The sequence below is a fragment of the Ochlerotatus camptorhynchus genome, unplaced genomic scaffold (genome assembly GCF_037179485.1).
Source record: "Ochlerotatus camptorhynchus isolate MF236.1 unplaced genomic scaffold, CSIRO-AGI_Acam_v1.1 ptg000177l, whole genome shotgun sequence".
Classification (NCBI taxonomy): Eukaryota; Metazoa; Arthropoda; class Insecta; order Diptera; family Culicidae; genus Ochlerotatus; species Ochlerotatus camptorhynchus.
In genome coordinates this window covers 1-1,087,500 of record NW_027040667.1, presented here as the reverse complement: position 1 = coordinate 1,087,500, position 1,087,500 = coordinate 1, and the positions used below count along the sequence as shown (strand labels likewise).

Below are 1,087,500 nucleotides of genomic sequence, written 5' to 3'. Positions count from 1 at the left end.
TGTGACACATTTCAACCGGCATCGTTGGGCCTCTGATCTTCGCCATCGCAACTCGGTATGCGTTGCCCCAGGGGTTGGCATCGGCATCGCGGCACAACTCCTTGAAACTATTTGACTTGCTCAGCTTTATCTTTCGTTTCAGTGCAGCCCTGGCCTCTCGGAACACCACCCTGCGCTCCTCTCTGTCTGCTTCTGTTCTTGCTCTCTGAGCACGCCTTCTGGCTAGAAGACAAGTAGCACGGAGGGTGCTAATTTCCTCGTTCCACCAGTAGGCTGGACGCCGCCTGTTCGTTGGCTCCAGTTTTCTCGGCATAGTTGTGTCACATGCCCTTGCTAATAATTCGGTCAACTCATTCGCACTTAGGCCCGGGACGCTGTTGTCTACCCTTAGAGCTTCGATGAAGAGATCCTTATTGAATGCCTTCGTCTTCCACTTCCGCTCGCTTACTTTCGTCCTCCGCATTTCCACCGGTGTTCGTTCGCCGATACTGTACCGGATCGCCTGATGGTCACTATGGGTGTACTCCTCGCACACTGTCCAGTTCATATTTGCCATTAGCGACGTACTGCAGAAAGTAACGTCGATAATGGATTCCCTACCATCTTTGCGGAAGGTGCTGATGGTTCCTTCGTTGGCCAGACTGACGTTCAACTTTGCCAGAGCTTCCAGCAGGCTATACCCTCTTGCGTTGGTACATCTGCTCCCCCAATCCACTGCCCAAGCATTGAAGTCTCCTGCGATGACGACTTGTCTCCGTCCAATGAGCTCTTCGGTGAGCCCATCTAGCATCTGGTGGAACTGCTCAATTGTCCATCTCGGGGGTGCGTAGCAACTACATACAAAGATTCCATTGATTTTGGCGATCACGAAACCTTCATATGAGCTTGCCACCACTTGTTGTATGGGATACCTGCCCATGACTTGTATGGCCGCCATTCCTGCTCTATCCGCCACCCAGTTACCATTATCGAGAGGGACTCGGTATGGCTCTGCAATGATTGCAACGTCGCACTTTGTTTCCGTTGTTGACTGCCACAACAGTTGCTGTGCTGTGTTACAATGATTGAGATTTATTTGGGTTACCTTCATTATTGCTGGCCCACCATCGCCTTCTTGAACTCAGGGCACCTGAAACTTCCCGTCACATGGCCATTTCCGTCCTCCTTTTTGCAGAGCATGCACCTCGGTTGCTTTGTACAGTCTTTTGCAACGTGCCCCTTCTCTCCGCATTTCCTGCACAGATCAGATCTGTCAGGGCCTTTGCAGTGTCTCGCCTGGTGACCGAAGCCCATGCATTTGTAGCATCTCTCCATTTTCTTAGATACCCGAGGAATAGCTTTCAACGGGCACACTGACCACCCAACCTTGATTCGGCCAGTCTTCAGCAGCTCGTTAGCTGCGTCCGAAGAAAGTCGTATCAACGCCGTCTGCGTGCCACCATACGCCTTTCTCAACCGAATTGCCATCGGTACGTCTCCCAGGTTGCATTGCACCTTCAGCGCACTTTTTAACTCGTCTTCTGTTGTGATCTCGTCCAGATCCCTGCACTCGACCACTGACTCCTGGGATAAGGCTCTTACGTTCGCCGTCTCGCCAAGAGATTTTTCGACGAGCTCCTTAAAAGCTGAGCTCTTAACCGTAGGGTCCCTTTTCAGCTCGAATAGCATCTCGCCTTTCTGGGTTCGCCTGGTTTTCACCACATTCTCGCCTAGTTGTTTCAACTCCGGATCGTCTCTCACTTTCCGGAGGAGTGCTGCGTAGGACGTTTTGTCCTTCGCCTCAACAACCAGAGCGTCACCCTTGCTTCTCTCCCTACGAGGCCTAGGCTTCTCCTTATTCTTCCTGTCTTCCTTCTTCTTCTCTTCCTTCTTCCTCGCCTCTTCTTCCTTCCTCCTCGCTTCCTCTTCCTTCTTCCTCACTTCATCTTCCTTCTGTTTTTTCTTCCTCTCCTTCTGGTTCTCGACTTTACGCCACGCACCATTTTCTCCCATCTCCTTGATGCCTTCCTCGTCGTCCCTGCGTTTTTTGGGCTCCTCCTCATCTCCTGGCGTGTCCCTATCTCTCTTTTCAGGACGTGGATTTGTGGGTCCCTTCGGAGTCTCATGTGCTTGAGCCAGTCTTATGCTCTCCTTGGCCTCCAGCAGAGCCTTTTCGGCATTTTCGGCCCTTTTTCTCCACTCTTGACATTCCCGATCTGCCACTGTTATGCCGGATTTGATACCGGTCACAAGTTGCTTGATCTCTTTGTGTACGTTGTTTTTATCCTTCACGAACACATAGAGATCATCGATCTTCCTCCTGACCTCCGTCATTTTGGTTCTCCCGAGCTGCAGTTCTTGGGATTTGCTACTACTGGATATTGGTGTGAATATCTGGCTTAGCCCAACGCCTGGCTGCTCTTCTTGAAACTTACTGCTGCTGCTGGAACTCGCAGTGACCCCCAGGTTCGACACTGGTGATCTCTGCAATATCCCACTCCTTGCGAACACGTTTGCTCCTCCGTTTTCACTGTCTGGCGTATTGCCGTCGTTCTTCATATTTTTTTTGGTTTTTTCATTTTCTTCATTTTTATTTTTTTCTCCAATTTTATCCATTCTGATGGGTCCCCCCTTCGGGCCGCTATCTCCACTCGTTGTATGTAGTCTCCTATCGTGATCCCATGGTTATCTATGCAAGCAGGGAGGCCATGCTAGGGTTGACACGGTCCTTCATGGGGGCCGTGTTCAGAGCCAGATCGGCGTAAGTCAGGAATGTTACATCTGAGCCTACTACTCACCAATCACCAATTGGTGACGAGTTTTGAACGTATCCGGAGGCCTGCCAAGGTTTTACCGGGACGGGGGCAGCCGCACTATTAGCCCACTCGCCATTTCAAGAAGGTGTCACCCTTCTTTACTTAGGGAGCAGAATAGCACGACTGTCAGCCCTGTAGCGTGATATCCAATCCATTGTACCGTGTCGTGTCCATAGTTCCATGCCGTATCCAGTATGCCGTAATAAGGATCTTACTGGCGTCGATCCTAATGTGCCGGTTGGCACTCCTGCGGGTTGACGAAGCATTTCCTCTATCGCCGTGTTATGGTTACCGCGCCAGTGTTCGCGTCGCACCCCCTCACTTTGCTATTGTCAGAAGGACAACATTGCCCAGGCTACACCACGGGGAGGCGTGAGGTAGGAACTTGTGAGAACCAGAGCTAGGTTGTCAACTCACCATTTGTAGCCCTGTGTGTGTGTGTGTGTGTGTGTGTGTGTGTGTGTGTGTGTGTGTGTGTGTGTGTGTGTGTGTGCGTGTGTGTGCTTGATTATATCGTACGCGTGTTTATGAATACTGGCGAGTGTGTACCAATGTCTAGCAGTTAAATAACTACTTAGGACGTTGTCACCCAGATGCTGGTTTCCGGGAAATCCAACAACAAGAAGACAAAAATGTGAGTAAATGTGTGTGGTTAAGTTTTGTGTTTAAATGTGTATGTAAAACTAAACAACAACAAAAAACTGTCGATCAACTACACAATTGTACACACATATTATGAGAAAGCTATCCTAACGTGAAACGAGTTAAGTAAGATGAAACAAAAAAAAACATAAGAACAACTAAGCGAAACATACACCTAGATTAGCGCATTCCGTTAGTTACACACGTAATTTGCCAACGCAAGTTGAGAAAGAGCTTTTTACGCTAAGGTAACATAAGCTTTACAAACGTCGGAGATAGAAGAAGCACAACGTTTTGATTTGATACCTACTTAACTGACTTCGTTTGAAATTTGTTCATTTCCAGATCCTGTGCACTGGTGAGAACGTTTATTGGTTGATGTTCTTTAAGGTTATTTTTTAATTCTAACTGTTATGGTAGCGACAGAATGAAACGATGATACGGTGGCAATCAGTGGGAGAGCATTGTCCGCGCACTCAGGGGTTGAAATCATGAGCGAGCTTACTGAGGTAGAGCTTTTCGGGATCGCAGTAATTGCTCATGCTCGCTTCGCTTCATTTGCACTGAAATACTCGTATTATCCATGATTTGATTACTGAGAAATTTAATGTAAGTAGTACTGGCGATTTACGTCAGCTTCACGTATGAATTCTGCTCCTTGCCTGCCCTGGTGAATAAAGCTCAGACCAAGGGGTAATCAACTCTGCACATTGTGCCAAACGATGGCAAGTATGACACAAAATATAACAATAAACGGCATCACTGTTTTGTGTTGACATTTTGCCAATCGTTGCTAAGGTTTACTTCTTCGTTTACTTCAAAGTAAGGGGGAAAGGGATTTTTAGTCAGTGCCATTTTCCAGCGAAATTTTCCCCAATCATAATGAGACATTGTTTAATTGACGAGACTCTCTTTGTCCTTATGCCTTATGGGGGATGAACCTCTACAGCAGTCCACACGGCTTTTGAAAGGCATCCATAGTTTCAGAGAAGTCCAAACGAAATAGTCAGAGTCATCACGCCCCGCAAAATAGGCCAGAATTAGCTAGAATTAAGAATTAACTAGATGGCCATAGGAACCGGACCGAGGTTCAATTGTATGGATAAAGGACCATTGGAGCGATAATGTACTAGCCAACAACAGTCCGAACGATCCTACCATTCTTCAGATGTATCTGCAATCGCAGCTGTTTCTCTCGCAGAACCACCCGGTACGATTAATGGTTCACTAATCAGTCAGCCGTACAGCTCATTCTATGGACTGAACTCGGATTCGATTGACTGTGGAGGCTGGAGGAGTCAGTGGATCCCGTATTACCGGTTTGCAGTCTTTCGACGCTTTTCGAAACTGTTCGTATCACCGACGGCAACAGCAACATTAAGAAAGATGCTGCTAACAGAATTGTGAAGGTAACCACACCGGAGAAAAAAGAGCCATTTTGAATCGCGGTATTATTAATGTACGCAATCGGAACCGACAGCAGTTTCAGGGAGATTATTAAGCCTTAACCAAGCCAGACCAAGGATACAAAATATGAAGGAACGACAAGCAGCATACAAGGAGGAGGTAGTCATCAAACGACTGCAACCAGTATCGACATCCTGAACCGAGATTTATTTGGACAAACCGTGAACGAAGTAGTTTGACCCCTCCTCTCTATAAAATGGGGGGGGGGTCAGTTAAACGAATTTAGTACCTAACCAAGACTGCTGACACTGGGAAACTACTGCAGGTCTATTGCTACTAATACTACTACCGTCGGTGGGCAATTTAGGTCGAGTCCTTATTGTTTTTCAGGTTGTAGCATTGCCCGTGTAATATGATGATAATGCAGACAAGATTCATCTTCCATTTGCCGGTTGGGTACTTCGTTTCGGCAAACGGCTGCCAGAATGACGCACGGTACAGAAGTATATTCTCGCGGAGGGGCTAAACTTCGAGTGCGGAATGAAGCGGTTAACCGGCAACCTTAAATATTATATTGGAATGAAGTTTTACTAATTTTTTCCGTACTTGACTTGAAAATGTAAACACACAATCTCAACAGTCATAGGTGCAGGGTTACCAAACTCATGGGTTACTGAGACTGATATCTTGATTGCCACACTTCGGCACGTTCGGTACAACGCTTGACCTAGCTTTCGGCACAGATAAAGTACTCGATACAGATTGAAATGTGCAGAGTTGAACACCCCTTGGCTCAGACTCATGCTCAATGTTTGCACCGAGCATGGTCGCGCTCATCAGTGTTGCAAAGTGTCCATTTCAATACCAATAAAATACTGAATTTCACTAGCCACCTAATGTCAGCATCAGTTCCCTTATACCCCGTTCACATTACAGCCTATATCACGTGATATAGGCTGTCTTGCAATGAGCACTCATACATAGGATTTCCAGTGAAAACTAGATGTATGAGTGCTCATTGCAAGACAGCGTATATCACGTGATATACGCTGTAATGTGAACGAGGTATTAGTGTCAATGTCAATGTCACTCGCCTCAATGACGCAATGACAAGTGCGGAAATTACATTGATACCGTAGTGGAGCCTACTTAAATTTAAAGTTTTGTTGCAAATTTTTCACACTTGCGCCAGCAAATCGGTTTTTTTTTCTTCCTCTGCTCGGGACATAAAACCACTGCGAGCAGTAACTTGATGTATTGTAGTACATCCCGTGTCCTTATTTAAGTACATTTCGTATTGCTCCATAACTATTTAGAAATGATAAATTATTGAGTTTTGATACAGTTGTCATTGAATCCTGATGAATATGGGCGTCTTAGTGGAATACCTGTAGAATGAAAGAGAGAAGGATTAGTAATTTCCAAACTGACTGATACGCGTATTTCGTCTACAAGCCAACCAAAACTGTATTAAATTGAACGTTAGTTGTATCTTCCGCTGCGAATGATAGACGTATTTCGTGTTCTGTCTACACTTTCGACTATACCAGCAAGCAGTGGAGAAAGCACAGGTCAGATAATCGCAACGTATGTGGGTCGACTCCAGTCGGCAACATTTTCTCTATTTTATTTTACATGATTCATTTCACTCACTATTTAATACAGTCCACATTTTTCTTGCTCTATTTTCTCGGTATATCGCAACTTCCATTCATGCGGTCTCCACTAACATCCTGTGATGATGAATCCATCATTATTTTAAGAAAATCTTACTTCCCCTGGTTGGGTGCGTAACGTACCAGTGCGGTGTTACCCCCGTCTCCAAGCCTTAGGGTCGGCACACGCTCGTGACAATTCCGCGAACCAAGAAAACACTTAATGTTCACTCAAGACAAACTCCCACTTTATTCGCTTTTGTTAACACTCACATCCTTCCCACTTCACGGACGGTTAAGAACCTGACGTATCTCAGTTCCTTAATTGTTTACTCTTACCTTGTGCTGGCACTACTCTTCGTTTTGTCTTCGGGGACCCTTCACCTGCCACTGCAGTCGTTGTCGTTCCTGTCCTTCCTCTGGTACCTCATCACCTTCTTGGGCCAGGGGTGGACGCCTCTACCTATCCCGTACGCCCCTCGAGTTTGGTGATGGACTCGAGGCTTCAACTTACCACAAAGGTAAGCTGGCTTGCCTGGATTGGTGGCACACACTGTAGCTGTAGGATCAGTTTCACGAACTGCGATTCGGACACACTACCGGCGATTGGCGTGGTTGACTCCGGAAAAAATATGTTAATATCCGTAAACGTTACGGTTAAACCGCGAGGTCCTGGATGTCCAATAGTACGTGGCAACTTCCTCTACAACTCCTTTAAACTTTCAACTTATCTCACTTTAGCTTTAGTTTTCACATTCAAACTAATTAATTAATTTAGCTTTATTTAGGAGGCTTTCAGCCTTAGGCTGGTTCGCCTCCGATTCACATTCAAACTATTAATTTTTAGCTTTGACTTTCACTATGTGACCGTAGACTCTAATGATCACCAGGCTTATCAATGTGCCACTTGGTGAACAATGACCCCGAGCCGTGACCGTTGAACCGTCGTACGTGCCACGAATTATCCACGCAATGGCCATCATCCATTCATGACTGCACATAGCGTCTTCTGGCGGGGGCTAGTGGCATTGTTCTACAATTTATAGGGAAGTGTCTACTACTGGCTGCCTTCGTGGGGATTCTGACACGTTTTACCTTTTACAAACTTTACTTGGATTAATCTCACCAATCTTGAACGCAACACTTACACTCGTTACAGTGCAGACTTCTTCGTCGAGTCGAGTATTAGTACAAGACACTGAAGAAGTCTGCACATCATAATAGAAATACGCGTATCTGCCAAGGATAAGCTAATAAGGTAGTGAAATTAAATGTAAATTACTAATCCTTCTCCCTTTCTTTATTCAGTTGTCACTCTTGCAAGGAACCGATTCTAATTGAATGGACCCGTTATTTATACCCTTCGGAAAGTTAGAGCACCATCCAAAGGTGCGGCCTTTTGTTAGTCAAAATCAGATTCCTTAGCAACAAAATCAAGAAATGACACCGATGCTGACCAAACTAAAAAACAACAAATAGAAGATTCGGAATCACAGAAGATCATTCTCGGTGGAACAACCTGAGTCTTGTCACTGAGAAGTTCCAAGCCAAATAACATGAAAATTTTCTTAATTGTACTTTTTTTATGAGCAATCATTCACATGTTTGCAAAAAATCGACCATTTTGGGCCTTAATATAATTGATAATTGACATTTTTCAATAAATTGTAGCACGAAAACTTCACTTCTGATTGAAATGACGGTTGTTGAGAAAAAAAATTAAGTCTTTCTGGGAACATACACGGTAATTTGTTTTTAGTCCTTTTCAGAAAAAAAAATCCAAAAAACTGTTAAAAACTTAAATGTCTCATGAAGTATATTTTAATTTTTTATTATTTTTTATAATGTGTTTATTTTTCCAGGCTCATTTGCTGTAGCTTTGCGGAGCCGATATTCATTGTATAGGGGTAGTAGTTAGGGGTAACAAATTGTAACAAATGGATGGCAGGGTAGGGATTGAGAACACAAGGTTTGGAGCGCAATGTGCTCTTTATCTCGAACTAAGCGACATACTGATGTGATTGGGAGAACACAAGATGACACCTCAGGACTATCCGTTTTAAAAACACATAAATTAAATTCAAATAGTCAAGATATCGGCTAGCCAAGACATCTCTAACGGGTATCGCGGGTTGTTTTCCACGGACCTATGGAGACGGAGGGATGTGGATAACTCAGATCTGGCAACACGGTGTAGGGTACATGACCAAACAACATGCTCGATATCGTGATAACCACTGCCACACGCACATAAATTACTGCCGGAGAGCCCAATTCGATAGAAGTGCGAGTTTAACGAACTGTGATTGGACATTAGCCTTGACATAACGCGTATAAAGTCGCGGTCCATGTCCAACCTTTTGAACCATGGGTTATTCGACACCTGTGGGAGAATAGAATGTAACCATCTTCCCAAATCACCATCATTCCATTTTTGTTGCCAAATGATGAAGACTTGCTGACGAGCAATGGAGAAAATTCGTTGAAGGCTCAAAAATATCGCCTTCCATAGCGCCCACCTTAGCCAGCGAGTCCGCTTTCTCGTTACCCGGAATTGAGCAATGAGATGGGACCCAAGCTAAGGTGATGGAATAGGAGTAGTTGGATAAAGCACTCAGTTTAGATCGTATTTCAGGCCGACAAAACGAGGAGTGCCTCCAATGAGCTAAGACTATCCGTAAAAATTAAATAATGGTCAGAAGGTACCCGAGCAAAGTCGGTTAACAAAATGAAAGCAAATCGATATTAAAGTTTGCAGCTCCTATCATAATGAACTCATTTTGATTTCAATTGTCGTGACATAAGTCTGATATCATATTGTGCTTTTATTACGCAGTCAAAACTTTTTAAATTAAAGCAACTTAACTTGATGTTCTGCTGTTAACACTTTGTTTAAAATTTCATTTAAGTTCATCTGTTCTAGAACTAATGATTATTGCTTATTTGTTTTGTTTAAAACATTTTAGGTCATTCGTGACTTGCCCGGGGTAAGATTTGACTCTTTCAGCCTTTCAGTCATTCAGCGTGAGAAGCATGGATGCTAACCATTTACGACAGGCCCGTATTCAATTAAACATTATGAATGCAAAATGAGTAATCAAATTGATTTCATTAAAAGCAGGAATAGTTTTCCGTTTGATTCAACAGTGTAAAAGTTTGCTCTCATTTTTGCTGTGTTAACCGTTACGTCAACTAAAAGGAGATCAACTGGAGTATTCAAAATAAGTTACACCATAACAGCAAATTTTGATTTCAATTTTATCTCCAGCTTTGCTCGGGTAGTGAGGCAATTCGCTCTACTGCGTAAAATATGGCAACGTATACGGAGCATGTTTTTTTGCAGTTTATAGGAGGCGCTATGAAATTGATTAAATACACCAAATCCAGTGAAAGCATTTATGGTTGACCCATCTGTGAAAAAACTTTTATCGTTACTTATATGGTGGTACTTGATTGCAAAAAATGGAGGAAACAACCATTAACCGATGGTGATCTGGTATTCCATGAATTTCTTGCATCATGGTCAGATTAAAATTTACAGAGGAACTATAGAAGGCTTGAAAGCAATCACGATTGGAGATTAATGAAGAAGGATCAACCTCCAGCGTCATGTACTCATAGTACAAACTCATGAATCTTGTTTGAGGATTTCGGTCGAGCAGCTTCTCAAAGTGTTCTATTACCAAAGGATTCATTACTTCACAACGGATGAGAAACCGGAAAGACAGCTCTGAGAAACGATCTGTCAGTGGGAGAACACCCGTGAGTACTTCGAAGCTCATCGTATGAGTCGAGTGCATACAGCCTAGCACAATACGAAGGCAACGGTATTCAATCCGTTGCAGCTTAAGGATGTATGTTTTTGCTGCGGATTGGAAGCAAAAGCTTCCGTACTCTAAAACCGAAAGGATGGTTGTTCGGTACAACCTGATCAGATCTTCCGGGTGGGCTCCCCACCAAGTTCCGGTAATTGTACGAAGAAAATTAATCCTTTGCTGGCATTTTTGTTTCAAATAGGCAATATGTTTTCCCCATGTGCATTTGGAATCGAACCAGACACCTAAATACTTAAAAGATATATCTATATCTTCAGTTGTTATAATTATATTAACAATTTGAGCACAATGCACCGAAAAACATATACCTGCCAGTTTGCAAAGACATAGCCTAGCCTTTTTTTTATGTACTTCAAAACTTGTGGTAGGGTAAATAATGGCAGAATTTAAACGCTATTTTTGCTGTGTATTCTCGCCTAAACACTTCGCTGGATGTATTCACACGATTCCTTAGTCTTTCAGCTTCAATCTGATTACATTTTAAAGACTGAGCAAACCTGTTTACCAGGTTTTCCATCAAATGAAATATACGCACTATAAAATACGCTTGACTTCGAATAAGGCTGCCCACGAGGCAGTTGCGATCAGCTGACTTTTTTGTTTACAAAGAACTTTTGACAGATCACAGTAGAACTGAAAGTTCACTCTCACATTGTTATGGCACTAGTGCTCCAGTGTTTTACCCTAGGGGCAACTGTATTACCTGTCTTTTAACGAATATACTTTGCATCCGGAGGAACATGAACTCGTTTTATTTTGCATTACAAGTGCCATGTTTAGTTAAAAGAAGCATACGCTGGAACTACGTATATTCGTTAACACAGTAACTCAAATTTGAAATAAGATTTAATAATTATATTTGCGTAGATATATGGCAAAATCAAATACATTGAAATAAATTTGGTAAAGAATGAAAAACTAATGAAATTTAGGATAAGGCCAATAAGAGGACCACTAGGATCAAAAATTGGCACGCTTATCCCAGAGTAAATGCCGAGATCGGAGAAGACTACACGATTGGGAATATTTCTTGAAGGGCTGACATCCTGTGTTAAATATAGGTAGTACAAAGTCATAAAACATGTTTGTGGATTTAGCTCCAGAAGCTTCTCAAAGTTTTCGATCACCAGTGGGTTCATTACTTCGCAACGGGTGAGGAGCCTCAGAGATAACTCTGAAAAACGGACGGATAGTGGTAACATGCCCGCCAGCACTTCGAGACTCATAGTATGAGTCGAGTGCATGCATCCTAACGCGATACGAAGACAACGATACTGGATCCGTTCCGGCTTGATGATGTGCGTTTTAGCTGTAGACTGGAAACAAAAACTACCATATTCTAGAAACGATAAAATCGTTGTCCGGTACAACGTCAGAAGATCTTGTGGATGGGCTACCCACCACGTTCCGGTAATTGATCGAAGGAAATTGATCCTTAGTTGGCATTTTCATCTCAGATACTCAATGTGGGATTTCCAGGTGCATTTGGAATCGAACCAGACCCCAAGATATTTAAAAGACATGGAATGAGTGATCGGCTTACCCAAAAGTTGAAGCTTCGGTTGTGCAGAGCTATGCTTCCTAGAAAAAAAACGATCAACTCAGTTTTTCCGTGGAGAATTCGATACCTAGCTGAATAGCCCAAGTAGACAAATTGTCCAAGGTATCCTGTAAGGGTCAACCTCTTTTGGCCCTGTGATAGACACTACGCCGTCATCTGGAAGTTGTCTCAACGTGCAATTGTCACTAAGACAGTCATCAATTTCTCTAACGTAGAAATTGTACAAAAGGGGGCTTAAACATGAGCCTTGGGGGAGACCCATGTAGCTAAATCGAAAAGCTGTAGAGTTTCCATGAGAAAAGCTCATATGTTTTTCTGACAGCAAATTGTACAAAAAATTATTCATCAATGGAGACAATCCACAAGCGTGGAGTTTCTCTGAAAAAACTTCAACGGATACTGAATCAAAAGCCCCCTTGATATCCAAGAACACAGAAGCCATTTGCTCTTTCTTAGCAAAAGCCAACTGAATTTCCGAGGAAAGCAACGCGAGACAGTCGTTCGTTCCCTTACCCCTACGGAAACCAAATTGAGTATCTTGAAAGAAGGTGGTTCGTCTCAACCCATTTGTCGAGGCGAAAAAGGATCATTTTCTCCATCAATTTCCGAATACACGACAGCATCGCGATGGGCCGATACGAATTGTGATCCGACGCGGGTTTATCAGGCTTTTTAATGGCTATCACCCTTACTCGTCTCCAATCGTCGGGAACAATATTGAGCTCCAAGAACTGATTGTACAAGTTCAACATGCGCCTCTTAGCGACGTCTGGGAGGTTTTTCAGCAAGTTGAACTTGATTCTATCAGATCCCGGGGCAGAATTTTTGACTAATTTCGTCTACCGAATTCGCGGTTTCGCGAGGAATCAACTGCGACGGCACGGAATCCGGACACACTTTTCGCGCGAATTTAAGAATCCATTGATCCGAGCATTCCTCGCTTTCGTTGTTAGTAGACCGGTTACGCATTCTTCGCGCCGTACTCCAAAGCGTATTCATAGACGTTTCACGCGACAATCCGTCTACAAACTGCCGCCAGTAACCCCGTTTTGCCTTGATGAGGCTCTTGAGTTTGCGTTCAAGAGATGTGTATGCGTCGAAATGCTCGCGTGTTCCGCGTTTCCGAAAAAGTTTAAACCCGTCGGACATTTTACGGTAAACCTCCGTGCATTGTTGATCCCACCAGAGCAGGGTGTCACAGTATCAGCTTCAATCGACCAAATCGATGCGACGAAGAGACTGCTGGCTTTCTTTTTCTGTTAAAGTCGAACAGCTTCGCAGCATTCTAGAACCTCAGTCGGCGTGCACAAACAAATGTTCAATCGCTTGTCTCTCTTTCTCCCGTCGCTCCATTGGTCTTCCTTTTAAGCTTCGGTGAAACGGATGAGCGAAAGAACGCTCGACTTTGATAGTTTTTTTCTTTCATGAAACACATCAACAGAGGTTTCATGACGTATAAGACGGAAAATGAAATTACACATTTAAAGTATTTCTCAAGTAAAAACACTTGAAGATTACACGTAATATGTTTAATTTATCTTCCATTCACATATTTATCTAAAAAAAATAACGAAAACCGGACATAACGCATTTTAAACAAATTGAAAGAGCGGTGATAGAGTGTTCGTGAAAGGGGATTGAAAGCCATAATGAGGTTTCGTTTAACTAGAAAATCGACATTACTTACATTGAAAGCGATGAGCAAAGCAACGACGAGAAGATCCACAGCCAGCGTTTCCTTCTAAGCGTGCTTCTTTTTCATTATCATTTCTTGCTGAAAGTCTAGCTAGGCGTTATAAAAATGAAGCGTTGAACACGTTTGTATGAGAGAAACAAAACTCGAGTTCATTTTAGAGCTTCGAAAATGTAGAGCCCTGATGGTGTTTTCTTACGTATTGACGATCGCGGCACCGGTCGTGTTTGAGCTTGAAGTGCGCTGTCGACGATGAGATTAGAGAGGAAATTATATTCCTCCAACGGCGGAAGCTCTTCCACTGACGATACTGAATCGCCAATCGCGGATTGGAACTTAGTCCAATCGATGTTACGGGTTAGATCATACGCGACGTTAACGGATTCTGACGAGTTGAACCCACTGACAATCGAAATTTTGATCGGCAGATGATCACTACCGTGCGGATCCTGGATTACATGCCAAGTGCAATCCAACGATAGTGAATTGGAGCAAAAGGTGAGGTCTAATCTGCTACCATTCGAGGATGGACCAGCCAAACGTGTTACTTCTCCATTGTTAAGTATTGTCATGTTGAAGTTGTCGCAGAGATCATAAATCAAAGTAGAACGGTTATCATCGTACAGCTCCCCCTAGCCTGTACCGTGGGAGTTAAAATCTCCCATGATCAACCATGGAGCGGGAAGTACCGCACATATGTCGAAAAGTTGTTTGCGATTAACAGAGACTCTAGGAGCAATATATACAGAAGCAATACAAAGGCTCTTACCTTTAATGGTAGCCTGACATGCGACAACTTCAATACCGGGGAATTCGGGAAGATTCACTCTATAGAAGGAATGGCACTTTTTGATCCCCAAAAGTACCCCTCCTCCACGTGAATCCTCACGATCCAATCGAATAATGTTAAAATCGTAAAAAGGGAGATCAATTTCTGAAGAGAGCCATGTTTCACAGAGGGCAAATGCATCGCAATTATTGTTATGGACTAAATACTTGAACGAATCTAATTTCGGAATAAGACTTCGACAATTCCACTGTAGAACAGTGATCAAATCCCCGACCTCGTTTGGAAAATTATCCATCGAAGGAGATGATAGCTGCAAGAAGGGGCCATTTTGAAGTCAATTGCTTCAAGAAGGATTTCACAGTGGGAAGCAATGTGAGGACAATGCTTTTCAGAGGATCAGAAATGTTGAGGTGTTTGAGAATACCATCCACAATGTTATCAAATGAGAACAACCCAGATGAAGAAGGGGTTTCTGTTCTTAAAATTGGGGCATCAGGGGTTTTGGATGTCCCCGGAAGAGGTGGAAAATCCTGGGTATAGTCAGTTCTGCGGAATCCAGGAGGAGTAGCAGTCTCCTTTTTTCCACCACTCCTTGATTTAGGCAAGCTGATTTGGGGTTCTTGATTGTCAACTTTCCGCGAACGGATGCGTTTTCGTTTCCGTGCAGAAAAACGGAAAGAAGTTCCTTCCTCAGCCAAGTCAGAGTCAGTCTCGTCATCTGACAAAAGAGAAAAGAGATTTTTGTCATTGGTCGATGGCGTGGCTGTCTTCAGCATTTCTGCAAAAGACTGCCTGGAACGTTCCTTAAGGGAGCGTTTCATTTTGTCCCCGAGCTGTTTGTACGCCGGGCACGACGAGAGAGCATGAGGAGGAGTTCCGTTGCAGTACACGCATTTTGGTGCAGTAGCTGCGCAGGCGCCATCCTCATGCTTCTCGCCGCATGTGGAGCAGCGTGCCTTGTTGCCGCAGTGGGAGGCCGTATGTCCCAACCGCTTACAATTCTGGCAGTTCATGACCCGAGGTAAAAACAACCGCACAGGAAGACGAAGTTTTCCCAGCTCGATGTATTGAGGAAGGGCAGATCCAGTAAAGGTCACCCGAAACGAGTCTGTGGGGGTAAAACTCTTTTTACCCTCGCTGAGCGATACTGATTTCATTCTATGAACGGCCAGTATCTTTACCGGAGGAAGCAAGGGGTTCTTGAATCGGCCAACCGCTTGCTTCTCAAGTATCTCGGGGTTCAGGCTCACCTCAGTGACCACGCCTTCGATCTCCACATCAGAGGCTGGAATGTACACCCTATATTCCAGTGTGAAAAAACTGGGAAACAGCAATTTCATTGGCCTGTTTCAGGTTAGCGACGACCACACGAAGTTTGTTGTGCCTAACCTTCGTTATTTCGGTCACGGCAGAGAATCGCTTTGTCAGATCATCAGATATCTGAACAACATTCAAGGGTTTGTTTTTGGGCTGAAAATAGACAACCCATAGGCCAGTCGAGTCATTCGGGTAGGCCCGCAATCTGGTGCTTTTCTCATCCTGCCCATTGACAGACTGAGACGACGAACCAGGGATGACATCATCATTATTCTGAGATGAATGGTCATCCATGTCGTCTTCTGACAAAACATCCATTTTGTTCAACTAGTGGGAGCGCAAAACGCTCTCCCACTGAACGCACAGACACAATACACAGAAAACACTACAAATACAGAAATACAAAATGAAAATTTAACTAATGGGAGAGGAAAAGAAACAAAAAAAAACAAAAACTTATCTGATAATTCTATACTACTACCACCGAGCGTTATATGTGTAGGCGTTTACACAGATGGCTGGAAGGGACGCGCAGCGTGGATGACCTTCGTTATGGTGCACTTGATCGAGGCTCGGTACTCAGCGCACACAGGCGCACGATGATTGATGAACGATGTAGATGTAGAAACGGGTGCACACTCGATGATGATGATACGTGAGCGGGTACGCGTGACCACGCAACGATGATGCCCAAATTGGTTTGCGAATTACCAATAGCACGGATTAATCTTTTCGAAATGACACTTTCTACTAAAAAAAAACTCACTTTTCGATCAATTTACCGGGAACTATGCCAGGAGTCACTTAGTGAGAAAAAAAAACTGATAATTTATATCAAGCGAATACCGAGAAAACTTCCAAAACAACGGAGCGCGAAACAAGTCGACCGTACTTCTTGCTAGGACGCAGTGGGTGTGCTTTATCTGTTTATCGGTATTTATTTTTAAAAATCGGTCTAAATACCGACAAATCGGTGCATCAGGAAACGCTGGTCAGGAGATTTAGAACGGTGAATTAAAAATGCCGGGTTGGATTTTTTTAAATGTTTTGATTGACTCTAACGGAAAAGTGACATTTGCAGCCGAAAAATATCGACCAGCTCTATCGTGGCCTGGTTCCCAGTCATTGCTTTTCAGGTTTTTATGAAGTACAGAACATGATATGAGCTATATCAAGAACTATGCATGATATAGATTTACAGATGGTTTGCATGGGATAACACATAATATAGAACGCGATATAGCATGGTATTATCATTCCGAGGAATTTTAGTTCAAGCAGTTTGCTGATCTGACCTACCATTCCCCCGCTAAGACTGGGGAAATGTACGAACAGATTGACCAAGTGGTTCCGGATTTATTGTGAGTTTCCGCAAAGGTATCCGGAGAGCCCACCATCAGGAAGCTAGCTCCACCTGTGCTTATGACATAAATACAACTCTGGGGGTGCGACACATCCAAATCGCAATTTTATATGATCAGTAAATCTCACATTAGCGGAACAAGATACGGTAAATCTTTTTTCATCTCTTGCATCTAAATCCATATACTCGCATCGCTCTCCAACTTTTTGCAGGGAATCTTCAAAATGTTCATCAATCTTCTTTCTATCTTCTAAGCCTGCCCGCATCTCACAGTAAAGTGAAATTTTGCCTCCATCTTAGATAGAGTCGCCCTCCTCGATATGACTGCAAGTCAATGTTGACAATGCTCTCCTACTGTCTGCGAACCGATGAGAATATGTGTGGACAGGAATGCACGGACAAATATGATATTTCTTATTGGATAAGTCTTTCCTCGGTTTGTTGTTCACTACGGTACAAGAAAGAGTTGTTAAGTGTTGTGACAAAAGTTCGTCTAATTCGATATAAATTAAGCGTTAATCGAATAAGTATAAATAAGTTTAACCAGTTTATCTGCGTACGCTGTTGAACATTCCTTCGTTTGATAGTTATGTGTTAATCATCGGTAACGTTCAAGTTTAGTTCTATTGGATGTTGGAAATAAAAAAAACGAAATCATGATATGACTGTTTAATTGTTAAAAAAAAATCGATTCACGATTAGGTTTTCGAAAAATATATCCATATTATTGAAGGAGTAGAATCGGCAGCACAACCGAAGGTAAACTATTTTAGGCAGTAAGCTATGGAATCTACATCAAAATAATAATCACCTATAAATGCTAACCTGAAGTAAAACCCGACGAATGAATGCGTTTACAAAGATGTCGAATAAATACATAAGTAAACATAGTTTTATCTGTACCACGAACATATGAGTGTTCTAAATATTGAGGAAACCACGAAAAGAAAATATATATCTATGGAAATTGATGTTTGTTTTATCCCAACTTATGGACCATTGTTAGATACTTTGTTGTTAAAAACACGAAGCAAAAGAAAAACGATAACGTTGGAATAGGAAAATTTAAAACCAAAAGTGAAAATCATGTTTATTAGACCAATCAATGGAAAACGAGAGATCTTCATCATACAAATCAAACGAAAACGAAAGTAATATTTAAGATAACGCACACTATGCACAAAAAATCCCTTCAAGAGAGAGAATGAAATCAGATAACAATATCTTTATAAAAGATTGAAAGGCAAGGAAATGACAAAAAGAGGACAGTATATTTTTATATAAGAAATAAATATCTAACGAGAAGATTTTAAGTAAAACCCTTTCACAATAGAAAAAGAAAGAAATTAAATTTATTATTTCAAGAGAAAAAACTAGTTGTATTGAAACAAATGAAACGAGCAACTCATAATTGTGATAAGAATAGGCCATTATAAGAATTAAAAAGAAATATTTTATCAAAAATATATTCTTGACATTGCGAATTAAAAAAAAAACAAAAAACCATGAAAATACACACTGTTAGCGAACCATTCAAACACTGAAACAAAAAGAAAAAGAAACAAAAATTTTAAAACGCATAATCTGGTAAAATAAATGAATTTTAACAAATAAAATTATACACACTACTTAAATGAAAATGACGATGGAAGAAATAAATAAAATAAACCATATTTTATACTTGGTAACTATATTATTATCGATACCTTATTATATATACAGAAGAAGAAGAAAAAAAAGTCAACAGAAACTGATATTTATGAACGTATAAAACAAATCACAACTTTTAATATTTAATCGCTTGTGAATCCCTGACATGAGCAAAAAAGAACATCGAACAACAAAAACCGATGTGAACACACTTTTTGAGCTATTCCCAACATTCAAAAGCAACCGAAAAAATTGAAACCGCATCAGAAAAGGCGATGATCATAATTTGATTGAACCACATTTTGTCAACGAAATCGCTGCCAAGATGATAATACCATCGGAAGGTTAGAAACCTAGAAGAACCCAATTGCATTACCATCAAATAATCATATTCAAACATGATTGGAAACATTTGGAACGAATAGAGTACACCCTTTTATCGATTTTTGAAGGGTTGAAAAAAAACACACACACACACACACACACATACACTTAACTGGCACATTCATCTGGCATAGCAATTGATTTCAAAAAGGTGATTATTTTAAGGATTTTAGAAATAAATAAAATAGTAGACGACAAAGAATGTAAAACACGCAGCCACACATACACATTCATTGCCGAAGTAGCAATATTAGCAACAGAACGAAAACAACCGAAACAACAAATAGGAACACTAACCATCATCGTCTAAAACCGATAGTTGTGAGCTTTTACTTTGAATGTTCTCGATTAGGTGAAACAAATATACAAACACCCACACGCATTCACCCACACAACATATAGATGAAAGCAATAACAAAGTGTTATACATACAGAAAAGAAACCATTTTGAGCCCAACCAAATGATAAACTGTTGATCAGTTTAGGCCGTTTTTAGAGACAGGGGGTTTTTAGTATCATTTACTGTTTGTAGAATTTAAATAGGTTTTAACGAATGAAGCAGAAAACTGCACCATGTTACTAAATACTTATTAGCCAGATCTCAGTTGGGTTGTTTACGGCGAGTTCACGCGGTTCAAGCCAATAGCTTGCTAGGTGAAATGGAAGATAGAATATTGTTTCCCACATTTACGACACCCCTGACTGCTTCGGTAGCTTTCAAGATTTCTTCTTTCATCAGCGATGGTTACTCTAAAAGGGTGAAGTTGGAAGATGCTTTTGTTAGATGATTGTACAGTGGTAACAGACTCGGAACAACATAACACTCGTAAGACCTCCGCATATCAGTTTGATCCACGCTACCGTGAGCCTCTGCAAGTGGAACTTATAAATAACATTTGATTGGACAATTTGACCGTCATGCCAAAAAAAGTTGTGTTCTCCTCTTTCAAGGTAATTCTGAAAAGAATTCAATGGGTTGAATCGGGAAATTCACGTGAGTACTTTCGAGGGTGCTATGAGTAAAAGCACGTGGAGGGAAATTCCATTGGGATTTCAAGGAGTAGCCCAGTAGTATTTGAACGTTGGGCCGTATGAATAAAAATAGTTTACTTTACTTTCCCGTGATTTTCTTACGCAAAATCAGAACTCTGGAGACAACTCCTAATGGTTTCTGGCCAAAATTATGACAAGAGCTACAAAGAACCTTGACATGAATTCCAAAAGAATTGCGATAATATTTCCAAGGAAATCTTAACCTGTAAACAGTCTGAATGGAATAATGTTTTGACAACACGCATAAGAAGGGCTCCATAAAAACGGGTGGCCAAAATTTCCAAAATGCAATGTTCGATTTTAATAGGTATATGAATGTATTTTTTAAGTTTATTGTTCATATTTTCATGACCCATGAAGAAAATTTCAACAGGAAGCATAATGAAAAGTTGACCATTTTAAACGCTTAATTTTTTCTACCGAGCTCGACTGTGCAAATCTCGGCAAAATAAGTTTCACTGAGATCTCAGCAAAAGTGACATTTGATTGCTGAGTCTCGGATAATGCTTAGCTGAATCTCAGCAAACAAATGAAATGTTTGCTGAGATCTCAGTAACACTTTTTTTTTTGGCGAGATTTGCACAGCCGAGCTCGGTAGAAAAAACTAAGTGTGTAGGAATGCAAATTAGAGGCTGTTCCTAAACTACGTATACAGTTTAAGGGGGGGGGGGGGGATTGGCAATTATTCACGGACTATACAATTTTTACAAATTTTTTAAGGACAATTGTCTACGCAGGAGGAGGGGGGTCAAGAATTCCAAAAAACTGTCTACGTAGTTAATGAAGCCGTTCAAAAAAGAGAATTAATGAAACAATAAAAATGTGTGTTTATATTATAAGTATATGCCATTTTAACGCTCATTTTTCTGAAACTGCAGGAGTAATCATGAATAAACTTTGTTATAGGCCACAGTTGCTTCCACTTACTTGCTAAAAACTGTTTTTCGGAATTATAAAATCGTTAGATGTTATTATGATGTTTAGTGCTTGTAAAGGGTGATACGGTCAAAATTTGGTCAAGGGAAAACGCGTGTAAATCGGTGAAATCGTTTATTTAAAAAATCAAATTAAATTTCTTTTTCAAGTTCAATTAGTATAAAATTCAGGAAAAATATTCAGTTAGGCTTCCGCTTTTCCAAATCCGAATTGCCGGGCCTTACGCTTGACCCCTGCCATCAGATTTTGTACAGCTACCTTGTCCACCTTCTTCGCCGCAGAAAGCCAGTTTGCCTTGAACTGCTGCTCGCCCTTAGCAGTTTTTTTGGTCTTCTTTAGGTTCCGCTTGACAATAGCCCAGTATTTCTCAATTGGGCGGAGCTCTGGCGTGTTGGGAGGGTTCTTGTCCTTGGGAACCACCTGCACGTTGTTGGCGGCGTACCACTCTATGGCCTTTTTACCGTAATGGCAAGATGCCAAATCCGGCCAAAACAGTACGGAACAACCGTGTTTCTTCAGGAAAGGCAGCAGACGTTTATTCAAACACTCTTTCACGTAAATTTCTTGGTTGACAGTCCCGGAAGCTATGAAAATGCTGCTTTTCAAGCCACAGGTACAGATGGCTTGCCAAACCAGATATTTCTTTGCGAACTTTGACAGTTTCATGTGCTTGAAAACATCTGCTACCTTTCCCCTTCCTTTTGCCGTATAAAACTCCTGTCCCGGAAGCTGCTTGTAGTCGGCTTTGACGTAGGTTTCGTCGTCCATTACCACGCAGTCAAACTTCGTCAGCATCGTCGTGTACAGCCTCCGGGATCGGGCTTTGGCCGTCGTATTTTGTTTATCATCGCGATTTGGAGTCACTACCTTCTTGTAAGTCGATAGTCCGGCTCGTTTTTTGGCTCGATGCACGGTTGTAGACGATACACCCAGCTTATTTGCGGCATCTCGGAGAGAGAGGTTAGGGTTTCGCTTGAAACTACCGGCAACTCTCTTTGTCGTCTCAGCGGCTTCCGGTTTTCGATTTCCCCCCGATCCAGACTTCCTGGCTGTCGACAAACGTTCCCCAAACACTTTAATTACATTTGTAACGGTTGATTTGGCAACTTTTAGCGATTTTGCCAACTTTGCGTGCGAGTAGCTCGGATTTTCGCGATGCGCAAGCAAAATTTTGATACGCTGCTCTTCTTGCTTGGACGGCATTTTGACAACTGAAGAGTGAATTCCAAAATCAAAATAGGAGCAACATTCTACACACACACACCTTCAAAATGAGGGGTGTTCAGGTTTTTTAAATGCAAAATTGAAAGAAATACGTCAAGTTGATATTGACCAAATTTTGACCGTATCACCCTTTAAGTTAAAAGATGATGCTGTAAAGTTTATGTTTGACACATGAAACCTGTCAATTTCGCTTTCAGAGTGTCAAAATCAGCGATTTTATGATTCGTGAGCGTTCACTCAGAGTGAAAGCGAATTTGACAGGTTGTATGTGTCAAACACTAATGATTCCAAATTCATTTTTTTATAGTGAGTGAGTGGAAAATCATTTTTTTTTAACAGGAAGTGAGTGGAAGCAAGCCTGAGCCACATATACACTAATAAGTATTCAATGATTATTTTTATATGTCCCACACATGAATTTTTGCAATGTGATAAACAACTGATATATATATGTTAAATTGCATGTATACTTCTGAGTGGATTCTGTTTATGTGTGGATACATGAAAATCATGTGCAATTTTACATGGAAATTCTCCAATAAAAAATTGTCGAATTTTATGAGTGTAGTATAAAGGTAATTATCATAGCATTGACATATAAAAACAACTATTGTTGTCTCTTGCCGCAACAGTTTTAAAATAGTGTGCTTAAAATCCATCATTGTGATCTTACATAATATGCGTCAAAAGTTGTTAATTCTCGAAAATAATCTGCCAGAAAATTGGTGATTAAATGCTAAGTTTTAAATTTATTTAAAATTCATTTCAAACAAAATACTGTTCAGTTCACTTAATACAAGAGAAAATCAAAATTTATTCAATCCTAGAAATTGAATAAATCATTGCATCGTTTTATTCGTTTTATATTATTTTTATCGATAAATTCGACAACATTCAGGTGCAAACTTTTTCCAGTGTATATGAAAAATTAGCGAAAATCTCATACAAAATACTACATTTTTCACCTGCGTAAAAACGCAATTGGCAAATATTGCACTTCGTTTTGAACTGTTAACAGATACGATCTAGCAAAATCGAATTTTGTGGATCGCATCTTTTTCGCTTACGTTTACTTTTTTCACGCATGCATCGCTCGCGAAAAGAACAGCAGCTAAGCAAAAAGTTGACGTTTCAAGAAAGAGCGAATCTGTCAGATTTTCACTTCACCGGAGGTGTAAACTGATCGATTTCGTTTCACGTGAACTGTAAACTGGCGAAAAGAGGAAACTGAAAAATGTTCCACACACATTTTTTCACTAGCTCTTTCGCTAGCGAAATTTCACGATTTTGATCTGTATACACTCAGGTCTTTTTTTACACGGGGGATACGTACCGTGTGAAAAAAAACCTACGAGATATGGATTTTTCACATGCTTAAATGTTTTTTTTTTAAATCGGATTTTGATGCCATTTGTAATTATAGCATGCTATGGTCCATATAGACATATTTTCAAAATTTCTGTATTTACATAACAAATTGTGATTTTTTTTTTTAAGTATGCCATTCGATTACCTATAGCTTGAAACGAATAATGTGATTGGAATCAAGTCGATAGGTTGTATCGTTGTCGAGAAATCGTTAAAAACGTACCGTGTAAATCGCGAAAAACCGTGTAAAAAAACCGCGTAAAAAAAGACTGTGTAAAAAAAGACTTCAGTGTACTAGGCTTTACTCAAAACTTTTGATTTTTGCTGCTCCATATTGAGATTTTCACGTCCGGTTGTATTGATGTGATATATGAGAGCGTGTTAGTAAAATCCGAGGAAAATACATAACAAATCGCTGTCAAACTCATTTTGATAAATCTAATTTCATACATTTAGCAGAGGAAAATAGTAAACAACTTAACACGGCGATACACCCGCTAGTAAGCGTGCGTTAAACGTCACTAATCTCCATAGCCTACACTGAAAAAAAAGTTTTCACTTAGTTTCTATTAGGAACCTACATAGTATTTTTCCAAAAACAAAAACAATGATTTTTACCTGAATATCACATAGCATTAAAAATGCTATATGAGAAATCATATAGATTTCATTGGACACATAACGTTCATGTGATTTAGTGGTGCAATTTCCAACTATGGGATCACATGAAAGTTATGTGAAATTCATATGGATATTTTCCACAGGTTATGTGATTTATTTTATGAGTGTAGTTCTAGTATACAAATCAAAGCGAAGTGAAATTTGAAGCACGAGAAAAATCATGAAATTTAGCTCGCGAAAAAGTTTGTGCAACATTTATAGTAAAATCCAACCAACCACCCGTGGCGCTGTTGTCGTAGTGGTGATCAAAATGTAAACATCTGTCAAACGTGACTCACATCAGAACTTTCACTTTTTAAATTGAAAATGTGTCTTGTTTTGTACGTTTTTGGTGATCATAAAGCTTGTAAAATTGTAGGAAAAGTGACCTTCTTCAAAATGACAAATAACTTCAATTATATTACTGCTTGCAATCAGGAAAATTATTGATTTTTAGACTACGTAAGCACAAGCTCCACCACTTAAAATTTTCATGGTTGTTGCAGGATCGTTACATAATCCCGGGATGCAACGAGAACAAATTTAAACTTTTTCAGGTTCCAAATTCAGGGAGCAACAAATTTGGAGAAAGGTTGCCACTGTTTACGGCGAGGTTAAAGGAACAGGGACAGAGCGGATATGCTCTCATAATTTTGTTGAAGCAGACTTTTTAAAATATAAGTCCCAGTCGTGGGGTTATTTGCACCACAAACTCATTCCCCTCAATTTTTGCTTTGCTGCTGATCTACTGGTGTAGCCCAGGCCTCGGCCCAGCCAACAATATGCTTGGTCTCTATATCCGCTAGTACGGAGTCCCCAACATAATCCAGTATATCCAGCAGACTGACTTGGACGTCGATTTCGGGATGGGAATCTGCAATCATACAAAACATAAACTAAATAATATCGGTGCATTTTCATTATCTTTCAATGGCATTGCAATGAAAATTAACATTACAGTACATTATTCGACAAATTTCCTACATGTATCATCCATAATAATGATCGTATCTCACTATTTTGAACTTTTTTTTCTCAATAATTTATCATTCAAACTCTGAAATTTGAACCAGCTGTCATAAATTTATCACCATCGACTAGTACTATTTCCCACCACTAGTGACGTATAAATTTCACTTGGATTCTACTATCAATTTTCCCTTTTCGTGAAGTGGAATCGACCAGTTTACACCTCCGGTGAAATGAAAATTTGATAAGTTTCACTCTTTCTCGAAACGTCAACTTTTCGCTTAGCTGCTTTGCTTTTCACGAGCAGCTGCCCTGAAGTAAAATGTTTTTAAAGTTTTGTGACACATATTTCGGAGAACAGTAGCCACCTGGAAAAACTAGATGTTTTATAAGATTTTCCAATTCTTTGGTACAAACAACGTAAGTATTTACCTTTTTTGACAAAACCCAGGGAATCATGATGTGTGATTATTGAAAACAATATGAGCGAAGAAAGAGACCAACTGCTGTCATGATTACCTGAGATTTGTCAAATAATGTAAATATTTACATCGATTGTATCGAAGAATAACGCAATTTGATATAAAAATCAATGGTTTTGACGTATCATTTTCGGTCTGTGCGCATCCGTGAAAAAAGAAATCACAAGCGAAAATGATGCGAGCCACAATATCCGATTTAACCTCGGATTTCACTGGATCGTACCGGTTTACAGATCCAAGCGAAGTGAAATATTTTCGAATTGTGTTTTTCACGCAGGTGAAAAATTTAGTATTTTTATGAGATTTGCACTTCGCTTCGATCTTTATATAGTACAGGATTTAAGACCCAAACGCAATATGGGCGGAAACGGAACGAAAACGGCAAGTTTGACAGTTGTCACAAATGACATGAAGATGCCTAACCGAAGTCAATTTGATTCTAACAAGTTTTCAATCCTATAAGTAGGCTTACTCAAACCGGGCTTTTCAGTTGGCTCTGCCGTTCCGCTTCCGCTGTCATTGCACTTGGGCCTTTATGCTCCATATTAAATAATTCATCTGAAACCAAGCGGTGGTCACTCTACTCACTCATTTTGCGCCAACTTGTTTCTCAGTGTGCCTTCTGTGTGCCGCACACGCTTTTCTGGATCTACCCAGTGACTGACTGGCAGATGGCACCCATTCTTGTATCCAGTAAGGAGTTGTCAAAATCTGGGTAAACTACTTTTATTCTGATGAGTAGAATCTACCCAGATTCTGTATAAATAGTTCTAATCAAAATTTTCTCAAAGTTAAAAATGTCGCAGGTATGAAAGGGAGATTGTTGCGCTGCCAGTGAAAGTTTTAATGCTCAAAATATATAAATTTGATGCTAAAAATTTACAGATATGGAACCGTTTTCATAGCGAATACGTCCAGCAGCTAAAGTAAGGGGCTGTTCATAAACTACGTAGACAGTTGGGGGGGGGGTGGACAATTATCCACGCCACATACAATTTTTAAAAATTTTGTATGAACAATTGTCTACGTATGGGGGGGGGGTCAAGAATCCCAAAAAACAGTCTACGAAGTTTATGAACAGCCTCTTAGTAAGTATATTGTTAGTTTCTGGACTTTGAATATTCTACTAACTCTAGGTTATCGAGATATTCTGTGAGCTTTTATTGTATATTATATACGCTATATATCGAGTATGAATTCATAAGATACCTATGAAATTGCATGAAGTTCGTATTTTCATGTTTCATAGCTTATGAAAATCGAAGGGACAGTTTCCTAAGTGAATATATGAATATTATACTGATGCAAAATTTGAAAAGTGCGCTACACAGTGCTCAATCGGTTCCAAATCGGGTCCTGATTAACCTCCCAAAATATAAACTCCTTTCGTTAGAAACTGACTTGGCACAAACTATTTGAAGTATTTATATGGAAATCACTAGGGGAAAACCAAAATTTTTGTTCATTGTATTCTTGCATTTTCAATATTGCGCCGTTAAAAAGTTCATTGCAGATAATCGTTTTTCAGACAAAAGTCAAATTAAATAGTTATTAATTGTTTAAGACATTGATTATCTTATGGCATGATCAATAGACTGATGCAAAATTAGAAATTTTCCCTCCACAGTGCTCAAACGGTTCCAAATTAGGTCCTGATTATCCTCCCAAAATTTGAACTCATTTAGTAAGCCCATCCACGGTTCATATCTATCTGAAAATTCACCAGTTCACTCTACTTTAGAAAATTAAAACTGCGCTTGTTGAAAATTTTCTCAGCTACAAGTTTTTTGAAGACCACTTTTTGATCAAATGTAAGATGATGATGATGATAGTGGTTTACCACCCATTGTAGCACGGAAACTGACAGCAGGGTCTCTTATCTGTTTGTCTTGATCAAGCTTAATAACCTCTGATTGTCCTCAACATGTCGCTATATGAAGAGCCAAACAAGGATTGGGTAGATCGATAGGCAAAGTCGCCTATACGCGTCTACGGAACAATAAAGAATCTCCTTCCAGCAACTTGATCAGCCAATTGGTCAAATAGACAAGCCCCCAAACTGAAAGATGCCCCAATGAGTGGGGAGAAGAGCCCGCCCTTTATCCACGAAATGTTATCAACAGGGAGTTGGCATTCCCACTCTCTCCGTCCAAATCGCTTCAATCGGGTGCCCTGCTGGACCATCCCTTCTCTTTTATATATGAATTTCAATGTATATACGAGTTGATTGTTATGATTATTGTCAATAATACTTACATTTTGATGAAGATTGTGATACTTAACATTACAGAAACCAATCTTGAATCGCAGACCAGGTCCATCAACAATACACTCGTTCCGAGAAAGGGTTCATGGTCGTCTTCTTCTTCTTCAGGTTCGCTCATCACCCGGAATGAAGGCTCGGTGCGGTTAGTAATATCCAACAGTGTTACATGCAAACGAAAAAGAGATACAACCAGGATTAGTTTTTTTTTTAAGTAATAGTCATCTGAATACCCAACTAACTAGTGACATTTTTTCACTCTGAACCTACATTAAAAGTAATTTTATGATTATATGGTTACTTTGGTACTCTTATGAAATGTTACATGTTCAACAACGCCCAACTATGGACAGCTCAATGTTAATACCATTTACTCTTTAAATCCGCGTACACCAACATGATAATCTTCTAAGAAACACCTAAGAATGTATAGAGATAAAGCTCAAAATACAGTTTTAACTGCTGGTACTTTATAAACACCAAACTGTCCAATATTGGACCCTGCCAACACACGGCGCCTGCACGGTAATGTGGGCCGTCAGAATGGTTCATCGGTTGCGAAGTAAAGTTCCTCTCAAACTGAAGCGAAACATTTCTAATTTTTTCAACGTTATCCTAACGTAAACTTAATATTATCACCCATATGCCCGTCCACGCCCGAAACCCATCCCCCACACAAAATCAAATAAAAATGTTTCTGTATGACAAACACGTCCAGACATAAACGAGAATATGGATGTATATCTTCACTGTAACAATTACGGGTAATCATCGAAAATACTTGCATTTTACCGAAGACAACAAATCAAGAAGACTGGCAACTTTGCCAGAATCCAAGCGACAGGTACAATGGCGCTGCACTTGAGTGAAAGTGGAAGCAACGCATAGAAAAATGAGCAAATACACAAACCCTTCTTCTGAGGATGTAATCTTTGCTATTACTCTCTCATACTCGAAATGTGCCACGACGAAAATTGGCACAACGACGCCCTATACGCTATCTGCCCAAAGCGCAGGGCACTTTTCGATCAAATGTAAGGAACACAAATTATTAATGATTCAAGTTACTGATGTCTTATGATTATGCTCAATCAACTGTTCAACAGGCAACATTGGAGTTTATGGCGCGTACACGGTAAGAAAAAAGTACCCAACGGAAATTTCACTTTTACCTACTTTTGACTAGTTTGTGTTCTTTTCTCCTTCTAATGTTGTCAAAAACGGAGGAGCAAAACCACCCAACAGGGGTAGTAAAATGTGGGAACTCAACGTTGAGTACAATCATATTTACCTACTGTTGGGTACAACTAACTTACTTTTGGTTAAAAAGCCAGTGGAAAATTTCATACGAACTGCACACAAGTAAATGAAAATTTATTTATTTATTTATTTGTCGTCAATCAGATGTAGACCATTTTTTACAAGTTACAAGTCATGTGTTAAAATTACGAATAGAATTAAAGTACTGCTTTAATCTGGTTTTTGTCATTATAAAATCAATAGCTTCACTATGTTTATTGTAAGCAGTCATAATTTGATTAAGTGGACCAAATTTGGCATAATTTGTGCGATAGTGATTTGTAGTAAATATATTTCGAGTTCGCAGTTGCCGAGAAGGTATGTAAAAATTAAGCTTTGATAACAGTTCTACTGAGTCAATTCGATGCGATACTATATCGTTCACAAACGAAACAATTGCAAATTCACGACGCGCTTTCAATGTTTGAATGTTGATGAGCATGCAGCGTGCTTCATAAGATGGAAGAGAAAATCTTGTCCAACCTAATTTACGAAGAGCAAATAGTAAGAATTGCTTTTGCACTGGTTCTAATCGTTCCTCATGCGAGTCATGCGTGAATGAAAAAGGTGACCAAACTATGCTGCAATATTCAAATATTGATCGTACATATGAAATGTACAGTGATTTTATTGTATACGGGTCATGAAAATTGTAACTGAATCGTTTGATAAAGCCAAGCATATTATTTGCTTTGTTGATAATTGTATTATAATGATCAGTAAATGCTAGTTTTGAATCAACTATAACTCCTAAATCCTTAACTCGTTCACACTTTTCTACTGCCTGATTTCCTAATACAATTGTATTTTCTGGTTTGTTTCTTTTTCTACTAATAGCTATTGATTTACATTTTTGAACGTTTAGTTGCAGGAGGCTTTTGTTACACCAAACATTACTTTGACCCGCTTTACCTACTTTTGGGTTCCTGCACTATAGTGCCGAGATGAGTGATAAGCACTTAATTTTGGGTACTTTTTTCTAACCGTGTAGAATACAGGCTACATGGCTACTATGTCACACTGCAGAATACAGTGTTGCCCTCAATACAGTTGCTTGATCAGGTCATAAGATTATCAATCTCTTAAACAATTAATAACTATTTAATTTGACGTTTGGCTGAAAAACGATTTTCTACAAAGTTGTATCTGATAAAAATTCCCATGAGAATGGCTATAGAACTTGTTAACAGTACAATATGGAGAAAGGCTAGAAGACAATGAACAAAAAGTTCGGTTTCCCTTAGTAATTGCCATATAAACTTCAAATGGTTTGTGCCAAGTCAGGTTCTTACCAAATGAGTTCAAACTTTCGGAGGTCCGATTTGAAACTGTTTGAACACTGTGGAGCGAAAATTTCAAATTTTGCATCAGTCTAATGATCAAGCAGCTGTTTTGTGGGCAAACCTGTATTGTACAGTGTAATACCCCGGACAGACTATGGCTTATATCATGTAATATAGACTGTCTTGCAATGAGCACTCATACATAGGATTTCCAGTGAAAACTAGATGTATGAGTGCTCATTGCAAGACAGCCTATATTACATGAAATAATCCATAGTCTGTCCAGGGTATAACATAGTAGCACAGAACAGAAGTGGAAGTGTGAACGAATCAGTGTATCAAAAAGTGGGACAACATTTTTGATCACCAAGCGATGCTTGTGGATGGGCTTCACACGGGTTTTCTATGGGTACGCACACCATCAAAGTATGCTGCCCATGTAAACTGCAGGTAAAGCTTGCCTTCTAGTGTTCACAAAAAGAAATGGAGCCCCGTTTAGATCCGAGGTTCCATTCTGTTCAATGCAGCCCAGTGGCAGGCGCGTAGGCAACATGTTATACAGTGACAGCTGGCCCAGCACAGCAAAATAAATGATTTGAGCCCGGGACATGATGCCTACTGTCAAACGCTGCTGTTGGTACACACAGAGTTTAGATTACCGAAGTCGGTAAAATTTTACTGGGTTTTTAAACAGCTGAGTTTTCAGTAATCGACCTAGTAGTTTTTGCTTTTGCTGAAAACTCCGTAAATCGCAGAATCTCTGAACTGTCAAAAATTACCGTGTTAGTCAGTACTAGTATTGCTGTCTTATTCAGTAATTAATTTGTTTACATAGTGAAGTAATGAAATTGGGTTGTTAGCGGAATGCTTTAATAAAACAGCAAAAAAAGGTTATCTTCCATTTAATTCCACTTAATTAATTTTGGTATCCATGACAGATACGTATTTCGACTACAATGTGCAGTCTTCATCAGTGTCATTCCCACTAAAGAACTTATCAAAATCTAACCCCCTTAAGTACTCATCCCCTAGGTATAAAAGTCAAGATCACAGGTATATAAATGAAACTACAATGTGTTGAATCGGAACCTACCTAACTAATTAAAACCAAAGATTTAAGTAAGCTAAAGGAGAAAAATCTATTCAACTCTCTAATAAGGAAAATCCCAAAGGCTTGGTAGCCATCATAATGAAGTAATGAAATTGGGTTGTTAGCGGAATGCTTTAATAAAACAGCAAAAAAAGGTTATCTTCCATTTAATTCCACTTAATTAATTTTGGTATCCATGACAGATACGTATTTCGACTACAATGTGCAGTCTTCATCAGTGTCATTCCCTCTAAAGAACTTATCAAAATCTAACCCCCTTAAGTACTCATCCCCTAGGTATAAAAGTCAAGATCACAGGTATATAAATGAAACTACAATGTGTTGAATCGGAACCTACCTAACTAATTAAAACCAAAGATTTAAGTAAGCTAAAGGAGAAAAATCTATTCAACTCTCTAATAAGGAAAATCCCAAAGGCTTGGTAGCCATCATAATGAAGTAATGAAATTGGGTTGTTAGCGGAATGCTTTAATAAAACAGCAAAAAATTATTGTTTACATAGTTTTTTGCGGAGTTTTTCAGTATTTTTATTTTATTTTTTTAATGAATAAGTCAGTAAATTCATCAACACATTGTTTTATTTCATTATTTGTTTGGGTTCATTCGATTAAAACATTTCGAATTTATAGCGATTTGTATTTGGGGACGGAGTTTAGTGGCGGATTAGCAGTAATGCTGTTTTAATTAGTCCAGGTTGAGCGGTCAGAGTTTCCCGGTGGTTTAATCGGGTGGTGGCTCTTTCGATGTGCCGGATTGGGTACCTAAGTCTGAAGCTCTATAATAGGAAATTTTAGTGAAATTTCTTTCTTCAAACTTACTTGAACATCTGAAAGTCAATGCAGGAGTGCAGAAACTGATAAATTTCGGGGTAGTTTATGCAATCCTGTGTTGACTTCCAGATGTTTCACTGATTTTCACAATGGTTTCTTGTTTTTACGAGAAGATTTCCGACGTCAAGTGTGAGGTTGAATCGAGGAGGATGACATAAGAAATTTGCTTTACTGTCAGTATCAGCAAAGTTGGAATTTCGTTTGATGACTGCTCCAGTAAAACATAACGGATACAAAAAACTCGGTACTCTTTTTTGCTGAGTTTTAGTCATTATCCGCAAAGCTGTTATTTTACGATAAGTTCAGTACTTACTCTTACCGTATTCAGTAGTTTGTCGCAAGAGCTACTGATCGTCAGTTGTTTTATTGAGATTAGCTGTATGTTCGGTAATTTTTGTGACTTACAGTTCGAAAACTGTAAAAAAAATTACCGAACACGGAAGCCGTGATTAAGTGTGTATACACACAGAGATTATTTTACTGGGGTCAGTAATTTTTTACTGGGTTTTCAAACAGCTGAAAAAGTCAGTAAACTGAAAATAACGGTCACACGTAATGCAACGAACAATTTTAACATATTTTATTTTTATCATCAAATAAATGTAATAAGAACACAGTCTGTATAAATTTCAAGAAAAAATCACTTTTATACCATTTTTTACAATTTTTTTAAGTTTACTGACTTTTTCAGCTGTTCAAAAACCCAGTAAAAAATTACCGAACAGGGAGGCCGTGATTTTGTGTGTAGGCTTTGTCACTGGCCTGGTTCAATGCTAGTAGCCATAATTGTTGTGCTCTATTCTACGCGCCAGAAACACCACTGTTGCCTGCTGAACAGTTGATTGAGCATAATTATGAGATATTACTGACTTGAATCATTAATAACTTTTGTTCCTTACAATTAACCGAAAAGTGGGCTTCAACAATGCTGCCGCTGAAAAAAATTCCAACAAGTAATCATATCATCAGTGTGAGTGCAGAATGATGTGGTGAATTTTGAGATAGATATGAATTAGAAATTTTGTTTTCCCATAGTAATTTTCATATAAACGTTATAATGTTTGTGACAAGTCAGATTCTCGATAAATGAGTTTAAATTTTGGGAGGCTAAACCATGGCGCATAAATTTCAAAATTTTCACAGGCTAATGAATATGCTTGTGATAGGCCATTTTTTAAATGTTAAATATTTTTTCATCCAAATTATTTTCATTAGTTATTTTTAATTATGTACCTAAAGCTATTCATTGTCCATCGAATAAAGCTATAAAACAATTTGTTTACATTCCAGGCTTAAGCCCTTTTCAATTGTTGGTCTTGAGTTGTTTATTTTCAATTCTGGATCAACAATAGAAAAGGGCCCATCATAATTTGTAAACAAATCGTTCCAAAGCCCATTCCTCACAAATCGAAGGTTGCCCACACAAACCAACACCATCATCGTGTAGATAGAAGTTTCCCCTATCCGGTGATGGTGTTGGTTTGCGTGGGTGGCCTTCGCTTTGTGAGTAAAGGGCTTTGGAACGGTTTGTTTACAAAAGCTGATGGACCCTTTTCTATAGAGTTCTCCAGATGTACAAAAGTGTGCGTGAGACCGCGCGCTACCTTTTTAAGTAGTTGTGATATCGCGATACCTTTTTTGTTCTTCTTCTTCATTTTTATATATGGATGTTGAATTTGAGTGTTCGTGAGATTGCGCTTGGAGATCTCTATTGTTGATCCAGAAATTTTACATTTCGATTTTCATCTATAATCACACTGTAACTGGAACTGCTGAAGATCTCTATCCCTTTCAACCACATATAGATGCGCTATAGCTCACGTGATTTTGCCATTTTTGGGCAATCTGACACTTTTGGGCAAACTGACAACGGTAAAACTGATGGAGGTATGTCGGAACAAAACAGCTTACTCTTTCACACCTGCACAGTGCTGAATGCGAAAAAGAGTAGTTTGTCATCCTAACCCCTTTATTCATCACACTGATGCGAGCTACGATGAAATGCTTGATTGTTACCCTCAAGTCGAGCCTCAAGTCTATTAACAACCGGTGGAAACTAACGATTTAAAATTGGCTCACTACTTGACTAGCCTATTGGTCCCAAGCTAATCGATTAACGTACCTCATTCTAGTCAAAATTCTTGTACTACACAATGTTTGTTTTGATCCACTATAGACCTTTTTGACGTTTAATAATCTTTCTCTATCTAGCACACATGGATGAATGGACGGTTTTTTTTCCCACTAATCTGTTTCCCTCTTGCTCGCACTCGTTCGCTTTAAATTGTACAGTAGTGTGCGCCGATTAAACGTCAAAAAGCTCTATGAAAGTTTGACAAATAAATTGAGGGGTTCGTGGATTTTCCTATGTTTCGAGGGGTGCATCGATTGCTTGGGACCGAAAATAGTACCAGAGCTGAGCCAAAAAGTTGAGTACGTTTCTTCGGGACCTGCTGGTCTTAAGCTGGGTTTAGATAGGGCAAGTCAATTGATCAAGTCAGTTGAATTCAACTGACTTGAACGCAAATTGAACGTGTAAACCATGTCATTCAACTGACTTGATCAACTCACTTGAATTGAAAAAAGTTGAACCAGGCTCAACTTTTCAAGTCAATTGAATTCAACTGAGTTGATCATTTGACTTGCCTAATCTAAGCCCAGCTTTAGAGTTACCTCTGTGCTACTAGTCTTAGACTTACCTCTATGCTTTTACTGAGCAAGCGCTCGCTCGCTATGGCTATCGAGAGAACAGAGAGACAAGGCGGTACCACTCAATTTTATTTTTTAGCTTTGCTATTTTCTATTCATTGACCTACAAAATACAGCAAAAACAGAAAAGTGGTGGAGCTTAGAATGCTAATGTAAATGCTTAAATAAGGAAAACGTCGAAAACTTGACTGCAGTCATCGCTGACTACCGAGTGCTATAAAGGGGTGTTCGTTGCGTTGTAATATAAACCTTAGCATGCCCTATGTTAGCCGTGTATCAGCCTTATATTGCAAAAAGACGAATTAGTGCCGGTTACTTGGGTACGCTTTTTGAAATTTCTAAATACGAATGTGTAAAAGTGCCTCACTCGCTAAGTTAGTGAGCTACCGCATACGCCAAACCGACGATTAAATGCATTGTTTACAATACCTGATACGTCCCTTCGGAAAAGTAATCGAGATTTAGTGTTCATAATTAGTAAACATTGTCCGCAGTTTGTGCAGCTTTTTCTCGAGTGAGTGAACTAAAATCTATCCTTGCACTCGTCTATGTAGAACGAAATGAGACCCCGCTAATAGGGTAGATCCTAAGACAAACAGACGTAACGCATTGAGTATTTTTCACTGTAAAACATCGTCACTAAAACGCTACCGCCATCGGGTGACTACATTATCACGCTCAACAGATGGCGGTGTGTGTGAACGTCAAACGTAAGACTATGCTCGACGGAGGCACTACCAACTAAGAAAAAATAAATGTATCGTTAAATGCGTGTTCGATGAAAAACATGCAATGGTATGTCTGTTTGTCTGTGGTAGATCCTTGGGTAGATCAGGACAATTTACTAAACCCATAATGTAGTAGGGTATGTATGTTGTGGGGTATTGCAGTTTGGAGTTTTCAAAACGATACGTTTTAAATTAGGGTATAATCTAAAACTTATCATTTTGAGTCTGCAATAGCCGAACTGCCCATAAAAGCATAACTGCCCCTTATGAATAGGAAATCAAGCAAAGATGGGACAATTATGCTTTTATGGGCAGCGAACAGCACCAATAAAGGCAAAACCATTCCAGTCGACACTCCCCTCTATAATGTAAACAATTAGAAACATTTCTAAATTCGCATCCTTAAGATGTTCTGAAGAACCACGCACAATGCATCCGGATCTGAGCCATTGCAGCTTAGTCACAGCTAAGTCTGTCAGATTTGCCGCAACGGATCAAATCCGGATGAATTGTGCGTGGCTTTTAAGATTCAGATTTTTAAAAACAAATTAATGCCGGGTCTGAAAAATGATTATGAGCTCGAGATTCTCAAAATTTGAATGTCCTAAAGACCTTCCAAGTCACCAAGTCTGAAAAAAATAATCCTAAGATTGATCGAAATTGGAAATCCAAAATCGTGATATTATCTTTATGAAATTATGTATCATGTTTTATGCATTGGCATGTCCTCAAATTTGAAGTCCTTTAAGCTACTTCAATGCGAGACCAGAATTCTATCAAATCATGTAATCATAAGCACTGGATTTATTTCTAAAACCTTATTTTTAAGGGTTTAAAATTTTCATAAATGTGTTGATGCAAACACACATTAGCTTAGTTAAGTCATTAGTTAAGAGTCATCCATTAAATCGCATCTTCCAAGCCACTCTTGAGAGTAAACATTCAACAAAACCTATACGTGGTTCACAAAAAAATCTTGCGAATAATTTGTTTCAATCAATGAAACGGAAAAGAATAAAAACAATAAAATCGATTAATTAAGCAAACATTAACTGATAACAAAAAAAAAGTTAAAAAAATATTACAACAAATAGCCGGTGTAACACAAAGCGCAAAAAATAATAGATTTTAGTAATCGAAAAAAAAATCAGGCATTTAGCAGCTCTACAATGCGAACACATAACCATACTACTGAAAACAGCTAAGTACTGGAAACACACAACTTGCATGTACCACAATATGCCTCGCATCAGATTCGACACCAAAGTTTCTCAGCAGAGCGAAATGATGACGAAATCTGACCGAGGCAGATAAGTAATCCGTTATAATCTGTGTTTATGTTTAGATGTAATCAACCAGCCAAGCAAAATGAATTATTAAAAAAAAGCTGAAACAAGGCGCACTGAAATAGGGCTTAATTGCTGAAAGCAAGACAGAGACCACTAACAGCAAACCGTTTACATATTGGAGAGGGGCACAACCGGTCAAAGGGTTCAATGCTGGTTACTTCGACTAGGTACTGCAGTGCGGAACCACCTCACATGGAAAGGTTGCTCGTTAGAAACCCGCCGATGCTGACGCGTGACCTTGATCGGATCACGCCGTCTGTTATTACCGGCCGATACTCTCTGGCGCGGCGGGGTGTCTCTTTCCTCTATACAATAACAACACCTTATATACATATTATCATCAGAAATGTATGCGATATAAGCAACTAAAAAAATAAACAAGCAAGAAAACAGGTTTTAAGTTTAGGTTAAATGTTAAGGAACAAATTGAAGAATCAATGCTTACATGTACGGAGCATAAGCATAAAACAGACGTGCGTGCATACCAAACCAGCATCCATCAACACCACCATCGCCGTCATCATACAGCAAGGGTATTTGGGCGAAGCATAATCGCAAATTGTGCAACCAATTGTAATCGAGAGAATGAAAGTAAATTTGGTAATCATCCTTCTCAACGGCATTCGAGGACTAGAAGGGTCATCTAATTTAGAAAAACTGGTCCCAAATTGATGAAATCTGCAAAATTGATAGTAGAAAAAAATAAACGAAAAGTGAGTTAGAAACGGACAAGGGGAAATCGAGACACGGGGGGGTTAGTGAATTGCTTAAGTAGAGCGCAACAAGTCGCTTAAGGAGAATTGAAATTTTTCTTCGTATAATTCGTATACTTATTGAACGAAATGTGAAACAAAACACAAAATATCCTGAAAAGTAAAACGGTGTACAAAACAACCAAATTTTAATACTATCAGAAAAAATCCAGTAGAGACGAACGAATCTTGCTAGCAAGAGGAACGGAGTAGCGATTGTCGAATAATATGAACAAAATCTTTCCTTCAGATTTTTAAAATGAGATTACTTACAAAGAAACAAACAAACAAATGTCACAAGATATCAAATGAATAATATTGCTACGAAAATTAAATTTATCCAGCCGTTTTATGTGAAATCAGAAATTAAATTTCTTACCTAGTATTACAACAAAAGACAAAACAACCACAAAATAATCAGAAATTTTTCTAGACTGAGAGTAGCGAGCAAGAAAGAGCGAGAAAGAGATTACCATAACATACGGAGAAGATCAACACCCGCCACACGACGACACAGATAAAAAATAAAAAAAAGAAGCACAGGAAACATGAAGTGACTTGAAAGTGAAGAAGCATGCGAGAACGATTTGAACGGCAAGCAAGCGAGTGCACCAACCCTGAACGAATAAGGCATAGAACAAAACCAAAAACAAAGCGAAAACAAACAGAAAACTGTTGAAAACAAACATAATCCTGAGTGAGTGGGAATAGTGAACAAACAAACAGAACAAGCAGACATAACAAAACAGAGCATTGTTTTTAAGTGTAATGAAACAAATAAAATGAACAATAAATCATGAAACCAATGAGGGGTGTTGTTTTCCATACTGCACCAGTGAATGCCTGCCCAAATCCATTGTGTCAAAGGGAATAGTTCATCCACTAAGTATGACAAGCTAAATAATAGCATATTTAGCCAACTTTACTATACTTTTGATGGACCTACGTCGTATTCGATTAGACCTACACGGTTAGAAAAAAGTACCAAAAATTAAGTTCTTTTCACTCATCTCGGCACTATAGTGCAGGAACCCAAAAGTAGGTAAAGCGGGTCAAAGAAATCTTCATTTACTTGTGTGCAGTTCGTATGGAATTTTCCACTGGCTTTTTAACCAAAAGTAAGTTAGTTGTACCCAACAGTAGGTAAATATGATTATATTCAACGTTGGGTTCCCACACTATACTACCTCTGTTGGGTGGTTTTGCTCCTTCGTTTTTGACAACATTAGTAGGAGAAAAGGAGACAAACTAGTCAAAAGTAGGTAAAAGTGAACTGGCCGTTGGGTACTTTTTTCTTACCGTGTACTGTACAATGTTATTATTATTCTTTGGTTTTATTACGTCCCTACTAGGACCAGAGGTGGTAAATATCACGGCCGTCATGTGACAATGAGAAAACATCTTCTCTCTCTATCACGAGACGAAACTACCTATCATGAGCTTTCTTGTCATTCTCCAATGTTCATGCACTCATGAGAATAATTTCCATACGGTTTTGGCATCTAAATTTCAAGCTAATTTAGATGAATTTAAGCAAGCAACATGTAATCTGTTGAGTTAATATATTCTTAAGCTTTTTGCGGTGCATATAACTGTAATATTAATAAATGAGAAAGTTTTTTTTAACTCTTTATTTGTTCCAAATTCAAAATAAATTACATTTCATTTTAACCTAGGTGCTCCAGTTACTACAGTACAGTACCAGCCTTAATTGTTATGATATACAGTCAAGATTCCTATAGCACGGTTAATACGGACCGCACTATAGGAACCGGCATTAACGAATACACGTAGCATATGGGATTAGAGCTAATTGGGGACAAACTCTTATTGTAGGGTAATTTGAAGAGATAACTTCCTGGTGTCTTCTGAAAAGTTATTAAACAGAATATTTGCCACCTTTTGGGAACATTTAGCATCCGGAACGTCAAGAGCCTGATCCTCCGGAAGACCCGGAACATCCGTAAAAATGGTCAATTCATGAATCTGGTCCTAGAGCTCAGCAGATTTTTCGAAATCACTCCTAGACGTCTTATCAGAATGAATTCGAAATTGTGAGTGGAATATCGACACTGGAGACCACGGGATGGTCTACCGGAAGATCCGGAACATCCGTAAAAGTGGTCAATTCATGAATCTGATCCTAGAGCTCAGCGGATTTTTCGAAACCACTCCTAGACATCTTATCAGAATGAATTCGAAATTGTGACTGGAATATGGATACTGGAGACCACGGGATGGTTCACCGGAAGATCCGGAACATCCGTAAAAGTGGTCAATTCATGAATCTGATCCTAGAGCTCCGCGGTTTTTTCGAAACCACTCCTAGACATCTTATCAGAATGAATTCGGAGTTGTGACTGGAATATGGACACTGGAGACCACGGGATGGTCCACCGGAAGATCCGGAACATTCGTAAAAGTGGTCAATTCATGAATCTGATCCTAGAGCTCAGTGAATTTTTCGAAACCACTCCTAGACATCTTATCAGAATGAATTCGAAATTGTGACTGGAATATGGATACTGGAGACCACGGGATGGTCCACCGGAAGATCCGGAACATCCGTAAAAGTGGTCAATTCATGAATCTGATCCTAGAGCTCCACGGTTTTTTCGAAACCACTCCTAGACATCTTATCAGAATGAATTCGGAGTTGTGACTGGAATATGGACACTGGAGACCACGGGATGGTCCACCGGAAGATCCGGAACATCCGTAAAAGTGGTCAATTCATGAATCTGATCCTAGAGCTCAGTGAATTTTTCGAAATCAGTATTAGACATGTTATCAGAATGAATTTGAAATTGTGAGTGGAATATGGACACTGGAGACCACGGGATGGTCTACCGGAAGATCCGGAACATCCGTAAAAGTGGTCAATTCATGAATCTGATCCAAGAGCTCAGCGGATTTTTCGAAACCACTCCTAGACATCTTATCAGAATGAATTCGAAATTGTGACTGGAATATGGATACTGGAGACCACGGGATGGTCCACCGGAAGATCCGGAACATCCGTAAAAGTGGTCAATTCATGAATCTGATCCTAGAGCTCAGTGAATTTTTCGAAACCACTCCTAGACATCTTATCAGAATGAATTCGAAATTGTGACTGGGATATGGATACTGGAGACCACGGGATGGTCCACCGGAAGATCCGGAACATCCGTAAAAGTGGTCAATTCATGAATCTGATCCTAGAGCTCCACGGTTTTTTCGAAACCACTCCTAGACATCTTATCAGAATGAATTCGGAGTTGTGACTGGTATATGGACACTGGAGACCACGGGATGGTCCACCGGAAGATCCGGAACATCCGTAAAAGTGGTCAATTCATGAATCTGATCCTAGAGCTCAGTGAATTTTTCGAAATCAGTATTAGACATGTTATCAGAATGAATTTGAAATTGTGAGTGGAATATGGACACTGGAGACCACGGGATGGTCTACCGGAAGATCCGGAACATCCGTAAAAGTGGTCATTTCATGAATCTGATCCAAGAGCTCAGCGGATTTTTCGAAACCACTCCTAGACATCTTATCAGAATGAATTCGAAATTGTGACTGGAATATGGATACTGGAGACCACGGGATGGTCCACCGGAAGATCCGGAACATCCGTAAAAGTGGTCAATTCATGAATCTGATCCTAGAGCTCCGCGGTTTTTTCGAAACCACTCCTAGACATCTTATCAGAATGAATTCGGAGTTGGGACTGGAATATGGACACTGGAGACCACGGGATGGTCCACCGGAAGATCCGGAACATCCGTAAAAGTGGTCAATTCATGAATCTGATCCTAGAGCTCAGTGAATTTTTCGAAACCACTCCTAGACATCTTATCAGAATGAATTCGAAATTGTGACTGGGATATGGATACTGGAGACCACGGGATGGTACACCGGAAGATCCGGAACATCCGTAAAAGTGGTCAATTCATGAATCTGATCCTAGAGCTCCACGGTTTTTTCGAAACCACTCCTAGACATCTTATCAGAATGAATTCGGAGTTGTGACTGGAATATGGACACTGGAGACCACGGGATGGTCCACCGGAAGATCCGGAACATCCGTAAAAGTGGTCAATTCATGAATCTGATCCTAGAGCTCAGTGAATTTTTCGAAATCAGTATTAGACATGTCATCAGAATGAATTTGAAATTGTGAGTGGAATATGGACACTGGAGACCACGGGATGGTCTACCGGAAGATCCGGAACATCCGTAAAAGTGGTCAATTCATGAATCTGATCCAAGAGCTCAGCGGATTTTTCGAAACCACTCCTAGACATCTTATCAGAATGAATTCGAAATTGTGACTGGAATATGGATACTGGAGACCACGGGATGGTCCACCGGAAGATCCGGAACATCCGTAAAAGTGGTCAATTCATGAATCTGGTCCTAGAGCTCAGCAGATTTTTCAAAATCACTCCTAGACGTCTTATCAGAATGAATTCGAAATTGTGAGTGGAATATGGACCCAGGGGACCACGGGATGGTCCACCGGAAGATCTGAAACATCCGTAAAAGTGGTCAATTCATGAATCTGATCCTAGAGCTCAGCGGATTTTTCGAAATCACTCTTAGACATGTTATCAGAATGAATTTGAAATTGTGAGTGGAATATGGACACTGGATACCACGGATTCGGAGCATCCCTAAAAGTGGTAAATCCATGAAACTGATCCTAGAGCTCCGCGGTTTTTTCGAAATCTCTTAAAGACGTCCTATTAGAATGTTATGAGTTGTGACCGGAATATTAATCGTAGAAAACACGGATTGGTTCACCGGAAGATCCGGAACATTCGTAAAAGTGTTCAATTCATGAAACTGATCCAATTTTTTTCAAAACAGCTTATTCACGTCTTATCATTATGAATTGGGAGTTGTGTTCGGAAAATTGACCATAGGGACCACGGAATGGCCTTCCAAAGGATCCGGATCATCCGTTAAAATGGTTCATTCATAAAACTGATCCTAGAGCTTTTTCGATTTTTAGAAACCCCTCATAGATGTCGTATCAGAACAAAATGGGAGTTGTGACCGGAAAAAGAACCCTTGGTTCCACGAGATGGTCTACCAGGAAGATCCGGAACTGCCGTAAAAGTGTTTAATTCATGAAAGTGAGCCTAGAGCTCCACATTTTTTTTATCAAAACTATGCATTGGCGTCTAATTAATTCATTTGTAGTCATTGCCAGAAAATTAACCCTGGAGACCAGCGGACCCTCCGAAAGATCCGAAACATCCGTAAAAGTTAACAATTCGTGAAACTGATCCTAGGGCTCGGTGTTTTTTTATTCGAAAACACTCATAGACGTCTTATAAATATGAATTCGTAGTTGTGATCGGAAAATAGACCCTTGAGACCATGGAATCATAGACGTCTCATCAGAATAAATTTGGAGTTGTTACTGGAAAATGGGTCCATGGGATGGTGATCCGGAATATCCAGAACGTCCGTTAAAATGTTTTATTCATGGAACTGATCTCAGCACTGTGTGGTTTTCTTAGAACCGCTCATTGGTATGATTTTTCTATATATTTTCATGGATGATTTCTAGGTGGTATTTAAGCATTTTAGTAGCATCTAGGCACTTTTAACTGATTTTTTGAAGATTATTCTTTGGATTTCTTGGACTTCTTTCTTTTGACTTCTTGTAGATTTTTCTTTGGAGTTACAAGTTAACAAGAGACTATCTTTTATGTTGTTATAGTTGTCATACGTTTTATTTATCACATCAAAATGTCGAGCTCTAGAATCTGTTTCATGAATTGACCACTTTTACGGATGTTCCGAATCTTTCGGAGGACCATCATGTAGTTCTCAGAGTCTGTATTCTGGTTACAACTCCAAATTCATTCTGATAAGACGTCTACGAGAGGTTTTGAAAAAATCACGGAGCTCTAGGATCAGTTGCATGAATTGACCACTTTTACGGATGTTCCGGATCTTCCGGTGAGACATCCCGTATTCCTCGGAGTGTATATTCCAGTAACAATTCCAAATTCATTCTGATAAGACGTCTACGAGCGGTTTTGAAAAAACCGTGGAGTTCTAGGATCAATTTAATAAATTGACCACTTTTACGGATGTTTCGGATGTTCCGGAGGACCATCCCGTAGTCCGCGGAGTGTATATTCCAGTAACAACTCCAAATTCATTCTGATAAGACGTCTACGAGCGGTCCACAGGCCTGGAGACATACTTCAAGTCCCCGCGTACATCGTACGGGTTAGGCAAAAATGTGCGTCTATCTTGAAAAACTGTCGCATTAATGGCCCTTCGCTCATTTTCAACTTCTATTCAATTTTCATACTGCCGTACTCTAACGGAACTATCCACCTACCCTCTTCTAAAGATCATTCTCTAGCTAATAAATCATCACACTAAAGCTTCATGTTAGCATTTCCAACCAACTCTGAAAATCGTTAACTTCGCGTATGAAGTAACATTTTTTTTTTTTTTTTTATTAATTACTTTATTTGTACAGGCTCAATCGAATAAACTTTACAGAGCCGAGTTATCATTTTTGTTATACATATGAAGTAACATAAAAACACTTTGAATATGACAATATTGTTTGCAAATTTTACTCCAGTTTGAATAGCATCAAACATTGAGTTAGATTTAAGCATATCATAAATCACGTCAATTAATGATTTCTGTAAATATTCCATTTTAGGGGCAGTAATGCTTCCTAAGTCAAAATTGTCAAAATTTCCGTTAGAATTACTTTGGTTAGTATTTTGATTTCTACCCGTACAATATCAGGATAGGTAGCTCCAATAACTCGTTGAATATTGTTAGCAGCGAGGGGAGGTACAGATGAAAAATTTGAAGCAGGGGTGATATTTGTACCTACCGGTACAAATGTAGAATTTGTTCCTCGCTTACCGTTGTTAACAGCAGAGTAATTTATACCTGGTCGGAAACGTGGAGCGTTTCCTACCTGGTGCTTAGAACGAGATTGTAGGATCGTTTTGCGAGTCTTACATTCCCAAAAATTGGATTTGTGGTTTTCACCACAATTTCAGGGTGGCCAGTGACATTTCATTTTGAAATTCCCGGCTTTCCCGGTTCAAATCTAAAAAATTTCCCGGTTGTTGATATTCAACAAAAACGAAATTGAACGCATTTTTTAAAGCGTGCCCAACAGTAAATTTTCAGTGGTTATTTGTGGGAAAAATGAAGGCCAAATTACAGAAAGTGTTTTCTAAAGCTATAGGCAAAATTCAACTCTATGAGTCACTAAATGTATTCAAAACAAGTTATTGATCTTTCGAGATACTTTGATAAATCAAATTCTACCACTTTTTTTGATCGATACATCTTATGATTTTAAAGCCCTAGAATTTATTGAGTGACAGAGATTAAGGTCACTGGACCAAATGCTATCGGGATGAATAGATTATACAATAGGTGAATTGTGACGAATAAGAGATTTAATTAAAAAATACAAATAAAGTGAAGTATTGAAATTGGGTTGTTTTTTTTTTCCTCTGTTCGGGACCTAACACTACTGCGACCAGTAAATTGATCTATTGTAGTATATCCCGTGTCCTTAGTTTAGTGCATGTCGTATTATTTTTTACAGTTGCCACTCTTGCATTTATCGCAAGGATCCGACTCTAATTGAAAGGTCCCGCTATTTATACCCTTCGGAGTGTTGAAACACCCTCCAAAGGCGCGCCCCTTTGTCAGTAAAAATTGGATTCCTTAGCAACAAAATTAGGGTATGACACCGATAATGACCATGCATCAGAACCCTAGTCCTTAACCACTTCAAACTAGGGAACAACGAAGAGAAGATTAGGAATCACATAGATGAAGACAACTAACTCATTTTTTTTGCCTTGTTTCAAGATCATCCTCGGTAGACAAAGCCGAGTCTTGTCACTATCAACAAGGCATAAAAAGTAACAAGGACTAAGTGTGTTCCTTGGATTACTGAAAAATCCTGTTCCCCTAGTTTGAAGTAGTTAGGACTAGGAATCGGTGGTAGATCTTACATCCCGTAACGTACCACGAAAAGGTGATCTACCCACGTTATGGGGCAAATTGGGTTGTTGGCGGAATGCTTAAATAAAACAGCAAAAAAAGGTTATCTTCCATTTAATTAATTTTGGTATCCATGACAGATGCGTATTTCGACTACAATGTGCAGTCTTCATCAGTGTCATTCCCACTAAAGAACTTATCAAAATCTAACCCCCTTAAGTACTCATCCTCTAGATAAAAAAGGATGAGTACTTAAGGGGGTTAGATTTTGATCTAGTTTAAAAATTATTTAAAATAAAAACAATTTTTTATGCTCATAATAGGTATAAGCCGTAAAGAAAAGTATTCACTTTAAAATTATGTTTGAATGAAGCGAATCGGATAAATAGAACAAGACTTATCATTGACAAGAGTTCTCAAAACATGGTTCCGAGAAAAACGCGTTTAAAGTTTTTGGCGTGACATGGGTCCGTTCGAGACGCTCTAACTTGAAAAATACATAAAGGGTGATACGGTCAAAATTTGGTCAAGGGAAAACGCGTGTAAATCGGTGAAATCGTTTATTTAAAAAATCAAATTAAATTTCTTTTTCAAGTTCAATTAGTATAAAATTCAGGAAAAATATTCAGTTAGGCTTCCGCTTTTCCAAATCCGAATTGCCAGGCCTTACGCTTGACCCCTGCCATCAGATTTTGTACAGCCACCTTGTCCACCTTCTTCGCCGCAGAAAGCCAGTTTGCCTTGAACTGCTGCTCGCCCTTAGCAGTTTTTTTGGTCTTCTTTAGGTTCCGCTTGACAATAGCCCAGTATTTCTCAATTGGGCGGAGCTCTGGCGTGTTGGGAGGGTTCTTGTCCTTGGGAACCACCTGCACGTTGTTGGCGGCGTACCACTCCATGGCCTTTTTATCGTAATGGCAAGATGCCAAATCCGGCCAAAACAGTACGGAACAACCGTGTTTCTTCAGGAAAGGCAGCAGACGTTTATTCAAACACTCTTTCACGTAAATTTCTTGGTTGACAGTCCCGGAAGCTATGAAAATGCTGCTTTTCAAGCCACAGGTACAGATGGCTTGCCAAACCAGATATTTCTTTGCGAACTTTGACAGTTTCATGTGCTTGAAAACATCTGCTACCTTTCCCCTTCCTTTTGCCGTATAAAACTCCTGTCCCGGAAGCTGCTTGTAGTCGGCTTTGACGTAGGTTTCGTCGTCCATTACCACGCAGTCAAACTTCGTCAGCATCGTCGTGTACAGCCTCCGGGATCGCGCTTTGGCCGTCGTATTTTGTTTATCATCGCGATTTGGAGTCACTACCTTCTTGTAAGTCGATAGTCCGGCTCGTTTTTTGGCTCGATGCACGGTTGTAGACGATACACCCAGCTTATTTGCGGCATCTCGGAGAGAGAGAGGTTAGGGTTTCGCTTGAAACTACCGGCAACTCTCTTTGTCGTCTCAGCGGCTTCCGGTTTTCGATTTCCCCCCGATCCAGACTTCCTGGCTGTCGACAAACGTTCCCCAAACACTTTAATTACATTTGTAACGGTTGATTTGGCAACTTTTAGCGATTTTGCCAACTTTGCGTGCGAGTAGCTCGGATTTTCGCGATGCGCGAGCAAAATTTTGATACGCTGCTCTTCTTGCTTGGACGGCATTTTGACAACTGAAGAGTGAATTCCAAAATCAAAATAGGAGCAACATTCTACACACACACACCTTCAAAATGAGGGGTGTGCAGGTTTTTTAAATGCAAAATTGAAAGAAATACGTCAAGTTGATATTGACCAAATTTTGACCGTATCACCCTTTATTGTATCGGAATATCCTTTGACACATATACTCTACACATGTGTTGTTTTCATTTTATGTATAAAAAAAATCGATTTTTTCGACAAAATCTAAATGAACCTCATCTTAAGAAACGTTTCGAGAAACTGAACGAAACACTTCTTTTGAATTACGAATGACGTGATAATTGGAGAATTCCCTGAGCGAAACCAAAATTCCCTGAATATTCCAGGTTTTTCCAGAAAAAAATAAAATTCCCTGTAAATTCCCGGTTTTCCAGTTTTTTTCAGGTAGGAGACACCCTGTATGAAATAAAACATTATTATGAGATTTTTTCTTCTAGAACAACGAGAAAAGTAGCCAACATTTGTGCGTTTCATAAAAAAATAGAATTTAGTTGGTCCAGTTTTGTGAAATCGCTGGTAGAAAGTCACACCAAAACTGCTTGACAAAGTGGTCAGTCCGATAGGAACATTGAAATGGAGAATTATTTCTGAACCGTGCATTAAAATCTTAGGGACCGTTGCGGGCAAGTAACACCAAGGGTAGAGGGATACTAACAACTGAGCTGTTTCTAGACAATAGTTCTTGAACTTAGATGCATTGATTTCTCGTCCGAAAGACAAGACCTGCAAAATAGTTGAGCAACGTTCAATCACCTGCAGGTCGACACCCAAAATCTCTGCAGGAACAGCTGCATTCTCAAAGAAACGTCACGCAGTATTCCCATCGTTCGACGAGCCGGCTCCATTGCCGCGTGGCATGTCAACTAGAAGTCCCAATTCTTTTTTGAAGCGTTGTTGGATAAGCTGCTTGCGGACTTTAACTTTTTGGGCATCAGGTCCAGTACATCTCCATTTTTTGACTTCTATTTTGTAGCCCAGGTGTAGAAATTATTCGAAAAATCTGTAACAATTCGTCAAATTTTGAATGAATTGAACAACGTTATATTACATTTTTATTACCTGATTTTTGCATGGAGAACTGATAATCCAAACTGAAATACTTCTTTATCGATTGGTCACAAAAGAACATTTTGAATATTATTCATTTGAGTGGGTGTAGCCTTGCAGATATTACATCGCTGTGCTGATTTGGTGGTCGTAACAGCATTAACAACTTTGCCATCAATCATGGTGATATGTAGCCTATATTAGACTCGGATCCGACGACCATTGATTTCGAATTCCGTTGGCCGCGGATTTTGGATCTTATTCGGCAGTATCTTGTTGAGGATGGTCGGCAGTATCTTGTTGAGGATGGTATAGGGTTTTGCACCACCGCTTTAATTTCACTCTTTCTAACCAAACTATATATTGACAACTGGAGTAAACTAAGAACACAAAGTGTCTTAAAAAATGTTTTGTTTAAATTAATCATTTTTTTTAATGCATACATACAGAAAATTTCCTTGTTGTTCACGGATGAGTTTGACAATATCCGTAATTTACCGTTCATAAATGAGGAGACAGGGTTATGTCTATATAAAAAAGGCCAAACACGTTCACATTCAACGTGACCCTTATGACAGATTTATGAATTGGCGCTAACCAAACCTTCACTACTTTGTAATACAGACTCTAAGCTTTTAAAAAGAGTACTTGGAGCTGTGTCCCGGTTTGCCACCTTCTCCCCTATATGCAGCTGAAATTAAGGAAAAATAAATGTAAAAAGTACTATAAATTTGAAAGGGATGATTTCAGCCACATACTGTCTTGAGCAAAAACATGTATTTGTATGTTGTTTACATTTTTTTAGAACATTGTACACTTAAAAAACTGTTCTTAAAAAAACTGAATTTAAGGGAGTTTCCATCAAACACGCTGCATATCTTCACAAGTATTCGAGCTTGAGCTTGAGCTTGATTGACCGCCCACGGTTGCTACTCTGTTATTGCCAGATCAGCTGTAATTACACAGAGAACCAATAGACGATGCTTGGGACTAGCAATCATCCTCAATGTGTAAAAACTGGTGATCTTAAATTAGGCAATACCACCGCCGGCCGCGCCCGAACACAGATCAAGAAAGGAATGGGAAGGATTGTGTTAACATGACACTCGCTTTGATGGAAGCCGAGAACACCTCTGCACTTCCACGAGGAATCACTGGGATGTTGGATAAGAGGGTTGGGTTTGCAGCAGGGTTCATTTTGGTAAACGATAAGCTGAATTGATGTCCTAACGATCATATAACGCGAAGGAACTTGGGACTAAACCCACGGTCTTCTGCTCAGTAAGCAAAAACGTTTGCCACTAGGCAGACGAGCACCTTTTTAATCACCGAGTTGCTGTTATTACCATGTAGTCATATTAACAAATAAAACGATTGACGAATCTTGAATGTGGATGGGCCTGAGATTAGACTCATGATGTTCTGCTCAGTAAGCAAAAACGGTTGCTCTAAGGCCACCGAGCCCCTCATATCACATAATACCGTTGCTCAAATTTGTGTATCCATTCAAACCCGGAACCAACGACAACAACGAGTTTCGCAAAATACACGATACACAAGCGATTTTACCATAAATCTCTTTGATATGTAAGGACCTGGGACCGTGTTTTTCTGCTCAGAAAGCAGGTCACTGTAACCGACGATCTTTCAAGTCCGAAAACTAATAACTACGAAAAAGTACTTACACAGCAAAAAATATATTTTAATATTACACCCAAGAGGATGCACTTCAATCATGTCGAAAATCTCATGTAATTTTTATGGCCACAAAAATAAACAAATGCAGTAAAAGAAGCGTAATGTCAGTTCATGTACTGTTTTAATGATAATTTTGTCCTTTTTTGCTAGTTATATTACATCATATTTTTGACACGATTGAAGTGCATCCACTTTGATGTGATATCAAAATTAATTTTTTGCTGTGTAGGCCTTCATTAAGTTCCACTTTCACGCGACGTTCAATGACAGGGTCCTATCCAGGATTACATCTGAAAAATCCAAATCTGGCCAACGCCCACCTAAACCTGTTCTAATCCACCTGAAATGACTAACGAATGGAAGACTTTGACTACCCAGCCATGCAATAGCCTCATTCCGTGCCTTATGGCAACTTGATGATTCTATTGCGCTCATCTTTTGGCACCACCCAGGGGAGACTTGGTCCTGTACCCAATGCTTAACTTATCTCCATTCCACTCAGCTACTCGCAATTTCTTGTGATATAGTGGGCGGAATATTATTATATGATACAATTCAATGCAGACGTCTTTCCAAATTTGGCAGATCGACAGGTAATCGGTGAGTTACCACGATAGTTGCTATTCAACAACTCGACAACATCCTATCGTCAACGCCTGCTATGAGAATTTCCCATTGCAGACGCCAACGAAATGACGTCAAAATGGTTATCGCCTGGTACCTTATAGCACGATGCTAGGAGGCGAACCGGAAGTATCGATGAGCTACCTCCCCCGCTGCATATCTTCACAAGTATTCGTCATACAAATTTGATGTCTTTAGCAAAGTTTCATATTTGTGTGAGTACTACAACTTTGCTGAAGAAACTGCCCTATTATCTCTTTTGAAAAAAAAAAAAAAATTAATTTTTTTCATAGTATGCCATGGCAAATATTGGTAATTGTCATAATATGCGCAATGTTTTTGTGAACAATTCTTCTGAAGACAGTTTTTGGAATAAGTCAATGGTTTGACCACAAAATAATTAAGTTCACCAAATTGGCATCTCCGACCACTGTGCAGTGTAGGTGTAGTTAACAATTGATTACTACCCTCTTTTGATTACATTTCCATTACTGAGCGTACTTTCTTGAATCGCCAAATGAAATTAATGTTTGTTGTTTTTCTTCGCAAGTAAACCTCGCGTTTTTATTAACTCATGTTAAGATGAGTGACTTTTATTTAGTGAAGATAACCTTTCAGCGGTGCGTCAAAAAAAGTTACACGACCCGGTCAGTGAGTTTCAACAGTTTTATTTGGAATTGACTCACTAGTGGCGCCAGAGTACAAATAAAGTTATTCCCATTTGTGTAGCTAACGGAGGTGCCAGGGGGGGGGGGGGGGGATTCCTCCAGAATTACCTAGCCCCCCAACCCCACCCCCCGGTATTTTGTCAAGCAGTTTCGATGTTACTTTTTAAGTTTATTGATTTTTATTAATGTCTACTTTTCTTAATGTTCTAAACTATAAGAAACAATGTCGAGAATTCATATTATATCGAAATTTAATCGAGAACATCGTAGAAATTAACGAAACTTAGTTGAAATTCTGGGTACTTCAGTGAAAAAGCTCAGAAAACTGCGTAGAAATGGGAACTCTACTTAAATTATGGGATCTCCGTAGCAGTTAAACATTATTTAATTTCAGGAGAGCCCTTTATTGTTTAAGGATCTTCTTATAATTTCAGGATACTTTTTTGAAGCCTCATGAACTTGGAATAGTTCAGGGAATACGTACAAGTTCAAGAAATTCCATGCGTGGAACTTCGCGGAAAATCAACGAGAAACGTAGAAGTGCAGCAAACTTTGTAGAAGTTTTGGGAATGACGAAGCATTTTGAGAAGCTGCATAAAAAGAAGAACTAAAAATAGTTCAACTAACTTCTAAGATCTTCAGGGATCCTCGCTTTAGTTTAGGGAAAGTTGCAGTTTGTCAGAGATTTTACGTCAAAAAAGATCAATGAACTTCTTGGAAGTTTTGGAAACTTCGTTAAATTTAAAATTCGAAGAAGTTGAGGAAATTTTCTAGGGGCTCACGCAATACAAAGAACTTAGAAGTTAAAATGTAATCAAAAGTACTTAAAGTAATTCATGCGTTTTGAAGTAGTACCAAAGAAGAATACTAAAATGAAACTGTCGGAAGAAAAACTTTCTATTTTGACCTCTTTCACGGTCCCTTTTATCCAAGGAATACCCTCCGTATGCAAGGTAATTTTGTGGATTGCTGCCCCTTCGGTAGAGATGAAATTTTGCGCTCTTTTTTATCAAAACAATCACACCAAAATCAGAGATTTCCCATTGTTTAATTACTCGATTAACAACTAATCGATTATTTTTTGTTCGCTGTCCTGTAATTTTTCCTACAATGAGAGTGCACCACATGTTTGAAACGATGGGTGATGAATAGACTGATGCAAAATTTTAAATTTTCGCTCCACAGTGCTCAAACGGTTCCAAATTGGGCCCTGATTAGCCTCCCAAAATTTGAACTCATTTAGTGAGAAACTGGCTTGGCACAAACCATTTGAAGTTTACATGAGAATTACTATGGAGAAACCATAATTTCGGTTCATATCTATCTCAAAATTCACCAGTTCACTCTACTTTAGAAAATGATAGCTGAGCTTGTTGATAATTTTATCAGCAACAACTTTGTTCAAGACCACTTTTCGATCAAATGTAAGGAACACAAATTATTAATAATTCAAGTCACTGATATCTTATGATTATGCTCAATCAACTGTTCAGCAGGCAACATTGGTGTTTATGGCGCGTAAACTCATAAAATAAATCACATAACCAGTGGAAAATATCCATGTGAATTTCACATAACTTTCATGTGATCCCATAATTGGAACTTGCACCACTAAATCACATGAACGTTATGTGTCCAATGAAATCTATATGATTAGTCACATAGAATTTCTGATGTTATGTGATATTCAGATAATAATCATTATTTTTTGTTTTTGGAAAAATATTATGTGCTTTCCTAATAGAAGCTAAGTCAAAACTTTTTTCAGTGTAGAATAGAGGACAACAATCATGACTACTATGTCACACTGCAGAATACAGTGTTGCCCACAATACAGTTGCTTAATCTTGCCATAATATTATCAATCTCTTAAACAATTAATGACTATTTAATTTGACGTTTGGCTGAAAACGATCTTCTGCAAAGTTTGTTAACAGTACAATATGTAAAAAGGCTAGAAGACAATGAACAAATAGTTTTGTTTTTCCATAGTAATTTCCATATAAATTTCAAATGATTTGTGCCAAGTCAGTTTCTTATCAAATGAGTTCAAACTTTCGGAGGCTAATCAGGACCAGATTTAGAACCGTTTGAACACTGTGGAGCGAAAATTTAAAATTTTGCATCAGTCTAGTGATGATCCTCTGGAGAAGTTAATGCTTATGTCGGCATGATATAACCGATTACAAATATTTTATTTTTCGGTTCGTTAATCGATTACTCGAATGAAAATCTGCTATCACTAGATGAATGTGAAACGTCATTTCAAATATAAGGACCGTACATAAATAATGATACAATTTGAAAGGGACCGGGGCTAATCACAAATTATGTCCCACGGTAACTGAAATAAACACGAGTGGTCACCGCCCGCATAAATCACAACCATACGATTACCACATTAAAAATGGTTTATCTTCCTCTGAAAACCATAATGAGAAAGGTTCAGTCAACTTTAATCAAACCATACCTAGATAAAGTTTTGACCATATTGATTAAGGTTTTCGAAGACCCAACCATATGAACAATGGGTGGTTAAGAACGTTCACCATACGAAATCTCGCTTTTTCTCATACATTTTTAGCAAAACAACTATAGCCTTACCACATCAGAAAAGGTTCTAGTTGGATATGTGAAACTATTTCCATTAACTTTCGAATAAGGTAGTACGGTTTAGAACCAACCATTGTTGTTAACTTCATGATATACTATGAAATGGTATAAATTACTATACTTATTGACGTTATAATAAATACTGTCGTAGCTTATCCGGAATACAGCCATCATTGGTTGTTCTTTAATTTTAATGTGATTTACAAGATTTCTTTTTGTGGACACCTCCCTTGCTCTTGGTAACATGTTTATTGATCTAATATAAAATGAATATGAATTATGCTTTAAGCTAATATTACCAAGGGTTTTAAAAATAAAATAACGAACAAAACAACACAATGAACTCACGAGCACCGTTTCAATCAAAAGCGTTTTCTTCTGTTTGTACAAATTGTAAAAACATAAAGCAACCATAATCGAAACACGTAAGCGTTGTACAAGTTGTTTACAACTTTTATTCGTAATGTTTTGTAACAGTTCAGTATAGTTGATCAACCGTAACAAAATTTAGCTGAAACATACCAGAAACTGTAACAGTTGAAAGTAGTGTTTCTTTAATGTTTATTACATTCCATAAACCATAACAAAACTATTTTGTGAAAAGTTAACATAGCTAGTAAGGTGTCAGTGAAGTTTGAACTGTTCTAGAAATGGTATTTTTCTATGCGGGCGGTTGGTAGTACTGACGGAAATTGAAATTATCTATCCGTATTTAATGTAATTAAATTGTATTGAAAATGTAATTAATGTACTTTAATTACGAAATTTCGACTGCAATTAATGGAGTTAAAAAGTAGTTGATGTTCTACATTGTGTAATTAATGTAATTAAAGCAGTAGTTAATGGAATTAATTTAATTACAGCCGTTGCCTGCGTTGGAGTTAAAGGTTATTACGTGCTACTAGGAAATTTTGTAAAACATAAGGGAGTTTTCTTCTTTTAGACATAATTTATAACATAACAACAGATAATATTCAAAAAAATCTCCAGATTGGCGAAGATATTAGTAAAGTTCTTTGGATATATTTTCAAGACTTCTGGTTAATCAAGTTCTAAAGATCTCCAACTGATAGAACATACAAATGAAGTATCTCATATATTCTTTCAAAATTGCAGATTGATCAGAAAGTATTCAAAAGTACTCCAGATAATTGAAACTGATGGAATATTGAATGATGAATCTAGAATCTAGACATGTTTTTATATTTTCTATAGGGAAGACTGGTGATTTAGCTATTTTGTCAAGAATTAACGCACCAATAAACACACTCGTTTAGAACATTCAATAGAATTTCCATTCATTTATATATGTGTTTTTAAATAAAATTTAAAAAAATATGCAACAAGATCGTATTCGTATAAAGTACGAGTAAATAATAAATTGGCACCAAATAGCTTCAATCAAAACTAACTCCATTTCAAATTAAAAATTAAGTATATACAATAAGCTTTTGTAGAAAGAAAGTATCAGGGTTTAGACAGGGGAACAATCATGAAAGTTTGGAGTGCATTCCTTTCGATTAGAATTAATGTTAAATTTAATTTTTTTTTTTTGTAGTGATCACAGTGGCAGCATATACTTGCCTAAACTCTACACTGAACCCCTTTTATTGATAAATTTTACTTCTAGGAGCATCTATTTTAAATCAACACACAGACGTTCCTAGACTATGGTGCCCGTTTGGTCACTGTTGTTTTTGTGTTGATCCAAATAGTTTTGATAATATAATTGCGCATTCTTGTTTTTTTTTTCCAAGGTTGATTTTTGTCCCAGTCTTGTCTTCTATCGTCACTTATTTTGTCATTTTGTCTTGTGTATTAACCCCAACTTGTCTTGTGTATTGTGTTAGCTTGTGTCTATTGTCCTTCCCCATCTGTTTTTAAACTCTTTCTGTTACTCTGTTATGACTAATTTAATTGATATATAAAAATAGTAATATCAATTACAGGATAATATGGTTATTTCTACTAATTAATGAATTATTGACAATTACCTCTCATGATCCTTGGCTCCACTATGATTTTAATTAACCACTTTTTGATTATTTATCCAATACCTCTTCGAGTATATAACTCACAGCATAGATAAATTAGTTGGAAAATAAAACTAATATATAACTAAAAGTGCGATGGCTGAGTGTTAGTTCCGAGATCATTTTAGTGTTAAGAGTTATGTTAGTTTTAATCCGTATTCAGCCCTGCCGGCCCATCCAGCACTATTTGCAGCAATTGTGATTAGATTATGCAAATTTTCGTTAGAGAAGAATACTGTTTTCTAACGCAACGCAATGTTTCAATGAAGGTGTTTTTCAATAAATCGCTCAATCAATTTGATTTTTGAAAATTGGCTCAAAAGGGTTTAGTTAACACATCATACCTTACCGAAAACTAAAGCACAAAAATCCTAATTCGTATTTCAAACCTATCAACATGTTTAACACACCTATTCTAAAACTTCACTTATTCGTAAGCGCCTAATTGAAGATATGACTTTCGCTATTGGCATTCCCTAATAAAAATTGTATGGTTAATTTGCTTAACGACGTGTTCTGGGTATCATCCAAACCATTTATGGAATAGTTCAATGATTTGGGTTATCGTTCGTTTATGGTTATTTTTTATTAGGGTTGCCTGTAACTAACAAATATACTAAATAGGAAGATTTATTATACAACTCTAAAGGCCAGTTGCCTCCCTAAGCGGACCCCCGCGCCCTATCTGTTAATTGACTTTTTGAATTCTCTTATTGAAGTTCATTTGATGATTATGTATTTAGTCTTATTTAATAAATAACTGAAATCTCTAATCTACCTACACAATCATAACCCATGCTTTTAAACTAAAATTTAACGTGTTTCAAGTACTTCTGGCTTTGACATATATTAATTAGGTATATCTTTATTCGTCCCAGGTGACACCTTCAAGTAACTAAAATGCTTCACTTTGAAGTTAGTTTCCTAGCTAATTTTAAATTTTATATTGTATAGGATAAATGTTCCAATTACGCTCTCACGTTTCCACTATGTCGCACCACAAAAATACATATGGATATGTCACTATATAGCATCTCACTGCGTCCTAGCAAGAAGTACGGTCGACTTGTTTCGCGCTCCGTTATTTTGGAAGTTTTCTCGGTATTCGCTTGATATAAATTATCAGTTTTTTTTCTAACTAAGTGACTCCTGGCATAGTTCCCGGTAAATTCTTCGAAAAGTGAGTTTTTTTTTGTAGTAGAAAGTATCATTTTCGGAACGATTAATCCGTGCTATTGGTAATTCGCAAACCAATTTGGACATCATCGTTGCGTGGTCACGCATACGCGCTCACGCATACCCGCTCACGTATCATCATCATCGAGTGTGAGCACCCGTTTCTACATCTTCATCGTTCATCAATCATCGTGCGCCTATGTGCGCTAAGTGTCGCGACTCGATCAAGTGCACCACAGCGAAGGTCATCCACGCTGCGCGTCGCTTCCCAGCCATCTGTGTAAACGCCTACACATATAACGCTCGGTGGTAGTAGTATAGGATTATCAGATAAGTTTTTGTTTTTTTTTTTGTTTCTTTTACTCCCCCATTAGTTAAATTTTCATTTTGTATTTCTGTGTTTGTAGTGTTTTCTGTGTATTGTGTCTGTGCGTTCAGTGGGAGAGCGTTTTGCGCTCCCACTAGTTGAACAAAATGGATGTTTTGTCAGAAGACGACATGGATGACCATTCATCTCAGAAGAATGGTGATGTCATCCCTGGTTCGTCGTCTCAGTCTGTCAATGGGCAGGCTGAGAAAAGCTCCAGATTGCGGGCCTACCCAAATGACTCGACTGGCCCATGGGTTGTCTATTTTCAGCCCAAAAACAAACCCTTGAATGTTGTTCAGATATCTGATGATCTCACAAAGCGATTCTCTGCCGTGACCGAAATAACGAAGGTTAGGCACAACAAACTTCGTGTGGTCGTCGCTAACCTGAAACAGGCCAATGAAATTGCTGTTTCCCAGTTTTTTCACACTGGAATATAGGGTGTACATTCCAGCCTCTGATGTGGATATCGAAGGCGTGGTCACTGAGGTGAGCCTGAACACCGAGATACTGGAGAAGCAAGCGGTTGGCCGATTCAAGAACCCCTTGCTTCCTCCGGTAAAGATACTGGCCGTTCATAGAATGAAGTCAGTATCGCTCAGCGAGGGTAAAAAGAGTTTTACCCCCACAGACTCGTTTCGGGTGACCTTTTCTGAATCTGCCCTTCCTCAATACATCGAGCTGGGAAAACTTCTTCTTCCTGTGCGGTTGTTTGTACCTCGGGTCATGAACTGCCAGAATTGTAAGCGGTTGGGACATACGGCCTTCCACTGCGGCAACAAGGCACGCTGCTCCACATGCGGCGAGAAGCATGAGGATGGCGCCTGCGCAGCTACTGCACCAAAATGCGTGTACTGCAACGGAACTCCTCCTCATGCTCTCTTGTCGTGCCCGGCGTACAAACAGCTCGGGGACAAAATGAAACGCTCCCTTAAGGAACGTTCCAGGCGGTCTTTTGCAGAAATGCTTAAGACAGCCACGCCATCGACCACTGACAAAAATCCCTTTTCTCTTTTGTCAGATGACGAGACTGACTCTGACTTGGCTGAGGAGGGAACTTCTTTCAGTTTTCCGGAAGGTTCTGCACGGAAACGAAAGCGCATCCGTTCGCGGATTGTTGCAAATAAAGAACCCCAAATCAGCTTGCCCAAATCAAGGAGTGGTGGAAAAAAGGAGACTTCTACTCCTCCTGGATTCCGCAGAACTGACTATACTCAGGATTTTCCACCTCTTCCGGGGACATCCAAAACCCCTGATGCCCCAATTTTAAGAACAGAAACCCCTTCTTCATCTGGGTTGTTCTCATTTGATGACATTGTAGACGGTATTCTCAAATACCTCAACATTTCTGATCCTCTGAAAAGCATTGTCCTCACATTGCTTCCCACTGTGAAATCCTTCTTGAAGCAATTTACTTCAAAATGGCCCCTTCTTGCAGCTATCATCTCCTTCGATGGATAATTTTCCAAACGAGGTCGGGGATTTGATCACTGTTCTACAGTGGAATTGTCGAAGTCTTATTCCGAAATTAGATTCGTTCAAGTATTTAGTCCATAACAATAATTGCGATGCATTTGCCCTCTGTGAAACATGGCTCTCTTCAGAAATTGATCTCCCTTTTTTTGATTTTAACATTATTCGATTGGATCGTGAGGATTCACGTGGAGGAGGGGTACTTTTGGGGATCAAAAAGTGCCATTCCTTATATAGAGTGAATCTTCCCGAATTCCCCGGTATTGAAGTTGTCGCATGTCAGGCTACCATTAAAGGTAAGAGCCTTTGTATTGCTTCTGTATATATTGCTCCTAGAGTCTCTGTTAATCGCAAACAAATTTTCAACATATGTGCGGTACTTCCCGCTCCATGGTTGATCATTGGAGATTTTAACTCCCACGGTACAGGCTGGGGGGAGCTGTACGATGATAACCGTTCTACTTTGATTTATGATCTCTGCGACAACTTCAACACGACAATACTTAACAATGGAGAAGTAACACGTTTGGCTGGTCCATCCTCGAATGGTAGCAGATTAGACCTCACCTTTTGCTCCAATTCACTATCGTTGGATTGCACTTGGCATGTAATCCAGGATCCGCACGGTAGTGATCATCTGCCGATCAAAATTTCGATTGTCAGTGGGTTCAACTCGTCAGAATCCGTTAACGTCGCGTATGATCTTACCCGTAACATCGATTGGACTAAGTTCCAATCCGCGATTGGCGATTCAGTATCGTCAGTGGAAGAGCTTCCGCCGTTGGAGGAATATAATTTCCTCTCTAATCTCATCGTCGACAGCGCACTTCAAGCTCAAACACGACCGGTGCCGCGATTCGTCAATTCGTAAGAAAACACCATCAGGGCTCTACATTTTCGAAGCCCTAAAATGAACTCGAGTTTTGTTTCTCTCAAGTGAACCCTACACGACAGTTTGTATTGACAATAATCGTATTGTCAATACATTTTATATTGACGTCAATACATCGGTATTGACAATATTTCTGTATTCACATCATCAATATTATTGTCAATACTTGTAAGTATTGACAATATTTCTTACCGGGTGGTGTTCGCTTCATACAAACGTGTTCAACGCTTCATTTTTATAACGCCTAGCTAGACTATCAGCAAGAAATGATAATGAAAAAGAAGCACGCTTAGAAGGAAACGCTGGCTGTGGATCTTCTCGTCGTTGCTTTGCTCATCGCTTTCAATGTAAGTAATGTCGATTTTCTAGTTAAACGAAACCTCATTATGGCTTTCAATCCCCTTTCACGAACACTCTATCACCGCTCTTTCAATTTGTTTAAAATGCGTTATGTCCAGTTTTCGTTAATTTTTTTAGATAAATATGTGGATGGAAGATAAATTAAACATATTACGTGTAATCTTCAAGTGTTTTTACGTGAGAAATACTTTAAATGTGTAATTTCATTTTCCGTCATATACGTCATGAAACCTCTGTTGATGTGTTTCATGAAAGAAAAAAACTATCAAAGTCGAGCGCTCTTTCGCTCATCCGTTTCACCGAAGCTTAAAAGGAAGACCAACCCAACAAACAATTTTAGCTGCAGCTTAGCTTATACAGGCAAAAATTAGCTGTATAAGGCAAATTTTAGCTGTATAAGCTAATCTGCAGCTAAAATTGTTTGTTGGGAATGGAGCGACGGGAGAAAGAGAGACAAGCGATTGAACATTTGTTTGTGCACGCCGACTGAGGTTCTAGAATGCTGCGAAGCTGTTCGACTTTAACAGAAAAAGAAAGCCAGCAGTCTTTTCGTCGCATCGATTTGGTCGATTGAAGCTGATATTGTGACACCCTGCTCTGGTGGGATCAACAATGCACGGAGGTTTACCGTAAAAAGTCCGACGGGTTTAAACTTTTTCGGAAACGCGGAACACGCGAGCATTTCGACGCATACACATGTCTTGAACGCGAACTCAAGAGCCTCATCAAGGCCAAAAAACGGGGTTACTGGCGGCAGTTTGTAGACGGATTGTCGCGCGAAACGTCTATGAATACGCTTTGGAGTACGGCGCAAGAATGCGTAACTGGTCTACTAACAACTAAAGCGAGGAATACTCGGATCAATGGATTTTTAAATTCGCGCGAAAAGTGTGTCCGGATTCCGTGCCGTCGCAGTTGATTCCTCGCGAAACCGCGAATTCGGTAGACGAAATCAGTCAGCCTTTTTCAATGGTCGAACTTTCACTCGCTCTCCTTTCGTGTGGCAATTCTGCCCCGGGATCTGATAGAATCAAGTTCAACTTGCTGAAAAACCTCCCAGACGTCGCTAAGAGGCGCATGTTGAACTTGTACAATCAGTTCTTGGAGCTCAATATTGTTCCCGACGATTGGAGACGAGTAAGGGTGATAGCCATTAAAAAGCCTGATAAACCCGCGTCGGATCACAATTCGTATCGGCCCATCGCGATGCTGTCGTGTATTCGGAAATTGATGGAAAAATGATCCTTTGAGACGAGGGTTGAGACGAACCACCTTCTTTCAGATACTCAATTTGGTTTCCGTAGGGGTAAGGGAACGAACGACTGTCTCGCGTTGCTTTCCTCGGAAATTCAGTTAGCTTTTGCTAAGAAAGAGCAAATGGCTTCTGTGTTCTTGGATATTAAGGGGGCTTTTGATTCAGTATCCGTTGAAGTTCTTTCAGAGAAACTCCACGTTTGTGGATTGTCTCCATTAATTAAAAATTTTTTGTACAATTTGCTGTCAGAGAAACATATGAGCTTTTCTCATGGAAACTCTACAGCTTTTCGATTTAGCTACATGGGTCTCCCCCAAGGCTCATGTTTAAGCCCCCTTTTGTACAATTTCTACGTTAGAGAAATTGACAATTGTCTTAGTGACAATTGCACGTTGAGACAACTTGCAGATGATGGCGGAGTGTCTATCACAGGGCCAAAAGAGGTTGACCTGCAAGGACCCTTACAGGATACCTTGGACAATTTGTCTACTTGGGCTATTCAGCTAGGTATCGAATTCTCCACGGAGAAAACTGAGTTGGTCGTTTTTTTCTAGGAAGCATAGCCCAGCACAACCGAAGCTTCAACTTTTGGGTAAAGCGATCACTCATTCCATGTCTTTTAAATATCTCGGGGTCTGGTTCGATTCCAAATGCACCTGGAGATCCCGCATTGAGTATCTGAGACGAAAATGCCAACTAAGGATCAATTTCCTTCGATCAATTACCGGAACGTGGTGGGGAGCCCATCCACAAGATCTTCTGACGTTGTACCGGACAACGATTTTATCGGTTTTAGAGTACGGTAGTTTTTGCTTCCAGTCGGCAGCTAAAACGCACATCATCAAGGTGGAACGGATCCAGTATCGTTGTCTTCGTATCGCGTTAGGATGCATGCACTCGACTCATACTATGAGTCTCGAAGTGCTGGCGGGCATGTTGCCACTATCCGTCCGTTTTTCAGAGTTATCTCTGAGGCTCCTCACCCATTGCGAAGTAATGAACCCACTGGTGATCGAAAACTTTGAGAAGCTTCTGGAGCTAAATCCTCAAACATGTTTTATGACTTTGTACTACCTATATTTAACACAGGATGTCAGCCCTTGAAGAAATATTCCTAATCGTGTAGTCTTCTATGATTTCGGCAATTCAGTGAATTTTGATTTATCTATGACGCAGGAAATCCGCGGAATTCCAGAGCATCATCGTCCTATGATTGCTCCGTCATTATACGCTGCAAAGTTTGGCCATGTTGATTCTGCAAGAACGTTTTTCACAGATGGATCTCTAATAGAGGAGTCCGCTGGTTTTGGTGTATTTAATGAATTTCATAGCGCCTCTCGAAAACTTGAAGCTCCTTGTTCTGTGTATGTGGCTGAACTGGCAGCAATTCACTACACTGTGGAAACTATTGCTTCACTTCTTCCAGACCACTACTTTATTTTTACGGATAGTCTCAGTTCTGTCGAGGCTATCCGTTCCATTAGGCCGGTAAGGCACTTCTCGTATTTTCTCTTGAAAATACGAGAGCTGCTTAGTGCTTTATCCGTGCGCTCTTTCATCATCACCTTCGCGTGGGTCCCTTCGCATTGCTCAATTTTGGGCAATGAGAAGGCGGATTCACTTGCGAAGGTGGCGCTATGGAAGGCGACATTTATGATCGACAAATCGCCTATAGTGAATTTTTCTCTATTTATCGTCAGCAGTCGCTGACGTGAAGGGAGCTTGGGACGATGGCTACATTCAATTATCCCTAAGGTGTCGAAGTTTGCATGGTTCAAAGGGTTGGACTTGAGTCGAGACTTCATACGCGTGATGTCTCGTCTCATTTACAATCACTATTGTCTAAACGCTCACTTGTTCCATGTGGGGTTCGGAGACAGCAATCTCTGTGAATGTGGACAAGGTTACCAGGACGCTGATCACATCCTTTGGTCTTGTGCGGAGTATCGTGGAGTCAAATCACATTTTTATGATTCCCTTCGGGCTCGAGGTAGACAACCTAATGTTCCAGTTCGGGATATTTTGGCTAGACGCGATCTGGAGTTTATGAAACTCATATATGTTTACTTTAAGGATATTAACCTTAGATTGTAAGTTTGATTAACCTTGTGTTAAGTTTGTGTTTTGTACGTCTGGGGTTTTTTTTTCTCAATGTTTGTTTTCAAGATGAATAGAAATAATTTCATGCTTTAGGATTAATTAAATAGTTGTATCGTAAACCACATTTAAAACCTCCTTCTTCCCTTTTCCCATCCAAAAAATTGTAAATCTCCACTAACCTCGAGACGACCGCGAGTACTCGGTCCAGTTCCTTTAACTTTAAATATAAGACAGTAATAATGTATAACGCAAAGGATAACTCGGCTCTGTAAAGTTTATTCGATTGAGCCTGTACAAATAAAGTAATTACGAAAAAAAAATGTGCTTTTAAAATTGATTTTTCGCTCAATTTTGAGATATGCACACTAAGATTATTTTACCGAAATCTGTGAAATTTTACCGAAATCTCAACAGCTGAACGTTTTTCACAGATATTCGGTGAAAAATTACAGGAAATCTGTGAAAAATCACCGAACTGTTTACCGAACGTTCAGCTATTGAGATTTCGGTAAAATTTAACAGATTTCGGTGAAATAATCTTAGTGTGTACTGTATATGTGATCAAAAATAAATATGGAATTTTGGAGAATCTATAGAAAACTTTTGGAAAATCTCAGCATTAAATTTCCGAAGCACTCTAAGGAGGATTCTAGCGAACTTCCAAAGTATTTCTGGAAAATCATAAATCAAATCTACAAAATAACAGAAAATCGGATTTACACGACATGTAAATATTCGTATACACTGGAGTCGCTTTTTACGCGGTTTTTTTTTACACGGTTTTTTTTTACGCGGTTTTTTTTTACGCGGATTTCGGAATTTACGCGGTTTTTTTTTACGCGGATTCCGGAATTTACGCGGTTTTTTTTTACGCGGATTTTGGTTTTTTTTTACGCGGATTTCAGAATTTACGCGGTATATCGCTTTTTACGCGGTTTTTTCTTCCACGGTTTTTTTTTTACTCGGTTTTTTTTTACGCGGATTTCGGAATTTACGCGGTTTTTTTTTACGCGGATTCCGGAATTTACGCGGTTTTTTTTTACGCGGTTTTTTTTTACGCGGGACGTATCACCCGCGTAAAAAGCGACTCCAGTGTAATCCCAACAGAATTTTCAGATATTCCCAAATTGAACGGAAATGGAAACGTCATTTTAAGATGCTCTAATTGTGTGATTTGATCATATGAATAAAAGGGTTTACTTTACTGCCGTTCTACGCATAACCGTCCCATGTTCTATGCAATCCTTATGCACCGTGGGACTCTTATGCGTATAATGGCAGTTTACTCGCTCCGTAAGAAAAGCAGGGGAAAGTATATTAGTTATTTTATTCATGCGGCCTATTGATTGAAGAATTGATCATCTTGCATAGAAATTACACACTTAAACAGAGACCCTGAGTTCGGTAAAAAAAAATACCGTCTTAGATCGGTAATGCTAAAAATTACAGATGTTTCTGTATTTTCTCGCTTTATTGCTGAAAACTGTAAATGAAATGGCCAAATTTCGGAAAACGGTAAACATTTTTACCGGTAGGTCTTCGGTGAAATATTTTACTGAAGTTTCGGTAAACAAAGCGTTCCATTACTGAGTTCGGTAACGGTCTTGGTAAACGTCAAATCCACCATATTGTGATTTTCGATCAACTTTGAAAACGTTCGTGTTTGTGAAAAATAAAAAAGTGAATTATGAAAGCTGTTATGCAACACCAAGATGAGCGAATCGTAGATATTTTCCGTAAGTAATTAATTTTCGTTATCTAAATAAATACCGATAACAGATGGCCGATGTTGTTGCTTGTTTTTTTTCTGTCGGTCCAAGTTCCATTCCCGTTGGCGACGATCTGAAAACTGCATTTGGAATCTTCATCTAATGATTCCCTGTTTTCAGTGTAGCATCGAATCCTTCCGACAAAAACTTGTTTTTGTTCATTGGTGGAGCAATTTGCAACACTAACACATTGATCACGATTGCAGCCAAATTTTTGCATGGGTTGCAGTGACCGCCACCTTGAAACAATATTAAAGCAAATTACAGTTGAGTCGGTTAGGTTTTTAAAAAATTACAGACCTCTCAGTAATTTTCGATTTGCATATCGTCCTCAAAATTACAGTTCCCCGGTAAAGTCGACTACAAATTCGACAACTAATTTTGCTGATCCTGTTTACAGATTTTTCGGTAATGTTCTCGATTACCGATACCATCACCGACCGTTCAGCTGTTGAGAATTCGGTAAATGAATTACCGAAGTCGGTGATTTTTTCTAAGTGTGTAGGAGTTATACTGCCCATAATCGCATATCAGTCCCACCTTTGCTTGATTTCCTATCCATATGGGACTGATATGCGATTATGGGTAGTATATATGTATTGAAATAACTTTTCCCATTAAGCATGATTGCAATTTGAACTATTTTTAGTTTGCACGGCGTACAGATTAACGGGGTTTAAATTAAAAGGTGTTCAGATTAACCACCCTAATTTTTTTTTTTATTCATATAATTATAACCTCTCTGCCTATCACATGTGATGTGCAATATTTCATACAATTCGGAGACCCTTCGACCCAAAAAAAATGTCCGATTATCAGGATAGCGGCCATTCGTTTGCTATAAACATTTGTTTTTCAGTATCTGAAATCATTTGTTGTTATGTATACTGAGTTACTGAGTGAGTTTCAAGAAGGGTATAATGTATGTGTTTGATACATAAAATCTGCCAATTTTGCTTTTAGAGAGTCACAATCAGCAATTTAATAATCTGTCACTATTCACTCTTCATGAAAACTGAATATTCATTGACGAGGCTTGGTAACTCAATTATCTTCCTTGCAATTTTTCACTTTGCCTTATTCCACTAGATTTAAATGAAAATGAATTCTGCTTTAACCAACCGATCGCGCACCACTTACCACAGTTAAATATTGATCTAAAATCACTAACGCAACTATCTTTCCCGTGAAAGCCGTAGAGATATGCAGAGGTGTATTCGGTCTCTAGTAACAATGGACGTCGAACTAATCATCCATCCCTCCCAAAAAGACCGTGAGGACGTTACCGGCGCTGTGATTGATCTATAAATAGTGTGAATTAGCGTGCTTGTACATTAAAGATGGAAAGCTAATCCCATGCACCATCTACGTGGTTCTCTGTGCAAGTGCAATAGTTCTGATCAATCACGGAGGAGCGAGCAACTACGAAATGCACGGTCTTTTCTAAAAAAATAATTAAAAATATTTATTGATTATCAAGTTATGGCTCTCTGAAAGCAAGATTGTGAGATTGTGACCATCACTACTGAGAAAAAAAAGAAATTACTTCTTTTCGTTCGTTCCGTTCCATAGGTTCATTATTTATTGCCGCTAGGCACAACGAAAACAACACACAATCATATCTCACACACGCACTCTCGCACCTAGTATCGCATCAAACAAAATGATAACTAATTTCCGCTCTTAAAATTAATCGAATACGAACCGGTCGACGGATCCTGTTGCATCGCAAAGTTCTGCGTCGACAGACCGAACGGGCGTAGTATCATGTTGCCCAGGTCCTTTAGCTTACCCATCATTTCCTCTTTGAGTCGCTCGTTGCGTTCCTCAATCTTCGGCGGCAGTCGGGTTTGGGCCGCTTTCGCTTCCACGTTGGCCGGATCCAGCTCCAGAATCTTTTTGAAATCTTCCAAACTCTCGTCCAGCTTGTCCGCCTCCTCGTACAGGGTCGCACGCCTGGAAGTGGATTCAATAATACTTGAAGGAAACGATGTACCACCGGTAGCATGAGTGAATTAACAGTAGTGGTGCAATCGTAAAGGAAGTATATTTATACCATAGACAAACAGACATCACGCATTTAACGACCAATTTAAAGTTTTAATTGGTAGTACCGCAGCCTGTGGCGCGCATAGTCAATTCCCTTGCCTTTGATGTTTACACTCTTTCGCCAGTACACTGATAAATTGAAATATTCCCATTTTGCTTGAAATTTAATCAATTTGACATTAACTCAGTTTAATCATATCGAATGATTAAAAATGAATCCTCTTTCTAAAAAATAAGTATCTGATATTAATCCCAGTTAAATCATGGTTGATTAGATTGAAGATTATCTTTTTTTGAATAAATTTCAATCATTTTAGATTCTATTTTAATAATTTTTGATTGAATTTTAATCTTTTCTAATTTGATATAAGTATTGAAAAAGAATAAAATTTAATACTAGAAAGATTATTTCGATTTTAATCATGCATGACTACTGCCGAAGTAATCATGGCTCGGACTCAATAAGGTGAAGCGGGAATCTGCATATTTTTTAAGCTTTTTTTATTTAATTTATCTTTGAGTGTACGCTCAACAGCTGCCCGTCACAGTGTACTCAACAGATGGCAGTAGTGTTTTAGCGGCGATGTAAATAATATTCAATGAGTTATGCCTGTTTGTCTGTGCTTATACCGCATGCAGATAATTTGTAATAAGAATGAGTAATAAAAATAGTGTGCATTGAACAGTTCTTACCTCAGCAACGCCTTCAGGTACATGGGATTGTGCTCTATCGCTTTGGTGCAGTCATCGATGGCCGAGGGTTTAAAGTTAAGTTTGGTTTTTGCTGCCGCTCGATTGGCGTAAAGAATCGACCTTTCCGCCGAGTATTCCACCGGGCAAACCCGAAGAGCTTCCGTATACACTTTTGCGGACTTTTCAAATTCGCCCTGCTTGAACAGGTCGTTTCCTTGAGCTTTGAGCTCATCCGCTTTCGCCTTGTTGGCTAGCTTCTCTTCTTCAGTTAATCCTTTCTCCCAGTCCCGCTGCGATTCGTCATCTATAAAATCATCATCGTCTCTGCTTTCCGACTTGCTCCCGTTCTTTTCCTCGTCACTTTCGGCATCGCTTTTACAATCCACAAATTTATCCGCTTGTTCCGAAGAGGCAGATGTGTTTGTGTTCAGCGAATTACCAATGTGCACTCCCGCCACCTGCTCGATGACTTCGTCTACGGCCTTTTCGTTGAATTCCTTACTCGAAGCATCCTCGAATCGTTCCTCGTCACTAGCGGATGTGTCTGCTTGCTTCGGAATTGAATCCATTACGGAAGGTGGTTCACCAAAATCAACGAATAATTCGCACACACAATGATTATCTTTAATTCCACCACTCAGTAAATGGATCGTACACTAAACTCACTAGATTTTGTTAACGATTTCGAATTCAATCACTATTTAAGAAGTTATAAGAAATTTTCTTTTTTATCACTGAAAACTCCTGCTCACAGCTGTTTATTTCCTTCTCAGACTCTCGCCCTCTTGCCTTTTTGTTTGACATTTCCATCATGATTCATGATGCACAGTCATTCAAACTTCCCCAGTGAATGAGTAAATTTATATTTCTATCTCTTTTACTCTCAATTCCGGTGCTCAACAACTCACCATATACACTCAAAAATATTACTAATTTTAGAATGATTCAAATTTATATTTACATTTTATGATTAATCAATATATCAAGAGCAAATTTTCATTACGTCGAATGTAACAAAGGTAAACAAAGTCGAGCTATCAGTGTCAATCGATTCTCCTGCTATTACACTATATACTGTCCGAATATAGGATCAAAGCACATTTTTAAATTTATTTACCAGTCAAATTGCTTTTTGACGTAATCACCTTCCGATCAAAATAGTTTTCGATGTTACTTAAGTCACCCAATTTCTATGGAGATGCCGTTTGACTTAAGTAACAGCGCTGAGAAACCCGTGAAAAGTGTACACACCAAATTTCTTAAATTCCATTCGGTACTTTTTTTTGCTGAATTCGTTCTGTAAAATATAATTTTTACCGAAAGCTTTGTAAAATATATTGTTATACCAACTTTCAGCAATAAATAATACTGAATTTCCGTACTTTCCGAAAATTACCGAAAACTGTAAATAAAAATTACTGATCTAAACTGTAAATTACTGCAATTCTACAATACTGTGGCGAACGTACTGTAAAAATAGTCTTTTACAAAAACATACGGTAGTAAAGTACCAGATTCTTGTAAAAAATTACGGAACAGATTTGTAAATGTCAAACTGTCAAAAACATCCTTTGCCGCTATTTCCAGGTTGAGTGTTCTTTGGTTCTCCTGTGTGAAAAGTAAGTACTTTAATATTTTTCTTTAGTCCGCTGAATCGACGGAGTGGATAATTATTTTACTTTCAATTCAATTCTAGGCCATCGCTGCCAGTCATCTTGGACTTAAGGCGACCTTATGTTACCCTCAGCTGCAAAAAGCCAATGTCATGTGTGCGCACGTTGCCCTTGCTGGACCTGGACCTGGATAACCCTTTTCTAGGCGTCGCAAATATTTAAATTAATTGATTTTTTGGTGTTAAATAAAACGTTTGCTGTGTTGTAATCATTTAATTTGATGAAAACACAATAAGACATATCGATGGAACAAAACGTTCGGTAATTATTGCTGGTTAAATTGTAACTTATATAACCACAAAGGAAAATAATTTGCAGATATTTCGGTAAAAACATTACTGAACGTTATTGTAAGCTTTACCAATCATTCAGCATTATTTACAGTCCAGGTTAGTAATTTTTGACAGCTCAAGAGTGAAGAGAAATTAACCGAACGAATTGTAATTAAAAAAAAAATACCGAATCGATTACCGAATGTTCAGCTGTTCCATATTCGGTAAAAAATTACAGTATACTGTAAAAAAATATTAGTGTGTACGTTCGTCGTTTCGCTTTCTCATTATTAAAGTGAATAAATCGAACTGTTTGTAACTAAGATGATTTCGGTGGTCCTAAAATGATGAATGGGCTGCACGTAAGGAGACGTAATTGATAATTCTCCCGAATATCCTGGTAAATACACTTTGACTTAAGTAACAATAGCACAAACGAAGTGACATACGGCTAACTGGCGAAGAAATCCATTAAAATAATGTGGTTCACTGTAATAGAATTTTCTTGGAAGCTTGTGCCATCATCCACCAGATGGGTTAGTTTTGACGTAGGACTACGTCTTTCGGGAAGATGGGGGTACAATTTATGAAAAGCGAAAAATGAAATTATGAAAGATTTTGAACGTTAATAACTTAGCTGCCCCTGGACCAATTTCAATTATTTTATCACCAATCGATCAGAAACATTTCTACGCATCGATAACAATGCTCTTGACTGTTGATTTTCAAATTGAAACTATTGAAAAAGTGGTATATGTCAAACATTGTCCAAAAGCGTCGAAATAACTAACAAATCCACCATTTACGTACATGCATGTGCTGCTTCCCCAACACAGTCATCAGAGAATGGTTCCTGTGGTATCCCAACTACCCAACCGAAAGGAATAAGTAATCGTCCAGTTAATTATTACCGAGAAATCACTTGACACGGGAATCCAATTGACTCGATAAAACGTGACTTACCTAACCAAATACTTACGACTCGATGAATGCCGATACTAGGGTTGCCGCACACGGCATCCGCTGTACAGTGGTGCCATCATCACACACTAAACTATGAGGGGTAGGGTAATGCGGAGGTTAAGTCCTATGTACACCTCACAGTTCCTAGGTGAAAAAAGTCGAAGTGACATTCGCCTCCGATCTTCGGGTGTGTACGAATAGGGAGGATACAATTGCGGAACATTTTGTTGCCAATTCAGCACAGCCCGCAACGACCACACAAAATGCTGTTTTTTCCTAGGATTTGTTTTCCGTGCTGAGCACCAATGCTACCCACACCCATGCTTGGCATACACAGTTTTGGTCACGAACTGCTCATTTGCTATAATAACTTTGCACACAGTTGACGGAACATAGTTCTTTTTGAAGCAGTAGATAGAATAGAGTGTAAGCTTGTTAAAGATATGTAAAATAAAGTAGATTTTAATGCTAGTAGTAAACTGTATTTGTTTTTGCGTTGTAAAAATGACGTGAGAAATGCTTACTACACATCTCGGAATTTAAGTGTTAAATTGATTAGTGTTGATTGGCTTTAATGTTTAATCTTCGCATATCTATAGTAAACTATGAGCCTAATCTATCAATTACTTTAAAGAAAAATAAATTTCAACATTTGAGTGAAAAGTTATTACCAAATGAGCAGTTGGGAGTGTTCAACTGTGCATACCCACACCTGGACCCTACTTATCGACCCATCAACTCATGAACCGGGAACCCCGAAGGAAGGCGTGATCAGAGATGTTATGCCTCAGAACTTCCCGGCAGCGTTGACTGGGATTGAACCCATGCCTGCTGGGACGCTTGCCACTACACCACGGGCGCCGCTGCTCTCAGAGTTGTCATCTTGTAACCAAACATGGAAGCAGGGGATAGTCAATATAAATTCTATTCTCTTTTCTGAAATGTACTTGGTGGCCCTGAAGAGGGCCGTTTTGTTGCATTGGTGATAAGTTTTCTCCTCCGAAACCGTACAGAAAACGTCCCTGTCGCTTCATAGCGTAGACGACATCCATGGCCGTGACGGTTTTGTGCTTGGCGTGTTCTGTATAGGTGACGGCATCGCGCATATTGTCAGCACATCTCGGGTTTCCTCGAAGATCAGACCGGAGACACTTGACATAACCACGTCGAGCCAGACGACGAATGACAGGCTTGGCAGTACCCTTGATTTTTCACCTAGAACCTTCCGATGACGCTTGGCGCCTCCTTTTCCGAACACTTAACACTTGTTTCTCGTTGAACGGGTGAATCGAAACTGAGCCTAAAGCGAGACTTTTTTGAGAGAGACTTTAAATTATCTATATTTCTTGAATTTGTGTGGTTTACATGTATAACTTATCAAGTGACACAGATGCGTCTTTTCAACTTTAGTTCCTGTGAAATTTCAATTATTATTAATTACAGTTCCTAGTCCTATCAGGCCTGTTTTAGAGAATGACCACCTTGGTGGGATTGGTTTGCTTGAAAATTTGAAAAAGAAGACTACTTATAACTACTATTTACAACTACAACTAACCTACAACTACTATATACACCTAATCTACTATATACAAATTGCTTATCAAAGCATGTTCTGGTAAATTACATTTTTGTGCAAATTTAGTCTTAATTTCGTTAATTCTGGAATCTATTTTGGCAATGCCTGCCTCTTCGTGTAAATTTGTTATTCTAGTGTCAAAAGGACGATCAAGTACCATCCTCAGCACTCTATTCTGAGCGACCTGGATTTTGTTCCTGTGAGTCTGTGCACATAATTCCCACACCGGAGCTGCGTAGAGGATCGCAGGTGCTATGATTTGTTTGTAGACGGCCAGTTTGTTCACCCTTGAGAGGCGAGATCTGCGGCAAATCAGCGGAAACAGACACCTAACCAAGGCAGAACACTGACACCTAACCAAGGCAGAACACTTGACTACTGTTTTCTCTACATGCGAACGGAAGAGGAGCTTTTCATCGAACAACATCCCGAGATAGGTTACTTCGGCGGACCACTCAACCCTTGTGCCATCCATGATTACAGTACAAGATGGAGCCGGTTTCAGTTTGGGCGATTGCCGATGGAGGAACATGATCGCTTGTGTTTTGGTGGCATTGATTTTGATTTTCCACGTGGTGGCATAATCAGCAAAGGCGTTAAGGCATCGTTGAAGTTTGTTCGTTATTTCGCGAGGCATCCTTCCTTTGACGGCTATTGCGGTATCATCTGCGAACAGGAAAAACACGCAACCGTCACCGAGGGGAGGAATGTCGGAAGTGTAAATGCTGTAAAGCAAGGGGCCCAGCAGACTGCCTTGCGGGACTCCTGCTGGGATGGAAAACGTGTCTGAAAGACAACCATTCAACGATACCTTAAACGACCTTTGCTGAAGGTAGTTTCGGGTGATTTTAACCAGATGTAATGGGAAGTTGAAGTTACAAAGCTTGTACACAAGTCCGTCATGCCAAACATTGTCAAACGCCTTTTCAACGTCTAACAAGGCCATGGCTGTGGACTTGGATACAGCTTTGTTACTTCGGATGTTATTCATCACCCGTACTAGCTGATGATTGGTGGAGTGCCCCTTTCTGAATCCAAACTGTTCCGGAAGGAGAATGTTATTTTCCTCGACAAACTTGAGCAAACGATTGAGAATGAGTTTCTCGAACAATTTGCTCAGCGCTGAAAGGAGGCTGATTGGTCTGTAGCTTGAAGGCAATGTTGGATCCTTACCGGGCTTGCGGATTGGTATGATTTTTGCTACTTTCCAGATGCTTGGAAAGTAGTGCAGTTCCAAGCATCTGTTGAAGATAGCGGTTAGAAGAGACTGCACTTTCATGCTGAGTCTCTTCAAGATCAAGTTGAATATACCGTCAAACCCGGGAGCCTTCATGTTCTTGGTGCATTTCAGCGCTGAGCAAATTTGTTGTACTGTAATCATATCCGCCGGAGGCACGACACAAGGGGAGGCATCTAGGTTTTGAACGCATTGCGCAACCTGATCATCGAGCGGACTTTGGATATTCGAGCCAAGCAAATGCGATGAAGCGACATGTTTGCCGATCGCATTTGCTTTCTCCTGTGGGGTAATTAAAAGCCGATCGTCATCATTTTCGACTTTGAGAGGTGGAACGGGTTTGGGATGATTTTTCAGGACCTTGGCTACCTTCCAGAATGGTCTGGAGCGGTCGTCCAGATTCTGGACAACACGCCCGAAACTTTCATTTCGGAGTGAGTCCATTCTGGAAGCAATCTGCCTGTTCAGATCGGCCATTTCACGTTTTTTGCCCAGGTCTCCAGTCCTCTGAAACTGGCGTCTACGCACATTTCTCAATCGAATCAATAATTGGGTGTGGGAATCAATAGCAACAAACTTACCCCTCACAGGAACTTGTCGAACGCATGTCTCGTCAGCCTCGGATATGGCCTGTTGGAGTCCTTCCAACGCCCGGTCGATGTCATCTACGGTGTCGAGTAGTGGATTTTCATCGATGTTGCTGTCCACCATTCGACCGTACTGCACCCAGTTGACATGGTGGTAGTCTTTACGCAGGCAGCCTCTAGCAGGAACCACGTTGACACCGACTTCAGTCACCACCGGTTGGTGGTCGGAGCTGAGATCGTTGTGCGCCTCCGGCTTGGATAGTCCGATGTTTGACAGGAAAAAGTCTAGCGTGGAGGGATTTCCCGCTGGAGAGATGAAAGTTGGCTCGTCCGGAAATTGCACTGTGTACAGTCCATCCCGCATAAAAGCGAACCATAAATTGACCTTACCTAAAATGGTTAAAAATTGTTTATAATCCCTGCTAAACTTTAACTGAAATGGTTATGGAACTTTACATGAACGTTTAATGATAAAGTTTCAACCTTATGTATTATGGTTTTTTGGAACTGAACCTTACAAATAATGGGTTGTTAAGAACCATTACCATTCCAAATTCTTATTTTCTCCATACATTTTCAGAAAGAGAACTATATAAGAACGTTTTTACTTATGATTTGAGAACATTAATGGTAATGGTTATGGTAATCAGTAAGGTCCATTAATGGTTTTGTATTATCACTCAACTTTACGTGGAATATATCGTGAATTGGTAATCAGTAAATTACAGGCAACCAATTCGCGATATATTCCACATAAAGTTGATCGATGTTACAAAACCATTCGTGGACCTTACTGACTACCATAACCATTACCATTAAAGTTCTCAAATCATAAGTTAAAAGGTTCTAATATAGTTCTCTTTCCGAATATGTATGGAGAAAACAAGAATTTGGAACGGTAATGGTTCTTAACAACCCATTATTTGTAAGGTCCAGTTCCAAAAAACCATAATACATAAGGTTGAAACTTTATCATTAAACGTTCATGTAAAGTTCCATAACCATTTCAGTTAAAGTTTAGCAGGGATTATAAACAATTTTTAACCATTTTAGGTAAGGTCAATTTATGGTTCGCGTTTATGCGGGATGTTGTGCGTGGTCGAACAATAGACATCCGTTTCGATTCCTCTGGTAGTTCCGCCAAGCTTCATGGCGGGCGTTCAGGTCGCCCCCAACGATGAATCGGGAGCTAGTACGGGTGATGGCGGTCAGGTCCTTCTTGAATTGGATTCCTAATCCGTTGCTTGCGGTACACTGGCGTGGGCAGTAAACAGCGATGAACCGGACGTTTCCAGTTGGTGATTCCACCTCCACACTAATGGCCTCGATGATAGAAGTGCGGATGTGGGGCAGAGTGCAAAACTTGATTCCCTTTCTGACGATGACCGCTACACCACCCCCCCTGGAGCTGGTGCGATCAAGCCGGATAATGTTGTGGTCAGGCAACCAGAAGCTGTCACCGAACTTTAGGTGGGTTTCGGTTAGAAGACCCACGTCGATGCTATGCTTGCGGAGGAAGTCGGCAAGCTCAATCTGTTTAGCTCTTACAGAGCAAGCGTTCCAGGTAGCGATGGTTAGCAGTTTAGACACCATATTGTGAACTTACCGAGCACTTGGATCTGTTCGGGCTTATTGCGGCACTTACGTAGAGCACCGGTCATGTTGATAAAAATCTCCATCAGTTCGTCTGCTGAGAACAGATCGGGATTGTTTGTTTGAGCTGTTGGTTGCCTCCATAATCCAGGGGGGGATGGAGAGCTTTGTCCAGCAGAAGATCCAGACGTTTCTTGAGGGGGCGCGGATCGCACCCTGGGATTCGCTTGTCCACGAAGAGGTGGAAAGTCCTCCGTCCTGAAAGCCGGGGCCTTATCCTTCCTTCGTGCTGGTTGATTGTTGGTGGACGCTTGATTTCGGATGCGCTTGAAATCCTCGCGTTTAGGGCACTGCTTGTTGGATCCTTGGTGAGCACCACCACAGTTGGCGCATTTGGACGCCACAGCTTCATCCGCAGCACATTCGGAGGTGGCATGGTCTTGTGCGCAATTTCCGCAGCGTGGCTTAATGTTGCAGTTGCGGGTACCGTGTCCGAAGTTCAGACACCGCTGGCACTGAGTCACATCGCGATGGCCGCCACGGTATGGCTCCCAGCGAACGATGATGGAATTGATGGACCGGATGGCTTTCAGTGCGTTGAGCGTCACCGTTCCCTTCTGGAAGTGTACCAGGAAAAGGCTATCCGGATACGCCTTCACATTCTCGTCTCTTCTTGTCATTCGATACACGGCACTTGGGGCCAGCTTGTACCGGTCCCTGATTTCTGATTCGATAAACTTCGGGTCGAAGTTTGGTAGGCCCCTGATGACGACCTTGAACGGCTTCTCACCGGGAATGTCGTGGGTAAAGAATTCCACCTTGGAAGTCCTCAGGTGGGCGACGACCACGTCAAACTCCGTTTTGGTACGGAGCATCACTTTAGTGCCGACTCTGCCCAACTTGTATTCGGCTTTAACACCCAGCGTCGCTAGATCCGCAATGAGCACATTAAGATGGGCATTTTTCACTACCAATGGAGGTAGCTTCACTTTTGCCGTGCTCATTTCGGCAGTATTCACGGTTTCGGCAGCGTCACCGAAATCTCCAACATCGCTGTTGTTCGTCGCAGTGACATCGGACTGGCCTCGATTCTTCTTCCTCTTCTTACTGCGTTTTTCCAACACAGCTGGCTGGATATTCCCATCCATGGGGAGAACAGCAAACCTGTTCGAGGTAGGCACACCGGAGCTTCCTTCTCCGGGGTTCTGGACCTTCGCGACCGATGCTTCCCCATTACGGGGCACACACACACGCACGACAAACCGCGAAAGAGAGAACACGAACACTATCGCAATGAACTTTTCAAACAACTCGAGAGAGCGAGCTAACACCGAACTGAACTGCTTGACGATCAAGCAGTCTATCAATCTGAGCCTAAAGCGTAGATAGCAACCTCTTTTATAGACAACCAGCTCTGCCGGTACCATATATTCTCACTTCCGATTGGCTATATTATATAGCCAATTGGAAGCGAGAAAATATGGTACCAGCAGAGCTGGTTGTCTATATAACAGGTTGCTATCTTTGCTTTAGGCTCAGTTTCGATTCACCCGTTCAACGAGAAACAAGAGTGAAGTGCTCGGTAAAGGAGGCACCAAGCGTCAACGATTAAAACTTATCACCAACGTAACAAAACGGCCCTTTTCAGGGCCACCAAGTTCATTTCAGTAAAGAGTTAGAATATAATATATAGAGTAAGTCATAATTCACCCATTCAATTGGGTTCTTTAAGGGTATTGAGGAAATGCATATTCGTAATCTGCATTAAAATCATCATTTCATCAATTTTGGTACACTGTAACTATTTTAAATAAGTACGATTACATTTGCAAAATTCACCTTATAAGCGCCCCTTTGTGTCACTTTGTATGGGAGCGAGCTGTCAGTTTCAAACAGTGAAGTTATTATTTTGCTTTAAATCTCGATTTAAAAATCGAGATGAAAGTGTGGGGGTTCGAACAAATATCGCTGTGCTCAGAAAACGGAGCTTTTTCAGATGATACATAAAAACCGATAAATTTTTCAAAATTTAAGAACCCAATTGTCACTAAATACATCAAAATGATTCAAAAATCAAATAATTTGTTCGGGAAATAAATTATGTTCATACGTCTTATCGGTGTATTAAATTTTTTTTCGTTTCACTTTCATCAACTGAGAAATTCTCATGGTATGCATTTTCCTGCTGCGCGACATCTTCGAAAACGTCTGAACCGTAAATAACTACAGATTACAGTGAGTACAAAATAGGATTGGGCGATCTTCAGAGAAAGATCGATCTTGACGGATCGATCTTATATTTGACTCTAGAATCGATCCACTGATTAAATCAGTACCAAAGAATCCGATCCGAAAAATCGGAAATCGGGATGAAAAAGATCGATCTTCCAAAGATCGATCCAAGATAGCCCAATCCTAGTACAAAAGGAGAGGAGCCAGTGTCGCTAATTGATAGCAAACTACTCATGATGGGAGGAGTCTGTGTACTTTACCGGCGTGTTCAAAAAGAAAGGCAACCAAAATTTCATTTTTTGATTGTTTCCCAAACACAGACATCATAATCAAAGAGCATCTTGATTATTTACCGCTGTATCATCGATGCCATCCACCATGCCTAAGGTGAATCATTAATCCAACATCGTGTCATGTTCTCGACAGTATTGCAGGGCCTCCATGTTGCCCAAGGCCTAACACTCCGAGGACAACATCAATCTCGGAAGGCACTTCATCAACCATCAACTGGTTATACAAACCACCCAAAAACAATCGGCCCTTTTCAGGGCCACCACAACCTTCTACAAAAGAGTTGAGTTATGAAATTCTCTTAATTCCAAAACAATCTCCGAAGCAACAAACTAGAAAATCGAACAAAAATTTCGTAGTCCTACGTCAACAATGCGGTTGTGTCATGTACACCACCCTCCAACTTTTTTTTGTTTTGATTTGAACAAAGTTGATTTTGTGTATAATGATTCTTTGACAGTGTGCAAAGCACAAACGAAGTGACAGACGACTAACTGGCGAAGAAATCAATTAAAATAATGTGGTTCGCTGTAATAGAATTTTCTTAGAAGCTTCTGCCATCATCCACCAGATGGGATAGTATTTTTGTTTTGGTTTTGCACAAAGTTGATTTTGTGTACAATGATTCTTTGACAGTGTGCAAAGAGTGCGTATCATTTTGTCATTTTTTTATGCATTTCAGTTTTGAGTAGAGTGAAAGAGATAGAACCAAAACATTCTAGTACATTTGGTGAAAATGCTAGTTCAATCCAGTAGTAGTGTTGCCATGTGGTACAATCCAGTAGTAGTGGTGTAGCCATGTGGTACACTGAAAAATTGCAATAGCAGGTTAGTCACCAAAGTTTTCGAGCCGCTCCGTCTGTCACTTCGTTTGTGGTTGGAACTGGTTCCAACCCCGATAATAAACAAATTAGCTATAACCTGCTATAGCAATTTTTCAGTGTACCACATGGCAACATTACTACCATAGAGGTAACTCTAAGACCACTGGGTCCCGAAGAAAATCATTATTATTTTTGGCTCACTCAGTACCAGAACAACGGTCCCAAGCAGTCCCAAGCTATTTCACTCACCCCTGAATGTTCTGCATGAATCCACACACCCCTGATGTTATCTGTCAAACTTTCATAGCGAATCAAAACAAACATAGTGTAGTAATAGAATTTCAACTAGAATAGGGTACGTTAATCGTTTGCTTGGGACCAATAGGCTACTTAAGTGGTGAGCCAATTTAAAATCGTTAGTTTCGTATTGATTGTTGTTACTACTGGATTATACCATAGAGGTAACTCTAATGGCGGTAAGCTCCAACTCGGATTAACTTTTAATACCGTCCCTATTTGTATGATCTGAAAAATGTTTGCTCAGAGTTCTGTTGATTAACTCTGATGTCGACATCAAACCAGCCGGACATTCTTAATCGGGATTTAATCCGAGGATAATACCGGTTGGAGCTTACCACCATAAGACAAGAAGGTCCCGAAATAACGTGATCAACTTTTTGGCTCAGCTCTGGTACTATCTTCGGTCCCAAGCTAATCGATTCACCCCTCGAAACATAGGAAAAACCAATAACCCCTCATTTTATCTGCCAAACTTTCATAGCGAATCAAAACAAACATTGAGTAGTAATAGAATTTCGACTAGAATGGGGTACGTTAATCGTTTGCTTGGGACCAATAGGCTAGTCAAGTAGTGAGCCAATTTAAAATCGTTAGTTTCGTATTGATTGTTGATTATACCACATGGCAACACTAAATGTACTAGAATGTTTTGGTTCTATCTCTTTTACTCTACTCAAAACTGAAATGCATTAAAAAAAAAATGACAAAATGGTCATTGCATACAAAATCAACTTTGTTAAAATCAAAACAAAAATACTAGTCCATCTGGTGGCTGATGGCACAAGCTTCTAAGAAAATTCTATTACAACGAACCACATTATTTTAATTGATTTCTCCGCCAGTTAGTCGTCTGTCACTTCGTTTGAGGTTCCAACCCAGTGCGAAACCGAACTTTTTGTCAGTGCGAACCTCAACCTGAGGTAGGTTTTAAAAACAAACGATCAAAGTGACGTTTGTCAGAAAACAAGCAGAGCCGATCTTGATACCCGATCCAGGTTGGAACTGAATAATAAACAAATTCGCTATTAGTCACCAAAGTTTTCGAGCCGCTCCGTCTGTCACTTCGTTTGTGGTTCGGTGTTGGAGGAGGGGGGGTCAGCCGAAAAGAAACCTAACCTTTCGTGATGTGAACGCATCGGTCAATCAGCGGCCGAAAAGAGTTGGAACCGGTGGGGAACATTGTTGGAAACCAACTATAGTGGATGATGAATAGACTTCTGTAATTTGTTTTGTGTGAGTTGCAGCTTTATTTGAATTAAGGGTATTAATGGGGTCTGACGAGGGGTCTGATTAACTGCCTCTTTCTCTTAAGCCCCACACACCTCGCCACACACCTACATTTCATATTTAGATCTGTGAACTGCTGGTCTGAGTTCCTCTGGTATATTCAATTAGAGGATGTTCCTGAATATACAATCAAACAACATTACGTGAACAACTTCAATGACAGTTGTCCAGCAGTGCTCCCATTTTATTTACAACAATCCAATGCATACGAGATTGTGCCTAAAGCTGGGTTTAGACAGGGCAAGTCAATTGATCAAGTCAGTTGAATTCAATTGACTTGAACGTGAATTGAACGTGTAAACCATGCCATTCAACTGACTTGATCAACTCATTTGAATTGAAAAAAGTTGGACCAGACTCAAATTTTCAAGCCAATTGAATTCAACTGAGTTGATCAATTGACTTGAATCATCTAAACCCAGCTTAAGGGTTTGCCGATGGATGTACCCAAGCTGTGCCCAAAATAATTTCGGCACAATGTGCTGAGTGACTTACCCCTTGGATTAAGCCCTCTTATCAACGTCCAGAGATATTTCTCGAGGAACATTTCAAATGGAGGAATCTGCTTATTTTCAACATTTCCAAAAGTCCTATCTGCATTGATCGATTCTCTTCATCGACTTTCTCTTTCGTCAATAACTCAGCTGCAAAACCTTTCGCTGTTGTATTTGACGTATAGGGCGTCGTTGTGCCAATTTCGTCGTGGCACATTTCGAGTATGAGAGAGTGATTGCAGTTAGATCAAAAGTGCCTGAGAAAAATGCAAGCACTTTCGCGGATTACCCGGAGTTGCGGTAGTGAAGGCATGATCACAGACAAGCAGACATAACATGCTTAAGATGTTCATCGAAATCGCTTTTAACGGTCAATTTGCATGTTGCTTAGTTGGTACTACCGCCACTTGTGGTGTGCATAATCAATTCCCTTGAGTTTTACATTTACATGCTACAGTCATCTGTTGAGTGTAAACAACAGATGACGGTAGTATTTACAATGATAAATGTTCAATGCGCTGTGTCTGTTTGTCTGTGATATAACATTAAGGTAACGTAAGGATAAAATCAAAACATTGAGAAATATAATGCATCACTTTGAGGAATACTTCACTTCGCAACCGATGAACCATTATGAGTACCGTAAAACGGGGTATCTTTGATAATGCGGGTAACTTTAGGGTAAAGAATAAATTTACTCGCTGTGCTTTTTCCAAATAAGAAACATTGGTTCCATATTGTAGCTTAGGGTATTTCTGTTGATATGGTATATAGTTTTTATATAGTATGTGTTACATATTTTATAAAAATATAAAAAAAAACATTTTCAACCATTTCGCCTCTTTGAAAAAGCACTCAAACCATCACTTATGAAATGTATTTCCGATACAGTCATCACAAATTCAATGTTGTATTCTTATTGCTTATGAAGTTTTCTGATAATATAGTCATTCAAAGTTGATTATTTAAAGAACTAAATTGTTTGAGTTTTAGTCATTTTTTCTACATTCATCGAGCATTATTAAAGTAACCCCAATTCAAAATACTGAAATTCGGTCACAAAGCTAAAAAAAATAGTGCAAATGCTTTAATTTTCGTTCAACATATTACTAACGAATTAACTCTTGGATCCTCAGTACTTGTTTTAAAAATATAAAATTTGAAAAACAGTCATTGCTGTAAAAAATATTTAAAATATACTTTAAAAAACTATCAATGTTACCCCGTTTTACGGTACCCAAGTAATCATTTAGTCGCAATATAGCTTGTATTTACTTACTTTGCTTCAGTATGGTTAGTTGGGGAATCTGATGAAACTATCATTTCTTGAAACTAATCCCTTTCGAATTCCATTCATTCTCTTTTCGTACTTTGCATATAACACTATCTCATGCTATACTCTACATTGATTCAATTACTCATTCCGAGTGCTCGGTGGACCAGCGATTTAAGACGCGAGCCTTATGGCAGATGAAATGGAAATTAGTGCGGATTTATCTCTCTCGGAAAACAAGAAAAACCTGGAAAAGGCGGAAGGAAATTGCCGGTGAAGTGCGGAATGAAATACTGAAAAATTGTTTTATTTTGGTGTAGTGGTAAGCGTGACTGCTTTCTAACACCCCGATGGGTCTGGGTTCAATCCCAGCCGAGGTCGGTGGGATTTTTCTGAGGCATAAAAATCTCTGGTCACGTCTTCCTTCCTTCGGAAGGGAAGTAAAGCCGTTGGTCCCGGCCCATGTGTGTTGAATGGGTGCGATATCCTACGCATGTGTGGAAGCTGCCTTCCTGCACATTCGATTGCCGTCAATGAATGGCAATCGATGTCCGTCGGTGATTGGCACTAGATTGCGGAACAGAGACCGACGAAAAAAATAAAATAAATAAATACGCGCTAGGTTTGAAAAGAATATTTCCAGTATGTAATACTAATATCCAATTGATATAGATTAAATTTGAGAGTATTGCAATCGAACAGAAATTCAATCACCTTTATGTTTCGTGTGCTTCTCAAATTCAACTATGTTTTTGGAATCAAAAGCAATATTCTAGCTCTATTGATTAATTGATCTTAGTGGTTAATTAATGGAACCAAACAATGTGCAAAATATTGCGATGCAATCAATTATTAATTTACGCGTAAATCGAATCAAAAGTAAAAGTCATGCGAAATGCTAAGTTTTAGCAAGGGTTGCAAGATAATTTAGATACAAATCCCTGCTGCCGAATTGTATTTTGTTTTCTCCGCCCATCTCTCCTTCTAGTATTTCTAATTGATAGAGGTAATACATACATGCGGGGCTTATTGTAAGTGAAAGTAACCTCGGAATGGGCGTGACTCTCCAGACATTCTGAAATGGGTTGCTGGATCTGCAATAGAGTTATCACCTTCTAACTCCCGGACTAAAGCTGTCTACAATGACCGTAAATGCGGCATTGAAGAGAGAGTTCTTCCATAAAAACACTGCCGCCCAGTGGGGGTTAGAAGGAATACACACACACAAAGGCTTTCGAAACGATCATCAGTCCTTATTGATACAAAATTGCACTTCGTGCTATATTACCAAATAACTTGTCTTGAAAGAGTATTAACAACTATTCACAATTAATGCAACCTCCATTTAAGGTGTGATGAACGTACTAGAACTAAAATAATACTTCGACTATTCAATCTATTGCTCCGAATCATAAGCACACGTTCACTGGTTTAAGCATTTTTGCTGTTTTCTTCGTTTACTCTTTGGGGATGTCATAAAGCCCACATTCACGGTTGGCAGGCACGGCTTGATCTGTAAGTACAGGATAATTTAAGCAATATATTTCTATGTAAGTCGGAACACATGTTCAATAATCATTACCAATCATCGTCGGGTAGGGCAAGTTCAAGTTCTCCATAATCTCGACAAAGGCGTCGATGTCCTTTGTTAGACGGGGATTGTACAGTTTCTCTTCGGCCACGGTGGTCTCCATGTTACCCCTGTTTAAAAAAAGCATCTCAATGAGCTAAAACTGCTAAACGTTGTATTGCCGTGTGACCAAACTTACTTATAGTCGTGGGCTGGGAAGAGTCGGAAATTATCAGGAAGGGTGAAAATCTTTTCGTGCACCGATTTGTACAGAGAACGCGAGTTACCTTCCTGGAAATCGGTACGCCCACAGCCACGAATCAACAAAGTGTCTCCAGTGAAGGCGATGCCCTAAAATGATACGGTAGGGTTAAGTCTATTGCGTGCGGCAGACGGTAGAGCACATGTTTTGGTTTCACATACCTGTTCTTCGACGACAAATGTCATGCACCCGTTGGTGTGACCTGGAGTACACAAAGCTCGCACCTCGAACCGTCCAAACTGGACGACCTCGTTGTCTTTCAGATGTTTATCAGCTTTGGCTCCGCTGGCTTCGGAAATTGCGCTAACCGTTCCGGGGAGTAGCTGCTTGAGGTATCCGGTGCCAGTGATGTGGTCCGCATGCATATGAGTATTCACTGCGAACAAAAGGGAGGGTTGTTCGTCACCATTGGTTACATGATTTGAAAGTAAGAAATAATTACAAGCATAGGTGAGCTTCAAACCCAACTCTTGCATAAGCTGGGCATCTCGCTTGGCTTGCTGCAAAACCGGGTCGATGAGAATCGCCTCTTTAGAGTTGATATCGGCCAACAGGTAGGTGTAGGTCCATGACTTCTCGTCAAATAGCTAGAATGGCAAAACAAATGTTGAATACAAAGTTGAAATACTAGGAAAAAGCACTGAGTGGGCCATTCCGCACTCATGGCTCATATATCGCTCACTTTTGTGAAAAAAAGAGAGAAGCAAGTCACTCAATACATTTCCTAGTTAATGTTCAGTGTTAACAACGTTTCATTTCTTTCGCTTATCTTATTGTCAAAAATGTATGACGATAAAATGATAAATCCTTTTCTACATTTTATGCAGCTATTCCTATCGAATGTTATCAAGATAATTAGCATTAAATTCCATCGTTCATCGGTGCACTTGTTTGTGAACTTAAAAGTAGGATGGTAATAGCAAAGAAGAATACTAAGATAAAAGCAAAGAAGAATACTGAGGTTAAAAAGTAGGAAGATAAAATATTCTATTTTATAGCGTCCCTTTTATCCAATGAATACCCCCGTATGCAAGGTGTTTTTGTGGTTATGCTGCCCCCTCGATAGAGTTGAAATTCTGCGCTTTTTTATCAAAACAATCACACCAAAATCGGTGATGTCCCATTTTTAATTACTCCATAGACGAGTGCACGGGTGAACTTTTGTTCATCTACTGAAAAAAAAATTGACACAACAGCGGGGCCCTGTTTACTAAAAATGAACACATGAATAATGCGCGCGTTACATTTGAAAATGGCCTATCAACTTTTAAAAACAATTTGCTAGGTCCATTTCACGAGAACCGAAGTACGCCCCTGCAAACCAAGAGCACAATCGGGAAGGGGAAAATTTACCCTCCGATTGTGTTGTTAATTTGCGTGGACGTATTCGGTTCGCGCAAAAAGGGCTTAACAAGTTTTGTGCACAAAAGTTGATAGGCCCGTTTGAAATGTTATGCGAGTATCATGTGTTCATTTTTAGTAAACAGGGCCCCGCTGTTGTGTCACTTTTTGTCGAGTGAGTGAACTCAAATCCATCCGTGCACTTGTCTATTAACAACTAATCGATTATTGTTTGTTCGCTGTGCTGTCTTTTTTCCACTAATGACAGTACAGAACATGTTTGGGACGAATGGGTGATTCTGAAGAAGTTAATGCTTAAATCGGCATGGTACACTAAAAGAATTCCACACATTTTTATTGACGAATTTCCATGTAAAATTCCACATGATTTTCATGTGACCACACATAAACAGAATCCATTAAGAAGTACACATGAAAGTTATAAGTCAAATGAATAGTATGTGCTTTTATGTGTACACATACTAATGTCGTTTTCGTTTTTGCGGTGTAGCTACACCGGTGCTACACCGCCGAACACCGAAAAATTTCAGGGTGTAGCTATCGGTTGCACCTTTGTTTACAAACAAATTATGATGAGCTGTCAATGACTCGCGCTTATTGCTGCTTACACTACACCGGTGTAGTGTAGTAAAAACGAAAACGACATAAGTATGTATCCGACACATAGATATCATTTGTTGATCACATTGCAAAAATTCATGTGTGGGACACATAAAAACAATCTTTGAAATTTTATCAGTGTATAAACGAATACAAATATTTTTATTAATCGGTTATTCTAATAAAAATTGAACATCACTAGGTGAATGTGTAACGTCATTTCAATTTGAAAGAGACCGGGGCTAATCACAAATAACGTCCTCACGGTAACTGAAATAAACACGAGTGCTGACCGGTTGGTTATTCTATTAGATCGCTCAAGGTCTTTCATCAAATTCATGTGCATCACGCTTAAATTTGGCATGTCTAGTACAACATATTCATATACAACACATTTCATGATAATAAATCAAGTTCATGACTTTGACATTTAAATCACATGAAATTCATGTGTGCTGTAAGTGAATGGAGCATGGGTAAGGTATGGCTGATTTCATAAGGTAAATAATTCATAAAACAGTATTTTTAATTACCTTTCAAATGGTATTTTGATCTTTGAAATCGGTCAAGTGGTTCAAAAGTTATGAATTTTTGAAAAAAAAAGTCATTAAAAGAAATCGATACATGGAAATGGTCACACTAATGACAAAATAAAAATTACGGGTCTAATATTTTGCGATAAGGAGCAAAACTACCATTTTTTACGACATTCTGAAAACCACTGTATAGTTTTGCCACAGACAAACAGGCATAACACTCACAATAATATTCTTCGAAAATAAGGATTTTAGTTGGGAAAGTGCTCGCATTTGTCATGGTGGCGCCACTGAAACGTTAAGCAAGCCACTACATTTCGAACTTATCAGTGATGCCAGTTCTTTTTCAGGTCAAGGTTTTAGTAGATGTTAGTTCTTGAGAATGATAAGGGAACCAAGACATCCCACTGGAGACATATACAGTAATGACCCGATTTTTTTTTCTTGATTTGTTTTTCGTCGATCTTGTTTTCCGTGCCGAGCACCAATGCTACCGACGCCAAGAAGGCAACTCCCACACCTGGACCCTACCTATCGGCCCATCAAATGACCCGATTTTGTCAACCCCCTTTTTGAAAATCTTTTCCAATGTTCTACGAAACCGATGCGCTTTTTCAGTTGTCTTATTGCACCAAAGTATACCTTAAACACCCATCTTCAAGATGCATGGGAATGATTTGGAATAACGATTTTATGAAATTATTTAATGATAAAAGTCTGCTGCGCGGAGGGAACGACAAAATCGGGTTATTACTGTAGCATATACACAGCAAAAAAAGTTGTTGAATATTACATCGAAACTGCTGCAACCAGGTCAATCCATCGGTTGTGTAGTATCACATTGTACGATGTACATCGATTTTGCGAACAAAATTACATCCATTGATGTAATATTGTATCTGCTTTTTGCTATTACATCATTATTTCATACATCAGCTTGAATTACGTTGATCGATATTACATTTTCTTTTGCTGTGTACTAATCTGACGAATAAAGTTGTTGAATACGAGGGGGGCGACACATCTAAATCTCAATAGGGCCTGTTCATAAACTACGTAGACAGTTTTTTTTTTGATTTTTGACCCCCCCCCCTTGCGTAGACAATTGTCCATACAGAATTTTGAAAATTTGTATGGGCCGTGGATAATTGTCAACCCCCCCCCCCCCCTAAACTGTCTACGTAGTTTATGGACAGCCCCATACTAGATGCTCAAAAAATTTCACACTAGCGAATCAATCTTCGAAAACTCTCCTTTCAATTCTCGCATCTACTTGCATCTTTTTGCAGAAAATCTTCAGAATCGTCATTAATCTTCTTACTATCTATTCATCGTGTACGCAGCTAGCCACAGCAAAACACAATCTTTCCTGCAACGTAAATAGAGTCGTCCCCCTCGGTTGAATATTACTCCCAAACAGTTGATTGCTCATTTCGCTTGTTGTGTAAATTACGCTGTACGATGTACACAGAATTTGTGAACATAGGAATTTTGTTGGTGTAATATTGTATCGACTTTTAATAAATGGTGTTAAATAGGGGTAGGCGGGGCATAGTGAACAGGTGGGGCATAATGAGCACCCTGTATTTTAGCCATAAATTTCTATTTATTCAAAATAGAAAATAAAGTAAATTAATTCAATGCCGTCACTGCAATTAATTTCTAGAGAATTATTGTATTAAACGCATTTAAACTTTGAAAAATGTCGTAAAATGTGTAAGTTGGGCATATCTTGTCTACGCAATATAAAAATCAGATGATCCTAAATAAGGTTTTAAGAACTCAGAATACCGCGTCGTAGGTATTTATTTAGCTTAAACATGTTTTCAAAGCATACGCAGACTGTTTGCATCATATTACACATAATATGTATTCAATTTGATATCAAAACAACCAGTTAACTTTTTTTAATAGGGTGGGACATAGTGAGCAACCGTCGGATGGGTAGAGTGAGCAGAGAAAAGAAAGTAACCTCACTAATTTAGCAGTGGTTTGTTTTTGTTTTGATGCGTATCGCAAGTGTCGGTAATATCAACAATCAATACGAAACTAACGATTTTAAATTGGCTCACTACTTGACTAGCCTATTGGTCCCAAGCAAACGATTAACGTACCCCATTCTAGTCGAAATTCTAGTACTACGCAATGTTTGTTTTGATTCACTATGAAAGTTTGACAGATAAAATAAGGGGTTATTGGTTGTTCCTCTGTTTCGAGGGGTGAATCGATTAGCTTGGGACCGACGAGAGTACCAGAGCTGAGCCAAAAAGTTGAGCACGTTATTTCGGGACCTTCTAGTCTTAGAGTTACCTCTATGGTAATATGGTCCGCAATTACAAGAAGAGTATGTCGCATATCCTAAAGCTGGAAGTTTCCTGTTACGGAATAACTGTTCGAGACATCCGCACCTTGACTTTTCAGGTGGCGGTTCGGAATAAAATACAGCACCCGTTAAACGTCGAGAGTCAACTAGCTGGCAAAGACTGGGTCAGGGGTTTCCGGAATGTATTCTACCCCTCAATCTACTAATACCTCGTAAACTGTTGGACAAAGGTTTAACCTTTCAAGAGTATACATTTTTTTTTTTTTACTTTGGTTTGTTATTTCCGTCGATCTTGTTTTCCATGCTGAGCACCAATGCTACCGACGTGCCAGGAAGGCAGCTCCCACACCTGGACCCTACCTATCAACCCATCAACTCATGAACCGGGGACCAACGGCTTTACTTCCCTTCCGTGATCAGAGATGTTATGCCTCAGAACATCCCGGCGGCGCCGACTGGGATTGAACCCAGGCCTGCTGGGGTGAGAGGTAATCACGCTTACCACTACACCACCGGCGCCGTTAGTCAAGAGTATACATGAAACAATCAATTTGTACAAAACGTGGCTTGCTGGTATCTTAGATTCACAATTTCACACGTTCCAAAAACATGTGGTTTTCATCTCGTTCATTTTTTTTTTCACATTTCAACGGTCAGTTTATGATAATAAGATACCTTTCCAAGATTTAACGCTGCAAATGTACAATAATATTACTTACTTTATTAGATGTATGGTGAAATGCTTAACATGCCCACTATGCCCCGCCTACCCCTACATAATGAATAACATTGATTGATATATATTGTTTGCTATGTACACATTAAAGTGATGAGCGGTAGTAGAAAAGGCACGCATTAGTGATTTATTACCACGTTTATAAACTTGTTTCCAGCAAACGAAAAATCACCCTAAACAAACAAATCCCTAATCTGTACACGGTTAGAAAAAAGTACCCAAAATTAAGTTCTTTTCACTCATCTCGGCACTATAGTGCAGGAACCCAAAAGTAGGTAAAGCGGGTCAAAGTAATTTTCATTTACTTGTGTGCAGTCTGTATGGAATTTTCCACTAGCTTTGTAACCAAATGTAAGTTAGTTGTACCCAACAGTAGGTAAATATGATTATACCCAACGTTGGGTTCCCACACTTTACTACCCCTGTTGGGTGGTTTTGCTCCTTCTTTTTTGACAACATTAGAAGGAGAAAATGAGACAAACTAGTCAAAAGTAGGTAAAAGTGAACTGGCCGTTGGGTACTTTTTTCTTACCGTGTAGATCTACGAAAAATCACTGACTTGCATCCTTTTTTGTTTTTATTCAACACAGCTGACGCGTTGACAGAACGAGAGAAAAGCAACTAGTGGAAAAATTGCATGAACGAGGGATGCTCCGGTTGCAAAACAATGCTTAGGAATGTGCATGATAAAGGGTGCTAGTGTGCCTGCAAAATACGCTTTTTGTTTTTTTTTTTAAAGAATTTCTTATAAGAGGTATGTCTGTTTGCCTGTGGTTTTGCTATGGAATGGCTGTATTATGATGACAGCAATGGCATTATTATCTGATCTGATCTGATCTTTTGAATATAATCTGCTATTTCGGAAGGATGTCTTAAAAAATATCCTGTAACTTATGCAACATCCCTCAACATCTACAAAACTCCCTTAAGTTTTTCAAAATTTTCTCAACTTCTACGAAGTTCCCTGAATATATTACAAATTCCATATTTTTCTATCGCTCGATTACGATTACGATTACTTCTGGAAAGACCCCCATCATCTACAAATATTCTTGAACATCTGGAAAGTTCACGATATTTAACAAAATATCAAATACTTCCAAGAAGTTCATTGAACTTTTTTGAAGTAAGATCTCTGACAAACTGCAACGAAGTTCCCTAAACTGAAGCGAGGATCCATTAAGATCTAAGAAGTTTGCTGAGCTATTTATAGATCTTCTACAAAATTCCCTGCTCTTATATTAAGTTTTAAAAATGTTACGAAATTCCCAAAACTTCTACAAAGGTTGCTGCACTTCTACGTTTCTCGTTGATTTTCCGCGAAGTTCCATGTATGGAATATCTTGGAATTGTACATACGTAATTCTCTGAACTATGCCAAGCTCATGAGGCTTCAAAAAAGTATCCTGAAATTATATGAAGATCCCCGAACAATAATGAGGTATCCGGAAATTAAATAATGTTTAACTTCTACGAAGATTCCAAAACTTGAATAGAGTTCCCAGTTCTCCGCAGATTTCTGAACTTTTCCAAAAGATCCCTAAGTTTCTACGAATTTGTCTGAAGCTCTATGAAGTTTTCAGTATTTCTACTAAGTTTCGTTAATTTCTACGATGTTCCCTGAACTTCTTAGAAGTCCTTGAAGTTCTTCGAAGTACTCTGAGATTAAAGAAAAATCCTTGAACTCTTGGAAAATGTTTAGAGTCTGAAGACGTCTTAATATGCTATCGATTAATTGTCGATATAATATAAATTCACGACATTGTTTCTTCTTGTCTAGAATATTAAGCAAAGTAGACATTCATAAAAACCAATAAAAATAAAAAGTAACATCGAAACTGATTGACAAAATACCGGTGTATAACAAAACATCCAAAATGTCTGGTGGAGGCTAGATAACTCTTATAACTCTGGAGTGGGCTTGGCACCCTCCAATGTGAACCAATATGAATACTAATCATGTTTTTATAAGCATTGATTTTGTTTATTATTGCACCAATTTGAAAGATAGAATATGAATGTTTTAACATTGCTATTTCTTTGACTGTATCACTTCACCTTATATTAAAACGCCTTGCAGTGTCATGTGATTCGGTTCGCTGAGTAGAAAGAAGAAGCTCAGGAAGAAGAGAGAGTAAAGTAAACCACGATACAAACTCCATCATTATTATAATTAATAAACACAATTAAATACCCGTTAACTGTTGTGTAATTAATTCTCCTAAGCCTAATAATACGAATGCTCAATCATCATGAGTCATTTATTTTGAAAATTATTAAGGCAAGATAATTTTTTCACAAACATAATCAATTTTAATAAATTAGAAGTGAACTCCACAAACAATGCCGGATTTATCAAAATATGTCGAAAATTTTGCATAACTTATTCTTTTACAAAAGATTATTTCATGATTTTTTTAATGTATATGAGAACACACATACGCCCTTATTCTTAAGTCAAAATGGTCTCATGACCTGCAAAAAATATATGCCCTCATACTGCAAACATGTGAAAATATTCATACAGATCGGTGTGGAATAAACTAGATTATTTGATCAATTAAAAAAAAATACTAAAAAAATAAAAATAAATTCAGAAATCAATTCATTAAAATGTATATATCTCGGCCTAGTAAGCAGATAGCCATATTCTTCCTTAAGCAAAAATAATCTACATAAAAACTTCAGAAGCGATAACAGAAAAAAAAAATTAAAGTCCATTTTGGTTCATTTTGGTTATAGAAAAATGTTCTGATTTTGTTTTCAGAATATCAAAGCATGACACATCTACCAGTCTAGGAGAGATAACAAGTCAGCTTTTCGAAAAACAGACTTTTTGGTACACCCTAATCTACATTCTAGTTGGGGCACATAATAGCCAAGAAAAGACAAAAAAAATACAATGCAGCCGGCAACTAAATCTGTAAACCACTACACACTAGATAATACTCTTCATGGTTAATAGAAGGTCGCCGCATACTTAATCAGAATGTATGCACTCTTCTTCCACTGGTTGGGAATAAAAGCATTGCTGATAATTAATTGAGCACAAAGTTAACAGCTAAACACAAGGCTCTCCCTATTTAATTAACATAATTTAGAGGATAAAAATGAAACATTTCGAATATAGACTATATCATCTAAATCTCTACTTGTATTGCAAATAATTCAGTTTATGTATTTCAAATTAGCTACTAAACATCATAGCAAACGAAGTTTTCTTAAATCTACACACCTATTTTTTTTTATGTAGACGCAGAATCACCATGACTCGGCATTTTTTTAGGAAGGTCAACGGAGCGTAATAATAAACTCACGGATCATGATTTCTCAGCAAAGTGAAATATTTAACGACCAAGCATAAAAAAAATCTGTTGCTGAAGTACATTGCCAACATAAGCCAACGTTAGAAGTTTTTGAACTAAATAGATTATCACACATCATAGCCCTTAGGTTTTCTCAACCTGTTGCTTCGATAACGCCAAAGTTGCAGCAATAGCGGAGAATGTAACTTTCACTTTGGGGGGAGAGAGGGGGGGGGGGTCACGTAGCTCACTTGACTTACATACCTGACGGAAGAAGAAATCCGGCGAAAAAGGCTTGCGTTCTGTCAGCATGGTCACGTTCCGGAGGCTACTGGTACTTTGAGCTATCTTGACGAATGCACCGGGCTTTATGAACATTGCCTGTGTTGTGGCAAGACTTCGCGATGGCAACCGGAGAACCTTGCGAGAGGCGGTCAAAATGCGATTGACGATTGTCATGATCTGGGCGGAGATAGAGGCAGAGAGTACGTGAGAGAGTTTGGCTCTAGTAGTTTTATTGTAAATACATATACAGCACAGAATGGGTTCGATTCAACGCAGTTAATGCTTCAAGCCCTACTTTATGATAAAAGCTGACTTATCTACACCGAACCGCTAAGGAACATGATGCGAACACTGATAAGCGATCCTCGAATAATGTCGATTTTAAGGTGTTATAGCTAAAAACAAATTGTGAAAATACCGAAGCTTACTTGCTGAGGTAGATGTGTTACTGTCGAAATCTTAACACTTACTAATAAACGTTCGTTTCCGAAGGCATCAACAATTCAATCAGCTTAACAGTTGCAATATAGCACTCAAATCTTGACTGACGCGTAGGTGTGGCGGTTTCTTTAGAGATAATGTTATTGCACTTTAGGGCCCTATTTATCATCCTCAAATGTATTTATCAAGTACCTGAAGGGGATTGAGTTATCACATAACGAGCATGAACCTTATCGTTATCAATAGCCAAAAATAAAAATAGCAATGCATAACAGTTGCTGATGACCGCTGATGACAGCTGTTGGCATGTCACGTACGCTCAAGCGATGAGAAAGCCGAATTTTATGTATACTTGTTTGTGTTGAAGGTGTGCAACATAGATAATGTGCCTGTGTTGATGTTCGAAAAATATGCCTAAAGGCTCACGCACATTGCATCTGCCAGTGATACGTTGCGACAAAATGACAGCTTAATCTATTGTCTAACTGTCAGATTTTCAGCTCAATTGATCATAAGATAACAAAGTTACATCATGTCAAAGTTGACCATTTTGTATCAAAATTGGCATGTGCTGCTATTTTATCGAACACAACTGTATTATATATTACATCCAAACAGCTGCAAAGGGCTAATTCCGCTGGTTGTGTACTATTACGTTGTACGATGTACATCGATTTTGCGAACAAAATTACATCCATTGATATAATATGGTATCTACTTTTTGCTATTACCTCATTATTTCATACTTCAGCTTGAATTACGTTGATCGATATTACTTTTTTTTTTGCTGTGTTGGCGACATAACACTTATGATTGATGAACATGGAATAAATGGAATGTGTGATTCTACTGCATTACTCGTAAAACAAAACACCGGAAATTAATTTAACGATAGATTTTTTTTTTGTTTTTTTTTCCTATACCTAGGTATTTTTATTTAAGAGATTTTAGGCATAGGCTAGTTCATCTCTATTTAGCGTTAGAGCATTTCCCGGAAACTATCTATCTATCTATCTATCTATCTATCTATCTATCTATCTATCTATCTATCTATCTATCTATCTATCTATCTATCTATCTATCTATCTATCTATCTATCTATCTATCTATCTATCTATCTATCTATCTATCTATCTATCTATCTATCTATCTATCTATCTATCTATCTATCTATCTATCTATCTATCTATCTATCTATCTATCTATCTATCTATCTATCTATCTATCTATCTATCTATCTATCTATCTATCTATCTATCTATCTATCTATCTATCTATCTATCTATCTATCTATCTATCTATCTATCTATCTATCTATCTATCTATCTATCTATCTATCTATCTATCTATCTATCTATCTATCTATCTATCTATCTATCTATCTATCTATCTATCTATCTATCTATCTATCTATCTATCTATCTATCTATCTATCTATCTATCTATCTATCTATCTATCTATCTATCTATCTATCTATCTATCTATCTATCTATCTATCTATCTATCTATCTATCTATCTATCTATCTATCTATCTATCTATCTATCTATCTATCTATCTATCTATCTATCTATCTATCTATCTATCTATCTATCTATCTATCTATCTATCTATCTATCTATCTATCTATCTATCTATCTATCTATCTATCTATCTATCTATCTATCTATCTATCTATCTATCTATCTATCTATCTATCTATCTATCTATCTATCTATCTATCTATCTATCTATCTATCTATCTATCTATCTATCTATCTATCTATCTATCTATCTATCTATCTATCTATCTATCTATCTATCTATCTATCTATCTATCTATCTATCTATCTATCTATCTATCTATCTATCTATCTATCTATCTATCTATCTATCTATCTATCTATCTATCTATCTATCTATCTATCTATCTATCTATCTATCTATCTATCTATCTATCTATCTATCTATCTATCTATCTATCTATCTATCTATCTATCTATCTATCTATCTATCTATCTATCTATCTATCAATCTTGATTGATTGATTGATTGATTGATTGATTGATTGATTGATTGATTGATTGATTGATTGATTGATTGATTGATTGATTGATTGATTGATTGATTGATTGATTGATTGATTGATTGATTGATTGATTGATTGATTGATTGATTGATTGATTGATTGATTGATTGATTGATTGATTGATTGATTGGTTGATTGATTGATTGATTGATTGATTGATTGATTGATTGATTGATTGATTGATTGATTGATTGATTTATTTATTTATTTATTTATTTATTTATTTATTTATTTATTTATTCATTTATTTATTTATTTATTCATCCAAGGGTGTTGAGGTCAATGCATATTCAATGCATACAATGGAACCAAAATCCAAAATTTAATCAATTTTGGTGCACTGGAATTATTTTAAATAAGTGCGATTACATTTTCAAAACCATCTTAGCGCCCCTAGGTGGGACTTTTTTGGTAGCGAGCTGTCAATTCGTTAGTTTAGTGTCAAAAAGTGAAGTTATTATTTTGCTTTAAATCTTCATTTGAAAATCGTGATTTAAGTCTATGGGTTCGAAAAAAAAATATCGTTGTGCTCAGAAAACAAAGCTCTTTCAGATGGTGTATAAAAACCGCAAAATTAATGAACCCAATTGTAAAGCCAATTTAATTTAAAAGCCAAAACGATTTTTATAGAAATTAATACCTGTCAGCTGACATTTTGTCGATATATGTACACGTTTTCCGTGCATCATCGGTTCATTTGCTTTACCCGAGACTGTACCATTTACAACTACAGATGCAGGTAAAACCAAAACAGAAGAGTTATCAAAGTTCGAAAACGTCTTACTCGAATGCGCCACCCTGCGGTGGCTGAAAGAATCACTGCTGACATGTAGAAAGGATGACATATTATGAAATGTCAAAACATTGCAGAAATAAATATCAAAACTCCATGTAATCTTGTAGTTGGTGTAAAATTTTGATGGTGTATTAATTTCTTCGCTTATTGTAGACTATTAGACTATTATTAGGAAACTATCATCTATGTAAGTACGAAACAATGTAAGTTGCAAAAAAAAAATGATTTGCTGTAGCCGACCAAGGGCAGCGTGTTTTCAAAGTGCATCAGTTCGAGTGCAGTTGCATTGGTTGTCTCCACAAAAGTGATTCAGAACAAATAATTCGATTTACATAACATATGATGACATCTGCAAGTTAAATCGATCGATGATCTAAAGTTTCTCTCCATTTCAGAACGATATTAGAATGCTGCGTATGATTCGGAATCCAGTCCTAGGTCAACGCTTTATTAGGAAAACGTTTTCATTCTCAGCCGTCGCCAATAAACAATACGTCATAAAAGATCACTACGAGTTCGATCAGAAGGTACGTATACGGGTGTCACGAGCGAAACCGGTAGTGTATTTTGATTTTTGCTTATGTTTTTGACTGTTTATAAACACGCAATGATATTTAGTGACGATTAAAATTAGCTTTTGCGTGAAACTTGTTTGCGTACGTGATGTTATTTGATATTTTCCAAAACAACATGCGTCATCCAATGTGATTGATAATTTTTGCGATTATCTTCTATGGATGGCTTTGAGAAATCATAAGAAGAATTGTTGATGGCATTGTGCTGCATTATTAGACAATCGTTTAAAATTTAGATAAGAATGGTACTTGTCCTTTTGATAATAGGGAACAGAGTTACCGCAGTAATACTTTTGGACATAATTTCAATAAACATGGAAGGTGCTTCATTCGATTTTGAATTACAATATAAAAAGACTATGTAAAAATGGTTAAAGATTGATTAATATTTAGAGGTCGCATAAAAGACTTATGTCTGGGCTTATATTTGAATGAAGATTTTATTGAACCACTATGACCTACACACTTAATTTTGTTTGCCGATTGCCGGCAATTTTACAACAGTAACAGTAGTGGCAAGCTATACACTAATGAATTCGAGCTCTAGACATTTGTAAAAATCTTAATATGTAAACTATACGACCTGGTGGTGACCTCCTTTAGCTCAGTCCATAAACGCGCAGTTAAAAATGAAAACCATGCTGGAGGCGGCTGGGTTCGATTCCCGGTCCGGTCTACAAATTTTTCAGGTTGAAAAATGTCCCGACTTCCCTTGAGCATAGGGTATGATTGTACTTGCCACAAAATTCTCGGATAATATTTAACAATGACGTATCAACTTTTGTAATCAAAACATGTATTGTATTTTTTGCGCCTGCACATGTTCGTTATTAACTGCATTGTTACTGAATATTGAGATGGTATCATTTTTGTTCGAGTGAATGACGATAGCTGTTTTGTCAATATTGGTCCGGTCGAGATTTTGCAGCACTGAACGCATGTAGTTGTTGTTTGATTTTTTCGCTTTTGGAAACCATTGAAATGCGGTGCTATGCAAATGTTTGGTTGATCCCCAATTTGTTTTTTTTTTATCGGATCATAATCACTGCACACATTGATCTTTTGTGATATGTCTGTGTACTTTGATTAGTCAGGGTGTCTACTACTTTTTTTTTTTTTTTTTTTTTATATAAAAGTTTAGTTTTTATTGTCAGTGTTTTTACAATTAGTTTTCTATATCTAGATGAAAATTCAACTCAGCTACATCAATTCTACCGTTACTTCCATTAACAAAGCAGATGTAATTAATAAAAAGTTTAAGAATTTCCACACGTTTCGTATTTCCTATTCCTATTAAGGCAGGTCTCACCAGGTCTTCAAATGTGAGTCGTCTCCATCCATCCAAAATGCCTGTTATCCTCTGCTGCAGGACCGTCCAAGCCGGGCCAACACGAGTGCAGGTGCAGAATTTATGGAGGAGAGTTTCCGCCGTTTGGTTGTCACAATGTGTGCAGTTCTCGTCCGCCACACGCTGCATCACAAAAAATAGCTTGCGATGCTCGATCTTCTCATTGACCAGGAGGTACAGTCTCGTCCGCTGCGCTGAAGTGAGCTGCTTCGCCGCAATGTTGCGCCACGTGCGCGGCCAGTTGGTTGTCGGGCTATTACGTTCCACCCTTGGCAGGTCGGTTTGGAGAACGAAATGTTGGTGGATTTGATCGGCGGAGGGGTTTTGTTGGATTTGGTGAGGAATTTGGGATAAACTAGATAGGATTATTTTGAGGTCAGGAAGATCTATAGAGATTGCTGGGCGGGGATTTACGTGGAGCAGAAGGGATCTATAATAAGGAAGGGAATCGATCTCACGAAGGTGCCGGTTAATGGCCAACGACTTACATTTTAGTGCTGGTAGATGCAACTTCAGTCCTCCGTCTTCTCTGCTCCGTGCTAGCTGCATCATTGGGACGTGGGCCACCATTCCTCTCCACAGGAAGGTACCCATCGTTGATGTAATTTTCGCCGTGTGCTTGGCAAGGGGCGGCAGTATCGACGACAGGTACCATATCCTGGAGGTGCCGAACGTGTTCAGCATGATGACTCTTTGGTGCAACGTTAGTGTCCGTAGAGAGTGCAACCACATTTGCTGCGCGAACTTCCCTACCTGTGCATCCCAGTTCAACGTCGTCATCAAGCGGATTGAGTTTGCGAAGACAACACCCAGAATTTTGACTACATTCGCTGTTTGCAGCCATGGGGTGATGATCGCGTTGCCTTCGCAAAACCCAACGTCAATGGCAATAGTCTTCCGCAAGTTCAGTTTGGCGCCGGCGGCTAGCTCGAAGCGAGTGAACAGACCATTCATCGCCTCGATTTGCCCGACCGATGTGACGATGACGCTGATATCATCCGCGTAGGCCACTAGCAAATCATTTCCGCACGCTTGCTCGAGTCCGACCACCAGTGGGTGGAGGTACAGCACGAAGAGGTGCATGGACAACGGGTCCCCTTGCCGTACGGAGCGTTGGATTTCGAAAGAGCGAGAGAGATGCCCATTGATGAGCAGCCGTGAGGTTGAGCGATTGGCAATCTGCGCCAGCAGAGCGATGAGATTCTCGTTGAATCCGAGGGAGCGCATGGTCGAGAAGAGAAATGAGTGCCGGACCCGATCGAACGCATGATCGAGATCGTAGCTTATGAGCTTCCCGGCACGGCGATGGTGACGGAGACTGGCGATCCGATCTTTCAGAGCAAGGGTGGCTTGGAAGATGTTTCGCTCGGAGTTAGAGCATTTCTGTCCATCGCTCAGCACGTGGTGGGCTCTCATCACCCGCTCTAGCCTGGTCTTGATAATGCGGGAGAACAGTTTGTAATCGCTGTTGAGCAGCGAGATCGGACGGTAGGATCGTGCCGTGTTGTCTCCTCCTCTCTTTTTAACCAGCACGATAATGCCTTCCACAAATGCGGCGGGAAGATTGCCGTTGAGCGCTTCGTTGAGCAGCAGGTTCAGCTCTCGGTGGATAACGTCGAACATGCGGTAATAAAACTCTCGCGGGATGCCGTCGCAGCCGGGAGACTTTCTGGGAGCACTTGTTGTTATTGCCGACAGAATTTCTGCCGTGGTGATTTCACTCGTGCAGGCTTCATTCAGTGGGTCGTTCGGCGGAACGGCTCTCTCACAAACGAAGCTGTTGTCGTCTCCACCGTTTGCTTCTTCCGAGTAGAGCTCGGAGAAATAGCCCAGCAAGTGCGCCTCGATCGCTTGCGGTTCCTCGATGTTTGCATTTTGCTCCGTGGCCAGTTGTGTGATGACGGTTCTCTTTCTCCGCCTCTCCCCCAACTGGAATATCGACAGTGGTTCCCCCGCCACGTGCGTTTCGTTGATCCGCATGAACGTATGGGAGAAATTACGCTGCAGTGCCAACATTTCCCCTTTCAATCGATTGATCGTGGTTATCAGTTCTGGGTGCTGGTAATACCCGTCGTACGCTAACCGTAGCTCCGCATAGAGGCGCTGGTGTGCGCTGTAGAATTCGTCGAAAACTTCTCGAGATTTCCACTTGAAGAACGATTTTATTTTAGGCTTAGCGTACGAGAGCCACCATTCCATCCATGACCCGTAGTTCCTGCGTTGGCGGGTCCAATATTGCCACTTATATTGGAACTCCCCAACGTTTTCGTCAGTTAGAAGGTGGGGCCGAAGTGACCAGAATCCACGGCCGTGTTCGTGTCCAAGTTGGGGGAGGCATATTCGGAGTGTCAGCGCTTTGTGGTCGGTGAACGAGCAGACATGCGTGTGTGCTGCTCGCAGATTATCGCGCAAAACGCTGCTGACATAAATGCGGTCGAGGCGCGATTGAGCATTTCTGCTGACGTAGGTGAAGCCTGTATCGCGTGGACAAAGCTTTTCCCACACATCGTGCAGCTGGAGCTGCTGCACAGCTGTTTTGAGTGAGGGGCTTGTGTTGGGGCTACTTGAATCGCATGCTCGCAGCACACAATTAAAGTCACCAGCCAGAATCACATGCTGTGTCCGATGACGGAGATAGTAGGCAAGCGTCCCATTAAAGAAATCCTCCCGAGCTGCGCGCTGCGAAGAGCCGGAGGGAGCGTAAACGTTGCAGATAGTTGTATCTTGCACTCTCAGCGCAAGCAGTCTGCCGTCCAGACTTCGTTCGACGTGAGTGGCATGGATGTGGTCCTTCAGAGCAATAGCTGTACCTCTTCTCATGTGGTCTACATTGGCGAAAACGACGAAGCCAGGCAAGGAGAGCTGCTCGTTTTCAACCTCTTGCAGACACACAATATCGAGGTTTTGGCTACTGATGAAGGTTCGGAGCGCATTTAGTTTTGTAGGGTTCGTGATGGTGCCGATGTTGATGGAAGCAACGTTGTAGGATGTGAGAGCCATTTATGGGAGCTTCTCTCCACCCCGCTCTTCGTCCTCGCTGGTCCGGCGCGGTTTCTTTGCTCGGCGGTCGGCCCTGTCCCGCCTGCTACTCGTGGATGTTGAAGATTCGTCGGTTTCGTTGCCATTCCCGCTCTTGCTCTGCGATCGCAGCGCGTGTGGGGGCTTCTTGAACAGGTCAACCGTAGCCGTGCTGGTGTTGGCTAGTTGGGCAGTTACCGATGGCACTCGTTGCGACGACGACATTTGCGCTAGTAGTGGCTGCGGACACAGGGACGCTACAGCTGTTGCGGCCTGGCTACTACTCTGCGCATTCGTGTCCGTCTGCTTCGGCAATTCGGGAAATGCACCCAACGTTGCCGTTGGTGGTGCGGTAGGTTTCGGCTTGACTGGTTTCGGACCAGCTGGTTTTGGTTGCGGTCGTGGACCCGTTTGCTTCGTCACGTTAGCGTAGCTCTTCTGGACCAGAAGCTTTTTGTTCTGGACACATGATATGCCAGTGTGCGCTTGCTCGTGACAGTGGCGACAGGATTGAAGCTGTCCCTTGTAAACGACAAGCGCTCGTTCGCCGTCGATGGTGACCCACGAGTCAATATTTTTCTTCACGAGCATTCGAGCAGACCATATGCCGAGCGAAATACCACCGAAATCGTAGCCTTCACCCCACATTAGCTCGCGAATCGATAGCACCTCACCGAACGCGCTCAGGAACTCTACCACTTTCTCTTCGGACACGTCTTCGGGCAGGTCATGCACCTTCACTTCCACACTACCATCCTCCATGGTAATACGAAGCTTGTGCTTCTTTCCGTCCAGTTCAACTTCGTGCTTCTCGTCATGATTGTCAACGATTTTTTGTGCTAACGCCAGGTCATTGACCTTGACGAAAGCACATGCTCCACCGCGGTGGCACTGTAGTCTCTGCACGTCTTCTTTCTTCAGGCCGAGCACTGAACGGCAGAAGCCGTGCACTTTCTCGAACGACGGCTTCACTGGGAAACTCGAATAGTCAATCTTGAAAGTGTTTTCACGCCTCATCGCGGACACTGCACACGCGACGCGGCACGATACGGATAGCAAAGCTAAAAAATATCTTCAACGGCTTGACTATTGAAATAGCGCTAAAACGACAAGAAAAACACGTCCGCGCGTCTCAGAAGCTGAGCGATAACTGCTCGAAAAACCCCAGAAAACTAGGAATCGCCAGAGAATTTTATTTTAACTAGGAAAACCAGGAATTCTCCGAGGGGAGTGACTCTATCTACGATGCAGGAAAAATTGTGTTTTGCTGTGGCTAGCTGCGCGCACGCTGAGTAGATAGAAAGAAGTAAATTTCCAACAAAGTTTTGAGGTAAATTTCAAAGAAATACTATGAAGAGGTTTTTTTAAGTTTTTATTAAGGTTATTCCTATAATCGTCTTTAGAGAACTCAAAGAAGGGTTCTTAGGGGCCATTTCAAGGAATTCAGAAGAATACTTAGTGAATACTGAGGTGAGATATGTTCAGGAGAATTCTTTGAGGAATTCCTAGGTACAACGAGAATTGTTAAGAATTTTATAATCAGGGTGAATCATTTTCATTTTATGATGTACAAGGGGGTCAGGGGCCATGTCACCGATGTGAATATTCACACCATCCATAATACACCAGGGAAGGGGAGAGGAGTGAGCAACACAGCATCTTTACCCATGGGGGTTAAAAAAGTTCTGCGACGTACACTTATGGTGAACCAGCTGCTCAGGGATTGTAGAAAGGAAAAGGGTTGGGTAGGTTTAAAATGCAGAATTAGGTGCCGTTGCGATTGAATGCGCATGTTTAAATAACGTTGATCCAGGTACCTATCATATAAATTTGCATATCATCTAGTTATGATTATTGTCAATAATACTTACATTTCGATAAAGATAATGCTACCTATTTTACCTTTCATGTGATATCGATCATCACAGAATCCAACCTTGAATCGCATCACTAATTTTGACCTCGTTCCGAGAAGGGGCTCATGGTTATCTTCTTCTTCTTCAGGTTCGCTCACCACCCGGAATGAAGGCTCGGTGCCGTTAGTAATATCAAACAGTGTTACATACAAACGAAAAAGAGATACAACCAGGATTAGTTTTTTAAAATAATAGTTTTATCTGAATACCCAACTAACCATATCTCAGTGACATTGTCCCACTCTGAACCCACACCTAAAGCTATTTTGTGATTATATGGTTACTTTGATACTCACATGAAATGTTGTGCAAGTACCACAAGTTCAACAACGCCCAACTATGGACAGCTCAATGTTAATACCATTTACTCTTTAAATCCGCGTACACCAACATGATAATCTTCTAAGAAACACCTAAGAATGTATAGAGATAAAGCTCAAAAATACAGTTTTAACTAATGGTACTTTATAAACATCAAACTGTCCAATATTGGACCCTGCCAACACACGGCGCCTGCACGGTAATGTGGGCTGTCAGAACGGTTCATCTGTTGCGAAGTGAAGTCAGGCATAACATTTGATAAGGGCACAAAAGCATTTGTAAACAAACTTTCTACGGCCCTTTACACGCGAACCAAAGTACGCCCATGCAAACCAATACCACTTTCGGAAAGGTGATAGTTGGCCCTATCCGATGATGTTGTTGGTTTGCGTGAGCGTAATTTGGTTCGCGTGTAAAGGGCCTTAAAAAGTTTGTTTACAAATCGAAAGTGAGCTTGCATAAGGGCGAATACGCGATGATCGATTCTCTTCATCGATTTTCTCTTTGCATTGCTACAGCTAAGCGAAACAATTTTCTAGAATTTGTTCAATGCAGATTTGTAACAGGTTGTATTGGCTATCAAAAGCATCAGCCAACGCACCGAGAAACGTTAAATCTAGCGAGTTATTAACAAAAGAGAAAATCGACGAAGAGAATCGATCATCGCGTATAGGCCCTTATGAATGCTCACTGTCGAAATGCTTTTGTGCCGTTATCAAATGTTATGCCTGAAGTGCTTCTCGAACTGAAGCGATACATTTCTCAATTTTTCAACGTTATCCTAACGTAAACTTAATATTATCACCTATATATTCTGTGTGGCAAACACGCCCAGACATAAACGATAATATGGGTGTATATCTTCACTACGGTCATCGAAAGCACTTGCATTCCACTCAGGCACTTTTGAGCAAACTGCAATCACTCTCTCATACTCGAAATGTGCCACGACCAAATTGGCACAACGACGCCCGCCCTAAACGCTATCTGACCAAAGCGCAGGGAATTTTATAATCAGGGTGAATCAAAAGAGTATTATAGAGCAAATGATAAGGGAATACCTAAGCTGAACTCTGAGGTAATTTTTATTTGTTCCTAAGGAAATTCTTGAGACAATTCTAAAAAAAAACCTGTATAAAGTTGCAAGTTGATTCAAACACAGAAATTTTTCCGAGATCACAATGCAATGCCTTTAAATGTTTTAAACAAATGTTAAATTTTAACTTTTATTAGTTTTGACTATAAACGAAGACATCATATCAAGCGAAGCGACATCATAGCGACAGATACAGTAGCGCTGCACTTGAGCGAAGGGGGAAGCAACGCATAGAAAAATGAGCAAATACACAAACCTTTTTTCTGAGGATGTAATCTTTGCTATCAAATTCGTTCGAATCATTTACCTTTGAGCGGCAGATGACGGGATTGTACCAACAATCAATACGAAACTAACGATTTTAAATTGGCTCACCACTTTAGTAGCCTATTGGTCCCAAGCAAACGATTAACGTACCCTATTCTAGTTGAAATTCTATTACTACACTATGTTTGTTTTGATTCGCTATGAAAGTTTGACAGATAACATCAGGGGTGTGTGGATTCATGCAGAACATGCAGGGGTGAGTGAAATAGCTTGGAACTGCTTGGGACCGTTGTTCTGGTACTGAGTGAGCCAAAAATAATAATGATTTTCTTCGGGACCCAGTGGTCTTAGAGTTACCTCTATTAGCGAATTCGTTTATTATCGGGGTTGGAACCAGTTCCAACCCAGTGCGAAACCGAACTTTTTGTCAGTGCGAACCTCAACCTGAGCTAGGTTTTAAAAACAAACGAGCAAACTGACGTTTGTCAGAAAACAAGCAGAACCAATCTTGATACCCGATCCAGGTTGGAACTGAATAATAAACGAATTCGCTATATGATTGTACCTGTCTCATAGCGGTCATACGAGAAAATGGAAGAGTTGCCAGTCTTTTTGATAAGTTGTCTTCGCTAAAAATCTGTTATCTTACAACTGTTTGTAACATTTATATTAGCGTCGCGACTCCACTAATGTTTGCAAGAAGCGTGGATCCGGAAGATAGAAGGTGACAGCTGTACCAAACCTTTACCATTAAAAAGAGGGAACTATTCCCGACATGTTGACACTATCGGTTATAACTATATCGCATATTGAAAACCATTAAATTAATGATCGAATAACAGTAAAACGTTATGGGAAATGATAAATAAGTATCCGAGCTGGTTAACTGGAGTACCAACTAACCATCTGATTTTTTGCCGCCCGCAGGTTATCAACAGTGACAACCCGGTGATCGTCAACTTCCACGCCGAATGGTGCGATCCGTGCAAAATATTGACCCCTCAAATGACAAAGATGCTGGGCCCATCGGAAGAGATCGACCTGGCGATAGTAAACGTAGACGACAATGCCGAACTGGTGCAAACGTTCGAGGTGAAAGCAGTACCAGCAGTTTTAGCCTTCCGGAACGGAGTCGTGGTAGACAAATTCATCGGTCTCGTAGACGCCAATATGATCGAAAACCTTATAGGGAAACTGTCCAAGAAGAAGGTACAGTAGCACAAGTGCTTGAGGTCGCCGCAAGGGGTTCGTGACTAGAATCGTGCGCTCGCGACAAGACAACCCGAGACCGCAGAACGGTTGTGGGAACTGTGCTAGACGGGGAACAAAACAACAACAACAAGAAAGACACCATGTGTGATGCTATTTATGTACAATAACGATGGCAATACAGACCGTTACGCTATATACTTTAATTCGTTACCATTACGCCAATAAATTTAGGATATTACGATGATTTTAGAGAGATTTATTGCAGTTATGGAACGTTTCCGAAAAATAATGCTTGTTTTATTGTGCTATGTTTTATTGCTCATACTCCATATCCCGAGCAAAGTCGGTTAGCAAAATGAAAGCAAATCGATATTCAAGTTTGCAGTTCCTATCATAATGAAAACTCATTTTGATTTCAATTGTCGCGACAGAAGTCTGATATCATATTGTGCTTTCATTATGCAGTCAAGACTTTTTAAATCAAAGCAACTTAACCTGAAGTTCTGCTGTTAATTTCTTGTTTAAAATTTGATTTAAGTGCATCTGTCGTTGAAGTAATGATTATTGTTTAACACATTTTAGGTCATTCGTGACTAGCCCGAGGTGACATTTGAGCTCAAGTCTTTCAGCGTGAGAAGCATGGATGCTAACCATTTACGCCAGGCCCGTATTCAGTTAACATTATGAATGCAAAATCCGTGATCAAATTGATTTCATTGAAAGCAGGATTAGTTTTCCGTTTGATTCAACAGTGTAAAATGTTGTTATGTTAACCGTTAAGTCAACCAAAATGGAGTACTCAAAATAAGTTACATCATAACAGCAAATTTTGATTTCAATTTGATCTCTGAACTTTGCTCGGGATACCACTCACTTTTGTACTATTTTTCAGATCAATTGCAATAGGTGTGTACACTCCCGATCGATTCTGAGAATATCAGACATGAATATTTAATGTGAATTTTGATAAATAGTGTACCTTTAAGAGAAGTTTCAGTATAAAAAATTAAAAGATATATTAATTTTAGTGGGAATGACCCCGATGAAAACTGCACATTGTTGTCCGAATACGTATCTGTCATCTTTTTCAGGTTTTTTAATCATATTTAACCAGTTACTAGATTTCATTCAATACCTTTCAAATGACCTATAAAGATCGAAAATCGTCGTTCGTAAAATGGCAGAGATATGATCAAACAGCAATTTATGCAACAAGTTACAAAAAGAATACTTTTTCAGCCCTAGTCGTAGTTTATCCAACTAGGCTTACCGAGCCCATGTGTGCGATATCCTACGCAGGTGTGGAAGCTGCCTTCCAGCACATTCGTTTACCGTCAATGGATGGCAATCGATGTCTGTCGGTGATTAGCACTAGATTGCGGACCAGAGACCGACGTTAAATAAAGGAATGAAGAAGAAGAAGGCTTTTCGAGTTTGATAATAACGAGTACTGAATTTTCCAAAGATTTGCAAACAACATTTTTTGCACTCAAGAGAGTGTCGAAAAGTAGAGCTTATCGGCACTGGGTGCTGAAAAGTAGTACTTTTCGACATTGTTATTATAGCTAGATAAAGTAGGCCATTATGTTATTGAAAAGAGTGTCGAAAAGTAGCACTTTTCTGTACTGAGTGTCAAAAAACATCCTTAGCACTCATTACTGGAAAGTGTCGCTTTTCGACACTGTTTTAAATAACATAATGGCCTACATTTTACTAAAATAACAATGTCGGAAAATACCACTTTTTAGCACCCAGTGCCGAAAAGCCCTAAATCCTGTTTTTTTTATCATTTTCCGTACATATCTCCCGGACCAGTTGACCGATTCCAAAAAAAATCAAAAACGTTCTATGGGACGATGAAACTTTTAACTTGGTGGTTTTTGCGTCCGTTGAGTGGTTACCGAGAAACACGTCTTAGAAAAGTGTGTGTTACCTACACACACACATACACATATACACGCACATATGGCTTTTCAGGTTTCTACCTGTACAACATCAGTGATCAGTGATCAGCAGTGATAATGAAATAATCATTTGTATTTGTATAATGCAAGACCAGGATATAAAGTTTTTGTATGACACATAAAACCTATCAATTTCGTTTTCAGAGGGTCACAATTATCGATTTTATCGCGAGCGCTCAGCGATCATAAAATCGCTTCTGAAAACGAGATTGACAAACATTGACAAGCTTAAAAATGGCAGGGCTGGTAGCGCGATATAATAGTAGTGACTTTAGTGACTAAAATTACGGAAATAGTGACCAAATATTGACTTTTAAATAATAAATAAGTAGCCAATAGTTACATTTATATGATAACTCAGAAACTCAAACAAGGTTTAATACTGAAATAAACTGTTTTTGTCATGGAACTTAAAATCACATTTCATGAATTTCTCTAATTATATATAGAAACTCTCAACAGAATCTCCTATTAAGAGCATTTGAAGTGATTTGAATAATTTCCTTTTGATTACGTTATTCATGATGGCCAGCAAATAGCAATTTCCGGATTTTTCCAACGATTTTTTTTTAATGTTACTGGTTGAGCAATATACGTTAAAATTTATGTTCAAACCAATAAACCATAATAAACCAGCTTAAATATGGTTAAATAGATCATTACATCGACAGCAATTTTTTTTTTCGAAGATTTGAAATTGATTCTGTTTTTGAAATCTTTAAAATTTTGATATAACTTTGATAATTCACTAAGAATATTTCATATATTTTTTCAGAATGATCTCAAGAACCTTTTTAGAATTATTCCGCTCCTATTAAACTTGCTTCTAAAACAAGCTTAACAAAAATACTATTGCATTCTTGAAATTCTTTGCAGAACAATGGACAACATTCTTGGAAATAGATTATTTTCGTAGTTGGAGATGCTGAACGTATAATATCAGACTTAAAGTGGACATTTTAATAAACTATAGAGTTGATAGTTCCATTGTACTACGGCAGTGTGAAAATTGTATATATATAATAAAAATCTTAAAACAATTTTGAGTAAGGTACGAATCGGGTAGAGCATCCCTTTTACCAAACTCATCCATTGATGAGGGATAGTGAGGGGTGTTTCACCTCGCCACACTTGCAAAAGGGATGACCGCCGATGTGCGGAAACAGTTTTATCAATTGTTTCACACTCAAATCACCATCTGACGTAAGCATCTACCTGATTGCTCTACCTTATTTGTACCTTCCTAAAAAATGCCCTTTACTCGCTTTCTACTCCCTAATAAAAATAACCATAAAAGAGAGCTTAACCACGTTTTTGGGGTATCATCCAAACCATTTGTAGGATAGTTTACCCATCCGGGACACAGTTCGTTTATGGTATTTGTTTATTAGGGCTTCTACTTTCTATATACAATTTTCACACTACCGTACTACAACGGAACTATCAACTCTTTACTTTCATCTCCTCATCTATCGCATAAAATGTTCACTTTAAGTCTGATATTTGACTTTAAGCATATCCAAATATAAAAATCGATAACTTCACGCATGAATTAATAAAACATAATTCGTTAAAGTAGATTATATTCGAATTTTTAATTATTCTTCCAGGATTTCCATGAAAGTTCTTCCCATAAATCTATTTTAAATTTACTGGAATTCTCCTTAAACTGAGAAAAAGTCAATGATTGTTTCTATGTGTTCCACACATAGATTTTTGCAATTAAATTTATTTTTTTAACTAGTTCGTTTATTTGGGAGGCTTAATCGCGTTAGCTTTACGGAGCCGGTAGTGCGGTTCTAGTTACGTCTGGATTTCGACCGGCTATGGTGACCAGTGGGCGACGATGAGACTCATCGAGACGGGGGGATAAGACAAACAAAAACTATTAAAGTGAGACAAAAGACAAAGGAATTAAATTCTAATACTAGACATTTGAAGAAACACATAAACCGACTGCATATAGCAACATAGGGTTGTCTTCCTTGGGCCTCAAGGGTATTCAAAAGTCGCTCTCTGGCGGCGTCATTATCCGTACATTGCCAAACTGCGTGATCGATGTCATCGTAACCGTTTCCACACCGACAGATGTTGCTGTCTACGAGGTTTATTCTATTGAGATGAGCATCTAGCGAGTAGTGGTTGGACATAAGTCTATTCATCACGCGAATGAAGTCACGACTTAAGTCCAAGTCTTTAAACCACGCTCTCGAAGAAACATTAGGAATAATTGAATGTAACCACCGTCCAAGATTTCCATTGTCCCAATCGGTTTGCCAACTCGAAAGGGTACTCTGACGCACTAAATGGTAAAATTCATCGTGTGAAATTTGCCTGTCATAAAATTCGCCTTCCTGCGCGCCCACCTTTGCGAGAGAGTCCGCCTTCTCATTGCCTGGGATTGAGAAATGTGAGGGGACCCATACAAAGGTAATCATATATGATCTTTCGACCAGTACACTCATCTGCTCCCTTACCTTTGAAAGGAAATAAGATGAGTGCCTACATGGTTTCATCGACCGAATAGCCTCAATCGAACTGAGACTATCCGAGAAGATGAAGTAATGGTCTGTGGGCATATTGGAAATCATCCCCAATGCGAAGTTGATTGCTGCCAGCTCAGCAACAAAAACGGAACAAGGTTCCTGGAGTTTGCGGAAGGCGCTAGAGTTTTCATTGAAGACACCGAAGCCAGTGGATCCACTGAGACGAGACCCGTCTGTAAAATATCTGTTTACGCAATTGACGTGTTGGTACTTTTCAGTAAAAATACGCGGGATAATAATAGTTCGAAGTTGATCTGGAATCCCGTTAATCACTTGTTTCATGGACAGATCATATTCAATTGAGGAACTACAATTGGTGAAGTGAGCACGGTCTGGAGTATAACAAGGAAGACACATATCCGACGATATGTAGTGGTGGTAGATTCTCATAAATCGAGATTGTGTGTTCAGCCCAAGAATTTCTTCAAAATTTGCAATTATAAGTGTGTTCGTCACTCCGCATTTGATTAGTATTCTGAGAGAGAGCTCCCAGAAACGGTTCTGGAGGGGTGTTAATCCTGCCAGAACCTCGAGACTCATGTTATGCGTTGAGTGCATACGCAGACAACGATATTGAATTCGTTCCAATTTTATTAGGTGACATTTTCTTGCCGAGAGAAAGCAGAAAGAGCCGTACTCTAGAACAGAGAGAATAGTTGTTTTATAAAGCGTTATGAGGTCTCCCGGATGAGCACCCCACCATGTGCCGCAAATTGAACGGAGAAAGTTGATCCTCTGCTGACATTTTTGCTTCAAATACGTAATATGGGCATTCCAAGTGCACTTTGAATCAAACCAGACCCCAAGGTACTTGAAAGACAATGACTGGGTAATGTTTCTGCCCAAAAGATTAAGATGCATTTGGGCTGGGTACCGCTTTCGAGTAAACACTACCAGTTCAGTTTTCTGCGGCGAGAATTCGATCCCTAGATTCCTAGCCCAAGAAGACAAGTTATCTAAGGAATTTCGCAATGGTCTTTGCAAGTCCACGGCTTGTGGACCTCTTACGGAAACCACACCGTCATCTGCAAGTTGTCTTAGCGTGCATTGTTCTGCCAAACAGTTGTCGATATCTTTGACATAAAAGTTATAAAGAAGAGGGATGAGACATGAGCCTTGGAGCAGGCCCATGTAGCTAATTGTGGAAGTTGTCAGTTGTCCAAGGGAAAAGTTCATTTGCTTTTCTGACAACAAATTGTACAAGAAATTATTTAAAATTCCGGAAAGTCCACATCTGTGCAGATTGTCTGACAGAATTTCAATGGAAACTGAATCAAAAGCCCCCTTAATGTCCAAGAATACTGAAGCCAATTGCTCCTTATGCGCAAAGGCCAGTTGAATATCTGTGGAAAGCAGCGCTAGACAATCGTTTGTTCCTTTGCTCTTGCGGAACCCAAACTGTGTATTTGATAGCAAGTTATTTGTTTCGACCCACTGATCGAGTCTCCGAAGGATCATTTTCTCCAACAATTTCCTAATGCACGAAAGCATCGCAATCGGACGGTATGAGTTATGGTCAGACGCTGGTTTGCCAGGTTTTCGAATGGCAATTACTTTGACCTGTCTCCATTCAGGCGGTATAATGTTGTTTTCTAGTAAGGAATTGAATAAGTCTAGCAAGCGTCTTTTAGCGATATCTGGGAGATTTTTCAGAAGATTGAATTTAATCATATTGCTTCCCGGTGAGGAGTTGTTCGATGAAAGAAGAGCCATAGAGAATTCCAGCATTGTGAATGGTCTATCCAGAGAGCTGCCGCTCGGAGACGCTTCTCGAAGAATGTGTTGTGCTGGAGCTGAGTCCGGACAGACCTTTTTAGCGAAATCGAATATCCATCGGTTGGAGTATTCTTCACTCTCATTAGAAGATGAGCGGTTACGCATGTTGCGAGCCACCCTCCACAAGGTGGTCATTGAGGTTTCTCGTGAGAGTCCCTCGACGAAATTGCGCCAATAACCGCGTTTTTTTGCTTTGATTAATTGTTTCAGCTTTGTTTCAAGCTTTGAATATTCGCCGAAGTATGTGGAGGTTTTGTGTCTACGAAAAGCTTTGAAAGCATCAGATTTTTCTACATACAATTTTGTGCATTCTTCGTCCCATCCAGGTGTGGGTGGTCTCCTTTTGAAGGGCGCACTTGGAACTTTTCTTTTTTGTGCTTCCAGTGAACTTTTGTAAATCAAATCGGCGAGGAATCGATGTTCTTCCAATGGTGGAAGCGTATCTATTGATTCGGCACCGATTGTCACCGCCGTTGCATATTTATGCCAATCTATGTTCCTTGTAAGATCAAATGGAACTCGAGATGGTTCTGCAGAGTGAGGGGCACACTTAATTGAAATGATGATTGGCAAATGATCGCTACCATGGGGATCATTGATAACCTGCCACAGACAATCCAATGATAGCGATCTTGAACACAAAGATATGTCGAGTCGGCTTTCTCGAGCCGGAGGTTTTGCTATACGTGTCGCTTCACCAGTGTTCAAAATAGTCAAGTTGAAATCGTCGCATAAATCGTAAAAAATAGCCGCTCTATTCATATAGATCGCCCCACCCAGTACCATGGGAGTTCATATCACCCAGAATTAATACTGGGGATGGAAGAATCGAAACTAAATTCCAGAGTTGACTACGGCTAATGGAGGTTCTTGGTGGAACATAAACTGAAGCTATGCAAAGGTCTTTGTTCTTCACATTTATTTGGCAAGCGACGATTTCGACGCCTGATAGAGCAGGAAGGAAAGTTTTGTAGAAAGGGTAGCACTTTTTGATCCCTAAGAGTACTCCTCCATAAGAATCGTCTCTATCCAGGCGTATAATGTTAAAATCGTGGAAGTTGAGTTCTTTATCGGAAGAAAGCCATGTTTCACAGAGAGCAAATATATCACAATCAGAATTGTGAAGTAAAAATTTGAACGAGTCTAGTTTAGGCACTAGACTACGGCAGTTCCACTGTAGCACAGTGATCATATCTTCAACCTCGTTCGACGAATTATCCATCGAAAGATATGATTGATGCAAGGAGGGGCCATGAAACAGTCAATTGCTTAAGATATGATTCTAATGTTGGAAGCAAGGCAGAAACTAAGCTTCTAAGAGGGTCTTGTATGTTGAACATATTTAATATGAATTCCACAATGTCCGAAAAAGCTAGCAAACCTCGTTCGGATTTGGATTTCTATTGAGAAGTTTGAGGAGCAGCTTTATTATTTTTTTTTATCTTTTTTGGGCAATGATGGAAAATTCCTGCTGCATCCAGGGATTGGTTCAGCAGGAGCCTTCGGTTTCGTTTTTTCATCCCCATTACCCTGGGAATTTGCCAATCTTCTGGAGGTGACTTTTGTTTTCTTACGGCGCATTTTCGGGGAGGGGCATTTTCTTTTTGAGGATCCGTCCATTTTTGAAGGTGCGTGTACCACCGTAGAATCACCTTCATCGGATGAGTCTTCAGCTGACAAAATCGAAAATTGGTTTGCACCAGCCTTCACCATTTGAGCATATGTCTGCTTGGAGCGTCCAGAGATTGAACGCTGCACTTTATCGGAGTGCTGCTTGTACATTGGGCACTCCTGCAAGGGGTGAGGATTCTCGCCACAATAAGCGCATTTTACTGATTCTTTGTGGCAAGAATCCTCTTTGTGGTTTTCACCACATTTGCCACAACGAGTTTTGTTGCCGCAATGGCTGGCCGAGTGTCCCAGCCTTTTGCAGTTGGTACAATTGTATACCCTCTGTACAAACAGCCGCACCGGAAAAAAAGCACCATCAATTTTAACAAAGTTTGGGAGAACCGAACCTGCGAAAGTCACGCGAAACGAGTCTGAATGCCGATAAACTTTTTTATCGTCTACCAAAGATGCTGAATGCAGTTGCCTTACATCGCTACTAGCGCGGTAGCGAATGTGGAGTTTTTTAAACTTCCCGAGGCACGTTTCAAGTCCTCAACAGTCAGACTCGCGTCGGAGACCACGCCTTCTATCTCCACATCTCGAGAAGGGATGTAGATGTTATACTCAACACTAAAAAGCTCGTGTTCAGCTATTTTATTTGCCACATCATAAGTCGGTGCTTCTACCCGCAGTTTGTTGAATCTTTCCTTGTGTACCAAGATTCCCGGATACTTCCGCAGCAAATCTCTCGTAATGTCGAGAGTTTATTTTTGGGCCGAAAAAAGACAACCCATGGTCCTTTCGAAGACGGTTGGTAGTATCTGGTTCGCGCATCGTGTTGCGCAGAAGCGGTGCACAACCGCTTAAAAATGAAAAAAAAAACTTAAGAATAACTTTCACCTTTTAATTTACTTAACTACTAGTTGTTAATATTTCGTTGCCCGGTGTGCAAGCAACCATACAAAAAAAATAATCAAAAAAAAAATTATATACAAAAAAAAATTAACTTTTTACTAATTGCAAAAATGCCCCACCCTATTAGGGAGAGCACACTGCCACAAGGCAACTTTGCTATACAATAGCAAGGCACATAAATCTCACTTGCACATATCATCTCTATATGTGATCACACATACTGTTTATATGACACATAATCTGTATGTGTTTTGTTCCATGATATCTAATTATGTGTGGCCAAATGAATATTATGCTTAATATTTTATAGAAATTTTCTATTAGTTATGTGTGGATTTTTACTAGTGTAGAATTTCCATGTAATTAACCTCAGAAATATCATAAATTTCTGCTTAGAATAATCTTGGAATTCTCCCCTGAATTATATCGGAAATTCAATTCGTATTCTCCTCAGATTTCCCATGGCATTCTCAGAATTCTCAAAACAAAAATCCATCTCAGAAACTCCCCCCCCCCTTGAAACTCTTCGAATAATTCCTTTGAGATTGAACCCTCAAAAGCCGATTCCATAGGAATTCTTCTCTTTTTATTTCGAACTCTTTAGAGTTCTCCTGGAAGTATCCTCAGAAATCATCCCAGAATTCTTTTATAACTTCCTTATACCCCGTTCACATTACAGCCTATATCACGTAATATAGGCTGTCTTGCAATGAGCACTCATACATCTAGTTTTCACTGGAAATCCCATGTATGAGTGCTCATTGCAAGACAGCCTATATTACATGATATAAGCCGTAGTCTGTCCGGGGTATAAGCCGATAAGAACGCATAATATGAATATTAACATCCATTATTCTCAGAAACAAAAGAAGCGCTCCTAGCGAATCCATTTTGTCTGCCTTCATCCGTATGCCGAAGTGAATCCAATGACGTTTCAATGAGGCCTATTCTGCGCTCCGAATGAGGTGATGTGACTCGCTGTCACTAGTAAGGTGACAATAGTCACCGCGAGTTAGGTGACTCTCCATTTGATTTGCACGCAGAGTCACCTCACTAGCGGTGCCTTTTGTCAGCTCACTAGTGACAGCGAGTCACCTCACCTCATTCGCGGCACCGAATAAGGGAGAATGTGTTTTGAAATTCGTATAACGGAATTGGAATCAAGAAACAGTGTTAGATTTCTAATATCTCAAAAATTTGGAAATCTTTATTAAATCCAACGGTACGTATGAAAAGGTAAATAAATTAAGAAGTCATCTCTGATAGAAACAATCAATTTTCCATCCAAACCCGTTCAAAAAGAAAGATAAGTGCGGGCTGTGCTCAGTATGACGGAAATCAGATCTAAACCCTACCTAGATATAATAGTACGTTCAGACTACAGAGTTATAACATGTTATAGCGCTATCTTGATGGTGGTTTCTGTGTTGCAATTAGTTGACAACCGTTATAACATGTTATAACTCTCCAGTCTGGCCAGCATTTAAGATCAGGTATTGATAAAAAATAAGATGTAAAAGAAACGAATGTTTATTTTTCAGTCGAGTATTACTACAAGACACTGAAGAAATCTATACATTGTAGTTATCTTTTTCTTTATGTTGATTTACTTGATAAAGGTATTTACGCAGTCCAACAATTTAAAATTTCAATTAAAATTAGAGTTTGCGCACAAGATTTGTTCATAAACGCAGAGAAACGGTGAATATGGCAACAATGATGGAATACGCAAACGGCGCGTAGGAATCCGGAAAAGCATGGGTTACCAAGGGAATGGCTTCTGTTTTGTTGATACAAACTGCTTTCCAACACTTTCGATTTCAAGTTCATCGATTTCATTCTTTCAATATAATTTAAAAAAGCATTATCTAATTTATTTAAACAATTGACAATTTATTGTATCCACTACACACCGATAACCAGAAAACATGCTACGTTGTTCGGGACTTCCATTTCTCCCAGGAAACACCTTTCCCGATGTAAGTGATGCACCGTGCACAGTTCAAAACAAAGCCCATACAATTTGATTTAATAAAAACTTCCGCTTGTAGATTGGCCAAACAAAATTTAACAAATCGCACCATTTCGATCGATGGAGCAACATCTGCATGCTGGCCGATCGGAAACGTCCCGGAATCGGTGGAAAGCTTTACTCCCCAACCGACGGACCGGAGTATTGTTTGCCTTCGCTATATCCACCGCGGCAGGGACCCCTTCTGCCTTCTTGGCTGACATACGATCGGAAAGTCCTGTGCTTCCATGGTTTCTTCCAGGAAACGATGAGCGAAGTCGATCGCATTCCGTATCAGATTAGGAAGGTAAAAATCCTCTACTACCTGGAGGATCACACCATGCAGGTGAGCGAGCCCCGTACGATGAATTCCGGCATTCCGCAAGGTTGCCTGGTAACGCGGCAACGCATTCCCCGCCCTGCGCCGTACGATGGAGAATTCACCTCGCTACTGGATCTAAACATAAACCACACGGTACAGCTGTTTGATCGCGTGTACACCATTACCGGATGCGATGACTTTACCCGAAAGTTTCTGAATCGACTGGGTATATCGGTTCAGGAATCCAGGGAGCCCCCCATGTGAGTATGAAACTATGTTGATATACGCTGTCTTGCAATGAGCACTCATACATCTAGTTTTCCCTGGAAATCCTATGTATGAGTGCTCATTGCAAAACAGCCTATATTACGTGATATAGGCTATAATGTGAATACCCCGTTTTTAGATGATCCGTGTTGGATCTATTGATCATTGTGATCTTTGTTTTTATCCACTATGATCGTAATTTTCACTTCAATTTAAATTGCATATGGGAGGAATATTAATTTAGACAGTAATACCAACAATTATTACGAAACTTGGGACCTTCTGGTCTTAGAGTTACCTCTATGGTTATACCATAGAGGTAACTCTAAGACCAGAAGGTCCCTAATAGCCCGGACAGACTATGGCTTATATCATGTAATATAGGCTGTCTTGCAATGAGCACTCATACATAGGATTTCCAGTGAAAACTAGATGTATGAGTGCTCATTGCAAGACAGCCTATACTGCCGTTATACGCATAAGAGTCCCACGGTGCATAAGGATTGTATAGAACATGGGACAGTTATGCGTAGAACGGCAGTATATTACATGATATAAGCCATAGTCTGCCAAGGGTATAATAAACGAGCTCAACATTTTGGCTCAGCTCTGGTACTATCTTCGGTCCCAAGCTAATCGATTCACCCCTCGAAACATAGGAAAATCCACGAACCCCTCATTTTTTCTGTCAAACTTTCATAGCGAATCCAAACAAACAGTGTAGTACTGGGATTTCGACTAGAATGAGGTACGTTAGTCGATTTGCTAGGGACCAATACTGCCGTTATACGCATAACTGTCCCATGTTCTATGCAATATTTATGCCCAGTGGGACTTTTATGCGTATAACGGCAGAATAGGCTAGTCAAGTAGTGAGCCAATTTAAAATCGTTAGTTTCGTATTGATTGTTGGTTATACCCCGTACATACTATGGCTTATATCATGTAATATAGGCTGTCTTGCAATGAGCACTCATACAAAGGATTTCCAGTGAAAACTAGGTGTATGAGTGCTCATTGCAAGACAGGCTATATTACATGATATAAGCCATAGTCTGTACGGGGTATTCGCTGTATTGCTGAGATTACATTCAAGAAACTGTTCAATACAGCGGTTCAAAAACTTTTGTTCATGGCAACTCACTATTCGAAATTCCATCAAATTGCGACCCCCTAGCGACTTGACTAAGAGCAGGTGCAACATTTCAGTTGGGAAGTAAATGCAGGGCTGTTACAAGAGCTTCAAAATTTGATCCGCGAAATCCGCGACTCCTCAAAATAAATCCGCGACTTCAAATATTAATCAACGACAAACAAAAAACTGTTTGCATTGATTAAAAATACCATTTGTATTACTACTACATGGCATTTCAAGCTTATTGCTTATAGCATATAAGCTTTTTGGCTGCTCTCAACTCAGTGTTCACTTCCACATTTTAAGTGAGCTGAGAGCTTTCTATGCCTGTACCATCCTATGCCCAAGGAAGTCGACACAGAGATTTTCATTTTTAAGAAAAATAATATTGAAAATAATTCTTCTTAAGAGTATTTCAAAACAGTTTTAAGGACAATTTTAAGGTAATTCCATCATCATTTTATTCAAAAATTCCAAGAAGATTGAATGTTGAATTGCAAGGATAGTTCTAACAAAATGTTGACGAAAATTTCTAAGGAATTCTGAGGAGCATTTCAAGTGATAATTTTTAGAAAATTTAAGAGATTTCCAAGGAAACTATGAGGAGTATAAGAATTATTGAGTAATATGACCAGAACTAAAAATAAATTCATACGGTAATTCCATGGGAATTTCAAGACAACACCAAGTGCATGCTGAGGAGAACTACAAGTGATCTTGTTCATTTTTCTACGCATTGCTACCAACTTCGCTCGAGCGCAGCGCTACTGTATCTGACGTTTGGATTCTGGCAAAGTTGCCAGTCTTCTTGATATGTTATATTCGATTTTACGATTAGGTGGGTGTGATTTAGAATGTATTATTATTTATTATTGTTATTGTGCCATGCTGGAGGGGGCATTGAGCATGGTGGCCAGTGTAACTTTGGTGACCATTTTTACACCTTCCATGCAGCAATCAGATAGATATAGACACTTAATTTTGAACTATGGACGATTGAATTTCAGTATGGGACTGATATGCGATTATTTTGCATGATGAGACAAACTGACGTGATGTTGTTTTCACAATTTTAATGATCATAGTCCGTAGTTTTATCACATAATATTAAAGTAGATGCCAATTGACAATCTATTAGACCTCTGGATCTCCTTACTATCTGTCATGGTATGACAATTTTCTCATCCCATTTACAGCGACCCAAGCACCGAGTTACGCAAGCAACAAGACGCAGCCAAATTAGCCAAAAGGCCGGCCTACAAGATCGATACACTGGGTAAATTCCTAGAGTACGATCGCAAGGTGCTACGCTTCCAAGGATTCTGGGATGATCGATCAAGCCTGTTTGGCGATGTACACGAGCTGGAAGTGCTTTACCATCTGAGTGATGAAACGTTCGAAATCAAGGAGAAACTTCCGCTGAATTCAGGACGTGATTCGAACGGAATGTTCCTGCGGAGAGGACGATTACCGAAACAATTCGAGCGACTACCGATAATGGGTGAAAGTACCCCGGTCATGGTTCTGAACGTTATCGGAGGAGGGCTGAAAGGAGGCCGCTATCTAACCGATTCCGTCGGGATCGGTAGGGTCAACGATAACTACTACAAAGATTCTGAGCTCGCGATAGGCAAGTCGATAAATGTTTACGGGAGAAGCGTTTTGCTAACGGGATGCGATCAGTTTACTAGTGATTATTATAGAGTTAAGGTAATTGGTCAATAGACTATAATAGGACATGTTAGAATTGAAATGGGTTTTATTCCAGTACGGCATTGAAGACTTCACACCCATACCGGGATACAGTGTAACTAAGAATGAATTTGAGCGTCGCTATCGCAGGGAACGACTGCTGCCACCCTACAATGGATGGGGTTCCCACGAGGATTCAGAAGGAAATTGCATTACAGTTGAACCGAAGCCACCGAAGATTGACTTCCGCAAGTTTGTTGTCTACGATCGGTGCAACCTTCGCTTCGGAGCCCGCATGATATCGAACATTAAGGAAAATAACGATCGATTCTTTGTCATCACATACTACTTGAGTGACGATACGGTTTCCGTATACGAGCTGATGATAAGAAACTCCGGATTCCAGGTATTTAGAATTCTTCTTTTGGTCAAACTGAATTTGGCAGTGATATATCATTTTCTAGGGAGGGGAGTTCATCAAGCGATCGCGAATGCTCTTACCGAAGCAAGATATATTTACGCCATCCAGACCACAGTACTTCACGGCTCAGGACTTCTATCTCGGAGCGACAACCATTCTGCAGGACCACAAATTCAACATTACCAATGCCGACATCTATGCTCTTTCGTTCATGGAAGCTCACTGTGATGAGTTCTCTCTGTCGAACGTATCGACAATTATTCAGAAAATACGCAACGCTCTGCAACCGATCTATAAGGAATACATTGCAAAGCACATGGCCAAGGTGGAGCACAAAAAAATCGACGATAAAACGATAGCTACGGTTACGTACGAAGTGCTCCGGGACATGCTACTCGAACTTTTGGACGACCAAATCGTAGAACAGGAGATCGTTACACTCTGCCGACAATTTTCAGCGGAATCCAAAAAGAGTTTCAATTGCGATAAGGAACTGGTACGAGCCGCCATACATGGGGAACTCACCAGACAACTTTGGAACGATCTGGAACGGACCAGGGAGCACATGTACCACTTGGATCCATCGAACGACCGATGGATGAGCCCGAAGAATATCGTGGTAACAGTTAAGGCATGCAGGATTCCACTGGATAATGCTCTGATTGATGCGATGTTGGAAGTGTAAGTATCGTTTGGCACGTTAATATGCGTGCGTTGAACCCAAATAAAAAAAAATCTTTTATGTAAACAGATTGAATCGAAACGAACGCGGTGATATCGAAGTGGAGGACTTTTTGAACATACTGAATTCCATGCAGACGCCCTGTAAACCACTGCAACCACTCAACATCAAGCACGACGTTTGCTTCTTTACGCCGTATCGAGTTACTGGAAACCTTATTGACTGGGATATGCTACTTAGCAGTATCAATTTGGAAAGCAGTCTCACTGATCAAACTTCATAATAATAATTTATTTTTGGATAAGGTGGAATACTTCAAAATTTATGTGTGATATATTCAAAATAAATAATTCACTTAGCCATGCACATCGTTATTAAGTATCATTTATTTATTCCCTTCAGATAGCAGATTAGCATTCACGTTCAAAAAACAAACCACAACACAGTTGTACCTACCTATCCGGAACAAAACCACCTATCAGTGTAAAATCTTAACCATACAATTCACAAATGTCTGCTACAGAAAAGACAAACGAACCTTCACATTCCATTTGTGCTTGATAAAACAAGTAAACCTACATTTCAACTAGGTACGATTGAGCGAGTTTTCAAAAATACTCGCAACCGTTGCATGGAGGAGTAAAAGTTATTGCTGTTTATTTTCCGTTCTTTGCTTATGCAAATCCTACAGGATTGATATTCTATTTTTCTCGGAAAAAAAGTATGAGGCTTTTTGTTGGCAGTGTCCATATTTCCTCTGATCAGTGGACGGTTGATTGTCGTTACAACCTTCGGTTCTACTGTGAACAGTGGCATTAAAAAGAGAGCTGCTTCTCCGTGACTTCGTCGTCGTCATCTCCGTCGTCTTCTTCAACGCCATTAATGATGGGAATGTCTCCATTTGCTGCCACTGGAATTTGCTGCTCGCTGGACCGCTGCAGGTCACCTATTCCATCCATCGTTTGTAACGATAGGATGCTAATACTGTCGTCCAACCCGGCACTGCCCAAAATTGCGGCCGTGCTACCATTCTGCTGTAAACGGAAGATATCACAGGTACGCTCGTAGGAAGTAATACTAACATCGTTGGTTGAGGTAACCGACGTTCCGGTTAGCGAAGTTTTCGTTATGCTACCATCGTCGTAGTCTGCAAAAGTGTGCATAGGTGGATTATTACGAGTGGTCTGAAGAGTTACCCCAGGAGCATCTCCGGCTGCGGTCGCTGGTCGTTTTTTTTATTATGTTTCTCTAATTGCAGATATCTAGGTTTATATCAGTACACCGTGGATAGTTTATCGATTTCATGGGGAAAAAAAGTTGAGAAGGGTTTTTTGCAATTCTGGTCAACGATATTAGGGGAAATGGAACCACATTCACGCAGAAAAAACACTCAGGCGTAAATTAACAAAATATTTTGTTATTTTTAATATGAAATTTATGTTTGATTCAATTCATAAAAATGGTTTAAATAAATGCAGCACTCCATTTAAATCAAAATAATAAAATTGTTTGAACTGCATGTGTCAAACTGTCAGTCTGTGTCGGCATGCATTTCACATCTTTTCAACTATGTTAATATTTCTAATTTATTTCATGTTATTTCTTTAAAAAGAAGATCCAAGAGTTTGTTTCGACAATTCCAAGCATACCGAAAACTACTATTCCGCAATCAATGGCAAACGTGTTTCGACCAGGAGAACCAGGTAGGTGGAAGGTGAACCTTTCAAAATAAGCACCTACGAATCTTCTATTATTTCACATTTCCAGATGTGGATATGCTCAGTGGACACAAACCATAACAACAAGCCGAGTTGTAGCAATCCAGATGTTGACGCCACGTCCTCCAATTCAGCAAGAGAACCTTCAAAAGTAATGTAACATCATCGAAATTTAGGAAAAGCCCAACTTCCTTCAAGCAATAGGAGCTGAGACAAACAACGGCTACCGATGCCGATTAAAATTCCTCCACCTCCTCCTAGTGACCCTCACTATTCCTCCAAAATATGGTTCCACCAAACTTCCAGGCGCATAATCATCAAATTTCCAACCACAACGTCTGGCTCAGAAGATTTAAGAGAACCATCTCTTGTTGAACCATCATCGTCATCATCAGCCACCATCGCTGCACTTACAGCAGATCCAGCAACACAAATAGTCAACATTAACACCAACAACATCAGAATCAACACCAGAATGGTTCTGGCTCTGGCGAATATGACGAGTATGCCAACTTAATTAAGCGAACGTGACAAACAGTGACTGCTCAATTGTCTAAATCGATCAAAGACTTCTCGTATTTCTTACTACTTTTACATGTTATTTGCAATATTTTTTTCAATAAAGACAACCTGGGCATTGAAAAAAAAAAACGATTCTTAAATAATTAAAATGATGTTTCAAGCCAACAAAAACGTACATTGATTCAAAAATTGCTTCAATTTGATCCAAGCAAACATTTTGTTTGAATCAATAATTACCGATGATCAATTTAATAAAGTTAATATAATTATTTCAACTCAATGTTTTTGTTGAATTACTCTATCAATTTTATTGATCCATATTCTATTCAAAATTTTGTTTAAAGTGAAACGAACTTTATTTGATTCACCTATGTTTTTTTCTGCGTGTTGAAATCAATACGTGGAATATTTCTGTACCTTTGTACACGGAGAAGAAATTCTCAATATGCTTAAATTCAAATAATTATTTATTGTACGAATAGGGGAAGTGGATGTAATGTCGGCTTAAATGCCCCAAATTTGGACCCATACATAAATTCAGCAATCGTCTTTAGAGGGAATACACATGTGCACACATACATAAATTCTCGAGTAACATTTGAAATGGGCCATGTCCAAAACTTTAAACAAATCGGGGTTTGACACCATTCTTTAGCACCGCTTGATAGCTACTACTCGTATGGGAAAGTTCCGCATAATCGAGAAAAATCATTAAGAATAACTCGATTTTCGAAACGGTCGATCAACGAAACTTTTCGATTCATTAATAGGTCCGCACGCTAAAATGGCCAACCATTCATTTATTTCATTTCATTGATAAGCCTAGTGACGTAGAAGGGCCGACGAAACGACGCGTCGCGACGAGACAGCTCATAGAAGCTGCATTCAAATTTTTGCCCAAGACGCCATATTTAAAATACGCCATCTACTCATCCGATCGTGTCATATCGTGAGCAAGGACACGAACACACGTGAAATTTATGATTCTGTGACACTACCCTGAATGTCACTACCCCGAACGCCATAACCCCGAACGCCGTTACCCCGGACTGTACACTACCCCGAACGCCGTTACCCCGAATAGTACACTACCCCGAATGACCATTACCCCGAATGGCCATTACCCCGAATGGCCACTACCCCGAATTTATTTCCAAAAGCTGTAAATAATAAATTCTTTGGATATACGATAAAGAAGGGAATATTCCCTTCTTTGAATATATAAAAGAGAACATCATTAATTCGTTAAATATATGATAAACAAGGGAATATTCCCTTCTTTGAAAATATAACAAAAGGAAATAATTAATTCTTTGAATAAACGATAAAGAAGGGAATATTCCCTTCTTTAATATATTAAAGAGAAAATAATTAATTCGTTAAATATATGATAAAGAAGGGAATATAGGGAGTGCCATTGTGAAAAATACAAAATACAGCTTTGGAAGGGTTCGCGAATTTTCACGATGTTCACCTAGGAAAAAGCTCGCGAATCATAGTGAACTTTTGCATCACTGATTTACATAAATCAATTTTAAATTTTTATTTTTATCATTTGTATTCAGTTTAAACTACAAAAGAAAATTTTCTTCTTAAAAATTTACCCTTCTTTTGATCACATGCTGTTCTTCTATTCGTCTTAATTTCGGGGTTATGGCCATTCGGGGTAGTAGGGTATTCGGGGTAACGGCCATTCGTGGAAGTAGGAAATTCGGGGTAGTGGCATTCGGGGTAACGGCGTTCGGGGTTATGGCGTTCGGGGTAGCGACATTCGGGGTAGTGTCACAGAATCGAAATTTATATTGTCTTGGTTTGCGTCTCACCTCGTTTGACATATCTGATCGCCCGTTTGACAGATCGAATCGCTCATTTGACAAATCTAACTGCGGACAAACGAAACGCTCCACTGGCATGTCGGTTCGTCGGTGGTAGAAGGGTCGATGATTGAAAATTTTCAAACCAAAGCTAGGCCCTACTGCTTGAGGCAGGGCCGATGATTTGTTTTGAATTTATTTGACGTTCCGAAAAGGCTTATCAAAGGGCGTACCATTTCTGGTGACAAGCACAACGGCTTAACAAAAAGGGCCTATCAATTGAAAGATTCACAAAAAGGCTTATTAATTTATGAAATTAGATTGTTATCGATTTTCATATATTTTTGAAAGCTTTTCGCATATTTTGGATGTTGTATACTGGATATAGTTACTTTTGTTATTGTGAACATAATAAATGCCTAGGGGTAAGACAACTGTACTCAGAGTTAATATATTTGCAGTGAGTAAATTTGAGTTACTCAATATTTACTCAAAAACAAACATAGTAGTCTAATATTTTTCATCAAATAATGTTCAAACAAACCCCGTCTGACAGAATGTTTTGATTTCAAGATTTAGTTTTCATTCATTAAAAGATCCAAGTTAGATGGCTCTTGTCCAAGCCAAGGGATGTTTAGGTCTCTTTTGCTTTCTAGGATGGATGGCTAAAGTGTAATGTCTTTGAAGTTTTTGGTGATGTGGTGGTGTTAGTGTTTCCATATCCCAGCCATTTATAATTACCCGGGAATCTTAAAATAGCTGAAGACTCTTCCCGGAGATCGGGAAATATTTTCGGTAGTTACTTATTAAAACTTGAACTTCGTCAGGATTCCTCCCGGAAGATTTTTCCGGCAATTTCTGGAAGTTTCTTCCAACTTCCCCTTGAAGATTTCGACCAGCTTCTTCGGAAGGATTCTTATGATTTCTCTGGGAGGTTTCGTCTGACTTTGCACGAAAGTTTCTTGCAACATCTCCTGGAAGTTTTTGTTTTTTAACTTGCCCTGGAAGAATCTTCCACCTTCGTCCATTGTTCAACGGAAGTTTTATCATCTTTTCATTCCAAGAGTATCAGATTACAATCAGAAGTCCTACCGCTGGAAGTGGAAACTATTTCCTATTTCATCCGGACTTCCCACGGAAAACTTTTCTGAATTATTCTGAAAGTTTCATCCGGCTGGATATACTTGCATGGAAGTCTCTTTTAACTTCACCCGGGAGTTTCTCACAGTTTGTGTCAGAAGCGTCTACCTGTTTCGTTTGAAAGATTCTTCGCCAGGAAGCTTTCCTGACTTCGCACTAAAGATTCGTCAAACTTTCTCCGGAAATTTCTATCAATTTTCCCGAAAAGTTGAGTGGTCATTTTTAATATAATATATGTTTAACATGGTTTTCGTACAAAAAAACTGCTTCTCGGGAAGTCAAACTAGTTTTCTGGGAATTGGGAAATGATAATTCTTGTAAATTGCCCGGAAAGGAAACACTAGATGGTGTGATTTCAAGACTAAGGAAGTAAGAATTTGGCCAAATGTTTTCAGAAGATTAATTTAGCTCATGAAAATTAAAACTCAATCTCACAAAATCGGTCAAAGAGGTTTCATATTTTGTTGCACTACATGCCTGAAATGAGGAAACTCTTTCGTGATAAGCAACATTTTATTTACCAGCATTCATTAAGGAAGAGGGGTTTAAATCTCTGAGAATATTTAGCTAGAAAATGTAAGAGTTAGGGTCAACTCTCTCCAGAAGCGTTCGTTGTTTTCCCTGATACTCCTGCAAAAAGACATCAATAGACACGAGTTAAAAAAGGTTGAACAGGAACAGGTTGAATTTTCATCGTCTGGTGGTGTTGTGTTGATCGATATTTAACACAAAAGGAGCATTGTTGAATGCAGTCTTTTATTTAATTGTTCATCCCAGGTCCAAATAGGTTAGTTCTGGCCAACTTCATAGTTGATTCTATTCTGAAACTTATATTAAGTTTGTCGATGAGCGATCGTTGAAAGGATGTAGGAACCATCACATACCATTTTTTAATACTGGGATTGTACAGAATCTACATTTGGATTGACTGGATTATATGGAATCCCCCCTGGACAGTCATGAATCCCCGTCAATATTGAGTGCAATTCTTCCTGTGATTGTCCGGAATCCTCCCTGGGATAGTATTCCTTCTTTGGATTTTCCGAAGTTATTGTTGGGAAACCGAATTGGGATTGTCTGAAATTCCCCGTAGGCTTGTTCGGAATCTCTACTGAGACTGTCATAAATCCTCTTTGCGATTGACTCGAACCCTCCTAGAGATTGTACAAAATACCCCTAATAAAACGTCATCGGCATGGCAGTAAATCAAGACAGCTCTGACTGTTCCGTAAGGTCACCATTTAAATCTTCCATTGATTTTGAGGGGACAGCTTGTAGTTCCTTTCATACACGTACAATTGCCTTTTAATTGCTGAAAGATGTTCCCAGTAAAGCATTGCAAGCGCACCGTTTAAAATGTTGTTGCTTGGCTTTGCTTGACAGTATCGGTTGCTATGTGTACGCGAGTTACTCAGAGTTACTCAAAATTAACTCCGGTTCTACTCATGATCAAAAGCTGTCTTGCCCCAAGATAAATGCCTAGAATACTTCAATTTTTTTAAATATGAATTGAATAGCGGCAGAAAAATTTAAAATTCATTTTCTGGTTTGTTTACGTTTTGGACATAGGCCCATTTAAAATGTTACTCTGGCATTCAGCAATCGTCTAAATCAAGGCCAACAATTGAAATGGCCTTAACTCCATTGTGTAAACAAAACTTGTAAGGCCATTTTCTCGCGAACCAAAACATTCATTCGCAAACCTAAACCACAATCGGGTAGAGGAGAATTTCCCCTACCTGTTCATTATGTTGGTTTGCCTTTGCGGACTTCGGTTCGCGAGAAAATGGCTTTACAAGGTTTGTTTACAAAATTGAGTTAAGGCCATTTCAATTGTTGGTCTTGAAATTTTCAATACCGACCAAAATATCCATTAGTACCGTCCCAATGACGCGTTCAGCTAGATAAAATTGATAAATAGAAGATTTTTAGCGATGGGCCCAATCTTAGATCCATCGACCAACATTGGAGCCATTTCCCCTACATATCGAATGTTAACGAGATTATGGGCGATATCCTACCAATCAATAAATACCGTATAAACGACAGCGACCGCAGCGAAGATGCTCTAGAACCTAATAAAGGAGAAAATACACTTACCTCTGTTGTGTTCAACAACAGCTAAAAACATTTCATGCCACGTGCAAGTTTAAGGAACAAGAATAAAATAGAAGCGATACAATGCAAAAATTTAACATCTCTAAGGAACTTTCGGAAATAAAACGATACAAAAAAAACATCAACTAACAAAACAATCATGCATTATACCGAATTTGTATTGTCTCAAAAATGCAACATTCCAAGTTTGTTCTGCTATTTGTACATTACAAAAAATATCCTTAAAAATATTTACTAATCCTTCGCACAATCTTCAACTCAAACCTCATTACTACAAACTACTATTCGGGGAACTTTGATAAGGTGGTTTTGATACTGAAACGGAAAAAGAAATTTTCGTTCTGGAATGGCTGGAAGAACAAACATAACGTGCAAGTGTCTAAAGGAATAATATCAAAAGAAGATTACCGATTCGTTTAAGGAAAATGGTTTTCTTTTATTTCAGACCAAAAAAAAAATATCATCTTGGCAGCCATTCTGCTCGGGGGAAAAAATACTAGCAAATTTTAGGTGTCGTCAGGCAGTTGCACTCCGAACGAGGTTGCGACGGGAATGGGTTCTTGTAGCAGTCGGCAAAGGACGGCATCGGTGGATTCAGTTTGATACAATCGCGAACCACTTTCTTCGGATCGCAGCGGGGTGGAATTTTCGCCTTTGCGCAGCCGGGAACCGATGTTCGTGGGCAAAGTTCTTTCTTAATTTTGACACATTCTGGCGCTTCCAAGCTGGGAGCTGGCTTGGAACAGGACGGTCTGGACGTGACCTGTCGCTTCTTACGCCGTGAAACCTTCTGCTGGAGGGTGTCGTCGCAGGAGAACTCTTTTGGCTTCGGTGGTTCCGGGCAGGTACGCCAAGTTTTCGGGCTTACCGGTTTGTCGCAACTGGATCGGGGTTCCTCCTTCGGTGGCATCTGGGTAGATCGTTCCGTACAGGCCTTCTGCTGGCAGTCTTTCTTGTTACTGAAATCGGTCAATCCATGGCCCTTGCTCGATGATGACGACGAAAACGGACGAGTCTTTGCCAGCTTCCCAGCCGCTTCCAGATTTTTCACTGCCGAGATTCCTTTAGCTGCTTCACTGAGAATTCTGAACATCTTGGAACGGTTGCTTCCTGACTTCGAAAAAAAGCGAACTGGTCTGAATGATGGATCGAAAGGGAATGAGAAAAACTACGCCGTTTCCAGTCAACAAAGGCTACTTCGATTCTTTAGATTATTGTTTTCTGTGGTTTAACCACGTGATTTTTGCCTTCTGGAAGGGCTACCCGAGCAGAATACGTGCAGAATATCCTTCGAGAAAGTACATGTACCTAGCCCTCATCGTGTATGTGCTATGTATCTAACTAGTTTCGTATACTTAGAACCTACAACTTAAAACCACTCTTACACATCAATCTACTATAGTCTAGTAATTTCCTCAATCATATTATCACAATTCTCATCGAACGAATCGATTATTACGAGTGAGTTAAGGCTGGTCGCTAATGACGTGCTGGTGTCGAGCGTGGTAAAGCTCTGAATCGTTCTAAGCGATGACATGCTAACACCTTTTTCGTTTCGGTAATTTATTGGCCAAAACATCGAACCACAAGTGTCGGGTGTCGGTGGAGATTGGATTGTGTAATGGGTGTTGTCGAGCACGATGAACGCATATAGATGCCGCATCCCAACCACATGATGGAAACAGAAGTCGAGAGTCGAAAGAAAAGAAAAAATGGAAAATATAAATTGTACCTATATAGGGACTACGAACTGATAAAACTGTAAACTGTAAACTAAGTGTGCGCATAATTTTCGGAGCAGTACCTTTAGTCAGGGGATGAAGTCTTCGAAACCGAGGTGTTAGAGGGACTACTGGAAACCGTAAGCAAACCATCAGAAGAAAAACCATGCAAAAATGGAAGAAAAATGTTATTAGAAAAAAAATCTTGTGCACCACTTTGGCATAGTTATATGACGAGCAGTGTTGAAGGTTAGTTGCATGCGTTGGATTGCGATTGATGCTTGTTTTAGCTATGAATGATAGTATGGATGTAGGCAATTGGCAATGTAATTTGTCGAAATGTGTTATGTACATGTGTGTTAAAGAAATAAATAATCAAGCTAGCGAGCATTTTGAATGTGAATTGTCCACATTAATTGTAACAACTTAAATCTTTCCGTCACTCTCTCCGTTGCAGCAGTTTGTTGTGAACAACACATCGATTGTGTGATAAAACTTTGCAAATATAATGTTTGTAGGGGAACTAGGGGCAAGAAAGTCACCCGGGGCAAGAGTGCCATCCTCACTATATTTTGAAAATGAAAACATTTCAATCCTATTATCTCTCAATGAATCTATGCACGCTATTCCTATGAAGCATTCTAAAAAGTTCTGTCCGAATCGAAGTCGTAAAAAAATGCTAAAAATCATTTTGTGTTGATGTATTGAAAAGCTAGTTTTTTATAAGAATAAGGCATCATAAAATAAGGTTTTCGAAATTTCCAATTTATTTTTCACAATTTCTGCAATGAGACGTCACTATTGATGGTTGATTTAAACATTAATAACAATAAATTATTAAATATTTTTTCTTAATTTCATCAAAAATTATATTCCTAAAAATAAACTTTATACGGGGCAAGAGTGCCACCCCTACATTTATATATAAAATTGTACAAAAATGTTCTGAAATTAGCACAATTGGGCATTTATGTTTCTAATATACATTGTTTTCATTAAATTTTGGAAAACAAACTGTTTAAAATAGTATCAAAAATAGTTTCCATTTGAATTCTTTGACGCACATGGTTTATATGTTTTCGATAAAAAAAATATCGTTAAGTCAATATTTTAGTGCAATAAACAATAAAAGCAGTTGCTGTCATACCTAAGAATAATAATTTGTTCTCGTCACACGGCATAGCTTTGAAAGTGTTTTTATTTTCACAGCGAAACGTTTTTTCCGCAAATAGTGTTTGTGCCTCAGGATCTTGGCGAAGCCTACGGTCGGACTGTCCACCTTAAAACCCGCTTCGACGATACCGGAATTCATCTTGCCAGCCTTAGCCATAGCCAGCAGCAAGAGCCGTGCAATATACCATACAGCAAAACACACGGACGGTGACTGGCATAAATAACCAGCAGAAAGAAGTGAGCCAGCACAGTACGACCGGCATCTATTGTTGCAAAACAGCAACAATATAAGCAGTAGAAACAGCAAAGGGCAAAGTAGCACGTAGGGTTTTTGATCTAATTTCCGTCGTTCTAAGCACAACCCACGCTTTATCTCTCTTTTCTGAACGAGTTTAAACAAAAACTGGAATATTTCTGTCACATTTGACTTCTAAATTTATTCACCTTTCCATACGTACCATTGGATTTGATAAAGAGTCACAAATTATTGAGACATTGCTTAAAATCTAATACTGCTTCTTGATTCTAAATTCGTTCTACGAGTTTCAATTCCGCCCTATTGCATTGAAGTGCCATTAGATTCTCTTCGTCCTACGGATAAACGTAGAAAAAGGGGATTCGCTAGGACTTAGGAGCGCTTCTTTTGTTTTGAGAACAATGAGCGTAAATATTCATACAATGCGCTATAAAAGGATTTATGTTGTAGCTAATGCACTAACGCATCGGCACATACCTATTATTGATTTGTGCACGGTGAGATCATTGATATTATGATCTTTTCTGATCGATAGAACGGAAATGGGCGATTACGACGAAGTAGCGCTCTACCCTATCTGTTTTGTTTTATATTCTCACTCCTCTGACTGTTTGCCTGTAAAGGGCCACCCACATTAGATCCGTTTGCGTTGCGTTGACGTAAATTTGACAGTTAGACAATAGATTTAGCTGTCACTTTGCCGCAACGCGTCCGATCCGGATCTAATGTGCGTGGGCCTTAAGCCTCCCAATTATAAAGTTAGAAAACGTCATTACCAGGCGTCCTCTGCCTCGCCTTGGGTTGTCTACTTTCGGCAGAAAGAGAAAGCCCTAAACTTCTTAGGGATTAAAAGAACGTTGACGCGTCGTTTCCCGGGACCGAATTTCATCAGGTCAATCGGAACAAACTGCGTATAACTGCGCCTACATATTAGTGCTGTGACGATATCGATAAATATCGGGCCTAAATTATCGATACGATAACCGATATTTAAAAATCCAATATCAACGATAATCAAAATTCGATATCGGTCAGGTGTTTTATTCATCGACATGTAGCCTCGAAGTGTGGACAGAATATGTTTGTTAGTGTAATGTCGATGTTTTTGATTTTCCAAATGCATTATGATGTTGGAAGAGAATTAAATATGTTTAATGTATTTTCCATTGAAAATTGGATATCGGACCTGATATCGATACTCATAATCCGGTATCGAAATGATATCGATATTTTCAGAGACCGATATCGATATAATCGATAAATACGTCCTCGTCACAGCACTACTACATATAATATCGCAAATGATATTGCTGACGACGAGGGTTATAACGAAGAGTATTACGACTACATCCCATCTCGAGATGTGGAGATAGACGCCGTGGTCTTGCAGTGAGCCTGACGTGTGATGACGTCATGGAAGATATGAAGCGCCTTCAAAATGCTGCTACATCTACCGTGGACGTCTTCCAGGATATTGAATTCAGCGACCACGGTAGATGGTAAAAAGACTTATTCCCCATCAGGCTCGCTACAGATGTCATTCGCTGGATCGGTTCTCCCAAAGTTTTTAGAAATTGAAAATGTTTTTTTCCCGATGCGACTTTTTGTGCCAAGGGTATATAATTGTACCAACTGCAAAAACTTGGGACACACAGCTGCTTTTGGTGATAACAAGCCCCGTTGTGGCAAATGTAGCCAAGACCACTTGGAGGGTGCTTGCAAACAGGAAGCAACTAAATGTGCTTACTGTGGCAAAGAACCTCTTCATGCTTTGCAGGATTGCACCGCGTACAAGAAGCGTACCAACCATGTGAAGCGTTCCATAAAAGAACGCTCCAAGCTGACGTATGAAAAAATGGTTAAGTTGAAAAATGGAACCTCTGCTTCGTTGACATCAGCCGCACAAAATGGAATACTTATGAGAATTTGTCTTCCGATGAACTGGACTCTGATATAGCAGACGAGAGGAGTCTCCGGAGGTACACTCCCCCGGTAAAAGGAAGCCGACTAGCTCCCCGGAAGTGCGCCGGAAGAAGATTAAACCCACTCTCAAAAGCTTGCAAAAATCTGCAGGTAGCAGGGATTCATTGAAAAAGCCAAACAAATCGGTAATTGCAGCTCCATCTGATCCTTGCTGCAGCTATTCCACCCGCGCTACCTAATAAAGGTAATCGTAAGAGGTTACCAAAAATAAACACGTCTACTTTCAATTCAAAGAAAACTCTCCCGTCAAAGCGAGGAAAGATTAAATTTATGGACATTATGGATAATATTGTGAATGCCCTCGGCTTTCCCAACGAATCGCCACTTCGAGGGCTTATTGGCCTGCTTGTTTCTATAGTCGCAATCGCAAACTACTTCAAGCAAATGACTGTATCATGGCCCCTCATTGGTGAATTCATATCTTTCGATGGATAATTCGTCGAGTGAGGATCAAGATATGGTCACTTTATTACAATGGAACTGTCGTAGTTTAATACCTAAATTAGACTCGTTCAAGTATTTGATTCACAATTCTGATTGTGATATATTTGCACTCGGTGAAGCTTTCTTCTGAAGATGAACTAAACTTCCACGATTTTAACATTATCCACCTAGACCGGCGTTCTTTTGGGAATCAAAAATTGCTACTTCATCTATAAAATCTCAATCCCAATAACTTCACGCATTGAAATTGTCGCTTGCCAATGTAAATGTAAAGACCAAAGATATTTGCATAGCTTCTGCATATGTCCCTCCAATGACTTCCATAAACCGCCGTCCGCTTTGGAGTTCAGTTAATATCCTTCCATCTCCAGTTCTAATACTGGGTGATATGAACCCACACTGTACTGGCTGGGGCGAATCATACGATGACAATAGAGCAGGTATTTTCTATGATTTGTGCGACGATTTCAACTTGACTATCTTGAACACTGCTGAAGCAACACGTATAACAAAACCTCCTGCTCGAGAGAGCCGTCTTGACATATCTTTGTGCTCTAACTAACTAACATTAGATCGTCTGTGGAAGGTTATCAATGATCCCCATGGTAGTGATCACTTACCAATTATTAAAGTGGTCGTCTAAAAACAGATCAGTCAATTCAAGTTCCTTTTGACCTCACGAGGAACATGGATTGGCAAAAATTGGTATCGGCGGTAACTCTTGGTATTGATTCTACCGATCCTCTACCACCACTGGAAGAGTATCGTTTCTTTACCGAACTTATCTACAAAAGCGCATTAGAAGCTCAGAAACGACATGTTCCAATTGCATCTTTCAAAAGAAGACCCGCTGCCCCTGGATGGGATGACGAACGCACAATGTTGTATCTTGAGAAATCCGATGCCTTTAAAGATTATCGTAGACATGAAAGATCTGAGCTTTTGGAAAAGTATCTAAAGCTTGAAAAAAAGCTTAAAAACCTACTAAAAGCAAAGAAACGAAATTACTGCCGTACTTTTAAAGAGGGACTTTCTAGAGAAACCTCGATGACAACGCTTTGGAAAAAGGCTCGCTATATGGGTTGATGCATATATTATGTCACGCTCTTCTGGGGGGGGGGGGGGGGTGTTCTTAGATTTTGTGACCTTGTGATCTTGTGATCTTCCAATGAGAGTGAAGAATACTCCTCCCAATGGATATTCGACTTCGCTAAAAAGGTTTGTCCAGACTCTGTACCAGCACAACCAACTTTACGGGATACAGCCCAAAGTAACGGTTCCCTGGATGAACCATTCACAATGCTGGACTTTTCAATGGCACTTCTTTCATAGAAAAACTCTGCTCCGGGAAGCGATATGATCAAATTCGACCTTCTAAAAAACCTCCCCGATATCGCTAAAAGTATAATTCATTTATGGAACTCAATATAGTTCTACCAGCATGGAGACAGGTTAAAGTAATAGCTATTCAAAAGCCTGGAAAACCAGCGTCTGATCACAATTCTTACCGTCCGATCTCTATGTTATGATGCCTGAGGGAATTATTAGAAAAAATTATCCTATCAAGACTTGACCATTCGGTTGAATCAAACAATCTACTTTTAAATACGCAATTTGCTTTCCGAAAGAGTAAACGAACAAACGATTGTCTAGCGATGCTTTCATCTGATATTCAACTGGCCGATGCACACTTAGGCAGGTTGCAGACGATGCCGTGGTTTTCCTGAGAGGTCCACGTGCGGAAATCTTGCAAAGACCATCCCTAGATAATCTGTCCTTTTGGGCCAGAAATTTGGGAATCGAGTTTCTACGATCAATTTCCGGGACATGGTGGGGTGCTCACCCGGAAGACCTAATTAAACTGTATAAAATGACTATTCTTTCAGTTCTTGAGTATGCCTCTTTTTGCTTCCTCTCAACAAGAAAAAGCCACCCAATTAAATTGGAGCGCATTCAATATCGTTGTTTACGTATTGCCCTTGGCTGTATGTATTCAACACAAAATATGAGCCTAGAGGTTCTAGCGGGAATAAAACCCCTGGGAGCTCTCATTAAGAATATTGATTAAATGTAGACTACTCTAAGTGTCAGTAACAACCTTGTGATTGAAAACTTCGAAGAAATGCTCGAATGCTCGTGCGAATCTATCTTAATTATATGACATCCGATATTAGCCTTCCGTGCTATAACCCCCCTCGGGTATGCTTTACTAACTACAGTTCCCCCATTGACTATGATCTCTCCATGAAACAGGCTATTCAAGGAGTTCCAGATCAACTTCGACCTATCTCAATACCCCGTATTTTTGCTGAAACGTACCAACAAGTCAATTGCAATAGAAGATTTTTCACTGATGGATCACGCATTGATGGATCCACTGGCTTCGGCGTCTTCAATGAATACTCAACCATCTTTCGGAAACTTCAGGAACCTAGTTCCGTTTATGTTGCTGAGCTAGCAGCAATCAACTTCGCACTGGGGATGATTTCCGACATGCCCATAGACCATTACTTCATCTTCTCGGAAAGTCTCAGTTCTAAGAAGTTTGCAGAACTTCTACGAAATTCCATAACCGTTGTTCGGGTATTTTGGGAACTCCCTGGAAGTATTGGGAACTTTGTTTCCCCAAAATATTCAGGAAAATTCATAGAAAGGTTACGGGTCTTCCTAGAAGTTTAGAAATGGTCTTGTTCTGAGATCTTGGTGAAATTAGGAGAGCTAGGAAAAAATAATTATGTATCTTGGAAAAAAATCATGCAACATTGTAGATGATCATGAGCTATAGAAAATACGTAAAAGGCCAGAAATCTTGGGAGAAATTCAGTTCATAGAAGTATACGGAACTTTTCATAACTTCAGGAAACTTCATAGAGGCTCAGGGAGCTTCGTTTGAGTTCATGGAACTAAGTTTAAGATCTTGAAACTTCCTGGAAGCACAGGAACCATCGTAGAAGTTCAGAAAACTTCGCAAATTTTTAGAGAACTTCATTGATATTCACGGATTTTCAAAAATATATCAATAAGCTCCTGTATATGGATTTCAAGACTTTAAATTCATCAAGTGTTATTCTGAAGACATGCAACTGTTTAAAAATTCAAATGTCATCAGATATTCTACCAAGACGGCAGGTTGATCAGGAACTAGTTCTAGCGTTTAAGAGGTCCTCACTGCAATGATCGATTTTCTCTTTTGATAATAACTCGGTGCGCTTGCTGTTGCTGTTGTTTAACATTCCACGGTATTTTTTTCAAGACTTCAGGTTGATCTAGTTGAAGATATTAACCTGTTCTCAATATTTTTTCAAGTCATCAGGTTGATGAAGTTCATTCTTAAGATCTTAAACTTTCCAAAAATTCAAATGATGTCCTCTGATATGCTCCAAAGACGGCCGGATAATTAGGAAGTATCTACAGCTGATCGAAGATAACAATTAAGTCCTCTGGATATTTTTAAAGGTTTCATTGATCAGGTATTGTTGTGAAGATCTTAAGCTGTTCAAACAACTTCATTACTCAGATATTCTTAGAAAAACGGCACGTTGATCAGAAGGTATTCATATGAGCTCCAACAAATAAGTTTTTTTTAAAGTCCTGCGAATATTCAGATCAACCGAAGGCAACCCTTCCTATTCTGCGGGTCTACCCCGTTTAGTATGATTGCCCCAGATTTAAAGATATTTGAAATTTTGTGAAGACTTTTTTTTCCGCAGTTATTTCATGTTTTGTTTGAAGACATGCTGAAGACTTCCGAAGGCTTTTTGATTTAAGTTGACATGAGTCAGTGTAGAGTCACGCAAAGAGAAAAATAGTAGAATCCAGAGCAAAGTTTTCGAAAGATACCCCACCCCTTCGCTTGACAACAGAGCAATTCTGCGTTAACTTCAAATGACTTCCAACGAATTATGAAGATTCGAGGCCATAAAAAAAATTACAATCTCAACGAATTTCTGAATAATCATAACCATAGGCGTAGCCAGAGGGGGCAGGAGAGGGGGCAAATGCCCCCCGCCATAAACTTAGCAACACAAAGGCTTTCGGTGAAATGGCATTCGGCTTAATTTTCCAAAGTAAATTTTGTTTCGCCTCTCCCTAGCTCGAAACCCAGCTACGCCCTTGATCATAACCCAAAATAATTCAAATCTTCATAATTGACCTTTGTCATGCGTATCGTATAAAAATTCAAGGCTTACGTTACAATTACATCGTTGTAAATATTATTTATTTTATTGTAATACAACAGACAAACAGACATAACACTATCAAGTTATGAAGAGCTTTGAGTGGATTGGTTTATTTCCTTTAAATTCCGTTATAATTGCTTATCTTTTGACAGATACGCGTATTTCGTCTACTACTTGCAGACTTCATCAGAGCTAAGTACTCAACACCACTAAAGGAAATAAACCAACCCACTCAAAGCTCTTCATAAAGGGATTCCGTTAAGAGGTTCGACAAATTTAAAGGAACTATCAAGTTGTTCATCGAACAAGCATTTAACGGTAAATTTTTTTTTAGTTGGTAGTACTGCCACCTGTGGCGCGCATAGTCAATTCCTTTGCGTTTGACGTTTACACACTACCGCCATCTGTTCAGCGTACTACACATCACAGTATACTCAACAGATGGCGGTAGTGTTTAAGCGAAGTTATGTCTGTTTGTCTGTGGTAATACCTTCCTCTGAGCATGCCAAGAATCACAGTTGGATGGGTACACTGAAAAATAAATCACATAAAGGCCCATGCATTAATTACGTCACGCTAAATCGAGGAAACATTTAGCCTGAGAGCGTGACATAATATATGCATCACTCCTAGCCAATGAAAAACATCCATGTGAATTTCATTCACATAACATTCATGTGATCTCATAATTGGAAATTGCACCACAAAATCACATACAATGGGCACATCTTGGTTGATTTTGGTTTGAAAATGAGTCTAGTTTCTTGAGTGAAATTAAAATAAATACTTTTTAGCGAAATATTAAAAATTATAGGTAAATCCTTCCAGAAACCCAGAATATCTTTTCAAAACAGACAATATTTGACGAAATTAACGGCACACCAAAGTTGACCGAAAATCCTACTATTTAATGTTGTACAACCTAGTGTTTCCTACCCGGAATATCTCATTTTTGATTCAATTTTCCGAAAACATTTTTTTTTTAGTAAATGCATGCTAAATATAAATTTCACCAAAAATAATGGAAACTATTTCCAGGAAATTTGTTTCATAATTTCCTAGGAAAGTCGAAAAAACTTACTGGGAAGTCGGAAAATAGTTCCGGGGGAAGTCAGAAGGACCTTGGAGAACATTTCTAGTAGATATTGGGGAAGTCTACCCAGAGGAAGTTGAAAAGAACTTCTGAGAAAACTCGAACGAAACTTTCAATGGAAGCAACTCTAAGGAAAAGTTAGAAGAAACTTTCAGCGAAACCACTTCTGGGGAAAGTTGGAAGAAACGGTCCAACTAAAAATATACTTTCGATGGAAATCGGAATAATCTTCTAAGAGTCAGAAGAAACTTCCGTTAAACGGACGAGCAGACCAACTCGACTCAATTTTGTCAAAAGTGGATTAACTTAAAAGTGATGCCCTTATATTCGAGAAATTTTTCCTGGAAAAGTTAATCCACTTTAACGAAACTGGGTTGACTCGATTAAATTTTGAGACTGTTTGAACGTCCGTGTACGGGTAGGAAAATCAAGGGTTTCCTTCGTAGCTCACTCTAAAATTAAAATTAACATAGATATTACGACCAATGTTTCATTACGAAGACGAATTTTTAATCAAAATTTAATACCTAAATAACTAACAAATCATAAAATGCGTTAAATGGCCAGAAAAATAGAAACATCAAAGTCAAAATGTCCACCCCGACATGAGCGGTGCATGGAATAACCACAGACAAACAGACGTAACACTTCATTGTGTATCTTCGTTCACGAATTTAACGGTTGATTTGAATATTATCAGTTCCGCGATCAGCTACTCGCCACAGCGCTGGCATCGGATCACTTTGACGTTTCTATACATTCTATAGAACTTTTATGCAATATTTTTTGAGAGTTAAATGTTTTCTGCGAGAAGCCCGAGAGATGTCGTTACTGAGGTCCTATGTTTTGAGATACTAAGTTTTCAAGAAATTTTTTTTTCAAAGAGTTTCGTCTGTTTTTCTGAGGAATAACTATGCCTCGCAATAAATTTTAAAATAATTGTTTTTGATGTTTTACATTTTTTACACATTCTTATGAAAATAACCTTTAAGCTACTGCAAACATATGCAATATATCAATTAAACATAATTTACTAACGATGTGTACTTGATTTTACTCGAAAGTGAGCGGTTAACCGGCACCACACGGTACTACGCTGGCCTATAAATTCTCAGCAGTAGGGCTGCCGTTTCCACAGAAAATTCCGTAGATGTACGGAATTAATCAGTTTTTCCCGTTTTTCCGGACTGAAACAGCAACTATTCGTAATTTTGCATTCATTCCATATTTAATTATCTTTTAATATTGTGTTCCTTTTAATTATTTTTATGAAAAGTTATTCAGTGCAGAAGTCAATAAAACCCCTGATCTACACGGCCAACTACAACAACTTAGCGACTGAAATCGATTGACTCAGAGCATATTCTTTCCATACGAAATTTACTCACATTTGAAAAAAAAAACTGCAGTTACTCATAGCTAATGTGTAACTGTAGTTTTTTCTCCAAATATGAGTAAATTTCGTATATGTGTTGTTGTACAAAAAAAAAACTTCGAGCGATTGCGAAGCTATTAACAGTCATAAATGTTGATCAACTTTTGGCACGTTATGCAACGCACAAAATTTATATTGTTGTAGGATATCATCTTTAATGTTTAATGGTGATTTGAAAAACAAAACGAACGAAAGGTTAGTTAGTAAAAATTATTCACAAAATGGGATGGCAATGTCTGTTTGGTTAGGTATGAACTGTTATGAAGGTATTTAGAGATGTAGCCACAGGTGCAAGCTTTGACCAATAATACGTCTCATGAAGGAAAGGTCCACCGGGAACAATTTGCACATTACGAAACAGATGTTTAGAACGAATGTGCACGCCATTACCAACCTTATTTACAACAAATTTCACTGTGCAAAGGAACATTAACAGTTATCGCTTAGAAAGGCTTAGCACACGATTAGACGGTACAAAATAAAGTCGTAAAATAATAGCACTGAATAGAAAAAGGAATGTAACACGCGTTGCCTTGAACTAGTAGTCGAAAATTACACTAATGAAATTACACGCATGCCGCAAAAAAAGCTACACACCACATAAGGCTAGAAGTGACTTTCTAAATAGCTACCTCCAGGTGTAGAAAGCGTCCGCAGAGAAGTGACTGACGTACCTGTATTGAGATTACTGTATGCATCGTCCTCCTCGGTGATATCATCACAATCACGCTCGGTTCGGTCATCGTCGTCACCGTTTTCATCACGATGGCCATTTTCTCCGGCATTATCATCGTCCTCGTCATTTTTCGACTCGCTTCGATACAGCACCGTTTCCTTCAATTCCGTTTCCCTCTCGGTGAACTTTTCGTTCCGGTGGCCGATCTGGGAAGAAAAATTAAGAATTCACATGTTGTTCTATGCCGCATGCAATCGTATGTCATATTACTTACCTTTGCTTCCAGGCTGGGCTCGATAAACTGCCCGAATGGAACCTTTGGAAATTCGCTCACAGGAGGAGGCGGTAGCTTGTCCAGATTTAGTTTCTTCAGATCGAACATTGCCAGCTGCAGGGTCTTTATCACAGTATCGTCGTCGTAGCCGAAATTTTTGTACAGAGTTGTCTGCAGGAACTCGGTTATCTGATCCATGTCCTTCATTCGAAGTATTTTTACTTTGTGGATTTTCAGGATGGTGAAGGCCATCGCCGTCAGCACACGCTCGCCGTACAGCATGTAGATGTCCCATACTCGCAAACATAGGCTAAACGGTATCTGCAATGAAGGTGAAGGAACGTCGCCAATTAGTAACTTGTAAATCTTATATCCAATACACCGATAGTTTTCGAAAAACCACAAACGTTCACTTACCCTCTCTATGAAGATAACGAAGAACCACTTCAGCGAGTACAGCACGGAATCTACTCCATGTTTGTCCAAATGCTTCTTCACTTTTGGCATACATTTCGTCAAGATTTTGTCATGGTGTTGCAAGAATCGCATCAACTTGGGAAAACCTTCGACGTACAACCCATGCATGGCATACCGTTCATTCGATAGCAATGCATTCAACGCCCAAAACGTATCCTCCTCATCAAAATACATCAACAGCACACCGGCTACCGTCGACATACCCTGGCAGTAACCGACCTCCATATTGTACATACTATACGCAGCCAGTACTCTAAATAAGCTCTGCTGTTTCACACTGTACCGGTCGCGATAGTTGATATGATTACGAAACTGTCGATTCACGTCGAAATCTATCTGCCGAATGTCGGGACTGTACTGTCGGGCAAATTTCAGCATCTTATCATAAACCCCGGCATTTTCCTCCAACGTTTTGTCTAGATTCAGGAACAGTTTCCAAATGGCGGCCCGCAATCGGTCTGGAATGCCTTTCATCACCCTTCGCTGGAGCCTTTCCTTTGTATCAGCACTAGTCCAGTTCTTCCTCATCTTGAGCCATTTTTTCGTACGTTCCACTTCGATCTGTTTCCGGCGAATTGCCTCCAGATCGTCTCGATATGTTTGCTCCTTTTCCGGATGCAGGAACCCATACCGATCGGCTTGGGTGTAGATTTCGAAGGCTGGATCATCCCAAGCATCGATGTCTATATTCTTTCTCCCTCCGTCGTAGCGTTTGAAAATCGCTTCCCGTTCAACATTTGCACGCTCCACTAGGATCCTCTTTTCAGTCAACTCTTCTTCAGTCATCATTTTTGTTCGTTTACGTTTGCGAGGGGCCTACCTCCAGCTGCCCTCAGGTGAAACCGATTTAACTGATTTGTGCACGATTCCCAACAGTATCACCGCTCCATTGAACATCTTTCCATTTGTCGTCGTCGTCGTCTTCGTTCGTTGTTCCCGGCACCGAACCGTGCTAATTATCGGAAACGCTTTTCCAGTTCATTCCTCTTGCCGCTCTCTTGATCCACAAAGAAATCAACTGTAACAAGAAGAGAAACAAAAATCAGATAAATATTTATTTGCATTTAACATTCCAGCAGCCAGCCAGCATTTGTTTATCGCTTAATAAATGTATAACATCCAATTCTCAAGTTGCGCCAACGGAAATCTATAGATAGCCAAGCGGTCAAGTCAACAATGTGTGTAATGTAAGCATAATCCGTTGGTGATGGTGAGCCGGGCTTCCCCGGTGAAATGAATTCAATTCCAGCAGCACGGCCTCTATGTACAACCAAACCGCGCACCGGAATGGTATGCCAGCCCATTAAAACTCAAACGACGCGACGCAGCGGAGACGACCTTGACGTGATCGCGCGTTTACAGCTGTGCGTTCGCTGGTTGGTGCTTCACCGTGATAAATGATGGGCTAAATGTTTTGAAACATGATAGATAGCGGTTTGTTACGAAGGCGAGCGCGAAGCAAATCGCGACTGTGATCAGCTGGACAAATGGTTCAAATTGGCTAACGGTGCTGCAACCGTGAGAGAGCTGCGAAATTTTCGGTCCACTTTTCTACGTTTCACGATCAAGTCACGTGGGAGTTTTTGGTGGTAGCGGGGCGAATGTAATAAGAATAATATAAAAAAAACGTATTTTTCACTACACTACCTGCTTTGTGGGTACACTTTGTGAAAACCGAAAATGGAACATGTAACATAATAATGAAAGATTTTGAACATTAATAACTCAGCTTCCCCTGAGCCAATTTCAATAATTTTATCACCAATCGATCAGAAATATTCCTATGCATCTGTTAAAATTAAGACGTTATCATTTTTCAGAATGTCACTATTGAAAATTGAACGAATGTGCAGCTGTTGCTATGATAATAAAAATTATCACCGATTGCCTGCGAAAAGCGATTTCACTAACACAGATTTCAAAGTTGATTTCAATCCGGTCTCACCATACGGTGTTTATTCAATCACCGCGTGGTGAGTGGTGGTGTTCTCCAGTACACCACGAAAGGCTGCCTGCAAGTAGCGAGCTGCAGCCCACATGATCAACCATAGAAGCAGGAAGAAGCCGGAATCAGTAGCTCTTCGTGAGTCGCTGTGGGCCATCTTTGTCAAGCGCATCTACTAAAGAGGATAAACAGAGAGAACCCCGCTCAAATTCCTATTCCTACACACTACTAAAAAGTCGTGTAAATTTCGGTTCCCTGAAACCGACACATGTAAGCGGGCCTTTTGACATAAGAATCAGTTGAAAGAAACCGTGAAAATCAATTCATTCAAACGTTCTCTTCGTCGACTAGCTGATGTTTCGGTTTGAGAACACTTAATTTTACATGAAATGTTTGTTTACATTCTATGATTTACGTCCAATATGGATTACGTCTCGTGTAAAAGTAGTTATTTCTAAGTGTGTACACAAAACGCAAGCTCCGGCAAATGAGATTTATTATAGTTATTTAGTTTAAATACAGCATTTAAAAGTACAAAACATTCTAGTCGAAGTATGAATGAGGTCAACAACAACAAAGCAGGCGACTGAGAAGAGTGGAGTGAATGCGTTTCACGAAGCACTGGAAGTCGTAAAATTAGACTAAGCGAATGAGATGGGAATACACAAAATATTGTGAAAGGCGTTTGCGTCACAATCTGAATTAAAACAAACCAGTCTTCTCCAGAAATTGCGTTTTGATGACGCATCAGTGCCAAATTGGGACTGCGGAAAACTGCCGGCAGGATACTTCAAAAGCTTTCAGTCAGCTGGAAATTGGCTGCCTTCTGAACCATAGCAGTGATTTCGATTGACCTTTCCGGACCAACTAGACAGATTCTAATCTTAATGTGTGGTGGATGTAAAAATGGCAAAGCTGTCTTGACCAGGGATTTATGAAGGTTGTTTTGTAGTAGCCTTGTAGTACTTCATAAAACGTAAAATGTTACTTGGGAGGGCCAGGTCTCCAATGAAAAATGACTGTCCGTGCTGCACCATGATAGAGTTAAAGATTTGACATCACAGAGAAATTACCACAGGGGTCAAATGAATCTGAAAATGCCGATAGTAAGGCAAGTTTTTGAATATAGGGGATAGCAGTGATAGCAGGTTTTTTTTATTGGGTATCAAGCTGGAGCTGCGTCACTTAGTTTTCAAGACTTGACCCATTTGAATAAATGTTGCTTCTATCTTTGACAATACAGCAGAAGGACTAGCCTATGTTGGCAGCTTGAACACTGGATTCCGTGTATATTGTTTCAAGATAGTTATGGAAAAAATGCTGTGACGTGTGCGCGTAGATACATCGCGTAGTAAACCGATTGAATAAGTAAATCCGAAATATCTCAACTATGTAAGTTACGAAAACCGCGCGAATTTCAAAAGCCGTGCGAGACAACCGAAACGAGAAAAAAAGGCTTATTATTATTTAAAGAGTGCCACCAAAATAAATGTGATAGCCTATGTTGGCAAATTGATTAATTTTGGTTTTCTCCTTAGATATTCTACTCATTTACTACTGAGCTTTGTATCAAATAGAAATAACGGACGTATCAATCATTTCAAGATTTCGCGACCGTATCGAACAAAGTCTAAACTACATAAGCTAAACAAAACTTTTGGCAAGCTCTACCGAATTGCGAATCATTTCTGCGTAAGCTCCATAGTCGTAGGTGCGTTGAATCCGACAGACGCGAAAAATTAAACATGCAACAATACCACATAAGGAAAGATCGATTTTACAGTAACATAGGGTTTAGTTCATAGATTAACATTTACTGCTGTTTACAAATGTAAGTACTTGAACAAAAAGAAATAAGTTAACTCAAATGCTGTAACCGCATATATCAGAGATTAATAACTCATATAATAATAACATAACTCAGGGGAAAACAATACCTATAAAAGATTAAATTATCACATACCTATAATTTTACTGAATAGTGAATAATGAAATACGGATCAGAACAATCGGCACAGACCTACGCGACGAAATAAGGACTACGATTAGAAACTCGGAACATGCACACTAAGATTATTTTACAGATTTCTGTAAAATTTTACCGAAATCTCAACAGCTGAACGTTCGGTAATCAATTTTACAGTTTTCCTGTAATTATTTACATATATCTGTGAAAAATTCACTGTAAAATTGTTAACCGAACGTTCAGCTGTTGAGATTTTGGTAAAATTTTACAGAAATCTGTAAAACATTCTAAGTGTGTGGAACTGCAAATCACTCGGCTTCCCGGGCTGCGATAGGTTAATCTATGACGAACTTCAACCACGCAGCTTCGAAATCGTAGCACTGCAGGAACTTTGCTGGACGGGACAAAAGGTATGGAAAAGCGGGCATTGAGCGGCTACTTTCTACCAGAGCTGTGGCACTACCAACGAGCTGGGAACCGGCTTTGTAGTGCTGGGTAAGATGCGCCAACGAGTGATTGGTTGGCAGCCGATCAACGCGAGGATGTGCAAGTTGAGGATTAAGGGCTGTTTCTTAAGCAGCATCATCAACGTACACTGCCCACAAGAAATGAAGACCCAACGACGAGAAAGAAGCGTTCTATGCGCAGCTGCAGCAGGTGTACGACGGCAGTTCGCAACGGGACGTCAAAATCGTCATCGGCGACATGAACGCTCAGGTAGGACGGGAGGCAATGTATAGACCGGCAATCGGGTCAAACAGCCTGCATGCCGTATCGAACGACAACGGTCAACGATGCGTGAACTTAGCCGCTTCTCGGGGTATGGTAGTTCGAAGTACCTTTTCCCCCCTCAAGAATATCCACAAAGCCACCTGGAGATCACCTGACCAACACACAGAAAACCAAATCGATCACGTTCTAATCGACGGGAAATTCTTCTCCGACATTATCAACGTCCGCACGTACCGCAGTGCGAACATAGATTCTACCTAGTTGCAGTATGCATGCGCTCAAAACTCTCGACGGTGCATAACACCCGTTGAAGTCGAACGCCGCGATCCAACATTGAGCAACTACGGGACGCCGGAGTTGCCAGGACCTACGCGCAGCAGCTAGGAGTTGCACTACCCACGGAAGAGCAGCTTCTCTTGAAGATGGCTGGAGGGACATCCGTTCCGCCATAGGTAGTACTGCTGCAGCGGCACTAGGTACTGCAATCCAGGACCGAAGAAATGACTGGTTTGACGGCGAATGCAAACTGTTAGTAGAGGAGAAGAATGCAGCACGGGCGAGAATGCTGCAAAACCGCACGAGATTGAATGTGGAGCGATACAGACAAGCGCGGAACAGACAAAACACGGTTTTCCGAAGGAAGAAGCGTCAGCAGGAAGACCGAGATCGCGAGGCGATGGAAAATCTGTACCGCGTGAACGACACACGGAAGTTCTACGAGAAGCTAAATAGTTCGCGCAAAGGCTACGTGCCGCAAGCCGATATGTGCAAGGACTTGAACGGTAACCTTCTCACGAACGAGTGTGAGGTGATTGAGAGGTGGAAGCAGTACTATGACGAGCACCTCAACGGTGAAGCAGCAGAAAACGAAGGTGGCACGGCAACCGACCTTGGAGCACGCGCAGAAGACGACAGGCTACCGCCCCCCGATCTTCAAGAAGTTGAGGATTGGTTGGCTGAAGAACAACAAAGCAACTGGTGTAGATCAACTACCAAGTGAGCTATTAAAATACGGTGGTGAAGCACTGACTAGAGCGCTGCACTGGGTAATTTCCAAGATTTGGGAGGAGGAGATATTACCGGAGGATTGGATGGAAGTTGTCGTATGCCCAATCTACAAAAAGGGCGACAAGTTGGATTGCTGCAACTACCGCGCGATCACACTGCTGAGCGCCGCCTACAAGGTACTCTGCAAAATTATATGCCGCCGCCTGTAACCATTTGCAAGAGAGTTCGTGGGGCAATACCAGGCGGGATTCATGGGTGCCCGCGCTACCACGGACCAAATTTTCGCGATTCAGCAGAAGTGCCGCGAATACAACGTGCCCACACATCATTTGTTCATCGATTTCAAATCCGCATACGACACAATCGATCGAGATCAGCTATGGCAGATTATGCACGAGTACGGATTTCCGGATAAGCTGACGCGATTGGTCAAGGCGACGATGGATCGAGTGATCTGCGTTGTTCGAGACCCTCGAAACCCTTTGAATCTCGAAGGGGGTTACGGCAAGGTGATGGACTTTCGTGTCTGCTATTCAACATCGCGTTAGGAGGTGTGGTCAGAAGAGCTGGGATAGACACGAGTGGCACGATCTGCAGGAGGTCCATCCAGCTTCTTGGCTTCGCCGATGACATTGACATCATGGCACAGAACTTTGAGACGATGGCGGAAACGTACATCAGACTGAAGGCTGAAGCTAGGCGAATTGGACTTGTCATCAACGCATCAAAGACAAAATACATGAAAGGAAGAGATTCTCATGGCACGTCGTAAGAATGCCGCACGACGACCCAGTGAAAATGGTTCTACAGAGCGACACAACAGGAACAAGAAGAGGCGCGCAGCGAGCAAGGTGGATCGACCAAGTAGAAGGTGACTTGCGGACCCTTCGAAGACTACGAGGCTGGCGAAGTGTGGCCATGGATCGAGTAGAGTGGTAAGGTAAGTAACCTCTAATTTTACTCATTTCCCAAAACTATTCCTCTCCTTGTTAATCTGATTAATGCTATTGGTCTGCTTGCGTATTCTTATTGAAGTTCAAGACTAAATAGGACGATTTATTCTAGAACTTTAAAGGTTCGTTGCCTCCCTAAGCGGACCCCCGTATTATAATTCTATTTTTTAATCTACTTAATGTTATTAGACTTTCTGAATTTCCTTATTTAAGTTCATTTGATGATTATGATATCTAATCAGTGTTGGAAAAGTTCGCGATATTTCACGAAGTTCACCAAGGGAAAGTTCGCGAGTCATAGTGAGCTTACGCGAACTTTTCCATCACTGTATCTAATTGAAATAGTTGAAATCTCTTATTCACCTAATCAATCATAGCCCATGCACTTGTGCTTGTAATCTAAAATTTAACGTTAAAACACGTACTTTTGACTTTTATCTATATTTATTATATCTTAGTTCGTCTCAAATCTTAAACAACACGTAGGTATTTGTCTCATAATCATGAATTTATTCCCGAAAAAATAACGGTTGACTTTTCACTCAGATTTCTACTATCTACTCTCATCTGTTTCCTTCTTAAAATAACAGTAAAAACTGGGGATGCTAATTTCAAATAACAGACTGTAGTGGTAATTTTTATACGATAGATGGAGTAGATGAAAGCATAGAGTTGATAGTTCCGTTAGAGTACGGTAGTGTGAAGATTGTATATAGATATTAGAATAGCGAACTAGGACAACTTTTAAGGAAGGTACAAATCGGTTTTTTCATCTCTCTTTACCAAACTCCCCCTTTGGAGAGGGATGGTGAGGGGTGTCCCCCCCCGCCACCACTGGCAAAAAGAGATGAAAACCGACCCGTTCAAGTACCAACTGTGTGTTTGAAACAGTTCTACCGATTTTTACCGCACTTCAATTGTTATTTGAAGGAAGGCATCCAGTCGTAGGTTTGGAAATTGCAACTATTGTTTACCCCTACCACGATATGTGCTCCTGTCATCGTCGACTTGACGATCTCGAGGGGACACGGGTGGGGTAGGTGTTGGACATATCGTGGTAGGGGTAAACAATAGTTGCAATTTCCAAACCTACGACTGGATGCCTTCCTTCAAATAACAATTGAAGTGCGGTAAAAATCGGTAGAACTGTTTCAAACACACAGTTGGTACTTGAACGGGTCGGTTTTCATCTCTTTTTGCCAGTGGTGGCGGGGGGGGACACCCCTCACCATCCCTCTCCAAAGGGGGAGTTTGGTAAAGAGAGATGAAAAAACCGATTTGTACCTTCCTTAAAAGTTGTCCTAGTTCGCTATTCTAATATCTATATACAATCTTCACACTGCCGTACTCTAACGGAACTATCAACTCTATGCTTTCATCTACTCCATCTATCGTATAAAAATTACCACTACAGTCTGTTATTTGAAATTAGCATCTTCAACTATGTAAATCGTTGACTTCACGTAGAAGTAATACTAAAAACATATAGTCAAAGTAGTAAAAACTGGTTCAATTTGACAGTTCAAATTGGTTCGAAAATCATTACGTCTTCGCCAGACCTAGCTCAGGCCAGGTTTGTCTACAGTTTACTCCACTGTGCGCCTTAGTGAAGCAAAGATAAACCCAATGATACTTGCGAAAGTCATGACTGGGCAGTTACTTACCGAGCCATTTAACCAGGTTCGATCAACTTCATCATGTTTCGACGACTAACTAGCCGTCAACATCTCGACATGATCCGCCATCCAAGAGTACGGGCGCATCCCTCGCGTCAACTCTGAGGCTCCCCCACTGCTGGAGATTTTTTTTCCTCGATTTGTTTTCCGTCGATCTTGTTTTCCGTGCTGCACACCAATGCTAACGACGCCAGGAAGGCAACTCCCACACCTGGACCCTACCTATCGACCCATCAACTCATAAACCGGGAAACCAACGGCTTTACTTCCCTGAATCCAGGCCTGCTGGGGTGAGAGGTAATCACGCTTACCACTACACCACCGGCGCCGCTACCACTGCCGGAGATAGAAGCAGCTATTCGAAGCATAAAATCCAACAAGGCATCGCATATAATCAGAAATGCCAAAGCTGACACCTTGCTATCCGCATAAATGTTGCATCGTTTATTCTGAAACAACGGACATCGTAACTATTCCGGTCGACTGGATGCAGCGACTAACGTGAAAGGGATTACATTTGTCTCCATTTATCCTCATAAAATAGCTTCAAGTTAATGTGACGTAACCTTTTTGACAACAATCGAATTGCATGGTGTACAAAGTTCCACTAGTTGCCGATTCGTAGATGAAACCGTCCATGATCCGTATGCTCTGTTTGTCTTCAAGGACAACTTCTTTCCGGCCCAGTCCGGTCAAGTGTGGCGTAATAAACCAACCAAGACCTAAAACGCAAAAATTACCCATAAAATATATAAAGCAACACACCACGGGCCAACAGACAGCGACAGACGCTCGAAGCTCAATCGGTTGGTGGGTGGATGAAGCTTGTTTTCTTCTTCTGCTTTTGCTACACCTCAGATCATCACTGCACAGGAAATGATGATAGACTCACGCTGTTTGCCGTGGTTTGTTATGGTGCGATCGAATATCGACCTCTGTGTATGAGGATCAATCATGTGCCTCTGCATGTACAGACCACGCTGAAAAAAAAAGTTCCAAACAATTGGCGCAAGTCACGCGTGGAAAGTAATAAGCGAAGTAAATAACAGTTTAATTCGAAATGCGAAATTTCTACTTTTATTTTTTGTTTCCCCCCAAGTATGCTGCCTGCTAGCACGCATGCAAATGTATTAACAAAATTTCATTTGATGCGATGGCAAGAGTTGTTAATAACAGTAGAAAACATGATCACATTCGATACTTTTTGTTTGCCCCTCATATCAATGGAAAGTGCTCTAGAAAATCGAACAAAAGGTTTTTGTGGAGAAAGAAATTAGCTGCTATTAAATCCATTTTCACCGTAGTAGCGTCACGAAATCATGTTAAGTGTTAAAAGACTATAATTTTGGGCCATTTATGGATGGATTTACAATGTTAATGTGCCATTTGAATACGATTTGATGTAAGATTCGTTTGGCATTAAACTTATAACGGATAATCAATAGTAAACTATTGAAAATTTCACAAAGTAGTAGTTAATTTACATTGTTTGTACATTCCAATTTATTAGCCTGGAGAGCTCTTTATCTTTGTTTATTTTGCTATTCTAATTTACGTGTTTACGTTTTGCTTGAATTAAAAAAAAAAAAGAATTTGGCAGTGGCGTTTCCTTAACCTCAATCTACCTGTGCACCAACTCTCTAGTTCTAGTAAACTTTCCCGGCTTAATGCCAAGAAGGAAAAGATTCCCCCTATTGTGATAACCACTACCGATTTCCATGCTCTTCGCATGGAACTTTTGAATTTCGTGAAAGTTAAGTTTTCACTACAAATTGGACGTCGGGGTGAATGCCGTGTATTGGCTGAAACCTTGGACGGATTTAAATGTCTTCTCAAGTATCTTACTGAGAAGAAGCACACATTTTTTACTTACGACACCAAAACTGAACGTGTGTTCAAGGTTGTCATGAAAGGACTGCCCAGTGGTGAATCCCTGGATCAGATCAAAGATGAACTGGCAAAATTACTTGGAGTTGTGCCACTCCAAGTAATCAAAATGAAAATGAAATCCCGTCCTGGCGATTCGCGCAACGGGATTTCTAATGATTTTTATTTAGTTCACTTCAAGTCTAGTGAACTAAACAACCTTAAGGCCTTAGAAAAAGCTAGCCTTATGCTCCATGTCCGAGTGAAGTGGGAACACTTCAGGAAGACTGGAGGAAATTTCCAAAACCTCACTCAGTGCCGTAAGTGCCAGGGATGGGGTCACGGAACTAAAAATTGCTACATGCCAGCTAAATGCATGAATTGTGGTGATTCCTCTCACGCAAAGGACGACTGTCCTGTGAAGGAAGATCCTAAGAAATTTAAATGTTCAAATTGTGGCGAAAACCACAAATCCAATTTTTGGGAATGTAAGACTCGCAAAGCGATCCTACAATCTCGTTCTAACCGACAGGTAGGAAACGCTCCACGTTTCCGACCAGGTACAAATTCCTCTGCTGTTAACAACGGTCAGCGAGGAACAAATTCTACATTCGTACCCATAGGTACAAATATCACCCCTGCTTCAAATGTTTCATCTGTACCTACTCCCCTCGCTGCTAACAATGTTCAGCGAGTTAATGGAGCTACCTATGCTGCTATTGCACCGGGTAGAAATCAAAATACTAACCAACGTTCTAACGGAAATTTTGACAATTTTGACTTAGGAAGCATTACTGCTCCTAAAATGGAATTTTTACAGAATTCATTAATTGACATGATTTCTGATATGCTTAAATCTAACTCCATGTTTGATGCTATTCAAACTGGAGTAAAATTAGCTAATAATATTGTCATGACTTTAAAATTCAGTAATGGATTTTAAAGCATTAAACTTTAAATTGGAATGCTCGATCTCTTAAAGATAATGAAGACGAGCTATTTAACTTTTTGAGAGTTCATAACGTGCATATTGCCGTTATAACTGAAACGTTCCTTAAACCTGGCCATTAGGTTAAGAAGGACTCAAATTATTTAATTTATAGAAATGATCGTCTTGATGGACCCTGTGGTGGCGCGTTGCCATCATTATTCATAGACGAATCAAACACAAAATACTTTCTTCATTTGAAACCAAAGTTTTTGAAACTTTGGGAGTTTCTGTTGAAACAAAATTTGGACAACTTACGTTTATAGTTGCCTATTTGCCATTCCAATGCGTAGGCCAGCAAAATAATTTTCTCAATGGTGACCTTCAGAAACTTACCCGTCATAGGTCTAAATTCTTCATTATTGGTGATTTTAATGCAAAACACCGCTCATGGAATAATGCTCAAAGCAATTCCAATGGTAATATTCTGTTTGATGATTGTTCTGCAGGTTATTACACTATTCAATATCCAAACAGCCCAACATGCTTTTCTTCTGCAAGAAATCCCTCAACTATTGATTTGGTCTTAACTGATCCATGTCATCTTTGTAGCCAATTGGTTACCCATGCTGACTTCGGTTCTGATCACCTTCCAGTAACTTTTGAAATATCCCAAGAAATAATTTCTAATCCCAACAGCTCTACTTTCAATTACCATAGGGCTGATTGGGAGCAATATCGAACATTTATGGAATATAACTTCGATCCAAACATTCCTTTGCAAACCAAAGATGAAATTAATTATGCTCTTGAATCTCTGACTACTTCTATAGTTGAAGCAAGAGCTGCCTCAGTACCAAAATGCGAGGTTAAATTCGATTCAATTATAATAGACGATGATCTTCAGCTCTTGATCCGTCTTAAAAATGTCCGTAGGAGACAATTTCAAAGAACACGCGATCCTGCCATGAAAGTTATCTGGCGGGATTTGCAAAAACAAATTAAAAAGCGATTCTCTGCCCTGAGGAACAAAACTTTTGAAAATAATATTTCTAAATTAGACCCGAGTTCCAAACCCTTTTGGAAACTCACAAAAATTTTGAAAAAAACCTCAAAAGCCTATTCCAGCGCTTATGAAGGTGGTAAAATTTTGATCACAAATTTGGAAAAAGCTCAGAAACTTGCTAAGCAATTCGAGAGTTCCCATAATTTCAGTTTGGGTCTTACTAGTCCTATTGAGAATCAGGTTGCTCGGGATTATCTGAATATTTTCTCTCGGGAAAATATTTTTGATGATTCCTGGGGGACTGATTTGGACGAAGTAAGGTCTATAACTAAAAAAATTCAAAATATGAAAGCTCCAGGTGATGATGGAATTTTCTATATCCTCATCAAAAAACTTCCAGAGAGTACCTTGTCTTTCTTGGTAAAATTATTCAACAGATGTTTCCATTTGGCATACTTTCCTGATAAATGGAAAAATGCAAAAGTTGTTCCAATTTTGAAGCCGGATAAAAATCCAGCTGAAGCTTCTAGCTACCGTCCAATAAGTTTGCTTTCTTCAATAAGTAAACTTTTTGAAAAAATAATTTTAAATAGAATGATGCTTCACATCAATACGAACTCAATTTTTGCAGATGAGCTTTGGATTTCGCCATGGGCATTCAACTACTCATCAACTCTTAAGAGTTACCAATTTAATTCGTTCAAACAAATCTGAAGGCCACTCAACTGGAGTTGCTCTTCTAGACATAGAAAAAGCATTCGACAGTGTTTGGCATGAAGGTTTGCTTGCTAAATTGAAAAAGTTTAATTTTCCACTTTACATTATGAAATTAGTTCAAAATTATTTAACTGACAGAACTCTGCAGGTAAATTATCAAATTTCCAAATCTAATCGACTACCTGTTAGAGCAGGAGTTCCTCAGGGTAGCATTCTCGGGCCTATATTGTATAACATTTTCACTTCGGACCTCCCTGATTTGCCTCAGGGTTGCCACAAATCTTTGTTCGCTGATGACACAGGCATTTCCGCTAAAGGAAGAAGTCTTCGTGTTATTTGCAGCAGACGTCAGAAAAGTTTAGATATTTTCTCTTCTTATTTACAAAAATGGAAGATTTCTCCCAACGCTTCCAAAACTCAACTTATAATATTTCCACATAAGCCCAGAGCTTCCTTTTTGAAACCTAGTAGTAGTCACATAGTCACTATGAACGGAGTTCCAATTTCCTGGGCAAACCAAGTGAAATATCTTGGATTAGTTCTTGACCAAAAATTAACTTTTAAAGATCACATTGAGGGCATTCAAGCCAAATGTAACAAATGTATAAAATGTTTGTATCCTGACGAATAAACTTCTAATATTTAAACAAGTTTTTAGACCGGCCATGCTTTACGCTGTGCCAATATGGTTTTGTTGTTGCACTACCAGGAAAAAAGCACTTCAAAGGATTCAGAACAAAATTCTGAAGATGATTTTGAAGTTGCCTCCCTGGTACAGTACTACCGAAGTACATAGAATTTCGAATGTTGAGACTTTAGCACAAATGTCCAACAAAATAATTAATAATTTCCGACAAAAATCGTTACAATCCTCAATTGCAACGATTAATTCCCTTTATACTTAGATAAGATTTAGTTTTAGTTGTTTAGTTTTAAGCTATCAATTGTTATACTGACATGCAAGGTTTAAAAAACCTGTTTAAAATACTGAATTGCCAAGACAGGAACAATGTAAAAACACTTAGATATATATCATAACAATTAAGGCTGGTAAGTTACTGTAGTAACTGGAGCACCTAGGTTAAAAATTAAATGTAATTTATTTTGAATTTGGAACAAATAAAGAGTTAAAAAAAAAAAAGTGTATTTTTCAACCGATTCATACTCGAGAATATGGCATTAAATCTGGTTTTGAGAGTTGGTGCACAGGTAAAAAGTGAGGTTATGGGACGCCACTGTAATTTGATATATTACCTAATTACTAATTAGCAAGATCGCGTATGATCTGGTGATTTGATCTCAGACAGGCGTCTCTGAACCTTTCGAGGCTGAGTGTACTCCGCTTCTCTAGTGTCTGAAGACCAACCAGGCGGTGGATTTCAGAATTTCGACACCGTGAGGGACTGTTGAGGATCATCCTTAGGATCTCGATCTGGATTCTTTGAAGCATAAGGTAATGGCACTTAGCACAGCTCTCCCAGATTTGCGTTCCGTACTCAATGGCGGGGAGGATGATTTGCCAGCTTGTTTTTAAGGGAAAGCATGGACTTCTGTTGATAAGTGGGTAGAGCGACCTATTCAAGGTAGGTTGGTTGTCTTTATTAAGGAGATTTTCAGCCAGACGCTGGTTCATCTCCGGGACCTAATCAAGATGTTACACTTGGTGGATGTTTTGTCCACATGGGAACGGAACAGCAACTTGCTATCAAGGGTGAGACCAAGGTAGACGACTTCGCTCCACAATTCAATGGGAGTATTATCAAGGTGGATTTTCAAGTTACCAGGCGGGACAAACCGAGTATGGAAATAGTATGGTCTGAGTTTTAGCTGTATTGATACAAATCTTCCAGCTTATGAATCGACCCTTATAGATGATGGCAGTGTCATCCGCAAACATACCACCCGGAAGGGGAGGAACATCTGACGTGAAGATGTTGAGGAGGATAGGACCAAAGAGGCTACCCTGGGGAACCCCAGCATCAACGTTGAACGTATTAGAAGGAGAATTGTTCAAGAAGACCTGGAATGACCTGCCCGACAAATAGATTTTGATGATCTTAACAAGAAAGATCGGGAAGTTGTATCGATGCAGCTTGAACACGAGGCCATCATGCCAGACATTGTCGAACGCCTTATCAACGTCCAACAATGCCATAGCAGATGTCTGGAAACGGACTTGTTCCGCTTGATGATGTTAGTAATCTGTGCGGGTTGGTGGATGGTACAATGGCCATTCCAAAACCCGAATTGCTCTACAGGTCCATTTGTTTGCTGGACACCACTGGGAAACTGCTTGAGAGGGTCATCCTCAACAGGTTGTCGGCCTACACCGAAGGTGTAGACGGCCTGTCAAGCAGCCAGTACGGGTTCCGTAAGGGCAGATCCACGGTGGATGCCATCCGCGACGTCATCCAGACGGCAGAGGTGGTCCACCGGAAACGAAGGGGCATTCGTTACTGCGCGGTGCTAACCTAAGATGTGAAGAACGCGTTCAACAGCGCGTTCTGGGGAGCGATAGCCCGCTCGCTACACCAGCTACAAATTCCCGGAGGGCTGTATAAGATTCTGGAAAGCTACTTCCACAATCGTGTGTTGACGTACGACACAGAAGATGGCGAAAAATGCGTTAGAGTCACCGCAGGAGTGCCACAAGGCTCCATCCTGGGCCCGGTGTTATGGAACGTCATGTACGATGGACTGTTGAGGTCCACGTGTGCTGTTGTTGAGGAGACCGCCGAACACGTTGTGTTCGCCTGTCCACGTTTCGAGCCAGTATCGAGCGCTATGCTAGCAATATGCGGAGCGGATACCAGTCCGGATAACATCGTTCCTAGGATGTGTGGTACCACCGAGAACTGGAGTGCGGTGGTGACTGCCATGCTTGGCATACACAGTTTTGGTCACGAACTGCTCATTTGCTAATAACTTTGCACACAGTTGACGGAACATAGTTCTTTTTGAAGCAGTAGATAGAATAGAGTGTAAGCTTGTTATAGATATGTAAAAGAAAGTAAATTGTAATGCTAGTAGTAAACTGTATTTGTTTTTGCGGTGTAAAAATGAGCTGAGAAATGCTCACTACACATCTCGGAATGTATGTGTTAAATTGATTAGTGTTGATTCAAATGTTAAGCTTTACCCAATCTTCGCATATCTATAGTAAACTATGAGCCTAATCTATAAATTACTTTTAAGAAAAATAAATTTCAACATCTGAGTGAAAAGTTATTACCAAATGAGCAGTTGGTGTGTACAACTGTGCATGCCAAGCATGGTGACTGCGGTCACCCACATAGTTTCGGAATTACAACGACAGTGCCGTGCCGAGCAGCAGTTGCCTACTGCCCGACTAGCGCTACAGCGGCCTCTCCCACGAAGTAATGCCTTCGGGCGGTTCCGGAGAGGTCAAGGGCCAAGCGCACAGGGTAAGGTTTAGTGGGTCGGGAGTGAAATTCTACAATCTCCACACCCTGAGTTCTTTCTCAGGTGTCTGTGAGCAGATTCACCCCTGTATAAAAAAAAATAGATTCGAGATAGCTTTTGGCACTGGCAGGGTTTTTGCCAGGCTTGTGGTTTGGAATGACTTTGGCTAACTTTCAGGATGCATGGAAGTTGCCAAGCACCAAACACTTATTGAAGACCGCTGCAAGGTGTTGTTTTCAACTCGAGGTTGACCACTCCATCGACACCAGCGGCCTTCATGTTCTTGGTTGATTTAATAGCTGCTATCACCTCATCAGGGACAACTACGGCGGTGGCAGCGACTCTAGACATTGCCGCCAATACTGCAGGCTCGTGAGGACCCACCATGACCAAGGTTATGTGAATTCACAAAGTGTTGACCAAGAGCATTGGCCTTTTCAACTGGGGTTATGAGTAAGCATGGATCCGAATTCTGATTAAGAGGGGCCACGGCTTATTTTTTTTAATCTTTGCCATTTTCCAGAACGACTTAGCACAATCTGCGAGAGAGCGAATATTGTTTGCAAAATCGTTATTTCTGCGATCCACCAGGCGTACTGCCGGTACTGCCTACGAATGGTGTTGCGGAGTCTAATGAGGTCCTTAGTGGGCCTGTCAAGATTCAGAGTATTACTCACCTGTCTGGATACTGGCACATGTTGCTCTCTGGCTCGGGAAATTGCTTCATCGAAGGAGCGCAGACACCCGTCGATGTCGTCGGTCGTTTCTGGCTGGACTTCAAAGTCGATACTGGTGTCAAAGCAGCGTTGAAACTGCGCCAAGTTGCTGATGTAGATGGTGGCGTGAGCACCGGACCTACTCAACCAGGTGGGAATGTCCGGACTGCAGATCAATGTACAGGATGGTGCCATTTTGGTTGCGCCGACTGTTGCCCTAAGCTTGATGTTTGGCGTTCACGGTGCCAGCAATGATGAAGTTTTCCCGTCGTCGTGTTAGCTTGACAATATCTCGCCGCAAATCTGCTGCCGACTTGTTCGGAGCAGTAAGCTGCAATGATGGTGATGAGACCGACAGGAATAGAAACTTCCACGCCTACGGCTTCGATGATCTTCAACTGGAAGCTCGGCAGCAGCCGACAGTAGATGTTCCTCCTTAGAGCGATGGCCGGAGCTGGTTCGTTCCAGCCTCGCAAACCGGAAATCGGGAAGGAAGACGTTAATCTCGGGCTTCAGGTGCGTTTCGGTGATGATGGTGATATCGATGTTTCGTTCTTGCTCTTGAGCGAGCAAGCGTTCCAATTGGAAATTTCAATGGCTTCACGGTCCATACTTATTGATGAAGCTGTTCAGTTCGAGTCCTGCAGGTGCGCTGGATCATAATGACTTCTGTCACGAGTGTAATAAGTTCCGCCGTTGTAAGCAGAGTGTCTGCGTTCTCAATCGTTGGTAAAGAGAGAGCACCTTCATGCTGCCACGATAGCCCCGGAGGTGGAGAAGTGCTTCGAGATGCAGCAGTTGCCGCCTATGAGTGCCGACTAGAGTTAGCGGAGTGTTAGGTACCCCAGATGTTGGAGAAATCGATGCAGCAGCAGAAGCAAAACGGTTGTTGAGTGGAAGTGGCAGTAGCACCGGAATTTGGCGCCGTTGAGAGATGGCAGGAAATGTTTGCTCGTTGTTTTCAGTCACCCTTCTTCGGCCAGGTTGATTCTACGTAGAGGCTTTTTTTTCGCTCATTCGGGCATGTCTTGCTAGTTGCCCGATGTGCTGCACCACAATTGGTACATTTGAGATCCGGTCCTTCAAGCATGTTATATTCCTTTCCAGGTGGACCAGATACAGCTGGTCGCGGTACTTACGTGAAGCGTCATGACGATTCTTCTTGAAGATTTGGATCGGCTTGAGTCCATGTTGCTTCAATTCATCCGACAGTGTGACTGTTTCCATGTCGGGAAGGCCACGCAAGACTACCTTGAGTGACTTGGTTGCCTCAATATCGTGAGAAAAATACACCACGTATTTCTACTGCAACAACGCCTCGACGGAATTGTAGTGGTTCATCGCTGGAACCATCAACTTGATACCTTCAGTGCACATGCGCATGGTGCACTTGAAACCTTTACTGATTTAAAAGTCAATTTCCCCCCGCAAGACTTCCGGGAATCCTTTCACGAAGAAGGGTGGAACTTTCTCCTTCTTTTTCACCTTCGCTTCATCGCCATTTTCCAGAATGGCGTAACGATTGTTCACCAACAGCTTCTTCGATGCCAATTGAGCATTGGCGGTGTCTGATCTGGATCGTTTCCCGGTCGGAATAGCAGTCGCGTCAACACGCGGCGGTTTCCCCATGCTGGGGTCGTGCGATGCTTCATCAAACACCGCGAAAATAAGAGCGTGAACACTATCACAACGAACTAGTAAGAGATGAACTAGCCTATGGCTAAAAATCTCTATAATAAGGTAAAAAAAAAAAAAAAAAAAAACAACGAACTAGCGAACAACTTGAGAGAGCGAGTAAAAACCGAACTGTACTGCTTGACGGTCAAACAGAGAATGTGTAAATTTAACAAACTTGAATGCTTGCCATTAGAATGGAATATCAATCGACTTAGCCCATAGTGAATCCCTAACACGGACTTCAATTACAGATACCAAAACATTAACACTACCGCTATTTCAGCCATCGGCCAAATTTCAAATGTGCATACAATAGCAAATAGGTCGAGCATTATACAATAATTTCTGCCTATAAATTGAGAGGTACTGAAAATTTTCTTTAGTCTATCTCAGATCAACAGCTGGCATAGGCGTAGCCAGAGGGGGTAGGGGGGGGGGGGTCGATCGACTCATCAACACAAAGGCTTTCGGTGAAATGACATTCGGCCAAATTTTACATACAAATTTTTTTTTCGCCCCTCCCTAGCTCGAAACCTGGCTACGCCCTTGACAGCTGGTAGTGTTAATTGACGAGATAGAATAATGCTATTTCTAACAAAGTTGTTCAGATGTTCAAGACCAATCGGATGGTGGACAGTTATGTTAAGAATTCCACCATCACGTGACGCTAGTGTAACATTTTACTTCAAGTTGCTTACTTGACTCGAATAGATATAATAAGGTCGCTGTCTACAGTAAACTTGTTCAGATAAAGGTTGATTTTATCTCCGGACACATTAAAAACGCTGCCATTAAAAACTTTTTTTTTTGATTTTTTTTTTTCAAAATTTCACTGAATCAAGAGTGTGTTGAATCACAGTGGGTATTGGTTGCAAAGATAAGTTTAGTTGCTTACATCATGCAATCAATCCAGGTCTACCCGCTACTGGCAATTTTTAATCCAATTTCTGGGCAGGTATTATACACCTCGGTTGACCGGAGGAGTGTCCCGGAAGAATGTAAAATGAAAAATAAGTCAAAATTCCCACAAAAATTTCCTTGTCTGGCAAGCTATCTACAGTTGTGGACTGAAAAGTGAAACATTCGTTACTTCTGGGACCATGAACCAGCAAATTTACCATTGGGAGTGGATACGGAAGAGACTACTTCCTGTTATGGAGCAGCATGAGGTGGTTTGCCTATTCTGGCCGGACTTGGCAAGCTGCCACTACCAGGCCGGTGACAAGGCCTATACTAACAGCTATGTTTGACAGTAGGCAGCATGTCCGGGGCCAAAATCGTTTGTTTTGCTGTACTGGGCCCGCTGTCACCGTTACAATGTTGCCTACGAGCCTGCCACCGGGCTGGCCTCTGCTCAAATTCCACCAAACAGTGGTACAGCGAAAATGGCGTCACAGTTGTTCCGATGAATCCGGACAATACTTCCGAACTAAGGCCAATTGTGAAGCACATACTGTCAAACAAGTGGAAACAGGGCTCATGCTTCTTCCGGATTGTTTCCAAAATTATGAGAACAATAAAATCCCCGGTGGAATTTGTAGACATTTGTCGATAAGCTATTTACATTATTTGCTTAATGAAGAAGACACCAGAAGAATTGTTTATTCAAATTACATTATATAGGTAGTTTTCAGTCAATTTATGCTATGAATTCTTAGAAATGATAGCTCACGGAATATGAGTTAACTACGCAAATCTATAGCAGCACATGATGGAAGAAGTTTACTGTATCAGATAATAATGTTAGTTCAGGTGTATTGTTTTGATTCGTGATGTACAAACAATGACTTCTGATTATTTTTGTCCATTTTTTATGTAATTTGTAATTTATTGCTAACATAACGAAAATTGAAATTTGAACACCATCTTTATTTTTGTTGTTATAAATATTAAAAAGGAAACAACTTTTGAAAGAAAAAAGAATTTTGAAATTTTCATGTCACGATATTTTGAAAACAAATTTTGCAAATCATATTCGATGCTCTCTATGCAAAAAAGCAAAACTGTTTTGGAAGCCAAACCGATGAACTCATCACCCAAAAACAAAGAAACATGAGTCGATAATTTATGGAAATAATCATGAGTGTGTTTGGTTAAACTCACCTGCTCAACTTCGATTGCTCATGTAAAATATCCAGGCATGCAGTTGTATATAGTCGAAATGCCAAAAACGCCTCACATCATCAGCAGCAGGTGCGCCCGTCGATCTGAATAAGTGTACCAAAGAACAGTGCAGACACAAGAAGAAACTACTCTCGTCACTTCCTGGTTCTCTTTGGTCGGCAGTGGTCACTGAACTCGTTGCTATCTTTTGAATACACCACTATTTTTGATTCACTGCCAAGTTTGACCCGTGTAATTTCGATAGATCAGGAACCACAGCACAAAAATGCGACATTTGCTTATCTTATCTTCATTTGACTGCTAAGAAAGACACATTCTTCAATTAGATATTTCTCAAAAACGATAAACCGTTCACTACTGTTGCAATAATTTTGCGTAATTTTTTTTTTTTTCACATTAATTCCAAGCACAACCCGATAGGAAACACGTACAGCCGAAAATATAGCACGCGATGAAATCGAAAGCTACACAATCTCTGAACAATAGTCCACCCAACTCCAAGCAAGATATGACCAACACAGCAGCCAACTGCCCCAACGACTAGACCAGACACTCAGACAGATACTACAACTTAGCTTCTGGTTTCCTGTGCCTATGTGCTCGTACCGAACGTCAATACGTGATATTTATGTATGCAATAATCGCTAATAGACTGATGCAACGTAGGTAATCCATTTCACTTCTTATACCTAGTTTTGATACTTTTTTTTTTAATTTGATGTAACTGAAGTTTATTTCTACTTGAAGACTTCTTTAACATTGAAAAACAAAATGTAATGTAAAGAATACTCATATAAAAAGATCTGATGAACTAATAGCTAAACAGCTAGTACTACGCATTCGCATAACTAATTTAGAGGGTATTAAATATACTTCTTTAATAAATCAATTTCATTTATGACTAGTACCTAACTGTAACTATTTTCATTCCTTGAAATAATATAGAGGTGTACCGTACTGGACTCCAGGGATGTAGCAGTCTAGTGTTTGGCAATATAACAATACATACATAGGCGCAACATAACATTCCATACCGCATATCGTATTGGTACTGTGTTTACTATAAGTCACTAACACACAACTATCAGTATAGTAGGCGACACGGTGAGATGCTGGCTTCATTATTCAAGAATCTAATGGGGGATTGATTGCACAAAGTTATCCTCTGGTAGGTCTTTATAACGATACAAGCTATTCATAATTTAGCAAGGTATTTCCAACTAACCTAACGAAAACAGGATGATAAGAACAGTTACTATTCTTTAACAATGCTCCAATCGGGAGGGGCAGTAGGTTTGCAGAATCATTCACGCACCAAATCACCACAACAATGGTCAGAACTTAACGAAACGTTGTAACCTAATAATGACAAAAAACTTTAACAATCACTTGTTTATCTGCCCCGGAATGATATCAATTCAAATTTGATGCACTATCAATACAGGGAAATAGAATTCCGTAGAAACGCGCTCCACTAAACTTTTGAGCAAAGAACGCGATAACCTCCGATCCGGGCAAGACGAAGAAACGAACAGAACTGGACGTTTTTTGCGATGAAAGAAATATTGACCACGGTAACACACATAGAGGCTATTATTCCGGCAAATGACAAGGTGACGTCATTCCTATCTATTTCGTAAACAAACATAAATATGAATGTCAATTTTTTTTATTTAGTCTTTCATGCATTATTTTAAGCCTTTTACTGAACAAAATGAACTGATTTTATGCGTTTGCAACGTACATATTTACATCATACAATTCGCGTTATTCCACTTCACACTATTTAGAGGTAGAAATGACGTCATTTGTTGATACCAAGAGTTTATACCTTGTTTATGTATGAGTATAGAGATTGCTGACGTTTATCGTACGCACACTATGTCACGTATACGTATACGCAAAATGTTTCATCGGAAAAAAACAAATCACTGACACTGCCATACTTTAGCAATATCTATACCCAGTCCGAACAAGACGTCAACGAACTGTCATTTGACGGACTCAGCCTGCCACGCTATTGGCGTTGACGGCGACTCTGTAGCTCTTTACTCCTATGAGAAAATCCATTAGCAAACGTCAGACTGTGCGTGAAACATGGCGGACTTTGTACTATTCTCTCACTCCACAGAAAATTCCCATAAGAAACTGTCTATATTTGCTGAAAGAGCAAATTTTTCGACGGTGCCGTCAACGCCAATTTTGAGGCTATGTGCTTTACTTACACTGCAAATAAAATTCACGTAATATTACCTGAAAAGGTACGTAGATAATTTCCATCGCAATTTTCAGGTGAATATTACGTTTTTTTTTAATATTTTTTTTTTTCAAATGTGTCATATGAAAATCAAGTGATTTTCACGTAAATTTTATCGAACCGATGGACGTCAAATCGGCTTCACTTAAAAGTTACGTGATTTTCTAGTACATTTCACTGGATTTTACAGTAATGTTTATGTGAATTTATGGTAGATTTCTTTGGTTAATTTTTTTATTAAATGTATCTTAAATAATAATCAGGCCTATTCTGCGCCGTGAGTGAGGTGAGGTGACTCGCTGTCACTAGTGAAGTCAGTTTATGAGAGGTGATTCTTTAGTTGATGTAGTCGGAGAGCCACCTCACATGAGGTGACTATTGTTACCTCACCTCACTCGTGGCACAGAATAGGCCTCAATGCATTCTAGTAAAATGTTCTTTTTGACCAAAGGCAAGCCAGAAAAGAACAATTCACGTAGATTGCATTATTTCGTTCTCTTGTTTTATTTGAATAAAAGTAAACTTCATTAGTTGGATTTTTGCTTCATTTAACTACACAGCAAAAAAATAATTTTGATATCACGTCAAAGTGGATGCACTACAATCATGTCGAAAATATGGTGTAATATTACTTGCTAAAAAGGACAAAATTATCATTAATACAATGCATGAACTGACATTACGCTGCTTTTACTGCATTTGTTTATTTATGTGGTCATAAAAATTACATGAAATTTTCGACATGATTGTAGTGCATCCACTTTGATGTGATATCAAAATTATTTTTTTGCTGTGTAGCGTAATAAGCTTAGTTTATTTCTTAGTTACTACAATCTGTATCAAACCTATTCTTAATTCTATACATATAAAGACCGTTAATATGGTGCACGGTGTTCAACTCCGGGAACGACTTCTAGGGTGTCACAAAGAGATTCACTTCCGGGAATACTCTCAAGGCTTGGAATTTTGGGTGATATTATTGTTGCTCGATGTGCCTCCGTTGCTCACCAAGGCACTTATAGTCGCTGCTTTCTGCATAAAAAACGGAAATTTGCAATGGGTTATTTATTGGTTTATTGTAAAATCATAAAATTTAAACACTTACATTTCTGTTACTCCAGGAAATGATAAGCTCGAAGAGGACATCATAATTCCAATTTACGTTCGCTTGTTGTAAGCACTCCTGTAGGTCTTTGTATGAGCTTGTGAGGAGCTCAAATAATCCGATTCCACACTCTACAATTCATACTACAATGAATTACAGAATATTCAATTATAAATTAATTACACTTACGCTCAAAAACTTCAAAAAGACCGTCTGGGAATCCCAAATCACCTAACAACAACAACGAACTCACACTTCTTTCTGTCGCCATTTTGAACTTACAAATATTGAACGATAATTTTCACACCAAGAGATCACGTACAATTTACGTGAATTTCAAATAAAATTCACCAGTATGACACTTGACTTCGACCAGTCAATCCAATGGAATTTATTACCATGTCATTGAATTTCATATGCATTAGGTGCTTCTTATTGGATTGCTATTTTTGAGAAAGTTACCTGAATTTTCAGGTGAAATTTACGTTCCTAATTGGTTCAGTGTATAGGTGAGGCAGTGCCTCTTACGAATGTCCGGAGTGATTTGAGATTTGGGCGTAATTGTTTTTGTAAACAAAGACGTCAATTCTCGCGTCACTTTTCAAATAGACCAATGTAACATATCCACCATTTTGAGAAAATCGAAGTTGAAGTTCGACAGATTATTTTTTAAACTGTTTATAAACAATACATTTTGCAATACTATTTGTAATGAACAATAAAATCACAATTTAACTTTGAATTTCATGCTACAACCGAGGCTACAACATAGAAAAAACACATAGGACGTTTTGACAAGTCGCGTTGTACATAGGACATGTTACCAACAATCAATACGAAACTAACGATTTTAAATTGGCTCACCACTTTAGTAGCCTATTGGTCCCAAGCAAACGATTAACGTACCCTATTCTAGTTGAAATTCTATTACTACACCATGTTTGTTTTGATTCGCTATGAAATTTTGACAGATAACATCAGGGGTGTGTGGATTCATGCAGAACATGCAGGGGTGAGTGAAATAGCTTGGGACTGCTTGGGACCGTTGTTCTGGTACTGAGTGAGCCAAAAATAATAATGATTTTCTTCGGGACCCAGTGGTCTTAGAGTTACCTCTATGATGTTACATTGGACGATTTTTCTCACTGACATAATCAATGAGTGTTACATTGGACGTTTTGATCTACATGATACTAGATTCCCTTTCACAGATTTAATATAGTAGAATACCCGAGAATACCTAACTTTAGATTGGCGCCGCCTTTAGAAAACGAGCACCAATCATGTTAGGCAGTCCGAATGACCGAAGTAACAATAATGTACCCTTCATTTCAAACTTTACATTGGACAATTTTGGAGCTAAGATTTTCTTAAATAAATGAAAGTAGATTTGGATGGGTGTTTTTGTATCAGATACAATGATAGAAGATCAATAGTTTGTATCGCATAACTCGATTTGTTTACATTTGTTACATTGGTCTATTTGAAAAGTGACGCGAGAATTCCCAATTTCTCTTGAATAAAAGCTCAATCTCATAAATAAACTATACCAAATGATCATAGGCGTAGCCAGATAGGGGCAGGGGGGGGGGGCGACTGCCCCCCCCTAAACTCGGCAACACAAATGCTTTCGAGGAAATGGCGTTCGGTGAAATGGCATTCGGCCAAATTTTCCATGGTAATTTTTTTTTCGCCCCTCCCTAGCTCGAAACCTGGCTACGCCCTTGATGATAGAGGAATCATTCCTCTACTTCATAGCGTTATTAGTTTTCGAGATTGAGCTTTAATTCGTGAGAAATCAGTGATTGACGTGTTTGTTTACAAATGCAATTACGCCCAAATCTCAAATCACTCCAGATGTATTAGTAAGCGGGGCAAACTTTATGGGTGCACGTGTGGTCCCGTGTACCCGAAGCTTCAGGCACCGGAGACAATAAAGTTGCAAGTTGCGACATCACAATCACTATTTTTGTTCGGAGAGTTGGTTCTTGTTTTTTTTTTTTTTATTAATTACTTTATTTGTACAGGCTCAATCGAATAAACTTTACAGAGCCGAATTATCATTTTCGTTATACATTATTGATGTCTTATATTATATATAAGTTAAAGGAGCTGGACCGGATACTCGCGGTTGTCTCGAGGTTAGTGGAGATTTACAATTTTTTTTTGGATGGGAAAAGGGAGAGGGAGGTTTGAAATGTGGTTTTCGATACAAATATTTAATTAATCCTAAAACATGAACTAATTTCTATTCATCTTGAAAACAAACATTAAAAAAACTACACGCACAATACACAAACTAAACACAAGGTTAATAAAACTTACAATCTAAGGTTAGTATTCTTAAAGTAAACATATATGAGTTTCATAAACTCCAGATCACGTCTAGCCAAAATATCCCGAACTGGAACATTAGGTTGTCTACCTCGAGCCCGAAGGGAATCGCACAGCTCAGATCTGACTCCACGATGCTCAGCACAAGACCAAAGGATGTGATCGGCGTCTTGGTAACCTTGTCCACATTCACAGAGATTGCTGTCTCCCAGCCCAACACGGAACAAGTGAGCGTTTAACGAATAGTGATTGGACATGAGGCGAGACATCATACGAATGAAGTCTCGACCCACATCCAATCCCTTGAACCAAGGACTCTTCGACACCTTAGGGATGATCGAATATAGCCATCGTCCCAAACTCCCTTCACTCCACTTATTCTGCCAGCTGACGAGTGACTGTTGACGATAAATGAAGAAAAATTCGTTGTAGGCGATTTGTCGATCGTAAATATCGCCTTCCATAGCGCCCACCTTAGCAAGTGAGTCCGCCATCTCATTGCCCGGAATCGAGCAATGAGATGGGACCCATGCAAAGGTGATGACAAAAGATCTTAAAGATAAAGCACTTAAAAGCTCTCGTATTTTCATGAGAAAATACGAGGAGTGCTTTACCGGCCTCATGGATCGAATAGCCTCGACAGAACTGAGACTATCCGTAAAAATAAAATAGTGATCTGGTGCAAGTGAGGCGATCGTTTCTAGCGTATAGTGTATTGCCGCCAGTTCAGCAACATATACGGAACAAGGAGCTTGAAGCATTCGAGAGGCGCTATGAATTTCGTTAAAAATACCAAAACCAGCGGACGCCTCTATTAGTGATCTATCTGTGAAGAACGATCTTGCGGAATCAACTTGGCCAAACTTTGCAGCGTAAATTGACGGAACAATCATGGAACGATGATGTTCTGGGATCCCACGAATCTCCCGCGTCATAGATAAATCAAAACTAACTGAATTGCCGAAGTCAGAGAAGCATACACGATGAGGATTATGCTGTGAAGGGCTGACATCCTGTGTTATGTACACGTAGTACAGTGTCATAAAACGAGTTTGGGGGTTTAGCTCAAGAAGCTTCTCAAAGTTTGCAATCACCAGTGGGTTCATAATTTCACAACGGGTGAGGAGCCTGAGGGATAATTCCGAAAACCGATCAGATAGTGGCAACATGCCCGCTAACACTTCGAGACTCATCGTATGAGTCGAGTGCATGCATCCTAACGCGATACGAAGACAGCGATACTGGATCCGTTCCAGTTTGATGATGTGCGTTTTAGCCGCCGACTGGAAGCAAAAACTACCGTACTCTAAAACCGATAAAATCGTTGTCCGGTACAACGTCAGAAGATCTTGTGGATGGGCTCCCCACCACGTTCCGGTAATTGATCGAAGGAAATTGATCCATAGTTGGCATTTTCGTCTCAGATACTCAATGTGGGATCTCCAGGTGCATTTGGAATCGAACCAGACCCCGAGATATTTAAAACACATGGAATGAGTGATCGGTTTACCCAAAAGTTGAAGCTTCGGTTGTGCTGGGCTATGCTTCCTAGAAAAAACGACCAACTCAGTTTTCTCCGTGGAGAATTCGATACCTAGCTGAATAGCCCAAGTAGACAAATTGTCTAAGGTATCCTGTAAGGGTCCTTGCAGGTCGGCCTCTCTGGGCCCTGTCATAGACACAACTCCGTCATCTGCAAGTTGTCTCAGCGTGCAGTTGTCACTTAGACAATTGTCAATTTCTCTGACGTAGAAATTATACAAAAGGGGGCTTAAACATGAGCCCTGGGGGAGGCCCATGTAACTAAATCGAGAAGCTGTAGAGTTTCCATGAGAAAAGCTCATATGTTTCTCTGACAGCAAATTGTACAAAAAGTTATTAATTAATGGAGAAAGGCCACATGCGTGAAGTTTGTCTGAAAGGACCTCAACCGATACTGAATCAAAAGCCCCCTTAATATCCAAGAACACAGAAGCCATTTGCTCTTTTTTAGCAAAAGCCAACTGAATTTCGGTGGAAAGCAACGCGAGACAGTCGTTCGTTCCCTTGCCCCTACGGAAACCAAATTGAGTATCTGAGAGTAGGTGGTTCGTCTCAACCCATTTGTCCAAGCGAAAAAGGATCATTTTCTCCAACAATTTTCGAATGCACGATAACATCGCGATGGGACGATACGAGTTATGATCTGAAGCCGGTTTTCCAGGCTCTTTAATGGCTATAACTCTCACTTGCCTCCAATCATCCGGAACAATATTGAGCTCTAGGAACTGACAAAACAAGTTCAACATGCGCCTCTTAGCGACGTCTGGGAGGTTCTTCAACAAGTTGAACTTGATTCTATCAGCCCCCGGAGCCGAATTGCCACACGAAAGGAGCGCGAGTGAGAGCTCCAGCATTGAAAAAGGCTGGCTGATCTCGTCTACCGAATTCGTCGTTTCACGAGGAATCATCCGTGCCGGCACGGAATCAGGACATACTTTTCGTGCGAACTTAAGAATCCAACGATCTGAGTACTCCTCGCTCTCGTTGTTTGAAGACCGGTTACGCATCCTTCGCGCCGCATTCCACAGCGTATTCATCGACGTTTCGCGCGATAATCCGTCCACGAATTGCCGCCAGTATCCGCGTTTCTTGGCTTTGATGAGGCTTTTGAGTTCGCGTTCAAGAGTCGAGTACGCTTCGAAATACACGGGTGTTCCACGTTTCCGGAAAAGCTTAAACGCGTCGGACTTTTTACGATAAACCTCTGTGCATTGGTGGTCCCACCAAGGGGAAGGAGGTTTCCTACGCAAAGACGTTCCAGGAAACGACCGAGTTTGAGCTCGAAGCGCGCTGTCCAAGATCAGATTGGAGAGGAAGTTATATTCCTCCAACGGTGGAAGCCCTTCTACCGACGACACGGCTTCCTCTATCGCGGTCTTGAACGTTGTCCAATCGATATTACGGGTGAGGTCGTACGCGACGTTAACGGATTCCGACGGATTGAACCCACTGGCAATCGAAATTTTGATCGGCAAGTGATCACTACCGTGGGGATCTTGGATCACATTCCACGTGCAATCCAACGATAATGAGTTAGAGCAAAGTGTGAGGTCTAATTTACTTCCATTCGAGGATGGTCCAGCCAAACGTGTTACTTCTCCATTGTTAAGTATTGTCATATTGAAGTTATCACAGAGGTCATATATAAAAGTAGAACGGTTGTCATCATACAGTTCCCCCCAGCCTGTACCGTGGGAATTGAAATCTCCCATGATCAACCGTGGAGCAGGAAGTACCGAACATATATCTGAAAGTTGTTTTCGATTAACAACGGCTCTAGGAGGAATATAAACAGAAGCAATACAAAGGCTCTTACCTTTAATAATAGCCTGACATGCAACAACTTCAATACCTGGAAATTGTGGAAGATTCACTCTATAGAAGGAATGGCACTTTTTGATCCCCAAAAGTACCCCTCCTCCACGCGAATCCTCACGATCCAGTCGAATAATGTTAAAATCATAAAAAGGAAGATCAATACTTATGCCAGGATGATTCTTGGCATGATAAAAAAAATTTATTTTTTATCTTCTTACAGGTAATTACATTTAACTTTTAACACTAAGTCTGAACAACAACTCTTCTCAACTAGAACCTAACAAAAACTACGCTCGCTCCTGCCTCTGCAACTGGTTTTGTTTGTTGTTCCTGCAGTCTCAGCAAAACTCCTCTGGGTGGTAACCTATCGTCAACTGCTATGTTGACAATTGCTGGTCATCGAATTCTTCGGTGTCCAAAGTGCATTGTCGAGTAAGCGTTGGCCTGTTTCCATCCATGTGGTGTGATATGCTGATTCTTGTCGCCAGGTGCCTCGTGCATGGAGTCGAATACGGGGATGTTGTCGAGTCAGCGTCTAGGCCACGTTCGGTTGGTTAGTGGACGTGGGTAGAGCATCGGTATGTCCATAACTTCCCCCGCCTTAGTTTGAACCGTCTCGGTTCAATTCTGCTTGCGAAGTTTCCGCCATGTTCACTATCGGGGCCTGTATCGTCAATTTCAGCTTAAGTCGGTGAACTTCCTTCAAAATGAAAGCGGAGAAAACTGCAACGATACATGCTACCATAATTATGACTCCAAAGCTTAAAGATTTATTCCTTTGGTTTGAGTGTAATAGGTATTCCAACTTATGACGGTTGTGAATGTGCAGCTGTTCCAGATTACTGATGGAGTTTGTGTCTTCTTCTATTTCTTCTACCTTTACTGAATGGAGTGGGAGGATAGTTAGCTTGATGTCTCCTTTAAATGTTCTGCTTTTGAACTTGTTTCCATTCAAGGTAATTGAACAGTCTTTGAATGAAACGAGGAATGTTCCTGTCAAGTTTCTTGGACCATACCCGCAGTTGTTTTGTAGTAGACTGGGTTCGATGGAGTTTTTGACTAACACTCCGAGGTCTTTGATTGACTTTACCTCCGTTTTATTTGAAGACTTCGTAAAGGTGCAGTTGCCAATGTTTCCACGTAATATCTGATGTAGGCAATTGTCGTTGGAAACGTTGAAAAGATTTTCGATATCGCAAATGTTGCTTTTCTCGACGTTTATGCATGGATGAATGATCAAAAATGTTTCATCGTTGCCGATAATGGCTTTTGTTGCATTTATCGGGATTATTTTTCCTCGAATGGGGATGGTTTCTATATGGAGTTGCACATATTCACCTTGTCTAAGTTTTGGAATTTTTATGAGGAATATTATTTTGGAGCCATTGTGGAAAGCTACGGGTTCCAAAAATTCGTAAGTTTGATCGTAGCTTTCAATCGTTATGCCTTGTGATTCCAAAAGTTGTGTAGCAAAATCCAATTCGGAAGGTTGTAATAAGGCTTTCGATATGACACCCAGTCTCGACAATTGTATGGATTCGAAAATTGTTGTCAGCTGATGTTGAACCATGTCGATGTTGAATATGATGTTGTGTACATGCAGTACGTGTTTCCAATCTACTGCCCTATCTAACCCTAAAATATTTTGTTTTATGATACTCTCTATTTCCCTAGTCTGTCTATAAGCCATTTTAGTTAGATTATTCATTCTACTCTCAAATAGTTCATTTATCTTAACCTGTTCGTTGTTTTCAGTAATAAGTACATTATTAGAATTTTTCAATGTTTCCAATTGATTTTCAATTTGCAACAAATCTTCGTTGTCTAAGTTTCCAGTAATCATTTTTATGGTAGATCCTAAAAAGTTAAGCGATCTTTTTGTTCTTTTTGATTTTGTTGTCAAGTTTTCAAGAATGGAATGAGTTTGAATCTGCTTTTGTTTAAGAATGGTAACTAATTCTATAATATTGAGGTTCTCTTCTAATTGTGCAATAATTGATTCGTATTGTTTTAATATAATTTTGAATGAATCTAAGTTGAATTCATGGATCAAAGTGTGGAAACCTTCTTTTATAAAAACTGAATTTGTTTTGAATACAACGATGCCTGGGTTTTTATTTAGTTCAAGTATCTCCATATGGGAGGAATGAATAGGATATGGTTGGATGAGGATGATGGAATAAGGTATTAGGAATTTATGGAATAAATTCATTTTTTTTTTTTTTATATGTTTTTTTTCTGAAATGATATAAGAAAAAATAGAAAGTTGATGTTAGTTTAACTCGAAGTCAAGTTTTTCGTTTTCGTTTTAGTTTGGTTTTATGTATTCTCCTTCCATTCTCGTCGATGATATTAGTCTGTGTGTTATCTACAACTGTCAACTCTCTGTATCTCTCTTGATGTTTTAAATTATTCCTTTTCCTTTCGAAAACCGTGTCGTTTGGTGAAAAATTTTCAGGTTCCTCTCTATTTTGATTGAGCTTTTCTAGGTCTCTTAATTTTTTCTCTTTCTGTCTTTTAGAGAAGATCCTGTAAAGTTTCTCTTTCTGTCTGATTCTTTCGTCCAGATCCTCAGGGACTTGGTCTTCATTTCGAAATCCGAAGAACAATTCTTTAGGAGTCAACTTTGTTTGTGAGTGAATTGAGTCGTTGTAAATAGCCACAGCCAAATTTATTTTTGTGGTTTCTGATAAATCTCTTGTTGATTCTTTATTGGTTAGAATGTTGTGCAATTCTCTAATCGTTCTGTGAACTATTTCCACAGGTCCGTTAGAAGAGGACTGTCCAACACTTGTATAATGGTATTCTATACCATTCTCTTCAAGAAATTCCTTTATAGTTGTGGAAGTAAACGAAGCCTCTTGGTCCATGACGAGAAGGGAAGGTTTTCCAGTATTTGAAAGAAAATGAGTTAGTGCTTTTAGTATGTGAATAGCGTTACGTGTTTGTATAGGAATAGCCATGGTTAGTCGGGAGAACTTATCACAAAGTGTTAGATAATTTTTGTTATTTATAATAAAGATATCCATATGTACAATTTGCAACGGCTTTGTTGGGGTTGCTGTTAATTGGTACTTTTGCTTATATGGATTCCTTTCATACTTAGCCTTTTGACACAACTTGCAGAGATTGATGAATTTTGTTATTTTACTCTTCATCCTTGGAAAAAAATAGTTCCGCGAGATGTGACATTTTGTTTCATTTATTCCTCTATGATTGGCATTGTGTTGTCGTTGGATAATTTGGTCTTGTTCCAAATCATCGGTAACGTCAACTAGCATCTTTTGCGTCCAATAAATTTTGAATGACTTTGCTCTCGAAAAATAGTTCTTGTAAACGGTTTGCAGGTTGCTTAATATTTTTTCGCTACAATATAATGCTGTTGTGAATTTCGTGGAAGCATAGTCCTTCAAAATGTTTATTAGAATTGCGGGACTAAAATGTGGTTTTTTAATTGTGATTCTGTGATAATTTTGAAAGATGGTTGATGCTTCGCGGCTATCCTCGTTGCTTTCCTCAAGAACAATCTGGTTCCTGAATTCGTTGAGTGGTCTTTCCGTTGCTGGAATAAAATCATTGTCATCGGTATCGGCAGAGTGTTGTGTCATGCTGTCATCGTTATCGTTATCGTTATCAGCTGGATGTGCGTTGATTTCCATGTTTTGACCAGATTCCGGGTTTATACGGGAGAGTGCGTCTGCGTTTGCATTTAGTAGGCCCTTTTTGTATTTAATTTCGAATTCAAGCTCCTCAAGGGCAAGTTTCCAATGAAGAAGCCTTCTATTCAAATCGTTCTTCTGTCGAAGCCACACTAGAGGTTTGTGGTCAGTTCGAATTTCAAAGACAGTTCCATATATGTATGGTCTGAAGTGTTTTGTGGCCCATACAATTGCAAGGAGTTCCTTTTCGGTTGCCGAGTAATTGCACTCTGCTTCGTTCAAGGTTCTAGACGCATATGCAATAGGATGTTCTTTGCCATCTTCAAATTTTTGGGACAAAACAGCTCCCAGAGCGAAATCGCTGGCATCAGTTTCTAGGATGAATTTCTTATTGAAATCTGGGTACTTTAATATAGGATCAGATGTCAATAAGTGTTTGCAATCGTTAAAACAATCTATAAATTCTGGAGTGTGAACGATTTTTGCATCTTTCTTCAAACATTTCGTTAAGGGTTTCGTCAGCTTTGCAAAATCGCGGATGAATTTCCTATAATAGCCCAACAACCCAAGGAATCCTTTAATATGAGTTGCTGTTTTAGGAAGGGGCCAATTTAGAATTTTGTCAATCTTGTTAGGATTGGGCTTTATTTCGTTTTGTGTAACAATGTGCCCTAAAAATTCACATTGTTTCTGTAAAAATTCGCATTTGTCAAATTGCACTTTAAGATTAGCTTGAATCAGTCTTTGAAGAACTTTATTCAAGTTATCCAAGTGTTGCTGCAAAGAGTTGCCGAAAATAATAATGTCGTCTAGGTAGACTAGGCAACATTTTCCAATTAAATCACCTAGGATGTGATTCATTACGCGCTGAAATGTCGCAGGCGCATTTTTTAATCCGAAGGGCATACGGATAAACTCGAAATGCCCTTTGTCGGTGCTGAAAGCGGTTTTAGGCCTATCCTTGGGGTGCACCTCGATTTGGTGAAACCCGGATTTTAAGTCTAATGTAGTAAAATAAGTACTACGACCAAGCCTATCGAGAATTTCTTCAATAAGGGGGATGGGAAATTTATCATCCACCGTTTTCTCGTTTAGCTTGCGATAGTCAATGACAACGCGCCATTTTTTCTTACCGCTTGCATCGAGCTTTTTCGGGACAATCCAAATTGGAGAGGTCCACGGGGAGATTGAATTTTGAATAATACCGTCTGCTAGCATTTCACTGATCTGTTTTTCAACTTCAGCTTTATGCACGTGAGGGTATCTGTAGGTTTTAGTGTGGACTGGAATGTCGTCCACGGTTTTGATGCGATGTTGGATTGCAGTAGTGCAAGATAATTTGTCGGATTCCTTGTGAACGATTTGAATATTCTTGGAAAGGATTTTTAATAGTGCGGATTTTTCTTCGAAATTAAGATGTTGGAGTCTGAGAAGTTTTTCTAGATCGGGAAGGGACATGGTAGCTGTTTGATTAACTGGTCTACAATTCATGTTATTTATTTCAATGCTGCTATCTACTTGTAAGGTAACGGCTGGTTTTGTCCATTTAAAGGTAACCGAGTCACCAAAATTTCTCGCAAAAACGTTAACGAATCCATTTTCAGCATGGTAAAGTCCTGAATGAATTACTGCATTATTAATTTTTATGTCTTTAGGAAGGAAAACATCACCATTTTTCTGTGAGACAGGTAATTTAATTTTAGTTACTGTGTTTGCATTCAGAGTAATGTTGGAAGGTCCTAATTTTCGAATTTCCATTTTGACGGTTTCTTTTGGTAAAATTATTTTAGCGTTGTTAACATCGATTATTGCTTCTAATTCAGATAGTGTCTCGTATCCAAGTATTCCGTCAAAAAATGTGTGAAATTTAAATAAGTAAAATGGGACTTTTTTCAAATTAAATAATGTTGTAATAAATTTTTGATTAGATTGATGTTTTCCAGCCTGATTTATAATGTTTATGGGTTTACATTTAATTCTTGAGGATATTGGAACTAAATTTGGTGAGATAAAGTTTTTGTTCGACCCACTGTCGATTAAAATTTTGGCTTCCCTACCATTTTTCAATTGCATTCGGATGAATGGGAGGCCGTTTATAGCATTCATTTCGATGGTTTGTTGTGAATATCTATTTGAAAATTTGTCTCGTACTCAGATTCAGAGTCCGAATTTTCCTGCTCTTGATTATCTAGATTTTCTTCTACGGGTTCTGAGTCGTGATTAAACAGTTTTCCTTGCCTTGACCTTAGAGATGGGTCAACGTCCATGGGGGTTATTTTGGATCGGTCTGATTTTTGTTGTGGGTTGCCAAACGGTTTATTTTGCCTGAAATTGTGATTTTTATTTGTGTATTGGGGGTGTGTTGAATTCGGCAATTGGTTTGTCTGTTTCTTAGTTTGTTCAGCGCACTGAAACCGGCAGAGGAAGGCGTACGCTGCTTCCAAGTTTTCTGGTTGTGCGGTTTGTGCATAACCAAAATAAGGTTTATGTAAGCCATTAATAAATGCAGCTAAACATTCCTGTTCTATGAACTCGTTTATTGCATCCCATTTGGTTCTGTAAATTTCGTTTTCCTTAGCCAAGGATTTTATATTTACCATAATTTCTTTTGATTTTCGATAGTAATTATGAAGAGAATCTGTCATCTTCATATTCCATATTTGAGTTTGGTAGGTGGCGATAGTATTTCTGTCGCCGAAGCTACCAAGCAGTATTGATGCTGCTTCTTCAAATGTTTGAGGGTTGCCATTTGAGCATAATGTGTCTCTGGCATCGCCTTCAACCTTATTTATGATGCATTGTTCATACATCGAAAGTGTTTCGGCTGGAACACGATTTCTAAACATTTCGAGGGTTCGCCTTACGGTCTGGACCCATGCCGAAGCTTGTTTTTTCTTGCCGTCAAAGCTGGGCAATGATTTGATCGGATCTGGGATCCGAAAAATGTCAGATGCTTGTTGTGGAGCATTCTGTTGCATGTTTTGATTTGCACGCAAATTATTGTTTTCTATTTGCAGAGCATTTAGCCTCTGTTCCATGCTAAGCATGTTGTTGTACACTGTTTGCAGGTCAATCACTTGATTTTCCATTTTGATAAATTTCCGAGCTTTTACCTTTGGTAGCGGATTAAATTTTTTCATAAAAGCAAAAAATAAAAATTTGAAATTACTTACGGTTCACAACCTTGAAGGCTTGAAAGCCACCGACGCAGCGCTCTGAACGGGCGGCGCAAATCTCCTACGTGGTGAGGGATGGCTGCTTAGATCCGGGTCACGTATGCACTAATTGTTGAAGAAAATCACTCGTGTCCGTCTTAACCACTGTTTGATTACACTTTCACAGAGTTTTTTTTTTCCTGCGTCACTAGGCAATAATACGGCCTTTTCTAATTCACCGGCACGTCCGTCGTCGATAGTCCGACACTAGTTAAGATTTTCAGTCAGTTTCGATCTTTTCGCCACGGGTCGGGCTTTCACTCCACGAACTGTTCTTTTTAACTAGTCAGGGGTTAACACTACGTCGTAGGGTGTTCCGTACGACTGCGCCACTTATGCCAGGATGATTCTTGGCATGATAAAAAAAATTTATTTTTTATCTTCTTACAGGTAATTACATTTAACTTTTAACACTAAGTCTGAACAACAACTCTTCTCAACTAGAACCTAACAAAAACTACGCTCGCCCCTGCCTCTGCAACTGGTTTTGTTTGTTGTTCCTGCAGTCTCAGCAAAACTCCTCTGGGTGGTAACCTATCGTCAACTGCTATGTTGACAATTGCTGGTCATCGAATTCTTCGGTGTCCAAAGTGCATTGTCGAGTAAGCGTTGGCCTGTTTCCATCCATGTGGTGTGATATGCTGATTCTTGTCGCCAGGTGCCTCGTGCATGGAGTCGAATACGGGGATGTTGTCGAGTCAGCGTCTAGGCCACGTTCGGTTGGTTAGTGGACGTGGGTAGAGCATCGGTATGTCCATAACTCAATATCTGAAGAGAGCCAAGTTTCACAAAGAGCAAATGCATCACAATCATTATTGTGAACTAAAAACTTAAAAGAGTCTAAAGTTGGTTCTTGTGTCGTCACCACTTTTCATCTCCGAAAATGTTTCGTAGTATTGCTCTCAAACACAAACAAACACTATCATGTGGCGCTCCTGTATGTATTTCTCATTGATTTTAAGGCTACTCAGTCAATGATGTTTATATAAGGTCCGGGCCAACAGGCAGCTTGCTGGTGTTAGAAGCAAAAATATTGTAAACATTGCTGAGCACTCAAGTGACGACGTCACTCTACCATAACATTCCATACTGCGAACAGTGAGATCTACGTCACTGCCAACAGCTGTTTCGTGAAAAAAGATAAACATAGCAATGAAATACGAACACCACTAAACATTTGCACATTATTTCACTACCACTAATAAGCCTGTTGGCCCGGACCTTATATAAATAACATTGCTACTCAGTGACTTGGTGTATGATTCACTCAAAAATATTATTAAACGAAGATACCTAGATTAAAATTTATTCATTGAATGGTTAAACCCAGAGACGATGCTTAATAAGAGACGCGCGAATACTGAAGCCAAAAGTTCCAATCGAATCTTCAAACGCGGTTCCAATCAAGCACACAGCAAAAAAGTTGTTGAATATTACATCGAAACTTCTGCAACCAGGTCAATCCATCGGTTGTGTAATATCCAAGGGGGGGAGGTGGCTGTCAAATACGAACAATCGTCGCCTACCTCTCATGCCTCGCATAACTGGTTCCAAAGGTAAACAAGCCATAAGAAACCTACAGCGATTGTTTACGTTTGGAGCCAGTTTCATACAAGAATGATCAGAAGGCTGATTTGACAGCACGTCCCCCCCCCCAGGTAATATCACATTGTACGATGAACATCGATTTTGCGAACAAAATTACATCCATTGATGTAATATTGTATCTGCTTTTTGCTATTACATCATTATTTCATACATCAGCTTGAATTACGTTGATCGATATTACATTTTTTTTGCTGTGCAATGTAAATAAACACGAGCGCTTCACGAGGAAAAGCTTAAGGAGTATTGAGATGGCGGCTGAAATTTAATTTTTAAGTTTTAAATAATTATAATTATGTTTTCCCAATAAAAAATACCATAAACGAATGACAATCCAAATTATTGAAATTATTGTTTGAATGATACCCGAAACACGTCGTTAGGCAACATAGGCATAACAATTTCATTATGGTTGCGTATGAAAAAAACAATTGGATACTATTTGACTATTGGAATACAAATAAAACACAAGCAAAATATTTTGAGATTTTTACATTAATGCCAAAAAGCAATTTTTGACGTAGGACTACGTCTTTGATTTCTATATGGGGGTACACTTTGTGAAAACCGAAAATGGAACATGTAACAAATTAAGAAAGATTTTGAACGTTAATAACTCAGCTGCCTCTGGTCCAATTTCAATAATTTTATCGCCAATCGATCAGAAATATGGCTACGCATCGATATCAATGCTTTCGAATGTTGGTTTTCAACAAAAAAAAACTATTGAAAAACTGGTAATTGTCCAGCATTGTCCAAAAGCGTCGAATTAACTAACAAAACCACCAATTACCTACATGCATATGCTGCTTCCCCAGCACAGTCGTCATAGAGTAGTAAGTAGACGAAACAAGTTAAAGTGGCATTCGCCTTCGATCCTCGGGTGCGTGCGAATTGGCAAATCAAAGTTGGCACTCGTGGAGAATAGAAGAACCATGAAAGTGATGATGGTTTCAAAATTTTCCACGGGGAAGTATACGAGTGCAATCTTAAAATGCTTTTATTTTGCAAATGGAACATTTTATTTAAATCTGGTTGCTGCTACAGTGGTAGAAAAGCTCAAATCTATGTGTACACCTAAAAATCTGAAAAGAAATTAATTTTTCTATATTATTTGTCTATTGAGTAGTCCTTAAGTTTTCTACTAACATAGCACCAACCAGATTTAAATAAAATGCTCCATTTGCAAAATAAAAGCATTTTAAGATTGCACTCGTATACCTCACGGTGTAAAATTTTGAAACCATCATCACTCTCATAGTTCTTCTATTCTCCACGAGTACCAACTTTGATTTGCCAATAGGAAGGATGGAATTGCGCAATACATGGTAATACTTTGCACACTCATCACCATATACTGGTGCATCGCCACTAATGCGAACGCGCAGTTAGCTACCTGTTATACAGACAACCAGTTCTGCCGGTACCATATTTTCTCACTTCTCATTGGTTACTGTGTATAGCTAATAGGAAGCGAGAAAATATGGTACCGGCAGAGCTGGTTGTCTATATAACAGGTAGCTAACTGCGCCTTCGCATTAGTTGCGATTCATCCGTTCAATTGTAAACATCGGTCTCGGTGTCATTATGTGATAACATCCAGGGCCTGCCATTGGTCGTCTGGCTCGACGTGGTGGTGTCAAGCTCATCTCCGGTCTGATGTACGAGGAAACCCGAGGTGTGCCGAGAAAATGTGATCCGTGATGCCGTCACTGAATACGCAGCTTGCCTACACGTCATCATCATCTTCCAAAGGCTTTTAGGGGCCACCAACATTTTCCAAAAGAGTTAATTTTCTGAACATGTCCCAACTAAAATTCATATCAAAAGGTTCTTTTCAGGGCAGCCATACTCATACTAAAGAGTATAAACAGAGAGAACCACGCTAAAATTCCTATTCCTACACAAAATACAAGCTCCTGCTGCAGTTAACAAAAATATTTATTATATCATACCACGTAGTCCTACGTCATCATTGCGTACAACCGTACAACCCCATTGGGCTGTCCCTTGTAGTTTTTTTTTTTTTAAATTACCAAGCCGCTGATCGACTGTCAAGTTTTTAATCATAAGTGAATTTGGTGAAAGACTGAGGGACTTCTCGATTACTTTTTAAATGGACGAATCTGCTTTAGTAAACAATGCATTTGATCGTCGGTCGGCGTAACTGGTAGCTCACCCATACTAACACCACTATCAGGTAGTGATGGTAGTGTTAGCATGCGTGGGCGAGCTACCAGTTAAGCCAAATCGACGAGCAAATGCATTGTTTACAAAAGCAGATACGTCTCTTCGAAAAATAATCGAGATTTCATTCATACAGGGTGGGAAGCATGAACCGCAGATTGCATAATTTTGAGCAACGCTCTGTAAAATATCCGGTGCAATATGATTCTTTTGACTTCACTGTGTTGTCAAAAATTGATTATTCAAATACTTCGTTTGAATATCGATACTACCGAAAGAATCAAAAAAGTATTCGCTCAAATTAAGAGTCACTCGAAGTAGACACAAAATTGTGGGCTGCCAAACCTGGCAGACAAAATAACTTAGATAGCCGTGCAACCAGATTTACTTTTATTCTCTCCGCGCGTCTCTTATAAAACATCGTCTCTGGATGTATCATGTTTTCTTTCTCGATTCTAAAACTTCTCGGAAAGCGAGAAAACCACCACAAGTATAACCGTCCGGGAGGCAGAGTGCCAGCGCTAATCCGGAAAATGCAGCCGAAAACTATGAAAGCAAACGCACCCACAAAACAGAGAGCAAACTTTAAACACCACCGTATCCGAAGGGGTTCGAAACTGCACTAAATTGGATCTCATTTGGACTCTTTAGAAACTAACAGAATCAGTGAATTATTATTCTTGCTGAAAAATAATTCCATATTTTATGGCTATGCAATAATTAGATACCAAGTGTGCACCTGAAAAAAAATATACGGACCGTGAACTAAAAATCACGACCAACTATCACGAATATGGGAACTCTTTTTTTTTTCAAGTGCAATATTAGAATGTTAAGGCAAATGATGCGTGCAACAATTGGGATTTGAGGAACATTCAAATGATTCTTGAGGATTTCCTACTTCAAAAACAATTGACCACTTTGTCAAGCAGTTTTGGCGTGACTTTCTACCACCGATTTCACAAAACTGGACCAACTAATTTCTATTTTTTTTATGAAACGCACAAATTATGGCTACTTTTCTCGAGGTTCAAGAAGAAAAAATCTCAAAATAATGTTTTATTTCAAGGTCGAGTGGTAGTAAACGTCATTTCAACAGCTCGAATAAAGTGGTTAATTGGCAAATTACCCTAATGCTTATTTATATCTATATTTTTTCACTCTTGTGAATCACTGATTTCACTGCTTCAAAACATGATTTCATATGATACAATCATATTGATAAAAGTAAAAATGCAAAATTGCAGTGTTTAAGTAGAAAATGTTTCAAATATGTGGTGCTCATGTTGCCTCGAAAGCACTTACGTAATATTTTGTTGAGAAAAACTTTAATGTTTATTGAAAACTAGAAGAACAAAAAAAAAACATTGTGTCATATAAGAAACCAATGACCATTTATTTAGCTGCTAAAGGAGTAGTTGTTTATTTGTTATGTTTGCACCAACAGACTAGAAATAGTCAAAATGATGTGTTGTAAAAAAACCATAAGTGATTAGAAACTACTTTTCCTTTATTTAACGTCGGTCTCTGTTCCGCAATCTAGTGCCAATCACCGACGAACATCGATTGCCATCCATTGATGGCAATCGAATGTGCAGGAAGGCAGCTTCCACACCTGCGTAGGATATCGCACCCATTCAACACACATGGGCCGGGACCAACGGCTTTACTTCCCTTCCGAAGGAAGACGTGACCAGAGATTTTTATGCCTCAGAAAAATCCCACCGACCTCGGCTGGGATTGAACCCAGACCCATCGGGGTGTTAGAAAGCAGTCACGCTTACCACTACACCACCGGCGCCGGCTTAATTAGAAACTACTGATAGACCTTATTTTATGATTCATAAATTTTATAACATTACTGACATTAAGAGCTAGTGTGATATTTTTAGAATATTCGCACTAGAGAACAGTATTTTTAGACTAAAATTAAATGGATAGGTCAAGTAGACTGCAAGCAATAAAATAAGTTGATTTTTAAACGGGTTACCCTATGGGCGAATTTGCCCCCCTTTCCCCTATATATTTATTCGTATAGATTCTACAGCAGAATTCTAGAAGTAGGTACAACCTTTTTACAACGCGTATGCTGCTATGGTTTCTTGGTTTTAATACAACTTTTAAACATAGTATGTACTCGTGAACACAATAATGCACTACAATCTCGTATACACAATATTTACCATTACAATGCTTTCTTTCGAATGAATTCACGATTACTTTCTTAAACTTTATTTTCAATTTCAACGATCCCACAGCTTCCAGATGAAGTGTTTCACAAACATGTTTTTTTTTTCTTTGACTTAACCCCCATAGCCGTGTTTTAACAGCTATGTTTCCATTTATTTTGCATCTTAAATGTTAACACATCGTTTTACTTATATAATCATATGTATTAGCCCTACTAACTAGCACAGGAGATAAGGTGCAGCAAAAGATTGATGGGCAGATTGGGCTCTATCCATATATATTCTCCACTGTGCCGTTGCGATTTAGGTTGAAAAATTATTTGAAAAAAAAAACACGAGAAAATAATCAAACTGGAATCACAATAAGTAGGTAGTTTCAAATAATTTAGAATTGTTTGAAAATTAGAGTAGATATTTGAATTTCGTAACAGTAGATTATCACTCATATTCTCGTTTTCGTTCGAACTGTAATTTTGTTGTTTTGTATGGGATGTACCTACGGTTCGAACGTAAACGAGAATAAGGGTGTATAGCACATTGATCAAGGAATTTAAACCTAGCAGTGATGTAACTAAACTTGCCTGTTCTTGCATGGTGTTCAAAAGTATGGTTTAAGTAATATTATTAATGTAGTTTGTGTATAATAGTGTATAGAGGTGCCAGCGGTGCATAAAATATGCAAATATTTGATTTCACGCTGCTCTTAGTTGCTGTTGCTTTCTTATAAAGAAAATCTCTATTTTCAAAAAGGTATTCGGCTACATCCCGGCTTAAAAAAGGCTCCGTTTAAGGTTTGGTTTTGTTTCCAAAGTGTCGTGGAAAAATGTTCCAAAATTTCGAACCAGCGTGGAACCAATGCCATTCGCGAAAAAAAAAATAACATATACGGTGGTTGTGGGATACTTTGCAAAGGGGCATCATGAGGGACCCTCACCCCTTTCAAGAAATGCGCATAGGTATCTGTGCTGCAGTCAAAGATCCTTAAGATATTGTTTTATTTTCGTTTTTAATGGAAATGTAGGTTTCCTTCCAGTGAAGAAGATGACATAAGACCTAGACAGTATGTTTTAGTTAAATCCTTAATGATGTGTAGAATTTGTCTTCATTAATGTATATTTATTCCCTAAATTATATAGATGCGACCATATGTCGCACTCATTTTGTCTTTCTGTTTGACCGTTCTTGAAATAGTGCATTTTTTCTGCTCAGTATATTTTACGGTTCATGGATGTTGTATAGACTATTTATTAATAGTAGTAAAAGGTTTCTTATACTTCTAGGTTTCTAAAAATTTCCATGGATTTTGTTTTTAGCGAATGCTACGGTATTTGTAGACGTATGAATTGAACTTAGTTTATAGTTGACAAAAACATATGGACCATGTTCGTTGGCATCGTATCTTACTTTTTTTCTACAATGCCATTCTCTTTTACGACGTTCGTTTTCCGTTGGGAAAACTGATGAAGCTAATGAGAATGTCTAAAGACCAAAAAATTTCTTGAATAGTTGCAGCCCTCTTAAAACCTTTTAAAGCGAAAATACCATTGGAAAAATCTTCCAAAATGAACAAAATTTGATAGTGTTTTTCAGAGTTTGAATAGTTTTCTATGAGAATTGTGGAGTGCTGAAATGTAGTTTCAAAACATACTAGCTGTTTATCAACTTTTTAGAAGAATCAGTTTTCCCAAGCTTTCAATTCCTCCCTGATCGCCATATTATCCATTCAAAAGACGTTTAAAAAAGACACCATTGATCTAGTTTTTTTTGCATTATGTTCTTGTCTAAAATTCTTTTACCACAATAATGTTAGACTACAAATTTTTCACTTCTGCCAAACTTGATGCTGCAAGTATTACAATATTATATTTAGTAGAAGTATAGTAAACCATATCATTTCAATCTTAATTGTAGTAAAAAAGATCACTTATATCAAATATATTGAGTTTGTTATTGTATAATTATAATGTGCCTCACTGAAAGAAAAAGTTCGCGAAATCTTGTTATAACTGTCATATCACCTCCACAATGTACGCATGCAGCTTGGATTCAAATATCGTGTATGTGTGTCGAGATGGTTGAAGATGTTGCTCAGTCCAGCTCAGACTCGGTCGTCGAGACTGAGAGCAAAGAAGACGGCTGCTGCAGCTGCTGCTGGGCTTGATCCTCCTCCTCCTCCAACACAACAGCTGCCACCGTGCTCTCCGTTAGTTAGCTGGAATGCCCATTCCCGTTAGCAATTTCTGCACAATTTTTCGCTAAAATTTTCTGTAGTTTAATACTGCTATCGTTTGCATTGTTTGTACCATTAGTTATCCCATTCGACTGATCATCCTCGTCGTCTTCATCATCGATTGCTAGCTTTTTCAGACCTAAGCTCTCAGATCCAGATAAAATCTGCGACACCTCCTTGTCATTCGAGGAAGCCTTTGCGTTGGACTTTTCCAAATTGTATAAATTTACTTCGGCCATTTGGATTGGCTTGAACGTATGCTCACTTCTATCGTTTTGTCCGCTCAGATTATCCGGCGAAGAGGACGTCGACGATGATCCAGCTCTTCCGTTGAGGCCGTTACGCAACGACGTCTGCAACAGGTTATCAATGTTCGGGTTACTCTGCTGCACAAAAGTGGTCCACTCATTAGAGGTTGCGTCCAGGTATTCGATGGTATTCAGGAAGGTTTTTCCCGAAAAGCCTCCGATTGCGTAGAGCCGATTCTGAACCACGGCAACCGAGACGTTCGATCGCGGTGAAGTCAGGTTAGGTCCCGCTACCCACCACTTGTTGACTTCATCGTAACACTCGGTACTGTTCAACGAATGGGAACCGTCACTACCACCGACGGCGTACAGCTTACCGTTGAACTCGGCCAAACCGCACCCACGTCTGGAAGGGAAAAGAATGTTTATCATGTATAGTAAGAACCGATTTTGATACTTTGCAATGGATTACATAGGGAGCGAAATATTGCTAGAACTGTCTCTGCATATTGACGATACATGAGCAAATCAGCTTCAGGCTTACCACATGATAGATACATGATCTAATAGTACGTACATACAGACTATGGCTTATATCATGTAAAAGGCTGTCTTACAATGAATACTCATACATAGGATATCCAGTGAAAACAAGATGTATGAGTGTCTTTTGCATGATATATGCCATAATCCCATTACATCCTATCCCATCCCATCCCATACATGATATATGTCATAATCCCAATCATGGTTTACCGTCCAAATTAAGTTTGTACGTGTTTGTACCGTTGTACTGAGTAGCCTGTGCAGTGCAGCGTGAGTAATTTTTTTTCTCGATAATAAGCTGTTGATCTGATAAAAATCTATAGTGAAAAACCCGCCAGGTTGCAATTACCCGAATATGAATCGTTATAACCGGATTTTCACCAAATGCTGGAACTACAACAGCAGATCAAGTACTTAGGCTGTGTTTCATTTGGTGAATATTCACTTAAATTTTACACTTCGAAAATCGCTCTGTTGTTGGTCGTCCGATTTTCAAGAAGGTGTTTTCAAAATTTATTCCTGGTCTGTCAGAAATAAGTCTGGTACAATAGCAGGTTTATTTGAAAATTTTCCATCTGTCGAATCTGTCGAAAATTCATCAAGTGGAACACAGCCAAGAACTCTGTCCAAGTTTGAATTTGTAGCAACTGCCTCGTTTGGCCCAATCGTAAAAAGATGGAAGTAGGCCGCGCTGCGAAAATAACACTTTTTTTTGCTGTGTCGTTTTAGTTCTTTTATAAATCCAGAACAACATGTGAAAAGGGCATACAAGCTTTTTGTAAACAAACCTTTGTAGGCCCTTTTCTCACCAACCGAGGGTCGCCCACGCAAACCAGCAATATCATCGGGAAGGGGAAAGTGTCCCCTACCCGGTGATGTTAAAGGTTTGCGTTGGTGTCATATGCAGGGTTACCAAATCAAAAACTTGAAAAGGAGGACAAATCAGTCCTTTTCTTAACATTAAATTAGGACAATGAGTTTTTATCAAACGTTTTAATAATATGTGCGCTATCACAAAATTCATGATTTGTTGAGATTTTTCATAACTTGTAGTCGTTACCAATTCAATTCATCTTCTCGTTATTCTTTTGAAAAATGCATAAAACTAGCTTCCATAATTCATTTTTGATAGGGAAAATGTCGGCTTTGGCATTACCTTAACCTATTATCGTCAGGGGGTAAAGAAAGTCCTAGAGGAATTGATTCCTGGTTTGTCTGAAATAAGTCTGGTAGAATTTCAGGCGAGATTTCAGGTTTATTTGAAAATTTTCCATCTGTCAAATATAAGTTAAAATTCACCAAATGAACCGCAGCCTAAATGTAATGAGGTTGACAGCAGTAGTATAATCCTAGTCCCACTATCGAATGGCATTTGCTAGATAAGATGAGGTTGCGACATAATTAAACAAATAAGCTCTGCAAACAACTCTCTTTGAAAACAATTTTATGAATATGTTGCTGGACAAAAATGCAAGGTTTAAAAAGGAGGACATTTTCGGGCAAAAGGGGGATGTAGAAAAAATATTGAAAAAGGAGGACATGTCCTCCTTTAGGATACCATATGGTAACCCTAGTCATATGGGTGCCTAGAAAAGGGCATAAGAAGGTTTGTTTACAAAAAGCTTGTATGCCCTTTTCACATGTTGTTCTGGAAATGTTAATAAGTTACAATTTCGGGTTTAAAAAGATTTAAATAAAAGTACTGATGTGGCGTTGAAAAGTTGAAAATTTACCAAATGGAACACACCCTAAATAAAGGCAATCATTTTAAAACATACTAAATACTAAATTGTCAATGGTGTATCAATAATAAATTGGAGTGGGGCATATCGTGTGTGAAAATAGCTTCGGAATGCTTCTTACTCCCAGGTTCAATCTTCTTGTATTCATAAGCGCTTATTGCATGCAGATTTTATCCATAATGCCACCCTCAGACAGTGGGAGTTAGATTGTAAAGACGCACACACGCATCCAGTGAAGGCATAATCATTAGCAAATTGATATTTTTCCGCTCTAATACGCTCTCAATATCAAGCGTGATATTGGAGCAAAATAGCATGCTTGATATCAGGGTTACTTCCACTCACTTGCTATAAAAAGTAGAAGGGTCTGTGCCTAGGGGCACGAACGGAAGCTTGACGTAGGACCGCTAGTGGACGGAATTAATGTGAAGAGCATTAAGTTCTTTTAATTGATCAATTATCGATTATCTCAACTCTTTCCGTTTTTGAATTGTAGGCGTACCAAATTTGTAGTAATCTTTTTCAAAGAGAAAGTTGATTAAGAGAATCAATCAAAACACTTGCACCCCTGCCTCCAAGTTTGGTTACAAGATTACAACTCTGGAGAGCATTTTGTGTGGTCGTTGGGGGCTTGTGGTTCTGCATATGGACAAACAAGCACAGATAAATTCTATTCCAACTCTTTACTGTTGTAAGCTTGATGGCCCTGAAAAGGGCCGTTTTATTGAAGAGTACATCCATGGCCACTTACGCTTGGCGTGTTTAGTGTAGGTGACAGCATCACGGACCTCATTTTCCAGAAACACCTTCAGCACACTTCGTAGATCAGACCGGAGATACGTTTGACACCACCACGGCGAGCCAGACGACCGATTGCGGTTATCTCGAAGAACTTTGCGATGACGCTTGGCGCCTCCTTTACTAGACTTTTTCCTCCTTTGCCACAACCAGTCAATTGTTGCTTGTTAGGTGTGAATGAGTGGACTAGCCACCACCTTCCTACTGCTGCTATTGCTGTTCTTCACGCCGTCCGAAGCGAAAATAAGCTAATGCCATTTTTTGCCATTTAAATGATCTTTATTTCTTGTGATTGTGTGGTTTACATGTATGAATTTGTTAAGTGACACAGATGCGTCTTTTCAACTTTGGTACATTTGAGATTTTAATTATTATTTACAGTTCCTAGTCCTATCAGGCCTATTTTAAAGTATGACCACCTTGGTGGGATTGGTTTGATTTGAATTGGAAAAAGGAGACTACTTATAACTACTATTTACAACTACAACTAACCTACAACTACTATATACACCTAACCTACTATATACAAATTGCTTATCAAAGCATGTTCTGATAAATTACATTTTTGTGTAAATTTAGTCTTAATTTCGTTAATTTTGGAATCTATTTTGGCAATGCCTGCCTCTTCATGTAAATTTGTTATTCTAGTGTCGAAAGGACGATCAAGAACCATCCTCAGCACTCTATTCTGAGCTACCTGAATTTTGTTCCTGTGAGTCTGTGCACATGATTCCCACACCGGAGCTGCGTAGAGGATCGCAGGTGCTACGATTTGTTTGTAGACGGCCAGTTTGTTCACCCTTGAGAGGCGGGATCTGCGGCAAATCAGTGGATACAGACTCCTAACCAAGGCGGAACACTTGACTACGGTTTTCTCCACATGCGAGCGGAATAGGAGCTTTTCGTCAAACAACATCCCGAGATAGGTTACTTCGGCGGACCACTCAACCCTTGAGCCATCCATGATTACAATACAAGAGGGAGTCGGTTTTAGTTTGGGTGATTGCCGATCGAGGAACATGATTGTTTGTGTTTTGGAAGCATTGCAGCGCTCTTTTATATCTTTTCAGGTTAAAGCAGAATGATGTGCAACCAAGTGGTATAAAAGCTACAAAGACTCCTCCCATTATGAGTAGTTTGCTATCAAGTAGCGACACTGGCTCTTTTGCTTTTGCGTACACGGCCAATGAGAACGACCCAAATTTGAGTTTAGTTCGCTCAAAATCGCCAAAAGTGCAGGAACTCAGTGATGAGTAAATTTGTCTCATGGTTTCCTGTGGAAAACATAAAAATCTGCCAGAAAATGAGGAAATTGACGAAAATTTTATTCAGTCTCGGAGTAGTACCAATAGATTGAGTGAATCCAATCTTTACTTTTCTTAAATTCTGGAATTTTCCCCTGGAAAATCCTGGAAAAACCTGGGAAAACATGAGGCTAATTAACTCATCGCTGAGTTCCTGCACTTTATTTCTTATTTCTGAGATAACTAAACTCAAATTTGGGTCGATCTCATTCGCCGTGAAATCACCTTGAAAGATATCGGCGCCGGTGGTTAGCGTGATTACCTCTCACCCCAGCAGACCTGAGTCCAATCTCAGTCGGTGCCACCGGCATGTTCTAAGGCATAACATCTCTGATCACGCCTTCCTTCGGGAAGTAAAGCCGTTGGTCCCCGGTTGAGTTGATGGGTCGATTGGTAGGGTCCAGGCGTGGGAGCTGCCTCCCTGGTGTTTCGGTAGCATTGGTGCTCAGCACGGAAAATAAATCTCGCGTCACTTTTCAATATGTCCTATCTACATTGATTGATTCTCTTCATCGACACTCACTTTCGTAAATAACTCGGCTTCACAAATGTTTCCTGCCGTCTTCGTCGAATTAGATGCTAGATTGTTGCTTCTTCCATTGAAAATATCCGGCCGTGGCGATTCAAAGTTGATCAAAATAATTTGTACCCCTGCTTCCAGTTTGATTACATGAGCATTTTGTGTGATCGTTGGTTCTGAATATGGACAAACAGGCAGATGAATTCTATTCCTACTCTTTACTGTAATAAGCTTGGTGGCCCTGAAAAGAGCCGTTTTGCTGCCGAAGTTGGTGATGATTTAACCTTCGAAACCAAACAGAGTGCGTCTCTGTCACTTCAAAACGTAGATGACATCCATGGCCGCTTACGCTTGGCGTGTTTAGTGAAGGTGACAGCATCACGGATCTCATTTTTCAGGAACACCTTCAGCACACCTCGTAAATCAGACCGGAGATACGTCAGACACCGCTACAGTGAGCCAGACGACGGATGGTGGTTATCTCGAAGAATTAACGTTTGGTTATGAATATGGCGATGAGTGTGCAAAATATTACGCAATTCCAAACTCCCTATTCGCACGCGCGCGAATGCCACTTCGACTTGTTTCGTCTACTTACTACTCTCTGACGACTGTGCTGGGGAAGCAGCATATGCATGTAGGTAATTGGTGGATTTGTTAGTTAATTCGACGCTTTTGGACAATGCTGGACATTTACCAGTTTTTCAATAGTTTCTTGTTGAAAATCAACATTCGGAAGCATTGTTATCGATGCGTTGCCATATTTCTGATCGATTGGTGATAAAATTATTGAAATTGGACCAGGGGCAGCTGAGTTAATAACGTTTAAAATCTTTCTAAATTTGTTACATGTTTCATTTTTGGTTTTCACAAAGTGTACCCCCATATAGAAATCAAAGACGTAGTCCTACGTCAAAACTTGTTTTTCGGAATTATGTAATCATGAAATATTATAATGCTAATTAGTATAATAAGTTGTAAGTTACAAGAAGAGGTAATGAAGAATATGTTCGACACATAAAATCTGTCAATATTGCTTTCAGTGCGTTACAATCAGCAAATTTTACGACTCGTGAGCGCTCACTCTGAGTGAACGCTCACGAATCATAAGATCGCTGATTGTGACGCGCTCAAAGCGAAATTGGCAAGTTTTATGAGTCAAACACATACTTTACACCCTCTTCCTGTTACTTACAAGTTCAACACTGCATTATAACATCTAATGATTGCATAATTCCGAAAAATATTTATTTATAGCAAGTGAGTGGAAGCAACCCTGCTTGATATTGACTTTACAAGCTCCATTGATATTGTGAGTATATGCACAACGTGTAAAGTTGAAGGTGAGAGTTGAATCGACACAAAAATAATTCCGATGCGCCTCGTTTTGATTAGTTTATCCACCGCAGGTGCTTGAAATCGTCATCCAATTCATGATTTTACAGTGATCCGACTGGTGCTTCCATATATTTTAATGGGAAAAATTAAAATTTATAAAAAATTCCCAGCGGTTATGATCTTCCGGAATTTTAATGTGTGGTTATTTCAGCTGTAAATTAGTTCAGATCTGTAGATAATCGAAAAATAAGACCACTCCCAATGGAAATTAGCAAGTTGTGCAATGAAATGTATACCTATTATTTTTAGTTTTGATCATTACGTCATTATGTCAATATGATGTAAACAAAAGGATTGCCTATCAACATCGGCTAGCATTGATAGTGCATGAAAAGAGCCTATTGAAAAATCTATCAAAATATCAAAAATCTTGCAGAATCGTACGCTTGTCCTTTTGTCTGAAACTGTTAAGTGCCAGAATAATCTTATAATATGACATACCTCATAACACAACATTTCTTCATAAACAGAATGTTTCGAACAGAACTTGAATAATTTTAATAATAATAGATTGCATGACCAACTTTTTCTCGTTTCCCCATACCGAGAGCAAAAAAAAAGTCATCCGATTTGACATCTACGATTTCGGATACCCGGATCACCCAGGTTAATGGCGTTTACAATGTTTAACTGATCATTTTCAACCTTAACTCAACATTTACCCTCAACGTATTCACTGACACATTTATTTCAAATGGCCATAGATCGTAAAGTCATTGTTAAAACGTTCATATTCTTCTTCTTCATAGCAACTTCATTTGTATCCTTTGTAGAAGGATAGTATGTTAGTATCGTGTTAAGGATGATTTTTGATTGCTACTATACCACATCGCTACAAGCGATATCAAGTAAACGTGTACATCTGTATAAATGGAGCCCCTATCATTTTTTTTCCTTCTGTTGACTCGTTGAATCCAGAACTCCCATCGCAACTCCATTTTAATAAGAGCCACAGTTTTGTTTGGCCTGCGTGTTCCAAATGTTACCCGAAAATACCCAAAAATCCATAAAAAATCATAAGGAGCTTCCCTTGTAATTACCTCCGGATTTCCCGTCGAAATGTATCAAACAAACAAAAAACGCTACTTAAACTCACCTTGGCGTCAACAGCGACGGTGCGTAGATCCACTGTTCACTGCCTAGATCGTATCGTTCTACCGATCCCAGGCAATTCCATGCATCGCTACCGCCCGCTACCCACAGCGATCCACGGTACGAAGCCACCCCGGCCTGGTAGCGGCCGGTATTTAGCGGTGCCATCGAGTACCACTTGTTCTCCTCCGGCTTCAGCAAGTCACACTGCCGTATACCGCTTTGACCGTTCCAACCGCCGACGCAGTAGATCTTTCCATCCAAAGCGCAAACACCGGCATTGCTCCGTGCTAGTGGCAATTTGCAAATCTTTTTCCACTTCTTGTCTCGCTTGGACAGGCATTCCACCGTATCCAGTTCAGTTGTTCCTGAAAGAGAAAACAGGTTTTAGAAATCAACCATATCCGAAGTTTCTACCATTATACCATTACAACCACCAACGGCGAACACCGTTCCTTCAATGACTGCAATCTGCACCCGTCCACGGGCTTCACCCATGTTAGATTCCTGAGTCCAGCTGTTCGTGTCTGGAGAGTAGGACTCAACGGAACGCAAACACTCCGCTCGATCGTAGCCCCCACAAACGAATAGTTTACCTTCCAGTTCTGCCACGCCCAAACCACATTTGGGTCCAGACATGGTAGCGACTTCGAGGAACAGCTCCGGTTTTACCGATTCATCCAAGTCCAAGTCATCCTTGCTAGCGCTGGAACTGATCGTGTCCGGTGTGTTGACCGGTGATGGCGTTGTTGAAACATTCAGACGCAGCTGAATCGAGAGGCGCGCAAGGTTCCCGTCCAAGGTAATCAACGAGATGAATGTATGATCGGCCAGCTTAGAGCTAGCGATGAGAGTCCATTCGCAATCTTTGCTCGTATCTTCGTTGCACTCACCAATGTCCCGATTGTAGAGGATAACACGGGGCCGTCCCGCTGTTTTCAATCCTTTGCGGTGCTTCTTATTGTTGGGACATTTCAGGACCAAGCGCTTGTAATCCTGAACCAGATCACTTTGCGACTCCTGGCCAGGAGGCAGATCGGAGCAATCTTGCAAGGAGTTATCCAACGCCAAGTACAGCATATGAGAACGCTCCATCAGGTTCGGGACCTGTTAGGGATTCAGTGGAGATTTCGGTTTGGTCTAAAGAAAGCAAGCATATCTTACCGTATTTCCCTCCTCACTCATTTGACGACGGATCCAATCGACCACTAACCGACACAGAGACGGTTCCGTGACCAAGGACATTTCCAGCTTCGTTTGATAAAGCACCTCAATGAGGATGCATGGAAGCTGCAGGAAGCTCGGTTGCAGTGAAATCTCCGTAAAGTTCTTCGCTATGTAGGCATCAACATCCTGCACAAAGGCCTTGTTACGGTTGATGCCCGGTAAGGAGCGAGTATCGATGCACGTTTCCGGTTCCAGATCGTTCACCATGTGACGCGCACATTCCTTGACTACGGTGTCAATCTTCAGCTGCCAGGCTGCCAGATACACATCGCGTATCTAGAAAATTGTTATCGGTAACTGTTCCAGTTCGGAACACATACACACAACAAGAGATACTGGCGCCGAGTGTCTAGGAAAAGAAACGCCCTCGGTTCTCTCACTATTGCTCAAAACTCACCATATCATTGGGTAACTCCAGCGAGCCGGTATAAGCGTACTCAACCAGATACTTTAACCCAGGAGTGGTGATGTGACCGTTCAGCCTGTAGCAGGGAATCTTCCCTTCGTTTGCGGCACCGTTCTGGTTGCCCTGGAAAGGAGAAATCGACAGAAAAGAGAAAAACGGCTCATGAACATTAGATGGACAGGGTTGGCACTTGGCGAACGAATTGTTCCGCTTGAGGGAGACGAACCGATAAGCCAGGATCTGAAATCCTAAGAGAGTAAAGCGCAGAATATTAATTCAGGGGGCCAGTTAGGGAACGATACTTACAACATCCGAGCTGAACAGTTCCATCAGAGTGGGCGAGACACAGGCCAGCACGTTGCGGTGGGCATGGATTTCCGTGCTGCCGACCTGGTGAAGAAACATGTATCATTGTTTAAGTGTTGAAAATCTGAGATTTGTGTATATTTTTAAAGCTTTAGTAAATCTCGGACGACTTATGGTAGGATAAAAGGGGAAAAGTAAGCTAATCGAACTGTCGAATATTCTTGGTCCTCTAAAGTTTTCCAAATCTCGGATGTTCATCTGTAAATCTAAACGTCAAACATCAGACTTAAAGTGGTCATTTTATACGATAGATGAGGAGATGAAGTATAGAGTTGATAGTTCCGTTAGACTACGGCAGTGTGAAAATTGTATATAGAGAGTAGAAAGCGAGCAAAGGTAAATTATGAGGAAGGCACGAATCGGGTTGATCATCTCCTTTACAAAACTGCCCTGTTTGGGAGGGATGGTGAGGGGTATCTCCTCCGCCACCACTGGAAAAATTGGCGATCATCTCTTATGACAGTGGTGGCGGGATAAAATACCCCTCACCATCCCTCCCCAACAGGGGAGTTTGGTAAAGGAGATGATCAACTGCGATTCTTGCCTTGCTCAAAATTGAGCTTTGTTTGCTTTCTGCTCTCTATTTACAATTTTCACCCTGCCGTACTCTAACGGAACTATCAATTCTATACTTTCATCTCCTCATCTATCGTATAAAAAATACCAATTTAAGTCTATTATTGGACGTTAAGCATCTCCAACTATGTAAATCGTTACCTTCACGCACGAAGTAATACAAATATGATTAGTTCAGGTTGAAATTATAGTTTTTTTTTCAAAAATTTCCATGACATTGTTGGCTGCCGAGACACCGTTGACAGTCGACGAATGACCCATTTGGAAAATCACTACGTCTCACAAATAACAATAATTAAATCCTAATGACAGCTGGCTTTCGCCGTTGCTATCTTGAAGTCGTTTTTAGCAACACACAGCGTGATACGGATGTGTTAGGGGCGATTCAAACATATCGTCAGGCCATTTTCTATAGAGATGGCTATGTTTTGCTGGTAGGAAGTAATTAAAATCCCCATATAGAAATTGAGAGACGTGAGAATTCATTGCTTACGATGCATATTCAGGTCAAACTAGTGGACGACAATCTAAAGAAATCAGTGAGGGACTTTGTCGTTATTTTTTCCTCGGATATCATTGTTAAACAAGTAAAAAGTAGTATTTTCCCATACATGTTTTAACCATTTTACTACCAGTCCCAAGAGAGTCAACAAATTTAAATCCAAGACCGAAAATTTTCTCTCACGAGCTTAATCTCTCAACATGCCATGTATATTGATGCCACACAATATGTGATTTCCCTTTCAAATCTTCCTAGTCTAGTACCTAGCCCTGAAGAAATGTAGGGACCCTTATTTATGCAATTAGATTTCTCATCCAGAGGCGGAGCTTTGCAAGTATTTTTGCCATAGAATATGTAAAAAAAGGAGGGACTTCGGATGTTAATCTAACTGCATATATAGAGGTACCATACACGTTTTGACCGCACTGCCCGCTGTTAACAATTGACGTAACTAACTGTAAGCATAGAGGTAAGTCTAAGACCAGAAGTTCCTGAAGAAACGTGCTCAACTTTTTGGCTCAGCTCTGGTACTATCTTCGGTCCCAAGCTTATCGATGCATCCCTCGAAACATAGGAAAATCCATGAACCCCTCATTTTACCTGTCAAACTTTCACATCGAATCAAACATAATGTAGTACTAGAGTTTCGACTAGAATGGGGTACGTTAATTGATTTTCGTGGGACCAATAGGCTAGTCAAGTAGTGAGCCAATTTTAAATCGTTAGTTTCCACCTGAAAGGAAAGTAGTGCAGAATTCTTAATTTAGCAAAAATTATATAGCAAAAAAAAATGCGAAATTTTAAGCTAGTTGGAAGATAGTTTCGAGAGAATTCCTATAAAAGTTATAAGAATTTTTAAGAAACATCGAATAGTTTGGGATGATATGGCTAGAAATTTTGAGTATACTCTGAGTAGTGCTCCAGGAGATTCTGAAGAAATTTCCAAAGATTTTCAAGAGAATTCCGAGAGATCCTCCTCAAGAACATTTTATGAAGCATTTCAAACAAATTATGAGGAACATTTATAGAAATCTTTCTTTAATTCTAAAAATTTGGGATAACACTTTTCTAAATTGTAAATAGCATGCCAAGAGATTTTCAGGAATATTCCAAGCGAATTGTAAAGAATATATTCTTCATAAAATTACGGCCTCGATGGAGAAAATGTTTAGGGAATACTGGCCAGAATCATAAGATTATTGAGGTGAATCCAGATAAACCATGCCCCACTTAGTAAAGGAACAAACTCTTTTGCCTATTACAGCGCTCCTAGTGGACGTTTACGGAAGCATTTGTCGTCTATTTGTTGACAACAACAATAACAATAAGTGTATTTTTTTCAGTTCATAAAACGCTCTTGTTTTGGAGACAGTCACCATGCAAGAGGAGCGTAGAAAAAAACTCGTGCTCAGTCACCTGGAAAATCCATCGTGGTCCGCGTTCAAGCTGGCTAAAGTATTGAATTTTCCTAGAAACACCGTATGGCGCGTGCTCAAAACGTACAGTGAAACTTTGACGACGAATCGGAAGTCTCAAAGTAAACGGAGTGGGGTGGAACCGCCAACCGTCAGCTCGATGGAAAGGTCGTGATGTCCATCAGAAGCAACCTAGGTATATCCGATCCGGTATATATTGAGTAAAAACTAAGACGCTGCCCATAGTACAGTGCAGCGAAGACTTACAGGCTACCGCGCCCGTAGGCAAACAAATCGATCACTCACGGCAACCACTCGATCGATACATACTTATGGATGATGAAACCTATGTAAAGGCCGACTTCAGACAGCTTCCAGGATCAAAATGTTACAAGGCGAAGGCTCGAGGTGGTGTCCTTTGCAGATTCGAATTTGTTTTTGCGCCTAAATCCTCACGCAAATATATGATCAGGCAGGGAATTAGCAGCTGCGGCCAGAAGACAAAGGTTTTCGTCACTGAGAAAATGATGAACTCGGAGGTTTACAAAAATGAATGTCTTCAGAAGCGAATTCTATCCTTCATCCAGTCACATGATGGTCCGGTGACATTTTGGCCGGATCATGCGAGTTGACACTACAGCGGAGAAGTACAACAATGGTTCAATGACAACGGAGCCCAGTTTGTTCCGAAAACCCTCAATCCACCCAATTTTCCCCAGTTCAGACCCATTGAAAACTTCTGGGCAATTATGAAGAGGAAATTGGAGATAAAATGTACAGTCATCAAAACGGCAGCTCAGATGCAAAATTGGTGGGATCAAATCGTCAAAACAGTGGACGAGACCATTGTGCGCCGCTTGATGGGTCGTATTGAGGGAAAAGTTCGAGAATTCCTTCGAAACCGCGACGAATAATTTTCATCGCGTTTCGTATTTTTTTTTTCATAAAAATAAAGAATTAGTATGCACTTGAGCGAAACCCGTTTTCATATCCTTCAATTCAAATACAAAATAGATCCAAATGATGTTGATCTATTACTAAGTGGATCATACTTTAGTTAACGTAATTCTCAAGACATTTTGAAATAATCCTAAGTAAATTCTTGAGAAATGTGCAAAAATATCCAGTTTCAAAAAAAATTATTTGAATAAATTTAAGATTCCATACACAGAAATTTAAGATCCAGGTTTGTGAAGATTCTGAGACTTGGGGCTAGATTCAAAATTATAAAGGGTCACCCACATTCGATTCGGATCTGACCAGGAGGCTGGCAACCCCATATCAATACTATACGTTTGACAGTACGCAACATCACGGGCCTTATTTAAATTGGCGTTGACGGCACCATCGAAAAATTGTCTCTTCTAGAAAAGTTGACAGTTTCTTATGGGATTTTTCGGTGGAGTGAAAGGATAGTACAAAGTCCGCCATGTTTCACGCACAGTCTGACGTTTGCTTACGGATTTTACCATAGGAGTAAAGAGCTACAGCGTCGCCGTCAACGCCAATACGGTCTGCCTGACGTATATATGGTAGCATGGGACGGAAAATCGTGTTATAAGCAAGAGCAGATGATAGCATCAAAAACATGGCCCCTGGACCTAACGCGTTGCTGCAAAGTGAAAACCAAATCTATTGTATAACTGTCATGTTTATATCAACGCAACGCAAACGGGTCTAATGTGGGTAATCCATAAAAGAATTATTCGAAACATCGGACTTTGAATATTTATTAACAACAATTATTTGAGAAAGTTCCAATCAAATTCTCTGTTATTCCCCTTTTTTAAGTAGGATTACGTCTTTCGCCAACATATTGGGGGTGTAATTAAAAAAATAAAATAAAATTGATCGCGTTACGAAAAGTGGTCAGGTTTTGTCCGCTCTGTCAATAGCGGATGGATATTAATTCTAAACAAGCCAATTGATTGGAATGTCATCTGCGAATCTGCTAAAATGAACACTTTATCAATTTTCAAAAGGTCATTATTAAAAATTGCACGAATGGAACTACATATTGATATAATAATGAAAATTATCACCGATTGACTGCGAAAAGCGCTTTCCCTAACGCAGATTTAAAAATCCAATTCACTCCGGTCTCACCGAACGGTGTTTATTCAATCACCGCTTGTGGTGACAGGTGGTGTCCATGCTTGGCATACACAGTTTTGGTCACGAACTGCTCATTTGCTAATAACTTTGCACACAGTTGACGGAACATAGTTCTTTTTGAAGCAGTAGACAGAATAGAGTGTAAGCTTGTTATAGATATGTAAAAAAAAGTAGATTTTAATGCTAGTAGTAATACTCACTACATATCTCGGAATTTAAGTGTTAAATTGATTAGTGTTGATTCAAATGTTAAGCTTTACCTAATTTTCGCATATCTATAGTAAACTATGAGCCTAATCTATCAATTACTTTAAAGAAAAATAAATTTCAACATCTGAGTGAAAAGTTATTACTTAATGAGCAGTTGGTGTGTACAACTGTGCATGCCAAGCATGGTGGTGTCTAGTGGTCATTATCAGTGCTTTCGGTTCGGCACGTGGCGTTGTAGATTGTTCTCCAGTACACGACGAAAGGCTGCCCGCAAGCAGCGAGCTGCAGCCCACATGAGCATCCATCCATTGACCGAAGAAGGAGGAAGAAGCCACACCCCTACTGATCGGATTTCAGTTGCTCGTTGTGAGCCGCTGTGGACCATCTATGCCAAGCGCGTCACCCACGTTCCAAACAACATACAGCTCGCCAGCCTCATCACGACAAAACGGTCCTTTTCAGGACCATCATAAATTTGTTAAAGAATATTTGTTGGACATTTATCAAGATTATCAATCGGATGTCAGTTCCCATGTGTTTAAATCTAACATACCATGTATTTTAAGACAAAATTCAATCAATCGCCAATCGATAGGATGTGGTGTATGGTAATAGTTCACAAAATGACTAGTGTTCCTTCAATAATTTGACAGAATCTCAATCATCTGTATGCAACGGATGAACACCGTTTCCACCTTCTCCAAGAACATCATTTGAGGACTACTATGCCATCGCCCTTCACCAAACTGTTCACCAATGGATCCAGGTACAAGGCATGAGCACCGCTATCATCTCCAAGAACTCGATGAAAGAATTCCACAGCATTGTTCTAAGCTGGATTCCAAGCTTTCAACCCATCGGCCCTTTTTAGGACCACAAATGACTGATAAAAGAGTTAACTAAAGACTTCAAGTAAGTAGCTTGTATGCAAGACACATCGTCCAGGATTGGCTACATGGACACCGACAGAGCACCGGAAAAACAGAACTCTCAAACTGCTTCCGAATTTCAACCTATCGAACTTTTTCACTGATAAAGATAAATCAATTTAATATTTACTATACTTTTGCTGTGACATCAAAACTACCTTTCGTAATCCTACGTCAAATCTACGGTCGTTTCTTGGATACAACCTCTTATTTTTTTTTCTTTTTCGATTGCCGGTTCTCTTGGTTTTCTCGGTTCAGTGGCAACCCTGTGATTAGTCTATGACAATTGCGACATCACAGGCAATGAAGAAAAAAAATATTTATAATCTGAACAAATTTTGCAGATAACGGACTTGCATGTCTCGATCACGAAGATAAAAAAAAAATCAACATAGGGTAAGGTAGGGCAAATGGGTCACGGGGGAAGAAGTGTCATTTACTTGATATATCTTTATTATTGCTTGTCAAAATTAACAGTCTTAATGTAGCCCCAATGCTGGTTTGAAAAAGCAAACTATCATTGGGGTTGCATTGAACCTGTTGATATTGACAAAATTATTAAATGTACTAGCTGACTCGTCTTCCCCCACCTTACCCTATTAGTGACTCCATCAACACAAATTAGGCAGTTAAGGGCCACCGGACCTTGAGTGACCCTTCAAAGTTCCCGTCTGTTCGCAACTTTTCTTATCAGACTTTACACGCTGATTTTTAATAAATCTTTCACACAAATTTGTTACCACATCAAGCCATGATTTTATGTGATTTTTAAAGGTAAATTCTTTACTCTCAACATAGATCGTAAAAAGTGACGGTAGTGACTAAATTTTAAGAAATAATGACTATTTATTGAAAAAAGTGATTTTTTAGTGACTGACCTAGCCACTAAAAGTGACCTGCTACCAGCCCTGCATGCATGAATGTTTATATTCACCAGTAAAATTCAGAAATGGGAATGAGTCTTGTCACTATCTACAAGGGTTAAAATGTAACTAGTATTAAGCATGTGTTCCTTTGATGACTAGAATTCGTCCATCATCCTAATTTGAATAAATTAGAATTAGCGTGTTATGGTAGATCTCCTATTGTAACACATCACATCACACGTGATCTACCCGGATTAAGAGACTAATTCGCCTAATATATTCATAAATCGGAGTATGCAACAATTGTGACTCAAAGTGTTACCTCGCGAGAGAAATCTACGAACCTTCGCAACGGTTTCACCACCTCATGAAAAAGCATACATCCATCACCATTTTCATCATCATCGCCGTCATCGCATGTTCACACACGCGACACCAAAACTAGTTTGAAATCGGCAATTTAACTTCTCTTTTCTGCAGCAAACCGGCCGGTTCACGTTATAACAAAAAAAAATCGAGAAGGTGAACGACCCAGGCACACTCACGAACAGCCCAAACATCTCAGACACTGCACCCATTTGTGCATATGATTATAGGCCAACGGCCAACGGCCTAACGCGTTTCGACGAGCGATGGTGGTGTGCTGAGCCAAAAACGAACCAGATAAAAAAGAAAGTTTATTTTTTGATTCTTCACAAATTTCAGCAAACTATCGTATAGCCTGTTCCTAAATAGGATCTTATGTACAATCGTTGCAGAGGGAACTTACCAAAAGTATTACATCACAAAACAACCGGTGGCGACGCATGGTGCTTAAGCTCTGCAGGAAGTTGGACTTCATGCTTTCGTCGGTGAACCGGAGGTAACCGCAGCTCTCCATGGCATCGTCTGTGAAAAGAAACAGAAAGCAGATACAGCCGGATTAGAACCATGATCGTAGAACGTTTTCACTGCATGAAGCTAAAAATACATAATTACATGAATACAGCCGAGAGATAGTTATAGTTAGCCCGATTGCTCGGTGGTATTTTGCTACTTAGATCTGAGATCAATGCGGAAATTGTCAGAACAACAAACCGTAAGGCACGCACGAAATCGTTGAGCAGTTGCACCGGGAACTTTCTAAAACTGGTTTAGCTCACTCAGAATAAATGGAGCACAAGGAAACAGGTTGTTTTCCAATGGGGTGGAGAGATTTTTGGCGGCTAACCTTGAGAAGTTCGGTGTAGAAAATTCAACGTTTCATTGATTGGTCGAATAGCGGAAGCCAACCCTTGTAAAAGGAGAAACGTTATTTTTCACAGCAACAACGGTTTTCAATTTCCAATGCAAAGCGCAAGAGACGCGCAATAGCCCGCGTTTTCAGATATTGAAAATTCAACTGTTTGATCGATAATGTTGTTATTAGATTGGCTGCCACGAGCGTGACAGTGAGCGGTCCCACTAATTTTGCAGAAGCATGCAGATTTGATTGCTCGGGCAGGTTCCGACGTATGATTCTGCTGTTGACGTCATTGTTTCAATATAGATATCAATTGTTGACGTTCCTCAACTTAGCATATCATTTGGGAAATGGTTCGGTTCACGGTTCGCTTTAAATAACCTTATATCAGCCATATACGACCAAAAGACGAATTGGTTGAACTTGTTGATTACTTGGGTTAGTTTTACTCTAATTGAAGGGATAAGTTTTCAATTTTGATTCTAATTCAAATGAAAATTTCACATAAATTTTCATATTATTCTATATGGAAAATATTGAGCATTTCCAGGCCAAACAGCAAAAAAAGATAAAATCAGACTCGACCTACTCCGAATTGCATGAAACTTTGCGTAACTGTTTCTTATGTTCTTATTTTTCCTTAAAAGGAATTATTTTTTCTACTACATTGCCTTAGACGTCATTCCGATTGGAAGTGACATTTTCGAGCTGGGGGCGACCCCAGCGTAGTGGTTAACATCCATACCTCTCACGTCAAAGTCACGAGTACAAATCTCACCCCCGGACAAGTCACGATGACCCAAGAGTGTTAAAGAGACTAAGAAAAAAAAATTAAGCTATCTAATACGTTATTTTCAATTATTTTTGCAAGATTCATGGCGAATTTTAACAAAAATGTTGATGACTGCTCTTAACAAACAATTGTGCACAATTTCATGCAAATCGGTTAATATTGCGTCTGACCGATTCGTCATTTGGCGTGGAACTGCACTATTTTCCACAATTATGATAAAGATACTCCTATTTACGCAAATAAATAACAAGCACCCCGAAGCAAAAATACCGTTCCAGAAAAGTCGCTAATTCGCCGTTTGGTTATACTTGTTCGTTATAGCAAAAAGGCGAAATAGTCAGGCGTTACAGGCAAGGCAGGCTTAATCGTAAGGTATTGGGTACAAGCACAACAACCTCAAAGATCAGACTCTTATTGATCTATTTCGATGATGTAGTGCCGATATTTCGAGGACTTCTAGAGGGTCAAGTCAAACGAAACTGGGGGAGTTTGATAGATCTCAATTGTCGTTCTGAGAGCTTAAAGGACAGTTCGGTAGTCTAGTATGTAGGTAAATTTCCAATACAGGTTCTGCGGGCTAGTGGCCTTAAAGCAACTCTAATAAGCTTCAAGACAACATGCACTTCCATAATAAAAATAACCATAAAAGAGTGCTTAACGACGTGTTCGGGGTATCATCCAAACCATTTGTTGGAAAATTTACCCATCCGGGATAGAGTTCGTTTATGGTATTTGTGTATTAGGGTTGGCTTGAGAATAAATCCAAATATGATGGGTAAATCTAGACCACCAGAATTGGAAAACAAAAGATTTCAATGGCAGAGTCTTGAAGACCTCGGATTGTTGACTTCCCTGGAATTCCCAGGGAGAGGGATATATTTTACTTCAGAATCTAGAAAAGTATTTAATTGAATGGATCACATCATTCGAACAGTTTAAAATGACGTTTCCTATAGGTATACCGCTCGAACTTTGCGGTTGAACAATATTAGAAGGTCGTTGCAAAACTACTCGACAACATGATTAATTCATGACAGTTATTTATCAGAATGCTTATTTTTTGACTTCTTCTTCTGAGACTCAACATTTCAAATCCTACGTTGATGTATAATCCAAACTTCCTACCCTTGCTTCTATGCTTAGCTCCTGAGCCACATTGGTTCGGTGATAAATTCCGGAAAACATCACATAGTGTCGCCACAAGCCGCTAATCAACCGCAGTTAAGCACATTAGCCGCAAGATTCGCCAGTTTGTAGAGGAAGACGAGGTAAGACCGCCATCGCACTCATCATCTGCCGTTATTCACGCTTAACCCGCGTGCTTAGTCGCACTTTGTGCTCGTGTTTGAAAGATAAACAGAAAAGTGCCGACATTTTTTGGAAGTAGACGATTGCTTGCTCACATACACATATGTATCTACCGACCTACATGTGATCAAAAGGCAGTACTGCAACAGTTGATAATGGTGTAGGTGAGGTTTGATAAACTGTTTGACAAAGATAGAGTCTCTCGCGTAACATTTGAAAAGGGCCTATCCTCGTTGATCGATTCTCTTCATCGACTTTCTCTTTGGTTTACCACGGCAACATAAACGAATTTCTCGCTAAACTCGCAGCACAGTTCGACAGAAGATGATGTTAGCTAGCGCCTGAATCAACCAGAATCAACACACTAAATGGGAAATTCATTTGCAGTCGGATTATTCGCAAAAGAGAATCGATAGGCCCTTTTCTTGTGTTGCGCGAGAGATAGCGATTTCGACATCACCACATCACCGACAAGAATGAGTCTCTTTGTGTTTACAAACAATGATTGGTCAGTGAGTCGAACATATCACTGCCATGGTAGTCGTGAGTCAGACAAATAGCTGACAAGATTTAATTCGAAGGATGGACGGTAGTCTTATCAGAGTGAGATAAGTAAATCATTTTCGGATAACATGCGGGAGATACTAAAAATTAGCTTTGTTACTTGGGTCAGATTTCCGAAAATGATGCAAGAAATAGATGACAAATTTTCATAGCAGGATAACCTGCAGTTTTCTGATAATTCAGGTGGAATATAATTTGACTATCCAAACAATTACTGCGTAAAAAGTCAGAATCAAATCAGATAAAAGGCAGTATTATTGTTGCGTGATAATTTTACTGCCGCATTTCAACAATCCGTTATCACACCTTTATTGACAATTTGTGCAAAGACAAGAGAATGCCAAATAATCAATTAAAACGGACATAGGCGATTGACGTACTACGAACCGGTTTTCTCCAACAAGCTCAACCTGCCAAGTAATGAAACAATTTAACAATTTTCATCAGAAAGTCACACCCTTCCTTTAGGGAATTTTGTAAACGAACTTAAGGTGAAAGTTCTTTTTTTTTTGCCTTGCCATTTTCATTTTTTGATGGCACGAATCTCAGAAACTATAAAGATTTCGTGCAGGAAATTGTAATCACATGTGTGCTGCAGGGCAGCAAAAGAGTGATTATAGTTTCGCACACTAAATCTTAACCGCTTCTAAGATTCGTGCCGTCGGAAATTCAAAGTGGTTGGGCGAAATAACCAAAATAGCGGCCATTTGTGGATTCCATCAACAATCACCTAAGAGTCTTCAAACCCTAATGATTCGAACACTTAAATTTTCGAGTACCATCATGATCAAACACGTGATTCAATATTAAACGATGACAATCAACCGAGTGAGCGGTAATCATAGTATGGTACTATAAATCCATCATCATCATCATCGACAAGTGCACAAGTGAAACCAATAAAATAGACACCCGCTCCAGCACGCTACTCTGGGAATTGCATGACGCAGCAGGCTACGCGCGGGACTCGGAGCACGTGTATCTACGACAACAACGGCAATTATCCAAACGGGTTGCTGTTCAGTTGTTACCATTTGACATGCATCTGATACACTCATTGTTGTAGTGTGGTTGGTGTAATTTTTGTATTTGTTAGTGTAGTTAAATCCACCTCCATGCACATTGAAGGTCATTTCCCCGTTGGAAAACGATTGCTGAGCATTGAACACATTCAGCGGAGCGAAGAAATGTATGGTCAAATTTAAGTTCGACCGCCCAAAATCAACGGCGCGAATCGACCCACGATGGAATTTTGCAAACATTTTACGACACCACCGCAACCCGTCAGGAGACGGACATAAACATAAGGGAAAAAAATGCTTGATAGAACAGATGGTAGGCTAATTAAAAATCAGATATGTAGAAATGGAAATGATGAAGTAAATTAAAATTTCTCCCGTACATTAATTTGCTTGTTTACCTAAAAGTCATATTGGACATCGGGGTGAACAGAAAATTATGGACACCAAGGTTCATGACACTCTGATGAAGACAAATTGGACAATCGTGATCCTACCGTGAGTCGTTATCAAAGTCGATATGGTTTCTGCCTATCTTACACAATACACAAATGTAAAATGGCATAAACTTAGAAAGAACTTCAACTATGAAAGCGCTCAAGAAACACTGCAAAGGTAAAAAATATGAATTCTAGAGAAACATGCGAAAAGGGCATATGTGCCAAATGTTCAACAATGCCTTTAAACGTCGATTTCTCGCGAGTTAAGACTCATTCAGGTAACCGTAACAACAGCATCTGGTTGAAGAAGATTGCTTTATCAGATGGTATAGTTAGTATGCGTGGGTGTGTTGTGATTTGCGATTAATCGACGTTTGAAGTCATTGTTTACATCTGGCTCATTTAAACATGGTTGTTTTTTTAGAAGAACAAATACATAGTTCAAAAAAGAATATTCGTAAACATTGTTCTTTTGTTAAACACAATTCAATGCACGGGCAGTAAGGTGGGTCAACTTAACAAGCCTCTGCTCTTCACTACTTTTTCGATCTGTATTGAGTTTTTTTTATACTTTATTTAGAAGATTGTTAGGCTAGAGACATAGATTGAATGTTTTGAGGTACTCATCAACTGTGCCCACAGAACTTTAAAGTTTGTGTGGGTAGATGTATGTGTAACGAAACGAAACTATCAAACTCGGGGAAAATATTGGCGTAGTTTTGCAGAACAACTTTGTCGAAGATCTCGACTTCTGTGCCAAAAGTAAATATTTTTTACTTCAGACCAAGTGGTCCGTGCATACCTACAAGATCATAAAAAATAATATTAGAAATCAAATTGATTTTCGGTCTTCAAAAAATCTGGTTTGCATTATTCTCCCAAACTGAAAGTCCCTTCAATAATGATAAGCAAACAACAAACAGTTTATGAGTTCTCAAACTGAAAAGTTTCGTTTCGTTCAAATTTGGCACAGTTGTTGGGGACCTCAATAAAGATGGAAAGAGCATTGGAAAGTAGAGGGTTGTGATCCATCATACAAACTTGCCGCAATGGGCAGTTGATATAAGTGACCAATACAGGCTGGTAGCGATCAATGCTGTCAAAAATAGTGGATTTAGTGACCATGTTGAAGAAATAATTGATCACTTAGAGACTTATAGTTGTAAAAAGTGACTAAAGTGACATAAGAGTAAAAAAGTAGTCGTTCTGATGGTACTTCAAATAAATGTTTGATGTTTTTGACTTATTCGTAAACACTAATGTACGATATGGACCTTTAAAGCAAAAGATTCAATAGAAAGTTTATGACCAAACCCACGGTATGTAAAATCCTGGAAAACCTGAAAAACTCAGGGAATTTTAATTTTCCTGAAAATACCTGGAAGAATCAGGGAATCCCATCATCAGGGAATTTAAATATGTTCTTACTAAGATTATTTTAAAGAAAAGAAGGCATTTCAAAATACAAACATTTAATTTTCCTCGTTATTTTCATTTACACATGGAACTTTATAAATTAGTGGATTAGTGGATTTATCTTCAGTAACAAATAAATTTAAAAAAAATCAGTGACTTGAAGGGTTTTTTTTTGTCTGGAATATTCATATTTCCCACAAATTAAAATTTGAACAGGTATTTAAAATTCTGGATTACTTCAAGAAATTTTCAAGAATCCGGAGCCACATTCCTTGCACAGTTTTAAAGGCTCATGGAATTTTATTTCTAAGGACCTCATTCCAAGAGAGTAAAAAAAAACCGTCGAGAAAACATTAACTGCAATCTGCTTTCAAGGTATTCCTGAGGAATTTTAGATTTCATGTGAAGCCTGAGATTTTTTTTTTATATCTTTATTAAGGAAACTTTCAGCCCTGGGCTGCTGGCCTGAGATAGTTTTGAGTAGAATTTCAAGAAAACCCTGATTTGAATTCATTGTAAATTTTAATGAAAACTCATAGGAATTTCTGAACAGCCGAACTTCCAGGGGAAAATTTCAAGGGAATTCCGAGAATAATTTCATGAAGTTTGTGGGAGAAAACATGTTTAGAGAATACTTAGGGGGTGAGGGGGTGCTAAGGGGGGGATTGCAATTAAATCTTAGAATAATTCCTAGAGATCTTCAAAGAAATTACAATGAATTCTTCTTCAATGTGGGTAGAATTCCAAGGGAAGGAGTGAGATTCAATAGGAAATTCGTAATGAAAATTCTGAGAATCTTTCTAAAGGGTTTATTACTGAGGAGAATTTCATGGTAATTCCGAGTAAAATCCAAGGAATATTGAATTTAGACGATAGTTCCAATGAAATTTTGAAGAATATTTTGATAGAATTGTGAGAAGTATTCTAAGTATATTCTGGTGATATTTTTTTAGAAAATTCAGAGAAGCGTTTCAAGTGAATCTCTGGAATAATTTCATGAGAGTTTTGGGAGCATATAAAGCAAATGCTGAGGAGAACTCCAAGTAAATTGTCACGAGAAATCTCCGTTGACTATGGAATGGACTATTATGAGGTCTTTAGAACTACTTGAAAGTTCCCAAAACTTTTGTATAATGAAGTTAATGAAACTGCCTTGAAACTATTTTGTAGTTTGAGAAACTATCAGGCTCACAATATCTCTTATCAAATTTTTAAACTTCCCTAAAGTTTCCTCATTTTCCCAACGATCATGGCTCTTCTCAATTCGCAACATTTCTTGAACATCTTTCTTCTTTCTTTATCTAATTTATCTAATGTTAACGGAACTGTTCTGAGGATCTTTGTTCTTTTCTGAAGTTCTCTAAAGTTCGTGCAGTTCTGATGAAGCTTTTCACACTGCCCTGATTTGAATTGAACTGTGAGCTGTTAATTGAAAAAATGTTTAAGCTTCCGTGAACTTCTGAACTTATGTGAAGACCTCAATAATTTTCTTAACATCTCTGAAGTTCTCTCAAAATCTGGAAACCTATTAAAAAATTTCGCTAGTTTTCTGAAACAAATCGAACTATTTTTTAGGCTTATTAAACTTCTTTGATATGGTCCCACATTTTGCTAATAATCATGAAAGCTCCTGAAGTTCTTTGATCTTTCCTTAAGTTTCAAAGAAGTTTTCGAAATGTTGCTGAAGATCTCTGCTCTTCTGTGAAGTTTTCGAAATTTTTCTGGAATTTCTGGATCTTCTGGAACTTCTTTTAGCTCCCTGAATTTTCTTGGAATCATAATGAAATAATTAATATAGTTCTATAATTTTCACTGAAGTTCTCAAGCTTTTTCTGAATTTCATGGAACGGTACTTAAATCACCGACACTAATTCAAAACTGCTTCAATAGTCTAGATTTTCCCAATGTTATTACAACTGCCCAAAAGATTTCTGAATTTCCTTAAAGTTCTCTAGACTGCCTTGAATTTCACAGTATTTTTAATAAGAACCTGCAATTTTCCTGAAATAAATTGAATTACCTTCAAGTTTCCAAAATTTTCCTCAAGTTTTCAATACTTTATAATCGCTCACGGAACTTTGCCTTAAATCACTAATTTTCCATGAAACTATCTGCAGTTCTCCGGCAAGTTCAGATATATTTTTTCATAATTCCCTGACACTTCTGAAGTTTTCGGATCAATCATATGATTCTCTGGATATCCCATAATTTCAAAGGACTCCTTGCAAGTCGCTTTCCTTGAGCTAATGGGAACTCGGAACATTGCTGAATACCATGAAACAATCTAAAAATATCGAAATTTCTTAGACGTTCTCTGGAATTGAAGATGTCATTTCGAATTGTTTTAATTATTAGAACTTCGTTGATGTTCTGTAATCCACTTGGCTAAATTTTCGCATTTTTTTATGTTCTTTGAATTTACATACTATTACATTTTCCGGATGTTCATATAATTTTTATTGCATTTCAGAAATTCTCTCGGTGCTTTGCTGAAGTTTTCGGAAATTCCCAGAGTTTCTCGAAACTTCTTCAATTTTCTCGGAATTATTTGAACTACCTTTTTTTTCTCTGATCTGTTTTGATGTTCTTTGAGCTTCTCTGAAGCTCTCAATTATATTGAAAGTCTCGGTTCTGCTCTGAATGTAATAGAATTCTCACAAATATCATTAAACTTCCCTGAAATTGTCTGGACTTCTGTTAAGTTCCTGAAATATGTCTGAAGTTTTCGTTAATTCTCTGAACGTTTCTGTACTTCCCTGATTTTTCCTAGCATCTTAAAGGTGCTCGATTATGATTTTTTTTTTTCTAAGCTCACGCTCAGTAATGGCATAAACATTAGCAAATTGATATTTTTCCGCTCTCATACAATTTCAATATCACGCGTGTGAAGCAACATATCATGCTTGATATTGATTTTACAAGCTCATTTGATATTGTGAGACTATTCACAACGTGTAAAGTTGAGGTTGTGAGTTGAATCGTCGCAAAAGTGATTCCGTTGCACCTCGTTTTCTTAGAAAGAGAAGGTATAATAATGCCATATCTTTTTTCTCTTCACCGATGGGCAGACACGAAGCGACTGCTCCCAGTCGTTATTGAAGTTTCGGATGCGTTCGGGTGTAAAGTAAAAATCATGAAACTCAATCTCACCACAGTTTGGTGAGATTTGCAGCTGGTGAGTTTTGTTAGCTTGATTTTCCGAGTTGCGATATCACAACTTGCAATATCGACCGCAAGTTGTTTGCTTGTTGATTTTTGTCTACGGAAATCAAGCGTGACCTTGTTCTATAGTGAGATTTGACACTGCTCACGCTTATAAACCTTTAAACTGCTCCAAAAATTTTGACTAAAGCTACGGGAACAGCCCTTAAGATCTCTGAAATGCCCCAAAGATCTCTAGTTCTACCTTTTCTGATGTAGGTACTTAGAACTTCTTACAAGTTTTCACAATTTTGCTCAAGCTCTCTATATTTTGGAAGTTTTCTTGACACTGGCGATGTTCTTTAAAATTCTAGGAGATTCCTAAAAGTTCCTGTAGTTTATTGGAAGCTAATTGAACCGCATTGAGGTTCTTAAAGCTTCCAGTAAATTCCCCAGATTTTCAGTATGTTAACTTTCCTTATGTACGTGCAGTTTGTTTATGAAGCTTCACTGAAATTATAATCATTTCTTTTCATTCCTCAGAACTTAAGTCTAGTTTTTACAATTGTTGTGAAGTTAATGATGATATCTAATCTTTCATAGAGTTAATTACAAACTTAATATAAATCATTTTTTACTCTTAATGCTTACACTTTGACAATTTTCAAAATAGCTTTCTGGAAAAAAAAACCAAGAAAACACAAGGAATTTTATTTAGCCAAATGAGTGGACACCCTATAGATAGTGAAAGACAATTAAACGTCAATAAGCTCTATAAAAGCACAACACCTTCGAAAATTGTTCGAAAATTAGAACAGTGTTGGCATCGATTGGACTATCACATCCTACACACTGCAAGTAGAATGATCAATCTTGAAATAAATACACGCTAAAAAAGTAGTGACTGGTTACAAGAAAAAGTGACTTAAGTGGCCTTAAAAAAGTTACCCAGCCCCTACAAAAGGTAACTCGTTTCCAGCCCTGCCAATAGGTTGGTTCAAAACATCGATTTTGTGCAAGCCCTCTCAATTGATTCCAAATCAGGTCCTGATCATTTTCGTAAGCCTAGCTCATTTGGTTTCGAACTCGCACTCGCCCTGCACTGGTCCTTTGAAGTTTTTATCGGATTACTATGGGAAAAGTTAGCTTTTTGTACTCATCATCCTTGCCCTTCGCCATAATAATACATGGAAAAGTTTGCTATCAATACTTATGAGAAATTTTCCCAGCTACAATTTTGGCCAAGATTTTTTATTGGTTGAACGTTAGATTATTTTTTTCCTTGATTTGTTTTCCGTCGATCTTTTTTTCCGTGCTGAGCAACAATGCTACTGACGCATGTGAGGCAGCTCCCACACCTGGACCGTACCTCATGAACCGGGGACCAACGGTTTTACTTCCCTTCCGAAGGAAGGCGTGATCAGAGATGTCCCGGCGGCGCCGACTGGAATTGCACCCAGGCCTGCTGGGATGAGATGTAATCACGCTTACCACTACACCACCGGCGCCGTTAACAAGAATAATTAGTTATTAATTAATTAGGAAGATTATGTTCTTGTGACATGCTCTATCCAACGATCAGCAGGCAACATTGCTGTGCCTGACACGAAAAATAGGGCAACAAACTCCAGGCTACACTATAACCACAGACAAACCGACATGAATGACCATAGCAAAACAATAAAATTTCTGACCAAAGCACACTACTGACATCTGACTCCGTGTTCGTAGGAAATATTTAACTAATCCATGAACCCGCATGAAAAATTTATTAATTGGTTCGTGTCTGATCTATTCTGGATAAATTATTTTTATCTAGATCAAAAAATCCTATGGTTTTGATAGTTCGGATCACTGTACATTTAAATCAGCCGTTTACGATTTTCGGGCATAAGTTAGAATTAAGTGTCATGTTGGATTGTCGGTGCTATAACTTCAGCTTACTCACCGGGTGAGTTGATCGTACTCACTTTCGTCCGATAAATCTAGTTGTCAAAAACTGGGTAAACGAGTAATGTCAATCTGAGTAAAAGCCACTCAGTCAGCAAAATCCTGGACCTAGAAAAAATGCCAGCCATGTCGGAGGAAACATCCTAGAAAACGGGAGAATATTTTACTCAAAACCGGCGGAAATACCTTCAGGTAAGTAGGAATTGCTTAGGGAAACGGTGTTGAACCATTTTCTGCTCCGGTAGAATGAATCCGCAGCAGACAATTTTAATTTCCTTGAATAAAAATCAAATCAATAATACCCCCACAGCTGAAAATATCGCTGAGTGGATTTGAACCATTCTACGTGAGAATGTCCTTCACTCAAAAGTGAGTAAACATAAGGATACTCAATTTCGAGTAGCCGTACTTGCCGCTGAGAGGAGTACATTTTGAGTTGACCAGAATAAGCGTGTACTATGTCATAGTACTATATGCAGTGCTGCCCTGAAAGCAGTCGATTGAGTTATCGACTAGGTTAACAATTAATAACTAAATTTCTTGAAGTTCAATCAAAAAGTCGTTTTAAGCAAAATTGTACAGATAACAAGCTTTTCTGTACATGATCATGGCGAAGGCCTAGGACAATGAGTACAAAAAGTAAAAGCGCCAATGCAGTACGAGTTCGCATCCAAATGAGCAAACATTTACGAGAATGATCAGGACCTGATTAGAAATCGATTGAGGGGGTGAAGCAAAAGCGATATTTTGATCCACCTTAGTGACCAAACTGCTTTGGGGCTGTTCATATCGTTTTTGAGAGGCTTTAGACCCCTCTTCCCCTTTTTGAAATTAGTATGGACCGTATATATTTACCAGCACCCATTCCACGTTAAATGGTTTCGTGGTTTATCAACAGCCCCTTTTAATAATCTGCCTGATAACTTTGAGCAAAGCCGTCTGCTTTCATTTCACGACTAAATAGCTGATGAATTAAATTTATTGAGTATACCGATATCATACCAATATTCCACCTACACTCGATTAGGCTGTCATTTCCAATTGAAATTGATAATTACATAACCTTCCATCTATCTAAACAGCCTCGGTTCAATTACACACGCACAGGACGGAATAGATAATACGAAGTAGTAGGTACCTACGTCGATACGGCGACATTAACCCGACCCCCCCTCCATAGCCAAAAACGCTTGACTCTGAAGTGGCAATCCCTATTCCATCACGCAACGAACAGAAGGTCATCGTTCAAGTTTTCCCTCCATATTGCCAGATCGGGAAATATTAACGACAATCTTCTGCACGGATAACGGCGGTAGGTATAAAAGGTAAACGATACTGGATTAATTGCTGCGAATCATCACCTAGCGATTACAGCTCATTAGTCCACCGACCTGTATAGATAAGTAACAGGCTGATTTCCCGTCAACGATGTGAATGGTTCATCTAATTGCCTGCCTGGATGCGGTTTCCCGAAAGCAAAGTGCATTTGAATAGATATTTCCTCATATTTCCAGCTTACCGGCCGACCAGAGGACCGAGACACGCGAATCCGTGTGTATTTTGATTTACACACCTTCAGCTGTCCGCCATCGACGTCGGTCGGCGGTACAAATCTCTCACAAGCCATATAACAGTCAGCAGCCGTAAATCTCAAAATAAACAGTTCGGAGTCTGCACTTGTAGGGGAAATCCGCACCGGTAAGAAAAATATGTATGAATGAATATTGTTTCCCCTCCTCCGTTGCGATATTCTTCGAAAATAGATTCACTAAATTGGGGATGAAAATACTGCATTTGGCCTAATTGTTTTACTTTGCATCGTTACGTGTCAAACATTAACAATTCGCTCTAAATGGCCGGATGGGAAATTTTCTCGAAGAAAAATTGGTCAGTTGATAATTTTTGACTGACAGCTTGGCTTGGTTTTCTTTTTTTAAGTTGCGAGGAGTGAGGATGATGTTTGCATCTGCTAAGAAAATTCACGCCCGTACAATAAACTCAATGGTAGATGACATGATCTATCACCAGCTCGTATTAATGTTAAACAGATACAGTGCGGCATACTGCAAAAGGCCAATTTTCATAACTATAGCTCCGAAGAGTAAGTGACGGTTGAGGTACTAAAAAGTGTGGAGCATAGTGTTGTGTTGAGAATTTATGCAACGAAATAATTATAAAATAGGTCAATAAGCTCCAAGCACTTCCACCGTTGTTAATTGAGAGCTTTCTATGCGAACCAAAGCATGAATTTGTAAATGGTGTGGTAAAATATGCATAATGATGCTCTATGTCCAAGAAAGTCGAGAAAATTTCCAACCCAAAAGATTTCCTTGAAAGGACCGGGAATCGAAACCTCCGCCTCTAGCTTAATAAAGTATGTCTCCGTTAAACTTCTTTCAGTGTAGTTTTTGAACTATTTCACGAACCACTCAAACGTTTCACTTATATGACAGCTGAAGCTCTCCACTTTATTTCGTGGTACAACATGTTTACATTCTTTTTCAGTTTGGTAAAACGACGTCCAATCAAGTGGAAATACGCAAACGCATTTAGTGCGAACGGTAGCAAAATGTCGGTACACGATCTAGCAAAAAAGCAAAAACTGCCGAAGAGTACTGTGTTTAGTGTATGCAAATCGTTTGACCAGCGCTTAACTGTGGATCGGAAGGTTGGAAGCGGAACAAATCGAAAAGTATATGCTCTCAACAAATGGACCAGAAGGTGGTACAACTCGATTCAAAGTAAATCTGGACGCACGGTTCAATACACCACCGCGCCCCTGGTGGTTGAAACAAAAAACGTTTGACAGGCATTTGTTGATGTTTCATTGACGAAGAAATTGGTGAAAAGTTTTTCTCGATTGATCGACGCATTTCGAAATTACGGATCGCGGAACTTGAGAAAAGAAAATTAATTGTGCACAAACATCTAGAGAACCCTTCGTGGTCTGCCTCAAAAATAGCAAAAGTGTTAAAATTCCTAAAGTCAATGGTGAGTCTTGTAATCAAACGTTACAAGGATACTCTGAGTGTGGATAGAGCACAGCGAATCTTTCATAAAAGTGGCACTAGGGACAAAGAGCTGAGGAGAAAGGTGTTGAGGTACGTGAAAAGCAACCCAGGTGTCTCCATACGTGATTTGGCAAAGAAATGCGATTCCAACTTTTCCACCGTGCGTAACATCCTTTCAAGAGAAGGATATAAGTCTTTTTGTGTCAGTAAACATCCGAATCGCTCCCTGAAACAAAATTTAGTGGTCAAAAAGCGAGCACGATTACTATACGAACGAGTTTTGACGAAATTTGATGGCTGTATTTTAATGGCTCGGAAACTAATGATTTGGCAAGGAATCTGCAGTTTGTGGTCTTGAAACCAAGGTTTTCATCACATCTCACACAATGACGTCGAATGTTTACATTAAAGAGTGTCTGAAAAAGCGGATTTAACCCTTCATTCGGTAACACAAAACCAACGTTATGTTTTGGCCGGATCTAGCCAGCTGCCACTACTCTAAGGAGGTACTAGAATGGTATGCTGCAAACAATGTTAGTTTCGTCACCAAAGAGATTAATCCTCCGAATTGCCCTGAGTTCAGACCGATCGAAAAATATTGGGCACGAGATTGGGCAATTGTCAAGCGAAAACTTCAAGGATGCGGTAAAGAAGTGACAAACGCAAAACAAATGCGTTTAAAGTGGAATAAGCTCGCTGGTACAGTGTCTGTGCAGATCATGATGGCGTCGATCACAAGTAATGTGCGACAGTTCGTTCGAAACGGTGAAATGTAATAACTTGATATATGTATATCGTTTGAAAGCTGAATAAATACCCTTTTGTTTGATGTTTTGATCAACCGTGTATGTTGTTTAATTCTTGAGTTATCATCACTTGAATGCGTCCAAATTTACTTTGAATCGGGCCTTAGCCATTATTGAGAAACATCCAAACCTTTCAGTTCGTAATGTGGCTCGCAAAGTTGGAAAATCAAAATCATATGTACAAAAAGTGAAGCAGAGGCATGGGCTGAAGGCGTACACGGTGGATAACGTGCCCAATCGTAATGATAAGCAAAATTTCACCGCAAAAAGTCGTGCTAAGGAGCTTTTCACTCAGTTTTTGTATCACAATGAACGATGAAACATACGTGCTCGAAGACTTTCAACAGCTTCCGGGTTTGGCTTTTTATACCTCAATGCAAAGTAATACCGTTGCCGAGTGCTTTCGAAATTCCCCAAAAAGTATTTGGTTTGGCAGGCCATATGAAGTTGCATCCGGAAATCCACCTATCTACCTATTGACCCATCAACTCATGGACCGGGGACCAACGGCTTTACTTCCCTTCCGAAGAAAGACGTGATAAGAGATGTTATGCCTCAGAAAACCCCGGCGGCACCGACTGGAATGTGTAAAGAGAGATAGTAAACTATACATTCTCTTTCTAAGTAAACGATGTGCAACGGAATCATTTTTATATAAACTCAGCTCTCAGCATAATTTTTGCATGTTTTAAATAGTCTCGCAATACAAAATGAGCTTGTAAAATTTTGATATTGATTATACAAGCTCATTTTGTATTACGAGACTATTTAAAGATATTTTGTTCCAATATCACGTGTGATATTGAGAGCGTATGAGAGCGGAAAAATATCATTTGGTTGATGATTCTGCCAACACTGCTCAGTTCAATTTCTCCACCCAACCGAGGAATGTAAGGTTCTCATACAGTTTACGACATGAACAGAATCTGTAATGTAGTGGTCGTCGAAGGACTTTTTAAATAATTGAAAATTATTCTTATTAGCTAAAAATTCAAAGTTCATAAACGGCAATTCGGACATTTGACAGGACTCCTGCAATCTATAAAACCTCATGAGCATTCTAAAACAAGAGCATCATCTGCCACATGGAACTTTCACGGCCTACGTCTGAAAATGGTTTGAACCATTGTTGGAATGTTAATATGTAAGAAGCATCAGATCTCACCATATAGGTGAATAAAACAAGGTTTGCTTTTAGAATTGCTTAGAAAATTACGCATTTCAAAAACAGACGTAGTAGATATTTTCAATAGTAAAATTCATTTTCCACCATCATCAATCTCGATCAGAAGCTTCAGCTATATGATTCATGTCTATCGATCTCACAAGGTCAACTTAAGAGATTTTGTTTGTGTACAGATACACTACACGTCCTTCAAATTGGGGCACCAGCTTGGCACCTAAGTGTAAAATTTGACACTTTGGTTCGCGTTTCTACAACCAGTAAATTCCATGCGTACTGTTAAATGAAATCAAACGTTAAATATACAGAAAATCAAGCAAATTATCTACCTAATTCTGATGTACCCAATATAGAAGGGACCATCTAGTTTTTGAAAATTTCAAGAAATGCAGTGTCAGCCATTCAGAAATTTAAGGAAAATCAAATACGGAATCCTGTGTATAGTGACAACTTCAAGAGTCGATGTGCAGTGAATCGATAAAGAATTATAGTATCATCAAAAGTATACCCTGTAAACGGTGCAGTTCTACTTCAATACCGACTAATGACGCTTTCACTATAGTCTAAATTGAACAGTAATGCTATTTAAGACACTTACCACTGTCGTACGATACATTGTATCCGTTTTTACGGGTCATCTTGACTAGAAAACTAAAGACTTAACTATCACAGAATATCGACGTTTGACGTCAAGCTAGTTCGACAGCACACAATAAATATAATTCCACAATTTATTTAATTTTTCTATTTTTCTACTATCACTCAAAGCCTTATCCCGGCAAAACGGTAACAACTGCAAGCCATGTGTACACACACAACAACAACACTTTGGAAGATCGATCACAATAGGTTTCAGTAAACGGCACACTCCGTCCAGCGGAATCAGCACGTCCACTATATTCTTAGGCAACACTATCCCGCCCGCAGACGACGAATACGGTTGGTAATGCACGCGATATCAATAATTGCACCACTTTCGGAATAACTTTTTCTCCTCGGCGAGGATAATGATACTAGGATATGTCGTTGTCGCACACGTTCCATAGCGCGTCTCGATATCGACTGGCGTTGACCATTGGTGGATAATGGATGATAAACGCGTTCTAGCCTGTGGCTTCCACTTTCTTCGCCTTGACAAAAATTTCAAGAACCTATCTGGAGCTGGTGTCCCCCAACAAATCGTGACGATCGCCACCGGACGACTAACTTTTGGCAAGTTGGGCTTGGTTACCTGAACCAACCCTTGCTCAGCTCCGTCGTAGTCGGTGACGGTGACGGTGGTGGTGACGATGGAGGCGGCGCCATGTGATACCATAATGTGCACAAAGAAGCGGTTGGAGGTGCTGAACGGCGGCCCAACACTCTCCACCATTTTCATCGCAACGTGGTCGATGCGCGCGCGGGAGGTCAAGAGCACGAGGTGCTCTCCGCCCGATAAACAGCACGGAAGATTTGCAAATTTTTCTTGTAAACACTGAAAAGTAGGGTTTCGACATCGTTCATTGGTAGTATTGGAAACGCCCGCGATATAGCTACAGTGCCGTAGTGAGGGGGTGGTAGCTACAGCTATAGAATACAGCATTCGAAGCATAGACCGTTCATCGTATGACTACGGAAGGCAGCCACCAATGCAAACAAACAGGACTATAAGCTATCGATTTTTCTTATAACCGTTTTGCTATTTTGCCATTGGTATTGAAATAATGTACCTTTCATCCAGAACCAATACTCCTGCTATATGTACAGTTATCTATTCTGTAATAGAATAACCCGCAAAGGAATATACACAGCGACAAGTTCAGGAATACAGACGAGTGCTGTTCGCATGGATAGGCATCAAAGGAAGAAAACAAAATCATACACAAATTAGATTATGAGATAATGGTCAGTACCTACCCTGCACACATACGTGCACATACGTGTGCCGTGTGCCTGTCAACTGCTGTTTTGTCTTTCGTCACCACAGGGATGGCAATTGGTCACGTTCCCGTCACATTGATCGATTTGGTTGAATACCGATATAAATCAAAACTCGTTTTTCATGGAAACAGTCATGCTTTATGCCTCATGTCTGCTATCTATAACTAGTAATATCCTACCTTAATTAGAATGCGCCGGAAAACATGCGAAAATACGCGGAAAATGTGCGTCGCCACGGGTGATAATTGATTTAAGCACAATCAAACTGGTAACCGAGATGCATAGCATATTCAAAAGAAGTTGACGCGGAAGTAATCTATACTACACCTACACCCAACTGAGAAATGTAAGATTCTATTACAGATTTGCATGAAAACTACATGAACAGATTCTGTAATGTGGTCGCCGGAAGTTTTTTTTTATAATTTTGAAATTTGTACTAATTTTTGAACAAAGTTTGTTTCTCCAAACGTCTACAAAATCATCTCGTGAAGGTTTTATACAAAAATATGCATTCTGGAAAAACTTGCTTTTACGCTGCAGTCCATTGTCACATTTGATGTAAGAATGATATGAAGAGGATGTAATAAATCCAACCTTACATTGGATGTTTTGTGTGTACCTAAAGCTTGGTCCAGTTAGAATCTGAACACAGAATTTATTTTATAGCAACGCCCCTAGTGGTTGATTCTGGAATGATTTGACGGCAGTTTGTTTGAAAGAGCTCCTCTTGCAGTGCTGAAAGGTTTAGCACAATTCGTGCTTATTAAAAAACGTTAAGCCAGATAGAAGAAGAGAAGAATACTCGATTCATGTTTGAATAGGTTCTATGTCCATTTGTCAATCAAACAATCGATTAACTTGATTCGGTTTCTAAAGTGACCAGTGCGGTTTTATTTCGCGATAATGTGTACAATATTTAATTTAAACTTTGAACTTTTGATTGTATGCATCAATATTACAAATTCATTGCTCAGTTCGCGTTAGAAAACGAATCAAGTAAATCGATTTTTTGATCGACAACTGGACCTATCCAATAGGGATTCACAAATATTCATTTTGCACAATATCGTCGAAAATCCGACGTGGTCAACTTCAAGATATTTCTTATAAAGGTTTTCTAGATCGTGTAAGCGGAATGTTCGGCTATTTTGAATTTCTGCTTGTTCCTAAGCGATTTGTTTACTCACATTTCTTGGAAATCAATGAAATCCCTATTTTCGAGGTGCTTTCTTCATTCAAAATTTACGGTAACACTTGACTTTCAATATGATTGTTCTTTTCCGCATGAATTGCATTAATTTCCCTTCAATTCATTAAAAAATCTCGTGTGAAACTTTTACCACGTGGTAATGTTTGTAAACAAATCGCTTAGCCCAACGAGGTCCACGAATTATTCAGCCCTCGTAGCTATCAGTTCTATCGGTCGTCTCATCTTCAAACTGGCAAGCTATTACACCAAGGAAGGTCAGCTCCAACCATTTGACGTAGATATGCACGCCCGTCGAAAGTAGTCACTCTGAGTAACTTTCGACGGGCTTGTGCAGTTGATGCCGCAAATACTTAGATTTCTTAGATTTTCGCTACAAAGAAGACAATGGATTGGAAGGAAAAACGCATTCTACCGTTTATTAACCCACACAAAGGAACCTGCACGACCAATAAGATCAATCCAAATTTGAGTTCATTTTACTCATAATCGCAAAAAGTGCATCAACTCAGCGACGAGTAAATTTGTCTCATGTTTTCTTGTGGAAAACCTCAAAAATCTGCCAGAAAATGAGTAAATTGACAGAAATTTTACTCACATTATGAGAAGTACCAAAGGACTGAGAGAATCCAATCTTTACTATTCTCATGTTTGGGATTTTTTCCTAGAAAAACCTGGAAAAACATGAGGCAAATTCACTTATCACTGAGTTCCCTACGCTTTTGCGATTTACTGAACAATTTGGGTTGATTTTATTGGCCGTGTTTGAAGCTTTGGAGCAGTTCCACGCCAAATGACGAATCGATCTGATGTGACCTCCGATTTGCATGAAGCTTTGCGTAATTGTTAGTTATGGTGAATCATTCACATTTTTGCTGAAATTCTGCCATTTTGTATCTCGCAAAAAAACTTCAAAATGGCGCATTCTTGATTTTTCAACGAATCATAACTCGGAAACGTCACTTCCAATAGAAATGACGTCTGGGATAAAGTAGTAAGAAAACAAATAATTTCCATTAAAAAATGCAGGGTTGAATTTTTTAATTAATGTTGGGTAAGAAATTAAAAAAAAAATAGCACCTCAATAGATTTTTTTTTAAACATTTTTCATTAAAAAAGCATACAAAAAAAGCTACCTTTTGTGAAAATTTGGACACTTAATAATTAACACAAATCTTAAAAAAACATAGTTTTGAATTTTTTGTATAAATAATTGTTTGGATAATTTTGCAAAAAAAAAAACGTTTTCAAGACTTCCAAAATCATTTTCCATGTAAAATTTCACAAAACAAAAATGTACATAAAAAGTTTAAAAATGTCATAAATTTCCAAGAGTCCAACTTGAAATTTTCACAAAAAAGCAGAGCTCGTCATAAACTTTCAAATGAAAAATATGGATAAAATATTGAAGAGGGTAATTTTTTTTAATATTTATTCAAACTCCTTTTTTGATTTTTTACCTAAAATTGCTAGCTTTTCTTTACCATATTGAAGAATCAAAATGACGATTGACTCACAGATGGCGAGTGGGTAAAAATGGTAATGACGTTTTGATATCTGTCAAATTGCATGACATTTTTTTAGTATATCATCATTTTTGAAATTGTGGATCTTAAAACTAGGTGTCGCATGACCAGTTGTGGCTTTGCTTTGATTTGATTGCATTCTCTTAGACATCATTTCGATTGAAAGTGACGTTATTTAGTTATGATTTGTTGAAAAATCTCGAGTTTTTTTTATAAAAAATCATAACTTTTTTGTCCATCATTTCTTCATCTTGAACTATCAGTTCGCGTTTGGCTTTCAACGTTAGCAGTTCAGCTCGTGCCGTGTTCTGTGAGTGCATTTTTTCTTCCCTTTGTTTGTGCGTGCTGGCGTTCCGCATTCCGGACGAATGTTGTCATCGTCGTGTTTGTGCGTTGAGGTTGTGTTTCAGAAATGCAATCGAAGTGTGCCGTGGCCGTTGTTAGACGCGTGGGTTTTCGGTCGCTGGAGATTTTGGTTCTGATTTCGGCGTTGGTCGCGAGTGATTGGTGATGGAAAGTGGATGCAGTCCTTTCTTCCTTTGCTGAGATCCCTCTAGTTGGAGCAGCTAGAGTGTATTTCGTGGTTGATGGGGTTTGCGCTGCTGTGTGAGAACCGAAAGGCGAGAGTGCTGTTTTTAACACCGGTTGAAGAAGTAGCGGCAGCATAACTATTGGAGCTCTTCGAAATCATCGTGATGTCATGGATTCCTTTGCAACATATCGGGTGAGATCTTTTCTTTATTTTTCTCGTAATCCCATTTTATTGTTAGTTATGTTAGTTATACATCACACTTTACACTTTACATTTACCTCCTTACATTATTAGTAATTGGAGATAAAATATATATTTGCTTAATATAACCTTGAAATTTCAGTGTTACATCCACTTGATATTGTGAGCTGAAGAAACATAGAGCTGCATCTTATTATATGTAAAATAATTATTATTTTCATTGCAGAATATCAACTATTTCAACTATAGATAAATTTATATTCATTATTTCATATTTAATGTTCTGATATATTTCATTTCTCTATGACATATATTTTCATTATATAAATAAATACTGGGTTGGGAGGGAGCATCAGAGTATCATTTGACCTGGAACTGGACGATTGGAGTGGTATGATAACCGGAGTCTAGGAGGGAATAAACAGTAACACTCTCATTTTCTATATCCTACCGATTCGATTGTGGTGGTGTAAATTCTACTTCAACAGTTTCAGTGAGATTGACGCGCCCTTCTTTACAAACCATCCTGTAGAAAGCTTACTAAGTATTGCGAATTGTGTTATCCGATTTTTTGGATCGTATCGTTGGAAGGAGATTCTTAAATTCCCGTGGATTTCGCGTAAGTGTCTCTGCTTACGGGTCCGCACCTCCGTTTTTGGCCCTTCTTACAGCGATATTGTGAATTCAGATCGGTAGCTCAAATTGATCTTCCTATTAAGTTGAGCTGCATACAAGACAAGATCTTTGAAGGGATGGTGGCTACCTTACATATATACATACATCATTTCTCCATCTTGAACTATAGTGCAATAGATGGCATTTTTGTCCCCTAAAACATATCAACAAATAAAAAATACAAAAAATCCTTTTTTGAAAAATGGTTTTAAGATTTTATTTGAAATTAAAAAAAAAAGTTGGGTATTTTACTGCATATTTTTTTCAAATAGTCTCATCCATTATCTGTAATATTTCGGAATACACCAAACCGATCGGGCAAACATGTGGGCCATTTTCAAAAATAAGGCTGGATTCAAATTGGCGATATGAAAATGCAAAATGGCATAGTCGGTCATAAGGAACGTTTCTGCAAATTTTGCTCTATATTAGATAATTTTTCATTATTTTTATTCACTTCAGGCGTCCTGAGATTTTCCGGAAAACATAATTTGTATTTCCCAATTCCCAGGATGGGGAGAAAAACTACCGGGTGATAGAAGCTACAAATGGAACCTTCTGCCACAGACAAACCGACGTGCCACTTCATTGTGTATCTTCGTTCACGCATTTAACGGTTGATTTGAATATTATCAGTTCCGCGAACTACTCGCCGCAGCGCTGGCATCGAATCACTTTGACGTTTCTATACATTCTATAGAACTTTTGTGCAATATAGTTAGCGAGGAAGCTTATTTTCCGCGAGAAGCCCAAGAGATGTCGTTACTGAGGTCCTATGTTTTGAGATACTATGTTTTCAAGAAAAACTTTTTCAAAGAGTTACGTCTGTTTGTCTGTGCATCTACTAGATAAGCAATGTATAGAGACCATATAATTGAGATGACATTTCAAGGTACAAAATTTTAAACTTTAATCGTCGCGTATAAAACCTTTTTTTTTTCTTCATTTGTTTTCCGTCGATCTTGTTTCCGTACAGAGTACCAATGCTACCGACGCTAGGGAGGCAACTCCCACACCTGGACCCTACCTATCGACCCATCAACTCATAGACCTGGGACCAAAAAAAATCTCGTGCTTCTATACGTTCGCCCGACCAATCAGGCGCTGGTTCGCGTTTGACAGAAAATTGGTTCATAAAATTCGCCCTATTGTTTCCTCTTCCTCTTAGGATTAGATTAGGATGGTTAAGCCATGCTATCAGTCTAGTGGTGAAATCAAAACTGACAGCATACATTGATCCATTAAACCTGAATCCAATGACATAGGCTTGTTGGTCTACCTCAGTAGAACAACTTTGTCGAGAACAGTATAGCTATATTGAAACAAATGAGATAATCTACCACAGCCCCCCAAGCTGTGGGTATTCGCGGTTCCTTATTCACGCCCCCGTTATCCCGGCAATAAGGATTCCTGACTGTACAATGTTTTTATCGTATGCGGATCGTGAAAGTTATAGCATTATAACGTTATATATGAAATCAAGCATGTTGTTAGCTCTGTTAATAATTGTGTTATAATGATCGATGAAAGTAAGATTTGAGTCTAAGATAACGCCTAGATCCCTGACTCTATAACATTTTTCTACGTTCTGGTTTCCTAAAGGAAATAAGGGCGTAACAGCTTTTGTAAACAATGACTTCTCTCGATGATTTGTAGGAGTTCAAGGCACGGTCACGCAAACCAACATTACCGTCGGGTTGAGGAAGACTTACCTTACCTGATGGTGGTGTTGATTTGCGTGGGCGAGCTTTGACTTTCAAGACATCATCGAAAGAAACCATTATTTACAAAAGCTGTTACGCCCTAATTCCAGCTCTATCTTAGAATAATCTACAGAATATATAGTAAAAAATAACGCCAGGTCAAGCGTTAACTATCACAAATTTACACGAGTTTATCGAATGGCGAAATAAAAGTTATTGAATATAGAAAAACTAATTCTTCTTCTTCTTCTTCACATTTCAAGCTTATTGCTTATCGTCGAGGCCTCAAATAAAGAAAAAGTTATAACCTCTTATTAAGATATGACATTAAGCATTGGAAACCTGAACCACAATGGGTTTTTAATTTCATACGTGTAAAAGTTAAATCACCACATTTTCTCGCGAAAACAAACGAACTACAGACAGACTTCACTTCTTCATTAATTTCTTTTTGTGAATGGTTCACAAATAGCATCCATCGCGCCCCTGTGACGTAGATATGTCACGGTAAGATTTTTTTATTCGCGAATCATTCACGGCGCATTCGTAAAAAGACCAAATTATACTACGTGTAGACATGTCTGAACAGCCAACGAGAAGAGAAATATGCTCGAGTGGTCAAAGAGGGGTCACGTATTGTGTCGCAAAAATCACAACCGAAATGTGCTAGCCAATTTTTTCACTTTCTCTATAGGGTAATTGTACAGTGCAATGCCTTGAAAAGCTGTACTAATTATGATGTGTTCTATAGAGATCTCCAAGCGCAATCTCACGAACACTAAAATCCAACATCCATACGTAAAAACGAAGAAGAAGAAGAAACAAAAAGGTATCGCGATATCACAACTACTTAAAAAGGTAGCGCGCGGTCTCACGCACACTTTTGTGCATCTGGAGAACTCTATGGCACAATGGATTCCTTAACATCTCATAATTGAGACAGTTTATAAATGCAACCATAACTGGTACACTTACCCTAGCCGAGTAATCTGTTTCGGTATAATGTTTCCACCTCTCAAGTCGGTACCCGAGTGTGTGACAGGAGCTAATTTATGAAAACATTTTGTCTACTTAGTCAGCGGGTTAACGAAAAAACTGAATGATGTTCGACGGGGGGAAACGAATCGAGTGGGCAATCAATTTGGTTTGTAGAAAGAAGAACACATTTGATCTTTCTCACGCGCCATTGTTAAGTGTCCCTCTGTTACCGGGTGGCCTCTAGAAACAAGCCGGTTTGACCACAATGATACGAAGCCGAGGTTGTAACGTTACACAGCGTAGGAACGCGTGGTGTGTCCGCCATGCCTATATGAATACGGTTTAAGTCCACGCGAGTGATTGTGTAAAACGGTGGAATTTTCCACGATATCATGCTGCATCGACTGAAACCTTACGCGGTGAAGGGACCCGGAGGAGACGCCTAAGCTTGTTAGAAGTGGATTGACAAACAAATAAACCTTAAGTAGGTACGTCAATAAATGGGTGTTCCGTAGCATGAACCGGAAAGAATTTCCTCCTCGTGGGTGGTGGTGGAGGGTGTCACTTGGTACTATTCAGGTATTGCTTTGCTATACAATTAGCGATGGTGTACCATCCGTCTCCACGAGATGTCTTCGAGCGATGGATTTGTTTTATGGATCCTAGTACAAGATATCTGCCGCTTTTTCAAGCATTATTTCAAGTATACTGTCTGTGTACGTGTAGACTAGATTAGACTAGACAAAAACAAGATTTCTATTGCTATATTGTATTTGTATTAACCTAATCGGTTTCCAAAGCGTGTGCTAGGATGCTGATTAAAATACAGCAATCCCCCGACGAGTGCGGTTGAAAATAAATAAAATCTACACGCAAAAGAAACATGCACGCACCGTGCAACACGACATTATTTCGTAATGGATCGTAGCTAACAGTAAAAATACATGGAGGCAAATTTACAATAAATTGACGTCTAAATATTTCAACCTTATATCAAAGTTTAGGCTAGTTTGAGAAAAGTGCATATTTTTAAGGTGAAAAAGAAACAGTGAGTAATTAAACATTTCAAAAATGGTCTTCAGATTGGAAAAATCTCTCGCCGTTTTGTGCGAAATAATAAAAGGAAAACATCGACGAGAGCTTTTTGCAATCTAAAATTATGTCTCGAAGAAAACCATTTTTGAAACTTTTATTTACTCACTAGGACACTTTCACCTTAAGTGGTAGCAACGGTAAGTCACACTTAAGTAGTCGATCTACAGAACAGATATCGCATGAACAAAGTCAATTTTTAAAATTTTTGATCACAGTGCGAAAATATTACTGTGTATGTACTTATATTTAGCGCAGATGGTCTAAACAAGGTGTGAAATTCGTAAGTACACGCAGTTCGAAAAAGTAGTGTAAATTTCTGTTAAATATTATGCACATAAATGGAACGTCACATATCATACAAGTTTACATTATAAATCGTGTAAAGTTCTGATACAATTAACGAATAGTTGCAAATGTTGCCCATCTTTATAAACAACATTGCCTACAAGCAGGCTTGCTTCCTCACACTTGTTATAAAAAAATGATTTTCGAAATTTTAAAATTATTAGATATTATAGTGATATTTTATACTTGCTAGATACAAGAAAAGGTTTCGCTTCCAGATAGTCACAATCAGCGACTTTGCGACTCGCGAGCGCCCAACTAACATTTTTTGCTTTATAAGCCAACTTTTCCAGCGTTATGCTGTAAAGTAGCTGAAAAACAGCTGCAGATACAGCTACAAGCAGAAGCTAGCAAAATAGTTTTGGAGAGCTTTACTCAACTTTTTCACAACCATTATTTTATTTGTCAGTCGCACTGAATAACAACAGCCAATAAACGCTAATGTCACTTTTACACAAGCTAATCAACATTCAACTTGTAGCTGCAAAACAAAGCTAATAAAGTGAAAATGTTACTAATTTGATGACTTCTACACAGCCAACCACTCTTGCTGAATAACCTAAACATCAAAAGTGTTTTTTCAACAACTAAACAACCTGTACTCAGCCAATAAACTGTGTTAGCGCTACTTTGGAAGCATTTTTATAGTCAGCTAAGTTTATTTTTAGACGTGTGCAGTTTTACAGCTTTTACTCTGCTCCTTTACAAAGCTGAAGTAACTAGTTGAGAAAAGTGATTCATGTGCACTATTATAAAGCCTCTACTCAGCGATTGTGTTGTAGAAGGTAATATTGATTTTTTACATCAGTTCAAAGTGTTGGTAGTGTCGAAGTTTGCCAATGTCTTGAGTTCGATTCCAGGTTCCGGTGCACGGTAAATAATTTGATGCTTTGCTTGTAACTAATTTCTATTGATTTTTTCAATAGCAAAATAAACTCAGTAAATTCCTTCATAAAAAATAGCGTAAACAACATTTAACCTGGCTTCAAGAGAAAACTGTGTAGTGATTATTGGATAACCGAGATATATTGTTGAATAAGCGCCTTTCAAGTTCACACACAGCAGGATAACAGCTGTATAGAAGCGTTAGTGGATATGCAATAAGAGCTTGTCCCAGCCGTCCCAACAGCCATAAAGTAGCTGACTAAATTCGCCAGATTTGCTTGTATAGAGGTTGAGTAAAGGTTTCCTCATATCGTATAACGTTTGAATACAGCTTGAGGCTGTATAAATGAAATGTGTAAAGCGTTTACATTGTGAAAATTGTTAGTTGGGCGCTCACGAATCATAAAATCGCTGATTGTGACACTCTGAAAACGAAATTTACAAATTGCATGTATCAAACACATACTTTACAACCTATTCTTTCAACTGACAAGTACAACAGGTTCTAATAGCATCTAATGATTTCATTTCATTCAGAAAAACATTTTTTTAATAGCAAGTGAGTGGATCCACTTTTTGATAAATCGAAATTCTATCCGCCAGACTATGAATTTAGCGACTATAGTTAAACGCTGAAATATCAGAGTTGGTTGCTATCTAAAATGAAGCTTTAGTGTGATAATTTAATAGCTAAAGCTTCATGTTCATTTATCACACTAAAGCTTCCAATCAACTCTGAAAATCATAAACGTAACGTCGTTCACGTATGAAGTAACTACAAACCACGTTGAATGTGGAAATATTGTCAAAACTACAAGTTGTGCAGCCATGGTAAAGGGTGCTACGATCGAAATTTGGTTGACTTAAACTTGACAGATGTCTTGTAATCAAGCATTTAAAAAACCTTACCATCCCTCATTTCGTAGGTGTGTGCGTGCAGCATGATGCCTCTATTTTGATTTTGACATTTGCTCTTCAGTTATCAAAATGGCGTCCAACTATTAACTAACTAACTAACTACTCGCACGCCGAGTTAGTGAAATCGTTTAAAGTGGCCAAATCAAAGAAAGGGGAAAGGTGGCAGACATTTTGAAGCATATAGAAAGTTCAAGTCCGCTAAGAAATATCTGGTTTGGCAGGCTATCTGTACCTGTGGCTTGAAAAGCGACATTTTTATTGCAACCAGGACCTTCAAACAGGAAATTTACGTAAACGAGTGTCTGGAAAAACGTCTGCTGCTTTCTTGAAGTAATACGATTGTTCCGTGCTGTTTTGGCCGGATTTGGCATCCTGCCAATACGGGAAAAACGACATGGAGTGGTATGCCGCTAACAATGTGCAGGTGGTACCCAAGAACAAGAACCCTCTCAACACGTCAGAAATCGAAAAACATTTGGCCATCGTCAAGCGGAACCTGAAGAAGAACCAAAAACTGTTGGAAGCGAGAAGCAGTTTAAGGCAAACTGGCGTTCTGTGGCGAACAAAGTGAGCGAGATGGCTGTACAATATTTAATGGAAGGAGGTAAATGAAAGGCTCGGCAACTCAAATTCGGTCAACCGGAAGCTTAGCTGAATATTTGTTTTCTGTACTTTATACTAATTGAACTTGAAGAAGGAAAATAATTTAATTTTTAAATTAAAAAATAAATATCGATTTAAACGCATCCTTGTTAGACCAAATGTTGATTGTAACAGCCTTTATGTTCGCACGTAAGTTGAATTTAATTGTCCCCTAATTTGCAGTGAGGGTAGTTTTGTTGTAAAAAAAATATCTGTGTAGAAGTTAGGTATGTTCCTTGTATAATTGTGGAGGTATCTCCATAGTGGTATAGTTACCGACTTCTATGTATTTTCAACGGCCATTGTATACAATCTGTATACATCTAAATTCTTAGCAGGCAAGAATATGCCAAAACATCGTACGCTTAACACCCTCAATGGATTATCGTAAGTTGTTAGTTTTCATCTCACAACTACTGACAGCATGACACCCCCCTTCCTAGGGGGAAAAAGTGATTTAAAAAATATGAAGATTTCAACATTTTTGCAAAAATAAATATTAAAAAATAATTTTTTTAATATCTACATTTTGCAGTTTTATGCAAACAAAATCGCCGTAACTTTTTTTTTACTAGCGACATCTGTTGCGAAAATCAACCATGCTGGTAATCCATTGAAAAATTCTATCATCATCTGCTCGTCTTGTTAACATTGTTCGGGTATTGTCAATCGGGGTAATGCAGTACACATATTATAAAGAGTTTTTTTATAACTGTTCAGCTTTCACTAATTAATTAATTTATCTTTATTAGGGAGGCTTTCAGCCTGGGGCTGGTTCGCCTCCAATTCAGCTTTAACTAGTACATTCAATCAAAGTGTATGTTACTTCATACGTGAAGTATTCGAGCACAGAGTATGGAGAAAATGCTATACTAATATCAACATGAAGCTTTATTGCGATAATATATTAGCTACAGAAAGTTTAACAGAGGATAGATTCATAGTTCCGTTAGAGTGCGGCAGTTTGAAAAATGAATAATAGTTGAAATTGAGCGCATGGCTATTCCCAAACAACACACATGCTCCATATTGTGTTACTGGGGTTGATGCGACAATGCTAATCAAATGCGCACTCCTTTGCCTAACTAACTTGATGGGTGAGGGGAGTTGTGGTAGTTCTTCCTTACGACATTACCTTTTTTTACAGATATTATATGAACACAGCAACGTAGAAAAAATTTGAGCAATCGATCTAAAATACTAAAAAGTAATTTATTTCTCCTAAAGTTTACCATTTCTTTAAAACATGAGCAGTTCTTGGTAGATGAAAGCAATTTAACGATCGATCTGAAACTGAAAAGTTATTAAATTTTCTTGGAGCAGGCTCCTTTTTTATATCATGATCTGTTTTGAACCCTTCTTAACAACATGAGTTATTCTTTGAGAGATACAATAGTTCGAACAATTCATCTGAGATGCACAACCCAAGTAGTATTTCTTGTTTTATTGCACTCTATTAGTGGTTTTGAGATCAATTTTATAAAACCATCAATAAAATTAATAGCTCCAGCACAACCTTTTAATAACCGCTACAAGATCGTCTTGCAGCTTAGTGGACCACTCTTGATAATGTTTATAAAGCATGTTTGAGAATCACAATAAGGCTCTCTTAAAACCTTTTGTAATAAAGCCCCATACTCTACAAAAGGTTCTCATAGCCTCTTTAAGAGTAATATTGTATTCAAGCAGTTTTATTACGCTTTGGTGAAAATCAGTTATAAATCCAATTTAATTTGTATTGGCTTCAAAGCAACCGCCATAAATTAGCTTGTTGTTGTTCTGTTCTGCTGAAACTTTTTTTTAATCCATATAGAAATCTTTAGCTGTAAAAATAGGTTTGAGTGTTGGTGTCAAGATCACCATGCAATCAATTTTGTTTCATGGCGACATTAGTGAAAATCCTAGAGAAAATTTATGACTTTTTAGAAGTTCCAAAACATATGCGCTTGAAATTTTATCGTGTATATTGGGATAATATGAGCGATAAATAAATGCGCCTACAAAATAATTCAAGTTAACAAAAAAGATTGTTTCAGAAATCAAATGAATTTGATGGATCATCTTAATTTTACAGAAAATAGGTCTCAATAAATAAATTCATACCAATGCACACTGGAAATCATTTCGGATCTCTAATTTTGCCATTATTTTATTGAAATTTCTTGGATTTTATTCGAAGGCTAATGGCATTTTCATAATGACAATATGGCGACAGAGGACAGCAGGGAAGAAAAACACCAAGCGCAATGCTTACATTGCACACTGGGTCAGGAATGCAACCTAATTAATAACTCCGAAACGAAACATTTCCGCGACTTGGTGTCTTGGGTAAAATTTCTCATCATAATATGGACCATCTATTGACATGAACAAATAGTTCAAAACACTTCCGCAAAGATGGCGCCACAATATAACTTCTTTCTCTGATGTTTTGGAGACTTGATGTCTTCGGTAAAGTTGTTTATCTTGACAAAATAAACAGCTCTTTCAAAGACGTAAGATTTCCACAGTCTACTGGTTCCAAGTTATATGGAGTTAAAGAAAAAAATGTCGAAAATATGGGTTTTTCTTTTTGTTTCGGTTTTTTTTTTTGCTTACAACCATATAATGTTATACCTTTCTCTTATGCAAATGCATTAAATAAATAGCTTTTGTGAAGAAACATACTAGATTAAGCTTCAAATTTCAAAGATATGGTTGAAAAAATCATCAGAGAGTTCTGATGAGAATGCCTAGAGAATAGTAGCAGTCGTTTCGAGTAGAATTCTAAGACTCAGAACTTCTGAGATTCCATGGGGGTTCTCAGATCACGGTCATTGGTGCGTTTTTGGATACCAGAATTCTAAAGAGAATACCAACAGAAAATTCTAACGGAATTATGAGAAAATGATGAGAAAAATTTAAAGAGAAGTTTGGAAATAATTCAGAAGATAATATAAAAAAAAAATCTATTGATAACTTCAAAAACTTCAAAGTCATCCTGCTGACAAGAATTACAAACAAATTATGATTGGAAATCAAAGGTAATCTGCATCTGAGGATAATTGAAAGGGAACATGAGGAAGATTCCAAGGGAATTTATGCAAAAAAAAGTATTTATTAATATCAAAGAACATCTGGAAGCATTTCCAGGTAATTTTGAGGAGAATCCCGATGAAATGTCGAAAGAATGCTTAAGGAATGCTAAAAATAATTACTCGAAAAATTTCAAGAGATTCTCAATGAATATTTGGGAGCTCAAGGACACTTTGTGAAAAATTTCAAGCAAATTGTTTAAGAATGCTTTGGGTACAGAATTTTTAATTTACTACATTGCCGCTAAATAAATAAATACCTATAAAAAGGTATATAGGTGGAAATTTAATATACTAAACCATGACATGTAAGACTCTATTACAGATGTGCATAAAAAGCAAACATAATTTGTAATGTATCATCACATGAGCAGATTCTGAAATGTGATCGTCGGAAGGTTTTTAAATAATTTTGTATTTTTTATGATATAAACTTTTTCAAACAAAGTTTGTTTCCCCAAATGCACTGTGGCTAGAAAATCATCTCGTAAAGGTTTTGTACGAAAATATTCATTCTGCAAAAGCTTGCTTGTACGCTACTGTCCATTGCAAGAACTGCCATTACATTTGTTGTATAAAACATATGTAATAAATTCAACCTTACATTGGATGTAAGATACATTAGTTTTGCGTGTAGGTGTAGATTTAAGTGCCTCCCTAGCTGCACACTTGTTCCAGAGTGCTTGTTGATTTATCTCACTATCGCGTCTCGGTCAGTTTTTGGTGCGGAAGTGAACAAATTAAAAACACAAATTTAAATCAAAAACACGTAACATGTAAAATCCATCAAAGACATGTAACATGGAAAGCTGTTCATGCTTGGGTGTAGTTTGGAAGCACAATGAACATTCTTTCATTCAGGGTTTCATACAAACAAGCATTAGGTCCCATCAACAGATCACCCGACTCACAACGTATCCCAATATATTTCGCACGAGACTACCGAACTTTCACCACTTTGCCAAAACCATATGTTTGCCAACAGAATGTTTTGTTCAGCTTCCGACTTCGACTGTTTACGTTTCGGGTTCGATCTTTGCCCCCTCTCCGCCCTGATGGTTTGTAATCAAATAAACACCGTGGTGAAGCGAAGTCCAGACGCTCTACTATTCCCAATTCACGGTTGCTGGGGAGACATGCCATCAAAACTTTTCGAGAGTGTTGTAAATCAAATTCGTTGACTGTCCACAATTGACCGCATGGACGGTTATTTGGCAAGCATTTTTGCGACTATACCACGCTTCAACAGACTTCTGCACAAAACTAAATAACACCCACGCCGGATAATGATAAAATTTAGTGATTTAATCATAGAGGGAAATGGTGTAAAACGCTCCACCATGATATTTCGCATTAGGATCAACTTTTCATTGCAGGGGCTTCTCAATTTAAAATTTTTCATTTTTGACCCCAACAAATAAAATTTAAAGTTTGTTTCGGTGCTTTTCGATGTAAGATTTGTTCGATGGTTTGTTAGAGTTTTCATATTGAAAAAAGAGCATCCCCAACTCATGATATGAATGCAGCATTACTAGCTTCTTGATCTATGAGAAAACAAAAAGGTTTTTCGATCACAAAGAAGCGTTTTTAATGTATAAAGTTCTGAGCTGAGAGTGGGTGAGTATGCGCCGCATTGTCTGGTAACTCCTAAAAAACCGTTGACATTTAAATTGCAGTTATGAGTTACGTAAAACTGGAGTTATGGAAAATGGAAACCTTATAGAGCAGCCTAAATGTATACTTCCTGCAATAAACTCCAACATGTATGTAACCTACATAGCATCAAGCTTAACGCATAGCATCTACGTGGTGGAACACATTACCCAGTAAAAATTAAAAATGTTGAGAAGATTTTCAGTAAAATCATTTCCTCGGAGATAAATGCATATTGTATCATCAAGATGGTTCGTCAGGTTAATGAATGCACTGAAACAGAATATATATTTGTCATCAATAGGTAGTGAAAATTATTCATTTCCGTAAAGGGCGCGTATTATCCCATGTTTCCCAAGCAGTGATGACGATCCGCAGCACCAAAAAAACCGGTCTTCTCAAGTTACCGGTCGTTTTGCTGGATTCCAGTCGAATCTACGCAGTTTCAACTGACATCCGTTGCGATGGATTTCAGCTTTTCAACAAATAAGTACCCAAGTGCGACACTTTTGCCGGATAATTTTAGCTCAACTACCGAGTTTCAAGTCGGCCAAAAAAGAGCTCTTCTATAGCCATCTCAAGTGGTTTAACATAGACCTTCCGTTTACAGTCAAGTGTTGAGGACTAAAAATAGCTCGCCGAATCGTGGACTACTATTAGTATCTACTGTTGGTGCGAAATACTCATTCCCGAGCTGAAGAGATCGAGTAAACAGAAGTGTAGCTTAGAATACTTTTTTCGGTGAACTATCTACTACGCCAGATTGAATCATTGGAAATGCATTACAACCGCCAAAATAAACCAGCAGCTGCAGTTTAAAAAATATTACTTACCGCCAATTGAGCAACTCTCGATACGGGGACGCATTTTCCTTGTTGGTTGAATCTTGGCGGTATCAAATAAAACGATTTAGAACAAAAACAGCAACCGATGGTGGTATCTGCAAAATAAATAGAAATGGAAGTTTGTTAGTTTTATTTTTGCAAACCAATTCGAAGGTCAAAACTCGATGCTCATAGTACACGAGTTTGGATTGATCAATAACAGTGACGCGCTGTGCTTTGAGGTTGAAATTAGAAATTTGCAGCAACGAAATGAGTCCTTCTGCTATCATCCTCGTTTTCAACCATTCACTGTCTTTTACCGGGTGGTTGTTGTTGTACGGTGTAGGTACGTAGTTGGAGTTTATTTATCAGCGATGCCCTTGAATGTTTCAAAATAAACAAAACAGGCGTAATCGTGCAAACCGAAAGACAAGGGCATTCACCTGTTTACGTTTTCGGAATGTTTCAAACTTCTTTTAACTGGAGTGGAGCAGTATGGTAAACACTCCTATAGTTAAGGAGACTCCATAAGCAACTATTGAAAACTAACGCGTCTAACGTACCGCAATTATGGGAGCCTTAAGCTATGATCTATTCATTCGGAAAGAGAAGGGATTTTGTTTGGCATAGGGATTTCAAATGGGCTAAGTGTAAATTGAAAATTTGTGAAATAAATATAAAGATAGGCCTCGAAAAACGGCCATCTTGAAAAAAGGCTTTTTTTTTCCTTTGGTTTGTTTTTTTCCGTCGATTTTGTTTTCCGTGCTGAGCACCAATGCTACCGACGTGCCAGGAAGGCAGCTCCCACACCTGGACCCTACCTATCGATCCATCAACTCATGAACCGGGGACCAACGGCTTTACTTCCCTTCCGAAGGAAGGCGTGATCAGAGATGTTATGCCTTAGAACATCCCGGCGGCGCCGACTGGGATTGAACCCAGGCCTGCTGGGGTGAGAGGTAATCACGCTTACCACTACACCACCGGCGCCGTTATGAAAAAAGGCTTGATGATGCAGATTTCAAAATTTTGATGTCCTTGATTTGTTTTCAGTCGATCTTGTTTTCCGTACTGAGTACCAATACTACCGACGCCAGGGAGTCAGCTCCCACACCTGGACCCTAGCTATCGCCCCATCAATTCATGGCCTGAGGACCAACGGCTTTACTTCCCTTCAGAAGGAAGGCGTGATAAGATATTTAATACCTTAGAAAATCCCAGCGGCACCGACTGGGATTGAACCCAGGCCCTCTGGGGTTAGAGAATGGGAGAGGAGTTGTAAAACACTGTTGATAAAAAAGTAAGAGGCAAATTAATGTAAATGAATGCAAACGATTTCGCAGGCCTGCATGACTCATAACGAACAGACGTTGTATTCGCGGTATCGTATTCCTCATCTTATTTTACGTTCATTATGCTGTGTTAAATTAGATGACATATACGATCCCGTGCATATAACGTATATTCGTTAGGAGTCAGGTAATTCAGTAGGCCGATTGCCATTAGGTCGAACGCTATTAGGATGAATGTTTTATAGTTGTTTCGTCATACGACATCTGCGTTGTTCTAATTTGAGGACATACATGATGGAGTCCAAATATGGCCGACATGATGACGGACTTGCACTATCAATTCAAATTTTCTAGTGTACAAATTTTAGACACTACAACAACTTTACGCTTTGCAAACGAATCTCCATGTTTGCTGCACTATAGCATACGTTGGTACCCATTTTCATATTGTTATTGTTGGAACTGATATGTGTGCTCTTAATTTTTCTAAGTAAAAAGGGTTTCATCATCACAAGATTATAAAGAAAGCAAAATTATGGTGATTGTTCATGAGTATGCTTAGTTTTGAAATAAAAAGTAAACAAAAGGAATCTTATAAGCTACCGGTCGGTTTGATTCATAACCCTGAAATATTAGCCAGTGCAAAAAATGTAACAAAATTATGAAGGGTTTAGATGTCACACAAATGGTTTGATGATATTTTGGAGAATTACTAAGGGAAATTTTTGAATTTCACTAATAAGGCTCTATCTTCAGTTCAAGTTGTCCGAATACTGTCAAAATCGTATAGTGATAGACCTTCTGAGTAAGATTCGTTTACAGTGTAGACTCAAAATAGAAACCAACAGAAGTTACCAGTGGGATAATACACGAAACGGAAATCAATTATTTTATTCATGTGATTCCACTTATACATTTTTGCCAAAACATCAGCCTTATACTTTCCATAAGACAAACCACATAGGTCCTATAAGAATGCATAAAAGGTATGTGTGACCGCTTATACATTTCATTTGACACATGATCTTCATTAATTTTTTGCAAGGCGTCTGCTTATTAGTTGACTTATACATTTTATGAATAATCAGCAATAGAAATTTGCCAAAAGGTATAAGGAGATTTCTATCCGTGTAGGGTGCTAAGTTAAAATAGCGACCTAGGTGGAGCAACATTCATGGGGTGCTCTAAAATCAACTTTTTTTTTTTCTTAAAACGCCAAAGTGTCTTATAAGCGGCCTTAAACATCAATACGCCATATAAAACCTGTCCACGTTAAATTTCGAACGCTGATACGTTTCACTTATATGACAGCTGAAGCTCTCCACTTTATTTCATGGTACAACTACATTCATGTTTAGTTTGTTAAAATGGCGTCGAATCAAGTGGACGCAAACGCATTTTGTACGAACGTTGTCGGTACGCGATCAGTTTTTACAAAACAAAAATTCTCGTATCATAATGGATGATGAAACATACGTGCTCGAATTTATACTGCAATACAAAGGAATGCCTTTGCCGAGTGTTTCCAGACAAAGAAGCTTTCGAAATTCTCCAAAAAGTATTTGGTTTGGCAGGCCATATGTAGTTGCGGCCGGATATCCAAAAGTTTCATCTCTAACGGCACTATCAACAAAGATGTGTACGAGAAAGAATGTTTGCAAATGCGGTTTCTACCCTTCATCAGAAGCCACAACACTCCAGCTCTGTTTTGGTCTCTGGTCACTATGCAAAATCCGTCTTGGAATGGTATAATGCACAAGAGGTCAAATAAGTGCCAAAAACAGCCAATCCGCAAAACTGTCCAGAAGCTCACCCAATAGAAAGGTACTGGACTCTGGTTATGCGGAAACTATTTGAAACAAAAAGGAAAGCAAATGGCATGAATGATTTCAAGAGGAGATCGAGGCAGGCCGCCACTAAGGTATTTGAGGATACTGTACGGAACCTGATGGCGGGTATCCCACAGAAAGTTCGATAATTTTACAGACAACAAGAATAAGCTACGTTTGCTATCGATACAAGTCTACTTTTCTGAAATAAACAATCGGTTTTGTTGTATTATGTGTAGATTTGTTTTCTCGACATTATCTTAGTGTCCAAAATTTAACGTGGACAGGCTTTAAAAAGACGGAATCGCATTGATATGGGTAATAGCCTGAATTCATCCACCTATGGTGATATCTGACCCTTCTTACTAAGTTAAATTTTGAGCCACTTCCAAGACGGTATCCGGAAAGTGTCCAGGTGTTGGCCAACGTGTCCCTGGGTTCTTAACCCATTAACGCCCAAATTGATTTTGACATCCGGACAATGCGCCATTTTCCAGGAGTAACCCAAGGATTTTTCTCACATTATTTGAAAACAAGATGTTAAGGATATTCCAAGGATCTTTCTAGTGATATTGAAAACATAATTTACGTTTTCCATTTCTGTTAAGACATGATAAAAGAATAAAAAAATGTAGATCTATAAATAGATCACTGAGCGTTAATCGGTTAATGTGACTAGCAATGAGCTTTTTTTAAAGCTCTCATGAAATTACTGTTAACTTGCCTTTTCACAAAATTGAAGGGACCATCGAGATAGGGAGAGCTCAACATTCAGAACAATAATGTATTAGCCTACTAGTACGATTTTAGTAGCACTTCTCCAATGCACAACGTGTAAATATTTACATCATTGACAAATATCAGGTAATCATGACATTTTGGTCTTGACGCGAATGAAAAAAAGAGACCTACTGCACCAGAATCTGTCATGATTACCTGTTTTTTTTTTTTTTTTTTCAAAAAACGAAAATATTTACGCAGTGTGCAGCGAAGAATATGGAGAGTAATTTGTCCCCGAATATTGTCCTGGGACCATCGACACAAAGCACGATCGAGATAGCGATAATTTATAATAACTTCCATATTTTTTTATTCACTTCCCGGAATCCCGGGATTTCCCAGTATTGAATTATTTCCCAAATCCCGGATGGTGAAAACCCCTGGAAAATGGAAGCTCTAGTTTTATATGATGTTTTTGTCAGTGCTGAAATTTATCAATGTCATTTACAGACTTTCGCGCGATATTGACAAAATTGCTTATCACTTGCTTGACAAAATTGCTTACCGATGATAAGTTTAAGGACACCCCAAAAAACCATGCAAATATGTTGTGTTCAATTTTCGATCTCCAAAGGTTATTTGAATGGTTTGAATGGTATAACATAAGTGTTCTACTGCTACTTTTATTTCAAAATTTGGCCAACCCAATCCTGAGAAAATCAGTCACGATTCTTGAGAGTAAATTTTGAAAAATATTGTAATTTTGAGTGAACTTCTAACACACAAAATTTGAAAATTATATTGAACAATTTGCCTACGAGGAAAGTTCCATTCAATACCTTTCAAATGATCTAAAGAGAACGAAAATTGGATGTAACATGACAGAGATATGAACATAACAAATTTGTCATGTTTTTTTTGGGGGTGTTCTTAAACTTATGCTCGGGAGTGTAGTCACTGATATATTTGATCCTTCAAAAAACCTTTGCCATTCATTTTTCGTCAATGACAAGGATTCACCTGGTAACAAAACGTAATTTCGTGCATTCTGTCTGTCAAATTATTGCAGCAGTTCAGAACATAGATGCTTGTTCACTTTAACGAGCCCATGTAATTGTTTTGCTCAAGTCATATCATGTCGTTACAAATTTAGCTAATAAAAAAATTGCACATGTTCGTCACTGACAATTGACATGGTTTGCCTTGACGGTGACTGCTCAAATGAGTGACCAAAGCATTTTTTAAATTTTGAATATCGCCGTGTATTGTCGAAATTTTGCAGCACTAATTGTTGTACCTTAGGTTCTCATTTCATGAATAAAAAATATTTTCTTCGAATAAACTTTACAGAGCCGAGTTATCATTTTCGTTAAAGGAGCTGGACCGGATACTCGCGGTTGTCTCGAGGTTAGTGGAGATTTACAATTTTTTTATGGATAGGAAAAGGGAGAAGGAGGTTTGAAATGTGGTTTACGATACAAATGTTTAATCAATCCTAAAACAAACATAAAAAATCCACACGTACAAAATACAAACTACACAAGGTTAATCAAACTTACAGTCTAAGGTTAATATTCTTAAAGTAAACATATATGAGTTTCATAAACTCCAGATCACGTCTAGCCAAAATATCCCGAACTGGAACATTAGGTTGTCTACCTCGAGCCCATTTTTTTTTATAGTAGGACTATAGTAGGACAAACGCAAAAAATAAAAAAAAAATGTGTTCATGTTGTAGCACCACATGTTGACTTCTAAACGCAAACGATATAAAATTTCACGGTTCTTGACATCGGAAGTACCGGGTTTTGTAGAGTATCCTTATATGGGAACAAGGGAAGATCACCCGCAGTAAGAGTGCCACCCTCAATATATTTTGAAAATGAAGACATTTTAATACTAACTCATCATGAATCTATGCATGGTATTCTTATGAAGTATTCTAGAAAGTTCTGTCCAAAGCGAAGTCTTTAAAAAATGCAAAAAATTATGTTATGTTGATGTATTGAAAGTTTTTTTATAACAATAAAGCATCATAAAATAAGGATTTCTATATTTCTAATTTTCTAATTCTAATGTTTTAACAATTTCTATATTGATACGTCATCTATAGTGAATTATTAAATATTTTCTTTAATTGATCAAAAAATATATTCCTAAAACTAAACTTTATACGGGGCAAGACTGCCACCACTACATGTATGTAGAAAATTGTACAAAAATGTTGAGCACAATTGGGCATTTATGTTTCCTATATGCATTGTTTTCGTGAAATATTACAAAACAAACTGTAGTTTTGGAGTACCGTAAAAAAGGGTTACCTTTGGTATTTTTTTGAAGAATATTTTAAGTATCTTTTACAAAAATTCATGTTTTTTAAGTATTAATTTTATAAAACAAGTTCTGAAGATCGTAGAGTTAATTTGTTAGTAATATTTTTATTGGAAATTAATGCATTTGCACTATTGTTTTGAGGTTACTAATTCTGGGTGAATGTAGAAAAGCATGCGTAAATCTCAAACAATTTTGTTCAATAAATTTGAAACTTTGAATGAGTATATAATCAGAAACGTCATAAGCAATAAGAAGACAACACTGAATTTGTAATGGCTGTATCGGGAATATATGATTGTTTAAGAGCCTTTTCAATCGGGCGAAAAACTAAAAAAATTGATTTTTAGATTTGAAAAATAAAAAAAAAATAAAAAATACTGAACTCTAATAAAGTAAAAAAAAAAGGGAAAATATGTAAAACATATTATATAAAAACTCAATACGATATCAATGGTAATACTAAAGCTACCCGCATTATCAAAGATAACCCGTTTTACGGTATCAACAATAGTTTCCAAATATCGTTAAGTAAATATTTTAATGAAATAGACAATAAAAGCTGCTACTGGCATGCTTAAGAATAGTAAATTGTTGTTTATAAATAAACATGAATCTGTTTCACTTCATTTTAGAGGTATGGCCTTTTTGGCCCCATAATAGTGGCACTAGCATACATAAGATTTCCAGTGAAAACTAGATGTATGAGTGCTAATTGCAAGACAGCGTATATCACGTGATATACGCTGTAATGTGAACGGGGTATAACATTGGGGTTTTATTTTAATTTCAATTATGATACACTAAGACAATGTTACCGTGCCGATTCAAATTTCGGACACTTAAACTCGAATTTCGGACACTTTTAAAAGTTGATTATCTCGGTCGAATATGATCCACATGTCTTGTAAATTTTAAATTTTTTTGACTAGTGCCCTCCACGATCATCTAACATTATTACTTTGTTTCTAACTGGATGTAATATTTAATTAAAAATGAAAGTGTCCGAAATTTGAATCGTCCGAAATTTGAATCGGAACGGTATAAACTTACAATTCGGTGCACAAACTCCTATAAATATTCACGGAATCGCTATCCACTAGGGTGACCTTCTTTCCCCTAGTTCCCCTACCTATTTCCAGGAGTGTTTATTCTGATATGTACGAATTGTTAAAGCATTAATCTTGTATCTAGTTCATATATATGTATGTTCTATTCATGGAATAATGCAAACAAAACTCTATTCAGATTAATGCAAACAAAACTTTCCCTTTCAACCTGTGTGGGGCTTCTTTTTCTCTGCAGAAATTTCAATCGAAACACAGGAAAACCCCATCCCATCCCCCAGACCAGCATCGCAGCACTCAAAACTTACGTTAAATCTCTCCATACATGCAGTCAGTGTTCCAAATACGAAAACTGCTACTCGTTTATGCAGCAACACTTCTACCGAACTGATGCTGCAGATTTTCAGACCGTTTTAAATTTCACTTTCAACACTCTTTTTTTTCTACCACCCTGACGAACAGTCTACTATAACATACATATGTGTATTGTACAAAAATTGCAGCTACGCCACACCACAAAAGTCTAGACGAAATGACGTTAACAAAGGACTCACTTCTCCTTTCAACGGGAGAGAAATTGTGCAGCAAATCTTCACTCTGGACCATATAAGTACTCCTCTTCCTCTAAACTGCTCCTATTGTTTTCCTATCACACCAGTACCGATCTCAGTCACGTTCAACCGATATTGCACAAGCTTAACTCCGCATTGCACAATTTTGTTAACCTATTTAGCACAACCCGGTTAAACTGAAAATTGCAACACACATCGACCGACACAATTTACGGTGTCACATGCGTTCCGTTTTCACAAATCACATGAAAAAATTCACCGAAAGAATCACGCGAACGATGTTTTCCGCACGACAGATGGGTACCGAATGGCGAGTAATGCGTGCGATGGATCGTCGTGATGAAAAGCATCTCACCAGCAAGCCAGCAGCCGGCACAGTCCGATTATCGGTTGTGTTCACGACATTTGTCATCCGGTTGTGTGTATGTGATCTCGCGGACGGACTTGTGTCACGTTGATGGGGAAATTCGAGGGATTCACGATTCGTACCGTAATGCGGCGGAGAGTTGATTAGGTGACTCTATTACACTTTTGTTCAAGAGATTATGAGCAGTTCCACGCCAAATGACGATTCGGAAAAACTCGATTATTGCTAAAATTCGACCATTTACATCTTGTAAAATTATCAAAATAGCGTTTCCATGCTTAATTTGTTTAAAATTTAATTCTAAAAAATTTAGCGCCGAAACGACATTTCTGACCGAAAAGTCGCCTGAGACAAAATTGTAGAGAAAAACTATGTTTTTTTTTCAGAAAAAAACGATACATTTCGTATTTATTTATTATAAAAAAAATCTAAGTTTGTCAAAATGTCCTTGTCCGATTTTTGAAATTTTTATTTCAAAAAAGCTCATGAAAAATGCAAACTTTTGAAATGTTTAAAATTATAGACACTTAAAAATTTACAAAATCGTGGATCAAATTTTGGTCCAATAGTTTAGCTTTTTTTTTGTTTTCACGTAACTTGTACTCATAAAATAATGTTTTAAACCTACAAAACATTATAATTTAATATATCCTTGACATTTCAGTGTTACATCCATTGCACAGTGGTCCAGGATTGGAATTTAGCAAGACAAAAGTCCACAGTACTTTTGTTTTAGGATTTAAGCGTTTGGTGTCTTCAGTGAAGTTTTTCTTCTTAAAATTATCCTTCTTTTGGTGCCTTCAAACATTAGGGTGATCCTTTAATTTTTTGAAATCCAAAAACTAACTTTCTTATTTAAAAAAATAAAGACACATTGTTCAAAGAAGTTGTTGGTGAATTAATTTCAAACAACTTTGCTGAAAAAAGTTTTTTTGTATCTCTTACCGTTTTCATTTTAGAGATTTTTTTTTGAACTGCGTTAGGATGCACCCAAAAACTCTAATTTTTTGATTTCAAGTTTTTCGTAAAAACTGTTTTCAAAGAACTTTTAGAACTCGTCAAAATACACAACTTTGCTTAAAAAATTAAATCTGTTTCTCTTTTTGTTTTATTTGATAAGGCTCAAACGAATTAACTTCACAGAGCCGAGGATTCTTGGTCACTATACAATACATCTTAAAAATGTAGTCAAAAGATACAAAACAATAAACACTTTATCTTCCGCTATATAAAAAGCCTCCTCCATAAGAACTGGAGCCGCTTCCAGTGGTTTCATTGTATGGCAGTTACGCCAACGGGGGTCAGAGTGCTTCCATTGCAGCAATGGACGCATAACGTGGTCAGCACTCACACACTCATCACTAAACGGTTGCTTTCCAAAGTCGACGACGCATCGACCGTAAGAACTGCTGATGAAGAACAATGACGAGGACCACACAATGGTTGCTGCCGAGAAAACAGACGATCGCGTGGCACACATCGAGAGTGGTCTGCTTTTATCGAATTGTTTGTGGTGGTGTGAATTCTATCTACTACAACAGTTTCAGTTAGATTGACGCGCCCTTCTTAACACCAATCATCCTGTAGGAAGCTTAATAAGTATTGCGAATTGCGTTATTCGATTTGTTGGATTGTATCGTTGGTAGGAGATTCTTAAATTCCCGTGGATTTCGCGTAAGTGTCTCTGCTTACGGGTCCACCCCTCCGTTTTTGGCCCTTCATACAGCGATATTGTGAGCTCAGATCGGTAGCTCAAATTGATCTTGCTATTAAATGGAGCTGCATACACACTTAGATTTTTTCGCCGAGATGGGCACCACCGAGCAGCTCGGCATTTTATTTTGCTGGATCTCAGTGAAAAACTTGCCGAGATTCAGCTAACAAACGGGATTTTTGCCGAGATCTCAGCTAACAAACATATTTTTTGCTGAATTTCCAGCAAAATAAAATGCCGAGCTGCTCGGTGGTGCCCATCTCGGCAAAAAAATCTTAGTGTGTACAAGACAAGATCTTCGAGGGGATGGTGGCTACCTTACATACATACTTCTTGTATGAACTTATGTTAGCAATAATTTTATCCTATCTACTTGAATTTTCTTATAGAATCTTCTTTTAGTATGAAGCAATGAAATTTGATTGTTAGCGTAATGGTTAAATAAAACACCAAAAAAGATTATCTCCCATTTAATTCCGCTTAATTCATTTTGAATTCATACGTATTTCGACTACAATGTGCAGTCTTCATCAGTGTCGTTCCTACTTAAGACTAATGAAAATCTAACCTAAGATCAAAGGTATAAATATGAAACTACCTAGCTACCCAACTAACAATGTTAGCTGCAAACTAGCTTATACAGCCAAAATTTGTCTTATGCAGCTAGTTTTTGACTGTACAAGCTGAGCTGCAGCTAAAATTGTTTGTTGGGTAATAACCAAAGATTTAAGTAAAGTAAAGGAGAAAACTCTATTCAAATCTCTAATAAATAAATTCCCCAAAGGCTTGGTAGCCATAATAATGATGTAACGAAATTGGGTTGTTAACGGAATGCTTAAATAAAACAGCACTTAGTAGTTTCTTCTACAAGCATTTAGAAGTTTCGTCTGGAAGCTTCTTATAAAACTTTTTTCTAGAAGCTTCTTGTAGAACTACCTTCTAGAAGCTTCTCTTACAAGTTTATTCTAGAAGCTTCTTTTAGAAGTTGCTTCTAGTAGCTTATTTTAGAATTTTGTTCCGGAAGTTTCTTTTAAAAGTTTGATCCAGAAGCTTCTTTTAGAAGCTTCTTCTAGAAAATTCTTATAAATGTATCTTAAAGAAGTTTCTTTACGATGCTGCTTCTTTAAGCAGCTTCTTTTAAAAACTTCTTCAAGAAGCTTATTTTTAAAACTTAACCTAGAAGTTTCTTATCGAATTTTTTGATTTATAAATCTCCTATAGAAGCTTCTTTTGGAAGTTTTTCTATAAGCGTTTTTTAGAAGTTTTTTTTTCTAGAAGCTTCGTTTAGAAGTCTGAATGCCTTTTTTTAGGTTTTTTTTTCCTAGATGATTCTTTAAGAAGCTTCTTTTAGAAACTCTTTCTATGATTTTTTTTTAGAAGTAATTTTATTCAAGATGCTTCGACTAGAAACTTTTTTAAAGACATTTCTAAAAAAACGTGTATAAGGAGCTTTTCAAGATGCTTCTTTAGTAAGTTGTTTCTAAAACATTATTTCAGAAGTTTCTTCTAAAAGATTCTATTAGATGCCTTTTTTAAGAAGCTTGACCCTCACTACGCTCTTCTATCTAAACATAGCACGAGTAGGTTAGCAAACATGAGTTGCTACTTAAAGCAATAAACAGGAATGGAGTTCTACGGATCCGCAGCCGAGTATTAAACAGGAATGGTGAACGCAGCTGAAGAATTTTGATCATACTGATGGTGTTTGTCACTTGGGAACATGTACATATTCGCCTACGAGCGGTTCTCTAAAATATTCAATTAATTATTAATTTATTAATTTATTTTTATTGCTTTTTTATGCGCAAAACATATGTTTAGTCCAGAAAATCATTTTCTTTGCACGAATCACTTATATATTGCGTGAAAAAAAGTTCAAAAAATTTACTAAAAGTTGGTGTTTTACGATTTTGGTCAATTTTGAAGTGTCCGTTGCATCAATTTCAGAAAAGTTAACATTTGTGATAAGCTTTCAAATGAACATAAATTTAAAAATCTTAAAACTGTGCTTATTATGTTATTGAAGTATTTACAAGTTGTTTTCATTTTTTGACAAAAAATTGGGATTTTTTTTTTCAGTGTGTATTTTTTTTCTGGAAAGGCATTTCAGTTTCTTACTACCAACAATCAATACGAAACTAACGATTTTAAATTGGCTCACTACTTGACTAGCCTATTGGTCCCAAGCAAACGATTAACGTACCCCATTCTAGTCGAAATTCTAGTACTACGCAATGTTTGTTTTGATTCGCTATGAAAATGTGACAGATAAAATGAGGGGTTATTGGTTTTTCCTATGTTTCGAGGGGTGAATCGATTAGCTTGGGACCGAAGAGAGTACCAGAGCTGAGCCAAAAAGTTGAGCACGTTATTTCGACACCTTCTAGTCTTAGAGTTACCTCTATGTTACTACTTTGTTTCAGATATCATTTTGTTTGGATGAGCCGTTTTCGTGTTATGTTTGATTGAAACATATCAAATACGCCAATTTGAAAAATTAGAAGGAGGTCAAGATGGTCGACTTCCTGCACAAACTTTGTTAGCTGCCCCTAGTAAACAATTATGTGAAGTTTCATGAAATTCAGAGAAGAAAAAATAAAATCGATGCACCAGTTGACGTTCTCACACGCCAAATTGGCAAAATTGCTGGATGTGGCCAAATCGACCGTGACAAACGCTTTAAAAGTGTTCGGGGAACGTCTGTCGACCGCCAGGAAGCCTGGAAGCGGTGGCAATCGTAATCCGGACGCGACAGCGACGACGAAGAAGGTGGCGGTGAAATGTAAGCGGAATCCTAACCCCTCCATCCTTTACGTCGCTGGCAAGCTCAATGTCTCCCATACTACTGTGCAGTGGGCAAAGAAACGGGTTGTCGACGTTTAAGAAGGTGAAGGTGGCGAACCGAGATTACAAACAAAACACGTCGGCAAAGCAGTGGTCCTGAAAGCTGTATACGAATCTGCTCACAAAGTTCGACTGTGTCGTCATGGACGATGAAACTTATGTGAAGGCGGATTTCAAGCAGCTTCCGGGACAGGAGTATTATACCGCATGGTGGTGAAATTACACGGAAACAAATCCGATTTCATTTTCATGAATAAAAAATCATGAAATGAAAAAACTTGCCATCCCATGAAATCGTAACAATGATTCATGATTTCGTCTTGGAAATTCATGATTTCATAATGCAGTGGAATCAAGACCACTACAAGCGTTACACGTACTTGGCAAACCGTGTTCATAAACCACACTACATAGGTATCTATTATACGCGTTTTTTCTTCCATCTTATACAAGTAGTGATAGTCCAGTGGTCAAAGTATTGGTTTAATGATCTCAAGGTTCTTGGTTCGCATCCAGCTTGACGCTTTATTTTATTCTTTTTACATTTTTTGGTTAAAAGTTAAACCCATGAATTTAGCTCATGATTTCAACTCGGATGATTCATGATTTTGGGAATGTTTGCTGCGTTACGGAAAAGTTGCTCATGATATCATGAATATTATTCATGGTGTATTTTCATAACATGAAAACACACTGTGTGCATGAAATCATGAGTCATTTTTCTCATTTCGGAGATCGGATTTTTTCCCGTGTAGCAGGGACGCAGGGAAGGTGGCTGAAATTTTCAAAACCACCAAAATATCGAAGTTCCCGAAAACAATATCTTGTCTGGCAGGCCATATGCACGTGTGGTCTAAAAAGCGGCATTTTCTTTACTACGGGAACCATCAATCAAGAGATCTACGTCCAGGAGTGCCTGGAAAAGCGGCTACTACCATTCCTAAAGCAACATAATAGACCTGTGCTGTTCTGGCCGGACCTAGCTTGCTGCCATTATGGGAAAAAGGCAATCGAGTGGTACGATACGAACAACGTGGTTGTGGTACCCAAAGCCCAGCACTCCGCCTTATCGAACGGTATTGGGCCTTGGTCGGAAGGAATCCGAAAACAAAAACTAATAAATCCATGGAAAACGAGCAGCAGTTTAAATCTAACTGGCGTTCGGTGGCGAATAAGGCCGATGAGACCACTGTGCAAAATTTAACGGAAGAGGTTAAGCGGAAGGCACGGCAGTTCGGATTTGGCAAACCAAAAAAATGAACGAACATTTTTTCCTTTAAATGTATGGATTGAACTACCAAAAGAAAAATAAGAATTTTTTTGTGATATGAATTTTGACTGAAAGAAACGATTTTTTTTGTCGAACAATTTTTGCGCGTTCCAGTCTTTATGTCTCGTGTAGTGTTGGCTGATATTTTTCCGCTCTCATTCGATCTCAATATCACGCGTGATATTGGATTAAAATATCAGGCTTGATATTGGTTTTACAAGCTCCTTTGATATTGCGAGACTATTAACAACGAACAAAGATCAAGCTGAGAGTTGACTAGACCCAAAGAAGATTCCGTTGCACATCGTTTTCTTTGAAAGAGAAAGGATAGTTTGCTATAGGGGAAACGCTCCTATAGTTGCGGTACGTTAGAAACGTTAGGTTCCTATAGTTGGGCATGGATATACTCAATAAATAACTATAGGAACCTAACGCTTCTAACGTACCGCAACTATATGAGCGTTTCCCTATCTCTTTTTACTCTTCACCGATGGCAGACACGAAGCTACTGCTGCCAGCCGTTATGAAAGTTTCGGTTGCGTTCGGGTGTAAAGCAAAAATCATGAAACTCAATCTCACCACAGTTTGTTGAGATAGCTTACAAAATCACAGTTGTTTGCTTGTTGATTTTTGCCTACGAAAATCAAGCGTGATCGTGGGCTTTGGTGAGATTTTATTTCGGTAATTTCAACAGATGCTGAGCACTCGGCAGTCAAGACCCTTGCGAGCTGGTAAAAATAACCGAATACACTGCATTAGCGTGCCGACAACTCAGTAATCAATAGGTGGGAAGTAATTTTGTATACGAAGTTCGGTAATTACGGAATGTTTTTTGTGTGGAATCGGAACCTACCTTACTAATAAAAACCAAAGATTTAAGTAAAGTAAAGGAGAAAAATCTAGTACTTAGTACTTAGGTTAAGTCTTTAATCGAAATGACACTGATGAAGACTGCACATTGTAGTCAAAATACGTATCTGTCATGGATACCAAAATTATTAAGTTATTAAATTACACTCAGGTCTTTTTTTACACGGGGGATACGTACCGTGTAAAAAAAAACCGTGTAAAAAAAACCTACGGGATTTTGATTTTTCGCATGCTTAAATGTTTTTAAAAAATCGGATTTTGATGCCATTTGTAATTAAGCATGATATGGTCCAAATAGACATATTTTAAAAATTTCTGTATTTACACCAAAAATTGTGATTTTTTTTTAAGTATGCCATTCGATTACCTATAGATTGAAACGAATAATGTGATTGGAACCAAGTCGATAGTTGAAATAGCGTGTAGGGTAAAAAATACAAGCTTTTGTATCACTTTTCGATCCTCTCAAAAATTCCACCCACTTTCACTGACTTTCGTCTAAACTTTTAATAAAATTCACTTTTCACTGCGTACGGCAAAATTATAAATATAAAATGACGCGCTTTTGATATTTCTGACAGATGTTCCACGTGTGATAAAGAATAACAGTTTGTTCAGCAAATTTTTAACAAATGTTCGGTAATGAAGTGACGACCATTTAGAAAAAGCAGCATGATTACCGACAAGTCTGTAAGAGTAATTACCGAAATAATTGACCACAGGAGAGTTTATAGGACATATCAGTAATGAAAATAACAAAACACAGTAAAAGATTTTAGAAAATACTGGTCTTCAGTAACTCACGTTACTGTTTTAGGTATAAACATCGAAAAACAGCCGAATGTGCAGCAATTTAATAGTTTTGCCGAGTAGGGACAACTACTCAATTTTCGGCCTATTAAGCACAACCCGCACTTAGTCCTTCTTTATCTAGCGTAGTTTAGCACAAAACGGAATGTTATTATTACTGACGCTTGTACCGTAAGATTTGATAAAGAGAAACCAATCGTTGAGATATTGTCAAAAGTCTAACACTGCTTCTTGACGCCAAACTCGGCCTACGGATTCTAAACTCAGCCTAGCGCATTGAAACGCCATTGAAACGCAAATGAATTCACTTCGGCTTATCGGATGAAGATGAAAATTGATTCGGTCGGAGCGCTTCTTTTGTTTTTGGAAATAATGCGTGCAAGCCTTCATATCACGCGTGCTCATTGACTTCGTTCGGTAGCTTATTAACTAAATTATCTTGCCAAACGCATAATTGACTTGTTAACTCTGAAATAATGGATTTATTTGATGATTTCTACTCGATAGGCCCAAAACGGGCGATTAGGCCGAAGTAATTCTCTACCCTATTAATAGTCCGCTAAAAAAAATACACACATAGAATTTTTTACAGAAATCTGTAAAATTTTACCGAAATCTCAACAGCTGAACATTCGGTAAACAGTTTCACAGATTTCCTGTACTTTTTCACAAATATCTGTGATTTTTTCACAGATATCTGTAAAAAATTACAGGAAAACTGTAAAACTGTTTACCGAACGTTCAGCTGTTGAGATTTCGGTAAAATTTTACAGAAATCTGTGAATCAATCAATATCAATAATCTGAAAATTTATTCGATCAAGGAAATGAAGTGAATTTAGCTGTTACCGGTAAAAAAAAATTAATGAGGGAGGTCCATATAGACACTGTCTCAAATATAAATATGTTTGTTGAAATAAAAAAAAACAGGAGTAATATGAAGTTGATCCTTTTCTGCTGAATGCGCAAAGGAACTAAACTAGGACAAGGGTCAATCCATTAAGTATGTCGTGCTCTAATGGACGAGAGGACGCTTGGGATTTGTGACAAGCAATGCATAAGGTATAGGAAAAACGTGACGAATGGGGGGAGGGTTGACTTTTGCAGAATTTCATGTAACGTAACATGCTCCCTAAAAAACAAAACTTCTTTGGCAATCAGCTCAGTTTGAAAAAGTAAGGCTGAATAGAAATGAACTAAAGACCAATTAGTAGCTCATTATCGAACTGTACTGAATTATTGAAACATTCCGATCAACAACTCAATTAGGCCCATTCAGGGTCATATGAATATTGAATACATGAATGTTGTTTACGGGTTGCTTAGTGTATAAATTAAGGTTTCCATCAATATCTTGCCTCATTGTTACCTCGCAACCGAAATGGAACTCAAAAATCTGTTCCACCTTTACATCTTCTTTTGCCTGAGGTCGATTCAAGCGATTGATTGGAAACAGTTCTCCGAATTATCGATTTCGTACTTCAAAGCACGACACGTAACGTCCATTACGGTGGTTAACTGCTTCCGTGCCGAGGATAATTTCCAACTTATGAAAACCTACATGGATACTGGATTCTACGTGCAGGTTATCGGAACATTCGAACACTTTAATGTGTCCTCAAAAGATCAAAGTGGAGTTGCAGTCGACGGCACATGTGGTGGTGAAATGCGAGACTTGCTGAAGCTTTCAAGTATCAACGAATTTATGAAAACGAATATTTTCTGGGTGTTCTTGGAAGAAGTGCCTGATTCGTTAGAATTAACACAAGTAATACCTGATACGGTAAAAGCTCAGTATAATGAACGATTTAGATCCATTGAAGTTCTACCGGGAAGCCGTGTTGTGGTTGGAGTTTTTCAATTCCGTTTCTGGAAGCTCTTTGACGTGCACAAAAAGCATGCTAAGGGAGCTTTAGTGTTCGTTGAAATATGCTTCCGGGGACAAAGTATAACCATGTTAACTAATATGGAACGAGCTCTATGGCGTCTGGATAAGAACTCTAGGGAAAGAAGGAACTTGCGAGGATATTCAATGCCCACGGGAATAGCGGTAAGACATCAGGACTTGCTACTTGCTTCTTACTATTTGTACAGATCTTGATTATTTCAAAGATTACCCATCCCGAGACCTATACCGGTGTCAGCGACGTTTCGGACACGATTCACGACCACTTTCTCAAGGCCACCTTTCCGATGATCAAAGAGCTAATGTATGACTTGAACTTCACCCTTGACATGACCCAGGTCGATCAAGGTGGCTGGAAAACCAACGGTACATTCAATGGATTGATGAGATTGTTTCAGAACCGTACCATTGAGCTTGTGGCCATGGGTATCCTGATGCGATCCGAAAGGATGGAAGTGGCAGATTTTACCATAATTACACTACTGCTGAAGACTTGTGTTATCTTCAAACAGCCTCCATTATCATTGGTATCCAATATCTTTGAATTGCCATTCAGTGGTGAGGTATGGCTGAGCTGTTTGGGTTTTATATTTGTCTGTTGGATCACTATGATAAGCTTTAGATTAATATCTAGAATGGCAATCCTAACTCCTGCGGATTCGTTGACATTCATCATTGGGACAATGTGTCAACAAAGTATCGAACTATTTTCCTACTTCGATTCTCCAAGATTCCTGTTCTTTACAGCTAAGTTGGCTAGTTTCTTCATTTTCACGGCTTATTCGGCGACGATCGTGGCCTTGCTCCAAAGTCCGAGCCGAGCCATCAATTCGGTGACAGATTTGACGGCATCTCCACTCAAGGTAGGAGCTATGGATACAATCTACATGTGGCTCTACCTCAGTGAAAGCAAAGACCCCGAGGTGCAAAAGCTGTTTCGTAAGAAGATCAAACCCTACGGAAAGAAAGCCTTGATTGAAGCGGAAGTTGGCATGAAACGAGTAAAAGACGAGTTGTATGCTTTTCAGGTACGTATTCTGTATTATCAATGTTGCGAATGAACAACTGACAGCTTTCGTTCCGAAAGATAGGTAGAAGCAAATGCGGCTTATCATCTGATAAAGGAAACGTTCACTCCCCAGGACACGTGTAAGACTCATGAGCTGGAGGCTATCAAGGTAGCTCCATTTGCGATTCCCATGAAGAAAGGTAGCAAGTACCGGGAGCTATTTCGCCAGCGGCTGATATGGCAGCTTGAGGTTGGCATAATAAACCGGGCTCATCGAATTTGGGTCGCTCGGAAGCCCAATTGTGAAGCGGGAGCTAACGCATTTAACTCGGTAGGTTATAAAGAGGTGAGGTTCTTGTACATCTTGCTGGCGGTTGGACTTTCAATAGCCGTAGCCATTATGATGGTAGAGCTAACGTGGATGAAGTGGCTTCGCCGATATGAACGGAGAACCTGCATTCCTCTAAACGGGAAGCCAGCTATAGCAAGCTCGGAGAACGCTTACGGTGGGTTTTTAAATTGATCGATAATTTGACGGTGGGAATTTATGTGAGTTCAATTAATATTTGTTCAGTTTAGTTTAGTTAAGTTTATTCATACATAATAGCATAAGACTTACAACATTTTCCGTTGCATTCGATGATAATAGTATGCACGAAGAGTGTCACATATGTTTGACAATCCACTTGATAAATTAACAATAACTAACTAAAAAAACAGATAACATTTAAAAAACAAACTAGTAAATTTCACGTCACAGTTTAGTGAACGCTGCCCTCGTGTGTGAAAATAGCTTCGGAATGCGTTCTTGAAATGAGCTGTTGTAGCTACCGTAGAGCTTCTAACCGCCGGAGTCAAATTTCCTGCAGTCATAAACAAATGTTCATTAGTTGTTCATTAGTCAAAAATATAAAACTCTTTCAAAGACGTCAAAATCATAGCGCTCTCCCTTGGCGCAGTCGGTAAAGGCACAGCTACAAAACAGGACCATACTGGAGATGGCTGGGTTCGATCCCAGTCCGTCCTAGGAATTTTTCAGATTGGAAAATTTTTCGACTTCCCTGGGCAAAGAGTATGATTGCCACACAATTATACTTATGCAAAAATGGTACAGGCATCGAAAGCTCTCAATTAATAACTGTGGAAGTGCATATAGAACACTAAGTTGAAGGCACCCAATAAGCTAATATGCGATAAACAATAAGCTTGCAATGCGAAGAAGAAGAATACAAAGAAGCGAATAAAAAGGAGATGATCTTTACAACGGATTTTCAAAACAGGGGTCTTCGGCAAAGCTTCAAGTTTTGTTGCATTACGCTTGCAAAAATTATAAAAACTACTTCTTTAACTATAGTAAAGCGTAAAAACCCGGTTTTTTAATTGTTGAACTAAAAAAAAAAATATCTTGAAAACCAAGGCCGCTAATGATTTTGACGTCTTCGAAAGAGTTATGTATTTTTGACTAATGAAGAACTTTGTTTGAAACAACAACTCTTCAAAATGAATTAGTTAAAAAATACATTTTTAATAGCAGTTTAGTACAAGTTTAGTAAAATTCGTATTTTATCAAAAGATGACGCTTTTTATTCCAAAAAACATTACCGAATACACAAAGTTTATCAAATGACCATCTTGAAGTTCTTAATTTTGTTCATCTAGGCTGCATTCCTGATCCACTGTGAAATGGTTCACGGCAAATGAATTTAACTCATATTTGAGTCCAGTTCACTTGAATTCGCAAATGCTGATGACGTTTTTCTTGTCAACAATTAATATAACATGTTATAAGTCTGTAGTCTTAACGTGGTATAAGGGGCGATACATATATTATGTAACGCTCTAAGGGGAAGACGGGGTGTACAATTTTGTAACAAGCAATGCATTAGGTATAGGAATAACGTGACGAATTAAATTTTGTCCACAACTTAGCGTGACCTGATTGATGCATGGCCCCTAATATCCGTTCCTTAATTGAATACCGTTCCAGCGTGCACACCCATTTTGCAAGAGTCATTTTCACGCTTGTTTGTGCCTCGTGTCTCACTGGCAATCTTACGATACTGTTCCTAGTAAACATTCAACCTATGCCAATTTCGCTCATCTGTGTCTATAAGAGCTATTAAGGACAGTGAAAACTCAATTCCTGACCCAGCCCCCATCGAGGAGAGTCGTCAACAATTGGACACCAAAGTTGTATATTGTATAAATAAGGTTCATATTTGCTCACTGGTGGGCAGTGCGATAACTGACTCAATTGAGTTGTAAATATTTAAAATCTACTCTAAGAATTTTGATGACATGAAACTATTTTGAATTAGCATTGACAAAATTCAACAGCTTAGCACACCTTAGCGATTTTCAGTAGAAGATGCTATATGGCATTGATCAATCTCGTATTTAAAATCTTATGTTCAGTCTATGAGTTGACACACATATCGCTATGCTTGAAAAAATAAGCCCTCTCAGAAATAGCACACGTTGATATTCTCGACAAAATATTTGAAACATGTCCCATAATAGGACACTTTCCTTTACACATGATATCGTTGGTGGAAGCACAATTGGCTGACTGTAGAGCAGACGGTACGATTACGGCCCATGTTCTCCAGTTCAGTTCAATTCGCTGAGCCGGTGAAAGACCGACACGCAGGAAGAAAAATGAAGCCGGCACGTGTGCGAATCACCATATGAAAATAAACATCTCTGAAATTAAAGCTTAGACTTGTTGGTTTTGAGGATCGCTGAATTCAAGAATCAATAATAATAATAATAATAATAATAATAATAATAATAATAATAATAATAATAATAATAATAATAATAATAATAATAATAATAATAATAAAAATAATAACACGAGCTGAGAAGAGAATGGCCGACTATATATTCAAACAAAGCATGATCATCATGGACTTTTCAAAATAATGCTCGGGTTGTAGGGTAGAGAACTAATTCGGCATAAGCGCTCATCTCGATGATATCGAGTAGAAACATCAAATAGGGGAAATGGCTCTAATGTTAGCCTACACAGCAAAAAAAAAGTTGTTGAATATTACATCGAAACTGCTGCAACCAGGTCAATCCATCGGTTGTGTAATATCACATTGTACGATGTACATCGATTTTGCGAACAAAATTACATCCATTGATGTAATATTGTATCTGCTTTTTGCTATTACATCATTATTTCATACATCAGTTTGAATTACGTTGATCGATATTACATTTTTTTTGCTGTGTATGGGTCTAAGATTGGGCCCATCGCTATTTATCAATTTAATAAAACTTACTTTCCATTCAGTTTATTGTCAAATGTTCTAAACAAATATCGAAATAGAACAAATTGTAAATATTGTTTTTACATTTTAATAAGTTGTTAAGTAGGGTTTACACATAATTTACGACCTATGTACTAAGCACAACCCACACGTTACCTCTCTTTTTCTTACGGATTTGAGCAAAAAAAGTGGAATATTTCTACTAAAGAGTGCTCCAGAAAGTATGGACGCACCCAGTTTTCTGTGAAAATAAAGGCCCAAGCGCAATAACAGCGGAAGCGGAACGGCAGCGGCAACGGAAAAGCCCGATCTGAGTAAGCCTACTTGTCGGATTGAAAACTAGTTAGAATCAAATCGACTTCGGTTAGGCATCTTGATGCCATTTGTGACAACTATCAAACTTTCCGTTTCCGTTCCGCTTCCGCCCACATTGCGCTTGGGCCTTAAGTATTGGAAATTTTATTTTTATTACATACACGCGCAAAAGTTCAGACTTATCAATATTTGCTATCATCTATCGATTGTATGCTAGGTGGCGCATCTTCTTGCGAACGATCTTCATTAGGTTCAGCACAGATTTCTTGGCAACAAGTTTGGACACTTTTTCCCAATCCGTTTCAAACTGTTGAATGGTTTCTGCTGCGGAGACATGTTCCTGAGATATGCCTTGGTCAATACCAAAAAATTTCCAATTTGTCGAATTTGTGGGCTATTAGGAGGATTCATGAGAGAGAGGCAAGGATTAGTTATTTCCATTTAATTCCACTACCCTATTTACTTATTTGCTTATCCTTGACAGATACACGTATTTCGTCTACAATGTGCAGACTTCTTCAGTGTCTTGTACAAATATTCAACTCAGTATAAGTACAAAACTCGAGTACTGTACAATACACTGAAGAGGTCTGCACATTGTAGACGAAATACGCGTATCTGTCAAGGATAAGCAAATAAGGTAATGGAATTAAATGGAAATTACTAATCCTTATCTCTCTCTATCTCTTTATTCTAAGACGCCCACATTAATCAGGAGGATTCATGTCTTTTGGAATGAATGTTACACTATTGTAGGTATATCATTCTACCGTTGATTTTGCGTAATGGCACGCAAGATCTGTCCAGAAGACAAAAGAATCCTTGTGGCTTTGCATCATGGGTATAAGTCGGTTTTGTAAACACTCCTTGATGTATATTTTCGAGTATATTTTGCTGTTCATCGAAGCAGTTGTGATGAAGGGTTGACTGGTTCAATACTTGCCTTTCTCGCACCATATAATATTGTGGCTCCGGCAAGGATTTGTAGTCTAATTTCACGTAGGTTTCATCATCCATGATTATACCAACCGGTGGAAACTAACGATTTTTAATTGGCTTACTACTTGACTAGCCTATTGGTCCCAAGCAAATCGATTAACGTACCCCATTCTAGTACTACACTATGTTTGTTTTGATTCGCTATGAAAGTTTGACAGATCAAATGAGGGGCTTGTGGATTTTCCTATGTTTCGAGGGGTGCAACGTTTAGCTTGGGACAGGAGATAGTACCAGAGCTGAGCCAAAAAGTTGAGCACGTTTCTTAAGACCTTCTAGTCTTAGAGTTACCTCTATGATTATACAGTTCGAATTCCCAGTAAGCAGCGTACACTGTTAACTCGCAACAACTCAAAATTGAGTTGAACATGCCCATTTCAGCGGGAAGTATGCACACTTAGAAATAACTAATTTTGCACGAGACGGAAATCGTCTTTGACAAAAAAGATGAGAAGTGCTCCGAAAGTGAAATGTTCGTTGCTGGATGAAAAGTACGTTTGATTGAGCTATATATCGCGTGTGTGTCTACTTAAAAGTGAATAGGCGCACTTTTACTAACTTTGAGTCAAAACTACTCTGTGATATTTTCAGCCGGGAAGCTTGCTTTTAATTTGTTTTGATAAAAAAAATGGAAATTACCTGCTCCATATTCATTTAACTGAAGCTGAAGACGACTGAACAACGAATAAAAGATTAGGAATCAAATAGATGAAGACTAACTCATTTTTTGCTTGTTTCAAGATCATCCTCGGTGGACAAAGCAGTGTCTTGCCACTATCAACAAGGCATAAAAAGTAACAAGGACTAAAAAGTAACAAGGACTAAGATTACTGAAAAATCATGTTCCCCTAGTTTGAAGTAGTCAGGACTAGGAATAGGTGGTAGATTTTACATCCCGTAACGTAACACGAAAAGGTGATCTACCCACGTTACGCATGCAATTCCTACTTACCTTAATACATTTCGGCCGGTGTTGTACAATATTTTCGCCGTTACTTAGAGCGTTCGCTCCAACACGGCTGGCATTTTTTTTCTAACTCCCGGATTTGGCTGACTGAGTGGCTTTTATTAAGTTTGACATTTCTCGTTTACTCATATTTTTACAACCTAATGCATCAGACGAAATTGAGTACGATCGACTCACCCGGTGAGTTAGCTGAAGTATACGTGTATCGTACAGCTTTCGCACTCTGGTTTGGCCGATGCTTCTTGTTTTGGACTCCATTTCGGCTGCTTCTGCTTCCTATAGGTTCGAAGATTCAAACGTTCTTTAGCACGATGAACGCTTGAGTTCGACGTGCCATCTTGTTTGGCTACATTCCGCTCTGAAAGCTCCTTTTTTTGCTCGGACGCCTTCAGTATACGTTTGTCCAAGCGATGGTTAGCAGGACTTTTTTTTTCGACCTGTTTTCGGTTTATCCACAAACGAATCATCCTCACTGAACTTTGTGAGCTATGTTCCAACTTTCAACTGTTTGGCACAATATTTCGACGATGTTCTGATGAAAGTCCACGCATTTCGAAACACACTGTTGGAAACAGTTGAACCATTACACAGGTACTGAGAGATAAGGGTAAACAACAGGATGCAGCCATAAAAATTAACCATAGAGATTGCTGACGTTTGTCGTACGTAGTGTGCGTCAAGTATACGTATACGCAAAATGTTTTCATCGGGAAAAAAAACTTCATAGCGGAAAATTTTCCCGATGAAAACAAATCACTTACACAATCATACTTTAGCAATCTCTATTATTGAATGGCAGCGGTTTCTGACTGCGTCCATACGTTCTTGAGCTTCTAAATTTATTATCCTTGATATATGTGCCGGTTAATTTGATAATGAGTAACTTTATTAAAGAGACTTTCAGTTTTTTAGGCTAGTTCGTCTCTAACATATTTTGTTAAAAATACAACACTGCTTTTCGATTCCTAATTTAACCTACGGATTTCAATATTGTACCAATCTCAACTCAACTTTGCCTAAATGCTTATTTTAATATTCTAAGAAAAAACCGGTTTTTGAATTTTGCTCTGATGTGCTACAATTCTGGATTTTTCTTTTAACGGAGGATTGCAGGGTTTTCAATGTAGAATATGTAGTTTCATCAAAATTTGATTTATGTTAAACGAATACAGTAAAGGGTTCGATTATTGGAAGGTATCCAAATTATCAAGGGTCGTTTTTCATACCGCTCAGATTTTGGTATTTTTTAAGATTTAGTTTTGAAATTTCCTCCACATGTCTTCAGAATTCCCCTGAACAATTTTATGATATTTTTTAGTAAATATTTCCTTGACATTTTCTTCGTACGGTCTCAAAATTCTCTGGATATCACTTGAGCAATTCGTATTTTCAATAATGAGTAGCGAGAATCTGCTTAAATTTCACTCCAGGATTATTTTTAAAATGCGCTTGGAGTTCACTGAATCGTCTTCAAATTTTTACCAGAATTATGTAAGAATAATTTACCGAATGTTCATGAAAATAGCCTTCAAATCTGAAGTGCATTCCCCAAGGTTCTCTTAAAGTTCACCTCAGCATTCCCTTGGATTTTTTCCCAAAATCTCCTTGACAGCCTAGCCTGGACTCTTAAAAGTTGAGAACCAAAATTAGAGCGATGAACCAGATCTGTAGAAAATCGTAAAATAAGACCACTCCCGATGGGAATTTGCAATATTTACAAATAAATATGTATTATTTTGAGTTTCTAAAATCGTCATTTTGATGAAAAAAAAAGGGTTTGGATGATATTTCCTCTCAAAAACGCCTAATGCACTCTAATTTGATGGTGCATAAAAAAAGCCTATATTTAATAATATTAAAATTTAACGTTAAATGCGTGAACGATTATCCTGAATGAAGTGCTACATCTATTTGTCTGTGCTACTGCTAAAAATTGTCATCAGAAAATCTTGAACAGAAAATTATTTTATTTTCAATATTTTCCATACCAAAAGATTGAAAGATAAGTAACCCATAGACACGAACGATCAACTTTACCCACAGTTTGTCTGAAATGCCCCCAATGAAACATTACATTAGTAGGTAGTCTCAAAATTAAAGGAAAAGTCTCCTCTATCAAATAGTCAACTTTTCGGTAACGCCAAATTTGTTGGTTTCAATGTTTTTCTATAAACATACCACGGCTCTTTCTAAAACTGTCTAAGACTGTACCAATAAGTGAAAATAGATAAGCAGCATTCGAGATAGCATTCTATTCGTTCTACGGATAACGTGTGGACAACGGCTAGTCTAAAATCGGTTCATCAAAAGTTTTGACATCCATGGCTTGGTTTGCCCCACCTTTGTCGAAAGCTAAAAATATTCTACGAAAGTTGACAACGCTAGGTCGTCCGGCGACACGATACATGGCCCACGATACAGTGGGATTACTCAGTGAGTGAGTAAAATTTTCCATGCAAAACTTTGAATATGTGGAAAACTGAGAGATATTCCACGCAGTCTATTAGTATACTCCTAGACTGAGTAAAATTTTCGTTTATTTTCCTCATATTCAAGCAGTTTTTCCTGGAAAAGCGAGGAAAATTTTACTCATTCACTGAGTGTTTACCCTAATTTTGCAATTTTGAGTAGAATTCGACTCATCTACTGAGTTACTCTCATTGGCCGTGTATAGAACGCATTAAATCCACTAGGGTGGGACACGCGGCTGTGCGGGAAAGCCAAGCTTATTGGATCAGTGTCGAAGCCATGAACAACTGTGCCATGCTTGAAGGAAACATGGTTGTAATAGAAAATTGCAAAAGTACTCTACAGTTCATACGAAAAAATGTAAAATCAAAATATTGGCAAAATATAGCTTGCCGCAACGGAACAAACTAAAATCATAGACACTTAGAAATTACTTCCGTGTACGTTAATTTTCTTACTAAACTTTCAGCAGCTGAACGGTCGGTAAAACTTTCATCAACCTATTTAAAACCTATTTTCTTCAAAAATAATGTTAGAGGTAGAAGGGGCATAATGAGCACCTTAAGCAATGCACAGTGGTACAGAATGCAGATTTAGCTGGAATGATATGTTCTGAGCCTGAAATTGAAACTTTAGACTAAAAGTCCCTTCTACAAAGTTGTTCCTTGTAGTTAGGCCCTCATTTTTATGACAATGAATTCTAGGGTGGTTCTTATTATCATTTAAATCAAATATCTAACTTTTTTGTTTGAATAAATTAAGGTATACATTCTTCGGCAAAGTTATAGCTGAGCTAATTTCAAGCAACTTCGTTGAAAACAATTTTTTTGTATCTCTTAAATTGGCCGATTTAGAGCTATTTTCTTGAATTGAGTTAGGGTGGCTCTTAAAAAAACAGGTTTTTTGCTCTATTTTTCTTATTTCGAATTTCTCAGCAGAGGTGTCTTTAGATAACTTTTAGATCTTAAGAAGGCGCAATTATATAACTTTTTTATTTGAAATTTATCATGAAAGTCATCTTCTAGAGACTTTTAAAACTCTTTAAGACGAATGTTTTATAGCTAAATTTGTTGCCTGTATCTCTTCTAATAAAAAAGATATACTCAAATATAGTAAAAAATATGAATAAATTCAAATTGATTTTATACGAGTTTGAAAAATAACATACCTCCAATTTTTTCATATTATGAAGAATAACATACGCCCTTTCAAATGCTGCAAAAAAACTTTTTTTTTTGTTTGCCCCAACCAGAGATATTAACATTTGAAAAGTGTATATTTTTAGTATACAAACGTCAATAACTCTTGATCGGCGAAAGATATTGACAAGCTTTGTGCAGCAAAATATTGCGCCTTCTTAAGATCTAAAAGTTATCTGAAAACACCTTTGCTGAGAAATTCGAAATAAGAAAAATAGAGCAAAAAAACTGTTTTTTTAAGAGTCACCCTAACTCAATTCAAGAAAATAGCTCTAAATCGGCCAATTTAAGAGATACAAAAAAGTTGTTTTCAACAAAGTTGCTTGAAATTAGCTCAGCTATAACTTTGCCAAAGAATGTATACCTTAATTTATTCAAACAAAAAAGTTAGATATTTGATTTTAATGATAATAGGAACCACCCTAGAATTCATTGTCATAAAAATGAGGGCCTGTGATGCCGAGTATGTACGTCCAATGTAGCGAAGTCCGTACAATGGAATGACGAGTGGCCCATTGGATGGTAGCTATATTCTCCCCATAGAGAGTGACGACACTCACACTAGTATAATGCGTGCAGTATATATAAAGACTCAGATTATAGATCACCACATCCCCTTTCCTTTCTAAGACTGTTAGTAAATGTTTGGTGTTTAGAAACATATGGTTTATTGTCAAATTTGTCTTACCTTCCTCGTAAGGCTCACCAACTTAACTTACATCATGTATACATTACCTAAGGGTTGTATCGAGTTGGTAGTTTGCGAACACGGTTAGAGTAACGACGTTTTTCGATGTCAGGGGTCGGCAGGGGAACGGCCTGTTGATCAGTTTCTTCATCAGTGTCATTCTTATCAGAATGACCAGAGAACTTCTTCAAATGAGTTACGTTTCTCTCGTAGCATTTACCACTATCCATGGAACGAACTCTTACCTTTGAACCATTACGCTCTTCAACTACGAATTTCTCTGCAAGGAAGTTGGTAGACAGCTTGTTCGTCGGGTGGAGATTTTTCATGAGAACCAAATCGCCTTTGCCGATATTATTGATTCTTGCTTTTCTTTTAGCATCTTCTCCTTCCTTTCCTTTCATTTTGTGAACTGCATCCTTGTCCGAATGTTCAGATGACGAAATGGCAGTGCTTAGATCATCTGCGTCTGGAAATTTTAATCTCAACTTCCGGTTTTGTAGAAGCTCACTTGGAGCTTTGCCCGTTGTTGAATGTGATGTGTTATTGTACATTTCTAGGTATTGACTCATTTCAGCTTTCCAGTCTCCGTATAGGGCATTTGCTATTTTTAAGCGTTTCAATAGAGACCGATTTTGTCGCTCCACTTCGCCATTGGCCTGTGGCCAGTATGGCGAGGTATGGTTTAAATGAATTCTCTTTGTAGAACAAAAATCCTCAAACTCAGTAGACACAAACTGTTTTGCGTTGTCGAGCGTTATAGTGCGAGGTACTCCCCAAGTGCTAAATATTCTGGCCAGCCGTTTGATGGTTTCTTTAGCAGTGATGCTAGACATAATCTCCAAACATAAGTATCTGCTGTAGTAGTCAATAACCACTAAAATATGCTCACCAGAGGGTAGGGGTCCCAAGAAATCGATAGCGATATCCACCCATGGCTTGTCAGGCAACGATCGTCGTTGCATTGGTTCTGGTGGGTCCGAAACTTGCACCAAGCGACATCCCTCACAGCTATCGCAAGTTTTTGCAGCTTCCTGATCCATTTTTGGCCACCAGCAACGATCCCTTAGTCTTCTTTTCATTATCGTTTGACCTGGGTGGCCCTCATGTGCTAATACAAGCATTCTGTTGCGCAAAGAGGAAGGAATCACCAACTTTGATCCTCGCATAATTAGTCCGTTCACGAATGAGAGTTCATGGCGAAATGCTGCATACGGCTTCACCAGTTCTGATGCCCAATTGTCATCCATGACTGCTCTTTTAACCGCTTGCAGTTCTTCGTCCTTTGCACTTGCTTCTACAACTTCCGCAATATCCATAGCAGCCGTCTCTTGAATAGTCCGTATGAAAATTTCCGTGTCTTCATCAAAATCCCCATTCGTCGAGTCATCCAAAAGCGTAGCCAATGTTGAAGCTACCATACGACGAATGTAAATCTCTGACTCTTCCAGCCAATTATCTTCAACGTGAGATGATAGTCGTGACAGCGAATCTGCAATGTTCGACGAGCCTTTCCTGTAGACGACAGTAAAGTTGAACGACTGCAACCGCAGCATCCATCGTTCTATTCTTGCAGTTGGACGAGATTTTACTGTGAATAGAACTTCCAATGGACGGTGATCTGTCTCCAGAGTAAATGAAATTCCGAGTAGATAAACTTTAAACCTCTCTACAGCCCATACTATTCCCAGAGCTTCTTTCTCAATAGGTGGATAGCGTTGTTCAGTCATTGAGAGACTTCGAGAAGCATAGCTTATCACGCGAGGCTTGCTATTCTTCACCTGTATCAAATTTCAAAATTCGAGGATAAAAATCCTTTTACTGAAGTAATAATAATAATTAAATAAAAATACCTGTATCAATACTGCTCCAAGACCAACACCCGATGCATCAGTAACAAGAATTGTCTGGTCCTTAGGGTCATAATACCCCAAATTTTGCAAATTTCCCATGTTTTGCTTTATTGCGTCAAACGAACGTTGGTGAAGAGAATTCCATTCTAACGGTGTCGAATTCTTGAGCAATTCTCTTAGAGGATGGTTTTCCGTTGCCAGGTTTGGGATGAAGCGGGAAACGTAAGTAACGAGTCCAAGAAAACTTCTCAATTCTTCTTTACTCCGTGGTGCTCGACATTGAAGAATAGACCGAACTTTGGAATCGGTTGGAAGAACGCCTTTTTCTGAGAGCTTGTGTCCAAGAAATGTAATTTCTTTTTGCTTGAACCTACATTTCTGCATGTTGAGCAACATCCCATGTTCTTTCAGGACTGAAAGAGTTTTCCTTACAGCGTCGTCGTGGTCTTCTTCGGAGGTTCCCCAGATCAGAATGTCATCAATGAAGACAACTGTATTCGGGCAGTTCGACAATATGCTTTCCATTAAATTTTGAAAGAATTCTGGAGCATAGTTGACTCCAAATAGTAGTCTTGTATATCGGTAAAGTCCCCAATTAGTCACAAACGTTGTTATCTCTCGACTTTCTTCTGCCAGCTCGACTTGATGGAATGCTTGCTTGATATCTAACGTAGTGAAAATGGTGGCACCATTGAACTTTGGAAGGATATTTTCGAACACCGGGAGCGGATGATTTAGTCGCTGAATTGCTTGATTGGCGCGTCTCATGTCAACGCATAGACGTAATTCCCCATTGTCTTTGAGAATGGGAACCAGTGGTGACACCCAAGATGACGGTTTCGTTACACGTTCGATTATACCCATCGCTAGTAGTTCATCCAGTTTGCTTTTTACTTGGTCCAGTAGGGGAATTGGACAACGTCTTAGAGGCTGAATAACTGGTGTCACATGTCGATTAATAGGCAGGATTAGTTGAAAATCTCTGATTTTAGGGAATAATTCTACCGGTTTTACTTGGTTAACGTCATCTTTAAAGGAACTAGGTAGACCAACACGCAAAAGACCAAGTTCTCGAGCTGTTATCTTACCCAGCAACGCTTGTTGGCCTCCCTGAATCACATAGAAGGTTGTATTGGTGGAAATGGTTTTATTTCCATCACGTACTTCGATAACTGCATCAAAGACAGTTAACAGGTCCAAAGGTACTCTGCCATAGGCCAAGAACTTTTTGGAACTATCAAACCTTTCAGAATAATAGTTAGCCTTACTTAGCTTCATGAGCTCCCATGTTCTGTCGTCTATCAAATTGAACGTAGATCCAGAATCAATAAGCATTTCTATGCTGACTCCTCCGACGCGACATTTCAGGAGTTCATCATTTTCGTTGTCAATTTTGTAAACGGAAAATTCTTCTGGTTCACCTGTTTCATCTGCCAGCTCTACATTCATAACGCTCTTAAATCGTTTGCTCTGAGCCGCCTGCCCAGAATGCATGGGCGAAAATCTTCGCTTATGTGTCTCTGATGACTATACAATATAAAATATTTAAGGAAATTACAATAAATCATTATGATCTAACTCTACAAAACTGAATAGTATTCTTACATTCCTCGCATTCTGTTTGCACATCGATTGAAAGTGACCTACATTTCCACATCGATGACACTTCCTGTCAATGGCAGGACACTTCTTTGGTGTCACATGCCTGAACCGTCCACAACGATAACACCTATCTTTATATGCGGGTAGCCCGGAGTCTTCTGGCTTCCGTACAAACAAACGATTGATTTCTGCCGGATGGTTGAACTTAGGTTTCATTTGATCAGCTTGGTAGATGACAGACTGATAAGCATTGACGATTTTTGAACAGACGTCCAAAGTTAAATTGTCTTTTTCCAGCAACTTACGACGCAATTCATCAGAAGCATTTTGAATAATTTTATCAATTATGGCTGTTTGACGACATTCATGCTCCGTTTTGCCAAACGAGCATTTCTCTGCTTTTTGCTGTACTCTGAGCAGAAACTTCTCTATGGGCTCATCCTTTTCTGGTTTCATAGTCCAGAATTGGAACCGCTCAAAACTATCATGGTGCTTTGGTGCGAAATGCTCTGAAAGCTTATCTTTAGCTGTCACATACGGGTCACTTCCATCCAAGCCATCAACGTCTGCTCCAGGAATTCCATAAAACACTGACTGAAGCTCAATGCCACCCATGGCCAGCATTTGAGCCTTACGACTGTGGCCATCCAAAATGTTTGTGGCCGTCATGACATTTTCAAACCACCTTATCCATGATGTCCAAGCACTCCTCACTTCAGTTGCCGGTAAGTGGGAGTACTTAAACTGTGGTAAATTATATGACGCTGGGCTGAAGAAAGACATTGTCTGAATAATCGGTTCGTCGTTTTCCATGATGGCCTAGTACAAAAAAATTATTTATTTATTTATTGTTCACCGCCTTCGACCACATGGTCGCACAAACTGATTGATTGGCAAAATGATTGTTTTTTTTTCTTTCATAACTTAATTTTTTTTCAGAAATTTATTTCAAATCACGTTGCTTCAAACACACCGTAGTCCTTAAAATTTCACAGGCCTTGTCCAGTACATAACAATAAAAATACCCATCACCAATAAACACAACATTAACTACAATAACTTAATCACGCAAACGTCTATCACAGATTGTAATCAGTGATTTCACCATCGATTTCAATAGTGAATGTAATCATAGCGTTGATAACGCTCTCCGTGAATTTAATCACAGTGCCTGATGCACTCTCGTGAATTTAATCACAGTGCCGATGCACTCTCGTGAATTTAATCACAGTGCCTAATGCACTCTCATGAATTTAATCACAGTGCCTGATGCACTCTCGTGAATTTAATCACATGCCAAGTCAGATCCATGCTCTAACCGCAGCTACCATCACATATGAGTCAGTTTATTCGAGCATTATTTTTTCAAATTATCAACCAAAACCGTTGACTACACAATCTAACTAGAGTTTCCAACAGAAACAAGGCTATGATTCAGTGTTTGATATCGAAAGAAAAACTATGATTTTTTTCCCCACTGCTTACCATTCTTTTATCGGTGTTTGTTGTAGTCAGTGTATGCAAGTTTTCAAAATCTGCTCAAATTCGGCTCATTTCCAAAGTAATTCTTTTTTTTCTGCATGACCAACAAATTCGAGTACATTCCAACCAATACTATTCAGCTATTCCAGCACTAACACAAGTTTGGCAATGGAAATGAATCATTGACAATTATAAAGTCTCACACATCCATCGCTCAGCTGTTCAACATGAATGGTGTGAATGGAACAAGACCATCTCTAATTGGACATTATTAAATAAAATTCTAATAAGACTACACGAGATAGTCATATCATTTCTTTTTATTTCACTGTTGAATAGTAATGAGAACTGGTCGTTGAGAAAATTAAAGTTACATACCTTAGTTGTCCGTTAGCATCAGTTAAAATACCTTACCCCTCTCCTAACGCATCAAAATTTGCAGTCAAGACATCCTTTGCGGGCTTACTCCAATTTCAACGCAACGCCAGATGGAAGAATTCCAGCTAGTAGTCTTCTCTACATTAACACTAACACACATGAATAACATTTCTCTAATCACACGTATGGGTACATCTTTTGCATTTCTTCCGACACTGGGGTATCGGGGTCTATCTCTCACTTTCTCTAGTTTCTTCTATCAACACCACCACTGTTTACCACCATTTTATTATGGCGTGTTCTTTCCACGCAAGCAGCAAGATGACCTTGAACCATTCTTATACAGATTCACATTTAATAAATTTTGCCTCATGCAAAACACTTATTTTTTTTTTTTTACCGTTGCATTAAAGATCACGAAATTAACATAAACGTAGTACATTCATTAATTAATTTTTTCCATCACCATTTTTTTTCTGACCGATTCCAAGATGGCGGACTACGGCGTATTTGATTGCGATTTGAAGCGAATCACTTTTCTAAGCTATATCACACATTTCATATTCCACTGAAATAATCACCTGCTATTCTTGAAATAATTACCACTTTAGAACATTGAAATTTAAATTCACAAAATTATATCCGCAAAACTTCCACTTTTTTTTTTTTTCCTCGTCGCCACGTGTGATGCCGAGTATGTACGTCCAATGTAGCAAAGTCCGTACAATGGAATGACGAGTGGCCCATTGGATGGTAGCTATATTCTCCCCATAGAGAGTGACGACACTCACACTAGTATAATGCGTGCAGTATATATAAAGACTCAGATTATAGATCACCACAGGGCCTAACTATAAGGAACAACTTTGTAGAAGGGACTTTTAGTCTAAAGTTTCAATTTCAGGCTCAAAACATATCATTCCACCTAAATCTGCATTCTGGACCACTGTGCAATGTACCCATTTTTTGGTGACAAAATTTAAAATTTGATGCTTCTACACTTCAATATAATCCTTTTCGTTTATGACCTGACGAGATAGTGTGATATTAGTTGATTTGGGTCTTTAAAAATACAGTTTTCAGATTGGTGGACAACGATACCAGAGCGAGTTGAGCATATTGGGGCGTAATGAGCATATCTAGTAAAACGGGTAATGATGGTAATAATATTAAACGTGATTTAACGATTAGTAAGCAATTAATAAACCTATGAGGAAGGATGTATCAACAATCAATACGAAACTAACGATTTTAAATTGGCTCACCACTTTAGTAGCCTATTGGTCCCAAGCAAACGATTAACGTACCCTATTCTAGTTGAAATTCTATTACTACACTATGTTTGTTTTGATTCGCTATGAAAGTTTGACAGATAACATCAGGGGTGTGTGGATTCATGCAGAACATGCAGGGGTGAGTGAAATAGCTTGGGACTGCTTGGGACCGTTGTTCTGGTACTGAGTGAGCCAAAAATAATAATGATTTTCTTCGGGACCCAGTGGTCTTAGAGTTACCTCTATGGATGTATCGTTTTAGTTTTGACTACAAAAAAGAAAATGATTATAGTCTTTTGAATTCAATTAGGGCAATCAACACCGCTAAAATCAAGAAAAAAAAAACAGGTCGAAATTGTACTGGTTCCTGCAACCCTTTCTTTCATTGGAGTAGATGGAACAACTACCGGAGGAATGCAAAGTGGATCTTGCAACAAATGTGTACCATTTTTTGTATGTGCCCATTTCGCCCCGTCTAGAACAATTATTCTTAACTCTTAACATAATTCGCAACAGGTTTGTTGGTCAGATATTTGAAAAATAAGTAAACATTGGAAGCCAGAAATTATTTAGTAGTTGTCAAATATTATAATATTTCATAGTCACACGAACAGCGGAAAACAATTAAACTTTTGAGGTTTAAAAGCGACGAGAATTCTCATATTTTGAAAATTGTTTTGTTGAATCATACATTAGCTAGCGGTGTAATATTTTTCTCAAATAATGTATAATATTGGAGAAAAATATCTGCTCAAATCACCCTGTAAGCTCATTATGCCTCATTATTGTTTCTAGCGATATTCGGTTGGAAAACAAGCACTTTAAAGAAATCATATACACCGCCGGGATCGAGACCTAGTAACAACAAGTTGAACGGTTTCTTAATCGTAATTGTTTAGTGAAATAAGGAGTTCGGTGGCCTAGTAGCGACCGATTTTCCTTATTGAGCAGAAGACCGTGTGTTCAAACCCAAGCTCCTTCGCGATATTGAATCGTTAGGATATCAATTCAGCATATCGTTTACCAAAACTAATCCTGCTGCAATTCCTCAAGAAGACTGGCAACTTTGCCAGAATCCGACAGATACAAAAAAGCTACGTATGAGTGAAAGTGGAAGCAACGCATAGAAAAATGGGCAAATACACAAACCTTTCTTCTGAGGATGTAATCTTTGCTATCAAATTCGTTCGAAGCATTCCCTAATAAACGAGCACCATACATGAACGATACCACAAATCGTGCCACCGTACCGCATATTGTTGGGATGATAACCCGAATAGGTTGTTAGGCACTCCTTATGGTTATCGTTTATGCGGGTTTACTTTTGAGCGGCAGATGATGCGATTGTACCTGTCTCATAGCGTTCGTATGAGAAAATGGAAGAGTTGCCAGTCTTCTTGATTTGTTGTCTTCGCTTTTATCCAACATCCCAGTGATTTCTCGTGAAAGTGCAGAGGTTGGCTTTTATTAAAGCGAGTATTACATTATTTCAAATATTTACATGGAAATTTCACTTCGGTGGCCATTTTCTCAATGCCTACTTTTTTCCATATGGAACTAATATGCAATTATAGGCATTATACATCATGCATCAGAAGTTTGGGAGTATTTATAAAAATATTCGTATCGGCATCCTCTGCTAGCACAGACAACCAGACATATCTCTTTGAACAAGTATTCTATCAAAACATTAAATCGTTAAATACATGAACGATGATCCATCATGAAGAGCTACGTCTATTTGTCTGTGCTGCTATTTTTATTTTATTTTTCCTTGATTTGTTTCCCGTTGATCTTGTTTTCTGTACTGAGTACCAATGCCAGGAAGGCAGCTCCCACATCCGGACCCTACCTATCGACCCATTAACTCATGGACTGGGGATCAACGGCTTTACTTCCCTGCGTGATCAGAGATGTTATGCTTCAGAAAATCTCGGTGGCGCCGACTGGGATTGAACCCAGGCCTTTTGGAGTGAGATGCAATCACGCTTACCACTACACCATCGGCGCCGCTATGTGCTGCTATTATACCAAACAGCACTATATTGTTATCGTTTGGGTAGTTTACCCTATATCACCAGCACTGAGCAATGAGAGTGAGTGTAGGTATCGGCAATCCATACTGCTATTAAGTATGAACCTGGGAGGGAGAAACAGACTCGGAAAATGTGAATGTCAAGTGAAGCCAGAAATGAGCTGTCACAAACTGTCAGTGGGAGCCAGCAGTACAAAACATCAATCAATGGGAAGTATTGATATCGAATACAAAATATTTTCTTGCTTGAAAACAATTTGCACTGCAAAATTTTCGGTTCTTCAGTTCAGGAATCGATATGTAATTTAGCTTAAAGAACGTTCAGACTATAGAGTTATTACATGTTATAGCGCTATCTTGAAGATGGTTTCTGTGTTGCAATTATTTGACAACCGTTATAACATGTTATAACTGCTCAGTCTGGACAGCGTTTAAATTGTAGTGTATCAAGCATGTTATATCGTAAATTTGATAGTTTTTCTCAAAATGGAGGGGGTTGTAGAGATATTCAGGTACGGTTACTCTAAACTTTCGGGTTCGTGTCGGGTACGAGTATACGAAGAAAATATTTTTGAGTTCGGGTAAGGGGTATATTTGGGTACGGGTAGCATCGAGGGGCACGCAAAAACTTCAACTCCGGCACAGGAAGCAGCCGTAATTAAATTAATTCCATTCATTACAGGGGTCAGGTCGGGTTCGGGTTCTTGAAATTTTTATGAATTGGTTACGGGTTTGGTTCGGGTATTCAAATGTCTATATCCGACCATCTTTATGGGATTGTTTGTTAATGTGCTCAGACGTGGTCAAAACATCATATTCTGGCTCTGGGATTCCCACATCATTCCGGAACATGATATTACCTACGCGTTTATTATTATACCTGAGCAACTTGAATGAATTTTCATTCTCACTAGCTCTAATCCTTGAGCTCGAAGGAGTTTCTTCGTTACACGCTGTACCACAGACCGGTTCACCTTGTGGTTCGAACTTTTCCTCCAAATCTAGATCGTTCCTGGCGACTTCCGGGTCTGAATCCTCTTCAGTGTTCTGTTCATCTTTTTCATCTCCAATAGCAACCCATTCAGGCACCACAGCAGCAAAGTTCGCGTAGTTATGATCCAGAAGAGCCGGCGAAGAGTAGAGGGGACGGGATTTATAAAAGTTCAACAACCGATCGCTCTCTTCCGGTTCGTCTTCAGGAGGTAGCAAGAAAGCTTCAATCGACGGAACGGCATCTTTATTTTCGTTTTCTTCCCATTTTTATCGACGCGGAAGCAGTCCTCTAAGAGATGGGCCTGCAAATAATTAAAAAAGATCATAGCAACATTGATAAAATGCAAAACACTTGTACCGTCAACACTTACGCTACAGACTCGCGAGCTTGGTTTAATTTCGCCGGTTCCGGAATCCATCCGACAGAACTTAATCCATTGGGATCTTGTGATATAATCAGTAGGAAAGCGCAAAACACCCAATCCAGGATAATTCCTGCTGTTCCGGCCGCAGTATTTCACCTGACACTTCATTTTGGCTGATTCACTACGAGTCTCTACAAGTGATTTTTCAACTCCAACTTTCCACAAGCATTAAGTCATCCGACGGTAACACGTAAACAGCAGAGACACGAAAAACCGAAACCCCTCATTATGGGAACAAATTACTTGATAATTTTTATTTGCCAAGAATTATCTTGCGCAATATTGTGATTGATTTATTAGATTTTGTGTGTAGTATTTGCTTCTCCCTCCCAGGTATGAACGAGCAAGGCCGACTGTTGCTAGCAATATGTATTGAGTTATCTATAATATTAATCTATTTATTTAACGGTTATGCCGAAAATTATTGTTTGTTTATTTAATGTTCTATGTTATAAAACTTAATTTATTAAAAACAAATGAAAATATATAAAGAAATAGCAGAACAGATTAAAAATACCACTCCAAAGAAACGGTCAAATTAAAATTATCAGAACACAATTTGTTAAACATAAAGTACACTTCCCATACAGACACCACAACCAGGATCGGTTCACAGAAGAGGGAAATAAATGAAAAGTATGACGGGTGGAAACAGGTAGTATGGTCAAATAGGAGGTTACTACTGGGTCAGATCGAATGGGCAAGTTCTTTTCCACTTCAGCTCTTCTCGAAGGAGGTTTGGATCATAGTTCACAGACTAGTATCGATATATTTACAGACAAAGTCCAAGTGTTCAAACATTTCAAGTCGAAGTGACTTTCCAGTTAAATAAAGTGGAAATAAAAACCTCAGGAACGCGTTAATCAAAGAATCAGGACCCATTGTCCTTAGTTTGAGTCTCCGCTGTCTAAACTAGCAGATCATCCACCGGGTCATCCGCCCAGCGATCCACGATCCAGCACGCCGGCCGGCCATTCACACACCCACACACACACACACACACACACCCTATTATACGTAAGTAACGTGATATCCTAAATAAAAAGTGCCTAAAAGAAGACCGAGTAGAAGGTTATTTGCGCCCTGATCAGCCTCACCATCTCACTCTTTGTCGAGATACGACCGGGGGAAGAGTCGTGAGCTAAGCCAACAAAAGAGGCTGGTGGAAAGCCCACCCCGTTGGTCCCCGTGGCTCTAGACCAGGGACCTGGGGGATTGCCATAATAGAGAGCTCTGCTCCCACAGAAGTAACAATATGTAGATCGAATGAGCCTGTGACCTGTGACCATACATGACTGTATTTACTAACGTTGTACTCCTTTATGCTAGTACGTCGTTGGTGGTACTAGATTAAAGAAGTTACATGTTAGTGCAATCATGTCTGTAACAGGTAATACGTCTTCTTCTTCTTATTCGCATCTCAAGCTTATTTGTAAATTAATTGTATATTAGCTTATTGCGTGCTCTCAACTTAGTGTTCTAGATGTACTTCCACAGTTATTAATTGAGAGCCGAAAAATTCCTAAGCCGGACCGAGAATCGAACCCAGCCACCTCCAGCATTGTCTTGCTTTGTAGCAGCGCCTTTACTGACTGAGCTAAGGGAGGCCCCCCACAGGTAGTAGGTAGTCAGTATTCAAAAGTTGACCCACCCTAATAAACACTCCGTGACCGTGACGGATAGCTGAACAGTACTTAACGTGTCATAATACACTGACTGTCACATCGTGTGCCTCTCACGTTGCACGTAGCTACAGTTTTATGATGATTAGGCAGTTTGAGTGACACGTTTAAAAACCGTATATTTTTTTTCTTTTCCTAATGGGCACAATTTCAAGGAACGTCTCGCAACATTATCTATACTGTGAACGACACCGAATGTTGCTATTATTTTAGACACTTTTAAACGCGTAAAACTAATCACAGTTTGTTTTATATTTACAATAATATAACGAGGAATAAAAGTTCTAATTTTGGTTCCAATCACGATTGAGGTAACCAGAGTTACCCTTTATTTAGGTTTAGCATAGTTTTAGCATAGTGTGTAGTTTTAGTGCCAACCAGTGCTATTTGTCATTGTATTTAAATACTTCACAAAAGTGTTTTTGCAGTCACTGGAAGAATTGATTCTCAAAAAAACCTTCGATAAAATCTCATTCATTTTTCGTTAATGACAAAGATTCACCTGATAACAATAAGTGTAATTTCATGCATTCTCCTTCACATTATTGCCCAGACAACCAGAATGCACGTATATTCAAAGTCGTTTTCGTGATATACAAACATATATACAAACAAATAAGTCGTATAGAATGCAAAGAAATGGCTTATACGTACAAAAGTGGAGGCCATATAGGTGCATATTTTCGTTTAATTTTAAACGAGTTGATTTAACATCATATACGATTTAATCTGCAATAACAAATTAATTTTGAAAAGTCTTACGATGTAATACGATTTAATTTGTGATACAGTACGGCGGAAAAATGAGTCATCGCATATAAGTCGGAAATTTGCATTCTATACGATTCAACACAAACATAATGCGAGGTATGCCATTCTTATATGCGATTTTGACTTAAACTGCAAACACGACGTAGATGCTTGTTCACTCTAACGGCTCCATGGAATTGTTTTGCTTAATTTATATGATTTCGTTACAAATTTAACTAATAACAAAAACTGCACATGTTTATCACTGACAGCATTTTCTCTGAAAATTGACATGATTTCCTCTGAAGATCAATCAATACTTGAAGTTAATCAATACTTTAACTAATCATGTTTGTACTACTTCTTGCGTGAAGTTAACGATATAAAACAATATTATAAATAAAAAGCTTGCTGGTATACACACTTAGAAATTAGCGCCGACTTCGGTAATTTTTACCGAAATCTGAACAACTGAACTGTTCGGTAAAATTTATGCAATTTAATTCAATTGCTTTTCAGTTACTTTGAAACTAAATCTACACTAAAATGACAAGATTTGATCGTTTAAACAAGGTTGAACATGTTTTGAAATTATTTTTTTTAATTCAATGGACTTAAAAATGAAGGTCAAAGTTTTACCGAACGTTCAGCTGTTCTGATTTCGGTAAAATTTACCGAACACGAAAACAAAATCTTAGTGTGTAGTCGAAGGCGTAGACAGAACACGAAAGATGATAGGAAATGCAACTAACATTGAATGTAATGAATTTTTGGTTTGCGTGCACTTACAGTGTATCTCAAAATTGATCGTACAGATGACATTACATTTTAGAAAAAAAACAGCTGCAAAAGCCCGATTTAAAGAGATACGTTTCTGAATTTTTAGGTGCTGACTCATCATACATTTATCAATTATTGGTACAGTATTGGGCTTATTTGGTTGCGTTTATTAAAAGTAAGAGCTATATGAGAAAAACGCACGGATATTTCTTGAGGTCTGTCCAATGGTGAGACATGATATTTTTATTCTATTCCTCTATGGTACAACCATAGTGGTAACTCTAATACCAGAATGCCCAAAAAAAACATGCGCAACTTTTTGGCTCAGCTCTGGTACTCTCTTCGATCCGAAGCTAATCGATGCACCCCTCAAAACATACGAAAATCCAGACTAGAATGGAGTACGTTAATCGATTTGCTTGGGACTAATAGCAACAATCAATACGAAACTAACGATTTTAAATTTGCTCACCACTTTAGTAGCCTATTGGTCCCAAGCAAACGATTAACGTACCCTATTCTAGTTGAAATTCTATCACTGCACTATGTTTGTTTTGATTCGCTATGAAAGTTTGACAGATAACATCAGGGGTGTGTGGATTCATGCAGAACATGCAGGGGTGAGTGAAATAGCTTGGGACTGCTTGGGACCGTTGTTCTGGTACTGAGTGAGCCAAAAATAATAATGATTTTCTTCGGGACCCAGTGGTCTTAGAGTTACCTCTATGCTAATAGGCTAGTCAAGTAGTGAGCCAATTTAAAATCGTTAGTTTCCACCGGTTGGTAGAACGGTACTACAATCATTTTGTATTAAGAACAGCTGTGTATTGCGTAGTATAGGTACTGTTGCTGGCTTCGGCAAAACTTTTACATATTATCGTCAGGTTATAAATAAATTCCTTTGAGTGCTGAGTTTTGGCCAAACGATGCACATATCGAGTCTGGTACATTTGACATAAGGACGTTTGGCATAATTTGGGATAATCGTTCCAAATTGCAGGACTAAAAGTTAATTTGCTATCACAGATTACTCCTTATCGTTCTTTTGCAAGGAATTGATGTTTTAATGACTTGTGAAAATATATTTCCTTCTTCGAATGTTTTATAAAGAAGGGAGTATTCCCTTCTTTGAATATTTCAATAAATCAATATTTCATAAAGAAGATAATGTTCCGTACTCCGAATATGTAAGAAGTAGCTTTGGCTAATTGTTGCAGCAGATGTTTCCTTCTTTCAAACATGAGCAGTTCGTCCTTAAACTTCCCATAAAAAGCATAACTGTCTCATATTAAACAAACAGTTTTGATTTTGCAAAAATAGTTTTGATTTTGTGAAAGAACGAGCAGCTGTTAAAAGAAGGAATAATCATAGATTGTAAAGAAACTCTGTGCTTCAAAAATATGTGGAATCATAGCGATTCTGCCAAGTACAGGGTTGTTACAAGATTTTCTAAATTTGATCCACGAAATCCGCGATTTCTCAAAAGAAATTCGTGACTTCAAATACAGGGTGGCAAGTGAATTTCCATTTTGAAATTCCTGGTTTTTTTCCTGGGTTTTCTGGTCAATGATTTAAAATTTCCTGGTATTAAAAACCATGTATTTAAAAAACAATAGTTAATAAAAAAATAAAGTGAATCCTTGTACCATCATTCTTCGCGCAATGCGGAATTTCACAAACCAAAATAGGTATTAAGGTTCTTGTGAATGCCCGTGAAATCTTCATCTGATTGTTTGCTGTTAAGAAGCTAGTATGGAGCCGCGCTACTTTGTCGTATCATGGCGCCTATTTCCGTTCTATGTGTTAAAATTATAATAGCAAAGCGTTTTCACTCATGTTTTTGCAAAAGTTTATCGCAAGGTGAAATTGCGAAGTGTGATATGAATGAGGACTCTTTGCTTCCAACAATTTTACAGATTTCCAGTTTGTTTAAATTTTCCGCAAATTGTCAACGATTAAGGATCTTATTTAGCGGAATTTTGATTACAACATGATTTCAAAATCATATGATTAAAAGATTTCATAAACAACGCTGGTTTAATAACTCTTATTATTAAAAAGACTGACTGCTGAAGTTCATAGAAACTCCCGAAAGTTCGTAGAACTTCCCTGAAGCGTTAAGGTCTTTCCTAAAGGGTTCATTGAAGTTTGTATTGCCTGAATTTCATGGGACTTCCCCGAAGTTCGAAGGACTTTTTTAAGATCTTAGGACTTCCCTGAAGTTCAGAGTTTTTTGAAATTCATAGGAATTTCTTAAATACCGTAGAAGTACCACGAAGTTCGTAGAAATTCTCAGAAGATCGTAAGACTTCCTTCAAGTTCGAAGAACTTTCTCGAAGATCTGAGGACTTCCCTGAAGTTTGAAGGACTTAACTGAATATATGAGGACCCTAAATTTAGAAGAGCTTCCCTGAAGGCTTTAAATATCGAAGGGTTTTCCAAAAGTTTGTGGGTCTTTCCTTAATTTCTTGGAAATTCCCTGAAGTTTGGAGAGCTCCCATGAATTTCGTAGGACTACCTGTAGTTCAATCGACTTCTCGAAAGAACTAGGAACTTTTTTGAGCTTGGAGAACTATGTTAAGTTCAGAGGACTTACCAAGAGTATTGAAGACTTCTCTGAAGCTCGGAAAAAATCCATGAGTGTCATAGGATTATCCTTAAGTTTTAAGCAATGCCTAAATGTCGTAGAAGTTACATTAAATCTGTAGAAAATTCTGTAAAATTCGTAGTTATTCCCCAAAGATTACAGGACTTCCCTGAAGTTCGTAAGACTTCTCTGAAATTTGTAGAACTTCTCTGAAGGTTCGGAGAGATTTCCTGACCGTCGTAGTTCACAGGATTTTCCTGAAACTTGTAAGACTTTTCAGAATTTTGTAGAACTTGCATGTAGTTCGAATAAAACTTAAAACCTATTTAAATTATACAAACAAGATTATTTTCCTGGTGGACTTATGTAATTCCTGGTTTTTTCCCGGTTTTTCCTGGTGAAAATAAATTCCCGACTTTTTCCCGGTTTTCCTGGTTTTCCTGCTTCACTTGCCACCCTGCAAATATTAATCCGCGACAAAAAAAAAACTGTTTTCATTACCTAAAAATACCATTTGTAAACTATTACATGGCATTTCAAGCTTATTGCTTATAGTATATTAGATTTTTGCCAGCTCTCAACTTAGTGTCCTTTGAAGTACTTTCACATTTTAATTGAGAGCTTTCTATACCTGTACCATCCTATGCCAAAGAAAGTAGAGAAATGTTCCAACCCGAAATAGACCGGACGGGAAACGAACTCAGTCGCCTCCAGCATGGACTTGCTTTGCAGCTGCGCCTCTACCGACTGAGCTAAAGGAGTATCGTTTGTAACCTTTGAAAAAATAAAATTAAAAATAACAATGTATAACATCTTCAGTTATTTATATATAGTATACATTCTGAGTAATTAGTGAACATAATAAAACACCCTTACATTATGAGATTCTTTAATACCGGCCTAGATTTGATGAAACATTATTAAAATGTGTGCATTTTCATTTTAAATGCAAATTTTCTTGAAAATTAACCTGACGTATTTTGCTGTCCTAAATGTTGTAGTTGATTTGGCTCTAGTTTTCTCAATTTTTTACCGATTCAGACCAAACACCCTGCACATAATCGAGAAATTACCAGAGTTTCATAAATCATACTTGTAGGTCACGTCGCGGTTCTGTATTTACACGGATATTCCTTGGGGTCTGTCCAATAGTGAGACATTTTCATGATTTTTTTTTATTCTAGCACTTTTTCGTTATCAAATCATAATTGGATCATGCACGACTTATTACAGTACTTGTTCGCTAACTGGGCTAAAAGCACAGGCCAGTTAGCGAATTCCACTCGCTACACAGAAAAACAAAGTTGTTGAATATTACATCCAAACTGCTGCAACCAGGTCAATCCATCGGTTGTGTAATATAACGTTGTACGATGTACATCGATTTTGCGAACAAAATTACATCCATTGATGTAATATTGTACCTGCTTTTTGCTATTACATCATTATTTCATACATCAGCTTGAATTACATTGATCGATATTACATTTTATTTTGCTGTGTAACTGGGCTGGCTTGTCAAACGTCAAAAAACACAGAGGGGAGCTTCAATGGATTGTTTGATCAACGCTTAAAACAATTGATACAGTGTACAGTTTGTTATTGTTATGAAATTGCTGTGAAACATTCCATCTTACTAGTTTAGAAAGGTTCAATAATTTTGCTCATAACGCTTTTAAGGCTTGATTTCAGTGTGAAATGAAAATAATTTCAAATTTATTTATATTATCACTTAATATTCCATTCGAATGCCCCTCAGCAATTATGACAACTAAATGTCAAACTAAATGTGACGTCTATTTTTGACGTATAACTGCTTTTTAACTGTACTGTACTATGTATACCGGAAATTATAGGTTTCCAAATCATCCAGGACATCAGTTGATTTGTTCTACTAGATCAACCAAGACTGCAATAATGTCTGTAGTATCGAAAAATATCCAATCAGATTCAAAGTGTCTATGTGGATTATGCATGATCTATTTACGAGTAATCTAGATGTTCAAGGTTCTTCAAATAATTTGATCTACTAGATCAACTGAGATTGGGACAATCACCCCTATTCTGTATTTCGTTTCGAACGAAATTCTCATACAAAAAAAATATTTTTTTGTATGAGAATTTCGTTTGAAACGAAATACAGAATAGGGGTGAATGTCTTTAGTATCGAAATATTTCCAGACAGATGCACAGTGTCTATGTGGATCATGTATGAGCTATTGTCATGTATTCCAGATATTTTAAGATCTCCAAATCGTTCTGGAGTTCAGATGATTTATTCTACTAGATCAACCATGACTGGGATAAAGTATGTAGTATCGAAACATATCCAAACAGATTCATAGTGTCTATATGGATAATGTTTAATTATTTCCACGTATACCAGACGATCTAGGTTCTCCAAATCGTCCTGCAGTTCAGATTATCTGTTTTACTAGATCAACACAGACTGGGATAATATTGGTAGTATCGAAATATCGATTTGGAAATCCTAGAACATTTGGCATACACGGAAATAGGTTGGCATGATCCACATAGACACTGCAAATTTGTTTGAGCATATTTCGATACTACAGACTTTGAATTAGTCTTGGATGATCTAGTAGAAAAATAATCTGATCTCCAGAATGATTTCAGAACCTATAACATCTTGTATACGTAGCAATAGCTCGGACACGATTCACATAGACACTTTGAATCTGTTTGGACATATTTCGTAGTGTCTAAGACATTATTGCAGTCCTGGTTAATATTGTAGAACAAATCAACTGAACTCCATGACGATTTAAAGAACCTAAAATATCCGGTATACATGGCAAATATTCGCATATATACGATTCGTTTATGATTTGATAACGAAAAATATTATGTTCATATTAGAAATATGAAAAAAAAATGAAAATGTCTCACATTGGACAGACCCCAGGAATTGAGATCATTTCTCGATTATTTGCAGGGTGTTTGGTTTGAACCGGTAAAAAATTAAGAGCTAAATGAACAACAAAATGTATGACAGCAAAATAATCCGGGACGGAAAGATTACAAAGAATTCCACAATTTTTGTGACAGCACATCAGTCCCTTCGCGATTTTCACGGCATCATTTAATGTTTCCGCGATTTTCGCGACTGAAAGTTCAAATCCGCGACAAATCCACAAAAATCGCGAAATCCGCGCCTGTTGTAACAGCTCTGCAAGTAGTGTCCATTATGCCAAACGTGCCAAACCAGCACCTACCAATGGCGCATCTTCTTCCAAAAAAATAGCGATCAATGATTTCATTTACCCCTTGACGACACAGCATCTTCTCCTCTTATATTGACTTTCATTGCGTTTGCCACACCCGGCATATCAATTTGTCCTACGTATCTACAATTTAAATATTTAAAAAAAAAACATGATTGAAGCTTCAATGAGGTCAACAATCTACCGACTGACGATATGGCAACAAGGATCATTAAAATACTAACATAGGTACATGTTGATCATCACAAACACATCATCCATCATATACCATCAGATGTTGGTACAATTTAGTGGTGTGAGTTCTTTGCAACTTCACATCATCTCTTTGCCTTGCCTGCTATGGAAGGTAATTGCGAGATATGTTATCATGGGATAATGCATGGTCAAACCATTTATATTGAGGGGCCTGTTATCATATATGGAACATAACTACGATGCGAAAATACAACCAGAAGTTGATGTATGAACATGAGATAGACATAATGCAACAAGCATTTCTCTTGCTGGTCGTAGATGTAGTTGGTTTCAAACTTTGACTAACTAGGTAGATGATTGATGGTAACTTACCCTTGAATGTCAATTAGCTGGTCGATGGAAGAACCAAATAATCTAACGGGTCTGAAGGCCGAAATTAAATCGCAAAACGACGACACTCGATCGAAGTTGGACCACGTTTTTCAAAGCGGTCTCCACACTCACTTATTCATACTTTCACTTGGTGAGCAATCGACAATGCTGCCCACAGGGAATCGACTACGAGAAAACCGGAACACGCCGCTTTATGTCTGACTCGAACTCGACAGAGATACTGCACACAATGATTTTTCGCCTGCCTGCTGTGTACTCCAAATGGCGACCTCAACCGAAAACGGATAGAAACGAAAAAATAACACGAAACAAAAAACGTATCACACCTTGTGAAAACGCGACATGGAAACCATCGTCACACTGACGGTCGATTAATCGATCGGAGGAACTGACTAGGTGGATCCAGCTTGGGTCAACACTAGAGGTGGGATGTCACAGAGACGGATCGAAATACGACGGATCGTTTCTTTTACGTACCGGAAAACGGTTCGAGCGATATATTGAACGCGAAATTCAACTCACAAAAAATAAAACATGTACAGAAAAACTATATCAAAAATCACCAGAAACACGATTGGTACTCCCGAGTCGTACAACAACGAATCGATGAATGAAATCTGCTGCCAGATAGAGTGTTTGGGACGTGAGCGCGAGCGACGAGAGACTCTCCTTCTCCGTTGGTAGGCTGCTGCCGTGCCATGATGCCGGACGTCGTAAAGATAGCACAACCACACGTTTACTGTAGTATAAATACAAAATCCATTTTTACTGTTATCACCACACTCGTTCGACAGGAATGGATGGATAATAAATCCACCCAAGGATCCTCCTAACGCATCTATACCAAGCATAATCAGAAGAAAAATCAGAAAGCATCACAGTGAGCTTGTTCGAGGTCTTCCATAGAAATTTGAAAATTGGTAGGATTTTTTAGATATACAATAATGTCAGCCCCACTTTTGAAAATCGTTTCTAATGTTCTACTAAACCCATGCGCTTTTTCTAAGCTCTTATTGCACTAAAGTATAGCTTAAATATACATCTTGAAGACGAATGAGAACGATTTGGAATAACGGTTAAGTAAAATTATTGAAACATAAAAATCTGATACGCGGAGGGGCTGACAAAATCGAGTCATTACTGTAATCGTATTTTCTTTTTAATTTTCTCCCTAATACTTTGTTTTGCCTTGTTCAGACTAGAGAGTTATAACATGTTATAGCGCTATCTTGATGGTGGTTTCTGTGTTGCAATTATTTGACAACCGTTATAAAATGTTATAACTCTGTATTGTGAACGTATTATAAAGCGCTGTCCAGACTGAGCAGTTATAACATGTTATAACGGTTGTCAAATAAATGCAACACAGAAACCACCGCTATCTTGAACGCTATAACATTTTATAACTCTGTAGCCTACCCGAGAAAAGTCGGTTAACAAAATGAAAGCAAATCGATATTAAAGTGTGCAGTTCCTATCATAATGAAAACTCATTTTGATTTCAAATGTTGCGACATAAGTCTGATATCATATTGTGCTTTCATTATGCAGTCAAGACTTTTTATATGAAAGCAACTTAACTTGAAGTTCTGCTGTTTACTTCTTGTTTAAAATTTAATTAATATTTATCTGTCGTTGAACTATTGATTATTGTTTATTTGATTTGTTTAACACATTTTAGGTCATTCGTGACTTGCCCGGGGTAAGATTGGAGCCGAAGTATTTCAGCTTGAGAAACATGAATGGTAACCATTTACTCCAGGCCCGTATTCAGTTAAACATTATGAATGCAAAATCAGTAATCAAATTGATTTCATTGAAAGCAGGATTAGTTTTCCGTTTGCTTCAACAGTGTAAAATTTTGCTCTCATTTTTGCTGTGTTAACCGTTAAGTCAACCAAACTGAGATCAACTGGAGTATTCAAAATAAGTTACATCACAACAGCAAATTTTGATTTCAATTTGATCTTCAGCTTTGCTCGGGTATACGTACTATAATAGTACATTCAGACTACAGAGTTATAACATGTTATAGCGCTATCTTGATGGTGAATTATGTGTTGCAACTATTTGACAACCGTTATAACATGTTATAACTATCCAGTCTGACCAGCAATTAAAACGCTATCCAGACTGGAGAGTTATAACATGTTATAACGGTTGTCAAATAAATGCATCACAGAAACCACCGCTATCTTGAACGCTATAACATTTTATAACTATGTAGCCTTTTTAAAACGCTATCCAGACTGGAGAGTTATAACATGTTATAACGGTTGTCAAATAATTGCAACACAGAAACCACCACCAAGATAGTGCTATAACATGTTATAACTCTGCAGTCTGAACGTACTATAATAGTACGTTCAGACTACAGAGTTATAACATGTTTTAGCGCTATCTTGATGGTGGTTTCTGTGTTGCAATTATTTGACAACCGTTATAACATGTTATAACTGCTCAGTTTGGCCAGCGTTTAAGACAATCCAGTCAAAAACATTATGTTGTTTAAAATCTGTTGATATGAAATTATTATTTTTTTAAATTAGTGCAGTTTGTATATTTTGCTGATGATTTTCAGCGAACATTATTTCTAAATACCTATTTGTTTTGTAATGATTTTTGCCAATTTCAGGGCTGGTAGTGCTGATGCGATATAATAGTTGTGACTTTAGTGACTAAAATTACGGAAATAGTGACCAAATAGTGACTTGTAAATACTAAATAAGAAACTATTTATATGGTTACTTAGAAATTAAAATACGGTTTGATGTTGAAATAAACTTTTTATGTCATGGAACTTAAAATCAAATTTCATAAATTCCTCTAATTTAATCCAATCCTACAAAGGAATCTCCTGTGAAGAGCATTTTAAGTGATTTGTTTAATTTACTTTTGCTTACGTTACAAATAGTAATTTCCATTTTTTATGATCTTGAATTTGATTCTGCGTTCGAAATCTTTAAAATTATGATATATCTAGGTAGATAACTTTGATAATTCACTAACAACTTTTCACAGAATTTCTTCAGAAATAGATGGAAATAGATTATTTTCGTTGTTGGAATTGCTTAACATCAAATATTAGGATTAAAGTGGACATTTTATATAATAGATGAGAAGATGAAAGTAAAGAGTTGATAGTACCGTTATAGTGTGAAATTTGTACATAGAAAGTAGAAAGCGAACAAAGGACAATTTCGTGGAAGGTACGAATCGGGTAGAGCATCTCCTTTACCAAGCTCATCCGTTAATGATGGATGGTGAGGGGTCTTTCCCCCTGCCACCGGCAAAAAGAATGATCGCCGATTTGCTCATGTACCTCCGATGTGCGGAAACAGTTCTGTCGATTGTTTCACACTCATGTTCCATCTGACGTAAACCTGATTCGTACCTCCCTCAAAGTTGTCCTTGCTCGCTTTCTACTCTCTATATACAATTTTCACACTGCCGTACTATCCGGAACTATCAACTCTATGATTTAATTTCCTCATCTATCGTATAAAATCTCCACTTTAAGCATCTCCGACTATGTAAATCGTTAAATGCACGCATGAAATAATAACACATGATTAGTTGGAGTAGATTATTTAAGATTTTTTATTGATTCTTCTAGGAGCTTCCTGAAGGCTCCTTCCATAAATCCATTTTAAATTTATCAGAATTCTCCTTAACCTCAGAAATTTCAAAAATTTCTGCTTAGAATAATCTTGGACTTCTCCCCTGCATGCAATTGGAAATTCAATTCGTATTGTCCTTAGAATTCTCAAAACAAAAATCCATCACAGAATAACTTTGAAAATCTACTCAGAACTCCTTTATGATTAAACCCTCAAAATTCGATGCTATTAGAATTCTTCTCGGGATTTATTTCGAACTCTTTAGAATTCTCTTGGAAATATCTTCAGAAATCACCCCAGAATTCTTTTAGAACTATCCGCAGAGACCATTTTTGGAGTTCACGGGATTTTCATTATTTCATATAGATTTCTTATTAGAATTGGCCCTAGAATCCTCATGCAATCGTCATAGAATTCTTCTCAGAACTCTCGTTAAAATGCACTCTCAAATATATTGGAATTATTTCCAAAATTTTGCGTCTTTAATAATTTAAACAACAATCAAAAGCGAGACTCGTATGTGTTATGGCATAAGATTTAAACGGAGATGAAGAAATCGGCCCTCAGAGCACTTAATTTTACATAAGACTTTCGCAGTCTGTACTTTGGTATTCTTCTCTAATATATCTTGGTGTCATGCCTAGAATAAATTAAAATTCTCTTAAATCTACTTTGGATTTTTTAAAGTTTGTAATCATCATGAAAGACTTTTGAAAATCTATCACAGACAAATACCCTTGGAAAGTATACAAGATTTACAATTTATTTTCTGAGAAAGGAGGTATATTTTCCCGATTTTTATCGAAATTGAAGGCATTTCCCAATAGTTTTCCTGGTCTTTTAATGTTTTGTGGTTCAATGGTCAGGGTGAAAAAAACAGGGTGGTTAAACTTTTCAATTTTTTAACAGATATGTAAATTTTGTTAAAACTACTGTAGACTTTCTTAATGCCAAGTACTCAATTTAAACATTTTGTTGATATTTTTCAATTTCAATCTATTTTAGTAGTGAAAAAGTGACTTTAGTGACTATTTTTAGTGAAATAGTGACTTTAGTGACTTTTGGGTGTAAAAAGTGACTTTTTAGTGACTGGCTTCAAAATAGTGACCAAGTCACTAAAAACACAACACAGAAACCACCGCTATCTTGAACGCTATAACATTTTATAACTCTATACGTACTATAATAGTACATTCAGACTACAGAGTTATAACATGTTATAGCGCTATCTTGATGGTGAATTATGTGTTGCAATTATTTGACAACCGTTATAACATGTTATAACTATCCAGTCTGACCAGCAATTAAAACGCTATCCAGACTGGAGAGTTATAACATGTTATAACGGTTGTCAAATAAATGCATCACAGAAACCACCGCTATCTTGAACGCTATAACATTTTATAACTCTGTAGCCTTTTTAAAACGCTATCCAGACTGGAGAGTTATAACATGTTATAACGGTTGTCAAATAATTGCAACACAGAAACCACCACCAAGATAGTGCTATAACATGTTATAACTCTGCAGTCTGAACGTACTATAAGACAATCCAGTCAAAAACATTATGTTGTTTAAAATCTGTTGATATGAAATTATTATTTTTTTAAATTAGTGCAGTTTGTATATTTTGCTGATGATTTTCAGCGAACATTATTTCTAAATACCTATTTGTTTTGTAATGATTTTTACCAATTTCAGGGCTGGTAGTGCTGATGCGAAATAATAGTTGTGACTTTAGTGACTAAAATTACGGAAATAGTGACCAAATAGTGACTTGTAAATACTAAATAAGAAACTATTTATATGATTACTTAGAAATTAAAATACGGTTTGATGTTGAAATAAACTTTTTATGTCATGGAACTTAAAATCAAATTTCATAAATTCCTCTAATTTAATCCAATCCAATTTAAACATTTTGTTGATATTTTTCAATTTCAATCTATTTTAGTAGTGAAAAAGTGACTTTAGTGACTATTTTTAGTGAAATAGTGACTTTAGTGACTTTTTGGTGTAAAAAGTGACTTTTTAGTGACTGGCTTCAAAATAGTGACCAAGTCACTAAAAAGTGACCTGCTACCAGCCCTGCAATTTATTTCGATCGTGGAAATTGAATGAAAATTTTAAAAATAGTAAATGACGGGAGCTTTGTAAAATCTAAAATAATGCGTCAAAAAAAAACTGAGTTTAAAATTATTGAAAGTTCATTTGACAACCGTTGCTCAGTCTGGCCAGCGCTTTAACCAGTAGTAGTTAGTACTTAACTAGTACAAGACACTGAAGAAGTCTGCACATTGTAGACGCGTATCTGTCAAAGATAAGCAATTTAAGGTACTTCTATCTTTCTTTATACAGGTATTCCACTAAAGACGTCAACATCCATCAAGATTCTTAATCCATTATTCAGCTTGATCATCATTTCTATTCTTCAATAAACGTTAGCTGAAAGATTAAATGCAAACAGAAAACAAAAACAATCAATTTTTTTTTAGAATTTAATACTATCTTCGTATAAAGAAAGTAAAAATTGCACAGTATGCGTGCCGAATCATCCGCATGTGCATATTACAGCAGAGAGAACCAATGGAAAGCACGAGAGAAAATTGGAGAGTGAGAGAAGAGAGATGCTCGCCATAGACGCAACACGCACACACATCCCTATTCATTAGCAAATCACAAAAGAAACACAAAAACAACACCAGATCCAGCAATGCTCACTTACTTCTGTTGCGTTTTTGATGATTGGTTTGAAACGTCTGAAAGGAATACAACTCAATTTGAAATGTTTCAAGTAAAGAAAAGGTACAGTTCTGGATACAGTTATCATTCGCTCGTTGGCATTGGCGTTGCTAATGGAGGGGCCTAGTTGTTGATTCTAATACCGAAAATTTAAATTACATTAATCATCGAAAAATCCTGGACGGGGCCTGGCCACCTATTTCAATACATACCACATCTATGAAACGCTCCATTTCATAAACAACACATAAACATCATGTGCTTTACATATCCAAGTATGTGTATTAGAGTGTTTCACCGTTATATGGAAAAACGCAAACATGGCATCATCAAGCGAGAATAACCCTTTTTTGGTTCCATTCGGGGTCCCACAAAACTTCGCAAAGTTTGAGGAAGATTGGTTGTAACCCAGCTTTCCGCATTGCGTTTAAAATTTATATTTTCTTGCATTTTCATACCTAGAGACCACAATTTTTCTTGAACCATGCAACTAACGATGAACAAATATAGTCCAAGGAGTACCTAACAACTTTGCCGAAGGGAGTACCATAGAGGTAACTCTAAGACCAGAAGCTCCCGAAGAAACGAGCTCAACTATTTGGCTCAGCTCTGGTACTCTCTTCTGTCCCAAGCTAATCGATGCACCCCTCGAAACATAGGAAAATCCACTAACCCCTCATTTTATCTGTCATACTTTCATAGCAAATCAAAACAAACATAGTGTAGTACTGGAATTTATACTAGAATGGGGTACGTTAATCGGTTTGCTTGGGACCAATAGGCTAGTCAAGTAGTGAGACAATTTAAAATCGTTAGTTTCGTATTGATTGTTGGAAGTACAGTGCTAGATTGCCTCTAAAAAAAGTTAAAACTTTTCAAATATTTATGGTTTTCCTAGCAAGAACCGATAATATATAAATATCTTAATTAGGTATCCTTTAAGTCAGTTATCTAAATATTTGGTAAAATATCAAATAAATACCAAAATAGCAAAACATGATCGTTCAGTTTTGAGACAATAACACCTAAAAGAGTTATTATATTAACTTTAAAAGACCTGTTAAATAATACATTATAGTATATCACTTTTAAATGTGGGCGTCTTAGTGGAATACCTGTATAAAGAAATTGAGAAGGATTAGTTATTTCAATTTAATTCCACAACCTTATTTGCTAATCCTTGACAGATATGCGTATTTCGTCTACAATGTGCAGACATATTCAATGTCTTGTACTAATATTCGACTGTCGACAATTAGTACAAGACACTGAAGAAGTCAGCACATTGTAGACAAAATACGCGTATCTGTCAAGGATAAGCAAATAAGGCAGTGGAATTAAATGGAAATAACTAATCCTTCTCTCTTTTTATTCATAAATTCTGGTATTCTGGCATAAAACAAAACGTATGCGATCCGTCAGTTATTAAAATAACTAAATTATATCAGGCATAACATTTGATAACGGCACAAAAGTATGTGTAAACAAACATTTTAAGGCCCTTTACACGCGAACCAAAGTACGCCCACGCAAACCAATACCACTTTCGGAAAGGTGATAGTTGCCCCTATCAGATGATGTTGTTGGTTTGCTTTGGCGTACTTTGGTTTATGTGTAAAGGGCCTTAGAAAGTTTGTTTACAAATGCTTTTGTGCCGTTATCAAATGTTATGCCTGATATATTAGGCCATTATGCGTAGAACTTTTTTGGGGTATTATTTTTGGTATTTTACCTCTTATGAAAGGCTTGTCAATACCATATTTAGGTTGCCAGTTATGCTATTTTCATACCTGAATTTGGTATTAATAAGTTATTTTTTCCTGCTCGGGTTGAATTAAATGTCAAAAATCACTTTTCCTGCCAACACTGCTGGTGATAATAATTTCGGAGTGTCTTATCTTATCGATTTGGTATGTTCAGATGAATTATTCAAAAAAAACTCTATCTCATATGCGTACTTCGTGGGGAGGGAGGGCTTACTATACACCCCGCCCCCTCACTCATATCAATGGAAGTGAAGCATCAAACTGAAATAACTTCGGTGTTTCTCATCTTGTCGAGTTGGTATGTACAAATGTGTTATTCAAAAAGGGTGGAGGCTTACTGTATTTCCTCCGCCCCTTACTTACATCAATGAAAGTAATGTTACAGACTGAAATAATTTCGGAGTTTCTCATGTTTTCGAGTTGGTATGTTCGGATAGGTTGTTCAAAACATTTACTCTATCTCATAGGAGCAGGGCTTTTGTCTGTCCTTTTTTTCATGAGCAGTCAACATACATAACCATTCATTCAATTTCAAGCTGTCCTTTGTGTGCGGTACTTCGTATACCATCCGTTGCTCCACGCTACTTTTCGCATTCATAATTCCAAATGCACAGCGTAACGAATAGGTAGAAAAATCAGTATTTGCTCCCTCTCGTAAAAAATCCTCTCTCGTTTAGTCACTCTGTTTCGTTTTGATTTTTTTCCACATTTTCATTTCGGTCAAGTTCCCTTTGTCGTTTGCTGTAGTGAATGACTGCAAAAAAAAATCAGTTCTACGGCAGTCACCTCTACCGCAGGTAGTGTTTGCAAACTTTTGTTTTACCCTTCTTACAAAGAAGGGTATAGATATCACTTGAAAAACCGACTATCGATCCGAGGCCCGGAGGGCCGAGTGTCATATACCATTCGACTCAGCTCGACGAGATCGGAACATGTCTGTGTGTGTGTGTGTACGTGTGTATGTGTGTATGTGTGTGTGTATGTAACGAAATGAGTGCGCTCACGTTTCTCAGCAACCGCTCAACCGATTTGGACAAACTCGGCGCCAAATGATAGGTCTTGGGGTCCCAAGTTTTGGAATCGGTGAACTGGTTCCGGAGATATGGCCGGAATAAGATCCGGTGAATATGGGTATTCACGGTGGATTTAACGGAAAACGTATCAAACCCATCATATACCATTCGACTCAGCTCGACGAGATCGGAACATGTCTGTGTGTGTGTGTGTGTGTGTGTGTGTGTGTGTGTGTGTGTGTGTGTGTGTGTGTGTGTGTGTGTGTGTGTGTGTGTGTGCGTGTGTGTGTGTGTGTGTGTGTGTGTGCGCGCGTGTGTGTGTCTGTGTGTGTGTGTGTGTGTGTGTGTGTGTGTGTGTGTGTGTGTGTGTGCGTGTGTGTGTGTGTGTGTGTGTGTGTGTGTGTGTGTGTGTGTGTGTGTGTGTGTGTGTGTGTGTGTGTGTGTGTGTGTGTGTACGTGTGTATGTGCATATGTGTGTATGTGTGTGTGTATGTAACGAAATGAATGCGCTCACGTTTCTCAGCAATCGCTCAACCGATTTGGACAAACTCGGCGCCAAATGATAGGTCTTGGGGTCCCATTGAACGGTTTTGGAATCGGTGGACCGGTTCCGGAGATATGGCCGGAATAAGATCCGGTGAATATGGGCCTTCACGCTGGATTTAACGGAAAACGTATTAAAACCATCATGCGACACATCAAATTACTACAGAATTCAAAAATAAGATCAATGCAAGTCGTGTTAAGTGTTCCAGACCACATTGGACACACTTGGACATGTTCCGGGTACCCCGGGGAAGTTGCTTGAATATGAATTGATAAGGTGATTGGTAGCCTCACCAAATAGACTACACCCGGATATATTCCGGGTACCCCCAGGCAGTGGCGTAGCGTCACTGGATGACACGGGGGTGGGGGGCTTGGTCACTGATAATGACAATAAAATAAATAAACTTGAATAAGTAAGAAGGGTCTGTTCACACCATAGGTGGATAAATTCGGGTTTTTTTTTCCTTTGGTTTGTTTTTTCCTTCGATCTTGTTTTCCGTGCTGAGCACCAATGCTACCGACGTGCCAGGAAGGCAGCTCCCACACCTGGACCCTACACCTATCGACCCATCAACTCATGAACCGGGGACCAACGGCTTTACTTCCCATCCGAAGGAAGGCGTGATCAGAGATGTTATGCTTCAGAACATCCCGGCGGCGCCGACTGGGATTGAACCCAGGCCTGCTGGGGTGAGAGGTAATTACGCTTACCACTACACCACCGGCGCCGTTATTTGCAAACTTAGCAGTGTGGTTTTTAATAAGAAACTGGTTGAAATTGGAAAGAAAATCGCAGGCAAGAGGAAGTTTCGTGATTTGGCGAAGGATTTCGTTGTGCAAAATTACGTGGGTGTGTGGTGTAGGTTGAGTGGTGATGAAAGTTGTAAATATTTCCAGAAGAATTTTGATGCGGGAAATTTTGTGCGTAATTTTCGCAGTACACATTTCGCGTAGGCCAAGGAAAGAGTTTTTTTTAAGGAGGGTGAGGAAGTGGAAGCAAAATCGAAGAAAATGAAAAAAAAACGTCCGTGGCTATTAATGAACAAATCATTGTCGATTCGTGCGTGAAGCTTGTGGCTGTGAGGAATATGCCTTTGTCTTCGATTGACTGGCCCAAAATGCGTGCGATTCTTGACGCGCTAGCTAGTGCGTTAGGTACCAGTTTTTCATCGGGGAAAACCAAGAAATACATTAACATCGATGCTGATAGAATTCAGAGATGAGAGGAAAGTTAATTTCACTGAAGATCGACTCTGCATCGCGACATGCTCGTCATATTTTGGGGATTAACGTGCAATTTGAGAATGAAGACCAAATCGTCATAAGAACCCTTGGTAAGAAATATATTTTTGTTCAACCGTAGTCCCTCAACAAATTGGATGGTGTTGTGCTAGTGGTCACCACTATTTCATTGCTGTTTTTCCTGTCTCCGCTGTTTTCCAATTGATTGAAGGAAAGCGCAGAAAAAGCGGTGAGCAGATAGTATCACTCTTAATTATAAATATAAGGTGCGGTTCCATTGCAGCATACCTCACTTCAGCTTTTTTAATTAAACTTGTGATGCGTATAACAGAAATTTTTCCAATATTCCGAAGTAGTGCTTCACCCTACAACCTTGTTTCTAAGATCATTCGTTCTCAAGCTATGTACTCTTATAGCATGTGATGTTCTGAAAACCTCGAAAAGTTGAACTGAAATTCGCTGAGATAAACTCTATTTTTTCCTTCCATCTAATATAAACTCTACCCAAGGGCAACATTTTATTAAATTTTGATACTCTGATACCCTTTAGCCCACTCGCAAAGGAAATAAACGTAACATTTCACTAACCACCCTTTATTAGCACAAACCTGTAAGATAATAAAGAAATGACCCCAGTTCGAATTCTTTACCGTTTTTTCCCTCAAATTCGATACATTTTTTACGCTAGAGATTGCTGGTTTGCCTAAACAACAGACAGAAAATGTTCATAAATTATATTTAGCAAATCCACGACTAACCATACAAGGGTGTTTAAAAATATAGATTTTGCTCTACCCTGCTCAATTGATTACACTTTTTGAGTATTCTCCAGAAATTTGAACCCATTTGGTTGCGATCTCATACTGCTCTTTAATTTTTATAAGGAAATTATTACGAGAAAATTTGAGAAAGTTCTATCAAAAAGTAGTCTCCAAATTTTACATAAGAAAAGATAGTAGGCATACCCGTATATCATTTTGGAAAAAGGCTAAAACGAAGAAAATAAATCAAAATCTTTTTTTTTTTTCCTTGTAATTGCCATATAAACCTCGAAGAGCTATTGTAGTATGAAATTACAAAATCATTGCAGGGGTTTCTTTCCAAACACTTCTATGGCCACTAGAGGCCCTACGGGCACCAACTCCGGGACAATCCATCGGATGATCACAAAATTATGATAAACAGTCTCCTGCTGTAAATTCATGAATTTTGATACCCATATTGTAGCGGTTTCTTCCCAAACACTTCTATGGCCACTAGAGGCCCTACGGGAACCTGCGCCGGAATGGCCGTTCCGGGGAGAAACCTTAAACTGGTCCTCAAGTAAGCTGAAATTGTTTCTTGAAGGAGATTCTACTTTGATATCGATTCCTTCAAAATTCTAGCAAAAGGCAAGAAAATGCTTAGTTCTGAAACAATCCGGATTTCTTAGAACCAGACTATTCCAAATGGACATTGTTGGCAATGTCCAGAAAGAACACAAATTTCTGAATCCTATGGTGCCAAAAGATTCAAAATCGGTCAAATTTGGCCGTAATAGCAACCAGAGACTTTAAATATTAAAAATTAGATCGATTTGTTTGAAAACAGCCGAGTTATAGCGGTGAATATAAAATATTTCCTACCGCGTCTATCGAGAGACTCGTACAGCATAGCTCACCATTGGAAAAGAGAAATGAAAACAAAATACGCAGCATACTCCCGGTCATTCTGCAGCTTCAACTTTCAACATGCACGATAAGCGGGAGAACGAATGAATTGAAAAATCGGCTTCCACCGAGCTGCTGCAGCAAACAGCACACAAGCAATCGACAAAAGGCAGAACGACTGCGCCATTTTGCCAGTCAAACCAACGTGCTTGCTTTGCACATTGAATGCAGAAAACGTACGCGATCACGCAGTCACAGTCGATATGCGATCCCCTTTCAAGCCCTGCATAGGAGTAGTTTGAAAGTGAGTTCCCCCTTCCCCATTCCCTACTATTTTTGTGTAATATACATTGTCAGACGTCTTCACACAAATGTCATAGAATTGTAATGATTATATTTCAGTTTAATATATTCTACGATTTCTTGAGGGCCAAGCGCAATGACAGCGGAAGCGGAACGACAGCCGTTCTGAATAAAGGCCGGCGCACAATGCATTTTAAAACTTCAACTTATGGCGCTTTATGCTCTCGATACCCGGCGATGGCAATGTATTCTGTTGTGGAAGAGCTTGGGATTTAAACCATGGTTTTCTGCTCTACCTATGCGTATCAATTAAAGTCTACCGAAAACAAATTAGGGTCAAGATGAATATTAACATCGAAGCGTAGATGTTAGGTTTAGGATAAGAGAAAATATAGGCAAAGATTTTATTTTAAGCTTTATTAATTAGCAAAGATGTTAAAATAAGAATTAGAAGTCGTAGAGATTGAATGTGCATGTTTCAATATCGTTAATACAGGTACCTATCATTTCAATGTGCATATGTTCCTTCTAGTTATGATAGTTATAAATAATACTTACATTTTGATAAGGATAGTAGTACCTGTAGTCATTCTTGCATAGTTACCAATTTTGTGATATTATTATCACAGAAAAAATGTACAGTCCATGTCCTTTGACAATTCATACGGAACCGCTCTTCATGTATAATCTTCTAAATCATCAGCTCCACTAGCAGCAAACGAAAAAAAAGAGGCAACCGGGATTAGTTTTCTGAAGTGATCATTTCAACGGAATACTCAACTGTCATCCAAGGCACTTTTGAGCAAATTGTTATCACTCTCTCATACGCGAAATGTGCCACGACCAAATTGGCACAACGACGCCCTATACACACTCTGACCAAAGCCAGGGTGCTACCATGGGAAGGAAAGAGTTAATTGTGATTGTGTAGTATATAGAAGGGGGTCAAGCGCCAGGACTCCGATACTTTTATGCACCGTACATGCTATACCAGTAGACAGAGGGTGGCATCACAGCATCTTTACCAGCAGTTTAAATAAGTTCTGTGTAATCCACGAATGTGAAACAGGGCGAGCCATGTTAACATCACCGGTAGGGTAACGTATCGGCAAGACCCCATCTCAACTTAAATGTATTGTCGCGCTTATGTTAAATTCTCATTTGGTGACGTTCGAAGCGCGCCGCTCATAATTGCGCGCCGCTCATAACTTTGATAGTATTTTATGGCAGCGGCTTGAGGAGCGAATCCTGGGTAAAGAACCGCCGTGTGTTAAATCAATGGGCGCAGTCGTACGGCCATAAACATAGCACAGATGGTACGCAGACCTGGACCCTACCTATCGACTCATCAACGCATGAACCGGGGACCAACGGCTTTACTTCCCGTGATCAGAGATGTTATGCCTCAGAACATCCCGGCGGCGCCGACTGGGAAAAAACCCAGGTCTTCTGGGGTGAGAGGTAATCACGCTTACCACTACATCACCGGCGCCGCTATTTCAAAAATCTTTTTTTTTTTTCTATTTAAAAAAAAACAATTCATTGTTAAAATCGTAATTCTAAACTACACAATTATTTAATTTTGGTTTGTAGTTAAATTCCAACAAACTTTTGGTCCGCTACATCACAACTGGCATCACTAGTGTGCATCTTTCAAAATGTGACCGCCCGAAAAAAAAAATTACAGTGAAATTTTCAGTGGAAACAATGCTCTAACATTAATATTTATTGTCGACAATAAAAATGATTGTTATAATGTTGTACCCTTCCGAAAACGGCAAAACTGCTACCTATATGTACAATGAATGTGCATAATAAAATGTTGTTACAATGAATTTTATTGTATTTTTCATTTATTTTATTGTTAACATGATTCGATCACGAACAATAATGAACAACTCTATTACAATAAAAATTGTTGTTACATTAAATATTGGTGTGTTTTCATTGTGGGTTACTTCACGAACAATAAAAATAAATCTGATTGAAGCATGCAGACTATGAGAGGGTCAGCAACACTGCCAATGTAATCAAGATAGGCGCTGCTCGTATGGCTCTTGCTTTGACAGTTCGTTTGGCTCTATTCGTTGCCAAGTCAGTTGAACGCCTACGACCAGATCGGTTTGAGTTGAATTCAACTCACCCGCCTTATCTAAATCCCGCTTAATGCAGACCTTTCCCGTGCAGTCAATAATCATACAATAATAATAAAAAATTCCACCGCTAAGATGTCAGGAAGGAACTCTCAGGTGGAAGCATATTTCATGGGCGATTCTCTCCAGTCGAATGCATTAGATTATCAACGACTCTCAACCACCAAAGAGACGTGACCTAGGGAGATCGAGTGCAGGGATGTTGGCCTCCAATTCTCACAAGTTCCGGATCGAATCTCAATCCATAACCAGTAAAAAAGGACTCACCCGTAACAGACATATACCACCCACCCCCCTCCCTTCCCGGGGCGATGTTTTATTTTTTCGATTTATTTTTAAAGTCGATAAAGTAGATCTGTCAAGCCAACACATACACTCTAAAGTACACTGTTATTTTTTTTAATCAAGAAATTCGCCAACCAACAGTAAAATAACAATAATATATAATGTTATTGTAAAAAAAATATATGGGGAAATCACGAAAATTTCATTGTTAAGATACTTAACAACCCCCCTTATTTATTGTAAATTTTCCATTTACCATGAAATTTACTGTTTTGTACAACATAAATCAAGGTAAATTTATTGTAGACGTAACAATGTAAATCATTGTTAAGACAATAATTTTCGTCTTATTGTTACATTGTTTTTTATTGTATTTTTGTTGTTATTTTTTTTCGGGCGGGCGCCCACCGATATGGCAAGTGGTACACGTCTACATGATGTTTTGACATGCTAGCGGTTTTCTCACCTCCGCCACATCAGTCACATTAGTCTGAACGCAAACATGTCCCATTCCAAATCGTCAAGTAAAAACACATTTAGGGTCAGGTGGGGCAATAGTGCCATCCCCAATAATTTTGAAAACAAATGCTAGCTAACCCCTGAAGCTATGAATAGTGTTCCTATGCAGCAATATAGAAAGTTCTGTCCAAAATGAAGTCTTAGAAAAATTGCGAAAAATCGTATTATGCTGATGTGTCGAAAATCGAAATTATTTATAAAAATTAGACATAATAAAATAAGGATTTTCAAATTTCCAAGTACTGTTTCCTACAATTCCTCACTCAATGATTAATTGAAACATCAATAACAAAGAATAGGTAAATCGACAGTGAGCATGCATAAGGGCCTATACGCGATGATCGATTCTCTTCGTCGATTTTCTCTTTTGTTAATAACTCGCTAGATTTAACGTTTCTCGGTGCGTTTGTTGCTGCTTTAGATAGCCAATACAACCTGTTAGTACTCTGCATTGAACAAATTCTAGAAAATTGTTTCGCTTAACTGTAGCAATGCAAAGAGAAAGTCGATGAAAACAATCGACCATCGCTTATTCGCCGTTATGCATGCTCACTGTCGAAATAATCCTTATAATTGGTCAAAAATCATCATCTTAAAAATGAACCTCACACTGGGCAAAAGTGCCACCCCTACATTTATGAATAAAATTACACAAAAACGTCAAAGAAATTGCTTCATTGTGCATTTAAGCCTTCAATAAGCTTGTTTTACCTAATTTGGCAAAACCAGGTACATAAAATATCATCAAAAAAGTTTTTATTTGATTTTATTGGTCAGCATAGGTCATTTGTTATGTATGGAATAATATTGTAAAATTGTAAAGTTAAATTAAATAATTGCTAGCATGATTAATAATTAAAAGACTATGTTTATAAACAAGCATTAATCGATTTCTCTCAATATAAAACGCATGTCCCTTTTGCCCCATAGGGGCTAACAATCTTGCCCCATTGCAGTTTCAAAAAAGGATTTGAGATGACATTTTGAAAAAATCGTACATATATAACTTTTTACTATATTTAATTTTCATTACATTGCTGATGTATGAAGACAATAACATGAACCTGCAATCTATTCTGATTGCATATATTCTGCATGATTCTATTATATCTATTAACTATTTAGCATATATAGAAAGAACTTTTGCCCCATAATAAAAAAGAATTCAATCTAAGTGGTTAAATTTGTAAATACGTCAACATGCGCTATATTGGCCATAAAAATGTCATCACCCACCCACACCACGTTGGCTCGACCGGCAGCACCTGGTGTATCCTTGAATCCTACATTCGTTTTCATTCAAACTCCGTATCTATTCCCACCTTTCTTCACGAACATTTTAAAATCAATTTTTAATTTTTAAACTTGAAAAAAGCATATTTTGAACTTGAACTTTTTTGAACAAACTTGGTTCATTGCCCCTAGTAAACAATAATGCAAAGTTTCATGAAATTCAGAGAGGTAAAATTTAAAATCTGTTTATTTTTTCGCTATTTGGCCTGGAACTGCTCTACTCAGTTCAGCTTCGAACCTGTTCGGATACGGTTGTGTATAAGTTTATTTCTGTTTTGTGCGTGCGTTCGCTGATTTTGCCAGATTAGCGCTGGCACTCTGCCTCCCGGACGGTTATACGTGTGTGATTGGTGGTTTTCTCGCTTTCCGAGAAGTTTTGGAATCGAAAAAGAAAACGTGATGCATCATGTTTGCAGGCATCAGAAGAAGTGTCGCTATCTGCGTTGTTTGTTTTTTTCTTCGCTTGTGCTCCCGGTACAGAAATTTGTGGCGTCGCGTGTGATAGTTTTTGATTTCAGTTTGTTTACGCGTTGTATGATTTTGTGAGCGGTCGCTTCGTGTTCGCGTCATGGAGCAATCGACTGCATTCGACCAGAGGATTGATTCCCGTAGGGCGGGTCTATGATAGGAGCTACTACACCAAGCGTTACATAGCTGCTTGCAAGGGATTCAGTTGGACTGATTTGGTGAGATTGTTCCATTTTTCTACTTTTGTCTATTTAAACTTAATTTCTATGAATGCGTATCGTTTGGAATCATTTGATTCGGATGAGACTCTTAACTTTTATTTGTTTACATTGTGTTTCAATTGGTATTCTTAACAACTTCACAAAATAAGGTTTCAATATTTAAATTGAGCAGATCGACTAGCCTGGTGGCTGCCGCTTTTGCTTACTGAGTCGGGGATCCACATTGTAAAGATTCCCTATTTTCAGCTTTTTTACAGGCTGGAGTTGTTGTTTGAACCATTTAGTTTATCAATTTAATTTATCTGTATAACAATTATTCACAAGCATTCTTGCAGGTCAATTCAAGAATAGTTTGATGATGATAAATCTTCCTAATATTCACATTACAGTTATGACCCGATCCTGTCAATCTCTCCGCGCATCAGACTGTTATTTTTCAATAATTCCACATAATTGTAATTTCATACCTTCCTCCTTCAAGATGAATGTTTAAGATACACATACTTTGCTAGCTGACAAAATGGGGTCATTGCTGTATAATTATTCTCTTTTTGCAGCCTTCATTCAGACTGGATCTATTGATTTAAATTATTTCAGTTTTCTTCCAGCTCTTTGATGACGGAACATCACTAGATTTATACTGTAATGATTCACTCTTACAGTTTTCACCCTGGTTTTGTCTGTTGATTTGATTTGTTTGAATTGGTTTTCAGCTCTTTGGTGTTGGCAGTCGCGGGCGATCAATTTTGCTCATGCTCATGCTCTAAGTTCATTTTCAACATTTCGATGATGGAACGTCTTCAGATTTATATTATAATGGGGCTTATTACGGATGTCACATCACGGTGAAAAGTTGTCACTTGTCGTCACGGAGAAGTGATTCCCATTTGATTTGTACGGTAATCACGGCTCTTATTCTGAGTATCACTTTCTTATCACCGTGTAGTGACACCCGTAATAAGGCCCAATGATACACCATTTGGTTCTGGCTTCGGGCAAATCCAAGTATAATGCATGATAACACTGATTCATTTAAAACCATGGTCGCATCACTTATCAAGGTGAATCCTGATCCAACGAACCCAACTTACTAACAAAATCTCCTTTTCTGTGTCTTTTGTTGGGGTGCAGAGGTAAACACGGCCCACAAACAACAAAGGTCACTCTAATATTCCTTCCCTACTCCCACCTGATTGCAAGAACGTGGCCGGCGCCGTTATTGATCTACAACATATAGAGTCACTGAAACTTGTACAATGAGAATGGACGGTTACTCCCAGCCCCATTCAGTTGATTCATTGTACAGTTTCACTGATTCTGATCAATCACGGAGTGCAGTCAATCTAAGCTAAGCTAGCTATTGGTTATCCTATTTGTATAGTGTTTATAGTACTACATATCTTTCATTATTGACTTTACATCATTTAATATTATTGTAAATTACATTTTATTATACTTAATTCTTAATGTTAGCTATTATGAGCGGCTCCAGGAAAGCATAGTGTCAGCTTGAAAAGAAATCTGAATCGTTCATTATCTGTTTTGGAAAAATCTTGTGTTTATTGTATCTTGTTACATGGCATTATAACGCATTTTCAATATTACATTACATTTAAATAAGTATTAACCCGGTTACACACATTTCAGGTCATCCAGGTCTTAAATAAGATGGGATCCGTTCCTTTTATCAACAGTTGTGATATTGCATCATATGCTGAAAATATATGAATTATCGCGTATTTCTGTTGTTCATTACATACCAGGTGAGGGCTTAATCATGTTTTGCCATCTAGTGTTTTGGTTTTGAGATGCTCGATAACCTTAGAGGGATCGGTTTTGCTTAATGAGCAGAACATCATGGGTTTAATCCCAAGCTCTCCCACAACATAACACAACACAAACATATCAAGTATCATTCTAGCTAAAAATATTTATTTGCATAATATAACCTGGAAATTTCAGGGTTACATCTTCCTTATTGGGAGCTGAGGAGACATAGAGCTGCATCATATTGTATGTAAAATAATTATTATTTTCATTGCGGAATACCAGTTTTAAATGTATTTTCATTATTACGTATTTTAATGTTCTGATATATTTCATTTCTCCATTACATATGTTTACTATATATATATAAATAAATACTGGGTTGGGAGGGAGCATCAGGGTATCATTTGACCTGGAACTGGACGATTGGAGTGGTATGACAACCGGAGTCTAGGAGGGAATAAACACTATCATTTTCTTTATCCTACCGATTCGATTGTGATGGTGTGAATTCTACTCCAACAGTTTCATGGAGATTGACGCGCCCTTCTTAACAAACCATCCTGTAGGAAGCTTAATAAGTATTGCGAATTGCGTTATTCGATTTGTTGGATCGTATCGTTGGAAGGAGATTCTTAAATTCCCGTGGATTTCGCGTAAGTGCCTCTGCTTACGGGTCCACCCCACCGTTTTTGGCCCTTCATACAGCGATATTGTGAATTCAGATCGGTAGCTCAAATTGATCTTGCTATTAAGTGGAGCTGCATACAAGACAAGATCTTCGAAGGGATGGTGGCTACCTTACATACATACATACATACATTTGGCCTGGAACTGCTCTACTCAGAATTCAATACCCTCGAAATTACCTTGACAATCTCATCAGAACTCTTTGAAAATTCTTCTTACAACTTATCTAGAAAATTTATTAGAAAAGGATCTAGATTCCTCATCACAATCAGCATGGATTTTACCCCAGAACTACCTAAAACATCTACCATGAAATCACAGAATTTCATTTTATTTTCATTTTATGATGTACAAGGGGGTCAGGGGCCATGTCACCGATGTGAATATTCACACCATCCATAATACACCAGGGAAGGGGAGAGGAGTGAGCAACACAGCATCTTTACCCATGGGGGTTAAAAAAGTTCTGCGAGGTATACTTATGGTAAACCAGCTGCTCAGGGATTGTAGAAAGGAAAGGGTTGGGTAGGTTTTGTGTGAAAAGCGCATAAGTTATTATCGTATCGTTGAAAAATGGCCTCGTTTGGTTTGCGCTCTCGTCACAGAGCGCATTGATTACATCACACCGTCAATGAAAAAGAAATTAAAAGAGATTGAAAGAGATTATTAGTGAGTTTTAAACTGTGATTTACCTATTAGAAATACATTTGTAAAATTGTCTCCGTGTACTGAACAACCATCCCTCTCGCCCTCCCACCGCCTAAACGTCTGAAGGAGTGTGACGTCAAACTCCGTCATCCATTCAATCAGCCGGAGAACGAAAGAGCGTGCAATGAGCGTCAGCGACCCTAATAAAGGGTGGGGAGCACCATACATGAACGATACCACAAATCGTGCCACCGTACCACATATTGTTGGGATGATAACCCGAATAGGTTGTTAGGCACTCCTTATGGTTATCGTTTATGCGGGTGTTTCAAAGGATACATCTAATCAACCCTCTGTGCGACCCAACCCGTGCAATGTATTTAATGTTGAGAGCCTTGTGTGCCTTATCATGAGTGGTCACGGATCTGGCAATCTTCACATGACTATGCTTCCCGGTGACGACGACTACTATCTAGCCGGTTTCAATAGGTTTTATACAAGAGTACTAGAATAGATCGGAGTATACTTACAGTTTTCGACGTTCCCATGTACTCCTTGTTTACCTTCAATACTACTTCCTTCTCTTGTTGTATTGTGTTTCTGGATAATGGATCCTCGCTCCGGAATGTCTTCAAAACTGGGGGGATTTAAATCGCTCCTCGTGCACAATCCTTCCAGATGACCGAAAGAGCGCTCAGTCCGATTGGTCTCACCCGATATTCTTGAAATATTTGACATTTTGAATAAAACATTGCCATTTCGAGACTTCGTGTTGTTAGTTTTGTGGTCTTGTGCTTAATGCTTGATTTGTCTTTCGCTTCGTATTTCTAAGAATTGACTCTATAAATAGATAAAAAAAAAAAAACAAAAACAACGCTTCCCGCCGAGTGCAGAATCTTTGTGATGATACTTTCCAAACGTGCATATCCATAGAAATAAATCTAATTCAATAAAGGATTGATTTCTACTGCGACTAAATTCAGCATTCCTACTAAAATATCAAACGCTGTACTTAATCATTTATTATTAGTACAGAGCAATAAACAATGTACGATGATGATTAGTCTGTTGATATGCTTTTATAAGCGGGTTCAAATGCACTTTTGGTAAGTATCAACACTGATCTGGCAACACTAGTGTGCATCTTTCCAATGTGGTAAAGATCCAGATCAGCCCTGGGACCTGGTAGCCTAATTAAACTACCTCAAGGTTTTGCCAAAGCCCAGGGATCTACCATGAAATCACAGAATTGAATTGAAATTCTAATCCAAACTCTCTTTGAACTTTTCGCTGAAATAACTGCTTGTTTTCCCTAGAATTCAATCTTAAAATTAATAGTTCATCAGAGTGACTGCAACCTGAAAATCAACTCCTATCCAAGGGTCTTGACATTTTTGCAAGGTCCAGAATCTTATTCTTCCCGATTTGTTATCAAAATTCACGGCTTTTCCCGGTGATTTCAAATTCCCAGCGTTTCCCCGGTTTTCTCGATTTCCCGGTTTACTAGTCACAGCTGGAATTTAATCTTTTTATTGTAGAAAGAACTATTTTCTGGTCAAAATTGTAGAATTTTGTTCGAGTTTCGCTAGGTTGGCCATCTTGTCCCAGTTTCGCCTATGCGGTTTCTCAATCAAATTATTCACTTGTGATATATGTGCCTATATATGCAGCTATTGCCTATGTGTCGTATCGGCATAGCACACACAGAACCACTTTACTCTGCCACGATAGAGGGACAATTTCTCACAGAACATAATACTTTGACACGATCGGTTTTTAAATTTATTTTAAGGTCGAGAAAATGTTATCATCATGCAATCTTATGCCTCGGATACACTTGTATGACAAACTATGAACATGACCATTATTTGTATAATAAATTATGAGCACATCCATGCTCACACTTGTATAGCTTTTGTATAGTTGTTGTAATAGTGCTCATAATTATTATACAAATAATGCTCATGCTCATAGTTTGTCATCCGCGGCATTACTTTCATGTTTTCAGTTCAACACAATGCGAAATCTATCTGCAAAGCAAAACTTGGTGCGAATAGTCGAAAAAGTGCCATTGTTGGTGTTGCACTACGATTTCATTGTGTTCTAATTTGAATTGATACCGATGATGGTGGTCAAAAATTTATTTCGTTTTTTTTCCAAAGTGAGCAAAACTTTAATACCTTTTCACTTATTCAATTAGTCGATGGTTTGGAAAAGAATTCAATGAACATCTTACTACGCTATTGATGTAATGTATACCATTTTAAATAGTAATCCAATTTGGAAATTTCGCTTCTTTCACCTATGAATTGCTTTTCGAACATACCGAATACATCGTTTCACAATTTTCTTCAAAATAAAAAAAAAAACAGCCAGCATTAAAACAAGTGATGAAATAACATTAAAACGGAACTGCATTCTTTTAATCCCTATGGCGTGAAATATCTTTATAACTTAAAGGAAAAATACCCCTCCGAGAAAAAGAAGTAGAGGATAACCCTTGCGCACGAAAAATAACAACTGAAAATGCCAGGCATAAATGTACGATATTATTTACACGTATCTTGAACAAACCTATCCCAAAAGCGATAACAGACTATCAAGAGAATGGCAGAAAACGGAAACGACGAAGCGGTTGCTTTACTCATTTCTCGCTATCACTGGCATTTGCTCCGGTGGAAATTTGTCCATTGGCACCGTCAAGCACGAGCCCAGCTTTCGCTGCCTTGCTCTTCATGTATTTGGACTTAAGCTTCTTCCTACTGAACGACATCATTCCGCGTTCGCTTTGGCCATTCTCTGCTTCCGGCTGCTGTTGGCTAATTCGGTGTCCATGGCCTTTGCTGCGGCCAGAACTATGCAAGCGATCTTTTGCCACCGTCACTGGTCCTTCGTTGCTATCGCTCTCGTCGGCGACCGAGGCATCCTCGTCGACCGACGCGCTGTGGTGGCTACTACTGTTGATGCTCGTTTGATTCAGCAGAGGCATAATTTCATCAACCGACTTGGAAGCATTTCCACCGGTGGTAGGTTCTATGGTGTTGGCACTGTGGGAGTCATCCACTGAGTTTGAGAACGCCGTAGCGGACGAAGAGCCGCTCAGGTTGCTGTAATTGACTTTGGTTCCATTCGATATAGGCTGAGAAAACGACTCAGCCCGAGGCATGGTACCGTTACCGGAGTCGGTGCTTGCGGTTTGATATTTTCCTAAAACGACAAAAAAAAACACATTACGGTTATTTATTTATTTATTATTCTCTTCATCGGACTTTTGTTGTCTAAATTAAACGTTTAGTACCGTTATGCACCGAACGTTGGACGGTTTGTTAGTCAGGACATTTAATGTTTCTATTAAATAATAATTGGTTTGTGGATGCCGTGGCGCCCATTGGTTAGTTCGCTTTTATCTGTTCCACAAAGCGAATAATAGCACAGATCCTTGATGTATGGAGTAAACCGTTTAATAACAAAAAATGTGTGTGGGTTCTCTGGGAGTCGCATTATGGATAACATTTGTCTGAATCATTTCCTATGATTCTGTACAGTAAAGAGCAACAGTATGTTCCGGTACTTCCTGCAGCATATTATTTTCTTATAGCAATTTGCAGAAAGCTGCAGCAACCTACAACAAAAGCAAAAAAGCAAGTACGGGAACATACCTAGGCTATATCCGAAGACAACAAATCAAGAAGACTTGCAACTTTGCCAGAATCCAAGCGACAGATAAGGCCCACGCACATTAGATCCGGATCGGACGCGTTGCGGCAAAGTGACAGCTAAATCTATTGTCTAACTGTCAAATTTACGTCAACGCAACGCAAACGGATCTAATGTGGGTGGCCCTATACAGTGGCGCTGCGCTTGAGTGAAGGTGGAAGCAACGCATAGAAAAATGAGCAAATACACAAACCCTTCTTCTGAGGATGTAATCTTTGCTATCAAATTCGTTCGAAGCATTTACCTTTGAGCGGCAGATGACGCGATTGTACCTGTCTCATAGCGTTCGTATGAGAAAATGGAAGAGTGGCCAGTCTTTTTGATTTGTTGTCTTCGCTATATCCCAAGTGCCTAGTTAAATTTAACTCGTAGTTAAAAGTACACTGAGGCAAATGGACGTAAGAATTCCTTAAGATCCACTTATGAATTTTAGCCACAAGATATCAGTATGAATTTCACTGATTTGCCTTATTAAAAATAATGATGACAACAAAATAATAAAACGGAACAGACTAGAACCGAACCATGGACGTTGAGATTACGAAGTATGTGTGTTGACCACTTGTCTTTCAACGCTTGGAAAAATTAAATGGTTATAGGCGTATAAGAGCTACCACATGTTACATGTTCATATGTGTCGTTCATAAGTTGAGCCTTATGAAAGTCTTAAGTTTATTTGCCTCAGTGTAAGTTCGTAAGTTAATTTCAATGTTCGAAAATCCCTGTGCTGACGATCGAGCGGATAGCAGGGTTATTCGATAACATTCTGTTACTTTCAGCTACTAGTTAAATTTAACCCGGCAAATGGGACACGCCCTAATATCTTCAAATGCCTTCACCACCACTTCTTGGGTGAGTAGGGGTTGGGATCCAAATGTGGCAAAGAGGGGCAAGTACCCCTCCACTAATATTCAGGATTTTGAAATTTTCACGAAATCCTGAACCTTGACTAAGGGACTGTTCATAAACTACTTTGACAGCTTAGGAGGCGGCGGAGGGGGTCTGGCAAATTTTGAATTTTTATTTGCTTGAACGACTATCTATTCAGCTTATCGTTTACCAAAACAAACACTGCTGCAAAAAAAAAAAACTTAAGAACATTAAAATTTTTCAAGATACTCCATACTGAGCAAAAATTAAATATTGCAGGCTTAATTTTTTTCCAAGATTCATAGCCTATGAAATAAGTCTTATAGGCTATGAATCTTTGAAGTTTGATCACTTCCTTCTATATTTTTCCCAGTATTTTCATAAACCCGGCTGCGCTTTTGTTCGCTTACCATTTTCAAGAAGCTGTTTGAAATATGAAGTCAAAATGTTATCTTTTAAGAAAAAACATCAATAATTGATGCTACGATTACTCAAAGGGACGTATCAGCTTTTGTAAACAATGCATTTGATCGTCGATTTGGCGTAACTGGAAGCTCGCCCACGCATACTAATACCACTATCAGGTAGGGAAAAATGTACCCTATCTGATAATAGTGTTAGTATGCGTGGGCGAGCTACCTGTTACGCCAAATCGACGATCAAATGCATTGTTTACAAAAGCTTATACGCCGGCGTCGGTGGTGTAGTGGTAAGCGTGACTGCTTTCTAACACCCCGATGGGTCTGGGTTCAATCCCCAGCCGAGGTCGGTGGGATTTTTCTGAGGCATAAAAATCTCTGGTCACGTCTTCCTTCGGAAGGGAAGTAAAGCCGTTGGTCCCGGCCCATGTGTGTTGTGAATGGGTGCGATATCCTACGCAGGTGTGGAAATGGATGCCAATCGATGTCCGTCGGTGATTGGCACTAGATTGCGGAACAGAGACCGACGTTAAATAAAAAAAGGAAAAAACTTATACGTCCCTTTGGAAGAGTAATCGTGCATTGTGTACACCAACAAATACTTTAATATTCAAATATCTTAATATAGATTCAAAAGTCTTCACAAAAGATAAAAAGTATTCGAAAAAAAAATGTCTTCGATAAAAAAATGTTTACTCAGATATTCAGATCTCTTCAAAATAAAGACATGTCTTTAAATCTGGCGTCCTTGCCCGGGAGTTAGAATGTGATTGCTCACCGTAGCTCCAATAGCCCATTTCAAGAACGCAAGCACTCCAAAGTTATTTTCACACGCCACAACCCTGCTCCAATGCATTATCGAAACTAATATACTATACATCATTGATAATGAACTGAAACTTTCAATCAAGCATCAATCAATCAATGGATAAAACCTATATAGACTTCTCTGACGTTTGTGAATTGCACAAGTATTAGTGCAGAACTTTGGGTAAATTCAAAGATTTTCTTGCACTAATACTTATAATATACTTATAAGTTATAATTTACCAAAAACAACGTATCAAGAAGACTGGCAACACTTCTATTTTCTCATACAACCGGTATGAGACAGACACAATCGTGTCATCTGCCGCTCAAAGGTAAAAGCTACGAACGAATTGGAAAGCAAAGGTTCCATCCTCAGAAGAAAGGTTTGTGTATTTGATCATTTTTCTATACGTTGCTTCCACCTTCACTCGAGTCTGCACCGCTACTGTGTCTGTCGCTTGAATTCAGGCAAAGTTGCCAGTCTTCTTGATATGTTATCTTTGAATTCACCCAAAGTTCTGCACTAATACTTGTGCAATTCACAAACGTCAGAGAAGTCTATAGAGGAACCAAAAGGTAAATACATTTAGCTGAGAGTTGCAACAAACGGCACCTGATGCAACTTAAACGGAAGGATTTGATCATTGTCACTTAATGAACTTTTCAACACCACTTCAATACTTTCAATTAACACTTTTTAAAACGGAAATTTTAAAGGTTTAATTTCACAAGAACGAAAACGACGCAATAAAACAAAAACACCATAATACGGTTCCGATTCCCTGATAGTAAAAACTAGTCGAAAAGGAGATACGCTATTATTTTTTTTGCAAGAGAATGCATTGTGCTTCAGGATACCATTTAGCCAAAATTAAGCACCAGTCCGCCGAAATTGGCATGACTTACCCTCCGCTCCGAAGAATCCATTAGACTTCATCCCCGTTCGATGTCGCCTGTCCTTTCTGCTGCCAATCTCCAAAGAGTCCGAATTACTATCACCGCCTGCCCCCTGGTTAGCAGCCGCCACGTGCTGTTGATGCTTGAGTTGTTTTCGCCGCAGGTAGGTCACCAACCCGTCGGCGCTATCCGATTCGGATTTTTTCGATTCCTTTGACTGTTCCTTCTGTTGCTTCATTTGCTTCCGCTTCAGTTGAACCGACCGCGAAGATTCGTTAAAATCTCCATCGTTTTCGTGATACCCCTCGTTGTCCTCAAAGGATACACTTTTTTGCGGTTTCGTCGACTGCGTATTGAATGTACTGGAAGGAACTTCAGCGGGTACCTCGACAGCTGGATCCTGCTGCTGTTGCTGTTTTCCACTGGTCGTGGTGGTGGATTTCGCCGGCGGAGCTGGTTCCCCTACATCCATTGGTTCAATTTCGCGCTCCTGAAAATCGGGAGAGTGCTTATTAAGTCAATCTCAAATGAACAGATAAAGCACAAACCTTGGCCTGTTTCGACATCTTTGGCTCCGGTGGTGGCACTGGGTTTCCCCGGAGTACGATTTCCGGTCCTCCACCGTAGATCCCGTGGAAAAAGTGCCACAAAGTGGAATTTATCTGAGCATAGTCCGATCCTTGCCGTACACTTCGAAGCGGAACGCTCGTGTCGCCCGGAATGGCAATGGTTTTGTTATCGATCGGTCCAGGCTCGTCAGTGGTGACACCCCGCGCGAACAGTTGCCACTGACGGAACCATGCCATCGAAATTGCATAAATGGTGGTCGGGGTTTCGTTGTACTAAATCAGTAAGAAAGCGTTATATTCATGTTAGCCAGGGATGGATCACTCTTTTGGGATTTTTTCGTTACTTTTTAATATAGTAGAATGCTTACGTCAAATCCAATTGAATTTTCTTTTAACCCATCTTAAAATAGATAGTTTAGTGTTTTTAATATCCCCATCAAAATAGAAAATTTCCGCACCGCAGAGCCACACTCTGTTTTCACTGGAGGCACATAGAACAGACGTTGAGGCTTGAACAAAATTTATCTAAAAACTACACGGCGAATGAGAACGACTGAAATTTGAGTTTAGTTCACTCATAATCGCCAAAAGTGCAGGAACTCAGCGATGAATAAAATTTGTCCCATGGTTTCCTGTGGAAAACCTAAAAAATCTGCCGGAAAATGAGGAAATTGACGAAAATTTTATTCAGTCTCGGAATAGTACCAATAGACTAAGTGAATCCAATCTTTACTTTTCTCAAATTCAGGAATTTTTCCCTGGAAAATCCTGGGAAAACATGAGGCAAATTAACTCATCGCTGAGTTCCTGCACTTTTGGCGATTATGAGTGAACTAAACTCAAATTTGAGTCGTTCTCATTCGCCGTGTAGTGTTAAGATTGATGAATTTACGTTACGGTCGACCAGCAGATGGAACTGATGAGAAAATGATAATGACGTTTTGCTACCTGTCAAATCGTATGGAATATTTTTAGTACATAATCACTTTTGTGGTTTTGGATTTCAAACCTAGGTGTCGCATGCACTGGCAGTTTCGCCACAGAGAACAGACATGAAGGCTCGAACAAAATTTCTCTAAAAACTTGTGTAAAGATTCCTATTCGACTTATGCGCCACTAAAGGCGACTTCCCCACTCAAAAACTCTCTTTGACAACCTCATGGCGCTGGTGTTGTACAACTTACACTAGACACTAAGTGGCAATTTTCAACAGAAAATTTATCGATACTAGCGCCAAATTGTTCGAAAGTGGAAAATTTACAGAGGAAATCAGGAGATGCTAGCGCCACGTAATGACCACTTATCTTTTCATTACAAATTGATATGTTTTTGCTCTCATACGCTCTCAATATCACGCGTAATATTTGAGCAAAATATTGGCGTCTTGCAGTGAAACTTTTCCATGCTTTCGCCACCTACATTTCGAAGTGAGAACTACTAGAAGGAGGATAGTTTTCAAATTCTCCAAGTAAATAAAACAGACGATTTTTGGGGCAAATCGGTACATAAAGAAAAACTAATAATTTCCCGTGGAAACTTTTGCTTGAATCGTGTAAGAAAATGTGTTTGCAAACTAACTGTTATTATTTCGGTATGGATCGGAGATGTTTTCATGGAAAATTATGCATAACAAGTTTGCACCCACAGGGAGAGGTTACCTCCTGCGCAGCGGCATTTTTCGGATAATGGTGAATATGTGCGATTTCCACTAGGATGAAAGTGGAAATTAAGTGAATTTACTTAGGAAAGGTTGTATCATGCTGGTGGTAATAGAGATTGGTTGTATAGGACGCCAATATTCAATAAATGTTCATTTTGGCCTTTTGTTAGCAAACACACAATTTTCGACGGAAAACGCAACGGAACTTGCTTTACTGAACACGCACCATACTATAAAATGGTGCTAGATGGTCTTCAAAGCGATAGCAAGATGACAAATCATCTCTATTTTGAGTAATTGAGCAATTTACTTCTGTTTACATCATATTTACGATGCAGCATTGTTGGAGCCGCGAAATGAAATGAATATATCTTATGAAAGTTCAACTGGAAAAGTCAAAGTTGCACATCAGTCTGATCGTAAAAACGTTTTCTTCTTCAATTCGAATGTTATATTGGAAAGATTTCACGCAGGCTTGATGAAAATTATGATTTAATGCTAATTTTCACGAATTTTATATGCAGTCTGTCAACATTATCATCATCACGCAGTGGCGACATCTGCGTTGAGCTTTTGCGGCAATCTTCCAATCATGCTTTATATTGATTTTACAAGCTCCTTTGATGTTGCGAGACTATTTACAACGTGTAAAGTTGAAGCAGAGAGTTGAATCGACGCAAAAATCAGTGCCAAAATTTCAAAGGGGCGTAATTGCTTTTTGTAAACAATGGCTTTGGCCGTCGATTTCTCGCGAATAAAAGCTCACTCATAAAAGTTAATGACATCAGCAGATGAATGTTTCCTCTACCAGCTAGCATTGTTAATTTGTAGGGATGGGCTTTTATTTGCAAGAAATCGACGGCTAAAACGAACCCCACACGTATCAATATATTGACGCGAAGGGGAATTATTGATAATAATATTGATGATGTGAATACAGAAATATTGTCAATACCGATGTATTGACGTCAATATAGAATGTATTGACAATACGATTATTGTCAATAAAAGCAATCGTGTAGGGTCCACTTAAGGTCATTGTTTACAAAAGCAATTACGCCCCTTTAAAATGTTGGCACTGAAATGATTCCGTTGCACCTCGTTTTCTTAGAAAGAGAAGGGGCAACAATGCTATCTCTTTTTATCTTCATTGATGGCAGACACGAAGCGACTGCTGCCATTCGTCATGCAAGTTTCGGTTGTGTTCGGGTGTAAAGCAAACATCACGAAACTCAACCTCACCAGTTTGATGAGATCTAGGGGCACGCAATAACCTTTAACTCCAACGCAGGCAACGACTGTAATTAAATTAATTCCATTAACTACTTACTACTTACTTACAATAATTACACAATGTGAACATTAAGTACTTTTGAATTCCATTAATTACAGTCGAAATTTCGTAATTAAAGTACATAAATTACATTTTCAATACTTTTAATTACAGTCATTATTATTTCAAAACGCATTAATTACTAAGTTCTTTTGATTGCATTTTAACTTCAACGTACCGGTTCTTTGTATTGCGTGCCCCTCGGGTGAGATTTGTATCTCGTGAGTTTTGTCTACGAAAATCAAGCATGATCTATTTCTTTGGTAAGATTTGATGTTTTAATATTTTCTGATTTAGAGCACTATTGAATTCAACTTCAGTGTGGCTCTACGGTGCGGAAATTTTGCATTTTGATAAAACTACATTTATGTTTACTGAAAATTCAACTGGACTTGACCTAGCATTCTATAATAAAAAGTAATGAAAAATACCCAAAAGAGCGATCCATCACTGATGTTAGCAAAGAAAATCTGAGGCACCATCATTACCTGATACTCGTCATTGCAAGCGGTAAATGCTTCCAGCTCGGCTCGTTGCCTTCGGGACAACGATTCGGCCGCTTTCTTACAAATATGACAAGGAAATATATGATTGCAGACCGGTCCTCCACCGAATTTTTTGTACAGAAAGTCCCACAACGTTTGCGGAATTGGCACTACCAATTTGGAAAAATATGGAGCTTTATGCGGTGGGAACGCTCCATGCGGACAAAGCAACGTCCAGTTATCGATGGGTCCGGGTTCAGCAAATGTGTTGAATCTAAGGACAAAAGTTTGGTAAAATTATTATCGATTTCTCGAAAAATAAAAATAAACATACCTATGCAGCCAGTTCCGGGACACGTAGAACCTTATGTCGGATGCATGTTCCTGAACGCTAATCAAATCACTAGCCTGAGCTCTAATCGTTGTCATTTTGGAGTTATTCTTACGATAGAAAAGCACATAAGCCTCACAGTTCTGCACATCCTCCGGACTGACCTGCGTTACCAGCTGGTCATCGAACTCGAACCACTTCCCAGTGGGATCATGTTTGGCAAAGCTGGTGTAGTGGCCCCCTCCGACCGTACCATGGTGGCAGATGACCGCACAAAGATCGTACGTAGATACTTCCGATTTGCAGTCTTTGTGTAAATACGGCCTCATGTCCAATCCATTCAGTGGGAAATGAACCGGACTGGAAATTTTCGAACTATACGACAAATCGTGGCGGAATCGTTTCAAGTGGACACACAACATCTCCGGTAGCGCAAGTACTCGGGAAAATTTCACCCCATTGCGAAGTTTGTTACACTTTTCACAGCTGTACATATTATCCCCTTTCAGTTCATCCGCACTGAAAAAAGCTGCCATACAATCGTGCAGGGAAACGGCTGGTCCCCAGAACCAGGATCGAATCCAGCTCCAGAAAGGCCAATTCCAAAACCACCACATCCAGCTGTCACTAGTTACCGGGTAGACCGCATCGGAACATGTTATTCCGCTGCTACTTCCACTCACCGGTGGCGAAGGATGAGCGGAGTTCGGCATTCCAGGGTGGTTTTGGTGCAACACTGCAAGATGATCCTTGCCTGGAATGGGAAGCGATAGATCTTGGAATGTTTCTTCGCGGGTTGAGATGCGATCGCACGTCAAGCACTGCACCGATGACAATAACTTTCCGTCAAATATATCACTGATAATGGACCGTTCCGGCATTTTGTCCTTTGAAGATTTCTGTTGGTGCTGCTCGTTTGAGCCAGATTGTTGTTGTTGTTGTTGTTGTTGTTGTTGTTGTTGCTGGTGCTGCTGCTGCTGCTGATGTTGCATTGAAGACATGCTTCCACTACTGCTGGAATTACTTCTATTGCTGCCGATCGGTGATTGCTGCCGGCTGTTTGACGTAGGGTTTCTTTGGTTTGTACTGGGACTAGGAGATCTTGATACCATCCTAGTCCGTTTGTTAATGACCGAAATGTCATCCGACAGACTTGATTGCTCAGAAACTCCGCTATCGCATGTTTCGTATTCCGCTTCCGACTGTGATGGCGATGGCGAAGGGCATGGCGATTGGTCATCGCCATCGCCATCATTTCTACCCTGCAGTGAGAGTCGCTCCGGTGGTGGTTGAATAACTTCTTTCAGCTCTTCATGCAACTGGTCCATGAAGCAGCGAAGAAACTCCTGCGTATCATGCTGCTGGTAGCCTCGAAACATGGGATGAACAATGCGTATCCCGTACAGAATTCCACTCGGTACAACATACCGCCGATTTTTACACCACATTTCCTTTATCAGTTTATGGTAATGTTTAGCCAATCCCGGCTTCGAGACGGTTTGATTGCCTAGTAAATCCGTTTCAATGATCGACCCACAATCCAAAAAATATCCCGTCAACGGGGGACTGTTGCTAAGCGCTTGAATGGCCGAGTTCATGTAACAAGTGTTCGCTATGTTCTGTAACCCGACCAATCCATTCCATTTGCCGTGTCTTTCAAATTCATCTTCCTCGCAGCTGCTGTCGCACGATTCACCACCCCCAATCCCGCTGGTCCGATCACCATACATTAGCAGCTTCTCGTTGTTGTTGTTAACCGAGTACCGGCTGGCGTCGCTCGAGTCATTACTAACCACCGAAGTTCGTCTCAGCTGCTGCTGCTGTTGCTGTTGCTGCATCAGGAACACCTCGAACTCGCACATGTAGCACCATATTCGCTGAGAGGACAGGTTCATGTGGATGCAATGAGAGCGATTCGTCTGGAAATGGGTCGTGCTGTGGTCGTTGTACTGTTCCGAGCAACCGATGTGGAGACAATTTTTCTGCAGGCAGATCCATAGATTCGGGCCATTCGCGTCGCACTCCGTACATGGCTCTCCCTGGTGAGAAAAGGAATTTTGGATTAGAACTGGATTTAATCGACCTGACAGTCTGTGCTGACCGATAAGCTTTATCTACTATACGGAGAAAAATAAGCAAAATTTATCTATCGCAAGGTCAAAGTAGATGAGCAGGATTTGTTGCAAACATTTAAGACCATGCACAAGATAACCAGCTGGGGGTTGGTGTAAAGTAAAATGGCTTACGATTATAAATCATGCGGAAATTACAAATATTTAAAAAAAAAAAAAACATCAGTGGGGCTTATTACGGATGTCACTTCACGGTGAAAAGTTGTCACTTGTCGTCACGGTGAAGTGATTCCCATTTGATTTGTACGGTAATCACGGCTCTTATTCTGAGTATCACTTGCTTATCATCGTGTAGTGACACCCTTAATAAGGCCCAGTATTAACCGTTTCAGAAGTTCTACGAGAAGTTGAATAGGTCGGGGAAAGGCAACGTGCCGAGTGTTGTATTGTGATTGTTATTAAATTTTTCTGAAGTTCACGAAGTTCTTTGACATTTGCAGGACTTTGCTAAAGTTTGTATTTATTTCCTAAATTTCTAAGATCGTCTTTTGAAGTGTACAGAAATGATAAAATAATGTATTATTGAATTATAAGAGAAGGTGAGTGGCCCGTGCTCCCCCTTGCTCATTCGTAAAACTGGTTCTTACGACATAAGAGTCGCGGATGCTAGCATAGTAGCATGTAGAAGTAGCTAAGCTGCGCACTCCTCCATCCAATGAAATAAAAGGGATATCGACTTATTACCACTACCTACTTTTCTCCCTTCCGCTCTCAGGATTCGCCGATTCGGTGTCTTTTGTTGGGTGTTCTACACTCAAAAAATAAATCACATTTTCGATGGAAAATATCCATTAGAATTACGCATAACTTTCATGTGATCTCATAATTGGGAATCGCACCACAAAATCACATAAACCTTATGTGTCCAATGAAGTTTATGTGATTTATCACATATAATTCATGTGATCATATGAATGTTATGTGAATTTCAGATAAAAATAATTAATTTTGTTATTGGAAAAATATCATGTGCGTTCCCAATGGAAACTATATGAAAACTATTTTCAGTGTACTAAAATAACGCCTATATCAGTGCCAACATTTCAAAGGGGCGTAATTGCTTTTGTAAACAATGACTTTAGCCGTCAATTTCTCGCGAATGAAATCTTACCTCTCCAAAATTACATTGCTAGCTGATAGAGGAAACATTCCTCTACCTGCTGGTGTCATTATTTTTCATGAGTGAGCTTTTATTCGCGAGAAATCGACAGCTAAATCCATTGTTTACAATTGCAATTACGCCCCTTTGAAATGTTGGCACTGATATCACGAATCACTCCGGCAGTCATGCAGTACCTACCTATTTTTTATGTTGTCAATTCTCGTTCTCTTCGGCCGAGATAGTGAGAGCAAGAATTTCCGCCAAGCGGAGCTAGAAAAATATCGTCGGGAACGTATTTTTTGCAGCCCGCTGTGGCGTGGTAGCAATCAAGCCATCTTCAGAGAGTCGAGCGCACCCGAATACCCGAAGTCCGCTCCGCTACTCTCGCTCTCGCTCAAGTCTGAATACACCTTTAAGCTGGGTTTAGACTAGGCAAGTCACTTGATCAACTCAGTTGAATTCAATTGGCTTGAAAAGTTGAGCCTGGTCCATCTTTTTTCAATTCAAGTGAGTTGATCAAGTCAATTGAATGGCATGGTTTACACGTTCAATTCGCGTTCAAGTCAGTTGAATTCAACTGACTTGATCAAATGACTTGCCTAGTCTAAACCCACACGGTAAGAAAAAATACTCAAAATTAAGTTAAAAAAAACTCAACGTTGGGTTCTATCATTTGAGGTCCGCCGTTGAGTGAATCAGAAAAGCGGCGTTGGTTACAATTTACTCAACTATTGAGTAATAATAAATGAACTCAAATATAAGTTTATTCTCATTGAGGTTGCTTTTATGCATGGTTAAACCATTTCATTTTCACAAGCGTTGATAGACGAGTCGTCAACACACGGGCCCCGTAATCTCATCGTCCATGGTTCGGTTCCAGTCTGCTCCGTTTTATTATTTTTTTTTTGTCAACTTGGTCAACGCCAGGATTACTCAAAATTGAGTTTTCTTCTTTAACTTAATTTTACCTAGCCCCACGGAAGCCACGTGATGAGTGAAAGGAACTCAATTTTGGGTACTTTTTTCTTACCGTGCAGCATTATGCATTTCAGTTTTGCCTAGCCTATAGTCGCTATATTCATAGTCTGGCGGATAGAATTTCGATCTATCAAAAAGCGGAACCATTTCAATATAGTGTAGACCAACAATTGAAAAGGTACAATCAACTTTTATAAACAAAACGTTGATTATTCTTTCCTCGCCAATTGAAGGTAAATTACCAGCATCATTGGATGGGGGAAACTTTCCACAACCTAAATATGGCGTTAGTTTGTGTAGGTGAGCCTTTAGTCACGAGAAAACGGTTTCCGAAATTTTGTTCGCAATAGCTGATGTGCTCTTTTCTGTTGTTGGTCGTGATTTGCTCGATTGGTTCCGCTATTTGACAGCTCAATTGGTTCTCGAGATTCCATCCGCCAGACTATGAATATAGCGACTATATACTAGCCTATTGGTCCCTAGTAAATCTATAAGCACAAACGAATTGACAGACGGAGCGGCTTGCGCTCCCGTTTGCGGTGCCTCGTGGTCGTCGTTTCAAGGTAAGGTTATGACCAAGATCTAGACGCAGGGTTGGAAGCAGTATCTGGTTAGACATCCTCTTGACCATACGATTCTACCCCCTCTTGCTCGGATCTTCTAGTGTTTGGTAGATTTGCTGCATCACCAGCATCCGCTTCTTCTGCGAAATCGTACACTGAACGAATTTGACATATTCCTGTTATGTGGAAGTCTAATAAATTTGCGCTATAAGATAATCCATTGAAAATGATATGATTGAAAATGTGTCAGGTAAATTCTATATGAATATCTGATACATTTACAATGCTGATAATTTGGTAACGATCATATCATATGATAAATGAAAATCGATTAAATTATAATAATTAACTGAAATGGATTTGAAACCCATAAGCATAAGCTATACTTTTCACCACAATATAATATATGTGTCATAAATCAATCGAAGTAAAGTTTATGTGAAAATAACATGAAATTTACTTCTTCTTTTGACACATATATTTAATCGATTTCTAAAAATAAATTCGAAAAATAAACATCAGGCAGTGGGAGCTTTTACAGTTGTGCCTTTTTTATTGTAGCTGATTTGGGATTCGATCAAGATCTGTTGAGGTGTGATGCTTTCGGTGTCTGTGCTCGATTCCACTGGGCCACGGCTGACTTCAAGATTGAGCTCGTTCAAATAGCATGAAGTAAGAACAGCTCTCCCGACATGGAATGCAGTGCAACGTTATGCTCGTTTTGCTAGAGTGAAGACAAATAGCACTGACAAATTTATGTTCCGTTTCGGTGGTGTGGTTTGTTCAAATCTTTCTTAATGCACCTGTGTGCAATAAATCAACGACTAAATTATATGATTTGATAGAACTGGCTCATGAAGTTCGAGTACTACTTAGGGCTGGAATCTGAATTAGCCGTGTAGAAGGCTTACATTAGAATCATAGCAAAGTAAATATTACAGTAGAATCATTTTTTTTTTCAATCTCAATACATTCTTTTCTGGAACCAATTATCATATGAATGAGTGTACGTTAACATCGTTGAAAATTGTTTCAATAATTTATAAAGAACAATCATGTAAGATGTATTTTATTGGGAGCGATATTCATCCCAGAAAAACATGCAAAAACAAATGCTTGCTGTTGGATTTCTTAAAAGGCATTTCCATATGACTATTTAATGATTGGGATAGATCTGTTTACAATCTTTAAACGTCAAAAATCAAAGCAAGCTATTACAATGAGATATACATGTTTTCCTATACTGCAAAGTTAAATGACAGTCCAATAGTTTCTACATGTCTATTTACACGCGACATATCAACAAACGTCAAAAATCAGTAAAAGCAACTCCAATAAAATATACATGATTATCTTATAAGATATATATTTTAGCGAGCAATATTCATCATGAAAACAGGTATATTTTACTGAATTTTCTCATAGTGCAAACTTATATGATTTTCCATTAGTTTCTAGATGTCTGTTCCCACCCATGACATATCAACAGTTTTTCACCATGAAATATATCAGACAATATTCATATACTTCTTACCTTCGCTAACCACGTTCGAAGCAAAGTATTATCAAGTACTAAGTATGTGAAATTACTATAGAAATCATTCCATATCGCAGTCATAGTTTTTAAGTGATAATCCAATGGAATCTATCAATCATCACATAGAATGAATAAATCTGCTGACATTGCTATGTTATAAGATGGATCCAATAAACGGTACATGTCGATTTGTTTCAGTGTAAGGAGCCACAAACAAGGTGGGGTCGGGCTCTGCGTTCATCTTGGACATAAACGGAAAATTATCGGGGTTTTCATATTCCACAGCCTGTACCCATTAGGTGCGTAACCGACCATTACTGACAACTGACTCTTCGAATCAAGCTTTTTTCCGGTGCTGAGTGGGAACCCATGCGTATGCCTTGCAGCTAAACACTCTGAGCCTCGTCATATCAGGCTTCTGATTCGTTCACATTTCGATAGGCGTTTTGCTTTCCGAAACAGCATTGGTCGGTGATTTCGAGATTTACAAGGTAGAAGGCGATTTGTATTCGGCGATTTCAAGACCAACAATTGATATGGCCTAACTCCATTTTGTAAACAAACCTTGTAAGACGATTTCTAGACTAAAATTTGAAAAGGGCGGAACTCCAAAATAACCATAGAACTCCAATTTTCATAGATATAATACTAGAAACGCGGATGAAATAAGAACACCACATTTCTTGACTTGCGCTTCACAGAATTCATTGTATTTTAAAGGAGTAAATGTTTTCAATTCGATGCCTAGACATATTAAACGTGCAACAACATTAGCAGAATTCAAGAGACATTGTATTTCACACGTTAAAACTGTCTTTTGAACAGTTATCCAGTGATTTTTATTTTTTTTTTTTTTTTTTTTTTATGAATGGACGAAGTATGTATCTTGACGAAGTTATTTATAACGGATTATTTTGTATGGATAGCTGTCATAACGACTTTTTAATAATTATTGTAGCACTGCAAAAACTATTTTGTTCGCCACGATGGTGATGATGGATTTTTTTTTTATATTTGAATTAAAGTAGTAGTTAAAAAAAAAAAAAGTAGTAGTCTACAAAGGTTTGAGCCTCGCGCGCGTATTACGGATATAGAGGACTGAATTTAACATTTGATAAAAAAAAATGCAACTTTGAAGCTTATTTGGAAGATACTTTGAGTTAGTATTAAGTTTTCTGGCTGAATGTCGGGGGTTCGTGAGCATTCCTGACATTGCTGAAAATTATAATAGCATCATTGCGGGGTTGCTAGTGTATAGGATGCTTTGTTGATTGTTCATTAACTCTTGATTGCTTGTAATACTTATGAATATTCTAGGTGGACAAAAAGGCGAACTAAGAGGTGGACGCCTAAGCTTTTTCACATTTATGTATATTGCTGTGAAGCAACTGTAAAGTCTAGAGGGAATTTATATCTGTAACTGTAACCAGCTCGTTTTTGTTTGCTAACCTGGTTAAAATGTTTATATTTAATTATCTTAAAGATAAATCGTCCAGCTCAAACCTTTGTAGGGGTAAGAGGTGGGACCATCATCATCATCATCATCATCACCATATCGAGAAAATCGCTTCCGAATTTTGATGACCTAAAAATTAATCCTATTTCACGACTTTCTATTTTCTGGATGATTTTATAAGCTTGACATATAGTGAATAGTGTAATCTATCATCATGCATCACTAAAAACTCAAAAAAAGGTTTCTTTGTCGAGAAATTGAGAAGAAAACATCATACGCCCTGATAATTTGTTACATGTTGTTACCCCCCAGATCTTCCATCCTTTGAACTGCCAACACTGGTGATACGCCGTGGAAGTACACCATCGGGATTTTTTGTTTGTTGTTCCGCCTTGGTTCTTCGTTCGCAAATTTTGTGAGAGTGGAATTACGCCCGGAGATTTTTTTGGTCTTCTTTTTGTTCGTTGTTTACACGTGAAATATCAATCGGATGCGTTTCAAATGAATCGGGCGTGACTAGATACTACAGAATCAATACGTTTGGCATATTAAAACAATATAATTCGTTGTTCTGGTGCAAGGCGTAACAACCAGTTGCATCATCGAGTTGAAAGTTGGAAATACGCCATGTAAGAAACGTTTTTGATGATATGAAGTGATATTTTCTTCTACTTTTTCGTGTTTATCGAGTAGTTTGTGAACTGTTCTCTCTATGTGCCAAAATATGGTTTGTTTACATTTTGGCTCTTCCGCCCCTTTCAAATGTTAGTCTAGATTTTCTCGCGAACCGAAGGCAAATCAACATAATGAACAGGTAGGAAAAATTCTCCTCTACCCGATTGTGGTTTAGGTTTGCGAATGAAGGTTTCGGTTCGCGAGAAAATGGCCTTACAAGGTTTGTCTAAAAAATGGAGTTAAGGCCATTTCAATTGTTGGTCTTGATTTCATCGATAGGTTGGTTGCTGTTGAATATACTGTTGGTAATGAAATTCTTCACATTTCATTCCGAGTAAATCCCGAATAACTTTATAAAGCATTAAAGAAAGGGCTGAGTTGTCTTTGGCATAGTTTTTCTCCATTAAATTTCCAATCTCTCTTTCGCCAATAGAAGGTTCGCTCGCAAATCTGCATCATAGAGAACGTTGTACACTGAACAACGCCATGTGCCATGCTGTGTTTAGTCTTCTTTGATTCGTCATCCTTTCAAGAGATTCGAAATATCCCTTCTGGTTCACAAGGTGGTCACTAGCTCCTGAGTCCAGCTTAAAGGTAACTTTTCTTCGATCGCCGCTATCAGATGATTGAATTTATAACAGTGGTTTGAATTAAGGAAGAACTATATTTTGAGTCTGTACAGGACGAGAGTTAAGGGACCCCATAGCCTAGTCAGTAAAGGCACGGTATTACCAAGCCGGTGGCGGCGGTTTTATTTCTCGGTCCGGTCGAGAGAATCTATCGGGTTGGAAATTTTCTCGACTTCCCTGGGCACAGAAAATCATTGTGCATGCCACACAATATACAAATTCATGCATTGGTATTGGCATCGAAAGCTCTCAATCAATAACTGTGGAAGTGCATTTAGAACACTAAGTTGAGAGCGCAAGTCAATCTAAGCCCGATAGTGAAGGAGAGGTCATGGCTGACTCGCCATATGCAGGCATGTAGGGGATGGGAAGGCATGATGATTAGATTGAAGTGAGTGGTTCGATTTTTTTGGATTGAGTTGGCCACGATGCTACGAAATTATATGGAATTTGAATGAGATTAAATAATTATATATCTGCAGATCAAATTTGAGAATTGTATAATGATGCTTTCATATCGTTAGCATTGTTACGGTATTCTTACGTCGTAGATTGGATTCACTGTTTGTGCATTTTAAAGTTTATGGTTTATTGAACAACATTGAAAACTGAATAAGAGCATATTCAGACAAAAATATGCTTTATCAGCTAAAACATAGCTTATTCAACTAATAATCAGCTCAAATTGTGTGTTGGGATATGTAGTACCACAGCGATAACGATTTAAACATTTCAACTTTTGGTTATTACGGCGCATTATGCTCTCGAAACCCGGCGATGAGGGTTTATTCTGTTATGGGAGAGCTTGGATTAATCCCATGATGCTCGATGACCCTGAAGGGATCGTTTTTGCTTACTTTTCTGCTCAGTAAGCAAAAACGATCCCTCCAGGGTCATCGAGCATCTCAAAACCACAACACTCCACGACAAAATATGATTAATTCGTTTGGTATGTAATGAACAACAGAGACACGCGATAATTCATATAGTTTCTGCAGTTCATAGTTAACAAGCTAATACCAGTGAAAAGCTACAATATCCCCTACCAGATACAGACAATTTCATAACAATCCGAACTCCCACTACAAACAATCAACAAATGCCTGACCAGCCTCATCCTATCATTACTCGTTGAATTTTTTTTCTTCCCTAAAATTCACTTGTTAGCAAACATATGACCGAAGATCTGATAACTATTTGTATTATTTGAAATAACATCTTCCACTAGGTAATAACTACAAATAAATAAAATGGGGAAATTTATTCTACATATTTAAGGCCTAGATGCCTTCCTATGCGGATCCCCCACATCCTATTCTTCCCACGAGATCAGCCTAAAAGTAATATTTCACTCTATCTGTTTATTATGCTACCTTTCTACATTGATCCGCAAAATTTATCTTGTCTTTAGTTTTCTTGAGATTAGTTTCCTATCTAAAGTATATTTTGTTTAGGGTCAGTACTTCCATCGCGGCCACCTGACTCCATCCCAACGCACCCTGTCATGGTAAATGGTATTCCCAAATGCTACAACCGAACACATAACAGAACACACAGCCATTACGGAAGTATTCACCCTTTTCGAAAATGAAGCAATACATAAATTATGTACGATACCAACTGCAATATAGGTATTGTTGGTTATTCATTCAATGATAATTATTGAATGAAAAACAATTAAAGCACGTCACGCAATTGGAAAGTGCACTTTTTATTCGTTTTCCCTCAAATGTTTCGAATAGATAGAATGTACATTATTTAATCTAACTAGCATCGTCCAATTTAAGAACGAATTGCGGCAAAACCCGCTGGTATCACACATGCTGTCAGTGCCTTTATATAAACGTTTACGACGTGGCTAAACAATTAATGAAAATAATGTGTGATGCCATCACTTCGGGCCACTGTCCTGTCTACACAGGTCTACAGCATGAAATTAAGCTCTCCCACCTTTGGCAAGGCGCTTAAGAAAGCCCTACGGGTGGGCACACTAAGTTGAGAGCACGCATGCGAATAAGAAGAAGACGACAGGACGAGAGTTTGATAACGGATGAATAAAGTTTGCACTTGTTGATATCTTCAAACAAACAGGTTACTAGGGTAGTGTCTCCTGATTACTTTGATCTTCAACAAAAACCAGCAAACCATCCAGTACGTGTGGAAAGGTAAATAAATGTAGATGTCATCTTTGATAGAAACATTCAAAGTTTTTTGGTCAAACCCGTTCGAAAAAGAGAAATTAAAACCAAACCCTATTTGTGGACATTTTGACCAATTAGCTTCTAATTTTGGACATTATTTCCCATCCACATCACATTGAGCGATCCGGTCAGGGCTGCCCTTTGCTCAGTCCGTTAAGTATCATCTACGCAGCAAGACTATGTTGAGGCCAGTAACGCCTGGTAGATTACCTTTTTGTGGTGCGTTACTGCCATTAACATCTATCACCGAAGCCTGAACTACTTCAAACTAGGGTAATAGGATTGTTTTGCAATCAAGAAACTCATCATAGTCCTTTTTACTTTTTATGCCTTGTTGATAGTGACAACCCAAGTTACAATTCTGCAATCATTTGGCATTCACTCTGATTTATGATGGTTTTATAATGGCAATGAATAATCAATTTAGTTTAAATACAGCTTTTCACAGTGTAACACGTTCCTGGCTTAAAGGGTGTCCACGATGAAATTGCCACACTATGAAATTGCTCTAACTTTTTAACCGTTGGGTAGAATTTAATGAAAATTTGGGTGGATTTAGTTCATAGTGCATTATTTACATCCTGCAAGTTTTAAAGTCCTGTGATCAAAACTCGCGGAAATGGAGTCGAAAGAACAGCTCGTGCGTGATAAAATCTTGCGCATTCATCACGAGAACAAGGATCTCTCGCATCGTTCCATCGCTAAAACGTTGGGAATCGCGAATTCCACGGTGTCGCGAGTGATTAAGCGGTTCGAGGAACGGTTGACCACCGATCGGAAGCCCAGAAGTGAAGGAAAAAGTATTCCGTACAACACCAAAAATCACAACCGCGTAGTTGGGGCCTTCAACCGAAATCCGAACGCCTCCGTTAGGGATGTGGCTAAGAAGCTGCACCTAAGCCGAAGTTTTGTCCAGAAGGCCAAAACTAAGGCTGGGCTTCGAACGTTCAAGGTACAAAAGGCCCCTAATCGCGACGAGAAGCAGAACAAGTCCGCCAAAACCCGTGCCAGGAAGTTGTACCTCAACATGCTGACGAAAGTTGAATGCTGCATCATTGACGACGAAACATATGTGAAGGCCGACTTCAAACAGATCCCCGGCAACCTGTTTTTCACGGCCAAGGATAAGTTCAGCGTTCCGGAGCATGTCCGCACTCAGAAGATGTCCAAATTTGCGAAGAAATTCCTGGTTTGGCAAGGCATCTGCACGTGTGGGAAGCGGAGTGCACCTTTCGTGACCCAGGACACGATGAACGGACAGGTGTACATAAAAGAGTGCCTCCAGAAGCGGCTGCTTCCTCTCCTGAAGGCCCACAACGTCCCAACAATCTTCTGGCCGGATTTGGCCTCATGCCACTACTCCAAGGACGTGCTGAAGTGGTATGCGGACAATAAGGTCAATTTCGCCCAGTACAACACTCCGGAGCTCCGCCCCATCGAGAAGTACTGGGCGATTATGAAGCAGCACCTTCTTAAACGACCTAAGGTAGTGAAGACAGTCGAGGAACTGAAGAAAGTATGGGTTTACATGCAAAAAACGGTTGATTCACAGGTTGTGCAGAATCTTATGGCCGGGGTTAAGGCCAAGGTGCGGGCATTTGCGTATGGACTGTAAATAAAATACGAGTAAAATGGTAAAATGAAGTTTAATAGTTATTTCTCAATCCCTGAAAATTTGATGGCAATCGGATCAAAACTCGAATTTTGCGAATCAATTTTGTGTGTGGCAATTTCATCGTGGACACCCTTTAGTAGTTCCGTTTTCGCTGTTTTAAAAACCTTTTACAGTCTGGCGAGAAGTCAAAAACTGTCTTGTTTTAAAATTGAATTCAAAGTAGTTCTCAATCCCACCATAAAACTGTTCTATAAATCAATCATAAACTTCATTAGCAATTTTTTTTTTATTGCTGTCTTGATAAAATACTCTATAAACCTGTTATATCATTATAAAAGCAATCATAAAACCATTAAGTTTTAAATGAGAGCAAATGGCATATATTGTTGTTTTTTAGGTTTTTAAAAGTTTATCATAAAATCTTCTCTGTTTACAAATTGAATTTTAAGGATGGATCCTCACAGTGAATAAAAACCAAATTTATGACAAGGATATCTCGAAAGATAATCGAAGTTGGAAGATGCTAACGACCGAAGGGAGGTCGATTTCAGTAAAATGTAGTTCTTTAGAAGAACCAGCACGTCCGGCGGAACGGGTACCATCAACGACTGAGCATCTGGTGGAAAGAGAGAAGTGAGCGTGGTCCTCAAATTCAGAAAACATTGTCAAAACAGCCTGAGAACAGATCAGCCTTCTCCAGACCTTGCGAATAGATGAAGATCGAAATAACTTTTGTCAGTACCGACAGCAAACATTGCATTCTGTCAGTTAGCGGACACTAGTTGGATTCCGATCCATAGCTGCGATTTTATTCGGCGAAAGGGTCATCACTTGGAAAAAATTAATTCAACTATACATTCCTGCATCGTTTGATGGTGCACTTCCAGAACCATCAAGAAGAAGGGGATCTTTTCGGGAATTATCGAGGTTACAGCTGTGCCAAATGCGAAATGTTGTGAAAACTTTCTTAGTAACTGCTTCCAAGCCATCGGGAGATAATCGCCTGGAAGAACGCTGAATCTCACAGCACAACTATCGAAAGATAAACAAACTTTGACGTTTAACTTTTGCAGGCAACTTTGCCTCCATAAATGCTGCCATAAATCTGAACGAATTAAGATCAAGCAAAATGGCTTTAGATAAATACAATTCAGCCTGCAAGTTTTCTTCATAAAACCCATGTTAAAACCTAAGGATTTTGTTGAGGATTTCTTAAAAGCAAAACAACTTTTTCACAAATGTCCCATGAAAATCAACTTTTATGCCACCGCCATGTTACAATTAGTTTGCTTGTTTTTTTACAATCTTCGATTTTCTATCTATATTTCCTTGGATATAACTATATTTTAGTAAATTTAGCAATGAGCAAACATAAATGCGAAAATCATAAAAAATAATCTCAGCCTAGCTCAATCTGAAAAATAATTTATTTTATTCAATGTAAAATAATTAGTCAAATCGACGTTTTACGAGAGCGGACCTATTTTTTTCGATGTTTTCACGTACATTTCACATAACATTTAATAAGGCACTTAAAACTAGGCCACATAATGAGAACTATTGTAATAGATTTGGATATTCAACACGATTTTTATACTATCAGTTTCTATTTTAATTATTTTGATAAGATCGGATTAATAAATCCTTTTCTATCTTGATTGATGCTTTCCTAGTGGATTTAGCAAGCGACTAGGGGAAATGGCTCGGAAAGGGTTTTTATTGTTGCTAAATAGCTTTTGTTGTAGTTTTCAAATGGTTCTCAATGCGTTCGTCATACAACCTTTTGCAGTAAATCAATCTTGAAGAGCTTCGAGAATACACCCTTCAGAACTTTCTTCAGGGTGGGCCAACTAGACATATTCTAGTCTTAATGAGGTTTTGGTGGATGCATTAATGACAAAATAACCTTGACCAGGGTTTTATGAATGTTGTTTTATAGTTGCTTTGTAGTATTTCATAAAACTTAAAATGTTACTTGGGAATACTCGCCTTTGTCCACTGAGGATGATCTTGAAACAAGGAAAAAAATAGTTAGGGGAAATGACTCTAATGTTGGCCTATGCATCTAAGATTGAGCCTATCGCTAAAAATCTGTTATTTATCAATTGTATCTAGACGGTATTGGGACGGTACTAATGGATGTTTTTGGTCGCTATTGAAAATTTAATCGATTGCTGAATTTATGTATGGGCCCAAATTAAGGGCATTTAGGCCGACATTACATCCATTTACCTTATGTGGTTCCTAATCGCTGTTTTCTAGTTTGAAGTGGTTATGACTAGGATTCTGATGCATGGTCATTATCAGTGTTATGTTTGAGTTTGTTGAGAAGGAATCCGTTTTTCACTGACAAATATGGGCACCTTTTTAGGGTGTTCCAACACTCCGAAGGGTATAAAGAGCGGGACCTTTCAATTAGAGTCGAATCCTTGCGAAAAAGGTAAGAATGACAACTGTATCAAAACTGAATACTTCATCATTTCTCAATAGTGTTGGCGTTATACGACATGCTCTAAACTAACGACACGGGGTATTCCACAATAGATCAAATAACTTGTCGCAGTGGATTATGTCCCGGACATTTTTTTTTTTTTTTTTTTGTCTTTATTTTAGAGATTTTTAGCCTGAGGCTAGTTCATCTCTTTATGTCCCGGACAGAGGAAAACAAAGAGACTTTGTTGTTCAATTCATGGTCCGATCTAGGAAATTTTCGGAATGAAAATTATATCGACTTCGTAAATAGCTTCACTAGCTTCAAATCTACACTGTAACTCAGACGGAATGATTTTGTTTCTCCTGTCCAAACTGAGCAAGGCTTGAACACATGCAAAAAGCACAAGTGAGGAAAATTTACTCTTTACTGACACAAAAATCTAGGTAAATGATTGGGAAATTTCTGCTTATACGGCTATGCAAACCAGTATTATGATGGCTGTATATTTTACTTTCAATGTTTCCAAGCAGGTTCTTAATTGCTCATAATTACTCTTACTCTGAGAGCCGTACTAATCGTTCTAATCTATTTTCACTCATTAAGCAAGCAATTGAATTAAATCATTAAAGTTCTCACAGTGCAAAAATCAAAGATAATGTTTATAAAATGTTTCTTCATTTGCTTCGGGTATAATTACCAACTAACAAAAGGTGTAATGTTAAAAAAACTACGTCATGTACCAACTCAGAGTAAACGCACGAGACGAAAGAAAGAAGAGATATTTAAGGGATTTAAATGTTTTTTAAGCACAACTGGACAAACGTATAGACGATAAATCGCGACGCAAACAAAGAATTGCCTGATCATGCTGTACAACAAGAACAGCAGATGCAAAGCATTAATATTGACTAGCAGTACTACCTTATTCTTCACTGATATATGGATAAAGCAAAAGCCAGCATCAATCGTCAGAACGGGAAACAAAAATAAAACTGTATGACTCAGTTACCTTTTTTAGTTTGCACAGCTCCACCAACGAGAGATGGACGACATTATCCAGATGAGGACATTTGGTACCTCCACTGCGGGCCATTGTTGCGTTTCGTTGCGTTCTGTAGCCGTGCTGAGATGATTCTTATTTGCTCCTCGCCAAAACACTTGTTCACCACACGAACACGGGTCCGCTCAGAGCCAGTGCCAGCCAAGGAAAAACATCAACAAAAAATTATGTAATCTTGTTATTACTAGCTGCTGCAGTTGTGCCATCGAATCGATCAGTCGGAAGGGTTGCGGCTGTTATTACTACGAGTACTACATGTCATCGATTATTATGTGTTCTTGCGGGGTAGATTATCTACCACCAGGCTTCTCTTCGTTCACTGGCTTCGCGTTCTCGAAAGTCCTTCAGATGGATCAATAATTTGTTGATGGTGTTATTACACTATTCCACCGAGCTACTCCACTATTGGTTGTGCAATTAACAGCCAATGATTTGGATGACCTAGTTTATGTGTTGTTCTTTCGTAAAAATCACTATTGAGTTCGATTAATGTGGCAACATTGGATCATCTCCAAGCTCATGAAAATCCCACTAAATCTTTGTAAAAACGCACAAAGAGTGTGGATTCCCTACACAGAAAAAAAACTGCCTAATTCCTGCATACGCAAAAACAGCACTGTATCTCCTTGACCCATCGGATTCGACACCTTGCCCCACACACTCCACGGAACTCGTTTTCAACACTGCGACCGCCTGCCTAATCGGACGAGACAGGTGCACCACATTGAAGAACCTTTTCGGCACGGATTTCCTCAATCAATGTAGTTGATAAATCATCAACGTTTCGAAATCACAAACGTCATTTACTGACTGGTTATTAATATTCGATAAAACACCACTATATTTTCTATCAAAGATTTTTCTGCTTTTGCGAGAATGACGAATAAACTGGCTTCGTGTCTTTGGAATGACTGCTGCTGGCCTGGCTGATCGTGCGAATTTCCTTCTTTGCGCTGGCCGCTGAGGAGCTGTCAAGCTTCGGGTTCTGACACACGACGTGTCTTTGTTGACAACAAAAGTCATTCCATGGAAATTCATGCAATGAATCAAGCTAAATAGACATGATAGGAAAAAATCATACACGGAAAACTTGTGATAACAAAACCACAGAGAACAGACATGGAGGCTCGAACAAAATTTCTCTAAAAACTTGTGTAAAGATTCCTATTCGACTTAAGCGCCACTAACGGCGACTTCCCCATTTAAAAACCCTCTTTGACAACATGATGGCGCTGGCGTTGCACAAATTACACTAGACACTAAGTGCTAGTAGCGCCAAGTGGCAATTTTCAACAGAAAATTTATCGATACTAGCGCCATATTGGTCGAAAGTGGAAAATTTGTAGAGAAAATCAGGAGATGCTAACACCACGTAACGGCGACGTTCCCACTTATTTTACACAAGTTTCTGACCGAACTTGAACGTCTGTTCTCTATGACAAAACTCCGAAATCAAACAACACAGAAACAAAATCCATTGGTGAAAACACTACACTAATAAAATTCCACACATTTTTATTGACGAATTTCCATGTGAAATTCCACATGATTTTCATGTGACCACAAATAAACAGAATTCACCCAGCAGCACACATGCAATTTATGAGTCAAATTAATAGTAGGTGTGGTTGCACATGGCTTTTATGTGTACACATATTAAAGGCCCAAGCGCAATGACAGCGGAAGCGGAACGGCAGCGGCAGCGGAAAAGCCCGATCTGAGTAAGCCTACTTGTCAGATTGAAAGCTACTTAGTTAAAACAAATCGACTTCGGCTAGGCATCTTTATGTCATTAGTGACAACTGTCAAACTTTCCGTTTCCGTTCCGCTTCCGCCCACACTGCCTTTGGGCTTTAAGAGTGTGTCCGACACATAAATATCATTTGTTGATCACATTGCAAAAATTCATGTGTGGGACACATAAAAACAATCCTTCAAATTTTATCAATGTATATTGTTGGTTTAAATTAAATACTCCCATCAAAAGATTTTTGCAGAAACGAAATTCATTTAATTTTACTATTTTTCTATCAAAACTACTGCCGTTTGAGTAAGCATAATAGTTTTGACAGAATTAGTAAATTTGAAATTATGGTAGATTAAACGGTATTAAGGCCGTTCGCAATGCTGAGTTTCAAAATTGTTTTAAACGACTCGACAATTCTATAATTTGAAACTGTCAAAAATGAAACTGCAACACGATCAGCGCAACGCACAGTTCTAAAACATGTTTGTAATAATCAAGTTCCATAAACTTTACTGTTCCCTATGAAGTTCATAGAGTTTTTTTTTTGAAGTTCTTCGAAACATCTTTAAATACATACCGAAATTTGAAACACAGTTCCATTCGTGTTTCAAACTCGCTCAGAAATAAAACACAATAGTCGAGCTGTTACAAATCTGGTGCAAAAAAGTGCTCGAATAATGAAACTGCAACTCAGCATTGCGAGAGGTGCGTTTTTGTTCTAGTTTCAAATTGAAACAGTCCTTATAAAATACAACAGCATTGCGAACGGCCTAAGCGTACACACTAATCCAGCATTTAGTTGTTCGGTTTTTTTTTGTACTGGGCTTACACGGTAAAACGAAAGATTTACTGAACATTCAGTTTAAATCAGGTGAATAACCGACGTTCTGCAAAACACAAACTGAACTTCGGTATCGTTTGATGCAAAATACTGAACACAGAATATTTATTTACTGAGAATGTCGTTAATTTCCAAATTTTCGTGATTTCACGAAAAGTCAGCAAAAATAATTACTGTACCCAAATTAGTCTTTATTTTTTTACCGACTGGTCAGCAAAATAGCCACCTTGTTTTACCGACCACGAATTGTAAAACTCTAACCAGTCAATTTTATTCCCGCCGCCATTTTAGCTTCAGTAAAATCCGGGAGCAAGTGTTTAATCGCGCGGTTTTGTTAAAATTTGAATTATATCATGACGGAACTGAGAAAGCTCGACAGCGAAATTGAAGTACTATTTCGTTAGAGCAACCGTAACGGTACGCTGCTAAACTCATTTTAGCAGCCCTCATCATAGCGCAGCTACCGTATCGGGGGTTGCCATACGAGTAACTAAAATAGCAGTCGGCTTCTCGGTGAGAAGCGCGTTACCAAATTTAGCAGCGCGATAGCAGCGCGATAGCAGCGCTGCAGAAAGGTTGCTATTCGTAGAAATGTAAAAATGCTCACTACCGGTACGGACTACGGCGAGTAAATTGATAACCGCGATAGCAGTGACCGGTGTAGGGAAGAGTGACTAAACTAAAATGAGAGCGCTGTGCGCTGTTAAAATAGTCGCGCAAATAACAACGACCGTTACGGTTGCTCTTAGTACCAACAATTATTATTTACTCTTTTTGCAGTTCCTTGATCTCCAACAAATTTTGATTAACAAAATGGATGTTTGCATTGTTTGCTTTCACTGTCGACGCGCTATTCCGGGGTACGTCAAGGGATTAAGTCGTCATATTAATTGGCATATTATAAACGGTGAATTGCACCAGGATTCATGCTTTTATGACTGCAAATTCACTACTTTTAATATAACTGGGTAACACGGTATAATAATGAACCAAATAACTGTCTTTTCAGTTAAATTGCAGCAAAATAAACAAAAAGAAAATACTGGGTATTCCAGTATACGCAACTCGAACCAATTACTGAATGAACAGTTATTTTTGACAGATTTACTTTACGGACAGTTCGGTAATGCAAATTATTTCTGTGATGACTACTGGGCGATCCGCAATTCAAAAACCCAGTAAAATTTTACTGACTCCAGTAATCTAAAGTTATTGTGTAGTTACACTAGAAATACTCAGAGGGAGAGATAGGCGGAGAAAACAAAATACAATTCGGCAGCAGGGATTTGTTCCTAATTAACCACTTCATTCGAGCAGATAAAATGACGTTTACTACCACTCGAACTTTGAAATGAAACATTATATTTTGAGATTTTTTCTTCTAGAACCTCTAGAAATGTAGCCAACATTTGTGCGTTTCATAAAAAAATAGAAATTAGTTGCTCCAGTTTTGTGAAAACGCTGGTAGAAAGTCACGCCAAAACTGCTTGACAAAGTGGTCAATTGATTGCATCGCAATATTTTGCACATTTCTTGTTGCCATGCATTAACCAACGAAGATCAATTAATCAATAGAGTTAGAATATTGTTTTCGGTTCCAAAAGCTACACAGAAAAAAAAAGTTGTTGAATATTACATCCAAACTGCTGCAACCAGGTCAATCAATCGGTTGTGTAATATAACGTTGTACGATGTACATCGATTTTGCGAACAAAATAACATCCATAGATGTAATATTGTATCTGCTTTTTGCTATTTCATCATTATTTCACACATCAGCTTGAATTACATTAATCGATATTACATTTTTTTTGCTGCACAGCAAAAAAAAATGTAATATCGATCAATGTAATTCAAGCTGATGTATGAAATAATGATGTAATAGCAAAAAGCAGATACAATATTACATCAATGGATGTAATTTTGTTCGCAAAATCGATGTACATCGTACACACTAAGATTTTTTTGCCGAGATGGGCACCACCGAGCAGCTCGGCATTTTATTTTGCTGGAAATTCAGCAAAAAATATGTTTGTTAGCTGAGATCTTGGCAAAATTCCCGTTTGTTAGCTGAATCTTGGCAAGTTTTTCACTGAGATCCAGCAAAATAAAATGCCGAGCTGCTCGGTGGTGCCCATCTCGGCGAAAAAATCTAAGTGCGTACAACGTTATATTGATGAATCTACGCGAAACTGCACCAGTGCATGCGACACCTAGGTTTGAAATCCAAAACCACAAAAGTGATGATGTACTAAAAAATATTCCATACGATTTGACAGGTAGTAAAACGTCACTATCATTTAACATCATTTCCATCTGCTGGACGACCGTAGCGTAGATTCACCAATTACACAACCGATGGATTGACCTGGTTGCAGCAGTTTGGATGTAATCCCGCATAAACGTGAACCATCACATGACCTTACCGATAATGGTTATAAATTGTTTATAATCCCTGCTAAACTTCAACTGAAATGGTTATGGAACTTTACATGAACGTTTGTGTGATAAAGTTTTAACCTTATGTATTATGGTTTTTTGGAAGCGGACCTTACAAATAATGGTTTGTTAAGAACCATTACCATTCCAAATTCTTATTTTCTCCATACATTTTCGGAAAGAGAACTATATTAGAAAGTTTTTACTTATGGTTTGATAACATTAATGGTTATGGTTATGGTAGTCAGTAAGGTCCATTAATGGTTTTGTATTATCGCTCAACTTTACGTGCAATATATCGTGAATTGGTAATCAGTAATTTACAGGCAACCAATTCGCCACAGACAAACAGACATAACACATTGAATATTTCTCACTGTAAAACATCGTCACTAAAACATTACCGCCATCTATTGAGTACACAGTGGTGGGCACTACGTTGAACAGATGGCGGTAGTGTGTAAACGTCAAACGCAAGGGAATTGACTATGCGCGCCACAGGTGGCGGTACTACCAACTACGATACTTTTAAATTGTTCGTTAAATGCTTGTTCGATGAACAACTTACGAGTGTTATGTCTGTTTGTCTGTGAATTCGCGATATATTCCACATAAAGTTGATCGATGTTACAAAACCATTCATGGACCTTACTGGTTACCATAACCATTACCATTAATGTTCTCAAACCATAAGTTAAAAGGTTTTAGTATAGTTTTCTTTCCGAAAATGTATGGAGAAAACAAGAATTTTGAATGGTAATGGTTCTTAACAACCCATTATTTGTAAGGTCCACTTCCAAAAAACTATAATACTTAAGGTTAAAAAATTTAACATTAAACGTTCATGTAAAGTTCCATAACCATTTCAGTTGAAGTTTAGCATGGATTATAAACAATTTTAACCATTTTAGGTAAGGTCAATTTATGGTTCGCGCTTATGCGGGATATTCAAGAACTTTTTTTTCTGTGTGTGTAGTTGAATTTGAGAAGCACACAAAACATAAAGCATAAAGGTGACTGAATTTCTGTTCGATTGCAATACTCTCAAATTTATTCTAGTGAGAATAAGAAATCCTCGGAAAAATTCTAATTGGAATGTTCGATTGGCTCAGATTTTGACAGTTCATTTGGCTCAAAACATTATCTCCGCCCATCTCTCCCTCTGAGTATTTCTAGTCAACATCACATTTTTTAACCGCGCCGGAATCTAGAGTAGACTGTTGTGGCAGGTTGTCCTATCCAATCGCTCCATCAAAGGGCCAGAAACCACCCAAATGGATACTAACATTAATAGAGCACCTTCTCCGATTAAACGACTGTTAAATCGCATGAAGCTGCTTCCGTTGATCGAAAGCTGCGAAACAGTGTGGCCGTCCAAGTTGGACATGCAGCTGATACTTCCAACCTACGAAGCGGACCTTCGGAATCTACGTTCCGCCTTAGAAAATGATTCATTCCAGCTGTTGCAAGAAACCGATAACGAGGACGTGCTGAAAGTAAGGTTTTTGCGCTTTTGTACGATGAAATTGGCTATTAATTTGTATGTGTTTCTACTGTTTTAAAGTTCCAGGTATCATTCATGTCCTGCTGTTACGAATCAACGGCTTTCCTTTTATCCGAGGAATTGGCTACTGAGCAGCAGTCCTTGCGGGAAGGATTCATTTGGAGTAAGCTAATGCATTTTTCGACCCGAAAAGCAATGGTTTCCCACCTGTTTAAACAGTACCGTAAAACGCTTCTCGACGAAGATTGGTTCTATCATTTTGGAAGCCTATCCAGCTTTTGGGGTTTCGTGTGGGACTTGTTGGATTTTGATCGGGACCTGAATCTGATTGATCGTAATGTTGTAGAATTGATTGAGCAGGTTTCCTTTCGATTAATGCAATCCAAGAGCGTTCAGCTGTTTGTCAAGGGTGTAACGGTGCTGGAGGAATGTATTCACAAAACTCGTGGACATTCTCTGGTGGACTATGAGACAATTTACAGGGAACTGTCGAAGCATACTTGGCGTTTGTCGTCGGAAGACGAGAGAAATCAGCATGCATCGATCATTATGCTGGCTGCTATGTTGGAGTGCGTTCGGGTATTGGAAGTCGAAAGGAATCAACTGATGACGCTTATTCAGAACTTTGCTCAACCGAGCAGAGCGGATAGCTTGATGGACATCGTACTGAAGGGGCTGAAGGAATCATGCGCAGTAAGCAAATCGATTGAATTGATGGAGAACCTTCTGCAAATGCTAGCAATAGATCACGATTGCATTCGAGTCATATCGGAGGAGCTTTTGGATGATTCGAACAACAATCGATCCACTGATACGGATGGTAACGCTAACTTCTCGCTGGCAGTGATGAAAGGTACAGGTAAAATCGATCTCAGGTCAGCTGATTGGTGGAAGGATATAATAGTCCCAAATAGAGGTCGCTTTCATCGGTGGACCAGGAAGCTACTAAGATTGCTGATTTCCGAAATAGAAAAGTTTGAGAATTTTCACGCAATTCACTATCAGGTAAATTGAGCATAATTTAGCATTATTTTATCTCTAATAGCAGCTTTCAATTTTCAGTATCTCTGCTGTGCAATGTTCTTCTTAGTGGACTCAAAAAGCTCAGATACGGCGGATCCAGTTGGAGGCATTTTTCAACTGCTGGTTGCATTCGTCAAGAAGATGGTGAATCGTGTAGAGCCTGTGATTGCTGCTGCGGGTGAAACTTCCTATTCCAACTTGCAAACCTGTAAGCTACTTGTAGAAGCCAATGTAGCATGCGTTAGAGATTATGCAACATTTGTGCCTGAAGCTCGCCCAAGTGGAATGAAAGGGAATGGTGTAGAAGGAAGCATCGCATCTCGCCAGTTACAGCATCTGAATAAACTGCAGCAAAAGATTTCGCGATGGTAAGATATAGGTACTAACTTCAACTAGTATTAGGTATTATTTGATTTGTTGGTTCAATCTGAATTTTGAACAAAAAGAACGGCACAGACCGAAAGAATAAAACTTCAAATCGATGTTGGGATCGAATTTAATTTAACAGTATGTGTTTCTTTGTATGCTCTTGCCACAAAAATATAGATAACTCTTCTTCTCTTTAGTGAATAACAAGTGGCGACTGCAATAGGTGAATGAGTGGGATGCTTAAACTAAGAACTAGTTCAATGACAAAATCAGTAAAGGTACCCGGAAATAACGAAATGGTCAATTTCAATCTCAAAACCAATTATTTCCAGCATAATCAACAGAGATCGTTCCAGTTCAGCGAATATTCTAAAAGAAATCAAATCCCGTTCCACTATCTTTATCTGTAAATGCGAAACAGTCCTGATCTTTCCTACCGCCACTCTGTGATCCAGGCGGGGCAGCCGATGTTGGTGGACTTGCAAGAAAATTGAAATCCGACGTATTTCCGTCGCTTCCACTTCCTTCTCCGTGCTCATCTCGTCGATTGTTCGTACTTGGTCCGACGGGGGACAAATCGAACCCTAGATCGCTGCTATTCTCACGATCCACCATATTTAACGACGAGATGCTGCCCGTATCGAAGAAGGATCCGCCGTCATCTTTGGACTGGTGAGAATCCAACGAAGGGGAAGCACTGCCGAACGAAAAGTTGTCGTCTTCAACGGTTTGCTGTTGTTCTTGCGACTTAAAATCCATCGGGTCTGCCGGCGGTTGTTGTTTCATTTGCTGTGGTGGTGGAGAGGGTGAACGATGTTGCGCCTGTTCGACGGGTTGCTGCTTGGATCTTGGTTGCATTTTGCGAACCGATTTTTCTGGAGACAATGAAAAGCTATCGCATTCGATTTCAAATGCCTCCGGTTGCGGCTTGAATGCGACCTTTTTCGGCTTTGATTTGCGGCTTTGCTTTTCGGGAGAATACTCCTGCATTAGTTGAGGTTTCTTGAACTCACGGTGGTCTTGCACATGAGAGGGAGTCGAGGCTGATATCGGCGTTTCTAGGGAGGGACGCTTTCTCGGTGGTTCCGATTTGGCATTGTCACGAGTTACAGTTGGAAGTTCCGGTTGCGACACAGACTGAGCTGGTCGTTGCTTGATTCGCTGGCCTTGGACGTTGCATATTGGCCTGTGCTGATCCTCAGTAGATTCGTCAGACGCTTTCCGCTTATTGGCCACAGGAGGATCCTTCGTTGGAATGTTTTCGTTGGTAGACGGTAATGGTTGCGATTTAGACAGATCTTTATCTGACTGAGACGCACACTTAGTAGTGTGACGCTCGACCTGAACGCTAGGCTTGTCTAGCTTTGTGTCTGGAGGATTCGATGGTAATTCTTTCGCAACTGATACTTCTGTACGCTGATACTTCTTCGGATGTGTCGCAACATCATCGGTGGTTACCGGTTTCGTTGCAGTCTCCGCTGTTACCGAGGGGTGAAGTTGAGTTTTTCGAGTTTTACCCTTACGCTTCGGACCACCGAACAGCATATTAAAATGGACGGTACATTTCGACCGACCTTTCTTGTTCGTTTTTCTCAACTGGCGCTTGAAGATCTGCTCGTAGGACTTGCGAGTACTATCGATCTTATCAATGAGGGCTGGAAAATCGTTGGGATTCTTGAACATAGTATTCTCAATGGTCATAGGAGTAATCTTTATCGGAATCAGTATACGTTCACTAAGCTCAATTTCGCGACGCTTTGCTTCTTCTTCCTGCTCAATCTTGACCTGTTTGATTTCCTCGTGGAGCTGAATGATTTTGACTTTTTTAATCTGATTATTCTGTAAGTCAGCTTCCTTTTCCAAGTCCATCATATTGCTTTCTGTGCATAATTGACTAAACTCTACAATCATCAGTTTCATTTCACTCCACTCTTTGTTGGCTTGTTCGTGACTTTTCTTCCACAGGTCGTCGATTGTCTTCTGAGACTCTTCAATCTTCACCTCCTCTTCTCGTACCTTACGAGCGGACTCCTGAACTATCTGGTGACTTTTCGATTCTCGAACATTTTCGAAAACCTCCCAGTAACGCGTTGCTTGCAGGTTCATGTGATCAATCCTCGATCGAAGTTTGTTGATTTCTGATTGATAATCATTCTCTGCCCCATCATCATCTTTGATCCATTGTTCAAGTCCTTGGTCAATCACAATTTTAAGTCTCGGCTTATTGAGTTTGTAAACCCGATTTCTCAGCTTAAACACTTGCTTCAGCTCGTGACGGTCTTCCCAGAGGCATTGCTCGCGGAATCGTTCTGTTTCTGGAATAGAAGAGGTGATTGATACAATGAGAAACATTTAAATGCCAAGGCAGCTTAGATAAACTTCACATTGATTTATCTAAAAGGTATAAGTACTAACTTAAAACAAACCTTTTTTTTATCGAAAATTTTCAATATCTTGAACTTGTACATGGAATACGAAACTTCACGACATTGATTTTTTTAGATATAACACAATTGTTTTGCCGAGAAAAAAATTGTAAAATAATTGCCGAGACTCAGCATAAAAAATAGATTTTTGCTGAAATATCAGCATACATTTTGCAGAGATATCTGCAAAAGTAAACGCCGAGGTAATCGGCTGTTGGAGATTTTACCGAACTTGATTGATTTTTTAGACTTACTAAAATTAAGTGTTAAACTTTAATATTTAATACATTTGATTGTAAAGCTGTTTCTTCAAAACTGATTGTCATGCCTTGAAAACTTATGCGTTAATTGTTGTTGTTTTACCAAACAAAAAGCATATTTTTAAAACATTATAAACTTGGTAATTAGTTCTGAAGAAAACTGGAAAAGTCAGGGAATTTTATTTAGCCAAATGAGTAGACACCCTGTAGATAGAGAAAGACGATGAATCGTCAAAAAGCTCTATAGAAGTACAGCATATTCGAATTGTTCGAAAATTAGAACAAAATGTAGGCATCGATTGGACTATCTTTTTTTTAAATACTTTATTAGTGTGATTTTTAGCCACTTCTGGGCTAATTCATCATCAAATTGGACTTTCAGATCCTACATACTGCAAGAAGAATGATCAATCTTGAAATAATTTCACGCTAAAAAAGTGGAAAATAGTGACTGATTACAAGAAGAAGTATTACAGTGGACCATTTCTTATGCGAATATCTCCAGTACTACGGGCCCCGTTCCCTATACGTGATCTCAGGTAGCATCAGGGATACGCTGACGGATGACCCATCCAGCATCGCTGCGCTTTTCTGCTTCCTTCAGGAGGCAGGTCTCATTAACCAAATTTGATCTATGAACACCCAAGCAACGACAACGGACAATGATTCGGACCAATATATGGACTGACAAATACTGACTCGGACACGGATGAACGAAGATATCGAACCAAACAAACCACGTACAAGGACACGGAAATGGACGAATGACGGCAACTAAATTCAAACACAGCGACTACAAAGGAACAGGAAACGGAACTTGACCACAGGACCACGATTATTCAAAAGGACAGTAACATCGGTAGCATTAACACTCCGAACACGATGCCTCCGGTAAAATGTGTAACGGTAAATTGGCAATGTTTGAAATATTATTGATCAGCAATTTATCAACACATTTAAATCTATTGATACCAAATAAATCTTTAAATGTCTGTAGTTTCAAATGGCGAAAATAGATTTAAAATTGATCAATAAATAGCTGAGCTATGATTTTTCAAACATGACAACTTTGTCGTTACACATTTTACCGTAGGCATCGTGTTCGGAGTGTTAAAGGAAAAATCATAACTGTGAAATATTAAAACTCTGTTATTATGGGGACTCCCTTCCGGAACTACCACCCATCCCATCTCTAACTTCGATTCTCCTAGAGATGAACTAGCCTAAAGCTAAAAATCTCTTAAATAAAGAATTTAAAAAAAAAAAAAAAAAACTTCGATTCTCGGGGTTCTCTTCTGGAACCTCACCTCCTCTTCCTAATAGCTCTGTAATTAGGGGGACTCCCGTCCTAAGTCCCCACCCCTCGTTTTTAAGAGATGAACCAGCCCAAGGCTGAAAATCTCTCTAATAAAGCAAAAAAGAAAAAGTAACTTTAGTGACTGACTTGAACAAAATGACTCGCAACCAGCCATGTAATTATCGACAAGGAAAATACCATCAAGAATCAAGATAGACTTATAACAATGTTGCTGTACCTGTTCTGCTTAGCTAACGATTAATGCTATCCCTAATGAAAATAACCATAAGAAAGAGCTCAACTACGTGTTCGAGATACCATCCAAACCATTTGTAGAATAGTTGTACTATCCGGGTTACCGTTCGTTTATGGTAATTACTATAACACCCTTGTAACTTGTAACATCTTATAACACTGTAATCTGTAATTGATAGTATTTCAATATAAATATGATATTGAATCTACTACCAATTAATTTGGTTTGAATAATTAGAAATTCAAGGCTAAAGCCTACAGGATGTTCATTATGTTCTTCCTACCACTACTACGACATGACAAAGAAATAAAAGGTCTCAATATGTGATACTTGCACTACTGGTCAAATTCTTGAACTCACATACAAGCATACAGCATGAGATACACCTTCCGCAAGTTGTCAAAAGTGACCTATGTGGAGCTATTTCGATGTAACATTCAACTTTTTTTTTCTTGTGACGGCTCTACATACTTTGCGCAATAATTGTGCAAGAAACAGCATGAATTTTGTATCAGTGTTGTAACATGGCTAAAGGAAAGTAGCCCCCTCTTCCAACGCCAATGATGTTGCTATTTGATAAATTTCTATCTTTGGTCATTACGATATCTCAATTAAAAAAAAAAAAAACTCACTTACCGTAAACTAGTCGCTTCCAATGTTCCACTTCCTTTTGGGCAAGCAGCAGTATCTTCTGCCGTTCCAGATGTTTTTCATATGAAATATCCCTCTGGGATTGCTCCTGTGAATTACGGCAATAAAGTTTTATTTCTTTCCCGTTACATTCTCAATTCCAGTGCACTTACCAATAAGAAATTCATCAAATCTTTCTCCTTTGAGTCCATTTTGCAAAATTTCCAGGAAAAGTAGGAGAATTCGCAAAGGAATATTTTTCTGGCCAATTTTACAAACGACTTTTACGCAACGCAACGGTCTGCGAGCTGCGACTCACATACACGCTTAGTTCAGTTCACCGAAATATGGGTGAAGAATACCCATAATCACGAAAAAGTGCACATACCAATTTTATAGGTAAAATCAGTTTACCCATTTACCTACACGGATAGAAAATCCCCTTATTGACTTCTCGACGCAAGATCTCACTAATCCAACCTACACTGTAACTGGAAAGTACCCATTAATGGGTGAAAAAGTGCCCATTTCGAAGTAAAGTAGGTAAACTCATTTAATGGGTAAAACGTCTTTACCCATTAATGGGTAAAGATCTTGTACGTCAAATCATGGGGTACTTTTTTACCCATTTTTAAATAATAATTGGCTTTATAAAATGGGTACAAAGTACCCAATTTTGAAATCCTTAAACCAGGATTTTTCTTTTAGAATTTGTATGATTTATGGATCATTGAAAGAGCCACAATGAATAGTTAAGAATACAAAACGTTATTTATATTTATATCTTTATTTCACCATTTTCCATCCAGTGGTCTTTCCATCGTTCGTGCAAGAAATGGTGCTCCCAAAGCTCTCCTGGGATCTCCTTGCTGATCCGGCTAGTTCTGTCCCTGCAAGTTTCAGATTGATGTTTAGATGTGGGCAGAAAGAAATAAAATAAGAAATACCTACTTTTCAAACGAGCAATTTCCATTCGACATCGTTAAGACACTTTGCGACTGAAGCGAGGACTGGAAGATGTTATCTAAGTTGCTTTTCACCCATTAATGAGTAAAAAAGTACTCATTATTCTCGCCCGAAGCGCTCTGAGAAATGGGTAAAAGAGTACCCATTATTTGAAATTGAACTTCACCCATTATTTGACAGCCTCATATAGTCATCAAAAATGGGTCCTTTTTTACCCATTAATGGGTACATGGCAGTTGCAGTGTAGCGAGCGTAGCCGTGTAAAATCGATTTGTTTATTATTTTCAACCACGAAATCAGCTGTCAAAGTGTTCGACTTGACAGCTGTTTGTTTTTTATTTTCAACCAGTAAAATGCATGTATTAGTGAAACTTCTCACTAATACCAACAATCAATACGAAACTAACGATTTTAAATTGGCTCACCACTTTAGTAGCCTATTGGTCCCAAGCAAACGATTAACGTACCCTATTCTAGTTGAAATTCTATTACTACACTATGTTTGTTTTGATTCGCTATGAAAGTTTGACAGATAACATCAGGGGATAATGCAGGGGTGAGTGAAATAGCTTGGGACTGCTTGGGACCGTTGTTCTGGTACTGAGTGAGCCAAAAATAATAATGATTTTCTTCGGGACCCAGTGGTCTTAGAGTTACCTCTATGCTACTACCAACAATCAATACGAAACTAACGATTTTAAATTGGCTCACCACTTTAGTAGCCTATTGGTCCCAAGCAAACGATTAACGTACCCTATTGAAGTTGAAATTCTATTACTACACTATGTTTCTTTTGATTCGCTATGAAAGTTTGACAGATAACATCAGGGGTGTGTGGATTCATGCAGAACATGCAGGGGTGAGTGAAATAGCTTGGGACTGCTTGGGACCGTTGTTCTGGTACTGAGTGAGCCAAAAATAATTGATTTTCTTCGGACCCAGTGGTCTTAAGGCCGGCGCACAATAGATACGTTTTCGGGTTTTTTGACAGATAATGCATGGGCTAACTGTCAAAAAACCCGAAAACGTATCTATTGTGCGCCGACCTTTAGAGTTACCTCTATGCTACTACTGGATTGTACTAGCATTTTCACCAAATGTATTAGAATGTTTTGGTTCTATCTCTTTCACTCTACTCAAAACTGAAATGCATAAAAAAATGACAAAATGATACACTCTTTGCACACTGTCAAATAATCATTGTACACAAAATCAACTTTGTTCAAATCAAAACAAAAAAAACTAACCCAGCTGATGGATAATGGCACAAGCCTAAAAGAAAATTCTCGAGGGGCACGCAATAGCCTTTTTGACTGCGTTGGATTTAAAGTACAAGGTGTTCAACTATGTAATTAAGTAATTAAAAATGAAAATTAAGTATTTCATGTAATTAAATTTAATTTCGCGTAATGAAAGCAGTGCCAGTGTAATTACTGTAATTAAAACACGTACTTCAATTTGATTACGTAATTAATGTAATTAAAAATTTATTTTCTGTAATTAATGTAATTAAATTTACACAAATGTAATTAAAAACGTACCCAAACCCTTATTCTTAAACTATTAAAAAAAATTGAAGAAAACCCTTGACACATACTCGAATGAATCAATTTATTCAAAAACTCTTCTTACACCCCGAAATACGCCCATTAATGTTTTACTAGACTACAAACATGACCAATTCTGCGTATACTTATAATACATTTCTTGAAGCACCATGCTAGAGCTCGTGCTAGAGTTGGAAACTGAAATATTCCACTCGCGACAATCGATTTCACTCTCGTTTTGTACGTTCAACATAATGTCGTATCTAGTGCACTGTATTCGTTGAATAATGCGCTTTAATGCAGAACTAGAATAAAATCGATTGTCACGAGTGGGTTATATCGGTTTACAACTCTAGCGACAATACATATACAGTGAAAAGGAAGTGATACTCATAATGAGGGCCGTGATTGCCGTAAAAATGAAATGGTAATCACTTAGTTGTGACGACAAGTCTTCAAATTTTACATTTCCTTAAATTCAAGCAATTCCTCGAGCAAATTTCCTCCCGATCAAAAAATGTTCGAATTTTAAGCCATACTCGCAGCACAGTTCGACAGATGATGATATTAGCTTGTGCCTGAATTAACAGGTTCAATGGAAGATGTATTTGCATTTGCATTAATTTTCTGATGTTATGCGTGAATTCTTCGATTATTTCAATATTTCTTTCAAACTTAATGTTATTATACTAATAATAATAAGGTTTTGGTTGCAGACACTAAGATTATTTAAACCAATTGTGTGCTTTTATTTGTATTATCGCAATCATATGATCACATCCGTATTCAGAATTGACGCGATAGCACTTATGAAATTCGCCTCCCCATTATTCGTCTTTCCATGGGTCAACTAAACAATACTATGGGCAGAACTCCAAAACGATAGGAAACGATGAGTCCCATGTGCACAGGACACGAAATGATCGTTACCGATCAACTTGACACACTCAAGTGCTGGGAAGGCAATTGCATACTAGCTGCGATTTTTTTCCCGGAAGTAGCGCACATTCACACGTCCAAAGTATTACCAGCTCCAGTGTCCGTTCAGCTCTTTCTCTTAGGGGCTGTTCATAAACTACGTAGACATGTTAGGAGGGGGGGAGGGGGGTTGGGTTGACAATTATGCACGGCCCATACAAATTTTAAAAAATTTGTATGGACAATTGGCTACGCAGGGGATGGGGGGGTCAATAATCCAAAAAAAAAATGTCTACGTAGTTTATAAACAGCCCCTTATCGGCCTCAAAAAAAAACTTCTGATCCTGCGAAATGACCAGTGAAAGAACTACCGCCTTCTGCGCCTTTGTCACCGTTCCCGCTTGATCAGGTACCAAGTACCCCTAATAAAAAATAACCATAAACGAACGATAACCCAAATCATTGAATTATTCCACAAATGGTTTGGATGATACCCAGAACACGTCGTTAAGCAAATTAACCATACAATTTTTATTAGGGACAGAAATCGATCATCGCCAGTCAAATACAGACACATCGGTGAGTGATGCTTTCAAATACAATTGATTTCTATATTGCTGAAAAAACATGCTTTTGAATTTAATTCAAAATACATATTTTAGTAATAAACATGTTTTCAATTTACGTTGAATCATTCATACGTTTAGAGTATAAACAGATTTATTTTTAATTTGAATGAACAAAATTCGTATGCGTGGAGAAATAAATAATATTTTTACATGTAAATTTTGTTAACAATCTAAGAAAAAAACTAATCGAATTATTGATAATTTTTGCCACGAAAACCGTTTCGAAAAAACTATATATTCGGGGTGGTAAACTTCCCCTTAACCATACATTTTGGGGTTAAATACAAAGAGGCAAAACGTGCTTAACATAATTTTCTATTGTAATTCTGTTTTCGTTCAAATCCACCAAATTAAATTCGTTATTTCTTAGGTTAGCACAAACAAACATTCCTTTTACTGTCGCATTCTCCGGTGCTTTGACAGAGGCGTGATCCAGGGTATAGGTTTTTGCCCTGCCAACACCTCGGTAGTATTGAAATCCGACTACATTTTCAATCACGAACCGATCGTTGCTTGTGAATCGCCACCAATCATCAACGTAGATTTCCTCGTATGTCCCGGGAGATGTATGTTTATAGGGTCTATGCTAAAGTCATAATAGCGGTAGCGATACAATCTATCAGAGCTGACATTATCCTTAACGTAGCAAAAGGGCCTGTGAAATTTTTGTTTCACGGGCCAATAACGAAAGGGTCTAACGGTACGCTGGGGGTAATTTAAGTACATTTCTCGCTGTACATTAATGGAGTTAATGTACTTAATTTATGCGACTTGTAATTAAAGCTAAAATTTGTACTTAAAAGTAATTAAATCAAAAAAATTCTGACGCTCGTAATTAAAGTAATTAATCATGTAGTTAACTGTAATTATTGTACTTAAAAAAGGCTTGCGTAGGAGTTAAAGGTTATTGCATGCCCCTCGAAAATTCTATCACAGTGAACCACATTTTTTTAATGGATTTCTTCGCCAGTTAGTCGTCTGTCACTTCGTTTGTGGCACAAGCTTCCAAGAAAATTCTGTTACAGTGAACCACATTATTTTAATGGATTTCTTCACCAGTTAGTCGTCTGTCACTTTGTTTGTGATATTAGCACAAACGAAGTGACTGACGGAGCGGCTCGAAAACTTTGGTGACTAACCTGCTATTGCAATTTTACTACTACTGGATTGTACCACATGGCAACACTACTACCATAGAGGTAACTCTAAGACCACTGGGTCCCGAAGAAAATCATTATTATTTTTGGCTCACTCAGTACCAGAACAACGGTCCCAAGCAGTCCCAAGCTATTTCACTCACCCCTGCATGTTCTGCATGAATCCACACACCCCTGATGTTATCTGTCAAACTTTCATAGCGAATCAAAACAAACATAGCGTAGTAATAGAATTTCAACTAGAATAGGGTACGTTAATCGTTTGCTTGGGACCAATAGGCTACTAAAGTGGTGAGCCAATTTAAAATCGTTAGTTTCGTATTGATTGTTGCTACTACTAGATTGAACTAGCATTTTCACCAAATGTACTAGAATGTTTTGGTTCTATCTCTTTCACTCTACTCAAAACTGAAATGCATAAAAAATGACAAAATGATACGCACTCTTTGCACACTGTCAAAGAATCATTGTACACAAAATCAACTTTGTTCAAATCAAAACAAAAAAACTAACCCATCTGGTGGATGATGGCACAAGCTTCCAAGAAAATTCTATTACAGTGAACCACATTATTTAAATGGATTTCTTCGCCAGTTAGTCGTCTGTCACTTCGTTTGTGGTATTAGAGTGTTTAGTAAAAGTTGAAGCAATTTGTTTTGTTTTGTTTTATTTTAGTCCGGTAAGATTAAAAAAATAAATTGAAAACAGTCGTCTGTCACTTCGTTTGTGGTAAAACCATAGAGGTAACTCTAAGACTAGAAGTTCCCGAAATAACGTGCTCAACTTTTTGGCCCAGCTCTGGTACTCTCTTCGGTCCCAAGCTAATCGATTCACCCCTCGAAACATAGAAAAATCCACTAACCCCTCATTTTATCTGTCAAACTTTCATAGCGAATCAAAACAAACATAGCGTAGTAATAGAATTTCAACTAGAATAGGGTACGTTAATCGTTTGCTTGGGACCAATAGGCTACTAAAGTGGTGAGCCAATTTAAAATCGTTAGTTTCCTATTGATTGTTGGTGTCAGCCCGTAGCGGAAATGGGTATTTTTATACCCATAAATGGGTTTTCGTGAAACACCGTGCACACTGTACATTTAACTCAAATTAGGGTAGTTTTGAAATAGCGTGAAAAACATCGCATCGCGTTTTACCAACTGTCAAACTACACCCAAACAAAACAAACGAAACTTCGCGAAATTAATTGCATCAATTTCGTGGTTTGCGCTTTAACAAAAGAGACTAAAAGTACTTTAGTGGTTTACTATTATTCCTGTTATTAAATCATTGTCAACAAATTATTCAGTGAAACAACTGTTAAACAACCAAAATGAGCGAGGAAGATGAACGTACCTTGTGGTGCGGAAATCTTGCGGAAAAAGTAACGGAAGAACTGCTGTACGAATTGTTCTTGCAGGTAAATAAGTTCTCTGCTGGTGTTGATTGATTGAGTCGTAAATACTTATCTTTTAAACAAAAAATATCAGGCAGGGCCGGTGGAGATGGTGAAGATTCCCCGGGACACTGATAAACGGCAACGATCGTACGCATTCATAACATACACCCACGCTGTTTCGGTCAATTATGCCATCAAAATCTACGACGGAACAAGGCTGTTCAATCGGCAGCTGACGATACATAAAAAGAGCCGAAACGGTCCGAATTCAGGTTCACCGAAGGTTAACAATAACAGTCCTCAGCAGAATCGTGGTCAACAGCAGCAGCAGCATCAGGGTAATGAGGGAAACATGCCTAACATTGGACAGCTTTCATTCGCAGGCATGAGTCCAGGGGCGATGAACCAGATGATGCAGGGAATGATTAGCCAACTGAGCCAACAAGCTTTGGCTGGTATGGGCCAGGGGCACATGCAGCAAAATGCCTTGCAGAATAAGATGAATCGCAATGATCGTCAACAACAGCAGCAGCAGCAGCATCAACAGAAGCCATATTCGAGGGATAGGGACAGAGGCGACAGGGACCGCGGTGATAACCATTCGAGAGACCGAAACGAGGGCCAGATGTATTCCAGAGATAGAGGAAATAGTCGCGGCAAAAACGATGGAGGTGGCAATCAAAGAAGGAATGACTATCGTGGCAGAAGATAGTCGGAGAATTTCAATTAGTTGAATGCTTTCCGTTTGACCTGCGTTTTATACCTAGATTTATTCGAGATGTGTATGATAAAATGTAATAAAATCGTCCTACATAATCTTTGGAGAATAGTTACAGATGTTTCAATTACACTTAATGACAACGTTCCGTTCGGATTAAAAAAAAACTGTTGAAATAAAATTATCAAATGAGGCAACATTTAATTCAATCGCAAGAGACAACACTGTCGTCGGCGTCTCCGTCACATAGCGGCACAACGAAGTACTCGACAAAAATGTTTGAATTGTCGGAATTTTCAATCATCACCTGTAGTCCCAGCAGGCCTTCCTTGTTGGTTCGGAGGGCTATTTTTGAAGCCAGTGCAAGAGTTTTCATGACCAGCTTAAAATGGGCGAACTGATATCGATGGCTGGTTGTTTCCGTACTGTGAAACGAGATCAACATGTCGCTACTGTTGGTGATTTCGAAACTCGACTCGGAGCCTAGCTCATCATATGTGGAGAACTTGAAGTGGGGGCTGTCCGGTGATAGGAACACTTCAATCTCCCTGCTATTCCTATCCATCTCGGACAGTAAAGCGAAAAAGTCTTGACCCTTAATGCTTACTTTACTGCAAACCTTTTCCTCTTCGGAATCGAAATCTAAAATCTCCAGCGCTTCCATCGTTTTGACCGAACACTCCGTTATTAAATTATCTTCACAGCGCCGATCCAGGATCACAACCAACGGGGCACCTTCCCCTTTGTGAAGCATTTTCATACTGGAATCGTAATCTCCGTCCATGAACATACTCAGACAATCGGTAAAGACCTTCAAGTTGAGCCCGAACGAGGTCAACACTTCATTATCGTCAGCTTCCTCGTTAACGCCCAGCTTGCGCTTCGGTTGGGCTATTTTGTACTCCGAGAAGCAGGCTTTCGTAATGTAGGCCGTAGCTTGAACGCTTTTCGAATCCTCGACGACCAACTTCACACCATCGGTGCTGAGTTGAACCGTGGCATTCTGGAAAATAGAAATTAAAGCTTATACATATAAAATAACACTCAGTTCCCAACTTACATCGACAAAGTTGACTGCCTTGGCCACGTTGTAGAACATGGTATAGTTGTTCAACACCGCAGAGAACTGAATCTGCGAGAATTGCGACTGGGTCAGCATCTTCCGATTCAGTACGACACCTTTCGCGAACAGAGGTTTGGTATTGAGCATCTAACTGGGCCACCGACCTTACTTGGATGGTCCTTCACCGGCAGGGTTTGGTGGACGACTAGGGCTGGTGTTGTTGATACGTTCCTTGATCAGGTCGGCCGATACTTCCAGGTAAATTTTCTCCGACAGTGTTTCCTCAACTACCAGATCGAGTGGTTGAGCTAGCTTCGTCGCTAGGACGTGCTTACAGGTAGCTTGGTGGCGCTGCTGCAGGACCCAGTAACGAAACGACTCACACGTACAGAAATTGATACCAAGAAATACTTTGTACACTACGGTGAGCTTGGAACCGGGCACTTCGTACAGTCGGCCGGCACCGTTTGGAGTGCGGTACAATTTGATGGGCTTCTTACCGTGTATTAAGGTTAGCACTCGACTGAGCAAGGCACGGCCGAATAGTGATTCTAGCTCCAGAAGATGTTCCTTCGTAACTGAAACGTAAATAAAGAAGAAGGCTCAGTGTAAACAAACAACAATATCCCACTCTTTTTTTCATATAGGTTGTTCCAATAGGAATTCAAACCATGCATTAAATTTTAGCAATATAGGTATGCTACAGGAAGCGAAAATGCGAGCGAAAATGTATAGGAATCCCCTGAATAGCGCGGTGGGTGATACCGTGTACCTATCGCTATTTTTCGGCTGTTCTTCAACCAATTGAGCAATTGTCTGTGATTAGTTTTAACAATATACTCACCTACCTTACCAGTTACGCTGGTAGATCACCGTGGTGCATTACTGGTATAAGATCTACCACATCGAACTCTGGCTCTAAGCTCTTCCTGTTGACGGTTATGAGCCTCGGTTTTGAGATTGGAAACAAGAAAAGGTTCGGGCCAGGGTTCTGCTGCATGGTTGAATATCAGTATCATTGCTTGTTATTGTTGCTAAGACCTATTTTGTATGGTGGAAGGCGCGTATTGGGAGAGGTCCCCGAATGTTTCAAATCAGGCATAACATTTGATAACGGCACAAAAGCATTTGTAAACAAACTTTCTAAGGCCTTTCACACGCGAACCAAAGTACGCCCACGCAAACCAATACCACTTTCGGAAAGGTGATAGTTGCCCCTATCCGATCCGTTTTTGGTTTGCATGGGCGTACTTTGGTTCGCGTGTGAAGGGCCTTATAAAGTTTGTTTACAAATGCTTTTGTGTCGTTATCAAATGTTATGCCTGAAATGATGCGAAACAACACAATTGAATGAGAATTTATGTGAGACCTATTTTCATTGATGAGAGCGATGAGAGGGTGCGTCTTTAAGCCGACTTCCCTGCACTCTAAGCTACGATTACCTAAAGTTATAGGTAAAAATTTATCGGTATTTTTTACCGATAAAAATCGTTACTTTTTACTTTAAATAGGATATTTTTTACCATAAATTAGGTTATTTTTAACGTTAATTATAGGTAATCCATGATTACCGATAATTTAGGTATGTGCACTTTCTTCGATTAACGGTAATTTTTACCGATATCTAGGTATTCTTTACCGACTTTTAGGTATGTGCATCTTAGCGTGTGCGTTGCTCATTTACGAAGATCCAGAAAGATTTCAAGGTTAACAATTGAATGAGGATTCTTGTATGATTTAACTGTACACTCAAAACATTTCACACGTTTGATCGAAGTGCTTAAACACTTGATTTTTTAAATGCAGAATCACATTTACTTTAAGTGTATTTCACCTTGGTTCGATGTGTTATATACGTTAATTTAGAGTGTTTCAAACTTTGAAATGTTGAAAAATTTTCACTTTCTATTCAAGTGTATTGCACATTGAATCACGCTACTGTTCAAAACAGATGGATTTAAAGTGTTTTGCATTTCAATACGATGTGAATTGCTTGCTCAGGAAGGTAAACATCGAAAACAAGAGTTGTGATTAACCCGCCTCATATATGAGAAGAACCCTGGCACAGTGAGATAGAACGAAGACTCCGGCAGTAGCACACCCCAATAGTCCATGATCGAATCCCAAATCAGATGGGAAAGATCTGGCCTCTGGCAGTTTTGATTATATATTTGTCGTTTCAATTTTTAGAGTCGGTAAAGTAGAAGTCGATAAAGTAGAATATTGTAGAATATTGAACTATGGTGTGCAAAGCTATTGATATCACCATATGAGACACATAGAATCCAAGTGTGTCACAATTCAAATCCATAGTGTTCAGGCATGGTTCATAGCATAAGATTCACACATGAAATGGATGTGTTTTCACAATAAGCGCAAAATTAAGTGTGAGACACATGATGATGACGTGTGGAATTTTTTGAGTGTATCAAAAACGAATAGGGTAGAGAACTACTTCGGCCTAAGCGCCCGTTTTGGGCCTATCGAGCAGAAACTTACTTACTTACTTAAGTGTCCTGAGCGCCATCCCTGGCGCAAAGGGCCAACGTGAAAGATCTCCATCCTGGGCGATTGTTTGCTTTCGCCTTGACCTGGGCCCAGGTCAAATTCCGGTCGACTTGCTTAATCTCCTTGTTTAGGCTTCGCCGCCATGAGCCCCTGGGTCTGCCTCTGCTGCGATGTCCGGCTGGATTCCAATCCAGCGCTTGTTTGCAGATTTCATTTCCGCTCTTCCGTAGAGTGTGGCCAACCCACCTCCACTTACGTTCCCGAATTTCTGTCGATATCGGCTTCTGGTGACACCGTCGATGGAGCTCGGCATTCGAAATCCAGTTGTGAGGCCACCAAGCACGAATTATATACCGCAGGCATCGGTTGATGAACACCTGCAGCTTCTGTGTGATCTCCGCTGATACGCACCATGTTTCGCTAGCGTACAGCAGTACAGATTTCACGTTAGAGTTGAAAATTCGGATCTTCGTGCGGAGACTAATCTGATTTGACTTCCAGATGTTTCGTAAACTCGCAAAAGCAGCCCTTGCCTTCTTGATCCGTGCACCTATGTCACTCTTGGTTCCGCCGTCCGACGCTATCTGGCTGCCAAGATATTGGAAACTTTCAACCTTCTCCACTTCCTGACCAGCTACCGTAAAATTGGATGGATTTCCCGTGTTGATATCCAACGATTTAGTCTTGCTGACGTTGATGTTGAGACCTGCCGCTGAGGAGCGTTCGGCGAGATCGTCGAGCTTACTCTGCATGTCAGAACGCCGTTGTGATACTAAAGCAACGTCATCCGCCAAATCTAGGTCGTTTAGATGCTCCATTGTAATAGGCTGCCAGAGCAACCCACGGTTCGGCACACGGTCGATCGCACCAACCATTATCTCGTCGATTACGATGAGGAACAGTAGCGGTGATAGAATACATCCTTGCCTCACTCCAGCGACTACCCGAATAGGGTCAGATAGGGCTCCGTTGTGCAGCACCCTGCACGTGAAAGCCTCATACTGAGCTTCGATGAGGTTGACGATTTTATCCGGAACTCCCTTGCGCCTTAGGGCGCCCCACAGGTTTTCGTGGTTGAGTCGGTCGAAAGCTTTTTCGTAGTCAATGAAAACCAAGTAAAGGGACTCTTGGAATTCGTTGACCTGCTCCAAGATTATGCGGAGCGAGACAATATGGTCCACACAGGATCTTCCAGCACGGAATCCCGCCTGCTGCCGTCGGAGAGTCGCGTCGATCTTCTCCTGTATCCGGTTGAGGATAACTTTGCATAGAACTTTGAGAACACAACACAGTAACATAATGCCACGCCAGTTATCGCATACAGTTGGGTCCCCCTTCTTTGGGACCTTCACTAAGACGCCCTGCATCCAGTCAGCCGGAAAAGTCGCGGTGTCCCAGATATTGCAGAATAGTTGATGCAACATTTGTGCAGATAGCATGGGGTCAGCTTTGAGCATCTCTGCTGATATGCGATCGACCCCGGGAGCCTTGTTGGATTTCATGGTTCGGATAGCAGCTTCGATCTCCGGTAGGGATGGCGCCTCAGAATTGACGCGAGTGATGCGTCGCACTCTTGGCGGTTCATGCCGAGATGTTGATGGCTGGTTGACCGACGAAACTTGTAGAAGCTGTTCGAAGTGTTCAAACCAGCGTTTCAGCTGATCAGTGGGGTCGGTGAGCAACTGACCAGTCGCGTCCTTCACTGGCATCCTAGGATTCATCCTTGCTCCACTCAGGCGTCGTGAGATCGAGCAGAAAACATGAAATAAATCCATGATTTCGGCGTTATCAAGTCGATTATGCATTTGGTACGATTCTTTAGTTTAAAAGCTACCGAACGAAGTCAATAAAACCGCGTGATATGAATGTTGGCACCCATTACATATTCTCAAAAAGAAAAGAAGCGCTCCGAACGAATCAATTTCTATCGTCTTCCGATAGGCCGAAGTAAATTCAATGGCGATTAAATGGCTTTTTAATACGTTAGGTGGAGTTTGGAGTCAAGAAGCAGGGTTAGATTTTTAACATTATTGCAACAATTAGTTACTTTTCATCAAATCTTACGATACGTACGGAAAGGTAAATACATTTAGAAGTCACCTGCAGCGAAAACATTCCATTTTGTGAAAAAAATTCGCTTGAAAAATAGAGGTAAAGCGCGGGTTGTGCTTAGTAGGCCCAACATTAGATATACTTTTCCATAGTTATGAGGTACTACGACATGCATTAAAAAAAGTATACGGACATATCACAAAAGATCAAAGCACAGACAAACAGACATCACACTCGAACAAGCATTTACGGGCAATTTAAAAGTATCTTAGTTGGTAGTACCGCCACCTGTGGCACGCATAGTCAATTCCCACGCATTTGACGTTTTCACACTACCGCCATCTGTTCAGCATACTGCCCCTCACAGTATACTCAACAGATGGCGGTAATGTAAAGTGAGAAATATCCAACATTCGAACATAACAAAATTCACCTACAAAAAATCAGTTCAATTGGTTCGAGGACAGCCGACAAATAGCGGTGGGTGGACTGCACAACCAACTGCGTTATTAAGGGGATTCCGGTAAATATTTGAAAATGAATGAATTGGTGCGCCTGATAGTTTGTTTCTAGCTTCGGTGGAGACGCACAACATAGGTAGTTTATCTAGTCGCTAGTACGTAAATATGCTGCGGCTGGAGACTTACGTAATAAGTGACGAACCTTCCCGAACCGAGTAGCAAAACAGTCCAATTTGAATAGGAAATCAAGCAAAGATGTTACCACGGACAAACAGACATAACTCATTGCACATTTCTCATCTTAATAATTTCTAAATCATCGTCGATTAATCACTATCGCCATCTGTTGAGTTCACTGTGACTGGCAGTAACTTTTAAACAGAATTGTGGAGATTTATTAAAGGGAATTCTCACGAGAATTATTTAGAATACTAAGATAATAGTAGTGTGAATTCGAAGAGCGATATCTAGAGTAGCATGCAGCAAATTTCTAAGGCTGTTATGAGAAAAAAAAAATTCAAGGGAATGCTAGAGAGAATCATAATCATTATTCAGGGGAATCCTGAAAGCAACTCTGAATACATCTAGAGATGATTCTAAGGAAATTATTGAGAAAAATGCATACATATCCTATGAAGAGTAATCTTGCGGAAATCTAGAAATAATTGACATAGTTAATTCAGAAATTGATAATTTGATGATGAGGTTTAGATGATTAAAATATGTATAAGTTTCTTTATTTGTAGAAACTCAAGATCCAAAATCTTGTCATTTAATAAAAAAAAATAAGTCCGCGATCTTCAAAATTTTTCTAACTACGTAACCTTGAAACAGAAATACGTCACAGAACCTTGAAGAAATTGTGCATGTATTGATCATTGAAAATATTTCTAGTCTGAGAAATTTTCCCTGGATTTTAATTGTTCAAGTCTTCTAAAAAAACTTTTTTGTTTTTATTTCCGGGTGGTTGGTTTTTAAATTATACATAGTTGAAGTTTTCGGATTTTCACGTACTTTGATAATTCATAATTCATGAACCAAGCATCGTATAAAGAACGTTGTGTTCCGATACCTACGTTACGCGAACCAGATACTATCAACCGTCTTCGAAAGGACCATGGGTTGTCTTTTTTCGGCCCAAAAATAAACCTTTGAAAACTCTCGACATAACGAGAGACTTGCTGCGTAAGTATCCGGGAATCTTGGTACACAAAGAAAGATTCAACAAACTGCGTGTAGAAGCACCGACTTATGATGTGGCAAATAAAATTGCTGAACACGAGCTTTTTAGTGTTGAGTATAACATCTACATCCCTTCTCGAGATGTGGAGATAGAAGTCGTGGTTTCCGACGCGAGTCTGACTGTCGAGGACTTGAAACATGCCTCGGGAACTTTTAAAAACTCGACATTCGCTACCGCGCTAGTGAAGATACTGGATGTAAGGCAACTGCATTCAACATCTTTGCTAGACGGTAAAAAAGTTTATAAACATTCAGACTCGTTCCGGGTGACTTTCACAGGTTCAGTTCTCCCAAACTTTGTTAAAATTGATGGTGCTTTTTTTCCGGTGCGACTGTTTGTACAGAGGGTATATAATTGTACCAACTGCAAAAGGCTGGGACACTCGGCCAGCCATTGCGGCAACAAAACTCGTTGTGGCAAATGTGGTGAAAACCACAAAGAGGATTCTTGCCACAAAGAATCAGTAAAATGCGCTTACTGTGGCGAGAATCCTCACCCCTTGCAGGAGTGCCCGATGTACAAACAGCACTCCGATAAAGTGCAGCGTTCAACCTCTGGACGCTCCAAGCAGACATATGCTCAAATGTTGAAGGCTGCATCAGGCGTCCAAGATGCAAACCAATTTTCGGTTTTGTCAGCTGAAGAATCGGACTCTGACTCATCCGATGAAGGTGATTCTACGGTGGTAAACGCACCTTCAAAAATGGACGGTTCCTCAAAAAGAAAATGCCCCTCCCCGAAAGTGCGCCGTAAGAAAACTAAAGTCACCTCCAGACGATTGCCAAATTCCCAGGGTAATGGGGATGAAAAAACAAAACCGAAGGCTCCTGTTGATCCAATCCCTGGATGCAGCAAAAATTTTCCGCCATTGCCCAACAAAGATAAAAAAATAAAAAAGCTGCTCCTCAAACTTCTCAAAAGAAATCCAAGTCCGAACGAGGTTTGCTAGCTTTTTCGGACATTATGGAATTCATATTAAACATGTTCAACATACAAGACCCTCTAGGAAGCTTAGTTTCTGCCTTGCTTCCAACGTTAGAATCATATCTTAAGCAATTGACTGTTTCATGGCCCCTCCTTGCATCAATCATATCTTTCGATGGATAATTCGTCGAACGAGGTTGAAGATATGATCACGGTGCTACAGTGGAACTGCCGTAGTCTAGTGCCTAAACTAGACTGGTTCAAATTTTTACTTCACAATTCTGATTGTGATATATTTGCTCTCTGTGAAACATGGCTTTCTTCCGATAAAGAACTCAACTTCTACGATTTTAACATTATACGCCTGGATAGAGACGATTCTTATGGAGGAGTACTTTTAGGGATCAAAAAGTGCTACCCTTTCTACAAAACTTCCCTTCCTGCTCTATCCGGCGTCGAAATCGTTGCTTGCCAAATAAATGTGAAGAACAAAGATCTTTGCATAGCTTCAGTATACGTTCCACCAAGAACCTCCATTAGCCGTAGTCAACTCTGGAATCTACACAGCAAAAAATTCTGAATTTTAATTGTGATGTAAAATTCATTCATGTAAACTTGTATTTCATTTCACGCAAAGAAGCAACTTGTAAGCAATGTTGTTTACAAAGATGGGCTTTTGTATACAATATTTGCAACTTTTCATGAATTGTATCACAACTTTACACGATTTATAATGTAAACATCTATGATATGTGACGCTCCATTTATGTGCATCATATTGAACAGAAATTTACGCTGCTTTTTCGAACTGTGTAGTTTCGATTCTTCCATCCCCAGTATTAATTCTGTGTGATATGAACTCCCATGGTACTGGGTGGGGCGATCTATATGACGACAATAGAGCGGCTATTTTTTACGATTTATGTGACGATTTCAATTTGACTATTTTGAACACTGGTGAAGCGACACGTATAGCAAAACCTCCGGCTCGAGAAAGCCGACTCGACATATCTTTGTGTTCAAGATCGCTATCATTGGATTGTCAGTGGAAGGTTATCAATGATCCCCATGGTAGCGATCATTTGCCAATCATCATTTCAATAAAGTGTGGCCCTCACTCTGCAGAACCATCTCGGGTTCCATTTGATCTTGCAAGGAACATCGACTGGCAGAAATATGCAACGACGGTGACAATCGTTGTCGAATCAATAGATGCGCTTCCACCATTGGAAGAATATCGATTCCTAGCCGATTTGATTTACAAAAGCTCACTGGAAGCACAAAAAAGAAAAGTTCCAAGTGCACCCTTAAAAGGAGACCAGCCACACCTGGTTGCGACGAAGAATGCATAAAATTGTATGTAGAAAAATCTGATGCTTTCAAAGCTTTTCGTAGACACAAAACCTCCACTTACTTCGAGGAATATTCAAAGCTTGAGACAAAGCTGAAACAATTAATCAAAGCAAAAAAAACGCGGTTATTGGCGCAATTTCGTCGAGGGACTCTCACGAGAAACCTCAATGAACACCTGGGTGGCTCGCAACATGCGTAACCGCTCATCTTTCAATGAGAGTGAAGAATACTCCAACCGATGGATATTCGATTTCGCTAAAAAGGTCTGTCCGGACTCAGTTCCAGCACAAAATATTCTTCGAGAAGCGTCTCCTAGCGGCGGCTCTCTGGATAGACCATTCTCAATGCTGGATTTCTCTATGGCTCTTCTTTCATCGAACAACTCCTCACCGGGAAGCGATATGATTAAATTCACTCTTCTGAAAAATCTCCCAGATATCGCTAAAAGACGCTTGCTAGATTTATTCAATTCCTTGCTAGAAAACAAAATTGTACCGCCTGAATGGAGACAGGTCAAAGTAATAGCCATTAAAAAACCTGGCAAACTAGCGTCTGACCATAACTCATACCGTCCGATTGCTATGCTTTCGTGCATTAGGAAATTGTTGGAGAAAATGATCCTTCGGCAACTCAATCAGTGGGTCGAATCAAATAGCTTGCTATCAAATACACAGTTTGGGTTCCGCAAGAGCAAAGGAACAAACGATTGTCTAGCGCTGCTTTCCATAGATATTCAACTGGTCTTTGCGCACAAGGAGCAATTGGCTTCAGTATTCTTGGACATTAAGGGGGCTTTTGATTCAGTTTCCATTGAAATTCTGTCAGACAATCTGCACAGATGTGGACTTTCTGGAATTTTAAATAATTTCTTGTACAATTTGTTGTCAGAAAAGCAAATGAACTTTTCCCTTGGACAACTGACAACTTCCAGAATTAGCTACATGGGCCTGCCCCAAGGCTCATGTCTCAGCCCTCTTCTTTATAACTTTTATGTCAAAGATATCGACAACTGTTTGGCAGAACAATGCACGCTAAGACAACTTGCAGATGACGGTGTGGTTTCCGTAAGAGGTCCACATGCCGTGAACTTGCAAGGACCATTGCAAAATTCCTTAGGTAACTTGTCTTCTTGGGCTATGAATCTAGGGATCGAATTCTCGCCGCAGAAAACTGAACTGGTAGTGTTTACTCGAAAGCGGTACCCAGCCTAAATGCAGCTTAATCTTTTGGGCAGAAACATTACCCAGTCATTGTCTTTCAAGTACCTTGGGGTCTGGTTTGATTCAAAGTGCACTTGGAATGCCCATATTACGTATTTGAAGCAAAAATGTCAGCAGAGGATCAACTTTCTCCGTTCAATTTGCGGCACATGGTGGGGTGCTCATCCGGGAGACCTCATAACGCTTTATAAAACAACTATTCTCTCTGTTCTAGAGTACGGCTCTTTCTGCTCTCTCTCGGCAAGAAAATGTCACCTAATAAAATTGGAACGAATTCAATATCGTTGTCTGCGTATTGCTCTTGGCTGTATGCACTCAACGCATAACATGAGTCTCGAGGTTCTGGCAGGAGTAACACCCCTCCAGAACCGTTTCTGGGAGCTCTCTCTCAGAATATTAATCAAATGCGGAGTGACGAACACACTTATAATTGCAAATTTTGAAGAAATTCTTGGGCTGAACACACAATCTTGATTTATGAGAATCTACCACCACTACATATCATCAGATATGTGTCTTCCTTGTTACACTCCAGACCGTGTTCACTTCACCAATCGCAGTTCCTCAATTGAATATGATCTGACCATGAAACAAGCAACTCATGGGATTCCCGATCAGCTTCGACCTATTATTATTCCGCGTATTTTTATTGAAAAGTACCAACAAGTCAATTGCATGAAAAGATATTTTACAGACGGGTCCCGTCTCAATGGATCCACTGGCTTCGGTGTCTTCAATAAAAACTCTAGCGCCTTCCGCAAACTTGTTGCTGGCAGCAATCAACTTCGCATTGGGGATGATTTCCAACATGCAGTCCGTTTATGTTTTTCTTCAAATGTCTAGTATAAGAATTTAATTCCTTTTGCCTTTTGTCTCTCTTTATTAGTTTTTGTTTGTCTTGTCCCCCCGTCTCGATGAGTCTCATCGTCGCCCACTGGTCACCCACCATAGCCGGTCGAACTCCAGACGAAGCTAGAACAGCACTACCGTTCATACTGGCGACAACGCTCTGATGAGACAACGAAACCCTACCCCAAGCTCCTCCCCTGATCCTATTATTCGAAAATGTACCCTTCTAACCTCGAGTAAGCCGCGAGTAATCGGCCCAACTCCTACTAGACATAGAATTAAGTGAATTTTGTTACACACAGTGAACAATGAATTATCGGCTCCGTAAAGCTAACGCGATTAAGCCTTCCAAATAAACGAACTAGATTTAAAAAAAAAACATATTTCTTACATTCCTTGTTCAATTTATTAACGGCTTATTAATCTTTAAAGTTTAAAAAGTGTGATAGAAAATACTGCTTTTGATTGACGTAAAAGTATTTATTTTTCATTTGTCAAAACGAGCGAAATTTTAAAGGGTAATTTTTGACCAACTGCAAAATATTTGGATAGGGAAATGGCTCTAATGTTGGCCTATGGATCTAAGATTGGGCCCATCGCAAAAAATCAGCTATATATCAATTTTATCTAGATGAACGTATCATTGGGACGGTACTAGTGGATATTTTTGGTAGCAATTGAAAATTTAGTCGATTGCTGAATTTATGCATGGCCCCAAATTAGGGACATTTAGGCCGACATTACATCCATTTCCCCTATATAATATTTGGTAATTTTGTTTGTTTGATTCTGTGTTTCTCTCACTTCTGGGGATTGGCCACAGGTAATCCGGAATTGTTGCTGAATTATATTATACAGAATTCCACACTACTGTTTACTCTCGAATACTGAACTAAACTACTGACAACAATGTGAATTTCCACCTGGTTCAAAGGGGAATCCCCCAACGCTGTAGCTTGCAGCTAAATTATTACTTACCTCTTGGAGCTCCTGGGAATGAAAAGCCACGAGTTCTGGGTTTTCAAATATACGAAGCATAGCCTACTTTGATCAAATCGACATAGAGTGTACGTCGACTTTAGTTCCGTATACATTTCTACCGAATTATTAATACAGCTAATTTTTTCACACATTTTTTAAGCTCATGACTGTATACCGCACAAACGACAACAACAATAACACGTCAAACCGCAATACACCAATCATCACTAGTATATACCCCAGTGTGTTTACTTTGCATTCGAACTTATTTACCAAGGCATATCGATACTAAGTTGCCTAGCAAGGCACCACCGGTTTCATGAATCAATTGCAACAATGATGAAAGAATTTCCTTGCATAACTGCTGATTACAAAAATAGAGACCCTTGGACTGCCCGCATAAACAATAACCATAAGAAGCGCCTAACCACCAATTCGGGATATCATCCCAATTTTATGTGGTATGGACGAACCATCTATGATATCGTTAGTGTATGGTACCAGTTTATTAGGGTGGATGTTGAGGATAAATCACTTTAAAGAAATTTTAAGAGAACTTTTTTGAAACTTCCATAGGAACTTGAGAAGATTTCAGTTTGAATTTAAGAGGTAGTTCAGAGAAAGTTTTCAAGGGAGCATTGGAAAGAGAGTTTTAACTAGAACTCGAAAGCAATTGTGTGAGTTCAGAGTAGAATTGTTAAGAAGCTCTGTGTAAAATTCCATGACAATTGTAAAGAGGATTTAAAGGGTGTCCACGATGAAATTGCCACACTATGAAATTGCTCTAACTTTTTAACCGTTGGGTAGAATTTAATGAAAATTTGGGTGGATTTAGTTCATAGTGCATTATTTACATCCTGCAAGTTTTAAAGTCCTGTGATCAAAACTCGCGGAAATGGAGTCGAAAGAACAGCTCGTGCGTGATAAAATCTTGCGCATTCATCACGAGAACAATGATCTCTCGCATCGTTCCATCGCTAAAACGTTAGGAATCGCGAATTCCACGGTGTCGCGAGTGATTAAGCGGTTCGAGGAACGGTTGACCACCGATCGGAAGCCCAGAAGTGAAGGAAAAAGTATTCCGTACAACACCAAAAATCACAACCGCGTAGTTGGAGCCTTCAACCGAAATCCGAACGCCTCCGTTAGGGATGTGGCTAAGAAGCTGCACCTAAGCCGAAGTTTTGTCCAGAAGGCCAAAACTAAGGCTGGGCTTCGAACGTTCAAGGTACAAAAGGCCCCTAATCGCGACGAGAAGCAGAACAAGTCCGCCAAAACCCGTGCCAGGAAGTTGTACCTCAACATGCTGACGAAACCTCAACATGCTGACATTTTGAAAGGAGTTCCCATAATAGTTTTAAGTAAATTAATCGCATAGTTGAGCAGCTTTAGGACGACCTTGTACCAGAGATTATTAAAACATTAGGCAGCTTATAACTCATATTTTAGAGAGGAGAGCATACATAAGACCCAATTTTATCGAGGGTCTAGAAGACAAAATCTTAAAATAATGTTGCAAGGCAAAGTTAGAGTGGTAAGATACGTCATTTTAAACTACTCGAATGATGTGATCCATTCCAAGGGCATCCCAAGAATAAATTCTGGACAATTCTAAGGAGAATTTCAAGTGAATTTTATGGATAATTTAGAGGAGAAATTTTTTAAGGTGGCTAATGAATTTCCAAATTTGAAGTTAAATGGCTCGTTTGATATCTTCAAAAACGAAAACCATTGATCTTTACGATATATATGATCCATTATATATACGCCTCCCGTAGCTCAGTCGATAACAGCGCAGTTACAAAGCAAGACTATGCTAGAGGTGGCTGGGTTCGATTCTCGGTTCAGTCTAGGAATTTTTTGGGTTGCAACATTTCTCCACTTCCCTGGGCATAGAGTTGCGATTGTAATTGCCACACAATTATACTAATGCATAAATGGCACAGCCATCGAAAGCTCTCAATTGAGGGGGTTAGAAATAAAGGGGTGTAAGTGACTTTGATTGATTCTCTTCATCAACTTTTTCTTGTGATAGCCACAGCTTTATAAACAGATTTTGCGCTATTTCTGCCACATAGTTTGATAAAAGAGGTTCTCATCTAGCATCCAGAATGGCACAAGAATCAAGGAATGTGTTTACAGCTGAATAATTAACGAAAGAGAGAGTCGATGAAGAGAATCGATCAAAGTCACTTACACCCCTTTTCTTCTAACCCTCTCAATTAATAACTGTGGAAGTGCATCTAGAACACTATGTTGAGAGCTCGCAATAAGCTAATATGAGCTAAGCTATGCAATAAGCTTGGAATGAGAAGAATAAGAATAAGAAAATGAAGAAGAAGAAGAATAAAGATATATGTTTTATAGCCATCAAGCACTTATGGGACAGCTAATAATAATTATGAATCTTTCAGTCCAGCATGTTAGTCAACTGATCCTGAAACGTGTTTTTTTTTTAACTTTATTTAAGAGATGTTTAGCCTTAGGCCTAAAACGTGGTGTGATTGTTTAAAATATACAACAAGTAAATTATATTATCGAGATACCTTAAAAAATTGCATTACTTTTCTAAGCTCGAGACCTCTGAAGTTTGCAAAGCCCCAAACTTACTAAGCAGCTTAATCATGGAATATGTTTATGGTCACTAGGCCGAACGCCGATGGAATTGTAAAGAGTGGGAGATTTAATCAAGTAATTGTTTAAGAAATATGAGATCTATAGAAAATTATTGAAAATCTCGGAGTAATTAAATGTTTGAATACTCCGTAGTTTGTACTAACAGAAATCTTAAAAAATCGGTTTAAGGAAATTTCCAAGATTGTGAGGTTTTGGCAATATTTAAGAAGCATTAGGCTATGATTTTTCGAGACTTATAAAAATCTTCAAGATAATATATTTAGATTTTTTTTAAATATGGGATTGAGAATAATACTCACGTTTCCTTAACCTCAATCTACCTATGCACCAACTCTCAAAACATAACCAATTATCAAAATATTGCTTGCAATGGATAAATATCGAGTAATTTAGAAGATTAAGTATATTTTTCAACCGATTCGAGTATGAATATGGCATTAAATTTGGTTTTGAAAGTTGGTGCACAGGTAAAAAGTGAGGTTACGGGACGCCACTGATAAAGAGAATTTAAAAAGTGTTCTAAGGATAATTTTAAAATAAATCGACTCAGGTGGATTCCTGAAGAAAGTTCTCTAGTCCAGCCTAGTCTAGCCTATACATACTAAAATTTATGCCAAGAGTTTTGATTTAAATTTTGAGATAACTGTCTAAGGGATTGAATTCTCAGGGTAGTACTATAAAAAAATAAATAGAGGATTCTGAGGAAATTCATAGAGAAGGGAGTTCTCAAGAGGATTCCAAGACATAAGAAGAGTTCCAAGGGTATTTTCTTGTGAGTTTAAGGAGAATCCCATGATTATTTTGAACAGAATACCAAGTAAATGAGGAAACAAAAATTGTTTATGATTTAAAATAGGTTAATATACAAGTATTTGGAAATGCAACGCATAAGTTGATAAAGTTGAAATATTCTTGACTCAGAGAACAATCAATGGGTACCGAAGCCGACATTAGCCCTATATAATCTATTGAGAAGAATTCAAAAGAAATAGCTTATATACTTTTATCCGCAGAGTGAAAACCCAGATCGACCAAAAGCCTTTAACCTTGTTATTTTTTTCAGACGGCGAAAAAAAAATAAAACAGGTAAAACTTTTTTTTTGTACTGAACGGATTTTAGTAAAATTTAATCCATATGAAAGAACTGTGTCTTGATTATCAATAAGCAAAATTTCAGCATATTTGGTTCATTTTACATCAGGAAATTCAATTTTCATATAGACGAGTGCTCGGATGGATTTGAGTTCACTCACTCGACAAAAAGTGACACAACAGCGGGGCCCTGTTTACTAAAAATGAACACATGAATAATACTCGCGTAACATTCGAAAAGTGCCTATCAACTTTTGTAAATAATTTGCTAGGTCCTTTTGACGAGAACCGAAGTACGCCCACGCAAACCAAGAGCACTATCGGGAAGGGGAGAGTTTCCTCTGCCCGAGGGTGTTGTTAGTTTGCGTGAGCGTACTCGGTTCGCGCGAAAAAGGCTTAACAAGTTTTGTGTACATAAGTTGATAGACCCGTTTCAAATATTACGTGAGTATTATTCATGTGTTCATTTTTAGTAAACAGGGCCCCGCTGTTGTGTCACTTTTTGTCGAGTGAGTGAACTCAAATCCATCCGTGCACTCGTCTATAGGTTACTTAAAAATCAATCACGCTCAAAACTGTACCGACAACTCTCAAGTACTTAACCAATAAACTGTACATCGCACTACCGGGAATGCTCCCAAAATTCCGGGAAAAAAAACCGGAAAAATTGGGAAATTGCTAATCGGGATATGCTGAAATTCCACTTATAAAAACCTATATTCATAATTTAAAGCCAGTTTTTCTCAGTCCATTAACATAAGGAGAGACCAAAATATGTAGAAGTGAGACGAATGACTGAAGCAAAAGTTGAAATTCCTTTATAGAAATTGAGGTGATACGGAGATTTGCCTGTAGTCGCATTAACCAATTTTATAGTCCTTTGCCAATTGTGCAGGGATAATATTCAAACCCAAGACTTCGAGAGCGTGATGTCATTGATGCATTGATGTCGACCAGGGGCCTGGCTGGCGGCCATGTTTTTGATGCTTTCATCTGCTCTTGTCTTTCTGCTTACAACACGATTTTGCGTCCCTTTCCTTCATGTATACGTCAGGCGGGCCGTATTTAAATAAGGCCCGTGATCTTGCCTACTGTCAAACGTATAGGATTGATATGGGGTTGCCAGTCCCCTGCTGTCGACCCTATCATAATTTGATATTTCATAAAGCAGGTTTACTAACATCAAAATATTTTTCTCTGATTTGATATACTTGTCCAAAATGTACAAAAAAATGTAAATAAATCAAATCAACATAGGGTTAACTACCCCATGTACGGCCTATTAAACACAACCCGCACTTAGTTTTTCTTAATCTAGCGCAGTTTAGCACCAAATGGAATGTTATTATTACTGACGGCTTTCAAATTTATTTACCTTTCCGTACGCACCGTAAGATTTGATAAAGAAAAACCAATCGTTGTGATATTGTCAAAAGTCTAACACTGCTTCTTGACGCCAAACTCGGCCTACAGATTCTAAACTCAGCCTAACGCATTGAAACGCCAATGAATTCACTTCGGCCTATCGGATGAAGATAAAAATTGATTCGGTCGGAGTGCTTCTTTTGTGTTTGGGAATAATGGGTGCAAACCTCCACATCACGCGTTCTCATTGACTTCGTTCGGTAGCTTATTAACTGAAGTATCGTACCAAACGCATAATTGACTTATTAACTCTGAAATCATGGATTTATTTGAAGTTTTCTGCTCGATAGGCCCAAAATGGGCGATTAGGCCGAAGTAGTTCTCTACCCTACCATACTCTTCAAGAAAAAAAAAATTATAACACTTGAATTCAAAGTTGTACTTTAAAATATGATGGAAAATGTTTGTGTTCCTGAATGAGAAATATTGTTTTATCCGATTTCGTTGAAGAAAACAAATTTTTCGTTATATATTTGTTGCAACGTAAGCAAATGAGATTTCACATTTGAGCTTAGCACCCTCCGCCATATGTCACAAATCAAAATAACGTAATTTATGGATGGCCCCTAATTTCACTTACATTAAAAAAATTAATACAATAAAATTATGTTAAAAATTTTCCGAAAACACCATTTATTTAAAATTAATGACTTAGGCACAAATAGGCACAACTTTACGGCTTTGGAATCACTGAACACGCACTGTTTAAAACTATGGCTAGGGGAAACACTCCTATTGTTGCGGTACATTAGAAACGTTTCTAACGTACTGCAGCAATAGAAGTGTTTCCCCTATAGGTAAGTCTAACGCAATTTTAAAAATTCTAATTGCAGGAATTCACCGTCCACTAACCGCAATTGCTCGACTGTCTTCCAGCTAATTGAGTTGATTTTCTGAATGTGACAAGTTTATGGTTGACCCTAATCACAAACAGCACAATTGGATGGATACCGCGCTCTTCGGCGGATTCCTGTGCTACTACACACTAAGATTATTTTACAGATTTCTGTAAAATTTTACCGAAATCTCAACAGCTGAACGTTCGGTAATTTTTTTACAATTTTCCTGTAATTATTTACAGATATCTGTGAAAAATTCACAGATATTTGTGAAAAATTACAGGAAATCTGCGAAACTGTTTACCGAACGTTCAGCTGTTGAGATTTCAGTAAAAAATTTACAGATTTCTGTAAAAATTTCTAAGTGTGTACTGCAGTAGCAGTGGGTGGGTCAATGTTCAGTCTCATCTCCTTAGTTTATACCTATGAGGGCGATAAAGGCCAACCTAGATATTTTATCGCATTTAGCCTGATATCTAGTGACGCTATCAAATACAGTAGGCCGCCAGTTTGAATGCCAACACCCTTTCATTCCGTTTTCCCATCATTAGTCCTTGTGCAAACGGGTGCTTATGCTTCGCGTGGCGTATACATTTGGGCGGGTAACATATTTTATGCGCTCTTTTGCAGTTTCTCTTTCCACATATCCAGTCGCCAACATACCTACACATAGTCATAGTATTTTGACGTTTTCCTTTGCATTCCCTATTATAGACGCTTTGCAGCATTCCCTTCATATCTGCGGTGGGTGGTACCGACCACCCAACGCTATTTCTCAGTTTTCCTTCAACCAATTACGTTGATTTGTAGTTTGTGATTAGTGTCAACCATAAACTAGTTATCTACAGAAAATCAGCTCAATTAGTTGAATGACAGCCGAGAAATAGCGGTAGGTGGACGGTACCACCCACCGCATACACGCAGGCAATGCTGTATTATGTTGTTGGGTAGATATATGTAGGCATGTTGTACATACACTCCCAGCATTTCGACAATCATGTGGTCGTCATCGTTGCCGTCGGTTGCCGTATCTCTACTGCTCGCGAGTGACGCTTGGTGTGTGTAGTTGAGACAGATACCTACGAACCAGAGCAGCGTACCGAACGAAACTTGCTTCCACTTGGTACACAGTCCGTCAGTTGAGATTCGACACAGAGCAAGACTAGAAGACTGACGACTGGGACGTGACGCGACCGTGTATATATCTCAGCGCATAGATATATCACTAACCATTAGTATACTAATAATCTAGAACGTAGAGAGCTTCGCTGTTATCAACCCGCGCGATGAAACCGGATCGTGATTGGGAAAAGTACTGAACAGAATCCCGAAAACCAAAGTGAATCAAGCGCTGTTATCAAAACCAACGACGAGAGGCTTTGATTGAGACGACCGAGTGAGTGTGTGCTATGTGCTAGTGATTAGTTTTAGATGGTGCAACGAGGCTAAGATCGTCAAGGTAGATAAGTACACAGTGGCGATTCCGATCAGTGCAAGCGACTAAAATCGTCTCGGATCGCCAGTACCGAGATCTCCGGGTGTGATTCGAAGGAAATTTGAGTTTTGTGGAACATCTGTGTTCGCCCTGTTCTCCTGAACTTGGCTTCATCGGTCAATTTGGATCAAAGACAGCGCTGAGGTTCCTGCTCGTATTGTAGTAGTGGTTAATACGTGCCGTCTATAACAGCCAAAAAAAAAGTATCACCACCCGTGGCTGCCGTCGTTGTCGTCGTCTTTCTCGTAGTCGTCATAATTGGCAAAAGTTGAATAAAAATTCTTATAGATTTATGACTGTGTAGAACTCGAGTAAGCTAATATATAGACTACTCCGGGCCAAACGTCACTCTAAATTGCTTTGAATTTGAACTGCGTGCAGGCACACTGCGGCTCTGGACGTGTAGGTGCACTCGTTCCACCTAAAATTTCGAATCACCTCTGAACACCCACGCAAAAACAGGCGGTTCTGTCCTTGGAAACGGCCAGAAATTTTTTCGTTAATCTCGCATCTAAAATTCTGCATCTGCATACTACACGCGCACATTGCAGAATAAGTTTTGCCTTCCATCCGCCGTACTTGTGTAAGTGAAGCTCGAAAAGAAAGGAAAATAATTTCATTTTCTGGTGCAAAATATACACATAGTCGAGAACGCAAAACGCCAACCATACTGCAATAAATAAAAAGGTGCCTAGCAGAAGCGTAAGCCGCGGCATTGAAGAAGAGTACAAGCAAAAACAATAAATATATTCAAGCGAAAGTAAACAAGACATACTCTTCGATGCGTTTAATGAAACCGATGACGATTGTGTGAAGCTTCGCCTAGTTAGTGCTTCAGCCCGCCCAGTACGTAGCACGTTTTACCTTTCAGCCGAATAGATTTTATTCATTCCGTCACGCCGATCAAAACTACTAACTAGCGGACTATTCGCATAATCGACCTTACTGGAGGCAAACAACACACGCTCGTAGAAGGCTGTAAAAGGGTAACTACACACCTTATAGCAAGAGCACAAGAAAACACTTAACAACTACGACGAGAATGGCTGATCTCAACGAGGACGAGATGAAGCACTGCTACGAGAATCTGATCGTGGTAGACGTTGGCGCCAACCTGACCAACAAAAAGTACATCCGTGACCTGGACTCGGTGATACAACGCGCGAAAGATTCTGGTGAGTGTGGTTTGAGATTTGCAATCTTCAATGATACTGTATAGGCCCATCCATAAATTAAACTGAGCAAAGATGCCTGGCGATGTTTAGTCAGTGCACAAAGAGAAAAATCTCAACTCAATCAAATCAAATGTTTTCGACTTGGGGTTTGGCGTAGCTGGAGGGAAGGAGGCTTTTGAACTATAAACTGTAAATTGTACAAGGTTGGTACACAAATGTCAGGGCCAGGCATGGAAAATCATTTACATTCATTTCATGCAATCCTTTACATTCATTTGCCTCTAACTTTTTTTATCATCAGCAATCTGCAAAATGATGTATAGAGCTTTAGTAGTTTTTTTGTTATTAGCTACAACTTTTTCCCATAACTCAAATCTGTGTCTCTTATGCATCACGAATTAGAGCGGGCAGAACTTGTTACTGGTGTTTCAGTGAATGTAAAATACATTCACTGAAAAACAGTAGTGGATTCTGTTCGCTCTGGTTTGTCATACATAAGAGATACGAATTTGAGTTGTTAACAAAAGTTGTAGCTAATAACAAAACCTACTAAGGCTCCATACACCATTCAAAGCTACCGAACGAAGTGAATTACATGGCGTTTCAATGCATTAGGCCTAATTTAGAATCCGTAGGCCGAGTTTGGGGTCAAGAAGCAGTGTTGGATTCTTAACAATATATCCACAATTTGTTTCTCTTTTGCAAATCTTACAGAAAGGTAAATAAATTTAGAAGTCACCTGCAGTGAAAACATTCCATTTTCTGCAAATATACAGAAAAATAGATGCAAAGGGCGGGTTGTGCTTAGTAGGTCCAAAATTAGATCTACACTGCCGCTCAGTCGGTCCCATTTGGGTTTTTGTCGAAACTGAGTTTTTCAATGGAAACGGTAGCTAATCACCCATATTTCCATGATACTGGATGTACTTAACAGCTTTGTTTTAAAAAAGTTTGGTAAAACAGCAAACAGTGGTACAAAGTAAACTTAAAACGTGTTTTTCTCGGCTTGCTGATTTGTGCTATGGGACGGACTTGCCATGAGGGGCAGTACAATAGTTTTGTGTTTTCACTTTTTGCTACCTAACGGTTATGGTGGACCATTTTTCAAACATTAATCATTAGGTTTAGCACAGACCTTTTACCGAGAATAGGACATGATCCAAAGTGTTACATTGCAACAGATGGCATTTTTTAAGTGTTACTTAAAACGAATTTTCGGAGTAAACAAAGCATTCCGACTAGACATTTATTCATATATATGAATATTTTAAACATTTCCTCTCCATTAATTTATTATATACATTGCATTTTCAACAAGCAAACAACACATTTTCATATATTACCACCGACAAACCGACATGAATGACCATACAAAATACCATCAAATTTCTGATCAAAGCAAAAAACTGACATCTGCCGCCGTGTTCGCGAAAAATGTGTATCCTAGTCACGAACACGTATACAAAATATATGAACTGGTTCGTGTCTAATCTATTCCGGGCAAATTATTTTTATCTTGATAACAAATTTCTATGGTTTTGAGAGATGGGATCGCTGCACATTTGAATCCGCCGTTATGGATTCTCGATCAAGAGTTAAGTTTAAGTTTCATATCGGTTTGTCGGTGATATTACTACCATTCTTCCGTGAGCTCGGCAAGTAGAAAGTATAAAAGAGTGATGTGCATGATGGAATGAATACAAACGAATTTGCTGCCGCGTAGTGTAGGATAGCACAAACTCGGTGTTTTACCTCTTTTGCGCTACTAGCACCTCTCCAGGAAAATAATTGCAGTGAGTAGAGTCAACGTCCTATTACTAGTTACTAAGTAGTATTTTGAAATTTTTCGAAAGCGTCTGGTGGATTGACGTTTATAAGAACTTCGGCAGCCTTAGACAGCCGTTTATGCTTATTTAGCAAAAAATCGTGGGATCAATCACAGGCCCCTTCATATTAAGGAGTTTTAGAGTCACATCGTCACATGCTAATCGTGTTTTGTGAAACTCGTCGTCGTCGTCGGTGCCGAGTTTGAATGATTACAACAACAACTCGATCATAAGTGGTGTGATGTGATATGAGGGGCTCGGTGACCTTAGAGCGACCGTTTTAAATCTCATGCCTCTTCACATTCAAAATTCGTTAGCCGTTTTTTTTTTCGTAACTCGAATACATAAGTTTGATTTAGCGTACCGTATACAAAAATAAACCTAACTGTAAACTCAACCGTTTCATTCAACATCCCAGTGATTTCACGGTTTTTGTTTGCGTTCATACTTCTGGACAGAATCAAACACCCATTAATGGGTCAAATTTGACCCATTTCGCGAAAAAGTACTACTGTACTGTTCTCATGCAGCATCGTTTTTTGGTGGATAATACGAGGGGCCTTCTCATAAATGGATAATTAATCTTACCCATTAATGAATAACTGTTACCCCACAGACAAACAGACGTAACACTTCATTGTGCATCTTCGTTCATGCATTTAACGGTTGATTTGAATATTATCAGTTCCGCGAACTACTCGCCGAAGCGCTGGCATCGGATCACTTTGACGTTTCTATACATTCTATAGAACTTTTATGCAATATTGTTTGCGAGCTAACGAGCAAGCTTGTTTTCCGCGAGAAGCCCGAGAGATGTCGTTACTGAGGTCATATGTTTTGAGATACTATTTTTTCAAGAAAAACTTTTTCAAAGAGTTACGTCTGTTTGTCTGTGGTTACCCATTAATGAGTAACTGATACCCATTAATGGGTAAAATATTTTACCCATTAATGAGTACAATACACACTTAGACTTTTTGCCGAGATTGGCACCATCGAGCAGCTCGGCATTTTATTTTGCTGGATCTCAGTGAAAAACTTGCCAAGATTCAGCAAAGAAACGGGAACTTTGCCGAGATCTCAGCTAACAAACAAAATTGTTGCTAAGATTTCAGTAAACATAAATACCGAGCTGCTCGGTAGTACCAATCTCGTCAAAAAAATCTGTGTGTATATTTCACTTCTACTCAGTGACTGAGCAAAATTGTATACCCCTCTCTTTTTATCTCACGGGAATTTTACTCAATTGCAGTTCAAAAGGGAGTTTACTCAGTGACTGATTAAGTTCCCTTTTGAACTGAAACTCAGTAAAATTTCTGTGAGAGAAAAAGAGAGGGCAATACCATTCAACCTGAGACTGAGTAGAAATGAAATAGAATGTAGGCCCCTTTTCTTCACGAATGCGTCAAATTTGACTCATAAATGGGTATTTGATTCTTACCGTATTAGGAAATGTTGTTTACATATATAAGCTAAAGACCAGTTGTCTCAATTTAGGAGTTCAGCGGTAGCCCTAAATAAAGAGCATATGTCTCATTCCACGGTGAATCTATCATACAAATTCGAAGGACAAAAGGTCGAATTGACACAAGATCGAATGGACTGAAAGTTCATAGGCACAAAAGATCGAATGGACATAAGGTCAAAATGGACAAAAGGTCGAATGGAATTAAGGCAAAGGGTCGAATGGAATTAAGGCAAAAGGTCGAATGAACAAGATTACGAAATGGACAAATAGTCAAAGCGACAAAAGGTTGAAAAAACTTTCGAGCACTTTAAGTTGGAGTTTTCAATGGCTTTTATCTGTCAAAGAAACTAGTCATGGTCGATCGAACTCCAGACGAAGTTGAACCTAGAACCACACTACTGGTCGTATACTGGCGAGAACGCTCTGATGAGACAACGAAACCCCACTCCCAAGCTCCTTCTTTGATCATATCCTTCGACAATGTGTCGCTCTAACCTCGAGTAAGCCGCGAGTATTCGGCCCAACCCCTACTAGACCTAGAATTGAGTAAAATTTGTTTACAAAAAAAAAATGAAATATTCCTCCGTAAAGCTAACGCGATTGAGCATTTCAAATAAATAAACTAGATTTAAAAATGCTCATGTTATACTGAAGCCGGCAACTTCAAGATTGAGACATAACTTTCGTGCATTTTCACCTGTATTGTTCAATAGCTTTAGCTGCCAAAGAACTGCGGGAGGGGGGGAGAGATCAGCCATGGTTAGCGAATCCAAACATATAAACGCCAAAGAACGTAAGAATTCCATAAGAAACACCTATGAATGTTAGCCATAAGAAATGAGCATGAATTTCATTGATTTGCCTTATGAAAAATAATGTTGACAAAAAATAATAAATCCGCTCAGACTGGAACCGGAAAATTTGACGTTGAGATTAGGGGACCCGTGTGTTGACCACTCGTCTTTGAACGCTTGGGAAAATGAAATGGTTAAAGGCGTATAAAAACTACCTCGTGTTACCCGAAAATCATTCTTAAGTCAGGCTTATTAAATTGATATATGTTATTCTATTCAGAAGTCCAGCCTTATGGAATTCTTAAGTCTATTTGCCTTAAGCTGGGTTTAGATCAGGCAAGTCAAAAAATCAACTCAGTTGAATTCAATTGGCTTGAAAAGTTGAGCCTGGTTCAACTTTTTTCAATTGAAGTGAGTTGATCAAGTCAGTTGAATGGCATGGTTTACACGTTCAATTCACGTTCAAGTTAGTTGAATTCAACTGACTTGATCAATTCCCTTTCAAAGGGTCCTAAGTAACAAATGTAAACAAATCGAGTTAAGCGATACAAACTATTGCTCTTATATCATTGTATGTGATACAAAAACATCCATCCAAATTTACTTTCATTTATTTAAGATAATCATAGGTCAAAAATTGTCCAATGTACAGTTTGAAATGATGGGTACATGATTGTTACTTCGGTCATTCGGATTGCCTAACATGATTGGTGCTCATTTTCTAAACGCGGGGCCAATCTAAAGTTAGGTACTCTACTCTGAAATCTGTGAAAGGGAATCTAGTATCATGTAGACAAAACGTCCAATATAAAACTCATTGATTATGTCATTGTGAAAAATCGTCCAATGTAACATGTCCGATGTACAACTTGACTAGTCAAAACGTCCAATGTGGCTTTTTTTATATTGTAGCATGAAATTCAAAGTAAAATTGTGATTTTATCGTTTCTAATGAATTTTCAACGTTATTATTCACTGCCTATACTAAAAATCGTATTGCAAAATGTATTGTTTCTAAACAGTTAAATAATAATCTAGCTAACTTCGATTTTCTCATTGGTCTATTTGAAAAGTGACGCGAGAATTGACTTGCCCTGTCTAAACCCAGCTTTAGTGTAAAGCAACCAACGATACAGACAAAACGCTTGCTGCGACTACCATGACAAACTCAATCTGATACATAGCTCAATCGCAGTGGTAGAAGGATTGCACCACCGAACACCGAAGCCGAGTGTTTCTAACTTCGGCAAATACCGCACCCGAAATTTTCGGAAAACACGTTTGCTGCTCGATACGGAGCCGCTAGATGGTAGAATGCGAACCTTCTTGAGTGCGTTGTTTTTATTTAAGGGAAAACAACTCAAAATGCACTCCGGGACAAAACGACCGTTGCGAATTGTCATTGCATTCCCGTTTTTAATTTATAAAATCCCAGAATTAAGAGTGGAATAGCTATGAAAAATCAAATCGGGCGTTTTGCCCATTCACCCACCGCTATTGGGGTTTTTACATCTGTGCTGGTGTTAGTAAACTAATGCAGTACTTATAAATAGTCAGAATAATATAAACAGGGCGTCAGCATCTACCAGGATGAGATTTCAAGAGCAACTGAAATTCGTGCTAGTTGATTGAGCTGGTTGAGCTAGTGATGCAGCATATATGTAAACACCCCGTATATCTCGACTATGATTCAATCAGTTGAGCTGTTTTGTTGTTGTTGGAGATAAATCATCATTATTAGATTGCCTGTAATCGCATTAAACCAATCAGCTGAATTAGTTAATATAAAGACAATACATACCAGCTCATGAGATTGCGTTATGCCTTTTAGCAAAAAGATATCGATTATGAAAAATAATGAAGGGGAGTGGGGGGTCACAGACTGGTATCGAACCATGGACGTTGGCATTATGAGATCAACGCTCGTTTATCAGCGCTTGTAAAGTGGAAGATCCCAAAGGAGTATAAGAGCTACCTCGTGTAAGACATTTCATAAGTCACCCAAAGAAAATTCCTGCGAGTAGCAAACGTGTTTTCCAACATCAAACGCTCGGCTCCAGTGTATACCGAATGTCAGAAACACTCGGCTTTGGTGTATGCCGAAGCATAATACAACCATAGAGGTAACTCTAAGACTAGTAGGTCCCGACTCAACGTGCTCAAATTTTTGGCTCAGCTCTGGTACTATCTTCGGTCCCAAGCTAGTCGATTCACCCCTCGCAACGTAGAAAAATCCAATAACCCCTTATTTTATCTGTCAAAATTTCATAGCTAATCAGAACAAACATTGCGTAGTACTAGAATTTCGACTAGAATGGGGTACGTTAATCGTTTGCTTGGGACCAATAAGCTAGTCAAGTAGTGAGCCAATTTAAAATCGTTAGTTTCGTATTGATTGTTGATACAACGGTGCAAACAAATATACACGGGCACCGGCACCTTGATCGCTACGTTCGGTGTTTGCTATCGAGCACTGGTACGGAGTGTAAAAATGCTCTGGTGCCTGGTGGTGTGTAAAAAAGGTAGTATGCAGTGTAGTGTTGTGTTTAGACATGCCTGGGAGCTACTCAGATGTACTATCCTGCCAATGTTTTGTTTTTATTCAGAGGACCGGAGGGACGGGCAAGCGTCTAGAATAAGCTACTAACAAAAGATTATATAGAAACACTTTTAAAAGAAGTTTCTAAAATAAGCTTCCAGAAGAAGATTCTTAAAGAAGTTTCTTTTAGAAGCTTATTCTAGAGGGTTGCACATCGCTCCGATCCTCTAACTAAAAAACACGAGTAGAACAGTAAATCTGAGTTGCTATGGAGTAAAAGAGCATTTTTCCATAGCTGCCAATCCTAAACAGGGTAACAGAGGACCTCGTGCTCAAACCATGTAAAACATTGTTTACACTATACCACGATTCCTGCTTATATGGGAGATATTTAGGTTGTAATGTTTGTAAACACCCTATTTTTGAACCAACCTAGCACACATTCCAAACCACTTAGCGATCTAGAACAAAATATAAAATTCAGCTAGAAGTATAAGCTATCCGCTGAGCAGCTCACAAATATCAACTAAATCTGTAATATATGTGTCATATTTTTTGAGACATTTTTAAGCATAATTTTTGACATCAGATTGAAAAACATAACAAAATATGCGTTGGCATGAAGTACAGCTATTAGGCTACTACCAAATGTTAAGTAGCATTTGTTGCAATCTGCCAACCCCAACAAGTTATGATCCAAAGTGCTTGAAAATAAGCAGTTCAGTTCGATTTTCTTGGGTGAAAGGATTTTCATGATATTCAGAAATTTCAATAGGGTAAAAATTTACTTCAGCCTAATCGCCTATTTTCCTCCTATCGAGCAGAAAACATCAAATCGGGGAAATGGCTCTTATGTTGGCCTATGGATCTAAGGTTGGGCCCATCGCTAAAAATCTGCTATTTATCAATTTTATCCGAGGGGGGCGACACATCTAAATCTCAATTCTAGATGCTCAAAAAATCTCACACTACCATTGCCTTTCACTGAAGGCTGATAAATAATAATAGCTCATTGTACCTTTGTCTGCAATAAAATGGTGCACCAAATGAATCTCTAACCCGAAGCCAAGTTGGTCACGTTAGCTAATGAAGGGGCTTGCATGTAATTTTCATTATTTTTTGGTTATTGCTCCAGAGTTTTTAACGATATATAGTTAATGATCAGTACGCCAGTAATGCACCCTCAGAGTTCTTTGAAAATGGCCTCGGTATGGACATTTGATCAAAATTACTTAAGCTTTAGTACGTATACGAGTAATTAACCCGACCTAATCCAGAAACTCATCGGAATAAGTTTGACCACACGGATAAAACAACCATTCCGATATTTCTCTATGAAGTTAGACGAAATTCTCCATTTGCGCTGAAAACGTCATAACAATATCTCAGAAATTAAGGACATGACGATTTTTTGAAGTTCAAACGGGTTAACAGCTGTATAATAGCTCTTGAATATCACACACGCAGTAAACAGCAGAATTAAACTTTCAGTTAGGTCATAATAGCCAAGCAGAAGAAGATTCATTCCCTGCTCTAATTATATTGACGGTTTAGTTACCAGTGCTAAAACGTTCATTACTCACCCAGATTAGCAATAATACAACAACGTTACATAACATACATTTTGTACAAAGAAGCATGACATCGCACTAATCTAAAACCATCGGCAACATCCATTGTAAATGTTGTAAAATGCAACCACGCATGAAGTTTCTACCTTGATCAAGAAGGTAATCACTTCATTTACATCTCCAGGCACATCGCAGTGCTTGTCTCAGTTCACTACGAGAAATTTGATAGCTTGTTTTCTTTGAGGAGGATTTTCATAAACTCATAATGCACTGATCCAAAGACTTGATCATGCTCAGTCAGAGCATCGTCCTGGGGGTTGGGGCTCTGTGTATTACATGTTGCCAATCCGGTTAGTTGATCAAGCGAGGAAAAAGGTGTCTGGGTATAGTATTTGAGCAACCGACAACCATTTCCCATAAGGTGAGCCCTATTTTTGCAAGATGCTCTCTTTCTCTCGCACTCAAGTCGATCGGTAAGCATACCAACCAACTTCGTCTGTACGGCTCCATGTTCGCGGGAGTGGGTAAATATCAGTTTTCTACGTTTGTTGAAGCGTAAAATGATAACGTTAATACAATGCAGCGAATATGGAAGCAAGCACTCGGAAACTGGTGTGAGTGTGTATAGTGAGTCACAATCGGAAAAATGGGTTCAGTAAGTGATCTTGCTTGTGGCATTCGTCTGCAGCACACCAAGCATACCAGCGCGGAAGGTGGATAATTGCTTTATAGAGAGCATTGTTGGCGGTTATCTCCTAACATACTTGCTAGAAATAGTGATAACATGGATTATATGGGGATCATGAGATGATACACGGAGGAAAAGTATCAAATGATACCGACAATACATGATTAGTTAAAATATTCACCGCATTTACCTGTCAGTGTTCCATTATCACAGAATCAGCTTTAATATACCATAATGCACCGAATACCGGACGGTTTGTTAATCTCGGTTTCATTGGAGTTGAAACACACCAAAATCGTCGCCATAGTAATTCCTGTGCAGATCCTGAAGTATGCTATAAGACCATGATAATATTTTCGTGCTATTTTGAGCATAGCAGGCAGTGATTACCAACTTTTAAAAGTGTTCGGATTTGTGAACTAAGCGTCTGCATTCCGAGCTTTTATGGTAAAGTGTATCAAAATATTGCACGTGCTACTGAATGAAAAACTTTTTTTAAACACTGTGAATTGATGGATTTTTGCAATAATTTCTTGGTTGATCAACTACTATTTAATGATTAATCGTTATATTTTTATACTTGATTGGCAGAGCCTGTGTTATTGAGAAGCTTTAGTAAAACACCCAATTTTTAACTTTGTTTCGTAGTGGACAGATTTTACTAAAATTAGCGTGATGTAAAAGATCCTTATTATGAGTACACATTAGCAACAGTGATTGTGATTTTTCATTCATCAAATACCGGATGGACTACAAGTAAGTCGATTATGCACTCTAGCGCTCATTTTTGATATGAGGGTACATCATGATAATCATCAGTTCAACGTTTCAACTTTTGGCTATATAAAATGCTATGGCACACATCAATGGTAACAAAAAAATAGTTTTAAAGACCGACATATTTTTGGCCACCTATTTGTATGGGACCTTCCCATAGTGCGATGGGGTACCCGGATACCCATGCATGCTCAAACAATAAGATAGAACCAAACAATCTTCAGCAAAGTTGTAGGTTTAGAAAAGAACTGAAATATTGTGTTTACAAATTTCAGAATCAACCATCCATTGTCCCAGGAACAGGTTCCGGAAGTCCCGGAGGAAGTGGCCAATCATTAAATTTAACTAAAACTAGTCATGAGCCATATAAAAATATTCAGATAAGCATAGACAATTCATTTGACACCCTGTCAAATGAAAATAGTGACAATGGTCACCAAATATGGCATATCAAAATTTTCAGAATTGTATGAACATGTCTTTAGTGACCATACCAAATGAGTAGAGTGACAGTGGCCACCCCATGTCCCTGATACAGGTTCCGAAAGTCCCAAAGGAGGTGGCCAAATTCCGATTTCTACAAAAGATAGTCATGCGGTATATTCAAATTTTCAGAAGTTCATGGACATGTCAGGAGAGGCCATATCAATTCAACAGAGTGACAATGATCACCCAAGTCTCTAATATAGGTGGGGGGACGTGGTCGGGACCAACGGCTTTACTTCCCTTCCGAAGGAAGACGTGACCAGAGATTTTTATGCCTCAGAAAAATCCCACCGACCTCGGCTGGGATTGAACCAGGACCGATTGGGGTGAGAAAGTAGTCACTACAACACCGGCGCCGGCCCATGCGGTATTTGAACATTTTCAGAAATTTGTTCAATCATCCAATTGAGCAGAGTGACAATTTCCACCCAATGTCCCTGGAACAGGTTTCAGAAGCCCGAATGGGAGATTGGCCACCTCCTCCGGAACATCCGGGAACATAGGGTGGCCACGTAACTCTGCTCAATTGGCATGGCCACTAATGACTAGTTTTTTATGTCACTTCCTCCAGGGCATCCGGAACCTATTCCAGGAACATAGGGTAGCAATTGTCATAATATCCGAGGGGGGCGAGACATCTAAATCTCAATTTTAGATGCTCAATAAATCTCACACTAGTGAATAAATCTTCAAAAAATGTTCTATCATTTCTCGCATCTACTTGCATCGCGCATCATCTTTTTGCAGGAAATCTTCAAAATCGTGATAAATCTTCTTTCTATCTACTCAGCGTACGCGCAGCTAGCCTCAGCAAAACACAATATTTCCTGCATCGTAGATAGAGTCGTCCCCCTCGATAATATCCAAAGTCCGATACATCGAATCTTTCTCTTGAAATCTTGAATATTTCATCAAGCGAGGATTTTTTACTTTTCCATAGTAGGAAACCTTAATTACAGTAGAAAACCAAAAATAAAGTTTGAGATCTGAAAAAAAGAATAAAAATGTCCCAGAGTCTTGAAGTTTGTAGTCTTGAGTTTTGAATATATTTTTTCAAACTTTTTATGTCTCAAGTTTTTGAAAATGTCTTCATTTCTGGGATATTGAATGCATTGATTTTTCCAAGATTGAGATCTCACATACCTCGCTGTTACACTTTTCTGAAATTTCTAATCCCCATAATCTTGAACATTTTTCAAAGGCCTGAATCTTGAAGTTTGTTTCATATCAAAGTTTCAGAATAAAAACACTTTTTGTTAGTTGATCTTGAGTTTCTGTGCATGGACTCTTGAAAAATGGTCAATGTTTGAACTTACTTAATTATTTCCTGAGATGAGTTCCTAAAAAATTTGTCAAGGATTTGCTTGGGATCATTCCAAAAGTCTTCAAAATTACTTTAACTTTCCCCTCAATAATCTTATGAATCTGTTCGGTGTTCTCTAGAAATTTTCCACCACAACAGTCCCGGAATTCTGCGCAGAACACTTTAGGAATTCCTTCCAGTAAACTTTTGAAATTCACTTTTTATGCATCTTCGAATTCTTAATAAGTGTAGCGAGACACCGCTCGAAATATTCCTCGGAAATCTATTGAAATGCTATTTGAAATTTAAAAAATTCCCTCAAAATTCTAATGAATTTTATTAGGATTTATGTTTAAACTAGCATATAATTTTGCTAAGCATTTTTTGAGCTATATTTCCTGGCAGCTTTCGTCATAAATTCCTTTTGATTGATTGATTATTCAACATTTGAGAGATTTTCAGTCCGTGATTATTTGGCGTAGTTCCAGTAGTGTAGTCATGATGACAAGTTTGCCGGTTAATTACAAATAGGTGGTACCCCTACTTCTACTAATTCTATGATGCACGGGACGAAAATATTTACATTATTTGAAAAATCCCAGGTTATCATGACATCTGAATATTGCAAACAAAATGAATAAAGAAAGGAAACCTACCACTGCCTAATAACCTGAGATTGGTCAAATAATGTATATATTATTGTTTCGTGCACCGAAGAATAACAATTAATCATAACGAGCATAGCCGCGGGCCCTTGTTGATTGATATGTGTTCACGTTTTTATGCTGCCTACGAAACGATGGTGGCCTGTCAGGCCCTTGGGTAATTGTCTTAGAAGAAAGGGAACTGCCTCTCACCCCAAAAGTCCTGGGTTCAATCCCAGTCAGCGCAACCGGGATGTTCTGAGGCATATCATCTCTGATCACGTCTTACTTCGGAAGGGAAGTGAAGCCGTTGGTCCCCGGTCCATGAGTTGATGGGTGCAGGTGTGGGAGCTGCCTCCCTGATGTCGGTTCCGTACTCAGTACGAAAAACAAACCAAGGAAAAAAGGAAGGAGGCTCTGAATTCCCTTGGAATGCTCCTTGAAATTCCATCCTGTTTGCTTTAGAGATCCCTGGATTTCAACCTAGATTTCAACTCATAATTCCCATAATAGTCTCTACAGAACTGCCTGTACTTCTCCTTACAATTTTCATGAGATACTTTTCAAAATTATCTGAAATGGCTAGTCAAATTCCATTGGAATTCTCCCTCATAATTCCTTCCAAATTATCCCTGGAATTCCTTCACAATTATCTTGAACACTCATTATACATTCTTATCATAATTCTCATTGGAAGCGGACTAAAAGCTTATTGAAGCAAAAATATGCTTCTTCAGCTTAAATATTTTGTTGAGCCAATACTTCATAATGCCAGAATCTTGATGTGTTGTCCAAGTTCAAGAGCCATGCTTTTTTAATCTGAGATCTTTTAAAATACGCAATAATTGAAGTCAATAATCTCGCAAAGTTCAAGAATGTGAAAAACTAGCCTAGTCTTAAAATCTTGATGATTTTGTAATGCAATCTTAACAAATATTTTAAGAACGATTATTCAAATGTTCGTAGATCTCATTGTTCTCTACAAGAATATCTAAGCTCAACCTGTCAACTCAGCCTAGTGCCCTTCGAATAATTTGTATTAGTTTAAATACAATTTCAAAACACAAATTTTGGACTTCAAAAAATGATCCAAATTATGGAACACGGCGAGATGCGAAAGTGTCTGTAATGAGTGTACTTAAATTAAGTCATGTTTCGCGGCTCACAAATACAGTCACCACTCAACTGAATTGGACGCAACAACTGCCAAATAAAAGGCATCATGGTCCCATAGGAGGCTATTTAATAGTTTTGGAATCGGTCACTCGGTTCCGGTGAATACGTGTTTCTCGGCAACCATTGAGTCGAATTGGACACAATAACCACCAAATAAACGGTACTATGTACGAACGGTAATGAATATTTGTGGAATCGGTCAACTGGTTTTGGAGATATAGCCGGAACATGTTCCGATGAATATGGGTTACGAGGGTGGATGATGACGGAACTACCACTCACTGTAGCAAGATAAATGTCGGTAGACTGTGGACTATCCTCGTTGTTAGACTTGATCTAGTGTGGTAACCTCTAATTCTACTCAACTTTATGGTTGAATTCGTCATCAGCTGATGAGTATCCATATGACTGTCATGTAAATAAAGGATGATATTTATTGGAAAATTGGCTGTAAAACATACAGCACTTAGAGGAAAACAATCTAAGAATAAAATGACTAGCAAATGCTTTAAAGTATACTTATAATTTGATTGTATGCATTTCCATATTGAACAGCCATGAACAGTCATTCCAGCATGGATACAAAAATCGTTTGTTGGTAGAGGAAACTTCCTCCACCATGAAATAGACAATCTTCGGTTTCCACGCTTTACCAATGTTCGTAGCACCTCTGATAGCGATGATTATGTTTCCACTAGAAATACTCAGAGGGAGAGATGGGCGGAGAAAATAAAAAAAACACAATTTGGCAGCAGGGATTATCTTGCAACCCTTGCTAGTAGCTAGCATTTCACATGACTTTTATTTTTGATTCGATTTACGTGAAATATAATAATTGATTGCGTCGCAATATTTTGCACATTTCTTGGTGCCATTAATTAACCAACTAAGATCAATTAATCGATACAGTAAGAAGATTGTTTTTAATTCCAAAAACTAGTTGAATTTGACAAGCACACGAAACATGAAGCTAATTGAATTTCTGTTCGATTGCAATACTCTAAAATTTAACCTAGTAAGAATAAGAAATCCTCGGAAGAATACTAATGGGAATGTTCGATTGGCTCAGATTTTGACTGTTCATTTGGCTCAACACATTCTCTCCGCCCATCTCCCCCTCTGAGTATTTCTAGTTTTCACCTCGCTTATCAGCTCAGATCAGTAAATGACGTTCGATGGAATTATTTACATCATCGTTTTGGATGATTTGCGTTATGGGGCTGAACCAATACCATATGCCTTTCAATTTGGGGTGACACTCATTCAACAGAGAGCATTACGTATTTTAACTGATGTCCGTTTGCTTCCCGTATCAATGTTCATCTTGTATTCGAGAGGAGCATTATCTGATTACAAAACAACCGTCATCCGATAGCAGGTATCATTCGAATAAGCGATTTGGATGTTTCGGTTTCATTCGAACAGAGGATGATGTTTTGGTACAGTGTAAAAGCGGCCACGGCACACTTCGATTGCATTTCTGAAACACAACCTCAACGCACAAACACGACGGCGACAACATTTGATAAGGACCTTTTAACCGGGAGGCGGAACGCTAGCACGCAGCAAGCGGGGTTCCGAGAGTGGAGGTTACCTAAAACGTGCGACAACTAAAATCACATAAGAACAACAACAAGTTATTGATGGTCATACCGAGTGCCCAGAGCCATATTGGTCACATCCGGACATGTTCCGCGTACCCCCAGGGAGTTGATCAGTTTCTGACTTACTCAAACCCAATCAATGTCCTTTGTATAAGGGCCGACCCGGGTTGACCCAACAGGCTTATTGGTGTTAGTGCATGTGCAAATGTTTAATGGTGTTCGTATTTCATTGCAATGTTTATCTTTTTACACGAAACAGCTGTTGGAAGTGACGTAAATCTCACTGGTCGTAGTATGGAATGTTATGGTAGAGTGACGTCGTCACTTGAGTGCTCAACAATGTTTACAACATACATACCTAGTGCCATAGGTCACATCACGACATATTCCGGGAACCTAAACTACAACCCATCAGATTACATCAGAATTCAAAAACAAGATCAATGCCATCCAATCTTATTGCTTGTCACATTAAGAACCCAAGACCACATTGGCCAACACGATGTTTCGGATACCCCCTGGGAAGTAGCTCAAATTGTGATTAAGTAAGAAAGGTCAGAAAACGGGAATTTAACTCCTTAAATTCAGTAGTCACCCTGCAAAATACTACGTGCAATTAAATGGAAAATAATCACCCTTGTGTGCTCTTGTGAGCAAACAACCCAATTTCTAACTTTCGTAATTGATATTGTTTTGATATTGTGTCAATATTTTATTAGAGTTCCAGCTGCTACCGGTTGCAATTTTATTTACGCTTCACCATACATAAACTTTAATGTAAATCCTCACCTCACACTCTTTTTACAACCTCACTTTTTCTAAATCTATTGATCGCTTAAAAAAAAGTTGAGATTAAATTTGAATCTGGATGGAGTCATTGGAGCGAATTTTGGGTAGTGATAAATTGGACATAGAAATTGATAAAAAAAATTTTGAACATCGAACAATTTGACCATCCAAAAGTTTACATAATTGTGTTTCGTAGAAAGAGCAGAAATGCATATAGCGGAAAAAATCGAGAGAAAAAATATGATCACGGGTGTAAACCAAGAATCAATGAGCAAAATAAAAAAAAATAGAAACAGATTAAACTTGATTTTTAAAATTCCCTGATTGATATTCATGACAGTGATATTCCATGATATTTCAAGGATTTCTCCAGGCCTTTGGAATTACTTGATAATTCCAGGTTTACCAAGATTTTTCAAGTAGGTGCCATCCTGCGTAAGCTTATGCGAGAAATGTTAGTTATGCTATGTTATGTTAGATAAATCGACGGTTGAAGTAATTGTTTGACAATTCAATGTATTAAAGTGACTTTAAATAAATAAGTGCTGCATTTACTATTAATTCTTTCTGAACAACTGGTTGATCAGAAATATTAGGGTGATTAATACCTCACCAACTAACCCTTTCATAAATTCTCTTGTTTGATTCAAATTTTTACTCTTTTGTGTATACATCAGCAGAGTAGAAATTAAGCATTAAATCATGAAAACAGCCTGATAAGCTATAGGCCAATAACCTGTTAATATCTATAAATAAGCCTGCTAATGTGTAAACAACATGTCTGTTACCTTACAATGATACCATTTTTTTTTCAATGTTAGCATTAGTCTGTGCAAGTAATTTTCTATTTGCCTCAAAGCTGCCTACAATCCCTATACGTCTGACCATAATGCGATGGGCAATCGAGAGCGTAGCGGCTTACTTTGATTATTCAACGTTTTCTCTAACGCTAAACATATGCAGATGAAGTTCGTCTCAAGATATAGGTACGTTTGCCTTGTTTTTCGTGAATTTTCATTTTCGCTGTTAATTTGTTTTCCTTCCTGGCGATATGCCCCCCAATCGAGCATATGATCGCATTTCTAAAATTAAACACGTCCAATCATCGACGCGTAAAAGTTACGCGCGCACACAGACGTGCCGCAGCCACATGTTGTTGCTCTCCACGATATGCGGACGTTATCTCTGGCTCGTGTGCGGCGTTTTCCATTGTAATTTCTTTCCATTTTCGGGGGTTTGACTCAGTAACGCATGGAAATTCACTTTCTGTTGGTGGGTAATGTGCAGAAAATTGCAGCATTTGCGTTAACATAATGTTATTGTTGTTGGATGTCACGCTGTTTGTGGTATATCCGCGTGTCTGCGCAAAATTCAGTGGCAATAAGCTGGTGCGAAATCGAATAGAGCAAACTACGCGGTCTGTTCTAATTTTAGACCCGTTGTAAATAAGTTCTCATAAATTAGTGAACTACTTTTGCGTTTGCTTTCGTTGTTTCGAATTAGAAAACCTAAAGCGAATGAGGTGGCGAGAAGAAGCTTGAGAATTCGCTAAATTAAACGCAATCAAGATCGTGACATTCGACCAAAGGAATGCATAAGCGCGTCGCTTCGGGCAGCCAGCAGAGAATGCCAGCTTGATCAACGATGCGAAGCTGCCGGCTACCGAGTACAACACTTGGAAGTAGTTATAATAAAAGAACGAGCGTTTATTACTGCTTCAGTATTAAGTTCTCTGACAAAAGAAAACGAAAGGAGAATGTTTTCTCTGGTGCAGCTGTAATAGGTCATTTCCGTTTTTTTGTTTGTTTTGTTGTTCTTTGTTGATCCGTCCACAGTCAAGGAATACCCACAAATTAGTATCATAATGATTGCATTCTTCGTAGTTTGTGCTGCAGAATAGCGCATACCACTACTGTTTCATTGCATATTTTATTGACACGATATTGTTGAAATTACTCTGCTGTCATCGTAGGCCAACAAATATGGAAGCTGGAGCCTGTGAAATTGACTTCCTTACTTAAGAAAATTACGAAAATCCTGCCAATCAACATTGGAAGATTGCATTTGGCATTGGCGTAGCTAATGGGGAGGGATCCCCTCTGGAATTTGAGAAACGAGTTATTAACGAAAGAGAAAGTTGATAAAATTAATTGATCAATACAGATTGAAATGTAAATGATTTCCCATAACAAACAATCATACAAAGAGTCATGCTAGTTGGAGAAGGTCATGTCTGATCGATTTGTCATTTGGTGAGGAACTGCTCATTTCAGCAATAGTTGTCGCTAGTAACAAAGGTACTTACGACATTTTATGTTATATGCAGAATGCAGAAGACCAGGGAGAGCACTCCACAGAAAAATATTGACTGTTTATTCAGCTCCACGATAGCAAAAAATTGTCAAAATTACATAGTTTTAATATTCATTTGAAGTCTAAAATTTGAATTTTTGTGTAAGTTTCACAATTTTGAAATTTTGCTAAATTAAATAAATATTCCGAAGGTCACTAGGCTGCACTGGGTAATAAGTAATGAGTAATAAAACCGAATGTAGGAAAGTTAAAAAATAAACCCCATTCTAGTCAAAATTCTAGTAACTATCACACAATGTTTGTTTTGATTCGCTATGAAAGTTTGACAGATAAAATGAGGGGTTCGTGGATTTTCCTATGTTTCGAGGGGTGCATCGATTAGCTTGGGACCGAATATAGTACCAGAGCTGAGCCAAAAAGCTGAGCACGTTTCTTCGGGACCTACTAGTCTTAGTGTTACTTAGAGTAATCACGCTTACCACTACACCACCGGCGCCGCTAAATCTAAATGTAGTCACTCAATAAAAATTAAAAATTGGCCGACAGCAAACGATGACGAAATCTGGAGGCATTGATGTCAAAGTCAAATGTGTCAGATACTTCGTTGAATTGATGAACCATGGCGACAAAGGAACTGTTTGCACCAAGGCTCTTGGAATGAGTTTTCGAGCAGGAGCATACATATTTGACCAGGAACTCAGAAACATCATATTCTGCGAGCGAGAATTTAACAACGAAGACGACCTGCGATACGTTTCGTCGCTCAGCAAGAGTATCCAAACCCAGTAAACGACAGCGGTCAGCATTCTGTGGTAAATTCTGCGGGTAACTCCAAAGAAGATAGCGCAGTGCGTATCTGACGAATTTGCGTTGAACAGCTTCGAATCGTGCATTCCATACTGCTTGGTAGGGATTCCAGACAACACACGCGAATTCCAGTAGTGAGCTTACCAATGAACAGTAAAGGGCTTTAACCCAGAGGATCACGGAATTCCTTAGAGATCTTGAACATGAATCCAAGCTGACGATTTGCTTTGTCGTTCGTGGTTGAGAAGTGGCGAGTGTATGTGAGCTTTTCATCCAACATTACACCAAGGTCTTTAATGTGATCGACACGTTGAACTGCAGTCCCAGCAACGTTATAATCAAACAAAACGGTCCTAGTTCGACGGAAACTAATTACGCAGCAATTTGAGACGCACAGGACCATAAAATTACGCTTACCCCAATCATTAAAGATTTCAAGAAGGGTTTGTAGTTCTAAACAGTCAGCATAGCCTTGAACTACTAGGTAAATCTTCAAGTCATCGGCAAAAAACGTAGTAGAATAAACGTTACATCGTTCACAAATAAAGAGAAGAGCAGTGGTCCCAAAGTGCTACCCAGTGGAACTCCTGATCTGTTTGAGAAACAGTACGATGAGTAGTTTCCAATGCATACAGTAATTTCACGATGCACGAGGTAGGATCTAAGCCAGCTGCAGAAGGAAGCAGAACATCCAATTTTTTCAAGCTTTGCTAGCAGAACGTCGTGCACAACTCTATCAACCGCAGCTTTAAGATCAGTGTAGATGGCAGTTTCTTGCATATATTTTCCATACAAAATGACGTGAAGCTGACGAGATTCGTTTCCACTGAGCGAAAGAAAGAAACCATGTTGACATGTACTTATGTAATGCTTGCAGGAAGCAAACAATCTCTCATTTGTCAGCGATTCAAACACCTTAGATTAAACCCCGAGCGAGGAAATCCCACGGTAGTTTTCCACATTGCGTTTTTCTCCTTTCTTGAAAACAGGGAACATAGTGGAGCCATAGAGTGTTTCCATAGTGCAAGGACAACGAAGCAGCTAAGATATCGGAACATTTTTTTAGGACACCAGATGGAATAACGCTCGGACCTGGTGAAAATGATGATTTGGTTTTACTCATCACAGAGAGAACCATTTGTACATCTACGGCAAAACGGCTCAATTTCTGCTTACGTTGGGGAGTCATTCGAGAAGACGCTTAAGGTGATACGGCACGTCACGCAACAATGGCTGTCCCCACAATCATTAAATAATCGTGTTTTGGTATGCGTACGAAAGAGATCTTCCTACAAAATAGTAAATTACTAATTACATACCTTAAAAAATGGACCAAAATTGTATGAATAAGATCTGGATACATATTTGTACACCTTCCCACCAAAATATTGCCAATTCATTCACGCATTCGCAATATTTGCATTAAAAGGTACGATCAGTCGTTTTTGTTCTGCTCTGGGCATGTAATTTAATTAACTGTTTTCACTAGCTTTCACTTCTCAGAACCACACTATTGCAATTGTACACGTGCTTCTTCAAGAACTTTCAAGTTAATTCACTTTTAAAGATCATATTTACTTAAATAATATCATTTACATCGTTAAAAAAGTTACGATTTGAATACAAGTATATGAAAACTACTTTGACTAACCCGAGTAGCACACTTTCATCACAATAAGTTACAGCAACTTGTTTATGACTGAAATAAGTCGTATATAAGTTTCTACAATTGATTTGTGACAAGCGTGTTACTAGGGAACTTTACCTACTTTTGGCTTCCTGCAATAAAGTGGCGAGATGTGTGAAAATAACTTACTTTTGGTACTTTTTTCTTACCATCTACCTGAAGGTTTGAGTGCTGGAATCATTTTTGGACCGGTCGTGTGTAACCAAGTGTGGCTTTGAATTAATCAACTACTATGATTACTTGACTTGGTTGGCCTTGGTGGCTAGACGTATGATATTTTTCTGTATAGAAAGGGATGTACTTGGGAGGTGGTAGATCGTTGATTTTGGCAACTTGAATAGAAATGTAGTAATGGTGTCAATATTGGATGATAAATAGATAATCTTTAAAAGATGATTAAGGTTGAAATTTACAGTAACTTTCTATTTGTTTTATTAACTGTTACACATTCGACCTTTTAATAACGAACTCTAGCAGCTATGTTTACGGTAGTTGCGACAGTGCATGATGCACACTCACACCCCTACAGCATCAATGATAATCATTTCACTGACACATAGAAACTAGAAAAAAAAGCAAAAAAAGCGTGACGTATCGTATCACCTTAAGAAATGCCTAGCAAATAGGTTGCATTTCTTGACAGATCTGGAATTAGGGCGTAACAGCTTTTGTAAACAATGACTTCTCACGATGATTTCTCGAAACTCAAGGCACGCCCACGCAAACCAACATAACCAACGGGAAGGGATGTCTTCCCCTACCCGATGGTGACATTGCTTTGAGTGAGTGAGTCTTGGCTTTCTAGAAATCATCGAGAGAAGTCATTGTTTACAAAAGCTGTTACGCCCTAATTCCAGCTCTATCTAGATTTGTCCTCAGGTGTCAATGCTACGTCATTGCTGAGAAACATTTTTGACAGCAGCCCAGTTTTCTTCCTCTTCATATTCACAAACGACTAAAATCCCTTGGGGTGGCTTTGCAGATTATGTTGAGAACGAATTACATACCTCTTGTAAAGAAGCTTGTTGTAGTGGCGATAATCATTGCTGGCAATAAGGTGTTCCAAGAGTGGAACCGACAGCTAGAAATCTAGAATGTGTGAGTGATCTGGTGTTGATGGTGCTGAATGTAAACAAACAAAGTAGAAATTAATATGAGAATAAATTGCCAGTTCTACTGTGATCTGTCAACAGTTCTTGGTAAACAAAAAAGTCAGCTGATCGCAATTGTCTCGTGGACAGCCTTATTGAAAAATTTCGTTTGGTAAGGGTACATCGTCAATCAAAATTTGAACGTTAATTTCGCTATACTTTCTCACCAAAACACTTCGCTGAATGTATTTAAACAACGCCTTAGTCTTTCAGCTTCAATCTGATTTCATTTTTACAACTCAGCAAACGTGTTATAGGGTTAACTACCCCATTTCCGGCCTATTAAGCACAATCCACACTTAGTCTTTCTTAATGTAGCGCAGCTTATCACCGAACGGAATGTTATTATTACTGACGGCTTCCAAATTTATTTACCTTTCTGCACTTACGGTAAGATTTGATAAAGAGAAACCAATCGTTGAGATATTGTCAAAAGTCTAACACTGATTTTTGATGCCAAACTCGGCCTACGGATTCTAAACTCGGCCTAACGCATTGAAACGCCAATGAATTCACTTCGGCCTATCGGATGAAGATTAAAATTGATTCGGTCGGAGCGCTTCTTTTTTTTGTAAATTATGGGTGCAAAACTTCATATAACGCGTTCTCATTGACTTCGCTCCCATAATTGACTTGCTAGCTCTGAAATCATGGATTTATTTGATGTTTTCTGCTCGATAGGCCCAAAATGGGCGATTAGGCCGAAGTAGTTCTCTACCCTACCAGCTTTTTCTTCAAATTAAATATACACACTACAAAATACGGCTGATTTCGAGTTGCCGATAATAGAACAGCTGGTTAACAAGCAGTTCAAATGGAAAGGTTGCCGAAGAAAAATAGGCTGCCGACAATAATCGCACTCACCAGAGAAGTTTGAAGCGTTGTAAAAACGTCTTCAAACCGTTTTGGACAATTCTGTCGATTGGAATGGATAGAATAGTAAGCAGCAGATAAATGTAAACAAACAAACCCGTCATATGTGTGCGTGATGCTGAGAAATTGCTGATAGAAATGCGGACGCTGCTTAGATTGACGACAATACGTAAATTCCCCGACTCAATAAGTGCGCAAAAGCAGCGCGTGGAGGAAGAAGGCAGCAAAACTCGTATAAGTCATTTTTAACTTGACTTAGTGCATCAATTTTATATTGGTATAAATTGGAAAGGATCCTTTTCTAAAGGGACAAGGTACTTGGAAACTGATTACACTAAGGTCAGTTTTAAATCGCGTAATGTAAGGCCTAACTCATGTTAAAAACTACAAGGGACAGCCCTATGGGGTTGTACGCAATGGTGACGTAGGACTACGTGGTCTTATACAATAAATCTTTTTTATTAACTGCAGCAGGAGCTTGTGTTTAGTATAGAAATAGGAATTTGAGCAGGGTTCTCTCTGTTTATACTGGGCCCATGCATTAATAATGTCACGCTAAATCGAGCAAAAAATCAGCCCCCTCCCCCCTATCGTGAAGTTTTTCCTATACCTAATACATAGCTTGTCACAAAATCTTAGACCCCCCTTCCCCCCTTAGAGCGTGACATAATATATGCATCAACCCTATGACGCGCTTAACATAGATGGCCCAAAGCAACTAACGATGAGCTACTGATTCCGATCAGTGCGGCTTCTTCCTCCTTCTATGGATGCTCAAGAGGGCTGCAGCTTGCTACTTACAGACAGTCTTTCGTTGTGTACTGGAGAACAATTTTCAACACCACGCGCTGAAAGCACTGCTGCTGCTGTAGCTGATGCTGACGACTGGACACCACCACACACGGTGATTTAACCTGAATCCACCTTGGTAACTAGCTGCTTGCGGGCAGCCTTTCGTTGTGTACTGGAGAACACCACCACTCACCACGCGGTGATTGAATAAACACCGTTTGGTGAGACCGGATCGAATTCAACTTTGAAATCTGTGTTAGGAAAATCGCTCTTCGCAGGCAATCGGTGATAATTTTAATTATCAAAGCAATTTTCAACAATGACATATTGAAAAATGATAAAGCCTTAAATTTAGCAGATGCGTAGAAATATATCTGATCAATTGGTGAAAATATTAATGAAATCGGTCCAGGGGCAGCGAAGTTATTAACGTTTAAAATCTTTCATAATTTTGTTACATGTTGCATTTTCGGTTTTCACAAATTTGTACCCCATATAGAAATCACAGACGTAGTCCTACGTCAAAATAAGATTCCACTATTTTTCAACGTAGGCCAACAGAACAGCGTGGAGACTGAACTCATGTGTATTAAACTTTGATTTATATGAAAAATTCCTGGTTTTAGGCCGTTTGGCTAATTTGAGGATCGCTAGTTCCAGAACTGGTACATTTTCCCTATAATAATATAATATTTAACCTAAAAAAATCTCGCATTCAGTTGGAAGGACAGGCTCGGTAATTTGCAATAATTCAAACACGACTTGAAAAGCTATGTGGGGATCTTCTATATGAATATGATATCGAATACAATATAATTTTTGAAATTAGTATAATGATTTTTTTTTGTCGAACTTACAAGAAAGTGCCAAAAAACACCCATTTCATATTCTCAAAACCAAAACATTACTTGCTAACCACTTATTCCAACCATCATTCAATAAACCCGTGCAACATCCATCCACGCCAAACACGGCAGGCAATGCGGTGGCCCACCGAAGGCTTTGCACGATGAATCGCGTTCCTTCATTCATTTCCCATTGCTGGGTATCATTTTTCTGGCACGCTCTTAATCGCAAACATTTTTACCATGCCTTTATCCATTAAATCCATTATCACTTCCTCCTATCATCCATCGGCTTTATATGTATGCATTTCCCACCCGACGCGTCGCGGCGCAACCAATTCTCACGTAATCAGCCAAATTGAGGTGCCGTGCTGTTTTCTTCCTATTTGGCAGATCCTCTATTTTATCATTACCATTATCAATTGGGTAGCTAGGAATATTTCGCTTTTTCGTCAGCGTGTTATGAACACTGTGCGACGGATTCATGAAGGAGGATGTTATGGTCATCGATTTCGGTAACCAAATTGATGATTGGCTATTATTTGTCAGCGTCTTGGAGTTAATTAATAGGTTCAATTACCCCCGGAACCGAAAACGGGTTTGAGCTTCTAACAGTACATGGAGAAGAATCTTCATTCACATTTGAAGCCTGGTACGCAGCTGAAAAGAAAACGGAAAAGTAATTTTTGAGGAATATTCCCAAAAGTAAATTTGACAGCTATAGGGAGGTGTCTTTTGCTAAATTTTGAGATCATAGGTAGGTGTCGTCTAATTTTAAAATCAACAATTATCAATTTTTATGTTGTTAAAATGCATCCAAAACATCATTTTTACAACAAACGTTAAAATTACCAAACGGAATAATTGGTCAGACCATTATTCCGCAAGGAAAATGAAATTGCATTCAGAATGCGCCACCTTCATGTCGATCACGATACTAATGTAATCGATCTTTCCTTTACCGATTTCTTTTGAACTGCGTACTGGGTCAAGAAATGCTAAAGGAAAGTAATTTCTTTAGCATTCCGTGTCCTATCCCGTAGCACGTAAAAACGTCATTACTTTTCAGCTGCGTACCAGGCTTGAAAAGGATTTATTGTTGATGCATCGTGAACTAATAGATAGTCTTGATAGTCTATCTCATCGTAGATACAACGATTAAAACCCGCACAAATTCCGAAATTCACGTAAAAAAACGCCTAAATTTCAGAATCCGCGTAAATTCCGGAATCCGCGTAAAAAACGCATTAATTCCAAAATCCGCGTAAAAAGAGACTCCAGTGTATAAGCAAGTAACTAACCCCAAACAAGTAACACATTCCTGATTTTATATCTAACGATTAACATTAATATATTGTTCATGTATACAAACTATACTATGTATAGTATCCACCACATCTGCTATTTTCAAATTCACAAAACAAATATATATTCAATTTGAAGCCAATGAATGCAAACTAACAGCGGAGCCACGCATGAATAATCAAACGATCGTGTTGGTTTCGGTCAAGCAGCAATAACATACCCGTTTTCTGTTTATTCTCTACTCCACTAGATAGGCTGATCATAAGTGCGATATGGATTGCTTCAATCCACTTACTGACTGGAATTTAAGACAAGGATTTACTGACTACATAATGTAATGAAACCGTAACTCGCTTGACTTGCGCTCTTTGACCAGGTTGTTCTGCATAGTTTTCCCAATCTAAGTAGGGGAATTTACGTACTCTCGTCAATCTAAGCAGCGTCCGCGCTTTAATTAGCATTTTCTCAGCGTCACGCATACATATGACGTGTTTGTTTGTTTACATTGATCTGCTGTTTACTTCTCTATCCATTCCAATCCTCGTTCCAATCGACAGAACTGTTCGAAAGCGTTTTTATAACGCTCCTAACTTCTCTGGTGAGTGTGACTATTGTCGGCAGCCTCTTTTTCTTTGGCAACCTTTCCATTTGAACTGCGTGTTAATCAGCTGTTCTATTATCGGCAACTCGAAATTAGCCGCATTTTGTAGTGCGGATACTTCATTTAAAGAAAAATATGGCATAACAGGATGGCTCAATCGTAAATATGTAATCACATTAAAGCTGAAAGACTATGGAATCGTGTAAATACATTCAGCGAAGTATTGTGATGGGAAAACACAGTGAAAATAACGTTTAAATTTACATAGTTGAAGATGCTAAGTTTCAAATGACAGACTTCAAGTGGTCATTTTATACAATAGATGAGGAGATGAAAATATAGAGTTGATAGTTCCGTTAGAGTACGGTAGTGTGAAAATTGTATAAATCTAGAGAGTAGAAAGCGAGCAAGGCCAATTTGAGGAAGGTACGAATCGAGTTGATCACCTCTCTTTACCAAACTACCCAGTTGGAGAGGGATGGTGAGGGGTATTCCCCCCGCCAACACTGGCAAAAAGAGATGAGTTTAAACAAATCCGAGAGGTCGATTTTTGCGGTTTTTTGATTAACTTTGTTTTGTTTCGATTTGCTCGAAGCACCATCGCCGCTGAGTGATTAAGATTAATCTCACTAATAGTGAGAGGTGAATTCCCAGTAGGGCCCAAGTTGGTGGCCGAAGCAGAGGCACTAGTAGCAGTGTTTTATTTTTTATATGATGATGCAGATCTGCTGCTGTAGGTGATGATTTTAAGAATGGCGACAGCAAATAACTGAAGGCGCTTAGGAGCCGATAAAGGCGTCTTATCAAAGCTTTCTTCCATTCAAAGTGTTTTTATGTTACTTCATACGCGAAGTTTGCGATTTTCAGAGTCGGTTGGAAATACTATCTAACATGAAGCTTTAGTGTGATAATTTATTAACTAGAGAATGGTCTTAGAAGAGGGTATGTAGATAGGTCCGTTAGAGTACGACAGTATGAAAATGGAATAGAAGTTGAAAATGAGCGAAGGGCCATGCCTGTCGCATTAATTGCCCTTCGCTCATTTTCAACTTCTATTCAATTTTCATAATGCCGTACTCTAACGGAACTATCTACCTACCCTCTTCTAAGACCATTCTCTAGCTAATAAATAATCACACTAAAGCTTCATGTTAGATAGCATTTTCAACCGGCTCTGAAAGCTTTTTTGTTCACGACCCTGCTAAGGGTTAGCCCGGAGGAGCTTAAACAGCGCGCGAGATTGATAAGTTTCTCGAAAAGGATAAACATGCTTTTACACACCAAATTTAAATTTTCACTATCAGTAAAATGGATTGCTGGAACAGCAAACGATATTTTTACTGAAAAAATCAGCTAACATAAACTAATACCCAGTCAATGAGCTGTGAAACTGTTAGCATCACAGTCGCAAGTATTTTTGCATTCGTACACACTTACAAAAATAAGTTTCACTGAGATCTCAGCAAAAGTGACATTTGATTACTGAGTCTCGGCAAACAAATGAAATGTGCTGAGATCTCAGTAAAAAAAAATTGCCGAGATTTGCACAGCCGAGCTCGGTAGAAAAAAAAACTAAGTTTGTAGGATTATTCACCGGGCCCTAGTAACCAAAGGGAGGCATTTTGGACCTTGTTATTTTGTGTGCCTTATTAGTAGCGGAAAGACACGGGTAGTGACCGCTCCAGTTATGTATTTTTATATTGTGTATTTCAAATCGAAAATAACGTCACGTGAAAGTGGAACTTACACACTTAAATAATCTAGCTCGGTAAAATCTCCTACTACCGATTACCTCGGCATTTACTTTAGTCGATATCTATGCAAAATATCTGTTTGTAAGCTGATATCTCAGCAAAATGTTATTTGTTAACTGAGTCTCGGCAATTGTTTTACTGAATCTCAGTAAAATAAATTGCAGAATTACTCGGCTGTTGGAATCTCGGCGAAAAAATTTAAGTGTGTAATGAAGGCCTAAGTGCTTTTAGTTTTTGTGTTTGAAAAAATCGTCGCTTGCAGTTGCTTGCTTACTGAGCAGAAAAACACGATCCCAGGAATTTTCATATTAAAGAGAATTATGGTCAAATCGCTTGTTTATTGTGTATTTTGCGAAACTTATCGTCGTCGTCGGTGCCGGGTTTGAATGATTATAACAACTCGAATAGCGGTATAATGTGATATGAAGGGCTCGGTGGCCTTAGAGCGACCATTTTTGCTTACTGAGCAGAACATCGTGAGTCTAATCTCAAACCCATCCATATTCAAGATTTGTCAATCGTTTTATTTGTTAATAACAGCAACTCGATGATTCAAAGGAGTTCGTTTGCCTAGTGGCAAACGTTTTTGCTTACTGAGCAGAAAACCGTGGGTTCAATCCCAAGCTCGTTCGCGTTATATGATCGTTCGGACATCAATTCAGCTTATCGTTTATCAAAACGAACCCGGCTGCAAACCCAACCCTCTTATCCAACATCCCAGTGATTCCTCGTGGAAGTGCAGAGGTGTTCTCGGCCTTCATCAAAGCAAGTGTCACGTCAACATATTCCTACCCATTCCTTTCTTGACCTGTGTTCGGGCGCAACCGGGGCACCAGTTTTTACACATTGAGGATGATTTCTAGTCCCAAGCATCGTCTATTGGTTCTTTGTGTAATTACAGCTGATCTGGTAATAACAGAAGAGCAATCGTGAGCGGTCAATCATGCTCATAGCACAGATAACAGACATGGAGGCTCGAACAAAATTTCTCTAAAAACTTGTGTAACGATTCCTATTCGACTTAAGCGCCACTAACGACGACTTCCCCACTTAAAAACCCTCTTTGACAACATGATGGCGCTGGCGTTGCACAAATTACACTAGACACCAAGCGCTAGTAGCGCCAAGTGGCAATTTTCAACAGAAAATTTATCGATACTAGCGCCAAATTGGTCGAAAGTGGAAAATTTATAGAGAAAATCAGGAGATGCTAACACCACGTAAAGGCGACGTTTCCACTTATTTTACACAAGTTTCTGACCGAACTTGAACGTCTGTTCTCTGTGCTCATAGTCATGCTCATGGTGACATAGAAAAAAAAATTTAAGCGGCGCCGGTGGTGTAGTGGTATGCGTGATTACCTCTTACCCCAGTAGGCCTGGGTTCAATGCCAGTCGGCGCCGCCGGGATGTTCTGAGGTATAACATCTTTAATCACGGGAAATAAAGCCGTAGGTCCCCGGTTCATGAGTTGATGGGTCGATAGGTAGGGTCCAGGTGTGGGAGCTGCCTCCCTGGTGTTCAGCACGGAAAACAAAATCGACGGAAAACAAATCAAGAAAAAAAGATGTTTTTAGACTTTTCATATCTTTTAAAACAAATCCAAACGTAATTTTTTTTCAGGGCGGTAAGCTTTTCCTTAAATCTAATGATCTGATACCTAAATCAAGGAAAAAAGGCCAACCTGAGCAACACATTTATCTTTTCCTCTTCTCGAGCGTCAGATCTCAATCAGTCAGTGCCATAGTGCATGTGCGGTTACGGCAAGAAGCAGATGCAGATGATAGCAAAATCATCCGGACTGCGGCGAATTTTTGATAATGACATAGACGCCCGGAATAAACCACACCGTACTTTCACCAATTATCGGCTGGCTCTGGTCGCAGCAGAAGCGAAAGTTTTTTTTTTTGGCAATAATGGATATTTTCGCTCCACACAGCAACGGCAGCAAGGAAAATCAAACATAATTGAGCGTTACGACCGGGGCGCGCGCAGCAGCAATTCGGTTCAAATTTCAAATGGTTTTGTTGATTCGATCTTGCTCTTGGATGCCAGTGGTATTTTTTCCGGAGCACTGTGTTTTGACTGCGTCTCTGTTGCTCTCTCGGTGCACTAACGTATTGTACAACGGGTCGTTGGTTTTTGGTACAGACCGGTACTGGTTTGGCCTCACTTAGTTACGTGATGGTCAGTGCAAGTTTGTGTTAATTGCGATTAAATTAGTAACGGATGATTCGATGCGACAGTGAACGGCTAAAAAAAGTTCGAGTAAATTTCCCTTTCTAAACAATGAGAAAGTAAAACAAATCACAAGCTGAACTAAAGATTTGAAAGATATGATAGATGTTTTTGCGTGTTCTCTAGAAGTGGATTGGACATGATGGGAACCATAAGAGCAAATTTTATGGGATACTAAAAACCGAGGGGTTTCTACCTGAGTTAATTACCGGTCAGTGCCAGTCAGATTACCGAAAATTACTCTGATTACTTTTCAATTAATTTAATTACTTTATTACTTTTATTACTCTCGATTACCGAAATTACTACGATTACTTGAAGAATTTAAAGAATTACTTTGTAATTACTCAGTTATTCAATGATTAACAATGTTCACAACGATGGAATTGTTAGAGAAATACGACGACATTCAAGCTCGATTAATAAAAATGAGCTGCACAGCAAAAAACATATTTCAAACTGAGTTTAAAAAAAGTTTCATTGAAAAATCGGAATTTGAAAGTTTTACTGCAAATACTGTATTTCAATACAGCGAGACTCATCTGTAGCTTTTGTTTCGATTTGGATTTGGACATTTCAGTGAGTTTTTTTTTTATAGAAATTGACAGCAAGTGATCCAATACTATGAACAATTTCATAAAATTTCACAAAAAAAAAACATGTTTTGTCACTCTAAGTTAACATCTACAAAAAGGCGTAACCAACTTTTGTAGTTTAGTATAGTGAAGTTAATTTCGCCCTTCAGCGAGGGCGAAACTGCATCCAGGTTTGAATTTGGGCCTAATTTTTGATTTCCGTATTTTTTATGGTTTTCATGCGAATATTGCAGTATTTTTTTATGTATAACATAGTCTCGTAGCCATAGCGTTTACAACGGTCTCCCAGGGTATTGCACCTACGTATTTCTAGTTGTAGTTGCTAAAATGCATTATTCTCAAATGAATATTACAAGATTGCCCACAACTTAAATTACCTTAAGATTGGAAACCCTAGAACCCGATTCGGTTATGTTGTTTTCGCGGTTCCAAATTAAAGATCATGAATCGTGTCCATCAATCGTCGCAGACGGAAAACCAGCTGCTGGGTCAATTCGCTGCTATCGACGTACAATAGGTCCAGCAGATTTCTCATGGATGAAACAAACATAAAACCAACGCAATCAGCATCATTTTCTTGATCCCTTGTATGGCACCACTTAGAAGCAATTTCTTACTGAAAAGTACCCGTACACAAGTGGCCTCCGTTTGATCTAGCATGTTCAGTTTCTATGATTTTTGCGCGTTCATTACCGCTGGGAGATAAAATTAAAACTTCCATCAGAGTGGTGATGTCTTTTTTGTTTGTTTTCACAACCATTCAATTTTTGAATTTAATTAAATTAAAGAAAACGAAAGAAATCCAAGATATAAAATTTAGGCAAAAGAGCGCAATTGAAAAATTTACAGTTTGTCAAACAAAAGGTACAAAAACGAAAGGGCGTAATCAAAATTGATGAATTTAACGGTCAAAATCTAATTTAGAGGATTTTTAATATTAAAAACACATAATAAAAATCTAAACTTCTATGAACTGATTAACAAGGGTAAACTCAAGCTGAACGGTGCAAATAATAGACCTGCACTGCTTACTGATTTAAAATAAATCAATTTTTTCGCTTCGAAAACTTTGACAGCGTTTTCACAGCTTGACATCATTGTTAGTTTCGCCCTTGTGAAATGTTGATACCGATTTATGCAGGGGTGGGATGTGGCATTCAAATACGAACAATCTTCGCCTACCTCGTATAACTGGTTCCAAACGTCAACAAGCCATAAGAAACCTACATAGTTTGTTTACGTTTGGAACCAATTTCATACAAGAATCACAGACAAACAGACATAACACTCGCAAGTTGTTCATCGAACAAGCATTTAACGGTCAATTCAAAAGTATCGTAGTTGGTAGTACCGCCACCTGTGGCGCGCATAGTTAATTCCCTTGCGTTTGACGTTTACACACTACCGCCATCTGTTCAGCGTACTACCCACCACAGTGTACTCAATAGATGGCGGTAATGTTTTAGCGACGATGTTTTACAGTGAGAAATATTCAATGTGTTATGTCTGTTTGTCTGTGCAAGAATGATCAGTAGGCTGATTTGACAGCTTGACATTTCATCATTTTAAGACCATCCAAATCATCTCAGCAACAAACAGTTCGATTTATTCACTTTGAGAAAGCGAAACGACGAATTTACACTTTTCACGGGTTTTTCTGCTCTGTTACTTAAGACAAACGGCATCTCCATAGAAACCGGGTAACTTAAGTAACATTGAAAAATATTTTGATCGAAAGGTGATTACGTCAAAAAGCATTTTGACTGGTAAATAAATTTAAAATGGGGTGTGATCCTATATTCGGACAGTATATAGTGTAATAGCAGAAGCATCGATTCACACTGATAGCTCGATTTTGTTTACCTTTGATACTTTCGACGTAATGAAAATTTTCTCTCACTCTGGGTGAACTCTGAGCTTCTTGCGTCGAACAAAAAAGTCATCTGGAGTTTCGAAAAGCGCACCTCACGTCGCTGAAGTTCACTCCCCTATCTCTCGAGGAGTTTTTGTTTACTTCTGTCATATTCCTGTCACCACTCACTTCAAGAGCCACATGTGAAAAGGGCATACAAGCTTTTTGTAAACAAACCTAGAGTAACCCAGGCAAACAAACAACATCATCGGGAAGGGGGAAGTTTGCCCTACTCGGTGATGTTGATAGCTTACGTTGGTGTGATATGGGTGGCGAGAAAAGACTATAGACATCCCTCTCCAAAGGGGGAGTTTGGTAAAGAGAGATGAAAAAACCGATTTGTACCTTCCTTAAAAGTTGTCCTAGTTCGCTATTCTAATATCTATATACAATCTTCACACTGCCGTACTCTAACGGAACTATCAACTCTATGCTTTCATCTACTCCATCTATCGTATAAAAATTACCACAACAGTCTGTTATTTGAAATTAGCATCTTCAACTATAGGACGGTTAGTTTATAAAAAGCTTATATGCCTTTTTCACATGTTGTTCTTGACTTGAGGTGAGGGCTGGCTATACTCGCAGAACAAGAGTGTTTTAAAACCTCCAGTGAGTTTGAGAAGTTTCAGCAAGCCTGGGAAGAGGAGACAACTGGCTTCTTTTTGTCTGTGACGTGTTCTTCTTCTCTTGCGGAAACGACTGTGCAAAAACTATTTCATTATGGGCGACGCAGTCGACTGTCAAAATACAAGAAAATAGATTCCCTGTTGTAAAAATTCTCGCGTTTCTATCAGTGTTGGCAAAAATCAGAAATCATTTGATATTTTTCCGCTCTCATGCTCTCGCAATATTACGCGTGATATTGGAACAAAATATTATACTTGATATTGATTTTACAAGCTCCTTTGTTATAGCGAGACTATTCACAACGTGCAGAAATCAAGCTGAGAGTTGACTCGATACAAAAATGATTCCATTGCACATCGTTTTCTTAGAAAGAGAAAGCATAGTTTGCTATCTCTTTTTAATCTTCACCGGTGGCAGACGTGAAGGGACTGCTGCAAGCCGTTATAGAAGTTTCGGTTACATTCGGATGTAAAGCAAAAATCATTAAATTCAATCTCACCACAGTTTGGTGAGATTTGCAGTTGATGAGTTTTGTTAGCTTGATATTCCGAGCTGCTTGTTGATTTTTGTCTACGAAAATCAAGCGTGATCTTGGGCGTTGGTCAGATTTGATTTTTTGATATTTTCCCAACACTGGTTTCTATACGTTCACCCCAGAGCCAATGTTATAATAAGAGTCCCGTCAAAAGTGAAGCCAGAAGTACCAATCGAACTGCCAAACGGGGTACCAAACAAGCAAAGTGAATAAACATTATTGTTCCCACAGCCAACTACAAGTAATGCATTAATCACTGTTTAGTAAATTTAGATGAAAAACATTTCTTCGCTTTATTTAGTACATTGTGATATTTATAAGTTATACCAAGCACAGGTTCTATAATTGTGATTCTCTCCCAGAAGCTCCGTTATCGACATGAAATTTTTCACTCCTGAATGAAAGTCATCCGATGCTAACGCAAAAAATCTGGTTGCCGTTTACTCTGACGAAAAATAAATCACAAACAGTGGTGCTTGTTCGCAACATTTTCTCTTGGCGGGACTCTTATTATAACATCGACTCTGGTTCACCCGAACAATCAGACGCTCGTTCCCGTTTGACAGAAAATTGGTTCAAAAAAGGCCCCCTATTTTCTCATTTTTTCTCTTAGGGCACCAGTAGGTCTCTTTTCTTCATTCAAATTGTATTCAATAATCAAACGTCATCATAACCTGGGTTTTGTCAAATAAGATAAATATTTCCATTGCTTGAGCCAAAGAATATGAAAAAGTCGATTTGATTTGGTTGCATAATGGATCCTAATTTTTTCAGATTTTCATTGTTTTAATATCTAAATTCGATTTCCACTAATTCAATAATAAATAATACCTGAAACAACTAGAATCATAAAATTTACATAGGATAGTAAAGAACATGATAATTCCAGAGTTCAAATATTTATGGAAGTGCTAGAATCAGGGGGTAAGTTACTCTGCTACCTTGTGCCTGTGTTGATTGTGTTTCTTGTGTGTTTTTGGGTGTCGGAAAGTGTTTATGCGTGTTTCTGAGGCTGTGAACCATTTGCCGAGTTAAATTTAACTCGTGGTTAAAAGTGACATTTCGAAAGTTATTTTCTATGTTCGAAAATCCCTGTGCTGTCGCTCGACCGGTTTTCGAGCCACGGTTGTCAAAATTTAACTTCTTGTCTGTCAGAAATAACCATGCTCGGATAGCAGGGTTAATCGATAACTTTCCATCTGTCAAATTTTAACCAAAAGTTAAAATAATCCACCAAATGGTTCAGAGCCTGAATGTCGACCTAGCTGTCAAAACGTTGAGCGAAAATCGATGATTACTGGCAACCACATTTGTTTACGAACAGAATCTATTTTTTTCTTCTTCTTCTTCTTCGCATTTCAAGCTTATTGCATATCGCATATTAGCTTATTGCGTGCTCTCATCTTAGTGTTCTAGATGCACTTCCACAGTTATTAATTGAGAGCTTTCGATGCCTGTACCATTTTTGCATTGGTATAATTGTGTGTCAAGTCCAATCATACTTCTATGCCCAGGGAAGTCGAGAAATTTTCCAACGCGAAAAATTCCTAGACCGGACCGGGAATCGAACCCAGCCACCTCCAGCATGGTCTTGCTTTGTAGCTGCGCCTTTACCGACTGAGCTAAGGGAGGCCCTTTGCTAAAAATTTACCAATTCAATAGGGGGCGACCCCAGCGTAGTGGTTTACATCCATATCTCTCACGCCAAAGTCACGAGTTCAAATCTCACCCCCGGACAAGTCACGAATGACCCAAGAGTGTTAAAGTGACTATAATGATAATAATTAAAAAAAAAACAATTTAATAATGTACAGTGTAAGCATGGAATTCCAGTAAAAAGCACACGTCAGCGTAAACGACTTACATTACAAGAACTCAAATTCTCATGCCTGATCGTCATGCGCATCACCTATCTAAAAGAGTGTGCTGTATATGTCCGACTCCGATCTCAAAAAGTACTCCTTCAGCCGTCAAATTCTCATGCTTGAGATCTTGGCTCAAATTATTATTATTTAGATAGAAATATCTCTCTTCAGATATCAGTCAATATTTGACGTGATAATTATTATCCGCTCCTTCATTCATACACAGTTGCAGATATTCTAGCTTGTTCTAGAGGCTAAATTGTCTGTTTTTTAATGTCCCAATTGCGGGAGTGAGTGTTACTTCCATGTCCCGATCAGTTTTCTGTGGAATCCTCGTGGAATCCTGGAGGTAGATGTCTTCTTGAGAAAAAAAATCAACAAAAACAAAGGCAGTGCTGCCAGAAAAAATCGAAAAATTGGTTTTAATGGTGGTTGAAGGGTGTTTCAGTGTGTCGCTATATGCCATGTAACATATAGGGGAAATGGATGTAATGGCGGCCTAAATGCTCCTAATTTGGGCCCACACATAAATTCAGCACTAAAGGGACTAAATTTTCAATAGCTACCAAAAATATCTATTAGTACCGTACCAATGTTCATCTAGATAAAATTGATAAATAGCAGATTTTTAGCGATGGGTCCAATCTACGATCCATAGGCCGACATTACATCCATTTCCCCTACGTACCTACAAAAACAAATAAAAGGTGTAAATTTTGGTGGTCGAAATTTGCACGAACAAGAACAGGTGGTTCTCGGCGATGCAACAAACCTCAATTCACGCCAGCCGTTTGTTGCAATGGTATTCAAACTTCCGGCAGAATTAATGAAGTGGAAAAGGTTGGATCAAATCTAACATCGAAAAAACAATTCCGGCAAACATGCAAATCTTCTCGTCTGTTTCCGTACCTACCTATATTAATTCTAATGCACGTTACGATTTGCATATTATGCCTTATATTGCACGTTGTACACTAATGCAATGGCAAACAGTGGAAAAAAGGCAACAAACCGAGGGCATTGATTTTTGCAGCAGTGCTGTTTCGATTTTTTGTTCGTTTGCCTTATTCCATGACTAATGGCAAAAAATAGACACATTATTCGTATTTCAGGCTCCTATGTGCGGTGTGCAAGTGAGGAGTGCATTTGAACAGTTTTCCCCGTCTAGACTACTTTTACTGTCGAATGGAAGGAGCTAGAATCAAATAAACGAAAATGCGAATTATGATTTCGATATCTATTTTGGCGAGGTAATAAGAAAACATATTTACATTGTAAAGCTAAACAAACGAACATCGACTGTTACACATAATGTATCAGATTTTCTCGGCACGAAACATGTGCTACTACTTGAACAGCATGGTTAAGCGGGTTACGCGTCGCACGCAATTAATCAAGTTTAATTTTAACATTCATGCAGACGCAAATTATGTTATCAACACGCAGCTGCTATGCTACGTAGCACTTATATCTACTCCTTCAAAATTTCACTTCTTGTTCGACGGTTTTAGCTATAAATAAAAAAAAATCAATGTCAAGTGTAATAGCATCGCAACATATATTCCCTTTCCATCTCAATTGCAGGCGTCCAAAAGATCATGGTACCAGGTACGTCGGTCAAATCGAGCAAGGAGGCCCTTCGTCTGACGCGTATCTACCCAGGCATCATTTACTCGACGGCGGGAATCCATCCACATGATTCGAAATCAATCATCGAAGAACCGAGCACGTGGCACGACTTTGAGGTAATTGCCGGTGCACCGGAGTGCGTTGCAATTGGACCGTGCGGGCTCGACTACCAGCGGGACTTCAGCGAACCGTGCACCCAGAAGGAAATCTTCGAGCGACAACTGAAGTTGGCCTGCAGCTTGCAGAAACCCATACTGATACACGAACGATCTGCCCAGGAGGATGTGTTGGAAATACTCTCGAAGTGAGTAGATGCACGTATCAGTAGATTATGAATGCGTATAGAATGGTGGGTCAAGGTAATATGGCAGATTACAACCACCTGTTCCCCACTGATTTTTGGATTCGTATTTTAACTGTGCCAAATTTAATCGAATTTTGTTGCGATTTCGATTTGTGGGTCCATTTTAAAGTTAGCATGGGAAATCGTTAGAAAATATGAATTTGCTTGTCGAGAATTCACAAAATACTTAAAACTTAGATTGAGGAAACTACGCAGACCAACTTTGTTGAAGACCGCAAATCGATTCGACTTTTGTCAAATTTCGAACAGTTTTTGGGGACCTCAATACAAATCGGTAGAGCAGTGGATTGTAAAGTTGACACACCCTAGTGTATACTCTTATTAGGAAATCGGCTCAGCGTTATCGCTGAGTAATGATCGGTTGGTTTGTTTTGTGACTCATTAATTATTTGTAGGTAGAATATATACCACCGGCCTATCAAAACGATAACGCTCGGCTTTCTTTTAGGTACTTCTTACATTTTCTAATCATCCAGTTAAAAGATTAGGGATGGTGTTTTGAAATTGAAAACTTTTAGGGACCGAATTTTTGACGTTCCAGGGACAATATTTTTAATTTTGCTCGTATACTATCAATGTTTTTATTGTGAACTGTTTTGTAAAATAGGATTAGGAATCTTTGATTTCCGGTTCAGTCTAGAAAATCTTTCGGGATGTAGGGTATACGTCCCTAACCTCGGTCTAATATGCAGCCATCGATTACGTTTTTAATCATAACTCATCAATGAATTTACCTGCAAACGATATTCTACTGCTAAATGGTATGCTTAGATATGCTTATCATGTCGTTTGCTATCAGAAACCACGAAAAGTTGAAAAACTTACTTTTTTTAAGACAATAACTCACGAGGGAAATGTATGTAATATGGGTCTATTGTCCCCAAATTGGGTCTATTTATGGATGCAACTTCGTCCTATCTTGTTTGATCCTCAAAAAAACGCTCTTGGTAACGTTTTCTGATGTATTTTTTTTTATCACTATCACTGTTAACTTAATGCTCTTCATTCCTCAAAACATTTCTTAGAGAAAATTTTACGAAAACTACATTAAATCACTCAATTTAAAAATTAAAAATTAAAAATTTCGCTTATCGTCTTTTGACCGCAGAATATCTAAATCAGAACATTGTGATGTTCATTATACAGGTTTGGCAGAAAAAATCTCCCTTCCTGTTCGTTCCTTATCATCCAAATGCAAAACAACATTGTTGACGTTACTCTTATTGCTATATGCTGTCAAATGAATTTCATGGGCCATAGTTAGGAACATAGAAAAGAAATGTGTCCCTAAAGTTGGGTCCATGTTTTACTTGTGAAAACGTTGTTAAACAATTAAAATAAACATAAAATATTCAAACAGCAACTGTAAGTTTTACGTCTAGTGTGTATTATCAGGTAATTCCAATCAATAAATGCCATAATCAGGCCATTTGATGATCGTCAGTCAACCTTCCCATCTTAACCTTATAAGTCATGGCGGCTAAAAACTCCGAACATTGTGATATTCTCAACCAGTTTTATTACTTACGAGAGCTGAAAATGTATTGAAATGTTGTGATATAAATTGATTTGTGTGTGGTACACATTTATCAACCATCAGTGATCAATATTTTCCTTATTTTTTGTGTAATATTCCTTAATTAATTATTTATTTGCGTGATAGGCCGAATGAAAGGACTAGACCCACATTACATACCGTAACCCTATCATACTATCGTTGTGTTTGCCACACAATATATAAATCCATAATTGGTTGGTAGTCCCCGTTGGGACTTTGCACCAGCTCTCAACTTAGTGTTCTTTCAGCACTTCCATAATTGTGAATTGAGAGCTTTTTAAGCCTGTATCATTTTTGCATTAGTATTATAAGGCAAATGCAATATTCATAGAACGTACCGGGGCTTTATAGCTGTGCCTTTACCGACCGATGGGAAGGATCCAATATCCAGGCCCGAATATCGATAATAGTTCTATTTCAGGACTTGCTTTAATGCTTTTACTGTAAATATGCTGCAAGAAAATGATATATACATTGCAGACATTACGGAAAAAAATTGCTTTTTGCTGTACATCAACAACAAAATTTTGATTTGATTTTTGATTTAAATTTTACGAGACAGAAGGGGGTTATGAGGACCAAATCTCAAGTCTCAAGGCCACATTCCAGAACGTAAGTTGATCATGGTAAGCACGTCAAACTATAATGTCTAAAATGAACCACATGCCCCAAACAACCCCTAGAACGGCACCCAAACACTTTCCATGCTGAATTGTGAGTCCCCCCTTTTCCCATATCATTGTATGCAAAATAATAACCCAATGCAAGTCAATTGAATGTGCCTAAATGAGTTGGTTGCAATGATAGTATGAACAGTAATGACAGTATAATATACTAATTGAATAAAATGAATATTTACCTGTTGATAATGATCGAGATTGGTAAAAAGTAAGGAGTTGATTTTACCATCAAAGAGTTTGACAATAGCGCGATGGTATATTATTATGATGCTGATTATAGTACGTTCAGACTACAGAGTTATAACAACAATTACTAACGATTTTAAATTGGCTCACTACTTGACTAGCCTATTGGTCCCAAGCAAACAATTAACGTACCCCATTCTAGTCGAAATTCTACTACTACACAATGTTTGTTTTGATTCGCTATGTAAGTTTGACAGAAAAAATGAAGGGTTAGTGGATTTTCCTATGTTTCGAGGGGTGAATCGATTAGCTTGGGACCGAAGAGAGTACCAGAGCTGAGCCAAAAAGTTGAGCACGTTATTTCGGGACCTTCTAGTCTTAGAGTTAACTCTATGGTTATAACACGTTATAGCACTATCTTGATGGTGGTTTCTGTGTTGCAATTATTTGACAACCGTTATAACATGTTATAACCATAGAGGTAACTCTAAGACTAGAAGGTTCCGACGAAATGAGCTCAACTTTTTGGCCCAGCTTGGTACTATCTTCGGTCCCAAGCTAATCGATTCACCCCTCGAAACATAAGAAAATCTACGAGCCCCTCATTTTATCTGTCAAATTTTCATAGCGAATCAAAACAAACATAGTGTAGTACTGGAAATTTGACTAGAATGGGGTACGTCAATCGATTTGCTTGGGACCAATAGGCAGTCAAGTAGTGAGCCAATTTAAAATCGTTAGTTTCGAATTGATTGTTGTTATAACGCTCCAGTCTGAACAAGGCATTAGACGAATCCTGGGAAAACATATTCCTCGTTGTTAGAGAAACCTCTGAAATTCGGGATGTTCAGTTGATCATCGCTCTAAAATCTTCCGAGTCTTCGTATTCTGATTCCACCATTACAGTGAACAATCTTGTCGTGGCTGTTTCAAACTCGAATCAGTTCCCGCATAAACGCGAACCATAAATTGACCTTACCTAAAATGGTTAAAAATTGTTTATAATCCCTGCTAAACTTTAACTGAAATGGTTATGGAACTTTACATGAACGTTTAATGATAAAGTTTCAACCTTATGTATTATGGTTTTTTGGAACTGGACCTTACAAATAATGGGTTGTTAAGAACCATTACCGTTCCAAATTCTTGTTTTCTTCATACATTTTCGGAAAGAGAACTATATTAGAACCTTTTAACTTATGGTTTGAGAACTTTAATGGTAATGGTAATGGTAGTCAGTAAGGTCCACGAATGGTTTTATAACATCGATCAACTTTATGTGGAATATATCGCGAATTGGTTGCCTGTAAATTACTGATTACCAATTCACGATATATTGCACGTAAAGTTGAGCGATAATACAAAACCATTAATGGACCTTACTGACTACCATAACCATAACCATTAATGTTCTCAAACCATAAGTAAAAACTTTCTAATATAGTTCTCTTTCCGAAAATGTATGGAGAAAACAAGAATTTTGGAATGGTAATGGTTCTTAACAACCCATTATTTGTAAGGTCCGCTTCCAAAAAACCATAATACATAAGGTTAAAACTTTATCACACAAACGTTCATGTAAAGTTCCATAACCATTTCAGTTAAAGTTTAGCAGGGATTATAAACAATTTTTAACCATTTTAGGTAAGGTCAATTTATGGTTCGCGTTTATGCGGGTTATTAGCCACCTTTTGCCAATAATCCGCCGATCGACTACTTTCTTTTACATCGTGCCTTGCGCCAGGGTTGCCAAAAGCAAATCTGTATTTTTGCTTATAAAAATCTTTTCATCTGTATTTCTTCTTCGAAAAATCTGTATCAATATCTGTATAGTTTTAATATTTAAATGCGTATTTAATATTGCGTATCTTCGAAAAATCTGTATGAATATCTGTATAGTTTTAATATTGCGTATTTCGCTCCAAAATGAACAAAGAAGTGCTGGAAGTGCGGTATCGGTCATAAAAGTGCGCTTTTGCATCAAATCATGTTAGTACGTTTTACGCCGAATACATTACACCGAAAAAAGTTTTCATGTAGCTTCCATTGGAAACGCACATGATTTTCATCCATAATCAAAATTAATGGAATTCATCTGAATTACACATAACATTAATGCAATCACATTAATTGTATGTGATTTTTCATATGAATTTCACCGACCTCATAATATTCATGTGATTTTGTGGTGGGATTTGCTGCTATGTGATCACAGAAAAGCTATGTGAAATTCACATGGATTTCATCCATTAGATATGTGATAAATTTTTTGAGTGTAATAGCGGCAAGCTTCAACTTGGATTTACTTTTAATATCGTTCCTGTTTGGAAAATCTGCCAAATGTTTGCTTAAGATTGAATTGGTTAATAGCACGATTAAACTGAGTTTAATGTCAAATTGATTAAATTTCAAGCAAAATGGGATTAGTTGAATTTATCAGTGAAGGGCTTTCCTGATGATCTGTTGATGGTTCTGTTTTTATGAAAATAAAATGATGTTCTATCTCTCTATCATGGCTATATGTTGCTCCAGCGTGCAGATAGTTAATATCGTTGCCTTCTTCAAAACTTCATCGTCTTGATCTAAAGCAAAGAAAATCGCCACTGGATCAAGCAAAATTCAAAGGTAGTACCTACCTGTGTGATGTCGCATTCCAAAAGTTTTGAACCAAATACAAAATTTTGCAGCCATTGCACCGAGGGGGGCGACTCTATCTACGATGCAGGAAATTTTCTGCTTTGCTGTTGTGAGATGCACTCGCGCTTAATAGATAGAAACACGATGTATTATGATTTTGAAGATTTCCTGCAAAAAAGTTGAGGGCGCTGCGAGTAGATGGGTTTAGATGCAAGAGATGAAAAAAGATTTTTCTAAAATGATGCGCTAGTGTGAGATTTTTCGACCATTTAAAATCGAGATTTAGATGTGTCGCACCCCTCGCATTGCATACTTATTTAGAAAAACAATTATTTAATTTTGGCTAGTAGTTAAATTCCAACAAACTTTTGGTCCGCTACATCACAACTGGCATCACTAGTGTGCATCTTTCAAATGTAAAGATACCAAGCCCCCGGCAAGGTGTCATATAACTTTTGCAATTGCATTTAAGACCTTCGACAGATGTACAAAGAACACCGTTGTACCAACAATCAATACGAAACTAACGATTTTAAATTGGCTCACTACTTGACGAGCCTATTGGTCCCAAGCAAACCGACTAAGGTACCCCATTCTAGTATAAATTCCAGTACTACGCTATGTTTGTTTTGATTCGCTATGAAAGTTTGACAAATAAAATGAGGGGTTAGTAGATTTTCCTATGTTTCGAGGGGTGAATCGATTAGCTTGGGACCGAAGATAGTACCAAAGCTGAGCCAAAGAGTTGAGCTCGTTCCTTCGGGACCTTCTGGTCTTAGAGTTACCTCTATGGTTGTACCAACAATTAATACGAAACTAACTATTTTAAATTGGATCACTACTTGACTAGTCTATTGCTCCCGAGAAAATCGATTAACGTACCCCATTCTAGTCAAAATTCTACTACTACAAAATGTTTGTTTTGATTCGCTATGAAAGTTTGACAGATAAAATGAGGGATTCGTGGATTTTCCTATGTTGCGAGGGGTGCATCGATTAGCTTGGGACCGAAGATAGTACCAGAGCTGAGCCAAAAAGTTGAGCACGTTTCTTCGGGACCTTCTGGTCTTAGAGTTCCCTAATAAACAAATACCATAAACGAACTGTATCCCGGATGGGTAAACTATCCCACAAATTGCTTGGATAATACCCCGAACACGTCGTTAAGCTCTCTTTTATAGTTATATTTATTATTACCTTTATGATATGGTCCCCTTTCGATTGAAGAAATGCAGCGAGTTGGGAATCTCATTCTTTACATCCATATATAGACCCCCCCGCACACCTGTAAGCATATCGAGGCCCAAGGCAGCAGGAAATTTCTCCCGAACTACACGATTCACATCACCGTATTTCCATAGCACCAATGCTAGATCGCTACCCAGGACTTCTGGTGGGAGGTCGTACACTCTCCCGTATTGAACGGTGTTCCCAGCAGGCGACATGCGTACCTCGACAGACTTCCTATAGGCTTATTGGAAAATTAATTGCTCACGGTTGTGTAGCAAACAATGAAGCTTCGAGTTCTCTGATTTAAACTTGATGATGAACATCCGCTATGCGATATGTAGCGATCGTCTGGGTGGGATCCGCGTCAACATCGAAATTTCTTCCATAGATGGTTTCCCACTGGTATGTGCGAAGCTGAATCTAACCGTCAGCTTTATTTCCACCGACATCTCCACTAGTAGTTTCCTTCCAACTGGGCAACGGCAAAAGCGAAATATCCATGTTTCAAAACCTGGAAGAAATAGGCCTCAGAATTGTTTTTTTCATTTTGTTTCTGAGGATATGAGACACGAAGGGAGAATTTCTTCTATCCGGTGGTTTCATGGTTTGCTTAGGCAAGCTTAGATTCACGTGAAAGTTTTATTTACAAAAGCTGATAGGGTCTTTTCGATTGTGAGAAGTGATGGAATGTGCAACTTTTAACCTCGAAATCTTATACTAATCAGTATAGGGGAAAAGGCTCTAATGTTGGTCTAGGGACCTAAGATTGGGCCCATCGCTAAAAGTCTGCAATTTATCAATTTTATCTAGATGAACGCGTCATTATGACGGTACTAATGGATATTTTTGGTCGCTATTGAAAATTTAGTCGATTGCTGAATTTATGTATAGGCCCAAATTAGGGACATATAGGCCGACATAACCTACATTTCCCCTATATGCAATGTTAGGCAAAATAACATATCAGTGCCAACATTTCAAAGGGGCGTAATTGCTTTTGTAAACAATGACTTTAGCCGTCAATTTCTCGTGAATGAAATATTACCTATGCAAAATAGCAATGCTAGCTGGTAGAGGAGACATTCCTCTACCTGCTGGTGTTATTATTTTTCATTCGTGAGCTTTTATTCGCGAGAAATCGACGGCTAAAGCCATTGTTTACCAATGCAATTACGCCCCTTTGAAATGTTGGCATTGATATATTTTTTTTATTTTGAGCTGCTGAATCTGAATCTGTCACAACCCAAGAAAAATTCAATAACATTACAATGCTTTTCGTAAAACATGAATTTTTAGAGCAAATTTTCTTTTTCCTACAAATTATTTTTATTGTTTTTCAAGTCGAGAAAATCGTTTCCTTGATATGTTAATGGTAGATTGACAAACATGAGACGGACCGAAAAGTTTTGGATCACCTGTGCTACCATGGGAGTTGGAGGCGAACCAGCCTAAGGCTGAAAGCCTCCTAAATAAAGCTAAATAATAATGCTACCATGGGAAGGAGAGGGTTAAAAATCATATCATACTAGCTTTACCATTTTACTTGAGGCTGTCTAGTAAGAAGAAAGGACTTTAACAAACTTAACCTTGTTCAAGCAACTGATGTAATTAAAATTAAAATTACTTTCATTTTCAGATTCCAGCCTACACCGCAGATCATCATCAGAGGCTTCATGGGAACAACTGAAGAAGCGTTGAAATATCTCCAACGGGATTACTACATATCACTAACAGGTTATCTTTGCAAGGTACGCTCCGCCTTTCGCATAGGATAGATGCACCAGTCATGGCTAAACGTTCCTATTATGGTGTGTTCTAATTATGGCCTACGAGATTCCCACATGCCATAATTGGAACACACCTTAGTAGAAACGTATAATGGCCATGACTGTTACATCTACCCTACCTATTTTGAATCCAAATTTGCATTACAAAAAATGCTCTTACACTTTCTTTTTTAGGATAAATCCGACACGGGAGTGCGCAAACTGCTCGAGGACGGTCGCCTTCCTCTGGAACGTCTCCTGGTGGAAACCGATTCACCCTTCATGTACCCGAACACACGTGCTTCCAAGCTGCCGCAGCACGTTAAAACTGGCCTCACCGAACGATCTCTGCTGTACTTGCACCGCTACTGTACCTTTCAACGTAACGAACCATGTAGCTTACCGGCGATCGTGGAAATGATTGCCGCATTCATGAACAAAAAGCCCGAAGATGTTGGCTTGGCAACGGCATTCAACGCGCTCAAGTTATTTGGCCTGTCCCAATGATGGGAATTCAAACGAGACAAAAAAAAACACAACGACAATGAGCTCTAAAACGAAAACGATATTTTCCCAATCCCATGATTTTATCCTATTATCAAGAAACGATTTCACATCCCTATCGAATCCTGTTAACGTAAAATATTTTAAACACGATTTTATATTCCTTGCACACCAACACACGATTGTTAATTTGAACCTATTTAAGTCTTGCCTGATGATAGTTATCAAAAAACGTATATTAATGTTGTTCTAATTATTGTACCATGTGGCTGCTCCAAGAGCTATTCTTTATTACTACCTACCGCTGTTTTGTACATTTTAGGTAAAAAAAATACTGCGCGTAGATGCATTAGATTGTAAGCTTGAACAAACGAATTGTGTTAATTTGAATTTATGTTCTATATGTGAAGCTAAAGACTGAAGTTACTAAAACATTAGAAGAAAAGGAAAAGTGAGACGAAACGTTAAATTTGAAACACCAACCGCTAACCAAAATGTTTACTACTAAATGCGCTAATCCCGCAGGATTTGGCGAGGGTGGAAAACCTACTCGTTTCCCGAGAAATGGTACTCGATCAGGGAACAATCTCAGTTAGTATAGGCAAAAGCGTTTCTACACATTCCTTGCCAATGGCTGTTTCTCGAGAAATGACTAGATTTTGGATTCCGGAGGCCTCTCCGGAGGCTTTCTTTTAGAAGCTTCTAGAAGAATTTTGAAAATGAAGAAAAAAAAGCAATCGTGTCGCCAACTGACTACGAAAATGACTAGATAGAGTGCTCTTATCATGTTGCTAAGAAATATTGTTAGATCTAGATATTTAGGGGGAAACTATTTCATCAAGTGATTGTTGTTCACTCAGTTATACATATTTGTGTTGAAAGGTGACGAAAAACAATATAATTATAGGAAGAAAAGTGCCATAATGTATCTTACTGTAAAGATTTGAATGTGACACTCTGTATTCACCGTGTAAATTATTGAGATTGAAATAAAAAGAGTATATTTTTATAGAAAAGTGTATCGTTTATTTTGTCCTAGTCGAAAGTTAACGTCTCTAATACAGAGCTGGGATCATCAAGATGCATTTTGTGACCTTTAATGCTGCAGTATCGTTTGCTGTAGCCACAGAGGGTGCATTCTACTTGGACGAAGTTTTGTTTTTCCTCCGGAAATTCTCCCGAGTCGCGATAGTTGGCAGTCGTACCAGGATTCAGAGCTACTCCACATCTGGTACAAATGGTTCGCTTGATAGCAGGTTCTCTGGATTGAAAATATAATCATTAAAATCGCTGAAAGTGCTTGTTAAAATGTTCTCAATCCTCAATTTGTTATTTGGAATTTTAAAAAAAGTTCAAAAAATTAGCAAGTACCAATCTTCAGAAATACTGATAATAGAAATGGCATTTATTAGCTGTTTATCCGAATTTTTCACAAAAAGTGTTTACTTTTCTAATCATGATTGCCTTTGGTATTGTAAATTAATCAATCATATTCTCGTTTACGTTCGGAACTTATTTTCCTTTTTTGTATAAAAATACGGTTTGAACGAAAACGAGAATATGGGTAATTGTTCACCCATATGCTCAGGGAGGATACCATTTTCTACCTACGCGCCTTTAGTGACTAGGCTATTGGGATGATAGTTCCTCCTATTCTGCGAGTCACATGACTCTCTCACCGGTGAAGTGACTCTCCATTTGAATGGCATGGAGAGTCACCTCACATGATGTGACAATTGTCACCTCACCAGTGACAGAGTCACGTGACTCGCAAAATAAGGGCGAGTATCAATTTCACCATAAGTGAAATGCACGAAAAAAAATGCATAGTTTTATAACTGACAGGCTTTCGTTTTAGTAGCAATAAATTCTGAAGTGCTTTTTGAATAGTTCGTATGTAACAAACGTAAACAAATTAATATTTTAAAACTATCAGACACTACTTTCCCCCCTATTCTGCGAGTCACGTGACTCTCTCTCACCGGTGAGGTGACAATAGTCACCTCGTGTGAGGTGACTCTCCATTTGATTTACATGGAGAGTCACCTCACACGAGGTGACAATTGTCACCTCACCGGTGACAGAGAGTCACGTGACTCGCAGAATAAGGGGGTTTGCTTACTCTTCCTAATGGCAAAAATTTGGGCTCGCTACATGATTTCTGTTTCATTTTCTCATTAAAAAACTATGTGTCGTATGTGCCAACTAACCAAAATATAGCGTTGCTCAATGTTACATACGACATCTAACTTCTATGGGGGTGTTACTAGTCGTATGTAACAAATTTTACAGAAGCGTAAAAACTGTACATACGACCTGTTGTTTTCATAATAAAAGTGCAAATTTTGCAAATCTTCAATATAAACGGTTGTGGGTGGTCTATTAAATGATAACTACGCTTTCCGTGCGATATTACTCATTATAAAACATTTTAAACCACTAAAATAGGCACGGTCGAATGTAGCACCACGGCATGCCAAAGGTCGTAAAATATTGACAGAGATAATAGTTAATAAGAATATGATATGAGATGATAGTTAATAAGAATTTTGAAAGAATCATCTATCTCATTGAAAAAAGAAACAATTTTTTGTTCACCAAAATAAATCACTTCGTTTCTCTAATTGACAAAAATGTTACATACGACCCAATCAAAAAGGACTCCAGAATTATAAATAACAAATAAAAAAAATTAATTATAGAAATAACCGTTATTTGCAACAGTATTCAAAGATCAGTGTTCAGTACATTTAAAAAAAATGCATCATATCAATTAACATGCTCGAATTGAACATAATATTATTATACTCACTCACATTCGTAGGGTGGCCTTTTTACCAATAGATTTCATCAGCTTCCCGTAATTTCCGGACAGAGCCGGCACCGAGTAAGACATCATCATCGAAGCCTGATAGAGGAAATTCATCCGTTCGTAGATGTCCCGTCCGGGGCAGATTCGAGCCTGCCGTTTACTTTTATTGCCATTATTGTTTTGTTTTTTCGCTGGTTGATTGGTAGTATCCGAAGACATTAATTAATGCTGAACTATTGTAATATCCCTATTATCGCAATTCCAGCGTAGAAATCTCAATCTTAATATCAAAAGGTCATGTTTTTTGTTTTCATATTAAACCTAAAAATTTTAGGTTTGACAGATAGAAACTGTTGACACGAGGGATACCCCGTTAGTGGAGCAACACGCTTATCAGAACATAATTAAAAATGCAATCAAATCAATGTAACACGCTATTCTGGGGCTACTCAGTGACTGGGTAGATCGCACTCATTTTTGCATGCTGTATGGAGTTGTCAAAAATTAAGTAAACTACACGGTTAGAAAAAAGTACCCAGTTTTTTTTTATTTATTATCGTGATTTTTAGCCGTAGGCTACTTCATCACGTACGGCCATTTCACTTTTACCTACTTTTGACTAGTTTGTCTCCTTTTCTCCTTTTAATATTGTCAAAAACAGAGAAGCAAAACCACCCAACAGGGGTAGTAAAGTGTGGGAACCCAACGTTGAGTAAAATCATATTTACCTACTTTTAGGTACAACTAAATTACTTTTGGATAGAAATCTACACAATAAGATTTTTTTACAGTATACCGTAGTTTTTTACCGAATATGGAACATTCGGTAATCTATTTGGTAATTTTTTAATTTACAATTCGTTCGGTAAATTTTGTTCCCTTGTGAGCTGTCAAAATGTACTGACCAGGACTGTAAATTTTGCTGAATGATGCAATATAGCGTTCGGTATAATTTTTACCGAATTGGCTGTACTTAATTTGCCTGAATTAATCATGATTTTTATTGATTAATTAATTAATCATTTCTAACAACAAATCTGAAGATTCATTTGAATAATCATTTTTTTATTATCTATTAACATACATTTTCATCGTGCGTCCGTATATAAAGTAAGAACCTGACCGTGGTTAGCGACCCAGCAGCGAACTGTGCACAAATTCGCTTTTTGCTGTTGTGGACGAGGTTTGTGTGTGACATTTGGCCATTTAATGTCCATGTCTTCTGAAAGCAATTGGCCCAGAAATGAAAAAAAAGAATTATATAATTAATACTTTTGACGTAAATTGGACGGATTATAGGAAAAAAGTAACGTACTTACTAGTCACGAAGGATAGCTGAAGAACACTCAACTTCAAAATGACAGCAAAGCTTTACAGTGTGAAGTTTACAAAGCTGTTCTGTATTTTTTTTACAAAAATCTGGTACATTACTGCTGTTTGTTTTTGTAAAAGATTATGTTTACAGCACATTCGTCACAATGTTTACAGTATTGCGGAATTGCAGCCATTTACAATTTAGATCAGTAATTTTGATTTACAGTTTTCGGTAGATTTCGTAGATTTCTATAAATTACGGAAATTCAGCAGTTTTGATTGCGGAAAATTGGTAAATCAATACTTTTTACAAAGCTTTCGGCAAAAATTATATTTTACAGAACGAATCCAGCAAAAAAAGTACCGAACAATATTTAAGAAATTTGGTGTGTAGTGGAAAATTTCATACACGCTAAGATGCACATACCTTGAAGTCGGTAAAGAATACCTAAATATCGGTAGAAATTACCGATAATCGAAAAAAGTGCACATACCTAAATTATCGGTAATCATGGATTACCAATAATTAACGATAAAAATTACATCACAATTACAATTTATAGTAAAAAATAGCCTATTTTAAGTAATATGTAACGATTTTCGGTAAAAAATACAGATAACTTTTAACCGATAATTTTAGGTAATCGTACAACTTTTCCCCGAAAACCAGTTCCTCGAAAGTTTTATCCCCGAAATACGATTCCCCGAATGAACCAGTTCCCCGAAAGGAACGTTTTCCCGAAAACTATTTCCCCGAAAGATACAATTTACACTGTGCGATCTATTTAAATATGATCCTTGGGTTCGTTACAACTTATCTATATGAAATTGAGAAAAATATCTTTGCTGAATATTCATAAACAGAATAAAGTCGTTCAACACCCTAGATAAAGTTTGTGGTTATGACTTGTTATGACATTTGGCGGTTTATCAAATTGATATCTGATTGTAATGAGCATAAAGACTGAGCTTTGATATAAAGAAGGGAAAATTGTGTCAGTTTCATCAAATCTTTCGCTGGTTAACTACTTGTATCGAACAATACCATAATACACATATCAATGTGTGTCGAATTAAAGTGGACTTTACACGACTGTTTGTATTGACAATAATCGTATTGTCAATGCATTTTATATTGACGTCAATACATCGGTATTGACAATATATCTGTATTCACATCATCAATATTATTGTCAATACTTTTAAGTATTGACAATATTTCTTACCCTGTGGGGTTCGCTTAAGACAATAGTTTGACTTTCGTTAAAACTACATGTAAATCTGTGAAATTTTACCGAAATCTCAACAGCTGAACGTTCGGTAAACAGTTCGGTGATTTTTCACAGATTTCCTGTAATTTTTTACCGAATATTCTGAAATCGGTGTATGGTGTTTTCTTCTTGCTCCACACAATTTTGGATTCGGCCTATAAGGAGTCACAAAGTGACTATAGCATGTATTGCATGGGGACGTATGGTATCTTTTATTTATTAGTATGGAGTTTTTTAACGTTCGTACCTATCCAACACACACACACACACACACACACACACACACACACACACACACACACACACACACACACACACACACACACACACACACACACACACACACACACACACACACACACACACACACACACACACACACACACACACACACACACACACACACACACACACACACACACACACACACACACACACACACACACACACACACACACACACACACACACACACACACACACACACACACTCACACACACACACACACACACACACACACACACACACACACGCACACACACACACACACACACACACACACACACACACACACACACATACATTTTATGCAATTAGCTCCATGGAACATACCAAGTTATACGTCAAATAATCAACTAAGATAAAAAGAAGGAAAAATTCTTGCAACAAACAAAATTTTCCCTTCTTTGTATCACAGCTCGTTCATTAACGTTTTGAAGAATAAATATCTTACTAATTTATAAAACTGATATCTAATCGTAATCAAATTAAAAAAAAACGAGCCGTTAGGGGCCATACATTAATTATGTCACGCGAAATTGAGGCAAAATTAATCAATCACAGATTTCTACACGTCCCTCCTTAGGGCGTGACATAATTTGTACATCAACCCTTATACAAAGAAGAAAAATCGTTGTTTGTTTCAAGAAATGTTCCTTCTTTGTAGCACAGCTCGTTTCTTAACGTATCGCATAACATCTACCCTAATAAAAATGTTATGGTTAATTAGCTTAACTACGTGTTCTGGGTATCATCCAAACCATTTGTGGAATAGTTCACACATTTGGGTTATCGTTCGTTTATGGTAATTTTTTATTAGGGTATCTAATTGGTTTTATCAAAGAGATATCATTTTTCTTTCTTTGTATCACGGCTCGTTCTTCAATTTTATTACAATGAGATATCGCTTTGATAAATTAGTAAGATATTTATTCTTCAAAACGTTAAAGAACGAGCTGTGATACAAAGAAGGGAAAATTTTGCTTGTCGCAAGAAATTTTCCTTCTTTGAATCATAGTTCATTCTTTGACGTATAATATGGTATGATCCATGGAGCTAATTGCATACAATGTGTGTGTTTGTTTGATAGGTACGACTGTTAAAAAAAACTCTATACAAACAAAGAAAAGATATCATGCGTCCCCATGCCATACATATTAGTCACATGGCGACTCCTTATAAAGGGTGTCCACGATGAAATTGCCACACTATGAAATTGCTCTAACTTTTTAACCGTTGGGTAGAATTTGATGAAAATTTGGGTGGATTTAGTTCATAGTGCATTATTTACATCCTGCAAGTTTTAAAGTCCTGTGATCAAAACTCGCGGAAATGGAGTCGAAAGAACAGCTCGTGCGTGATAAAATCTTGCGCATTCATCACGAGAACAAGGATCTCTCGCATCGTTCCATCGCTAAAACGTTGGGAATCGCGAATTCCACGGTGTCGCGAGTGGTTAAGCGGTTCGAGGAACGGTTGACCACCGATCGGAAGCCCAGAAGTGAAGGAAAAAGTATTCCGTACAACACCAAAAATCACAACCGCGTAGTTGGGGCCTTCAACCGAAATCCGAACGCCTCTGTTAGGGATGTGGCTAAGAAGCTGCACCTAAGCCGAAGTTTTGTCCAGAAGGCCAAAACTAAGGCTGGGCTTCGAACGTTCAAGGTACAAAAGGCCCCTAATCGCGACGAGAAGCAGAACAAGTCCGCCAAAACCAGTGCCAGGAAGTTGTACCTCAACATGCTGACGAAAGTTGAATGCTATCATGGACGACGAAACATATGTGAAGGCCGACTTCAAACAGATCCCCGGCAACCTGTTTTTCACGGCCAAGGATAAGTTCAGCGTTCCGGAGCATGTCCGCACTCAGAAGATGTCCAAATTTGCGAAGAAATTCCTGGTTTGGCAAGCCATCTGCACGTGCGGGAAGCGGAGTGCACCTTTCGTGACCCAGGACACGATGAACGAACAGGTGTACATAAAAGAGTGCCTCCAGAAGCGACTGCTTCCTCTCCTGAAGGCCCACAACGTCCCAACAATCTTCTGGCCGGATTTGGCCTCATGCCACTCCAAGGACGTACTGAAGTGGTATGCGGACAATAAGGTCAATTTCGTGCCGAAAATGTTCAACCCTCCCAACACTCCGGAGCTCCGCCCCATCGAGAAGTACTGGGCGATTATGAAGCAGCACCTTCTTAAACGACCTAAGGTAGTGAAGACAGTCGAGGAACTGAAGAAAGTATGGGTTTACATGCAAAAAACGGTTGATTCACAGGTTGTGCAGAATCTTATGGCCGGGGTTAAGGCCAAGGTGCGGGCATTTGCGTATGGACTGTAAATAAAATACGAGTAAAATCTAGAGTAAAATGGTAAAATGAAGTTTAATAGTTATTTCTCAATCCCTGAAAACTTGATGGCAATCGGATGAAAACTCGAATTTTGCGAATCAATTTTGTGTGTGGCAATTTCATCGTGGACACCCTTTAGGGTGAATCTAAAATTGTATGGAGCACAAAGAAATCAATATGTGTTGAATAAAGACAAAAGTTTGATTTTCGTTAAATCTACATGGAAAGGTCAAAAGCTGCTGAAATAGGATTACACCGATTTCAGGAGCTTGACCTTTACATTTTGTTTTAACGAAAGTCAAACTATTGTCTTTATTCGACGCACATTAATATTTTTTATTGCGGTATTGTTCGATACAAGTAGTTAACCAGCGAAGATGCGCAGATTCGGGGAAATGGTACATTCGGGGAAATTATTTTCTGGGAACTGTGCCATTCGGGGAATTGTATTTCCGGGAAAAGTTACATTCGGGGCAATAACTTTCGGGGAAAGTGTTTTCGGGGGACTGGTTTTCGGGGAAAAGTCGTACAATCATCGTAGCTAAGAGTGTACGACATGCACACAAGTAAATGAAAACTACTTTGACCCGCTTTACCTACTTTTGGGTTCCTGCACTATAGTGGCGAGATGTGTGAAAAGAACTTACTTTTGGGTACTTTTTTCCTACCGTGCACGCTATTTCAGAACTACCCAAATTTGGGTAGAATCCACCCAGATCTGTCAAAACTGAACCTACCCAAAAATGGGTAAACTATGTTGGGAGTGACAAGTTGACAAATTAACAACGTCGATCGGATTCATGTCGATGTTGTTCATTTGTCAACTTGTAACTGCCAACACAGTTTACCCATTTTTGGGTAGGTTCAGTTTTGACAAATTTGGGTGGATTCTACCCAAATTTGGGTAGTTTTGAAATAGCGTGTGTGTTTTACTGTGATGAGTGGAATCCTCGGTGAAATCTATACCCAGATTCTAAATGGTTCTGATACCAATATTTCCTAAGTTAAAAATGGCGTCAACGTCCATAGTTCGGTTCCAGTCTGCTCCGTTTGACTATTTTTTGTTGACAATATTTTTCAAAAGGCTACCCGCATAAATTCGAATCATTACTTGACCTTACCAAAAATGATTAAACATAGTTTATAATCCCTGCTAAACATTAACTGAAATGATTATGGAACTTTACATGAACGTTTGTGTGATAAAGTTTTAACCTTATGTATTATGGTTTTTTGGAAGTGAACCTTACAAATAATGGGTGGTTAAGAACCATTACCATTCAAAATTCTTGTTTCCTCCATACATTTTTGGGAAAGGAATTATATTGGGACCATTTTATTTATGATTTGAGAACTTTAAATGTAATGGTTATGGTAGTCGATAAGGTTCATATATGGTTTTGTAACATCAATCAACTTTATGTGGAATCGGTTGCCTGTAAATTACTGATTACCAATCCGCGATTTATTCCACGTAAAGTTGACCGATAATACAAAATCATTAATGGACCTTACTGACTACCATAACCATTACCATTAAAGTTCTCTAACCATAAGTAAAAAGGTTCTAAGGTCCTCTCTCCGAAAATGTATGGAGAAAACAAGAATTTGGAATGGTAATAGGCGTTGACGGCACCGTCGAAAAATTTGCTCTTCCAGCAAATTTAGACTGTTTCTTATGGGAATTTTCGGTGGAGTGAAAGGATAGTACAAATCCGCCATGTTTCACGCACAGAATTTTCTCATAGGAGTAAAGAGCTACAGAGTCGCCGTCAACGCCAATGGTCCTTAACAACCCATTATTTGTAAGGTTCATTTCCGAAGAACTATAACCCAACCGGAATACAGTTCGTTTATGGTATTTCTTTATAAGGGGAGTAGCCTCAAAATAGCGTGAAGAGCAAAATTAAGAGTGAACCTTTAGTTACCATTGGTAGTCATTGGCCGATAATTTACAAATTTCCATAGGGAGTGGTCTTATTTTTCGATTATCTACAGATCTAAACTGATTTACAGCTGAAATAACCACACATTAAAAATTCGGAAGATCATAACCGCTGAGACAATTTCATAAATCTTAATTTTTCTCATCAACAATATACGGAAGCACCCGATACAGAAAACAAAATATTCTACGTGGATGATGATTTCAAGCACCTGCGGTGGATAAATTAATCAGAAAAGGTGAACATATTTTCCTCTTCTTAAAGGCCGGCGCACAATGCATACGTTTTCGGGTTTTTGACAGATAATGCATGGGCTAAATGTCAAAAAACCTGAAAACGTATCCATTGTGCGCCGGCCTTAGGCTTCACGGTGAAATTTTCCACCCTCATCACTCTTTTGTTGGTTCTCCTATTGACCGCCAGAAGCTGAAACAATCGCTTAGTTTCTATTGGCGATCTAACGATAGCGCTTGTGGCGAATAGGAGAAATAGAAAAATGATGATGGTCTTAACATTTGGCACGTTGAGAGGAAAGAAATCTTGAAAAGCATTTATTATCCGAAAAAAAAAATATTTGTCATTTTTTTTAAAGCTGCTACGGAAGAAACCTCAAAAGGTATCCGATAGACGTATAATTTTAAAATTTTATGTTTTTGCTTAGTTTTCGTTTAGATCTTTAGATCTGAGCTTTTCTAACCTTGTATGTACAACCAAATTTATGGAAAATACTTTATTCGTTAAATAAAAGCGTTTTAAAAATATTCTCCCATATATGGGTATACCTCGCCGTGCAAAATTATGATACCATCACAGACAATACCATGTGACTATTGGCAAATCAAAGTTGGCACTTGTGGAGAATAGAAGAACTATGAAAGTGATGATGGTTTCAAAATTTTACACGGTGAGGTATACGAGTACAATCTTAAAATAATTCTATTTTGCAAATGGAGCATTTTATTTAAATCTGGTTAATGCTACGTTAGTAGAAAACTTAAGGACTACTCAATAGACATATAATATAGAGAAAAAAAAAAATTCTTTTCAGATTTTTAAGTGTATACATAGATTTCAGCTTTTCTACCACTATAGCAGATAAGAGATGAACTAGCCCCAGGCTAAAAATCTCTATAATAAAGACTAAAAAAAAAAAAAAACACTATAGCAGAGACCAGATTTAAATAAAATGCTCCATTTAAAAAATAAAAGCATTTTAAGATTGCATTCGAATACCTTCACGTGGAAAATTTTGAAACCATCATCACTTTCATAGTTCTTCTATTCTCCACGAGTGCCAACTTTGATTTGCCAATAGACAGACATCAGACAGACAGACAATACCAATACCAGTGATACCATCATCAGTTTTCTAATTCTCCTATTTGCCACAAGTGGCGCTTTATGCTATCGTTAGATTGCCAATTGGATTAGCCTATACGCCTTTTTAATGCACCACCAACGTAGAATGCGCCACGCGAGTTCGAGAAGAAACGTCAACCAAACCGTTTGTTTACATCAGAATAAGTATTTTCCCCAACGCAAATAACAGCATTTCAGTGTCAACATTTCAAAGGGGCGTAATTGCTTTTGTAAACAATGACTTTAGCCGTCAATTTCTCGCGTATGATATCTTACCTCTCCAATATTACAATGCTAGCTGATAGAGGAAACATTCCTCTACCTGGTGGTGTCATTATTTTTCATGAGTGAGTTTTTATTTGCGAGAAATCGATGGCTAAAGCCATTGTTTACAAATGCAATTACGCCCCTTTGAAATGTTGGCACTGATTTCTTAAATATCTTGCAAATTTCCATCGGTAATTCAGTGCCAACATTTCAAAGGGGCGTAATTGCATTTGTAAACAATGGCTTTAGCCATCGATTTCTCGCGAATAAAAGCTCACTCATGAAAAATAATGACACCAGTAGGTAGAGGAATGTTTCCTCTACCAGCTAGCATTGTTATTTTGAAGCGGTAAGATTTCATTCGCGAGAAATTGATGGCTAAAGTCATTGTTTACAAAAGCAATTACGCCCCTTTGAATTGTTGGCACTGAATTGTCTTATTGTACGATTTTCCACAAATCTGAACTGATTTGCACCTTCACTATTGGCAAATCAAAGTTGGCACGCGTGGAGAATAGAAGAACTATAAAAGTGATGATGGTTTCAAAATTTTCCACGGGGAAGTATACGAGTGCAATCTTAAAATGCTTTTATTTTGTGAATGGAGCATTTTATTTAAATCTGGTTAGTGTCATGGAACCAAATTAGGCATGTGGGGGTATAAGGAGATAATCATAGGGGGTAGCCCCTTAGATAATAGGGGGGGGGGGGGGGGGTAACGTACAATATAGCATGCTAATTTTAAAATCGGCGCATAAACTCAAGCTAATATTGAATCCCGAGCAAGACCGGGCACACTCAGCTAGTTATTTATATTATATGTTGTTATTAAAATAAAAAAAAGATATGTTGTCAAAAATAGATTTTATTGCATTATTATTGCATGCAGCCTGTAATAATAAATATACAATATAGGGCAACTTAAGTACGGTTTGCATATTTACAAAAAAAAAAGTATTTCCATAAAAAAGAAAATATTTCTGGGTCTTATGAACATTTTAAAATACTGATTCAGCTTCACTGGACGGAATAATTCCACATTCAACACTCCTTCGTCGTTCGTTGCTTTACACAACACCAAAATGTACCACCTTGATGTTGGGAATCTTTTTATTGTCCTCGTTGTTTTCCTGCTGCTCATTGCTGTTGCTGTTGATCTCTGAAAAGGAACAAATGAATGCTTATTTTTTAGTTTATAAAGGCTGTTTAACACAGCATCTAGGTAGAGTTGATTCAGACCTTGCATAGGGGTAAAATCTTTCAGATAGTCATCGTTTGGATGGCACAGGGGTAAACTTTCCGCCAGCTCCCGTCTCGGGTCGGCAATCATTGAACTGTACGGAGGTTTGCGCGATTTTTCACCCAGTTTATCCTTTCGGGGAATTTCCTGGAATGAATGATTCATGAGCACAAGTTTAAAATGTACATGGTACAAGCTTACCGGAACGACAGCGACCGTAACGGTATCGGAGAATTTTACTTTGTTCTTTTCTCCGGTTTCCTTTTTGGCAGAGGAAGAGGACGAAGAGCTGCCCGGTTGTGAAAATCCAGATGAGGACGGCCCGGGTATCGCTAGTAAGGAAGAGTTTGTACTATTGGACAGAATGGAAGCTGCAGGTTCTTTCCGACGAGGAAATCGTAACCGGTCGATCACTTCTGGGGGTTGTTGGTGAAATTTCGACTGGAACTTGGATGGAATGTTGCCGGATATGAGCGGATACTGATGGATCACAGTTCGTGGAGCGTTATTGGCATTGGAAGGATTTGGAATGCTTCTAAACTGGGGCTGTGATGCCTGCGAGGTGAACCAGGGTTTTCTAGGACGCCGGGCGAAGTCCGGTTCGTCTTGTACTATTGGAATGCCGATCGTCTGATCGAGAATGTTGGTTGGAGGGTACTTCAGTGCGTTCGGCGAGCTAATTGGTTTAGGAACCACATCAATGACAACGTGTTGACCGTTAGGAGGAGGTCGGGACGCGGCTGGGTTATCCACAAAATCCACGTAGAAAGGTTGTCGAGAACTGCGGTTGGTTATGTCGAGTTGCTCCATCGATAGACTGCTGGCGGGTGAGGAGTACAGTTTGGCTACCTTTTCCCGAGGATTTAAGCGAGCTCGCACATTGCCCCGTTGGATCGACGATCCAAAGTAAGGCGAGGTGTTATCAGAGATGGAGAGCAGATTACTCGAGCTCAGTGACTTTCCTTTCAGTTTAGTTTGTGCTATTCTTGACTGCTGCTGTTTGCTAAGTTTTAAAGCCATTGCTGTTTGGCTGCGTTGCATTGTCGTGGTAGGTGTTTTCTTCGCTACGTACGGCAACGGAGGTCGATCGCTGTTGAACTCTGATTTTTTACGCACATTCGCTGTGGACATCCGAGTAGCTACACTGCTGGCACTGCTGCTTTCGATTGTCTTGGGTAGAGGAGGATGCTTCAGGGCTCCGTTCCGTATTTGGGACGACTTTGATGAACTGGACGACGTCGAATAAGATTTGAAGCTAACAGCATCGGTGCTGGTTATTTTGGCTGCCCGTGGTAGCTGAAGTTGAGAACCTTCACGTTCCGATTCTTCGTCTTCTTCTTCTTCCTCGTCAAAACTTTCCGCACAGAGTGAGCATGAGGAATTCGAGCACAATGAGTCTGAAATGTTTATAATTATGTGCATAACATCTTTTATCAAATCTATTTGTTTTTATACTTACGTTCGCTATCGCTCCGGTCCGTGCATATCCGGTTGATGACAGCCACCTTCTTCAGTGCCTCTTTAGCCAGTTCTACATCGCCATCAGTTTTAGCCTTATCGTGCAACTTGAGAAACAAATCAGCATCGTTGATATCGATCGCCAAACTGAACGCTTTGTTGTAGGATTTATTTCGCAGCAGATAGTGAAAAAATCGTAACGTTATATCGTTGACCTGATCGCCAAATTCTACTTCAGTCTCATAACACAACGGTTTTACAGGTACCAAAAAGCTCCCCAGAGCTTTCTGCAGTTGCAATTCCCTCTCCGTTCCCAAGGGTTGCCTAAAGATGTAGTTTGCTATTCGATGCAGCGACAGCAGGCACATGGCGCCATATGTGTCCCAGTTTAGGCTAAGCAGTATATTGATAGCCTTTTCCACCTGGTTCAAGGAGATGTATTTGTGAATCAGCACGTCTGCCGTTAAACCGGAAGTGTGGACGTCCCCTTTCAAGCCAGTGCCACCAACGAACCGAACACATCCAAGAGGACCGTTCTCAAAGGCTAGCAGCAGGAAGCAGTCCGTGATGGCATTTTTCTCGAAGTGTTCCGTCATTTCCGGCTTTTTACTCCAGCATAGTTTGGCAAGATTGGACGGATGGGAGAAGTAGTTGGAAAGGTCCAGAATGCTAGACGGAACGACATCTTCACTCATCAACTGCGTGCGCACGCAGGATAGGGCAATGTCGAAACACTGCAGCTGACACTTTTCGTTTGCGATTATCACGACCGACGAGTCACTGTGCCACGAGACGAAGGTTGGTATCTAGAAAAAGCATGATGGCGGTCAATGTTTCGAACAGTTGGGTGCTGGGTATAATTGTAAGAAAGTGTTTTTAGGCTGTGTTGGCTCAATTGGCGAGTTAAATTTAACTCGTGGTTAAAAGTGACAGATGGAAAATTATTGAATAACCCTGCTATTCGAGCGTGATTATTTCTGACAGACTAGAAGTTAAATTTTGGCAACCGTGGCTGAGTTCTGTTTGAAAACCGATCTATCCATAGCATCGGAATTTTCGAAAATTGAAAATAACTTTCCAAATGTCACTTTTAACCCTGAGTTAAATTTAACTCGGCAATTGGGACACAGCTTAAAAATTGACGAAAATTGGTGTTACTAGCATACCTAATACCTAAGCGTTAGCGTTGTTATGATACTAACATACCTAATACCTAAGGTTCAGAAATAGGCATCATTCTGATGTACCTAGTTTTTTTTCCCTTGATTTGTTTTCCGTGCAGAGCACCAATGCTACCGACGCCAGGGAGACAACTCCCACACCTGGACCATACCTATCGACCCATCAACTCATGAACCGGGGACTAACGGCTTTACTTCTCTTCCGAAGGAAGGCGTGATCAGAGATGTTATGGGATTAAACCCAGGCCTGCTGGGGTGATAGGCAATCACGCTTACCACTACACCACCGGTGCCACTATACCTATATGTATGATATTGAGCGTTTTACCAATACTTGTATATTATTACTACAGGTACTTCTAGAGCACATCTCACAATAACGGTAAATTTCTGCAGTAACGTTCCCTGTTCCCAATTAGGGTGACAATATGGTCCATAAATGATCTTCCGGCACGAAATTCTGCTGAACATCGCTTTCAACCAATGATCCGCATACGGGAATGCCATCCTTTTAGTAAAAGATCTCGGCTCATCATTCTGAATTCGGAGCGGCAGCTACCCACTGAAACCAGACTCGAACAGTACAGAAAGCATCAGCAATGTCGACAAACTTGTTTCGCCTTCGGCACATCGTACCCCTGTACCAATGAAGTACAGGAAGCAGATCGTGAAATATGGTTGTATTAGTAATCAAAAAATCAACGTAAACGCAAGTAGTGACGTCACTAATTGCTTGTATCGTACAGGGGTTTTACTCACACAACTAACCGATTGCTTCACCTCGGTAATCCAGCTCATTGCCCCTGTACTACGTATGTATTCCTCTTCGGTTTGTCACTGGCATTGCTAATTTCGATATTTTCCATTTTCCATTCCGACTTCCATCCCTAATCAGTTTGGATATTACTGACTAGCTAGGTTTTCGTTCGCCCGCCTTATTGCGGCTTTTGCTTTCCTACGCTCCTCAATCTTTCTCCAGATTTCATCTGTGATCCACTCTATTTCCTTCAGATAATTTTCACTCGTCAGTCGTCACGATAAAGACACTGTAGATGGCCGTCTCGGGCATCGAGGTCTTCAAAGAACGACATTTTCACTGCTGTATTTTTTAGGGTGGTGTGTCCGGGGATGTATTAAATCCAATTCCATGCAGCTGATAACATACCGAAATGTAATTCTTCATTGTTGTGCAGAATTCCGGAGTTATTCGACGAACGACCTTTTCGCTACTGGATCTTCTAGCCCGAGTCTCTTCTTTTGTCGTTAGAACCGTACAATACTTAGGAGGAACTCACCGCTTAGAAGGTGATGATCAGACGCGATTTGGATGCTGCAGCTATTTCTTTTTTGGTTTCACAAACATTTACTTGGTGCAAATTAACAATATCGGTACCAAATCAAGATCAAAACATATTAAATAAATTTAGCACACATATACTACTCTGTTCCTCACTCTTCCGAGACTGGATGGACGTTGTCATGATGACCTAGGAAGGTTCGGACATTGGCGCAGGTGCTGATTATTACCGAATTCGGGATAGTCGGTAACTCCTTCTCCATCCGCAGTACCTGTAGGGCTTTCATCAGCTTCTTTGGCACGATTCCGGTTGCCGAGAGTACTACGGGAACATTTTTCGAGACCTCCACCAATCCCCACAATACCTTCAACTGCACGGTCAATGGACGCGATTTTGTGGTTGAGTGGAACGGCGATGTCAATTATGACGACTTTCTTGGCACCTTTGTGGTAAACCATAACGTCTGGGCGGTTGTGGTGGATGATAAGATTCGTCAGTACGGTGCAGTCCCAGTACAGGTTGAAATAATCATTTGCCAGAACAGGATCGTGGTGCTATAGGTGTTTGGTACAAATTCATCAAAAAGACCACATTGCAACGCCAACTGTTGGTACACGATCTTGGCGACTCCATTGTGACGCTCGGTGTAGGCTGCATTGGCGAGTACTGGGCAGCCTGTCACAATATTGTCAATGGTTTGAGGTCCCCAACAACTGTGCATTTGGTTATTATCAGGATTTGCAGGAGAATTTTAATTTTTGTATGAGTAAATGTATGGAAAATGACACGAAACTATTCATTCCTGAAGGAACTACGTGGACATGACGAGGCAATAATGAACAGGCCGAGAATTAACGAACAAAAGAATGTTTTATTAAAGCAAACTTGAATTGCTCACATCGAGCTCTTGAATTGGAATCACAGCGAAAAATAACAGGAGTGACCAGGTCAGGTAATCCAACGACTACCTTGATTTCACCCCCTCTCGCTTAGATAGTCCCTTCATAGTCCGAAGTTCCTTAAATCGTCCGACGTCCAACTATTTAGTGAAGAAGTCAGCCAACTGGTTGTTGCTGGCAATCGGCTCCACCAATAGCTTACAAAACAAATCCGCTTACTGATTTCCGGTCGTCAGTATCGGTGGCCCAGTCTGAATCAGCAAACCCGATGAGTGCCGCCGCTTGATTGTCTCGAGTAAACGTAAAGCAACACTCCATCGATCCTTTTGAATATCGTACAACCCGTTTCAGAGCTGTCCAATGTTGTTGTCCAGTTTGAAGTTGGAATCTCCCCAGATATCCGATAGAAAAGCAAATGTCCGGCCTTGTGGACATCATCAAGTACATCAGGCTTCCCAATAATTCACGGTACAGTTCTTCAACACCTTCGGCCACTGACGATCCAATTTCAATCCTTTCTCCATTGGCGTCCTTGTTGCATTGCACTCCGCCATGCCGAACTTCTGCAAGATCTTTTCCAGGCTGGTTTCTTGAGACAGCATCATTCTACCATTTTGTTGATCGTACCGTATCTTCATCCCAAGAAAGTGACTCAACTCTCCACAATTGGTCATTTCAAACATCGCCGACAGTTCGCGTTTCAGCTTCATTATCGTGGTCAGCTGCAGACCTGCTATCAGGAGATCATGGACATACAGCACGATGAAAACAACGTCGTTACGTTGTATAGGCAATAGTCGTGCTTGGAACGTGTGAAACCTAGCTTCAGCAGCGCTTGATTGAATTTTTGATTCCAACAACGAGGAGAATGCTTCAGACCATACAACGATTTCTGTACCTGGCACACCAGCCCAGGGTCTGCCTTGACGCCATCCGGAACAGCCATGAAGATTCTCTCTTGTAGTTCACCATGAAGGAACGCCGTCTTGACGTCCATCTGATGGAAATGTAATCCCCTTTGTACGCCTACGACCAGCACATTTCGAATCGTCGTCAACTTCGCAATGGGCGCATATGTTTCATTGTAGTCCAGACCAGCCTTCTGCAAGAAACCTTTGACTACCAGTCTTGCCTTGCATCGCACATGGTTTCTTTCTTCATTCTCTTTCACGCGAAAGACCCACTTCGACTGCAAGGGCTTGACACCGGCAGGGCATTCCACCGTCGTTCACACCTTATTATCCTCAAGAGATTTTAACTCGTCTCTAACTGCGGTTATCCAGAGCTGTCGATCTTCTCGATCTATGATTTCGGCGTACGATTCCGGGGATCTGGGAGAGTTGAAATTTTACCAGCAGATGTTGCTCTAAACCCAGTAAAGAATCAAGTAACTTACCTGGGAGCCTGCGCTCCCGTTCACTGCACCTAGTGTCAGACCCTGAATAGTCATCACCTCTATGTTGTGAAGGAAGTGCCCCAGGGTTTTCGGATGGAGCTTCTTCGGTTGATTCTTCATCCAGATCAACGGTGCTTTGCGTATCCGGATCGACTTCATCTTCGGATTAGCTTTCGATAACAGCTACTGCTTCTTGTTCGGCCGACGAATTGTCCCCTTCTGGCGGATACAGCATGGGAATCACTAAGGGAACCTTCGAGCCTTCATCTTCTTCATTTGCGTATGGTAAAGAAGCTTCATCGAACTTGATGTCACGAGAGATGAATACTTTTCTTGCTTTTCTGTCCCATAAGCGGTAGCCATTTGGGGCATAGCCAATCATGACCGCCTCCCGACTCGTGTTGTCCAACTTCTTCCTCAGCTGGTTTGGAAACAACGAAAACGCTTTACATCCAAAGATACGCAGCTTGGAGAGATCAGGTTTCGCACCTGTCCAGTGTTCAACAAGTGTACGATTATCCGGCAGAGCAGCAATAGGACACCGGTTCAACAAGTACGTTCCAGTAAGTGCTGCCTCCGACCACATGAATTTTGGCACATTTGAGTCGATAAGCATGGTTCTCACCTTTTCTACTAGGGTTCGGTTGAACCGTTCAGCCACGCCGTTTTGTTGAGGCGAGTAGCTACGGTTGGCTGAATTTGAATTCCTTTTCGTTTGTAGTACGCTTTCTGTTCTCCGGAGCAATACTCACGTCCTTGGTCGACAGTTAGTGCAAATTCGTTTTTCAAACTGGGTGGTTACCATGGCTTCATACTCTTGAAAATGTACGAAGACTTCGGACATTTTCTTCATCATGTAGATGCACGTAAAATGGCTGTAAGACAAAATATCTCGATCCATCCCAAGCCGGCGGATCGATTGGCCCGCACACATCCGATTGTATCCGCTTTAGCAATCGACTGGCTCGCTCACGAGTTCCGTTGAAGGGTTCTCTGCACTGCTTTCCAAGCACACATGTGTCACAGAAACCAATTGAATCTACTTTTGAGCCAAGACCTTCCACCATATTGTGTCGAACTAACCTATTCATCGTGGTCTGACTGGCGTGACCCAAACGACGATGCCAGAGATTGCTGACTTCCGCTGCACAGAGATTTGCTGTAGGTCCTACCACGTCCAGATCTAACTCCAACTCGTAGAGATTTCGTCGCAACTGTGCCACACCGATCGCCGCATCACCTTGCTTATCAGCGCTTGATGTTTTCCGCAGCGGCTTGTGAACAACACGTCAATCCCGGCTTGGGACATCTTATTGACAGAAAGCAAATTGCCTCGCAGCTCTGGTACAAAAATTACATTTTTCATCTGGAACAGAATTCCTTCTTTGGAAATCCTCTTGACTTTGCCTTCATATTTCCCAACAATCGACACACCATCTTTGGTCACATCAATAACGAAAGGTTGTCTGAGCCTCCGGACCGACTGCATGCAATCTAAACTGTTAACCAGATGGTCGCTACATCCGGAGTCCACGTAGAAGATGGTTCGCTTGTTCTGCACCTTTGGTTGCTTCTGGTTCACTATGAACGAAACTTCTTTTCTTCCATCCGCTGCGTTGACGTTACCATCGGTCTTCTTGACACGACAATCTTTCATCATGTGGCCGTTTTGCCACATCGATGACACTTTCCGTTGAACTTTCGTTGCTTCTTATTTCTGCCTCCAACAAACGCTGCTGCCTTGTCTTCGCTCGAATCTTCCATCCTATCAGACCACTTGGATTCTTCAACCAGTAACCACTGTTTCACAGTCTCCAATGTGAGGTCGTTCTCGTTGATATTCTCTAGAGCCGTTACAAGGGAGTCGTAGCTATCGGGAAGGATGAGAAATAATTGCGATACCATGTCGTTCTCTTCGAGCTTCGCACCTGCCGATTTGAGTTGGCGTATGATATCGTCGAACTGTTGAAAATGATGCCATCGAAGTTCCTTCTTTCATACGGAGCCTGACCAACTGCTTCCGCAACAGGGTCTGACTTGCTACAGACTTCTTCGCATATGTATTTTCCAGTGCCTTCCACATTTCTCGAGCAGTCCCCTTGTACCGTACTATCCCTAGACATTCATCAGAAAGGAACCCAACTAGCAAGGACTTCGCTTTCCGATCTGTCTGCCAAAACTTCGCCCTTCCCTGGTCCGATTCACCGGGAACTGACTTGGTTAATACGTTCAAAACTTCTGCCGTATCCAGGTGCAGTTGAACTCGGAACCGCCAATTCTCGAAGTTCGTTCCATTCAACTGCGGAATTCCGGAGCCTTCCTTCGTAGATGAGCCCATAACCTGAAGGAACTACGTGGACAGGACGGGGCAATAATGAACAGGCCGAGAATTAACGAACAAAAGAATGTTTTATTAAAGCAAACTTGAATTGGAATGACAGCGAAAAATAACAGGAGTGGCCAGGTGAGGTAATCCAACGACTACTTTGATTTCAATTTCCACACTTCGAACTTAGATTGGGAATACAATGCAGAACAACTTTGTGGAAACTGCAAATTGATTCGACCTATTTTTAAAAAGTTATCAAACTTTTACTTTGACCAATTGCTTCACTCATAGCTACAAGCTCATACTACGCCTGTAGGTTGGTGCTGAGCAATAGGTCTAAAGTAAAGTAATAATTTTTTTTTTTCAGAAGTTATAACGATTTGCAGTCTTTGACAAAGTTGTTCGGCATAGTATTTCCAATCTAAATAGTTTGGTTAAAATTGAGCAATTTTTGAATTTTTGACAAGCAATTGAACAGTTTCGTGACGTTTTCCCATACAAAATTTACCATTTAACCGCAAATCCAGATCATAACTAAATTCGCTCAAATTTTGCACAGATGTTGGGGACCTCAATACGCATCGAAAGAGGAATGGGGAGCATAGGGTTGTGATCCACCATATAAACATAAGCCACCCTAATGACTATTATACCGGCTTCGCTCACTGGAGAGTGTTCACCTCGGATCAGCCCTAGGGCATAACTACTGTTGTTTTATGTCGTTATTGTTGTTGTCATTGATGTACAAAATTGAAGATATGTCAAATTTTGTACCATCATAGTAGTCGTATGTTTCAATTGAAAATTAAAAATCATAATGCCTAGTCACGAGGGAATCGTGGAAAAGTGCGCGTTCGCTTTAGAAAAGTAAAACAACCGAAGTCCATTAATCAAACCGTGTTGTTAGCAAAATTTTAAACAGATTAAAATAAAAGTAATCTGATTTATCCTAAAATACATCCGTGTACAAATGTTCAACGGGTATGATAAATGTCAGTTATTCATTTTAATCTAATATCTTTGTTTCGAAAGTGTGCTCTTCAAATAAAAATAGGCATAGATGGAGACCAAGGATCATTCAAAATACGTTTAAATATTGATGAAAGTTCTTATCAATTAACTGATTAACTGCTACTGATCATGTATGCCCATTGCTACCGAGTAGGACCAGTCGATGATGAAAAGCACAACGGTTTTTGGTACCGACAACCCGATTACCGGCGGGCATAAACTTTGTTCAACCCACCATCGGTACACCAATTTTCGACCAACCACTTTCAAGTGAACAACTTACGAATGCTGCCTTAACCAGGTGCGTAATTCCTCGACCTTCGTCGAACAGCACTACCGATCCATCGATGCATCCCAACATGAGCTTCTCGTGATCGGGACTGAATGCATTGCAGCAAACCTGTGTCTGCAAGGGGATCGACGTCACCGCTACCCGTCGCATCTTCGTTTTGTGAATCTGATAAATACAGCTGTCGATGGTCACATCGCCCTACAATTAAGTACAATAATGATTAACTAGCTGAAACTTTAAAATAAATTCCCAGCCAAACATAACGAACTGCAAAATTATGCTAATTGGACGCATCTAGTTTGCACCCACTCGAGGCGTCCTTGTCAAATAATTAATAAAAAAAAGTGCACTTCAGTTTGGCTATTGTGCTAACACCGTGGGAATCACTCATCTGCATCACTTACCTTTTTGGATATTTTTTGCTCCACCGAATGGACCTGAAAGCCATTCATGAGCGAAAAGTCTACCGAAATGGGATCATACTCGGTCCAGTAGTAGCACAGCAGCTCCATCTTGGCCCCGTTCAATTTGTACACATGCAGATTTGCCCGATCCTGGTCCTTAACCGTTGGTCTCCACGGGTAGACCTCATTTTGGGACGATTTGGTCCACACAATAACCAAATCATGCGAACTGCTACAGACTAAATGTTTGGGAATCTTCCTGGTCGTTGGTCCTCCTATTATTACATTATAGATCTTGGGGTCCATCAAACTGATCTTTTCGAGATTATTTTTCCTTGAGGTCGGTTTCTGCAGATGCACGAACGTAATCTGGTTTTCATTGTACGATATTAAAATGTGCGCTTGGGTAATTATCACGTCCGTAATCTGCTCGGAAATCAGCTTTCCAATAAAATACTTGTCAAAGTATATACGGTTAATGTCGCCATTAAATGGATTTATGAATATGTGAATCAATAGTCCGTTCGAGAGCATAATCTGCAGAATGATATTGTTTCTCCACTTGCAGAAGACAATGCGCCTCTGCTTAAGCTCTTCCTCCAGCAGCTTCAGCGCATTCCTCAGCCGGTTCGGCTTTTTATTATCCACGTTCCATTTGCACCCCCTCGACTCGAAGTAGTGTTTTTTGCCTTCCGAATATATTGATTTAGCATTTTCCGACTTCTTCTCAAAATACCTAAAACGAATGCAAAAGAAGATGAGTGACATAACATAATGAATATCTTTAATACGTGGTTTATCATTGTTGTTTGCTTTGAGGCCTGTGAAAAACGACGGGCATGCCAGCCTGCAAGAAGCATAGAGATGGCAAATGAAAGACAATAGCAAGACCTACAGCCGATGGGAAAGACCTCGCGTAATCGATTAAGAAATCTCAACCAGCCCAAGAGTATTCTTCATTCTCTGTAGATCCCAAGTACTCTGTAATCATCTTTATCATTTGCCCTTCTTGCCTGCCGCCTGCCTCTGGAATGGTACTCACTTGGCTGCTCCCAGATCGGTGTCCTTGGCGAGGATGTCCTCCTTGGTAGACCAGAAGCGCAGCTCGCTCAGCAATGTTAACATTTTCCGAAGCGTAAACAGAAAACACTTGTAGCAACATCGAAACAAAGATTCCCTAATTCCGACGCGAAACTCAAGATTATTGAATCACTTTTGCACTCAATACCGTAACACTGACTGCGAGAACATAAAATAAACTAAAATCGACTGTGAAGCTACATTTTTTCGAAGAAAAACAACGAAAAACAAAATACTGCGAAGTCAACTACCTGTTGAATCAAGGAGCCATCTTTAACTTTTCGTTTGCTGCGGCTGTGTCTGTCAAAACGCCTCGAGCGAGAGGGAGAGAGAGCAACAATGATCGAAGGTTTGAACGAGACAGGAATAATTGCATGCCCTGTGGAAACTTTTGTTGGAAACGTAAACATCTGGTTGTGCACGGAAACGGAAAAATAAAATTTATTGTGCAAATAAATATCTATAGAGCTGGAATTACCCTAATAAAAATTGTACACAGAAATTCAAAACAACCCAAAATTAAGTTCTTTTCACTCATCTCCCATGTTCCGTACGATAAGCCAAATTTGGGTAAACCGGCTCAAAGTAGTTTGCATTTAAGCACGGCAAAAAAAATTACCCATCGCTAAGTTATTTTCAATTTTTTCTACCCAAAATTAAGTTCAATTAACTCAAATTTGGGTATATCGCATATTACTCAATTTTGGCTTCTTGTACGGAACTAGACGGTTGAGTCGAATCTTTCGTTCTATTTTTGACAACAATAGCGAGAGGAAATGAAACGGACAGAGGTCAAATAACTCAAATTTGAGTTTAAAAAACCCAAGCGGTGGGTAGTTTTGTTTTTCTGTGTATGGTTAATTTGCTTAACGACGTGTTCTGGGTATCATCCAAACCATTTGTGGAATAGTTCAATGATTTGGGTTATCGTTAGTTTATGGTTATTTTTTATTAGGGTAGGGCGTAGCCACTTTTGTAAACAATGACTTCTCTAGATGATCTCTAGAAAGCCAAGGCTTGCTCACTTAAATCTACGTGACCATCTGGTAGGGGAAGACTTCCCTTTCCCGTTGGTTATGTTGGTTTGCGTGGGCGTTCTTTGAGTTTCGAGAAATTATCGAGAGAAGTCATTGTTTACAAAAGCTGTTACGCCATAATTCCAGCTCTGTCAAGAAATAACTATTGCATGCTATGGAAAGTGCGGAAATGTGTGCTTTTATTTTAAATAGTTTTTTTTTTGGCTTCGGTGCACTAATTCTTGGCTCATTACGAAAAAGTGCGCAGAAGACACTAAGACGATACAACGTAAAATCGCACTTTTGAGGAGTCCAGTTGGAAATATAAAAACTTTGTTCTTGATGTGATGTTGATTTCACGGAGAGGTATACGCGTGAAGTTTTAAAATGCTTTTATTTTGCGAACAAATAATTTTATTGTCGCGCTTATGTTAAATTCTCATTTCATGACGGTCGAAGCTGCGCTTATAAGCGCGCTGCAACCCCGCTCATAAGGATTCTACACAGGTGTGTAATACCCCGTACAGACTATGGCTTATATCATGTAATATAGGCTGTCTTGCAATGAACACTCATACCACAAACGAAGTGACAGACGACTAACTGGCGAAGAAATCAATTAAAATAATGTGGTTCGCTGTAATAGAAATTTCTTAGAAGCTTGTGCCATCAGCCACCAGATGGGCTAGTTTTGACGTAGAACTACGTCTTTGTCGACTATACTGGGGTGCAAATCAAAAAAAATGTGTGGTGAAGGAGTGTTAGGTTTTGAACGCTTGTAACTTTGTCATTTATAGATGAAATTAAAATTCAAATACGCCAATCGATAGGATATTACATTACAAACCTGTTGAAATAAATATTTTTCCAATTTTTCTGCAATTAAAGTTTTGACAATGTACAAATGATAATTTTATCACTGATTTCATGAAATAAGCCTTTTTCCCAAACCCAGTCATCATAAACGAATGCCACTTCGTTGCACATCATTATGCTTGAATTGAAAAGATATAAATCAGCGCTCAGGACTAGGTCAGCGGCTAAAGGTGGATCACGGCATGTCCACCACAATGAGGAATGAGACTTGAAAAACGTGCATGTAAAGGAATGAGACTTGAAAAAACGTGCATGTAAAGCCCCCTCCCCCTCCCTCTTAACAATAACCCGAAAAAGACATGGACTTTGACGATCATTTTTTTTCGGGAAATAAATTTTAAGCAAACCTTAATAATGTATGAACAATTAATTTTTCACATGCAGAGCCAACATTTTCAAAAAAAATATTGCTTAATAGGAGACATACACTCGATGAATTACCAACAACTGACTGTAAAGCATATCTGGTACCTCTATATATTCAATTATATTAACATCCAAAGTCCATCCTGCTTTACATATTCTGAACAAAATAAACTTTTTGCTCCGCCCCATTCATAAAAAACGGCGGGAAATCCTATCAGGTTCTGAACCGGAAAAGATATAAAACAGCGCTGCGGTCATGCTTTTGCTCATTGTCGCTTCGGACGGCGTGGCACTTGGTCCTGCAGTAAGCAGGACCAAATCAGCGACTAAAGGTGGATCACGGCGTGACCACAATGAGGAAAAGTAATGGATGTATACCCCCTCCCCCTTTCACAACAACCTCTCCCCCTCCCCCCTTCACAACAATATCTCCCCCCCCCTCAACAACCTCTCCTAACCCCCCCCCCCCACTCATCAACAACCTTTCCTACCCACCCCCCCACTCATAAACAACCTTTCCTAACCCCTCCCCCCCACTCATCAACAACATCTCCTATCCCCCTCCCCCACCCCTCAAACCCACACATGAGTTGTTGCAATGTGATCAACAAATCAATATCTATGTGTCGGCCACATACTTAATATGTACGTATAAAAACCATGCGTGACCACACATAGGCCGCGGCCAGGGTAGACGCGACACGCGACGCGACGCGATGCGACTCACGCAAGGAATAATAATAAATAATAAGATTCTTTTGAATTGGTCGCGTCGCGTCGCGAATCGCGTCTACCCTGGCCGTACCCATACTATTCATTTGCGTGTAAATTTCATGTGTACTTCTGAGTGGATTCTGTTTATGTGTGGTCAAATGAAAATCATGTGGAATTTCACATGGATATTTGTCAAGCAAAATGTGTAAATTGTTTTGAGTCAACCATAACCGAAACATTGAAATACTTGAAAATTTTAAGATAAAGTATAATAGTCAAAAATGCATGAAAAACATCAATTTTGTGTGGTTCTACGTCATACTGCGGTCGTGTATAGGACACAACCCTTTAATTTTTTTGTTTTGATTTGAACATAGTTGATTTTGTGTGCAATATGATCTTTCACAGTGTGCAAAGAGTGTATCATTTTGTAATTTTTTTTATGCATTTCAGTTTAGAGTAGAGTGAAAGAGATAGCACCAAAACATTCTAGTTCAATTCAGTGTCAACATTTCAAAGGGGCGTAATTGCTTTTGTAAACAATGACTTTAGCCGTCAATTTCTCGCGAATGATATCTTACCTCTCCAAAATTACAATGCTAGCTGGTAGAGGAAACATTCCTCTACCTGGTGGTGTTATTATTTTTCATGAGTGAGCTTTTATTTGCGAGAAATCTATAGCTAAAGCCATTGTTTACAAATGCAATTACGCCCCTTTGAAATGTTGGCACTGAATTATTGGTGAAAATGCTAATTCAATCCAGTAGTAGTGTTGCCATGTGGTACAGTCCAGTAGTAGTGGTGTTGCCATGTGGTACACTGAAAAAATGCAATAACAGGTTAGTCACCAAAGTTTTCGAGCCGCTCCGTCTGTCACTTCGTTTGTGCTCATACATAGGATTTCCAGTGAAAACTAGATGTATGAGTGCCCGAAAAAAAAAAACTGTGAAATTTTCAGTGGAAACAATGCTCTAACCAAGGGGTAGGTCACTCCGCACACCAATCTTGGGTCATCTTTTTTGTCAGTGTGCCTCAAATGTTCCGCAGGTTTGCCGATTGTGCCGGTCATAGAGCAAGCTGCGATTGTTTGTAAAATATCCATCCCGGCAACCCGGTATTTCTGACACCTTGAATGTTTTGGTTTGAAATCGCAAGGATAAATCGGATTGAGGATGAAGCGGAAAGTGGCGGGTGTGCAAAATTTCGATGTTTTGTGTTCCATAGGGTAATAAAAGTTCTGTGTTTTAGTGCTTCATAATGCCCTCAAAGGCAGACGTGATGTGAAAAGCATCGGTCTATCAGCGGCCGGAAAGAGTTGGAACCGATGGGGAGCATTGTTAGAGACCGACTATAGAAGATGATAAATAGACTTATTTAGTTTGTTTTGAGTGAGTTGCAGCATTATTTGAATTACGAGTACTAATGGGGCCTACTCTAGAACCTACATTTCATATTTAGATCTGTAAGCAAACTGCTGGTCTGAGTTCCTCTGGTATACTCAATTAGAGGATGTTCCTGAAAATACAGTCAAACAACACGTAATGTTGTGAACAACTTCAATGGCAGTTGTCCAGCAGTGCTCCTATTTTATTCACAACAATCCAATGCCTACGAGATTGTGACGAAGGTGTGCCGAAGGTATGTCGAAGGTGTGCCGATGGATGTGCCCAAGCTGTGCCGAATCTAATTTCGGCACAATGTGCTGAGTGACTTACCCCTTGGCTCTAACATTAATATTTATTGTCGACAATAAAAATGATTGTTATAATGTTGTACCCTTCCGAAAACGGCAAAACTGCTACCTAGCTGTACAATGAATGTACATAATAAAATGTTGTTACAATGATTTTTATTGTATTTTTCATTTATTTTATTGTTAACATGATTCGATCACGAACAATAATGAACAACTCTATTACAATAAAAAATGTTGTTACATTAAATATTGGTGTGTTTTCATTGTGGGTTACTTCACGAACAATAAAAATAAATCTGATTGAAGCATGCAGACTATGAGAGGGTCAGCAACACTGCCAATGTAATCAATTTGCTTTGACAGTTCGTTTGGCTCTATTCGTTGCCAAGTCAATTGACAATGTAAATAAATGATGTACAGTAAATAAAAGGTTTAAAATTCATCTTATTGTCACGCCCCCCCAAATCGGAACGCGCGTGTGGTACACGTTAAAGGGCCACGCACATTAGATCCGTTTGCGTTGCGTTGACGTAAATTTGACAGTTAGACAAAAGATTTAGCTGTCACTTTGCCGCAACGGGTCCGATCAGGATCTAATGGGCGTGGGCCTTAAGTCCGACGTCAAAACTGACATTAGTGACATATGAAGTACAGTGATGCCAGTGAGAAATGTTATTTTGATTTTCACAATTCATAATCAGTTTATGAAACTTTTTTATGTAGTCTCGTACCGTGGGTGTACTTTGTGCGTCTGTCCAAGATATTAAATTAATTTAAGCTAAATATGTTGTATTTTATTCAATTAGACTAATTTTCAATTTCAGCCTCTCGAACTTTTTGCTTTATTTACCCCGTAAGAGAAACACAGGAAAGTAAACATTTTTTTTGAAAAACGTGACTAGTTATTGCGTCAGAAAAATCCCACCGACCTCGGCTGGGATTTAACCCAGACCCATTGGGATAAGAAAGCAGTCACGCTTACCACTAAACCACGGGTGCCGGTCCTATAAAACCTATCGACGTAATTTTACGTGATAATCCGGTGTCATTAAGACTTGACACTATGATTTCTTCTATCTGTGAATCACGTAAAGGTTAGTTGAAAAAAAAAAGCTTTTTGGCATTGACCTAAAGATTATTTTGAGTATAATTTATGAGTCCAGCAATAATCTTGGGGGTTTACATTTTTTAAGGACAAGAAATTTGTTCTTAAATTTTTAATTTTTGAAAAACATAAATATGATTAAAATGAACAAAAAAAAAATACCTAGTTGCTCTCAACAAATTAAGTAGCTAAGTTCTGTAAAATTTAAAAATAAGTATTATGTACTCACGTTCTTTAGATTTTGAATCGACCGAACCACGGCGGTTGGACAATGAATCGGTGATTCGGGCGAGTGCTGAATCGATTGAATCGTAAAACAAAAACGATTCCGAAGACATGGATCAAAATTGGTCACTTCACACTTTATAAAAACACACACAATGCACAGAAACAAAACAATATCTAGATCTAGAAAAAAATAGTATACCAAATTAGATTTTCCACTAATATATTTTTCGACTCCCGCCAACAAGGACTGCAGTTTATAGATACACATGTAATATAGATGTGCGGATATCAGTTGAACGGACTTTCAAATCGTATGGCAATGCTCGTTTGGATACAAACTTTGGTACATATCCACACATCTATTACATGAGTATCCATACTGCAGTTTTGTTCAAAAAAATGTAAATAAATACCCGTTAGTGAAATATAAGTGATATTAACTTTTTTTTTTCGTTGAGCTATGCCCGTTCTTGAAAACATAATATTTATGCGGTCCTTCGCGCTACAAGAAAAAAGGGCCTATCTTTGATGATCGTCGGTCTTGATGGTGCTATCGTTCAGTAAAAATAATGAAAGTTGCATTAGAAACACTGGAAAAAGAGACCAGCGGAGAAAAAAAAATAAATTTGGCAACAAGATAAACATCAAAGCAATCCTGGCATCACTTGCATTTGTAACTGCTTGCGAGTGACTTCGCCAATGCGAAGCGAGTTCATGAGTGATTGATAAACGATTTTAATACTCCTCCCTAATTGAAGCAAACCATTTGTAAACATTGCAGATTGGAACCGCTTTTGACAGTTCGATTGGAATCATAATAGTGTCTTCGTTGGTCTCTTATTCCAGTGTTTCTAAGTTGCATTTATTAAAAGTGAATACTTTTTAAGCAAACTTTGGCAAACTTTTTGATACACCACTATGAATAAAAAATATACTTTATTTAAACACTTTTTATGATCAGCTTGTCGAAATTAACTTTAGTTTTTGAAATGTCTACTTTATCACTTCTATTGTCTGCTTTATTCACTTCTGCAGCGAAACTCTAACCCTGTCAACCGGAGATAGATGAACAATTAATTATTTTGTCAAGCGTCTGCATTCATGTTCCACAGATGTCACTGCTGTTATTTGCGGTGACATCTATCGGAAATTACACACAATCTGTTTTCCGTTAATTGTTCACAGAGGACACTGCAGTGCAAAACATGTCTGGTACTTCTATACATGCATTTAGATTATTATTCGAAGTCCCTCCTTTTTTACACATTCTGCACACTCACAGAATTTCCCGTCAATTTTTATGTATGGGGCGGGGCATAAATTATCTTTGGTGCAGAATATGTAAAAAAGGAGGGATTTCAAATGTTAAAGTAAATGCATATATAGAGGTACCAGACATGTTTTGTAGTGACAGATGCTCTATTTTATAATCTGTGAAAGGGAAATTACAAATCGAGTATCAACAAAATACATGGCATGTTGAGAGATCGAGGTCGTGAGAGCAAATTCTCTCTCTCAAATTTGAATTTTTTGGCTCTCTGAGAACTGGTAGTAAAGCAGGTAAAACTACAAAGCTTGTTTAACAATAATTTCCGGGAAAAAACTGAACGACAAAGTCCCTGATTAATTTCTTTAGGTTGTCGTTCACTTTTTTTCACCTGAATATGCACCGAAAGCGAATTATTCCCACTTCTCTCAATTTCTATATGGGGATTTTTATCACTTCCTACAGCGGAACAGCGTCATCTCTGTGGAAAATGGTCGAACAAAATGATTAATAGCTAACGTAGCTCACATGATTTGATAATTTTAGGTAAATATGACATATCTGTGCAAACTAACAGCGGTAAACTGACGGAGGCATGACAGAACAAAACAAGTTTTTCTTTTGTACCAGCCAGTGGCTGAAAGTCACTCTAATAAAGAAAAAAAAAAATTTATTCTTTCACACTTGCATCGCAGTGCTGAACGCTAGAAAGAGTAGTCTGTTACAGTCACCCTAACCCCTATATTCATCACATTGAAGGATGATACATCACCACATTAGACACCGACAAACAGACGTAACTCTTTCTCCTCAATCGTCGTACATGCATTTAAATATTATTAGTTGCGTGAATCCCTCACCACAGCGCTGGCATCGGATTATTTTTTTATATACATTCTATCGAACTTATATTCAATATTGTTTGATGCTTGGCAAGTAAGCGTTTTTCCTCGAATACGTGTACCGGGTATCATCCAAACAATTTGCGGAATAGTTCTATTATTTGGGTTATCGTTAGTTTATGGTTATTTTTTATTAGGGATGCCCATTTGTCATCACACATAAAATTCATTGAATGTCGATTGGAAGCAGCAAATTTCATTTGTGCAATCACATTGCAAAAATCTATGTGTGTGGCACATAAACGTTACACGGATAGAAATCTTCTTATACCTTTTGGCAAATTTCTATTGCTGATTATTCATAAAATGTATAAGTCAACTAATAAGCAGACACCTTGCAAAAAGTTTATGAAGATCATGTGTCAAATGAAATGTATAAGCGGTCTCACATACCTTTTATGCATTTTTATAGGACCTATATGGTTTGTCTTACGGAATGTATAAGGCTGATGTTTGGCAAAAATGTATACACGCTAAGGCCCGGTTACCCATTTATGGGTAGAAAGTTACCCAAAATCGAAGTTCGTTAGCGCTCCTCATTTTTGGGTAACTGGCCTCGAACTCAAAAAATGAGTTCGTAGAACCGAACTTTCAAAATGGGTAACTTTCTACCCAGCGGAAAAAAGAAAAAAAGCGAGAAAACCCTGGAGAAAACCCCGTTGAATTGTGTTGGAAAAATTTCTTTTTTTGAATGAACGTTTAAAATAAATTGGACAGTTTAGTGAGCGTCTAGGATAAAGAGGAGAGGAGAGGAGAATTGATTTTGAGCCAAACGAAGGCAATCGAGCAGTGCTCATCTTAATTTTGTTTTCATTTAAAGGGTTACTATGAACCACCTAGACGCAGCTTGCCGAGGCAGTTTGTTTCTAATTCGATCCTCTCTTATCCTAGACCCTCATTAAACAAGTTTACCGTAAGTTTACAATGCTATGTATTTTTTTATTCTCAAATGCATGTGCATAACAATAAAAACACCTATTATCGTTTTCAAACGATTCAAAACATAATTTTGTATGGCGGATTCGATTTGTTTGAAAACGGGAATAGGGACGAAAAGCTGGTTACTGTGCGAAAACACAAGAGCTACAAAAATAAGTGATTACTGAGCCTGCTCTACTTGCTTGAATGCCTGCACTAACAAGTTCACTTGAACACTTCTGCTCTGTGTGAGTGTCTTATAATGAATAATACTGAATGAGTCATGAAGTGATCTCAGCAGGGTCGGAACAGGTAAATTAAAGTCCTTAAAGGTTTAATAAAAAACATCAATGGCTTGCACCGAGTCATCCCCGCAGTCGACGTGCTCTGTTCCATGAACCACGTAGTAGGAACCCTTCTTGAAGACATCGGCGATACACGCCAGGTGCGCAGGGTATTGGCCACCATGCAAGTGACTGTATTGGTCCTCAATCTGAAAATATACAATAACATTTTAAGGATTAGAATCGTAGGTGATTCCTTGTAGATTCCTCAAGTGTCCAATACCCATGCGATACAAACTCGACCGTTGAAAAGATCCCTTAATAGACATAGCTGAATTTTAATAATTTTCGTAAAAAGTGCGGTTGATCATCGCCAAGCTTAAATTTTTGATCAGTTTTGTGACCTATTATACGCATAACTGTCCCATGTTCTATGTATTCCTTATGGACCATGGGACAATTATGCGTATGACGGCAGTTTATGGATATACTAAATCCTTGAGAGCTAATTTTTGGCGGTGAACTAATAATTGTCAGAGGGGTAGACCTCATATTTACCCTCCTGACAATAATAGATTAGGATACTCAACTCGGTTTTTAACCGAGGGATACGTGCCACGTAAAAAAAACCGCGTAAATGTGGAAAAAAAAAGTGTAAATTTCAAAACCACGAAAATCCCGGAAAAAAAACAGGAAGAACCAAACGAAGTTACGTTTAAAACGCATTTCTGATGAAATCTAAGCAAATAATGACTACCGCGGAGAAAAAAAGGGTAAATACCAGATTTAGTGTATTGCTAAACTCGACATCAAACGAAATTTTTATCTAGTGCATTCGGGGAAGAGAAAATTGTTGAAAACACGGTGAAATACCATACCTTAACCCATCGTATAAATGGAGCTGCTGATACTTCATCGACTGACATACATTCTTTTTGTCTACCACGTTTACAGCCACGAACGGGCAACTGCCACGTGATTATCAAACACGCCCGAATGTACTCTAGAGCAAAGAAAAAAAAAATTTTGTTAATGCATATTCTTAGGAATTAAAAAATACATTTAAACATTCCATCCATCGATGAAATTGAAAATGTCACGTCGCAACAACAACGATTTTGATAAAAATCCCTTTAGATCTGGTGCTGATGTACGGTTTCCTGTGAGCCTAATGTACGCTTGTTGTATCTAAAAAATAGAATATGTATGCTACAGTTTACTTTTTCAATTCAAAGTTTGTAGTAAATACCAACAAGCCATGGTAAGATCGAAGAAACGGAGGTAAACTAGTAATTTGCATATCAAAATCGTAATTTGCATGTCGCAAATCGTTCCGCCGTGTGTGCAAAAATATATTAACCCTCTCCTTCCCATTGTAGCACAGGTGATCCACAACTTTTCGGTCCGTCTCATGTTTGTTAATTTACTATTAAATAGTCGGTACATACTAAAACTTCTTCGTGTGCTCATTATACTCGTCCATATGTCTTGTTGACAACTCAACTAAGCAACTAAGCAACTGTTGCACACAGCCTAAAATTATGGAATCCGTTAAAATAAGTTTTTGCTTAAAATCAATAGTATTTTAATTGTTTTTTTCAAAAGCTGCTCAGTTGCATTCTCAAGAACACATATGATTGATTAGAATGAAAATTTGTGGATCATCTGTGCTACCAAGGGAGGTTAAACAAACGGGGTAACCAACTTGATTTGAACCACTATTAGGCTGACCAGGATTTTGGCATTTTTTAGACAACCATCTGCGTCACGGAGCCATTTATTTCCCATGTCACGCTTAGGCTCTAATCCGAATTTTAACCAAATTGGTCAATCTTTACCCATTTCTAAAGCGAGTTGAAGTTTATATGGGAAAAATCATCAAAACGAATGAAGAAATATCATGACTTAAGAATTTCGCCACTAGGTGGCGTCGTGAATGTGCCAGCACCCTAAGGTTTGATATTTTCATATGAAATTTTAAGCCCAACACATTGTCGAAGACTGCAAGACGTTTCGGGTAGATCAAAAAAAGTTATTAGCATTTTATTGAAGTGTTGGCTGACACTGGCAGAAGTTGAGAGCACTGTTGCCGTTATACGCATAACTGTCCCATGTTCTATACAATCCTTATGGACCGTGGGACATTTATGCGTAGAACAGCAGTGTAGAAGACTGTAGAAGTTGAAAACAGGCGTAAAATTCCAGTTGGAACCCCTAATAAAAATTGTATGGTTAATTTGCTTAATGACGTGTCCTGGGTATCATCCAAACCATTTATGGAATAGTTCAATGATTTGGGTTATCGTTCGTTTATGGTTATTTTTTATTAGGGACGTAATAGTCAAAGAAGGATAAATCTCGCTCTATGTAATGTCAACTTTTTTTTATTTAACTCTTTATTTGTTTCAAATTCAAAATAAATTACATTTCATTTTAACCTAGGTGCTCCAGTTACTACAGTAACTTACCAGCCTTAATTGTTATGATATATATCTAAGTATTTTTACATTGTTCCTGTCTTGGCAATTCAGTATTTTAAACAGGTTTTTTTTTAACCTGCATGTCAGTATAACAATTGATATCTTAAAACTAAAAACTAAAACTAAATCTTATCTAAGTATATAGAGAATTAATCGTTGCAATTGAGGATTGCAACGATTTTTGCCTGAAATTATTAATTATTTTGTTGGACATTTGTTCTAAAGTCTCAACATTCGAAATTCTATGTACTTCGGTAGTACTGTACCAGGGAGGCAACTTCAAAATCATCTTCAGAACTTTGTTCTGAATCCTTTGAAGTGCTTTTTTCCTGGTAGTGCAACAACAAGACCATATTTGCACAGCGTAAAGCATGGCCGGTCTAAAAACTTGTTTTAATATTAGAAGTTTATTCGTCAGGCAAAGTTTGGATTTCCTGTTTATAAGAGGATACAAACATTTTATATGTTTGTTACATTTGGCTTGAATGCCCTCAATGTGATCTTTAAAAGTTAATTTTTGGTCAAGTATTAATCCAAGATATTTCACTTGTTTTGACCAGGAAATTGGAACTCCGTTCATAGTGACTATGTGACTACTACTATGTTTCAAGAACGAAGCTCTAGGCTTATGTGGAAATATTATAAGTTGAGTTTTGGAAGCGTTGGGAGAAATCTTCCATTTTTGTAAATAAGAAGAGAAAATATCTAAACTTTTTTGCAGTCTGCTGCAAATAACACGAAGACTTCTTCCTTTAGCGGAAATGCCTGTGTCATCAGCGAACAAAGATTTGTGGCAACCCTGAGGCAAATCAGGGAGATCCGAAGTGAAAATGTTATTCAATATAGGCCCAAGAATGCTACCCTGAGGAACTCCTGCCCTAACAGGTAGTCGATTAGATTTGGAATTTTGATAATTTACTTGAAGAGTTCTGTCAGTTAAATAATTTTGAACTAATTTCATAATATAAAGTGGAAAATTAAACTTTTTCAATTTAGCAATCAAACCTTCATGCCAAACACTGTCGAATGCTTTTTCTATGTCTAGAAGAGCAACTCCAGTTGAGTGGCCTTCAGATTTGTTTGAACGAATTAAATTGGCAACTCTTAAGAGTTGATGAGTAGTTGAATGCCCATGGCGAAATCCAAACTGCTCATCTGCAAAAATTGAGTTCGTATTGATGTGAAGCATCATTCTATTCAAAATTATCTTTTCAAAAAGTTTACTTATTGAAGAAAGCAAACTTATTGGGCGGTAGCTAGAAGCTTCAGCTGGATTTTTATCCGGCTTCAAAATTGGAACAACTTTTGCATTTTTCCATTTATCAGGAAAGTATGCCAAATGGAAACATCTGTTAAATAATTTTACCAAGAAAGACAAGGTACTCTCTGGGAGTTTTTTGATGAGGATATAGAAAATTCCATCATCACCTGGAGCTTTCATATTTTGAAATTTTTTAGTTATAGACCTTACTTCGTCCAAATCAGTCCCCCAGGAATCATCAAAAATATTTTCCCGAGAGAAAATATTCAGAAAATCCCGAGCAACCTGATTCTCAATAGGACTAGTAAGACCCAAACTGAAATTATGGGAACTCTCGAATTGCTTAGCAAGTTTCTGAGCTTTTTCCAAATTTGTGATCAAAATTTTACCACCTTCTTTAAGCGCTGGAATAGGCTTTTGAGGTTTTTTCAAAATTTTTGTGAGTTTCCAAAAGGGTTTGGAACTCGGGTCTAATTTAGAAATATTATTTTCAAAAGTTTTGTTCCTCAGGGCAGAGAATCGCTTTTTAATTTGTTTTTGCAAATCCCGCCAGATAACTTTCATGGCAGGATCGCGTGTTCTTTGATATTGTCTCCTACGGACATTTTTAAGACGGATCAAGAGTTGAAGATCATCGTCTATTATAATTGAATCGAATTTAACCTCGCATTTTGGTACTGAGGCAGCTCTTGCTTCAACTATAGAAGTAGTCAGAGATTCAAGAGCATAATTAATTTCATCTTTGGTTTGCACGAGGGGGACGACTCTATCTACAATGCATAAAAGATTGTGTTTTGCTGTAGCTACCTGTGCGCACGCTGAGTAGATAGAAAGAAGATTGATGACGATTCTGAAGATTTCCTGCAAAAACTTGATGAGCGATGCAAGTAGATGCGACAAATGAAAGAAGATTGTTCGAAGATTGATTCGCTAGTGTGAGATTTGTTGAGCATCTAAACTTGAGATTTAGATGTGTCGCCCCCCTCGGGTTTGCAAAGGAATGTTTGGATCGAAGTTATATTCCATAAATGTTCGATACTGCTCCCAATCGGCTCTATGGTAATTGAAAGTAGAGCTGTTGGGATTACAAATTATTTCTTGGGATATTTCAAAAGTTACTGGAAGGTGATCAGAACCGAAGTCAGCATGGGTAACCAGTTGGCTACAAAGTTGACATGAATCAGTTAAGACCAAATCAATAGTGGAGGGATTTCTTGCAGAAGAAAAGCATGTTGGGCTGTTTGGATATTGAATAGTGTAATAACCTGCAGAACAATCATCAAACAGAATATTACCATTGGAATTGCTTTGAGCATTATTCCATGAGCGGTGTTTTGCATTAAAATCACCAATAATGAAGAATTTAGACCTATGACGGGTAAGTTTCTGGAGGTCACCCTTGAGAAAATTCTTTTTCTGGCCTACGCATTGGAATGGCAAATAGGCAGCTATAAACGTAAGTTGTCCGAATTTTTTTTCAACAGAAACTCCCAAAGTTTCAAAAACTTTGGTTTCAAATGAAGAAAGAATTTTATGGTTTATTCGTCTATGAATAATGATGGCAACGCCACCACAGGGTCCATCAAGACGATCATTTCTATAAATCAAGTAATTTGCGTCCTTCTTAACCTTATGGTCAGGTTTAAGGAACGTTTCAGTTATAACGGCAATATGCACGTTATGAACTCTCAAAAAGTTAAATAGCTCGTCTTCATTATCTTTAAGAGATCGAGCATTCCAATTTACAATATTTAATGCTTTAAAATCCATTACTGAATTTTAAAGTCATGACAATATTATTTGCAAATTTTACTCCAGTTTGAATAGCATCAAACATGGAGTTAGATTTAAGCATATCAGAAATCATGTCAATTAATGAATTCTGTAAAAATTCCATTTTGGGGGCAGTAATGCCATAGAGGTAACTCTAAGACCACTGGGTCCCGAAGAAAATCATTATTATTTTTGGCTCACTCAGTACCAGAACAACGGTCCCAAGCAGTCCCAAGCTATTTCACTCACCCCTGCATGTTCTGCATGAATCCACACACCCCTGATGTTATCTGTCAAACTTTCATAGCGAATCAAAACAAACATAGTGTAGTAACAGAATTTCAACTAGAATAGGGTACGTTAATCGTTTGCTTGGGACCAATAGGCTACTAAAGTGGTGAGCCAATTTAAAATCGTTAGTTTCGTATTGATTGTTGGTAATGCTTCCTAAGTCAAAATTGCCAAAATTTCCGTTAGAACGTTGGTTAGTATTTTGATTTCTACCCGCTGCAATAGCAGCATAGGTAGCTCCATTAACTCGCTGAACATTGTTAGCAGCGAGGGGAGTAGGTACAGATGAAACATTTGAAGCAGGGGAGATATTTGTACCTACGGGTACGAATGTAGAATTTGTTCCTCGCTGACCGTTGTTAACAGCAGAGGAATTTGTACCTGGTCGGAAACGTGGAGCGTTTCCTACCTGACGGTTAGAACGAGATTGTAGGATCGCTTTGCGAGTCTTACATTCCCAAAAATTGGATTTGTGGTTTTCACCACAATTTGAACATTTAAATTTCTTAGGATCTTCCTTCACAGGACAGTCGTCCTTTGCGGAATCAGAGGAATCACCACAATTCATGCATTTAGCTGGCATGTAGCAATTTTTAGTTCCGTGACCCCATCCCTGGCACTTACGGCACTGGGTGAGGTTTTGGAAATTTCCTCCAGTCTTCCTGAAGTGTTCCCACTTCACTCGGACATGGAGCATAAGGCTAGCTTTTTCTAAGGCCTTAAGGTTGTTTAGTTCACTAGACTTGAAGTGAACTAAATAAAAATCATTAGAAATCCCGTTGCGCGAATCGCCAGGACGGGATTTCATTTTCATTTTGATTACTTGGAGTGGCACAACTCCAAGTAATTTTGCCAGTTCATCTTTGATCTGATCCAGGGATTCACCACTGGGCAGTCCTTTCATGACAACCTTGAACACACGTTCAGTGTTGGTGTCGTAAGTAAAAAATTTGTGCTTCTTCTCAGTAAGATACTTGAGAAGACATTTAAATCCGTCCAAGGTTTCAGCCAATACACGGCATTCACCCCGACGTCCAATTTGTAGTGAAAACTTAACTTTCACGAAATTCAAAAGTTCCATCCCGCATAAACGCAAACCATCACTTGACCTTACCGATAATGGTTATAAATTGTTTATAATCCCTCCTAAACTTTAACTGTAATGGTTTTGGAACCTTACATGAACGTTTGTGTGATAAAGTTTTAACCTTATGTATTATGGTTTTTAGGAAGCAGACCTTACAAATAATGGATCGTTAAGAACCATTACCATTCCAAATTCTTGTTTTCTCCATATATTTTCGGAAAGAGAACTATATTAGAACGTTTTTACTTATGGTTTGAGAACATTAATGATTATGGTTATGGTAGTCAGTAAGGTCCATTAATCGTTTTGTATTATCGCTCAACTTTACGTGGAATATATCGCGAACTGATAATTATTAATTTACAGGCAACCAATTCGCGATATATTCCACATAAAGTTGATCGATGTTACAAAACCATTCATGGGCCTTACTGACTACCATAACCATAACCATTAATGTTCTCAAACCATAAGTAAAAACGTTCTAATATAGTTCTCTTTCCGAAAATGTATGGAGAAAACAAGAATTTGAAATGGTAATGGTTCTTAACAACCCATTATTTGTAAGGTCCGCTTCCTAAAAACCATAATACATAAGGTTAAAACTTTATCACACAAACGTTCATGTAAGGTTCCAAAACCATTTCAGTTAAAGTTAAGGAGGGATTATAAACAATTTATAACCATTATCGGTAAGGTCAATTTATAGTTCGCGTTTATGCGGGATGCGAAGAGCATGGAAATCGGTAGTGGTTATCACAATAGGGGGAATCTTTTCCTTCTTGGCATTAAGCCGGGAAAGTTTACTAGAATTTTTCTTGGATGATGGATCATTCTCATCATCCGTGAGCAAATCAAATTGATTACTCAAATTAATTTCATCAGAAGGGGGGTCAAGAGTTTGCCCCTTTCTTTTGCGTTTAGGCCGAGGGGGGTGACACATCTAAATCTCAATTCTAGATGCTCAACAAATCTCACACTAGCGAATCAATATTCGAAAAATCTTCTTTCATTTCTCGCATCTTCTTGCATCGCGCATAATATTTTTGCAGGAAATCTTCAGAATCGTCATCAATCTTCTTTCTATCTACTCAGCGTGTGTGCAGCAAAGCACAGCAAAACACAATTTTCCCTGCATCGTAGATAGAGTCGCCCCCCTCGGTTTAGGCGCCATGTCGGCAGTAAATTTTTATCCAAATCGACTTCCAAGAAGATTACTATAAGAATCTGAAGGATCAAAGAGGAATTTTCCAAATCGATATCCAAGAAGGATAACCTCGGGTAGGGTCCAAACAAGGACCGAAGAGGAATAAGAGTTGAACAAGGTACAAATTTTTTACAGGTTGAGCACTGAAAAGTGCTGTTTAAATGTGTTGTAGCTTTAGGTAGTAGTAACACTTCCTTCAGCAAAAAGCAAATAGATCCGCACGGCAAGAGAGCACGATGCGGACTGACAATGTCAACTTAATTGAAATCCTACTACCACATCGAGGTGAATTGAGTTCAACTCAATTGCCGCATGTTACTCAAGTTTATAGCTTATGCTATGTTTAGACTACAGAGTTATAACATGTTATAACTGTTGACGAATAATTGCAACACAGAAAACACATCAAGATAGCGCTATAACATGTTGTAACTCTGCAGTCTGAACAAGGTATTGAAAACTATAAAATTTCAATTTTTAAACTGAAGAACTTACCAACCAACTTCGCTTGTGTTGCTTCGTCCACCTGGTGCAACATTTGTTCCATTCTTTTTAAGTTCTACAAAACATAATTTTAAAAAAATAGTTAAATACAAGTTATTAGAATAATAAATGCAACCCGAACAACATGAAACAACCAATGATTGATTCTCTTCGCCGATTTTCTGTTTAAATCTTCTCAGGCATGTAGGTACACAGTCATTTCCAGCTATTTAAACACAGAGTTCGATCAATGAAGCAATAATCTAGCATCTTCTAATATATATTCAAAACACTACTAGAAACACTTTTTATAGCCAAGTTGTCAATGGAGAAGAAAATCGATTGGATCCTTTGCGCGAGCCAGCAGCTTAAACATTCAGCAAACAGCAACAGTAGCAGTCCGGATCGTGACCGGTAGTTGTAGCAGTCCGGATCGGATCGTGAGCGGTGACAAGAGCAGTCTGAAACGTGAAAAGCAACAGCAGTTGCAAGAGTCCGGATTGTGAGCTTTTGTCTAAACGGAAAGAAAATTTTATATACTAGATGGAATATTTGTTACCTGCAGGAAAAGCAGCAGGAGCAAGTATCACCCGGTATATACCCGTTATATATGCGGGCCGGCAGCTTAAACATCCAGCAAACAGCAGCAGTATGAGTCCGGATCGTGACCGGTAGTTGAAACAGTCCAAATCGGATCGTGACCGGTGACAAGGGCAGTCCGAATTGTGAAAAGCATCAGCAGTTGCAAGAGTCCGGATTTTGAGCTTTTGTCTAAATGGAATGAAAAATTTATTAAGATGCAATGAAATAGGAATCGGATTAGGAAAAAAAAACAAGTTTTATATATGTTACCTATATGAGAAGCAGCAGGAGCACGTATCAGTAATTAAAACAGCGGCCCTGTATACGCGAGCCGGCAGCTTCAACATCCAGCAAAAAGCAGCAGTAGCAGTACGGATCGAGACCGGTAGTTGCAGCCGTCCGGATCGGATCGTGAACGGTAGCAAGAGTAGTCCGAATCGTGAGAAGCAGCTGTAATGAGAGTCCTGGGCTATTGTCAGAATAGAGAGAAAATTTGATTTATATGGAAACTTTTATTTATACAGCCTATTGTTTCCTTGGAGGCAAAACTTGTCGAAAACAATGTAGAAATCGCCGCCATTGGAATGGTGACGATTTCTGTGGATTTTGTTCCGATTTCATCAGCAATAATTGATTAGCACCAAATAGCATATTTATATCGATACTTACGAAAAACAACACTATTAATACAATTAATCAGCAATAAACAATTTTGCACTACAATTTTTCATGAAAAAACAGCAACTTAAATTAGCTCTTTATTATATTCGATTTTTCTAGGCTATTGCGTCTTGACGAATGAGGACGAGCTTGACGAGAGGCTAAGTCGATTACCCATTCGGAAAGTTCAGTTCTACGAACTCAAAAATGGGTAACTTTTGAACTGTCAAAAGTTACCTATTTTTGAGTTCGTGGAAGTGAACTTGAAAATGAGACACTTTTACCCAAAAAATAGGTAGCCCGGGCTTAGCGTGTAAGTGAAACACATGAATAAAATAATTGATTTTCGTTTCGTGTATATGCACAATTTTCTCAGTGTACCTGCTGAAGCTCAAGCATTTAGGAAAATGAAAAAAAAAAGAATTCGGACAAAAAACCATAATAAAAATGTTTTGGTTAATTTGCTTAACGACGTGTTCGGATTATCATCCAAACCATTTGTGGAATAGTTCAATCGTTCGGGTTATCGTTCGCTTATGTTTTTTTATTAGAGAATCCATCGACACCCAACTGTAAAAATAACAGTTTTAACGTTACGTAATATTTGCCTAGACCCTTTGCTTCATTATCAGTAACGGGTGATTTTGACGAAAAAAAATCGAAAACGTCACTGTGACAGCTGTTTTCGAAGCCGGTGACCGATTTATCGAAACCGGAAGCCGGGCAACATTATAAAGACAGCCAACTTTAAGGCAACAAAACTCATCCAGCACTGAAAGTTCGCAGTTCATCAGCAGCTTCGTTATTCGTTTGGCACAGATCGGCAGCCATAAAACTTCCGCGATAATTTATTTGCTAGAAAAGAGTAACTGAAAATCATCCCCGGTGCGTTCGGTGAACGAAATTGTTTAGCGCGTGTCGATTTTTGTGAGAATTCGTCGGTGTGAAATTGATAATCTGTATTTTCGTTCGAGACAAGACGAGGATTAGCAGCCAGCATCCGAAAGCGACAGCCGAAAGAAAGAAACCGTCGCCCATTCGACATTTTCATCCAGTGATATTTTTTTTTACTTAGGAGAAAGCTATTGAACAGCATTCAGCTTAAATGTCAGAACCTCAGTCTTCGTTGCTGCTGAAGAAACAGTTGGCAGGTAAGGAAATCGTTGGTTTTTCTCCGGAATCCGGGGGTATTTTTTGGGGTCGGAATCTCCAGCTTGGTAATAGAAACGGGTAAGCGGTTTTGGGGGAGAGGGGAAGAATTGGCTGTCTGGCAATTTTTCTGCTTCTTTATTTTTCTTGCGCATAATGACCTTTTTTTTTCTTTCGGTCTCTGGCAGTTTCTTTGCCCCCTTCGTATGGCTAAAAATAAGCAGGGTGTCTGTTGACAGTTCTAGCTGGTAGCTGATGAGGGGACAAAAAACGGATGTCATGGCAGCTTGCGCTTGGTCCTCGTCGTGAGTGGGTAGGTGAAAAGAGTGCATCGCATTATACGGTGACGAACGGTTGGTCACCGAATTCAGTTCACCTTGCCCTGTATCGATTCCATCCCCATCAGATTGTCCGTCTTTTTGGGGCAGCAGCTGCCGCCGACGTACAAAGAGAGGTCAATTATCTTCCCATTTATTGGTGTAGGTACCGTGGGTACCTACATCAATCCCGTGCGTCTATAAGAATGGAAAAGGAACGAACGAAAATCGAGAAAGTGATGAGCGAAAAAATGAAATAAAGGAAGATTGCGGCAGACGCAGAATGAAAATCAATATCAGTCAGTATTATTCATTCTCTGCTTGCTCATCTCTCCTACCTGTGTGTGCCTTTCTATACGATGCATACATTCATAATGCCGTTGTAGCTGAGCCTCTTGGGAAGAACGTGTTTGTGCGTCTTGGGGTCTTGGGGTCTTGACTCGTTCGAAGATAGTTCGGCCTTCAGGGTTTCGAACTGTATATCCTCATGTAATAGATGTGCGGATGTCAGCTGATGTATCCAAATGGACTGTCAAATCGTATGCTCGTTTGGATACACATTTTGGTATATACACATCCGCACATCTATTACATGAGTATCTATGGTATCTATATTTCGAACGGGTCTCGAAACAAGTTGAAAGATATGAAAACAGGAATATAATATAGGGGAACGTGGGGCAGTTTGGCCATCTTAAGAAAATCATCACATTCGAATGATGTTTAACCAAATGGATGATTTCAAGTCCTATTCACACCATGAATACAGATTGAATATTAAAAGTGAACTTTTGAATCTTATGCAAGAATACTTAAAAAATGTTCGTTTTGTAACCAAAATTAAACCGTTGGGGGTAAAATGAGCACCCTGTCGGGGTGGTATGAGCGACCTTCTAAACAACGGGTAAGAATATTATGTTCTCTTGAGGCTTTATGAAGGCTACTGCCTATTTAAGGCTATATTTTTCAGTCTTGTGAATGACTAATTTTTTACCAAAGCTGTTGTTTCAAAACGTGATTTCATATGATACTGTCATATTTATGAAAAGAATAATGCAAAATTGAAGAATTTAAGTTGAAATATCAGTGATGCTCATGTTACCCCGAATGGACTTAAGTATTATTTTGTTAAGAAAATCTTTAATGTTAATTAAAATCTAGAAAAACATCGTGTCATATAAGAAACCAATGACCATTTATAAAGCTGCTGAAGGAATATAAACGATTATTTATAAGAAACTAGCGAAAGACCTTATTTTCTGATTCAGAAATCTTAACAGTTTTGACATTTTGAGCTAGTCTAACATTTTTCGAATACAGTCACCCCAGTATTATGGGCCAGCTAGTCACTATTGTGAGTCAGTAAGTTCTGCATGTTAATCAAATGGAAGTGGACTGACTGTATTTTCTCTAGAGAAAAGTATTTTGTTAGACTTAAATGAAATGGATAGTTGAAGCAGGCTTCAATCATTAAGCCGGCGGCAGATTTTTTGTAAAATATGTTCAATAAGTTGATTTTTAATGGGTGACCACATTGCCCCATTAGCCAAATTGCCACACTTTCCCCTATGTTTTACTGGTTCAGGAAAACTACTCAAGCGCATCAATATAAGATCGATCATACTGAAGTAATATAAATTACTTATACCGTAAAACAGGGTATCTTTGATAATGCGAATGACTTTGATAGTAGAATATAATGATAAAATTTACTCTCTGCACTATTTCCAAATTGGAAACATTGATTCCATTTTGTAGTTTACAATATTATCTTTGATATCGAAATAGCTGACACAAATAATTCAATGTTGCCTTCTTATTACTTATGATGCTTCTGATTATATATTCATTCAATGTTTCATATTTCTTGAACTAAATTGAGGGGTTTAGAAGGAAAGGGGTGTAAGTGACTTTGATCGATTCTCTTCATCGACTTTCTCTTTTGATAGCCACACCTTTATAAACAGATTTTGCGCGATTCCTGCCACATAGTTTGACAAAGGAGGTTCTCATCTAGCATCCAGAATGGCACACGAATCAAGGAATGTGTTTGCAGCTGAATTATTAACGAAAGAGAAAGTCGATGAAGAGAATCGATCAAAGTCACTTACATCCCTTTCTTTCTAACCCCCTCAATTGTTTGAGTTTCACGCATGTTTTTCTACATTTATCGAGTATTATCAAAGTAACCCCAAAATCTGATGTTCGGTCACAAGACAAAAGAAAAATAATAGTGAAAATGTAATAATTTCCGTTAAACTGTTTAACTTAAACTCAAGAGATAAAACATAACAAGAACTCGCCGGCGCCGGTGGTGTAGTGGTAAGCGTGACTGCTTTCTAACACCCCAATGGGTCTGGGTTCAATCCCAGTCGAGGTCGGTGGGATTTTTCTGAGGCATAATAATCTCTGGTCACGTCTTCCTTCGGAAGGGAAGTAAAGCCGTTGGTCCCGGCCCATGTGTGCTGTTGAATGGGTGCGATATCCTACGCAGGTGTGGAAGCTGCCTTCCTGCACATTCGATTGCCGTCAATGGATGGCAATCGATGTCCGTCGGTGATTGGCACTAGATTGCGGAACAGAGACCGACGTTAAATAAAGGAAAAAAAAAAAAAAAAATAACAAGAACTGACTCTTATATCCTCAGTACTGTTCCGGCATTTTCATTTAGGTCGAAATACGACGAGCTAAAAATAAATAATACATATCCAAATTTATTAATTTATTTGCCGTCAATCAAGAGTAGACCATTTTGTTACAAAGATAATTGCATGCTGTCTTCCCTCCCCATGGGCACGGAGGTTGACGGTACTGAAGCTAGAATTAGGGCGTAACAGCCTTTGTAAACAATGACTTCTCTCGTTGATTTCTCGGCACGCCAACACAAACCAACATATCCATCGGGTAGGAGAAGTGTTCCTCTACTCGATGGTGATGTCGATTTGCCTGGGAGAGCCATGGCTTCCGAGAAATCATCGAGAAAAGTCATTGTTTACAAAAGCTGTTACGCCCTAATTCCAGCTCTATCTAAAACTGTTCTCTCTATATGTGGCAAAATATGGTTTGTTTACATTTTGGCTCTTCCGCCCCTTTCAAATGTTAGTCTAGATTTCGACTTGGAAATGAGGCCCCTGTCCGTAACCGGCAGGTGATTTTTAACAGAATATGTTTTTCATGTTTAAGTTTGTGAAAAATAGAGTAGGATACACACTAGACTGATGCAAAATTTGAAATTTTCGCTCCACAGTGCTCAAGCGGTTCCAAATTGGGCCCTGATTAGCCTCCCAAAACTTGAACTCATTTAGTGAGAAACTGACTTGGCACAAACCATTTGAAGTTTGTATGCAAATTATTATGGGAAAACAAAACTTTTTGTTCATTGTCTTCTAGCTTTTTTTAAATATTGTACTGTTAACAAATTCTATTGCTATTCTTATGGAAATTTTTATCAGTTACAACTTTCCAGAAAATCGTTTTTCATCCAAACGTCAAATTAAATAGTTATTAATTGTTTAAAAGATTGATAATCTTATGGCAAGATTAAGCAACTGTATTGTGGGCAACACTGTATTCTGCAGTTTGACATAGTAGCCATGATTTTTGTCCTCTATTCTACGCGCCATAAATACCAATGTTGCCTGCTGAACAGTTGATCGAGCATAATCATAAGACATCATTGACTTGAATTCTTAATAATTTTTGTTCCTTACATTTGATCGAAAAATGGTCTTCAACAAATATGTAGCTAAGAAAATTTTCAATAAGCTCAGCTATTATTTTCTAAAGTAGATTAAACTGGTGAATTTTGAGATAGATATAAACCGAAATTATGGTTTCTCCATAGTAATTTCCATATAAACTTCAAATGATTTGTGCCATGTCAGTTTCTCACTGCATGAGTTCAAATTTTGGGAAACTATTCAGGACCCAATTTGGAACCGTTTGAGCGCTGTGGAGCGAAAATTTCAAATTTTGCATCAGTCTAATACACACTATCATTTCTTGTAATCGAATGAAGTATTTAACACATTCATATCAGGAGAATGATTGTATGTATACATGGAAACCGATTGGATGTTATACTATTTTGGACCTAACCTAAGTATTCAAAGACAGATACATCCAGACCTTTGAACCACGCTCTCGAGGAAACATTTGGAATAATGGAATGTAACCACCGCCCAAGAAAATTACTTGTCCAATCGTTTTACCAACTCTAAAGAGAACTCTGACGTACTAATGGGAAAAATTCATCATGTGAAATCTTCTATCATAAATCTCGCCTTATTGTGCACCCACCTTTGCGAGAGAGTCTACCTTCTCATGGCCTGTGATTGAGCAATGTGAGGGGACCCATACAAAGGTAATCATATATGATTTTTCGACCAGCAAACTCAGCTGCTTCCTTACCTTAGAAAGGAAATAAGATGAGTGCCTACCTTGTTTCATCGACCGAACTGAGACTATCCGAGAAGATGAAGTAATGGTCTATGGGAATGTCGGAAGTCATCCCCAATGCGAAGTTGATTGCTGCTAGTTCAGCAACATAAACGGAACAAGGCTCCTGAAGTTTCCGAAAGGCGGTTGAGTATTCATTGAAGACGCCGAAGCCAGTGGATCCATCAATGCGTGATCCATCAGTGAAAAATCTTCTATTGCAATTGACTTGTTGGTACTTTTCAGCAAAAATACGGGGTGTTTCATGGAGATAGTCAATGGGGGAACTTTAGTTAGTAAAGCATACACGAAGGGAGTTATAGCACGGAAGGCTACCCAGACAACCAGAAGTCGTATAACAATGTACAGACAGTATCGTAAATTGCTACAGGTTAAGTCAAAATCACATATAAGAATGGCATACCTCGCATTCAGGGCTATTCTGTGCGGCGTGTGAGGTGAAGTGACAGTGAAGTGATGGTGAAGTGACAATTGTCACCTCACCTCACACGCCGCGCAGAATAGGCCTGATTATGTTTAAGTTAAATCGTATAGAATGAAAATTTCTGACTTATATGCGATGGCTAATTTTACCGTCGTATTGTATCACAAATTGAATCGGATTACATCGTAAGACTTTTAAAAATAAATTTGTTATTACAGATTAAATCGTATATGATGTTAAACCAACTCGTTTAAAATTAAACGAAAATATGCACGTATATGGCCTCCACTTTTGTACGTATAAGCCATTTCTTTGCATTTTATACGACTTGTTTGTTTGTATATATGTTTGTATATCACGAAAACAACTTTGAATATACGTGCATTCTGGTTGTCTGGGTAATATCCGATGACATATAATTAAGATAGATTCGCACAAATCTAGACTGGATGCTCAATTCAAGCATTTCTTCGAAGTTTTCAATCACAAGGTTGTTACTGAGACTACATTTAATCAATATTCTTAATTAGAGCTCCCAGAAACGGTTCTGCATGGGGTTCTCCCACTAGAACCTCTAGGCTCATATTGTGTGTAGAATGCATACAGCCAAGGGCAATACGTAAACAACGATATTGAATGCGTTCCAATTTAATTAGGTGTCTTTTTATACAGTTTAATTAGGTCTTCCGGGTGAGTACCCCACCATGTCCCGAAAAATGATCGTAGAAAGTTGATCCTTTGTTGACACTTTTGTTTCAAATAAGTTATGTGGGTACCCCAAGTGCATTTTGAATCAAACCAGACTCCAAGGTATTTGAAGGTCAAAGATTGGGTAATGTCTCTGCCCAAAAGAGTTAGACGCAGTTGGGCTGGAAACCGCTTCCTTGTAAACACTACCAATTCAGTTTTTTGCGGTGGCTCGATCCCTAAATTTCTTGCCAAGAAAGACAGATTATTTAGGGGGGTTAGCTTTACTGATATTTATCCTTGAAAGTAATATTTTGAGATTAGTTAACGTTTTGAGAGCTGGTGCAAAGGTGGATTCCGGTTAACTTTCCTAATACATGTAGGTTCAGAATGTTCCAAAGCTGACCACGGATTACTTTAAACAAAACTATTCGATTAGATTGGTAGAGATATACATTTTATTTACATATAGCTTTTTTTTCCTCTGTTCGGGACCTAACACTACTGCGACCAGTAAATTGATCTATTGTAGTATATCCCGTGTCCTTAGTTTAGTGCATGTCGTATTACTCCGTCACTATTGAAAAATGATGAAGTATTCGATGTTTTTACAGTTGCCACTCTTGCATTTATCGCAAGGATCCGACTCTAATTGAAAGGTCCCGCTTTTTATACCCTTCGGAGAGTTGAAACACCCTCCAAAGGCGCGCCCCTTTGTCAGTCAAAATTAGATTCCTTAGCAACAAAATTAAGGAATGACACCGATAATGACCATGCATCAGAACCCTAGTCTTAACCATTTCAAACTAGGGAACAACGAATAGAAGATTAGGAATCACATAGATGAAGACAACTGACTCATTTTTTTCCTTGTTTCAAGATCATCCTCGGTAGACAAGGCCGAGTCTTGTCACTATCAACAAGGCATAAAAAGTAACAAGGACTAAGATGTGTTCCTTGGATTACTGAAAAATCCTTACATGAGCTTCCACTATTGATCCCTTGTGAACAGATACTGTTGCTTCTACTCTAAAGAATGATAATTGAAATTAAATGGGGGAAATGACGGCTTCGGCATGACAGACTATTTTCGGCAACCCAAATTGAAACACTATTTTCACTGGATTTTCTTACGAAAACACTTCGCTGAATGCATGCAAACGATTCTTTATGCTTTCAGCTTCAATTTGACTATATTTTTACTACTGAGAAAAAGCAATCTAGCAGGGTTTTCTTGAAATGAAACACACGCACTACAAATTGTAGCTGATTTCGAGTTGCCGATAATAGAACAGCAGATTTACATGCAGTTCAAATGGAACGGTTGCCGAAGAAAAACTGGTTGCCGACAATACTCGCTCTCACTAGAGAAGATTGGAGCTTTGTAAAAGCGTTTCAAAACAGTTTTTGACAATTCTTTCGACTGAAATTGTTAGAGCAGCTGGCAGCAAAAGATTGTAAACAAACCAATACTGCATATGTGTGCGTTCCATAGAAAAAAAAAGGCTATAGAAAGAAGGTCGCTGCTTAGGTTGCCGATAATACGTAAATTCCCCTACAATGCATTTCATTTAGGGAAAATAAACTCCGACTTGCATTAGGAAAAATGTGTGTTTCCAGGCCAAAAATGACCCCTATTGCAGAAGGTTAAGGCGACACCACCACTGACTCATAGCAATATACCTGACGATGTGGATCTGACGTATTCAAAAGAATTGTCATCGTTGGATCCAAAACGACAACTGTATTTTATTGGGAAAACATTGTAAGATTGCCAACCGTCAATGAAGAAGAATTTAACTTTTACCCTCGATAATATGGGTCTGGTACATTTGGCCTAAAGACGTTTGGAATAAGGACATTTGGCTTACGACGTTTGGTTTAGGACGTTTGGCCTAAGGACGTTTGGCATGATGGACATGTGGCATAAAGGACATAATCGGTACGAATCGAAGGTTCTTGGAACTAAAAGTGAATTTCCTTCTTTTCATTGCTGCTCGTACTTTCGCATAGGATTTTAATTGTACATGTCACTAATTGTGAAAATCATTCGACAACCATTACACGTATTCATCGGACGTGTGCTCTTTCTGCTCTGCTTAACTTGGTGAAATATTGTAGCGAAAATGAGTGTAAAGCTATGTCAATTTAGAATCCGGAATAATAAAATCATCTGTACCTCGGTATCGGATTGACGTACAAATAAGGTTAATACTTCAAAACAAAGGTAGTTCACTGTACTTTTTGAAAAAATATCAATACAAATCATTTTTCTTCGTTTCGCACTTTCTTCTTTATTCCTCCCATCAAACGCTGCACACCTCCGTCGTCAACTTCCTTGGCACATTTGTTCCACATGTTGGTCATCTGAATCGCGTCCCGAGTCGTTTTTCCACTTTTGTTAAGCTTCCGCTTTATTATTGCCCAAAATCTCTCGATGGGCCGGAACTGCGGGCAGTTGGGTGGATTTATGTTTTTATCGATGAAATCTACGTTATTATCGCGGTACCACTGGATGACTTCCCGGCTGTAGTGGCAACTCGCCAAATCTGGCCAAAACTTCACGGGACCTTTATGGGTTTTAATGCAAGGTAGTACGCGGTTTTTGAGGCATTCTTCCTTGTACAGCTTCGAGTCCATCGTCTTATTCGTCACGAACACTTTGGTCTTTGCTCCGCAGCTGCATATCCCTTGCCAAATCATCAGTTTTTTTTGGCAAATTTGTCCATAAAAGCAAACTTAAACTTCGCAGGAACATCTCCTCGTGCCGTCGCCATGTAGAATTTTTGGCCAGGAAGCTGTCCGAAATCCATTTTGACGTAGGTTTCACCGTCGATGAGCAGGCATCCTTGGTACTTCGTCAAAACCTGCTGGTAAAATTTCCGAGCTCGAGTTTTGGTGACGAAACTTTGCTTGCTGGCTCGATAAGAATGATATCCTGCCTGCAAACGAATTCTTCGAACGGTACTGCGAGCAGCAGCGTATTTTTGTGCGATTTCGTTATCTGATAGTCCAGGGTTTGCTCTGACGGTTCTCAACACCTTCTGGTTCAGCTTGCGGTCATATGTTCCACTATGACGCTTACCTTGAGGAACTCGATCCACGCTCTTTCGCTCCCTGAAACGTTTGAACACATCATACACGGTTGATTTGGCGATTTTCAACGTTTTTGCGATTTTTATTGCGGACCACGTTGGATTATCAACGTGGGTGTGCAGATTTTTTTTCTCTCCTCTCGGCTTCCATCTGGACTATTTTTTGACTCACTGCACGAAACACCGTGAAATTTATACCACAGAAAGGGGCGCCTAGGTAAACAAACCGCTGTAAAATAATTCTTGCAGCGGTCACTTTCCGTGCCGCTGCAACACAATAAGTGATTCCGGATTCTAACTGGACAGAACTTTAGTTCGTAAAAACACACTTGTTGTTGACTTCAGTGTCCTTCCAGTTCGTTGCAAAAATTCTTCGAGAACAATATTAAGCTCCAATATTTGGACGTTAGATGCATTAAGTTTCATAACGTCCGAAATTGTGTTTTTATTGAGATGATAGACAATGAAGTTGCCTTGCGCTATGAAAAAGCGCACAACGATAAACACGTGTTTCTCTGTGCGAAGATTGAGTTCAAAATCCCGGTTGTGAAGCAGTGACCGTTCGAGTGCATGACCTTCCTCTGGCATGGCCAAAAGCCACTGTTATGAACCACATAGCAAAGTACGGGACAGTGATTTGCAGTCGACTTGAGAAATGGAAGCACTACTTTAACTTCCCAGGATTCCTGAGCGGTGTTCGAGTTTTGCGAATGCGACTCGAAAGCGCCATTCCATCATACATTACGGTCGACAACGAAACAACGTTGGTAACGTACGACAAGGAACCAAAAACGTGCCGCCATTGTGGTCGAGCAGCACATCCCAAACAGAAATGTTTGGATGCAGCCACATCGAACAATAGCACCGCTCCAAGCAGCTCCACCAATCGAGGGGGTAAAATACCAACTGAAAATACCAACAAACGCCGGCTGTCAAAGCACAAGGAGAACGAAAAAAAAAAGAAATTTCGTGCTGATCAGTGCACCCAGAAGACTGGTCAGCAAACAGATCGTTTAGATGAAAATAATGCAACTTATCAAATAGGGGATAGTACGTTTTATTTGAAAAATAAAAGCGGAAAGGGATCTAATTGTAAATAATGGTCATCGGCCCAAGCAATGCCTAATAGGTGAGGGGGCCTTATAAATAAACGGAACACAAAAAAATCATACTCGTCGTGTGACGACGTGATAACGTTGTTACACTTATAAAAAAATAAATGTGGAAATATTTCATGAAGAAGAGAATGTTTCTGCCTTCAAATATTTGACAAAGGAAATACTCCCTTAATTGAATATCCAGGCATTGTACGTGAGCGCTTAGCATTTTTTAGGGTATGAGCATTGGCTAATATTGCTGAAGTATATTTTTTCTTCTTTCAAACATGAGCAGTTCTTCCGAGGCCTTCAATAAGTTTGGAAGAACGTGGATATTGTGAAAGAACCAAATGATACGTCAATTATGCATGACACCTAGGACTGGTTTTTGAATAAAAATGATTGCACAGTTGGATCTCGATTTTGGCAACATGGTATTCGTTTTTAGCAACACCAAAATTGAAATTTTCTCGTACTGTATTTTTTCAAAATTTATGCTACGTTTGATGAAATTACACTCTAACTAGGAAGTATTTGTTAATAATATTACAATGCAGGAATATCTACAAGTTCTTTATTTGAAATGATTTAAAATGTGACGCGGTTGGCGTTCCTGCGACTTGCATGAATAAGCTGTGTGGTACAAATTTCGCGCATCAAAGATACAAAATGTAAACTAGAGCTGGGTAGGTACTATCTATTATCGCATTTCGATAAAATTGACAACAACGAGATAACAACGGGCAACACATCTGGAGTGTTAGTGAAACAAAATATGTTCGTATGCAAATACAGTTAAATATCGATTTTGGCAACAACTAAGCTTTTTGCGTTTTTTGCGTTCCACGGGGTTATTATATCGAACCATAATTTTTATCTTGGTTTCATGCAAGTTCTTTCGATATTCCAAACGCTGACAATAAGAAGAAACATTTGGTATGATTAAACATCGTTGTGTATTTTTATATTCGGGTGGCCAGTGAACCGGGAAATCGTGGAAACCGGGAAAAACCCGTGAATTTCAATGACACATGAGGAAAATACACATCGAGAAAAATAAGATTTTGGACCCTGAAAAAATTTCAAGACCCTTGGACTGGATTCGATTTTCAGGATACAGTCACTAAGAAGAACTATTAAGAGAATTTTATAATTGTTTGGAAAGCATGAATGTTTAGAATGAATTCTAGAGATAACACCAAGGTATTTCAGAGAAAGTGTCGTAGGTTTGGGATAAACTGTAAGAGAGATTTGAATAAAATTCCAAGTCAGTTGTTTGATTTCAGAGTAAACTCTGCGGGAAAATCTAAAGAGCCTGAATTTATAAAGAGGCGAAATATTATCCATTTGACAGGTCTTCTGCTCGATTGGAATGACTTTTCCTATGACTTTGACAGACAATCGATTGTTCCAATTTTGATATGTCGTCTCTTTATAAATTCAGGCTCTTTAGGAAAATCCATGGCGAATATGAAGAGGATTCCAGGATCCGTGAAAAATACAAAGGGAATCAAATATTGGGGGTACAATTCCAAAGGAATTGTGAGAATTTTTTGGAGAATTTCATGTGATTTTTCAGAATAATTTAGAGGAGAATTCCATGATACTTCTGAGCAATATTATAAGACTACTAAGAACTAACCATAATGCAAGTGAATTTATAAAAAAAAAATGGAAGGGAACCTAAGGACGAGTTTCATGAATTTTTTGGAGAGTGTTCTCTAGAGAATGTCTGGACTGTTATAACAAAACTTTTATGGTACTTTCAGAGAGAATCTCAATTTATGTTAGAAGAATTCTGAAATTAATTCTGTTAAGGGAAATTATTTAAAAAAAAATAGTGGCGTCGCCTTAACCTCAATCTATCCGTACACCAACTCTCAAAACATAAGCAATTATCAAAATATTGCTTGCAATGGATATATATCGAACAAACTAGAATATTAAGTGTATTTTCAACCAATTCCAGTATGAATATGGCTTAAATTTGGTTTTGAAAGTTAGTGCACAGGTAAAAAGTGAGGTTACGCGACGCCACTGGCTTTAACAATTCTTAGAATCGACCGAACTCTTCCATAGAATGATAACAACAGTATCAGATTGGCCAGTGACATTCAAATGGTTAGCGAGTACCGTGCCAAGTTGCCGAGCGACACAACTTAAACCCCCCACTGTGGCCAGGTGCCAAAGCCGTGCGGAACGAGCATGCAATTTACTAATGCACCATACGAATGCCCATAAATGCATCACTAAACGGCTTAGGAAAAGTGGAAGATAATTCTGAGATAGCAAATTAATGATCGAGGAAGGTCCCTCCATAATATTGAATGGCATCATTGCCATAGTTTTAATATTCAAAACAAATTTACTTACGCATCTGATCAATTTCAGCTGGAATTTTACTCGTTGTGTGAATGCACTTGTGAATTAACACACACCACTGGTTCCACTTTTGCTCAGAAGAGGCGTTGCCGTTACTGTCTCCTGATTTTTGGCAAAGTTGCCAGTCTTCTTGGTTTGTAGTCTTCGGTATAATCCTTATGGGCGGGGTTGCATCGCGCTTATGAGCGGCGCGCTTCGACCGTCACCAAATGAGAATTTAACATAAGCGCGACAATATTGTTGGCAATGAAGTTGCCGACAGCATGAAGCTGGTCATCGATTAGGCACGGGAGAAGCTCTTCCGGGTATCTAAAACGGCTGCGAAGTCCATTGCTACTTGACAACGGACCGGGACACCGCGGAAGGACGGTTTGAGGTGGCCAAAATTCTGTACCAATGCGGCGAAAGTGTTCCTATTGCTTCAGCGGTTTCATCATCGAGGTGTCAGCAGGTGGATGCACTCAAAACGTGGTGCCACCGGAACGGTCATGTGTCCGGTAGAGCAACAGTCATCGAGAGCCACCATCTCGTAGTCACGGCAAAATAAAAGCTAACTAAAACTAGCTAAAAGACAATTTCAAACTGTTCAAACCGAAACAACACAGTACAGATTAGTAGTATAGTCGCTATATTCATAGTCTGGCGGATAGAATCTAGGGAACCAATTGAGCTGTCAAATAGCGGAACCAATCGAGCAAATCACGACCAACAACAGAAAAGAGCACATCAGCTATTGCGAACAAAACTTCGGAAACCCTTTTCTCGTGACTCAAGGCTCGCCTACGCAAACTAACACCATCTTTGGGTTGGGGAAAGTTTTCCCTATCCGATGATGCCGGTAATTTGCGTTCGATTGGCAAGGAAAGAATAATCAACGTTTTGTTTATAAAAGTTGATAGTACTTTTTCAATTGATGGTCTAAAATATATTGAAATGGTTCCGCTTTTTGATAGATCGAAATTCTATTCGCCAGACTATGAATATAGCGACTATAATTAGTAGTGGAGGACATCGGTTCTATCTGTTTCTCTTCCTTTATTTTGTAATCTCCCAGTTTCATCAAAGATAAAACCATTGATTTTTTTTTAAATATCTATGAACCACAAGCACTCCCCGTTGTGGTTTGGTTGTTGAAACCGATACCGGGAGTAAACCAAGATGAATTTGGAAAGGTCGTTGATGCAGCATTCTACACGGACGGACGATGAAATGGCAAAACATATCAGCTCGGTTTCACAACGAAAAGCTCCGATCATCCTGGTCCTGGTAACTCAAATATTTAAACATAAGTCCATAGTCAGATGTTCTTGTTGCTTTCAACGCAGTATCGATTGTACTTGTTTTGATGTATTAACGGCTACCAGATGGTGTACTGCTTCGGACAGGCATTAGGATGTGCGCCGCTGGGAAATTCAACTTGGTTTTACGAAATCTATGGCGGGTCTTGGCCGAAAATTACGACGAATCCAAAAACTGCATTGACTAAACAACAATGGCTTGACACATGTGCTGGCAGGTGCAAATATATAACAGTGTTGCAAGTAATATCAAAAATCTTGACAATTTCTAACCATGGGTGCCAAACAGTGCCAATGTTTTTGGCACACTGTGCGAAGTGACCAACCGCTTGACTTTTCCTGGACAATCGTCATACATTTTACTCATTCTAGGATATAGACTGAGTGAAATATATCTCAAATTTCCTCATATTTAAGAAGTTTTTCCAGGAAAATCGAAGAAAATTGTACTCATTCACTGTGTTACCTCACTTTTTGCAATTCGACTCAATTTTAAGTTACTCACATTGGCCGTGTGACTCGTTTAACCTAGGGATCTGATTGGCTGAATTGTATTTGGTTTTATGCTTAATTTAAATGTATATCGCACAATCGGGAAAATTTCCAGAATTTCGGGAAAAACTGGGAAATTTCTAATCGGGATTTGCTGGTTACCATGTTATTTATATTAAAAATCTTAGTGTCGTGTTGCCAAATTGAGATCTCACTGTTCCAACGAAAGCATCATGTTATTTGCCTGTTTTCATAACCTGTAGGTCGCGACACAATGAACGACGATTTTCATGTAGGGTGAGGTGGGCAAGATGGGACGCGGGGAAGATGGGTCAGTTATTTATATTTATTTGTTTGTCAAGCAGCTTCAATGTAACTTAAATGATGGTTTGCTCTTTCAAACCAGCATTGGGGCTACTTGAGCCTATGTTGAAAAATCAAAATATAAACAAATCAAGCAGATGGTCGAACTTGCTCCACCTTACCCTACGTAATCTAGTAAATCAGATAACAAAAATTGCGAGGCGAATTGTCAAATGCAAAACGGGGATATGTGGGGATCTTTAGGGATCAGATAATAAATTAAAATCTAGAAACCTCAGGTATAAATCTATGAAAGTATTTGGCTAATGGGATGTTCACAATTGTGCTAATTCACGTGCTGGTGAATCAGTCGTTCGCGAACCTATAGTTATTATGTTAACTGTTTTTCGGTGCTGAATAACATTGGCGCATCATCGTATTACACCAATTACGGCCATAATGGAACCGTTCTGCCAATAATATGGCTGTGGTGCTGCATGTATTCGTTAACTATATCTATTTAAAAAAAAATCATATATGACAATTATCGCGCTAATCCATTTTAATCTTTTGTCTATTTTCAGAATTAAGCAAAAACCCCGTTGAAGGATTTTCGGCTGGCCTCATTGACGATAATGACATATTCCGATGGGAAGTACTTATCATCGGGCCTCCAGATACTCTCTAGTAAGTTCCGTCATACGGTGTATGGATTTTTAATAATGTTTCAGGTGTACGAACTTTGGTCCCGCACGGTACTTTAGTAAATCGATTAGATGTGTATGAATCTGGGGGGATCTAACATCTACCAAAAACTGTTCACGTGGTTTGTAAACAGCCCCCACCAGAAAGCCTTTCACTGTTTCAAAATGCACCTCATAATGTCTGCTGAGTGCGCAAAAAAATAGTTCCTTATATGAAGAGTGTATTCGATTAAAATAGCACACACATAAACAGGTGTAACTTTTTAACTATAATTCCAAATGACTTGATTTTTCGGTGAAGACTGTTTAGTCCATAATGTACATATGTCATTTTTATGAAGGTCTGAGAGAGGCTTTATCTCGAGTAATAGTTATGAGAACAACATGCTGTCTAAAAATAGTTCCCTCCCCTTGGCTAGTTTTTGCACCTTGCTGTTGGTGGGCGGGCTTAATTTCATGCTAGTGGAGTGTTGGAGACGGTAGGTTTATGGTCGGCGTTGCTGGCTCATGCCGCGATAGAATGGCGCCATGGGCAGGCAATGGGGATTACTAAGCTTCCCCTCTCTGATAAACCACTGCATGAGAGAACCAAAGATCTAGTCCAGCAGTGATAGTATCACACTTGTTACTCCTTTTATTGAGAGCCGCGTCGTAGTACGCTTACGTATAGGCACTGACGTTGGGTGTGATACTGGCGGGTTTTGCCGCAAATCACTCTTATTTTATTTATTTTTTACGATAGATTTATTTGGGTTTGCAAGGGAATTATACTATTGAAGTATTTCAGAAAGTGCCCATCGGTGCTCCTTCTATTTGCGTGACAAGCTTTCATTGTTGTTTTCATTGAGGTATTACTCAGGGAACAATGTTAAACACCATTTTGGACATGGCATTGTAAATAATCTTATATGTGCTTCATTTTGATTTGGGATAAGTGTTTGAACTATGGCTCGGGATTTCCACTGTGATGTGCTTCTATTGTGACATACCCATATGTATTTTTGTGGTGCGACATAGTGGAAGCGTGAGAGCGTAATTGGAACATATACCCTATATAATGTAAATATCAGCTAGGAAACTAACTTCAAAATGAAGCATTTTAGTCACATGAAGGTGTTACCTGGGTCGAACTAAGATATAATAAATAGGTATAGGCTTAAATCAAAAGTACTTGAAACACGTTTAATTTTAGATTACAAGCACAAGTGCAGGTACTTTATAAAGCATGGGTTATGATTGATTAGGTGAATTAGAGCTTTTAATAATTTATTAAATTAGACTAATGAGATATCATAATCATCAAATGAACTTAAATAAGAAACTTCAGAAAGTCTAATGACATTAAGTAGATTAACAAAAGAATTAGGATGCGGGGGGTCCGCTTAGGAGGCAACTAACCTTTAAAGTTGTAGAATAAATCTTCTTATTTAGGTTTGAACATTAACAAGAAAACGCAGGCAGACCAATACTATTAAGCAGATTAACAAGGAGAGGAATAGTTTAGGAAATAAGTAAAAGTAAAGGTATGTGACAATTAATAGCTTTTAAACTTTTGGAGGTATTGTATTCCCCTGAGTTTGTTGTACTCGATTACTATATAATTCTCTCAATACGCGAAATCTCTTATATATGCGGTTAAAGCATTTGAGTTAACTTATTTCTTAGTGTTCAAGTACTTACATTTGTAAACAGCAGTCAATGCTAATCTATGAACTAAACCATACGTAAAATCGATCTTTCCTTATGTGGTATTGATGCATGTTTAACTTTTCGCGGCTGTCGGAATCAACGCGCCTACGTCTACGGAGCTTACGCAGAAGTGATTCGCAATGCGGTAGAGCTCACCAAAAGTTTTTTTGAGCTTCTGTAGTATAGAATTTGTTCGGTACGGTCGCGAAATCTTGAAATGATTGATACGTGCGGTAAAATAACTAAATTGAAACAAAGCTCAACAGTAAAATAAGTAGAATATTTAGGGAGGAAACCAAAATTAATCAACTTGCCAACATAGGCTATCACATTTATTTTGGTGGCACTCTTTAAGTGATAATAAGTTGTTTTTTTTCTCTACGGTTGTTTCGCGTGGCGTTTTTAGATGTTTAGCTATAAACGGTTTCACTGACTTGAGGTCGTTCCTTAAGCGGTGTTGGTACAGGTTAAACCTTTGCCGACTGTCGGATTCAACGCGCCTACGTCTACGGAGCTTACGCAGAAGTGATACGCAATTCGGTAAAGTTTGTCAAACGCTTTTGAGCTCATAGAATTTGTTCGGTGCGGTCGCGAAATCTTGAAATAATTGATACGTTCTTTAAATTAACTAATTTGATACAAAGCTCAGCAGTAAGTAAGTAGAATATCTAGGGAGGAAACCAAAATTAATCAACTTGCCAACATAGGCTATCACATTTATTTTGGTGGCACTCTTTAAATGATAATAAGCCTTTTTTCTCGCTTCGGTTGTCTCGCACGGCTTTCGGAATTCGCGCGGTTTTCGTAACTTACATAATTTAGATATTTCGTTCGAAACGGATTTACTTATTCAATCGGTTTACTACGCGGATGTATCTACGCGCACACGTCACAGCATTTTTTCTATAACTATCTTGAAACAATACATACGGAATCCAGTGTTCAAGCGGCCAACATAGGCTAGTCCTTCTGCTGTATTGTCAAAGATAGAAGCAAAATTTATTCAAATGGGTCAAGTCTTGAAAACTAAGCTGTCACGCAGCTCCAGCTTGATACCCAATAAAAAAAAAAAAAAAAAAAAACATGCTGTCTAAAAATAGTTGTACAGTTGCTTGGCTAATCCACCTCCACTTACGTTCACGAGTTTCAGTTGATGTCGGCTTCTGATGACATCGACGATGTTGCTCAGCATTTGAGATCTAGCTTGAAGCCACCAGGCATGAATTATATACCGCAGGAAACGGTTCACCTAAGACGCTCTTGGTCCCGCCGTCCGGAGTTTTTTTTTTTTTTTTTTTTGGGAGTTGAACCACTGCGTCCATTATTTGAACATTTGTGGTACCCCTGTTTACTGTTCCAATCATGCAAGCACCATTTAATGAGTGAACAGCTAACTGTCTGGACACGTCCTTTCCCAGTCAGGTATGATATGGTTTATGAAACCAACTACCTTTCCAGGATTAGCAGACCAAATTCCACTAGGTTGTAAGATAACACTGCGAAGAAATTTAGATCTACGCCTGTGTAATGCACCGCAACTGCAGAGCAGATGTTCCGAGGTTTCACGTTCTATGCTACAGAAGGGGCAGATATCGCACTGAACCCGACCAATGTTCTTCAAATGATATCTACTCGGACAGTGCCCAGTTACTAGGCCAGTGTATATACTAAGAGCCCGGTTATTGAGCTCCAAGAGCTTTTTGGTAGGGTTAACTACCCCATTTCCGGCCTATTTGAGTTCCATTTTTACCGTATAGTTTGATATTCCACACTATGGTTCTGGGCCAATAAACGGTGAATTTTTGGAACCTAATTTTGCGAGATCGTCTGCCCTTTCATTCCCTTCAATGCCACTGTTCGCGACGCGAAGACTTTGAAAAACTTTGTTCAGCACTTATTGAACAAATGAACGCGAAGGATAGACGTTCGCGGCGAACGGTTTTTAATGGTGCGCTCAATCCGTCAGGATTGCTTAGACACAACTTTCAATTCTCAATTATATTAAAGTTCTTTTAAACTTATAGGATAGTTGCTCTACCAAAGTGAGAGCTTATTCCTATATCTGAATAATTAGAAACTTTAACAAAATGAAAAAAGTATCTTAGCATCAAGATCAACCTTCAATTCAACTCAAAGGCTAAGACCTCACTAAAACGTAGGCTTGTGCTTCTTCGACGAATGAATTGAAACGATACCTGATGAAAACACTTACGAAAGGGATTGTTCGGACTTCACAAATGGACCGATTGAGCCTTACCAACGAACTAACTTTATTTAACAATTCATTTTCCTTATATAGCTAATCTTAAACCTAAAAAGTTTAACAGGTAAAATCTAATGGGTGATCTAGTCCTTCGTATAATGTGTCGTAGGTAAATTCCTTGCTATCTTTTTCTATGGCACATTTCCATCTTCTGGGGTTTTTCCAACAATCTTTATTTACGACACATTTCCTTCTTCTAAGCAGGTAATCACTTCATTCTTTAAAAGTTACCAGGTAATGCGCATAGAGAAATATTTATTGCTTGCGCTTTTGTTGCCTGCGCCTAGCTGGTGATATGTTTATTATTTTTATTTCAAAGAGAGGTGAAAACAATAATCATTATTTTGAATAGAACTAATTAATTCGTCGCGTTCCCAACAGCCACAGTGTCCAGAAACCCAATATAAGTTTACTGAGTTCTATTTGCACAGCTGTCGCAACAAGATAATACATTCCCAAACAATCTTTGATGTACATTTGTAAGCATGAACCGCTTTTAGTGCTGCTTGATTGTCAGAAAAAATACAGATATTTGCACATCTATATTTTCTCCTTAGGCAAACACTTACACATTCAAGTATGGCCACGATTTCCGCTTGAAACACTGTTGGACAATGTCCCATCGCTACTGAAATATTTGTCCCAGGGCCAAAGATTTCTGCACCTGCTTGTGTTCCAATTTTTGAGCCATCTGTGAAAAATATGATTGAGCCTTGACGAACGCTAGGACCACCGACTTCCCAATCCGAACGCAACAAGCGTTGAAGGGAGCGTCATAATTTTCCTCTGGTTTCATCCAGTCTCCATTCATACTCATCACTGGTCCTCTTTGGAAGTATTGTAAAATGCTTAGGTGATCAACCAGGTCACCAGGCATGACTTTTTTAGACCTTTTGAGCCTTAGAGCACTTCTTTCCGCTTCTAGTTGCACGTATTCATGCATGGGCAGTACTTTGAGAATTGCATCTAACCAAAGACATCCATATCAAGAAGACTGGCAACTTTGCCAGAATCCAAGCGACAGATACAATAGCGCTGCGCTTGAGTGAAGGTGGAAGCAACGCATAAAAAATGAGCAAATACACAAACCCTTCTTCTGAGGATGTAATCTTTGCTATCAAATTCGTTCGAAGCATTTACCTTTGAGCGGCAGTTGCCAGTCTTCTTGATTTGTTGTCTTCGATCTAACGCTTTTGATGGGGTGCTGCGCATCGCACCCGTTATAGCAATACATGCTAGACGTTGTAGTTTTGCCAGCTTCCTCTGTGCGGTAGCCTCTTTCGTTTTTGGCCACCACACTAACGAAGCATAAGTTACTTTTGGACGGATTACTGATGTGTAAATCCACATTGTCATTGTTGGTTTCAAACCCCATTTTCTACCAACAGTTTTGGAGCATAACCACAGGGCACTGGTTGCTTTGTTAACCACAGAATCAAGCTGAGCATTCCAATTCAACTTGGCATCCAATATAACTCCTAGGTATTTGACCTGTTCACTAAGATGGATCTGTTCTCCTCCAAGCTTGAACTCCTTTAGGTTGAACTTCCTCTTTCTAGTAAAAGGAACGATTACTACTTTTGACGGGATTAATGTTTAGGCCGTCCTTAATACACCAAGATTGGGTACTCCCGTTTTTTTTATGGAATGTAGTTTAATCTTAAACTCGCCTTATAAATCTTAGTTAGAGACGGAATGAACATTGCTTCACCGTTTTGAAGTAGTGCCGGGAATATGCCATCCACACCCGCAGATTTAAAAGGCCTGAAAAGATCTCACAGCATTCTCCACTCTGGCAATTGTGAAAATTTCATCAGCTATATCTGGTATGGTGTTTTTTGTTCTCAGTGACACTGGCGAGGTCTCTATAGAACACGTTTCACCAACAGAATCAGAATTCTCTGATTCCACACACAATACCGAAGCTGGAAAATGTGTTTCCATCATTAAATTTAAAGTTTCAGAGGGAGATTTGGTAAAACCTCCGTCATGACATTTAAGATTACCAAGTTCAATCGTATGGTCTTTCGCAAGAGTTTTCTGTAATCTCGCGACTATAGGAGTACTGTTTATGTTTTCACACATTTGAATACAAGTCCGCCTCTTAGATTTCCGTATTTCATTATTATATTCAGATAGGGGTTTCTTATATTGAGTCCAATCCAATGAAGTGATTTTCGCCTTATTGAACATTTTACGTGAAACTTTCCAAAGGCTTTCCAATTTCAAATTCCACCACGGCACATCCCTGTTAGAAAACGATCGTTTGATAGGACAGCTACTGTTGTAGGAATGTATAATACTTTCGTTTACCTTTTCAGAAAATGATTCCAATTGTTGGATAGAATCAATCTTTACGTCGTTTGTAAATATATCTGAATCTAAGCAACTGTGCATATTGATCCCAGTTTGTTTTCCTAGGATCTCTAAATGCAGAAGCTGGTAAATCACTTCCACCCCATTCACACATAATGTGTTAATGATAAAAAAAGTGAGATTTCATCTGACACACGTCAATTTCGAATCTTCTCAGAAAGTGCAGTGTTGCAAAATGTCAAGTCTAAAACTTCCTGTCTAATGGCATTTGAAAAAGGAGGGTCATTTCCTTTGTTGCATATGTCTATATTATAAGATGAGAGAAATTCCAAAAGGCACTCACCTCGACTGTTGATGTCCGTCCGTACTACCCCACACGGTATGATGCGCATTTGCATCACAGCCAATGATGAACGACTTGTTATATTCTCTGCAATATTGGACTAATGAGGCGATCTCAGGAGGAGGTACCTCAGGGGCATCACCAGGAAAATAAGCCGAAGCAACTACAATCTCGATTTTTCCCTTGACTGCGACGATGTCCCGTTTGATGAATTCTGTAATAGGGTAACATTTCAATGTTTTATTAATTTGTTCGTATTCTTTCTAAAACAACCACACTAACCACAAACACCGATTTACTTTGCTCTTTCGTTCACAGTGAGGGTGGTTTTTTCAAGGCACACTTGCACTTCCCAAAGGAATATCCCTTGAGGCCGCCGCGCATGAAGTTCGTCACAGAGATCTGGCACCCGAACATCGAACGCAACGGCGATGTCTGTATCAGCATTCTGCACGAACCTGGCGATGACAAGTGGGGCTACGAGAAGGCCTCCGAACGCTGGCTGCCGGTGCACACCGTGGAAACGATTCTGATATCGGTGATCTCGATGCTGGCCGATCCCAACGACGAATCGCCAGCGAATGTCGATGCGGCCAAGGAGTGGCGAGAGGCGTATCCAGAATTCAAGCGGAAAGTGGCGCGATGTGTTCGGAAGAGTCAAGAGGATTGTTAGTAGGATTTTTAAAAAATGTCTTATATTTATTAATTAATTAATAATATTACTATAATAATGAAGGAAAGGAAAGGAACGAATAACGATGATTGATGATGCTAAATGATGATCGATTGATTGCAGACAATGTCGATAATTGGTTTTCTTTCCTCAAAAATCATTTTAAAAAAAACATGCACTGTGCAGCTTTCGATTTACTGAAATCAATATCGAGGAACCTTTAAGGACATTGCAATAAAACTTCAGTTCTTTTGACGTAGTTTCCAAAATTGTAATTTACAATTTAAATTTTCATTTTCCCCCACTCATTACGTTTCATGTATCGTTTCCAATTCATTCGATCAGGCGAGCTAAACTTTATGTAAACCCTTTTTTGTAGTAATAATTGCCCAATGCAAATGCTTCGCATTTTTGATTTAGTGATAATTTTTATTTCAGTTCTAATTTGCTGAAAATAAAACAAAAAAGGCAACCTTTTACACACTTCATTGTTTCTATTTATATGCAAACACGCGACACAATCATCCCCGCATATCGGTTGAGAAATATTCCAGAACAGTCAAAAAAACAGCTGATTTGTTATCATTTACGATTTAGAAAACAATACGAAGCATATGAGACGAGCGGATGACGAGTTGGGCAACGAACTGAACGAAGAACAGTCAACAGGTGGTACCAGACATCGGGAGAAAAATCGATTTCCTCTCTTCTTTTCGACTGCTGCTACTGACGCGAAGCACTGAGAGATGGAATATTGACAAGCCCAAAGGTCATGCTTGCTGAAGAGTAAACACTCAGGAAATCAATCACACATTTGTCCTGTTGAAAATTACGTGCTTATATAGATGTAAAGTGCCCGCTAAATTATTACAAAAAAAAAAGAGAGGAGTGAGTGATTAAATGACAAACAGTGGCAACTCTGCCAAAATAAACCGGAAAATAAACCATTTGTGACTGCTCATTATACTTGACTTCAGCTATTCAGAATAGAAGGAAAACTACTGTAATGAGATTGATACTAAGTATAAGTTAAACTAATTTCCCTTAAAAAAAGAACACATTTAGTGCTTCGTTCTGTATTTTTAGGAAGATAAAAACAAAGCTTTTTAAATTTACGTTGAAAATCTGAAACTTTTGTGTGATACTTCTGTTTCCTAATGATTATGAAAGAGAAAATACAAATTCAAAACAGAAAGATTGCCGCCCACGGCTGGCCATCTGGCTGACAATGTAAATAGTGCAGTTTCAACAGACAGGCAGAAAAGAAACGTGTAACCAAACCAAACCGACTAAAGTAACTTCTAACGCATCCTTCTCCGGATCTATGGTTAAGAGTAATCCTGCTAAACAAAATAATAAATACCTACCTACCTACCTTACACACTAACAAATAAAAGAACTCATCCAAGTCAACAAGTTACACCACCACCACAAATGCAACACTTATTCTTCTCCTAAAACGAATACAAGTAACAAAATATTGAGTTAAGTTCGCTAGAATAAAGCAAGACAATTAACAAGTAACCAGCATTTCATTTAACATACCACAAGCATCTCATCTCCCATTTCGCTATTTCCGGGTTCTCTGCAGATTTGAACCGAAACCGCATGGTAGGTCCTAAAATCTCGATGTAGGTACCTACTGCAGAAGTGTTGGGTGATGATGCTTTCGCAAAAGATTCCGACGATTGACTGAATTGAATGGTCGGATTGATTGATCTGAAGCAACGATACACATTTAAACAATAAAGCATACGCAAACAACACACACGTACATCACATACATACGCATTAGGTACGTATAGGCGCATAACGGACAGTAATAGATTGATACCCTGAACATGTTTGGCGTAACAATTTTATTTGAAAATCCGAATGCCCGGGTTTGGTGGAGAACGGCTACTTTACTGGAGGGAAAAACCCACACCTGCAAACCTCATCATTTTCAGTACAAACAGATAACATTGAATCCTACAGATTTACATAAACATAGTCCTAAATACACAACACGATATTACTTATAACAGAATCAATCTTAATCTAAATACACAGAGCACAGAAACTGATTAACGGATCATTAGCACCATAGTTTGTGCGAGAGGCCGGGACGTTTAAAAAATAATGAGAACGTAAATTTACTCTTATATTAACGTTCAACAGCGGTAGAAGTGAGCCGCAACCAATGTTCGATTGTAGGAGATGAAGACAGCCCTAGAGACGCCACGGCGAGCAGTAAGTAATTGTAATTGTAGTTTCATCATGGTCTCAATACAATTCATACCGTTGCTGTAAAATGGATCCCATACTACGGAGCAGCACTTTAATGTAGAGCGGACTAGCGAACAATAGAGCGTTTTCAAACAATAAAAGTCTCTGAAGTTTAGAGATGAACTAGCCTATGGCTAAACATTTCTTAAATAAAGATAAAAAAAGTCTGGAGTCTTTGGCGAAACGAAATATGAAACCAAGTTGAGTAGAGGTCTTAGCGGAAACAGAAGCCACATGGTCCTTGAATGTAAGTGTATTTACAGATTTGAATTATTCTCAAAAGTTGTAGCTAATCATAAAACTTACAAAAGCTTCATGCATCATTTTATTTACTTTACTCTGTTGATGAAACAAGTTAAAGACAAATTAATGCATGAAATGAGTGAAAATGATTTTCTATGCCTGGAAGCATGACGCCTCTCAAGTAACAATTCAGTAACCATTTAGAATCCACTCTGATTTATGATGGTTTTATAATGGCAATGAACAATCCATTTAGTTTAAATATAGCATTTTAAAATGTACAACATTCCTGCTTAGTAATTCAGCTTTTTGCTGTTTAAAAAACCTTTTATAGTAATGCAAGAGAGTCAAAAACTGTCTTGTTTTAAAAATAAATTTAAAACAGTTTTCAATCCCTCCTTAAAACTGTTCTGTAATTAAACCATAAACGTCATTAGCAATTGTTTATTAATGTCATGATAAAATACTTTATGAACGTGTTCTATCATTATAAAAGCAACCATAAAACAATTAGGTTTTTGCATTAGAGAAAAAAGCATTTATTGCTGCTCTTTAGCCTTTTTAAAGTGCATCATTAACTCCCCAATTACTTTGTTTACAAATTGAGCTTGGTTCCTCATAGTTAATAAATGCCAAATTTATGACAAGGAAATCTCGAAGGATAGACGAAGTAGGATGAAAAAATCAAGTCAATTTCAAATAAATTTACTTCTTTAGAAGAACCAGCACACCACCAACGACTGACCATCTGTCGGAGAAGAGTAAAGTGAGCGGGGCCCTCGAACTCATAAAACATTGTCTAAAGTTAAAAAAACATACCAGCCTTCTCCAGATCTTGCGATGACAATCGAAATAACAACCGACAGCAAACCACTGAAACTGTCAGTTAGTGGACAGTAGTTGGTTTCCGATGCAAAGCAGCGATTTTATTCGGCGAAAGACTCTTCGAAAACCGTACATCTCTGCATCATTGGATGGTGCACTTCTGTAACCATCCGGAAGAAGGGGATCTTTTACGGGAACGATTGCGCTTCCAGCTGTTCGAAATGCGAAATAATGTTGTAAAACAGTATCGCAAACTATCTGAGTACCCGAGCAAAGCTGAACATCAAATTGAAATCAAAATTTGCTGTTATGATGTAACTTATTTTGAATACTCCAGTTGATCTCATTTTGGTTGACTTAACGGTTAACACAGCAAAAATGAGAGCAAAATGTTACACTGTTGAAGCAAATGGAAAACTAATCCTGCTTTCAATGAAATCAATTTGATTACTGATTTTGCATTCATAATGTTTAACTGAATACGGGCCTAGAGTAAATGGTTACCATTCATGTTTCTCAAGCTGAATGACTTAGGCTCCAATCTCACCGCGGGCAAGTCACGAATGACCTGAAATGTGTTAAACAAATCAGATAAACGATAATCATTAGTTCAACGACAGATGAATTTCAATTAAATTTTAAACAAGACGTAAACAGCAGAACTTCAAGTTAAGTTGCTTTCATTTAAAACGTCTTGACTGCATAATGAAAGCACAATATGATATCAGACTTATGTCGCAACATTTGAAATCAAAATGAGTTTTCATTATGATAGGAACTGCACACTTTAATATCGATTTGCTTTCATTTTGTTAACCGACTTTGCTCGGGTAACTACTCCCAATCCATCGGGGGAAAATCGCCTGGAAGAATCCTGGATCTCACAGCGCAACCACAGACAAACAGACGTAACTCTTCATTGTGTATCTTCGTTCACGCATTTAACGGTTGATTTGAATATTATCAGTTTCGCGAACTACTCGCCGCAGCGCTGGCATCGGGTCACTTTGACGTTTCTATACATTCTATAGAACTTTTATGCAATATTGTTTGCAAGTTAGCGAGCAAGCTTGTTTTCCGCGAGAAGCCCGAGAGATGTCGCTACTGAGGTCCTATGTATTGAGATACTATGTTTTCAAGAACAACTTTTTCAAAGAGTTACGTCTGGTTGTCTGTGGCGCAACTATCGAAAGATAAACAAACTTTGACGTTTAACTTTTTGCAGGCAACTTTGCCTCCATAAATGCTGCCATAAATCTGAACGGGTTAGGATCAAGCAAAATGGCTTTAGATAAATACAATTCAGCCTGCAAGTTTTCTTCATAAAAGCCAATTTATATCAAGAACAACATGTGAAAGGGGCATACAAGCTTTTTGTAAACAAACCTTCTTATGCCCTTTTCTCGCCACCCATATGACACCAACGCAAACCATTATCATCATCGGGTAGGGGAATCTTTACCCTTCCCGATGATGTTGTTAGTGTGCGTGAGCAACTCTCGGTTGGTGAGAAAAGGGCCTACAAAGGTTTGTTTACAAAAAGCTTGTATGCCCTTTTCATGTGTGGCTCTTGATATACCTTTTTTTTCCTATGTTGGGGACATAATACCACCGCGACCATTACTTTGATCTATTGTGGTGTATCCTCTTTTTATTTATGCCATACACACTTAATGTAGCTCGGTAAAATCTCCAACAGCCGATTACCTCGGCATTTAATTTTGCTGATATCTCTGCAAAACATCTGTTTGTTAGCTGATATCTCAGCAAAATGTTATTTGTTAGCTGAGTCTCGGCAATTGTGTTACTGAATCTCAGCAAAATAAATTGCAGAACTGCTCGGCTGTTGGAATCTCGGCGAAAAAATTTAAGTGTGTAACGTAGCGGTAAGCCACTATTGTTTGAGTAACTACCACTACTGTTGTAAGCAATCATCCCAAGCAGGTAATACATTCCTTATGAAATTTATTACCTGATTGGGAGCAGCAGCCCAGATTTCCCAAGGTCTCATCAGACCCTTATCAAGATATCTGCATCGTTTATGAAATAGTGCAACACAGTCACACAGCAAATGTTCAGAGCTTTCACTCTTTAAGTTACATGAAGTTTACCAATGATTTTCAGGTGATATTTACAAGGACAGTGTCCTGTTATCAAACCAGTGTATGTACTCAAATCTTTTTTTGAAAGATTAAGTAACTTTTGTGTATGAAAAGCGTTCGGCTTTATAAAACGTTTAGATTGCCGAGAATTGATATACCTTAGTAATTTGTTAAGGAATTCTTGAAAGCAAAACAACTTTTTCACAAATGACACATGAAAATCAACTTTTATGCCACCGCCATGTTACAATTAGTTTGCTTGTTTTTTACAATCTTCGATTTTCAATCAATATTTCCTTAGATATAACTTAGTAAATATTTTGGTAAATTTAGCAATGAGCAAACATTTAAATGCGAAAATAATAAAAAAAAAATCTCGGCCAAGCTCGATCTGAAGAAATCGACGTTTTACGAGGGTGGGCTTAATTTTTTCGAAGTTTTCACGTACATTTCACATAAAATTTGATATGGCACCTAAAACTAGGCCACTTAATGAGAACTATTGTAATAAATTTGGATATTCAACATGATTTTTATACTATCAGTTTCTATTTTAATTATTTTGATAAGATCGGCTTCATAAATCCTTTTCTATCTTGATTGTTGCTTTCCTAGTGGATCCAGCATGTGGCTAGGGGAAATGGCTCGGAAAGGGTTTTTATTGTTGCTAAATAGCTTTTATTGTAGCTTTAAAATGGTTCTCAATGCGTTCGTCATACAACTTTTTGTAGTAAATCAATCTTGACGAGCTTTCAGAATACACCCTTTAGAACCTTCTCCAGGGTGGGCCAACTAGACATATTCTAGTCTTAATGAGGTTTTGGTGGATGCATTAATGACAAAATAGCCTTGACCAGGGTTTTATGAATGTTGTTTTATAGTTGCTTTGTAGTATTTCATAAAACTTAAAATGTTACTTGGGCTAAGTCTTTGATTGTAGACTCTCGGCTTAATATTTGCTCCTGACTGTATGCATAGCAGATTGGTGATTTTCTCCTATAGAGAACGTTATAATGGCACATTAAGGCTGTGTTCCATTTGGTGAATTTTCCACGGGGGCAACAATCAAGAATTTCGTCGAATCAATGTGATGAATATAGGGTTAGCATGTCTAGCATCAGGCTACTCTTTCTAGCATTCAGCACTGTGATACAAGTGTGAAAGTGTCATACATCGCACATTTTTACTTACCGTTGTCAGTTTGCCCAAAAGTGTCAGTTTGCCCAAAAAAATGTCAAAATCATGTGAACTCCGGTGCATTTACATGTCTGTGGTGCATCTATCTATATGTGGTTGATAGGGATAGAGTCCTTCTAGATATTTAAATTTAAATTAAACAGATGGGAAATTTAATATGAACCTACTATTTAACTGCATGCATGCTTGGGATGCACAGTTGTACACACCAACTGCTCATTTGTTAATAACTTTTCACTCAGTTGTTGAAATTTTGTTTTCTTCAAGGTAATTGATAGATTAGGATCTTAGTTACCTGTAGACATGCAAAAAGTAGGTCAATCTTAACATTTGAATCATCACCAATGAATGTTTGCACATGGAATCCGAGATGTGCAGCGAGCATTTCTCACTTCATTTTTGCAAGGCAAAATCAAATATAGTTTATTACTAGAATTAAAATCTCCTTTTTTACGTATATATAACAAGCTTAAACTCTATTCTATCAACTGCTTCAAACAGCACTATGTTTCGTCAACTCTTTGCAAAGTTATTAGCAAATGAGCAGTTCGTGAGCAAAACTGTGTATGCCAAGCATGACTGCAGGGGGTTGAACATGCGTTTTAAACTCGGGTTTAAACCATCATGAAAATGGAATGTTGATCATTATGATCCTACATACATTTTTCATCAATGAAAGATATTGTTTTTGATTTCTTGAGAAGCGTATATATTATATATATTTACATCGTCGGCGTGTTAAAAATCAGAATCATCCGCGGCGGTGGCGCACAGGTCTACTCTCAAAAATATATTCGTTCCACAATCTGACGCAAATTTCACCATAACATTACCTTCCGTCTAGACAACTTTACCTGAATAAATCGGCTAAGAATTTCGAGAAACCAAGGGGGCTTCAAGTGTCCCCAGGGATCAAGTGTGTTCAGTCTCCCTTGTAGTTTGAAATCATCGACATAACACAGCTTCAGCCAACGGATAGGTACATAAGTGGAAGTCATTCAAATACAGTAACAATATGAACGGTCCCAATGGACTAACTTGAGGAACACCAGAAGGAACAGCAGACGGTTGAAATATATGACCTTCTATCTTCACTGACATAGGGTTAACTACCCCATTTTCGGCGTATTAAGCATAACCCACACTTAGTCTTTCTTAATCTAGCGCAGTTTAGCACCAAACGGAATGTTATTATTACTGATGGCTTCCAAATTTATTTACCTTTCTGTACGTACCGTAAGATTTGATAAAGAGAAACCAATAGTTGAGATATTGTCAAAAGTCTAACACTGCTTCTTGACGCCAAACTCGGCCTACGGATTCTAAAATCGGCCTAACGCATTGAAACGCAAATGAATTCACTTCGGCCTATCGGATGAAGATAAAAATTGATTCGGTCGGAACTCTTCTTTTGTTTTTGTGAATAATGGGTGCAAACCTTCATATAACGCGTTCTCATTGATTTCGTTCGGTAGCTTATTAACTTAAGTAATGTACCAAACTCATAATTGACTTGTTAACTCTGAAATCATGGAATTATTTTGTGTTTTCTGCACGATAGGCCCAAAATCGGCGATTAGGCCGAAGTAGTTCTCTACCCTATGTCGACCGGTGAGGTATGAATCAGGCTTGCAATTCAGTGCCAACATTTCAAAGGGGCGTAATTGCATTTGTAAACAATGGCTTTAGTAGTCGATTTCTCGCGAATGAAAGCTCACTCATGAAAATGAATGACACCAGCACGCAGAGGGATGTTTCCTGTACGAGCTAGTATTTGTAATTTAGAGGGGTGGGCTTTTATTTGCGAGAAATCGACGACTAAAGCCATTGTTTACAAAAGCAATTACGCCCATTTGAAATGTTGGCACTGAATTGCTCAATCAAGCAATTGGGTTATTTGAGGGTATTGAGGTAAATGCATATCCGTAATCTGCATTAAAAATGGATTTCAAACCCAAAATTTCATCCATTTTGGTACACTGGAAGTATTTTAAATAAGTACGATTAAATTTGCAAAAATCACCTTATTAGCGCCCCTCGGTATCACTTTGCATGGGTGCGAGCTGTCAGTTTGTTGGTTTAGTGTCAAACAGTGAAGCGCTTATTTAAAGCAAAATCTTGATTTGAAAGTCGAGATGAAAGTGTGTGGGTTCGAAAAAAATATCGCTGTGCTCAGAAAATGAAGCTCTTTCAGGTGATGTATACAAAACGAAACATTTTTCAAAATTAAAGAACCCAATTGTAACCAAATAGTGAGAAAATCACGAACGAGTTCTCATTTTAGCTCTGTGACAGGCGCCAATTTATGCGATGTTGAGAGGATTTAAACGAAGGCAAAAAATTAATATTTTTCAAGCAAAATATCTTGAAAATTTACCAAAGTTCGTTACTCGACGAAAAGTACGTTTGATTGTGCTGCATTTCCAGGGCTGTTATAACAGGCGCGGATTTCGCGAATTTGTCGCGGATTTGAACTTTTAGTCGCGAAAATCGCGGAAATATTAAATTATGTCGCGAAAATCGCGAAGGGACTGATGTGCTTTCACAAAAAATGTGGAATTCATTGTAACCTTTCCGTCCCGGATTATTTTACTGTCATCCATTTTGCTGTTCATTTGGCTCTTAATTTTTTACCGGTTCAAACCAAATACCCTGCAAATAATCCAAAAAACTATTTCAATTCCATAAGTAACACCGGATTTACACGGAAATTCCTTGGGGTCTATCCAATGTGAGACATTTTCATATTTTTATTTATTCTCAATATGAACATAGCATTTTTCGTTTTCAAATCATAAACGAATCGTATATATGCGAGTAATTACCATGTATACTGGATATTCGAGGTTCTTCAAATCGTCCTGGAGTTCAGTTGATTTGTTCTACTATATCAACCAAGACTGCAATAATGTCTGTAGTATCGAAATACTTACTCGCTTATTCGTCTTTGTATGGAGGAAAATTATTTCATTTTCAGAGGAAATTTTTATAAACAAACTGAGGTGCTCCTATGGGCAATCCGCTTTCTCCATTTTTATGTGAATTGTTCATGGCTAACCTAGAAAATACTCTGCACGATAGGAATTTGTTGCCCAAGTGTTGGTATAGGTACGTGGATGACATTTTTGGCATTGTCAAAAGGAAAGATTTATCAAAAACTTTGGAGGCCATAAGCAACGTTCACAAGGACATAAAATTTACTCACGAAGAAGAGAGAGACGGCAAACTCCCCTTCTTAGATCTTCTCATCATCAGGGAAACGTCTTCCTTCAATTTCGAAATCTATAGGAAACCAACAAATACAAAGACAGTAATACAATAGAGGTAACTCTAAGACTAGTAGGTCCCGAAGAAACGTGCTCAACTTTTTGGCTCAGCTCTGGTACTCTCTTCGGTCCCAAGCTAATGGATTCACCCCTCGAAACATAGGAAAAGCCACTAACCCCTCATTTTATCTGTCAAACTTTCATAGCGACTCAAAACAAACATTGTGTAGTAGTAGAATTTCGACAAGAATGGGGTACGTTAATCGTTTGCTTGGGACCAATAGGCTAGTCAAGTAGTGAGCCAATTTAAAATAGTTAGTTTCGTATTGATTGTTGGTAATACTAAGCACTTAAAACTATTCCCATGAACAAAAAATGGCCGCTTTTCACCACATGGTTCGCAGGATGCAAACTCTTCCTCTTAGCGATACAGGCAAATCAAAGGAAATAGCTCACATTTCTGAAATCGCTAGACTTAATGGGTATCAAGAAAAAACAATTCAAGCAGTAATCGAAAAAATAACAACGGATCATTTTTGGCGTATTTCGACAATTCTTACACCAGTAGCTGAGGGTTTAGAACGGGTAGCAGTGAATTTCGACAAAAACATTATCAAACCATTGATTTCGAACTTTAGAAGTTTTGGCCTAGATTTAGTATTCAGAAACAGGACAAATCAGATGAAGTCACTGTTAGGATCAACAAAAGATCCAATCTTAGGGAAAGCCGGAGTCTACAAAATCTCTTGTCCAGATTGCAATAAAATCTACATTAGTCAGACGAAAAGGACTTTGGAAACAAGGTTTAAGGAACACATCGCAGAGGTAAAAAAGCTAACAAAGAGATGGATAAAGGACTTCATGATGAATTTAAATCCAAGGTTGCAGAACATATATTTACACAGGGGCACAATTTGACAAAGGATAACATTAATATCCTGCGGAGTGTATCTTCGCTTTGGAAACTAGACGTAGCAGAAAGTTTAGAAATATTTAAACATAATCCATCAACATTACTTAATAGAGATCAAGGAAACGGATACTCGAGACTCTTTAGCATGCTACCTAAAACCACACGTAGTAGCATGCATCTACCTGTTGGAGACTAAATTTAGGTACCTGGTTAGGTAAATTGTGACATGGCAGTGGACACCTGTTGATTTTTAATACTTATTGATTAGTATTAAGATGGATTCTCCAGCGGTGTTGAGTGGCACTGATGAAGTCTGCAAGTAGTAGGCGAATTACGCGTATCTGTTAAAATATAAGCAATTATAACGGAATTTAAAGGAAATCAACCAACACACTCAAAGCTCTTCCTAAAGGGATTCCGTTAAGAGGTTCGACAAATTAAGAAGATCGAAATATGTCCAAACATGTGTCTATGTGGATCGTGCCCGACCTTTTGCTACGTATACAAGATGTTATAGGTTCTGAAATCATTCTGGAGATCAGATTATTTTAAATTCAATATCTTTAGTATCGAAATATGTTCAAACAAATTTGCAGTGTATATGTGTATCATGCCAATCTATTTCCGTTTATGCCAAATGTTCTAGGATTTCCAAATCGATATTTCGATACTACCAATATTATCCCAGTCTTTGATGATCTAGTAAAACAAATCATCTGAACTGCAAGACGATTTGGAGAACCTAGATCGTCTGGTATAAGTGGAAATAATTAAACATTATCCATATAGACACTATGAATCTGTTTGGACATATTTCAATACCACAGACTTTATCTCAGTCATGGTTGATCTAGTAGAATAAATCATCTGAACTCCAGAACGATTTGGAGAACTTAAAACATCTCAATCCTAATCTTAATCCACATAGACACTGTGCATCTGTCTGGAAATATTTCGATACTAAAGACATTGTTCCAATTTCGGTTGTTCTAGTAGATCACATTATCTGGACTCCAGGACGGTTTGAAGAACCTTGAACATCTGGATTACTTGGAAATAGATCATGCATGGTCCAAATAGATTCTTTGAATCTGATTGGACATTTTTAGATACTACAGACATGCAGTCTTGGTTGATCTAGTAGAACAAATCGGACGATTTGGAAAACCTATAATTTCCGGTATACATAGTAATAAGCAAGGTTGCAAAGACTCATTTCAGCTAAAATAATGTTTTTCGGAATAATAAAACCAAAGGATGGTATGATGGCATGTTTTACTTGTAACTTACAAGAAGAGGTTACAAAGTATGCGTTTGAAACATAAAACCTGTAAATTTTGCTTTCTATGAGTCACAATCAGCGATTTGCTGATCGCTGAGTGAGTGAGCGAGTGAGTTTGTGAAAAATCGCTGATTGTGACTCTCATGAAGTGAAATAAACAGGTTTAATATGTCAAACACATTCTTTGCAACCTCTTCTTGTATCCTACCAATTCAAAATTTGATCATGGCATCTAATTATTTCATAATTTAGAAAAACATTGTTTTAGCTGAAATGAGTCTTTGCAACCTTGGTAATAAGTCGTGCATGATCTACAACGTAAAATATATACGATTCGGTTATGATTTGACAACAAAAAGTGCTAGGTTCATATTAGAAAAAAAAATATCATGAAAATGTCTCACCATTGGACAGATTCCAAGGAATATCCGTGTAAATACAGAACCGCGACGTGACCAACAAGTGAGACTTATGAAACTCTGGTAATTTCTCGATTATGTGCAGGTATTTGGTTTGAATCGGAAAAAAATTGAGAAAACTAGAGCGAAATTAACATTTATGACAGCAAAATACGTCAGATGCGCAAAGGTTAATTTTCAAGAAAATTTGCATTTCAATTGAAACTGCATTTAAAAAAAAATACTGTTTCATCAAATCTAGACCGGTATTATTCAATAGAATCTCATAATGTAAGGGTGTTCACTATTTACTCGGAATTTAAACTATACATAATTAACTGAAGATGATACAATGTTATTTTAAATACTCCTTTAGCTCAGTCGGTAAAGGCGCAGCTACAAAGCATGTCCATGCTGGAGGCGACTGAGTTCGTTTCCCGTCCGGTCTATTATTTTGTTGCGGGTTGGAAAAATTTTCGTCTTCCTTGGGCATAGGATGGTACCGGCACAGAAAGCTTTCAATTAAAATGTGAAAGTACTTCAAATAACACTAAGTTGAGAGCAGGCAAAAATCTAATATTCTATTACCAATAAGCTTGAAATGCCATGTAGTAGTAGTGGTTAGTGGTCAGTATCGCTTTTCCCAAAACCCTTTAAAAGTGGATATTAATCTTCTTGATCATAATCAAGGTGATGTTAATTGAAACATTTTGAGATCCATCAGTTGTATTGGTCACTCTATGGTAGGTTCCGGATACCCTCAGGGACGCGGCTAGAACTTGAATTATTTCAAAACCGGTAATACGACGCATCAAGCAGCATCAGCATCCAATGACTAATAATTAACTAGCTTCTCATGTTGATACCAAATGGATAGCGTATTATCTACCGGTGGAAACTAACGATTGGCTCACTACTTGACTAACCTATTGGTCCCAAGCAAATCGATTAACGTACTCCATTCTTGTCGAAATTCTAGTACTACACTATGTTTGTTTTGATTCCGTATGAAAGTTTGACAGATAAAATAAGGGGTTCGAGGATTTCCCTATGTTTCGAGGGGCGCATCGATTAGCTTGGGACCGAAGATAGTACCAGAGCTAAGCCAAAAAGTTGAGCACGTTTCTTCGGGACCTACTAGCTCGCCTACTAGTCTTAGAGTTACCTTTATGATATTATCACCACAAACGAAGTGACTTTGGTGACGAAGCTGCTATTGCAATTTTTCAGTGTACCACATGGCAACACTACTACCAACAATCAATACGAAACTAACGATTTTAAATTGGCTCACCACTTTAGTAGCCTATTGGTCCCAATCAAACGATTAACGTACCCTATTCTAGTTGAAATTCTATTACTACACTATGTTTGTTTTGATTCGCTATGAAAGTTTGACAGATAACATCAGGGGTGTGTGGATTCATGCAGAACATGCAGGGGTGAGTGAAATAGCTTGGGGCTGCTTGGGACCGTTGTTCTGGTACTGAGTGAGCCAAAAATAATAATGATTTTCTTCGGGACCCAGTGGTCTTAGAGTTACCTCTATGCTACTACTGGATTGTACTAGCATTTTCATCTAATGTACTAGAATGTTTTGGTTCTATCTCTTTCACTCTACTCAAAACTGAAATGCATAAAAAATGACAAAATGATACACTCTTTGCACACTGTCAAAGATCATTGCACACAAAATCAACTTTGTTTGAATCAAAACAAAAATACTAGCCCATCTGGTGGCTGATGGCACAAGCTTCTAAAAAAAATCTATTACAGCGAACCAAACAATTTTAATTGATTTCTTCACCAGTTAGTCGTCTGTCACTTCGTTTGTGTTATCACCAAAACGGATTTTTATTCGAAAAAGAAATACGAACGCGATGATACATAAATGGACATGGTTTGTTATTTTGTACATATAGCTCCAAGCCAGGAGTGAGCCAATTATGTATGAAGACGAAGCCAAACGATGCTTGAACACATGTTTCGGATTTACATTTCTGCATCAATGTGTCAAGTGTGTCAAATTATCAATCTTTTTTTCCTTGATTTGTTTTCCGTCGATCTTGTTTTCCGTGCTGAGCACCAATGCTACCGACGCCAGGGAGGCAGCTCCCACACCTGGACCCTACCTATCGACCCATCAACTCATGAATCGGGGACCAACGCCAACGGTCCTACTTCCCATCCGAAGGAAGGCTTGATCAGAGTAGTGCAGCAGTGAGTACAGTGCCAATTATAAACCCTCGCATACACGCCACATATATGTGAAAACCCACATCCACACGCCACAGAAAAGGGCACAATAAATGTATTAGAAAATGTGAATGTTCCTGTATTTCTTACTTTTTCCGCATAGCCCCTCCGAATACCCAGTAACATGCCGGCCCTGCAAAACAGTTCAGGGGTCTCATGCTACTGAGCTCGTTACCCGGGAGTGTTTAGTCACATAGTCACAACAATTTAAAACAGTATGACAAGTCACAACAATTTAAAACAGTTTGACATGCATGTAAATGAAAAATGATTAAAACGAATCACGAAAAACAGTCAACAATCTCAGTACGAGTAAAGTGTCGTAACTGCGAAAATAATTTCAGGTCAGAAGTCTACTAATGGACAAATTGCGCAATATTATCTGCCATCAATTCAAACATGTAGCATATAGATATCAAGATAAACTTGTGCAAGCGTTTGATAAGTGCTTCGAATGGAACTTAAAGGACTTTAAATTTGAATTGTTATGTCTATCATACGTTTGAGAAGCTATTCCAAACTTAACGTAAATTTAGATCAAAGGTTTGTTTTAAAAACAAACAAAAACCAAACGAAAACGTTGGGAACATCCTCTTCTAGTCAAACTAGCTAACACAGGAAGACATAGGAGAACTGTCACTTGTCACGCAAACAAAAAGAAATTTATAACGAGATTTCATTGGAGTGGCATCAATCTTCCCCTAAACTCCTCTATACAATCAAGTTGAGTGGAGACGCACGGTTATCTACTGTGCAGGCATTTCACATTTTGATTTTCATATCTTTTTGATCGGGTATTATATAAACACCGCATGGGTACCTACACGGTCGATCCGACCAGCTCAAAATTGAGTCGAGTCGAATCAATTTCGTAAAAAGTGGATTTACTCAAAACTGAGTTGAATTTTACGGGCTTTTCCAGGAAAAACTTCTTGAATAGGAGTTAAATCGATAGAGGTTTCACTCAGTCTACTTCTAGACTGGGTCAAATTTTCATGGATTTTTCTCATATTCGAAAATTGAGATGAACTAGTCTAATGATCCGGATGAATCCATGTTTTTACTTGATTTTTTGACAGTTTTTGTACTGTAACCGAAAAAATAAAACAAAAGTAATCCTCAAATATTATTGCTGATTTGGAAAAGGTGATGAATTTCCTGTAAGACTTGACAAAGAATTTATTAGCTCAAAATGATTTAGTGATCGACTATGTTGCGTGGATTTCCTCAAAAGTGGGTTGAATTTTCCAGGTTTTTCAAGGAAAAACCTCTAGAATATGCAAAAAATCGATAGAGGTTTCACTCAGTTTATTAGAATACTCCTAGACTGAGTAAAATTTTAATGTATTTCCTCATATTCGAGCAGTTTTCCTGGTTTTCCTCGGCTTTTGCCCGGAAAATTTACTTCACGGTTGAGTAAATCCACTTTTGACGAAATTGAGTTCATTCGACCGTGTACACCACAAGCAAAAACACGAAGCTTTCCAAAAACTTTCATGTTGCTTTGTTCGGTTCGTCGATCGGCAGGCTGAAGAAGTTTATGCTTTACTCCAAATCTCTCTCTCTTCTTCACGTTTCTCTCTCACAGAACACAAAGCTCACCTTTCTCTCACTCTCTGAAATCAACAATCGTGTTTTAGTTGATGGGTTGCCTACCATGCGTTCGCTTCAGTATTGGTGTTGGGGGTTGAAAAATATGTTTACGTTTCTCGCGCAGATGAATGGTGCCATCCGTCGTCATCGCCGCTCGTCGGGTTGTGTGGAGATCGATGATGCTACCGATATTACTGCCCACATTATTTGCCAGCGGTTTTGTTTTGATCTGACGTGCTGTGCCACCACCAACACAGCGTAACCCTTTGTTGCTATGGTAGTGTCGTTGTGCTTGTTGTTGAAAAGTAAGGGCACATGTTTTGGAAATATTTGTTATGAGGGTATCTACTAAATTTATGTTATATATTCTTCTTCTTCTTTGGCTATTACGTCCCAACTGGAACTCTCAACTTAGTATTATTCTAGAACTTCCACACACAGTGGTTAATTAAGAGCTTTCTAAGCTTGTGCCACTTTTGCATTAGTATACCAATATTGTGTGGCAAGTACAATAACACTTTATGCCCAGGGAAGTGGAAAATCTTCCAAACCGAAATACAGTAATGACCCAATTTTGTCAGCCCCTCCGTGCATCAGAATATTTTCTTACAATAATTTTACATAATAATAATTCCAAATATTTCTGATTCATTTTCAAGATGGATGTTTAAGGTATATTTCGGTGCAATAAGACCACTGAAAAAGCGCATGTGTTTCGAAAAGATTTTCAAAACTGGCCTGGCAGAATCGAGCTATTACTGTATTCTTAAAATGGACCGGAAATGGAATCCAGCCATCTACAGAATATTCTTTATGTGCCTTAACCAACTAACGTTAATATTTAATAATATATTATTCTTGGGATCTCCCTAGTCTGTAAAGGCGACGAGTTCCGTACATTTAGTTTCTAAAGTTTTCCTACTCTGTCCTAGATATATTTGGTTAGGGGCCATGCATATATCTACCACAGAAAAAGCATTATTTTTCATTCCCCCTCCCCCTCTCTAGACAAGCGTGGACAAAAGCACGACCGCTACCCCCTCCCTTGATTGTCCACGTGGACTATTGTTTTGTTTTTGTAAAGTACTCAAATTTCGCAAATTTTTTTGTAACGCTTCATCATTGAATATAAACTTAAAATCTCTTTGTTGTACTTCACGATTCGTGGTCCATTTATTTGTAATCATTCAGTATAATCACGATATACGTTCTTCAAAATATTAATTTTAGATGTGTCCACTTTCTTCTTTATGTCGATGGTTATCTCGGTCCCTTCAAATGGTCTAGTAGGTTTTTCTTGTTCTTGATGGTCCCATCAATATCGTGATATGGAGAGTTGACTGTAGTTGAATATGTTTGAAGGAATATTACCTGATTCTGTGCTTTTGAAGTCAGTGAACGCATTAAGAAATAAAAACTTGCATCGTTCAAGAACTGGTTGAAAACGTATTGCTGTCTTAAAGAAAGTTGTGTGGTTTTGTATAAAATATGCACTTCTCGATTATAGTAAGCAAAAAAAAAATCATACAAATTACAACTAAAAATCGATTTAAGGATGTCTGTAAAAATGGTTCGTAGCTCACTGAAAATAACAATTTCACTAAAAGACGTCTTCAGCAAAGTTTGAGCTAATGGTATCATACAGCCAGTGATGGAAAAGTTCGCGAAAACTCACTATGACTCGCGAACTTTTCCCTTGGTGAACTTCGTGAAATATCGCGAACTTTTCCTACACTGCATACAGCATTGTAGACAGTGTTGGCAAAATCATCAATCGAATTATATTTTTTCGCTCTTATATGCTCTCAATATCACGCGTGATATTGGTATAAAATATCATGCTTGATATTGATTTTACAAGCTCCTTTGACTAGACACAAAAATCATTCCGTTGCACATCGTTTTAATAGAAAGAGAAACTATAGTATGCTATCTCTTTTTACTGTTCACCGATGACAGACACGAGGTGACTGCTGCCAGCCGTTATGGAAGTTTCGGTTGCGTTCGGATGTAAAGCAAAAATCATGAAGCTCAATCTCACCACAGTTTGTTGAGATTTGCAGCTGGTGAGTTTCGTTAGCTTGATATTCCGAGCTGCGATATCACAGCTTGCAAAATCAACCGTAGCTGTATGCTTGTTGATTTTCGTCTACGAAAAACAAGCGTGATCTTGGGCATTGATGAGACTTGATTTTTTGATATTTTCCCTACACTGATTGTAGAACATTTTACAATAGTAAAAGCCTTTATCTAATTAATTACTCGTTCACACTACCCCCTATATTGCATGATATTGCCTATCTTGATATCAGAATCGAGTCCATACATCTTGTTTTCACTGGAAATAATGTATATTACATTTTATATCAAGATACTCTATATCACGTAATATAGACTGTAGTTTTTATGGGGGAAAACACTCCTCTGAAGATAATGACTTTTTGGAAATGTTAGATAGGATAGGCCCAAGCAGGCTACCCTGAGATACCCCTGCATCAACGTTGAACGTAGCAGAGGGGACGTTGTTCAAGTAGACCTGGAATGATCTGCCCAACAAGTAGTTTTTGATGATTTTGATGAGGTAGATTGGAAAGTTGTATCGATGCATTTTGTACACTAGGTCATCATGTCAGACATTGTCAAACGCCTTCTCAACGTCCAACAATGCCATAGCAGATGTTTTTGAAACGGACTTGTTCCGCCTGATGATGTTAGTAACTCTATTTTGTGACTATGGCATGACCAAACACTCCCGGGTAACTAGCTCAGTAGCATGAGACCCCTGAACTGTGTCGCAGGGCCGCCATGTTACTGGGTATTCGGAGGGGCTGCGCGGACAAAGTATGAAAACACAGGAACATTCACATTTTCTATAGCATTTATTGCCCTATTATGTGGCGTGTGGGTGTGGGTTTTCACAAATATGTGCCGTGTATGCGAGGGTTTAGAAAATTTAGCACTGTACTCACTGCTGCAGCGGGATCTCCTACGGCGTCGCGATTCTGGCGACGCCGTAGGAAATCCCGCTGCAGCCGGCCCCACGGCTGCTTCTGCACTACCATGTGGCCGGTAACTTGTGGCGCGGACAGCAGACAGTGTTGTTGCAGCTTTGGGAGAATGGCGGATCTGGTGGCGTTCATCAGCCACATACGGCTCAGCAAGCGTTGCTGGCTCGTTTGGCTGACAGGCGTCTTCCGTCGTTGACGGCATCGGCTGACCGTGACATGGCCACCTTGGTCGAGCCGAGATGGGACCCTCCTTGGCAATTAAGGCCAGCGGCCCGAGGGAATCGTCCTTGATGGACGATCGAGGATCATTAGCGATTAGGGTCGGAAGCCATCTTGACTTCCGAGTCGAGCCGTGTAAGACCGTTTCATTTTTCGGTACGAGGTCATGAACGGAGGCAGTCCAACATCCCAGAAAACCCACAAGGGGGGGGGGGGGGGTACACTAAATTGCACTGCTCTTAAAAATACCGGTCTTTTGCACACGGACGCCTGTTTGTTTGTGGTCAATCTTCCACTGGAAGATGGCCTCTCCAATATATCCAATAATTATTATTCTCCCTCTTTTTGCACAACCATTTTTGTGCGAGATGTTGTATAATAGTTTTTTTCCCTTCAGTAATGTTCTTATTCTTTGCAGCGGCACAAACCCTCTCGCTTTTGTGTGTGTCTACTGTTTTAGGTTTAACAAAACGTGAATTTTCCTAACCAACAATAACTCATACAGAAGAAAATCCACAGAATGTAACCAACTGGTTACAACTTAGTTGGTGGATCGTTGAATGACCTTTTTACCCTTCTTACAAAGAAGGGTATAGGTATCACTTGAAAAACCGACTATCGATCCGAGGCCCGGAGGGCCGAGTGTCATATACCATTCGACTCAGCTCGACGAGATCGGAACATGTATATGTGTGTGTGTGTGTGTGTATGTGTGTATATGTGTATGTGTGTGTGTATGTAACGAAATGAATGCGCTCACGTTTCTCAGCAACCGCTCAACCGATTTGGACAATCTCGGCGCCAAATGATAGGTCTTGGGGTCCCATTGAACGCTATTGCACGGTTTTGGAATCGGTGAACCGGTTCCGGAGATATGGCCGGAATAAGATCCGGTGAATATGGGCCTTCACGCTATATTTAACGGAAAACGTATCAAAACCATCTGATCGCGCACGGGCGGGATCCCTACGTTGTGTTACGGATATAAAAAAAAACAACACCGATTGCTTTGCCGTCCTGCGATGGCAGAGGCAGTGAAACTATTGATATATATTTATTGTTATCATCGGTATCATTTGTATCTTATTGTGTGAATGTGTGTATCGCCGGTAGGGTAGGTGTACATATATACGACGTATTGTACAAACACCATCATATACCATTCGACTCAGCTCGACGAGATCGGAACATGTCTGTGTGTGTGTGTACGTGTGTATGTGTGTATGTGTGTATGTGTGTGTGTATGTAACGAAATGAATGAGCTCAAGTTTCTCAGCAACCGCTCAACCGATTTGGACAAACTCGGCGCCAAATGATACACAGATAAAAATTCTGAATTACAATTGTGATGTAAACATTCATTCAAGTAAACTTGTATTTCATTTCACGCAACCGAGCAACTTGCAAACAATGTTGTTTACAAAGATGGGCTTTTGTATACAATATTTGCTACATTGCATGAAATGTGTCAGAACTTTACATGATATATAATGTAAACGTATATGATATGTGACGCTCCATTTATGTGCATCATATTGAACAGAAATATACACAACTTTTTCGAACTGTGTAGGTCTTGGGGTCCCATTGAACGCTATTGAACGGTTTTGGAATCGGTGAACCGGTTCCGGAGATATGGCCGGAATAAGATCCGGTGAATATGGGCCTTCACGCTGGATTTAATGGAAAACGTATTAAAACCATCATGCGACACATCAAATTACTACAGAATTCAAAAATAAGATCAATGCAAGTCGTGTTAAGTGTTCCAGACCACATTGGACACACTTGGACATGTTCCGGGTACCCCGGGGAAGTTGCTTGAATATGAATTGAATTAAAACCCATTAAATCACATTAAAATACGATGATAAGGTGATTGGTAGCCTCACCAAATAGACTACACCCGGATATATTCCGGGTACCCCCAGGCAGTGGCGTAGCGTCAATGGATGACACGGGGGTGGGGGGTTTGGTCACTGATAATGACAATAAAATAAATAAACTTGAATAAGTAAGAAGGGTCTGATCACACCATAGGTGGATAAATTCGGGTTTTTTAACCTCGAATTGCTCCTTGAGTAAGATGTTATTTTCGTGGGAGAACTCCAGCAACCACCTGAGTATCAACTTTTCGAATAGCTTCGAGATGAAGGATAAGAGGCTGATGGGGCGATAGCTTTTGGCACTGGTAGGATCTTTGCCAGGCTTGTTTATTGGAATCAGTTTGGCTAACTTCCAGCCTGCAGGGAAGTAGTCAAGCTCCAAACATTGAAGAAGTCAATACTCAAGTTTTTCAACTCGAGGCTGACTACACCATCCATACCTGCGGACTTAATGTTTTTAGTGCTTTTGAGGTGATTCGCTGTGACATCCTTATTCTCGTAACCACTCCGAAACTTTAAGTGCACACATATCAGCTTCTACGGCACGTGCAACATTTAAATTGTTACTCCACGTTTGCTGCACTGCAGCATACATGAAGTAGCAATTTCAGGTGAAATGGGGCTCAGATTTCCGAAATTTGTGTAATTGAAAATTCGAAGTGGAAGTACATGTATAGCCTACGCAGCGGACATTTGTGGGCTCTACAAGGAGACACCTTAACAGCTGCTATCATCTCATCAGCTGATATTCTACTATCATCATGCACTACTACAGGGGTGCCAGCGACTCTAGACATTGCCTCCAGTATGGCAGGCTCTTGGGGGCTCACCATGGTTTGGCCAAGATTATGTGAAATCACAAAATGTTGGCCAAGAGCATTGGCCTTTTCAACTGGGGTTATGAGTAGGGATGGGTCCGAGTTCTGGTCAACAGGGGAAAGCGGAGGGATCGGTCTCGACTTATTTTTAAAAAATTTGGTCATCTTCCAAAATGGGTTTGCACAATCTGGGGAGAGCGAGTCTTGTTTACAAAATTGTTATTTCTGAGTTCCACCATCCTGGCGTGGATAATTTTGGTTAGTCTATTGACATTGGTCTTCATTACTCGTGTGCATAAGCGTGGATTTCGAGGATTTCAAGAAATACGTTGGAAGAGGTAGTATGCATAGCAAGGATTTCTCCTGTACGGAGTTGAACTTTATGCTACTTATTGTTGTATTATATTAGAGGCTTTTCTACGTTGACACGATAGGGGTAGTGTGGGGGTGGCATGTTTCTACGCAAGTGTCTAATAATGCATTGTTTGAAATTAGAACTCTGACCTGGTGTTTTAATATGAATTACCGTTTCTCTTAATATTTTTGAACATCATCACAGTGCCCATATAGCACAACACACCCCTGACTTACGATCGATCGAATTGATGTTACTTTCATTAAACCCATTACGAAGTTTCAGCAGAAGTAACGGTAGTAAAGAAGCCATGCACATGAGGTTACGTCCTTGGGAGAATTGAACCATGATTTACGATCGATATTGAAAACATGACACAGGAAAAAAAAAATTCTAAATTGTAATAGTGATGAATGTAAACTTCCTTTTAACGTAAACTAGCAACTTGAATGAAATGTTGCGTACAAATATGGATGGTTTCATACAATATTACAAATATTTCATTAAATGTCTCATAAATTTACACGATCTATAATGTAAACCAATAATTTTTCTCACATTTACCACACATTTGCAAGCAAAATTGTCACACTGGCTCTGATGTGTGAGTGCATTGAAACTGAGTTAGGGGGAATGGCTCTAATGTTGGTCTATGGATCTAAGATTGGACCCATCACCAAAAATCTGCTGTTGATCAATTTTATCTCGATGAACGCGTCATTGGGACGGTACTAATGGATATTTTTGGTTGCTATTGAAAATTTAGTCGTTTGCTGAATTAATATATGTTTGGGCCCATATAGGGGCATTTAGGCCGACATTACATCCATTTCCCCTATATAGATGTTTCATAATCTTGCTAGAAAATCAGTCTGAAAAATAATCGGTCTATCGGTAAACGGTAATTTTGAAAATCTAAATAGTATAAGTCACCAGAATCTCAGGATAATGTTGACTCATGAACGATAATTAAAATTAAATGTAAATTTTAAGGTCACGCTAAAGGTCACGAGTTCAAATCTCATCCCCGGACAACAAAGAAAAGTAGTACATTTAAGATGAAAGGAATGAAAGAATGATCTCAATGGCATGGTTCAGTTCATATCTGCTGTTTTTTAAGGTGGAAGCAGATGTTGTACATCACGGTGTTGCGTGCACAGGGTGGGGATAGATGGGGCAATTGCCCCATCTTTTATAAATAAGATTTTTATTTCCACATTTACAAAATTATGATATAAAATAACTTGATTTCTTAATACCTTGATTTGAAGGTTAGGTTAGGTTATTTTTATTAGCGAGACTTTCAGCCAGAGGCTAGTTCATCTCTTCTTGATTGGAAGGTAAAATAACTTCATTTCATAATATAAGGGCACTGAAAACCTTTTATTGGGTCAATTCCTTTCAGATGGTGCCTGAAAATTGCACCACAAAGGTGCATGAAGGGGCAAACTTTAATGAAGTGTTTTGGTCAAAAAAATTGCACCACAATGGTGCATATAATAAATTTCTGGAGTATTTTTTTTTCAAGGTGGTTTATGTTAAAAGAAGTTAAAAGAAAAATTTCTTGTTAAAAGAAGAGGCTAAATTTAAGGTTGATAAAATCCACCTTCGTGGTGGTAAATCGAAGAAAAACAGGGTGTCTACTACCTGAAAAAACCTGGAAAATCGGGAATTTACAGGGAATTTTATTTTTTCTGGAAAAACTTGGAATATTCAGGGAATTTTGGTTCCACTCAGGGAGTTCTCCAATTATCACTTCATTCGTAATTCAAAAGAAGTTTTTCGTTCAGTTTCTTGAAACGTTTCTTAAGGGCACTGAACTGGACAAGCATCTGGCGAAAAATACTTTGAAGATGGGCAAAACGAAGCGAATGTGCTGGCGGAAAAAATAATTCGTTACAATTTTGAATAATTTTGTTTTCTATTTGTTACCACTTTCTCTAAATTGAACAAATCAATAACAATAAAAACACATGTATCTCAGAGAAAATTTTGTTGGTTGGGGAAGTAATAAGAGATTTTAAAGATGTGAAACCATGATTTATTCGGTCTCGATCTTCCAAACAGAGTTAGGCTCAAACATATTATCAAGATGATATTTTGTTTTTGAAAGCATAAATTTTAATACATCGTTTTATCGAAATAGTATATATGGGGTTTCCAAAACACAGGTTTCTTACTTGTATTTATATTCTTGTATTAAAAAAATACTACACAAATACCAAAAAAAGAATGTAATATTTATCGACGTAATGCATGCTACTGTATGAATAACTAATGTGATTGCAAAACCCAAATACAATATTACACCCATGGATATAATTTCTTTTCGCAAATTATGTGTAGGATAAATGCACCAATAGTGGAGGTACTTTAGTGTAATCTGTTCCTATGGTGGCTTATAGAGTCTCCCTAAGCCGCCATAGAAGCACATTGCACTAACGTACCTCCACTATTGGTGCATTTACTTAACATAAATTGTACAAATTAATATTAAACAACTTACACACTTGGCTTTTTCTACCAAGCTCGGCTGTGCAAATCTCGACAAAAAAAGTTTCACTGAGATAAATATCTTGGAACTGTCCTAAGAATTCAATATGATTCCATAAAAATTCTGCAAATAATTTCTTGTGAATCCTGCAGATAGCTCCAAGATAATTTCGAAAAGAATACCGAGATAATCAAATTTTGAATGAAATTCCAAAGGGATGTTGAGGAAAATTTCAAGGGAATCCCGAGAATAATTTCAAGCTCATTCTTGAAAATAATATCTGGTGAATACGGAGGAAACTCTTCTGAAACTTTAGGAGAATTTCAATTCCAAGGTGTTCTGAGAATAAAAAGTTCTAATATATTCGAAGAAGAACCTTAAGGATATTGAATTCTTAGGACAGTTCCAAAATATTTCTGGGGAGCATTCGAAGAAAATTCTGTGGATAATTTCTAATGCATTCTGCAGATAGTTCCAAGATAATTTCGAAAAGAATACCGAGAAAATCATATTTGAGTGAAATTCCAAAGGGATTTTAAGCAAAATTTCAAATGAATTCAGAGGATAATTTCTAGCTCATTCCAGGAAAAATGTCGGAAACTCTAAATGAATGTCAGTTCCAATAAGAATTTCAAAAGAGCTCTTAGGAGAGTTCTAACAAAATCCGAGAAGAACCTCAAGGATATTGAATTCTGAAAGGATTTATGGGGAGTATTCCAACAAAATTCTGCGAATGATTTCTAGTTAATCCTGCAGATTGTTCCAAGATAATTCCGAATAGAATACTGAGAAAATTAAATTTTGAGTGAAATTCCAAAGGTATTTTGAGGAAAACTTCAAGGGAGTATCGATAATTTCTAGCTCATTCCGGGAATAACTTCTGGATAATACTCAGGAAATGCTTCTGAAATTCTAAGGAAATTTCAGTTCCAAGGTGTTCTGAGTAAAAGTTAAGAAGAGTTCAAAAAATAATTCCAGAGGACTTCTGAGAAGAATTTCAAAAAAAAAAAGGTAACTGAATGTAATGTTGCGGAACATTGCAAAAACCTTGCGAGCAGTTGGCGATTGTCATTAGGTATATTGATAATGATCGGCTGACGGAAAGATTCGTGGGTGTGGGACGGGTGTTGAAAACAGACACAACGACCATCTTCAATACTATTGCTGAGGTCCGGACAGCGATGCAGATTTCTTGGGAGCAGGTGATGGTAGTATGTTTTGACGGTGCCAGAACAATGGCTGGCAGCACTGCTGAAGTACAAGCCAAGTGCAAGGACAAAAACAGCAATATACTTTTATTAAGAGCTTTGAGTGTGTTAGTTTATTTCCTTTTAATTCCGTTATGATTGCTTATATTTTGACAGATACTATTATGCTTGCAGACTTCATCAGTGCCAAGTACTTAACACCACAGACTGATCAAGATTGGATTGATCAAAAGCAATATACTGTTTGTTCACTGCTATGCGCACTGTTTGAACAACAACATTGCAGCCACTTATTTCATTTCGGTTAAAGCCCTACTATCGCAACCATTTGACGAACCGATCATCATCGACATCCTCGATGGGCTTAAATTGCCAATTTCCATTTGCTGTCTGAAAGGCATTGAAGAAGATGAACCACCACCGGAGAAAAAATTAAATAAAATTAGCAAAATTGAACAGTAGGGAAACAGTGGTGGGTGGACAGCACCATCCCCCACGCACTTTGGAGTACTTCCCATCCGCAGATTAAAGAACAAAAGAAAAAAAAATTGCCCCTCCTTAACAAGATTCCTGTGCACGCTAGTGGTTAATTGTGCGATCCGTACAGATTTTTGTTTTTTGTCTTTGTTTGGGGATTTAAACTACAAATCAATGGACGCAGATTTGAACTTTTGTAGCATATCTTATTAATCTAATAGTGTCTAATTAAACGTTACTTCACATGAGAATCAATCGCTGTTTAAGGAAGCAATGATACCTAATAAACGCTGAATAATCAAACATTTGATCGAATAAGCTTTGTTGTGTGTAACATCACTAATCCATACATAGCCAACCATTTCCTCATAAAAATTGTATTACCCACATCTCTTCAGTTTATGACCGATTTAGATAAAAAAGCTCCCAATAGATCAAGAATTGCTTCTAATTATTGATATCATAGTGATTCAGTGCAATTTTTGCTGCACTTTCAAATCCGTGGCTTAAAAAATGTTTGACCTCAGGAATTGTTTAAATATTTTGAAAATTAATCTAAAATTTTGGACAACTTTTAAACAATCATAAATCAGAAGCAATTCCTGATCGATGGGAACCAATTTTTACCAAATCGGTTAAGAACTGATGAAATGGGAGTGATTAATATTTTTGTAGGTATAATCCTACATTTTGAACTTTGAGTTGTCACTATGAATATGCTGAATTCTTATGTTTAATGTGAATTTCTTTTAACACGGTCCATCATAGAATGTATCCAATTCCATAATCGACCCCAGGACCACAATAGGCCAATTTATTCTATAATCTGAACTTTTCATCGTTTAAAGAACTTTTTTTTTCTAATATTGAAAAAAATCCCAATTCTCAATTGAAGCTTTCGAAAGAGTCAAAGTTAAACATTCAAGCACGAAACATGAAAGCTGTGCTGAAAATTGCTTCTCTCGACAGCGCGAGAGCACTGCCCGACCGACAAGACCAGCAGAGAAACAAGCGGCACCAGCATCTCCGCCGTCTTGTGCGCCGTTCGGTTCGGTGGTTGCTAGTGTTGTGTTGTTTGTGTTTAATTCTGTGTGTTCAATCGATGTTATTAAACTCGACGTATCCGACCGAACTCGAATCAGTCGAGTTTCGAGTTTCGCCGAGGCCAGTCATGGAAAACGACTCGTGAACACGCGCGCGCCGCACTTCGAGCCATTCAAGTTTGACTTTCATGCAGAGAGTATAATGTAATAGAGGCTCTTGCTCGCGAAACCGTGCGAGGCAGCAACAGCAATAACAAAGCAACTTTAACAAGAAAGCATAACTTTAACTGCTATCCAAAGGCAAGCACTAAGAGACATACCGCTGTTGGAGTAAATTCGCGAGTTTCTCGAGTGTAGGAGCAAGCGGATATAGAGATATTACCTTACATTGTGTTTATATATATTTTTGATTGCTGTTCGGGCTTATTCTAGCGAAAGTAAGCATCTCTCGATCTGACTTTGATCATATCCGTGTCGTTGCTTTACGTTGTTTTTGGTGGCATTGTCGTACGGACATAACTGGTAGTGGAACGAGAATTCGATGTGTATGTTTGACAAAGTTCTGAAGATCGCTCTAAACGAGTTTCCAATCGAAAAGTTTTTGACCTACATTTCGACGTGCATTGTTAGTGGGAAGTACCTACAGCTTTGAAAAGTGGAGAAAATTTTGGTAACCGGAGGGATTTCTGTGTTGAACACTGTGTTCTACCTAGTGTAGTGCAATCGGACGAAACCGGCAAGTGCAGTAGTGCGCGTATATATATTATAGAGTTGTAGCTACATGTATCGAAAGCCTCCCGATTGATTGAGGCGACAACCGACGGCGAGACGTGTGACGTTCCCTTTATTGGGATTGGCGGAGGTGGTGCAAGTACCTACACTGTACACACTAGGCGAGGAAGTGGACCATACGGCAAGAAAAGCTGACTTGCAAGCAGTTGCGATTCGCCGACGCGCGACGTTGTAAAGTGGTAGGTTATGAACACAGCAGCAGCAGACTGTCATTTTTTCTTTGCTATGATGCTTTGGCGACCTGACCGCAGACCGACGACAGACTGAAGAAGGTGTTGCATATACAGAAGGCAACAGATTATATTGGAACGTGTTTATGTTGTCGCAAAATTAGGCGGTGAGAATTATACAGCCATGATTCGTTTTACATGGTTCGTTGGCGTAGAAAGAATCGCGCTAGTGATAGCATATCTCTATCAACAATTGAAAAGGGCCTATCAGCATCATTGGGTAGGAGAAACTTTCCCCTATACGATGTTGCCATTTATTTGCGTGGGTGGTCTTCGGTTTGCGAGAAAAGGACTTACAAAGTGTTGTTTACAAAAGCTGATAGACCCTCTTCAATTGGTGGTCGAGATATAATACTTCTTATGGGAAATGAACAAATTGGTTTGTATTTTCATATAGATCTAAAGAGCACAGGACTTTTTCGGAGTCGTTAGATTCATTTGAACAAATATACTACAAATATATGTTGATGATAAAAACTCATGCAGTAAGTTAAGTAACATGTGCTACATAGTGAGACGGACCCATGAATAAAAAACATCACCTTTACGCATGACTTTTGTCATCAGCACAGATTTTTTCTCTCGATTTCGTATAAGGAAAATAAATTTACATTGGATTTTGGTTTCCATTGTAACCTGTTCCAATATGCAGAAACCTGAGGTAATTGTTAGTGCAAATATCGTTCCACGCCATTGTACAAAAACAATCAGCCGAACTGACAAGCAGATCCTACATTGATACCCGATTACAAGTTGAACGTGTTTCGAAATGTTAGATTTGAATACAAGCCTTCCGCCATTACTTCTAAAGGTGAATCCTCCGTCATGGTCGACTTGGCGCCAATTACCTCAACACGAGATTCGCATGTATTTATTTGCATCAAACTCGTCCGTTACCCTTTGCGTTGACCAAGATTTTGGCAAAATCGTCAAAATTCTTAATTGATCGTCCCTTGCAGATCTTGGATCAGCGAATCTCTCGCAAAGATTGTCGATATTGGCGATATGTAGATACTAGCTACGCCCTTGTTGAATAGCTCAATATTATGCGTCCTGGAAAAATGTTGCTCTTCACTATCCAGAGATGATGCTGTTGTTAATGACGTAGTGAATGGGATTTCCTCAAGGCCATGTCAAGATGTAAATGGCTGTGATTCCATGATGTTCATGACAGACGGTTGCACATCTTGTTCCAAATTTCCAGCACATGATTGTTGCCGGGGTTCCATTTTGTTTGAATTCAAACGATATGTATCACAGAGATGCATCCAAATTAATTTTGCACTCCATAAATTTTAGTTTTTCAATCACCTTTCGGATAATTCTTGAAGCTTTGACGGACACCGTTTATTAGGAAATGGGTTTCAACGCTGGATCATCTTGAATTTTATATTCAAATTATACTTGTTCACTCAAAAATATTTTCTTAGTGATGTCCGTTTTCGACAAAGAAAAAAATTATGAATTTTAACCATCGCGTAATATCTACCCTCGTTTAATTTTAAGCTTAGGTTGGCCTAACAACGAAATGGTTTGCAAATTGCACGACTGATTTATGCTAAATCACGCTTAAATTTACATGAAATATCGTGTAAATTTGCACCATTAACTACGTGTGCCTTATATATCGCAGAAATTTGCGTGAATTTTTCAAACGGTGAAGCGTATAATCAATTTTATATACAAGCGTTGGTACCTATTGGATATTCAGGTATAAAACTTGTTTTAGTTAACTTTAACAACGAAGCTATCTTTTTCATGAGAAATACCATGGAAGACATTCTAATGTGGGGCCTCCCTTAGCTCAGTCGATTAAGCTGTATAAAGCAAGACCATGCTGGAGGCGGCTGGGTTCGAAACCCGGCCCGTTGTTGGAATTTTGCGGGTTTGAAAAATCCTTGACTTCCCTGGACATAGCGTATGATTGAACTTACCACACAATATACGAATTAACAAAATGGTTCCAAATTGGGTCTTGATTAGCCTCCCAAAATTTGAACTCATTTTGTAAAAAACTGACTTGGCACAAACCATTTGAAGCTTAAATTAAAGGATATTACTATGGAAAAATCAATGTTTTTGTTCATTGTCTTTAGGCCTTTTTTTTCATATTAAACTGTTAAATAGTTCTAGGGTAGAGCACTACTTCGTCGTAATCGCCCATTTCCGTTTTATCGATCAGAAAGGATCAATAATATCAATAATTTCACGTGATTTCACCATGCACAAATCAATAATAGGTTTGTTCCGATGCATTACTTTATTAGCTACAACATAAATCCTATTAGAGCGCATTGTACCAATATGTACGCTATTGTTTTCAAAACAAAAGAAGCTCTCCTAGCGAATCTCATTTTTCTACGTTTATCCGTAGGACGAAGAAAATCTAATAGCGCTTCAATTTAAAATCAAGAAGCAATAAACAACAATTTGTGACTCTTTATTAAATCCAACGGTTCGTATGGAAAGGTGACTAAATTTATGACTTCTAAACAGAAATATTCCATTTTTTGTTCAAACTCGTTAAAAAAAAAGATAAAGCGCGGGTTGTGCTTCGTACGACGGAAATAAGATCAAAAACCCTATATATTTTCTAATGGGAAATGTTCTCAGCTACAACTTTGCGAATGATCCTTTTTTAGCGAAACGTCAAATTAAATAATTATTAATTGTTTAAGATATTGATAATCTTATGGCATGATTGAACCCAGCCCTGCTGGGGTGAGATTTAATCACGCTTAGGACTATACCACTGGCGCCGCTAGTTCGTTATATTCATCTTCTTTGGCTGTTACGTCCCAACTGGAACTTAACGCCTGCTCTCAACAATTCCTAGACCGGACCGGGATTCAAACCCAGCCGCCTCCAGCATGGTCTTGCTTTGTAGCTGCAGCCTTTACCGGCTGAGCTAAGCGAGGCCCCTAAGTTAGTTATATTCTACATAAAAATATATGACTTACAGCATCTCAATCCGTTACTGCCCAATTTCACTTCAATATAAAAGGGAAACTGCAGATGTGACTCGCAAGGAATATGAACGGATTATTACCGAGATAAGCAACTTATTGGACTTGTACATGGATAGAATTGAATGACACGTTTTTTTAAACTCTTTATTTGTTCCAAATTCAAAATAAATTACATTTCATTTTAACCTAGGTGCTCCAGTTACTACAGTAACATACCAGCCTTAATTGTTATGATATATATCTAAGTGTTTTTACATTGTTCCTGTCTTGGCAATTCAGTATTTTAAACAGGTTTTTTTAAACCTGCATGTCAGTATAACAATTGATATCTTAAAACTAAAAACTAAAACTAAATATTATCTAAGTATAAAGGGAATTAATCGTTGCAATTGAGGATTGCAACGATTTTTGCCTGAAATTATTAATTATTTTGTTGGACATTTGTGCTAAAGTCTCAACATTCGAAATTCTATGTACATACTTCGGTAGTACTGTACCAGGGAGGCAACTTCAAAATCATCTTCAGAACTTTGTTCTGAATCCTTTGAAGTGCTTTTTTCCTGATAGTGCAACATCTAGACCATATTGGCACAGCGTAAAGCATGGCCGGTCTAAAAACTTGTTTAAATATTAGAAGTTTATTCGTCAGGCAAAGTTTGGATTTCCTGTTTATAAGAGGATACAAACATTTTATAAATTTGTTACATTTGGCTTGAATGCCCTCAATGTGATCTTTAAAAGTTAATTTTTGGTCAAGTATTAATCCAAGATATTTCACTTGATTTGACCAGGAAATTGGAACTCCGTTCATAGTGACTATGTGACTACTACTAGGTTTCAAAAAGGAAGCTCTAGGCTTATGTGGAAATATTATAAGTTGAGTTTTGGAAGCGTTGGAAGAAATCTTCCATTTTTGTAAATAAGAAGAGAAAATATCTAAACTTTTCTGCAATCTGCTGCAAATAACACGAAGACTTCTTCATTTAGCGGAAATGCCTGTGTCATCAGCGAACAAAGATTTGTGGCAACCCTGAGGCAAATCAGGGAGGTCCGAAGTGAAAATGTTATACAATATAGGCCCAAGAATGCTACCCTGAGGAACTCCTGCTCTAACAGGTAGTCGATTAGGTTAGGAATTTTGATAATTTACCTGCAGAGTTCTGTCAGTTAAATAATTTTGAACTAATTTCATAATATAAATTGGAAAATTGAACTTTTTCAATTTAGCAATCAAACCTTCTTGCCAGTGACTGTCGAATGCTTTTTCTATGTCTAGAAGAGCAACTCCAGTTGAGTGGCCTTCAGATTTGTTTGAACGAATTAAATTGGTAACTCTTAAGAGTTGATGAGTAGTTGAATGCCCATGGCGAAATCCAAACTGCACATCTGATCGTCATCGTATTGATGTGAAGCATCATTGTATTCAAAATTATCTTTTCAAAAAGTTTACTTATTGAAGAAAGCAAACTTATTGGACGGTAGCTAGAAGCTTCAGCTGGATTTTTATCCGGCTTCAAAATTGGAACAATTTTCGCATTTTTCCATTTATCAGGAAAGTATGCCAAATGGAAACATCTGTTAAATAATTTTACCAAGAAAGACATGGTACTCTCTGGGAGTTTCTTTATGACGATATAGAAAATTCCATCATCACCTGGAGCTTTCATATTTTGAAACTTTTTAGTTATAGACCTTACTTCGTCCAAATCAGTCCCCCAGGAATCATCAAAAATATTTTCCTGAGAGAAAATATTCAGATAATCCCGAGCAACCTGATTCTCTATAGGACTAGTAAGACCCAAACTGAAATTATGGGAACTCTCAAATTGCTTAGCAAGTTTCTGAGCTTTTTCCAAATTTGTGATCAAAATGTTACCACCTTCTTTAAGCGCTGGAATAGGCTTTTGAAGTTTTTTCAAAATGTTTGTGAGTTTCCAAAAGGGTTTGGAACTCGGGTCTAATTTAGAAACATTGTCTCCTACGGACATTTTTAAGACGGATCAAGAGCTGGAGACCATCGTCTATTATAATTGAATCGAATTTAACCTCGCATTTTGGTACTCAGGCAGCTCTTGCGTCAACTATAGAAGTAGTCAGAGATTCAAGAGCATAATTAATTTCATCTTTGGTTTGCAAAGGAATGTTTGGATCGAAGTTATATTCCATAAATGTTCGATATTGCTCCCAATCAGCTCTATGGTAATTGAAAGTAGAGCTGTTGGGATTACAAATTATTTCTTGGGATATTTCAAAAGTTACTGGAAGGAGATCAAAACCGAAGTCAGCATGGGTAACCAATTGGCTACAAAGTAGACATGAATCAGTTAAGACCAAATCAATAGTGGAGGGATTTCTTGCAGAAGAAAAGCATTTTGGAATGTTTGGATATTGAATAGTGTAATAACCTACAGAACAATCACCAAACAGAATATTACCATTGGAATTGGTTTGAGCATTATTCCATGAGCGGTGTTTTGCATTAAAATCACCAATAATGAAGAATTTAGACCTATGACGGGTAAGTTTCTGGAGGTCACCCTTGAGAAAAATCTTTTTCTGGCCTACGCATTGGAATGGCAAATAGGCAGCTATAAACGTAAGTTGTCCAAATTTTGTATCAACAGAAACTCCCAAAGTTTCAAAAACTTTGGTTTCAAATGAAGAAAGAATTTTATGTTTGATTCGTCTATGAACAATCATGGCAACGCCACGACAGGGTCCATCAAGACGATCATTCTATACATGAAATAATTTGCGTCCTTCTTAACCTTATGGTTAGGTTTAAGGAACGTTTCAGTTATAACGGCAATATGCACGTTATGAACTCTCAAAAAGTTAAATAGCTCGTCTTCATTTTCGTTAAGAGATCGAGCATTCCAATTTAAAATGTTTAAAGCTTTAAAATCCATTACTGAATTTTAAAGTCATGACAATATTATTTGCAAATTTTACTCCAGTTTGAATAGCATCAAACATGGAGTTAGATTTAAGCATATCAGAAATCATGTCAATTAATGATTTCTGTAAAAAATCCATTTTAGGGGCAGTAATGCTTCCTAAGTCAAAATTGTCAAAATTTCCGTTAGAATTACGTTGGTTAGTATTTTGATTTCTACCCGCTGCAATAGCAGCATAGGTAGCGCCATTAACTCGCTGAACATTGTTAGCAGTGAGGGAAGTAGGTACAGATGAAAAATTTGAAGCAGGGGTGATATTTGTACCTACGGGTACGAATGTAGAATTTGTTCCTCGCTGACCGTTGTTAACAGCAGAGGAATTTGTACCTGTTCGGAAACGTGCAGCGTTTCCTACCTGACGGTTAGAACGAGATTGTAGGATCGCTTTGCGAGTCTTACATTCCCAAAAATTGGATTTGTGGTTTTCACCACAGTTTGAACATTTAAATTTCTTAGGATCTTCCTTCACAGGAAAGTCGTCCTTTGCGTGAGAGGAATCACCACAATTCATGCATTTAGCTGGCATGTAGCAATTTTTAGTTCCGTGACCCATCCCTGGCACTTACGGCATTGGGTAAGGTTTTGGAAATTTCCTCCAGTCTTCCTGAAGTGTTCCCACTTCACTCGGACATGGAGCATAAGGCTAGCTTTTTCTAAGGCCTTGAGGTTGTTTAGTTCACTAGACTTGAAGTGAACTAAATAAAAATCATTAGAAATCCCGTTGCGCGAATCGCCAGGATGGGATTTCATTTTCATTTTGATTACTTGGAGTGGCACAACTCCAAGTAATTTTGCCAGTTCATCTTTGATCTGATCCAGGGATTCACCACTGGGCAGTCCTTTCATGACAACCTTGAACACACGTTCAGTTTTGGTGTCGTAAGTAAAAAATTTGTGCTTCTTCTCAGTAAGATACTTGAGAAGACATTTAAATCCGTCCAAGGTTTCAGCCAATACACGGCATTCACCCCGACGTCCAATTTGTAGTGAAAACTTAACTTCCACGAAATTCAAAAGTTCCATGCGAAGAGCATGGAAATCGGAAGTGGTTATCACAATAGGGGAATCTTTTCCTTCTTGGCATTAAGCCGGGAAAGTTTACTAGAATTTATCTTGGATGATGGATCATTCTCATCATCCGTGAGCAAATCAAATTGATTACTCAAATTAATTTCATCAGAAGGGGGATCATTTTGCGTTTAGGCGCCATGGCGGCAGTAAATTTTTTATCCAAATCGACTTCTAACCAGATTACTATGAGAATCTGAAGGATCGAAGAGGAATTTTCCAAATCGATATCCAAGAAGGATTACCTCGGGTAGGGTCCAAACAAGGATCGAAGAGGAATAAGAGTTAAACAAGGTAGAATTTTTTTACAGGTTGAGCACTGAAAAGTGCTGTTTAAATTTGTTGTAGCTTTAGGTAGTGGAAAGACTTCCTTCAGCAAAAAGCAAATAGATCCGCACGGCAAGAGAGCACGATGCGGACTGATTGAATTACACGTTAAAAATAACCTTTCGATGAAAGGTGGTTAACGCCATTACTAATACATCTTCTGCGCAGCAACATCGATGGTATTGAACAACATTTCTAACATGAAAACCAAAACAATTCAAGTTAAATGGCTTCAGTATGGCATAGCCTTGCTTCATTGCTGGATCCGCATATTTCAATGTATGCTTACTTGATGGGCTACGAATCGCCTTGTTGATTCTGCGCCGAACGAAGTAGTCTTCTCTATTGGACTTTGTCCTGAGCCAATCGCTTCCAGTCGCCGACCTGTTTAGCGACCTGATGTCCTCCTCAACTGCAAAAAACCAACGTGTGCGAGGTCTACCCCGGAGTCAATGACCTCTAACGGGTTCTCTGCTGAATATAATCTTTGCTTGTCGTTCTTCCGGCATCCACACTACATGCCCAGCCCAGCGTAGTCTGCCGTGTTTTATAAGCTTCACTATATCCGTGCCGTTATACACTTGGTACAACTCGTGATTCATGCGACACCGCCAGATGCCATTTTCTTGTTTACCGCCGAGTATTGTTCGCCGCACCTTACGCTCGAAGACACCAAATGCTCTTCGGTCAGTCTCCCTTAACGTCTAGGATTCATGGCCGTAGAGGGCCACCGGAAGTATTAGCGTCTTATACACACTTAGATTTTTTGCCGAGATGGACACCACCGAGCAGCTCGGCATTTTATTTTACTGGATCTCCGTGAAAAATTTGCCGAGATTCAGCAAAATTTATGTATGTTAGCTGAGATTTTGGCAAAATTTCCGTTTGTTAGCTGAATCTCGGCAAGTTTTCCACTGAGATCCGGCAAAATAAAATGCCAAGCTGCTCGGTGGTGCCCATCTCGGCAAAAAATCTAAGTGTGTACAAAGCAAATTTCGGTTTTCGTTTGCAAGCTACGGGACTTCAGCTGGCTACGTAATCCGTAAAAAGTCCTGTTTGCAGCTGCAATACGTCTCTTCACCTCGCGGGTAACATAATTATCGCATGTCACTAGTGTTCCAAGATACACAAATTCTTCCACTACCTCAAACTGTTTACCATCTAACACCACTTCACTACCCTCTTAAAAGGCACAAAGGCCTCTTCCACTGCTCTACGGTCAATTCCGATGATATCGCTGTCGTCCGCAAAGGCAAGGAGCATATGCGAACGTTTGATGATGGTACCGATCCTCTGCACACCAGCTCTCCTAATCGCTCCTTCAAGAGCAATGTTGAATAGCAAGTTTGGAAGTGCATCGCCCTGCTAAGGTCACGAACGAGGTCGAAATCTCATCTGCAACCCGCACACTTGATTTCGCTCCATCCAACGTTGCGCGAATCAGTCTAATCAGTTTCGCCGGAAAGCCATGTTCTAGCACTTTCCTTTGCCGATGATCTCAAAGTGTATCGCATAATTGCCTCGTCTTTAGACTGTGACGCTTTGCAGGAGGATATAAACGTCATGCTTATCTGGTGCGGTGACAACGGCATGCGCGTTAACAGCAAGAAGTGCAAGATAATATCTTTCACTCGCTGTATCGGTCAAACTCACCATCAGTACTATATGGACGCTGAGACACTCGAACGGGTAAATTCGATCTGCGATCTGGGAGTCACCATCGATTCAAAGCTGAGGTTTTACGATCATGTAGGGATTATATCAGCCAAAGCTTTTTCGGTATTAGGATTCATCCGTCGACACGCTTCTGACTTCACCGATGTATATGCTCTAAAAACACTCTACGCGCAGTATCCTGGAGTACGCTGCACCAGTTTGGTCGCCGTATTACGTAACACAGACTCTGACGATCGAACGTGTGCAGAAAAGGTTCGTAAGATTTGCTCTTCGTCGACTTCCTTGGAACGATCCAGAAAGCCTTCCTCCCTATGTCGATCGATGCCAGCTGATTAAACTCGAACCTCTTTCTGCCAGGCGAGTCAACATGCAACGCTTGTTTGTCTTTGACCTCATCAAAGGATCCATCGATGGTCCTGCACTTCTCGAACAGATTCCACTGAATGCTCCACCCAGACGCTTCCGCCACTCGCCACTCCTAGCGGTTCCTTATCATAGGACAAACTACGGCCATAATAATCCATTCGACTCGTGTCTTCGAGCATGCAACGACGTTAGCGATGAGTTCGATTTGAATTTGTCTAAAAATGTGTTTAGTAATCGGATTAAAGATAAGTTTTATGTTTAATTATAAGTTATTCAGTATGTACGACTAAGTCGAAGATGGTGTAATAAATAAATAAATAAATAAATAAATAAATAAATAATCTATCAAAGCTTCACTGAATCGTACGCTGCTTTGAAATCATAAACAGATGGTGAGTCTGCAAGTTGTACTCCCGGAATTTATTAAGAATTTGACGCAGAGTAAACATTTGATCCGGCGTTGATCGGCCCTCACGAAAACCAGCCTGGTATTCGTCGACGAAGGACTCCTCAAGCGATCTCAATCTGCTAAACAGAACGCATGACAGTATTTTGTACGCCGAATTCAGAAGAATTATTCCTCGATAATTGGCGCACTCTAGTCTGTGCCCTTTTTTGAATAATAGGCAAATGAGACCATCAAACCAGCTAGTAGGCAGTTCTTCGTCCTCCCATAAATCTTCGGTGGATTGCTTGATGTAGCTGCTCACTTTCGTGTTTGAAAAGTTCGGCCGGGAGCTCGACCTTCCCAACAGCCTTATTGTTTTTCAGCTCACGTATTGCCTTGGTTAACACTCCGAATACGATGCCTCCGAAAAACGTGTAACGGCAAGTTTGCAATGGCATAACTTAGCCATTTCTTAATGAATTTCAAAAAATGTGGTTCCTTTAGAATTCCCCGGGTTTGTAGTGGATTTTGATTGCAAAAAGATTGAGGCGTCTTCTTTTTTAAAAAGCGAAAAGAGTTGTTACACGTTTTTTTGAAAGGTGTGGTTTTAGGGTTTTGCAAGTGGCGCAAGATCTGTAATTTAGATTAATGGGCACAAATGTTCACAGTTAGCCAGAATACGGAATATCCGTAAAAGTGGTCAATTCATGAACGTGATCCTAGAGCTCTGCGGTTTTTTTTTTAAACATTAGGAACTGTGATATAAAAAAATATTTGGGGTTGTGACATAAACATGTACCTGGATGTCAAAAAAACCGTCCTCCGGAAGATCCGGAACATCCGTAAAAGTGGGCAATGCATGAGACTGATCCTAGAGCACCGCGTTTTTTTTAACATTAGGAACTTTGATATAAGAATGAATTTGGGTCATGAACCCAGATGGCCATCCCAGCGGAAAATCCGGAACATCCGTAAAAGTAGTAAATCCACGATCCTGATCCTAGAGCTCCGCGTTTTTTTATAAACATTAGGAACTGTGATGATAGAAATAATTTGGAGTTATGACATAAACATGAACCTGGATGTCCAAAGAACCGTCCTCCGGAAGATCCGGAACATCCGTAAAAGTAGTCAATCCATGAAACTGATCCTAGAGCTCCGCGTTTTTTTAACATTAGCATCTGTGATATAAGAATAAATTTGGGTCATGGACCCAGATGGCCATCGGACCGTCCAGCGAAAGATCCGGAACATCCGTAAAAGTGGTAAATCCACGATCCTGATCCTAGAGCTCCGCGTTTTTTTAAACATCAGGAACTGTGATGATAGAAAGAAATTGGGGTTGTGACATAAACATGAACCTCGATGTCCATAGGACCGTCCTCCGGAAGATCAGGAACATCCGTAAAAATTGTCAATCCATGAAACTGATCCTAGAGCTCCGCAGTTTTTGAAAAACACTAAGAACTGAGATGATAGAATGAATTTGGGGTCGTGACATAAACATGGACCTTGATGGCCATGAGACCGTCCTCCGGAAGATCCGGAACATCCGTGAAAGTGGAAAATTCACGAAACTGATCCTAGAGCTCCGTGGTTTTCTTGAAAACGTTAGGAACTGTGATATTAGAAATGAACCAAGATGTTCTGGACTTACCAGAGGATGGCCCCATGGCCATTTGGGTCCATTTTTATGTCATGACCCCAAATTCTTTCTTATATCGCAGTTCCACATGCTTTCAAAAAAACCGTTGAACTCTAGGATCAGTTTCGAGTATTGACCATTTTTAAAGATGTTCTAGATCTTGCAGAGGACGATTCCATAGCCGTCTACACACCAAAAAATTCTGAATTTTACTGGCGATGTAAACATCCATGCATGCAAACATTCATACATGTAAACTTCCTTTTCACGTAAATTAGCAACTTGCAAGAAATGTTGCAAACAAAAGTGGACAGTTGCATACAATATATGGGATATTGCATGACATGTCTCATAAATTTACACGATCTATAATCCAAATTTATATGATATATGACGCTCCATTTATGTGCATCATAGTAACGGAAATTTACGCTACTTTTTTTTTGGCTGTGTAGGTACATGTTTATGTCAGACTGCAAATTAATTTATATATGACAGTTCCAAGTGTTTTCGAAAAAACCGTGGAGCTCTAGGATCAGTTCCATACATTGACCACTTTTACGGATATTTTGGATCTTCCGGAGGACGGTCCGTACTCCGGAAGATCCAAAAAATCCGTAATAGTGGTCAATGTATGGAACTGATCCTAGAGCTCCACGGTTTTTTCGAAAACACTTGGAACTGTCATATATAAATTAATTTGCAGTCTGACATAAACATGTACCTACACAGCCAAAAAAAAAGTAGCGTAAATTTCCGTTACTATGATGCACATAAATGGAGCGTCATATATCATATAAATTTGGATTATAGATCGTGTAAATTTATGAGACATGTCATGCAATATCCCATATATTGTATGCAACTGTCCACTTTTGTTTGCAACATTTCTTGCAAGTTGCTAATTTACGTGAAAAGGAAGTTTACATGTATGAATGTTTGCATGCATGGATGTTTACATCGCCAGTAAAATTCAGAATTTTTTGGTGTGTAGACGGCTATGGAATCGTCCTCTGCAAGATCTAGAACATCTTTAAAAATGGTCAATACTCGAAACTGATCCTAGAGTTCAACGGTTTTTTCGAATGTATGTGGAACTGCGATATAAGAAAGAATTTGGGGTCATGACATAAACATGGACTCAAATGGCCATGGGGCCATCCTCTGGTAAGTCCAGAACATCCGTAAAAGAGGTCAATCAATGAAACTGATCCTAGACCTCCGCAGTTTTATTTTTCCAAAAAACATTAGGAACTGTGATATAAGAATGAATTTGTGGTCGTGACTTAAAAATGTACCTAGATAGCCATGGAACCGTCGTCCGGAAGATCAACAACATCCGTAAAATAGTCACTCCATAAAATTGAGAGGTGGAAGCATAGCTATTGTCGTTTTCGTTTTTGCGGTGTAGCACTGGTGTAGTGTAAGCAGGAATAAGCGCGAGTCTTTGACAGCTCAACATTATTTGTTTGTAAACAAAGGTGCATCCTATATCTACACCCTAAAATATTTCGGTGTACGGCAGTGTAGCACCGGTGTAGCTACACCGCAAAAACGAAAACGACATATGACGAGTAACTATGATGCAGCAGAAAACGAAGGTGGCATGGCAACCGACCTTGGAGCACGCGCAGAAGATGACAAGCTACCGGCCTCTGATCTTCAAGAAGTTTTGAGGAGATCGGTTGGCTGAAGAACAACAAAGCAACTGGTGTAGATCAACTACCAAGTGATCTATTAAAATACGGTGGTGAAGCACTGGTTAGAGCGCTGCACTGGGTAATTGCCAAGATTTGGGAGCAGGAGATATTACCGGAGGAGGGGATGGAAGGTGTCGTATGCCCAATCTACAAAAAGGGCGACAAGTTGGATTGCTGCAACTACCGCGCCGCCTACAAGGTACTCTTCCAAATTATATGCCGCCGCCTCTCACCATTTGCAAGAGAGTTCGTGGGGCAATACCAGCCGGGTGTCATGGGTTCATATTCGCGATTCGGCAGGTTCTGCAGAAATGCCGCGAATACAACTTGCTTACACATCATTTGTTAGAAGGCGTCGGTAGCATTGATACTCAGTACGGAAAACAAGATCGCCGGAAAACAAAACAAGGAAAAAAATGTTCATTATGATCCCAATGTGTCTCGAAATGATCCAATCAATGAAAAAAGAATCACCCGTGTTTATTAGTAGTACAAAAACTCTATCTAGCAATAGTTATGGGATGCCGGGCTTAGCCACAGTTCCCCTACCAGATTTATTGCTCAAATTGCGAGAATTTGTATCCATTCAACGTTTCAAAGTTTCATCCTTTTCTTTCCCTTCGACCTTTTGTCCCTTCGACCTTTTTTCCCTTCGCCCTTTTTGTCCCTTCGACCTTTTATCCTACAACCCTCCCATTTGATGAGCGCAGCATTTGCCTGATCGCTAAGCAGGAGACCAACAGTTACTGCCGGTTAGCGTTTTCACCTCAAAGACTGGAGTAGCTGTCCCAACGGCAGTTTGTGTTCTCCAAAGTTCAACGAATGGACTACGTTCAGTCCCAGGCTTTCAAGCTTCAGGCGAGTTGTACCAGCCGGACTAACGGTAGTGCATACAGTGTTCCAATTTGTGTCCGTTGTTTGTGGGCTAAAGGTCGTTGCCGTTTTCAAGAATCTACCGAAGAGACGTCATCCGCAGTATGACATCATTGGCTCTATGGAGTTTTTCGGTTTATCGCAGCGACTATTGAGCATTCTAATTTAAAAATGGCCGTTCCCACTTACTGTGCGGTCCCACTCGTGTACGTTATATTGCAACTGCTATCACCGTCGAGGATTTGTGCTAGATTTGACCTGCTAAATAACATTACGTTCCGAAATATGTGTTCATTGTGCTCTAAAATTCTCCTACACAGTTTGTTAAAGAAGTGTGAATTTCTGTTAAATATGTTATACAAGTTTACATTATACATCGTGTAATGTTATGAGATGTTTCATGAAATACTGCTAATATTGTATAAAACCGTTCATGCATGCTGTTGCATGTTTGCGTGAAAAGTAATACAAGTTTATCGCTTGTATTTCAGATTAATTTTCTTATGTGATTTATTGATTAATTTAATATTTCTATACAGAGCTGGAAAAAGGGCCTATCTGCTTTGATCGATTCTCTTCATCGACTTTCTCTTTCGTTAATAACTCAGCTGCAACAACATTCCCTGTTATATTTGACGATATGGATGATAGATAAAAACCTCCTTTATCAATCTGTGTGGCAAAATTAGCACGAAAACTGTTACCATAGCCGTGGTTATCGAAAGAGAAAGTCGATGAAGAGAATCGATCAAAGCAAATAGGTCCTTTTCCAGCTCTGTATAGATTTTTCCCATAACTTTATCCACACTATTTCTTTTGTCTCCATTATTCAACATCCATTAATATTTTTCAGCTCTTCAGGTTATGGATCGTCTTCAATCGACACGAGCTTTGTTTAATGGGCACTTGAGTAATTATTTATTACTCCTTGCAGAACTACTAAGTGGTAGTTGTTTTTTCCATCTCTAGAACAGCTGTTGAAAGCGTTGGCTGACGCACGAGTCAAAGTTTCTTTTCTCACAGAAACTAAATCGCGAGTTCCTCTGTATTGGTAACACGATTCTTCGAGTCTCGGTCTGGAGTTAGCGAGAAATCAAAACCAGCTCAAAGGCGTACGTATCAGTCAGTGGTGGGTAGCGGTAGCATGCTCCTCCACAATTACAACTGGCCAAAACTGAACCTCGTTGTATAGAGACAATAAACACAATTCCAATCATAACGACACAAATTCTGTATTTACCTGTATTCCTAGCATTTTTTATTTTGTTTACGATGATATTAAAGTTTGTTCGAAATTCTTCTTCTCTTCCTTTTTCTTTCCGCCCCCCATAGCTTTTGGGTTCAACATTGATATGCGCGCACATTCCGTGAAGGAACGTTGTGAATAAAACAGCACGAACCCCCGCGGGTCGCAGTTCGACATCAGGCAAAAAGGCATCATAACAAAAATAATCGACAACGACGACCGACGTGCGTCGATGGGAAGGTGACTTCGAACGGGTAGGCACCTCAAAGGAAGGAGCGCAAAATTTATGGCTTATTAAATGCCCGTGTGGAAGATAATTAAATTTCTCAACAGTCGAATGTATGTATATAGTACGTAGCAGCGGCCGTCACGGAAAATAATCGGAAAATTGTCAGAGCAATTTCGAGTGCTTCGGAGAGTGTTAATCGGTTTTCCCTTAATTGCATTAACGTGCTGCCGCACCGCCCGAAAATCAGGTGGTACGTAGTGGATAATTTTTGGTTGCTGTGTAAATTGGCGAAAATTATAGGCAACTGTATGTTTTGGTTTTGAAAAAAAAAAACTACTCTTGGTGTGTAGCACCGTAGTACCTATGACATTCCTCCGGCGAATGAAGTGATTTATAGTGCGGAAGAACTCACTGAAGAGTTGCAACACCACTTTTGTGCAGAGCTCGTTACGCGTAGTCGAGTTAATTGACGATAGTATAGTGTTGTTTGGAGGTGTGTTGAGTGTTTGAAGAAGTAGTAAGCTGTTCGTTTTGAAATTGGCTGTAAAAACCTGGTGACAGTTAGGTGATTGATAGCCGTTTTGACAGAGATCGTCGCGACGCGTTACATTGTAAGTATTGATATGGATTGCAATACGGATTTGGGAAAAATCTCCATGCATTATCATCATCGAATAACATGTATCCAATAGAGTTATATAATATTATTCTTGTAATATTTTAATGTAGGAATCAATATTTACGACAAGCGAATGTACTTGATAAACATTCCTCAATATAATGAGGTATTCACGTCATGAGGTCGATTCCAGTACGCCAAACGCCATTATAGGCAAATATAGTTAATTAACAATTTCCTCCACTCTTTGCTTTTCCATACATCTCACAGCGATGTTCGACACACCACAATTTTATTTCATTAATTACACAATGAGGAAAATGCGTGTATTATTCAAACCTGAAGCTATTCTTTGCAAATACGAGAATAATTTATATACGATAGGGTGGAGAAATCTATCAAAAAGATGCGCAATGATGTGGAAGCTCCATTTTGTAAAAAATGAGCGTTTTAAGGTATTGTTTACCCCATTACAAAATAGGGTCTTGGGTTAGGGGGAGAGGCGACGCCGTTCTATTTGTTTCCCGTCTTTATTAAAGCCGTGAAGCATCTTTCCTTGTCATGTTTTTAGAATACATTCGTTTTCTTATCAGTCGCATTTCTACGTCAACTGACGAATCGTTCATTTTCCTCTGTTCGGTTCACTGCGACCAATACATTGATCTTTTGTGATATATCCGTGTCCTTTCTTTAGTACATGGCTTTGTAAAAGTAGTTAACATGTTTGAAATTCCACGCTTCACTTACAACAAGTTTAGTGTTGTAATTCTAGATAAATATTTCAAAAGGTCCTATCTACATTGATCGATTCTCTCCATCGACTTTCTCTCTCGTTAATAACTCTAGATGAACATTTCAAAGGGTCCTATGTGCATTGATCGATTCTCTTCATCGACTTTCTTTTGCGTCAATAACTCAGCTGCAAAACCTTTCCCTGTTGTATTTGACGTTTTGGAACCTCCTTTATCAAACTATGTGGTAGAATTAGCGCGAAATCTGCTTGCATAGCAGTGGTTATGAAAAGAGAAAGTCGATGAAGAGAATCGATCAAAGCAGATACGACCATTTGAAATGTTCATAGAGTTACTCAACTTCAAAAGCATTCCCTGCTGTGTTCAACGTCCCAAGCACAAGATAATAAAACCTGCTACCAAACTGTGTGCACGAAATGTGTTTGCGTAGACATGGTTATCAAAAGACAGTGATGTCCCGTAACCTCACTTTTTACCAGTGTACCAATTTTCAAAACCCGATTTAAGGCCATCGTTCGGACATTTTGAGCCGTTTGTCTGTGATTTGGGTGGTTTTCCAGGAAACGTCCCGAAAATCCTGTGAAGGAAAGTGAATATCGGGAAACAAATTCCGTCCGATTGTAGCCAAGGATTTTGTTTTCCTAGTGGGGTAAAATTTGGGTGGAAAAGTGCATTCAACTTCAAGTGGTGTGCTTTTTCCGGGAAAGTGGCATTTCCACCCAAAGAGAATATGCACGTGAGTGTATATGTGCGCGCAAGGAAATGCAATCTTGCGCCTATGTTTTCCCGGGAATTTCCCAAGAAAGTATACCATATTTTTATACCAGGACATTCTGCAGACTATGCACAACATGATGGTATACATAAACATATGATTTTCGAAAATTTGTAGCATGGTTTTTCAATTTCCAAACCATGCGCCAAACATTCTCGCTGTAAATTCGTCACGGACATAGTAAAGAAGCAATCAGCAATTACGCATTTGTTTTACCACGTTGCCACATTTTCTTGTTCGTAGGTCCACGAGTCCTTTTTCGCTAGTTCGCTCATCATATCAAATTGATCAGGAATTCTTCCGAATGTCAAAAATTATATCGAAGACCTACGACGGATCCGAAATTGAAATTGAGATCTCCATATATTCTTTCACCATATCAAACTGAACAGGAGTTCTTCAAAATCTTATCTTATCTATCGAAGACCTACGACTTATCGGGAATTGAAATCGAATCCTGCATATTCCCTCATCACATCAAATTGATCATTAATTCTTCCGAATAATCAGAAATTATATATAAAACGTATGACTAATCGGAAATTGAAAATGAGTTCTCCATATATTCCACCAACACATCAAATTGATCATAAATCCTTCTGTAGACATTCGGGCAGTTAGAATATATTTCAAAATACAAGGATGGTCAAAAATTCTTCCAAACTATCAGAAGTTATATGGAAACCCTTCGATTGATTGCAAATTGAAATCAAATTCTCCATTAATTCCTTGATCATATCATATTGGAATTATCAGGAATTATTCCGAATAATAAGAAATTATATCGGAAAATGAAATCGAGTTCTCCATATGTTCCCTCATCACATCAAATTGATCAGGATTTCTTCCAAATTATCAGAATTAATATCGAACACGTATGACTAATTGGAAATTGAAATTGAGTTCTCCATATATTCCATCAACATATCAAATTAATCAGAAATCCTTCTGAAGAACTTCGGGCAGTTCGAATGTATTTCAAAATACAAGGATGATCAGGAATTATTTCGAAATTTCACCGAATTATCAGAAGTTATATGGAAACCCTATGACTGATTGGAAATTGAAATCGATTTCACCATAATATGTACCCTATGTACCATATCAAAGTGTTCAGAAATTCTTCCGGATTATCAGAAATTATATTGAAGGTCTTCGACTAATAGAACAATTGCAACCAAGTTTCCATATATATCTCAATCAAATCAGGTTGATCAGGAATTCTTTCGAATTATCAGAAATTATAAAAAAAAAACTTCCTGATCAGAAATTAAAATCGAGTTGTCCTTATGCTCTTACCATATCAAATTGATCAGGAATTCTTTCGTGTGACCAAAAATTGTATCGAATACCTACGAATGGTGGGTAATTGAAATCGAGTTTTATCAGGACATCTTCCGAATTATCAGAAATTATATCGAAGACCTACGACTGATCGGAAATTGAAATCGAATGATCCATATACACCCTAGCAAAGTGATAATGAATTCTTCCGAATTATCAGAAATCATATTCAGGGCCTTCGACTTATAGAAGAATTGTCATCGATTTTTCCAGATAGGTATATCTTTATCATATCAGGTTGATCGGCTATACTTCCGAATTATCAGAAATTATATCGAACACCTACGGCTAATTGGAAATTAAAATTGAGTTCCCCAAATATTCCCTCATCATATCAGATTTATAAGGAATTCTTCCGAATCAGCAGAAATTATAAAAAAGACCAATTACTGATCGGAAATTGAATTCGAGGTCTTTGAATATTTCCTCATCATATCAAAGTGATCAGGAATTCTTCCGGAATATCAGAAATTATATTGAAGGTTTTCGACTAATAGAACAATTGCAACCAAGTTTCCATATATATCTCAATCAAATCAGGTTAATCAGGAATTCTTTCGAATTATCAGAAATTATTTAAAAAAAACTATTTCTGACCAGATATTGAAATCGAGTTCTCCTTATTCCATGACCATATCAAATTGACAAGGAATTCTTCCGAATTATCATACATTATATCGAAGGCTTACGACTGATCGGAAATCCAAATCGAGTTTTCCATATATTCCTTCATCATATCAAAGTGATCAGGTGATTGATAAATAATTCATTCGAATTATCATAAATGATACGAAGACCTACGATCGGAGATTGAAATCGAGCTCTCCATATATTCCCTGGTCATATCAGAGTGATCGGGAGTCCTTCTGATTATCTTTGGTCTGTAAGAATGTATTTTCAAAATTTAGCATTGATCAGGAGCCATGTAGACGATCTTCAAATGATCTTGAAATAAAACCATTTGAATATTCTTACATCATATGAGATTGGTTAGGAATTCTTCCGAATTATAAGAAATTATTTCGAGGACTTCCAACTTATAGAAAAATTTATATTGTGTTCTCCATATATTTGCTTCTCATATCAAGTCATCTTCCGAAGATCTTCGGTCAGTTAGAATGTATTTTCAAAATATAAAGATGGTTAGTCGAAGTCTTTCAAATGATCTTAAATTGAAATTCAATCTTTTGAATATTATCGTCCCATATGAGGTTGATCAGTAATTCCTCCAATTTATCAGAATTTATATCGAAGACTTACGACTTACAGGAAATTGAAATCGATTTTCCATATATTCGTTCATCATATCAAAGTGATCAGTAATTATTATGATGATCGTCGGTCAGATAGAATGTAGCAAAACTTCGAATATTCAAAGGATTTTATTTCAATTTCTGACCGTTTACAGATCTTCGACATGATTCCTGTTCAACGCTATGTTATGAAAATACGTTCTTATTGACTGAAGATCTTCAGAAGAATTGCTGATATATTTGTTATAAAAGGGGCACTGGTGGTGTAGTGGTAAGCGTGATTCCCAAAAGGCCTGGGTTCAATCCAAGTCGGCACCACAGTCGGTTTTCTGAGGAATAAAATTTCTTATCACGCCTTCCTTCGGAAGGGAAGTTAAACCGTTGGTCCCCAGTCCATGAGTTGATGGGCCGATATGTAGGGTCCAGGTGTGGAAACTATCTCCCTGGTGCCGGTAGCATTGGTACTCAGTACGCAAAAGAAAATCGACGGAAACAAACCAAGGATTTTTTTATATGATAAAGAAATATATGGAGAACTCGATTTCAATTTTTTTTATTAGTCCAAGGTCTTCGATATAATTTTTGATAGTTCGAAAGTATTCCTAATCAACCTCATATGATGAGAGAATATTCAATGGAATTATTTTTAATGTTTAATCATGTGATTCTTATATTTTGAAATGCATTCTTACTGACCGAAGATCTTCATAAGAATTTTTAATAATTTCGATTTGATAAGGAAATATTATATCAATTTATCAATTTATTTATTAAGTTAGTCGTTAATCAAAAGCGTAGATTACATTATAATATCATTACTTATGATCTATGATTTCGCAGTGCTTGGAATTATTTTTCAATTTTAGCGGTGACATATTTAGGACTATCATTTCACAGTTTTCATTATATATAGATATCATCTGACTTATCGGTCCATATTTCGCTTAGCTAGTGCGGTGGCGATCTACCGCGAACAAATGTCTATTACGCAATTTTCGAAACGGTGCATAAAAATTAAGTCTTGATAATAAATAACCTGAGTCAATGCGTTGCGAAGCTATATTGTTTACGGAAGAGACCAAGAGACAATGCTCTTTCAATACCTGAATGTTGATTAACAAGCAACATGCTTCATAAGATGGGAGAAGAAATGCTGTCCATCCCAATTAACTCATATAATAAAAAGTACTTTTGGATTGACTCTATTCGTTCAATTGTGTAAGGTGTAAAGTGGAAACCAAAACGCTTTATAAAATAAATATGAATTACCTGATCTAAGAACTATTGTGTTATAATGATCCACAATTGCTTATTTAGAATCTAGAAAAACACGTAAATCTTTTATTTTATATATCATTTATTTTATCAAACAAACTTTTACAACACCACGTCTAAAAAAACATGTACTTCATCAGCATGAATAAGCAGTTTGAGCTTTTTCAAAATAAGAGAGATATCGTTAACGTACAAAATGAAAAGAAGAGGTTCGAAGTGCGAGCCCTGAGGAACTCTTGACAGGACTTGAAATGAATTAGATTTTTTTCTCGCAGTATCTTACAATTTTCTGACGGTCCGTTGCAACATCGTTCTTGACAAATAAAACAAATCCCAGTTGTGAATAAGTTCTATATTAATTGCTTGCAAAACGTCTTGTTTTATACCCGTTGTATTGTTTTTGTGAAGTATTCAACCTTTCTGACATGCTGTTTATCTTGAAGTTATAATTCGGTATTGAATGTCTCAATTATCGGTTTACAACATATTTATAAAAAAAAAACCTGGTGTAAACTTGCTAGCCTTATAAACAACATCTTTTCGTATGTCAGTTTTAAAAACGCGAGCAAATATGAATAAATCTTAAACATAACTTATTTAAAATATGAAAGTAATAAGTTATATTTCAGTGGTACACATGACTAGCAAATTTTCGTCAATTACCATCAGTTATAAATGTGTTATAAACAGGTAATTAAGAGTTGCAATACCGAATTATAACTTCATTATATGATAAAAGTAATGTTCTTGTTTTTCGAATACATTTCATTCATGTTTTATCATCCCAAGTATGGTGTGTAGAAGAGAAACGTAAGATAACTAAAAATAAGTTGACATTCTATTTTTTCCAAAAAAAAAAGATGTTTGCAAAAATTGGGAATTTTATCAAGAATATGGTGTACAATTCTATTAACAGTATCAAGTTTTTTCTAAAGAGCCCATGAGTTTTTTGAAAGTAGAATGTAAAGATTCACCAAAAAATTGCATCTGCATTGGGAGTATGAGATCTCATTTTATGCCCTTTTTTCGCACAATTAAATACCCCAGAATAATAACTTTTGTTAATTGATGATGGAAACATAAAAAAAAAATCCATTCGTTGGAAGGATGAAATTTATTTACAACATGCCCAAATTAGTAGGTTGCGTTAAAATTATAATCAAGTTGCGCTAGCCAATTATATTTACCATAACATATGTGTTTTATATAGACATCACCTCTTGCGCTTTTATCGTGTGACTAGACTAAGTAAAAAATCTTGAAAGCGATTCTGCTGATTTTTACTTGATTTATTTGGTTTAGTCCTAAGAAAACAATTTTTTTTTAAATAAACTGCAATGTCTCATTTACACCAGTGACTGCGAGCAGAATGCTCTCATTTTCTGAATCAGAAATGAATGAAATCAGCATGCGTTGATTGAAAATGCCATAGATATGAATTTTAATTTCAGGAAGAAATTGAGATACTATTTATTCGGCTATTTGGAAGAATATTTCAATAGAAATATTACAATCATAATCTGTGGCGAATATAAAAGTTTCACCTGCTATATTTGTTTTCACCCACACACGCTCAAATTTTTTAGATTAAGATTGGATAATGACTTCCTAATTATTTTTTTTTTATGAAATTGCGATGCACTATTCATGTGATTGAAATTCTTACAATAAACCAGAATTACAATAAAAAGTGTTTCGGAGAAAAAATTTCTGATCAGCCGTAAGGCTTCTATATAATTTCTGATGATTCGAAATAATTTTATATGATGGGTGAATTTGGAATAATTCCTGATCATTCTTATATGGTGGGATACTATTCAAACGATGTAGATTCAATTTTTGGTCATTTGAAGGTCTCGACATTATTCCTGAGATCCTTATATTTTGAAATACATTCTAACTGAAAAGATCTTCAGATGAATTTATGATCGATTTGACATGATCAGAAAATATACGGAGAACTCGATACCAATTTCTGATCAGCCGTAAAGCTTCCAACTAACTTCTGATAATTCAGAAGAATTTCGAAATATTTCCTGACTATCGTTGTATTTTGAAATACATTCTAACTGCCCGAAGATCTTCAGAAGGACTTCTGATCAATTTGATATGTTGATGGAATATATGGAGAACTCAATTTCAATTTCCCGTCAGTCGTAGGTCTTCGATGTAATTTCTTATAATTCGGGAGAATTCCTGATCAATTGATGTGATGATGGAATATATGGAGAACTCGATTTCAATTTCCAATCAGTGGCAATTTCTGATAATTCGTAATCAATTCTGATCAATATGATATGATGAGGGAATTAATGGAGAATGCGATTTCAATTTCCAATCAGTCGCAGGGATTCCATATATCCTCTGATAATTTGGAAGAATTTCAAAATAATTCCTGACCATCCTTGTATTTTTAAAATCAGTCTAACTGCCCGAATGTCTTCAGAAGGATTTCTGATCAATTTGATATATTGATGGAATATATGGAGAACTCAATTTCAATTTCCGATTAGTCATACGTGTTAGGTATAATTTCTGATAATTCGGGAGAATTCCTGATCAATTTGATGTGATGAATGTACGGAGAATTGATTTCAATTTCCGATCAGTCGTAGATTTTCGATTTAATTTCTGATAATTCTGAAGAATTCCTGATCACTTTGATATGATGAGGAAATATTCAAAGACCTCGAATTCAATTTCCGATCAGTAATTGGTCTTTTTTATAATTTCTGCTGATTCGGAAGAATTCCTTATAAATCTGATATGATGAGGGAATATTTGGGGAACTCAATTTTAATTTCCAATTAGCCGTAGGTGTTCGATATAATTTCTGATAATTCGGAAGTATAGCCGATCAACCTGATATGATAAAGATATACCTATCTGGAAAAATCGATGACAATTCTTCTATAAGTCGAAGGCCCTGAATATGATTTCTGATAATTCGGAAGAATTCATTATCACTTTGCTAGGGTGTATATGGATCATTCGATTTCAATTTCCGATCAGTCGTAGGTCTTCGATATAATTTCTGATAATTCGGAAGATGTCCTGATAAAACTCGATTTCAATTACCCACCATTCGTAGGTATTCGATACAATTTTTGGTCACACGAAAGAATTCCTGATCAATTTGATATGGTAAGAGCATAAGGACAACTCGATTTTAATTTCTGATCAGGAAGTTTTTTTTTTATAATTTCTGATAATTCGAAAGAATTCCTGATCAACCTGATTTGATTGAGATATATATGGAAACTTGGTTGCAATTGTTCTATTAGTCGAAGACCTTCAATATAATTTCTGATAATCCGGAAGAATTTCTGAACACTTTGATATGGTACATAGGGTACATATTATGGTGAAATCGATTTCAATTTCCAATCAGTCATAGGGTTTCCATATAACTTCTGATAATTCGGTGAAATTTCGAAATAATTCCTGATCATCCTTGTATTTTGAAATACATTCGAACTGCCCGAAGTTCTTCAGAAGGATTTCTGATTAATTTGATATGTTGATGGAATATATGGAGAACTCAATTTCAATTTCCAATTAGTCATACGTGTTCGATATTAATTCTGATAATTTGGAAGAAATCCTGATCAATTTGATGTGATGAGGGAACATATGGAGAACTCGATTTCATTTTCCGATATAATTTCTTATTATTCGGAATAATTCCTGATAATTCCAATATGATATGATCAAGGAATTAATGGAGAATTTGATTTCAATTTGCAATCAATCGAAGGGTTTCCATATAACTTCTGATAGTTTGGAAGAATTTTTGACCATCCTTGTATTTTGAAATATATTCTAACTGCCCGAATGTCTACAGAAGGATTTATGATCAATTTGATGTGTTGGTGGAATATATGGAGAACTCATTTTCAATTTCCGATTAGTCATACGTTTTATATATAATTTCTGATTATTCGGAAGAATTAATGATCAATTTGATGTGATGAGGGAATATGCAGGATTCGATTTCAATTCCCGATAAGTCGTAGGTCTTCGATAGATAAGATAAGATTTTGAAGAACTCCTGTTCAGTTTGATATGGTGAAAGAATATATGGAGATCTCAATTTCAATTTCGGATCCGTCGTAGGTCTTCGATATAATTTTTGACATTCGGAAGAATTCCTGATCAATTTGATATGATGAGCGAACTAGCGAAAAAGGACTCGTGGACCTACGAACAAGAAAATGTGGCAACGTGGTAAAACAAATGCGTAATTGCTGATTGCTTCTTTACTATGTCCGTGACGAATTTACAGCGAGAATGTTTGGCGCATGGTTTGGAAATTGAAAAACCATGCTACAAATTTTCGAAAATCATATGTTTATGTATACCATCATGTTGTGCATAGTCTGCAGAATGTCCTGGTATAAAAATATGGTATACTTTCTTGGGAAATTCCCGGGAAAACATAGGCGCAAGATTGCATTTCCTTGCGCGCACATATACACTCACGTGCATATTCTCTTTGGGTGGAAATGCCACTTTCCCGGAAAAAGCACACCACTTGAAGTTGAATGCACTTTTCCACCCAAATTTTACCCCACTAGGAAAACAAAATCCTTGGCTACAATCGGACGGAATTTGTTTCCCGATATTCACTTTCCTTCACAGGATTTTCGGGACGTTTCCTGGAAAACCACCCAAATCACAGACAAACGGCTCAAAATGTCCGAACGATGGCCTTAATGTCATATTCATACTCGAATCGGTTGAAAAATCCACTTAATTTTCTAGTTTACTCGATCTATCCATTGCAAGCAATGTTTTGATAATAATTGTTTATGTTTTGAAAGTTGGTGCACAGGTAGATTGAGGTGAAGGAAACGCCACTGTCAAAAGAGAATGTCGATGAAGTTAATCGATCAAAGCAGATTTTGAAAAGTTCATCGAGAATTGAAGTCGATGTCGATACGTATAAATGTTTGTTATGTGCAAAAACAGTAAATTTAGGGTTTGATCGGTGCTCGATATTTCCCACGATTAATGTGTAGAGATGCTTCAAATATGGAGAATTTAATATCAGCCTCAATAGAATAAACCTCATGGACAGCAACATCTGTCGGTGTGGAAACGGTTTTGATGACATCGATCACGCAGTTTGGCAATGTACGGATAATGACGCCGCCAGAGAGCGACTTTTGAATACCCTCGAGGCCCAAGGAAGACAACCCTATATCCATATCAGAGACGTGTTGGGTACCCGCGATCTCTGCTATATGCAGTCGGTTTATGTGTGTCTCCAAATGTCTAGTATAAAAATTTAATTAGTTTGTCTTTTGTATCTTTTTATTAGTTTTTGTTTGTCCCCCGTTTCGATAAGTCTCATCGCCGCCCACTAGTCACCATAGCCGATCGAACTCCAGACGAATCTAGAACCACACAACCGTTCATACTGGTGACATCGCTCTGATGAGACAACGAAACCCTACCCCCAAGCTCCTCCCCTTTTCCTATCCTTCGACAATGTACCTTTATAACCTCGGGTAATCCGCGAGTATTTGGCCCAACTCCTACTAGACGTAGAATTAAGAGAATTTTGTTACAAACAAAGAACACAAAATTATCGGCTCCGTAAAGCTAATGCGATTGACCCTTACAAATAAACGAACTAGGTAAAAAAACTAGTTGATCAGAAGAAAAGCAGTTTGCGTTTCAATAAATAGCAGCCAAGGTCCAGGAATGTGAATCAATTCGATTTTTTTGTATGTCAATATTGCGGGGTTGTCAACAAACTATGTAGCATTACGTCAGATTGTTGAGGAAAAACGTTCACTTTTAGGTTTATTAGCAGAGTTTCATATTGTAGAAATTAAATTATTTGATTAGTATAGTATTCCAGGATGTAATGTTGCTGCTTGTTTATCACATTCTAGGCACACTGGCGGTGTTGCTATTTATGGCAAAGAATCAGTTCAATTCAACCTTCGTACCAACGAAGTTATCAATAGCAACTGGTTCTTGGGCATTACAGTTGTACGTGGCATGACGATGGGTAATTATGGTGTATTGTATCATTCTTATTCTATTGAACAGCGTTTTGTTGAAGTTTTAGAGAACTGACTCGAGACATTCCTTGATTCTAGTAAATTAAATCTATTGGCTGATGATTTAAATATTAATTGATGTGATTACTATAATTTGAATCTTTTAGCTGCTTTTTTTCAATTTAAAACAAACGGTAGATGAATATACGCGTATTTCCAGACACAGTCGAACTTTAATTGATGGATTTTCCATTCGCAGCCGGTAGCTTAGATGAATCTACAGCTGTTCTTAATAACGCTTTGAAAACGTATACTAATCAACTAGTTGAGCAAAAGTTTGTGTCTTTGAAAAGCTCGAACTGCTGGTACAATTTGGATCTTTTGTGTCTTAAACGGAAAAGGGACAAAGGTACAAAAAGTTTTTTTTTAGTTAAAACAATGACAAAAAAAATAGGTACATAATCGCACGCAATAAGTATTCACAATCGTAAAGAAAACTCGTTGTGAATATGTTCAAAGGAAGATTGATCAGCATCAAAACAACAGCAAAGAGTTATGGAATTTTTTTAAATCTTTATTAAAACCTACACACTTAGAAATTACTATTTTTACACGAGACCTAATTCAGCTTTGAATTTATGGAAGCGTAAACAAATATGCCATGTCAAATAAAGTGTCATGAAACTGCAACATATGCAACTCGACGAAAAGTGCGTTTGATTGAATTGATTTTCTCGGCCTTTTCAACTTATTCTTATGTCAAAAGGGCCGCTTGCATGTGTCGGTCTCAGGGCACTGAAATTTACATGACTTTTTTTGTAGTGTGTAGTAATTGCAAGCCGCGGTTAATAACTTTCAATTTACATTAGAACAATCGGATGAAGTAATTGCATTTAAATTTAATGATTATTTTGTCCACAGTTTTTCATTGATTAATCAATCCATTGAATTGTTTGATGAACCTGACGACATAAAACAGCCAATTAATAGTAGTTGTAGATTTGAAGGTTTTTACCCAATTACATAAGATGAACTTAGAATTATTGCTTTTTCATTAGGGAAATCGGCTGGAGTAGATAATGTTAATGCTAGAGTTATTCAAGATTGCTTTCATGTCATTGGCCACATCTTGCTGAACCTTATTAATGAATCATTGCAAACTGGAAATATGCCACAAATTTGGAAGGAATCCTTAGTTGTTCCTATTCAAAAAGTTACTGTGACGATTAAAACCGAAGAGTTTCATCCTATCAAAAAGTTGCTCATATTAGAGAAAATTTTAGAACTTGTTGTTAAAGACCAGCTGTTGGGGTATCCAAATAGTAATAGTTTGTTGATACCAGAACAATCGGGATATCGAGAAGGCCCTTATTGTTAAAATCAATCAAGCGCTGGAATTACGGGTACTGCATATAAATGGTTTGAAAGGTATTTGTCTGACAGAACTCAACGAACTGTTTTTAATGATTCTATTTCCAATCCCGTAGGAAATAACCTTGGAGTGCCCCAGGGAAGTGCATTAGGGTCCCTGTTATTTATTATATATATTAATGACTTGCGACGTGTTTTACGATTTTACGACATTAATCTTTTTGCAGATGATACTGTGTTATTCATTGCAGCTAAGGATTTATACTTAGCGGTGCCAGTGGTGTAGTGGTAAGCGTGATTATCTCTCACCCCAGCAGGCCTGGGTTCAATCCCGGTCGGCGCCATCGGGATGTTCTGAGGCATAACATTTCTGATCACGCCTTCCTTCCTCCGTTGGTCCCCGGTTTATGAGTTGATGGGTCGATTGGTACACGGTAATCAGCGTAAACACATTAATGTGTAAAATTTCACACATTCGTGAAAAAAGGGGCCTACTCATAAAATGTGTAAACTGCGTTTACACATTTATGTGTAAACCCAGCAAACGTCAAAAGAAGTGTATTTTTTACACATTTTTCAAGCATGGTTTTTATTGCGAAATGTGTAAAAAGTAACCATTTCTAGAACTTGAATATAATGGAGACGCATAGTTTCTTTTTTATTAATTTGGGGCTGTTCATAAACTACGTAGACAGTTTATGGGGGGGGGGGGGGGGGTTGACAATTATCCACGATCCATACAAATTTTAAATTTTTTTTATGGATAATTGTCTACGCAGGGGGAGGGGGGGTCAAGAATCCCAAAAAAAACTGTCTACGAAGTTTATGAACAGTCCCTTTCGGGGTTTTCTTATTTGTGTCAATGATAAAATAAAGATTTCTCAGATTCAATACTATTTTATTAAAAAAAAGAAATAACATCAACAAAAATCAGTTATGAAACAAGCGTAAATAATAAATGAAAAATTAAATATCATTGTCTGAGTCACTCTGTTCAGCAATTAATGATTCAGAAAAAGATGCCACAAGTTTGTTCACAGCTACTGCAGTGCTGTGGGACTTTGTTTTATATAGAAGGATTTCAAAAAAAAATCAATCAATTTCTTCATAGAAGAAGGAACTTTCATTCCGAAAACAGAAAATACTTTAATCAGCACATCGAGCGCCTGGAGCGATGATTTTCCGCAGTCGATTAATTCTCCTTGTAGATACACGTAGTAATTTTCATTATTGGTAATAATATGAGGCTCAACCGTTTGCTCCAGATTGAACACGACGTACTGAGCAAGTTGCTCTGCAAGTGCAGTTGCGTGATTCTACAAATAAATGAATACGATTAAATTAAAACATTATTACTTCTTTTTTTACTAATGTACCGGAATCCATCGAACTAGTGGTGCGGCAATCTGTTCATGAATTTGGAGGTTACCGACTCCAGTAAGATTTTTTAATTCTTTTTTCCCCAGAACTACAAAAATTCTTATGCATCCTCGTAAGGTATCTATGGCAGAATAATTAAGAAAAAAGTAGTAAATAAATAATAATATTAATAATAATAAAAATAATAATAATAATAATAATAATCACTGCGTCCTAGCAAGAAGAACGGTCGACTTGTTTCGCGCTCCGTTAATTTGGAAGTTTTCTCGCTATTATCTGACGTAAATAATCAGTTTTTTCTCGCTTAGTGATTCCTGGCATAATTCCCGATAAATTTATCAAAAAGTGAGTTTTTTTCTGAGAAGAAAGTGTGTTTTCGGCATCATCGGAAGGAAAATTGTTTTTGCGATTGCCAATTCGCCAACCATTTTGCGCACCATCGGTGCGTGGTCACGCATACCTGTGCACACGGATCATCGTCATCGAGTGTCAGCATCTGCCTCCACATTCAAACCGCTCATCCATCTCGTGTGTTCAGCTGAGTGCCGAGCTTCATACAAGCACACACCAACGAAGACCGCCCGCACACGCGGATCGAAGATCATCAAAGCTGCGCGTCGCTCCGCTGCTGCTGTGTAAACGCTCGGTGGTAGTAGTATAGGATTATCAGATAAGTTTTTGTTCTTGTTTCTTTCTTTCTCCCATCAGTTAAATTTTAAGTTTGTGTTTCTGTGTTTGTATTTTTTTTTCTCGTGTATTGTGTCCGAGTAATTTTGATTATCGTTGCAGTGGTAGAGCGTTTTTCGCTCCCACTAGTACGGCAAAATGGACATTTTGTCGGAAGACGAAATGGACGTTTTGTCGGAAGATGACACCACTTTGCCACGCGATAGCAAGAAGGGTCGAAAACGTCTGTCATCCCAGAAATCAGATGATGTCATCCCTGGTTCGTCATCTCAGTCTGGTAATGGGCAGGGACAGATAAGCCCCCGATCGCGAGCCTACCCAGAAGACTCGACTGGCCCATGGGTTGTTTACTTTCAGCCCAAAAAGAAACCTTTGAATGTAATGCAAATTACTAATGATCTGACGAAGCGGTTCTCGGCCGTGACCGAAATCTCGAAGGTGAGGTACAATAAACTTCGCGTTGTCGTCTCTAACCTGAAACAAGCTAACGAGATTGCTGCCTCCCAGCTCTTTACACTCGAGTATAGAGTGTACATCCCAGCTCGTAATGTGGAGATCGAAGGTGTGGTCACCGAAGCGAGTCTGAACCCCGAGATCTTGGCGAAGCAAGCGGTTGGCCGTTTCAAAAACCCCTTGCTTCCCACGGTTGAGATACTGGAAGTCCAGAAGCTGAACTCAGTATCTTTTAGCGAGGGTAAAAAGAGCTTTACCCCCACAGACTCGTTTCGAGTGACCTTTTCTGGTTCAGCCCTTCCTCACTACATCGAGTTGGGAAAACTTCGGCTACCTGTGCGTTTGTTTGTTCCTCGGGTCATGAACTGCCAAAACTGCAAACAGTTGGGACATACGGCCTCTCACTGTGGCAGCAAGGCACGCTGTTCTAAATGCGGGGAGAAGCACGAGGATGGCGCCTGCACAGTCACTGCACCAAAATGCGTGTACTGTAAGGGAACTCCTCATGGTCTCTCATCGTGCCCGGCGTACAAACAACGCGGGGAGAAACTAGAACGCTCTCTTAAGGAGCGTTCCAGGCAGTCTTTTGCAGCAATGCTAAAAACAGCCACACCATCAACCAACGACAAAAATCCCTTTGCTGTTTTGTCTGATGACGAGTCTGACTCTGACTTGGCTGAGGAGGGAGTTTCTTTCAGTTTTCCGGAAGGTTCTGCACGGAAACGAAAACGCATCCGTTCGCGAAAAGTTGCAGATAAGGAACCCCAAATCAGCTTGCCCAAATCAAGGAGTGATGGAAAAAAGGAAGTTTCAACTCCTCCTGGTTTCCGCAGAACTGATTATAACCAGAATTTTCCATCTCTCCCGGGGACATCAAAAACCCCTGATGGCCCATTTTTAAGAACAGAAGCCCCTTCTTCATCCGGGTTGTTCTCATTTGATAAAATTGTGGATGATATTCTCAAGTACCTCAATATTTCTGATCCTCTCAAAAGCATTGTTCTGGCAATGCTTCCTTCTGTGAAGACCCTCTTGAAGCAATTGACATTGAAGTGGCCCCTCATTGCAGCAATCATTTCCTTCGATGGATAATTTTCCAAACGAGGTCGGGGATTTGATCACTGTTCTACAGTGGAATTGTCGAAGTCTCATTCCTAAATTAGATTCTTTTAAGTTTTTAATTCACAATAATGATTGTGATGCATTTGCTGTTTGTGAAACTTGGCTCTCTTCAGATATCGATCTTCCTTTTTATGATTTTAACATTATTCGACTGGATCGTGAGGATTCGCGTGGAGGAGGGGTACTTTTGGGGATCAAAAAGTGCCATTCCTTCTATAGAGTGAATCTTCCACAATTTCCAGGTATTGAAGTTGTTGCATGTCAGGCTATTATTAAAGGTAAGAGCCTTTGTATTGCTTCTGTTTATATTCCTCCTAGAGCCGTTGTTAATCGCAAACAACTTTCAGATATCTGTTCGGTACTTCCTGCTCCACGGTTGATTATGGGAGATTTGAATTCCCACGGTACAGGCTGGGGGGAACTGCATGATGACAACCGTTCTACTTTGATATATGACCTCTGCGACAGCTTTAATATGACAATTCTTAACAATGGAGAAGTAACACGTTTGGCTGGCCCATCCTCGAATGGAAGTAGATTAGACCTCACCCTTTGCTCTAACTCATTATCGTTGGATTGCACGTGGAATGTGATCCAAGATCCCCACGGTAGTGATCACTTGCCGATCAAAGTTTCAGTTGCCAGTGGGTTCAATCCGTCGGAACCCGTTAACGTCGCGTACGATCTTACCCGTAATATCGATTGGACAAAGTTCAAGAATGTGATAGAAGATGCCCTAACGTCGGTAGAAGGGCTTCCACCGTTGGAGGAATATAACTTCCTCTCCAATCTGATCTTGGACAGCGCGCTTCAAGCTCAAACTCGGCCGGTTCCAGGAACGTCTTTCCGTAGGAAACCTCCTTCCCCTTGGTGGGACCAGCAATGCACTGAGGTTTATCGTAAAAAGTCCGACGCGTTTAAGCTTTTCCGGAAACGTGGAACACCCGTACATTTCGAAGCGTACTCGGCTCTTGAACGCGAACTCAAGAGCCTCATCAAAGCCAAGAAACGCGGATACTGGCGGCAATTCGTGGACGGATTATCGCGCGAAACGTCGATGAATACGCTTTGGAATGCGGCGCGAAGGATGCGTAACCGGTCTTCAAACAACGAGAGCGAGGAGTACTCCGATAGTTGGATTCTCAAGTTCGCGCGAAAAGTATGTCCTGATTCTGTGCCGGCACAGATGATTCCTCGCGAAACGACGAATTCGGTAGACGAGATCAGCCAGCCTTTTTCAATGCTGGAGCTCTCACTCGCGCTCCTTTCGTGTGGCAATTCGGCTCCGGGGGCTGATAGAATCAAGTTCAACTTGTTGAAGAACCTCCCAGACGTCGCTAAGAGGCGCATGTTGAACTTGTTTGGTCAGTTCCTGGAGCTTAATATTGTTCCGGATGATTGGAGGCGGGTGAGAGTTATAGCCATTAAAAAGCCTGGAAAACCCGCGTCAGATCACAACTCGTATCGTCCCATTGCGATGCTATCGTGTATTCGAAAATTGTTGGAGAAAATGATCCTTTTTCGCCTGGACAAATGGGTTGAGTTGAACCACCTACTCTCAGATACTCAATTTGGTTTCCGTAGGGGCAAGGGAACGAACGACTGTCTCGCGTTGCTTTCCACTGAAATTCAGTTGGCTTTTGCTAATAAAGAGCAAATGGCTTCTGTCTTCTTGGATATTAAGGGGGCTTTTGATTCAGTATCGGTTGAAGTCCTTTCAGACAAACTCCACGCTTGTGGCCTTTCTCCATTAATTAATAACTTTTTGTACAATTTGCTGTCAGAGAAACATATGAGCTTTTCTCATGGAAACTCTACAGCTTCACGATTTAGCTACATGGGTCTCCCCCAGGGCTCATGTTTAAGCCCCCTTCTGTATAATTTCTACGTCAGAGAAATTGACAATTGTCTAAGGGACAACTGCACGTTGAGACAACTTGCAGATGACGGAGTAGTGTCTATGACAGGACCCAGAGAGGCCGACCTGCAAGGACCCTTACAGGATACCTTAGACAATTTGTCTACTTGGGCTATCCAGCTAGGTATCGAATTCTCCACGGAGAAAACTGAGTTGGTCGTTTTTTCTAGGAAGCATAGCCCAGCACAACCAAAGCTTCAACTTTTGGGTAAACCGATCACTCATTCTATGTCCTTCAAATATCTTGGGGTCTGGTTCGATTCAAAATGCACCTGGAGATCCCACATTGAGTATCTGAAGCGGAAATGCCAACAAAGGATCAATTTTCTCCGAACAATTACCGGAACGTGGTGGGGAGCCCATCCGCAAGATCTTCTAACGTTGTACCGGACAACGATTTTATCGGTTTTAGAATACGGTAGTTTTTGTTTCCAGTCGGCGGCTAAAACGCACATCATCAAACTGGAACGGATCCAGTATCGCTGTCTTCGTATCGCGTTAGGATGCATGCACTCGACTCATACGATGAGTCTCGAAGTGTTAGCGGGCATGCTGCCACTCTCTGATCGATTTTCGGAATTATCGCTCAGGCTCCTCACCCGTTGTGAAATTATGAACCCACTGGTGATTGCAAACTTTGAGAAGCTTCTTGAGCTAAGCCCTCAAACTCGTTTTATGTCATTGTACTACGTGTACATAACACAGGATGTCAGCCCTTCGCAGCATAATCCCTATCGTGTTTGCTTCTCCGACTTCGACAGTTCTGTTCATTTTGATTTATCAATGACGCAAGAGATTCGCGGAATCCCAGAGCATCATCGTTCCATGATTGCTCCGTCAATTTTCGCTGCAAAGTTTGGCCAAGTTGATTCCGCAAGATCGTTCTTCACAGATGGATCACTAATAGAGGCGTCCGCTGGTTTTGGTATTTATAACGAATTTCATAGCGCCTCTCGAATGCTTCATGCTCCTTGTTCCGTATATGTTGCTGAACTGGCGGCAATACATTATACGATAGAAACGATCGCCTCACTTGCACCAGATCATTATTTTATTTTTACGGATAGTCTCAGTTCTGTCGAGGCTATTCGCTCCATGAGGCCGGTAAAGCACTCCTCGTATTTTCTCATGAAAATACGAGAGCTTCTAAGTGCTTTATCTTTAAGATCTTTTGTCATCACCTTTGCATGGGTCCCATCTCATTGCTCGATTGCGGGCAATGAGAAGGCGGACTCGCTTGCAAAGGTGGGCGCTATGGAAGGCGATATTTACGATCGACAAATCGCCTACGACGAATTTTTCTTCATTTATCGTCAACAGTCACTCGCCAGCTGGCAAAATAAATGGAGTGAAGGGAGTTTGGGACGATGGTTGTATTCAATTATTCCTAAGGTGTCGAAGTGTCCTTGGTTCAAAGGTTTGGAGGTGGGTCGAGACTTCATTCGTGTGATGTCTCGCCTCATGTCCAATCACTATTCACTAAGCGCTCACTTGTTCCGTGTTGGGCTGGGGGACAGTAATCTCTGTGAATGTGGACAAGGTTACCAGGACGCAGATCACATTATTTGGTCATGTGCTGAGCACCGTGGAGTCAGATCCGAGTTGTACGATTCCCTTCGGGCTCGAGGTAGACAACCTAATGTTCCAGTTCGGGATATTTTGGCTAGACGCGATCTGGAGTTTATGCAACTCATATATGTTTTCTTGAAGAATATTAACCATAGATTGTAAGTTTGATTAACCTTGTGTTTAGTTTGTGTTTTGTATGTGTGTGTGTATTTTTTTGTAGATTTGTTTCTGTAATAATTGTATAATTACAGAGTTGATATAACGTCGATAGGATTAAGTATATGTTTTAGAAATAGTGAAATTTTTTAATCATAAATCATATTCCAAATCTCCTTTTCCCTCTCCCGATCCAAACAATTGTCATCCACTAACCTCGAGAAGACCGCGAGTAATCGGTTCCAATCCTTTAATTTTAGATTTAAGACATTTATAATGTATAAAGAAAATGATAACTTGGCTCTGTAAAGTTTATTCGAATGAGCCTGTACAAATAAAGTAATTAACAAAAAAAAAAAAATAATAATAATAATAATAATAACTGGAAAACCTACCATCATGGACGTCTGTGAACGTTTCATTTTCGATCATCAATCCTCTTGCAATTACATGCTTTAGGTTGGCCTCTTTATTATAACCCACATGCAGCCGCTCGTAGGCCTTTTGAATCTGTAAAATTTGTAAATTTAAAATTAATTATTAAATGCTACATATTTTCGAACCGAAACTATTACCATCACTCCATTATAAGATTTGAGATGCGGAAAAACAGAAACGATTTCCCTTACGTTTCTTTTTTCGTGCAATATCATCAGATGTAGGCAGTGTGTCTCAGTCATGATCTTTGAAATGGCATTAAAATTTGAAGTGATAGGATCTTTACATGCACAGTCCTGTGCTATTTGTAATGTTTCGGACGAAACATCCGTAATCAGTTGAGCTTTAGGTTTATGGGTAAACTTTCTTTTCTCTGGTACCACGTGTCTACATGCATTTCGAATGTGAGATTGTATTAACCCGGTATGCTCTTGCCCAGGACCTCGTCCTCCGTTTTCCCAAAAAAGCATAGACTGAAATATAATAAAACAAATAGTTATTTAGTGATATCAACCAAATGGAATACTTTTTCAAAATGTAGACATGCATATATATGAACATTCTAATGTTGCGGATACACTTGGATGGCAAACTATGAGCATGAGCATTATTTGTATAATAAATTATGTATACATCACACTTGTATTATAATAGTTTTTGTATAGCTGTTGTATAGGGATTATAATTATTATACATATAATGCTCATGCTCATAGTAGGTCATACAAGTGTATCCGTGGCATAAATGATCCTATTTACAGACCGATTTTCGTACAAACAAGCCTACTTTGACTTGTTGTAACTTTGCTCTATTTGAATCAAGTGAGATGGACCAGAAGTACAAAATAATGTGCTGAATTTTGCGTTTACATAATATCAATTTTTTTGAAGCACCTACCGATTGATGAATGATGTGGTTAATTTGTTTTCAAAATCATAGCAATGAAATACGAAGTGCTATTGTTTTGAAAATGTTTAACCATGTTGTCATTTCCCGGCCAGTTCATGAAAAATTTGGTACTTCGTACGCGAAAAAAAATCTGTACATTTGTAGCCTCAAAATCTCAAATCATTGGATCAAATAGAGTAAAGTTACAAGTAGTTTATAATCTTTTTCACTATTTTCAAACCATTCACTCACATAATGAGGGGCAGTAGTTTTTCGCAATATTGGAAATTCTTCAATGATTTTCAGTGCCATCTCTTTTTTGTCCTGCAATGTCGGATACCTACACGAGTAAATTGCATATCATTAGTGTAAGTAATCACATTTGCATAAACATTAGTTAAAATCAATATTAAGTATACATACACCTGGTTGTTTATTAAATTTGCAACGATGTCATTGCACAGAATTCGAATCATTAATAGCATCTCCTTGCGCGCTGGAACAATGTTTGCATCCAGTTTAGAATACAAAATGCTTCGAAACTTTGCATTCTTCTCCAGAATTTCTCGCAGCTATGAATTACAGAAAAAAAACCATCATTATTTATTTAAACTCAAATTTTTTGTTGTATCTCGTTGTAAAAAGGGCCGATCTATTTTTGTAAACAAAATTTGCAATGCTCTCGTCGTGCGAGCCACGAAGCTCGCCCACGCAAACCAACCACACCGTAAGGTAGAGGAAAGTCTCTACTTCTCAATAGTACTCGTGTTTTTGGTTTGCGTGGACGTATTTCGGTCCGCGCGAAGAGTGTGGTAAGTTTTGTTTACAAAAATAGATAGGCTCTTTTCAAATACTACGCGAGGTATCGTCGATTTTTGTTGCACCGGCTAAGGTATCGGGTAGATTAACCGATCAGGTGCTTGCGGTTCACCCGGTTCACCAGCCTAATATGAATGACAACCATTAAACCAAGAATCAAATCTATAGCGTTCACAACCATAAGGGCTTTATTACGATGATCGATTTTCTGCATTTTTCTTTTTGTTTTAATTGTTAAGTGAACCATGCTCTCGATTTTTTTTTAGTGAAACTTTATATTGGTCAATAAAAGCAGCAACCAACGTGTCGAGTTATAATCAAAAGAGAAAATCGATTAGATAATCGCTCATTGTAATTAGGTACTTATGGTTTTGAACGCTATGAACAACAAAATAAATAAAAGCTAGGTTGTGATAGTTAAAACATGTTCATACGATATGAGTTTAGAGTTATATTATAACTGCTAGAGGAGGCGTACTTTTTCAATAGGAGAATTAATTTACAAGTGACTTACTGCCAGGGACCATTTTCATTGGTGAATTTAATTACAACTTACCGTGGGTGGGGCAGGTTCACAAGCAGGTTCTTTAGTTTCTTTGGAAGGTCTATTTGAGTAGGAACTAGACGGTCCAGCAGCCGAATGATTAGTAACGAATTTCCTCAAATCTTTCGAAATAACCGATTTGATAATGAGTCTTGGACCCATTTCAATAATGCCAATCTTCGTCAGGTCATCATCGGTGATATATTGCAATGATTCATCATTGAATTTGTTATCTAAAATTGTAAAAAAAAAAGTGATTAAATGTATGAAAAAAGTTTGAAACTGTTTGGCGGTAAGCTGCAACCCGTATTATGCTCGGATTAAATTCCGAATTAGAATGCACGGCTGCTTTGATGCCAAGTTATCGTGTTTTTTTTCTAGAATAATGCATGGGTTAACTTAAAAAAACCGAAAACTTATCTATTGTGCGCCAGCCTAAACTTTTTACCCTTATTGGATGAGCTGTAAAAATTTTAATGTTTGATGATCTGTAAATTGTATTGATTAACTCCAATGTTGGCATTAAAGCAGCCGTGGCTCTTTAATCCGAGTTGGAGCTTACTGCCTATGTGAACAGAATTTTATGAAATAAAAAATATTGCATTAGTATTTATGATTACATGCATTTAAGTAGAGCACCACATATGGGAACTTTAATGTGTTGCGATAAACGAAACAAAAGCCATTTGCAGGTAATCATTTTATTCATTGAACAAAGTTAGTTACAATAGTTATACTTCAAACTTATATAATAATTTTCATTTGTGCCGTACAGGTTCCACAAACTGTAAGATTTTCTACTGACAATACTACGGGAAGGCACTCGAATAGTTTCTTGTGACGGTACAACCATATAACTATTTAAATATCTGTTACTTTCAACGATAAGCAAAGTTTGTATAATGAAAAGAGGATCTTCGTTTGTCGCTATAATGGCTTGAATGATTCCATATTTTAGATCTTTGCACGTTCGATATTTAGCGACAAGACCAGGTCGGAAGCTAGTACCATTTATTTGAAGATGGCTGATGCTTACAACTAATTGCGGGAAATCAAATAGCAGAATTTTGAAATCAAATGTTTCCTTTTGTACGGTTATAGAAGATAAAATCGATAATTCATCGACATGATAATTATGATTGATTATAGCATTAACCTGTTTCAAGTTCATACGTTTCATCAAACTGTAGGTAAGATTACGAAAATTATTGCAGGTTTTGGATTGGGATTTGGAGATCTTGAATTTTGCTTCAAATTGCATGCAACTCATTTTGGCAATAGGACCGCTTTGATTAATTACTGCAGGATAATGCGATATATGGTGTACCTTATTGATTGTGTGCTTATTTGGGAAACAACGTTTTAAATTCAAAAAGAAGCTTTTAATTACTGAATCGAAATGTTCAACCATGTCGTGTGTCAGCACAGTGGAAAAAGAGTAGAAACTTATCATAAGCAAATCAGCAATCAATTCACAAAAGTCTATCTGTTCATTCAATACGTCTGCCAGGATAAATGGAACTGCTCTCATCAGCAACCAAGTTTGAGACGCTGATTGACTTATAGAATGTCCTTTGCCTTTTAGTGCTTTGGCGCTGAAGTTCCCGATCGGTCGATCTCTCGATTCTGCTTCACCGTAATCAAATGATGATATTCTAGTGTTTAGTTCATCCATGGAAATTGACTTCGTCTGATTGACTAAATAGTCAAACGTCCCTTTGATGACCATGCCAGCAACACCTTCTAAAATATCGTGCATTGGATCGAAACTAACATGCTCCGCAAAGTGGAAATATCCCAAGTTCAGTGCGGTCTTCCGCAGCAAGCCACATTTTGCAGGAACTGTTGATTTGTTATGGAGGGCCGCTAAATCGTTTGCTATACTTTCACGCATCCTTAGTTGATGATCAGCTCCAAATTTTCCGGCGTGCAAAGCAGCCCTACTGATGTAGCACGCTCTGCAGAAAATGTTGGATTGTGGTGGCATCAGTTCGAACAGTTCGTGGATGGCTAAGGTGTCGCCTAACACATGAACCACAGTTGCATGTAGTGTATAGCTTTCCTGCTCGGACAATCGCAGTGTGACTCCATGATCCGATTCCAAAACCAACAAATCCTCCAAAAGCGGACGAAGAATTTGCTGGAAACCATACTTTTTAAGCAGTTGTGATCTTACTACCAGGACAGTATACACACGGTCCATGGTAGAATTAACTCGGTCATCAAAATTTTGTACTTTAAAACTTAAAGTTGTTAATTTTTGTTTCCCCTTGCGTGACCCTAATGGGTTGCAGTGTTCAACATCGTCAATATGTAACGACAATCTTACTTCTGAAGGAAACTTTTTCAAAAATTCGTGAGACCTGTACAGCATTCCATCCTTGAATCCACAAATAGCACCTGTAGATATGTGTTTATTCTGAATCATTTCACGTGCCAAGGGATTCTGCATCACAAGACTAAGAATATCTTTAACGGGAATATAATGCATTGCATCTTTTATCTGTCTCGATCGCTAAATTAATTTGATAATTATTTTATTTTTACCGCATGAAACCTGATATCGCTTAACTTTGTGGACTCTGCGAAGGCCTAGCACATATTCCTTGGTCTCTGGAATACTCTGCTTGGCAACCCCACAAAGATACGTTAGGTTGTCATCCGCAGTCTTGACATCTTGGAACGGATGAGATATTTCCAAGCTATTTATCATGTTCACGGCATTTTCATCCAACTTTATGTTCATTTCATTGAAGAATTCCTTTATGACGTTTATAGCATACTGCTGGTAGTCGTCTAGTGTTTGTGTGCATTGCTGGATAAAACTCTGTATCTTTGTTTCTGGTAATGCCACATCGCATCGGAATCTTGTTACAGATTGCGATGCTTTATCGAGAATATGTTCTTTGGATAAAGGAGGCAGATAGAAAAAGGGATTAGTGACATCCTTTTCAGCACTATATGATGAATCGACCTCGGAATCGACATCCATATGAACAGATTCAGACATCGTAGCATCCCTCTGCTCCCCACTTAGTCCCAGATTGTGTTTCTGGCTGCTATGGCGCTCGAAATTCCGAAAAGTTGCCAGTATTGAACCACAGATCTTACAAATAAAAGGAACCGTATTTTTCTTTTTAATATTTAACTTATGAAGTCTTTTCACATGATTTTTAACCTCGATCAGGTTTTCGCTGAATTCATCGCAGCCAGACACCGGACAATGAAAATCTTGATTATGAATTTTTTAATGTTTTTTTTTTCTAAAACTTAGCTATGCAAATAATATAAATAACTTACCCTCTAGCTTGTCCATTGTTCCACTGTCCAGTTTGGACCGTAGTTCCTCCATTTTTCTGCTTCACTGAGAATTTTACGCTCAGCTATAAAAATGGCGTGCGTCTACCTTGGCGTCAACTAAGCAGGATGCAGCAAGGTTTGAAGTTTTTTTTTACCCATTAATGAGTATAAAAATACACATTTTTTGGCTGGTACCACATTCTTAAAATGGGTATTTTTTCACACATTTTAAGATCTTCTAATTTACACATTTTTTGACAGCTACATATAAACATAAAAAATGTGTATTTTTTTACTCATTAATGTGTTTACGCTGGTTACCGTGTAGGGTCCAGGGCCTCGGTAGCATTGGTGCTCAGCACGGAAAACAAGATCGACGGAAAGAAAACCAAGTAAAAAAAAAAAGATTTACACTTGAATAAAAATTTGTGTTCTCTACGTAGATGGTTGAAGTATAAGCTGCTTGCAGATTGATGACAAACTTAAGTTCAACTCTCATGTTGACAATGTCATCAAGAAAATTATCAAGAAGTATGGAATTCTATGCCGATTGAAAAACGATTTAACTTTTACCATATATAGTATGTAGCAGCGTAAAATACAGCTATACAAATCAATCATATATATATATAAAGCTGAAATGTTCAGTAAAAATGCACAAATGCACACAATGATTTACTGATCATTTCAGCTAATTTCATGGTACTTATTAACCTTTCTACAGTAGCTTTTCCGATTATATATGGTACAATTACATTTCAAAATGGTGCAAAGCGGTGCATACTAAGGAGCATTTTCAAATGCTTAATGTACAGTTTTCTCTATTCTAGGGAGCGTACTTTAAGGAACATCGTCATTGTTTAATGATTAATTTACCTTTTTACCTTTGTGATATAGGCGTAATTGATTTTGTAAACAAATGCTTTAATTTACGATTTCTCGCGAATAAAAGCCCAGCCTAGAAAATTCGCAACACAAACTGGTAGAGGAATAATTCATCTAGCAAGTGGTGTAATTTGATCCCGAGATTGAGCTTTAATTCACGAGAAATCGGCGACTGACGTTTGTTTACAAAAGCAATTACGCCCAAATCTCGAAGTTGTCAGCGAGCAACTTGTAAGCAATGTTTCTTACTAGCCGGAAAATATTTGCAACATTGCATGAAATGTCTCAGAAATTTATGTATGTAAAGTTCCATTTATGTGCATCTTATTGAAGAGAAATTTACACTACTTTTTCTAACTGTGTAGTGATAAAAACACAAGTTGATGATAAAACAAAATGCAAAACGAGCATCAGGGCAGTTCCATTATCTTCAGGAAAACTGAAAGATCTTTTCAGAGAACTTCGGAACAGTTCTGAGCTTTAGGGCAGTCCATGACAATAGCGGGAATCTTCAAGAAGTGGGATTTTTATGGATAGTCCAAAAAACTTCAGGGAAAGTTTCTAGAACTTCGTAGGAGTTCAGAAAACTTCAGAGATTTTGAAGTATCTTTAGGTCAGTTCCATTTTTTTTCAGGGCAATAACAGGAACATAATCAGGAGAAGAGCAACTTCCATTAAATTCACAAGAAATGTAGGGAACATTGAAGAAGTTCTGCGGAATAAATGGAAATGCCGAGAAATTCAGGGAAGTTTAATAAACAAACTATGCAAACATAAGGGAAACTTTTGAAAAAAAAATTCAGACCTTCGGGGAAGTTCCAAAATTTTTAAGGCAATTCCATTAACTCCAGGAAAATTAAAAAAAAATCATTGAAAATCGTACAACTAAATTGATTATTTTTCACGTAAATTGCGGGAATCTAAAAGAAGTTCCGTAAATTTCAGGAAATTCGAAAGACTGAAGAAAGGTAAGAAATTTCCGAAAAACTTCGAGAACTTCACAGAAGTCCAGAGAATATCATATCATATCAGCAAAACTTCAGGAACTACATAGAAGTCCAGAAAACTTAAGGGAAAATGGTTACAGCAGTATTCAGCCGAGAAATTTAAGAAAGTTTTATGAACGTCAGGATCACACAGTTATATGAAAAAAAAAACTTCCGCAAGCTTCAGGGAAGCTCATTGCAGTTCCATTAATTTCAGGAAAATAGTAGAAGTGCCCTAATTTAAAGTAGTTTAGAGATCTTCATAGATGTTTTTAAAACTTCAGATTTTTTCGAGAACTTTACTAGTTCTGAATTTTCAATGAAACTTAGATATTCTTATGAAGTTCTATTATGTTCTTCAGGAGAATTATAAGAACTTCAGGGAAGTTTTAAGAACTATAGATAAGTTGCGGAAGTTCAGGGTAGTTATATTAACTTCAGGGAAATAATATAAATTTTAAAGAAGTTTAGGAACTTCTGGGCAATTGTTAAAAATACAGGAACTACCTAGAATTACAGACAAATTTTGATACTTTACCCAAGCAGCTGAAAGATGTGGCAGAAAGTTGCCTCAACCGTTTTGCAACATGTGTGTTGCTAGGGTACGGAAGTTCAGAGATGTTTTAAGATTGTAAGGATACTCCTTGATCATCAGGGTAGTTTCGAAAATTTCGAAAGAACTTCATGGCAGTTCTTTTAACTTCAGGAAATTTGTTAGACTTAGAACTTCTGAGGTCTACAGAAATGAGTAAGCAAAAACGGTTGCAGACTAACACCGCTTAGGTGACAGTTTTCTCTAGCCTATCAGAAACTTTAGTTTGCCTGGGTAAAGGTAGCAGTTTTGCCAAATTGACGTTTGAGGCCATTGTTTAAAAAAGTACTTACGACTGTTTGATTATTCTACCTTTAAGTTATTACCAACCCAAGCAACATTCCAGGTTTTATAAAGGTATTCTTGCCTTGCTTTGAAAATCTCTTCGAAACCATGATGAAAATGACAATGTTATTTGGGAACTGACCTAAATCTATGAATAATTCTATCAATATCGATCTCGAACACCTATTTGTGCCTAATTGCTAGTAAATCGAGATTTGAAAACCTTTTCTAGTTCATTGACGGATGAAAGTAGTATATTTTTTTTTCAATTTTATTTAAAATCGTGGCATTGATATTGTCAGCTCCTCCGCGCAACAGACTTTTATCTTTCAATAATTTCACATTACTGTAGTTTAAACTCTTTCCCATTCAACTTCAAGAGGCACAAGTAATTTTAGCTATATACAGCTGAAAAACGGCTATGCTAGTGAAATAACGTGCCAATGGATACTTGGGTGGTGAACTTTGCACAGTGGACCAGAAATTCAATTTAGATTACAAATCCAATATATCTGAAATGAAAGATTTCCGAGGGTTTGTACCTTTGATGAAAATTCTAAACTATCTATTATCGTTAACAGATAGTTCGCAGCTCATCCAAAAAGATGGTACCACGTTTTAACTATTCACTCTGATATTTTAGAAACTTGATGACTTTAAAAAGGATGTTTATTTTAAAAAACGAGCAACTCTTCCAAAGTTTTCCAGAATCGGTTAAAACACTATGCAATAGAATGTTTTTTGTTAAATATTTTTTTTTTTTTCAATAAGAACCATGCAAACTCTAATTTTTCATGATGTACATAGGTGCTTTAAAATCAGTCCCGCACGGAACCCCTTTGGATACGGTTGTGTTTATTCTCTGTTTTGTGCGTGCGTTCGCTTTCATAGTTTTCGGCTGGATTTGCCGGATTAGCGCTGGCACACTGCCTCCCGGACGGTTATACGTGTGTGAGTGGTGGTTTTCTCGCTTTCCGAGAAGTTTTAGAATCGAGAAAGAAAACATGATTCATCATGTTTGCAAAATTGCAATCATCAGAAGATTTGGCGCTGCGTGGTTTGACTGTTTCTCTCGGACCAGAAATTTGTGGCATCGTGAGTGAAAATTTTAATTTCAGTTTATGCGCTGCAAGGTGCGTGAAAGAGCTTGGCACGATCGGTGTTGAGTAAAGGGTGTCCACGATGAAATTGCTCTAACTTTTTAACCGTTGGGTAGAATTTAATGAAAATTTGGGTGGATTTAGTTCATAGTGCATTATTTACATCCTGCAAGTTTTAAAGTCCTGTGATCAAAACTCGCGGAAATGGAGTCGAAAGAACAGCTCGTGCGTGATAAAATCTTGCGCATTCATCACGAGAACAAGGATCTCTCGCATCGTTCCATCGCTAAAACGTTGGGAATCGCGAATTCCACGGTGTCGCGAGTGATTAAGCGGTTCGAGGAACGGTTGACCACCGATCGGAAGCCCAGAAGTGAAGGAAAAAGTATTCCGTACAACACCAAAAATCACAACCGCGTAGTTGGGGCCTTCAACCAAAATCCGAATGCGTAGAAATTCCTGCTTTGGCAAGCCATCTGCACGTGCGGGAAGCGGAGTGCACCTTTCGTGACCCAGGACACGATGAACGGACAGGTGTATATAAAAGAGTGACTCCAGAAGCGGCTGCTTCCTCTTTTGAAGGCCCACAACGTCCCAACAATCTTCTGGCCGGATTTGGCCTCATGCCACTACTCCAAGGACGTGCTGAAGTGGTATGCGGACAATAAGGTCAATTTCGTGCCGAAAATGTTCAACCCTCCCAACACTCCGGAGCTCCGCCCCATCGAGAAGTACTGGGCGATTATGAAGCAGCACCTTCTTAAACGACCTAAGGTAGTGAAGACAGTCGAGGAACTGAAGAAAGTATGGGTTTACATGCAAAAAACGGTTGATTCACAGGTTGTGCAGAATCTTATGGCCGGGGTTAAGGCCAAGGTGCGGGCATTTGCGTATGGACTGTAAATAAAATACGAGTAAAATGGTAAAATGAAGTTTAATAGTTATTTCTCAATCCCTGAAAATTTGATGGCAATCGGATGAAAACTCGAATTTTGCGAATCAATTTTGTGTGTGGCAATTTCATCGTGGACACCCTTTAAGTAAGTTTTTTCGAATGAAATTGATATCGAAAGTGTTCCAAACGTGCTTCTGAACGTGTTTCGCAGTTGGGTGTGGTGAAATTCGCGGTTGTTTTCAGTGAAAATTCCGTATCACAAATTTGCTCACCGAGTTCCTTTTTTTTGCCGTTCGACGACATCGGGAATGCGCTCCCTGATATATTGATTTGGTGAGTACGTTCCAGTTGAGGATTGTTCTTGTACATTTCTCGATTGCATTTTGTGGGCAGTGCGTTTGATGGTCGGTTTGGTAGTATCCTTTTAAATATAATGTCTCATGGCCAAATAACCTCGATTTTCGGTCTATTGATTCAATACTTTAGTATTATATTTTCAAAACATACAATGATGCATTATGTCATTTCATGGCACATAAAACAAAAAGTGTGTGTATAGGACCCAATAATCTAGGTTATTTGTATTGTGTAAAACATCTTTATTTTTATTATATTTTTTATTTTATTATATATTTTATATACATTATATATTACATGATTATATATAAATTCATAATTTAAATTACAATAAATACTGGGACGGGAGCGAACATCAGGGCATCATTGAAGTTGTAACTGGACAATGGAGTGGAGTGCCAACCGGAGTCTAGGAGGGAATGTGTACTGTCATTTTAGATAGTTACATTTCACTCCAACAGTTGCAATGAATTTGACGCGCTCTTCTTAAACAAATCATCCCGTGGAAAGCTGTCTTGCGAATTTCGTTATTCATTTTGTTGGATCATATTGTTGGAAGGAGATTCTCTTATTCCCGCGGGTTTCGCGTAAGTGCCTCTGCTTACGGGCCCGTCCAACCCTTTTTGGCCCTTCATACAGCAGTATGTTGAATTCAGAATGATGACGGAATTTGATCTTGCTGTTGAGTGGAGCCGCATGCAGGGCAAGACCCAAGCTAGGATGGTGGCTACTTACATACATACATACATGTACATAGGTGCTTTAAAATCTACTTATGTTGAGAAATAATATGGTTAAAACCACAAACTTTGGAGAAAATGTTGAAAAACTTCTACATATGCTTGATTACAGTAATTCTGCCTACTTCAAACCAAACTTTTTGCACAAAGTTGAACGCCGAAGTCCAGGCATTGGTTCAGGTCGAATACTTGGAAATGCCACTACTGGTAAGAAAAACATGTAACATAATAGCAATTTTTACAAGAAAGTAATGCATTCGATAACAGTATCAACATTTGCTTCTTACATAAATATGTTAAAACAAAAAGTATATTTACTCTATACAAAACTGGTACATACAATTTTTTTATTGTGAAACTATTGGATCAGTTTGAGGCATGCGTTTTTAAAAGCATCGTACATTATATCACCATGTTTATGAAAAGATAAGCACAGTTAAATTTAAAATGACCCTAGAATTGATTTCAATAACCTATCAAGATTGATTGATAGAAAAATAACAATTGGTTAGAAAAAAACATTTTTGATTTTGTCGCGAAATTGTAATTTCTGGCCCTTAGTGCATTTCTGGTGCAATAATACCACTGAAAAAGCGCATGGGTCTCGTAGAACATAAGAATTGATTTTAAAAATGGGGACTGCCAAAATCGGCCCATTACCGTATTGCTAATTCACAAATGTTGATCGGTACTAGCAATAATGTGTCGAAAATCCACAAAGTTGTTTTGATGGTGAGGTATTTAGATATCATCCAATGAGTACTGCTGTAAGCATTCACCTTAGAGTTGTTATCATTAAAACGATTTTTGAATCTATCTTGCAGATAGATGTACAACGTTTCCCTGCAAAGCAAAAACAAATTTCTCAGTGACTTAGTTACAATTGTTGCGCCTCCTTAAAAAATGATTGGGTGGCAATTGCTACTTAACGGTACTCTACTGTCCTAGATTGATTATGGTTCTTTTTGTCACATTTGTTTGACCTTGAATGTTTTATGTAATTTATGGCAATTGAAATAGTACGGCAATTCGCGTATTCTCTTCAATCTAAGTAGCGTCCTTGCTTCTATAGGCTTCTTCTCGACGTAACGTACATATGTGCAGTGCTTGCTTATTTACATTCATCTGCTGCCTGTTGCTCTATCCATTCTAATCGATAGAATTGTTCAAAACCGATTTAAAACGCTATTACAACGCTCCAAACTACTCAGGTGAGTGTGACTATTGTCGGCAACATATTTTTCGTTGGCAACCTTTCCTATTTGGATTGCGTATTAATCTGGTGTTCTATTATCGGCAACTCGAAATCAGCAACATTTTGTAATGCGTATATTTCATGTCAAGATGCGTTTGCTCAGCCGTAAAAACCTAACCTAACCTAGCTGCCATTTCCCCCCAATTTTTCACAGTATTACCTCACCTATTGTTGTAGTTGAGTATTAGCCTATGCAAATATATTTATCATTAGTTCTTCAATGCCCTTCACTTGCCATGCTGTCTTGATAGCTTGATCCGGTTCATTTAATAAGTTTTAAGTGTATCCCAAATACCTTATCTATCCGATCCTACAGCAGCAGAGTTCTTTCTAACATGCGTTGTTTGCGTGGAATCTATATCCTTCCGTTGAGTCTCTGCTGTCATATGTATACTAGTTAAAACAAAACCAAAGCGAAACATGACTTCTGCGAAACAGACCCTATGAGAATTGAGCCACCTGAAATAGCCCTTGCTGGTTGGCATGAAAAGTTTGTTAATATTGAGAGAATGGTAAATCAACATCCCAAAGACTGTGTTGAACTTTTATTCGTGAGAAGTAAACAAGGTATGGGATTGAACATGGAAACAATGGCTTAAAGGCGGCCGGTTGTAAGAAAAATAAATCAAAACAAAACACTCCCAAGAACTCCCACGATGAAAAATAAATAGCATTCTGTGATTTCAGTGGAACTGTATTGCAGCAAACTTTTCAAATAAAATACCAATTAATGAGCAAGCTTATTGCCGAATGGGTGGTTTATCCGCTTCTTGACCCGCCCGTCGGTAACCAACAGTAGCCGAAAAATATCATTTACGATTTCAATTAGGAAAAGTTGAGCCAAGATCAACATTCCGACACCTACACTTCAATCGTTTCGTTTGAGCATTGACCTGCTGTGAAACTTTCGTGTCTGTTTTTATCATTCCAATTTGCGAAGACATTAATCTTGCGATGAATGGTTGCTATTGTCAAAGATCTCTGGCGGAAGCGCCTTTATTCCGGGAAGGGTTTGAGGATAAAAGTAATTAACGTGCATGTAATTAATGGGCAAACTGAGGTGAATATTTTTGTATGGTCTAATCCTGTACCAAAGTTATTCAGTGGAACAGGCGATGGAGCTGTAACTATCTCATGATTGGTTTTTTCTTTACGAAATACCTGTAGCAATTACCATATTACGTCAATACATTAGTCGAATTCATCTGATAACTGGAATAAATATTTAATGGCAACTTGGTTCCTGCTAGTTACTTACATGCATATGATGCAAGATAAATGTTGCTTGATCATTAGGCGTTACCGAAAACAGCTTAGCTCGGAAAGACCAATCATTTATCATACAGACATGGGTCTGCCCGTTCGTCTTGAATTATAGTTAAACCTCTGCTTGGGTTGAGGTAAAAGTTGATTACTCTCTGCATAGCCATACTCGGCCCTGTATGTGCGCGCAATTGAATAATTTATAATGTTCATTATCATTATCATGGGTATGCGCAGATATTAGGGGACAGGGATTTTGTATTGATCAGTCACCTCAAGGGGCTCTTTTGTCAAGGGGTTCAGGTGTTTTTTTTTAATCCAGCGCTTATATTTTAATTTACACCGTTACACATAGCAAGCCCTCGATATTGTGCACGTTACATTAAATAGATTTATGCGGTTTGTTGTATTTTGTTCATTATCATGTAGTAATGGTTCGGGGTCATTTGACCGAACACCTTTTAGTTGAGCACTGATTAATTTCTAAAGAACTCTTCATGAGCAAAAGAATTATATGAGATTAAAAGATGCGAAAATTCTTAACTTAAATTCTAATTTCTCATCGAATTTTCCAAATTTCCAAATCTCATGGCAAGTTTCGTTAGTGATATAACATCTTAAAGCAATATAACTTCAAAGACCAAAGAAGGAAAAATCTTCTTACAGAATGTTTGTCACCATACCTTTGAATCCGTATTCTCACATTTTCTTCGCGTTGTCAAAATTAACGGTGTTTATGTAAGATGCAAGTAGAGGAGGTAAAGCTTGTGTATGACACAAATTCTTTCAATTTTGCTTCCAGAGTGTCACAATTAGCAATTAGCTATAACGAATAGTACTCACTCATGACACGGCATGGGAGATCATTTACATTCATTTCGTGTATTTATTGAAATTCATTTGCCTCTAACTTTGTCCATCAACGGAATTCAGTTAAAGTTGTGTGTGTGTGTGTGTGTACAATCTAACCCCCACTGTCCGGCAGTGTTATTATGGAAGAAAACAGCTTTTTATTACCCTTAAATTAAAGCAGGTTTAGTCCGGGAGTTAGAAGGTGTTAGCTCTATTGCAGCTCCAGTGACCCATTTCAGAATGCTTGGTAATTCACGACCACTCCGAGGTCACTTTTACTTACAATAAGCCCCGCATGTTCACTCTACCTTTATCAAATGGATAATGGTATCATAAACACACATCCAGATTCAAAAAATATTATTTCCAAATCTGGCACGTATATAGTTTTGAAATTTGTTCAACTGTATTAAATCGATTTGAATGGACTTTTCTTACCAATTTTGTTTCGAATACCTCTTTATTCATCTGCTGGCAGCACTTACTGGCCCTTACCGGCGACCAACTCGTCTGCTCGCAAAAGCAACAACGTCTAAATCTCACAGCTTTCCGGACAACAAATATAAGAACAATCCTCAACTGGAACGTACTCACCAAATCTATACATCCGGGAGCACATTCCCGATGCTTATTTTTCTCTCGCATGCCCGTCGTCGTTGAACGGCAAAAAAAGGAACTCGGTGAGCAATTTTGTGATACGGAATTTTCACTGAACATAAACCGCGAATTTACGAATTTCACCACTCCCAACTGCGAAACACGTTCAGAAGCACTTTTGGTAGACTTTCGATCAATTTCTTTCGAAAACACAAAAAAAAAGTTGCAAGCGAGCCAACATCAACACCGATTTTGCCGAACTCTTTCACGCACCTTGCAGCGCGTAAATAATTCTAAAACTTCCAATCATACACGTATAAACGTCCGGGAGGCAGAGCGCCAGCGCTAATCCGGCAAATGCAGCCGAAAACTATGAACGCGAACACGCACAAAACAGAGAACAAACTTAAAGCACAACCGTATCCAAAGGCGTTCGAAACTGCACTCCCAACGGAATTCAGTTAAAGTTTATTTCAAAAGTTTTTGTAGGTCCTCAAATTAGCTCTAACTTTTGCCAAAAACTCAAATCTGTATTTCTTTTTCATGAGGAACTAAAGAGAACAGAACTTTTTTTTAAGTGAATGTAAATTACATTCACTCAAAGCCAACAGTAAGTTCTGTTCGCTCTAATCTGTCATGTTTAAGAGAAACCGATGTATGTTTTTAACAAAAGTTGTAGTTAATAAGATATGTCATTTTACGGAATTCTGTTGATGAACAAAGTTGGAGACAAATGAATGTAAATGAATGCACGAAATGAATGTAAATGATTTTAACTGATATTAACATGGAGAAAAGTATTATTCTGTAACACATAAACGTAAGTGACACGCAAATACTGTAAAACTGCTGTTTTCAATTCAACTGATTTAAATCACTGAGCCTGATTGAAACAAAATCGCACTTGGCTAGACAGAAAATTGACAGAAATAGAAATTCTAAGGCTTTGATTTAAATTTGATTTCATGTTCCGGAAATCAAGTAAATGTTAAACTTCACATTTTTATGTTTTTGATTGTAAAACCGTTCTTTCAAAACTGATTCTCATTTTTTTCTTGATTTGTTTTCCGTCGATCTTGCTTTCCGTCATTATGGATTTCCGTACTGAGTACCAATGTTACCGACGCCAGGGAGGCAGATCCCACACCTGGATCCTACCTATCGACCCATCAACTCATGAACCGGGAACCAACGGCTTTACTTCCCTGATCAGAATTGAATTCAGGCCTTTTGGGGTGAGAAGCAATCACACTTACCACTACACCACCGGCGCCGCCAATTCCTATGTCTTAAATTCGTTTGTGAAAATAAAGTTGTTGCTTTACAAAAAAAAAGAACAGATATGTTAATGCAATTTAGAAACATGGAAATTTTCCATAAAAGTTCTGGAAAAACCAGTAAATCTCAGGGAATTTTAGCAAAATAAGTAAGTAGAAATCCTGAATAAAAACCAGCTAATATCTTAACCATTGGCCAGACTGAGGAGTTATAACATGTTATAAGGCTATCTCGATAACATGTTTATTATCGACAATTATTATAACATCTCATACATAGTCTGAAGAGGGCCTCCCTTAGCTCAGTTGGTAAAGACGTAGCTACAAAGTAAGACCATGTTGGAGGTGGCGATTCTCGGTCCAGTCTAGGAATTTTTCGCGATGGAAAATTTCTCGAGAGTATCATCATAGAGGTAACTCTAAGACGAGTAGGTCTCGAAGAAACGTGCTCAACTTTTTGGCTCAGCTCTGGTACTCTCTTCGGTCTCAAGCGAATCGATGCACCCCTCGAAACTTAGGAAAATCCACGAACCCATCATTTTATCTGTCAAACTTTCATAGCAAATCAAAACAAACATAGTGTAGTACTAGAATTTCGACTTAAATGAGGTACGTTAATCGATTTGCTTGGGACCAATAGGCTAGTCAAGTAGTTAGCCATTTTAAAATCGTCAGTTTCGGTTGGTATGATTGTGCTTGCTTGCCACACAATTATACTAATGCAAAAATGGTAGGGGAAGACGGGTGGTGGCAAGCAACAAATTTAGTAGCTCAAAACGAACAAGAAATTTCAGCTATGCTACATATGAATAGACATTCATTTATCTATGAACAAAATTTATTATTTTTTTCTGATTCATCACATTATTTATGCTTTTTCATCAATTTTTGGAACGATCAAAAATACTCGTTCTTTTACAAGCGGGGTGAGAAGGACCACCAGTGGGGTAAAACGGACCATGACGAATTTTTCGGCAACCATTGCACAAAATTGGACGCAACAAGCGCCCTATGAATGGTACTATGGTCACATAGATCATAAGTGAATATCTTTGGAATCGGTCAACTGGTTCCACAGATATGGCCGGAACAGGTTCCAGTGATCATAAGTCCTGTGAGCACAGGTCTAGAAATGATCAAAAACTATACAAACCTATATTGTGACACATAAAATCGCATGAGAATTAGAAAATATGATCAATAGTCCAACTTACATTTTCAGCTTTATAAGCCAACTTTTCCAGCGTTGTGCTTTAAAGCAGCTGAAAAAAAGCTGCAGGTACAGCTACAAGCAGAAGCTAGCAAAATAGTTTTGGAGAGCGTTCACTCAACTTTTTCACAATTATTATTCAATTTATCAGTCGCACTGAATAACAACAGCCAATAAACGCTAATGTCACTTTTATACACATGCTAATCAACTTTTAACCTGTAGCTGCAAAACAAAGCTATTAAAGTGAATATGTTACTCATTTGATGGCTTCTACACAACCAAGCACTTTCGCTGAATAACATAAACATCAACAGTGTTTTTTCAACAACTAAACAACCTATACTCAGCTAATAAACTGTGTTACCGCTACTTTGGAAGCATTTTTACAATCAACTAGGTTTATTTTTAGACGTGCAGTTTTACAGCTTTTTCTCTGCTCCTTTACAAAGCTGAAGTAACTAGTCGAGAAAAGTGATTCATGTGCACTATTATAAAGCCTCTACTCAGCGATTTTGTTGTAGAAGGGCATATTGACTTGTTTACATAATTTCAAAGTGTTGACGTAGCACAGTTGGTAGTGTCAAGGTTTGCCAATGAGGTCGTCTCAAGTTCGATTCCAGCTTCCGGTGCGGGGTAAATAATTTGATGGTGTACTTTGTTGTAAATTAATTTCGATGAATTTTGATTCACAGCAAAAAAAACTCAATGAATTCCTTCATTAAAAAAATAGCGTAAATAATATTTAACCCGGCTTCAAGAGAAAGCTCTGTAGTGATTGTTGGATAACCGGGAAAAGCTTGAATAAGTGCCTTTCAAGCTCACTAACTAAACTAAACTAAACAGCAAGATAACAGCTGTATAGAAGCGTTAATGGATATGCAATAAGCATGTCCCAACCGTCGTCCCAACAGCCATAAGTAGCTGACTAAGTGTGCCAGATTTGCTTGTATAGAGGTTAAGTAAAGGTTTCCGCATATCGTATAACGTTTGAATACAGCTTGAAGCTGTATAAATGAAATGAGTAAAGCGTTTACGTTGTGAAAATTGTTAGTTGGGAGGAGTCATATTGTGCGCCCAGGACCTCATTTTCTACACCCTGACATGTTCCAGGTACCCCGGAGAAAGTTGTCAAAATCATATTGACTCGAAATCTATCATGCGACACGTCAAATCACATGAGAACTCTAAAAAATTTCATTGGTGGTTAAATTGAGTATGATGGACCACATTGGACAATCACGGATATGTTCGGGATACCACCCGGAAGCAAACCAAAATTTATTTTACTGTGGGAATGTAAATTAATAAAAATGGTCACATCTCACCATAGATGGATGAATCTAGGTTTTTATTCTTGGTTATAGCTTAGAGAAGCCAATGTCAATTGATACTTGATCTGGAAAAACATCATTTCAGTTTCAATCAAAGCCATTTCACAATAAATAATGGCGACGCTTTCACCCCGTCAAAAATGGTCCGTCTTACCCCTGGTTTACATTTTTTCACAATATGGTATATTTGCACATATTTCATGCATTTTTACAAACCTTTATCTACAGTCACAGAAGCAGTGCTGCGCCCACTGAAGGAAACATGTACCAATAAACGTCAGAAAACATTGTGGTAGATAAACCTTCAGAGAGCATATTTCTCTGTAGGAATAAATTCAAATGTCTTTATTCAATCAGTTTTTAGTTTTATATTAGTTACATCAAATATCTTAAAACTATGTATTGAGGAACGTGGATTAGCGTTCGGTAAAATAATAACCAATCAGAAGTTAGCATTCTGATCGGTACATAAATGGTTCTAGTATGTAGATGAATGGTCGATAGAAGGGATGACAAAAAATAGAGAATGTAAACATAAAGAGAGTGAGGGCCCTAGTCGCTTGCGCTATGCATTTCTCGAAAAAATAACTGGGTTAGCGGTGTGAAAATAGGAAACTTTTTGCATGTTCTACAGTTCTGGCTTCAAGCGCTATTGTACCACTTGATGTTCTGATGGGTAAAAGGTTGGTTTTAAAAATGTGTTAGAAAATTTACGATATGTTTTGAAAAGTGGCCTAATGGAGAAAGATTTAACTGCACGGGAACAAATCCAATCTTCGAAATGAGAAAAATGGCTCATAATTTCATGAACATATCATATTTTCATGTTATGAAAATACATCATGAATAATATTCATGATATCATGAGCTATGTTTGCGTAACGCACCCACGATTCCCTAAATCATGAATCATCAGAGTTAAAATCAGGATCTAAATTCATGAATTTCACTTTTAACTTTTAAAGCAACACTGTAAAAAAAAATAAAGCATCCGACTGGATTCGAACCAGGAACCTTACGGCCATTAAACCCACACCGAGGCAAAAGAACGCAAAAATTTCATACGAACTACTTATGAATTTAAGCCACAAAAAATCGATATGAATTTCATAGATTTGCCTTATGACAAATAATGTCGACAAAAAATAATTAAACGGAGCAGACTGGAACCGAACCATGGACGTTGAGTTGAGATTACAGGTCCTGTGTCTAAACCACTCGTCTATCAACGCTTAATGAAATGGTTAAGACGTCTAAGAGCTACCTTATATTAGACGACAATCTTTCGTAAGTCACGCTTATGAAATTCATATGTGTCGTTCATAAGTCGAGCATTATGAAATTCTTAAGTCCATTTACCTCAGTGCATACTTTGACCACTAGACTATCAGTACTTGTGGAATGCAAAAGGTGCATAAGAGATACCTATGTAGTGCGATGAACACGGTTTGCCAGTGTAACGCTTGTAGCGGTCATGATTCCGGTGCATGATGAAATCATGAATTTTCATTCCGAAATCATGAATCATTTTTATGATTTCATGGGATGGCAAGTTTTTTTCATTTCATGATTTTTTATTCATGAAAATCGAATCGGATTTTTTCCCGTGAGTGGAAAAGTTTGCTACAACATCGTTTGTTCATTAAAATGTTGCTTTCAAAATTGGATCGTGAAAGCCCCACCGAACGAGTAGTTTGCATTTGAGCAATTCTCTACAGATTGACGAATTTTTTATTTTTTTTAATTCGTCGGCTCCGATTTTGATCAAAATTTGCACAGTTGTTCTTTTTGAGTAAAGATGCCAATTTGTCTTACCAGTTCTTCAAATTGAATCACGACTACTTTTCTAACAGGGCCTGTGTAAAAATAGTACTAACTGAAACGGTTTGTTGGATTGATTTGGTGTCTTCAGCGAAGTTGTAGATATTATTTTGGCAATAATGTTAAAAATATACACTGTAAAAAATTTCGTTTGTTTCAATGAAAAAAAATATATTTGTTATTAAAAAAGTTAATTTCTCAAAAAGCGCATTTTTTAAAATTTTCGTTTTAAGCCTCATTGAAGCTCATAATGTTTGCTATAAACTGGCAAAGTTTGGTGATGGTAAACTCATGCCTGATTTTATTTATATTATTTATGATTTTTTGAAAATTTCACGATTTTCACATTTTCATTAAAAACACATGTTTTTCAACCGTGTATATTTTTTCAAGAATCGCATTTCAATTTTGCACAACTTTCCCGAAGGGGAAAGTTGTGCAAAATTAAAATGCGATTCTTGAAAAAATAAAGACGGTTAAAAACATGTGTTTTTAATGAAAATGTAAAAATCGTGAAATTTTCAAAAAACCATGCCTTTTTACCCTTCTTACAAAGAAGGGTATAGATATCACTTGAAAAACCGACTATCGATCCGAGGCCCGGAGGGCCGAGTGTCATATACCATTCGACTCAGCTCGACAAGATCGGAACATGTCTGCGTGTGTGTGTGTGTGTGTACGTGTGTATGTGTGTATGTGTGTATGTGTGTGTGTATGTAACGAAATGAATGCGCTCACGTTTCTCAGCAACCGCTCAACCGATTTGGACAAACTCGGCGCCAAATGATAGGTCTTGGGGTCCCATTGAACGCTATTGAACGGTTTTGGAATCGGTGAACCGGTTCCGGAGATATGGCCGGAATAAGATCCGGTGAATATGGGCCTTCACGCTGGATTTAACGGAAAACGTATTAAAACCATCATGCGACACATCAAATTACTACAGAATTCAAAAATAAGATCAATGCAAGTCGTGTTAAGTGTTCCAGACCACATTGGATACACTTGGACATGTTCCGGGTACCCCGGGGAAGTTGCTTGAATATGAATTGAATTAAAACCCATTAAATCACATTAAAATACGATGATAAGGTGATTGGTAGCCTCACCAAATAGACTACACCCGGATATATTCCGGGTACCCCTAGGCAGTGGCGTAGCGTCACTGGATGACACGGGGGTGGGGGGCTTGGTCACTGATAATGAAAATAAAATAAATAAACTTGAATAAGTAAGAAGGGTCTGATCACACCATAGGTGCATAAATTCGGGTTTTTGTTTTTGATTTTACCATCACCTAACTTTGCCAGTTAGTAGCAAACATTATGAGCTTTAAGGTTCAATTTACTTTGATGCTTTTTGGAAAATTTCAAAAGCAGTTTTTTCCGACGCATTGTTTCAGATTGCAAAAAGCTCGCACTATTCGATTCCTTTTGATATTTTACACAAAATGACGCGAGCTTTTTGCAATCTAAAATAATGCGACGAAAAAAACTGCGCTTGAATTTTAAAAAAATGCATCAAAGTAAATTGAACCTTAATAAGGCTTTAAACGAAAATTTCCAAAAAGGTTTTTTTTGAGAAATCTACTTTTTTAATAATAAATTGAATTTTTTCATTGATACAAACGAAACTTTTCAAAGCGTTTATTTTTTACACAATTGCCTAAATAATATCTATAACTTTGCTGAAGACTGATTTGGTGTCGAACAAAGCGTTTCGGCAATATATATTTTTAAACTCATTAGTACTATTTTTACACAGGCCCTTTTCAAAAAGTAGTCGTGATTCAATATGAAAAACTGAGAGCACCAAATGGCGCCTTTATTAAAAATGGAACAACTGTGCAAAGTTTCAGCGTAATTGGAAATGAATAAAAATCATAAGTACGAGGGCTACAAGGTGTTTCAGAATGATAAAAACATGTTGTTAATCTTTTCTATATTGAGTATGGTAAGAATCTTGAGGATTTCATACAGAACTGGCTGTGGTCCCTCTTACCCCGCCGAGCGTTTTTACCCCGTCTTCTCCTATTGGCTTCGAAAGCTCTCAATTATAAACTGTGGAAGGGCATCTAGAATACTAAGTTGAGAGCACGCAATAAGCTAATACGCGATAAGCAATAAGCTTGAAAGGCGAAGAAGAAGACGTAGTTTGAACAAGACATTACTTCAATTTAATTAAATAAAATCATAAAATGATGACGAAGGGGTAAGAAGCTTCGATATATTAGTAGAAAAACAACAAAAATACATCATTAATATTGACGGCATAGTTTGAGATGGTTCCATTATTCTTAAACGTATTATTTTGTTACAAGTATTCAACATCAGGTAGGTTAACATAAAATTATGTCAGCTGTCGTAATACCAAAATACTGAACCTGCAAAATGTATGTCGATGCTGTGATACAGCACGCCTGTTGCGGTGCATGGTATTATGACTGTTAATAAATATCAAGCTGCCAAATTTCAAGTCCAATATAAAAGTCTTCTCAGATTGTGGGATATTTGACAGTATTTTCCAGTTTTTCTGTAGCCATTTTTGAAAATGGCGTCTAACCTAAATTTCCAGTCTATACACGGCACCTCGATTCCAAAAATACCCAAATTGTGGGGCATTTGACAGTATTTAACTGTTTTTATCTAACCGGAAGCCATCATCTTGGATTTCAAAAAGGTGTCAGACATGGATTTGCGGTCCCTACATGTCAGAACGATTCCACAAATACCTATTTTGCTGGGTTTTTGACAATATTTTCAAAAAACTTTTTTTTCGAAGTAAATCTCAAATAACGCGATTTTTTTCGCACTGATTCGTTTGACGAACTCCCAGTTTGGTTCGTAATTGAAGGTTCCAGTGTACTGACCAATAGCACTTCCATTTCTCTTCGGGAAGACAACGGTAGCCCATTTTCATGCTCCTTACCTAATCATTGCCTCAAAAATGTTACTCCGTTAAGCTCGAGAAACCACTGTACTAGTAGTACAGTAATTACCCGATTGTCAGCCCCCTTTTAGAAAATGTTTTCTGATGTTCTAACAAATCAACGCGCTTTTTAAGTAATCTTATTAATTGCACCAAAGTATACCTTCCACATTTAGAAACATTAATGTAAATTTAGGTTCTCTGAGACTGACATATACGAGCGTCAATTTGACATAAAATAGAGTCAGCTCAATCAAACGTACTTTTCGTCGAGTACCGAACTTTTCAGTCTCGTAGCATTTAATTTTACATGACATGTTTGTTAACGTCTCATCCTTTATGTCAAAGATGGATTCCGTCACGTGTAAGATTAGGTATTTCTAAGTGTGTAAACAATCTTGAAGATGAATGAGAAAGATTTGGAACTACGCACACTTCGAAAACTTCATGTAATTTTAAGTCTCCTACACGGGAAAAAAATCCGAAAAATATGAATAAAAAATCATGAAATCAAAAAACTTGTTATCCCATGAAATCATAACAATGATTCATGATTTCGTTATGGAAATTCATGATTTCATAATGCAGTCATAATAAGAATCATGACCGCATCAAGCGTTACCTGGAAAACCGTGTTCACCGCACTACACATGTATCTCTTATACGCCTTTTGCCGTCCATCTTATACAAGTACTGATAGTCTAGTGGTCAAAGTATGGATTCAATGATCGTAAGGCTCTTGGTTCGAATCCAGTCTGTTTACTTTATTTTATTTTTTAATATTTTTTGGTTTAAAAACTAAAAGTTAAGTTCATGAATTTAGTTCATGATTTTAACTTGGATGATTCATGGTTTCGGGAATCTTGGGTTCGTTACGAAAACATAGCTCATGATTTTTTTTTCATTTTGTTTATTTGGCAGGCTCAAATGTTAAAAGAATAACTTAGCGGAGCCGAGTAACATGGAATACCAATTTTGGTACTCAAAATACAAACAAAAGATATACAAATGCATATTATTAAAGGATTTTCCTGGGTGGCGATCGAAGCGGCGACAAAGCGATCTTCTCCCGTGCACGCAACTTCTTTCTTTCCCAAATTTGTTCCTCATTTTCGTTGAACCCGAAACGTGATCGCTCCTGCTGCATCTGAACATCGTTTTCCGTTGCATGCTCTCCGCTACTCTCGTCGGTCGTCGGGGTCGTCTCGTCCATTTCGTTATCTTCTTTCAACATCTCCAACCCCGTGTCCGTTTCCTGGTCGCTAATGACAAACGACGCACCTTCCACCACTACACCAGCATACGTACTGCTGCTGTTTTGTTTTCTTTCACTTTGCTTTCCTTTTTCCTTTAGTTGCTTCTCCGGTTCCTTCCGAGCCTTCCGCTTGGGACAGGAAAGCTTCCGGTGTCCGTCCGCCTTGCACAGAAAACATTTATCTTTTTTGCCATCATAAAATATATTTCCTTTGCGGTTGAAGAAATACAATGACGTGGGGATTTCCTTCTTCACATCCATATATATAAAGAGTGATACGGTCAAAATTTGGTCAAGGGAAAACGCGTGTAAATCGGTGAAATCGTTTATTTAAAAAATCAAATTAAATTTCTTTTTCAAGTTCAATTAGTATAAAATTCAGGAAAAATATTCAGTTAGGTTTCCGCTTTTCCAAATCCGAATTGCCGGGCCTTACGCTTGACCCCTGCCATCAGATTTTGTACAGCCACCTTGTCCACCTTCTTCGCCGCAGAAAGCCAGTTTGCCTTGAACTGCTTAGCAGTTTTTTTGGTCTTCTTTAGGTTCCGCTTGACAATAGCCCAGTATTTCTCAATTGGGCGGAGCTCTGGCGTATTGGGAGGGTTCTTGTCCTTGGGAACCACCTGCACGTTGTTGGCGGCGTACCACTCCATGGCCTTTTTACCGTAATGGCAAGATGCCAAATCCGGCCAAAACAGTACGGAACAACCGTGTTTCTTCAGGAAAGGCAGCAGACGTTTATTCAAACACTCTTTCACGTAAATTTCTTGGTTGACAGTCCCGGAAGCTATGAAAATGCTGCTTTTCAAGCCTTGGGTACAGATGGCTTGCCAAACCAGATATTTCTTTGCGAACTTTGACAGTTTCATGTGCTTGAAAACATCTGCTACCTTTCCCCTTCCTTTTCCCGTATAAAACTCCTGTCCCGGAAGCTGCTTGTAGTCGGCTTTGACGTAGGTTTCGTCGTCCATTACCACGCAGTCAAACTTCGTCAGCATCCTCGTGTACAGCCTCCGGGATCGCGCTTTGGCCGTCGTATTTTGTTTATCATCGCGATTTGGAGTCACTACCTTCTTGTAAGTCGATAGTCCGGCTCGTTCTTTGGCTCGATGCACGGTTGTAGACGATACACCCAGCTTATTTGCGGCATCTCGGAGAGAGAGGTTAGGGTTTCGCTTGAAACTACCGGTAACTCTCTTTGTCGTCTCAGCGGCTTCCGGTTTTCGATTTCCCCCCGATCCAGACTTCCTGGCTGTCGACAAACGTTCCCCAAACACTTTAATTACATTTGTAACGGTTGATTTGGCAACTTTTAGCGATTTTGCCAACTTTGCGTGCGATTAGCTCGGATTTTCGCGATGCGCGAGCAAAATTTTGATACGCTGCTCTTCTTGCTTGGACGGCATTTTGACAACTGAAGAGTGAATTCCAAAATCAAAATAGGAGCAACATTCTACACACACACACCTTCAAAATGAGGGGTGTTCAGGTTTTTTAAATGCAAAATTGAAAGAAATACGTCAAGTTGATATTGACCAAATTTTGACCGTATCACCCTTTACCGCGTATCCCTGTATAAACCTCAAAGCACAGATCAGATGGAAATTTCTCCCGGATGATGCGTTTAATTTTTCCATATTTCCCCAGCACTTTATCCAGCTCGTTGTCCGGTACCTCTGGTGGCAAGGCATACACACGCACATACTGGATAAATTCACCAGCATGCGACATGCGTACCTTTGCCGTCGTTCCATTCGCATAATGGAAGATTAAATCCTCCGAATTGTATGTCAGAGCATGGAGCATCGCTTCCTCTGATTTGAACTTTATGAAGACTCCCCTTTCCTCACCAATGCGATAAACAGCTTCCATTTCAGCCGGATCCGCGTCGAGTGCTTTGGCGAAATTTACAATCTCTCCGATGTTTGGTTTAGCATCATAATGGCTGAAGCTAAACTTGATGGTGTTTTTTACTTCACACATCTTGCACCGTAGCAACAAAAGGCAGAAACTGATTGCAACGAACAAAGAGCAACTTTATAATAGCGAGTCTCAAAAACAGGCTATCGCGTGGTTCACACCGAAATAAAAATTCGACTGCTGCTGTAGACAGCTGTGGGACAACTGATAGCTCATGATATCATGAATATTATTCATAACATGAAAATACGCTATGTTCATGAAATCGTGAGTCATTTATCTCACTTTGGATTTTTGATTTGTTTCCGTTTTGTTTCGAAACTTCTGATTCCATATTCAAATACGCATACACATAATCAGCACGGCATCAAAGGTGTTAAACATTTATTTGAATAAACATGCTATAGCTTTCGAACTTTGAAGTTTGTATTAGTCGATGCACGAATTAAACAATTAACGAGCCACTCCCGACCGACGACGTGCTTGTGTTGGGCCAGCGTTCGTTCGTGTAATTTCAAATCCTCCCACACCGAAAAATAACGGGTTAGCATAATTTTGAGAACACGCGTGTAAAATTGTTTGGTAAGAAGTAATATTGTGAGGTGTATGATGGAAAGTTGCAATAATATGGCCGCTCCTTTTGTCTGAGTCTTGTTAAACGTACAATTAATAAATTTTCGAACTACTTCATGGAATATTAAGTCTGTTGTTCACTTACGTATCATTTAAGAATCATATTTTTTGTTGTACGGTTATGTGAAATTATTGAAGGATAAAAGTCTGATGCAAAATCGGGTCATTAGTGTATTTAATTCACCTTGTTAAACTACAAACAATGGAATATCGGTTCCGTAAAGTTCATACGATTAAGCCTTCAAATAAATGAATTGTAAAAAAAAAAGTTCAGCTGAATCAAATAGAATCGTTGTATAATTATAGATTTCCAGGGAATTCCGGGAAATCTTTGCATAATCATAGATTTCCAGGGAATTCCGGGAAATCGATCCTGTGGATAGAAACACTAATTGGTATGACTTTCTTAGTGAAATCGTGACAAACTTTCGCTAGAAAAAATCAAAATTCCAACAGCTCTATTGGCTTCCTCAGGAATTCTATTTTTTCTACTCCTGGAAATTTCTCGCACTCCAAAAAACCATCCCATCAAACATTGAAAGCAGAATAAGAGCTTATTCCGGCAAAAGTATGCATCTTCAGCTTTAAAAAAGGCATATTCAGCACAAATTGTTCCTCCTAAAAATTCATAAAATCCACCCTAATTGGTAGCTTGCTCTGTGCAGACTTTTGCAGTCTATTGTACTCGATTACCATGTTCAATAATGTTATAAGTTCCGCATATGCCCCTTCCTGAACATGCCAATGATCAATAGTAGTATAATATCAACGTACCCTGCACTCATCCCATAGATGACTATCGATCAAAAGAGATGTGTTCGGGGTTCGAGTCGGTCGAGGGGGTATACTGGTTGGGTCACTGGGTGTGTAAGTGCAGTAGCAGCAATTTTTCTCTAATGTTGTTGTATCCCTCTCTACGTTTTTTTTTCTCCTGTAGGTAAATCATCGTCTACTGGATGGAACGTGTTTGTGTGTTCCACCCTGACAAATGTCCCAGCAGCAGCGCGGTGTGGTCAACGTAGTTAGATAGATGGGTAACTGAAATAGATTTAAGGCAGCAACAGTTAGTACATTAAAACACAGAGAGAAAAAGGGGTTTGCGGATAAAAAAAAGGAGATAGATATCAAAGTGAAAATAACAGCGGGCGCAGGGTGAAAAGTTGAATAAATTTCTTAGCTTCTTGGAGGATTTGAAGAAGGTGGCAAAGAAAGTCAGCTCCAATGAAATTGTTAATGTGATCAAGTGCAAAGTTTTTAATTGAAGAAGTCAGTGCACAAGAAGAGAAGCAAGGTAGCAGAAAAAGTTGGACTTGAGTGACATCGGGTCTTCCAGCGATAGCAGTTGAAGAAGACGGGATCAACGGAAGAAGGGAAGAAAGGAAGGAAGGAAGCAAACAAAGTGTGAGACATCAGGAGGTAGGAGAATCACTTTGTGGCAATTGTGTGAATTTCCATTTCAAAGAGTGTCCGGGTGTGAGAAAAAGCAAGCGAGTGAGAAGAGCAATAGAGCGGAAGAAAGCAGTGAAAACGGTGTGGTCTCTGGCTCTGCGAGTGGGTGGGTGATTTCCCCGGTGGGTGGCGCACCCTCAAGCGCGTAGTGTAGCAAAAAGGAATCAAAGGTGTCTGATACCGGCGAGTTCAGTGAAACGGAGCAACAACAGGCCGACCGATGTAGTGATAATCTTCCGCCGCCAATCTCGCCGTCGTCGATGGCAACTATTGATTCAGGTGAGTAGAAATGGAAGCCGGGCAATGCTTTATTACCTCCGAGTCCGGTCGGTTGCCACACTCGGTTGTCAGTAGATACGCTGGCTACTGGATGATACGGTTGGTCAGTAGTATTTAGTCCTCGTGGGAATGGGAATTTATGGACGGTTATTAACAAGTGAGCGTGAAGTGGCTGGAAATAATTTCCGTGACGGGATACATGCATCACGGGGATTCGGCAAGTGTCAATTTGTGACTTGTCGTAAATCGAAGTATCAGAGAGAGAGGGAGACATAATTGGTTTTGAGCTTGTTATAAAGTAATTTGATCAATTTGCTGAATGTTCGTCATGTGGTGGTTTAGTTGGTCATTTCCAGTCAAAGCTTTGGTTAGAATACTGTAGATCTATTTGGAAAGATTTTCATGTTTTTTCTACTACAGAAGATGGTTCATGTATGGATACAATTTTGTTTGACGAAATGATTCCAAGCTTCTCCAATACTATTTGTGGTAATTTGAAGTCCTAGAACTCTGTTTGTGCTCTAGTTCTACGAAGGATGCCTGTTACTGTTTGCGTATTGCTGCCTCCGGTAATGTGAAATCATTGCCGGCATTGGCTAGCTACCTATGAAAAGTGGACAGTATTAACTAAATTCTGATAATTATTTTAAATAGTTGTTGATGACTCCTACCTCCTCGCTGGATAAAACCGAGATAAACTTTCTTCTTCTTCGCATTTCAAGCTTATTGCATATCGCATATTAGCTTATTGCGTGCTCTCAACTTAGTGTTCTAGATGCACTTCCACAGTTATTAACTGAGAGCTTTCGATGCCTGTACCATTTTTGAATTGGTATAATTGTGTGGCAAGTCCAATCATACTTCTATGCCCAGGGAAGTCGAGAAATTTTCTAACCCGAAAAATTCCTAGACCTTACCGGGAATTGAACCCAGCCACCTCCAGCATGGTCTTGCTTTGTAGCTGCGCCTTTCCCGACTGAGCTAAGGGAGGCCTCACCGAGATAATAGTTCCTTCAAATTGTCGGATATGGCGATATCGCACGAGAACCTGGAACCTTCAGCTGATGTGCTGATTTCTCTGGACATCATCCATCCGAAAACCGATTCTGTCAGTGTAGTTAGTCCGTAGCCCAATGGAATCTCCCGTCCAGATTGTAAGAAGTTAAAAATGCCTGGATTGCCAACACCAAATCTACCTTTTTTGATCGAATGAATTTTGAATCCGCAAGTTCAATTCCTTCCGCGGATCAACAAGAGTCTTTACCTTCTGGACCCTACCTATCGACCCATCAACTCATGAACCGGGGACCAACGGCTTTACTTCCCATCCGAAGGAAGGCGTGATCAGAGATGTTATGCCTCAGAACATCCCGGCGGTGCCGACTGGGATTGAACCCAGGCCTGCTGGGGTGAGAGGTAATCACGCTTACCACTACACCACCGACGTCGTTATTTTGAGAAAAATACCAATAGATCTTTTTTAAAAACTCTAAGAGAGATTTCACTAGAACTCCAAGTCATTTGTGGGACTTCAGACGTTCAGAGTAGAATCTTGAGGTAATTCTTTTGGAAAATTCATGACGATTGTGAAGCGGATTCCAGGTTCATTTTAAATGAATATTCAAAATAAGTTCTTCGAATAATTGTGATGACAATTCAAATGAAATTCTTAGAAAATTTAAAGATAATATCAATGTAATATCAAGTGAATTCTAAAGAAAGTTTTAAGGATCTCACGATAAATACCAAGGGAATCGAATTTTGAGGGAACCATTCCAAAGGAATTCTGAGATGAGTTTTATGTGAATTCCGAGTTTAATTCCAAGAGAATCTAGAGAAGAATTTCAAGGGTATTCAATTTCGCTTTCAAACCGTCACAATCAGCGATCTTATGCTTCACGCAGAGTGAGCGCTCACGAATCGTTAAATCGCTGATTGTGACGCACTGAAAGCAATATTGACAGGTTTTATGTGTCAACTACATACTTCACAACTTCTTCTTGTAACTTATATGTACTAATTACCATTATAACATCTAATGTTTTCATAATTCGGAAAAACATTTTTTATAGCAAGTGAGTGGAAGCAACCCTGATTATAATATCTAATGATTTCATGATACTGAAAAACAATTTTTTATAGTAAGTAAGTGCAAGCCTGAGTATTCTGAGAAGAATTCCAAGCGAATTTTCTGAAGAATTTAGTGGAGAGCTCCAAGATAATTATGAGCAGAATTGTATGACAATTCTGAGGAGAATTGCATGAAAATTATAAGGAATATTCAGACTAATTCTAAATAGAATTTCTTACAGAAAGTTTCAGTAAATTTTATTCTAAACGAATTTTAGGATTAATTTTTTCTCTTTTTTTAGTGTTCTGAAATGTTGTATAGACATTTTCAATGGTCTCTCGGCGCGAATCTCAAATTAATTTTAGAGAAACTCTAAAAATAACACTGTGATAGGAAATGATTATAAAGAACATTTGAGAACATTTCATAAACATCCTGTAAAGAGTGTTGAGCGAACTTTTTTCAATATAGTTAATATATCAAAAAATCTAACTGACTTCTTGATAAGAAACTAACGATTAAAAAAAATGAATGAAATATACATTTAAACATATAACTGGATGCGATTGAGCCGTAGAGATCACTCGGCTAAATGGGTGATAATTTAGAAATTTCCCTGGCTCAAAACATCCGGGAAAAAAAAACCAAAATTCCGGGGAAACCCTGGGAAATTACAAATTGGAATCTGTTGGTCTCCATGATTATGACTAATGCAAATTTGATTTTTGCTTTATGTCAACCAAAATTAGAAAATGTAGTTCTTTTTAAAATCGTTTTCCACTCTACGCTTTATCCTAAAAGTACACAAAATATTTTTTATGAATTTATGAATTTATCATTTAATGAGTTGCTTATACGTACATTTATCTGTTGTTTGTTATTTAATATTTGCCGCTGCTTGACCTATTGTAGTGATGTCGAACATAAAATGAAAATATTATTTGCATCATAATAATGCCTTATTAGGTAATCAAATACTAATAACAAGGCAAATGCTGACAATTTTAAGACAATCAATTGTAAAGACCGCGGATATAGAAACTTTTGAAACACCTCAAATTTTTAAAGCTCTAGGACCTACACAACTTTTCTAGATAGCGGTCCAAGAAAAAATCTTACTATTCTGGAACGAGGAAAATTTTCCAAGATGGAAAGATCGTGAATGCACACGCAAATTATTCTCGCTCATTTTTGAGTAAAGTTCACTTAAATTCGCAAAAACTTAGGTCACAGGAATGAGTCAATTTTTATTCAAAGATGCGTAAATGTCACTCATATATGGATAAATGTCATTCAAATATGAGTGATATTTGCTCATATTTGAGTAGAAATTTACTCAAATGTGATTTTTTGGTCAACGGGACTCACATATGAGCCAGATTTATTTGCCGTGTAGAATATTTTGCATGCGTCTCGGCCATAACTGGAGTTTATTTATTTATTTAATCACCATATTTGACATTTTAGTCATAGGGTTTTTGATCTAATTTCCGTCCTACTAAGCACAACCCGCGCTTTACCTCTCTTTTCTGAACGAGTTTAAACAAAAAATGGAATATGTCTGTGAAAGATGACTTCTAAATTCATTCACCTTTCTATACGTACCGTTGGATTTAATAAAGAGTCACAAATTGTGGAGATATTGTTTGAAATCTAACACTGCTTCTTGATTCTAAATTCGTTCTACGAGTTTCAATTCCGTCCTAACGCATTGAAACGCCATTAGATTTTCTTCGTCCTACCGATAAACGTAGAAAAAGAGGATTCTCTAGGAGTGTTTCTTTTGTTTTGAGAACAATGAGCGTAAATATTAATATTATGCGCTCTAACTGGATTTATGTTGTAGCTAATGAACTTACGCATCCGAACAAACCTATCATTGATTTCTGCGTGGTGAAATCATTGATATTATTGATCTTTTCTGATCGATAGAACGGAAATGGGCGATTACGACGAAGTAGTGCTCTACCCTACTGACTGTTTAAATTGACTTAATCCTATTCTTAAAAACTGGTCTACTTATATTAAAATCAAAAACATCACACACATCATTAAACAGTCTGCAACATCTACGGAGAGGTTTATTATAACCGTAAGCAGTACGATGTCCGGGAGTCCACAGAAAGTAATAGTTGCGGAGACGGCGAACTGGAGTGTGGAAATTGATGTTCCCGAGCAAACAACTGCACACAGTTCGAAAAAGTAGTGTAAATTTCTGTTCAATATAGGGTAACCAACTGATTTTGGACCCCTAGAGGAAGTGAGATCACGTTTGTGTCAAAATAATATTATTTGTTTATTATTATTATGCAATTTACATGCGGTTGTGTTCGAAAGATACTCATCTTGGATGTAAAATGTCACTAGATGTTTTATTTATTGATATATACTCGAAAAATGATTCTTTTCACATCATGATATTCACATATTTTGGACCCTTCCACTTGATTTTGGACAGTGTCCATAATATATTTTGGACACACTGAATGGGAACGAATATATTTTGGACATGCTGAAGTTCTTTCAACCTATGAGCCTAAAATTAATTACGACGGTCACTTCTTCCTATCTCGCATTTGTTAGGTCCGTCTAGGTGGGAAAATTTTCAAAGAAGGTGCCGTAAAACGGGGTGAAATTGATCGCTGAGTGTACCCAATATTGTATTATGCATAATATTTTTACAATGTATACAAAGATACATTCGTACGCTTAGTAACGAAAAACATGTTACACATGAAAAAAATATCACGAGAAATTTCAGCGATCAATTTTGCCCCGCTGATCAATTACACCCCGTTTTACGGTATGCATAAAAGTTAACCCCCCGTTACTCGCGCTGTTGTACTTTGTACAACACATATAAGTTTTCCATTGCCATTTTGTTGCTGCCAATTGATCTGAAACCAACTTGTATTCCTCAAAAAACTTGTTTTGAACTAAAAATGCTAAACTTTGATTACAATTAACCCCCAAAATGCGGATAATAGAGAAAATGTAAATGGAAACCGAGTAAACGGTGTCCATACTACGTGGGATTGACTTAATTGGTTACAACATGGAATATCTCGAGATCCTGACCAGATAGAAAGTTACTGTCTTGGGCAAAGTTGTTCAGGAGGTCAAAGCCTATTTCTTAGTGTACAATAGTTCAGAATTATCTCACTTCGTGGTGCTAGTACACATGTGCAATTCTCGTGTATAAAATATCTCTAGATCCTGACCAGATAGAAAGTAAATGCCTGCAGCAAAGTTGTTCAGGAAGTCAAGCTCTTTTCGTTGGTGGAGTAGTTCAGAAATTTCACACTACGAGGCGCTAGTATATACGTGTAATTCTCGCATATACAATAGCTCGAGTTCTTGACCAGCTAGAAAGTTACTGTACTGGGCAAACTTGTTCAGGGGGTCAAGACTTTTCGACTGGTAGACAGTAGTTCAGAATTTTCTCACCACTTGGCGTTTGTATACATATACACTTCTCGCATATGATATATCTCGAGATCCTGACCAAATAGAAAGTTACTGTCTTTGAAAAAGTTTTTCAGGAGGTCAAAGCCTATTGCTTGGTGTAGAATAGTTCAGAACTTTCTCACTATGTAGTTCTAGTATACACGTTAAATTCTCTCATATAAAATATCTAGAGAGCATGACAAGATAGAATGTTACTGTCTTGGGCAAAGTTGTTCAGGGGATCAAGGCCTTTTGGCTAGTGGACGGTAGTTCAGAATATTTCACTTCATGGTACTAGTATATACGTGCAATTCTCGCATATGATATATCTCAAGACCTGCTAAAAATGTACTGTAATCGGCAAAGTTGTCCAGGAGATCAAACCCTATCATTGGTGGAATGTACATAATTTTCTCACTAGGTGACGTTGAAAGACACGTGAAATCCTTGCATATAAAATATCTCTGAATGACCCGCATAAAGGGAAAATTCTGAATTACTGTACACCAACGAAAAGATCCTAACATCCTGAACAACTTTGCCAAAGACAGTAACTTTCTGTCTGGTCAGGATCTAGAGATATTTTATATGCGAGAATTCCTCATGTATACTAGCGTTGCAAAGTGAGAAAACTCTGAACTTAAGTCCACCAGCAAAAAGGCCTTGACTTCCTGAACAACTTTGCCGAAGACAGTAACTTTTTATATGATCAGGATTTCGAGATATTTTATATGAGAATTTCACGTATATACTAGCACCATATAGTGAAAAAATTCTAAACTATAGGCTTTGAACTCCTGAACAACTTTTTCGAAGACAGTAACTTTCTATCTGGTCAGGATTTCGAGATATATCACATGCGAGAACTTCACATGTATACTAGCGCTATGTAGTGAGTAAATTCTGAACTACTGTCCACCAGCAAAAAGGTTATGATCTCTAGAACTACTTTGGAAAGACAGTAACTTTCTATCTGGTCAGGATCTCGAGATATTCTATGTTGTAACCAATTAAGTCAGAACCCTCGTAGTATGGACACCATTTACGCGGTTTCCATTTACATTTTCTCTATTATCCGCATATTTTGGGGGTTAACTGTAATTAATATTTAGCTTGTTTAGTTAAAAGCAAGTTTTTTGAGGAATACTCGTTGATTTCAGATCGATTGGTAGCTCGGCTGCAAAATGGAAATGGAAAACTCACACTGTTGTACAAAGTACAACGCGTGAGTACTCGTGTTACAAAAGTTGGCGCGAGTAACGGAGGAAATATAATATAACATAAGTAAACAACTGATCATACCATAAAAAAAATCATTCAGAAGTAAATCTTAATACGGAGACCTGACTCTATGCTTGCAGTCCATATTATTTTTTGTATGGGCTGTTCATAAACTACGTAGACGGTTTTTGAGAGATTTCAACCCCCCCCTCTTCCGTAGAAGACAGTCTCAAACACAAAATTTAAAAAATTGTATGGACCGTAGACATCTGCTAAGCGCTTCCACCCCCCTAAAGCGTCTACGTAGTTTATGAACAGCCCCTTAGTTAAATACGTTTGGGAGATAGGAAAACTTTTGCGGAAAACTAGGAACTAGGAAAACTAGGAAAACTCAGAGTGGACCACTCTACGTGTTTTGCCGTTTTTCCCATTTTGAATCGCCTGATAAACAAGAAATATATTTAAAAACAATGAATTCATATAATTTTGATTGATTTACTTACCAATTTAATCAGAAATCTGAGATAATAGCACGATCGACCAACCGGAATTTTTTTTTGTCGCTCTTTTGATGATTCTCATTTGATAAGTGTCCAAAATAAGTTGGTAACATTTTTTTACGATCTTTTTTGGACACTTTTTATTTAATACTTTTTAAGTAAAATCTTAAGGTGAAATCTTTATAAACACGTGAAATACATCTTCCAAAATCAGATAAACTGATTTGATAAAAAAATCATTGAATTGTATATTTTAGACCAAATTTAAAACAAGTACACTAACGCCGATTCCTTTTGACAAACGTCGAAACATGAAACTTTTTCGATAACATTTTCTAAAACTGCATAAATTGAGCAATTGTAAGCAATTTGAGGTGAACTAATGATCTTGAGACATAGCAAGTAATTGAAAGAATGTAATTACAACATCGACTCAGATGAATTTGAAGAAACTAGACAGTAAGCGTGGAAAATATATGAAAAGGGTCCAAAATATGTAGGGGTCCAATTCAAGTTGGTTACCCTAATGCACATAAATGTAGCGTCACATATCATATTAGTTTACATTATAAATCATGTAAAGCTCTGAGACATTTCATGCAATGTAGCAAATATTGTATACAAAAGCCCATCTTTGTAAACAACATTGTTTACAAGTTGCTCAGTTGCGTGAAAAGAAATACAAGTTGAAAGTTTACATCACAATTAAAATTCAGAATTTTTATCTGTGCAGTCAATATGATTACTAATTATGTCAAATATGACCATCCTCTGGAGAAAGACTCGGCGATTTGTTAGTGTTTGCAGTCCAATAAGCGCACATCTATGCTCGTACGGAGGTAAGCTATCTGGTTTTGTCCATGGCAGACGTCGTAATGCAAACTTTATAAACTGTTTCTGGATTCTCTCGATGCGCAGTACATGAACAGCATGATATGGAGCCCAAATTTGTACTCCATATTCAAGAACACTGCGGACCATAGAGCAGTACAGCGCTTTCAGGGCGTACACGTCGTCGAATTGTGCAGTATTGCGGCGCAAAAATCCTAGCATGGAGTTGGCCTTTGCAACTGTCATGGATATGTGCTCGTGTAAGTCATCAAGTTAGAGACTGACGAGCGCTTTTTCATGAATCCATGCTGAAACTTTGAGATTATGGGTTGAACAGCTGGATACAACTTCTCATTCAAAAGACTTTCGAGAACTTTGGCCAAGCAGTTCAGGATCGAGATAGGTCGGTAATTTTCCACTTTGTGCATGTTACCGGACTTGAAGATTGGTGTAATTGAGGCGAGCTTCCAGGCATCCGGAAAAACGCCATCCTTAAGCGATCGATTGAAAATAGAAATAACGGGAGTGGCCAACGATGGTCCACTAGACTGATGCAAAAATTGCAATTTTCGCTCCACAGTGCTCAAACGGTTTAAAAAATCAGGTCCTAATTAGCCTCCCAAAATTTAAACTCATTTGGTAAGAAACTGACTTGGTACAAACTATTCGAAGTTTATATGGAAATTACTATGGGAAAACCAAACTTTTTGTTCATTGTCTTCTACCCATTTTCCATATTGCTTTTTCGAAAAGTTCTATAACTATTCCTTCTAAGCTACAACTTTGCTGAATATCGTTTTTCAGCCAAATGTCAAATTAAATAGTTATTAATTGTTTAAGGGATTGATAATCTTATGGCATGATCAAGCAGCTGTTCTGTTAGCAACACTGTATTCTGCGTTGTGATATAGTAGCCTTGATATTTGTGCTCTTTTCTTCTCACATATGAACAAAAACATAAGTTTTCCCATAGTAATTCGAACTTTACGCAGACGGTTACGCAGATTACGCAATTGCGGATTCCACCAAGGTTGTTGGAAATGCACAGTTAAAAAAAGTAGTGTAAATTTCTGTTCAATATGATGCACATAAATGGAGCGTCACATATCATAGATGTTTACATTACAAATCGTACAAAAAGTTGTGATGCAATTCATGAAAAGTTGAAAATATTGTATACAAAAGCCTATCTTTGTAAACAACATTGCTTACAAGTTGCTCCTTTGCGTGAAATGTAATACAAGTTTACATGAATGAATGTTTACATAACAATTAAAATTCAGAATTTTTTGCTGTGTGCAAACAAGATTTTCGTGTCTTCACCGGTACAGTATCTTGGATTACATTATAGATGTTGTCGTAGAATACGGAGACGGCACAATCAATGAACAAATAACATCAATAACATCTGGAAATCGAAAAAAATAAAAGATTCCGAGATAAATTTTAAAGATTTTTGACCAATTTTTTAATACTGGGACTTAAGCATTAGAAATCTCTAAGACAAACAAGTTAAGAAACTTGTGCGACCCGGAATAATTTTTATATTTTGAATATATGGAATGCAAGTTCACAGTCCTTGAAACATTTAAATACTTCTGAAACAAACAAAGATTTTTTTTTTAAAAATCTTTGAAAAAATGTCTAGCGCAAGGTAACTTTCCTAGACCATTTTTGCTAAATATCGAAGACTTGGAAAATTTCCAGGATCACGAAGCAAAGAAGCCAGGAGCCAGGTTGGAATCAGATTTTTTATCGAAAAACTTGGAAATTTTATAATCTGGTCTGGAGAATATCGAAGATAACGGACCTGAATGTCATGAATCACGGAGATGAAAAAAAAAATATTAGTGATTCCATCAGCAACAATTTGACCGTTTTGGTCTGTTCGGAACGCTTCTTTGTCGGACTTTACACGATGATTTTTAATGAATCTTTTTAACACAAATTTGTTACCAAATCAAGCTGTTACTTGATGTGATTTTTTAAAGGCAAATTATTTACTCTTGACATTATTAGTCGTAAAAAAGTGACTTTAGTGACTAAAATTTAAGAAATAGTGACTTTAGTGACTTTTAGCTGAAAAAATGTGACTTTTTAGTGACTGACTTGGAAATAGTGACCTACCCAAGTAACATTGCAAGCTTTATAGAGGTTTTATAGCATTCTACAAGTCTAAATCATGGTCTACAGATCCCTCATAAATCCAGAAGTCACTAAAAAGTGACCTGCTACCAGCCTTGTCAAAATCTTCATCCGATTCAAACCTCAAACCTCAAAATATTCATGAACATCGGAATATCTTCCACATGGAATTAGTTTTAATGCTTAGCTGTATAATTGCCGCGAATGAATTGGTTTAAGTCGTACGGCTAATTATGGGAGCACCAATAGCTGGTACACTTAGCTCGGTTGCAAAGCAGGATGTTTCGCCAAGGATGTTGCCCTACGTTGTGATTTCAAAGTGGCGATGGATGGAAAATGGCATAGCTTCGGAGCACAATATAGAAACACTTCTGGACACTTAATTTACTTTTTATTGCCTCGGAGGATTAACGTACTAGTTTAAATAATATTCAAAATGTCTTCTCTTAAATACTAGAATACTAATAAAAAAACGATTAACTATAGATAAACTTAACTAACAATACACAAGAAAGTATACACACAACTGACTCAGTAGTGGGAATAGAACTTACATTGTTCTGTAGGCGGGCTTCGCTACCATACCAATCACGTAGAGCCCGAAGCCGATGATGTGACCGAACACAGGAATATCATCCGCTAAGAAGTAACTCAGCACGACATGCGCTTATCATAATCCAAGCTGAAAGGTCAACCGGAATGATGAAATTCTATCAAAACACGACGAAGTAGATGGCTCCGTTGAATAACCCTGGGCCACGTAGCGCAACATATATCACATATTGCTTGGCAATATTTGCACTTCGAACCGGTGCCAAAGCTTATTTCTCGTTCGAATAGCATCCTCGTGACCGTGTCAGCTTTTTCGCTACTGGATGGCCATCTTGACTGTGCCAATTTGTGCTGAAGTTCTACGAAGGTTGGCGTCTGCTGCTTTTTCTCAAGGACAGCACTGTAAGGCGGAAGCTTTGGACAATTGCCGGGATTAAAATATAGGTCGAGGTCAGTAATGAATCGTTTATCTTTCACCGGACAAGAGTAGAGGAAAGACGATGCGAAGCGTCGAGGCGTGTTCGTTTTGTGTTTATATGGATGCTTTTATCGTGGGATGATCCAGATCTCCAACTGTAGACACTGGGAGAACAAGTTGCCACAGCGATGAATTTACGATAGGGTTTTTGGAGATGAGAGTTTCAGTTTGATTGCAAATTTAAACAACTTGTGGTAAATTTTGCGTGGAGGAGTTTCATAAATTCACAATAGATTTACTTTTTACCCTTCTTACAAACAAGGGTATAGATATCACTTGAAAAACCGACTATCGATCCGAGGCCCGGAGGGCCGAGTGTCATATACCATTCGACTCAGCTCGACGAGATCGGAACATGTCTGTGTGTGTGTGTGTGTGTGTACGTGTGTATGTGTGTATGTGTGTGTGTATGTAACGAAATGAATGCGCTCACGTTTCTCAGCAACCGCTCAACCGATTTGGACAAACTCGGCGCCAAATGATAGGTCTTGGGGTACCATTGAACGCTATTGAACGTTTTTGGAATCGGTGAACCGGTTCCGGAGATATGGCCGGAATAAGATCCGGTGAATATGGGCCTTCACGCTGGATTTAACGGAAAACGTATCAAAACCATCATGTGACACATCAAATTACTACAGAATTCAAAAATAAGATCAATGCAAGTCGTTTTAAGTGTTCCAGACCACATTGGACACACTTGGACATGTTCCGGGTACCCCGGGGAAGTTGCTTGAATATGAATTGAATTAAAACCCATTAAATCACATTAAAATACGATGATAAGGTGATTGGTAGCCTCACCAAATAGACGAAACCCGGATATATTCCGGGTACCCCCGGGCAGTGGCGTAGCGTCACTGGATGACACGGGGGTGGGGGGCTTGGTCACTGATAATGACAATAAAATAAATAAACTTGAATAAGTAAGAAGGGTCTGATCACACCATAGGTGGATAAATTCGGGTTTTTGCAGTGCATTTGCTTGAGCGCGCCTGAAATGTGGTTCCGTAGATAATGTGCGGTAGCGCTGCAAGGCATGAGTAAGAGTTTCACAATATCTGTGTTCTGAATTTATCGTCATCCTAGCGGCGGGTGAATATAGCGAGCGAACGAGCAAATGCTAGAGCACTAAATTAAATTCCGTGTGCTCATTCTGCGTTGGCGGTAAGATTGTGGATAGTTCGACTGTACAATAGTTGTCTTTGATTTCGAAAAATTTAATTTAGCAAATTCAATCAAAATATTGAGAGCGTTGAAAATTACATTTGTTCTGTGATATGGCGTGGTGTTAGCAATTTACGTTTTTTTATTTGTATATGTGTGTTAGTCGGTATGCAAATTAAGCAAGGCATGGAGATTAAGAAAATATGATATTCGCAATTAGCCGTTCACAAAACTCTACCTTCTGAAGGTTAAGCTAAGTAGTAACATCGTAAGAAAAATAGAAAGTCAAGTAAAACTCTTAAAATTTGATTAGGACTACAATCTTCAACCTCTCATAACAACCGATCGATGGCGACTTCATCTCTAAATAGAACAATATTTATAACAACAACACCCAACATTAACCACTCAGTTTACAAAATAGCAGCCAACGCCAACGGCATAAACAACACCCAAAGTAAACATCCATCGGTTGTTTTCTGCTGGATGCACGTGATTGATAAAGCATGGAGCTTCATCCTCCATTCGTTGTGTCGTTTGAGTCGCTCAGTTCTGCGATGACCTCTCTATCAAGGTTTCGTTCTGATTTAAAGTCAAATGGACGCGCGCGCGAAGCATCCGATGACGACGGCAGAAAATCGACTTTCGTTCGACTTAATCCGCTTCTACGAACTGCGACTACCCAGCACTGAAGGGTACAGCCTATCGACAAGCAAACGTTCAGATTAGCAAAGGGCAGAAGTGAAAGATCGGAATTTTAATTGAATCACGCAATGCTGCTTTTCAAATAGAGAAGTTTTCGCTTTACAGCGTTCGATGAAAAAAAAAGATTAATTTCGAATCGAACTGGACTGAACGAAAGTGTCGAGCTACTAAATGGTCTCTACGGAAGAATGGAGATGGATATCACACGCTGGATCCAGCTTTATTTAGTGAGACGGAAGAGCAGAGCAAATAAAATTAATCCATTATCTCATACATAGGCAAGGATGATGCTGTTTAATATTGGAATTCTCACACTAATTGGCAGTAGTATTCGGGTAAACTTCTTATACTTATAGGATCAAAATCAAAAGAAACTTTTTTTGATGTAGTCCCTGTGTCCGGTCCCTTTCATCCATGTGCTTTTAAAGCTTTTTCTGCCCCCTAGGTAGAGTTGAGGTTTTGCGTTTTTTAGACGTAGGACTACGTAGGGTAGAGCGCTACTTCGTCGTAATCGCCCATTTCCGTTCTATCGATCAGAAAAGATCAATAATATCAATGATTTCACCGTGCACAAATCAATAATAGGTTTGTTCCGATGCGTTAGTTCATTAGCTACAACATAAATCCTGTTAGAGCGCATTATATGAATATTTACGCTCATTGTTCTCAAAACAAAAGAAGCGCTCCTAGCGAATCCCCTTTTTCTACGTTTATTCGTAGGACGAAGAAAATCTAATGGCGTTTCAATGCGTTAGGACGGAATTGAAACTCGTAGAACGAATTTAGAATCAAGAAGCAGTGTTAGATTTTAGACAATATCTCAACAATTTGTGACTCTTTATCAAATCCAACGGTACGTATGGAAAGGTGAATAAATTTGCAAGTCATCTTTGATATAAATATTCCATTTTTTGTTTAAACTCGTTCAGAAAAGAAAAATAAAGCGCGGGTTGTGCTTAGTAGGACGGAAATTAGATCAAAAACCCTATTTGTGGACTGGGGTGCAAATCAAACAAATTGTGTGATGAAATAGTGTCAGGTTTTGAACGCTTGTAACATGGTCATTTTTGTATGAAATTCATTTTTAATTACACTATTTTATTCAGATTGAATGTAAAATTTGTTTGGTATACAGATGATAATTTTTCATCAATGGTTAACTATTGCAAATTAATCAAACTTTTTAACCATAATCAACCAATCACGTGCTCGCTCGCTATGACTATCGAGAGAACAGAGAGACGAGCCGGTTCCACTCAGTATTTTTTTCTTTGCTTTTTTCTATTCATTGACCTACATCAGCAAAATACAGAGAAAAGGTGGGGCTTAGAATGGTAATCTAAATGCTTAAGCACAGACAAACAGACATAACTCTTAGAAGAAAATTCTTCAAAAATATCGTCAAGCGATTTTGCATGCGCACTAGCACCATCTATCATCCCTCGTTCATGCCATTTTTTCACCATTTGCTTTTCCATCGTTCTGTCAACGCGTCAGTTGTTTTGAATAAAAACAAAACAGATGGAAAACAGGGATGTCGGTTCTACTAAATTTTCCGTAGATCTATAGAATTGATTGAATTTTGCAGGAATAAGGATCCGTAGGAAAAATTCACAGAAGCTAAAACTTTTATTAAGAGATTTGTTTTGTTTGTTTAGTGTGCTTATTATTTTGCTGGAAACAAGTTTTTAAACGAGGTAATGCATCACTAATTAGTGGCCTTTCTACCACCGCTCATCACTTTAATGTGTGTACAGCAAAAAAATATAATATGTATCAATCAATGAAATTCATGGTGAAGTATTGAACATCAATAACTGGTAAAAGGGGTAAAAGTTGATAGAATATTACAGTCATCAACATGATTTGTTCTAGAATTCTGTGTTAATCGTACAGCGTAATATTAGGAACGAAATGACTAATGTGCAGCACTTTTGATATAATATTCAACAACTTTTTTTTCTGTATTCGTTAGATGTGGTATGTGTCTCCTGGATGCCTTGACCCTTGACCACTTATCATTTTCAAGAGTTGACATCTACTAACTAGACGTGAAAAAGAACTGGCATCACTGATAAGTTCGAAATTTGGTGGCTTGCTGAATGCTTCAGTGGCGCCACCATGACAAATGCAAGCACATTCCCAACTAAAATATTATTTGCGATGAATGTGATTGTGAGTGTTATGTCTGTTTGTCTGTGCTTAAGTAAGGGAAACGTACAAAAAATTGAATGCAGTCATCGTTTAACTACCGAGTGCTAAAAAGGGATGACCGTTGCGTTGTGCACTGAAAACTAAACTATCTCAGAGAGTGAGTAAATATTATTCAGTTGTGAGTCGCTTTTACTCATTCGTATGGAAAAATTTCTAAAAACGTAGATCACTCAGGTCACAATTCTGAACTGAGCTCTCCAGCATACAATAGGTCTTATCCATGTGAATTACTTTACTAAAGACAGCAACAAACACTGAAAACGAAACTAACTCAGATAGTGAGTAACTTTTACACATTCGTATGGAGAAAATTGATCCCAAATGAACTAAAGGGCTCCCCGAACAAAGTAGAATAACAACTTGATATCATCTAGATAACAAGCCTTGTTATCCCAGATATCATTTTGTTTTCAGTTGTTATCGCATAACTTATTTAGTTATCAGCCTTGATCAATTTTGTTATCAGTTGTTATCATGAAAAATTCACTATATATTTATTAACGATGCAAGGTTAGTTCAAAACTTTAAATACTATTCGCATCGAAACAATAAAAAATAGTGCTTTTAATCCCAAATCATATTTCAGATATCAGCGTAAGGCTTTGATATCAAAATGATAACATGATTTGAAATTTATGGAATAAATCTGTATGGCTTACAGAATTTGTTATCAAGATATTATCAATGATAAAAAAATTAGTTATTTTTGTGATATCCAACGAGCAATTTTTTGTTATCGTTTTTGTTATGTTGGCTGTTAATTCAACCACAATGATAACACATTCAGTTATCAAAAAGTGATAACCGGGTAATAGAACTTGTTATCAATTTGATATTTTACTTTGCTCGGGTCGCCCTCCCTTTGGCTAGTTGTTGCACCGTGTTGCTGGTGGGCGGGCTTAATTTCATGCTTTATAGTGGAGTGTTGGAGACGGTAAGTTTATGGCCGTTTCTGGCTCATGCCGCGATAGAATGTCGCCATGAGCAGGCGATGGGGATTACTGAGCTTCCCCTCTCTGATGAACCATTGCATGAGAAAACCAAAGATCTAGTCTAGCAGTGATAGTATCACACTTGTTACTCCTTTGTTTGAGGGCCGCGTCGTAGTACGCTTACGTATAGGCACTGACGTTGGGTGCGATACTGGCGGGTTTTGCCGCAAATCACTCTTATTTTATTTATTTTTACGCAGATAGATTTATTTGGGTTTGTAAGGGAATTATACTTTTGAAATATTCCAGAAAGTGCCCAACGGTGATCCTGCTATTTGCGTGACAAGCTTTCATTGTTGTTTTCATTGAGGTATTACTCAGGGAACAATGTTAAACACCATTTTTGTACATGGTATTGTAACTAATCTTATAAGTACTTCATTTTGATTTGGGATAAGTGTTAGAACTAGGGCTCGGGATTTCCACTGTGGCGTGCTTCTATTGTGACATACCCATACGTATTTTTGTGGTGCGACATAGTGGAAACGTGTGAGCGTAGTTAGAGCATACAACAGCTAGGAAACTAACTTCAAAGTGAAGCATTTTAGTCACTTGAAGGTGTCACCTGGTTCGAACTAAGATATAATAAATAGGTATAGGCCAAAATCAAAAGTACTTTAAACACGTTTAATTTTAGATTACAAGCACAAGTGCAGGTACTTAATAAAGCATGGGAGATATCAGAAAGTCTAATATCATTAAGTAGAGTAACAAAATAATTAGGATGCTTAGGGAGGCAACTAACCTCTAAAGTTGTAACATAAATCTTCCTATTTAGTCTTGAACTTCACTAAGAAAACTCAAGCAGACCAATAGCATTAAGCAGATCAACAAGGAGAGGAATAGTTTAGGAAATAAGTAAAAGTAAAGGTATGTGTCAATTAATAACTTTTAATCTTTTGTATGTATTGTTTTCCCCTGAGTTTATTGTACTCGATTACTATATTATTCTCTCAAATCTCTGATATATGGTTAACTTATTTCTTAGTGTTCTAGTACTTACATTTGTAAACAGCAGTCAATGTTGATCTATGAACTAAACCCTACGTGACTGTAAAATCGATCTTTCCTTATCTGGTATTGATGCATGTTTAACTTTTCGCGGCTGTCAACGCTGGAATCAACGTGCCTACGTCTACGGAGCTTACGCAGAAGTGATTCGCAATTAGGTAGAGCTTACCAAAAGTTTTTTTGAGCTTATGTAGTTTAGAATTTGTTCGGTACGGTTTGAAATGATTGATACGTGCGGTAAAATAACTTAATTGAAACAAAGCTCAATAGTAAAATAAGTAGAATACCTTGGGAGGAAACCAAAATTAATCAACTTGCCAACATAGATTATCAAATTTATTTTGGTGGCACTCTTTAAATGATAATAAGCCTTTTTTCCTCGCTTCGGTTGTCCGCACGGCTCTCGGAATTCGCGCGGTTTTCGTAACTTACATTATTTAGATATTTCGTTCGAAACGGATTTACTTATTCGATCGGTTTACTACGCGGATGTATCTATCTTGAAACAATACACACAGAATCCAATGTTCACGCTGCCAACATAGGCTAGTCCTTCTGCTGTATTGTCAAAGATAGAAGCAAAATTTATTCAAATGGGTCAAGTCTTGAAAACTAAGGTGTCACGCAGCTCCAGCTTGATAGCCAATAAAAAATTGAACTAAAGTGCTCGGTGGCCTAACAGCGACTGTTTTTGCTAGCTGTACAAGACGTATTCCTGGGATGGGTTTGCGACCTCCCATGCTAGATGTGGAGATGTAGAGATGTTCTCAGACTCAACCAGCAACGTCCGTCAAAGTAACAATTCTTCCATTCTCCGATGACCGTAAGTTTGTCTTGAATTCATTCACAGGAATTAGAACACTATAGATGGATTGCTAATCCTAAGCCTTATTCATTTGGCTCTTCGTCGTAGAGTAGCAGCTACCAATTGTGCGGCCATCAACGCTAATGGGATACTCATGTATTTCTGGGAAAGGGGCAAGCTGATTGGAACGACTTTATTTTGTATGAAAATTCTCCAAATTATACAAAATGCCATAATTGTCGCTTTTGAATGTCTATTTAAGCTTGAAAAATAAATGAAATATAAACTTAAATTTATTATCAGACAAAATTATGTATCTATCTTTGTATAGCCACTGAACTAACATATTTATTGACTCGTAATATGTTTCCAATAATTTTATTGCTTGGCATATATTTCTAAAATAGCTTGCTTCGCCAATTTGTGCATAGATCAATAGGGGAAACAAGCCTTGATTCGGTTTTACACAGTTCAAATAATAATCAACCGTGGGACGACCCTTCACAAAATTTGCAATCCGTCCAGAGTACCATATTGCCAATTTTGAGCCAGCACGGCCAAACGAAATCAATTAACTTTCACTGCAGCCAATCAACCACGAACGATACGGTACCAAACAATCGATTCTAACCTAACCTTAAAACGAGTTTATCGTGACTGGTGAAGGGGCCATCCATCCGTTTCCAGAGCCGTTTTCCAGATACAATCATCCCACGCAATACCACCAGTACCATCTGTGTGGCGTGTGTTGCACATGCTGAGCTCATATGGCGGTCATATTCAGCCAGTCATCATAATGCAAGGCAACGTGTGTGACCTGGCTTCAGTCGCTATGCTGCTGCGTGTGTGTCTCTAATAATGTATCCTCATTTTCCTCCCGGATGAAACATTCTGCATACTACCCCCAGTTAGGCCGTATATTTCGTGTCACATGAAACGGGACAAAACTTACGTAAGCTCACTCGGGGAAAGGTTGAAGGGTACAGAACACAATTGTGGATGCAGGAAGTATCCATTAAATTTCAAAATATTTGTACAAAGTACAGATTTATTTGGGAGGTTGAAAACTAAGGCTCATTCAGGGTATGAAAATTACCCGTCGAAAATTACAAACTATTTTGCCCATTTATATTTCCACCATTTTATAATTTTCTAACGAACCGAATGAGAATGTGACCACGATCTGGTCTTGTGCTTGTCCTTGTCGGGTCTATGCTCATCCGTATCTTTAGTGGGGTTCACATGGCTCCTAAGGTCTCTGCAGGTCACGAACATCCCTGGTATTGTGTTCTGTCTTTGTGCATTCCCACGTATATGTATCCCGATAACACGACACCACCGACCGGCGACCGAGCAAATGAAGCTCGTGCTTGTAGGTGGGTACGTACCAGCAGCACCCGACGAGTGTCGATAAAGCTCATGCTATCAACGGTTTGAATAAACGATAAAGAATTTCATGGTGCGCATTTATTGTTGATGCAGTCCTATGTGATAATGAATGGCAAACAAAAAAATCATTATTGTTTTGTCTTACGGGCGCTTGTGGAAGTGCAGCCCCAATTACATTTCCACCTACTCCGAAGGATGACTCACGTGAATCATAAAAGATGAGAGGGAAAAGGTGGATTTGATGAGATGAAAAAAAGTCTGATGAAAGTGAACGAACCCGTTTTGAATTATTAACGCTGGGATGGAAAGTGATTCGTTTTTAATGAGACTTTGGTAACAACAAAAGACTTAGTATTTCAGTTATGGCCATAAATACGTTGAATACTGGGGAACTGTGCTGGGAAAATTGGGATACATTATAGACACTCATAGTAATAGATCTGCCAATGTGCCGCCATGTTGTATCCTAAACGAACATTTTCCATACGATTTGACGTGCGATATTGATAGAATTATGTTTGATATTAAAATAAATTTGTTCTAGTTTGTGGATCACTAGACTGCACAGCCGTAGCCAAGCATCTATAATGAATTCACTTGATCCTTGGATTTTGTCTTCTTTATTTGGTAAAAAACTAGGAGAGCACAAGAAGTAGGTACGTATTATACTTCCAGACCACAGCTAGATTCTGCTTCTGGGTTTATTTGTGCTATGCTAATATTCGTGTATAAAGACCGAACGGTTCGTGATCGTTTAACGAATGGGTTCTGCCCATTTACCGAGTGCGTTACACTTTTTAACCGATACGCGTACGCTACAGTCCTTTCTCCTTAAGAACCAAGCAACTCACAGTATAGCTAACTATCAATTCAATATTTTTTTAAAGTTCTTTTTAAGTACATAAAATATAATTTAATTCAAATATTGCATTTATCTTTGATAGCACAATGTGCTTTTACTACTGAATCCGGATCTGATCGGATACTGTTGTTCCTGATGGCATGTTGCGTTTCTCTCTTTCTGTTAGCATGCAGCAGTTTGAGTATTTTCTCTCTCAAGATTTTCGGTATGATTATTTTGTCCTGGTATAGAATGCAATTCTGAACTACTTTAAGGTCCGTCCTCAGGGAAATCAAAACCTTCAATGAGTTCGTAACTTTGTCAGGCCACTCATCTTCACTGAATCGCATTACTTCTGCCAAACAAGAATCTTTTAAAGATTCTGTAGCAATCACAGTATGATCCAGAGGAAATGCTTCGGAAACGTTCAAGCTATCTATGTACCCTACGTCCAGGATTTTCGGAACCAATTGCTCCAGCGAAAACCGCGAGCCGAAATCAACGTTTCCCATCTGTTTTGATGGTCTGTACGAAATGTCAAAGTCATAGATCTACAATTCTATAGTGTACCGTTGGATTCTAGTCACATAGAACGAATTATTACCTGATTTACCGAATATACCTACCAAAGGTTTATGGTCAGTAGGGTTAACTACCCCATTTCCTGCCTATTAAGCTCTACCCGCACTTAGTCTTTCTTAATCTAGCGCAGTTTAGCACCAAACGGAACCACTTGATACCCCCGGGGGAACCTGTAACAGGGGACAATTGCGTTTTTACTCAAAAACATGCCGTGCGACAGATTTCCATGAATATGCTTTCTATAGAATTGAAGTGGATCATTAACCACATTGACCTTTGCGGAGTCACTGGAATGCCTTGGGGGGAACCTGTAGTCAGGCTTCCGGAAATCTCACGCGTACACAAATGCGACAGCGAGCTGTGAGACAAAACGTCGCATGACTCTCAAGTCCATGGTGTGCTACATTAATTGTACAAAAGAGAGACCAGAACGCTGCGCGCGACAAGCTAAATACACGCTCTCAACAAATTTGAGCGTTTCAATTTTTTTGTCTTATCGCATTGCTCTCCTAATGCGACGCATGTATTCAATCACATGCGACTGTTTCATTGAAACATCTCAATGCTGGCTCAAGGCGCCATCGCCGTGCGCTGTTTCGCATGCCTAGACTCTCGTGGTCCCATCATATGTGATGTTGTCGGGTGACGAGAGAAGGGACTACAAGGGTTTGTTCACAGAAGACTTGTGTGCCCTTTTCACATCTGGCTTTTGAAATGGGGTGAAGTTTTTAGTTGGTTCCAGAAATATCTTCTAGTATAGATTCAAGCAGGCTCAACACATGGTTCCAGAGATATACTGGAATCACCGTAAGATCACCACTCAGCTCCTAGGAAGACGCAATTGCTTGTCGAAGGGATGGTAAAGGAAGGTAAAGGAAGACTACTTGAGCGGTGGATGGCAACCTTACGGTAGTTGGGATACCGTTAGCATGTTAGCACCCCAAATAATACCGGAATATCTCTGGAACTATGTGTCCTTCAACAAGTCCTTATGCGGAAATCTTCTAAAATACATTTTTTGGAGGCCTCTGAAGCTTTCAGCCAATTTGGTGGCTGTAGTAGGCTGCAATCACATTTTTACACAAAGCAATGCCGTTGGGGAGCTCATTCTGGAACCAGCAGATGCCCCAGGATAACATGTAAGAGGAAAATTGTATTTTCATTTCACAATGCCGTTCGACAGCTCAAACTATCTGAAGTCTTGAAATGGACCATTGACTACTAGCATTGGATTAGGTCTTTAAACTCTGGTTGTAGACCAATAAAAGTCTCTCTCTTGTATTAATGTAAGGTGTAGCAAGAGCACAACAACAAATCTTTAATGAACAAAATGACTGTCGACGTCAGCTCTGGAGATGTTCACCAGCACTTTTGTGCTCCCTAGTGACCATTTCCTGCATTTCAAATAAACAATAGTGACAGTGCGAATAAACCATTCTTATTTGAAAAGTTACGCTTTTCATCTGGGTTCCAAAGCTATTTGCTATTTGCGAAGCTATGCATTATTAATGAATTATTATTTATAAATTAAGAATGCAATTTAAAATTGTAGGAAAATGTTATAATGGAACCGTCTAATATGATGTTGGACCACCATTTGCTTCAATAACAGCTTGGATTCGTCTGGGAATTGAATCATAAAGTTTTTGGATGGCTTCAAGTGGAATGTTGTACCATTCTTGGATCAGAAGAAGTTCAAGCGTTTTCAAGGACGATGGAGGAGGAAAAACGCTTCAAATACGAGCTTCCAACGTTGACCAAAGTGGCTCAATTATATTGAAATCCGGCGACTGTGCTGGCCATGGTAGGTGTGTAAAGTCCTCGTCGTGTTCCGCATACCATGACTTTATGATTCCAGAAGTATGAATGGGTGCATTATCGTCTTGAAAAATGCCTTCGCCATTCGGAAATAATGTTTGCATCATGGGCAGAATCTAATAATGTATTCAATTCATAATATTTTTTTCAAGAATTGCAAAATTGAAAAAACGCACCTGATCGCCCAAAACTTGGTCATAATCTTTAGCAGTGATCTTTCCTTTTATGGCAATGATTGGTCCAACTGAGTGCCATGATATGGCACCCCATACCATAACTGAGCCTCCTCCGTGCTTTACAGTTGGATGATTCAATTCCCAGACAATCATATTAGACGGTTCCATTATAACATTTTCCTACAATTTTAAATGGCATTCTTAATTTATAAATAATAATTCATTAATAATACATAGCTTTGCAAATAGCAAATAGCTTTGGAACCCAGATTACAAGTGTAACTTTTCAAATAAGAATGATTTATTCGCACTGTCACTATTGTTTATTTTAAATGCAGGAAATTGAGCTCTACAGGTTCCCCCAGGGCATTCCAGTGACTCCGGAAAGGTCAATGTGGTCAATGATCCACTTCAATTCTATATAAAGCATATTAATGAAAATCCATAAAGAAAGAGCTGTCGCACGGCATGTTTTTGAGTAAAAACGCAATTGTCCCCTGCTACAGGCTCCCCCCCCCTATTCCAGTGGTTCCAAGATCGACCAATGTGGTCAATGATCCACTTCAATTCTATAGAAAGCATATTCATGAAAACCCATGAAGAAAAAGCTGTCGCACGGCATGTTTTTGTGTAAAAACGCAATTTTCCCCTGCTGCAGGTTCTCTCGGGAGCATTCCAGTGGTTCCGAGAGTGGCCAATGTGGTCAATGATACACTTCAATTCTATAGAAAGCATATTCATGAAAATCCATGAAGAAAGAGCTGTCGCACTGCATGTTTTTGAGTAAAAACGCAATTGTCCCCTGCTACAGGTTCCCCTGGGGGTATAAAGCGGTTCCGAGAGTGGCCAATGTGGTCAATGATTCACTTTAAGTATATAGAAAGCATATTCATGAAAATCCATGAAGAAAGAGCTGTCGCACGGCTTGTTTTGGTGTAAAATGCAATTGTCCTCTGCTAAAGGTTTCCCCGGGGGAATACCAGAGGTCCCGAGAGCGGCCAATGTGGTCAATAATTCATTTAAAGTCTATCAAAAGCCTATTCATGAAAAAGCTTGCAGAAAAAGCTGTCGCACGGCAAGTATTGGTGTAAAAACGCAATTGACCCCTGCTACAGGATCCCTCGGGGGTATCCCGTGATTCCAAGAGCGGCCAATGTGGTCAATGATTCATTTGAAGTTTATGGAAAGCCTATTCATGAAAAATCATGAAGAACGAGCTGTCGCACGGCATGTTTTGGTGTAAAAATGCAATTGTCCCCTGCTCCAGGCTCCCCGGGGGCATACTGGATGTTCCGAGAGTGGCCAATGTGGTCAATGATGCATTTAAAGTTTATCGAAAGTCTATTGACGAGAAACCATGAAGAAAGAGCTGTCGCACGGCATGTTTTGAGTGATTAAATGATCTGCCCGCATTCAGAACCCTCCACCAGAAACGATTCCAGGGAAATGGCCATATCTAGGTTGATTATAGGCCGATTTTAGTTCTTGGCATATGATTTGCTTTAGAAATGGTTCTTCTTTTGTTGTATTCACTAAAAATATATATATTTAACCAGTATCATATAAAAAATTTCCTCAAAAATTTAGCAAGTTAGACAATCCGGAATATCTCCGGTATCCGGTGACCAGGATTATTTTCGTGACTACACTGTAGAACAATATTAGTTTTCCAGTCAAATGCTCTTGGAAGATTTAAAATCGGATCATATTTGACGAAGTTACAACACTCCAAAGTTGACGAAAAATTTGCCTATCCTAGTTATTTTGAGTAACCCCTGTAGGTTTAATTATCCATTGACATAGTTTAAAATTTTTATCTTCTGACCTTTCTTCTTTTTTCCTTTATTTAACGTCGGTCTCTGTTCCGCAATCGAGTGCCAATCACCGACGGACATCGATTGCCATCCATTGACGTCAACCGAATGTGCAGGAAGGCAGCTTCCACACCTGCGTAGGATATCGCACCCATTCACAACACACATGGGCCGGGACCAACGGCTTTACTTCCCTTCCGAAAGGAAGACGTGACCAGAGATTTTTATGCCTCAGAAAAATCCCACCGACCTCGGCTGGGATTGAACCCAGACCTATTGGGGTGTTAGAAAGCAGTCACGCTTACCACTACACCACCGGCGCCGGCATCTTCTGACCTTTGATAATGTATTCTGTTAGCATGAACTTGTTTAATTTGTGTAACTGTTCAATGTAATTAGCTTGTAATGTGACTAGAACAAAAGATATGAGGTTTTTATGCCCTTTCGAGTAAAGTCAACCAGCTCAAAAGGGTTTTTCATCATCGTGCTACATTTCATTAAAGCGTCAAGCTAGATGAAAGTAAGTTAAAAAATAAATAAAAATAATAAATAAATATAATCAAAATTCTTGTGACAATTTCCTTTAGAAGATTTTCAGACTTCTTCTGAAAGTTTCATCAAACTTTCTCATTAGAAGTTTCTCATATTTTTCACATCCTTTAAATATTATTTCTCGGAAATTGATGTCACGGATGTCCTAGGTAGGAAATACTACCTGATGTTCTCAATGCATTTTCTCATGAAACAAATGAAACCGTCCTGTAAACCAACAACGATTTTTTTTTCTCGTTTATAATCACCCAATGATGCACTATTTAGAGCACTATACCTTAGGTTTAACGTATAAAACAAGTCATATTTTTTTATTCACTTCACGAGTCATATTTTCCAGCTTCCAAGTGGATCAACAATACCGGTTGTTTTGTTTGAAGTTATGTTTTACATACAGATCGAGAGTAAAATCAATTGGCCCGTGTCGGAATTTTCGGTTTTCTACTTTACCGTATGCGTTATTATACGAATGAATTGTATTGGTAGAAAAATATTTCATTTTTTATAAAACCGCTTTAAAACAGCCAAGCTGTACTTGTACCTGTCATTGAAACTGGTATAATGCTACCAATATTTTCCGTGTAAAAAGCGTACTTTCCACCGCTAGGTGGCACTATAAAGTACATCGATTTTTTTTTCACTTTTCGAAGCAGAGATGAGCTTTCATTCTTTGTCAAAAGGCTAGATTTTTTTGAAGTTCAGAATTTCTTAAAAAGTTCCTGACGTTTTCCTGTGGCTAATGGAACCGCAATAACACTTTGAAAGCATGCTTGAAATTCCGGGGAAGTTGAAAAAATCTGGTGGGAGAAGACGGAAGAAACTTCCAGGGGAAGTCGAAAAAAAATATTACTGAAGGATCGGAAATAATTTAGGGGAGGTAGAAGAAAATTCCCAGGGAAATAAAAGAATTTCCCGATTCCAACACACTTAGAAATTATCGCCGACTTCGGTAATTTTTACTGAAATCTGAACAGCTGAACTTTTCTGTAAACTTTATGCAATTCAATTCAATTGCTTTTCAGCTACTTTGAAACTAAATCTGCACTAAAATGACAAGATTTGATCATTTAAACAAGGTTGAACATGTTTTGATATTATTTTCAAATTTAATAGCCTTTAAAATGAAGGTCAAAGTTTTTCCGAACGTTCAGCTGTTCTGATTTCGGTAAAATTTACCGAACACGGAAACAAAATCTTAATCACCGGGATGAGCCATCAGCTGTTCTAGATTTAATATTTTTCCTTGATTTGTTTTCCGTACTGAGTGAAACCGATGCCAGGGAGGCAGCTTCCTCACCTGGACCCTACCTATCGCCCATTAACTCATGGACCGGGGACCAACGGCTTTATTTCTCTTCCGAAGGAAGGCGTGATCAGCAGGGTTGAAAAAATCATGAAAAAATCACCAGCATTCACTATGAAATGAATTTTTCATCCATAGTGAACTTTGATGAATTTAAGTGATTTTTTCAGCCCTGGTGATCAGAGATGTTATGCCTCAGAAAATTCCGACGGTGCCGACTGGGATTGAACCCAGGCCCTTTGGAGTGAGAGGCAGTCACGCTTATTACTACACCACCGGTGCCACAATAATTTAATATTCAAAGCTTAAAGGCGCTCACAATATTTTCCTCTGACTGTTCACCGCGGGAGGGCAGTAATAATTTATAAAAATCGGTAAAAAATGGTATGAAATCTCAAAAATCGGTATTCCGAAAAACCCTATCTGTATATCGGTATCAAGTTTGAAAATCGATATAAAAACCGATAAATCGGTATATCTGGCAACGCTGATACTAATAGAGATCTTTAAGCACAATCTCAAGAACACTAAAATCCAACATCCATATATTTAAATGAAGAAAAAGAAGAAGAAGAACCAAAAAGGTATCGCGATAACACAACTACTTAAAAAGGTAGCGTACGGTCTCACGCACACTTTTGTGCATCTGGGGATCATCTTCTGATTTAGTACGATAATTCAAAAGCTAGAGAAAGTTCTGAAGAGGAAAGGTTGATAGTTCCGCAGAGTACGGCAGTGTGGAAATTGAATAGAAATTGATATTGAGTGAAGGGCCAGAAGTGCTGGAACTAAATCGTGCGTGCCGGTGTGATTAATTTCCGTGACAAATGTGGGTGGTAATTAAGGTAAAGGAAGAGATTTGAATTTCAGTATGCAATGTTGAAGGGTATATGTGTAGTATATCTGAAATATACTGATAAAGGGTTATACGGTCAAAATTTGGTCAATATCAACTTGACGTATTTCTTTCAATTTTGCATTTAAAAAACCTGAACACCCCTCATTTTGAAGGTGTGTGTGTGTAGAATGTTGCTCCTATTTTGATTTTGGAATTCACTCTTCAGTTGTCAAAATGCCGTCCAAGCAAGAAGAGCAGCGTATCAAAATTTTGCTCGCGCATCGCGAAAATCCGAGCTACTCGCACGCAAAGTTGGCAAAATCGCTAAAAGTTGCCAAATCAACCGTTACAAATGTAATTAAAGTGTTTGGGGAACGTTTGTCGACAGCCAGGAAGTCTGGATCGGGGGGAAATCGAAAACCGGAAGCCGCTGAGACGACAAAGAGAGTTGCCGGTAGTTTCAAGCGAAACCCTAACCTCTCTCTCCGAGATGCCGCAAATAAGCTGGGTGTATCGTCTACAACCGTGCATCGAGCCAAAAAACGAGCCGGACTATCGACTTACAAGAAGGTAGTGCTCCAAATCGCGATGATAAACAAAATACGACGGCCAAAGCGCGATCCCGGAGGCTGTACACGACGATGCTGACGAAGTTTGACTGCGTGGTAATGGACGACGAAACCTACGTCAAAGCCGACTACAAGCAGCTTCCGGGACAGGAGTTTTATACGGCAAAAGGAAGGGGAAAGGTAGCAGATGTTTTCAAGCACATGAAACTGTCAAAGTTCGCAAAGAAATATCTGGTTTGGCAAGCCATCTGTACCTGTGGCTTGAAAAGCAGCATTTTCATAGCTTCCGGGACTGTCAACCCAGAAATTTACGTGGAGAGTGTTTGAATAAACGTCTGCTGCCTTTCCTGAAGAAACACGGTTGTTCCGTACTGTTTTGGCCGAATTTGGCATCTTGCCATTACGGTAAAAAGGCCATGGAGTGGTACGCCGCCAACAACGTGCAGGTGGTTCCCAAGGACAAGAACCCTCCCAACACGCCAGAGCTCCGCCCAATTGAGAAATACTGGGCTATTGTCAAGCGGAACCTAAAGAAGACCAAAAAAACTGCTAAGGGCGAGCAGCAGTTCAAGGCAAACTGGCTTTCAGCGGCGAAGAAGGTGGACAAGGTGGCTGTACAAAATCTGATGGCAGGGGTCAAGCGTAAGGCCCGGCAATTCGGATTTGGAAAAGCGGAAGCCTAACTGAATATTTTTCCTGAATTTTATACTAATTGAACTTGAAAAAGAAATTTAATTTGATTTTTTAAATAAACGATTTCACCGATTTACACGCGTTTTCCCTTGACCAAATTTTGACCGTATCACCCTTTATCAACAATTCATGCAACCGCTCAATCGTTATTATCATTCTTTTATAGTGACAGTTACTCGGAATCACCCTGGTAAATCATACTCTATGTCCAGCGAAGTCGAGATATTTTTCTTCCCGAAATATTCCTACACCGAAACGGGAATCTAACCCAGCCGCCTCCAGCATGATCTTGTCTTAAAGCTGCACATTTACCGACTGAGCTCCCTTAGCTCTCCAACGAACTGAAATCACGTGAAAACCACACAAATATAAACCACGTGCACGTGCGTTAGAGAGTATTAACCGTAATGAAAAATAACTGCGACAAAGTTCATCGTTCTGGTAGTTGCCGATCCTATCGGAAATAATACATCATCCTGGAAACTACACAATACATCATCCTGGAGTCGTATTATTTTGAAGCATATAATATACCTACATTTCATATCCTGGCTCCATCAAACACCTCAAGCACACCCAGATGACATATTGCCACCTGTCTAGGTTTCATATCGCAGCAATATAGGGTAGGAGTGTATAAAACGCTCCACCGGGGCAAAACGCTCCGTTTAATTTTCTATGGATAGATCGTTTATGTAAATGCAATAATGATGGGCAATACAAGAAATTATTTTTTTTTCCTTTGGTTTGTTTTCCGTCGATCTTGTTTTCCGTGCTGAGCACCAATGCTACCGATGCCAGGGAGGCAGCTCCCACACCTGGACCCTACCACCTATCGACCCATCAACTCATGAGCCGGGGACCAACGGCTTTACTTCCCTTCCGAAGGAAGGCGTGATCAGAGATGTTAAGCCTCAGAACATCCCGGCGGCGCCGACTGGGATTGAACCCAGTCCTGCTGGGGTGAGAGGCAATCACGCTTACCACTACACCACCGGCGCCGTTAATACAAGAAATTAGTGAGAGCAAGTTTGACAGCAGCCATGTGTCTAGAGTCAATAATAACAACAAAATTCTGAAAAGCACCTTCCTTTGTAGTTTATTGCGTCACTACGATAAGTATTCAAGCGATAACAAAGCTAATCAGACTGGGTTGTTCTACTTTTTTTTTGCTTACTGATTTATTTGATAAGGCTCAATTAAATCAACTTTACAGAGCCGAGGATTCTTGTTCACTATACAAAACATCGTAAAACTATAGTCAAAAGGTACAACACTATAAACACTTTATCTTCCGTTATTCAATAAGCCTCCTCCATTAGAACGGAATCCACTTCCAGTGGTTTCATTGCTAGGCAGTATCACCAACCGGTGGAAACTAACGATTTTGAATTGGCTCACTACTTAACTAGCCTATTGGTCCCAAGCAAATCGATTAACGTACCCCATTCTAGTACTACACTATGTCTGCTTAGATTCGCTATGAAAGTTTGACAGATAAAATGAGGGGTTCTTGGATTTTCCTATGTTTCGAGGTGTTCATCGATTAGCTTGGGACCGACGATAGTACCAGAGCTGACCCAAAAAGTTGAGCACGTTTCTACGGGACCTTCTGGTCTTAGAGTTACCTCTATGGTATCACCAACGGGAGGCAGAGCATTTTAATTGTCACTATCACATTCACTATCACGAGACGAAACTATCTATCATTAGCTTTCCTGTCGTTTTCCAATGATCAAGCACTCATGACAAAAATTCTAATGCGGTTTTGACATCAACATTTCTGATTTAGATGAATTTAAGCAAGCAACCGTATGTAATCGGTAAAGTGAATACATTATTAAAATTTCCTCTGTACAAGCAACTTTAATAGCAATAAATGAGCTTGTAATTACGATGATGTGTCCCTGTCACGTTCTGTCATGACAAAAAATTCAATCTCTATCATCGTTTTCTCATCCGAAGCATCTCTGTAAATATCGCGAGAGATCTTTCATTGAAAATGACATTTGCCAGCCCTGTGCGTGACACTGGGTTGTTCTACTGTAATGGAGTAAAGTGAAGTTTAAAAAGCCTACCTTATTTGAAAAAAGGTATGAAATGTTGCATTTGCTGTAAAATTATTAGTTTCTTATTTCGGTTCACCCACGTACCCACTTCCAACAGGGCGATATGACCCATTGTTTACGGTCATTCCGTTGTAGAAGCAAATTATATGATAGATGGGGCATATTGCCCTGAGTAGTTGAAGAACCTAGAATTGCCTAAATATGTGTCCTAACTTCTATGTTTACTGCCACCGAAGGAAAACAAATGATTACAAGTTATTCGTAACTTCCAAAGCAACGGATCAACGTGATTGAAGTGAAAACGGTACAGATACAACCGTTTTTCCTTAAGGGGAGCATATTATACCTGTTTACCCTACCTAGTTGTTCAATGTCAGAAATCCGCTCTGCGGCGACCGTATTACAGTTTCCTGATAATTTTGATTAATGAAACCCTGCTCATATACATCCACTCTGCTCACCCAAAATGTTTCGTGCAACACGAACGAACGGTTTTGATTTGATTCGTCAGGTTTCTACACTTCACCATGGCGCATTCACACCGACGATGACGCGCGCCGCGACGCCCATCGCACTGTAGCGTGTCCTGTCGAACAATAGTCACGCAGAGGCAGAGGTCCTCGTCAGTTTTGCTACCTGTTCCAAATATGTTGGACATATTTTTCGGAGTTCATTATGAAATGTATTGCGTTGGCTGTTTCCATGATTTGGTATTCATCTGTCACTGACTGCAGCGGAAGAAAACTTTCTGGTTTTCGGAAAAAGAAAAAAAAAAAAAAACTCGCACATTTCTTTGTATTTTCTTCTGGCGTTGACCTTTCTCCCTACATCTTCGCAGAAGGATGACTTGTTTCCTATGCTACATCGGGTCTTCGTGGAAGCGATGGATGCTTATTTTCTCTTCACCTGCGTCGCCCTGATCACCAGCAAACAGCCCGAGGCAAATTGGTGTTTGGCAGTTTAACTACATAAAACAAGCAACATGTGAAAAGGGCCTATGTTCCAAATGTAAACAACGGCTGTTAACGATGATTTCTCGTGGATTAAGACTCACTTGGGAAAGCCAACAGTAGCATTTAAAATTTATATTTGGTAAATAGGCCCGTTTCAAATGTTACTCTAGATATAAACATGAGCAAATTTTCGCATCACCACCCACCCGGTATCGCTTATGTTGGGATTTTCTGCTACAACGTGTTGAAGTTTTATTTTCCTTTTACCTATACCAAACCAACTTCCGATTGCTCCAGCATGATATGTACCTTCATTCCGCCTTCCGATGGCGTTGTTGGTCATCGTCGTCCATCGTCCACATTTGTAAACTCAATTACGATGAGTTTTGCACTTTGGTTTCAAGGTTAGACCACGTGCAATCGAGTGATGATTGTCGTTAGAATACGGTTCTGGTTGTTTGGAAGGATGGGTTTTGAATTGGGGACCACCACCGGTTGTTTTTACTTGGTAGTTGATCTTGTTTAGTGAACCACCATTTGGATTAAAGCATGTTACGATCAAAATTTGGTCAAACAAGAATGCGTCTAAATTGATAAAAATAACATTTAACAAAGGAATAACATTATTTTTCTTTTTTAAGTTAAATTAGTATCCGAATTGTTAGCCCTCTCGTTTAACACATGCCATCAGATTCTGTACAGCCGTCCACTTTGTTCACCGCAGAACGCCAGTTTGCTTTAAATTGCTTCTAGCTTCCAACAGTTGATTGGGTCTTCTCCAGGTTCCGCTTGACGATGGGATTCTTGTCCTTGGGCACCACCTGCACGTTATTGGCGGCATATCACTCCATTACCTTTTTTCCGTAATGGTAGGGTGAAAAATCCAGCCAAAACAGCACTGAACAATCGTGTTGCTTCAGGAAAGGCAGCAGCCCTTTTTCCAGACACTTGTTCACGTAAATTTTCTGGTTGAAGGTCCCGGTTGCAATGAAAATGTCGCTTTTCAAGCCACAGGTACAGATAGTCTGCCAGAGCAGATATTTATTAGCGAGCTTCGACAGTTTTATATGCCTCAAAATGACTGCCACCGTTCTCCTTCCGGTTGCCTTCCCAAGCAGCATTGCAAGTTTTATCGTGGTTTTATAGCATTCTACAAGTCTAAATAATGGTCTTCAGAACCCTCATAAAACCCAAATTGTTACATGGGTTATAAAACTCCTGCCCAGGAAGCTGTTTGAAGTCTGCCTTGACGTAGTTCAGTACGAGTAGCTCGAATTTTCGCGATGCGCGTGCCAAATTTTGATGCGTGGCTCCTCTTGCTTGAACGTCATTTTGATAACTGAAGAGCAAATCTAGATAGAGCTGGAATTAGGGTGTAACAGCTTTTGTAAACAATGACTTCTTTCGATGATTTCTAGAAAATCAAGGCTCGCCAACGCAAATCAACATCACTATCGGGTACGGGACGACTTCCTCTACCCGAAGGTTATGTTAGTTTGCGTGGGCGTACCTTGATTTCCTAGAAATCGTCGAGAGAATTCATTGTTTACAAAAGCTGTTACGCCCTAATTCCAGCTCTATCTAGAAATGTCAAAATCAATATAGAGGCATCATTTTACACGCACACACCTTCAAAAAGAGGGGTGTTCAAGTTTTTTTAATACTCGATTAAAAGAAATGCGTCAAATTTAAATCGACAAAATTTTGATCGTAACACCCTTTCGAGAGGGTCAAAACTAATTGCATTTGCAACCTATGAATTGGCGGTTTGTAATAACACCGCCAATGCAATCAAGATACACTGAACGAAAACATCCGCAATACTTCGAATGATTATTGCATTGCTCGAGCCCTTTAACAATAAGCTTCAAATTTCGGATGATTGCCTTATGGTTCAATTCAACATCAGCTTTTGAATATCCTGATCAACGCTTTCTGCCATTTTTGTTTATCATTTTCTCAGCTTGATTGTGCTGTTCTATTACACTGAGAAACAATCTAATATTATTATTTTTTCGTTCTGGATACATAAATTTAATAATATTTAACTATATTGAGTTAAAGTCTAGAATAGAGCAGTTAGAGGCCAAACAGCAAAAATAATGAAATGTTGACTCGACATTCTCCGATTTTAAGCTTTGCAAAATTCGACAGTGAGCATGCATAAGGGCCTAACTGCGATGATCGATTTTCTTCGCCGATTTTCTCTTTAAATATAGTGCTGTAACAGGTTGTATTGGTTATCAAAAGCAACAACAAACGCACCGAGAAATATTAATCCAAGCGAGTTATAAACAATAGAGAAAATCGACGAAGCGAATCGATCATCGTGGCTTCGCTCTTATGCATGCTCACTGTCGAATCGTTTTTTTATGGGAAATATACACGGTGAACCGGCCTCCCGGGAGGTAATGAAAATCACAAGCACACTTACAACCGCTGGTTACAAAAAAACACAGCCGTGCAAAGAACGGATTCAATAAACGTCACTCTCGCGAAAGCAAACCCGTCGACTTCGAACGGCAAAAAAGGAACTTGGTGAGCAATGTTGTGATTCGGAATACCCACTGAAAATCAACCGGGAATGCACGAATTCCACCATGTTCGTCCTTTTGGTTTGTGAAATCCTAACTGTCGTGCCTTACACTTAACCCCTTCCATTAAATTTTGCACAGTGGTCTCATCGACCTTATTCGATAGGGTGGAGTTCTGGGCTATTGGGAGGGTTGTGGTCTTTGGGTACCACAACCACGTTGTTCGCATCGTACCACTCGATTGCCTTTTTCCCATAGTGGCAGCTCGCCAAGTCCGGTCAGAACAGCACAGGTCTATTATATTGCTTTAGGAATGGTAGCAGCCGCTTTTCCAGGCACTCCTGGATGTAGATCTCTTGGTTGATGGTTCCCGTAGTAAAGAAAATGCCGCTTTTTAGACCACACGTGCATATGGCCTGCCAGACGAGATATTTTATCGGGAACTTCGATAGTTTGATGGGTTTGAAAATTTCAGCCACCTTCCCTTTTCCTGATGCAGTATAAAACTCTTGTCCTGGAGGCTGCTTGAAATCTGCCTTCACATATGTTTCGTCGTCCATGACGACACAGTCGAACTTTGTGAGCAGATTCGTATACAGCTTTCGGGACCGCTGCTTTGCCGACGTGTTTTGTTAGTAATCTCGGTTCGGCACCTTCACCTTCTTAAACGTCGACAACCCGCCTCGTTTCTTGGCCCGCTGCACAGTAGCATGGGAGACATTGAGCTTGCCAGTGACGTCCCGGATGGAGAGATTAGGATTCCGCTTATATTTCACGGCCACCTTTTTCGTCGTCACTTCCACGTCCGGATTACGATTGCCACCGCGTCCAGGCTTTCTAGCGGGGGACAGACGCTCCCCGAACACTTTTAAAACGTTTGTCACGGTCGATTTGGCCACATCCAGCAATTTTGCCAACTTGGTGTGTGAGAACTTTGGATTCTCTTGCTGCGCGAGCAAAATTTGACACGCTGCTCCTCTTGCTTGGACGTCATTTTGAAAACTGGGGAGCAAACGGTGAAAACTCATCATAGCAACCATTGTATAGACACTCAACTTCCAAATGCAGCATTTCAGGTTTTTTTATGCATTTTTAACAGAAATACACCAATTTTAGATCTTCGCGATGCCACAAATTTCTGGTCCGGGAAAAAATCAAACAACGCAGATAGCGACATCTCTTTTGATGCTTGCAAACATGATGAATCACTTTTTCTTTCTCGATTCTAAAACTTCCCGGAAAGCGAGAAAACCACCAATCACACACGTACAACCGTCCGGGAGGCAGAGTGCAAGCGCTAATCCGGCAAATGCAGCCAAAAACTATGAAAGCGAACGCACGCACCAAATAGAGAGCAAACTTTAAACACAACCGTATCCGAAGGGGTTCGCAACTACACTCTTTTTCAAATATAATAAAATTTCACTAGACAAACTATTGAGTCATACCTTTTGATTAATAATGAAGCAATAATACTCGTACTCGTCCACAATGAAATAATTTCATGTTCGTCCTTGAGATTGAGCTATTGAAAAATTATTCAGAATTCACTTACCTGATAGCACTTTTCGTAGAAATTCAAACTGTTTTCAAATTTCTGTTCGATGAATTCAATTTTAGTTTAACTATTTTTTTTCAATTTTGACATTTCGATGTGCAGTTATGTCAGTTATAACAAAGTAAGGATAGAGGAATTACTTTACTTTTTGAAAGGCATCTAATTTGAAGTTCCACATATGTTATGTGTTATGAGACCCCATCGCTTTTTGCACATGAAAACACTTAAAGGTTACACGTTAGATTTATCCTCCATCCACATTTTCTCTAAAAAAAAGTAAGAGGTTGTATCCAAGACTCGACCGTAGATTTAACGTAGAATTACGTGCTCGGTATCAATATTTGGCGACTATGCTAGGGAAACCACTTTTTGCAGGCAATCGGTGATAATTTTGATAACCATTTCAACAGTTGGACATTTGTGAAATTTTCAATAGTGACCTATTGAAAATTGATAAAGTTTAGCAGCTTTGTAGAAAAATTACCAATCGATTGGCTTGCTTAGAATTAAAATCCATCCGCTATTGACATAGTTATAAGTGGTCAAAACCTGACAACTTTTGGTAACACGGTCGATTTTGTTTTTTTTGATTGCATCCCCAATATGTTGCCCAGAGACTTAATCCTATGTCAAAATGTAAACTTTGCGGGAGACGATGTAATAACACTCGAAAGCAATTTTGTGAAACATGAAGTGAAACAAATCCTAGCTAGTTCTGCATGATGATTTTGTTTGATTGTATTTATTTGTAAAGTCGCTGGGAAATACCAGCTGGCGAATTGTTTTTTTTATGATAACTTCTTACTTGAAAACAGACAAAAACTCACAAACAGGCTGTTTTCATGGTATACAGAGTGCTAATTCAATAATAAATTAATTACCTCAACATTATGCTCCTAATTGAAATGAACATAAATTCATCAATCGACTAAATTTTCAATAGCAATCTTAGATCCATAGGCCAACATTAGAGCCATTTCCCCTACAAAAAATCCATAATCCATATTAAATTTCCTATGTAAGCGCCGATCGAAACAAACTCTTTGACGTCACTACAAGGGTGATTGAGTAAAAACGAATCGTGCGAAGCGAAATGAAAGCCGAGGGAAAAACGGATTAATCATTTTGTCAAGCTTCTGTATTCATGTTCCATCAGATGTCACTGCTGTTGTTGGCGGTGGCATCGATCGAAAACTACACAAAATTTGTTTTCCAAGAACTGTTCACAGAGGACAGTGCAGTGCAAAACATGTCTGGTACCTCTATATATGCATTTAGAATAACAACCAAAGTCCCTACTTCTTTACACATTCTGCACTCAAAATAGCTCACCCCTCACAGGATTTCCTTCCGAATTGTATGAATGGGGGGCAGAAAGTATCGTTTGTGCAGACTATGTAAAAAAGGAGGGACTTCAAATGTTAATCTAAATGCATATATAGAGGTACCAGACATGTTTTGTAGTGTCAGATACTCTATTTTGAAATCTATGAAAGGAAATCACAAATAGGGTGTCATGAAAAACATGGCAATTGAGAGATTGAGCTCGTTAGAGCTAATTTTCTCACAAATTTGATTTTTTTTTTGATTTCTGGGGATTGGTAGTAAAGCAGGTAAAACTGTTTGAAGAAAAATCATTTATATCAAACCATAATTTCCGGGAAAACAACATTCACCTGACTAATTTATTTAGCTTGTCGTTCACTTTTTTTACCTGAATATGCACCTAAAGCGAATTATTCCCACTTCTTTCAAATTCTATATGTGGATTTTTATCACTTCCTAGCAGCGAAACAGCGCCGTCTCTGGAAAATCACCGGACGATATGATTAATTTCACCAATACATTCAGGCCTACAATTCCACACCTTCTTTAGACAGGTTGAGTCTTGATAGCTAGCTGCTAGCGGGAACTGATGTCCTTGACAAATGTCCAAATAATACTCTTTAACAAATTTATGGTGGTCCTGAAAAGGACCGTTTTGTAGTGATGGTTGAGTAATGCTGAGCTGGGTGTTCAACACGGATGAGGCTGAGCTGAATGTTGTTTGGAGCATGGGTGATACGCTTGGCATAGATGACCCGCAGCGACTCACGAAGAGCTATGATTCCGATCCATAGCATAGCGGTGCGGCTTCTTCCTCCTTCGATGGTTGCTCATGTGGGCTCTGCAGCTCGCTGCTTGCAGGCAGCCTTTCCTTGTTACTGGAGAACAATTTTCAACGCCACACGCCGAAACCACTCCTGCTGCTGCTGCTACTACTGCTGCTGATACCGATGACCGCACACCACCACACACGGTTTGTTTTTTCCGTCGATCTTGTTTTCCGTGCTGAGCACCAATGCTACCGACATGCCAGGAAGGCAGCTCCCACACCTGGACCCTACCTATCGACCCATCAACTCATGAACCGGGGACCAACGGCTTTACTTCCCATCCGAAGGAAGGCGTGATCAGAGATGTTATGCCTCAGAACATCCCGGCGGCGCCGACTGGGATTGAACCCAGGCCTGCTGGGGTGAGAGGTAATCACGCTTACCACTACACCACCGGCGCCGTTAATGAGCACCGTTCAGTGAGACAGGATCGAATTCGATTTTTAAATCTGTGTTAGAGAATGCGCTGTTTGCAGGCAATCGGTGATAATTTTGATCACTATTGCAACAGTTGGACATTTGTGTAATTTTCAATAGAAATCTATTGAAAATTAATAAAGCGTTCATTTTAGCATATTGGTAGATAAATTTCTAATCGTTTGGCTTGTTTAGAATTAAAATCCATCTGTTATTGACAGAGTTATATGTGGTCAAAACCTGACCTCTTTTCGTAATGCGGTCGATTTTGGTTTTTTTTTTAAATTGCACCCCCAATATGTTGCCGAAAGACGTAACCCTACATCACAAACGGAACATAACCAATATTCAATAAATTGACAGAGTGTCCGTGAAAGAAATTGAAAGCCAAATTGAGGCTTGGTTTTAGCAATAAAATCAACGATGTTTCCAGTGAAAGGAAGTAAACAAAGCAAGACGAGGAAATCCCAAGCTAGCTTTTCTCTCTAAGCGTCATTCTTCTTTTTAAATTCGTTTGGCGTTGCTGGGCTGGACAACCGTTATGGAAATGATGTGTTAAAAACGTTGCCTGAAAAAAACTCGAGCTCACTTTAGCGCTTCGAAAATGCAGAGGTTCTATTTAATTCGTCTCACTGAAAAACAAAATACCAGTCTACATCGGTTGATGAAATAAATAAGTAAATAATAACAATGGATAAATTTCCTATTTTAAATAGATGCACCCAAATAGGGTTTCTATTGCATGCTGGGTGTTCTAATTTTCCCGGTGCCGAGAAACTCGTCACCTACGCGCACCTACATAAAATGTTTACGATGAAAGTTGTTAAGTGGGAACAGGTTTCAAAGTTCAACATGTAATTAAAATTCCGTTCAAATGCTTGATCCTTCTTGGGAGAAATCTTATCAATTTTTAAAAGCTGCAGTGATGTTGCAGCCTATGAGTTTTGTTGCTCTTGCTCTATGCTCTTCTTCGAAACTCATCTTTCGTTAACCGTTCCGGTGATAAACGAGAATATGGTAAATTAAACCATGTGTTCTTGTTGCTTGCTCATTTCCCACATCAAGGGATTTGCTCGCCATTTGTTCCTTGAATTGTTTTGTTGGAATTTGAATTCCATTCCATATTAACTTACTACGTGCTCTCAACTTAGTGTTCACAGTTATTAATCGAGAGCTTTCGATGCCTGTTCCATTTTTGCATTAGTATAATTGTGGGGCAAGTACAATCATATACTCTATGCTCAGGGAAGTCGATAAATTTTCCAACCCGAAAAATTCCTAGACCGGACCGGGAATCAAACCCAGCTACCTTCAGCATGGTCTTACTTTGTAGTTGCGCCTTTAACGACCCCACGTATAACAATGAAAAGATGGCATTCGGTAAATGGCAAAGACCGCGTTATCTGTTAGGGTATGGCCTGGTATTTCAACCGAAAAGAATTCCTTCATTTTGTATTTCCAACACATTTAATATGTCATGGTAAACTGGAGTATAAATAATCATTTTTGATCAAAAGAAGAATACATCAATAATTAAAGGAATTCAAAACCCGCCGTGCATGAACATGGAAGGACGAATATTATCAACGCTTCAAGAGACATTCATGATTTAGTATAAATTCATTAATTGGAAACAGTTATTCACCATATTGCTATAAAAATGACCACAAAACAGAAACGAAATCGATATAAATCGGTTCTAAATTAATAATCATACATGGAATAAACCGCTTGGAACAAATCCGTACGTATATACTTTCCTATATACGTCATACCCATCCGAACTGCAATTCTGACAATCTCGGTATCTTGCACAAACTCATTGAACAGTATCGATTCCGGTTCGACTCGGTTCGCTAGCTTGAATAATTCAAATCCCAACACCAATCGCCATGAAGAATTGATTCCTGCTGCCCCCATTGCCGTGATGGTCCGGCGGACATTGCACTGCTGCACTGGCAACCACGAGCAACAACGGAACGAGATCAGTATAGTCGTGCAAACCTTGAATTTGACCGTTTGTGATGATGTAGCGATGTCGGTCAGCTGTTGAGAGCCGGACCGTTATCGTCGGTGGCGGCGGCGAATGCAAATTACTTTTATTTATTGGTGGCATTGGAATGGGAAGCGCGCACTATATATATTTATATATTTAAGAATAAAAATATGTTATCGATTGACAGTTGGGCGCGTTTTGGCTTTTCAATCTCCGGGCGGGTTGGTATTATTGCCTTTACGTAGGAGGATAAATTCAATTAAGCTTCCCATTCATATTTGATTTATGTTGAACAAACACACATATAATGCGCTATACCATGGCTTTGTTTGCTCCATTCCTTTGAAATTAATGTAAGCTTCCGGTATGTTTCAATGCAAAATATGGTTATAGTTAATCATCGTTTAATGATTCGCTGGTTGCAACCGGTACAAACAGAAAACAATTTCATTAAAATTAATATCCGATGCGTAGCTTCCGATGATATAGCTTTTTTGACTTCAAAGCTTCCCGTGCTAGTCTTAAAATTTCATTCTTTAATGTTTCATCATCCTGATTAAGTAAATATTAACGTTTCCTGAATTAATTTTAGTATATAAATATGTATCTGAACGATTTTATGTTATCTGTTGATACGAAAAGAAGAGATTTTCCGCCCACTTGAGGAGGGGCAAGGTTGATCCTTCTGGAGTGGGGTTTTCCCACTCATGTAAATACATAAAGAAATAAGTAACAAGAACAGTAATAATTTAACTTTAACGCCTTCAATTTATCAACACTCTTAAACCAGCAATATGAAAAAAGGGACACGGATAAATTGCTCGTTTGAATCTCAGCAGCCACAAGTTTTGACATGATTTCCATTATTGAATCTCTAGAGCAGTGGTTCTCAAATTTATGTTGATTGCCAAACACTTTATAATCATGTCACGACCGAACTGTAATGAAGATATTTCAAGCTATTTCCAGCTTAAGAACGACAAAACTGGCTTAAAAGCATCCTAAAGATTTTACTCGGAAAAAAATGCAACACTTTCTTTTGTGTATAACTTTTTATTGCATGGGTAACAATTGATGAATTTTTGAGTAAAACTAGTTTAAAGTGTAATGTTTAGATGTGCAAAATCTCGTCACAATCTGTTAAGTGGTTATCGGTATGGCTTCCAAGCAAGAAGGGCTTCGACAAATAATTATGGGAGCGGTCGTGAAAAATCCAGGCCAGTCCCACAGGTGGATCGCGAAACAGTTTGGTATCGATAATTCTACCGTGACCCATATGGTAAAATCGTTCAAGGAGACCCAGACGACCCAGCGGCGAGCTGGCAGTGGAAGAAAAGTGTAGACAACCGACCCGTGAATGCAAGGAAGGTGAAGGATTACCTCAAGCGCAATCCGAACCTTTCGATTCGGGACGTGGCCAAGAAGGTCAATTATTCCGTCTGGTTCGTCCAGCAGACAATGAAGCGGGGCGAACTTCATGTCTTCAAGGTAAGGAAGGCGCCTACCCGAATCGATAAACAGAATCCGGTGGCCAAATCCCGCGTAAGGAAGCTGTACCGCGAGTGGTTGGTGCAGCCGAAATGCATCGTAATGGACGACGAGACGTACATTAAAGCGGACGCCAAGCAGATCCCCAGCCTGGAGTTTTTTTTTATTGGCATGTCCCGCCTGGATGTTCCGGAGAAGTTCCGAAAGAAGAAGGTAAACCAATTGTCCAAGAAGTACATAGTGTGGCAGGCGATCTGTGGGTGCGGCAAATTCAGCAAGCCGTATATAAATACCGGCACTACCAACGGTCAAATATATGAATAAGAATGCCTCCAGAAACGCCTGCTGTCCTTGCTCCGGTCCCAAGAAGGTGACACCCTGTTTTGGTCGGATCTGGCATCGTGTCATTACGCGAAACCGAGTGTCGAAGGAGGCAAATCCGCGAAACTCGCCAGAACTTCGCCAAAATAGAAAAATTCTGGGCGATTATGAAGGACAAGCTCCGGGAAATAGGGGAGGTCTACAAAAACGACAAGGATTTGAAGAAAGAGTGGATGAAAGTGTGTAAGAAAGATGGCGCAAGTGTTGCACAGGATTTGATGGGTAGCGTTAAGTCGAAGGTGCAAACATTTAGCCTGGAGGTTGAATAAACCAACTTTGCAAAAACATAGCTTATATGTGTTTATTGTTGAATTTTTGTTGATCATTTCTGTCTGTTGGATTTGTTTTAATACAGTCTTTATTATCCCAAATAGCCCACAAATATAGTAATAAAACGGAGTTATTCCGGTTTCCGTTGGGATAACTCTGGGAGGGCATTTGGCTTAACTGTTCTGTAATAATTATACACATAGTAAACATAATATTTTCTCACTCAACTGATGTAATTGGACCACTGGCGGCTAAACCGATGGTCCATGATCTCCTTTGGCATCCCTTAAAAGTTCCCGTGCCCCCGTGGAAGTGGCCAACTCTCAACAAGAACCAAACCCCGGCGTGCAACATATAAAACTTCATGATTTTGTATTGACAGTCCACGGTCACACTAGCCCTTTCGGGCATGTTCCGGTTCCCTCAGGGAAGTGGCCAATTCTCAACAAGAACTAAAACCTGTCCTGCGACGCATCAAACTTCATGATTTTACAAAACTTGGACGGTAATGGCCTGATTGGCAGTCCACGGTCACACTATTCTTGCCGGGCATGTTTCGATGTCCCTGGGGAAGTGGCCAAATTTCGACAAGAATCAAAACCCGTCGTGCGAAATATCAAACTCCATGGTTTTTCAAAACATGGCCGGTAATAGCATAGAGGTAACTCTAAGACTAGAAGGTCCCGAAATAACGTGCTCAACTTTTTGGCTCAGCTCTGGTACTCTCTTCGGTCCCAAGCTAATCGATTCACCCCTCGAAACATAGGAAAAACCAATAACCCCTCATTTTATCTGTCAAACTTTCATAGCGAATCAAAACAATCATTGCGTAGTACTAGAATTTCGACTAGAATAGGGTACGTTAATCGTTTGCTTGGGACCAATAGGCTACTAAAGTGGTGAGCCAATTTAAAATCGTTAGTTTCGTATTGATTGTTGGTAATAGCCTTGTTGAGAGTCCACGGGCACATTGGTCCTCCCAGATATGTTCTGGTGCCCTCGGACCTGGCCCTGGCCAATTCTCAACAAGAATTTAAACCTGTCGTGCGACACATCAAACTTCATTATTTTGCAGAAACTGGCCAGTAATAGCCTTATTGAAAGTCCACGGTCATATTGGGTCTCCCGGGCATGTTCCAGTGCCCCCAGAAATGTTCCGATGCATCCGCAGAAAGAGAGACAAGCGATTAAAATAGCTTTTTCGACAGTGAGCATGCATAAGGGCGTATACGCAATGATCGATTCTCTTCATCGGTTTTCTCTATGCATTGCTACAGCTAAGCGAAACAGTTTTCTAGAATTTTTTTAATGCAGTGCTGTAACAGGTTGTATTGGCTATCAAAAGCACCAGCAAACACATCGAGAAACGTAAATCTAAGCGAACAAAAGAGAAAATCGACGAAGAGAATCGATCATCGCGTTTACGTCCTTATGGATGCTCACTGTCGATTTATGCAACAAATTTCAAAAAGAAGTTTTTTTTTTCAACACGAGTCGAAGTTTATCTAACGAGGCTAGCCGAGAGAAAATCGAATTTTGCTTACAACATTTTTGCACTCAAAAGAGTGTCGAAAAGTAGAACTTTTCGGTACTGGATGCTGAGAAGAAGTACTTTTTGACTTTGCGATTTTGGTTATGAAAAGTAGGCCATTATGTTATTCAAAACAGTGTCGAAAAGTGACACTTTTCAATAATAAGTGCTATAGCGGCACCGGTGGTGTAGTGGTAAGCGTGATTACCTCTCACCCCAGCAGGCCTGGGTTCAATCCCAGTCGGCGCCGCCATCTCTGATCACGTCTTCCTTCGGATCCGTTGGTAAAAGCCGTTGGATCCCTGGTTTATGATTTGATAGGGGTCGGTAGGTAGGGTCCAGGTGTCGGAGCTGCCTCCCTGGCGTCGGTAGCATTGGTGCTCAGCACGGAAACAAGATCGACGGAAAACAAACCAAGGAAAAAAATGAGTGCTAAAACAAATGTTTGTAGACGCCGACTGAGGTTTTAGAATACTGCGAAGCTGTTCGACGTCAACAGAAAAATAAAGCCAGCACTCTCTTCACCTCATTGATTTTGTCGACTGAAGCTGATATTGCGACGCCTTGGCTTAGAATAATTTCTTGTCAACGTAGTATGATGAGAGAATATTTGATTATCTGAAAATCTTCAAAATAATTCCTGATCAACTTGATATGATCAGAGAATATATGAAGGACTTCGTATGAATGTTTGGCTATCAGAATAATTTCCGCTCAATGTAATATGATGAGAGAATATCTCTCTTAGTTTCCAAAATAAACTCCTATAGTTCTAATATAATGAATTGAATTCTTGATTAGTAATAGATCTGCAGAATAATTCCTTATCAATGATGATGAATAATAATGATAATGTTAAGTTCTGATGGTTTTCGCTTTAAATCCTAATCAATATTATGTGATGAGAAAGTATCTCATGGTCTGAAGGTCATCAGAATAATTTCTGATCATGCAGATTTGATCAGAGGATATTGGAAGGACTTACCATGATTTCTGGGTCAGTTGAGGGTCATCAGAATGAATCTTGATGGGATTAGAAAATATCTGAAGTACTGAAGGTCTTCAGCACAATTCCTGATGAATATGCATAGAGGTGAACATCTTGGTGAGAGAACATCATGAGGATTTCGTTTGATCTTAACACCTTTATGATTTGGATAATTTATGATATTTTGTCAATTCAAGAGTAAATCCAGCACGAAAATTTTAAAGCTTGTCGAAACCGTCGGAATGGGTTTAATCTGTCGTGACGCAAATACAATATGATATGTTCTCATATAACTCTACAGATTTATATAATCAACGGAACTTATTAGAAAACTCAGTAGTACATCGAAACAACTTGAAAGGCTTCATTGAGCCTGTATAATCACAAGACCTCAACTCCAAGAACTTTGAAGAAACTAAGATATTTTGATGAACTTATGTCACAAATGCTGTGATCGCACGAAGACTTTCTTGAGCCTGTAGAACAGCATGATCTAAACTGCAGGATAATTTGGTGAACCTAAAATATTTTGTCACTACAAGCATACATCGCAAATGATATTATGGGGCACGAAGCTCTAGGAACTCAGAAATTAACAAGGATTTCTTGCAATACCTTTTTGACTGCATGATTCTAACTTCAGTCACTTTGGTGAACCTAAATATATATTGCTTTTACAAATTATGCCCCACATGATATGGTGAAGACTCACGTAGCTTTATAAATTGATTAAATTACTCAGGACATTGCACACGACTTTGTTGAAGACGTCAAGATTTTAACTCCAGGATTATTTGGAGATCCCGCCATATTTTGTCATTACAACAATATATCTCACATGATGTTATGGTGCTCCACGAATCTGTTACATCTGTTTAGTAGGGGCATTATAGACTATATTTATGCGCTGTGTACATCCCACCGGATCGAAGTCACGACGTCGAAGTTATGGATGCGCATATTGCCTCAGTCAAAGAGTTGTGCGACAAGACATCTTGTGATGATAAGATCCTAGTCGTACTCGAAGAGTTCGTCCAGTCAAGTAGGAATGTAACCACGACCTAAGTTGCTCAGACGCCCCTAGTCGGGAAAGCTTGCATAACAAAACCTTCTGGTCGATTTTGACGAATGCGGCATGTACTGGTGAAATCCAAAATGTTAGTAGCTACCGATCTACCGGGAATAAATCCATGCTGGTCAGTTGAAATGTAGTTCTTCGAGCGATTCAGGACAAATTCGCTTAAGATGATCTCAAACAGTTTGGACGCTGCCGAAAGACTGGTGATACCTCGATAGTTCTTAATGTCCCGTTTATTACCAGCTTTGAAAAACAGGAAACATATACGACTGCTTCCACAATGTAGAGGAATTTTCCTTGCTCAAAGAATGCATTAAATATGGCTGCTAAAGGTTCTGCTAAGGCAGCTGAGCAACGGCAGAAACCACTGCCGGAATTCCATCTGGACCAGGTGAGAGTGAGGTTTGCAGTCTCCTTGCTGCTGAAAGTACCATATCCCGAGCTACTTCGAATGTGTTCAGTTCTACTAAGTCACTAGGCGTATCAGAGGCAGCAGATTCAGCTTCAACGTCACTTGTCATATTTTTATCGAAGACAGATGCAAAGTGTTTAGCAAACATCTCACACGCTTCGCTTAGAGAAGTGGACTCTTTCCCATCGAGTAGCATGTTGGACGGTATACTCGCATATTTCCTTTTGCTGTTGAAAAAGCTCCAAAAATTTCGGGGGTTACGCCGCAAATTCCACTGGACTCGACGAATGACAAGTGATTTGTACAAGGCACTGTTAAGTTTAATGTAAGCGATACTGGCACGCTTGAAGTCACGCTTCGTGTCAGCTGTTCTGTGACGACGTAGTTTTCTCTGGACTCCGTTACGCTCACGCTTCAGCACTCTAAGCTGAGGAGTACTCCAAGCTGGGAAAATTGGTCGTCTTTTGAGAGGAACATTTGATTCCAACCAATGTTGAATAATGCTACAGAAACTCACAGTCATCTCATCAACATCAATGCATTCAAACACATCGGCCCAGTCTTTATCAAAAAGATACTGCAGTAATGAGACATAATCAATTTTCTTGAAGTCTAGAAGCCCTGCTCTATCATCCACGTTGCCAGCTGGGTGAGATGGCGAGTCAAGTGGAGCAGGTAGCGTGCGGCCAAGTTCGTTTCGGACTGTATTGTTGACTGAGATTAACGGAATCCATTCCATCAACGAGAGCAATACTTGCAGCGGTCAGTGAAGATGATTCGGTGAGGTAGACCCTGTTGTCATCGATTCCCCACTGAAGACGAGGCTGATTATAACCGCCACAAACACCTACGTTTACCAGCACCTCTGGAGTACCTCAGGGAAGTAACCTGGGTCCACTTTTGTTTACGTTATTCATCAACGATGTAGCAGCTTTTTCGGGAGTTAAATGCAAGCTCGTTGTTTATGCAGATGATTTTAAGCTATACGTCATAGTTCACTCGATTGAGGATTGTCATTGTCTTTAAGCTTGCTAGATTTGTTTGTGGATTGGTGTTGTCGCAATAAGCTCATCTTCAGCGTTCCAAAGTGTGCAGTGATGACGTTTCACTAAGAGTTCAATCTTTTACGACTACTGCATTAACAATGTAACGCTTCGCAGAGTAGAACGTATCACTGATCTTGGTGTTCTTTTGGACCCAAAGTTGACCTTCAATCTTTACTATTCCTCGATCATCTCTAAGGAGAATCGTCAACTGGGATTTATTTCGAAGATTGAACGAGATTTCAAAGACCCTCACTGCTTGAAGGCGCTATATTGCTCTTTAGTTCGGCCCATACTTGAAAAATGCATCTGTGGTCTGGTCTCCATATGAGCTAGTGTGGAATCTCCGAATGGAACGTGTTCAGAAAAGATTTTTGAGGTTGGCTTGGCGCAGCCTGCCGTGGCACGATCCAACGAATTTACCACTTTATGTAGACCGATGCATGCTATTGGATCTGGACACATTAGAACACAGAAGAAAAATGCAACAAGCCTTACATGTAGCGAAACTTTTAAATGACGATGTGGACTGCCCTCAACTGCTTTCACAATTAAACTTCCGTGTTCCTCAAAGGATGTTGCGGCAGTCATCCTTACTACAACCAAGATTCCATCGGACTGCATATGCATACCATGAGCCAATGTCTGCGATGGTTCGGGCATTCTCCGCTTTGGAAGAAGCATTTGAATTCGGAGAAACATCGAATAAATTTCGAAACAGATTGAGAAGATTGTGATTATTTTTGTAATCTGTTTATCTGTTGCTTTTTTGTGTATTATCTAAGTTTTAATCATTAAGACAACTGCTATCAGATGAATTACAATAAATAAACAAATCTTGATCAGTCTATAGAACATCTAGATCTGAACTGCAGAATAATTTGGAGAACCCAAGATATTTTGTTAACATACCTGTAAATCACTCATGATGATATGACGTCCCACGAAGCACTACGGATTCGTTCATTAAGTCGTGAGATAGAGCAAAGTTTCATTCAGCAGATAGGAAGACAGGAAGAGTTTTTTAATCAAATTTAACGTATCGTCTATAATCACGCACACCGATTTTCCGCACAGCAGTTGGTCGTATAACTTCCGGGCCCTCGGTTTGACGGATGCGGCTTGTTTTCACTCCGCTTTGGCTTCTTCTGCTTCTTATACATCTTTAGACCCATTCTTGCCTTGACCCGCTGGACGTTACTCTTCGAGGAACCCACTTTTCTAGCCACGTCTCGAACCGAAGCACTTTTCTTGTGAGTGAAAGCTTGCACCATTTTCCGGTCCAGATTTCGGTCAACAGGGTTTGGTTTACATCCAGATTTTTACTTGTCCTGGAAAGTTGCTTCATCACCATACTTCCGAATCGCGTTTCGAACGGCTCCGATGCTAACACCTTCCAATTTTGCTAATTGACTCAGATAAATGTGGGGGATAGTAGGGTTTCTGATCTAATTTAAGTTCTACTTAGCACAACCCGCGCTTTACCTCTCTTTTCTGAACCTGATTAAACAAAAAATGGAATATTTCTATCAAAGATGACTTCTCAATTTATGCACCTTTCCATACGTACCGTTAGATTTGATAAAGAGTCACAAATTTTTGAGATATTGTTTAAAATCTGATACTGCTTCTTGATTCTAAATTCGTTCTACGAGTTTCAATTCCGTCCTAATGCATTGAAACGCCATTAGATTTTCTTCGTCCTACGGATAAACGTAGAAAAAGGGGGTTCGCTAGGAGCGCTTCTTTTGTTTTGAGAACAATGATCGTAAATATTCATACAATGCGCTCTAACAGGATTTATGTTGTAGATAATGAACTAACGCATCTGAACAAACCTTTTATTCAGAGTTGGTTGGAAAGCTAGAGAATGATCTTTAGAAGAGGGTAGGTGGATAGTTCCGTTAGAGTACGGCAGTATGAAAATTGAATAGAAGTTGAAAATGAGCGAAGGGCCATTAAAGCGACAGTTTTCAAGATAGTTACATTCTCTAGCTAATAAATCCTCACACTAAAGCTTCATGTTAGCATTTCCAACCAACTCTGAAAAATCGTTAACTTCGCGTATGAAGTAACATAAAAAACACTTTGAATGAAACCTATTATTGATTTGTGCACGGTGAAATCATGATATTATTGACCTTTTCTGATCGATAGAACGGAAATGGGCGATTATGACGAAGTAGTGCTCTACCCTACACCATTTTTGCACGATCTGTTTGTGCTTTTCTAGAGAAAAGCTTTGCATTGTCACGGAAATGTAAAGAACCGACACTTGCGATACACGAAACTGTTGGTCGAAATGTAAACAATGATTCAGCGTGATAATCATCTGTTTAAACGTCATCTGAAACAAGCAGGGGTGTTCCAAAGTCGTGCTTAGACATTCTGGGACATCCTATATAGTACGTCTCTGTTGAACATGAAAGTATAGGGATCAAAACTCCATAATAATTTGGAAGTCCTTGGGCATCCCAAAAAATTTCGTTCCAAAAAATTTCTTAATTTTTTAATCCTTAGCCGAATTCTATTAAAAGGATAGAAAGTTTCTTAAAATAAGTCTCAGAAAAATTTGGACTGAAATTCTAGGAATATTTTTTTAATTGTTTTATTGTAGTTAGTTTTGTTTTTTAAGAAGAACGTGACATACATAATTGAAGGACCTTTCTTAATTTTATAATATTTGGAACGAAAAATGGTTTATAACTTATTTTTGACACAGTCTTTAATTTAATCATCAATATTAGTATGCTACCTTGAGTAAAAGTTTCTTTATTCAAATTGCCATTCATTTACGTAAATTGAAATTCTATGCAGCCAGATGCGCAATGCAAATAACCGGCGAGAGTTCAAGATGCACTCAGTAAGAGCCGACAGTCAGAAACTACTTAGCACCCAACGGGACTCGTGTGCAAACATCTGTCGATAGAAGTCCCACAAAACGGCTAACACTAGCAACAGAGTAAACAGGCACTATGGATGCAATTTTAATCGAGATGGGTGTACAAGTGTTTCATAAATGCAGCAGGCTGCTGTTGTGTAAACATTCCCGCTCGATCTATGCCTGAGACAGACAAGCAGAAAACTAACACCTCCTTTTACGAGCAGTGTTTATGGCAATATAGAATTCCTTCATCGTTGATGCAATTCTAGACGAACATTTCAAAAGGTCCTAGCTGCTTTGATCGAGTTTTTCATTCGTTAATTACTCAGTTTAAAATACATTTTCTGTTCTGTTTGACGTTCTGGACGCTAGAAGAGACCCTCCTTCATGAAGCTATGTGGCAAAAATAGAACGGTAGCCCTATTAGAAAAAATAGAAATAAATAGAACCAGCCCACAAATGGCTTGGATGGTACCCCGAATACGGCGTTAAGTTCTTTCTTATGGTTATTTTTATTAGGGTGTGGTTATCAAAAGAGGAGATGGGACCTTCTGTAGAGTTTTCTGATTTTTTTTTCCAATACAGTGCTGTGACAGGTTGTATTGGTTATCAAAAGCAACAACAAACGCACCGAGAAATGTAAATCCAAGCGAGTTATAAACAATAGAGAAAATCGACGAAGAGAATCGATCATCGCGTTTACGCCCTTATGTATGCTCACGCCTCGAATTGCTCTTGGTGGTGTTGTTTGTTACTGCTTACGCCTGTTGGTGACAATTACCCGCTCAAATGAGAAATCGTTTGTTCATGTACGCCCACTGCCTGATTTCGGTTTCCAACACTTATTTATACAGCAAGCAGACGAAACGGAAGGATAAATGAAATGAGCAGCACTTTGTTTGTAAGCCGGATCATGTCGAACGTTGCAAAGCAAAGTAGAGCACGGACCCGACATTCGAGCCGGGGAAAGGACTCGTGCATATATTTTCGCTCCAGCGCTAGCCGCATAAGCAAACAGGACAATTTATTGGAGGTGGTACGGTTGTTTGCAGTGAATGTCGAGGGGGGCTACGATCGTATACCTCAATCTTCCTGGTACTTTTCTGTTGTTGTTGATGTTGCCATCTGATTGGGCCACAAGCATACCTGTTTGTTGTACGACTTCCACAAGTTGCAACTACATTCAATTTGTTTGTGTGATACAACTGGGTTGTGATACAACTTCGAACAATATTGGAGGCAATCGATAGGGTTGGAATTGAGTAATTATTTATGAACCTACTAACGGAAATCGATGAAAAATTGATTTCATGGAATTATAAATAGAGGATAGCACATGGCGTTGTTGTCTGCTCGATACATTGCACAGTCGGGCTTTTAAGAACAAAAAGGATTAAAATTGTCTGCCGCTGAAATACCAAATATGGTATACATATATATGAAATATATACTTTCTTAATTGAAAAGCCCAAGAAATCGATCGCGTGAAGTTTTGTGAAAATGACGAGATATAAAAATCGAATATTTACTGAAATTGTTTGATTTATAATAACTGTGTTAAGTGTTTCCTACTATAGACAAGTGTTGCAATATATGGGTGAGAAAAGCGCGGAGAAAATTGTAAACACACTCATTGGAGACTCTAGGCAATTTGACACATTAGAACACCTGGCTATGCTTACCTTGCTAGTGACATTCAGGGAATCGATGCCGCAAATTTTACAATAAATCACGTTTTCCAATTCTTATTTATCTGGTTCAATTTCCTGGAAAACTGCTATAAAAGGCATGCTAAATATACACTTTCACTGAACATAGAGTACGCGGACCTGGTGACCTTTCCTGGGAATTTTTTTTATGTATATAGCTCTATCAATAAATAAAGATTCATTTCCGAATGATGCTTAAAAGAACAGAGATCTTCCAGGAAAAAAGAAACATCCAGTAAAAGGTACCTTTCAACTTTGTCCGGAAGTAGTTTTTTCTGGAAGGAAAAAGCTGACATAATCTGTCCGAAGATCAACATCCAGGAAAAGTAAAAGTGCTTTTGGGACCAGTCGGGCGAAACTTTCAAAGAGAGTTTAGAGAAACTTCCGGAGGAAGTCGGAAGACACTTTCGTGTCGCAAGTCAGTAGGACCCTTGAGGAGGATAATTTGCAAGAATTTCCCGGTTCAGAATAAACTTCTGGAGGAAGTCTGGAAAAATCTCATAGATGCTGTCGGAAGAAGCTTCTGGAGCAAACCAGAAGCATTTCTGGGGGAAGTCAAATTTAAATTCCAGGAGAAATACGGTAGAATTTTCCGGGGAAAATTGGAAGAGCCTTCTTGAAAAAAAATCAGGATGGTCCAAGGGGTGGTCACTCTACACACTTATTTTGCGCCAACTTTTTTCTTAGTGTGCCTCAGTGTGCCGCAGCTGTGCTGACAGTGCCGAGAAGCAATTAAACTGACTTTTGTTTGCTTGTGAATAATGCCTTTTTTGGCAACCCGGTATTTCAACTGTTCTTGGTTTTGTTTTGTTTTTCAATGATTACAAAAACGACAAGGACTCCAGTTGGGACTACACATTAGTACCAGTCGTCTCCAAGGATGGCTGCAACGGACGAGCCCCGTTGCTATACGATCCTACCATCTTCGGCGGAAGGCTGACCCCGTACAACGACCGTCAATCTTTAATCAACCATGGTCCAACACCAACCGGAACACACGTCGGACTGATGAAGGACGCACCGCTGACCCGAAATGGACCAGCCAACTTCATTCAACCGGCACAGCAACAGGGCGCAGTGATGATGGTTTACGGATTTGATAACAACACAGCCAACACCGATAAGCTGTTCAATCTGTTCTGCCTGTACGGAAATGTCAGGATAAAGTTCCTGAAGAGCAAAGAGGGTACCGCCATGGTCCAGATGGGAGACGCCATCGCAGTCGAACCAGTTGAACGCAGCATCTAGCACTTGAACAACATTCCAATCGGAAATGATGGTAGCAAAATTCAGATTGAATTTTCCAAGCAGAACTACTTGTCAGAGTCCACCAACCCCTACACCCTGCCGGACAATTCGATCAGCTTCAAGGACTACAGCGTCTCCAAGAACAATCGCTTCCTTTCGTTGACCCAGGCCAGCAAAAATCGCTTTCTGCCACCGAGCAAGATTCTCCACTCCTTCAATACCCCACCCGTTATATCCGAGGATCTGCTGCTGACTGCATTCACCACCAAAGACTACCACCCGTCGCAAGTGTGAATGTTCCCGCTGAAATCGGAGCGTTCCCGACCGTAGCCGTGGTGGTGAACGCCATCATGAAGTGCAACCACAGCGCGATCGATCACAAAGGCACACAATTCCCGTTCATTATGAAGCTGTGTTTCTTCTCGTCCAAGACGAGAACATCGAAAACATGGGCATGTGCATGGTACCAGCACCTGGCAACTCAATGTCGGCAGCGGCTACGACAATCTCCGTCGTGGGAGCAGCGTCCGGTGGTGTGACGCCCATTTCGGTGACGGGCGGCTGTCTCAAATCCGAACACGATGAACCAATGTAAGATGGAGTCCATGTCCTTAGAAGGAAAGAAAAAGCAACGAAGTAACTCGTTCGTCAGCTCTCACCACACCATCAACAATCATCATCGTCATTGTCAGCACCATCCAAGACCACACATACACACCCCCCATGTAATGTACTTTTCAATTCGTTTCGAGACTACACGGCGGAAGATCGATCTTGATAACATCCACTTATTGAAGGGAAAAAACATTGAAACAATATCAAAGCTAAATTTAAGGCATAGTCCAACCACAGACAAACAGACACATTGAATATTTCTACGCTATAGAGCTACGGCTACACGAATCAGCGATGCAGCTCCCACGGCTGCGGCTGCTTCCAATGCTACTGCTGCTGCTGGTCCGTCTCCTCTAAAATTCGTCAAAAGAATGTTGTAGGAGACGGACCAGCAGCAGCAGCAGCATTAGAAGCAGCCGCAGCCGTGGGAGCTGCATCGCTAGTTCGTGTAGCCGTGGCCGGAAACCTCGGTACGGTCACGATACTGTTATCAGCTGTTCTTTGTCTGGGAGGAAATGTGCCGTCACCGGTGTAACGATTTTGATAACGGAGTGTTGCTATGCAAGCGATTGCCCTGATTTCTTCATGCTGGGTGGTCGGAATGATTGTACGCAGTCTGACGTGAAATGATGTACCTACCCTAATAAAAAAAACCATAAAAGAGAGCTTAACGACGTGTTCGGGGTATCATCCAAACCATTTGTGGAATAGTTTACCCATCCGGGATACAGTTCGTTTATGGGATTTGTTTATAAGGGTAGTTCTGCGCCCTTACTATTCAATTACACACTCATGAGTATTTCTGTTGAACGAGTAAGTCACGTGAAGAACCTGGGTATTATCTTGGACTCACAACTGACGTCAGCCTTCAAATCTTGGGGTTCTTTAGGATACCTAAGGATTTCACTGACGTGTACTGCCTTAAATCGTTATACTGTTCCCTAGTGCAGCTGTTCGGAACCTTTTTTTTCATAATGGAGTTGATCGAATCGAATCAGTTCAACGCAGATTCATTCGCTACGCACTTCGGCGAATACCGTGGTGTGATCCTTTTAGCCTGCCCCTATGAGGAACGTTGTTCGTTAACACTCCTAGACCCCCTCAACACTCGTCGTGACTTTCAGCAGAATCGAGTTGATTGCCCAGCTGTATTGGAACAAATGAACATCAATGTGCAGGCTAGGTCCTTGCGAAACAATCAGATGTTTCGCTTGCCACTTATTAGAACTAACTACGGCATGTGTAGCGCTAGCATCGGTTTTCAAAGATTACTCAATAGAGTTGCATTTGTGTTTGACTTTCACATGTCACGTGAGTTACTGCGACGAAAATTAACCGCTCTACTTTCTTGGAAAACAGATCGTAACGAGTAATGTTTATATTTTAGTATATTATATATTATGTATATGACAGTCAGTAGTGTTAACTAACCATCATTGGGGCGACGAGTCTGTTGATGCGATGATGTAGATAAATAAACAAATAATGGGAATTCCAAGAGAATTCTGACCAGGGGCATCGACACTCATTTGGATGCATTTTTTTCAGTCTAGTAATTACTTGGGATTTTCGGGGGGAAACGTAATTGTTGGGATTTTTTTTGAGTGTGTCGTCTTGACAAAAATAGAGAAGGGATAGGAAAAAACATGGGAATTAATCAGGGAATGGATTGGATGTGAGGGGTGTTAAAAAAATTCTCAACGAACGAAATCAACAGTGCCATTTTGGAGACGAACCAGCCCAGGGCTGAAAGTCTCCTTAATAAAGATATATATATAAAAAAACACAGTGCCGTCGTGCCCTTCGGCACCTTCCATGCTACCATAAACCGATACCTGGTGCTCTTCTCCGTCTAATCGAGCCTTGGCCTTCAGCACATTTGTCATTTTCCCGACGATCTGGGGATCTTTCTGATAGCTTTTTGTTGTTGTTTATTAATTTATTAGATAAGGTTCAATCGAATCAAGCTAACGCGAAGCTAACGCATGTCCACAGGCCTAATAGAAAGATAGGCAGAAAAAGTGTATCATGAAGAATGGTTGCATGCAGGGTTGCTTCCACTCACTTGCTATAGATGAGTGATTTTCGGAGTTTTGAATTCGTTAGATGTTGTAATGGAGATTTGTGTTGTTGGATGCGGGAGGAGATTGGGTGGCGGGTGTTTGACGCATAGAGCCAGTCAATTTCGCTTTCAGAGTGTCGCAGAAAGCGGGTTTATGATTCGTGAGCGCTCGCGATTCGTAGAATCGTTGATTGTGACTGCAAGTGGATCTGGCGGGTTTTGTGTGTCGGGCTTTTTGGCCTCTTCTTGTGTCTAACATGTGCAGAGTATCATTATAGCGTCTAATTGTTTTGAGATTCCTGGTTGCGTGAAGTATATTTGTGAGAATATTTTTTTGAGATTTTGAGTTGTCACGTTTTGTTTGTAGTTTATATTATATTTCTTGCATGTAATTATCGTAAATATTAGTTATTCAATAATAGATAGTTCGTCCATATATTCGTACTTTGACGCGAAGCGCTGTGGATTATAAGATGCTCGATGACCCTGGAGGGATCGATTTAGCTTACTGAGCAGAAAATCATGGATTTAACCCCAAGCTCTTCCACAGCACAATAAATCGCCACCATTATTTGTATATTTGATATTGAACATTAACCTCGGAAACTATATGCAAATATCAAGCGAAAACGTAGTCCTGTATTGTCGCGAAGCGTTATGATTCTGAGATGCTCGATGACCCTGGAGGGATCGTTTTTGCTTACTGAGAAGAAAATCATGGGTTTAATCCCAAGCTCTCCGTCATATCTTTTAAAATTCATGATCACTAAACAAAATGAATATGTTCTTTTGATAGCCGGCTATCGAGAGATTAAATAAACAAATAAACAATACATACTTTTGGTTTCATCGCCAACTTGAGGTGAATCCTAACCGAATACCCTACCCAACCCTCAACTCCGTAGCACTTATGAGGGCATCAACATTTCCTTCCCTATCCTTAGTTATGGTAAAGATGGGCGTGGCCGGGAATAGCGACAGGCATGCTTCTGTTACTCTTGTTTAGATTGGAACCAATGTTTACTCCCCAGCATTATTCCTGACAGTAGTCTAACTGAGAATTTCAGAAGAGACGTGAGTGTCGCTAGTATCCAATCTCCGAAGTATATCATAACAACGCTAACGCTAACGTTAACACTAACGCTAGAACTCTCGCGTCATTTTTCATATAGACCAATCCACATTGATCGATTCTCTTCATCGACTATCTCTTTCTGTTGTCCGAAGAAGTCGTCTCCACTAATATGAAATTTTACAATTTTTGCAATGTGGCATTCGCCTCCTCCACGTTGCGTCCTCCATCTGCATTCCACCGTAGATAGTTCGCAACAACTTCCGTTCGAAAACATTATGGTTGGTCTCCACGAGCATAGTCCCGGTCTCGTGGCCGTAGAGGACCACCGGTCTAATCAGCGTCTTGTAGATAGTCAACTTCGTGCGGTGCCGAATTTTATTCGACCGGAGCATCCTCCGGAGTCCAAAGTAGGCACCATTCCCTGCCATAATGCATCTTTGAATTTCTCTGCTGGTATCATTTTCGGCGGTCACCAGTGAGCCCAAATCTACGAACTCGTCAGCCATCTCGATTTCGTCACCGTCAGTCCAATCCACCAAGCTTCAGCCTTCAGTCTGATGTACGTTTCCGCCATCGTCTCAAATTTCCTTGCCATGATGTCGATGTCATCGGCAAAGCCAAGAAGCTGGATGGACTTCCTGAAGATCATGCCACTCGTGTCTATTCCAGGTCTTCTGATCAAACCTTTTAACGCGATGCTAAATTGCAGACAAGAAAGTACATCACCATGGATTCAAAGGAAGTTCGACGGAAAACAAATCAAGGAAAAAAACCTCCAAGGTTCTTGTGAGTAGAATTCCAAGAGAAGAAGGAGCATCCTGAATGACTTTAGGTAGTGATAAACGTCGCTAGAATTATTTCACAGCCACAGACAGTATATGAGCCAGACAAACGAAATACCTCCCTTCACTTATTAAGTGAGTTAGGCAAAGGAGTGCGCATTTGATTAGTATTGTCGCGATTTATGGACCTCCCGATCAGAAAGGCATAACAAAATTATAACAATTGAAGTTATTTATTAAACAAAAAAGAAAAGTAACAGAACGTGTTATAAACATTGGTTGGTTAGTAGTTAAAATAACAAAACTCATATCAAAAATTCGTCTAGTGGTAACAAAATTACAACAGACTTTGATATGATTATATCAAAATTATTACAAAATTAGACATAATCTTTCGCATTCAAAAATATACATCTATAACAACCGTTGTTATGAATTAGATATAAAATTTGCCATATTTCTGGCAATGGTTATGCCATTGCTTTTTCACTTTATTTGAATCTAAGTCAAATAATTAATTGGAATTCATCAACTGCAGGTCATTTTAATTAATTAAGAGTCACTTTTCTGGCTTGTTTTTCTTTAATATGCCAGAATTTTCTTCATAATGTGTGGTTCTTCATCAGCTAGAGATTTTGCAGCAGCTGGTTTGGCCCCACGATAAATGCGGAGTTTCAACAACCGATCTGAGAGAAAAATAGGTTGTTTTAGTAATTCTGAATGAATGAATGAAAAATTAAGGTTACCCCACTTTTTCCGGCTCAAGTGGAACGCGTTTAATTTTGTTATGGGGTAGTTGAACCCGATGCTTGGTTGCCGTCACTCGTGGTTTTCCACATGGATTGTTAGAGGATCTTCCATCAACTGATGAGATTCCTATGGTGATGGAATTTCATTCATCATCTGGTTCAGAAGCAGAAGGTAGCCAATCTATTTCGGATCGCGGTCGGTAGAGTTTCCCGAGAAAAATCGGAAGGTTTTATACAAGTAGAATTCTTCGAAGGATGCGAAAAACGATGTTCCGGATCGGTATTTATTATCTTATTTATTCAAGGTAGACAAGACTGACAGCATCCTTTCTTTTTTCAGCAGCCTACGAGTTACGATCAATCGGCAAAATTTCATGACAACATTCGTGTCAAAGACATAATGTTTATGGCACTGATTTTTTTTACATAAGGCACAAGCTTACCCAAGGAGGTTTGAAAGACTTTATGAAAATGAAAGCTTTTCCACTTTTACTAATGCTTTCCCAGCTCCGAAAGGGTTTATTTTTGTGTGAATTGTCATTATGGGTATTTCGTCTTCTTGTTCAATAATGACAGCACACTAACAACCTATTTTATTTTAAGATATGAAGCTGCTCCACAACCCGAACCTCTACCCTGTGGAAAACTGTGGATCAATTAAAACGGAGACACCGGTTGTTACTGAATAAATTCGCGATATAAGCCGTTTACGATTTAAACAATCTTTGACAATCAGTCGAAAATCTTATCATTTCTTACTATTTATACACAGATGCCTCTAATGATCGTCACTTAGAAACAGAAAATAGTGTATAAACTTATATTTTGTAGTCATTTATACATATTTTATGCATTGATAGTAATTATAATTGACTTTGATATAATTTTGATATGATGAGAAACTTCGCACAAACCACTTTTCACTAATATTTCAAAATATAACACACGTTGATATAAATATCAAATATTGATATAATTCTGTTATAATTTTGTTATGCCTTTCTGATCGGGCTTCGCTCAATTTCAACTTCCGATCAATTTTTATACTGCCGTATAGCATTTCCTCTCAACGCTGTAATCGTACACTTCACGTATGTAGTTACAAACACTTTGATTGAATGCAATGATTCAAGTTTCAGCTGGCCAAGTTTGGTTAAAATTGGTGTAATGGTTCGTGAGAAAATTTAATAAATTAAAAACAATTTTTGTTAAAGAATTTAATAAGTAGGCGAACGCCATTGAAATTTGTATCCCGAATTAGAAGCCCAAATGAGCCAAACGATAAGTTACGAGAGTAGGAAGACTAGCTTATCACTCCATATCAGTATCTCCTTTAGATCCGATCGCTTCACGATTGCACCTAATAAACCCCGAACTCAATCAGCTAGGGAAGATCTTGATTGGATGGCCCTCTCTAAACCAGTAGTAAATTGAACTCTATCGAAAACAAACAAACACGGCGAATGAGAACGACCCAAATTTGAGTTTCGTTCACTAATAATCGCTAAAAGTGCAGGAACTCAGCGATGAGTAAAATTTGTCTCATGGTTTCCTGTGGAAAACCTAAAAAATCTGCCGGAAAATGAGGAAATTGACGAAAATTTTATTCAGTCTCGGAGTAGTACCAATAGATTGAGTGAATCCAATCTTTACTTTTCTCAAATTCGGGAATTTTTCCCTGGAAAATCCTGGAAAAACATGAGGCAAATTTATTCATCGCTGAGTTCCTGCACTTTTGGCGATTATGAGTGAACTAAACTCAAATTTGGGTCGTTCTCATTCGCCGTAAACTTTCGCGTGTTCCTCACTGTATGGAAGAAAAGTATTCCACTAATTGTGCCGGTAGTTGCCCGGTTTGTTCGGTAGTGGGATTGTTCCTGGAGTGTAACACACCGTATAGTCTCAGCTTCGCTGGCCACTGGTATCGTTCCTGCTGTTTGCTGTGTCCACCGTTGCTTCACTCAGGTTCTCCAACAATTTGTTTTACAAAAACTAGTCTAGACAAGCAAATTTGTGTATCGTCCATCCATTTGCAAAGCACGTCAGATTCCTCGGGGACTCACAGTATCGTTATTTATATATCGTTACATTATAGTCCTATCACAGTGATGCTGTTGTCATTTACCAGATTGTTGGAGACCACGAAACTTGTGATTTTCCACCCCCATATTTAGCACCCACCTTTTTCCGATTATTTATTTACCGCAGTTGAGTTGTGTTTATGCACTGATGGATATATTTATGTTAAGGGGACTCTGTGGTAGAAAACAAACTGAGCACGTGCTCACATAAAACACAAAAGTGTATTTCTCACCGACGACGTGAGCTTTTGGCGAATGACTGCGAGACAAATAGAAATGGGAAACTTTTCCTCTTGTTTCAATTTCGTTTGCATTGGCAGTAATTTTCCCTCCCACAGATTGTTGACGGTATCATCCGTGTAGTGAGAAGAGAGTTCCCCGATTATTACGGTCGCCTCGGGATGCAGGGGAGGGCATAAATTTCCAAACGTGCCCTTACGTTCTCCTTTGTGTATGTCTCCAAAAATAGATTTATCGATTTGTGCCCTCGCTAGGAGAGTAATCGGGTTTCCCTGAAAGGGATGAAATATAAGACTAGAAAAGCATGATTATCCAAACACACGGAGTGGGACGTTTTTAGTTGGGTACTTTCAATTCTGGACCACGGCGCGGGTGGTCATGGTGGTTGAGTTCTGAGAGGGGGTTAGGGATGTACTGTATTGGTTAAAAAAAATGCCCGAAACATAATCTTTCCAGTTTTTTAGAGATCAATATTTATATCATAATACAAAAATCTGATGGCGCTTACCAACCATGATATTACAGGTTCTATTAATCGTTAATTGACCGTCTGGTACAGGGTAGCCTTCCTTAATGGTTTTGCTCTTACTGTTGGTATCCATTTCATTTCGTATATTGATAAGGCCCTTTTCCCACAACCGGCAACCATTTGGAATATATAAAGAGTTTTAATTTTATAGATTTTAAACAAGTAAAAGTACTAAGAGCCAAAAAACGATTGTACAGACCAACCGCAGTCCTACGTCAACCGTCCGTTAGTGCCCCTAGGCACAGACTCTTCTTCTTTTTACTGATCTTCAAACCTATCAGAAGTTTTCTTGAAGTTCTTGTAAAGTTACTGAAACATTCTTGAAGTTAATAGAACTGTCATGAAGTTCATCAAGTTCACGAAATTTTCTTGAAGTTTACGCAACTACCCTGACGTTCTCAGCACTTAAAGACTGTACTCGAAAAAGGTGAGACACACACTAATGATCGCCGTGTAGTGGTAAGCGTGATTACTTCACCCCAGCAGGCCTGGGTTCAATCCCAGTTGGTGCCGCCGGGATTTTTTTTTTTTTTTTTTTTGTTAATTACTTTATTTGTACAGGCTCAATCGAATAAACTTTACAGAGCCAAGTTATCATTTTCTTTATACATTATAAATGTCTTAAATCTAAAATTAAAGGATTGGAACCGATTACTCGCGGTCTTCTCGAGGTTAGTGGATGACAATTGTTTGGATCGGGAGAGGGAAAAGGAAATTAGGAATAAGATTTTTGATTCAAAAATGTTACTATTTCTAAAACATATACTTAATCCTATCGACGTTATATCAACTCTGTAATTATACAATTATTACAGAAACAAATCTACAAAAAAAAATACACACACATATACAAAACACAAACTAAACACAAGGTTAATCAAACTTACAATCTATGGTTAATATTCTTCAAGAAAACATATATGAGTTGCATAAACTCCAGATCACGTCTAGCCAAAATATCCCGAACTGGAACATTAGGTTGTCTACCTCGAGCCCGAAGGGAATCGTACAACTCGGATCTGACTCCACGGTGCTCAGCACATGACCAAATAATGTGATCTGCGTCCTGGTAACCTTGTCCACAGTCACAGAGATTGCTGTCTCCCAGTCCAACACGAAACAAGTGAGCGTTTAACGAATAGTGATTGGACATGAGGCGAGACATCATACGAATGAAGTCTCGACCCACATCCAACCCCTTGAACCAAGGACACTTCGACACCTTAGGGATGATTGAATATAACCATCGTCCCAAACTCCCTTCACTCCATTTATTTTGCCAGCTGGCGAGTGACTGTTGACGATAAATGAAGAAAAATTCGTCGTAGGCGATTTGTCGATCGTAAATATCGCCTTCTATAGCGCCCACCTTTGCAAGCGAGTCCGCCTTCTCATTGCCCGGAATCGAGCAATGAGATGGGACCCATGCAAAGGTGTTGACAAAAGATCTTAAAGATAAAGCACTTAAAAACTCTCGTATTTTCATGAGAAAATACGAGGAGTGCTTTACCGGCCTCATGGAGCGAATAGCCTCGACAGAACTGAGACTATCCGTAAAAATAAAATAATGATCTGGTGCAAGTGAGGCGATCGCTTCTAGCGTATAATGTATTGCCGCCAGTTCAGCAACATATACGGAACAAGGAGCATGAAGCATTCGAGAGGCGCTATGAAATTCGTTAAAAATACCAAAACCTGCGGACGCCTCTATTAGTGATCCATCTGTGAAGAACGATCTTGCGGAATCAACTTGGCCAAACTTTGCAGCGAAAATTGACGGAGCAATCATGGAACGATGATGCTCTGGGATTCCGCGAATCTCTTGCATCATGGATAAATCAAATAGAACAGAATTGTCGAAGTCGGAGAAGCAAACACGATAGGGATTATGCTGCGAAGGGCTGACATCCTGAGTTATGTACACGTAGTACAATGACATAAAACGAGTTTGAGGGTTTAGCAATCACCAGTGGGTTCATAACTTCACAACGGGTGAGGAGCCTGAGGGACAATTCCGAAAACCGATCCGATAGTGGCAACATGCCCGCCAACACTTCGAGACTCATCGTATGAGTCGAGTGCATGCATCCTAACGCGATACGAAGACAACGATACTGGATACGTTCCAGTTTGATGATGTGAGTTTTAGCCGCCGACTGGAAACAAAAACTACCGTATTCTAAAACCGATAAAATCGTTGTCCGGTACAACGTTAGAAGATCTTGCGGATGGGCTCCCCACCACGTTCCGGTAATTGTTCGGAGAAAATTGATCCTTTGTTGGCATTTCCGCTTCAGATACTCAATGTGGGATCTCCAGGTGCATTTGGAATCGAACCAGACCCCAAGATATTTAAAAGACATGGAATGAGTGATCGGCTTACCCAAAAGTTGAAGCTTCGGTTGTGCTGGGCTATGCTTCCTAGAAAAAACGACCAACTCAGTTTTCTCCGTGGAGAATTCGATACCTAGCTGGATAGCCCAAGTAGACAAATTGTCTAAGGTATCCTGTAAGGGTCCTTGCAGGTCGGCCTCTCTGGGTCCTGTCATAGACACTACTCCGTCATCTGCAAGTTGTCTCAACGTGCAGTTGTCCCTTAGACAATTGTTAATTTCTCTGACGTAGAAATTATGCAGAATTAAACATGAGCCCTGGGGGAGGCCCATGTAGCTAAATCGTGAAGCTGTAGAGTTTCCATGAGAAAAGCTCATATGTTTCTCTGACAGCAAATTGTACAAAAAGTTATTAATTAATGGAGAAAGGCCACAAGCGTGGAGTTTGTCTGAAAGGACTTCAACCGATACTGAATCAAAAGCCCCCTTAATATCCAAGAAGACAGAAGCCATTTGCTATTTATTAGCAAAAGCCAACTGAATTTCAGTGGAAAGCAACGCGAGACAGTCGTTCGTTCCCTTGCCCCTACGGAAACCAAATTGAGTATCTGAGAGTAGGTGGTTCAACTCAACCCATTTGTCCAGGCGAAAAAGGATCATTTTCTCCAACAATTTTCGAATACACGATAACATCGCAATGGGACGATACGAGTTGTGATCTGACGCGGGTTTTCCAGGCTTTTTAATAGCTATAACTCTCACCCGCCTCCAATCATCCGGAACAATATTAAGCTCCAAGAACTGACCAAACAAGTTCAACATGCGCCTCTTAGCGACGTCTGGGAGGTTCTTCAACAAGTTGAACTTGATTCTATCAGCCCCCGGAGCCGAATTTCCACACGAAAGGAGCGCGAGTGAGAGCTCCAGCATTGAAAAAGGCTGGCTGATCTCGTCTACCGAATTCGTCGTTTCGCGAGGAATCATCTGTGCCGGCACAGAATCAGGACATACTTTTCGCGCGAACTTGAGAATCCAACTATCCGAGTACTCCTCGCTCTCGTTGTTTGAAGACCGGTTACGCATCCTTCGCGCCGCGTTCCAAAGCGTATTCATCGACGTTTCGCGCGATAATCCGTCCACGAATTGCCGCCAGTATCCGCGTTTCTTGGCTTTGATGAGGCTCTTGAGTTCGCGTTCAAGAGCCGAGTACGCTTCGAAATGTACGGGTGTTCCACGTTTCCGGAAAAGCTTAAACGCGTCGGACTTTTTACGATAAACCTCAGTGCATTGCTGGTCCCACCAAGGGGAAGGAGGTTTCCTACGGAAAGACGTTCCTGGAACCGGCCGAGTTTGAGCTTGAAGCGCGCTGTCCAAGATCAGATTGGAGAGGAAGTTATATTCCTCCAACGGTGGAAGCCCTTCTACCGACGTTAGGGCATCTTCTATCACATTCTTGAACTTTGTCCAATCGATATTACGGGTAAGATCGTACGCGACGTTAACGGGTTCCGACGGATTGAACCCACTGGCAACTGAAACTTTGATCGGCAAGTGATCACTACCGTGGGGATCTTGGATCACATTCCACGTGCAATCCAACGATAATGAGTTAGAGCAAAGTGTGAGGTCTAATCTACTTCCATTCGAGGATGGGCCAGCCAAACGTGTTACTTCTCCATTGTTAAGAATTGTCATATTAAAGCTGTCGCAGAGGTCATATATCAAAGTAGAACGGTTGTCATCATACAGTTCCCCCCAGCCTGTACCGTGGGAATTAAAATCTCCCATAATCAACCGTGGAGCAGGAAGTACCGAACAGATATCTGAAAGTTGTTTTCGATTAACAACGGCTCTGGGAGGAATATAAACAGAAGCAATACAAAGGCTCTTACCTTTAATAATAGCCTGACATGCGACAACTTCAATACCTGGAAATTGTGGAAGATTCACTCTATAGAAGGAATGGCACTTTTTGATCCCCAAAAGTACTCCTCCTCCACGCGAATCCTCACGATCCAGTCGAATAATGTTAAAATCATAAAAAGGAAGATCGATATCTGAAGAGAGCCAAGTTTCACAAACAGCAAATGCATCACAATCATTATTGTGAACTAAAAACTTAAAAGAATCTAATTTAGGAATGAGACTTCGACAATTCCACTGTAGAACAGTGATCAAATCCCCGACCTCGTTTGGAAAATTATCCATCGAAGGAAATGATTGCTGCAATGAGGGGCCACTTCAATGTCAATTGCTTCAAGAGGGTCTTCACAGAAGGAAGCATTGCCAGAACAATGCTTTTGAGAGGATCAGAAATATTGAGGTACTTGAGAATATCGTCCACAATTTTATCAAATGAGAACAACCCGGATGAAGAAGAGGCTTCTGTTCTTAAAAATGGGCCATCAGGGGTTTTTGATGTCCCCGGGAGAGATGGAAAGTTCTGGTTATAGTCAGTTCTGCGGAAACCAGGAGGAGTTGAAACTTCCTTTTTTCCATCACTCCTTGATTTGGGCAAGCTGATTTGGGGTTCCTTATCTGCAACTTTCCGCGAACGGATGCGTTTTCGTTTCCGTGCAGAACCTTCCGGAAAACTGAAAGAAACTCCCTCCTCAGCCAAGTCAGAGTCAGACTCGTCATCAGACAAAACAGCAAAGGGATTTTTGTCGTTGGTTGATGGTGTTGCTGTCTTTAGCATTGCTGCAAACGACTGCCTGGAACGCTCCTTAAGAGAGCGTTCTAGTTTCTCCCCGCGTTGTTTGTACGCCGGGCACGACGAGAGACCATGAGGAGTTCCCTTACAGTACACGCATTTTGGTGCAGTGACTGTGCAGGCGCCATCCTCGTGCTTCTCCCCGCATTTGGAACAGCGTGCCTTGCTGCCACAGTGAGAGGCCGTATGTCCCAACTGTTTGCAGTTTTGGCAGTTCATGACCCGAGGAACAAACAAACGCACAGGTAGCCGAAGTTTTCCCAACTCGATGTAGTGAGGAAGGGCTGAACCAGAAAAGGTCACCCGAAACGAGTCTGTGGGGGTAAAGCTCTTTTTACCCTCGCTGAAAGATACTGAGTTCAGCTTCTGGACTTCCAGTATCTCAACCGTGGGAAGCAAGGGGTTCTTGAAACGGCCAACCGCTTGCTTCGCCAAGATCTCGGGGGTCAGACTCGCTTCGGTGACCACACCTTCGATCTCCACATTACGAGCAGGGATGTACACTCTATACTCGAGTGTAAAGAGCTGGGAGGCAGCAATCTCGTTAGCTTGTTTCAGGTTAGAGACGACAACGCGAAGTTTATTGTACCTCACCTTCGAGATTTCGGTCACGGCCGAGAACCGCTTCGTCAGATCATTAGTAATTTGCATTACATTCAAAGGTTTCTTTTTGGGCTGAAAGTAAACAACCCATGGGCCAGTGGAGTCTTCTGGGTATGCTCGCGATCGGGGGCTTATCTGTCCCTGTCCATTACCAGACTGAGATGACGAAGCAGGGATGGCATCATCTGATTTCTGGGATGACAGACGTTTTCGACCCTTCTTGCTATCGCGTGGCAAAGTGGTGTCATCTTCCGACAAAACGTCCATTTCGTCTTCCGACAAAATGTCCATTTTGCCGTACTAGTGGGAGCGAAAAACGCTCTACCACTGCAACGATAATCAAAATTACTCGGACACAATACACGAAGAAAAAAAATACTAACACAGAAACACAAACTTAAAATTTAACAGATGGGAGAAAGAAAGAAACAAGAACAAAAACTTATCTGATAATCCTATACTACTATCACCGAGCGTTTACACAGCAGCAGCGGAGCGACGCGCAGCTTTGATGATCTTCGATCCGCGTGTGCGGGCGGTCTTCGTTGATGTGTGCTTGTATGAAGCTCGGCACTCAGCTGCACACACGATGATGGATGAGCGGTTTGAATGTGGAGGCAGATGCTGACACTCGATGACGATGATCCGTGTGCACAGATATGCGTGACCACGCACCGATGGTGCGCAAAATGATTGGCGAATTGCCAATCGCAAAAACAATTTTCGATGATGCCGAAAACACACTTTCTTCTCAGAAAAAAACTCACTTTTTGATAAATTTATCGGGAATTATGCCAGGAATCACTAAGCGAGAAAAACTGATTATTTACGTCAGATAATAGCGAGAAAACATCCAAATTAACGGAGCGCGTAACAAGTCGACCGTACTTCTTGCTAGGACGCAGTGGTGTGGTGCCGCCGGGATGTTCTGAGGCATAACATCTCTGATCTGAAGTCGGATTTGTTTCAAACTTTCGGAAAATTGCTATGGTTAGGTTCCTATTGCATTGCTTTATTGGATCTCCGCTCCATAAACGAATGCCCGCACCTTGCCCTTGATACCACTCATAAGGTTTTGGGCAATGGTAGGGCCGACTTCTTTTGATGCTTTTACCCACTGTTTCATCAAAGTCAGCTCGTTCCGCAACACCTTACGTGTTTTATGAAGACTGGCCTTCATGATGGTCCAAAACTTCTCAATCGGATGAAGTTCCGGCGAGTTCGGTGGGTCGTCGTCTTTTGGTACAAAAACAACATTGTTGTCTCTGTACCAGTCTAACACCGGCCGCGCGTAGTGGCAGGATGCCAAATGCGGCCAAAACAGTGTCTCGCTTCCGTGAGACCGCAGGAAGGGTAGGAGGCGCTTCTGGAGGCACTCGTCCCGGTAGATTTGCCCGTTGATGGTACCCGTCGTGATGTACGGCTGGCTCATCTTGCCACACCCACAGATGGCCTACCAACCCATGAACTTTTTTGGCGAATTTGTCCCCCTTCTTCTTCCTTACCTCCTCAGGAACGCCCATCGTGATGTGACAACGTAAAACTCCTGCCCCGGCAACTGCTTTGTGTCCGCCTTGATGTAAGTCTCGTCGTCCATCATGATGCATCTTGAATTCGTCAGCCACTCCCGGTACAGCTTACTGACGCGGGTTTTGGCCACTGTGTTTTGTTTGTCGTTCCAGTTCGGTGCCTTCCAAAACTTATAGACGTGGATGCCGGCATGTCTAATCGGTTTTTGGACAAACCAGATGGAAACATCCGCCTCCTTCGCCGCATCGCGGATCGAAAGATTCGGCCGAAGCTTGAACAGATGCAACACCTTCCTGGCCTTCACCGGGTCAGCTGTCTTCGGTTTTCTGCCACATTCTGCCCGCTGATGGGTCGTGTGGGTCTCCTTGAATGACTCCACCACCCGGGAAATCGTCGAACGATACATTCCCAGGTGTTTCCCGATCCATCTGTGGGACACATTTGGATTTTCCACGGCGGCACACAAGATTTATTTGCGGATCTGCTCTTGCTCCAATACCATCACGATAACCGCTTGACGTGTTGTGATAAATTCTGCCAGCGTAAACATTACCCTCTTAGCTAGTTTCAGTCAAAATTTCATAAATATATAGCCACACGCTAAAAAGTTACAAACTAATCAATGTTTCTTACTTTTTTCGAGTACATGTTTTACCTTTACACTTACCTAAAGTCCTCGAGTTTCTTGCGGTCCTTGGATCTTCCCTGAAGTATTTGAAACTTCTCTGAATATTTTGGATAATCTAACTAACGATTTTAAATTGGCTCACTACTTGACTATCCTATTGGTCCCAAGTACATCTATAAGCGTACCCCATTCTAGTCGACCATAGCGATAACTCTAAGACAAGAAGGTCCCGAAGAAACGTGCTCAATTTTTTGGTTCAGCTCTGGTACTATCTTTGGTCCCAAGCTAATCGATTCACCCCTCGAAACATAGGAAAATCCACTAACCCCTCATTTAATCTGTCAAACTTTCATAGTGAATCAAAACAAACATAGTGTAGTACTGGAATTTACACTAGAATGGGGCACGTTAATCGATTTGCTTGGGACCAATAGGCTAGTCAAGTAGTGAGCCAATTTAAAATCGATAGTTTCGTATTGATTGTTGCCTATACCGTGATCAACTTAATCAAAAGCACCATTGAGATCTGTGTACACAATGTCCACCTGCGATTCTGCCCCCATATTCCAAAGACAGAAGGAAGTGAAAGTGCAGCAAGGATTGTTAAAACCGAACGCTTGGGGTGGAAACCATATTGGTCAGGAGCAGCGAATCCAATCACATAAAGCAACCAACGATACAGACTAAACGGTTGCTACGGCTACCATGACAAACTCGCTCTGTAACAGAGCTCGATCGGAGTGGTAGAAAGATAATGATATACTGCTTGCCTGCTTTGTTGCAATATACATGGATGAGGACATAGCTTGATCTGAATCGAGAAAAGACATAACAAAAAAATTCCTATTAGCACACGTGTATCATCTTCGGCTTTACTTCGTGAAGCAGCTTGCCAACCATTTGCTCGTTTCCTTCTATCGCTCCGAGTGAGCTGTGTCGCATGGACTGCTTGTCATGAAAAAAAGGAAGAAGATTATATCATTATTGCTTTCTACTTCTGACATAGCATTATTATTCGGTTCGTTGATCGCTTGTCATTTTGTCATTTTGTGAGATATTGGTGATTCCTTGGTCAGGAGAAATGTAGTTGCTGCTGCTGGCAAATAATGCGTTGTTATTGATGATTTAGAAAACTTTAGAGCAGGCACAGATTGTAATAGTCGTAATACGACGTGATCCAAAGTAGTGATGCACCGAATAGTAGAATTCGGTCAAGTATTTGGCGTTTAAACCGAAATTTTTACTGATATTCGGTGTTTGAAGGAAATTTTAAGACGGCTAAGCTTGATATTCGGCCTAGGTGCATCACTAATCCAAAGGGTTATATTCAGAGCTGGCAAATGTCATTTTCAATGAAAGATCTAACGCGATATTTACAGAGATACTTCTGTCACTATCATTGGATGAGAAAACGATGATAGAGGTTTTTTTTTTCAAAATCTCATCGAATTTTTCGTCATGACAGAACGTGACAGTGTTGTGATCATCGTTATTACTAGCTCATTTAATACTATTAAAGTTTCTAGTACCGAGGAAATCTTAATAATATATCCACTCTACCGATTACATACGGTAGTTTGATAAATTCATCTAAATCAGTTAGAAATGTAGATGTCAAAACCGCATAAGAATTATTCTCATGAGTGCATGATCATTGAAAAATGACAAGAAAGCTAATGATAGGTAGTGTCGTCTCGTTATAGTGAGAGGACCTGTTTTCTTATCGTCAAATGATGGCCGTGATATTTACCAGCTCTGGTTATATTACAACAGATGGCTCTTTTCAGTGATAGTGACATCGGAATATCGGGTCAAACAAAGCATTCTGACTATATTTCTTCCCACTACACATTTCTTGTTGAGGGCTTTTAGAAAAATATTACTTACTCTTTATTTGTAGTACCATACTTATGATTTCATTATTCCGAAAAATTATTTTTATAGCAAGTGAGTGGAAGCAACTGGACCGAGAGTGAAGTGCATGATTGAGATAAATTCAAACGAATGTGCTGTCGCATAGTACCATGTAGTACTGAATTGCACGAACTCAGTGTTTTGCCACCTGGGCCGTGCCTTCAGGAATATAATATCATTGTGTTTGTGTGATGCCGAACGTTATAGTTTATTTCGCAGTGCTGTGATAAATATTCTATAATTTAGTGTGAAATTGTGCTGTGTGCCGCGGTAGAATTAATCCTACGCGTGCACCGTAGTGATCATTTACTGGATAAGTACAGGGTGGCTGAATAAAATGGTCCCCATTAAAATTCTCAATATTTCATTTATTCCAAAAGTAAGTTTTACGAAAATTGATCATTATATTCGAGAGTCAGTGTAGATTTATTCAGCATCAGCTTAGTCGAAATAGGAGCGTTTTGCTCGAATAATCTTCGTCAAACAATCAGCAAGACTGCACCGCACGATTTCTTCAGAAACATCGCTCTTCGTATAGCTACCATAAGGCTCTTCGTATAGCTACCATAAGAGCGTCCTTATTGCCTTTTGGCTTAGCATTAATCGCCCTTTCTACGATGTCCCACATCGCGAAGTCTAGTTAATATCCGGAGAAGAAGGAGGCCCGTTTTCCTCCGACCAAAAATGATCGAAGAACTGTTGACATCTCTGTGCCTGTGAACTCCGATTGGACCCACGGCAACACCATCTATTGTAAAAAGTCCAGATATACCTCTTGGTTTATTTTTACCACATCCGGAATGTGAAACACAGAAGATTTCTTCCCATTGGATGCAACTGCCCAACAAACAACTTGTGCTGATTAAGAGCTGAATAAGCTATTTTTTAGCTGAAGAAGCATATTTTTGCTTGAATAAGCTCTTATTCCGCTTACAATGTATGTTGGGTGCTGCCCAAATCATCACCGAATCTTGTTTTTACGCTACGTAGACGAATTTGTTGTTGGGATCAGCCGAACTCCGATGCTTGCATAGCACTCTGTCATTTTGACGGTTAAATTTGCGGCCGACGTAAAATAGCTTCTCATCCGAATAAACCGCGAGCCACTTTTTCAGGATGATGCTTCATTCCAGTCGCTTCTGCTTCTGAGAGAAGTTGGCGTTGTTTCAGTTTAGAAGGATAGAGGCCATGATCCTTTTTAACTACGGTTTGCCTCGTTATATGCAACACCTGATAGTCTTTGGCCATTTGATCCATAGACCTTACCGGATTTCGACAAATTTTGCTGGCCACCGCCTTTATCAACGCCCGTGTCCGAACAAAACGGGGTCTCCCTGACACAGGCGTTGTTGAAGCTCCACTTCCATCCTCCAATCGTTTTTTTTTGCATCGCCAGACAAACTTTCGATTCACACCAAGCAGCTTGGTTATCTTACCGACCGACTTCTGTGTCTCCAGCAGTTTGAAAACTGCGAGACGCTTCGATTCCCAGTCCATATTTCTGCAATATCACAATATCACAAAACTTTTATCACGCTGATTACTTCCCAACGTCTTTACACTTACGTTGAGAATCAGATACGGGCTCCGATTTGTTTACAAATTTATGACCGTTCAAACCAAGGGGACCGTTTTATTCAGCTACCCTGTACACTGAGGAAAATAGACTTAAAAATTTCATAAGGTCGAGCCTTATGAACGAGAGATATGCATTTCATAAGCGCTACTTATGAAAGATTTTTGTTTAATATAAGGTAGCTTTTATACGCCTTTAGCCTTTCTATTTATCCAAGCGTTGACCGACAAGTGGTCCAGACACAAGTCTTGTGATCGCAACGTCCATGGTTCGATTCCAGTCTGCTCCGTTTATTTTTTTTTTGTCTGCATTATTTTTCAGAAGGCAAATCTATGAAAAACATATCGATTTCTTGTGGCTAAAGTTCATAAGTGGCTCTTATGGAATTCTTACGTTCTTTTGCCTCGATGTAGGATAGCAGTCGCCGCTGCAGCTCGTTCTCGTTCAATTTGTGTTTTTTTTCTTCGCCCGGCATGCTATTGGGATCCTTTAGTAAGCTGCTTCATTGTATATTTCTCAGGCCAGTGACAAGGCCTATACCAACAGCAGTGTTTGACAGTAGGCAGCATGTCCCGGGCTCAAATCACTTATTTTGCTGTGCTGGGCCCACTGTCACTGTATAACATGTTGCCTACGCGCCTGCCACTGGGCTGATATTTCTGCTTTCGTTCGTTTTTACTTATGTTTCTGTAGTGTTGTATGTAAAGTTTATTTGTATAGGTGAAAGAGTATGTAATATGTAATATGGGAATTATGGTAAGCGATTTTCCGGTTACTGTGTGGATGAGTGTGCTTGTGTAATTCATTGCAAATGCAGTACACTTACCCGGACTCAGGCAAAGCTTATCACGGATAATGCAAATATTCTATTCAAGTGTAGTAATTGTCTGTCAGATCAGAGTTGTGACGAGCAGAATGTATCGGTTTTGGATGCCAAAATGATTGTTGAGACAATGAAGCAATTGTCTTTTGTTGCTGACTTTATCACTGGCGTACAAAACAATGTTGCTGCTCAGATAGACAACGCGTTGATAATTGGGATGGAAACAATGCAACTAAATGTAAATGGTTCTTTAAATTGCTTTGAAAAATTAATTAGTGAGAAATGGAATTCGATGACTAGTAAATTTTTTGAAATAAGTGCAGATAAAAAATTCGCTACAACGAATGGTGAGCACAGTGCATCAGTGCAAAAATGTAAATTTCAAAATACAGGTGTACCTCGATATAACGTAACTGTCACTTTTGACTTCTATCGCTGATTTTTCGTAAACGATCACACAAACGAGCAAAGTAATAGCACTATCGGACAGAAGAGATAATCTCACATCTATTGGTATTATTAATTTGTATGATTCAATTGGAATTCGTTAAAAGTGACAGTTACGTTATATCGAGGTATACCTGTAGTGACAACGATGATGTTTTTCAAGAAAATGTGAAGCTCGCGGGCGCTGTAAAAAGAGCTAATCGTGCTACAACTACAGATAAAGATATTAGTAACAGTAACAAGTCGAATAATCGTAAGACTCGTCCGGTCATTGTGTTTAAACCGAAAGAGTCCAAACAAGCCTGCGAAGATAGGAAAATTGTGAGAGATGCTGTAGGTGCAGCTAACAACACAAAACGTCGGAGTGTACGTCAATTGTATTGAAATGTGTTAATTGTTTGAACATGAATAAAGAACGTTAAATGAACTTGGACGTCAACCATGCCGCATTTAGCTCTGAATGTTTGGGTTATTAAATTCATTTTGATCAGAAGAAAGGCAGCTTCCGCTTCATTTAAGAGCACTCAAGTGCCAGGAGGAATGTACATCAATTCGATTTTATTTTACGTCTATTCCTGGCACAGTAGAACTTTATAAACCACGTTTATTCCAATTTTGATTCCATTTGTTCAGTTACGTATTTGAAAATAACCCATCATGAGACCTTAGCGATTAATGTATTAGATAATATCAATAACAACAATGACCTTGTGAAATTGAAGTGCTGGAAGGAAATATTCGAAACAGGCTGTTTCGAATCTTGTTGAGAGAAGCATGGATTTTCCATTCGCAACCGGTAACTTAGATAAATCTACAGCTGTTCTTAATAACGCTTTGAAAACGTTTTGGTTGCAGTTTTTCTGGATCTAAAACGCGGTTTTGAAACAATTTCTAGGCCCTTATTATTACGAATACTATATTATACAGTCTGTATATAAATGGTTTGAAAGCATTTTGTATGACAGGACTCAACGGACTGTTTTTAATGATTCTGTTTCAAGTCTCGTGGAGAATAACCTTGGAGTGCCCCAGGGAAGTGTGTTAGGGCCCCTTTTATTTATTATGTATATTAATGACATGCGACGTGTTTAACGATTTTGCGACATTAGTATTTTTGTAGATGATACTGTGTTATTTATTGCAGTTAAGGATTTAGAAGATGACGTTTTACACTTGCATGACGATTTGCGCTCTATAAGTAGATGGTTGAAGTTTAAGCAGTTGAATTAATTAATTAATTTAGCTTTATTTAGGAGGCTTTCAGCCTTAGGCTGGTTCGCCTCCGATAGAGCAGTTGAAATTGAATACAAGTAAAACTAAATTTATGGTAATTTCGTGGAATCGAGTAAATGAGAACGTCTCTGCTGTAATTGATGATGATACTATTGATCGCGTTTGGGAGATTAAATATCTTGGCGTGATTATTGATGACAAACTTAAGTTCAACTATCACATTGACATGTCATCAAAAAAATTTCCAAGAAGTATGGAATTCTATGTCGACTGAAAAACAATTTAACTATTGCAAGTAAAATACAGTTATACAAATCAATCATCTCTCCTCATCTAGCCTTCTGCCTCTCCAGTCTATTTCAGGCAAATGAAACTCAAATATCGAGATTACAACGTTTGCAGAATAAAATAATGCGTTTGATTTTGAGATGTAATAGATTAACTTCCTCAACTTTGATGCTGAACGCCTTACAGTGATTGTCGGTGTAGTGCAAAGAATGGTATACTTGACTATGTTTTTCATGTTTAAAGTAGTTAACAGTTTGCTGCCTCGATATTTGCGTGTTAGAATTGAAAGAGGAAGTGATTTTCATAGATATAATACTAGAAACGTGGAACAGCTCGAAAAAAAAAAATCCAAATCGATTGATCATCCCTAATGCCACAACGAAAAACTACCGCGAATGGTTTTATGCATTATACAGAATTACATTAGCGGTTTGCTGCAGGCAGTGTCGAGAATAGAATCCTTTTTTTTTGCGGATATGACCTATGCCGTTTTCAGATTATTTATTTACAGGTCGGTAAAGGGGCGTACAAGTGGAAATATCTACTGAACGCCAGTTTATGGTGTTAATAAAAGAAAAACATCCGTAAAAGTGTTTAGGTGTCATAGAAAAGGAGAAGACAATTGAAGGGAAGACAAAATCATCCGACTCGGAGCCTCCGTAAGCCTAGTCGGTGAAGGTAGTGGATAATTCGACTTTCGGGCTAGTTGAGGAAATTTGCGGATTGATACCCGCACATAATGGAATACAAAAAGAGGTGTAAAGGCTTAGAAAGGTCTCAATCATCAACTAGGGTTGGGAACACTAAGTTCACTGTAGGTGCCAAGTTTCAGTTCAGTCGTAAAAGCTCACAAGGAGGGAGTGGGAAAAAGGAACAAAAACAACTTTTTAAGCGCTCATAGCCTCTATTAGGGCGTACCTTGAACTAAATAATATAGTTTAGATTTGCATTTGCTAGTCGTTGGTTTTCATCCTGACTCATTGTAGCAGTTTATGGTTCGTGCAAAAGTATCCGTTATTGAGGGGAAAGTTAGCGGTAATGAGCTGGATTTAATATAATTTATGTGCCGCTCAAAGGATAGCACGGTTGGTCGATTCGCTCGACTTGGACGAGTCGTTGTAGTTATAAATTTTTATCGCCATAAATGGGGTCAATGTTTTCGTTGAATTGTTTACCCTGCCTCATTGTTGGGGTAATATCCATAATCTATGATTACCAACTTATAATCTAATGCTTATCCTTTTCTTTGTTGTTTTAGGTAACACTGCGGCAATAAAATATAAGGCGACTGAAATAAGGTAATATTGGAACGGAAAAATTTGCTCTCTATTAGAAGATAAACCTAGATAAATGCATTTATTACTATCGTAAACTGCGAAACGTCTTCTGTTGCGTTCAGCTATACTTATTTGCCATGAAAAATTGCATCCCAGTAATAATAAATTAACCTCGGATCATTGACTCGTAAAATCACAGAAAGAACAAACGAACAAATGGAAACCATTTTTTCTTTCTTTCGCTGATTTAATTCATTTTTCATAATTTGAATTCGAAGCAAATCAGTGGTTCAGTTGGTGTCGGACGAGCATTATTATCGAATTTATTCATTTTAAGCGGCGACATCCAGACGATGATGGTCGAAGCTGTCAAAACAATGTTGGCATGATTTGTTACTTGCTTGCTTGATTTTTTTGCTACAATCATTCGCAGCATTAGGAGTCCCCATAAGCTTCGTCAGTCTTGGACCAGAGCACCCACTGCGGAGATGGTGGATTCGATTCCCGAGTCCGGTGGTACATTTTGACTTCCCTCACAGCCCTTCTTTCATTATGATTGCCACAAGAATTGAAAAAGTTATGCAATGGTAGGTTCGGAAAGCTCTAAATTAGTAACGAGTGGATGTGACACAAATAGTTCAGAGTAAGTATTAGCTCCAGAAGGAACGATATTGGGCATCAAGATGAAACATTGACAAATGACTCTTTTCTAACGAGGGGGTGCACCATCCCAGCTAATGAACTAATATTTTCTTTCTGAGCTCGAGAAGAATTGTAGCTCATTAGCGATTTCTGACACTGTCATTTTTTCCAGAAGAATGAATCTTGTATAATGTGATTTGCCAAATTGACTTGAAATGTCTTATTTTTTTATGATATTATGACGTTCCTACTGTAGCTAATACTGGCCTTCATAATCGAGAAAATTGGCACAGATGTTCAGGTCGAAAGATCAATTTTTAGGAAAATTGGCTTCACTCATTAATGAGTAAATTTTAAAGCCATTAATGAGTATCTGCTACACATTAACGAATAACTTTTTTTTTCTTGGTTTGTTTTTCGTCGATCTTGTTTTCCGTTTACCCATTAATTTGGTAATTGTTACTCATTTAAAGGTAAAAATATTCATTAATGGGTAAAACCATTACTCATAAATGAGTTAAGCCACATTTCTTAAAAAATATATTTTTTACTCATCAATTGGTGCTTTAAAGTTAGCGTGTTGAATCATGCCTGGAAATTGTAACATCATTGCCGAAGGTGAAGTTTAGACTTTTAAGGTAATTTGTAGTTTTGATCATAGCTCAAATTTGATTTTTGTTCCATGGTGCTTATGTGGAAGGCTCTCTAGAAACTAAACGGAGCCTGTTTTTTCTTTTTCTACATGGCCGCGTACTCGTATAGATCATTGCAATGCTTCTGCCGTTGATGGCATCTGGTCAGTTGAGGTTCGGTTTCGTTTTCGGTCACCGGGTTCACCACGTCCATTTTCATCACCTCTTCATGTAGCACCTCTATTTCTTTCTCTGTTTCCTGGCTGCTGCTGTCCGACGATGCACCTCCAGCAACTACACCAGCATACAAACTGCCCAAGTAACAATTTAACAGCCTTTTGGCTTTCACTCTGATTTATTGTGGTTTTATAACAGCAATAAGCAATCTTTTTTAGATTAAATACAGCATTTAACAGTGCAAAAAATTGTAGATTAGTAGTTCAGCTTTATGCTGTTTTAAAAACCTTTTAAAGTCTGACGAGAAAATCAGAAAGAGTCTGGTTTTAAAAATGAATATAATGCAGCACTCTATCTCTTTATAAAACTGTTCAGTTAATGTTTGTTTGGTGTTTGTTTGATTGATATCACGACAAAATTCTCCATAAAGATGTTTTATCATTATAAAAGCAATTATGAAACCGTTCGGTTTCAAACGGGAGGAAAAAGCATATATTGATGCGTTTTGGTGTCAATGAAGTGTAACACAAAACCTCCCACTGTTTAAAAATAATACTTAAAAGATGGATCCGCCTAGAGACAGATAAAAACATAATGGAACAAAAGGAATCCAATTCCAGAACATTCTGGGAGGGCAGCTCCAACAACATCGGTCAACAACAACAGAGCAGCTGACTGAGACGAGCTAACTCAAGCAACATTGCAAGTTTTATTGAGGTTTTAAAGCACTCTACATGTCTAAATCATGGTCTACAGAACCCTCATAAAACCCACATTGTTACTTGGGAAGTGAATGCGGTTTACGAAGCACTGGAAGCCGTCAAATTAGACGCTTAACATTGATGGGAATACACAGAATATTGTCAATGGCAGCCTTCTCCAGTAATAGCGTTGCGATGATGATCCGAATAGCAACAGTGCCAAACTAGGACTGCGGAAAACTGCTGACAGGAAACTCACCCGGGAGAAGGAAAACTTTTCGGGAACGATTGAGCTTCCACCTGTTCCAAGTTACGTAGACTCACTTGCTGAGTAACTGCTTCCAATAGATGAATTACCCTTATCAAGGATGTCACGCAACTTGTTGATCCAACGCTGGAGTAGAACATCGTTGCAATTATCGCACAACAAAACTATCGAAATATAAACAAATGTTGACGTTTAACTTTTTCCAGGCAATTTTGCCACCATTAATGCCGTCATAAAACTAAACGGAATAAGATCAAGTAAAATGGCTTCAGATAAAAACAATTCTGTCTGAAAATTATCTTCATAAATGCCGCATTAAAATGTTTTGCATTTGTTACCGATTTCATGAAAGCAAAACAGCTTTTTCACAAATGGCTTTTGGAAAATTAATGATTATTATTCCATTTGCTTTTTAACAATCTTCGTTTTTCAAGATGTTTTTTTTCCTCTAAAATAACTTTATTCCCATCAATTCATCAATGAGCCGTAATAGAAATTACGAAAATCATCAAATTGTCTGGGCTGTGAGCAATGATTAACATAACATATAACTATATTTTGTGTAATTAGTCAAATCAACATTTTCGGAAGGCGGACTTATTATTTTCGATTTTCCAAAGCACATTTCACATTAGATTTAATCTGTCACCTAAAACTAGACCACAATATAAGTTCCGATAATTTTAGTAATTCTTTAACTTTAATGATGAGGAAATTTATGAGGATTTTTGAATACTGAATTTGGCAGGATCAGACGATATTTATGTATTTCTTTTTATTTTGATTGATGCTTTATTTTTAGTGTACTTTGCAAGCGTCAATGGCAAATGGCACAAGCATTGGTGCTAAATGGCTTTTATTATACTTTTAATAAGGATTTCAAATGGTTCTCAATGCATTCGTCATATAACCTTTTTGCAGCAAGTCATTCTTGAAATGTCTCGATAATGCACTCTTTAGAACCTTCTTCAGGGTGGGCCAACTAGACAGATTCTAGTTTTAATGAGGTTTTGGTGGATGTAATAAATGCAAAGCTATCTTGACCAGGGTTTTATGAATGTTATTTTATAGAAACCTTGTAGTACTTCATAAAACTTTAAATGTTACTTGGGTGCTGCCTTTATTGTCCTGTTTTTCTTCTCCCTACTTTTTGCCAACATCCGGTTTATTTCCAAGTTGCAGTTGCTGTTTACGAGCCTTTTGCTTGGGGCAGGAATTCATCCTTACCGATTGGGAAAATTAAGCGATGAGATAATCTCCTTTGCTACATCCATGTTAACACCTCGCAGTCATGTGAACATATCAAGGCCCAAGTCAACAGGAAATTTTTCCCGAATGACACGCTTTCCGTATTTTGCTAGCACCAACGTTAGACCACCATCTGGTACTTCTGGTGGCAGATCGCACACTCGCACGTATTGCACGTTGTCTGCGGAATGCGACTTTCGTACCTCAACTGCCTTTACATTAGCATATTGGAAAGTTAGTTGCTTCGGGTTATACATCAGGGCATGCTTGGCATACACAGTTGTACACACCAACTGCTCATTTGTTAATAACTTTTCACTCAGTTGTTGAAATTTGTTTTTCTTTAAAGTAATTCATAGATTAGCATCATTGTTTACTATAGATATGCAAAAAGTAGGTAAATCTTAACATTTGAATCAACGCCAATGATTTTTTACACGTAAAGTACGAGGTGTGCAGCGAGCATTTCTCACTTCATTTTAACAATGCAAAAACAAATACACTTTATTACAAGAATTAAAATCTACTTGTTTTTACGTAACAAACTTAAACTCTATTCTATCTACTGTTTCAAAAAGAACTATGTTACGTGAACTATGTGCGAAGTTATTAACAAATGAGCAGTTGGTGCGCACAACTGTGTATGCCAAGCATGCATCAGGGCATAATGCATACTTGTTTACTATATTTCGTGATTCTGACTATCTGGGAAATTGCTGTCTTCGGCAAAATTGTTCAGATATCTAAAACCTTTCGAAAGGTGAGTAGATCAGCGCAGAGTTCTGATAGTACCAGACACTATTGTGCATCTGAACATTTAAAGTGAGTTGTATCTTGAGATCCTGACCATCTGGAAAATTGCTGTCTTTGACAAAGTTGTTCAGCTCACCAAGGTCTTCTACGAGGGGGCAAAGGTTTTTTTTTGTTGGGGAGTGGAGTAAAACCACTGCGTCCATTATTTGAACTGTTGTGGTACCCCTATTTGCTGTTTGTATCATGCAAACTGACCACTATTTAACGAGTGAACGGCTAATTTCCTGGAGTCCAGTATAATATGGTTTATAAAACCAATAACTTTTCCAAGATTTGCAGACCAAATTTCACTAGGTTGTAATCTAATACTTCCAAGAAATTTAGATCTACGCTTGTGTAATGCACCACAACTGCAGAGCAGATGTTCCGAGGTTTCACGTTCCAAATTACAGAAACCACAGATATCACTCTGACCCCGACCAATGTTCTTCATGTGATATCTACTTGGACAGTGCCCAGTTACTAGGCCAGTGTATATACTATGAGCTCTTTTATTGAGCTCTAAGAGCTTTTTGGTGCATGTTATATTATGAGTCATAAATCGTGTTCCGTTCATAGTAACTATGTGACTACTACTAGGTTTCAAAAACGAAGCTCTAGTCTTATGTGGAAATATTATAAGTTGAGTTTTGAAAGCGTTGGGAGAAATCTTCCATTTTTGTACATAAGAAGATAAACTATCTAAACTTTTCTGCAGTTTGCTGCAAATAACACGAAGACTTTTTTTTATTATAGTCACTTTAACGCTCTTGGGTCATTCGTGACTTGTCCGGGGGTGAGATTTGAACTCGTGACTTTGACGTGAGAGGTATGGATGCTAACCACTACATTGGGGTTTCCCCCAACACAAAGACTTCTTCCTTCAGCGGAAATGCCTGTGTCATCAGCGAACAATGATTTGCGGCAACCCGGAGGCAAATCAGGGAATTGAAAGTAGAGGTGTTGGGATTAGAAATTATTTCTTGGCATATTTCAAAAGTTACTGGAAGGTGATCAGAACCGAAGTCAGCATGAGTAACCAATTGGCTACAATGTTGACATGAATCAGTTAAGACCAAATCAATAGTTGAGGGATTTCTTACAGAAGAAAAGTATGTTGGGCTGTTTGGATATTGAATAGTGTAATAACCTGCAGAACAATCATCAAACAGAATATTATCAGGCTTCTTAGAAGATCATCTACAACTAAAGACCATAGCAGTGGTGAGAGAACTCCTCCTTGAGGGCAACCTTTCGTTGCCTTTACTGTTATAGATGAGCTACCCAGCCCAGAAGTGGTTTCCCTTTTTGCAAGCATAGTCTGAATCTAGTTGACGATGCTTATCGAAATTCCTTGTCTTCATGGCGTAAACCATAGAGGAATAGGATGCGTTATCAAAATCTCCTTCAATATCCAAGAAAGAGCAGAGTGCAATTTCTTTAACTTAAAGAGATTTTTCAATTTTTTTTACTAAGGTATGGTCCGAATTGATACGCAAACTGAAAATTAGATAATGGATGCGTGAACATGTAAGTTTAATTGATGAAATCATTCAACACCTTTTCCATAGTCTTCAACAAAATTGATGAAAGACTGATGGGCCTGAATGATTTTCGATGCGTTTTGTCGCGCCTCCCATTTTTTGGCATGAATATAACTCTTACCAATCTCCATTTTGATGGAATATAATTTAACCTTATACTTGCCTTAAAAATCTTAGTTAGAGCCGGAATCAGCACTGCTTCAGCAAGTTTGTTGAACTAGAAATATTGTGCTATATGTCGGGATTATAACCATCCGGGAAGTTGATGTTGCCGGCCAAAAAGGTTGAAGTTACCATGGCCTGGGTCGTGGAAATGTTTGCTTAAAATTTTCTTGCGCGCGACTAGACATATTAACTTACAATTTGTGCTGTGAATTTTAACTAATATGTTCACCAAGTGGAAAACGTTTATTACCATACCAACTTTGTTGCCGACGGTAACTTTCCAAATGGTTTGAGATAAAGCGCATTTTGGAAGTTAACAAGAACGCAATCACGTAGTGAGGGAATTTTTAACAAATCTGTCCACCTGAAGAACATTGTCGAAAACAGCAACTTCAGATGGTCAGATTCTTGATATATAGCATAAACCGGATCCAAACTTATCAGTTCATCACTCGAAATGCTCTGGTTAAGTACTGGTTAGGAACTACTTTTAGAGAAAAATAAATCTTGGTTCATAGCACTTTTTGGAAGTTCATATGCACACTAGAAAGGGTCTCGTATAAGAGAGGAGCGGACTTACTGTTAAAGCCAGAGAAGTTCTGTTAGAAACCACACAGGCAGTTCGTTGTGAATCCCTCTCTTATACTAGACCCTCTCTAATGTACACTAGCGCTGTGTATTTATTGTCGCCACAGTTGAAAACTGAAAAACCACACTAGCAAAAATCGATGTATAATGTATAGCACGAGATTGAAATCGATTTACGATAATGGTGTTTTCCAGTTTTCAACTGTAGGTACAATAATATATTATCAACTGACCTGTCCCCCATGCATAAGGTCTTTGGTTACCTGTATAACTTTGTCGAAAACAGTAAATTCTCAGATAATCAGGATCTTGCGATAAAGCTTGTTTTGAAATTTCACATGCAGAATAGCGCCGCGTAGTGACAGAATTCTGAACTAATCTTATCACCGTCCGAAAGGCTTTGTCGCTGTCTGCTTGCGAAATGGTCGAAATCTCGAAATATACAAATTATTTTCGCCTGATATAGCGATTCTTCAGTGACGACAGTTTATGATGATGATAGGATATTATCTCAATTGGATGTGCAACATGATCTGTAACAAAAATGATAATTGCATTATCAGTATGTGAATCGATGATTTTCATTCGCTGGCCTGGTGTCGTTATTATCGATTTCGACGGACTTATTGCTCATCTGTCTAGCCTAGACTGAAATTGTGCCTACGACAGTGTGGATATCCATGACATGGCCTCAAATTTCTGCCAAATCATCCGTCAATGGTTGAACACAAACGTACCTACAAAGAGAAAACCTGTCTCGCCTCCTTGGAGTACGCCTCTGCTTCGAAAATCAAAACTTGAACGCAATCGATGGCAGCGTCGTTTGCGGGCCCCTAAATCCTCATTTACAAAAGCTAACTTCAAACGAGCGAGTGATGACTACCGAAAGTTGAATGCAGCACTCTACAAATCACACGTTCTACGGGTGCAGTTTGGTTTACGCCGGGATCCCAAATCCTTTTGAGGCTTCGTAAATAGCAAGAGAAAAAATAGTCAATTCCGCAAAATGTGGTCTATGACGGCAAGGAGTCCAAGAGTGAAGCAGAGCGTGCGATTTCTTTGCGACTCTTTTTGCATACGTCTTCCAATCAGAGTCATCGTCGAACTGGCTGCGTCAAACATATCGCTGGACGCAGTTGATCTGGACACGGTCGAAATATTGCCTGCAATGATTATCGTTGCCTCAAAAAAGTTCATTTGCTCCTGTCCCGGATGGAATTCCTGCTGTGGTTCTTCGTCGCTGTGGGCTCGAAACGACGTTACATGGAACCTAAGAATCGAGCGAGTCCAAAAAAGGTTCCTACGGCTTGCTCTCAGCAATCCACCATTGCGTGATCCATCTAACCTTCCAGCGCATCCCGCTAGATGCCATCTGCTTGGTCTTTAAACGTTTGATCGAAGACGAAAATTACAACAAACTACGTTGGTCGTTAAATTACTCAACGGTGACGTGGAATGCTCCTATAATCTATCGCTCCTTGACTTCCGTGCTTCAGGTAGGATATTACGGCAGCGGTTCCTGATGCAGCCGAGATTTCATCGTACTCTGTTTGGTTATAACCAGTCTATATCTGCAATCATGGTGTCGACTCAAAGTCGAAAAAAAATCCCTGACTTTCCTGTCGGTTTTCAGAAAAATTCCAGCCCACAAAACTCCGTTATTTTATCCTAAGAAGCTACAACGTGATGTGCTTTATTGTACCGTAGTGCAAATTAAGGTTAGTTTAAAATGAGCAACAGGGTAAGCTTTCGAAAATATCAAGAATAGCATACTCATGGTACGCACAACAGAGCTTGATACTAATACATTTTTTACAGAACATATGACCGACTACCTACGAAGGATGTGAATAGGCCTAGGGCTATAAATACATATTATAATATAATAAAGAATAACTACTGCTCACAACTATGCTCACTATTCATTACTAAGTAATAATAGGATTAATTAATCAATGTCACCAAGCTCTAAATTTGTGTTCATAATTTCAAAGCCAAATAAAAATCATCCCGTAGACGATCCTTTCTCTTTACATATAAAGTATTGTGAAATAACAGAGCAGTGATTATTCTTGCTTTGGCAATCGAGCCTGATTATGTACTGCTCATGCATAAGTCAGTAAGTTTTCGTACTCTCTGGAACTCCATATGACAACCGCAGACATGGCAACATAATTTAAGTTTAATTATCATTAACGTTTTATTCTCCCAATGAGTTCACATTACAACGAGAAATTGCAAATTGAATATGTGTTTATGTTCGGTTTACTTTTAAAAATGTTTATCATTTGAGCAGAACAATTTTCGCCTGCAAACTCTCGGCTTCTTTTTGAGCATTTTCTAATAACTTTCTTTGCTTATTCTCGAGATGCTTCGCTTCTGCTTCTCTCTGGCGTTTCAACAATTTCGCTTTGTCGGAATCGAGAGCTTCTTTCATATGGCGATCCTTGTCTATGTAGCGTCATCTATTCGATCATCGTTGCAGCTTCCGCGCGACATCATCGTTGCAACACTTTTTGTCACATGTGCATGTTGCATGCGTATTGAATACAAAATTGTTACTCCTTGCTTTAACCCTTTTGCCCTTTAACCCTTAAGCCATATGGCAAGATGAAAATAGAGTTTAGTGTTATACCAGAATTGAACGTGCTGTTTCAATCCGAATAATCCGATCCCGCGTAAGCCATATCTACATGGAAAGCGAATGCAAATTTCGAACTCGCTGAATAAGTTCATTCAAAATTTGTAAGTTTTCCTGTATGAGTAACACCGCCTGCATGAATAACACCGCCTGCATGAGTAACACCATCATAGATCTGACGTCGCGCTACGACTGACTCTTCCCTCATGTTTTCAAAAAGACATTCTGCATTTGCTGAAAATCTCTCTGCATTGGCGTTGCCATGCGATAAGCAGCAAATCATTTTCAAAAACCAACACAATAGTTCTAAATACGCCGACCGCCAACGCCTGTGCCAAAAAACGTTCAGTCGTTCCTTTTTGCGATCAAATTGAATTGAATGTGCACTTACCTGTGCAATATTGTTCAGATGATCAATGTTAATGAACCTTTTCATAATGTCTCTAACCATTTGAGACATCGCGTTGTACAAAAAAGGCACCATAAGGTTGTCCGTCTGAAATTCGCATAGAAATGGCTCAACTGGTTACAGACTACAGAGTTATAACATGTTATAACAGTTGTCAAATAATTGCAACACAGAAACCACCATCAAGATAGTGCTATAACATGTAATAAATCTGTAGTCTTAACGTACTATTAGCCATCAGCAGCGAGCCATTCAAACAGTTTTTTACATCTTGGTAGGAAGCCGACGTTGGTTAGATTTTGTCTTCAATAAATTTTCGTATTTGCGGAATAATTTCGATCGCCCTCTGATCAGCACCATTATTTTCCAACCATCGCTGGCCGCAAAACTTTACCGGGAATATGGTAGATCAATAATACATCGTGATAAACGCTGCTGGTACATCTTTGAAGATATTGTAGATACCACGCAAATATTTGACAACATCCCAACTGATACTGCGAACACTATCCTTGAATGCATTATGCAAAATATGTAGCCCACATCCTCCCAGATCTATCAGCTTCTTGCCACCTTTTTGTACCTCTACCTTCAATTCACATTGGGCCCATCCATGGACACTTGCAGCAACATGTTCGAAGAGATACCGGCAAGGGCTTCCGTAAACGCAGCGAGTAGATCTGATGCCCGGGATCTTCCCAAAAACTTTGACGTCATGTTACGAGTTGCCACCTCGTTTTTCGAATCATCCCAGAATCGGGCATTGAAATACATTTCTAGAGTAACATTTGCAATGGGCCTATGTCCAAAACGTAAACAAACCAGAAAATGAATTTGAAATGTTTTCGCCACTATTCAACTAATATTTAAGAAAATTGAAGGCATTTATATTCCTCACAAAAACAATAGTAACTGTATCTTAGTATTCAACATCCAAAATATGCGAAAAGCTTTCAAAAATATATGAAAATCGACAACGATTTAATTTCATAAATTAATAAGCCTTTTTGTGAATCTTTCAATGAATAGGCCCTTTTTTAAGCCGTTGTGCTTGTCGTCAGAAATGGTACGCCCTTTGCTAAGCCTTTTCTCAACGTCAAATAAATTCAAATCATCGGCCCTGTTTCAAGCAGTAGGGCCTAGCTTTGGTTTGAACATTTTCAATCATCGGCCCTTCTACGTTGTGGACCGTTTTAGCGTTCGGGCCTATTAATGAATCGAAAAAATTTCGTTGAGTGGCCGTTTCGGAAATCGAGTTATTTTTAATAATTTTTCTCGTTTATGCGGAACGATTTCCTACACGATTAGTAGCTATCAAGCAGTGCTAAAGAATGGTATCAAAACCCGAGTTGTTTACGTTTTGGACATAGGCCCATTTCAAATGTTACTCGAGATTTGTTGTTTTGTTGTTGTTTTATTTAGGGATTCGTCAAACCCTACAACTAAAAAGCTGGACTTTTGTCAGCTCTGCTTTATAGTACAGAGCAATGCCAAACATAGCCAGGTCACGTCCTAACTGAACCTTAGCAGCGATTTGTCTATCGAAAAACATTCTTTTTATAACAGTCATGTCAACGAGATCTTTGCCCCATTGCACCAGTTTTGGGGTAAACGAACTAGAAAGTGGGTATCAAAATCAATGTGAGGTAGACGCGTTATATAAGGTTATATATTGGATTTGACAACCACAGCATACCCCTGGCAAATTAGTAAAGGACCAACTACACTTACAAAATAAGGAAGGCCTGATTATTTTTCTGAACGTAGCGAAAGAGAAGACAGCCAAATGAAACAACACACAATTTGTGTTTCAACCCAAAATACTCAATTCGGCTATTTTGGTTCGTTTCAATTTCAACGTTAAATTGGCTAGAATAAATCAAAAATATCATTTTTCCCCTGACCTACACTAAAATTCTCTGACATTTCCTGACTTTCCAGATCATAAATAGAATTCCCTGACATTCCCTGACTTTCCAGGTTTTTGCAGGTAGTCGAAACTCTGGCAATGGTTCGTTTGTTTGCATCGGTTGAATCTGCGTTAAATTTTGGTATGTCAACGCCTCAATTATAGTAAGAAGATTGAATATAATTAAGATATTCATTAAGACTGTTTGTCAGATGATTTACTAAACAATAAATAAATAAACAATTCCTCGAATTTTGCATACTGGTTCTTTGTGTAAATTTCTTTCAATGTCGTCTAGTAGGAACTACGAATTGTAAGATCATCACTGCTAATCAGGGTTGCTTCCACTCACATGATATTTTGTACTTGTTAGATACAAGAAGATGTTGAAAGGCAAGTATCTGACGCATAAAACTTGTCAATTTCACTTCCAGAGTGTTACAATCAGCAATTTTATGATTCGTGAGCGTTCACTCAGAGTGAGCGCTCGCGAGTCGTAAAACCGCTGATTGTGACTTTCTGATAGCGAATTTGACAGGTTTTATATGTCAAACACTTACCTTTCAACCTCTTCTTGTATCCAACAACTACAAAATATCATTATAACATCTAATGATTTCAAAAATCAGAAAATCATTTTTTTATAGCAAGTGAGTGGAAGCAAGCCTGCTGCTAATGCTCAGTCTCAATCTGTTTATTCTAACGGCTGTGTATAGTATTATTGATACAGTACTGGTCTGTATTGAAATTTGCTGAACTTCAACATATCTTGTTCTTGAAAACAATATGTTATACTTAGGATGTGGAATTGGAAAATATCTGCAGTAAGGCCACAAAGTAACCACTTGACTCTCCAGTGAAATATTCCATTACGCTGCGGAGTATAACAAGTACAGAACTAGTAGTAAAAGTTTTAATTGCCCGTTTGTGACTTAAGTTCAACCTGTCAACCAAGAGTCAAATTCAGACTAGGTATGGGACTTTTGCGGTTTTATTACTATGCTTAAATTAGTTTAACAAGTAGCCGTAGAACTCTATCGAGCCGAGCCATCGTATAATAAAATGGGGAGAATTAAAAGCTACAAAACTTTGACATGCCCATTTTCTTTTCTGGAGCAGGAGCTAATGGGGGGGGGGGATGGGGGAATTCGGACGAAACGAATAATGCGCTCACCTTCCACCAGTACAAAGCAAAACTACTCATACCACATAACTTGGTCGTGCTTCATGGGAACCTACCTTTCGGAAGTTTCCTACACTTTACGACTCTCCTGCTTCCATCGCTCACAATGTCTGATGATGTGGAAAATTAAAGGCCCTCAGGCGTCTACATGTGCTCGAAATTTAATTAGCATATATTTCTAATTTTCCCCGGAGACCATGCGATCCGGACAGGAAATCGTCCGAAATTTATTCGTCATTAATTTTAACTTACAAATTCCGACACATTTAAATTATCTCCCAAAGGAGCACTGGGAGGAACCATGTGCATATAAGGGGGGGGGGGTAAAATTATTCAACTTTTCCACACAGAGCAATTGATTCCAATCGAAGTTTCAAGTTGCATCTAAATGAGTTCGAAATTCGGAAGCATGATCACACGGCAGTTCAATCTCACTCAGAGAGAGGGAGAGTAACTTCTACCCAGATGAAAAAGATTTTTTCATCTGAGTAGAGATTATTCTCCCAATGAGTGAGATTGGATGGCCGTGCAGGATATGATTTAAAATCGATTGCGCTGTGGAACAAAATGGATTATTTGAACCACCCTACTTCTCTTACATCCGGTTCGAGAAACCGGTAAACAAAACGTAAGCGACGGGATTTAAAAAAACTCAAATGGACCAATTTTCCAGAGCTCCCGTCAAGGGGGATTGCCCTGCGTCACGAATGTGGATTTAGATGAATTATTCAGAACTTATTTTCAAGGCACGCCATCATTAGGAGCGAGAACGAGAGTACAAGCAAATAAATAACATTTAGTCTATCTCATGCATATTCCAAATATTATAAGCAACCGGTAAAATGTCGTCGGTTGAATTATCGTTGATGGGGGATCTATTTGCCATTTGAGAAATGGCTATTTTACAGACCATTATGCTATGAATTTTCCCGGAGGAATTCAATTTCTTATTGCAACTCTGTTCCGCTATTTTGTTGTGAATTTTAAAACCGAATGTCATAAACATATTTGTCTTAGATCATTGAGATCAAATTGAGCCTATTGTCTTTCATTGAGCCTATCACTTGGCTACGAGTGCTGTAACCCAGGCTGGACCTCCGTATCTGAGTCTCGACGATGTAACAAAACATTGAGGTACTTTATTTGAAAATTTATTAGACATCCCCTTGAATGATCCCCCTATAAATTGTATATGTAACAGTCCTTAACACTCCGAATACGATGCTTCCGAAAAGCGTGTAACGGCAAGTTTGCAATGCCATAACATACACAGCAAAAAATAAATTTTAATATTACATCCAAGAGGATGCACTTCAATCATGTCGAAAACCTCATGTAATTTTTATGGCCACAACAATAAACAAATGCAGTAAAAGCAGCGTAATGTCAGTTCATGCACTGTATTAATGATAATTTTGTCCTTTTTGGGAGGTAATATTACACCATACTTTCGACACGATTGAAGTGCATCCACTTTGATGTGATATTAAAATTAATTTTTTGCTGTGTAGTCATTTCTTGATGAATTTAAAAAAAATGGTGGTACCTCTAGAATTTCTAGGGTCTGTAGATTATTTTGATCGTAAAAAAATGAAAATAGGGTCGTCTACTTTTTTTAAAGGGAAAAGAGTCGTTACACTTTTGACGCAGGACTACGTCTTTAATTTCTATAGGGTAGAGCGCTACTTCCTCGTAATCGCCCATTTCCGTTCTATCGATCAGAAAAGATCAATAATATCAATGATTTCACCGTGCACAAATCAATAATAGGTTTGTTCCGATGCGTTAGTTCATTAGCTACAACATAAATGCTGTTAGAGCGCATTGTATGAATATTTACGCTCATTGTTCTCAAAACAAAAGAAGCGCTCCTAGCGAATCCCCTTTTTCTACGTTTATCCGTAGGACGAAGAAAATCTAATGGCGTTTCAATGCGTTAGGACGGAATTGAAACTCGTAGAACGAATTTAGAATCAAGAAGCAGGGTTAGATTTTAGACAATATCTCAACAATTTGTGACTCTTTATCAAATCCAACGGTACGTATGGAAAGGTGAATAAATTTGCAAGTAATTTTTGATAGAAATATTCCATTTTTTTGTTTAGGCTCGTTCAGAAAAGAGAGGTAAAGCGCGGGTTGTGCTTAGTAGGACGGAAATTAGATCAAAAACCCTACTGGGGGTCGCAAAGATAGAGCGCAAATCGAAAAAACGACACATTGCGCATGCTCTCATGAGCGAGCTCAATGCTCCGTTGATCTCTCACCATTTCACCAATGAAAGGAAGGGAGGAGAAAAGCAGCGATAGTAAAAACGCTTGCAAAATCGTTTTCTTCGTAATTTGCTTTCGTGCAACGGACGGATAAGCGTCGGACACGAGTATGAGTGGAACAGCACGCATCGCACCAATACGAAGACGACCCCGACGATGAAAGCACCCACATAGACCAGAGTAAAGGCTTCCCGCAATAGGCAGCATGACTAGGTCGCCGTCATCCGGTCGGCATCGACTTGCACTGGTGTGACTACCATTTGAAAAACAACTGGCCCTTTTCAGGGCCATCAATTCAAAAACGGAAAGAGTTAAGAACTAAATGATCAACATATTTGTTCCGTCAACTAGCGTTCCTACGTCAACCTTCCGTTCGTGCCCCAAGGCAGAAACCCTTCTACTATTTTTTAAAGGTGTGTTCATGGGTTTGCAAGGGGCTTAAGATATATGATTTAGATTAATGGACGCAAATGTTCATAATTAGCCAGAATACAGTCATGATTGCTACATATGTGTAAATACCCAAAGAATTCCGTGAATTGATGCAATCGCCATTATACCTTATTACTGTGAAATCACTCGACACAGGAATTCGGTTGGCTCACAAAATAGGACTTACCTTTCCTGGAGTCTGCTGCTGAATGCAATGGAACAAGCACGAGCTTTCGTAGCCACATCATTTGTGCCGTGTTGCCAATGTTCCACATCAGTCGTACCAACATTGTATGAAAGTATCACAAACACTTTCATTAGTGGGGGAAAGGAATCTGTGAGTATTAATTCCCGTATTCATGTACCTCACAATATGGATCCTGGAGACAAAGAACGGTCCTGCGGAAGATCCAAATCATTAGTAAAAGTGGTCAATCTATGAAACTGATCCTAGAGCTTCGCGGTTTTTTCGAAAACATTAGGAGCTGTGATACAAGAAAGAATTTGGGGTCGTGATATAAACATGGTACATGAATGAATTTGGAGTCGTTACATAAACATGGCCATGGGACCATCATCTGGAAGATCCGAGCAGCTCCACAGTTTTTTTCGAAACCACGTGGAACTGTGATATAAGAAGGAAATTGGGTCCGTGTCATAAACATAGACCCGGATGGCCATGGGGCCGCCCTCTGGAAGATCCGGAGCATCCATAAAAGTGGTCAATCCATGAAGCTGATCCTAGAGCTCCAGTTTTTTTTAACACTTGGAACTATGTTATAAGAAAGAATTTGGGGTCATGACATAAACATAGACTCGGTTGGTTATAGAACCAGCCTCTGGAAGATCCGGAGCATCCGTAAAAGTGGTCCATCCATAAAACTGATCCTAGAGCTCCACGTTTTTTTTCGAAAACATTTGGATCTGTATGAATTTGGGGTTGTGACATAAACACGGACCCGGATGGCTATGGGACCATCCTCCGGAATATCCGAAGAGTGCTAATTCCATGAAACTGCTACTAGAGCTCCGTGTTTTTTTAATCGGCTTATAAGTGCTTACAATTTTCCCTCTACCAACACATCCGTGAGGGCTAGATCTCCACACCACCAGATGGCACGAATACAACTGTATTGCTAAATGTGCACGGACACACATACTCTGTTAAAGTTAGCTAGTTCAATTGAGTTCTCCAAGCAGGATCTCACGAACACTACACTAATAACATAATTTTACACACACTAGCGTATACTGTCATGTGCACGGTAAGAATCAAACATCCATTTATGAGTAAAAGTTAACCCATTGTCAATAAAAGCGGCACCACTAATTAATGAGTAATTCATTATGCCAATTAGGAAGTAACTGTTAGCTACTGTTAGCAGAAACTCATTGTTGTTAAAATAATTTACTCATTAATGAGTAAAGCCACCTTTATCAAAAATGGGTTAATCTTTACTTACAAAAGGGTACTTGACTGTTACCGTGCAAGCGTAGGGTTTGTTTTCGTTTTGTTGTTTATTTTTACTTTAGAATGACAGTTCTTACAGCAAACAAAAAATTTCATCTCACTAACACACGCAAATCGCACCAATACGAACCGGCCTGGAGAGGACTATTCAAGATTTTTGGCTAAGCTTCAGCCATTTTGAAATCCTCAGCCGATGCTGAACACTTTGTTTTAAAAAATGTCGAGTTCGTAAAATTTGTGAACAAAAACTATGGAGCTCTAGGAGCAGTTTCAAGGATTGACCACTTTTACGGTTGTTCAGGATTTTCCAGCGGACGTTCCTACGGCAATCTGGACCCGTATTTTTTAAAAAGAACTGCGGAGCTCTAGGATCGGTTTCACAGATTCACCAATTTACGGATGTTCCGGATCTTTTGGAGGACGGTCTCATGGCCATCAGGGTCACCAGGGTCCATGTTTATGTTACGATCCCAAATTCTTTCGTTTATCACAGTTCCTAATATTTTCGAAAAAAAACCCGCTGAGCACTAGGATCAGTTTCATAGATTGGCCACTTTTACGGATGTTTCGGATCTTCCGGAGGACCGTTTTGTTGTCTCCAGGATTCATATGTAGGAACCATGACTGTATTCTAGCTAATTATGAACATTTGTGTTCATTAATCTAAATCATAGGTCTTAAGCCCCTTGCAAAACCCATAAACACACCTTTAAAAAAACGTGCAACGGCTTTTTTCACTTTAAAAAAGTAGATAACCTTATTTTCAACCGTTTTTAGTTAAAATAATCTACAGACCCTAGCAATTCTTGAGATACCACAATTTTTTAAATTTATCAAGAAATGGTTAAGTTATGTCATAGAAAACTTGCCGTTACACGTTTTTCGGTGGCATCGTAGTCGGCGTAAAGTATTTTACTCACCGTATTCGGAGTGTTAAAACGAAGAGATAGCGATTTTCTTCTTGTAAACATGTGAATTTTTAAAGCACTTACAACTTTGTGGAGCATGGAAAACATTATAAAATTCTAACAAAAAAATTATGGTAAATAAAAACGCTTTTTAAGGGGGTACTACCGTTTGTACTCTATTTTCACCCTATAACAAAGATAGAAATTTTGTGCCTACAACAAAAATTCTTTAAATTACTTCATCTATAATGTTACAATGGATGTTCATCAGTTTTAACAAGAAATAAAAAAGTTTTTTTTTTATTTAAGCAATTTTTTTTTATTATTATAGTCACTGGGTCATTCGTGACTTGTCCGGGGGTGAGATTTAATCTCGTGACTTTGGCGTGAGAGGTATGGATGCTAACCACTATGCCGGGGTCGCAAAAATTGTAATGAAGTAATGAATCAAATAAAGTACTTAAAAACACTTTACAGTTATGCCCGGTTTACACTCGTGCTGATTCATAATGCTGATTAACCATAATTGGTTTAAACCGGACAAATTTGGGCCAGAAATTGATTTGCCGATATGAATTAGCTGCGGAAAAATGTTTACATAACCATCATTGTGAGTGATAGGCGCACGAGCACTAGTGAATCAGCACATGTGTAATCTGGGAATTACTGATCAACAAAGCTAGAGAACGGCACAAAGTACACACCTTTAAACACATACATCTGACGTAAAAAGTAACGAGAGGTGCAATGAGCTTGTACTAATGAAGAATGTGGGCTCATGCAGAATGTGATTATATCCCAAAATTGACCAATTTTTAAAGTTTGACTGAAAAATGAAATTGTGCCATACTACGGAACTAACATCCAAAATTAAACATTTTGAAACTGATTATAATTGATTGAGCTTATCTTGTATGTATTTATTTTGTGCTCTGTTTGTGCTTTATTTGTGCACTCCTACATCGCACGCCTCTCAAAATGAAATTCAGTAACGCGATATTTTACTGCATTCAGCTCCAACTTTTTTTTTTCCTTTGGTTTGTTTTCGGTCGATATTGTTTTCCGTGCTGAGCACCAATGCACCCGATGGCAGGGAGGCAGCTCCCACACCTGGACCCTACCTATCGATCCATCAACTCATGAACCGGTGACCAACGGCTTTACTTCCCTGATCAGAGGTGCTATGCCTCAGAACATCCCGGCGGCGCCGACTGGGGTTGAACCCAGGCCTGCTGGGGTGAGAGGCAATCACGCTTACCACTACACCACCGGCGCCGCTGTCAGCTCCAACCTTGAAATAAAGGGTTTTCCAATAGAGATTTCCTAACTTTGACAGTTCATTGCGGCCATATGGTTGAAACTACAAGTGTCAAATTAGCTGTCCTTTATTCAGTGTGTCTTGCCAAATTGCCATGGAGAGTTATAGCGTCCAACAGCTCGTGCAAATGATAAAATTGTTTTATCAAAGTAAGTGTTCCTTGTGAGCAACGTTCCGAGCGCTTCGCCCATTTCCCGTCGCAATAATCGTCCTACCGAGAGGACTATTCGCAATGTGGTGAACAAATTCAAGACAACTGGCTCAGTGAACGCTCAACCACCACCCGTACGTGAACGGAACGCAAAGTCTGCCGAGAATATCGCCGCTGTACGCGAAAGTGTGCAGGAGAACCCGCGGCAGTCGATTCCGCGCCGCGTGCATTTTGGGCCGGAGGCGTCATAGATCCGTACTTCTTCGAAAACCGACGCTAGCGTGGCCATCAACGTCAACGGAGTGCGCTAGAAGTCAATCCTTTAAATTTGTCGAACCTCTTAACGGAATTCCTTTATGAAGGGCTTTGAGTGGGTTGCTTTATTTCCTTTAAATTCACGAGACAATCGATATTATGCATAAGTGATTTCCGGGCATAATTATTTCGCGCGGAGACGATGTCAACTGGCCACCAAGATCGTGTGATTTAACACCGCTAGTTTTTTTCCCCCGTTAAGTTTAGCTGCAATGGGTCGATCGAAACATCTTAAGCTCGAGGAAATGGTAAAAATCAAGGCCTACCATGATGTAGGTCTCTATAATAGCGAAATCGGTCGAAAACTTTTCCCATCATACACATTGTGATAACTGTGACCGCATCGAGTATTTGAAGAATTGCAACGAACCAGACAAGAATAGCATCACAAATTCGGGCGGAGTTGGAGCTTCCGGTTAGCACACTTCGTGTTCAACAAATTATGTCGAGCACCGAGAACTTGGAGTGCCGTTAAAGACTAAGAAAAACTCAACACTCAACAATCGCTTCAATTCAGCAAAAAAAAAAATGTATTTCCTGGACCGATGAATGGAATGGTAACATTACTTGTACACATCTAACGAGGCGCGCTAGCTTAGTGGTTCTCATTTATGCTTACTGAGCAGAAGGTTTTGGGAGTGCATTCCCAGGCCTGTCCCTTTCATTGCAATTTTTCACTATACACACCTAAAAAATCATGTAAATTTAGGTGCTCTGAGACTGACTTATACGAGCGTCAATTTTAACATAAAATTCAGTCATAACAGACGCGAAATTCAACTCAATTGAACAAAACTTTTGTCGAGTATTGCTTTCCGTGCTGAGCACCAATCCTACCGACGCCAGGGAAGCAGATCCCATACCTGGACCCTACCTATCGACCCATCCAACTCACCGGGGACCAACGGCTTTACATTACATCCCTTCCGAAGGAGGGCGTGATCAGAGATGTTATGCTATGCCTCATAACATCCCGGCGGCGCCGAATGGGATTGAATCGAGGCCTACTGGGGTGAGAGGCAATCACGCTTACCCCTATACCACCGGCACCGCTGTCTATCCTCACTAGATTTAAATAAAAATAGTCTGCTGCTTTTTTTACTGATCCACATCACTTACCACAGTGAATCATTATCTAAAAATAACCCAACCCCACTACTAACATAACTTTTCTGACCGTGGCAATTGTGGACATGCCTTCGGTCTCTAGTAACATCAATTGCTGGGCTAATCATCCTTCTCCTTCCCAAAGGCCGTGAGGACGTGGCCTGCGTCGGTACTGATCTATAAATAGAATTAATCAGTGAACTTGTACATTGAAGATGGAAATCTTATCCAAAGCTCAATCTACACAGAGAAAAAAAATACCCTACATTTAAGTTCTTTTTTATTAATTTAGGGTAATTTTGCGGTTTGCATCCCACTCTCACTTTTTGTTGTTGTCAAAAACGGAACGAGAGATTCGATTTTATCATGACTATCGTTCAATAAGCTACTAGTGAGTATATGAGATATTCTCAAATTTTAGTAGTAGCGGCGCCGGTGGTGTAGTGGTAAGCGTGATTACCTCTCACCCCAGCAGGCCTGGGTTCAATCCCAGTCGGCGCCGCCGGGATGTTCTGAGGCATAACATCTCTGATCACGCCTTCCTTCGGATGGGAAGTAAAGCCGTTGGTCCCCGGTTCATGAGTTGATGGGTCGATAGGTAGGGTCCAGGTGTGGGAGCTGCCTTCCTGGCACGTCGGTAGCATTGGTGCTCAGCACGGAAAACAAGATCGACGGAAAAAACAAACCAAAGAAAAAAAAAAAAAAAAAAAAAAAAATTAGTAAATTAGTCAACTTTTAAGCGGTTTACTGAAAATAAGCTTATTGAACGGAACATGGGAGATGAGTAAAAAGAACTTAATTTTGGGGAATTTTTCGGTTCCGTGTATGTGGTTCTCTACACTGAGGCAAACAGACTTAAGAATTTCATTAGACTCAACTTATGAACGACACATGTGAATTACATAAGCGTGAAATATGAAAGATTTACGTCTAACATAAGGTAGCTCTTATATAGCTATTAGGTAGCTCTCGCCTTTAGGCTTTCCATTTGCCCAAGCGTTTACAAACGAGTGGTTCATACACAGGACTAGTAATCTCAACGTCCATGGTTCAGTTCCAGTCTGCTTTATTTTTTTTGTCAACATTACTTATCATAAGGCAAATCTATGAAATTTGTATCGATTTATTGTGGCTAAAATTCATAAGTGATTCTTATGGAATTCTTACGTTCTTTTACCTCGGTTTATACAATTTCATTGCACTCAAAAATTTCCACACGTTTGATCGAAGTGTTTAAACACTTAATTTTTTAAATGCACAATCACATTTACTTTAAGTGTATTTCGCCTTGGTTCAATGTGTTATACACGTTAATTTATTGTGTTTCAAACTTTTAAATGTTGAAAACCTTTTTCTATCTATTCAAGTGTATTGCACATTGAATCAGACTACTGTTCAAACAGATGGATTTAAAGTGTTTTTTAAATTAACTTTATTCTATCAACCCGCCTCATATATGAGAACAACCGTCGCACAGTGAGATCAAACGAAGACTCCAGCAGCAGCACACCCCAACAGTCCATGATCGAATCCCAAATCAGACCCATTAAAAAGATATGTGAAAGCTCTGGCCTCTGGCAGTTTTGTTTATATATTTGTCGATTCATTTTTAGAGTCGGTAAAGTCTCGGATAAAGTAGAAGTCGATAAAGTAGAATATTGTAGAATATTGAACTATGATGTGCAAAGCTATTGATATCACCAAATGAGGCAAATAGAATCCAAGTGTGTCACAATTCAAATCCATAGTGTTCAGGCATGATTCATAGCATAAGATTCACACATGAAATGAACTTGTAGACTTGTATTTCATTTCACGCAACCGAGCAACTTGCAAACAATGTTGTTTACAAAGATGGAATTTTGCATACAATATTTGCTACATTGCATGAAATGTGTCAGAACTTTACATGATATATAATCTAAACGTATATGCCATTCCAGTCCAGCCATTTGCTGCCGCCGCTCACCATAGTCGTTCCGGACCTGTAGTCGGATGTGGAGAGGGGGTCTTCCAACCCAGTCACTATGGCGAGTATCCGCATGGTATTGTTAATGTTCATTCGCTGCCTGATGCTTCCGTGATTTCTAGGGAGAACAGACGTTCGATTGTAAGCCGCAAGCAGGACATCGTGATTTTCTTCCAAAACGCCGGCGGAATGAATTCTGATGTTGACGACTACCGGCTTGCTGTATCGGATCGTTGCTATGATGTGATTGTCCTATGCGAGACGTGGCTCGATTCGCGAACGCTTTCCAGCCAGGTGTTCGGATCCGATTATGAGGTTTTTCGTTGCGATCGGAATCCAAACAACAGCCGAAAATCTACTGGTGGTGGCGTTCTTGTGGCTGTCCGTTCCGGATTGGAGGCGAGAGCAATCGAAAATGAATCGTGGAACAGTGTGGAACAGGTTTGGACAGCCATTAAACTGGGTGATCGCACATTATTTTTGTGCGCATTGCACATGCCACCAGATCGAGTTCGTGATCTTGAACTCATCGAGACTCACTGTCAATCAGTCTTCACAGTAATGGAAAGAGCGACTCCAATTGATGAGCTATTCATTTTTGGGGACTTTAACCTAGCAGGCGTTTCGTGGAGACCATCCCATAGCGGCTTCCTCTATCCAGATCCAGAACGTTCTGTATTTCATGCAGGAGCTATCGGCCTTCTCGATAACTATAGCGTAGCAACGCTTTCTCAAATTAACTACGTAGTCAACGAGATCAACCGTAGTTTGGACCTCTGCTTCGTGAGCACTCAGGACAATGCTCCGTTCATTTCCACAGTACCTTGTCCACTAGTTAAGCTTGTTCCGCACCACTCTCCTCTGATTGTCACTGTTGAGGACAATCTCGTTCGTGATTTCGATAGTCTTCCTGCTGCGGTTTCTTATGACTTTCGAAAGGCCGACCATCGAAGCATTGTAGATGTGTTGTCAAACATGGACTGGGAGAACATTCTCGATCATGACGACGTTGAGGCCGCTGCGCAAACTTTTTCTCATGTCTTGGCATATGTCATTGACAGACACGTCCCGAAAAGAATTCAACGCAAAGACTCTCACCCTCCCTGGCAGACGATTGAGCTGCGTAGGTTGAAGTCGATCAAGAGAGCAGCATTGAGAAGATTTACGAAGTATCGCACGCTTCCTCTGAAACATCACTACGTGAGGCTTAATCACGAGTATCAGCGAGCCAGTCGTCGATGCTTTCTGCGATTTCAACGAGGTATTCAGCGTAACCTTAAACTTCACCCGAAATCCTTCTGGAACTACGTGAACGAGCAACGCAGAGAATCTGGCCTCCCATCGTCAATGGAATTGAACAGTGAAGTCGCTTCCACTCCGCAGGATATTTGTCGCCTTTTTTCTGTCAATTTTGCCAGTGTGTTCACTGATGAGAGACTAAGTGACGACCATGTTTCCCTCGCAGCCAGGAACATCCCACTAAATGGTCAAACGCTGAGTGCAATTGATGTCAACGTTGAGATGATTTCTAACGCTGCAACGCAGCTCAAATCGTCCTTCAACCCTGGACCCGATGGAGTTCCGTCCGTGTTTTTGAAGAAACATATTGCTTGCTTGTTAACTCCACTTCACCGTCTATTCCGGATGTCTCTCTCCAGTGGTATATTTCCATCCTTCTGGAAATGTGCACACATGTTTCCTGTCCACAAAAAGGGAAGCAAACGAGCCGTGGATAACTATCGTGGAATTACATCGCTGAGTGCTGTTTCGAAACTATTCGAGCTTGTTATTATGGAACCGTTGCTCTCTCACAGCAAGCAGTATCTGAGTGCTGATCAACACGGGTTTACTGGCGGTCGCTCTATAACCACCAATCTGATATGCCTCACATCCTACATTACCGATAGTATGACTGAACGGGTACAGACGGACGTTATATATACCGATCTATCCGCGGCATTCGATAAGTTGAATCATGACATTGCGATTGCTAAACTTGACAGGCTTGGGGTGAGCGGTAATCTCTTGAGTTGGTTCCGTTCGTATCTTACTGGTCGCCAACTTATGGTTGCTATAGGAGATTGTAAATCAGCTAGCTTCTTTGCCACATCAGGTATATTTACCGCAGGGAAGCCATCTGGGACCGTTGATTTTTCTACTCTACTTCAACGACGTGAACCTGGTTATCGAAGGACCTCGATTAGCATATGCAGACGACCTCAAAATATTTTTACGAATTTGCTCGATCGCTGACTGCCACAATCTTCAACATCAGCTTAATGTCTTTGCCAGTTGGTGTACTTTAAATCGAATGGTAGTGAACCCAGCAAAGTGCTCTGCCATAACGATCTCACGAAAAAAGCAACCGATTGTATTCAGCTATGACCTGCTTGGAACGACACTCGAACGCGTGAATCAGGTGAAAGACCTGGGTGTGGTGTTGGATTCACAGCTAACATTCAGGCAACACATTTCTTATGTCATCAATAAGTCGTCTAGGACTGAAGATTCATCTTCAGGATACCTAAGAATTTCACCGATGTCTACTGCTTAAAATCTCTTTACTGCTCCCTCGTACGATCGACGCTTGAGTATTGTTCTGCGGTTTGGAATCCGAATTACAACAATGGTTCCGAGAGAATCGAATCTGTTCAACGTCGCTTTCTTCGTTTTGCGCTTCGTAGACTGCCCTGGAGAGATCCGCTTCGGCTGCCCAGGTACGAGAGTCGCTGCCAACTGATAAACCTTGAACCTCTCCGGATTAGAAGGGACACCAACAGAGCTTTGATTATCGCCGACACTCTACAGGGACGAATAGATTGTGAGGCTATCCTAAGGCAAATTGACCTAAACGTGCAACCCCGACCACTCCGTAACAACCTCATGCTGAGACTGCCACTGCGTCGCACGAACTACGGGGAATATGGTGCGATTTGCGGACTACAGCGTGTGTTCAATAGAGTTGCATCTGTATTCGACTTTCACCTCACACGTGATGCGCTTCGTCGGAGATTCTCATCTGTTTTCGCCGGCCGCAATGAATGACAGAGAAAATTAGAGTATTTCCATTTATGTTTTTTTTACATTCTGCCCATGTTGCTTTGTTTTTCTTTCTGTGATTATTTGACATGTAATTTTACTATTATTATTTTTATGATTAGTATTATTAACATCATTTGGGCTACAGCCAGCCTGTTGATGTATGGCAACAATAAACAATTTATCAATGATATGTGACGCTCTATTTATGTGCATCATATTGAACAGAAATTTACACTACTTTTTCAAACTGTGTATCATTGAATTTCACGGCAAATATATGATTCAAAAGTTGATTGATTCAATAATCCAGAGAGTGGCCGTCTTACCACGGATTTTCGTTTTCTTCTGTTCTCTCGTTCATGAATTAAAACCTACACACTTAAAAAAATCATGTAAATTTAGGTGCTCTGAGACTGACATATACGACCGTCAATAAAATTGAGTCATAATAGACGCGAAATTCAGCTCAATCAAACGTACTCTTTGTCGAGTAACGGACTTTTCAGTCTCGGAGCACTTAATTTTAGATGCCATGTTTGTTTACGTCCCATCCTTTATGTCAAAGATGGATTTCGTCACGTGTAAAATTAGGTATTTCTAAGGGTGTAGCTCCTTTACAAAAGGGCTTTCATTTCAATTCCAAACCGTATTTTTACTTTATTGAGACACCCTTAAACTGGCCAGTCAGTGGTGCCTTTGTAAAGCTCTGATTCGACCCTTCTCCATGGTTCGGTTTACCCCGCACCGGTCTATTGTACATACGCAGACAACAAAACGGTAGCCCATTATGACAAATAGACATGTACGTACAACCAGACAAGGCAGCCAACACCCTCCCCCCACGCTCCAGACAGTGTTCCATCATCATGAATACAACCACATGTTGCTAGCGTAGTTATTTTTCCATCAACCACTTTTCCGGCACTCATCTTATCGAAACGAGCCACAATCAACCACCCAAAGATAGACGTTAGTTACCCTCCTACGTTTCACACCCGTACGGCTTAGACTTGAGTTCGTAAGATCTGTATCTTCAAACTACTACCCAGTGAGGGAGGCAAAAGGCATTCGACGTATTAAAAATAAAGCTCTCGCAGCTTGCACAGCAACAAAAAACTGTTTATTATTTTTTAGTGTGTCGGTGCGCTACTTTCCAATGGGCTCCGGTTCTAGTTGCGATGGTGGTGAAAACGAAGTGGAAGAGTTTTGCAACTTTGAACTCGCAACTATAGACTCGCAACCGGTTCGGAAAATGCCGACCATTGTGTAAATAATATATTTATTATTCCGGGAAGTAGCACACGACGATGCAATGTCATACCAACCAGAGTGAGAACATAATTCTCGCTTGATAGCTCTTCGTTTGCATTGTTGCACGAATTTACTGCCCTCCCTGTTTGAAAATTCAATTTAGTTTGGAATGTTTACGATTGGATGGGTATGGTATTTATGTAGTTGTTAACAGTAATTTCAGTAATGCATGATTTAATAGTAAGCAATCAGGATCTGGTCGTTTGACCATTGGATTGCAGGAACTATTCACTTCTATATTGAGCAATCGGCCGTCCTGTAGTGCTTTTTTATGAGTGATGACTTCCTTTTCCTAATTTGATCACGTTTACACACTACAGCATATATAACGTGATATTCTATCTATCTATACAACAACGAAACGGAGGTTGGTGGAAACTGGCTGCTGTCAGTAAGAATTCGTGTAAAGGGTGTCCACGATAAAATTGCCACACTATGAAATTGCTCTAACTTTTTAACCGTTGGGTAGAATTTAATGAAAATTTGGGTGGATTTAGTTCATAGTGCATTATTTACATCCTGCAAGTTTTAAAGTCCTGTGATCAAAACTCGCGGAAATGGAGTCGAAAGAACAGCTCGTGCGTGATAAAATCTTGCGCATTCATCACGAGAACAAGGATCTCTCGCATCGTTCCATCGCTAAAACGTTGGGAATCGCGAATTCCACGGTGTCGCGAGTGATTAAGCGGTTCGAGGAACGGTTGACCACCGATCGGAAGCCCAGAAGTGAAGGAAAAAGTATTCCGTACAACACCAAAAATCACAACCGCGTAGTTGGGGCCTTCAACCGAAATCCGAACGCCTCCGTTAGGGATGTGGCTAAGAAGCTGCACCTAAGTCGAAGTTTTGTCCAGAAGGCCAAAACTAAGGCTAGGCTTCGAACGTTCAAGGTACAAAAGGCCCCTAATCGCGACGAGAAGCAGAACAAGTCCGCCAAAACCCGTGCCAGGAAGTTGTACCTCAACATGCTGACGAAAGTTGAATGCTGCATCATGGACGACGAAACATATGTGAAGGCCGACTTCAAACAGATCCCCGGCAACCTGTTTTTCACGGCCAAGGATAAGTTCAGCGTTCCGGAGCATGTCCGCACTCAGAAGATGTCCAAATTTGCGAAGAAATTCCTGGTTTGGCAAGCCATCTGCACGTGCGGGAAGCGGAGTGCACCTTTCGTGACCCAGGACACGATGAACGGACAGGTGTACATAAAAGAGTGCCTCCAGAAGCGACTGCTTCTTCTCCTGAAGGCCCACAACGTCCCAACAATCTTCTGGCCGGATTTGGCCTCATGCCACTACTCCAAGGACGTGCTGAAGTGGTATGCGGACAATAAGGTCAATTTCGTGCCGAAAATGTTCAACCCTCCCAACACTCCGGAGCTCCGCCCCATCGAGAAGTACTGGGCGATTATGAAGCAGCACCTTCTTAAACGACCTAAGGTAGTGAAGACAGTCGAGGAACTGAAGAAAGTATGGGTTTACATGCAAAAAACGGTTGATTCACAGGTTGTGCAGAATCTTATGGCCGGGGTTAAGGCCAAGGTGCGGGCATTTGCGTATGGACTGTAAATAAAATACGAGTAAAATGGTAAAATGAAGTTTAATAGTTATTTCTCAATCCCTGAAAATTGGATGGCAATCGAATGAAAACTCGAATTTTGCGAATCAATTTTGTGTGTGGCATCGTGGACACCCTTTACTATTGATTTTAGGATGTTTCCAAAGCAATCGAGTATCGACATTCCTCGGTAATTTTCGACACGATCGAGACTTCCGGATTTGTGAATGGGTACACCTAACTGAAGAAATGTTAGATACACTTACAGTTTTGAAACTTTGAAAATATCTTTTAAAGATTTTGCATGAATAATGATCCTAAAAAAAAAATGTTGCATGTTCACTACATCCTGTTGTAAGAACTACTTTTACATTTCTTGCAAGAAACATCTACAGAGAAAGTAAAAAATTCATGAATACATAGTCTCATGCCATTTGTTTTGCGTATTGTTTTTTTTCTTATCCGCAGAATATGTGTATCCAACTTACAATCGCTATTTTGTATTTTTGTTAAATTTATTGTTTAAATTTTGCAGCTTCATTTCATTTGTGACCAATCCCTTGAACTGTACATTATTGACGTAAATTATTTCGAAATGTTAAAAGAAAAAATCCCTCCGGTGTGCTTTGAGATGACTTTGACATTTGAGATGCATTAGTTTCCAAAAATAAACCATCTACCTCTAATTATTCCATCGAACTGACCCAGCTTGTAAGCTCCTTTGGCATTACCGTAGTTATAGCTGCTAGGTAATGCCACTGCCTGCCTAGCTTGGGGGTTGCTTTTCTGACCCTGGAAGTGACAGCTTTTGTCTGCTGTTGATGGAAGGAAAAATAGTGGTGTGGTTCAGTTTGATGCAGAGACGATGACGGCGATGATGACGGAGAGATTCACATAAATGGTGAACTGGTGGAAGTACGTGCCTTAGTAGCTCTATCATTAGGTGCTATTTGCATTAGGGTGGTTCAGATGCTCAAGTTTGGTTCACGCAGTGCAATCGATTTCATAACAGGTGCCGATCAATCTTGTAAAGTTTGAGCAGTTCCACTCCACCAGTAGAATCGATCAGACTCGATCTTCTCTGATTTCCATGACACTTTGCATAATTGATCACTATTCGGCCATCTTGACTCCCGCCACATTTTTCAGCAAGGTAGAGCAAGCAATTTTGCAACCTAATGCGAACTATGACTTGTTCAAGTCTTTCACAGTGTGACAAAGCAACAGAGTCACAGTTGAGGTGATTTTTCACTGTGATCAACATGGCTCATGGCTGCACATCATAAACATTATGTGACGAAATAATGTCAGGTTTTAAACGTTTATATCTTGGCCATTTCTTGGTCGATTTCAACTCTTTTTACACAATTTGATTCAGGTTTGATGTAAGATTTGTTTGGTATAAAGATAATAGTAATTAACTTCTAGTAAACTTTTGAAAATTGATCAAACTTTTTGAACGCAATCAACTAATCACGTGCTATAACTATCGAGAGAACAGAGAGACGAGTCGATTGTGAGGTTATAAAATAGCTTACCTGTATTTTTTGTTTCATTTCGTCTGTGGATGTGGCGGAGTAGGATTTCTCTCAAAATAGTAGAAAGTGGGGTTACTCACCGGACGAATACAATTTTCTTCGATTTACCTAAAAAATCTGCTCGAATAAGTATAAGAATTTCTTTACGATTTTTAGGTGTTTGAGTATACTAGTACACGGCCAATGAGAGTAACTCAAAATTTACTCAAATTTGACAAAAAAATAAGTAAAATTTTCGTCGATTTTTCAGGAAACACTTCATTAATACCGTAGAACTTCGTTTAGTTTGAATAGCTAAAATTACATTTAAATGGCGCTTACTTTGAATTTGTTTAACGGAAACCTGTACAGTGCCCAATGGCGCGACGCAATACAATTTTTAGTTGAATTCGACGGGGGGTAAATTTTTTCTCGATTTTCGTCATATTCGAGCAGATTTTTGAATGCAAGTTGTAGTAGTGAGTAGCCCCACATTCTACGATTTTAAGTGAAATGTTCAGTGTTGTCATGATGGTTAGAACTGGTGTCCCTTCAGGGTGCAAATGGTATTTGTAAATGAGTAACCAGTTCCAAATTTACCATGACATCTGTGGGTTGCTATCTTCATCAAAGATTTTCAGATGGATAGGGCTGAGGATAAGGCCCAGGGTAAGGTGAACAGTTTAGTTCAGAATTCGTCTTCCAGGTTGCACTAATATGCCATTTGTTTTCAAATTATTTGCTTAACTTGACATCTTGACTAGATAGAAGGTTTCTGTCTTTGGAAAAGTTGTTCAATTAAAAGAGACTTATTGCTTGCTTTAACTTGACAGTACGACTAGATAGAAGTTTCTTGCCTTAACTAAAGTTGTTCTGAATGACAAGACCTATCATATTTCATTCGAAAAAATCCCTAACCACTAGTGCCATTTGATTATAATGGCTTGCTTAAGTCGACATCTCGACTAGATAGAAGGTTACGGTCAACACGACCTATTGTAAAGTGGACAGTTCAGTTCTGAATTCTCACACCAGCACCAGTATACAATTTGAATTATAATTACTTGCTTTAAATTGAAAGCTCAACTAGAAAAATGGTTGCTGTTTTTGACATAGTTGATCACATTTATAAGTCCTATTGTAAGGTGGCCAATTTAGTTGAACATTTATTCAGCAGGCGACACTAGTGTACGAAGTGACTTGTTATGTTTGGTCGAGTTGCTCAGATGCACAAGACCTATCGGATGGTGCACAGTTTAGTTCATAATGCTGTCACCAGGGAAGTAGGTGTGCCTTTGAAATAATGATTCTTTAAATCGAAATTTCCTCTTTCATCATATGAAGCACGCTGCATGTTCATCAACTTACAAACACTCAAAGAACGCTGCGATTTTTCAATGCTCTTCTTCATCAATGACATTTTTTACATCGCATAGAATCATCGGTATTACTCTCACAATTAAACTTTTACCCTCCCTGTGAGCATCTTCGAACACGGAACTTATTCTTAGAAAAATCACTCAGAATAAATTACGCCAAAAATGACCCATTAATCGAATGATACGACCGTATAATCTACACTGCGAAGTCATTAGCATCACTATGTCAAAAGAACAAATTAAAACCCAACTAAAACAGAATGTAAATAATCCATAGCATTTAAGTAAAACATTGTAACCATGGTGGAATTCGATTTTGAAATACGTGTTAGGGAAAACGCTTTTTGTAGGCAATCGGTGATAATTTTGATCACCATTGCAACAGTTGGACATTTGCGTAATTTTCAATAAGGACCTATAGAAAATTGATAAAGTGTTAATTTTAGATGATTCGTAGAAAAAAATTCCAATCGATTGGCTTGTTTTGAATTAAAATTCATCAGCTATTGACAAAGTTATAAGCGGTCAAAACCTGACCACTTTTCGTGACGCGGTTGATTTTGGTTTTTTTGAAATTGCACCCCCAATATGTTGCCCAAGACGTAATACTACGTCAATAATGTTGATCCTCAGCAAAACCGAAAGGTCGATGTTTTATGGTTTTTTAGTCCAACTTTGATGACTTACAAAAAAAAAAAAATCTGAGCGGTGAACTTCCCCTTATAGTAGTATTGCAGGAGGCTTTGGTTGTGAAATGAAAACATTTCAAATTATGGTTAATTTTCATCGAATATATTTATGCCGCGGATACACTTGTATGACCTACTATGAGCATGAGCATTATTTGCATAATAATTATGTATCCGCGACATAACAATGAATATGAACACACTTGAACAGATAAATTCAATTTTAATTATTGATACCTGTTTGTCAATGTTAATGTGAATATTTCCGGAAGTGGACTCGTGGTGACAAAACATGCTTTCATGAGATGAACAAAATGTTTGGAGCTGAATCGACGGAGCAAGATACAAAATTAATGAACAATTGACTTGTTTAATGACGATACTTGTATCGACCTGTACCGGAACATCATAATTACTACGGGAATAGAGTAAACGAGGGCGGTTTTCTGAAACGAATGGTGGTTTCCATTGGTTGTTAGACTTCCCATCACACGCTGAATCTGCCATTCAGCAGCTAGAATCGATAATGTTGTGCTGCTAGAAGTCCAGGTGGTCCGTCGTCGTTTGGTTGAATAGGAGGATCAATGCTTCGTCGGCAGTATCACATATTTCTGCTTCCAACGGCTTGGACACAAGGGACCAAGCTGCTGGCAATGAGCAAACCGCATCCAAACTACAGCTTTTATCAAATATACACCGTGACTAAAATGTCCATTCACTCTTTTTTTTAGTGGTAAAGAAGTGCCGAAGCCGTCGTTTTCCCTACTTGACCCCAGGATGTTGAAATTTTGGAAGATAATAGCGTTCTCTAAAAAAAATTAAAGGGTTGTGTCCTAGACACGACCGCAGTATGACGTAGAACCACACAAAATTGATGTTTTTCATGCATTTTTCACTATTATACTTTATCTTAAAATTTTCAAGTATTTCAATGTTTCGGTTATGGTTAACTCAAAACAATTTACACATTTTTCTTGACAAATATCCATGTGAAATTCCACATGATTTTTATTTAACCACACATAAACAGAATCCACTCAGAAGTACGCATGAAATTTATACGCAAATGAATAGTATGTGTGGTCACGCATGGTTTTTATATGTACCGTAAAACGGGGTATCTTTGATAATACGGGTAACTTAGATAATATAATTTAGAGATTAAATTTACTCGCTACGCTTTTTCCAAATTAGAAACATTGGTTCCATATTATAGCTTAGGGTATTTCCGTTGATATCATAATATAGTTTTATATAGTTTTTATATAGTATGTCTTACATATTTTACAAACATATTAAAAAACAATTTTCGTGTTTTTCGCCTGTTTGAAAAACCACTCTAACCATCACTTATGAAATGTATTTCAAATATAGCCATCACAAATTCACTGTTGTATTCTTATTGCTTATGATGTTTTCTGATTATATACTCATACAAAGTTTCATATTTAAAGAACTAAATTGTTTGAGTTTCATCCATTTTTTTCTACATCCATCGAGCATTATGAAAGTAATCCCAAATCAAAAAACTGAAGTTCGGTCACAAATCTAAAAAAAATAGTGCGAATGCTTTAAGTTCCGTTAAACATATTACTAAGGAATTGACTATTGGATCCTCAGTACTTGTTTTAAAAATATAAAATTTGAAAAACATTCATTGCTGTAAAAATTATTTGGAATATACTTTAAACAACTATCAATGTTACCCCGTTTTACGGTACATAGGAAAGATTGTTGATGAGTGGGGGGGGATTAGAAGAGGTTGTTTTGAAGGGGGGAGGGGGAGATTGTTGTGAAGGGGGGAGGGGGAGATTGTTGTGAAGGGGGGGAGGGGGAGATTGTTGTGAAGGGGGGAGGGGGAGAGGTTATTGTGACAGGGGGAGGGTGTTTACATACATTACGCCGTGATCCACCTTTAGCCGCTGACCAGGACCGCTGACTGCAGGACCAAGTGCCACGCCGTCCGAAGCGACAATGAGCAAAAGCATGACAGCAGCGCTGTTTTATATCTTTTCAGGTGATTTGTGATTGTGATCAGTGATTTGATTCAGAACCTGATAGGATTTCCCGCCGTTTTTTATGAATGGGGCGGAGCCAAAAGTTTCTTTTGTGCAGAATATGTAAAAAAGGATGGACTTTGGATGTTAATATAATTGCATATATAGAGGTACCAGATATGTTTTACAGTCAGTTGTTGGTAATGCATCGTACATTTTTTTTATAATGTTGGCTCTGCATGTAAAAAATAAATTGTTCATACATTATTAGGGTTTGCTTCAAATTTATTTCCCGAAAAAAAAAGATCGTCATAGTCCATGTCTTTCTCGGGTTATTGTTAAGGGGAGGGGGAGGGGATTGTTAAGCGGGACGGGGTTTTACATGCACGTTTTTTCAAGTCTCATTCCTTTACATGCACGTTTTTCCAAGTCTCATTCCTCATTGTGGTGGACACGCCGTGATCCACCTTTAGCCGCTGACCTAGTCCTGCTTGATGCAGGACCTAGTGCCACGCCGTCCGAAGCCGTAATGAGCAGAGGCATGAGAGCACCGCTGATTTATATCTTTTCAGGTTCAAGCAGAATGATGTGCAACCAAGTGGTATTCGTTTATGATGACTGGGTTTGGGAAAAAGGCTTATTTCATGAAATCAGTGATAAAATTATCATTTGTACATTTTCAAAAGTTTAATTACAGAAAAATTGGAAAAATATTTATTTTAACAGGTTTGTAATGTAATATCCTATCGATTGGCGTATTTGGATTTTAATTTCATCTATAAATGACAAAGTTACAAGCGTTCAAAACCTAACACTCCTTCACCACACATATTTTTTGATTTGCACCCCAGTATAGTCGACAAAGACGTAGTTCTACGTCAAAAGTGTGACTGGACTTTTTAGTCATGGTTTTGATTTGATAAAAGTGCAGATTGGTCGCTTGTGTCCAAGCCGATAAATGCAGAAATATGTGAACTAAACAATAACATGATCTTGATGATGATGCTTCACAAATCACAGAGTGAAAACCACCATGGGCGTTATTGCTAATTTCGCGAAAGCACTGGATGCGGATCCCCTTCAGATGGAAACAACTTACCGGATTACGGAGAAGAAAGCTCGTTTGCATGCATTCAGGATGAATTTCTGCCTGAAGCGAAAGGCTCGGAAGCAGCCAGTACAGCAATAACTGGAAGATACGATAATGAAACAGATGAAGCGGTTGAGGTGCTGCAAGATGCGAGGTAGTGAAAATGGATGTGACGACCCACAAGGCTGAAAAGAACAGTGGAGAAGAAGCATTCAGCAGCCACCTGTTTGCAAGAATCGGAATGTTGCATATTGCTTCTACAAGTTCTGAATCCTGGACTACACCAAGAAGCAGTGGATATTGGATGAATTTGATACGAAGCGGCTTGCGCTGTACGACTTAAAGCAGAAACAAAACTCAACTTGCTTTCCAGAGAAAAACATGAAAAACTCATGAACATTTACTCGGCTCCTTGACGTTTGTATTGCAAATAAACAAACTGAAATCAAGTACGGCACTGAGATACTCAGAATGGCCAGATTTGAAATTAATTGTTGAATTTTTGAACTGCTCTAATGTACATAAAAGCGACCGACATGATGTGGTAGCAAGTCATATTAGGACCTTTTATGACGGAGCATCAATTAGTTGCCTACTTCCTGCACGACTTGGTTGGCGTCTGATGCGTAAATGAGATCGATTGTGTTGGGCTGTCGGCAGCGCGTCATGGTGAACAATACCTATAATTATACGATGAAGGGGTTGAAATTTACCGTTTGCGTTTCAATCTTTCGCGTTTTCGAGGTGCTGACTTATTTGAAGCTAATGGTCTTGCATGACTTAAAATCATTAGTCAGCCAAAACGATTCAAATTTACAAGTGCCATATCGATCTTTTTTCTAGAGCATTACGTCCCATAGGGACCATCTATAAATGACGTAGCATATTTTCGACGAATTTTAGACCCCCTCTCCCTTCTTATACCTAATACATGGCCGGTCACAACTTCTGGAACCCTCCCCACTCACCCTCAAATGCTACTTCATTTTTGCATGTTCCCATATAGAAATTTACGCCACACTGTTCACTGAGCACATTCAAAGTTGATGGGAGCTTTCTAGGCCAGTTCAATTTTTTAATTCGCATTTTATGTAACATACATTCGAATTTGGAGAATCTTCATCTCGCTTTTTGGCACGGATTAGAAACACTTGAATTGTTTTAGCTTTAAGGTTGTTTCATGTAGACAATAGTCCGATGAATAAAATTAAATAATAATAACAATAATAATAATAATACTTTTTATCCATATATGTTGAGAAATTTCCTGTTGAAAGTAACTTACCTGACTGGGAATCGAACAATGCAGCATGGTATGCCTCACATTTACTAAGCAGGCTATCTCAAGAGCTCTGATATAAGGATATGACATTGCTTTTAAATTTAAACAATTTAAAATTTCTTATCACATACACTAGTGTAGTGGATCCAGGAGACCACTGGATCCAAAGATTCTGAATATGAGACTGAGAGCTCATTTGATTGCATACCCGTATATACATATTGAGAAATGAAGCAGAAATATTTCAGCTCCAATTTATTTCAAATCGAGAAAAGGGGTTTTATAACACTAAAACGATTAAATGATCCTTAATCTTTTGAGAAACGCTTCTTTTCTGTGTTGCTTTTCAGATTTACTGTCCTGCTAGTGTTTTTTTTTAGTAAGAGAACTAGAGTGTCGAGAATAAACTTCTTAAAGAAGATTCTAATAGATGCAAGCGTCGAGCATGAGCGTACAACATGCTCGACGCTTGCCCGTCGCTCCACTCCTCTGACGAAAACAAAACAGAACTATAAATCTGAGTAGCTACGGACTTTTTTGCGAGTTGAGGAAAGGAGGGTAGTTTGGCAACTCTAAGTACCAAATTCAGTGAAAATTTCGAATGATTTTCAACCAAATTGATAGTTTAAAGTCCTATTTACAAAATGAATTCCAATTGAATATTAATAGTAAACTTTTGAATCTTATGTGAACATATGTAAAATGTTCGTTTTGTAGCCGAAATAAAACCGTTGGGGTAAAATGAGCACCCTTTCGGAGTAGTAAGAATATTCTTTTTTTCATGAGGATTTAAAAAGGGTCTTAAATGAACAGTCTTAGCATAAAAGATTTAAAAGAAACAATTATTTTCTGTACAATAAATTAAATTTAAGAAGTACTGTCTGAAGACCAGCCAGGTGGTGGACCTAAGAGTTTCTAGTCAGCGGTGGACTATTGAGGATCATTCTCATGATCTTATTCTGAATCCCTTGTAATTTGAGATGGTGGCTTTTTGCGCAACTTTCCAAGATTGACATCGCGTATTCCATTACGGGAAGGATGATTTCTTTGTAGACAGAAAGCTTATTTTTCAGGGACAGGGTGGACCTCCTGTTGATGAGTGGATACAGTGATCTTATCAAGATGTTACACTTGGTTTTGGTTTTGTCAACGTGTTCCCTGAAAATCAGCGTACTGTCTGTTAAACCGTTAAACCGTAAACCGAGACTACGTTAAACCGAGACTAGACTACCTCTTTTGACAATTCCACCACTGTGTCGCTCAGGCAGATCTTATTATTCTCCGACGGAACAAGTCTGGGAGATTTAGAGTGTGGAAAGATGATGACCTGGGTGTTTTCCGCGTTGAAACGGATTTCCCAGCTGTTGAAATATTCAGGTCTCTCTGATATTTGGCAGTCAGAGCTTAGATGATCCTACCCTTGTAGAAGATGGATGTGTCCTCTGCGAACAGATACAACGATCCACCATAAGGGAGAGCTGGCATATCGGAGGTGAATAGGTTAAATAGTATGGGGCCAAGGATGCTTCCTTGTGAAACCCCGGCACCGATATTGAAATCATTTGATGTTATGCCATTCAGAGAGACTCGGAACGTCCTGTCCGATAGATAGTTGTTTATTATCTTCACTAGAAAGATTGGAAGACATGCCGTCAACGAGCTTTGGTACCGCATATTTATACCTGCTAACCTATCAAAATTCTCGAACCAATGAGATTCCGTTCACATACGGACTACTCATTATTTATTCCACACTAACTCTCTCTACTTCAAGTGGCACACAAATTATATACAAATATATATAGCATTAAAAATTGAAATTAGCTTTAGCAGTTTTCACATGTACAGTACCGAAAATTCCGGTATTTTCGCATGCCAGTACCGGTATTTCGGTACCAGAAAATCATCCGGTATTATTGGTAAAACCAGTACCGGTTCTACAACCCTACAGACTAATCCAGGCCTCCTCAATTTTGAGCTACGGAACTGTTCGATAAAGTTTTAAAATTAATGACTAATTCAAAATTAGAAAATTTATTCCAAACATATACAGGCTTTGTTCAGTTAACCCCATTTAATAATAATAATACATTTTATCATTTAAATTGATGCATCGGTGTAACGGTTATTTGTAAATTTTTCCGACCTGTTCAGCTGTTCAAAAACCCGGTAACATTCTATCGACTTTGGTTATCTGAATTCAGTGTGTCGTAGATACGCAATAGAGGAGTGTTTTTTCAAATGCTTAATGAGCATTCACGCAAAGCTAGTGTGGCAGTACTTACAATAGGCTGCTGCCTACAACCAAGTTTTTCCAGAATTAATATTGCATTTGGGTAAATAACAAACATTGCTTGAAAATTTAGCTATCGTGAAACTTACAATATTATTTAAAAACCTTTCCGGCGACCATTTTCCTGTCATGCGACCATGTGTTCATGCGGTGAATCATTACAAATCTTGTTTACTATTCTTGCAAATCTGTAATAAAATCATACATTTTCCGATTGGGTAAAACACGTGCGGTTTAATCGTACGCATTTAATTTTATTTGCAAGCTACGATCCATTACCAATAATTCAATAAAATCTTACAAATGTGCTGTGAAATTTTGCTTTTGCAAGATACTTTTATCAGAGCTGCTTAGAGTTGTAAAAAAATGTCTCTTCCTGCTGGTGCGACAATATGTTCATATCTACCTTTGCCTGATGCGGCATGGCAACGTATGCTGCTTGGAAAAATTTCTTAACACTCGAATAGGCGCGAAACCATTTCCTTTGAAAATGAACATTTTTTTTTTATCTCTCTTCGAATTGTGCTCTTGCTAGAATTGAAAAACATTTGAGCATTTCCATCCCAAATAGCAAAATAAATTGATTTTCAGACTCGACCCTCTCCGATTTGCATGAAACTTTTCAAAATTGGTTGTTATGGTCAATGATTCTCATTTGAAAAAAAAACTTCAAAATGGGGTATTCGATATTTTTCCAGTCGAACTGACGTCTGGGACAAAGTTTTCTTCTTTTTCTCCTTGGTTTGTTATCCGTCGATCTTGTTTTCCGTGCAGAGCACCAATGCTACCGACGCCAGGGAGGCAGCCCCCACACCTGGACCCTACCTATTGACCCATTAGCTCATGAACCGGGGACCAACGGCTTTACTTCTCTTCCTAAGGAAGGCGTGATCAGAGATGTTATGCCTTACCACTACACCACCGGCACCGCTAAAGATTCTCGTTCTCCCCTTGTGCAGAGAGTGGGAGTACGGTCTTCTCATTCATACATATGCATAAACTCTCATGCTTTCATTCACTCATTCGCTCTACATAATTCTCCTAAACCACTCAACGGAGCGATTTCCTTCTGTCCACACGGATACAAATACGCATTTCAAACTCTCTCTAATGTTGCGTAACTAGTAACTAGCAACTAGTATACACTTTTATTTAACTCTTTTAAGCTCTCTCTTCTCTTCACTACACTCATGTGCTGGTAAGGTCTGTTCCACCATTAACCCTCCGTTATTCGCGCTGTTGTACTTTGTTCAACACACATGAATTTTCCATTGCCATTTTGTTGCTGAGTTACCAATCGATCTGAAACCAACGAGTATTCCTCAAAAAACTTGTTTTGATATAAACAAGCTAAACTTTGATTACAGTAAATACATAAAAAATGCGGATACTAGGGATAATGTAAATGGAAATCGCGTAAACTGTGACCATACTACGTGGGATTTGACTTAATTGATTACAACATGGAATATATAGAGATCCTGACCAGATAGAAAGTTGCTGTCTCCGACAAAGTTGTTCAGAAGATCATAGCCTTGTCGCTGGTGGACAGTAGTTCAGAATTTTCTCACTACGTAGCGCTAGTATACATGTGAAATTGTCGCATGTGATATATCTAGAGATCCTGACCAGATAGAAAGTTACTGTCTTTCACAAAGTTTTATAGGAGGTCAACGCCTATTGCTTGGTGCTCAGTAATGCAGAATTTGCTCACTACGCGACGCTAGTATACACGTGAAATTCTTATATAAAATATCTCGAGTTCCCAACCAAATAGAAAGATACTGTCTTCGGCATAGTTGTTCAGGAGGTCGAGGTTTTTTCGCCGGTGGACAGTAGTTCAGAGTTTTATCACTTGCATGTGAAACTTTTGCAAATAAAATATCTCTAGATCCTGACCAGATAGAAAGTAAGTGTATTCGGCAAAGTTTTTCAGGAAGTCAAGATCTTTTTTTTTTGGTAACAATAATTCAGAATTTTCTCACTATGCGGCGCTAGTATATACGTGCCTTTCTCGCATATTCAATAGCTCAAGATCTTGATCAGCTAGAAAGTTGCTGTCTGCGGTAAAGTTGTTAAGGGGGTCAAGACTTTTTGGCTGGTAAACAGTAGTTAAGAATTTTCTCACCATGTGGCTTTAGTATACATGTACACTTCTCGCATATGCTTTATCTCGAGATTCTGATCAGATAGAAAGTTACTGTCTACCACAAAGTTGTTCAGGAGGTCAAGGTCTTTTGGCTGGTGGACAGTAGTTCAGAATTTTCTCACTTCATGTGAAATTTTCGCATATAAAATATCTCAAGCTCTTGACCAGATAGAAAATTACTGTCTGCAGTAAAGTTGTTCAGGATATCACAGAGTTTTTGCTCGTGGACAGTTGTTCAAAATTTTCTCACTACGTAGCGCTGGTGAAATGTGGAATTCTCGCCTGTGATATATCTCGAGATCCTGACCAGATAGAAAGTTACTGTCTTGAAAAAAGTTGTTCAGGAGGTTAAAGCCTATTTTTGGTGCACAATGTTTCAGAATTTTATCACTACGCGCCTAACCAAATAGAAAGTTACTGTCTTCGGCAAAGTTGTTCAGGAGGTCAAGGTCTTTTGGCTGGTGAGCAGTAATTCAGAATTTTCTCACTACGCTGCGCTAGTATACACGTGCAATCCTCATATATGCTACAGCTCGAGATCCCGAAAAGCTAGAAAATTACTGTCTTCGGCAAAGTTGTTTAGGAGATCAAAGCATTTATTCTGGTGAACAGTAAATAGATCATCGGGTATGGTATGATCGGGAGTGTGTGGTTTTATAAATTTCTCCATTCAACTGCGCAAAAGTGCCTCACTCTGTGAGTTAGTCTCGTTGTCCGTGCACACGTAAATACAGGGATTTTTTTTGTTTTAGACCCCTTGATAAGACATTTTGAAATTAGCCTTAAATGAAAGGGAGACTCTAAATATTAATTTGGGGAAGTTTCAGCGATATTGATCTTTTGAGATAATGTTTTCCATCTGAGATACGTGTTACCAGAGGTATACAAGTAAAACGACTCACCCCAATTTATGTATCCACAAATCTGCATGAAAATCGTCACCAGTAAAAGAAATCCAGAATATATTTGTCTTATACCACATAGACTGATGTAAATTGTAATTTTATTTTATTATATTTGATTTGCGAGAATTGTCCGCCAAGTTTTGAGAAATTTCTGAACTACTGTTCATCAGCCAAAAGACCTTTATCTCCTTAACAGTTTGCCAAACACAGTAAATTACTAGCTGTTCAGGATTTCGAGATATTATATATGCAAAGATTTCACGTATATCCTAGCGCCGCGTAGTGAGAAAATTCTGTACTGTCGACCAACGAAAAAGTTTTGATCTCCTGGATAACTTTGCCGATGATAGTTTAGCAGGTCTCGAAATACATCTAATGTGAGAATTGCACGTGTATACAAGCGCAATGATGTGAAAAAAAATGAATTTCTGTCCAGGCCTTGGCTCCCTGAACAACTTTGCCGAAGACAGTAACATTCTATTTGGTCAGGATCTCGTGATATTTTATTTGTGAAAATTTCACTAATAATAGCGTCGCTTAGGAAATTCTCAACTATTGTACACCAAGCCTTTGACCTTTTGAACAACTTTGTCGAAGACAGTAACTTTCTATCTGGCCAGGATCTCGCAAAAAAAAAAACAACATGCGAGAATTTCACGAGTATTCTAGCGCTAGGTAGTGAGAAAATTTTGAACTACTGTCCACTAGCGAAATATGTCTGATCAGAATCTCGAGATATTTTACATGCGAGAATTTCGCGAGTATACTAACGCCACGTAGTGTGAAATTTCCGAACTATTGTGGACCAAGCAATAGGCATTGACCTCATGAACAACTTCTTCGAAGACAGTAATTTTCTACCTGTTCAGAATCTCAAGCTATAGCATACGCGAGAATTGTATGTGTTTACTAGCACTACGTGGTAAGAAAATTCGGGGCTACTGTCCACCAGCCAAAAAGTCTTGATCACCTTATAAGTTTTACGAAAACAATAACTTTCTATCTGCTCAGGATCTTGAGATATTATATATGCGAGAATTCCATGTGTATACTAGTACCGAGTAGTGAGAAAATTCTAAACAACTGTCCACCAACGAAAAGATCTTGACTTCCTGAACAACTTTGCCAAAGACATTTACTCTCTATCTGGTCAGGATCTAGTGATGTATCACATGCGAGAACTTAACATGTATACGAGCACTACCTAGTTAGAAAATTCTGAACTACTGTTAACCAGCAAAAAGGCTATGATCTCCTGAACAGCTTTGCCTAAGACAGTAACTTTCTATATGCTCAGGATCTCGAGCTATTGTATATGTGAAAATTGCACATATATACTAGCGCCACGTAGTGAGAATTTCTGAACTACTCCACCAACAAAAAGACCTTGACCTTCTGAACAACTTTGCCGAAGACAGTAACTTTCTATCTGGTCAGGATCTCGAGATATTTTATATGAGAATTTCACGTGTATACTAGCGCCGTGTATTGAGAAATTTTTGAACTATTGTGCACAAAGCAATAGGCTTTTATTTATTAGTCGTCAATCAGTGTAGACCGTTTTACAGTTTTACTTAAACGTTAATTGTTACAATTTTACTTCAATTACTTGCATAGCATTTATATTTTATTATTGATGCCTAGCTAACCTCGTGAAGAAAGTTTTTTTAAGCGTACTTTTATTCATTGTTATGTCAATATATTCACAGTATGTATTATAGCAAGACATCATTCTATTCAATGGGCTGTTTTTGGCATAGTCTGTTCTTTGATTGTTGATGCTAAACAAATTTCTATTCCGCAGTGAGCGAGTGGGAGCATAAAAAATGATATTTTCCAAAATCTCTGGACTGTTAACTCTTTGCGAAATCACATCGTTTATAAAAGCAATCATTGCGAACTCTCTTCGCTTTTTGAGCTCATCTAAATTAATTAGCATACAACGCGATTCATAAGATGGAAGTGGAAAACTCGTCCAACCCAACTTTCTTAGAGCGAACAACAAGAACTGCTTTTGAACTGATTCAATGCGGTTTACATGTGTATGGAGCCCAAACTATGCTACAATATTCGAGAAGAGGCCTCACATATGCTACGTAAAGTGTTTTGATTGTGTAGGGATCATTGAAGTGCAAACTAAATCTTTTAATGAACCCGAGCATGTTGCTTGCTTTGTAGATAATGTTATTGTAGTGATCAGCAAAAGTTAACTTGGAGTCGAGGATAACACCTAAGTCTCTGACTTGATAGGATCTTTGGATTGTTTTCTGGCCAAGAGTAATTGTGTCGTGTATTACAGCTTGCTTTCTTGTGAACGATATAGAATTGCATTTATTAATATTTAGTTCTAACAAATTTTTCTTACACCATGTGTAAAAAACGTCAATTTCTTGTTGAAATATTTGAAGATCAGGTGCTTTAGATATCTCCATGAAAAGTTTCATGTCATCAGCATATATAGAAACATGAAGAAATTTAAAAATATGTTCTATATCGTTGACAAATAAAATAAACAGTAATGGACCAAGATGTGAACCTTGTGGCACACCAGATGTTACATTAACTATGGTGGACAGATTTCCTTCAAATCTTACCTTTTGCGTCCGCCTTGATAAGTACGACTCGATCCATTTCAGTAGCCTAGGACTGAAGCCTAATTTGGATAGCTTAAAAAGCAAGAGTGGTATATCAACTCTGTCAAATGCTTTACTGAAATCAGTATATAGCGTTTCTACATAATTTCCTTTATCCATTGAGTTTAAACAGTATGACACAAAATGTATCAAGTTGGTAGTTGTAGATCGTCCTTTAACAAATCCGTGCTGTTTGCTAGTAATTACCGACCTAATCTGTAAGAATACATTGTCATTAATGATGGATTCGAATAATTTAGGAATGCTTGACAATATAGCAACTCCACGGTAATTTTTTACATCAGACTTTTTACCACTTTTAAAAATTGGAATTAAAAATGATTCCTTCCAAATCGGAGGAAGTACACTCGACTCCAAGGATAAATTAAACAGCCAGAACAAAGGTTTTGCTAGCTCCTTCGAAAGTGACTTTAAAAAAATAGGTGGTAAACCATCCGGTCCAGCACCTTTTGAAGCATCCAAGGTTTCAAGACCACGTATAATTTCCTTGAGAGTTAAATTATCCACTGCGATGTTCTTCATTGGCTCGGGGAGATACGAAAAATATTGATAATCTCGCTCATTCTCATCATGAATTGTATAAACGTCCTGAAAGAAGTCAGCAAATAAGTTACTAATCTGACTAGGAGTATTGCCCAACTTACTGTCTAATTGCATTTTGGATGGAAAGCTCTTGGATTTTTGCCTTTCTTTAACATAGTTAAAAAAGGATTTTGGGTCTGACTTAATGTTAGTTTCAATCTTTCTATTGTGCTCTTCATATGCATTTTCAATTTCTAAATTAAGTTGGTCACAAATAGTAAGATAATAGGTAAAATTTTCATCATTTTTGTTTCTCTTGTACGCTTTATGAGCTTTCTGCTTTCTGTTTCTAAGATTTATTATCTGTCTATTGTACCATATTGGTGTTTTTGCATTGGCTTTTTTCTTTTGCTTCATGGGCTCTGTCTGTTCTAGAATAGAATAAATAATCTGATAGAATACATCAACTGCATGTTCTGTATCATGACTACGGATTACAAGTTGCCAATCTATACTGTTCAATTTATTTTTGATAGCTCCATAGTCTGCCTTACTGAAATCGAAATAGGGGTCTGACAAATTATTATCCACCATTGCGGTTTTTCAAGTATCATTATGGAATATTCAATAGCAGTGTGGAACACTTCATTTTTCCAAAGAGGAGAAGGTGACTCTGATACGCAAAAATCGTCAGTCATGGTAGTAAATAGCAAATCTAAATAGCAGTTATTTTGATTTTTTATATGATTTACTTGATTCAATCCAATTTCTGCGCATTTTTCAAACAAAGTATGAAGTGTTTCATTTTCCCCCATAATCGGAATCAAAATGGATTCATTTTCGTCATCTACAATAAAATTAGCTGCCCGTTGATTAAAATCTCCGTATATGTGAACGTTTGCTTCAGCCTCGAATTCCGACATAATACTGCTAGCAAGACCAAAAAATTTTTCAAATGCTTCTTTTTTAGCATGTTCTGGTGGAAAATACACAACCGCGAAAATATGAACACGATCACCAATAATTAATTTGACCCATACATGGTCAAACTCCTTGTTCTTGCAAGATGAAATTTGCTCAGATTCATACTCCACGCTAACTGCTATTAACACACCTCCACCGCATTTTTTGTTGGATAATAATTTATCGCGATCATCTCTATAAACATTAAAACGATCGCCAAAAACTTCTTCGTTATTAATACTAGAATCCCAACTTGTTTCTGTTCCTAAAATCACAGGAAAAGTGCAAGCATTAACTTTCTTGTAAATCTCATTCACTTTGGTGGCGCTTCTCATTCTATTAAAATTCTGACAGTAAATGACCAACTCCTTACTTTCATCATTACGATGCAATTCCAAATTTTGTGCTTCAGTACTAGGCGGCAAACTAAAACTATTTAAATTAATTACCTCTCCTTCCTGCTGTCGAGAGGTCGTCAAATCGTGAAAGTTGTCCAGTTCTTCAAAAACATTGTCATCGTTGGGACTTTCCTCTAGATGACTCGTCAATTTAGTCGAAAACACGAATGCCTGCATGAACTTGAACATGCCTCACATGCAGTAGCTGAAATCATCCGGTTAGGCGCAGGAATGGTACATGGAGATTCGCTCTCCGGATATGGGTTTAGAATTTCACCTCGATGAAATTGCATCGTTGGACGATAATTAGTCGGTGGCCTGGAGAAGCGATCTTTCGCTACTGCAAGAAGCTCTCTATCAGACGGAAGTAAGTGGGCGCGATTCAGTCCAATGTTTCTGCGATTGATGTCACTATTATCCCTGTTACGACTGTTGTTGTAGAAGTAAACATCGTAGTTGTCGTTTCTGCTTTGATTTTGGTGCTGGTTGTTGATTTTGTTATTGTTGTAGTTGTTGTTGTTGTTGCTGTTGTTGTTGTTGTTGTTGTTGTTGTTGTTGTTGTTGTTTTTGTTGTTGTTGTTGTTGTTGTTGTTGTTGTTGTTGTTATTACGGATGTTGTTGTTACGGATGTTGTAGCCTAAATTTTGACGTGATGTGTTCTGCTTCCTCCATTTTTTAGCCTTGTCAGCCAATTTTTGCTGACTCAAGCGGCGCGATACACGAGCGTCGTAGTCCGTCCAATCTGGTCTCCACACCTTCCGGGTACCAAGAAGTCTCCATCCTGAGTCAGTGGCATCATTATTGTTGTTATTTTTATTTGTATTGTTTATTTCTGAGTCCAGGCTGGGACACAAATCCGGAGACAGAGTCAAAGGTGCAGTACTATGTACTGTCATAATGTTTGCTGATAATGACTTCAGCTCGTCCAGAATGTCCAACTCTAACATTGGATTATTGCGCATTGGAGCACTAGTTGTCAGGTCCATAGTGAGACTTGAGATTTTATTAACTTCATCGCTTAAACATCTCAAGTCACTTGATATACCTAACGTCATCGCTTGTAATGACGTCGATATGCTTTTATTGGATGCCTGCATTGCCATATCATTTAGCGATGTCATATGGTTCTTAATGGCAATAACATTTCCAGTAGAACAGCTGCTTTTATTCGCTGCCAGCTCTTTTTTTATGTCGGTGAGCAGAGTGTCGAGGTGATCGATCGCTTTATGCACAACATCAACATTATTTTGCTGAGCGGAGCGATGTGTGACTTCTGAGTTATTATTTATTATTTCGGTTAGTTTCGCCTGCTGATCGATTAGCAATTTGAAGTCAAAGTTCATTGTGACTAGCACTTGACACGAACTGCAGCACGGTATGACATAAGATTGAGTGTCAATCTTTTTGTCATTTTTACGAAGCGAACCACGTTTTACAGGCACTCCCACGCAGGCGGCATGAAATGTGCGCGTACATCCGACGCATTCCCACATTACCGTTTCGACGGAGGAATCAAGTGAGCAAATTTCACAACTCATTTTGAACAAAAACAGTACACAAGACTAAAAGCGTAGCGTATGCAAAAATAAATACCACGAAAACGCACGTGGTTAAGAGCGAATTGAAAACGCGACTGCACTGATTGACGACACGATATACCTCCTGAAAAACTTTGTCGACGACAGTATCTTTCTATCTGGTCATGATCTCGAGATATATCTCATGCGATTTTTTGTTTCCTTTGTTCGGGACCTAACACTACTGCAACCAGTAAATTGATCTATTCTAGTATATCCCGTGTCCTTAGTTTAGTGCATGTCGTATTACTCCATCACTATTGAGAAATGATGAAGTATTCGATTTTTTTACAGTTGCCACTCTTGCATTTATCGCAAGGATCCGACTCTAATTGAAAGGTCCCGCTATTTATACCCTTCGGAGTGTTGAAACACCCTCCAAAGGCGCACCCCTTTGTCAGTCAAAATTTGATTCCTTAGCAACAAAATTAAGGTATGACATCGATAATGACTATGCATCAGAACCCTAGTCTTAACCACTTCAAACTAGGGAACAACGAATAGAAGATTAGGAATCACATAGATGAAGACAACTAACTCATTTTTTTTCCTTGTGTCAAGATCATCCTCGGTAGACAAAGCCGAGTCTTGTCACTATCAAACAAGGCATAAAAAGTAACAAGGACTAAGATGTGTTCCTTGGATTACTAAAAAATCCTGTTCCCCTAGTTTAAAGTAGTCAGGACTAGGAATTGGTGGTAGATCTTACATCCCGTAACGTACCACGAAAAGGTGATCTACCCACGTTACGGGGCATCACATGCGATAATTTCACCTGTATTCTAGCGCTACGTAGTGAGAAAATTCTGAACTACTCTCCACCAGCAAAAAGGTTATGATCTCTAGAACAACTTTGCCCAAGACAGTAACTTTGTATCTGGTCAGGATCTCGAGATTTTCCATGTTGTAACCAATTAAGTCAAATCCCACGTAGTACGGACACCGTTTACGCGGTTTCCATTCACATTTTCTCTATTATCCGCATTTTTGGGGGTTAACTGTGATAAAAGTTTAGCTTGTTTAGTTAAAAACAAGTTTTTTAAGGAATACCCGTTGGTTTCAGATCGATTGGTAGCTCGGCTGCAAAATGGCAATGAAAAACTCACACTGTTGTACAAAGTACAACGCGCGAGTACTCGTTTTACAAAAGTTGGCGCGAGTAACGGAGGGTTAATCCGGTAACCTTCAAATCACTGTAATTTTTGAAATATTGCACGTAGGTTGTATTGCTATAACAAACCGCTGTCAATCTCATTATGACTGATCGAATTACATATATTTTGAGGTTAGCCCAAGGAAAATAATAAACAACTTTACACGGCGATAGACCTCCGTTTGTGTGCGTGTGTTAAACGTCACTAATCTCTATAGCTGGGAGTCATTAAAAAAAGACTATTATTGGTGTTAATATTCCATGTTTAGCGGATCTTGACTTGTCAATACGGGAACTTGCAAAAACAAATTGGATTTACCTGTATCCACTGTGGTCAAATAATTTTTGGAACGTCCAGAGGAAGCCGGGAAGTGATAAAAACATTGGACGTGCTGATATTTAAGGAGACCCCGAATCTCTCTGTTCGAACGGTGGCTCGTAAAATAGGAATGTCACCTGGTTTTTTCTTTCAAAAATCAAAACAGCGTTTGGGGCTGAAGTCGTATAAAGTAAAAACAATTTCAAATCGCAACGAACAACAGAATTTGACAGCAAAATCACGGGATCGACGTTTGCACTGCGAATGTTTGACGAAGTGCTCATGCGTTGTTATGGACGATAAAACTTATGTCCTGGAGGATTTCAAGCAGCTTCCAGGGCTGACTTACTATTCTGCTATAGCCAAAAATGCTGCAACTGAGTATTTCAGGACGAAGAAGGCATCGAAATTTCTCAAAAAATTACCTTATTTAGCAAGCAATTTGCACGTGTGGCCAAAGAGTAAATCTTTCTCACTACAGGCACAATCAACAAGGAGATTTACCAGAAAGAGTACGTGCAGAAGCGATTGCTACCCTTCATCAAGCCACAAAGAAAACCCTTTGTTTTGGCCTGATTTGGCATCATGCCATTATGCTGAAACTGTGATGGATTGGTACGAAGCAAATCAAGTGAATATTGTCCAGAGTTACGTCCAATCGAGAGATATTGGGCTGTGATGCAGTCGAAGCTTTCTAGAAAGAAACAAGAAATCAAATATATCAAACACTTCCAACAACACTTCCAATCTGTACAAACCCTAATGGATGGAGTTAAGCGGAAAGTTCGAAAATTTTATGCAAATACCGAATAAGTATGTTTTGACTTCGTGAATGTTTTAATCACATCCCATGTATCCGAAATAATCAACTACAATTTAAATATAATGCGAAATTTGTGTTTTACTTAATTTTTGATGTGTCCGGATTATTGTGGATACAGACCTTACCGTTCGACGACTAAAATTTAGCTGCGGGTTAGCTGTCTTCGGTTTTCTGCCACAGCGTGCCCGCTGATGGGTCGTGTGGGTCTCCTTGAATGACTCCACCACCCGGGAAATCGTCAAACGGTGCATTCCCAGGTGTTTCCCGATCCATCTGTGGGACACATTCGGATTATCCACGGTGGCATACAAGATTTTTTGGCGGATCTGCTCTTGCTCCGATGCCATCTCGATAACCGCTTGATGAAATTCTGCCAGCGTAAACATTACCCTCTTTGCTAGTTTCAGTTAAAATTTTATCAATTTTTACCCACACGCTAAAAAGCTACAAACTAACAATATGTATTTATTTTTTTGAGTACAGTCTTTAACTTTTATTGGGGCCACGATGATGTAGAAACTAAATAAATAATAAATAAATAATTTTGCAAAGATTCATGCAAATCGGAGAAGGTTACATCAGATCGATACGTTATTTGCCGTGGAACTGCAAATGCCTTGTGATAACAAGTGTCCAATCAACAATGCACGCAACTAATAAATTTCGAGTTTTTCAATCGTCCCCGAAATGGGGGAACTCATAAAAAATTCAGGCAGAAAAAATATAGGTCAAACGAAACCATGAAAACAGACAAACAGCTTTCTGGTTCAGTAGAACAAATTCGATATCCTACGTTCGGGGAACTATAAAGCAGACGGGTAGGTATGGGCTCTAATGCTGGCCCATAAATCTAAAGATGGCGATAAAAATCTCCTGTTCTTAAATTTTTCTCTGAACAATGTGGACAATACATATGGATATTTTGATTGCTAGTGAAAATTGTAAGACAATGCTATCCTTCGAATTTTATATATGGGCCCAATATTAGGGACATTTAGGCCGACATTAGCGACATTAACCCTATATAGGAAATAATAACGTGGAAATTTGCCATCCCTCCGGAACCAAGTAGTGAACGAATCCGAATCAGTTGACACCGGACACTGAGTGTCGGTTGGTATTATCTTTTTGCCTGTGCCATATCCTATCACGCGATAATCCTCCCAATCACTGCAATCGATTCACCGTAAGTCACCGATATCAGTATGCGAAAGGATTTGACGGAATTCGGTTTCCGAGTAGAGAAATTGGTCAAATAATTCATACTTCTCGAAATTTCATCGATCCCCCCCGTGCAGATGCGTGTATGTGTGTGTGTGTGTTGAAAATTGTAAATCCAACCAAAATTTCCGGCATGATGCCCAGGACGAGCAATAACGACGACGAGATCCTTTATGGTCACGGGGGTATTCGGAGCGATGTGTGCTTTACGTGCACTGCTGAAAGATAAAATGAAATGATGGGTGACTTGGTGATATTAAATTTCACGGAATTCGTTATCAAGTTGAACCGGGGATGAAGCTTTTAGGTTTGAATGAATGCACAATAAAGACATCATAATATGCTTGCAAATAGTAGGATCAAACGAAAAATTTTGATGATACAAATGGTGATCAAACGTTTCTCGTTGCAAAGCTTTCCTTAGAAATGTGTTCCAATTTACTAGGAATGTGTCTCATGTTCCATTCAGTACTTTCGCAGAATTTGTACAGATGCAGCATTCGGCTAAATTAGAAACTCTATGTATATCTTTCATTCACTAAATCGAGCTGACATCGTAGTTTCCAACAAGTGTGCTGTTTCGTTGTACAGTCGGGTATCCTTATTGCCGGATGTATTTTTTGCCCATATTCATTTATTCGGATTTCTAGATGCTTGAGCGGCAGGTACAATGCGGACAGGATATGCTATGCTTTTCAACGAACTAACGGCGTCCAACTATCCGTAAAAAAGAATACCATCCGGGAATATGAATTCCTCACTGTAATCCATAAGAACTGTTCAATGGACACACACTTTCAGTTACATCTTTTTTGTTTATCTATCTAACTGGCAAGTATGAAGCTCTACTTATAAGCGACATAGAAAAAAAACAGTAGGGAACCCATAAGAAACCAACGCATTCCACTATTATAGGAACCAAAATTAGCAATTACCACAACTACTGTAACAGTGTTCCTATTAATGGAGGACGATCTTTCTAAAATTTTATGCAATTTTATTACAATGTAATATTTTTCTATCAAAATAGAGGTTGAAAGCTGAAGATTGACGTATAACGATTGTGTGTACATCGTATATTTATATTTAAATTGATAAATTGGTTTAGTACCTCCACTACTGGCTCATCCACCCTATACATATTTGATGCAGCCAGTGTTCGAAAAACTCAAAAACTCAAATATCATGCATAAGTTTATGCGCCTGTGAGTTTTCCATTTCAAAATTCAACGTCGCAAAAATCACAGATAAGTTTTCTGGTTCAATCATTTATTTCTTTATATGTTGGCGCAATTAATTGTTACTACTATTGTGTGTGGATCTGTAACGCGGTCACGACGCATGGTAGTCTAAAATTTCAAGTGAAAACTTTAAAAACATATTGCCGCCTCTATCTACAAACCATGAAAACTATAAAAAACAAATTCAATCAATGTTTTTCAATTCAAAATCTCAATGTTGCAGTATTATTATACTTTTCATGAAAAAGTATTTTTAATTGCCTTTCTTTGATATTGCCTTTCTATGATCTTCGAAATCGGCCCAGTGGTTCAAAAGTTTTGAATTTTTGAAAAAAAGTGATTTAAAAAAACGATTTTTAGGACCACCCTAACATAGAAAGGTCCAACCTAATGACGAAAAAAAAAACTACGGGTCGAATATTTTGCAATAAGGAACAAAACTACCAATTTTTCTAAAATATTTTTAGAATTGCTTTTTAAACTGTAACTTTTTTAAAAGCAATGAGAAGCAAAGAATCAAGCAAGCAACTTTGATGGGATGGATTTTTTAAACTTAAAGTCGATGTAGTCCTTACTGTTTTGATGCAGTACCATAATATGTCTTAAAATTTTTAATAGTTCTAAATAATTCTCATATTACCCTGAGGTTGATCAGAATTTCAATGTAATTCTTGACATCATAGTAGACAGTAGGCAATTTTATATTAAAGTAAAATTCACCAAGCTGAAGTGGGAATCAAAGCCTAACATCGTGGTACTCACACACAGTTTACCTAAGCTACAGGTAACTCAACAGTTTGCATTACCATTACGAATAATTTTATTATATAACTAAAATGAAAGTCTGAAAGCGGAATTTTATTTCCTATGTCCCAGATCATGAAATTGTTTGTTTGTCTGAATTTGCTTGGATTTCTTTACAGGATATCGTCATCCTTTTTTTTCAGAAATCCATTTGAATCATTCTAGAATTCCATCATACATTTTCTGGATTCCCCTAAAATAATATTGATACTTTCCAAACTTTTTCAGTAACATTCTAAGAGTTTTCTTGTAATCTCTTATAAATCACTCTCCGATTCCACAATCCTCTCAAACTAGCAATAATTTCCAAGGATTGGCATAATTTTGTTTTCATCTTTCTCTATGAAATTCCCTTAGAATATTCCTAATAATTTCCTTGGCACACTCTTCAGAATGACCGTCACACTATTTTCAGACCTATCCAATAATTCCCTTTGAGCTGCTTTGTAGGTTAGAATTGTTTTGAATTCCTCTCTAGTATTTGACAAGTACTCAAATACTTTGCCAAAATAACATTGAAAGTCTCCCAGAAATTGTCAGATGTTCTTTAGGCATAATTCCGATAAAATTTCTTAAAATTTTATAAAAATGAATCTTCATAGAAAAATTGGACAGAATTCCATTGAAATTATTCTCAGAATTCGTATACTCCTTAAGTTTCATTTTAAGAATTTTCTTTGGTTTCTCTTCCGAATTCTACTTCCATTCTTCACAAAATATCCATGTAATTGTCACCAGAGTTTTTAAAAGACAACTGACACTGTCTTCAACCAGAGGTTGCACAGACTGAAACCTTAACACTAGAAAACTGGCAACACATCACACCCAGTAGACCAGTAGGGAAATTTTCAGGTTGCGAAAAGTTCTACTGGTTGGAGCGGGAATCGAACCCTCACTTCGTGGCACTCACAATACGCCTGAATGACGGGTGACACCGCACGACCACGAAGCTAACAAAGATGGATGGAACTCTACTCAGAATTAACTAGAAATTCTCCTTTGGTTTCGCAAAGAATTCGCCTCACACTTCACTGTAAACTATTTTCAGAATTACCTTAAAATTTTGCAATTCTAGGGCACTTTAGAATGCTGAAGAAATTCAGACTGCTGTAGCTCAATATTCACAGATACTTAAAAAATGCTAAAAATTACCAGCTACCAGCTACCAGCTGAATTATCCTCAAAAATCTCACAAACATACTTCAAAGTCCTGGTGGTTGTCTAGATTCAAAAGTAAAATTTTCCAAGTCTCAATTTATTGTTTTCAATCCTGAACAGTTTTCGATTTTTCTAAATTAAAGTATCATGAATATCCATATTGAAATTTTGATTTTTTTCAATATAGAAACAATCTAAATAAACATTCCAACTAAACATTCAGGTAAAATATTTTTAAAGTTTGAAGATTTTTTTTCAGCAAATAATCTTTAGAAAATGTCTCCATTTCCATGATTATGCAACCTATGCAAACATGTTTTAACAATTCCATGTACGATGTTGCAATAATTTCCAACGTTGATTGCCTTTAATAATTAAAGAAGCAGTTTTTATTTTTTGATTAGAGTGTAAATCAATTGCAATGTTAATTTTAAAGCAACTTGTTTGAAAAATCTGGGAAAATCTGGAACATATTTTAAAAATCTGGAAATATTCGTGATCTGCCTGTGTATCTGGCCAGATGTCCGAAAATCTGGAAAATCCAGATAAATCTGTAATACTGGCAATGCACCCTCCGCGCTAGTTGTCTCAGAGCCATAAGAGGTGTTCAGAGAGCAAGAACAGAAGCAGACAGAGAGAAACGTAGAGACAAACTTTCCACTGGGTCGAGAAGCTGCTGCCAACGACGCACTCCGTGTCGTGATGACGAAGATCAGATGTCAAGTCATGCCCGCTGAAATGTGCTTAGAGAACCTGAAAGTCATCGTGGAAGGACTTTTCTCCATTTCCTAATCAGGCTGTCGAAATACACGGAAAGTGAGCAAGGATTGTCGGAGAGGCAGTTCGGATTTCGAAAAGGAAGAGCAAAAGTGGATGCAATTCGGACAGTTGTCGAGAGAGCATGAAGGCGTCAAAACAGAGGTGGAGAGGAGATCGATATTACGCTGTGATAACGATCGACGTCCAGAATGCATTCAACAGCTCCAGCTGGGAGGCCGATGCTACTTCCAGAACCGGGTTCTGATCTACGGGCCAAATATGGGACAGAGATCTATTAGAATCACGGTGGGAATTCAACAAGGTTCCATCCTTGGTCAGACGCTCTGGAACGTGATTTAAAAAGGTGGTCTAACGCTGAAGGTTGTAACATTCCCTCTTGTTACGTCCGCTCAGCGCACAAGTGACTCTAACCACACTCTGGGTCGGCTTCTTTCCGCCGAGGTTTGCGAAATTAGAGGAAAAACCTTAAAACAATTACCGTGCGGGACCGTACACCTAAGCACAAGAGAATCATTAACGGTCAATACTAAATAATGCTATCACATTATGATCTGCATCACATCTTTTTCCTATACATATATCTTTATTTGACCATTATTTGCAAACACCAGGTCTTAAAATTACCTTTAATTATTAGAAAAAAGTATTTAAATTGCACATATCTTGAATCAAAATCCGTACAGCGTTCTACGATTGAATCAAAATCCGTACAATTTTGAATCGAAATCCGTACACTGTGTTGAGGATGAATCAAAATCCGTACAGTCATGAATCAAAATCCGTACATGAATGTGAATCGATCCAAATCAATGAAAAAAAAAAACATGTTGCTGTCTTGAATAAAGTATTTTTTGAGAAGTTGCTTGGCTAGGAGTCCAAAACAGCTATACTCGTTTAAATACACTAGTTTACAGCATATTTGAACTTTGTACGCTGATGATCATTTCCAATCATTTCCAATGTAAAATCGTGCGCTAAATCCAAAAATGTTGTCCAAAAAAATCTCAGTAGGATAGTTTTGGAGATATAGGGGAAACAGCCCTATTAATGCGTTACGTTAGCATCGTTAGAAGCCTATTGTTGTGTATGGAGGTCTCCATATACAATAATAGGCTTCTAAAGCGCTGGCCATACTGAGCAGTTAAAACATGTTAAAACGGTTTTCAAATAATTGCAACACAGAAACAACCATCAAGATAGCGCTATATCATGTTATAACTCTGTAGTCTGAACGTACTATAACGCTGCTAACGTATCGCAACAATAGGGCTGTTTCCACTAGCTAAAAAATGAAATCTCACTTAAAAAAAACGTGTTTACTAAAACTCAAATATCTCCGGCTGTAATCAAGTAATATTAATTATTTTAACGCCAAATTAAACGTGCTAAATTTGATTTCGATCGTAATAACATTATTTTTCCGTGAAAGTAATGGTAGAACCACTATAAACATTTTAATTTACATTGCTTAAAAACTTAAAAAAAACAAACAAACTATTAACTAACAACAATACCACTAATCTCACTGACAATTGATGTTGAATTGATCGAACGAAAAATTTCTTACCTCGAATTTAGCGTTAAAATAATTGATATATTCTCATTACAACGGGAGAAATTTGGATTATAGAAAACAAACTTTTTTAAAGTGAATTTTCATTTTTTAGCCCTATCTCGAAAACTATCCTACTGAGATTCAGCGCCATAAGAATCATTCGTCAAAGGTTCAAGTTCATTTTTTACTATTATTTTTTTAACTAGTGATATCAGCGTTAGATTAATTGATGCTCCAATCGATTCAAAGGAAAGGTAACTGATTTCTTTTTATTTAAGAAGGTGACTGTTCTGGATTTTTATGCTAACTAATATCATGTTTAAGGATTCCTCCAAATTTGATTCTATATCAGTGCTTTGGGTTAAATATTCTTACTAGAGTCACAACTTCGAGGTCTTAGAAATTTGAAATGTGATAACGTGCAAGATGCGCCATACTTTGGAACTTGGGGGTACTCCAGCTCAACGCTACAAAACATTATTAACCGGGACTAAACTGGGCGGTGTAGCTTGGACAATGTTGTCGAATAAATAATAGCAAACTGAAGAAAAGACTGCCGAAACATCTTTAATACACTGATAATGGAAACGCTCCACCAACCTACTGGCATCAAGCGATAGAATAAGCGGTTCCTAAGATGGTAGCCCTATAATGACGGATAAGTAAAAAAAAAAAATTACAACCATCTTAGAAACCAACAAAAAAAGACAATGAACTGACATCAAGGATTAGTTTTTCGTTTTGTGCATGAAAACTAAAATTGGTAAATTAATTTAATTTAAAACGTCAAGATTATAATCATAAAAATGTAGATCTTTCATTGCTTCTTTTCCGCAGCTTTCTTCTGCTTCTTCTCCATTGTTGCCATTGACTTTTCAAGTTATAATGCTTTCTTGCTTCCAACTTTCTTCCCTCTTCTTTCTCTTCTTCCTCTTTTTCCTCTCTCGCTCAACCTTTTTCAATTGTCGTTCCTCAATCCTTTGTTTCTTTGCGTTCTCTTTATCAATCTTCTCCCGTTCACTTTCATGTATATTTCCGGCCATTTCTCGCTGGTGGTTTCTGCTGGGAATGCTCTCTTGCCCATTTCTGTCTGCTCTATGTAATTTGTATATGCGTGTTGGTGATATCCTGTAGGGGATCTGCGTTGTTTTCCTTTTTGGCTGGTTCTTGACGCTCTTCATTAAAATATATTAATAATATAACATTTACAATAAGCGGTGCCGGTGGTGTAGTGGTAAGCGTGATTGCCTCTTTCACCCCAATGGGCCTGGGTTCAATCCCAGTCGGCGCCGTCGGGATTTTCTGAGGCATAAAATCTCTGGTCACGCCTTCCTTCGGAAGGGAAGTAAAGCCGTTGGTCCTCGGTCCATGAGTTGATGGGTCGGTTAGCTAGGGTTCAGGGTGGGAGCTGCCTCCCTGACGTCGGTAGCATTGGTACTTCAGTACGGAAAACAAGATCGACGGAAAACACATCGAGAAATCGAACATTTACAATACGATTAAAATAAAAGAGTAGTGATTCAAAACGCCATCTCTAATGGTGGTGAATGGAACAAAAAATTTCCTGGATGCTTCTCGGTAAGATTTCCCCGCACGCATCATTGCCACTGTCTTCTCCAAATCCTCCTTAGCTTCCCTGATCTGCTGAAAAGCATTGGAAAAAGTAGAGTCGTCATTGTTAATGCACAAGTGTACGGATTTAGAATCAGCTGTTATATATGGATCGAAATCCGTACAGTACTAATTTTGATAAATAAATACCATATGAATGATCCATTGCTTAGAATTGAGATATAAAACGATTAACACTTACCTTTCCGATCGACCTTCAGGAAACTACTTGCAAAAATCACTTAAATACGCTTAACAACTGAAAGTAAATGCGAGAGATTTTCTTAGGAAATCGTTAAGAACGCAACCGATTGACAGAAATGCCCGACACTTGATAAGGTTTTTATTTTTCTTATTTTAATTGTGTGACATTTTGTTTTATTGTTGACGTAAACATCAAGCTAATGCATGAATGAACATGGATATGTATTCATGTATAATATTTACATTGTTATGATGCATATAAATAAACAAATTCAACAGGGTGTACGGATTTCGGTGCTGTACGGATTTCGGTCCCGCACGGTATTTTTTTACTGACTGCGATTTAATGAATTTTTGCCCTAACGGTCCCTAACAGCCCTATCTTTTCCTATGAAGAATACTACTCACGATTTTAGTTTGTGTGCGGTGTCAGTATCGGGCCCGTCGATGAACGTTAGCTGGCTGGTTCCGTCACGAAAATATGTATATAGGATATGTATGCGAGGCGAAAATATGTAAAGACGAAGCTGTGAAATTTCTTAAGAAGCATCTTTGTGCGAACCGGCGATTGATGCTAGAATTGTTTAAAATTACACGCAAAAGTTGCAAATTATAGCTTAAAAACAGCATAAATAATGAATGCAACTTTCAAGACATATTGCTGCCAACGCAAAGATGAAACCGTTGAATTAGACATTTTTCTGGGTTCTACTATATTTAATCCATCCGCCTGCTGATTCTTTCCAGGTTCGCTTTATGTGAACAAACCCATTACAAGCATGCAATAAATTATCCCAATTTAGCAGTGCAAACTCAGCTGGAAACTCCCGAGACTGAGCTGAGCAGTTTCGTAACGGGGTGTGCTTTTGTTAAGCTGTTTCGGTATTTTACGAGCAATACTGTTTCTTTTTTAATATCGTAGGGGAAATGGATGTAATGTCGGCCTAAATCCCCCTAATTTGGGCCTATACATACATTCAGCAATCGACTAAATTTTCAATAGCGACCAAAAATATCCATTAGTACCCTTCATCTTGATAAAATTGATAAATAGCAGATTTTTAGCGATGGGTCCAATCTTAGATCCATAGGCCAACATTAGAGCCATTTCCCCTAGCAAGGTTACATGTAACTGCGTAGTAGGCTAAGTAGCTGAATTTGCAAAAGCATTTCGGTAGGTACTTGGGAAAGCAGACGAGGAATTAGCTTCGGGTGAGAAAGTTCAAGTGACTCAGAATTTGGGAGTTGTTCCATGTTGAGAATAACATTCCCTCATCGATCGGTATGAAAGCTCCAAATCTGGCATTTCGTACCATTTGTCGATGCGGATGAAACAGCAGATAGGGGAGAAGGTGAGATGGCAATTCGTCTAAATTTAGAATCCTTCATCTGGAGGAGCTCCTTACTGGCGAACAAATCTCGTAAAATTGTTCCACGTTTATGAGGAGCTCTAATATTCACTCAACTGTCGTCTTGGTCGGTTGGCGGTTGGTGGGACGACGCGTTACGGTAGTGGGTGTAGTTAGTGGTTGGAAAAGTGCTTCCACCGAAAGTTTGCTACTTTCCGAATAGAGCACGCTGTTCTGGTTGGATAGAGCTGTCTGTATCTTGGAATGCTTGTTGGGTTGGTTGTTGGGTGGAAGAAAGTGTGGGACATTGTAGAAGTTGAAGACAGAATGTAAGCTGCTCGGTTTGGTATTGTGGGAGTGAATCCGCATCTGTGAGGCACTACTGGCGGTGAAATTTAACGAACATGGCATTAATTTCAGTTCATCTTTGTGGTAAATGTTTCGAAATATTGGAAGACGAGTTTATTGGATTATCGTCACAATTGTCAGTTTTATTACTTCTGATCGGTTTCTTAAGGCGGAGTTTGCTAATTTTAGTGATTTTAATTTTCCTTCGTTAAAACCTAAATGTCCCACCTTAGCTGATAGCCTATTCCTATAAAATACGGATTATGCCTTCCAAATTAACACGCAGCACACAAGAAGATGTGGGTTATGGAAGATCAGGAAATATTGATTTAGATCCTAGCATCTTTTAAACAAATTATGTGATAAAACTGGACTTTGATCATGAAAAATGTGAAAACAACATCAAGTCCGTTTGTGCCATCTTGCAAAGTAATCGCATATCAGTCCCACCCTGAAATTCAATAGTCCATAGTTCAAGTTAAAGTTCTGCTTTTCGAATTGCCATATTTTTCGCTGATATAACAAAACATGCAAGCTTCGTTGCTACTGATTTTAACTTGAAAAAAATATCAATAAATTTACTGATTTTTTCAAATATTTACATGGTAATTGCACTTCGTAACTTCGACGTCCATTTTCTCAATGCCTACTTTTTTCATATGGGACTGATATGCGATTATAGGCAGTATATTGGTCATACAGATCAGCGTATTACAACCGGTGTCAGAAGATTTAGACACTGAGACATGCACTGCAGCAAACGTGGAGTTGCAGTGTCATTGTTGTTTGTTATGTGGAAGCTGATCAGTGTTCACTCGGCTGTCGACAAAAGCAGACCACTCTCAATGTGTGTCACGCGATCATCTGTTTACTCGGCAGCAACCATTGTGTGGTCCTCCTCATTGTTCTTCATCAGCAGTTCTTTCAGTCGATGCGTCGTCGACTTTGGAAAGCAACCGTTTCATGATGAATGTGTGAGTGCTGATCACGTTTTGCGTCCATTGCTGCAATGGAAGCGCTCTGACCCCCGTTGGCGAATCTGCCATATAAGTAAACCACTGTAAGTGGCTCCCGTTTTGGTGGAGGAGGCTTATTGGATGGCGGAAGATAAAATCTTTATTGTGTTGAACCTTTTGACTATAGTTTTAAGATGTATTGTATAGTGAACAAGAATCCTCGGCTCTTGCTGATATTTGTGCTGTTGAAATTTCGAAGTGATCAAGGTAGAATCAATCAGAAATAAGGTTTCCAGAGCGATTCACCTTCAGGTATCGTATCGTTGTAGAATTTCTGCTAAGAGTTCATAGTTGGTGACCAGCTTAAAAAATTTACAATGTTACGAACTTTTAAGACTGTAAAATCTTCGTCAAGATTGAGCATTTACATCCACTTCCACGAAATACGAAGGACGTCGTTGAAAGTAACCCTTTCGTTTGCTTCTAAAATTAAACATATTTTGGAAGAGTAGTAAATATTTGATGGGCAATTGTCATGTAAATATTTGAAAAAAATCATAGTAATTTTTTTGATATTTTTTTCAAGTTAAAATCAGTTGCAACGAAGCTTGCATGTTTTGTTATATCAGCAAAAAATATGGCAATTAAAAAAGCAGAACTTTAACTTTAACTATTGACTATTGCATTTCAGGATGGGACTGAAATGTGATTACTTTGCATGATGGGACAAACGGACTTGACGCTGTTTTCACATTTTTCATGATCAAAGTCCGTAGTTTTATCACATAATATGAAAGTAGACGCCAATTGATAGTGCCGTTGTTATCTCAAAATTGGCAAAAATCCATATGGGACTGATATGCGATTATAGGCAGTATACGAGCACAGACAAACAGACGTAACTCTTTGAAAAACTTGTGCTTGAAAACATAGTATCTCAAAACATATAACCTCAGTAGTGACATCTCTCTGGCTTCTCGCGGAAAACAAGCTTGCTCGCTAACTCGTAAACAATATTGCATAAAAGTTCTATAGAATATATAGAAACGTCAAAGTGATTCGATGCCAGCGCTGCGGCGAGTAGTTCGCGGAACTGATAATATTCAAATAAACCGTTAAATGCATGAACGAAGATACACAATGAAGAGTTACGTCTGTTTGTCTGTGATACGAGTATGACAACTTGACGGAGAGACATAGCTAATTTTGGAATATTTTTCTCAGCGTCCAACATATTCAAGATCAAACATGTCGACAAATGGTTCAGCTCTCTCGTTTCTTCGTTACACAGCAGCGGAAACTCAAAAAAACCACTAAACACACTCTAGCTGGTCCGACTAGAGGGATCTCAGTGTAAAAAGTACTGCGATTACTTTCCATCACCAATTGGCGTTGACGGCACCGCCGAAAACTCGTCCCTTCTAGCAAATATTGACAGTTTCTTATGGGAATTTTCAGTGGAGTGAAAGGATATTACGAAGTCCGCCATGTTTCACGCACAGTCTGACGTTTGCTTAAGGATTTTACCATTGGAGTAAAGAACTACAGAGTCGCCGTCAACGCCAATCACACACAATGGTTTCAGTTCACCACAGTCTGGAAGACGCAGCACCAGTCCCTCACCGGTCAAATCAACTGAAATCAGAACCTACGGTTCCATTAACCGAAAACAAACGCGTCTAAAAGCGGACAAGGCACATTTCGATTGCATTTATGAAACACAACCTCAACACACAAACACGATGACGACAACATTTGACAAGCGCCTTTCGTCCGGGAGGCGGAACGCCAGCACGTAGCAGCAGCACGTTCTTTACGAGCAAGCTATCTACTTTTTCTGTATAGTCAAATTTCGCTCGTTCGGCTATGTTAAAGTGGGCTAAGTTTTAGTTGGGCTCCCGTTAGTTGGGCTGTAGCCAACCTAAATCGAAGTCAAACACAGTGACAGTGCTGATTCATTTTTGAGAGGCTCATGTATGAGCAATTTGGATAGCCGCTAAAGGATTATGATGGTAATAAACAATCGGTGTATCCCTGTACAAATTTTCAGCTTCACAGCTCAGCCCAACTTAAGAAAGCCTTTCACTAAGTGGGCTAGTAATCCTAAATACAGAGATTTGCGGAAATATTATCAGACGATTTAGCAACTGATATGTTTTGTGTGCCGCGTATCAGTTAGTTTGAATTCTCAGTGAACTGGTGAACTATTTTTGCCATATTTTGCCCTAACCGCGGTCGTGGAACTGCAACGAAGTGTAATAATGTGAGTTTTTACCGGTTTCCAGAAAACGCTGAACTTCGCAAAAGAAAAAAAAATGTCGGGGTGCCGTCGGATTTTTCCACCGTCGTGTAGTGTATGTTACAATGATAATTATTTGGTGGTATCTAGTTAAAATTTAATGCTTCTTACAGTACCACTTCGAGCACAATCAATTGTATTTTGCTAAATTAATTAAGAAATATTGCTGAAAAAAAAAAACAGAAATATTGTGTACAGTTTAATTGCACACTTGACACTAAACTGAGCAAATAAGCGCGTTTTCACTTATTGAAAAGGGTGATAAAGTGCAAATTTTCTTCTAATCGTCTTCAGTGCACTCATTCTTTATAATAAGGAAGCAATAAGTGCTCCAGAGATACCCAAGTAACACATAAAACATCTTTTGAAAAAGAATTAGAACGGATTGTTGTATAAATGTATTATAAGAGATGCAGAAAACATCCTACGTTATATATGAGGTTTAAAGATATTTTCTTCATACTTCTTCGATTCAACATTTTCCAAAATAGTTTTCTTTTGCTTTTATCTTAAAATGTTATTTGAACGTGCATCTTACTGTTTTAATACCACTATAAAACTTGTCGTATACAAAATCAATCCAGATTGACGTAACCATTGACGGTGCCATTGAGCCGGACTGTCTCTTCATGCCGTGATTGACAGTTTCTTATGAGGTATTCGGAGGTTTGTTATAAAGAAAGTTGAAAATACTTTTTTATGACATCTCATAAATTAATACAATTGAAAATGTGCTGGTTGTCTTATAAGGAGTTGAAAATACGTTTAAATAACATTCTGGCAATTAGATGTACGCTTCGCTACTAACAAAAAGTCTTCATGACGGATCGAAGGCGTGATGAACGAGAAAATAATTTTCATGCAATTTTCAAGAACATGATAGATACTTATAACAAACCTTTCATCAAGCGGTGTTGGTCTAGTTAGGTAGAAACAAGTTTACCACGCCAAGGACCAGTGATCGAATCCCATGCTCACGATTTTTTTATTGTTTTTTTTTGTCGCTGGTTTTTATGATGTTTCCAAAATACATGTTATAAGACCAGTATTTAGTTGTATAAGCTCCGCGTCTTGCGCTTTTTAGGTTGTATAAATGTATTAAATGATGTATATTAAAGTATTAGTGATTCTTTGCGTTAGTCATTACAAAGTATTTTCAACTTCTTTATGACAAGCCGTGTTGCTTGGGTAAGGACGGAATCGTGCATTTTATCACACTATTTGAATTTTTGGGACTGTCCTGTTCCAGATGCAATCAGCAATATAATCTGAACTGAAAAATCTATAAAAATTATACATTTACAATGTATTATATTATTGTTAATTATGCATAAAACTCTCTTATGTCATACGCATTTTATTGCGATAATACATATTTGCTTTTAGTTTGAATTTATATCCCCCCGATTACAACACTTTTCAACTCAATAAGAAATCCTCTAAATATTTTCTAATCAAAATGCTCGTTTGGCTCACAGTTTGACAGTTCTCGCTGCTCGATTGGCTTAAAATGGCCACTTCCGCGAATCTCTATGTATAGGATTACTAGTTTAGCCCAACGAGCGAAATTTGACGGTATTTCTCGCGCAACACGAGGAAACGGCCTATCATTGTTGATCGATTCTCTTCATCGATTTCGCGAATAACCCGACTGCAAATGAATTTCTCATTCAGGCGCAAGCTAACATCATCGTCTGTCGAACTGTACTGCAAGTTTAGCGAGAAATTCGTTTATGTTACCATGGTAAACCAAAGAGAAATTCGAAGTGTTGCGCGAGATTTCACCTTTTTGGCAATTCAAACGATAATACACTACCTGGAAAAAACCTGGAAATTCAAGGAAATCATGGAAATAATTTTTGGACCATGAAAATCAGGGAATCTCACGGAATTTCATTCAAATTCAGGGAAATATTTCTCACATCACTTTTCAATAGGTCCTATTTACATTGATCGATTCTCTTCATCGACTTTCTCTTTGGATCGCCACGAACGTGTTAAGATATTTCCGGATATTGTCGACACACAGATCGATGGAAGAAGGAACAATCTAGCATCTAATACGACAGAAAACGACAGAAAATGTTTTTGTAGCCGAGTTATTTACGAAAGAGAGTGACGGTGAAGCGAATCGATCAATGTAGATTGGTCTATTTGAAAAGTTACGTGAAACTTCTTAGTCGCTAATTTTAAAGAACTTAATTACTCGGTGTAGTTTGTGGAGGTTGTTAATTTCTAATATTAAATACAGCTGCGAGCTTGTAGTTGTTCAATGCTTGATGTTGCAGTTTTGCAAGTTGAGCAAAAATTACACAAATAAAACGATATTTCGATGGTTTTGGGCCTAATGTAAATTCAGCTCCCACTGGGTGTTGTCACATTCCTGAGTTGAACTGAAATCCTGAGCAGGCATGGAAAATTATCTACATTTATAACAAGCATGAAACTTCTAACTTTTTTCACCAACAGCATTCCGGAAAATGATGTGAAGGTTTTGTAGGTTGTAATATTAGCTACAACTTTTGTTAATGTTTCAAATCTGTTTTTCTTATGTATGATGGCCCAGAGCGAACAGAACCAACCATTGTTTTTCAGTGAATGTAAATTACATTAACTGAAAAACAAAAACAAGTTCTGCCCGCTCTAGTTCGTCATACATAAGAGATACAGATTTTAAATATTAACAAAAGTTGTAACTAAACGTACAAAGGCTTTATACATCATTTTGCGGAATTTCGTTGATGAAAAAAGTTAGAGGAAAATGAATGTAAATGAATGCACGAAATTAATGTAAATAACACTAGTTTACAAAACAACATAAAAAGTGTGAACTTTAGTGGTTGACCAACGTTTCTAATGCAAAATCCTACGCTGAATTCAATGCCGTGGTCAGAAAAAAATCAAGTAGAGCTATTTTTGAGATATACAAAAATTTTGATTTTTTAAATTTTGGACAAAAGTACGATTACTAAAATATCAATATCTTTGGAACTAGTGCACCAATTTTAAATCTTTTTTTATGAAAATGAAGCTAAATAAATTTGCTAGCGTTCACTAGAATATTATGTCTTAATTAAAAATTTAATTTTAATGTCATTTAAAAATTTACAGCATTTTTTTTTTCCTGCGAATTTTCCATAAAAATCTTGTTTTAATCAACATTTTTAATGGGATAAAAAGATTAAAAAAAAATCATTCCATAATTTATTCTTAAAGTCCATTAAAAACTGGAGAAAATGAGCCTTTAATGGATGAAATCGGTTGGAAATTGTCGAAGTTATGAAATTTTTTGTAAAATCATGGAAATTGAATGTTCCAAGATTGGCCGTTGTCCCGCTCCTAGGTTCATGCACCACTTCCAGTAAGCCTTTCTGCGGACGTGTACGCATACGGTGCATTTCACTAACACTACCAGCTGTCACGCAAAATTAAATGGGATATTTTCAACAATATAATTTACGCTAGTGTTTGTGAGACCGCTCGGCGAGAACCTAACGCAACCAACTCAATTTGACAGCTTTCTTTCTTTAACATTGCTTAACGATGTATACGACAAAATGGGAATTCAAGTGTAAAAATGATCCTCAAAAGTTTTGTTACGCGTGTGGCAACTATATATTTACAAAATCGGTCAATTTCACTGCTTCGTTGCAAACTGCATACAGGCTTTATTTTAAAATTGATCCTGGAGACTTTGACGAACCGTGGATTCCAAAAGTATTATGTAGTTCGTGCAAAACGTGCTTGGCTAGGTGGATGTCAGGCGCAAGGTAAATTGATTTTTTGAATAACTTTCATATAAACAATTTATGTACAGCATGGTAGTGCTTTGTTCTTTCCTGATCGACATTATCTTACTTCATCTATTTTTGATAAGTGTTAATGTCTTACTTACTAACTCACTTATTTGTTATCTGTCAGTCGCTATTTGTCCTTTGACATGTCCACCATATGGCGTCGACCGTTTTGTCATGCAACGGATTGTTATTTCTGCTTGACAAAAGTTAAGCAACAAGGACGTCACAAAACAGTTGAGTATCGACAAGTGGCTTCTATGACAAAACCTGTTCCACATTCAAGTTCGGTCCCGTATCCTGTTTATCCAAAGCGGAAACGAGCGCCCTCTGTTGAATCGACCGTTACAAAAAGTGAGGAGGAATTCAAGGAGGAATGCGAGGAAGACTTCGAGGTGGAATTGGAAAGAAACCCAAAACTGTTTACACAATCCGAATTTAATGATTTGGTGCGAGATCTCGACTTATCGAAGGAGAAATCCGAATTGCTGGCATCACGCTTGAAAGAACACAACATGCTGAGCAAGGAGGTCAAAATTTCTTGTCACAGGAATCGTCACAAGAAATTTGACAAATATTATTCTACAAAGGACAAGGCATGTTTTTGCCATGACGTAAACGGCTTGTTTGAAGAGTTTGGTGAGCCATATGATCCAGCTGAATGGCGTTTATTCATCGATAGCAGCAAGTTGAGCTTGAAAGCCGTTTTACTGCATCAAGGGAATGAGAAACCTTCTATTCCATTAGCTCATGCCGTTAATATGAAGGAAACGTATGAATCAATGGCTCTATTGCTCAATTTGATAAATTACAATCAACACAATTGGAAAATTTGTTCCGATCTTAAAGTGGTTGCCATGTTGACTGGATTGCAACAGGGATACACAAAATATATGTGTTTTTTGTGTAAATGGGACAGTCGAGCTCGTAAGGAACACTACGTCCGAAAAGATTGGCCAAAACGGGATAATTTCACAATTGGTAGACAAAGTTTAACCTTCGAGTAGATTGATGCGTCTGCTCGATCCAGATGTGTCCAACAAAAATCAATCCTTTGAGCGCATTGGAGTGCCTTTGAGTAAATGCAAGAATAGCCAAGTTTGATTATTCTAGGTCTACATGGTAAACCTGTCAGCACGGAAGATTAGCTTCTCAGTGAAGATTTAGTATTGTGATGCTGCTGCTGTGGCAATTGAGATGGAATTAACTTACAAAATGTTGGAGGTGAAAGCGCTGCTTTGATGACTTCCCACCGGAGGAGTCCGTCCGCGAATTAGCGTTTGGTTAATCGTATTATCCGGAATAATTTTCTTGTGAAGCTGGGTCTAAAAAGGGGCTCATGGGTGAAAAAAATATAATGGTACAAGTGTTTCATATGTAAGATGTAGGAACACTGGGTAAATTTCTACTCCTAGGTTGAGTTCGTAAACAGTTAGAAAAGAACTTCTAAGGATGAGAAAATCACCATGCTAAACATGAGCATGAGTATGATTGACCGCCCACGGTTGCTTCTCTGTTATTACCAGATCAGCTGTGATTACACAGAGAACCAATAGACGATGCTTGGGACTAGCAATCATCCTCAATGTGTAAAATGTGGAGCAAATCGAGGCATGAAACGGATCGTGAACATGCTGAAAACATTAAGCGATTAAGGGGTAGTCCACTCTGGAAATTTCAATTTTTTTTTACTTAAAAAATACTTTGGAATGTCTACTTTGACATAGACTTGACCGCAAGTCCGCAAGTGACATCGTTCCGAAGTTATAGGCCGATTAGTGGACTCGTGTCCAGACGCTCCAAGCGCGCTCAGGTGAGCGCTCGGAGTACCCGCCCGTTACCGGCGAAACGGCGTGTCTTAGTAGTTCCAACTTTAAACTCGATTATCTCTAAACGATGTTTTCAAAGTTGGTGGGCGCTGTATTTTAGAAACGGCTCATTCAATTTAAACGGTGTTTGAATTTTCGAGTTAAGTACCTTTTTTTCTAGTCTTGTACGTAGCCGATTTTCAAAAGAATCAAAAATGGCTTTTTGGTGCAAGCTTTTATCTCCAATTTTAGGGTACCAAAAACGGACTGTTTTTTTCAAAACGTCGCCAAATTTTTATTTTTCAACCTAATCAAAAACGGCTACGTACAAGACTGGGTCATCTATCAGAGAATAACCACAAAAAAATTCGTTGTTCCAGCTCCAGTGGTGTGACCGCCAGACGTCCCGCCCCGCGACGACTCAGAGGGGAGGTCTCCTGGGGAACCTGGTGCAGCGGCTACAGGAGACATCCAATTGCGTCAAAAAAATCTCAATTAAAGAGGATATTTCAATTGACAAAACCATGCGATCAATTAATCGTTATTTACCCTCAAAAAAATTCGTGAAAATGATCTATTTTTCATGCCGCCAGAGTGGACTACCCCCTTAAGCAAGCTTTTTTCTGCATATTTATATCGAAAAGCTTGTAGTTTCCTTCACATATCGTTATCCCGGTTACTGCTTAAAGGGTGATACGGTCAAAATTTGGTCAAGGGAAAACGCGTGTAAATCGGTGAAATCGTTTATTTTAAAAATCAAATTAAATTTCTTTTTCAAGTTCAATAAGTATAAAATTCAGGAAAAATATTCAGTTAGGCTTCCGCTTTTCCAAATCCGAATTGCCGGGCCTTACCCTTGACCCCTGCCATCAGATTTTGTACAGCCACCTTGTCCACCTTCTTCGCCGCAGAAAGCCAGTTTGCCTTGAACTGCTGCTCGCCCTTAGCAGTTTTTTGGTCTTCTTTAGGTTCCGCTTGACAATAGCCCAGTATTTCTCAATTGGGCGGAGCTCTGGCGTGTTGGGAGGGTTCTTGTCCTTGGGAACCACCTGCACGTTGTTGGCGGCGTACCACTCCATGGCCTTTTTACCGTAATGGCAAGATGCCAAATCCGGCCAAAACAGTACGGAACAACCGTGTTTCTTCAGGAAAGGCAGCAGACGTTTATTCAAACACTCTTTCACGTAAATTTCTTGGTTGACAGTCCCGGAAGCTATGAAAATGCTGCTTTTCAAGCCACAGGTACAGATGGCTTGTCAAACCAGATATTTCTTTGCGAACTTTGACAGTTTCATGTGCTTGAAAACATCTGCTACCTTTCCCCTTCCTTTTGCCGTATAAAACTCCTGTCCCGGAAGCTGCTTGTAGTCGGCTTTGACGTAGGTTTCGTCGTCCATTACCACGCAGTCAAACTTCGTCAGCATCGTCGTGTACAGCCTCCGGGATCGCGCTTTGGCCGTCGTATTTTGTTTATCATCGCGATTTGGAGTCACTACCTTCTTGTAAGTCGATAGTCCGGCTCGTTTTTTGGCTCGATGCACGGTTGTAGACGATACACCCAGCTTATTTGCGGCATCTCGGAGAGAGAGGTTAGGGTTTCGCTTGAAACTACCGGCAACTCTCTTTGTCGTCTCAGCGGCTTCCGGTTTTCGATTTCCCCCCGATCCAGACTTCCTGGCTGTCGACAAACGTTCCCCAAACACTTTAATTACATTTGTAACGGTTGATTTGGCAACTTTTAGCGATTTTGCCAACTTTGCGTGCGAGTAGCTCGGAGTTTCGCGATGCGCGAGCAAAATTTTGATACACTGCTCTTCTTGCTTGGACGGCATTTTGACAACTGAAGAGTGAATTCCAAAATCAAAATAGGAGCAACATTCTACACACACACACCTTCAAAATGAGGGGTGTTCAGGTTTTTTAAATGCAAAATTGAAAGAAATACGTCAAGTTGATATTGACCAAATTTTGACCGTATCACCCTTTAAACTGATTACCTGGTGCTTACCACGTTTAAAATTTGTGAATCTAGAAAATTGCGGTGCCGTCCCGTTTTTGGAAACACGCAATTTCTGTCTTTTTTTCAATCTATAATATGTATCGAATTCAATTTAAGATTGTACTTGACCACTCTTCATGGGTTAGAGGTCCATGGAGTATTTCATGAAAACAAATTCCAGAAAGCACTAGTACATATCTGAGGAAAGTAATAGCTGATCGTCGCTGAGGTCATGTTGCCAAAAATGGGTAAACGGACCAATAGTGGAGGTAAGTTAGTTCAATGTAGTCCTATAGTATGGCTTATGAAGACTCCTTAAGCCACTATAGGAACACATTGCACTATCGTACCTCCACTACTAACACAAATTTTTCCATCCCTTAACATCTATGAAGTATAGTATGGGTTCCCTGCATCTTCTAAGTACAGGGTGAAAGGTAATTCCTGTCAGTAAAGTATATGGTCGTAAAAATGAGAAGATGATGTGAACTTTAATTTTCAGTGTATTTCGTGTTTCGTGTATCTATAAAATTTGTCTTAACTTAGTCCAATTCAAATCTTTCTCCCTTTCCTTTAATTACTTATCTTGAGGCATTTCGTCCCATATTTTCATATATTAGACCCAAGTATGCCCCATGATGGTGCATTCCTATAATGTTTTTGACGAAGGGAAGCAAGTGGTTCGACAAAACATGATCGATGTAATATTTACTGTTGATTTTAGCACCAGGTTCAATGAACAGCAATGGAACTTTCAATGTTTTGCAGAAACATCACCAAACCATCACCCTGGGAACATTCTGGAACCATTTGAATAGCCAGTTTGTCACGAGTAATATCAGCAAGATATGTAGCATATACCCGATCATTTTGCTGGTTGTGGTGATGCTGTAGCAGGAACATTTTCTCATCCTAAAACAGAATTTCGCAATCACCATGACGTTTGAGCAGTTTCCGACATCTTTCGACCCTAGCTATCTTTTGCTTTCCGGTCAAACCATGCACCCACTGTTTTTTGTAAGCATCATCTTTCAAAATACTCCTGATCGTTGGCTGCGACATTCCGAGTTCTTTGGCCATCTTACGCCCAGGCTTACAAGGATTCCGCCGAATTCGCTCTCTCAATCGTTTGATAACTTCCGGAGTCCTGACACTGCGTTTTCGGCCTGGTCTGGGAGGGATTTTCCACGAACCGTTTCCTTGTACCGTTTAATGGTGCGAACGATGAATCTTTCGTTTATTCCGAGTGGTTTCAGCGTCTTCAAAATAGAACACGGTCTATGATGCTTCAAAACCAGGCTTATCACGAGTTCCCTTTTCGCGTCCATGATTATCACGAGTATCAAACGAATGAAAATTCAAAACAAACTTGTATGCCGTGTTGACATTTGAACACACTCTAAAAGAAAAATATGCAGACATGTATGTGATTAACCCAATTGATACTACAATTGCTTAAAGAACACTGACAGTACCTTTCACCCTGTAGATGGTGGACTAATTTTTCTTCCTATTCCCTGCGATAGTAAGGATGTGGCCAGGTGTATAATGCTATGCTTGTTTTGCAAATTTCGATGTGTGGGAAAAACCACTTATCCCAAGTGTTTTTTCACACGATATTTCTGCTAAATGTATTGGTTGACGATTTGTACAATCGCATATGCTATGATATGCTATGCTACTATGCACAACCCACCATTTGCCTCTATTTCTCGAGCGGATGTTTTCACAAAATGCAATGTTTTCACTTGAATATGGCTTCTAAATTTATTTACCCTTCGGTACGTACCGTAAGGTTTGATAAAGAGTAACAAATTGTTGAGATATTGTTTGAAAAATCTAACACTGCAAGGCCTACGAATTCTATATTCGGCCTAATGCATTGAAGTCACTTAGGCCTATCGGTTGAAGATACACATTGATTCAGTCGGAGCACTTCTTTTGTTTTTTGAATAATGTGTTAGTTCAACTATTCCCCTCTAATAAATAGTCCAAGTTTATGAAAATCGGTATATCGCATTCCTGAGAACGAGTATTTGAAAACAATTCGTTCGTGCTGGTACTTTACGGGTTAAACGTGTGGGTAAAGTTCGGTTTGCTAATTTCATTCTACCATGAATAGAAGAGTGACATTCATTTCAAATTTCTTTGAAACAGATTCAAATGCTAAGCTTTCAAATGAATCCAAAATTACTTGAAGAACGAAAAATATACTGAGAGGGCGTACAAAAGGAGTCTGTACATCAAATTTCTGTTCTCGGTATCAAAAAGCTATGATCCCATCATCATTACCCGTAATCATTGCACATCATCTACATATCAAGACTCATCTTCTTATTGTTGGCTTTTTTCTCGCGAATATAATTGGAATTCGCTGTTTCATGTACATGCAGAAATAATGACTGATGCAGTGTATTCGCTTGCATGAATTTTGTAGCAAAAATAAATAAATTATCATATCTTTCCTGTTTGTCCTTTTCAGGTAACTTCCATCATAAATCAGATTCATTCATTGGATTCTCGAATCGATCACATAGGTATGTATCTAACAGTGAGCGTTTTTATTCTGAGATGCCACCAGCAGCGATGAAATAAATTCCATTTAGATTCATTTCCTACAGAGTGGAAGTGTTGCGACTGCATTCCGGTTTTATTACCTTACTGCACTTTTCACACTCGTATTACCTACACTCGACTAGCATAGATGGCTCTCCAGACGCGATGGGAGCGAGTGAGCGAAACGAGTTTCGCTTTTTCCATCACCCAATCAAAGACTGTACTTTCCTAAACGTTATAGGGTAGCGGAAGCTAATCTCGGCATATGCTTCAATTTTGGGCCAGTCGTTAAGGCTCAGGCTAGTAGTCAACTGCTCTGCGTCCTGTGAATGAATTGCTTGCATGGTTCGTAAAGTCGTCAAGTTGCTTTGGTAATGGGATTTAACTGAAAGGGTCCAGCATAGGAACATACGCAGTGATTAGATCCCGTAACCCTTGGTATGTTATGTCTGTATCTCTCGGTAGTGTCTGGAGCCAGAGCGATGAGAAAAGGTAAACAGATGTGTGCCAGGTCAACTGAAAACTGATGCAAGAGCAACTCAACGTTAGCCCCGCTGCATCAACGTAATGAGGGTGCAAATACCGGTGGATTTAGATGGTGTTAGATGGGAAAGTTTATTTCGCTTCCGGACGGATTCGTTAATCGCTGGTTGGTGGTATTCAATGTGCGGTACAATGCAGTATATTTGCAACAACATTTTACGAGCACATGGTTCGATGATAGAAGAGCGCTTTAAAATGAGCCAAGTGGACACATTTTACAGAATGACAAAAAATGCGTATTATTTACTCATAATTAGATTGAATGAATGGCTAGCCTTGGGTCTTTCGTGACTTGTCCGGGATGAGATTTTAACTCTTGACTTTGACGTGAGAGGCAGGGATGTTATCCACTACGCCGTGGCCGTCCCCTGGCGTACCTTTATGTTTTTTCCCTACTTAGCTAGAATTTCTGAGTATTCAAAATATTATTATTCTTCGATCAGAAAGTTAAAGTGAGGATTTTCCGCATTATTGCTAGCACCGGTGGCGATGTCGGCTCTTGACAACAAAGAGTTGATGGAAGGGCGTCTAAATTGCGACCTTTTGTGTTTTTTAGGGTATTTATACTCCGTCAGTCGAGATGGACTGCTTCCAGGGATTTTGGATATTCATGCAGAGCGCTGGAGGAGCATGCAAACGTCTGTTTTTGACTTATCTCATTTTTTTTCTCTTCGTAAAGCGGAATCAAGTGAGAAAGTGTGGAATTCAAAATGGCAGATCTTTAATAAGGTGTCAGATTTCAATCCAAGATAGCGAATCGGACTTCAAAATGGTGGCCACAGGGCAGCAAAGACGCATGGGCTTGACGTGTATCAAAGAAAGGAAGTTTATCTCTGCTTCGAAAAGTGAAAAAAACACGATGAACAATCGGAAGTTTGATTAAGCATGGTTAAAATGGTTAAAATCATCTAATGAAAATTAGCAGCAAAATAAAAAAGCGTCATCTTTCCAGCGCAACCTACTTCCATCTATCTTCAGGAATGTTTCTTGGTATGCAAAATTTCAACTTATGGTGTATGCAATTTAGCGATTTATACCCCTATATGAGAGATGGAAAATTTATTGACTTGTTATGTTTACAGGGTGATCATAGCTGTCTAGCTCATGTAATTGTGTGGGCAGAGGTGGGCACAGCTAACTGAAAACTTAGCTTTCATAACACATAATCCCAAGGGGTATTCAACTCTGCACATCTCAATCTGTGCCGAGTACTTTATCTGTGCCAATCGTTGTGCCAAACGTGCCGAAATGCCGCAATCAAGGTGTCAGTCTCAGTATACCATGAGCTTGGCAACCCTACAGTTATGACTTTTGAGATTGTTTGTTTACACCTTCAAGATCTCATGGATGGTTCATAATAATTATGGTGTACGAGTGTCCTGTTGAATGCCAACCGAGTGTGTCATGAAGGAACTGACAAACACAGTAGTAAATACATTTTGATTACAGCAAGGATTACTAGTTCAAGCACCACCACATCATCACAAACATCGATTCTGATCTTTGAGTTCATCTCGGAATGGGTAGAATGAGAGAAAAAATCATTAGCCTAATACCTAGATTTTTTGGGCTATCAGTACGGCCTACAGAACTGATCTTAACCAAGCTTAGCCAAGCCAAACCCACACCAAGACATGGAAGACAAGCAATCAAGACAGGGAGGACACTCATTTTACCATAAAATTAACCCATCTTACTATTTACTGCTAAAAAATGTACATGTTAGAAATATAACAAGATGTGTGGTATGCATGTGTTAAATAGTATAGATAAAAATAAACACGAGCCTTATTTTATTTCGCTGTGGGATGATAAATGTTTTATCTTACATAATAAGTGTAGAGAAGGGGGGTGTTAGATTCTGTGACATGCAATTAATTAGATATAGGAAAAACGTGACAAGGGGGGAGGACAGTGGTTGGCGTTTGGAAAAAAAGAACTTCTTCGTTGTCTTTATCTGCTTCAGAATGTTCAGCTTTTCACTCTCGAAACAAACAGCCATTGCATGCATCCTTCATTTGGCCGGCTGGACCTGAAGTTCATCAAAAGTTGTTCGTTTTTGGCTTGGAAGATTGAGACAATCCAAGATGGACAGAATTGCAGTGTCGCATGAAACCAAATATATGCCAACTGCCAGTGCGGTCCATGGTCAACGATGTTTTCGTCGGTTTTCCATCACAGCTGCAAATTGGGCATACTACTTCAGCACGATTTATTGCCTTGATTCCTGAACACTTGAATTTTCAGGTCCTGAAGCTGTCCATGGAAATTATCATAAAATCATCCAGGAATGTTTCTGAAAAGGGATTGTGATATGCTCACTAATTAATTGTTTTGTTAGAGTTACTGGGAAGTAGAATGCATCAGTACTTTTTTTCAAATAGTGGAAGGTCTCTATCCCTCGACTTCCTATGATCGCTGCCAAATCACTTCCCCTTCCTGGAACTCGAACTTCTGGGGCAGCTTAGTATACAACGACCCATATAGCTCATGGAGGGGATCCCCACCTGCAGCTGCTGCATACTACACATACCCTCAGCAATTTTACCTATCGATTCCTTCGTTAGGTTTGTCAGGGACTGGCGGCATAAATTCTGCACTTTTAATATATGCTTGATGTTGAGATTTATTTAGCCATACTGCAGCTCCAACTGATTCCTAAAGTACACCTAAAATTACCAACTGTGTGTTTGAAACAGTTCTACACAGTTGGTACTTGAGCGGGTCGGTTTTCATCTCTTTTTGCCAGTGGTGGCGGGGGGGGGGACACCCCTCACCATCCCTCTCCAAAGGGGGAGTTTGGTAAAGAGAGATGAAAAAACCGATTTGTACCTTCCTTAAAAGTTGTCCTAGCTTGCTATTCTAATATCTATATACAATCTTCACACTGCCGTACTCTAACGGAACTATCAACTCTATGCTTTCATCTACTCCATCTATCGTATAAAAATTACCACTACAGTCTGTTATTTGAAATTAGCATCTTCAACTATGTAAATCGTTGACTTCACGTAGAAGTAATACTAAAAACATATAGTCAAAGAACAAATATACGATGTACTCACAATTGTTATACGTCAATCTATAGCTTTCAACCTCTATTTTGATAGAAAAATATTACACTGTAATAAAATTACAATTTTAGAAAACTTATCCTCCATTAATAGGAACACTGTTCCAGTAGTTGTGGTAGTTGATAACTTTGGTTCCTATAATAGTGGAATGCGTTGGTTTCTTATGGGTTCCACTATTATAGGAACACTAACGCAACTATAGGTGCAAAGGAGTGAAAATCTTAAGGAAAATTAATGATTTTCCGTAATTTTTGGGCTAATTTTAAGTTTGAAATATGCAAATATGCTTAATTTTAGGACAACTACCGATAAAAAAATAATCTTATCCGAGTCCTCCTCACTATTCCCGCACAACCTTCATACCGCAACTATAGGTACACCACTATTACAGGAACAACTATCCTACCTCATCCCATGCCTCTTCCATTTTAAAAGTGGCACCAAACTTTTGAGATTGAGATGTACAATCAACTTTTAAAATTCTAGGATTAATCACTGCTGCACCAGTATTGACGGATATTTTCATTTGGAGTAAACAAACCTTCGATCGATTAGAAAAAATTCAGCGCTCAACAGTGTTATTTTTCGTGTCATACGTATCAGCATGTGCCTTAACGTGCTGACCTGTGTGTCATATTATGTTTTGGCACAGTGAGCAGAGTTGATTCCCCCTTGCATAATCCGCTAATTAATTATATGATTTGAGTAGTAACTATACTGAAGATCCGAGAGATGTCGCCCCTTCAGTGGTAGGAAAATCATTTTTGCAGTATGGAGAATATCAGAAAATCCACGATTTGTGACTAAACATGCTTTCACAGAAGGAAACAAATAAACGAGTGTTTACCTTATCACTATAGTAATGTTCTCGTGCAATTTTTGTGCATCTAAAACTGCCCATAAAGACGATAATGAATAAAAACTAAAAAATTTCATGCATTTCCAAATGGTTTGCTACCATTCCCATACATTCGAAAGTGACTGGCCCTCTGGATGTGGATGATGTCAAAAACAACAAAACATGATTAATTGAAAGTATTAGCTTCGATACCCGCTAAACGATGGATTCATGATGATATTACCGGAAGCTAACGATAGCCAGTAACTACCAAACAGGGAAATAACTCTAATACTCTCGAAGCTGCAGCGAAAGTGAAGAGACGATCAGCGATCTAGCAACGCCGATTAGTTGAGCTTAAGAGAGGTGCATCGAGCCCATAAGGACTATCCATAAATGACGTAGCATACTTTAATCAAATTGTATACCCTCCTCGTAGCGTACTTTGCTTGGGGGCTGTTTCATTTAGTTGAAGGACGCTTTGCCGATGGACGTTTCGCCGAAGGACTTTTCGCCGAAGGACTTTTCGCCGAGGACGTCTCGCCGAAGGAAGTTTCGTTGAAGGAAGTTTCACCGAAGGACGTTTTGCCGAAGAACATTTCGCCGAAGGAAATTTCGCTGAATGGATCATTTCGCCGAATGGGTTCATTCTAATGAACTCCTCATGTTTAGGAGAAGGAAGCATTCCTATATATCAAAAATATTGATTATTGAAAAATTGCTGAAATCAGTACAACTCAAAAGAACTGCTCATGTTCAAAAGAAGGAAGCATTACATTTAAATAGCTTCCCAGGTTGAAAATCGATCCTTCTTAATATTTTTTCGAGACTGGTTTCAAAATTTGAGAAAAGTTTAAAACCGTATAAAATGGCTTGCTCTTCGGCGAAATGACCCATTCGGCGAAATGAACTTTGGAGAAAGAATATTGGTTCACCATTTTAGATTGAAATCCACGATATTAATTATAGATCTGCCATCTTGATTTTCAAATGTTTCCTGAAACGACAATATCTGCGTTTTGGTTCTCAAAGTGCACAAAGAGAAAACAAATTAAGGAGAGCTCCCAACCATCACTACAAAATGTTGTTTTCCCCTCTTCTGTTTAACTTTTGGTTGATGAACCATTGTTCTATGTGTAAGGATTGGTTCAGGAAAGATTTCTAAAGCTAAACGGCCGAAGAGATCAACTCGAAATTGGGTAGTTGGGTAGGATGTGAATTAACGGATTTGAACACGGTTTTCACTCAAGTGCATAGAATTCCTTATATTTTAAGAAAAAAAAAAACGAAATTAATTATTCATCGCGGTTTCAAAGGAATTCTTGACCATTTTCTTTAATACAACACATCAAGTGCGCCGCCAAACCAGTGGACGAGACCGTTGTGCGCCACAACGGTCTCGTCCACTATTTTGGCGAATTTATCCCACCAATTTTTCATCTGAACTCCCGTACAAACTGGACTCCGTTGTCATTGTACAATTGTTGTACTTCCCGGCTGTAGTGACAACTCGCAAGATCAGGCCAAAATGTCACCGGACCATGGAATGGATAACCATCATGGAAGAAGGGCAAAAATCGAGTTGTGATGTGATGTGATGTGATTAGAAGCCACCACCAGTGAAGGACTTGCCATAACGTACGGTTTCTCTTAATGGCAAGATCAGACTATGCAACCCTGCAATCTTTACTGTTCCGTTGTTTGAAGGGCCAAAAACGGAGGTGTGGACCTGTAAGCTGATGCACTTACACGATATCCACTGTAGGGATAGAGAATCTCCTTCCAACGGAACGCTCTTATTACAGGCCATACACATAATGCAATACACATTAAGATTTCCGTCTGGTGGTTTGTTCGAAATAGGGTGCATCAGACTCACTGTAGACTGTTAGAAGATAACTATACCCTCGATAATATCGATCCAAGGATTTCCATCAAAGAAGGCATAACTATTTCCCATGACTTGGGCCTGGCAACCACGACTCCCTCCTCCAGCCTACAATTTGTCTGATACCCTTTATCCCCCCTTCCGCATTGTAATTGAATATGTGCCATTAAAGATTATAATGTGAAATTGATATTATATGTTAATACTACAAACCATATAAAATTTTATGTTATTCACGTTATTTTTTTTTAACATAAACTTTTGACCAATATTTGTGTGATAAATGAATTACTCACCCCAACTCCTTTAAACCTCTGCTTGGGCCGTTTTGACTGAATTACACACCTCTCGTCACTACGGTTATTTTGATAATAACATCACCAACATGCAAAAACCCATTATCCCCACCTGAACCTCTGTCCCCTTTTCATAGTTTTTCTTTCTTTATTATTATGTATTTACTATTTTTAAGATTATTATTATTAAATTAAATTAAAATCTTAGCACTTACCAATAAATTTGCACGAAAATTTTACCATTTATTGTTATTTTTCACTAATTAGGGCAAATGGCTCTAATGTTGGCCCATGGCTCCAAGATTGGGCCCATCACTAAACATCTCCTATTTATCAATTTTATCTTGATGAACGTGTTAATGTGGCTGTGCCAATGCATATTTTTGGTTGCTAATGAAAATTTGACCTACTACTCAATTTATGTATTGGCCCAACTTAGGAACCTTTAGGCCAACATTAGCGCCTTTTCCCCCTGTGTTTCATTATTTATTATTTTTATTATTATTCATCAGTATCATAAATGATTATTATATTTTTTTAGTTGTTATTAAATATGTATTAATTCATACTTATTATTAATTAATTCTTTAAACTCAAGGCACTTTTTATCAAAGTTTTATCATTATTAACCAAATTTATATTATTATTACCATAATTCGTTTTTAATTATTTATAACTGATTGTTAATGTTCATTATTATAATTATTATTGATATCCTATTCCGCTGTTGTTCACTGATGCTGTAACATCTTCATCTTTTACTCTCAAACTAATTATTTATTCATCTTCTTCCCCATCTGAAATCTCGCTTTGATCCTGCTTATATATCTCCTCTGCCTTCTGTTTTAATTTGACTTTGTCTTCAGCAAGCCTCTTCCAATCTGCATTGTTCATATTATTGTATCTTTCTGACTTAATGGATCCTTCCATGTAAAACTAGGTCTACCTTCTTTTTTCTTATTATATTTTAATTTATATGCGATTTTGAGAGGATGATCTTTTTGTCGTAATATTATATGACCATAATAGCTAATTCTACCAACTCGTACCCTTTTATTTATGGTCTTGCCTTTGAACTCATTTTTAATGTTTAATTTTTACATTGCTCCCCTATTGCAATTAATCCAAATGCTCTTCACTATATTTTTTCATATTTAGCTAATTGCTGACGACTTCTTTTTTTAAGTGTTGATACTTTGGTTCCATATAACAGTGCCGGAGCTAATACTGTATTATAGATTAATTTTCCAACTTCTCAAGATGGCTTAAACTGTTTACAAAATACAATAACAAATTTTGAAGCTTTAACTACGTTTATGCATCTTTGCTTAGCCGTTGCTGGTCTGTTTAAGGTATCCGTTATGTTAACTCACAAATATTTGACTGATTTAGAAACATTATACCTTTTCCCATTTAAAACTATAGTAACGGCTTGTTCCCTAAGCAATTGTTAAGAATATTAACCTACGAGTATCTCGAAAATAACAACTTTAGGCAATTAAACCATGATGAGCTTTTTTGTTGTAAATTTGATGTGTTTTAATATTAACACTATTTTAAAGATATTCGATAACTGTAGGTGGTATTTTCGAAAATACTTATTTTTTCAATAATTCATAACTTTTTTGTTTATGATTTACCCAGCAAATGCACAGTGTCAGTAAGTATTACTTTATCTAAACTACAAAATAAATATAAAAAAAAATAATTTAAAAAAAATATGCAATTTGAGTAATTTTAATTTTTTTTGATAGTTTTGATTTTTTTTGTAAAAAAAATTATAATCTTTTACAGTGTATATTTTTTCTTTGAAGGCACAATACTTGTCCGCAACTTCTTCGAAGACACCATCTCGATCAAACAAATCGTTCACGAGATATATATTTTTCTATTGATGCGTATTATTTTTGCATAAGCCCTCTTCAAGTGTTATTCGTGTGCAAAACTAGGGAACCATATATGTAAAATGGCATGTTGGGCAATAACAAACAACTGTGCAAAGTTTCATCATAATCGTAAAAGGTCGATCCGAAACGGTTTGCGAATCTGTGTGGAACTGCTCTTCTCGGGAAATTCTGTCTTTCACTTCGTGTTTCTTCAATACCCTATCGTCAACTTATGTTTTGAAGAAGGGCAAAAATCGAGTTCATCATTTTCTCAGTGACGTGACGAAAATCTGTGTCTTGTGACCGCAGCTGCAAATTCCCTGCCAGATCATAAATTTGCGTGCGAATTTATCCGCAAAAACTAATTTGAATCTGCCAGGGACACCTCTTCGAGTCACTTTAGCCTAAGGCTAAAAATCTCTTTAATAAAGAATTAAAAAAAAAAAAAACCTCTTCGAGTCTTCGCCTTGTAAAATTTTGGTAATGGAAGCTGTTCGAAGTCGACCTTTACATAGGTTTCATCATCCATAAGTATGCACCCACCGGACTTGGTCAGCAGGTTGTCATGCAGCTTTCGAGCACGGGTTCTAGCTACGGTATTCTGCTTGAGTGATCGATTTGGTTGACTACTGGCGCGGTATGCCTGTAAGCCTTCGCGGTAGCGAATTCGCTGCACTGTTATGGGCAGCATCATACTTTTTACTCAAATCGTGATCGGATATACCTGGGCTGCTTCTGATGGACCTCACGACCTTTCCAGGAAGCTGACGGTTGGGAGTTCCACTCCGGCGTTTACTTTGAGGCTTCCGATGCGTCGTTAAGGTTTCAACACTTTAGCCAGCTTGGACGCGTGTTGGCGTGCCTTGAATTCCGAGAAATCAACAAGAAAAGTCATTGTTTACAAAGGTTGTTACGCCCTAATTCTAGCTCTATCTAGAACTGAAGAAACACACTGTTATTGTTATTGTTGTTGTTAAAAAAAATAAAACGTCAAGCTTCCGAAAACGTCCACTGGGAGCGCTGTAATAAGCAAAATATTTTGTTCCATTACTAAGTGGGCCATGGTTTAAGCTAGAGTCGGTGTATAATGAGTCACGCCAAGAGAAAAAACAGTTGAACTCGCATCACGGTTTTCGAAAGATTTCCTTTCTTTTCACTTGGCAACAGAAGACTTCTACATCAACTTCAAATGACTTCTAGCGAGGAAAAAAAAACCGTCGGAGTAAATCATTATATAAAAGATTTTGTCGAACTATCTTAACAAAAAAAGAGAAGAAATTCTCATTACTGATCATTACCAAACGTATCCCATGACAATTTAATGCTCACTGCTTGTGTATGATCATTTCTTCGATTATATTTTATATTTTATTGCAATACCTTTCGTGGACCTTTCATATCATCGTAATGTTTGTTTACTTTACACGATAGGTAGTCGGTTTGACAGTTCAATAGGTAGACTTGGCTTCACTCTTGGCGTGACTTGGTATACACCGACTCTAGTTTAAGCAAAGATGAATGCTAAGATGAAACTGTCGGAAGAAAAACTTTCAATTTTAGTGTCCTCTTTCACGGTCCCTTTCATTCTAGATAATTTTGTGGTTTTGCTGCCCCCTCGGTAGAGATGAAATTTTGCGCTCATTTTGATCAAAACAATCACAACAAAATCAGAGATGTCCCATCTTTTAATTACTCGATTAACAACTAATCGATTTTTTTTTGTTCGCTGTGCTGCCATTTTTCCACCAATGAGAGTGCAGCACATGTTTAAAACGATCGGTTATGATCCTCTGGAGATGTTAATGCTTACATATATCGGCATGATATAACCGATTACAAATATTTTACTTTTCGGTTCGTTAATCGATTAATCGATTATTCAAATGAAAATCGGCCATCACTAGATGAATGTGAAACGTCTATAGGAAGGTGATCAAATTTTGAGATCATAGGGGGGTGTCGTCTAATTGTAAAATCAACAATTATCAGTTTTTATTTTGTTAAAATGCATCCAAAACATCATTTTTACAACAAACGTTAAAATTACCTAACGGAATAATTGATCAGACCATTATTCCGCAAGAAAAAAGAAATTGCATTCAGAATGCACCACCTTCATGTCGATCACGATACTGATGTAATCGATCTTTCCTTTACCGATTTCTTTTGAACTGCGTACTGGGTCAAGAAATGCTAAGGAAAAGTAATTTCTTTAGCATTCCGTGTCCTAATCCCGTAGCACGTAAAAACGTCATTACTTTTCAGCTGCATACCAGGCTTTAGGAGTATACTAATAGATGAAGTTTACTTGGAAACTCGAAGAAAATTTTACTCAGTTGTTTACATTTTTGCGAGTTTGAGTGAACGGAACTTTAGAGTTAGATTTAACGGCCGTGTAGCTTTGAAAAGTCCTATATGCGGGTGTGATCTGTTACTCAATCTTACGGGTGACCTCATTATTGCATGTCTCTAGTGTTGATTATGCCTAGCTTAGCTTACAATTACACTTATTGTACACGTTGATTAAAATTCATTTTTTTTCTGCAGACGGCTGAGAGGTACTATTTCATCAGGAACTAATATGAGCATCTGCAACCATACTAACGTTTCTGAAATGAAAAAAAAAATCATTAAGTTTAACCATTACAAGAACATACGCTCCGGTACCTCTCAAGTCTATTTGGAATCAATCACAACAACCGGATTCGACTGCCCAGCTTCTTATTAAGCAAAGCTCCTCCTAACTCAATCATCCACCCGTGCAATCCACATGGTATGTACATATGCGGTCATCAATTAGCGGTCTCTCAAATCTCAGTGTTTCTTAAACGCCGTTGGCTCCCCCAGCGTGAATCAATTACATACTTCGGACCGGTTTGTCCAGCTGCTGTTGAAACTGATACCGCTCTGCCCACCAGCTCCGCTGTTCGCTCTGGTGGCCCAAGACCAGACACTGCAACGCAACGGAAGAAGATCGACGACCGGGGTAAGCGTGAAAACTGAGCGAGCGGTCCGCAATGAACATATTTGCTGAATGACTTAATCTTAATTGAAATCTTTATAAGTGCTAGTTCTTATCATCATCCTCTCCTGGAACCCACAGAGTGCAGCCGGAAAGTCGATTGCGGTCGGTGAACGATTATTAAGCGTACCTGGGATACGACACCAATTTATTGTAATAGATTTGCGGGAACGCGATTCAATATTCAAATAATGTCACCCGTTGTCATCGTGTCACTTCTGTAGACACGACGAGCAAGCATTCTCAAACAAAAGGAACACAGCAAAAAAATAATTTTGATATCACATCAAAGTGGATGCACTACAATCATGTCGAAAATTTCATGTAATTTTTATGACCACATAAATAAACAAATGCAGTAAAAGCAGCGTAATGTCAGTTCATGCATTGTATTAATGATAATTTTGTCCTTTTTAGCAAGTAATTTTACACCATATTTTCGACATGATTGTAGTGCATCCACTTTGACGTGATATCAAAATTATTTTTTTGCTGTGAACTGTTTGCTAACCGTTATTTAAGTCAATGTTTGAATGACAAGTATAAAATGGTGAATGTCAGCTGCTTTGAAGTAAGTGCATTTAAGTGTGTTTAGGAAGGTTCCCATCGGTGTGAATTGCGCTGGAATGTATTTATAGTTAGTAAGCACTTAACTTACTCAGGGATGCTTGTAAAATTTCACGCGCTACACAGAAAAAAAAGTTGTTGAATATTACATCCAAACTGCTGCAACCAGGTCAATCCATCGGTTGTGTAATATAACGTTGTACGATGTACATCGATTTTGCGAACAAAATTACATCCATTGAAGTAATATTGTATCTGCTTATTGCTATTACATTATTATTTCAAACATCAGCTTGAATTACATTGATCGATATTACATTTTTTTTGCTGTGTACGAGGCCAGAACGCAGCTTACTATTTCGTCCACTTAAACACCAAGCAAGCTGATAAATCTGCTTGCATGTAGATTAGCAAGTTTTGCCGGCGAGAATGTTAAACTATACATATCGCTTGAAAAACCAACTTGCGATCCGAGGCCCGGAGGGCCGATTGTCATATATCAATCGTTTCAGCTCGACGAGTATGTTTCTTGGCAACTACTGAACCAAATAGGACGCAACAACCACCAAATGAAATGTACTATAGAAGACAACGCGGATTTAGCGATTTTTTGTGATTTTCACAGATGTGGTGCGGATTTGTTATCAGACTTCTTATGGCATGGACTTGCTTACCATAATTTTTTTTTCCTGGCCCGAATTTGGCGTGTATTTACTTGTCAGATTCGTTCTGCCATGGATTTAGCGGGTTTTTAATTTAAAGTTCCCGCGGATTTGTTCATATCAAGAAGACATGTAACTTTGCCAGAATCCAACCAACAGAAAAAAATAGCGTTGCGCTTGAGCGAAGGTGGAAGCATGGACAAATTGAACAAATACACAAACCATGGGGGGTCTGAGGTTATAATCTTTGCTATCAAATTCGTTCGGAGTATTTACCTTTCTGCGGCAGATGGCGCGATTGTGCCTGTCTCATAGTAAATAGTCTTGATATGTTGTCAGCGGTACTATGGTCCCATAGAATGGTATTTAAATTCAGCTTAAATTCAAGGAAAATAATAAAAAATCTAAGGAGAATCCCAAAAGAGATCTGGAAAAAAGTGAGGCTAGAGTTCCAAGGTAATTGAAAGAGAATCCGAGAGGGTAGATATTATAATCTCTTGTCAATCTATTTAAATGTAAAGGAAGGTTTAAAAAAGGTATAGAAAAGGTAAGGCAGGATTTTCAAAGATAAGCGATAAAAAAACATTTCCACTCAACTGTTAAAGCTTTTTGCTCTGTTTATATTGTTCTGATGAGCTTACACCAAGGTTGCAAATACTCATTTCAGCTAAACTAATGTTTTTCGGAATAATAAAACCAAAAGATGGTATGATGGCATGTTTTACTTGTAAGTTACAAGAAGAGGTTACAAGTATGTGTTTGAAACATAAAACCTGTAATTTTTTTCTTTCTATGAGTCACAATCAGCGATTTTCTGATCGCTGAGTGAGTGAGTGAGTGAGTGAGTGAGTGAGTGAGTGTGTGGAAAATCGCTGATTGTGACTCTCATGAAGTGAAATAAACAGGTTTAATATGTCAAACACATTCTTTGCAACCTCTTCTTGTATCCTACCAATACAAAATATGATCATGGCATCTAACTATTTCATAATTTAAAAAAAAATGTTTTATCTGAAATGAGTATTTGCAACCTTGGCTTACACCAAGTGTTACTTCAACGGCTCCTACGCAAAGAGCGCCACCAAGCGTAGGGTTGTAAATAGGAAAACCAGCAAAAAGAGAAAAATTCTTCTTCGTCATGCACTTCTTCACGCAAAGACTGCAAAGAACTCAAAGAACACGTTAGCTGCTTGTTGTATGCTTTCTCAAAGATAAGTTGGAAAAGAGTGTGCGAAGCATATTGGAGAACCACACATTGTTTGTTGAGTGTTGGGCGATACATGCACAAAGTTGCTTTGCAATCACTCTGAGGCGCTTTCTAGCTCTCCAAAAGGAGATTCCAACGGTTTTCGACGCAAATTGAAAATTTTAGCTGATCCTGGCTTAGATTCTAAACGCTCCCGATGGAGATCCAGAAGTTCCCAAAGAAGATTCCAAACTTTTTCGAATGTGACTCCAGGCTTTCCCGATGGAAATTTGATGCGTTCCTGACTTGGCATCCAGATTTCTACTTCTACCTGACTTCGACGCTCCTAAACGAGCTTTCGCCTGCTCTCAACTTAGCTATTGATTGAAAACTTTCTTTGCAACCAACGCATGAATTTGTATATTGTGTGGATAGCGCAGTGATACTTTATGCCTCAACCGGACTGGAAATCGAACCCGAGAGTTTCGACTCCTATAGACGTTCCTGACTTATATGCGATACATCCCCGACGAAGATTCCAAACGTTTCCAACCATGATTCCAGACATTTCAGACCGAGAATATTGTTTTTATTCGATTGAGATTCGAGACGTTTCCGACGAAGGTTGCAGACGTTTCCGAAGATGATTCCAGATGTTTCCGACGGAGATATCAGACGTTTTTGACTGGAATCCAAATTTTTCCGTCGGAGATTCGAGACTTTACCAACTCTGATTCCAGACGATCACGACGGAGATTACTAAACTTTTCGACGACGAATCTAAACGTTCCCAACTTGGTTTTGAAACGGTTTCGACAGAGATATCAGACGCTCCTGACGGAGATTTCACACGATCCCAAACGGAGCTTTGAGAGGCTAAAAACAGATATTTCCGAGCTTCCCGACAGATATTTCAATCGATTTTCTTCTGAGATTCCAGACATTACCGACGGACAACCCAGACGTTATCGTTGGAAATTCTAGATGCTCCCGGCATGGATTCGTAACGCTCCCGACGAAGATTTCAGACGTTCCCAAAGATGATTTCGAGAAGTTTCCAAAGAAGATTCCAAACTTTTTCAATTGAGATTCTAAACTTTTCTAACGGAGATTTGAAACCTTCATGGCTTAGATTCGAAACAATCCAGAAGGAGGTTCCAGGGGCTTATTGCATAATAAATTTACAAGAACTTGTACGTAACTTGTAGCTACAATTTAAAGTACATTTATTTACAAGTTACAAGTCCTTGTAGATTTCAACTATGCAATAGGCTCCAGACGTTCCCTACGATGACGATTTCTGACTTAGATTCCAAACGTTTCCGACGATGATCCGTGACGTTTCCAGCTTTGTATGGATACATTCTGAACGGAGATTCTAGATGTTTCCAAAGTGTTACTGATCCTGACGAATATTCCAGCACGGAATTTTGAGGAAAGTTTCCATGACATTTCAAGGATAATCAACGAAAATTTAGTTTAGGATGGATTCTTAGATGATTCATTCAATTCATGATGATGATTCAGGAAATTAAGGACAATGTTTTTAAATTGAAATCCAGTTAAGAGTTCCAAAATAGTTATCAAGATGATTCAGACAACTCATGTTTGCAAGAGACCCGAGTCCTGGAATTGGGTTTTTTGGGATCTCATCCTTAGAAAAGTTTTCAAAATTCCGGACTAAGAACAAGCTTCCAGATTTTCGAATATTATTTTTGTTTCTCAATTCTGGATTCTGAAACATGGAGAATTTTTCGAGTTTCTGATACTGATTCAAACCTATATATGGGTGAAATGCCGATCCTCAATTTAATAAGCTTTAAAATATTGATTTTTTTTAAATATCACGCAAAACAAATTTGTAGGTTTCTGAATACAGTGAAAAGTTAAAATAACTTTTACTGAAAATGGTACTGCTGAACCTTAAGAATTTTAAGTCCTATTATACATATGATTATGAACAACAATGTTAACTTTGAAATGAAACTGTTTTTATTAAAATCGATACCCTTAAAATTAGGGTAAAAGTCCTTATTTTTGCCACAAACTACCCGAAAATGATTCGTGCTGTGCACAACCACCTAGGCATTCGATTTCTAGACAAAAAAAACTCACTTTTGATGTATGCATATCCCATAATATCTAGCGGCATTTTGAGATATTGAAAAAAAAATGGTGGGGTTGTGTACAAGACACGACCGCAGGGTTGACGTAGACTACGTTAAGCTGTGTAGTGAAATTCTCGTGCATTTTTTTTCTAGATATTGATTTAAACTACAGTAGAAGTAACCTATAATTTCGGTCCTATGTACATATTTTGGATTTCCTGATTCCTATTTCAGGACCTCGTAAAAATGCGAATACATATTCTATTTCATTTGGTTCCTAAATTACAATCAGATATGAGTAAGGCCAACAATGACCGCCATGATGGCTGATATTCCCTATCACTTCAAGATTTCTAGGACACAAATCTTGGACGGTTGTGACATCACTCATGAAATTGAAACTCCTTGTGTACTGGACTGCAACAAACGTGAAGCTCCAGTTTCTTTGTTATAAGTTTTGTGAGAGCTGATATCTGTACTCTTGAAATTTTTCTGTGGTAATTTCTATCCTCAGCGATTCAGCGATATCAATTAGCCATGAATCCCTCCAATAAGTTCTCGGTACATCTTTTATCTACCGATTGAACAAAAAAAAAATACTAAGGCTGTGTTCCATTTGGAAAATTTTCACTTAGATTTGACACTTCGAAAATAAATTAAGAAGTTCGAAAATCCCTCTGTTGTAGATCGACCGATTTTCGAGAAAGCGTCTGTCAAATTGATTCCTTGTCTGTCAGAAATAAGTCTGCTGGAATAGCAGGTTTATTTGAAAACTTTCCATCTGTCAAATTTAAGTAAAAATTCACTAAATGGAACACAGCCTTAATAACTTGAGCACAGGATTGTTTCTTGTTGTGTTTGTCGTATTTGATGCTAGATAAAAACTTCTTTTATCGATATGTGTGCTGAAAATACCTGGGCCGAGTGGATTCAAGGAGAAAGTCGACGAAGAGAATCTTGTCAGTATTACTTAGGACTTTATTCAATGTTCAGCTTGAATTGTTTCGCTTATCGATGAAGAGAATCGAACATTACAAGTAGGCTCTTTTGAACGCTCACTGTCGAATTTCAGAACCTAGCAATGAAAAAAACTCGACGGTACCTCTATTTATGCCAAGAGATAAGCATTGCAAGTCCCTCCTACTTGAAGAATTATGCAAAAAAAAAAAAAAAAAACTGGGTGTTGTATAAACCGTTCTATAGCATAATTTTTCAAGTAGGAGGGACTTTCATAGCTAATCTAAAAGCATAAATAGAGGTACCGTCTGATAATTTATCACATTAAATTTTATCCTTTTTATCACCACAGAAACAACCCGTTCCCGTTTTTTATGCAAAATAATGAATGTGCGTTCACAAAACGCACGAAAGCTTAAAAAAACCATATTAAGATTTTTTTTTAATTCAATCAATAGATTAAAGATGTACCGAGAATTAAGGGGGATTTCCGGTTCAATATTTTCAAAAAATCGATTTTTTTTTTGCATGCAATCAAAGCTAAACATGTCTAGAATATGTGGGTAAAAGGATGTTTCGATCCGGTAAATATTTACGTCGCTACAGGCCTTTGAGTGCATCGACCTCCCGAGCGGTATGGGTCGCGCAGGTATAAGTTTTGTCACGCGCGCTCTTTAAACGCGTTTTTCTCGAAACTACATTTTTCAAAACTGCGAGCACTCTAGCTTTTGAACGGTTCAACCAAATGACTTCGTTCTTTGCTTCCCTTATTGAAAACACTTTTCTTCATGGAATGAACTATAGACTCAAGGAGAAATGTGCAATTTTCGATTTTTCACAGCCTGTCAAAGTCAAAAAATCGACCGAAAAAAACGACTTTTTTTCAAATGCCCGCCATTTTGTCAAATTTTGAGATTTTTCAAAGATTGTAGTTCATTCCATTCTCTGAACTATACTTTTCAAGAAACTGAGCCGATTTTCTTTCTAGGTGACGATTTGCGACCTCTAGGCTGCTCGCAGTTTTGGGAAGTACCCGCCGGGCAGCCGCCATATTGGACACCATTTTGGATTTATGGACTTGAAAAAATTCCCAGTTGTAGAGCAAGAATGAATAAAGATTTGACAAAAAACTCAGGTCTCTAACTCTTACCAGTTCCCTGAAAAAAAAATCCAAAGTTTAGGTCAATTGAACCGGAAATCCCCCTTAAATGGAGGGATTTCAAGCTAAAATGATCTGATCGCGAAATATTGACTATCAATACCGAAATTTCGCATAAATGTCCAACCCATTTCGTGAGGTGTGTACTGCTGTCTTTCAGTGTTGCCAAATGATTAGGGAACTTTCATAAATAATGTTGTAGTTTAGGGAGGAGAGGGGTTTCAGAAGTTGGGACCAACCAAGTATTAGGTGTATTGCAAAACACGCTCCGAGGGGGAGGGGGGGTTAATTCGTGAAAAATATACGTAATTTATGGATGCCCCTAATTTTACTTCCAAGGCTGTGTCGCAATGGGTGAGTTGAATTTAACTCGTGGTTAAAAGTGACAGATGAGTTATCGAATAACCCTGCTATACGAGCGTGGTTATTTCGGACCGACTAGAAGTTAAATGTTGGTAACCGTGGCTGAGTTCTGTTTGAAAAGTGATCAATTTCCGGCATTTTCGAACATTGAAAATAATTTACGAAATGTCACGTTTAACCACGAGTTAAATTTAACTCGGCAATTGATACACAGCCCAAGAAGTATTTCTCGATTACTTTTTCGAAGGAACGTATCAGCTTTTGTAAACAACGCATTTGATCGTCGATTTGGCGTAACTGGTAGCTCGCCCACGCACTACCATTAGATAGGGGGAATTTTCCCAAACTGTTAGTGGTGTTAGTAAGTGGGGCGAGCTATTAGTTATGCCAAACCGACGATAAAATGCATTGTTTATAAAAGCTGATATGTCCTTCCGAAAAGTAATCGAGATTTGTAGTTGTAGCCAATGATCTCGACGGGAACGACGCGCAAAGTTCGAGGTGCAAAACTCAAACTCTGCGCGCCTGACAGGAACCGCCTTCCTACTGCTGCTACTGCTACTGCTGCTACTGCTACTGCTGCTACTGTTACTGCTACCTTTGAATGATTTACATGTATGAATTTTCAAGTGACACAGATGCGTCTTTTCAACTTTAGTACATTTGACATTTTAATTATTAATTACAGTTCCTAGTCCTATCAGGCCTGTTTTAGAGAATAACCACCTTGGTGGAATTGGTTTGTTTTAAATTGAAAAAGGAAACTACTTATAACTACTATTTATGAGGCACATTAGCAGCGCTGTTTTATAACTTTTCTGATTCAAGCAGCACGATGTGCAACCAAATTGTACTTGATTATGAGGACTGGGTTTGGGGAGAACGTTTTTTTCATGAAAACGGTGATAAAATCATCACTTTTTATTTGTCCATTTTTAAAACAGCTTTTTATGAAAAATTTAAAAATAAAGTTTATTACAACAGCTTACGAAAGGTATTTCCTATCGATTGGTGTATTTTGATTTTAATTTCATCTATGTATAAATGACAAAGCTTATAGCGGTCGCAATTTTAGATTTTCGATTTACCTCCAGTACCTTCCCGTAGGACGTAGTCTACGTCAAAAATTCCTGTTGTGCATTTCATGAGAAACTGTATGTTGAGTGACAAGCATAATGATAATCTATGGCCAGGAAAGTCAACAAAAAATCCAAACCGAAAGATGTCCTAGATCGGACCGGGGATAGAGCCCTATGCCTCCGGCTTGGTAATACTATTCCTTAACTGACTAGTGTGTCTGAAGCCCCTTGTGATCACATCACACTAGATAAAAAAAACTTTTCATAAGCTATCATGGCTTGGACCGTTCCGTGAACTACCGGTGCCATCTAACTCGTCATATTTTTCCAACTCCAGTGTATGTTTTTCAGCTTAAAGCTACTCCTCAAACAGGAATGGTAGTGACAAGAAAAAAAAAAAAAAAAACTGCAACATACATTGACTAACTGACTGAAGTTGACGGACGACGTATGACCACCCACAGATGCTTCTAGTGGCGAAACGAACCGCTTGCTAGGCCATCTCTCTTCCGACTGTTACACTTTACTAAAGCTAAAGGAAACCATTCACATCTCATCCCACATAGTGCAGTGCAGGAGGATGAGATGGAAAAAGCAGGAAAAACCGGAAAGTGTCATCGTACTGCAGCCATAGGACTGGGCTGTGATCAAGGTTGGCTTCGAATCGATGGGGTTGGCTGAAATAAGTAGTCTTCATTTTCAGTGTGCCATTCATCGTCCGGTGAAACCAGGAACGCTTGAAGGTGCCGAGCGGTGGTGGCACGGGGTCATGCTATTTTTAGCCACTGATAATGAATTACTGAACTCGTTCGCAAGGATCAAAAGAGCTGAAAAGGTTCGAATTATTTTTGGGATACCGTTCTTCTTATCACGAACCGTGTGATTTGCATTGATTTGGAGGTTTTTCGCTCCACTCTTTGTGCTTTTATTAATGGAAGCTTTTAATCTGAAGCCATCATCTTTAATGCTGTCTATATTTTGTGGTGCCTTACAAATTATTAGATATTTGGATGAGATCTGTGTCTTAATTTTTCTGACGAATACGTGCCTTTAGCATTTGTTATGTACGTAATATTCGTTTGTTGTAACATGTCGTTTTTTAAATTCAGTTTCATAGAATGCAGCCATGCGTCATATTATTTATTGTAACCATACTGAAAAGTTAAGTATGACACCATTTTTCAGTGAATACCGTGATGCTCCGATTTAATAAACACTTCATCATTGAATACCTATCTACTAGGGTGGTTCAAAATATCGATTTTGTTCCACCCCGCTCAATCGATTTCAAATAAGATCCTGATCATTTTCTCAAAATTTTAGCTAATTTGGTTGCGAACTCGTACTGCAATGGTCCTTTGAAGTATATAAGAAAAGTTAACTTTTTGTACGCGTCGTCCTAGCCATAATCCGGGAGAAAATTGATCATTATGAGTTGCGTTTTTTGTCACGTAGATAATGTTCGGTGATAGATATTAAGAGAAATATTGATAGCATTTCATCATAAGACTCCAATTATCGCTTTCGTTGCAAAATTTCATTTTTATTTAACTGACTTTCAATAGCATTCAATATCAGCATTCAATCAATTGTTGTCATTAACTGGAATTATTTAAAATTACGGTAACATTCTTTCACTATTTTGAAGCTATTGGTTTTCAGTGAAATTTACTAGTATTTTTAAAGCAATTGCCTACATTTAGGTGCAACTATGCATTTTAAGACATCATTTTTGTAATTTCTGTTGAAAATACACTTCGCACAAGGATTTTAGCATCTGATTAGGAGGCAGTGAACCCAAATTTAATAATTAACAGTTACTATAATTTAACTCGAAAGTATGTTGTGGGGATGATCAATTTCACCCCATATCGATATTCACAATTTCATAAAAATTAACAAAATTATAGATACCTCATTGCTACTGATTTTAATTTTATTAGTTTGATAGTTTCGATAAATGTAGCAATTTATTTCTATTATTAAGTAGAAATTTGCCCTGGATTTCGGTACGGTTAAATACACTTACTGCTCACTACTTGTTTAGCTACTTTATTGACTACTACTTGTTGACTTTATTGACTTCTTATACAGTATGTAAATAAAGTTTATCCATCTCTGCTTCCAGTACGTGATTTTCCTGTTTTGCCGTTACAAACTTAGTTGTTTATATGAATATTTTTTAAAGGTTTGTTTAATTTTGAGTACTGATCTAGGTACTGATCATTTCCCAATCAAATAGAGTTACGTGGGTAGAGCTGACCGATACGGTAGTGTTTTATGTTAGCTCCGGGCAAATGACGTGAACATTTTTTTTTTCGCATACATTTGATCTCGAGTGGGTTGTTAAGTTTTTCGGTTGAATTTTATTAGATTGTTTAATCAAATGAAATTATATATTTGTTCTCGAATGCTTGAAGTGCTTTGTGTGAATAATAGTACATAGTCGCGGATACAAAACGTTTTTAAAAGCAAAAGAGTTCATTGGAGATGGCCTTAAAGAATATTTGTAACGAAATGCTCGATTCTTATTCATATTGATGGTTAAGCCTTTCGAGGAGCTTCTTTGTGTATACTTTCGTTATTGTGTTTTTCTTAATGTAATTCATTTTGTTACCGTCGGTACGTAAACATTCGTTGGGGAGATAGAACTAGAAAAATCAACGGCAGCATTTAATTTGAATAGCTTCATGCTGCCGGGCATCAACAATCGTTGTTCATTCAAACAAATCTGAAGGCTACTCAACTGGAGTTGCTCTTCTAGACATAGAAAAAACATTCGACAGTGTTTGGAATAAATTGCCAATTGGGTTCTTTAATTTTGAAAACTGTATCGGTTTTTATTCATCATTTGAAAGAGCTTCGTTTTCTGAGCACAGCGATATTTTTTTTTGAATCCACACACTTTCATCTTGATTTTTAAATCAAGATTAAAAAAAAAATAATAACTTCACTGTTTGACACTAAACTAACAAACTGACAGTTAGCTCCCATATATAGTGACACCGAGGGGCGCTAATAAGGCGATTTTTGCAAATGCAATCGTAATTATGTTAAAATAGTTCCAGTGTACCAAAATTGATGAAATTTTGGGTTTAGGTTCCACTTTTAATGCAGATTACGAATATGCATTTACCTCAATACCCTTAAAGAACCCAATTGGGGGATTGCCAAATTCAAAAAGTTTAATTTTCCTCTCCATATTATGAAATTAGCTCAAATTTAGTTTAAAAAAATATTCACATGGTACCAGACTCTCATTACTATTTGAAATTTATAGAGACAGATATCAGCGACAAACATTTTGTGACGAGACAACGTTGAGCTCCAGCGTTGGAAGAAAACACACACACATCTATGCATGTACGAACCCATACCACTGAGCGGCTGGTACAGCGCAAATCAAAACACGAAGCGGTGTCATCAATGTGCACTCACCAGATGGCACTTCGATCACATAAGGGTGGTGTACCCATTGCCTTGTTCGAGGAATTGATTAGTGGGATATCTTGTCAGCTTGTTATCAGCACCAAATGCTACTTTAATACCACTTTGGCAAAATATACGGCTAGGCTCCAAAAGCTGACGGCGAAACTTCCATAAATTTGACAACCGTTGGTAGCACTGAATGCTGACGATACGACATTTTGAATGCTGGTTTAGTCCACTTTGTTAATAATAATTATTATAAGCTCCTAAAAGTTCTCCAGGGAGCTTTGCTGAATAATTTGAAATAAACAAAAATGGAGCAAAAAACTGTTTTTTTTTTCTAGAGGCCAGTGTCTGATTTTATCATTTACCATCACAAGCAAGGAGTAGCGCTGCAACCCAGTGTAGATGAGTTAGTGTTTGTTTTGAAAATATTCACTTTACGTACGAGCGATATGAACAAATGAGTCATTATACCTACATCAACGAATACTTGTTTATTGATATTCACCAGTGCTTGAATTTACGGTTTAGCGACTTAGCAGTCAATTTAATTGTTTATAAGGAAATTTGAACATACTGAGAGGTAAGCACATATCATCGGTAAGAGACTTGTGTGTGAGAAAATTGCGTGCAACATTGTCAAAATCAGAAGCGATCCTCAAACCTAAATAATCAAATTCATTTTGAGCAAAATGATTATTTCAAATATTGTCGACCCCTGAGCCTAAAATCATAGAGGTAACTCTAAGACCAGAAGGCCCCGAAGATACGTGCTCAACTTTTTGGCTCAGCTTTGGTACTATCTTCGGTCCCAAGCTAATCGATGCACCCCTCGAAACATAAGAAAATTCATGAACCAATCATTTTATCTGTCAAACTTTCATAGCAAATCAAAACAAACATAGTATAGTACTAGAATTTCGACTAGAATGGGGTACGTTAATCGTTTGCTTGGGACTAATAGGCTAATCAATAAGTGAGCAAATTTAAAATCGTTAGTTTCAAATTGATTGTTGCTAAAACCTAGATATTATCATCAATTAATGTTTTTCCTCGTAGAGTCCGTTTTTCCATCACACCTCGCAATTTCAAGACCAAACATCTCAATATCTACGAGATGTATACATCTGAAAATTTCAGACATTCCTTGCTTCTCCGCATCAAACAGCAAGTAATAGTTTCAGCTACGTGCATTCACATAAACCTTATTATTTTTACACGTGAAATTGCGAAGTTTAACATGAAAAAGGACGCTACAGGGAATCACCTTAAGCATGAGGCAAACAATTCACATCGAACAACACGACACGTTCTTCAGCACTATAGAGATTGTTGACGTTTATCGTACACATACTACGTCACGTATACGTATACGCAAAATGTTTTCATCGGGAAAAAAAACTTCATAGTGGAAATTTTCCCGATGAAAACAAATCACTGACACAATCATACTTTAGCAATCTCTATATTTGTGTAAAATGAAAATAATCATTTTACATTTGATCATCAAAATTATCCAGAGGCTATAATGTACATCCAGCCACGAATGAAAAAAATAAATCTCGATTACTTTTTCGAAGGGACGTATCAGCTTTTGTAAACAATGGATTTTATCGTCGGTTTGGCGTCACTGCTAGCTCGCCCACCCATACACCACTATCAGGAATGGGAAAATTTCCCCATCTGATGGTAGTGCTAGTTTGCGTTACCAGTTATGCCGAATTGACGATCAAATGCATTGTTTACAAAAGCTGATACGTCCCTTCGAAAAAGTAATCGAGAAATGTTGATTTCGACACTTAGAGGTTGCCTTGATCAAGAGAATGCTGTTATGTCAAAATTCCAATTCATGCAGGTAGTTGGTCTATCTGTTGAGGTTGTCTTCATTTTCAGCTAAGTTGACTGTGTAGAAGAAATGGTTTTTATCAGCACTGCTTGAGACACGCTAGGTCAATTGAGGAAAACTGCTCTAAATCGGCCAATCCAAGAAATAAAAAAATGTTTCTTTAACAAAGTTGCTTGAATTTAGCTGAGCAACAACTTTGCCGAAAAATGAACACCTTTATTTCTGCAAATAAAAAAGTTTCCCATTCCCATACCACTGTGCAGCGTATGTAAATTAGACAAGCCCATAAAAAAAATTCAAATTTTCTACGGGCACTCTCGGAAGGTTTCAGGTCATTTGGGTGTAACACGAGTTGGCGTTTTTTGTTCAAAGTTTATATGGGATTTTTGGTCAAAATGTACGAGAAAATAACTCCATAGTGAATGGAATTGGTTAATTTATACTCGATTTAGCTCCAAATTTCAAGGCTTGCAGCTTAAACCATTGATTGATTTCGACTCCGACTTATCTGATTTGATATTCGTAGTCAATCGATTTTCATCCGACTCCATAACTCTGAAAAATATTCACTAATAGTACGTTCAGACTACAGAGTTATAATATTTTATAGCGCTATCTTGATGGTGGTTTCTGTGTTGCAATTAGTTGACAACCGTTATAACATGTTATAACTCTGTAGTATGCTGCCTATAATCGCATATCAGTCCCATATTAAAAATGTAGGCATTGAGAAAATTGACGTCGAAGCTACGAAGTGCAATTGTCATGAAAATATTTGAAAAAATCATAGTAAATTTTTTGATATATTTTAAGTTAAAATCAGTTGCAACGAAGCTAGCATGTTTCGTTGCATCAGCGAAAAATATGGCAATTCGAAAAGCAGAACTTTAACTTTAACTATGGACTATTGAATTTCAGGGTGGGACTGATGTGCGATTACTTTGCCTGATGGGACAAACGGACTTGATGCTGTTTTCACATGTTCCATGATCAAAGTTCGTAGTTTTATCACATAATATGAAAGTAGACGCCAATTGATAGTGGATACCGTTATTATCTCAATATTTGCAAAAATTCATATGGGACTGCGATTATAGGCAGTATGAACGTACTATAAACTTGTAACGAAACCGGGCCATTTGCAAACTTGCAGTAGATTACTCAAGGAAGTCAAACAAACAATCTTTGACCCGACAACCACACCCTTTACCTGATGTACTGTATATAGGGTGTTCCAGAATGTCTAAGCACGACTTTGGAACACCCCGAATTGGTTTAGATGAGATGATTATCACGCTGAATCAATGTTTACATTTCGACCAATAGTTTCGTTTATCACAAGTGTCGGTTCTTTACATTTCCGTGACAATGCAAAACATTTCCTTGAAAAAGCGCAAACAGATCGTGCACAAATGGTATACTATCCCCACCCCATGAGTATCTAGACAGAAAACCTTACTTTCATGTACCGGCTTACACATTGTAGATGTCTCCAGCGCACGTAAACAATGGGGTCAGCCATCATTGGTGACACACATTTTTCACATCAGAAATCATGTTTTTGTTGCACTTCATTTGGACGTCGAAGTAAGACAAGAATAAATTTTGAGTGAGACGTATTACTGATTTTGGTTTTTTTCCTTGTATCTTGAAATTTAGTCAATTTGATGAAATGAAAAAACATTACTTCGCATGATGGGTTTTAATTCAAGTCTGGTCAATTCCCCGGGGGCATCTGGGGCATGCCCAGAACTGGCCAATGTGGTCCGTGGCGCTCGAAATGGCCTCAATTGATTTGGTTATCATATTTTGAAATAATTTGTTTTGTCACATTAGAGCTTTTATTCATTACCGCTCACATTCCTAGGAACATGTTACTGCCAAATTCCCAGCACCAGTTTACCGATTCTGAATCCGTTCAATAATGTTCTTTTGGATGTGGATACTTTTCATTTGATGGTTGTTGCGTGCAATTCGTATTAGTGGTTTCCGAGAAATACGACTTAGTTCCCAAAATCCATGTTCTTCGGTGTTGTACCGTCCTAGTTAATCTATTGTCCGAAACCAGTTAATCGATTGAATATCTATTCATCAACTATTCTATATTATATTCTATAGAGTCATAGTACCGTAAAATGGGGGTATTTTTGATGATGCGGGTAGCTTTGATATTAGAATATAATGATTAAATTTACTCTCTCCACTTATTCCGAATTTAAAAAATTGATTCCATATTGATGATATTGTGTAAAGTTTTTATTAAAGAGCCTGAATTTATAAAGAGACGACATGTCAAAATTGGAACAATCGACTATCTGTCAAAGTCATACAAAAAGTCATTCCAATCGAGTAGAAAACCAGTCAAATGGATAAGATGTCGTCTCTTTATAAATTCAGGCTCTTTAGTTTTTATATAGTACACTCAGGTCTTTTTTTACACGGGGGATACGGTCCGTGTAAAAAAAAACCGTGTAAAAAAAAACCGTGTAAAAAAAAACCTACGAGATTTTGATTTTTCGCATGCTTAAATGTTTTTAAAAAATCGGATTTTGATGCCATTTGTAATTAAAGCATGATATGGTCCATATAGACATATTTTAAAAATTTCTGTATTTACACCAAAAATTGTGATTTTTTTTTGGTATGCCATTCGATTACAAATAGCTTGAAACGGATAATGTGATTGGAATCAAGTCGATAGGTTGTATCGTTGTCGAGAAATCGTTAAAAACGTACCGTGTAAATCGTGGAAAACCGTGTAAAAAAACCGTGTAAAAAAAAACCGCGTAAAAAAAACCGTGTAAAAAAAGACTTCAGTGTATGTGTTACGCATATACCAAAAATGATAAAAAACAGTGTTATTGTTTTTCCTCTGTTTGAAAAAGCACTCAAACCATCACTTATTAAATATATTTCCGATATAGCCATCACAATTTCAATGCTGTCTTCTTATTGCTTATGATGTTTTTTGATTATATACTCACTCAAAGATTCATATTTCTTGAACTAATTTGATTGAGCTTCACGCATTTTTTACTACATTCATTGAGCATTATCAAAGTAACCCCAAACAAAAAACTGATGTTCGGTGACAAGACACAAAATATACTGCAAATGCAATAATTCCCGTTAAACATATTACTAACAAATTGATTATAGTAACCTCAGTACATGTTTCAAAAATATAAAATTTGAAAAACATTCTTTGCTGTTAAAAATTATTTGGAATATACTTAAAAACACTATCAAAGTTACCCCGTTTAACGGTACCTTTCATTTGGTGGTTATTGCGTTTAATTCCGTAGAGTGGTTGCCGAGAAGTACGTTTTACAAAATTGCACATCGTTTTCTTAGAAAGAGAAAGCATAGCTTGCTATCTCTTTTTAATCTTCACCGATGGCAAACGCGAAGGGACTGCTGCAAGCCGTTATGTAAGTTTCGGTTGCATTCGGGTGTAAAGCAAAAATCATTAAACTCAATCTCACCACAGTTTGGTGAGATTTGCAGATGGTGAGTTTTGTTAGCATGATATTCCGAGCTGCAATATCACAGCTTGCAAAATCAACCGCAGTTGTTTGCTTGTTGATTTTTGTCTACGAAAATCAAGCGTGATCTTGGGCGTTGGTGACATTTGATTTTTTGATATTTTCCCAACACTGGCAGACGCAATTATTTTTCCGGTCAAAATAACTATATTGTTCAATTGTTTTAGAGATAACTCGAAACTATAGTCGATTTGACTATATATAGAGGACATCAACTTTATTCCATACTTGGCTCACCTACATTTTTCAGTAGATGAACAAACGTCAAACTTTAAAATACAACTATGCATTAGTTGATTCAAGAAAACTATTGTTGGGAAGATCTCAAAAACACAACTGCAAAATCATTAAAAAGTGAACAACAACATTCAACTTAGATTTGGACCGTGTTCATCTGCGTGAGAGCCAGCTATCTTATCGCCTGCTCTACGCATCACAAGTTAAAAGTGTGTGGATTTATGATGATCACTTGAAACCAAATTATATAAATAAATTATATTTGACGGTTGTTATAGTTGACCAAAGTTATAGCTGAATTGAGTATAAGACGAACAATTGAATTTATAAGGTAGATATGATTGAGTTGACGGTCAAATTAATGTTGGAATAACTATAGGTTAGTTACTATAAGGATTTGTTCTCCGTGTATTTGCGGAAATATGTAAAGGCAGTGGAATCCGTTACAAAGTTTGCGAAAGACTGGAAAAAAAGTATCCAAAAATGTTGAAAAGGTATCTGTGCTGAAGCTAATGAGTAGGGTGAGATCAAAAATCCTCTCCTTGGCTTACGACTGATCGGATCTCGGATTTTCTACGTTAAACTGTAAGAGAATACTATAGAGAACATGGATACGAAAATAAAAATCGAATTTGCTGTAAACAGACTTACATAATCGTTTTTTTAAATCGTGCTTAAATATTCTGGGACACCCTATAGTTGCGGAAATATATGCATTCGGTTATCCGGAGTACTGACCGGATGAGCTTAGAAAATTGGTTTTACTTTCATCGCCAATAATTGGATCGCAACATGAGTGTCTGTGCGATACGCGTACCCGCATTAAATGTAAAGCAGAAAAAATCAATCAATCCAATAATAACAACTAATTGACAGGTCACCACCGGAGAATAACACCCACTTGGGCAGATATTATCTTAATTGACAGCCAATCAGTTAACCTCTGCATTGCGTCGTTGCGAGTGTCCATTCCATGGTAGATCTTGGTTGGTAGGTACCTACGCATTGAAATTCACTATTCGATCCTTTCTGGGAAGGTTATCCGACCGAAAGTGTTTTCGTGAGCACTGTGGGCACGTGTCTTTTCTTCTATCGCATCGAAATTGATAAAATTGCCCAGGTTCACTGAGGCCATTGCATGTTGGCCCGTATACATTAGGGTGACTCTTCATTTTCATAGTGTAGGAAAATAGTATTGCGAATTTTACCCCCAATTAGACTTACAATATAATATCACATCGGGGTGGTGTATCGATAATGCTTTTCCCTTTGTGGTTGACGTGTGAACGTTTTCAACGATCGAATATTTTCACGATAGTCCAAAAACCAAAGCTAAGCACAATATTTCTGAAAAATCACACCTTTCTGTATGATTGTTTATATGTATATCTAGTGATATTTTACTTTCAAGCGAACATCCTAACCACCCTTTATTTACGTGGTAGCCGACGTGTTTAGGGTGGGTGAGCCAGTAGTGGATGTACTAAGACAATTTATTGATTAAAAATAAATAAACGGTTTGCATATAATTTTTATACGTCAATCTATAGCTTTCAGTAACTATGTTGCTCGAACAATATTACATTGTGATTTAACTTCATACGTTTTTCGAAAACTCTTTCTCCTTCAATAGGAGCACTGTTCCAGTAGTTGTTGGCAGTTGAGACACTTTGATTCCTATAATAGTGGAATGCATTGGTTTCTTATGGATTGCACTATTATAGGAACACTACCGCAACTATAGGTTCAAAGGAGTCAACGTCTTAAGGAAAATTAATTATTTTCCGTCATTTTTGGGCTAATTCATGTTTCAAGTACGCGAATCTTCTTTATTTTAGGAGACTTCTCCACAATTGATGTGGCATAAGCCCCATACAGAAACTATAGGAACACCTACCCTACCGCGATTTGGTTAACGTATTAACGAAAGCATGTCATAAACCCAGAGGATCCAAATTGATGGTGTGGCGTCAGTCTAGCAGCCACTCGGTACTTTCACATGGCCTCACTGAGAGTGAGCCACACGCAAGGTTGTCAGTTTTATTTTCAAAAAGTCTGGAGGAATCCCCAAAATTTGTCTGGAAAAAATATGGCCTATGTTGTTAATAGGAGACTTACAAACTTTTCTTAACATTGATTCAAAATCTGGATTTTACAGGTAAATCTGGAAGGTTGGCAAGGCTGGCCACACGAGCCACACGATGTCGAGCCCCAAAGTAGCAAGAGAAATGTAGTGAGTGTTTATTTTGCCATTTACGTTTATTTTTTCGGCTTGAGCTGCCGGAGACAGCGAAATCCAGTCAGTAGCAGCAGGTGCGGCCTGGTTTGCTGATTATAATCGAAAATATTCGCGGCACACACGATAGCCTTATATGCTGCCGACACTGTTGGTTATCAACAAATCTGTGGCGTTGAAATCTGATTATTTATTCGGTAGGTGGTATACGTAGATAGCTGGCACTGCGTGATGTTTGTGCAAGCAGTAACGTGAATGGATTTTAAATTATGCTTTCGTCGAAGGGCAAGCAATTCTTCGGTGCACGATGCAATAATATTTACATTATTTGAGAAATCTCAGACTGCAGCAGGACTCTTTTCTTCATTCATTTTGTTTTCAATAATAGAATGTCAGGATTACTCGGGATTTGTCGAATATCTTTAATATTATTACCCGAAATACGGGTGTTTACAAAAACATCACCAATACTGTCCTATGACAAATATTTTTTTATTGTTTTAATATTTAGGTCACTTCAAGGTTATATAGAAACATAGCGAATCCATCAATCGTGGACATGCAAAGAATAAATTAAAAAAAAGTTTAATTAGCGTTCAAGTTTGATGTGATTGATGCGTGGTTGTTCGTTGCGATGCGTATGCGATGATCAATAGATTTTTATTTAATGATGGTCGTAAACCATTTTTGTAAACTTAACACGTGTATTTACGTAGCAATGCTCCAGGATGAATTAGGTATTATTTTGGTGATGACTTTCAAAAATATACACATTTGACTGGTTCAAAATATTGATTTTGCTATATCAAGCTTTCCAATCAGGTCGTGGTACTTCTTCTCAAATTTAAGCTCATTTGGATGCGAAATCATACTGAACTTGCCTACTCCGACAAACACCGAAACTTCATCATCCTGCCTAAGCCACGCGACATTCGAGGCCCGGCAGTGCGGAAGTCATTGTCCGATCGGAACCGACGGACAACCCCCGTCACTCTATGGCTCCCGGAAGAGGGACGGACAAGGGAGTACACTCCTATCCCCATATGGACAACGTTGGATCGAAACCTACACACAGAGATTATTTTACTGGGGTCAGTAATTTTTTACTGGGTTTTCAAACAGCTGAAAAAGTCAGTAAACTGAAAATAACGGTCACACGTAATGCAACGAACAATTTTAACATATTTTATTTTTATCATCAAATAAATGTTATAAGAACAGAGTCTGTATAAATTTCAAGAAAAAATCACTTTTATACAATTTTTTACAATTTTTTTAAGTTTACTGACTTTTTCAGCTGTTCAAAAACCCAGTAAAAAATTACCGAACAGGGAGGCCGTGATTTTGTGTGTACCGTAATGAATCAGGACGATGAGGGATTCAAGAAGGGCGAGCCGTACAAGGACGACAAAGAATGTGGAAATAATGGGCCGAGTGATGACATCGCATTCTCCCAACGATGTAGGAATGATTAAATTAAGGAGAACGGCAAGAAAGAGGAATAACCTTACCCTCCTTCCACGTGGAATCCGGGAAACCTAGCTTCGTCAGGTCGAGTAACATTGTTAAGTCCCGCTGACAACCTCAAACACCACTGCGTACATTGTGTGACAGGAGGAGCTAAGCACTATCAAATGCCCGCGAGTACGTTCGATGGCGGGTCATGATCGGAGGGGTTCCCAACCCGTTCGTTTGCTCCTCGTCGAGTCCGTCCTTTGGATCGGTGGCTCAGACAACTTTGCCGGTACCGGGGCCAGTTTTGGCAGCTTCTGCCCGTGGAGCTCTGCTGGGGTCCACTTCATTCTCCTCATCACTGACAAACACCAACAAGCCCGGCCTCCAACGATGCCATATCAAGTCAGTTATTGGATTTACAGTTTGGACATACATTTACTTCGGTGGCTCATACAACTCTGGTGGCAGCTTTCCACCCTCGACATGCTCCAACTCCACCGATTCCAAACGGGACCACTCAAAGTTAACCACCAGATATGCGCAACCAACCAAAAGACCTCCCACTCCTGGAAGACCTCGCAACACTACTTTAGCGATTTTTCAACAATCTCAGGGACTTGGAAGTTCTGGTTCAGAACAACTCGCCCATGTTCCTGACTCTCCAGGGGACCCACAGGAAAGATGAACCGCACACTTTGCGGGTAAGTTCAATTGGATTAACAATTGCAGTCAAAGCAACATTTACCACTTGGTCGCCGTACTGTTTACAACTATCTTGTTGAATGCACACCATATCCAAAAACGAATCACTTGACATTCAATAGATGTAAACAGTTGCGTGAATTAGTCTACAATCGACATCAGTTGAAAGTGAAAATCACTTAACTCGATGATGGAGTAAAACTCATTTATTCCAAGTGAAAACAAACAAATAAAATAAATGTGCATATGTTTTTGAAGATCGTTTGATCACATGAATCAATCGTGTGTATTTTTTTGAGTGTTGGTTGTTTCTGACTGCTTCCGGCCACAGTTGAGAGTGAACCGATAACCTTGCACTGAAAAAAGTTTTCACATAGTTTCCATTAGGATTTCATTACACACATGAGGTTCATGTGATTTAGTGGTGCAATTTCCAATTATGGGATCACATGAAAGTTATGTGAAATTCACTTTGATATTTTCCACTGTTTATGTGATTTATTTTATGAGTGTATGCTTAAAACCACCAAAATATAGCGGCACCGGTAGTGTAGTGGTAGGCGTGATTGCCTCTCACTCCAAAGGGCCTGGGTTCAATTCCAGTCGGTGCCGTCGGGATTTGCTGAGGCATAAAATCTAAGATCACGCCTGCTTTCGGAAGGGGAAGTAAAGCCATTGTTCACCGGTCCATGAGTTGATGGGTCGATACGTAGGGTCCAGGTGTGGCAACTGCCTTCATGGCAGATGAAAATAAGATTGACGGAAAACGAATAAAGGGGAAGGAAAACAACCAAAATATGGATTTGGTATAATTGGTTAAAATTCTGTGATTTAAAAAAAATATCTGTTTTTTTTTCCTTGATTTGTTTTCCGGCGATCTTGTTTTCCGTACTGAGCACCAATGCTACCGACGCCAGGGAGACAGCTCCCACACCTGTACCCTACCTATCGACCCATCAACTCATGAACTGGGGACAGCCGGCTTTACTTCCCTTCCGAAGGAAGGCGTGATCAGAGATGTTATGCTTCACAACATCCAGGCGGCGCCGACTGGGATTGAACCCAGGTCTGCTGAGGTGAGAGGTAGTCACGCCTACCACTACACCACCGGCGCCGCTTCTATATCTGTTTTTATTTAGATTTTAAAATTTGATAGTTGTGTTCAGTGATTCCTACCAGTACACCCGATGAAAATATAATTATCATAAATCAAATATCTTCAATAGTAAATAAGATATGAAGCAGATGTCTTTGAGAAAGTTATTTGCAAGAGTATTTCTTACAACTTTTGTATAGACACCAACCCTGTACGTCGAAAAATTGTATAAATAATTTTATATCTCACTTATAGGATTACTCATTATTCAGATGAAAACTCCAGACGAAACGCATTGGCATACCTTTAAACTTCTCAAAATACATCATATTCCTAAAATAACTATTTTAACCACCGTGCCCTGACAACCGTGGGAATAGAATCTCGCGAATTTGACCAAAAATCACGTTTCCCAACTCTATGGAAGCTGGTTCAATATCTTAGGCAACAGCTAAAAAAGAGCATTAAAAATATATATACTACGAAAAAGTCATGACAATGTTGGTGCCTTGCACCACATGCAAGTAGCCCTTATGAAAGGAACGAGAAATTAAATTAAATCAAACGCAGTTTTTGTCAAGTTTCGTAAAATGCGGTTTACTTATTTTAAATTTTTAGTACAATTAGTTTTAAATAATACGTTTTTTAAGTTCCACGATTTACGTCAAAGATAGATAGCGTCTCGAGATAAAAAAATGTTAATTCTAAGAGTGTACCCTGGGTGTGATATTTTTAAAAAATCTTAAAATTTATTAAAAAAAAATACTAGTGCCCCCTAGCGGGATGATTCCGAACGAAACTGTCAAAAGGCCTTGGCCTCCTGCACATTATTGCAGAAAACAGCAAAATAGTATCTAGTAAAGATCTCGAGATAGCAAACCAGCATTTACACGAAATTCATAAGAACACTAGTCGCATCTACTGAGAGAACTCCGAACTAAATTGTCTGCAATTCAAAAGGCCTTAGCCTCCTAAACAACAATACAGAAAACAGCAGCTTTGGACCTAGCATGGGTCATGTGATGTCGACGCAGCATTTAAATGAAATATATAAGAACACTTGTGCCACCTAGTGAGAGAATTCTGTACTAAAGCATCCACAATTCAAAAGGTCTTAGACCCACACACTTAGAAATACCTAATCTTACACGTGACGGAATCCATATTTGACATAAAGGATGAGACGTAAACAAACATGTCATGTAAAATTAAGTGCTCCGAGGCTGAAAAGTTTGAAAGTACGTTTGATTGAGCTGAATTTCGCGTCTACTTCTTCTGTTTGTTCGCATTTCAAGCTTATTGCTTAGCGCATATTAGCTTATTGCGTGCTCTCAACTTAGTGTTCTAAATGCACTTCTACAGTTATTAATTGAGAGCTTTCGATGCCAATACCAATGCATGAATTTGTATATTGTGTGGCAAGCACAATGATACTCTATGCCCAGGGAAGTCGAGAAAATTTTCAACCCGATTGATTCCCTCGACCGGACTGAGAATCGAACCCGCCGCCTCCGGCTTGGTAATACCGTGCCTTTACTGAGGCCCCACACAAATTTTGCGTCTATTATGACTCAATTTTATGTCAAAATTGACGCTCGTTTATGTCAGTCTCAGACCACCTAAAATTACATCAATTTTTCTAAGTGTGCAGTATGTACACCAAATTTATAAGAACACTATTGCCACCTAGCCAGAGAATTCCGATCTAAACTGTCAACATTGCAGAAAACAGCATGTTTGTATCCGGCAAGGATCTCGAGATATCGACCTAGCATTTACATGAAATTTATAAGAACACTATTACCACCTAGCGAGATAATTCCAAACTAAACTTTGCAAACTTCAAAAGATTTCAGCCTCAAGAACAACAATGCAGAAAACCGCAACCTCGAGATGCCGACCCAGCATTTACACCATATTCATAAGAACACTAGTGCTACCTTGCAAAAGAATTCCAAACTAAATTGTCCACAAATCAATATACCTCCTCCCAGGTCCACGTCCAACCTGTTTAAAAATTGTTGTCCTGAACCTCGAGCAAGCCGCGAGTAATCGGCCCCCGTTCTACTAACTTTAGTCATGATCAATATATATTGAATCACGGCTCCGCAAAGCTTACGCAATTGAGCATTGAAAAATAAATTAATTTATTGAAAAAATAAAAATAAAATAAAATAAATGAACAATATGCTATCAGACTTATGTCGCGACATTTGAAAGCAAAACGAGTTTTCATTATGATAGGAACTGCAAAATTTTATATAGATTTGTCCGACTTTACTCAGGTAGTACCACCTAGCAAGTGAATTCCAAGTTAAACTGTCCACAATTCAAAAGGATTTAGCCTCCTGAACAACAGAATCTAGGTATCTAGCAAAGATCTCGAGATGTCCACCCAGCATTCACACGAAGTTTAAAAGATCAATAGTGCAACCTAGCGAGTTAATTCCGAACTAATATGTCAACAATTCAAACTTTGTATATTGCAAAGATCATGAGATGTCGACAGTGCATTTACAAGAAATTCAGAAGAACACTAGTGACAGAATTCTGAACTAATCCGTCCTCAATTCAAAAGGTCTTGGCCTCCTGCAGACAACGGCAACTTTGTTTATAGGCTGAATCATGAAATAATCCATGTTCACAAATTTCACATGAACACTAGAGCCACCTTGTGAGAGAATTCTGAACAAAAACATACACTTTAGTGTTGGTCTTCGTTATCTAAACAACATTGCAAAAGACCGCATCCTTCTTTCCAACACAACAGACCTTTATTCCATAAAAGTTGATAAAACGATGTTTTCTGCAATCACCGACACCACCTAGTGAGCTACTTAATGTTTAAATATTTTTTTTTACTATTCTCAATACATTGGTCCATAAAGGGTGAACCGTTTAAAATCCGCACACACAAAATTCATTCTCAAAATTCGAGTTTTTATCCGATTATCACCAAATTTTAAAGAAGAAAAAAGAAACAATCAAAGTTGGTTATGGAATCATTCATTTAATTTATTTCACCTTTATATCCGAATGCGCGAACCTTGGCCTTAACCCCAGCCATAAGGTTCTGCACGACCTAAGAATCGACAGTTTTTTGTATATTAACCCATGCTTTCTTCATTTCTTCTACATTCTTCGCCACTTTAGGTCATTTTAGAAGGTGCTCCTTCATAATGGCCCAGTATTTTTCTATAGGCGTAGTTCCGAAGTGTTTGGAGGGTTCAGATCTTTCAGCATGAAATCGGCATCATTTGCCTAAAGCCCGCTAGTTAAAGTATGGATGACTGTCACCACAAAACTGGAAAAAGCTGTTCCAATCGAGCAAAGCGGTGCATTTGACGGTTCGATTGGAACAACTTTTGACAGACGTCCATACTTTTACTGTAGGGCTTTACATTTGCCTTATACCACTCTAGCACGTCCTTCGTGTGACATGATGCCAAATCCGCCCAGAAGATCGTCGAACCGTCGTGAGCCTTCAGGAGAGGGAGAAGCCGCTTTTGGAGACACTCTTCCAAATACACCTGTTCATTCATGGTGCTTGCGGTAACGAAAGGTGTACTCCGGTTTCCGCAAGTACAAGTCGCTTGCCAAATTAAGACATCTTCTGTGTCCGGAGGATCTCGGCAACATCACACTTATCCGCAAGTAGTCACATACAGGTTTCCTGCAATCTGGTTGAAGCCCGCCTTTACATATGTCGCGTCATCCATTACACAGCAGTGTGGTTTCGTTAGCTTCAGGTCGTACAACTTCCGGGCACGGCTTTTTACGACCGTATTCTGTTTCTCGTCACGGCTTGGGGACTTCTGAACCTTAAACGTACGTAGTCCAGCTCGAATTTTGGTATTCTGCACGAAAGTCTTGCTCACATGCAACTTTTTAGCCACATCTCGAACTGAGGCGTTCGTTTTCCGTTTAAAGGCTCAACCACGCGTTTGTGATCGTTTTAGTTGACCTGACGGCTTTTTTTCCGGATCTTCGCTTCCGATCAACAGTCAAACGTTCTTCGAACCGTTTTATGAAACCAGACACCGTGGAATTCGCGAGTCTCAAGTTTTTTTTTTCCGATGGCACGATGCGATAGATCCTTATTCGCAAAGTACTCGTAAAAAACTTTTTCGCGCAAATCATTGGGCGTTAGAGGCTTCTGAACTATAAATAGATCACAGGGTGTTAATGGGTTAAATACACTTGTCACCAGTCTTCGGTATTGAACATACAACGTAGTCCTCGAGATGAACGTGTTGTCGCTTTGTTGCTGCTTTTCATATTTGCACTCACACATAATCTTTTTAGCCTTGTATTAGAACATGTATCGCACATGTAAGCGCGTCCAATGTTTGTACATGATGTTTGAACATTCTGTTTTCAACGTCTCAAACAACAAGTGCAGCATGCTGCAAAGGAGGGTTTTTGACGTAGGACTACGTCTTTGATTTCTATATGGGGTACACTTTGTGAAAACCAAAAATGGAACATGTAACAAATTAAGAAAGATTTTGAACGTTAATAACTCAGCTGCCCCTGGTCCAATTTCAATAACTTTATCACCAATCGATCAGAAATATGGCTACGCATCGATAAAATTGCTTCCGAATGTTGATTTTAAACAAGAAACTATTGAAAAACTGGTAAATTTCCAGCATTGTCCAAAAGCATCGAATTAACTAACAAATCCACCAATTACCTACATGCATATGCTGCTTCCCCAGCACAGTCGTCAGAGAGCAGTAAGTAGACGAAACAAGAGTTGGTTGGAAATGCTAACATGAAGCTTTAGTGTGATGATTTATTAACTAGAGAATGATCTTTAGAAGAGGGTAGGTGGATAGTTCCGTTAGAGTACGGCAGTATGAAAATTGAATAGAAGTTGAAAATGAGCGAAGGGCCATTAATGCGACAGTTTTTCAAGATAGACGCACATTTTTGCCTAACCCGTACGATGTACGCGGGGACTTGAAGTATGTCTCCAAGTCCACAGGCAAAAATGTGCGTCCCTCTTGTTGCTCATAAACTGACTGCGGCTGTGGAATAGTTCTAGCGACGTTTTCATCACTACCTAAAGCCCCACGTTGCGAGAGCATTTCCAGTCGATGGTGTGTTATAATGTAGTTCTTCTTTACCCAACTATTGTGTTGCTCCTCTCGTCATGAGCAACAAGCATTCGCCTCCGATCCTCGGGCGCGTTCGAATAGGGAGGATGGAATTGCGTAACATTTTGCACACTCATCGCTATATTCAGAACCACACGCTCCCAACGACTACACAAAATGCTCTCCAGAGTTGTAATATTGTAACCAAACTTGGAAACAGGGGATATACTCAAAAAATATATCACATATGTAATGCATGAAATCCATGTGAATTTCACATGGTTTTCCAAAAAAAGTTGACGACAACCTAAAAAAAAATCGTTTCTGGACTTTGTTGTTCAGTTTTTCCTGGAAATTTTTGTTAAATAAGCTAGAACTAATTAAAAAAAGGTTTTTTTTCCCATGCATTTTTAACCGCTTTACTACCAATCCCCAGAGAGCCAAAACATTCAAATTTTAAAGATAAAATTCACTCTCACAATCTCAATATCTCAACGTTCCATGTATTTTGATGACACTCTGTAACATTTGGTGGGGGAGGGAGGATTGACATTTGAAGTCACTCCCATTTTGCATATTCTGCATAAAAAATACATAACAATTCCCTCCCTTTTATAAAAAGAAAGCCTGCAAGAAAATACTATTTATCAAAAATTTCTAGGAAAAAACTGAACGATAATGAATGATTTCTTTTGACTTATTTTGACCATAATATGTATCCAAAGCGTTCCATCCACTTTCCCAAATTTCTAACTTACTATCAATGGAACAGCGACATCAATGAGAAAAAATAGCCTTGACTTAATGGTGAAAACTATTTTTGTAGTTTTTTTTTTTAAATTCTACTCTAACTCTTTTCTTAAATGAACTTGGTAGCTCCCACACCTTCTTATCGACCCATCAACTCAACCGGAGACCAACGGCTTTACTTCCTGAAGGAAGGCGTGATCAGTGATCAGAGATGTTATACCTTAGAACATGCCGGTGGCGCTGACTAAGATGGAACCCAGGCCTGCTAGAGTAAAAGGTAATCACGCTTACCACTACACCACCGGCCCCGCTAACTTTCATGTTGTTGCCATTGGCAAACTACGCAAAAGGAAAGGAGCCAGTGTCGCTACTTGATAGCAAACTGCTCATTATGGGAGGAGTCTTTGTAGCTTTTATACCACTTGGTTGCACATCATTCTGCTTTATAAAAAAGCGCTTCTGTCTAGCATCAACTCATTTTCGCATCAGCAGCAGTAGAAAAGTGGTGGCTAGTCCACCCTTCTACATTCAACAAGCAACAATAGACTGGTCGCGGCAAAGAAGAAAAAGGTCTTGGTCAAAGAGGTACCAAGCGTCATCGCAAAGTGCTTCGAGATAACCGCCATCCGTCGTCTGGCTCGTCGTAATGGTGTCAAACGTATCTCCGATCTGATCTACGAGGTGTGCTGAAGGTGTTCCTGGAAAATGAGATCCGTGATGCTGTCACCTACACTAAATACGCCAAGCGTAAGCGGCCATCGATGTCGTCTACAATAAAACGACCCTTTTCAGGGCCATCAAGCTTATAACAGTAAAGAGTTGGAATAGAATTTATCTGTGCCTGTTTGTCCATATTCAGAACCACAGGCCCTCAACGACCACACAAACTGCTCTGCAGAGTTATAATCTTGTAACCAAACCTGGAAGCAGGGGTGCAAGTGATTTTGATTGATTCTCTTCATCAACTTTCTCTTTGAAAAAAAAAAATACTGCAAATTTGATACGCTTACAAATTAAAAACGGAAAGAGTTTATATGAAAAGAACTAAATGCTCTTCACATTTGTTCCGTCCACTAGCCGTCCTACGTCAAGCTTCCGTTCGTGCCCCTAGGCACAGACCCTTCTACTTTTTTTTTTATAAAATTACGATTAATCTCCACAGGCTTAGTTTTGATTTCTTGGTGAACATGCATGCATTGCGCGAAATGTATGCTATTGAGTTCACAAATATGTGTATGCAGTGTTCGGAAAATCATTCTCAAATCTCATTAATTGAGCCTCTCTGCGAGAATAAACTCGCGTGCGAATGCGGCAAACAAAGTTCACGCTTGAGATTCTCATGCATATTCACGCACTCACACTCACAACGCCGAAAAATCATTCCAACTTTAAACTCATAAAAACCACTCAAACGTCAATTGATATCATGCCTATTCATGTTGTGTTAGTTTTCCAACCCCTGATGCACAAACAATAGAAATAGCAATAAATAACGCCAAAATATAAAGCAATGAATGTTTGAACCTGAAAACTCATCGGTGATTTTAGCTACGTTGAATTTTGCAAGGTAAAACTCATAGGCGCATAAACTCATGCATGAGATTTGAGTTTTTGAGTTTTTCCGAACACTGTGTGTATGGCTGAATATATGTATTACGGTGGTACAAAATATATAGAGAACATGTGAATTTTTTACCAACATCCGCTAAAGAAAAAGTAGTGAAGTAAAACGATGATCAAGTGCAACCCCACCCCCCTCTCAGCTCCTATATATCCTTATTTTTTTAAATAGTCAACAAAAGCACAAGTGAGATTTTCAATGCAAAACGATACCCAATACATGGCGTGTACCGCGTTTCAGCCAGGGCACCTAATAATGTGGCGGAGGTGTGGCAGCTGTCGACACCATTTTCACGCCACACCATATTGGTCTAGTTTTTAAACCTCTTTGGTGTATGTGTATGTGTATGCGAATGTACTATCTTTTTCTATTTTCCAATTTACAGAAGTATTTTTCATCATACTCCCAGTGCCTGTGAAATAACAAACAATACATAAAGCTAAAGTAAAGCTGAACATTGACAGATTCTCTTCAGCACACATACCGATAAAAAAGCTTTTATCTAGCATCCAATACGACAAACACAACAAGAAACGGTTATGTACCCATGCTACACTCCGTGTCATAACTAAAGAGACAGTAATTTTTTTATGAGATTCCAGAGATGTAGGAGAGCTTATTCAAAATGAGGTTCATAGAAGGAGAGATAAGTACTACCTTTATTTACTGGAGTATGTTCATACTTCAAATTATTTTGGTAAGGTGCGTAATAACAGAAACAAAAATTAATCTGTGTTTCATAACTACCTATAGAGCCAGATAAAAATTTATATTTCTCTGTAAGCTTAACATCGATTCAGCATGAATTACAGTATGTTAATAGTGCGTAGGTCCTCCTTTGTTCTTAACCAGTTCAAATAACCTATTCGGCATACTTTCAACCAAGCTGCGGGACGTAGATTCTTGAATTCCGTTCCACGCTGTAAAGACTGCGCGTTTGAGCTCTTCAACATTTCTGTACTGCTTGTTGTCTGCAAATACTTTTCGTACAATCAATCACCACATATTCTCGATTGGATTATGATCTGGAGAACAAGCTGGCCATTCCATAATCTGAATGCCATGGTTATCGAACCACTTCATGATCACTCGGCTTTTGTGAACTGAAGCGTTATCTTGTTGGACTGCCCAGTCAACTTGATGGCTTTGTTGTAAGAATGGTAGCAAATGGTTTTGAAGAAGCTCGATGTACTCCTGACTGTTCATTCGTGTTGTAAGAAAAGCAACCTTCACCAATCCACTATCACAAAATGCTCCCCAAACCATCAAACTACCACCACCAAAGTTGCGCGTGGAAAAATAAGTGGTCCATCCAGATTAAATTTATTCTCATCAGAAACGATCACCTCAAGGAATAAACTGAATTGACAACTTGTTTAATTCTGAATTAACACGGTTACATACTTTGCTCCAATCTCTACGAATGTTGTCTCGTGCAAACTGAAGACGAGCTTCTTTATGACGAGGCAAAAGCCGTGGAACTTGCTTCAGTTTTTGTCGCTGTATGTAAGAATAGCCTTTCAATGCTCGGTAGACTGTCGAACGCCAAACATCTAGTGATAGTTCTGCCTTTATCTGATTCAAGCTCTTTAGTGAGTTGCTTGCAGCTTGAATTATTCTGCGTTACGTCCTTTCAGATAGCTTTTTCTTAGGTCCTCCTTTTTTATGTCCACTATATCCTTCAGGATCTCTCCAGTCGCGCACGGAACACCTTTGGATACGGTTGAGTTTGTTCTCTGTTTTGTGCGTGCGTTCGCTTTCATAGTTTTCGGCTGCAATTGTCGGATTAGCGCTGGCACTCTGCCTCCCGGGCGGTTATACGTGTGTGATTGGTGGTTTTCTCGCTTTCTGGGAAGTTTTAGAATCGAGAAAGAAAACATGATTCATCATGTTTGTAAGCGTCAGAAGATTTGGCGCTTTCTGAGTTGTTTGATTTTTTAAAATCCCCGACCAGATATTTGTGGCATCGCGAGTGATAATTTGTAATTTTATTTCATATACGCGCTGCAAGGTGCGTGAAAGAACTTGGCACGATCGGTGTTGATGTTGGTTCACTTGCAACAATTTTTGCAAAAAAATAATTAAGTTTTTTCGAAAGAAATTGATATCGAAAGTGTACTAAAAGTGCTTCTGAACGTGTTTCGCAGTTAGATGGTGAAATTCGCGGTTGTTTTCAGTGAAAATTCCGTATCACAAATTTTCTCACCGAGTTCCCTTCTTTTGCCGTTTGACGACATCAGGAATGCGCTCCCGGATATATTGATTTGGTGAGTACGTTCCAGTTGAGGATTGTTCTTGTACATTCCTCGATTGCATTTTCGAGGGGACGTGTCTGCTTTTGTGGGCAGTGCGTTTGATGGTCGGTTTGGTAGTATCCTTTTAAATATAATATCTCATGTCCAAATAACCTCGATTTTCAGTCTATTGATTCAATACTTCAGTATTATATTTTCAAAACATACAATTATGCATTATGTCATTTCATGGCACATAAAACAAAAAGTGTGTGTATAGGACCCAATAATCTAGGTTATTTGTATTTTGTAAAACATCTTTATTTTTTATTATATTTTTCATTCTACTACATATTTTATATACATTATATATTACATGATTATATATAAATTCATAATGTAAATTACAATAAACACTGGGAGGGGAGGGAGCATCAGGGCATCATTGAAGTTGTAACTGGACAATGGAGTGGAGTGCCAACCGGAGTCTAGGAGGGAATGTGTACTGTCATTTTAGATAGTTACATTTCACTCCAACAGTTGCAATGAATTTGACGCGCTCTTCTTTAACAAACCATCCCGTGGAAAGCTTAACATGTATTGCGAATTTCGTTATTCATTTTGTTGCATCATATTGTTGGAAGGAGATTCTCTTATTCCCGCGGGTTTCGCGTAAGTGCCTCTGCTTACGGGCCCGTCCAACCCTTTTTGGCCCTTCATACAGCAGTATGTTGAATTCAGAATGATGACGGAATTTGATCTTGCTGTTGAGTGGAGCCACATGCAGGGCAAGACCCAAGCTAGGATGGTGGCTACTTACATACATACTATATCCTTCAGGATCTCTCAAAAAATTGCTGATAACGTGATGTGATCTGCTTAAACGGCGCGCAATTTCACGAATACTTGGAATTCGCGATATGCCAAAATTTTGCCTTTCTCTTGTTCCGACAAATCAAGACCAACAATTGAAATGGTCTCAACTCCATGTTGTAAACAAACCTTGCAAGCCAATTTTCTCGCAAACTGAAACCTACATTCGCAAACCTAAACCACAATCGGGTAGAGGAGAATTTCCCCTACCTGTTCATTATGTTGGTTTGCCTTTGCTAGGGTTACCATATGGTATCCTAAAGGAGGACATGTCCTCCTTTTTCAACAATTTTTCTACATCCTCCTTTTGCCCGAAAATGTCCTCCTTTTTTAACCTTGTAACATATTCATAAAATTGTTTGCAGAGCTTATTTGTTTAATTATGTCGCAACCTTATCTTATCTAGCAAATGCCATTCGATGGTGGGACTAGGAGTATACTACAGATGTCAACATTTAGTCTGCGGTTCGTTTGATGAATTTTAACTTATATTTGACAGATGGAAAATTTTCAAATAAATCTGCTATTCTACCGGACTTATTTCAGACAAACCAGGAATCAATTTTGATAAACAATTTTTCGAAAATCGGACAACAACAGAAAGATTTTCGAACATTATAATTTATTTTCCTAAAATTTTACTTTTTTTTTTTTTTTTTTTGTTATAGTCACTTTAACGCTCTTGGGTCATTCGTGACTTGTCCGGGGGTGAGATTTGAACTCGTGACTTTGGCGTGAGAGGTATGGATGCTAACCACTACGCCGGGGTCGCCCCCGGGCTAAAATTTTACATTTTGAAATAAATTATAATGTTCGAAAATCTTTCTGTTGTTGATCGTGTGATTTTCGAGAAGGTGTTTGTCAAAATTTATTCCTGTTCTGCTAGAAATGATTCTGATGTTTGGGATTTTTCGCTACATGTCTGAATTTTGATTTTTTTTTTAATGTGACCCCCAGTATAGAAATTAAAGACGTAGTCCTACGTCAAAAATAGCAAGTTTATTTGGAAATTTCCTATCTGTCAAATTTAAGTTAAAATTCACCAAATGGAACACAGCCACACAGATTGAATCTAACATGTGTTCAATTTTGACGTTCTGGTTCTATGGGCTTTTAGGTATTTTGTTTAGGCCGCTGTCATACTGAAACCGAAGGGGCCGAAGCGTGAAATCGAATGTAAGGAATAATATCAATAATAGGAATTCTTTTGTATAGAACGCTAAGCGCGCCTTTTCGCTCCCACTATGGTAGCGGCCTTAGAGTCCTATGCTGAATCAATGGTAAAATTAACAGGTTGCTTAGATGCTCCATGTTGGTTTCAATCAGCGATCTAGGGGCAAGACGGCTGTACTCAGAGTTAATATTTTTATAGCGAGTAAATTTGAGTAACTCATGTTTACTCAATAGTGATCAAAGCAGTCTCATATTTATCCACAAATTAAAAATTAAATCATTATAAACATACATTATCTGTCAGAGTGTCGGAGTGATCCTATCCGTATTTTATTTTATATTGTGGCATCACATACTCATTAATCCGTGTGTATTTCTTTTCAGTATGCATTTTTACTCTTACATGCGTGGTTTCTACTATGGTGGGAAAATAGTTTCTCTATGGTGGGACAATAAAGTTGAAAATCAGAAAAAGATATTTCTGATATCATCCCGAGAAACGAACCCTAGGGTGATTAAGATGGGTTGCCAAGGAAGAATTATTTCAATTGTTAATTTCAGCATCTTATATAAATAAGTTAAAATGAGTTGCGAATTGTAGTTTTAATTGTTCTGATAGAGCAGTAAATTTGTTTATGTGACTAGACAATAATCTTTCCACCAATTCCGGACTTTCAACTTAGTGAAAAGGTTTTAATATTAACAGATGCCCTTCATGGAAAACTGCAACTTCTTCAATGATTATTGCCCTCCACAGTCGCGAGTGAAGGAAGACAAAAAGTACTACCATCAAAAACTTCGGTTTTCATTCGTGGGCAATACAGTTCTGGAATCACCAAGCCGTAGTCTTTGATGTCACGTGAAGTGAAACTTTTATGGGGCACTGAAACATTTTGAATCTTGTTGGTGGATATGCAATCTGCCAAAATGTTCACAATGGAATGCCTACCATGTCATCATCAAGACGTTAAATTTTGGTACAACTCCATGTTCACTGGAAAATCCAATAATTATAATCGTCAACCAATAATAAGCATACAGAGATTTTGCATGCTGCGACACAGGTTTTGTGGATGGCAATCCGGTATATAAAGTTGTTGAATGATGGACGTAGATTTTCCTCGTCAAACGTCTTTGCAAGCGTTGAATGCACACAAAAAAAAAACAGGTTGCTATGTCACCGTGCCTTGAATATTGAGCAACTCGAGTTACTCAGAGTTACTCAAAATTTACTCCAGTATGACTCATTATCAAAAGCTGTCTTACCCCTAGTCAGCGATGAAACATGTATCCTGATTTTTGAACATGATAAAAGTTGGGATGGTTTTGAGGCTGTAAAGCTGTAGTTTTCATGCAAATCAGTTAGACTAGATCATTTGCAAGTAGGGTTAATGACGGCTTCGGCAATACCTTATTCTATTATCGTCAGGGGGTAAACAACGTCATTGGCAGCTCAATTTTGGCATGTGGATACATTGTGTTTCAGAGCATCTATTGGCCAAATTTGAGTGCTCTAGGACTTTCTTTACCCCCTGACGATAATAGGTTAAGGTATTACCGAAGCCGACATTTCCCCCTATCCAAAATGAATTATGAAGGCTGGTTTGATGAATTTTTCAGAAGTGTAACGAGAAGATGAATTCAATTGATAACGACTATGAACAATCTCAATTGAACCTTAGCAAATCATGAATTTTGTGATAGCGCACATATTATTAAAACGTTTGTTAAAAACTCATTGTCCTCATTTGATGTTAAGAAAAGGAATCATTGTCCTCCTTAGTCTCCAATCCTCAAATGAAATGTCCTCCTTTTCAAGTTTTTGATATGGTAACCCTAGCCTTTGCGGACTTTGGTTCGCGAGAAAATATCCTTACAAGGTTTGTTTACAAAATGGAGTTGAGACCTTTTCAATTGTTGGTCTTGAAATACTTTCCACGCGGCATTCTAGAGCTTACACAAAAAGAATGACTTTACATGAATTGGCTCTATAGTTGTGAAACAGCAAATTTCACACATTTCTCGCGTCACTTTTCAAATAGACTAATCAATAACCACGCAATATGAATGTATACGGCAAGAAAAAAATACTCAAAATTAAGTTAAAAAAAGCTTGGGTTCTATCATTTGAGGTCCGCCGTTGAGTGAATCAGAAAAGCGGCGTTGGTTAAAATTTACTCAACTATTGAGTAATAATAAATGAACTCAAATATAAGTTTATTTTCATTGAGGTTGCTCTTATGCGCTTTTAACCATTTCATTTTCACAAGCGTTGATAGACGAGTGGTCAACCCACGGGCCCCGTAATCTCAACGTCCATGGTTCGGTTCCAGTCTGCTCCGTTTTATTATTTTTTTTTGTCAACTTGATCAACGTGGATTCATGATCAGGATTACTCAAAATTGAGTTTTCTTCTTTAACTTAATTTTACCTAGCCCCACGGAAGCCACGTGATGAGTGAAAGGAACTCAATTTTGGGTACTTTTTTCTTACCGTGTAGCAATGTTATTAACTAAAGAGAAAGTCGATTAAGAGAATCGATTGGTCTATTTGAAAGGTGACGCGAGAATTGTCTTTTTTTCTATTTACAAATCATGTTTATAGATACATATGTATTGAGGTGAACGTTAGCTCTCTCACACGGTCATCATGTGCTTATGAATGAAGTAAACAAATACACTATCAAAGAAATGTGTGCATTTTTTCAGTGGATCTATTGTTATGAAATGGAGTGTATTAACAAAAGAGAAAGTCGACGAAGAGAACCGATCAATGTTATTTAGAACCTAATACAATGTCAGCTTGAAATGCGATTGTGTCAGTCATATATTTTCATCAGGAAAGTATTCTACCATAGCCACAATAGATCAAATAACTGGTCACAGTGGAAAAATGTACCCAACAAAGGAAAAAAAAAAAAAAATTCTACCATAGTCCATTCTACGCACACGAATATTGATAGTCCGAAAGTGAGGATAACAATAACAAACCAATATTTTTGGCTGGAGCGAAAGTGAAGATAACAAACTTCGCACTTGAACGCAAGTGTGCGTGTTATAAACGTCAGAAAGGTCAATGGAAAAAGATTTCCAGATAAAAAAAAATGACATATACGTCTATCTCGAACACGACACAAGAGGGAAAATACCGTGCAAGCTCCAAATTCCGTACAGTCTCTACTACTGCGCATAAAATAATTTTTGTTTATTTTTCAACAATATTTTTGAATTTTTACCACTTTAAATATTACTTCCCGCGCAGTAGAGCTGTAAGTACGTGACCCATGAATATTGTTCAAGACTTCATTGTGCCTACAGAACTGCAAGATCTTGACTGCAGAATGGTTTGGAGAGAATCGAATATCTTATTGATTACCTAAATACGTTGTTTTTCCTTTTAACTGTACAACTATTTTACACGCAAACCAAAAATCTATTACAATGAATGTTAGTTCCGTTTCCTATCATCCTCTGTTCATGAACATTGCAACGAATGTTAGAAATTGACCATGCAGGCGATGTAATGGTTTTTTGTCTTTTTTTTTATTTCGTGTTCTATCTACGCTTTCGACTATACCAGTAAGCTTGTAGAACGACGCACATTGTAGAACATTGTAGAACGACGCACACACTTGTCTCGAATCTCTCCAGCAGAAAAAGCATACGAAGTCGAGTATGCGAGAAAATGAGCGCTTCATGTTTGCTTTTAGGCTAACCATAAGAATCATGGAGAGAGCAGTGGAGAAAGCACAGGTCTGATAATCGCAACGTTCGTGGTTCGAGTCCAGTCCTGTTTTTTTTCGACATAACTAATTTACCTCACTAATACACTCTACATTTTTCGGTCTCCAATTTTCGTGCATTGGACCGCAGCTAGGTATATCGCATCCTCGGTTCAAGCGGTCTTCACTTACATCCTCTGATGATGAATCCCACATAATTGTACGAGAACAAACGTATTTTGTTTACTACTTGCAAACTTCTTCAAAGTCTAGTCATAGACTAGAAGTTTGCTAGTAGTAAACGAATTACACATCTGTTATAGTTTTTTTTTAAATTAATGGTGAAATTGAATAGTGAATTAGTGAAAGTGAAAATGATACAATAGAAGTAGAATCAAAAGGAAAAATAATGTAATAAGGTATACAATTATTATACTAAAACGCTCATCAATCAATTTCAAAACATCTGAAAATGTGTTGAAATGTCGGGAACGTGCGTGCCAAACCACATTTAGTCTCCAGAACATGAAGATCTGAATTCCAGGATATTTTAGAGCCTAGATCTCATTATAATGGTTAATGATTAATGTAGACACATATTAATACAAAACTTGTCAAATAATGCAGAATTAGCAAGACAATATTTTTGGCCACCTCCTTGTATGGAGATTCCTCATAGTGCAGCGACCAGTATTGCGTGCCCTCAAGATGAACGAAGCGAGCATGTTGGTAGGTAAATGAAAGGAGAGAGATGAAAGGAAAACTTCACGCTACGATGTGATAGCAATCTTCCGCTAGCTGAAAGAATTCAGTCCTTTGCATTCTTTGCCAATTTTCCTCGATGTGACCTATTCCTACTCTGTCATGTTTTTAATTTCCCTTGTCAGCGCACAGAAATCCTACGGTTTGCTTTCATGTTTACTCACGGTATGAAAAGTTCTCGGAACAACAAGCGGAGCAATCTTTAAATGCGGCAACAACTTCAGCTTATGCTGCCATTGGGGTTCTGGAGAATGCTTGGATACTTGAACAGACAATTTGAAAGACACAACAAATTGGGATCCATCCCATGCTCTGCTGGAAAATACCAGTTCGATAATTTGGATGGCCAAGTTGGGATAGATTAAACTTTGTAAAGTCAAAATGTACAGGTTGATAGAAATTCCCCATGTGCGCTCATTGAAGCAAGCTCAATGAATTTATAATGAGCGGTAAGAGTTTTCCCAAATGAGGCACAATGAAGTAAATTTTTAACAACACCCCCTAGCAATTTTGGGGTTCTACCTCGACCTGGTATTATGGTCGTGTTCACGTAATTAGTGTTAATATCAAAGCCACCCGATGCCGAGAACAGTCCGCCTAACACTCACACTGTGGGTTGGCTTCTAAAGGTTATTGAAGAAGATAGCCATGGTGGGTACTATGCTTTATCCACCAGCCACTGTTTTACTGGTGTTTGCCATAGTAGTGCTAATGAGGTATAAACTTTAAGTGCTGGATTGCCGAGATGATCATACCAACGGCGGTATGTTTATAGAGAAGCGTTAATTAATTTCAAATCCTTATTTACATGCGTTCTTTTTTAGTTCAAAATTTATTCGAATATGATATGTTTGACATGGAATTTCCATTAACAGTAGAAGGAAAACTACAGAACTAATTGGAAATGAAACATTGAAACAGATGGCTACCCATTTTGGTAAGCCTTCATAGAAACGAAATAAAATGTCTCTCTTGTGCTTGAATCATTTAGCAACATAATAACGGTTCCCCTCGGGCTACACATAACCATATCTGAATAACAAACGTCCGAAAGCAGCCCTCGATCTCGAAAACCCTCATTTATTCCTCCCATTTCAATCATCGATTTGATCGTCAACGAAACCGAGAGCAGTTCAAAAAAAAAAAAGTAGACAGATAACCATCGACGACGGAGGGAGACATGACAACGATTGCGTGGCGTCGCCGTCGCTCCCATAATTGCATTGAAAGAACGACATTTGCGGGCCGGCCATAGAACTATCGCACTGATTGAACGGACCAAATGGAGTGGACTTTTTTCCTTCTTCTAACTGTTAAGAACGTAAGTATAGCTTTAGTCAATGTAACATTCAGCAAAAACAGCGGTTGATTGACAGCAGATATAGCCAAGTCAGATGTAAGATATTGTGAGGAAAATACAAAGTAATCCACCGTAAGGCACCGAAACCCAGACGCTTAGTGCACAAATCTACTTTTAAAGGTTAGTTATGTAAAGGGTGTCCCACATTAAATTGCATCACGCAAAAAAACGCTGTAGAAAATTACCTAGTTGACTGATCCTTTTCAAAATTTCAGACAATAACATATAATCCATTAGTAAGTTTTTGACATATTTATTCCATTCAACTTCAATACCATCACCTTACGCTCGCACCTTACGCTTAACTCCACTCTTCTTCTTCTTCTGTACGGAAACCCACTTTTTCTTCATGTCCTCCTCTGTTTCATAATAGCCCAGTAGTTTTCGTTGACTTCGTTCCACTCCAGGACAACATTTGAATAGTGGCATGAACTAGATCCGGCCAGAAGATCGTAGCGCCCTCGTGTTGCATCAATAGAGGAAGCAGATACTTCTGTAGACACTCCTTGAGGTAGATCTCCCCGTTTACAGTCCCGGTAGTCACGAACGGAGCACTCCGTTTGCCACAAGAGAAGATCGCTTGCCAAATCATGTATTTCTTGGCAAACTTTCAAAGTTTCTGCTTCCTTACTTCTTCCGAAACATCAAACTTGTGCTGGGCGGTAAGATATGTAGCGAAAATGGGAAAAAAAATCCACTGCCTACAGGTGGGAATCGAACCCACACCTCTCAGTACACTAGACGGGCGCTCTACCACTATGCTACCGTAGACTTGATGCTACCCTCATCAATCTTACGAAGCAGTGATGTGATAAAGACGGGGTCCAACTCCCCTAGTAAGCGGGATGTGATTCATCATTCTCACATCATACTCAACCACCACATGTTCTATTGGGTGCCTACCAGTATCGGAGGGAGAGAGTTTTGATGACAGTTGATGTTGATAATGTTGTTCTTTCATTTCTCGCATCTACTTGCCTTCTTGCATCATCTTTTTGCTGGAAATCTTCAGAATCTTCATCAATCTTCTTTCTAACTCTTCAGCGTGAGCGCAGCTAAACACGCAAAGCAAAATCTTTCCTGCATCGTAAATAGAGTCAGCTGTTAGAAGTTAGCTGGCATCCCGCATAAACGCGAACCATAACTTGACCTTACCGAAAATGGTTAAGAAAAATATAATCCCTGCTAAACTTTAACTGAAATGGTTATTGAACTTTACATGAACGTTTGTGTGATAAAGTTTTAACCTTATGTATTATGGTTCTTTGGAAGTGAACCTTACAAATAACGGGTTGCTAAGTACCATTACCATTCAAAATAGTTGTTTTCTTCATCCATTTTCGGTGAAAGAACTATATTAGAACCTTTTTACTTATGGTTTGAGAACTTTAATGGTAATGGCTATGGTAAGTAAGGTCCATTAATGGTTTTGTATATCGGTCAACTTTACGTGGAATATATCGTGAATTGGTAATCAGTAATTTACAGTCAACAAATTCACGATATATTCTACATAAAGTTGATCGATGTTACAAAACCATTTATGAACTTCACCGACTATCATAACCATTACCATTAAAGTTCTCAAATAATAAATAAAATGGTTCCAATATAATTACTTTCCCAAAAATGTTTGGAGAAAACAAGAATTTGGAATGTTAATGGTTCTTAACAACCCATTATTTCTAAGGTTCACTTCCAAAAAACCATAATACATAAGGTTAAAACTTTATCACACAAACTTTCATGTAAAGTTCCATAACCATTTCAGTTAAAGTTTAGCAGGAATAATAAACATTTTTTAACCATTTTTGGTAAGGTCACATTTATGCGGGATGGTAGCTAGACGCAAGGTTGCAAAGACTCATTTCAGCTAAAATAATGTTTTTCGGAATAATAAAACCAAAATATGGTATGATGGCATGTTTTACTTGTAACTTACAAGAAGAGGTTACAAAGTATGCGTTGGAAACATAAAACTTGTACATTTTGCTTTCTATGAGTCACAATCAGCGATTTGCTGATCGCTGAGTGAGTGAGTGAGTTTGTGAAAAATCGCTGATTGTGACTCTCATGAAGTGAAATAAACAGGTTTAATATGTCAAACACATTCTTTGCAACCTCTTCTTGTATCCTACCAATTCAAAATTTGATCATGGCATCTAATTATTTCATAATTTAGAAAAACATTGTTTTGGCTGAAATGAGTCTTTGCAACCTTGGCTAGACGTTCTGCAAAGTGAACATTTTTAGTGAAGCACAAGTGTTTTTGCAATCCCCAACGACCAATACGGTTGCGGTTAAAACATCAGTTCTTCAAGAAGAGAAGACCCATCCTACTGAATAGGTTTTGCCACCACCATATCACCATATGAGCTGGATTATCGAGGTGCAGCAATTGGTTAAGTTGTGTGAGTGAAACAACCGTCCGATACAAGTAAATAATGACGTCAGTAATTGCAATTAGATTTTTTTGTTTTTTTTTATTACAACAATAGTTTACGATCTGCTCCACCTCTCTTTGCACCTCATTGCCACCATATTACCAACAATCAATACGAAACTAACGATTTTAAATTGGCTCACTACTTGACTAGCCTATTGGTCCCAAGCAAACTATTAACGTACCCCATTCTAGTCAAAATTCTAGTACTACACAATGTTTGTTTTGATTTACTATGAAAGTTTGACAGATAAAATGAGGGGTTAGTGGATTTTCCTATGTTTCGAGAGGTGAATCGATTAGCTTGGGACCGAAGAGAGTACTAGAGCTGAGCCAAAAAGTTGAGCACGTTTCTTCGGGATCTTCTAGTCTTAGAGTTACCTCTATGATATTACCAACAATCAATACGAAACTAACGATTTTAAATTGGCTCACCACTTTAGTAGCCTATTGGTCCCAAGCAAACGATTAACGTACCCTATTCTAGTTGAAATTCTATTACTACAGTATGTTTGTTTTGATTCGCTATGAAAGTTTGACAGATAACATCAGGGGTGTGTGGATTCATGCAGAACATGCAGGGGTGAGTGAAATAGCTTGGGACTGCTTGGGACCGTTGTTCTGGTACTGAGTGAGCCAAAAATAATAATGATTTTCTTCGGGACCCAGTGGTCTTAGAGTTACCTCTATGATATTACCATAGAGGTAACTCTAAGACAAGTAGGTCCCGAAGAAACGTGCTCAACTTTTTGGCTCACCTCTGGTACTATCTTCGGTCCCAAGCTTGTCGAATCACCCCTCGAAACATAGGAAAAACCAATAACCCCTCATTTTATCTGTCAAACTTTCATAGCGAATCAAAACAAACATTGCGTAGTACTAGAATTTCGACTAGAATAGGGTACGTTAACCGTTTGCTTGGGACCAATAGGCTACTAAAGTGGTGAGCCAATTTAAAATCGTTAGTTTCATATTGATTGTTGATATTACCAACCGGTGAACACTCGTGTTTATTTCAGTTACCATGGAGACATGAACATGTTCATGTTCGCGCAATCCTGGTCACGGCACCATTATGATCGCGCACGGAACTTCGTTTCCCTACGTTTTTATATTAAAAATATCACAACGTAGGGAAACGAAGTTCCGTGCGCGATCATAATGGTGCCGTGACCAGGATTGCGCGAACCGTATTGAAAGTGACGTGATTTTCCAAGTTAAAAATCCCAGAACTTTGTATATTTGTGCGATCAAACCAGTGTGCTATGGAGTATTCAACTACGCTACTGGCTACGATGGTGTGGCTTTTTAAGTAGCCATCTAGCAGAGCATCCCGCTCGGATCTAGCTCACCCTCCGATACTGCTGCAAACGGCTCAGTATTCGGCTAGAGGCGGATGCTCATTGACAACGGGCAAGTGTCTACGTTGGATATTCATCTGCCTGCGTGATTGCATCAGTGTACTTTTTCATATCAATATTCATCCACCGACGAAGAATGAAGAATGACCAGTGAATTCATCATCGAAATCATTATATTATTTTAAAACCGTTGGTTTTGGCGGGCCGGTATGTTCGTGCAAGCGACGTTTACCGCCTTTACCCTTAGCATAACATAATACTACTACCTGTCCATAGATGTCACCACTTGTCCATGTATAATTGTCACTGTGTTATTATTTGTCAACCGTATGAATAAATGCATATAGTTCGTATGCCTCCGCCATGGCAGGATGGCCCAACAGCCGGTCTGTTTTTATATTAAAAATATCACAACGTAGGGAAACGAAGTTCCGTGCGCGATCATAATGATCATGAACTAGAACAAATCGCAGTTTGCATAAAGTCACAACTTCGTTCGCTTTACGTAGTTGCTATCTATCTCCCACCTAATTCGAGTACCGAGTTATATACTGCTCATGCTAATGCAGTGCAACTTGTTGCAGATCGTCTATCGGAGTCTGACATAATCTTGTCGGTTGGCGATTTCAACCTTCCTAATTTGGGATTGCATCTTGACGAGGACATTAATGGATTCATTCCTTCGAATGTATCTACTGATACTGAGTTGAACTTTACAGAAGCAATGTTTGCCAACGGGTTGAGACAGATTAATAGTTTCGTCAACACAAATGGCAGACTGCTGGACCTTGTTTTTACCAATCTACCGGAATATCTTGACCTGATTGCACCATCTACTCCGCTGTTGCCTATAGATAACCATCACACACCAGTTATTTTACTACTTGACGAGAGTGACGCACCAACACTACTTGACGATCATGATCATTGTTTCAAATTTGACTATTCGGCATGCGACTTTGATTTGTTGAACTCTACTTTTATGGATATTGAGTGGGAACGATTATCGAATAATGGTACGGTAGATCAGATGCTATCAGCTTTTTACGAATCTCTCTCAGAAGTTATCAACCGTCATGTACCTCGAAAAAGACAAAAATCGATATCTGTTTTCAACCAACCGTGGTGGACTCCTGAGCTACGTAACCTTCGTAACAATGTACGTAAGATGCGCAACCGATATTTCCTTACAAAAACTGGGTCTGACAAAGCTAGACTCCGTGAGCTTGAGTTGGAGTACAAAGTCATTCTTTCTGCAACACATGAAAACTATTGGCTCAGTATTCAGTCAACCGTCAAGCAAAATCCTTCACGCTTCTGGGACTTCATCAAGAAACGGAAAGCTGGAAATGGAATCCCTGGCTCAGTCAACTTCGATGGAACTACTTCTCGGTCAAGCTCAGAAGCAGCCAATCTTTTTGCTACTTTCTTCGAGAGCGTGTTTAGTAAAGCATCACCCGTGCAACGTCAAAACTGTTTTGAACAGATACCGTCCCATAACATTAATCTACCGTGTATACAGTTTTCTCCAGACGAAGTACAGAAAGTTCTCGATGAGCTTGATTCAAAGAAAGGACCTGGAACAGACAGCTTGCCTCCTGTGTTTTTGAAGAACTGCGCCGCTACGCTGGCGACGCCCATCGCTGCTGTTTTCAACCGTTCGCTCCAAGACAGAACGTTCCCAAATGCATGGAAAATGGCGTCCATAGTACCGATCCATAAATCCGGAAGCTACAAGCGTGTCACCAATTATCGAGGTGTATCCATACTTTGTAGCCTCAGTAAGGTATTTGAGAAACTGATCCACACCGTTTTTTACAGAGCTGCTGCACCGATCATCTCCAACAGTCAGCACGGCTTTATGAAGCATCGTTCAACAACATCGAACTTAATGTGTTATGTATCAGCGATATCCCGTAGCTTAGAATCGAAGCAACAAGTGGATTCGGTTTATGTTGATTTTGCGAAAGCGTTTGATACAGTACCGCACAATCTCATCGCTGCCAAAATGAACCACATTGGATTTCCGATATGGATCACTGAATGGCTCTATTCATACCAGTCTAATCGCAATGCTTTCGTTATGGTGAATTCCGCACGCTCCAGGACTTTCAACATACCATCTGGCGTGCCACAAGGCAGTGTTCTCGGTCCTCTTATTTTTATCATTTATGTTAATGACCTGTGTGACATGCTCTCATCATCCAAACTTTCTTTTGCCGATGATCTAAAATTTTTCCGTGTGATTGTTTCTCCCACTGACTGTGTCACGTTGCAAGAAGATATACATCGTGTGATAGTCTGGTGCGGTGACAACGGCATGCGCGTAAACAGCAAAAAGTGCAAAATAATATCCTTCACTCGCTGCAACAACGTTATTCACCATCAATATTACATGGGGCCGGATTCTCTAGAACGTGCAATTTCAATCTGTGATCTAGGCATTACGATCGATTCGAAGCTAAGGTTTAACGAACACATAAACATCGTAACTGCTAAAGCATATACTGTGCTTGGTTTTATTCGTCGTCATGCTTCTGGTTTCACCGATGTTTATTGTCTCAAGACGCTATTCTGCTCGCTGGTTCGCAGCATTTTAGAATATGCTTCCCCGGTTTGGTCTCCATTTTACGTTACGCATATCCTTGCGGTTGAAAGGATTCAGAAAAGTTTTATAAGGTTTGCATTGCGTCAGCTCCCCTGGAATGATCCAGTCAATCTTCCAAGTTATCCCGACCGATGCAAGCTGATTGATTTGGAATCCCTCTCTGCCAGGCGTCTCAAATTGCAACGACTGTTTATCTTTGACCTCATAACAGGAAACGTGGACTGTCCTGAACTTCTGGAACTGATTCCATGGAATACTCCTCCTCGACGATTCCGTAATTCCCCGTTACTTGCAATTCCATTTCACAGAACGAACTTTGGATTCAATAATTGTTTTAATTCTTGTTTGCGTTCCTTTAATGATGTTTGTAGCGAGTTTGATTTTATTTTGACCAAACATGTGTTTAGTGCTAGAATAAGACGTTTAGATTAAATTAGGTTTTAAGTAATGAGTCTGTACGACGTAGTCGAAGATGGTGATCAAATAAATAAATAAATAAATAAATAAATAAAATAATTTGTGATTAGCCCCGGTCCCTTTCAAGTTGTATCATTATTTTTGAACGGCCTTATATTTGAAATGACGTTTTACATTCATCTAGCGATGTCTGATTTTCATTCGAATAATCGTTTAATCGATTAACGAACCGAAAAGTAAACTATTTATAATCGGTTAGATCATGCCGATATAAGCATTAACATCTCCACAGGATCGTCACCGATCGTTTCAAACATGTGCTGCACTCTCTCTGGTGGAAAAATGGCAGCACAGCGAACAAAAAATAATCGGTTAGTTGTTAATCGAGTAATTAAAAAATGGGACATCTCTGATTTTGGTGTGATTGTTTTGATAAAAATGAGCGCAAAATTTCATCTCTTCCCAGGGGGCAGCATAACCACAAAATTACCTTGAATACGGGGGGTTCTCATTGGATGAAAGGGACCGTGAAAGAGGACACTAAAATAGAGAGTTTTTCTTCCGACAGTTTCATCTTAGTATTCATCTTTGATATTACTGCTATCAGCGTATGCTCGACATATTTTCCTTCTTGAGCTGTCGTTGCCGATCGTTAATTGGATTGGAGATTCCATTAACGGCACTCCTAAGGCCATTCCATTAATCGCTTCTGATCAGTGCTGTAAATTCTCAATATCAATTGAATATATTTGATCAAAATGAGAAAAGCAGCTATTCGCTATCATATAGACCTCATTTAAATGGGTGATATCAGTTTGCTTAGTCATTTGACGAAGCTGTGGATCATTCTCGTTTGAGAAACGCTTGATATCATTCACTTGATTGTAACCTATACACAATCGGATGAAATTCCGGTGAAAAACCAACGTAACCCCCGATGTTGACCGACATTGACCCGACAACACCCCAACATTGGGTTGACAACTACCACTCTAAATTTTTCTGACATTGATTCAACATCGGGTTGACATGCCTGTTCGGGACCATTATTCTAGGTTTCTCAAATACTCCACTGACGATGAGGTTCATTCGAGGAAGTGGCTCTTCAAATGATGGTATGAGAAAATTCGTAGCGCAGAATTGATTGAATGATACCACGTACTTCATCAATGTTCAATGTTTGTACACTGCATAGTAAATCATAATCTTCTCTCTGAAAAAAGCTTTTAAAGTCCCTCACAATGCCGGGAGCAAATGAACACCATTGAATGCGGTTATTAGTATTATTTATTTTAAATTAATAATGTACATAAACATTAACTTTCATTAACATGAAATCAATCGAATAATCCCAAGTAACACAAGTTAGTCACCATAGAATTATGGTGAGAAAACATCTATACAACCAAAACCAGTTATACAAAGGTTATTTAAACTGTTATAGAACATGTTTATTGCATAAAAAGGGGTTCATACACAATAAAGAACTAACAATCTTAGATAAACGTTTCAAAAGGTCCTCTCTGCTTTGAACGGTTTTTAATCGACTTACTTTGTTTGATTACCATGGCTCTGCAAACAGAATGCGGGCTATTTTTTTCCAGATAGATTGTTAAAACAGGTTCTAATGTAGCGTCCAAAACGTTAGACATAACTGGGAATGTTTTTGCAGCTGCGTCATTTTTAGAAACATTGTTGAAAACGAAAATTTTCTATCTCTCAAGTGGATGAAGTTATTGGGTGAAAATGGAGAACAAACGGTAGAATAAGGTGGTTCTACTGTTTGTTCTCTATTTTTACCCAATAACTCAGTTGCTGGAGATCTCGATACACATCGATAGAACAGTATGGAATACCACCCTAATGTGCATACTTGAAAAAATCGCCATGAAAACATCAACTTGTGGTATCTACTTTACTTGAAATTTATGAAGCATCCTGTATATGTAGGTAACAGTACACACTTAGAAAAAATTCATGTAAATTTAGGTGCTCTTAGAGCTAGGAGCGTCTCACTTTTAAAATGCTTATTGACGATGTATTTAATTTTATAAAATGCATTTAATTTCCATCATTTACATCAACCACTCAGTGGGATGTGAACGTCAAAACAAAGCAAGATATACAAACCAAACATGAAAAGAAAAATCGTCTATCGACACGATTTCGGTGGACTACACAGCTAAAAAAAGTAGTGTAAATTTCCGTAACTATGATGCACATAAATGGATCGTCATACATCATACAAGTTTAGATTATACACTCAAAAATATTACAAAACGAATATAGATTAAATGTTATGCATTTTATGGTTTTTCAAAACTTATACATTGGGTCGATTAAAATTTTCGTCAAAATTATACTAAGTCCGAATAACGGAATGGAATTCGACCAGTGTTTACTAAAATGATAGGAAAAAGAACATCTGGATTCTCTTCGGAGCTTCGTACTGGTGAAGAGGTTCGTCCCGGTGGATTTCTACTGCACCTGTGATCTGCTGGGCGGCTAGACTGCGTGAGCACGAGTTCATCCTAATAACATCGAATTGTAAGTATTTTTTAAATAATATTCATAAAAAATAAAATGAGTAAAAAACCTTCCTGAGACGATTTTAATTTTTATATGAAAACAATAATATTTTCCATAAATAAAATAAAGAAAAGAAAAATACATTCTCCCGACTAAACGTTATCTATGCGTTGTAAGTATATTTTGATATTATTCTATGGCACGCACAAACCATTTGTATACTTAGTTTGCATTCTCTCCCTTTAAACCGACCTTTGCGTCGGTACGGAGAGTTGCGATTTAGCGTAACTTTTATACTATTTAAATTTCAATAATTTCTGAGTGTAGATCGTGTAAATTTATGAGACATGTCATTGTTTGCAACTGACCACTTTTGTTTTCATCATTTCTTGCAAGATGCTAGTTTACGTGAAAAGGAAGTTTTCATGTATGAATGTTTGCATGCATGGATGTTTACATCGCCAGTAAAATTCAGAATTTTTTGGTGTGTAGTGAATTTATATGCTACCGCTGCCAACGGAGGTTCCCAGGGAGTTTCGACGGTGTTTCCACGCATTGTCCTCGGAGGAGCTTCGGCCAGTGAAGAGTTTGGATGCTGCCAACGGGATTTTCTCTCGTTCTCGGATTCGGAGGCGAACCAGCCTAAGGCTGAAAGCCTCCTAAATAAAGCTAAATTAATTAATCGTTCTCGGTGGAGTAGGTTCTGCATGAATTCTTTTGGAGACGGTTCTAGATGCTGCAAACGCAGACTTTAGGAAAGTTTTTCTTGTTCGTCGTTTGACTAAATTACGTAATTTACGAATTACGTTTGACTAAATAAAAAACAATTACAATTACATACAGTATGACCAATTAAAAAAATGCGGTTATACAAAATTTCGATGGCATTCTCTGCGTTCATGGCGGACGACATTCCACACGGTTTCGGTGGCGATTTATGAGATTCCAAATAATTTCGACGGAGTTTTCTCAGCGGAGGAGGATCTGCACGGTGGAGGTTTCCGATTTTGTCAGCGAAGGTTCCAGGTAGTTTCGATGAAGTTTTCTGGTGTGCACGCTCGAGAAGTACGATTTCGGTAGATATTGTCGGTGCTAACAACGGATGTTCCAGGAAATTTCTAAGTCATTTCCTCGTGTTTTCGGTGAAGGAGCTTCCACAAGATTCTGGTGGAGATTTGCTATGCTGCCAACGAAGGTTCAACGGAATTTTGACGGGGTTTTCTCGCAAAGATGGTCAAAGATGGAAGCGGGCTTAGCACGATTTCCGAGGAGGTTTTCGATGTTGACACTGGAAGTTCGATGTCACGATTTCGTACGATTTTGTATGAGATTTCCGTTGCTACCGCAGGAGGTTGTAGGGAGTTTCTAGTAAGTTTATGCGTGTTCACGGCGGAGAGAATACTTTAGCATGATTTCGGTGGATATTTTGTATGTTACGGATGTTCCGGGGAGATTCGACAGTGTTTTCAAATGTTCACGTCGGATAAAGTTCCAGGCGATTTCGATGGAGATTTTCGGTGCTGCCAACGGAGGTTCCAGTGGGTTTCATCAGAGTTTATTGCTTCCGATGCTTCCATAGGTTACAGAAAATTTCGGCGGATTTTTTTCCGCATTCTCGGTCGAGGAGCTTCAGGAAAATTTTTCTCGAGTCAGGATTGTGGATTTGAGCGAACCGATGTGAACAACAACATGTTTTGGTAGGAACTGCCACTTAAAGCATCACGCTACAAAAAATGCACTGAGAAAATGCATTTAATATTTTTTTTTCTGGTCAAAATGCATTTATTTATTTTTTGTTATAATAAATGCACCACAAGTGATCTGAGAGTGACATATACGAGCGTCAATTTTGGCATAAATTTGAGTCATAACAGACGCGAAGTATAGCTCAATCAAACGTTATTTTCGTCGAGCAACGAACTTTTCAGTCTCGGAGCACTTAATATTACATGACATGTTTAATCTTTTTAAATTTGTCGAATCTCTTAACGGAGTCCCTTTATAAAGGGCTTTTAGTGTGTTGGTTTATTTCCTTTTAATTCCGTTATAATTGCTTATATTTAGACAGATACGCGTATTTCATCTACTACTTGCAGACTTCGAAAGTGCCAAGTATTCATGACATGTTGGTTTACGTCTCATCTTTTATGTCAAAGATGGATTCCGTCACGTGAAAAATTAGTTTTTTCTAAGTGTGTAGGGTAAGTTGCTGAACAAAATGAAGTTGAGATTAGCTGCTAAGGGATGGTCCATTAATTATGTCACGCAAATTTGGCCCATTTTCAACCCTCCTCCCCCTTTGTCACATTGTTTGTATGAACCTTATTTTTTTGTATGTCTCGTCACAGTTTTCAAAACCCCCCTCCCCCCTAAATGTGTGACATAATTTATGGACGACCCCTAATACCTGCTAACCTGCATGATGCACCCCCATAAAGATAGCGTTAAAAAAAGGCGGAGTAAATCCTTAATACAAAGAGGTAGCGATTTGTTTCCGTCTCCAAAAATGTACACATTGAAAGTACTTACAACTTTGTAGGACATTGAAAAAATGTTAATATTCAAACAAAAAGTTATGATAAAAGCACTTTTTAAGGGGGTACTCCATTTTTACATTATAACTTCGTCCACTTGAGAATTAGATTTTGTGTGTGTTTTGGACAAAGTATCTTAAAATGATTTCATCTACAATGTTTTCATAGAGATGAGACTTAAAATATATATATTTATTTAATCTGAGAGCATAGGGGGTACAGCAAAAATGTACGCTACTCAAATAAAGTACTTAAGAAATGAAGATACATTCTATAAGACATCAAAATGCTGCGCTCAATAGTTTCGTCACCAATAGTCATGTCCCACTTTTTTATTTCGTCCCACTGTGCGTCCTTCCGATTGGAATTTGCGTTTCGAGTTATGATTTGTAAAAAATATAGAATACGCCATTATGATTTTTTTTGCGAGATTCAAAATGGCCAAAATGTGAATGACAGCCCATAACAAAAACTTGTGCAAAGTTTCATGCAAATCGGAGAAGACCACGTCGGATCGATTCCTGGAACTGGTCCATAACATTTATTTTCAATTTGATTCACGTTATATTTAGTTTATGGTTGTTTTAGGTTAATATGTGTTTCATCACATTATTTAATTGAATAACTATGCTGTTATGATAACTCGTACAATAACCTTATAATATATGTTTATTCGGGTATTCATCGGAGTTTGAATGAACACAAGGAGTGAACTCCAAGGTTTATTCATTTGTTACTTTGTGCAAATTTGGCAGGATCTGAATAATTACTGAGTAGCAATTACAAGTTGTACATAATCATGCTAAAAGAAACCTACCATGACGTCATCCGCATCCAGCATCTTAGATTATTGAACGGCAATTAACTACTGTTTTTTTTTCTATTTTCAGGTACCTATTTGACACATATTTGTCCCTTCACCGTATGGGAGAAGGTAAGAAGAGCTGTGACTCACTGAATTAAAAATAGAACTCATAGTGGTTCTTGATTATAATAGTCATATTTCTCGTGAAAAATAATTTACGATTTGTGGTACAAACCAACCGTTTCGTTCTGAGACCCCGGGCAGGCATGGCAAACGTTAATTGATTGTCTGAATGAAAGCCCACATTACCGTGTATTATGACGCATTTCGTTCCAATTTATCCATTTCCTCCTGGGTGTTTCAATAACAATTTGCAATTAATCAATCATCATTGTATGGTTTTCAAATTACTGCCCGCCAGTGTTATTACCAGTTGAACTGGAAATTGACGCATCCTTCCCACTTGGGACATGTGCTATGTGTTTACATGCATTCTCGTCCGATCCAAGCTCCATCTGTGCTACCCGTCGCGAGGGGCTAAAGATCGCGTCCGGCCGTTCAATTTAATTATGAGGTGCATCATCGTCATGGCGGGCGCGGCACGAGCAGTTTGCTCAAGAGAATAGTGGTGAGAGTAAACCGGGGGTTTGGGTGGTATGTAGTAGAGCGTTGGTTACCCATCAGTCTCTTCAATTGCAGCGGTGGTCGAGCCAGCTCAGCTATGCGGAAAGGGCCGTGAGGACGACGATGTGCGATGGTAATTGAAGTGCAGAACTCGTTTTGATCAATCACATCAAAACTCGGCGTACACTCGTAGAGTTTATGCAGGATCGTTTCATTGTTAGAGGAACACTTCGATATGTTACGCATGTTTACTCAATTGAGTGCCGCTTAAGGCAAATTAATTCGATTCGATTTTACTAAATTAGTATGTTCTACATCTACAGTCACGTTTCAACTTATTCACTATTTCTAGCTTTTAAAAGTCGGTTTATTTGATCGAATCCGATTTAAAATTGTGATTGACATAATCATGTCAGTCTTTATAAGATTGAAACAATCTACAAAACTGAGGAAGTAAGCACTTCGTATCGATTTCAAAATATGACGGCTGTCAACACCCAAAGTTGACGACGCACTGCGGTGGTGCCGATTATGAAATGTGCGTGAAAGCTAATGGATCCTAATTTGATTTATTTCTTGTTCGATCCATCGATTGACACGCATTCACCGACCGCCTTCTAGGCTGCTAACACAGGCAGTCAGTGGTAGCAATAGTAACTGACACCTTAGTCAAGAGAAGCAATCAATCGGTCTCCCGTCCGTCCCTCCTTCGAACACTCCGTGCATTTATTGACAGCTGCGTGCCTATGGAAGCAACAAGCCTATAAGCTTGTAAATGTATATATTAGTTTCAAGCGTCGGTTTATTAAATGGCTCATCTCATAAGCTTCTCGGAATAAGCCTAAACGATGACGAGTATCAATGTAGCCTATCACGTGAATTGAAAGCAAAAGATGAAAAGTTGATAAAATTACTGGGATCTGTAGCCAGTTCATCAGTTCGATGGATTTTTGTATGTATGGTGTTTGACGTTTTATAAAATGTACGCTTTTTAAGAATACTACAGGAGGAAGCCATTGTCATTGTCACACCTAATAGACTATCAAGCAATGGTTTTCAACACTGCTGTCGTGGTTAAGAGTTGTTAACCCACTGATTTTTCATTTGTGCACCTGACCTTATAAAATTCATGCGTCCTCTTTAAGAAGCCTCCATAATTGTAATTTTGAATTAACGCACAATTTAGTGCCCTCTAACTAAAACTAGGGAACGGGTAACATTTTTCTGCAATCAGTTCGCCATTAAACTTAAAATTACTAATCTGAACGCTACGCCCAAGTAACATTGCTAGTTTTATCAAGGTTTTAAAGCATTCTTCAAGGCCAAATCATTACCAAATAAAGTCTACAAGACTACACACTTAGAAATTATTATTTTTACACGAGACGTAATTCAGCTTTGACGTAAATCATGGAACGTAAACAAGCATGGCATGTAAAATCAAGTGTCCTGAAACTGAAACATAAGCAACTCGACGAAAAGTGCGTTTGATTTTCCTGTCCTTTTCAACTGATTTTTATGTCAAAATGGCCGCTTGCATGTGTCGGTCTCACGGCACTGAAAATTACATGTCATTTTCGTAGTGTATATTATAAATCCAAAATTGTTTGTTGGGCGATGACTTATGTCCGAAGTTTATATTGTTGGATTTGGTTTTTCTAAGGGGACATACAGTTAGGCTACACACTTAGAAATAACTACTTTTGACGTAAATCATAGAACGTACACAAACATTTCATGTAAAATTAAGTGTTCTCAAACCGAAACATCAGCTATTCGACGAAGATAACGTTTGATTGAATTGATTTTCACGTTTCTTTCAACTGATTCTTATGTCAAAAGGCCCACTTACATGTGTCGGTCTCAGGAAACCGTAATTTACATGACTTTTTAGTAGTGTGTATCTTTCGATCAGCGCAAAAAGTAGCCCTGATGAAGAATTCTATGCCCAGGGAAGTCGAGAAAATTTCCAACCCTAAAGATTCCCTCGACCGTACCGGGAATTGAACCCCAAGCCTCCGTCTTGGTAATACCGTGCTTTTACTGACTAGGCTATGAGACCCCTACTTAGATCTAGTACATATTTCGGAATCTTTTTTAATCTAGTTCCTCAATCGAGGTACTAGATTAAAGGAATACAACGATAGTACCAACCGGTGGAAACCAGCGATTTTAAATTGGCTCACTACTTGACTAGCCTATTGGTCCCAAGTACATCTATAAGCGTACCCCATTCTAGTCGAAATTCTAGTACTACACTATGTTTGTTTCGATTAGCTATGAAAGTTTGACAGATAAAATGAGGGGTTCGTGGATTTTCCTATGTTTCGAGGGATGCATTGATTAGCTTGGGACCGAAGATAGTACCCGAGCTGAGCCAAAAAGTTGAGCACGTTTCTTCGGGACCTTCTAGTCTTAGAGTTACCTCTATGGTACCATAATGTTTGACTAGTTTTGAGTTGGTGCGGTAAACAAATTACATAACACAAAAAATCCGGAGCGGCACCGGTGGTGTAGTGGTAAGCGTGATTGCCTCTCACCCAATGGGCCTAGGTTCAATCCCAGTTGGCACCACCTGGATTTTCTCAGACATGAAATCTCTGATCACGCCTTTCTTCGGAAGGGAAGTAAAGTCGTTGGTCCCCGGTTCATGAGTTGATAGGTCGAAAGTTAGGGTCAAGGTGCTGGAGCTGCCTCCCTGGCGTCGATAGCATTGGTACTCAGTACGGAAAACAAGATCTACGGAAAACAAATAAAGAAAAAAAAAATACTGCTCCTAAAATTACGTAACGTTTACTTACCCCCCTCCACCTCATGATTGAGATCATGTTCAAAAAAACAAAGCTTTCATACAAAGGGAGAGTGGAAAAATTTTTGTTTTCGCTTTTTTTTTTAAACTTTGGTTAATTTGTTTCGTACCATTTTCCATTACCCCCCGCCCCCTCCTTTCTATTTATCAATATGTTGCGCAAAAATGACCACCCTTCCTCCCTCCATGCGTTACGTAATTTATGCACGAAGCCTTACCTCCTAGCAAAAATAACGAGCAAGCCTCTTACAAGTGGTGAATGATAGTGTATATGGCAATTGCTTTAAGTGAACGCATCAGCAGCTAAGTTTATTAACGATTTGAGTCCATAGGGTATAAAGAAGCGTCTAGCAATACCATAAAGGCTTTATTTGTAACTGAATAGCAGCTTGACCATGGTCGTACCCACAATTGGTCCGCATGTATGATGAAGTTGTCTGAAGAATATAATAAAGACGCTCGTACATTAACAACCCATCAACGTTGACAATGTTCATCGTTTCATACTGCTGTACCAAGGAAGCTTTACCTTTGAATGCCATTGTTGAATGGATAATAAAAAATCCCAGCCGGAGCAAATTGCAAAGGAATTCTCAGCGACGTATTATTACTTTCAGGTTTATGGGCTGTCATCTAATTAGATGATCGGTATGTTTTTGTTGATTCCGCTAGAATACTGCTTAGCGTTATTATTAACTAAATGCGTAATACATTTGAAAGCTTCTGGTACGTATTTTGGGGTATTTAATTCCTTCACTTCATTTTTCTTTTTGGAAATTACTTCCAGACTGCAACTTTACACCTGTCCGACTAAAAAAAAACTTGTACATCTTTACTGACTAGTCTACAGGGAAGCCCTATTTGAGCCTATTCATAGCAGAAATAACTAACGATAGTTTTCAATACGACCTTTCCCTGCCTGAACGCACAAGTTCACGGGGGCTGAATGAAATAAAGCACGTCAACCACATACACTTAATTAATTTTCATGTTCAAGAGAGTGCGCGGGAGTGCCTCAGCCTTCATCCCACCATTCTCATAGTATGAAAAGCAACAACGATGACTGACGTGGTGATAATGTGAAGCCACGTGTAGAACAGATTCCAGTTCATGGTTCCCCTGTGACTTCATGTGCGTGATAATGTTTCGTGTGAATGCAGCATTTTGTACGTTCAATATTTTTTCAATGCCGTCTTTTCTAGCATTTATTAACGTTGAAAAGTTGAGAATCATTTTTCTGCTTCACATTACTGTTGAGAAGTTAATACATCCTGAGGTTGGCATTATTTTGAGTGGCCGAGCCATCAATTTTGATACATTGAGTTTGTAGCCAAGAGTGCTTACGTCGACGTTCATTTTTGCTGTTCTGGTTTTTTCCTCTACTTGGGTGCTGATCGAGTGAAATTTTTTTGAGGATATCAATACTTTAACTCTACAACTAGAAGTCAAGCAAATAGAGATCTGAAGTTTGTGAAGTGTGAATCTGAACCGTGAAGTCTAAGCAGTGATACTTAAATTGGATGGATGTGCTGTGATTTTTGTTTGGGCTGGTTCCTTATTTCCTTATTTTTTTGGACTTTAAATGATCTCTATTTCTTGTATTTGTTTGGTTTACATGTATGAATTATCAAGTCACACAGATGCGTCTTTTCAACTTAAGTACATTTGAAATTTTAATTATTATTTACAGTTCCTAGTCCTATCAGTTTGTTTAAAATTGGAAAAAGGAGACTACTTATAACTACTATTTACAACCACAACTAACGTTCAACTACTGTATACACCTAACCTACTATATACTAATTGCTTATCAAATCATGTTCTGATGAGTTCTATTCCTGCACAAACCTAATCTTAATGTCATTAATTTTAAAATCTAATTTTGGAACGTTGGCCTCTTGGTGGAGGTCTGTAATTCTTGTGTCAAAGGGACGATCAAGGATCATCTTCAGCACTCTATTCTGAGTGACCTGGATTTTGTTCCTACATATGAGTCTGTGCGCATGATTGCCACACCGGTGCTGCGTAGAGGATCGCAGATGCTATGATTTGTTTGTAGACAGCCAGTTTGTTCAACCTTGAGAGGGCGATCTGCGGCAAATCAGCGGATTCAGACATCTAACCAAGGCGGAACACTTGACTACGGTTTTCTCTACATACGGACGGAATGGGAGCTTTTCGTCAAACAACATCCCTAAGTAGGTTACTTCGGCGGACCACTCAGCGCTTGTGCCATCCATGATTACAGTTCAAGATGGAGCCGGTTTTAGTTTGGGTGATTGCCGATGGAGGAACATGATTGTTTGTGTTTTGGAAGCATTGATTTTGATTTTCCACGTGGTGGCATAATTAGCAAAGGCGTCAAGCCATCGTTGGAGCTTGTTTGTTATTTCGCCAGGCATCCTACTCTTGACTGTTATTGCGGTATCATCTGCGAACAGAAAGAACACGCAACCGTATCCGAGGGACGAATGTCAGAAGTGTAGATGCTGTAAAGCAAAGGGCCCAACAGACTTCCTTGCGGAACACCTGCTGGGATGGAGAACGTGTTTGAAAGGCAGCCATTCAACGATACCCTGGAGGCAAAGCCCATGGAATGTGACAGACATTGTCAAACGCTTTCTCAACGTCTAGCAATGCCATGGCTGTGGACTTGGATACAGCCTTTTTACTTCGGATGATATTCATCACCCGTACTTTTTTTTTTTTTTGTTCATTAATTTATTTGATAAGGCTCAACCGAATTAACTTAACAGAGCCGAGGGTTCATGGTCACTATACAATACATCTTAAAGCTATAGTCAAAAGGTACAACACAATAAACACTTTATCTTCCGCTATCCAAAAAGCCTCCTCCATCAGAACTGGAGCCGCTTCCAGTAGTTTCATTGTATGGCAAATTGTTGTACGCCAACGAGGGTCAGAGCGCGTCCATTGCAGCAATGGACGCAAAACGTGGTCAGCACTCACACACTCATCACGAAACGGTTGCTTTCCAAAGTCGACGACGCATCGACCGAAAGAACTGCTGATGAAGAACAATGAGGAGGACCACACAATGGTTGCTGCCGAGTAAACAGACGATCGCGTAGCACACATCGAGAGTGGCCTGCTTTTGTCGACAGCCGAGTGAACACTGACATCACCCGTACTAGCTGATTATTTGTGGAGTGCCCCTTCCTGAACTCGAACTGTTCCGGTAGGAGAATGTTGTGTTCCTCGACAAGCTTGAGCAAACGATTGAGAATAAGTTTCTCGAACAATTTGCTCAGCGCTAAAAGGAGACTGACCAGTCTGTAGCTTGAAGCTAGCGTTGGGTCCTTTCTGGGTTTCCGGATAGGTATGATTTTCGCTGTCTTCCAGATGCTTAGTGCAGTTCCAAGCATCTGTTGAAGACAGTAGCCAGCAGAGAGTGAACCTTCATGCTTTCATGATTTCCGTCGAACCCGGGGGCCTTCATGTTTTTGGTGCATTTCACCGCTGAGCAAAGCTGTTTCACTGTGATTCTATCCTTCAGATGGATAGCACAAGGGGAGGAATCAAGGTTGAGTACGCATTGCTCAACCTGAACTTCGAGCGGACTTTGGATGTTGAAGCCAAGCAAGTGCGATTTGGCAATATGCTCACCAATCGCATTTGCTCTCTCCTGAGGGGTCATTATGAGCTGATCGTCATCATATTCATTTTTGAGTGGTGCAATGGGTTTGGGGTGTGTCTTTTGAACATTTGCAACTTTCCAGAAGGGTCTGGAGTGGTCGTCCAGATTCTGGACGAGCCACCCGAAACTTTCGTTTCGGAGTGAGACCATTCTGGAAGCAATCTCCTTGTTCAGATCGGCCATTTCACGTGTCTTCGCTAAATCTCCGGTTCTTAGGAAACGGGGGCCAAGAACATTTCTCAGGCTAATCAAGAGTTGGGTGTGGGAATCAATGGCAATAAACTCACTCCTTACACAACTCAGCCACGGTTATGGCTTGGTGGAGTGTCTCCAAAGCTCGGTCGATGTCCTCCACGGTGTCAAGCGGCGGGTTGTCGATGATGTGCCTGTCTACCACGCGTCTAAACTGGGCCCAGTTTATGCGATAGTAATCCTCGCGTAGGCTTGAAGCAGGGGCCACGTTTTAGCCCAGTTCAGCCACCACCGGTTGGTTGAGTTCGTTCAAGGCTACTGGCTTGGACAAGCCGGTATTTTTCAGAAACAGGTCTAGCGTCAATGGGTTGCCCGCCGGTGAGATGAATGTTGGCTCATCCGAGAACTAAACGGAGTACAGCCCATGCTGCGAGTGGTCGAACAGCAGACGACCGTTCTGGTTCTGCTGGTAGTTCCGCCAGGCCTCATGGCGAGCATTCAGGTCTCCTCCAACTACGAAGCGGGTCCGGTACGGGTGATGGTGGAAAGGTCCTTCTTGAATTTAGCGGCTAGTACACGGTTTTGTGGTTCGCCTTCATAAAAGCTGTACTACAATGGCTGCTTCTGAGGCCCGGGAAGCGAGTATTTTTACAAGCGGTTTTGAAACCAAGGTGGAACTGGTAGAACTAACCACACTGCTTTTAAACATACTCAACACACACAAAATGCTTCCTGAGCCCCGCCCAATCAGAGAAAACGCAGGAAATCCGGTTAGGAGCGGAGGTCATGAAGCAAGCGAGATTCTAAGAAAAACGACTCACACCCGACTCATAAGTTTTAAATTTAAATTAACTTTTTGAATGACTGTTCTTTCATTAGATTTAGCAAAAATTAATACAGTGTATGCAAATGCACCTACGGATCGCACTCCATGAAAAACTAACAAAACTGCTTAAAAAGAGGGACTTCGGATGTGAAATTAAATGTGTAAATATTTACATTTTTTCATTGTCAGAAAATCACACATAGTGTATCATTAAAACACATGAGAAAGAATTTTATCTCTCAAATTAGATTTTTTCGGGTCTTTGGGGACTAGTACAAAAGCGGGTAAAACATAAGTATATGGGAAAAAAACTTGTTTTATTTAATTGTAGTTTGATTAACAATAATTTCCAGGAAAACTGAATGACAAAGTCCATGAATAGTTTCTTTGAGTTTTACTTGTTTGTCCTGAATGTGCTTAATTAAGCTTATTATTTCTACGTTTACAAATTTCTATATGGGATTTTTATTTTTTCCTACCAGCGAAACAGCGCCATCTGTGTGAAAAATAGCACTGACTAAATGGTTATTTGGAATCTTTTGATGCGTTCATTCCCTTTCTGATTCTTAGATTCCACTCGTATTTTCTTCTCTTCTTCATTCATGATATTTCTAAATCAATTCTTCTTATAAAGAAACAAATATCTCTAAACACCCTAGTAAATTAAAATCGTACATGTTACTTTTTTTTATTTCATTGAAAAAATCAAAATATAATTCAGTATTCTCCGCCAGAATTAATCGGTCAAAATTGATCTTTTCCTAGAGATTGCCCAATCCTAGAGACCACATTTAAATTAAAATCCATGTCCATACATTTTTCTTGGATTTCGTAAAACTTCGATGAAGCTATTTAAACTTTGCTGGTGTTGTTAGAACTTCTTTGAAGTTGCAATATTTTCCTGAAATTCGCTTAAAGTTCACAGTACCTTCCAAATGCTATTAAATTTTACCTGCGGTTCGCTGAAATCCCATACAGTTTGCAGAACTTTCCTGACGTTTGAAGAAGTTTTCTTATTTTTTTGTAGAATTTGACTGGAGCATGCAGAGCTACATTGAAGCTCATATAATTTTGCAGAACTGCACAGAACTCTCTCAAAGTTCGTATACCAAGATAACATTGAATTTTACTGAAGCTTGATAAACGGCCTTATAGTTTACAGAATTTTTGTGCAGTTTGTAGAACTTCCCTGAAGTTAGAAGATTTTCTCGGAAGTTCAATGAACTTTTATGAAGGTTGTTGAACTTCTCTGTCTTTCTGGAGTTTACACGAATTTTGTGGGGTTCGCAGATCTTTTTTGATGTTCATAAAATTATCCTTGAATTCGGAGATCTGCATTAAGTTCGTATAGCTTTCCTGGAGTTTGTAGAACTTGCATGTGTTCGCAGAAGTTCTCACAAGCTCGCCGAAAAAGTTACCTGAAGTTCGCAGAACGTCCTTAAGGATTGAACAACTTTACTGATGTTTAGAATTTCGTATAAGTTATTATTATTATTTATCTTTATTAGCCGTATAAGTTCAAATAACTTGCCGAAAAACGTCCCCAAAGTTTGAAGCAGCTCCCTAAAATTCTCAAAATCTATTTGAATTTTGCAAAACTGAAGTTCGTATAGTATTTCTGAAGCTCGTAGAGCTTTCCGGATGCTTGTGAAATAATCCTTAAACTCGCAGATTTATCCTAAACTTCGCAATATTTTTTTAAGTTTGAAAATCTTCACCGAAGTTCACAAAACTGCGCTGAAGTTTGCAAAGCGTCTAAGTTTGCAGAACTTTCCATAAGTTCACGGCAGTTCCCTGAAGTTTGCTTAATATCTATTCAGTTCGCAAAATTTCCTTGAAACTCGCAGAAAATTCTTGGAATCTTCTTTAGAAAAAATGTAGGAATTGCGTTGAAGCTCTGGCAACTCTGTAGTCACTAAATTACCACTCATGGTAAGTCCGTCCCATAGCACCTGCTGAGTACGGTGTTGATTATAACAGTTAGGTTGACAACAAAGGTGGATAATTTCATATTACCAGGCTGATGCTCCGTGACATTTCTCATTTTTACAACTATGTCGGCAATTGGTCCTGGCTGTTGAAAGTTTTTGTGCTGCCTCAAACTTTGAAGAAATTGAACGAAAATAAGAGAAATTTTCCGAAATTTGTCGAAATTTGAGGAACTTAATTGAAGTTCAGAAATGTTTCTTGACCTTCTTTGAGCTTCTTATAATATCATTTACTTTAGAGATGATCAAGGGAAACCGGAGTAGGGAATTTAATATTAGGAAAGTGTAAAAAAAAATCTGGAAAACTTCCTAGAAGTGGGAAGTTTGGGAACTTCGATGAACTTAAAGGAACGTTGTTTTATTGCAGGAACTTTTATTGAAATTCCGGAACCATCCTTTAATTTAAAGGTGCTTCTTTAAAGATTGGACATAGTTTAACAAATTCAGAAGAAGTTCTAAATTTTGTAAAGATGTTTTATTTTTAAGTTTAGCAATCTTTGTTGAAGTTAAGCGAATTTAGAAAATTCGATGAACTTCACAAAACTTCGTAGAAGAGCAAGGAATTTTGTTGAAAATTCAGGGAGTTTCGTTGATTCTCAAGGAATGTTGTAGAAGTTCAGCAATCTTCTAAGAACTTCAGGGTTTTTTAGAACTTGCTGGAAGTTTTGGGCCTCCCTTAGCTCAGTCGGTAAATGCGCAGCTACAAAGCAAGACCATGCTCGAGGTGACTGATTCGATTCCCGGCCCGTTCTAGAAATATTTCGGATTGTCAAATTTCTCGACTTCCCTGGTCATAGAGTATGATTGTACTTGCCACACAATTATACTAATGAAAAAATGGTACGGACATCTAAAACTCTAAATTAATAACTGTGGAAGTGCACCTAGAACATTAAGTTGAGAGCACGCAATAAGATAATATAAGATAAGCAATGAGTTTGAAATGCGAGGAAGCAGAAAAAGTTGAAGTTTTGGGAATTTAGTTTCGCCCAAATGTTCAGTAAAATTCGAAGAGATGTTAATAGTCTTCCCGAAAGTTTGGAATTGTTGATTCATGTCCTGCGATCTTGGTCAACATTTTAAAGCTAGGGAAGAAAAAATTAAAGACCTTGGAAGAAGTTCAGGGAACATAGTAGATATTAAGGGAAACATGTTTGAGTTATTTGAAATACGTACAAAAAATGGTGGTAATACAGTTGTAGTTTTTGAAAGCTATGGACAAATCGTAGAAGTTCAGGGAACTTCGTAGAAATGGAAACAACTTTCTAGGAACGCAGAACTTCTCACAAATTGAGAAAACTTCAAAGAGGCTCAGGGAACTTCGGGTAAGTTCAATGGATTGACAAGAAGTCCACACAGATAAAAATTCTGAATTTTAATTGTGATGTAAACATCCATTCACGTAAACTTAAATTTAATTTCACACAACCGAGCAACTTGTAAACAATGTTGTTTACAAAGATGGGCTTTTGTATACAATATTTGCTACATTGCATGAATTGTGCTAGAACTTTACATGATATATAATGTAAACTTATATGATATATGATGCTCCATTTGTGTGCATCATATTGAACAGAAATTTACACTACTTTTCGAACTGTGCAGGGAGCTGAGTTCATGAAACTGAGTTTAAGTTCAAGAAACTTTGTGGAAGAATAGGAAACTTCATAGAAGTTCAGAGAACATTGTTGATATTTAGTGGCGCCGATGGTGTAGTGGTAAGCATGATTGGCTCTCACCCCAAAAGGCCTGCAGAGTTCGAAAAAGTAGTGTAAATTTCTGTTCAATATAATGCACATAAATGGAGCGTCACATATCATATACGTTTACATTATATATCATGTAAAGTTCTGACACATTTCATGCAATGTAGCAAATATTGTACACAAAAACCCATCTTTGTAAACAACATTGTTTACAAGTTGCTCGGTTGCGTGAGGTGGAATACAAGTTAACGTGAATGAATGTTTATATCATAATAAAAATTCAGAATTTTTATCTGTGTGGGTTTAATCCCAGTCGGCGCCGCCGTGATTTTCTAAAGCATTAAATCTCTGATCACGTTCATTTGTGACTTCAGCGTGCAGCATCTTATTGGAAACATTCATCTTTCTTGATAAGCCAGCCGAAGACAAGAACTGTCAACTTTTCCTCAACGATAAGTGAGTGAACGGTTAAATTACAGTTCACGATATAAAAAACCATATTCAATATAATTACAACATAAACGATGTGGTGGGAAGTTTTTATGAATGGTAATTCATTATTATGCCAAACACACAAATTACGCTACACATCACATTTCTAAAATTTTCAGTGCCATGCCAGAAACTGGAACATCTGGAATATGCGGTGCTTTTCCTCGAATCTACTTCTTCTAAACGAAAAGTTCATTTTAAATAGACCCCTTCCTCTAGCCTATTGTTTGCCCAGCTACCGTAAAGTAGGAAGAGTTGTCCGTGTGGACATCCAATAACGGTTTGGTCACAGAAAAACAGACAAAACATATTGTATATGTATCACTGTAAAACATCGCCATCTGTTCAGTACACTGTGATGGGCAGTACGCCCAACAGATGACGACAGTGTTTAAACGTCGAACGCAAGGGAATTAAGAAACATTTAAATTTACTGTTAAATGGGGGTTCGATAAACATCTTACGAGTACTATGTCTGTTTGTCTGTGTTTTGATCTTGTTGGCATTTGTGGTAAGATCTGCCGCAAAAAATGGTTCGAATAGTCTTCAAATTGCATCTCGTGAAACGTTAGACATGATAAACTATTTCTCTTGATGGAATGGTACTGCAACTTTCAAATTGTGTTTTCCTTTTAACAGTGCACCAGTCTGGAAAATTGCTTGTTTTCGTACCTACTTATGAAAGTGCACTTCCTACCACAAAACAAACATCACCGGTGGTAAAGTTAACCCGAGGCAGAGAATGTAGAAGCCGTTTGAGTGGGAGGTAAAACTTCTACTGTGCATTTTTCCAACGGTTGTCCTTGTGACAAGTACACTCAGGTAGTTACTGTAACTGGATCCTTGGTGTATTTTTCGAGCGAGATAAAACGTTCTGTCGTGTATGCAGACAAAATGCGACCTGCTTTGAACAGGACGTACTTTCATAAAGAACAAGCATTATGGAATAGTCACCCGTGGGTTCTCGTCCGGTTGGGCTCTTAAGAGGGATTATGAAACAGCGTCATCATCATCTTCAGAAAATTTTACATATCCTATCTCTGGAAAGTCCCCCGGGGTAGCCAATTCTTCGACTATGATGGAGCGTGCTTCATCTTTGCGTTGCTTTCTTTGCGCTTATTTTTCAACCGGAAAAAACCAACTAGAAAAACAACATAAAGACGGATCCTCATGACATTTAACTCGAATCCTTTTTCTGCAAAAGATTCTTGTTCTTTTTCTTCTGTGACAAGCTTCAAGTAGAAAAGGTGTTGGAGGTGTATGAGACACGTTATAAAAGCGAGAAGGCGTTTTTAAATGGGTGCGGAAGTGAATGTTCTTCTTTTCCTTGATTTGTTTTCCGTACTGAGTACCAATACTACAGACGCCAGGAAGGCAGCGCCCACACTTGGTAAATGATTATTTTTACCAAAATTTTACTAAAATCAGATCCGAATTTTAGCGGCACTGGTGGTGTAGTGGTAAGCGTGATTACCTCTCACCCCAGCAGGGGGGTAGGGGTTGGTTGGCAATTATCCCCAGCCCATACAAATTAAAAAAAAAACAATGTATGGACAATTTTCTACGCTGTGGGATGGAGGGGGGATGGCAAGAATCCCTAAAAACTGTCTACGTAGTTAATGAACAGCCCCTTATAAGAAATGCGGAAAAGTTATTTATGCCAAACATCCCCCTCCCCCTCCCCTACAACGACAATACGGACTTGGACTATCACTGTTTTCTAGGAAATAATCGTTAAGCAAACTACAATCAATCATATCGTCCGGCCATTTTTCACAGAGATGGCGCTGTTCCGCTGGTAGGAAGTGATGAAAATCCCCATATAGAAATTGAGAGAAATTGGAATAATTCGCTTTCGGTGCATATTCAGGTCAAAAAAGTGAACGACAACCTAAAGAAATTAGTCAGGGACTTTGTCGTTCAGTTTTCCCCTGAAATTATCGTTAAACAAGCTACAATTAAATAAATTTCCCCGTGTAGTTTTACCTGTTTTACTACCGGTCCCCAGAGAGCCAAAAAATTCAAATATGAGAGAGAAAATTTGTTCTCACTAGCAGGGCTGGTAGCGAGCCACTTTTTAGTGACTTGATCACTTTTTTCAAGCCAGTCACTAAAAAGTATCTTTTTTAAGGCCAAGTCACTAAAGTCATTTTTTATTGTATCACTATATATCAAGCTTTTTTAAACGAGAATTTATTTCAAGATTGATCATTCTTCTGGATAGGACTCGTGTTGACGACCTGGTATAGAGTTTTTTTTTACTTTTAATCGTTCTTCTCTATCTACAGGGTGTCCACTCATTTGGCTAAATAAAGTTCCCTGAGTTTTCCGGATTTTTCCATAACTTTGGCGGATATTTTCCAGGTTTATAATAATAATCCTATTTACGAAATGCGTTAAAAAATATGTTTTAAACTCAAACGTTTTTAACATGACAATCAGTTTTAATGAAGCAATAGTAACTGACACCTTAGTCAAGAGAAGCAATCAATCGGTCTCCCGTCCGTCCCTCCTTCGAACACTCCGTGCATTTATTGACAGCTGCGTGCCTATGGAAGCAACAAGCCTATAAGCTTGTAAATGTATATATTAGTTTCAAGCGTCGGTTTATTAAATGGCTCATCTCATAAGCTTCTCGGAATAAGCCTAAACGATGACGAGTATCAATGTAGCCTATCACGTGAATTGAAAGCAAAAGATGAAAAGTTGATAAAATTACTGGGATCTGTAGCCAGTTCATCAGTTCGATGGATTTTTGTATGTATGGTGTTTGACGTTTTATAAAATGTACGCTTTTTAAGAATACTACAGGAGGAAGCCATTGTCATTGTCACACCTAATAGACTATCAAGCAATGGTTTTCAACACTGCTGTCGTGGTTAAGAGTTGTTAACCCACTGATTTTTCATTTGTGCACCTGACCTTATAAAATTCATGCGTCCTCTTTAAGAAGCCTCCATAATTGTAATTTTGAATTAACGCACAATTTAGTGCCCTCTAACTAAAACTAGGGAACGGGTAACATTTTTCTGCAATCAGTTCGCCATTAAACTTAAAATTACTAATCTGAACGCTACGCCCAAGTAACATTGCTAGTTTTATCAAGGTTTTAAAGCATTCTTCAAGGCCAAATCATTACCAAATAAAGTCTACAAGACTACACACTTAGAAATTATTATTTTTACACGAGACGTAATTCAGCTTTGACGTAAATCATGGAACGTAAACAAGCATGGCATGTAAAATCAAGTGTCCTGAAACTGAAACATAAGCAACTCGACGAAAAGTGCGTTTGATTTTCCTGTCCTTTTCAACTGATTTTTATGTCAAAATGGCCGCTTGCATGTGTCGGTCTCACGGCACTGAAAATTACATGTCATTTTCGTAGTGTATATTATAAATCCAAAATTGTTTGTTGGGCGATGACTTATGTCCGAAGTTTATATTGTTGGATTTGGTTTTTCTAAGGGGACATACAGTTAGGCTACACACTTAGAAATAACTACTTTTGACGTAAATCATAGAACGTACACAAACATTTCATGTAAAATTAAGTGTTCTCAAACCGAAACATCAGCTATTCGACGAAGATAACGTTTGATTGAATTGATTTTCACGTTTCTTTCAACTGATTCTTATGTCAAAAGGCCCACTTACATGTGTCGGTCTCAGGAAACCGTAATTTACATGACTTTTTAGTAGTGTGTATCTTTCGATCAGCGCAAAAAGTAGCCCTGATGAAGAATTCTATGCCCAGGGAAGTCGAGAAAATTTCCAACCCTAAAGATTCCCTCGACCGTACCGGGAATTGAACCCCAAGCCTCCGTCTTGGTAATACCGTGCTTTTACTGACTAGGCTATGAGACCCCTACTTAGATCTAGTACATATTTCGGAATCTTTTTTAATCTAGTTCCTCAATCGAGGTACTAGATTAAAGGAATACAACGATAGTACCAACCGGTGGAAACCAGCGATTTTAAATTGGCTCACTACTTGACTAGCCTATTGGTCCCAAGTACATCTATAAGCGTACCCCATTCTAGTCGAAATTCTAGTACTACACTATGTTTGTTTCGATTAGCTATGAAAGTTTGACAGATAAAATGAGGGGTTCGTGGATTTTCCTATGTTTCGAGGGATGCATTGATTAGCTTGGGACCGAAGATAGTACCCGAGCTGAGCCAAAAAGTTGAGCACGTTTCTTCGGGACCTTCTAGTCTTAGAGTTACCTCTATGGTACCATAATGTTTGACTAGTTTTGAGTTGGTGCGGTAAACAAATTACATAACACAAAAAATCCGGAGCGGCACCGGTGGTGTAGTGGTAAGCGTGATTGCCTCTCACCCAATGGGCCTAGGTTCAATCCCAGTTGGCACCACCTGGATTTTCTCAGACATGAAATCTCTGATCACGCCTTTCTTCGGAAGGGAAGTAAAGTCGTTGGTCCCCGGTTCATGAGTTGATAGGTCGAAAGTTAGGGTCAAGGTGCTGGAGCTGCCTCCCTGGCGTCGATAGCATTGGTACTCAGTACGGAAAACAAGATCTACGGAAAACAAATAAAGAAAAAAAAAATACTGCTCCTAAAATTACGTAACGTTTACTTACCCCCCTCCACCTCATGATTGAGATCATGTTCAAAAAAACAAAGCTTTCATACAAAGGGAGAGTGGAAAAATTTTTGTTTTCGCTTTTTTTTTTAAACTTTGGTTAATTTGTTTCGTACCATTTTCCATTACCCCCCGCCCCCTCCTTTCTATTTATCAATATGTTGCGCAAAAATGACCACCCTTCCTCCCTCCATGCGTTACGTAATTTATGCACGAAGCCTTACCTCCTAGCAAAAATAACGAGCAAGCCTCTTACAAGTGGTGAATGATAGTGTATATGGCAATTGCTTTAAGTGAACGCATCAGCAGCTAAGTTTATTAACGATTTGAGTCCATAGGGTATAAAGAAGCGTCTAGCAATACCATAAAGGCTTTATTTGTAACTGAATAGCAGCTTGACCATGGTCGTACCCACAATTGGTCCGCATGTATGATGAAGTTGTCTGAAGAATATAATAAAGACGCTCGTACATTAACAACCCATCAACGTTGACAATGTTCATCGTTTCATACTGCTGTACCAAGGAAGCTTTACCTTTGAATGCCATTGTTGAATGGATAATAAAAAATCCCAGCCGGAGCAAATTGCAAAGGAATTCTCAGCGACGTATTATTACTTTCAGGTTTATGGGCTGTCATCTAATTAGATGATCGGTATGTTTTTGTTGATTCCGCTAGAATACTGCTTAGCGTTATTATTAACTAAATGCGTAATACATTTGAAAGCTTCTGGTACGTATTTTGGGGTATTTAATTCCTTCACTTCATTTTTCTTTTTGGAAATTACTTCCAGACTGCAACTTTACACCTGTCCGACTAAAAAAAAACTTGTACATCTTTACTGACTAGTCTACAGGGAAGCCCTATTTGAGCCTATTCATAGCAGAAATAACTAACGATAGTTTTCAATACGACCTTTCCCTGCCTGAACGCACAAGTTCACGGGGGCTGAATGAAATAAAGCACGTCAACCACATACACTTAATTAATTTTCATGTTCAAGAGAGTGCGCGGGAGTGCCTCAGCCTTCATCCCACCATTCTCATAGTATGAAAAGCAACAACGATGACTGACGTGGTGATAATGTGAAGCCACGTGTAGAACAGATTCCAGTTCATGGTTCCCCTGTGACTTCATGTGCGTGATAATGTTTCGTGTGAATGCAGCATTTTGTACGTTCAATATTTTTTCAATGCCGTCTTTTCTAGCATTTATTAACGTTGAAAAGTTGAGAATCATTTTTCTGCTTCACATTACTGTTGAGAAGTTAATACATCCTGAGGTTGGCATTATTTTGAGTGGCCGAGCCATCAATTTTGATACATTGAGTTTGTAGCCAAGAGTGCTTACGTCGACGTTCATTTTTGCTGTTCTGGTTTTTTCCTCTACTTGGGTGCTGATCGAGTGAAATTTTTTTGAGGATATCAATACTTTAACTCTACAACTAGAAGTCAAGCAAATAGAGATCTGAAGTTTGTGAAGTGTGAATCTGAACCGTGAAGTCTAAGCAGTGATACTTAAATTGGATGGATGTGCTGTGATTTTTGTTTGGGCTGGTTCCTTATTTCCTTATTTTTTTGGACTTTAAATGATCTCTATTTCTTGTATTTGTTTGGTTTACATGTATGAATTATCAAGTCACACAGATGCGTCTTTTCAACTTAAGTACATTTGAAATTTTAATTATTATTTACAGTTCCTAGTCCTATCAGTTTGTTTAAAATTGGAAAAAGGAGACTACTTATAACTACTATTTACAACCACAACTAACGTTCAACTACTGTATACACCTAACCTACTATATACTAATTGCTTATCAAATCATGTTCTGATGAGTTCTATTCCTGCACAAACCTAATCTTAATGTCATTAATTTTAAAATCTAATTTTGGAACGTTGGCCTCTTGGTGGAGGTCTGTAATTCTTGTGTCAAAGGGACGATCAAGGATCATCTTCAGCACTCTATTCTGAGTGACCTGGATTTTGTTCCTACATATGAGTCTGTGCGCATGATTGCCACACCGGTGCTGCGTAGAGGATCGCAGATGCTATGATTTGTTTGTAGACAGCCAGTTTGTTCAACCTTGAGAGGGCGATCTGCGGCAAATCAGCGGATTCAGACATCTAACCAAGGCGGAACACTTGACTACGGTTTTCTCTACATACGGACGGAATGGGAGCTTTTCGTCAAACAACATCCCTAAGTAGGTTACTTCGGCGGACCACTCAGCGCTTGTGCCATCCATGATTACAGTTCAAGATGGAGCCGGTTTTAGTTTGGGTGATTGCCGATGGAGGAACATGATTGTTTGTGTTTTGGAAGCATTGATTTTGATTTTCCACGTGGTGGCATAATTAGCAAAGGCGTCAAGCCATCGTTGGAGCTTGTTTGTTATTTCGCCAGGCATCCTACTCTTGACTGTTATTGCGGTATCATCTGCGAACAGAAAGAACACGCAACCGTATCCGAGGGACGAATGTCAGAAGTGTAGATGCTGTAAAGCAAAGGGCCCAACAGACTTCCTTGCGGAACACCTGCTGGGATGGAGAACGTGTTTGAAAGGCAGCCATTCAACGATACCCTGGAGGCAAAGCCCATGGAATGTGACAGACATTGTCAAACGCTTTCTCAACGTCTAGCAATGCCATGGCTGTGGACTTGGATACAGCCTTTTTACTTCGGATGATATTCATCACCCGTACTTTTTTTTTTTTTTGTTCATTAATTTATTTGATAAGGCTCAACCGAATTAACTTAACAGAGCCGAGGGTTCATGGTCACTATACAATACATCTTAAAGCTATAGTCAAAAGGTACAACACAATAAACACTTTATCTTCCGCTATCCAAAAAGCCTCCTCCATCAGAACTGGAGCCGCTTCCAGTAGTTTCATTGTATGGCAAATTGTTGTACGCCAACGAGGGTCAGAGCGCGTCCATTGCAGCAATGGACGCAAAACGTGGTCAGCACTCACACACTCATCACGAAACGGTTGCTTTCCAAAGTCGACGACGCATCGACCGAAAGAACTGCTGATGAAGAACAATGAGGAGGACCACACAATGGTTGCTGCCGAGTAAACAGACGATCGCGTAGCACACATCGAGAGTGGCCTGCTTTTGTCGACAGCCGAGTGAACACTGACATCACCCGTACTAGCTGATTATTTGTGGAGTGCCCCTTCCTGAACTCGAACTGTTCCGGTAGGAGAATGTTGTGTTCCTCGACAAGCTTGAGCAAACGATTGAGAATAAGTTTCTCGAACAATTTGCTCAGCGCTAAAAGGAGACTGACCAGTCTGTAGCTTGAAGCTAGCGTTGGGTCCTTTCTGGGTTTCCGGATAGGTATGATTTTCGCTGTCTTCCAGATGCTTAGTGCAGTTCCAAGCATCTGTTGAAGACAGTAGCCAGCAGAGAGTGAACCTTCATGCTTTCATGATTTCCGTCGAACCCGGGGGCCTTCATGTTTTTGGTGCATTTCACCGCTGAGCAAAGCTGTTTCACTGTGATTCTATCCTTCAGATGGATAGCACAAGGGGAGGAATCAAGGTTGAGTACGCATTGCTCAACCTGAACTTCGAGCGGACTTTGGATGTTGAAGCCAAGCAAGTGCGATTTGGCAATATGCTCACCAATCGCATTTGCTCTCTCCTGAGGGGTCATTATGAGCTGATCGTCATCATATTCATTTTTGAGTGGTGCAATGGGTTTGGGGTGTGTCTTTTGAACATTTGCAACTTTCCAGAAGGGTCTGGAGTGGTCGTCCAGATTCTGGACGAGCCACCCGAAACTTTCGTTTCGGAGTGAGACCATTCTGGAAGCAATCTCCTTGTTCAGATCGGCCATTTCACGTGTCTTCGCTAAATCTCCGGTTCTTAGGAAACGGGGGCCAAGAACATTTCTCAGGCTAATCAAGAGTTGGGTGTGGGAATCAATGGCAATAAACTCACTCCTTACACAACTCAGCCACGGTTATGGCTTGGTGGAGTGTCTCCAAAGCTCGGTCGATGTCCTCCACGGTGTCAAGCGGCGGGTTGTCGATGATGTGCCTGTCTACCACGCGTCTAAACTGGGCCCAGTTTATGCGATAGTAATCCTCGCGTAGGCTTGAAGCAGGGGCCACGTTTTAGCCCAGTTCAGCCACCACCGGTTGGTTGAGTTCGTTCAAGGCTACTGGCTTGGACAAGCCGGTATTTTTCAGAAACAGGTCTAGCGTCAATGGGTTGCCCGCCGGTGAGATGAATGTTGGCTCATCCGAGAACTAAACGGAGTACAGCCCATGCTGCGAGTGGTCGAACAGCAGACGACCGTTCTGGTTCTGCTGGTAGTTCCGCCAGGCCTCATGGCGAGCATTCAGGTCTCCTCCAACTACGAAGCGGGTCCGGTACGGGTGATGGTGGAAAGGTCCTTCTTGAATTTAGCGGCTAGTACACGGTTTTGTGGTTCGCCTTCATAAAAGCTGTACTACAATGGCTGCTTCTGAGGCCCGGGAAGCGAGTATTTTTACAAGCGGTTTTGAAACCAAGGTGGAACTGGTAGAACTAACCACACTGCTTTTAAACATACTCAACACACACAAAATGCTTCCTGAGCCCCGCCCAATCAGAGAAAACGCAGGAAATCCGGTTAGGAGCGGAGGTCATGAAGCATTTTGTGTGTGTTGAGTATGCTTAAAAGCAGTGTGGTCAGTTCTACCAGTTCCACCTTGGTTTCAAAACCGCTTGTAAAAATACTCGCTTCCCGGGCCTCAGAAGCAGCCATTGTAGTACAGCTTTTATGAAGGCGAACCACAAAACCGTGTACTAGCCGCTAAATTCAAGAAGGACCTTTCCACCATCACCCGTACCTGACCCGCTTCGTAGTTGGAGGAGATCTGAATGCTCGCCATGAGGCCTGGCGGAACTACCAGCAGAACCAGAACGGTCGTCTGCTGTTCGACCACTCGCAGCATGGGCTGTACTCCGTTTAGTTCTCGGATGAGCCAACATTCATCTCACCGGCGGGCAACCCATTGACGCTAGACCTGTTTCTGAAAAATACCGGCTTGTCCAAGCCAGTAGCCTTGAACGAACTCAACCAACCGGTGGTGGCTGAACTGGGCTAAAACGTGGCCCCTGCTTCAAGCCTACGCGAGATTCTAAGAAAAACGACTCACACCCGACTCATAAGTTTTAAATTTAAATTAACTTTTTGAATGACTGTTCTTTCATTAGATTTAGCAAAAATTAATACAGTGTATGCAAATGCACCTACGGATCGCACTCCATGAAAAACTAACAAAACTGCTTAAAAAGAGGGACTTCGGATGTGAAATTAAATGTGTAAATATTTACATTTTTTCATTGTCAGAAAATCACACATAGTGTATCATTAAAACACATGAGAAAGAATTTTATCTCTCAAATTAGATTTTTTCGGGTCTTTGGGGACTAGTACAAAAGCGGGTAAAACATAAGTATATGGGAAAAAAACTTGTTTTATTTAATTGTAGTTTGATTAACAATAATTTCCAGGAAAACTGAATGACAAAGTCCATGAATAGTTTCTTTGAGTTTTACTTGTTTGTCCTGAATGTGCTTAATTAAGCTTATTATTTCTACGTTTACAAATTTCTATATGGGATTTTTATTTTTTCCTACCAGCGAAACAGCGCCATCTGTGTGAAAAATAGCACTGACTAAATGGTTATTTGGAATCTTTTGATGCGTTCATTCCCTTTCTGATTCTTAGATTCCACTCGTATTTTCTTCTCTTCTTCATTCATGATATTTCTAAATCAATTCTTCTTATAAAGAAACAAATATCTCTAAACACCCTAGTAAATTAAAATCGTACATGTTACTTTTTTTTATTTCATTGAAAAAATCAAAATATAATTCAGTATTCTCCGCCAGAATTAATCGGTCAAAATTGATCTTTTCCTAGAGATTGCCCAATCCTAGAGACCACATTTAAATTAAAATCCATGTCCATACATTTTTCTTGGATTTCGTAAAACTTCGATGAAGCTATTTAAACTTTGCTGGTGTTGTTAGAACTTCTTTGAAGTTGCAATATTTTCCTGAAATTCGCTTAAAGTTCACAGTACCTTCCAAATGCTATTAAATTTTACCTGCGGTTCGCTGAAATCCCATACAGTTTGCAGAACTTTCCTGACGTTTGAAGAAGTTTTCTTATTTTTTTGTAGAATTTGACTGGAGCATGCAGAGCTACATTGAAGCTCATATAATTTTGCAGAACTGCACAGAACTCTCTCAAAGTTCGTATACCAAGATAACATTGAATTTTACTGAAGCTTGATAAACGGCCTTATAGTTTACAGAATTTTTGTGCAGTTTGTAGAACTTCCCTGAAGTTAGAAGATTTTCTCGGAAGTTCAATGAACTTTTATGAAGGTTGTTGAACTTCTCTGTCTTTCTGGAGTTTACACGAATTTTGTGGGGTTCGCAGATCTTTTTTGATGTTCATAAAATTATCCTTGAATTCGGAGATCTGCATTAAGTTCGTATAGCTTTCCTGGAGTTTGTAGAACTTGCATGTGTTCGCAGAAGTTCTCACAAGCTCGCCGAAAAAGTTACCTGAAGTTCGCAGAACGTCCTTAAGGATTGAACAACTTTACTGATGTTTAGAATTTCGTATAAGTTATTATTATTATTTATCTTTATTAGCCGTATAAGTTCAAATAACTTGCCGAAAAACGTCCCCAAAGTTTGAAGCAGCTCCCTAAAATTCTCAAAATCTATTTGAATTTTGCAAAACTGAAGTTCGTATAGTATTTCTGAAGCTCGTAGAGCTTTCCGGATGCTTGTGAAATAATCCTTAAACTCGCAGATTTATCCTAAACTTCGCAATATTTTTTTAAGTTTGAAAATCTTCACCGAAGTTCACAAAACTGCGCTGAAGTTTGCAAAGCGTCTAAGTTTGCAGAACTTTCCATAAGTTCACGGCAGTTCCCTGAAGTTTGCTTAATATCTATTCAGTTCGCAAAATTTCCTTGAAACTCGCAGAAAATTCTTGGAATCTTCTTTAGAAAAAATGTAGGAATTGCGTTGAAGCTCTGGCAACTCTGTAGTCACTAAATTACCACTCATGGTAAGTCCGTCCCATAGCACCTGCTGAGTACGGTGTTGATTATAACAGTTAGGTTGACAACAAAGGTGGATAATTTCATATTACCAGGCTGATGCTCCGTGACATTTCTCATTTTTACAACTATGTCGGCAATTGGTCCTGGCTGTTGAAAGTTTTTGTGCTGCCTCAAACTTTGAAGAAATTGAACGAAAATAAGAGAAATTTTCCGAAATTTGTCGAAATTTGAGGAACTTAATTGAAGTTCAGAAATGTTTCTTGACCTTCTTTGAGCTTCTTATAATATCATTTACTTTAGAGATGATCAAGGGAAACCGGAGTAGGGAATTTAATATTAGGAAAGTGTAAAAAAAAATCTGGAAAACTTCCTAGAAGTGGGAAGTTTGGGAACTTCGATGAACTTAAAGGAACGTTGTTTTATTGCAGGAACTTTTATTGAAATTCCGGAACCATCCTTTAATTTAAAGGTGCTTCTTTAAAGATTGGACATAGTTTAACAAATTCAGAAGAAGTTCTAAATTTTGTAAAGATGTTTTATTTTTAAGTTTAGCAATCTTTGTTGAAGTTAAGCGAATTTAGAAAATTCGATGAACTTCACAAAACTTCGTAGAAGAGCAAGGAATTTTGTTGAAAATTCAGGGAGTTTCGTTGATTCTCAAGGAATGTTGTAGAAGTTCAGCAATCTTCTAAGAACTTCAGGGTTTTTTAGAACTTGCTGGAAGTTTTGGGCCTCCCTTAGCTCAGTCGGTAAATGCGCAGCTACAAAGCAAGACCATGCTCGAGGTGACTGATTCGATTCCCGGCCCGTTCTAGAAATATTTCGGATTGTCAAATTTCTCGACTTCCCTGGTCATAGAGTATGATTGTACTTGCCACACAATTATACTAATGAAAAAATGGTACGGACATCTAAAACTCTAAATTAATAACTGTGGAAGTGCACCTAGAACATTAAGTTGAGAGCACGCAATAAGATAATATAAGATAAGCAATGAGTTTGAAATGCGAGGAAGCAGAAAAAGTTGAAGTTTTGGGAATTTAGTTTCGCCCAAATGTTCAGTAAAATTCGAAGAGATGTTAATAGTCTTCCCGAAAGTTTGGAATTGTTGATTCATGTCCTGCGATCTTGGTCAACATTTTAAAGCTAGGGAAGAAAAAATTAAAGACCTTGGAAGAAGTTCAGGGAACATAGTAGATATTAAGGGAAACATGTTTGAGTTATTTGAAATACGTACAAAAAATGGTGGTAATACAGTTGTAGTTTTTGAAAGCTATGGACAAATCGTAGAAGTTCAGGGAACTTCGTAGAAATGGAAACAACTTTCTAGGAACGCAGAACTTCTCACAAATTGAGAAAACTTCAAAGAGGCTCAGGGAACTTCGGGTAAGTTCAATGGATTGACAAGAAGTCCACACAGATAAAAATTCTGAATTTTAATTGTGATGTAAACATCCATTCACGTAAACTTAAATTTAATTTCACACAACCGAGCAACTTGTAAACAATGTTGTTTACAAAGATGGGCTTTTGTATACAATATTTGCTACATTGCATGAATTGTGCTAGAACTTTACATGATATATAATGTAAACTTATATGATATATGATGCTCCATTTGTGTGCATCATATTGAACAGAAATTTACACTACTTTTCGAACTGTGCAGGGAGCTGAGTTCATGAAACTGAGTTTAAGTTCAAGAAACTTTGTGGAAGAATAGGAAACTTCATAGAAGTTCAGAGAACATTGTTGATATTTAGTGGCGCCGATGGTGTAGTGGTAAGCATGATTGGCTCTCACCCCAAAAGGCCTGCAGAGTTCGAAAAAGTAGTGTAAATTTCTGTTCAATATAATGCACATAAATGGAGCGTCACATATCATATACGTTTACATTATATATCATGTAAAGTTCTGACACATTTCATGCAATGTAGCAAATATTGTACACAAAAACCCATCTTTGTAAACAACATTGTTTACAAGTTGCTCGGTTGCGTGAGGTGGAATACAAGTTAACGTGAATGAATGTTTATATCATAATAAAAATTCAGAATTTTTATCTGTGTGGGTTTAATCCCAGTCGGCGCCGCCGTGATTTTCTAAAGCATTAAATCTCTGATCACGTTCATTTGTGACTTCAGCGTGCAGCATCTTATTGGAAACATTCATCTTTCTTGATAAGCCAGCCGAAGACAAGAACTGTCAACTTTTCCTCAACGATAAGTGAGTGAACGGTTAAATTACAGTTCACGATATAAAAAACCATATTCAATATAATTACAACATAAACGATGTGGTGGGAAGTTTTTATGAATGGTAATTCATTATTATGCCAAACACACAAATTACGCTACACATCACATTTCTAAAATTTTCAGTGCCATGCCAGAAACTGGAACATCTGGAATATGCGGTGCTTTTCCTCGAATCTACTTCTTCTAAACGAAAAGTTCATTTTAAATAGACCCCTTCCTCTAGCCTATTGTTTGCCCAGCTACCGTAAAGTAGGAAGAGTTGTCCGTGTGGACATCCAATAACGGTTTGGTCACAGAAAAACAGACAAAACATATTGTATATGTATCACTGTAAAACATCGCCATCTGTTCAGTACACTGTGATGGGCAGTACGCCCAACAGATGACGACAGTGTTTAAACGTCGAACGCAAGGGAATTAAGAAACATTTAAATTTACTGTTAAATGGGGGTTCGATAAACATCTTACGAGTACTATGTCTGTTTGTCTGTGTTTTGATCTTGTTGGCATTTGTGGTAAGATCTGCCGCAAAAAATGGTTCGAATAGTCTTCAAATTGCATCTCGTGAAACGTTAGACATGATAAACTATTTCTCTTGATGGAATGGTACTGCAACTTTCAAATTGTGTTTTCCTTTTAACAGTGCACCAGTCTGGAAAATTGCTTGTTTTCGTACCTACTTATGAAAGTGCACTTCCTACCACAAAACAAACATCACCGGTGGTAAAGTTAACCCGAGGCAGAGAATGTAGAAGCCGTTTGAGTGGGAGGTAAAACTTCTACTGTGCATTTTTCCAACGGTTGTCCTTGTGACAAGTACACTCAGGTAGTTACTGTAACTGGATCCTTGGTGTATTTTTCGAGCGAGATAAAACGTTCTGTCGTGTATGCAGACAAAATGCGACCTGCTTTGAACAGGACGTACTTTCATAAAGAACAAGCATTATGGAATAGTCACCCGTGGGTTCTCGTCCGGTTGGGCTCTTAAGAGGGATTATGAAACAGCGTCATCATCATCTTCAGAAAATTTTACATATCCTATCTCTGGAAAGTCCCCCGGGGTAGCCAATTCTTCGACTATGATGGAGCGTGCTTCATCTTTGCGTTGCTTTCTTTGCGCTTATTTTTCAACCGGAAAAAACCAACTAGAAAAACAACATAAAGACGGATCCTCATGACATTTAACTCGAATCCTTTTTCTGCAAAAGATTCTTGTTCTTTTTCTTCTGTGACAAGCTTCAAGTAGAAAAGGTGTTGGAGGTGTATGAGACACGTTATAAAAGCGAGAAGGCGTTTTTAAATGGGTGCGGAAGTGAATGTTCTTCTTTTCCTTGATTTGTTTTCCGTACTGAGTACCAATACTACAGACGCCAGGAAGGCAGCGCCCACACTTGGTAAATGATTATTTTTACCAAAATTTTACTAAAATCAGATCCGAATTTTAGCGGCACTGGTGGTGTAGTGGTAAGCGTGATTACCTCTCACCCCAGCAGGGGGGTAGGGGTTGGTTGGCAATTATCCCCAGCCCATACAAATTAAAAAAAAAACAATGTATGGACAATTTTCTACGCTGTGGGATGGAGGGGGGATGGCAAGAATCCCTAAAAACTGTCTACGTAGTTAATGAACAGCCCCTTATAAGAAATGCGGAAAAGTTATTTATGCCAAACATCCCCCTCCCCCTCCCCTACAACGACAATACGGACTTGGACTATCACTGTTTTCTAGGAAATAATCGTTAAGCAAACTACAATCAATCATATCGTCCGGCCATTTTTCACAGAGATGGCGCTGTTCCGCTGGTAGGAAGTGATGAAAATCCCCATATAGAAATTGAGAGAAATTGGAATAATTCGCTTTCGGTGCATATTCAGGTCAAAAAAGTGAACGACAACCTAAAGAAATTAGTCAGGGACTTTGTCGTTCAGTTTTCCCCTGAAATTATCGTTAAACAAGCTACAATTAAATAAATTTCCCCGTGTAGTTTTACCTGTTTTACTACCGGTCCCCAGAGAGCCAAAAAATTCAAATATGAGAGAGAAAATTTGTTCTCACTAGCAGGGCTGGTAGCGAGCCACTTTTTAGTGACTTGATCACTTTTTTCAAGCCAGTCACTAAAAAGTATCTTTTTTAAGGCCAAGTCACTAAAGTCATTTTTTATTGTATCACTATATATCAAGCTTTTTTAAACGAGAATTTATTTCAAGATTGATCATTCTTCTGGATAGGACTCGTGTTGACGACCTGGTATAGAGTTTTTTTTTACTTTTAATCGTTCTTCTCTATCTACAGGGTGTCCACTCATTTGGCTAAATAAAGTTCCCTGAGTTTTCCGGATTTTTCCATAACTTTGGCGGATATTTTCCAGGTTTATAATAATAATCCTATTTACGAAATGCGTTAAAAAATATGTTTTAAACTCAAACGTTTTTAACATGACAATCAGTTTTAATGAAACAGCTTTAGCTCAAATCCATTAAATGTTGAAGTTGAACACTTACTTCATTTTAGTAAATCGAAGATCACAACATTTTTAATGTCTTCACGTTTCGTACTATCAAAAATGTGGAAACTTTAATGAAGTTCTATTGACCTCAGAAAAGCTAGATCTAGAGATCTTTGGGAAATTCCAGCGATCTTAAGAGGAAGTGGTTTAAAAATCTATAATCGTAAGCTTAGACAAATTCAGGATAGTTCCATGAGGTGCTGAAATAAAATCGGAAACCCTTAAGATGTTCCGAGAGATTCAGTATAGAGCCCTCCAGAAAATTTATGAAAACTTCAGAAATATTTCAGGAACTTCACGGAAATCCAGAAAATTCCAATGGATGTTTAAAGGTGTTTACGAGAATTCCATTTATTTTAAAGCAGAGCTGAGATCTTCATTAGAGTTGAGAGTTTTAGGGAAGCTCCGCGAACATGAAGACAGATCAGAGAATTAAAAGGTAGTTAAAAAATCAAGTAAATTGCAGAAACCGGAATTTCCGGAAACTTCGGATTCCTCAGACAAAATTTCTGGAAGGCAATAAAAAGTATGTGAATATCCGGAAAATGTGAGAGTATTTCAATATCACGGAAATTTTAAGATCTATAGAAAATTCGAAAATTTAAGTAAGTTGATTAGAGAACATCAACGAAGTTCCATTATTAAAAACTTTTAGCAAGCACCGATATTTTCAAGAGATTTAGATAATAGACAGAGAAAATTAGTGATTTAAGGCAAAGTTCCGTGAGCGTAACTTTATAAAACTTAAGGAAAATTGTAGAACTGCCTTTAAGTTAAAATTAAGTTAAGTCAAATCAATTCCAGTAAAATGGTGGGTTCCGAGCAAAGGATTATACCAAATTGATAACAAGGTCTGATACCCGGTTATCAAGATTTAATAACTGAACATGTTATCTTTGTGGTTGAACAAACTGCCAACATAACAAAAATCATAACGAAAGAATATTTCTGGGTTATCACAAAAATAACTGATTAAGTTATCATTGAAAACATCTTGATAACAAATCCTGTGATCCATGCCAATTTTTTCAACAAACTTCCAAATTATTTCATCGATTTGGTATTAAGGCCTTACGCTGATAACTGAAATATGATTGGCAGTGTTTTTTAGTCTCACAATGTGGATAGTATTTGAAGTTTTGAACTAACTTTTCATCATTTCATATTCATTCATGATACCAACTAATAACAAAATTAGTCGAGGTTGGTAACTAAATTAGTTATGCGATAACATCTGAAATCAGAAGGATATCTAGAATAGCAGGACTTTTTTTCAAGTTGATATCAGGTTGTTATTTTACTTTGCTGGGGAGGGCAGTCAAGAGAATTTCAAGGAAATTGAGAAATATTTTAGGCAGTTTTAAAAACATCAAAAAACTCTAGACTATTGAAGAAGTAGTTAATTAGTTTCGATAATTTAAACTTCTTCAGGGGGCGATCCTGGCGTAGTGGTTAACATCCTTACCTCTCACGCCAAAGTCACGAGTTCAAATCTCACCCCGGACAAGTCACGAATAACCCAAGAGTGTTAAAGTGACTATAAAAAAAATTAAAACTTCATGCAATTCTTGAACTTTAGTGAAAATCATAGAACTATATTAATTATTTCGACGAGGAGTGGAAGCCTAAAGAAGTTCCTGAAATTACAGTATAACTTCGAAATTTTCTTCAGAAAAATTTCGAGAACTTCATAAAAGTCAATTTTGAACTTAAGGGAAGATCCGAGAACTTCAGGAACTTTAATGGACATTTCGGGAGCATCTCAAAAAAGTTTAGTTAAAGCTTCAAAAACAAAGGGAATTTTAGGAAAGTTCAGTTCAATTAGTTTCACTAAATAAGCGGAAAATTTCAAGAAGTTCCCCGATTTTCTGAGAACTTTAGAGATGTTAAAAAATTTATTGAGGTTTCCACAAAAGTCCAAAAGGTTACGCAAGCTTAAAATTTTTTATAACAGTTCAATTGAATTCATGGTAGTACAACAAGCAAACACTTCGAGAAAGATATTAATCTCGCTAATAAAGCTCTAAACAAAAAAAAAAACTTCAAGAAAGAACAGATATCCTCAGAGCAGAGATATTCCAGAGCAGGAAAATTACATAATTTTAAAAAAAAAGTTTCAAAAAATTTATTGAATTGTTAACACTTTGGAGAAGATTCATGATCGTTAGGAAAATTGTGGAAACTTTAGGAAGTTAAAAGAATTGATGAGAAGTATTGCAAGCATCATGTAAATTTATCAAACTACAAAAGAACTTAAAGGCAGTTTAATTAAATTCAGGAATATTTTGGGAACTTTCAAGTAGTTATGGAGACCTCAGATTAGTCCATTCCACATTCAACGGAGATTACTCATGAAAATATGTTTATTATCTTAAGCTTATGCTTCACATGAAGTCTAAAATTCCTCAGAAGTACCAAGAATGCAGATTGCAGTTGATGTTTTCCTCATAGATTTTTTCCCCAGAACTCCCGTGGAATGAGGCCCTTAGAAGTTAAAATAAAATTCCATGAGTCTTAAAACTGTGCAAGGAATTTGACTCCAGATTCTTGAAAATTTCTTGAAGTATTATAACATTTCAGTTCAGAATTTTATAAATTTATAAATTTATGTATTTGTTACTGACGATTAATCCATTCTGGATCTATAAAGCTCAATGTGTGAATGAAAATAACTAGGAATATGAAATGTTTTTATTTTAAAATGCATTCTTAGTATGAAAATTATTAAATTTACTGGGAAATGATAAGATTTCCTGATTCTTCCAGTTATTTTCAGGAAAAATAAAATTCCCTGAGAATTCCCGGTTTTTATGTTTGTCCAGGAAGTGGAAGCTTGGAGGTTAAGTGATAAACATTCTATTGAATCCTTCGCCTTAAAGGTTCCTATCGTACTGTTTATGTGTTTATGACAATCTAATTGAATAAGTCTGAAACATCCAACATTTATTTGGTATGCCATCAGAACGACTAATTTTCTTCCCTTAGGTAACTTTTTAGTCATTTTTTAACAATTATAATCACTATTTGGTCACTTGTTTCTTCAACATGGTCACTAAAATCACTATTTTTGGCATCATTAATCGCTACCAGCCCTGCACTAGTTCAATTTCTCAAGATGCCATGCATTTTGATGACCCTCTATTTGAGATGATTTCCTTCTCACAGACTACAAAATAGAGTACCTGTCACTGCAAAACATGTCTGCTACCTCTACACCTGAGTTCAATATAATAGCAGCGCATGCCGATTTCCATACAACATGGTCAACTTTGACAAGTTGTAACTTTGTTCTCTTAAGATAAATTGAGCTGAAACGTTCGCCAGAGAACTGCAAATTTGTTCAATTTTACGATTACAAAATACCAAGTTTTTGGAAGCACCTGCCGAAAAGTAAGACACTAGGTAAAATCGTTCAAAATAATAGCAGTACTAATAATTTGCATTTCAGCTCAATTTTGAGATTTTACATTTTACATTTCTCAAAATTCAAACAATCCCCACCCCACAGACAAACAGACATAACACATTGCATATTTCTCACTGTAAAACATCGTCGCTAAAACATTACCTCCATCTGTTGAGTACACTGTGGTGGGCACTATGCTGAACAGATGGCAGTAGTGTGTAAACGTCAAACGCAAGGGAATTGACTATGCGCGCCACAGGTGGCGGTACTACCAACTACGATACTTTTAAATTGTCCGTTAAATGCTTGTTCGATGAACAGCTTGCGAGTGTTATGTCTGTTTGTCTGTGCCCACCCTATTCACAAATGTACATAAAAGTTAAAAATGGTTAAAATATTCGCAGTACATAAAAATTAAAATCAAAAACTGCTATTATTTTGAAAAATTTAACCTAGTGTCTCACTTTCCAACAGGTGTATAAAAAAAAAATTGGTATTTTGTAATCGTAAAATTGAACATTTTTGTAGTTCTGTGGCTAACGTTGTTGATCATAAGTTAACAAAGTTACATTATGTGAAAGTTGACCATTTTGTATGGAAATTGAACATAATTGTATATATGCATTTAGATTAACATCTGAAGTTCCTCCTTTTTACATATTCTGCACAAAAGATACTTTTTTTAAGGGTAAAATTTACGTTTATTTGTTGGTTTTTTAAGTTTCAACATTTGGATATTCATTTCAATTGGTTAGCCTTTGGCTCTTGATATTTGTTCTAGTTAATTAATTATTCTAATGTGATGATTGCGTATAGCGCTAATTTACAGGATACCCTTTTTTAAGGTTATTTTTAATTTGAATTTAAAAATGTGATAACCTACCTACTTGAGCACAGGAACCTACCTAACTACTTGAACTAGGTTGCCAAATCACGAATGATCTGCTGGTTTGATCGCTGACAGGTGACTCTGAACCTTTCCAGCGTGGACGTCTTTCGCTCCGCGAGTGTTTGAAGACCGGCCAGGTGGTGAATCTCAGAATTACGAGTTCGCGGTGGACTGTTAAGGATCATTCTGAGGATCTTGTTTTGGATCCTTTGAAGCTTTAGGTGGTGGCACTTAGCACAACTCTCCTAGATTGGCACACAATACTCAATAGCCGGCAGAATGATCTGCTTGTGGACAGCAAGCTTGTTTTTTAGGGACAGGGTGGACTTCCTGTTTATCAGAGGGTAGAGTGACCTGATCAAGATGTTACACTTGGTGGATGTCTTGTCCACATGGGATCGGAATAGCAATTTCCTATCGAGGGTGAGACCAAGGTAGACTACCTCACTCGACCAAGCTTTCAAATGCTCATTACAGCTAAAATGCTATTTTTCGGATTTATGAAGCTATGAGATGTTTTAATGATAATTCTTATTTACAAGATGCAAGAAGAGAAGGTAAAGTGTGGGTATGACACATAAAACTTGTCAATTTAGCTTTCAGAGGGTCACAATAGCGATTAGCTGTAACGATGAGCAACGTGATGAGCGAGCAATCAGCGATCATACCATCGCTAGCTGTGACCTTCTGAAAGCAAATTGGACAATTTTTTTTTATGTCATACACAAACTTTGCCACCTATTCTTGCTTCTTACAAATAAAAATTACCGTTATAGTATCTCATAGTTTCATAATTACGAAAGAAAGCCTTTTAGCTGTGATGAGCAATGGCAAGCCTGTGTACAGCTCTTGAAATAGTCGGACAGAACATCCTGGCCTGATTGTAGTTTACTCGCCAGAGCACGGATCACTCGACCCCTATAGATGATGGAGGTGTCATCTGCGAACATTGACAGGATACCACCACCCGGCAGTGGAGGAACGTCTGACGTGAAAATGTTGAATAGGATTGGCCCAAGCAGGCTACCCGGAGGGACCCCTTCATCAACGTTGAACGTATCAGAGGGGACATTGTTCATGTAGACCTTGTCGAACGCCTTCTCGACGTCCAACAATGCCATGGCAGATGTATTGGAAACAAACTTATTCCGCTTAATGGTGCTAGTAACCCGTGCGAGTTGGTGGATGTTAAAGTGGCCTTTTCTAAACCCGAACTGCTCTTTGAGAAAGATGTAATTCCCAAGAAACAATTTAAGTTTTATGAAATGCTACAGAGCTACTATAAAACAACATTCATAAAACCCTGGTCAAGACTGCTTTGCCATTGATGCATCCACCAAAACCTCATTGATGCTAGAATCTGTCTAGTTGGCCCACTTTGGAGAAGGTTCTGAAAGGTGTATTTTCGAAGCTCTTCAAGATTGATTTAAAGGGTGATACGGTCAAAATTTGGTCAAGGGAAAACGCGTGTATATCGGTGAAATCGTTTATTTAAAAAATCAAATTAAATTTCTTTTTCAAGTTCAATTAGTATAAAATTCAGGAAAAATATTCAGTTAGGCTTCCGCTTTTCCAAATCCGAATTGCCGGGCCTTACGCTTGACCCCTGCCATCAGATTTTGTACAGCCACCTCGTCCACCTTCTTCGCCGCAGAAAGCCAGTTTGCCTTGAACTGCTGCTCGCCCTTAGCAGTTTTTTTGGTCTTTTTTAGGTTCCGCTTGACAATAGCCCAGTATTTCTCAATTGGGCGGAGCTCTGGCGTGTTGGGAGGATTGTTGTACTTGGGAACCACCTGCACGTTTTTGGCGGCGTACCACTCCATGGCCTTTTTACCGTAATGGCAAGATGCCAAATCCGGCCAAAACAGTACGGAACAACCGTGTTTCTTCAGGAAAGGCAGCAGACGTTTATTCAAACACTCTTTCACGTAAATTTCTTGGTTGACAGTCCCGGAAGCTATAAAAATGCTGCTTTTCAAGCCACAGGTACAGATGGCTTGCCAAACCAGATATTTCTTTGCGAACTTTGACAGTTTCATGTGCTTGAAAACATCTGCTACCTTTCCCCTTCCTTTTGCCGTATAAAACTCCTGTCCCGGAAGCTGCTTGTAGTCGGCTTTGACGTAGGTTTCGTCGTCCATTACCACGCAGTCAAACTTCGTCAGCATCGTCGTGTACAGCCTCCGGGATCGCGCTTTGGCCGTCGTATTTTGTTTATCATCGCGATTTGGAGTCACTACCTTCTTGTAAGTCGATAGTCCGGCTCGTTTTTTGGCTCGATGCACGGTTGTAGACGATACACCCAGCTTATTTGCGGCATCTCGGAGAGAGAGGTTAGGGTTTCGCTTGAAACTACCGGCAACTCTCTTTGTCGTCTCAGCGGCTTTCGGTTTTCGATTTCCCCCCGATCCAGACTTCCTGGCTGTCGACAAACGTTCCCCAAACACTTTAATTACATTTGTAACGGTTGATTTGGCAACTTTTAGCGATTTAGCCAACTTTGCGTGCGAGTAGCTCGGATTTTCGCGATGCGCGAGCAGAATTTTGATACGCTGCTCTTCTTGCTTGGACGGCATTTTGACAACTGAAGAGTCAATTCCAAAATCAAAATAGGAGCAACATTCTACACACACACACCTTCAAAATGAGGGGTGTTCAGGTTTTTTAAATGCAAAATTGAAAGAAATACGTCAAGTTGATATTGACCAAATTTTGACCGTATCACCCTTTACTGCAAAATGGTTGTCCGATAAACGCATTGAAATCCATTTCAAAGCCGTATTTAAGCTACAATAAACAACAATTAAAAGCATTATCCGAGCCATTTACCTTAGCAACTTGCTAAGTTCACTAGAAAAACAACAATCAAGATAAAAAAGGATTCATAAATACCATCCATCTTATCAAAATAATTACAATAAAAACTGATAGCCGAATTTCCAAAATTATAAAATAGTTCTCATGAAGTGGCCTAGTTTTAGGTGCCATATAAAATTTGATGTGAAATGTACGTGAAAACATCGAAAAACTTGAGTCCACACACGGAAAACATCATCTTTAATAAAGAAAAAAATAATAAAATATATTCTTCAGATCGATCATTAAACTTAGCCGAGATTTTTGTTTCTCATGATTTTTGCAATCTAAATATTTCTCATTGCTAAATTAACTAAAATAAAGTCATATCAAAGGAAATATAGATTGAAAATCGAAGATTGTAAAAAACAAACAAAATAATTGTAATATGGCGGAGGCATAAATGTTGATTTTCATGGGCCATTTGTGACGAAGCTATTTTGCTTTCAAGAAATCCTTAACAAATTCATAAGGTTTTGAATTGACTTTTATGAAGAAAACTTGTAGACTGTATTGTATTTATCTAAAGCTATTTCGCTTGATCCCAATCCGTTCAGATTTATGGCGGTAATGTTGCCTACAAAATGTTAAACGTCAAAGTTTGTTTATCTTTCGATAGTTGCGCTGTGCGAATCAGCGTTCTTCCAGGCGATTCTCTCCCGATGGCTTGGAAGCAGTTACTCAGAAAGTGTTCACAACATTTCGCATTATGCACATCTGTAACTTCCCGAAAAGATCCCCTTCTTCCGGATGGTTCTGAAAGTGCACCATCAAACGATGCAGGAATGGACAGTTGAATGATTTTTTTTCCAAGTGATGACCTTTTCGCCGAATAAAACCGCAGCTATGGATCGGAAACCAACTAGTGTCCGCTAACTGACAGTTTCAGTGGTTTGCTGTCGGTACTGACGCAAGTTATTCCGATCTTCATCTATTCGCAAGGTCTGGAGAAGGCTGGTCGTTTTCAGACTGTTTTGACAATGTTTTATAAATTTGAGGACCACGCTCACTTCACTATTCTCCACCTCAGTCGTTGATGGTGCTTTAAAGGCAACAATATATGCCGTTTGCTCTCATTTTAAACCTAATGGTTTTATGATTGTTTTTATAATGATAGAACAGGTTTATAGAGTATTTTATCAAGACATTAATAAAAAAATTGCTAATGAAGTTTATGATTGATTTATAGAACAGTTTTATGGTGGGATTGAGAACTACTTTAAATTTAATTTTAAAACAAGACAGTTTTTGACTTCTTGCCAGACTGTAAAAGGTTTTTAAAACAGTGAAAACGTGAACTACTAAGCAGGAACGTTGGAACTACCTACGAATGGTGTTACGGAGCCTGATAAGATCTTTGGTTGGCCTGTCAAGGTTCAGAGTATGAGTTACCTGTCTGGTACGTGTTGCTCCCTGGCACGGGATATCGCCACTTCGATGGTTTTCAAACACCGATCGACTTCTTCGAACGACTCCGGTAGGACGTAGTATAGTCGATTGCTGTGTCCACATAGCGCTGGTACGGCTGGTAATTTCGCCGGGAAACTCGAAATCTATTGGCCGAGGAAGATATATTCTGCCCCATTCATAAAACAAAACGACGGGAAATCCTGTCAGGGCGAGGCTAAGAAAGTATTTTTTGTGCAGAATATGTAAAGAAGGAGGGACGTTGGATGTTAACCTAAATGCATGTACCGCGCATCATAGAGAAAGAAGCGAGTGAGGAAGTTGAACCGGTGGATGTTTCTCTTAGAGGAAGTGAATAATTACTGATATTATTTCTAATATAGTAGTTTTCGGCAGTACACAATGCCTCGCAAAAATAATTACAGTGAATATACACTTCCGCTGAGAGATACACGTACCGTTTCAACTTGCCCCGGTGAAACTTAACTATGATGCTTACTATCACAACATTAACCAGGTGGAGAACCTGTATGCGAGCTTTTGTTCTGACTTTGAAATTCAATAACTGAATCCCCCTAATTATAAATTAATGTTGTTCTAAGCACCTATTTATTGGAAACTAAACGTTTGATTTGAGAATTGTCACAGTATTCTATTTTGCATCATTCTACGAACACGCTGTAAAGTACGTAATGATGATGCATGATAATTTTATGTTAGGATTGTCCTCCAAATTCGAGAACAAAGAGGTGCTTAATGTATGCATGATTGTTATACCCCTTCCTCCTCTACTTCGCTGACATATGAACCAATATTGAAAGTACCGGGTTCTGGTAGGGAAAACAACTGCCTGTTGCGTTATAATAAAATGCAACTTCCACTCTCTTCTCTGCTCCAGAGACCTAATTTAAAACTAATGATAGAGCTACTGGAAAAAAAAACGTATTTTTTTGGGAATTGTTTTAACCCACAACAAAAATTGAAGCCTACGGCTGCTCAGAAGGCAAAGTATGGTTAGGGTTATGCTGAGCATGGGGTCATTTACCTAATAGCACTGTTACATAAATTTTTTTTTGCCACTTACTTTAGCAGGAGCCCCTTATTCCCATTGACGGTTCAGGACGAACGGCGGACTACCAACCAACTGATTCAAGCAAGGAGAATCTGAGCGTCTTTGAGTGGACTACCAAGAGTGAGACCTGGATGCCCCTTTGTGGGCACGGAAATCGTAATATGAAAGAAAAAGATTTAAGGAATGCTTCTGGAAGAAAGTTAAACTACCAACATTCGGCTTACATGCTGGGTATTTTATTCAGCCCTGAAGGGACAGTTAATAGAGACATTTTCATTTAAGGTTTACTTGCGCTTTTGGTCTGCAGGTAGTGGTGGTGATAACGTACAGCGGCACCGATGGCTAGCATTGGTAAATCCAGTTGAAACGGTGGGAGGGCCCTCCGACGGAGATTTGTTGAATATTGGTGGAATTCTCGGCAAACGGGTTGGCGACCGTGGCACACCATATCTAGATTTCAAAAACTTATTTGTGTCAACTCCGACACGCACAGACAAACTGACTTATTTGTACTGGCGTCGCTAGAGAATAGCGAAGTGCCGACCCTGGTCCCGAGATACCAATTTGGTAACTGCAATCAGTGGGCTTTGGCCACATTCAAAGATGGCTTCAGGAACAGTGCTGGGTGGCTGATATTATGCCCGGTACGAAAACAACTTTCCAGATGGTCTACGGTATGGTGGCGTGTTAGACTTTCCTAGACGAACCCACGCTCTCAATATGGCGTATGGAATGATGGCGGGTTTGAGGCGATGCCACGCTCCCAAGATGGCGTATGGGATGGTGGCGGGTTATGCGGAGCACACCGCTGGGTATAGAATATGAATCCGAGGTTCCACCGTACTGTTATCTCGATCGGACGCTAAACTCGCTGGGAATGAAACAAAATTCCACCGGGAATTGGACCCCGAAGTCGAAAAAGAAAAGGGCCGATCATGGACCTTTTCTTATAATTCCGACTTATTTACAGATGGCGACGGCTTTAAACTTTAACTCCTATTAGCGGCTGTTCATTAACTACGTAGACGTTTTTTTGGGATTCTTGACCCCCCCCCCTGCGTAGACAATTGTCCATAAAAAAAATTAAAATTTGTATGGGCCGTTGATACTTGTCAACTCCCCCCCCCCATCGGGGCCCTAAGCTGTCGACGTAGTTTATGGACAGCCCCTTATAGAACGTACTATATACATTAACCGTACTATTTCTAAATAAGTTTCTGTTACTTTTAATCGCGAATCTTCTAACTTTCAATAAATCATTTCAGAAATTTCACGTGGATTTCACAAGGAATAGTTACTCTTAAATGAACTACGGCGCGCACTTCTATTCTCTTTAGTAATCTCGGCCTTGAATCACCTTTTTTTTATTTCGATTGCAAAACCGAAGATCCGAACTTTGAGAACTTATCATTTCGTGACAGTTGGCAACCATTCCGAACGTCGACTATTACAGGACGGATTAGCGTACCGGCTCAAACCGCTGTCAATAAACGACAAGTAGGTGTTACGTAACAAACGCTTAAACGCTTCTCGGCACGCAAAAATGGCATCACCAAACTGGCGTTTGCACGAGCAAGTTACAACTATCGGAGCTATAACCGTTACTTGTACGGCAGCTACGTAAGACGTGTTCAGGACAATCTGCGAAGAAATCCTAAACAGTTCTGGAATTTTGTAAACACGAAATGCGAAATGAAAGCGGCCTTCCATCTACCATGCGCATGGAAGATCAATCTGCCTCCACCGCAGAAGCCAAATGCGAACTATTTGCTGCACGATTTGCGAGTGTTTTTCAGGCATCAACTGCGTCTCCATCGGATGTTGAAACTGCGACAAGGTCCCTGCCCGTGGACGCATTCGACATTGATATTATCGATGTTAATCAGACGATGGTGGAGAATGCACTGAAGAAGCTGAAATCGTCTGTATCACCTGGACCGGACGGTATTCCTGTGTGCATATTGAAAAAATGTAGTGGCATGTTGATTACACCTCTCCAAGCTATATTCAACCTCTCTCTTCGAAGCCATCAGTTTCCAATCGCTTGGAAGATGTCATACATGCAGCCTATCTTCAAGAAAGACAGTAAAGTGGATGTTTCGAACTATCGTGGAATAACTTCGTTGCCTGCCGGATCCAAATGCTTTGAGATAATTCTCAATGATGTTATGTTCCAGGCCTGTAAAACGTACATTTCTACATCTCAGCATGGATTTTTTCCGCAACGTTCAGTCATCACTAATCTGTGTGAATACACGTCGTTTTGCATCAGCGAAATGGAGCAAGGAAGTCAAATCGACAGCATATACACTGACATAAAGGCTGCGTTCGACTAAGTTAATCACGATATTCTGTTGGCTGAGATCATATTTGACTGGCCGTCAATTGTTCGTGAAAATTGGATCAGCCGTGTCTGCACCTTTCATTCCTCGATGTGGGGTGCCGCAAGGGAGCAACTTGGGGCCGCTGTTATTCGCATTGTTCTTTAATGATGTGTCCCACGTTCTTCTGAATTGCTGCCTAATGTTCTACGCAGACGATTTTAAAATTTACCTGGTTGTTAGGAGCACCAATGATTGCCGTCAATTGCAACAACAGCTAGATTTGTTTGTCAGTTGGTATGTACTGAATCATCTAGCAGTCAGTGTGTCCAAATGCTGTATCATATCCATTCGAAGAACGAGAAATCCTTTCCTACATGACTATACTATCAATGGCACTGTACTGAATCGGGTTGATCATGTTAAAGACTTGGGTGTGGTACTGGATTATCAACTCACATTCAAAATGCACTATTCGGAAATAGTTGATAAAGCAAATCGTCAACTTGGATTTATTCTCAAGATAGCGAACGAATTTGATGACCCTCTGTATTTGCGATCTCTGTATTGCTCGCTAGTTAGATCAATTCTTGAATTTGCTTCTGCCGTCTGGTCTCCGTACGATGCTGTGTGGATTTCACGAATCGAATCAGTGCAGCGGAAATTTGTGAGATATGCTCTACGAGGCTTGCCATGGACCGACTCATTACGACTTCCACCCTAAGAGCACCGCTGTGCGCTGCTTGGTATTGAACCGCTAGTGGATAGACGCAAGTTCAGCCAAGCTATCTTAGGAGCCAAAATTTTACACTCCGAAATAGACTGCCCTGCATTTCTGAGTCAGCTCAACATCTAGGCCCTTAAACGAGTGCTGCGATCTAGATAGCTATTGCGCCAGCCAACGAGACGAACACAGTACGGATCCAACAATCCCATCGATTCGATAAGTCGAAGACTCCAAGACAATTACAGCTTGTTTGACTTCAATATCTCTACCAACGTCTTTCGAAACTGCCTACGGAATCGACCAGAATGATTTTGTTTTTTCTGTACAACGTGTTAAATTTTTTTGACGTAGACTACGTCTTACGCGAAGGTACTGGGGGTAAATCGAAAATCTAAAATTGCGACCGTCACGAAAAGGTGTAATTTTTTGAACGCTATAAGCTTTGTCATTTATGAATGAAATTCAAATCCGAATACACCAATCGATAGGAAATACCTTTCGTCAGCTGTTGCAATAAACTTTTTTTTTTTTCAATTTTTCATAAAAACTGTTTTAAAAATGGACAAATAAAAAGTGATAATTTTATCACTGACCAGTCCTCATAATCAAGTACAATTTGGTTGCACATCGTGCTGCTTGAATCAGAAAAGTTATAAAACAACGCTGCTCAACTCATTTTCGCTTCGGTCGGCGGGTAAGCAGGTAGCAGCAGCAGCAGCAGTAGCAGCAGCAACAGCAGAAGCAGTAGGAAGGCGGTTCCTGTCAAGTGCGCAGAGTTCGAGTTTTGCACCTCGAACTTTGCGCGTCGTTCCCGTCGAGATCATTGGCTGCTGGTAGCGGCGTCGCCTCGATGGCGCAAGCGCTCCTTGCCTGAATGATAACTACAAATCTCGATTACTTTTCGGAAGGACACATCAGCTTTTGTAAACAACGCATTTTATCGTCGGTTTGGCATAACTAATAGATCGCCCCACATACTAACACCGCTAACAGGTTGGGAAAATTTTCCCCTATCTGATAATAGTATTAGCATGCGTGGGCAAGCTACCAGTTACGCCAAATCGACGATCAAATGCGTTGTTTACAAAAGCTGATACGTTCCTTCGAAAAAGTAATCGAGCAATACTTCTTGGGCTGTGTACCAATTTTTTTTTTCCTTGATTTGTTTTCCGTCGATCTTGTTTTCCGTGCTGAGCACCAATGCTACCGACGCCAGGGAGGCAGATCCCAAACCTGGACCCTACCTATCGACCCATCAACTCATGAACCGGGGACCAACGGCTTTACTTCCCGTGATCAGAGATGTTATGCCTCAGAACATCCCGGCGGCGCCGACTGGGATTGAACCCAGGCCTGCTGGGGTGAGAGGTAATCACGCTTACCACTACACCACCGGCGCAGCTACTGTGTACTAATTGCCGAGTTAAATTTAACTCGTGGTTAAACGTGACATTTAGAGAACGCCGGAAATTGATCAGTTTTCAAACAGAACTCAGCCACGGTTACCAAAATTTAACTTCTAGTCGGTCCGAAATAACCACGCTCGTATAGCAGGGTTATTCGATAACTCATCTGTCACTTTTAACCATGAGTTAAATTCAACTCACCCATTGCGACACAGCCTTGTCTAATCTAATCTAATCTCACACTAACGCAGCCAATACTTTGAAAGCATCCTGGAAAATGACGGCTTCACGAATCCGTCATTTTTTTTTGTCAACGGCCAGGCCAACTGCGCAGCATGTGCCGCAGAGAGGATTTCAAGGAGTCAAGTGATGTCAGAAATGAATATCTTAAACCACTCCACAACCTGAGATCAAGGGAAAGGAAGAAAGCGTGGACCTCCCGTACCAAACGCTTCCAGTTCACCCATTGCGACACAGTCTTGGAAGTAAAATTAGGGCCATCCATAAATTACGTATATTTTTGACCAATTAACCCCCCTTCCCCCTCGGAGCGTGTTTTGCAATACACCTAATACATGGCCGGTCCCAACTTCTGAAATCCCTCTCCCCAAGTAACAATTCAAGCTGAACAGTAAGAACAAAAGCTGATTATTGGTTGATTTAAGGTGTACAAAGCTGATTAACAGCAAGCTGAATATATAGTTGATTAGTAGTGTATGAAGCTAATTGTATCCAAATAATTCAACCTCAATAAGTCAGCTAATCTAAAGATTGAACAAGCCTTAATTAAGCTTAACACTACTCCACAAATCAGCAATGCACTACAAATATTTTGATAGCTCTTTGCATTTTCGGCATTTTAGCTCTTCTAAATTCACTGCCTACCTTTCTAATCCCAAGCAGTGGCAGAAGTAGATACAAGGTAGAGGAGCTTTTTAGGAATAGCTGCTGGTAGAAGTGGGCTGCGACGACGTAGGAAGTATTAACATTTGTATTTCTTGCTATATTGCACTGAATTTTCAAACAGCATTCCAAATATATAACTCAATTATGGTACTTAAATAAAAGGTGATACGGTCAAAATTTGGTCAAGGGAAAACGCGTGTAAATCGGTGAAATCGTTTATTTAAAAAATCAAATTAAATTTCTTTTTCAAGTTCAATTAGTATAAAATTCAGGAAAAATATTCAGTTAGGCTTCCGCTTTTCCAAATCCGAATTGCCGGGCCTTACGCTTGACCCCTGCCATCAGATTTTGTACAGCCACCTTGTCCACCTTCTTCGCCGCAGAAAGCCAGTTTGCCTTGAACTGCTGCTCGCCCTTAGCAGTTTTTTTGGTCTTCTTTAGGTTCCGCTTGACAATAGCCCAGTATTTCTCAATTGGGCGGAGCTCTGGCGTGTTGGGAGGGTTCTTGTCCTTGGGAACCACCTGCACGTTGTTGGCGGCGTACCACTCCATGGCCTTTTTACCGTAATGGCAAGATGCCAAATCCGGCCAAAACAGTACGGAACAACCGTGTTTCTTCAGGAAAGGCAGCAGACGTTTATTCAAACACTCTTTCACGTAAATTTCTTGGTTGACAGTCCCGGAAGCTATGAAAATGCTGCTTTTCAAGCCACAGGTACAGATGGCTTGCCAAACCAGATATTTCTTTGCGAACTTTGACAGTTTCATGTGCTTGAAAACATCTGCTACCTTTCCCCTTCCTTTTGCCGTATAAAACTCCTGTCCCGGAAGCTGCTTGTAGTCGGCTTTGACGTAGGTTTCGTCGTCCATTACCACGCAGTCAAACTTCGTCAGCATCGTCGTGTACAGCCTCCGGGATCGCGCTTTGGCCGTCGTATTTTGTTTATCATCGCGATTTGGAGTCACTACCTTCTTGTAAGTCGATAGTCCGGCTCGTTTTTTGGCTCGATGCACGGTTGTAGACGATACACCCAGCTTATTTGCGGCATCTCGAAAAGAGAGGTTAGGGTTTCGCTTGAAACTACCGGCAACTCTCTTTGTCGTCTCAGCGGCTTCCGGTTTTCGATTTCCCCCCGATCCAGACTTCCTGGCTGTCGACAAACGTTCCCCAAACACTTTAATTACATTTGTAACGGTTGATTTGGCAACTTTTAGCGATTTTGCCAACTTTGCGTGCGAGTAGCTCGGATTTTCGCGATGCGCGAGCAAAATTTTGATACGCTGCTCTTCTTGCTTGGACGGCATTTTGACAACTGAAGAGTGAATTCCAAAATCAAAATAGGAGCAACATTCTACACACACACACCTTCAAAATGAGGGGTGTTCAGGTTTTTTAAATGCAAAATTGAAAGAAATACGTCAAGTTGATATTGACCAAATTTTGACCGTATCACCCTTTAGCTTCCACATGAACATCGAAATAAATCGGGCACTTTGTGTTAACTACACTTGAAAATGAGAGGAATATTATACTGTCACCAATTGTTGTTTACAATTCTGCATTGCTGTATAATACTCTTCCGGTTGTTGTAATTCAACTTAAATTTGACGTGTTTCAAGTTAATGATCATACCTTTTGCCACATATATGCTTGAGTGGTCCAGTAGGTATGATTGATGCCTGTGAATCAACGACTACCGGTTCGAATCCCGAAATGGAATGGTAATTATTTGGAGTGGCCAGAGCCCGAAAAAAACACGGAAAACCCGGGAAATTACGTTCGGAAAAAAACGAGTGAAAAGACGCGTGTAGATTAGTTCAGCGATACAGTTCAATTAATTTTTATTGATTCAATGCATTTTCATTTTGTGTTGGGGGAAAAGAGATGACATGATTTGCAGCGAAAGGAAAAGATAGTTATCTATCAAAGACTGACAATTAGAGGTATATTGGATGCTGCATGAGAACAACTGTTCACATCTCAGTTGGTAGGGTAACGTCCACAGATGTCGCGCGAACATAATCCGCCCACCAAATTCCTCACAGGAATTTATGATTGAAGTCTTCTTGGAGCATACTCATCCGCATCCAATGGTATAGTTCGTACCTTCCTAACATCACGCCGAGTAGTACCAGTTGCTGTTCTTACTGATACCACTCTCGTTAATCCATCTGGTCCTGGGAAGGTTTCGACGATTCTGCCAGTAGGCCATTGTCTTGGCTTCGAATTGTCGTCCACTAGCAAAACGAAGTCGCCGACCGAAATATTGTGCGATGATCGTTGCCACTTCGTCATCCGCTGCAAAGATCGTACGTATTCTGTGAAATTCTTGCGAGAGGCGCTGGACAAACTGCCAGCGTGACATCGAGGAAATTTGCCGTTCCAGCAAGTTGACTTCGGGAACGGTGGTGAGCGCCCGACCGATGAGAAGATGAGCAGGAGTGAGAGCTTGATCATCCATCGGACTATTGGAGATCGGCGTGAGTGGCCTCGAGTTCATGGTGGCAGCAACTTGAGCGATCAGCGTGGAAAGTTCTTCGAAGGTAAAGATGTAGCTGCTGGTGATCTTCGAAAGATGTTGCTTAGCAACCTTGATTGCTGACTCCCATAATCCTCCATGGTGCGGAGACCGAGCTGGGATGAAGTTCCATTCCACTCCCTTATCGGTCAGAAAATCGGCCACTTCATTGTTGTGTGCAGAAGAGTTGATTTGCGCATACGTTTCTCGAAAGTGCTTAGCTGTGGCTCGGAAATTTGTTGCGTTGTCCGAGAACATTTTTGCTGGCAAACCGTAGCGGCTGGAGAATCGAGTGAATGCTGCCAGGAACGCGACAGTAGTAAGCTCCGACACAGCTTCCATGTGTACGGCCTTTGTTGTGAAACAAACGAAGAGAGCAATGTACCCTTTGCTTTGCTTCGCACCTCTGGTCCTTCGTCCAACAATGCTGACTGGACCAGCATAGTCCACGCCAGTGACCGCAAATGGTGGATTTGGTTGAACTCGATCCGATGGCAGTTGACCCATTTGTTGATACTTAGGTGTGGACTTGGCACGTGCACACGTCACACACTGGCGATAAACCTTCCTTGCTGCACTTGAACCACTTATGATCCAAAATCGTCTGCGGGATACGGCTAACAGTGTTTGGGGCCCGCAGTGGTGATGGACGATGTGGTCGTGGTTTAACAGAAACGAGGTGAGAATAGAGTGGCGAGGTATCAATATAGGATGTCGAACGTCGTAGCTGAGGCTTGACTGTTGTAACCTTCCGCCCACCCTGAGCACACCCTCTTCGTCCAGGAACGGTTTGAGTTGGTGCAAACTGCTGTGAGAGCTAACTTCTACTTGCTGTCGAAGTCGATCCAGCTCTTCACGAAAGTATTGTTGCTGAACGTGGCGAATGTATATTGTTTGTGCTCGATCAAGCTCGCGTGGTAACAGACGAGCAATCAATCGAGAGTCAGGAGATCGAAACCGAAGAATACGAGCAGTGACGCGAAGCAGCATCGTGAGATCGGGATAATATCGTGCCATCATCCCATCGAGAAAGTCGTTTTCGTAGACGGTGATAAGAGAAACGGCTACTGCTCTTTGCTCCCTAACAATATGCTGTTGGTCAGTGTTGGTCAGTACAGGGATGTCGGTTAATTCACCTCGCTCACCTATTGTGTTCCATGCGGGACCATTCCACCACAGAGTGTTATGTTGGATTTGTTCTGGCGACACCCCGCGCGAAATAAGATCAGCAGGGTTTTGTTCCGATACGATGTGGCTCCAATTGATTGCTGGTACGTGCGTTGTGATTTCTGCGACGCGATTGGCAACAAAGGTTTTCCAGCGAGAAGCACCTCCGTTCAACCAAGCAAGCACAACACTTGAATCTACCCAAGCTCGTATCTCGAAGAAGGGTTGATTGATGGCACTTGTTACGTTGTTGATCAGCCGTGCGAGGATCACTGCAGCACATAACTCCAAACGTGGCAGCGTCGTGCGTTTATTTCCAATTGGCGCAACCTTGGACTTCGCGCAGAGAAGATGGGAACTGTGATTCCCAGCGTCGTCGACCGCTCGGATGTATATGCAGGCACCCATGGCTCGCTCGGATGCATCACTGTAGCCGTGCAGGAAGATTCGCGACGTCTTGTTAGTTCCGATAACTCGTCTCGGAATCTGAAAAGAGTTGAGAAGGGCCAGACCTTGCACGAAAACTTGCCATATATTAGTCAACTCACTGGGGGGAATAGCATCCCAGTCCACCTTCAGCTCCCACAAATGTTGCATCAGTAGCTTCGCTTTGATGATAATAGGTGCGAGCAGACCAAGTGGGTCGAAAAGACTAGCGATGTTGGAGAGAATGATGCGCTTTGTGGGATGAAGGATCTTGGTTGGTTGGACGCTAAACAGGAATTCGTCGCTGCACGGCTGCCAGTGGATCCCGAGGGCTTTGATGGTGTTGGGTTCATTGAGCCCGATGGGAATTTTCATTTCGAGGTCCGCTTCAGGAACACCTTCCAGGGCTTCGGTGCTATTAGAAGCCCACTTCCGCAGGTGGAATCCTCCGGCAGAGAAGATGATGGAAAGTTCTTGTCGAAGATGCTTGGCTTCATCAGCAGAATCAGCACCCGTCAGCACGTCGTCGACGTAAATCCCCTTAATAGCTTTCTTGACTGCATCTGGAAATTGCCTTTGATGGGAGAGCAGCAGCTGCTGCACACATTTTGTCGCCAGATACGAAGCGCTCTTGGTACCGTAAGTAACGGTATTCAGGCAATATTCCAGGATCGGTTCGTCCTCTGACCAGCGCCACAAGATTCGGATGTAGTTTCGATCTTCGTCGTACAGCAGCACCATTCGATACATCTGCTTGACATCACCAGCGAGTACCACTGGGGGAAACCGGAATCGAAGTAAGATATTGACCAAAGAATCCTGCAATACAGGGCCCGCTGGAAGGATGTCGTTGAGAGACTTGCCGCTACTCGTTTTTGCTGAAGCGTCGAAAACCACTCTGCACTTCGTCGTCGAGCTATCTTCCTTTACGACGCAATGGTGTGGGAGGAAAACACAATTCTCCGAAGCTGGTGTAGTGGCAAGACTCATATGCCCGAGGTCGATGTACTCTCGCATAAAGGAATGGTACTGTTCTTTTAAATTAGGACTCCTTTCCAATTTGCGCTCTAGATGCAGCAGTCTCTTCTCAGCAATTTCCCTCGATTTTCCGAGAGAAGTAGGGCTCTCCAAGTACGGGAGCCGAACGATAAATTTTCCGGAACTATCGCGAATCGTGTGCTTTGTGAAATGCTCTTCGCATCGAATCTCTTCTTCGTTGAAGTGTGGAGATGTATTCGTGTACTCCTCCAGTTCCCAGAATTTGCGAAGTTGATCAGAGAGAGGATCAGTGGAAGCCGTCAGTAAGCACGAAGGAGCATTAGTGCGTGGTTGATTGTCACAGTTTTTGTAGCCACCAGAAACCACCCAACCTAGCTTCGTGTTCTGTAGTACAGGAAGGCAGTCGTCCGAACCAAGTTTGATGTTTCCCGGCTCGAGAAGCTGGAAGAAAAGCTTGTTGCCGAGAAGGATGCTGATTTTTCCTGGATGGTGAAATTGGGGATCAGCCAACGGAATCGATCCAGGAATTGGCCAATCTGCGATATTGATCGGCTTTAGTGGGAGCTCGGAAGTAAGTCGCTCCAGAATAATGCACGGCACTACATTTCGATAGTCCGAGCAACGTGACGCGAATGTAACTAGTGCTCCACGATTTGCGTGACCGTGAGATTCTGCAATTCCACCATATTCAAAATCCACTTCCGTGGTTGAGAGACCCAACTTCTTGCACAAATCCGCAGTAATGTAGCTTGAGTGGGATGCGCAATCAAGAACTGCTCGGCAGGTATGCGAGCGCCCGAACTTATCGATGACGTTGATAGTAGCGGTTAAGAGTAGAACGTTGGTGTCCGTCAAATCGGTAGCCAGGCTTAGGGGCGAAATGAGCATTTGCGACATTGAAGACGAACCAGATGAATTGGTTGTGGTCGCTGTACTGCTTACTAGCGTTGAAGATGCTGGCGGTTGGAGTGCCTCGTGGAGACGAGTATGATGTGGATGATTACATATCCGACAATTGCCGGACTGGCAAGGTTCACCGGAATGCTGCTTTAGGCAGTTCTCACAGAGTTCATGCCTACGGATAAAACGGAGTCGATCATCGGAACTGACGTGTAGAAACTTACCACACTGATACAGTTGATGCGGTGATTTTGCACAAAAAACGCACATTGGTGACGGAGAATGATATCCGGTGGTGACGAGAGCTGTTGGTCCCCGGGTAGGAGGTTTGCTTGGAAGTGGTGTGATGAACGATTTCTTCTGGCGGATCGGTTGAACGGATTTCAGTGCACAGCTTTGCGCATCAACAAACTTCAGGAACTTCTCCAAGGTAACTTCATCGTCGTTTAGCTCCGACCTTTTCTGACACCACAACTGCTTGCTTTCAGGATCTAGTTTCTCTGCTAAGATGTACAGCAACCATATGTCCCTTCCTTCCTGATTCATGGCCTCCAATGCTCGTATCACTTCATCGGACAGATCATGCAGGGAGCGCAAATCATTTTCAAGTGTAGTTACGTGTGGTGACGTCATTGAAGGTTGATTTAAGAAGCGATGAATGTGCTGTGCTGTGATTTCGAGTGGTTTGTTGTATCTAGCCTTCAGCTTAGCTAGAGCGGGAGCGTAGTTAGCGTCTTCTATGCGAAGGTGCGATATCAGAGCGGCGGCTTCTCCGACGAGATTGGTCTTGAGGAAGTAGAGCTTCTGACTATCTTGTAGCGCCACGTTCTTGTGTACCGCACTGTCGAACAGGTCGAAAAACGAAGGCCATTCGAGGAGGTCACCTCCGAACGTAGGGAGATTCATGCGAGGGAGCTTGACATCAATGTGTGGAGAAGCATTATGGGCGACAACCGTTGAACTGCTGCTTGCGTTGGCCGCCGTGTTGAAGCTGATAGAAATCAGTCGAATGAATTCTGCCTGTTGCTGTGCCAGTTGTTGAATGGCAGCGCCGCCATCTTGTGATGCTGCCTCGTGGCGGGTAGAAGAAAAATCGAACCTTTTCCGAAGTTTTAATAGGCTACTTTTCAGCGGAACGAAATTACCCTCGAATTCAGCCTGATGACTCACGATTTCATCCATCTCCTCATCCTTGCAGCTGTCTACCATTCGCTTTTTTTTTTTTTTTTTTTTTTTTTTTAACTCCTTATTTGTTCCAAATTCAAAATAAATTACATTTCATTTTAACCTAGGTGCTCCAGTTACTGCAGTAACGTACCAGCCTTAATTGTTATGATATATATCTAAGTGTTTTTACATTGTTCATGTCTTGGCAATTCAGTATTTTAAACAGGTTTTTTAACCTGCATGTCAGTATAACAATTGATATCTTAAAACTAAAAACTAAAACTAAATCTTATCTAAGTATAAAGGGAATTAATCGTTGCAATTGAGGATTGCAACGATTTTTGCCTGAAATTATTAATTATTTTGTTGGACATTTGTGCTAAAGTCTCAACATTCGAAATTCTATGAACTTCGGTTGTACTGTACCAGGGAGGCAACTTCAAAATCATTTTCAGAATTTTGTTCTGAATCCTTTGAAGTGCTTTTTTCCTGGTAGTGCAGCAACTAGACCATATTGGCACAGCGTAAAGCATGGCCGGTCTAAAAACTTGTTTAAATATTAGAAGTTTATTCGTCAGGCAAAGTTTGGATTTCCTGTTTATAAGAGGATACAAACATTTTATATATTTGTTACATTTGGCTTGAATGCCCTCAATGTGATCTTTAAAAGTTATTTTTTGGTCAAGTATTAATCCAAGATATTTCACTTGGTTTGACCAGGAAATTGGAACTCCGTTCATAGTGACTATGTGACTACTACTAGGTTTCAAAAACGAAGCTCTAGGCTTATGTGGAAATATTATAAGTTGAGTTTTGGAAGCGTTGGGAGAAATCTTCCATTTTTGTAAATAAGAAGAGAAAATATCTAAACTTTTCTGCAGTCTGCTGCAAATAACACGAAGACTTCTTCCTTTAGCGGAAATGCCTGTGTCATCAGCGAACAAAGATTTGTGGCAACCCTGAGGCAAATCAGGGAGGTCCGAAGTGAAAATGTTATACAATATAGGCCCAAGAATGCTACCCTGAGGAACTCCTGCCCTAACAGGTAGTCGATTAGATTTGGAATTTTGATAATTTACTTGAAGAGTTCTGTCAGTTAAATAATTTTGAACTAATTTCATAATATAAAGTGGAAAATTAAACTTTTTCAATTTAGCAATCAAACCTTCATGCCAAACACTGTCGAATGCTTTTTCTATGTCTAGAAGAGCAACTCCAGTTGAGTGGCCTTCAGATTTGTTTGAACGAATTAAATTGTTAACTCTTAAGAGTTGATGAGTAGTTGAATGCCCATGGCGAAATCCAAACTGCTCATCTGCAAAAATTGAGTTCGTATTGATGTGAAGCATCATTCTATTCAAAATTATCTTTTCAAAAAGTTTACTTATTGAAGAAAGCAAACTTATTGGGCGGTAGCTAGAAGCTTCAGCTGGATTTTTATCCGGCTTCAAAATTGGAACAACTTTTGCATTTTTCCATTTATCAGGAAAGTATGCCAAATGGAAACATCTGTTAAATAATTTTACCAAGAAAGACAAGGTACTCTCTGGGAGTTTTTTGATGAGGATATAGAAAATTCCATCATCACCTGGAGCTTTCATATTTTGAAATTTTTTAGTTATAGACCTTACTTCGTCCAAATCAGTCCCCCAGGAATCATCAAAAATATTTTCCCGAGAGAAAATATTCAGAAAATCCCGAGCAACCTGATTCTCAATAGGACTAGTAAGACCCAAACTGAAATTATGGGAACTCTCGAATTGCTTAGCAAGTTTCTGAGCTTTTTCCAAATTTGTGATCAAAATTTTACCACCTTCTTTAAGCGCTGGAATAGGCTTTTGAGGCTTTTTCAAAATTTTTGTGAGTTTCCAAAAGGGTTTGGAACTCGGGTCTAATTTAGAAATATTATTTTCAAAAGTTTTGTTCCTCTGGGCAGAGAATCGCTTTTTAATTTGTTTTTGCAAATCCCGCCAGATAACTTTCATGGCAGGATCGCGTGTTCTTTGATATTGTCTCCTACGGACATTTTTAAGACGGATCAAGAGCTGAAGATCATCGTCTATTATAATTGAATCGAATTTAACCTCGCATTTTGGTACTGAGGCAGCTCTTGCTTCAACTATAGAAGTAGTCAGAGATTCAAGAGCATAATTAATTTCATCTTTGGTTTGCAAAGGAATGTTTGGATCGAAGTTATATTCCATAAATGTTCGATACTGCTCCCAATCAGCTCTATGGTAATTGAAAGTAGAGCTGTTGGGATTACAAATTATTTCTTGGGATATTTCAAAAGTTACTGGAAGGTGATCAGAACCGAAGTCAGCATGGGTAACCAATTGGCTACAAAGTTGACATGAATCAGTTAAGACCAAATCAATAGTGGAGGGATTTCTTATAGAAGAAAAGCATGTTGGGCTGTTTGGATATTGAATAGTGTAATAACCTGCAGAACAATCATCAAACAGAATATTACCATTGGAATTGCTTTGAGCATTATTCCATGAGCGGTGTTTTGCATTAAAATCACCAATAATGAAGAATTTAGACCTATGACGGGTAAGTTTCTGGAGGTCACCCTTGAGAAAATTCTTTTGCTGGCCTACGCATTGGAATGGCAAATAGGCAGCTATAAACGTAAGTTGTCCAAATTTTGTTTCAACAGAAACTCCCAAAGTTTCAAAAACTTTGGTTTCAAATGAAGAAAGAATTTTATGTTTGATTCGTCTATGAATAATGATGGCAACGCCACCACAGGGTCCATCAAGACGATCATTTCTATAAATCAAGTAGTTTGCGTCCTTCTTAACCTTATGGGCAGGTTTAAGGAACGTTTCAGTTATAACGGCAATATGCACGTTATGAACTCTTAAAAAGTTAAATAGCTCGTCTTCATTATCTTTAAGAGATCGAGCATTCCAATTTACAATATTTAATGCTTTAAAATCCATTACTGAATTTTAAAGTCATGACAATATTATTTGCAAATTTTACTCCAGTTTGAATAGCATCAAACATGGAGTTAGATTTAAGCATATCAGAAATCATGTCAATTAATGAATTCTGTAAAAATTCCATTTTGGGGGCAGTAATGCTTCCTAAGTCAAAATTGTCAAAATTTCCGTTAGAACGTTGGTTAGTATTTTGATTTCTACCCGCTGCAATAGCAGCATAGGTAGCTCCATTAACTCGCTGAACATTGTTAGCAGCGAGGGGAGTAGGTACAGATGAAACATTTGAAGCAGGGGAGATATTTGTACCTACGGGTACGAATGTAGAATTTGTTCCTCGCTGACCGTTGTTAACAGCAGAGGAATTTGTACCTGGTCGGAAACGTGGAGCGTTTCCTACCTGACGGTTAGAACGAGATTGTAGGATCGCTTTGCGAGTCTTACATTCCCAAAAATTGGATTTGTGGTTTTCACCACAATTTGAACATTTAAATTTCTTAGGATCTTCCTTCACAGGACAGTCGTCCTTTGCGTGAGAGGAATCACCACAATTCATGCATTTAGCTGGCATGTAGCAATTTTTAGTTCCGTGACCCCATCCCTGGCACTTACGGCACTGGGTGAGGTTTTGGAAATTTCCTCCAGTCTTCCTGAAGTGTTCCCACTTCACTCGGACATGGAGCATAAGGCTAGCTTTTTCTAAGGCCTTAAGGTTGTTTAGTTCACTAGACTTGAAGTGAACTAAATAAAAATCATTAGAAATCCCGTTGCGCGAATCGCCAGGACGGGATTTCATTTTCATTTTGATTACTTGGAGTGGCACAACTCCAAGTAATTTTGCCAGTTCATCTTTGATCTGATCCAGGGATTCACCACTGGGCAGTCCTTTCATGACAACCTTGAACACACGTTCAGTTTTGGTGTCGTAAGTAAAAAATTTGTGCTTCTTCTCAGTAAGATACTTGAGAAGACATTTAAATCCGTCCAAGGTTTCAGCCAATACACGGCATTCACCCCGACGTCCAATTTGTAGTGAAAACTTAACTTTCACGAAATTCAAAAGTTCCATGCGAAGAGCATGGAAATCGGTAGTGGTTATCACAATAGGGGGAATCTTTTCCTTCTTGGCATTAAGCCGGGAAAGTTTACTAGAATTTTTCTTGGATGATGGATCATTCTCATCATCCGTGAGCAAATCAAACTGATTACTCAAATTAATTTCATCAGAAGGGGCGTCAAGAGTTTGCCCCTTTCTTTTGCGTTTAGGCGCCATGGCGGCAGTAAATTTTTATCCAATTCGACTTCCAAGCAGATTACTATAAGAATCTGAAGGATCGAAGAGGAATTTTCCAAATCGATATCCAAGAAGGATTACCTCGGGTAGGGTCCAAACAAGGATCGAAGAGGAATAAGAGTTGGAACAAGGTAGAAAATTTTTACAGGTTGAGCACTGAAAAGTGCTGTTTAAATTTGTTGTAGCTTTAGGTAGTAGTAACACTTCCTTCAGCAAAAAGCAAATAGATCCGCACGGCAAGAGAGCACGATGCGGACTGTCTACCATTCGCTTATGGACCGAAAGATAGGCCGACCAAATTTCTAGGAGGTTATCCAGCTCGGTCTGGATGTCGACGTCATCTATGTCATCCCTCTTCTGGAGCTTGTGAACATTTTGCGATGCTCGGTTTAATCGCGCTTCTAGCGATTTCCTCTCGCGAATAAGTTTGTCCATGGTGAGTTCACTAAATGTTCGTTAAACTTCAATTTCACCCACTTTCACCGAGAATGTTCTTTTCGGAGGTGATATTCCAACCTCACTCTAGCACTCACTTTCGCGAATCGTGACACGGTGACGAAAGCGGATAAAAACGCACTTTTTGTTCACCTTCGGTCCGATCCGGCTCGAAGGACCATTTTCTGGAGTGGCCAGAGCCCGAAAAAAAAACACGGAAAACCCGGGAAATTACGTTCGGAAAAAAACGAGTGAAAAGACGCGTGTAGATTAGTTCAGCGATACAGTTCAATTAATTTTTATTGATTCAATGCATTTTCATTTTGTGTTGGGGGAAAAGAGAGGACATGATTTGCAGCGAAAGGAAAAGATAGTCATCTATCAAAGACTGACAATTAGAGGTATATTGGATGCTGCATGAGAACAACTGTTCACATCTCAGTTGGTAGGGTAACGTCCACAGATGTCGCGCGAACATTATTAGACTTATAATAACAATTTATATGTGTACATGCAATAAATCAGCACCTTGCTTTGCAGTCCCATAAAAATATATAAGATATGAAGCGGTCTTCCATTATTATTTTTTTTTAAATAAAACTAGAAGGCTGAACAAGGGTTGGAAAAGACTGTTATGTAATGCCTTAAAAAGCTTTTTAATTATATAACTGTGAAGCTTTCGGCTGATTAAAATCACCAGATTTAATGTTTAAAAGCTGAACAAAGGTTAACGTGGTCTATGTACAACAATTATTCAAACTAAAGCTGAACTAAAATCGATTGAACAACACTTGTTAAGCATCAAATTGTTACTTGGGTCCTCTCTCAACTACTACGTTATTTATGAAAGTTCCCTAATCATTGGGCAACACTGAAAGACAGCAGCACACACCACACAAAATGGGTTGGACATTTATGTGAAATTTCGGTATTGATAGTCAATATTTCGCGATCAGAAAATTTTAGCTTGAAATCCCTCCATCTAATTCTCGGTACGTCTTTAATCTATTGATTGAATTAAAAAAAAATCTTAATATGTTTTTTGAGATTTCGTGCGTTTTGTGAACGCACATTCATTATTTTGCATAAGAAAACGGGAACGGGGTGTTTCTGTGGTGATAAAAAGTATTTTCGTTCACAGATTACAGTTTTCTGTACCAAGCACTGAAATTATCAAACGGTACCTCTATTTATGCTTTTAAATTAGCTATGAAAGTCCATCCTACTTGGAAAATTATGCTATAGAACGCTTTATACAACCCCAGTTTTTTTTTTTGCATAATTCTTCAAGTAGGAGGGACTTGCAATGCTTATCTCTTAGCATAAATAGAGGTACCGTCGAGTTTTTTTCAGTGCTAGGTTCTGAAATTCGACAGTGAGCGTTCAAAAGGACCTACTTGTAATGTTCGATGCTCTTCATCGATTTTCTGTTTACAGCTAAGCGAAACAATTAATCATTTTGTCAAGCTTCTGCATTCATGTTCCATCAGATGTCACTGCTGTTATTTGCAGTGACATGTATCGGAAACTGCACACAATCTGTTTTCCGTTAATTGTTCACAGAGGACACTGCAGTGCAAAACATGTCTGCTACCTCTATATATCCATTTAGATTAATATTCGAAGTCCCTCCTTTTTTACACATTCTGCACACAAAATAGCTCACCCCTCACAGAATTTCCCGCCAATTTTTATGAATGGAGTGGGCAGAAAGTATCTTTTGCGGAGAGTATGTAAAAAAGGAGGGACTTCAAATGTTATAGTAAATGCGTATACCCATACATGTTTTGTAGTGTCAGGTACTCTATTTTGTAATCTGTGAAAGGGAAATCACAAATCGAGTGTCGTCAAAATACATGGCATGTTGAGAGATTGAGGTCGTGAGAGCAAATTTTCTCTCTCAAATTTGAATTTGTTGGCTCTCTGGGGACTGGTAGTAACGCAGGTAAAACTGTATGGGGAAAAATCGTTTTTTTTTTTGTTGTAGCTTGTTTAACAATAATTTCCGGGAAAAAAGTGAACGACAAAGTCCCTGACTTATTTCTTTAGATTGTCGTTCACTTTTTTTGAATTGAATATGCATTTTCGAACAACTTAATTTATTTTCGAAGTATCAAATCTAAGTGAAAATTTTCCAAATGGAACACAGCCTTAGTATTGTTTTTATTTGTTCAATCGGTAGATAAAAGATGTACCGAGAACTTATTGGAGGGATTCAAGGCTAATTGATATCGTCTCGATCAACTATGAAATGTTGCATAACATTGATGCAAAATTGAGCACTCCGTTTTTGTGTGTGCATTTATTTTTAGCGTTTTGAAGTTGAATCGCTGAGGATAGAAATTACCATAGAAAAAAATCAAGAGTACAGATATCAGCTCTCACAAAACTTATAACAAAGAAACTGGAACTTCACGTTTGTTGCAGTCCAGTACACAAGGAGTTTCAATTTCATGAGTGATGTCACAACCGTCCAAGATTTGTGTCCTAGAAATCTTGAAGTGATAGGGAATATCAGCCATCATGACGGTCATTGTTGGACGCTTCAATGAATCACCTGAAGAAAGCCTTACTCATATCTGATTGTAATTTAGGAACCAAATGAAATAGAATATGTATTCGCATTTTTATGAGCTCCTGAAATTAACCAAGTTTTACTAAGTAGCAAATCCAAAATATGTACATAGGACCGAAATCATAGGTTACTTCTACTGTATTTTAAATCAATATCTAGAAAAAATGCACGAAAATTTCACTACACAGCTTAACGTAGTGTACGTCAACCCTGCGGTCGTGTCTGGTACACAACCCCACCAATTTTTTTTTGTTCAGTTTTATTCATTAAGACCACGATGTCAGATGGATTTATACAATAAATACAAATACAAAATGCAACCGCCAGTAAGGCTGTCCGATATATTACATGGCTGGATTAAGGTTTTAGGTTCCCACTGGTAGGCGGGCTTATAGACATTGAGATGCTTGTTGAGGAGCCTACAAGCTACAAGATTGGGACCAACGGTTACAAAATGTGTGACGAAATAGTATCAGTTTCTATTGTAGTCGATGTTGATGTCGAATTTAGTGCACATTGATCACAGCAAAATTGCTCAACATTGATCAACCCAATGTAGTTATGTAGGGAAAATTCTGTCAATTCATAACCATTACATTAAATTTAAATACATTACCTTATACGTAAGATGAACGGTGGTCTGATTATGCTAACATGATTTGTCACGAGTTTTGCACCATAACCGAAACATTGAAATACTTGAAAAATTTAAGATAAAGTATAATAATCAAAAATGCATGACATACACCATTTTTGCGTAGTTCTACGTCATACTGCGGTCGTCTTGGACACAACCCTTAATTTTTATTTATGTCCAGGAAGGTATTCATCAGAATGTTAGAAAGGGGAGCAGGGATAGAAAAATCCCCATAGAAAATTCTTTTATCGCATGGTCCCTTACTAGGTTTTAATAAAGCTTTAAAAAAATTCCATAACTTTCTGCTCTTGTTTTGATGCTAATAAATCTTCCTCTGAGCAAATTCACAACGAGTTTTCTTTATCGATTGTAAATATTGATTACGCGCTATTGTGTACATATTCCAACGATTATCACTGTTTTATCTACAAAACTACAATTTGTCCCTCTTACGTTTCATCCAGAATGCAGACATTCTTAAACTCATTTTTATTGAGTTGGTTAGCATCATCACTATTCATCACCATCATGGTAAAGACAGTCTGAATTATATCGTGAGACCCAACTGTTGATATTTAGCGGGTAGCAAGACACAATCAACTCAACAGGAAAAACTATCAACGCGATCCGGATATTGTTTTCGCGATTGTTTTCCCTTCTTTCATCGCTCCATTCGTGTCGCCCGCTGTTGTCAGCCGTTAAAGTGGAGTAGAGTGGGTGGTTCTGGTGAAGAATGTAATATCACAGCTGTGTACCTACCAAGTTGACTTGATGGGAAAATAATGAAGTCATTTGAAGTAAGTAGATGAAGCTTTTTTTTTCCTCGTCGTTTCAACGGAAATGATTGCTACGCTGTGTTTTACATTGTTCAGTGTTTGAAAGCTTCTGTTTAATACCAGCATATTTGCTGATACATTTCAACGCAGGTCAGATACGAAGGATCTCAAACCAAGCGTATAATTTGGATTGAAGTTATTCATCGTTTTCGTTCGGTCATCATTGAATATATTACGCTTATGTACATTTACGATAGTCAATAAATCACTATACAAATAAGTAGGTAGCTCCTAGCACAATAAATTCTTGCTTCTTCATTCAAATGTTGCTCCATTGCGTCCAATATGGAACGATGTGGTATTTTCATACCATGAGGGGCTTTAGCAGCTACGGACTTCCATTCATCACCCTCATCCACAGGAAGCGCACTTTCTTTGTCTCGAACCTTCCGATCGAATTTACGACACTTATGGAAAGAAATGCTGCAAAATAAACCACTCAGAGTGTAACTAGAGCTTCAAGGGTAGAATTTTCCATACATTCGCAAAACTTTCTGCGCTGGTTGGTACTTTCCCTCCAGTTCTGATTGTGGGTTTTTCATTTCAAAGGTGACCGAAGTCGCAGACGACGCGACAGAGAAGTCATGGCTCCATGTTAAGATATATTTCTCTTTTCCGGAACTCTTGGCTCACAAGTACTGGTCGTATAGCGGCGGAAGCAAAGGAGCACAAAAACGAATGAATTGGAAATGAGCTGATTTTTCGACTGTTCACCTAGTTTACATAATAGAGTGTTCGCCAGAACCGTCGTCGTTGCCGCAGTCCTCGGTATTTGCACTAGGTGGCACCTGCTGCATGTATGTCGAAATATCGTCAAAAGAGATTATACGTACACTCTTTTTCGTCGCTTTCGGTCGAGTTTTCTTGAACATTTTATTCTGGGAAATTGAATGCCATTTGGCTGGGGGATAGGTGAGCTGTCAGCAAGGAGGAATCAGTTTGAGGACCCTTTTAACCGGTGAAATGGATTGCTTCTGGATGATTGCATGGAATTTTTATTCTATTGTTAGAGCATGAAATTGGTTGATTCAGCCTTAGGATGAAGCAAGGGGATGGTTAAGCATTGGATGGGATCTTCTGAGAGCTGCATTTTTTTTTATCGTTTGTGAGGGGGACCAAAGAATATTTCTTAAGCTCGATGGCTTACCCGAGCAGGAAAAAATAACTTATTAATACCAAATTCAGGTATGAAAATAGCATAACTGGCAACCTAAATATGGTATTAGTGAGGCTGACATAATAGGTAAAATATTAAAAATAATACCTCAAAAATATTCTACGAATAACGAACTAATAAATAATTTACTTATTACAATAACAAACGGATAACAGACGCTTTTTTAGATGCCAGAATACCGTAGTTTGTTGTTTTGAAGGTCTCCTCATACCAATTCAATAACTCTTTTAGGTGTTATTGTCTAAAAACTGAAAGATCACATTTTGTTATTTTGGTATTCATTTGATATTTTACAAAATATTTCGATAACTCAATAATATCAAAACAATGTTTTATGCCACAAGCATACCGAAATCTGCTTTCATACCACATTAAGATATTCGTTTGTTATCGATTAGCTATCGGTTCCTGCTCGGGTAAGCGGTACTCTCCCTACGGAGAGATCATAGGTCGCATGAAATGTGTCCGACTATGGATGAAAAATATGTATGACCCCTTTCTCAAGGACTTCAAATGAACACTTTATCCGATCCGCGTTTACCACAGAAATCTCACAAACACGAAGCACTGCTCTCTAAGATATCAACCGACGTCGATAGATGATTCCGACAAGATTAAAAAAGAACTGTTCACCATGAGCCAAATAAGATACGCAACGGAATAAAGTAAACGTAGTCGATGATACATACTGCTATTAACCATGCACCAGAACTGTGATTCGAACCTTTTCTAGTTTCTAATCTCAGTTCCTCGGAGACACTCAAAACCATCAGTAAGTAGAGCTTAGGGCCAGAGTGCAATGTGGTAGATCTTACAGCAGTAAGACACCAGACGCATTTCGCGCCTAATCATATTCGGAGCTGGCAGCACCCTCTCAGATTTCAATGAAACTTTCTAGATGTGTGGACCTTGACCAAATAAGCCACTTTTGCATGTACTTAGTTTTACCAAAATTTATCTAGACTAACCTTTGAGAAGGGCCAAACTTTTATAGCGATTTTATTCAAAAAAATATTATGAAAAAAAATGACAACTCCTACAAAAATGTGTGGATTAGTTTTAGGAAATTGTCCAAATAATCGAAAAAAAAATACTAAAAAAATCCACTAGAGACCTACATTGAAAAAAAAGTCAGAAGTTGCATCCAATACACGAGCGTATACTTGACGTACGATTACGTGCTTGGTATTAATATTCGGCGACTGTGTTAGAGAAACTACTTTTTCCCATCACGGAGACGCCTCGTTTTCTGAGGACAAAATTACGCATTTTCGTGTATAAACGTTCGGCGAGACCGGATGGAATTCTTTTTTGAAATCTGTGTTAGGGAAAGCGCTTTTTGCAGGCAATCGATGATAATTTTGCAACAGTTGGAAATATGTTTAATTTTCAATTGTGACCTATTGAAAATTGATTAAGTGTTCGTAGAAAACTTTCCAATCAATTGGCTTGTTTAGAATAAAAATCCATCCGCTATTGATAGAGTTGTAAGTAGTCAAAACCTGACCACTTTTCGTAACGTGGTCGATTTTGTTTTTTTGAAATTGCACCCCCAATATGTTGCCGAAAGACGTAATCCTACGTCAAAATCGATTTTTAAAATTTGAAGTCGGTTTAAAACAAAATCGCCATGTTTGATTTGGATGAAACTTTATCTCAAGATAGGTAATTATGATTACTACCAACCGTCGATACATCGCGAGATGGGCACTTTTAAGGAAAAAACATTTCTAACAAAAACTTTTTCATGCCTTAACTGATTTTTTTATATTTGCCATTTCCACACAAAACTAAACCAAAGGTCAAAATCATCTCAGAATCCAATGATCAGCACTTAAGTTCACTTTGAATTTCATATGAAAAGGGTTCATGATGCATATCTCGCCAAATCGTATTCGGAATTGGCAGCACCCTCTCAGAATTCAATAAAACTTTCTGGAAATGTGGACCTTGTCAAAAAAAATATCATTATCTTATTATCACAGACAAACAGACGTAACTCTTTGAAAAAGTTTTTCTTGAAAACATAGTATCTCAAAACATAGGACCTCAGTAACGACATCTATCAGGCTTCTCGCGGAAAACAAGCTTGCTCCCTAACTCGCAAACAATATTGCATGAAAGTTCTACAGAATGTATAGAAACGTCAAAGTGATCCGATGCCAGCGCAGCGGCGAGTAGTTCGCGAAACTGATAATATTCAAATCAACCGTTAAATGCGTGATCGAAGATACACAATGAAGAGTTACGTCTGTTTGTCTGTGTTATTATGTTGTCTACTACTGAGGCAAAATCTGATAATATGTGAGAGAAAGACAAGATTTTTCATATATCATGTATTTATATATTTACAATGTTTTAAACCTATTTTCAAACATGCTATTTTTTTCCTTTTTCCAATCAAGTTAAATATTTTTCACATGCCCACTTCTTTTATTGGGTGTGCTTAGAATACCCTGCTCATTAACAAGGCTCTTCACCTGCCTCACCATGTACGTTGGTGCGTTATATTCTGCTACGACTTTATTCACGGACCAAGACTTTGTCAATACTGATAATACCGTTATCTGATCTTTTCTGGAATTGAACTTCTCCTTTAGCTGCACAACCATTTCTTCGTATACCTCTACTTTGCAAATGTCTGCTGTATCTAGGCCAAATATATTTTTTCGCACTGCTTGTGTAATTCCTAGAGATTTTTTTGAACGATAATTCATGCTCCTCATGTTCCTTGATGAAATTGGATTGAATTTATCACGTTTCCACAAAGTCATTAAACTTCTCAACATTGTATGGGCGTTGCAGATCATCTGCTGATGGAACTGACTCCAATGATGGAACCAATGGTACCGTATCTGAAGGAAAAAAAAAAAAATAATAAATGAGTGCAATTAGGAGGTAGCAGTTAAAAGTTGATAGAATCATCAGAATGACTGCTCTTACCTAGCTCATCAACGGAATGATCGATTTGGCGCGAAATCCCGAGCAGGAACCGATAGCTAATCGATAGCAAAAAAATATCTTAATGTGTTTTAATACCAGATTTCGGTATGCTTGTGGTTTAAAGCCTTGTTTTGATAGTATTCAGTTATCGAAATATTTTGTAAAATGTCAAATGAATACCAAAATAACAAATTGTGATCTTTCAGTTTTTAGGCAATAGCACCTAAAAGAGTTATTGAATTGGTATTAGAAGACCTTCAAAATAACAAAATAATAAGCGTCTGATATCCGTCTGGTATTGTAATAACTAAATTATTTATTAGTTCGTTATTCGTAGAACAATTTTGAGGTATAATTTTTTGTATTTTACCTCTTATGTCAGCCTCACTAATACCATATTTAGGTTGCAAGTTTTTGTTAGAAAATTTTTTTCCTTAAAAGTGCCCATCTCGCGATGTACGGACAAAATAACTAATGAATACCTAATTCTGACCTGATATCAAAATTTGGTGTTGATCAGCTTGACATAAGAGGTAAAATACTAAAGAGCAATACCAAAAAACTGCATGCAAAATTCTTTGTACCGTATGCGTGAAAATGTTTGCACCATCGTACAAATAAGGTTCTCGTTTCACCTGTGCATACAATGCCTTGGTTTTCTTTGCATGCACGTAACCTATAGCTCATACCGTAGTAGGCTGTGTATAAAAGAAAATGATTTACTTAGTTTGACAGTTGCACCATGACGAAGTGGCAGCGTATTCGTGATTTGTTCCACGCGCAAATGTCACAAAAAGACATTTCAATCTCCGTGGGAGTGTCCCGGTGGACCGTCAAAAGGGTTTTAGACCGAGAAAAGAAAGGACAACTATCCGCGAAGGTGGCCACAGGTCGTCCGAGGTCAGCTCGGGTTCCGAGGGTTACCGCTGCTATCAAAAGGAAGATTCGGGTGAATCCAGTGCGTTCAATAAGGAAAATGGCAAAGGCAGTGATGCAAAATATCATGACACTCACGTGACACTCGTCTTCGCATCAACCGACTATCGCTGACAGATCGTTTTGTCACGCAGAGAGAGTTAGAGCCATGGCAAACAACAATCACCAGTAATGGTCGCTGCTCACAAGCAAAACGTTACACTCGCTGCTGATAATGAAAAGCACAACGAAAACAGTGAAGACTTCTGCAGTACGATCATGAGAAAGAGCGAAACGACAGAAGAAAATGAAAACAATGCCTACGCATTCCAAGTTCGTATCGGCAGGCGCGAGTGTGTGAGTTACAAACAAAGCAGGCAACATTAAACGGAAGCTGTTGGGCTCACTCACCAACACACTCACATAAGCAACAAAGCAGTAACTGCTTCAAAACGAGCACAGATGAGTGTCGTGATTGTCAGGAATGACCAGATCGGTGATAGATCACAACAGAAGACAACATTCACCAGTTGCTTTTTACTTCTTTCGTCAACTTGATGGATGGTCATGGAGAGAGCTTCGACGAGCACATTGATAGGAATGTACAAAGCGTTACTACCATCAGCTGTTTGATGATGGTGATTGTGATAGGTCGCAACTCTGGGCAAAGGAACACGGGATCAGTGACTTTACGGCACGGAAGATCGTAAAGGAAGATTGCAGGGCAATCTCGAGGGCACGGAAAAATTTCACATGATTACCAACTGCCTCCGGGAGCTACGAGTCGAACGATGCAAGAAAAGCTTGAACTTCCTTAAGCGAAAAAATCCGATAATCCTGTTCACCGACGAGAGCATGTTTACCGTCGATCCCGTATCAAATTCCAGAACCGACCGGTATATTAGTTCTCTTTCGGTAAAAGACGTGGCCGACGAGCACAAGACCGTGTATCTGACCAAGCATCCTGCTAGCGCTATGGTGTTTGGATTGGTGGCTTCCGGTGGCAAAAAAAATGGACCCGGTGTTCATTCCAGAAGGCGACATGGTCAACATTCTAAGTAAGTATGTTCTTCCGTGGATCAAAGAACAGTACGGTCCGAAGCCAAATGTTGTATTTCAACAAGATGGGGCTCCATGCTACACCTCGAACCGCACTCAGAAGTGGTTGCAGGAACATCTTCCGTTCTGGGCGAAAGATATGTGGCCGCCATCAAGTCCCGATCTTAATCCGCTGGATTACTCAATATGGCGCGTCATGAAGGCCAAGGCCTGTTCTAAACTCCACCCGAGTACAGCAAGCCTGAGACAAACATTGACCCGTACCTGGAAGAAATGGATCCAAACTACATTCTTAGAACCTGCCGTGCATTCCGGAAGCGTGTGGAGGCCGTAATTGCAGCAAGTGGAAATTCGATCGATGATTAACATTGTTTAATACTCTGAGAAACATCCCCCCTTTAAATAAATAAAAAAAACTCGAAAACAAAATTTTTGAGAATTTTTTTTAATTTTGACATTGCTCAATGGTGCAAACATTATCACGCATACGGTAAATAACGAAAAATGATATTTGGATACCATAAGAATACCTGTGCGGCATTGTTTTGGTTTTGCATTTGCATAATTTGGAATTGGAATGGTATTGTGGGAATATATTTTTGGTATTATTTTTTTGGTAATTTACCTCTCACCTAAACCAATTTAAGGAAGTATTGAAGCTCGGATAAAAGTGTGAAATTCATGGCTGATTTTCATTTCAAAGGTTCAGATGTTGAAAACATCTGCAGAATGCTATGCATTTTCGTAATTTCTTATCCTTATGCTATTGTTAGTGCTAATATGAAATCTAGAAAGCTTGAGACGTTTGAAAATTTTCTCCGAGGTATCGCTTGTATATCTCGCTCTTTAAGTTTTACAAATTTGTGCATTCCGCATTTGCATGAATGCGTGGACCACTAGTTTCTAAAATTCTATCCTAGTCATATGTTGGACTACCGAACCCATTTCAACAGCTCAATTCGAAATTGCCCGATGGCAGTGTTACCTGTATTTGGTTTGATATCGCAACGGACGGAACGATATATCAACAGGCAACGATGCCGAAACCTCACAAAAGTACACCAACATACATGAACCAATCACCGGCACCGTTCCACCATCTGACACAGTGTGCCAAGCTACCGTTGATCGCAGTGTTGTGAATCGTAGATGCCTGCTAGTAGCGAGCGGCTTGAAAAGTTTGACGGCCGCAAGTAGGGTACAAAACAAACCTACAAACAGTTTGGTCCCTGTGTGCAGAGATACAACAGAACTGGGCTACTGGTTTTCCGCCGCCAGCAATAAGCTCCAACCAATCGTCATTGGTTGCCAGCAGCGGAAGGCTTTTTGAACAACGTTCGTACCCAATCAAAATGCAAGTCAAAATCGTTTACAAACGATTGATCCAAGAAGAAAAAAAGGGTGCTGTAATTTTTCAATAAAAATACTCAAATTACAGGTTCGGGTGGCATTACTGATCGCCACAATGTTGAGCATTGCTGATGGTTTGCCGCTAGTGAAGTGCGAACAACCATTTTACAATTGCTGGTGCTGGTGCTGCTGCTGTTGCAAATTGATTGCATTTGTAATTTGCAACGGTGCCGATGGTGGCCGTTTTGAACGAAGAAAGATCTCCCTCGGCTGGGTGGTGGGGCTCGGAGAGGTAGGGTAAGTTATTTCTGTTTGCAAAAGTGTTTTACAGGCTATAAAACGATTACATACGTGCTGTTAATTAAATCAGAGTCTGCACGATTCTGCAATTTAGATAATAATACGTTGTACGCGAAGGGGTTGAAATTCTACTTGTCGAATTGAGCAGAGCTGATTTATTTTCGTTGAGACCAATAAAACATTCCTGGGCTGGAGACTGGCATTCAGTTAATGGCTGTGTAATGAGTCGCGATATTCAGAATTAAATCAATGTGGCACTAAAGAGTGGCTATTTTTTAAAGGCTTATATTGCTTATGTCACTCTTTATTTAGTGTTTCACGTAGTCATTACACACGGAAGAACCAATTGTGGGTTTAATCAAAAGGCTTGTAGACTGTGATTTATAATTGAAGAATGCTTTCATTATGCCATACTTTAATTATGTAACACTAAATTAATGAAAAATTATCCCTCCTCCCCTTCGTTTTTCCTAACCCGCCACCTTAAAGCGTAACCAAATATATGTCTCACCGCCTACAACCTTAATAAAACATTCAATGATGTTTGGGCACCAACATCAAGATTCCGTTACTCGAGCTTGAAAACTGTATGAGAGCACTTGTTGAAATAATCCAATTTATGCGGGTTAGAATTATCTAGAAACAAAACACAGTGAGCAGATGTTGGTGATTTTAGTTAAAATAAAAATTTATCGATTTGCTCCACATCTTCCGCGGTAGCTTGTTAATCGTTTCCCAAACAAATTCCGCACATTCACGTAAACAACTCTGTGGCCAAACCACCATTTAACACCCACAGTTCTACAGCAAACCTAGCGTGAGTAATCTTTCAACAGGTATAATGGTGCTATAAATCACTATTCATATTTATTTATTACATTCAAAACCGTGTGAAAATCAGTGATAAATTGCCGGGGTACTATACAAGCTAGTTACGGCTGGAAATGCACGCAAGCCGTGCTCTTTGGTTGGATGTTGCTGGCTGCTCGATCTCCGGGTGTTGAAATGCTAGACAGAATAGTAGGTACAAATGAGTATGTGTTTAAACTAGGAATATCACTGCACATATGTGTACACGAAACATCTTCCCCAAAATAGAGGTTAATTTATAGTTTAATTTAAATTTAAAACATGTACAATTGGCCAGGCAAGTGTAGTGGTAAGCGTGATTACCCCTCACCCCAGCAGGCCTGGGTTCAATCCCAGTCGGCGCCGCCGGGATGTCTGAGGCATAACATCCCTGATCACGCCTTCCTTTGGAAGGGAAGTAAAGCCGTTGGTCTCCGGTTCATGAGTTGATGGGTCGATAGGTAGGGTCCAGGTGTGGGAGCTGCCTCCCTGGCGTCGGTAGCATTGGTGCTCAGAACGGAAAGCAAGATCGACGGAAAACAAATCAAGGAAAAAAAAATGGGCAGGCACAAATTAATATTTTTACTTGTGTCACACCACATTTGATTCTGGTGAGTAATAATAAAACTTGAAATAAGGAGTTAATCCAAATCGTATAATGTAGATTTCCACTCTTTTGCATTGGTTTTTGCATGCTTCTCAAGGCAATTTTGAGGATAAATTAAAGCGATGTTATGCAGCATCTAAATGAATCATACCAAATGAAGAAGGGTTGTCATTTACCGGTTGTTTTTTGAAAACTGGTTTTTCGGTAATGGAAAATTCAATACCGATAAAAAACGGATTTTTTTTATCGTATATTGAAAGTGGTACTTATAATCAGGAAATATGCAATATTTCATATATAAGTTGTGCATTCGAAATGATTAAGTCCTCATAGCACATCAAAAGCCAAAAACACAAATCATGATACATAAATCATATAAAAGTTCAGAAGCCTTATATAAACTTTGTAGTTTATAAAGCTATTAAATTAAATATTTAAAACATAGCAAGAAAACTAAAGATAGTCAAACAAAAGTTGCAAAAATGAAGCAAGCCTCGAGATCAAGAGATAAGTGTGTGTGTGTCATCCTCAATCCCTCACCCAGCTGGACAAGTAGAACTGCGAATAATTTGATCAAATCTCATACTCCGTTATGGTGCCTTTAATGTTGTGAAGGCTAGTACTAAGGCTTGAACCGGGTACCTGGGAATCCCACGAAATACCCGCGGCAATAGTCAGCAGACGATGCCCTGTGCGTATTTAGTATGTTATATGTTTTATTTGGATATACAAAATGTTTGAAGCCATGCCATAAGTAGGTTTAAAATAATTTTTATTGGCTATCTATGGTAATCAATGAATACAAAATTAATGATTCTCGATTAGATTTTGTATTAACAGTTGATGTAGCTTGTAATCAGTTTGACCCTTACCAAGTGAAATGACAATTTATAATCCAAGTATTATAATATACGTAAATGCTATATACTTATGTCCAAAGTTGGGAAGGATTTATTACACACTTAGAAAAAAAATCATGTTAATTTAGGTGCTCTGAGAGTGTGAGAAATAACTAATTTCACACTTGACGGAATCCGTCTTTGACATAAAAGATGAGACGAAAACCAACATGTCATGTAATACTAAGTGCTCCGAGACTTAAGAGTTCGTTGCTCGACAAAAAGTACGTTTGATTGAGCTATATTTCGCGTCTGTTATGACTCAAATTTATGTCAAAATTAACGCTCGTATATGTCATTCTCAGAGCACCTAAATTGACATGTTTTTTTTCTAAGTGTGTAGGCTTAGTTGAAGCATACAGTAATACAACTTTAATTTTACGTGAAAGTATTTAAAACCCATTCGTTTGCGTTGAATGTTACATGCATCTGTATTTTAACATAACAGTAAAAAGTTTAAGAGTGGTCATTCATGCAAGCTTGCACTAATGTGCAGGACAGCCACTTTTCACCATTTTCATTGCAGCTTTCATTTTGCAGCACTGGCATGATTTCTTCTTCGTTCGTTATTAAGGCTTGTGCACCATTTTTATCCGTGTGTAACTTTTTTATCCGTGGGTAAAAATTGATGAAAATCTGGGTATAACTAGTTTGGAGTGAATTGTTTACATGTGCAAAATTTCATAACAATCGGTTCAGTGGTTATTGAGATGTCATCGAGACAAGAAGAAAATCGCCGGAGAATTTAGCGGAGAATGGAAAATACGACTGCGACCATGAGATGGATCGGAAGACAACTGGGAATCACCCATACAACTGTGTCTCGGGTGGTAAAATCGTTTAAGGAGTCCCAGACGACCGAGCGGCGGGTGGGAAGTGGAAGAAAATCGAAACAGCTGACTCTGTGAAGGCCCGGAAGGTGTTGGATTATTTCAAGCGTAATCCGAACCTTTCGATTCGCGACGCGGCTCTGAAGGCAAAGTGTTCCGCCTGGTTCGTTCAGCGAACCATGAAACGAGCTGGACTTCGTGTATTCAAGGTCCGGAAGGTACCGAATCGGCGTGATCAACAAAACACTGCGGCCAAATCTCGCGCAAGAAAGCTGTATCGAGAATGGTAAACAAAACCGATGCGATGTGTGTGGTTATGGATGACGAAACCTACATCAAGGCAGACGCAAAGCAGATACCGGGGCTGGAGTTCTACGTTGCCAAATCACGGTTTGATGTTTCGAAAGACATAAGGAAGAAGAAAGTGGACAAATTCGAAAAAAAATTGCTCTGGCAGACCATATGCCAATGCGGTAAACTGAGTAAACCGTACATCACAATGGGTACCATCCACAGCGAAATTTACCGCACCAAGGGCTTCCAGAAGCGTCTGTTGCCCTTTCTGCGGTCCCATGGAGGCGAGACATTATTTTGGCCGGACCTGGCATCATGCCATTACGCGCGATCGACGTTGGATTGGTACAGAGACAATAACGTTGTTTTTGTACCAAAAACCGCCAAATTCACCAGGGATTCGTCCGGTGGAAAGATTTTGGGCCATAATGAAGGCCAAAGTTCGAAAATCGTCCAAGGTGTTTAAGAACGAGCTGGAGTTGAAGAAAGAATGGATGAAAGTGACCAAAAAATAGGCTCCACCATTGCACAAAATGTAATTAGAGGTCTAAAGGGAAAGGTGCGGGCTTTCAGCGATGGAAAGGAAATTGAATAAAGTAATTATACCGAAACATAATCCATATGTATTAATTCATTCCCTGAAAGTTTCAAGAGAATCCGACTTAAAATAAATTTTTGGCGAACACTTTTGTCTGGTGCATTTTTTTCGAGTACAGGCCTTAGTCAACGGGAGATTATCGTCGCTAGAACTTATACTTTAGTTTTAGGTGCACTGAATTTTCTGATCGTTCGTGGTGCATCTCAACGTTGACCCATACAGTTTTAACGTGTTTAGGTGGTTTTCGTAGTATTTTAGGAAGCAACACACAGTGGGGTATTTATTAATTGTTGCTGGTCAAAAATATTTAACCATTCTAACTTGTCGCATACACCGTAACCACAAAATAACCAATAATGAATACAAAGTAAGCATTTTTGAGGGAAACTGGGACTACCCATCAAATGAGTAAAAATTTACCCATTTATGAGTAATTACAACTGCAAAAACAAGTAGTAAGTATTCATTTTTGAATAACAAATACTCATAAATGGGTAATATTTTGACGTAGGACTACGTCTTTGATTTCTATATGGGGGTACACTTTGTGAAAACCTAAAATGGAACATGTAACAAATTAAGAAAGATTTTGAACGTTAATAACTCAGTTGTCCCTGGTCCAATTTCAGAATTTTATCACCAATCGATCAGAAATATGGCTACGCATCGATAACAATGCTTCCAAATGTTGATTTTCAACACGAAACTTTTGAAAAACTGATAAATGTCCAGCATTGTCCAAAAGCGTCGAATTAACTAACAAATCCACCAATTACCTACATACATATGCTGCTTCCCCAGCACAGTCGTCAGAGAGTAGTAAGTAGACGAAACAAGTCGAAGTGGCATTCGCCTCCGATCCTCGGGCGCGTGCGAATAGGGAGGATGGAATTGCGTAATATTTTGCACACTCATCGCCATATTCAGAACCAAACGCAAATTCTTCAAGATAACCAAAATCCGTCGTCTGGCTCGCCGTCGCGGTGTCTGACGTATCTCTGGTCTGATTTACGAGGTGTGCTGAAGGTGTTCCTGAAAAATGAGATCCGTGATGCTGTCACCTACACTAAACACGCCAAGCGTAAGCGGCCATGGATGTCATCTACGTTTTGAAGTGACAGGGACGCACTCTGTTAGGTTTCGGAGGTTAAATCATCACCAACTTTGGCAAGAAAACAGCTCTTCTCAGGGCCACCAAGCTTATTACAGTAAAGAGTAGGAATAGAATTCATCTGCCTGTTTGTCCATATTCAGAACCAACGATCACACAAAATGCTTATGTAATCAAACTGGAAGCAGGGGTACAAATTATTTTGATCAACTTTGAATCGCCACGGCATTAACGGCGCCGGTGGTGTAGTGGTGAGCGTGATTACCTCTCACCCCAGCAGGCCTGGGTTCAATTCCAGTCGGCGCCACCGGGATGTTCTGAGGCATAACATCTCTGATCACGCCTTCCTTCGGATGGGAAGTAAAGCCGTTGGTCCCCGGTTCATGAGTTGATGGGTCGATCGGTAGGGTCCAGGTGTGGAAGCTGCCTTCCTGGCACGTCGGTAGCATGATCAAAGATGTTATGCCTTAGAACATGCCGGTGGCGCCGACTGAGATTGGAACCAGGCCTGCTGGGGTGGTAGGCAATCACGCTAACCACCGCCACCGATATCTTTCAAGGTGATATCACGGCGAATGAGAACGACCCAAATTTGAGTTTAGTTATTTCAGAAATAAGAAATAAAGTGCAGGAACTCAGCGATGAGTAAATTTGCCTCATGTTTTCCCAGGTTTTTCCAGCATTTTCCAGGGAAAAATTCACGGATTTGACAAAAGTAAAGATTGGATTCACTCAGTCTATTGGTACTACTCCGAGACTGAATAAAATTTTCGTCAATTTCCTCATTTTTCTGCAGATTTTCTAGGTTTTCCACAGGAAACCATGAGACAAATTTACTCATCGCTGAGTTCCTGCACTTTTGGCGATTATGAGTGAACTAAACTTAAATTTGGGTCGTTCTCATTCACCGTGTACGCAAAAAGAAAAGAGCCAGTGTCGCTACTTGATAGAAAACTACTCATAATGGGAGGAGTCTTTGTAGCTTTTATACCACTTGGTTGCACATCATTCTGCTTTAACCTGAAAAGATATAAAAGAGCGCTGCTGTATGGCATTAGCTCATTTTCGCTTCGGACGGCGTGGTAAACAGCAATAGCAGCAGTAGGAAGGTGGTGGCTAGTCCACTCCTTCACACCTAACAAGCAACAATTGACTGGTCGTGGCAAAGGAGGAAATCGTCTGGTAAAGGAGGAGTTCTTCGAGATGACCGCCATCGGTCGTCTGGTTCGCCGTGGTGGTGTCAAACGTATCTCCGGTCTGATCTACGAGGGGTGCTGAAGGTGTTCCTGGAAAATGAGGTCCGTAATGCTGTCACCTACACTAAACACGCCAAGCGTAAGTGGCCATGGATGTCCTCTTCAATAAAACGGCCCTTTGCAGGGCCATCAAGCTTACATCAGTAAAGAGTTGGAATAGAATTTATCTGTGCTTGTTTGTACATATTCAGGACCACAAGCCCCCAACGACCACACAAAATGCTCTCCAGAGTTGTAATCTGGTAACCAAACTTGGAAGCAGGGATGCAAGTGATTTTAATTGATTCTCTTAATCAACTTTCTCTTTGAAAAAGATTACTACAAATTTGGTACGCCTACAATTCAAACCCGGAAAGAGTTGAGATAATAGATAATTGATTAATTAAAAGAACTAAATGCTCTTCACATTTATTCCGTCTACTAGCGGTCCTACGTCAAGCTTCCGTTCGTGACCCAAGGCACAGACCCTTCTACTTTTTACTCATTTAATGGGTAGTCCCAGTCTCCCTCGAAAATGCTTACTTTGTAGTCCTTATTGGGTATTTTGCAGTTACCGTGTACATCTTATTATTCAAGGATAATAAAATGCGTTGGTCAAAAAATGGTGAAGTCGTGATTTGGAGGAGGGAGTCATGTAATAATGATGTTTTTTTTTTTTTTTTTTTTGTGAGTCGTTAAGTATTTATCAGATTTATTTACCGTAAAAGGCTGAAATGTTGAGAACAACTAATACTTAAATTAAAAAAATATAGAAATACACTTACACCTGCGGTCAATAAAAAAGCACCAAAAACAGAATTTTATTTACAAACTAGCGACATTTTACATGCTGTAACTTTGTTCTATTATGATCAATTGAGCTGAAATTTCGACACAGAACACCAAATATGCTGAATTTTGCGTGAACAAAAGATCAAACTTTTTGGAACTCCTGCCGGAAATTGACGATATGGTTGAAATGTTTAAAATGATAGCATTTTTGAAATTGTTAAGTTATTTTTCGTACACGCAAATTTCACGATAGTTTGGTTCTGCATAACAATTTTAGCTTCATTGATCATAATAAAACAAAATTTCATCATGTAAAAGTTGGCTAATTTATATGAAATTCCGCCTATGTTGCTATTTTCTTGACCGCTGTGTAAAAAATTATAAGAATATAAAAAAAATGAAGATTTTTCTGACGTTTTACAATCAGTCACTGTAAAATAAGTTCAGCTTTAAAGAGAACAAAATATTTATATTTAGATTTTGAGATTTAAGGTGAAAGTTGATATAATTCTCAAATGGCCGCTATTTTGTTTTTTTTTGCCTTGCCACTTCAAATTTTCAGCGGCACAGATCTCAGAAACTAAAAGGATTATAACATGTGTCAAATTATAGTCACTGTTTTGCTACACTGCATACATGTCATTACAATTTCATGCACGGAAATATTGTAGTTTATGAGATTCGTGCTGCCAAAAATTTGAAGTGGTAAGCCAAAATAAACAAAATAGCGGCCATTTTTAGATTCCATAAACTTTTACCTTAAGAAAATAATTATATTACTCAGAGTAATACACAGGATATTACAGGATATGTCAAATATTTGTACAAAACGTGTGCAACTACCCTACCCAAATACTCATATCAACACAAGCCGCAAGCGTAGTGTTATCATGACTACCGTTCTATTGTAAAGATTGCAAATAAATTCAATAGTTCGCATGCCTCTGCCATGGCAGGATGGCCCGATAAACGACCGTGTTCTGCCCGTGCGCGATCAGTCAACTTTTTTATCATGATATATTTATTTCATAGTTATTTCATAGCAATGGCACTGCGGAACGATTAAACAACAGGCAAGATAGAACTGATACCATAACGCGGTCAGTCTAGAAAAAGAAATCTCGATAACTTTTTCAAAGGGACGTATCAGCTTTTGTAAACAATGCATTTGATCGTCGATTTGGCGTAACTGGTAGCTCGCACACGCTTACTAACATCACTAGCAGGTAGGGGAAAATTTCCTGTATCGCCGGGGAACCAACGTGCACAGCTCTGTTTAGAGTCCCACGCTGGCACTAGGACGGTAATCAGCCACTCCTAACTTGGAGAACAGACGCTCGGGTTTGGTGAAACATCTCCTCTATCACCGTACTATGGTTACCGCACCGAACATTGCTCAGGCTACGCCACCCAGCTGTGTCCATGTTTCAGTTGGTAGTCTTTTGTTATCATTTGACTCGAGGATGCGTTTAGTAGGATCTTGTGAGAACCAGAGCTAAGTATTCCGCTCCTTCCAGGTTGTTAACTCACCCAAGGAACAACAATATAAGTCCGGGAACAAGAATATATGTGTCAGTCCAGGTACTCTTTCGTAAATAAACAAACTGGAGTTCTGAATGCTTGTTTCAACCTGTTGAAATTATTATTATTTGTTTATAATGCTCCATGCATAGTAACAAAGTATCATGAAAAAAATTAAAATATTTTGATTTTAAATTGCCGACGAGATATTTTCATGCTTTCCGAAACTTGTTTCTGATGCTATTGACTTATCTTTCTGCGAAAGTAAATCCGAGGTACATGCAAGATTGATAATAATCGTGATTTGGACACCGTGCGTGGGTGAATTTATTTTCACACATAAAGCTACGGTTTACAAAAATATTTGGATCATTTTTATCAATCATTCCTTAGTTGTCTGCATAATCACTACCTCAAAGTGCAAGGCATATGAAATGATCAACACTTAACTCAAATAATATTAGCTCTAAGGTGAGAAAAAAACTGCAACTCTTCCAATAATTAGGAAGTTTGTTAATATTGGTACTGTAAACAACCAACAAGTGAGAAAATCTCCACTCTGAAAAAAAATTACCTCTATTGAAAAGGTTCGAACGGAATTGATAGGATGCCTTTTCCGTTTATTTGCTTGGTTATTTCGATTACACCGGATTGAGAATCGAATTGGCAAAAGCTCTCGAAGAAACCATATCCATCAGGTCTGGAAATTTCCCAAATGACTTCATGCTTTCAAGCAAAAGTACGTACCAGACAAAACAAAACAATACATCAAGTATAGACTATGCGAAACATATCCGCCTCTACCGCTTGCCGAACAATGGTTCTCTCCCTCGCATGGGTGCCACACTACTGCTACGGTTCAAGTTTCTTTCTATCTTCCGGGGTTGAGTGATAGTTCCACGCAAATTGAGTGATAAATGGGGTAGAATCCATTTTGCTCTTATCGGTGGGAAACATCGATTTGTCATTAGATGAGGATTCTTGCACAATGGAGGTCGACAGCTGCATATAAATAGCTACGTATGCAGCTATCCTCAGAGTTGTTGAGCGTTGACTTCCTGCATGGGATCAACGAGAAGCTAAGTTTATCCTTGCTTTTTCGCTCTACGAGATTGCGAGCGATGGGGATATGGTAATGGAAAACTTATGGACGTTTATCATTCTGGGGCTCGTCAAAGTTGAACCGGGACGAAAGATGGAAATTGCATTTCTACGATGTGATTTTATGTGCTTGGTAGAGCTGCATGGTCCGACAATTCAATAGTTTGGAATTTAATAACAGCCATCACTGCTCGTGCAATCCTTCTGTCGTTGTATTCAGTCACGTTTCAACTGGTGTTGATTTCCCTGGTTGGTAGAGACATGACAAAAGCACATCAAAAGCGCAACGGAATCGGATGCCATATACAACTCTATCTTATATTCATTATTCGACTCACAGGAAAAGCCCGTAATAAGCCATGTTTTATTTTCCTACTCATTATCCATCAAGCCTTTTCTTTGGAACGTGACGGAGGTGCTTAATTTGGAAAGCGCTGCCAGTGACTAATCCTACATAGAACAAACCATATGACCGCATGAATAAATCATAAACCAGAATGTATGCGAGTTCATACAGCTTGTGAAAAGACGTCATGATGGAAATGACCACGAACTGCTGTGCACGGCAGGTGCCTTGTTTGATAAATCACAGTTGAAATTAAATAGCTTCCACAGCACTTCCGACTGACCAAATGTTGAAAATTTGCATTTAGCGGGCGATAGCTTTCAATTGCCTTCAGTGCTACATAACATTTCACTCACGAGATATTCCACTTTTCCCATTAAATTCAGTAGCCTTAACAGGCTCTTGATAAACATCAAATCCCATTAACTTTAGCGGCACCGGTGGTGTAGTGGTAAGCGTGATTGCCTCTCACCCCAGCAGGCCTGGGTTCAATGCCAGTCGGCGCCGCTGGGATGTTCTGAGACATAACATAACATATATCAGATGATCATGCCTTCCTTTGGAAGGGAAGTAAAGTCGTTGGTCTCCGGTTCATGAGTTTGATGGGTCGATAGATAGGGTCCAGGTGTGGGAGCTGCCTCCCTGACGTTGGTAGCATTGGTGCTCAGCACGGAAAACAAGATCGACGGAAAACAAATAAGGAAAAAAAAAACATAAAAATACCTTTAACATTGGTTGGTGTTCAGATTTGAATGCTTTAGCATTGAATTTAATCATAAATATTTGAACATTTATTAAAAAAATCATATGAAATGCGTTACAGCATTAGCGATGAAGAATCCAATCTTATTCTGACTAGTCTCATTCGAAAGCTTCAAACTTTATCTTGTATATTGAATCTACATCACTGAGCGTCGGCAGACAAACATTATTTCTACTGAGATATCAGTAACATTTGTTACTTGACTATACGAAATCTCGACTAAAAATTTCCTAAGTGTATTTTATCGATCATAACGCAGGTTTATTTCGCATTCAATTGTTGCGATGTTTCAATATATTATTCTCCTAGTCAATACCACAAAGATGCACATTCTTCATAAAAAAAGCTGCAGAAACTAAATGATGTTCACTCATTCCCTTTCTCCTTTTTTCAGGTAATCTACTATGACGCTTAGGATTGATACGGATATTTCAATAGTAAGCTATCGACAAATTATACATTTTCTCAATCTTTAATCTTTCTCCGCTTACTTCAACCGTATTTTGACAAATGTTTGAAATAATTACCAACTACAGGGTGCGTGACGAATTTTTGCAGTAAATGGCATATTTGAGAAAAAATACACTGATTAGTTATTCTAGCAATGAATTTTGTGCGATTTATTTTCTTTCGCAACATATGGAAGTTGTAAGTAAGTTTATTCAAAAAAATTGCCTTCCCTTTCGACGACTGTAGTTAGACGCTTCCGGAAACTGCAGAATGCACGTTTTAAAATGTTTCGATCCATAGATGTCATCACTGCCTTGATTTTAGCTTTTGCGACTTAAGTGTGGTGTGAGGGGTTCTATTGGTATCCCGTTGGACGACGCCCTATACAAAATAATCCAACGGATTGATATCGGGACTGCTTGGGGGCCAAATTTCTTCCTCCCAAATTTACGAAATATTTTCCGTAAGCCATTTCTGTGCTTTATTAGCAGTATGAGCAGGTGCTCCGTCTTATCATTTTCTCAAGCCTTTTTTAATATTATACACTGTTCTTTCAGACACATTTACCGACCGAATTATTTCTATCATGCATACTCCGGCGCGCAACAAAGCGACAACGGCTGACAGATTGCTCTCTTGTTTCGACATCTTTACGTTTACTCAATATTGTTTGTTTAAATCTTACACCTAACAGTATAAGCTATCCAGTGCTGCCAAATATATCTAAATCATGATGCACAAGCATGAGAAATTACTATATGAAATTTACTGCAAAAATTCGTCACGCACCCTGTAGATATCTTTCACAAAATATAACCTATTGACTTTGTGAAAACGGCATCGCGGATATATTTTTGACGTAGACTACGTCTTACGGGAAGGTACTGGGGGTAAATCGAAAATCTAAAATTGCGACTGTCACGAAAAGGTGTGATTTTTTGAACGCTATTAGCCATTTATAGATGAAATTAAAATCCGAATACACCAATCGATAGGAAATACCTTTCGTAAGCTGTTGCAATAAACTTTTTTCAATTTTTCATGAAAAACTGTTTTAAAAATGAACAAATAAAAAGTGATAATTTTATCACTGTTTTCATGAAATAAACGTTCTCCCCAAACCCAGTCCTCATATTTAATCAAGTACAATTTGGTTTCACATCGTGCTGCTTGAATCAGAAAAGTTATAAAACAGCGCTGCTAATGTGCCTCAACTCATTTTCGCTTCAGACGGCGGGTAAGCAGGTAACAGCAGCAGCAGCAGCAGTAGCAGCAGCAGCAGCTACAGCAGAAGCAGTAGGAAGGCGGTTCCTGTCAAGCGCGCAGAGTTCGAGTTTTGCACCTCGAACTTTGCGCGTCGTTCCCGTCGAGATTATTGGCTGCTGGTACCGGCGTCGCCTCGATGGCACAAGCGCTCCTGTCCTGATTGATAACTACAAATCTCGATTACTTTTCGGAAGGACATATCAGCTTTTGTAAATAACGCATTTTATCGTCGGTTTGTCATAACTAATAGCTCGCCTTACATACTAACACTGCTAACAGGATGGGAAAATTTTCCCTTATCTGATGGTAGTACTAGCATGCGTGGGCGAGCTACCAGTTACGCCAAATCGACGATCAAATGCGTTGTTTACAAAAGCTGATACGTTCCTTCGAGAAATACATTTATGACATTTATGCGAAATTTCGGTATTGATAGTCAATATTTCGCGATCAGAACATGTTAGCTTGAAATCCCTCCATTTAATTCTCGGTACATCTTTAATCTATTTATTGAATTAAAATAAATCTTAATATGGTTTTTTTAAGATTTCGTGCGTTTTGTGAATTCATTATTTTTCATAAGAAAATTGGAACAGGGTGTTTCTGTGGTGATAAAAAGGGTAAATCGAGACCAAAAATTGAAATGGCCTTAACTCCATTTTGTAAACAAACCTTGTAAGGCCCACGAACCGAAACCTTCATTCGCAAACCTAAACCACAATCGGGGAGAGGAGAATTTCCCCTACCTGTTCTTTATGTTGGTTTGCCTATGCGGGCTTTGGTTAGCTAGAAGGTTTGTTTACAAATTGGAGTTAAGGCCATTTCAATTGTTGGTCTTGAAATGTGATAAATTATCAGACGGTACCTCTATTTATGCTTTTAAATTAGCTATGAAAGTCCTTCCTACTTGTAACCCTCGTCTTGGGTGACAATTAACAACCAACCCTTTTAACGTATTTGCCATGAGCGTGTGCTTTGTCTGTTATGATTTGTTTTTGTTTTGGTCACACGCTCGGCAACATACTCACCACTGCTTTGTTTGTAAATATTTTAATTTGTTGTTTTATTAGTAGATTAAAAAGAAAAAAAGAAAAAAGGTCCGTTTTAAGTGAAAACGAGAGCTGGAGTGCCGTTTTCGTGGCGTGTGTCCGCTGGAGGGATAGTTCCCAGCATCTTCACGTGAAAGTGACGTCATTTCCTTGAAAAGTGCCGTGGTTCGTGAGCTGAAGTGAAAGGGTGTCGAATCACCGCCAAGGGAAGCTAAATTTCGAGGATTTTTCCGCTTCCCGGCTAAACCCCAAGGATCCCCGAACACCCACCGTCCTCACTGCGGTGGCTCAGCCAGTAGAGCCAGTCTCGCCACCGCAGTTAAGAGCCAAGGAGGGACGAAGCAGGCAGAACCGAAGGAGCGTTCGCCTGGGCAGTGCACTGCGGTGACTACCGGGACCATCTACGGCGAGTAGTTGGTCCGGTGATTCGTCACCATCGTCGCCGAGGGGGTTCCAATAAAGGAGCCTTGCTCATCCCCCCCGCTAAACGCCAAGAACAGCTGCTACGCAGCCAAAAGTGAAGGAGAAAACGCTCGGCACAGACCGTGTCTGGAGCCGAGTGAAGCAGTACGAACAGCAACCTCCACCGCTATCGTCAAAGGGTCACCGAGTGATACCGAGGACAACGAGGAGAAAAGGGAAAGGTTAGAGAATAATAGACGTCTTAAATAGTATTTTTCTTTCTCTTTTCTTATCAATCCATCCAAATCCGAACGTGTTTGGGGGAAGTACTCTGCTCGTAGCCGCCCCGCCGGGGTAAATCGGGCCAGCTATAGCCGAACTTACATACTTGGGAAATTATGCTAAAGAACGGTTTATACAACCCCAGTTTTTTTTTTCTGATGGGGGCGAGGCATAGCCAGCCGTTCGATTACATAATTCTTCAAGTAGGAGGGACTTGCAATGCTTATCTCTTAGCATAAATAGAGGTACCGTCGAATTTATTTTCACTAATTAATGACAATTGAAATATCAAAAGAACTACAGTCGAAAAGACGCATCTGTGTCATTTGATAAGTAATACATGTAAACCACACAAATACAAGAAATATAGATCATTTAAAGTCAAAAAGTTTATTTTCAGTGCTATGTTCTGAAATTCGACAGTGAGCGTTCAAAAGGGCCTACTTGTAATGTTCGATTCTCTTCATCGATTTTCTGTTTACAGGTAAGCGAAACAATTCAAGCTGAACATTGCATTAGTTCCTAAGTAACACTGACAAGATTCTCTTCGTCGACTTTCTCCTTGAATCCACTCGGCCCAGGTATTTTCAGCACACATATCGATAAAAGAAGTTTTTATCTAGCATCTAATACGAAAAACACAACAAAAAACGATCCTGTGCTCAAGTTATTAAGGCTGTGTTCCATTTGGTGAATGTTTACATAAATTTGACAGATGGAACATTTTCAAATAAACCTGCTATTCCAGCAGACTTATTTCTGTCAGAAAAGGAATCAATTTGACAGATCTTTCTCGAAAATCGTCCGATCTACAACAGAGGGATTTTCGAACATCTTAATTTATTTTCGAAGTATCAAATCTAAGTGAAAATTTTCCAAATGGAACACAGCCTTAGTATTTTTTATATGTTCAATCGGTAGATAAAAGATGTACCGAGAACTTATTGGAGGGGTTCATGGCTATTTGATATCATCTCGATCAATTATGAAATGTTGCATAACATTGATGCAAAATTGTGCACTCAGTTTTTGTGTGTGCATTTATTTTTAGCGTTTTGAAGTTGAATCGCTGAGGATCAATCTCATTACCATAGAAAAATTTCAAGAGTACAGATATCAGCTCTCACAAAACTTATAACAAAGAAACTGGAACTTTACGTTTGTTGCAGTCCAGTACACAAGGAGTTTCAATTTAATGAGTGATGTCACAACCGTCCAAGATTTGTGTCCTAGAAATCTTGAAGGTATAGGGAATATCAGCCATGATGCTCATTGTTGGACGCTTCAATGAATCACCTGAAGAAAGCCTTACTCATATCTGATTGTAATTTAGGAACCAAATGAAATAGAATATGTATTCGCATTTTGATGAGGTCCTGAATTTAACCAAGTTTTACTAAGTAGCAAATCTAAAATATGTACATAGGACCGAAATCATAGGTTACTTCTACTGTATTTTAAATCAATATCTAGAAAAAATGCACGAGAATTTCACTACACAGCTTAACGTAGTCTACGTCAACCCTGCGGTCGTGTCTTGTACACAACCCCACCAATTGTTTTAATTTTTTTATTTGTTCCAAATTCAAATTAAATTACATTTCTTTTTTATCTAGTGATATATATCTAAGTGTGTTTACATTGATTCTGCTTTGGCAATTCATTATTTTCAACAGATTTTCTATACCTGCATGTCAGTATAACAATATAGGCATCTTAAAACTAAAAACTAAAACTAAATCTTATCTAAGTATATAGGGAATTAATCGTTGCAATACATTATTCATTATTTTGTTGGACATTTTTTGTAAAGTCTCAACATTCAAAATTATATGAACCAAGGTAGTACTGTACCACAGAACAGATAGGTAACTCAGAGCCAACGGTTTCATCTGAAACTGAGTTCATGCTTTTCATGTTATTTTTGCTATTCCTTTCTATTTTCATTTCGCAGTGCACATGATGATTTAAAATCTTGTATAAATTGGTATACTTACCGTTAAAACATTTTTCTCATAGTACGCTCCTAATTGTCTGAACATGCAAAAATTAAATTTTCTTTTTTTTTCAATGTTTGGCCCAAACAATCATTATTGACGTAATTCTAGCGGTTTTGTTTGAATACGTGAATAGGGTATTACTTTGCATAAAATCACTATTAGTATCATAATTTGTTTGAACCAATTATAAACAAATTTGATGGGATGTTGGTGAAATGTCTCGTTTTTAAATATGGTGATTGCAAATGTATTTGTGTAACAACTATGTATGTATGTACAACTATGCTACTTGCAGTTCTGACCCTGTATGATAATAATAAGGTTCGATGCCTCCGCCATTTAACCATTCATGGTCAAGCAAATGGTGTATTTTTTTGTTCAATTCAACTACACAACAACGAAAACGCAACGTATAAGTTTAAAGTCCATGCGTGGACAAAAGGGTATAGTTCAAAAGGACTGTCTGCAGGTTTGTGCCAAAGAGGAGTCTCAGAATTTTTGACACATAAAACCTGCCGTAATTCGTGATTTTATCATAAACCGTAAGTGGAGGTGACATTGGGCCAAAAATTAAACATGTTTAGTTTTGAAAATATCTGGAATATATAGAAAATGATGACTACATCATGTTGCTTGCACTCGTGAGGTAAAGCGTATATAAAATTATCATGTTGTTTTGTTTAAATAGTGTTCAAAAGTTAAGTGCCATAAATACCTTTAAAAAGCGTTGTTTAAAATTGTCCATTGGTGATCACATATTTTAACACACTTAATTTGATAATTGATAAGGAACGGAACTTGAAATTGTGTGTTTTTGGCACATTTTACCCCGCAAATTACGGTACTATCTTCTTTTTTGCACGTTCATCAAGTGCACAGCGCGACTGTTGGAAGTTTAATAATTTGCGGGTCACGACTGCGTGTATTATTTGTAATTTACGTCATGTTTAATAGCCCAAAAATATTAACTATCAAAACAAAACTAAAATCTGACTCCATTAACACCCTCTTGTGTGCAATATATAATTTGAAATTCTTTTTGATGAATTTCTACTGATTTTTATTCCTTAAATTCATAAATCCACTAATAAGCTAAAGCTATAAAAATATGCTAATAAATGTCATGCGTCAAGTAAGCTGTGCATGCATAACATAATTATAATCCGTTGCGTTTGGCTTTTCAATACTAGCAATCTCTAGTAAAAAATAAATAAATTAACGTTCTTTAATAAAACGGTAAAGTTTCCATTTGATTCACATGATCAAAATATTAGGATAGTACTGTACGATTCTTGTTGTCAATTCAGTGCTAACATTTGAAAACGGCGCAAAAGCCATTTGTAAACAAATGGTTTGTGGGCCCTTTACTCGCTACCCGAAGAACGCCCATGCAAACCAACAGCATCGTCAGGAAGGAGAAAATTTCCCCTACCCGATGTTGCTGTTTTGTCGCGTGGGTGTACTTCAAGTAGTGAGTAAAGGGCCCACAAACCATTTGTTTACAAATGGCTTTTGTGCCGTTTTCAAATGTTAGCACTGAATTATACCAGTACCAGCAATGCCAGATTGAAAGAAAAATATTAAATCCTAGTACACAACTAACCTTGGATTAAGCCACTATGTACTGATGAGCATACAAATGTTACATGTGAAAGTAACATGACAACATTTATTTAATTATTTCATTGAATTATTCGATCAATAAATCAAAGGTATTAAGCAAAGGAATGCAAACAATATTATCACACACGCAATGAATCAAAAAGTCTGGGAAAACTGGCAACAAGGCGCTACATATGAGATTTCTCCATAGGAGTAAAGAGTTAAGGAGCTCTCGTCAACGGCAATTCCTATGTCGAGTGTGGTGTCCCACTAACTGCTACCAGGAGGACTGAAAAAACCAAAGAGATAGCAAGTTACTATATGCTACATTACAGTAACCTCGTATTCGCTTTCCCTCTCATAAATCGTAAACAATGGGGTCATCCGTCGTGAATGGAACGATTTTTATCTACGACGAAATGCATTATCATTTCGCTTTTTCTGGACGACGGTTTTTACGCATAAAAAGTGAAAGAAGGAAGATGTTTTGCTTTTCAACACAAACGCACACGGCCATGAGAAATGCCATTGGAGTAAAGAGAGTTTCCCTGCCATTTCTTCGACATATCCTCTGACAACCCAAGATATTTTCACATCCTACAGGTAGAGCGATCTGCATGTGTATTGAATATAGTTTTGAGAATTCAGGATGAATGAAACATTGGATATTTTTTAATTAGGGGGAATGTCGGCTTCGGCACTTCTTTCCCTTTTATCGCCAGGGGAGTAAATGAAGTCTTAGAGTGTTAATTTTTTGCAGAAGAATGCATTGGAACATGATGCAAATAAATACCCGCTGATGATAGTAGGTAAAGAAGTGCTGAATCCCACATTTCCCCTATTTTCTATCGTTAAACTTTGAATATGTTTTATTCCAAGTGTGTTTGTGAAAATCAAAGTGTACGGAATTATGATAATCGTACTAGAATTAGCAGAAAAATCATAAATACAGTTTTTCTTTGATGTGATCGCCTCACTCCACACATTTTACCGAAGACAACAAATCAAGAAGACTGGCAACTTTGCCAGAATCCAAGCGACAGATACAGTAGCGCTGCACTTGAGTGAAGGTGGAAGCAACGCATAGAAAAAATGAGCAAATACACAAACCCTTCTTACGAGCAGACTTGGCTTTTCCTCGCACGTGTACCTACGAAGTGTGTGTGTTGACCCACACGCCGAGAAGAAAACACGATGCACGCGGAGAAAACTTTCGTTGCTCGCCGTGCACGAACGCTCGAACGAAGAGCAGGAGCATTCCCTATCGTGCACGCGTAAAACGAAGAGAGAGAATCACGGAGGAGAACAGTGTACGCTCCAGGCAGTACGATTCGGGGTATGCTACGACTGTATGCTTTTAATCCGGCCGTGCTGTCTTATGTCTTAGGAGCAACAAAAAAAAGCTATTGTAACTGTTTTCGATTTCTGTTAAAAAATAATACAGAGTTTAACCCATTAGATTTTCAGAAATACCTGCTTATAACTTGGAAGAGTATTAAAAATTGCATGGAGAGACAACCAACGTACCTAATGTCCCAGTGGCGTCTTCATCTGGCTTAGGAAACCTGTCTCGCGTTGGCCAGTTGTTGACAACAAATCAGCAGATGAAATCGTCGGAAATGGGCGGTTTTGAAAAGCGTATCCGTATGCTGTGGTTGGAACCATCATTGCCCCTGGACGAAGATGTGGTTGCATGGTGGAACAAAATCCGAAGGATCGATCCTGAAATGGATATGCTTGCAGAGACAGTGATGCAGATGCCTTGCACGCAAGTGTCTGTTGGACGCGATTTTAACAGCTTTGGTCAAATAATGACCAATCATCGAACTAAATTGGGATCGGCCACGTTTGAAAAGATACTATTTGTTAGAGCAAATGGTAATATTATTGATAATATTTACTAAGGTTTAAGGTATGTTGACTGCTCTACGTAAGTTCAGAAAACTTGTGTTTTTTTATATTATTCTTCTTACATTTCCACATATTTGAATAATAAAAGAGCAACAATATGTTTATCGTTTCTATCGTTGTCATAAACTTTCTGCCAATCATCGTAACTAGCTGTTTTTAAGGTACTTTATCTTACCCCAATAAAACTTTAGTCAATCATTCACGATGGAATCACAACCTTGATTGTTTTTTACTATGATTACTAAATGTACAAACTTCACCCATTTTTTTAATACCTCACCTTCACTAAGTATTGAGTTTGGTAGAGTTGGGTGCATATGATCAAACTAAAAAAAAAATCATATATCTACCTTATAAAAACATTCCTTTGATTTAAATTGACTAGCTATTTTCTTGGACAATGTGGGACTAAACAAAAAATATTTTTAATGTGCACCAATTAAAATTTAAAACCACGTTTTAAATGCGGAACGCCTAATAATGCCTAATAGGTAAGATAATCCAGAGGCCGGTCACTTAACTTACTGTACACAATATTTTTTGAGCTCGTCTTTCTAGGCATCAGTCTAATTTCCCTTACTACCCCATACGTGGAAATTCTGGAAAATAAGAATTAAAAGAAAATATTAACGTTTTTTCAAAATTTTTTACGTGGCCTTTGCTCTCGGCAACTGTATGCCGCTCTCTCAGTGCCTTACAATATGAGCTGATTTCTCAAATAATGACGGAATTACCAAAGTCGTTTTCGCTCTGTCTACACCGGTGGTCTCTGATTCCATTTTCTCATGCAAATCTCGTCTGGACAGTGCACAAAGCACAGGGAATGCGCCAGCTGTTATGAGGTAAGGAAAATGCGCAACGGAATCGCTTCAGCGAGCGTGCTCTTGCTCTGGTAAAAAAGCCGAGTGTAGCCAAGTGTAAAACTTCGGGATTTCTCATTTGCCGAAGTGTATGCGATGTATTGCACTCTCGCACTCACGTACAATCGGTGCGCTAGAGCGTCTGGTGTAGAGTAAGCCGACCTAGGGTGCGCGCACCATTTTGATGGATGCGGTGCACGTAGCAGAGCAGATACACTTTTCTCTTCACTCACACCGAGGAGAGAACCAAGTCTGCTTCTGAGGATGTAATCTCTGCTATCAAATTCGTTCGGAGCATTTACTTTTGAGCGGCAGATGACGCGATTGTACCTGTCTCATAGCGTTTGCATGAGAAAATGGAAGAGTTGCCAGTCTTCTTGATTTGTTGTCTTCGATTTTACTTATCCTCTGCTTTTTCAGGAAGCATTGATGAAATCTATGGATAGGAAGTGATCTGAGCATACAAGATATTTCGGGTGGCTTGGCTTGAAATGTAAAATATTTTGCGTAGAGTGATTCGCTAGCGTTAGATTTTTCCAGCATCTAGGATTGAGATTTAGATGTGTCGCCCCTCGATAATGTCACTTTTACTAAACAAAATAATGCTTATACCAAGAAGCAATGTTTGAAAAGAAATTGCCGATTTTTCCAAAATCTCCATACTGCAAAACAGCTTTATCCACCGCCGTTTGTTTTGGTTGCGTATGTTTTGCTAATAAACTATAAAGGCAGAATAAGCGCAGCGCTACAGTATCTCTGCTGGATTCTTGATATGACGTCTTCGGTAGAATTGTACTTGCCACACAATTATGCTAATGTAAAATGATACCGGCATTGAAAGCTCTCAATAAATAACTGTGGAAGTGTATCTCGAACCCTAAGCTTAGAGCACGCAATAAGCTTATATGCGATAAGCAATAAGTTTAAATGCGAAGTAGAAGAGGAAGAAGAAGAAGAAAAAGAATTCAAAACAAGCGTATAATCTAAAAAGTTGATCAGATGTTCTCATCTTTCCTACAGACACTCTATTCATAAGCACCAACAGAAGTGTACACACCTTTCAATATATGAATCGTGGGTATGTTTGAATTTTATATACAAGTAAAGCTGGTATAAATGGTAAAAGGTGGTATAAGTGTAAATAAATTTTGAGTGTAAAAAGCGTTCTCTCCACCTCTAGGTGTCAATACCAATTAATCATTTTGTTCGACCATTTTCCACAGAGATGGCGCTGTTCCGCTGGTAGGAAGTGATAAAAATCCCCATATAAAAATTGAGAGAAGTGGGAATAATTCGCTTTCGGTGCATATTCAGGTCAAAAAAAGTAAACGACAACCTAAAGAAATGAATCAGGGACTTTGCCGTTCTGTTTTTTCCCGGATATTATTGTTAAACAAGCTACAATTAAATAAAAATGATTTTTCCCCATACATTTTTACCTGATTTACTACCTGCTCCCAGAGAACCAAAAAATTCAAATTTGAGAGAGAAAATTTGCTCTCACGACCTCAATCTCTCAACATGCCATGTATTTTGTTGACACTCGGTTTGTCATTTCCCTTTCACAGATTACAAAATAGAGTACCTGACACTACAAAACATGTCTGGTACCTCTATATATGCATTTGCTTTAACATTTGAAGTTCCTCCTTTTTTACATATTCTGCGCAAAAGATACTTTATGCCCCGCCCCATACATAAAAATCGGCGGGAAATTCTGTGAGGGGTGAGCTATTTTGTGTGCAGAATGTGTAAAAAAGGAGGGACTTCGAATAATAATCTAAATGCATATATAGAGGTACCAGACATGTTTTGCACTGCAGTGTCCTCTGTGAACAATTAACGGAAAATATATGGTGCGTAGTTTTCTGTAGATGTCACCGCAAACAACAGCAGTGACATCTGATGGAACATGAATGCAGAAGCTTGACAAAATTATCAATTGAAATTTAAATGCCTCCGTTTCTGATTCCCATGTTACCTATCTGTTCTGTGACTGTACCAAGGAGTTAACTTCAAAATCATCTTCAGAACTTTGTTCTGAATCGTTTGAAGTGCTTTTTTCCTGGTAGGGCAAAAACTAGATCGTATTTGCACAGCGTAAAGCATGGCCGGTCTAATAATTTGTTTAAATATTAGAAGTTTATTCGTCAGGAAAAATTTGGATTTCCTGTTTATAATAGGATACAAACATTTTATACATTTGTTACATTTGGCTTGAATGCCCTCAATGTGATCTTTAAAAGTAAATTTTTGCAAGTACTAATCATATATATTTCAGCAAGCAACGAGCAAGTAATATTAAATCTTTTGTATCCTATGCTGATGCCAATTGACTGTAACAAAAATAATATGCTTAAATAAAATAAAATATTAATAAAATTATATGCAAAATTTACTAGAAGATCATTACTATATTGGTGAGAAGTTTCTAATAAGCCCTCCCAGTTCCTCTGTATACAGAACAAATCTGATACTATAATCAGAATTGCTCAGTCTGCATGAAGCAGCCGATTTCATCAAGGAAGTTCTATACATAACCAAGAATTAATCGTTTGAGGCATACTGAAGCATTAAGAAGGTGATATGTGTCACTATAGGAAATCATCATCGTTGCAAATATAAAGAAATTAAACGTAACCCTTTGCTTCAGTACCGTCAACCTCCATGTCCATGGAGGGGAATCGCAATGATAAGCAAAACTTAATTGCAAAAATTCGTGCTAAGGAGCTTTTCACCCAGTTTTTGCAAAAAATTGCAATTTGCAAACATGCAAACATGCTCGAAGACTTTCAACAGCTTCTGGGTTCGTTTTTTTTTAATACTGCAATGCAAAGGAATGCCGTTACCGAGTTTTTTTTTTTTCCGGACAAAGAAGCTTTCAAAATTCCCCAAAAAAGTATTTGGTTTGGCAGGTCATATGAAGTTGCGGCCGGAAATCCAAAAGTTTCATCAAGGTTGCAAAGACTCATTTCAGCCAAAACAATGTTTTTCTAAATTATGAAATAATTAGATGCCATGATCAAATTTTGAATTGGTAGGATACAAGAAGAGGTTGCAAAGAATGTGTTTGACATATTAAACCTGTTTATTTCACTTCATGAGAGTCACAATTAGCGATTTTTCACAAACTCACTCACTCACTCACTCACTCACTCAGCGATCAGCAAATCGCTGATTGTGACTCATAGAAAGCAAAATTTACAGATTTTATGTTTCCAACGCATACTTTGTAACCTCTTCTTGTAAGTTACAAGTAAAACATGCCATCATACCATCTTTTGGTTTTATTATTGCGAAAAACATTATTTTAGCTGAAATGAGTCTTTGCAACCTTGGTTTCATATCCACCAGCATTATCAACAAAGATGTGTAAGAGAAAGAATGTTTGTAAATGTGGCAACCAGAATGGTGCACTTGTATTCTCTTGACGATTTTTAGGTTCACTTACTTCTAAATTTTTCTTCAAAAACAGAAAAAGGACATTTTAATCAACTTTTCTGAGTGCTAGTTTCGTAATTAAATACAGTTTAAGCAGCTCTAAACACAATAAAAACATAGTTTTTACACAACCGGTTGCAAGTAAGATAATTGATGATTCCTACACATACCTTCGTTATGCGATGTGTAGGAAAAAGTAATCAAAGCAGTTTCATCTTAAAAAATTTCCAATAATTTGCTTAAAAAAATGATTAGTTTGCAAGTTTATATAATAAAAAAAGGGTTATGTTCCATTCAATTCCACTTAAACAATTTTGGTATCCATGACAGATACGTATTTTGACTACAATGTGCAGTCTTCATCAGTGTCATTCGCATTAAAGAATTATCGAAAACTGTCATGGATACCAAAATTATTTAAGTGAAATTAAATGGAAGATAACCCTTTTTTTGCTGTTTTATTGAAGCATTCCGTTAACAACCCAATTTCATTAGTTAACAAGTTTAAATAGAAGCACGTGCCGTGATTGTTTTTAGTGTGGTTCCGAGTAGTGAAAGCTAGTGAAAATAGTTATTTAAAGTTTATGCCTAGGACAGAACAAAATCGACTAATCGTGTTATAAATTGGAAATAGTTTAGTTGAAAAGTTTTACACTTTGTATCTAGTTCAATATTGACCCATCTTTTAATGTTTGTAATTTACTTTGTTTGTCAAAGATGTCTTTCGAACAAAAACCACAACATTTAATCAACTATTGTGGCATGACGTACCGTTTCACCTAAAGTACCTATGCTTCCGAAAGACAGAGATAAATATAGTAAATATTATCTGCGTGACTTTCTTGGGATATTCTTATGCTCACGCCGTCAACTCAAACATCCTATCGGAAGTGCACCGGATACCTCTCGTAATAACTTGAACAATATTATCCCCTATTATTACCTGTTCATCAACAGGTTGGAAAATCTCCCGGGCGGGTACCTTCGTTCACTTCCAACTGTGCGGCCAACAACTTTTATCGTTTCCTTTCCCACCATATCATTACTTTTCTGTATTGCTGCCGAAGAGAACTTTTCGTTACCTGTACATATACCGATTTTGCTTTCCACCCGGAGATGAACGGATGGAAGACAAATTGAAAAGACAACAAATTTTCCAAAAGATTATGTTGTGCTGTCGGTACCTTCTACTCTTCCGCTTGCAGACATCGTCGGTCGGGTTGTGTGCAGTTTGTGTACAATGTATACAGTGAAGTCGAAGAACCCATTTTACGCTTCAATATTTTATATCTTTTTCTGAGTAGGTACGATAGAGTCGTTCTCTTTTTAAATCCTTCGAGTGCACACACGAATACAGAGCAAATTGCAAATACTAGAAATAAAACAATTGCACACCATAATATGATCGAATGGAACGGTTAGCTGAATTGCACGAACATAAAAATTGTCATGTCCCGTGATTATTGATTTGGTTATGTCGTAAGACATAAACATTTTCCAAGACAATTTGAAATTTTTGTAAAATATCCATCAGTTTTCAGAATTTCTCAAACTTGAACCAATTTGATAATCTGGTAGAATGTGTCATTTAATCAACAGGCACTCTGCTCTAGAAAGATTCGAGATGGTTTTCACAATGAAACCATACTAGCAAATCATCTTTATTTTGCGCAATTAAGGAAACATACCTTTTTTTTTTTTTTTTTTTTTTTCTTTTTTTTTTTTTTTTTTTTTTTTTTCTTTTTTTTTTTTTTTTTTTTTTTTTAACTCTTTATTTGTTCCAAATTCAAAATAAATTACATTTCATTTTTAACCTAGGTGCTCCAGTTACTACAGTAACTTACCAGCCTTAATTGTTATGATATATATCTAAGTGTTTTTACATTGTTCCTGTCTTGGCAATTCAGTATTTTAAACAGGTTTTTTTAAACCTGCATGTCAGTATAACTAGGAAACATACCTTTGTTTACATCTTATGTGCGATGTCGTGAAATAAAATAAACATTTCTTATGAAAATCCATCTGGAAAAGTCAAAGATACACATCAGTCTGATCGGAACAACGTTTTTCTCCACAATTCGTAGGTTGTATTGGATGGATTTTTTGCAGGTTTGATGAAAAGTATGCAGTCTTTCAACAGTATCATCATCATGCAGTGGCAACATCTGCGTAGAGCTTTTACTGTAATCTTCCAATCATGTATGTCACCCTTCTGTTCTATTCATAACTCAAATACATGACAAAGTTAGCTGAAAGGGTTGAAACCACTTCTTCTTCTTTCTCATTTCAAGCTTATTGCTTATCGATGCACGATACACTATTTAGATGCACTTCCACAGTTATTTTTGAGAGCTTTCGATGTCTGGTACCATTTTTGCATTAGTATAATTATGTGGCAAGAACAATCATACTCTATGCCCATGGAAGTCGAGAAATTTTCCAACCCGAAAAATTCCTAGACCGGACAGGGAATGGAACTCAGCCACCTCCAGCGTGGCCTTGTTTTGTAATTGCGCTTTTACCGACTGAGCTAAGGGAAGCAAATGATTTAAAGCTTAAATGGGGTTATAAATTGATTGATGAGCGTTCTAGTAGAATAATTGTACACCTTAAAACGCTGTTTTCCTTTATAATTCTAATACTATTGTATCAGTTTCACTAATTCACTATTCACTTTCACTAACACTTTATTTATTTATTTAATTTGTTTTTCTTCATCGGACTTTACGTGTCTAAATGAAGCCTAGGAAAAGCCTAGAAAAAGCGTAAAATCCTCATATCTTTTCGAAATACATGAATCACAATAATACAATACAATTACAACGAACATTAATCAAGTCTATAGCATAAAAAAAGTTATCCTCCTATGGCATGGAGTTGTCTGTGAATCAGGTAGAAGTCCTTCTCAGGAGTCTGCGTTGAATACGGTGACGAAAGGTTTCCGCTGCACAGTTAAAGTCGAAAAACTCGTTGAAACGCCCAGACATGAACCGTATTGGGTCATGCAAGCTGTAGTTCGCAACACGAGGTCCAAGATGCAGGAAACTCCTTAACCGAAGAACTCGTTCGGGTGCGTAGATTTCGAATTCAGCCAAGATTCCTGGAGAGTCGATATCACCAATAAGTACTTTCGCTGCGAACACGGCCTGACTAATGGTCCGCCTATGTTCTAGTGTTTCAAGACCCAGGAGTTGACAACGATCTTCGTACGGTGGAAGGTTCACAGGGTCATTCCAAGGAAGGTGAGGAAAGGCATACCGAACAAATTTCCTTTGAACAGATTCAATCCTCGCTATCCAAACTGCTTGATACGGGCACCATACTACCGAGCTGAATTCCAAGATCGATCGCACTAGAGAGCAGTATAGAGCTTTTAGACAGGTAGGATCGCGAAACTCGTCAGCGATCTTGAAAATGAACCCGAGTTGCCTGTTAGCATTCGCAACGATACCCGAGTAATGAAGCTTGAATGTTAAGGCGCAGTCCAGCGTGATTACTAGGTCACGAACATTGTCCACACGTTGCAGAAGTTTGTGATTTATCGTATAGTTGAATGCCATTGGTTTCAGCTTGCGATGAAATGAGATAATATTACATTTTTGTGCATTCAACGTAAGATAGTTTCTTGAGCACCACTCTTCGAAAGTATCGATTAGGTGCTGAAGCCGCAAGCATTCGGTGAAGCTACGAACAATCACATAGATTTTCACATCATCCGCGTAGAACGATCGGCAACCAGTTGGGAGGATCAGTCCGGCCTCATTCACAAAAATCGAGAATAGCAGTGGTCACAAGTTGCTACCTTTATGAACACCGGAGCTGTTTGTAAAATAGTCCGATATCTCTGATCTGATTCTAACACAAAGCTCCCGATTGGTCAGATAGGACTTGAACCAACGAGTTAAACCCGAGGATACACCGAGTTTTTCAAGTTTAGCTAGCAGTATGGAGTGGTCAACCCAGTCGAATGCAGCCTTAAGATCTGTATATACAACGTCCACCTGCGCTCCAGCTTCCATACTCCGAAGACATAAGAGAAATGAACGGAGCTAGATTTGTTGAAACTGATCTCTTGGGATAAAACCCGTGTTGGTCAGGAGAAATGTATTTTCTGCAGCTAGAGAATAATGCGTCGTTGATGATGATTTCGAAAACTTTAGAGCATGCACTGAGTGATGTGATCCCTCGGTAATTTTCGACGTTTCTCTTGTCTCCTTTCTTGTAGATCGGGAACATGAATGACGATTTCCAACGCGTAGGGAACTCCCCCTGCTGTAATGAAATATTGAACAGTTTCGAAAGCGGTGTTGTAAGCTCTGAACAGCATCGCTTCAGGATGCTTGAGGGGATCCCATCAGGGCCAGAGCATTAGAAAATTTCAGCTTCTTGATGGCGGATTCGACGAGGTCTACTGTAACCGAGGTAATCGAAAAATTGAAAGCATCACTGGGAGTGTCCCTCACCGCTTCAGCAACTTGGGACAACAAAGCCGTAGTGTCGTTGAAAATGCTTCTGAAATGTTCTGCCAGAAGATTACATTTCTCAAGGGAATTGCTGGCAATTCTATCACCCAGGTGAATTTCGACTGGTAGCCCCTCCTCGTTTCGTTTGGTATTCACAAATGACCAGAACTGGTTTGGATTAAGCCGTAAATTAGCCTGCACACGCCTTGTGTGGCTCTTGTAAAGAATGCGGTTATATGTGCGATATTCGTTGCTCGCTGTTGAAAATAATCGTTTGGTGAATGGGTTACGAGTACGACAGTATTTAAGGAGGGCCTTCGATCTCAGACGCTTCAAATTCTGTAGTCGAGCATTGGACCATGCGGGTTTGGGAGAGGGTCTCCTCAATGGGACAGAATCAGTTATTGCCCGGCCAACGACCTCAGCGAAGTAGTTGACGGCTTCATCAATAGATGAACACGTGTCAAGAAACTGACAATCTGCCTGGGCAAGCGAGTGACTCAGCGCAACGAAATCTGCTCTACGAAAGTCGAGCTCATGTACATCAACAGGGGGGTTATCGTAGCGAACAGGAACAGATAGGTTGATGGAAACTTCCAACGCAGGATGATTGGTGTCGATGCCAATCAAAGGCTCTGGGCCTCTAGGATAGAACATTCCAGTCCTGCAGCTCCGTTCGCCAGAACGAGATCAAGCAGCCGAGAGTTGCTATTGAGTATCGAGTTGATTTGCGTTAAGCCATGCAGGTTGAAACCATCAAAAAGAGCACAGCAGGATGCGGGCATGTTCGAGCGAAGAACATCAATGCTAGGAAGATCGTTTGCAGGAACGTTCCATGTTAGCCCAGACTGATTGTAGTCACCAAATACCAGAGCTAGGGCGCTTTGTTCTAGTCGAGAGAACACGGTTCCAATCGAACTGATGTGGTTTGCAATGCTGCTCGAATCAGATTTCCGGTCTGGAGGTAGATACATAGCACCAATACGTATTGATCTACGAGGCGTCGTTATTTTGACCCACAGCTGCTCTAGAGAAGTGCAAACTGGAGCAGGATCGATGCAGGAGCCTAGGCGTTTGGATACCGCAATCAAGACGCCTCCTCCACGCGATTTGGTACTATTCTGGTGGTTGCGGTCGTTTCGAAATGCCGTGAATAAACTGAGAAATAATTGAGATGAATTAATGCGGTCATCGAGCCAGGTTTCCGTAAGAACTATGCATCATAGTCGGAGTCAACAGCAGTCTGGAAAAAATCATCAATCTTTGTTCGCAGGCCACGAACGTTCTGGTAATACACCAACAGGCGATCGAACGAAGTCGGTTGGAGGTCTGCAGAATGATCGATCAGCCGAAACGAGCATGGTGGTACTCTGGAACACAGAGACGGATCAGGAGAACAACTGTTTTCAACAAACGCATACTTGCTTGATGTAGAAGGTTGGAAGATCCCTTCACCATTCTCAACCACAGGGCCAGAACGACTACGATGCACGCGCGACTGGGTTGAGTGGCTCAGGGGCTTCCTTGAGGCAGCAGGCAGCGCGTTCTGGTCTGGGATGTTCCAAAACGTGGCGAGCAAGATCCGGTGCAGTGCTGTATGTCCCATCGGTGATGTGGGATTTGAAGCCATCAGAGTATGACGTTTCAGTCGAACCAGCCGGTTGTTGCTCTTGAGGCGGTGAGGCGCTGGAAGCAACGGACGAATCAGGAGCGGAACTGGTGATGACACAAACATACTTGCCTTGAGTTGCGGGTTGGAAGACCCCTTCTCCAAGCCCACACACAGGACCGGGACGACCGCGGGACGATGACTAGAATGACTCGACTGTGGCGGGAGAAGAAGAGGCTTCCGTAGTGCCAACTTCAATGCGTCCCAGAGTTCTTAGGCGACCGGTAGGCGACAGATGATTGATGACTGATAATGCGCTGGAACCAATGAACGAATCAAGAGTGGTACTGGTCGAGAAACAGATGATACTTGCCTGACGTAACAAACTGGAAGACCACCTTTTCAACTCACACACAGGGCCGGGACGACTGTAGAACGCTGGCACGAATGGCTCGATTGTGGTGAGATAATTGGTGGCTTCCATGGTGCTAACATCGGTGCGTCCCAGAATGTTTTTTAACTTCACTATGTCTGGTCTATTGTTGGGGTGTCCGTTTTGGGTGTTTGCGTATTCGGATCCAGTTTTGCCAACTTTGTTTGGTGTTGAGATTTTTGCGCACCAAAATTTTCAGGTAAATGTGTAAATTAAAACCATTTCTGATCAGAACTGTTATTACTAGGACATCGTTGCTTGATAATTTCATAATTCACACCAGCAGCTCTTAATATGGGAAAAACTCAAATACATACATTCGTGACGGTCTTCGGCGACAGTGTCGTATGACAGAGTCTGTCATATGACATTTTAGTTTAGTACTGTCATTTGATAGCTTGTTTTGCAAGTGTCGGAAGTGCCGGCGCCAGTTGTGTTGTGGTAAGCGTGACTGCATTCTCACCCAAATGGGTCTGGGTTCAATCCCAGCCGAGGTCGGTGAAATTTTTCTGAGGCATACAAATCTCTGGTTACGCCTTCCTTCGGAAGGGAAGTAAAGCCGTTGGTCCCGGCCCACGTGTGTTTGAATGGGTGCGATATCCTACGCAGGTGTGGAAGCTGCCTTCCTGCACATTCGATTGCCGTCAATTGATGGCAATCGATGTCCGTCGGTGATAGGCACTAGATTGCGGAACAGAGACCGACGTTAAATAACGGAATGAAATGTCGGAAGCAAAGGCAGTAGATTATCACAAAAAAAATGTGTCGACTACGGACTTGTTGTCCTCTGCTGTCCGAAGAAGTCGTCTGCTCTCTACTCAATCCATGGCCACACGTCGCCGCCTCGTAGTATGCGAAGGGTCCGCAGGTCGCCTTCTACTCGGTCGATCCACTTTGCCCGCTGCGCGTCTCTTCGTCTTGTTCCCGTTGGGTCGCTTTCGAGAACCATTTTCCCTGGGTCGTCGCGCGGCATTCTGACAACGTGCCCAGCCCACTGTAGTCGTCTAATTTTTGCAATGTGGTCGATGGATGGTAATCTACAGATACACGTCGTAGGCTTTCTTAAGTAGAGAGTTTGGCAAACTACCTACACAGAAAAAAATCTGAATTTTAATTGTGATGTAAACTATATTTTATGCATGTAAACTTGTATTTCATTTCACGCAAACAAGCACCTTGAAAGAAATATTTGATAAATAAAATATATATGAAATGTCTCAGAGCTTTACACGATTTATAATGTAAACTTATTTGAAATGTGACGCTCCATTTATGTGCATCATATTGAACAGAAATTACCTTTTTTTTAACTGTGTACTATGAAAGTTAATTATATCGCTCAAGCTTTGATCATATCGGTCCAACTGCCTTTTCTTTCTAGTTCAAAATTCTTCATTGGGATTCTAGGAATCCCTATAGCAGCTTTCTCCTCTAACTACATACATGAAAACTTTCCGTAATATTTCCCGATGATCTACCGCAAAATCATAATTACACTCACTACCGCACAATATAGACAAGATGCTACCCGTTTTCAGAGCACCTGTTAGAGAGCGGATGTAGAAAATTACTTCCGAGCAGCTTTCCATTCTCATTTATGTATGTGGTCTCGTAGGATGGTTTAGTTGAAACCGCAAAGAAAGGAGAAACTTTTTCCCAACCTTACACGTCGGAATATGTGAATAAATTAGTCAGCTCTTCACAAATTAATAGCCGCTTTTAAAGTTTTGAAAAGCGTTTTCACCATTTCACATTCAATTTCCTATTTCAGTGTAGAACATTATTACAAACTGGCCCCAGCTAAGCCCAAGCATACGACGTTGTTTTCACTGTATCCGAAAAAAAGCATTGATTTATAACAGCTGAAAAGTCAAAATAATGGACAAATTCTTACGTTGCTAATTACAGTCAAACACGCTTCTGTTTTAGAATTATGATAATCGCCGTTTTCGTCCATTTGGCTGCAGAATTACGGATACCATCTAACTTGGGGGTCGACTTCTTGCACTTTGTTTTCGGTACTTTCAGTTCCAAGGAGCACCCCCATTAGTAACAATTACACGCCATAATCTGGCATCAGCAGCACCGTACCATCTTGAGTAGCACAGTTGAACTTGCTCGTTGGCATCAAAGTTCAGATCGGGTTTAATTAGTTTTTCGTTCGCTCTACCAATTAAAACGACTTACCGGCAAAAGGTCTCTGAGTCCACATCATACGCCCTCACACTCATATCGCACAACAATGGCAATCTTTGTGGTTTCTTATCTCCACTACCCACAGAAATTATGGATGTAAAGTATACGGGTCATTAAAATAAATTTCCCTAATGTCTTCCGTAATAATTGGGTGACTTTCGGATAGCTAAACTTTCCAAGAACACGAGATCGGTCGAATGATTAGCTTGTCATTTGACGCTATTAGAAACACACCTTCTTGAAGGGACATCACAGGGGGGATGCGGTTAACTTTCACCGGTGAACTAGCGAGATGCTTTTAAAAACAAACTCCATAGAATAACTCTGCATCAACAGGAATAAGGCAAAAGTCATTCTGATCTTGGTAGTTTCGAGAGCTACCATTTCCGTCATATTGAGCAGAAACGTCAAATACACCAACAATTTAGACGCGAGCGAATCAATTATACGTTTGGTACGATAGTTTAGTTCAAACGCTAAAAGCATAATAGGGTAGAGCTCTACTTTGTCGTAATAGCATAATAGCGTGCACTAATCAAAAATACGTTTGTTTCACAACTACAGCTTTTGATACAAAACAAAGCCTATAAGAGCACAAAGTATGAATATTTACACTCATTGTTCACAAAAACAAAAGAAGCGCTAGAAGTGAATCACTTTGTCTCAACTTCCTCCGTATGACGAGGAAAATCCAATGGCGTTTCAATGCTGCTTCTTCTTCATCGCATTTCAAGCTTATTTCTTATCGAATATTAGCTTTTTGTATGCTCTCAACTTAGTGTTCTAGATGCACTTCCACAGTTATTGATTGAGGGCTTTCGATGTCTGTACCATTTTTGCATTAGTATAATTGTGTGGCAAGTAAAATCATACTCTATGCCCAGGGAAGTCGAAAAATTTTCCAACCCGAAAAGTTCCTAGACCGGACCGGGAATCGAACCCAGCCACCTGCAGCATGGTCTTGCTTTGTCTTGAGCTACGGGAGGCCCAATGCGTTTGGACGAAATTGAAACTCGTATGACGGAATTGGAGTCCAGAAGCAGCGTTGGATTTTAAACAATATCTCAACAACAATTTGGGACTCTTTATCAAATCTTGCGTATGGAAAGGTAAATACATATTTTGTTCGAAAAAGAGAGGTAATGTGCGGGATGTGATCGGTACGACGGAAATTAAATCTTATCCGTTGGAGTGCTTGAGTTTTCAATTTACCTACGTCAAGTCTCTCTTGTTATCCTCTCAGAAGCACACTCTCTAATCTCGTTCTGCTGACCACCTTTGGATACCACACAGCATGGCGACCGGATAAGAATTTTCTATCATTTTTTCCTATTTCAACCGTAAAATGGTAACCGCAAGCACGCACAGCTCTTACAGGGTTTTTCTTGCTGCATGAATTTTACCTGAACGTTTCAAAGAGAGCCAGTTCATGGACCAACTATGGCTGACTGGGCTGTTTTAATTAGTACTTCCGGAAGTATGAAATGCGTCCCCCTTTGACTGGTCTAGGTAGAAAGTTCATTGTGGTTTGTACTAGTAGAATTCAAAACTAGAGTTGTCCAAAATACATAATTTTGAGGTTTTGGGTGATGTGAAGATCCGTACCACAATTGAATCATTTTCGAGCTTGGAATTTTTTATTATCTGTGAAATGGACCGAACCAAAAGTTGTGATAAGGGGCTGTTCATTTACTTCGTAGACAGTTTTTGGGGGGAGGGGGGGTGGCTTGCCTGAAGTTCCTAAGAAGAGCTTAGGTATGCTTTTTGGAACTTTTTTTGAACTTCAGGTTGCTAAGAGTACACATCAGAACCAGTGTTGCCAGATATACCGATTTATCGGTATTTATACCGATTTTCAAACTCGATACCGATACACAGATAAGGTTCCTCAGAATACCGATTTTTAAGATTTTATACAGATTTATACCGTTTTTTTTAAATATTCAAAATTATTAGAGACTTGTATCTTTTTGAATACCTCATATTTTTTGAGCCTTCAAAATTCTAAACAATCATCTCTAAAGATGCCTTATCTTTCGACTAATGTTTGCATTTCCTCACTTGACTACCCATCAATCGAGAAATAGTCGATGACTCTTTCCGGTTATTCCTAGGGAATCGAGAAATATATTTTATACATTATTGACCTTCCGGGAGTTTTTATTCATTTTTAAACTTCCTGAAGTTTCATCCAACTTGTCCTGGAATTTTTTTCCACCTTACCTTGGAAGCTTCTTCAGCCTTCGCTGGAATGATCCTTTCATCTTCTCCCGCCAGTTTTTTAACTTTGCCGGAGCTTCAAGGATGCTATCAGATTTTTATTGCGGATCCACACTAGCTGCAGGCACATTTAAGAAGTTCTGAAACTTCAGAAAAGTCCAGACATTTGTGCAAGTTTTGATAAATATAAGACGGTTTTTATTAAATTCTGTTTAAATTTGATAACCCAGAGATTCAGAAAAGTCCAGCGAACTCCAGTGAACTTAAGGAAACATCATAAATATTTTGGAGACTTCACAAGTTCAAAGAACTGCAGGTAAATTTAATGGTTTTCTGGAACTTTAATGAAGCTCAGAGAGCATCAGGACAGATCAATTAATTTCAATGAAATTGCTGAAATTACAAAGGAGTTCCGAAAACTCAGGAAATTTCCGAAAACTTCAGCAATGTCAATGCAAATTTAGGAAACGTAAGGGAAGTTACATGGACATTAGATCATTGTGAGAACATTTTATGGGAAGTTCTATGCTTTTTAATGGCAGTGTAGATAACTTTTAAAAAATAAAAAATAAAAATCGGGAAGATCAGAGAATTTCAATGTTGATGTTACAATAAATTCAAGAATATTGTGAGAGCACTTAAGAGATTTCGTAATCTTCAAAAAAGTCCAGAGACCTTCTAAGATGATTAGAGATATTCTGGTAGTCTTATTATAATCAGGCAAGTTCCGAGCGCTTCGAGGATGACCAGAGAACTCCAAAACAGCCCCTAATTTTAGGAAAATTACAAGAACTTTTAAGGAATTTCGAGGAATTATGGAATATTCCTAAGTGCATTTCAGGAATGTTCTGAAAACTTCAGGGAAACTCCGGAGTCTTCAGGGATATTTTTTGAATGTCAGGAAAATTTTCTGGATCAGTAGAACATCCCCCATGAATCTCTTTCTTCCGGAATTATGTCCTTGTTTCTTTCGACTGTTCCGTAAGCGCCTCTGGCTTCCGACTTTCTTCAGATGTTTCTTCCAATCTACCTTAGGAAGTTTCTGCCAGCATCTCCAGCAAGTTTATTTCGTATTCTCAAGGAAGTTCAATTCATTCTCCCAGAAATTTCTTTCGTCTTCTTCTGGAAGTTTGACCATTTGGCCAATGGTTTTTTTGTTCGACTTCTATTGGAAGGTTTTTCCGAGCTTCTTCTAGCATTCCCTGGAAATGGCTACTTCTGGATATTTACTTTTGGTTTCCGAAACTTTTCTGGCTTGCTTTGGGTGTGGCACCCGATTTTTTTTCCGATAGTTTATTTAAATTTTCGCCACAAATTTCTCAATTCGTGTCTTGGAAGTTTCCCGGAGGTTTTTCCAGCTTTTCTCAAACTTCATCCAGGAGAGCTTCTTTCGTGTTTCTCTGGATGTTTTTTCAGCTCCATTCAGAAGCTAATTCAAACATTCCCCGCAGTTTTCTTCCGGAATTTTCCGAGCATAGTTCAAAAGCTAAAATTTTGCTTTGATTAACGGCTTTCTCAGTCTTAAAACAATGCAGCGACTACGATGTAATCTGCCCGAAATTTCGACCATAGATTGTGGCTTTTTTTCAAGAGAAATATTATTTGTCGTTATGATCAATACTTTAGAGGTTGTTGTGACTGATTTTCCATATTTTGGTTTCATTTAATGATATTTAATTGAAAAAAAAAACACTACTTGGTCACAATTTTGATCACTACTTGAGGACAACGATAATTAAAAAATTAAATTGAAAAAATAAAGACTGTTTTAAGACTGAGAAAGCCGTCAAACAAAGCAATTCCTCTCAAATCCCAGTCGTCACCATCGTTTAAATTTTCGCTTTCAAAAACGGAAAAAATATAAAATTAAATAAATCGGAAATACCGATTTTTTAGTACCTTCGATACCGATAGGCTTTAAAACAATCTGGCAACTCTGATCAGAACTCCTCGTGTGCCTTCTATAGCTTCTAAAGCCGCCAGAAAGTTATGTTTGAACTAGATTTTATCATGAAATGCGGAACATATGGTTGCTTGGGAAGGGTCTCAGAATTTAATGTAATTTTGCCCTTTTTTTGATGGAGCCTCACTCGCTAGTCTGAAATGAGGAAGCGTAGCATTTTTCTGAATAGTGGAATTCCTACTCACAAATCATTCTACCGACCCTTACAGCTTGTGAGCGAAGGGTTGTGTTTTATTTTATACGCGCTTACTCTCACTCTTTGTGAACTCTGAGCTTCTTGCCTCGAATACAACAGTCATCAAGAGCCTCGAAACGCGCACCGCACTTCAAATCATCCTCTCGCTTGAATTCGCTCTCCCCCTCTCTCGGGGAGTGTTTGATCTAGGATTGGGCGATCTTCAGAGAAAGATAGATCTTGACGGATTGATCTTATATTTGGCTCTAGAATCGATTCGCTGATTAAATCGGTACCAAAGAATAGATCTTAACAAATTTAACACCTATTTTTAAAATCGAAAAGATCGAAAGCTGAGATTGTTTTTTTTTTCGATCTTTTCGTGGACAAAGAATCGATCAAAAAATTAGGAAATCTGGATGAAAAAGATCGATCCAAGATCGCCCAATCCTAGTTTGATCACTTCTTTAATATTTCTGCCGTCACTCTCTCGGGTGAGGGTTACCCAAACTCGCAGGGCAAGAATATTTGATATCCTCCAGTGAGTTTGAGGCGTTTCAAAAAGCTTGCCCACAGGTAGAGTTTATGTTTATTTGAACGAACGGATTTTTACGGACATCATCTGCTTTGAAAATCTAAAACTGTGAAATGATAAGGAAATCATCTCAGCAATCCTTGGAAAATATGTTCTGGAAAACGTATTCCATGAAAATTGTCACGGTGGATGAAAATCACAATGAAAATTAGGAAAAACCATTGCCAGGGTAATGACAATTTTTCTAATTATTTGTTTCATGTTTGAAAACTTCTTATCTTCTAAATTTCGAAGTGGTGTCGTTTTTGAGATATGACCGACAAACTAAGTTATAAGAGCGTAACAAAGTTCCCAAAACTTTTTACGATACTCCCTTAGCTTCTGCGAAATTTCGCGAACTTCTACAAAGTTTGTCGAACTTCTACAATACAATGAAGTTCTTTAAACTTAACCTTCCTACGGTGTTCAAAAAAAAGTTACGGTTCAGGTGTTAGGGTCATATTGACAGGGTTTAGACCCAACGGTTTCGGAGGCATTTTCTAACCAAATTTCAAATCTTTAGGACTTAAATTTTGTGAATCCGGGCACAAATTTAGGATATTCCGGAATTGTCCACTCAGAACCGGTGTCGCAATGATCAAGGTTTGGTCATTTTTGTACGGGTTATTTTGCAATGCCGGTCGTAATAGAAATTATTTTTCATTAATTACTATGTTAATAATATTTTTTCAGATTTTCTGGTAAATTTTAGTATTATATGCAAAATTTCAGAATAATACAACAAGAACTTAATTTTGTTCATAGCGATAAAAATGAAATTTCATTGAAAAACTGTAAATTTTTTATCAAGGCATGACACATTGATCGTTCAAGAAATTCAATAATTATGAATAGTTAATTTCAATGCCATCATTGTTTGTCATCCTTAACGACGAAAACAATCACGTTATATAATAAAATTATTTTAAACCCATTATAAGCTTTGGTTAACTAAGTCATTAAATTACTTAATCACTAGTTTATATTAAAAATAATGTTAAGACACGTATAACTAAAATGTACACAATTGCGTGAGTATGGGTTTTGTACTGTCTAAAAGGGTTTTTTCTTGGCCATTCTAAATATCCGTTTCACATTTTGTTAAGTTTGTGTTTTTGTGTTAAAATTGATAATTATCATGTAGTCTGATTTTTACGGTTATTTTTAAGAGTCACCAAAAAGTGTCGATTTTGTCATGATCTAGAGTGCTAAAAATGTGTATGGATAGTAAAACAGACCTATTCAACGACCCATACAAAGATGCTATTATTGTTTTCAATTTTGCGTGATATTTGCTATAACAAATTCTTAATAAAAATTTAAGAACCACCCTAGAATATTGAATGTTTTAATACCTTAATTTGAACGCAAAATGTAGATTCCGGAGCACCCAATTTTATAAAAAGTAGGTTGATTATGATTTTAAACAAAATTTTTCATTACAACGGGTTTTTGTAAGGACTCGCCCAACTGCACTATGGTCGAAAACGGAAAATATCACGACAAAAATCTATATCTAAAAAAATATGCACTCTAGAGTTTTGATGTCTTAAGAAGAGTTTGTCTACAAGATAAGGTCTTCCTTTTGGCGTAGGTATTAACTAGGGTGGTCCTCTTTTTTCAAAATAAAAAATCGTTACTTTTTATTTATATGTTTTAGAGGAATACTCGCTTGTACAAAGTCAAAGATAATTTTATTTCAAGCAACTTTGCCCAAAACATCAAAATTCTATCTCATCAACACATAATTCTATGAACGTTTTTCTAAATTCAGATAGGGTGGTTCTGAAAAAACTGTTTTTTTTTGTTCTAACTTTTTTCTTTCTGTTTTATTCTGAGAGCCATCTCGAAAAAACTTCAGGGTCATGAGAGGACGCATCTTTTGAGAAGAGGTGGGGATTGATAGATGTTGTTTTTCGAAAGTTATTCCAGTTTTTGTGTAACAAAAGTCAAGTTTTCCAGGACCCTTTCCTCCAAAAGGAGCAAATATGAGCAAAACTTCTACGCATATTCTGAAAGAACATGGTTCTGCCCACAAAACCTATAGAATATTATCTGTACCCTTTTGTACCCTTGATGAGAAAAAGATGATTGAACTAGAGATAAAATTGGTTAAAAAAGGCCAAAAACAATCCTACAGGGCAATTTAATTTTACCTAATTCAATTATAAGGCCGGTAAGCGATTAACCACGGCCCATATTATGCATACATTTACATGATGATGTTTAAATATATAATTGTTTCAGATTTTTATGTTAATGTGAATGTTTATTTTTTATGTGATCCTATATTTGGACAGTATATAGTGTAATAGCAGGAGCATCGATTGACACTGATAGCTAGACTTTGTTTACCTTTGTTACTTTCGACGTAATGAAAATTTGCTCTTGAATTGTGGGAATTTTCCAAAGCTTTGATAAACTATTCCAAATCGCCCTTGGCTGCTGCCACGGTTTCCGTGTTCAGCTGAAATTAAGATACGTCCGGACCCAGCTGTCCCTATTGCAGGGCATTGGAAAACATGGACAGCGCTTATTAGAATTGCGGTGAGGATAGGGTTTCCTTGAGTTGATGTTTCTTGTTTTCATCGCCTTCGATGTTCCACCGAAAAAAAAAATTCATATAGTTTCCATTGGGATATGATATTTTTCCAATAATAAAATTAATTATTTTATCTGAAATTCACATAACATTCATATGATCACAACATCAACAGGCTCAATTGTAGAATTCAACCTGTTTATTTATTTAATTGATTCCATCAACAGGCTTCAATAAGCCCCAATGATGTTAAGTAATACAAAAAACAACATGATTGTCTGTGCTTAAAACTTAAACATTACACTGCTATTCACGGTTACCTGTGCCCGAAAATATCGAGGTGAAACTACGGCGAAGCGTCTGACGTGGTACGTGAAAATCGAACACTGAGGCAACTCTGTTGAAAACTCGCTGCAGTCCGTTTATTGCTCCATTCATTCCGTAGTTCGTGCGACGAAAGGGAAGTCTCAGCATAAGACTGTTTCTTAGTGCACGTGGTCGTACATTCAAATCGATTTTTTCGAGGATAGTTGGACAATTGATTCTCCCTTGCAATGTATCGGCAACAAGTAAGGCCCTTGCAGCGTCTCTTCGGGTCGAAAGAGTTTCCAAACCAATCAGCTGACATCGGCTTTCATAGCTAGGCAAACGGAAAGGATCTCTCCAAGGCAATCGCCGAAGGGCGAAGCGTAAGAATCGGTGCTGGACTGATTCGACTCTTTCTACACCATTGTTGTAGCTTGGATTCCAAACTGCTGAGCAATATTCAAGGACTGATCGGACCAGTGAGGAGTACAATGATTTCAGGCAATAAATATCAGTAAAGTTTTTGGTTATTCTAAAGATAAAGCCTAGTGTTCTGGAAGCTTTATCAACGACATACGAAATATGCTGCTTATATGTGAGTTGCGAATCCAAAATGACTCCCAAATCCTTCACGTGGCTCACTCGTTCAATTGCTGAACCCAATAGGTTGTAGTTGAAGATGATTGGTTCTTTTATCCGAGAAAAGGAGATTACTGATTACGGTTCAAGGTGCACCAGTCAGCAAAAGCATGAAGCTGGCGTTGAAGAAAGTGACAGTCGGCAATGGAACGAATCCGAAGGTAGATTTTTAGATCGTCAGCATACGATAGTCGAGGTCCGTCAAGCACATAATTCACATCGTTGAAGTAGAGCAGGAAGATCAAAGGTCCAAGGTGGCTACCCTGGGGTATCCCCGATGTAGCAGGATAAGTATCAGATCGGTAATCGCCTATGGCAACCATCAGTTGGCGACCGGTTACATACGATCGAAACCATTGTAATAGGTTACCATTGATCCCAAGTCTGTCTAGTTTAGCAATAGCAATAGCATGGTTTAGCTTATCGAACGCTGCTGACAGATCGGTATAAATCACATCCGTTTGAGCTCGGTCAACCATGCTATCAGTTACATAAGATGTGAGGCATAGCAGATTGGTGGTGGTGGAACGACCTGACATGAAGCCATGCTGATCATCACTCAAAACATGCTTGCAGTGAGAAAGTAGCGGTTCCATTATGAATAGTTCAAAAAGCTTCGATACGGTGCTCAGTGAGGTAATTCCACGATAGTTGTTGACATCTCGTTTGTTTCCTTTTTTGTGAATAGGAAACATGTGAGCAAACTTCCAGCAAGAAGGAAAAATACCACAGCGAAGCGATAATTGGAACACGTGACAGAGCGGAGTCAATAGACTATCGATATTCTTCTTGAGAAAAACGGACGGGATTCCATAGGATCCAGGGTTGCAAGAAGATTTCAGCTTGGAAACAGCTCTTAAAATAGTCATCGTTGATGTCGATGCCATTTAATGTATCGCTGTGCATTGGAACGTTGCTTGCTGTGAGGTTAACATATTCGTCAGATAGGCTCTCGTCAGTGAAAACATCGGCAAATTTGAGAGAGAAGAGTCGGCAAATCTCCTGATTTGTGGATCCGACTACGCCATTGAACACCATGGACGATGGAAGACCGGATTCCTTTCGCTGCTCGTTTACATAGTTCCAAAAGGATTTCGGATGTGATCTCATCCTGCGCTGAATTCCCTGCTGATATCGCGAATAGCTTTGGCGACTGATCCGTTTGAATTGATGGTTTAGTCGAACATAATAGCATTTTAATTGGAACGTACGGTACTTGGTGTATTTGCGTAGTGCAGCTCTTTTAGTAGATTTCAGTCTACGGAGCTCCTTAGTCTGCCATGGATGATGAGCTGTTTTCTGGTGACTTATCTTCGGGACATGTCTGTCGATAGTATACGCCAAAATGTGTGAAAACGTTCTTGCGGCTACCTCAACATCGTGATGATCGAGGATGTTTTCCCAGTCCAAGCTGGAGAGCAAGTCTGAGATGCTGTGGTAATCTGCTTTTCGGAAATCGTAGGAAACAGCAACGGGCGTTTCGTCGAAATCGTGAAGTAACTTGCTCTCCACAGTCACAATCAAAGGAAGGTGATGTGGAGTTGGTTTCACTAGTGGAGCGGGTGCACAGGAGATGAATGGAGCGACATCCTGAGAACTGACGAAACAAAGGTCCAAGCTGCGGTTGTTCTCGTTGACTACATGATTGATTTGCGATAACGTAGACGTACTGTAGCTATCAAAAAGCATAGTGGCTCCACAATGGAACACTGATCGTTCTGGATCCGGATACAGAAAACCGCTATGGGATGGTTGCCACGAGATACCAGGTCACATAAATTTCATTGGACACATAAGGTTCATGTGATTTTATAGTGCAATGCAACAAAACAATAAACTACCCGCATGGTTCAATCCACAACTGAAAAATTTGAAGAATAAAAAACAGAAAGCTCATAAACTATACAAAAAAGAAAAAACTGAAACCAATTTGCGAAACTATCACAACTTATGCAACCAATTAAATACAGCCACCAACTCTGCATATGAGGACTATAACCGCAAAGTCGAAAATGAAGTCAAATCATGTCCTAAGAACTTTTTTAATTATGTAAACACGAAATTAAAAAGCAGAAATTTTCCTTCGCGAATGAATTTGGATGCAAATGTAGGCGAGAATTCTTCTGAAATTTGCAGTCTCTTTGCAAATTTCTTCCAAGAAGTATACACCACATTTCCGAAGAAGATCGTGACCGCGATTTCTTTGCATTCATTCCTGAAATTTCTAAAAACATCTCTGTCAACCAACTTTCTCAACATGAAGTCCTCAATGCACTAAAAAACTTAAACGCGTCGAAAGGGTCTGGACCTGACGGCATCGCACCCATATTTTTGAAAAACCTTTCTGAAGAACTCGCATTTCCTCTAGAGCGTCTTTTCAACATGTCTCTGAAAAATGGAAAATTCCCTGAAATTTGGAAATCATCTTATTTGGTACCTATTTTCAAATCAGGTGCAAAATCAGACATTCGAAATTATCGTGGAATTGCTATTATTTCTTGCATTCCAAAACTTTTTGAATCAATCGTAAACGGCAATATTTTTCAGCAGGTGAAAAATCTAATTACAAGTAAACAGCACGGCTTTTTTAAAGGTCGCTCAACTACCTCTAATCTTCTAGAATATGTATCTTTCATTATTAAAGCGTTGGACAGTGGCAAGCACGTTGAAGCGCTATACACCGACTTCAGTAAAGCATTTGACCGCATCGACATTCCATTATTAATCCTCAAATTGCAGAAAATAGGAATGGAGCCTGGACTTTTGAATTGGCTTCAGTCATACCTAACACATCGTAAACAAATAGTTCGCTTTCAAAATAAACTTTCAAAACCAATTTCAGTCACCTCTGGGGTACCCCAGGGTTCTCATTTAGGCCCACTTCTTTTTATTTTGTACATAAACGACATTTCCTACATACTTAAAAAAATAAAATTGCTTGTATATGCAGACGACATGAAGCTCTTTATGGAAATAAGTAATTCTAGCGATGCAGAAGAATTCCAGAATGAAATCAATACATTCCACACCTGGTGTAGTAAAAGTCTACTTCAACTGAACGTAAAAAAATGTACTGCAATAGCATTTAGCAGAAAAATTGAAACACCGCATATTGAAATATCATTAGGCAACCAAATAGTAGAAAAAAGCAAAATTGTAAGAGATCTAGGTGTAATCCTAGACTCCAAACTAACTTTTATAGAACATTATAATACTATCATTAGTAAAGCAAACAGAATGCTAGGCTTCATCAAAAGGTTCAGTCATAATTTCGAAGACCCATACACTATTAAGCTTTTATATACCACATATGTAAGGCCAATTCTGGAATACTGCCACCTAGTATGGAATCCATACATTTCCATACACGAAGAACGCATAGAATCTGTCCAAAAACAATTCCTTTTATATGCTTTACGTAAATTGAATTGGACTGCATTTCCATTACCATCTTATGAAGCGCGCTGCATGCTCATCAATATACAAACACTTAAGGAGCGCCGCCAAATTGCAATGCTTTTCTTCATCAACGACATTATTTCAATGCGCATAGATTCGGCAGAAATTCTCGCACAATTAAATTTTTACACACCGTGTCATCTTAGAACACGGAATTTATTTTCAGAAACATCGTACAGAACAAACTATGCAAAAAATAGCCCAATCAATCGAATGATGCGCCTATATAATTTGCATTGCGGAACTATTGACATCACTATGTCCAAGCAGCAAATACAAACTAAGCTAAAACCGAATACAATTAATGCATAGTATGTAAGTAAACATTGTAATAATCATTGTATGTAGTCTACACTGGCTTGACGAAATGGAAATAAATAAACATGATTTTCATGTGTCCACACATAAACATAATCCACTCAGAAGTACACATGAAATTTATGAGCCAAATGAATAGTATGTGTGGTGACACATGTACACATACATATAATTTGTTTATCACATTGCAAAAAATCATGTGTTGGACACATAAAAATTATCATTGAATTTTTATTAGAGTATGGCATCCTTGTCCTGATCTAGGACAACCGACGAAAAGGATTCGGAATTGACTGCCGTAGAGAGATCAACATTGCCTCGCTGTCCGGCACCCACAGTAGTTGGGTTCATTCCTGTCAGATAGTTCTGCAGATCCGAAAGGAGGACACGGTGACAGTTCAAATCGTATTGGCGTGTATTGAAATCTCGATTGAGCTTTGAGTTTATTGTTGGACGAATCAATGAGTAAAGCTACTTACATAAGACTAAGGAGGGACACGAAGGAAAAAAAACTTAAACATTTTCCCTAGCTATGATCAAGTATTGTTGAACTTCAAATTACTCAATCTTATAAATATTTGAAAAAGCTGTGGAGTTTCTTTTTTATCGTTAAGGTCATGAAAACGAAAGATGAATGTCGTCTTGATAACAACGAGATGAAAATCACTTCAACTAAAGCTTCTGCAACGATGAGTGCACTTGCCAAGCATACGATCAGTAGGATTGTGCATCACAATTCATTGATTGAGCAAGCAGACGAAGGTAAACATAGGTTACTCTCATTTCAACAGTTGATCTTCATTTTTGTTTATAGCTATCATGATTGTTTCTTACGGGATGGACGGAACCACGGGACAATCTGTAAATAACCAAGCCGATGACAAAGGAGAAATGGTAGACGATCATTCCTCTTTACCGTAACCATGACTCCTTGAATGGAAAAGTAAATGTGGAAAGGTCTTATTGGAAAACGATGCACCACAATCAGTGCAATCAGTAAGACCACTGGAGTATGCAAAAGAACAAGCGGAATTCGTACTAAAAATCAATAAACATCTGAAAGAACAAATTGACAATTTGGAGATCTCTGAGTTCTCAAACAACGATAAAAACATTAAATTTGAATTTAAATTTTACGAAACGATGATTGACGGAAAGATATCAAACATACTGAGAGATACGAAATCATCTCAATCTTGTCCTATTTGCCATGCAAAACCAAGCCAGTTTAATAAGAAAAATAGGCTAGATTTTTCAACATCAGACAAGGCACTCCACTTTGGTTGCCAGCCGTTGCACGCGACAATTAATATTTTCAATTGATTGCTGCACATTTCATACAGAATAGGAATTCGTGTTTGGCAAATTAGGAAACCTGAGGATAAGTATTACTTTAAACAACGAAAAGCGGATGTTCAAATGATTCTACTCCAAGAGGTCATAGCACACGTTGATATTTCTAAGCAAGGTGGAGCTGGATCGACATTAACAGGGGGATTATGCTGTAGGCTTTTATTGGAACCATGTAAACTTGCATTGGCACTCGGTCTAGACGAGAACCAAGTTAGGAACTTATCCGCGAACTTGCTGATAATAAACAGTCTAGAAAGGGGGAAAACCTAGAGGACTTCGACCAATTGTGAATATTGAAATGTACGAATGGTATCCTATGCCAGCTACACTTCACAACATTTTAGTGCACTATAGAAACGATCGACTATTTCACGCACGGAAAGTCTCAAGAGCTGCCAATATGGCAGATATATTTTATCGGCCGATGGATTCTTCCAACCCAATTCTCCCAGCTCACAAAAGAAAGAGCAACCCAAGGGAAGATTTATCTAACTGCTTACAAGATTTAGGGTTTCATTGGTTTGAAGGATATATGGACATCAAAGACCAGACGTACAACTAAGTTGAAATATATGCACACACTAACTGTATGATATAACTGTAAAATTTATTAATTCTCACATTTAAATGTCTGCATTACTGTAACTTTACTCTTATTCTTTATCAAGGAATTAAAGATTATACATATAATCACGGAACACATTTCCATATAAACCAGCGGTGTCATCAATGTACCGCGTAGCAACACATCGGACCACGCAACCACTCCAGTTCATCGAACATCAAGCGTCAGCAGAAATTAGAACTATGCAGTGCTAGCAGAAGTAGGGCATAAGTATGACCGCTGAGGCAAAATTCAAACAGTTCAGTTTTAGCATTAAGTGAGACAAGTGTAATAAAATGATTTAGTTCAATAAAAGTTTTTTTTTTATAATTATTATGAGAACCGTCTCGTAATTATATATTATAGAGTATAGATTTTTTTGAGAATTTAAGTATTTAAAAGTTTTATTTTGTAATGATTTAGCCCTGTAGACCCAGGGCCCTTTTTCAACCAGTGTTATCTTTAGTTCCAATCATCTTTTTCTCATCAAAGGTATAACAGGGTATAGATAACATTCTATATGCGTAGAAGTTTTGCTCATATTTGCTCCTTTTGGAGGAAAGTGTCCTGGAAAACTTAACTTTTTTTACACAAAAAAAAAACTGGAATAACTTTTGTAAAACAACATCTATCAATCCCCACCTCTTCTCAAAAGATGCGTCCTCTCATGACCCTGAAGTTCTTTGAAGATGGCTCTCAGAATAAAACAGAATGAAAAAAGTTAGAACAAAAAAACAGTTTTTTCAGAACCACCCTATCTGAATTTAGAAAAACGTTCATAGAATTATGTGTTGATGAGATAGAAATTTGATGTTCTGGGCAAAGTTGCTTGAAATAAAATTATCTTTGACTTCGTATAAGCGAGTATTCCTCTAAAACATATGAATAAAAAGTTATGATTTTTTATTTTGAAAAAAGAGGACCACCCTAGTCACTACCTGCGCCAAAAGGAAGATCTTATCTTGTAGACATCAAAACCCTAGATTGCATATTTTTCGAGATATCGGTTTTTGTCGTGAAATTTTGCGTTTTCGACCATAGTGAACTGTGAATAGGTGACGTAAAATGTACTTGCATTGCATTTAAAAAAGCTGAATATTTTGTAGTCATAATGTACACCACTGCCCATGTGTATTATCCAGGGAAACAAAGGCTTTCTGGTGACCATGGATGTTGCTAATTTATAGTTTTCTTAGAATCAATTCATGCGACACTTCAAAATTTGCAGAATTTCATGAAGAATGCATCAGATACTATGTGTGCTGTCTTATTTGACATTGGCAACATGACGGTTCCAAAACAGGTTCCGGAGGCACCGTAGATGTGGCCAGTTTATCATTTTCATAGAACCAAGTCGTGCTGCACCTCAAATTTGCAAAATTTCATGAATAAGAGGCCATGTCAATATGTTCAGGGCAACATTGGCCATCCAGTGGTCTCGAAACAGGATCCGGGAGCCCCAGAAAGGTTGTAACCGTTGACGAAGAATGTTTGAGGTTCAAGTGAAACTCGGTGGCCTAAGTACCACTCTCTTTACGAGAGAAACCTTCCTCAATGAAATTCGAAACTTATGACGGAAACTAATATTTATCAAAAGAACACCTTTATCCTATCCATTTACCATCAGGGAAACCCGCAATCTCAAAGAAGTCCACAAATTATAGTCCCAATTTTCATTAAACCTAACGAACCAAGCTAGAACGAATGTGCCTGATACGAATCCAAGACGAGCCCAAGAACTCCATGACGAGCGAGCCAGCTAAAAACCGTGACGGAAAATTAAGTAACACAACGAAAAACTTCAAATTTCAATCTATATTCACATCATTTTTCACCATTCATTCGGGTTGGACTAAACTCGGTTCAAAAAAGCAAACTATTCATGGCCATGAAAAAAAAAAGCACGAACATACCTGTGCAGGTTTTTTCGGTGCGATGCGATGCGATGATGGCGACTGATGGAGCAGCAATGGTGGCCGGTGACCTTACCAAGGTCCTGGCGATGGTGACTGTCGACCTTCCGATGACCTGTGATGATGGCGGCGGCCTCAGAATAGCGCCGATCTAGCTGCGGTAATGGCGTGCAGCGACGAAAGGTGACCCACGTTCGGTATGGCCGAAATTAGAGGTGCGGAGGTAGTGGCGGCTGGACGGAAGGCTTCCGATTAACTTCCGAAAGAGCTGAGCATCGACGGAGTCGAGCTTTTCCCGGAAGATTCGCTTCGCGGAGGAGAGAGGCCAACGTACCGTCGAACGGTTTCGCGTACTATGTTTCCGCTATGACCGCCCGAGATGAAATGAAATCTCCCCCCTCTTTGGATAAAATCCAAACCGAGGTACGCAATTGGCTTCGTACTTCTGCGGTCCGAGCTCTCGAGTGTCACGGTCTCCGTGGTTGTAGCGTAATGGGACTCTACCAACGGCTTTTGGCGACCGTCGGGAAAAATTTCGCTTAATCAAAACTAGCGACTTCACGACACTCCGTTTAACAACCTACAAGAGGCGGGCCTTCGCAATGCACACGGGTCTTTGTCCGAATCCAAAAAACGGAAATGGTGGCCATGTTGACACCACGAGAAACCCAACGGTCCGGCGACGATCGATGCTGGATTCGCCGAAAATTTCCTGCCCGTACAAAAAAAAGCCCGTTGAACGAGCTGTCCAACGCGAAATCCAAAATTATTCATCTAATATTTAAATTTACAAAATTAATCAAAAATTACCTTTTTGTATTTAGAAACACTATTTACACAGCGGTTTGAAACGCGAACTACTTGCTTCAGGCAAGAAAAAACTGAATGCACAAAAAGAACTATTGAATTAATTAACTGACTCAAACACTTCTTTGAAATTAATCACTTTTATCTTTTTGATCGAATTTAACTGAGCTTGAAAACCGCGTCAAACACTACTGCTCTCCAGCCGATTTGTTAGCGAAATGGCAGAGTCTAGAATTTCTTTTTCCCAAGAAACCACGGAATTTCTTAAAGATAAAAGGATCGTATCTGGTGCGAAAAATCAATGTCCGTCTTCGCCATTTTACTCAGGTGTTCATTTGAATCCTATTTCTTTCACGTATTTACCAAGCTATAAAGGAAAGATACATCTGCTAGCTTGCTATAAAAACTTCAAATCTACAAAGCTCACTTTTATCTTGCCATAAAAATCCCGAAAAATGTATGTATCACGATGCTTTTTGCTACATTGCATTAGAACTGAATCATGCTCTTAAATCCCGACAAATGCACGTAGCCAAGCCACTTTTGCTATTTTGAATTTGGAAACGAATCACTCCTTTTTTATTGCATTGAAATTCTGAATTAATAACGGGATTCAATTACTAATCATAGTTATTCTAAACTAAACTTAAAATTTTAACGAAATAAGCTATAAGTACATGGTTACCAATTTATAATTTTTATTGAACCAAGTTGTGCGGCACCTGCCGGATTTCATGAAGAAATTCATCAGAGGCCACGCCAACACGTCCGGGGCAATATTGACCATCCGTCAGTGATGCATTTGAACGCGATCAGTTCGAGTTCTGATGTAAAGATTGAAGTATGACGCAAGAGATTCGTTCCATGATTTCTCCGTCATTATACACTGCAAAGTTTGGCCAAGTTGATTCCGCATGATCGTTATTCACAGATGCATCACTAACAGAGGAGACCGCTGGTTTTGGTGTTTATAACGAACTTCATAGCGCCTCTCGAAAGCTTCAAGCTCCTTGTTCGGTTTATGTCACTGAGCTGGCGGCAATACATTATACGCTAGAAACTATTGTCTCACTTCCACCCGATCACTATTTCATATTTACGGATAGCCTCAGTTCTGCCGAGGATATTCGGTCTGTGAGGCCGAGAGAGGACTTAATCTGGGATGGGGGACAGATCAGGATATTTTGGCTGGACGTGATGAGGAGTTTATGAGACTCATAGATGTTTTCTTGAAGAAAGCTAACCTTAGATTGTAAGTGGATTAAATTCGTATTTAGTTTGTATTTTGTGTGTGTGTGTATTTGTTTTTGAAATAATTGTATAATTCACTGCTGATATAAAGTTGAATAGGAAGAAGTTCATGTTTTAGGAATAGTGAAATATAGTAAATCATATGTCAAATCTCCTTCTCCCTTTCCCGATCCATAAAATTGGATATATCCACTAACCTCGAGATTACCACGAGTATTCGGTTCAATTCTTGTAGCTCTAGATATAAGATTAAGATTAATTACTTGTAACGCAAATTGCTCTGTAAAGTTCATTCGATTGAGCCTGTACATTTAAATTAATTTACAAAAAAACTTATATTGATAATATAAATACAAAAAAAGTACGCTACATGGAATCCCCTAAGTAAAAACATGTAAATGTCACTCTCAGGAGTCGAATGACATTATATACTATCCGATTCGTATACTAATGAAGATTTCTAGTATTGTATGTTTATCGTTTTTAAGTTTTCACAAAAGTACTGTAAAACCTTAAATATGACTGATCTGAGTGAAAGTTTTGTAGAAGCCAATAAACAAGTCGGATGAACAGGTATATATATTTATTCGTATTGAGTATATATGCTCCAATAGTTGATTTAAAATTTTATTGCATAATCTGAGACAGTAAAACCACAGACAAACAGACATAACTCTTCAAAAATATCTTCAATCTTAGATCCATAAGCCAACATTAGGGCAATTTCCCCTATAATGACTACAATATTTCTTTTCGTTTCTTCAAGCCATGGGAGTAAAACAGAGGTCCGATTTGAGAGCTTGAAAGTTAAATAAGTTCAATTTTGGTGGCAGCCTCCGTATGACCTTGGTTAATATAATGTTGCTCCATTCAAGGTACGGTAATGTTCATAATAAATTAATTAATTTGCTACCTTTATAATGCCATCAGCGATGATTTTCACAATTTTCCTTCGTTTTTCACCGACTGAAAAACAAAGTATTAAAAAAGTACAAACATTCCAACATTCAAATTTGATCACCTCCGCATAATTCTTGCCTCCTACTGTGTGCAGGATTGTTGACTTTTCTTCAAGTTAGAGTCGAGCAAATCCACGCCAACTGACGAATCGATCAAACTTTACCCTCTCCTAATTCCAGGAAACTTTGCTATGCGATGTTTTTCAATAAATCCTAGCACGAAAACGGCTCATCTAATCGAAATGACATTTGAGGCAAAGTTGTTGGAAACTTCATTGTCATTGTCAATATCACCACCTTTGGTACACAAATAAAATAAAAATGTGAAAACTTTTTATGCAAAAAAGTACATGTAAAGTTAAAGCTTTTCAAAAATTCTAAGTTTTCTTGTACAGTCAACTTTTGCTCGTTGGGCTAAACCCATAGCCCACTTGGTGAAAGACTTTCGTTAGTTGGGCTGAGTCGTCAAAGCTGAAAATTGCTTGCGGATACATCGATTGTCTGTCTCAGTATTCACTCGTCTGTCGACAGAAGCAGACCACTCTCAATGTGTGTCACACGATCGTCTGTTTACTCGGCAGCAGTCATTGTGTAGTCCTCCTCATTGTTCTTCATCAGCAGTTCTTTCAGTCAATGCGTCGTCGACTTTGGCAAGCAACCGTTTCGCGATGAATGTGTGAGTGCTGACCACGTTTTGCGTCTATTACTGCAATGGAAGCGCTCTGACCCCTGTTGGCGTAACTGCCATTTTTTTTCTTCCTTTGTTCGGGACCTAACACCACTGCGACCAGTAATTTGATCTATTGTAGTGTATCCCGTGTCCTTAGTTTAGTGTATGTCGTATTACTCCATCACTATTGAGAAATGATGAAGTATTCGATTTTTTTTACAGTTCTCGCGTCACTTTTCAAATAGACCTATGTAACATATCCACCATTTTGAGAAAATCGAAGTTGAAGTTTGACAGATTATTATTTTAACTGTTTAGAAACAATTCAGTTTGCAATACCATGTTTAATGTAGTCAGTGAATAATAACGTTGAAAATTCATTAGAAACGGTAAAATCACAATTTTTCTTTGAATTTCATGCTACAATATAGAAAAAAAAACCACATTAGATGTTTTGACTAGTCAAGTTAAGTTGTACATCGGACATGTTACATTGGACGATTTTTCTCATTGACATAATCAATGAGTGTTGCATTGGACGTTTTGTCTACATGATACTAGATTCCCTTTCACAGATTTCAGAGTAGAATACCTAACTTTAGGTTTACCCCGCCTTCAGAAAATGAGCACCAACCATGATCGAAGTAAGTGTACATTGGACAATTTTTGACTTATGACTATCTGAAATAAATGAAAGTAAATTTGGATGGATGTTTTTGTATCACATACATTGATAGAAGAGCAATAGTTTGTATCGCTAAACTCGATTTGTTTACATTTGTTACATTGGTCTATTTGAAAAGTGACGCGAGAGTTGTCATTCTCGCATTTATCGCAAGGATCCGACTCTAATTGAAAGGTCCCGCTATTTATACCCTTCGGAGTGTTGGAACACCCTCCAAAGGCGCGCCCCTTTGTCAGTCAAAATTGGATTCCTTAGCAGAAAAATTAAGGAATGACACCGATAATGACCATGCATCAGGACCCTAGTCTTAACCACTTTAAACTAGCAAAGATTAGGAATCACATAGATGAAGACTAACTAACTCATTTTTCCCTTGTTTCAAGATCATCCTCGGTGGACAAAGCCGAGTCTTGTCACTATCAACAAGGCATAAAAAGTAACAAGGACTAAGATGTGTTCCTTGGATTACTGAAAAATTCTGTTCCTCTAGTTTGAAGTAGTCAGGACTAGGAATTGTTGGTAGATCTTATATCCCGTAACGTACTACGAAAAGGTGATCTACTCACGTTACGGGGCCATACAATGAAACCACTGGAAGCGGCTCCCGTTCTGTAGGAGGAGGCTTATTGCCCAACAAACATTGAATGTTGAATAAGAGCTTATTCAGGCAAAAACGAGCTTCTTGAGCTAAAAAATTGCTTATTCAGCTGTCGATAAACTCAAATTGTTTGTTGGGTGGATAGCGGAAGATAAAATGTTTATTGTGTTGTACTTTTGACTATAGTTTTAAGATGCATTGTATAGTAACAAGAATCATCGGCTCTGTAAAGTTAAGTCGGTTGAGCCTTATCAATTAAATTAATAAACAACAAAAGAAAACATCGATTGTCTATTATCATCAAAATCGTTTAGCAACTATTCAAAATGATCATCCATGAGCCCCTCGAAAATGAATGTGCAATGTCAAAAATGACGTTTGACTTCCATTTAGGTGGGCTACAGCTCAACTAACGGGAGCCCAACTAAAACGTAGCCAACTTAAAGATAGCCCAACGAGTGCAATTCGTCTGTAGCGGACACAATGAAATCTTTAAAACTGAATAAAATCGTAGATTATCAACTTTTTAGTAAAATTTTGAAACTGTTTTTCGCAACTAAGTTTTATTTTTTTTTTCGCGAAAAACATTTGCTTCAATAAAAAAAACTTGTTGGCTGTTTGTGCAAGAAATTTGGCGTGAAAAATAAGCTCAAAATGTTATCATGTTCTATTATGTTGATGTTCTATAATGTTGATCAATTTTAAAGTGTTCGTTGTGATAAAATATCAGAATAGTTAGCATTTTTGATATGCTTTCAAATAAACATAAGTTTAAAAATCTTAAAGATTTTAACAGCTTTTTTACTTAAATTTTTGGTTCTTTTACAGTATGCATTTTGAAAAGGCAATTCAGTTTTTTCAGACGTCGTGTACATCAAATGATCCGTTTTCGTGCTATGATTTATTGAAAAACATCTAATATGTATTTAAATATTTTTCCTTGATTTGTTTTCCGTCGATCTTGTTCTCCATACTGAGTACCAATGCTACCGACGCCAGGGAGGCAGCTCCCGCACCCGGACCCTACCTATCAATCCATCAACTCATGGACCGGGTTCCAACGGTTTTACTTCCCTTCCGAAGGGAGGCGTTATCAAAGATTTTATGCCTCCTAAAATCCCGACGACGCCGACTGGGATTGAACCCAGGCCCTTTGAAGTGACAGAACATCGAATATGCCATTTTGATAACTTAGGCGTGAGTCAAAATGACCGAATTTCTGCATTCATTTGATATGTTGCCCATAGCGAACTACTATGCAAAGTTTCATTGTATTCTGAGAGGTAAAAGCTGAAAATCGTTTATTTTTTTGCTACTTGACGTGGATTTGCTTAGCCGTGAGAAGAAGCATTTCCCTTTCCCAAATTTAGGTTTTTGTTTTTCCACTTCTCCACTACCCTGACCGTACCGATACCGATGAGGACGATGACGATGGTGACGTTCTGTTTTTACTGAGGTTTGTCCATGCACATAAAAAAATAAACAACTTCTTTCATTCTGATTTGACATGCAAAAAGGCATTCCATTGCTTTTAAAAGACCAATTGGTCCCGTTTTCTGCCACACTTCACCATGAACTGGAAGTGTTCTTACGTTGGATTCTTCCTAGTGAATGCTGAAGGGGACATTTTCAATGAATGAAATTATGCTTTTTTCCTTTTTCCCACTGAGTACACACAACAAAGAGGATGCAAATTAGATTCGAGCAAAGGAAAATGTTCTCCAATATAAATGTGCCTCACCCGGATGGTCGCACTCCGTTTATTCCGAGGTTTCTGCCCCTAGGGAAAGAGCAGAGGTATTGTGTAAATATTGAAAACAAACTTCAGACGCCCTATTATGCTTCGCAGATTTCGTATTCTAAAGATGATGTCGAATTTTCGGAGGAAAATTAATCAGTGAAAATTGTTGTCGCCCGGAAAAGTACACACTTAAAATTGGCGTGGGCCCTCGGTTGATTCGATTTATATGCTAAGAGATCTAAAATTTGAATAAAATGTAATGGCCTAATACGATTATTTCTCTTATTTCTTTACAGGTACGAGTCTATCTGCGCAACTATCTGGTCATGGCAGCCACCCACATGCTATATTTGATGAAAGTAACTGATGATCGGCACGAAAGGATTTTAAAGTATTTAGGTTGAATTTGGTATATCCCTCATGGATGATTTTTCAGTAATTTCAGTAATATCACTAAGACTTTGATTGTAGTCATCCAAATGTTATACTTCTATAATCAACTCGCCTGTTTATGCTACGATCAGTTTGAAAGCAATTCAAGGGAGATCATATCAAAATTGCGTACATGTATGTATGTATGTAAGGTAGCCACCATCCCTTCGAAGATCTTGTCTTGTATGCAGCTCCACTTAATAGCAAGATCAATTTGAGCTACCGATCTGAATTCACAATATCGCTGTATGAAGGGCCAAAAACGGTGGGGTGGACCCGTAAGCAGAGGCACTTACGCGAAATCCACGGGAATTTAAGAATCTCCTTCCAACGATACGATCCAACAAATCGAATAACGCAATTCGCAATACTTATTAAGCTTCCTACAGGATGGTTTGTTAAGAAGGGCGCGTCAATCTCCATGAAACTGTTGGAGTAGAATTCACACCATCACAATCGAATCGGTAGGATAAAGAAAATGATAGTGTTTATTCCCTCCTAGACTCCGGTTGTCATACCACTCCAATCGTCCAGTTCCAGGTCAAATGATACCCTGATGCTCCCTCCCAATCCAGTATTTATTTATATATATAGTAAATATATGTAATGGAGAAATGAAATATATCAGAACATTAAAATACGTAATAATGAAAATACATTTATATGGATACAAAAAACTGGTATTCCGCAATGAAAATAATAATTATTTTACATACAATATGATGCAGCTCTATGTCTCCTCAGCTCCAAATAAGGAAGATGTAACCCTGAAATTTCCAGGTTATATTATGCAAATAAATATTTTTAGCTAGAATGATACTTGATATGTTTGTGTTGTGTTATGTTGTGGGAGAGCTTGGGATTAAACCCATGATGTTCTGCTCATTAAGCAAAACCGATCCCTCTAAGGTTATCGAGCATCTCAAAACCAAAACATTAGACGGCAAAACATGATTAAGCCCTCACCTGGTATGTAATGAACAACAGAAATACGCGATAATTCATATATTTTCAGCATATGATGCAATATCACAGCTGTTGATAAAAGGAACGGATCCCATCTTATTTAAGACCTGGATGACCTGAAATGTGTGTAACCGGGTTAATACTTATTTAAATGTAATGTAATATTGAAAATGCGTTATAATGCCATGTAACAAGATACAATAAACACAAGATTTTTACGAAACAGATAATGAACGATTCAGATTTCTTTTCAAGCTGGCACTAAGCTTCCCTGGAGCCGCTCATAATAGCTAACATTAAGAATTAAGTATTATAAAATGTAATTTACAATAATATTAAATGATGTAAAGTCAATAATGAAAGATATGTAGTACTATAAACACTATACATATACGATGACCAATAGCTAGCTTAGCTTAGATTGACTGCACATATCAATGGTTGCTACTCCGTGATTGATCAGAATCAGTGAAATTGTACAATGAATCAACTGAATGGGGCTGGGAGTGACCGTCCATTCTCATTGTACAAGTTTCAGTGACTCCATATGTTGTAGATCAATAACGGCGCCGGCCACGTCCTTGCAATCAGGTGGGAGTAGGGAAGGAATATTAGAGTGACATTTGTTGTTTGTGGGCCGTGTTTACCTCTGCACCCAAACAAAAGACACAGAAAAGGAGATTTTGTTAGTAAGTTGGGTTCGTTGGATCAGGATTCACCTTGATAAGTGATGCGACCATGGTTTTAAATGAATCAGTGTTATCATGCATTATACTTGGATTTTCCCGAAGCCAAAACCAAATGGTGTATCAATGGGCCTTATTACGGGTGTCACTACACGGTGATAAGCAAGTGATACTCAGAATAAGAGCCGTGATTACCGTACAAATCAAATGGGAATCACTTCACCGTGACGACAAGTGACAACTTTTCACCGTGATGCGACACCCGTAATAAGCCCCATTATAATATAAATCTGAAGACGTTCCATCATCGAAATGCTGAAAATAAACTTAGAACATGAGCATGAGCAAAATTGATCGCCCGCGACTGCCAACACCAAAGAGCTGAAAACCAATTCAAACAAATCAAATCAGACAAAACCAGGGTGAAAGCTGTAAGAGTGAATCATTACAGTATAAATCTAATGATGTTCCGTCATCAAAGAGCTGGAAGAAACTCAAATAATTTAAATCAATAGATCCAGTCTGAATGAAGGCTGCAAAAAGAGAATGACCCCATTTTGTCAGCTAGCAAAGTATGTGTACCTTAAACATTCATCTTGAAGGAGGAAGGTATGAAATTACAATTATGTGGAATTATTGAAAAATAACAGTCTGATGCGCGGATAGATTGACAGGATCGGGTCATAACTGTAATGTGAATATTAGGAAGATTTATCATCATCAAACTATTCTTGAATTGACCTGGAAGAATGCTTGTGAATAATTGTTATACAGATAAATTAAATTGATAAACTAAATGGTTCAAACAACAACTCCAGTCTGTAAAAAGCTGAAAATAGGGAATCTTTACAATGTGGATCCCCCACGGTCTTCTACTCAGTAAGCAAAAGCGGCAGCCACCAGGCTAGTCGAGCTGCTCAATTTAAATATTGAAACCTTATTTTGTGAAGTTCTTAAGAATACCGATTGAAACACAATGTAAACAAATAAAAGTTAAGAGTCTCATCCGAATCAAATGATTCCAAACGATACGCATTCATAGAAATTAAGTTTAAATAGACAAAAGTAGAAAAAAGGAACAATCTCACCAAATCAGTCCAACTGAATCCCTTGCAAGCAGCTGCTTGGTGTAGTAGCTCCGATCATAGACCCGCCCAACGGGGATCAATCCTCTGGTCGAATGTAGTCGATTGCTCCATGACGCGAACACGAAGCGACCGCTCACAAAATCATACAACGCGTAAACAAACTGAAATCAAAAACTATCAAACGCGACGCCACAAATTTCTGTACCGGGAACACAAACGAAGAAAAAAAAACAAACAACGCAGATAGCGACGCAAACATGATGCAACACGTTTTCTTTTTCGATTCCAAAACTTCTCGGAAAGCGAGAAAACCACCAATCACACACGTATAACCGTCCGGGAGGCAGAGTGCCAGCGCTAATCTCGCAAAATCAGCGAACGCATGCACAAAACAGAAACAAACTTATACACAACCGTATCCGAACAGGTTCGAAGCTGAACTGTCATATCAAAATTGCGTACATTGTACCAAAACATTAGATTGTCAAAAACATCAATGTTAAATCAATGGAACTAAAGAACTGGGAAAAATCGATGATAGATAACATTTGGAAAAACAATAAACAGCTCGACAGTCCAAAAGATTTATATCACCTAATAAAGGAACAACTCAAAGACTTCTTAGTCTCTCCATAAAAGATTTATGTACTTTTAGTGGCCTAGTCACGGGCCACTAACAGCTAGGAAAATTGGAAGATGACAAGTGTCGATTCTGCAACCTAGAGAGTGAAAACTCGGAACATTTACTATGTAACTGTGCAGCACTTTTTCACAAAAAGGAAAACATTTTTCGATGAGGGTTTAGTACAGCCCTCAGATGCATGGATGACTTCTCCCGGTAAGGCAATAAAGTTCATTCGTTCTATAACACCTTACTGGGATAATCAGCTAGTGGAAATCACTCAAATAAATAGTGATACAACACCTTGATGTGGCACACATTAAACCGGGGCCCGCCACAATAGATCAAATAACTGGTCGCAGTGGAAAAATGTACCCAATAAAGGAAAAAAAATAGTAATAACAATGAATGTCCAAAAAAAGGGATGAATATATGAATTTGAAAATTCAACGGTGATTTTTGTGCAGTTGAATTTTGCAGTGAAAAACTCATAGAAGAATAAACTCACGCATGAGATTTGAGTTTTTGAATTTTTCCGAACACTGACACCGATTAGTTAATGCCGTATTTCTATAGTGCGGGTACCACAAGATTCTTATTCACGGGGCTAATCGGGGCCCAACCCTGATTTTAGGGCAATTTGCTGTAATTGGGAAAGTTAGTAGAAAGTTTACCATCTTTTGGTGATACGTAGGTTCCAGCTGGTCCTCCGTAAAGCAACCTTCAAGATGCAGTATAGAACACATGTGTAAGCATGCCTTTGCACTCACGTCAACATTCAATATGGGTTCACGCACGCATTTAGCCAAATAAGCACGCACATCAGTATGCGTGTAATGTTTGGGATTGCTCTTCGCAGGGGTTTTCTATGGCTTTCAAACCCACTACTTTAAGTGTGTTCTTGGAATGTGTGCAGTGTAGTGAGTGTATATAAAGCTGTGAACAGTAAAAAAGAAAAGGAATACAAATGAATGATTCCGACGTCGTCGCAGTCCAATTCTATCTGGAGCAATTCCTAAAAAAAACTCCTTTTCCTTGTCTCTACTGTTCGCGCTGCTTGGGATTAGAAAAGTAGGCAGTGAATTGAGAAGAACTAAAATGCCGGCAAAGCTACGTCAATATTGTACAATAGATTCATATTTTTCTATCAGGATAATATAATATTTATAACGCATTGCTGATTTGTAGATAAGTGTTAAGCTTAAGGTGATTCCTTGCAGAGTCCACAAATGGCCACCACATAGGCACATACATGCACTTCCACTTCAAATTTTCAATTACACACATCTCGGAAATTAATGCCCCATTTCACCTGAAATTGCTACTTCATGTATGATGCAGTATAGCAAACGTGGAGTAACAGTGTGGTACGTACCATAGAACCTGATATTTGTGCACTTAAAGTTTCCAAGTGGTTACGAGAATAAGGATCTCACAACGAAACAACTTAAGTAAGTTTTGTTCAGTCTTAAGTTCAGCTAATTTAATGAGGTTTAATTATGGGGATACAATTCGTTTTATGCACTTACAACCTGGTCCTTCGGGAGACCCGGAACATCCGTAAAAGTGGTCAATTCATGATACTCATCATAGAGCTCCGTGTTTTTTTCAAAACCACTCATAAACGTTGTATCAGAAATAATTCGGAGTTGTGATCGGAATATGGACCCAGAGGACCACTTACTCATCGACCGGAAGATCCGGAACATTCGTAAAAGTGCCAATTCATGAAACTTATACTAGAACTCCATGTTTTTTTTTCAAATCCACTCATCACCGCCGTGTTTTTTTCAAAACCACTCATAAACGTTGTATCAGAATTAATTCGGAATTGTGACCGGAATATGAACCCTGGGAACCACGAGATGGCTCACCGGTAGATCCGAAACATCATTAAAAATGATCAACTCATGAAACTGATCCTAGACACTAGCGTGCACAGGAATCTTGTTAAGGAGGGGCCATTTTTTTTTCTATGGTGTTGGGGATGGGGAGTACTCCAAAGTGCGTGGGGGGATGGTGCTGTCCACCCACCACTGTTTCCCTTCTGTTCAATTTAGCTAATTTTATTTAATTTTTCCTCCGGTGGTTGTTCATCCTCTTCAATACCTTTCAGACAGCCAATGGAAATTGGCAATTTAATCCCATCGACGATGTCGATGATGATCGGTTCGTCATATGGTTGCGATAGTAGGGCTTTAACCGAAATGATACATTTGCTGCAATGTATATTGCTTTTGATCAATCCAATCTTGATCAGTCTGTGGTGTTGAGTACTTGCCACTGATGAAGTCTGCAAGTATAATAGTAGATAAAATACGCGTATCTGTCAAAATATAAGCAATCATAACGGAATTAAAAGGAAATAAACCAACACACTCAAAGCTCTTCATAAAAGTATATTGCTGTTTTTGTTCTTGCACTTGGCTTGTACTTCAGCAGTGCTGCCAGCCACCGTCAAAACATACTGCCATCACCTGCTCCCAAGAAATCTGCATCGCTGTCAGGACATCAGCAATAGTATTGAAGATGGTCGTTGCGTCTGTTTTCAACACCCGTCCCACACCCACGAATGTTTCCGTCGGCCGATCATTATCAATATACCTGATGACAATCGCCAACTGCTCGCAAGGTTCTCTTTTGAAATTCTTCTCAGAAGTCCTCTGGAATTATTTTCTGAACTTTTCTTGAATTTTACTCAGAACACCTTGGAACTGAAATTCCCTTAGAGTTTCAGAAGAATTTGCTGAGTATTATCCAGAAATTATTCCCGGAATGAGCTAGACATTATCAGTACTGCCTTGAAGTTTTCCTCAAAATCCCTTTGAAATTTCACTCAAAATTTAATTTTGTCGGTATTCTATTCGGAATTATCTTGGAAAAATCCTTTCAGAATTCAATATCCTTGAGGTTCTTCTCGGATTTTGTTAGAACTCTCCTAAGAGCTCTTTTGAAATTCTTATTGAGTTTCAGATTTTTTTTCCTGGAATAAGCTAGAAATTATCCTCTGAATTCAATTGAAAGTTTGCTTAAACTCCCTTTGGAATTTCACTTAAAATTTGATTTTCTCGGTATTCTTTTCGAAATTATCTTGGAACTATCTGCAGGATGCATTAGAAATTAACCATAGAATTTTCTTCGAATTCTCCCCAGAAATATTTTAGAACTGTCCTAAGAATTCAATATCCTTGAGGTTCTTCTCGGAATATATTAGAACTTTTTTTTCTTCTCAGAACATCTTGGAATTGAAATTCCCCTAAAGTTTCAGAAGAATTTCCTCCGTATTCACCAGAAATTCTTTTCAAGAATGAGCTTGAAATTATTATCGGGATTCCCTTGAAATTTTCCTCAACATCCCTTTGGAATTTCATTCGAAATTTGGTATTCTGTTCGAAATTATCTTGGAGCTATCTGCAGGATTCACTAGAAATTATTCGCAGAATTTTTATGGAATCATCCCCAGAAATCTTTTCTTTTGGAACTGTCCTCAGAATTCAAAACCCTTGAGGTTCTTCTCGGAAGTCAAGTTTAAGTTGTCCGTCTATTCACCAAAACGTTGTAGTTTTTCTACCACAAATTTTCATTAAAGCTTGCCCCTCCATTTACCAGAACTGTGCAATTGTTACTCCAGGAATTTTCAATTCAGCTTGCCCCTCCATGCATCAGATTGTTGCAAATCTTACACCAGAAATTTTCAATACAAACATGCCCCCAGAAAATTTTACATCAGAAAAATTCAATTGACCAGAACGATGTCAATTTTCCACTGTTAATGTTCAATAAAAATTACTTCTCCAATCTTCTGATTAGTGCAGATTTCCTTTTTCCATTTTCCACCAGACATTTTAAATATAGCTTGCTTCTCCTATCATCAGAAGGTTCCAGGTTTTCCATCAAATCAAGCTTGCCCCTATTTTCAGATTTTTCATCATAAATTTTCAGTAAAGCAGCTTCCCATCCAATCATCACAATTGTGCATATTTATTATTAAAGTTTGTTTCTCTACTCAGCAGGAGGATGCAAATTTAAGACCAAAAATTTTGAAAAAAGCTTGCCCATCCGTTCACCAGAACGGTGCCGATTTTCCACCAGAAGTTTTCAATATAGCTTAATTTTAAATAAAGCTTGTGCCTTCATTTACCAGACCAGTGCAAGTTTTCCACCAGAAATTTTCGGTTCATTTCATTTATCAGAGCGATGCAAATTTTGCACCAGAAATTTTCAATAAAGCAAGCTCCTCTATTCACCAGAACGGTGCACCAAAAATTGTCAGAGAAGTTTGTTTCACCATGCACCTTTGTGGTGCAATGTTTAGGCTTCGCCTCTTCAAAAAAAATTTCAATGATGCTTGCATTCATCAGAACGATGCAAATTATGCACCACAAAAATGAATAAACCTTGCTTCTACATTTACCAAAGTATTGCAAACTTCCCACCAGAAATTTTCAGTTAAATGTGCACCTCCAAATTTGTAGCATGGTTCAATTTTTCCACCAGAGTGATTCATTTTGATTAGTCCCTCCATGCACCACCTTGATGATATTTTTACACCAGAAATATTCAATAAAAAGCTTTTTCTTCGATTTACCACCACAAAGGTGGATTTTATCAACCTTAATTTTACCCTCACCTTGAAAAAAAAAATTACTCCAGAAATTTATTATATGCACCATTGTGGTGCAATTTTTTGGCCAAAACATTTCATTGAAGTTTGCCCCTTCATGCACCATGGTGGAGCAATTTTCAGGCACCATCTCAAAGGAATTGAATGAAAGGTTTTCAGTGCCCTGATATTATGAAATGAAGTTATTTTACCTTCCAATCAAGAAAAGATGAACCAGCCCCTAGCTGAAAGTCTCGCTAATAAAGATATCCTAACCTAACCTTCAAATCAAGGTATCAAGAAATCAAGTAATTTTATATCATAATTTTGTAAATGTGGAAATAAAAATCTTATTTATAAAAGGTGGGCCAATTGCCCCACCTTGCCCCACCCTGTGCACGCCAGTGTAGAGCTCCTCGTTTTTTTCGAAGCCGCTCATAAACGTCTTAACAGAATGAATCCGATGTTGTGATCGGAATATGGATGCTGTGGACTACGGGATGGTCCTCTAGAAGATTCGGAACGTCCGTAAAAGTGGTAATTTCATTAAACTGATCCTCGTGCTCCACGTTTTTTGTAACCACTCATAAATACCTTATTAGAATGGATTTGGGGTTGTGACCGGAATACATACACTGGGGTCCACGGAATGGTTGACCGGAACAGCTGGAACATCCGTAAAAAATAGTCCGCTTTCATAATAAACTTTCCGAACCAATTTCAGTCACCTCTGGGGTAAACCAGGGTTATCATTTAGGCCACCTCTTTTTATTTTGTACATAAACGACATTTCCTACATACTTAAAAAAATAAAACTACTTGTATATGCAGACGACATGAAGCTCTTTATGGGAATAAGTTATTCTAGCGATGCAGAAGAATTCCAGAATGAAATCAATATTTTCCACACCTGGTGTAGTAAAAGTCTACTTCAACTGAACGTAAAAAAATGTACCGTAATCAGGCATGGAAAATCATTTGCATTCATTTCGTGCATTCATTTACATTCATTTACGTCTAACTTTTTTCTTCAACAGCATTCCGCAAAATGATGTAAAGAGTTTTAGTAGGTTTTGTTATTAGCTACAACTTTTGTAAACAAGTCAAATCCGTATCTCTTATGCATGACGAAGCAGAGCGAACAGAATCCACTACTGTTTTTCAGAGAATGTATTTTACATTCACTGAAACACAGTAACAAGTTCTGCTCACCCTAGTTCGTGATGCATAAGAGATTTGAGTTATGACCAAAACTTGTAGCTAATAACAAAACCTACAAAAGCTCTATACATAATTTTGCGGAAAACTGTTGATGAAAAAAGTTAGAGGCAAATGAATGTAAATGAATGTATGAAATGAATGCAAATGATGTTCCATGCCTGACCGTAATAGCATTAAGCAGAAAAATTGAAGCACCGCATATTGAAATATCATTAGGCAACCAAATAGAAGAAAAATGCTAAATTGTAAGAGATCAAGGTTTTATTCATAGACTCAAAACTAACCCATACACTATTAAGCCATTATATACCACATATGTAAGGCCAATTCTGGAATACTGCCACCTAGTATGGAATCCATTCATTTCCATACACGAAGAACGCATAGAATCTGTCCAAAAACAATTCCTTTTATATGCTTTACGTAAATTGAATTGGACTGCATATTCATTACCATCTTATGAAGCGCGCTGCATGCTCATCAATATACAAACACTTAAGGAGCGCCGCCAATTTGCAATGGTTTTCTTCATCAACGACATTATTTCAATGCGCATAGGTTCGGCGAAAATTCTCGAACAATTAAACTTTTACACACCTTGTCGATATCTTAAAACACGAAATTTATTTTCTGAAAAATCGTACAGAACAAACTTTGCAAAAAATAGCCCAATCACTGGAATGATGCGCCTGTATAATTTGCATTGCGGTACTATTGACATCACTATGTCCAAGCAGTAAATAAAAACTAAGCTAAAACAAAATAGAATTAATGCATAGTATGTAAGTAAACATTGTAATAATCATTGTATGTAGTCAACACTGCTTGACGAAATAAAATAAATAAATAAATTCATTTTGACTATTGAGTTAGTATTCATATTAATTTAAGAGTGGCTTCAAAAAACCACGGAGCTCTAGGACCAGTTTCGTGAATTGACCACTTTTACGGATGTTCCGGATCTTCCACAGGACCAGACTTGTGTGCTACCGGAAACTGACTCATCCCAAAAGGTAGCGAACTATCTGCTTAACATCTTCTCCAAATACTTCAGGAAGTTATCTCTTCAAATTGCCGTACAATCAGTGTTTGGTCCCAATTAGCTCAAATCCCATATGGTACGTGTATTCGTTAATGCCGGATTGACCGTACTATAGGAATCCAGTGGCATCAGTACTATAGGAATTCGGCAAGAACAAATCCGCACTATAGGAATCTTTACTGTATGTAGATTTTTTGTAAACCACTACTTTTGTTGTAATTGTAGCACCACAACTGTAACTGCGATCACAAATTGAATATAAATGCTTGCTGCTGAATATTACGTTGCATAAAAAGCTGCATGACCAATTTATCCCTATCCTATGTATAATTTGAATGATTAAAAACAAAAACATGCAATTAAGGAACTAAATTCGTACATTGGACAAGCATTTGCTAGCGGCGCCGGTGGTGTAGTGGTAATCGTGATTACCTCTCACCTCAGCAGTCCTGGGTTCAAGCCAAGTCAGCACCGCCGGGATGTTCTGAGGCATACAGTGTTTCATTGATTAATCAATCCAATGAATTGGTCGATGAACCTGACGAAATAAAACAGCCAGTTAATAGTAGTTGTAGATTTGAAGTTTTTCAACATCATTTTTTACATCAGATGAACTTAGAGTTATTTGTTTTTCATTAGGAAATTCGGCTGGAGTAGATAATGTTAATGCTAGAGTTATTCAAGATTGCGTTCATGTGATTGGCCACATCTTGCTGAACCTTATTAATCAATCATTGCAAACTGGACATGTGCCACAAATTTGGAAGGAATCCTTAGTGGTTCCTATTCAAACTGTTGCTGGAACGATTAAAGCCGAAGAGTTTCGTCCCATCAACATGTTGCACACATTAGAGAAAATGTTAGAACATGTTGTTAAAGGCCAGCTGTTGGAGTATTTAAATAGTAATAGTTTGTTGATATCAGAACAATCATGATATCGGGAAGGTCATTCTTGTGAAACCGCGTTGAATTTGGTATAAGCGAAGTGGAAAAATAACTTGGAGTCTTTACACTACGATTGTTGCTGTTTTTTTTGGACCTTAAACGCGCTTTTGAAACAATTTCTGGGCCCTTATTGTTAAGATCAATCAAGCGCTTTGGAATTACGAGTGCTGCATATAAATGGTTTGAAAGCTATTTGTCTGACAGAACTCAACGGACTGTTTTCAATGATTCTGTTTCTAGTCCCGTGGGGAATAACCTTGGAGTGCCCCAGGGAAGTGTATTAGGGCCCCTGTTATTTATTATGTATATTGATGACTTGCGACGTGTTTTACGATTTTGCGACATTAATATTTTTGCAGATGATACTGTGTTATTCATTGCAGCTAAGGATTTAGATGATGCCGCTTTACAGTTGAATGAAGATTTACGTTCTCTAAGTAGATGGTTGAAGTATAAGCAGTTGAATTTGAATACAAATAAATCTAAATGTATGGTAATTTCGCGGAATCGATTAAATGAGAACGTCTCTGTTGATGATGAGACTATTGATTTTTTTTTCCTTGATTTGTTTTCCGTCGATCTTGTTTTCCGTGCTGAGCACCAATGCTACCGACGCCAGAGAGGCAGCTCCCACACCTGGACCCTACCTATCGACCCATCAACTCATGAACCGGGGACCAACGGCTTTACTTCCCTTCCGAAGGAAGGCGTGATCAGAGATGTTATGCCTCAGAACATCCCGGCGGCGCCGACTGGGATTGAACCCAGGCCTGCTGGGGTGAGAGGTAATCACGCTTACCACTACACCACCGGCGCCGCTGAGACTATTGATCGCGTTCGCGAGATTAAATATCTTTGCGTAATTATTGATGACAAACTTAAGTTCAACTCTCACATTGACAATGTCATCAAAAAAATTGCCAAGAAGTATGGAATTCTATGTCGACTGAAAAACGATTTAACTATTGCCAGTAAAATGTATCTATACAAATCAATCATCTCGCTCACCTAGACTTTTCCCCTTCCATTTTATTTTTGGCCAATGAAACACAAATATCAAGATTACAGCGCTTGCAGAATAAAATAATGCGTTTGATTTTGAGATGTAATAGATTCACTTCCTCAACTTTGATGCTAGACGCCTTACAATGGTTGTCGGTGAAGCAAAGAATTGTATATTCGACTATGGTGTTCATTTTTAAAGTAGTTAACGGTTTGCTGCCTCGATATATGTGTGATCGAATTGAAAGAGGAAGTTACTTTCATAGATATAATACCAGAAACGCGGTTGAAATAAGAACACCACATTTCTTGACTTGTGCTTCACACAATTCATTATATTACAAAGGAATAAATGTTTTCAATTCGATGGCAAGACATATAAAACGTTCAGCAACACTTACAGTATTTAAAAAAACACTGTATTTCACACGTTAAAACTGTCTTTTGAACAGTTATCCAGTGATTTTTTTTATGAATTGACAAAAACTATGTATCTTGACGAAGTTATCTCTAAAGGATTATTTTATATGGATAGCTGTCATAACGACTTTTTAATAATTATTGTAGCACTGCAAAAACTATTTCTGTTCGCCACGATGGTGATGATGGATTTTTTATATTTGATTTAATAGTAGATTAATAAAAAAAAAAAATAGTCTACACAGGTTTGAGCCTCGCGCGCGTATTACGGATATAGAGGACTGAATTTAACATTTGATAAAAAAATATGCAATTTTGAAGCTTATTTGAGTTAGTAGTAAGTTTTCTTGCAAATGTTGGGGGTTCGTGAGCATTCCTGACATTGCTGAAAATTATGATAGCATCAGATTGCGGGATTGCTAGTGTAATAGGATGCTTTGTTGATTGTTCATTAACTCTTGATTGCTTGTAATACTTATGAATATTTTAGGTGGACAAAAAGGCGATTTCGGAAAAAATAAAAACAAGATCGACGGAAAACAAATCATGGAAATAAAAAAAGCATTTGCTAATTCAGGTTTGAAGGGGCCTCCTTTAGCTTAGTCAGTAAAGGCAGTAAAGTACAAAGCAACACCATGCTGGAGGTGGCTGGGTTCGATTCCCGGTCCGGTCTATGAATTGTTCGGGTTGGAAAAACTTTAGACTTCCCTGGGCATAGAGTATATGATTGTTCTTGCTACACAATTATACTAATGCAAAAAGGCATCGAAAGCTCTCAATTAATAACTGTGGAAGGGCATCTAGAACACTAAGTTAAGAGCACACAATAAGCTTATATGCGATAAGCAATAAGTTTGATATTCGGAGAAGAAGAAGAATTCAGTGTATTTGTTTGTGTACCAAACATATGATTGGAACAATATTCAGGTTTTGGTAACAAGAGATCTGCTTACCCCTGTTCTACGGTACCAGAAAATAATTACAATACCTAATAAACACAATTATTATAAATCCCAGACGAGCACAATGATGGGCTCCGTGATGGAGTTGGATCTGGCAATTCCATTTTAGATTCTTCTAATTAAAGAAATTTGTATTGTGTCGCCAGCACTAAATTAATGTTTGGAAGTCTGACTTCCGACTTCCGAACCCACTTCCGACTTTTACGGAAAAGATGACTGTAGATTGTTATTGTTGTTATTGTTGGTACTTTGGACAGCTCTTTTGCGTTGGAAGTCAATTCATGAACAACTTACAGATAATATTAATCTAAATGCACACAATGACATTTTCACAAGAAGATGATAAGTTACTGGCAACCACCTACAGAGTAAAATCGCAATCAGACCCTTGAAACTAATGAAGACAGACAAATGACGTGGAAATCGCATTAAAAAACCTTCAATCTTGAAGCAAAAGATGGCATCAATTCAAACCGACGTAATTGCCGCTCAGTTTGCATGGAACATGGCCTGAAACTTGCTGAGGGAGGCAATGGCAGGAAGGCGGTAGTTGGCAATCAGGGAAAAGCAATTTTCCATAGCGCGCTCTGGGAGAAGTAAAAACTGACACCGCGCAACCAATTTACGGCACCGTGTGGTCTCTGGAAATCGTATCACGGTGAATGTTGCTCGTACTCGTACCAGGCCGTAAGGCATCGCTTATACGTGAGTTGAACGCAAAATGAGTCCCGCCACCACGTTCGCACTCGCTGGTGACTTCTATCAATCGATGCCAACGGAGGCACTGCCGATCAAGATCACGGAAAATTACAGCGCACTGGACGTTGAAAAGTAACCAACCAAATGGTTTGGCTCTGACGGTGCAAGTGACAACTTCTGTTTTGCTCTCTTTCGCTTTCATCATATTTAGAAGCGCTAATGGGATTTTAAAGATCGTACCGAAAGCTTCGCATCATTAATTTGCGCTTTAATTGCGTGCATTCCACGCCGCCGTTCACCATACAGGTATCAATTAAGAATCATTTAAGGAGCTATTTGAACACGCAGTTTAATTGATATTTCTCTTAAATGGGAAGTCACTAGCCCCGAAGCGTGAAAGCACTGGAAAGGCAAATATTTGTCCGATTCCTAATTGCTTCCTGAACGATGTAAAACATTGCCTTCGATTAGGGTTCCACGCTACTTTGTTGCTTCGGTTAACTGTTTCGACCAACTTGTTTAATTAAAGTTCAATTACGATTAGTGTCGATTCTATGGGCATATGACGAAGCAAAATGGAATACGACGAAGTGGTGCGGAACCCTACTGGATTAAAACAAATTAAACCTTTCAATAAGATGATACTGCTTTTGTAAACAATTACTTCAATCGCCGATTTCTCGCGGATATGAGCTCGAGCTCATATAATAGAGAATAAGCTGCTAGAGGAAACATCCCCATATTTGAAGGCGCTGTTAGTTTGCCGGTGTGAGCTTTTAATTCAACGGTTTGTCCACAAATCGCCTTTCATAAATGTTGATGAAGAAACCGTATTCTCAAGTATAAATTGTCAAAGTGCTAAACATAATACTACAGCCGTCGAGTCGACTCAATTTCGTTAAATGTGGATTCATTTAAAAGTGAGTTGTTTTTTCCGGGCTTTTCTACGAAAAACTTTTCGAGTTTGAGGAAAATCGATTTAGGTTTCACTCAGTCTACTAGTATACTTTTAGACTGAGTAAAATTTTCTTGGATTTTCCTCATATTCATCCTGGTTTTCAACGACGTTTGCCCGGTATATTCAACTCACATTTGAGTAAATCTACTTTTGACGAGATTGAACCAATTTTGAGTCAGTTTGACTGACAATGTAAGTTGTGAACATTGTTAAAGCCTTTAAAATGTCGCACAGGTTGAGTTGATTGGCTTCATTATCTCTTGAAATTGTATAAAGAACTCTTTATATTCACAAGCTTCCAATAATATTGTTCAGATTTCTCCAAAGAAAGTTACAAAAGGAGTGCAAAATTCAAGTAGCTAAACAAGGTTAAAAAACTGTCCGATTTCAAATACATTTTATGGTAATTGTAATGGAGTATACTCGTAGGGCAAGATGTTATATCCAGCGCGGTTCTGGGATTGATTAAATTTTTAAAACTTCTCCAAACCCTGTGAAATTTTTGGGGTTTCGTAATCTTAAAAATACGTGAAATTTTAACTGTTTTCCAAAACATGCTTAACCATCATATGCGTCACCCCGGGTTCCAATTTGAAAAGCACGGCATAGGAAAAAGCAAAAAATTCCTCACGCACATAAGGGTGTTCTAAGTTCTTAGACATAATTTTAATTCGAGGTCTCTGGATTTTGAAAAAAATTCTAAGCTCAAAGTTATATTTGAAAGAGACTTTAATAAAAAAAAAAATGGATAATTATGGGTGCATGCAGTTTTTTTTATGTTGTTGCAGGAAATTAATTTTTTTTTGAAATTTAGGAGCTTAGACAAATTTTAATGTTTCCGGCAATGAAAAATGGAAATGACAATTTGGGATTAACGTTTTTTGGCTTAGCGTTAAGGCGATATTGTAAAGTTTTCCAAAACTTCCCGCTTGAAAGACGATTTCCATTATGGGGAACAGATTATTCTGAAGAAAAAAAAACTTTTAAGGCAGAACAGCAACAGAAATCTTTGAAATACATTTTAAAATTTTGATTATTATCACGAAGAGAGGAATTTTAAGATCACGAACATGAAAAACTATTGACGTTTGGTAGAGAACTACTTCGGCCTAATCGCCAATTTTGGGCCTATCGAGCAGAAAATAGCAAATAAATCCTTGATTCCGGCGTTAACAAGTCAAATATGCGTTTGGTGCGATATTTTTGTTCAAAAACTACCGAACGAAGTCAATAAGAATGCGTGATATGAATATTTGCACCCATTATTTTCAAAAACAAAACAAGCGCTCTGACCGAATCCATTTTTATCTTCATCCGATAGGCCAAAGTGAATTCAATGGCGTTTGAATGGCGTTTCAATGCGGTAGGCCGAATATAGAATCCGGCCGAGTGTGGGGTCAAGAAGATATCTCGATATCGATATCTCAACAATGTGTTACTTTCTATCAAATCTTACGGTACGTACGGAAAGATAAGAACATTTGAAATACACACAACATTCTATTTAGTGAAAAAAAAAATCCGCTCGAAAATTAGAGGCAAAGGGGCAGGTTTTGCTTAGTAGGCCCACATAAAACAAATTGTTTTGCTCGATAGTAAAAAACGGTTGCGACTAGACCACTGAGCCCTTAACCTCACAACAAACCGCAGCGTGGTGCGTTTCCCAGTGCTGTACATTAGATATGTGCGCCGTCACGCCACGCCGACGCCACTCGCACTTTTTGAGCCTTGCCGCTGCCGACACAATTTTATTGGCGCGTCGATTGTTCAGAAATCGTCACGCCACCGGTCTACGATTTCCCACACCGACGGTTAAATTTCTATAGTGCATACGGCTCTTAAGATGGCGTATTCTTTTTTTTTCATACCTTACATACAAACCTTGATATATCCCTTTGACGAATCGTCTCTTCGACTCACTGTCCCATGTAAATTAAAAAAAAGGTCTGGCGATGTGAATTTGTCACATCACATAAGGTATCTCGTTTCCCTATTCTATCAGCTTTATGTGATTAACGTAGCATATATGTGATACCACTTGAATATTAAAGAAAATTTCTGTTGAATACTCTAGCGCATCCAATGAAATTTACGTGATTTCCGCATAGACAATTTCTATGTGCGTTTTACGTAAACCTTACATGGTTTCCACTTCTAAAAAAAAGAGTGACACACTCAGCATGGTGCACAACATGGCGGCTAGATGCAGAGATGTTTTCATTATTTTGATAAATTAATTGCAAGATGTAAGTATAAGATACGGGTTATTTTTTCCCATTGCCAAAACTCACTTTATTTATTTTTTTTACAGGTTGGTGGCAAGCAATCCAGCAGTTCCCTGCGGAAAAATAACTTGGATTTTCACCAACCTCTATGTTATAGGAATTATTAGTGTTTCATCGGATTTCACTGTGGCTTTTTTTAATTGAATAAGAGGGCATTATTCTGATATATTGTGAAAATTCATTATAATAATAAATAAAAAAAAAAGTATATAAGTATTGTCAAGTACTTAAACCACCATGACATTCATTAGCAAAATCACGTAAGTTATACGTGATACTCATATGACGTTGAAGCTTGACGAAATGAGTGCATCTACATGAGAATCACGTAACTCTTACGTGAAAAGTACGATGGAAAAAATCTACGTATGTTTTCACATAGCATTGACGTGAAGATTATGTTGAGTATACTGTTCTCATGCAGCATCGTTTTTTGGTGGATAGTACGATGTTGGACTCATATATTATACGAATAAAGCGTAATAGGGGAGAGGACTACTTCGGCCTAATCGCCCATTATGGGCCTATCGAGCAGAAAACATCAAATATATCTATGATTACCCCATAAACGAAACAATTATACGTATGGTACGATATTTTAGCACAAAAACTACAAAATTTCAACTGTAATTAATGGAGTTAAAAAGTACACCGTTCGTAAAATTCATGTAAATTTCTGCGAGAAATAGCGCACATAAAATTAACGCTAGATTTGGCATAAATTTACACGATATTTCGTGTTAATTTAAGCGCAATATCGCATAAATTAGCAATATTGTATCATACCAAGTATAGCTCAAAATTAAACTAAAGGAAATTTTACGCGATAGTTAAAATTCAGAATTTTTTCTGTGTAGTTAATGTTCTACATTGTGTAATTAATGTAATAAAAGCAGTAGTTTATGGAATTAATTTAATTACAGCCGTTGCCTACGTTGAAGTTAAAGGTTATTACGTGCCCCTAGCTTTTTTCTCCATTCGATAGGTTGAAGTGCAGCGTCATTGGAAATTCAATTTACTGTCAAAAAGGGGTGTTACATTTTCCCTCCCCTTGGCTAGTTTTTAACCTGGAGGTTGGTGTAGCGCGTTGGACACACCTGTTACTCCTTTTTTAAAGAGACGCGTCATGGTACGCTTACGTATAGGCCCTGACGTTGGCTGCGAATCTTGACGGGGTTTTCCGCAAATCACTCTTATTTTATTTATTTTACACAGATATATTTATTTGGGTTTGCACGGGAATCATACTATTGAAATATTTCAGAAAGTGCCCCACAGTGCTCTTTCTACTTGCGTGACAAGCTTTCATTGTTGTTTTCATTGAGGCATTGCCTTGGGAACAGTGTTAAACACCATTTTTGTACATGGTATTGCAATTCATCTTATATATGCTTTCTTCAAAACCGCCCAATAACCGACCTCTTCAATCCCTTCCTTTTCCCATGGTGTTCAAGTGGTCCGCATAGACTATTCAGCCATTACCCTTCCTTTATCCTCGGCTTTGGATTGACTTGCGCTCCCATTGCCCCACCAAACGCTGCAAAATGAAAATGAAAAATAGGTGTTACATTTTCAACAATATCTCGAGAATTTGTTATTCTTCATCAATTCTAGCAGTACGTATGGAAAAGTGAATATATTGATTAGCTACCCATAGTGGAAACATTCAATTTTGAAAAAAAAAGAATCCGTTTGAGGGTAAGTGCGGAAGCGCTTAACAGGCCAAAACTTAGCACTAAACCCTTTTAGCATTGCACCAGATGATAGGCATAACGAATGTGTTGAATTAGTTCGAGGAACTTTGGATACGATACGGAATTTTCACTGAAAACAACCGCGAATTCACGAATTTCACCACACCCAATTGCGAAACACGTTTCGTTTTCAAGTTCGTTCGAAAACACTTATTTTTTTTTTTTCAAACATAGTTGCAAGCGAACCAACATCTACACTGATCGTGCCGAGCTCTGAAATTAAACATTATCACTCACGATGCCACTAATTTCTGATCCGGGAGAAAAACAGCGCAGACATCTCTTCTGATGCTTGCGAACAAACATGATGAATCACGTTTTCTTTCTCGATTCTAAAACTTCCCGGAAAGTGAGAAAACCACCGCTGATCAGGCAAATGCAGCTGAAAACGCTGAAAGCGAACGCACGCACAAAACAGAGAACAAACTTAAAACACAACCGTATCCAAAGGGGTTCAAAACTGCACTCCCCTAATGGATATTTTTGGTCGCTTTTGAAAATTTAGTCGATTGCTGAATTTATGTATGGGCCCAAATTAAGGGCATTCAGACCGAAATTACATCCATTTCCCCTACGTTATATAATTGAAGAAATGTAAACTGTGTGATTTTTTATCGTTGTATTGACCGTGCATATTCATTGTTCAATTTGTAAAAAAATACCAATGGGCGCAAAAAAATGCCACGCCGATGCATGCCACCTCCGCCACCGCCTAAAGGTGCTTTCGGCGTGACGCCGATGACGCCGCCGAGCATAATTACCCTACACGCCACTGCCGACCATTTTTTTTTATACGGGGCACACCTCTACTGTAGATTGGCAGGATCTAACCAAGAATACCCCATCTATTTTAGAATCGTACTGCACGCAGCTGTTTCTTTACCGATCAGGCCTGCCCAACCTTTCAAAACTTGCTTTTTTAAATGGCTGTATCGATTTTAGATGAACATGTTTCAAGCACCATGTTTCTTTCTCATTCATGCTGGACAGAAATTCATAATGACGAATAAAATTGGGCTAGAATGATGCCCTTGGTGCGATGACCGCGGGCCACACGTTGAGCAGCGCTGTTTTAAAGCAGTAACATATCCTACACTAATACCAACAATCAATACGAAACTAACGATTTTAAATTGGCTCACCACTTTAGTAGCCTATTGGTCCCAAGCAAACGATTAACGTACCCTATTCTACTTGAAATTCTATTACTACACTATGTTTGTTTTGATTCGCTATGAAAGTTTGACAGATAACATCAGGGGTGTGTGGATTCATGCAGAACATGCAGGGGTGAGTGAAATAGCTTGGGTCTGCTTGGGACCGTTGTTCTGGTACTGAGTGAGCCAAAATATAATAATAAGGATTTTCTTCGGGACCCAGTGGACTTAGAGTTACCTCTATGCTAATACACTGATCAAATTGCTCAATCCGTCGCTGCTCTCTCGTCTCAAACTATAGCGGTACTATGGTCCAGAAATTTGAGTTTCCCTACAAAACCATTTTTTTTGTTTTCTTACCAATCGGCATTTTTCTACTACTCAATCTATCTATCTATCTAATGCAACATAAAAAAAATGAAATATTGCTTGGTTGTTAATGAAAACATTAATATACAACGAAGAACATTTTATTCGCCATTTCATTTTGTATTTTATTTTATTTTCCAAATAACTCGGAGACGGCTGGTGGCTTTAGACAAGCTATTTTTTAGTTCACTTTTACCTACTTTAACTTCCCATCAAACAATCGCCTATTGAATAATCGACTTCTTAACGATTTTATTAAACTGCATGCTTAATAATACTTCTACTATTTTTAATAATAGCTTCTGCTCAGGCTTTGTTCACACAAATCTTGTGAATTTATTTAACCACAACATTGAATTACATTTTTGTTGCATAAGGAAGATTTTATTCTACTTGCATGAGTTGTTGCAGAGCTCATTCGATAAAATTGTTGATTATTCAGCGTTTATTAGACGTCAGCATTGCTTCCTTAAAACAGCGATGCTGTATACATTGCTTGTTTCTCATGTGAAGTAACGTTTAATTAGATACTATTGTACATTTATTAAGCGATTAATAAAACTGCGGGTAAATTAACATGAAAATAAGAACGGAAGACAGGATTGCATCATTGGCGGTGGTGGTTTCCTGTAGTGATGATTGTTTTCATTATTTCTGACGAAGCACGCACCACACACAGAAATAGAAAATTTATTACATACATACAAACACATGTCGTCGTTGAATGGGGATTCAAACCATGTTCCTTCTGATCACCAGCCGCTTGCCTCGCCATCTGAGCTATCCTAGAATACATCATATCAAGAGCCACATGTGAAAAGGGCATACAAGCTTTTTGTAAACAAACCTTTGTAGACCCTTATCTCGCCAACCGAGTGTAGCCCACGCAAACCAACAATATCATCGGGAAGGGGAAAGTGTCCCCTACACGGTGATGTTAAAAGTTTCCGTTGGTGTCATATGGGTGGCGAGAAAAGGGCATAAGAAGGTTTGTTTACAAAAAGCTTGTATGCCCTTTTCACATGTTGTTCTGGATATGGGCAGCTCAATAATCTGAGTATCTATTAGCACTCCAGATCGCAACTCTAGCTCCAAAACAATAAGTAAAAATATCAATGTTTTTATAAAAAGTAAAAAAAAAATACAAGAAACTCAAAAACGGGAAAGAAGAGTCGATCAAAAATAAGGCCAATTTTAAATTTTCGCCACCATTATTCAATTTGACAGAACCAGAGTACCAGAATTTTCGGGGTACATTGACATCAATGACGTTTACATAAGGTCTGGGCCAAAGGGCTTATTGGTGTTAGTGAAATGAGCAAATGTTTAGTAGTGTTCGTATTTCACTGCAATGTTTATCTTTTTACACAAAACAGCTGTTGGCAGTGGTGTATTTCTATCTGTTCGCAGTATGTTCAGTAATGTTTACAATATTTTTGCACACGAAATAAAAAAGATAAAAAATCATTGCATCGTCTGCATTGCCAACCTACTCTGCGGAGGATGATAGGAAATGCAACTAACATGGAATGGAATACATTTTTGGTTTGCGTGTTCGGGCGCTGAATAGTTAAAGATCGGTGATTATAAAATAATTGAAACAACTTCGCCTAGAAAAATGATCAGTGTTCTGCTTCCGGTTCTGTTTTTTTTTTAGCATTAAAGCATACACTATTTCAGCATTCTATGTACTTCTCAATACGTGATCAGCTACATTATGTTAGGTAATATTTATCAATATAATACCATTCCACATAAGAGTCAAACAACCTGTATTGTAAAAAAAAAAAACATTCCACATGCAGCACACTTTTGGCACGCTTTTAGAAATAGAAACAATAATTCAACAACTGCATGTCAATAATCCTAAACTATCACGCTTTCAACATGATCCATCCATTAATGATGAATAAAAATAGCTACCATGCGTAGATCAAATATCGCTCTTTGATGTCAACATTTGTTTTTTTTTTACCCAATCATTCTCTAACAATAGTAGACACTGTCTATGAAGCGTGAGTGGAAACTGACAAGTGATGGTACATGCAAAGTCAATTATAATATCGTACGGATGACCACAAAAGCAACCAACGTAGCGAACTACCAATAGCTTGAGCACTGCCGGTTCGCACAATCAAAGTGATTCCAAAGAATAACCATTTGATGCGGTTATCCCTCGGGGCTAAATAATTTTATCGGAGACATCAGCCTTTAAGCTAACGGTTCGTCGACGGCGAGATTTGTTTGAAAAAAGTGGGAAGATTACGGCTTCTTTCCCTTGTATCGATCAAGAAAATCGATTGTGGAGCTTCTTCTCTCTTGTCCTGCCGTGTCGTCGACATTATTCTGGGATACGGCAAAACGTTCCAAGTGCCTATTGAGCTTTGTTGCATCGTGGTGTAGTAGACCTTTTGCTCTTGTTGATGAAGCTAATTTGATTTGAAATTGTGTTGTATATCCGTCTCTCCTCCGGCAGGACGAGAGCAGACTTTGATTGAGTGCAACGTGCCACAATTGAGTTGTGTGACGTCGGCAAACGTGAACGTGTGTGGCCCCAGGGCGGAGATTTGGCTTTGATTAGATTGAAGTGCATTTCCCTTTTTACTCCGTCGACGACGACCGATAGCAAACAACTCTACTACATGGGATCTTTGATAATGTTTCTATACTAAGGTCTTCTTTTGGCTGTTTTCTGTTTCTTCAAGAGTGAATGGGGCACATTCGGGATGGATAAGCTACGCAATAGAAAAGTTGCCGCATCTGAAGGAGGATCTACACTTCTAAACGCTGCGATGTTGCATTAGGGTTTATTTAGTTAGCTTCACACAATACAATCGATTTCAAATTAGATCCGGATGGTTATCCTAAAATTTTGGTTTTCAGATGCAACCTGAAACTGAATTATATTATATGAGAATAATCGAGCAGAAACCAAACTTTTTCTTCATCTCGTCCTAGCCTATCGCCATATTGCCTTGCGGTAAAGTTGCGATCTCTATTTTGCAATAATCTTCAATTAAGTTATTAATTAAATTAAAAGCGGGAAGCTTGAGGGCCAATGACTATGGGAGAAAAGTGACCCTCGAGTTTCCAAAACCGACCATACACAAGTAATATTGCAAGTTTTATCGAATTTTTAAAGCATTATACAAGTCTAAATCATGGCCTACAGAACTCTTATAAAACCAAAAAAAATTACTTGGGTGCAGAATTTTAGCCCAGTTGGGATAATTTAGTGGTGGTGCAAGGCCTCAAAGTTTGAGATTGTTGAAAACCAAAAAAAACCACCCAACCACGTGAAATTTCGGTTTTCGAAATGAAAAATTTGATTCCCTGAAGAAGGCATGCTATTCCAGAGATCTGATTTTATCTCGAAACAAGTCTAAAATCTACATTCAGGAACTTTTTTTTTATATCATAAGAGCGAAGCGGGATATGGAATATTGCTGAATTGGCTTCTAAAACTGTTCACAACTATCTCCAATCTACTTGTAACTACATAATTGTAAACCATCACTAGCATCTAATGCGTGCTTTCATTTCCTCTTTGACTCTCTTCAGATATCGATCTTCCTTTTCAAGATTTTAACATTATTCGACTGGATCGTGAGGATTCGCGTGGAGGAGGGATAGTTTCAGGGATCAAAAAGTGCCATTCCTTGTATATAGATTTTCACGTCTGGTTGCATTGGTGCGATATGTGAGAGCGTGTTAGTGAATATCCGAGGAAAATACATAACAAATCGATGTCAAACTCATTTTGACAGATCTACTTTCATACATTTTTTAGGTTAGCCAGAGGAAAATAATAAACAACTTTACACGGCGTTGCCCCCGCGGGGCCCTGCTAGTGTGCGTGCGTTAAACGTCACTAATCTCTATAGAGTGGATCTTCCATAATTCCGGAGAGCTTTGAGATTTGGGCGTAATTGCTAAACCAACACGTCTATCACCGATTTCTCGTATATTAAAACTCAATTGAAACGATAGAGGAATCATTTATCTACCTGTTTGTGTCGTTAATTTTTTAGATTGAGCTTTAGTTTGCGAGAAATCGGCGTGTTTGTTAACAAAAGCAATTAGCGTAGAGCGCTACTTCGTCGTAATCGCCCATTTCCGTTCTATCGATCAGAAAAGATCAATGATATCAATGATTTCACCGTGTACAAATCAATAATAGGTTTGTTCCGATGCGTTAGTTCATTAGCTACAACATAAATCCTATTAGAGCGCATTGTATGAATATTTACGCTCATTGTTCTCAAAACAAAAGAAGCGCTCCCTGCGAATCCCCTTTTTCTACGTTCATCTGTAGGACGAAGAAAATCTAATGGCGTTTCAATGCGTTAGGACGGAATTGAAACTCGTAAGACGAATTTAGAATCAAGAAGCAGTATTAGATTTTAAACAATATCTCAACAATTTGTGACTCTTTATCAAATCCAACGGTACGTATGGAAAGGTGAATACATTTAAAAGTCATCTTTGACAGAAATATTCAATTTTTTGTTCAAACCCGTTCAAAAAATAGAGGTAAAGCGAGGGTTGTGCTTAGTAGGACGGAAATTAGATCAAAAACCCTACGCCTTAATCTCAAAGTTCTCCGGAATTTCCTGGTAGTTGTCGCATGTCAGGCTATTGTTAAAGGCAAGAGCCTTTGTATTGCATCTGTGTATATTCCTCCCCGAGTTTCGGTTAATCGAAAACAACTTTCAAATACCTGTTCAGTTCTTCCTACTCCACGGTTGATTATGGGAGATTTTAATTCCCACGGTACAGGCTGGGGGAACTGTATGATGGCCACCGTTCTACTTTGATATATGACCTCTGTGATAACTTCAATATGACAATTCTTAACAATGGAGAAGCAACACGTTTGGCGGGACCATCCTCGAATGGTAGTAAATAGATTAGACCTCACACTTTGATCTTATTCATTATCGTTGGATTGCACGTGGACTGTAATCCAGGATCCCCACGGTAGTGATCACTTGCCGATCAAAATCTCGATTGCCAGTGGGTTCAGTCCGTCGGAACTCATTAACTCACTGGTAATATCGATTTGACAAAGTTCAATATTGTGAACGATGAAGCCCTAACGTCGGTAGAAGGGCCTCCACCGTTGGAGGAATATAACTTCCTTTCCAATCTGATCTTGGACAGCGCGCTTGAAGTTCAAACTCGGCCGGTTCCAGGAACGTCTTTCCGTAGGAAACCTCCTTCCCCTTGGTGGGACCAGCAATGCACTGAGGTTTATCGCGTTTAAGCTTTTCCCGCACATTTTGAAGCGTACTCGGTTCTTAAACGCGAGCTCAAGAGCCTCATTAAAGCCAAGAAACGCGGATACTGGCGACAATACGTGGACGGATTATCGCGCGAAAAGTCGGAATTTATTTTCTGAAAAATCGTAGAAAACAAACTATGCAAAAAATAGCCCAATCAATGGAATAATGCGCCTATATAATTTGCATTGCGGAACTATTGACATCACTATGTCCAAGCAGCAAATAAAAACTAAGCTAAAACAGAATATAATTAATGCATAGTATGTAATGCCCCGTACAGACTATGGCTTATATCATGTAATATAGGCTGTCTTGCAATAAGCACTCATACATAGGATTTCCAGTGAAAACTAGATGTATGAGTGCTCATTGCAAGACAGTCTATATTACATGATATAAGCCATAGTCTGTACGGGGTATAAGGAAACATTGTAATAATCATTTTTTTTTTCCTTTGGTTTTGTTTTTTCCGTCGATCTTGTTTTCCGTGCTGAGCACCAATGCAATGCTACCGACACCTGGACCCTACCTATCGACCCATCAACTCATGAACCGGGGACCAACGGCTTTACTTCCCATCCGAAGGAAGGCGTGATCAGAGATGTTATGCCTCAGAACATCCTGGCGGCGCCGACTGGGATTGAACCCAGGCCTGCTGGGGTGAGAGGTAATCACGCTTACCACTACACCACCGGCGCCGTTATTGTAATAATCATTGTATGTAGTCTACTCTGGCTTGACGAAATAAAAATAAAATAAAGTACTCGGATCGTTGGATTCTCAAGTTCGCGAGAAAAAGTATGTCTTGATTCCGCACCGGCACAGATGATTCCTCGCGAAACGACGAATTCGGTAGACGAGATCAGTCAACCTTTTACAATGCTGGAGCTCTCACTCTCAGGCGTCACTAAGAGGCGCATGTTTAACTTGTTTTGTCAGTTCCTGGAGCTCAATTAAGAGTTAGAGTTACATTAAAAAACCCGCGTCAGATCTTAACTCATATCGCCCCATCGCGATGTTACCGTGCATTCAAAAATTGTTGGAAAAAATGCTCGATTAATTTTTCAAAGTGACGTATCAGCTTTTGTAAACAATGCATTTGATCGTCCATTTGGCGTAACTGGTAACTCGCCCACGCATGCTAACACTACCATCAGATAGAGGAAATTTTCCCCTACCTGCTAGTGGTGTTAGTAAGCGAGTGCGAGCTACCAGTTACGCCAAATCGACGATAAAATGCAGTGTTTACAAAAGCTGATACGTCCCTTTTGAAAAAGTTATCGAGAATGATCCTTTTTCGCCTGGACAAATGGGTTGAGATGAACCACCTAATCTCAGATACCCAATTTGTTTTCCGTAGGGGCAAGGGAACGAACGACTGTCTCGCGTTGCTTTCCACAGAAATTCAGTTGGCTTTTGCTAAAAAAGTAGAAGAGTCTGTGCCTAGGGGCACGAACGGAAGCTTGACGTAGGACCACTAAGGCACAGAACAAATGTGAAGAAAATTTAGTTCTTTTAATTGATCGATCATCTTTTATCTTAACTCTTTCCGTTTTTGATTTGTAGGTGTACCACATTTGTAGCATTTTTTTCAAAGAGAAAGTTGATGAAGAGAATCGATCAAAATCACTTGCACCCCTGCTTCCAAGTTTGGTTACAAGATTACAGCTCTGGAGAGCATTTTGTGTGGTCGTTGGGGGCATGTGGTTCTGAATATGGATAAACAGGCAGATAAATTCTATTCTAACTTTTTATTGTAATTAGCTTTTTGGCCCTGAAAAGGGCCGTTTTGTTGCCAAAGTTGGTGATGATTTAACCTCCGAAACTGTACAGAGTTCGTCTGTCGCTTCAAAGCGTAGACGACATCGATGGCCGCTTACGCTTGGCGTGTTCAGTGTAGGTGACAGCATCACGGATCACATTTTCCAAGAACACCTTCAGCACACCTCGTGTTTTCTCGTAGATCAGACCGGAGACACGTTTAACACCATCACGGAGAGCCAGACGACTGCTTTTGCTGCTTCTGCTGCCTGCTCACCACGGCGTCCGAAGCGAAAATGCTAGACAGTAGCGTTGTTTTATATCTTTTCAGGTTAAAGCAGAATGATGTGCAACCAAGTGGTACTCGATTATTACGACTGGGTTTGGGAACAACGTTTATTTCATGAAAACAGTGAAAAATTATCACTTTTTATTTGTACTTTGGATATTGCTTGACATTACCACTTTTTCAATAGTTTCTTGATGAAAATAATTAAATGGAAGCATTGCGTAAACATATTTCCGATTGATTGGTGATAAAATTATTGAAATTGATCCAAGGGCAGCTGAGTTATTAATGTTCAAAATCTTTCATAATTTTGTTTCATGTTCCATTTTCGGTTTTCACAATGTGTACCCCAGTATAAAAATTAAAGATGTAGTCCTACGTCAAAAGATGTATGTTCTGTATGTATAACAAAAATGATAACTTGACTCTGTAAAGTTTATTCGATTGAGCCTGTACAAATAATGTAATTAATAATAAAAAGAATCTAATGCGTGGTGCTTCACTAGGGTGGTTTATTTACTTTTCTTTGAAGTGGTCATTTCCATATTTGAAACATCCAGAAAATGAAATATTCACGCTCCATAAGATGATACGTTATGTGAATAAATCACTAGAATACGTTGTGAAATACTTCCATAGGGTTGTTCACTCATTCTTAATAGGATCTTTTTTTCGAGGCTATAAAAAGTCTGCAGATGTTTGGTTTTGGAAACTCAAGAGGACCATTTTCATTGGCACCCTAATATAAGCGTTACAAATGATTGCATTGGACCTCCGATGATGTGGTGTGTTGACTGTTTTCCCATTTTGAAACGGCATTCACATGGCACCCAACATAGGGCAGTGAGTCACACCGCCACCAACGGTTCCGACCGGTTGCCATTCAATCACTAATTATTCACTTCGGTGACCATAGATTGCAACCGAATGTAAACATACTGTTATCAGGAAAGCACCGGTGTGTTTAGGAGCAGCGTATGCAAATAGCCTCGAAACATGTGTCCACTCGGTGGTTAAGTTGAACAAACCGAGCATGTATCCGCCTAGCTCGGTATACGTAAACATCCCGCCAGCCGTGTGACTCTACCAAACGGGCAGAACCATGCAGCCGATACTATAGTGGAGAGCTGGGCTTTCCACGGTCAGATTGATTTAAATGCTTACCGATATAAAATTATCATAATCGACCACAACAAATTGGTTAAATACGTGCAATTAATTTCCATTTTACAAATATTTTCCGTTACTCTTTGATTTCACGGGGAGGGCTTTCACTAGAATATCAGGTATTTGGTTCACACTGACAGTCTGCCAGGGATGGATATCAGGTCACCAAGGATGGCCAGAGGGAACGGCGGAAATCCGAACACAACATTCCATAATTGCTGACCCATGTTACGGGATGCTGGGCGGATCGGAGCTATACACCCATTAATCTGTCTTAGATTCTGGGCAACGAAGATGTAGCTAGCTTCAACGGTGTGCACTAATTGGATTATTGGTCAACGACAAGATACATGCAAGAACCGAGCGTTGTCGTAATTTTCTGTCCGGCAAGCGTTGTTACGTTTTACTGCAACTATTAACAACAATTACCATATGTTGTCCTATCTGTAACAATAGCTCTATCAAAGGGAAACCGTGTGCTTTCAAGCCTTCACGGTTTAGCGAAACCGCAACTACACAACCCATTCATGTTTTAAGCGCCACAAATCTCATCGCACAGAAGCCATGCAGGTCTGAAAATTTAACTCGCTGTAACAATCACTCTGCGAAACATTCTGAGTTGCTTAATCAGCTTTACATATTTATCGTAAACATAGGATTTACCAGGTTTTGATGGCCAGGTCACCAGGTTCTATTTGCCAGTTTTATTGGATATTTTAGTGAATGATAATTGTAGGTTGCTTTGAAGTTTTGACAGTTATGCCTTTTTAGTAGTTCGCAAATTGATTCAAAACAAAATAAAATGGCTGACTGAGAAATTGTCATTCGGCCAACTGAGCATTTGGCCGAATTAACGTTTGGCCGTTTAGTCGAAAATTTAATTTACACATGTTTTTTGTGGGGTAAAACCGGATTAAGGTCATTGATCTCTAATTGACACATGTCTTTTAATTTGGTTACTCAAACTTTCAAAAATTTTGAGAAGTCTCAGAATATATTTAGAAATATCAGACGTAGTGATTTTTCTACACACCGACTTCGGAAATTCATTTACCGAATTCTTAACAGCTGAACGGTCGGTAATGTTTTCGGTAATCGAGAACATTACCGAAAAATCTGTAGCTGGATCAGCAAAATTAGCTGTCAAATTTACCGAACGATTGATAACGTTTACCTTGCTTGATTTGTAGTCGACTTTTCCGGTGAACTGTAATTTTGAGGACGATATGCAAATCGAAAATTACCGAGAGATCTGTAATTTTTTAAAAAGGTAATCGACTCGACTGTAATTTTATTTAATATTCTTTTGAGGTGGCGGTCACTGCAACCCATGCAAAAATTTGGCTGCAGTCGTGATCAATGTGTTAGTGTTGCAAATTGCTCCACCAATGAATAAAAACAAGTTTTTGTCGGAAGAACTCGGCGCTACACTGAAAACAGGGAAGCATTGGATGTAGACTCCAAATGCTGTTTTCAGATCGCCGCCAACGGGAATGAAACTTCGACCGACAGAAAAAAAAACAAGCAAGAACATCGGCCATCTGTAATCGGTATTTATTTAAATAACGAAAATTAATTACTTACGGAAAATATCTACGATTCGCTCATTTTGGTGTTGCTTAACAGCCTCGATAATTTCACCTTTTTATTTTTCACAAACACGAAAGTTTTCAATGTCGATCGAAAATCACAATATGGTGGATTTGACGTTTACCGAGACCGTTACCGAACTCAGTAATGGAACGCTTTGTTTACCGAAACTTCAGTGAAATATTTCACCGAAGTCAGTGATGAAGCTGAATTACAAACCTGTTGGTAAAAATGTTCACCGTTTTCGTTAAATTTAAATGACATTACTGAAATTCGGTCATTTTATTTACAGTTTTCAGTAATAAAGATAGAAAATACCGAAACATCTGTAATTTTTAGCATAACCGAACTCAGGGTCTTTCCCAAGTAACAATTTTGGTATTATAAGGGTTCTGAAGACCGTGATTTAGACTTGTAGCATACTTTAAAACCTCGATAAAACTTGCAATGTTACTTGGGCTATTTAAGTGTGTATGTTTCCACATGCCTTAATCACCAATGTTGCCTGCTGAGCAGTGCATTGAGCATAATCATAAAACATCTGCGACTTGAATCATTTATAACTTTTGTTCTTTATATTTTATCGCAAAGTGGTATTTAACAAAGTTATTGCTGAAAAAATTAATACGAGCATAGCTATCTTTTTTTTAAACAGAGTGACATGGTGAATTGAAAAATAGATATGAACAAATCATTTCGTTTTCTATAGTAATTCCCATATAAACTTCAAATCGTTTGTGAAAGTCAGTTTCTTATCAAATGAGGTCAAATTATGGGTGGATTTGGGAACCTGATTTGGAATCGTTTAAGCACTGCGGAGCAACAATTACAAATTTTACATCAGGCTAACGGAAATGCTCATTGTACAGTGCTTTCCCGATTTTGCCAACCCCTTCTCAAATTTTAGGCTGACAAAATCGGGAAAAAATTTCGCATTACTTTTGTGATCAAAATTATTACAGAATAATGAAATTCTTATAGAGTACGCGGTGCTATGGGATAGTATGACCAACAGTACTTAAAGGGTGATACGGTCAAAATTTGGTCAAGGGAAAACGCGTGTAAATCGGTGAAATCGTTTATTTAAAAAATCAAATTAAATTTCTTTTTCAAGTTCAATTAGTATAAAATTCAGGAAAAATATTCAGTTAGGCTTCCGCTTTTCTAAATCCGAATTGCCGGGCCTTACGCTTGACCCCTGCCATCAGATTTTGTACAGCCACCTTGTCCACCTTCTTCGCCGCAGAAAGCCAGTTTGCCTTGAACTGCTGCTCGCCCTTAGCAGTTTTTTTAGTCTTCTTTAGATTCCGCTTGACAATAGCCCAGTATTTCTCAATTGGGCGGAGCTCTGGCGTGTTGGGAGGGTTCTTGTCCTTGGGAACCACCTGCACGTTGTTGGCGGCGTACCACTCCATGGCCTTTTTACCGTAATGGCAAGATGCCAAATCCGGCCAAAACAGTACGGAACAACCGTGTTTCTTCAGGAAAGGCAGCAGACGTTTATTCAAACACTCTTTCACGTAAATTTCTTGGTTGACAGTCCCGGAAGCTATGAAAATGCTGCTTTTCAAGCCACAGGTACAGATGGCTTGCCAAACCAGATATTTCTTTGCGAACTTTGACAGTTTCATGTGCTTGAAAACATCTGCTACCTTTCCCCTTCCTTTTGCCGTATAAAACTCCTGTCCCGGAAGCTGCTTGTAGTCGGCTTTGACGTAGGTTTCGTCGTCCATTACCACGCAGTCAAACTTCGTCAGCATCGTCGTGTACAGCCTCCGGGATCGCGCTTTGGCCGTCGTATTTTGTTTATCATCGCGATTTGGAGTCACTACCCTCTTGTAAGTCGATAGTCCGGCTCGTTTTTTGGCTCGATGCACGGTTGTAGACGATACACCCAGCTTATTTGCGGCATCTCGGAGAGAGAGGTTAGGGTTTCGCTTGAAACTACCGGCAACTCTCTTTGTCGTCTCAGCGGCTTCCGGGTTTCGATTTCCCCCCGATCCAGACTTCCTGGCTGTCGACAAACGTTCCCCAAACACTTTAATTACATTTGTAACGGTTGATTTGGCAACTTTTAGCGATTTTGCCAACTTTGCGTGCGAGTAGCTCGGATTTTCGCGATGCGCGAGCAAAATTTTGATACGCTGCTCTTCTTGCTTGGATGGCATTTTGACAACTGAAGAGTGAATTCCAAAATCAAAATAGGAGCACCATTCTACACACACACACCTTCAAAATGAGGGGTGTCCACGCACTGGGAATCCTCTTCGATGAGCTCCAACCGCCTGGCAACGGCTGAGCGAACTATCCGGAAATGGTCACTGGTTCAGGGGTTTGGCCACAGAAAGTTCAAACTCTTTAGTCTTTAAAAAGACTGATTGGTTGGCTGTGTGGTTGGTTTCGGTCAGGAGAAAAAGAGAAGAACTCGCGGCGTTAGAAATTAATTGTATATTGAACGGGATAAAGTGATTCGTATAATGGTTTGATTTGTACTGATTGTAGGTGAAGTTTGGTGCCGGTACTTTTATACCTACCGACTCGATCGAGAGTGATCGAGCCGGGAGGATATTCCTATTTGATGTAGCTGCTTGTGTATTCCTACTGTGTGGAGTATAGAGCGAAATACAATTCTGTGCGGCGTGTGGGTACAATACATTTGGATTTCTGTTTGTTCTTTGTCGCTTGTGCAGTGGTATCTCGGACCATCGCGTTGTCCGCGACATACCGGCCACCATGAAAAATGTGTTTCATTAAATTTAACAATAAATTCACTTCTTAACAAATACTTCACAATCAATCATCTGGGTTGGCAGCGGGCGCTGCATTGTCGTCAGGGCCACCAGGCACTTCGCCGGAAGTGGAGGTGGATCTTGCGTCATCGTCGATGGGAAGCAGGCAGATCTTCACGATCGGTCGGTCGAAGACTGCGCCGGATGCCAGTCTGACGGTCACCACACGGACGAGGCCATCCGCGCCGGGATGGACGGTTTTGATTCGACCCATGCTCCACCTGAGCGGTGGTAGGTTGTCGTCCTTCAGGAGTACCAGCTTGCCGACCAGAACATTCGGCTGCCGGTAGTAGTGTTTCGAACGCTGTTGTAGTTGATGAAGATAGTCCGTCGACCAGAGTTTCCAAAAGGTTTGGGTTCTGCGCTGCACCTCCTGCCAAAGTGAAAGCCGGTTGTTGGGAACTTGGGCAAGGTCGGGCTCCGGGATTGATTGGAGAGCTGATCCGACCAGAAAGTGTCCCGGTGTGAGGGCTTCCGTGTCACTTGGGTCTTCAGATAGGGCCGTCAGTGGCCAAGAGTTGAGACGGCTCTCTATCTGGCAGAGGATGGTATACATTACATCGCTTGACAGGGATTCCAAGCCAACGACTCGCCGAAAATGATGCTTGAAAGCCTTGACTGCGGCCTCCCAAAGGCCGCCGAATGTCGGAGCGTTCGCGGGGATGAAGTTGAACTGGATGGATGATTCAGCGCAGAACGATGCTATCTTCAGTCGTAGTTGTTGATCGTTGAGTTGCTTACAGAGGTCTCGGAGTTCCCTGTCTGCGCCCTTGAAGTTGGTGGCATTGTCACAGAACAGGGTGATTGGCTTGCCTCGCCGTGCAACGAACCGTTTCAACGTTGCGATGAAGGCTTCGGAGCTGAGATCGCCAACCAATTCGAGGTGTACGGCCTTCGTAGCCATACATACGAATACAGCGACGTATACTCGGATCGGTGGAGCTGGTTTCGTTCGACGTACTGGTACCTTCAGCCAAACGGGACCACAGAAGTCAACGCCCGTGTTGAGGAACGCACGGGTCGGAGTGATGCGAACTTTCGGAAGTTGGCCCATCAGCTGGTGTTCTGCTTGTGGTCGTGTGCGGTAACAACGCAAGCAGGATTTGACGTGTCTCCGTGCCAGGTTACGGAGGTTTAATGGCCAATATTGTTCACGGATGTGTGCGATCATCGCACGCGGTCCAGCGTGGAGAAGCTGCTTGTGCACCGAATCAACGAGCAGTGAAGTGAACGGATGCGCTGCAGGCAAAAGCATTGGATGCTTGCGCGTGAACGAGTATGACGAGTGGTTCAGCCGGCCACCGACCAGAAGTACATCATCGTGGATGAAGGGATTCAAGGTACGTAATGGGGATTTCTTGAGATCCGCTTCGCATCTGGCCTGAAGCATAGCGATTTCTTGGCTGAAGCACTCATTTTGCACAACTTTCACAAGGCCTTCTTGTGCTTGAAGGAGTTTTGCTGAGGTAAGGTACGGAATAGCTTGTAGGTGGAATCCAGCGAGCTTGGCCCGACAGTACCGCACAAATCTGCGGCAATATGCAGCGATGCGGATGAGTCTCGTTAGTGACGAGTAGCGGGTGAACAGTGTGCGGTCGGGAGCTTCGGTGGATCGAGTGACGGCTGCAAGCGTACGAAGCTTCACCTCGAGAACTTCGGGAGGAAATTCACAGGTGTCTTGGACTAGAAACATACTTGGCCACTCCGCTGGATCGGACGTTAACCACGGTGGACCCTTCCACCATAGTGCGTTGTTGACGAGCTCGCAGGGATCGACACCCCTCGAGATGTGATCGGCCGGGTTCTCCAGACCGGCGACGTGATTCCAAGTGCCTCCTTCAGTGAGTCGCTGCACCTCAGCGACACGATTTGCCACGAAAATGTTGTAGTTGGACGGTGGGTTGTACAGCCAGTGGAGAGTGATTGAAGAGTCAGACCAAAAATAAGCATTAGCATTTATGTTGAGGCTTAACATAACAGTTTGGTACAGTTGGCTGAGGAGGACAGCAGAGCAGAGCTCTAGCCGGGGAATTGATAAGGTTTGGATAGGAGATACTCGGGATTTGGCGGTTAGGAGACGGGTTGTGACGACACCACTTCTTCCGACACTTCTCAAGTAGATGCAAGCTCCGTAAGCATTTTGGGATGCATCGCAAAACCCATGAAGTTGCACGTTGTCTCCGGCGCCTGGAGCTTTGACCAAACGAGAGATGGAAAATGTTCCTAGAGCAGCCAGACCAAGTCTGTAGTCTTCCCACACGGTACAGAGTGCATTGGGAAGCTCTTCGTCCCAGCTTAGTTTCAACTTCCAAAGTTGTTGGACAAACACTTTGGCTGTGATGATCACCGGACCCAAGATACCCAATGGGTCGAAGAGTTTGGACATCTCGGAGACCACGATTCGTTTCGTGATCGGATTATCAGAGAATCGCTCAGGAACTTTGAACCGGAAGGTATCCGATTCAGGGTGCCACAGCAGACCGAGTGTGCTGACGGAGCCTCGGATGTCATCAACTGCGACAATTGACCTTTCATCCGTCAGGTTGTCCGGGATGTGTGACAACACTTCGGACGAATTCGACGACCACTTTCGAAGTTCGAACCCTGCGGACGCGAGAATGCTCTGCACTCCAGAACGCAGCTGAGTTGCTTCTTCCACAGTGTCAGCACCGCTGAGGAAATCGTCCACGTAGAAATCCTTACCGATTCGTGCTGCAGCATCGGTTTCGCTCGCCGAGTGATCGTAGGACAATTGCTGTAGACACCTAGTAGCTAGATACGGTGCACATGCGGTGCCGTATGTTACCGTGGTCAGCTCGTAGGGATGGACGTGTGAATCAGTCGTGCTTTGCCAGTACACGAGCTGAAGACGCCTATCGTCAGGATGTACCCACATCTGGCGATACATCTTGGTTACATCTGCAACTAAAGCCACTTCGTACATGCAGAACCTGATGACGATAGCATATAATGCATCCTGAACAGTAGGTCCCACCATAAGGCAATCATTGAGAGAGATTCCTGTAGAAGACTTGCTGGACCCATCGAAAACCACTCTGCACTTAGTGGTAGTGCTGCTCGGCTTGAGCACGGCGTGGTGGGGAAGATAGAACGAGCGGGTATGGGTGTTGTCTTGTAATGGGTCTACGGGAACCATATGGCCAAGTTCTATGTACTCTGCCATGAAGTCTACATACTGGGCCTTCAAATCGGGGTTCTTGCTGAGTCGACGTTGCATCCATTTAAATCTGCGAAGGGCACCGATCTCGGAGTCACCAAGTTGACTCAAGACGTGCTCTTTCTTCGGCAGGCGCACAACGAATCGGCCTGATTCGTCGCGGGTGGTGGTTTCGGAAAAGTACATCTCGCAAGCTAATTCTTCCTTAGACAGTCCACGGCTTTGAGGGCAACTCTCGACTTCCCAGAATCGAGTCAGTTGTTGGTCCAAGTCATCGGTGGTACACAACAGAGCGACTCGCTCAGGTCCTTGGCTAGCGGTATCGATGGCAACAGGTCCACTTACTACCCATCCGAGCACGGTACGTTGGAGAATAGGCTGGTGTTCAGAAGGACCAGCATTTACTGGGATCTGTCCTTCCTGCAGAATACTGAAGAACAGCTGAGCACCGATAACCATATCGATCCTTTGCGGCGAAGCAAAATCTGGGTCTGCCAAGACTAACTCAGGAGGGAGGTTCCATTGCGAAATGTCGATTGCCCGACAGGGCAGATCGTTGGTGATCTTGGAGAGGATGCTGAACGTCAGTGTGTTAGAGTAGGTGGAATTAACAGAACTGAAATCTGCTACGGTGCAGTAAGTACTGTTGACAGTAGAGCCACCCATTCCAGCGATAATTGCAGCTTGCTTTCGTCGGTTCAATCCCAAAAGCTGAACGATTCTTTCGGTGATGAAGTTTGACTCGGAGCAGGAGTCCAACAGGGTTCGAACAAATGTAGATCTCCCCGACGGGCCGTGGACCTTTACCACGGCGGTGGATAACAGAACAGTCGAGTAGGTGGTGGTGGAAGAGCTTGCTGCAGCTAATGCGTTGGTGAGAGGTTGGTGGGTGGCGGACGAGGTGATTGGTGATGGTGGAATTGGAGTGGACAATGATACCGGGACCACGGCTCCACTTCCGGTGTAGGTGGTGGATTGTAGATTTCCAGTAGGTGGTTTGACTTGGGGTTGAGTGTAACGATCGTTGGGGGAGGAAAAATGCAAAAGTGTGTGGTGTTTTTCGTTGCACTTCCGACAGGGTTTGGAGGAGCAGTCACGGCTGAGATGACTCGATGATAAGCAATTCCAGCATAGCTTCTTCTTGCGGACGGTGTCTTGCTTCTGTTCGATTGACATCCGTTTGAACACCTCGCAATCGTAAATCCGATGCGGTTGGTTGCACACGATACAGCTGAAGGATTTTGGTGGGTATGATTTTGCAACGGATGCGGTATGAGCAACAGAGAAACGGGGTTTATCTTTTAGAGGGGAGGGTACCAGGGTTCCACTGTTCAAAGACATCAAGATCCGAGCTTGATCTTTCAGAAAGGTTATCAGCTCGTCATACGTAGGAACCTTCTCTTTATCGTTACCTGTTGACCGTTCCCATTCCCTCAAAGTGCTTTGATTCAAGCGACTGCACACCATGTGCACGAGCAGGGAGCTCCATTGCTCTGTCTGCTCCCCCAACGTCGTTAGGATTTTTACATGGCGTTCGAATTGGTCAGCCAGGCACAATATGGTAGCAGAAGATTCCTTTTTCACAGGCTCAATAGCGAAAAGAGAGCTAATATGGTTTTTAATTAGCAGGCGCTTGTTATCGAAGCGACTGACCAGTAAATCCCAAGCGATCCTGTAATTATCTCCCGTAATGCTAGTCGTATCAAGCAGTTGCTTGACGGGTTCCTTGAGTGCTGCCATTAAGTAATGGAATTTATCTACAGCAGCCAAACCCTTATTGTTGTGGATTAAGCTGCGATAAGCATCATAAAATGGGATCCAATTGTCTATCTCGCCATCAAAAGTTGGCAAATCAATTTTTGGCAAGCGCACTACAGATGTAGAAACCTGAGAGGCATTAGCAGCAACATGGCGGTTCACTTTATTTGCGGTGAGGAAGTCATGCAACTTGTAGTACTTGTCCTCCATTTCATTGCGGCTCTTCATAAACGTAGCCTTTGTTTCGGATTTTTCATCCATTAGCAATTCCAACTCAATTGAAGCGTTAGTAAATCGATCATATAATAAATCTAGCCTACTCAATCTAGAGTCGATCTTGTCTCGATCGACCTCGGCATCGTAAGTATTGACGAAGTTCTCGATGGTCTGTATTGCGTCCGTAATGACGCTCACTGCCTTTGACCGTTCCCGAAGCGACGTCATATCGCCTGCTGAGATCGTCACGTGAAAGACAGACCACCAATTACCACCACAACCCAAGCCAGATTCTTAAAAATCGATGCCAGTCCACTCCTCCAATCAAAAATCCGAAAAACTTGCTTACTCTACGAGAGTACTCACCAGTCGACACGCCAACTCAAGCACCCAACTCACAATCGATGGCGCAGGTTCTGACGCCCAAACCTGGAAACGAGGATGGCACAGGTTCTGACGCCCAAACCTGGAAACGTGATGGCACAGGTTCTGTCGCCCAAACCAGGAAACGTGACGGCACAGGTTTTGACGGCCAAACCTGGAAACGACAGCAGTTGAGGTGTGGGTTTTGTCGATCAAACCCACAAAACGAATCCAACCACTAACGCACTTGCGCGTTTAAATGCGCTTTCTTTTATTGTCCACTTTTCTAGGTTTTACGGAGTTTTCACAGTCTCCGATCTCCGATAATTGTTCTTTACACACGCGATATACTACTTTCGGCAATCGCGTACCCGGACAAAGCGACGAGAGTCCAAATCTTCTCCTCCAGACCAAACCACAGAAAAGGTGCACCGTCCGATCGGCGATCGATTGTATTGCTCACAATGAACAACGGTGATGATGCTGCAGCAGCAGCGGTGAGGTCGCAACAAAGCGACGGCACGTGTTAAGTTGATTCCACTTCGAATGGAACAATTATCCGGTTCGAAGGACCAAAAAGATGTCCACGCACTGGGAATCCTCTTCGATGAGCTCCAACGCCTGGCAACGGCTGAGCGAACTATCCGGAAATGGTCACTGGTTCAGGGGTTTGGCCACAGAAAGTTCAAACTCTTTAGTCTTTAAAAAGACTGATTGGTTGGCTGTGTGGTTGGTTTCGGTCAGGAGAAAAAGAGAAGAACTCGCGGCGTTAGAAATTAATTGTATATTGAACGGGATAAAGTGATTCGTATAATGGTTTGATTTGTACTGATTGTAGGTGAAGTTTGGTGCCGGTACTTTTATACCTACCGACTCGATCGAGAGTGATCGAGCCGGGAGGATATTCCTATTTGATGTAGCTGCTTGTGTATTCCTACTGTGTGGAGTATAGAGCGAAATACAATTCTGTGCGGCGTGTGGGTACAATACATTTGGATTTCTGTTTGTTCTTTGTCGCTTGTGCAGTGGTATCTCGGACCATCGCGTTGTCCGCGACAAGGGGTGTTCAGGTTTTTTAAATGCAAAATTGAAAGAAATACGTCAAGTTGATATTGACCAAATTTTGACCGTATCACCCTTTATTCACATGTTTTGCTAAACAAATTTAATGGAGTTTCACCCATGATCACTATAGAAGAGCTACAGAACAGTCATCTGAGAAATTGTTTATCAATTAGTCTGTTGGCCATATAACACCGGGATGCGTTTTACCTCACCTATTTTAAAACTAGTTTGTTTATTTACTAGGCTCAGTCGTGTCTGACACTTTGCGGAGCCAAAAATCCGTAATGTTTGAATTTACATTTCAAACAGCAGTAAATCTAGTTTAGTATTCAGTACCAATTACTCGTGGCGAGCTCGAGGTTTTTTTTTTGGTATTACTTTATTGGTACAGGCTCAATCGAATAAACTTTACAGAGCCAAGTTATCATTTTCTTTATACATTATAAATGTCTTAAATCTAAAATTAAAGGATTGGAACCGATTACTCGCGGTCTTCTCGAGGTTAGTGGATGACAATTGTTTGGATCGGGAGAGGGAAAAGGAGATTTGGAATATGATTTATGATTCAAAAATTTCACTATTTCTAAAACATATACTTAATCCTATCGACGTTATATCAACTCTTTAATTATACAATTATTACAGAAACAAATCTACAAAAAAAAATACACACACACATACAAAACACAAACTAAACACAAGGTTAATCAAACTTACAATCTATGGTTAATATTCTTCAAGAAAACATATATGAGTTGCATAAACTCCAGATCGCGTCTAGCCAAAATATCCCGAACTGGAACATTAGGTTGTCTACCTCGAGCCCGAAGGGAATCGTACAACTCGGATCTGACTCCACGGTGCTCAGCACATGACCAAATAATGTGATCTGCATCCTGGTAACCTTGTCCACATTCACAGAGATTACTGTCCCCCAGCTCAACACGGAACAAGTGAGCGTTTAACGAGTAGTGATTGGACATGAGGCGAGACATCATACGAATGAAGTCTCGACCCACATCCAACCCCTTGAACCAAGGACACTTCGACACCTTAGGGATGATTGAATATAACCATCGTCCCAAACTCCCTTCACTCCATTTATTTTGCCAGCTGGCGAGGGACTGTTGACGATAAATGAAGAAAAATTCGTCGTAGGCGATTTGTCGATCGTAAATATCGCCTTCCATAGCGCCCACCTTTGCAAGCGAGTCCGCCTTCTCATTGCCCGGAATCGAGCAATGAGATGGGACCCATGCAAAGGTGATGACAAAAGATCTTAAAGATAAAGCACTTAGAAGCTCTCGTATTTTCATGAGAAAATACGAGGAGTGCTTTACCGGCCTCATGGAGCGAATAGCCTCGACAGAACTGAGACTATCCGTAAAAATAAAATAATGATCTGGTGCAAGTGGAGCGATCGTTTCTAGCGTATAATGTATTGCCGCCAGTTCCGCAACATATACGGAACAAGGAGCATGAAGCATTCGAGAGGCGCTATGAAATTCGTTATAAATACCAAAACCAGCGGACGCCTCTATTAGTGATCCATCTGTGAAGAACGATCTTGCGGAATCAACTTGGCCAAACTTTGCAGCGAAAATTGACGGAGCAATCATGGAACGATGATGCTCTGGGATTCCGCGAATCTCTTGCGTCATTGATAAATCAAAATGAACAGAACTGTCGAAGTCGGAGAAGCAAACACGACAGGGATTATGCTGCGAAGGGCTGACATCCTGTGTTATGTACACGTAGTACAATGACATAAAACGAGTTTGAGGGTTTAGCTCAAGAAGCTTCTCAAAGTTTGCAATCACCAGTGGGTTCATAATTTCACAACGGGTGAGGAGCCTGCCCGCTAACACTTCGAGACTCATCGTATGAGTCGAGTGCATGCATCCTAACGCGATACGAAGACAGCGATACTGGATCCGTTCCAGTTTGATGATGTGCGTTTTAGCCGCCGACTGGAAGCAAAAACTACCGTACTCTAAAACCGATAAAATCGTTGTCCGGTACAACGTTAGAAGATCTTGCGGATGAGCTCCCCACCACGTTCCGGTAATTGTTCGGAGAAAATTGATCCATTGTTGGCATTTCCGCTTCAGATACTCAATGTGGGATCTCCAGGTGCATTTTGAATCGAACCAGACCCCAAGATATTTGAAAGACATGGAATGAGTGATCGGCTTACCCAAAAGTTGAAGCTTCGGTTGTGCTGGGCTATGCTTCCTAGAAAAAACGACCAAGTCAGTTTTCTCCGTGGAGAATTCGATACCTAGCTGGATAGCCCAAGTAGACAAATTGTCTAAGGTATCCTGTAAGGGTCCTTGCAGGTCGGCCTCTCTGGGTCCTGTCATAGACACTACTCCGTCATCTGCAAGTTGTCTCAACGTGCAGTTGTCCCTTAGACAATTGTCAATTTCTCTGACGTAGAAATTATACAGAAGGGGGCTTAAACATGAGCCCTGGGGGAGACCCATGTAGCTAAATCGTGAAGCTGTAGAGTTTCCATGAGAAAAGCTCATATGTTTCTCTGACAGCAAATTGTACAAAAAGTTATTAATTAATGGAGAAAGGCCACAAGCGTGGAGTTTGTCTGAAAGGACTTCAACCGATACTGAATCAAAAGCCCCCTTAATATTCAAGAAGACAGAAGCCATTTGCTCTTTATTAGCAAAAGCCAACTGAATTTCAGTGGAAAGCAACGCGAGACAGTCGTTCGTTCCCTTGCCCCTACGGAAACCAAATTGAGTATCTGAGAGTAGGTGGTTCAACTCAACCCATTTGTCCAGGCGAAAAAGGATCATTTTCTCCAACAATTTTCGAATACACGATAACATTGCAATAGGACGATACGAGTTGTGATCTGACGCGGGTTTTCCAGGCTTTTTAATGGCTATAACTCTCACCCACCTCCAATCATCCGGAACAATATTAAGCTCCAAGAACTGACCAAACAAGTTCAACATGCGCCTCTTAGCGACGTCTGGGAGGTTCTTCAACAAGTTGAACTTGATTCTATCAGCCCCCGGAGCCGAATTGCCACACGAAAGGAGCGCGAGTGAGAGCTCCAGCATTGAAAAAGGCTGGCTGATCTCGTCTACCGAATTCGTCGTTTCGCGAGGAATCATCTGTGCCGGCACAGAATCAGGACATACTTTTCGCGCGAACTTGAGAATCCAACTATCGGAGTACTCCTCGCTCTCGTTGTTTGAAGACCGGTTACGCATCCTTCGCGCCGCATTCCAAAGCGTATTCATCGACGTTTCGCGCGATAATCCGTCCACGAATTGCCGCCAGTATCCGCGTTTCTTGGCTTTGATGAGGCTCTTGAGTTCTCGTTCAAGAGCCGAGTACGCTTCGAAATGTACGGGTGTTCCACGTTTCCGGAAAAGCTTAAACGCGTCGGACTTTTTACGATAAACCTCAGTGCATTGCTGGTCCCACCAAGGGGAAGGAGGTTTCCTACGGAAAGACGTTCCTGGAACCGGCCGAGTTTGAGCTTGAAGCGCGCTGTCCAAGATCAGATTGGAGAGGAAGTTATATTCCTCCAACGGTGGAAGCCCTTCTACCGACGTTAGGGCATCTTCTATCACATTCTTGAACTTTGTCCAATCGATATTACGGGTAAGATCGTACGCGACGTTAACGGGTTCCGACGGATTGAACCCACTGGCAACTGAAAATTTGATCGGCAAGTGATCACTACCGTGGGGATCTTGGATCACATTCCACGTGCAATCCAACGATAATGGGCTAGAGCAAAGTGTGAGGTCTAATCTACTTCCATTCGAGGATGGGCCAGCCAAACGTGTTACTTCTCCATTGTTAAGAATTGTCATATTAAAGCTGTCACAGAGGTCATATATCAAAGTAGAACGGTTGTCATCATACAGTTCCCCCCAGCCTGTACCGTGGGAATTCAAATCTCCCATGATCAACCGTGGAGCAGGAAGTACCGAACAGATATCTGAAAGTTGTTTGCGATTAACAACGGCTCTAGGAGGAATATAAACAGAAGCAATACAAAGGCTCTTACCTTTAATAATAGCCTGACATGCAACAACTTCAATACCTGGAAATTGTGGAAGATTCACTCTATAGAAGGAATGGCACTTTTTGATCCCCAAAAGTACCCCTCCTCCACGCGAATCCTCACGATCCAGTCGAATAATGTTAAAATCATAAAAAGGAAGATCGATATCTGAAGAGAGCCAAGTTTCACAAACAGCAAATGCATCACAATCATTATTGTGAATTAAAAACTTAAAAGAATCTAATTTAGGAATGAGACTTCGAAAATTCCACTGTAGAACAGTGATCAAATCCCCGACCTCGTTTGGAAAATTTTCCATCGAAGGAAATGATTGCTGCAATGAGGGGCCACTTCAATGTCAATTGCTTCAAGAGGGTCTTCACAGAAGGAAGCATTGCCAGAACAATGCTTTTGAGAGGATCAGAAATATTGAGGTACTTGAGAATATCGTCCACTATTTTATCAAATGAGAACAACCCGGATGAAAGATACTGAGTTCAGCTTCTGGACTTCCAGTATCTCAACCGTGGGAAGCAAGGGGTTCTTGAAACGGCCAACCGCTTGCTTTGCCAAGATCTCGGGGGTCAGACTCGCTTCGGTGACCACACCTTCGATCTCCACATTACGAGCTGGGATGTATACTCTATACTCGAGTGTAAAGAGCTGGGAGGCAGCAATCTCGTTAGCTTGTTTCAGGTTAGAGACGACAACGCGAAGTTTATTGTACCTCACCTTCGAGATTTCGGTCACGGCCGAGAACCGCTTCGTCAGATCATTAGTAATTTGCATTACATTCAAAGGTTTCTTTTTGGGCTGAAAGTAAACAACCCATGGGCCAGTCGAGTCTTCTGGGTAGGCTCGCGATCGGGGGCTTATCTGTCCCTGTCCATTACCAGACTGAGATGACGAAGCAGGGATGGCATCATCTGATTTCTGGGATGACAGACGTTTTCGACCCTTAAGAGCTCGAGGTTAATAGGTAGCAATTTCGATTGGAAGGAACTAGGTAGGACACAGGTTTTTGAAGCCTCCTTCAGATACTACTCTCGAACGGTTGACCAATTGCTGGTTGGGCAGGGGCAAGTAGCACAGAAACAGATGGATAATAAGACTGGGACACAATGGCTGGAAAATGTGAAGAAAGGAGGGGTTGGTCACATCAAATTCTAACACAGATAAACAAAGGAATTTGTAGATCGCAAGATCACGGGTTCCCAATCTTACTTCCCATTTCGAGCATTGCTTTGCATTGTCCTACATTTGTCTATTTTTTGTAAAAACTCTTCTAAACTATTAAATAATTAGAATTATTGAATCAATTTTCCTTAGACGATAATGAAATATGTATCAACTTTCAAAGCAGAGAAAAAGGGAAAGGGGGGTCAAAAAGTTAGACCTGTATTGAAGTTGGCACGAGGTGGTATCCACTAGTTGCCTAGTGCAGCTCCTCTCAAGCCCATTCCTTACTCTCTTCTCTGCCTGGATCCCCCCGGGACCACGCTGAAGCGACTATTTACTTCGACTACTTGCTCATGCACATCTCCTACTCTCAGTGCTAGCTGGCGTTGCTAGATCGCTGCTCCTCTCTCCATCCCAAGTGCTTTCCTCTGGACACATTTCATCGACGACGTTAAGGGGAAGTTCACCACTCCGAAAAAAAATAATTACGTTTTGATTTTTCTAAAAATATTGTAAAAAGGTAGGTATCAAAAATCTAAAAAAATCACATATTTTTTAATTTTTCAAAAAAATAATCACGTGCAAAAACATTTTTATAAGTCATCATGGCATAAAGTTGGACTCAAAAAACCACAAAACATCGACTTTTCAGTTTTTCTGAGAGTCCAATTTTTTTTCATGATGAGATAGAAAAAAATATTTTTATATGTAATTTTTGGCAAAAATCTGAGGAAGAAACTGATTTTCTTGGATTTTTGATAATTTTTCCCAATATTTTTAGAAAAATGAAAACGTACAGAAAATATTTTTTTATTTTTGGGCCGGTAAACTTCCCCTTTAGGATAGGCATCTCCCTTTGCACTGTCTCGCACCTTGGACAGTCGAAGACCACGTGCTCCAGCGTTTCATCCACGTTGCTACACTCCGGACAGAGAGCTGACGCTGCATGTCCGAACCGATGCAGGTATTTCCTGAAGCAGCCGTGGCCAGACAGGAACTGCGTTAGGTAGAAGTTGACTTCTCCATGTTTTCTGTTCACCCAGGTCGAAAGAATCGGTATTAGTCTATGTGTCCATCTACCGTTCTCCGTAGTGTTCCACTCCTGTTGCCACTTAGCCAAAGACTCCACTTTCACCACTTTCCGTACTCTACCGGTTTCTCTCCGACTGTAGCACTCGCTGCCCTCCACCAGGTGATGCCGATAGGGATCATTCCGGCGATGGCGCATACTGCTTCCGATGAGATATTTCTGTACGCACTCACGACTCGCTGGTCATGAGCCGGAACGTACTGCTCAGTTGCCTTTGGTTCTGCTTCATTTCCAATGCAACAAACCAGGCTGGACCTCCATACATCAGTATCTAGCCAGAAGACGCCTCTTAATATTGCTGGGAATAGAGTTGTTCAGCATGATTCTAGCAATTGTGTTGATGGCCTTGGAAGCATTCTCACAGCCGGTCATCGATCATCACTAACAGGTATTTCAACACGCGCTTCGAGGCAAAGGCGTGCGTTGGACCAAGGATGGAGCCTTGTGGAACTTCCGTTGTGATCCTAATCGATCTCTGTCCCATATCTGTCTCGTAGACCAGAACCAGGCTCTGGAAGTAACCCTCATTCTATGCAGCGTTTTGGCAATGGCCTTCCAGCTGCGCTGTTGAACGCATTCCTGACGTAAGGTTGAAGCATTGTCCCTCTTAATTAACGATGTTGTTTATCTCCGTTGAATTTGCGATGACGAAATCTCTTGAAAATTGAAAGTCAATCAAAACTTTTATGTACAATTCAATGAAATATGTAATGTTCTTTTTTATTTTCTTAGAATAAAATGCTGACAAGGAAGCAATGTGTTTATTACAACTGAAAAAAAAAGAAACAGGTTTTCCGTGGTAAAAATGATGTTTTCCAGCTAACAGCAATTCAAAACTAATAATTCCTAGTAGGAGAATATTAAATTAATGTAAATGAATTAATATGTAAATGAATTAAAATGTAAATGAGTAAAATTGTAAAAGCGTGCGTTGAATTGATTGATATTTGAATGAAAAAAGACTTAAAACCGTCAATTGTTAATTTTACCCCGAATGCACATGTCCCAAGTAGCATTTCTTGTTTTATTGCACTCTATTAGTGGTTATTGAGATCAATTTTATAAAACCGTCAATAAAATTAATAGCTCCAGCACAACCTTTTGATAACCGCTATAAGATCGTCTTACAGCTTAGTGGACCACTCTTGATAAGGTTTATAAAGCATGTTTGAGAATCATAATAAAGCTGTCTTAAAACCTTTTGTCATAAAGCCTCATACTCTACAAAAGGTTCTCATAGCCTCTTTAAGAGCAATATTGTATCCAAGCAGCTTTATTACGCTTTGGTGAAAATCAGTTATAAATCCAATTTAATTTTTATTGCATCAAAGCAACCGCCATAAATTAGCTTGTTGTTGTTCTGTTCTCCTGAAATGGAAATCTTTAGCGGTAAAAATAGGTTTGAGTGTTGGTGTCAAGATCACCATGCAATCAATTTTGTTTCATGGCGGCATAAGTGAAAATCTTAAAGAAAATAAATGACTTTTTAGAAGTTCCAAAACATATGCGCCTGAAATTTTATCGTGTATATTAGAATAATATGAGCGTTAAATAAATGCGCCTCCAAAATAATTCAAGTTAATAAAAAAGATTGTTTCAGAAATAAAATTAACTTGATGGAATCACCTTAATTTTACAGAAAATAGATCTCATATACATAAATTCATACCAATGCACACTGGAAATCATTTTGGATCTCTTATTTAGCCATTATTTTATTGAAATGTCTTGGATTTTATTCCAAGGCTAATGGCATTTTCATAATGACCATATGGCGACAGAGGACAGCAGCGAGAAAAACATCAAGCGCAATTCCTTAAAATGTCTAATGCTTACATTGCACTGGGTCAGGAATGCAACCTAGTGGAGAAAAAATAATAACTCCGAAACGAAGCATTTCCGTGACTTGGTGTCTTCGGCAAAATTTCTCATCATAAAAAGGACCATCTATTGACATAAACAAATAGTTCAAAACTCTTCCGCAAAGAGGGTGCCACAATCTAACTTCTTTCTCTGACGTTTTGGAGACTTGATGTCTTGGGCAAAGTTGTTTATCTTGACAAAATGAACAGCTCTTTCAAAGACGTTAAATTTCCCTAGTCTATTGGTTCCAAGTTATATGGAGTTAAAGAAAAAATGTCGAAAATATGGTTTTTTCTTTCTGTTTCGGTTTTTTGCTTACAACTATATAATGTTATATTTTTCTCTTATGCAAATACATTAAATAAATAGCTTTTGTGAAGAAACATACTGCTTATAGCTTTTGTGAAGAAACATACTTCAAATTTCAAAGATATTGTTGAAAAAACGAAAAAAAAAAACACAATTTTTGAACTTTAATATCTCCCAAAGCGCAAAAAATCGCAAACTGACATTTTTAGCAAAAAATAAGCAATACTCGATAAACAAAATATCAAAATTTGAGAGAGGTATATTTTGGTGTCAAGATAAACAACTTTGCCCAAGAAGTTAGATTGTGGCACCATCTTTGCGGAAGAGTCTTGAACAATTTGTTTATGTCAATAGATGGTCCTTATTATGATGATAAATTTTGCCCAAGACACCAAGTCGCGGAAATGCTTCGTTTCGGAGTTATTAATTTTGCTCCGCTAGGTTGCATTCCTGGCCCAGTATGCATAGGATGAAAGCAGAACAGAAAAGCATAATGCATGATTTTATTACGAGAACTATTTTCTTTTTACAAGAGAAATTCAAGCTGAACTTTGCATTAGGTCCTAAGTAACATTGATCGATTCCCTTCGTCGACTTTCTCTTTCGTTAATAACTTATTCACCGAACCGTTTCTTGATGTACTTGTCGTATTGGATGCTAGATAAAAGCTTCTTTTATCGATTTATGTGCTGAAAATACCTGGGAATGTATTTACATGACCGTGGGGATGCAAAGAGAAAGTCGACGAAGAGAATCTGTCAATATTACTTAGGAACTAATGCAATGTTCAGCTTGAATTATTATTTTTTATTTGAGGGCAAATGTATATTCCTGTTCTACGGGTGCAACCGATGAATTTTACAAACATTTGGAAAAGTTTTGAATGGTACATTAACCTTTATGAAAAGTTGAGCGTGATTTCAACCTTTTTGTCCTAGGACTGTCACCATTCCATGTATTTCGACCAAGATTCGACCGTGTCACCCCATGTATATGCGAGCGAGAACGGAAGAATTATAGAGACTGCTGACGTTTTTCTTACGCACAGTACGTCGCGTATACGTATACACGAAATGTTTTCATGCTCATGCTAACAATTTTGTTGATTTTCTTTGCGCTCCGCTTGGAAGTACCGGAAAGTTTTGATTCTTTTCTATGTTGTAAAAATAAACCGCCTATTTACATTTCTGACAAGTTGCAACTGAATGCTTATAATTGTTTTAAAATAACTGTTTCATGGCCAACTAGTTTTATTGCGCTTACTTATAAAGCAATAAAAGGATTTATTTTTGGGTTTTATAAGGGTTATTCATATTGCTTTTTTGTATACTTCAAAGCAATCATAAAACCTTTCATAAGTGAAAATAGCATAAGCATCAGTTGGTTTTTTCATTAGCTTTATAGGGGTTGTGTAGATAGCTATAAGAATGTTTCATGACTTGCATTGTATATGACCGTCATAAAGCAGTAGGTAATGGTTGCAGCTGCAATAAAACCTTTATAAATTTTGAATATAGCCAAGCAGCTCTAGGTTTGTTACTTGGGGTAACCAGGGTTGCTTCCACTCACTTGCTATAAAAAAATATTATTCAGAATTATGCAATCATTAGATGCAATAATACTATGTTGTACTTGTAAGTAACAAGAAAAGGGAGTAAAGTATGTGTTTGATTCATAAAACCTGTCAATTTAGCTTTGAGAGCGTCACAATTAGCGATCTTATGATTCGTGAGCGTTCACTCAGAGTGAGCGCTCACGAGTCCTAAAATCGCTGATTGTGACGCACAATATTGACAGATTTTATGTGTCAAACATATACTTCATGACCTCTTCTTGTAACTTACAAGTACTTATTAGCATTATACTATATCATGATTTCATATTTCCGAATAGCAAGTGAGTGGAAATAACCCTGCATGTAACCCCCGGTTCCCCTAACATTCACATTATTCACAGCGTAAAGTTTGAGAATTCATGTTTAAAAACTGCAGTGAAATCTGCAGGCTGATAAAATCGGGAAAAAAAAGCTGACAAAATCGGGGGTAGACAATATTGGGAGCTGACAAAATCGGGAAAGCACTGTATGCAGTTTTCGAGTGTTTTTATAAGGGGCCTACAATAATACCTTTTGTAGGATTTCTTTTTAAATCCCTCTCCGATTCAAACACACGAACTGCACTCTTCATAATCTGTCTAAAGACTGAACTTTCTTTCCGATCCCTCAAGATCAAGATCTCGCTGTTCGTTTCATACCTCCCTTCGGCCCATTTGCGCGACTCTGGAAAGCTTACCGATTCATTTATCGTGTTTTGTTTTGTTTTGCTCTCATTTTCGTACTTAGATCGAACGAGTGCATTGCACTTCAAATCCCGAATTGATAAGAATAAGGCACGACTCGTTAATTGCCGTTGAGAAAGAGCATCTTTTCCTCTCCTAGGATTAGTTATGTATAAATAGAGGTGCATCAATTGGAAAATAATTATTAATTTATATTCTTCAATGTGATATTTCTATTTATTTTTTTATTTTATGTTTTACCTACATCTATAACTCCCCTCCCTTTCCCAATTTTGAGCACGTTATCAGTGAGTATCTCGCACTTGAATAGCGCGTTAGTTAAATTAGAGCATACCTGTGTTACCTCACCGAGTAAAACCGTTACAACAAGTGATTGATAAAAACAACAATTAATATATAGCGCAAAATATACCTTTTAATTTATTAATACATCTCAATATACAGATTATTGCAGGGCGACTTTCGCTTCACGCGCAAACCCGCTGCCATTATTGGACAGTTGAGAGTGACACGGCTCCTGTGTTCATTAGGGCTGTTCAAATTATACATTTGGCTCCACATATCGCATTCGTTTCAAAATAAGACCGTCATATGTCTCCTAATCTTTCTCCATAGTACTCTGGTAGTAAACATTTTTACGATAAAGTTCGTTGCCAATTAATCAGTCCGTTGTCTTTCTCTGTTGGTTTTTGTAAAACTCTGTAGATTTCCGTTTGTCCTCACGTCTCCTATCCCCGTGATGGGGCTGCCATCTTAGGTGGTATAGCTTCTCGGGATAAGCATTTCTTATTCAGTCGCTGGATGCCAGTCAGACGCTGTTTGAGCCGCTCCTCCATGATGAACATATGCTATGGTTTCTGCGCAAATGACGTCCCGTCACACCTCCTCACTTTGCTATTGTCGGATTGACAACATTACCCAGGCAACGCCACCCAACTGTGTCCATGTTTCAGCTGGTAATCGTTTGTAATCATATGACTCGTGGAGGCGTTAGGTAGGAACTTACCATTTTGCAGTCCGAAATAGCTAGTAAACAGTAGCCCATGTTTTTCCAATACGACTAATCTACTGCTTTACAGGTAACACTGCATTGTAGTGTGGATTTTCTACCATAATCTTCTCACTTAGTACCGTAACGGCTCGAAATCCGAAATGCGTACCATAATCAAAATAACTCGTAAATTGTTTAAAGCTCTTTTGGTATCGTTTAGAATCATCACACATACCTATTTATGTTGTATAGCAGACGTAATAACTAAGTGGAATAACTAAGACAATTTATTTATTAAAAGATAAATAAACGATATCTCACGTAACATTTGAAAAGAGCCTATCAACATTGGTAAACAAATCTTGAAAGGCCTTTTTTGCGCCAACCGAAGTAGGGGAAACAGTCATATTGCTGCGATGCGTTAGGAGCCTATTGTTGTGTATGGAGACCTCCATATACAACAATTATGGTTCATCAATAGAAAAGGGCCCATCAGCATTTGTAAAAAAGCTGTTCTAAACCCCTTTCCTCACAAAGCGTAGGCCACCCACGCAAACCAACACCATCATCGGATAGGGGAAATTTTACCCTACACGATATGATGATGGTGTTGGTTTGCGTGAGCGGCCTTCGCTTTGTGAGGATATGGCTTTAGAATGGTTTGTTACAAATGATGATGGGTCCTTTTCTACTGTTGATCCAGAATTAGCGTCTATCGCTTCTGCTTAACGTGCAACAATAGGACTGATTCCCCTAGGCCCACGCAAATAAACAACACTATCGGGCAGCGGAAATTTTCGCGAAAGAGCCTAACAAGATTTGTTTACTCTTTTCAAATATTACGCGAGATATGCTTATAATTTTAATACATCAATCTATAGCTTTCAATCTTTATTTTGCTAGAAAAATATTACATTATGATTAATTTGTATACATTTTTCGGAAGCTTTTCCTCCATTAATAGGAACACTGTTACAGTAGTAAAGAAAGTTACTAACTTAGGATCCTATAATAATGGAACTCATTATTTTCTAATGGATTCCACTATTATAGGAACATTATCGCCACTATAGGTGCAAACAGTGTTGGGAAAATAAAAAAAAAATCAAATAAAAACCAATGCCCAAGATCACGTATGATTTTCGTAGACTTTTCACAACAAGCAAGCAACTGTGGATGATATTACAATAGACTGTACCACATTTATATGGGAGATTTTGTTTTTAATCTTTTCAACGGGCCACCCCCAGTTTTGTGTCATTAGGTGAGAAAACCACTCTCTGAAAATTTCAGCTCTTTCGAATGTAACACAAGCTGGCGCTTTTGAAACGTATCAACTAGATTAAATACCACTAAAAAAAAGTTTATATGTTCCACACTCCAACATCCAAACTCATGTCAACAGGTTACAGGAATTTAAAGAATAGTGATATTTCAGAGAAGGTCCTTATTTGGTTTAAATAATCATATTCCGGTTTTCTGCATACAACATAAGTTGCCGTAACTTTGCCATGTAGTGTTCAAACATTATGGCTAAAGATATCTGGAGAAGGCAACCTCTTAGGTTTGCGTGATGGTTTCTTATAAAATTTATTTCAAAATCTTAACTCTTAACTCAAGCATAACTCTACACTTGTAACTTATTCTATGAGTGTTGGCTTACTGGTCTCCAAACATAGTCGACCAATCACATCCATCTGTCACGTGTGTTGGTGATTCGTAATGGCATTCCATTCGCAATTAAACATAGACGAAGGTTGCCGAAAATATATAACGAAAGAATTTGGGTCTGTTGTTTTTCTGGGTCAGAGTAGCAGTCGATGAGTTCATTTTATGAACGTATTCTGGGTCATAACGGAAAAAACAAAACATATGGTTTTTTTTCCTTGATTTGTTTTCCGTCGATCTTGGTTGCCTGGCTGAGCACCAAAGCTACCGATGCCAGGGACGCAGGTCCCACACCTGGACCCTACCTGTCGACTCATTAACTCATGAACCGGGGACCAACGACTTTACTTCCCTTCCGAAGGAAGGCGTGGATCAGAGATGTGCCTCAGAACATCCCGGTGGCGCCGACTGGGATTGACCGAGGCCTGCTGGGGTCAGAGGTAATCGCACTTACCACTACGCCACCGGACAGCACTAATTTAGGATTACATTAAATGGTACCCCATATACAGTGTCGTGACGCCATAAAGCATCTGTTTAGGGGTACCAATTAACAAATTCTAAATGAACTCTGTTTAGTTACAGTTTTAGCTATTCAAACTAACGGAGTTCTACGGTATGTTGCTTCTCTTGTCTTATTTTACAGCTAATCACAGCAAGCAGCAGCAACTTAAAGCAAACGCTTAATAAACAACTACGGGAACAAATATCCTGTTCATCATAATCATCTTCATCATCATCATCATCATCATCATCTTTTTCTTCTTCTCCTTCTTCTTCTTCTTCTTCTTCTTCTTCTTCTTCTTCTTCTTCTTCTTCTACATTTTATTCTTCTTCTTCATTTTATTCTTCTCCTTCTTCTTCTTCTTGCACAATTTTGTTGTAAAGTGTATCTAATAAATAAAAATGAAAAAAATATAAATAAAACTACGGTCCAACTGAAATCTACGCCTACTATGAACTTAGCGTCCTTGAAGCACTAACACAGTTGTTAATTGAGAGCTCTCTAGGCCTGTTCCATTTTTTTGAAATTTGTATGTAGTCTGGTAATCACAATGACACTCTTTGATTTGAGGAATTGAGAAAATGTTAAACTCAAACATTGCCTAGACAAAACCGGTATTCCAGCCAAGGTTTGCTCCTTTATTGACTAAGCTAATGGAAGTCCCATGAACATCATCGGCATCTTAATATACTAATAACTAAATTTTTAGTAATTTATTTAACAAGAGAGGTAACTTGCTTTTACTCACTATAAATAGCACATTTACGAAAGCTAGAACGAGATGAAACAAAATTCCACCATAAACTTCAAAGACCCGATACACAATTAGTTTACAACCGAACCATCTTAAATTTTGGAACAGTAATCTGTGCCATGTGTGTGTGTGTGTTGTTTGTGTATTTCCTCTAACCCCCCTTGCCGGCAGTGTTATTATGGAAGAACTCTCACTACAATAAAACACCAAGTCCTTGCGGTGATCTACACAGCTATCTTAAACATTTTTTTCCGGCCACCATGCACTAATACCTGGAAGGTTCATTGTTAATTTTTCGCTGAATCGTTCTTCATCTTCAAAACAATATCGATAGCGTATTATTTTCATTATCCTCTTCATCCACTATTCTTCTAATACATCTAAAAATACTTCTGTTTTCACCACTTTCTCCCTATCCCCTCTTGTTTCTAGGAACTCTCCTCACACCAAAGACATGTTTTTATTCTTCCTCTTTGTCTACCCTAACCTTCCACCATTCAATTAGTAAGGACCTTCCACCATTCAATTAGATAAGGAACGAACAGGAAGGGAGATTTTTTCTGCCAAATCTGTATAATGAACATCACAATGTTTTGATTTAGATATTCTGCGGTCGAAAGACGATAAGCGAAATTTTTAATTTTTAATTTTTAACTTGAGTGATTTAATGTAGTTTTCGTAAAATTTTCTCTAAGAAATGTTTTGAGGAATGAAGAGTATTAAGTTAACAGTGATAGTGATAAAAAAAAATACATAAGAAAACGTTACCAAGAGCGTTTTTTTTGAGAATCAAACAGGATAGGACGAAGTTGCATCCATAAATAGACCCAATTTGGGGACAATAGACCGATATTACATACATTTCCCTGGTGAGTTTTTGTCTTAAAAAAAGTAAGTTTTTCAACTTTTTGCGGTTCCTGATAGCAAACGACATGATAAGCATATCTAAGCATACCATTTAGCAGTAGAATATCGTTTGCAGGTAAATTAATTGATGAGTTATGATTAAAAACGTAATCTATGGCTGCATATTAGACCGAGGTTAGGGACGTATACCCTATGTTTCACATCGAATATGCGTCACACATATCAAAGTGGCCAGCCTACTGTGCAGCATTTAAGGGGCAAGATGATTCAGAAAACATCGGGCCTGTTTAAATCGAATATTTAAACACGATGCTTCAGAATCCTATAAATGGATGAAACGTGGACATTTCGTACCGTACGTTCCGATTTTGGTAATTAAATGATTGGTTGGTCGTTGGAAGTATCAAAGCTAGAAAGGTTAAGTGATGCTCCATTTTCTTCTGACGGTTGGCACATGAGCACTAACTCTTGTCCTAGCCTTTTATGACTTATGGCTATAGCGCCATTACTCGCTTTCTGAAAAGAGAAGAGGGAAAGGAAAAGGAGAAGGACAAAGAGAAAAGGATTATGTGAAATCTATGAACATAAACAATATTTTTGATTTGAAATATACAATATAGAAATGCATAACGGCGGTGATCACAACCCGAGTCTTGTCACTATTATCAAGTCATAAAATGTAACAAGGAATAAAATATTATCCTTTGAGAATTGGAAAATCCTGATTCCCTAGTTTGAATTTGTCACGGCTAGGGTTCGGTGGTAGATCTTATACGAGTGACGCACCACAAAAAGGTGATCTCCCAACGTTACTGGTTTGAAAAGATAAAAATTTACCAAATGGAACGAACTCACCAAGTTTAGCTGCTTGCCATGTGTTGACGTAGAAGTCCGAATTGTAGACGAAACTTGACAAAGATCAACATGAATTTATTAAATTTCATATATAATAATGAATTTATACATTGATATTGAAGGAATCATAGAGTTATGGAGAGTTGACTGTAGCAGAGCACCCAAAAGAAGTGTATCATCATCATCAATGGAGTTCAGATCCTGCTTCATGACAAAGACCGATCAAACGGATGACGGAGTTTGACGTCAAAGTCCATCTTCCATCCAAACAACGGGTGAACAAAAGGGACCTCTCATACCACGGCGCATTGCGAAGAACCCTTCTACCACTACCGCGAATCATCATTCCGATGCTCACACTCCAAAGGCCCACGCACATTAGATCCGGATTGGATGCGTTGCGGCAAAGTGACAGCTAAATCTATTGTCTAACTATCAAATTTACGTCAACGCAACGCAAACGGATCTAATGTGGGTGACCCTTAATTCAATTGGCGTTGTCGGCACCTTCGAAAAACCTTGTCGTCTAACAATTTTAAATAGAGCGATTACATTCGCAAAAATCACCATCTTAGCGCCCCTCGGTGGGTTCTTGTATGGGAGCGAGCTGTCAATTTGATAGTTGAGTTTCAAACAGTGAAGTTATTATCTTGCATTAAATCTTGATTTAAAACTCGAGATAAAAGTCTGTGGGATCGAAAAAAATATCGTTGTGCTCAGAAAACAAAGCTCTTTCAGATGATGCATAAAAACAGATAATTTTTTTCTTCCAATTTAGCATTGTCTAAAGGAATCTTTATCAGCTTTTCAAAAATCAAATCCCTATGTTTCGGAAACTTTCGAAAGTTAGTGCAAAATTATGTTTTTTGATATCAAGACTAATGAAACGCAAATACAAGCGTGGCATCGAATTAGGCTATGACCATCGGTAATTAAATTGTAATCAAATAATACTCAATTATGTTTTTACGATATTTTATTTTTTATTTTGCCCATATGCATATATGAAACATGTTGCATTACACTTGGTAGCAATTTGAGATTACACAATTAAAAAAAAGACGACAAAAAATCGCGTTACAGAATTGAGTGTAATGCAATAAAAATGTCTCATGCTGAATTTTATTTCAAAAGACATTTTGATCATTTCCTTGAGAGTAACCGTTCTCGAATTTGGCCAAGTTGGTTGAAAATGGTTCTTAGCCTACACAGTTGAAAAAAGTAACGTTAATTTCTATCACTATGATGCACATAAAAGGAGCGTCATGTATCATACAAGTTTACATTCAAAATATTGTAAGCAACTTCTCTTGCATATTTTTTTTTTTTTTTATAATTACTTTATTTGTACAGGCTCAATCGAATAAACTTTACAGAGCCGAGTTATCCTTTGCGTTATACATTATTACTGTCTTAAATTTAAAGTTAAAGGAACTGGACCGAGTACTCGCGGTTGTCTCGAGGTTAGTGGAGATTTACAATTTTTTTGGATGGGAAAAGAAAAGAAGGAGGTTTGAAATGTGGTTTACGATACAACTATTTAATTAATCCTAAAGCATGAAATTATTTCTATTCATCTTGAAAACAAACATTGAAAAAAAACCCACACGTACAAAATACAAACTAAACACAAGGTTGATCAAACTTACAATCTAAGGTTAATATCCTTAAAGTAAACATATATGAGTTTCATAAACTCCAGATCGCGTCTAGCCAAAATATCCCGAACTGGAACATTAGGTTGTCTACCTCGAGCCCGAAGGGAATCATAAAAATGTGATCTGACTCCACGATACTCCGCACAAGACCAAAGGATGTGATCAGCGTCCTGGTAACCTTGTCCACATTCACAGAGATTGCTGTCTCCCAACCCCACACGGAACAAGTGAGCGTTTAGACAATAGTGATTGGACATGAGACGAGACATCACGCGTATGAAGTCTCGACTCAAGTCCAACCCTTTGAACCATGCAAACTTCGACACCTTAGGGATAATTGAATGTAGCCATCGTCCCAAGCTCCCTTCACTCCATTGATGTTGCCAGCTAACGAGCGACTGCTGACGATAAATAGAGAAAAATTCACTATAGGCGATCTGTCGATCATAAATGTCGCCTTCCATAGCGCCCACCTTCGCAAGTGAATCCGCCTTCTCATTGCCCAAAATTGAGCAATGCGAAGGGACCCACGCAAAGGTGATGATGAAAGAGCGCACGGATAAAGTACTAAGCAGTTCTCGTATTTTCAAGAGAAAATACGAGAAGTGCTTTACCGGCCTAATGGAACGGATAGCCTCGACAGAACTGAGACTATCCGTAAAAATAAAGTAGTGGGCTGAAAGAAGTGAAGCAATAGTTTCCAAAGTGTAGTGAATTGCTGCCAGTTCAGCCACATACACAGAACAAGGAGCTTCAAGTTTTCGAGAGGCGCTATGAAATTCATTAAATACACCAAAACCAGCGGACTCCTCTATTAGAGATCCATCTGTGAAAAACGTTCTTGCAGAATCAATATGGCCAAACTTTGCAGCGTATAATGACGGAGCAATCATAGGACGATGATGCTCTGGAATTCCGCGGATTTCCTGTGTCATAGATAAATCAAAATTCACTGAATTGCCGAAATCGGAGAAGATTACACGATTGGGAATATTTCTTGAAGGGCTGACATCCTGTGTTAAATATAGGTAGTATAAAGTCATAAAACATGTTTGAGGATTTAGCTCCAGAAGCTTCTCAAAATTTTCGATCACCAGTGGGTTCATTACTTCGCAACGGGTGAGGAGCCTCAGAGATAACTCTGAAAAACGGACGGATAGTGGCAACATGCCCGCCAGCACTTCGAGACTCATAGTATGAGTCGAGTGCATGCATCCTAACGCGATACGAAGACAACGATACTGGATCCGTTCCAGCTTGATGATGTGCGTTTTAGCTGCCGACTGGAAGCAAAAACTACCGTACTCTAAAACCGATAAAATCGTTGTCCGGTACAACGTCAGAAGATCTTGTGGATGGGCTCCCCACCACGTTCCGGTAATTGATCGAAGGAAATTGATCCTTAGTTGGCATTTTCGTCTCAGATACTCAATGTGGGATCTCCAGGTGCATTTGGAATCGAACCAGACCCCGAGATATTTAAAAGACATGGAATGAGTGATCGGTTTACCCAAAAGTTGAAGCTTCGGTTGTGCTGGGCTATGCTTCCTAGAAAAAACGACCAACTCAGTTTTCTCCGTGGAGAATTCGATACCTAGCTGAATAGCCCAAGTAGACAAATTGTCCAAGGTATCCTGTAAGGGTCCTTGCAGGTCAACCTCTTTTGGCCCTGTGATAGACACTACGCCGTCATCTGCAAGTTGTCTCAACGTGCAATTGTCACTAAGACAGACATCAATTTCTCTAACGTAGAAATTGTACAAAAGGGGGCTTAAACATGAGCCTTGGGGGAGACCCATGTAGCTAAATCGAAAAGCTGTAGAGTTTCCATGAGAAAAGCTCATATGTTTTTTCTGACAGCAAATTGTACAAAAAATTATTCATCAATGGAGACAATCCACAAGCGTGGAGTTTCTCTGAAAGAACTTCAACGGATACTGAATCAAAAGCCCCCTTGATATCCAAGAACACAGAAGCCATTTGCTCTTTCTTAGCAAAAGCTAACTGAATTTCCGAGGAAAGCAACGCGAGACAGTCGTTCGTTCCCTTACCCCTACGGAAACCAAATTGAGTATCTGAAAGAAGGTGGTTCGTCTCAACCCATTTGTCGAGGCGAAAAAGGATCATTTTCTCCATCAATTTCCGAATACACGACAGCATCGCGATGGGCCGATACGAATTGTGATCCGACGCGGGTTTATCAGGCTTTTTAATGGCTATCACCCTTACTCGTCTCCAATCGTCGGGAACAATATTGAGCTCCAAGAACTGATTGTACAAGTTCAACATGCGCCTCTTAGCGACGTCTGGGAGGTTTTTCAGCAAGTTGAACTTGATTCTATCAGATCCCGGGGCAGAATTGCCACACGAAAGGAGAGCGAGTGAAAGTTCGACCATTGAAAAAGGGTGACTGATTTCGTCTACCGAATTCGCGGTTTCGCGAGGAATCAACTGCGACGGCACGGAATCCGGACACACTTTTCGCGCGAATTTAAGAATCCATTGATCCGAGCATTCCTCGCTCTCGTTGTTAGTAGACCGGTTACGCATTCTTCGCGCCGTACTCCAAAGCGTATTCATAGACGTTTCGCGCGACAATCCGTCTACAAACTGCCGCCAGTAACCCCGTTTTTTGGCCTTGATGAGGCTCTTGAGTTCGCGTTCAAGAGATGTGTATGCGTCGAAATGCTCGCGTGTTCCGCGTTTCCGAAAAAGTTTAAACGCGTCGGACTTTTTACGGTAAACCTCCGTGCATTGTTGATCCCACCAGAGCGATGGTGTTTTCTTACGAATAGACGATCGCGGCACCGGTCGTGTTTGAGCTTGAAGTGCGCTGTCGACGATGAGATTAGAGAGGAAATTATATTCCTCCAACGGCGGAAGCTCTTCCACTGACGATACTGTATCGTCTATCGCGGATTGGAACTTAGTCCAATCAATGTTACGGGTTAGATCATACGCGACGTTAACGGATTCTGACGAGTTGAACCCACTGGCAATCGAAATTTTGATCGGCAGATGATCACTACCGTGCGGATCCTGGATTACATGCCAAGTGCAATCCAACGATAGTGAATTAGAGCAAAAGGTGAGGTCTAATCTGCTACCATTCGAGGATGGACCAGCCAAACGTGTTACTTCTCCATTGTTAAGTATTGTCATGTTGAAGTTGTCGCAGAGATCATAAATCAAAGTAGAACGGTTATCATCGTACAGCTCCCCCCAGCCTGTACCGTGGGAGTTAAAATCTCCCATGATCAACCATGGAGCGGGAAGTACCGCACATATGTCGAAAAGTTGTTTGCGATTAACAGAGACTCTAGGAGCAATATATACAGAAGCAATACAAAGGCTCTTACCTTTAATGGTAGCCTGACATGCGACAACTTCAATACCGGGGAATTGTGGAAGATTCACTCTATAAAAGGAATGGCACTTTTTGATCCCCAAAAGTACCCCTCCTCCACGTGAATCCTCACGATCCAATCGAATAATGTTAAAATCAAAAAAAGGGAGATCAATTTCTGAAGAGAGCCATGTTTCACAGAGGGCAAATGCATCGTAATTATTGTTATGGACTAAATACTTGAACGAATCTAATTTCGGAATAAGACTTCGACAATTCCACTGTAGAACAGTGATCAAATCCCCGACCTCGTTTGGAAAATTATCCATCGAAGGAGATGATAGCTGCAAGAAGGGGCCATTTTGAAGTCAATTGCTTCAAGAAGGATTTCACAGTCGGAAGCAATGTGAGGACAATGCTTTTCAGAGGATCAGAAATGTTGAGGTATTTGAGAATACCGTCCACAATGTCATCAAATGAGAACAGCCCAGATGAAGAAGGGGTTTCTGTTCTTAAAATTGGGGCATCAGGGGTTTTGGATGTCCCCGGAAGAGGTGGAAAATCCTGGGGATAATCAGTTCTGCGGAATCCAGGAGGAGTAGAAGTCTCCTTTTTTCCACCACTCCTTGATTTGGGCAAGCTGATTTGGGGTTCTTGATCTGCAACTTTCCGCGAACGGATGCGTTTTCGTTTCCGGGCAGAACCTTCCGGAAAACTGAAAGAAACTCCCTCCTCAGCCAAGTCAGAGCCAGACTCGTCATCTGACAAAAGAGCGAAGGGATTTGTTTCGTTGGTCGATGGCTTGGCTGTCTTAAGCATTTCTGCAAAAGACCGCCTGGAACGTTCCTTAAGGGAGCGTTTCATTTTGTCCCCGAGCTGTTTGTACGCCGGGCACGACGAGAGAGCATGAGGAGGAGTTCCATTGCAGTACACGCATTTTGGTGCAGTAGCTGCGCAGGCGCCATCCTCATGCTTCTCCCCGCATGTGGAGCAGCGTGCCTTGTTGCCGCAGTGGGAGGCCGTATGTCCCAGCCGCTTACAATTCTGGCAGTTCATGACCCGAGGTACAAACAACCGCACAGGAAGACGAAGTTTTCCCAGCTCGATGTATTGAGGAAGGGCAGATCCAGAAAAGGTCACCCGAAACGAGTCTGTGGGGGTAAAACTCTTTTTACCCTCGCTGAGCGATACTGACTTCATTCTATGAACGGCCAGTATCTTTACCGGAGGAAGCAAGGGGTTCTTGAATCGGCCAACCGCTTGCTTCTCCAGTATCTCGGGGTTCAGGCTCGCCTCAGTGACCACGCCTTCGATCTCCACATCAGAGGCTGGAATGTACACCCTATATTCCAGTGTGAAAAACTGGGAAACAGCAATTTCATTAGCCTGTTTCAGGTTAGCGACGGTCACACGAAGTTTGTTGTGCCTAACCTTCGTTATTTCGGTCACGGCAGAGAATCGCTTTGTCAGATCATCAGATATCTGAACAACATTCAAGGGTTTGTTTTTGGGCTGAAAATAGACAACCCATGGGCCAGTCGAGTCATTCGGGTAGGCCCGCAATCTGGAGTTTTTCTCAGCCTGCCCATTGACAGACTGAGACGACGAACCAGGGATGACATCATCATTTTTCTTAGATGAATGGTCATCCATGTCGTCTTCTGACAAAACATCCATTTTGTTCAACTAGTGGGAGCGCAAAACGCTCTCCCACTGAACGCACAGACACAATACACAGAAAACACTACAAACACAGAAATACAAAATGAAAATTTAACTAATGGGGGAGGAAAAGAAACAAGAAAAAAACAAAAACTTATCTGATAATCCTATACTACTACCACCGAGCGTTATATGTGTAGGCGTTTACACAGATGGCTGGAAGAGACGCGCTGCGTGGATGACCTTCGTTGTGGTGCACTTGATCGAGGCTCGGTACTCAGCGCACACAGGCGCACGATGATTGATGAACGATGTAGATGTAGAAACGGGTGCTCACACTCGATGATGATGATACGTAAGCGGGTATGCGTGAGCGCGTATGCGTGACCACGCAACGATGATGCCCAAATTGGTTTGCGAATTACCAATAGCACGGATTAATCGTTCCGAAAATGACACTTTCTACTTAAAAAAAAACTCACTTTTCGATCAATTTACCGGGAACTATGCCAGGAGTCACTTAGTAAGAAAAAACTGATAATTTATATCAAGCGAATACCGAGAAAACTTCCAAAACAACGGAGCGCGAAACAAGTCGACCGTACTTCTTGCTAGGACGCAGTGGTGATGAATGCTCTTGCATATGGTATTATGGAAATTATAAAATTATCATATAAGTGATAATTGAAAACAGCTTTAGTCCGGGAATTAGAAGGTGCTAGCTCTACTGTTGATCCAGAAACCCATTTTAAAATGTTTGATAATTCATACCAATTTCGAAGTCACTTCCAGGAACCATAAGCTCCACATGTCTACAGTTCCGATATCACATGGCTAATCGAACTGCCAGCACACTTTCAGATTCAGATCAATGCTTTGAATCCATTGCGTATTTAATGAAGCATGATGTAAAACACGATTGGGAATATCCATTGTCAGTAAAATAATATGAAAAGATCTCACCAAATTATGTGTCTATAAATCCTATCTTAAGACATTATGGTCGCCATCGTCCTCCTCCTCTTGCTTGTAGATGCTTTTTCCGCAGGCACTAACTTCCTACTGTATAGCTTTAGATATTTATAAAAAAATGCAAAAATATTTTTAAAAAAGTGACAGAAGTCAACGAAAAAACAGCGACCGAAAAAAAAAACACATTTCCATCCGCGAACACAGCACACTGCGATCCGCAAAATCCCAATAAATCACACTATGACTTAAACGACCAACTAGTCCACTCCAGAATCATTAACAATATAGACAAATTCTCATCACGCTTTTTGGAAAAGAAATTTAAAAAAATATAAAAAAATTGACGTGAGAAAAAATCACGTCCGTTCACGAGCACAGCACACTTAGTTCTTTCATCTACAATCGACTGTGCCATGGGTCCAAAATGGATAAACTGAACCACCCTAAGGTATATGTTTATCGTGTGGTAATTTATAGGCCCCTGTTGTAAATGAAGTTGTCACGTGCTGCTATTTCGGGAAGTACGGAAACCCCTTCAACAGCAACTTTCCCTCGTAAAAGCTCAACCACCTGTGAAGCGTAAAGAGATAAACTGCTGCTGTTAAATAATCACATGTAGGCATATCCGGTGCATCCGTAATCTTTTGTTGGTGCAAACCGGGGATTATCACAACGGGCAGCCCAGAAGGGTGCAGCAGATGCTAAAATTGTTCAAATTCTATTGAATTTCGAGAAGGATAAACTTTCGTGCTAGAAAATGAATTTGCTGGGGAAGTAGTGAAAATAGTTTCGAACGAAAGTTTTCACGATTCTGGCAGTTCAGTCTAATATCGGTAGGTTGAACTTATATAGCAACCAGCACTGCAAATTCGCGTTAAGCTTGCACTCGCTTTTTAAGGAAACAGAAACAAGTTCTCGTGTAAAACTGGTTTTATCAGATTTCTTGCAACAAAGTGAGTCGAGTGCAAGCAACTGTTGGTAGTTTGGAAGTCAGTGCATTGCCATTCAGAGGAATTACGATGAGCAGAGTGGTATAGTGGTATTTTATGGATTTAATCAACTTACGAAGCATTTTGTTTTGCATTCTTTTTGCTTGTTTTCAGCGAACCATTTACTGACTAAATTTCTAGACGAAGCGACAGTGTCAACTTTTTAAGCATGATTGCCGCCCTCTGTTATAGTTAAATATTTAATCCGCTTTGAGCAAAACCCCATTCAATGCTTTTATCCTTCAGTTGGACGTGCATATGATTTCAAAACTCTGTCCGTGCGTCCTGGTCCTGACATTTCCTGGCAGAGTTTGTACATGCCAGTACCACCCGCAGCTAAGGGCAGTCAGCAGTGGTGCAGCAATGGTGACCAGTGAAGTGCTGATTGTTTTCGCAATCCCCTCGGGTGAGGTCACTCTATCGCTTTGGATCACAGCAGATCCCTGCTGACCGCAGGAATTGAATTATTCATATGCCGGATGGACGACACACACAACACCCAGTTCCAGCGGGGGATGACCACAGCAGCTCGACTATCACAACCAGACCATCATTCTACTGTGAAAGGGTGGATCTTAAATCATGTTGCTCTACGGTGCGATAACCAATCTAAGAGAGGACGGACGTTTGCCTTTCCATGTGGGTGGGTGTTTTGCTCGCAGCGTTTAATCAGGATTGTTCCACTTTGCTTTGCGATGGGATTCACATTTTTGCAACGTATGGCTTAAAAGATTATTTATACTATTGTGAAAATAAAACATCATGTTTGTAACCTCACTCTCAGTCAGAATGTTTGATCAGCACTAGCTCTTGAAAGCATTTTAATATTTCAAATGATCTATTTGAGCAACATATTTGCACTGGAACATTTTGTTAGGGTCCGTTCCGCAAACCAGCAAACAATGCAGGTATTATTCGATTGGTATGTTTGGATCTGGTTTGGAATGGAATGTTAACCATGTTGAAATAATATAACGATAAGCCAAAAAGTAGTGCACGGTAGCTGAACAGCAATTGAGTGAAGTGTAGAGCTTAGTTTTAAACCCTGGGTCCACTCTTAGTTTAGCCGGTAAATGCACAGCTACAAAGCAAGATTATGCTGGATGTGGCTGGGTTCGCTTCCTGGTCTGGTCGACTTCCCTGGGCATAGAGTATGATTGTACTTGCAAGTTCAGATATGTATTCTCATTATTTGGATATTAATTAGGCACGATGGAAAATTGTAAAACTCTCCACTTTAACATGAAAGCTTTCCAGGTTCGTGGATATAATGTCAGTCTACTGTACCCATGTTGGGTTTAAACATGGATGCAACTTCGTCCTATAGAAAGTGACCCTCGATCTAGAATTATTCGGCATGTGAAATCGCGTTTCTTTTTTATTCCTTATCATTCCACATTGTTGACGTCACTTCCACTTCTAACGTAAATACTAATTCTGAAGAAAGAGACAGTGTTTTCTTTCCGCTTGATCCAGATAACATCAGGTACGATGCTTTGAGCATGAGCATTTACGACCATACATTTCAGTAGTTGCTACTCCGTGATTGAACAGATTTAGCGAAATTTGCACAAAGAACCATATAAATGGGGCTTGTGATTAGCAATCCATTCTCAGTGGGTAAAATCAGGTGAATCCTTATTATTAAGGTCAATAACATATTGTTATTTCGACACCCGTTCTTACTTAAGACCGAGTATACCTCTGCATCGCCACGGTTGTCACGGGAATGTCGTTTTTGTTAGTGGGAAGGGTTAATTACATCTGGATTCACTTTGGAAAGTGATGCAATTTTTTAAAGCCTGGTAAGCTGGGGCTTGGGTTCTAACCAACGATTTTCTGCTCAGTAAACAAAAACGGTCGCTCTAAGGCCACCGTGCCCCTTACATCACAAAAAACTGCGACCGACGATCATTCGTTATCGATTACAAGAAGCTATTAACCGAACCGGCTCAAGCGTATGTAACTTTTGCCTAAACATATGTATTACTTTCCTAATCGTGCCGCCGAGTTCTAATATACACGATGTTTCACAATAGAGGCCGGGGATGGATCAACTCCGTAATGTAACGAGGCTTGGGTTCTAACCCATGATCTTCTGCTCAATAAACAAAAACGGTTAATCTATAGCTACCGTGCCCCACAATGTACGACTGACTTATCAAAAAGCTATTCAAATGAAGTGACGTCCCTGAAAGCAGTTAACAATGTTTTTTAAACTGGATCACGCATACACTCTTTTCAAAAAACCAAACTCAACATACGTATTTAATCCCAACAACCGAACTACACAAAACGCGCGGAAATCAAGATCAGTGATAACAAATGTATAAGCATGTCTCCCAACTGGAACAAACTCACCAATTCCAGCCATAATCGATGTCTTTACACATTTTGAATTCTAACTGCATCACTTCTGCACTCACTTGGTTCAGAAATGGCTGCAAATGACCCGGATCTCGTAAGGTTCTAGGACGAAAAAAAAACTACCACTATTTTCACCTTCATTTTCGTGATGCATATGGCAAATAATTCTTCGATAGATGTTCAATGCTGCGGATTCATGAACTATGCATTCAAACTGCTTCACCGTTGCATTTATTGGGTCCAGAAATTGATAAACTAAAACCGATTTCAACCCAAATTTGAGTTCAGTTTACTCATAAATCGCTAAAAGTGCAGGAACTCAGCGATGAGTCTATTAGACCTACTCCTAAACTGAGTAAAATTTTCGTATATTTTCTCACTTTCCGGCAGATTTTAAAGTTTTTCCACAAGAAAACATGAGACAAATTTACTCATCGCTGAGTTCCCGTACTTATGAGTAAACAGAACTCAAATTTGGCTTGACCTCAATGGCTTTGTAATCGGAATTGTAATGCACGGTCCATGAGATTGTTACAAAATTGAGTGGGTTTTCGCTCAAAATCGCAAAAACGTAGGACACTCATATACTGAATCAGTCTACGAGTATACTAACATACTGAGTAAAATCTCTCTTAATTCTTCATATTCGAAAAAATTTTCCTGGAAAATCAGTCAGTGAGTAGATTCTACTCAAATTAGGGTTGTTTAGAAATAGCTTGTATAGTGTGTTTTGACGGCACATGGTAAGAAAAAGGCACTAAAATGTAAGTTCTTTTCACTCATCTCGGCCCTAGGCCGAAAGTAGGTAAAGTGGGTCAAAGTAGCTTTCATTAAGTTTTGTGCACTAATTACGAACACCGAATATTTTTTATCTAGTTCGTTTATTTGGAAGGCTCAATCGCGTTAGCTTTACGGAGCCGATAATTCATTGTTCACTGTGTGTAACAAAATTCACTTAATTCTATGTCTAGTAGGAGTTGGGCCGATTACTCGCGGCTTACTCGAGGTTAGAAGGGTACATTTTCGAAGGATAGGATCAGGGGAGGAGCTTGGGGTAGGGTTTCATTGTCTCATCAGAGCGTTGTCGCCAGTATGAACGGTAGTGCTGTTCTAGCTTCGTCCGGAGTTCGACCGGCTATGGTGGGTGACCAGTGGGCGACGATGAAACGAACACCGAATGTTCTTTGTTCATTATTCATGAACATTTTGTGTTCATGATTAGTAAACATCAGGCTTGATGGAGCCTCGCTCGCAAGTTTGAAATGAGCCGAGCGCAGCATTTTTCTGAGGAGTAGAATGCCTACTGCCAAATCATTCCGATGAGCTTCAGAGCTTGTGAGCAAAGGGGGATAAAATGCGAGTGATGATTGCTACAATTCATGTTCATGTTTTCTATCACACTCTCTTACTCACTCTTACTGGGTGAACACTGAACTTCTTGCGTCGAACAAAAAAGTCATCCGCAGTCTCGAAAAGCGCACCTCACGTCGAATCATCCTCTCGCTGAAGTTCACTTTGCCTCTCTCTCTCGAGGAGTTTTTGTTTACTTCTTCCATATTCCTGCCGGTGGTGAGGTGAGGTGAGGGCTGGCCAAACTTGCAGGACAAGAGTGTTCTAAAGCCTCCAGTGAGTTTGAGGAGTTTCAGCAAGCCTGGTAAACATTGCCCGCAGCCAGTGCCACTTTTTCTCGAGTGAGTGAACTCAAATCGATCCGTGCACTCGTCTATTTGTATGGAATTTTCCACTCACTTTGTACCCAAAAGTAAGTTGGTTTTACCCAAAAGTAGGTAAATATGATTATACTCAAAGTTTTTTTTTTCCTTTGGTTTTTTTTTTCGTCGATCTTGTTTTCCGTGCTGAGCACCAATGCTACCGACGTGCCAGGAAGGCAGCTCCCACACCTGGACCCTACCTATCGACCCATCAACTCATGAACCGGGGACCAACGGCTTTACTTCCCATCCGAAGGAAGGCGTGATCAGAGATGTTATGCCTCAGAACATCCCGGCGGCGCCGACTGGTATTGAACCCAAGCCTGCTGGGGTGAGAGGTAATCATGCTTACCACTACACCACCGGTGCCGTTAATACTCAAAGTTGGGTTCCCACATTTTACTACCCTTGTTGGGTGGTTTTCCTCCTCCGTTTTTGACATCTTTAGAAGGAGAAAAGAAAACAAACTAGTCAAAAGTCGGTAAAAGTGAACTGGCTACTGCATACTTTTTCTAACCGTGCAGGATTGACTTCATGCTATTTCTAAACAACCCAAATTTTAGTAGGATTAACTCATATTCCTGAAAAGTAGGGTTACTTAAAATTTAGGCTGTGTTCCATTTGGAAAATTTTCACTTAAATTTGACGCTTCGAAAATAAATTAAGATGTTCGAAAATCCCTCTGTTGTTGATCGACCGAGTTTTGAGAAAGCGTCTGTCAAAATTGATTCCTTGTCTGTCAGGAATAAGTCTTCAGGAATAGCAGGTTTATTTGAAAATCTTCTATCTGTCAAATTTAAGTAAACATTTACCAACACAGCCTTAGTAAACAACGATGAAACTAACAAGATGACAATTGAACAATATCTTTCGGATTCAGGTCGATGTTGTCAATTCGTCATCTTGTCATTGATATGAGCAGATCCTACTCAAATTTGGGTGGTTTAGAAATAGCGTGTGTACCGTTTCGACCCGACCTTTCACGCAAAGATTGACATTTTGCCTACTGGATTTTTCGGATTTTTCTGTGAAGTGAAACGATCCGCTAAAGGCCCAAACGCACTGTGGGTGGAAGCGGAACGGAAACGGCAAGTTTGACAGTTGTCACAAATGACGTCAATATGCCTAACCGAAGTCGATTTGATTCTAACTAGTTTTCAGTCCGACAAGTAGGCTAACTCAGATCGGGCTTTTTCGCTGCCGCTGCCGTTCCGCTTCCGCTGTCGTTGCGCTTGGGCCTTAAGTTTCACTAAACTATACTTTGCTTTTATCAGTCCGCATCGTGCTCTCTAGCCGTGCGGATCTATTTGCTTTTTGCTTAAGAAAGTGTTACTACTACCTAAAGCTACAACAAATTTAAACAGCACTTTTCAGTGCTCAACCTGTAAAAATTTTTCTACCTTGTTCAACTCTTATTCCTCTTCGATCCTTGTTTGGACCCTACCCGAGGTAATCCTTCTTGGATATCGATTTGGAAAATTCCTCTTCGATCCTTCAGATTCTTATAGTAATCTGCTTGGAAGTCGATTTGGATAAAAATTTACTGCCGCCATGGCGCCTAAACGCAAAAGAAGGGGGCAAACTCTTGACCCCCCTTCTGAAGAAATTAATTTGAGTAATCAATTTGATTTGCTCACGGATGATGAGAATGATCCATCATCCAAGAAAAATTCTAGTAAACTTTCCCGGCTTAATGCCAAGAAGGAAAAGATTCCCCCTATTGTGATAACCACTTCCGATTTCCATGCTCTTCGCATGGAACTTTTGAACTTCGTGAAAGTTAAGTTTTCTCTACAAATTGGACGTCGGGGTGAATGCCGTGTATTGGCTGAAACCTTGGACGGATTTAAATGTCTTCTCAAGTATCTTACTGAGAAGAAGCACAAATTTTTTACTTACGGCACCAAAACTGAACGTGTGTTCAAGGTTGTCATGGAAGGACTGCCCAGTGATGAATCTCTGGATCAGATCAAAGATGAACTGGCAAAATAACTTGGAGTTGTGCCACTACAAGTAATCAAAATGAAAATGAAATCCCGTCCTGGCGATTCGCGCAACGGGATTTCTAATGATTTTTATTTAGTTCACTTCAAGTCTAGTGAACTAAACAACATTAAGGCCTTAGAAAAAGATAGCCTTATGCTCCATGTCAGAGTGAAGTGGGAACACTTCAGGAAGACTGGAGGAAATTTCTAAAACCTCACTCAGTGCCGTAAGTGCCAGGGATGGGGTCACGGAACTAAAAATTGCTACATGCCAGCTAAATGCATGAATTGTGGTGATTCCTCTCACGCAAAGGACGACTGTCCTGTGAAGGAAGATCCTAAGAAATTTAAATGTTCAAATTGTGGTGAAAACCACAAATCCAATTTTTGGGAATGTAAGACTCGCAAAGCGATCCTACAATCTCGTTCTAGCCGTCAGGTAGGAAACGCTCCACGTTTCCGACCAGGTACAAATTCCTCTGCTGTTAACAACGGTCAGCGAGAAAACAAATTCTACATTCGTACCCGTAGGTACAAATATCACCCCTGCTTCAAATGTTTCATCTGTACCTACTCCCCTCGCTGCTAACAATGTTCAGCGAGTTAATGGAGCTACCTATGCTGCTATTGCAGCGGGTAGAAATCAAAATACTAACCATCGTTCTAACGGAAATTTTGACAATTTTGACTTAGGAAGCATTACTGCTCCTAAAATGGAATTTTTACAGAATTCATTAATTGACATGATTTCTGATATACTTAAATCTAACTCCATGTTTGATGCTATTCAAACTGGAGTAAAATTTGCTTATAATATTGTCATGACTTTAAAATTCAGTAATGGATTTTAAAGCATTAAACATTTTAAATTGGAATGCTCGATCTCTTAAAGATAATGAAGACGAGCTATTTAACTTTTTGAGAGTTCATAACGTGCATATTGCCGTTATAACTGAAACGTCCCTTAAACCTGACCATAAGGTTAAGAAGGACGCAAATTATTTAATTTATAGTAATGATCGTCTTGATGGACCCTGTGGTGGCGTTGCCATCATTATTCATAAACGAATCAAACATAAAATTCTTTCTTCATTTGAAACCAAAGTTTTTGAAACTTTGGGAGTTTCTGTTGAAACAAAATTTGGACAACTTACGTTTATAGCTGCCTATTTGCCATTCCAATGCGTAGGCCAACAAAAGAATTTTCTAAAGGGTGACCTTCAGAAACTTACCCGTCATAGGTCTAAATTCTTCATTATTGGTGATTTTAATGCAAAACACCACTCATGGAATAATGCTCAAAGCAATTCCAATGGTAATATTCTGTTTGATGATTGTTCGGCAGGTTATTACACTATTCAATATCCAAACAGCCCAACATGCTTTTCTTCTGCAAGAAATCCCTCAACTATTGATTTGGTCTTAACTGATTCATGTCAACTTTGTTGCCAATTGGTTACCCATGCTGACTTCGGTTCTGATCACCTTCCAGTAACTTTTGAAATATCCCAAGAAATAATTTCTAATCCCAAAAGCTCTACTTTCAATTACCATAGGGCTGATTGGGAGCAATATCGAACATTTATGGAATATAACTTCGATCCAAACATTCCTTTGCAATCCAAAGATGAAATTAATTGTGCTCTTGAATCTCTGACTACTTCTATAGTTGAAGCAAGAGCTGCCTCAGTACCAAAATGCGAGGTTAAATTTGATTCAATTATAATAGACGATGATCTTCAGCTCTTGATCCGTCTTAAAAATGTCCGTAGAAGACATTATCAAAGAACACGCGATCCTGCCATGAAAGTTATCTGGCGGGATTTGCAAAAACAAATTAAAAAACGATTCTCTGCCCTGAGGAACAAAACTTTTGAAAATAATGTTTCTAAATTAGACCCGAGTTCCAAACCCTTTTGGAAACTCACAAAAATTTTGAAAAAACCTCAAAAGCCAATTCCAGCGCTTAAAGAAGGTGGTAAAATTTTGATCACAAATTTGGAAAAAAGCTCAGAAACTTGCTAAGCAATTCGAGAGTTCCCATAATTTCAGTTTGGGTCTTACTAGTCCTATTGAGAATCAGATTGCTCGGGATAATCTGAATATTTTCTCTCGGGAAAATATTTTTGATGATTCCTGGGGGACTGATTTGGACGAAGTAAGGTCTATAACTAAAAAGTTTCAAAATATGAAAGCTCCAGGTGATGATGGAATTTTCTATATCCTCATCAAAAAACTCCCAGAGAGTACCTTGTCTTTCTTGGTAAAATTATTTAACAGATGTTTCCATTTGGCATACTTTCCTGATAAATGGAAAAATGCAAAAGTTGTTCCAATTTTGAAGCCGGATAAAAATCCAGCTGAAGCTTCTAGCTACCGTCCAATAAGTTTGCTTTCTTCAATAAGTAAAGTTTTTAAAAAATAATTTTGAATAGAATGATGCTTCACATCAATACGAACTCAATTTTTGCAGATGAGCAGTTTGGATTTCGCCATGGGCATTCAACTACTCATCAACTCTTAATTTAATTCGTTCAAACAAATCTGAAGGCCACTCAACTGGAGTTGCTCTTCTAGACATAGAAAAAGCATTCGACAGTGTTTGGCATGAAGGTTTGATTGCTAAATTGAAAAAGTTTAATTTTCCACTTTATATTATGAAATTAGTTCAAAATTATTTAACTGACAGAACTCTGCAGGTAAATTATCAAAATTCCACCTGTTCCACGACTGCCTGTTAGAGCTGGAGTTCCTCAGGGTAGCATTCTTGGGCCTATATTGTATAACATTTTCACTTCGGGCCTCCCTGATTTGCCTCAGGGTTGCAACAAATCTTTGTTCGCTGATGACACAGGCATTTTCGCTAGAGGAAGAAGTCTTCGTGTTATTTGCAGCAGACTGCAGAAAAGTTTAGATATTTTCTCTTCTTATTTACAAAAATGGAAGATTTCTCCCAACGCTTCCAAAACTCAACTTATAATATTTCCACATAAGCCTAGAGCTTCCTTTTTGAAACCTAGTAGTAGTCACATAGTCACTATGAACGGAGTTCCTATTTCCTGGTCGAACCAAGTGAAATATCTTGGATTAATACTTGACCAAAACTTAACTTTTAAAGATCACATTGAGAGCATTCAAGCTTAGAGGAATAATTATAATAGAGAGCTCATTTCTAAGGAAACCTCGCATCACTGAAACAGCGCCTCTTTCAATTATGACAGCCAAAGGGTGAACTAATTCACAGCAAGCGTGCGCATTTTACATGTACGATGAACTACCAGCTGTCAACTTACCAAACAAGTAATTATTTATTGATACACGCTTCAAGATTGAAAGGCAGGAGTAAACTTGTGAAAATTATACATTCGACAAAAATCAGATATCGAGTGTACATTGGACTACCGGATAGGCATGCAGCTAAATAAAGCACGAAGCGTGTCTGAAACGGGCACAGTGACGAAGAATTCCAAAATCCGTTCGAAGCTGGTTCAACGCCGACAGTACCGGGATATAATTTGATAATATTAATTTTAAAATGCAAAAAATACATTTCAACGCACTTTTTTCCGTAGAAGTAAAGATCTTTTGGTATCAATAATTACCACATAATTCTCGATAAACATTTTAAATGGTCCTATCTGCTTTGATCGATTCTCTTCATCGACTTCATATACAACAAGGAAAAGGTTTGCAGCTGAGTTATTAACAAAAGAGGAAGTCGATGAAGAGAATCGATCAATGCAGATAGCAAAAACACACAAAAATGAGGAAAGCATCATAAATTTAGGTTGTTTTTATTATTGTGGCACAGACCTTTTGTATGGACCTAGATTGATTTTAGAATAGGTCCTATCTCCATTTTTCGATCAAAGAATCGAATAAATTTATTCGGTTTCTACCGCAACCGCGATGGATTTGCAATATTGACTCACGCAATCAAAAGGTCAAACCTTGAACTGTTGATTGCATGTATAAGTATTGCAAATCCATCGCTCAGATCGCGGTTGAAAGCGAATAAAGTAAATCGATTATTTGATCGACAAATGAAGATCGGACCTATTCTAAAATCAATCGAGTTTAACTTTCAGCTGATCAAGTTGTCGTCATCTCGGTTTTCATTGTCAACGAAAATGCGCCGGTAATTAATATGCATGCGCACGGTACGAACACAAAATGCACAAGGGAGGAACAAAAAGCTTCACCCGTTTATCAATAGATTGCGCTCATGACAGTGTTGAAATTATTTTATTCGGGAAATGATTAAGTGAGCTCTCTATTATAATTATTTCTCTAAGATTCAAGCCAAATGTAACAAATATATAAAATGTTTGTATCCTCTTATAAACAGGAAATCCAAACTTTGCCTGACGAATAAACTTCTAATATTTAAACAATTTTTTAGACCGGCCATGCTTTACGCTGTGCCAATATGGTCTAGTTGCTGCACTACCAGGAAAAAAGCACTTCAAAGGATTCAGAACAAAATTCTGAAAATGATTTTGAAGTTGCCTCCCTGGTACAGTACTACCGAAGTACATAGAATTTCGAATGTTGAGACTTTAGCACAAATGTCCAACAAAATAATTAATAATTTCCAGCAAAAATCGTTACAATCCTCAATTGCAACGATTAATTCCCTTTATACATAGATAAGATTTAGTTTTAGTGTTTAGTTTTAAGATATCAATTGTTATACTGACATGCAGGTTTTAAAAACCTGTTTAAAATACTGAATTGCCAAGACAGGAACAATGTAAAAACAATTAGCTATATATCATAACAATTAAGGCTGGTAAGTTACTGTAGTAACTGGAGCACCTAGGTTAAAAATGAAATGTAATTTATTTTGAATTTGGAACAAATAAAGAGTTAAAAAAAAAAAAAACTTTGCTTTTAGGGCTTTCTTAAAGTACTAAAGAGTTGCAGAGGCGTCGTAAACGTGGATGGTTTCACTAATACCAATACCAAGTTATCAAATAAAGTTCATGGGCCATAATTAACACCCAGTCTCAAAATGACGTCCCTTATGTTCGGCCCATAATTATAAATCGCAAATAGCGCAAAAAATGTTCTACATAAATAATTGCAGTGAAAAGTGTAATTTATTAGGCTAGCATGCTAAATAAGGTAAGACCACCGCAGTGTAGATTTTCGTTTGTGAAATAATACGGCAAGATTATGGCGCCGAGAAATAGAAAAAAAAAATTAAAAATTTCTCTTCGCTATTTCTTTAAAAAAAAAATAGCAATAAAGGTTCCAAGAAAGGTGGATAACAATTTCACAGCAGATGTGGTAATAGTTTTTCATTACTATTGTTTATCATTGCTAAATAAATGAGTTATTTGCTTGATAGGCTGAAGTGAGGGGCTAGGCTGACATTTCATTCCGTAACCATATTAAAAATGATTCGTTTCGAGTTGTGCAAAGTGACCCCTTACAGTTCCAAGCGAAGTGATTTTTTTTGTGATTTGTATTTTACCGAAGACATCATATCAAGAAGACTGGCAACTCTTCCTTTTTCTCATACGAACGCTATGATACAGGTACAATCGCACGCCGGCACCGGTGGTTAGCGTGACTACTTTCTCACCTCAATGAGTCTGGGTTCAATCCCAGCCGAGGTCGGTGGGATTTTTCTGAGGCATAAAAATCTCTGGCCACGTCTTCCTTCGGAAGGGAAGTAAAGCCGTTGGTTCCGGCCCATGTGTATTGAATTGAATGGGTGCAATATCCTACGCAGGTGTGGACGCTGCCTTCCTGCACATTCGATTGCCGTCAATGGATGGCAATCGATGTCCTTCGGTGATTGGAACTAGATTGCGGAACAGAGACCGACGTTAAATAAAGGAAAAAAAACGGTACAATCACGCCATCTGCCGCTCAAAGGTAAATGCTTAGAACGAATTTGATAGCAAAGATTATATCCTCACAAGAAAGGTTTGTGTATTTGCTAATTTTTCTATGTGTTGCTTCCACCTTCATTTAAGCGCAGCGCTATTGTATCTGCCGCTTGGATTCTGGCAAAGTTGCCAGACTTCTTGATTTGTTGTCTTCGATTTTACACAAGATGGTGAAAAATTTAATATTTTATATGACATTTTAACTTCGCTTAGAACACTATCCAGGCCTATACGCATGTTCGCCGTCTCGACATGATGTCGGGATTGAATTGCGCTATTTACTGCCATCCTAAAATTTTCCATCGCTTCTTTCAAGCACACACATGAATGCCCTTCAACCATCGAACTAATGGTGATTTCTCGATGTTGTGTTACATACAAGTAACTCAATCTGAATAAATAAATATTAATAAGCAAAGCCTAAAGAAACTCTCGCTCGTTTGGGTGTAATGGATACTCGTATATATTATCAACCTTAACAAAAGCAGCACTATCAGTAGCCTGAAGTCAACTCACTTCGGCACGAAATGAATATTGATGATGGTCGTGAGGCCATGTAATGAATTCCGTTGCCACTCATAAATGGCAATTTCCCGAGAGGTGCGAAAAAGGAAACCTGCTAGCGAGCTTGGATTTTCCACCCTTGCCAATCATCTTCAGGCGCATTCAATGCACCTCAACCACCAGTGTTTTCATTTCACCTGAAAAGCGGATCCCTATAATTGGAGCTCTTCTAGTGGCGTACTGGTCAACAACAGCCGCAGTGCCAAGCAACAGTGTGAAATAGCGTGCTTCCCAATTTGGGCCAAAATGAACACTTATTCTGGGCTGGACTGGGCTACACAGTCTCGAGCTAAGGCTTTATTCACTGACTGACACGGGGAGGTTGGTTATAGATTTCTGTGTGGTTACTCTTGTTACTCTGGCACCCGGCTGCATGCTATTATTGTGGGAAAACTTCATTCCAGTTTAATAACAGCCATGATCCATGATTCACACTACATTTTCGCTGTCGTCTCACTTGGTGTTTTGCTTGGTTTGCTCCTACTGTTTGACGGGGGTTTTACCAGAAAAGTTAGATGATGTCAATTACGGCTGTTGCATATTGCATTACTTGCTTGTCTCCATGTAAATACCTATCCATAGTTTATCAGGCTTGCTGTAGATACTGGCGACTGAGGTGATGAAGATTGACTTTCAGAAATAGAAACTGTTGACAACTCCGGAAATTAACTGCGATGAACGTATCTTTTTTGATCTACCCATCTGGACATATAAGTGGTTGGAGAAATCGTAATTTGGAGTCTAGTCAACAATGGTGGTCTACCCTCACTAGCTGGACATTCGTAAGTCTGGATTAGTAATTATACCGAATTTTCGGACAATGAACTATTTAGTTTAGAAATCGTTTAACAAGTTTCAAATTTAGCTAAATATACTCGACATCTCGGATTAATAGTTCAAAATAGGCCAAATGTTTGCTGTCCTTGATTTAAAATTTCAAATTTTGGGGCTTGAAAAACTACTCGAAAATCCCGATGCAAATGTTATGAAATATTGAACCTATTTCGTTGATTTGGTTCAATATATGTTTTGTAACATTCAGTGATGTCATGTTTGATATTGATTTTACAAGCTCTTTTGATATTGCGAGGCTATTCACAATGTGCAAAAATTTAGCTGAGAGGTGAATCGACGGAGTTCTTAGCATTACCTCTTGTAATCTCTTATAAATCATTCTCCAATTCCACAACTCCCTCAAACTCGTAATAATTCCCAAGAATTGGCACAATTTTCTGTCCATTTTTCTCTATGAAATTCTTAAAATATTCTTAACAATTTCCTTGGTACACTCTTCAGAATGACCGTCACACTCTTCTCAGACTTATCCAATAATTCAATTTGTAGGTAAGATCAGAATTGTTTTGAAATCCTCTTCAGTATTACCTAAGTACTCAAGTACTTTGAGAAAATGGTTTTGAAACCCGTGGCACTCACAATACGTCTGAATGATGGGTGACGCCGCACGACCCCGAAGGCCACAAAGATGGATGTAATTCTACTCAGAATTATCTTGAAACTCTGCTTTGATTTCACATGGAATTCACCTCACACTTCACTGTGAGCTATTTTCAGAATTACCTTAAAATTCCAATAATGTCCAACGTTGATGGCCTTTAATAATTAAAGTAGCCAGTTTGGCTTGTTTTTAAGAGGGTAAATCAATTGCAGTGATATTTTTAAAGCAACATGTTTGGAAAATCTGGGAAAATCTGGAACATATTTAAAAAATATGGCATCTGGCAAGACGACTAAAAATCTGAAAAATCCAGATAAATCTGGAATACTGGCAACGCTGCTTGATATTCCGAGCTGCAAAATCACAGCTGGCACTATCAACTGCAATTGTTTGCATGTTGATTTTTGTCTACGAAAATCAAGCGTGATCTTGTTCTTTGGTGAGATTTGATTTTTTGATATTTTTCCACCACTGGTAAACCCACCAGATTTCCATTATGCTCAATTGAGCGCTCATCACTCTTTTCATTCAAAACAGATACACGGTCGACAAGCGATCTTTATTGCAAACGGTCCCGTTTAGCTCTGCCGCCTTGCTGCATATTCCATATGTCGTTCAGAACCCTTTGATCATCCATTTCTAATTTCAATCACTATGGTAATGAAGCATGCACTAGAGTTTGTATGGGTTCGATTTTCCGAGTGAAAGCGTCCATGGGCATCATTTCTAACAAGCTCGGTACGTGTAGGAGTTGATGTTGTTTTAGCTACATGCAAGGCAATGGAAATGACTGATTGCTGATTGGATTACTGGCTGGCTGTATGGGATGATGTCCGTGAAAAAACTGGAAACTGGTTCAACATATGCATCCTTGCTGCTGCAAGGGATCCGAGCGATTTTCCGTTCAATGAGCCCAGAGTACAGAACTTTTCAACAGTGTAATTAGTACTATAAGCTAGAGTAGAGAGTGTCCATGTAATCGGTGCAACCTCCAACGAGTTAATCTAAAACATTTTCCAACCGAATGGCTCTTCATTCCGTGGGAGATCTCGAATGGGTGAAGAGCTCTTTCATGTCGGTGGTTAATTGAATGTGAGGAAAAAGAGAGAAAAATGCACACAATTTATTTCTAGTCCATCACCTTGCTTGATGATGGATAATTGTGCTCATTAAAAATCGCTTACACAACCGGCTCTCACTGTCCGTGACGGTGAAATTGTCAGCGTGTCATTACGATGAGCAACGGATAGCGATAATGAATGCAGTGAATTGAATTGAGCGTGACAAAGTTAATCATGCTCATGAAAATGGGATAGTAGGAGATATTTCACGCTATTATGGCATTTCAAAATAGATCTTGACTTATAAGTGAATCAACATCCCCCGCTAGATTTTCATTAATGCGGAGGGTAAAGCAAAATTAAAGCTCGCTCTGCACATAGGATTTAGTATTCCGGTAGTAGGTGGGCCTTCTCTTTAGTCTATCAGCAGAACCGTGACGTCACTAAGCCGTATAGAGTTGTTGGCGTGGGCGTAATATACTGACCGTCATAACGATATTAACAGCATTCAGAACGGTGTGAATATTTTTGGCAGCACTTTGAAAGTTTCTGTGTAAACAAGTCCACAGTCATGGCATTATAAGACATTGAGAAAGCGTTTGACAATGTCTGGCACAATAGACGAGTGCACGGATGGATTTAAGTTCACTCACTCGACAAAAAGTAACACAACAGCGGGGCCCTGTTTACTAGAAATGAACACATGAATAATACTCACGTAACATTTGAAGGGGGTCTATCAACTTATGTACACAAAACTTGTTAAGCCTTTTTCGCGTGAACCGAATACGCTCACGCAAACTAACAACACCTCCGGGCAGATGAAATTCTCCTCTTCCCGATAGTGCTCTTGGTTTGCGTGGGCGTACTTCGGTTCTCGTGAAAACGACCTACCAAATTATTTACAAAAGTTGATAGGCCCTTTTCAAATATTACGCGAGCATTATTCATGTGTTTATTTTTAGTAAACAAGGCTCCGCTGTTGTGTCAAAAAAATTTCAGTACATGAACTAAAGTTCACCCGTGCACAGGTCTATGGGCTTGTATACAAGCTTTGTAACTTCAACTTTCCAGTTGCATCTTGTTAAAATAACCCGTAACTACCTCCAGCAAAGGTCGTTCAGAGTATCGTTGAATAGCTGCCTTTCAAACACGTTCTCCATTCCAGCAGGTGTTCCGCAAGGAAGTCTGTTGGGCCCTTTGCTTTACAGCATCTACACTTCTGACATTCCTTCCCTCGGATACGGTTGCGTGTTCTTACTGTTCGCAGATGATACCGCAATTATCGTCAAGGGTAGGATGCCTCGCGAAATAACAAACAAGCTCCAACGATGCCTTGACGCCTTTGCTGATTATGCCACCACGTGGAAAATCAAAATCATTTCTGAGGCATAAAAAGGAAAGCTGGTCCTTGGTCCATGAATGAGTTGATGGCTCGGATAGGTACGATTCAGGTTGGGAGCTGCCTCCCCTGGCTTCAGTAGCATTGGTACCATAGAGGTAACTCTAAGACTAGTTGGATCCGAAGAAACGTGCTCAACTTTTTGGCTCAGCTCTGGTACTATCTTCGGTCCCAAGCTAATCGATGCACCTCTCGAAACATAGGAAAATCCACGAACCCCTCATTTTATCTGTCAAACTTTCATAGAGAATTAATTAATTTATCTTTATGAGGGAGGCTTTCAGCCTTGGGCTGGTTCGCCTCCACTTTCATAGAGAATCAAAAACATAGTGTAGTACTAGAATTTCAACTAGAATGGGGTACGTTAATCGATTTGCTTGGGCCAATAGGCTAGTCAAGTAGTGAGCCAATTTCAAATCGATAGTTTCGTATTGATTGTTGTTGGTACTCTCAGTACGGAGAACAAGATCGACGGAAAACAAATCAAGGATCATTTTAAGATGAGGAATTTTTAGCCCCAAATGAACATGAGCGGTTCATTTGGGGCTTTTTGACATCTTGGATGAACAATGTATCAACATATTGTAATTTTCATTGTTTACTGCAGATTATTTTTTTAGATGAAGGTCTCTTAAGGCCTTTGTGACACAAATATCAGCTCGAACAATAATAATATGATAATGTTGTGAAGTTGATGTAGTTTCCGAGATTTGTACTCTACACGGAAACCAAAAATTTATTACAATGAATGTTAGTTCCATTTCCCATCATCCACAGTTCATGAATATCGCAGCGAATGTTAGAAATTGACCTTGCAGGCGATGTAATGTTTTTTTTTTGTCTTTTTTATTTCGTGTTCTATCTACGCTTTCGACTATACTTTTTATTTATAACATTGTAGAACAACGCACACACTTGCCTCGAATCTCCAATTTTCTTGCATTGGACGGGAGCTAGGTATATCGCATCTTCGGTTCATGTGATCTCCACTAACATCCTCTGATGATGAATGCCACATAACTGTAAACGAATCTTACATCCCCCGTTTGTAGAAATGTGAAGGTATCATGTGGGCCATATTTGAACTCCATCAAGTATTTCCTTAAATTGGAACAACGCAAATGTCATATAATGAAAACTGCTAATTACAATTTTAGTCTAATGACCTATGGCATTCGGTCTAATGGAATTCGGCCTAATGGCATTCGATCTAATGGCATTCAGCCAAGTGGCATTTGGCCTAATGACCCATCACCGTTTTGAGCAGTAGTGTGATTCAATATGCAATACACTTGGCCTTATAGTGAAATTCTTTCAACAATTCAAAGTTGGAAACAGCAGAAATCAACGTGCATAACACATTGCCCCAATCAGAATAACATTTAAAATAAATGTGATAGTCCTTTTGAAAAATAAAGTGTTTAAACATTTCGATCAGGTGTGGACTTTTTTGAGTGTTCAAGATTGCTGCTGTTTTATCAACATATTTAACATTTTAAATCTAATGACCATCTGGTATATTCTAGAGGTTTGTCCTCAAAGCTTTGAGTGGTTTAAAACCCTCTCTTCACCCCATGCGTAGACAGTTGACCGCACATACATTTTTAAAAAATTATATGAACCGTATACACTCGTCAACATCCCTTCAGTGCACCCCACAAGACAGTAGTTTCGTCAATATTTCCGTCAATAGTGGTTCCTATTCAAACAGTTGCTGGAAGGATTAAAGCTGAAGAGTTTCGTTGCACACATTAGAGAAAACTTTAGAACTTGTTGTTAAAGGCCAGCTGTTGGAGTATTTGAATAGCAACTCTCTGTTGATACCGGAACAATCAGGATATCGGGAAGGTCATTCTTGTAAAAATGCGTTTAATTTGGTATTAGCAAAGTGGAAAGACAACTAGGAGCGTAAAGATAAGACTGTTGCTGTTTTTTTTTTTTGATCTGAAACGCGTGTTTGCGTCGGTGGTTCATTAACAAATACTATCTAACAATACAATATTTATCTAGTAACAATCCACTATCTCACACCAATCACATCTGGAAGCAGGAAGTATAAGCAAACCCACTTTCGCGTTCATAATGCACAACGTAAACAAACACATAAATACCAACCATCACGACAAATCACTCAGCAAACAACTCACGTGTAGAGGATAACATGCTCCATTATTCGGGTACAGCGTAGCATCACGTAAGACTAGTAGGGGCGCCACTTACCGGATTATAACCTGCGATTTTCCGGATCACTGGGTACAACCACCCAAGTGCTAAGCTGTTGATTGCGAAGATTTGTAAACTGTTTATGAAATGTTACTGCCACTTTTACGAGCCACCGTCTTCTTGCGGGCTAATGCTTCTTCATGCGTGACGGTTTGTACATACCTAATAGGGTGGATCAAAATATCGATTTTGCTCCACCAAGCGCAAACGATTTCAAATCAGTCCAGGTAATTCTCTCAATATTTGAGCTCACTGGGATGCAAACTCATACTGCACTGGCCATTAAAAGTTTAAATCGGTGATTTATGTATGGGGGCACACTTTTTGAAAACCGAAAATGGAACATGTAACGAAATTATGAAATATTTTGAACGTTAATAACTCAGCTGCCTCTGGACCAATTTCAATAATTTTATCACCAATCGATCAGAAATATTTCTACAGCAATGCTTCCGAGTGCTGATTTTCAACAAGAAACTATTGAAAATGTGGTAAATGTCAAGCATTGTTCAAAAGCGTCGAAATAACTAACAAATCCACCAATTACGTACATGCAAATGCTGCTTCCCCAACACTGTCATCAGAGAGTCGTTAGTAGACGAAACAAATCGAAGTGGAATTCGCCTCCAATCTTCGGGCGAATAGAGAGGATGCAATGGCGTAACATTTTCCACACTCATCGCCATATTCAGAACCACACGCCCCCAACGGTCACATAAAATGCTCTCCAGAGTTGTAATCTTGTAACCAAACTTGGAAGCAGGGATGCAAGTGATTTTGATCGATTCTCTTCATCGACTTTCTGTTTCGTTAATAACTCGACGACAAACACATTCATTGATGCGTTTGTTGTTCTGGATGATAGAAGAGCATAGGAGAAATAGGTTAGTGTCATAGCAGTGAAAACTAGCATCGCACCGCTTTTGGTTCTTGGGTATCACTTGCTGGTTGCAATTGTGCTGCTCGACATTTTCGAAGGACCACCAAAACCATGAAATTACACTTTTTCTATGGAAGCCTATCAGTCCAATTATTCGACTAACGATTAATCGTAAAGGCTATTCCAGCAATTCGATTAAATATTTTATCGAATTTTCAATTATTCGAGCACTTAACCGACATTCCTTCTTATTTCTACTCGTTTGATTTAGCGCAATAGAGAACATAAATAAAAGTACTAATCTATCTGAACAGGCATAGAGAAGAACCATGACGTGAAACAGGATCATAAATTTGCCGAAAAAAGTGTTGAGCTACAGGTTAAGATTTACCAAATTGTTGAGAGAACGAGTTTAACGAGAAAAACTAAAAAGGGGATGAGCTTTAGCAGGGTGGACACTGATATTCTGCGGCCTTCCAACCTGACGCAGACACCAGTTCAACTCCTGTCTAGCAGCAGACAAGCCGAGAGTCTTGCGAGTGCCCAATCATTGAACCGAAGAATATGGGATTGTCCGGTCCGATTTACTGATCCAGCTGACTACACGTCGTCATCATCTTCCAAAGGTTTTAAGCCTGTACTACCATTGGCTTTTTTCAGGGCCACCAAGATTTTCCAAAAGAGTTAAATTTCTGAACATGTCCCAACTAAAATTCATATCAAAAGGTTCTTTTCAGGGCAATCATAGTCATACCAAAGAGTATAAATAGAGAGAACCCCGCTCAAATTCCTATTCTTACACAAAACACTACCCAAGTAACCAAAAGTTCCGCATTCAACGATCGAACGAAAATCACTTCCAAGTTCCGTAAAGTTCAAATAAAGTTCCGACCGAACCTTTAAGTTCCATAAAGTTCAAATAAAGTTCCGACAGAACTTTCAAGCCACTGGATTCGAACCTGTGTTTTTGGCATGCGATCTTCGAACGCTAACCACTGCGCCATAAATGTATTGGTATACGATGCAGGCAAACACCAATTTAAAATTCATCAAGGTGTTGTGCTTCGTATTCAAGTCAGTCAGCTGGACTGAAAACTCCAAAAGTAGGTGGGACAACAGCTCACTTTATTATATCTCAGATGACGCAGTGGTTCGTGCTGGAACACTCACGCAGAAGGACTGGGTTTTAATTCTTAAAACAGCTCCAATTCTCTACCACTAATGCTGATAAAATCAATACACATTAATACCAGCCTTTAGAAATAACTTTCATAAAAGTGCGAACTAAATATAGAATTGGTGTAGAGGACAAAAACCTTTTTTAATATTTTCTAAAAGTTCCGTTCAAGTTCCGCCAGAAGCTGCTTAGAATGCTCTTCAATTATGATACCGGAACTTTCAAGTTCTCATAACGACTTAAAAATGAGGCTGCTTAGAATTCTATAGACCAACACCAACCAAGCTGCGTAAGCCACAAATAGCCTTTTATCGGAACTTTTAGTTACTTGGGAAGTTTCTGCTGCAGTTAACAAATAAAATTTATTACATATATAAAGCCACGTAGTCCTACGTCACCATTACGTACAACCCCATAGGGCTGTCCCTTGTAGTTTTTGTTCTCATCGCTCTAACCGTTCGCTGTAGCGATCTACGGATAAGTTTGCTATCTGTACTAATTAATTAATTAATTTATCTTTTTATCTGTACTAATGTGAAATTTGCCTAGCTACAACTATGCAGAAGGCTGGCCCCGTAACGTGGGTAGATCACCTTTTCGTGGTACGTTACGGGATGTACGATCTACCACCGATTCCTAGTCCTGACTACTTCAAACTAGGGGAACAGGATTTTTCAGTAATCCAAGGAACACATCTTAGTCCTTGTTACTTTTTATGCCTTGTTGATAGTGACAAGACTCGACTTTGTCTACCGAGGATGATCTTGAAACAAGGAAAAAAATGAGTAAGTTGTCGTCATCTATGTGATTCCTAATCTTCTATTCGTTGTTCCCTAGTTTGAAGGGGTTAAGACTAGGGTTATGATGCATGGTCATTATCGGTGTCATACCTTAATTTTGTTGCTAAGGAATCCAATGTTGACTGACAAAGGGGCGCCTTTGGAGGGTGTTTCAACACTCCGAAGGGTATAAATAGCGGGACCTTTCAATTAGAGTCGGATCCTTGCGATAAATGCAAGAGTGCCAACTGTAAAAAAAATCGAATACTTCATCATTTCTCAATAGTGATGGAGCAATACGACATGCACTAAACTAAGGACACGGGATATACTTCAATAGATTAATTTCCTGGTCGCAGTAGTGTTAGGTCCCGAACAGAGGAAAAAGAAATGCAGAAGGCTGTATTTTAATTGAATCTCAGGATAACTCGTCATTCATTCAGAAGATGATATTCTTCTGCCATGCTCCAGTAACTGCTCAGCACGCCACATTGGTGTACATTACATCACAACCCCCGGTTTTCCCAAAGCTCTTTCGATGCGTATTGGGATCCCCAGCAACTGTGCCAAATTTTTCAAGATTCGGTTACGATCTGGATTTGTGGGAGAGCTTTAAAATTTGTATGGGAAAATGTATGCGAAATGGTCCGAAACTGCTCAATTGTTTATCAAGAATCACTCAATTTTTTCCAAACCTGGGACTTTACTTGAGAAAACAATACTTCATATCTTCGTCGAAGACCGCAAATCGATTCGATTTCTGCGCAAAAACTTATTGTTTTATTTTACTGTCCCGTGGTAGTCCGCGCATACCTAAAAGCTTATATGTACCCCAGTACGTATGTTCCGAACACATGGCCATCGATTTGCGGTCTTCAACGAAGCTTTTCTGTATAGTTTTCGCTATCTAATTTTCAGGTTTGGTAAAAATTGATCAATTTTTGAATTGTTGATAAGCATTTGAACAGTTTTGAACAGTTTCCCATACACTTTTCAATACAAATGATAAAGCTTTCCTGCAATTCTTTCAAATTTGGCACAGTTGTTGGGGACCTCAATACGAATCGAAAGAGCCTTGGGGAGTAGGGGGTTGTTAAGTTGACCCACCCTAGTGTACATACTTGGCGCGAATAATAGGGTATCCAGGCTACTATGTCATAAGTGCAAGATACAGTGTTCTCCTAAAAGTAGTCGATTAATCATTTCAGAGAAGTCGATAGCTTTCGTAATCAATTAATAACTAATTACCTTGAGTCCTAGTCAAAAAGTGGACTAATTACCTTGAGGTCTGGTCAAAAAGTAGGTTTATCATCCATATGATAAATTAAAGCAAGCCACTCGCACAATCAACCGCAAAACGCAACGGGAGGCTCAATAAACAGTGAGTTTTAGAGAAATTTTACGTTCAACAAACATATCAGTTACGTGTATATTTGGAGAAATTCATCCATTATTGAATCACTCGATTCCTGTTTAGGGTGTCCGTTTCTTTACGATTCCCAATTAACAACTGTAAAATGTAGAATGTCAACCCCTTAATTTATAAATTGATATGCCTACGCTGTGGCATCAGGAAAGGCCAGTTGTAAATTCCCAAATTTATCGCTGAAGCTGCGATAAAATTTTACGTTTTACAGTCATCCGAGAGATAAAATTTCTCCCGCTCTCTCCATGGCTCCTTCGACTGTTACCGGTGCGGTGCTTGAACGTGCAATCAACGCGAACTTATATGGCAATCACTTACCTGTTGTAAGGAATGAGACATACGCAGTTGAATTCACACCCAACGACAACAACACTCCCTATTCTTACCTGGATGCAAACATGAAGCATCGATTCTGCCATATACGTCCCGTCGTAAACGATTGTGATTTCATGAGGATCCAACGGGTGAATTCGAACATAAAATTTTGAAAGTTTACGTATTTTAGCTAATTGACTGTTTGAATCGTAAGAGTATAGCACTTGTTGTACCGCCATGAATAATTAGTTTCATAATATCGGGTATGCCGTTTTGCGGTTGATTTATACCGCATACATATCAACAGAAAATCAATCGTGTAATACAAACGTATCGCCATCTATTTGCCGTAATTTATTTAATAAATCAAACCAACATTTAGGTCAATTATCTCTGCAATCAAAGTGGGCGGTCACCCACGATGAAAACGAAAACGTCCATTTTATTAACACTGACAAATGAACGATAACAGCATCGGAAGGCCTCCATTGACTGTCAACCAAGTTAAACCAAACCACACCAGAACGTCCGACCGTTATCATGAATGCTATTCTATGTAGTTTTTTTCCTCTCTCTTTTTTCAGCATCATCTTGGCACGGGAGCGACAGAAGCTGTCGTAATCAATGCGCTACACGGATTGCCGACCTTGCCAGGTAAGACGAGTAAAACTTGCTACTTACTCTGCTACATCTTTGACATTGTGGCAAATCAATTGATTAATTAAAACCGCAGGGTAAGTGCACGAGTTTTGACCATAGCTACCAATTTTCGTCATAATAATTCATAATTAGGATAAAGATAAAGATAATAATAATAATGCCCCCAAGCAACATTGATTGTTTTCAATGAGCCTTTTTTTATTCAGGCATACATTTGCTTCGTCATCTAAAAAATAGTTTAATCAGCCTTTAATAAGCTCATATTGTTTGTTGGGTACACACTACGAAAATGTCGTGTAAATTTCGACACAAAGCGGCCCTTTTGACATACGAATCAGTGGAAAGAAACGAGAAAATCAATTCAATCAAATAGGGAAAATGCAGGTAATGTCGGCCTAAGTGTCCCTAATTTGGGCCCATACATAAATTCAGCAATCGACTAAATTTTCAATAGCAACCAAAAATATCCATTAGTAACGTCCCAATAACGCGTTCATCTAGATAAAATTGATAAATAGCAGACTTTTAGCGATGGGCCCAAATTAGGGACATGTAGGCCGACATTACCTATATTTCCCCTATGTTTAGGTTTGAGAACACGTAATTTTACATGAAATGTTTGTGTTTGTGAAACGTCAGTTATATGTATAACTACCCTACCCGCTGTAACGAGCAATATACAAATAAACAATACAACAGTGTCTCGTATGCCTCCGCCATGGCAGGACGGCGAAACAATCGTTGTTCTTTATTATCAATCAATCCGTATCACAAAAACACAACGTAGGGATCCCACCCGTGCGCGATCATATGGTGCCGTGACCAACCACTTGATACCGACGGGCAAACTACAAAGGATAGTGCACAACCATCCAACAATTGTGAAGACACCGAGGACGATGATGAAGATGCAGCAGTGAATGGCGACATCGACTCAAAGAATTCCGCTTCACTTCCCGCTACGATGGTGTGGCCCTCAGGTAGCCATCTGGCAGATTATGTACGTTCCTGGCTCACCGTGAACTACAAGAGTTCTGGTCAGGAAACATACTCACTGTACAAGGGCGAGTGCGTATGTCGGATTCTTCAGCAGTATCGTGTTTTGTTTCACTGTTATCTTTGTGTTATCAGAAATAGTATTTTACCTTATATTTATACGACTAGTTAATAGAAAACAGTTAGTTTTGGGGAGGCGTATGTTTGTGAAACGTCAGTTATATGTATAACTACCCTACCCGCTGTAACGAGCAATATACAAATAAACAATACAACAGTGTCTCGTATGCCTCCGCCATGGCAGGACGGCGAAACAATCGTTGTTCTTTATTATCAATCAATCCGTATCACAAAAACACAACGTAGGGATCCCACCCGTGCGCGATCAGTTTGTTTACGTTCCATGATTTACGTCCAATATGGATTACGTCTCGTGTAAAAGTAGTTATTTCTAAGTGTGTAGGGTCTATCTGCATTTAACAAAATCAAAATTGCTACTCGGGGGCAACTCTTTAAGTTCCAATCTTGAAAGTAAGAGGATCAAAATAGGAGCTTGGCCAAAATGGATGCCATACCCCTTGAGGTGTTATTGTAAGAACAGTGAACATAACATACTACATGCACAGCTTTCATTAGAAATAGCAATCAGGATATATTGCTGTGCATATTCTTAAGCTGAAGGTCGACCTAATTCAACAGCTCAGTAGCAGACAGAAATCTATACAGGTGGACCGATTCGTGTTATAGTTAGTAGTTACCTTTATTCAATCAATTGTTCTAGTTAATTAGCTTCTATCTATATCTGTATAATTTTAGAATATTTTGACCACTACCAGATATCGAGCTTCTGGCTTCTTTTCCACCAAACCCTTATTGGTTATAGCATTTGAACACTTAATCACCAGAATAAGATAGAATGAATAAGATCGACCCTGAAGGCTATACCAAAGAAGAATGCTCTGATGAATCGGTTGGAGAAACAACTTTTTTTTTTCGTGGCTCATGAGTTCTGTCACTTTTATTCACGCACCCCTATGCCAGGTGTGTGTTTTAACGCTTTAACGCTGCCTCACGAAAGAGTTGACGTTTTGTTTTTTTTTAACAATCACACCGAAAATCAAAAACTTCAATTACTCGAATAATGATCGATTATTTTGACGTAGAATTACGTCTTTCGGCAGCATATTGGGAGTACAAATTAAAAAAAAACTAAAATTGACCGCATTACGATAAGTGGTCAGGTTTTGACCACATATAACTCTGTCAATATTGGATGGATTTTAAATCTAAACAAGCCAATCGATCTGCTAAATTGAACACTTTATTAATTTTCAATAGGTCACTACTGAAAATTACACAAATGTCCAACTGTTACAATAGTGATCAAAATTATCACCGATTGCCTGCAAACAGCGCATTCCCTAACACAGATTTCAAAATCGAATTCGATCCTGTCTCACTGAACGGTGGTTATTCAATCACCGTGCGTGGTGGTGTCCGTTCGGTCGTCAGCAGCAATAGCAGCAGCATTGCTTTCAAGCAGCGAGCTGCAGCCCACGTGAGCGTTCATTCACCGAAGAAGGAGGAAGAAGCCTCACCGATACTGATCGGGATCCATCTTCGTGAGTCGCTGTGGGCCATCTATGCCAAGTGCGTCACCCTCGTTTCAAACAACATACAGGTCACCAGCCTCATCCGTGTTGAACACCATAATAGCTCACCATTACTCAACCATCACGACAAAACGGTCCTTTTCAGGACCACCATAAATTTGGTAAAGAGTATTTTTTGGACATTTGTCAAGGTCATCAATCGGATGTCAGTTCCCATATGTTTAAATATAACATACCATATATTTTTAAGGCAACATTGGCAGTGCAATTTCAGAATCCAGTCGGTCGCGGCATGAAAGTGGTCTGATGTTGATCCAGAGATGATGGATTTTAATTCAAAATACGCAAATCGATAGAAAATTTTTCTACGAATCTGTTAAAATTAAGGATTTATCATTTTTTTTAATTATAATTAAAATTGTCACCGGATGCCTGCGAAAAGCGCTTTCCCTAACACAGATTTCAAAATTGAATTCCATCCGGTCTCACCGAACGCTGTTTATTCAGTGTGTGATGAGTGGTGGTGTTCTCCAAAACACAACGAAAGGCTCCCCGCAAGCAACTAGCTATCAAGGCTGCCCTCAACCGCTGAACGGATTGAGTTACTCATCGTGAGCCGCTGTGGGTCATCTCTGCCGAGCGTGTCACCCTCGTTCCAAACAACATACAGCTCGTCAGCTGCATCTGTGTTGAATACCCTAATAGCTCAGCATTGCTCAACCATCACGACAAAACGGTTTTTTTAAGGACCACCATTAATTATTGTTGTTTAAGAGCTAATTTTCATTGAACGTTCGCTCGCCTTGCTGCCAGCCACAAAAACCTCAAAGCTCTTTGATTATGTACCCAGCAACCAAACGTTTGTGGTCAAACGCGTCGAGTATTGAAGTGGGGGGAAATGGCTCTAATGTTGGCCTAAGATTGGGCCCATCGCTGAAAATCTGCTATTTATCAATTTTATTTAGTTGGGGGCCGAACTTAGGGGAATTTAGGCCGACATTACATCCATTTCCCCTACATAAAAATTCTCGCAATGACCGAATACCACATGACGATGTAAAATAACCAGAAACACTTCATAAGGTATTCTCCTTATTGCTTTTGCTTTTTTTTTTATTATCTATTGAATACGTCAAAAGTTTCGTACATTTTGCGCACGAAAATGCTTAATTTTGACATCAGAAAACGAGGCGTTTCCGTGATGAGAAAAGTGGTTTCCCAGTCACCGAATATTGATACCAAGCACTGAGCATGCTCGACCGTACCTATCTTTATGTCTTTTGATGCAATGATTGGCTTGTACTACAAGGACATCGACAGAGCACCTAACAAGCAGAACTCTCAAATTGCTTCCAAATTTCAACCTTTCGAACTTTTTCACTGATAACGAGTTAAGAAATCAATTTAATATATACTTTACTTTTGCTGTGACATCAAAACTACCTTTCGTAATCCTACGTCAAATCTACGGTCGTGTCTTGGATACAACCTTATGTAGATAGTGTCTATCATCACATCAGGTAGATGCATGTTTCCTCTAGTCCAGTATATGAAACTGACTGATGGACTGACAGTTGCTTTGGGTCTGTCCATAAACTACGCAGATCGCTTTATAGATAATTTAGAACCACCTTCCCCCGTGAAGACCTTTATTCATACATATTTTAAATGCTTTTCTATTCCTGAATAAAAAAAAACAACGGATTTTCCTGTATTCAAACATTTTATTTTAATATTTTAAATCTGAAGCCGTCCTCACGGTGTTCATTTTGATAAATGATTTTTTTTTATTTTAATGTCATTGATTTAGCTAACTTGGATAAGCCACAGCTATAAAACAAGACCATGCTGAAGGTGGCTGGGTTCGATTTCCATTCCTGTTTATGAATTATTCGGGATGGCAAAATTGTGGAAGTGCTTAAAAACTACAAGGGACAGCCATATGGGGTTGTACGCAATGGTGACGTAGGACTACGTGGTCTTATATAATAAATGTTATTTGTTAACTGCAGCAGGAGCTTGTGTTTTGTGTAGGAATAGGAATTTGAGTGGGGTTCTAGCGGGGTTAGAAGCAGAGGGGTGAAAGTCAATTCTCTTCATCGATTTCATCTTTTGATGACCATGGCTTCACTAACCTATTTCGCACTATTTCTGCTATGCTCTACGATCGTCCAGAATAACAAACGTATCAATGAATGTGTTTGCCGTTGAGTTATTAATTAAACAGAAAGTAGATGAAAAGAATCGATCAAAATCAATTGCATCCCTGCTCCAAGTTTGGTTACAAGATTACAACTCTGGAGAGCATTTTGTGTGGTTGTTTGGGGATGTGTGGTTCTGAATATGGCGATGAGTGTGTAAAATGTTACGCAATTGCATCCTCCCTATTCACAAACGCCCGAAGATCGGAGGTGAATGCCACTTTGACTTGTTTCGTCTACTAACGACTCTCTGATGACAGTGTTGGGGAAGCAGCAATGCTACATCCACATGCTTCGTCTAGAAACGATTCTCTGATGACTGTGTTGGGGAAGCAGCATATGCATGTACGTAATTGGTGAATTTGTCAGTTATTTCGACGCTTTTGGACAATGCTTGACATTTACCACTTTTTAAATAATTTCTTATTGACAATCAACAATCAAAAGCATTACTATCGTTGCATAGAAATATTTCTGATCAATTGGTCATAAATTTATTGAAATTGATCCAGGCGCAGCTGAGTTATTAATGTTCAAAATCTTTCATAATTTTGTTACATGTTCCATTTTCGGTTTTCACAAAGTATACCCCAATATAGAAATCACATACGTAGTCATACGTCAAAAACACTAAGTTGAAAACTGGCGTAAAGTTCTAGGTGGGACGTAACACCCCCAAAAATAAGTGGTTATAAACATTTCGCCAAGTAAATATGATTTGATGATATGATAATGATTACTCATGAATTTGCAGAATGTAAACCCATTACCTGGATCACCAGAAACCTATTGTATGCTGTCAATTAGCTCTACTCATGTTTCCACTGCCACCATATGCAAAAATATCCGAACTAGTTTTACGATGGTCATGGTTCTATGGATAATGTTTTGAGTGTCATTGGTTATATATCATGAAGATGTGATTTGATATTTCATTTGTCATAACCATGACATTTCGACCATATGGAACAACAATTCGTAACATCCAGAGCCGCTCCTAAAGTGGCTATGAGAGATGGTTTGACCATGTGGAACCAGGATCTGGAATATCCCAAAAACAGTTCTACGGAGGCCATATGGCTCTATGGCTGTATCATTTTTCGTAGAGTAGATCTGATTTGATATGTCGTTTGATATGTCGTTTGATATGGTTATAACAGATATCAAATTTGACCATATTGAACCATGATCCGGAATGTCCAGAACCGGTTCTACGGTGGCTATATGGCGCTATGGTTGCCGTTTTGAGTGCCATTGGTCATATTTTATCGAGTAGATGTGGTAGATAATAAATTTGGCCGTATGGAACCATAACCCAAAACATTCGGAATCGATTCCTTGTAGACATGTGGTCTTATGATTGTTCTCTATCATTTCCGGGAGTTCCACGAAAAAAAAAGATGTGCTCAATGATAAGTAAGATGCATGATAAAGATTGGAAAACACCCCCGTGCAAACACCTTCTTGAATATATAACAAAAAGGGACGGGTCTGAGGGGAGTACCACCCTACAGAACCACTCACCGGAATGATGTTTAAAAAATTTTAATTTAGTCAGCCATGGCATCTTTGAGATACAAAGCTTTGAAAATAAAATGTTTGTCCCAGGCTTTTACTGGTTAATATGTTTACACACAAAAGAAAACCATGGTCAACCAGCTCAATAATAAACATAACCTCTAAATTTTACGATTATTGATTCACTCAAATTGGTTTTAAATGTGTCGAACGTTAACCAAATGTTTAATTTATTAAGACTTTTTTCTGGACGAAGTAAATTTTAAATTTTTACTTAATTATAAGATAATATTTGCGGAACATAAAAGTCTGAACGACAAAAAAGTTCAATTTTTTCTGCTGATGTAGATAAATTACTATATATTATAAAAACTTTCAGTGAGCCAAATACCAACTTTTTGAACATGTGAAATGTTGTTTTTTATTATTATTCATCAGTACTAGATCAATCGGCTCATATAAATACTTGAAAAAATGCCTCTTGCATTATTTTATTTAAAAACCTACGTTTTATGTCAATTTGATCACACATATAGCCGTATCTCTACGATGTTTCAATGGATTTTTAAAATTTCAAATGTTATTTTTTTTTCTCTTTTCTCAGAAAAAGGGCTGTTTTTTAATTAGTTTATTTGTTAGGCTCAAATGTCAAAGGACCCAACGGAGCCGAAAAAACAGTCTTCCTGAGAGGTGACTTGAGATTAGCTTCCGCTTTCAGCCGTGCCCTTAACTCGTTTGCTTTTCCAAATTGCTTTTCCAGCCACTTGGGCACCCCTTCGTCTTTTATCCGCTTCTTCTCGGTATAGTCCACTAATCCGAATTTGTAGTAGTAATACGCGTCGAAAACAGGCGGTGCTTGCTTCACCTCCATTGTTCTTGTCGGCATCCGGATAAGTCACATCCATCTCCACTATCTATTCTTCAATCTAGCACTTCAACCGCTTCCTCAGTGTCTTTATCGTTGTTCACTGAAGACGCACCTCCATTCACTACACCAGCGTACGTACTGGCACTGGTTTCTTATTCGTTCCGTTGTTTGTTTTTCTCTTCCTCTTGCTGCTGTACTGGCTGCTTCCGTTCATCCGATGCCCCACCAGCTTACAACACACTTAATTTTTTTCGCCGAGATTCCAACAGCTGAGTAGTTCTGCAATTTATTTTGCTGAGATTTTGTAAAACAATTGTCGAGACTCAGCTAACAAATAATATTTTGCAGAGATATCAGCTAGCAAACAGATATTTTGCAGAGATATCAGCAAAAATAAATGCCGAGGTAATCGTTGAAGATTTTACCGAGTTAGATTAAGTGTGAAAGGAGGTACAAGAGTTTTTTTTCCCTTGGGTTATATATTTGAAACACATTTTTGAAAAATTGTTACTCAAATCGATAAAAAACCGTACATCGCTGAATTTTAGAAATGTTATGTTGTTTCATGAAAAAAAAAACATATGCAAGTAACGGTACCTGTGGTCCGGAGACCATGAAAATCATGAAAATCTATTATAATCAATGTTTTTCAATGTTAAGCCAGGAATAAAGTCAATATTCATTCAAAGTGTTTTTGTGTTACTTCATACGCGAAGTTAACGATTTTCAGAGTTGGTTGGAAATGCTAACATGAAGCTTTAGTGTGATGATTTATTAGCTAGAGAATGATCTTTAGAAGAGGGTAGGTGGATAGTTCCGTTAGAGTACGGCAGTATGAAAATTGAATAGAAGTTGAAAATGAGCGAAGGGCCATTAATGCGTCAGTTTTTCAAGATAGACGCACATTTTTGCCTAACCCGTACGATGTACGCGGGGACTTGAAGTATGTCTCTATCTTGAAAAACTGACGCATTAATGGCCCTTCGCTCATTTTCAACTTCTATTCAATTTTCATACTGCCGTACTCTAACGGAACTATCCACCTACCCTCTTCTAAAGATCATTCTCTAGCTAATAAATCATCACACTAAAGCTTCATGTTAGCATTTCCAACCAACCCCTCAATATTCATATTATTACTTTTATTCAAAAAAAAAACTAGATTTAATAAGAAGAGCTTTTTGAGTGCGTTGAAACATTTCCTTTTAATTCCGTAACAATTGCTTATTTTGTGACAGATACGTGTATTTCGTCTACTACTTGCAGACTTCATCAGTGCCAAGTACTCAACACCACCAACACCAGCACTGATGAAGTCTGCAAGTAGTAGACGGAATACGCGTATCTGTCAAAATATAAGCAATTATAAAGGAATTAAAAGGAAATAAATCAACACACTCAAAAAGCTGTTCGTAAAGCGATTCCGTTAAGAGGTTCGAAAAAATTAAAAGATAGATTTAAAGTTCTTTTATTTGACCATTTGATCCAAATAATCGGTCTAGTGGTTCAAAAGTTAGGAATTTAAAAAATAGGTAAATGTTGATTTTTTGGAGCACCCTAACACGGAAAGGGTCACCCTAATGGCGAAATAAAAATATGAGTCTAATTTATTTCGTTAAGGAACAAAATTACCAATTGTTACGAAACTCTAAGATCAACTCTAACTTTTTTTCTACAGATTTGCTGTATAGAACGAGGGGGGCGACTCTATCTACGATACAGGAAAAAATGTGTTTTGCTGTGGTTAGCTGCGCGCACGCTGTGTAGATAGAAATAAGATTGTTAACAATTCTGAAGAATTCCTGCAAAAAGATGATGTGCGATGCAAGTAGATTCGAGAAATGAAAGAAGATTTTTCGAAGATTAATTCGCTAATGTGAGATTTGTTGAGCATCTAGAATTAGGATTTAGATGTGTCGCCGGTATACAATAAGTATTGTAAGGGGTTGATCACAAACTACGTAAACAGCGTTTAACTTCTTCTTCTTATTCGCATTTTCTAGCTTATTTCTTAGCGCATATTAGCTTATTGCGTGCTCTCAACTTAGTGTTCTAAATGCACTTACACAGTTATTAATTGAGAGCTTTCGATGCCAGTACCAATGCATGAATTTATATATTGTGTGGCAAGCACAATGATATTCTATGCCCAAGGAAGTCGAGAAAATTTCCAACCCAAAAGATTCCCTCGACCAGACCAGGAAATGAACCCGCCGGCAATACCGTGCCTTTACTGACTAGGCTATGAGGCCCCTAACAGTGTTTAACCCTTCCATGAATTTTGCTTTTTTTCTGTACCGTGTTGTTCCAATGGGAGCAGTGTAACCGGGTACCCCATCACGAACGTAACGTTTATGAAATGTAGCCCCCCCCCCTCCCTGCGGTTTCTAAATAAATTCATTTTACATGGACCGTAGCCATTTACCAACCCCCCTCTGCCCCCTACTAAACTGCTTACGTGGTTTACCGACAACTCCCTATAAATGTTGCTTGATGAAAAAAACAATAAATTCCTCTCTTTTCTTTTTTTTGCAGGCATATGCCACTGGAAATGGAGGGCACACTAGCGCACAGCATGATACCAACCATGGACAGTGCCGCCACGGACGTCGACCGAAAGTGTGGCAGCTTGGACGTGGATCTGGATCGAAAGTTCCTAAATAATAATAACAATACTAGCATGAAATGTTTGCAATTCACTAGACCACCCGATCCACCACCACCACCTGCGTTACTGTTCGATTACGTAGTTGAAAAGAGCATCCAAAGTCAAGCCCAACAGCACAATCTCCTAGATAGCGAAATTAAAAGTTTTGAAAACATTAGCTTTACTAGCAATAGCGACGAGCAGTCAGCGAATAGTCAAGTAGATGAAGTAGCAACCAATTCACCTAGCGTTAACAGCCGGCCAGTAGTAAACACCGAAGTCGTAGATGCGAAAGAAGTGAACATGCCCAAAACAGGTACCGATACAGCGAAACAATGCGTCAATTCGAATGTTACCAATGCCTCAACTAACCACACCAGCAACCATAATACAACGAAGCCATCACCACCTATTGTTGTGACTCCGACGATAATAACGACCACACCAGAAGACCCATTGATAACCATCAGATCTAACCACCATGAAAGCTCAACTAACCACCCTCACCATAAACATCATCCCATCATCGTTTCACCTGCTCAGCAATCCGACGGAGTCTGCACGTCCGCACCCTCTGTCACCATGTATGATATGTGTCACCCGATTGTTACGCCACCTTTGCCTTCAATAACGACTGATAATCCGACTAACAATGACCGCACTTGCAAAGCTACAGGAGTCACTTCTGCTGACGCTGCTACTGTTGCCGCTGTCGCCACTACCACCATGGTCATCACTGCTTCTGCTGCCGCATGCTCAAGCAAGCCACCCACCCACGCCAATAGTCACCACCTCTACCACCAGTATCACCCTCAACACCACCTACACCATCCACATAACCAACTACCATCCGGGTTTTCTAATACCTGCTCACCCCACAGTGTCCGATTCATGACTCAGCACATTAAAATCTTACCGAAAACTCAATCCCTAGATCTGGTAGACAACGATGACCTGCTGGAGGCTAGCAATAGGACCGAGTCCCAGCTGGAAATCAATACGGCCGGGGTGTCGTTCAAGGGTCGGGTACTTCCAAAACTTCAAACCTTTGATCAAACTCGACCAATCTATCCCAACGTGCCGTACAGCCCGTACAACAGCCCCTACGGAAGCCCAAGAAGTGGCCGCCGACGGACGCCTCTGCGCGAATCCAGAAGAGTATCGATCGAACAATCCGGTAGCTTCCTGCAGCTGAATCAATACAAACTGCTGGATCAGATTGGCCAGGTGAGCAAGTTTTCATTTAATTGAAATTTCCCTTTGTTGTTCTCGGAGTAAATGCATATACAATTACACTGGAAAGTGAGCAAAAGTTGCTGGAGAAAAAAAAATTCGTGAGCAGAGAGCTTGAAATGAAAAAAAAAAGGAAACGAATCAAGCATCCTGCTGAAGGAAACGGGAAGTGTACAGCACAAAGTCATTCCGTTGTGCTTTCATTTCATATTACGCTCGGTGTCTCATTTTACAACCCACTACCGGCTTGGGTAGTAGAGAGAAAGCGGAAACATGGAAATACCTACTACTCCAAGTAAAGCTCGGATGTATAAGTGCAATTCAAAAGATCCTTTTGTCTAGTTAATTTCATTGATTAAAGGGAATGAAATGAATCTATGTGATATCTTATATTCGTTTTAGGATAACGTTGATTCTCACTCTACAGGCATCCTCTTATTATGAACGATTTTATTTAGTGATAGGTAACTTTCAGCAATTAATCATTTTGTCAAGCTTCTGCATTAATGTTCCATAAGATGTCATTGCTGTTGTTTGCGGTGACATTTATCGGAAACTACACCCAATCTATTTTCCTATAATTGTTCACAGAGGACATTACAGTGCAAAACATGTCTGGTACATCTATATATGCATTTAGATTATTATTCGAAGTCCTTTTTACACATTCCCGCCGATTTTTATGAATGGGGCGGAGAATAAAGTATGTTTCGCGCAGAATATGTAAAAAAAAGGGGACTTCAAATGTTAATTTAAATGCATATATAGAGGCATCAAACATGTTTTGTAGTGACAGGTACTCTATTTTGTAATCTGTGAAAGGGAAATCACAAATCGAGTGTCATCAAAAAAAAAGGCATGTTGAGAGATTGAGGTCATGAGAGCAAATTTTTTCTCTCAAATTTGAATTTGTTGGCTCTCTGGGGACTGGTAGTAAAGCAGGTAAAACTGTATGGGAAAAAAATTGTTTTTATTTAATTGTAGCTTGCTTAACAATCATTTCCGGGAAAAAAATGAACGACAAAGTCCCTGACTAATTTCTTTAGATTGTTGTCAACGAAAGGAAGCTCATCACTGCTTCAAAAAGTGAAAAAAAAATCGATGTGCTTCAGAAAGCCAACTAGCGGTGGAAAGTACGCTTTTTACACGGAAAATATTGGTAGCATTATACCAGTTTTAAAGACAGGTATAAGTACAGCCTGACTTCTTTAAAACGGTTTTATAACAAATGAAATATTTTTCTATCAAGACAATTCATTCGTATAGTAGCGTATACGGTAAAGTAGAAAACCGAAAATTCCGACACAGGCCAATTGATTTTACTCTCGATATGTAAGTAAAACATAACGTCGGACAAAATGCGCTGTATTCGTACAACGTTGTATTTATACAGTCTGTCGAATTGAAAATATGCGTATGGTGGAACCCTCAACCAAAATTCCAAGTTGGAAAATAATGCTCGAAAAATATAAAAATGCAATCAACGTGATTACCTCTCACCCCAGCAGGCCTGGGTTCAATCCCAGTCGGCGCCACCGGGATGTTCTGAGGCATAACATCTCTGGTCCCCGGTTCATAAGTTGATGGGTCGATAGGTAGGGTCCAGGTGTGGGAGCTGTCTCCCTGGCGTCAGTAGCATTTGCGTTTAGCACGGAAAACAAGATCGACGGAAAACAAAAAGAGAAAAAATGCAATACATCTGCCAAACACAGACAAATGCCAGAGACGTTGAATAGAGACACGCATAGACTGAAATAAAAAGAACCAAACGAACCGTCAAACGCTGAACCAAACGAGCAAAGTAAATAAACATTACTATTCGCTCAATTCACCAGAAAGGTATGATAAATGATAAAAAGTTTTTTTTCACGAAATAATTCAGATAGGGTAGAGAACTACTTCGGCCTAATCGCCCATTTTGGGCCTATCGAGCAGAATACTTCAAATAAATCCATGATTTCAGAGTTAACAAGTCAAATATGCGTTTGTTACGATACTTGAGTAAATAAGCTACCGAACGAAGTCAATGAGAACGCGTGGTATGAAGGTTTGCACCCATTATTTCCAAAACAAAAGAAACGCTCCGACCGAATCAATTTTCATCTTCCTCCGATAGGCCGATGTGAATTCATTGGCGTTTCGATGGCGTTTCAATGCGTTAGGCCGAGTTTAGAATCCGTAGGCCGAGTTTGGTGTCAAGAAGCAGTGTTAGACTTTTGACAACATCTCAACAATTGGTTTCTCTTTTTCAAATCTTGCAGTACGTGCGGAAAGGTAAATAAATTTGAAAGCCATCAGTAATAATAACACTCCGTTTGGTGCTAAACTGCGCTAGATTAAAAAAGACTAAGTGTGGGTTGTGCTTAATAGGCCGGAAATGAGGTAGTTAACCCTATCAAATTATTTATTTATTAATTGTTGATTCAATTAAATACAACATTTATTAGTGATGAAAATCAATTTCGAATCGGAACGTTTTATTTAGTTTTATGGTAATAAAAATGATTGCGCTGCAAGCAAAACAGTAAAATATGACAAAAGTTATATCACAAACGAGGTGACAGACGACTAACTGACGAAGAAATCAATTAAAATAATGTAGTTCGCTGTAAAAGATTTTTTTTAGAAGCTAGTGCCATCAGCCACCAGATGGGCTAGTATTTTTGTTTTGTTTACAACAAAGTTGATTTTGTGTGCAATGATCTTTGACAGTGTGCAAAGAGTGTACCATTTTGTCTTTATTCATGCATTTCAGTTTTGAGTAGAGTGAAAGAGACATATTCAAAACATTCTAACACTATTGGTGAAAATGCTAGTACAATCCAGCAGTAGTGTTGCCATGTGATACACTGAAAAATTGCAATAGCAGGTTCGTCACCCAAGTTTTCGAGACGCTCCGTCTGTCACTTCGTTTGTGGTTATACTGTCATGGAGCGACTGTCATCTCTCGTCTTCGATTTATTTTTGCAAAATGTTCCGCGCACTTCATTTCTATTCAGTTCCGGTCGAACGTTCAAATTTTCTCAACAGCATTGTGGCACTGTATGAAAGTCATTTGAAGCCACTCGAAGAAACATGTTTGCCAGTGACATTGCCAAAAGATTCATCAAAAACCGTGCTGCCGGTTTGACAGAAATTTTCTTTGCGCGTCTCTATCAACGTCTCTGACAAAAGCGAGCCCAAATCACAAAAAATGCATTAACATTCATAATTGACGTTTATTCACTGCACGGTAACTTTATAGTACACATTTATGAGTAGAATTTCTCCCATTTTGTGAAAATCACAATTATGGCGGCAAGCTCCAACTTGGATTAACTTTTAATACAGTCCCTGTTTGGATGACCTGCTAATTTTTTTCTTAGAGTCGTGTTGATCAACTCTGATGTCGACATCAAAGTAGCCAGACATTCTTGATCGGGATTTAATCCGAGGACCGGCTCGAGCTTCCCACCATAAATAATTAATAAATTGCCTATTAATGAGTAACTGTAATCCACAAATGAGTAAACATTATTCATTGGTAGATAACCGAGTGCATAACATATACTCATTCACGAGCTCGTTTACGAGCTTTTTAATGGATAATGTGTGAAATAATAATTTATCAAACTGCATGTAATTTTACTCATTACTGAATATTTTATAGTTAGCGTGTGATTGACGCATTTGTATGGCGTGGATAACATCAAAACAACATCATTTGTGAGTTGTTGTCCTCGACTCCAGGAAAATTTTCATTGATCGATTTTCTTCACTTTTTTTATATCGTTGCAAAAACATTCACTGCTGTGATTGTTATTATATTTAGTAGATATGCAATACATTACATTTTTTAAAGCCTCCCTTAGATGTATTCATACGATTTCTGCTACATAGTTTGATCGTTTGATACTTAAAGGAGGTTATCATCTGTCATGCAGCATAGCAACCGCATCAAGGAATATGTTTGCCACTGAATTATTAACGAAAGACAAAGTCGATGAAGAGAACCAATCAAAATCACTTGCACCCTGTTGTCTCTAATCCCCTCAGTCAGCAAGCGTAAACTTCTAGTTGGGACAAAATAGCTAAAGAAGAAAAAAAAGAAGATTACATTTTTTCTTTAAGCTATTTGGCACAAATAGCATGAAGAATGTTTGCAAAACTGTGGTTACTCAATTAGAATATCAAATAAATCCTGAAAAGAATAGGTAAATGCAGACAGAACCTCTTGAAATGTTAATCTAGTTATGGCCAGCATATGCATAAATACAAAAAAAAATTGTACACATTTTTGTGAGCTTTAAAACAACAGTTCGCATGAAGCAGGATGAACTGTTAAGCTAACGGTCATTTCAAAACGTAGTCAGAAATTATACCGTTTTATGTCAGATTAAGCTGAAACTAACACGCTAAATATAAAATGATTAGAGGAAGCAATAATCGATATTGATTTTTCAATCGAGTAAACACTTTCTGGATCAGCGTTTGCATAAAGTTGATGTTTCTTTCTTTGTTGTTGTTCACTCTTTTTGACCTGAAAATACACCGAAAGCGAATTATTCCCACTTCTCTCAATTTCTATATGAGGATTTTTATCACTTCCTACCAGCGGAACAGTGCCATCTCTGTGGAAAATGGTCGAACGAAATGATTAATTGAAAACAAGACCGAAAACAGTTTTTTAAACTTAATTAACTGACATAACCCCAAGCCAACGAAACTTCCTCAAAGTATCAAGGCTGCAAAATGCGCGTCGAATCATGATTGACATGGCTGGTTATCAACTATGCAATAATCAACCGTTGTGATTCAGCCACCATTCGAAAGTTATGGCTAACGGGTGTTCAATAAAAAATGAGAATTTTTCAATCAGCTAGTAAAAGAAAAAAAAAATTTCATCGAATTCAGTATTTTTTATTAAAAACATAATGTTCATTCTTCAAAAAAAAAACGGCAATGAATATTGGAGAAAGGGCCCTGGTCAGCCTACGACGCAACTTAATCGCGATGTTCTCACAAGAGCGCTGGACGGCACTGAAATCATTCTCATTTTTTATTGAACACCCGTTATCTAGTTTCTATTAGAACGGGTAAAAACCAGATTTGACCTGTGTATGGCCATCCGGAACGGAAAAAAAACCGGAAAAGTCGATTCATGTTGACATTACTGGTTCTCGGCCATTTGGTTACCATGATCAATGACCAATGATCAATTCCTGAAAGTAGACCAAAAGATCCGCGATTTTTTTTTTCTAAATTGGTTGCTCGATTTTTATTCTTCAAGAAGTATTCGACTGGAAAACTAATCAAATTTCATGGTGTGGTAATGGAAGTATTCATGGCTACCGGATACTGGAGATATATGGGTTTCTGGAGGACATGTCTAAATTGCTAAATTTGTGGTTTTTCTCAGGGTGTCCGTTACTAATCTGTGTTTTTTGTTCATATACCAAAAATAAAACCATTTCCAATGACGCACTAAGATCTAAAATTAGCCCAGAATGAACAAATAATGAATGAGGAAAACAAGGATCCCCTGAGTAGCTGCGAGCGAAACGGTAAGAACTCAGCACGCAGAGGTGATGCCATACCATCTACCTGGTTCCGTGTACTGGCGATTTCGTCATCTGCCGTAACCAGTGGTTACCAGTTCCAGTTGTTAATGTTAGAAGATTTTTCCATGTAGTCGTGTTGCACAAAGTGGGAGGTAAACTCCTTCTAAAGCTAAATACCACCACGAGACCGAAAGCGAACAAGTACCGTGAGGGAAAGTTGAAAAGCACTCGCCGCAGGGCACTTGTCTCCCGCGTCACAAGAGGACATTGCGACCCATTACGAAACAGCTTTGGCGTCCGCAAGGACGCAAGGTCGCGTGACAGTTGCCCCCCGGTGCTTGGTTGCTTGCCCCACAGTAGCGACGCTCAGTTCTGAAGGCCTGTGCCGCGAGGTGGGGCTTACTGCACGTGGTGTTTGCAGTCGGGCGCGTGATGGATTTCCGCGTACACCGCCTCGGTCTTCCCGCAATGGACCGGTGGACTGTCGATCGGCAATGATAAAATCGAGGTACCTTCGGGACCCGTCTTGAAACAAGGTCCAAGAAGTCTATCTTCCGCGCGAACCAATGGTTGTCCTCCAGAACACCAAAGGCGCAAAAAACATAACTTGAGTTGTACGAGATTACGTGCGCGGCTCTCTGCAGCGTCCCTCCATCCCCGGGTATTGTACAAGGCATGCGATGAGGCCCTCCGATGCCCTACCACGCCACAACATACCGTGAGTGTGCAGGATGTGACCCGAAAGATGGTGAACTATGCCTGATCAGGTTGAAGTCAAGGGAAACCCTGATGAAGGACCGAAGCAGTTCTGGCGTGCAAATCGATTGTCAGAATTGGGCTAAGGGGCAAAAGACCAATCGAACCATCTAGTAAATGGTTCCCTCCGAAGTTTTACTCAGGATAGCTGGAGCACGCAACGTTTCGAACTCTATTCTTATCTGGCAAAGCGAATGATTAGAGGCCTTAGATTCGAAATGATCTTAACCTATTCTCAAAATATAAATGGGTACGTACCATAACATTGTTGCATGATGTTATTGCAACGTTGACGCCGGGCCCGCCCCCTGCGGTCGTGTCTCCATTAGCGGCGTAGAAGATATCTGTTTGCTTAGTGGGCCAAGTTTTGGTAAGCAGAACTGGTGCTGTGGGATGAACCAAATGTAATGTTACGGCGCCTAAATAAACGACGCATCATAGATACCATGAAAGGTGTTGATTGATACAGACAGCAGGACGGTGGACATGGAAGTCGTCATCCGCTAAGGAGTGTGTAACAACTCACCTGCCGAAGCAATTAGCCCTTAAAATGGATGGCGCTTAAGTCGTTTCACTATACATTACCGCTGGTGAACAAGTGGGGCAGCGCGTTCGCACGACTGCCCTTTGAGACACCAGCGAGTAGGAGGGTCTTGTGGTGTACGTTAAAGTGCCTAGCACAGAATTCTCTTGGAATTATCTTCAGAAATTTCCCTAAAATCATTCCCAAAGGTACCTTTGAGCTCACGAATCTCATAAAAAAAAGCTCAGAAGGGAACATACTTAACTTACCTACACACTTAGAAATACCTAATTTTACACGTGACGGAATCCATCTTTGACATAAAGGATGAGACGTAAACAAACATGTCATGTAAAATTAAATGCTCCGAGACTGAAAAGTTCGTTACTCGACGAAGATAACGTTCGATTGAGTTGAATTTCGCGTCTATTATGACTCAATTTTATGTCAAAATTGACGCTCGTATATGTCAGTCTCAGAGCATCTAAAGTTACATGGATTTTTTTAAGTGTGTCGCATTTTAGGGAAAGGGGTCTCATAAGTTGTGACCGGCCATATTTAAGGCATTGAAAAATACGCTACGAGGTGGAAGGCGGTCTAAAGTGGGTCAAAATAAGCTACATCATTTATGGATGTTCCCGAACATATTTTGAATACTTATTGGTGCAAGACCTGAAATCATCCTCCTATCGTAAAAAAATCTTCCCAAAGTTACCTTGGTATTCGTCTCTGAATTGATTTGGAGTTCTAGTCTCAGTGCAATCACCATAAGTTGAACAGTGCCTAATGTTGGACAGTTTAATATTAATTAAACATGATCAAAATTTGATATGATTGGCAAATAATTATGTTCTTAAGTGGTTATCATTTTTTACCTTCTAATCCTTTTGTAGCAGAAATTCATATTGGTAGTCGCTGATTCGACGAGTAAATCGAATAAACACCGATTTTTACATAATAAGGCACTTTCAGCTTACAGTGCTAGCACGGTACTAAGAAGTAACTAATTTTACACGTGATGGAATTCATATTTCACATAAAGGATGAAACGTAAACAAACATGTCAGCTTTCTCTGACTCAAAAATGTTTCATATGAAAATTAAATTAAAAAAAAATCATAATCCAAAATCAAGCACACTTTTTTTAACCCTTAATTTCCATTGCCACAAAATTGCTAAATAAGGTACCGTGCAATGTCTTAGCTTAGCTTAGCTTAGCTTAGCTTAGTCTGACTGCACGTATCGATAGTTGCACTCCGTGATTGATCTGAACCAGTGAAATTGTACAAAGAATCAACTGAATGGGGCTTGGTAGTAACCTGCCATTCTCAGTGTACATGTTCCAGTGACTCCTACCTTTAAAGATCAATAACGTCACCGGCCACGTCCTTGCAATCAGGTGGGAGAGGGAAGGAATGTGTGTGTGTGACTTTTGTTGTTTTGGGACCGTGTTTACCTCTGCATCCCACAAAAGTCACAGGAAGGAGCTTTTGTTAGTGGGTTAGGTTCGTTGGATCAGGATTCACCTTGATAAGTGATGCGATCTTTTGTTTTGTGTAGTTATTTATAAGTGTTTTCGATTTATGCTCTAAACAGCCGGCTGTCTAGAGATGTAGATCATTATTAGATGTGTGTATACCGATTTAAACCAACAATAAGGATACTGTTGGGGCCCCTCACAAAGTGTGATGATGGTTTATTTTATTTTATCAATGACCAAAATAATTAATTATAAGCGGTTTGAACCGATTTAAACCAACAGCAAGGATGCTGTTGGGGCCACTCACAAAGTGTGATGGTGGTTTACTTGATTGAATATAAAATAATTATTAGAACCGATTTGACCCGATTTAGACCAACGGCAAGGATACTGTTGGGGCCACTCACAAAGTGTGATGGTGGTTTATTTAGTTCGGAAGAAAATGAATATGTATACTTCTTTTTTTTTATATATAATAGAACGAATTTGTACTGATTCAAACCAAAAGCAAGGGTTCTATTGGGGCAACTCACAAAGTGCGATGGTGGTTTATACTATAAGGGCATAAAACAAAATCAAGAGCCATTTCGGTTTCCATAGCTTCCTAGACACTCGGCCGCAAAATAATCTTATCCGACGGAAACGTCTCGATCATCGCTGCACAATGGTTTATTATAGCATTTATAAAGTAAATTTGAATACCTTATTGTTTATTTATTATCCATTTTGACTTGACTTGGTACCGTTCAGTTTTATGATGACAAAGTTGCCTGGAGAAAAGTGACAGTTCAAAATGTTTCGGAAGGGAGTCAGCTAGTGTCGTCCAAGTTCAAGTGCGGAAAAAATGCCATTTAAAGTGGTACAAACAATTGAAAGATGCGAAACATGCCTAACCGTAATTCTTTCTGGTTGGAAAGAAGCTGGAATCCTACACTGGCCGGAAAAAAAACGCGGTAGCGAAACTCTCTCAAGACGAGTTCTCCATGCCAAACCCAATGTGGGAACGTATCAATTGAGTGAAAAAAAGAGAGTTCAAGACTCGCTTGGAGGCTGAAGCAGAATTGGAACAGATGTAGCCAGTTTCGGATACGGAGGCGAACGAAGGGAATAATCCACCACCGTCAAAGAAAGTTTGCCCCGAAGTCTACAAGTCCCCCAGTCGGAAGGGAAACACAATAAGAGACTTTAACGAAGTTTTCCTTATTCCTGGGCAGGAGGTTGACACCTGTGAAGCTGACTGTAAAATCCAGAATCAGATGAGATTATAATATATGCGACACAAATTCACTTTTTTATAGGGGAACATGTGATGTGAATAGAACCCACCATCAGTGCAAGGATTACATATGACTGCAGATACTTCACTGGTTGTAAAGTTCTGCCTGATGGTTTGTTGCAGCTGGGTGAATCAACTTCATTGAAGACCTTTGGAAGACAAACGACAACAAACGACAAGATGTACGTCTAAATAAGGTACCGTGCAATGTCTTTTATATAAAGTCTGGACCAAAGGGCTTATTGGTGTTGATGAAATGTGCAAATGTTTATGTGCAAAACAGCTGGCGGCAGTGACGTAATTCTATCTGTTCGCAGAATGGAATGTTGGGTAGAATGACGTCATCACTTGAGTGCTCAGCAATGTTTACAATGTGATGAACTAGCCTACGGCTAAAAATCACAAAAATAAAGAAAGAAAAAAAACGCAATGTTTACAATATTTTTGCTCTAACAGCTGCTTTGGCAATGAGATACACATACAGGAGTGGCATGTGAGCATGCTTGTTTGTGTTTGAAAGCAATACTATGAAACATTTTCAGCCGGTAAAAGTGATGACGTCACACGCACCAATTCGATGCAGTCGGGTATAGGAAAAATTAAGAACTTGATTAAAAAAAAACGTATAATTTTGTTCCAGTCGGTTTGAATGCATTACGTCCCATTTGAAACTTTACTCCTGCTCTCAGTTTAATGTTCTCTAGTAAAAAAAATCTAACGAAAATAAAGAGATTGCTTTTTTTGAATAAAAGAGAGTAGAATAGCTACAGAATGATGAACAATGGTACAAATTATGCAAATAATAACATTATTTTATTCCATCGAAGTACTTAACATGTATGTAACAATACAAGACAGATTTAATTCCTGAAATGTTTGATTTTTTTTTTCTGATTTTTTCTTACACTTGCACATCTTTGGTCACTCTGGTCTGCAATCTGACCAAAGGCGCAATAGTATGTTACATTTTTCTTGAAAATCTTGTCAGCTATCAAAATTCTATTGATATATTGTGTAAAAACGATATATCAAAAATTCAGCGTAGTATGTTCTTCATTTCAGAGCTACAATTTGTTTTGAGTAAAAACTTCATGTTTTTATATAATTGTAGCTCAGAAACGAAAATATTGTCCAATATCCAATTTTAAAAAAATACAACATACAATAGTGCCTTTGGTCCCAAGACCATAACAAACACGTAAAACAACTAGATTTAATGGTTTTCAACGAAAAACCACAATTAAAGTGCATAATCGTATTTTCCATAAAACTAAATTTAATAATTTTGACCTCATGATAAAAAACGGGTCAGTTGTTCAAAAGTTATGATTTAAGAAAAAATAAGGCAACATTTTGATTTTTAATATGATTCAACAAGCAACAAAATTCCCAATTGTTACGAAATTTTAAGATCCACATTATATTTTTCTATGGAATTGCTGAATAACTAAATTAAACGAGAAAAAAAATACCCTGTTAGAAAAACCCGTGAGCTAACAGCCAATTTCTAATCAATTTCAATAAGTGAGGTGCATTTGAAAAGAAGTAAATTTCCTGATCGATTGCTGGATGTTTCATGGATGTTTTTCACAAGCTCACAAGCCCACATTAGCTACAACGGTGAAGCCAATAGAATACAATCGGATGATCAAGTCTTTCAGAATAGTTTTGGTCATCTGCTGATCAAAGTTCACGTAGATTGGTTGTTTCCATTTGGAGAACAAACCGCGAGCGGACACAACCTGCATTCCCCCATGTGGACCAATGACATCATCATTGCGATAGTCAATTTCGATGGTTTTATTGACCGACATTTCATCGAAAGTCAATACAACAACACGATCGCGAGGACTCATTTGCTTTCCAGCAACTTCCAACATAGTGAATACGTCCGAAAGAACGCCTTTCCTCATTTGAATGCATGATGCCCATTCTATGAGATTTCTCAGACAAGGCAAAGGTTCTTACGATCTGATATGCGGGCTGACTGTGGTATCTGTAATCAATAGAGATAATATATTAGCAGGCACTGAATATTGAACAGAAGCATTAAGTTTCTTTTACCTTAAAGAAAACGCCAATTCGATTTCTTTTGGTTTCCAAACAACTTTTTTCTTCACTCCAAGAATCAAGTCTGCTTGATTATCTGTGAAGACCTTCTTTAATGCAGAGTGACCTTCTTCGGCAACTTGCTCTTCAGCCATTCTCACGATATCACGATTAGATTTCTATGAGTGTTCCAGATCTGAGCTGAGGTCACTGATTTGCTTATCTTTGCTTTTGATTATGTGCTTAATTGATCTATTTAAATCTTTGATTTGAACTTCTTTCTCACGCAACTGTAAGAAATCAAAACATCAATCACTTAAGGGCTTATCACTTGTGAGTAGGAATAAATACCTCAACTTGAAGATTACGTATTGTCAGCTTTTGATGAACAATGACAGATCTTAAGTCCCTGATCGTTTTCAATCTTCCTGTTTCAGCTTCTCGGTCGAACTAGTCCTCTATCAATATAACCTGAGAAATATTTGAACCGGTTCTTCTTCCTACATACATTTCCGTCTGGGATGGAATTTATTGCTGCATAAACTGCGAGACTCTTTTAAACGTTGCGCTGTTGGACACAGGAGAATCAAATATTGAATTGCCGTTTCTCGGGACTCAATCGTCTGGAACAGGACGGTGAGATTCTTCGGCTGATGTGTCATGAAGTTCATCTGTGTCATGGTGTTTCAGTAGTTCCGCTACTAATTCCGATCTGGTTTTCTTTTCCATTCGAAGCGTACAGCGGTTTGAAGAAGGTGGTGTATAGATCGACGGTACAGCTAAAATCAATATAATTTTCATTAAGCTTCAACAAATACTGAATTTGATGGATTACCTTCCAATAATAGAATATTCCGAGCATCTTTCTGGAACTTCTGTTCGAAATCGTTCTTCTCGAAGTGAAGAGAACAAAGACGAAACTTAGCAGAAAAATCTTTGATCCGGCAAAATGAAATCCAGCGCTTCCGAACATCAGATTTTTTAGGGCAAAAATGCAAACTAATACCCATTCGTTTAGCCCGATAAGCTTTTATTGCACAAGGTTTTACGGCACACGACGGCATTATAATTATTATCAACCAAACACGTTAAAAAACAGTAGAAATTAAATAAATTTATGCTCACTGCACTCAACTTCAGGCGTAAAAAATAATTGCGACATCACAACTTTCATCTCCTCTTGTCGGATACTTGTGTACACAAGTTGAAACTACCACTTATTAATGTTTGGCAAGCTCACTAATACATTGATAACCTTAACTGCCTCACCTATAGGTAAGGGACATAGGCTTCTTGGCCCAGACCTTCTATAAACTTCGTTGAGTACCGTGGATCCCCGGTACTCTGACCGTTTTTAATCTTAACACTTTTTAGTTTGATAATTAGGACGTCGTGCAAACTAAAAATTGCTCAAACGTCATTTATGGAATCAAGGAAAGCGAAATGGAACATTACGAAACGGAACGCAGAATCAAAACAAAACCGTAAATGAGGCAACCAGAAACATGATTGCATGCAGATAGGGTTACTAGAAGTGCAAATTAAAAATGAACTCCGTTAATATGCATGAAGTGCCGTTCAAATTAGCGGGTGTCTGCGGTAGCTCGGTAATAGGAAAAGTTTAAAAAAAATATGTTGAAATTCTCTTCGGAAGTCCTTATTGCTATTGATTTTCGATCTTGTTATATGATGAAATGTGGATTTAATAGTGAGTTTAGTAGTGCATTTTACGAGACGCTTCAGCCGATATTTCAACTCAACCGCAGCTATTGCATGATCTTTCATTTATTAACAATTCGTTTCTCCGTTGTCCAGGGCTCGTACGGGCTGGTAAAACTTGCCTACTCCGAGGAAGATTCGACGCATTATGCCATGAAAATCCTTTCCAAGCGCAAACTACTTCGCAAAGCGGGTCTCATGCGCCGAGGACCAAAACGTGGAACATCCCCACTGGACCGAGTATACCGTGAAATTGCCGTGCTAAAGAAGGTGAGCGCTGTACCTACCGACACAACACAATCAAATTTATAAATGTCCCATTTTCCCCCCACTCCCCTGCAGTTGGACCATCCGAACGTAGTAAAGCTAGTCGAGGTGCTAGACGATCCGCTGGAGGATTCACTGTATCTGGTTTTTGAACTGGTACAGCACGGAGAAATCCTCAGCATACCGACCGATTGTCCGCTTAGTGAGGAACGTGCCTGGACTGTGATTAGGGATGTTATTCTGGGCGTCGAATATCGTAAGTATCAGATTCACAAGTTTTTTTTTCAGCTGTGCACAGGACGACATAAATTTGGCATTCTTTTCCTACGAAAAGATATGCATTATCCGTTTTTGCCTGCCCTATACATATGTATTACATTTAGGTTCATTGTAATTCAAATCAGTCAGCGTGAAAATCACGATTTATTTGTTGCCAAATCTGTTTGCTTTCAGTTCACTACCAGCGGATTATCCATGGGGATTTGAAGCCAGCCAATCTGCTGATGTCGGACTCGGGCAGCGTGAAGGTGGCTGACCTGGGTGTTTGTAACGAGTTCCTTGGCGAAGATGCCGCAATGAATAATGGCTCAACGGCAGGCACGCCGGCATTCCGAGCGCCTGAAACGCTGCTACCCGGGCAGCATGTCTACAACGGAAAAGCAGCTGACATTTGGGCACTGGGAGCCACTCTCTATTCGATAGTGCATGGAAATGTTCCTTTTATAGCTATTTCGGTTCCTGGTGTGTACGAGAATATTAAAAACGATCCACTGCAATTTCCTCCCACGAGCACAATCAGCCCGGAATTGAAGGATCTAATCGAAACCATGCTGGATAAGGATCCCCAGCTGCGCATCACTCTCCCACAGATTAAAGAGCACTGTTGGGTTACCAAGTTTGGTCGATACCCGCTGCCCAGTGAGGAGGAGAACTGCCGACTGGTGCAAATCAATGATGAAGACATGACCACCGTTGTGAAGAGCATCCCAAAGCTAGATACACTAATATTGATAAAAACCATGCTCAAAAAGCACTCGTTCCTAAATCCATTCACGAGAGGCATTTCCGGTCGTGCGCCACAGGTGGGCGGTTCTCGGATAGAACGATTCAGCCGGTCCGGTCGGTCCAATTCCGCACCCGGGGATTATCATACTTCTGAAAGGTGAGTTCTTGTGAAATATCATGCGTCCCTTTAGAATCATTGAAAGTGCCGCACGTGGGCTGCCTACACACTGTAAGAGCAAGCCTTTCCTAAAGCACTCTAGTAAAAATATTGACGACTATCACTACAAAACTGAAACAGAAAGTTGTTCCGATCGAGCAAAGCAGTGCATTTTGACGGTTGAAACAACTTTCGACAGGCGTCCATACTTTTACTTTGAGGACTTAAGCCTTTCCACGGTGTTCCTCTGCACGGAAGATCAGATCGCCTCCAAATTGGTTTAAATTAATTTAAATTAAATTTTAATCACTTAGGAAAGTAGTGACTCAATACGTTTATAAAGTGATTTAATACTTGATCAGACTTTTCTGAAGTGATTCATCTTTTTTTTCTTACTTTATATAAACATTAGACTGATCCAAAATTTGAAAATTTCACTCCACAGTGCTCAAACGGTTTTAAATAAGGTCCTGATTAGCCTCCCAAAATTTAAACTCATTTGGTCAGTTTCTTGACTTGGCACAAACTATTCAAAGTTTATATGGAAATTACTATGGGAAAACCAAACTTTTTGTTCATTGTCTTATACCCATTTTCCATATTGCTTTTTTGAAAATTTCTATAACTATTTTCTAAGCTACAGCTTTGCGGAATATCGTTTTTCAGCCAAATGTCAAATTAAATTGTTATTAATTGTTTAAGAGATTGATAATCTTATGGCAAGATTAGGCAACTGTATTGTGGGTAACACTGTATGCTGCAGTGTGACATAGTAGCCATAAGCCATGTCCTCTATTCTACGCGCCTGCTGAACAGTTGTTGCCTGCTGAACAGTTGAATGAGCATAATCATAAAACATCGGTGACTTGAATCATTAATAATTTTTGTTCCTTACATTTGATTGAAAAGAAGTTTTCAACAAAGTTGTAGCTACAATCACTGTTATCATTTTTAAAAGCATAGTGATGTGGTGAATTGGTAGATATATATGAACAAAAACATAAGTTTTCCCATAGTAATTCCCGCACAAACTTGAAATGGTTTGTGCCAAGTCAGTTTCTTACTAAAGTAGTTCAGCTAATCAGGACCTAATTTGGAACCGTTTAAGCACTGTGGAGCGAAAATTTCAAATTTTGCATCAGTCTAATAAACATGTTGAGCTGATTTAAATGCTAGTGAAGTAAACTAATGATGGGTATATCGAGGAATCCAAAATTTGTTTTCCTGTAATGATCCAACTTTTTCCGAAAAAATAGTCTTAACCTCTCTACAAGTAATTTAAAACATTCCGAAATGAATCATAACTCTTCTAAAGAGGTTTGAAATATTCCTTGGAAGATTACAACTGAGTTCAAACTTTTTAAAAGTGATTATAAACGTTTCTGAAATGATTTAGTTCTTACGGAAGGGATTTCTAATATTTCTAACGTGATTCAATACTTTTCGAAGTGTTTCCGAATTTTCCATAAGTTATAAAATGCTTTCCGCAGTTGTTCAGAGCTTTCCTGAGTGATTCAGTACTTTTTGAATAGATTTAGTTCATATAAAAGTGATTTCGAACTTTTCCAATATAATTCAGAACTATCCGTTTTTTTTATTATTTTTTTATGGTCACTTTAACGCTCTTTTTTAAGTGCTGTACTATCTTAAGTGACTCTGAACATTTCCGAAAAGACTCAGTACTTTCAGAAGTGATTATGAACATTTATTAATTGATTCAGTTCTTTCCTATGTGATTCAAAACTTTTCTGAAGTGAATCAGTATATTCCGAAATGACTCGATCATTTTTCAACTAATTGGTTTTTTTTTCTTTTCGGGAAATAACGCCACTGCGACCAGTAATTTGATCTATTGTAGTATATCCCGTGTCTTTAGTTTAGTGCATGTCGTGTTATTCCATCACTATTGAGAAATGATGAAGTATTAGATTTTTTACTGTTGTAATTCTTGTATTTATCGCAAGAATCCGACTCTAATTGAAAGGTCCCGCTATTTATACTCTTCGGAGTGTTGAAACACCCACCAAAGGCGCGCCCCTTTGTCAGTCCTTTGGATTCCTTAGCAACAAAATTAAAGAATGACACCAATAATGACCATGCATCAGAACCCTAGTCTTAACCACTTCAAACTAGAGAACAACGAATAGAAGAGTTGGTTGGAAATGCTATCTTATATGAAGCTTTAGTGTGATTATTTATTGGCTAGAGAATGATCTTCGGAAAAGGGTAGGTGGATAGTTCCGTTAGAGTACGGCAGTATGAAAATTGAATAGAAGTTGAAAATGAGCGAAGGGCCATTAATGCGACAGTACGAAGTCAAACGCACACCTTTTGCCTAGCCCGTATGATGTACGCGGAGATTTGAAGTATGTCTTCAAATCTACAGGCAAAAGTATGCGCCCGCCTTTGCTCATTACTGTCTGCGGCTGTGGAATAGTTCTAGCGACGTTTCATCACTACCTAAAGTCTGAAGACTTACCACTATTAACATGGCATAAAAAGTAACAAGGACTAAGATGTGTTCCTTTGATTACTGAAAAATCATGTTCCCCTAGTTTGAAGTAGTCAGGACTAGGAATCGGTGGTAGATCTTATATCCCGTAATATACCACGAAAAGGTGATCTACCCACGTTACGGGGCAATTGGGTACTCTCCGAAGAGATTCCAGAATTTTGTAAAGTAATTCAGTACTTTCCGAAGTGACCTAGATCATTTCTGAAGTTATTGAGTACTTTTAAAAATGATTATGAACATTTCTGAATTGATTCAGTTCCTTCCGAAGTGATTCCGAACTTTTCTGAAGTGCTTCAGTACTTTCCGAAGGGATTCCGAATATGTTTAAAGTGGTTCAGTTCGTTCCAAAGTGTTTATTAACCTTTTTGAACTGATTCAGTTCATTCCGAAGTGATTACTAACTTGTCTGAAGTGATTCCTAACTTTTCTGAAGTGAATCAGTACTGTCCAAAGTCATTCATGAAGTGATTCAGAACTTTTCGAAGCGATTAAAATATTTCTGAAGCGATTCAGTTCTTTCCGTAGTGATTCCGAATTTTTCAACAGTAATTCAGCACTTTCCCAAGTGACTTGGATCTTTTTTGAAGGGATTCAAAACTTTTCGAAGTGGTTTTGAACATTTCTGAAGTGATTGAGTTATTTGAGAAGTGATTCCGAATTTATTTGAAGTGATTCAGTACTTTGCAAAGTGAATAGGGGAGAATGGTATACAACGCACCCCCTGGGCAGAACACACCAGCTGACTTTCATTTGTGTTTTTCATGGCTTTTACGTAATTTTTTTGTTGTCTTATCAAGCAGCACTTCTAGCATAGCATCTGAACTCAAAATCCTGCATGATAAATCCTAAAATTGGATTAAAAATTCCAAGAAAAACTCAAAATAAAATGAAAAAGTGCGTCTTACCCCGGGGGTGCGTTATGTACTGTTCTCCCCTACTATTTTTTCAAACGTAATTCTTACCTTCCTAATGGTTTGGAACTTTTCTTGATTTGTTCAGGACTTTTCGTAGTGATTTCGATCATTTCTGAAGTGATACAGTTCTTTTAGAAGTGATTCGGATAATTTCTAAAGTGATTCAGAATATTCTGGAGTAATTCCGTATTTTTCAAAACTGAACATCAACAAGGCTGCAGCGCAAACCTTTTCACATGTCTTGGCATATGTCATTGACAGACACGTCCCGAAAAGAACTCACCACAAAGTGTCTCACCCTCCCTGGCAGACGAGAGAGCTACGTAGGTTGAAGTCAATCAAGAGAGCAGCATTGAGAAGATTTACGAAGTATCGCACGCTTCCTCTGAAACTAAATTATGTGAGGCTGAATCACATGTACCAGCGAGTCAGTCGTGAATGCTTTTCAAGTTTCCAACGAGGCATTCAGCGCAAACTTAAGCTACACCCTAAATCCTTTTGGAACTACGTGAACGAGCAACGCAGGGAATCCGGCCTGCCATCGTCTATGGAGTTCAACGGAGAAGTTGCTGCCACTGTTCAGGATATATGCCACCTTTTTTTCCGAAAAGTTTGCCAGTGTATTCACTAATGAGACACTAACTGACGACCATATTAACCTGGCTGCCAGGAACGTTCCAGTAAACGATCAAACGCTGGGTGCAATTGATGTTAATGCAGAAATGATTTCTAAGGCCGCGACTTTGCTCCTTCAATCCTGGACCTGATGGAGTTCCATCTGTATTTTTGAAGAGACATATTACTAGCTTGTTAATTCCGAATGTCTCTCTCAGGTGGCATATTTCCATCTTGCTGGAAATTTGCGCACATGTTTCCCGTCCACAAAAAAGGAAGGAAACGAGCTGTGGATAACTATCGAGGAATTACATCGTTAAGTGCCGTTTCGAAGCTATTCGAGCTAGTGATTATGGAACCGTTGCTGTCCCATTGCAAGCAGTATTTGAGTGCTGATCACCATGGGTTTACTGTCGGCCGCTCTACAACCACCAATCTGCTGTGTCTCACATCGTATATAACCGAAAGCATGTCGGATCGGGTTCAAACGTACGTTATTTATTCAGACCTATCCGCAGCATTCGACAAGTTGAACCATGCTATTGCGATTGCTAAAATCGGCAGGCTCGGTGTATGCGGTAATCTTCTGAGTTGGTTTTGATCATATCTTACCGGTCGCCAACTAAAGGTTGCCATAGGAGATTGCAGGTCCGCTAGCTTTTTCGCCACATCAGGTATACCTCAGGGAAGCCACATAGGACCGTTAATTTTTATACTGCACTTCAACGACGTGCATCTGGTCATCGAAGCTCCTCGGTTATCATATGCAGATGACCTCAAAATCTTCCTACGAATCAGCTCCATTGCTTTTTTTTTTTTTAAATGCGTTTATTTTTCCAGGCTCATTTGCCGTAGCTTTGCGGAGCCGATATTCATTGTTTGGATGACAAAATTTCTTAAAACTAACGTTAGTAAAGCGGGGGCCGATTACTCGCGGCTATCTCGAGGTTAGGGGTAACAAATTGTAACAAATGGATGGCAGGGTAGGGATTGAGAACACAAGGTTTGGAGAGCAATGTGCTTTTTATCTCGAACTAAGCGACCAACTGACGAAAAAGACAAACATGGGGGTACACCGATGGGCAGCTAACAACTTGGGGGAACACAAGATGACACTAAATACTAAATCCTCAGATCGATCCGTTTTAAAAACACATAAATTAAATTAAAATATTCGAGATCTCGGCTCGCCAAGATGTCTCTAACGGGCCGCATAGGTTGTTTTCCTCGGGCCCTGAGGGATGCGGATAACTCGGATCTAGCAACACAATGTAGGGTGCATGACCAAAGCACGTGGTCGATATCGTGATAGCCACTACCACAAGCGCACAAATTGCTGCCTGCGAGCCCGATTCGGAAGAAATGCGAGTCTAACGAGTAGTGATTGGACATGAGCCTTGATATGACACGTATAAAGTCACGGCTCATGTCCAATCCTTTGAACCATGGCTTGTTCGACACCTGTGGGAGAATAGAATGTAACCATCTTCCCAGATCACTCTCATTCCATTTTTGTTGCCAGTTGGTGAGGACGTGCTGACGGGTAATTGAGAAAAATTCCGCAAAGGCGATTTGTCGATCAAAAATATCGCCTTCCATAGCGCCCACCTTAGCTAGCGAGTCCGCTTTCTCATTACCCGGAATTGAGCAATGAGATGGGACCCAAGCTAAGGTGATAGTATAGGAGCAGTTAGATAAAGTACTCAATTTTGCTCGGATTTCGGTCAGGAAATACGAGGAGTGCTTCATCGGCCTCATTGATCGAATAGCCTCCAACGAGCTAAGGCTATCAGTAAAAATAAAATAGTGATCAGATGGTAGTGAGGCAATTTGCTCTACTGCGTAAAATATGGCTGCTAGTTCCGCAACGTATACGGAACAGGGTTTTTGCAGTTGATATGAGGCGCTATGAAATTCGTTGAATACTCCAAATCCAGTGGAAGCGTTTATAGTTGACCCATCTGTGAAAAAACTCTTATTGTTACTAACATGGTGGTACTTGTTTGCAAAAATTAAGGGAACAACCATCGATCGATGGTGATCTGGTATTCCACGGATTTCTTGCAACATGGTCAGATCAAAATTTACAGAGGAACTATAAAAGTCTTGGAGGCAAACACGAGAGGAATTGAATGAAGAAGGGCCAATCTCTAGCGTCATGTACTCGTAATAGAGACTCATGAATCTTGTTTGAGGATTTCTGTCGAGCAGCTTCTCAAAGTTTTCTATTACTAATGGGTTCATTACTTCACAACGGATAAGAAACCGGAAGGACAGTTCCGCGAAACGATCTGTCAGTGGGAGAACACCCGCGAGTACTTCGAGGCTCATCGTATGCGTCGAGTGCATACAGCCGAGCGCGATTCGGAGGCAACGGTATTGAACCCGTTGCAGCTTCAGGATATGTGTTTTCGCCGCGGATTGAAAGCAGAAGCTTCCGTACTTTAGAACCGACAAGATGGTTGTTCGGTACAACCTGATCAGATCTTCCGGGTGTGCTCCCCACCAAGTTCCAGTGATTGTACGAAGAAAATTGATTCTTTGTTGGCATTTTTGTTTCACATACGCAATATGTTTTCCCCATGTGCTTTTGGAATCGAACCAGACACCTAAATACTTGAAAGATATACTTTGAGTGATTGTTCTACCCTTTAGTTGAAGCTGTAACTGTGCAGGATGATGCTTCCTAGAAAAAACAACCAACTCAGTTTTCTCCGGAGAGAATTCGATACCCAGCTTCATAGCCCAAGTAGACAAATTGTCTAAGGTATCTTGCAATGGTCCTTGCAGGTCCGGTGCACTTGGCCCTATAACGGATACAACGCCGTCATCTGCAAGCTGCCTTAGCGAGCAATTTTCATCAAGACAACCATCAATGTCTTTTACATAAAAATTATAAAGAAGGGGGCTTAAACATGAACCCTGGGGGAGACCCATGTAACTAATTCGTGAAGTTGTCGAGTTTCCATGAGAAAAGCTCATATATTTCTCAGACAACAAGTTGCTCAAATAGTTGTTCATAATTGGTGAAAGCCCACTATCGTGGAGTTTATCCGAAAGGACATCGATACAAACAGAATCAAAAGCCCCCTTAATGTCCAAGAAAACTGAACCCATTTGCTGTTTTTGCGCATAGGCCAGTTGAATTTCAGTTGAAAGCAACGCAAGACAGTCGCTCGTTCCTTTGCCTCTCCGAAATCCAAATTGCGTATCTGAAAGTAAACCATTCGACTCGACCCATTTGTCTAGACGAAAAAGAATCATTTTCTCCAACAATTTCCGTATACAGGACAGCATCGCGATGGGACGGTACGAGTTATAATCCGACGCGGGTTTACCGGGTTTTCGAATGGCGATAACTCTTACTTGCCTCCAGTCATCCGGAACAATGTTGTGCTCCAGAAATTGATTGAATAAGTTCAACAAGCGTCTCTTCGCGACATCTGGGAGATTTTTAAGCAAGTTGAACTTGATTCTATCCATTCCTGGAGCTGAATTGTTACATGAAAGGAGAGCAAGTGAGAATTCCACCATCGAAAACGGGGAATCTATTTCGTTATTACCCGACGGACGATCACGAACGTTGGTTTGAACCGACACCGAATCCGGGCAAACTTTCCGCGCGAAGCTGAATATCCAACTGTCCGAGTACTCCTTGTCTTCGTTAATCGGTGATGACGCGTTTCGCATTCTCCTGCCGACATTCCAGAGTGTTCTCATGGAAGTCTCTCGCGACAAACCATCGACGAACCGACGCCAGTAACCGCGTTTTTTTGCTTTAATTAAGTCCTTAAAAGTTTTCTCGAGGTCGGTGTACCGCTCGAAATCCCCGACCTTGCCGTGTTTGCGGAACCGTTTAAACGCGGCGGACTTCTCGCTGTTCGCGTCGGTGCAATCCTTATCCCACCACGGGGTGGGAGGTCGCTTGCGGACGGAAATACCCGGAACACGTTTCGTCTGTGCTCGCAGCGCAGAATCGATGATAAGACGCGCGAGAAAGGAGTACTCGTCCAGCGGAGGAAGTACGTCAACCGATTGGCTGGCATCAAGAACCGCGGTCGCGAATTTTCGCCAGTCAATGTTTTTTGTAAGATCGTACGCGATGTCGACCGAACGAGTAGAAGATGAACCATTGGTAATAGAAATTTTGATTGGCAAATGGTCACTACCGTAGGGATCTTGAATTACTTTCCACGAGCAATCCAACGATAGTGAACTCGAACAAAGTGAGAGGTCTAATCTGCTTATTTTTGCTGGAGGTTTGGCTACTCGTGTTGCTTCCCCGGTGTTCAGAATTGTCATTTTGAAGAAGTCGCACATGTCGTATATCAAGGTTGAGCGGTTGTCGTCGTACAGTTCCCCCCAGCCTGTACCGTGAGAGTTAAAATCTCCCAAGATCAACCGTGGCTCCGGCATAGCCGTGCAGATATCCGAGAAACTTTGACGAGAAATCGCAGTTCGCGGTGGAAGATATACTGAGGCAATACTGAGGCATTTACCTCGAATATTAACCTGACATGCAACAACTTCAATGCCTGTCACCGAAGGCAGATCGATTCTGTAGAAGGAATGGAGCTTGTTGATCCCCAGAAGCACCCCTCCATACGAATCTGCGCGGTCAAGGCGAATAATGTTGAAATCGTGGAAAGCAAGATCGTTGTCTGAAGAGAGCCATGTTTCACAAAGGGCAAATGCATCAGAAAGTGAGTTGTTAACTAAAAATTTAAATGTGTCAAGTTTTGGCATAAGACTTCTACAGTTCCACTGAAGAACAGAGATCATATCCCCGACCTCATTCGGAGAATTATCCATCGAAAGATATGATCGATGCATGGAAGGACCACCTAGAAGCTAGTTGCTTCAAAAGAGTTTTCACCATTGGCAGCACTAAATTAATAATGCTCCTCGTTGAGTCAGAGACATTGAATATACTGAAGAAGCTATCCACAATACCAGAAAACGTGAACATGGGGGCATGTTCTTGCTGATTATTCAGCTGCTTTTCTGGCCGAAAAACTGGGACATCTGGGGTTTTAGATGATCCTGGAAGTGACGGAAAGTTCTTGTCATAATTACAAGGTTTAAAACCCGGTGGAATGGGTTTCGGTGTATTTCCGTTACCTCTTGAATTTTCCAAGGTGGAAGGGTGGTCCGTACGAGTGGCCTTACGAGGCTTTTCGGTGGTGTGTTGTTTTGCTCGTTTTCTCGTATTGCCTTTAAAGACAAACGGACTACCCTCACCGCCCTCTGAGTCAGAGTCTAGATCATCAACTGGCAAAATGGAGAACGTGTTACTGTTTTTTGGTGTGGTCTGAGAAGATGAAGCGGTATTCTTCAAGAGTTCTGCTAGTGTTCTCTTGGAGCGAGCTTGCAGAGACCGCTTAAGTTTTTCTCCCTGCTGTTTATACCTCGGGCAGTTAGTCAGGGTATGCAGGCTCTCCTTGCAGTACACACATTTTGGTGGAGCACCGCAAGGGCCCTCTTGATGTTGCTCGCCACACTGATCGCAGCGTGGTTTGTTCGAGCAGTAGTCCGATGTATGACCAAGTTGTTTACATTTCGAGCAGTTCATTACCCGAGGTACAAACAGGCGTACAGGCAGCCGAACCTTGCCAATAGCGACGTAGTGAGGTAACGCTGAACCCGAAAACGTCACACGAAACGAGTTTGACAAGGAATAAGTTTTTTTGGAGCCTACTACGGATACTGACTGCATTTGAAGGCAGTCCAATATCTTCACCTTCGGCAGAGCACGGTTTTTAAAGATTCCGAAGGAATCGGGACCCAAGAAATCATCACTAGTCAAACTCGCTTCGGTGACCACTCCTTCAATTTCTACCTCACTACTGGGTATGTAGACTCGGTATTCCAATGAAAAAAGCTCGCACGCAACAATTTGGTTAGCCTGCTTCCGGTCATCAACGGTAACGCGCAGTTTTATTGGTGTTACCTTGAAAATATCGGTAACGGCCGAAAAATGTGTTGTTAGATCCTTAGAGATCCTCGGAATGTTCAAAGGTTTTTGTTTGGGCCGGAAAAAAACAACCCATGGGCCTTTCGAGGCTTCTGGGTAAGCCTTTAGGCGGGGGAGCGCAGAGGTTTTTGGGGGCAATGGTGTGGGGGGTGCAGGTGGACGAGGAGGAGATGGTGGGGGAGAGGGTTGTGGGCGATACCTTTTCTTGGGATATGCTCCAGTATTTTTGCTGGAGAGCGAGTCAACTGGAACGTCAAGGGTTTCCATTTCCACAACTTCCTCGAGACTTTCGTGTGAGGTGGAATTAAGAGTTTCGTCGTCTGAGATGGAAAGCGACCATCCCCCGCCTTTATCATTTTCATCCATTGCGGTTAAATATCGCCGCAATGGTGTTTTTTGTAAAAAATTTTACAAATAATTGCAGTAATTTCAAATAATATCAAAAAAAAAATATATATATATATATATAGTTTCACTCTACTAACGAGTAATACATGCAAAGAAAAAAAAATCAAAAAAAAAATAATGATTATATACTATTTACAGAGTTTTGGATCACCCTAAGTAATACAAAAATAATAATAAAAAAAAATCAAGAAAAAAAAATCAAGCGAAAAAAAAATTGGATTTTTGGATCACCCTAATTAAACACCAATCTAATATTGGACCAGGGAAACAAGGAAGATGCTATACTGGCGAGAACAATACAAACGACACGATTTATACCTAACGCACTGAGGCGGCAGCAGACTGGAGAGATATAATTGTTTGATCCAACGGCTGCAGAGTCAATAACCTCGATGCTGGTGTGCCTCGGTCGACTCGGTAGGCAATATGACGCTCTTTCGTTGTTGCTATCGATGGGGTGATTTACCGATAGTGGTGATGATTTTGCTGATGATGTTGCGATGATGCTGGGTTAAAGCTGGACCGTAATGAAAGCACTCGGCATATCATTAACGGCTTCCTCACTCGCGCACTAGTCGTCTAAACACTATGCCAATTAACTTTGGCGAGAAAAAACCCTCGCGTGGGGAAAAACTCAAAACTAAATGATAGTGTCGTACAACGAGACCGATGCGACTTGATCGGCTCAGCGTGCGAGACGGAATGGGCTCCATTGCTGACTGTCACTTTCTTCAACGTTAGCTGAATGTATTCGCTAGTTGGTGCAGGTTAAACAGAATGGTAGTGAACCCAGCCAAATGCTCCGCTATTACGTTCTCACGAAAACAACAACCGATAATATTTAGATATGACCTGCTTGGCTCGACAATCGAACGCGTGAATCAGGTGAAAAACTTGGGTGTGATCTTGGATTCGCAGCTTTCATTCAAGCAACACATTGCATATGTTGTTGATAAGGCGTCAAAAACTTTAGGGTTCATTTTTAGGATAACTAAAAACTTCACTGATATCTACTGTCTAAAATCTCTCTTTGTTCGCTTGTTCGATCGACGCTTGAGTATTGTTCAGCGGTTTGGAACCCAAACTACATCAACGGTGCCGAATCTGTTCAACGTCGCTTTCTTCGTTTTGCGTTGCGTAGATTGCCTTGGAATGATCCGTTTCGATTACCAAGTTACGAAAGCCGTTGTCAACTTATCGACCTAGAACTTCTCCGGACTAGAAGAGACACAAGCAGAGCCCTAACCGTGGCCGATATCCTACAAGGAAGGACAGATTGTGAGGCTATCCTGAGGCAAATTGACCTGAATGTTCAACCCCGACCGCTTCGTAATAACCTTATGCTAAGACTGCCTCTACGTCGCACAAATTATGGAGCGTACGGTGCGATTTGCGGACTGCATCTGCATATGTCTTCGACTTTCATCTCTCCCGTGATGCGCTTCGTCGAAAGTTTTCTTCTGTTTTTCGCCGGCAGGAGTTAAGATATTGACTATAAGATATACGTTTTTTAATGTTTTTTTATGTTATGACCATGCTTGAATTTTTTTTTTTACCTTAGTTGATAAGGTTAAAATCATTGAGGCTTCATCCAGCCTGTTGATTTAAAACAACAATAAACCAAAAAAAATATTGAGGCGTTATTGGTCTTAATGACGTAACCTAAACTAAACATAAAAAGTACTTAAACTAAACATCAATAAGTACCTAAAAAGAAGGAAAATTACTTGACAAATTAAACTGATCTACTCACTTAGAAATACCTAATTTATCACGTGACGGAATCCATCTTTTATGTAAATTGATGTAAATTTATGTTATGTAAAAATTGATTTAAGTAAAAATTGATGTAAAAATTTTATGTAAAAATTGATGTTCGTATACGTCAGTCTCAGAGCACCTAAATTTTCATGAATTTTTTTAAGTGTGTAGAAAAAAATGAACTAAACCTCCGGCGAAGCAGCTGGCAAGTCAAGGCCAAAGAAGAATATCTGTAAACCACCGATTGCGCCTAACATGCTAGTTCGCTGTATGAGCAGGCGCAGCATTAAAATATTCCGTAGGGCTCGGGGTTGAACATTGATGTCAACTTGCTCAAGGATAACAGGGCAATCGGTGCGTCCTTGCAAAATATCCGCAATTAGCAATGCCCTTGCTGTATCTCTTCCGGCCGACAGGGGCTCCAGATGGATCAGTTGTAAACGACTTTCGTAGCTAGGCAATCGGAAGGGATCCGTCCACGGCAGTTTACGAAGCGCGTATCTCAGGAACCGTCGCTGCGAACCGACTCAACTCTTGCGGCACCTATGTTGTAGTGAGGAGTCCAGACAACCGAGCAGTATTCTAATATGGAGCGAGACAAGGAGCAGTTCAACGATTTAAGGCAATAGATATCCGTGAAGTCTTTGGCAATCCTGAAGATCAACCCGAGAATTCTGGAAGCTTTGTCGAGAATCAAATCTAGGTCCTTAATTTGGCTGACGTGCTCAATTTCAGTGCCTAACAAAACATGCTTGAACATAATAGTCTCTTTCTTGCGCGAAAAAGAGATAACCGAGCATTTGGACGGGTTAACCTCCATACGATTCAGAATACACCAATCAGCAAAAGCATTCAGCTGTCGTTGAAGAAAGCAACAGTCTTCAATCAGGTGAGTTCGAAGGACGAGTTTAAGGTCATCTGCGTAAGATAATCGTGGTCCCTCAATTACCAGATTTACGTCGTTGAAGTAACTCAGGAAAATCAGTGGTCCCAGGTGACTATACCCTGGATTAAGCCAGACGTGGCAGCGAACAAACGGGACTGGTGATCACAAATGACAACAGTAAGATAGCGATCGGTGAGGTACTGAAGTGCCCAACGTAGAGAAACTTTGTTTTACTCGCGTGGTCTTTCTTTTTTCGTAAAATAAAAGACAGTAATTCCATTTCCTACTGTAGGTAAAAATGCTCTTTGATGATCATTTAATCTAAGGTTGGAACTGTGCTTGTACGCACCTAGCAAACCTCTTATAATACCTCATCAGAACAACTGCCCCGATTATTTATTCTTCAAAAACTTTTATACATGAATTTGTTACTTAAACTCTCTGATTCCGGATATCCAGAGGACCGTATTCTGGCAACCCAGTAGCATAATCGATATGTTGATGTCATAATTCGTCTTTGCTAATGATTATATGTAAGGTCTATTTTCTGGAATTGACTAATCTCCCGGTGATTCCGGATATCCAGAGGACCGTTTTCTGGCCACTTGGTTGCAAAATAGATATTGTGATGGTATATTTCATCTATTCTCATGCTTGTATGCAATTTAGGAAAAAATCGCGGATCTCTAGGTCTACTTTCAGGAAATGACCATTTTCCCGGTGAATCAGAATTTCCACAAAGCCACATTTCACGGGTTTTATCGTTTCGATTGGCCACCCACAACTCTAATCGGTTACTTGCCTGTTCCGTTTGAAAATAGAAGTCATACCTTTCATGTAGTTGCTCAAATTTAAGATGTGGTAACCAAATTGCCGAGAACCAGTCATGTCAACATGAATCGACACGCATTTTGCTCGGGACTTTTCCGGGTTTTTCCGTTCCGACTGGCCAACTACAGGTCCAATTGGGTTTTTATCTATTCAAAATAAAAATAAAATAGCCATATCTTTCGATTGGTGGCTGAATCATAACGATTGGTCATCGCATTGCTGAGAACCAGCCATGTCAACTATGAATCGACACGCCTTGTAGCCTTGGTACTTTGAAGAAGTTTCGATGGCTTGTGATTATGTCAATTAATCAACATTCAGTCATTGAAAGAGCGTGGGGATTATACTGTGGTCTCTTCCGTGAACAATATTGTTTCGCAACGCATTGACTAAGCTTATTTATTATCAAGACTTAATTTATTGTACCTTCTCGTCAAATGCGTAATCGACATTTGTAGATCGTAATTACGTGAAATATGGACCGATAAATCGGATGATGTCTTTTTAAAATCTACATTGTGAAATGATAGACCTAAATATGCCACCCCTAAAACTGAAAAAAATATTTCCAAGCACTGCGAAATCATAGATCATAAGTTATAATGTTATTATGTAGTCTACGGTCTTTGATTGACGAATAAATAAATAAAGAATACGAAATCCTCGGAAAAATTCTAATGGGAGTGTTCGATTTGTTCAGACTTTGACAGTTCATTTGGCTCAAAACATTCTCTCCGCCCATCTCTCCCTCTGAGTATTTCTAAGGTTGATCAGATACGGCACGGCACAAACAGTCTTCGGGATAAGAATCCTTCACAATAATAGCACTAGCTATCGCACAAAAGGCACAACATTCACAGTAATACAGTCACAAAACAAGCAAACTCGCAAAAAAGGCATCTGAATGACTTAAGCACACCGAAAATCACGAAAAAAAAAACTGCTGTATCAAAACAACAACACTTCACTGCCAGACAATGCTATCATTTTCCTGGAAAGGTTGCCGAAGAAAAAGAGGCTGCCGACAATAATCGCACTCACCAGAGAAGTTTGGAGCGTTGTAAAAACGTTTTAAGCCCTTTTTGGACAATTAACCACTTCATTCGAGCAGTTAAAATGACGTTACCACCACTCGAACTTTGAAATAAAACATAATTTTGAGATTTTTTTCTTCCAGAACCACGAGAAAAGTAGCCATCATTTGTGCGTTTCATAAAAAAAATAGAAATTAGTTGGTTCAGTTTTGAGGAATCTCTGGTAGAAAGTCACGCCAAAACTGCTTGACAAAGTGGTCAATTCTGTCGCTTGCTGGATTCCCAAGCAGCACGCTTCCATCGAAATAAGTTGCTGTAACATGATTGTGACTGGAATAAGTTTCACACAAGTAACTACAATTGTTCTGTGACAAGTGTTCTGCTAGGGTTGGATAGAATAGCAAGCAGCAGATAAATGAAAATAAACAAACCCGCCATATATGTGCGTGACGCTGAGAAATAGCTAATAAAAGTGTGGAGGCTGCTTAGATTGACGAATATACGTAACTTCCCCTATTTAAATTAGTGTTGCAATACTATTCTATGCGAGTTCATTATGGGTAGTGTATGTATTACTCGCACTACTTTGCTGCTGGTTTCCCATAAGCGAACTGTATCCCGGATGGGTAAACTATCTCACAAATGGTTTGGATGATACCCCGAACACGTCGTTTAGCTCTCTTTTATGGTTATTTTTATTAGGGTTTGGAAAAATTAGACACGATCACGTTTTTCACCGTTTGGACCACTGTGCAAGTAACGGAACTACTTCGTTTTGAAAACAGAACGACTGTAATGTGACGTGATTTGCTGAAAACCTATTGTTTTATAAAAATTACGTTGTTAAAAATAAATTATTCATTTACATTTCAGGCAACCTTCCAATGAGTCACTCCTACCATCGGTTACGGAAGGCGTTTCAAGCCCCGGTGGAAGCCCTGAACAGCTGTCACCGTACAAGGTTCCCAGCATCGTGTCGACTCCGTCGCAGGATTCTTCCAATACAGCAACTGCCACCGAACCCGATCGCATTGAAGCAACCACTCCGGACAGCATCGACCAAATGGTAAATGATGACGCAACAACTTAGACGTAGTGCTTAATTTTCCCTGCGTTAGCTTATTTCCTAAACCTTTTTATCAAACGATAGCAAACTATACTTTCCCTTACCTTTCTTTTCCTCTTTTTCTTTTATTCTAGAATTTGCCAAATCGTGCATACTTAGAAGTTCTGCTCTAATTCGATGCTAGTGATTTCTGATTTAGCTTTTTACCCAAAGATTTTAAAAACTCTGAACCGCAAGCAATTGGTGACAAAAGCTATTTAAATTTTATCTGCAAATTGTAACTTTTGTTATACTTAAATCACGCCGTCTCGCAATTACAACAAATAGAGCGTAAGAAAAATCGTACAGCGTTGTTACTTTTACATTCACTAGATTTTACTTGTACTTATTGTGCATACGGAATTTTGGCGGTTTTTTGCATTTAATAGTTGACAAAATAAAATATAAACGGAATAAGGATAGCTTTGAACAAACATTTTTAATGTTAATGGTACTGAACGGAAACTAGAATTAATAAGCGTGTACATATTTACAAATTTGATCTTTTTAATATGTAGTCCAATTGAAAAAAAAAGAAGTGTTTTTTAAAAGTAAACTAACATTTGAATACACATATATCATTATTGACCAAAAATTGAATGTTTAACTACTTAAGAGTTTGATATTACTTAAGGCTCTGCTATTGGAGGCAGAGCCGAACATTCAGAAAAATTACGCTTTAAACATTACTATTAATATTATGAACTTAACTTTAAAGGTAGTAAACAAAACCTATAATGTGAGCGTCAGAACTTGCCATTGTTAAGAATTGATTAAATTTGGCCAAAAAAAGCAAGCATCACCGTACCGTAATTAATACTGGCAAGTTGTGATACAATTTTTTGCAGATCTTTCTCTTTGAATCTTATGAAATTAAACTTACCTAGCGAGTATATTCAATGTAGACATAGGCAATTTGCATCGGTAATAAAAACAACTTCGTCAAATTTCGATAACTAACTAGCAGAAGTGAACAGGGTTGATATGCAAGAATAATACCCATAATGATAGAATTCCAACCACTTAAGCTTTAATACTACCTTTAAAACTATGATTAGAACTGACAAGTATGAACCGTTGAGTTTCGTCTCCACTTGGGACAAGCACACATCGGGACCATTTTAGTACGTTCCTCGACGATAATATGCACTACTTTACAAATGCCTTCTGTTACTCATGTTCTATTACTAGTGTATACTCTATCTCTCTAAATCCACTGGAAAGCAGTTGCGAAACTGTATTTCCAGGCAAGTTGTTTCTGTATTATTCCTGATTAGGGTTGATGGATCGTTTCATCGAATAGTCTCGTAATGCAGATTTGGTTTGCTATGTGGATTTAAGCAGCCACTAGAAAATGACATGTAACGTAAACTACCGGGCATGTAAATATGTGATTTGAATTCAAACCAACGATTCACTTGTTAAAAAGATTGTATACATGTTGCATGCAAGCTTAGTGGTTTGATATAACATTTGAAATATTTCATGACATATTTCTTTCCAACTTACCGAATCTACAATGTAAACCTGTATGATATATGACATCCCTATAACACACGCACACACACAGAACATAAATTTACGATTCAGACAAAGCCAAAGACCTTTAGAAAAAAAACGCGCTCAATTTGTCGAACCCTGTCATGTTTGTTTATGAATTATAGAAGCGTATCAACGAGCAAGCAAAATTAGGAGAATTTACATGTTTTTACTTGCCCGTTGCTACACTCCGAAAATTAAAAATACCCCGGACAGGCTGATACAGTTTTGTAGCTACTCAGCTAATTAAGCGTGTTCCAAAGGTTTAGGGAACAAAAAGATACATTTACTTCTTTGCCATTTGAAACCACTGGCGTTTAACTTTGAAAACTTCGTCAAGCCCTTCACATATAGGACCAGCTAGGCTCTATGTCCTTTTATCCGTGGAAATTTCAACCACTAAAATTCACTATCGGCCAATGAAATGATCCGCATCCACTCTCTCTGTAGACAAAAACAACATGTTTTTACCATACAAACAAACAAAACCGAACCATTCCAACTGCAAAGAGACTCCAAATACAACGAGTAACAAGAAGTTAGAAACCAAGAATTGGAAACCATTCGTGATTGTTGATACAATTTTGACAATTAATATGACAGCGTGTTTTGGCGCAGCAAAAATACCCTGTTTCGTAGTTTCGTTATACATTTTTATACACCGTTTATTATATTTAGAAGCTTTAACTAGCAAACGAAACGTAAAATTAATCCCAAAACCGAACTTGAGAGGGGGGGGATTGGGCCCAAAAATAAGCGAAATAAACCTAAAAGGCAAACTGATGTAGAATTAGAGTATATAATGTGTGAAAAGTGCCCAATCCCATTTCTTCATTTAAAAAAACCACGCATATCAAAACAAATGTAACATAAACTTAAACTTCAAAACTTTTAAAAGAAACAATAACTTGCTATTAATGCTTTGATAAATAGCAACGTCTAAAGGCGTTGTAAAAAAAAAAGTTATTCACTTGAGTCCAAATGTACCAAATTTAAATAAACAGCGTGAATTCCAGCATAGAATAACCTAATCATTTTTATTTAGGAAAAATCTCTCTATTTACAATTTCATATCTACTATCCCGTTGTAAGTAAAATGCACAAAACTCACTGGAATATGCGTTCAAACTGAAAGACCTTTATCAGTACCCATTCCCAGGCCATTCCCTATTCCACAGAAAAGTAAACAAGCAGAAATAGTTATAATGTGGTTCCCCCTTGTTTGTGTTCTTTTCTTTCTACTGACAATCATTAGTAGTATAGCTTGAAGCAACCAAGTGCTAATAACAAACTTAATTCTACATTTCTGAACCCACTTACCAATGTATTTTAAGCTCCCCCTTTCCTTTACAAGATCTAAGAAACCCACAGCACAGAAAAAGCAGCATCATGACTTTAGAAAGTCACTCCTGCACTGTCTACACGGAATGCAATTCTTTGCACTTGAATGTCTGAAAAAGTTATCTCCTCCTCTTTCGTTTTCCCGACTAAGTAAGTAAAAACTTCACCCTATTACCGAAAAAAAAACAAGCAAACAAAAACAAAAACGATTGAAATGTGATCCACTTATGTACTAAGAAAAAGAAACAAATATCAAATTGTTAAGTTTTAGAATGTGGTGATTTTTTAAATTTTTGTGGACAATACCCCCGGATTGATTGCATCGGAACAGTTTCGTTGTGAATGAGAAGATCATTTGTGTGAGCCGTATGAAATTTAAATTCATTTTTTTTTTTTAGTAAAGAGGCACAAGATGTTTTCTCGCGCAATTGTTAACATTAATTGAATCTACGAATAAAGTTTAATCAGTTTTATTTAATCGGGGCTCCGTTGCGTCCATTTCACTCTATCAATGTATCCGAAAGCCGTGTGATTAGTGGAATGTTCTTTGCAATCTTGAAATCAATTTTGGCAGCAAGTATCCAACACAGCAAAAAAATAATTTTGATATCACGTCAAAGTGGATGCACTACAGTCATGTCGAAAATATGGTGTAATATTACCTGCTAAAAAGGACAAAATTATCATTAATACAATGCATGAACTGACATTACGCTGCTTTTGCTGCATTTGTTTATTTATGTGGTCATAAAAATTACATGAAATTTTCGACATGATTGTAGTGCATCCACTTTGATGTGATATCAAAATTATTTTTTTGCTGTGAAGTAACACAGAAAACATCGTTAATTTTTTTTTTTATTTGTTTCTTAAAGTTGCCAAGAAATACATCTTGATACGACACATATGTTTCATATTTGTTGCTTGATTTACTTTAGTTCTCAAATTGCTGCGTTTTTCCGTCACAGCTGGCTGGATATTCCCATCCATGAGGAGAACAGGAAACCTGTTGAGTCTTAATAATAAAACTCAACTGCTTATGTAAGGCGCAGCTACAAAGCCAGATCATTCTGGAGGTGGCTGGGTTCGATTCCAGGTCCGGTCTAGGAATTTTTCGGGTTGAAGAAAATTTCAGTTTGATCTCGAGGAGAAACTAAAGGAAAATATTTCAGAGGATAGTTCCAAGAAAATGTAGAAGTGAGTTAATCATATTGTCGAGCAGTTTTGGGACGACATTCTTTCTACCAGCGGTTTTACGAAACTGACGCAATAATTTCCTGATTTTTCAAGCTTAGCATGAATAAGCTACTCGAGATCTTTTCGAGGTTCTAGAAGAAGAAAAAATCAAAATATTGTTCCACGACACAACAATAAATAAATTTTAATATTCCAGGCTCCAAGAAGATGCACTACAAACATGTAGAAAATTACATGTAATTTTTATAGCCACAAAAATAATCAAATGCAGTAAAAGTAGCGTAATGTCAGTTCATGAACTGTATTAATGATAATTTTGTCCTTTTTGGCAAGTAATATTACACCATTTTTTTGATACGATTGAAGTGCGTCCACTTTTATTTTTTTAATAATTACTTTATTTGTACAGCCTCAATCGAATAAACTTTACAGAGCCGTTGTCGCGGTTGTCTCGAGGATAGTGGAGATTTACAATATTTTGGATGGAAAAAGGGAGTAGGAGGTTTGAAATGTGATTTACGATACAATATTTAATTAATCCTAAAACGTGACCTTATTTCTATTCATCTTGAAAACAAACATTAAAAAACCCTCACGTACAAAATACAAACTAAACACAAGGTTAATCAAACTAATTATCTAAGGTTAATAGTCTTAAAGTAAACATATATGAGTTTCATAAACTTCAGATCGCACCCAGCCAAAACATCCCGAATTGGAACATTAGTTTGTCTACCTCGAGCCCGAAGGGAATCGTACAGCTCAGATCTGACTCCACGATGCTCAGCACAAGACCAAATAATGTGATCGGCGTCTTGGTAATCTTGTCCACATTCACAGAGATTCCTGTCCCCCAGCCCAACACGGATCAAGTGAGCGTTTAACGAATAGTGATCGGATATGAGGCGAGACATCACATGAATGAAGTCTCGAGTTCTCGACCCACCTCCAACCCCTTGAACCAAGGACTCTTCGACACCTTAGGGATGATCAAATATAGCCATCGTCCCAGACTCCCTTCACTCCATTTATGTTGCAAGCTGGCGAGTGACTGTTGACGATAAATTCGTTGTAGGCGATTTGTCGATCGTAAATATCGCCTTCCATAGCGCCCACCATAGCAAGGACTCACTGCCCGGAATCGAGCAATGAGATGGGACCCATGCAAAGGTGATGACAAAAGATCTTAAAGATAAAGCACTTAGAAGCTCTCGTATTTTCATGAGAAAATACGAGGAGTGTTTTACCGGCCTCATGGAGCGAATAGCCTCGACAGAACTGAGACAATCCGTAAAAATAAAATAATGATCTGGTGCAAGTAAGGCGATAGTTTCTTGCGTATAATGTATTGCCGCCAGCTCAGCAACATACACGGAACAAGGAGCATGAAGCATTCGAGAGATGCAATGAAATTCGTTAAAAATACTAAATCCAGCGGACGCCTCTATTAGTGATCCATCTGTGACTTGGCCAAACTTTGCAGTGTATAATGACGGAAAAATCATGGAACGATGATGTTCTGCGCCTCCGCGAATCTCTTGCGTCATAGATAAATCAAAATACACTGAATTGCCGAAGTCGGAGAAGCATACACGATGAGGATTATGCTGTGAAGGGCTGACATCCTGTGTTGTGTATACGTAGTACAATGACATAAAACGAGTTTGAGGGTTTAGCTCAAGAAGCTTCTCAAAGTTTTCGATTACCAGTTGGTTCATAACTTCACAGCGGGTTAGGAGTCTGAGGGACAGTTCCGAAAACCGATCAGAGAGTGGCAACATGCCCGCCAACACTTCAAGACTCATCGTATGAGTCGAGTGCATGTATCCTAACGATACGAAGACAGCGATACTAGATCCGTTCCAGTTTGATGATGTGCGTTTTAGCCGCCGACTGGAAGCAAAAACTACCGTACTCTAAGATAAAATCGTTGTCCGGTACAACGTTAGAAGATCTTGCGGATGAACTCCCCGCCACTTTCCGGTAATTGCGCCACTTTCCGCGAGACAGTCGTTCGTTCTCTTGCCCCTACGGAAACCAAATTGAGTATCTGAGAGTAGGTGGTTCATCTCAACCCATTTGTCCAGGCGAAAAAGGATCATTTTCTTTAACAATTTTCGAATGCACGATAATATCGCTATGGGACGATGCGAGTTATGATCTGACGCGGGTTTCCCAGGTTTTTTTAATGGCTATTACTCTCACTCGCCTCCAATCATCTGGCACAATATTGAGCTCCAGGAACTGACAAAACATGTTCAACATGCGCCTCTTAGCGACGTCTGAGATCTTCAACAAGTTGAATTTGGTCCTATCAGCCCCGGAGCCGAATTGCTACACGAAAGGAACGCGAGCGAGAGCTCCAGCTGGTTGATCTTGTCTACCGAATTCGTCGTTTCACGAGGAATCATCTGTGCCGACATAGAATCAGGACATACTTTTCGCGCGAACTTGAGAATCCAATGATCTGAGTACTCCTCGCTCTCGTTGTTTGAAGACCGGTTACGCATCCTTCACGCCGCGTTCCAAAGCGTATTCATCGACGTTTCGCGCGATAATCCGTCCACGAATTGCCGCCAGTATCCGCATTTCTTGGCTTTGATGAGGCCCTTGAGTTCGCGTTCAAGAGCCGAGTACGCTTCGAAATGCACGGGTGTTCCACGTTTCCGGAAAAGCTTAAACACGTCGGACTTTTTACGATAAACCTCAGTGCATCGCTGGTCCCACCAAGGGGAAGAAGGTTTCCTACGGAAAGACGTTCCTGGAACCAGCCGAGTATGAGCTTGAAGCGCGCTGTCAAAAATCAGATTGGAGAAGAAGTTATATTCCTCCAACGGTGGAGGCCCTTCTATCGACGTTAGGGCATCTTCTATCACATTCTTGAACTTTGTCTAATCGATATTACGGGTAAGATCGTACGCGACGTTAACGGGTTCCGACGGATTGAACCCACTGGCAACTGAAACTTTGATCGGCAAGTGATCACTACCGTGGGGATCTATTTATTTGTTTGTCGTCAATCAGTGTAGACCATTTTACAATTGTTGTCTTAAGTGCTATTTTTACAATTTTGTCTTTGTTTATATTTTTATAATATGTCTTAAGAACAAGTTAAAACATTACTTCTAGTTGACGTTATGCGAGGAATTAAAATATTGCTTTAATTTGGTTTTTGTCATTGTAAAGTCAATGTTATCGCAGTGTTTATTATATGTATCCATCATTTGGTTCAAGGGTCCAAATTTGGCATAATTCGTACGAATTAGGCATTTCATAAATGCCTAGATGGTGTATATAAATTTAATGATGACAATAGTTCTATTGAATCAATTCGATGTGATACGATATCGTTTACGAAAGAAATCGTAGCAAATTCACGACGCTCTTTTAATGTTTGGATATTTATGAGCATACACCGAGCTGTGTAAGATGGCAGAGGAAATACAGTCCAACCTAACTTGCGGAGTTCATACAATAGAAACTGCTTTTGAACGGACTCTATTCTTTCTTCGTGTGTGATTGAAAAAGGAGACCAAACTATGCTGCAATATTCTAATATCGACCTTACATAAGCAATGTACAATGTTTTTATCGTATAAGGATCGTGAAAGTTATAGCAGAAACGTTTTATGAAACCAAGCATGTTGTTAGCTCTGTTAATAATTGTGTTATAATGATCGGTAAAAGTAAGTTTTAAGTTGCCCCGTAACGTGGGTAGATCACCTTTTCGTGGTACGTTACGGGATGTAAGATCTACCACCGATTCCTAGTCCTGACTACTTCAAACTAGGGGAACAGGATTTTTCAGTAATTCAAGGAACACATCTTAGTCCTTGTTACTTTTTATGCCTTGTTGATAGTGACAAGACTCGGCTTTGTCTACCGAGGATGATCTTGAAACAAGGCAAAAAAAATGAGTTAGTTGTCTTCATCTAAGTGATTCCTAATCTTCTATCCGTTGTTCCCTAGTTCCTGACTACTTCATACTAGGGGAACAGGATTTTTCAGTAATCCAAGGAACACATCTTAGTCCTTGTTACTTTTTATGCCTTGTTGATAGTGACAAGACTCGGCTTTGTCTACCGAGGATGATCTTGAAACAAGGCAAAAAAATGAGTTAGCTGTCTTCATCTATGTGATTCCTAATCTTCTATTCGTTGTTCCCTAGTTTGAAGTGGTTAAGACTAGGGTTCTGATGCATGGTCATTATCGGTGTCATACCTTAATTTTGTTGCTAAGGAATTCAATTTTGACTGACAAAGGGGCGCGCCTTTGGAGGGTGTTTCAACACTCCGAAGGGTATAAATAGCGGGACCTTTCAATTAGAGTCGGATCCTTGCGATAAATGCAAGAGTGGCAACTGTAAAAAAATCGAATACTTCATCATTTCTCAATAGTGATGGAGTAATACGACATGCACTAAACTAAGGACACGGGATATACTACAATAGATCAATTTACTGGTCGCAGTAGTGTTAGGTCCCGAACAGAGGAAAAAAAAAAAAAAAGTTTTGAGTCCAAAATTACATGAAGATCCCTGACTCTATCACACTTTTCTACGATCTGGTTTCCTAAAGTGATTGTTATATCGGGTAGAATTTGTTTTCTACTAATGGTAATTGAGTTACATTTTTTAATATTTAATTGTAGCAAGTATGGAATATCTGAATTTCCTCTTTGAATGTGATGATGTCTTTGGCATCTTTTATTAAAAAAAAAAAAAGTTTAATGTCGTCAGCATATATTAAAACTTTCAATTTCTTAATAATGAAAGATATGTCATTGACGAAGAGAAAAAAATAAAAGCGGTCCTAAATGGGAGCCTTGAGGAACTCCTGAAGTGACATCAACGGGATTTGATATCTTTCCTTTGTATTTTACTATTTGATGGCGGTCAGTTAAATATCATTCAAGCCACTTGAGGAGTGCGTAATGAATTCCCATTTTTTTAAGTTTAAAAAGAAGCATGGGTATGTCAATTCGATCAAACGCTTTGCTGAAATCTGTATACAACACTTCTACATGGTTTCCGTTATCCATTGCATTCAAGGAATAATTAATTAATTCGAGCAAATTCGTAGTTGTTGAACGGCCTTTAAAGAAGCCATTATTCTGTTTTTAATTTGAAGAAAGAGTTTTTCATTTACAATCGCTTCGAAAAGTTTCGGAATGCAAGAAATTATAGCTATACCACGATAATTACGTATGTTGGATTTTTTACCCGATTTAAAGATAGGCACTAAAAACGTGGTAGGGGTAAACAATAGTTGCAATTTCCAAACCTACGACTGGATGCCTTCCTTCAAATAACAACTGAAGTGCGGTAAAAAATCGGTAGAACTGTTTCAAACACACAGTTGGTACTTGAGCGGGTCGGTTTTCATCTCTTTTTGCCAGTGGTGTCTGGGGGGGGACACCCCTCACCATCCCTCTCCAAAGGGGGAGTTTGGTAAAGAGAGATGAAAAAACCGATTTGTACCTTCCTTAAAAGTTGTCCCAGCTCGCTATTCTAATATCTATATGCAATCTTCACACTGCCGTACTCTAACGCAACTATCAACTCTATGCTACTCCATCTATCGTATAAAAATTACCACTACAGTCTGTTATTTGAAATTAGCATCTTCAACTATAACTAAAAACGAGTTTTTCCATATTTTATGGAAGTTTCCGGATTCCAGTGACATATTGAAAATCCAAAATAATGGAGCAGTAAGTTCAATTGCTAAAGTTTTCATAAAAACTGGCGGAACTCCGTCAGGGCCAGGACCTTTAGATGCATCTAAATTGTTTAAACCCTTCAAGATATCATGAACCTTGATTTGACTTACGCTGATGTCACTTGAAAATTCTGTATAAGATTCAAAATATTCACGGTCACGGTCCTCTTCTGAAAACGTAGTATAGATTTCTTGGAAGAAATTTGCAAACAAATTGCATATATCATCCGAGTTATCACCTATCCTATCGTCTAAATGCATCTTTGAGGGAAAATTATCATATTTTAATGTGGTTTTCACATAATTGAAGAAGTTTCTAGGACAAGATTTTATTTCAAGTTCAGTTTTTAAATTATACTCCTCAAATGCCATATTCACGGCCAAATTTAACTGATCGCAAATGTCTAAATAGTATGCCTAAGTTTCTTCACTATTATATTTTTTATAAAATTTGTGCGCTTTTTGCTTTCGATTTTTTTAATTTTTCAGTTCCCTGTTGTACCAAACTGGATGTTTTGCATGACTCTGACGTCTTCTTCTTTTAGTTGGCACTTCTTCAAGTATTATTTCAAGCAACACATTGTAGAATACGTCAACTGAACATTCAACATTTCCTGCAGTTCTTAATATTGCTTGCCAATCGACAATGTTCAATCTATTTCCAATGTTATCATAATTTGCTGAATTGTAATCAAAGATTTCATCAAATTCTCAGTCGTTGGTTCTTTCATTCATGTGAACGAATAGAGAATATTCTATTGCTGGACTTAACGATTCAGTCACACAGAAATCTTCATAAGTATTTGTTAATAAAAGGTCTAAATAACAATTTTGTTGATTTTTCACATGGTTAATTTGATTGAGTCCTAAATTTGGAGGTACTTGAGAATATCGCCCACAATTTTATCAAATGAGAACAACCCAGATGAAGAAGGGGCTTCTGTTCTTAAAAATGGGACATCAGGGGTTTTGGATGTCCCCGGAGAGGTGGACAATCCTGGGTATAGTCAGTTCTGCGGAATCCAGGAGGAGTAGAAGTCTCCTTTTTTCCACCACCCCTTGATTTGGGCAAGCTGATTTGGGGTTCCTGATCTGCAACTTTCCGCGAACGGATGCGTTTTCGTTTCCGTGAAGAACCTTCCGTAAAACTGAACGAAACTCCCTCCTCAGCCAAGTCAGAGTCAGACTCGTCATCAGACAAAACAGCAAAGGGATTTTTGTCATTAGTCGATGGTGTGGCTGTCTTTAGCATTGCTGCAAAAGACTGCCTGGAACGCTCCTTAAGAGAGCGTTCTAGTTTCTCCCCGCGTTGTTTGTACGCCGGGAACGTCGAGAGACCATGCGGAGATTCCTTACAGTACACGTATTTTGGTGCAGAGACTGTGCAGGCGCCATCCTCGTGCTTCTCCCCGCATTTGGAACAGCGTGCCTTGCTGCCACAGTGAGATGCCGTATGTCCTAACTGTTTGCAGTTTTGATCCACTTTGATGTGATATCAAAATTAATTTGTTGCTGTGTGCTCAAATGACGTGATCCATTCCGTAAAATTATTTTTTTTTCCTTGAGTTGTTTTTCGTCGATCTTGTTTTCCGTACTGCGTACCGATGCTACCAACGCCAGGGAGGCAGATGCCACACCTGGATCCTACCTATTGACCCATCAACTCATGAACCAGGGACCAACGGCTACTTCCATCGCTGAAGGAAGGCATGATCAGAGATTTTATGCCTCAGAAAATCCCGTCGGCGCCGACTGGGGTGCCTTTTGGGGTGAGGGGCAATCACGCTTACCAGCGCCGCTGCCCGAAAAATGTTCCAAGGAATCGAACTCTGCGTTCTAAAGGAATTCTCTGGAAAATTGCATTGAAATTCTAATAAGAATTCTAATGGAACTTTCCGAATGTATCTAAGATTGTGCGGAACCGAATTCAAGATAATCCTAGGATTATTTTTGACCATATCGTGAAAACTCTGAGAAATATTTTAACGAAATTTTACAGAAATTATAAGAAAATTAACATAAGCAAACTCTTGGGAGAATTATTGATGATGATGGAAATGTTGATGATGGTCCCACCGCAGCAACTTGTTTATGACTGAAATAAGTCGTATATAAGTTTCTACAATTGATTTGTGACAAGCGTGCTACTAGGGGACTTGGCACAAACCATTTGAAGTTTATATGGAAATTACTATGGGAAATCCAAACTTTTTGTTCATTGTCTTCTTACCTTTTTCCATATGGCACTGTTCAAAAATTCAAAAGCTATACTTATTTTCTCAGCTTCAACTTAGCAGAATATAGTTGTTGAGCCAAACGTCAAATAAAATAGTTATTAATTGTTTAAGAGATTGATAATCTTATGGCATGATCAAGCAGCTGTTTTGTGAGCAACACTGTATCTTGCAGTGTGACATAGCAGCCATGATTTTTGTGCTCTATTCCAAGCGCCAGAAGCACCAATGTTGCCTGCTGAACAGTTGATTGAGCATAATCGTAAGACATTAGTGGCTTAAATTATTTATAACTTTTGATGCTTACATTATATTGCAAAGTGGTTCAGGACAAAGTTGTAGCTGAGAAAATTTTCTACGAGCTCAGTTATCTTTGTTTAAAGCAGAGCGATATGGTAAATTGTTAGATGGATATGAACAAAACATTTGGTTTTCCTATAGTAATTTCCATATAAACTTCAAATGGTTTGTGCCAAGTCAGTTTCTTTTCAAATAAGTTCAAATTTTGGGAGACTAATCAGGACCCGATTTGGAACCGTTTGAGCACTGTGGAACGAAAATGTCAAAATTTGCATCAGTCTAATATTCACTCTACTCATTACATACGGTTGTTTGCTTAAATTCATCTAAAACAGTTAGAAATGTTGATGTCCAAACCGAATAAGAATTCTTTTCGTGAGTGCTTGATCGTTGAAAAATGACTAGAAAGCTAATGATAGGTAGTTTCGTCTCGTGATAGTGAGAGGGCCTGTTTTCTCTAAGTCACATGACGGCCGTGATATTTACCAGCTCTAGCTGAGAGTCGATGATAAAGGTGGAGATCGTTAGGCCGAAAGAGGAGAGTCAGTGGTTTGCAGACTGATGTGCGATATAGTTTGCAGACAGGGTTGCTTCCACTCACTTGCTATAAAACAATGGTTTTTCGAAATTATGAGATCATTAGATGATATAATGATATGTTGTACTTGTAAGTAACAAGAAAAGGGTGTAAAGGTTGTGTTTGACTCATTTAACCTGTCAATTTCGCTTTCAGAGCGCCACAATCGGCGATCTTATGACTCGCGAGCGTTCACTCTGAGTGAGCGCTCACGAATCGTTAAATCGCTGATTGTGACGCACTGAAAGCAGGGTTACATCCACTCACTTCGCTATAAAAAATATTTTTCGAAATTATGGAATCTTTGGATGCTTTAATGATATTTTGTACTTGTCAGATACAAGAAGAGGTTGGAAAGTATGTATTTGAAACATAAAACCTGTCAATTAAGCTCACAGTGCGTCACAAGCAGCGTATTTATGACTCGTGAGCGTTCACTCAGAGTGAGCGCTCACGAATCGTAAAATCGCTTATTGTAACGCAATGAAAGCAATAATGACAGGCTTTCTGTGCCAAACACATAGTTTACAACCTTTTCATGTAACTTAAAAGTACTAATTATCATTTTAAAGTCTAATGATTTCATAATTCTGAAAAACAATTTTTTATAGCAAGTGAGTGGAAGCAACCCTGACTGAAAGCAATATTGACAGGTTTAATGTGTCAAACACATACTTGATGACCTCTTCTTGTAACTTACAAGTACTAATTATCATTATAACATCTAATGTTTGCATGTTTTGGAAACACAATTTTTTATAGCAAGTGAGTGGAAGTAACCCTGTTTGCAGATACACAAGGAGTGTTTGGTACCTGGCAACAAAGTGCACGGAGAAAAAAGTGATAGTGTGTAGATCACGGTGCTCCATTGTTGGCCACGTGTCATGGCATCTACCGATTGACCGATCATCATCCGGCCGTCGTCATCTGGCTGATGTCATCCAGCCAACCCTATCCGGCCATCTCCATTCGGCCATCGCCATTCGGCCATCGCCATTCGGCCATCGCCATTCGGCCATCGCCATTCGGCTATCGCCATTCAGCCATCGCCATCCGGCCACCGCAATCCGGCCGCCGCAATCCAGCTGCCGCAATCCGGCCGCCGCAATCCGGCCGCCGCAATCCGGCCGTCACAATCCGGCCATCGCCATTCATAAACATATGAGAACTTCACCTACTTGGGATATCATTGGCCACCTTTATTCCCGGTTACCTTGTATGAAGAAGTTTTACCTTTTCCATAGACAAACAGACATAACACTCACAATCACATACTTCGCAAATAAGGTTTTAGTAGCGAATGTGCTCGCATTTGTCTTGGTAGCGCCACTGAAGCGTTAAGCAAGCCACCTCATTTCAACTTGTCAGTGATGCCAGTTATTTTTCAGGTTAATTTAGTAGATATCAGTTCTTGAAAATTATAAGAGGGCCAAGGCATCCCACTGGAGACACATGCCACTTACTAATCGGACGAATACAGAGTTGATGAATTTTACATCCTAACAGCTGCACGTTGGTCATTCCACTTGTTGTGTGATTATTACAATGATGACGTTTTCTTGTTGATTACACTGGCAACATGTTATAACACTGTAGTCTGTACAAGACATTACCAGTTACATTACATCATTATGAGTAGCATTGATTGAGACATATTATATTTGTTTGCTGTGTACACATTATGAAGCGATGGTAGAAAGGGCACGCATTAGTGCTTCATTACCACGTTTATAAACTTTTTCCAACTAAAGAAGAATCACATTAAAAATACAAAATAATTTCTCCTACGGATCCGTGTTCCTGTAAAATTCAATCAATTTTTGTTCAACACAGCTGACGTGTCGACAGAACGAGGGACAAGGAACTGGTGAAAAAATTGCATGAAGGAGGGATGCTCCGGTTGCACATCAATGATTGACCTGATTTATGGTTTTAACTGACAGGTTTTCGTTATGCTATCAAACAATTACAAATTACAAATTGCTTGGGAATGTGGATGATAGAGGGTGCTAGTAGGCATGCAAAATACGTTTGACGATATTTTTGAAGAATTTTTTTTAAGAGTTATGTCTGTTTGTCTGTGCCTTGGCAGTACTGACAAATGGAGTGGCGATTTTCCATGTGTCTATACGGTCTTATAAGTTTTTCAAAAACGTTGGGGGCGGTCTAAAACCTCTCAAAAACTTTCTACACAATTAATTCACAGCTTCTTAGGAGCAGCTCTGCGGATATAAACCGGAGAAACAATATCTGTGAAAGCAATTTGTAAGCCTCATTGAAAATAGTGATCGCTCGGTACTTCCCACATTCTCGCTTTGTAAAATTATAGCTCTTCTGCTGGCCTAGTAGAGATATCAGCATTTTGAACCGGATTGCTCTTGCACCACCGTCACAAAACTACTTTAAAGGGTGCTGATTACTGGTTACTATTCCATAATAGCTTCCTTGATTGCAGAACCAAGGAGCGTTGACAACAAAGAATCGAAAATTACGTTTCTCCCTCGTGACCAGAGTATTTTCCCCGGAACATGAAGTTTTAGTTCCAAAGATTTGTCATAGCTGCCTCCACATTCATCAAAAGCTACGCGATCAAACAATTTTAACCCGGGAGAATTTCCATCGCTCATACTCACTTGAGGAACCTTTTATTATTTATTTATTTATTTATTCGACTAGTCGTACAGACTAAACTTTTCTACTTATAAACTAGATATTACTACTAATCCTATTTCTAAAATCGTTTTTAGTCAAGTTTAAATCAAATTCGTCACAGACAACATTGAACAAGCTAAGACACGAATCAAAAGGGTTATTGTAGCCGTAGTTTGTTCTATGGTATGGGACTGCTATTAAAATTGAATTCCGGAACCGTCGGGAAAGAATGTCTAGCGGAATCTGTGTGAGAAGTTTAGGGCAGTCGATAGATCCTCCGATGACATCGAATATATAGCCGCTGCATCGTTACTCGTCTGACAGGTAGTGGCTCCAATCCTATGAGCTTGCATCGGCCGGAATAAGGAGGAAGATTATTCGGAGCGTTCCAGGGAAGTTGTATCAGCGCAAAACGTAAGAATCGTTTCTGTACCCGTTCTATCATGAAAACATTAGCTACATAAAGCTGGGCTTAGACAGGGCAAGTCAATTGATCAAGTCAGTTTAATTCAACTGACTTGAACGCGAATTGAACGTGTAAACCATGCCATTCAACTGACTTGATCAACTCACTTGAATTGAAAAAAGTTGAACCAGGCTCAACTTTTCAAGCCAATTGAATTCAACTTACTTGATCAATTGACTTGCCCTGGCTAAACCCAGCTTAATAAGGGGACCAAATCGCAACTCCGAACTCCAGAATGCTACGAATCAACGAGCAGTAGAGCGTTTTTAAAGCGTGGATGTCGGTGAACTCAAAAACGTGGTTCCCAGCTCAGAAAAAGATTTGGCAGTCGTAATGCTTACGTGTTTATTGAATCTGAGCTTCGAGTCGATGGTAACTCCGAGGTTGCAGATGGACGACATACGTTCCAATGAGGCCGATTCCATCCTGCATTGATGAAGAATTGCTATTGAAGCGGCCGTAGGTAATAATTTTACACTTCTTGTTATTAACTCGCATGCCGTTATTGCCACACCATACCCGAGGGGCGATCAACTTCATAAATCATCTGAATTGTAAATACACACTTCGGAAAATACACAAAAAATACGTAAAGGCGTACACGCTGAAACTAAAATACCCTAATAAAAATACTCTAAAATACCTTGAAAATACTTTATTCACGAAAAATACATTTCATAATGAATTTAATATACTTAAACTTAAATTAAACTTAAAAATGCATTAACACAAAAAAAAAACAAAATACACCTTTTCAAGTCGGTTAAAAGAATCTAAAATACTCCAGTTGACAGCCCCTCGACCATACCAGCATAGTATCAATAATATTCCAGAAGAGAAGCTATAACACGATAGATTTTTAGGTCATTAGCGAATGAAAACTTAAACGAGGAAGGAAGCAAACACAGGTTATTGATAAAAATGTTGAATAATTGTGGTCCCAGAACGCTTCTTTGGAGTACACCAGACGTGATGTTTGCACAAGTACGAATATATCAACTCTGAAATCCAATCTTGAAAACCTATGTGCTTCAGTTTTACCACGAATATAATGTGCGGTATAGTGTCGAAGGCTTTTGCAAAATCAACATACACCGCATCAACTGGTCGCACCTCTTCTACTTCGCGGGACAGTGCGATGACGCCCACGATCTTGTATGAGTCTTTCGGTCTCGGAAATTCCTGGAAGCAACAAGACAGAATCAATCAACTTCACTGGACTAAAACCGTTTTCGAATGCATCGCTGTGCTGACCTCTACGTATGGTTCTTAACCAAAACAGGTTTTTGCAGGAGTAGTCTAGGAAGTCCTAAGCGTTTCATTTATACAGGAGTAAGTATCGAACACCGTGTGTTTTTGAGAAGGATTCAATCGTCTGCTTCAGGTTGCAGTTGTGCCCCGGGCCAGGTAGACGTCCTTTACGTTGTTGGCAAGGACTCTGTTGAGACTGCACGATTGCCTAAAAATGAATAAAATTTGGCATGATTTGCTTTTCTTTTAGTTCCTTCTATCTCATGAAAATAGCCCATGGAAGATATACTTGCATCGGGTGTTTACACGGGACCACGCTCTCTCTCGGGTGTCCCTGGATGGTGTTAATTGAGCTGGTGTTGAACAAACTCTGCATATCGATACCGGATTGGTTCAGAACGTCATCCTTGTTGGGAGTATTGATGGATACGTTCGATGCATTGCGACGGTGTTCCTTAGCACTCGAGTCCGACTCCAGCAAAGCCGTATGTGAAGACTTGTCAAACTTCTTTCTTTGATTTGTTTTCCGTGCTGAGCACCAATGCTACCGACGCCAGGGAGGCAACTCCCACACCTGGACCCTACCTATCGACCCATCAACTCATGAACCGGGGACCAACGGCTTTACTTCCCTTCCGAAGGAAGGCGTGATCAGAGATGTTATGCCTCAGAACATCCCGGCGGCGCCGACTGAGATTGAACCTAGACCTGCTGGGGTGAGAGGCAATCACGCTTACCAACACACCACCGGCGCCGCTGACTTGTCAAACTTGAAAAGTATCTTTTTACCTTGAACCTTCCGTCGACTGAAGAAAGTGTTGTTGTTGGTCGTTTGCTCCGTAAACTGTGCCCGCATCGTTGCTGTCGTTCTGAAAATCCAGATAGTCCGTCAGCATTTGCATTTGTACCGTTTGCGCCTGTCCCCGATATTCGATCAGATCGTGAGCTTTCACTTGGTTCAGACTGAATCGTTCCATAACGTTGTGGCCAGTTGGTGCGCACTGGCCATCAATTGAACAGCTTGAACACCAGATCCAGCCACTCCAGGATGGGAATGTTTTGTTGGGGAAACTGTTCGGCGCCGGTGTTGGACGGCGCTTGGTATTGCTGAGTTGGGGTTCTGGTTCTGTTGCTGATTCAGAGTCATAATGTCGATTTGGTGACGATCGTCATTAGCTCGCTTTCCATGTGTACTCTTAAAAACTGCAAGAGAAGAGAAAATTAAATTATCTGAGAAGCATGAACATTTATATCCGGTTTTACCTCTATCGATTCAGGCACTTTATTATGCAAAGCATTCAATGATGATTCCTAAGAAGTAGGGCCTATTGACACCCGGATTCAGCAGATTGGTGTCTTCGATGATTTCACTCTTATCGGCGTCGAAATACAATTGATAAGAAATTTCAGGATATGGATTCAATGGAAACCAACCATTTTGTGCGATTTCGAACAGCGCTCTCCTAGTCTTCGTATTGACTCTCAACCTTTCGGCGGAACGTCTTAGCATGTTCCGTCGAAATAGGGAAGTCCCGGCTGCAGTGGAGCTTACCCTGCCGGAACTATGCCGCTTGAAGTTCTGTAGCACTTCTGCCGTACTCGAGACTTACAAAAATTTGCACAGCTCATCCAGTATCCGAAAGTACAGTTGTTGTCGTTTACCAGCAGTTTCGTTGCATGCAGATAGTGCATCTTGTACATGAAAGCTGTCAGCTGTTGAGGAGTCTTGCACAGCGCGTTGACCTGATTCAGCATCTCTAGCTCGTACGAGGCAACTGCTTACAGGTCTGTAAATTGTCTTTTCTCGGGAGCTGGTTACGAAACCTGCTGGTGCGAGCTGATGGACACCTTTCCAAACAACTGCATAACCCTCGTGGGGTCGACATCATTTCGTGAGACGAGTTTGATAGACCGATGATCTGTCTTGAGGAATTTCTTTTAAATCTTGAGCTTTTTCCGCAGCTCATTGGTTTCGCTAGCATCGAACATTGATGACCGAAACCAGCAATCCGCAATCGCTCTGGAAAGAAAAAAAGAAATGATTCTAATCGCGATTAATGGACATAGAAAGTTTGATCACAGACAAACAGACGTAACTCTTCAATCTGGATCATCGTGCACGCATTTAACTATTGACTTGAAAATTATCATTTCCGTGGCAACTACTCACCGCAGCGCTGCCATCGGATCACTTTGACGTTTCTATATATTTTGTTTATCTTGCATGCAATATTGTTTGCGACTTTACGAGGAAGCTTGTTTTCCGCGAGAAGCCCAAGGGATGTCGTTACTGAGGTCTTATGTTTTGAGATACTATGTTTTCAAGAAAAACTTATTCAAATAGATACGTCTGTTTGTCTGTGGTTCGATAACACAAACAGGTGCCAAAACCTGCCACGAATACTAAGTAGTACATTTGAAACGATCCTCTAATGGTTTTGCACGCTATGCACCTATCAACCATCAAAAAAAATTCTCATACATAAATATTGACTAATAATCATTATAATGCCACGTCGTTCTCGTTCACGTTCTCATTCCGGAAATACCCATATTATTGGGTATTTGACTATTTTTCTAATGTCGTTTTCGTTTTTGCGGTGTATCTACACCGGAGCTACACCACCGAACACCGAAAAAATTCAGGGTGTAGCTATCGGTTGCACCTTGGTTTACAAACAAATCATGATGAGCTGTCAATGACTCGCGCTTATTGCTGCTTACACTACACCGATGTAGTGTAGTAAAAACGAATACGACGTAAAACAGTTGTCCGCCATGTTGGATTCCAAAATGCCATCCTGCATCAATGTTCAGCCTCTACACGTCACCTCTGTTCCAAAAATACTCACATTGTACAGCAACATACTGTATGGGGTAGGCTTCAACACATAGCATATTCAGGAAGTTCGTATTTACGCTAGCGCCACGTAATGAGAGAGTTCTGAGCTAATATGCACACTACCCTGAAGACCATGGTCATCTGAACCACTTAGCTCAAGGCAGTAACTTTCTATATTGCCAGATTCAGCTTCAGGAAAATCCCATGCACACTAGCGCCGCGTAGTGAGAAAGTTCTGAGATAAAATGACCTCGATCCGAAAAGACCTTTAACATAGCCAGGATTTTGAGATACAGCTTATATAGGAAGTTCATAGGCACACTAGCTCCACGTAGTGAGAGTTCTGCACAGATAAAAATTCTGAATTTTAATTGTGATATAAACATTCATTTTGCGAGGTAAATTTTGAAATTTTGGTACTGATTTTTACAAATTTTATATTTTTTTTCTGCTGAGAGAAAGGCTTTACTCTCGTGATAAATGCGCGAAATAACCGACCTTCACGGTATCATTCCAGGAAGATTCGGAAGAAAGTTCAAATAGATTTGTAAAGAGAATATTCCGAAGAGAATTCTAAGGAAATCTCAAGAGGTTTTTTCAAGGAATTTTAAGAAGAATTTAAAGAGAACTTTGAATAACATGATGTTAATCATGTTTATTCCAAGGTCATTTTATGACAATAATATGAATAACATGGAGTGAATTCCAACAGCAAGAGAATCCTAAGGATGATTCCTACATGACTCTGATAAGAATTTCATGAAAATTTTGAGATAAACTTCAAGGGAATTCTGAGGAGATATTTTTAGGGTCGGTGAGATTAAAAGCTTTCATGGTTCAAAAACTTACAAATTTATTCAAACTGCCGGACAAGGGACATTGCAAAACTTTTGAGATAGCGAATCTAACATAAATCAAGGGCTGGAGACTTGAATGATTCTCCCTGGAATTAATTAGAATAAAAAATCAAGATCTTTCACTTGACAAATTTATGAAACTCTGGGACATTACTAATGTTTTAGATCCCAGATTTTAATTGGTATCTTGGACTAAGAAAGTTAAGAATTGCGATCTTGAAAATATATACAACATATCGACTAAGAATTTGTATTAACAGAATTCGATTAATAAATGCATCAAGCAAATCAACTTAATTTATACTAAATTCCCCCTTGTTTGTTATTTTTGGTGTGTAGTGAGCTGTTCTGCATTAAAAAATAATTATAACTGGACTCCCCAAAAGTGCGGAATAGCTAATAATAGTTCGCTTTTACATTGTATCCTCGGTTGTATCGCTTGGTGTCTTCTGCTCACTTTTTTTTATGAGCCAAGGAATAAGTGCACCAAAAACACCAAAACCTTTTTACATGAAAATGCATGTTGGTTAGTTTTTTTGCACTTACAATGTACGCTATGGACGAGTGCACCGATGGTTCTGAGTTCACTCACTCGAAAAAAAAAAAAAGATAAACAATCTGCGGACAATGATTATTGAGCACTAAATGTTGATTTTTCATTATTCATTAAAATTTAGTGATCATGATTAGTACACATTACCCGCAACTTGTTACTTTTTCTCAAGTGAGTAAGCTCAAATCCTTCGTTGCACTCATCTCAAAAGTCTCAAATGCATCAATTTACCAAACTATAGCAACTGGCAATACTTCCCATCACCGCGAAGTTAGCCCTCTTATGTGACAATTCTACTTTTTCCCGGTTTTCAAACACAGGAGCTTCTTACTAGTCACGCAAACAAATCTGCAGCCCACAAAAATAAACTTATTTCAAGGCGGTCACATAATTTCTTATCCCACCAACTAGCCACTGAAGTGCACCACTCTACAAGACACATTTTGTACCACTTTTCGAACGAATTAGCACTAGAACTTACCGTTTCTTTGCTGTATTTTACGCCTCTCGGAGGTTTCAAAAATTCTTTATCATTTGAATTCATTATTTTCTCTTTGCACTCTCTCTTTGACTTGCTGCAGACTGTTTTGTTCTTTGATCGATCGATCGCCTTTCTCTCGCGTACTTTTGACGTTTCGCCGGAGAAGCATGCAGTACCGAAAGAGGTATTATTGGCGTTGACGGCGACTCTGTAGCTCTTTACTCCTATGAGAAAATCCATAAGCAAACGTCAGACTGTGCGTGAAACATGGCGGACTTTGTACTATCCTTTCACTCCACCGAAAATTTCTATAAGAAACTGTCTATATTTGCTGAAAGAGCAAATTTTTCTACGGTGCCGTCAACGCCAATTTGTCGATTGCTCTCCTTCGGTAAACAACTCCTTGGCAGTACCCGTCACTGGAATTGCTAGAGCTTGGAACGAGAGACGATGCTACGCGCCAAACACTCAATCACGTGCTACTCTTGCCACGTGTTCAGGTCGATTTATTAAAAAAAAACGCAGCAATCACAAATAACTGAAAACGCAAAAAATAAATCGCAGCAAACACTGAAAAACAAGCGAAATTTCTGTCATTGCATCCAAAATCTTCAGAGAAGCAGACGCTTGTGGCGATTTAGCTTTTCAGCTGTGCCGAGGGATCCCCTCATCAAGAGAAGCAGAAAAGGAAGAATAAGATGAAGAATAAGAAAAGGAAGCAGAAGAAGTTTATCATCGAATTGAAAATTAAAAAAAAAAAAAAACTAAAAGGTAAGACGTTTGCCAACTGCTGACCGCATGATTTCGCTGAATGTATTGGCGAATCAGGCCTATGCCATAGTGGGAGCGAAGAAAAGCAAAGAGGCGAGCGAAGCGTTGAAACGAATGTAAGGAAAAAGCTGGGTTTAGACTAGGCAAGTCAAATGATCAACTCAGTTGAATTCAATTGGCTTGAAAAGTTGAGCCTGGTTCACCTTTTTTCAATTCAAGTGAGTTGATCAAGTTAATTGAATGGCATGATTTACACGTTCAATACGCGTTCAAGTCAGTTGAATTAAACTGACTTGATCAATTGACTTACCCTGTCTAAACCCAGGTTAATGGAAATTCCCATTATTGATAATATTTCTCACTTTCTTTTCAACGCTTCGCTCGCCTCTTCGCTTCTCTTCGCTCTCACTATGGTATCGGCCTGAAAGTTGGCCCCCGTGAAGAATAGAAGAACTTTGAAAATGATGATTTTAAAATATTTCACGGGATATATGAGTGCAACTTTAATATGCTTTTATTTAGAAACTGAAGCATTTTTTTTTCAATCTGATTACTGCTACGATGGTAGAAAAGTTAAAATCTAGGTGCACAGAAAAAAATCTGAAAGTAAATTAAATTGTTAATATTATATGTCTATTGAGTAGCCCTTGAGCTTTCTACTAACGTAGCAATAACTAGATTTAATTGAAGTAATTTGTTCGTCAAACGAATGCATTTTCAAATTGTTTTTTTTTTTAGAAATCACCATCACTTTCATAGCTCTTCCATCTCGGTTCACTTCGGCCAAGCCAGCCAAGGAGCATCAAATCGGCCCGACGTTACCCTTTTCTTTCCTTTCCATTTTCCAGATCGATCACCCGGAGTGTGGACATAGGCGAGTTCCAGACAAATTTGGTGCTGTACCAGCGAATCCACTTCCCGTTGTCCGAATCGGAAAGTCCAGCCATGCCAGTAAGTGTTTCCTACTTTTTTCTTTTTTTTTTCTTCAGTAACTGTTAATGACTAGAGTGTGGAAACTACCCCTGTTCCCATTTTTAACTCAAACGAAATTAAAAACGTCCTTCAAATATGGGTTGTTTGATTTTGACAACCTAGTCATACCTGAAAGCCTCCCTAATAAAAAAATACATAACATAACTTATAGCTTCAGAGTGTTGCGAAAGAGAGTAGGGAATCCGTGAAACTAGAGAGGGTTCAGGTTAAGAGAGCAGCGCCTATCTTGAGTGCATAGTCCTCTCCAGCCGTGTTCGTGTTGGTGCGATTTGTTTGTGTTAGATAGATGATTTGTTTTGTTAGCTGTGAGAAATGTTTTGTTTGCTGTTTGAACTGTCATTCTAAACAAAAATAAACAACGTAACGGAAACAAACCTTACGCATGCACAATAAGAATCAAATTCCCATTTGTGGAAAAAAAACCCTCAATTTCAATAAAAGTGGCTCTATTCATTAATAAGTACATTATTTCATCAATTAATGAATGGCTGCTAACATTTACGCGGTGTTCAATAAGTTTGGATACACTTTCAAAACATGTCCAAGAATGACAATGCCATATATTTTATTCTGGGTACATTTTATTGATAGGCTGTTTATAGAAATGATTACAGCCTTCCTTTGAATCACCAGCTTCAATCGTTTTTCGAACGCGTCTCAAGCGGCACGCCAGGACTGCATGGGATTTCGTCCCAGATTTTGAGGATATCTTTCTTGAACAGCTTTGACATCATGTAGGACCAAACAAAAAGTCCAATGGATTAAAATCCGCGGAGCTGGGAGGCCACATATTTTTGTCCAGGAAATTTGTCAATTTGTCCCGACTCAGGCCTGATCCACATTCGCTGTGTGGGCTGGCGCACTGTCCTGCTGCAACATACAGTGGTCATCTCCATAGAATTGTCGTAGACTTGGGGCAGCAATTTTCTCCAAAGCCTCCGTTTTGTAATATGTCACGTTGAATTTTACGTGTTTCTCGATGAATACCAAGGGAAGCTTACCTAGCTTGCAAACTGCCCCCAAACGATTACAGACGCTGCACTTTGAAACCAAGGAATGTTGATTTGAGATGCAGGAATGTTTGCCGTCGTTGTCGCCCACAATCGATAATTTTGCGCATTAAGAGTCTGCTCCAGCAAAAACAGTTTCTCGTCCGATAAAAAATCTTGATAGAGCTGGAATAAGGGCGTAGCTTTTGTAAACAATGACTTCTCTCGATGATTTCTCGAAACTCAAGGCACGCCCACGCAAACTAACATGACCAACGGGAAGGGGAAGTCTTTGAGTGGGCGAGCCTTGGCTTTCGAGAAATCATCGAGAGAAGTCATTGTCAACAAAAGCTGTTACGCCCTAATTCCAGCTCTATCTAGAATTAAGTAGTGACCAGCGTGCCGAGAGTGTATCTACTTGGCTCTATCCAACCTCTTTTTGGTGGTAGCTTCCGAGACGCTATGGACCTTACGTTTTATTTAAAGCATTACATCCGTTTTCCTTGCTGAGAATGGTGTGGACGGTTCCCGCCAGTTTCCCGATTGAGCGGCAAGCTTGCTTAAAGTCACTTGCTGTAAGAAAAACTGATTTCCTGAATTTTGGAATCATTAGATGCTGTAATGAAATTTTGTACTTGTTAGATACAAGGAGAGTTTGAAAGACAACTTTATTATATAGATTTTTAGCCGAAGGCTAGTTCATCTCTCTTAAAGGGAAGTGTTTGACACATAAAACCAGTCAAATTCCCTTTCAGATAATCACAATCAACGATTTTACGACTCGCGATCGCTCACTCTGAGTGAACGCTCACGAATCATAAAATCGCTGATTGTGACATGTTTCATTCGTCAAACACATACTTTACAACCTCTTTTTTAACTTTCTAGTACCTACAACACATCATAATAGCATCTTATGATTTTACAATTCCGAAAAACATTTTTTTATAGCAAGTGAGTGGAAGCAACCCTGTTGAGCAGGTTCTTTTGCGTCGGATCCGCTCCCTTACGGTTTTGATGGTTTGTTGCGTCCTTGCCGAACGTGGCCGATCGGATCTCATACGGTCCGCGATCGAAGATGTCTCATGGTATCTCATGATGGTCGTCTGAATATTTCACATTTCACGACGAATCCCCGATACCGATCCGTCGCGCGTAATAAACAATAAACAACTGATAAACAGTCAACACCACTCACATACGATAGTGTATACATGTAGCTAAAGCTGACATTCATACTTGTACAGAATATGTACATGGAGTTTACCTACACAATCATGAAAAATTGTATTAGAAATTATTGAACACCGTGTACGTATAATAAATTACTCATTAATGAGTAGTGCCACTTTTATTGAAAATGAGTTAAATTTACTCAAAGGGATATTTGATTCATACCGTGTACCGTGATTGTATACGTTAGTGTGTGTGAAATTATATTATAGCGTAGTGTTCGTGAGATTTGGCTTGGAGAACTATATTGGGACATTGGCAGTGTTGCTAGAAACCGCCTAAGCACGCCTAAGCATAGGTTGCCAAGGCAGTTAGTTTTGAATCCACTCCTCTCTTATCCTAGACCTTCTCTACGTAAGACTCGTTGGACTGGGATGCTTGATGATTGAATATAGGAATGGCCGGCGCCAACTTATTCTTCGCGGTGCGCTTCCAGCACGTAAGCCTTCAGCGCCCCTTAGAGCATGACGAACTTAATGGATGCTTCAATACTTACTAGGTCTGAACCTTTTAACAGTAAAGAATTCAAGGGGATGCCATCAATCTTCGCGGACTGACCTTCTCTGGCTTGTTCGGGTTGGTCACCGCTCCTAGATGGATGAACCGTGTACGACGAAGCTCAGATTCTTGTTATTGCTTCGCTAATACCTTGTGACCATACCCCTCTGTCTGCCGAACGATATTCTGCTAGAGTGCTGGATGCTTAACCATTATACTCTCGACACGGCACTGTAGTCGATTAATCGCAATCGGGTATTCAAATTTATCGAATTTCGAACCGCCCGCAGACTCTTTTTGTAGTAGTTTTTTAAGTATCAGTTTTGATTTACAAGGCTTCTAGACATACCAATACCATTACATCTATCTCGTTACCTACCGGCCCAGCTACCGGCGATTATTTTGTTCGTTTTGGTAAGGCTTATCTTGAGCCCAATTTTCACTGTTTCCAGCTGGATAGGCCCTAACGCCTCTTCCACTGCTCCACAATCCATTTCGGGTTCTCCGGTAGACATTCCGGACCAATGGTTCAGGCTAAAAGTATCACATGCAGTGCGTCATATCAAATCACTAGTATAGCAAACCGAGCAGAATATGACGATGACAACAAAACATGAACTGAAATAACCACCTCAACAAGGCAGGGTCAATTAGAGAACGACTAACAACAAAAACTGACACACTTACCCATCTTGTGTTGACGGCGGATCTGATCCTTTTGAATCAAGTGATGACCCAAAAGTAAAAACAATACTAGTTGGCGCCAGCATCAGTGGTTTAAAAATGCTTCGCGCTAATGGCATAGTTCCCCTGCCGAAAAGCATTCCACAATGATGTCTTGGTTAGCTTTAGTTACGCAATACTTTTGAACAATTCATTTGTCAACAGGATCATTTGCAGCCTTATACACTTAACTCAAAACAGATTCAATCAAGCAACACCGCTAAATTTTTTTTTTTTTTTGTTTATTAATTTATTTGATAAGGCTCAACCGAATTAACTTTACAGAGCCGATGATTCTTGGTTACTATACAATACATCTTAAAACTATAGTCAAAAGGTACAACACAATAAACACTTTATCTTCCGCTATCCAAAAAGCCTCCTCCATCAGAACTGGAGCCGCTTCCAGTGGTTTCATTGTATGGCAAATTGTTGTACGCCAACGAGGGTCAGAGCGCGTCCATTGCAGCAATGGACGCAGAACGTGGTCAGCACTCACACACTCATCACGAAACGAACACCGCTAAATTGCAGATATGTTTTTAACTTGAAAATATTTGGGACTAGGTTTCCTGCTTCTTGTTGGGGCTCTGCTCTAGCTCTTTGCTATTAAATAAAGTTTCACTCAAACTACCAACTTGCCCTGTGTTTCAAGAGCACATATGTGAGAAGCCCCGTTAAAAGTACTGAACAAAGAATTCAGTACTCTTAAACTCCCACCACATACCCTGCCAATCACATATGTGCTCCTGTCCTAGCTCCTAACTGATTTAAAAAGCTTCTAAAAGTGGTATCACATTGCCCGGTGTTTAACTTCCCGAAATGGGCCATTTCTCTGAATTTCTAAAATCATATGCATTCAAAACGGAAATATTTTCTTCTATTTTAAAATTTGGCTAGTTGGAATATTGCCATCTTTATTCAAATATCAAATAAAAGAACCAACAAATGATACAAATATTAATGACAAATCAATGTAATAAACACTCAAAGATGGAAACACTCCCATTTTATTAAAAATTGTAAAGCATTCTTTTCGAAAACGAAACTATTGCGAAAAAGGTGTGCCCATTCTGAAGTTAAAATCCGGGAAAATGTGATATCATCCTTCTAACCAACTAGCTAGTATTGGAGAACGGCAAATTTTTAGGTAGCTAACTAACAAGAAAAAAGGAGCACATATGTGATAAGCCCCGTTAAATGTACTGAAAAGTCACCTCTATTTATTATTTCGATCAAAACCGATTATTACAACCCATTTCGATCGAAATTTAAAAAAGGGGTATCTTTTCCGTACATTTAAACTCCCACCACATTCCCTGCAAATCACATATGTGCTCCTGTCCTAGCTCCTAACTGATTTAAAAAACTTCTTAAAGTGGTATCACATTTCCCGGTGCTTAACTTCCCGAAATTGGCCATTTACCTGAATTTCTAAAATAATATGCATTCAAAACGGAAACATTTCATTATATTTTTAAAATTTAGCTAATGAGAATATTGCCATCTTAACTCAACTATCAAATAAAAGAAACAACAATAAGAAAACATAAACAAACGATACAAATATTAATAACAAAACAACGTTATGAACACTTAAAGAAGGCAATAGTCCCATTTTATTAAAAAATTTAACGCATTCTTTTCTATATATTCGAAAACGAAACTATTGCGAAAAAGTTGTGAAATGGCCCATTCTGAAATTAAAATCCGGGAAATGTGATATCACCCCTCTAACTAACTAGCTAGTATTGGTGAACGGTAAATTTGGAGATAGCTAACTAACAAGGAAATAAAGAGCACATATGTGATAAGCCCCGTTAAAGGTACTGAAAAGGCACCTCTATTTCTTATTTCGATCAAAACCGATTATTACAACCCATTTCGATCGAAATTTAAAAAAGGGGTATCTTTTCAGTACCTTTAAACTCCCACCACATTCCCTGCAAATCACATATGTGCTCCTGCCCTAGCTCCTATCCTGGTTCTGTTTCTTGCTAAATATCTACTAGCACCTGTAAACTCAATCTGATCTAACTATATTCTATAACTCAACACCTAACACTTCTATTCCGGCTAGCGACGATCGAGCTCACATTAGTGGTCCTTCGAACTTCATAAGCAAATAAGATCTTCGACGAAAGCATGCTGCCACATCGATTGGTTTGCTCGGAAGGCATGGGCCATCCAAGCACGGTCCCTAAACGAATTTTGTTCGCCAAATGATCCCTATTCTGTGTTAATGGGTTCCGAGGAAATCGTCGGAGCAAAGATGGTAGCACAAAGTATTCGCTCGTACCCGGCTACAAACACCTAATAACTCTTCAGAAGACCTCAGGAGAAGCTACATAATTTCGATGAAATTCGTTGGACCACCAGTGAGCTCGATCCTATTACAGAAAATAATCAAAGCCAAACTACTAGAACAAATTGGGGATTTCCATTAAACCGAGGAACACGGCCGAAACTAAAAAAGGTCGATATAAAAGTTTTCCAGCCAAACAACTTATTTACCAAATTTGGATTTTGGTGAAAGCATCGCTAGTAGGCTGCTTCGAAAACGTCAAATTTCTTTCCTCGGTTTGCATACTACGCTATTTGCCAGGTACAGCTCTCCCAAAATCCAGCGTACACAAGATTTGTCTGTGTACGCTGCAATTTGGGAGTAGCAGTCTGCGTACAAGAGTTAGCAGTGGTCGCTGCATACGTCGAACGTTCCAAAATATCATGGAATGTTTTGGCATATGCTTCGAACACTGCTGACGTTGTCTTGCAGCGTTGTACCTCAGCAATTCCTGCTGAAAAAAACCGAATCTAATTCGGTTTTGCTACACCTAAATCCCTTACAAAAAATTTGTGAAACCCCATCAAAATCTACCTTATTTATTAACTCTTCATTAAAATCATTATCTACATCATTATCAAAATCATCATTTTAAATCAACATTTTAAATATCATCATCATCTACATCTACCTTACCAAACTCCGCAGTTGAGGCATGCTGAGTAGTTTCAAAACATTGTTTTGGCACCGGTGGAACGTGCCTCCAAAATCCCTCTCCGTCACTCTGTTTGCTTACCGTCGAAATAAATGGCCGTCGGATGTAGTCAGCAACCGGCGACCTAATGTGGGCATATTCGTCGGTCACCGGTTGGGTTTTGGCCCTTTCATGACAGTTCCGCCCTGCTGGCAGCTTGGGTTTTGAAGAAGCCGTTTTAATACGCCGATACATAACCGCAAGCTTGCCATCAGGGTCGGACCGCATGAAACCCGGCAAAATAACCGGTTTGGCATTCTTGCCGGACCGGGTCTGACCGGCATCACGACCATTTTTCACGTTTCTGGCAAACATTTCTTTCCTTGTAAGGCTGGGATGGAGAGCGATTGAAGACACGTCTGTTCAGAAACTATCTCAGAAGCCTCTTAACGCTTGTTAGGGGCAGGCTTCCTTATATAGGCTTTTGGAGGGTGAAAATTTTGTTAACATATGCTGTTGCTATGGTAGCGACTGGACCGACGACTGGACGTCGCAGCGCGTGGGGGGTAAATCGTGAAAATCGGATGTTTTGATCACAGTAGGCATGCATTTTTTTTTCTTCACTTGAACGTCATTTTTTTTCAAGAGACAAAATCAACCGGAAAATTTGAAACTGGCAGTAGTAGGATCCTTGAGGCCTTGATTGTGGAACAAGGTCAAGTGGTTATTTCGCCAGCAGTGTACTCGCTGATGGGTAGCTATGAGAATCTCCATAATGAAGGGTGAAGCCGGGATTCCTATAGTGTTTAAGATTTAATAATGGAGTCGTGTTTGTTCATTCCGGGTGTTGGTGCGCTTCGGTTAATCCCTAGGTACGGGTAAGAGGGGCATAGTGTGCAGGTGGGGCATTATGAGCATCCCTTAATCCAGTCCACAAACCTCTAATTGTTTGAAACAATTTAATTGGTAGTAGGTTTAGCATCACCATTGCAATGATTAAAGACAAAAAATATTTGTTTCGAACTATAAGAAATTCAAGGCTAAAGCACAAGAAGCTCACTATGCCCCACCTGTTAACTATGCCCCTCCTTCCCCTAGTTTCCAACTGAATTCAGCTGAAAAACAACGTCCGAGTTTAAAACAAGAGATATCCCAGAGATACACTCGGACGATGTTTTTTCTGCTGAATTCAGTTAAGAACTACCTAGGGATTAACCGAAGCGCACCAGCACC

General features: G+C 39.0%; 19 protein-coding genes, 1 long non-coding RNA gene and 5 pseudogenes across 31 annotated transcripts; 10 read left to right on the top strand and 15 right to left on the bottom strand.

The window, feature by feature from the left end:
• Positions 1-67,450: 67,450 nt before the first annotated feature.
• On the bottom strand, positions 67,451-69,380 carry Ttc1 (Tetratricopeptide repeat domain 1). Of its 2 annotated transcripts, none has more exons than XM_065222732.1 (2): positions 68,628-69,380; positions 67,451-67,862 (listed from the first exon to the last, which is right to left on the bottom strand). In XM_065222732.1, exons 1-2 carry the CDS (start codon positions 69,194-69,196, stop codon positions 67,556-67,558), a joined length of 876 nt encoding a protein of 291 aa, XP_065078804.1. In that variant the 5' UTR covers positions 69,197-69,380; the 3' UTR covers positions 67,451-67,555. The 2 variants fall into 2 exon arrangements, with proteins under 2 accessions (XP_065078804.1, XP_065078805.1); XM_065222733.1 differs by having other exon boundaries at positions 67,453-67,841.
• Positions 69,381-84,479: 15,099 nt separating this feature from the next.
• On the bottom strand, positions 84,480-94,414 carry LOC135701805 (persulfide dioxygenase ETHE1, mitochondrial). Its single transcript, XM_065222731.1, has 6 exons — positions 94,188-94,414; positions 85,504-85,648; positions 85,223-85,437; positions 84,999-85,150; positions 84,812-84,930; positions 84,480-84,742 (listed from the first exon to the last, which is right to left on the bottom strand). The coding sequence occupies exons 1-6, from the start codon at positions 94,380-94,382 to the stop codon at positions 84,687-84,689; spliced, it is 882 nt and encodes a 293-aa protein (XP_065078803.1). The 5' UTR covers positions 94,383-94,414; the 3' UTR covers positions 84,480-84,686.
• Positions 94,415-97,578: 3,164 nt separating this feature from the next.
• On the top strand, positions 97,579-107,510 carry LOC135701837 (thioredoxin, mitochondrial). 2 transcript variants are annotated; one of them, XM_065222782.1, is made up of 3 exons: positions 97,579-97,700; positions 97,909-98,040; positions 106,982-107,510. In XM_065222782.1, the coding sequence occupies exons 2-3, from the start codon at positions 97,921-97,923 to the stop codon at positions 107,270-107,272; spliced, it is 411 nt and encodes a 136-aa protein (XP_065078854.1). In that variant the 5' UTR covers positions 97,579-97,700; positions 97,909-97,920; the 3' UTR covers positions 107,273-107,510. The 2 variants fall into 2 exon arrangements, with proteins under 2 accessions (XP_065078854.1, XP_065078853.1); XM_065222781.1 differs by having other exon boundaries at positions 97,579-97,716.
• Positions 107,511-117,988: 10,478 nt separating this feature from the next.
• On the top strand, positions 117,989-122,900 carry Efhc1.2 (EF-hand domain containing 1.2). Its single transcript, XM_065222730.1, has 6 exons — positions 117,989-118,057; positions 118,130-118,671; positions 121,010-121,523; positions 121,582-121,911; positions 121,970-122,607; positions 122,678-122,900. The coding sequence occupies exons 1-6, from the start codon at positions 118,007-118,009 to the stop codon at positions 122,889-122,891; spliced, it is 2,289 nt and encodes a 762-aa protein (XP_065078802.1). The 5' UTR covers positions 117,989-118,006; the 3' UTR covers positions 122,892-122,900.
• Positions 122,901-122,963: 63 nt separating this feature from the next.
• On the bottom strand, positions 122,964-165,679 carry LOC135701823 (USP6 N-terminal-like protein). Of its 5 annotated transcripts, none has more exons than XM_065222758.1 (6): positions 165,596-165,679; positions 164,350-164,670; positions 143,574-144,651; positions 143,157-143,477; positions 142,881-143,088; positions 122,964-123,755 (listed from the first exon to the last, which is right to left on the bottom strand). In XM_065222758.1, exons 3-6 carry the CDS (start codon positions 144,420-144,422, stop codon positions 123,424-123,426), a joined length of 1,710 nt encoding a protein of 569 aa, XP_065078830.1. In that variant the 5' UTR covers positions 144,423-144,651; positions 164,350-164,670; positions 165,596-165,679; the 3' UTR covers positions 122,964-123,423. The 5 variants fall into 5 exon arrangements, with proteins under 5 accessions (XP_065078830.1, XP_065078831.1, XP_065078829.1 ...); XM_065222760.1 differs by lacking the exons at positions 122,964-123,755; positions 165,596-165,679 and adding exons at positions 131,184-131,465; positions 131,725-131,772 and having other exon boundaries at positions 164,350-164,915; XM_065222759.1 differs by lacking the exon at positions 164,350-164,670 and having other exon boundaries at positions 165,596-165,618.
• LOC135701834 (uncharacterized) lies at positions 130,332-131,156 on the bottom strand. Its single transcript, XM_065222777.1, has one exon. It carries the CDS (start codon positions 131,011-131,013, stop codon positions 130,417-130,419), a length of 597 nt encoding a protein of 198 aa, XP_065078849.1. The 5' UTR covers positions 131,014-131,156; the 3' UTR covers positions 130,332-130,416.
• A 20,629-nt stretch (positions 165,680-186,308) lies between the features above and the next one.
• LOC135701819 (influenza virus NS1A-binding protein homolog) lies at positions 186,309-288,600 on the bottom strand. 3 transcript variants are annotated; one of them, XM_065222748.1, is made up of 9 exons: positions 287,971-288,600; positions 239,815-239,921; positions 205,541-205,659; positions 198,099-198,182; positions 197,784-197,915; positions 197,324-197,662; positions 196,585-197,266; positions 196,164-196,527; positions 186,309-189,165 (listed from the first exon to the last, which is right to left on the bottom strand). In XM_065222748.1, exons 2-9 carry the CDS (start codon positions 239,846-239,848, stop codon positions 188,490-188,492), a joined length of 2,430 nt encoding a protein of 809 aa, XP_065078820.1. In that variant the 5' UTR covers positions 239,849-239,921; positions 287,971-288,600; the 3' UTR covers positions 186,309-188,489. The 3 variants fall into 3 exon arrangements, with proteins under 3 accessions (XP_065078820.1, XP_065078821.1, XP_065078819.1); XM_065222749.1 differs by lacking the exon at positions 287,971-288,600 and adding an exon at positions 247,353-247,451; XM_065222747.1 differs by lacking the exons at positions 239,815-239,921; positions 287,971-288,600 and adding an exon at positions 222,223-222,797.
• LOC135701803 (glutamate receptor ionotropic, kainate glr-3-like) lies at positions 256,725-259,528 on the top strand (annotated as a pseudogene).
• A 22,090-nt stretch (positions 288,601-310,690) lies between the features above and the next one.
• Positions 310,691-337,305, bottom strand: Usp20-33 (Ubiquitin specific protease 20/33). Its single transcript, XM_065222743.1, has 6 exons — positions 336,342-337,305; positions 320,014-322,049; positions 319,683-319,953; positions 316,181-316,474; positions 315,642-316,122; positions 310,691-312,126 (listed from the first exon to the last, which is right to left on the bottom strand). Exons 1-6 carry the CDS (start codon positions 336,423-336,425, stop codon positions 311,564-311,566), a joined length of 3,729 nt encoding a protein of 1,242 aa, XP_065078815.1. The 5' UTR covers positions 336,426-337,305; the 3' UTR covers positions 310,691-311,563.
• Positions 337,306-342,635: 5,330 nt separating this feature from the next.
• LOC135701802 (uncharacterized) lies at positions 342,636-344,412 on the top strand. Its single transcript, XM_065222729.1, has 3 exons — positions 342,636-342,915; positions 342,984-343,928; positions 343,986-344,412. Exons 1-3 carry the CDS (start codon positions 342,694-342,696, stop codon positions 344,316-344,318), a joined length of 1,500 nt encoding a protein of 499 aa, XP_065078801.1. The 5' UTR covers positions 342,636-342,693; the 3' UTR covers positions 344,319-344,412.
• Positions 344,413-344,446: 34 nt separating this feature from the next.
• LOC135701801 (uncharacterized) lies at positions 344,447-349,490 on the bottom strand. The gene is made up of 3 exons (XM_065222727.1): positions 349,358-349,490; positions 349,191-349,293; positions 344,447-346,630 (listed from the first exon to the last, which is right to left on the bottom strand). Exons 1-3 carry the CDS (start codon positions 349,394-349,396, stop codon positions 344,685-344,687), a joined length of 2,088 nt encoding a protein of 695 aa, XP_065078799.1. The 5' UTR covers positions 349,397-349,490; the 3' UTR covers positions 344,447-344,684.
• A 6,115-nt stretch (positions 349,491-355,605) lies between these two features.
• On the top strand, positions 355,606-356,542 carry LOC135701800 (RNA-binding protein 7). The gene is made up of 2 exons (XM_065222726.1): positions 355,606-355,818; positions 355,889-356,542. The coding sequence occupies exons 1-2, from the start codon at positions 355,732-355,734 to the stop codon at positions 356,507-356,509; spliced, it is 708 nt and encodes a 235-aa protein (XP_065078798.1). The 5' UTR covers positions 355,606-355,731; the 3' UTR covers positions 356,510-356,542.
• A 149-nt stretch (positions 356,543-356,691) lies between these two features.
• Rad1 (Radiation insensitive 1) lies at positions 356,692-357,725 on the bottom strand. The gene is made up of 2 exons (XM_065222769.1): positions 357,576-357,725; positions 356,692-357,518 (listed from the first exon to the last, which is right to left on the bottom strand). Exons 1-2 carry the CDS (start codon positions 357,723-357,725, stop codon positions 356,721-356,723), a joined length of 948 nt encoding a protein of 315 aa, XP_065078841.1. The 3' UTR covers positions 356,692-356,720.
• An 18-nt stretch (positions 357,726-357,743) lies between these two features.
• Positions 357,744-454,343, bottom strand: LOC135701835 (zinc finger SWIM domain-containing protein 7-like). The gene is made up of 2 exons (XM_065222778.1): positions 454,141-454,343; positions 357,744-358,156 (listed from the first exon to the last, which is right to left on the bottom strand). The coding sequence occupies exons 1-2, from the start codon at positions 454,247-454,249 to the stop codon at positions 357,744-357,746; spliced, it is 522 nt and encodes a 173-aa protein (XP_065078850.1). The 5' UTR covers positions 454,250-454,343.
• Positions 376,259-424,970, top strand: LOC135701830 (3'-5' ssDNA/RNA exonuclease TatD). Its single transcript, XM_065222770.1, has 4 exons — positions 376,259-377,832; positions 414,985-415,333; positions 423,321-423,432; positions 423,646-424,970. The coding sequence occupies exons 1-4, from the start codon at positions 377,700-377,702 to the stop codon at positions 423,955-423,957; spliced, it is 906 nt and encodes a 301-aa protein (XP_065078842.1). The 5' UTR covers positions 376,259-377,699; the 3' UTR covers positions 423,958-424,970.
• On the bottom strand, positions 436,376-448,417 carry frtz (WD repeat-containing and planar cell polarity effector protein fritz). 2 transcript variants are annotated; one of them, XM_065222746.1, is made up of 7 exons: positions 448,101-448,417; positions 447,059-447,794; positions 446,646-446,852; positions 438,250-439,054; positions 436,992-438,187; positions 436,790-436,884; positions 436,376-436,709 (listed from the first exon to the last, which is right to left on the bottom strand). In XM_065222746.1, the coding sequence occupies exons 1-6, from the start codon at positions 448,181-448,183 to the stop codon at positions 436,819-436,821; spliced, it is 3,093 nt and encodes a 1,030-aa protein (XP_065078818.1). In that variant the 5' UTR covers positions 448,184-448,417; the 3' UTR covers positions 436,376-436,709; positions 436,790-436,818. The 2 variants fall into 2 exon arrangements, with proteins under 2 accessions (XP_065078818.1, XP_065078816.1); XM_065222744.1 differs by having other exon boundaries at positions 436,382-436,709; positions 436,790-436,937.
• A 13,739-nt stretch (positions 454,344-468,082) lies between the features above and the next one.
• Positions 468,083-492,548, top strand: LOC135701836 (ubiquitin-conjugating enzyme E2 G1). 2 transcript variants are annotated; one of them, XM_065222780.1, is made up of 4 exons: positions 468,083-468,485; positions 483,621-483,723; positions 490,670-491,019; positions 491,622-492,548. In XM_065222780.1, coding segments are annotated over exons 1-4 (501 nt in total). In that variant the 5' UTR covers positions 468,083-468,439; the 3' UTR covers positions 491,624-492,548. The 2 variants fall into 2 exon arrangements, with proteins under 2 accessions (XP_065078852.1, XP_065078851.1); XM_065222779.1 differs by having other exon boundaries at positions 490,670-492,548.
• Positions 492,549-518,978: 26,430 nt separating this feature from the next.
• LOC135701820 (calcium/calmodulin-dependent protein kinase kinase 1) lies at positions 518,979-1,059,430 on the top strand. Of its 2 annotated transcripts, none has more exons than XM_065222751.1 (11): positions 518,979-519,846; positions 535,200-535,953; positions 585,142-585,932; positions 1,014,106-1,014,175; positions 1,023,913-1,024,340; positions 1,024,959-1,025,251; positions 1,038,697-1,038,870; positions 1,038,943-1,039,123; positions 1,039,321-1,040,029; positions 1,055,841-1,056,033; positions 1,056,168-1,059,430. In XM_065222751.1, the coding sequence occupies exons 3-11, from the start codon at positions 585,914-585,916 to the stop codon at positions 1,056,204-1,056,206; spliced, it is 2,106 nt and encodes a 701-aa protein (XP_065078823.1). In that variant the 5' UTR covers positions 518,979-519,846; positions 535,200-535,953; positions 585,142-585,913; the 3' UTR covers positions 1,056,207-1,059,430. The 2 variants fall into 2 exon arrangements, with proteins under 2 accessions (XP_065078823.1, XP_065078824.1); XM_065222752.1 differs by lacking the exon at positions 518,979-519,846 and adding an exon at positions 534,604-534,996.
• Positions 549,712-562,269, bottom strand: LOC135701859 (uncharacterized; annotated as a pseudogene).
• Positions 632,385-640,190, top strand: LOC135701849 (heterogeneous nuclear ribonucleoprotein L-like; annotated as a pseudogene).
• Positions 829,269-832,270, top strand: LOC135701799 (uncharacterized). Its single transcript, XR_010517664.1, has 2 exons — positions 829,269-829,873; positions 829,978-832,270. It is a non-coding gene; the product is annotated as an uncharacterized LOC135701799 (long non-coding RNA).
• LOC135701848 (uncharacterized) lies at positions 958,651-960,395 on the bottom strand. Its single transcript, XM_065222791.1, has one exon. The coding sequence runs from the start codon at positions 960,337-960,339 to the stop codon at positions 958,651-958,653; it is 1,689 nt and encodes a 562-aa protein (XP_065078863.1). The 5' UTR covers positions 960,340-960,395.
• On the bottom strand, positions 1,037,497-1,037,945 carry LOC135701813 (uncharacterized). Its single transcript, XM_065222739.1, has 2 exons — positions 1,037,888-1,037,945; positions 1,037,497-1,037,660 (listed from the first exon to the last, which is right to left on the bottom strand). Exons 1-2 carry the CDS (start codon positions 1,037,943-1,037,945, stop codon positions 1,037,497-1,037,499), a joined length of 222 nt encoding a protein of 73 aa, XP_065078811.1.
• A 12,295-nt stretch (positions 1,059,431-1,071,725) lies between the features above and the next one.
• Positions 1,071,726-1,073,890, bottom strand: LOC135701858 (exocyst complex component 4-like; annotated as a pseudogene).
• A 187-nt stretch (positions 1,073,891-1,074,077) lies between these two features.
• Positions 1,074,078-1,086,642, bottom strand: LOC135701857 (exocyst complex component 4-like; annotated as a pseudogene).
• Between the last annotated feature and the right edge of the window lie 858 nt (positions 1,086,643-1,087,500).

Coding starts and splice junctions, on each gene's coding strand:
- Ttc1 (XM_065222732.1), bottom strand. CDS start 69,196: ATGGATTCAATTCCGAAGCAAGCAGACACATCCGCTAGTGACGAGGAA. Junction 67,863..68,627: donor TACCTGAAGGCGTTGCTGAG/GTAAGAACTGTT, acceptor GTTTCCTTCAAG/TATTATTGAATCCACTTCCA.
- LOC135701805 (XM_065222731.1), bottom strand. CDS start 94,382: ATGACAATCGTCAATCGCATTTTGACCGCCTCTCGCAAGGTTCTCCGG. Junction 85,151..85,222: donor CATTTGTCGTCGAAGAACAG/GTATGTGAAACC, acceptor GTATCATTTTAG/GGCATCGCCTTCACTGGAGA. Junction 84,931..84,998: donor TTCCCAGCCCACGACTATAA/GTAAGTTTGGTC, acceptor TTTTTTAAACAG/GGGTAACATGGAGACCACCG.
- LOC135701837 (XM_065222782.1), top strand. CDS start 97,921: ATGCTGCGTATGATTCGGAATCCAGTCCTAGGTCAACGCTTTATTAGG. Junction 98,041..106,981: donor ACTACGAGTTCGATCAGAAG/GTACGTATACGG, acceptor TGCCGCCCGCAG/GTTATCAACAGTGACAACCC.
- Efhc1.2 (XM_065222730.1), top strand. CDS start 118,007: ATGCTACGTTGTTCGGGACTTCCATTTCTCCCAGGAAACACCTTTCCC. Junction 118,058..118,129: donor CAGGAAACACCTTTCCCGAT/GTAAGTGATGCA, acceptor TTCCGCTTGTAG/ATTGGCCAAACAAAATTTAA. Junction 121,912..121,969: donor TAAGAAACTCCGGATTCCAG/GTATTTAGAATT, acceptor ATCATTTTCTAG/GGAGGGGAGTTCATCAAGCG.
- LOC135701834 (XM_065222777.1), bottom strand. CDS start 131,013: ATGTTCAGAATTCTCAGTGAAGCAGCTAAAGGAATCTCGGCAGTGAAA.
- LOC135701823 (XM_065222758.1), bottom strand. CDS start 144,422: ATGATGACTGAAGAAGAGTTGACTGAAAAGAGGATCCTAGTGGAGCGT. Junction 143,478..143,573: donor TCGTTATCTTCATAGAGAGG/GTAAGTGAACGT, acceptor CCTTCATTGCAG/ATACCGTTTAGCCTATGTTT. Junction 123,756..142,880: donor ATACAGTAATCTCAATACAG/GTACGTCAGTCA, acceptor ACACTTTTGCAG/ACTACGACGATGGTAGCATA.
- LOC135701819 (XM_065222747.1), bottom strand. CDS start 222,262: ATGACCCGTAAAAACGGATACAATGTATCGTACGACAGTG. Junction 205,660..222,222: donor CAATGTATCGTACGACAGTG/GTAAGTGTCTTA, acceptor TTCTTTTCACAG/ACGATGCCATGGAGAGCTGC. Junction 197,663..197,783: donor TGGAGTTACCCAATGATATG/GTGAGTTTTGAG, acceptor ACAATTTTCTAG/ATACGCGATGTGTATCTGGC.
- Usp20-33 (XM_065222743.1), bottom strand. CDS start 336,425: ATGGCCCGCAGTGGAGGTACCAAATGTCCTCATCTGGATAATGTCGTC. Junction 322,050..336,341: donor AGCTGTGCAAACTAAAAAAG/GTAACTGAGTCA, acceptor TTTTCTCACCAG/GGAGAGCCATGTACGGAGTG. Junction 319,954..320,013: donor TCCCGGAACTGGCTGCATAG/GTATGTTTATTT, acceptor TTTTGTCCTTAG/ATTCAACACATTTGCTGAAC.
- LOC135701802 (XM_065222729.1), top strand. CDS start 342,694: ATGGATACTAACATTAATAGAGCACCTTCTCCGATTAAACGACTGTTA. Junction 342,916..342,983: donor ATAACGAGGACGTGCTGAAA/GTAAGGTTTTTG, acceptor ACTGTTTTAAAG/TTCCAGGTATCATTCATGTC. Junction 343,929..343,985: donor TTCACGCAATTCACTATCAG/GTAAATTGAGCA, acceptor TTCAATTTTCAG/TATCTCTGCTGTGCAATGTT.
- LOC135701801 (XM_065222727.1), bottom strand. CDS start 349,396: ATGGACTCAAAGGAGAAAGATTTGATGAATTTCTTATTG. Junction 349,294..349,357: donor ATTTGATGAATTTCTTATTG/GTAAGTGCACTG, acceptor CGTAATTCACAG/GAGCAATCCCAGAGGGATAT. Junction 346,631..349,190: donor TTGGAAGCGACTAGTTTACG/GTAAGTGAGTTT, acceptor CTTCTATTCCAG/AAACAGAACGATTCCGCGAG.
- LOC135701800 (XM_065222726.1), top strand. CDS start 355,732: ATGAGCGAGGAAGATGAACGTACCTTGTGGTGCGGAAATCTTGCGGAA. Junction 355,819..355,888: donor TGTACGAATTGTTCTTGCAG/GTAAATAAGTTC, acceptor AAAAAATATCAG/GCAGGGCCGGTGGAGATGGT.
- Rad1 (XM_065222769.1), bottom strand. CDS start 357,725: ATGCTCAATACCAAACCTCTGTTCGCGAAAGGTGTCGTACTGAATCGG. Junction 357,519..357,575: donor AGGCAGTCAACTTTGTCGAT/GTAAGTTGGGAA, acceptor TCTATTTTCCAG/AATGCCACGGTTCAACTCAG.
- LOC135701830 (XM_065222770.1), top strand. CDS start 377,700: ATGGCTGATCTCAACGAGGACGAGATGAAGCACTGCTACGAGAATCTG. Junction 415,334..423,320: donor GTGTTGGAAATACTCTCGAA/GTGAGTAGATGC, acceptor TTTCATTTTCAG/ATTCCAGCCTACACCGCAGA. Junction 423,433..423,645: donor TAACAGGTTATCTTTGCAAG/GTACGCTCCGCC, acceptor TTTCTTTTTTAG/GATAAATCCGACACGGGAGT.
- frtz (XM_065222744.1), bottom strand. CDS start 448,183: ATGTTAACATTGCTGAGCGAGCTGCGCTTCTGGTCTACCAAGGAGGAC. Junction 447,795..448,100: donor ACCGATCTGGGAGCAGCCAA/GTGAGTACCATT, acceptor CATTCGTTTTAG/GTATTTTGAGAAGAAGTCGG. Junction 438,188..438,249: donor GGACCGGAGCGATAGCGAAC/GTAAGTATAAAA, acceptor TAAACATTTCAG/ACTCATTGTGCTCGAATTCC.
- LOC135701835 (XM_065222778.1), bottom strand. CDS start 454,249: ATGTCTTCGGAATCGTTTTTGTTTTACGATTCAATCGATTCAGCACTC. Junction 358,157..454,140: donor CGATTCAAAATCTAAAGAAC/GTGAGTACATAA, acceptor TTTACGTTTCAG/TTACGAAGGAACATCTTCTG.
- LOC135701836 (XM_065222779.1), top strand. CDS start 468,440: ATGTCAGAACCTCAGTCTTCGTTGCTGCTGAAGAAACAGTTGGCAG. Junction 468,486..483,620: donor GCTGAAGAAACAGTTGGCAG/GTAAGGAAATCG, acceptor GTCTATTTTCAG/AATTAAGCAAAAACCCCGTT. Junction 483,724..490,669: donor GGGCCTCCAGATACTCTCTA/GTAAGTTCCGTC, acceptor TTTCGTTCACAG/TGAGGGTGGTTTTTTCAAGG.
- LOC135701820 (XM_065222751.1), top strand. Junction 1,025,252..1,038,696: donor TGCTGGATCAGATTGGCCAG/GTGAGCAAGTTT, acceptor TCCGTTGTCCAG/GGCTCGTACGGGCTGGTAAA. Junction 1,038,871..1,038,942: donor AAATTGCCGTGCTAAAGAAG/GTGAGCGCTGTA, acceptor ACTCCCCTGCAG/TTGGACCATCCGAACGTAGT.
- LOC135701848 (XM_065222791.1), bottom strand. CDS start 960,339: ATGTTTCTAGTCCAAGACACCTGTGAATTTCCTCCCGAAGTTCTCGAG.
- LOC135701813 (XM_065222739.1), bottom strand. CDS start 1,037,945: ATGCCGTCGTGTGCCGTAAAACCTTGTGCAATAAAAGCTTATCGGGCT. Junction 1,037,661..1,037,887: donor TTATCGGGCTAAACGAATGG/GTATTAGTTTGC, acceptor TATTGATTTTAG/CTGTACCGTCGATCTATACA.